The 1,153,433-nt window shown below is 46.1% G+C and overlaps 1 protein-coding gene and 1 long non-coding RNA gene across 2 annotated transcripts; both read right to left on the bottom strand.

The window, feature by feature from the left end:
* Positions 1–199,856: 199,856 nt before the first annotated feature.
* On the bottom strand, positions 199,857–804,843 carry TMEM88B (transmembrane protein 88B). Its single transcript, XM_069610125.1, has 2 exons — positions 802,691–804,843; positions 199,857–204,082 (listed from the first exon to the last, which is right to left on the bottom strand). The coding sequence occupies exons 1-2, from the start codon at positions 802,958–802,960 to the stop codon at positions 203,813–203,815; spliced, it is 540 nt and encodes a 179-aa protein (XP_069466226.1). The 5' UTR covers positions 802,961–804,843; the 3' UTR covers positions 199,857–203,812.
* Positions 804,844–964,246: 159,403 nt separating this feature from the next.
* Positions 964,247–989,970, bottom strand: LOC138473617 (uncharacterized). Its single transcript, XR_011268815.1, has 3 exons — positions 989,788–989,970; positions 964,762–964,858; positions 964,247–964,625 (listed from the first exon to the last, which is right to left on the bottom strand). It is a non-coding gene; the product is annotated as an uncharacterized lncRNA (long non-coding RNA).
* Positions 989,971–1,153,433: the final 163,463 nt, after the last annotated feature.

Raw genomic sequence — 1,153,433 nt, 5'->3', positions numbered from 1 at the left:
GTGCAACAGGAGTGTGGCGAGAGGTGGGCTTGCAACCTTTGTCTCTCGAGATGATTTGGACGCTACATCCCATGATCCCTCACCATTGATTACGCATGCTAGCACTGAAGGGTGTTGTAGTCCAAAACACATGGCAAGCCGGCGGTTGCAGATCCCTGTGCGTGGCAATACCGTGTGGTGCACGCAATTTCGTAGCTAAACGGAAGTACCTCATATCCCTACTGTACCCGATATCTTTGTGCAACAGCTGTATGTTGGTTGCTCTGCTTGCAGGCATGTTACCCATGCCAGGGAGTCATTGAAATTATTCTGGTGCTGTGCAGCATGAAAATAAAACTGTGTTGATATTTTCACGCCACACTGCTCTCCATGAAAGAATGATAATGACGCCATCAGGTGTGGCCACCTCAACAGGTGTTGCTAATGTGCTCGCATCACCTTTTCCCGCTCTTCTACTGAGCCACCGCCCGCCCTTACCTTCTATATAGAGCCCCCAAATCTTCATCTCATTCCCAATCCCCCCACCACTGCTCCCCTCCTTTACAGTACCCCTGCTCTTGCCTCCTCTTTCACAAAGCTCCCAGCCAGACCCCTATCTTCCAACTTCTGGGCTTTGTGAGCACGCCACCCCAACCCAAGTAGTTGCCTGTCAAAAAGGTGCTGCTATTGATTGTAAGCCATTGCCTTTGACCGCCAGAACCCTTACACCACTTACAAGAACAACTTCCACGGCACCACCAATCAACCAGAACCAGCCCCTATCCGTCCACTTTGCATTGACGTTCATCCAAAAACGGAGGATTGGCATGCTATGAGAGGACCTCCACTGAAATCCACAGGATCACTAAGGATACGCCCGTGTGAAACTGTATTCATGTTTGTAAGACCACAAATCTCACCATAAACGAGACTTGATTGAAGACTATGGGCTTAATTACACGGTAGGCGGTAGGGGTTTACCGGTACCGGTAAGGGCACCGGTACCGGTAAGGGCACCGGTACCGGTAAACCCAGGGCTTTAAGTGGGGTGAGAAATCGAGGGGGGGCCCTCATTTGGGGGCGTGGCTTGTGGGAGGGGCGTGGCCTAAAAACTAGGCAAATCGTAGGGTATACACACAAATATATATACATGTTATATATTTGTGTGCATACCTTACTATGGTTTGTGTACTATGCAAGCCATCTTTTCTAAACATAGAAATATGTAACATATTTCTACGTTTATAAAAGATGGCTTGCAAAGTACACAAACCATAGTAAGGTACGCACACAAATATATAACATGTATATATATTTGTGTGTATACCCTACGGTTTGCCTAGTTTTCAGGCCATCTTTTTTTAAACATTTCAGGTTTATAAAAGATGGATTTGAAAGTACACATTTCAAGCCATCTTTTATAAAGCTTTGACTATGGGCCTCATTCCGAGTATGGCGGTAAGGGATAGCGGCCACCGCTAACGAGAGCGGTGGCGGTAATCCCTTACCGCCATACTCCGAGTTCCCTTAGCGCCATGGTGGTTTTAACACCTGCTTTTAGCAGGCGTTAAAAACCATGGCGCTAAGGGACCTTGATGTTAATTACGCCACCGTAATTTACGGTGGCGTAATTGACGCCTTCCCCACTCCCATTATGCCCTATGGGGCAAGAATGGGAATGGGGAAGGGTAAATGGGGATTGGGGAATTACCGCCCCGCCAACCTTGGAATGGGGCGGTAATTCCGCCAACCACCAAGGCGCTGCCGGTACGGGTACGGCGTCAACCAAGGCGGTAATAGCGCCATTGGTTAGCGCCGTACTCGGAATGAGGCCCTATGTGTCCGTAGTTTTACCAGCCGTTAAAGTAGGGTGCCGCAAAGGGACCTCGGAGCTAATTACGGTACCGCAATTTGCGGTACCGTAATTAGCACCTTCCCCATTCCCATTATGCCCAATGGGGGCAAAAATGGGAATGGGGAAGAGCCTTGGTGAATGGGGAATTACCGCCCCCGCTCACCTTGGAGTAGGGCGGTAATTCCGCCATCCACCAAGGCGGACACGGTAAAATACCGGCGGCAACCATGGCGCTATTAGCGTCATGGTTACCGCCTACCGTGTAATGAGGCCCTATGTTTTCAATGTCAATAGCTCTGAGGTTATATGTGTTTATGGGGGGCCTATTAAATATATACACAGCTCACTTACCTGTAGAATTCTTCACTCAACTTTAAAGTCTCATTATCATGAGGGAATTAAGAATTCAAATTGATGAGGCCTCATCTACCCTGAGGTTAAATTTGCTCACAAAAGGCCTTCATCTGACTGAGGGTATAAGGAACAATGCAAGAAGCTGGGGTATCAGTCGTTTACTGCAAGTGCAAAAATACCGAATGCAAAAATGCATTGTTTTTTGTCCATTTTTTCAGCAATTATGTGTGGTGGGTGGGTGGGTAAGGGTAATTAATTGTGTGTGAGGGTATGGGGGCGCGGGGGATCTCCCCCCTCATATAATAGCTTGAATCGGGTTAAAAAACAGCATTTTTGCAGTCAGTATTTTTACACGCAGTAATCACATCAATACGAAGCTGGTCATAGATTGGATTTCATTTTCATCGTAGCAATCTCACTATTGGTCCGGGCTCCAATGCTGCTTGGGTGGACTGTTCCTTACGCTCTTTTGTTTGAGCATACGTTAGTAGTGCCTCTTCCTAAAACCAAATGCCGCAATACCTTGTTGAGGCATCCAACCGTGTTAGAATTTGCTTCTACTGAAGGTGGTATTGTAAATTCGAGTCCCTCAGCATTTGACTCCTATAAGGGCTGGATAAGAGCACAATCAAAAATGGACCCTCTAAACTCCCCACCTCAGAATGGTTCACAAAGAAAGACAAAGAGGCAAAAACTACAAAAAAGAATGGATCTTAAATGATACGAAATGATAAGTTCATCTTGACTTGATTTACTAGAGCCTATAAAAGATTATTCAGAAAGGCAAATAAACATCATTTGCTTATCTATCTTTGTACACCTACTTGTGCACAAAGATAACTCTTAAGCAATAATACCGCCATCTTTCGGCATCGCTGGCCAGTAACGGCCTTGTGAAGCCCCCAGAATGTGGTATTATTGCAATTAGCAGCCCGAGGCAAACCCCTCCAGGTGGTAATAGCAATTTATATTTTACAAACCTGCCCACGCTGCATCATTCGCAGCAGCGACCGGGGAAAGTGAGGATTGCCTTGGAAATGGAAGGCGGGGCCCCTCTTCTTGTTCCATGGTAACGGCCAGGAGGTTAGGCCGATGGTGCGACCCTGGTGGAGGAGCCCATTTCAGGTAAGGAGTTGGTGGGGAGTGCTGAGGGGATCAATTTGGGGGCGGGAGGCAGGTGAGGGGGGAAATCGGCAGCGCCATGTGCGGCGCCCACTCGAGGTGCTCCGAACACAGTCTGTATTCGGTAGATTCAGCCAGTGTTTGGAGCAGCGTGATTGGCTGCTGCCCCTGCAAAGCGTGCTAATATAAGATTAAAAAGGAATTTCATAATTGTGCCACGTGTGTGACTGAATTGCAGGTCAGTTTACTGGAACTATTTATAATCCATCAATACATCAATGCCAAAGGAGAAATTGGCACACAATGATTAATAGCTGGAATGCATCGGATAGCAACAATTCACTCTGATAGTCCACCCGCTCCATAACTGCCCTCCTTTCTGCCACTTAGCTCCACCCAATCGATGTCCCCCAGTGATCTAAAAGGGAGTTGCTGGGCTGCCACCCATGCTAACAATCTTAGAATGGTGGTGAACTGGTCAGTGAAAAGTGACCCTGACACTACAAAAGCCGAAGGAAATATACGCCGGCTTCTCTAATTTGAGACCAACAGCAGCTAGCTTTCAATTTCAGTGGAAGCTTCTGGAAAGAGTAGTAAGCCAACAATAGCAGGTCTTCTTATAAGGGGAATGAGGACTTCGCCTGTTATAAGCAGGCTTTCACCCACAGCATGATACTGACTCTGAGAGTGCAGCCATCTTGGATGACAGGAGGCATGTTGCTGAAGTCAGAGCTCTGGTGCTACTTGAATTGTCAGCATCAGTTGACAGTGTCATTTATCTTAACCTCAGCTCACAATGATATGATAAAGTTATAAGTAACACCACATTTAGCTGCTTTTTGTCTGATCGAAATCAAAAAGTTATTATGCTCCATTTCCCACTCAGCAGTCACCATATTGTCTCTGTCGTGCCCTGTGTACATTTCCTGTGCCCCCTTCTTTTAAATATCTTCTTGAACCAGCTAATCTGGTTGATATAGACTCCGGAGCGTAATGTATACAATAATGCAGATGAGATTCAATTAATGTTTAAACTCGCACCAGACTATCAAAATCACATTCACGACTTTGCAAGTGGATCATTGCATATTGATTGCTGGATGTGTAACAATTGCATCAGCGTCAATTTCACATGTATGTGTGATCCACCGACTCCCTGCTACACTCCAGGAGGATTGCAAAGACCCATCTCTTCCAAGAATATCTCAAGTATCACTGATGGCTCCACTTAACCACACGTCCCCCCACCGGGACTCCCCTGCTCTCCCTACACATCCAGTCCCTCTGCTGCTCCTTCAGCCTTACCTGTAACCCCTCCACCCCCACCCCCAAGTGCAATGCTGCAATGATCATCAGCTAGGCTTGTGCTTTATGAGTCCAATACACACACATACATATTGATGTTTACTAGAACTCGATAATCATTGCATTCTTTCAGACATTGATGACAGTTTCATATGTGTATGGCTAATTAAACGTCAATTGGCTAGAAAAGGTTGCAGGCCACCACACAGTGCCATCATCAATCCATGACAAATGTAACAACAACAAAATAAGCAGCCCAGGATCACTATAATTACTCCCTTGAAATACAACATGGGTCAGGCCCAGTATCAAAGGTAAAAACAATATGCAATGCATTGGGGCCACCATTTCACATTAATCAATTTTGTATTAATACTTGTTGTTAAACGCGGTGCAGGAACTTTTAACCTTCAGGGTGCTGGATAAGGTGTGGCGGGCCTTATTGAGACCAGCTTGGTTTACCACTCAAGGTTGCATCAGACACTGGCTTCTACAATAGAAATATAGTTTTCAAAGTGCTCACAGAGTACTGTTATTCGCCCATATAATTACAAAGGCAGTTGCAGGCTATCCTACAAATGAACTAATAAAATATGAAAAGAAATCAACTGCCGCGAATGTTGCGCGTGTGCGCGTGCTCGTGATATCGTGATATATGTCTCATGCACGGTGTGCCAGTCAATATGCAGGAGGATTTGGGGCATTGTATTTCTAAGCGGTCACTGTGTGGATTCATGCTCCACTGGAGTCTCTAGGACCATTAAGCAAGGCCTGCGGTGAGACGCCATTATACTGCTATAACACGTGCGCAGTGACGTCATTTTGGTAATTTATTTATTTTTTTACAAATGGAAGCTTCTTGGCTGTGACCAGCGCCATGTGGCTCTTTGTTTCTGGGGTGGCTGGCTCTCTTGTTCAGGAGTCTTAAAAAAGCATGGGTTCCACAAGTGTAAGACTTTGAGCAGTGACCCTAAATAAGAAAGAATAGGAATAACAAATAATTTGTCTTTCTGGAATTCTATACAATAATTGCTAGACTCATTAAAGATTTATTTCAGGCACACTTCAGGGGACGAGTCACTGATTTATTCTGTTCTTAAAAAGCTCAAATTCACAATACAAACAGAAACTTCCAAAAAGAATTTAAAGTAGAATTAGCATCCATTTCAGACTCTGTATAGTGCTTTTCGCAAGTTGCGGTTATATCACGTTTTTGTCTTTGTTACGATCATCACAAGACTTTCGATCGCGGGGTCCTAGATCACTTGACAACATCCTTGTGCTTAAAAGCTTGTGTACAGTGTAGAAATGTTTGACCATAGCACAAAAAGTGGGCATCGATTTAATTGTGCCACAATTAATGCTTTGCTGTAATGTGTCTATCTTTCCTATCTCCCTGGCATGCTGTTCAGGATGTTTGTTTGCATGTATGAGGTAACGAGTGTGCAAAGTAAGGGGTGCCGCGTGAGTGTGCTGCTTTCCCTGCGCTACTCTAAATTCTTTAATAGTCAGTTATGAACCCTCCCAATGGTATGCATTTTGCCCACCTCTGAAGCCTGCAAAGTAGATCGACGCAGGCTTAAAATGTGGCCAATATTGCACCAGACCTGCAGATGAAATGACCGGCTGTTAAATCTCAGTTATTAGTTTAATGGTTTCCACTACAGAGTGTAATTTGCTTTCTGACTTTGAGCACATTCAGACAGGTAATTGCTCATTTTACTATAGCCAGAAAGATAGCTATAGCCAGTAAGATAGCTCAGTGGGTTAAGCGCTCGCTGATGCAATGTGTTTGTGATCTGCTGGTTGCAGGTTTGAATCTCGGCAAGGCCAACTCAGCCTTTCATGTTTCTGAGGACCATAAATGAGTACCAACATAGGTTGGGTGATAATGTATGTATATTTGTTCCATATAAAGTGCTTAATCATAAGTGCCATATTAACACATCATTATCATTTGGCCTTGAACGTCTACTTGCATTCACAGTAATTTGGAAATATGGGCCTATTCACACTGACATTAACGATACATATGGTGATCCATTTTTGTATGAAATGTATATCACATTACAGTGATATTGTAACCATATGTGTCGTAGTTAGGAACAATGCTATGTGATGCCACTTGCTGTTTTGGCAAGGGGTGAAAGGTGGTGTTCCAGTGCTTCCTGTGATGCCACTTTGGGGTGTGGTCAAATGACATCACTTCCGGTGATGTCTTCAGAGGTCAAGGGTCGTGTGATGTCACTTCCACTACCCCAGGCATTTTGGTGAAATGACGTCCCTGCATGTGCGGCTACACAAAGGTATGCAAACATACTTGAATGTTGATCCGCTTTGGGATGAGAAACTGAGGGCAGAACTGAAAGGGACGTAATCTAGCGTGGGAGGAGAGGTAGTTAAGAATATAATTGGATCACCTTGAGCTAGAGTGGCGCATTTTTCTTGCTGGTGTAAATAACCTGTCTGCGTTTTAGCGGGGAGGTACCGGTTGTCTGCTGAGCATGCCTCCTCCCCTGTTGTGAGGGCAAGAAAGTGGGCGATGACTGGACGCAGGGGCGCTGCTTGCCCATCAGAAGTGCGATAATGCGCGAATGAGACGCCCCTCGCTTGGCTTGACAATTCCACCGCGTTGATGAGCTTTCACCGCGGCAGAGCGCACTTCCCTGCTCACTGAACCCCATCGAACCTGTTTCTATGATCGGCACTCGGTGCTGTAAGAAAAATAATGGATGAGGAGACTTGGGCTGTTCAAGCTGCAGCTCCCACTGTGCCGCTTAAATGGGATTTCACAGGCCGCGACGAGCCATTACACAAACTCAAAAATATATTGATGGAACTCAAAAGCTTTGACAGCTCTAGTTCACAAATGCTTCTGTGTGGAGCTGGGAACTTTATGAGTGGATGTCCTGAACCCAAGAACCAATACTAGTATGAGAAGGGCTTTAAGTGGACCGGGGCAAGCCGGGGCGGAGCCCTGGCATTCATAGAAATATTTTTCTGAGGTGAGGACCTGCCGGGGCCCCTGGCAGCCTCGACCGCTAGAGGACAAGCCATTTCTTTTAAAGCCTGAAGCTCTTGCTCGTGCGAGAGCTTCAGGCTTCAGAAAAAAAATGCCTTTATTTGATAATGGTGGGGCCAGCACCTGCGAAGCAACCCTTCAATAAAGAGATGCCTGTGGACCAGAACGCACCACCATTATCAAAGAAAAGGTGTGGCCGCTGGAAGCCGATGCCTTTTTTTCTAAAGCCTTCTGACACTCCCACTCATTTGCAGGAGCTTCAGGCTTTAGGAAAAAAGGCCTTGCCTTCCAGTGGCCTCCCCTTTTCAGCCTTAATGTTGCTGTTGCCCCTCCCCAGGCATGATTACTTGTGTGGGGCACCATTATGGCTGAAAAGGGGAGGCGGTGTCCCTGCCAGGCCTGGCGTTAGCAAATAAATGCAGAGATCAGCACCCTCACCCCTTTCGGGAGAGGGTGCTGATCTGTACAAGGGGCTGCCTGGCAGGGGTGCCTGTAGCCCATTAAGCACAGGCTCTTCTAGTGGACGGGGTCTGTTGAATCGGCAGGTGTCCGCCTGCTGTTAGACCATGCTCCATTGATGAGCCCCGGCTCATTTTCCAGTGCCACTTAAGACATTGAACATCAGTGAACTATTTTAGATAAACCCGATTCACCCAAAATTCCGACCAAACTTTCCGGAACTTTCTTTGCATTTCTGGCAGCGTGGTTTGGGCGTGTTTGACCCTGCAGGTTATATAAGGCCTGTTCAGTCTTCTTGGCAGAGGCCAGAGGTTGCTGGAGTAGTTAAGGGAGTGCTAGAACATTGCAATTGAACTAGAATTATTTAAATATGATATTTATTTGGTAATCCCTTCATTGATTGGATGCAGGCTGGAGGTTACTTTTGAGTGGCTTTGTGCGGCATATGCTAGTGGCTACTGCTTTGGGTGTGAGTGTTGCAGTGACTGCCTTGCTTGACATGCAAACACGTCACCACCTCCTTGTTTTCCACCTGCTGCGCCGCATCTTGCTAATTTTATTCCACTGCAGCCCACATCCACTTCCTTGCATTGCAATTCCTCCAGCCCTGAATCTGCCTCCTCATGTCGCTCTTTCATCTTTACTCTCTTGTGTGCCACTGCCTGCCCCTCCAGCTCATCATTTTCTTGTCCCATATCCGACTCATTGTCTTCCTTCCCCTGCTGAGTGATATCATTTGAGGGGCGCCAGGGGTCGCAGTTGCGACCCCAGAGGTCTCCCTTGCTACCCCTAAAAAAAATTAATTTTTCCTTTTTTTTTTTAAAGTGGAAGCTCTTGGTCTCTGGCCATCGCTCTTTGTTTCTGGAGTGGCTGACTTTCATGTTCAGGACTCTGACAAAAAGACAGGGTTCCACAAGTGTAACACTTTGAACAGTGACCCTAAATAAGAAAGAATAGGAATAACAAATAGTTGGTCTTTCTGGGATCATAAACACTAACTGTTAGACTCGTTAAAGGTTTAGTCTGTTCTTAAACATCTCAATTTCACAATGCAGACAAAAACCTCCAAAAAGCATTTAGAGTAGAATAAGCATCCATTTTGGCCTATGCATTTTGCTTTTCCCAAGTTGAAGTTATAACATGTTTTTTTTTCTGACGTTATCTGTGTTACGATCATCCCAAGACATTCCATATCAATGTCCTCGGTCACTTGGCAAAATCCTTTGGACTAAGAGCTTGTGTACATTGTATAAATGTTTGACCATAGCACAGAAAGTGGCCCTTGATTTCATTGTGCCACAATTAGTGCTTTGTTGTAATGTGTCTTTCCTATCTCCATGGCATGCTGTTCGGGATGTTTCTTTGCTTGTATGAGGTAACGAATGTCCAGAGTACGGGATGCCGTGTGAGTGCCCTGCTTGCCCTGCGCTACTCTAAATTCTTTAATACACAGTTATGAACCCTCCCAATGGTATGTGTTTTGCCAACCTTTGAAGACTGAAACATAGATCCATGCAGGCTTTACATGTGGCCAACTCTGCACCAGACCTGCAGATGAACTGACCTGCTGTTAAATCTCAGTTACCAGTTTAATGGTATCCACTACAAAGTGTAATTTGCTTTCTGACTTTGAGAACATTCAGACACGTAATTGCTCATTTTGCCATAGCTGGTAAGATAGCTCAGTGGGCTGAGTGCTTACTGCTGCGATTTGTGTGTGTGATCTGCAGGTTGTAGGTTCGAATCCTGGCAAGGCCAACTCAGCCTTTCATCCTTCTGTGGTCGATAAATGAGTACCAAACACAGGTTGGGTGATATTGTATGTGTATTTGTTCTATATTTGTAACAAAAAAAATTGCTAAAGGGATGTTATGGTTGAGTGGCACTACTACAAACCTATCCCCTTTACTGAAAAAGCTATGCTAAAGGAAGGGTCTGGTTACAGTGGCCTACTAAAAACCTATCAAATTCAGTGAAAAAACGTTGGTGAAGGGACGTTATGCTTCATTTGCCCTAAGAACAACCTAGCAACTTTAGTGCAAAAACTTTTGTTACAGCTACTTTGCACTAACAACAACCTATCTATACTATTGTTACAAGTAAAAACAAAAACCCCCAGAAATTCGCCAGTTATGGTAAGCTAAGCAACAATAACTCATGCCACCACTGTGCACTGCTAAGACTAACACCCATGACATTAAAGATGACATCACAAATGTCATTGATGACATCACTGATGACATCACATGTATGGCTCCCTCTTTTTTTGTTAACTGACATATGTAGGGCAGGTGGTTTCCTTCACTGACAGTCAGGAAGTACACATTGAAAAGGTACTATGTTTGTAGATGTTACCCTTCTCATATGTTCCTACACTACTTTCCTAAGGGTTCGGTTACAGCATATGATACATATACACAAGGGAAGAAGCAGGCCTGAAACACAGCAATCATTTGTGTGCATGAAGATAAGCAGTTAGGTTATGAACACTTTCTGCTTTTTTGCCTATTTTACTTTCCCTTTATATGGACGTATTTGTGTCCTTTGCGGTCTCTTTATGTTGTGAGTGCAGTAGTGCAAATTTGTAGTAAGTGAGGCGTTATTAGCTACTTATTACATGTTTCACAGTATGCAAAACTCGGACACTAAAGCATTCATCATTTTACTATCCAACATGGCAAAAATGTGCTTATTGCACCTCTATGGTGCATGCTGCAGACAGTGCCTACGTTTCTTCATGAATTATTTCCTATACTGGAAAGAACTCTGTACTGCAATGGTGTTTACAGCAATGCATTGTGTAATGAATTATGTATCCCATGATAGTTCTCCCAATGACCTCTGATAGTTTCCTCCCAACATTATATTGACAAGCCCTTGTGGAGGCTTTTCATGAAAGGTAAATGCACATGTTATTTCATCAGTGATATTTCCCTCTCTCTGCACGTCCCCTATGTAATCCATGCAGGTGCTGCCCCTTCCGTACAAGGCCTTTCCTGACGTTCCTTCTGTGGCATGTGTTAGAAGACCAAAATACATGGAAATTAACTGGGAAAGAAAAAAAGGGAATTAAAGAAAGCTCCTTTCAGAGTTCAACAATGGAATTGCCAATGAACGGATGCTGGGCGTGGCGCACCATATACGCTCCGCACAATGTGTGCAAAATAAAGGGAGGCGTGGCACTGTGCAAAACACTGTAGTGGAATTGGGTAGAAAGGGGCTTGCTGTAGAAAGAGGTTTCTTTACACGTTGCAGAGCGTTTTGAAGAGTTTAAGTGTGCAACACTTACTACAAAAATTCTTCCACTACTTTCAAGAAGGGCAGCAAGGCTATTTGGATAGGGCGTGCAGAAATCGGGATGGCAGGAATAGTAAAATAAACGTTATTGGTGGGGAAAACTGTTTGTGCTGTGAAACGTCATATTCCCATGTGTGAAGTAAGCCATTGGCACATGTCGTAGAAAGGCAAAAATATGCGTTTTTTCCATTTGCGGACCAAATGAAAAATAACGCAGCCACATCAGTTATGCAGGAGATCGGAAACTGACGCATGACGTGGGCAAGTGCCTCCTTCATCGCAAACAGCACTGAAACTCGTGTAACATGCTGTGCAATTTTCCTTCCACAATGAAGAACAATAATGTCACACAGACAAACCAAAATCAATCACTTCATTGTATGTACTACATAGCAGTACATATCCACATGATAGAATCCAAAATGAGCAGCCACTGCACAGCGTGTTCCATTCACTTTCAATCAATGTATTTAGAACTCCACCAAAACCCATACGCTGTGGCTCATAAAACACACAGCCATAACCGCACCCTCTGCATTTCTGTCAACAAATACACTGTGTACCACAGTCTGTGTGTACAAAACACACCCAGAAACCTTATTGACCAATCCCGTAGCCCCTACAGGCCCATTTCTATGGCCGTCATCTGCAAAAGGGGCATATGTAACACGTGCAACCCTGCAACTGTTGTGATGTCCGCAGACTTTTCATGCTGTGCGCGCACAAGAGGGGGGGACTAAATTTCAACCAAGGTAGGGGATGTCGTTAGTTGTGGCAGCTCTGAAAAGAGCATTTTTTGTGGTTTTTAAAGGTGCTTCCATAGAAAAACCTTTTTTTGCAGTTTTTATAAGTATTTCTGTGTTTGTACATCAGCTCACATTCTTACAATAGGGTCTTCAGTGCAGCCTGTAGATTGTGAAACAACATATCATTGCCACTGGTCGACAAAGACTTGCCGTTTGCTTTGAAAAGGTGTATATATCGAGAACCAATGTTCTGATTCTTGTAGGAGAACATCCCAGCAGCACTCAAGAAGTCACACATGCTTCTGTTGATGAGACCCCTTCCGACTTCTGGCTGGTGACAGGAATCATTGGAATAGTCCCATACTAATCTCAGTGGTATACATGAGAAAAGCACCTTGGGAGTGGGGAAAATACACTTCACTGCTTTCATCAACTTCTTCAGTTGACGGTACACACGGGAACAAGCCATGGAACCCAAATGCAACGCTCTATAGTGCACGACCACACCATGTACAGTTGCGAAAGTTGCCACTCGTCGACATTCTGCAAGCAGACCGCCAAAAGTGCACACATCTCCACAGCACCACAAAGCCTACACTCCCTCCAAATCAAAATTGCCATAAAAGCCTTTTTCGACGGCATACTGGAACAGATCTTCCACAAAGGTATCACCGACTATCAAAACAGTGTGTCTCTCCATCTCTGCCTGCCACCCTCACTACACAGAGCAAGGAAAAAAAAAGTTGCTGCCCTTTCCCGTGAAGCACACCCTGAGCACCTGATTGGACAATTCCCACAGTCCCATTTGCATTGGCCAGCAGGGTGAGAAGCGCAGAATGTGGCACATGTGCTTCCACAAGTATCTCACGGGCTGCGCCCCAGTACAGCAAGACCAGTCCTTCTTCACTTTCCACTATTTTTTGTCCATCGCTACCTCATTGGGTACTGTGAAATAGTCACACACATCCACCAAAGGCATCCAAGACGTTAGCATCTAACACTGTCACTTCTGTACAACACTTCATATTTACCTCCAAGTGTCGTGTCATTGGAAAGCACGTCCAGTGGAAAGTTCAGTAATATGTGGGGGCATCCATCTTGTCCCCATCAATGCACTACAAGTCCAATTCCCAATGTTATCCTGTGGGATTGAGTGAGTCTGGTGCCACAAGCGTCAAGTCTGACTCCAAGTGGGTCTTTGGAGGGATGAAGAGGCTTTGATGGCCATGTAAGTGATTGTGGCCTAGCTCCAGCCTTACATCTTGGAGGGCTGGGTTCATGAGGGGCAGGAATCATGACAGCTTTCTCCACAGCTGTGGATCGCTGTAGGCTACACTATTGCAACAGCCTCATTCTAAATCTGCCTGCTTGTACTCTCTGCTCTCAGCAACTCATCCAGAAGAAGTCTGCACGCCTTGTGCTTGGCCTCAAGCCCAGGGATCGTATCTTTCCGGGACTGAAATGTCTGCATTGGTTCCCGGTAGCAGCTAAGAATAAGGTCAAAATCGTCTGCAATATGCTCAAGGCCTTCTGGGCCCTGGGGATTCAATACCTGCAACTGTCACTTCCAAAATGTCTCTGTGCTCAACCGCTTCTCTTATCTGCCTCCAACTCCCTCAGGGTCACTCGCTTCAGCAATCAATCAGTTGGTGGTAGATCTCTTTCTTCAGCTGGTGGCTCCCTCTGCAACAGCGTCCCTGAAATGTGAGGAGAAGCACCTCAGAACTTTTCTCTTTGCCTCTGCTTTTTCTCCTCCTATTCCCTGCTGATTTTGTGGCTGAAACTGATTCTGCACTGGTTACCTGGCCACCGTCTGATCTCGGGCCCAAGCAACCTCCCCCCACCAGTCGCACCCATCCACTGGCTTTCTGGCAAACCCCACACTTGGGGACTGTTTTCTGTATCCCTAACAGTTCCACCACCACCTGATGTCTGCACTTATCCTTGCACTTACCACCATCAGGCCAAAATTATTGTCATTGTTTCTTCTTCCCATGTACTGCAGTTTCTCCTCCCCCTCCCCATACCCTTCCGCGATCTGAGTGTCACTTGGGGTAGTAGGTTTGTTGTGTCTTTCTCCTCTCTGTTTTCCCGCTCTTGCCTCGGCGCGCCTTCGAAAACTTGTGTTTATGCACAGTGCAAATGGCATATCATACAATATCACGTTGTATGATATTATACACACATTGCATGCATACCAATAGGATGCCTGCCACTTACCTTGTACATGTTACTAAAAAAGATTCCGCAGCACCCCACTTACTGCAAACTTATGACAACTTATTGCAGAAAATCAACACTAAGTGTATATCAGCAACTGCAAACAAGTACATGCTGTGCATGCATACAAACAGGATGCCTGCCCCTTAGCTTGCACACTTCCACCATTGTCTTCTGCATTTCTCTGTACAAAGAGCCCATCTGCCACAGTTTTTCAATACACACCACAACCAGAAACCTTATGAGTAATCCCTGAAAAGGGGCAGATGTGGCACATGTAATCCTGAAACTACAGCGGATTCTGCTGAGTTATCGTGCTAGTAAGGGGCGGGACAAGAAGTGTGAAACAGGTTAGGGAATTGGGTCTTTATTGTTCCCATGGAGAAGAGGTTTTATTTTATTTTTTTGTTTTTTTTTACATGCTTACAAAGAACTTTTTTTTGGTATTGCTCTTTATTTGACTTTCTCTTTTGGTTGTCTCCTTACATTGTTACAGGATTGTCTTCAACACTTTTTGCACAGTGTAAAACAAAACAGCAATACCAATGTTGGTAAGAAAAATGCTATTTGCATTGAACCAGTGGACATAAATTGACACATGCTTCTGTTAATGAAACACCTTCCGACCTCTGGCTGGGGACAAATTACACCAGCATGGTCTCATGCTCCTCTTGGTGGTATGCTTGAGAAAACCACCGTGGCAGTGGGAAAAATCTGCATCACTTCTTCCATCAACTTCTTTAGGCGACGGAGCAAACGTCCACATGATATGTACCCCAAATGTGCAGCTCCATAATGCAGTACGACAACAACAGTACCGAGAAAGGCCACACATCTGCAAAGGTCAACCAGACCACCGAAACTGCCCTCATAGACAGTGCCCCAGAACGCCTCCACTTCTTCCAACACAAAATTAGCAGCCATGCCTCTTTGTGCAGCATACATGGCCAGATCTTGCACAAAGGTATCACCCACTATTAGGACTCTGCGCCTCTCCATCGCTGCCTTCCACCCTCACTGCACAGATTGATGGGGAAAAATAGTACAAGCCCTTCCTGTGAGCCACACCCTCGACACCCGATTGGCTAATTCACAGAGTTCCACTTCCATGTCCATTATGCTTAAAAGGGCAGGATGTGGCACCTGCGCTTTCTCAGTTAGATTGAGGGGCGTGCCCCAGTAAAGCAGGGGCAGTCCTTCTTCCCTTTCCACTCCAGCCATGCATCCAAGGTGCTAGCTCCGCACCACAGACAACACACCATAGTACACCTTATGTTACACTTTGTTGGGCCTCATCAGTGAGGTGAAGCTGCGCCTCTCTGAGCACAGTGAGAGAGAGAGGAAAGAGAGGAGCGCCTGCTACCTTTTTTTGAAATATTTGTAAGGAACTTGGGGTTGGTCACCCTGAGTTACCTGGGGGCAACCAGACGTGGACTCCCTGCTCACTGTGCTCAGAGAGGCACAGCTGCACGTCACTGATGAGGCCCAAGAAGGCTGAAACATGTGTATGGGGTTGCTGATGGTGCTGCAAACTCTCATCTCAGAACAGGTTATCATGCCATGTTCTTTCTGGAGAGGAGTGCCTGCTACCTTTTTTTGAAATGGTTGTGGTGTGTATGGAAAAACTGTGGCAGAAGGAGGAAGAGTAAAGGTTTAAAAAAACACAAAGGGTGTCACAAAAATTGTTTTCTATTGATGGAGTAAAGGTGAGGGGGGTGACTAAAAAAATATCATAAAAGCTTTTACCAAGGCTTCTTTTTTCTTTTTGGGGGGAAGGAGAACATGTATAGAATTAAAAGACAGTCACCCCGATTGCCACAAAAAGATTTCACAAAGAGTTTCTCGAGAGAACTACAACACTTAACAAAATTATCAAAATGAAAAATAAAGTGCCACTAACTGTGGTCCACCTAAAAGGACTGACATGTACCAATTCTATGATACAACATTCTGCTCCTCCTTAATCTCTCCCTACTTTTGTCTAAGCCCCTTTTACTTTTGCAGACTAAGCTCTAGATGCTCCTATCAGATATAGTTCGTGCTTTCTAACTTAGTTGGGGCAGTGGAAGTTCTTTTTTCCAAACCCTCAGGTAACTTAATTTAATATTACACACACGCAAATTGCTGGGAATTTAAATTGAAGTAAGAATAATTACTAAAAGATATATTTCCTTTTTTGCCATTTTATGAAATAATGGATTCCATCAGTTTCGCTCCTGATGAAGGGATTATACGTGTTGAGCCATGGACTACAAAATTGCATTGAATTAATGTATTACTTCTTTGTTTTCTTGGATCTATTAAAATCTTACTATAGTTTCCAAATGTACTTTTAATCTACTTCAAATGTATTACATTTCTGAAAACGTGGCTGTTCTCAGCTTGGTAGCGTGCAGGGGATGTGATTATTCTTAACATTAGGATATTATATTTCTGTTTTAATTAAGACCTTTGTGCCAAGACTGTTTTTCCCCTGCACCTTTAACCTCTTTGTATGACCTCCAGAAACTATATTATCTCTTGACTTAAAAAAAAAGGTGTGCTAGTTAGAATTCCTTTTTGATTACAGGTGCTCTGGGACTACTACTATGGTGATTTGGTGCGTTAAAAAACTTTTAACATAGCATAATAGATTATAACAGACATAACAAACAGAGAATTAAATATCTACAGACTCAAACACATGATCTGAAATGTCTGGCACACAAGCTCTGCTTTTTGCCCCATGTGTGTATCATTGCTGTTCTTCCCTCTTAGAGTCAACCACAGCACACAGACATCCAGGAAGTGAACTACACTCTTTATTTTGCCACTGAAGCTCCCACAAGAGTATGGGGCTATGTCTGGCCTGCTGAATAGTTTTGATTGGGGTTTCACTGCTCTGATTGGCTCATCAAAGTCAAGCCTGCTCTGCCGAACATGCTTACGAGTTCTAGCACAGACTTCGGCTGCTGCCAAATCTCGTGAGAACTAATGAGTCTGCCACAACGCAAATAAGGGATTCGCTCCCACCCACCAGTTCGGGAAGATGAGAGTTCCCCCACCACAAACAAAACACAGAGATTTAATCTTTAAACCAGGATCTTATATCAGTTAATTCAATCGATTCGATCTGATTTTTTCGAGTAGAATCTCAGCGTCAAAGATTTAAAAGAAAACATCTCTAAACGGCAGGTAGACTGGCTTGACATCAGTCCTCGCTTGCACTTAAGGGCGGTAGTGCTATCATTTAGGGCCAGCCCAACAGGCCAACGTGGGCCAGTTTGTTGGGCAAACTCTGTGCAGCTGTTAGCTTTTACAAATGTCACTGGGCCAAATCCCTTTGAAGTGCACCATTTCCAACCGGTTTTCCGAAATCAGAGCTGCAATCTGCCAATCAAACATTTTATTTGAAAAATACATCCATTGCTCTTTTATCATGTGGACTACTACTGTTTTGTGGTGCCTGGAACTGTTTTTTGTCCCTCTACATCCCTTCTTGACATGTGACTAATTCAATCTTTGTCAATTTCCAATTAGGCCGCTGGATCTGTGCCTGAATTGGGAAATATTCCCGTTCAGTGGTGATGATCACAAGAGACTAGAGGAGCATCATGGGAACTCCTCAAGAGTGTCATGGTACTTGTGGTTTCGAAGGGTCCCTTTCCATGCTTCAACCTCTTGGGAAAGCATCATTGTCTCCTAGCACAAAAAGAAAATAAACTCATCAAAGATGATTTTGAAGGTCTTCTAAACAGGCATAACATTTTTGAATGCTCTCAGTGGATGCAAATGTCTGGCATAGAAATGATATTGATTATTGCTTTGTTACAATGATTGAGGTATGTATTCAGTGTACCTTTCCAGGTTGTCTTGGTTACTTAACTTGCAAATGATCTTTGAGCGGAAATCCTCTTCCCTTTGGTCTGTTTTCATTCCCTAATGCTGGGGGGTCTTGGATATTTTGTTATGTTACTTGTGAGAGGCTGGAAGAGAGGATTGGGAGGACTTTGGGGGGAGGGATCAAACTGCTCTAAGAATGCGGTAAATGGGGAATCCCCCAGACATTCCCTAGTCCTTCCAAGATTGACAACAGATGCATAGGGCACAGATGCTTCCAGCTGATAGTCAACAGTAATATATATAGTCAAGATATTGAACTCACATACATACACATGGGGTGGTGGAGACAGCTCGTTCCCCATCAATATTCTCAGGCAGATCACATGGTCAATCGGCAACCATGACACTTATGCCAGACACTACAATAGCGGGAAAACAACACAAACAAGAGGAAATCATCCCGCACATGGAGTAAAGGGGGTGGGGAATATGGGTGTGTCTGCCTACAAGTGGAGGAGCTGGACACCAGGCGACAAGGGTAACCAGGGACAAATAAACCAGGAAGGAAGGGGTCCCCAATCAAAGTGCTTATTTCCCCAAAGACTTCTCTGGTGTCTCAAGTTTGGGTGTTTCTGCATTTACTGTTGGGTCTCGGGTTTGGGCACTTTCTCTCCCTGCTTAGGTGTCTCAAGTTTGGGCTTCTCTGTATTTACTGTTGAATCTCAGACTTGAGCATTTTCTCCCACTGTATCCCAAAGTTAGGTGTTCCTCAATGTACTATTGGCTCTCAGATCTGGGTGTTTTTTCCCGCTGCTTAGGTGTCCCAAAGTTGGGCATTTCTGCATGTACTGTTGATACTCAACTTGGGTGTTCCACTGTGTACTGTTGATTTTCAGGTTTAGGCGTTTCTCCCACTGCTCAAGTGTCTCAAATCTAGGTGGTTCACCATTCACTGCTGTACCTCAAGTTTTAGGTTTCTTATCATCCAATGCTGTGTCTCAAACGTGTTGTTTCTCCCACTGCTCAATTCTCACAAGTCTGGGTTGTTCACCATTTGCTGCTGTGCCTCAGAATTGGACGTCCCTCCCACTGCTCAAGTTCTCAAATCTAGGGAGTTGTCAGTTTGTGAGACCAGCCAATCGCCTTGGACCTAGCAAAGCGACATCGAAGACAAACTCCATCCTGGTTTAACGTATGTGTAAATCGCACCACGTATGCGGACACATGCCGGAGGCATGGTTCCCATCCATGCATTCTAGAATTCAGCTACTGCTATGACAAATCCAGACAAGCTGCATGCATAGCCATCCACACTGAAACCCCTGAAGTACCTCAGCACCCCTGCCATTAGTATGCAGTGACAGCCTATGACAAATTGCAGTCCAGCTGGGCACACATCGACTGTCCTGCATTAGCACTCAACCTCAAACACCAACTGAACCCGCCCATGTACCTGACCTCCGGGTTTCTTAGACTTTTCTAGTTGTGAGGAACACGAGGATGGCTTCCATGGGAGCTGGTGAGAGAGGGAGGGAGTGAGAGAGACATACAGAGTGTGAGACAGTGTGCAAGAGAGTGAGAGAAAGAGAGAGTGTGTGAAAGGGAGAGAGAGAGGGAGAGACAGAGAGAGAGAGAGGACTTGCAGAGAGGGAAAAGAGTAGGTGAGATTATACAGGGAAAGCATGGATTTGGAGAAGGGAAAGAAAGAGGTGATACAATCAGAAGAGAGGTTGGGGCAGAAAAGTGGGAGGAGTAAGAAGAAGAGAGGACAATTAAGAAAAAGAACAGATGGAAAAGCAAGAGTGCAGTTCAAGGAGTGACGCAAGATAGACAACAATAGTACAGTGATCCTAAGGGGGGGTACTGAGAGGAGGTGTAGGGATGTGGACATGCACAGATTAGTGAATCACCATTGGCCAAGTCAAAAGGACCAAACAGAAGGAGAGAAAGTTCTGAGGCAGCTGGCTAGACTATTGAGGTATAGTTGGGGATATGCCAGAACAGGTGGAGAGTACTGCTGGCCTGTGCACAGGTACTAGCAAGGACCAAAGATGTAGAACACCAGAAGGACAAAAGGAGAAAACTTAACTAAAATCTGTACCTCAGACCATGGTGGATAGAACAAGCCCAGCAGCCCAGTAAAACTCTTATACTGTGCTTGTGTTCCAGACAGAGGGCTAAGAAAATCTACCCATACCAACCCCAGATCACCTTTCTCTATGGGGACCCCTCTGTTCTGAAATGTCCTGTTCCAGTGATTCATTTCTCTCCCAGGATTGTTATTGCGCTTGTCTAGGGAGCTTGCATGTCTTTTGAACCCATTTCTCTTTCAAGCTTCTGTGTGATCTTGCTTGCCTTTTGATTTTGCTTGTCTTTCAAGCTTTGCTCTTCTCTTTAGCACACATTCAATAGTTGAATTGTCGTTGGAGCTTGCTTGTTTCTAGGTCTTGCAACGCTCTAAAGCTCATTATTATGCTTGCTTGCCTCGGAAGGACTCAACTCTCACAGGCTTTTCTTTCTGAAGCTTTTTTCTCTATAACTTGCTTGTATGTCAAGTACACTTATATCTCAATCTCATTTCTTTATAATACATTGCATCTTAATCTTTCTTGTCTCTGGGGCTCATGCCTCTGAAACACCTCTACTTTCGAGCTTGTTTGGTTCTGTGATCATCTCTCTCTCTGGAATTTGCTAGCCGTTGGAGCATCCCTCTCTCTCTCATTCCCAGCAGCATATTATCTGTCAAACTCTGCCCCCGCTCTCACTTTTTCAGCTCATCTCTCTAGAGCGTGATTGCTCCAGGCACTTACATGTCTATGGGCCTTTGTCTCCCTTAAGCTCCTTTCCCATGTTTCTCTCTCTCAATCTCTCTCTTTCGGTCTCTCTAGAATTACACTCTTACTTTGTGTGTCTAGGTTGAGAACTTCCCTCTGGCGTCGTTATTCTGGAATGTTCTTCTATCTGAAGCTTGTTTTTTTCTTTCCAGCATTTATCTCCTGAGAATTTGTCTCCCTTTCTCCAGAGCTTCTTATTCTGAGAACCCCTCTCTCTGGTGCTGGCTTGTATCTTGGATCTGACCTCCACTGGAGCTTTGAACTCTGCTTTTCCATGAAGAATGCTTTTCTGGGGAACCTGAATCTATTTCTAGAGTTGTTTCCCTCTCTCTCTCTCTGAACTTTGCATCTTATTAGAGCGTGTCTCTTGTCTCTTAAAACGCCTTTCTCTGGAGTATGTTTACGGCTTGGCTTTGATTCTTCTTTAATCGGGGGTTGTTTCCATCTCCAATGAAGATTGCTTGTCTCTGGAACTGTATCTCTAGAGGTTGTTACTGAGGTGATTCTCTTTCTTTGATGTTTGCATCAGTCCAGCGCTTGCTTCTCTCTGAAGAAAGTCTCTTTGGACATGGTCCACCTAGAGGTTTTTACTTTTCCCAGGAATTTGTCTCCCTTTGGGGCTTGTTTCAGAGCTTGCTCAACATTGAGTTTCAAATCTCTCAGGATTAGATTTCCTTCAAGAGCTTTAAAACACATATCTCTATAGCACAGTTGTCTCAGAAGCTCCCCCCCAAGTTGAGAGGAACCCTCTTTCTCGTTGAAGCTTGTTTCCCTAAGGTGCTTTTTTCTGTCTTTTCTCAGCTTGGCTCCTGAGATTGCTCAATTCGGAGCTTGATTTCTGGTGGCTCACATCTCTCTTCAGTTCACTTCCCTGTATACCCTCTAGATAATTCTTGGAGCTTTTACCACTCTAAAGCAAGTTTCTCTGACGCTTTCTTGTCCCAAGACCTTATTTCCATTGGTATCTTTCTTCTCACTTGAGATACCTTCCACTCTAGAGGCCACCTCCTGGCATTTATTTTTGCCTAGAGCTCACTTTTATTTGGAGCTGGTTTGTGGGGTTCATATCTCACCAAGGCTCACCTCTGGAGCACTTCTCTTTCCCTTGCCTAGGAGCTTAAATTGCTTTGATATGTCACTTGTATATCTCATCTCCCAGGGTGACTTCTCTTTGTAGGTGTCCCTCTGATGCTTTCTTATGATGCTTACTTCCTTCTTGATTGTACATATCTTTGGAGATTTCTCCTCTTTTGCACTCACATATCTCTGGTGCTTACTTCACTCTGGTACTTACTTATGTGTTGTCTAAATCTCCCTGGAGTTCACTTGATTTCAGGCTTCTCTCTTTACTTGTTCCTCTAGAGCTTTCTTCCCTCTGGTGCTTGCTTCTCCTTGGAATTTGCTGGGGTTTGGTTCTTTTCTTGGTGTATTTAGCTGGAGACTTTTTCTCTCTGGGCTTCTTTCTCTAATGAGCTTGCATGCCTAGAGAATTTGTTAATCTTTGAAAAGTTACTGCTTTCTGATGCTCACTTCCATCTGGGGCTTGTTTTGCTGCGCTCATTTTATTTGGAGTTTGCATCTGACATAGTTCGTTATGTGTTTTATTTCTCAGCTGACTTGATTTTATTTTGAGTGTGCTTCTTTGCTGGAGCGTTATTGTCTCTGGGGTTCACTTTTATTTGTCAATAGCTTCTATCTGACACTCATTCTCCTTGGTGCTTGTGTTTCTCTCCGGTGCTCATATGGTGCAGACATGATCTAGCTTCTTGATTGTCCTGATAATTCTTTTTTCTGGACATCTTCTTCTTTTGATCTTTCTTCTCCATTGAATGCTTATATCTGACCCTCGCTATGCATCCAATTTGTCATTGAAAATGTGTTTGTAGGCTCTGGAACTGCCTCCGATGCTAGAACTCATGAACATTCTTGAATCTTTGTTGCTCTGCGGATCCACACATTTCAGAAGGTACTTCACCCCAGGGCTGCCACAACTCTCTTGAATAACATTGTCAGTGCCTGAAGTAGAAGCATGCACTCACCTGTATTTGGAACATAAGTGCCAGAAAGGCACGCATGTCGCTTGTCTTTCAGTGCCACCATATCTTTGAAAACCTCACAATGAGGGTAACCAAATACATCCTGGCCTTTCATGTAATCTAGTGCTGCCGTGACTGCCTAGTGCCTATGGAGGAATGGTAGGGATGAGGTGGGAGGGAACAAGCCATTCATAAGTCAGATCTGTCAGAGGCTATAACTGTCAAATAAAGGGAAGCAATCCTCTTTTAATGTGGGATAAGAAGCATCAACAAGTACCTTTTTTTTCTAGAGCAACCCACATGGAATAAACTTAAAGAAAATAATAAAACATATGCCATTCATGCCCATGGAATATACTGTTGCAAAGAAGTTATTTCTAATGATTTGAACGAGGCATTTCATTCATTAATACATTTAAAAGAGTAGTTTATACTGCTCCAGAGATTACCTATCTATGAACCAAAAGAGAAACCCTATTGACTACTTGCGGGATTCCTAACCTTTCGAATCATGATTTCTATTTGCAAATATTATTGGCCTTGATTGAAACCTCTTTGGCCACATGAACCATTTATTCATCAGCTATGGTGATTTAGAAAAACCTTGGACTTACTTCCACAAGTTAGCACCACCGGTCCGAATTAACACATCCTGATGAAGTTTTGCAAAATCATATGGCCTAGACGAAACATGTTACAGATTGGTGATGGTAACTGGAGCTTGTAAAATTATGCAGCTGGTACTTTTATCTTGAAGAGTCTTTGTAGTTCACATATGCAATTTATGTGATGTTTTGGCCAACACATAGTTTGTAACATTAAATGGAATTGAACACTTAATCTGGTGAATGGAAATGTAGCCTGTGTGTTTTTGGGCCTGGTCTGGTGGCATGAGTGAGCTTCCCACAGGCCAGTGAGGGATGACGATAAACTGGAACAGTGATGGACTAAGATACACATCTTCTTAAATTAGTTAAGGAGTATAGGGTCAGGTCAACAGCTTCAATCTCTATGTAAGTTCAGGGTGCACGTGAGAAACAAAGAGACTCTGGCACAGAAAGTCACCACTACACAATGGAAAAGAAAAAGTAGTGTCCAAAATTGTAGGACACGCTGGTCTGTGAGCAAGGTACGTGTCAAACAATGAAGATATTGGTAACAGGAGAGATAGCCCGGGAGCGGACAGGACTGAATGGGCTAGAGAAGCAGTGTATTCAGGGGGTTGGTCCTGTCCTCAAAACATCGTTAATGCAATACATTCTTGCAATAGTTATTTTAACCTTCAAAGACGTCCAGAAAACCAACTTTCGAGTTTTGTGTCACTGGGAAAAGAACCATCCGACCACTGAGATGTATCTACAGCTGCCTTTTTTATTTGGCTAGACATGTAGTTTTTTTGTATTTTTATGGCTAAGGCAAGTTTGGCTCATTACAAAAAGAAAGCTTCTAAGATAGACACAAGTTATCACAGTTCAACGGTTTTTATTGAACTTCAATGGGTTGTTAAAATGCCTATCTAAACCTAAATCTAGGGATGGGAGCAAGCTACGACCATCAAATAATAATAATGGAGTCTGTCAAAATAAAAGGGCCTATACTAGTAGACCTTTTGCCAATCCTTACTTCTAGATACAAAATGGTGTGGGATAACAATGTACGCAAAAGAAAAGTGTTCAAGAAATGACATGTAAGGATAGTTGAGCAGTTAGCTTCCCTTCCCCACATTTTCAGCACGGGGCAAGTTAGCACATGCGGGCTGCGCCCACACTCTAGCTTCTTGGCCACAAGGTAGCAGTTCAACACATAGGCATCAGGGCCTTCCCCCAAAGTCTCTCTTGCAATGACAGACTCTCAATTCAGAGGGCCTGACGCAACAAACAAAACACAAATGTTCCTTTCCTTTGTCAATGTTTCACTTTCACAAGTTCAAGATTGGTCTCCCTCCTTCAGGCTCGGACCACAGGTCCCCTTTGTTGAGACTCAGACCCCTTTTCTACAATGTTCACAATTCGGTCCGCCTCATTCGGGCTCCGACCATGGATCTCCTTTGTCCAGGCTCAGATCCCTTTTTCTACAAGATTTACAACTTGGTCTCCCTCGTTCGGGCTCAGACCATGGATCCCCCTCATCCGGCTCAGATCCCCTTTCGATACCAGAATCGAATACTTTCGAATGTGCGATGGGTTTTGCTTAAACCATCACAGGACCACTTGGATTCACTTCACAGAATTTACACTTCACATTGCTTTTCTGGTTTCATTTCCTTTCATCAAGATACCGTACAGAGACCTTTAATTGAGCACATTCACAGTGCCGGACAACTCTGTCAATGGTATTGTATCTTTTCTTCTAATGTTCAAATATTCACCAGCAATTTAGCTGCACTCGCTTCTTTCATCACACGTGTTTAACAATGTTCCTACCAGCACTCACTTTACAATGTTGCCACTTGCAACCTTGACTTCAACACAGACCGGTCTCCCCAACTGGCTGTGTTGTTCTCTGTCGCTTCTTTGTTCTTGAAGCCAAGGACAACACTACAGCACCTGATGCTCCTCTCCGCCTTGGTCAGTTACGTGAGAGGACCCTCGATATCTCTGACACCCAATCCAGGATACTTTAGCCTTATTTCCTGGTCTTTCGTTTTCTGCCTTGAATGTTTCTTGAAAATAACGTCTTCCTGTCAACAAGGTCAAGTGTGTGGTCCCTCTCATGAACCTATCGTGCCTGGCTGTCATTCTCCCCTCGTTCAACTGCCAACTTGAAACTGCTGCCCCTTTGTCTGTTTTGCCTCGCTCATAGTGTGCTCTCGTGCTCCGCCTTTTATCCGTGTGGGGCAGTGTAATGGAAGTCAGGTGTGGGTGATTGTCAATAATTGCCTGACCTTACGTGACCATAGTATTGGGACCAGTCATGTATGCAGATCGGGTTTGAGTCTGTTTTCTCCCAGAGCAGGCTGTCCGTGAGAAAGTGTTCGTGCAGGAAAAGGGGGCAGGGTTGAGTTTCTAAATATTCCATCGGGTAAGATGGGATAAAGGTGTTAAAGGGAAGAGAGGGATACCACATCTCACCATCCAGTGTCCCACTCCCAGAGGACCCCTCACCCAAGTGATCCTCCCTCTGTCATGAACCATTGAACTCGCCCCTTCTGGCCCTCCTGGTCCCTGACACGTCGGGGTATACACTCCATAATACTACCAACATGGCTGCAAGCTCAGAATGCTGCTTACCAGTCTTCACGTTTTACGCAGCGTGCTCTATAAAGAAGCTACAATCCTGTGGCCCCGCGCGTCTCAACGCTGCTGTTAGCTGTGACCAGACGTGTGCTCTGTACTCTCCCTTATACTACTCTGTTGTTTCCCGGTTCCTGGAACCCCTTCTTCCAATCTACCTTCCCTCCTTCTTATCCAGCCTTTCCCGGATTCCCTGCACTGCCTCCGCGTGCTCCTTATCCTTTTCCTGATCTTCCTGGAGTTTTCCCTTGATCCCGGACATCGAAGCTGAACGAACACTGGAAGCCGAAGACGGCCGAGCGGGCTTGTATAAGACCCGAACCATACGAAAGAAGAGTCCTCCTAAAGAAGTCATCAGGCAACGAAAACAGGTGAGAAAGGAGGAAACCTGTGACAGATTGAGACACCACCTGACCGAAGTCGATACAGACATGAAGGCGGCCATCCAGGATCTTATGCGCGGCATGCAAGAACTAACGACCGAAGTACAAAACCTAAAAGCTGAAAACGCTGCGTTAAAACAATTGGTACTATCCCGCGACTCTGCCACAAAGGACAGTGTGCTATTGGGTGGCATTGTTGACATATATGATGGCTCTGCAAAAACCCTCCGTGGATTCCTGGATTCTTGTTTGGTCCACTTTACCTTTAAACCTTATTATTTCTCTACCCCCAGGGCAAAAGTGGGCTTTAATATTTCACACCTTTCCGGCAATGCATTAGCCTGGGCCACACCATTAGTTAATTCCGGAGATGCCCTTTTGGATGATTATGATGGATTCATTCAAGCACTTAAAACCATGTTTGACCGCCCAGAACAGGTCTTTAGTGCTCAAGAACGTTTACTCGATTTCCAGCAAGGCTCTCAGGACATGCTCACTTATGTGACTCGATTCAAGCAACTGGCTAAAGAAGCGGGTTGGCCTTCTGAAGCTTGTTTCACTCTCTTTCGAAGAGGGCTAAATGAAGACATCAAGGATGAATTAGCCAGGGTGGCACGGCCAAGTTCTTACCAGGCACTTATGGATCTTGCTCTACAGATTGATTTTCGCATCCAGGAAAGGAAGGCAGAGAAAAGGAAGACCAAGTCAACCCTCCAAAAGAACCCCTTAGAGACTTCCTTGAAATCCGAAGATCCTTCTGTTCCTACAAACAAACCCGAACCCATGCAACTAGGGGCCTTCCAAGGACCCATATTCCCCCAAGAAAGGTTGCAATGGATCCATACTGGCTTATGCATGTACTGTGCCTCGGATAAGCATTTAGTCAGTGAGTGTCCAACAGCCCCTCCGCGGCGTTCAGGAAACGCCAGCTCCTGATTCTGGATGGAGCACAGTTTCGGGAGAGAGATGTTGGCTCCACATCTATACCATCCTTGAACTCTCCTGGACAAAACTCTCTGGTAATTTTACAGGCCTTTCTATCGCCATCCAAGAAGGAAACCTACCCCATTCTGGCATTAGTGGACTGTGGGGCCATGGGAATATTCATAGATCAAGAATGGGTCCTTAAACATCATATTCCCTATGAATCCTGGAATATCTTGCAACCCGTAGAAGCAATTGATGGGGGACCTCTCTCTTCTGGACCTATAACCCTTCAGACCAAGGAAATTGAGCTTGCAATAACCATCATCGAGAGAAGATAAAGTTTGACATCATCAAATCTGCCCATTACCCAATGGTATTGGGAATGCCCTGGCTACAAAAACACAATCCATACATCAGTTGGACAGCAGGTTCCCTGCTCCTAGGTTCCGAATAGTGCATGTCTCATTGTCTACTCCTGGATCCCTCTCCGACACCATCGGAAGAACGTTCAACAACCCAGCAAGGTCCTCTCACGGTCTCCAACATCGTCCAGGTTCCTAAAGCCTACCAGGAATACGTTGATGTGTTCTCTTCTGCTATTGTCCAAGCCTTACCACCCCATAGGCCAGAAGACTGTGCTATTGAAACGGAACCTTCAGCTGTGATTCCCTTTGGAAGGATGTTTATTCTGTATGAACGCGAGAAAAAGGCCCTTCGAAAATACCTAGATACTAACCTAGAAAACAGCACCATACACCCATCCAAGCCTCCAGCCGGAGCTTCACTATTTTTTGTTCCTAAGAAAGACACCAAGGAGCTCAGACCTTGTCTTGATTATCGAGGTCTAAATTAGTGCACCCTTAAGGATCGTTATCCATTACCCTTGATCTCAGATATCCTGGAAGCCATAAGAGGAGCCGTAATATTCACCAAATTGGATCTCAGGGGTACCTACCATCTGATCCCTATTAGGGAAGGAGACGAATGGAAGACAGCCTTCAGAACACCCTTTGGTCATTTCTTACCAGGCACTTATGGATCTTGCTCTACAGATTGATTTTTGCATCCAGGAAAGGAAGGCAGAGAAAAGGAAGACCAAGTCAACCCTCCAAAAGAACCCCTTAGAGACTTCCTTGAAATCCGAAGATCCTTCTGTTCCTACAAACAAACCCGAACCCATGCAACTAGGGGCCTTCCAAGGACCCATATTCCCCCAAGAAAGGTTGCAATGGATCCATACTGGCTTATGCATGTACTGTGCCTCAGATAAGCATTTAGTCAGCGAGTGTCCAACAGCCCCTCCGCGGCGTTCAGGAAACGCCAGCTCCTGATTCTGGATGGAGCACAGTTTCGGGAGAGAGATGTTGGCTCCACATCTATACCATCCTTGAACTCTCCTGGACAAAACTCTCTGGTAATTTTACAGGCCTTTCTATCGCCATCCAAGAAGGAAACCTACCCCATTCTGGCATTAGTGGACTGTGGGGCCATGGGAATATTCATAGATCAAGAATGGGTCCTTAAACATCATATTCCCTATGAATCCTGGAATATCTTGCAACCCGTAGAAGCAATTGATGGGGGACCTCTCTCTTCTGGACCTATAACCCTTCAGACCAAGGAAATTGAGCTTGCAATAACCATCATCGAGAGAAGATAAAGTTTGACATCATCAAATCTGCCCATTACCCAATGGTATTGGGAATGCCCTGGCTACAAAAACACAATCCATACATCAGTTGGACAGCAGGTTCCCTGCTCCTAGGTTCCGAATAGTGCATGTCTCATTGTCTACTCCTGGATCCCTCTCCGACACCATCGGAAGAACGTTCAACAACCCAGCAAGGTCCTCTCACGGTCTCCAACATCGTCCAGGTTCCTAAAGCCTACCAGGAATACGTTGATGTGTTCTCTTCTGCTATTGTCCAAGCCTTACCACCCCATAGGCCAGAAGACTGTGCTATTGAAACGGAACCTTCAGCTGTGATTCCCTTTGGAAGGATGTTTATTCTGTATGAACCCGAGAAAAAGGCCCTTCGAAAATACCTAGATACTAACCTAGAAAACAGCACCATACACCCATCCAAGCCTCCAGCCGGAGCTTCACTATTTTTTGTTCCTAAGAAAGACACCAAGGAGCTCAGACCTTGTCTTGATTATCGAGGTCTAAATTAGTGCACCCTTAAGGATCGTTATCCATTACCCTTGATCTCAGATATCCTGGAAGCCATAAGAGGAGCCGTAATATTCACCAAATTGGATCTCAGGGGTACCTACCATCTGATCCCTATTAGGGAAGGAGACGAATGGAAGACAGCCTTCAGAACACCCTTTGGTCATTATGAATACTTGGTCATGCCCTTTGGACTCGCTAATGCTCCGGCGGTCTTCCAACGCTTCATGGATCGGTGTTTTCGGATATGCTGTTTCTTTTCGTCATCGTCTACCTGGACGATGTCTTGATATTCTCTAAGAATCCTCTCAAGCATGGAGGACATGTTAAGGCAGTATTACAACGGCTACGTGAACATAAGCTTCTAGCAAAACCTGAGAAGTGCCTTTTTCATGTTTCCACTGTTCACTATCTAGGATTTGTCCTTAGCCCAGACGGTATAGGAATGGATCAATCCAAGGTTAAGGCCATACTATCCTGGCCAACTCCAACCACCGTAAAACAGATCCAGTCTTTCCTGGGCTTAGCTAATTTCTATCGGAAGTTCATACCATCCTTCTCCGAGATTGTTCAACCGATTATTGCCTTGTTGAAGAAAGATACTCCCTTTCATTGGACATCAGTCCAGGAGAAGGCCTTCCAACGCTTGAAAACAGAGTTTACACAAGCCCCCAACCTCCTGGCTCAACCTGATATAAATTGACCCTTCCTAGTGGAAACAGACGCCTCTAACTATGCCATTGGAGCAGTTATGAAACAGGAACTCGATGATGGACTGGAACATATTCATTGCCTATCTTTCACTGACCCCCAGTGAAACTCATTACTCGGTTTTAGAAAAGGAACTGCTAGCCATCCGTCAAGCCTTCACCGAGTGGCGTCATTTACTTCTAGGAGCTAAACATCCTGTCCAGGTTCGCACAGACCATCAAAATCTTCAAGTATTACAGGCCCTGGAATGCAGGAACAGCCATCAGGCCCGTTGGGCCTTCTTCTTTGCCCAATGTCAGTTCCAGATTCATCATGTTCCTAGAACACAAAATATAATCGCTGAAGCCCTGTCTCGGCGTCCTGATTATGAACCCCCTGAAGACCGAACATTTCCTAAGATGTTTCCCCATACAATATTTGTAGCTCAAGCAATCAGTCTCTTAGATGAAGTCTGCATGCAAACTCAATCCTCTGAGCTCTGGAAAGACATCTTGAGCAAGAACCAGTGGATTTTGAAGACTAAGTATGTATACTTGTTCAAGGATAACGCCTTGGTCATCCCAACACAAAAACTACAACAAAGGATAATAAACCTCTGTCACGATACCCTTTACTCCGGACATTGTGGTATTACCAATACCCTCCGACTAATACAAAGGCAATTTTGGTGGCCCGGAATGAAAGCTGACGTACAACTGTACGTTCAGGCATGCTCTGTCTGTAATCAAAACAAACACGACAACAAAAGACTGGCGGGTCTACTACAGCAACCTCCACTACCAACAAGGCCTCGGGAATTCATAGCTACAGACTTCATTGTGGAATTACCACCTTCCAGGGGATACACAACCATCATGGTCACCATTGACTTGTTCACTCATATGGCTCATTTTACACCCCTGTATAAACTGCCATCCTCGTCAGAACTTGCTGGAATTTTCCTGGAACACATATTCCGACTACATGGACTCCCTTCCAAGATCATATCGGACAGAGAGCCTCAATACATTTCTCAGTTCTGGAAACACCTTTGCCGGATACTAGGAATTCAACGTGCCCTCTCCTCAGGTTATCATCCTCAAACCAACGGAGCAACAGAGCGTGTAAACCAAACTTTGGAACAATATCTCTGTTGCTTCACTACCAAGGTCCAGAACGATTAGTCCCTTTTTAATACCACTGGCTGAATTTGCTTATAATAATTCGGATCACTCGGCTGTTAAAACCAGCCCCTTTTTCTGCAGCCAAGGATTCCACCCTTCAGTTCTACCTTCTGTTCTTCCACATCCTACACCAGTTCCCACAGTCGACTCCTGGATTGAAACACTCATTAATGTACAAAGAGAAGCCAAAGAACAATTAGAGAAGGCCAGAACCCAGACCAAGCTGTATGCGGACTTCAAAAGAAGACCGGGCCCTTCCTACACAATAGGGGATAAAGTATGGCTATCCTCGAAGCTGCTGCCCCGGCATCTGCGACCAAATAAATGGGCTTTCCGGTATTATGGGCCTTTCCCAATAAAGGAAATCATCAACCCAGTGGCCTTTCGACTCAAATTACCAGACTCCTGGAAGAAAATCCACCCAGTCTTTCATACATCCTTAATGAAACCATACGTCCAGACCTCTCAAACTAACCTCTGGCCTAACCCAGTGCTCGTCAATGACCAACTGGAGTATGAGGTCTCCAGAATTTGTGATTCCAGATATAAACGTGGCCAACTCCAGTACCTGGTGGAATGCAAAGGATATCCCCCCAGTGAATGCACTTGGGAACCCATCTCAAACTTAAATACCCCCAGGTTACTCAGAAGGTTCCATTTCATACACCAGGGCAAACCCGGCGGGACGGGTTTTCGGAGGAGGCATGATGTCATTAACCATCAAACTCGCCCCTTCTCGGCCTCCTGGTACCTGACACGTTGGGGTTTACACTCCATAATACTACCAACATGGCTGCAGGCTCAGAGCGCTGCTCACCAGTCTTCACGTTCTATGCAGCGTTCTCTATAAAGAAGCCCCCCCTGCGGCCCCGCGCGTCTCAACGCTGCTGTTAGCTGTGACCGGAGGTGTGCTCCCTTGTACTACTCTGTTGTTTCCCTGTTCCTGGAACCCCTTCTTCCAATCTACCTTCCCTCCTTCTTATCCAGCCTTTCCCGGATTCCCTGCACCACCTCTGCGTGCTCCTTATCCTTTTCTTGATCTTCCTGGAGTTTTCCCTTGATCACGGACATCGAAGCTGAACTAAAACTGGAAGCCGAAAACGGCCGAGCGGGCTTGTATAAGACCCGAACCATACGAAAGAAGACTCCTCCTAAAGAAGTTATCAGGCAACGAAAACAGGTGAGAAAGGGGGAAACCTGCGACACCCTCACTGGTCCACCACCAGGAACTGGATCCAAAAGCGATGGCCCTGTCCTGGCCACCTGGATGACAAGTCCCTGGGGACTAGCGGGTAAAACACCTTCTGGTTTCTCCCAGGTCCCATGCACACTTATAATATTGAGCAATGTCCCAGTCAACTGTTAGAAACAATAGGTAACAACTTAATTGTTATTAATTCTCTTTGTGCAGTAAACAATTCGAAATTGCATTGATCAAAACAAGTTTTTTAAAGTGAGGATTGAATCCAAAATAAATGAAAGTTGACAGTTCATAAGGACTCAACACATTTTGTGGGGTCAATCCATTCATCAGGAGCAGTGTTTGTTTCTTGGGATGTTAGTTGTACTTCAGGATGCGACTTTCCAATGTCTATAAATAAGTAAATGACACAAAGTAAGAAATTGATTCAAGAGGACTACTTATGTGTATAGAAATGTCTATTGGTTAGCCTACCCATATTTGGGACTGTATGGAAAGATGGCACATCACCTTAATCTATTTCGCTGAAGTGCAAACTTCTAATATTCCTTGTGTGGAAACGATGTTCCAGTTTGGGGGTCACCTGTTGTTCGATGGAAGTATCCACCTATATTGAGAAATTTAGGGTGGTCTTTAGTGTGAAAGAAATGGTCAGTGCAGATAAGAACAAGTTCATCAAGCCAAGGGAGGTCTGCCTAGGGTTGGCGGCCTTCTCTTGCGAGAATTGCTGAGGTTCAGTGTCTTCTTCTGGTCACAGTCTAAGTACTGACTTTGGAGGAGTTTATCTGAAAAACATGTGCAGCCTCTAATTAACTATCGTCTAAGTTCACTTTGGTGGATGAACTGAAACATGAAGGAGAGTGTGATGCACGTTTTTGAGTGGATAATGTAGGTTGATGCAGTACGAATTAGTAATGGATAGTCGGTATTCCACCTTACGGATAGCGATTCTAGTAGACAACATAGAGTGGGAAACTGTTATAGTATTCTCCCTATCAATGTGGAGACTAAAGGGTATTTTAGGAATAGATTTGACTTACTGGTAAGGGTCAGCACCGGATCGTGGGTGCAAAACAGAGCAAACCGCGATCTGAAATGGGCGTACTATTTATGTGTGTAATACCGTACACGTGATGATGTCATTAACGTGACACTGGGTAAAAAAATGCTGTTACTTGAATTCAGTCTCTCGTAGCACCCCTATTTAATGCAATTACCTTGATGACTTCATTGGCACGTAGTTCTTTTTTATGCCTGTTAAAGCGGGGATGACTGAAATTAGGCTGATGCACTGTCGCATAAAAATATATGTCTGTTCATCTGTTAATTTGCCTCTATTCCTCAATTTTAATTTGCAACAGCATTACAATATTATTCTCGTGATACATCATGTATAGACATAATATGTTACATAGCAAGACAACATAATATAATAACATTCTCATACAATACATTAATTATTATCCTGTGGAAACATGTGAAAACCTAGGTATAAATCAACAACTGCAATTGTATGCATGAACTAGCTCATGCCCTAAGCTTTCGGAATGTTTTCGATATAAGTCTACTTTGTCAATTGTTGACAGACGTGTTTCTGAGATGCTAAATGAAGTATCCTCTCTTCATTGATACACAGGAGTGTCAAAGTGTCCATTTCATTGGATACAATTGATATTCAATATGTACATTTTCTCTCAGACAGGAACATTTAGCAATCTGATGTATTAAGCATAATCAAAGTCTTGCACATTGTGACCATATACTTTGCAATGTCCATGTTCTGTTAACAGGATAAATATTAAGCATTCAGAATTACAAAATGACATATCACACTCTTGACTCAACTTTTCAAATAGGAAAAATAATCACAATTGATGCTGGTGTCTTTATCCAATAGGATGTCAGTGGGAAGTTAAAGAATCAGTGTCAACGAGAATTCTTCATTCATTCCAGATGGGGCTGATGCATCTAATTTGTGGATGCACAACATTTCTCTGTGGAGGAGTAGGTTGTTAATGTTACCTCCTCTAGAGGGGTTTGCCACTATTTCCATGATCACAAATTTTAAATGGGCGATGTTGTGTTTATTCATGTCAAAGTGTCTGGTCACCAGTGATTTCACATTTTTTGTCCTGATATTGGATTTATGTTCAGATATTTGTTGCTTCATTTTCCTTGTGGTTTGTACAACATAGAACTTGCCACAAGGGCAGATCAAACAATATATTACAAATTTAGAGTCACATGTGACATATTGTCACAGCTTTATTTTTTGTCCTCTGCGTTGGTGTCTAACATTTTGACCTTTTTTAACATTGCTGCAGTGGCAGCAATGTAGGCAGGTGAAGGTACCATGTTTGGGTTTATTGAGGAATTGGTGTTTGCGAGTCTCAATTCTCTCCGCTTTTACCAAGTTGTCTCTGATGGTCTGTCCTCTTGTAAAGGCCACCACTGGTGGTCTTGGAAATAATTTGCTTAATTGCGTGTCTAATCTTGTGATCTTCCAGTACTTTTTGAGGAGGCAATTGATTTGCATACTTTGTACTGACAACTTGGTTGAGTATATCAAAGGTGGGCTATCTTTTCTCTGCTTGTTTTTCAGCAAGGTGCTTCTGTTATGTATGATGCTCTTGGACTTTGCTTCTGATAGGATGCAATCTGGATAGCCTCTGGATTTGAATCTCTCTGTATGCTGTTCGTCAGCCTCAATGTGTTCATTGTTGTCAGAGATCATTCATCTCAATCTTAAAAGTCGACTCAGGGGAAGTTTATTTTTCAAATGTTATGAATGGTAACTGGTGTAATGTAGGGTATTGTTGACATTGGTGGGTTTACAGTAGATGGACGTACAAAGGGAGTTGTTGGCTGGTGTGATCTTAACATCAAGAAAATGAACACTAGGCGATCCTGCTTCCAGAGTGAATTGGATCCTTGGGTTACATTCAATAAGATACATCGGGAAAGCTTTGATTTCTTCAACCGGGCCCTCCCAGATCCCAAAAATATCATCAATGTATCTCTTCCAGATGGCCAGCTTACTGGCCCATGTGGGATGTTTGAGGATGTGTTGGGATTGAAATGAAAACATAAATATATTGGCATAAATTGGGGCTATGTTTGACCCCATCGATGTTCCCGAAATCTGTAAATAATATTGCTTATTATATCTGAAGAAGCTGTTATATAGAATCTTCTTGGTCAATTCTAATGTGAAGATCTTATTGGATTGAAAGTGTTCTTCTTGTAACAGCAGCCATTCCAGTGCCTCAAGACCTTTGCTGTCTGGAATTGAAGTGTATATACTTTGGATATCTAAAGTGAATAGAGTCCAGTTGCTTTCAAATGTCTCAAGTTCTTGTAGTATGTTAAGAAAGTGAGTGGTATCTCTTAGATGTGTAGATGCCTTCTCTACTAGGGGTTGTAATAGTTTGTCTATGTACTTGGATATCAGATCGAAAGATGCTTCCAGTAGCAGCCACAACAGGCCTGAATGGTGGATTCTGTAAGTTCTTGTGGCTCTTAGGAAAGCTGTACAATACTGGTGTAATGAGGAATTTATTTGTTAAGAAGTCTCTAGATTTCTCTGTGATGCATTATTCTGTTAGAGCATTGGTAATGACCTGTTCAATGATGGGTTGAATCTCAGAAGTGACGTCTTTCTCAACTAGCATACAGGTGTCAGTATCATTAAGTAGATTTAAACAGCTTCTTAGATAAAAGTTGGAGTCCATAATCACGATGGCCCCTGCCTCATTTGCAGGTTTAATCGTGATGGATCGGTCCTCCGACAATTGTTTGTGTTATTAATGGTGATGCTTCTGCATGTTTTGTCCAGTATGTTGAGGAATTTGATCAATTTAAGATCTTTCACCATTTTTGTTTTGAATGATTCTAGTGCTGAATTCTGTATTGTTGGGTTGAATGTGCTTTTTGGTTTCATTTCGAGAAAGTTGAATGTCTGTGATCATTCTCCTGTGGGTAGGATAGACTCAAAGAACAATTTCAGTCTCATCTTTCAAGTTACTTTGGCTAGGTTGATTTCTTCCTCAAATAAAGTAGAGTTATTGGTTGGTACGAATGATAATCCAAGAGTGAGGCGATCCATTTGCTGTTTAGAGAAGGTTTTTGTGGATCTGTTGATCACTAATTAGCCGTTTTTTCTTTCCTCATAGCTTTCTTGTTTCCTCTCCTGGTCTTCTTCCTTCTAAAAAAGGAAACATATTGCTGCTCCTGAGTTCAGCTTGTGTCATAGGTATAGAATTCAAGGTTGTAACAGTGGATGTATTTATGCCGGTCTTACTGGTGGGAGATACGGTTGGATCTTTGTCGATACTTGAAGTATCACATGTTGGATCAGAGCTCCTGCTGTTACGTCTCAGTGGTTTGTTCTGTTGATCATTCCTGAATTGTTAGTTGTGTTGGTAAAACTCCTGCCAAGAATAAACTATATCCCTTGAGTAACCTAAAGTGTCTCTTCTAAACCTCCTTATTTTTCTTTGTTCAATGTCCCGTTTGTACAAGTCCAATTTACTATTGGTGTCTTCTGGGATTTTATTCAGTTCATCCTGCAAGAGTAAGGTAGTCAATTGGTCTTTCAATTCTGTGATTTCTGAGTCTATTTTGGAGAGGGATTTGGCCACTTCTACAACTGTCAGTAGTATCAGATCAAAAGAGCATTTGTTTAATATTTGTTCCCACTTTTTGACAGATTCACTGTTCTCTTTGCAGAGTGTAGGTCGTATATAGACTCTCAAGCCTCATGGAATGCTTTGGGCTATGTAATACTGGGCTACAGTGGAGCCATATAGGTTTTGTGAATGGCGAAAATTGCCCATCTCAGCCAGTGAGGCTGGAAAGGAAAAGGTTAGTTAGGCAACCCACAGAGCATGACTGAAGAAGGGCAACCATCTGATTTCCCATTAAAGTCTGCATGCCATAGTGAATATAAGAAACTAAAATACTTTTTTGCCCCAACACAAGAACTCTATTTCCAGAACAGTAAAGCAGACATGCGTCAACATCTTATCCATACACTTATCCTTATTTAGGTTTCCATCTGAATGGCTTCAGACTGTGCGACCCTGATCAGGTTACCCACGCGACTCTCTAAGAAGTCACCAAGGGGCCTACATGAGACGAGCAGCCTGAGCAATGCACTGTTCATTCTCCATAAAACTCTCTGTGGTTGTACTTTTACTTTGAGCCAGAAGGTAACCCTAGGAACCCCATCATTCAAGTGTGGCTTAAAGCAAGTCACCTTCCCACAACTTAAACCATCATTGTGCAAGTCACATTCTTAGAGTTTACCTTCCCTGATCCTTTAGCACCCCCTTTGCTTACTAACTAAACAACCGTGGGCCTAATGTGATCTAAATATATTATCTGCAGGCATGATGTAGATAAACATTACATTTATACATCAAGTTTAGCGGTACTGTTGTTTCTTACTCTATCAAACAATAGTAACTGTGCAGTTCAGATATCCCCCATCTACGTAATGTGAGTGATTCCACATGGGCTTTCAATCCTCTGCAAAAGGAGGGTCTTCATGCTGTTTGGTGTCTCCCGTTGTGCCTCTCCTCTATGGGGGTCCATTGGTCATGGCAAGCTTTACATTTCAAGAGGTTGGGCCCACCTCTTCTACATCCTGCACAAGAACAGTGCCATCACAATACAGTGTAGGCTCCACCCATTGTGTTACTGCAGCAGACCCTCATGGGTCTGAATGGATTGGACCCTCTAGTATTAGTACTGTGCTCCTGGGCAGCGTTTACACTGTACGTGCCCGTGTGAGCGCCTGCAGCAACATGCTGAGGCATAATGAGCTGGATAGCTGATGTTTTCTTATGTAAATGTTTTGTAAAGTATAGAAGGAAATGTGTATTTTATTGGTTGAATCCTTCTGATCTAATTGGACTGTACACATCTCTAGCACATATTGTTTAGTTTGATCGATTGTCCATTTTGGATAATTAATTCTCTAATTAATTTTTAAGAAAAGATTGATTGAATAAAACAACTTAGGGACAATAATTAAATTGACCCAACAGCAATGCTGTGCATTTGGATGTGATTTTGTATGAATACATCAAATGACCAAATATGATCTTTCACCCTGATCACTTGATTTAGCAATGTATACCCGCCTGGGTTGATTGGGGCCTAGCCAGGTGCCCTGTTTTGAAATTCCTCCACATATGGTGTCAGGGTGGAATTCCTCTCTACTGGTAAAAGTTGGGGAACCCTACAATTCACCAAACTAAGCCGTAAAGCCTCCACACCCACAGTAGCTACTACTGAGTCAATCAGATTTTATATTCAGAGTATTGCTGAGATTACAATACCAGCAGGCCAAAGATGAATGATTCCTAAAGGGCTAATTTTATTCCCCCCTAAAGGAACCCATATTAGATTGGCTTCCAAATCCACTCTAGCATGCAGACATTGCCTTTATGTATTGGCCAGAGATATTGACCCGGTTTATAGAGGTGATGTGAAGATCTTATTGCATAACCATGGGAAATATAATTGTGAAGTAAGGTGAGAAAATTGCACAGGGAATTTTAGAAGAAGTTCTTTTCCCTATTCCCCAGGAAGTCCAAGAACAGGAGGAGACAGATCGAGGCGCACAAGGATTTGCGGAAGCCTACAAAACCAAGAAAGACAAACCAGCGCCAGAACTAGATGAAGCAGATATTCTTCCTGACCTAGCTTTCGCACAATGAAACAACCCCATATTGGCAGAAGTCTTTTTTAAAACAATTTATCAAATGGAAGGTCGTGGTCAGGGTGGTCCTTTTTTCTTTCTAAAGAAGGGTCTTTTATATACGAAGACCTCAGCCCTGAAGAAAACCCAAGGTCTCAATTAGCGGTTCCCAGAAGCCTTAGGAGAGTAGTGTTGGAACTCCCCCACTCCCATTTAACGGCAGGCAATCAGGGAGTGGGAAAGCCCCAAAGCCAAGTCATACCAACTTTCTATTGGTCCGGCATACATGCAGATGTTAAGACGTTTGTGTTAACCTGCCCACTGTGCCAAAAGACCTCCACCACTCTGGTACCACCAGCTCCACTACAACCATTACCCATTATTGAGGTTCCTTTATTTTGTATTGCAGTGGATATCATGGGACCCCTTTAACGATCCAAATTGGGACATCCATTTATTCTGGTCATTGTTGATTATATCACCCAATATCCAGAGGCCTTCCCTTTAAAGAAAAATATGAGTCAGTAGATTCTAAAGCATCTCCTCCCCTTTCTATCAGAGTAGGATTCCCTAAAGAGAACTTAACACATCAAGGAACCACATTCATGTCCCATAATGTCTGAAGTGAAGGATATCTTGCAAATAAAGACCCTTAGAACATCTGTTTACCACGCGCACACAGACAGACTTGTTGAATGCTTCAATAAGACTTTGAAAAGAATCTTTAAAAAACTGGTAGAAGGAGACATTAAGAAATGGGACACTATGATTCCCATGGACACTCTTTGATGTAAGGAAATCACCTCAAACTTCATTGCGATATTCTTCTTCAAACTTCTTTATGACAAAGAACCAAGAGACCTCCTTGACATGCTCAGAGAAACATTGGAAGAAAGGGAATAAGCCGTACTACCTATTTCTCAGATGCCGAAAAACCTTAAAGAACATATGACCATGGTTAGGGAGATTGTGAGAAACAATTTGAGGGAGGCTGAGGAAAATCAAAAAACTGGCCAGTGGGTCAGATGGTCTTAGTTCTACTATCCAACTCTGACAATAAAATGCTGTCAAAGTGGTTTGGTCCGTATAAAACATTGAAGAATAAGGGTCTCTATAAATATTCGGTCTCCCAACTCCACCGGAGACAGAACATCCAGATATATCATGCCAACCTTTTAAAGGAGTGGAGGTTAGATCAGTCTGAAATACATTACTCTAACAATTTCGACCTTGCTTACAGAGGTTGGGCAAGAAAACAGTCTTATGCCATCAGACTTAGGGGGCCATTACAAGTTTGGAGGCAGCCATGGTGCTATTAGCACCATGGCTGCCTCCAAAGTCGTGTCCGGGTTCTCTGAATGGGGACTTAGCGGGTCATTCCAACCTTGGAGGACCCAGTAAGTCCTCATTCAAAATACCCTTCTCATCCCCATTCTAGCCCCCATGGGGCTCAATGGGAATGGGGAGGGAGCTAATAACGGGCCCGCTATTTAGCTCCTTGGTCCCTTAGGGGCTCCTGCTAAGGACGGCTGGTTTTACCAGCCGGCCTTAGTGGGACCCGCTAAGGAACCTCGGAATGTGGCGGTAAGTTAACGGCACCGGCATCCTTACCGGCGCTGTTAACCCCTTACCGCTGCACTCGTAATGAGGCCCTTAGACTCCAAACAACAAGAAGATCTCAAGTATCTGATAAACCAATTTCATGATGTTTTCAGTGACCAACATGGGAGGGTTAAGAATTGTGTACACACTATAAAAACTCCTCAAGGGAAGGTACTGAACATTAAACCCTATAGAATTCCTGAGTCCAGGAAATAAACAATCACCAGATAGGTGGAAAATATGCTCCAACCTAAAATCATTGAGCCTTTGAAGAGTCCATTATGCCTAGTGGCAACGCCTGATCAATCATGAAGATTCTGCATTGATTTTTGGAAACAAAACTCCATCTCAAAGTTCTATAACTATCAATTGCCCCAAAACCGATGAATTACTTGAATTGGGCAGTGCTTAATTCATCTCCACTATTGATCTCACCAAGGGCTATTGGCAGGTCCCTCTCAATGCTCCTCGTAAGGATAAAACAGTTTTTTACACCCCTCAGGGATTATTTCAATTCACTGTATTACCCTTTGGGTTACATGGGGCTCTAGTAACTTTCCAACACCCGATGGACTCAGTATTGCGACCCTTTTCCCATTTTTGTGGTGCATACCTTAATGATATTGGGCCTCATTACGACCCAGGTGTTAAGGGTTAACGCCGTCGTTAACCCTTAACGCCTGATTCTGATTTTAACGGCTGCTTTTAGCAGCCGTTAAAATCCATGGCGCTAACCTGCCATGATGCTAATTACGCCACCGTAATTTACGGTGGCGTAATTAGCGCCTTCCCCACTCCCATTATGCCCTATGGGGCAAAAATGGGAATGGGGAAGGGAAAATGGGAAATGGGGATTTACCGCCCCACTCACCTTGGAATGGGGCGGTAAATCCGCCATCCACCATGGTGTAAACGTAGTTTACACCATGGTGGTAATGTTGGCGCAATTAGCGCCTGGGTCGTAATGACCCCCATTGTCATTTATAGTGAAACTGGGGAAGAACATCTTTTCCATCTATATGAAATCATCCGGGCATTTAGAGAGGCAGGACTGACTGAAAACCCAAAAAGGCCATCTAGCTTAACCAGCAAGTTTTTCATGGGTGATGGGTTGGTTCAGACACAGGTAAAAAAAAAACTCAAGACGGTAAAGCTTACACCCCCTCCCAAGACCAAGAGGGAGCTTAAGGGAGCTCAGGGCATGTTTAGAGCTCAAAGGGTATTAACGCAAAGTTATCCCTAACTACGCCACCATTGCGGCCCGATTAACAGACAACCTCAAAACAGTCAAGCCCCAAAGGTTGGTATGGGATAAGCACAACCACAATAGGTTCCATGGTTTAAAGAATACCCTATGCAGCAAGCCGGTAATTAAAGTTCCCAATTTCACTCTGGAATTTATATTACAAAGCGATGCTTCAAAATTTGATATTGGAGTTGTCCTTTCCCAATTGTATGAGGGCATAGCACACCCGGTCCTCTACATAAGCAGAATGCTTTTCCAAAGAGAGCAAAACTATGACACTATAGAGCTGGAGGCCTTAGACATTAAGTTGCCAATCATGCACCTTAAATACTGTCTCATGGGACGAAAGTTCAGATTGGTCACAGGCCATTCCCCTCTTACAGAAAAGACCCTAATGCTTGAATAATGTGCTGGTTTCTTGATCTCCAACCATGCTGTTCTACAGTAGAACCCCTGAAAAGGGAAAGAGCAAGGAAATGTAGATTTTGACAGAAGGCTCCCAATCAATGGAGAAGGGCAAGCCAAACTTCTAAGGGAAAGGGATGTGACGATTCGGGTGATTCTGCACTTGGTTCGAGCTATGTGACGAAAGGGTAAGTCCTGGTAACTTTACCTTCACGTCCCTATTAAAATTAGCCCCTCACAATACCGTATTTCCAGATGGTTTGGGTGATTGTTTTTAATGTTTGTGAGTCTTGTCTATGTTTTCTGTGCGCTTTGAGGCCCATTGACGAGTAGTGCTATACAGGAATTACAAATAAATAAATCCATAACTAAATCCATCACCTGCTGCTTTGTCTAATCGCACACTATATGCTTGTTTAGTAAATGCACGCTCTTAAGTACCACTTTGAAATGTCTATTTTCCTTCAAGACTTTGCTGCTGACCTAGTCTGTGTTACAGAAACATGGTTTACATTGGCTACTGGTCCAGATATCATCCACATTTTACCTGAAGGCTATTCCATTTTACATATAGAAAGTGATGCAGTACATCTGAGGGGCGGTGGGGACGGTTGGGAGGCTCTTATTTTTCGGGACAACCGACCTTTACTCCTACCTTTGCCACTATCGTGTCTTGCCTCTGCATGTTCATCCGCTGCTGAGAGTTTAGCCCCATTAAAATTAGTAAGGAAGTCTACTCCCCCGTCTGCCCTTTCAATTATGAACCCGGTGGATCCTTAAATCAGTAACACTTCATGCATGAATGGGAAGCAGAATAACTCTTACACCAAATAAGACAGACCCAAAATTAGTAAGGAAGTCTACTCCCCCGTCTGCCCTTTCAATTATGAACCCGGTAGATCCTTAAATCAGTAACACTTCATGCATGAATGGGAAGCAGAATAACTCTTACACCAAATAAGACAGACCCAGGAAGTTGGCAAAAAGTCTCATCCAACTGTTTACTGATATCAATTATCTAAAACAGGGAGTTACAACGAACATTGATGGACGTTTGCTCGTATTCTCTCAATCATTTTGCATAAAAACACATTTATTTACTAGAAGATCATCATACGTGATGTCATACTATGTGGCAAACAAGAGAAACCTACAGGGTGTTGTGATACGCTCAAAGGGAACATCTTTCTTATACTTTCTATATAGGGACGGGTTGTGATTGGGTCTCTACTGTCAGATGTACAATTTATGCCCACCCCTAGTGCAAGTTATCTTCATCACTTATTAGATACACAGTATATAATTGGCTATCAAACTATAAGGCCCTTCATTATATGGTCCTCTATAATTGGTCGGCACGCTTGTATCCTTCTGGAACATTTCACTCACTAGCAGCATGTAAGCTAGTACCCCAGGTGTCAGTGGGTTCACTTTGACCATGTCCCCCCACCCAATTAGACTAACATCTCTCATCGCTCATGCCTTCTGCCATTCAGATTGTCTTTGAACTTGGCCTTGCTCCTTGGAATAATAGGGAGTGTGAGCACACGCTATCTCAAGTCCAGAACAGCATGCCCACCTTCTATTTCCATCCTTAGCTCACGTGACAGGAGACCGTATTTCAGCATGTTTTGCAGCATTTAATTGTCTTAAATTAACAAACTTGGCACTCATAATGTTCTTTCTTTGTACCTTAACAAAAGATGATTCAGTTACTGTTCTTCAAGATAGGTAACCAGTTATTTGCTACTTCATCCTTTGACACCAGGCCAGACAGCTCTTCCAGGCCTTTCCATGCTTTTAGCTTCATGTTGCTGCGACACAGCTTTCCGATCCTTCCTTCTTTGTGGGTCTGAGCTTACTAAATATGTGACCCTGATATCCAGCTTCTTTATAATGGCTGCACCGCCTGCAGTCTATTCACTACATATAGCTATCCTTTAAGATCACTTAGTCTACTGACATTGCTGCATCTGTGCAGTTGTAAAATGACTTGCATTTTCTGCAGTGCTCTTCACACGTGCAATCTTTATTCCGCATGTGAACGTTTACTCGATTCTTTATTTCGTCATCAGATTCCATAAAGTCTCTACATCCCTTTCTTCAGCCATTCTTTCCAGTGCGTATTTGTATTTGTATTTTATTCATTTGTATAGCACAGAACCAGGCCCAGAGGCTACCCGGCGCATATCTTCAACAATGGTTACAACATTACATGGACATAGTGCATGGGAATCCAAAAACATAGTACAGAGCATAGGAATCAAGAAACAGAGCAGATAAGTCAAGCATACATGTCAAACTGGGATATCAGCTATTCAGTAGGCCATGCGGTCATCTGAGGCGGCTAGCCAGTGTTTAGCTTTGAGTTTAACTAGGTTAAGTGATGATAGATTTCTAATATTGAGAGGCACAGAATTCCAAAGTTTGGCTGCCATGACTGGGAAGCTAGCTCCTCCGGCTGTTTGGAGCTTGAATCTGGGGATGGATAGACTCTGGTTATGGGCAGACCTGAGTGTTGGAGGGGGGATATATTGCGTGAACCGCAAAGCTAGATAGATAGGGGCTTGGTTATGAATGCATTTGTAGGTGAGGGCAAGTGATTTTAGAGAGATCCTTTGGGTGACTGAGAGCCAGTGCAGGTTATTCCTGGTTACCGAGATATGTGCTGATCTAGGGATGTTGAGGGCTGCTCTAATAGCGTTATTTTGAGTGATTTGGAGTTTATTGAGGTTGCATTGGTTAGTGCGTTGGTACAGTACATTACAGTAGTCCAGTTTGGACATAACCAGAGTCCTTGCGAGGGTGATGCAATTCTGCGTAGAGAGGAATGGGCGACAGGCTCAACTTACATGTGTAGGCTGATGCAGCAGCAACTGCATTGGTTTGTCTGTGCAAAGAAAGTGAGGAATCTAGGTAAATTCCCAAGGTGTTTGTGTCTTTGGATACTTTGATAGGGTTGCCATCGATATTGAATGAGCTGAACAGGGGGTTCAACTTGTTGAGTCTTTGTTGTGTGCCTAGAATGAGGAGCGCTGTCTTGTCATCATTAAGACAGAGCTCATGTTGTGCCATCCAGGCTTGGATGACAAGGTAAATGTTGTTTAGTGATTTAGAGTCTACAGAGTAATCGCCTGCGATGGGAATGAGTATCTGGGTATCATCGGCGTGGTTAGTGTAGGTGATACCCAGATAGTCAAGCACATCAAACAGAGGTTTAGTAAACACATTATAGAGGGTAGGTGATAGACATGACCCTTGCGGAACCCCACAGGGGACTGGCGCTGGGTCGGCTGAGTAGGTGGGGGAGAATACTCTCATGTGTCTATTGGCTAGGAATGACCTGATCCAGTTGGTGGCATTGTCAGAAAAATGTGCTGCAGATTTCAAGTGTTGACAGAGGATTTGGTGGTTGACCAAATCGAAGGCAGCAGATAAGTCCAGTAGGAGTAGTAGTGCCAGTTTGCCGTTATCTTTTAGATCCTCAATTTGGGTTTTGAGGTCCAAGAGGGCTGTTTCAGTCCCGTGTTTGGGTCTGAAGCCGGATTGTCTTGTACCTAGAAGACTGTTTGTTTCCAGATAGTTCTGTATCTGTAAGTAGGCTGCCCTGTCTAGTATTTTTAGGAGAAATGGGACAGTAGTAATGGGCCAGTAGTTGGATGTAGACTCTGGATATAGGGTTGGTTTTTTTAGTAGGGGGATGACCCAAGCATCCTTCAAATTGTTAGGGACCACTCCCGATTGAAATGAGGAATTGATGAAGGAGGTTATGAAAGGCGCGAGGTCATGGGCCGATTCCTTAATGATCAGTGCCGGACAAGTGTCACCTTGGCAATTTGAAGGTTTTAGGGTACTGATGATTTTTTTCAACCTCACTGATGGTGAGTGGTGTAAAGCTGAATGGGTTGTGGGAAAATGGGGTATTCATTTTCGGAGGCATAGATTTAGTTAGGGGGGAGTGAGAAGGGTATTTTGTTTGGCCTTAATTTTGGATTGCAGGGTAGCAATTTTGTTAAACAGTGTGTTTTGGATGTTATTACACCACATACTGTCTTTGATGCAAAAGTCGGGGACGGGTGAAGGAGATTCTAGTTCTTTAAGAATTTTAAATAACTCCTTAATGTTGTATTCGGCTTTCGATATACGTTGGTTGTATGTCTCTTTTTTGGCTTGAAGGATAGCTTCCTTGTAGTTGAGTGAGGTGATGAGAAGGGAGTGTTTATTAGCCAAGCTAGGCTTACTTTTCCAAAGGGCTTCGGCCTTCCTCTTTTCCTTACGCAGAACTCTCAGCTGCGGGTTGAACCATGAGTTCAGATGAGATCGTTGTTTGGCTTTGGTATTTTAAGTGGGGCTATAGTCTCAATGGCTTTGGGTAGGGTATGATTGTAGGTGTCTACAAGGATGGTAGGGTCCTTATGCTGTGAGGCGCATTTGTTGAGGATAGGGAGAATGAGCTGAATCAGTTTATCCCTGGTAATGTCCTTTTTATTCCTGGTGGGTATAGCAGGGGCTGTGGTAGGTTTGGGCTGGAGGTTGGTGGCTGGTAGATGGAACGTAATGATGTGATGGTCGGACCAGGCGCAAGCAGAGTTGGTTGTGATTGTAATATTACAGTTAAGGTCAGATATCCAGTCGAACGTTCTGACCTTATTATGTGTAGGTGCGAGAATACGTTGTTGGAAGTCTAAGTTACTAAGGGTGGTGGCAACCTCGGTGGCCATGTGGTCCTTGAGGTCAGAGAGGACAAGATTGAAGTCTCCTAGTAACAACACCTGAGAGTTAGGCTTAGTATTGGCAGACAAGATGGATGTAATATCATCTGTGAATGAGCCTAGTGGACCAGGGGGTCTATAGATAAGGTGTATAGTAGCTGTGTTAGTGGGTGAGAGGGATCATTTCACGGATAAGGATTCTGCCGAGCTGAGTTGGGAATTGGTAGTGGTTCTCATAGTGATATTATCTCTATGTATAAATGCGACCCCTCCTCCTTTGGACAGGTGGGAGTGACGGTGGTTTCTAATAATGGAGTAGCCGCTGGGTAAGGCTAAGGCGAGAAGAGGGCCGGAGGCAGCATGTAGCCAGGTTTCAGTGATGGCTAAGAAATCGAGGTTTTGGACTGTGATAAGGTCAACAATGTCAAGAGCGTGGGCTGTGAGGGATCTGGCATTGATGAGTGCTCCCTTGAGCGCTGTGGTTGGGGTGTGAGAGGGCGGGAGGTTGGGTATCGTAGGTGTATCAGGTTGTGTATGGGCAGTAAGGCCGCGCTGGGAGCAAGGTGCATGGGGCAGTCTAGATCTCAGTCTGGTATTCCTAGATTGTAAAGTACATGGTTGGTTGGGTGTGGGTTTTATGGCAAAGTGCCTAAGCCACAGAGCCGGGTCGTTGAGGTACGGATTAGTTTGGAGGTCTGTGCAAAGGTGCATTGTGAGGGAGTGTGTGGGGAGGTGGTTGTGTGTCTTGGCACTTCTAGTGGCGAGAGTGGCGATTGAGTACACTGCGATGACCAGGTAGGTAGGGTGGAGGCAAGCAGAAAGCCACAGCCCCATGGCATGTCCTGATGGTTAGAATCACAGGTAGGAAGAGGTGCCAGGTGCTTAATAGCTGGTGAGGTATTTAACAGGATGATTGTTCGGCAGGGGGTGTCCACCACAAGTGGCAATTAGTGGAGAGCAATGGGTAGCCTCTAGATTCGAAATCTCAGAACAAGGCAAAAATGCATAGAGATATAACATTCCAATGAGGAGCACCTAAATTCGTGATCTCAGAATAAGGCAAAAATGCACATAGATATCCCATTACAATGAGGAGCACCTAAATTCGAAATCTCAGAATGAGGCAAAGATGTATAGAGATATAACATTCCAATGAAGAGTACCTAAATTCGAAATCTCAGAATAAGGCAAAAATGCACCTAGATATCCCATTACAATAGGGAGCCCCTGGATTCGAGATATCAAAATAGGCAGGAGGTAATACAGTAGGCCCACAGTGTGGCAAGTGAGCACAGTGGTAGCACAGTAGGATTCGCAGGCAGTGGGAAGCAGTGGGACGCACATAATCACATAAGTTTAAAAGTAGCACGAATGGGCGCGATGCTGCAATGCGGCGCCTAAATGCAGTAGTGACCATTAATACGCATTAATAAAGTTATGCTGTGGTACATTTCAATTCAGAGTAGATACAAAGCTTAAAATGCCATGGGGCAGCAAAGCGGTGGTGTATTGACATTTAAGTGAGAGGAGTGAATTGCAGCACATAAGAATCACACGTGTTACAGGGCAGGAGGCAATAACAACAAAGGCAAATATATGGCTGTAAGTACCGGTAGTCACTGATGGCCTGAGGTTATCCTTGCGGGCATGCGCGCAGACCAGGGGTTCTGGCAAACGGCATACTCGGCAAACAGGCGGGGAACAGGCAACGGCCTTGTTCGTCGTGGGCCTTGCTGGAGGTGGGCCGGCTTTGCCTGCCGGCAGCCAATGGCCTTCAAGAGTGTTGCTGGGCCAATCAGATGTGGTAGGGTGCTACTGGCAGAACGGTATGATTCGAGCCAGGAAATGCACGGCCATCTTTAAGTTTCCGGGCCTTGTGTGCCGGAATAGGGAAAGGATGCAAAAATTCTCTTTTTTGCAAAATCAGAAGCGTGGCTGTTACATATAGCGGCGGCATGAACACTTAGAGGGTGCTCGGGCCGCTGATCACAAAAGGAATCAGGAGCGAGGGTGCGCTCACAGGGGCTGGATGCTCACCGGTATTCCTCTGTGATCCTGTGTGGTGCAGGGGGCACCCTGCAGTATGTCCTCTGCTCCGGCAGGGACCGATCCTTCCCAGTAGAGCTCCTGCTCCACGGGCGAGATGTGGGCAACTGGATGAGAGCGGGGAACAGGCAACGGCCTTGTTTGTCGTGGGTCTTGCTGGAGGTGGGCCGGCACCACCTGGAAAAGAAGCGCGTCACACTTGCTTCTTGTGATGTCACCAACTTCTCTTTCTTTCATCTTCATATTCCTTCGGGATCTCCTCCAAGAGATTTTCATCTCTATGGGGATACATCATATAGGGTTTTCTCAATGGATACCTTTTCTCGAAGGCTCTCTGTGGAATAGGCATGATCACTGGTGCTGTGCATGTCGCGACTTATGGCTCCCAGCATATAGGAAGGATGGGGGCAGAACTTCCTGCAGAAGCATTCAGCTGATCCTCTACACTTAGAACAGAGCTTCACTCTTTGGTTCGCATGGCAAAACAAAAATGGCAATGCAACTATGATCATGTGCCAAAAGTACTCTACAGGAGAGAACTAGCCACCTATCATGTAGTATTAATGGCAGAAAAGTGGTCTTTTGTGGGGGCCCACCATTCAATCGGCTATACATATCCCAAGCAGCTGTTTCAGATGGTGAAAAACTTGATTTCTCCTAATTTGGTCTCAGCTGTGCCAGTCTCGCAAAAACTGTGTGACAATCTGTCGACTTATTTTGTAAGTAAAATTGAGACCATTAGAGTTACTATTGGCAATCGAATTCTTTCAGCAATCTTTTTACAAATGTCTCCGCATACTCAAGAGATGGTCTCTGAAATAGTTAATTTAGAATCCTTCAAGCTCATTAACCCTATGAAAGCAGTACCAGCTGTAAAGCTCCTTAAATCTGCCTCTCCACTTGATGAAATCCCTCTATCTTTGTTTAAATAGATAGCTGAGAATATTAGTATAATTCTTGCAGAAGTTTTGAATTCATCACTTATGTATGATTTCATTCCGATGACCTTAAAACATGCATTAGTAATTCCACTATTAAAAAAGCCAACCCTTGGTGCTATGTTACAATCATACTATTTCCTGACTCTCTTTTTTATGAAAATGCTGGAACTTGTGGTTACCGTTCAATTGAGATCAGTTTTCTGAAGACCATCAGCTCTTTAGTCCCTTGTCAGATGGGATTCTGCCCATTGATGGGTACGGAAATCAGTTCTAGTCTCAGTGCAAGATGACTTAGTCCGGATTAGAGACAAAGGCAGTGAGGCATGGGTAATTCTACTGGACATGTCGGCCACCTTTGATACTATAGATCACATGATTCAACTTTCTCAGCTGCAGAATTTTGGAATCTAGGGTGATGTTTTAGACTGGTTTCAGTAATTTTTGGACTTGCGCCAACAATCCGTCTATTTCCTCGTTTAGGTCATCACCGGTAGCAGTTACATGAGGAGTACCCCAGGGCTCTGCACTCTCTCCTCTTCTTTTTAACATGTACGTTCAGCCACTGGCTTGCTTGATCCGTTCATTGTTTTTTTCTTATGCAGATGATACACATATTTTGTTTAGGCTGGATTGGAAATCAGATAATGCTGCTATTCAGCTGAAAGTTTACCTTGAAGCAGTCAGTGACCGGATGGGCTTAAACTGGTTAACGCTGGAGATCAAACAGAGGTTTGTAGTGTTAGGTCCTCCTGCATCAATTTCATGGTGGAATCTAGACTACTGACCATCTGACTTGGAGCCACTGCCTGTCACCTCCAAAGTAGTCAAGAACGAAGATTACCCAGGCTTAAAGCACAGGGATTCTTGATTCTATTAAAGACTCAGAGGCAAGCATTATGCTTAACTTCTTTAATGCCACTTTCCAGCAGACATGTAAATCTTATAACCATATATCCATATATATATACATATATATATATATACATATATAGATATATATTAATTATTTTACAACTCCATTGAAAAACACCTCAGAAAACTTTCAGAAGAGAACTTCACATCCCAATCAGGCCTTCTCCCTTCCAATATGTCATGTTCTGACTAAGTCACTTCCTCTTCTTTTTGATGAACTCGAACCTGAAAATTACTACGCGAAAACAACTCTGCAGGAACTGAAACAATAGTCTGTGCCGGAATAACTCAAAGCACCTCTATCCACCTGCTCCATGGTACCGGTGCTGGATGTCTCTTGGAACGTATGCAGTGTGCGACTCACCAGTACAGGCCTCAGAGTTATGCGGTTTTCTGATCCTCCCCAGTGAATGAGAAAATACAATTAGGGAAGGGAATGCACTGCCAACACAATCAAGCATGTGATAAATAGACTGTTATCAGTTCTTCTCTCCCCTGTATGTCTGCGTATTCTGGGCAGGATAATGCTTGCCTCTGTGTCTTTAATTGAATCAAGACTCCCTGCGCTGTAAGGCTGGGAAATATTAATTCTACATCAAGACCGAAGGAGAGCATTATGCTTGTTCAAAGCTTCTCACCACTGTAGCTGCTAGTGTAGAAACAGGCTTGAAATATAAATTCCTAAAAGTGGAGTTGCTAGACCAGTTGGCTGCCTTAAGAATATCTTGTAATGACACACCAACTGAATATGCTCTGAACGCTATGGCCCCTCTGAGCAAACGTGAGCAAACGTGTGCTGAATACTGAAATGTCTATTCCCACTAAAGACAATATTTCTCTTACCCACTTTGCTATCATAGCTACAGCCACTGCATGAAAGGGTTTTCTGCGTGCAATTAGTAGTGGCAACACCGCCTGGGGCCTGACCTCAGATGAGAATCTTTCATACTCCTTAATACATAGTGCTTCACATAACTTTGCGTTTTCCGGGAAAAATGGGTAGGAAATCACTGTCGAATTACCCTTGGTGTGTCATGCAATGTTAAATGCTACACCTTCTGGATAAAACACTTTTCTGTCAGTTTCTAGTGCTTTGACCTTGGGCACTCCAATGCATGACATTAGACATGGCAGCATAGCTAGCTTCCTGGATAGCTTCTCTCCCGATAGCTGGACATTACTCGCCCATTTTGTAAATAAATCCAACACTTTGTCAACGTCCCATAACGTAGTATACTTTGGGGCCTGGTTTTCATATGATCTTTCCCCTTCTGTAATGACTTGGCAGATGAAGAACAAAGGTCTGGAGTGTTGCCCAGAGCAATGGCAGAGGGTAAGGTTAATTCTAAACCTTCCAGCCATCACCTCTTGTGTTTTCCTATAGTCAGCCCGAGCTGGACCGTTATGCCCAGACGTGGATCCTGTGCCTGCTGGGACTAGAGACCCAAGCTACTACTCACTGATGTGGCCCAACAAGGCCAAAACCTGTCTCAGGATGGTTGTAGGCTCGTGCAGAAGGGATGTGACCTAGCCGTTTGGGCTGGACTGCCCCTTTTGGGGTGGGACCAAGCCTGATTTGCATATGGTTTTCCCCTTCTGTAATGGCTTGGCAGGTGAAGAACGGTGGTCTGGAGTGTTGCCGAGAGCAATGCCAGGGGTTAAGATTAATTCTAAACGTTCCATCCGTTACCTGTGGTGTTTTTTCCAGGCAGTAATGCCAGAAGTCCTTCGCTAATTCCAATAGCATTTGGATCTCATCCCTCCAAGGTGGATGATGCATCGAGCTGCAGGTATATTGTCCATCCTGAGGAGTATGCAGCAGTTTGAGTTGTCCCTCGCTAACGCCTTTATCACAAAAGAGCCTGCTAACAGCTCCAAACAATTGATATGCAGATTTAGCTCTGCCAGCGAACATCTGCTGCCGGTCTCTAGCTGTCCACACTGTGCACCCCATCCTGATCTGCTCTAATCTGACTCTGTTATTAATTCTGGCGCATCTCCAAAAATGGCTCGGCCATTCCTCAGTTCCATGTTGTGCAGCCACCTTTGCAACTCTGTCTTGGCTTCCTTGTCTAGAGGTACTAGCTGATTACACCTCAGACCCCCCCTGTAGATGGCTGATCTTCAACCTTTGTAATGCCTTGTAGTGTAATGGCCCTGGAAGAATTGCTTGTATCGAGGTCACCAATATCCCCACTACTCTGGCTAGATTCCGATGCGATATAAGCTTCTTCTTGAGAACTTCTCTTTTGTCTTTCTTCATCGCTCCAGTGTCACATTCCTGGTGTTCATCACAAATCCCAGGAACTCCATGCATTTGCTTGGAATGAGCTCTGATTTCTCCCTGTTTACTAGGAAACCTAGAGACGCGACTAGCATTTTTGCCCACTGCACTTGCTTTAGCAGGTGACTTCTGTCTTGCACTAGGAAAAAAATGTCATCTAAGTATACCATCATTCTTACACCCCACTCTCGAATCACCGCTGCTACTGGCCTCATTAGTTTGGTAAAGGCCCAGGGAGTGGAAGATAGCCCAAAAGGTAGGCACTTGAGCAGCCATGGCTGTCCTTTCCAAAGAAATCATAAATATGGTTGATTCCTGCTTGCGACTGGTATGGTGAGATATGCATCTTTCAGGTTGAGTCTGGCTAAACAGTCCCCTTTTCTGAGGATGTATGCCCTCCATCTTGAAATGTCTGTACAGTGATCTGTTGGGACCTTTCAGGTTGATCACCGGCCTCACTTTCCCTTTCCTGTGCACCAGGAACATATTGCTTTGGTATTATGTTCGGCTGAGGGTGCTCTCTCTCTATGGCCCCTTCCAGACTCAAATGTTCTAATTCTGCATCTAGCTGTTGGTACTCGGTCTGCAAGGACTATACCCCTGGTGGAATATGTGTCTGAGGTGTTTCTCCTGCAAACTCTACCCTGAATCCCACTACTGTTTGTAATACCCAAGCATTGCTTAATAGCTCTTGCCAGTTTGTTAAGTACTGCTTTCTACTCCCTCCCACTGGAGGGTAGTTGTAGTAATCTACTCTCACCTGTTCTGGCAACTTGATGACAGTAGTAGCCTCTACCTCTGCGTCCTCTAGAGCTTCTTCCATGGCTTGGGAGGAAGGTATCTTGTTGCCTGGTTTCCCAATACTGGGCCCTTGACCCCTGAGGTCGTCTTTGCGAGCTTAACCGACGGCCTCTATAGCGACCGGTCCCATCAAAAGCTCTATCAGGACAATATTTCCGTATTGAGGATTGCGCATTCTCGAGCGCTGTGAAAGTTCAGACAAACTTGCTCATCTCCTTAGCTAAGGTCCCTTGGAACAGTAGGCTCTGAGCAGCATTGCCTGCTTCCTATGATGCCAAATCTCCTAACTTGTTATCTGTTTTCAGCAGCATGGTCCTCCTTCTTTCTGCGGATAATGCACAGTTCGCATTGCCTTGCATGCACACTGCTCGCTGAGCCCAATTGGCAAGCGGTTAAGCGCATACTGATTCTCCTGTGTCTTTCGCGCTCTCAGTGAGGTCCATTCTCTATGCTATGGGTCCCCTATGTCTAGGGCTTTGACACCCTTACCATGCCCTGTCCATGCCCTTACAGGTGTCTTTGGTTGTCTTTGTAATGAAACTGAGCATTCTTGGGTCCAGTTCTTGCGTAGCTGCCACGTTCCCTAGTAGCTCAGGCCTCGAGCATTTCGTGCAAAATCGTATTTTTTTATCTAAGAGCTTACGTAATTGATGAGGCAAGTGTGCCGTCACCTTAGGAGAGGGCAATCAGTCAATGGATCTAGGATGCCTGATTGCTTCCGGTTCCAACATATCAGAGATCTCCTCAAGCTCCTGCTGCGTTTTCAGCCTTTTACTTAACACTGATTCTGGCTTATCATTTTGATTTAGGAATTGGTTTTAGTCAGGCTCAGTGTGTGTGTTCCATGTGTTTTGTGCCCCTGGGGAAGGTTTAAGAGACCTGGCATAACCGACTTTAGTAGCAGGATTACATCTTTGTTACGCTCACCTGGCTCCCACAGGGGCTTCGATCGGACCCGGACAGCTGCGACCTCCTCCAACGTGAGGCGTAGTGCAGAGATGACAGACTGGACTGGACCGCCTAATCTCGTCTGCTTGACCCGTAGAAGTATTCTCCTGCAAGTGGAGAAAGGGATTTAGCCACCCGTGGATTCTAGTAATGGCACCCCACTGTTCTCCCCACTAATCACCACCGATATTCACTTTCAGTAAGCTCACCTTATGTTTGTTAATGATGAGCTCTCCATCCTGCGTGGAATGCAGGGGCGCGTAGATACCAGTTACTTCACTGGTTTGAAGGCGTTGGAAGAGTTCCGGAAGAATATTGACTCCGAGGTTCCAGGCGAGTTCAATGTGTCCGATGTTCACTCTTGTACATTCCTTTCTTGTGTTTGTCATGACCGCTGCCTCCAAAGAGTCAGACCCAGCCCAACATCCTTGGAAGCAGGGTCACCACTTCCATTCCAGGCACCAGTCGGTCCCCATAGGGGCCTTTTGGACCTTGTCCTGGCGCCAGTGGCGCCAGGCTCATAAGGGAACCCAGTCCCGGCACAGGAAGCGCCGGGCTCATATTGAGAGGAATGGTGCTTGGGTGGACCTACCTGCTGCAGACCATGCTGCTCACTTACCTGTAGGATGATATCCTCATCCATTCCTGGCTGGAATTACTTTACCTTCTGGGTGTGGCCAGCACCACTCCCTGGAACTGGATACTGGAACTGTTCTGGAAGCTGGAACTTCTTTCTTACCTGGGCGAGGCTGTGGAAGGAGACACCTAAGCACTCCAGTGGCCTATTTAAACCACACCCGATCAGTGCAACGTGCTTCACGTTATTCTGCACTAGCAGCAGGACGCTCACCGTGTCAGCTCCAGAGAATCTTCAGCTTCTGCATCTGTGAACAAGAAATCTTCAGTCTTACCTCCCGGAAAACCAGTCTTCAGTCTTCAGCAGCGTCTGAAAGAGAACAAGGACACCAGGTTAGGACAAGGCAAAACCAGCGCTGCACTTGCCTCGTCCATCGGTGCATTCCGAGGCCGCGTACCACACTCTTCATACTCCGGCAACCCTGTGGAAACAAAGAACATTGGTTAGTGAACCTCCGTGATAATTTTGCTTACCTGTGCCACGTACGCCTCGATCTCCGCCAAGCGCTGTTTAACCGCACCTGCAAAAACAAGAAGGACATCATTAAGGGCACTGTACGCCATCACTACTCACGTGCCTTCTAGCTGTAATCTGCTTGCCCATACTCCGGCACGTACCTCGGCGTCCATCTCCAACGCCGGCTGCTACGGCTACCTGAAAAAGGGACAAGAGACATTAAGAAGTGCATTTAACTTCGAATAACATTCTTTTGCTTACGTGCCTTCACGAGCTCCGGCATTCTTCTCGCTTACCTTATCTGCATACCGGACCTGCAAAGGCAAGAGACATTTAAGGGGACATACAAATAAAACTCCATAGTCAAGCAATTACCGTTTGTGCGGCTAACGACGGCCTTGCTCCCCGACTTCATCCTCTGCAATCAAGAGGCTGGGCTATTAACCAGTGAAGCAACTGGCATTAGCGCCCCTGCACAGACGCAGGATGGAGAGCTCCGCTTTCACCTATCTAAGGTGAGCACATTCAGTCTACGAGTAACGTGGGGAGTCCAGAAAGGGGAAGGTCAGATTGGCCAACCAGACATACATTAACCCCTTGTTCTCCTACTTGCAGACACCTCACCCTCCAGGTCAAAATTACAGTGAGGAGAGGGCCCATCCAGGGTGTTACCAGAGGCCTGCGCGTGACCCTAGAAGACACTGAAATCTCCCAGCCCGGACCTGCGCCTCCGAGGGATTCAGGTGAGCGTTACAGTGTTGCAGCTGGGTCCAAGGGAAGATTGATTTGTGGCAGCTGATGGTGTTCAGCTAAGAGTCTGTATTACCCAACACTGTCCGGCAAAAGATGTGTGTGTTTAAATTGCTGGTTTCTCTCTCCTTACAGGTGCGGCGTAAGAAGTTGCGGTTTGTTACAGAATAATGCCTCCGGTTGTTAATCAGGTAAGTCTATGGTGGAGAGGTTGTATTTGTTGGCTCTCTCGGCTCACCTTATGTTTCTTTTGTCCCCTCGATGGTGGAGTTCGGCGGAGAAAATGATGGAGGCTGCGCCGGATCGAAAAATGCTGTGAGGACTGGTGAGTATGGCGCGGTGCTGCAGCCTATGGTTCCAGGACTGATTTCTATTATGAGCCTGGCGCATAAGGCACCAGGACTGAACCCAGACAGCCACCAGCCAGGGTTGCTGGGGTTTTATTAAATATCTGGATGCCTGCTCCCTGGGCTGATGGGCTTGATCCGGATGCCCGGGGGTAGGCATCATGAGAGCACTCCTCCCCAAGGCCCCTCATAAAGTTGCTCTTCCCCTTAGTCCTGGTTTGTCTGGGAAGTTCCGATGGAATTTCTTCACCAACCGAGGTGCATGAACGTGGTCACTAGGCTCCCATGACCTTTCTTGTGGTCCGTAACCCTTCCAGTCAATTAAATAAAAATGTCTTGATTTAATCATCTTAGAGTCCAGGATATCCTTTACCTCGAATTCAGGTTCTCCACCTATTAGGATGGGGTCAGCTGGTTTGGTTAATCTTGTCCCAGGTTGAACTGGTTTTAGATGTGAAACATGAAAGACAGGATGAATCCGCATATTAGAGGGTAATTCCAATTTGACGTCCATCGGGTTGATAATGGCCTTAATGGTGTAAGGTCCCAAATATCTAGGATTGAAAGTGCGAGTTCCCTTTAGAGGTATGTGTTTTGTAGCCAGCCAAACTTGATCTCCAATCTGGTATTGTGGAGTTTCACTTCTATGTCGATCAGCATTTTTCTTGTATTTCTCCTTTGCTTGTTTTAAGTGTTCTATTGCTTCCTTAAAGGCTTGTGTAATAGTAGAGTGCAGATGAGTCACTGCAGGCATTTCTAAGTGTTGAGGCGAATCTTTGAGTTCTCCCCGAAGCCCACGATGAGGTTCGAGGATGATGGTCATATATGGTATAAAAGGGACTTTGTCCGGTTCCTGAATGAACAGAGTTCTTGTATGCGTATTCGGAAATCCATAAAATATCTTTCCAATTGCTTTCAGTTTGGTGTAGCATACAACGTAGGTATTGTTAAAGAGTCTGGTTGGTCCTCCTCGTCTGACCATCAGTTTGGGGGTGGTGACTGGTTGATAGCCTTATGTCGATTTGTGCCAATTGACAGCATTTCTTCCAAAATTGCGAAATGATTTGACTAATTCGGTCAGAGACCAATACGGAAGGAAATCCATGGATTCGAACAATGTTTTCGAGAAATTCCTTGGCCAAAATCGAAGCGGAAGGTAATCCTTTTAAAGAAATAAAGTGGGCCATTTTGGAAAAAAGATCCACAATAACTAGAATGGTGTTAAATCCATTACACGGAGGTAGATCTGTAATGAAGTCTAAAGACAAGGTGTGCCATGGTGTAGGTGGAATATCCAAAGGTTGTAAAAGGCCAGCTGGTTTTTTCTTCTGACTTTTGTTTTGGGCGCAGATACCACAAGACATCACAAATAACTTTACGTCCTTTCGCCAGGTGGGCCACCAGAATTGTTTTTTAATTTTAGCTTCAGTTTCTGCGATACCTGGGTGTCCTTCCATAATGGCGTCATGAAAATTGGAGATGACTAGTTCTTGTAGTTCCTTGTGTGGTAGAAATAGACGTCCTTGATAGTAAGGCAGATCATTGATGACTGAATAATCTTGGCCTTTTTTTACCCAGTCCTGCAGGGCTACTGGATCGAAAAGGTGTTGGATTTTTAAATGGATGTCTTCAAGAGTCTGTAGAGTAGTTATGCCAAGAATTCTTTGTTCTGAAATTATAGGCACCGGTTCCGGGTTCGAATATACTTCTCCCATCCCTATTCGGGATAGGACATCTGCCTTGTTGTTTTTACAACCTGGTCGATAAGTGATCACGAAATCGAATTTGGCAAAGAATAATGCCCACCGAAGTTGACGCGATGATTGGGCATTGGCTGTTTTCAAATACTGCAGATTCCTGTGATCGGTGATTACAGTGATGGTATGCCTGGCACCGAGAAGATAATGCCGCCAAGCCTTGAAGGCGGACTTGATGGCTAATATCTCCTTATCAGTAACCGCATAGTTTAATTCGGGTGCTGAGAACTTTCTTGACCAGAATGCTACTGGATGAAGTTGACCGGTTTCGGGATACTTCTGGAGCAGGACAGCTCCCATGGCTAAACTGGATGCATCGGTTTCAACTATGTATGGAAGCTCAGGGCATGGATGCTTTAAGACAGGTGCAGACGTGAATTTCGATTTTAGCTCTTGGAAGGCTCTATCAGTCTCTTCAGTCCGCAAAAAACATTTGTTTTTTCGCAAAAGTGCTGTGATGGGGTGTACAATATGTGAGAATTCAGGAATAAATCTGCGATAGAAATGAGCAAATCCAAGCATGCTTTGTACCCCTTTAACTGAACTGGGTGATGGCCACTTGAGGATTGCGTCCACCTTTCGAGAGTGCATTCGAACTCCTTTTGGAGTCAGGATAAATCCCAGAAATTCAACTTCTGTAGAATGAAAAACACATTTCTCCAATTTTGCGTATAACTTGTGCTAGCGTAGTTTCTCAAGGACTGCACGAACGTGCTTCACATGGTCTGATTCTGAGGAGGAGTACGCTGTAATATCGTCTATGTATACGACAACACATACGTCAATGAGTTCACGAAGGACATCCTTCATAAAATACTGGAAGGCTGCCGGTGCATTGCACAACCCGAAGGGCATCACCTGGTATTCGAATAACCCGTACTTGGTGCGAAAGGCAGTCTTCCATTCATCGCCTTTCTTTACACGTACCAGATTATATGCCCCTCGGAGGTCTAACTTAGTGTAGATACAAGCATCCTTTACTTGGTCTAGTAATTCGGGGATCAGAGGCAATGGGTATCAGTTTTTTACCGAAATCTGATTTATTGCGCGGTAGTCTATGCATGTTCTAAGGTCACCTTCCTTTTTAGGCACGAAGAATAGAGCTAAGGATGCAGGAGATTTGGATGGACGAATGAAGCCATTAGCAAGGTATTGGTCCAGATATTGTCGTAAGTGAAGATTCTCGGGTTCCGTAAGGGCGTAGATTCTACTGCATGGAGGTTGTGCACCGGGTACTAGGTTGATTTGACAATCGTATGATCTTTGACTTGGTAAGGTATTTGCCTGTTCTTTTTGAAAAACATCCTGAAATTCTTGATATTCCTGAGGTAACTGCACAACTGGATAAGTTACGGTGGCCAGGCTTTTGTTCAAGGTTTTTTCCGGGTAACAGGTGTGTGCACAATCTGGGAAGGTCACTCTCTTCTCTCGCCAATCAATACAAGGATTATGTGTTTCCAACCATGGCATTCCCAGAATTATTTGGAATTGCGGGGCCTTGATTAAATCAAACACAATAGTTTCTCGATACCCATCTTGACCCAACAGTGTCAGCTCAGTAGTGGAATGAGTTACAGGCCCAAAGGCAATTTCAGTTCCATCGACTGTGTTGATGACATCCGAAGCAGTCTTTTTGCAAAGGGGTAGCTTCATCCTTGAGGCTAATTCGTGTTCCATGTAGTTTCCTACGGCCCCGCTATCAATGTATGCCCTTACTGCGTGCATAAGTGATGGCTGCCTTGGATCAATTTGGACCATTGGTATAATTAGATGGGAGGTCTGAGTGTCCTTCTTTAAGCTCGGCAGCGGACCTCTATGTTTGTCGGGCGTGGTCGTTTCCCGAATCAGGCTCTATTTGACTTTTGTCAGCAACTCCTACTACTTTCTTTGGTGGTTTTATAGGGCAATCCCGTAGAAAATGTCCTTCGGTTCCACAGTACAGAAACAATTGCATCTGCCGTCTCTTTTCTCTTTCCTTTTGAGTTAAGGGTCCTTTAGCCCCCCCCCCCCAATCTGCACAGGTTCTGATGCATCTGTTCCTATGGGGGTAACATTGGGTTTAACCCATACCCGACTCTCGAACTTAGCTCGATCAGCCTTTCTATTCTGAAGTCGGTGGTCTAACTGGACCACTAAGTCTATATATTCTGCGCAATCCTGAGGTGGGTTCACAACTTGAGCCAAAACATCTTTGAGTTCTCCCCGAAGCCCACGATGAAATAATGTCATTTGTTTCTCCTCAGGCCATCCGGTTTCCACCACCAACCTATTGAAGGTTGCGATATAGGTTAGCAGATCCTGATTACCCTGTCGTAGGGATAAAAGTTCGTTATCCAGGGCCTGTCCCTGTGAATGTCTGGCGAACAGTCTTTCCATGCTTCTTTGAAAACCCTGAAAATCCCAAAGAAGAGGGTCATCCTGGTTGACTAGTGGAATTGACCAGTCAGCTGCGCTGCCACTAAGATATGATAGTACAAAGGCTACTTTGGCTTGGTCATTTGGAAAAGCTCCAGGTCTGCATAAAAAGTGCAAGCGGCATTGATTCATAAACACTGCAAACCTTTTTGGATCCCCAGCAAAGCGTTCGGGTGGAGCTAAAAGAATAGCCCCTGGTAGGATTACTTGCACAGGATTGCTCGATGAAACAGGAGCTGGGTTTCCCCCGAGTCCAGGTAGGGCTGTTTGCCCAGCTTGATTTTGCAGCAGTTGTCTAGCAATATCATCTGTGCGTTCTTTTGACACAATCAGTTCTCACCTGAGGGCATTAGTCTCTTGGCGCGCAGAGTGCACTTCCGCCCTAAGTTCCCCTAATAATTGGGCTAGTTGGTCTGTTTCGGAGGTTTCCATAATGCCCGGGTGGGGATTTGTAGATAGGGTTCGTGTTCTGTTACGCTCACCTGGCTCCCACACGGGCGTCGATCGGGCCCGGACAGCTGCTTCCTCCTCCAACGTGAGGCGTAGTGCAGAAATGACAGACTGGACTGGACCGCCTAATCTCGTCTGCTTGACCCGTAGAAGTATTTTCCTGCAAGTGGAGAAAGGGATTTAGCCACCCGTGGATTCTAGTAATGGCACCCCACTGTTCTCCCCACTAATCACCACCGATATTCACTTTCAGTAAGCTCACCTTATGTTTGTAAATGATGAGCTCTCCATCCTGCGTGGAATGCAGGGGCGAGTAGATACCAAGTTTGAAGGCGTTGGAAGAGTTCCGGAAGAATATTGACTCTGAGGTTCCAGTCGAGAACCCGTAAGTATAAAGTTCAAAGAGTTCAATATGTCCGATGTTCACTCTTGTACGTTCCTTTCTTGTGTTGCAGCTGGGTCCAAGGGAAGATTGTCTTGTGGCAGCTGATGGTGTTCAGGTAAGAGTCTGTATTACCCAACACTGTCCGGCAAAAGATGCATGTGTTTAAATTGCTGGTTTCTCTCTCCTTACAGGTGCGGCGTGAGAAGTTGCGGTTTGTTACAGAATAATGCCTCCGGTTGTTAATCAGGTAAGTCTATGGTGGAGAGGTTGTATTTGTTTGCTCTCTCGGCTCACCTTATGTTTCTTTTGTCCCCTCGATGGTGGAATTCAGCGGAGAAAATGATGGAGGCTGCGCCGGATCGAAAAATGCTGTGAGTACTGGTGAGTATGGTGCGGCGCTGCAGCTGGCGATGCGACGCGTGAAGAATAATGTCCTTTTCAAGTTCAAAGACGTGATTAATCCGGAATTCAGGTAAGGATTGAAATAATATCTGTTTTCTAACCTTTCCTTCTTCTTTCTTCTATTGCTAGGAGCTCTGGATTCGAGACGGGCGTGGCTGAAGACTGGATGCTGACTGCAGGCATGGTGAGCGTTACGCTGCTGGATGCAGAATAATGCGAAGCATCTGCTGCTGTTCGGGCGTGGTTCAAATAGCCTCCAAAGTAGTTCCAGGTAAGAAGTCCCTAGAACCACACCCGAGTGAAAAATAGTCCATGTAGTAAAATAGTCCCATCCAGGCCTCACGTTGGCTTGGATTCATTTGCAGCATGGTCTGCATGAGGTAAGTAAAGACTATGAGCCTGGCGCCTATGGCGCCAGGACTGATTTCTATTATGAGCCTGGCGCCTAAGGTCACCAGGACTGAACCCAGACAGCCCCCAGCCAGGGCTGCTGGGGTTTTATTAAATATCTGGATGCCTGCTCCCGGGGCTGATGGGCTTGATCCGGATGCCCGGGGGTAGGCATCATGACAATCTCTGAGCTTCTCAAACGCACTGGCTGCCTCTTGGGGCTTCTTTCTTATCCATGTGCCTTGACACGGTGAAGTAGAAGATGTTTTTCTCTTCCGGGTCAGTTGACTCCCCTGTTTGTCAACCCTTCAATGAGGGTGTTCATTAGATGATCCTTTGCCAGGACTGGTTGCTCTGTCCTCTCTGCCCATTTTATTTTTTATCAAGGCCTCTACTGCTCATTAATGCTGCTAGCACCTTCACTCTGTCATGCAGGGGTTTCATTCCCTGTGACACAGCTTGTACGAGGGGTTGCCCTAATACTTTCTTAATGCTGAGAGTCAAATCCTTATCCTCTTCAGTCATTATCTCCTCCTGGTCCTCAGCCATAATCTCCAACTGGCTCTCATCCTGGTTGTCAGCTATAATTTCTTTCTGACTCTGGCATTACAGGTTACTGCGTTGTAGATTTGGTCCAAGAAGGAAAATTGGTTGCAATTTGTTTGACTAATTTTGATTCATATATATGTGGGGGGTGGGTCTAGGAAAATAATTATTGTAGGGAGGTTAAGGGGATGAGGGGCAGGGGTTCTCCCCCCGCATATATATGTGGCAAAATAAACCTGTCAAAAAAAAGAATTCAAACAATTCTCCTTCGACCAAATGTATTCAATGTAATCACCCTAAACCTCCTGGCTCTCATCACTCGAGGGGTCCTGTTCTGTTTTCTTTTATGCTAACACTGTGTTGCTAATGCACAGCGAGTTGCTTATTGCTATTGCTAATCCAGTGTTGTATATATGCCATCTGTAGATCGTTCTTGTGTCTTCCCTTGTATAAAACTACTGTGTTTGTTCCCGGTCTTGCACAACGAGTGTGATATGTTCAAGGAAGGTCCACTATGGCCTTTCCTCAACATACGTAATTGCGATGCTCCCGCGTGATAAGCATGGCGCACCGTGAGTACATTCTAAGCAGAGGTTCCTTTGCGTAATTAATGAATGAAATCCTTACATGAATGCGCCTAAGAGAGACGTGAGCTGGTGTCCCTGCGTGGGCTCATTTGCTCATGGACCTGGCTTCTGTATTTTGTCACAGTCTACCATTGCAGGAAGAAATGTAGCCTTATTGTCCTTGCCGCTGTTTATGCTTTTGCTCCCGCCTTTTTCTTAAATTTCCAAGTTATCGTCCAGAGCGGTGTGGCAGGCATGCCTTTTCAGTAGCCGGGCCTAAATTGTGGAACTCCTGCCCTCTTTTCCAGGAAAGAATTCAGGATTTTTAACCTGTTGAAAGCCCACGTGAAGACTTACCAGTTTGAGTACATTCTGTCTCAACTTTTTTCTCGGATCTTGTCTTTAGGACCCTGATGCTTCTGTTGAGGGTGCGCTATATAAATAGCTGATTGATTAATTGACTTCTCCCCAGGGTGGAGCCTTTACTTGTGAGGTTAGGGAGGTGAGCCTGCTATACGATACCCTCCCAAGGGGTACAGGCAAGCGGGACCTCACCAGGAGAGACTACCCCAGGTGACCAGGACATCCGTTTCAATGAGGAACACCCTTCCATTTTACTCAGAAATCCACTAAGACCATATCAGTTGACAGAAAACCAGAATCCTCATACATTTTTTATTGTGATGTCTTGGAAAAAGACACATACCTGCCTGGTACTCAGATAAAGAAAATCCAAGGGGTCATACAGAACAAGTACCTATTAGGTACTGGGATGAAGAAACCCAAAGGAGTCATAACAAGTAGGACTCAAAGACAAAGAAATGACTCCTTTGAGAAGCTGGGGGAACCCAAAAGCAGGATCATACAAGTGGATGGAGCAAGAGAACAAGAGAGAGAGAGAGAGGAAGAGAGAGAGACATGGGAGTTTCAGACCTGCTGGGTCAGGGAAGCTGGCAACCCAGAAAAGACGCTGCTTTGTATGCAGGTGAGTAGCTGGAAGGAGGGAGTGCCCGAGCTACACTATATGAAGAATGGACCACAGAGAGTATGTCGTCTGGCTGATAGTCTCAGCAGGCATACTCAGGAAAGGGCTCGAAACGAGCCCCAACACTGACGTTTCTGAGATGCAGCATGCAAGGGAAGGACTTGTGAAAGTCTGACAACCTACCGAGAATCCCAGGCGGGGCCAGAGAGAGAGAGAAATGAATAGGAGAGTTATACTGACAAGACACTTAGAAGAACAGAAGGAGAACGCCGTCCCGGTGGCGCAGCCCCATAACACTGAAGGTAACAAGGAAAGCAGAAGACCTGGGGAACGGGACACATTTAAAGAATGGGACAATCAGATTTGTCAAAGTCAGAAAACTGAATATAATGATTGGAGTAATCTTACTCGTCCCAGTGAATAGCCCAATAACAAGAATAGTGAGAGGCATTCCTGGGCTCCGTTTACTCGTCTCAGTGAGGAATCAAGTATTGAGAAGAGTAATGCTTATTCAGGGACTTGGCCAACTAATCCCAGTGAATGACCCAATATCAAGAAGAGTGACAAGTGTCCATGGGCCCATCATATTGGTCCCAGTGAAGCACAAAATACAAATAAGAGTAAGAATATTTCCTGAGTTTATCATACCTGTCCAAGGGAAGGAGTAAACCACCATAAGAGTGAAACTGGTCGCTGGGTACATCACACAGATACTAGAAAAGAGACAAGTAATCAGAGGGATACAACAAGTGATAACAGAAGAAGTAAACTGGTATCAGAGAGAAAGAGACTGTTCAATGCAATTCATAAGTCTAGAGTGAAGGAACATTGAGGTGCCAAATAGACAGAGGACCTTGAGAAACCAAGGGAAACCAAACAGGGTGGTGTGGGGACGTCTTGTTAAGAGAACTGAATGCAATTGTACAAGAGATAGCAAAAAGCTATCTGAAGATCCTGTATTGATAAGGACTTGCTTTGAAGCATCCGAGGTAAAGAGAGTCATTCTCTTGCTCTTTAGATGTGTGGTATTAGTGGTGGGATCAGCAAAGACTAGTTTGGACGAAGGACAGACATTTGTTGTGGACTTCACAATTGAGATTAGGGAAGTGTGGCATTTTCTTACTATTTACAATAAATAATTCCCAAAATGACAAAGGGCCTCATTACACGGAAGGCGGTGGTCCAGGGTGCTATTAGCACCCTGGACCATGCCGGTAAAATACCGGCACCGCCTTGGCGGAAAGGGGATTTACCGCCCCATTCCAAGGTTGGAGGGGCGGTAAATCCCCTTTCCGCCATTGCCCTTCCCCATTCCCATTTCTGCCCCATAGGGCTCTATGGGACTGGGGAAGGCGCTAATTACGGCACCGCAATTTTGCGGTGCCGTAATTAGCTCCGAGGTCCCTTAGCGGGTTGGTATTTAACGCCTGCAAAAAGCAGGCGTTAAAACTCCAACCCGCTAAGGGACCTCGTAGTACGGCGGTAAGGGTTAACGGTCACCGTTGCCATTAACGGTGACCGTTAACCCTTACCGCCGTCCGTGTAATGAGGCCCAAAGTCTAGTCTGTCTCCTTCTTCTGACCCTCCACAATATGTAATTAATATTTTTGTAAAATAACTTTTTTTCTTTCCTCTTTTGTCTTTTCCTTCTTCTTATGGTGAAATGTGGATTTCTATCACTATACATTTTCAGAAACGTGGATTTGTATCACTATGTGGTTTTTATTATATATCTTGCTTTTATTCCATTTGGTTTGCTCTAGAAAAAAAAAGAACTCTCAGAAACAACATTAGACTATGAAGAAACAGATTTATTTGTAGTTCAGTTAACCCTGTTAAAAGTCTGTTTAGAAAACTGAACAGGGGAAGAGGAAATTAGATAGTGGCAGACCATGGGATCTGCTTATAAAATCTGAAATCTAATTTTTTTTCTTAGATGTAGCAGGGTTTTCATTATAAATTCATACTTTGGTTTAAAAAGTTGAATTCCCTGAATAAAGAAAATTGTGGATTCCTCGAGAACACACAAGTTGGACACATCTGTAAATTCAACAACAATGCTATAATACATTCGGAAATATACAACAGCGATATGGGTTTTAGAAATGAGGGTTCCCTCACATTAAACATTACAGATAGAATCATACAACACAATGATCCCAAATCTAAAGAGACAGTGTTATTCAAGCAAGTTAAACAAATTGATGAGAATGATGCAATCTGATATTTCAGAATCCAATGAGTGTGGATTGCTGGCTTGAATCATGCCATTCCAGTCATTCAAATTCATCATATGCGTTAAATGTTAAATAAGTTGTTGGCCTCAATCCTATTACCCTTGTTTAGGCACCCCATCACATTGGTGGGTGGTATCTTGTGTGGTAATGTCATCAAAATAAGCAAATGGGTAATGTTTTGCGAAGACCCAATCTAAGTGTGGGTGAATACATTTGGCTTAGGCCTGAATCACAGGAATTGTCACTGTATTCTGCTGGTTGAGGCTCGGCCAAACTTTGAAGGAATTCAGGTGACAGATTTGGGTTAAGCTTCTGAAAATCCATGATGATAAAATGTTGCTGTAAACATTGGTTGTAGGGGTTAGACCTTTTACTGGCAATATGTGTTAGCAAACAAAGGGGTGTCAAGTTAATGGAATCGGTCAGAAGTTCAGAGCACGAAGAGCAGAGGAGCCAAGAGCAGTGTACAGTAGCAGTGTGTTGGCATTGTATCTGAGTGTCAGCACAGTGTTTCCTTTTGGCTCACTTCCTGTTTGAGACCAGTTCAATCTCATCAGTCCATGCAGAGTGCACGAAGAGCGGAAGAGTGAAGATCAGTTTGCAGCAGCAGTGTGTCGGCAGTGTGTTGGAGTGTCAGTCCAGTGTTTTATTTTGGCTTACTTCCTTTTTGAGACCAGTTAAATTTCATCAGTCCACGTGGTGCGAGGAGAGCTTGGAGAGGGTGAAAGCAGAGGATCCAAGAGCAGTTTGCTGCAGAATCGGAGGGGATTGAGAGCGGTATCCTTAACTAGCAGCTCAAACACATTGAAGCAGCCATCAGCTTTGGGCCTCTGTGAGCGGCAAAAGTAAGTCTCTTCCTTGCCACTATAATGTACACCGCAACATGAACTGACTGACACATCCAATGTTAAATCAGGTTGCCAGTTAGATAAAATTGCGGCTACCTCTCTCAAAACTATCATCTTGGCCCAGGAGGGTTTTAAGTCACTTATAGACTTTCTATACAACTAGCAGGTCTAAGAAATAATCCTGCAGTAGGCTCTGTGACAGAAGAGTATCCGTTACTGGGTACTTTGCAAGCAGGTTTCGATAGGCGACTGGGCTCTTGCTGAAGTTGTAATTAATAAGAGACTGCTTACTCAGGAAGAGCAAGGTTTTCCGCTAGAAACAGAAATGCTAAACGGAGCAGCAGACAACAGTAATCAGTTATTTTAACCAGCGGCTACTAGCATTATTCAGCCTGATTCACGCAGGATTTTTTTCCTGTAGATTCACCAAGCTCTTTAATACCTATGGACTATGCCTATGCTCCACCCTCTTCTAGAAGGGTGTCTTTCTTTTCACATACCTCACCAACTCCAAGGTTTCATGATGCAGAACCAGCAGTCTTTGTTTTAAATTTGGTATCAAGTCTTTCCATTAAAAAAGTTTCCAACAAAACATTTTCCATCGAAAGTTTTGCAACAAATCCTTTTCCATCGAATGTATGTGTGTGTTGGATAAAGGGTTAATTTTGTTTGGGGTGGGTTTTTAAATGTAAAAAACAGGGGGTTTCTGGGAGTGACCCCCACAAAACGTTCGATGGAGAAAGTTTTGTTTGATTCTTTTTCGATGGAAAGACCATAAACCTTAACATTTTTCATTGACTTCACTTTTTAAGCTATTTGACGTGATTAGATATGATTTTAAGGGTCAAGCAACAACACTTTCCCTACTCCTATCTAAGATTAATTACATGGAAGGTTTTATATTTAATTAAATGTACAGAGGAATTCCGCCACAAATCAACGTACGTGCGTCCCCTCTTTCTCCCGTGGTTTTGAACAGAACAGAGAAGCGGCCCAGAATTGTCTATAGAAATAAAGGATCCAGTGGTCACAACTCAAAGGGGCGTTCAGATTGAACTAAATGAAATAGTCTGTGACTGATCGCTATTGCAGTTGGAGGGAAATGCATTCTCCAACTCAGATATAATCACTCAGATTTCCTGCAAAATTGATGGCTGCCAGGAAATTGACGCACTAAATCCTGTAAATGTGAAACTGTGCCCACAATCCAGCCCTGTTAAACACTGAAATTAAATCACAAAATGGGACGTTATCGGGGAACAAAATAAAAAAGAAAGGATCTAGAAAATGCTTGCACCGTTTAAATAAACGGCTGGTGGAAAGAGCGAGTAGCATAAATGAAGGTTTGGTGAGTGATGAAACTGAAATAGTTCCGTCCATGTTAAAAATCGCTACTAACAAAACACATGGTAAAAAAAAGGGTAAATAGAAGAACATAGAACAGCACATGAGTGGGAATGGAGCCATTCACCACTTTCTTAAGCCTATTCCACAGAAGGTTTGTGGTGAGTTAAACTCAAGCATTTTAAATTTGCATTTTGAGGAGCACATTTCTGTCTCTCTCAACTCATCCCAACCACTTGACTCACCTCTGGCTATAGAATTCTTACAAGAACAGGTAATTGGCCATAAACAGGATCATTCTCCCAACCAACATCGGGGTGCGAGTGAAAATTCTTGCAAAGTCAGAGGCGAGATGATATATGAACCGCAAACAAAATATTGATGTATAAATAAAGAACGGGCAAGCTCAGGTGATAATGTAAAAAGACCATAGGTTTGGAGGGATTCAGGAGGGGTACCAAACATGGCACTTAAGAACCGCAGAATATTCTTAGGGGAATGAGCAGAACCTCACTAGCTACATCCAGGCAGGACGTCGGGCAGTCTACATTGATGCATGACTTGACAATGGTCAGAAAATCTGATTACCGGCCAGGATTGAACCCTCACAAGAGCCCAAACCTAAAATATCATTGACGTTTACTAGAACATCTATTCACTAATGAGGAGCCACATCTGCTTAATCATTCTTTTGTTTTAGCCCTTTTTAATGAGCATCCCAATTACGAGCTATAGCATCACCGGACATAGATTATGTCAAATTTATTGATGATCACATTACTAACATGGCTGTTCTCAATGTCATTTCTAAAATCGTGTATGATGCCATCCTGAGGGAGGCAGGTCTGCTGAGGCAAATGGGTTTCTGATTTGAAGGGTTATCATGTTACTGTTACAAGCTCTGAGGTAAAACCAAGAGAAGTGGCTAGAGTACAAGTGCCTAATGTTGTTAGAAAGGGTAATACTGACTGGTCATGGTTAGCAGGGTCATTTGTGCCCTCAAGGAGCATGACAACCCAGACAACCAAGCCTAATTCCTGCCTTTAGTCCAAAAATATCCATATCTTGTCTTGGAACACGAGGGGTAATTTTCATCTAAAAGCGAACTTGCATTTAGGATTAATGCTCCGTGAAAATTATATCCTACTTTTTCAAGAAATCTGGTTATTAAATTGCCCACTCTTGGATGGGTTTGAAATTGCTTTTCAACTGGCCACAAATTCTATGATGGGTCACCACTCTGGGGGATTGCTAGTTGCCATCAGAAATGGATGCAGGATTTATATAAATGCACAAAGCAACATCACTTGAGGAGCTTTGGCTGTGGAATTATTCTATGTGGGAAGAGAAGTTGACTTTTCTGTGTTGATGATAAATGATTGGCACAATGGGATGGCCCCTTTGTCAGACTTTCTGGAGACCCTTACACAATTGTTGAAGACTGACTTTCAAAGCAGACTGATGGCCACATATTCATTGCAGGGGACATAAATTCACTTTGTAATGACGATGATTTGGATGACACCAGTATCGGAGTCGTCACAGCAAATAACAATAAAGAAAACAGCGGAACGACCTAGGTTAACAGTCTGAGATTGCTCAGACTCTCTAGGTTGAATGGTAACATAATAGGGGACATCCCCAGGCAATTTTCGTGCAATCGTGGCAGTGATTTCGCTTTACCGAAATGTATATTTCTAGATGAATTTCTCTTTCAATTGTGCATTTCATTCATGATGTGACTGACATCACTTAGTGATCATAGTATGGTAAAGACGGTATTTGCACTTAGTACACATGATCCCGAGGTTGACTTAATGTTGCACGGTACAGTGAATCTGGGTAGAAATCGCTTTACCTGTAACACTCATAGAATGACCTTGGTTAATGCATTTTTAAAAGACATTTTGGTGGATACTACATATGATTGCAAAACGGCCACTTTTAGTATTCACCACTTTCCTTTATTCACGGAGAGCTCGTGAATAGGCTAATCGAAAACTCACATTGATCCAGAACTATGTCAAGAAAAAAACGAGACATAAATACCTCAGTAACAACTAAGATCAAATGACAAAGTGATTGCAGTCACAAACATAAAAAAACTCAACCAGAGTTAACGTAACTGGTTAAAGAACCATTGTAGACGCAGAACCAAAGCTCAGTATTCTTATCAAAAAAGTAATGTGAGTTTTTGGGCTCTGGTAAATTAATTGGGTAAACACCAGGCTGAAAAACAGGCAAGCCCAATATCTGAGCCCAGTTGGATCACACATTTCACAAAACTCTATTCACAATCAAATATTAATACTATCTCAGGTCATCCTGTGGATTTGAGGGATGCTTCACATGCCATTTCTAAGTACTTTACTACCAGAGAACAGATTTTAGAAATGATTAAGAAGGCAAGCTCTTCACGAGCTCTGGGTCCCAACCGATTGGCCAATAAATAGCTTATTTAAACTTTCTCCTGAGACTTGGCCCACTATTTTAACATTGTATTTTAATGACGTTTTAGAATCTAGAATCTTCCCTAAATCATGGGAAACTTTATACACAGGGCCTATTTTTAAAAAGGGAGCCCTTTAAATGACCACAAATATTCCAGACGGGATTCCGAAAACAAATGGGAACCTCGCTAAATGGATTTATATTATAAAGCCTTTATGATATGACGAAAGGGAAAATGTACACATCTATTAACATAGCCTCAGTTGATTTGTTTATGGTGTTCGATCTGGTTGATGGAGAAAGGTTATGGTCAAAGCTAGTCAAATGGGGAATCTCCCCTGGCCTGCTCTCTCTTATTATCAAACTGAATTCAAACTCCTATGTACAGGTGAGGCAGGACATCCAGGTCAGACTAACAACACATATCCCTACTACATCTGGGTTGAGACAGGGGTGCATTTTGACCCCATCTACTTAATTTATATGTCTCTGATGTGGAAGCATACTTGGCAAAAGCATGCTTTGTTCTCCGTAAATTGGCAGACAAGGGATTAATGTACCTTGCATACGCATATGATGTTCTTTTGTTAGACTGCACTGCTGTTGGTTTACAAAGACTACTGAAGAATTTTGCACAATTCGCTGGGGATAAGGGTCTGAAAGAAAACCCAATCAAAGAAAGATATTGCAGTTTTGTTCAGCATCGCCAAGGAGAAAGCAGCGTTGTCGAGGGGCTGAATGGTAATACCTTAGAAAAGGTTGATAGCCTAAAATATCTGGGGTTTCCCATTTGAGGAAAAGCAACAAGAATAATTGCATAGGAATATCTAAAGCAAAAATCGTTTCCGTTAGCAGGCCAAATGATGGGGATGAATCACAAGTATTGCAGGTTTTCTGTGCGTCTACTCATCAAATTCTATGAAGGAAAAGTCATCCCAAAGATTATCTATGGGACAGAGGTTATGCAGGTTGAAGTGAGTGCGGCATTAGATGCATGCAAATTATTAATTTGGCATAGGGTATGGAGGTTACCTAACTGTATACCACTGGCGTGGATAAGGTATGAGTTAGGCCTCAAATCCCCAGTTGCAAGGATGAATTGGCTATCTCTATACCTACAGGAAAATTGTATTACCACCTACGGATTCTCTTTTTGAGATTATTGCCAACGTGTCTATGGCCCAGACTGAGCTCTCAATAAAGATGTTTTCTGATATTTGTGAATCATTTTTATCCGCTATCAGCTGTAATTTGACTGACCTAATTGAAAAACCTTTATGGGGCAAACTAATATTAAACAGACGTGACTGGATAAGTACAATAGAAAAGATACATTCTTACTCGTCACTTGCTCATCTAAGCCACGAACATAAGGTACTGAGTACATTGGCATTATACCTTCACATTTTTCCAGATGCTCTATCTCGTCATAAATTCATCCGTTTTAGGTTTGATATTGTTAAAACTAATTTGACACTTTTACGATAAAAATGTATTAGTCGTGAAGAAGCATATTGTAGATTTTGTAAGGATTTTAGCATTGTTGAAACACTAAAACATGTTATTTTGGAATGTTCAGCTCTTTTAACTCAACAAAATACTTATTTTGTGAAATTGCTATTTGATTTGGTTTTTGGTAATTTTGTCGGGACATGGAGAAGATTGCTTTTGGGTTATTCAACATCGGTTGCATTGGCTATGGTGGGACCCTTAATGTGTATGAATAATAAGCGTAGAGGGAACAGATCAATTGGTTTGGGATGAATGTGCTTTACAATGAAATGAAACACATTGATAATGAACCATAATTGATTTTCGGTTTGTTTGTAATTGTCGATGATGTACACGTTTTTAAAATCCTTTTACTGAATGAATTAAAATCATATTTTAGTAATTGTGAAGTGCATGTAAATGTGTTTCAAATGAATAAATAGACCTTTTTTTAAAAAACTGTTTTATTGATAAATGTGTTGTTTCATTTGTAAATGTTGTCTTTTTTTAACCAAATACAATAAATAAATAAATAAATGCATCAATAATGGAACTGGTCAGAAGTTCAGAACCTTTTCTGTCAGCGATGCTCAAAGAAAGGAAGGAAAGTGTATAAATGACTAATGCCTTGCATCTGGCTTTTTCATTAATAAACCAACCACATATAAGCCTTTGGTTGAAGCTGACAAAATGTTGTAATCTTTAAATACACAAAAAACAATTCAAATGAGAAATCTGCTGAGGATGCCTTTTTTATTTGCATTACTTGAGAAACTCACAGGTTACCTAATTCACAAAGTTGCCCAGCAAATTTCCAGAGGACTGTGCTGCAGCACAAATCATGTGCTGTCCAGCCCCCTTGCTTTCTCTTGCTAATTAATAGGGAAGATATTCGCCCTTTTAACAAAGTAAGTAAAGGAACTAGTTACTTTCCTAGGTAATAACTTGATAGCATTAACTTATATATAGCTAATATTCTTATCTAGCTGAACGGCAGAAGGAAAGATTGTATGTTCACTGTGGAAGCACATTTGCTTTTTTGGATATTTTATTCATGTCAGATGACTATTCCTGTTCTTAACAAATTTAATATGCCCATACATAAATCACACTAACCTTTATTCCATTAGCTAACACAGATTAACTATATTAAGGGAAGCAATGTTGCTGCATAATCTCTGTGGCTATTTTTCTTGTTTTCATTCAGATTAAACAATCGTAACTGGAGGCATACTGGAGAGTTTGCGCGAGTGGCTGTTTGGGGGTCACATGATGTGCAACAGCTGGACCCGTGGACTTGAGGATGAATTGATGCAAAATGACAACCACAATTAGAAAGAAAACATGACCAGGTCAGATGATGTATGCATAAGAGACATCATTGTCTAAGAGGGACCTGTCGGCTCATCTTTGTAAACTAGGCATTGAAGGAAGGCCTGTAATGGCTAGGTTTTGTTTCTGGCAAATTCTTTGATAATTTTGGTTGTGTCGTTGTGCCACATTGTCATCACCAATAAAGGTGTAGGTCTAGTGGGTGGGAAAGCTTGTTGCGGGCTTTTTCTGGTAGAGTAAACATGCAGCTCTGTTGATTATATTGCAAGATAATAAAGCTGTCTTTAGCTCTGCTGCTATACAACAATGATTTTGTGAGCTTGGTTTCCCCGACACCGCCATCTGGAATTCTACTTCTGAATATTTGTCAGCACTATTATTATAAAGTGTTGCCAAACACTCTGTTATGGTTTGTTTAATCACTTATATTGTCCTCGATCCACCACTGGTACTGGTATTGGCATTCTAAAAAATTGCATGAATGGAATGTTGAAGTGTATGACATGATTGAGTGATGTAGTGGCACATACGTATCTGTATTCTAGCTGCATCAGTGTCATAAAGCCTACCCTCGGGCTTCCGGATCAAGCCCATCAACCCCGGGAGCAGGCATCCAGATATTTAATAAAACCCCAGCAGCCCCGGCTGGGGGCTGTCTGAGTTCAGTCCTGGCACCTCTGGCGCCAGGCTCATAATAGAAATCAGTCCTGCGCCATAGGCGCCAGGCTCATAGTCTTTACTTACCTCATGCAGACCATGCTGCAAATGAATCCAACCCAACGTGAGGCCTGGATGGGACTATTTTACTACAGGGACTATTTTATACTCGGGTGTGGTTCTAGGGACTTCTGCATTCAGCAGCGTAATCCTCACCGAGCCTGCAGTCAGCATTCAGTTTTCAGCCACGCCCGTCTCGAATCCAGAGCTCATAGCAATAGAAGAAAGAAGAAGGAAAGGTTAGAAAACAGATATTAATTCAATCCTTACCTGAATTCCGGATCCATCACGTCTTCGAACTTGAAAAGGACATTATTCTACACGTGTCGCATCGCCAGCTGCAGAGCCGCGCCATACTCATCAGTCCTCACAGCATTTTTCGATCCGGCGCAGCCTCCATCATTTTCTCTGCTGAATTCCACCATCTAGGGGACAAAAGAAACATATGGTGAGCCGAAAAAGCCAACAAATACAACCTCTCCACTATAGACTTACCTGATTAACAACCGGAGGCATTATTCTGTAACAAACCGCACCTGTAAGGAGAGAGAAACCAGCAATTTAAACACACGCATCTTTTGCCGGACAGTGTTGGGTAATACAGACTCTTACCTGAACACCATCAGCTGCCACAGACAATCTTCCCTTGGACTCAGCTGCAACACAAGAAAGGAATGTACAAGAGTGAACATCGGACATATTGAACTCTTTGAACTTTATACTTACGGGTTCTCGGCTGGAACCTCGGAGTCAATATTCATCCGGAAATCTTCCAATGCCTTCAAACCAGTGAAGTAACTGGTATCTACGCGCCCCTGCATTCTGCGCAGGATGGAGAGCTCATCATTTACAAACATAAGGTGAGCTTACTGAAAGTGAATATCGGTGGTGATTAGTGGGGAGAACAGTGGGGTGCCATTACTAGAATCCACGGGTGGCTAAATCCCTTTCTCCACTTGCAGGAGAATACTTCTACGGGTCAAGCAGACGAGGTTAGGCGGTCCAGTCCAGTCTGTCATCTCTGCACTATGCTTCACGTTGGAGGAGGTCGCAGCTGTCCGGGTCCGATCGATGCCCCTTTGGGAGCCAGGTGAGCATAACAGAACGCGAAGCCTATCTACAAATCCCCACCCGGGCGTTATGGAAACCTCCGAAACAGACCAACTAGCCAAATTATTAGGGGAACTTAGGGCGGAAGTGCACTCTGCGTGCCAAGAGACTAATGCCCTCAGGAGAGAATTAATTGTGTCAAAGGAATGCACAGATGATCTTGTTAGACAACTGCTGCAAAATCAAGCTGGGCAAACACCCCTACCTGGACTCGGGGGAAACCCAGCTCCTGTTTCATTGAGAAATCCTGTGCAAGTAATCCTACCAGGTGCTATTCCTTTAGCTCCACCCGAACGCTTTGCTGGGACACAAAAAGGTTTGCAGTGTTTATGAATCAATGCCGCTTGCACTTTTTATGCAGACCTGGAGCTTTTCCAAATGACCAAGCCAAAGTAGCCTTTGTACTACCATATCTTAGTGGCAGCGCAGCTGACTGGTCAATTCCACTAGTCAACCAGGATGACCCTCTTCTTCGGGATTTTCAGGGTTTTCAAAGAAGCATGGAAAGACGGTTTGCCAGACATTCACAGGGACAGGCCCTGGATAACAAACTTTTATCCCTATGACAGGGTAATCAGGATCTGCTAACCTATATCGCAACCTTCAATAGGTTGGTGGTGGAAACCGGATGGCCTGAGGAGAAACAAATTACATAATTTCATTGTGGGCTTCGGGGAGAACTCAAAGATGTTTTGGCTCAAGTTGTGAACCCACCTCAGGATTGCGCAGAATATATAGACTTAGTGGTCCAGTTAGACCACCAACTTCAGAATAGAAAGGCTGATCGAGCTAAGTTCGAGAGTCAGGTATGGGTTAAACCCAATGTTACCCCCAAAGGAACAGATGCATCAGAACCTATGCTGATTGGGGGGGTTAAAGGACCCTTAACTCAAAAGGAAAGAGAAAAGAGATGGCAGATGCAATTGTGTCTGTACTGTGGAACCGCAGGACATTTTGTACGGGATTGCCCTATAAAACCACCCAAGAAAGTAGTAGGAGTAGCTGACAAAAGTCAAATAGAGCCTGATTCGGGAAACGACCACGCCCGACAAGCGTAGAGGTCTGCTTGCCGAGCTTAAAGAAGGACACTCAGACCTCCCACCTAATTATACCAATGGTCCTAATTGATCGAAGGCAGCCATCATGTATGCACGCAGTAAGGGCATAACTTGATAGCGGGGCCGTAGGAAACTACAATGACCACGAATTGGCCTCAAGGATGAATCTACCCCTTTGCAAAAAGACCGCTTCGGATGTCTTCACCACAGTCGATGGAACTGAAATTGCCTCTGGGCCTGTAACTCATTCCACTACTGAGCTGACACTTTTGGGTCAAGATGGGCATCGAGAAACTATTGTGTTTGATTTAATTAAGGCCCCGCAATTTCAAATAATTCTGGGAATGCCATGGTTGGAAACACATAATCCTTGTATTGATTGGCGAGAGAAGATAGTGACCTTCCCAGATTGTGCACACACCTGTTACCCGGAAAAAACCTTGAACAAAAGCCTGGCCACCGGTACTAATCCAGTTGTGCAGCTACCTCAGGAATATCAAGAATTTCAGGATGTTTTTCAAAAAGAACAGGCAAATACCTTAACACCTCACAGATCATACGATTGTCAAATCGACCTAGTATGCAGTGCACAAACTTCATGCAGTAGAATCTACGCCCTTACAGAACCCAAAAATCTTCACTTACGACTATATCTGGACCAATACCTTGCTAATGGCTTCATTCGTCCATCCAAATCTCCTGCATCCTCAGCTCTATTCTTCGTGCCTAAAAAGGAAGGTGACCTTAGAACGTGCATAGACTACCACGCACTAAATCAGATTACGGTAAAAAAACTATACCCATTGCCTCTGATCCCCGAATTACTAGACCAAGTAAAGGAAGTTTGTATCTACACTAAGTTAGACCTACGAGGGGCATATCATCTGGTACGTGTAAAGAAAGGCGATGAATGGAAGACTGCCTTTCGCACCAAGTACGGGTTATTCGAATACCAGGTGATGCCCTTCGGGTTGTGCAATGCACCAGCAGCCTTCCAGTATGTTATGAACAATGTCGTTTGTGAACTCATTGAGGTCTGTGTTGCCTTATACATAGACAATATTCTAGTGTACTCCTGCTCAGAATCAGACCATGTGAAGCACGTTCGTGCAGTACTTGAGAAACTACGCCAGCACAAGTTATACGCAAAATTGGAGAAAGTGTTTTTCATTCTACAGAAGTTGAATTCCTGGCATTTATCCTGACTCCAAAAGGAGTTCGAATGGACTCTAGAAAGGTGCAATCCTCAAGTGGCCATCACCCAGTTCAGTTAAAGGGGTACAAAGCATGCTTGGATTTGCTAATTTCTATCGCAGATTTATTCATGAATTCTCACATATTTCACACCCCATCACAGCACTTTTGCGAAAAAACAAACGTTTTTTGTGGACTGAAGAGGCTGAAAGAGCCTTCCAAGAGCTAAAATCGAAATTCACGTCTGCACCTGTCTTAAAGCATCCACGCCCTGAGCTTCCATACATAGTTGAAACCAATGCATCCAGTTTAGCCATTGGAGCTGTCCTGTCCCAGAAGGATCCCGAAACCGGTCAACTTCATACAGTAGCATTCTGGTCAAGAAAGTTCTCAGCACCCAAATTAAACTATGCGGTTACTGATAAGTAGATATTAGCCATCAAGTCCGCCTTCAAGGCTTGGCGGCATTATCTTCTCGGTGCCAGGCATACCATCACTGTAATCACCGATCACAGGAATCTGCAGTATTTGAAAACAGCCAATGCCCAATCATTGCGTCAACTTCGGTGGGCATTATTCTTTGCCGAATTCGATTTCGTGATCACTCATTGACCAGGTTGTAAAAACGACAAGGCAGATGTCCTATCCCGAATAGGGATGGGAGAAGTATATTCGAACCCGGAACCGGTGCCTATAATTTCAGAACAAAGAATTCTTGGCATGACTACTCTACAGACTCTAGAAGACATCCATTTAAAAATCCAACAATTTTTCGATCCAGCAGCCCTGCAGGACTGGGTAAAGAAAGGCCAATATTATTCAGTCATCAATGACCTGCCTTACTATCAAGGACGTCTATTTCTACCAAACAAGGAACTACAAGAACTAGTCATCTCCATTTATCATGACGCCCTTATGGAAGGACACCCAGGTTTCGCAAAAACTGAAGCTAAAATTAAAATACAATTCTGGTGGCCCACCTGGCGAAAGGACGTAAAGTCATTTGTGATGTCTTGTGGTATCTGCGCCCAAAACAAAAGTCAGAAGAAAAAAACAGCTGGCCTTTTACAACCTTTGGATATTCCACCTACACCATGGCACACCTTGTCTTTAGACTTCATTACAGATCTACCTCCATGTAATGGATTTAACACCATTCTAGTTATTGTGGATCTTTTTTCCAAAATGGCCCACTTTATTCCTTTAAAAGGATTACCTTCCGCTTTGTTTTTGGCCAAGGAATTTCTCGAAAACATTGTTCGAATCTATGGATTTCCTTCCGTATTGGTCTCTGACCGAGGTAGTCAATTCTTTTTGCAATTTTGGAAGAAATGCTGTCAATTGGCGCAAATCGACGTAAGGCTATCAACCAGTCACCACCCCTAAACTATATTTTGATATAGTAATTATCTTAGATATTTTATGGATTTCTGAATATGCATACAATAACTCCATACATTAAAGGAACCGGACAAAGCCCCTTTTATACCATATATGGACATCATCCTCGAACCTCAGAACTCGATTCGCCTCAACACTTAGAAATGCCTGCAGTGACTCATCTGCACTCTACTATTACACAAGCCTTTAAGGAAGCAATAGAACACTTAAAACAAGCAAAGGAGAAATACAAGAAAAATGCTTATCGACATAGAAGTGAAACTCCACAATACCAGTTTGGAGATCAAGTTTGGCTGGCTACAAAACACATACCTCTAAAGGGAACTCAAACTTTCAATCCTAGATATTTGGGACCTTACACCATTAAGTTCATTATCAACCCGGTGGCCCTCAAATTGGAATTACCCTCTAATATGCGGATTCATCCTGTCTTTCATGTTTCACTTCTAAAACCACTTCAACATGGGACCAGATTAACCAAACCACCTGACCCCATCCTAATAGATGGAGAACCTGAATTTGAGGTAAAGAATATCCTGGACTCTAAAATGGTTAAATCAAGACTTTTTTATTTAATCGACTGGAAGAGTTAGGGACCACAAGAAAGGTCATGGGAGCCTAGTGACCACGTTCATGCACCTCGGTTGGTGAAGAAATTCCATCGGAACTTCCCAGACAAACCAGGACCAAGGGGAAGAACAACTTTAGGAGGGGCCTTGGGGGGGAGTCCTGTCATGATGCCTACCCCCGGGCATCCGGATCAAGCCCATCAGTCCCTGGAGCAGGCATCCAGATATTTAATAAAACCCCAGCAGCCCCGGCTCGGGGCTGTCTGGGTTCAGTCCTGGCGCCTTAGGCGCCAGGCTCATAATAGAAATCAGTCCTGGCGCCATAGGCGCCAGGCTCATAGTCTTTACTTACCTCATGCAGACCATGCTGCAAATGAATCCAACCCAACGTGAGGCCTGGATGGAACTATTTTACTACAAGGACTATTTTTTACTCGGGTGTGGTTCTAGGGACTTCTTACCTGGAACTGCTTTGGAGGCTATTTAAACCACGCCCGAACAGCAGCACATGCTTCGCGTTATTCTGCATCCAGCAGCGTAACGCTCACCGTGCCTGCAGTCAGCATCCAGTCTTCAGTCACGCCCGTCTCAAATCCAGAGCTCCTAGCAAAAGAAGAAAGAATAAGGAAAGGTTAGAAAACAGATATTAATTCAATCCTTTCCTGAATTCCGGATCCATCACGTCTTCGAACTTGAAAAGGACATTATTCTACATGCGTCGCATCGCCAACTGCAGCGCCACGCCATACTGACCAATCCTCACAGCATTTTTCGATTCGGCGCAACCTCCATCATTTTCTCTGCTGAATTCCACCATCTAGGGGACAAAAGAAACATATGGTGAGCCGAAAAAGCCAACAAATACAACCTCTCCACTGTAGACTTACCTGATTAACAACCGGAGGCATTATTCTGTAACAAACCACAACTCCTTACGCCGCACCTGTAAGGAGAGAGAAACCAGCAATTTAAACACACGCATCTTTTTCCAGACAGTGTTGGGTAATACAGACTCTTACCAGAACACCATCAGCTGCCACAAGACAATCTTCCCTTGGACTCAGCTGCAACACAAGAAAGGATTGTACAAGAGTGAACATCGGACATATTGAACTCTTTGAACTTTATACTTACGGGTTCTCGGCTGGAACCTCGGAGTCAATACTCATCCGGAACTCTTCCAACGCCTTCAAACCAGTGAAGTAACTGATATCTACGCGCCCCTGCATACCACGCAGGATGGAGAGCTCATCATTTACAAACATAAGGTGAGCTTACTGAAAGTGAATATCGGTGGTGATTAGTGGGGAGAACAGTGGGGTGCCATTACTAGAATCCACGGGTGGCTAAATCCCTTTCTCCACTTGCAGGAGAATACTTCTACGGGTCAAGCAGACGAGGTTAGGCGGTCCAGTCCAGTCTGTCATCTCTGCACTACGCTTCACGTTGGAGGAGGTCGCAGCTGTCCGGGTCCGATCGACGCCCCTGTGGGAGCCAGGTGAGCGTAACAATCAGTTGGGGCAGTTACATCTAGCCACATAAGGCATGGGATGTCCAGCGTTGTGTAGAGAAGCAGCTAATTACCTCTACAGGAAGTCACACCTCCCGACCACCTGTATGTTGGAAGCCCGAAATTGTGCCATGCCTGATGCCAGCAGTTGCGACCTTTCCCCGCCAAATATTCAAGAAAAGGTATCCATTGAGAAAATCCTATCAGATGTATCCCCGAAGAGATGATAATCTGAGGGAGGAGCTCCTCGAAGGAATATAAAAATGAATGAAAGAGAAGCTGGTGACGTCACAAGAGACGTGTGTGACCCCATTGAGAATACTGGCTGAAGAAGAGAATGTATGGACTTTATAGAAACTGATGATGAAGTAAAGAACCAAGTAAACTTTCATATGCGAAAAGAAGACTGAACGTGTGAAGAGCACTGCAGAAGATGCAAGTCGTTCAATAAATGTACAGATGCTGCAACGCTAGTAGATCAAGTAATCTTAGAAGCTGGCTATAGTAGTGAATAGACTGCAGGCGGAGCCACCATTATATCAAAACTGGACATCAGTATTACATATTTTGTAAGCTCAAACCCATGAAGAGTAGAGCCACGAGCTGTGTTGCAGCAAGGAATTAGCCGAGATTGTGGATGAGTCTGGAAGGGCTGTCTGGCTTGATGTCAAGGCTGAAGCAGCCAAGATTGGTTATCTATTCTTGAAGGCAGTAACCGTGAGATGCTGAATCATCATTTGTTAAGGTGCAAAGAAGGAACACCATGAGTGCCAAGTTCTGTTTATTTAAGACAATTAAATGCTGAAATATGGACCAAATAGAGTTCAGGCATGGAGGACTACAACAGCGATAGCTCATACTCCCTTATATTCCCAGAGACAAGGATACTTTGCAAGGCCAAGTTCAAAGACAATCTTCATGGCAGAAGGCATGGATGATGAGAGATGTTGGGCTAATCGGGTGTGGAGGTACAGTCAAGTCCACCTCCTGGCACCTCAGGTATGAGCTTACATGCTTCTAGTGAGCCGAATGATGCAGACTGGCACTAGCGTTCAAACCAATTGTCGAGGGCCATATAACGAAGGGCCTTATAGTTTGAAAGCCAATGATATATTGTGTACTTGATACATGTTTAAGATGGCTTGCACTAGGGGTCGGCATGAGTTGTCCACCTGACATTAGAGACCCAATCACAACCCAACCCCTTATAGAAAGTATATTTAGATGTTCCCCTTGAACGTATCACAATCCCCGGTAGGTTTTCCTTATTTGCCATGGAGTATGACGTCACGTATGAACATTTTTTACTATATAAATGTAATTTTTTGTATGATGTGCCGAGAGCTTGTGCGACGTCTGTTGATGTCTGTTGTAACTCCCTTTTTTAGACAATTGATATTAAAACAGAAACCTTTGCCATCTTCCTGAGTTGAAACAAATTGTGAGGGGTAACCATCTGCACAGGCTGCGCTTGTTACCTGTTGTATGCTCACTAGATGTGGTAAGTTTGAGCAGGGTGGATGAGGAGTATTCACAAGAAGGCACAACTGATTTGTGGTTCAATTGATTTATGGTTCAAAAAGCCCAGTTTTTTTCATTCAAGTAAGTAATAGTACATACTGATTTAAAGTTACAAAAGAAAAGTGGTACATTCTTGGTACACATAGGTACACATTTCATGTAAGGTACTTGGTACTGAAAACAGATAAATTCCAGGCAGTGTCCAAAACGAAGTCCATGCAAACAATGCCAAGAAATACAGAAGATGCCAAACAATGCCAAGAAATACAGAAAATGCCAACACGTGTTTCAACCTATGAGGTCGTCATCAGGGCATATAGATACATGTAGTACATTGGACTATAATGCTAATGCTAAACCTGAACTGTGTTCATTCTAGAAACCTGTCAGGGTAGGGGGAAGAGTGTCAAAGCAAGGAGCAATTGGAAATGGGAGAGAAAAGAAAGAAAAAAGCATGGTATTAGATTACTACGTACACACCATGACTCTAAAGGTAAGTATGTAGGCTGTGAAAAATAAAGCATACCTTATTGTAATTGTTCTCAGAAGGGTCATAGTCAAACTATAGAAAAAATAAAGCAACGGATGATTCCCAAAACATGTTGCTGGTCAGTTCAGTATGCTGTGAAATATGAAGCAAATAGAGCGTATTTAGTCTATTGAAGAGTGCTTGCTAAAGTATTCATAATGTAATTTACGATTTTTGGTATCATGTAAAATAGAGGAGAGGCAAATATTACCTTAACTCAGGGCAAGTCGTGATGTATTGCTTGGCCGAGGTACCGTAACTGTAGCAATAATGCAGTATAAAAGTTCGTGTTTGGTGTGGTTATTCCGGATATCTAGCCGTGATCTGTAAAATGAATGTATCACCGTGTTTATGTGAAATGGAATTAAATGCGAGCAGTGTAATTTGCCAAATGCGATAGCAAGTGCTTACCGGCTTGGGGATTTGGCATGCTCAGTGGCGGGTAGTTTCTCAAACGCTGAAAGCAATCGCAGTTCTGAGGGGTTACTATAGTAACCTCCACAGGGTCAGTCAGGTGACGCAGTCACCTGACCTTGTTGCTAGGACACATGAACCAAGCCGGAAGGCAGGGAAATGCTGGTCCATACGTAAAATGCTAATTCAAAGTTATGAATGAATCGTCTGATGGGACAGAGAAAATAACATGTGTTCCTGCTAGGGGAAACCCGTGGTTGGTTTATAAGCAAGTGTTAATTAAAATATGGCATATTTAGAAACGGATGCCTATTCTAAGTCGACTTCAAATTGGTTTTAACAGAAAGTTGCATGTTGCAGAGACTGTTGCACCCAATAAACATTCAGTACTAAAAAAAAAAATATATATATTGGAAGCCAAACTTAACTTAAGCGAAATAAAAATTGGTGCCATATTTGTGACATAAAGAAAGGTTATTGCCTGCAGGCATCGATCGTTGGGGGGGTTTCCCGAGGGTGTTGGATATTCAGTTGCCAGCTGGAAAGAGATTGTATTTTTAGGGTCTGGAAATATTGGTTCAACAAGTGAATGTTAGCTGTTGCAGGTGAAAGATCAACAGATAAATCTGTAATAGCATGTACCTTGGGCTGGGAAGCCAGTAAGTAAGTTATTTGAAGGGGTGCCATAACACGTATGTCTTGTAGTATTAATTTGGTTAGGAAAAATAATTCTAGTACTGTTGATGTGAAAAATATAAGGACATGTCATAGTTTGCAAAGTGGAAAGGTTGTGATCAAGTGTGATCCTGTTAGGAAGTACGTTTGCATTCTCAAGAACTTTAAAGTCAGAAAACAAAAGTGGTAAACCTCTGGATCTAAAAGTTCACAGCATTGAAAAAAATATGCATGTAATGCAGGTCATACCACTGATCTAAAGGAATCCACAAAGTTAGGTCACTGTACCGTCAGACCGACTAATAGTTTATATGAACACATTAAGTTCTGAGTCTTGGTTCAAACCAAGCGATAAGCAGCGTAATTTGCAGATCATTCTTGCTTCCTGCTGCCGTAGGGTCAATTCTCTGTTGCCACCTCTCTGATGTTGTTTGATGTGTTGTAATCCAATAAATTTGATATCTTTAGTATTGTCCAATTGATGATGTTTCTGCCAGTGGGAGGCCAAGGGAAGTCTCGTGTCCTGACTACTAAGGTGGTTGAGATGTTCCCGAATCCTGAAGCGTACTTCTCTAATCGTGCTGCCAATATACACTTTCTTACAAACACATATAATACCATAAACAACATATTTCGTTCGGCAATTGATGAAGTCAAATATTTTGGTTTGAAGGCCATTGTGACAACTGAAAATTTTGGTTGGTGCTAAGGCGTGATAAAAAAAATTGCAAGAGCCACATTTATAAAAGCCTACTGGTTTAGACTTAATAGAGAGCCAGCTATCCTGTCCAATAGGATCAGGTTTGAGGAAAGAGGGACTCAGGATATTTCGCAAAGTGGTAGCTTTGGTGAAAATGATATTAGGTCGATCCGTGATATATGGTGTCAAATCAGAGTCTAGGTGCAAAATGTGCCAATGTTTTTGTAGTATATATTGAATGAATTTATGATCACTGGAAAATTTGGTAATAAAGTTGACATGTATCGGATATTGTTCTTGAGTTGATTTTGTCTTCTCTGTCAATAACTGCGATCTGGGTACTTGCTTTACTGCATTAGTTGTATTCCTGATTAGTTGTATTGGATACCCTCTTTCCCGAAATCTGTGTCCTATAGACTTACATTCTGTTAGGAACATTTCATCTTGACTGCAGTTTCTCTTGGCTCTAAGCATTTCACCTCTAGGAATATTGTGAATGACACTGTGTCTATGGCTACTGCTGGCATGTAATATGGAGTTCACTGCTGTAGCTTTCCTGAACGTACAGGTTTCAATGGTATCAGAGACAATTTTGATTTTCAAATCTAGAAAAGTAATTTCAAGCGGGTCAATGTGGCCTGTGAACTTAATGTCAAAGGTGTTATCATTGAGGTAAAGCATGAATGCTTCAAAAGCTTCTCTACTGCCTTCCCAAATGGCCAGTACATCATCAATGTACCTTTTCCAACTGATAATATGATGTTTGTAGGGGTTATTCTGAAAGATATAACTTTCCTCAAAGAAGGCCATGAATAAATTGGCCAAAGAGGGCGCATACTTAGCCCTCATTGCAATCCCCCTACTTTGTGAATAATAGTTACCATTGAAAAGAAACTGGTTGTGTGAGAGAGTAAATTCTAGGAAGCTTTTAATCATCTGGACATGTGTATAGTGAGAAGCAGAAGAAGTTCTGAAGGTAAAGTCAATCGTGTCCAAGGCCAGTTTATGTTGGATAGAAGTGTATAAGGATGCCACATCCAAAGTCACTAAATAATATGAGGGTTTCCAAGTAATCCCTTGTAATATTTGCAACGTGTGCGTTGTATCCTTGAGGTATGCTGGAATCTCAGGTACCAAGTGTTTAATACTGCTGTCTATATAATCTGCAAGTGATTCCGTAACGCCTCCTTGTCCACTCATAATTGGTCTGACTTGTGGGAGAGTCAGGAATGGTTTGTGAACCTTCGGTAAGAAGTAAATCGTTGGCATAAGTGGTTTAGCAGTCAACAGAAACATTTTTTCCTCATCTGATAACAAACCTTGGTTGTACCAAAATTGGAGTAAGGTTTGTAGTTCTTTTAGAGTTTGAGTGGTAGGGTTAGAAGTAAGTGTCTCATAGCATCCTGGTGTTGCAAGATGTTCCATTGCCATTTTGATATAATCTGATTTGTTGAAGATGACAATATTGCCACCCTTATCTGCTTCCTTAATAATGATGGTACTGTCTTCACAGATATCTTGTAGTGCTTGTCGTTCCAATTTGGTTAAGTTCTGTTTTTTGCTGCTGCAATTTTGTTGGAGACCATCAATGTGTTTATGAATTTCTTTGGTAATTGTCTTGTAAAATGTATCAATAACATTATCTCCCGTGATAGGTGGCAAAAATTTTGATCTGTTTTTGTGTTCCTTGATGTCCATATTTCGTTGATGGATACCAAGTTCTGCCTGGATATCGCTCATACTTTTAGAGTCTTCTCCCATAAGGTTATGAAGTAGATGGATATTTTCAATTTCTTGTATGCTTTTGGAACTGGTGGGGGGGAGTTGTGCCAACGGTCTGTATGTTTCATCCTTGTTATGAAAGAATTTTTTCAGTTTAAGTTTTCTTGAAAATTTGTACAGGTCAATTTGAAGTTCAGTCATATCGGATGTGGCAACTGGAGCAAAAGAAAGACCATGGTTGAGGACAGAAAGTTGTTGAGGTGAGAGGTGTTTATCAGATAGATTGACAACTAGGCTTTTAGTATAGACTTGGGTATCGATTTCCTGAAACTGGATCTGGTGAGTCTTTTGTTTGTATCTCTCCCTTCCTCTCCTCCTTGCTCCTCTTCCTCTTCCTCCTCTGAGGTTGTTGGAGTAGGAAGATTTTTGCGTCCTAAAGGGACATTTTTCTGAAAGCGAACTTGTTTATTTTGTAGGTTGTATGTCGATTGATTGCCTTTCTTATACCTTTTAATTTCAGCTAGGAAGCCTCGTCGGTAATGGCGAGACCCTTCGGCGTTCGCCTGTTCTCCCTCTTGGTTAGGATTAGTAGTAGTGTCAGTTTCTGAGTCTGTATCAGATGTGACAGGTGACGCTGTTGGTGTGGCTATTTGTGATAAATCCCCATCATATTTAGGTTGATAGGTGTAGACTCTATCGTTCAGGTAATCTTTTTCATCTCTATAAAATTTTCTGAATTTGCGCAACTTGATCTCGTCCTGGTATTCAACCAGGATCTCATTCATTTTAGCGAAGTTTTTTTCTTTCGAACTGGCCGGGTTATTCATTTCTTTAATCTCGGTTTTGAGTTTGTCTATCTCTTTGACAACTCGAGCATGTTCGCGTTCAGCGTGTTTAACTAAGATTTTCATCATATTCTCCGAGCTGACTGTAACATTTGATTCCCAGTCAGCTGCCAGGTCCTGGTCGTCTTTGTGTACGAAGTCTGGAAAGATTAATATTCTCAAACCTCTTGGTATGATATCTTGCTGAATATAGTTTTTAAGAGATACCTGTTCCCAATACTTGTTAATTTCTTTTTTACATAGCCTTTCAAGTTTGATGAATTTTTGTATAAGAGTTTCAGATATATTGAGTCTGGATTTAAAGGGGTTAGTATCAGAGCCCCTAGGTGCAAAGAGGGCAGCACTGTCCTCTTCTCTATTCTTAAGGTAATCTGTCATTATGAAAATGAGTTCTTATAGCTGTGTTCAGAGCAGTGCAGCAGTCCACAGGGCAAGTCGTAAAACAAAAAGGTTGTGGGAGTAGGGCCCTAATCAGGAGAGCGCACACCTTGAAGTCTTTATATGTGATTAGATCAGGTATTGGTTAAGCTGCTGTCGTGTGGATGGTAGGGTGATCTCCCACTATCACCTAGACTGAAACAAATTGTGAGGGGTAACCATCTGCACAGGCTGCGCTTGTTACCTGTTGTATGCTCACTAGATGTGGTAAGTTTGAGCAGGGTGGATGAGGAGTATTCACAAGAAGGCACAACTGATTTGTGGTTCAATTGATTTATGGTTCAAAAAGCCCAGTTTTTTTTCATTCAAGTAAGTAATAGTACATACTGATTTAAAGTTACAAAAGAAAAGTGGTACATTCTTGGTACACATAGGTACACATTTCATGTAAGGTACTTGGTACTGAAAACAGATAAATTCCAGGCAGTGTCCAAAACGAAGTCCATGCAAACAATGCCAAGAAATACAGAAGATGCCAAACAATGCCAAGAAATACAGAAAATGCCAACACGTGTTTCAACCTATGAGGTTGTCATCAGGGCATATAGATACATGTAGTACATTGGACTATAATGCTAATGCTAAACCTGAACTGTGTTCATTCTAGAAACCTGTCAGGGTAGGGGGAAGAGTGCCAAAGCAAGGAGCAATTGGAAATGGGAGAGAAAAGAAAGAAAAAAGCATGGTATTAGATTACTACGTACACACCATGACTCTAAAGGTAAGTATGTAGGCTATGAAAAATAAAGCATACCTTATTGTAATTGTTCTCAGAAGGGTCATAGTCAAACTATAGAAAAAATAAAGCAACGGATGATTCCCAAAACATGTTGCTGGTCAGTTCAGTATGCTGTGAAATATGAAGCAAATAGAGCGTATTTAGTCTATTGAAGAGTGCTTGCTAAAGTATTCATAATGTAATTTATGATTTTTGGTATCATGTAAAATAGAGGAGAGGCAAATATTACCTTAACTCAGGGCAAGTTGTGATGTATTGCTTGGCCGAGGTTCCTGAGTTGGTTCTGTTATTTGGTGTAAAGAGTGACTCTGTTTCCCATCCACTGCATGACATGCTACCAAAAGGGCCTTACGTTCAGTTATGTGTCTATTACCCGTGGCTCCAGCATGGAACTGCAGACGTTAGATGCCGACACGTGTACTTGTTTCTGTTGTTCACCAGTAACATGGCATGGTTCATCTCCCTTTCAGTTTTTGCAAATGTGGTAACACCTTCTATCCCCCCCCCAAGTCTGAATGCACCCTCATATAGCCACATGTGCTGAGGTGCATTGACATAGTACACATTCCTACAGTCTCATCTTAAAGTTAGACTGAACAATTAATCTTGAATTCATTGTTAAAATTCTAGGCTTTTAATGTTTCTCTTGTTTCTCTATTAACCCCATAGTAAAACACACATTTCTGAATATTTTAATGGGTAGAGGGTTGTGGTCCTCCTACGTAACATGTAGGTGACACCCTTACTCATCATGCTAGTGACACCCATCCTTTTGTGGCATATCACGGACACCTGTCAATGCACTTTCCATGCAACCGTAGGTGCCACTTCATAAACCCCTGCTAGCGGTACTCTTGGTGTTCTTGTCAAGTGTGTCACTACTCTCATTGGTGGTGTTATTTACTGTGAGAGCCTCGTCTCTGTGTCCCATCATCCTTTTGTTCAATGAAAAGAGGGACAATGGCGTAGGCCGTGCTTGTCCAGGTGTGAATTCACTGTTTGAGTGCATAACGTGATGGAGCGAAGCTGAAGGACATTGGTGTCTATCTTCTCTATTCGTCATTTGGTGCAGTATCATCTAGCAACCCGGGAAGGGGGAGGCTGGTGTTGTCTCCTCTCTTTTACCTGAACCTGCCTGTACTGTACTGTTAAACCTGTCTTGAAGGAACCCACATGTCACCACAAGCCTGCTCCAAGCCGTCTGAGACATCCATACCACAAAAAACTAATTTCCTTGACAAATTGATCATTTGCTTCAATATTGATGCTGCCAGACTTGTTGTTTAGGTGGTAAAACACTTTCCAACTGTGATATGATAAATACTTGTATTCGGTTTTCACCATTTGCATAAAATAAAATACTGTACAATTCAAAATGCAAAGAACTCACCATTAACCCCAAATAGAATACAGTACTATTCATATTCAAAAGAAGACATATTAAAATATACATACAAACTCTTGTTAAATACTCAACATGTTCTGACCATCCGTTTGAAAGCCTCAGTGATATACTCTGATAAATCATTGATAAAACAGGCATCGACACAGGACAAAACAAAATTCATAGCATCCGTGACATGTCTAATATTATTAATGTGAAAATGTCTCCTCAACCGTAGGCATCTCATAACCTAACAAAATGTCAACAAATAAATAAAAAATAAATTAGATCCTCATCCACCCCACTTTCCAACTGTAAACTGACAGCAGAGAACTTTTCTGAAAAGGGCTTTTTACTGCCATCTATTACCAATCACTTTATGTTTGGAAGGGTTCTGAGACGTTTGGAAATGCACACCCTTAAAAGGCCTCACTAAGGAAGGGGTACATTCATTTGTAGAACTTTAGTGATTTTCCTGGCTTATGTTGTTCTTCATTGTCTTCATCATGTCGATTACGTATTCATATATATGCCCCCCCCTTTTATCCTATAAGACCGTGAAGCAGTCTTCACGTTATAAGTGTGTTGCAAATGCTAAACAAATAAAAACCTACTTGTGAAAGAATAAACAACGAAATAAATCACTAGACTTGACAACTCAAAAATGTGAACTGGTCTCTGTTCTCTTGCTCTGGGAAGGATTTGCATCCATTCCTCAAGGCAGGTGGTGCTGAAAGTGTTTTTTACATGTAGCAAAAACTTTGCTTCTGCTCCTTCTTGCCTACGTCAATTAGGGACAATGCATCTCCACACTCTCCCGTAGAGTCTGCCATAGGCAGAATCAGAAAAGTAATAGGTGGCTGGGATACAATAGACCCTTTTGTGACTTCAAATATCCATATGTTTGTGTCAGTATTGGATGTAGCCTGGATATTTCTGAAAATGTAATTTTGGTTGAATCCAAACTTTAAGTGAATTGCAGTTGGTTATTGGTAGACCTAGCTTTCTAGCCATCACTACTGTGAAGGCTCAGAAATGAGAGCTGGACACAACGATATAGTAATCTCAAACTCAGACATTTTATTAAACAAAATTGGGTTGGGAAAACATCTCTATAGCACTATTCTGAAGAGCAACTTCCCTACCTAGAACACTAAAACTAAGGATCTGTCTGAGTCGAGTAGTCAGTTACGTAAAAGTTGTCCTTGTGTCCAAAATGCTCTAAGTTGACCCTCACACTAGAAAACAACAAACGGGTGCAAGAAAAATGTCTTTGACTAGATGTTAGGAAAAAGTGTTTACAACCAAAAATATAAATTTAACTCCAACAAAAGTGTTCTCCAAGGAAAGATCCTTGGATCCAGAAGGTAGTTCATTTACCATGGATTTTTAGGTAGGATAGCACAAGTGTCTCTTTATTCAACAGTTCCTTTGTAATTTCACTGGACTCACAAAGTTCTGGTTCAGGCAATACATTCCATAGCAGTCTTTCTTTAGCTCTTCTTGTAACTTTTGCAGATTGCCTGGTATACTCTCCGGAATACTTCTATGGGTTTTTCACATCTTCTGGTATACTCGCCTGCCAGATATCTTCCCATAATGTTCAAGTCTTTATACAATTTCAGATGCCGGGTATAATGGCCTACCAGGACTTCTTATTTGTGTCACTGTTCTTTTCACTTTACCACAGTAGGATAAATCCTATGAAGCTCGATATATTTGCTTATGGTTATACTTGTTTCAACTTTCCCCCACACTGGCATCTAATTCATCTGTACTTGCTTGGGATTTGTGGCTGCACTTTAACTTGTCAGTATTCACATTTTCTTCTTATGGGTATTGAATGGATATTTGGTCTGGTCTGTATTCAAACCACTTTTGTGTATTGTCCATATGAAGAATCGCATACCATTCAATCACTTGGTTACTTGCATGTTAGTCTGCTCCAGTGTCCCTAACTCCTTTGGGTGGACCCACTAGTTGTACCCAGCATATCTGACTCTTGGCGTGCCTTTGCGATGAAGATTCCTCACTGGTTTGGCTTCTCACCCTATTCAGACATTTCCCCAGTGCTTCCTGCAGCTCTGTGATCATTTGCTGACTTTTCTCCATGGTCTGAACTGGAGAACTCTGCTTCTCTGCACGACTGCATCGCCAGGATCTCTTCTGTGACTCCCAGTGTTTTCACAGTCCTTGAGGCGTGCCTACTGCGTCTTTCCTCTCTTCTCGCCACATTGGTATGTGTGTCTCACGTTCGCTGGTTGCCGCTTGGAATTTCATGTCTTCCTAAACACTGCTTTCTCCTTCACTGTTCTCTCCCATACTGCCTCTGTGGTTACTGCAGATGTCATTTTTAAATACCCCCACACTTTAGATTCAATAAAACATATAGTCTGCTCGTTAGGTTTTGGGCTTCTCTTGGTTTGCATAAACTCCCTCCTCCTCTTCTCAGTACTTGAGGATTTATGGGATTTGAAGTCGATACATATTACTGAATTTCTAGGATGTGTTGTTTAAATGTTTCACATAAAGACACATCAGAAACAGAAGATGTTATCTGTGAGTTCTGAGTGTTTGAGTCATAGATGGGGGCTTGACTAGAATGAGAATAAGCCATTAGGAATGCAGGTACTATAGGGTCTTTCTCAGGTGAAAGGGGGGAATACTGCACCTTGTCTGAAGGAGTCACCACCTCCCCCCAGTAGTTGTTTCCCTCCATGTGATCCTCCCTCATTTAGCCGCCCCCAGGGTCAGGATCAGGTAGAGGCTGCTGTCCCCTGGCCACATGGGAGATCACCCCTGCGGAATCATTGATGACTCAACTGGATTCATCACACTGCCGTGCACACTGAAAGCAAACTGCTTGCTCATTGTAGGTTTCACCGTCATAACTGTCTGGGTAGAGAGTGAGCCTTCAAATAATTCAATTGAAATGAGGGTGGCTGAAGGATTGTCCTTCAATTAAATGTCCTAAGGTCTTACATTCCATATTGGCAAGAGTTTTCCATGTTACTGTTCAATTACCATTTTGTGATCCTTGGGCTGTCAAGAGCATTAACAATTCCCCCTCGAAATCCAAAAGACCTGTGAGGGACATATGGCTATACTTACAGTTAATAATGAAATTCCACATAGTATGCACGATCTTAACAATCAGATAAGAGACAACCCTTCAAGCACCCGGTGGCCTCCAATGAGTTCCAATACAATACAAGCTACCATATGGTATTCCTGGCAAATTGCAGGACATACCTGATTTGCATAGATGGATCTCATACCTGTGCTGAATTAATACATGTGATTATAGAAATTGACTAGTGTCTCATAGAGAAAAGAACATAGAAGAAACCACATGAAAGATGAACACGTCCCCCAGTACACCAGTACCTTGTGAGGTCAATCACGTAACGAGGAACCTACAGACATGCAAGCTGTGAGTGGTTACATAGCACCCGAAGAACATATGCAAAAGGCTCAGAGAAAACCAGTGCTTCTGCATCTGGAGATGCAAAACATTTTCTTTGAAACTGTTATAAATGACCGACTGAATGGGCAACTCAATCTGAAAAGAAATTGCTCAAAGCTAAATATGGATCCTTCTCAAAGACCAAACGTGCCTCGCCACAAAGCTCTTACATACTTCTCTGCAAAATCTACTGTTGCTGATGCCCTTGACTAGTTCCAATGGAGAAAGACTGTTCACACGAGCTCTCCTCGATTCAGGTGCTGCTGGGCATTTCCAGAATAGATTGTATGGCAAACTACATTGGATGTCTATAAATATAAATGAGAAGGAGTAAGCCATTACAGAATTGATTGGCTCGTTTTGGATATCAGGAATGCTAACTCAAATATTTACACTTGAAACAGGTGGAATCCGAGAAAACATACCATCAGACCTTAATGATTCCCCCAGAGTTCCTCAGAGTTTATATTCCCCTCAAATAAATGATGCCTTACAAACAGGGGCGTTGCTAGGGGGGGGCTAAGGGGGCTATAGCCCCTGATCTTTTGGTTGAAGCCCTGGATAAAATCTCAGGAGCTACAGCCAAAAGACTAGCTAGCCCCCAGTCCCAACAGTTCCGACATCAGCGTAGCCCCGGGTCTTTTCCAGACCTAGCAACTCCCCTGCTTACAAACCTCCTCTTTCCCCACCTCATTGTGTCAAGCCCAGTATCATCCCTCTGGCTCTCCAACTGTGGAAGAACTGCGCTGTTGGCAGCCGGCTTTGGATTACTCAAGTAGCCAACAAATCTATTTTAACTTTATATGTCTACCTGCAGAACATGCTGATTATCCAGTGCCTTTTCGACATCCCATCCACCACACACAAGGTCTATGACAGTCCATTAGATGTGCCTCTCCAAGCTAAAATATCATTTGGATGGATATTCATATAAATAAGTACAGAAAACAAAGAACTGCAGAACACAACAGAGGCATCCTGGCCTGGTGTTTTCATCCAGCATTTTAAAACTCTTCCATGTGACCTCATCTCTTGGTGCAGAATAACATACAGGATATCCTGTCCTGCAAAGATTATCACTAGCTCATTGGCCTCACAATCAAGAACAAATATCCCCTGCCTCTCACATCCTTTCTTTTGGACCGACTGCGCTCGGCCGCTGTATAGACTAGAATGGATGGGTTATTTAACTGTCTATTCGGACCTCTACAATTTTCTGTGATTTTCAAACTGTTACCGTCAAATCATCAATAGATATTCCACGTTGACATCAACATGTATTTATCTTCTATGAAATAACTTTTTCGACCTTTGGAACATGATTCAGGGGGATATTCCTACCCTGCAATTCCCCATTCACCATCCTCCAAACTAAGTGTAAGCTGGTGCGTATGATGACGCAAAATGGGTCTTGCTGCTTACAATGGACAACGATACGCAGACATTACCCTCTGGTGCTTATTTTTCACATTATTTTTTCCAACAAAAAAGAATGATATGATATTCGTGAAAGTAGCCAAAATGGATGCATTTCAAGGATAAAGACATCACGCGGATGGATGCCACTATGCAGTGCATGTCCTAATCTGCAAAAAGTTACTTTATAAACAAATTTGCTGCTGTATGCATCAAAGCCAAGCAAAATGAATAATGTTTATATGGTTTCTTTTTCGGTTCACCTGTATCCCTGTCAAAATAAACGTAAATGTAAATAAACGTGCGGTGAATGTTGCCAGGAACGGCTGTAAAGTATAATACTCTTTCTTGGTTTTCCCAAAAGCATTCCATCCACCCCATACTGAAGGAATTCATTGCTCAATTGTTTTGATTGGAAGCCGCTTTCCATACCATATGTTTGCCTCTGAAGATCGAAGATCCACTATTGCAATGATGTCACCTTTTTGGGAAGAAACTCTTTCCATCCAGCACAATCTGTCCTTACTGATTCCATTCAGCACACGACTGACGGACTGCAGGGCATTGCGATGTCTCTTGATCTGCTACCAGGACACTTGGCAGCCACGAATGAATGTTTCACAATAATTGTTTTGTTGGTGGAACACATCAGAACATGTGCCATTCATGCAATACGCAAAGGTACCACAAAACAACCCCCTGGGCTCTTACTGCCATTCCTGGAATACCGTTTTTTTGTAACTTTGTTGTGGATCTTCCTAAATCAAGACACTATGAAGCTATTTGGTGGACTTTATCCTCAAGATGGGTCACTTGCTTGCATTTGGTAAAGCTCTGACGCATCCCTTTGACCCGGATGCGTATGAAGCAAAGCAGGCGGAAATTAGCTGCACCACTACTGATAACATGTCCGGGGGCGGGGGGCGGAGGTGGTGTGGGGAAATCCGCGCAGCAATGCTTACACTCGGCGCACACTTGGTGCCGCCTCTCCCTGCCGCACAGTTGCCACATTGGCTTCAGAAGTGCATGTTGCTCCTCACACATCAGCGCTAGCCACCAGCACCACTTCTGACACCCCTGCGACACCCAAAGCTGATACAGGCAGCATAGCCATTCTCATTGCAGTGTGGGCCTCCCACATGCTCCTGTTAAGATCGGGGCGAGCCTTTATCCCTTGCTTGACACTTCTTCCACACAACCTCATGAGAGCATTCACCACTGGTTTCGCTGCACTAGAAGGCACAGGGAGTGCAGACCACGGGAAGCGAAGAAGATTCACACTTAGTCAGACACAGGCCTTCCAAGATGGCGTTTACCATTAGTGTTCAGAACATGTGCACTGTACGGAACACTTCTCTCCTCGTGCTCCTTTCATGTTTGAGGTTTATTGATGTGTCAGGGAAGGATTTGTATGGCTTTGAAATTATGTTTCCGAAGGCTTTTCTCTGTTCTGCATCGGATCTTGATAGGCCTGGTATTTGAATGTTGGGGGTTTCCTGGTAGTACCGTGTTCTAATACCTTGCCGTGACTGATTGTTGATTTCTGCTGCTGGCTCTGCTGTTTGTCTCTGCTGGCGATTCTTGGTGACATCCTCCGCCTCATGAATATTGGGTTGCTCAGCAACCTTTCTCTCTCCTCCAGCTGCTGACGAACCTACTTTATATGCACCCTGTTTATGTGAGCTGTAGTTTCATGTAGTCTATGAAGGTCTGCTCCTCATCACCCCAACAGTGCACGTCTCAGTACAACTGCCTCCACACCGGTGCATCCAGTCTGCGCTTCCACGACCACTCACTTCAAATCCCGAATCAGAGGCGGTCAAGGCGTTGCTGATGAGTTCTGACACCAATACACAGTAATCACTTTGCTGACTGAGTGCGATTCTAGCCCTGTACACATACTTCAAAGACTGTATTTATCGGCAATATTTGGTGTTGACCAACCCCCTTCAACCACTGCTTCTATAAGTGCGTGGGGGGTATGCTTCTGGTTTCTACCATGGATAAAGACTCAATTTTTGGGTCCTTGTTGATAAACTTGCTGCGGGTGGCAACCATTGCATTGTCTACTGCAACTTTCAGTAATGACTCCCAGCTACATTATCGTTGTCAGCTGCCTGTGCCGGGCCGGTCTGAGAGCGGTCATCCTTCCATGACCCAACTAATTCCTGGTGGATTGAAGCAAGACAGTAGCTCACTCCCTTTCTCCTCACAGTCTCTCCCCTAGGGTTGAACACTGTGCGCCATATTTCTTAATTTCACACTCTGTCTCTTCCCTCAAGTCATGCACTACTTTAGCTACTTTCTGGTTTAAATTCACGGAGCAAGATCATAGTGTGTCTGCACAAGAATTGAGTTTCAGCCGCAAACAGTATGCATAGCTGCAGCGTGGATATGCACGAGTGGATGCTGATTAGATGCTTGACACTGTGGACTATGAACAACAATAAAGCAGAAATAATGACCTTGCAAGCCAACAGCATGGTCTGATGTCCTTACCTCTGGCCTTCTTCATGTCTCTATGCTGCGTCATCAGAATAGACCGTGATTGCTTCCTGACTCCACAGGTAGATGCCGCGTCAAATTCGTTATTCTGTAAGCTCAAAAATCTTTAACAAATTCTCATTTCATCCTCCTTGACAACCAGACCTCCTCTGTTACTGTCGCAGTTTGCTTCCATCCTAATGCTGCCATTTCTCTCTATCAGCTCGTGTTGATCTGCTAGATACGGCAGAGGAACCAGAATGCTGCTGCCCGTCTCTTGATAGGGGTCAACCACTGGGATTACATTTCTCAATTTAAAAAGAAGCATTTGCTCACAGTCTTCCAGCATATCGGGGTGAGCAGACGCTCTGCATGGACCACGGTTCGCTTTATAGAGACCATCCCACTTTATTTTGAGGTGATTTGCCTCGATGTTCTTACACACACTCGCTCTCGCATCGTCCCTTTATGGATTGAGGTTAGTGCCCACCGTCTCCAGGATTTCAAAGGGCAGTGAAAATTGATATGGTGGGTAGAACTGCACGACCTTTAGAAGGAGGATGAACAAGCAGTGACTACTCTAATTGGCAGAGTAATATTCAATTCCACGTGTCCCTCATATGCCTAGATGCAGTCATCATAGGCCCAGGGACCGCCTCACATAGACAAGCGCTGGCATCATATGTGAGGTGCAGCCTCATATGATGAGATTGTGTTATCTTAAGACAGCTGCAGCATCAGATGCTCAGTTGCAGCCAAATACAGGCATCTGGAATCATCCCGTTCCCAGGCTCTGCCACGGTGGCCAGGTATGCCATAGTTTCCATACATCGAGGTTCAATTCAAATGCCAAATACATCCTGGTATGATAGTTACAGCCTTGCATGGCAAGATACTCTAATACAATGCCAAGGTAAGCTACTGTAGGCACACAAAGCACAGGCAAAAGTGCTTGCTCCTTCATAAAGTACACAGGCATCATTAATATTTATCAGAGTACACTCAAGCTCAAATATGCACTGCAATACACTGTCCCTCATGATGTAGAAATGCCTAATAGTCAGACATGTTCTATCGTGCACTCGGACTACTATGATGTAAAGCAGGGTTGTCCAACTCCAGGCCTCGAGGGACAGAAACCTGACGGGTTTTCAAGATATCTCTCATTAATATTCATGAACAAAACGTTCATACATTTAGAATCACTGCATGCAAATTTATCTCATGCATATCCTAAAAATTCAACATGGATTTGTAGTTGAACAAACCTTGTTGTAAAGACACCCAAAGACTTATTTTTAGAAGAATGCGCAAATCATAACTCAGTACTGATATTGAGGCATATATATCACAGAGTATTCTTTGTTGACATTATTGCAGCCAGTCACGTTGACTCACCCCATATAAGTTCCCTTAAATTATTGTAGTTCCAATATCGCATTTTCCGCATTGTGTTCAAATTTCGCTATGAGGCAATACAATCTCAGGATGCATTATCTAGATGTCTACATAGTTGCATTCAGTCTCATAATGCACTTTGCCGGACCACATCTGTGCTTAGAGAACTGCATGTCCCAGGGTGTATTTGGTTTCTCATAGTGCAGATTACCACTTTGGCCTACATATTCCAGAATGCACTAAAACGCCCTTAATAGGCTGCCATAAGACCGTGTGACCCATAAACCATCTGGCTGACCTCAAGACAGATGCCTGAGCAGCACTACCTGTCACAAGAAGCACTTTGCTTCATTTAGCCCAGAACCCTACCCCCTTAAATACACATAAGGAATTCACATGTCTCTGTTCACTACCTAAGAACCTATGGGACTACCTTGATATGAGTACAAATGCCCTCAGTGGAATACATTCCCCAAAATGACCTCATAAGACTAACTCTTCAGAAATAAACAGTGAAACTGAGTTTATTGCATTCCACAAAGGATTACAGATCCCAGAATACACTCTGTCTTGCTCAGTATAGAGGTTCATACCTAATTACAAATACTAGAATACCCTGTGTCTCAATTAGGGCAGATGTCACATCATAACTAGATTCTGTAGAATACCCCCTGCTAAGTACACAGGTTCTCCCCTCAAACGGAATCACATGTCATATGATTCACTCTTCCTTAAAGTACTGAGAACACCCGCTTAACGCTACATGTTCAAGGAGGAGCTCTGCCCCAGTAAGGAACAGCACTCACAAAATTGCATGTCCAAATTTTCACTGCAAATGTTGGCATTTCGTTGTGCTGTAAATGACAAGTTACTAAAATAAATGGTACTCAAAGGGATCAAGCTTGTGAAGATAGAAGGCGGTCTGCTCCTCTGTGATGCACATCTCAACAGTGCATATTCAACTCACTGAGCTAACATACGCCCTTAATGTTCTCTCTAAATCCCCCTGCTGTACCTTCTGCTGTTCCTTCCACAGGTAAAAGGTACCTGTCGATTTCTCAAAATCGCACTGACAAGCCTACAGCAAACCCTACAAATATGTTATAAAAATGTCATGAACGTTCTATGCAAATGTTCCAAATGTTTCTTGAAACTTTTCTGCACACACAGCCTTATTGTTCAATGCCAGATCCTGGAGCAAAACATTGTACCACATCGCTACAAGGTGCGTGTGTGAGCAGAGGGTGTAGGTTTGCATTCATTGATTGCAAGTATCTGATGATTTTGAGACTGGGTAGCTGTGAGAAGGCTGCAAGTGGAAGAAACTGATGGGAAAGACAATACCTCGCCATAAATAAGTACATGTTCAAGAACATACTAACATACTCCCCTCCTTGTATTTGTTTTAGCTCTTGCACTAGCTGAAATCTCGCCAGGACTAGCACAATAGGCATTTTTCACATTCTGAATGTCTCAAGGCCTTTTAAGAATGTCATTGCATTTTCCCTTGCTCCCTCCCTTGCCTTGAAGCGCTTTGAAACACATCGTGTATAGGCACTATGCAAATACACAATCAATCAATCAAAACATACTCTCCCTAACTGCCAAATCTTTTAGGTGCTGCGTGAATATTTCGCTCATATTTACTCTGAGGTGTTTTGCAAATGTGCCAGATGTTTCTGTCATGCTACTGGAATGCCTAATTCTGAGCCCTCATGGTCCCACTGTAGGCATGCGGGCGCGGGGAACAGAGATAGAGTCATGGGAGGGCACAACCCACTAGAAGGTAGACAATGCAGGTCAATTCAGTAAGATTCCAAAAGACACAGATGAGCCCAAGTCCAGTCTTCATGGTTGCTACTGGGAAAAGTCCAGTATTTTAAGCAGCTCCACAAAGGGAGGAAGTCTGCGTCAGGATTATTTATTTTTTATTTATTTATTGGTCATTTGTATGCCGCCTATACTGTTACGAGACTCCATTCAAGCAAACCCACTAAGTCAGTGCCTCGTCTGGGACGCCCAAGGGAAGCCCTTATTGATATATTTTTATGACAAGTTATACTCTGGATGATAAACCCTTGTATAACACCCCTCTCTATGAATCCCCCTGATCTCACTGAGCCAAGGAGTGGGTTTGTTTTGCAATTTAAAAGATTTATTGGAAAAATTAAACAATATCTATATATCACACTTTTATAATAAATTAATATTTGATAGCACCCTTATGAATATAATGTTGATCAATAATAGATAATCTGACACTAGCACACTTCTTTACAATCAATGATGAGTTAGTATAGGAAGGATAAGGTAGCAGAAAATACTTTTATGGTTTCAAGGAAAAGCAATGAGGGACAAATTGCAGCACAGAATAAACTTGATAAGCTTTCAACCAAAGATAATATGATCACTTTTTCTTTGACAATTCCCTCCACCCCCTGTGCAAGATAAGGAGATGGAAGAAGAGCACACAATTCTCGGGAATACAAAATGCAATACAAATTTCCAGTTCCCCCCAGCGAGCTTAGAGGAAAACAGGTATGATTTTAAAGCAGACAAGATCCTTTTAAATGTGGTGGCAATGAAGTGAAAAATATGCTGAAAATGCTTTTAATTCCCTCTAGAGGTTCAGGGTGAATGAGAGATACTTTAAATCAGTTCAGGTCAGCCCTACCAATGATTCAGGGATGGTTATCAGGTTGAAAACGGGATTCAGTAATGGAAGCAAAAGACAGATATTTTTACACGTGGTTGAAATGAAGCAAACTGTCAATTTGCGGCACTTTTTTCTGAGTGTGTCGATTACGGAGGACTATAATGAATAACAAGTCGGTTTTAGACTTGTTGGCAAGCATAGAATCTTAGCTTTAGGATGAAAGTTAAACCACGTTCCTAGCACCTACGATTCCAAAGATACGGACGATTTTATGAAGGTAGTTTTTCAGAAATGAAATAATGATTCAAAATGGCAAAATGACACTTTTACAGAATGGACACACAATTTCTTATGACTAAGAGATTGGTTCTAGCACAGTTCTCACACACTATGAATTTGAAATAGACCGTCAGGGTCCGGTCAGCAGGTTTGGACTGGGCTCCGGGTGGTTTCTGGTACTGGTTCTCTGGTTCTGGTCTGGTCTGTGGTTCTGCTGTCGGCACTTCACAGCGGTCTGGTCTGTGTTTCTGTTGGTCTGGATCAAGTGGATTCTTGATACAGCACTGCTTTCTGGGTCTGCTACCGGTTCTGGCAAAAGTTCTTGGCAAAGAATCCAACAGCTCGCCCTGGCTGTAGAATAGTTTGGTTGGATTGCTGGATTCTGAAGGCCTGCTGAGAAGAGTTCTCAGCTTGTGGGTTGGGCCTTTGCTTTAAGTTCTGTAGTCTATCTGGAGTCTAAGTTCTAGATGTTCCTTTTAGATGTTGTGTGGTCCGGCAAAATGCTATGCAAGAAAATGGAAAAAATGAATCTCTTGCCTGTCCAAGCAGTCTCTTTTTATGTGTTTTGAAAGTGGGTGGGTCGACTCATTCCGCATGCCCAACCCTCTCATGATTTGATAGGTCAAGGATTCTCTGTGACCTGATTTGAGAAGGGATAGTGTGTCAGATTGAGTAAGAGTCTTACAGTCTATTGAAGAAACGCCCCTTTCCTTTTACTTAGAAAATGAATTTTTCATAACTAACAGGTTTCTCAGATACACACATCCTTGAAATTACATACACATTTCACAGATTAATTTAAGATACACTCTCGCCCAACTCTGATCCCCCTCAGAGCCTGGGTTCACAAATGGCAACATTTTGTGCTTGTTAGTGACTTTCACCATATTGGTTTTTCCTCAAAATTTACACAGGCCTGCACCCCTTCCCTGAGCATATTACTGGAAATTACTATGTCTCTATCCTAAACCCAGTGTCTGCAATATTAATAAATAGCGGTGTTCAGTCCCAGAACACTGTACAAAGTGGAATCTGGGCTCAAATCGTGAGGGCATTTTTCATTTTCAGGATCCCCAATTTGCACATTTCTGTGAGCTTAATGCAAGATTTTAGAAGCATTTAACTTAAACACATATTTGCTGCAATATGAATCCAAAGTCCTGTCTGGCCCGCCCCTAGGAACTGGGGGAGTCAGGGATTACATGTCTCTCCTTTCAGGCAAAGCTCTGTTTACAGTCACCACCCAAAATCAGCATATTCCATTCAATTGAAAGGGTCTGTTGGGTTGGGTCCAGCAGGCTGCAGGGAAGTCCCCTCCCTCTCAATCAACAGGACCATGTGATATCCTGCCGCCTGGTGTGGGTCTCCTGGGTGTTAAGAGCTCTCAGGAAAGGCCAGTCTTTTGAACTTTTAATTACATACGACCCCCTTCTGTTCACTGCCCAATTCTGCAAGACAGCTCTCCTGTCAGGATTTATAGAGCGCCAGCGCCAGTCATTGTCCAATGCCGGTACTGCACCTATTTTTGACAGCTGTCTTGAATTAATACATTTCAAAAGGAAAGGATTTTACTTGATAGTATATGATCCTTGCCTGACATGGCATTGATGTGGATCTGTAGTAGAGTAAAGTAAAACACTCAACCATAGTTGGATTTTTGTTTGGTGGTTTCGGCCCATGATCTTAGCAATTTTTGACATTAATAAAAACGGGTTTTGATCAGAACCATCTTTCTTTGCACTGGTGGGTGGCAGGTCCGGCGACCATTTTGGTGTGCGCAAACCTGCACGGTTCTCCTGGATTCTGGCGCAAATGTGGGCTTTTCCTCCATCTTGGATTTCCTAAGCCCACAGCACCAAATGTTGCAGCATAATAGTCCAAACATGGGTCAGGACACCCAAACAGGCCCCCGGCCCGACTGCGCTTTGATTTCGAGTCGAGGGGAAGTCGGGTGCAAAGGATGTTTTGATCCACGCGCTGGGATGTCCGGATCATCTTCTTCCGATTCCGCAGATGACAAGCATCTTTTCCTCCATCAGGGTGGATCGATCAGTTCTCCTCGCCGGTCCTGATGGGAGTTTTTAGCGGTACACCGGGCCCCTCTGATCTTTGCTCCCGGTCCCCGGGTCGTCTTCCGTGGTCAGTCTCCAGGTTTTCTTTCTCCTAGGATGACAAAGCAAAGCGGCAATACCTATTCGTAGACATTTCTCCCCCACTATTGATATAGTGGGGCGGCATATACATTTTATAAATCAATAGACATTTACATTCTTATTTTACAAAAAAAAACAAGATATAATTAGAAGACATTTTCATTCAAGAATCATAATATTTTTGGGTTGGAACTGAATTACTCTGCAGCGGCCCCCTCTGTTATTGCAGAAGACTCCTCCAGTTGCTGCAGAGTGTGCCTGGGATGGCAACACTTTAACTGATTTATATGGACCCACTTGTCTTCCCCTTCTGCCAAACTACCTTTGGGGATGCGGATCTTGTGTATAATTTCAAAAGGTCCCTTCCATGTAGGCAAATATTTTCGCTGTTTGACCTGGTTTCTTTGGAAATTGTATAGATAGACCCGGTCTCCCACATTGTATTCTTTCCAGGTGGTCTTCAGGTCGTAATGGATTTTCATCCTATCAGCAGATCTTTCTAGATTCCGCTGAGCATATACAAAAGCGTGTTGAAGGTGTTTCCTTAAATTCTCCACATACTCATGAGTTGTGGAGGCATTTATCAATGTCTGCTCTTGGGTCCTGTAGAGCAAATGCTGGGGAAGCACCATCTTGCGTCCAGTCATCAGATCAAACTGTGACATTTTAGTTGCAGATGAAGGGGTAGATCTGATGGCCATTAGGACCAGAGATAATCGGATATCCCAACTTGGCCCAGAATCTGCCACAAACTTTTTCAAGATGCTCACTATGGTTCTGTTGTATCTCTCCACTGCACCAGAAGAGGTTGCCCGGTAAGCAATATGTAGCTTCCTTTTAACCCCCAGTATCTCCCACATCTTAGTCATTACTTCGCTGGTAAAATGGCTACCTCTGTCTGACTCAATCCTTTGAGGTAGACCAAACCGAGAGAAGATGTGGTTTATCATCAGGGCAGCTGCAGCTTCTGCCTTGCAGTTTGGGGCTGGGAGACATTCCACCCATTTGGTAAATAAGCATGTCACAGTCAACATGTACTTATTCCCCCTCGAGGAACGAATCACGGGGCCTATGAAGTTGAATTGTAAATCTGACAATGGCAGTGTCATCCCCCTCTTTTGGAGAGGCGCACGGTGTGTGAGGGATGTTTGCTGATATTGTGCACACACAAGACACCCCTTCAAGTATTGGTCCAGGTCCTGCCCCATGTGCGAACAGTATGCAACCTCTCTTAAGATCTCAAGTGTTGTATGAAACCCACTATGACCGGCGGTGGCCGCATCATGGGCGTGACTTAACATCAGGCTCCGGAATGAGGTAGGGACCACCCACTGATCATGGCCAGCTTGGGATTTCCTTACCAACAAACCGTCTTGGATTTGGAACATTTTTGGACATTTCATCAACACTCTAAGGTCCTCTTTCCCAATGTAATCGGTATCCGTCAGGGGAAAGTTCTCAGGGTCCTCAATGTGTTGGTAAAACTTACCAATGATTGGATCCCCTTTTTGAGCCATAATCAAATCAGCATCTGGGGTCTTCTTACTCCATTGTGCAGTTGAAAGATCATTGTGAGCATTTGTCTGGGACCTAGTGATAGCAGTGACCTGGAGTTCCCCCAACAGGGACTCCATTTCTATAAGATCCCCTTGGATGGCTCCGGTTTTGGCCAGCTGAACAGCTAAGTCATTTCCAGTTTTGTCTGGTCCCTCTACTTTGGAATGACCCTTGATCTTTTTCCAATAGATGGTCATCCCATTCGATGTGACAGATCATCAATATTTTGGACTAACTTCCCATGTTTCAAGGGTTTGTTATTAGCACATAACATGCCTCTGGTTTTCCAGTTAGCCAGATGCTCCACAAACCCGTTCCGTACATAATGTGAATCTGTGATTATGACCAGTTCGTGGAGTTGATGTTGGACAGCAGTGAGGATGGCCTTATGCACAGCCATCACTTCTGCCACCTGACTACTTCGGGGACCAATTTTGACCCAGCAGAGGGTTCTGGGGACTCATTCACCCATGCATTCCCTACGCCGGCCACCAGTTCTTTTTCCCCATTGTTGTCAACATGGTAAGAGCATCCATCCACATAGACAGTGGGAATTACTCACATTTCTGGCCCGGATTCTGTCACTTTGGAGATATTGCAGAGGCTGGTGTGGAGTCTCCACTATGATGTGTTCCCTCTGGATGAACGGGCGGTAATTCTTCAATGCCCACACCGTTGCCAGGAGTGCCTTCTCACAATCGTTGAATTTTTCCTCCACAGAGGATAAAGTTTTGCTCGCATAAGAGATTACTTTATTGACCTTGTCATGCTTTTGGTGTAATACTGCTGTCAAGCACATATTAGAGAACCCTGTCTCCAGGAAAAACTCCTTGTTTCTGACAGGGTAAGCTAGGCAAGGCGCTTGTGAGAGGCTTCTTTTGAGTTGTCTTACTGTCTCGGATTGTTCTGTACCCCATTCCCACTTTACCCCCACCCTTCAAGAGATGGATCAGGGGTCTGGTGATCTCTGCGTAGCCCTCAATGAACTTTCTGCTGTAATTAGAAAGTCCAAGGAGGCTCCTTAGTTCCCGCAGAGTTGTGGGGTCTTTCAGTTTCTGAAGTGCTTCCACTTTCTGGGGACAGAGACCCTGAGGAGTAATCTCATGCCCCAAGAATTTAACACGGGTTCTACACCACTGTGCTTTCTGAAAGGAAAGTTTTACTCCGGCGGCCCTCAACTGGGTCAGAACATAACGGATTTCCGCTATGTGTTCCTCCACAGTTGAACTTTTGATGAGGACATCATCTACATAAGCCAGGTTAGCCCTCGCACCAAGGTCGGGCATGGCCTTGTGTAGGAAAATGTTGAATTCATTTCCGGAGTTGGGGTATCCAAAGGGAGTCCGGGTCCATGTGTACTGCTGGCCCCCAAAGGTAAAAGCCAGCTTGTATTGGTCCTCCCTACTGACAGGCACAGTCCAGTATCCATTGGTCAGGTCTATTGCAGTGAATACCTGTGACCCCTGAATCTGGACCAGCCCTTGGTCAATGTAGGGCAGAGGCCATCGGGAAGTATGGACCCGTTTGTTGAGCTCCCTAAGGTCAGCGCAGAGTCTCCACTGGCCATTTGGCTTCAATATTCCCAGCACCGGATTATTGAAGGTGCTGTGGACTGGACGGATTATTCCCCGGGACTCAAGGTTCTTAATTATTTCAGTAAGGGACTCCATGGATGCGAGAGGCAAGCGATATTGCTTCACAAACACTGGAGTCATGCCAGGGTCCGTGGGAATTGTTGTTGTGTGGATGCCGGTGCGACCACAGTCATATGAGTCTACCGCAAAGAGATCTTGGAAATCCAAGAAAACTTGTTTCAACTTTTGCTTCTGTTCCAGAGTCACACAGGCATCAGCTAGGTTGACTCTCTCTTCCTCGTCTGCCTGAAACCTGTAAAGACTTCTGGTTTTGCTATTTCAGCGGCCTCTTCCAGCTGGGTGGAGAAGTCCCTGGTCAGAGTGCTGATTTGGACTGGAGGTTTCAGGTGGCAAAGGCAGCCCTCATGGACCTGGAAAATCACCTCATCCCTCCTGAAGTCACAAGTCACATCTTCCTTACCATAAGGGCAAGAAGTGTACACCAGGAAGTTCCCCCCATGCCGGGTAAAGATCCTGTGTGGTGTTGTATGGTCATCACTGTCACTGTCAAAACAGTCCTTGGGGATTGGTCCTAACAGTTAATTTCCTAAATCAATAGAGAAATGTCGGTCATCAACCGCCATTCCAATAATGGTGCCCGCGGATTGATTAATACTCTTTAAGTCGCTGTTATCCACCTCTATTGGAATGGTGTCATGTTCTATGTTGACTAATGGTGTTGGGTCTACCCCCAACCCTTGCAGTTGGAGAGAAGCATTTAGATGAATATAAGCATCAGGGCTTTTCAATTTCTGTCCTCTTTTAACTTTCACTTCCAGGGAGAATTGTCGGGTCCTTTCTGGGATGGTGACTTCCTCTTTAATCTGAATTTCAACTGCATAAGGTAGCAATTGAGCTGACCTAAATGCTTTTTCTGGATCATCAAAGCCCATGGGATTATCTGCTAATCGGGACCAAGTTTATTAGGTCCAAACTAATGGCAAAGCGATTGAGAATGTCACTGCCTAAGTAAAAGGCAGCAGTGACGTCTCGCATGACCCAACAATTATGGACTATGCTCTTGTTGCCAATGGAGATTTTGAGCATACAACTGCTTGGCAGGCAATATTTGGAATTGGGTGTTTCAGGATCCATTTCCCATTTGTCTACCAGATTGAATGTGGGAATGGCTGGATCTTTTTAGAGTTGGCGGAACATGGCTTCGCTGATGAAGCTCTTACCGTTGTTCACACACACTCGGGCGAGAACAGAGTCCTTCCCATCATTTAACTGAACAAGGATGAACAACTATTAACAACTGCTCTCCAATTTGCTGAACATCAGCAAGGCTCTGAGCTGATTTCACCTCTTTCTGGACAATAGGAGTGGGAGTTTCTGATTGTGGATTAGTAAAGAATTTCAGAGTATTTCCTTCCAGTGTGGAATATCACCTTGGACTGGAGGGAAGGTTGATTTTCAGAAATAGAGAGGACTCCCCATCACCAGTCTGTTGTCCTACTGCTATTACTCTCACATCTGGAATTTGGCTGTTCTGGAAGTGAAATTCTACTTGGTCAGATTTTTGTTCAACCATGTGGCATGTGCCGTTTAAACTAATATGGTTGACACTCTGTTTTAATTTTATTGGTCGGCTAGTCTGGGTCCAGAGGACCTTGTTTACACAATCTATTAAGGGTGACAACCTTCTCAGGAGGTCATTCCCTAGTAAACAAGGGGTGCCCTCTGGAGTCACTACTATGACCGGGTGTTTCACCTTGTGTCGCCCAATTTTGATGTCCAAATCTGCAGTCCCCTCGACGGGAATTTCCTTCCCGTCAAAGTTCTGGAGTTGTCCAGGAAGAGAGGTGAGAGGAATACGGTAATTCTCCCCCTTCCTGCATTTAGTTCATCAAAGGCCCTTTTTGACAGAAGAGTAGCTTGGGATCCAGTGTCCACCAGTGCCAAAATTGTACCCTGCCCCTGTACTTGAACCGGGGCATAGTATCTTCCCTCCTTCTCTGTAAGGGGGCACAGATAATGCACATTTTTGTACAACTGGTGGGCTAATTTTCTGGTTTTGGATATTGAGAGAGAAGAGATCTGGGCAAAATTATGTGGAGAGTCATGGGAATCTGCAAGAATAAGTTGGCAACTTGAAAGAGGATATTCGAGTTCCCCTGGTTCCGGTGCTGCGCCGCCCCCCCCTTTTTGGAGGCAGTAACCAGGATGGGTTTGAACCAGGTTTTTGGTATTGTTGGTTCTGGGATAGGATGATGGGCGGCGACAGCTCAATCCCCACATCTACCCAGTCTGGGTTGGAATACCTTGGGACCCATTTTTCCTTGGGAGGAGTTCCCCCATTTCTGAAGGAGAAGATACTTTTCCCAGGATCCTCTGAGGATCCCTCTCCCTCAAATTGGAAGACCTGTACCTCCTCCACAAAATGGGTCTGTTTGGGTCCTTTGTTTCTCCTACCTCCTCTCTGCTCCTTGGGTGGCAGACTTCCAGGGGTAGGAGATTTTGTTTCTGGTTCCTGGGTTTCCAGGGGCTGTTTACAAGTGGGGAAGGAAGCTTCCTCCAAGGCTTTACACCACCCTTCCCCTTGTGCCTCTTCCCTGGGAACCGGTGGGTTATCGGGGTGCTGCCCCCGTCATTGTTCTGGAGCACCAGGCCCAGAGTTTGGGGCATTCTGCGGTGGCATGCTCATATGAAGGTTCTGTTGAGCCCTCAGTATGTGACCCAGATCCCGTGCCATATTTTGGACCTGGCTCTCAAGTTGGGAAACCCGCTCAGGCTGATACAGGTTCTGTTTTCTCCCCTGGGCTGATCTCGGGAAGTGTAGCTATCCCTTCTCTGGTAGTACCCTGGGTTGCGAAGATTTGGGTACCCCTCCACCCTTGGCCTCCCCTCTCCCAGATTCGGTTGTCTGGGCTCAGGGAATTGGGGAAAGAAGGATGGATGATTTTGGGGCTGGAAGTTGGGTGGATACCCGGGGAACAAGTTCTGCCCAGGATTTGGTGAATTTCTGCCCTCCAGGGGGAAGTGCGGAGGGAAGTTACCTGGGTTGGGCGCTTGGTTGGATCCCCCCCCTTGGGCCGGAGGAGTCCACACATAACCCAAGATTGGACTGTTTCCCTTATAGCGGGGACTTACATAGTCAGGGGGGCGAGGGACCCCATTTGTGGGACTACCTCCTTGACTCCCTGTCTGTGACTGGCCCGAGGGCCTTCTGGGCTTAGAATTATTTGGTGCCGGCAGGTTTTTAGGTCCCCCCGTCTCCAAATCTAAAACGGGGGCAACCTTTACCTCTGCCACGTTGGCAGCAGCAGGGGTGCTGTTGGTTTTGGGGTTTTTGGGCTGATTCTTATTTTCCACTGGTTTCTGCACCTCATAGATGCGGTTGGCTTGCTCAATGACCCAGTCTAAAGATCTTTTCTCGTGAAAGTCTCTCACGAGCTGGGTCATTATGTATTTGGGTAAGGCATGGAAAAACGTATTAACAAATTCTTTACTGTCCGTGCGTACCCTTTTTGTAGTCTGCGCAAAAGCACGCTTTAACTCCTGCACAAATTCTTGTGGGGCCTGATCCTCCCCACATTGCAAATTGTAGTCTGCCTTGCGAGCCTCTTGAGGATTTCTGTGAACAGAAAAATGTTTCAAGATGGCCGCCCTGTATGTGGACCATCTTGAATGATTTTGGTCCTCGAGCCCCGCAAAGAAACTGGAGTATTCTGGGGAGAATGTCCATTTGACATACTGAATGCAGCTACTGCTGTCCTTCAAATGGAAAGTCTCCATCATTTGCTCAAAGAGCTCCAAGTGTTCCCAAACAGAATACTTGGAGTTCTTGTGATAAGGCTAGATGACACTCCTGATTGCCTTAATCTGTTTTAAGGGGTCCTTAAGCAAGGCCCTTTTTTGCCTTATTGGCATTTTTTGGTTCGGGTAAGCCTCGTCCATTTATCCTCCGACTCAGAAGCACTGCTCGCAGAGATGCCCGTCTGATCTTGCAGGTTTTCCAGGATTCAGCGAGCCTGGGAATGGCTGGCAGAATGTGGGAACCTAGTCTCCTGTGTCCTGGGACGCTCAGAGGAGTCTTCAGATCCCTCCTTGCTGCCAGGATTTGATGGGTACCCCCCCCATCCCACTGACCTAACTGGGCAGAGGTTTTTAGGATGCCCTTAGTGGGCCTACTTTCCAGGGTTTCCCCACTAAATTGCACTGTGCTTGGGTGCCCATACCCGGATGCCCACCCATCCATTCCTGGGAGGTACTGGCCTATGAACCCCATACTTTTGGCTGGATAGTAATCTGCCATCCCCGTGGCCCTGGGCTCATGTGCGCCATGGGACATGGGTATGGCAGACTGGGAGAGATGAAGGCCTGTGGTACTAAGGATCCTGAGGTTATGCTCCCGTGTTTCCCTTTCCCAGCGAACCTCATCTCTATCAGCCCCTGCTCCCTGTTGCAATGCAATAGCCTGCGCTTTCAGTTCCTCAGTTAAGGCCTTACTAGACTCTATCATTCTCTCCTGCATGGCTACCTGTTGCTGGAGCCCATCATTGTGCTGACAGAGAGCCTCATTCTCTCTCTGTGCCTCCTGGTTGGTCCTGGAATACTGGGCCAGTCTTTGCTGCAGGAGGGTTACCTCCTGAGTCCCATCCCTACTGGCCTGTTCCTTTCTTGCCAGAGCATCTTCCACCCTCCTGGTGTGCTCTAGCAACTCCTGGTGCTCTTTTTGGAGGTCACCCAGCCCCTGGAGGGCCAAGTGATTTTCTTCATTTTTTTCTTTTAATTGGCAGACTTCCTGGCCTAAGGTGTCCCTTTCCTGACTAAGAGCCTGCATCTGTGCCGCCAAGTCGTCCCTTTGCCTTTGAAAGGCACCAGCTTTCTGGCGTTCTTGATCAAACTCTGTCTGAGTATCCAGGTCTTTCAAAATCAATTTATTGCTTTCCTCTTTCTCTCTGCCTAGTCAGATATGCAGGGTGGCTACCTGCTCTGTGCATGTCCTGTTAAAGTCTAGTTGTTGCTCCAGCTTTTTCTGGCTCTGCAGTAGGGAGTCCAAACCTTCTTGGTACTCCTTCTGCAAGGCCAGAAATCTGTTATCATGGTCAGACTTTTCCTGTTGCAGGATATCCACATCCTCCTTTATTTTAATAATATACTGGGCCTCATTACGACCCTGGCGGTAATCCGCCGTCATTACCGCCATGGCGTAATGAACGTTAACGCCGTGGGACGATGGCGTAAAGGGCGCCACATTACGACCCATCGCGCACGAGCATTACGCCATGGCGGTAATGTAAACTGCGCCATGGCGGTAGTGCCCCCAAAACGGCACCTACCGGCATCGTATGCGGCGCAAGGTGCACCACCGCCACCGCCGTACATAGCGGTGACCGTAGTTAGCGGTCACCGCAATTAGCGTTGACCGTAGATAAGCGGAACCGGAAGTAGCGTCACCGCGGCGGAACGGGAAAGAGCACGGCGGCCATCTTTAAAAACACAATCCATTGCCATCCTCCGAAACCACTGGACATCCGAGCCTGAGACCCCGCAAATACCGGCTTCAACCTTCTACCTGCAGGAAGATGCCTAAAGTTGTGAAAAAAGCCTGTGACCGCCAGCGGCAAGACCGCTTCTCCAGAGAGGAGCTTACCATGCTAGCGGAGACCCTCCAGGAGAACGCTGCAGTGGTATTCTCCAACCAACTGACAAGACCGGCCATATCCAAGAAGAAGGCCATATGGGCACTGGTAGCTCAGCGGGTCAGTGCCGTGGGAACAACACCCCGCAATGTCAAACAGTGCCGCAAGCGGTGGGACGATCTCCGGCTCAGAGTCAGGAGCATACTATCAGCTAACATGAACCTGGCAATGGCAACTGGGGGAGGATCGGAGTCCCCTATAAAATTGCAGCCATGGGAGGAAATCTGTGCCTCCACAATCGGAATGCAGAGCATTGAAGGAGTAGGAGGAATGGAGAGAGGAGCCCCGACATCGGGCGATGCAGGTAAGTGGCTCAAATCAAGGCATGCAAATCTCACCTAAGTCCATTCATGTGAAGTACAATGTTGGCCCATAGTGTAAATGCAACACATCAGCCGGAGACTGCCCACAGATACATCCGATCTGCACCCTGTACACATGCAGTATGCACACCCTAACTGCAGCCACCCACATACCTCCATGCTACTTCCACACAAAAGGGAGACAACTTTTTTCCCCTGCATGAAATGTGCCACATGTACTAACTGATAAGATGCCAGTCGCCACAATGCCCGGCCAATGTCCGCAGACCCATCAATAACACTCTCCCTCCTCTGTCCCACCACAGGCTCAAATTCCGACCTTGAGGAAGAGGACACCACTGCCTCCACACCCACCAAGAGGGCCAGGCCAACTGTGCCAACACCACAACCCTCCACCTCTGCCCTCCCGAGGAAAACCCCACAGCAGCCAAAATCCATGCAAGGGAAACAGGACAGGGCACAGACAGCCACCCCAGCAGGCAGTACAGCAGCAGCAGCAGCAGCAGACATCACACAAATCATGCCCACAGAAGCCACAGCCTCTGCTGCAAGCAGCACAATTGGGGAAACTGCTGCCATTGCTGCCTCCTCCGACAGCGAAGCAGGGATCTTTGAGGAGAGTGATGTCAGAAGCCCCACAGGCCACCCTCATTCCCCCTACCTGTCCCTAAGCAGCCCGCATGCGGATGCCACACAGGGTCAGCCAGAGGATGACGATTGGCCAGCCACTCCATCCCCGCTGCAGGGGCAGATCAGCCCAATGGGAATACCACTGCCATTAGCCATGGGCCAGAATACCAACCATTCTCTGGAGGCGATTGCCACCCGGCAGCAGCAACTTTCCTCGCTGCTCGAAGAACATGTTGCTGAATGTGGGGGGTCATGTGCAGCAATGGAGAAATGTGCAGAGACAGTGAAGGCAGCTATAGAGTCGTCCACAAAGGACATCTGCGCGGAACTAGCTGCTGTGCGGCACGCCATCACTGACCTTGTGCAGACAATACGGGCCATGCGTCCAAATGAGCAGGCAGGATCCTCCTCGGTTGCCAGCTCGACACCGAGCAGCCCCATCCGCCGATCGGGGAGGAACCTCCGCAGCACAGGCAGGGGTGCCCCGGGGGCCAGTGGAGGGGGCTGCCAATAGTGGCCGGACAGTGTAGGAATCCTACTTCTGACACTGCTGCACAGACTAACTCACACCTTTGTTGGGATTCCAGGGGGGGGGGAGGGTGGAGGGGGGAGTGGGTGTGTTGGGGTGTGCAGGGGGGTGGCGGGGAGGTGTGTTGGGGAGTTAAGGGGGGAGTTTGGGGGGGGGTGTGTGCAGGGGGGAGGTGGGAGGTGGTGGGTCACAACGTTCCATGTCTTGAATACACTTTTACCTTGAAAAAAAACCCAGAGTGTGTTGATTTTTTCTTTGCGCATGTGTGCTTTATTGGTGTACAGTCCACAGTGTGCATGTCCCGGTGCCACACAGTGCCCCAAGTGCAGTCACCATATGACACACACCAGCCATGTGTGCTAGAAGCAGTGGTCGATGATAGTTTGGCGCATTGCACGCCCCTCCTGTGCATCGCCTCCTCCATGGGGTGCCGCCCCATCTGCTCCCTCCTCATCCTCATCGTCAGGTGGTTGTAGTTCTGCGTCAGGGGGCAGGGGCACATTCTGCCTGACGCACATATTGTGTAGCATTACACATGCCATGACGATCTTTGCCACCTTCTCATGGCCATACAGGAGTGCCCCACCAGACCTACTGAGGCTTCGGAACCGTGCCTTCAATAGGCCGAATGTCTGCTCTATGACCACACGAGTACGTGTATGTGCACGGTTGAAGTCCTCCTCGTGCTGGTTCTGCGGGTTCCGGACTGGTGTAAGGAGCCAACTCTTCAGGGGATAGCCAGCATCACCTGTATGTAGGCGAGAATGTATGTGTCAGTCATGTTGTCTGATCAGGAACATGATGTTCCATCATGGCTTGCTTCCAACTGTTAATTTGGCTCACATCTACATGACCTAATTTATTCACACAATGCTACCTGTATATGCTCATGGCTTCCATGGCCTGTTTTGCATGCCATCACCCAATGTATGCAGAGGGGTTGTGTGCATTGTAAGTGCCCATCCTCTGTCTCCGATCTCCGTGTTACTCACAGACAGGTGGAGTATGCATCCCCCCCCCTTTCAGCCAGGTGGAGTATGCATCCCCCCCCCCTTTCAGCCAGGTGGAGTATGCATCCCCCCCCCCTTTCAGCCTGGTGGAGTATGCATCCCCCCCCCCTTTCAGCCAGGTGGAGTATGCATCCCCCCCCCCTTTCAGCCAGGTGGAGTATGCATTCCCCCCCCCCTTTCTGCCAGGTGGAGTATGCATCGGTACGTCATTCACCTGCCCACTTCCATTACATTGGACTCACCGAGTAGCCAGGATCTTGGGCCTGCATGTTGCTCCATGTAGCGTGGTATTGTGGAGTTCCTCAGGACCATGGAATCATGGGTTGATCCGGGGAATCGGGCACAACAATGTGTGATGATCTTGTTGGAGTCACAGACCATTTGCACGTTGATTGAGTGGAACTGTTTCCGGTTGCGGTACGGTACCTCCACGGCACGTGGAACCACCAATTCCACATGGGTGCAGTCGATGGCACCAATGCAACCGGGTATGCCGGCTAGTGCATGGAAACCCACTTTGGTGTTAGCTATCTCCTGTGCAGTCCGTGGTAATGAGATGTGGTTGTCTGTGTGCTTGAGGAGGGCATCGAGCACTTGGATGAGTGTTTGCGAGAATAATGGTTGTGAAATGCCATGCAGGTGCCCCACTGTGTGCTGGTAGGTGCCTGTGGCCAGGAAGTGGAGTACAGCCACTACCTTCAGTAGGGGGGGGATGGCGGTTGGACTTTCTATCATGCTGACGATGTCGTTGTGTGTCATGTCTACGATGGCGGTGATGGTGTCCCGGTCCAAACGGTACAGGGTGTGGATCTGCTCAGCAGTGAGGTTGAATGGATTGGCTCTGATGCGTGGGATTGGGGGCTGCCTGCGTGGTGGCACTGGCTGTGCAGGTGGGGCTTGCTGGGCCTGCCTTGCCCTCCTTCTCCTCCTGCGTCTCCTCTGTGCTGCCTGGTGTTGTTGCTGTTGTAGTAGTTGTTGTTGTTGTTGTTGCTGTTGTAGCACATGCATTGCTATCAGGTCCTCCAGCCCCAACATTGCCATTCGAATTGGTATCATTGTGGAGTGTGTCTGGGTGTGGGAAGGGGTGGGGTGGGCTCTTTTTGTACTTCCTGAGTCTGTATTGCCTTCACCTGTGCTGTTTCAGTGCACCTGTGGCAGCTGCATTCACTTAACATGGCCCTTTACGGTTGGTTCGCGATGGCGTTGTTAGCACCATGGTGGTAAGGTACTTAACGGGCTGGGTGATGGCGTTAGGTGCATGTCCGCTTGGGTCGGGATTTGCGTAACTTTCCGCCATGGCGCTAAGTACGGTGTGGGCGGGCGCGGGCGCGGACCCTTGTCGCAGTTAGCGGCAGCGTTGACTACGATGCCGCTAATGGCATCGTAGTTAACGGTCACATGTCATGATCGGACCTGGCGGAAAAAGATGGCGGTAACCATTTACCGCCATCGTTTTTCACTTAGCGCCAGGGTCGTGATGAGGCCCACTGCCTACTATCATTTTCTGACTCCTGGCTCCTTTGCAGCCTCTGCTCAGAAGAGACCAGGTTAGATTGGGCCTTCTCTAATGCTATCAGTTGCCTATTTGCCAGATCTTGGCCTTCAGCACATTTGTCCTGTATGGCTCCCATATATAAATATAAATATGCCGCAACCCTGGCAATCTTGTTGTGCTCATCCTTGGCCTTAGGGGCCATATATAGTTCAGTCAGGGCCACATGTAAGGGACCCTGATCTCTCCATGTATCTGACCCTGTTTCAGTGATCTGGGGTGCGATTGCCTGCAACCAGACCGCCTGGTCCTGATGAGCCCACTCACCACTCACAAATAACTTATGTAAGAGGTGTTCTCTGGCTATTTTGATATCTACCAAGGTCGTCATTCTTCAAATTGATTTCCTTCCTGACTTACAGAAGTTTGTATTTTATTTTGCAAAACAGACCGTTTCCTTAGAGCGTTCCTTTGAGGGGTGTTTTTACAGTGTAACACGGCGTGGTGATCCAACAGAATTTATATATCCTGTCAGTTAGCACACTGTATTAATCTGCACAAGTGATAGATCTAATCCAGAATCCCCGGCTCGAGCCCCACTGTATTACGTGACTCCAATCAAGCAATCCCACTAAGTCAGTGCCTCGTCTGGGACGCCCAAGGGAAGCCTTTATTTATATATTTTTATGACAAGTTATACTCTGGATGATAAACCCTTGTATAACACCCCTCTCTATGAATCCCCCTGATCTCACTGAGCCAAGAAGTGGGTTTGTTTTTCAATTTAAATGATTTATTGGAAAAATTAAACAATATATATATATATCACACTTTTATAATAAATTAATATTTGATAGCAACCTTATGAATATAATGTTGATCAACAATAAATAATCTGACACTAGCACACTTCTTTACAATCAATGATGAGTTAGTATAGGAAGGATAAGGTAGCAGAAAATACTTTTATGGTTTCAAGGAAAAGCAATGAGGGAAAAATTGCAGCACAGAATAAACTTGATATGCATTCAACAAAAGATAAGATGATCACTTTTTCTTTGACAATTCCCTCCCCCCTATGCAAGATAAGGAGATGGAAGAAGAGCACACAATTCTCAGGAATACAAAATGCAATACAAATTTCCAGTTTCCCCCAGCGAGCATAGAGGAAAACAGGTATGATTTTAAAGCAGGCAACATCCTTTTAAATGTGGTGGAAATGAAGTGAAAAATATGCTGAAAATGCTTTTAATTCCCTCTAGAGGTTCAGGGTGAGTGAGAGATACTTTAAATCAGTTCAGGTCAGCCCTACCAATGATTCAGGGATGGTTATCAGGTTGAAAACGGGATTCAGTAATGGAAGCAAAAGACAGATATTTTTACACGTGGTTGAAATGGAGCAAACTGTCAATCCGCGACACTTTTTTCCGAGTGCGTCGATCGCGATTACAGAGAAACTATATTGAGTAGCAAGTCGGTTTTAGGCTTGTTGGCAAGCTCAGAATCTTAGCTTTAAGATGAAAGTTAAACCACGTTCCTAGCACCTACGATTCCAAAGATGCGGACGATTTTACGAAGGTAGTTTTTCCGAAATGAAATACTGATTCAAAATGGCAAAATGACACTTTTACAGAATAGACACACGATTTCTTATGATGCAGTTCTAAATAGGTTAAAATAGTTTGAATTAGATTATTTAAACTAAGAGATTGGTTCTGGCACAGTTCTGGCTGAGTACTCACACTATGAATTTGAAATAGGCCGTCAGGGTCCGGTCAGCAGGTTTGGACTGGGCTCCGGGCGGTTTCTGGTACTGGTTCTCTGGTTCTGGTCTGGTCTGTGGTTCTGCTGTCGGCACTTCACAGGGGTCTGGTCTGTGGTTCTGCTGGTCTGGATCAAGTGGATTCTGGATACAGCACTGCTTTCTGGGTCTGCTACCGGTTCTGGCAAAAGTTCTTGGCAAAGAATCCAACAGCTCGCCCGGCTGTAGAATAGTTTGGTTGGATTGCTGGATTCTGAAGGCCTGCTGAGAAGAGTTCTCAGCTTGTGGGTTGGGCCTTTGCTTTAAGTTCTGTAGTCTATCTGGAGTCTAAGTTCTGGATGGTCCTTCTAGATGTTGTGTGGTCCGGCAAAATGCTCCGCAAGAAAATGGAAAAATGAATCTCTTGCCTGTCCAAGCAGTCTCTTTTTATGTGTTTTGAAGGTGGGTGGGTCGGCTCATTCTGCATGCCCAACCCTCTCATGATTTGATAGGTCAAGGATTCTCTGTGACCTGATTTGAGACGGGATAGTGTGTCAGAGTGAGTCAGAGTCTTACAGTCTATTGAAGAAACGCCCCTTTGCTTTTACTTAGAAAATGAATTTTTCATAACTAACAGGTTTCCCAGATACACACGTTGTTGAAATTACATACACATTTCACAGATTAATTTAAGATACACTCTCGCCCAACTCTGATCCCCCTCAGAGCCTGGGTTCACAAATGGCAACATTTTGTGCTTTTTAGTGACTTTTCACCATATTGGTTTTTCCTCAAAATTTACACAGATCTGCACCCCTTCCTGAGCATATTACTGGAAATTACTATGTCTCTATCCTAAACACAGTGCCTGTAATATTAATAAATAGCGGGGTTTGGTCCCATAACACTGTACAAAGTGGAATTTGGGCTCAAATCGTGAGGGCATTTTTCATGTTCAGGATCCCCAAATTGCACATTTCTTTGAGCTTAATACAAGATTTTAGAAGCATTTAACTTAAACATATATTTGCTGCAATATGAATCCACAGTCCTGTCTGGCCCGCCCTTAGGAACTGGGGGAGTCAGGGATCACTTGTCTCTCCTTTCAGGCAAAGCTCTGTTTACAGTCCACACCCCCCAAATCAGCATACTGCATTCAATTGAAAGGGCCTATTGGGTTGGGCCCAGCAGGCTGCAGGGAAGTCCCTTCCCTCTCAATCAACAGGGCGATGTGATATCCTGCCGCCTGGTGTGGGTCTCTGGGGTGTTAAGAGTTCTCAGGAAAGGCCAGTCTTTTGAACTTTTAATTACATATGACCCCCTTCTGTTCACTGCCCAATTCTGCAAGACAGCTCTCCTGTCAGGATTTATAGAGCGCCAGTGCCAGTCAGTGTCCAATGCCGGTACTGCACCTATTTTTGACAGCTGTCTTGAATTAATACATTTCAAAATGAAAGGATTTTACTTGATAGTATATGATCCTTGCTTGACATGGCATTAATGTGGATCTGTAGTAGAGTAAAGTAAGACACTCAACCATAGTTGGATTTTTGTTTGGTGGTTTCGGGCCCATGATCTTATCAATTTTTGACATTAATAAAAACGGGTTTTGAACAGAACCATCTTTCTTTGCACTGGTGGGTGGCAGGTCAGGGGACCATTTTGATGTGCGCAAAACTGCACGGTTCTCCTGGATTCTGGTGCAAATGTGGGCCTTTCTGCCATCTTGCATTTCCTAAGCCCACAGCACCAAATGTTGCAGCATAATAGTCCAAACGTGGGTCAGGACACCTAACAATACACAGGTGTTATAAAATCTGGATGAAATATTTTGTTGTTGTATTTCTCTAATTTCCCATGTCCCCACCAACCCCTCATCTTGTCTTGTGGCGCCTGAAAATACCTTTGTATAGGCGCCATACACATGTCCAATAAATAAATAAATAAATAAATACTATAAATACATTTAGACGAAAGACATTAGCAGGTAGACATAGGAGCGCCAACAAGGATAGGGAATACACCAGTGAAAAAGACAAGAGAGAGCAAGGTTACAGCTGGGAGGAGCAGCGTAAAACAGAGCAGACTGTTTGATACAGAGATACCTTAAGAGAAGGCAGGTGCAGTCTGGGAAATCGACCATGGTCAGCTGATCTACAACAAGTCCAGAGGAGGTGAGCAAATGGAGTCTGGTAACTAGACAGAGATTCAATACCAGTGAAGCGGTAAGCACAGAAGCAAATGGAAAACAGATCCTATGAGCACAGAGAGGCTATTAGGAGCACCAGCATGATTCTTTAAGGAGCGATTCACTGGGAGTCATAGTCTAGATCATTAACGGCGCTGTCCCTCCCAGTCTCCCAGCCATAAACAGCATGGACAAGCTCATAAGCAGGATGCAGCAAGGGAGGGCTCGTGGTGGCTGCTTCAGGGCAATACACTCCAGTAAGGGCTCATTGCACGTGGCGTCCATGGAAAGCTCTAATGGAAGTTAAGTTGCATGCACCTGAGATGCAGCACGTGGCTTCCTGGGAAAGCTGTAATGGAAGTTAAGCTGCATGCACCTGAGATGCTGCACGTGGCTTCCCGGGAAAGCTCTAATGGAAGTTAAGCTGCATGCACCTGAGATGCAGAACGTGGCTTCCCCGGGAAAGCTCTAATGGAAGTGAAGCTGCATGCACCTGTGATGCAGCACGTGGCTTCCCGGGAAAGCTCTAATGAAAGTTAAGCTGCATGCACCTTAGATGCAGCACGTGGCTTCCCGGGAAAGCTCTAATGGAAGTTAAGCTGCATGCACCTGAGATGCACCTGAGATGCAGCACGTGGCTTCCCGGGAAAGCTCTAAAGGTGCAGGTTCCTAAAAATGATCTTCGGGACCACAGCTACCAAGGTACCGCAGTTGGCTCCAATGAATGCGAGAGTTCAGAATGTAAGTTACTTTGTATTCAGGCTGATCTAATTTGCTAAGAGGAGGATGTGCTTGCGAGCGAGTCCCTCCATAAGGTTTCAAGAGAGAGGTATACATTTCAAGAGCAACTGCGCCGTTGGTGTAGCATTCACAGGCTATATTCAACAGAATTAAGGACTCTCGTGGCAAATAACCAGGGTAGGAACTGGTCAGTACCCGGGATCAAGATATAGACATAGACGCCACTTGAGATCTCAGGGGGTATAGACTGCAACTGACTGTCGACGTTTGTCTGCCTGCTGTTTATACATTGCCTGGCTGCCAGTTAAGCCCCTTTGGCCATTTTTATGAGTGTGATGATTATACAACTAGTATCTTCTGCCGCTGGAACAGGAGTGGCTGAAGGCAGAGTAAGGTGCAAAACATGGGGATAGGCACTGTAGCAGGTAAAGTACTGCAAATGTTTGGCAGAGGAGTGAGGGTCTTTGTTGTAGGTGAATTCCAATGTGGGCAGTCATGTATACCAGGAAGACCAGAGTTGCACAGCATAACATCAGATGTATTGCTCCAATATCCTATTAACACAATTAGCCTAACCATCCATTTGAAGTTGATCACTAGTCAAAAGCATGGTCTCAGTCTGCCAGAGTTTAGTGAAACCTTATAAAAAACGCAGAGTAAATTGTGATCCTAGATCTGATACAAGGATGCATAGAAGGTTATATACCTTAATTGTGTGGCACTAAATAAATAAACTCATGGAACACGATGTGCCATCTTGGTAAAGGAGAAATGAGTCACCCATCACCAACATGGAGGTACATGCATGGTCTGGGTGAAGGTCCACGATAATATCTAGACGGACAGTAACTGTTTGTGTTTCACCCGCTTATGTAGAATGTTGTGTCTTGGGTTTGACACAGATGACACAAGTTATTAAACACATCTCGATGTCACAAAGCAGTTGAGGCAACAAACACCAACATTCCAACAGTTGGCCAGCCTTTTGTACATAAGGGTGACCCATAGACGTGTCATGTTGGCACCATTCGAAAGGCTGAACAATGGATGTATTCATGAAGAAGAAACAACAAAGCATTCCAATACAGAAAACCTACAGTACTAATGAAGTTTAGATACAGTAAGGCTTAATTGTAGGAGCTAAACCACCACTTGCTAAGAACCAGGAAAATCTCTGGAGCAAAGCAGAGATACAGAACCAATGTTGGAAGCGGCAATAAAATGATTCCAAAGTTTTGGTGTGGGGTTATGAGTATAGAGCCGATAAAATGGTGGCTGCCTTAGTATGAAGATTGTCAGGTCGATAGGTCACCGCAAAGTCGTACGTGGAATAAAATACATTCCAACATGTCTATCAAACATTGGCATATTTGCCTGAGCCTAGTGCCAGAAGGTTGTTATGATCACTGCACACTTTAATACATTGAGAGGCCCCTTGAAAATGGTGATATCACTCTTCAAAAGCATCTGGGTGGCTAAGAGTTCCAGGTCAGTAATGGTATAGCTCTATTTAGGCAAGGATGGTACATGGACAAAAAAGGCAACTAAGTGGAGCCGCAGTGTGTGTCGGGCAAATTTGTGATAAGGTTGCTTGAAGAGCCAATGAGGAAGGATCCAGCTCAACAAAAAAAATTAAGTTTGGGTTAGCAGGGATCAGAACTTGGGAGGAAGTGAAGTCCTCTTGCAAGGTCTCAAAGTCTGCCTGGGACTCAGTAGACTATGTGAACAGGTCCGATGGTTTGGTTGGATGGGGCATTGGTTCCGCTGTAGTGGAAAAGCGTTTCATGAAGTTCCCATAATAAATGGATAAACCGGAGAACACCTGGCGAGCGTCCGAGGATGTGCTATAGGCCCTGAAAAGACATGTCTCACTCCAGGCATACTGCACTATCAAAATAGAAAGATTGGCCATAGAGTGCTTTTTACAGAGTCTTTATTTCAGAATAATTGTCTCCACATCGGGTAAGGGGCACATTCAAAGAATACAGGCAGACTGCCAGTCCATGAGCCTTTATCTCAATGTGGTCACAGGGTAAAATCTGTGGGATACGGTGATTGTTCCATTTAGCTGGCAAGGAGTCACATGAGCCAATCAGACGCAGTCCAAGATGGAGACAAAGCTGCTGGTAGGAGACCCAGTTGGGAGTGGGTTCGCAAGATGGCATGACAAAATGACAAAAAGTGGTTCAGAGGAAGGAGGAGCGAGATGGTTCAGTCTGACAGGGGCATTACCACTTACCGCTCTGAAGCACCGGGGGACCCAACTCCACTTGCTAATAACCAAGGGTAATCTGTGATTCTGGGTTTCGTCAGGAAGTATTCTCTGCCTGATTCTTATTCCATGGACCAGAGAGGAAGCATGACTACACCTCGGACACCTAGTCTTGAGACTATTCCCTGCCCCTCTCCCTCCAGGCTTCCCTTGGCCACTGGAGATCCAGACTGTGGAGCCCGGGTTGATTTGGAACCATCGATCAAAAGGTTTTTGAGAGCCAAGGGAAGTCCAGATCTGATTCAGGTTCCCAACACCTATCTTTGGGACAGAAGACGTTCCATTCTACCAGGTGTTCTGATCAGGTTCCTCAAATCCATGAACCACACAATCAACGCACTTCATGTACCTCTTCTGAACCCAAGACTCCTAGTGACGGTTGTCCATCTGGTGTTAAACAATAAGCCACTGTTAGCAGCAACACATATAATACCAAATTTGCCATTGTAGAGATACTCTTGTCCATCCAAAATCAACCTGTGTACCTGGTCTGAATTTTGGGATAGTGTATGAAATGGTGATATTATATGCAGCAAACCATATCTTTTGAACTATTTGGTAAACTGGTGCTGTGTGGTGTCCCTTATCAGCTCAAGACTTGCAGATCTCTTGTTCTTGAGTTTGCTGATCTTAAGCTGGTTGTTGGACTTGTATCTGCATTACATGCTCATTGGCAGCTGGGACCCTGGTAGGAAGAGGGATAGTGGTCAGGTACTTTGGGTGGCAGGCATATGTGCAGAAACACCTGGTCATTCACAACAAGGTATGATGAGTGTTATGATCAGATCATGCATCTAGGAATAGCCTTTGTGACTATTTCTATTGGTGACCTAGATACGAATATCTCAAGTACTGTTGCAAAATCCGGTTCACCTGCATGGTCTGTCCATTGTTTGATGGGTGGAATGTGCAGCTTCTATATGCAACAGGGTGCAGAAGGCTTTCGACAAATGGCCTGTGAACCGTCTCCCTTGAACAGTTATTATCTACTCTGGGAACCCATGATACTTGGAAATCTGATCCATGTCATTCTGGCTAACTCCTGTTTTGTGGGTATCTCTGCACTGGGGAGGAAGTGGGCTACCTTAGTATAATAGTCCATCACTGATATATCTATTCACTTGTGAATCTGGCATCTCTGTAATAAAGTCGATGGAGATGTGTACTCAAATGCGTTGCTAGAGGGGCTCAGGGGGCTATAGACCCTGGTCCTTTGGCTGCAGTCCCGAATAAAAGTTCAGTGGCTACAACCAAAAGACTAGCTAGCCCTGCGTCCCGACATTCCGACATTAGCGTAGCCCCAGATCTTTTCCAAACCTAGCAAAACCCATGTGTGTACTCAAGACCTAGGGGATTCTTCTAACATCATGAGTAAACCTGGTGGTGCGGCATGTAGCAACTTCATACTGGTGCATACAGTGCATCTCTTCACATGTTCTGTATATTGTCTCAGAAACCTTGACCACCAAATGTCCAATACAACCAGATCCTAGGTCTTTCATATGCCCACATGCCCAGCCACAGGAAGAACTTGACACTGGGACATCTGCTTGTGATGACGGGGAGTGGGTACCAACAGTTGATGCCTTCAGAACACCAACCCTTCTCAGTTCCTAGTGTCACCACTGTTCTCTAAGTCTCTGCCCCTGAGGGGTTTGCATGTTTTACCATTTCTCGGACATTATCACTGTTGTGGTAGCAATGATTTGATGAGAGATGAACATCAAGGGGGCTGGAGCTTTGGTTTGGGCCAGAGACATGTCCACTCGAAATTACTGGGTACCAAGAATGGACGGTGGGTTTGTAGAAGCTGTAGACATTTATGACCTGTCTGTATCGCTACTGGTAGTGTGTCTCCTTCCAGGTAGTGACTACATTCCTATAGATCTCACTTCATGGCTAACAATTCCTTTTTTAGGATTGAGTAATTTGTCTTGGAAAAGATAAGTCTATTGGAGTCAATGAAGATGGGTAACAACTGCAGAGTAAGTGTGTCTTTCTGGAATAGAATGGTTCCAACAGCTATTTTTGAAGAATCGGCTTCCACATAATTCCAACGGGTGAGATTCGGGTGGTGTAAATAAAAGGCCTATCCTAACACCTTCTTCAGGTGTCAAAATGCCACTGCTGCTTCTTCTGCCTACTTAAAGCTTTCCTTGTGTTCAAAACACCATGTAATGGGTGGGGGCTCCAAATTAGCGAAATGGGGAATTCATTTCCTATAAAAATGGATGAAGTTGACAAAGTAGTTTTCCTTGATAGCTATGTGTTCTGGCCCTGCCCTGATTTCTTCAGTCTTCTTTGCATCCATGCGTATTACCTGCGAGGTGATCACATATCATAGGCATTCCACTGCGGTTACTTGAAACTCACTTTTCTGAGAGCTTGGCATGAATAGGATGTTCATTGAGACATATCACCTTCTTGTCCTGGTGAACATGAGTGGTGAGGTTGGGAGAATTTATCAAGATACCATCAAAATAAATTACCATACATTCGTCTACAAGGTTTTGAAAGATCTTGCTGACAAACCACTGGAATGTGCACTGCACAGCTTGACGGGCATCACGAAATACTCATATTGACCTGTCTGGGTCCTTTAGGTGGCTTTCCACTCATCCCCTTCTCGAATTTGTAAGCGATTATAGACACCTCTATTATCCAGTTTGCTGCAAATGAGGACCCCAGGATTTCATCTACTAATGGTGGAATCAGGGGTAAGGGATACTGATTGAAACGGTTTCTTGCCTCTATCTTTCTTATCTCCAAAAAAGAGGGTTGTCCGAATGTAGCCTTTTTGGAGGCTGTCTCAAATATTGTACCACAGTGTCTCTTTCTCAGGGCTGGAAAAAACATACACCCTTCTAGATAAGGTCACACCAGGCTGAAGGTCGATGGTACCAGCGTATTCTTGGTGTATTGGTACATGTTGGCTTCCTTTTTATCAAATACATCCTAATTCTCCTTATACACCTTGTATATTCGGTAGGGAGTTCTAAAGCATTTATCTGGTGCTTTCTTGGCCCTTGTGCTTGCAAATCAGACTGCTGCTTCTTTAGTTATTGTAAAGTAAACAGTGCTATTACCCGTACTGTGAAGCTAGGGTTCATCGCCGGCTGAGTGTAAACCTGCTGTACCTGGGAACCCCAATATCAATGTGAACTGGGGAGCTGTGATAACATCAAAACTGATTTCCTACGAACCTTGGTCGCTGTACATTGTCAGGGTTAAGGTTCATTACCCAAAGATAAATGCATGCCGTCCAACAGCCGTACAAGTTTTGATTTTTCCTTGCATACAAATAGAATTTTCCTCTTTTCTGAAACATTTCTGGTCCTTGAAGTTGCCTGCTGTTACTGATTCAAGTTCTGTTCCACGTTGATCGAAAAGGTTCTGTTGTCTGATTGGTTTCCCACATCTAAGCCTCTTTAGGCCTCCACACTGCTCAGTTTTTCTCTAATAAATCTTGTCTCTCCCTTGCATTCTTCTAATCCTTCTTCCAGATAGATTGCCAAGTTGAAGACTCCTGATAGAGACAAACTCTTGCTGTTCTCATTTGAGCGCATCCTTTATCTTTTCTGTTTAACCTGTATGAAAATGGGCCATCATGTAAAGCTCATTCCAAGGCGACCAGCTGAGAAGTTTTGAAAATGTGCTATTTAGGTGCGTACACTCTTGTTACCTTGCAAGTGGTCAAATCATTCTGCTCCTCTCACTTGGGATGGCTTGCATTCCATGAACATACTCTTGAACATGTGTTCAACCAATTCAAAATGCCTGTGTGCTTTGCTGTTCTTTGTGAGTACAAGGTTGCTCATAGTGCTGCATCCCCTGTTGAAAGGCTTATGATAAAGTTGGATGTGAAGGACTGGGGACACTACATAAACTGGATCCGGCACTGGTTAACAACAAATTGATACCTCTCAGGAGGATTGTATGCCTCTGTCAAGGCACAGGGACAATGTGCATTATCAACGCTGGTGGATCCCAAGCCCCCCTCCTGTCCAAAACGGCCATTGACCAAATAAACTCAGCATGGGGGAGAGTCATCATATTCCCCTCACACCTCTTCCTGGAAAACTCCAAAACTTTGATGGGAATGATATTTCCATCGAAGGGACTGCAGACCTGGAGATCAAAATTGGGAGACATAGGGTGAAACACCCGGTGAGGGCACACCTTGTCTACAGGTGAAATGACCTCCTTCGGAGGTTATCACCCCTGAATGACTGTGTGAACAAGGTCCTCTGGACTCAGACTAACCGGCCAATCAAATTAAAATAAAGTACAAATTATGTGAGTTTATATGGCACATGACACATTATTGAACAACGGTCTGACAAAATAGAATTCCACTTTAGGGACAACCAAGTCCCAGACACAACTGTCATCTCTGTAGGAGAAAAGACTGGTGATGAAAAACCTTCTCCATTTTTTAAAATTAACCTCCCTCCCAGTTTTAAGTGGCATTCCACACTGGAAGTAAATACTCTGACATTTTATACCAATCCGCAATTAGAAGAAAACCAAAAATACCATGATAAAAGATGATGAAAAACCAGCTCAAAGTTTGACCTACATCCAGAGAAAGGGTGAACAGCTCTCTTTCCCCATTCAGGTAAATGAGGGAGAGGAGCCTGTTCTCACCAGAGTATGCTTGAATAATGGAAGAAGCTTCATCAGTGAAGCATTAATCAGGTAACTCCCCAAATAGACCATTCCCACATATAAATTGATAGATAAGTGGGAAATGGGCCTGGAAACTCCAAATTCCAAACATCTCCTGCCTAGCAGGTGTATGCTAAAAATTTCCATTGGCGACAAAAGCATAGAACATAATTGTTAGGTTGTGAGAGATGTCCCCTCCGCCTTTTACTTAGGCAGTGACATTCTCAATAGATTAGCAATTCATTTAGACCTAATTAAATACAAAGCCTGGTCCCGACTCGGGGGTAACCCCATGTGCTTTGACGACACTGAAAACGCATTTCGGTCAGCTCGATTGCTGGGGTATGCGGTTGTAGTTCAAGTGGGAGTAAATGTCACCATCTGAGGACATGTGTGACAAATTACAATTCCCATAAAAATGAAGCGAGGACAGAACCCCAAAAACAAGGACGCTTATATAAATTTGAATTATCTGCACTTTAACCCTTACACTTGCCACTAGCTGGCCGCTCTACTTGTTGTTTATCCCATGTCGGCACTTTCTCATTCTCCCCTCATTCTTCCCTACCCTCTGGCACTTTTACCCTCCCCTCGTCCCTGCACAATCTCCATGTCACTAGGCCTAATAAGATCATTGTCTTTGTCCTCCCTCTGTTTCCCTTCCCTTGCCTCGTCGCGTTATAAATGCCATATTAAATCATATCATATCATAACAGCAAGGTTTATATTTACATCCAACATCGCTAGTTGACCTTGAACATGAAACCATTTGAATATTGGTGAATAGCAGTGACCGTAGAAGTATCATATTGGGTGCAGACACCTTTATTGGAATGGTGGTTGATGCCCAACATTATTCTATTGAATTAGGTAATGAGATGATTGGACCAATTCCAAATGACTGCTACAATTTGAACGATATCCGTCCGGAAAAGATTTTCACCTGGCAAGGGGGGAATTTCTTGGTGTACTCTTCCTGCCCTTACGCTGTGGAAGAGGTGATCTGTGACATCAGGAAGGATGAGGTGGTATTTTGAGCCAACAGTGACTACCTCCCATCCTTGAAACCTCATTTCCAGGCCAACACCATAACAAGAGATCTGTCCACCCAACAGGAGGATACACCCGAAATTGCCAAATGCTAGCTCTTTCCAGGCTTTAAGCAGATGGTTGAAGAACAAATCAATCTCGCTGATGTCTGTGAGACCGAGGAGCAAAAGCAGAAGCTGAAACAGGTGTTTTGGGATTTTCAGGATATCTTTGCAGTGAATTCTTATGACTGCGGATGCACAGAAATACATTCAACCTCCATACCCTCGGACCCTGAGATGACTCCAGTATTTGTGAAGCAATACCGTTTGCCTCTCGCATCTATGGAGTTACTCACAGAGATTATTAAAAACAAAGATCCCGTGGGATAATTCGTCCAATCCACAGTACCTTTAACAACCCGGTACTGGGGATACTCAAACCCAATGGCCAATGGAGAATTTGTGCAGGACTTAGTGCGTTAATTAAACGGATCCACATGTCAAGATGACCCCTTCCCTATATTGATCAGGGACTGGTCCAGATCCAAGGCTCAAAGGTGTATACCGCCATTGACCTCACCAATGGTTACTGGACAGTACCCATGAGTAGGGAAAACCAGTACAAGCTTGCCTTTACCTTCGGGGACAGCAATACACATGGACTCGAACCTCCTTTGGATACATAAACTCTGGCAACAAATGTAATATCTTCCTATATCAGGCCTTGCCAGACTTGGGCGAAAGGAGAAACCTAGCCTATGTAGATGATGTCTTAATCAAGAGCTCAACTGTAAAGGAACACATAGCTGAAATACGCTATGTTCTGACCCAGTTGCAGAAAGCCAGAGCAAAACTGTCCTTTCAAAAGGCACAGTGGTGTTAGACCCACGTGAACTTCTTAGGGCACAAAATCACCACTGAGGGTCTCAGTCCCCAAGCGAAAAAGGTGAAAGCATTATTGAAATTGAAAGACCCTACTACTCTGCGAGAACTAAGAAGCCTTCTTGGACTCACTAATTATAGTAGAATGTTTATTGAAGACTACGCAGAGGTCATGCAACCCTTGGTCCATTTATAAAAGGCTGGGGTCAAGTGGGAGTGAGTTCCAGAACAATCCGAAGCAGTAAAACAACTAAAGAGAAGCCTTTCTCAAGCCCCTTGTTTGGCTTACCCCATAAAGAATAAGGAATTCTTCTTGGAGGCGGGGTTCTCAGATACTTGCTTAACAGCAGTATTATACCAAAGGTACAACAAGGTCAACAAATTAATCTCGTACGCAACAAAGACTTTGTCCTCTGTGGACAAACATATCAATGATTGCAAAAATACACTCCTGACAATGGTGTGGGCAATGAAGAATTACCGCCCATTCAAGCAGGTGGAGCCCATCATCATGGAGACCCCTCACCAACCCTTGCAATATCTCCAAAGTTAATGAATCTAAACAGGGAATGTGAGTAATTCCAGAATTACTTCCTGGATTCTGTCCATGCAAGGCTTTCCTGTGGAGGTCAGATATGGCGAAACAAGAAGAGTCCTCTAGCACAAGGATTGGCCGACTTGCATGACTGTGCTCAAGAAAACTGTCTTGAGGATGAACGTCTAAGGACCAGTGACGATCTGGAGGCATAACTTACTTCCCCACACAAACTCTATGAGGAAGACATGTGTCAGTGGATATCCACAGTTTATGTGGGTAGGCGCTCCTACCATGTTGACAATCACTGTAAAAAATAACTATTGGCTTGCATTGGGAATGCCTGGGTGAATGATGCCTTGGAACCCTCTGCTGGGTAGAAAATAGGTCCTCGAAGTAGTCAGGTGGCAGAGTTGATGGCCTTACATCAAGCCATCCTCACTGCCGTGCAACACCAACTCAAATAACTGGCCATAATCACTGATTCAGATTATGTCATGAATGGGTTCATGGAGCATCTGATTAATTGGAAAAATCGAGGCATTCTGTGTGCGAATGAGAAACCGCTCAAGCATGGGAAATGAATCCAAACAATTGACAATCTGGTCACCTCTAATGAGATGGCCATCTATTGGAAAAAGATCAGAGGTCATTCCAAAATAGAGGCACCAGACAAAACTGGAAATGACTTGGCTGATCAGTTGGCCAAAACTGGAACCATTCACGGGGATCTCCTAGGAACCAAATCCCTCTTGGGGGAAATCCAGGTCGCTGCTGTCACCAAGTCCCAAACACATGCCCAACATGAACACTCAAATGCCCAGTGGAGTAATGAAACCCCAGATGCAGATTTGATTACTGCACAAAAAGAGCACCCAACTATTGGGAAATGTTATCAACATATTGAAGACCCTGTGAATTTTCCTCTGACAGAATCCGATTATATAGGGAAGGAGGATCTCCGGGTGTTGATGATGTTTACCAAGATATTCTGAATCCAAGACGGTTTGTTGGTATGGAGATCCATATCTGGATGTGATCAGTGGGTGGTACCTACCTCATTCTGAAGCCTGATGTTAACTCACACCCATGACGCGGTCACTGCCTATCATAGGCGGTTTTCATAGGCGGTTTCATACAACGTTTGAAATCTTGCAAGAGGTTGCATACTGGCCACACATCGGTCTGGACCTCAACCTATGCTTAAAGGGGCGTCTTGTGTGTGCTCAGTTACAGCCGAGTTCCCTCACACAAAGAGCTCCCCTACAGAAAAGGAGAATGAAACTGCCTTGGTCCAATTTGTAAGCCGATTTCATTGGGTCAGTGATTCACTCCTCTAAGGGAAACAAGTACATGTTAACTGTGACATGCTTGTTTACTAAGTGAGTGGAATGTTTTCCGGACCCAAAATGTAAGGCAGAGACAGCTGCCGCACAAATGATCAATCACATTTTCTCTCATTTCAGACTTCCCCAAAGGATTGAGTCGGACTGAGGAAGTCATTTTTCCAGTGATGTGATGACAATGATGTGGGAGCTATTAGGGGTAAAGAGAAAACTCAACATTGCCTACCACCCAGCCTCGAGCAGGGGAGTTGATAGGTACAATAAGACGATTATGGGCATTTTGAAGAAGTCATTGGCGGACTCTGGACCTAATTGGGACATCTGATTACCACTTGTCCTGATGACCATTAGGTCTACACCATCTTCTGCAACAAAAAAGTCTCTATTTGAGCTCATGACGGGACGAAAAATGGTGCTACCTCAGCATCTGCTCTACAAAACTCAAGAGCAGACCCTGATCAATGCGTCCACAACCCATGAGTACAGTGAAAATGTACGAAAACACCTTCAGCACACTTTTGCCTATGCTCAGCGAAATTTAGAAAAGTCGGCAGAGGGGATGGAAACCCACTATGACTTAAAGACCACCAAGAAGGAGTATGAAGTAGGAGAGAGGGTCTACCTGTACAATTTCCAAAGGGACCAGCCCAAAGAGCGGAAGTTCCTCCCCTCTTGGCTCAGTGCTTTTGAACTTGTCGATAAAATCTCACCTGTCGCCTATAATATCTGCATCCCCAAAGGAGAACAAATGGAAGAGAAATTGGTCCATATCAATCAGTTGAAGAGCTGTCACCCAAGACAGACTGTGCGACTGATTGAAGAACCCAGTGAGGGGAGAGCCCAGGAAACATCTGAAGAATAAAAGGAAAGAATGGAACCCCGGATGGAGAAAATCACACATTTACAGGGAGTGAAACAACTTATACTTATCAGAATGTACCAAAAGTAATTATCATGTTCGGAATTGTATACGTCAAGTGAAAAGTAATGTGTAACTTGTTGTTTTGTTGTCAATTCGTACGTCAATCATACCTGGGTAATTAGTACTGTATAAAATGCTTAACTTCTCTTTTATTCTTGGCAGATTAAATAACTCCTTGCCTGTACAGGCCGGAGGTGGAGCTACCGGAAAGGAAGGGGTCCAGGACCAAAATCCAAATTCCAAAAAGGTGTGGCGTGCAAACCAGAGCGCCACTCCCTTAGGACGGGGAAAAGAGCAGACATGCTCAGACGAGGAATTTCATGGAATGAACCAAAGCCAAAAGGAAACAGAAACCCCACTCTCTTCTTCTCCCATGAATGTCAGAAATAAAGAGGCCAGGCACGTATTTAAGAGTGAAGCTGACTGGTGCTATCCATTGGAAAATGCAGGCCAATCCAAAACATTGATCTGACTTAAGGACAAGTGACATGAACAGAAATGGGCCTCTTTGAACTTTACCAAAATGAACAGGTGCTCGAGTGAAGGAAAATGTGCTAGAAAATTTAAAATGTTCTAGATGTGCCCAATGCATGGCAAAAGAGATCTCTGGCTGAAAATGCTGTTTTCATAAAATATGAAAAGCTACACTTTCTAATTGAAGAGACAGATAGCAGCGGATATAATATCTTTATGCAACATGAGACTGTGATTCAGGAATCCAGGTGAAACCAAGTCTATGACATTTCACACGAGGGAAAAGAAGCGTTTATTTTAAACAGCCAAAACGACATTTAATAGAAAGGTTTATTTCATTTTTCATAATTGAACGCTGGTGCTCTCTGTAAACTGGCCTGTTTGGTAAAATCCTGAATGTACCTCAGGGTTAATACTGTGGAAGCAAAAACTATGGTGTAAACAACAGGTTTAAATATAATTTACTATGCAACTGTGTAAACACAATGCCGTGCAAAATTTCAAAATGTAAAAACCTTTGGTTGATCTAAAGCTCTACTTTGAGAAGCATGGATGCAGAGGAGCATTGCCACTGAAAAGAAACTGTGACCCATGCCCCATAATAAATGCAATTAGTATTGACAAAGACGCTTTGAATTCTGTACTCCAGGTTTTTAGGAGCTGGGCCTACCAAGAAGAATGTCTGGTTGTCAATTAGTTGATGATAGCAGGTCCTGCAAAAGTGACCTAAGGTCAGGTCTTCCCATAAAATGCACATTAAGCATGAAACAGAGTCCTTTGAAGCTCTTGAGGAGAGCTAGAATCAACATGGGCTAAAAGCCACATGTCCTGTAATTGTATTTGGCAATAAAAACCTAAGGAAAAAGTGGGAGCTAGGAAAGTGAGTGAGGCTTGTGAGGCAGGGGTTTAATTAATAGAACAATACATTTTGTTGCATAAAGAGTTTATCATATATGCCAAAAAGCACATTCCAGGCTTTTATTAGAGGTGACAGAAATCTCATTTGAACCATGGTAAAAAATAATTGTGTGATAAACATAACAGAAGTTATTAAGAAAAAATCGACTCAGGCCTTCTCCATTGATTCCTAGAGATTTGAAGGTTGGTCTGAGTGTGCACGACAAAATTAACGTTTGTATGATGAAGTGTCATATTTTTCACTAATACGGTCTATCAGGAAATCAAGAACGAATTGTAACCAGATTTGCTGCAGGAGCGCAGGCTTGGGCCAGAAAGCAGGCTTGTGTACGTTTGGTGGAAATCCGACCAGTACTTTTGTTCCAAGGAACTGAAATGTACGTCCCAAAAAAATGGTGATATCTGGGTCCGCTCTGCGGACCCATTTCCTTGTTCGCTCCGCGGACCGAAGTCTCATTGGCCTACGGTACACTGTGCTGTTGGCGAACATTGGATGTGGCCGGTGGTTGGCTGGAGGGAAGTGTGCTGTGCGTCAAAGGTTTTGGGAAACGCTGCTATGGTGTATCTGAGGACAATGCAGTGCCGAAAGGGACTGACAAACATACTTAACACCATGTGGTTGTGGGAAGAACGGAAGGAGAGGGTGGGGGAATGAGAACTGGTTCATGTGATATATGTCAGTAGGTGGAAGTAGACGGTCGTGTGTCTGTAGTATCTGTGCGTATTGCGCCGATTTGTGGCTGCCTCAAGCGACTACCTTGTGTGGGGACTGCAGGCAGTCTGCGTTACAGCACCGTAGCTGGTGAGGCGACCTGTTTTTGTGGTCACGGATGGCACAGCAATGCATACAATGTTGGTTCCACGGGTGTGGGGATTGGTAGCACATCGTAGCGTGTCTACTGCATGCCTGGACCTCAAGGAGTGACCCGTCATGTAGTGTGTCCACTGGGTGCAGTGGTGAAGTACTGGGTGCTTAGAAGGGGTAGGTTTGCACAGTATGTACCTGGCCTCTTGTTCAGCAGCATGACTCTGTTATGTTCTGCTGGGTGTGGGCAGGACCTACACTGGTGGGTGCATGGCGAAAGGCAGTAGTCCAGGCACCGAAGAGCCTAGGCCTGCACCGTAGCCACAGCACCATAATGCAGGCATTCCCTTTAAAGTATGCATGTCTCTGAGGGAGGTGACATTTAAAGAATAGTGGGGCAGGAAATTGTAAACGTGGTAGAGGAGCACAAGTAAACTGATATGCATACAGTACTGTATGGTGTACATTATTGCACGTATTGCACAGTAGGTAGTCACATGTCACCATTTGCCTTTGGTATGGGTTGCCCTTTACACCACCCATCGTATGGTACATTTGTGGATTGTGGCATGCAGCAAATGTTCTGATTCCTTGTGCCAATATGTTTTGCGGGGTCTGGGCAAGGCGTACACTTTTGGGTACATGGCCAAAGGCTGTAGGCCGTTGGCCATGCATCCGAGACAGTAGGTCTTGTGCACACCTAGCACCACATAAAGCTGCCATAAAGGGTGAACTCTCCATCCCTCCCACGATGGTGACCTTTTAAGAGTAGTTGTCGAGAACATTTTACACTTGGTGGAAAAAGCAAAGGGAGGTAATATGCGTTCACTAGCACATGGTGTAGGTCAGTGAACACATTGTACATTAGGGACCAATTTCTTAGGATTTCTGTTTGCTATGGGTCGCCCTGTACAGGACACTTGATTGAAGAAGTGTCTTAACACATTGCGCCATGAGAAGAACTTGTCAGCATCACTAAGTGCATGTGTACTGTGAGTGTGTAACGGTACGTCTTGAGTGCTGAACAGAAATGATAGTGGTCAATGCAGTGGTCTTGCATGTGATAGCTACATGCTTGTATGCCTTTTGTATGCTATCTAATGAGGGAGTGTTGTAAATGTAATAGTGGAAACAGAAGAAGGACTGTGTCTGCTTTTCTGGGGTGCGACCCTCGCTGTAGCTGGGAAGAGGCATGTGGTACAATCTGCCCTTCTGAGCATGGTGGCCTTGCAAATGGAACTGTGGGGATTATCCAATGAGGTGTGGAGGGTGTGGTTCACAGGAAGGGGCGGTAATATTTTCACCCAAAACGTGATGCAGTGATGTTGGCAGAGATGGGGAGACGCAGAGTGCTAATCGTGAGTGATACCTTTGTGCAAGATCTGCACATGTGTACTGTGGAAAGAGGCTGTGCTGCTAACTTTCAGTTGGAAGGAGTGGAGGCTTTTTGGGGCACAGTCTATGAGTGGGGTTTCGGGTGCATGGATCTCCTTTGCACATGTGTGGCCTCTGTCGGTACTGTTTATATGGTGGTCGTGCATTTTGGAGCACTACATTTGGGGTCCATGTCGTGCTCACGTTTGCTCACTCACCTAAAGAAGTTGATGACAGCAATGATGCAGATGTTTCCCACTGCCAAGGTGATTTTCTCATCGATAACACCAAGAGGAGCATGGGACCATGCTGGTGTACTTTGTCCACAGCCAGAGGTCGGGAGGTTTTGGATAAACAGAAGCATGTGTGACTTTATATGCAGTGCTGGGATGTTCTACACCGCCTATGAAAGCATTAATAACCAGCAAGATGGCCAGTGGTTCCAATTAATTGGCATTTTTCTTACCTCCATTGGCAATACGGTTTTGTTTGCCACTCTGCATGAAGCATTGCAGAGAATCTTGTAGAAATGTAAGAGAAGCGTTGACCTTCAGTCGATAGAAATGTCAGGAGGAGAAGCAAACAGGCAGTCAGCGAAAGAGAGAAAACACAAAAGAAATGTATGCACGCACGGACATAACAAAAACACGAAAAGAAAAACCAAAATCAAATAAGTGTTTTCAGAGACAGTAATAAAGACACAGTTCCCAATCCTGTTTTAAAATCACCCCCTACCCCCTCCCCCTCCTGTTCCTAGCACGGTAACTCTGCAGATTCCGCTGTACTTTTAGGATTAGACGTGCCACAACTGACTCTTGTCAGGATGGCAGATATGGCATTGGCACTGTGGAGGCTAAGGCATTGCGCAATGTGGTTGCTGGTTGTGGTGTGCACACAAACACTGTTTGTACTGAGAAATGTAGGAGGCTATGGCGAAAGTGTGCAAGGGAATGCACTGCAGGCACTTGCTTAACGTTGCTAACATACATTGCGTGCTGCTTTTGTGGGAGCACTTTTCCAACATTTGTAGTACACGGATTACAGTGGAAAGACCATTTTGTGAAGTCTACAAGGTATGTGGGAGGCATCCTGTTGGTATGAATGTAGTTTGTGTAGCATATCATATGCTATGATATGGTATGCTGTGGCATTTGTACCGCGCATACACACAAGTGTGTGAAGGTGCGACGAGGAAAGGGAGGCGGAACAGAGGCCACATGGAGACATTGATCCCACTAGGCCATGTGACACTGAGAGTGTGTAAGTGAATGGGAGGGGGGGCACTGTGGAGTACATGGGAACAACAAAAATTAGCAATAAGTGCCACTACGGCCGGTTCTGGCAAATGCAAGGATAAGTGTAGACATCAAGTGGTGGTTGAACTGTTAGGGTTACAGAAAACCTGTTGTAAAAATCACTTCGGTGATTATATACTCGTAATAAAAAAAAAAAGAAAACAGTCCACAAGTGCTGGGGTTGGCAGAAAGCCAGTGCAGGGGTGGAACTATCGGGAGGCAGGTGGGCTGGGGCACAGATTCGAGGGTGGGTAGGAAACCAGTGCACAAGCAGTTTTAGGCAGTTTTACTGGTATTCCTTAATGTGCGTAGTGACGCTGGCGGACATGGAGAAACGCATTGTGTTCACTTTGGGTGATGCCTTTGTGATAGATCTGCACAAGTATGTTCAGGAAAGACACTTTCATGGCAATTTCGGTTTGGAAGCAGTGGACGCATTGTGGTGCGCTGTCGATGACCTCAGTTTAGCCGATATGCATGCACTTTGCAGAGACCTGGCCAGTTCCACTACTGTGCATGTTGTCGTCATGCATTATGGCAGCTTGCATTTGGGTTACATGTCTTGTTTACGTTTGCTCCGTCGACTCTAGAGGCTGATGAACGCAATGAAGAGGCTTTTTCCCACTGGCCAAGTGGTTTTCTTCGCCATACCAACAAGAAGAATATGGACCACTTATATTGTCTGTTCTACCCAGCCGGAGGATGGAAGGTGTCTGAGTAACAGAAGCATGTCTGCTAGTGTGAGTTATGGCTGCGTACCTTACCATAACTGGCAAATTTCTGGGGTTTTTCAGTTTTATCTGTAACCATAACGTCCCTGTAGCAACGTTTTTCCATTGAATTTCATAGGTTTTTTAGTAGTGCAACTTAACCATAACATCCCTTTAACAATGTTTTTTGTTGGTTTATTTCATAGGTTTTTAGTAGGGCACTGGAACCAGAAAGTTCCTTCAGTATACATTTTGCAGTGAAGGTGGTAGGTTTTTAGTAGTGCAACTTAACCAAAACGTCCCTTTAGCAAAGTTTTTTGTTGGTTATATATATATATTTGTAGTTATGGTTACGTTGCTAAACTCATAGGAATACCATTTTTCCGGCAACTTATAACTTTGCTCCCCCTAGAGGAATTGTCATCAAACTTTGCAAAAAAAAGTATATGGCGGGGTCTGAATTTTTTTGCCAAGTTGGGGCAAGGTTTTTTGCAGGGGGGGGGGGGCAAAGTTATAGGGGGCGGTCCCAACATTTTTTTTTCTCCATAGACTGAATGGGCAAAAACTTTGCGCACGGCTACAGCCCGAACGGCTGGACGGATTTGCACCCAATTTGTGGCAGTAGCGGGGGCTTGGGTCAGAAAGCATGTTTTTGTGTGTTTGGTGGCAATCTGATCAGTACTTTTGTTGCAAACAACTGAAATGTACGTCTCTAAAAATTAGTGATATGTGGGTCCGCTCCGTGGACCCATTTCCCTGTTAACTCCGCGGACAGAAGTTTAATTGGCTTGCGGAACGGCGTGCTGTCTGAGAACTTTGGACGTGGCCGGTGGTTGGCTGCAGGGAAGCATGCTGTGCGTCAACATTTTTTGGCTAAATATCTTTCCCCCTTTTGGAGTGCTCGCTGTAGACATCACAGCTGATGCTCGCTATTGGACTCGGAAAGACCTTGCAGTCTTGTGACTGGGTGAGTGACAAAATGTTTACAGCATGAGTATCTCTGTTAATATGGTTTCACTTATAGGGTCAAACTTTTACAAACTGTATTTGTATATCATTTCAACCACACAGGTGATCATGATTCATCTCTGCCTCTCACGAAGAGCAGGTCAGTGTACTTCCATGTATATGAGTTTAATGTTAGAGTACTCTAAACACGCTCTAGACTTAATGAGTGTATCCTTATACTTTGTAGGAATTGCGACTGGATTTTGATGAAACTAAAACACGTCCTGCCCTGAAGATGGATTTGTACTAATCCGAAATGCGTAGGCACTGATTACACAATAGGAGTGTCTTTAGGAACCCCGAGCAGAGTGAATGTAACTGCTCAGTAGTAGGGCAACACCAAGGTGGTGACTGCCCCTCATATGAATTACCCTACCATTGTTATCGTGTAAATGTATACTACATATGAGTGCGCTTTCCTTTACCAAACAGGTTTTGTTTGAGTGTTTTACTCAGTTCAAATTTAAGTCGGTCCTTTGTTTGGGAATTATTGACCTGTACAAACTGACCTGTGAATGCAATTTGCACTAACATACTCCAATGGAGTAGTATGCTTAAAAATAAATTGTTTATGTTCTGGTATTCTGCTTACTGGGTCTACTCTATATCTGTTTTTTCTCAGCCTGATATTGTCTTGTCTGTAGATTCACAGATTTTCAGAGCCCCAGACCTACTATCAGCTTTTTGAACTGTATATAAAACCCATAACAATTTTACAACAATTGATTGGATTCTAATCCTTGTATACCCAACACTCCCCAATCGGGGTCTTTTGTCTATACAGGGAATAACTACCACTTGGGATTAGTTCCCACGAGTTTCTCCCTCCTGCACCTGAAATATACGTACCATAGCACTAGATACCATTTTAGAACCTTTTGGGCTACTTAATACCCTTCTTGAATTTTTCTTAATTTTTGGAGTGCCTCCCATCCCAGCTCTCTTCTTCTTACCATATTGGTAGTTGGTGACATGCTGACATGCATGGTTGCATTACGGTGCGGTGAATGTGTGCAAGGAGCACACCCACTGCAGCAATGCAGGTTTGACAGTGCATCAGGCACAGGGTGGTGATCTTTGGAGAATGGGGGTGGGCACATTGTAGACCTGCTACAGCAGCACAAGTGAGTTGAAAAGCGTGTCTTGTGCGTTCCATGGTTGTGGTGATAGTTGCAACATGCTACAGTATTTTTTTTAATTTTTTTTTATTGGTTAAGTATAGTTAAACCTTAAACATTACATCCTTTTTTTTTTTTTTCCTTTCATGAAAACATTGTTCCTTTTTTTTAAAAAAAAAAAACTTCCTTAAGTCCAATTGTCATCAGGTAATGATTGCCCAGTCATTGTCCTAGCCTCTCTGTTATCTTATGATCCACTGCTCCATTAACTCAAGGTGTGATCAGTCAGGGTAGTTAGATACTTAAGTATCTAAACCTATTCGTACCGTTCTCTTACTGATCTCCTCTTGATTCAAGTTCAACATTTCAACAAATTTCAATGCATCGAGAGTTTTGCCAGTTTTTTCCACAGTGAGAATTCTTTCCCAATATTGTTCTTCCGTATCCTGGGTGATATTTAATACGTAATTTCCCATATAGATCTCTCTTTTGCTTTTTAAAGCTGGACAAATTAACATAACATGTCTTATCGTTTCCAGTTGGTCCTTCCGTTTACAGAATCGACAATATGCAGTTGTTCTGTCAATTTGTCTTCTTTTCCATTTTACTTCTCTGCTATTCCAAATGTTGAGTCTACAACGCAGCAGCAAGTCTCGGTAGTGCTCAGTTGGAAATTTCAACAGATATGGCAGTAAATTGTTCAAGCCTTTTCTTTCCCAGATGATGTTATGACATAGATTTCTTCTCAGTCTTTGTTCCTGGGTTTCCTCCCAATCTTTTTCCTGAATAACTCTTTTTGCTTTGTCCAGGTTATTCTTTAGGGTATCCTCCTCCAGATTTACTTGCTCTAACTGAGCCTTACATCTGCTTTTCCAATCATTAAGCATTTTGTCTTCATTCAGGATGTTCGTCCGGGCTAGGATTTCAAATGGTTTAGGTGGTATATCCAAAATGCACTTTTTATATAAAGATAGGGTTTTCCAAAGTACGACAGAGTTTATTGATTGGAGTCTGAGCTCAGTTCTAATGAGCTCCACGGGTAGTGAGGTTGGTAGGCGCAAAATCTTACGCCAAAAATACGCTTCACAGAGATTCCAAACCTCCCATCTCAGGGCTAAGAGTGCTTCTGTTCCATAAGTGATGACTGCCACCACTTTTTGCTTGTAAAAAGTCACAATTGGAGTAAAAGAAAACTTTCCATATCTGCGATGTAAACAAATCCCTTGATTTGTCAGAGCCACTAGTTTTTCCCGGATCAGTGAGTAGTGCGCCTGTTCGTTACAGTTTTTGTTTATCATTATCCCCAGGTAGAGTGTCATTTCTACTTCTTTCAACTTCTGGTTTTCTAATGACCATCGTATGGTTTTTCCAGACTGTCTTCTGCCCCGACTAGATTCCATTGTTAAGATCATGGATTTTTTAATGTTCATCTTCATGCTATTTTCTTTTAAGTAGTTGTTAAAGGACTCAATCCGTCGTTGTAGGCCTATTGGTGTTTGATCGATGAATACCACATCATCGGCGTACAGCATCCAAGGTATTTCTTTTCCATTTATTTTCGACGGAAATGAACGCATCTTCTCCTGAGCTATATTCATATCGGCCATATACAGGACAAAGAGGAATGGGGATACTGCACAGCCCTGCTTGATTCCTCTAGAGGTTCTAATCCTCCGTGAGAGTCCCCCATTGCTTGTAATTTGGACTTTAATTGAGGTATCAGTGTATAATGTTTGAATAGCTTCAAGCAGATCCTTTGGGCATCCCCAATTTCTCAACTTTGACCACAAGAGCTCTCTATTGATTCCGTCGAAAGCTTGTTCGAGGTCAATAAATGCAAGATAAAGTTTTTTTTTCCCGGCTAGTGTCTTTGCCTTTAATAGATTGATCAAAAAAAGATTCAAGTCAGTGCCAACTCCACTTACAAAGGCTGATTGTCTTTCATCTAGGATTTTCACCTCGGTGGCCCATTTTTTTAGATCTCTCAGTAGCAATGATGCAAATAGCTTACCGATTGAGTCTAGGAGTGCTATGGGCCTATAGTTCCTAGGGTTTTCCCGATCTCCCTTCTTATATATCGGTACTATATAAGCCTCCGTCCATGTGGCTGGTATTTGTTTGGTTTTCATGATTTGTTGAAATAGTATATATATTAGATCTGTCCAGGACTCACAGTTTTCTTTTAGTAATTTGTTTGAAATGCCATCTGGACCAGCTGCTCTTGAGGTACTAAGTTTTTTTTATCAGGGTTCGGATATCATCCTTGTCAAAGTTCAAGGCCCAGGGAGTTGAGTCCGAGATCTCTTTTATGGTTTTTTCCTGGCTTTCGCCTTCAAAGAGGGCAGTGTAGTGTTCGAACCATTTGTCTTCTGAGACTTGATTGATACCTACGGCAGATTGATTGTGCTCTCTGTCGTTAAGTAAGTCCCAAGTACTTCTAGCGTTGTTTGTCGATATGGCTGCTATCATTTTTTCCGCATCCCTCTGCAGTCTTAGATACCGAGTTTGTCTCAGCCAATTTTTATATGATTGTTGACATTTTCTCTGGAGTTCGAGTCTTTCCGGGCCATTTTTCCTTTTTATGAGTCTCATTTCTGACCTATATTGTTTCCTTCTCAACACTAGTTGTTCATCATACACATGTTTTTTTTTAATGTTCTTTTTTTTAGTTGGATCATACTTAATCTCATGGGCTTCCAACAGCCATTTGTAGTTCACTAGCTCTTCATTGTTGTTTATCGCTTTTTTATATCCTAATATTAGATTCGGGATTGCCCGATTTTTAATTCTCAAACGGTTTCTCCCCCCTGTAGCCTCAGTTTCCATTGTTCTTTCCGTTCCTTTATTGGTCCTTATTTCCCAGATGAGTTCAGTTGCTAACAGGCAGTGGTCGCTACTCGTTTGTTTTTTTACTGTAAAAGAAAGTATCCGATCCAACATGTTTCCTCCCACAAAGCAATAGTCTAAGCAAGCACCTGATTTCCCACTGTGCCATGTATTAGCCCCTTGGAGATCTCCCTTAGTCTGGCCATTTAACATCTTCATCTCACGGATTCTCATTTCTTGCATCCATACCTTTTCTTTTCCTAGCAGGTGTTCAGTTGCTTTGATCTTACCTTCTTTATTTAGGATTTTGATATTCAGATGTCCATTTAGTATTATCAGCTGGCCATTTTCCTCCATCATGGACTGATCAATTATCTCCGTGATTGACTTTATGAAGTTCGTCTGACCCTGCATGTTCTCACTCCAGTAGACATTGATCAGGACCATTTCTTTCGGGATTTTTGGGCGTTCCACTTCAGATGTTACTTTCAGGATTTGTACATAAGGGTTTGGTGTCAGATGTTCCCTTACTTTTAGTGGACATTCCAGTTTCTTAAGTATCAAGAGGCCTCTAAACGGTCTACCCTTTGGCCCCTTTCTAGCCGGGTTTGTGTAGACTTCATAGCCCTCACATATAGGGGTATTACGTAGCCATGATTCTTGTATTGAGATGAAGTCATATTGGGTCAGGAAATCACATTTACTAGAGAGCAGCTGTTTGAAACCTCTTGTATTCCATGACGCACAAAGGATCCTGTTTTGCTCTTTCTCCGTACTCTATTGTTTCTTCTTGGAATTCAAGGCATTTGCCATCCAGGCCCATTCCTTTCTCCGATTATCTACTTCAGTAGGTTTGTTCATATCTCTCCTTAAGTTTTCCGAGTTATCCACTGTGAACTTCAGGGTTTTCAATATCTCCTTACTCTTTTTAGTTAATAAAGACTCGTACTCCTCAGATTCTTTCTCTTTCTTCATGTTTTCATTGTTTTTCTTCAAATTTTCACCCGGAACTGCTAATCTAGTTCTTACTGGGTTTTTGTTCATTGTCTCCTTTCTTTGTTCTGTATGGGCTTTATCTTTTAATTGTCTAGATTCCTCGCCCAAGTTTTCTAATAGGAACCCTTTTTTCCTTAATGTGTCTGACACATCCAAAAGTTTCTGCTTTGTGTTTTTAGATGACAAGTGCAAGATGACTTGGTCTAGCCTGTGTTCCTTTGGGAATTCCACTATTTTTATATCTTCCGTTGATATCGTCCTTGGTGACAGGGCTTGCTTACAAAGCTCCACCACGTATCTTCTATTTAAGATCACCCTTCTTGGTCCATTTGCAGCTGTTTCTAATTTTAGATGATGTCCTTTGGGTAGAATGGATTTCTTCCGGGGTGATTTTAGTGGTAGCACTTTCCTTTTCTTGACTTCAATGTCCTTTTTTTTTTCCTTATCAGTTGGTTCTTTAAGACAGGGGTTATTCCGGATTTTTTTCCCCAACTTCCCCTCCTTCGTCATTTCTTTTCTTCTTTGTTCCAATGTCTTAAATATAATAGATTCCTGGTCAGAGTCCACTTCAGTTTCCTTTGAGCCCTGTTTTCTTTCTTTTTCCCTGATGTTTTCTTGGGCGATTTTCTTGTGGGGTTTTGGTTTCAGATCTTCCTTGGATTTTTGGGTTAGATCTACTGTTTCCCAATTGTCTAGAGTTTGCCAATCCGAGATACTTATGCTATCCCAGTCCTCCTTCTCACTATCGGATTCCAACAACTCGTTGAGATCACTCAAATTTGCTTGCTGTTCTGGATCCTCCCTGCTTTTTTCCCTTAACACCTTTTCTTGATCTTTTAGTCCCTCGGTCTCTACATGTCCACTCATACTCATCTCTCTTCTAGGTTTCTTAGCACAATGTGAGTTCTCTCTTCTTGGTGGAGTTCTCAAGTTTCTCAAAAAGGCTCTTGAACCATTTACTTTGCGTTTAAGGGGTTCGTTTTTAGTTTTTTTTCCCTTTTTCATCTAATGCACTTACAGTCTCCTTACCATTTCGGTTGGTCGGATCCTTCGGTGTTGCCCCTGCAAATATGGCAAAGGAGGATCGTTCCAAATTTACAGAGGTCGGTTTATTAGTCTCCTTTATCCCAGTCGGGATCGAGGTCACTTCTTCTTGGTGTTGCTCCTTTAGATTTGGGAGATTTGGTGCATCCTTTTTCAATTTCATTGGTCCTTTGCCTTGTTTAAGTTTTATATCCGTACAATCCTCCTTATTCCTTTGGTTATTATATTTGTGGGTGCTTCTCATCCATTTACAGTCTTCTAAGACTGCCTCCATTAGCACAGATTTATCAGTCGCGTCTCGCCTAGCTAGATCACTAAGGCGAGATTGCCAAATTTGAGTTAGTTCAGCTTCTTTGTTTGTTCTTTCATTTAAACTCTGTAGGGCCGAGGTCATATTTACATGATTCTCTTTTATTTGAGAGTTGGTGATAGTTACCTCTTGTACCGAATCTTTAATTGCCTCATAGAGTTTGAGAAAAGGGGCTATTGTTATAGTTAGCGAGGACATAACCACTTTTTCAATGTGATGCAAGTCTTTTTCTCTTTCAATTTTACAGGCCTCAGTTATTGTCCTTAGAATTTGTTTATTCCATATATCTTCTGTAGGCCTGTTTTCCTCATCCAAGATTAAGCAGCTGGCTAGATTGCTCCCCGTATGATCCTTCCTTACTTGTACGTTTTCCACGCCTTTATTCACCCTAGCCACTGGCAGAGTTTTATTTCTCCCGTCCCAAAGTGGCGGATGAGTTTCTTTCACAGTTGTTATCCTTTCCTGATGCCCAAAAGGAGGTATGGCGGTATTCTCAAGCTGTCCTTTATCTAAGGCAGCCAATTTTTCATTGATCAAGCAAAAACTCCTTCTTTTTTCTCTTCCTATTTTATCCGTCAGTATAGTGATGTCTTGCATAATTTTATCTGCCAAAGATAGATTACTTAGGCTAGCCGGTGCGGTATCTACTGTTCTGTTGTTGTTCGATCTTTCTAACGGCCTCTGCCCTCCCAGGCGGGGATTAGTGGAAGCTATGTCGTAGTCATATGTAAAAGCTCCTTTATTTATTTCATTTAAGGAATTTACGGATCGATTCTCCTTTTCCTTTGTGGGACTAATTCTTTCTTCCCTATATGATTGGAAAATGTCTATGGGCTCTTTCACTATCATCGATAGCCTTCTGGTGTCAGTATTTTTATTCTGGTTTATCGAGTCCTTCAGAGCGTCTTCGACCTGTCCCAAATCCAGCATATCCCATTTGTCAACTTGATCCCATGATGTTTCTATTGTTTGCTGGCTATGAACAATACTAGTCATACCCAAAGTAAGTTCTGCCATTATTGGCCTTGTAGGGTTTTCTAGACTTCTGTCCAGAGTTTCTTGAATTACTGATTCACTGAGGTTCACTCCTATCCCCTCTTTATAAACTGTTCCGAGGGCCTCGTCCTCTGTTTGTAGCGTCATCTGATTTCCTACCATGTTTTCAAGTGGATTAATTGATAGTAGGTTTAATTTTGTTGTCTCCTTCTCCTGTATGGAGTTAGAGTTCTTACCTGCTGGCACTTCTTCAGGTGGAGTTACTATCTCCTCGCAAATATCCTCTATTGCTATTTCAGCTATTTCATTGGATTCCAGAATGCGTTGTCCTGCTACATCCCTCTCAGAATTCTTCTTTGATACTACCTCTACCTGGCATGGAAATGTTGATGGGGAAAGCATTTTTATGGTTTCTCTTTCCGTGGACATGGTACATGCCATAGGTAGATCTGGAGAGTTGGGTGCCAACCACAGCTTATCACCTTTTCCCGCCAACTGTGAGGGCGATTTTTCCATATTTGATTGATTGTCTCCTACTGATAAGCTTTTCCTTTTGTCAATACCAAATGGGAGTCGGCTTTGTTTTAGCATCGTAGTTCTCAGGGTTTGCTCCGGGCTCCCATTTATTTCTGGGAGTGAAGCGAATCTCTCTCTTACCTGCAGTCATGTTCTTAATCCTGTTCCTTGCGTACCCTTTGAGACCGGGATTGACTTCATTCTCTCGAAGGGATCTTCGTTATCTCTCGGCGCAGTAAGTTCCCGCAACTGGTGTCCAAGCAGTACCTGTACTGCCACCGCCAGCAGCCAAACAGCTTAACAGCTCCTTCGATCCACAACAAACGATGCCCTTTGCGCGCCGGGCTTAGCGCCGCAAGGGTGTCCGGAGGCAGGTCTTATAGCACTTCCTGATGTCGTCACGGAGGGCGGGCAGGGGGCGGAGCCAACTAGCGCAACAGCGCTCGAGCCTGCACGGCCCTCTCCTCGCAGGCAGGCACCTCAAATCCTCCAACGGCTGTCAGAGGGCAGGTGAGGGGGGTGAAGAGGGGTGAAGAGGGGTCGCAGCCACAGCTTAACAGCTCCTTCGATCCACAACAAACGATGCCCTTTGCACGCCGGGCTTAGCGCCGCAAGGGTGTCCGGAGGCAGGTCTTATAGCACTTCCTGATGTCGTCACGGAGGGCGGGCAGGGGGCGGAGCCAACTAGCGCAACAGCGCTCGAGCCTGCACGGCCCTCTCCTCGCAGGCAGGCACCTCAAATCCTCCAACGGCTGTCAGAGGGCAGGTGAGGGGGGTGAAGAGGGGTGAAGAGGGGTCGCAGCCACAGCTTAACAGCTCCTTCGATCCACAACAAACGATGCCCTTTGCGCGCCGGGCTTAGCGCCGCAAGGGTGTCCGGAGGCAGGTCTTATAGCACTTCCTGATGTCGTCACGGAGGGCGGGCAGGGGGCGGAGCCAACTAGCGCAACAGCGCTCGAGCCTGCACGGCCCTCTCCTCGCAGGCAGGCACCTCAAATCCTCCAACGGCTGTCAGAGGGCAGGTGAGGGGGGTGAAGAGGGGTGAAGAGGGGTCGCAGCCACAGCTTAACAGCTCCTTCGATCCACAACAAACGATGCCCTTTGTGCGCCAGGCTTAGCGCCGCAAGGGTGTCCGGAGGCAGGTTTTATAGCACTTCCTGATGTCGTCACGGAGGGCGGGCAGGGGGCGGAGCCAACTAGCGCAACAGCGCTCGAGCCTGCACGGCCCTCTCCTCGCAGGCAGGCACCTCAAATCCTCCAACGGCTGTCAGAGGGCAGCTGAGGGGGGTGAAGAGGGGTGAAGAGGGGTCGCAGCCACAGCTTAACAGCTCCTTCGATCCACAACAAACGATGCCCTTTGCGCGCCGGTACAGTATTTGGTGTACGGCAGGCGATGGTGCAGTGAGAAGTTGTGCAGTGTGGCCACAGGGTGCAGTGTTTATATAATGTGAGTATGGAAGAAGGTATGGTTGAAGTGCAGCTTGTAAGCACAGGGTGGTGATCTTTGGAGAATGGGTGTGGTGCACATTGTAGACGTGCTACAGCAACACAAGTGTGTTGAAAGCGTGTATTGTGTGTTCCATGGTTTTGGTGATAGTTGCAACATGCTACAGAATTTGGTGTATGGCAGGAGATGCTACAGTGAGAAGTTGTGCAGTATTGCCACAGGGTGCAGTGTTTATATAATGTGAGTATGTAAGAAGGCATGGTTGAAGTGCATCTTATATGTGCTTGGTTACTCTGCTGTGTGCAGATTTATTGAAGTAGGGCCAATTATGTTAAGATGTTGTGCTTATGTTGCCAGTGACACAATACTTTGTGAATGGCAGTGGGTAGGGGTGGTGCAGGCTGTGGTAGGTTTGTGGATTCTGCTCATTGTGACACATTTTCGTAAAAGGGTGTTTTATGGTGTGGGGAGTTGGGTAGAAGTGCAGCTACGTATGTTACGTGTGTGCATAATGTTAGCTGCCCACATCGTCACATGAATGGATCCATACTGTTGTGGTCGGTGTGGGCAAGGGCTGCACTGTTGTGTTCATGGCCAAAGGTGTGCTGGGTGCGCCTCAGGATCTTAGTGGATGCTGCAATCGTGCATTCTTTAGCAGAAGTTTCTGGTGGAGGGGCTTTGGAATCAAATGGAACGTGCACTGAGAGTGTTTAACGGTAAATATGGAGTGGTGTACAGAAATTATAGTGTGCAATGCTGAGGTTTTGTATGTGATTGCTGCATGCTTGTTTGAAAATTTGACAGTACCCAATGAGGGAGTGCTGCAAAAATGCCAGTGCAAAGGGAAGAAGTATTGTGTCTGCTTTACTGGGCCGTGGCCCTCACTGTAGATGGGAACGCGCACGTGCCACATCCTGCCATTATGATCATGGTGGCCATGGAAAAGGAATTGTGGGAAATAGGCAATTAGGTGTTTAGGGTGTGGTTGACCGGAAGGGGCAGTAACATTTCTTCCCAATACTGTGTTGTGAGGTTGGTCGAGATGGAGAGATGCACGGTGCTTATCGTCGGTGATACCTTTGTGTGCCATCTGCACAGGTGTTGTGTGCAAAGAGGCGTTGCTGGTAATTTCGGGTTGGAAGGAGTGGATGCTTTCTGGGGCTGTCAGGGGACTGCGGTTTCGGCGGGATGGTTCGCCTTTTCAGATATGTGGCATCCGTCACGAACGTAGACTTTGTCATGGTGCACTATGGAAGTCTACATTTGGGTTACATGTCATGTGGACATTTAATCTGTCACCTGAAGAGGTTACTGAACGCAGTGATGCAGATTTTTCCTACTGCCAAGGTCGTTTTCTCATGCATAACACCAAGGAATATGGGACCATGCCGGTGTAATTTGTCCCCAGCCAGAGGTCGGAAGGTGCGTTATAAGCAGAAGCATGTGTGAATTTATGCAGACTGCTGGCATGTTTTCCACCCACTATGAGATCATGAGGTCGCAAAATATGCAGTGGTTCCGTAGAAATGGCATTTATTTGAGCACCATTGGCAATGCTGTTTTCTTTTACACTGTGCACGAAGCATTGACCAGAATGTGGTAAAAATGTGCGGAGAGGCAAACAGAAATGCATATAAAGAGAAAAAACAAAAAAAGTTGCTTGCACGCACGTTAAAAAAAAAGAAAAATCACCTTTATACATCTACAATGGAAGACCCAATCCCCTATCTAGCTTGATATTGCTTCCCCAACCCCTCCCACCCCCCCTCACTATCACGAAGAGGTAGTGGATTCCGCTGTACTTTCAGGATTACACATGCCACAATCTGCGCTTCTCACAATGCCGGCCAATGGAAATGGGACTGTCGGGATTATCCAATCAAGTGCTCACGGTGTGCGTCACAGGAAAGGGTGGCAATATATTTTCCCATTTCTCTGTGTACTAACGGTAGCAGGCGGAGTTGGAGGGACGCACTGTCTTGATAGTCAGTGATGCCTTTGTGGAAAATCTGTTCCAGTATGCTGCTGAAAAAGGCTTTCATGGCAATTTCGATTTGGAGGGAATGTAGGCTTTGTGGTGCTGTGGTGATGTGTGCAGCTTCGGCGCTGTGCTTGCAGTATGTCGACGAGTGGCCACTTTAGCAACTGTACATAGTGTGGTTGTGCACTATGGAGCATCGCATTTGGGTTCCATGCCTTGTTCCCATCTGTACCGTCAACTCAAGAAGGTGATGAAAGTAGTGCAGCGTATTTTTCCCACTGCCAAGGTGCTTTTCTCATGTATACCACCAAGATTACTATGCACCTATTCCAATGATTGCTGTCGCCAGCTAGAGGTCGGAAGGGGTCTCATCAACAGAAGCATGTATACTTTTTTGTCCATTTGTGGGATCTTCTTCTGCAACAATGACCGTATCAATTGTGGAAATGCGGGGTTGTTCCAAGCAAATGGCATTTTTTTGTTGTCCATTGGTAATGCAGTTTTCTTTGCTCGCCTACAGGATGCGCTGAAGAGTTTACTGTAACAATGTGAGCACAAAAAAACACAAAATCAAATAAAAACCGAAAAAAGGTGTTTCTCTAGAAGCATCTAAAAAACGAAAATGCTCTTTTCAGAGCTGCCCCTTACAACAAACTACCCCTACCCTGGTTGTAATTTATTCCCCCACGCCCGCACGCAGCACAAAAGCCACATCCAGGGATTTTTAGGATGGCGGTAATGGAAATGGACTGTGGAGGCAGTGGGATTGCGCAATAACATTTCTGGGTGTGGTGTGTACGCAGAGGACTGTTGTACCTAACTGATACTGTTACATGGGGAGCTCTTCAATGTTATTGGTGGATGCGTGTAGAACTTCTTAACAGTACGCAATGACGGCGTGCTGGAAAGAAGACAGTAGAAAGGGAAAAAGGAATGTTTCTGATTTATTGGGGCACAGCCCTCGGCGTCCTTTGGGAAACGCACGTGCACATACTCCCGGTTTCAGCTTGCTACCCATGACATTGGGACAGTGGGGACTATCACACCTGCGGGTGTGGGTCACAGGAATGGCTGTTCTTAATTTTCTACATTACTGTGCACACTGAGCCGGACTGACATGGTTGCAATTACCTGCAAATGTAATGTAGCACAGCCCAGTTGGTCCAACATCACTTACACACCAGACATATGTGGCCTGCTACTGTGTTCTGAAAAGCTGCAAACAGATTGCGTAGCAGCTCTGGGGTTTGGCCTTTTGTAGGGTTGCTGTGGAGAACTTGCACCCAGAAAAAAGGCCTACATTGTTCAAAAACCTACATACATGTACAACGGTCCATTGTGGTGTGTTTGTAAGCATGTGCTTTCCGAAAAACACTCCCTATGTTCCTCAACACTGTACTTTGCCGTTGTCCATGAGTCCAGATCATGTCTCCAAAATAAGGGCCCACGCGCAGCTTGGGTGCAGTCTCATGGTTATGTCGCCATTGCTCTCTTTTCGAACTGCTGTCCACAGGACGTGTATTGGTTGGAATACATTGTGCACATGTGCATACCGTTGCCACTTCTATACTAAATAATAGGGTGCCAAACGTGTGCCGAGCATTTTGGGAGATGCTGGCTGTTTAAAGCGTATAGCAGGTGGGATGTTTATCTCTATATGTACCTGTAGGCCATGGGTGGACGCCACAACCTATTTAATGTTTGTTCGCATATGCTGCACAGTGGCAGTGTTACCAGGACACAGAGGAACAGCTACACATGCGTTTACTTGCACAACGACCAAATGTCCCCTCCCACACGTCATCGTAGGTAGAGGACAACATGCGGACATGCAGAGCGTGCTCACGTCGTTCGGATGCCTCCATTGTCATTGTGGATAGGCCGGGCAACTGCGGTGTCCGTAGGACACCTACCTTTCCCTTAATTGCGGTCATTCCAACAAGGACTGTGCGCCGCTGAGTGAGAACGTCATTTCAACAAAAAATATTACATATACACGCAACACCTTTCACTTATTAACGTTTACTTGTACACATTCATACACACCATTAGGAAAGGGAAGGGGTAGCATAAGTGGACACTTATTGTGGGGAATTGGGGATTTCCTCAAGTTGGTTGTTAGGGGAGGAAGACATTCAGGTATCACCTTAACATCTCCCATTACACACATTTTGAAGGGATGGCACCCTTTCACATGGGTAAGGGGTACACGTGCAAGTCTGCTAGAGCTGTTTCAATTTGTCAATAATACACCCGTGTATGCAACCTTTCAGCAGGCACAATTGTTCACCAATTTTTTCACTTTGGCTTCCAGCTGTCCTTTTTGCTATGCGCAGAGTTTCTTTCCTTTGCCATGGCCGTATGCTGTTGTGGAAGGGTTGCCACTTGTGCTGCCTTGCTTTCCTTTCGAATATATTCTCTCACAGAAAAGAAAATGGGTTTGCTGTACATGGCTCGGCAGGATAGCTCAGCGGCAACGTGCTCGCCTTGGAAGCAAGACGACACGGAGCAACCCAGGTTCGATCCCCGGGTCCGTGCTTAGAAACCTCTGAGTATTAAGTATGTTATAAATAATCTATCATATGATATGATATGATATCATATCATATAGCAATATATATTACATAATGTACGCTTCACAGTACTGTGCGTACCAATGGGGTTAGTAGTGTAAGTCATTGCGTCATGAGGGGAATTTTCTTCCAGCCACTCTAAGGTGCTTGCCATTGCTCCGTAATAAATGAGACATTATGCTTCTCTACTATTGTTTACTGCAACACCTATGCAGTTAGTAGACAAACTTCAGTGTGCTTACTACATTGTAGTGTTGTTCTGGTCTTGGTACTTTCCAGTCCGTACCCTCTGAAAACACGTTGTTAAAGAGACGTTATGGTTAAGTTACACTCTAAAAAAACTATAGCCTTCATTGAAAACACTATGCTAAAGCAATGTTTTAGTTACAGTCCCCTACTAAAAACCTATGAAATTCACTAACAAAAAATGTTAAAGGAACGTTATGGTTAAGTTGCACTAGCAAAAACCTATGAAATTCAATGGAAAAACATTGTTACAGGGACGTTATGGTTACAGGTAAAACCAAAAAAAATCAGAAATTCCCCAGTTATGGTAAGCTAAGTAACCATAACTCGCAACACCAGTGTGCACTGCAAGGACTAACACACATGACATCACAGATGCCATCACAAATCTCATTCATTACATTACTGGTGACATCACATGTGCATTTAGTTTTCATGGAAAGCCTCCATAAGGGATTGTTATTGTAATGGTGGCAGAAAACTATCAAAGATCATTGGAAGAACTATCATGAAATAAGTAGTTCATTGCGCAATGCATTGCTATACACACCATTGTATTACAGACTTCTTTGCAGTACATGAACCAACTCATGTGAACACGTAGCCATTGTCTGCACCATGCCCCATAGAAGTGTAATCTTGAAAATCTTCCCATGTTACATAGTGAAATCATGAATGCGTTCGTTTTAGAGTTTTGGGTACTGTGAAAAATGTAAGAAGTAGCTACCATTACCTTAATAAGTACATAATTGCACTACTGCACAGAAAACATAAAGACACCACAATGCATACAAATATAAGCATATACAGAGAAATTACAGTAAGCAAAAAAGGAGCAGTATTACCAGAAACTGTTGATAACATAACTGATTATCTTCATGCACAGAAATGATTGCTGTGTTTTACGCTTTCTTCTTCCCCTATATTTATATGTATCATATGATGTGAGTGAACCCTGAGGAAAGTAGTGCAAGAACATATGAGAAGGGTGGCGTACACAAAGATAGAACCTTTTGAATTGTTAGTTCCTGACTGTTAGGGAAGAAAAGCACCTGGCCTACTCATGTCAGTGAACAAAAAAGAGGCAGCCACACATGTGATGTCATCAGTGATGTCATCAATGAGATTTGTGATGGCATCTTTGATGTCATGGGTGTTAGTCCTTGCAGTGCACACTGGTGGCGCAAGTTATGGTTGCTTAGCTTACCATAACTGGCAAATTTCAGGGGGTTTTCGGTTTTACCTGTAACCATAACGTCCCTGTAACAACATTTTTCCTTTAACAATGTTTTTGTTAGTGAATATGAGATTTGAAAGACCCAGGGAGTTATTACAGTATGAGATTTGTCAGAACAAAATGTGCAGCAATCCTTGTCAATTTGAAATGATGTATCTATTCCCCTCCCTCAGCCTACATTACACACATCTCCCAATTTATGGTCCTATCAGCAGCCAGTGGGTGTTTGGTGGGAGGTGAAGGGAACATGCTAGCCAATCCTGACAGTGGGAATCATGACAAGGCTGCTGAATCATTAGCCATAGAAAAGGGCAGGTTTGCATGAGAAAAGGGCTTTTGTGAATTTTTCCGGGAGAGAGCTGCTGCTGGTCCCTTGCGAGGAACAACTAGCAGAGAGGCCTCAATCCTTGCATTGGAGAGAGTAGCTGAGACATAGAGAAGCAAGCTGGGACCCAAACAAAAGGAGGAGCAGGAGGAGTCTGGGTGCAGGAGAAAATCTATGACTGAAAGCCCTTGACCAGACCTGTACTGTCCTCAGTGCAGCCCTGCTGTTTTCCCTGACAAAAGCCTCCCTTGTAAGTAGATATCGCAAATGCCATCAATTGTGGGGTGGACCTACCTGACTTATCCCTTTCCATTAGTGGGTAGAGGAGGGTGAAACTGGATAGGCACTTCGCACAAATTATTATATTTCAATGAAATGTATTTCCCCATAGAAAACCACCTTTTCTGTTGAAATTGCATTGCGTTGGGAGCTGCAATCCTTAAAACGTTCTATTAAAGTGTGAGGAGGGGGGAACTGTGTAGAACCTTAGCACATTTGATTAAAGTAAATCAATTAATTCCCATATAAAAAATCACAGGATGAGTGTTGTTAGAATTCAAAAGTAACAATAGCTCATGCCAAGTGTGTTAGAGCTGGCATAGCCCATAATGACCTGGTTGGCTGTCTTTGAAATCCTTGACTTCCACATAGAAAGCGGTGGGGGTGTCCATTATCCCAAAAGGAAGTAATCCACAAAAAAACACATTTCAAGTCAGTGTGGAAGATGCAAAAATGAAAGTCTTCATTCACTTTAACCACAATTACAAACTATTTCATCTCATCGGTCTGTGAAATTTTCCTTTTGTTTCCCATTTTTCTCTGACCCCAAGTTATCAAGTCCTGCCTTTTATTTTCAAGTGTGTTGAAAAACGATTTTCATTTGAGTTCCTTTTTCCCAACATTGCCTTTTAAATAATAAGCCCAAAACGATTTTTCCCATTGGATTCCTTTCCCAAACAGCACCTTTTTAAATCAGCAGCAATACGATTTTTCCATTGTGCTCACACTCCTAGCACCTTGCTTTTCAATCAAAAGGGTAATATTTAATTGAGGCCTGGAGGCAGGGTTGCTGGGAGAAAAGTATTGTTTCAAATTAAATTAAGAAGGGGGGGTCCTGGGAGTCCCTCTGCCAGACATTAGTCCTGGTTACGAGAGACTTACCCAGAGTCTTTAGCTCACTATCTTTCACAGAAAAGAAATATCCCAAACATATCAGCCTTTGTCCTGCTCTGGGGCAGTCCAGCACCAAAATGCTAGGCAATTCTCCTCTGAACAAGAGTACCAACAGCAACCCCAGACACTTGTTTTGGTCTGGTTGGACCTCATCAGTAGGGTGGAGCTGTGCCTCTCTAAGAAGAGTGAACAAGCGGTCCACGTCTGGATTCCCATAGTAACTTTGGGTGAGACCCAAAGTTACTTGAATATGCAAATTAACAAGGGGGTCCTGGGAGTCCCTCTGCCAGACATTAGTACTGGTTACGAGAGACTTACCCAGAGTCTTTAGCTCACTATCTTTCACAGAGAAGAAATATCCCAAACATATCAGTCTTTTTCCTGCCATGGAACAGTCCAGCACCGAAATGCTAGGCAATTCTCCTCTGAACAAGAGTGCCAACAGCAACCCAGACACATGTTTCGGTCTGGTTGGCCCTCATCAGTAGGGTGTAGTTGTGCCTCTCTAAGAATAGTGTGCAATGGGTCCACGTCTGGATTCCCCTAGTAACTTTGGGTGAGACCCAAAGTTACTTGAATATGCAAATTAACAAGGGGGGGTCCTGGGAGTCCCTCTGCCAGACATTAGTCCTGGTTACGAGAGACTTACCCAGAGTCTTTAGCTCACTATCTTTCACAGAGAAGAAATATCCCAAACATAACAGTCTTTGTCCTGCCCTGGGGCAGTACAGCACCGAACTGCTAGACAATTCTCCTCTGAACAAGAGTACCAACCGCAACCCCAAACAAATGTTTCGATGTGGTTGGACCTCATCAGTAGGGTGGAGCTGTGCCTCTCTAAGAATAGTGAGCAAGGGGTCCACGTCTGGATTCCCCTAGTAACTTGGGTGAGACGCAAAGTTACTTGAATATGCAAATTAACAAGGGGGTTCCTCAGAGTCCCTCTGACAGACATTAGTCCTGGTTACGAGAGACTTACCCAGAGTTTTAAGCTCACTATCTTTCACAGAGAAGAAATATCCCAAACATATCAATCTTTGTCCTGCCCTGGGGCAGTCCAGCGCCAAAATGCTGGGCAATTCTCCTCTGAACAAGAGTACCAACAGCAACCCCAGACACATGTTTTGGTCTGGATGGACCCCATCGGTAGGGTGGAGCTGTGCCTCTCTAAGAATAGTGAGTAAGCGGTCCACATCTGGATTCCCTTAATAACTTAGGGTGAGACCCAAAGTTACTTGAATATGCAAATTAACAAGGGGGACTTGGGAGTCCCTCTGCCAGACTTCAGTCCTTGTTACGAGAGACTTACCCAGAATCTTTAGGTCACTATCTTTCACAGAGAAGAATTATCCCAAACATATCAGTCTTTGTCCTGCCCTGGGGCAGTCCAATACCAAAATGCTAGGAAATTCTCCTCTGAACAAGAGTACCAACAGCAACCCCAGACACGTGTTTCGGTCTGGTTGGACCTCATCAGTAGGGTGGAGCTGTGCCTCTCTAAGAATAGTGAGCAAGGGGTCCCTGTTGGGTGTACAATGGATGCAATACTATGGTGTTTGAGGGACCAGACCGACCCTGGGAGGTGATAGGCACTGATTTTATTGTGGATCTCCCCCCTTCCAAGGGTTATACTACCATTATGGTTACCATCGACCTGTTTTCCCACATGGCCCATTTCACTCCTCTGATCAAGCTGCCTTCGGCACATGAAATGGCGGGAATTATCGTGAACCACATCTTTCGGCTACACGGTCTTTCATCCAAAGTCATCTCAGATCGTGTACCCCAATATGTCTCCAGGTTCTGGAAGCGCCTATGCCAGCTGTTGGGTATTCAACGTGCCTTATCATCGGGATACCATCCTCAGACCAATGGCATTACCGAAAGGGTAAACCAAACCCTGAGCAATATTTGCGATGTTTTGCATCAAAAGTCCAGTACGATTGGTCAGTCTTGATTCCAGTAGCTGAATTTGCCTACAACAACTCCGACCACTCTGCAATTAAGACTAGTCCCTTCTTTGTAATACAGGATTCCATCCGTCTGTTCTACCCACACTCTTGCCTCACCCCATCCTGGTTCCTTCAGTCGATTCCTGGATAGCTCGATTAGTCAACATGCCCAAGGATGTAAAGGGACATCTAGAAAAGGCCAGGATGCACGTTAAGAAACATGCAGAAGCCAAACGGTGACCTGGCCCTATCTATTCCATCAGTGACAAAGTCTGTCTTTCTTTTCGACTATTACCCAGACATCTAAGACCCAACAAATTAGCCTGTCGCTTCTACGGACCATTCATGGCGAAGGAAATCATCAACTCTGTGGCCTTTCGACTCAAATTGCCAGCATCCTGGAAGATAATTCATCCTGTTTTCCATACTTCCTTCCTTAAGCTATACCACCAGTCAACCAGGACAGCTCTTTGACCTCCCCCTGTTCTCGTCAACTATCAGATCGAATTTGAGGTCTCCAGGATATGTGACTCAAGATATAGGAGAGGCCGTCTTCAATACCTGGTGGGGTGGAAGGGTTATCCACCCAGTGAACGGACATGGGAACCTGTGTCCAACATGAATGCCCCCCGCCTGATGCAAAGATTCCATTGGACTCATCCAGGCAAACCTGGGGGATCAGAGTTTAGAAGGCGGCATTCTGTCATGAATCACCGATTCCGCCCCTTCTGGACAACATGGTCCCTCAAACACCGTAATATTGCATCCATTGTACACCCAACATGGCCGACACTGCAGGGAAAAACACGGTCTAGTCTCCCAGTAATGCCTGTTGCTTCCTTGAAAAGAGACACGCCCCTGCGGCTCAGCGCGTCTCAACGCTAAACTTGTCCGTGCTGTTCGTACCGGCAAATTGCAACTCTGATTCCATCCATTGTCCACTTTCCCTAATGCTTTGTCTCCCTTGCGGTTAGCCTTCCCTTCCTTCTCGGTGTGTTGTTCTGTGCCGCTCCTCGCTATCTCCGCTTCTCGGAGCCGTGCAAGTTTCTTCATAACTTCCTGGAATCTTTCCTGTAACACTGAACGCTACGGCCCATCGTATCCTTCCTCGGTATGAGCCTAAACTCACATCTACACGTTACCTGCCTGCATACTGGCGACAGAGGAGACACGCCTCTTCCTGTACAAATCCCGAACTTCTAGAAAGAAGGAAAGATGTGCGAACACAAGAAAGAAGACGTCAAGAATCAAACAGGTGAGCCAAGAGTCTGAGGACTCAGAGTGTGACAGCTAAAGTCTCTGGGTAAGTCTCTCGTAACCAGGACTAATGTCTGGCAGAGGGACTCCCAGGACCCCCTTGTTAATTTGTTTCAAATTAAGTCAGTTCTGCGGATTTGTATTATATTGCAAATGTTTTTCATTGGTTAAATCGACATTCAATTTGGTGTAAGTTGTTATTTCATGCTTACAAATGTCACGTGTGTTGTTTTATATAACCAAGTCATAGGGCCTCATTACGACCCAGGCGGTAAGGGGTTTACGGCGCCGTAAACAGCGCCGACCCTTACCGCCTGAGTACGAGGTCCCTTAGCGCCATGGCGGATTTAACACCTGCTTTTAGCAGGTGTTAAAATCCATGGCGCTAAGGGACCATGGAGTTAATTACGCCACCGTAATTTACGGTGGCGTAATTAACGCCTTCCCCACTCCCATTATGCCCAATGGGGCAAAAATGGGAATGGGGAAGGGTAAATGGGGATTGGGGACTTACCGCCCCGCCAAGGTCGGAATGGGGCGGTAAGTCCGCCAACCACCATGGCGTAAACATAGTTTACGCCATGGTGTCAAAGTCACGGCCCAGGCGGTAACTTACCGCCTGGGTCATAATGAGGCCCATAGTTGTTATTTTGGCTGTTGCCTCAGCATTGGTGACTGATCTTTTGTCAAATCTTGATTCAATACATTTATAAATACATATTCTTACTACACACCGGCCTGTTTTCTAGTCCATTGGTGACCCAGGATATTTGTTGGGGTTGGGTGTGAGACGGGTTGAAGGCCTCACCAAAGTGAACTTGAATAAACAGTGCTTTGTTGTGCTCCACCTTGCTTTGGGGGAAAGGAACTCCCTAAATTCAATGTGACCGCATAATAATCTGCAACACATATAAATAGAATTTTTCTCTTTCCAGAATAATTTCTGGTCTATGAAGTTGCCTGCTGTTACTGATTCAAGTTCTGTTCTTCATTCGTCAAGGGGTTCTGTTGTCAATTGGTTTCCCACATCAAACCCTGTTTAGGTCTCCACACTGCTCGGTTCTTCTCTGATGTAAGTTGTCTCTCTCCCTTGCATTCTTCTAATCCTTCTTCTATATGGATTGCCAAGTTGAAGACTCCTGATAGAGACAAACTCTAGCTATTCTCATTTGAGGACATCCTTTATCTTTTCTCTTAAACCTGTATGAAAATGGGTCATCAGGGAAAGCTCATTCCAAGGCGACCAGCTGAGATATTCTGAAAATGTGCTATTTGCGATGGTGCCTACATTCTAGTTACCTTGCAAGTGGTCAAATCATTCTGCTTCTCTCGCTTGGGATGGCTTGCATTCTGTGAACATACTCTTGAACTTGTGTTCAAACAATTCAAAATGCTTGAGTACTTTGCTGTTCTTTGTGAGAACAAGGTTGCTCGTAGTGCTGCATCCCCTGTTGAAAGGCTCATGATAAAAGCCAGCTTGGCCAAGTTGGATGTGAAGGAATGGGGACAGTACATAAACTGGATCTGGCACCGGTTAATAACAGATTAATACCTCAGGAGATCCACCGTAGTGCTCCAGCATGAGTAACGTAGCAGTCACCCCTTGGTCTGGAAGTCCGAGGAGGGTGGTTGTGTAGCACCTGGGACTCGATGGTAGCGAATTGGCCCTTCAGTAGTTCAGTCTGCAGAGCAGTGCCTCTACTTCTCTGCTACCCTTGCTCCAGCAGAATTCCATTTTACCATTTAGGTGGAGTAGAGATTGTGGTGTGTTAACTTCCCATGGCCAAAGAGTCGCCTAGTGGAGTTCAGACCCCGGCCTGTTCACATCACAGAAGTCCTGGCTGTAACTTGGGAAAATAGTTCTGTTTGGGAGTTCATGGGAAAATGGAATCCAAATGAAAGAAAACAAGATCCTAAACTACATTTCAGGAATCTCTCTTTTTATGAGAGGCACAAGATTCAATGAGACCACTCGTAGTAGTCGGTTCTATGGCATAATCATGGCATATGCTAAGACAAGGCAACCTCAGGGTTGCTTTGTGGCACTGTTTCCAGGCACCATAAGTTTGAGTCCTTCCAATGCTGGCACGCTTGACTTTCCAGTAATGCGGCTTGACTTCCTGTTTGGTGGACTCATTGTTGTGCAAGCCGCAGATTCACCTGGTGGCTTTGATGTAGCAAAGGAGACACCTGCTCATGAGCTCTCACCAGTACAGGTGGCAGTGACCACCCTGATACTGCCATATCCACCATGGCTGCAAACACCTCCCTTGAAGGAGGTGGTTGGAAGGCTGGCGTCATAGTTTCCCAGCAGTTGATGCTTCAACACTTGATGGGTGCCTAAAAATGGGGGTGAAAAGCAGCTGAAGCAAACTTCATGAGGCAGGCCCAGGAGCACCATATAGTACAGGAAAAACAGCAGAGAAAAACACAAGAGGGAACAAAGACAGGGAAGTTACAACAAACAGCACGTGGCAGAGGTACCAGAGGAGAAGACAAGCGTAGTCCGAGAAATGGTCTCCTGTGGGAGCAAGTAAAACGAGCCAAATAACCAGTTAGAGATTCAAGGACAATGAATTACAGGCACAGGAGAATATGGGAAAGAGACCAGAGATGTTCAGAGTTGCGTTGAGAAGTGCTGGAACTCCACTAAGAAACGTAAATATGTCATGCAGCATGCTGGGAGTCACGGTGCAGATGACTTCCAATGCTGTCTGCTATAAACAGTATGTCAGAGTCCATAAAGAGAATGACGGCAGGCGGCATGGGACAGAGTGACTGCTTCATGAACGTTCCCTCTCAATAAGGCTGAAAAGCTCACATTGAGTTCTAGTCCTACCAGTGGTCCCATACAAATACATTTTAGGACATGTACTTTTTGTCTGCATAGTGTTCAACATTCCCGCCTCAGAAATGTTAAAAAGTGCGGATTTCTATTTCAAGACTTCCAGAAGGGCAGCACTGTGCCTTGTTGTGGATGTAGTGCTGAAAGCTGCCAATACCTGTTGCTGTTAAATGGATGTAGGGGTGAAAATTGCACTCTCTGGTTCCAGATAAGGTCATTATGGGGTTTGCAGTCATGCTAGGTATATATATATATATATATATATATATATATATATATATATATATATATATATATATATATATATATATATATATATATATATATTCATGGGACTGAGTGACTGCTTCATGAACGTTCCCTCTCAATAAGGCTGAAAAGCTCACATTGAGTTCTAGTCCTACCAGTGGTCCCATACAAATACATTTTAGGACATGTACTTTTTGTCTGCATAGTGTTCAACATTCCCGCCTCAGAAATGTTAAAAAGTGCGGATTTCTATTTCAAGACTTCCAGAAGGGCAGCACTGTGCCTTGTTGCGGATGTAGTGCTGAAAGCTGCCAATACCTGTTGCTGTTAAATGGATGTAGGGGTGAAAATTGCACTCTCTGGTTCCAGATAAGGTCATTATGGGGTTTGCAGTCATGCTAGGTATATATATATATATATATATATATATATATATATATATATATATATATATATATATGTTTTCAGTAAAAAAACTTCGTTAAAGGGACGTTATGGTTAAGTTGCACTACTGCTGTCTTTCAAGCTTGTGTCTTCCCCTATGTGTATGTTTCATATGATATGACTGGACCCTAAGGGAATTACTGTAAGCAGATACTTGAAGGATAAGTCTACAAATATAGTATGTTTACAATTTTTAGTTCCTGACTGTTATTGAAGAAATCCATGTGGCCTAGATATGTCAGTAAAGGAAGAAAGAGGGAGCCAGACATGTGATGCCATCAGTGATGTCATCAGTGACATTTGTGATGTCATCTTTGATGTCCTGGGTGTTAGTCTTAGCAGTGCACGGTGATGGCGCGAGTTATGGTTGCTTAGCTTACCATAACTGGTGAATTTCAGGGGGTTTTCGGTTTTACTTGGAACCATAACGTCCCTTTAACAAAGTGATTTTACTGAATTTCATAGGTTTGTAGTAGCGCCACTTAACCATAACGTCCCTTTAACAAAGTTTTTTTTACTGAATTTCATAGGTTTTTAATAGCACAACTTAACCATAATATCCCTGACTTTATATACATGTAACATAGAACATACTGAACACCAGCTAGTGATTTTGATGTCCGCGGACTGTGCAAGTGTCTGCGGACGGACGCAGACAACAGCAATACTACCTAAAAACTCGGGGGGTATCTTAAATTGTTATATCATGCCATATGAACACTTCATAAGTTCAAAAACCAGCACACAAACACATTATATGTACTAGTAAATAAGAAGTGGAACCTATATATCTAACACATCAACCATTCATTTAAATACAATATGTTCTAAAATGGAATATACCAAATGAAGAAAAATAGCCTTCCAACATGATTACCTCACAGAAACTCCACAACTAAGAGCAACAGCAGATGTACAGACCAGTAAGAACACACATTACCAGAAGCTAGTAAGTGTACTTCATTTTACTCATATATTTCTAAAATGCCTGTATTAGATACAAAAAAAGTGATATAATTTTTTTTTTCTCACAGAAATGTCTAGTACTCTGGAGTGGCTAGAGGAGCATTTTCCTCGTGAGGAAATGTCTGAAGATAGTGAACCTAATGGTAGACACTTTTCTGTATAAACCAATTAATAAATATTATTTTATATATATTTAACATATACATTTTTTGTACAGACCATACAAACATTGAAATTAGTAAACAAAAATAATTATTAGATAAGACTCTCCAGAACATGGAAGAAAAAATGGACATACTCATGGAAAATTTCAACAATTTAAAAAACTTTGTGGAGAATCACTTGATAGAAAAAACTGGATACCATTGTCCAAGATGTACCTGTTCCCCCTCACCATATCCCACTCAATTATCCCCAAATCCTCTCCATGAACAAAAACGTTTTGATGAAACTTCCATCCCTTCTTCACCTCACATGAATCCTCTTGAAATCCCCAATTCTCCTGTTTTTGTTTCAGTTTCTGCCTCACCTTCTCTGTCATAAATTTAACATCCATATAAAATAAAGTAAAATTATTATATTGTGTCCTAATTCATTTCTTGTCTTTTTTTAAAAAGCAGTTCAGGTGTCCGCGGACAGCGCAAGTGTCCGGAATGTCTGTAAAGAAATGAAAATGGGGGCGTCCTAAAGACACTATATCTGTCCGTACTGTTCGCATGCAAGTTGAAACTGTTCTAAGAACTCACCTGGTGTTCGGGATGTCCGCAATCAAAATACCACATGCGTAAATAAACAAAATGGGTGTGTCCTGTGGACGCTAGACCTGTCCTTATTGTTCGCAGGTGAGTTGAAACTGTTCTAAGAACATAGGCAGTATCCTGAAATGTTCGTAAATAAACAAAATGGTGGTGTCCTGAGGACGCTATACCTGTCCGTATTGTTCGGAGGCAAGCTGAAACTGTCCTAAGAACACACACGGTGTCCTGAAATATTCATAAATTAACAAAATGGGGGTGTCCTGATGACGCTATACCTGTCCGTATTGTTTGCACGCGAGTTGAAACTGTTCTAGGAACACACACAGTGTCCTGAAATGTTCGTAAATAACCGAAATGGGTGTGTCCTGAGGACGCTATGCCTGTCCGTATTGTTCGGAGTCAAACTGAAACTGTCCTAAGAACACACGCTGTGTCCTGAAATGTTGGTAAATAAACAAAATGGGGGTGTCCTGAGGACGCTAGAACTGTTTGTGCTGTTCGGAAGCAGGTTCAAACTGTTTTAAGAACACATCAAGTGTCCCGGGATGTTCGCAAATAAACCAAATGGGGGTGTCCTGAGGATTCTATGCCTGTCTGTGTTGTTCACAAGCGAGTTGAAACTGTTCTAAGAACAAACACCTGTTCGTAACTGTTCGTTTCACTTGTGACGCACTTTTAATTAGTATCAGGACCCAAACAGTGTCCGTAGAACACCAACACGCATACGCAAAACAGTTTCAGTGCATTTGATGTCCTGCAGACACCCGCTCCCTTCGCGGACATGTTCGCGAAGCTATCATATGACCGCACCCATGCTGAGCGTGTGTTCTGACTGCGGACACTGTTTGTGTCCCTGAACAATTAAAACTACCTTTTCAAGCAATCCACAACATTTTTCAATAATAAATCACCATAGCACAAGCCCCAGACAGTAATCCTGAGTTTCTGCATACTTTTTGGGACTTTTTGAACCTTTTTTTGGTGTTCGATCTGTCCGCGGACAGCACGCGTGTCCGCGAAGCGCACACAAGCACCCCTATAAAAGGCCACACCCTAGAACTCATTCTCATTGTGTTTCTGGCTATCTTACAGAACACAGTGTATTTTGCTGCCAACTTTCCAGATTTTCATCTGAAACCTGATGGCATCCATGGCTGCAGTACTGCCACCTGGTGCTACATCTGCCTCAGCACCACCCACACCCCCTCCACCACCACCACCTCCCCAAGGGCCTGAAGAGGGGAACAGGAGTGAGGATGCAGAGGAGTATGAAGAGGATGACGAGAATGAGGTAGTGGAAGTCCCTACTACCAGCACTCGCCATGAGTCTTGGGTGTGGCAGTTATTTACCATTCATGGTAACGTACCTAAGGTGCGGGCGAACCAAGTCACTTGCAACCAGTGCAAAATGGCACTGAGTCACAGGAGGCCTGGTTCATACAGCTTTGGTACGAATACTATGAAGCGACATCTAAATTCGTTTCACGCGGGGGGCCGTTCGCAAGGTTGTACTTTGCGAGGAGCGTAGTAGGTTGACTTCCTCTACTACATCCTCTGTTTCCGATCCTGTCACCACGAGGAACACTCCTGTGCGACAGCGTATTCCTCAAGCTGCCTCACAGGCCATACGCAATGCTGATGACCCTTACCTTTCGAGGGTCACAGTTGTGTGTATGTACTGCGACGCAGTACTCTGCAGGGGGAGAGACTTCGAAGTGCTTTTGAGACTCTGGTCTCCGAGCACGAGAAGATATGCTCACTACCCAAGTAAGACCCACTCTACATCTTCCTCTTTCCACCCACCCTTTCTTATCCCTGTGGTTGGTGTCCACCCCTTACCCTCCATTTCCCTCCTCTCCTAGTGTGTCGTGTATAAAAAACCCAAAAAAATATAAAACAACAAAAATCAACAAAAAAAAGGCTCTTTTCAGAGCCGCCTTTCACAGTTCAAAAATAGAAGTGAAAATAAATGAAGCAGTGCCTTGTGTATTTTTTAGAAATCCGCGGACAGTCCACGAACATCTAAAATTTTGGGTTGCTGCCCTATCATAACCTGGGCAGTTTTGTCTGGGAGGAAATGGTAGCTCTGAAAAGAGCCTTTTGGTGGTGTTTGTTTGTGTTTGAAAAATTTTAAATGCTCAACACCTACTACAAAATGGAAGCTGTAATTCCAAAAAAGGTCAATGCATTTTGTACATTTCTCAGAAAAATCTGATTGCCATCATAAGTAAGATGGACTCCATCTCTGCGAAAAATGTATGTGCTACGAAACATAATATTTTCATTGTGAAAAGAGGACATGCCAAAATCTCTTAGAAAGGCACAAACAGCCTTATTGACATTGCGCCTTGCTTTCTCCATTTGTGGACCAAATGAAGAAGAACGAAGCCACATTTGTCTCTGCGCAATCCGTGAAAAAATTACTTGAGAATTTGGAAACATGTCCATGACCTTCCCAAGTCCTTGTTTCCTTGCAAATTGCAAAGAAATTCCAGACACATGTCCTAAACTGTTCCCTCCACAATGAATTACAATTATGTCTGGATGTTGCTCTGTCTCCAAAGTAGCACACAGAGGTAGCAAGTCCAACCACTTCATTCCACGTACTCCATGCCATTGCACTTCCACATGTGGGAATCCAAGATCTACAGCTACTCCACAGCTTTCTGCATGCACCTTCAACCAAAGTATCCACGAGTCTCCCACAAGTCAAACAATCTGTTTTCTGAAACACACAGCCATAGCTATCTGTTCTTCCCTCAGCAAAAAGAGTATCTGAGAAACTCTCACCTGGCACAACACACCCACTAAACTTTACTGACCACTCCCTTGCTCTGCTCATTCTCAGTTGCATGCCTCCCCACCCCAAAATCCCCAGATGTAACACGCGATGTCTGCGGACTACCGCCATGTCCGCTGACATTTCGTGACATGGACATTCCTTCTACCATTTCCATTTCACTTTCTGTGCCATCCCCTCATTTGATATAGCTAAGCAATCACATGACCATCCACCAATCACATCCAAGACCTCTACATCTAACTGCATCATCATAGATCAGCACTTCAAATGTACTGTTAATCTCTCTGAGTACAAGTGTCATATCATTGGAAACCACCTTCTACAAGAAATACCAAGATTTCTACTTGCAGCTGCATGCATATCCATATGCATGAACACAGACTACAGGTATACATATTTTCTGTATAGTACATGTACAATTCTTATAGATTCATATAAACAAATCAATTGACTTTTAGCTTGTATAATCTATAAAATGAATTTACTGTCATATTTCCCATCTCCTATAATCAACTGTCACTTCCAAACCTACCTGCTATTTAATTTCTTTTTACACACACACATTTGCAAAGCATGTTGAACTAACATATTTAAAGTACAATATAAAGAGTTAACATACTCAAACAAAATTGCATGTACACACTATATTCAAATATCAAACAACAATACTTGTACAAAAACATAAAAATCAATGACTAAATTAAAATCAGTGGTATATACAAACAAAATTACTAATTTGTTTCCTTTACAATTGCAGTGAAGACCACTCTCCTGAAAAGAAGCAGCTGAATTTGAAGTACAAAGAAGAACTAAGAAGAAACCTGCTCATTCCAGAACAAAAGTAAGTTAAATACCACCATAATATTTGTACTATTACTCAAACACACTGTAAGGTTACTTCATGCTATTTCTGCGCCTAAAAATAGAGATTGTGCACCATTCTGTCCACAAATCCCCATTACTTAAACAGAGATTTACAGGCAGAATGGTGCACAAATTCCCATTTTACGGCGCACAAATGACCCAACTCAGCCCCTAGAATTTTGAAACTATAGAACAAACAACAGTTTTCATTGAATACCATTAGATTTACTATTTGTACTTCTCCACACCATTAGCTTACTTTCTACTCTCATCTCAACCCCAGTTTAGTAGCACATAAATTCAAGAATACCCATCCCAACTAGTTGTAGTTGCCCAATGCACAATCACACACCATCACATACATCTTTATCATCATACTCAGAGACTCATGCAGTCAGACACTCCTGCACACAGCACACATACATTGCAGAACACCCCAACTCATACCTTCTTTATTTTGTTCAACAGACCCCAAAGAATGCCTACCAAAAATCAAGTCCGTAGAAAGCAACGCAGAAGTAGAGCAAATGAAAATAGAAGTGTCCAAAATAAGCATCCATCTCTAGCAGTATTTGTAGAAAAAGTTCAAACAAACTCCTAAAACAGTCATTTAGCGAAACAAAACAAGCTTCAAGTACAGAAACTTTGCCTCCTCTATCAAAATGTAAAATGAAACAAAAAACAATTAACAAAAATTCAGCTACCACTACTGATAAAACTGCTCCTATAAATCTTGATATAGTGCCCAGTAAGCATACCAAAAAAAGTATTTTAGCAAAAATGTTCCTTCACAGAGTCCTTCAAAATCTTATAAAAACTGGAGAGAAATCAGGCACAACCCTTAAAACCTATTGTTGGAAATTAATCTTAGAAGCGTTGATAGACAGTGCAATCCTTCTTAAAGGAAAGTTATTTATTTTAGTGTTAAACAAAATGAAACCACTAACAAAACTAATGACTAAATTACAAAAAAGACTTCTCAATAAACTAAATGTCAACAGAAATAACTTCTTAAATATCTGTGGAGGTGAGTGGAGTCACACTACAAGCACAGAACCATATTTTAATGAAGTAGCATACAATTGCAATACATAGCAGTGGACGAGGTTATGAAAAAGTTAATAATGCCATAATGGAACAAGAAATACTGCTAACAAAAATATCCCCAGAAAACTTAGAATTACCTCTCCATTCAACTGAATCAGAATTTCTAGTATACAAATGGCCATGCACGTCAATGTGTAACATTCCCAAAAAATCTTTCAAGTCTTTACGCCAATTCCTCAATCAATATGTGAAAGGCAAAGACAAAATCAAAATTAAACTACTGCAAAATATGGATACCTGTCCAGTGCGCAAGTACACAGGACTACAAGGACATTCATTTGCCTGCATTTCAGGACTTACTTGCAAAACCACCTTCCATTATATCAAAATGATATCAATACATCATTCAACTATAAGAAATCTAGTCTATAAACTGTACTGTGCTAAAAGTCCTGCTTTAGCACCAGCCAATTTAAATAACATTATTTTACATGGTATAGCAAAAGACCTACTTGAAGAAATCGACTATATCCATAAAAAATATTTTGGAAGTGATAGCCACTTACAGAATGAAATAGCTTTAAAAAAATTAGCAACAATTATATGCATGGCAACCTTCTACTACACACATACAAAAAAGAAATACGTAAATTTAAAAGTACATCTGCTGAAGTACCAAACCATGTGTGTGTATGTTGCTACAGAACTTTTTTATAAAAGTAACACAAAAACTGTAGACCTAACATACAAAATAGAAGACAATGACGATTCTAAATGATTTGAATTAGCTCTCTACCATATAGCAGAAAACAAATACGAAATAACTGACACCTTAATACTTTGCAGTTACTGCACTACAAAACTTGACAACAACCAAACTCCTTCACGTGCTATCACAAATAATTTGGAATTATTACCACTACCAAAACCCCTACAACAACTCAATTTATATGAGAGCATCATAATTCAAACAGTGCACCCCTTTCAAGCAATAATACGCCTTCAACCAAAAACAGCAAAATTACCTCCCTCTGAATTAGTGAAAGGTATTCATGGAAAAGTAGTGTATATACCATTAGATCTAAAACAAAATGTGCACACTCTGGGAGTGCAACATCCAATGGAGCAATCTTTAATTATCTTAGTAAATGGTGTACCTACAAAAGACAAAATAATTTGGCAACAACTGGCAGATTTACATAAAGTTAGACAAGCCTTGCAATATCTAAAAGACAATAATGAATACTACTAAGAAATTAATATTGAAGAAAACTTGAAGGAAACCACTGAAATAATTCAGGAGTCACCAGAAGCTGGTCAATTTGGGCTTCTAGATCCTGCTACAGTATCCGATACTTTAGACCATTATACAATCATCCATTGCACTCTAATGACACCGCAGAAGATGCACTAGAAACGTACCAAATGCGACAAACAAAAGGATCACCAATCAGCATATGGGAAAAAAGTATAGAAGCACATGCTTTTCCTCTACTCTTTCCTACTGGCAAAGAAGGAAGATACAATGATAGACCTATTCAAATAACAGCATCAGAATACCACTCATTACGGATGTATTCTGAAGATCCCAGATTTAGCCAAAATGTGGAATACATATTCCACCTACTCTTTGAAAGTGAACTAGCAACTTTATGTTACGGAGTTGCACACACATTAAAATCAGGATCCCACTTTCAAAATATGTCAGCTACACAATTATTACAAAAAGTCCAACAAAAAGATGAGGTTTTACAATCAAGTATTACAAATCTATTAGCAGACATGCGTGGTACTAAAGAGTACTGGTTTCGACGTCATGGAGATGTACGTTGTATGATAAGAAACCTTGGCCCACCCACTTGGTTTGTTACATTACGTTGTGCAGAATATGCATGGGAAGATTTACATGATTTCCTACGCATATCAAACAAAAACAAAACAAACATAGACATACTAACACCTGTAGAACTTTGTTCTCTAGATCCTGTTAATGTTTCAAGATATTTTCACCATTGCTTCATTGCTATGCTACACTTTATTTGTAATAAAACTGTTCCTTGCCTAGGAGAAGTGCAACACTTCTTTTGGAGAAAAGAATACAAAGCTAGAGGAGCACCACATATCCACATGCTTTTATGGATTAAAGATGCTCCTATATTTTGTCAAGACAATGACGCCACTGTGTTACAGTTTATTGAAAAATATGTCACTTGTGAAAATCCATCAGAAGCAACAAATAGTGATCTTCATGCACAAATTTTACAATTTCAAAGACAAGAATGTGGCAAATATTGTCGTCGCAAATACAAAAACAAAGGGAAATACTACACCAAATGCCGCTTTGGTTTCCCTAGACCGGTTACAAAAACAGGTCAAGTAAACAACTTCATGTCTTCAGTTAGACATAGTGTTAAAGGTAAATCACCTAAAAATACATATTACATAAAAAGAACAGAAGAAGAAAAATATATCAATGATTAAAATGCAATCATTGCCCACTCATGGAATGCAAACATAGATGTGCAGTACATTGCAGACAATTCCACTGCAGTTGCACAATATGTTACAGCATACCTAACCAAAGCAGAAAAAACAGAGCTCCAAGACCTCAGGAATGACCTGTCATCAGACAAAACACTGTTTCAGAAATTATACAGCTTGGGCATAAAAATGCTCTCCCATAGAGAATGTGGCTCATATGAAGCAGCAGATCGTTTAACTGGTACTGCTTTGTATGGAAAATCTGAAAATATAGTATGGCTAAGTCTTGGTCCTGCTAAATCTAGAAAAGGAGTTCTAAAATCATACGACGATGTAGAAACAATAGCCAAACATGATCCCAACAGCCAAGACATTTTAAAAAACAATTTACTGGACACATACTACCCAAACAGAAGTACCACTTTGGAAACCATGTGTGTATACCACATAGCCCAAAACTTCACATACAAAAATAATATAAAACCCGATGAAAAAAAGGTAAATACAATGGCCCTCATTACGACCCTGGCGGAAAGTGACTGACCGGACCGCCACAGCGTAAATAGCGTTTCTGCCATTGCACGAAGGAGCAAAGTGCGGCCCATTCCGACCCATCGGGCACGAGCACCACGGCATGGCGGAAGTGCAAAGTCCGCGATGGCGGAAATGACCCCAAAACGGCCCACACCGCCGCCGTACGGCGCCCTAGGTGCAATACCGCCACCCATCACAGCGGACACAGCAGTGTGCGCCTACCGTAAAGTACGGTGACCGGAAATACACGGAAACGGAAGTTAAAACATGGGCCCGGAACGGGAAACATCCCGCCGTACACCTATAAAACCACTAAAACCACACAACCACTAAAATCACTACCCTGAAACACACCCCAACCCGTCATCCACCCTAGCGAAACCAAGAAAAATGGGAAAAGTAGCGAAGAAAGCGTGCGACCGCAAGCGGCAGGTCCACTTCTCCCGTGAGGAACTCACCGTGCTAACAGAGACCCTCCAGGAGAATGCTGCCGTCGTCTTCTGCACGCAAATGACCAGGACGGCACTTGCAAACAAGAAGGCCATATGGGCTCTGGTGGCACAGCGGGTAAGTGCGGTGGGGACCGCACCCCGCACCCCACAGCAATGCCGCAAGCGATGGGACGACCTGCGGATACGCGTCCGCAGCATACTCTCTGCCAACCGCAACATTGCCACAGCCACCGGGGGAGGTCCTGAATCACCCATCAAGTTGACCCCCTGGGAAGAAATCTGTGCCTCCACCATCGGAATGGAGAGCATAGAGGGAGTCGGAGGGATGGAGAAAGGAGTGCAGACATCCGAAGATTCAGGTAGGTGGGCCAAATAAAACAATGCCAAATCCACAAAGTCCATCCATGTGAAGTACCATGCGTCCACATAGTGCAACAGAAACACATGTCCAGGAGAACGTCCACACACATCGGCCTGATAGCGCACGTTAAAACCCACAATAAATACATAAATAATTAAAAACCCCTAAAACACGCACTACACGTGCAGCAGGCACACCCTAACTGCAGGCTGCCAAACAACTGCACCCTCACTCCACACACAAATGAAAGCACCTCCAAGGCCCCGACCCAAATCACCCTCAGGTACCACCCCAATGCATGTGATACAATGCCATTCCAATTCCCACAGACCCATCAATAACCCTCGCCCTCCTTTACTCCACCACAGGGTCCGATCCAAACGACGAGCTTCAGGACACCCCTACCAGCACACCTGCAAAGAGGGCCAAGACCAACGGCCAAAGACCCTCCACCTCAGCTGCACGCATCAAGACACGGCAGCAGCACAAATCAGGTGGCAGCACAGAGGAGGGAACATCAACAGGCACCCCAGCAGCCAGCATGCCCACAACACCACCACCACAGGTCCCCCCAACGGATGCCACAGAAGGCACTGCCTCTGGTGGCAGCAGCACCATAGGTGACACCCCATTGATGGCAGCATGCTCCGACACAGAAGACGGGGATGTCGAAGTCAGATCCATCCATGACCTGTCCCAATCCCCCTGTCTGTCCCATCCCGTACAACATGAGGATACCACGCAGGGGCACCCACAAGACGACGACTGGCCATCCCCCACAAGCCCTGTGGCAAGGCAACATGAGGACAACAGCCCCTCTGTGACACCCCCGCAAATGGCCATGGCCCAGCAGAGGCAACAGTCCCTCGACCAGTTAATCGTGCAACAGCAGCAACTGGCCACGCTCCTCAAGGACCATGCCGATGAATGTGGGGGCACTAAGGCAGACATAGAAACATCAACTGAGACACTTAGGGCAGAAATGGAGAGAGGTACAGAGACACTAAGGGCACAAATGGAGAGTAGCACCGAGAGCCTGGGAGTCCAAATGGAGAGATGCACCGAGAGCCTGAGGGGGGAACTGCATGCGACGTCCAAGGACGTATGTGCCGAACTTGCCGCAGTGCGCCGTGTGCTCACTGAGCTCTCGCAAACCCTTAGGGACATGCATGGACGTGAGCAGGCAGAGACATCATCCGTTGCAAGTTCCGTCCAGGGCAGCCCCCAACGTAGATCTGGGAGGAACCTGCGCTCCACAGGCAGGGGTGCCCCTGATACCCGCAGAGGGGGCTTGCAATAGCGACTGCCCACTGACAATGAGCATCTTTGGACACTGGTGTTCGGGGGGGAGGTAGGAGGGTGGAGGGGGTGTGTTGGGCTCACTTGGGTGGCGGGTCGATAGGGTGTACAACATGATATCACATATGCCATAAACAGTGCACGATCAACCAATGAGATGTGTGGACATTGATCTTTGTGTACTAGGCCATCATAGGCGTACAGTCCATATTGTGCATGTCCCAGACACACACAGTGCCACGAGTCCCGTGTCCATGTATCAGCCACCAGGCGTGAGTGCTAGAAGCATACATCAATGAGATGCTGACGAATGTCACGGCCCTCCGGTGCCTCGCAGACTCCATGAGGTGCTGCCACATCCCCACCCTCATCATGACCATCATCAGGTGCTTGCAGTTCTGCGTCAGGGGGCATGGGCACATTTCTACGTACGCACATGTTGTGGAGCATGACACATGCCATCACCATCTTTGCAACCTTCTCATGGCGGTACAGGAGTGCCCCGCCAGACCTGCTGAGGCAGCGGAAACGACCCTTCAGTAGGCCGAATGCCTGTTCAATGACTACACGGGTACGTGAGTGGGCATGGTTGTAGTCCTCCTCATGCTGGTCCCGTGGGTTCCGGACTGGTGTGAGGAGCCATCTCTTCAGTGGATATCCAGCATCACCTGTATGTGGACGAGAAACGTATGATGTGGAATGCCATTGCTACGTACGCACACCCCCCCCCCCTTCCTGCCAGGTCATTGCCGAATCACATACCCCACATTATCATGCATGTAATGAGACTCACCGAGTAGCCAGGATCTGTTCCCTGCGTGTCGCTCCATGTAGCGTGGTATTGTAGAGTTCCTCAAGACCATAGAATCATGGGTTGATCCAGGGAATCTGGCACAACAATGTGTAATGATCCTGTTGGAGTCACACACCATTTGTACATTCAGAGAATGAAATTGTTTTCGGTTGCGGTACTGGGCCTCCATGGCATGTGGGACGACCAATTCCACATGGGTGCAGTCGATGGCACCAATGCAACCCGGTATGCCGGCAAGTGCATGGAATCCCACTTTTGTGTTGGTAATTTCCTGCTCCGAGCGTGGTAGAGAGATGTAGTCGTCTGCGTGCTGCAGGAGGGCATCGAGCACTTGCAATAGTGTCCGTGAGAACAGTGGCTGAGAAATGCCATGCAACTGTCCGACTGTGTGCTGGTAGGTGCCTGTGGCCAGGAAGTGGAGTACAGACACCACCTTCAGTAGGGGTGGGATGGCGGTTGGGCTATCTATCATGCTGACAAGGTCAGCCTGTGTCATGTCCACAATGGCGGCTATGGTGTCCCGGTCCAGGCGGTAGAGGGTGTGGATCTGCTCATCAGTGAGGTTGAACGGATGTGCTCGGAGGCGTGGGATTGCGGGCTGCCTGCGTGGTGGTAGTGGCTGTGCTGGCGGCCCTTGCTGGCCCTGCCTTGGCCTCCTCCTCCTCCTCCTGCGTCTCCTCCGTGCGGCCGGTTGTAGTTGGTGTTCGTCTTCTTCTTGGAGTTGGAGTACTTGCAGTGCTATCAGGTCCCCCAGGGCCAACATCGCGAGTCCTGCCGGTAGCATTTCGGTGTGGTTGTGGGAGGAGACTGGCTGTGCAATTTATGTGTTTTCAGGCTGTATGGCCTCCACCTGTGGTGATTAATTCCACCTGTGCAAACTGCTCTCCCCTTTGGAATGGCATCTTGCTATTGCAATCATGTATTTGTACCCGATGGCCGTGTAAGATTGGTTGATATGTTCATTCTGCTGTGGTCCCATTGTTTCTCATACTATCTGTGCAGTCGCGAACAGAGTTGTGAAGGGTCAGTGGAACGTAGTACTCGAGTAACGGTGGGCCCTCATGCATCACTGTACCGAGTTGCAACGACGGGCGGGGCGTCCCATTTGTGGGTGAAGGCAGTTGCCATTTTCACACACAGCCGCACTCGATGGAATAATTAGTGATTTCAAACGGCCACAGATGCCTCTTCGACGTGATGTTGCAAATGAGGAATTCGAAGGGCGGCGCTTTCGGTTTTCAGCTAGCGGCGAGGAAATGCCCACAGGTCTGACTGCAAATATAACGTACTATTGTTCAATGTCCTTGAGACAGGGGCCATGGCGAGGATGCAATGATTGATATGAATAGTTTGGGATGCGCAATAGCGACGTGGGCGATGAGGCCGGACGTTCCCAAATACATGTTACTTCACTACACTGGAATTACGGGCTGGGGCACTGTGGATTTTGCAGGCTGCATAACGCACAGACTCAATGGATATTTCTAATGTTATGTGAGTAAATATTCAGGCGTTTTAATCCCGGGATGAGGGAATGATGAATGGATGCATGGGCAGGTGATTTGATACAGAGTTTGCCATGTACAGGGCTTCTTGGGATCTATCCGCCTCCCCTACGCTATGTGATGCAGGGCTGCCATAGTGGGACCATCGTCTATCTGGCCTTGTTGAGCCCTCCCTGTCTCGACGCGCCCTCAGACACTTGTGTCCATGCACGTTAACATTCCCATCTGATGGATTCTGTTTTGACAGACGCATGCACAGGTACACTCGTTTGTGATGGTGTTTGCACCTCGATATAGATGGTTATGAGTCGCAAGTGGTTTTGGGGTGGTGATGATCCTTTGGAGTGGGCTAGCATGCATATGGCTGTGGATTTAGTGTGATCATTGAAGTGAGTTGTTCGGATGTAGTTCTGATGGCCATTCTGTTCTTTTTCTTTTCTTTTGGTTGACAGGTATCTCCTCCCCTTTTGCCACTGCCATCTGTATGCCACTCCTGCAGATGGGTTTTACTCCCGACACCTGCTGCTTTGTGTTAATCAGTGGAGCAGCATTACGATCTTATGGGATGATCGCCAATGGGCCACATGCCCTTACGCAGTACTGGTGGCTCGGAGCAACATTTCGGCCTTTCAGCTGGACTAGTGCCTCCCCATTGGGACGGCCCTGCGGTTCTGTGCGCTTCCATGTTGCCTTTTCGTACGTGAATGTGGCTCTGTGTACCATGAGGGAACAGGGCGTCACACAAGTAGTGGCTGGTCATTTCTTGCGGATGCAGCCCACAATGGTGAAAAGTGTTTTGGAGTTCATGGCCTGATGGCTGTATGGGCTTGGTGATTTTGATGTGCATTAAATTTCTATTCTGATTTGGCCCGTGTAGCATTCTTCTTTGCAAGTGATGTGGCATATGCCTATTTGGGGGGCGATGTATTGTGAGGAGATCTGCATTGGGTTCCAGCTTCGGAGTTTAGTTGCGTGGTACTGTACTGGGCGCGTTTGCCTACGAAGCCCGTGAGGTCAGGGATGGGGGCTGCCAATATGACAGTTTGAATGTTGTCATGCTCAGGGGCGGGGGATTGGGTTTTGTGTAACAGATGCCGGTCAGCCAGGTGGACTGGTGGAATGATGTGATTCTCGGAATATTGCTGGTCACAGGTGCCTGTGTTTGCGTGCGTTTCTTGGTGGGGGACTGTGGTCATGTCCATTGGGATGGCTTCTGTATTCGTGCCATCTGTGCCCTGCAGCTCCCATTGGCCCCTCTTGTGATTCTTTTGTTCGTTGGCATGCATGGGTGACTTGTACATTTCAATGGTTGCATTGTGACTTCATTGCACCTACGGGGAGTTGTACTTTGTGGCCAGGGAGCGGTGTACAGGCACTCAGTAGGGCCGTTTACGGTTGATTCGCGATGCCGTACTTCTCACCATGGCGGAATGGTACATTCCGCCATGCTTGATGGCGTTAGGTACATGTCCGCTAGGGTCGGAATTAGCGTACCCTTGCGCCATGGTGGTATTTACGGTTTGGCATGGCGCGCGCGCGCGTGCTTGGTGCAGTTAGCGTTGGCGTTCACTACGGTGTCGCTAATGGCTTCGTACTTTGCGGTGACGGGTCATAGTCGCACCGAGCGCTATTCGATGGCGGTATTGCATTTCCGCCATCGTTTTCCGAGTTCCGCAAGGGTCGTAATGAGGGCCAAAGTGTCAAAATGTGAAGGCAGCTTAGTAAAACTCAACAAACCAAATTTAATTAATCATATCAAATTGTCATTAAAGACTCCTCAACATAAAGAACTATATTACATGTCCCTGCTACAACTCTTTAAACCATGGAGAAAAGAAGAAGAAATACTAAATAACTGTGACTCCTATGAAGACGCTTTCAAAGCAAATTAAAGCACTATAACCGATGTTAACTTTACACAGTACAACACAATGTTGCACAAAGAACAGCAACATGAAGAAGAACTCCAGGCCCAACTAGATAAGGACACTTCTGACAGTAGTCAACCTTCTGTAACAGGAAACAAAGAACCACTGGGAGAGCCACTAATAACAAATGAGGCAGAATTAGCTATGACGGAAGTAGAAAACACCATGTGTCAGTATGAAGATAAAGAAGACTTAACTATACTACAATCAAAACTAAACAATGAGCAACGCATTTTTCAAGAAGTAACAAAATATATTGCACATGGTGTACAACATGAAAACAAAGAACACACCTGCCAAAATTACAAACCTATACTACTGTACGTCAGTGGTGAAGCTGGTTCTGGCAAAACATTCTTAATCAAAATCATCAGTAAATTCCTTCAACAATTGACAAACAACAAACTGTCAGCTGGTGTCACTGCCCCCACAGGTTTAGCTGCCTACAACATAGGTGGTGTCACTTTACACTGATTACTACTGCCAGTAGAACACCAAAATAAATTAGACTATTACAAACTTTCTACAGAAGCTGCAATGGAACTACACAGAGTATTAAAACAAAAGGAAATGCTACTAATAGATGAAGTGAGCATGGTCTCCAACCTAATGTTGGCTTTGATTCACCTCAGATTACAAGAAGTACTCAAAACAAACTACGAAGAGCTCTTTGGAGGAAACCACATTATTGTTTTCGGAGATCTTCTTCAAATGACACCAGTGAAAGGTGAGCCTATTTTTAAAACCTTAGGACACAAACTCTGCCATAAAACTGTTGGCAGCATTGGAAATGTCAACCTTTGGCAACATTTCCAATACAGAGAATTAACAGAAAACATGCGGCAATCTGCAGATCTCATTTATGCCAACATCTTAAAAAGTATTAGAGTTGGTATATTACCTCAAGAAGCACAAGCAATATTGAAAACCCGGCACATTCATGCACTTTATGGCGATAATGCATGTGCTACGGATGTTATGGAACAATTAGCCCACAAAAATGTCAATTGTATGGCCTTAATGCCAACTCTTGCAAGCTGTTTCAAATTCAATGAAACAATGTTAAAAAAAGAAATGCAACCAATAATTGAAATTAGCACCACAGACAAACTAGACATAAATGGTATGATACTACCCATGTGTGAACAAGCCACAACGAGACTAAATAGTTTAGAAAATTCAATCTCCAACACAGCTGGATTGGAAAAAATATTAAAATTATCCTTAACCATCGGCCAACAGAGGGCGCACGGATGGTGTCCTACTCCGTGTGAGCTCCGTCTCCGTAGGTCTGCGGGGTGAACTGAGCCCCCACACCGCAAGCCCCCCACGATGAAAAAATCAGAGATTCGTGAGTCGGAATACCCTTGTTCCATCCAGAACAAAACCCGACCGAAATCGGACCCGGGAAACCCGAGTAAACTCTGTGTGAAGTTCTGCGCCGGGGACGGCGTGGAATCGAAAGCAAACCTGCTGGACTGGTGAGTGGGCCCATCGGGTGAGCGACGCGCAGCCAGAGAGGCGCTGGCCAATGCGCCCCCCCGACCCCCAGAGCTACTCTCCTGAGGTGCCCCCAATCGATTCACGGCGTAGACCCTCCAATCACACCCCCCGCCGTGGACTATTGGAGTACTTGGAAGGCCCTGCCAAGAGGTAACCTGTACCTCCAACCGCACTGAGCTCACACTGTCTGCCGTGGCCGTGGTACCTTGGAACGTGGCGGCCCGTGGACAGTGTCCCGGCCCCCAAAGGAATTAGCTGGGCCCACATACTGGTGTGTCTCCGCGGCTGACGTCCTGCACGGCGCGGATGCGCACTCTGACATACATGGACACCGAGGGCCCCATAGTTTGAGGAGCCCCTGTCCTGGGAGCCCTGCGCACCGCAGCACATAGACACCTGCCTCGACCCGCGAAGTGGCAACCTGGGCCTATCGCACGACCTCCGCCCACTGAAGAATCATGGCCTATGGTCTCCGGTGCTCCTCAGTCTAGGCCACCATACCAAAGGCCTGACCCGGGGGCCTGCCTTCCCCCCTTGAAACCTCATCAGGGGTAACAGCCCACAGGGGCGACAGACGAGAAATCAGTCCATTGGGACAGTGGCAAGATGGTGATTCGACCAAGTGACCCGCGAAGACCCTTACTCTTGGACCTTTAACAACAAAAGGTGCATTCCAGGGCTGCCATATTTTTCTGAACACCCACAACGCACGTTGTTACATGCAAAATGGAGATGCAAGGGGCGAAGTGAATGTCAACATCACACAGTCCTCTACCAGCTCCCACTCCTTATGGACACATAGCCCTCCAAGCTCCGCATACCATTTGCTCCTCCCATTGCACAAGCCAAGGACTCTTTGGACTGAGGGTAGGGCCCCCGAAACAGGGGCGTGTGCCTCCTCAAGGACTCTTTGGACTAAGGGTAGGGCCCCCGAAACAGGGGTGTGTGCCTCCTCAAGTCCCCGGGATCGATTGAAATTGAAACCAGGGAGACACCTTCTTACCTCGCCCCTATACCAGGGACCCTGCAAATTCTGAAGTTCATATACCGAAGGGTGTCGCCAACTTATCCCGCCTGCAGGGTGGGCGCAATATCACTGAGTGAACGCAAATGACTAAGAACTGTGTGGGGATGCTGCGCAGCCTGGGGGTGAAGCCTCTGATTCCTACCAACGCCTACCCGAACCCGAGATATCGAGATATCGAGGTAAGGCACCCAAGTATATGCAAGCCAAAATAAAGCTAGCTAGTTACACTTACGCTCCCTCCAGCCACACACTCATCGCCCCCAAGATGGCAATGGAATCTGGGGAACACGGAGAGGCAGCAGCCACGAAAGGTAACATAGCAGCCCTCCTGACGGAGATAAAGAATATGGGGGCCAACATAGGCGGCAGGATTGACAAAATCACCCAACGTATAGACAAGATAGAGGACAGGTTGGAGGGGGTAGAAAACAACCAGGCCTCCATAGACACTTTGGAAACACAACTCAAACACAGGATCATGGATCTCGAACAACGGGAAGAGGAATACAGACTAAAGATGGACGATTTGGAAAATCGGGAGAGGCGAAACAATCTACGTTTTTTTGGGATCCGGGAACAAGACGGGGAGACCGAGGAGAGCCTGAAAGCAACGCTTCACAATATCATCAAAATCTTGTCAGCCGATGATGAGATTGACGAACCGAGAACTGAACGGATCCACAGAGCGGGTGGTCCTCCTGGAGGCCCGAGATCAGTCCTCACCCACTTTCACAGATACCAGGACAAGGCAAAGATTCTCGAGAAGGCAAGGCATGGAGGTGTGATCACCCTCAACGGTTCCCAAGTAACCATATACCAAGACCTATCTGCCTTGACATTGGCGCTGAGAAGGATGTGTGGTCCCCTGACAAAATGGTTGAAGGAGCGGGACACCCGATATCGGTGGGGATACCCCTTCTCGCTCTCTTTTGAACATGATGGCACGAGAATCAGACTGCAGTCGGAAAGGGAAATAAAAGCGTGCATATCCGAACTGGTCGATCCCTGTGAACGAAGAGAAGACGGAAACACCCCAAGGGTCGAAGGACGAGATTGGAAACTCTGAGGACCCAAGAGGCAGAGAGTCAAAGGATCGAGAAAGTTTCGGAGAAGTAACAGCTCCCCGGAGGGGGACAAGTGAACTGGGCCGGCAGCAACTATCTTGACACTATGAGTACGTTTGAAACAAAGGCCGCTTTCGGCCCAACGCAAAAGTTATACTCGGTGGTTGTAAGTTGTTTTTGAAGGGGGTTCGGGGGGGGCTCCGATTTATGTGGTGTTTATTGTTAATAAAAGGACCGCGCGTCGATGGTCCCTACTGGTGGTTCGTTGCTAGTTACCTAACTCGACCTGCTCGGACGCCGACGTATGGGGGGAGAGGGTGCACAGGAGGGAGAGGGAGGGATCTGCAGGACAAGGGGGAGGGCATAACTGTTACAGAACTTTTACTTGCCGCTGAGATGGGAAAAACACTAATATTGGTTGAGGGCTTGGAACACAAGGTATGGCGACTCATTGCTGTGAATATCGCGTTGTCATATACTGAAGGCCACTTCTGATGCTAACATACGAGGCCCCTTGAAAGTCGGGGCGCTTAATGTCAAAGGCCTTAACTCGCCTACTAAGAGGTCGTTAGTGCTACGGGAATTTAGAAGGACTAACATTGATATCCTACTCTTACAAGAAACAAAATATATGAAGGGGGAGGAGAGGTCCATCCTGGGGAAACATTTTGGTACAGAGTTTTGGGGTTCGGGAGCACTGCGTAAAGGGGGAGTGGGTATTCTTATCAGAAAGGGACTTGATTTCCTGGTCTCCAAAACCTGGTCAGATGCAGAAGGGCGAGCCTTGCTAGTGGTGGGGACTATTGGGAAGGTGGAAGTAACGATTGCCACAATCTACTCTCCCAATGTAGGACAGTTCCGATTCCATTCCAGAACTATCCCCAAAATAATGCTGGAGGCTACCGGCCACATTATATTAGGTGGGGACTTTAACCTATGGTCGGATCACGACTTAGATTGGAAAGCGGGGCGCCCAAATGTCAAAATTCCTGTGAGAGGAGAACGCAATGATTTTGCAAACATGATGCAGGTATATACACTGGTAGATACATGGAGGGTGATGCATCCTGATGAAAGAGGGTACACATTTTATTCACCCCCACATAACACTTTCACCCGAATAGACTACATCTACTTTTCACGAGAACTGAACAACACCGCCTCACATTCAGGGATTACCCCAATAACATGGCCCGACCACGACATGGTCACAGTTGATATACAGTGGGAACACCTGCCAATTAAGGGCGGGAAGTGGAGATGTAACGAGGCCCTGTGGAGAGATCCTGTTTTCAAAGGGGCACTCGAAACAGAGATTAAAGAATACTTTAAAGCCAATGATACTGGGGAGGTATCTAGACAGAGTGTGTGGGAGGCGGCCAAGGCAACCTGGAGGGGGATCCTCATACGGGAGGGAGCTCGGAAGAAAAGGGAAAGGACCCTTATTGAGAATAAGCTCTGAAGTGAAATATGTCAGCTCGATAGAGATGCTAGGGCGGGGGACACCACAGACCCTGATAAGATCCAAGAGGCCAGAAAAAAACGGGAAGAACTCTGCCATCTAGAGCATGGCCAGATAGCGCGTAAGCTACATTTATTGAAGCAGAAATTCTATGAAAAGGGAGATAAGGCCGACGCGCTGCTAGCGGCTAGACTCAGGATGCAACAGGCAGAACGTAGGGTACAAGAGGTCACATATCCAACCCCTGACCATGCGCAACATGTACCCTCCATCCCAGAACTGTTTGCAAATTTTTATGAGTCCCTATACACTTCAGAAGTAGACCCACACTCACAAGAGATAGACAATTATCTCACCAACATTGCTCTTCCAAAAGTAGCAGATGCTGACTCGGCCCATCTTGAATCCCCCATAACTGAAGACGAAATACATGAGGCGATTAAACGACTCACATTGGGCAAATCTCCAGGTGAGGACAGATTCACTGCCGGCTTCTATAAAACCTTTGGTACCCTCTTAGCCCCATTCCTGACCACCTTATTTAATGAAATCCTTGACACAGGGATTGCCCCCGACTCCTTTGTTCGAGCGCTCATATCAGTCATTCCTAAGGAAGGCAGAGACCGCAAATGTTGCGGATTGTACCACCCCATATCTCTGCTCAATCTTGATGCCAAAATTTATACAAGAGTGCTGGCGGCCAGACTAGAGGTCCACATGCCCCATCTCGTCCATCCCAACCAGGTAGGGTTTATAATTGGACGACAGGGTGCAGACACTATGAGAAAGACTCTCCATTTGTTCAAAGCCTCCCAAACCATGTCCAACGATCCCGCCTTACTCTCCATTGATGCTGAAAAAGCCTTCGATACGGTGGAATGGGGTTTCCTTGCCGCAGTCCTCCGTGCTGTGGGAATTGAACCGAAATTTAGAAAGGGGATAAAAGCAGTCTACACCACTCCAAAAGCCTCAGTGTTTGTCAATGGGGAATACTCAAGATGGTTTGAGCTGAAACGTGGTACCCGGCAGGGATGCCCCCTATCGGCCATCCTCTTCGCCCTCTCCGTAGAACCCTTGGCCCAAAAAATGCGACATGATACCCAGGTAACAGGCATGCATCTGGGGGACGAGGAATTCAAAGTAGCGCTGTATGCCGATGACCTACTTCTTCATGTGACAAACCCCACTGCGTCCATTCCCAGGGCTCTGTACCTCATGGACGATTATGGCCATGTATCCGGGTTCAAGGTTAACAAATCCAAGCCCATACTATTCCCCTTACAGGGATCAAGGGAAACAAACACTGAAAAATACCTGTCCCTGGGCCTTATGATAGAACATGAAAAAATGAAGTACTTGGGGATAGATGTCACAAGATCGCTAAAAGATTTATATGAAGCCAATTTTCCAGCGCTTCTCCAAAAATTTCATGCGGACCTTGCCCGATGGGATAACCTAACTATATCCTGGTTGGGGCGCTTAAACGCGATAAAAATGACCTGTCTCCCGAGATTTCTATATCCCTTTCAAATGCTCCCCATTCAGATGCAGAGTCAATTATTTGCGGAAGTCAAGAAGGCTATTCTAAGATTCCTATGGCAAGGGAAAAAGACCAGAATTGCATACTCCAACTTGACATTACCAAATGACAAGGGGGGGGTTGGTCTCCCAGACATACAAAAATATTATGAGGCGGCTCAATTACGAATCCTTATTCCCCATCTTCGTAATCAGAAAACTCCCCAGTGGATCTCTATGGATAATCACTATCTGTCCCCAGCAACAATCTCTGAGTGGCTATGGTCCCCTAGAAGGAGAGTACTGAAGAGATCTAAGGCACACCCGATGTTTGTAGCCATATGGGACATATGGCAGGAAGGCAGGGTTATGGGAAAGATTACCACATGGCCATCGCTATTAAGTCATCTCTGGTCACCGGGCATTAACGACCAGATCCCTAATGTGGAGAGGTTTCAAACTTGGTATGAGGCAGGCCTGGAGAGGGTGGGACAAATCCTGAAAAAGGACTCCTTCATCGCAATCCCCGAACTAGAGGAGGCACTCGGAATAGGCACACTGTCCGCATTCCACTTTCTGCAGATCAAGGGTGTCTTGATGAAACCAGAATGGAAAGACAAGCTGAGAAGGGAACTTACCCCGTTTGAAACTATACTCGACTCCAGGACGAAAACGAAAGGGCTGATATCTGTTTTGTATAAAACACTAATGGAAGCCGGAAAAGGCTCAACAGAACCGCTTCGGCTAAAATGGGAAAGGGACATGGGCGAAGATATTGACCCGGAGACATGGGATAAGATATGTAGGGCAGCACCCAAGGCTTCGATCCCGTGCCAGTATAAGTTGCACTCGATTAAATTATTGAATAGATGGCAATATGGCCCGCGCAGGCTCTCCAAGATGTATCAGCTATCTAGTCCAATGTGCTGGTGGGGATGTGGGTCTGCGGCAGACTATTGGCACATGTGGTGGGATTGTCCTCAGATCAAAATATATTGGAATTAAGTGCTAGGTTGGATTAGGGACCTAGACGGGATCCAGCGAACAGCGGACCCCTACCTGATCTTATTTGGATTCGAGAAAATCGAGGATGAGTTGAGAAGGGTCATGGATATAGCTGCACCACTGTTGTTAGCTGCGAGGGCTCTATTGACCACGAAATGGAAATCCCCTGTAGTCCCCAAAGAAAAAGAATGGGTTAATGTAACCTCCAACATGTGCACCATGGAAAAAATCACGGCAGCTATACACGGGAAAGCCACGCATTGTGATATCTTATGGTTGGAGTTTGTTAATAAGAATATGCCGGGAATAGCTCACTAACACCTAGCGAATGACCAGTGCCATGGGCAGTGAAACATCATGATTACCTTCCGAACAAGGTAGGCCTAAAGGTCTGACAAACCTATCAACCAATCCACTAAATGCTAGACAGCACACTCCTTGGCGGCAGATCATAAAGTCTTGTGGGGTGGAGGGAGGGGGGGGGGGAATGGTAGAAGAACGGTTAATGTTTATTGACACTATAAAGAGGAGTCATCTATTGATGGAACAGAATGCATGAATTTTGTTTTAAAATGAAACGGAATCCTAACCGCGTTTTTTGTCTAACAGCAATACTTGCTTTCAGGTTATGATTGTTAACTTTGGATGTGCAAGCCGTAATCTGTTTGATATAAACTCCAATAAAACCAAGTTTAAAAATAAAATATCCTTAAATTGCAGAGTAATGCTTAAACGTAACATTGACGTGGATCAAGGACTAGTTAATGGAGCACTGGGTACAGTTGTTGGCTTTCAAAAATACTCACGTGACAACAACATTCAGTTTGTCAATATTCTCTTTGACAAACTTTCAGAAGTGAAAAGGATAGGACGCTCAACAGCTCGATTCCTTCTCTTCAAAGAAATGTATGTACGCAGAGAACAATTTTCTCTAACTCTTGCATACGAGTCACCATTCATAAATCACAAGGGCCCTCATTACGACCCTGGCGGAAAGGGGTTTACGCCGGCGTAAACCATGGCGCCCCTTTCCGCCTGAGTACGAGTTCCCGTAGCGCCATGGTGATTTTTACGCCTGCTTTTTGCAGGCGGAAAAATCCATGGCGCTACGGGACTTGTTGTTAATTACGCCACCGTAATTTACGGTGGCGTAATTAACGCCTTCCCCACTCCCATTATACCCTATGGGGCAAAAATGGGAATGGGGAAGGTTAAATGGGGATTGGGGACTTACCGCCCCGCCAAGGTCGGAATGGGGCGGTAAGTCCGCCAACCACCATGGCGGAGTTGGCAGCTTAGCGCCATGGACCATGGTGCAAATTGCACCATGGTTCTCCGCCAGGGTCGTAATGAGGGCCAAGGTCTTACCCTAGACAAAGCATTGATAGACATTGGTAACACAGTCTTTAAAGAAGGCATGAGCTACGTAGCACTATCACGGTTACGTACACTTGACGGTCTATTTCTAATCAACTTTGATGCAAGTAAAGTAAACGCTGATATTCCTTGCATTTTAGAATACAATAGACTTCGTTCACTATACACCCCCATCTAAAAACATATCCTGTTCCACAAAAAGTAAAATGTTCTAAAAGAAAACTAAATCAAACAGAAACACAACAGGATGTAACTGCAAATCCTCCAAAGAGAATAAAAAAAACGAATACTTCATCAAGTACCACAAACAAAAAGAAACTATTAGGGAAAGTAAACCAGGTACTTCTTCAAAAAAGGAAGACAAACTCAAAAAAAGCACTCAGATACAGAACTACCTGGTCCATTTAAACTTTCAAATGTAATTGGTGTAAGTTGCTACGCAAAAGTAGCAATGAATATTCTATTTCAATTACCACCAATTATTGACATCATTTACTTACACAGTACAGACCAATTGTGTTTGCAATTGTTTAGTGCTTCATAGAAACGCAACAAACAATCCTGACAACACGTATAGTGTTTATGGAATAAGACAACAATTGGACTACTGTGCTGGAATGGTGAAATTCACTATAAACTCACAGGAAGATCCACAAGAATTTCTAATGTACTTACTACAAGTACTGGAAAACAAAAACATACCTATTAATGAAATCTTCCAGATTTCATACATGTGGAAACATACATGCACTCTCTGCAACAATATGACACAAGAGCAAATCCCCAATGAGCGCGTTGTGTATGTATCAATACCTAATTGCGAATCCGTTCCATTTCAGCAACTTGTACAAAATGCAAACCATGGTACATTATGTACTACCTGCCATTCGGATAATCGCTCCACCTTACTAATACAAACACATAGTAAATACGTAATACTAATGCTTCTACGTTACAATGCAGATGGTACCAAAAACGACTGCAAGCTGACTGGATTCACACATGGTCAAGTATCACTTGGTAAGAAAACCTTCACAACAATAGGTACAATCTACCACACAGGAGCCACAACTATACAGGTCACTATACTGCATATATAAAAAGAAATGTGGATGGTTTGAATGTAATGATAGTACCATTACTCTAAAGCAGAGATTACCTGCAAATCTTACAAACACTTATTTAATCTTCTTAAAACCAAAATGTATTAACTAAACTGTACTTAAACATTAACTAAACTTAAAAAACTATAAACTTTTACAATATGCTAACAGCTATATAACTGCCCCAAGATTCTACAACAACTAAGCAGATAAATGAATACTACTAAATTATATAAAAAAATAGATAGTTAGAATACGCCAACTAGTATCTAACTGTCCCAAAAATATACAATATCCAAACAGATAAATCAATATCACTTCATTATAACAAAAAATACACAGTTACAATATATCAACAGGTATCTGCTCCAAAAATCTGCAACAAGCCAATATAAAGAGCATTAGCCAGAAACAACAAGCCAGAAACAACAAGTGAACCCTGAAAACAAACAATCAAATAGACTGTAGCATAACAAAAAATGTTTTTTTTTTAATCCAACATGGATTTTTTTTTCTCCCACAGACCCAATGATTTTAGCAACAAACACAGAAACTGAGCAAATTGCACAGTACACTGGTTTGTAATCTACTAAATATGAGGGTAAAAAAAAATGTTGATTATTCAATGTTATAAGTCGTTACAAAATACCAATACTAACATGATCTTTTCTTTTATCACAGAAATGAACAAGAAATACACGTACTCCAGTTACTAAACCAAACAGTAAGTATATTATAATAAGTACAACCATCGCAGCAAATCACACCCATAGTGACTTATACGTTTGTTGCTTATAAATTTGTTCTTGGATCCCAAAGTCATAGAGTCCACTAAGGGTGTGATATGTGCCCTGGCCACAACCACCGCAGCATATCACACCCATACAGTCAAGCATTTTAACTATGTTATATGAGCACTTTTAATGTCCACGGACATGATGAGTGTTCTTAGAACAGTTTCAACCTGCCTATGAACAGTACAGACAGGCATAGCGTCCTCAGGACATCCCCATTTTGTTTATTTAAGAGCATCCCAGGACACATGATGTGTTCTTAGAACACTTTCAATTTGCCAGCGAACAATACGGACAGCGTCCTCAGGACACCCCCATTTCGTCCATTTACGAACATTTCAGGACACTGCATGTGTTCTTAGAACAGTTTCAACTTGCCTGCGAACAAAACGGACAGGCATACCGTCCTGAGGACACACCCATTTTGTTTATTTTCGAACATTTCGAGACACCGCGTGTGTTCTTAGGACAGTTTCAGCTTGCTTGCGAACAATTCGGACAGGGCTAGCGTCTTTTAATGTCCGCGGACAGGATGAGTGTTCTTAGAAAAGTTTCAACTTGCCTACGAACAGTACGGACAGGCATAGCGTCCTCAGGACACCCCCATTTTGTTTATTGACGAACATCCCAGGACACATGATGTGTTCTTAGAACAGTTTCAACTTGCTTGCGAACAAAACGGACAGGTATACCGTCCTCAGGCAGACTTTCATTGACTGAGGATTAAGGCGTGGACTTATTGCAAAGGATGATTTGGCTGACTCATTTAGAGCCATGTAGGTGTGCAGTCATTGTGGCTTTCTCCCTCTGCCTTCCCACCTTGTCCAAGGGACTCTTTCGTGGAAGATAAACACTGAACAACTGATGAAAATTGGTCCCGGCTTTTTACTGCCATGTGTGATTGCTTCTAATGCAATACCTCTGATGACTGCAACTTAATCTAAAAATGCCCTATATGGGGAGTAACAATGCAGCAAAAGTCACTTCTCCTTCTACCACTCCACCTGTTTAATGGGTTTTCGATGATGAGCGTTGCACTTCAGATACACGCCTCGATGCATACATAAATGATCTTCAGAGGTCATATAATTTTAGTAGTTTTGGTCAAAAGGTGGTGAAGACAACTTGGTCAAAATATTCCAATCTAGTGTGTGATTTTGAATTCCTTTAGGATACAGAATCGTTCTGTTTGCTGTTTTTTTGCTCCTGTAGAAAACTCATCCAATCAGGGTTTTGTCTGCTTCTTACATGTCAGAATCAGGCCTACACCGATAGGATGCATACTCCTGTCACTCATGGGGATTGGGGAGGTTCAGTTGAAAGGTGAAATGTGCAGCTTGACCTTTAAACATATTAGCGTGTCATGTGGCATGAAAGCTTTGAGAGCTGACTCCTACAGGTTTAGGGCTACCATGCAGTATAGAATCATTAATGTATTCTTTTATAACCAGGACACAGGTTGAGGGTACTCAGAGTTGATTGGCATCTGCACACTTTCTTTTAGACGGTAGCAGTGCTTCATTTGTAAAAACAAAAAAAGTGACAGCGCCCAAATTCTTTCTAGTAAGCTTGTGACACATTGGGGTGGGCAGCTCACCACCACTGTGGCCCCCAACTATAGCTGTTTTCCACAGTGTCAACATATTTGGGGTTAAAGACCAGGATGCAGAGATCTGTGGCCAGTGCACACTTGTGTTGCTTGTTATGTGGCTACTACTGACTGACAAACAGATAAAATAATAAAGCTGTCAAAATACCACATCATAATCAGACTGAGTCTGAAATAATAAGTGCTGGGGCTCATAAATAAGTGCCAGGGCTGATCCCTGGCAAACACCCACACACGTTAGGCACTGGAGGGCAGACATCGTTCTCCCTATGATGTTTTTGTTGAATTAGATGTAAAGAATAGTTTGGTGCTTTCAATTGAACTAATGCAGGAGCCAGGATCCAAACCCAGGTAGACTGACCCCTCAGAGCGTAGACACTTATCCACAGGAACACATGAAGGTCTAATCGCAATGCATACATATTTCCATACAGATTCTTAGGTTGGAAAGGTGTGCATCTTTTATACTTTGGCCGCAACTTTAGAAGAATTCTCGTCTGGTTATTTTTCAGGTGTTCATGAATATTCTTCTGAGTGACAAATGATCTCTGCACTTTCCTTGATTGGGGAAAAGCCAATGCAATGAACATGGAATATTTCAATGTAACATCTGTTCACTTGCTATGGTAACACTTGCGCATGCATATGTTAATGAGTCCCTCCACCTTTTTTAAGACTTGTGTCCTGTTTGTAACAAAGCAATTTGAGCAATGGGTGTGCACATTTTCTTTTAGTGGGTTAGTGCTTCCCAGTAGTGAAGCGTGACATACTTTAAAACAAAAAATAGATAGGCTGCATATGTACTTTTGTTTCAGGGAAAAGCCCTCCATAATGCACGTTTTATACTGTCATGCTTAAATTTAAACAATTGTAGCACCTGTCTGGGACATAGATTTTTATCTCGCTTAGTTAAACATGAGGTATTCATTTTAAGAAAGCTGATGCGACTCCCTCCCTTTACATCAATTGAATATCACTACCTAGAATTCAATATGAAATGCATTAAAGCAGAATATTTACATCGGTCTGTGATGAATTACACTAATTTGATGCATTTAGATGATGGCATAATCGTGGTAGCTCACATTCATGCCTATATGAAAATTGTTTAGTGTGACTCATTGGGAATCTTGGGCACTATAAAGACCATGTTTGAGTATTGGCAACATCTAATAATGTACCTGTAAGTTCCTTTAGGTGGTGGATTAAGAGAAAAATTGCTTCATATTGAAATGAGTGCCATTAAGTTTCCATAGCATCTAAAGCTCACAGTGGACATTTTTGTCAATACTATGCTATTCGAAAGCTATTAGCTAAAAACATTAAAGCGTTTCCTAGTCCTTAAAGTTTTAGAACCTATCTTTTAATGAAGTTCAACCTCTCTGAGGTACTCGAGACAAAAAGGTCCTGGACAGGCATTGAGAGAAGTAGACGACTCTGTAGATTGTGTGGATGTTCAACCATTGAATCCCAATATCACCTGCTGATGTGCTTTGAAAGCCTAGAAAAATTGAGAATTAAGTGTTTTAAATCATATAATAACCAGATCAATATTTATATGTTAGAGGAAATATGGAATGCATTCATGCAAGGTGATGATCATAATCTTATGTATTTTATGGTAAAGTTTTATCTGAGAATTGTTGAGATTTTAAAATGTTTTGCGTAATGATGAAAAATGTATGTTTTTGTAAAATAGGAGTTTTAGGTATGCATTGATTACATTTGTAAAATTTTGGATTGTTGTTTTTTGTAATATGTGTTGTATTGTTTTTACATGTATCAATGTTGTATATACAAAGCTTGATAGCTGTATGTATATTAAATTTAAATAAATAAATGTACCACCTGTCTCCTATCCGGGGAATCAAATGTTATACATATAACAGCGATGATGATTGGTCGACATGCTGCTATGGTAGATTTGGGATGTTGTTTGGGTTAACATGGAGTTTGCATGGGTTTGCAGTAATTGTGCTGCATAGGTAAGGAAGCAAGAACGGTAGGTAAAATAATAATTTCTATGATGATCTGTGTTAGATTTGCATTAAAAGATATAGAGACACTGCAGTTATTTAATGTCCATTCTTTTTATTTCTTTGTGTGCGTACCTTTGCATGCCTAGCATTTTCCTGGCCCTTCCGTGGAGTATTTATTTCCCCTGTCTTGTTCCCTAACTCTCTACTTGCCCACATAACAATGGGGGTACAGTGGCAGAGCCAGGAGGTGGCAGGTTGGCAGCTGTCCCCCACCTTCAGGTCCTGATGTTCCCCCAGAAACCCTCTCTGAGTCTGGTTTAATAAAATATTCATGCACACCTACATTGATGTTGCTCTGGTTGCTGCACTAGATGAATGGCAAGCAAGTTCAGATTCTGGGCAGTGGACAAAGGTGTGTTAAAGCATCTCCCACAATGTCAGCTGGATGTGCCAGGTTTTCCCGATTCATGTTGCCCCAGGCAGGAGAGAAGACTGATCACTGCCTGGAAGGATGCATTTTTTAAGTGTCTGCATGCAATGTTTTAAATTGTAATGTGTGATCTATGTAAGTGCACATGAGCTTGAACGTGCGTGTGGATCAGAGTGTATGTCAGTGTTAGATTGGTAATGCTGGCATACATTGTTGGCAAAGGCATCATCAACATGTTTTAAAAAAGCGCCCGTGCACTGTTGGTGACCAGGGAATAGCTGAATGCTTTCACACATTATGGCTCTTAAACAATGTTTCACTTGGCTAAAATGAAATCTTGAGAGAATCCCCCAAACACCCTTACATTACTTCAGACTCCCTCACTATTATTTCATTTTTATTTTGTTTAAAGCGCGCACCTAGCGCAAGAGCAGCGCAGCGCTGTGCAAAGTGTGGGTAGCTGGCATTTGAGCTGGCATCTTTTAACAGTAGCACAGTACTGTGAGGTCTGTGCCTAGGTATGTGCGTCCTGTGAGGTCTGTGCGTCGGTATCTGCGTCTATTGGAATTAGTCTTTGGTCAGGTGTTGTTGAAAGACCTATTGTTGGTCAATCTTGCTAATTTGACGGCACTATTAATGTCCACTCTAATGTGTACCCTCCTCCACTTACCTTAAAATCATTTAAAATTCTGGTGCCCCCAAACTTCTGACACCAAAGGCTGCCTTTACTACGGTGTAGTTAGGTCACAACAGTGTCAACGGCATACATCTTAGGACAGGACTGATGGTAGAATGAGCAGCTAAAGTGCACCCGCTACTCTCCCCACAAATTCAGACATTGGAAACAGTGACGATGAGATCCATCCTCCAGTATTCTGAGCGTTCATTAGCTGAGCACATACACTGTCACTCCTGTACTATGGCACATCCTCAAACCTCCTGGCTGCTGCACAATGATCAATAGTGCAGCACTCATCTCACCTTCATGTGGACTTCACACTGCTGCCCTTACTCCCACTCTTTCACCGGCCCACCCTCACACGCATGCATCCATCCCTACATGCTCATTCGATAATGCATTCATCAATATAACACATATTTTTGTGTCTGGCCATACATTCTAACGCTATGATATGCTTGTAAACCTTTATACATTCATCAATCTCAAAACTCTTTCATCCCTACAATACCAATACCATAGACTTTCCGATTCATATCCTCATAATCATTTACTCACACATCCTCCCTTACTCGTATTTTCGTATTTGTTCATCAATCCATGTAGTCATATTTAGTACTAAGTGAGGGGTGTGTGATGCGGCCTGCCAGCCAATCCGGAGGCTCAGAACGGGGCTTTACCACATGGTAAAACCCCCACTCCGAGCCTCCTCGGAAGTGGGGGGCCACCATCTTCCCTGCCAGGAATCAGGTAAGTGCGCCTCTGCGTTCCCCGTTTCCCCTTCCACCCTTCCCCCACCCATATTCAATCCCCCCAACCCTGCCTCACTTACCTGGCTCCGCCTTATCCTTGCAGCACCGGAAACACTAGAATTCTTGGCACATCCCCAACACACAATAGCCACCATGGAAAGGGAGAAGGGACTACGTATAGTTCCCTTCTCTGTCTTCATGGTAGCCACCTGGGATTGTAGCTTTTTTCAAGATTAGAACCGACAAACACGCCATTTCTGAACTTGGAAAAAATGCATCGGCATCATGGTAGAACGTGGCAGGATACTAATTGCAATAGACCTAGATTGACAGGGGCATTACCAGGGCAGGTAATGCCCCGGGCTAACGTTAAAGGGCATTACCTGGCTTGGTAGTGCCCCTGCACGTTAGGGTTTGTTGCTTAATTCCATCTTGCACCATCTATCCATTCTCTATCGACTTAACCGTAGACATAGCCATCATCCCCCTTCGTTTGTGCATGCGTGTGCATGAGCTCAAAAAATCTTTTCTCCACGTAACAACCAAAACCATTGGCTTTGCCAGTGTTTGTTTTAAGAGATGATGGTCTCCTACCTAGGAAGTAGGCATTAATACAATTCTTAACGGATGATGCTTTTATGTTGAGTCTATTTTCTTGTATCTGACAATTACACCGCCCCTTCTTGAGGTAGTTGACATATACTTCTGAACTATCCTTCAAATGTGGGAGCATTTGAAGGGTTAATTCGTTGTGAACGTTTGGCACAAAGCAATGTCCCAGTAGGTTCCCTGTGTACCCAATGACTCTGTGATATGACTCCCATCAATGTGTTGCACCTTTCTTGAGCGTGCATCATCGGAGGCTTCATGTAGACCCTCATCATAGGATAATCGCCTGTTATGGGGTGCTGCTTGTAGTGCTTCCTTTGATTCTGCGGCTGCTTTGATGCCTTCATGCCATCCATCACTGCCATGCTGCTAGCTTGCACCAAGGACTGCTGCCCTAGAGGCCTGTGTAGAGTGTAAAGCAGGTCTGTTTGCCCTGATTTCGAGCTGATTGATGTGCTGTTCAATCTCCGGTGTTCACCTGAGACTCAAGACTCAAAGATGCACCCCAGTGCGCATCCATCACCACTGTCATATCATCCCCACGTGAACACGCCTCCCTTTAGATGGAAGGTTTTGCAACTGTTTTTGTCTCAACATTTTTGTATTCTTTCCCCTTAGGTCCATAATGTTTTTGTTTTTTATTATTTTTATAACTCTAATTTATTTGCATCTACACAGTATGGTATTCGATTGACAATAATGCTAAATATCTCTGCCAAAAGATACCGTCATATGGGGGTCTGGTACTATAGCAGTCTGCAACATCACACGAGTTTGAGCACTTATGAGCGTAACATGGAATTACTGCATGGTTTGTGTGCACCACATGTCCAGATATTGCCAGTGAGCCGCATCTCCACACAACAGAATAATGGCTGTCAAACACTATGGGCCACATGACCAGTCTGCCAGTAACCTGCCGGTGCTACCGGCGGGTTACTAGCAGACTCGCCTTACCGTTGCCGTGTCCGATATCCCATGTTACTGGGATATTACGGGTGCTGGCAACAGCGGTAAGTTCCCATTCCATGGAGTCCATAGAACTCCATGGGATGGGAACCACTGAAATGCTGGCATCGTTAATGGTGCCGGTGCTTCAGTGATTTCTCTGGCGGTAGGGACCTGAACTCTCGGCAGAAGTAAGCCGGACCAGGAAAAATGCCAGAGCCGGTAGTACCGACCGTTTTACCAGCCTTTTTCCCAAACCGGCTTACTCGTAATGCCTCCCCCACCTCCCCCACAGCAGAGTATCATAAACCTTAGCTGAAAACTGAATGTATAACTACATGTAAACGATTTCTGCCTTCGATTGGATGCATGTAGGCCGTCTGTGTATGTCGGAATTCTCCCAAGCACTGCGAGTCATGTGGAGAAAAACAAGGATGTTGCCATAGAAACCGAGATGGTGTAAAAGTTGAATTGGACAGCATAAGCTATACCTATACCTTGGCAGGTGCTGGGATAGGCCTGATGTGCATATATAGAAAGACACGAGTTCATGCTTTGTGAAAATGAGGTGTTGATCCAGCCAGGCCCTTGGTGAAGAACCAGTGTGCTGACTTGAGTTGGGAATAGTTCACTTTGGTGGGTCTCTACTGTGAGTCTCATTCATTTCCTGTGACATGTTCTTACTGGTGTGCCACCTCAAACCTCTCAGAACCCTCTTGTCAGAAGTGAACTCCATAAAGTCAGCCCTGACCTTTGAGGGTCAAGCGTTCACAAATGGCATTTCTTGATTAATGTGGTTAGAGCAGGAATTGACTAGAGTGGTGTTGGTTTCCTGGAATACATGAAAGTATTAGCAGTATACTTCTGTCACTGACACTTTTTAGAAAAGAGGACAGCTCATCTCTAAAATGATGGATTTTTTTTTATAATTAATGAACTTTTTACTGAATATCGTGCTGAGGTGGTTTCTAGAACCTTTCTTGCCACCCAGGTAGGCCTTCTGTTACCTTTCGTTTTACCATAGGGCCGTCAGCAGAATTCCAAGGACTAGAAGATGAAGGAGTAGACGCGGAGGCGCACAACCAGAACATTTCATCCTGATTCCTCTGGGTGTCTTCAGGGTGCAGCTTTCCTTTCTTCAAGGATGGTTACATGGGCCAATGTGTGGTGAGCATACCACTATTTAGCGGCTTCAAGCTCTCCCCCGCCCGGAGAGCTCTTGTAGTCTTACCGGCTTTACCACTCTTCATGTTGAATTTGTCTCAGACAGAAGCCACTACACGGACAAAAAAAGGTGAAACGAGCAAAGTTTAAAACAAGTACTTTACTTTGCACGCAAGTCATAATTTCAGATATGCAACATCACAAACACTGTCTAAGTGTAACACTGGCGGGTACACATCAGGTGGCAATTTCCATATGCGCTACAGATTTCTCAAAGGGCACACTGGATACTAATTTTATTTCCTCAGTGTACCGTAGGATAGGATAACAGTTCCGTTATTGGGTCCAGAATTTATGACAGTGGAACAGAGACGTGGACAAGTGGGCTAACAATCACAATGCAGAACTAGGCGTAAAGAGGAATCCTTCTGTGGGCAACGTCAGTAGATCTATTCTCTTAGAAAACTGGCACAACCGTTTTCCATTCTGTGAATGTAGTATATATAATTCCCACCAAGAGGCATAAGATTCCCGATCAAAACATTTCCAGTTAGAAGATATCAGATGGAAACCAAGAAAGACCAGTAAGTGGAATAGCCTGGAAGAGGCAATCTTGGTTACACCAGAGTAGCCATGCGTTCCAACAATGCCATTGTCAATATTGAGTTGAGCAGTAAAATGGCAATACATGTGCAATGCTATCCACATCCTTTCCCAAAATGAAAATACAAATCTACAGTAAATGATACAGTGTTTAAAATCAACAGCACATTCTCTGCAAGGCAAGCACAGGTTTGTCAAGTTGGGGGCGAATCTAGAAACATGTTTAGGAGTAAGGACAGCCCTATTCACCAGAAAGAAATGCAGTCCGAGTTGGATTTGTGACTTTAGATATCTTTAAGACTTGTACAGGGGTGGACTGGGAACCAAAAGAGGCCCTGGAAATCATTTTTAAAGGGGCTCCATGTTACAAATTTTCAGCAAGCCCAACACCTTTCCTATGAAGAAATTTGGAAATGAAATAGGTTACCACTCAAAAGAGGCCCGTCCACCCATGCACTCGTAGTCACACCCTTTCCATCTATTTATCTATTTTTGCAATTAGTGTAACCTTGAGATACTACTTTGATGCCTTTTAATTGCTAACTCAATTTTCATATGTATCCTGGGTTATTGGTTTGATAAGTCTTATTTTTGTTGTCAATTGCTGAATGTTATTTTCTGAATGTATTCATTATAAATACTTAATAACAAGTATTTAACAAAAAACCGAATATCTATTCTGTAGCAAGATGTGGAGTTTATGAATGACCGCGTCAGCCTACTCGAGGGTCCTGCAATGCGATGCCATACATACCGTGAACAGAAAACAAAAAGAACCCTCATGTATTGGTCATTGGATAAGGAAATAGAAAGTAACAGGTAGAGCAGAGGGGGTAGGATGAGGAAACAAAGAGTGACTAGCAGCACAGATGAGAGTGTGTAAATAACCGGAGGGACGGCTATTTTAGAGAGATGCATGTTTTTTTGGCAAGTAGGGGGATATCCAAAATACCATTTGGGCACTAAGCACCCCACCCTGGAGAAATGAGGATTCATGTTTTGTATGTATTCACATTATTCACATTGAGTTATGATAGAAGCTTGGCTCCCATTCTGTGCTATGGGATCCTATAGTGATTAATTCACAGGCATTATATACACATGGAATTAAAGGGGCGAATGATCGGTTTTAAAACCTCCCTTGCACTTCCTTAAGCACCGTTCACATGGGGGACCACAGGCGAGGAAGAGTACTGATGTGTGTCTAAGGCATGGACAAGGACATGTTCAAATTCTGTCTGCTTTTGTACAGGAAGTAGCAATTAGGTTTTCTGCCAATTTATGCATTTCTGGACATCGATATAAGGTGAATATTTTCTCCTAAGAGACGTCTGCAGTGGAAATGAAAATGTACTAAGTCAGCAAAAATCAACTACGACCAGTTAGCTTCCGTTTGGTTAATCCTCCCTGAACCCTGCAATCATCATAATCAGCAGGGGGGCACAGTGGGGGAAAATGTCTTTTGCGGCTGGACACCTTTTCGGTCCTGTGATATCGCTGTTGCAGTGGCTGTCACGGATTGATTGCAACTGCACTGAACACGTCATCCTTGAATGCTGCACCTGGGTATTAAAGAATCGCAAGCCCAGAAGAGAGCAAAAAGTGACGGCTGGGTGACTGAATGCCGCTACTGAGCAATGTCTGTGATTTGTGCCGGCACTCTGAGAAAAACACAAAGATATGGAGGAAAGTGCTTGTGTCAATGCTACTAAACCTGTGGGAATTCCTCTGGCAAAGATCCAACAGATCAGTTTGTGATCTTGTGCAAACACATGACAGAAATGGAGCACTCACAGACGAATCAGTTAACCCAACCTGCAAAGTGAGCAGTCGGAACCTACCATCTGGGCCGCATCCCAGCCATCAGGGGAGACTTTGACCCTGATGGCTTTTCCCTGGAAGGAAGTATACATGAAGCAGGTCATGTGTTCCTCTTAACTGGCTTTCCCTCAGAAAGGCCCTGACACGAGGAAGGAGAACCATGGTAGAGTTCATATCCGGCAAGGACGAGCCAATACCCTCTGACTAGGACAGCGCATTCAGAGACCGTTCTGCTGCATTTCCTTCCCTGGGACGTCTGAGGAAAGTACCACAGGGATCCCAGATCACACCTCACTTTGCATCACACCTGTCAATTTATCCCTGATGGAGAGCTTTGGGCGTCAACAAGTTGAACGCATTTCAGTCCATTGCTTTATGGCCAGACTAAAAACAGTAGTCCCTTTTTGATGTTTGTTTGTAATCATCCTGGCCTTTGAGCACCCGGGGCAAATGCCAAAGGCGACTCTACTTCATGTGCCTCTCGAACATAAATAAAATTGGAAAAGGCATTATATAAATGATCCAGAAGAGAAAAATACAACAGCATGAAAATAAACATATTTGATGTTAGGAAAATCAAATAAAAAATATGCAATGTGGAAAGACAAAAAATGGGTTTGAGCATGCATAAAGAAAATCAAGATTTAGTAGGAAATCACAGAAATCCAAAAATATATCGTAAAATGTACAGGTGGGCCCCTAAACTCTAATAACCAAACTGAGACCTGCAACTTTAGAAACTATTGATGAAAGCCTATGTTCTTATATATGTATACCCAGTGCTTCATTTGTGGAGGTGTTTGCCAGGGTTCAGCCCTGGCACTTATTTCTGAGCCCAGGCACTTATTCACTCAGTCTCAGTTTGATTATGAAGTGATGACAGCCAGAGCATCCACCACTCCCAATGAGCAGGTGTGAGCTGTAGTTTAACCACAAATGTGTTGACACTGTGAGGAGCAGCTCTGGGTGGTGGCAGCAAAGGTGGGGAACTGCCTGCCCACAGTGTCACAGTCGTGCTAGAAACTATTTGGGCCCTGGCACTTATTTTCTTACAAATTAAACATTGTATATGCCCACCCATTTAGCTGCCCTCCAACCAACAAATCCTCTTTCAAGCCTCTGCTCGGCCACTGCCGTTTTGGACTTCAAAGGTAGTCTGGGTCTTGCTATATTGTCACCTCCTAATGAATATTCTTTTTAAGTTTCTTCTAAGCATTGTTTTGCTAAACATTGAAAACGTATTGTTTACACAGCAGCCATGTATTTACTGGAAAGGAATCCCCCCTCCCCCCCACATCACCATGAGCAACAATAAAACTCCTTTGGGTAGAACTGACAGCCAACATTTGAGGACCTGTAAGAGAAATCCTGCTGCACATCCCATCTTGCGCATGTGTTTGGTGGCATTTGTTCTTTAAACAGCAGGGCATGGTAAACATCCGTAACAAACAACTCATTCAGTCTCCTAACTGCGCATGTGCACCACTGGGGTTGGACTGGCCTATGAATTTGGACTGGCCTATGAATTTGACCATTTCATTCCATCCCTTGCGTGAAATTGAAGGATGAGCAGAGGCGCGGCCACTGTTTCGTCACTACGTTGGGTCTATAGCATCACCGTGTCTTTCCCTTCAATTAGGCCCAGCTCTCGAGCTGACGCCAGGGGGCTCTGTTCAGACCCAGGCCTTGACGTGGCTGTTCCACTCCTTGATGCAGCCGCACAATCCGCCATCTTCATACCAGCGCCACTTCACACCCTTGTAAACAGCCCTGGCGTAGGGCTGGAAGCACATGAAAAGGCGTAGGCGACGGGCCAAGCTACAATAGACTGCCATGGCCACCACGATGAGGGGAGACATGATGACGAAGCCCAGGATGATCAGCGCCGAGGAACTGCTGTCGTCCAGGATAGACTTGCAGTAGTAGGCATTGGAATGGAGGACCTGCCAAAGAAACAAAGCACAGAATAATGTGGTTAAAATAGCAATTTGTCCTGGAAAATCAAATGTTCAAAACTGACTTATCTCATGCTCCTGCAACCTGCCGCTCTCCGGGTGTTTTAGTCTCAGACTCCCCTGATCTCTCACCATTGACTATGCTAGCTAGACCTTGTGGGAGTTGTAGTCCAAAACATCAGGAGAGCCAAAGGTTCCAGAACTCTATTATGCATTTCAACTTTGCTGACTGTTACTGCAATTAACACAATGAGCCAAAGACAAGGCGAGTGATGGACCAGAGGAGCAACTCACAGTGAATCTGAGGACCAGAGGAGACTGACCCATTAGAGTAGTATAGCAGCCAAGGACCAGAGGAGTGATCCACCAGAGAAGAGTTACTCACTAAGGAGCTGAGGACCAAAGGGACAACATCTCGCACGGCAGTAGGGAGTAGGGAGTAAGGGTGTCAGATAACGCCATGTAATAAGGGACACCCTACTCCACCCTGGGCTTCGCTATTACCTTCTGTTTAAGATACCAGTAGGGGCTTGCCAAAAGTACTGAATCTGGTCTCGGGAGGATAGCTCGGGGGCAATGTGCTCACCTTGGAAACAAGACGACACGGAGCACCACAGGTTCGATCTCTGAGTCCGGGCTTAGAAACCTCTGGGTATTAAGCGTGTTATAACTATCATATAATTTCAATGTCTATTTTGCACAATGAATGTTGTTTATGAATAAAAATGGGTTATTAAGCAAAAAGGATACAATAGTAATATAAAATGAACATTAAAGCCTCACGTGTCATAGCTGCATTGACCATGCACTAAAGAGATTTGTTTGTCAAATAGTATTTTATTTAATTTGCATGCACACTTGGATGAAAGCCTCCCATGCATTAATATGTCATTTCGCTATTACTGTCAGGGATTAAACTAGTGCTATTTTGTGTATTATTCCAGGTATTATCTAGTCAAGCCACAATGCAAAAAGAGCCAATGAAAAATGCAAGCCAAAGGTCAAGTACCCTCCGCCCTTCCCTCCCCAGACTTTCCCCTACCTCCCCTCCTCCCCAGTCCCCCCTTTTAGATGTAGCCACCCTGCCACCAGTTGATTTTCTACATGTCCACCACAGGATGGCACCCTTTGAACCAGTGTGTCACACACATGCATGCACCCACAATGCACAGGCAGTGACAGGAGACATCAAGCTCTGATGTCTCCCTTCTTTCTACCCTGCACATAGTTGCCCCATAGGTGAGGCTCAGAAGTATCTAACAAAAGTACAAATGAACTGGCGACGAAGACGATGCACTTGAAGGTACACACTTTAAACATATTTTCTTAATATTTCATTCACTAACTGTGCTGCCATCATGTCTGAGATGGGGGCCGTTCCTGTCAGTACCCGTGGCACATTCAGCCTTCCACAAGTTCCACCATGCAACATCCACAATGACACGTCCTTGATCGGGCCATGATGGACCATGTGGTTGGGGGCCCCGCACAACTATTTTCATGCCACCAGAGAAAGTGGCTGAGAAGTAGAGCTGCCCATGTTTCGGTACCTGGTCAGCACAGACATACGTGAGTTGCCGCTTTCGCCACTGAACATTGGCAGTGGCAACGACTATGATGCGTCAACTGCTGTATTCGCAGAATAATTTCACACAGACGTAAACCCCTTAGAGATATTCCATTTGTTCCAGGCATGTCTTAGAAACTTCCAGGCAAGTGTGCTTCATCTGGGAAAGTGGTACGATTTGCCTAAAGCAGAAGATGGGATTTGTACTTAAGCCATTCAGGGATGTGTGTTGTTCCAGCTATGGAATTGCACCCTTGCATAACCCTGAATCGTGATCCAAAAGATACTGCAGATGCTGAATACCACTAACTGGTGAACAGAGTGTCCATTACGAAAGGAGAGCTGCAATTACTGCTGAAAGAAGCAACACTGGCTTGGGAGGTTATTAGTGCTGATGACATGGGAAAAGCAACCCTCTTAAACCATTGTTCTATGGAAATACTGCACACCACATACACAGGTGTCCAGCCTGAGGCCGCACCTTCCATGGGTGTGAGAAGACCAGCCATATTTCACATTCTGCAGATCTGCAGAGTGCTATAAGGAGATTTCCATGTATGATGGCATGTCCACACAACCATAACTGAGTATGGCCCAATCAACAAGAGGCCAATGCCTTGGAGAGTGATGAGAAGGTGCTTTACAAATATATTGTTAACAACTATGTCAACATGGCATGATATGCATCCTCAAACTGTCATATTCTCATTAAAGGTGTGAAGATACCCACCATCTTAGACACCTGTGATTGTTCTGCTCAGATGTAATTGGGGCTGCTGAACCTGGTATAGGCCCTACAGCTCACGAGCAGATATCTTTGTATTTGGCTGCAACATACCAATAGAGTGACCTGTTAAGATGTTCATCTTGGATCTGTTTCAGGACGACTATCAAATCTGGCCAAGGTGTTTGTTATCAAAACAAGGTCAAAGGAGTTTCTATTTTGCACCTTTGCAGAATGCTCAAACTTCTTCAGGTTCACACTCAACATCTTTGCATCTTCCCTGGAATGACTGCTCGAAGAGCTCCACAACACTTTTACTGGTATTTGGTGTTAAGAAGAACATTGCCGTCATGATTCATATTGACGAGATGGTTTAACCCAAAGCTGTGAGGAACAGGAGCAGTGGCGGCTGGAGATTTTTTGATTGGTGGGGCGTAAATAGTTCCCATAAATGTGCATTAGTGACCGAACATAGCGAAGGAGCCCTAACCAAACAAGGAGGATTTGGTGGGGTAATGGGTTATGAAGGTCCTTTCATAGCACACTTTCTGTGAAAAAAATTGGGTAAACGACACACATCCTTCAATCGATTTTCAGGGTAACATGTCACAATGTCCAATAGATGCTAAATCACCAACAGTGCATAATAGCATTTTCCAATGCTTTTTTTATGAAACATTTGCCCACAATATGCCTGTATAAAAAAAAACATTATTGCTGGCTTTGCCCATATGTGTCCATGTTGGCTGCACCAATATATTCCAATTTAGCCACGTAAGAAGATACTCACGTTTGCTTTGCCCATAATGCCAGTAAAGATATCATGAGAACATATGACCATGCTGGTTCTACACAAGTATGAACATTCTCCTGTTGGGTTTGCCAATAATGCCAATAAAGGAATGCCATATGACTTTAAGAAAACATGGCCTTATTAGGACTCCCTGTGACTTCCTTTTCACTATTGTTCATGTCTGGAAGGATGTCAATTAGGCATCCGACATTGGTAGTACCTGATAGTAGGCCATATATGATCCACCTTTGCTCTCTTACACCTTTGACTTAATTATGGAGTATGCATATATGGGTATCCGCTCACAACCTGTAATAGGATGGTGATGAACTATGTGTCCCTTCTTCCTAAATGGATAGTAATACTAGTACTAGCAGTGTTGCTTAGGTGGATGACAACTAATTGCGTGTCATTCACATTCAAATTGAATTGATGTTATTAGCTCTGAGGTGAATATGGCTACATCCACTTCCTTTTGTTTCCCATAGGTTCCCTCTCCATGTGATCCATCCGCACAGCACTTACAACTTGGGGGTAAAGTATTGACAATCCCAATATGTTGAACCTTCCTCCCTCAATATGGTCAGTCTTTTAATTACCCATACCAGACTGTACCAATTGATGTGAGCAGATGACTGTCCTGATGATAGTGGCTTTACCCGCACACATGCCACAGAAACCGGTCAACAGTTGTTGCTACTTACAAGAGGCAATCACACCTACCTTGTAGTTTGAGCATTCATTTTTACCAACTACCCATGACCCGCCATATCTACATCATTTCATGACAGACTATGGGACTTGGTGTCTTCTTCGTCGTTTGTTATGTCAAACATTGTATGTCAATGTATCTGTGTCGTTTTTAGACCTGAGTCCACCATGGCCAGAAAGACAATCTAGTGGCTAATTAATTGACAGATACCCCACTAGATGCCTCTCCAATTGACCATTGACCATTTTAAGTGACCATTGAGCACTTCTCTTCCTTTTTCCACTTACACATAGTGGGAGAGAGTGGCATAGGTCCAACAATGCTGAAAGTATTACTTACTTAGAAGTGGTTAGTTTATCTCTTTTTCTAGCCTTGTTTGTACATGTACCCTCTCTTTGGGTGCTAGTATATTGGTCTTGGTCCACATAGGCCTCTGGACTTCCTGATGAGCTATAACCCACTTATTGGTGGCACACCCACTCAGAATCTGGCTGTGGATCCACTGTAGTCCATTGTGATGAATATTACGTATTCCTGAAATGCTGGGGAAATGTTTCTCATTTAAGAACACAGGCAAACCAAAAAGTGAGAGATTTAAATTATAGAACAAACACTACCAAGCCACAGAGCCTCCTCTCTGTCGCATTCTAATTCACTGTACTTTTTCACTCATCTGTACAATTATCAAAAGGGACCAATTATAGTAACGTCCATCTTAATAGTGTCCATGAAGGAGTCCCCATGTCGGTCATTATGCCCACATAAGAACATTCATCATGTTGGTGATGCTTGCAATACTAATACAGTACAGCATGCCATGCCACTGTAAGAAAGCAAGTCCATGAAGGACGTGACAAGTAATGAGACTCTGTCTGCAACCATGGGAACATAAAGAGATTAATCAAGCAAGCAGTGGTAAAGCCATAAATGTTCCTTTTGTGAAGGCATGGGATAAACATTTGGTAGGCACTGCCCCAACAGTACTACCTTGCCAGTAGATGTCAACAGCCTGAAAATTGTCTGTACGACTTGGCATATGATGTCAGTGCCTGGCAAGCGACTATCTAATACCTATACACAAGCAAAAATGTTGTATTTTCCACTACTTGCTTTTAATTGGACTTCAGTGCAAAGAACACATCTATGAACACACATAGTGCTTATAAATCAAGTGCCTGAAGGCACACTTAGTTAAGTCATTGTCCTTACACTGGTAGCGTATTTAAAGCTGCAATTGAGCCATTAACTCACAGACTACTCCTGAGAAATAATCCTGGCTGGCTCTATACAGCACACAGCTTGATATACTGCATGTCATAAAGCATGTATATAACTAAATAACTCCCACATGATGTATGCTCCCCCAAACAACCCAACTGCCTCCTAGAAGTACTGCACTGTTAGTGTTTCAGCTTACAGGTGACTCCACCTAATAGTCGAAACTAAAAATGGACAATACAACTTCTCTGTCATCTACCTGGCTAAGACAAAACCTCATGTTGCGTGTCTTGCCATTTTAACCTAAAAAATGCAATCAGTGTTTGTCATTAATGGAATAGTTGTTTGTGGTGGGACTAGACTTACTTTTACAAGCACCTCATATGATTCTGGGCTGAACACTGCTTTTATTATTCCATGTGAAGTACTTGCCATATTTTACATTATGAACTACAGAAACCAAAAAAATATGCAGAGCTACAGGTGTATGAAATCACTGTGGCAGCTTTCTTTGTTAACCATTACAATTGTTTTAATTAACATTGGGCCCTGCACATGTTTAGCACAGTAATACAGAAGGCATTGTCTCTACTTCAGAATTCGGGTTCACTCCGTCATCAGGAAAGTTTGGTGAGAAAGTTGCCTAGCTGCTTTACAGGAATGGAGCTAGAGCAGACAGCTCAGTGGCTGTAGGGAATGCTTGTTTGTGAATCATATTCATTTATATAATGATCACATTCTATATTTTATTTTTAACACATAGATTGTTCAATGTGACAACTAGTCATTGTAATACATGGTTTTCTCGTAGTGTTCACAGGTTCACAGTGCTTTAACAATCGGTGTTACCGTTATGTATATTCTTCCAATGCCGCACATTTCTCTATCTCCCTCACACATACACACCCACAGCCTGGCATGCACGCACGCACATCTATATATATAAAATGCCTAGGTATGTTTCCTGTGCTCAGCTGATACAATCTATCAGTATTAGGTTGCCCTCTACTGTCCAAATGGCAAACGGCACCTCTGTGTGCCATTGGACTTCCAACAACAGCCATATAATCTTTACAAACAGAATGAACACAGTTTTCAGAGGTCACCTTCACCTTCCACTATCACAAACATTCAGAATAATTTCAAGTTACTTCTTTCGAACCTCACTTCACGTCACACAGGGCACAGTGGCTCCAATTTAAATGAACAGTTAAATGCTGGCTCAACATTTCAGTCTCTAAAGAGCGAAATGCTATGGGACGAATGACACTTCACAAGCAAAAACTGAACGTAGGTGCTGTAATTATTCACTGTAACTATGCTACTACGCAATCTTATGTCATCACAGGGACTCTGCAATGGAAAAAGGTTTAAAATTGTTCAGCTGCAAAGGCACATCATAAAGGCTTGTGTAACTGATGGATTAAACTTAGATACTGTTCTTATAATGCACATACCTCTCATTCCATCATACAAATATGGCATTCAAATTCAAAAGAAGACACTTTCCTATATGTTTAGCCTTTTCAATTACCATTGATATGTCACAGGGGAAGACAGTTGACAGAATCTGCCTATACCTTCTGAAACCTGTATTCAGTCATAGGCAACAACTATATGTTGCTCTCTAAAGAGTTTGATCATTCAGCTCATTAAGTGTTGTATCTGAGAATAAAGAGATTGTTAATTGCGCTTACAATGAGATATATAAGTGAATAAATCAATGAAAGTGCAAATATATTGGATTAATAACCTTTAAAATATGCTAGAATAGCATATGTTACACCGGGTGCAGCTAGTATTTATTATACACAAATAGTAGCCTGCACGTACCTACACATCTATTCCCCATTTCAGCTCAACTCTGTACACTAGTCAGAATTTGGGACACTGACCTGGATATTCCACCGAGTCATGGTGCATCAACAGTTCACAGGCCCCCAGTTGCTACCAATCATGTGGCCTTGCAAACTTCACCCAAGGCTTACACCATGTGGGGCCAGACATTTGACGGCCCGCATGCCTCTGATGATTTGGTTTAGTAAAACAGTTCAAGGAGACACGCGGCAAACAGATTAAAATTCTAACCACGGGACGCACCCCTATACACATAATCATAACTTTGCCTGGACCATGGACACGAAGAACCGCATGATGGCGCTGTGGAGCGCTGCATCGAGTGAAACTGAAAGATAGATTCAGGTTTGGTGTAAATTAAAATTAAAATGTTCATCTTGTTTTCTCCTACTGAGAAGAAACGTGGGTGGCTCTGCCTCGCGCCCATTCATACCAGCCGCCACTGAACTAGAGAATACTGCTGCAAGCCGAGTCAAGGTGTATGTAGAGACAGTGGCCTTTGAGAAAAATGGAATCATAGAGAAAGGTAAAGGGGCCACCATCCTGTGTATCACAGATAGTGATCACAAAGAAGACCTAGCAATCTCGACAGATCTGTATATGCTTCTTACCACTCAGGTCATCGGCGGGTAACATCACATAGCACTCCCCATTGACAATGTGACTGTGGAGTTAACCAGTCTCCCGATGTTCTCAAGACTAGATCTCAAGGACAGGTCTCTCCGGCTGAAGCTGAGCGAAGAATCATACCCCATAACAATGTTTTCAAAACATGTGGGTTTTTCAGGGGTATCAACTACTCAGTTTTGGCACCACATCGGTTGCAAAAGTCTTTCAAGACAGGATCCACTGGCACAAGGCAGACTCAAAGTGTTATCAACGTGAGGTAGGAAATTCTAGTGTACTCCCAACAAAAGAGGAACTTTTGCCAAGTATGCTGGGCATGCTATAATAAATCCAATACTTTTTAAAGGACCAACTGGTGTCTTTCAGGAAATATTTCCCACCAAAACGACATCAAACCTCATCCCTGGAAAGGAAAGGGACATCAAAGAACACTTACCACCAAAGTGTGGCCCATCGGTGCACAGTTTCCTTGTCATGGTCAATTACAGGAGATGATTCATCCCAAAGCTACGGACTCTCATGGAACAACTGTGTGACCGGCCTGGATGAGGAATTGGATTCCTCAGCTGTAAAGCTAAAAATATAATCCTGATCACTGCCTAGGTAATGAAACCCTGGCAGACTTCCTGCTATTACTCCTGTGATTAGCTACTCTATAAGAGGAGGCTGAAGATTCAGAAGCATATGTAATGGAGATGTGGCTTTCCAAAGCACTGTGCCTCAACAAAATCAAGAAGGAAACAGACAAAGACAAATATATTCAGATTGCCTCAACCCAGTGGAAGACGCTGCTCAACCAAATGCACCACTCCACCTCTGAACCCAAAGTGCTGTTCTCCACCATGTCCATTATTTGCAAGAAGTTGCAACGCTTGCCTGAGGTTTACTACTCTAAGCAATGCAGATTCTCACCCCAGAATCTCTCACCATGACTGTGATAAAAAGCCATTCTATCAAAAAATGTCTGGCCTTTGAGGTAAACCAATTGGCCGAAAAAACTATAGTCACTACTTCCCAGGTCAGGCAACCGGCACCACTGATCACCCTTTGCAAATTCACAGTCTGGAGAAAGGGTGCTTGCACAGGGAAAATTATAGCATGGATTTCTGTTACCCGCCTAGTGGCACATAGTCAGCAATGGCAGGGGAGTGGGAGGTGTAGGCATGGACAACATTTTAGGACATCCCATTGAAACTATAGTGGCTTTCAGTGCAGATGGCTCATGCCTTAGAACACCCACGTACCCCACGACCCTGAGCGATGGTTATTCTAGGTACCCTGAAGTGGAGGTAGAGATATCTACCAAGACAGGTGATGTGATTTAAAAGTTAGAAATCTCGGATCTTTGTATCGCGATCACACTGAAGGTGTTATGCAGGGGGATGAAGACAGGCAAACCGGCCTACCTTGCACGGCTTGAATTCCAGAGCTATGTGGCATTAAGCACAACTGCATCACTCCATGTTGCTCTGAGGCGAACGGTGATGCCAAATGTGTATGAGAACCCTCAACACAAATGAGGGTACGAGCTCGAACTTGAAATATAGAGATTCCAGAGGAACTATCCAAAGACCCTATAGCCCGTTACCACTTAGGCCACCGCAACACTCCTCATTGCCATCACCCTGCGTTGATGTTACATGTCAAAAGATCCTGGACTTCGGATGAGCCAGCAGGCCGTGCGATTGCAGAATGGCGGAAGAACAGTAATGCTGCAAGAACACACGACAGCAAGACAAAAAGTCAACCATCCTACTGCAGAACGGAGCCCCCAACGTAAAGCCAGTGCCATTTTCGAGATGACTGTTGAACGTTTCACACACAAAGGGGATGAAGGTCACAGATGAAAGCCCATGAGGCTCGATAACCCAAAATGTCTCACACTCCAAGAAGATTGATGGTCATCACTGGACATATAGAGTCCATAGCAAACACCACCATTTATGATGAGTAGGGCAGTAAAGACGCAGAAAAGTGATGACACTCAGTACGCTTCCACCGCCCTGACTGGGCCCATGATGATGTCATTAGAGAACACGAGTGTAATGCTCCACCTGAGCCAACTACTAAAGCCGGGAGCCAGGGGTTTAGATATTATTCCTGAGACGTGCTGGCCGCCCCTATGAGGCTTAGACTATGACCTCAGGTGATGAATGAAGAAGACCTTTCTGATCAGTCAGTGAACTGATACATGTATGTGTGGTGCTATGTCTGGCTATGGCAGCCGTGCTGTTGCCGCCTAATTAATAAAGGTCCTATCCCTGAGGGGTACACTGAGCAGGGAGTTTGACATGACCCAGAGCTCCTGTGTTCTCTGTCCTGCACATATGTGAGGCCGCATGTATTCCACGTGCCTCTATTGCGAGCTATGTCACAATGTCCTTCTGCTCTTCCTGTCCCGAGGAGCAGGCAAATGCCACCCCCAGACACACATGCAATAATAACAGCCATTAAGCCTCCTTTTACCCTTTGGCAGTGGAGAGCAGGCCCGTGGCAGGACGCGTCACCATGTGCACCACATTAGCTACCGCTCTCAAAGCTCTGAACACTAATGTAGTGCTTGTCGCCCCCCAATTGCTTATATTTATGATAATTACGACGAATTACCTTGCTTATGTATAATTCTCCTCCTGTAATTTCCTTCTTTCCGCTTTCATCTGGCACCGGCACGTGACCATTAATGAGCAGATGATGACTACAGCCGGACACAGTAAATAAGGGAATTATCTGCTATTACTGCCTGCCAAGATCTGCAGTTTGGGAAAACAACATTTTGAGCACGGTGGAGGTGGGCATCCAAGGGGGCAGACAGTGTGGCATGGGCATGCTTTTCTCATTATAAATAACAAGCCGTTCTTTAACTAGAGCCATTTTGGTTTAGCGTCTGATGTCACCAATCCCCTCATTCCCCCCGTGGACCACTTTTTTCAGGTCGAGGAGAGGTAATTGACATAAAAAAAATACTTCAGCGTTGGGAGTTTCTGCAACCCTTTTTCAGAAACTTCATTAAAAACCCATCCCTAGACAAATTGAAATTCTTGCTTGCAGGCACGGAATGGCCTATGGGCCAAGTGGTGGCACTCTCAGTTTAAAGTAGTACCCATGCTTGTCCCCATTTTGATAAACACCCCCTTCCTTGTTTTCAACATTCATTTGAAACACCCCTTATTCTAGAAATCTAGGAGTCTGTAAACAATCACAAACCCCTGATGCTTGAAAATGTCTGACCTGCACAGGACAACCAGACATCTTTGTGTATTGCCCTACCTGTCTTCACATCACGGAATTGTAAAATGTGCAAGTGTGCATGCATTACACTGTTTCAGGCGTATGTGGCGCAACTATCTACTGTGGACCATAGGCAGAATGCAGGGCTTTGGAATGCTGATGGCCCTTTCCCAGTGAGCTGTGATTTGTCCGGGAAAGGGGCCATTAGCACTCTCTGTTTCACACTTGTGTCTGCCCCAACCCAATAATAAAAGATAAGACATCGAAGAAACGGACTTGAGGAATGACCTGGGGCCTGTGAAGCCCAGCAATGGGGTTTACCGTCTTGGTACTTCAAAGCTCTGGTTAGTGCCAACTTGCAGTATGCATGAAAAAACAAAAATCCTTTAGTTACATTTTCAAGGAGGCAGACCTCAGTGATTACACTTCAAAACAGCACCCGTGTTTTTGGGGACGAGGATGTGTACCGGAGACCAGTTTAAGTGCCACCACTTGGCAATAGGGCAATGACCGAACCCAAAACGCAAAATGCTGGTGTAGGCCGGGCTTTTTGGTCAAAGCGGGCCACTTTTTTGGCCAATGTGGGCCAGTTTAATGAGTTACTTCACTGTGTGGCTAATAGTTTTGGCCATTGTTACTGAATACATATTCTTTCAAATGGACAATTTGTATCACATTTGATCAGACAACTCCCCCTTGGGTACTACTAAAACAGTCTGTCACAAAAGGAATGTGTTGCCATTTGCAACTGTAGGACATTTTTTTATTGATGCCATAGACAATATTAAGCCCCCGTCCGACTGTGCTTGCTTGACATTTTTCAAGCACTCGTTTAAATAACGGCCCTCACGCAGTGATAGGGGTGCATCTTCTACAAGCAGTTCATTTATTCGCTAAGCATTGAGATAACCGCTTAGAGCATGTTCACATCTTATTTACATTTTGCGTTCCCTTCACTTCCCTGCATTAGGCTTAGTGTTAAACAAGGCATTTCGGAAGCAGTGTGCTGGCTTACTTAATGCTTAAGAAATGTCTTTCATTTTTACCAGGGATTGTGAATCATGTGACAGTTTTACATCAGTAGGTGGTTTTATTTATACTTACAGGTTACGCAGTAGTAGGTCGTTAGGGCCCTCAAAGCATTAAGAAAGCAGATGCGTTGCTATTGGGGGGGCTGAGGGGGCTATAGCCTGGGGTCTTTTGGTTGTAGCTCTGGATAGAAGCGCAGGGGCTGCAACCAAAAGGCTAGCTAGCCCCGAGTCCCGACAGTCTCGACATTAGTGTAGCCCCAGATCTTTTTTCCCGACCTAGCAACACCACTGTAAGAAAGTCAGTTTTCTCCTTTCCATTCCGATATTTTTAGTACATTGTAAGGCAAAGAAAACTACAGCTCTGGGTGGGATATTGAATCCTGACGGATTCACAATGCGCCAATCGTGTGCATAACCACTTGGTAGAGGCTCTGAGCAAGGGGAAAGGGAAAGGGAAAAGGACATCTGTTTCATATATATAGTATATGAATGTATACGGTAATGTATATGGTAGTGGCTGTGTAGTTATGGTTAAGTTGCTGTTTCCATAGGAAGAACACTTTTTGGGTGGCTTATAACTCTGCTGTCCCTGGACGAATCCTCACAAAACTTTGCAAAAAAACTATATGGCCCACTCTGAATTTTTTTGCAAAGTTTGGTGATGTTTGGTCCGGGGGGGGGGGAAAGTTGTAGGGGGGTCCCAAAACGTCTTTTTTCCCATAGACTGAATGGGGGAAAAACTTTGCGCATGCCTACAGGCCAAACCGCTGGACGGATTTTCACTAAGTTTGCGGCAGGGGCAGGGGCTTGGTCCCAAAAGCGTGCTTTTATACATTTGGTGACAATCCATCCAGTAGTTTCCTTTTAAACGATCGAAAAGTATGTCTCTAAAAATTAGTGATATCTATGTCCGCTCCGTGGTCACACTTCCATGTTCGCTCCGCGGACAGGATACCGATTGGCTAAGGGGCTGACGTCTTGACCGCGGACACGCGACATCTCTGCCGATTGGCTGCAGTGAGCCGTGATTTGCGTAGGGTTGTTTGGATGCGCCGACATCTTGGATCCGCCGACAGCGCGGCGGCGACCAGAGACGAAATGCTGTTTCCGAAACTGTGTTCATGATGTATTCCCTATGCCCGCCTTGTCCGCAATGTTTGTAATTACTGAAAATGAGGGGTCTCATAAGGATAGTACTTCAGTCCGTGCAGTGCGCAGGCAACTTGAAAGTATTCTAAGGACACGCGTGGTGTCAGCGAACATTAAGATTGGGTACATGCCGTACTTAACATTTTTATTAGTATGAGTGTGCTCCTCATTTATACGCCACCAGGGGGGTGATATGCTGCGGTGGTTGTGGCCAGGGCCTACAGTCTTGGTTGCATGGCCAAAGGCCATGCACCCAAGATAAAATTGATAGGTAGAGAAACTATAAGGCACTATGGGTGCGATATGCTGTGGTAGTTGTGGCCAGCAGCCAAGAACTAAGTTAAAAGCAGTAGAGTTATTAGCCACAACGGTTTTCATACACTACACACCCACACCTTCAACTATTTATGCCCTTACACCCAAGCCTCTATCCTCTGGGCACAACCACTTCAGCATATCACAGCTATAGATACACCAGGCCATGCACCAAACAACATAGTTCTAAGCACTGCAATTATTTATCACTGCACACCCATACATTAAAATATGTATGGACAAAAACACCTAAGACTCTAGGGCCTGGCAAAAACCACTGCAGCATATCACGACCATCAAAGAGGTGGTTGTGGGAAGGACGTAGAGTCTTGGATGCATGGTCGAAAGCCATGCACCTAAGACCAAACTTGTACGTAGTGCAGTTAAAAGCCACAATTGGTGTGATATGCTGTGGTGGTTGTGGCCAGGACTTAGAGTCTTGGGTGCAAGCTATAAGCACTGGAGTTATAGGCCACTATGGTTTTTGCATATTGCACACCCATACATTGAAATATCTATGGCCTTACACCCAAGACTGAAGGCTCTGGACACGACTGCAGCATATTACACAGCCATGTTGGTGGCTGTGCAGTTACGGTTAAGTTGCTGCTTCCATAGAAAGAGCACTTTTTGGGCGGCTTCCGTGTCCACAGACATGTGGCCCCTTTACTGATTGGTTGTGGAACAGCGTGAAGTGCATGAGATTCTGTCGCTGCGGCCACCATCTTTCGTTCGTGTTTTGGTGTACGCGGACATCACCCCTAACACATACAATCGCAGCCAGCATTGCACTTGTTACACTTAGGCAACACTGTTTCGGAAGGTGAGCGTTACCAAGGCTGGGATGGGCTGTGGCAGCAGTAAGTCAAAAAGTGGTGTTTTCATGTCACCAAAGTCATACGGTACAGTGGCAGTAGATGCTCAATATACGGTGAAGAATCACTCTGTCTGTCTTGCAATGCTTTAACAATACTATTACTGTGAGACTGGCGTCCTACATTTTAAAATCTGAGACAGCCACCTGCACTATTTGCTGCCAACAGTGGTTCAACACGTGTATGGGAGTAGCAATTCTCATGAATGGATTCTAATATGTTGTTGTAAAGTGAGAATGTATTTGCATTCTGAGTGAAGGTCACTTGATTTGCTTTTTTTTGGTTTCCAGCACAGTAGGGCCCCGCATCCAACTGTACCCATAAGGGTCCATTGTTTTTTACCTTGAGCTTCAGCGAAAAAACAGTAAGAATGAGGGAGTGAAAGTTTGCAACACATACCATTTGATAAGGTTATGTTTCAAAAACATTTGTAAGGCACATGAAATATCACTTCACGAAGATTCATTGAGCCAAAAACATTGCTGTCTGACTTCACCTAAACCAATGGAGGTGGTACATATCATGTAAGTTGAATTTTGTCGACTGCACACCGCACTGAGTTTGAATTTTTATATTACCAGACCATTATTTTTGACAATATTGCTGATGTATTACCTTTCTATACAGTTGTTATTTTTTCCCCCTTACCGAGAGTGCAGATTGTCCACGTTCTCAGGCTATGCGTTCATCACCCTTGTTGAACGCTAATATTTTCCCTTTAAAATGTCATGTTTGGCTATATCGGTAGCTGTATCACTTTGCACATTCTTTGGGTCTTTTCTGAAATCACGAGGTGGCATTTGCAAATGCTTGCACGTTACTTTTGTCTTGGTACCTGCAATAGTATCTTTGTGTATAGTTGTCATTTTTTTAAACTTATAGAGAGTGCAAATTGTTGGCATGTGTAGCCTGTCACTAGCTATACCCATGTTGAAACCTACTATTTACTTACATTCTTTTGTATGGCAACTTCGATTTGTGTCTTAGTTCCTATGTTCTTTTTGTCTTTTTTTTAAATTGTTTGGTAAAGGTTGGTTATTGATACATGTTTTCTTTACACTTTCCCGACCAGCTACTTCCTTCCATACTGTGCATGTCATGGTGTCCAGTTGCCAAGTGATGGCTTCTTCAGCCGCCAAATGCAGTTGCTGGTGACCGGGTGCCTGCCTGTAATTATTCTGTGGGATGATAGCACCGGCCCACTTGTCCGTATGCTGAAGTGTCTAATAGGAGTAACATAACATCTTTTACGGTGTTGTAGCCAAAAGGTCATGGCGACGTTTTGACAATCATTTCGGAAACAAAGGGGTTGCTTTATCGAAAACGCATAATTTGTGTTTGGAAAAAAAAACAACGTGTGCTTCACCATTAACATTTTCAATGACGACCGAAGAACCAAATTTATTATGTGATTAACAATGGGATTTCTCCGATGTTCTTGCACAGTTTACTGTGAAATAGAAGTACTTTAGCAATTCAAAAATGTTACTGTTTCTTTTAAAAACTAGTTAATTACTTCAAAATGTCACATGCTACATTGTACGCTCCTGTGTGTTAATTTTCAGGTGCTGCGTCAAGGCACGTAGGTGCTAATGAGCGCATTTGGCTATGCTGGAGAGGATCATCAATGAGAAAGGTACTGCATTGTACTAGGGTTGGTTATGTGAGGGTCAAGGGCGGCCATTAGGCTTTCTTGACGTCAGGGCCACTTATGTTAGGCAGCTGCAGCAATGACGAAGATTAGAACAGGATGAATACGCTCTGCTGTCAGATTTAGTATGTTTGTCAAAGAGGGAAAATGAGGTAAGGTACACTGCAAATGTTTGTGCTACATCAACGTTTCTGCAAACATACATGGTTGCATCCTCCGTACAATCTTATCTTCTGACCTTTCCACCTGGGCACCTTATGAAAATATTTGTACGAAGGTGAGTTCTAATGCTCATGGTTTCAATATGTCTGCCATGATTGCGATACGTAATATGACAATTCATTTGGGCAGTCATTTGACAGTTTTGGGGAAAAAAACTTGGTGCCTTTACTGAAAATGTGTCTACGGCAGATTGGTAACGCCCGAAAAGACTGGTGTTGCAGATATTGCAGTGTTTTGGTGTTTGACAAGTGTCGCTCTTTCAATAAAAAACAACGCTACAACTTCAATGGCTGAGGGGTAGGCTGTACCTATGGGTAGTGGCCAAAGTGTCGGGGTCATGGTATAAGGTCATGATGTGCACAATGTGGCTACTGGCCATGACCAGAACGGAGAAAAGATAGCATTACAGTGGCAATGTCCACCTGGGACTGGCTTTGTGGTAAATTGTTGCACATAACCATACATTTCAATGGGAATAGAAATGTGCTCATGGCAACATGGTCACACAGTTTCCATTTTTTTTTTGCAGATTGCAATGGAAAGTGAAGAAGGACTATGTATGCAACACCCGGCTTCCCTTTCTATGGTGGCCATCTTGGAAGAGGATTTTAATCTTAAAGCGGGACGGCTGTCACGATTCCTGCCCTTCATGTCCCCAGCCCTCTAAGATGTCAGGCTGGAGCCAGGCCACAATCACCTACATGGCCCTTAAGGGCCTCTCCATTCCTCCAAAGACCCACTTGGAGTCAGACTTGGCGCTTGTTGCATCAGACTCACTCACTCCCATAGGATGTTCTGACTTGAGTGTCGTGTAGACCGATGAGTCCATGTGTCCCCAAGTGACGCACAGGGGAACTTAATAGAAACCCGCTGTGCGACCTTTGAGGCCACAGGTGGGAGATGTCTTCCCAGATCCACGGAGCCTCTGGAACACCGATGCTGCTGTCGAGAAGGAACGGGGTTAAGTACCAGGCAATCACAATACAGTCAGATAAACAAAAAGATCTAAAATGTCTTACCTATCTGGTGTAAGGGTAACCCAGGTAACCTAGTAGAGAGGTTCGAGACTCAGATGATGCGGCGGTCCCTGGAATGGTAGAACCGCAGGTTAGCGTGGATGAAGGGTTAGCCACCTGTAGGAGAGAGGGCTTGACTTGAATCCCAAGAAGGGAAAGGGCGTAGAAGTTCAGCAAGGTAACCAGGGATGATCCAAAGACAAGTCGAGGTGAAGTCCAAAATCCGGCAACAGGTCAACAGTTCCAAGCAAAGGTACAAAAAGGGGTGTCCGAGGGAGTCCGAGGTAGAGTTCTGTGATCAAGATAGCAAGGAGCAAGTAGTAACGCCAAACAGGGTCTGAAGCCAGCTGAGAAGCAATGAGTGTTCTGTCTCTCAGACCTTTATACTCTGTGTCTGGGAGTCATGTGACGTCTCTGGATCATGTGACGTCCAACAAGGTCACGTGACTCTAGATCACGTGACCGACGTGGTGACGTAACACCGCCCCTTCTGCTATACGCTCTCCAAGGCAATTGCCAATGCAGAAAGGGTTGCAATCGAGTCCGTACACCAAAGCTGGTACCGGGTTTTCGGTTCTTTGGGTTAACCGAATCACCTGAGCCTGGAACCGTGGGAGGGGATGGTGGAGAAATGTGAGCAGTGTTCTGATGTGTAGTGAACTGGTGTGCCGAGGATCGTCTAACATAGGATAACATTGGGGATTGGACTTGTAGTGCATTGATGGGGACACGATGGATGCCCCCACATATTTCGGTTCCCAGAACTGCATGTGCGGTCTAGTCTTTTGGGTATGGTTCAGCCCAGACACCTGTGATACCCAGAGACTATTTAAGCCACACCCGAGCTGAGAAACATGCTTTGCGTTTTCTGCACCTGCAGCATGACACTCACTGTGTTCGGATCGGTCTCCAGTAGGCCTGCATCTTTCTTCTGCGCTCAGCTCCTGTAAGAACAAGAACACCGTTAGGAACAGCCTTACCTTGCAGCGCTTCTGCCCATCATTCATCGCTCCTGTTCTGCGGGCATCTTCGGTGGTGTCATTCCCATCCCGGCATGTTGCTTCCTTAGGAAAAGGGAAAAGAACAGAAAAAAGGCATCAGTAAGCATTATGCAAATCTTCGCTTAGTTTTAAATACTGTAAGAGCTTCAAACGCTTACCTGAATCCCAGCCGCTCTGGGGGAACTCTGTCTCCGGAACTTCTCATCCATCTGCAAGAGGGAAAAGACACTCCAGGTTAGCGTGGACACATCTAGGTGCGCCGCATACCGCGCTTTCCCACCGCATTTGTTCTTCATAACCGACATCCACGCTGAAAACGTTGCGGTACCTAAAAGACACAGAAAAATAACTCAGTTCAATACAAATACGAAAGGGGTGCATCGCGCATCGCGCTGTCACTCACCTTCAGTGCTACTCATCTCATCAGCACACCACCATCCCGGACGCCAGCCATCATCTAAGGAAGGAAAGGAACGAAGTTAGAGAACTGTTCAAAAAACTCATTATAATTACCTGTCAGACTCTTGCCAGTGAAGTAACTAGGCAGCAATGAGCCCTCATCAATCAATGCACCCCTGCGCTGAAAGCAGGACGGAGAGCACACTATCCAAGAAAACAAGGTGAGCTGTGGATCAAAGGGAAGGGTTGGATCCCGGGGAAGAAGGGGTTCAAGCACACAGAGACAATAGGGAGGTAAACTCTACCAATCCAGTGTTTCAGGCCCAGACTCCAGTTGAATAGCCTCCAGGGAAGGGTTCGAGGTCGTAAGAGGTCAGAACAGGCTGAGTGACGTCCCCGTTGATACCAGGAGAGCGTTACAGCGGCCCGCTTCAAGACACAAATTCATCTGTTTTAATAACACGGGTTACTGCTTTGGAAATGTACATTGCAAATGGCTTGCATCCCCCATTTTAGGAGTGGAGGGGGGGCAATGATCCATAGACCTTGTTATGCACTTTCGGTTCCATTGCCCTCATAACTTGCCCTGCTGGCACTTTGTCCACCGTTCCAGTCTTTGGAACAGAGGATGAACACTACAATATTCCCATTAGCATAACAGAAACTATAAATAGAACTGTTTGAAAATATTATTGTGTCTATGTACTTTACTACGAAATATAAAGCAGATGCAGTGTATGCAGTTTTTTTTTCATTCCTTTTTGTGACTGTGAATGGTGGGTCACCAAGGAACATTTCTTTTGTGTATGTATGGCTTTTGTTTGGAAGGATAGCTAAGACCGAAAGTTGCAGACGGAAATGAGGAATGAGGCAGCAAACAGTAATATTGAGGGGTATGTGGAAGGTGGAAAATGTAGTGGGTGTGTTATTTTTGAGCTAGGGCCAGTGTTTCTACAGCTGCTTCTTCACAGCACTACTGGTGTTTTATGGGGAGGAGGGATGGCTTTAGCTAATGTCGTTTTAAGATGAATACCAGTTTTGTTAAAAGTATGTGATGTGTACTACGTTGTTATAAATTGTACGATTAGGTGTTGGAGTTCTGCACGGAAAATGTTGCGGTTGCATGTTCACACAGCAGCACAAAATGTACCTCCACACTGTCTGCGAGGCACATATCTTATTGTATATGTGTGCGCCAGCATATGATCATATGGTATTCTTTGGAAGGTGAGCAGTGAAGGCAAATGTTTGTAACTGGTAAGGTTACATGTCACTATTAGAAACCTATTGAATTCACGAGAACAATTTTGTACAAGGCACGATATGGGTCAGTTGCCCTACTAAAAACCTATGAAATTCAGTTAAAAAGAACTTTGTTAAAGGGATGTTATGGTTAAGTTGCACTACTAAAAACCTATGGAATTCAGTAAAAAAAACTTTGTTAAGGACACATTATGGATCTAGGTAAAATCAAAAAAAACCTGAAATTCACCAGTTATGGTAGGCTAAGCAACCATACCTGCCCGCACCACTGTGCACTGCTAACACTAACGTCCAGGACATGACAGATGGCATCACAAATGTCATTGATGACATCAATGATGATATCATATGTGTAGGCCCTTTGTTTTTGTTCACTGCCATATATACATATATATATATATGTATATTCAGTAAAAAAACTTTGTTAAAGGGTCGTTATGGTTCAAAGTAAAACCGAAAAACCCTTGAAATTCGCCAGTTATGGTAAGCTAAGCAACCATAACTCGCGCCACCTACGCGCACTGCTAAGATTAACACCCAGGACATCAAAGATGACATCACAAATGTCATTGATGACATCACTGATGACATCACATGTGCATTTACCTTTCATGAAAAGTCTGTAAAAGGGATTCTTATTGTAATGTTAATAAAAAAGTGTCAAGGATCATTGGAATAAATATCATGAGGTACGTAGTGCAGGTTTTACTTGTTACCATAACGTCCCTTTAACAAAGTATTTTCACTTAATTTTATAGGTTTTTAGTAGCGCAACTTAACCATAACGTCCCTTTAACAAAGTTTTTTCATTGAATATATATATATATATATATATATATATATATATATATATATATATATATATATATATATATATGGGAAATGTGTGGCTGTGTGTGTGTGTCTCTTCGAAATAGTCAGCATACTTCCCAACATGCCGTAACCCTACAATTTGACATGTGGGTAGGTTCCATGGTGTAGACAATGTAGAGAGTATAAAATATACCTTTTGGGGGTTTTGTTTATTTTGTATAAGCGGTCTGCAATGCTTACCTCTGCCATATGCTCTTTGCGCCGTAGTTATGCCGTAGTTCTACCTTCAATGTTCCTAAAGTTCAGAAGTTCATGAAAACTTCTGCAGTTCATTGTTCCTAAACTTTCCACACTATCAGCATGCTGACCTTAGCGGCACTCACTTTTGAACTCATGGGGGTGACACAAAACAATTATTTTCTAGAAAAGCGGGTGACAGGAAGGGATGCATGCCTCTTCAATAGTGTCCGCAATGACGCTGTCCGTCACATCGTGGGAATTCTTCATGATAATTACAGAAGCTTCATTTCCCACTAAAGTTGTTGAATTTATGCCATCTCAATAGTACAAAATGTACATGTGTCAGCTGTACATGTACGGGTCCAGCACTTCAAGCGTACACGCTTCAGCCCTACATGTACAGCACTTATGTTGTGGTCGCTGCTGCCTCGGCTGTAGATCGGGACACCAATAATGTTGCTGTGCAATCTCAACGCTCCAACTCAAAGTAGCTGGAACTGATCTCCAGGATTCATGCTTTTCTCATGACCAGCTTTATCTAGTTTGCTCCAGAGTTGGAAACAAAGACCATGTGTTCACACTAGTTCCAACAGGAAAGACTAGCAATATTGTCTACAAAGAAGCATTGGTTTAGTTCATTAAATAAACTTCAAGCTAGGACTGAAGTAGGAATTACTGTGCGATGCAGGGGTACAGCTGCTAGTTACATATAAGTGGTGAAGGGAGTTGGGGGAGGGAGAGTGCAGAACTATTTGGGGTGGAGGCACAGCATACAAGTGACCAGTCAAGTGCAATGTGGTATTCTGGAGAGACACTACTGGGTCACCAGTTCAGAGGGGTCTGGAAGTCAATGGCAGGAATGATCAGGAATCTAGACCAAGAATTTCCTATAGCAAAAGATTTTGATCATTATGCGGATGTGGATATGGTTTGCCACAGATGTGATGATTATCGGCAGTTCATTCCAGATGGACACTTCAATTGCAACAAGAGTTCTACGATTCTGTTTCTTTTTCCTGAAAGCATCAACCCCGTCTACCCTGAAATTGCATATCTCAGAGGGCCGGCGGGGAGGTATTTCTTTACCATCTGCTGTCGCTAGCACTGGCCAGATCTTTGGACTAGGCACAGAACTCCAAAACCGATACACACTATGAAAGGGAGGCAGTGCCAGAGAGGAAGAGCCGTATAAGGTGGTACCAAATTTTTAAGGGCCAAGATTAACCTGACTTCTTTTTTCTTTATTGTTTGAAGTTGTTGGTTGAGGTTTTTATGGAGGTGAGAGAGAACCATGGAAGACATAACCTGAATTATTTGCAGCATGTTCAAGAGTGGGAGGATGTGGGTTTTCTTCATGAGTTCCTGGATTTTCAAAAAGTACTTCAAAGTTCTCAGCTGAAGATGAGAGGGTAGGGTTACACCAAGGGCTGGTGGCCAGGCAAAGAGAAGAGATTGGGAAAAGGATTGCCAAAGAACATGACCTGTGTTTTTATGGCATTGATATAGAGGTTGTTATCAATCATCCGGTTCTGGATCTTGAGCAATCAGGCAAGGATCTGATGCAGGTTAGCTGGAGGGACACGAATACTAAATACAATGTGCATGTTATCCACATAACTCTGAAATCTATCTGGCAGCTTGAGGCATAATGATATCCAGAGGTGTAAGATGCTCAGAGGAACCTGTGAGAAAGGATGGGGCCTAGATGGGCCCCACAGAATTGAATGGTGGGATTTCCGAAAAAGGGGTCTGAACCAACCAGTCTTCATATCAGACAGGGAGAATTAGATCAGCTTCAGGGTTGAGCAAGAAGTACCTAAAGAGGTCTCCATGCAGTCCAAGAGGTTAGCATGGTACATATGTCCAAAAGGATAGAAATAGGAGGTTGGTTGGCATCCAGTGACATCAACATTACGTCCCTCATAAAGAAGTGAGCAGTATCTGTACCTCTAGCGGGACAGATGCCAGATTGATGATCTTGCAGGAGGCACAGTGTCTCATTGGCTCTAAGCAGTTGTTGTGTGGCCACTTTTTCTTTATATAGGGTCATGTTGACTTTCTTAAGGAGAGGAAAGTTGCTGGTTTTCAGCAGAGAGTGAGTGAAGACTCCAGTTTCAAGAGGTACGTTAACCAGTGAGGGTAGGGCTGGTGGCCAGGTTAGGATATTTTTTCAGATGCATTTGCCTGGGTAAAGGTATACTTGTTCAGGAGAGTCTCTTATGCTCTTGACCACAGACAGCAGATCAGTGTTTGAGATAGGCATGAAAGAGGAGAAAGATGCATCCAAGAAAACGGCTTGGACAGGGGAGCAGGCATTCATGACACACCAGAGAGGTTAATGGATTCAATCGTCTCAACAAAGCAAGAGTTAAGGGACTCTTCCAGTGCTTGGGAGCCTGTTGTTAAGGATGCACATTCAGTTGGTGATCTGACCCCCCCTGTATATTCCTAAAGCTATGCTGGGAGATTGGAAGGCAAGACAATGTGAGTGTGACATATGTTTTCTTCACCTGTGAGATAGCTGTATGGCAACATTACCCTTTTGGTGCAAAGGCAAGCCTAGATGAGCAGTTCGCAAAGTGAGAACTGAGTTGGAGTGAATCAGAGTGCACCACAAGTAGAGAATATGACATATTTTACATGGGATGGACCAAAGGTTTGGAAGAAGAATTTATACAGCATGATATCTGCCACCTAAAAAGTCCCCTGATGGACTGGCCACCAGGGGGGGGGGGCAAATGGAGGCAGCCTAAAGGTATGTCTCCGTCATCCGGACTCTGATACAGTGAGTAGGCCCCGATTCTAAGTGATCCGGCCGCGGCTGATTTTGCCACGGCTGGAATGTTCGCAAAAGAAAGGTACAAAGTACCAAAAGTTAGCACCTTTCTCGTGAGAACACACTTATATACAACGAGGGCTGTAGGGGTGTCCCCCGCAAAACCCCGCTCACTATGCCACACACTATAGTGAGCGGGGTGTTCGAATCTTTGGTGGTAGCATTTTTCGGACGTTTTGTATGGTCGGACCTTTTTTTTCGGTCTGATCGTACAAAACCTGTGCCCCCACTCCAGCCCCCCCCACGATGTGCGGCGTGGAATCCCGAACCGGGGACCCCCCGGGACTTGCCTGACTCCTTAAACGGAGTGAATCAACTGCACACAGCCTGAGATCTGCTGCTCCTCTGCAGTCCGGGGGGAAACGAAAGTGGCGTCCCTGTTAGGCGGGACCGCAGGAAGAGGCTGGAGCTCACTCGGAGCAGCGGCCAACGTTCAAGGCCCTGTTCCTCCCCCATCCCTGCCCCAGGACGAGAAGAGTCAAGACGTTGAGGAAGTTGGAGGTCTGCATCTCCAGGTGGTGCAGCCCGTGCTGAGCGATGTGACTCGGGGGGCGAGCGGACCAGAAGAATACACTGTGCAGGAACAGCAACCACAAGGTAGGAGACAGCCAGCAGCAGCTCTGTGGTGGGGGTAGCAGCCCGTTTGGAAGTGTGCAAGGACCAAGGAGGGGCCCAATCCGAAGAACTTGAGCGCCACCACAGACATTTGGGCATAAGGGGGAAGGTCCTGAGGCACTGCGGTTGGGGTGGCGGGCCACAGCTCACCCATAACGTACAAGGCCTGGGAGGTGTGAGCCCCCAATTTTGGGGCATGTGCCCACCTCCCCCCACATCGAGAAGCTGTTGAGGGCCAATGGTGGGATCTATCCAGAGGTCCCCCTCGACACGCCGGAGGGACCTTGTTTGAAAGGGAGACAGTGAAACCACGAGCAATAGTCGACTAACCCCCCCCCCGGGCTGCATTGCCCAACAGCAGAGGACATGCTCAGCCCCTTACTGGAAGGACCGTGTGGAAAGTGTGGGCCCCCAACTCTGGGCCGTGTGCCTGCCTTGCCATGAGTGGGGGATACCCCCCTCTTCTTGGTTGGAGAGAAGTTTGGACCTGGCCAGTTGCAAAAAGGAGGGGTTAGTCCTGGTGCTGGAGGCGGGGGCGTCTTAGACATTCCTCTGTCTCCACTCTGGTGCAACAGAATATAGAAATTAAGTCCAAGCTTGCAGGGTTTGCATATCCGAGCTGGTCAGACCTTACGGGGTACATTGCAGTGAAGGGCATGGCGTCGGAAGGTGAGGACTCGTTAGCCACTAAACAGGATGTAGCATCACTAATGGAGGAGATCCAAGGTATGAGGGCCGACATAGGGGGTAAAGAGGACAAGACCAATGTGCCGCTCGACAAAATGGAGGAGAGACTGCAGACAGTAGAATATAACCAACCCTCCCTTGACACATTTGAGACTCAAATGGATGTGAGAATGGGGGAAATTGAAAGGAGGGAGGCAGAGATGGTTCTTAAGATGGATGACTTTGAGAACCACGAACAGAGAAACAAACTCAGATTTTTTGGCGTACTGGAGATGAAAGGAGAAATGGAAAGGGACTTTAGGAGGAAGATTCATGACATCACAAAACTCGTGTTTGAAGACGATTTGATAGATGAGTTGAGAATTGAAAGAGTGCACAGGGCCAGCGGCACGTGCAGAGGCCCTAGATCAGTCCTGGCGCGGCTCCACAGCTACCCCGATAAGCTGAAAATACTGGATAAGGCAAGGGCCAAGGGCCCTGTGACCATCGGATTGGCAAGTATCACCATTCTTGAGGACCTGTCCGTCCTCACTCTCGCAAAGAGAAGAATGTGCCTGCCTCTGACTAAGTGGTTGATGGAAAAAGGAGTCTGGTACAGATGGGTGTTCCAGTTCTCGATCTCCTTTGAATTGGACAGTTCAAAATACAGGATGGCGACGGAGGAAGAGATAAAGAGAATTTCCGGAGAGCTGCTGGGAGGGGATGATTTGACCCCGGGACCCAAAGGAAACAATGATGGAACAGACAATAGCATAGTAAGGGACCGAATATGAGACATATCCTCGGTTCAAGAAAATGTATGAAGTTAAATACCTCCCCCGGCATATATGTCCTGCTCGCTCCTCTGGGGGAGAAGAGTGAACCCCCAGTGATTCCTGGGGGTAGAGACGGAGCTTGAATTCTCAGGGGAGTGTTGCCAGGTTGTTGTTCACAAGGGTTGAGGTGGGTGACTGGCGTGGGGTAAGGGGTTTTGTTGTGTTTGCTATCCTTGGTTTTTTCTCCTTTTGTTGTTTCACGTTTGGGGGTGGGGGCACCAACAATGGAGTTGATAATGAGCGGCGGCCTGGGTTGCAGGATCGATTGGTAGTTTGGCATTCGGCTGGTGAAGGTAACTAGAAGCAGCCGGAAGCCTAGGGTTGAGGAGCAGAAGGGAAGAAGTGAAGTGAGGGGGTTGGGTGGGGGGAGATTTGGAACCTACAAATTGGTTGTGGCAAAGCTTGCTAGCACATTTTATCGATATGACGGGAGGGGCTGGACGCAAGGAGGGTTTCGATGTGGGAGGTTACCATGACTTACTCGACTAATGGAAACCCAGGCGACAATCTGTGAGTATGCACACTGAATGCGAAAGGACTGAACTCGCTGGCCAAGAGGTTACTGGTTGCAAGGGAATTTAGAAGGTCTGAAATTGACATTGTATACCTTCAGAAGACCAAATATCTTAGGGCGGAGGAGCGTAAGAACCCCTGCAAGCTGATGGGGGGAGAGTTTTGGAGCCCAGGAATAATGAAGAAAGGTGGGGTTGGGATCTCGGTCCAGAGAGGACTCAGGGTAAAGGTCACGAAAGTCTGGTCAGACTTGGAGGGGAGGGCAGTATTGGTCTTGGGCTTGATTGAGACATTACATTCACTTTTGCCACAATGTACGCACTGAATCAGGGACAAAGGAGGTTTCTACAGACTACCCCAGAGAAAGTCATGAGCGAGGGATTGAGGCACATCATAGTTGGGGGAGGCAGACAAAAAACCCCAGGGGGACAGGAATAGCAAAAACAAGGGGGCATAACTTTAGATACAGCTATAGACCTACACGGGCTCTGGGACGTTTGGATCCACTTCCATCCGCAGTGGAGGGGCTTTACCTTCTATCCCTTCCACATGGAACTCCACGAGAATAAACCATCTTTATATCTCAAAGGACCTATGGGAACTCGCCCTGGGATCAGTGATTCATCTGATTAGCTGGGCGGACCATGACATGGTGTCCGTGGACATTGGTTGGAGTGGTCTCTGACCTAGGAATTGTAAATGGCGGTGTAATGAGTCTCTTTGGAAGGACCCTGTGTTGAAAGAAGAGATGGAGTGGGGTATTAGGGATTTATTTTTAAATCAATGACACAGGGGATGTTTGCTGGGGAACTGTGTAGGATGCTGAAAGGACACGTGGAGAGGCATACTAATTAGAGAAGGGGCCCGCAAGAAGGGAATGCGCACTTATTGAAAAAGGGCTGTGGGAGAAAATAATATCCTTGGGGAGGCACAGACAGTTACCAAACAGTAACAGGGACGCCTGCATTAGTGAGGCGAGGGAAGCCAGGGAGGAGTTTAGGCAGCTGGAGGAAGGGAAAATTGTTAACAACAATTTGTTAAACAGAAGTTTTACGAAAAATGGGACAGGGTGGATTCTCTTCTTGCCACAAGGCTAAGGGGGCAATGCGCAGAGAGATGGGTCTCAGAGAAAGAAGGAGGGGACGGGTGGACAAAGGTCGCACCTGAGGGGATCCAGGGGGCCTTTGCCTCATTTTAGGAGTGGCTGTATGGGATTGAAGGGACGGCCACAGAGGTGGAGATACAGAATTATGTAGATGAGTCCCGCCTTCCACTGCTATCGCAGGAGGAATCCGGGAACCTGGAAGCACCCATTACCGGGGAAGAGATTAAGCTTGCAATAGGATGCCTTCAACCAGGGAAAGTGCCGAGGGATGATGGCTTCTCGTTGGGTTTCTATAAAATGTTTCTAGCGGCCCTCCTCCCCTTTCTGATAACATTGTTTAATGATGTCATGGAGACGGGGAATTCCCCCGACTCATTTGGCCAGGCTCTCATATTAGTAATACCAAATGAGGGGAGGGAACCTCACTCCTGTGGTTCATATCACCCTATTTCCCTATTAAACATAGACACAAAGATATACACCAGAGTCCTGGCTGCCAGGTTAGAAGTACACTTGCCTAGATTGGTTCACTCTGACGAGGTGGGGTTTGTCAAGGGGTGCCGGGGGGCAGACACCATGAGGAAAAGGTTTACACCTGACAAACGAAGCCCGGGGCGGACAGGACGATCTCACACTCCTCTCTGTGGACGCTGAGAAGGGCTTTGACAAGGTGGAGTGGACATTTCAGAAAGCAGTACTCGCTAAAGTGGGGATAGGCCAGAGACATCTGAGTGGCATAATGGCGGTCTACTGCGCACCAAGGGAATGTGTAGCAGTGAACGGGGGATACTCGCACTGGTTTGATCTAGGCAGAGGGATGATACAGGGGTGCCTATTCTGAACCCAGAGAGGTTTTTAGGCCCGGCATGAGGCAGGGTTAGAGAGGAGTGGGCAATTATGGAAGAACAGGAGGTTCATCTCAATAGTTGACCTAGAGGAGGCCCTGGAGATAGGTGCACTCTCAGTCTTCTTGTATTTGCAACTTAAGGGGGATCTGAATAGTGAGAAGTGGAAAGAAAAGATAGAGAGAGGGCTCATGCCTTATGAAAAGATTTTAGATACTGCAGCGGATTCCAGGAGTTTGATTGGGGCACTATAAAGGGCCCTGATTGAGACAAGAAGGAAGTCCATTGAGGCACTTAGGCAGCACTGGGAAAAACATTTGGGGACTGAGCTTGACCCTCACACCTGGCAAAGACGGTGTCATGGGTCCTATAAGACTTACATTTCCTGTCAGTACAAATTGCATGCCATTAAATTACTGCACAGAAGGCAGTACAACCCGGTTAGACTTTCAAGAATGTACCAGTCAGTGAGTCCATTGTGTTGGCATAGGTGCGGATCGAGTGCTGACTACTGGCACATGTGGTGGGGATGTGTTGAAGTCCAGTTCTACTGGGATGATGTCTTGAGTTGGATCAGAATGGGACCACAAGAACTAAATCACTGATGCTGGTTTTATTTGGGTTGCAGGAAATGGAAGGGAGTATGTCAGGCTGCCGAAAATGGCTCATGGCCTTCTTTTGGTGGGGAGGGCATGCCGGGCAACGTAGTGGAAGCGAGTAACACTCCTTGGATAGTCTGAATGGGTCCCCACAACCCTGAACTTGTACTTTATTATGGAACGCTAAACGGGGGTGATCCACGTAGATCCCGGATCAGTAAAAATGGAGTGGGCAGAATGTTGTGCTAGATTGTTTTGTTTGTTTTATTCATTTGTAATGTGCGCCAGACCCAAGGATATCAAGGAGCATCAAGGATATTCTCAGCTTGGTTACAATGCTGTACAGTGATTTACAGGTACGAACATGGGTAATATACATTCCCTGGAGGTGTCCACAAGGCCCCTGTGCCACTCAGTGTGGATCACGACTTGAAAGCAAGGTTGGAAGCTGCCTAAGAGTACTCAGACCCTCCTGAGGGTTTAACAAGTGTCAATGAGCATGTTAATGCCAACAAACGGTAGCTATGTGATGTTGAGGGGGGTTGATTTCATGGTGGTGGGTGGGGATGGGAGTGCATTTCCCATCAGAACCAAGGGCAGTTGTAGAAACCAGAATGTCTATGCCCCTAGTATAAGTCTGCACACTAGTTTTTAGCCCTCCAGTTAGAGTATTAGTTTTGACAGGGACACGTTCAAATTCAGTATTGGCCAATAAAGCAATCATTGCCATAATACTGTTTGAGAATCATCCCCAGCTTACACTTTTAACATTCCATATGAGTAAGGTCTTGTGAGGGCTTTCTTGTCTGTATCACAATTACCTATAAAGAAACCAATACCTGAGCTAACAGAAAAGGATTTAAAATGAAACTGAGAGAAAAAAAGAGTTTAAAAACAAATAATGAAGGCTTACTTTTCCTTACTCTATCCACTTTTAGATAGGCGATACATCAGCGCCGACTAGGGATAGGGTATTAGACAGGCATGGATAGATAGAACTCTCTCTATCCCTCTCTTTCCTCTTTCCTAAATAGTCTCTCAGATCCACATCAAAGACTTGGAGACAGTTCACATCCGCAGGAGCATTATAGATACTCAGCTGAATTAATCAACTGTCAGGGGATGTTGCCGCCTACCCTCCTTGGGTGGAGTGATGAACAGTGTCAAAGGTGCTCAACAGATCAAGAAGCTTGTCCTTTTAAGGGCTTTCAGGATGTTGTCCCTTATGGGTAAAAAGGCAGACTGTGCATCTAATTGGTCCGAATCCTGATTAATGACGTGTAGGAGGGAGTTGGACCCGATGAGCTGAAGTGCGGCCGCTTTTTGGAGGATGTTGCCAGTGAAAGGTTTGTTTGCTCCTGGGTGGTATTCAGCTGGTATTGTAGGGTCATCAGTTACTTTTTTAAGGGGAGACAAGATGTGGGTCTGTTTGAGGAGTATGGAGTACTCACCTGAAGGCAAGGAGTCGTTATCCAGAGTTGTTAGTGCAGGGGCTAAGGAGGGGATGTGCTCTTTGATGACCCTGGCAGAGCAAGGAACCCCCTGTTCTGAGCTGGCATTCATTCTTTAGCCATGTGGATGAGATCAGTCTCGCAACCTGGTGTAAAGGGTGAGCTGGCGGTTATGGAGCCCACTTCAGGGCTCGGTGGAGCAAGAGATCTGCACAAACCAGAAATGGTTATTTGTATGCCTCTTAGCTTCTCTCCGAAAAAAGCCTGACAAGCAAGCAACAAGGACCTCGGAAGGAGCAGAGATGGGGTTACATTGAAGAAAATATCAAAGGCAAAAACAGAACTAACAGAATCCCAAGAAAAAAATACGACTGGATGGCTACTCCAGCCTGACCAGCTTATAATTGATCTCGTTGGTTAAGCTACTGACCTCACCCTGAGCCCATGGGTGCCAGATTTCAATGCACGCTTTCCCAGTTGAGCCCAGCTTGTAATCCTTTGCAAATCACTTCATCACTATTTGCCTCAGTTACCATTTCATTTTTATAACATCTTTGTATTAAAATGTTGTGATATAACACACACTCCCAAAACAGCCCCCTCATTCCCCTCCGAAGTTCGATGCAGTAACAATGTTTAATAATTCGGTCAACAGGGATGACCTTCCAATACAAAACATTGTCAATCTCCTTTTCAGAGGAACCATTCTTAACCCAGGTGACCAACTGGTCAACGCTTCCTCGTCCCCACTGATGGCCCTAAGTTGCCACGCAAGTCTTCTATGTGGTCCTCCCATTTCATCATATTTTTCCATCGGTCTATGTATCCCTTTTTCAAAAACTGCACATGTCTCCATTCTCCTTATCCACCTGTGTATAGAAGTCAAGGTCATGTGTGTCTAAAGGACTAAAATAACTCTAGGCCACAATACATGCTATTGATTGGAGAGTTCTGTCATTCGTGTTCAGGTCCATTTCCACTGAAACAGCCGATAAACTCTGGTTTTGTCCACCATCCACACACCACCCCAGCACACCTTCCATGACAGTCTCAGCTTCCCCCTAAAGCCTGATCGATCATACCTTGGCAACGTATGTAGTGACTTCTCGGCTACTCTTTCGCCTCTACTACAAAGCACAGATTCCCTTCTATTCATTGTAAATATGTTGGCCATAGTCTAATAAGACCTATGTAGGATTTGCAATTGTATCAGGTGAACCAGGAGTAATCACTCATTCTCTGGAGTGCACCCGTGCCTCCACCTAATTAGTGTGTAGCTCAAGTGATTTTTCCCTGGTGCGCAAGTGGGTCCTTTACCACTGGGCAAGGGAGAGACCACTGTATGCAAGTCTCCACCCACACCAGCTATGGAGAGAAAGCACCATTTAGGCACCCTACAACAACAATTAGAATATCATAACAGGAGATGGCTATATCCTGAATTCTTACTTGCCTTACTTGTCTAACCCAATGATAACATGGTGGCCAAATGATGTTTTGCCCTTTGAAAACGCTGTTAGGGGAATCTTTAAAATAACCCTGAATTGGCTTTGTATATGTGCTCGTATTCCTATCAGGAGTAAGCCAAGATCAATGGACAACTGTGGAGCCATGCTCAGCCTTCCTGCCCCTCCCTCATGGGAGTCCCAGAAATGGCCCCCTGATTCGTGCACCCAACGGCAACACCCCACTCTATATTTTTACAACACTCTTTATAGCCAACCCCTACCGGTTGCGCTAGTAGTAGCTCATAGGGTGACCAAATCCACTTTTGGGCCCTATAGCCACAGTCATTAATCTGGGCAGATAAAACTCTTGGTCTGCCAGGTACACCAGTAGTCATCAGCGTACAGGGATATCCCCTCATCTTCGACTCCAGGCAGAGAATCCCCCTTTTAAAATGGCTTCTCTGGAACCATTCTGCCAACAGGTATTCCACGAGCGAATAGAGAAAGGGAGGCACAGGACAGGGTTAACGGTGTTCAGTCCCTCTGTCCAGCTCAGAGACTGAAAGACAGTGACCATTACCCTTTCTAATGGTTTAATATATAACTAGTGTACAGGCCTGTATACATGTACCAAAGTGCAGGTTTTTATTGGCAAAGAAGGACCACATCACATCCTAAAGCAACATCTCCCTCTAGTGGTGCCAAAAGGTGAAGCTACTGCATCGGACAAACATCTGGCCTTTTATTATATTGTTAGATTCGATAGTTTGACCCACTAAATAAACTTCTGTTCAAAATCCATCCTGTCCAACACCATGAAAAAGTAATCCCATGCAAATTAGCAAAAAGGCCTATATTAGTCTCCAGAAAAGTGCCTCAACGAGTATCCACTCCCCTTCCACCCACCCACGGTGTTGTTTAGGTGTCTTCGGAACAGTCCTGTCCTTGGTTTCGTGATGCTTCGGAGCATTTATTGTCTTTTTGCCTAAAACACTGACACTTTGACATCATTCACCTGAAACCGTATCCACTACCTGCCTTAACCCCCTGCGCTAGTGTATGATACCTAAGTTTCTCTACTGCATGTAACTGGTCTTGTAACAGCACCTTAATGCCCACAGGATTAGGCGCTTTATAAATTGAAAAATATAATACAAAAATAAATAATGGCTCTGTAGGGACACATGCTCTCAGCTCGAGCAGCACGCATGCGTATGATCTGAAAGGAGCTCTGCCTTTTTTTGGGCGTTTCCTTGAGGATACCATCTCTATCCTGAGAAGTCAGGAGTTTTGCTTTGACCATTCTCTGCAAGGCTCCAGGTGGGGGCCTACGTTCCAGCGACCCGTGCTCCTTAAATTATAAAGAACGAGAGTCTTCTTTCTGGAATCTCCATCTGTCCGATCCAGTCCTCACGAAACGCTTCCATATTTCGGTTCTAGATGCTCTCCAGCATAGCCACAAATCTGTCCTTATTCGGTCTCCTGGTGAATTCCAATGGCATTAACATCCATATGGTTCAATTCTTTTAGCTTACTGTTCCATCTGCACCAGGATTCGATTAAGCTTGTTGTGTGTGCATTACAAATAATTAAAAATCAAAATCAAAACTCTGATGCTAGCTCGCTGGGGCTGCCCTTTGGCATCTGCAGCCCTACGGTGCAGCCCAACCCCTTTCTTCTCCGGGACCCCCGCCGGGATCTGGAGCTCAGACTCATCCATGTGTTCTGCTGTTTTGTGTAGACTGCACCTCAGTAGCAAGGGGTCAGAGTGCACTGCTCCAATGTTGTTTTCTAGAGCCTGCCCTTCAGTACTCCGGGGCCTGCTGGATTGTATTGGATTCGTCCACGCTTTGGCAGCCATATCCACTCCTCCCGCCATCCTCCTATCTCTCTCCAACCCACTGGTGGCAAATTCAGCAGTCATCCCTGTGCCTGGCCATGGCTCCCTGAAGAGCACTCTTCTCCATCACACAGCACTCCCATTGCAGGCGGCAGAGTGGGAAAGAGGGAGAGCGCGAATGGAGGGGGAGAATGCTCCAGGAGAGCCCCAAGGCTCAATGTCTGGGCACCTGCTCTCTACTACTCACATCTCTCCCAGTTCCTCACCCCTCTCCAACAGGGGCCACAACAGAGCAGCTTCCCATGTCCGGATATGCACACCCACCACCCCTCAAGAAAAGGCACCTGAGGATGCTGCTCTGCTGAGGGAGGAGATAGCACCGAGTATCAAATACAAGGCCCATCGCTATACCTGCGTGCCGCACAGCAACTACCATGGCTGCATGGCTGTTGGCGCTCTTCCTTTCTCAGGTCTATGGAAGTCAATTGGTGATGCAAACATTATTTTGTCTGGGCCGGGTGCCCATGGACACCAGTCGAATGCAGGCACCAGTCCGCCCAGCAGTCACCTCAGGGACCCATCAAGGCCACCCAGTAGATGCCCACAGAAGCCTCGTGAGAGGCGTCAAGTTAGGTGGCTCAGACACATCTTCGGAGGATCCGCTGCAGCGGGTACACTTCAGCCCCACTCATCTGAAGTGCAAGTCCACAGATGCAACTCTTTGTTGCCTGTCTGATTGCCATGATCAGAGGGGGAATGTGTTTCCAGAAACAGGATTATAGTCGGAGGTCGAGCAAACACTTTGAGAGCACAGCAGACTACAACTCTTGCATTTGGCACCAAGCCACAGCCCCTTCAGGTGCCATTTCTGACCAAATTGTGAGGGCTTCCAATGTGGTGAATGCAGACACAAAGTACCACATGAGTCACTATAGTTTGCATTTCACAAAGGGCAGTGCAAGGGAGGATAGCTCAGCAGCAACATGCTCGCCTTGGAAGCAAGATGACACGGAGCAACACAGGTTCGATCCCCGGGTCTGCGCGTAATAACTTCTGGGTATTAAGCGTGTTATAAATAACCTATCATATCCTATCACACGAATCAAAGCTGTTGTCTCTGCAGATTTCACGTGTTACCTCTGTGCAGAATCCCCTTCTGTAGCTCAACCAATTATGCACATTGTAGAAACAGAGCTGTGTGTTTGCAGAGCATTGTGAGGACAGCTTGCTCTAGCGCATTATTGTGCAAGCACGAGCAGTCATCCTCCCCTGCCCCCAGTATTGCCCAAACCCCAAGGGCTCACTTTTGGTTCAGGATGTTTCCGGAAGATAGAGTTCTGATAAGGTCAGTCCCTGGGCACTGCTTGTTATAAGAAAAATCCAGTTACTATTTACCCGGCGGCTCTTCCCGGGAATGGGCTGCACGCGGTGATATTTACCTGGCATTAATTGCAAATATGCCTTGAGGTTCCCGCCAGTAAATTGTTTAAAGCAGCTCTGAATGTCTGTGTGTATTCGATCTTTCGGCTGAGCAGTAGTTCAGTTAATGTCTCTGTGGTGGTGGGGGAGGGCTAACGTCCTCTACAAGGCCGCCATTTTCATCCATTACCATTCACGTTTCTTGCATTTGCATGGGCCAATTTACGAGAAACAGATGAACAACTCTTCAAACTTTCTTCCTGTGATTCGAGTAGGGGTAGAGAACCCACGTGACTGCCCTCTAATGTACATGAAAGAAAATTTCAAGAGATCTAGCAGACTCTGATAACCCGGTAAGATTGCTCAGCAGGTTAAATTACCTGCTGCAGACATCTGGGTGCAGCTCACCTGACAGATTTAAATGCAGGCTGGGAAGACTAAGGGCCTGAGTTACAGAATGTTTTGCATTGTTGAAAGTGACTCCGCAAAGTGTATTTTTGCTGTGCAAAGTCCGTGTAAAGTCAGTGCAAAGTCATTTTTGCTGTACAAAATGCTGCAAGAAAGCCTCAAGACATGACAGACGACATCACTATGAAAAAGGTTTGCTGGGACACTCTAAAAGCATGGGACTGAGAGACTTGCTGAACCGGGTCTTGAGTGAAAACCCAGCAATGTTGACACTAGACTAAGGATTCGAATGCTGACATCCGTTCGTCTAGACTAGGCCCTTCCACTGAATTAATGTTAATCCTTCTTCCTGGCACTGTTTTACTTAGATCTTCGTTCTTTGAGTTGTGTGCCCACCCTGTATGCACCCTCCAATCCCACCTGAGATGTAGGCATTGTGTGGTTCGAGTTCATGAAACAATAGACTCAAGGGGCGACCTCCAAGTACTAATCAGAAAAGTCTCTTGGAAAGTGCCCAGTTCTTTGAGTTGGGTAGACTTTGGGGAATACCACAGACCGAGGCTATGGAGGCCCACCGTAATTTTTCGTTGTGTTGACCTTTATATGTTATCTACCCCGAATCACTATATACATCTGTTAAGACCAAGCCTATGCCTGTCTGATTGTGCTGTTCCTTACTATCTGGACATACAAACATTGCAAAGTAGTAGACCGTACACTTTGTCTCCAGCCAAAGTTTGGCAGCTGTTTTTAATGTATATGAGGGACATACATTGTGCACTCTTTGGACCATTTCTTCTCAAGACTACCTTTAAAGTTTGGATGTGAGCTATGTCATTTTCAAAGCAACTGGGCCAGATTCTCATAAATGAGCTCAAATGAAAGGAACATAGAATATAAACTGGTTTCATTTGTGGAAATTGCTAAACTGTTCAAGTCACCTTATTTCTTAAAGTGACCTAAGCATTTCAGGAGGGGCCGGACGGAGGCCAAACATGCTCTGTCTAGACACCTTGCATATATTCAATAACATAAGTCCATTTCATACAGCCCTACATTTCTCCAGCACACAGGGGGTAGAGGTGATATGCCCTGAATCAGATAATTTGGCAATGGGCAGAAGCTGAGGACAAATCTTAGGGTCTGGGACCAGCAAATTCGTGCAGTTGGAGAAAAACATTGGAAAATAAAAATTGGGAAATCTGGATGTAATAAAGACCGCCTCGCAGTTAGATATCCCTTTGTAGAGTGAGTGAACTCACTGTTCGCCAACCTGTACTGGATGCTTTAAATCAGTACGGTTTCTCAGGACGAGTGCTCCCTCCAGCATGCAGCTCACAGAGGAAGCGATGCTCCAAGTTTGGCCCAAACTCTGCTAGGAATGTTGTTGACTTCCGGTTTGTGGATATGGGGCGATCTCCGGACACAGCTGCACTTCCTGTATTCGCTGAAGTCCCCTGTGGGCTCTTGTATCCCTGCTTTGGGAATGTGGCGAGGAAGCCCCGTGACAGAACACAAACAGGGACAAGATGTTCTTTCATGTTCTTATTTTGTAAAGAATTATGAACTGTATTAGACAGTCTTGGGATCCAAAACAAAAACGTGAATTTAGCTAATATTTGTTTTTAATTCCCCGATGCTAACATGTGAGCACCCTTGGGCGAATACAATAACAGCACTCGTAAAATGCGGTTTCTGTAACTTGTTTTTAAGCTACGGAATGTAGAAAATGAAGAGAGGGGAAAATATAAGTTGAACATCCTCTTTTAACGTTAACTTGGCGAATCAGGGGGAGCATCAGCAACCTTCAAAAAAACCCTATGCTGCTGTCTACCTGTGTCTCCTTCATGGACTCGAACACGGTGACACCCGCTGGTTCATGACGTGAGTGCAGACCACTGCTCGGCCGGCATGCAGCGTGCCCTGCCCCGGTCCAAACCTACCTTTCTGTGCCTCCCCCGAATACTGCTGTTTCCCTTACTATCCTTGCTCGCCGTTTGCACTCTTGAATCTCATTACCTGTTTTTTCTCCAGAAAAATGTATTGACAATAATCCATAGCACGTTCTACTGTGCCTCGTCCACACTGCTTGTGTCCATTTAAAACCTAAGGCAGTGTGCACCCATGCTTTGCCTGCTTTACATGTAATGTATACTTTATATACCCCCCCCGGGCATTCGCTGCCACGCTAGGCCTTTGTGCCCTGTACCTTCTTGTGCCATCAAAAAGAACATTGGTCATGAGCACTGACTGCATTCTCGGCTCCCCTGCCCCTGTTCTTCTCCTTCCTCACCTCCATTCCCTGACCCCCTCCTTGCTTTTTGTTCTCTCACTGCTCCCTGACAAGCGCAAGAACCATCTTGAGCCTTCCAGAGAGAGTAGCTCTGTCCCCCTGCCAAGCCCTCCTCCTCCTCCCTACCCGTTCTCTCATCTTCTTCTATCCTCATGCATTGTTTGTTTTGTCCCCCCTCTGTTTCTCCACCCTCCTCCCTCTTCATCTCTCCCCCCTTAACATCACATCCCTGTATTAGACTGCAACTCGCGAACTGCTTGAGTAACTATGGGCGTAGTAGTGCCCGGTACTCTTCCTGTTTTCCACCGTCTGTTCCTGCCTCACCCTTCCCTCCCAACCCTAACCCCTTGCCCATTTCCACCCTCCCCCTCCCTGCCTTTATGTCATGCTATATAAAAACTTATAGCCCACTCAAACCTAGTTTTGTACAGTAGCGTGTCCGTCCTACCGTTCCACCCCATCCACCCAACCTTTTTCCCTTTTTTGTGTAAGGCACTTTGAAAAACTAAGGATCGTCGTCAGGCCTGAAAGAGTTATCTACACTGTTAATTGTTACATATGCACTTGTTTCTGTACCTTACTGCCACTGAGCATACTTCAAACCATGCAGAAACTCAAGCGCCCTAAATGACTGTTTGTGCATGGATGTCATTTAGGGATTGGCAGGGGTCGCAACTGTGACCCCTGAAGTCTCCCTTGCTACCCCTGTGGTCTGCCTTGCTACCCCTTAAAAAATAGAAGAAAAAACGTTTCTTTTTTTTAGGCTCCTCTGCTGTGGCACTTTGTTTCTGAAGTGGCTGGTTTTCTGGTAGCCATAGCCGGTAAGATAGCTCAGTGGGTAGAGCACTCACTGCTGCAATGTGTGTATGATCTGCAGATTGCAGGTTCGACTCCCGGCAAGGTCAACTCAGCCTTTCTTCCTTCTGAGGTTGATAAATGAGTACAAACACAGGTTGGTTGACATTGTGTGTATATTTGTTCTATATAATAACACATCATTATCGTTTGTCCTTGGTTGTCTGCTTGCATTCACAGTAATTTGGTAACAAGGGCCTATAAGCACTTATATTAATGATACATATGGCGATCCATTCCTGTATGAAATGTACATCACATTATAGTGATATTGTAACTCTATTTTTCGTAGTGTACAATGCTATGTGATGCCACTACCTGTTTTGTCAACGGGTGAAAGGCTGTGTTCCATTGTTTCCCGCGATATCACTTCAGGGTGGGGTAAATGACATCACTTCCTGTGATGTCTTCAGGGGTCAAGGGTCGTGTGATGTCACTTCCGCTACCCCTGGCATTTTGGTGAAATGACGTCCCTGTACACACAAGCAAAACTCACAATGAGTACGAACACAGGTTGGTTGACATTGTGTGTATATTTGTTCAATATAATAACACATCATTAGCGTTTGGCCTTGGACGTCTGCTTGCATTCACAGTAATTTGGTAAGAAGGGCCTATAAGCACTGATATTAATGATACATATGGTAATCCATTTTTGTATGAAATGTATATCATTTTACAGTGAAACTGTAACCATATTTTTTATAGTCTACTTAGAAACAATGCTATGTGATGCCACTTCCTGTTTTGTCAAGGGGTGAAGGGTCATGCTCCATCGCTTCCTATGATGTCACTTCAGGGTAGGGCAGATGACATCACTTCCTGTGATGTCATCAGAGGTCAAGGGTCATGTGATGTCACTTCTGCTACCCCTGGCATTTTGGTGAAATGACGTCCCTGTGTTTGTGTTTTCTCCCACTGTTCCCCTCCTCCTTGGGTGCTTTGAAACACCTGTAAAATTGTGTATAGGCGCTATACAAATAAACAATACAATTTAAAGTCAAACATTGCTTCGCTGCTGCTGATACCTACCAACTGCTTTCTCACACAAGCCCTTGGCAATAACACTTGTATGCACGGAGAACCTCATGGAAAGCGTCCAAAGGTTCAGTGCTTTAAGTGGGATAAGAAATTGAATGGGTGCTCTAACGAGTCACCCAACAATGTTTAGGGACAGGGCTTACAAAGTCTTTGCGCAGCGTATCAACCGCACGTAGATAAGGAACTTTATAAAAACCTATGGCCTATGTACTAAGCCATACTTTTTTTAAAGTTGCTTAGTAATGGAGTAATAGATGCGGTTTGGTTTCCTTAGCTTTCATGCAGATGCGGAGGATCTGTTTTAAATGTGTGTTAAATATAGCTTAATTTACCAGCAGTCAAATAATTGACTCAAAATATCCAAGTATAAAAATAAAGTCAATTCAAAAAGGTTGGGACGTTCCAATTGCTAAGTGTTTTTGATAGAAATCCATGAATCTTATGTATTAACTCTTTATTAATTCTAATGGAAAGACTTCAATATAATAATCCACTTAAAAATATATACATATATATATTCCCTATAGTAATGCATTGTTTCCTCCTACAGTGATTACACAGCAAACAATCACACTCCTAATGAATGAAACTGAAGATGTGGTGATTGCGAAACCTATTGGGCATAAATCAGTATTGTTTCTCATCTATTCATTGGCTTTTAGCACATGGGGAAATCAACACCCTTTGATGCAATATTTGGAACTTTTTGGGAGGCCGAGCCCCCGCCAGGTCCATCCCACTTAAAGACCTGCACACTTTCCATTAGTGATGAATACTGGAGAAATATTTGGTACAATTTAGCCAGAGATAAAAATAGTTGGTCGATATAGGTCACATATCACAGATGTATAAGTATAGGAGTGTTGTTGATCATGGATCACATAATGAATACATTAACGTAGACCTGGAGAGACCATCGTGGAAAGTCGGTTCACAAGTACTTACAGATTATGCTAAAACTTGAAAGACAATAAGATGATAGTGCATATTAAGTAAATAAATTAACAGCTGTTCAGAGGGGATTTGCCTAGCATTTCGGTGCTGGGCTGGCCTTGTGGGTGGGACAAACACTGATATGCAAATGGATATTTCTCCTCTGTGAAGGGTGCGTTTAGCGAAAACGTGGTTGTAGACCCTCCAGAGTGGAAGAAATTCCATAGAAAAGTGTATTTGACACATGTCTGTTCTCATTAGAGGGGCTCCCACACTCCTTTGTAACTTTGTAAAACTTGGGGTTTCACCCTAAGTAACCAAGGGTAATCCAGGTGTGGACCCCTTGCTTACTGTTTCTTAGAGAGGCCCAGCTTCACCTCACTGATGAGGCCTGAGTATGCCGAAACACGTGTCTGAGGTTGATTATGGTACTCTTGTTATGGGGAGATTTGCCTAGCATTTCGGTGCTGGAGTGCTCTTGTGGCTGGGACAACGACTGATATGCAAATGGTTATTTCTCCTCTGTGAAGGGTGCAGTGAGCGAAAACATGGTTGTGAATACTGCTGAGTCGAAGAAATTCCACAGAACAGGATATTTGACCCATGTTAGTTCTCAGTAGAGGGGCTCCCACACTCCTTTGTAGCTAAGTAAATAAACAATGTATACAGCCCCAGAGTAGAAAGAGCAGAGAAAAAAGGTACTCAATGTAGTGAGCATATTCTAGTCCTAGTCCCTCATTCCCCTTTCATCCAGAAGCATTAGAGTCAAGGGTCTCTCATATTGAGGGTGGTGGGAGCCAGAGTAACGTTTTCGTACAGAATAAAATAATCAAATTGTAAACCTGGGTGCACGGGCCACTGTTTCAGTGCAAATGCTGCCTCCCCAACCCCCAAGCCCCACAAACCCTGCCTTATTTTTCTTCCCATATATAACAAATCGCTTAGGCATAGAGGGGAGATGGCTAGCAAACGATGTGGAGGGCAGGAGCTGTAAAACTACGGTAAGCGTGAAAATGCCACCATGGTGAATGCCACACTTCTCTTAATATCTCACCCACATCCCCACCAGGCCAGTGAATCGCACCACTTCCAGAATGCAGGTTTTTTTTCTGGCTTGCGTGTGCACATGGCAAAATCCGTCAGGAAAAGAACGCTTGCAAATGCGGGTCATATAGTGTTTTCAGAAATCATGCCGCGTGGGCCACGTGGCTGCCATACAGATCCCATCCCACTGCATACGGGGCTGGGAAGGCATTGGCACAGTGCTGCTTCTGGCTGTGTGAGCTAGATTGGTGTTCAGAGGATGCTTTTCATGGACATCCAAGATGCAGGTGATTCCTGAGCACACAATGGAGGCTCCAATGGCCTGTCTGCCCAGGTGAAGAGCCTATGGCGGAGGCAGCTTTTGGTGCTGGGGAGTTGCGAGGGGGTAATAGGGCACCGGTGGGAGGCACAGTGGGCAATGGGGAGGGGTTACACCCCCCCACCCCTCGGCACCCCTGTACCCTACCTGGCTCTGCCACTGTGAAGGACACCAAATTGGAAAAGCGCCTTGAGCACGTTCAGTTTCTGGAAGGGCGCTTTGGCAACCAGATAAAGTAGGGGGGAGTGACACCTGGTTGGAAAGAAAAGTCTGAGGAAACGTGATCCAAAACTGGGAATGAGGTCTGACAACTAACTTGCAATGAAACACGGCACTGGACGGCTCCACTAGGTGACAGGGACCGCAGCTCACTCGTCCTCCTGGCTGCCATGACTGCAGCCATGACAGATGGGTTTCCCTGGAAGCAGTTTCAATTCAGTGGAGGCAGGGGGTTTACAAGTCTTATTTAGGAGCTTGGACAGATAATAGAATATTGAAATCCAACACAGGATGGTGTCGCTGGACCAGAAAACCATATATAAAAAAATTATAATTATATGTGGTTCAGAACGTTATTTGTCTTACAGAATTGGGAAGGTGAAAATGACCGTGAGTTCCTGTCTGAGTGGGTAGCAGCCACATAGGAACTGTAGGGCTCAATCTGCATATCTGGCCAGACGGAGTTTCTTCTCCATGGCCAGTGGCAGCGCCTTACTCACTTTCTCTCCTGCTGCTTTGGAGCGGATGCTGTACTTGTCCCCTTGGTGACTTCCCACAATAGACCTATGTCACTGGATGTGAGCATAGGTTAACTGCTTAGGAGCCAGGTAGCAAAGCTCATAGAGTACAAAAGGCTGAAGAGAAGCTCCTCGGGCGAGGCAGAAGGGGGAATGAGTGTGGAAATCCAGGATAGGGAGGGCCATTGTGGTGAAAGGGGCCCCTAGGGGACCCTGACGTCTATGGAAACAAGGCGAGTCACCACACACGATAGATACGCCAGACACGAGGTTGTATTCCCAAAGCTAGGGTTTATTGTAAAGCAAAAGTCTCAGTTGGCCAACTCGGTCTCACGCCCCGCAACGTGTATCTCTAGATCTCGAGGGACGCAAGAGAGTGAATTACGTACATCAGTTACATATATTCAAAATGCATATCAAACAATCAGCTATGACATGTTTAACACCCCCCTTTATTGGGTTTCTTTGAACTTGGTGTGATGATGGACATCTCCGACTACTATGACACCTTCAAACATCTATTCTAGTAAAAATGTGCAATTTGTGAGTGCGAAAGCATCTTTCAGTTGTTGAATAGAACACAGCGCTTCTGTTCTTGGAAGCGAGCTACATACGGGGGGAAGAGTTGCATTCCGGACCTTGCTATCTATTAGGTGCTATTCGCGTCCTGGGAGCCGACACGCTCTAGCAGGCTCAGCAAAGGTGGGCCGTAAGAAAAGCATAATTCAAGCCTTTGGCGGTATTATTCTAACATATTTTACCGTATAACGAGACTGGCTGGCAGCTGCAAAATGATTAAATGCCCTGCAGCTCTGCTTCAAGGCTACATTCGGGAGGGAGCCGGGCATTCTTCCTGGCGCTGCCTATGTTTGTGTTTCTACAAACTCTTGTTATCCTCTCAGCTCTGCGGCCTTGTCCTTTTCACATACAGACAACAATGTTTTTCAGTCGAGCAGTGTAAGCGGAAAATATACTGTGAAGCAATAGGAACAGAAAGCAATGAGCAATGGTTAGAAAACAAAATGGCGATTCTTGTTACATCAAAATGGTCGTTCATTGGCAAACTTGAAAACCTATATTCTGTCATATCGTGCATGAGACGGTTGGCCCACGGCCACCAAAATGCATTTGCGGTCACAAAGTAGAGGTATCCATATTTCTAGACTGACAGTGGGACAACTAGAATCACAGTGTGTACCCACCTCAGGCTTTAGCTGGGTGGCAATGAAGCCATTGCATTACACTTGTGGGCAAAACCGTCTTTAAAGGCCTTGCCCAGAACTGAAAGGGAAGGTAAACACAGACACTCCACTTACAAGTTGTGGATCTCAAAAAAGTAGGATGGCTAACCGATTCCGCTTTAATCTTACTCTCACAAATATTATTTGTAAACTTATAGCTATATATGTGGGAACTGAAAGCCCCCTGACTTGTCGAAGTCAAAAACATCACAGTGGTGTTGTCGGTGAAAACGCGAACACTCACGCCCAACAACACTGATGGGTGTATCACAAAAACAATGACTTTCATTGCTCGATTGTTCCATGTTTCAAATAAATAGGGGAGCCAGATGTGCGCCAGATGGAAAGCACAGGGTGCTCTTCAAAGCAAACAGGCAGGATGCAGTCCTGAGAAGTAATACTTTGTGACCGTTGCCAGAATTGCCCCATGAAGTGGCCTATGTTGTCCTGAAAGTTGGCAAAACAGAATATGTGTTAGACGTGGGTCCCATGACTGCTGGGCCTAGAGACCCAAGCTTCTCCTCACTGATGACGCCCAACAAGGCTGAAACATGTCTGGGGATGCTTGTGGTCTCGTGCAGAAGGGATGTGACCTAGCAGTTCGGCTGGACTGCCCCTTTGGGGGTGGGACCAAGCCTGATTTGCATATGGTCTTTCCCCTTCTGTAATGTCTTGGCAGCGAAGAACGATGGTCTGGGTGGGGGGGGGGAGCGCAGGTGTGGGGGCCCCAGAGCAATGCCAGAGGTTAAGATGTATTCTAAACCTTCCAACCACTCCCTCTTTTGTTTTGCTTTAGCCTAATAAAGGCATCACCCCCTCAAGACTGGTGTTGGTCTGTTTGTTTTCTTTTTAAAGGAAACACAAGCTGCCAACTTGAGAATGCTGGTATGTGAGACACATTTTTCAGTAGACTTGTGATGTGAGCCTGTTGAGTGATCAAAAGACCCACCCAACGGCACTGGGAATATCTGTCATAATGAAGACATGGAGACACCCAGTCCATGGGTATGAGTGGTCATCCCCACTTGCATGTTGTGAAAAATGTGATGGGTGGAAGGTTATACATTCGCCTTACCCATCAGCATTGCTTTAGACAACCTTCCAGACCATTGATTTTTAGCCTGTCTATACCATTGGGGATCCAGCAACATGCAAATCATTCATGATTGGGGCACCAATTGGAGCCGCCCAGTCCAAACTGCTAAGCCTCCTTGCTTCTGCACAGAAACATAAGCAACCCCAAAACATCATTCGACTTGCTGGGGCTCATCAGTGAGGGACAGCTCCGTTACCTTTAGCAGAGTAATCAAGGGACCCATGTCTGGGCCCAGCACCTCTTACTGAGGGAGACAAACTGCAACCAAACAATCTGGTGGGTTCAAGGTTATGAATTAACCTTAAACACTCTCTTACATGGGCTGGGGCTTTAGATTCCAGGCTTTTCAGCACCAATCCTGTCATGGACTCGGGCTGCTTTGCCAATGCAACTAGGTAGCTGGGCTGCCCAGGTGATAAAGTGAGTCCTGGTGGGCTCCCACAACCAATTAGGCACCAATACTATCCTTCACCCTTCTGCTGCCCCCCACAAGCTCTTATTTAGCTTCACCACCTCCAAGTGTCAGCTGCATTTAAGAGACAGAGCACCATGCAGCCCTGGACAGGATATCTACAAGAACACATTTTAAAGAACTCTTTGTTCTCACCTTATATTTTTGTGTGTAGTTTGTAAACCTTTTTAATGACACATTATAGCTAGGGATATGTAGGCTTGTGAAGACCTCTATATATACGTGTGTGTGAAACTCTGTTTTAACCAAACTAAGACGACTCTGGTGTACAGCAAGAGGCATTGCCCTTTCCATCCACGGCAAGACCTGAGGACACATAGAGCAGATAATTAAAGAGAACTACACCAGAGACAAACAAATCAGAGTTTAATTTGTGTCAACTTCTTACTGTCTGCTTACTGTGTAATGTAGTGTTTACTGCTTGGGACCCCTTTTGGACACCTGTTCCTTCCTGCTACCCTGATTTACTGCACCCACATTTCTTCCCACCTGAGCACAGCCCCTTCATGGTCCTCTGACTGCTGGACCATTAGGGAAACAGAGGCAGATACGAGGTGAAATAAGGGGTATAAGACTGTATAAGAAAAACTAGCCAGCAAAGAACCTGTCCCTGCCCATCCATGTCTGTCTCTAGCCCAGAGTGCTATAGACCATTTACCCACTTCCATAGCTAGAGGTAGATGTCAGCATTCTACGGCCAAGAAGACCTCACCAGCAAGACTGTGAGGGTGGGATAAAGGTACATATGCGGGTGACCTAAATATGGCAATTATGTTATAACCCTATATTGTAAAAGTATATTTTGCATGAATACCTTCTGATAGTAAACATTGGCCTAAGCACATTCACATCACACAGTAAATTGCATTTGAATGAACCTGAAATAGGCTGACTACGCCGCCATTTTAAGTTATCCACCATTTTGATTAACTCCTGCTTTCTGTCCCATGTTAGAATTTGTGTTTTCGGCTCCAGCAGAGCAAAATGAACTTTGTACTGTGTCAACGTAGATAAGCATGCTGAAGCTGCTACAGTGGATTGTTTGTCCAGCACTAAGGAAACCTTGGAGCTAAACAAGAGCTGAGCTAATCAGAAATGTAGATGCCATCTGTACCAACAGTGTCTCCCCTGTTCAAATAGCGAAACAGAATGATGAATAGCTGAACATGTGCTTTTGCAGAAATCTTTGTTTTCGCTCCTTGAAACTAAGCTTACTTTAAACTTAAGAACAAATGGTAGACAAATATAAGTAAATGAAATTAGGACTGTTACATTTGTGTCCAATGTTTGAAAAACATATGAAGTGTTTAACAGAAAACAATCAGCTATTCAAGAATGTTTAAACATGTACTAGTTATGTGGAAAAGCTATGTACCGTAGGTAAATGTGTTACACGAAGAGAGGCTGAACAATGTGTCGGGGATTGTGAGAGAATTGTATAAATACTCATGTTTTTGAAATGTCCATCATTCTCTCATCTCACGGTGTCTGCTTGCACACATTGCGGGGTGTTGAGAGCCAGACAGCTGTTCTGTTAAAATAAATTGTACTTGTACCTTAGTACTCGTGACTGGCTTATTTCTATTATATGGTATTAAGCCTCAATATTCTTTTAATCTTTTAGATGGTGCCCAAATAGGGACCCTCAGGATTGATGCCACATCTCTAGACAAAGACGAGGCTGCCGGACCAGGATCGGAGAGTGACGGGGGCCCCTGCAATGTGAGACGCGATTCCTCCACAGTACTGCACGCCCGATCCCTGCACGGTAAGCAGCGTTTAGTAGAACATCATGGCCAGGGTCTCCGTATTGAGGCCTGTTTTGCGAAAACGCCAGCCACAACGATTTGTAATCCAATCAATTTTAAATCAGGTAAGTCGTGCCCCGATTCTTAAAAGTCCTGATATTGGTTGCAGTTTTGTTTTTGCAAATACAAATAACGCCAGGTAAAGATCATGCAACATCACCATCAGGATCACTGACAACCAACACATATACCTCTCAACCACAGTGAGGTCCATAGGCTTCAACATCAAGCCCCACCTACCCTTAACACATCACATAGCTGCTGTCATCAGTAAAATGCAATTTATGGTAAAACCTTCTATGCAAGATAAGATGCCTCCTTCCCTTGATGACTACCATTCTGCAGTCCAGGAACTAGTTCTCTCCTATATGGATCAGGGAAACAAAATCCTCACTGGATGTCCCAGCAACACCCCATGCCCACGGGAAGCCATATTGAATGCAGAAGCAAGACTCATTCTACACCTACCCAAACACGCACACATCACCAGCTCCCTCCCAACTTCACTGCCTCCCCATACACCAGAGAATTACTTTTAAAGGACTCTGTTTTGAATACAAGTGCAACTACCTCAAATCCCATCCATCCAAAACAACAGACTGAAACTCATCACCCACACAAACACCAGACAAGCCAACCAAAACCTTGTACACATTCTACCCAGAAAGTTAACTTGCACACAAAAACAACGCTTTGCCCAGTAGGTACTCAGAATCTGGAACGCACTCCCATCCCACATCCACATGGCACGTCTGATCATCACCTCCCAAAAGCACTGTGCAAAAGTTAAAATAAAATTTGAAAAATAAATAAACAAAAATCCTCCACGTGAGAACCTGCAGATCTGCGTTCAGGTCTGAAAAGGAGTAACTTGTGCTGCTAAGCCTCTGAACCGCCTGTTTGAGACATGAACATGAAATACACATCACTCAGGTTCAAAGCAACAAAAAAAATGTGTGTCTGTGAGGACAAGAGAATTTGGCCAAGCATAATAAACCTAGGGGATTCATTTTAGTCCAAAAAAGTTTAAGATCATGGATAGTTTGTAGTTTGTCCACCCCTATGCAACAGGATAACACTGAAATTAAATCCAGGATTGATCCACAAGAGGAAGCAGTCTTGTATCTCAGTTCTGCAAGCTCCTGGACCACTATCAACTACTCTGAAAGAATGGATTAGTGCAGGCGCCAGAAGATAGTACGATATGTAGGAGGAGCTGCATGCACCTATGCTCCACTAGTGATAGAACGAAAGGGTTCAAGGCGATCCCCCTCCAAACCTGGAGAAATACTACATACAACATCCAAAAGGGAGAACTGATCATTGAGTAAATGGACCCTGCAGCCATTGCTCTTTTTTAATTTGGATGACCACAGAAAGCTGCAGAGAAGAATGTCTTTAATGATTTTTTTCTGTTTCCACCTAGAGGTCCTATTCTATCCTGGTATGTTGCTTTGGGAGCCACGGGCCACAGGCAGCGTGACTAGAGGTCCTGTTCTATACTGAGCAGTGGTTTTAGGAGCCATGAACAGTGTGACTAGAGGTCCTGTTGTATCCTGATGTACAGTGTGATTAGTGGTCCTGTTCTATCCTGGCCTGTGGCTTTAGGAGCCATGGACATTGTGACTAGAGGTCCTGTTCTACCCTGATCTGTGGCTTTAGGGGCCACAGACAGTTTGATTAGTGGTCCTGTTCTATCCTGGTCTGTGATTTTAGGAGCCACAGACAGTGTGACTAGAGGTACTGTTCTATTCTGGATTGTGGCTTTAGGGTCACGGGCTACATATAGTGTGACTAGTGGTCCTGTTATATCCTGGTCTGTGGCTTTAAGAGCCATGGACAGTGTGATTAGAGGTCCAGTTCTATCCGTGGCCTGTGGCTTTAGGGGCCACAAGCCATGGATAGTGTTAATAGTGGTCCATCCTGGTCTGTAGCTCTAGGAGCCACATGGCACAGACAGTGTGACCAGAGGTCCTGTACTATCCCGCTTTGTGGTTTTAGGATCCACGGGCCACTGGCAGTGTGATTAGGGGTCCTGTTCTATCCTGCCATGTGGCTTTAGGGGCCACGGACAGTGTGACTATCGGTCCTGTTCTATACAGGAATGTGGCTTTAGGGCCACAGGCAGTGTGACTAGAGGTCCTGATCTATCCCACTATGTGCTTTTAGGATCCACGGGCCACGGACAGTGTGACTAGAGGTCCTGTTCTATCGTGGCCTGAGGCTTTAGGAGCCACTGGCCACGGATAGCGTGAAGAAAAGCACATAGCTTTATAGGTTACAAAAGTTATATTTTTGTTAAGGTCAGAAAGACACTGCGCCATATCATTTCAGAATGTCTTACTGGGACTTGTGGGTATATTTGCCTGGTAGGGGGATGCGAATAGGATGTATAGTGAAATAAATGATTATTGTCTCATTGCTCGAGGTGGCCAGAGATTTTATTTGGGCTAAGCAGGCCGACATTGGGTCCAATCCTGGGCAATTACACTGACGGATGGCAACATTACCTGACATCTTTCTGCAGCTGTTAGGGAATGGCTTCAACCAGCCACATAGGGTACATGTTGTATACTTAGCGCCATAAAAGGGAGCTACATGCGTCATGTGACATGTATGTGAGTGTGTGCTTCCTTGCTTACAGAATATCCAGATGCTGAGAAAAGCACACAATAGAGCAACAGGGTTGCTGTGCTGCCAGACAGCAGTGCCGAGCAAACAGAAGCTGCAAATCTGACACAGCTGGAGACCAGACAAAGCCATGCAGCAAACATGGCCATTATGGAACAGGGGTGTGAGGTGAGAGTTGCCTGTCCTCTTGATGTTAACACTTCTCTTCCGTGCTGTGCTCTTCTTTCCTAAAAGACTCCTGCGCTCATGGGATTTGACCCACCTCAGCATAACCTGCTTTGAGACTGCCATGCATGACTTTGGTAATCTAACCAGACCCCACCAAGTGAGAGGTTGTGCTAGCAGACAGGCACTGCGCATCTGGCACTGAAATCGGAACAGGGGAATCCCGGAGGACCAATGAGGAAGGGCACTACTGGTTAGGGTCCATGGACAAAGTCAAACTCCATGCAGTTCATTCAATGAGAACCTGACTTGTGATTACAACTGCAGGCTTAGAACAGGGTCACATTGACTCGCCACCAAATCTTGCATACATTCCGGGACTAGGTCAACTTGTCATGGGGCCAGGGAATCATGAAATTTAGGTGCAATATAGGCCAGTATAACCAAGGAGGTAAAGGGATGGGACAGACAGCTTGACAGATGGTGTAGGGAAGAGCTACGCAATTGTATGCTGGAGAAAGGCAAACTGTTTGTGAAAAGAAGTCATGAGGGAAAGCATTTATGCATTCTCAATATGAATCCTTCCTCATGTAAAGGTGATGCGTGCCCGTCTAGGCTGCTGGTACAATGCCTTGAGACTATTAGTTCCTGGATCACTAAACTGATCAATCAGTCCTTTTTGGAGTGCCATTTACCGGCAAACCTCAAGGAAGCATGGATTACTCCTTTGCTTAAGAAAGCTAATTTTGACCCCCTTCTTGCAAAGCACTATTTGCCAATAACCAATATGCCCTTCCTTCTGAAGGTTATGGACCATGTAGCTTATCTTCAGCTACAGAAATGTATTGACAACAACGCCATTCTCGGTCCTCGTCAGTCTGGCTATCGAGCCCGTCACGGCACAGAAACTGCCATGCTAGATTTAAAATGTAATCTAGGATCCATCATCGATTGTGGCCATCCAGCCCTTTTGATGTTGTTAGATCTCTCTGCCGCGTTCGACTTAGTCGATCACGCGCTACTGGCAACAAGGCTGCAATCCCTTGTTGGCTGTACCAAACTTACTACACAATGGTTAGCCTCTTTTCTTGGTCCCCGGAACGCCCGCGTGGTTATCCAAGATTCATCCTCTATACCTTCTTTGCATACACGTGGTGTTCCCCAGGGATCCTCTCTGCCCCCCACTCTTATTAATATCTATATTCTTCCTCAGCTGTGTCTTGTATACCAACTATGCTGATGACACCCAGGTCATCCTCATACTCTCAGGTTCTTACTCCACAGATTTCAAAGCCATTTCTGCCATCTATTCCATCATCCACTCCTGGATGAGTCAGAACTTCATGGCGTTGAATGCTGACAAAACAGAGATCCTTATTGCTGGATATAGTCACATGCTAAAGAACCTCTCTGAGGAATATGCTTAATTTACTATTGCCAATGTCTCCATTCCGGTGACTCAAAGCGTTAAGACTCTCGGCGTCACTATCGACGCCGAACTCTCAATGCATTCACATGTGGCTAAAATTCAAGCAACCTGTGGCTGTATAAACAGGCTACTGTGCACAATGCATCCGTTCCTATCTGTCAGCAATATGTCCCTTCTTGCATCTGCCCTTTTCCAGGTTGGACTATTGCAACAGTCTTCTAGCAGGCAAGTCCGCTGCTAATATTGTCTCCCTTCAGATTACTCAAAATGGCATGGTCAGAGCCGTGCTTGGTCTACCTAGACATCTTTGCATTACCAAAGCCCGGAAGAAACTGCATTGGCTTTGCATCAAGCACAGGGTATCTTTCAAGATACTCACTCTTACATTCAAATGCTTGAACAACTCTGCACCCAGCTACCTGACACAGTGCATTCATCGCTATGTTCCTGGTCGATCACTCAGGTCCACCAAGCAAGTCAGGCTTAGTCAGTCTTGCTTCCGCTCAGTCAAATTTGGAAAAAACAATTTCAGTGTCACTGCGCCAACTTTATGGAACTCACTTCCTCTTCACCTCAAGAGCTCCACTTCACTGTTCAAAAGAATCTTAAGACTCATCTCTTTACCACACCCTAGTCTCCCGACTAGACTGTCACTTTCTTCTTTGATCTCTGACCTTCTCTGTTCTCACTGATTGTCCTTGTCTTGTATGGTTTTGGGTGCGCTGTGAGGCCTGCAGCCGATTCTGGCACGTTATTAAGAATTCAAATAAATAAATAAATAAAATATGAATAAATAAAGTGACAAGGCAAGTTATAATTTGATTGGGGTACTTTCCATCAATGTCTGATGAGGATGCCTTGAGAAAAAGAAAGCAATGTGACCAGTGATATCCAAACCACTTTAAATTCATACTCAGTCAAACACGATGCCGTCTCCCATCAGAAGGAACATGAAGAATAAAACAGACATCCCATGCCTTTACGAGTGACCAGAATTTATGACTTGGAAAAGGCACACTGCACACTGTTACCCTGAGGTTCACCATGTCGGCCCTGGGAAATCCCGGGAGAAACGAGTGGTGAAGGCATTGTGCTCTTCAGCTCTACACGTTGCTTGTGTGTGGTTAATTGGGGCTGGGGACAGGGTGAACAACACAAAGAGGGGCAATACAAGGAGTAGGCCTGCAATTCTGGAGGCACCAGTCAGGATGCTCTAGGAGCTAGTGCATTCTTGTCCTGCCACCACTCCTTTTGTTTTCAAGGCCATGGTCTGGAGAAGGGGCAGAGACAGCTGAAATGGCGAGTGTGGTCAGACACACCAGTGGCCATCTCTGAAGGCAACTCAGGCACCAGCCCTGAGACGATTGAGGTGTTGTTGAGGCCTATCCACACTACACTGTGCTCTGAGAATGGTGGAGCTGAGGGAACGAGTCGGGATTCTGTTCCTAGATTAGATTTGGCAGCTTCGGGCTGCTGTAGAAAGCTGCGTAGGGCTACGTCTATTTTTGACAGGACATGGCTCACAGTTATGGACTGATGTCATGAACATGTGTGGGGCAGGGTTGTGCTTTTGAGAGACTATCTCCTTCATTATCTTCCCCCTGAGGCGTCTCCGAGGTGTCGCGGTCTACGCCAGATTCAAGTGCCGAGAGAGGAAGTGGCTGAGGGGTCAACGGAACCAGAGGAGGAATTTGAGCTGCTCAGCGAGTGAAGGCTCACTGTTTGGAGCCATGGCTTCAGTTTATGTAATTGGACATGAGAAACTAGACGTGGAAATGAACTTTGGAACCACGTGAGGTAATTCCCGGGTGGGAACGCTATTGGGTGTCCACAATCCAAAAGTGCAGACGTCTATTTAATTGCAACCATTGTAAGAGGACCCTGTGTGTCCATATTGTTCCCAGATTTAAGTGAGCAGGGACTCCTTGAAGCCCAAAAGAAAAAAAAGTGAATATTACATGGTGGGGAGAGGACAACCAGTAAGTTAAATGACATCAAGGTTGTTGTGCAACAAGGAGGTAGTGGTTGAACATTTAGAAAGATCATTTCATGTATTTGCTTTTTTTATAACGCACCTAATACCATACCTGGGTTTGGTTTCTAAGCACGGATCCGGGATTCAAACCTCTGTTGCTCTGCGTGGTCTTGCTTCCAAGACCATCACTTTGGTCCTATGCTACCCTCCGTTCACAAATGATGATTAAAAGCGTGACCTGGGGATTGGAACCATGGTCATCGGGTTCACAGGTCAGGCACTTCATCACTGCACCACATAACCTGCAGAACACAGTGACCATGGGGCATTAAGAGCTGCAGGAAAGCAAGAACAGCATTTTTTTTAAAAGAGAGAAATGAGGTGTAGCTAAGAATTGTGTAATGCATGGTTCTAGTCAGTGGTCCTTTGGTTGGTGAATAATGGAGAATAATAGCCGATAGTATTTATTGATACAACTGTAATATGGGAATTAATATCTACATAAATGTCGTTTCAGGAGAACCAGTGCTGTTAACAATCACCATGCCTGTGTATACGAATGATACAGATTGGAAGAAATGGTGGGATGAATCGGCAACAGTGTGCAGCCCCCAGGCGTTGTAGACAGCCATCTTTAAAATAAAGCGAGAGTCGGTGGGCCCCTGAAGAAAATCCCATTGATGTTTTTAGGCGGAAGATAGGAATGAACCATGTAGGGTGAGTGTGGTGACAATGGAAGAATTAGTCCCTGGGAATGACTGACAGGCTATTTTTAGTTCAAGGGCTTGCACTTTATATTGGAGGCACTAGCACTTTAATATAAAACTGATGGTGAAGAGCCGAGGATCGCTCCTATTAATTATAACTCCAATGTATGCATTTGTGGGCTAACGTTAGGATGGTTGAAGACCTGTTTGCTGCTATGTTAAAGAAGTATTGCTGCTATTTTTGTCTTTGAATTGTGTTAAGTGATATACTGAACTGTGAAATAACACATTGTTTGTTTTCATACAGGAATATGGCTCTTGTGAGTGTGACACCTTGATTCTACTGAAACGATTAGACCAGTGAGCATTTGTATATTAGAAAGGAAAGTATCATACAGAGGGATTGCTACACAAGGTCGGTAAATAACCCTCTTGTCTCAAAGAGATGTGAAGTGGGTCCAGAAGGCAGCAGGAAGACTGAGCTCCCATATACTGTGACTGTGCCAGAAGGAGTGAGCTTCAGAAGAAGCAGTACACTCTTACTGTTATTGCCGAAGTGGCCAACTGATGCACAGTTGAGACCAACTGGTGGGAATTTGGGAGATCAATCTGATCTTTAAAGGTGGTGTAGGAGGATCAACCCCAGAGTCATTTGAGTTCCACAAGGACCTCCCTGCATCGCCCCTAAGGGTGGCTCAGGGTACTTATGCCTGCACCCTGAACTTGTGGCACTTCTTGGCTTGGATAGCACCACAAGGACTGCCCCAGCGTGAGATGCTTGGACAATTCTGGGGGATTCTTGTCCTTCGGCATCATGGGAAACTCAAGGTTAGCTCCAGTCTTGAGCTCAATCAACACCTCTGAGTCTCCGCCGATGGAGAGCTGCAGAAAAGAGGGCAATTATTGAGGGAGCCCTTTCCCAAGCAAGATGGTTTTGTCAGGAAAGAAGTAACCATCTGAATATTCTGCAACAGTTACAACCTGTGATACAGAGCCGCAGGAGAATCACAGAATGAGCAGGTGTGCATCATTCTGTATAAGATGCTGGAGCACCAAGCACATCCACAGTAAAGGGAAAGGATACACTCAATTGATGTTTTTCAGGCAATGGAACCATTCACATCGGTAAGTGCCAGAGGAGGGAGTCCAATAGTAAGCAGAAAGCCATACATATGGAAAGTGCAATGGAGGACACGTGTTGTGGTGGAGAGAAGCGCCAATGGAGGTAAGTATTATGTGCCTACAAGGGGGAGAAGGAGGTACAGAGAGGAGGGGTGAGTGATGAAAGAGAGAAGATCAGACAGAAGACCAGAAGAACAGAGGTGGTGGCACAGATGAGTCAGCCCAGGATAAGGAATGAAGTCCCATGGCGTTCAATGAGGCTGACCATGTCCTGAGGCGTACCTAAGGGCCCAGGAAAATGCTGCCCAGAAGCTGCTCGACATGGCCGTCCCTGTCGGTGAAGAAAGGCATTTTGGTGCTCAAAGAAAATCCCTGCATGTGCCGTACCCACACACTGTCCAGAAAAACATCCTGCCTGCTTAGTAAGTGCAAAGATTTTTAGATGTGGAAATTCGAAGGTTTTATAGGGGCAGAACCAGGATTCATGGTCGAGGCTTCCCATGTGCCCTGGCTTTCAGTCAGTTCTTGGTATGATGGGCACACATCGCAAGGGTAAGGCTCCCCATGTTCCCTGACTTTCAGTCAGTTCTTGGTATGATGTGCACATGTTGCATGGGTAAGGCTTCCCTTGCTCCCCGGCTTTGAGACATTTCTTGGTATGAAGTGCACATGTTGCAGCGGTAAAGCTTCCCATGTGCCATGGATTTCAGTCAGTTCTTTATATGATGTGCACATGTCACATGGATAAGGCTCCCCACGTGCCCTGACTTTTAGTCAATTCTTGATGTGATGTGCACATGTCGCATGGGTAAGGCTTCCCATTTGCCATGGCTTTCAGTGAATTCTTGATATGATGTGCACATGTTCCTTGGGTAAGTCTTCCCTTGCACCCCGGCTTTCATGGCATTTCTTGGTACGATGTGCACATGTCACATGGGAAAGGATTCCCATGTGTCACAGCTTTCCGTCAGTTCTTGATGTGATGTGCAAATGTTCCATGCGTAAGGCTTCCCATGTTCCCTGGTTTTCAGTCAGTTCTTGATGTGATGTGCACATGTCGCATGGGTAAGGCTTCCCATGTGCCCTGACTTTCAGTCAGTTCTTGATGTGATGTGCACATGTTCCATGAGTAAGGCTTGTCGTGTTCCCTGGTTTTCAGTCAATTCTTGATGTGATGTGCAAATGTTCCATGGGTAAGGCTTCCCAAGTGCCCTGACTTTCAGTCAGTTCTTGGTGTGATGTGCACATGTTGCATGGGTAAGGCTTCCCATGTGCCCTGGCTTTCAGTCAGTTCTTGATGTGATGTGCAAATGTTCCATCGGTAAGGCTTCCCATGTTCCCTGGTATTCCGTCAGTTCTTGATGCGATGTGCACATATCGCAGGGGTAAGGCTTCCCATGTGCCATGGCTTTAAGTCAGTTCTGTATATGATGTGCACATGTCACATGGGTAAGGCTTCCCATGTTCCCTGGTTTTCAGTCAGTTTTTGATGTGATGTGCACATGTCACATGGGTAAGGCTTCCCATGTGCCCTGGCTTTCAGTCAGTTCTTGATGTGATGTGCACATGTCGCATGGGTAAGGCTTCCCATGTTCCCTGGCTTTCAGTCAGTTCTTGATGTGATGTGCACATGTCGCATGGGTAAGGCTTCCCATGTTCCCTGGCTTTCAGTCAGTTCTTGATGTGATGTGCACATGTCGCATGGGTAAGGCTTCCCATGTTCCCTGGCTTTAAGTCAGTTCTTTATGTGATGTGCACATGTCGCATGGGTAAGGCTTCCCATGTTCCCTGGTTTTCAGTCAGTTTTTGATGTGATGTGCACATGTCGCATGGGTAAGGCTTCCCATGTACCCTGGCTTTCAGTCAGTTCTTGATGTGATGTGCACATGTCGCATGGGTAAGGCTTCCCATGTTCCCTGGCTTTCAGTCAGTTCTTGATTTGATGTGCGCATGTCGCATGGGTAAGGCTTCCCATGTTCCCTGGCTTTCAGTTAGTTCTTGATGTGATGTGCGCATGTCGCATGGGTAAGGCTTCCCATGTTCCCTAGTTTTCAGTCAGTTCTTGGTGTGATGTGCGCATGTTGCATGGGTAAGGCTTCCCATGTTCCCTGGCTTTCAGTCAGTTCTTGATGTGATGTGCGCATGTCGCATGGGTAAGGCTTCCCATGTTCCCTGGCTTTCAGTCAGTTCTTGATGTGATGTGCGCATGTCGCATGGGTAAGGCTTCCTGTAATGTGTGCATGTTGCATGGGTAAGGCTTCCCATGTTCCCTGGCTTTCAGTCAGTTCTTGATGTGATGTGCGCATGTCGCATTGGTAAGGCTTCCCATGTTCCCTGGCTTTCAGTCAGTTCTTGATGTGATGTGCGCATGTCGCATGGGTAAGGCTTGCCATGTTCCCTAGTTTTCAGTCAGTTCTTGGTGTGATGTGCGCATGTCGCATGGGTAAGGCTTCCCATGTTCCCTGGCTTTCAGTCAGTTCTTGATGTGATGTGCGCATGTCGCATGGGTAAGGCTTCCCATGTTCCCTGGCTTTCAGTCAGTTCTTGATGTGATGTGCGCATGTCGCATGGGTAAGGCTTCCCATGTTCCCTAGTTTTCAGTCAGTTCTTGGTGTGATGTGCGCATGTCGCATGGGTAAGGCTTCCCATGTTCCCTGGCTTTCAGTCAGTTCTTGATGTGATGTGCACATGTCGCATGGGTAAGGCTTCCCATGTTCCCTGGCTTTCAGTCAGTTCTTGGTGTGATGTGCGCATGTCACATGGCTAAGGCTTCCCATGTTCCCTAGTTTTCAGTCAGTTCTTGGTGTGATGTGCGCATGTCGCATGGGTAAGGCTTCCCATGTTCCCTGGCTTTCAGTCAGTTCTTGGTGTGATGTGCGCATGTCGCATGGCTAAGGCTTCCCATGTTCCCTAGTTTTCAGTCAGTTCTTGGTGTGATGTGCGCATGTCGCATGGGTAAGGCTTCCCATGTTCCCTGGCTTTCAGTCAGTTCTTGATGTGATGTGCGCATGTCGCATGGGTAAGGCTTCCCATGTTCCCTGGCTTTCAGTCAGTTCTTGATGTGATGTGAGCATGTCGCATGGGTAAGGCTTCCCATGTTCCCTGGTTTTCAGTCAGTTTTTGATGTAAGGCTTCCCATGTTCCCTGGTTTTCAGTCAGTTCTTGATGTGATGTGCGCATGTCGCATGGGTAAGGCTTCCCATGTTCCCTAGTTTTCAGTCAGTTCTTGGTGTGATGTGCGCATGTCGCATGGGTAAGGCTTCCCATGTTCCCTGGCTTTAAGTCAGTTCTTGGTGTGATGTGCGCATGTCGCATGGGTAAGGCTTCCTATGTTCCCTGGCTTTCAGTCAGTTCTTGGTGTGATGTGCGCATGTCGCATGGGTAAGGCTTCCCATGTTCCCTGGCTTTCAGTCAGTTCTTGATGTGATGTGCGCATGTCGCATGGGTAAGGCTTCCCATGTTCCCTGGCTTTCAGTCAGTTCTTGATGTGATGTGCGCATGTCGCATGGGTAAGGCTTCCCATGTTCCCTGGTTTTCAGTCAGTTTTTGATGTAAGGCTTCCCATGTTCCCTGGTTTTCAGTCAGTTTTTGATGTGATGTGCACATGTCGCATGGGTAAGGCTTCCCATGTTCCCTGGCTTTCAGTCAGTTCTTGGTGTGCATTGATCTTCTTCTATCTCGATACGGACGTCCCAAGATGAGCTGCAACATTGTACTGGGTGTGGTTTTCATGTATTGGTATTAGTCTAAATGTTAAATTGGAGATGGGTGTAGGGGATTGAGGATAAACTAAACGTCTCATTGAAGAGGCAGAAACCTTATTGTTTACCTGCAATACTGGTTCAGTGCCAATGCCGCATTCCATTTTGTACAGAATGCTCCAGAGCTCTTATATTCTGTGAATTTCATTTACTGTCATCTTTCTCATTTAATGGGGTGTCAGTCCCACATATTTCCCCTTTTCTTTAATCGTATTGCAGTTGAAGGCCGATTCTTGCTTCATCTTCCCCATGTATGTCACTTGCCCTCCCCCTCCCTTTACCGCTAACCTTTAACATAGCCACAACCCTCTCTGAAGCCATGGTAATTCGGAATGGAAAATTCGTGAAAGAGGCATTTTGTAAATTAGACCTTCAAAATAGAAAGATAACGTCATACCAGGCGATTCTCTTGTTGAACATTGGTGGTGTATTTGAACGACTTGCACTTGGACAGTTTGTGCGGAAATCATTTGCGGCGCATCCAGCTAAGTGCACCAAGTTAGCGCTTTGGCAGGCGTGGGTCGGAGAGGAAGCCGTGGTCAACAGACTGGAGCGGACATGGAAAATGGAAACCTAAGGACGTTCTGTTTTAATAACAGCTTAGCTTGAAGGGAGACCCGGGCCAGGGGCGCTCGAAGCTCAGCCATGCAACAAATTGAAGTTCAACTGCAACCCATCTGTCGTGGTTTATTCTAAAGGTCAGCTGCTTCGAGGTGATATTTAGTGTTCCGTGTCCGCCTGCACCCACAGACTCCTTTTGTGAAACTATTAAGCGGGTCAGTCACGTGGAATAGAGATGTTGTGATCTTAAAGTAACAGCCACACCAAAGTACAGGATTATGTGTCAAAATCTGAACCAGCAGATGGGGTGATCGGCCCCAAGAAAGGCTACACCCTTTTTAGCAGATTTGCATTGCATTCACGCGAGCATGAGTGGCAAAACATTTTGATGACGACGCCACACCTGCCTACGTTCCCAAAAGCAAAACACGGGAATGACGTCACCGATGCCCCGCTCCCTCCCCAAGACCCCGCCCACCCGACTCGACCACTTTAAAATCAAAAACAAAATAAAACGGCTGAGAGACACGCGAACACGCAAACAAAAGAAAAAGAGCAGTCTTTTTTTGTGTGCGCGGGTGTCACTCTTCACGTCAGGGCAGGAGATGCTGCTAACTGGGGGCCGGCCTTCAGTTCAGAACCGTCACAGATACTTAGTTTCCACCCACATCTCAATGTGATTGTCTTTGTAGTCAATCACGTAGAGGCATGGACGGATTTCCTTGGATTGCAGGAAACCCCAGAGACTCCACGCTCTTCCCCGCAGACCCGGAGAAGAGCGTAAAAAACCAGAATCTCTGGAGTAAACCCAGAGACTAGGCAAATATGGACAACGCCGAGTCAATGGAGGTGAAAGCAAAGCTGGACAGGGTGATTGTTTGGATGTCACATAGAGCCACGCCAGTGACTCCAACATCGCTGTGGAATGTGGGTGATGGTGGGGTCTGTGGTTTCAGTTGGGGTGCACCTGGGCTGCGCTGTGACTCTGTGCGAATGTCAACACACCATCTTGCTTGTTTCCTTGCAATTGGTGAGCTGGACATCTTCACTCGTATTTAGCCATGCTTCTGAACACTTTGGATCATTCTACGCAAAATGTGCCTATGGCTGTGGCTGCCGCACCATCCTGCCGCTGTGCTGCCAAGCTTCTCTTGTCTCCATAGTTCTGCTGCCATGTGGTTGCGTGTTCCGCTGCCCTGCTGCCGGGAAATGATTTTCTTCTGCTGATCAAGTAGGCGAGCTGGCCTGTCTATCACTATGCTGTGGGGATGTGCTCCACCACATCCAAGATTGCCTGTGATTTAGAGGGGGGCTTCTACAAACCCCACTTTCCCACTACAGCAGCGCTTGCAGGAATGGGGTACTGGACACCATTGCACAGCTCACGAGCATGCCTTTGCCTGCAGCATTTGAAGAGAGCCATTGGGAAGGCTACTCTTTGCTGCTTATTCTGCCACCAACGATGGCCGACATCAACGTGCAACCACCCAGCGGTCATCATACTATATAGTAAAAGGTCAGATGTATGTTTGTCCGAAGCCGTCCTGCCTGCTTCGCCTTTTATCACCGCTAGAGGGAGCTGTTGCCTTACACATACAACAATAAGACTTCAAGTTCATCTTCCAGTCGATCAAAATGTGAATTTCAGCAAGAGATAACACTTTAACAGTATATTTCAAGATGCATACACTAAGAACATGTATACATTTTTTTTAAAACATACAAACAGAAATGAATTTGATTAAGCATTTCTATTTCTCTAGCAAAATAAATTACTTATTTTCAATATTATTATGTGTAATTATTCATTGTAATATATCTTAGTATGTATTATTACCAAGAGTACTCCATCACACCTTTCCTGGGCAAACTCTTGAAAAAACTGCCCATCTCCCAGCTTAATCTACATTCTGAATCTGTTGGTTGCCTCCATGACCACCAGTCTGGCTTGAGAGCGGCCAGCATCATGGAAACTAATCTTTTGAACACCCGTGAAGACTTGCTCTTCAATCTTGACTCTAATCTCCCTTCTGTCCTCATTCTCCTTGATCTATCCTCTGCTTTTGACACAGTCAACCAGGCCTTCCTGCTCAATTGCCTCCACAACAAGCTTGGTATTGCAGATTAGGCCCTGGCCTAGTTGATCTCCTTTCTCACCAACCAACCCTCTCATGTCCAACTGGGGTCTTTCCACTCTTCTATCTCTCTCTACCTGTGGTGTTCCTCAGAGGTCAAACCTCTCTCCCTGGCTCTTCAACCACTACCTGGCACCTCTTGGCCACTGCATCGCTACTTTCTGCTCCAATTTTCAATGTTATGCGGATGACACTCAGCTCTCTTTCAGGATCCCCTCAGCCACCTCTGCTTCTTCTCTCATACCAGACTGTCTGGCCGCAATTCAGGAATGGTGTGCTGCCAATGATCTCTGCCTTAATGCCAGTAAGACTGACATCCTCCTCATTGGGACACCTGCTCCCGCCTTCCCTCGCTCACTCTGGCCACCCTCTATGGGCCCTGTTCCTGCTCCTTACTGTGAGGAAAAGAACCTTTGTGTCATCTTCGACTCCACCCTCTCCTTCTCTCCTCATATCTCTGACGTCTCTAAGAAGTCAACCTATCTGCTGCACCTCTTCCTCTGAGTTATTCTTCCTTTTCTCACTTTCCCCCAGAAGCTCACTTTCTCCAGAGCTCTTGTCCTCTCTATGCTGGACTATTGCAACAGTCTCTTTCTAAATCTTCCTGCTTCTACTCTTTGACATGTACAACTTATCCAGAACAGGACTGCAAGACTTGTCCTCAGCCTCAAGCCCATGTATTGTATCTCTCCAGCTCTGAAATCTCTTCACTGGCTACCCGTGGCTGCCAGGATCAAGTTCAAGACCCTCTACATCATCCACATGGCTTTCTGAGGCCTGGGACGGCTCTACCTCCAACATTCTCTTCCGAAACATCTTCCTTCTCAAACTCTCTGCTCATCCATATCCAACTCTCTGAGGGTCAGATGTTTCTCCAAGCAGAGAGTTGGGGGCAGATCGATCTCCTCGGCTTGGGCCTCTCTCTGGAACAGCCGCCCTGACTGTCTCAAATTTGAGCAGAACCACCTCTGGTTCCGGAAGCAACTCAAGACCTGACTTTTTGCTTCCACTTTCTCTCTTCCTCTCCCCTGCTGATGCATCTGACTGCTCTGCGCACTGGTCACCTGGTTACCCTCTGAACTCGGGCCCAGGCACCTACATGTCCAGTTGCCCTTTGTACTGCCTCTGGGCCAGGTCCCTCTTAAGCACTTTTGGGGCCCTGGGCATGGACATCTTTGGGGCCCCCCTCCAACAAACCAAAGGAATTAAGTGATCAAGAAAATCTGCCCCACCCCCCTGCCGCCATCCCAACCCATAGGTTGATATGCTGCCTCACAGCATTACAAATAAGGATGTTTACTCCTGTTAAGTCCCCTTACCCTCTTCATCCTTGCTCGAATAAGAATGATAATAAAGTACCATTTGAAGGCCAAAATTATCAGTCTACGAAGAGGTTACTTCTGTTCTAGCATGGATTCAGGAGACGTTTTATCAATAGTATCCAGGAAGGAGTATTAATGTAGGACTGTATGTAAAAGGTGCATGTAACTCAGAATAGAAAGAATACTCACATTAGCTGCCTCACAGAATGGAAACGTGCTCAAGCATGGATAGAGGAGACCAAGTGGAAGGAAGGAGAAAGCTACACATACAATAGCGTGGATAGTGGATGTAGATTAGAAGCTACCAGGAAGGTGTCTGTATTCAGAAAGACTGAGATTAGAAGTGGGACATGGTTTTCAAATAGTGCTGCCATTAGAGATCAAAGGTACAAGTGCCTGTGGAGTGCAATATATCAATGCTCACTATTATAGTGAAAGCAACACTGTATTCAGTGAAACCATGAGTGAGGCTTTTTGAAGATCATACCCTGGAAGGATATCACTCTGAAGGGCTGACAATTTTGAATGGTTTAGGGACTGGCAATTCCGAGACGCTAGGCAATACAATATTACATTAGATGCCCAGCATTACACACACTGGTTAAGGGGTGAATCTGGGATTTGTGCCAACTCTGCAATTCCTGCATTTAAACACTTTCATTACCAGTTCTTATCATGAACTAAAATAATCTCATTTTATAAAAGTAACTTGGAAAGTACACCAATCACATTACCAAACATGACATTTTTTTAAAACAAAATCTTATAGAAGGGTGTTACACAGAATGATTCTAGTTTCATTCTCTCCATCATCAAGAGAAGTATATAAGTACCAGCATTCCAATCAGTGTGATTTAACAGATTTAATCTGGGTCAATGTTCCCTCTAAGCTGTGCGCATGTGCGCTTGCCCAGCTTCCTTCTGGGTGCCACTCAGAAGAATTTTAGCAGCGCACACAGAAAATTCCCACTTTTTCAAAAATATGTAATAAGGGACAAGCCACAGCAGCTACCTAGTATTTGCCTTCTCTCAAAATGAAGATAAATTATGCTAACTATTCTTGATATTCTGGTCTAACACAGCGAACCTCCTGTCAGTTTGGGTCCCCGTTCAGGGTCCACAAACAGATTGTATTCTCTTAGAGCATTCTGCTCTTATTTATCAGACCCAGGGAAGCCGTGGGTCTTTGATGTGTATAGCAGTGGGGGCTGTGCGCCAGCGCCCGGCCGGATAGCCGGCATGTCTGGCCCCCTGAGGAGGGGGCAGGTCTTTGAACCTGGGCCCTGCGTGCCTGTTGGTTTTCCGTAGGTGCTTAGCACCTTGTTGTTTGGAGGAAGGGTGAGGCGTTTGTTCGCACCTCATCCTTCCTCGGCTTTGTGTGACAGAGACTGCGTGTCTCTGCGCTTGTGGGGGAGAGGAGCAGGCGTGGGGGCGGGAGCTGCCCCTCTCCTAGCCTGCCGGATGGTAACATCATTTACTCTGCCTCGCCTTGGGCGGCCCTGCGGTATTGCCCATGCCTGAAGGTGGACATGCGGACACCTTGGATGATCATATCCAAAGAAACCTACCAATCCAAACTAAAGAAGACAAATGCCCTGCTTGCTCCCGATATTGTTGCCAAGCCGTATGGAGGTGAAAAGATTCATTTGATGTGAAGGTTCTGTGCGGACATTGATTTTCAGAGAAAGGGGAGTATTTCATGGGTTTACGTTGCAGAAAAAAACTCATTCTTCCTGGGATTGGAAGAGCAAAGAGTGCTACATATCCGTTTTGAGTGCAGCTTTGTGAACCCTATGTGGATGTGTGACTGAGGTGATAGATGCGTGTTGCTGAGAATTATTTGAAGATAACAGTGTAATGAGGGATTAGGGCAACTGAACGGGTTTGTGCACAACATGTTTTCAAGAAGAATGTCCTCCCTCGCGGGTATATGGAACAAGCCAGACCCCTCGGCCTGGGGTAAGCCAGATAGAGTCATTCAATATTATGCTGGAATGGGGTGTGATAAAGAATGATTCACCCCTATAGTGCTGGTGATGAAGCACAATCAGAGAATGTATGTTTTTATAGTTGTTAGAGATCGCAACCGCTCAATTTTGGCGGATCGTACCTGCTACTCAGAGGAGTTGGCAACAGTGGGACAAGCAAAGATTCTTAGAGTTATTAAACTATCGCCCGAGTAAATAAAAGTAAAATTATCAGAAGATTCCCAAAACCTGGCCTGGGAAGACGTCATGCCACTGTGTGCCTTCAAATTCTACTGCATTCCGTTTGGTCTAGTATTTGTTGTGGTTGCCTTCTAGATAGTGATGAAGCTTGTTGTAGTATTCTAGGATATGTACCCACGCACAGTGTGAGTGAAGACTTACACAATGACTCAGAAACGATTTGCCGCGTCATAAGGAGTTAGTCCTGACCAGGAAAAGGGATCAACGGAAGATCGGCTTGTAGGAGGTGATGTATCTATTACCTACCTTGGCAGTATGCGGACCAACATTTGATATCTCTAAAGCCAATAGACATTGTAGACTATGCAAAGTGATATACTTGCTAGAAACCAATAGACTCACCGTTTGTCTGTCTTTGGTTGTACTTAGGGAAATGTGTGCACAATCTTGGCCATATTAAAAACAGATCACTTTTGGCATCAGTGCCTAGACGCAACTAAAATATCCCTAATTATTGCACTCGGCAGGTCATGGATATTCATAGAGAAGAAGGTAAGATGTCTGTAGACTAATAATATGATAGTTTATTTATAACACACTTAACACCCAGAAGTTTCTAAGAGTCATTTTGCTTCCAAGGCGAGCACATTGCCCCTGAGCTATCCTCTTGGGACAATGAATAAAAAGGCAACTAATACTGTTAACCCTTGTACTGAACTATGCTGGCATGTGATGGAAATATATGGCGGGATAACAATATTTTTAAATATATGTGTACAGTTTTATAATGGATGAAGATGAATTATGTGGAATAATGTTTTTGTTTTTATGCTGTGTGAAAAGTGCATTTAAACTGCAGCACGCTATGAAAAAATACAATCACCAAGCTATCACAAGATTGTTAATGGCTTTGCAGCAGTAACTATGACCCTCAGGGCCTTTCACAATAAGGACTTAGAAGCTGAATGAATGAGGGTTTGTGAGTGTCTTTTGGAAGGAATCAATAAGCACAGTGATGCTCCCAGACTGGGTAGATTTTCTGCATCTGATGAGACCAGTCTCATTGTGGATGACAGGAGGCTTAGATCAGGGGCTACTCTCTCCCATGGAGGGATCAATGGCAAGAGCATAACCCCCATCTCATTGAGACTGCGCTGGGGTGCTAATGGATATTATTCAGAGGCTGAAAGCGAGGCTTCAGACGTAGCATGGGTGCGTGAATGGTTTCAGTTGTATCAGTGTTTCAGCAGGTTTGTAGTCTAGTCTGGCCATAAACACCAGGTCAAGGTTTTTGCAATAAAGGCTGTCAGAATGCCACCTTGCAAATAACAAGGTGGTTCTTTGGGACCACAGAGCTTTATAACTCCATGCTTTCCAAAAAGTTGCTTCTGCCGTTCCTGCCTTCCCATTGGTAGTCCGGATACCGTGGAATCCACTGAGTGGGGTGTAGTAGTAAATGTTGATCGAGCAGTAACCTTAGAGAAAGTCTGGGAATAGGCAAAAGCAGATGACAAAACCCTAAGGTAATTGAGGGAAAGGGCAGCAATCAGCTGACCAAAACACAGCTGAGGAGGATCTTTGATCGTGGCATTGCATTAATAAGGAACCATTGATGGAAGTTGACTCAGAATCATTGGTGAACATTTCTGTTTATGTTATGTGGACTAGTTCGACTTTAGGGTGAAGTGCCAGATGCATTATAGTGATGGTGGAGTACCACTTCAACTGGAATGGGCGGAGAGCCATTAGAGAGGTTAGAACTACAAACATTATCAGATTTCTAGGGAACGTGTGCTTTGAAAAGGGAGTTCACCCGTGAAATTGTGACAAATAATGGGGTGCAGTTCACCTCAGAGTACATGCAGCTCTTCCTATAGCCTGCAGCCCCTCAGTCACACTAGAACAGCATTATCATCCCCAAGCTAATGGGTTGCTAGACTGGGCTAATCAGATGTTTAAAAATGGGGTGCAAGTTTAGCTCTAGGTAATGGTTATTTATGGTGAAAAGTCATAAAACAGATGGGCTGGGTTGCCTGCACTATCCTGTACTCTGGTGTCAACTTGTGTGACCTTTAAGGGCAGAGAGCTATGTAAATTCGTGTGTTAGAAGATGGTTACAGTGTCAAGGTAGATCAAGTCTTATTATGGATGCCAACAATAGGGCGCAGGATGGATGCAAAGATTGGTTGGACCAAAGCCATAGGTCCAGGAAAAGCAGTGGAACGTTGGTGATCTGGTCCGTGTGTCTAATCCACAGCTGGACCAAAGTGCCAGGTTTATGGGCCCAAGGAAGATCTGTGCCATAAGAACAATTATGGTTTGTCCTGTAAGGAGGAGAAGTGTGGTCTATAATTTGCCAAGTGCTGTGTGCAGACCAGATTCAGTGCATTGGCCAGACTCGGGTATTCTCACAGCTAAATCGTTTAGACATCAATCACAGTGCAGTTTTGCTGAGTCAGATAATCCCGAATAATCTATCTGCATGCAACCGTTGGAAGTCAGATTTTAATCATGGAATTATTCATTCCAGCTTTGGTAGGATAAGCAATACTCCATGTTGGAGGAAAGACATTGAGGAGGGCAAAAGGGGCACATGCCCAGTGCCCCCACCTTGGACAGGGGCCCCACAAGGCTGTCTGATCTAAAGAAGTAGGATTCCATTGGTCACCAGATTTAAATAGCACATGTCAGGATATTTTATGGCATGCTGCCGAGGTTCTAAGCCCATTGCCTCTCTGTTTTGACAAGTACATTCTGCCTTGATCAATTCATCATGTAATGCCTTCTGTGTTCACTATGGTATACATGTGTGTGTGTTCCTAACAGCACAATTCTTTCCTTCCTGTGGGAATTATGATTATCATGTGCAATAACTAAAGTTGAAATGCATATTGATAAATCGAATGCCACAATCATTTAGAAGTTAGCTCAGTGTGTCCAGCACTCATTGCAGAGATGTTTGTTTGTTTGTGCATTTATATAGCGCTACAAACCCTCAGGTATCTGAGCCCTGCTTATTTCCCACGTTGTGCAGTGCTCATTTATCGACCTCCGAAGAATAAAAGGCTGAGTTTGGCCCTGCCGGAATTCGAACCTGCATCATCAGGCTCTGCACGGATGTCAAAGCGAGTGCTTTACTCGCTCTGCTATCTGACCGGCTGTTCATATGCAAGATTAGAATTGAACATTCCAGCAAAGCTGGCTGAGCCTTTCCTATGTTTGAAGTTTAGAAACCTATCTGCATATGTACTTGGTCTTATAGCACAGCAGGTAAGATTAGCAGCAATGTACCTGCACCAGATAGGGGTTGGTATTAAAACAAACATATTATCTGTATGGTGAAGGTCTAGAAATTGGTTTGTTCAGATGGGGTGGTGTAAAACCTAGGCAATCACCTCCAACGATGAGCATAAACTGTTAGTCCAAGAGGTGAATAATTATCCAAATTCAAGCCCGTGAAACAAAAGCATTCATGCTTGTATTCTGGCTTTGTCAGCAGACGATACAGTGATGCTGGTCAAATCTTCTAGTATCGTTTACATTACAGTGCTGTCTTAAGTGAGGTTTGCCTTCTTGCATGCAGTGGCATTGTATAGCCCATTACTTGATATTTTCTCTTATGTAGGCCATTTGACTGGAAGGGGTGGTAGACAGAAGACAGGATACCAGATGTTGCAGGCCTCGGGCAAGCATATTTTAACGTCTGCTCGTTTCACACAAAAAACGGTTTGCTTTTTTGTAAAAGTGAAAGGTTTTTATGGACGTTTATAAATTGCAATGTCACAAGCCATTGTTTTGGACATATTTAAAGCTTGAAAATGCAAAAGAAAAACCCAGATGTGTTAAATCACATCAATTGGTATGCTGGTACTTATATATTTCCCTTGATGATAGAGAGAATGAATCTAGAATTATTCCCATTTTGTGTAAACACCCTTCTATAATATTTTGTTTTTATAAATGGTCATGTTTGGTAATGTGATTTGTGTACTTTCTAAGTCAGTTTTATAAAATTAGATTGTTTTAGTTGATGATAAGAACTGGAAAAGAAAGTGCTCAAATCCAGAAATTGCAGAGTTGGTACAAATCCTCTCATTGACCAATGTGGAATCCGGGGCATCTTATTTAATCTTGTTTTGCCTAAGCTCTCAAAATTGCCAGCCCCTAAACCTTTCAAAATTGACAGTGATTTCATTCTCAGGGTCTGATCTTCATAAACGCCTCACTCATGTTCACTGGCTATAGTGTTGCTTCCACTATAAAAGTGAGCATTGATATACTGCACACCACAGCACTTGTTCCTTTGATCTCTAATGGCAACACTATTTGAAACCATATCCCACTTCTTATCACAGTCTGTCTGATACAGACACCTTCCTGGTAGCTTCTAATCTGCATCCACTATCCATGCTATGGTATTTGTAGATTTGTCCTTTCTTCCAATTGATCTCCTCTATCCATGCATGAACACTTTTGCATTCTGTGAGGTAGCTAATGTGAGTTATCACTCTATTCTGGGCTACATGTACCTTTTACATATGGTCCTGCATTAATACTACAGGCTGCATACCTCCCTGGATGCTACTGATAAAAAAGTATCCTGTATCTATACTAGAACAGAAGTAACCTCTTCGTAGACTGCTAATGTTGGCCTTCAGATGCTACTTGTTTATCATTCTGACTTAAGGGGAGTAAACATGCTTATTTTGAATGCTGCAAGGCAGCATATCAACCTATAGGTTGTGATCAGGACAAGGAGGTGGGGGGTGGACCAGATATTATTGATCACTTAATTCTTTTGTTTTGGTGGAGGGGGGCCCCAATGATGTCAGTGCCCAGGGCCCCAAAAGTGGTTAAGATCGCACTGCATGGCATCCACTCCATGGCTCTTCATCCTTTTGCATTCTCATAGTCTGTATACGAATGGGAAAGCGTTTTAATGCCACTTAGAGCCAAGCCTTTGACTAGAGGTGAAGATATCGCTGTGGACTATGGGCTAGGAAGCATTCTGTGGTTTCAGTTGGGTTCAGGTCGTCTTTGCTGGAACCTGTTCCTAATCAATTGATGTCATCCAAGAGCCAGAAGGCTGATTTTATAATCTGTAGGAAAATATGTTCCATAAGACAACATGTGGCTGACCTGAAAGGAGATGAGGTGTGACCCTTGAGTCACCCAATGAAATGTGTGCAGACCAGATCCAGAGCAATGGCCAGACTCAAGGATCACTGGGACCAAGTGGTTTAGACACCAACCTCAGCTAAAAGTCGCAGAGCCGTGTTGCCTTTAATAATCCACCAGTGTGGAATGAGGGGAACTTGGCTTTTGGCCAAGGAATGATTTCTTCTGGCTTTGTTAGGCCAGGCAAAACTTTGGGTTGAATGAAAGATTTTGGATGAAAATAATGTACAGGGCATGGTGGAAACTCCATTCCCTTCCTCCTTTTGCATTTTGCATTCTTGTAGTCTGTATATGAAGAGGAACTAATGATCCTGTCCCTTGAATCTTGCCCCTAACTGCAAGAGGCATCAATGTGGAATGTGGGCTAGGTTTCCAGTGGGTGGGTTAGGTTTTGCTGTGACTGTGTGTGGATGGAAATAAACTGCTTTACCAGTTTCCCTGGAGTTTGCTTCCTTTAGCGATCAAAAAGAAGTTGATAGGTCAGTCCACTTTCAATGCTTTCTTACAGGACAGCATGAGAGATTACACATGTAACCTAAATTATTCCTATTCCTCATGTCTCCTCACAGCCCTGAACAGATTAGACCCTTTGCCTCTTGATGCAACCTGATGCCAACCAGAAAAGTGGCATATTTGCCCCTAAGGCTTTTTTCCTCATTATGGGTACAGCCCCACCCCCTGTAAATATCATGTATGTTCAACAGCAAAGCGGGCCAATGAGCACCGTCTGGAAGGGGGGCGTGAGGACTTTGACGAGTTAGAAAGACTACGAGTTAGGAATATTTTCTATCATTATCTCCACTGCCCACCTCCTTACTTGACAAATCCTCCCTCTTCTCATTAAATTTTTTTTTTAAAAAACACAGGTGTCACAACTCACCTCCAGTTTACTGGAGTGGATGTATTACTTTGATCATTCATAACACAGCAGATTGGAGCTTTGTGAGTAAAGTGGAGTTGTAATTGAACCTGCCTCACTTTTTGGACGTTTATAAGGAACCCGTGTTCTTGTAAGACCGAGCAAACCTGCTATAGCGAAGTCCAAGATTCCTCCGGAGATGTGGCCCGAATCGCCAGGCATCCCGCAAGGGAGCAATAGCGGATCCTTGATTCGTAGGGAAGTTTTACTACGGGGCTGGGAATTCATAAGGGCTTGGTGGTCAGCGGCCAAAAAGAGGAGCTGGTTACACACTTGGTCCACTAAGAACCCGAGGGACCGCTGATGACATTAGCATACAAAGATTTACATAAGCATCTTCCAAGTCAAACAATTTAAGGTCGCCCTATGGTTGAGTCATCCAATTGGCATGTTTATAGGAATCCAGAAGAGCAGAAATGTTTGAAGTAGTTAGTGTCTTCATGTCCAGGACAGAGCAGGACTCACCAGACGGTCTCTTGTCAAGGTATCTTGAGGAAGAATTCAAAGATATTTGTGCTCTTGCTCAGTAAGGGTAGCATTCTTCTGCAACCAATGTCAGATCCCCTCCAACAATGCTTGCCAGTTCATTTGAAACCCTCAGACAAATAGTACAAGTAGGAACATTGCCAGAGTCTGGACGAAGTTCCAAGAATACCAAAGTGTAGCCTTTTGAAACAAGTTCTTGAATCCAAGAATCTGCTTCTGCCAGCCGTGCCTCATTGAAATGTAGAATACGACATCGTACAGGCCAATCCGTCCGCTCTATACTCCATAAATAATAACACTGTAAGAGAGAAATGGGGGGGATCAGGGGGGGACCTGTTGTAAGACCTCTGGCAATGTCTCTCATATCCTGACCTTTGAAAGTGGCATAGACCAACAGTTAGGGTCCATTTGCAGGTGAACCTTGGGCACATCCTTTGGACATGAAAGATCTACCTTCCCGCCAAAATGAAAGGCTATGCTTTCAATCCTTACAATGATTGTTTAGGAATGAATCCAAGAATGGCCCAAACAGAGTCAGACTTAGAAACTGACTTTTGATCAAAGATACTTTGTGCATGTCCTCCATTTTTGAGTTCATCGACCGCATGTGCCATCTGGCTGCTATCAAAGATTTTCCTCCGAATGCTGCACCTTCATTATACGAAAATTCATATCTGAGTGGAATAGAATTTGGTGTTCTATCATTGTTACAGGCACGATACGGTAATGAACGGACTTCATAAAAAGTTGCTTGTAAGTATTCCCAAGTCACCCCATGAAAAATGATGAGGACCTGTGAATTTTCATGGGTCACTCTGAACTCCCGAAACCCACCCCAAGATTAAGGTGGGATCTGGGAGCCTGCCAAAATCCAGGAATTCGTTTATTTACTATGCATATATGTAGCTGACCTGTGCTGGAAACAGCAGTTTAGAAATATATATATTTTAAATTTCCAATAAAGAATTGGTCCACTTCAAAGTCGTTCTTACCATGATCCGGGCTGTGGTTGAAGAATCTAGCAATGGAGCTTGATTGCATTCTATCATTCTTGCCACGGGTCAGTTTTGTAAAAGGTGTATGCTTTCTTCAATTGCAAATACCATGAAATGATCTGCTTTTTAAATCCCCACCTGTGAGGAATTCTACCATCCGCACGGTGGGTGTGCGCTACCCTGGGCTTTTTATAATGTTTCATTAAGTGGAATGATGGTAGACCAACCTCTGGAAAATGCGTTGGGCTAATCCACACCCATGTTCGTATGCTCACACCACGACAAATGCATAGACCCGTGTACTGTGGGTGGACACAGTTTACAGGCACAGTCTGCCCTGTCATATTAATTTAGGATATGACAGGCAGGGGTACAACGTGTCATCTACAGAAAGGGGGAGTCAGACCTTTCCCCTGCCATGGACTGTCTGATTAACGAACAACCACTCAATGAATCCACCTTCCTCTTTTGTTGGGCCCTGCAGCTGGTGGGAGTGATTATCATAGTAAAAGAATGTCTTCAAACAAGTCATTGTTCAAACAGAGGCCGTGAGTGGCCATTCATGCTTGGATAATGAGGTATATTTTGTTTAGCAGGGCTAAGTCGGTTTCATGATCACCAGTGATGGGGATGAGAATCTCAGTGTCACCTGCATAGTTGGTGTAGGTGACACCCAGATTGTTGAAATCATCGAAAAGCGGCTTGGTGAAGATGTTGTTCATTGTAGGCAAGACACACGAACCTTGAGGAACTCCACATGTGGTCGGTATAGGTTCAGCTGACGCGTTCGGTGAAAAAACTCTGATGGTTCGACTATCCAGGAATGATTGTATCCAGGCAGTGGCTTCAGTGGAAAAGTGTGTAGCTGAAGTCAATTGATTACATAAGACCTTGTGATTAACTAAGTTGAATGCTTCCGAGACATCCAGGAGGAGAAGGAGTGCAAGCTTGCCTTTGTCCTTTAGCTCGCCCATTTGAATTTTCAGGTCTATTAAAGCAGATTCTGTACCATGTTTAGGTCTAAAACCAGATTGTTGCAGACCAAGGAGATTGTTGGTTTCAAGGTATGTCTGTATCTGCAGGTAGGCTGTCTATCAAGAATTTTTAGAAGGAAAGGGACAATGGTTATGGGCCTGTAATTATTTGGTGTGTCAGGATCGAGGTTTGGTTTTTTTAGGCGAGGGAGGACCCAAGCGTCTTTTAGGTTAGAGCGGACGGTGCCTGAATCAAATGAGGAGTTTTCTAGGGTGGTGATGAATGGCACCAGTTCCCTGGCTGCCTCTTTGATTATTGGTGTCGGACAGGTGTCACCCTGGCATCTGGATGGTTTTAAGGAAGATATTATCTCCACTACTTCCTGAATGGAAACCGGGGAGAATTTTAAACGGTTGCATAGTTTGGTAGGGGTTAGGTTCAGCTTTGGTGAAGGCAAGTCCCTAGAAATATTTAGTTTTTTATTTTCGATTTTCTCTTGCAAGAGGTACATTTTATTGGCTAGCACAATTTGACTATTTGTACACCAAGTCCTGTCCTTTATGCACGTTTGAATTGGAGGTGTAGTGGACTCTAATTCTTTTTAGATGATGAAAAGTTCTCTAGTGCTTGAGTTAGCTTTGTTGATCCTATCATTATAAGTGTCTTTTTTTATTTGAAAGCTCTCCCTTTTAAATGTATTGGAGATTTTAGCCAGTTTTTCCTTATTAGCATCTGTGGGATTGTTCTTCTTTTCTTGTTATGTAATGCTTTGAGATTGGGGGTAAACCAGGAGTTGAGGTGCGCTCGAGCCTTCCCTTTGCGCATTTTTAGAGGTGCTACCTTATCAGTGGCTTGATTGATTGTGTTGTTGTATAATTCAACTAGTGCTGAAGGGTCTAAGCTGGTAAATGTAGGATTTGTAAAGGGGTGGAGTAGTGGTAATCAGTTCTCCAATGTTATATTACACTTGTTTCTAGTAAGTGTCAGGGGACCCAGGGGATTCATTAGACTAGGTTGTAACCTGACTGGTACTATAATAGAAATAAGGTGATGGTCAGTCCAGGCACACTGTTCATTGGAGATGATTCTAGTATCACAATTGAGGTCAGCAAGCCAGTCTAATGTTCTTCCTTTGTTATGTGTTGGCAAGTTGATACAGTGGATGAGGTCTAATTCCGTGATGGTATTCATAAGGGCTGAGGCATTGTTGCCATTTATATCATTGAGGCTTAGGTTGAAGTCTCCTAGAAGTATATTTGTGAACTAGGTTTCGTGTTTGTAGTAAGTAATGAAGTGGTATCTTCCTCTAAGGATGAGATGGGGCCAGGAGGTCGATATATGAGGTGCAAGGCTATAGTGTGTGATGGTGTAAGTGGCAATGTAACTGTCAGGAGTTCTCCAGACGGGTAAGGGAGAGATCGGAGTGCCCTTAATCCCAATTTAGTTTTGGCAATGAAGGCAATGCCGCCTCCTCTGGAAGTTTCTCTGCCTACCATTCGTATCGTATAATTGTCTGGTATAGCTAGTGGCAAGGGTGGTCCTGCTGCTGCATGCAGTCACATTTCAGTTATGGCTAGGAAATCTAGTTGGTTAGCGACAATTAGATTAGAAATGTCTAATGCATGGGCTACCACGGACCTGGCATTTGGCAATGCCCCTTTGATATAAGGTGTGCCATTGTCCAGTGCTTTAGGAGCATTGGCTATAGTATTCTGGTCGGAGTGGTTCTTAGTTGTAGTGTTAATATTTGAGATTGGCTTAGATCTCTTTTTTAGTACAGGTGGGAAATTTAATTTAGCATTTTTATTAGTTAGTGATTGATGGGCGTTATTAAGTCTCGATCCGAGCCTACAGTTTATAAGACTAGTGGAGCAAGGTTGGTTGGGTGTGGGTCCGGAGGGATATAATTGGGTCCATTTTGCTGGGGAGAGTGGACAGGTGTGGCTAATAGTTACTTTGGTCTTCTGCGTGGGATTAGGGGTGTCTGGGTGACAAGGTGGCAGAAATGTTGTTGGTGTAATAAGATCAGACTGAGGTAGTGAGGTTGTCATGGTAAGAGAGATCCGGTGTTTGTAAGGAAATGACATCTAGTGTTAGCTGTCGTTGGCGTGCTATGTGACTGTTTGTTAGCTGAGACGGCAAAGGTTGATGTGAGTAGTGTTAGTAGAACAAGTATAGAACAAAGCATTGGCAATGTAGGTAGACTGGTGGTCATAGGGGAGTGCATGACTAGTGTTCCAGGTGATAAGTGCACGTATAGCGTGACTAATATAGGTAGGTGAGGCTGGTCCACTGGGAAAGTTCACAAGGAGTTTAGTGAGTGCAATATATAATGTTAGAGAGAAGGTGATAGACAGGATATGGGTAAGTACCAACAAGGTCCCATGCTAGAGAGATAGCTACAACAGTGTGGTCACAGTGCATTAGGATAGTCCAGCATGTAGAGTCTTCCACAAAATAGAGTGGTTCTAGCTACGAGTATTACAATATAGACACTGTTTGGTGGCTAATAATCAATAAAATAAGATCACGTGTAGACAGAGGCATCAAATAAAGCAATCTAAGACTGTGAGATTACAGCCAATATTATCACGCGTGGTGGGTATCAGCCACAACAGAGAAAATGCTTCAAGCTAGGGAATATAAAATGTATATGGTTGTTTGCAACAAACTAGGTCTATTATGTAGAATGGGTTGCCAAACGGATAATACGGCACTGTAGTAGCAAGTACATGGTATTGACAGGTCAAGTTCTGGCAAGGTGCAATAGCGAAGTTATACCGTAAGATGTAGCATAGTATAGATTACTTATAAAGGAGTATTAACTGTTTTAGGCTTACTGCATGCGTTAGCCGACATATGTCTCATTCTAATTAGAGTTTGCCGTTCTCGTTATGGAGTAGATCATGGGCGAGAACCTTGAGTGTTTGGAAATGTTCTCCAAAGTCAAAGATGATGTTTGGTCGAATTAAAGGTCATGTGGGCTGAACTAGTTAAGTGGAATGTCCATGGTGCAGAAGCAGCGTAACACGCGCTACAGGAGTGGCTTTGTGCTTGGGGGCCTTAGGCATCAGGGGCTGGCTTCTGCCTTCCGGTGGCCCTCACAGCCTATATACACAACAAGGGATGGTTGCTAGACAACCTAATATAAACAAAATGCTAACAAAGGAGCGGTGGCCATTTTAGAAAGCGCTTCACCTAGCAGCAGCTCCACATGAAAAATGGCAATCAAGCAATCTGGCAAAGTGGGAGCACGATCTCAGCCCGGTAGGCCTTCTCTTGTGATGGTGTGATTGTGGTCATCAGCAGGATTCTCTTAGCGATGCATGCAGGGTGATTCCGACAAAGTCTAGCTGCTCCTACAGCAGACAGCGTCGAGGAGGGAGAGCTGCTCCTGCAGCTTCAAATGGTCTGCATTCAATTATTTTGCTGACCAATATTACCAGATTAAAAATACTCTATTTCTGTGGTACATGCTGCACCCATTGTCTATAGGTATGTATTACTAGGTTCTTTTATTAACAACACACCAATATAACATTTTGTTTAAATGAGTACATTTTTTAATACATTAAGTACTTCGTAAGAGGACTCCCGATCATCCTGGATATGTTGCTACCAACATTAGAATTAATTTGATATGTGATGTTATTGGTGATGTCATCAATGACTTTTGTGATTTCATCTTTGATGTCCTGGGTGTTAATCTTAGCAGTACATGGTGGTTGTGCGAGTTATGGTTGCTTAGCTTACCATAACTGTTTTTTTTCTCCGATTTTACTTGTAACCATAACGTCCCTTTAACAAAGTTTTTCACTAATTTGACAAGAGCTGATGTGAGCTGTATGCAACACATCTGGATAGCCAAAGATTGCAGACCCCTGCCTTAGCTATGGCTGTAGAAAAGAAAAAGATTCTGATACTTCTATTAGATCAGTGCAGGTGATGTAAAGCTGTTGAAATGCAAAATCATGCGAGTATTTCTCCAGGCTAGAAGAGGGTTAGGATTCCACAACATACCCTTTATTCATAAATTCTAAATATAATTTGTCTTGGTTCATCAAAGTTGCCAACAGCGACACAAAATGTACAAAAAAACACACATTGTTTTCATAGACTTAGCTGTGTGTTCATGTGTGCCCCATTAGGAGACCTTTGATCTTTCCGACACTACAATCTCGTGCCATTGTCTAATTAACACATTTAAATATCAGCTTAACACATCTTGGCCACCTAGAGGCAGCTCGATAGCTGCACATAGGAGGCAACCTGAGACCCATTGCTGTCCTGCAAGGCCAACATCTCCAGTGTCTGCCTCTAGTCCAATGCATGACAGGCTCCCAGCATGCGCATGGGCGCTGTATGCTGATTTCGCAGTGACAGTCCCTTTGAAATGTGTTCAAAAAGAAAAAACCCTTTATAGTCCTGTTTTATATATAACATGTCCAAACACCCATATGATGCAACTGAATCCGGCAAACACAGTTTGTAACCTGTGACCTGGGAGTGTGCGTAGAGCCGTGCTATTGTAAGGGCTATTGGTGCAGTGGGTTTGGCTTGTGAATGATGTATATTCTTAACAAGCAATGCAAAAGTTGGTGTCTCCTCTTCCAATTGATTATATTCATATAACTGTATCATAACATCCTCTACATGGCCTGGGTTTCTCTGGTGCTCTATGACAGACAAACACACAGATCCACGCATTGCAGAACGCTTAAAAATAAATGCTTTGGAAAAAATAGAAAAAGTATATTTTACCCTATTTACATTGTCCGCACCATGGAACCTGCCCACGTGCCAAATTTCAGGTGTGTAGCATGTTGGGAAGTATGCTGAACATTTCGAACAGGCGCACGCACGTATCCAGGCATTGCAGACCCCTTAAAAAAAAACTTAAAAATAAAGAAAATATATTTATACTTTATACATTGTCTACACCATGGAACCTACCCACATGCTATATTTAATGTTTGTAGCATGTTGGGAAGTATGCCGGACATTTCTAACAGACACACACATATCCACACATGTCTCTTTTTTATATATATATGGAGATAGAGCTCCCAGTACCCAAGCACAAGATTGAAAGTTGTGACTTTACACGGCCCACTGATGGTCAGGAAGTCCTGGCACCCGAGCACGCTGGCTCTAAGAACACAGTACATCACGGAATCATGTGGGCGTGGAGCACGACAGCTCCGCTAATTAAAAGGCAAGGTTTTTTCAAAATATGTTTGCTAATTATTTGATATAACAGAGAAAACAAACATCATTAGTCTATCAAGCTAGAGGGACGGGCGCCGCATCTTCGGCCAAATATAATTATGGTCTCCTACTCATGAAGTGCGGAGCGAGTGGTGGGTGATTAGCTGTTTCCTGGGTGCCCTATTAGCTTCTTCACAGTTTTTGGTCTCCGAGGCAGGCATACATTGCTTTTGCATAATAACTGTTAATTAACAGTGCATTGTGAAAAAAACACACCACTCAGGACAGAAAGCCTATCAGCTGCATTCGTGCTTTTCACAAGCTGAAGCCATTTTTTACACTGATTATGAAGCTAATGTTACTGATTAAAAAGAAAATGTATTTATTTATTTATTTATTGATTCATATTTTTAAAGTGCACAGCAGCCCTTAAGGCATTGTGACGCTGTTACAGAGATTCATTACTGGTTACAGAGGGAAGAAAGCTTGGTGGTTACATAGCGATTTGCATTTACAGTTCTGCTTAGAGTTTCGATGGACGTAGACAGATTTGTTTTCATGAGTGTTGTGTGAAGCTAATTGAATAGCGTGGTCTTGAGGGATTTGCGAAAGGAGTACAGAGAGGGTTCTTTAAACGCTGTCTTATCGATACACCAGATGGCTCTGAGGTTGCCAACATAGCCATGGGCACCTCTTCTTATTGGCACTTGTGATACGTACTACACGCCAAACCATGACAATATTTTAAAATATTGGACTAGTCGGATGTGCATGGAATGAGCAGGGAGTATGACGTGTACTGACCCAATGTGAATAAAGCATGCCAACACTGCTTAGTATCAGAAAGAGGAGGGGTATAGCCGGTTTATCGTGCGCTAAGGGTCATGTGTGATAATGTGAGGAAACCTGCAGGGTTGCTCAAACCCAGAGGTAACCCTAAATCTCCTTTAATAAGCAAAGAAAATTCAAAGAAATAATATATATATATATATATATATATATATATATATATATATATATATATATATTAGTTTGCAATTCCAAAATATTTGTTCCAAAGTGTCCCAAAGTGGTTTATTCCAAATTAGACTGATTGTTGCCTTATACATCACAATTCATGAGCAGAATCAGATGCTTTAAATCCAACCAGTTGGCTCCTGTAGTAGGGAAGAAACCCACAATAAGGGGTTGAAGTAACACAAAGATTGTAGTCATATATCGCGTGCTAATGGGAGAAGACGGTCTAATGGGAGAAGACGGTCTATTTGGTAACCACCCTGAACAGACTGGTGTTTCTTCCCTATAGTAGGAGGCAACTGGCATTTAATTTGGATTGAAAGCATCTAATTCTGATCATAATTTGTGATATATTTCTGGCCTTGAGGAAGACCTAAGACACGTGTTGGCTGTAAAGGTTGTGTTCATGAGACTGAGGCACCAAGCAATCTCATTTGGAATAAGTCTGTAGACTTTGTGTTCATGACACTTTGGAACAGACCATTTTGGAATTGCAAAAGAATATATGTTATTTCTTTGAATGTCTTTGGAGCATGCACAAAAAGCTCAGCCATATCATTTGTACTGCTTAGTGTCAGTCCCTTCTTCCATGGGCAAGACTTCAGGGGCAGCAGTGCGATGAAGAACTAAGAGGCATCAGTGGTTCTGGCTTTGTTTTATTTGTTTTAAATGTTTTCTTTGGTTTTATCGAAATGTTGACACCAGGTTTTAGGTGGCTATGCTATATGAAGGGGATGCAGAATTTGCCTGCAGTGAGTATCCGTAATTAAAAAGGCCCATTGAGAGTAACCTTGAATTGCATATTAGTTCCTTCATTTTGAAAGGCTGCAGGTGTGTGTGTGTGTGTTTACTGTATGAGTAAGTGGAAGGTACTAACTTAATTGAAAAAGCACAATTAGCCAGTGGCAGAATTCAGGCCACTGATGAAAGATGTTAATATCTAGCGCACCATTTTTAGATCTCAATTTTTTCTATCTTGGTGAAAGCAAACTGCAGATTTGACACTTGTGCTTGTGAAAGCACAGAGGCATGATATATTTGTTATATAACGTGCAATTGTGTTGTGTCCTATTTCTATGGACATGTTGTTCACTCTTGTTTGTGTCCGTTCTTCTTGTTTATGAAAATGTTGTGGCGTGGCCACGAGAAGGGAAGAGGCGGGGCTACCGCCTCCGACGGCAGTCAGGCGCCGAGAATAAAGAAAAGCAGATCGTATCACCCTGGCTCCCGCGTCTCATTTATGCGAACTTGAATTATTTGAATGCATCACATTGCACGGAGTTCCGAACATCTTCGGAACTTAACATTGGCGACGAGGACGACCCACCCACACCCACCCGCAGGCAGCTCCAGCGTCGCGTGCGGGCCGCGGAGGAACACCACAGCCTCAGGCACTGCAGTGCACCTTTCGTTTCGTCGGCGCCACGCCAAACAATAGAGGCGGTGGAGGGAAAGCTCCCGCCAACTCATCCGCGCCGCAGGAGGTGATCCGCCAGAAGATACGCAGCACTATAATTAAGGGTCACCTGCTGTCCATGACGCCCCATGCAGGCCGGGTCACCGCTAGCCCCTACATTCAGCCGGCGAGGCCGTGCTGAGGAAGGAAGTGGAGGCGGACCCTCGGCACACGCCACTCCAGTGAGCAGAGTGCCACAGCAGCGGAGCTCCCACGCACATATTCACGAGCAGCGCAGCCCAGCCACACCTGCTAACATGTCGGCAGACAATACCGACAGCGGCCTACAGAGCCCTCAAGCCAGCTCCACCCCGAGAGCAGCCAGCAATGGAGAGGACAATTCCTCTGAATCTCTGCAGCTACAAGCAGTCCCTCACTTTGACATGACTGATACCAACAGCCTGGCACCCAGATGGGCTCGCTGGCTAAAAGAATTCCACATTTACATCGATGCTTCTGGTGTGAGAGAAGAACGCCGTTTGAGAGGCATCCTGCTTCACTCCCTGGGCCCCATGGTGCGGGACATCGTGTTCGAAATGCCTGAGGCCAATACTAACTCGTTTCAAGGTATAATTGACTCATTAAATGCGTACTTCGCACCCCTAAGGAATGTCGACTACGAGAGACATGTCTCCACACAACGACACAAGACAAAGATGAAAGCATGGACAATTTTATCATGAGGCTAAGGAAAAGAGCCAAGTACTGCGATTTTGACAAATATTCCACTGAAGAGGCGATAAAATCACAAGCCATCGCAGGGTGCGGTTCCCATGATTTTCGCAAAAAATTGCTACAAAAGAGCAGGACGCTGGAAGAGATCCTTCAAATTGCAAGAGCAGACGCCGCACTAACCCTACAAACCGAGTCTCTAGGCAATATCTCCATCACGCAAAATGCCAAGTCAGCGTCCCTCTGCCCCATCCGCACGCCTGCTGGCCCGTCAGAGCAAAAGAAATGCTATCGATGTGGATTCCGTTTTCCCCATGTAGGCCCATGCCCTGCGATCGGACATCAGCGTGATAAATGCGGGGGGGAAAACCACTTCCAGTCCTTCTGCAAGAACATTAAATTCCTCCAAGGCTCAGGAAGCACAAGAGAAGCCGGGAGACAAGAAGATAGACACTCCAGGCGGGAAAGCCCGCGCAAATATTCAAATCAAGGCTCCACGCATGGGAGGAGGCGCTCTCACAGTTCAGCCAAGGAATACGCGCCATCCTCGAGGAAGCGAGAAGAAAGGAGAGATAGAGAAACGTCTAACCACCGAGAGAGCAGACGCCACTCCCCGCGCCGCAGAACAAGACACAGGATCAGATATGTGAATGATTCGCCTCAGGACAGACAGACATCCAGGTCATCTTCCTCCAGTGGAGAAAGAAAACGAGCATACGTGCATGCAATCGGAAATACCACAGCGGCTGAATACAGCCCGACCCTGCTACTCCAATTGAATGGCCAAAACCTAGAATTTCTGATCGACACAGGCGCCACTGTGAATGTCATCAATGACATAATATACAAATCGTTGGAAATCAAGAAAGACTTAAAGAAAGCTGACACGCTAATATACCCCTACGGGTCCAACAAACCACTGGACTGCATAGGGATGTTCAACGCACACTGTCAATACAAAGAGCAGAGCCAGAAAGTAAAAATATATGTAATCAAAGGTGAAGTTCCAGGAGGAAGCATCCTAAGCTTCCGCACAGCGATACAAATGGGTCTAATTAGCATCATGTATCAGATCATGTCTGCATACACCTCCAGCGCCAAAGACATGATACAAAAGATATTTCCTTCACTCTTCAAAGGACTGGGGTGCCTAAAGGATAAACAAATCAAATTACACATCAATCAACAGGTAAAACCCATTGCTCAACATTACCGGGGCATTCCCCTCAATATACAACGGCAAGTAGAAGATGAGATCCACTCACTGCTCCAACAAGGCATAACCGAACCAGCGTCGGGCTCGACTCCATGGGTTTCACCAATAGTCCCAGTACCCAAGAAAGATGGCACTTCCAAGATACGCATCTGCGTAGACATGCGTGCTCCAAACGTAGCCATTGAGAGAGAACGACATCTAGCTCCACGCATGACGGACATGATACACCTTCTGCATGGGGCCACCATCTTCTCGAAGCTCGACCTGAATAAAGGCTACCATCAACTTGAACTTCACCCGTCATCACGCTATATAACCACATTCTCAACTCATCTAGGACTCTTCAGATACAAGAGACTAAGTTTCGGAGTGTCATCTGCGGCCGAGATTTTTCAGAATGAAATACATCAAATAATTAAACACATTCCGCACTGTTTGAATTACAGTGATGATATTCTCATTTTCGGCACTTCTCAAGAAAGCCACGATGACACGCTAAGAAGGGTTTGCATGGCGCTAGAAAACGCCAACCTCACGCTCAACCCGGAAAAATGTGAGATTAACAAGACCACACTCAAGTTCTTTGGACACATATTTTCGAACAAGGGCATGCGTCCGGATCCAGAGAAGGTACAAGCCCTGGTGGATGCCCCCACTCCCACTTCATCATCGGGCATACGATCATTCCTGGGCATGGCGAGTTATTGCACGAGATATATTCAAGACTTTGCGTCAGTGAGCACCCCGTTAAGGGTTCTCACCGGCAAAGACCAGGAATTTGAATGGACAACAGAACGCGAAAAGGCGTCCCAGGAAATCAAACGACGCATTTCATCAGCCTCGTGCATGGCATACTACGACCCTGATTACGACACGGAACTCACAGTGGACGCCAGTCCCGTAGGCCTGGGTGCCATTCTAGCTCAATCCAGACCGGGAGCACCACCCAATTCACCCAAGCGTATAGTAGCCTATGCCAGTCGGAGTCTATCAAAGGCAGAATGCGCGTACTCGCAACCTGAAAAGGAAAGTCTCGCTGTTGTATGGGCGTGTGAACACTACCATCTCTTCTTATATGGCCGCCCATTCACAGTCGTGACTGATCACCAAGCGCTGACCACGATATATGGCAAACCCACTGCCAAAATGCCACCCCGAATTGCCAGATGGGGTCTGCGTCTACAAGAATATTCTTTCAAGATCATACATCGCCCAAGGAAAGAGAACAACCCTGCTGATTTTCTCTCCAGATACCCACTACCAGCTCAAGTGGAACAACAATCCATAAAAGCAAACCAATATGTTAACTTCTTAGTTAACAATGCACTTCCAAAGCATGTCTCCATTGCTCAACTTGTGGAAGCCACATCTGCAGACAAACTGATGCATATTGTAAAGGAGGGTCTGCGAACGGGCCGGTGGTATGTCAAAGAACTGACTGAAGCAGAAAAAGCTCAGCTTCGTGTTTTCAAACTGATACGACACACATTATCCGTGTCCCCAGAAGGCTTGCTTCTCAAAGAGAACCGAATTGTAATCCCCACTCGCCTGCAGAAACAAATATTGGACATAGCTCACACTGGCCATCGCGGAATAGTGTCCACCAAGAGACAATTGAGAACAAAGGTCTGGTTCCCGAAACTGGATGAACAAGTAGAACAGATCCTAGGGAACTGCCTCACCTGCCAAGCGGTGGGGCCCCGAACATTCCCAGCACCCCTCCAACCGTCAGAGATGCCTCTGGAAGTGTGGGACAGAGTGGCCGTAGACATGTTTGGACCCCTGGCAAACGGGAAATATGTGCTGGTAATTGTAGACGAAATGTCACGGTTCCCGGAGGTACATCTCATTCACTCAACAAGTGCACAAGCTGTTATACCTGCCCTGGACAAGACCTTTTCTGACTATGGCATACCATCAATAGTAAAGTCAGACAATGGCCCACCATTCAGTGGTCATGACTTCGCAATGTTCGCGGAACACCTCGGCTTCCAGCATAGAACAATCACACCACTGTGGCCACAAGCAAACGGAATGGCCGAGAAGTTCATGAGCTCTCTCAAGAGAACTCTCCAAGTATGCTCTATCACAAATCGCTCATTCATGCAGGCCATATGCACCCTCCTACGTGAATACAGGAACACTCCACACAGCACCACAGGGGTGTGTCCGTCCACGCTAATGTTCGGGCGCATCATACGAACGCAACTGCCCCACAATCCTCACGCCCGACCGTCGCCAACTGTCGTTGGTGACGCCATCAAAAGAGACAAGCGAAGCAAAGAAATGACAAAAGCATACACTGATCAAAAGAGACAGGCCAAGCCTTGTCAAATTCAAATGGGCGATGTGGTGTTAGTAAGACAAGAACAAAACACCAAGGACACCCCGGCGTTCAGACCTGAACCCTTAGAGGTGACGCACGTCAACGACTCCATGATAACAGCAGCCAGTCCCAATGGGACCATCACGAGAAACTCGTCATTCTTCAAGAACTTTGAGGGACACTCCGAACAGAGCACTGATCGCTCGAGGACTGACTATGAGTCATCAGATGTAGAGTCAGAGTACCGGATGGAAGTCCGTGATGCGGACGACAGCGACAGCGACACACCCGTACACTGGGAGAAGACACCACGGAGAAGCCCGTCTAAAAGGACCATTCGCCGACCCACTCGGTGGATAGAAGAAATGAAATAACGTGCGCTCCTCCTTTTAAGTGGGGGGGGACGTCATTTAAGTGGGGGGGAGATGTTGTGTCCTATTTCTATGGACATGTTGTTCACTCTTGTTTGTGTCCGTTCTTCTTGTTTATGAAAATGTTGTGGCGTGGCCACGAGAAGGGAAGAGGCGGGGCTACCGCCTCCGAAGGCAGTCAGGCGCCGAGAATAAAGAAAAGCAGATCGTATCACCCTGGCTCCCGCGTCACATTTATGCGAACTTGAATTATTTGAATGCATCACATTGCACGGAGTTCCGAACATTTTCGGAACTTAACAAATTGTAAGCTGGAAGAGAGCCTGAATGATATGGAACTGCTACTGTGGTTGGTGCCATTTTTGGAAAATTCCTTGTATGATGTAATGTTTCCTGTCAAGCTAGCTGTGAGGATTAGATGTCTGTCTGTATCATGCCCACCCTTTGCGCTTTAAACGAGAACAATTTCGACTGGAAATGGTTCCAATATTGAATCACAAGGAGCTTGTTATTCCAGTTTTCCTAGTAATGGTAATGGAGAATGTTTCATATTTCAGTGTGTGTCTTCCATGAAGCTGAACATACAAATAGGACCTTTTTCCTGCTGATGGCCATCCATCAATGGCGAGAATCTGCTGTCTGTCCACTTGTTATAGTCCAGACCTTCCCCTCTGCTTAGAAATGTTGATATTTTTTTTAGGTCTTTCTGCTCTCGAATACAGCTATGCGTTACTTAAGAAAAACAACCTTGCCTGGTGGCAACCCTTAACGTGCAGTTCTACCAAAGCCTGTGCGTCTCTACTTCGTGCTGCAGCCTAACCAGTAGAACACCCACCTTTACCCATAGTTTGGGGCAGAGCGTCTCTTTGAAGAGCCTTGAGAGAAAGGCTGCTCACATTAGCTGTTGCTTAAAGCATAATTCTGAGGGACCCAGCAACAATGGCGGCTCTTCTTGTAGTGAAGAAAGTCCAGTTTGCTAGACACCATCCATCGGATAAAGATTTGGTGCAACACAGTGATTGGTGTTGTCCCTTGTCCAGAAGCCCTAGATGCAATGTACTGTCTCAGATGTGACTGAGGGAATAACACCCACCCCATTTGACTTGAAGTGTGGGGTTACAAAGATTTAGAACTGATGGGGTCCAGAGGAGAACATGCTAGCCCTGTGGACAACGCATGTGCTGCCCACATTCTGTGTACATTGCTTTGGACCATTTGACTCTGCTGGTGCAGAATCAATGTAAAGTAACTTAAGCCCAGACCATGCACACTTGAAAGTTTGACATTTTGGTAACTGACGCTGTGCAGACTCTTAGCCTCTGGCAATTCACTTGATCCTGTTTATCTTGTATTTTATGTCGGTATAGCCTGTTTTGCACCTTATGCCAATCTGTAAATAAGCTGAAAGTCTTATTTTATTTGCTTTGCCCGATACCCTTGAGTCTGGCGCGCATTATAAATAAATAAATAAACAAACACACAAACAAACAAACTTACCGGCTTTGATACACTAGATATTTAACCACATAAGAACCCGCACCTGATTGAGCGCTGCAAGAATGATTTAGTCTCTAAATCTGCTGGAAATTCATTTGAGCGTTATCACTGCCTCAAGTGTTGAAGAGAAGACATTGTATTGCTTGAGCAGAATGCAGAAAAGAGATGGTTCTGTCTTCTACTCTAAACCTATGTTAGCTATTGCTTTGAGAAACAGTGGCCACTTTGCTTTTCCAGTGCCTTTTGATACCTCTTGTTTTGCATTCTTTTCAAATCTTGTATTCATGTTTTATGCTGTGATCCGAGCAGCACCCTCGCTGGACTACAGTCTAAGTGCAGAGCCTCACAACCAAAAGGTGAGCCATGGTAACCTCTTGTTTGACTTAGACTAAGTATCTTCTGTGCTCTGGCCTCAGGGATCTGAAGGAGAACCGCATTTGGTGCCCTTCAGTTGGCGCTGAGGCTTTCATACCAGTTCCCAGTCAAACACTGACAGCATGTGTGTTTCCCAATCAGTGAAGTCCCTAGATAACCCCCCTCTGACACTGCTGTTGCTTTATCTGTTTTGTTGGTGAGTGAAATTGAGGGTTTCTGTACTCCATTCAGCAGTGTCTGACCTGTGTGTGAGGGAAGCTTGCAACGCTGCTTCTCATGCAGTCCCTTTTCTGTTGGCCTGACAAAGGACGCCTTCACTGCTGCTTCCGTTTATTACACAATTCTCTAAGGATGTCTGTTCATTAGGTACTGGGCATATCGGCATGTGCACATTAATCTCCACTCTCAGACTCGATTTCCCCTCTCAGACCCTGGTCTTCTAACATTCTACAAGGACCCTTGAATCCTAATCAATTGACAGCTGTTACTGTCATTTTATCCTCACATGCAAAGTCTGAAGCTGCCCAAAAGCGTTGATATGGGTCATAATTACCAACACTTTAATTTTAGTGTGAGTGTGGTGAACCAATGTAATAAGCTCCAAGACCGGTGTGCATTATATACTTCTTAATTCAGGCATGCCACCCTTTAATCACAGAGATGTGTGTCAAATATAAAGATCTTAGGTCATTCCTATGTTCTCCAAATGCTAGCTGATGTTATGCAAATCAGCAAGCAATCCTCATTGGTGGTATTTGTCTCCTTACCTTTCCCTTTTCCTTGGCACATAGGGGTATTTTAAACGAGTACACTAAAAGTGGACCAGACTTTCTATCGTGGAATGTTAGTCTTCTCTCAGGAAATAATTTACATGGTTATTCTAGCTTTTGATAAGGTGCTTTGCTTAGTGAGACAAGTGTAACTTTCTTATTATAACTGGAGTATATGCTAGAAGCGATCATTAGAAATTAACACTACATTTTTGAAAGAGCCAGTTGGCAATGTTAGCAAAATGAAATAATTTCCACGTTTAATAGATTCTTTTGTTGAAAATGCACACCACTTTGTCTCTCAAAATGTCTTGAAATGGGTCACACAGATCATTGGTTTTAATCAATTTCTTCAGTATGCACTAATGCAATGTTAACTGTGCATGCTGCCGCTGATTGGTTGGTAGTACAGCAGTTCTAGACACTGCAGCCTGATTCCATACACCCTTACAACATCTGTCAGAACTTCAGCATCACCCGCAGAGCCTTTCAAAGTCTCCCTCACCTGTACCTATACAGGTGACGCCTCCTTGGTGTGATGGTGACATTCCTGCAAGACACAACCAATGCCAGTGTATATCTACATGTAAGAGATTGGTCCCCACCTTGGGGATGCCTCTGTTGTGCTTCTCTTTTTCTAGTTTAAACTGAAAAAAACTGCACTCCCATCTACAAAAAATCTCTTTTTTTCTGTGGTTGCACTACTGTCAGTAACGGCTGGGTGGGCTCTAGCCAACGCGCACCTGACAACACGATATTTGACCACAGTGAGGGAGAAACAGAGAGACAGAAAGAGAAATAAAACACAAATAAAGAGAGAGAGACAGAGACAGCGAGTGAGAGATTAAGAAAGGGAGATAGACACAGAGAACCCTAAATCGGCCTGTGGTACGCGGGGTACAGCTGGTGTTATGCTAATTGCTTAACACACATTTCATTGCTTTGGCCTCTAATTGCTGTTGGCTTGTCCAGAGATTGTAGTCTGGATCCTGGGTGCTGGATGGCACCGTGCATGGTTGCAATTTTCACACCTATGTTGTGGGCAAGTACGTTGGTGATGTGACTTCACCCGCAGGCAAACACTGTTATGCCGCATGCTTCTCACCTTTTCCCACACACCACCCTCAGATAGAATGTAAGTACTGCGGTACACAGAAGGGGAGTCGACTTATCATTATACCAGTGATTGGTGGGGGGGGTTAAGAAGCGGAGCAACCCCCCCACACACACACACTGCTTCTGGTGGGATCTCACAATGCAATCAATTTATCATGACGTTTCTAGAGCTTGTACTAATGTCAGCCATCAACCCCACTTTAATTCACTACCCATAGCCTTGCCGAGGACAAGGCCGCATTTCACTTTTCTCTCCCTTCCCTGTGCACCGCCACATAAATGCACACACAGACCTGCATGCACGCACACAGGCAGATTCCCACACCTCGCACTCCCAGGCTCACACACGCACGACCACGACACCAGCAACTCGTACTCACCGAGTCACATACATTCACAGACACTACTCACACTTCTCACCAGACGCAAACAGAAGATTCTAGCGTGCACGTCCAAGATTCCCCTCCTAGGCTGTGCAAGAGGCTGCGGGGTGAGACCACGCTGGCTAGTGTCTGAATGCAAGCCTTTATAGGTGTAGTAACAGCCAGACTGTGGGCCTGATCCTGTTTCAAAGAGCGTTTTTCTATGGGATTGCACCATTATAAAACACTTCTGTAAATAAGGCCCTTTGTGAGGCTACCTGAGAATAAAACCCAGGGGGCTTGGGTGACATGCGCACTCTAGGGGGGAATTACGATCAACAGAATAGCTGTACATGAAGTTTCATGGGCCGATCTAACACTCTCCTCTCTTTCTCTTGCTTTATCCATGTTCTCTGGCTGTCCCTCTCTGTCTCTTTCAGTGGGAGAGAATTGCATCATCGTGTGTGATCTCCCTGTCCTCTCTCTGCGAGTGTGGTCTCTCTCTCTGTGATATGTCTCTCTCTCTCTCTCTCTCTTGTTTTCTCTGTGTTCTCTGTCTATGTCTCAGTCTGCCCCTCTCTGTCTCTTTCAGTGGGAGTGAATTGCATCATCATGTGTCATCTCCCTGTTCTCTCTCCCCGGCTGTGGTCTCGTATTCCCTCACTGTCTCTCTCTTTGTGATATGTCTCTGTCTCTCCCTTCTGTCTCTCCCTCCTCCGCCACCCGCTATGCCTTTCTCTGCTATTGTGTTCTTATGCTCTCCATTCTCTCTGTCCTTATGAGTCAGTGCAGTTTGGTACACGCACACTCTGTGCCTGTCAGTATAATCACATTATCTCACTCCCTAACCCCGTCCCTCTCTCAGCGAGGCTTGCTCTCTCTGCCTGCCTCTCGGTCCCTCCTCTCTCCATCTTGCTTTCTCTGTCTGCTTGCCTCGGTCTCTCTTTGTTTTGCTCTCCCCCTCTTCCTCTCTATGCCTCTCTCTCTGGCACACACGCTTTCTTTCTCTTCTTTGGTGTGTATCTCTCTATCTCCAGAATAAACAGATTATTGCCTTTGATCTGATCACAACCATTTCCAATAAGAAAAGATATTTTCAGAGACAAAATGGTCTATATTCTTGGCAAGAGAATCTGCTTAGAAAAAAAAGATCCTTCTTAATTAATCTAACTTTGTAAATTGGCTCTTTTTCAAATGTACAACTTTAAAAGCTTGAATGCTCGTATAAATAGGGTGACAAGATTTAAAAAGTAAAAAACCGGGACACTGCAACTAACATAAAAGTAGGACTAACTCTTGAAAGTGTCTGTCAAGGCACTACATTTCAGTAACGTTTGGAAGAGAAGGGGGTTTAAGTGTTACCGTTAAAACAAATACATATTATAATTTATTTATCACAAACTAACACTATCTTAAGTTGTAAAATGCAGCATTTGTTCCGTGTGAGATTGTGCATTCCTGCCTGCCAGCTATTAAGACCTACTACAAAAAATCGGGACCACTGCAGTTTCCAATGGGAACATAATCTTTAGAAAGGGTGACAGAGCACCAAATACTGGGACAGTCCTGGCAAAACCAGGACGTCTGCTCACCCTACGTATACAGTATTTCCAATTATACGGTATGCAAAACTTCCCCTGTGAGAAAGGGGAATACCAAAGAACACCAATGAGGATTATTGGATGATTTGCATAACACCAAAGAAAATGTTTGGAATACGAGACTGGTCATTATTGTTGACAAAAATGTTGATGATTACTGGATTTTATGCTTGAATCTCAAGTACAGAATGCACACTGGCCTTAGTGCTCACTTAATTTTTCACCACACTCAAACATCACAGCATGTGTAAACTTATACCAGATATAATAATTTAGATAGCCTCAGGACTAGGATGTAAAAGTGGTTTGCCCCATGCTGACTTTTAATTTGAAAAGGCAGCTGAGAAAAAAAGCCCAGGGTCTCAGGGTAAGGATGACTTTCCGCATACTCAGTCCCAAATGCTAAGAGAAATCAATAGGCGATTACGAGTATAATGTTTTAGTCAGGGTTTTAAGTGGGGTAAGAGAGCGAGGTGGGGGCCCTCATTTGGGGGCGTGGCCTGCGGGATGGGCGTGACCTTAAAAACGTACACAAACCATATTTTATAAACATAGAAATATGTAACTTATTTCTATGTTTATAAAAGATGGCTTGCATACTACACAAACCATAGTAAGGTACGCACGTAAATACATAAATGGCTACATTTATATATTTGTTTGCGTGCCTTACTATGGTTTGTGTACTTCAAGATGGATTGAAAAGTACATAAACCATAGTAAGGTAAGCACACAAATAAATAGCATTTATATATTTCTTTGCGTACCTTATGGTTTGTGTACTTTCCAAGCCATCTTTGTTAAACATTTCTATGTTTATAAAAGATGGCTTGAAAAGTGCACAATTCAATCCATCTTTTATAAAACTTTCCCGATAGACAAAGCCTGAGGCGTCTTTGTCCGTCGGCATAGCTTTATAAAAGATGGCTTGAATTGTGCACTTTTCAAGCCATCTTTTCTAAACCTCGAAATATGGCGAGGAGTCTCCAGGTTCGCCGAGGGTTAAAGACACCTCAGCGACCTGGGGAAACAAAGGGACAGTAACTTCTTCTGTTGACCCCTCGCACAAAGAGTCACCAGAGGAAGTTGCAGTGACTGACAGAAATGCCAGCCAGCTACAGCGACGCTGTGACTGGCTGGCACTTCTCTCAGCTTGCCTGACCTAATGACGCCCGCATCTCCCATTATGACGAGGTGATGCATCCCACCAATGTTGTGGTGAGACCGGGGGCCCCGGCAGAGCCCTAGCTCCATCCCACTTTTAGGAGACTGCTGGGCCCGGCCCCAGCAGGCCCCGGCCCACTTAAAGTACTGGTTTTAGCCCTTCATCAAGCCAGGCCAATGTGCATTGTCCTATTCCCGTGTCCTTTATATGGGGTCTGTATATTATTACGGGTGCATGATCATTTAAAAGGCTTCCATGAGGAGAAAGTAGCCGGGTGGACGGACTGCAAGTGATGCTCGGGTTGCCACCAGCATGGCCGGGCTAGGGAAGAGTCAATCACTACAGCTTGTCAGGAATATCTGAAAGTTTCCCAGGGAATGACGTCATCAGCTGTTGTTCTGGTACCTTCTCAAAACGCTGACATTCCCTTTTCTATATCACTGGAAGCTAGTCGAGTGATACACGTCCACCTACCCAGATTGTTTAGTCACACCCATTGTCTAGTTTTCTCAGAGCCTCTGCGCAATACCCTTTGTTGCAGCTCTCCAAAGAAAAGGAGCTTTCAATCTCTCTTTCTACCTTTGTTGGTACAGTTCAGCGCCTGTCAACTGCTGCACATTATTGCTCTCAGGTTTGTTAAGCGTTTGACATCAATTATCCATTTTAAGTAATCGCAGCCCAGAAATCCTAAATCAGATCATCGAGGCCCATCCCACCCTCGATTCCCAACTACTGCTTCGATATTTCGATATAAGAGTTTATGGCCGGAAATGCAGTCTCCCGCATGTCAGCTATTGGTCTTTCAACTAAACAGGGCATTATAGCGTGTTATCATAACACTCCCATGAAAGTGTCATCATTAGAATCACCCGTTTACAGCTTGCTAATTGCGGAAAACAACTAACCACAGACGTTCGCCTTCCCAGTCCTGAGGAATAGTATTTAGGACATGTTCTTAGAGAAGCACCGGGCGCCAGTAACTGGAAGCCAGGTGATCTCTGGGAAGGGATGGCGTGGGCGCATGAGAGACACAAGTGGGCAGGCACACAGAGAAGGGAGTGGCAAGGCCTCCCTTACGACAAGGCTAGTGTGAGAGGCTGACTTGGTAAATAGGGGCGTTTGGTGGTTTAATGATAGGCCAGTGCCACATTGTGCATAGCCTTATTTCTGAATGTAGATCTATGAGAGTCTTCTCGGATCCTGCAAATGCACCCCATATCCATCCCCTGCAGTGTCCAACAAGGTGTCTGTGTCTCCCACTCTCTATAACATGTTTATCAAACCTTTGTTTGACCTCCTGGATGCCATCGGCATATCATACACCAACTACACCGATGACAACCAAATCCTCCGCCCCTTTTCGGCTCATTCGATGAAGACTCCCTCACCATTAACAAAATCTATTCCACAATCCAGGCCTGGATGGCTACCAACTACCTGTGCTTGAATGACGACAAGACAGAGATCCTCTTGGTAGACTCTCCCGCTATGTTGAAGAAACTCAGTCCCCAATACCCTTCCTTCTGGTACCCACATCCCTATCCTAGCCTCAATAAAACTCTGGGCGACCACCTGGATGCTGCCCTCTTCCTCCCCAAACAAGTGAATACAATCGCATCCTCAGCACCATATACTGCCTAGCTCATCAACACAGCCAAACAATTCCTGACCCCAGACAGCTGCCTGACTATCCCCCGAGCAATTACCTGCGCAAGACTGGACTACTGTAGCGCTCTCTTTGCTGAGACCTCCATTCAAAACATTAAAAAACTACAGGTGATCCAAAACAATGCTCTCCGAGCAGCGCTTAACATTTTGAAAAGAGACCACATTTCACCACTGGCTGCCAATTCCGGAAAGTATTATTTTTAAAACCTTGTCGATCACACACAAATGCCTAACCAATACTGCCCCCCAATGCCTGTCTCAGAAAACTTTGAGGACCAAGACTTCCAGACCGGTGATATCTATCCATGCTCATCGCCTGTCCCTACCAAAAGTGAAAAGAGCCAGAGGAGGCGAGATCAGATTCCCTACAGTGGCTGTGAACCACTGGAATGCCCCCCCCCCCCATCTAAGAGCAGAACACTCTTTTCGGTCCTTCCAAAAGGGCTTAAAAACTTGGCTATTTGCCTAATGGGCCCGGGATCTTACTGTAACCTCAACACTCAGAACGTGTACCTGTAGCTGTATCTCGTCCGTTTTTGGATGTGTGATGAATCTTTCTGTGTAACTCTTTGCAACAGCGCCCTGATGCTTGTGGGCTTGGGTGCTTTACACATGAAAAATAATAATACAAATAATCCCAGTGAAAGTGTTGAAAAAAAAAGTACTTGACACTCTCGGGCTGCAAGACAGATGTTCTGAATCTTTTGAAGTCTTCTGTAATGATGTATTTCCCACTTTCCCCATGTTCAGTGATGGCCAGGTATCTTGACCTGGTAACAGATTACTACCATCGGTTTCTACTGACTAAAGTCAGACTAAAAACCTTACATATTAGGGCAGTGACTAATAATTAATTATTTGCCACAAAGTATGCATTGATGTTTGCTGTTTCTATGGTGCTGAAGAACCTTAGGTACACTTTGTCCTTTTCTGTCCTTTATACAATGATCTGCGGAAACGTTACCTTTGAAATGTACTCTGGGGTTTTGGTTTTAACTGTTGAAGACCTGCTTTTATGTAACTTTTAAGTGTACCAAATGCTACTAGTGCTTTTACATGTGCATGCTATGTACAATGCGCTTGGTAAAGGACTTTTTTTTACTCCTCTTCAATGCGATTTAACAATCCTTTATGTTCAGTGTTTGTGTTTTTATCTGGCAGAGGATGTGATTATTTTTGTTTCTGATGGCGTTGTTTTATGGCTTGCTTTTACAAATCCGAAAAAAATGAAATGACATGTTCATCTAAACTTTATCCGTGAGTGTTTGCTCTCTGCAGTTTATCTACCAATATTTGGGGCAATCTTCCCAAAACTGCAACTATCTGCTTCGCATAGAAGTCCTTCAGAGGCCCAAGCCGCCAGGAAAATGTTCAGTTTTTCCAGCATTTCTACCACCTCTATTTAATTTGCCAGCCTAGCCAATGGTGTTTCCAGTGCCATGGAGGAGCCTCTCCATCACCTCCCAAGAGCCGTTGGAAGAATGGAGCATTGTCCGTGGCCTAGGCTCCTAGTGGTCCCACCATGCTACGTGATGGCGTGGATCTGCTGTGAGCAAAGCATAGGAGCCCTTTCCGGTGTCACACAGGCTTATGGAACCAAATGTTTTGCTTTTCTCTTAGGTAAGTGGCAATAAAGCAGCATTGGGGGCAAGAACAGAATCTGTTACAGCAAGGCAGTCCATGCTGGAGTGGGATTGGAATAACAATTGCTTTGGTTAATGGTTGTTAAACTGTGAAACAAGAGTCAGAAAAGCTCTGCGATAACTTGCTGCAAAATACGTTGTAAGTTTGGTGGGTGCATTCAAGACTATTTAAAGGGATGGTATGTTCTGTGAAATGTGTATAGTGCTTACCTTCCATTGTCATGCTCTTGGAGCACTTTAGGTTGTTGGGAGTTTGGCAGAATGTATTATGATGAAGGCTCCCGGTTTAATGGCATTTATTTTTCTGCCATGTCTGCCTGAATTTATCCATATTAATTTGTTGGCCTTTTTTTCTGTACTTATCCACATTTAGTTTTTTGTCATACAAAAAGATCACTTGCATCCGCTATTTTTCTGCACTTATTCTAATACAAAGTCAATTTATCAAAGCAAACATGCAGCCATATAGGAAAGAAATACTCGCTCCTTTTTTTGGTCCTGTGGCTGCTGCTGCCTTAAGATAAATGCTGTCTGCAATTTGAAGAACGTTAATGCTATTTTTGTACAACATTTACACTCTCCATGCTGCCAATGTTCAATGCGATTGGCCTGCGATCTATGAGTGACATCATAGAGAACCAGACAGAACAACCCGTTTTTCTGTTTTTTTTTCTCAATTTTTATATAGAATTACGGACAGAAAATTGATTGATTTCTATCTGTAATTATGTGTAAAAATCAGTAAAAACTGAAACCTGGAAGCCTTAATTATGATTAAAAAATATTACAATGGCAGGCAAATCCCAATTTCCTAAGAGATGATTAATACAGAAATGTTGTTCATAGAAGTTGTATGAGTTAGGTACATGTTGATGTATGATTTGCTATGTCAGGGAGTGAGTGACTGCTGTCTTGAGAATTGAATTTGGCATGGGACTCAGTCAATTTATGCAAGGATTTTGCACTTAAAGGTGGCATGTGCAACATACATATATGTAACTATCCCTAGAGCAGGCGTCTGCAACCTTTTGCTTTCCATATGTTTTGGACTACAATTCCCATGATCTCTCCCCATTCACTAAACTGGTTACCACAGATGGGATCTGTAGTCCAAAACATTCTGGGGAGCCCTTCCCTAGAGCACCTGATTGCAGGTGAGCGTCCAGCATTTGCAGATTTCAGATGGTAATCCCACAGCAGAAGCTACAGATAACAGGACAACATTGGGAAGACTGAGGGCTACCTAGGAATGAAGAGGACTGGGGAAATTCAAATCAGCAGCCGGTTGAGGGAATTCAGCTGGTTTGCCGAATGTGGGGAGGTTGTTGTGTTTAGGAGGAGTGGGGTAGCTGTTCCTATCTCTGACTCACGTATCCCTCACTGTGCCTTCCTTGTGTGTGTCTGTTTATCATTGTTTGTTTCCCATAACGTGAATAATATTACATTATGTTTAAAATTACAGGGTGTGTTTAGCACTATCTAAGCAATTATTGACATATTCACGTCTATGCTATATTATGCATTATGCTTGTTTTGTAAACCGTTGTTTTAAAACATAAAGAAAGGGTTTTAACAAATAAACAACACTTAATAATCCGTTTAAAACAGAAGTCAGGGAGTGGTTAGAATGCTTTATATATGTGATGACATTTTAGGGCATGGATTTGTGTTTGACAGTGTCCAGCTTAGGTGTTTTTAATGTTCGGATTGCCTTGTTTTTTGGATGCTCAACACTGCCCTGCTTTTGATTCGTCAGGTATAGTGTCTACGAGTTTTCGAATAGCCTTGATTTATTTTTTGAGTTAGAAAGTTTGTGGTCTATTAATGTTTGCATAGCCTTGTTTTTCGGGCCATAAGGCCTAAGTTGTGTTAATGGCAGGATTGCCTTACTTTTTTAGGTCTTTGTGCATTGGTTCTATTACTATTTGGACTTCCCTAGTTTTGGTTCGTTAGGTATAGTGTGTGTGTGTTTTAGAATAGCATGGATTTACTGAGTCAGAAGGTGTGGCTACTATTCATATTAGATTGTCCTTGTTTTTTTTTTTAAGTCATATAGTTTGCTTCCTATTGATGTTAGATTTCCTTGTTTTTGAGTGATAAGGTTTGTGTTTCATAAATATTAGTATTACCTTGTTTTTTGGGTCACAAGGCCTACGCTATGTTAATGGCAGGATTGCCTTGTTTTATGGATCTTCGGGCATTGGCTGTATTAATCTTAGGACTCCTCTAGTTTTGGTTCACCAGGCATTTTTTGCATGAATGTTTGGATCGCCTTGTTTTTTTTAAGTCAGAAGTGTTGGGGTCTATAAACGCTAGGATTGACTTATTTTTAGTTTCATAAGTTATACATTGTATTAATGCCGTGGTATTTAAAATTTTACAGAGCCCCTGTTGGGTAAAACAATGATTTCCGCTCCCATCACACCCCCCTGCCCCACAAGCTATAACTGCTTATATTATCAATAAAAGCAGTCATTGTAATCCCTTTTCTAAGAGCATTGCGCCTCTCAGAACATCCTTCGTGGACCATAAGGGGCAGCCCCACAGTTTGAAGATCACTGCAAGGTAAGGCTGGCCTTGCTCTTTTAATCATACATTTGTATTATTACAGGTCAATACATACACACCAAGAGAGCCGTCCATACAGAGTATAATCCCAGTGGTTAGCCCACCCTCTATTGCCCCCATTCATGCCATGCAGCATGTAGACTGCAATCTCTATTAAACGTGACCAAGTCTCCTCAAAGAGGGTTAATTTCCTCCTCTTTTTCCATAGTACCCTTTTCTTTTTTTTAAATTTGTTTTTATTGACAACATACACAACAGTGTGGGCCAATTGGCCTATCCCACCCGCAATAAATGCAGAGGTAATCACATTGTCCGGAACATTTTCTGGTTAACTCCCCAACCCTATTCCCCCCTACCAATCCCTCCCCCCAAACAATTGTCGCGCCAACTTTAGGGATAATGCATGTACCTTGAGCCCAGGGAAGAACACCTGCTTAGCTTTTGACAGAAGAGCGTGAACCTTGTAACAGTGAGGTAACGCTATGAAGCGGGTAAGCCGGGGCAAGTCCAACCCCCCAAGGAGCGTGGGGATTCGCGCAATTTTAACCTTTGGCTTAAACATTTGTTCGATCACCCCTCTACAATCGCATAGTAATACAGTCATCGTGCAGCAGCACTGCTGTCCATTCTTGGACAAAATCAGACATGTTGTCATTTGCTATTGCCGAGAGCTTTTCGCAAGTGAAAATCACCCTAAGCTTGCAGAGCCATTCCTCCTTGGAGGGGGCCAGGACACTCTTCCATTTTTGCGCAAGCGCCAGTCTCCCTGCCCGCAACATAGCACAGATGACCTTGGGGAAGGCGTTCCCCTCCGATTCAGGTGTGGGGGCGCCCAGTAGGATTTCCAGCGGGTGTAAAGCTGGTCCATAACCCTCGATATCTTTGATCCAGCTAAGAAGCTCCGCCCAGTATATCTGTATGGACGGGCAACTCCACCACATGTGAAACCAGGTTCCCCGTTGGTGACATCCTCTGGGGCAGAGGGGGGAAACATCCCGGTACATTCTAGACAACAGAGCCGGGGGGCGATGCCATGAATGGAGGATTTTAAAGTTGTGTTCCATAGCTGCTGTGTATAGGGAGCCCGTGAAAATGCACTTAAAAACCGCACTCCAGGTGTGATCATCTATTAACATACCCATCCTCTCTTCCCATATGCGCTTGAAGGGTTGTCTACCTTCTAGGTCCGCTGTAATCAGCACACTATAGAAGTTAGATAGCGAACCTTTACGAGATCTACTTTTGGCCAGAATAAGTTCGAATGGGGTGAGGGGGCGACTGAGCTGTTCGGACCACCTTGATTGGGTAAGTATCCCCTTCATCCGCAGGAATTCAAAAACCGTAGGGGGCCTATCTACCAGGGCCTCTGTCAAACTGTCGTATTCGATGAAGCCCTCTTCTCGTGTAAGCTGGGAGACTCTTTCCAGTCCCATGTCAGACCATGCCTGGGTGTCCCGAAAGCCCCTCATGTCCAGATCGATGGGGGGCCCCCAGAGTGATGCCAGAGGAGAAGGCCATGTAGATATCAAATTATTGGCTTTGTTGGGTTTCCACAGCGTCCAAAGGACTGCTAAGGTAGGATGTGTCTTGAGTTGTGGGGGGATTGACCTGGGAGAGGTCCAGAAATAGTCCCTGACCTTCCTCGGATGTGCGTGGATGTCTTCGATATACGTCCAAAATGTACGCATATCGTCCCGCATGTGTTCCAGCATCACCCTAAGCTGGGCTGCTTTGTAGTAAAGCCTAAAATCGGGTAGTCCAAAACCACCATGGGATTTTGGGAGGGTCAGAGTGGAGGTTTTAACCCTGGGTCTTTTGCCATTCCAAATGAAGTGGAGGACACGGGACTGGAGCAGCTCGAAAAAGGCTTCGGGAATCACGACAGGGAGAGCGGAGAAGAGATAGAGAAGGCGTGGCAAAATGTTCATTTTAACCGAAACCATACGTCCCAACCAGGAGAGTGTGAGGGGGCCCCATCTTTTGAGATCGCAAGTGACCCGGGCAAGAATTTCAGGGAAGTTCCGTTGGTATAGCTGTGACAGATCCCTGGGGATGACGGTGCCCAGGTATCTAGTGGATTCTCGCTCGATTCTAACCCCCTGAATGTCAGTTTTATTCTCAATTTCTTGTTCCCCTGGGCCCATTGGCATGATGCTCGATTTGGATGTGTTTATTTTCAGACCTGAAAAGGAGCCAAACAAGCGTATAAGATCAAACAGCCTCGGTAGGGATTTTTGGATGCTAGTCAGGTAGCCTAGTATGTCGTCTGCGAATAGGGAGAGCTTAAACTCGCACTCACCACACCGTATACCCACAATTTCCGGGTCGTTTCTAACCGCTATAGCCAGGGGTTCCATGGCCAAGGGATATAGGAGAGGTGACAGGGGACAGCCTTGCCGGGTGCCTCGGGACAGGGAAAAGGGCTCAGACGCACCCCCATTAACTGACACTTTCGCCGTGGGCGAGTTGTATAGTGCTGCGACCCACCTACAAAAATTATCTCCCAATCCCATTTTCCTGAGAACCTTAATCATGTAAGCCCACTCGACCCGGTCGAAGGCTTTTTCTGAGTCAAGTGAAAGGAGGTACCCCTCCACTCCCTGCTCGGTTGCCTCATGCATAAGGCCGAGGGTTTTTCTGATGTTGTCTGACCCCTGACGCCCCGGGATAAAGCCCACTTGATCTCCGTGCACCAGGGTAGGAAGGAATTTTGCCAATCTGTTCGCCAGGAGTTTTGCCAGTATTTTGACGTCAGTGTTCAGGAGCGATATGGGCCGATAAGACTGGCATATGGCTGGGTCCTTGCCCTCTTTAGGTATGACCACTATTAAGGCTGACATCATTGTGGGTGGGAGGGACCCTTGACTGAGTGCGGTGTTGAACAGTTTGGCCAGGAAGGGGGCGAGTGTGGATCTATAGGTCTTATAGAATTTAACTGAGAAGCCGTCGTCCCCCGGGGCCGTATCACTTTTCAAGGAGGAGATAGTGTCAACTACTTCGTCCGATGAAATGGGGATTTCCAAGGTGTCGGCTTTGTCTGGCAGCAGGCCCGGGACCGGGAGGGAATCCAGGAACCTATCAACGTCAATCCCATCCCCCTTGTATTCTGAGCAATATAAATTTTCATAGTATAGCCTAAATTGTTCAACTATTTTGGAGTCCCTTGCAGTCGAGTTACCGTCCGCAGAGCGGATTGAATTCACTCTCCTGCTATTCCTGAGTTCGCGGAGTCTCCAGGCGAGTATCTTGTCGGCCTTTTCCCCTTTCTCCATATATTTTTGTTTCAGAAAAGAGAGCTTCCTTTCCATTTGCCCTACTTGGAGGTGAGCCAATCTAGTGCGCAGCTTCTGTAATTCCTCCCACTGCCCAGGAAACATCTGTGTTTTTAGTTTACCACCTGGTTGAATGGCCTCTATCTTGGTTTTCAGGTCTCTCTCTTCCCGGTCCCTCTCCCTTCTCTTCCCCGCCCCGATGCCAATCAGGGTACCTCTGATAGTTGCCTTAAATGCCTCCCATACTCCCATAGTGCCCACCTCCCCGTTGTCGTTCAGGGAGAAATAATCTTCTATGGCTGTCAGGAGGGTTTGGCGCGTATCCTTGTCGTGAAGAAGGAGGTTGTTACACCTCCACCGGGAACTGGCTGCAGGGGTCGGGGGGAGGCCAATCCTAATCTTGACCATGTCATGGTCCGTCCAGGGGACTGTTTCCACACCAGCACTGGTGATCTCTCCCCGCATAGATGCGTCTACCAGAATATAGTCTATGCGTGAAAAAACATCATGAGGCTTGGAGTAGAAAGTGTAATCGGGGTTCAGGCCGTGCTTGGGTACACTCGTGTCACACAACCCCAATTCCCCATTCACTTCCTGGAAGGCCGATGCCAATTTTTTGTGGAGCCGGATGTTGGGGCAAGGGTTCACAGATTTTCTATCCCTTTCGGGACACAGCACCATGTTAAAGTCCCCTCCCACCAGGAGGGTGCCCTCCGCGAATGCCATTATTGTCCCCTTCATGCCTTCCCAGAAGACATCCTGCGACTCATTTGGGGCGTATATGGAGACCAAGGTGAACAAACGTCCCCGCACATCCCCTTTAACCATGAGATACCGACCCTCGGGGTCGGTCTGTGCAACCTTAAACCCAAAGTGAGCATCGGGGGACACCAGCAATGCTACTCCCCTCTTCTTAGACTGGGTCGAGGCCGAGAAAACCTGATCTATGTTTTTAGCCTTAAGCTTGGGCTCCCTCCCCCGAACCCAGTGGGTCTCTTGCACAAAGAGGAACTGTAGTTTCATCCTCGTGAATTCCCGCATGAGCAGCGACCTCTTGGTGGGTGAGTTGAGCCCCCTAACATTTAGAGACCCCACTGACAAGGATTGGAGTGTGTCATCCATTGAGACGTGGTTTGAAGCACATAACTCCAATGTCAAGAATGCAGGTGCTTTTACTCCCTAGTTGTTTCAATACCTCGCAGGGGGCTAGTAACGACCCCCAGGGTGTGAATAAATCACCTAACTTAGGCGCGACATAACAAATCCCCCAACAATTCAACTTCCCCTCTCCTCCCCCCCACCCCCCTCCCCCCAGATCGCCTGGTTGTGTTGAGGCATCGTCCCGAGGTCACACAACCGGCCAACCATGTCTCCCCCCTCCGGGCTCGTTACCTCATTATACACACCCAATCGAGCCCCCCCCCTCTTCGGGATAAATGCAAGGAAGTAGAGTCTAGCAACATCCCCCCTTTGCATAGTCAAGTGGATAACTTTTTCATCGGTTTCCAGTGGTCGGATTCAGCCGTTCTGAGGGTCCGGCGACGCTGGTGCCACTCTCCTGAATTTCCTTTGGCCTCGTACTCTGCGCCTCTCCTTTGGAGCGTTGCTCTTTTTTGGGCCCTTCGGGGTGCGCTCCGGGTCCCGGTCTCCCGGTTCCAGGCCCGAACTATCTAGGAGTTCGCCCGTCACTCTTTGGATGTCATCTTCGGTGATCAGGGTATACTTATATCCCTCGAATTCGAAAGAAAGTGAAAAAGGATACCCCCACCTGTATCGGACTCCCTTGGCTTGGAGCATTTTCGTCAGAGGGGAACACAGGCGGCGTCTTGCCAGAGTGAAGGCCGACAGATCCTGATATACCGAGATCTGAGCCCCCTCCCATTCCACCGGGCCCTTCCTGCGAGCCAGTTCGAGGATCCTGCTTTTCTCTGAGAAGTAGTGGAAGCGGACTAGGACGGATCTAGGGCCTCTGGAGGCTGCCCCTGCTCTATGGGCCCTGTCGATAGTGGGTTCGTTAGTATTAGCCCCGTCGAAAAGGGCTCTCACCACCGCGTTGACTGCCTTGACAATGTCTGCCTGAGTTTCACCATCTTGTTCCAGGAAGCCTAGGAAGCGTAGGTTGCAGCGCCTTTCCCTGTTTTCCAGATCGTCCATTTTTAATGAGCATTTCTCTTCTCTCCTCTCAAGTTCCGACAGGCGCATGTCAAATTGGGTCTCGAAAATGTCGCTCGAGGTTGTAGTGTTCTCCAGTGCCTGCACCCTGTCTTCTATATTGTCCACCTTTTTGTCTAGGGTGTCCAGCCTAAGGGTGATATATGCACGGAATCCTTTAATTTCATCCAGCAGGGCCGCCATACCCCTGGAGACTTGGCATCTGTCGCTTCTTGCTGCGTTTGGGCGGCCATTTCAGAGGCTGTAGGGGGCTCAAGGGACGGGCGCCGAAACCTCTGCAGTGTTTCCCTCCAGGTCATAGGCCTTCCCTGGGCGCTCCTGCTCCCCGGTGTCTACCACCGAGTGGCTGTGGCCCGCGGGGCCTACTCGTCTCCTTCGCGTCCTGGGAGGAGCGGGGGGCCTCCGGCAGCTCCGCAGCCGAGGGTGGGGGCAAGGTTGTGGGGGGGCTAGAGCCCCAGTCAATTCTCCTGTCGAGGGCGGTGGTTTCCCTTTCTCCAATTTTCCCCGCTGTTTTACCCCCGTAGTTGGGGGCCGTGGCCTGTTGTGTTACTGCAGGCTGTCTTATTACGCGTTTGCAGGGGGTGGGTGCCTCTAATTGAGCCTCATGCCCCTCTCAGTCTCAGGGTGCTTCCGGGGCTTGCGTGGACAGTCCCTGGCTTCTCTCCTCCTTTCCCCTTGTGAGATTTGCTGCCCCCGGTGGGCGCCCAGCCCCGGGGTGGGTCTCCTTACCTCGGGGGGGCCACTCCCCCGGCGCTCGTGGTGTGCTGCGCCGTTGCTGTCTCTCCTTGTCCTGATGCGGCGCCACCTCATGGGCCTTATCGCCGTCACGAACGGCCGTCTGAACAGGGCAGGAGCCCTCGGCCACGATCGCCTGGGCCTTGCACGTCTTCTCCGGGCCCGAGCTCGACGCTGTTTTCCGCGGAGCTGCAGGGCCGCAGGGGGGAGGGGTCTCGCGCCCTCGAAGTCCGCAAGCTCAGAGCGCCGGCTCTGGTCCACACTCGGCTTCCAGAATTGGGCCGGGGGTGCCCGGCACCTTCACACGGGGGGGGGGTGTCGCTGTCTCACTCCGGGGGTGTCGGGGGGGGCTCAGGTCCCTCGATCAGCGCCCTGTTGGGGAGACGAGCGGAGATGCTTCAACACATCTCAGCGCCCCCTGGTGGATCCCCATAGTACCCTTTTCACCAGTGATATCCCGTAGATCTCCTGCACCAATCAGATTTTAAAGGTGATCGTGTCGTCTTCCATCCCCCCAATATCATCTTTTTCCATTTCATTGGCGCCCAGAAAGTCCAACATTTCTTTGGGACTGGCCAGTCCTCAATCTGAGAGTTTCCCCCTAGGATCAGAGCTTCACATGTAAAGCCTATTTCTGTTCTTGAAATCTTGGTCATCTTTAAAAAACAAAAAGGGAGAAAAACTCATCTTTGCTTTGCAGGAAGGCTTCCCTTTCCAAACCCAGAGTGAGCAAGCCTTCTCGCCCCATCAATCCCAAAATAGATGCTAGTTATCGCCAGGGGTGTAAACTTTTGCTTTTCCCAGGGGGAGCCATGGAGGCGGTGTGGGGGGACGGGAAAAAAAGTCCCATTATAAGTATAGGAACTTTCACGAAAACAGCCTTTCCTGGGAGGGACCGTGCCCCTTAAGCACCCGTGTACCCGGCTCCCTTGGTTATCGCCACACGTGCAAGTGAAATAGGCTCCGAGCATGGCAGGCTGGCCTCATGTCCGATTTGTATGTCCTGCACGTCTGAGATGGGGAATGATCAGCGGAAGCGAGCACCAAGGCGGAATCGCCTCTGACTGCAAACCAATCAGATAGGTTCATCAACCTCAGCACCCTCGCTGAAAGCATCGTGTAATTCCTCCCCGAGACCGATTATTACTACTCGTCTTGCTCGTTATTCATTCGCCCACTGGGCCTTTCCTGATTAGACGTGCCAGCGCCGCTCCTGGCCTCGCCAATCACCATTACACCCTAAGGATTTGGCACCGAGCAATAGCCATAGGATCCGGGCTCCATAGCAACCTGCTAAATGAGTTATAGTTATATATTTTTTACGAAAGATGGCTTCCATCACACTTGCCTCTTGATAAAGGTAATAAACTCCTTGTATCTGTAGTTTATTGTTTTTTTTTTTTATGATACCTGAGCTTGACTTCTAAGCGCGGATCCGCGATTCGAACCTCTGTTGCTCTGCCTGGTGTTGTTTCCAAGACCAACTCCTTGCCCCTGCGCTATCCTCCATTCACAAAGTTGTACTGTTTGTACACAGAACTGGGCCTTCACCTTCGAGATGATCCAGCAATGCCTTTGACCACCAAAGGATTTCGTTCTGTGATTTTGCTTGTGGGGAACTGGATGTGGCTTTCTTATTGCCTGGTGCAAAAGATTAACTAACACAAATAAAGTAAGCAAGGCCTGGATAGTTCGTACCGAGACTTGCCGATAAATGTGGCTCAGAACTATTGGGCCATGCCTATCGGAACATCGCTTTATACAGGTGCGAATTACAGATGTAGACACTAATGCAGCTCAAAATGGCAGGGTGGGACTTTGCAGGAGTAGAAAGCCGCTCCACCTGAAAAGTACCATCTACCCCATTGTCATTGTATTTTCCATACGGAGCAGGTGTGTGAATAGTAAAGTCTGCTCCATGCTGGGAATGCGAATGCATGTCCTCAGGCATCCATATTTCCTGTGTGTAAAGATGCAGGAAGCCCTTTCGATGCCATCTACTTTTTCACACCTGTGAAAACCACATGTAATACACAGCGTTTCAACCTAGTGCCAACCACCTTGTGCACACACGGCAATGGGTACTAGCGATTGTTTTGTGCAAAACACACAGGAAACTGGGTCTGTCCGGAGTCCCGTACCTTGTTTTACCATCAATCCACAAACCAATGAAAATTGCGTGCGCTGTGAGGGCTGCGGAAAAACACATAATAGCGACCGTGATGCCTTCCGTGCAATGTGTGCAGCAACCAAGATGAGGTGGGGTTTGCTTTGTGTTCAGCTATCACCCAATCGCCAGCTTTAATGTGGAAATCGACAACAATTGTAAAAATGCATAGCAACTTTGCCAATCATAGTTAAAAGAAAGATAACACAAATAACCTTGTGTCACCAGATGTCATGAATACAGATTCCTTTCCAGGACTTTCTAAAAATGTCTTGTAAAATGCTGCTCCCACCAATGCAATGCTTCTCTAAGCACTAGTCGAATCTACAGTTTAAAACGGCGGAAATACTGGTAGCTGTAGATTTTGAAATGAGAGAATTATAAAAAGTCCTGTTTCCAATGGGAGTATTTAATAAGCAAGTGCAAATGTGTGTTAACTCTAAAACAGAAATGTTTTGTAATGAATGTGCTGTTATTCAAGCACATGAAAATATATATCTTTACCTTTTCAGATCAGGCAGTAATGATAGTGGAGTGTCTTCCTGTGGCGCTACATACACTCCTGATGCAAATGTATCCATAGAGTTGTGAGGGTAAAAGCAGAATCTATATGTCTGTTTCCTATTCTTGTTGGGAGCATTTATACAGCCTAGTTTATGTTTCTGGGAGTATTTACCTAATTTTAGGGAGTAAAAGTGGCTGATATATCCCTTATCTGTAGGGCAACTTATCAGCCATGTTTGAATAGTCCCAAGAACCGATGATGGCAGGCTTCTGGAAACAAAATCCTTTCCAGTTGTGCAACCATCTATATATAAGAATCCAACTCATAACACCCTCGCAAAACCAAGTTACTAAGCCACAATCTGGCAAAAGATGGGTGCACCACAGAGATCCTTATATACATGCTTGATTTGACAGCCTAAGCTAACATGCAGATATTGACATCTTCACCACCATGTTGGTCCCAATGTCAAAGGTGGCCATGCTGGTTCTGACTCCCCAATCACATGTGTTATTATGTGCATTCCATTCTGCCATGATATACCCTTGAGCCCCCACACTGATCCCAATTACTTGGCAGAACCGTAGCTCCATGATTCTCCAGAGGTCCTGCTGTTTCAGGTGATTGAGACCATTATAAACAAAACAGATGTTGAGAGTAAACAAAAGAAGCATGTTCCTAAACTATGCAACCAAAGGAATAGCCTGTACAAATTGAGCAAATGATCCAGACAAATTTGTGCATCACAAATATCCCAAACTATCTCCTCATGAGCAGCCAGGAACTGGCGCAGGGGGGTAGACGCATGAGAAAAAGGATATGCATCGTTGGGCTGCACCTGAGACACATGAAACACAATACCTACTCACTACTTAGCATGTCAGTGAAGGCGGTGAGTAACAGGATCGATAATACAGTCAATCAGAAAAACAAGCCAGAAGAAAATGCAAAGATAGCAACACCTACATCCTATAGAATATTGCTTTGGTCAAATTTTAGAAATGCCAGTCGGGGACGTCGTTTGGGGGTCACCTGAGGTCTCCCTGGCTACCCCTAACAAAAAAACACTTTTTTTTTTGTTTTGTTACACATTGAAGCTCCTGGGCTGTGGCCAATGCCATGTGGCTATTTGAGCTATTTGTCTTTATGAAATCCCATACAATAACTGCTAGACTCATTAAAGGTTTATATCAGGCACACTTCATGGGGCGAATCACTGATTTAGTCTGTTCTTACACCTCCAATTCACAATGCAGACACAATCCTCCAAAAAGCTCAGAGTAGAATAAGCATCCATTTCAGACTATGCATTTTGCTTTTTGCAAGTTGCAGCTATAGCATGTTATTTTCTGTCACCACATATGGCGATCCATTCCTGTATGAAATCTATATCACGTTACAGTAATATTGTGACCATAATTTTCATAAACAATGCTATGTGATGCCACTTCCTGTTTTGTCAAGTTGTAAACGGTCGTGTTCCATCACTTCCCGTGATATCATTTCAGGGTGGGGTCAAATGACATCACTTTTGGTACCGGTAAGCTTGCCGAAACCATTGTTACCAGACCGGCAAACTACAAGGTCTACTTGCGGGTGCCTTTCCGCCCGGCAGGTCCAACCTGCCGGGCGGAACGGTACTCGTGAGCAGACCTACATGGTAGCACCGGTACCATTAATAATGGTACCGGCACTACCATCCTCCCCATTCCCATTGAGTTCTATGGGACTCAAATGGGAATGGGGTGTAATTTTTACCAGTACCCGGTGAGGGGGAATTACCGGGTCCAGAGGACAGGAATGCCCAGTACATCCCCATTGCCGGGTGGCGGTAACAAACTGACTCCAGCGGCAGCTGTGCCAGTATTTACCGGCATGGCTACTGCCACCCTTACAATGAGGCCCTTTGTATTGTGGTGGGAAAACATGAGGATGCAAAGTATGAAGACAAAAAAGGTAACACCACAGCAGTAAAATGTACATTGCTATTGTTAGGAAATTCTGCTCTGGGAGGAAGCAATTTCCAATTAACCTGTGTGGAATTAATTGAATAACACAGATATTGTTCTTTATATCATATTTACTATTTCTGTCTGGCCTTTACTTTGCGGACCATATCCCAGGCAGAATTTTCTAATAACTCTATATATTTTGCTGCTGAAGTCTTTGCATTTTTGCTTTCGTACTATGGTAGGTAGCTTTGATAAACCCTATGAGATCACAAGCTGGGACTCTGAAACAATTGTAAAGCCCAACCAGCCATTAACAGAAAGATGTATTCTGAGTGCAAACCAGGAAAATAGACACATATCTGTGGATTTGCCATTTTCGTAGGTAAATTATGTTTGGCAAACATTAATACAAACTATTTATTTATTTTCATTCTTAATAGAGAGCCAAATCGCCTGCAGGCCTCACGGTGCACAGAAAACAAAACAAGACAATCAGATACAGTCAGAGAACCTTGGTCAGAGAAAGCTGAACGAAAACTAGGGAGCAGTGAAGAGGTAGGTCTTCAGATTCTTTTTAAAGTCAGCCATGGAGGTGGAAGTCTTAAGGTAAAGGGGTAGGGAGTTCCATAGGACTGGGGCGATAACATTGAAATTTGTCTCACCAAATTTGGCCAGGTGAAGGCGAAGCTGACAAAGCATAACCTGTTCAGTGGACCTGAGTAATCATCCTGGGATGTATCGTTGGATACGTTCTGCCCGATAACTGGGTGCAGAGGCATTCAGGCATTTAAAGGTAGTGTAAGTATCTTGAAGGAAGCCCTATGCCGGATGGGAAGTCAACGCAATTTGTTTCGAGCTTCAGTGATCGAATGCCCCTTAGGCAGGCCAAGCACAGCTCTGACAGTGACCTTTTGGGTAGTCTGAAGGTCAGCAATATTAGCTGAAGAAGTGCCTGCCAAGAGACTATTACAATAGTGAAACCTTGAGTTGACGAGGGCAGAGGCAAGGAGAGTTATATTGTTGACAGATAGGAAGGGGTGCAGAGAGCAAAGCTGCTTATTAATCCAGCCACATGTGGCACAGGGTTTACCCACCTTAGAGCACATGGGCGTCGATGGTAACATGGAGCATCTTTACGCGTTGAACAACTGGGATGGACACGTTGCCAATACAAAATGATGCATAATCCTCTGGGAGATTCTTTAGCATGTGACTGTAGCCTGCTATAAGGCTCTCAGTCTTGTCGGCGTTCAAGGCCATGAATGGATGATAGTGTAGATAGCGGTATTGGCCTTTGAATCAGCAGAGTAGGAGCCGGAGAGTTCAAGGATGATCTGGGTGTCATCGGCATAATTAGGATACAGGACACCCAGGTCATCAAGCAGCAGAAGGAGAGGAAGAATATAAACGTTAAAGAGAGTGGGAGATAGAGAAGATCCCTGGGGAACACCTCCTGTGAGCAAAGAGGGGATAGATGAAGAGTCGTGAATGACAACACGCACGTTGAAGGGCCTAGGAAGGAGGCTAGCTAGTGAGTGGTAAGCTTGGTGCAGCCGACAAGGGATTCCAGCCTAGATGCCAGAAGCTCGTGGTTGACTAAATCGAACGTGGCAAAGAGCTCCAGCAACATCAGGAGAGCTGGGTGGTCACGATCGATAATAGCCGCCAGGTTTTATTTTAAATCGAGCATGGCTGTCTCAGTGCCATGATGGGCACGATAACCTGATTGACGAGGTCCCAAAATCGCGTTGTCATCTATGAATTTTTGTAGCTGAAGGTAAGCAACACGGTCCATGACCTTCAGTAAAAATGGGACATTAGTTATTGGTCGATAGTGCTTAGGGAGAAGAGGATCAAGATTGGCTTTCTTGAGTAAGGGTGTAATGCACGCCTCCTTAAGGTTTGTAGGTACCCGACCCTCAATGAAGGATTGATTGATGAGCTTAGTCACCCAAGGACTGATGGTCGGAAGGCATTGCACCAACAACCTAGAGGGACAGGCATCACCCTTACATGAGGTAGGCATCATATTGAGAATGATCTTAGTTACCTTGGCGACAGTGCAAGGGGTGAAGAAAAAAGAGGGCTTTTGGGAAGGAGTGTTGTCAGCTTGACCTCTACTCGAGGGAGAAGTGGGTGATGTGGCAGCTGAATGAGAGAGTGGTTACTTGGTGGTCTCACTAGATGACAGCAAGGAGCAAGGCTGTTCCGGCGTGTCCACGGGCAGCAAACTTGACACTAATGGTGGAGGAGCAACTGTGACAATGTTAGGTAGTGAAGCACTGGCCTCCAGATGAGAGGCGATCTTTGCAGAAAAGGCGACATGAATAGTCTGACACCAGGTGGCGTCTTGTGGTGTCTGGGCAATAGTAGTTTGCAGGTTAGCGTTAAATTCGAGAAGAATCGAGAAAAGCTCTTTGATTAAAAATACATGCGCATATCCTCAAAAAGGGCAGGTGGGCAAAAATATTACCAACCCATATTCTTAATAGCCTTAACTACTCAATGCGAAGGCAGAGTTGCATCGTCATCAAGCTGGGAATTTCAACTTAACATTCACTGCAAGGCACAAACAAAGTGTGACCATATCCATCCTTTATAGCCAAATACAACCTACATGCCCATATACCAATATGTCCCATTTCATTGGGAAGATGACAGTCCTGTTCAAGTTTTTACAGTGCATGCTGGGATTTGTAGTCCTGAGAGTCCCTTCATTCATCAAGAACTACAAGTCTCCAAATACAAAGGAAATCCACAGGACTGAATTGCCATCTTCAAAATGTAATGGGGCACATATTGGTATGCACGGTTGTACAGTAGATGATATGGTAAATGCTGTCTCAGGACTGTGGTTGGTCAGCAGATTAGCTCGGAGTATGATTGGTCATCTCACTGCATATTTTATTGAACAATAGGGTTGAACGCCTGACTTTCCCTATACTATGGGAGTTCCCTACCTTAAAAAGTGAACTAAGAACTCTCTTCTCCTCTAGGTTGGTTCTTCACCAAAGTTAGTACAGTAAGCAATTCTTAAACAGTTTTTGGTAACTATTTTTATTAAGTCCACAAATTCTGACACTGGGTTTTTCAGGCTCTCATCCATCAATGGTATTTGATTATCCTTTCTTTCTTTATGATAGGATGACTTCACCTGCCTTTTTGGACTTTCTTCTTGTCTTCCTGAATTCATAATTTTTATATCAAAGGCTCTTGGTTTTCTTTGCGTTCCGTCTTTCTTTTCTACCTCAATCCAGTCTTCAGGGCTTCCTGTTCACCCTGTTTCTGTATTTGTAATATCTCAAAACTTTCTCTTTTTCATCCTTGTATAGAAAGAGTGCCACAACACTTGTTATCTTGGATTAGTGCTTTGTTTTGTAAGTGATATTCAATCAACACTACAGCTAAGTCAATGCCTAGTCTGGGATGCTGAGGAAAACCCTTATTGGTGTATTTTTATATCCAGTACAGTACTCTGGATGGCAACCCTTGTATAACATCCCCCTGACCCCACTGAGCCAAGAAGTAGGTTTGTTTTGCAAATTAAAAGGTTTATTTGAAAATTTAAACAATATATATATATCACACTTCTATAAATAAATTGATAATGGATATTACACTTGTGAATATGAGCAGTAATCAGCAAGAGGTAACTATGAATAGGAACAGAAGAACAAGGTGGGAAAGAATGCTTTATATGGTTCAAGGAAATGCAAGGTGGAATAAAATGCAGTACAGAAATAACTTGTTATGATTTTAGCAAAAGGCAATATGATCACTTTTTATTTTGACAATTCACTCCCCCCCTATGCAATACCAGAAATAGAAGGAGAGCACACAGTCTTCAAGAATCCCAACAAATCACACTTTATAATGCAATACACAGTTCCAGTTCTCCCAGCAAGCTTAGGGAAAACAGGGATGAGTTTTAAACACAGGCGAATTACTTTAATGTGGTTTGCAAGGAAGTGAAAAGGTGCTAAAATTGCTTTTAATTCCCTCTAGAGGTTCAGGGTAGGTGATGGCTGCTTTATATTAGTTCAGGCTCACTTTAACAATACTCTATGAATGATTAGCAGATTGCAAACGAATTTTAGCAAAGAGAAGCAAAAAGCTGCTGATTTCTACAGATGAAGAAAATTTCGTTCCTAGCCCAAACGGTTCCAGAGATACGGACGATTAAATAAAGGTAGTTTTTCGGATTTAAAGTAAACTCAAAATGACAGGTGACAGCTTGCAGCTGCAGAATTGACAGGTGACAGTTGTGCAGCTTTAAAAATGACAGATGACACGATTTCTAGGAGGCAGTTCTACTTAGGTTAAAATAGTTTGGATTAGATTAATTTAACTAAGAGATTGGTTCTGCACAGTTCGGCTAGGTACTCACAATATAAATTTGAACTAGGCCTCGTCACGGATCTGGTCAACACGTCCGGCTTCGATTCTGTCTGCTAGGCGGGTCAATCAGGCAGCGGTTCTGCTCACAGCGATCTGGTTTGTGGTTCTCTCGGGTTCCGGATACAGCACTGCTTTCTGGGTACTGCTACAGGTTCTTGCAAAAATTCTCGGCAAAACTTCAAACAGCTCGCCCGGCTGTTGAATAGTTTGGTTAGTTTTGAGGCCTGCTGAAGATGATTCAGCTGGTGGATTCAGGCCTCTCTGCTACAAATTCTGGAGTTAATTTCTGCTACAGGTTCTGGAGATTGATGGATTTGAAGTCTGGATCTCTGGATGTGAAGTCGTCAGTCAGCATGCTCCTCAGCAAATGGAATTGAATGTCTCTACCTGTCCCAGCAGTCTCTTTTTATGTGTTTTGAAAATGGGTGTGTGCCTGGGCCTAGCTAAGCCTGCCCCTCTCTACTTGTCATTGGCCCAATTCTCCCCTCTCCCATGATTGGGGGAAGGAAATGGATTGTCATCATGATGAGGTCTGTTTATGGGTCAGAGGATCCTCCCCTGGTCAGTTTGCCCACAAATCTATATTTTATTCAAATACATCTTTCCCAGATACACAATTTGTTGAAATTACATGTACACATTATATATTCCTTATAGTCCATGCTTGTCCGCCTCTAATATTCCTGGGGGCTTGCATTAAAAAATGACAACATTTTGCGCTTTTTAACTGGTTTTGCAATATCGGACATTTACCCAAAATTACACACATGTGCGCAAGGAGTATGGACATTAATTGATGAAGTGTCAGATTTTTAACATGCAGACATTTGGAGTAAGACCCTATTTTCCGCCAGCAACCCCCCAGAATACACCACAGGGTCCTAACGCCTCTTAAAATGTGCACCGAAAAATCACAAGAATAATGGTATTACTTATATAATTCTGACAAGTCCGTACTATGAATTATCCATCTTTTTTTAAATTATGCCCTGGTCAAAAAGGGGTGTGGCTTCCCACATCACATGGTGGAATAACTGGTTTATCCACTTCCCCCAAGCCAGCTTGTTCACAGAGGCACAGCTGCCCCCCAGTTTCTCCCAAGAGGAAGCTATTTTACGACACCCCCAATATAACATTTGCCCGAGTCAAGGAAGTTGCATTGTTCGGTCCCTTCCAGTTCCCAGGTGCTCCACCCCTAATCTAATCAGAGAGGTGTCAACTCCTTTTGGCAAGGGGCAGCAGGATGCAGCTAGGCCTGGGAAGAGTGGCTGTTGATCCAGTTTCAACTCCTGTCGGGGGTAGTTGTCAGGCAGAATTCAGTTTCATTAAGCCAGGTTTCAGCTAAATGTCACTTTTTGTTCCCAGTTTTCTACATTCAAATCAAACGGACAATTTTTACCTATAAATTAAATAATTACTTCCTTCAAGTCATTTCAGAATATAGTTTTACATTGTATCCACCTCTTAGCAAGTCTTTCCTTGGTCTGGTTTTGTTTCATTTGTTCAGTTTTACACAAAAGTCTGGTGGTTTTAAAACGCCGGCTTTCTGATAGTGGTGAGTACCGGTATTGCAACCATTTTTGGTATTAAGAAAATGAATTCCCCACAGTTCTGAGTTGCTTTTTGGCAATCAGCTTTGCCATTCCCAATGGTTTCAGGCTACTGTGTGTGTAGCCCAGTGGTGGTTTTAGGCAGTGCCCTCCTGTGCTCACAACATAGGCAAAAATGGGTGGCAGCCTATTCTTCATGTTTTCCCTGTGCACTCTCTGGGGAGTCCTGGCCATCATGATGTTTCCCATGCCAGTACTGCACAGTTTTATGGTAGGGCTTGGATGCATGGGTAAAACATCCCACAGTTTGTACTGAGATGAGTATGAATGTTCCAATAATAAATTCACTTTTCTTCACTCACTTTGAATATTTTATCTGTATTTTGACAAGTGTAAGTGTTACAGTAACAATTCTCTTTCTTTTTATTCACTTTGGATATTTTATCCAGACTGGGAAAATATGAGGGCTCCAGTAAAAATTATCTTTGTTTTCATTCAGTTTGAATATTTTATCCAGACTAGACTGAGTGTGAGCATTCCAGTAACGATTCTCTTTCTTTTCATTTACTTTGGATATTGTATCCAGACTGGAGCAAATATGAGCGTTCCAGTAATGATTTTCTTTCCTTTCCTTCACTTTGGATATTTTACCCAGACCCGGATGAGTATGAGCATTTCAGTGATATCCTTCGATCTCCCTCATCTCCCGCTTTCCCCGTTACATGCTCTACTCAGGGACAGCGTCACCGGGTCTCTTGGCAGGAAAGGACTCCCTGTTTGCTTTCTCAGGTTTGCTTCTTGGCGAATTTCTGTATTCCTCTTTTCTGTGTTTTCTGACATGTTGCATCCGGTATCTCATATTTTGACTTGCATTCTACTAGGGTGGTCTCTGCATTGATAACAGATCCAGTGGTCCACCACAGCTTGCATATGGTCAAACTACCACTTATTTCTTCTCTGGGGTAAAAGTGTCTTACATACTGTTCACTTTCTCTGCACGCTTCCCCTTCTTGGTGTCACATGTCTGCAGCTTTGCTGAGCTTCGCCTTGGATGTAGGATGCTGCACGTCCGTTTTCTCATTCGCGTTCACCTGTTCACGGATTGTATTTTGCAGTTTCTCTCTCTCTGCTTGGTTTCGCGATACTGTGCGTCTGGTGTTTATCTCTCTCTGTAATCTTCACCTTTCTCCTTTAAGACACAGCTGCCTGATTTCCTCGGCTTCGGGTCACAATCCATTCTCTGTTTACTAAGCATTCTGTATTCTTCCATAATTGTTTTGCTTCGTGTCAGTATTGTGCAATTTTTCTCACAGTGTTTATCAAGATTTCCTGATGACAATAGCATATATTTGTTTGCTCATCGGGTTTTTCCTCACAGAATATTTTTGGAGGTTCATTGATGGTGTGTTTGTTAGTAAGTTCCTCATAAGAACAGGAATCCTTGCCCGAAAGGGGAAGTTTCTCCTGGTGAGGTCCTACTTGCCCCCACCCCGAGGGAGGGTATTGGAGAGTGGGCTCACCTCCCAAGCCTCACAGGGAAAGGATCCCTCTTGGGGAGAATTGAGAGATTCCTGCGGTTTGTCACCGGACCCAAACCTAAAGCCTTCGCTCTGGTGGGAATAAAACCCTGTAATTCAATTATCTCACCTGCATCTAGCTGCAGCAGCAACAGTAGCATTAATAGTTTAAAAAAAGCAGTGAGTGTGACAATTGAAAAAACAAATTCAGCTTCAAGGTGCTGGAACATAAAACAATACCAACTGATATAGAAACAACAATATCATACCAGTAACATTTATAGTAACAAGATGAAAAGACATTGACGAAATGTAAATTAATGAATTAGGAGTACTAACTCTACCCGGCGGATCATATGCTGATCTAATTCTCTCTCTCTCTCTCTCTCTCTCTCTCGCTCTGTCTCTCTCTCTCTCTCTCTTTCGCTCAAAACTATTTATTTTTGTTTTTCTTATCTTGAATTGCTTTAGTAGTTTAAAAGTATGAAGCGCTGTGTTTTTCCGCACTGCATGTATCCATGCTTGATTTAGATCCCCCAGGTTAAACATGCCGGCCTATATGTCACCCTATATTTTCGTGCCTAGAAAAACGTGTGTACAGGTGTGTTATAAATCCCATATCATATCATTTGTAAGTGTGCCTGCATTTCAAATGTGCTTGACATCAATGTGCTGTACATCTCGACATGAGGCACGGCATGCAGCATGACTACCACAATACGCTCTTAATTGTAATGTATTTCACTAAACATTTTTCTAAAATATTATAACACCCATAACAATAATGGATTTTTGGTGATGTGTTGGTGTGATTTGTTTTTTTATGATAATACTAGAGTCTCTTAATACTGTGTTCATATTTTTGGATGTGATGTGGTTTCTTTGTCTTACAAATAGTATGCATTACCAAAACGAGGCATCAAGGAATTAGACCTGTATGTTTTAAAAAAGCTATTTGCCCTATATTGCTACTGTATTGTTAGCACCCTTGGTAGGGAAGCCTGCCAGTCAGGAGGCACGGAACACAGACTGAAACTGCTAATCGCAGGACGCATTCCAAGCCACCTGAGGGTTGGTTCGCCCGCCTGCCATCTTCCACCCACTGACCCAACAGTAATGTTTCCCCTCACCCCCCAGTCCCCACTTACCCGATTGCTGCTGTGTCAGGTACCGCTGCCACAGCTCCTGTAACTTCTGTCCCCGCTCCGCTTCACTGTCATGGAAAGGGAAGAGGGGATCCATAGGGAGCCCCACCTTCCTCGTCCATGGCGGCCATGATTGTATAGTATTTTCTCTTTGTGAACAGGACTCCGCAAGATGACCCATTCACAGAAAGAAAAAACTTTCCAGTTGGCCACTGGCTCGCTTCCCTCAAGCCTTTAATTTAGGCCCTGGACCGTTAACACCCATTCCATCCCTTAGAACAGGAGCTTAACACTTAAATATTGATTATCTGGAATGCAATGATGGTTGGATATTGTTAACTAGATCACGAAGGCCATGTTTCATTCCATTGACATGATACAAAGGGGCAAACAGATAAAAGAGCAGAAATCTATTTTCTTAAACAATGTAATGGCCTAATTCAAACTGAAATTACACAGATCTATTTTATACATCCATGTGGGCTCCTTTTATCAGAACAATAGTTCTCTATTTCCACATTTTAAGGGCAGCCTCATTTTGATGGTTTTACTCTTAATAAATTGCCATTGGTTAAATAGTATTTTTGTTCTGATGTTTTTCTGAATGCATATATTTAAATTTTCTGATTCTACTATGTACTTCCAATGACATAGACATAATCACACAGACTAATTAACTGGCATTGCAATTGATATATTGTTGACAATAGTCCTTCCTTTGAGTTGGCAGTTGCATTTCTTTAGTTTTATTGTTGCTTTGTGACATGTAGTGCTTGGTGTGTTCCTGATATATGATAGCATAATGTTCCAATGTTTTCTTAGCATCTTTGATACTGTAAGGTTTTGCAAACTTTGTGTGATTACAAATTTAGTTCGATTCTCTTGACCCTTTTCTATTAAAGTCGATCCCTGCAACACTGTTTCCTTTTTTGGATGTTGTTCTAATGATCTTTGAATAATATCCTCTCTCTAGTACAATTTAACGTTTACAGTTTCTGCTCATTTAATATAAACTTGCCTTCTGGTGAACCCTGTTTTTACGATTTAGCCTCTATAACTAACCGTTCCAAATTGAAAGAACAAAGTCCCAGCTGTAGGAATTGTGAGCAGGACATTAGTGAATCCCTTTACCATTTAATAACTCGGTGTTCAGTCTTAACCAATTTGGGGATTTCTGTAGTTGGAGGAGCATTTGTACATAACATAGATTGGCTCTCCTCAAAATAATTTTGGCATTGGCTATTGGCAGGCCATTAATTATCCTTGACACTAGCTGTGACCAAATATGTATATCACATTCATTTGATCAATTTGAAATGATGGTGGTGTGGAAATGTTTGTGTATATCTTGTTATATTATTTTTATCAAAATTGTATAGCTAATGAGATACATCAATTGTAGAAGGAAGGTGTTATTAAGCTGTAATGATTGTGTATAATAATATTGCAATGTTTTTCTTGTGTATTGTATTGTATTGTGTAAGGCTTTGTCCAAATAAACTAATTCTCAAATTAAAAATATATATCAACTTGAGTGTTGAAATTTCTATTGATATATACAAATTTTATGTAATGTTGGTTTTAAGATGCTTTGGATGGTTTATACTTGCATAAGGTATTGCATTGCCATACAGTGGTTTCTTGTATGTGGTCGTTTGAATTTTAATGTTTTCAATGTATAGCTCCAGATCCAGAAATGGGATTCTTTCTTAGCTGAAGTTCATGGTTAATGATGGTATTGTATGTGTTGTATTTAGGTAGGTTGTATGTATTTTAAGAGTTGGTGCAGCACCATGCAATATCACAAGTATGTCGTCTATGTAATGACACCCACATGTCCAATGAAATAATGTCTCCACAAAAAATGGTGTATTTTTGTCTGGAGACATTTTTGCCTGGACATTATTATATAGAAACATCCCTGGGATGATGAGATGGCAAGTGTGTCCATGTATCTTTTTTCTCAAGTGATTTGATACAGGGGCCTATCATTTGCTCGGGCGACCGCGCCCTCACTGGCAAGTCACATTCCTAGACCGACTTAATCAAGGTAATATAAAGAGAACCTGTTCATCAACAATCCTCTGCAGCTCCTCATGCATGCAATCACCCCACCGATTGGCTTTTTTCATCCCAAATGTAAATCTGGATGCCCTTCTCCACACTTCATTTGAACTTCTTAACCACATTCCGATTTCATTTAGCAGAAGATGGACATGCAGTTGCAACACCCAGAATGGAGACATAGGGGCTTATTACCAGGTTGGCGGTGCAGGAAAAAAGTGGAGGTAAATCCCTCATGTGGTATTACCAGATGGTAAATCTGCTGATTCAAGCCAGAGGTAACTCCTCTTCTTTACCTCCAAATATCAACAGAAGTAATACCGGAAAAGATCCCCAATTGAGTCCTATGGTCTCCATAAAATGGGGATTTATCATCACTTGTAATCTGGCAGCATTATATCTCGAGTGGTAATACCGCCTGACCAAGTGACAGTATCGGTAATTTCATTTGCCGGTATTCCAATGGATTTTCCGCCAGAATGCCAGCAAACTCGAAAGAAGCCCCATAATACTTTTTTCCTTAAGAGTCTCTCAATAACCCACCAGGATCCATGAGTTTCACAGGAAAGAAAAGTAAAGCATTGTGCAATGCATTTTTCCTATGTGCGTACCACTGAGAGCCCTGCAATGCATTCAACGTTTACCAAACGGTTGCTCACAACAGATGTTTCGTAGCCCTGCAGAAACATCTGTGTTGTTGTTCACCAATGTCACAATGGGCGACCTCCTGCCAGCCATAGCCTGGCCTCACCTATACAAGGTCTGTCAACTGCATTGAATACAAAAAACAACAGATTGTCTTCCAAGGAGCATCGCTCCCAATACTTTACCACATGACCAACTGGCCCACCAGATCAAGGACTCAACTGGGGCTCTGAAACAATGGCCATCAAGCATGGCAACTAGATGAAGTGGTCAGTAGCGGAAGAAGCTTTTGGTGCAGCAGTGGCTAATTGGGTGCTGGCGGCAGTGTGGGGAGGCTAACTGGGCACCATGGGGGTGGCTGGCTCCCTAACACCTCCCCCCAGCTACTCCACTGGAAGTGGTCACCACTCGTTTTATCATTTAGTCGTTCCAAAAACTCCTCAAAGCGGATCTGACCACCCACGTCCCCTTGTTGCTGCCATTACTTCAGCATACATACACTCAGGGATAGTTGGAAGACGAAATGGGAGAAGGCTTTTTGAGATAAAAGTCTACAAAATAACACAAAAATGTACTTCATACAGCAGTGGATGATTTGGAGTATGCTGGGGATGAAGACAGCTAGTCTTGGTAAATTAAATGGGTTTTGGAAATGTTAACAACAGGCTGAGGGTTAAATACATAATTTGTGACTGTCCAATGGTACGCTGCTTTTGGGGAGCATTTGGGCTGTTGTGCATCAAAGTGCAGTGTTAGATCCTTAGCCGAATTTGAGTGTGGTCATTTTTGGGCTGATAACCAATCTGGTGGGCAGACACCAGAACATAGATTATTCCAGATAATGGTAGCAACATATTTTATTGTTCTCGCTGCCATCTGAAAACCACTGTGAAGTTGTTTATGGTGAATGGTGGCATTTTCTATCAGTAGGAGGGAATCCAATATGATTATCTGGTTAATAATCCCCAAAACTCCTAGGCCCTCTTGAACACATCTCAAGGAGATCATGCATCCACAACATGACTGAATGTATCACCACCACACTAAAAATGTCCTCCATGAATGTTCTACAGAAAAAAACGGGGGAAGTATACATGTCCATTATCCATGCCGAACACTATGTTTTAGTGCGCAGGACCATCAAGTCCTTTTGGCTCGTATCATACAGACACAGCTAGCTTTTGACAACACATATTGATGGTAAGCACTCTAGGATTCTGATAACCTATTTGTTTTTCTGGTTGGGGTGTATACCTGTTTTAAATGTTATCACTATTATTATGTTGTACCTTTTTCAAGTTCCTTTTTAAGGACTTTGTAGTGATTCAGTTCTTACGTGTCTGCAGTGAAGACATTCAGGAAGCTTTTTTCTTCCTAACCACCGTTTCCCAAATATCACTTTTTTGGTTTTACATTTTGGCTGACTTCCCTTCTTTCTGATTTTTGTAGACTTTATTTTCTACACTTCTTCTAGACAGATACGATCCATTTCATTAAATTTTACTATGTGATCGTGTGTTTAGATTTGCACTGCCCTTTAAATAAATAGTAGAGTTAACAAACTTGTCTTCTTTCCTTTCAGAGATTGCCCTGACAAAGGACCTCAGAATTCCGAAATTAACTGTCCCACTGTCTAGCTTTTTTTGCATCTAATTCGTATGATAAACCAACTAATGAACTGTATCTTTTGCTACAATACAATGGCGCCGCCAGAGCTGGGAATGTTTATTTGTTTGAGCTCTCGGAAAGTTCAGCGAGCCAATAAGGGAAGCCTATGTCCCTTTATTACATTTCCTGCTGGCCAAAACAGCACAAGGTATACATTCTCACCAGTGGTCGAAGTGTACGAAAAGAAGTCGTTGAAATATGTTCCCTACTGGCCTGCTCCTGCTCCCCACAAAACCCACAAACACATGCGCCTGCTGTTTAACAGAACGTTATGTGCAATGCACTGAAAGTGAAAGTTTCACTTTCTTCCTACACTTTATTTTAAAATGAAACCATTTTAGAAGGGTTTCTTTTTTCAATAAAAGTATAGGAACATTTAAACTTAATTAAAAAAAGTAGAGGAGCACCGCTCCCGCCCACTTCGATCACTGATTCTCACCAAAACAATCACTAACACTTGCACTAGAGTTTAAATTCCCCTACATGTTCTGAGTTAAGTTTGTATGTATTTGTCACCCTGGCATTTCTCACTCCTCCCCTTCCTCGATCTCCTTCAACCCATTTGGTTTGGCTATCACATGAGGTAGGGTCCACATATCCTACTATATGAGCAGGTCTTGGTTCTTTAAGACACCCACGGCAGTGATGTGTGCAGTACAACAGACTAATAACATAATATACATGGTATATAATAGGCACAGATTGGAGAGAGGTGCATGTCAGAGAGCGAGTGTGTGACGTTTGAGCAGACATCGAGTGTTTTGTTAATACACGGTCTCAGGATACAGGCATTTTAATATCTGCTTGAGGAAGCACACCTGTGTTTAACATGGCTTTATCCACTGTTAAGAATGTTTACAACATCAACATAATGCCTGGCACAAACACATCATTAGCCAAACTCACTTCCCAGCCCTTACCCCTTTTACTCCCTGACACCACCTTAGCCCTAATACCCGGCATTCCACACAACTGTTTGCAAAGGTTTTATAGATTGATGTCAATACAGCTGCTTCACACATTTGTCCAAATGATATTTATAGTACATTTGGACAATTTAGGGAACTGAAAGTGTGATTTATTTTTTTGATAGAGCAGCAGGTGGTGTTTACAATTGATTCCTGTGAGGTCTGCCTGCTTATTGCTGGTGATAGTCTAACAGCCGTAAGCGGATATGAAAGAGAACGTTTTTTGCCGCAAAGAAATACTATTTGATTTTATAGATCGAATAACTGCATCAGGGTGCAGTTGAGGGTGCACGTAGGCTATTTTATCTCCTTACCTGTTATCACATTGGGGAGAAGGATTCACAGAAAAAGTTGCATTCTGACTATCTGGTGCATTCTTACATTAACGAGTCTATGAGAGGAGTTGCAGAGTAAACAATCAGTGCTTCTGTGTTTTTAGATAGAACACGGACAACATGAACTAAACAACCCAGAATGATGATTGTAGGGATCCATTCCCGTGGGGTCTGTTAGGTAAGAGACAGTATGCAAAAGCAAGCACACATTATTTGGGCATTTAATCCAAAGAGTGGCAGTACAAGTTTGTCATTCCACATTGGAGGAACCTCAAAACCCTTTGAAGAAGTTATATTTACATAAGAAAGGACGCATCGGATGTTATTATTTTATGTTGCCTTAGTGGTTTTTTGGGAAATAATTATTTTGTAAATAAATAAAAATATTTTTGCATAGACCTATCATGTTTGAAGATAAGATAGTCAAACACACTCTGATTTATTTATCTCTGTTTAGGCCCTAAAACACAGAAATCCACCTCTGTTTTTTTTTACGTAAATACACCACCCTGATGAAGGCCAAAACAACGTGTGAATGAGCATATCGACAATAGCTCACATAAGCCGAAACACTGAGGGTCAACATTATTTTTACATTGTGTAGTTAACATTGTCAAATGGGTTACAATTGATTGTCATTGATATTCACATCCAAGAGAAAGGACCATTGAGGAGAGAAAACATATTCCCTAAAATTGATGATTCAATTTATGAAGAAAGAGGGTCTGGTTTTCCTCTGTCATTTGTCCCAAACTTGGTATATCAGTAAGATGAAGGATGTTTTTAAAATGTCATGAATTGTTTCACAAAATGTGAATACACATGCTATTGTTAGTGTGTATATACTGTTAGCACGGTTGTGTGTCTATGGAAACAATGATATTTATTGTATTGATATATTGTATTGATGTTTTTATAGTGTGTTGATCTAGAAAATCAAAATAATATTTTATGCTAATAAAGATTTGTTATCTTTAAAAAATGGAACTAGGTAGGTAGCTTCATCACAATGAATATGATTTAACAGTCTAGCCCCAACTGACCCTGATCATTGAGTTTGGCTTGGTGTAAAAAGCTGGCATGCTCTATAGGAATCCACTGCATTTGCACCAGCATGAAAATGCATGCCAGCGCAAGTGCTGTCGTATCTGTATGGCAGAGAGGAAAGGGGTCAGCGAAAAAACGCAAATTACCATCCGCCCCTCCTCTCCGGCATACAAATGAATGAAACTGGGATGTGGCATGAACGGCAGGCATAAAAGCCTTACACAATGCTTCACGCCTTCCATCTACATTACGCCCCAAATGAACATAAGCCCCCTAGAATTTTAAAACAGTTCTTCGGGAGAACTCATGGATCACCATCAGAGTACTCAAGCATTTAACGCAGTGAATTGTGTATTTGCCCATTAGAACATTACATGCCAAATGATAACTCTGGATGCATTCTAGAGGAGTCAACTGTATATTTGTGCACATCACTGAAGCAGTGGCTCAAACAGAATGCTGGGAAAATGCTGATCATATGCAGGGAGACATTACACCCCTAAATAGGGATTGGTAGATTACTGCGTGACCAATTTAGTCACAGGAATATTTGTCACAGATTTTTGCCCGAATATCACCGCACATATATGTGAGGAGTGGGTACAGGAAAGTCATTAATGTAGGGGGGGAAGGTGGTGCTACCGGGGTCTCCCCTGTATATATTTGCAGTAAAAGAGAGCAGTAAAAAACAAACATTCGGCCAAATCTCCTGCGACCAAATGGATTTGCAGTAATCAACCTAAACCTATAAATATTATGCAAGATGATTTAATTAACTCTGCTAGTTGATAAAGTACAATTAGCGTAGGCAGAACACTGCATGCAATCATGATTAGTTGCAAGGGTGCAGCAACCCGGCGGCAGGTTCTTTCTAAAGCAATACACTTCTGCTAATAATTAGATTCTCAGTCTGCTCACTTGCCAGGGTTGATACACAAATACACTATGTTGATCTCCAATATGCCAGTGTTCCACTCTGTGGGCAAGCCTATCCGTTGGAACACTGGCATGATAACTTCCACATTGCCACGCTAGTGTAAAATGACTCTAGTTAATCCCATGTTGTCAATATGATGTGAGTTTCAACCATGCCATGCCTTGATTGCACCTGTAAGCACATTGTTGTGCAGATTTTGTACATCACTGTCAGAAGATAGTGATGCTGATTCAACAGTTGTATCACTGTTTTCAGGAAATGGTTCTGTCCCTTTCGCATTGTGCTAGAAAGATGCCCTCTCAGAGTGCTCAGAAGATGCAATATATAGTGTGTCTTAGTCCATCAGCATAGAGGAATGCTGGAAACCTAGCCAGCCCAAGCTTCGCCAAACTCGTGAGGTTTTTTGATGGTCTGGCGTGAAAGTGATTGAGCAGTAGAGCCCTGACGGACAAAGCAACCCCAGAGAAGTGGGGCCTATTTCCGTCAAAAATGTGTTCAACATAGGCATGCAACTGTGCTGAAAATAGAAATAAATAAATCCGCTTCAGCGAGAATGGGCTGTGTATCAGAAATCGACGACGTTATTCAATTTCCTCCTTGTGAGGTTCCTCTTGCCGGAAACTAATAGCAAGCATATTTCCAGTGCAAACAATGTTTGGTGAATGGAGTGGCATCAAGGTTTTAGTAGTATTTTTTATTTTGTCTAGCATAATGGCTTACCACATAGCCCTGCAAAGGAAACAGAAAACAATATATTTGTAGCACAGACCCACGGCCGCTAAATGTAATATTGATTATTTTTTCTTGTGGTCTTATCAGCAGAAAAAAACACAGATTCCTAATGCGGACAGCCTACCATAGTCATCCCATGTTTTCTTTTTCGATTGGGCCTTATGCTGGCATTCTGATTCCCAACTTGATCCTGGGGTGGAGTTTGGACTCCTAAGTGACCATCCTCATGAAGCGTGGGTGAACTTTCCTCAAACATAATCTGTGGACTTCAGCAAATCTCTTAGTGATATTGAGGTAGATTTGCAGGTTAAATTGAATTTGTCTTCCGCTTCTATCAAGCAGTAACATTAAACGTTGTACGGTCAGTGTTATTTCAAAGCAGTCTCCTGAGATTTAATGGCTTATTTGGAGCTGTAAATGATGCTACTTGTGTAATAAAAAGGTCTTAACCCAGTGAGTCTTCAGCCACTTGTGTTTTAAACAGTATATGTGCCTTCACTGAAATTATGTTAAAACAAGCATTTTGAAAGACAACAGTTTTGGCTTGTGTATAGATATTAGATATTATATGCCGAGGGACTCTTACCATTTTCCTGCTGTTACCATTAATGACAATTTAGCGCAATTTCAGCAGTGCCTGGAAAATACCATCTCCTACCACCACAAATGACAGAATTGTTGGCATTGCAAATGCTTGTTATATCAGTTGAGGGTCACCTATAATGACCTGTGTCCTTCCACAGCTAAATATAGTTCTTACAAATAATATGTCACATTATGGTTTACAAGAGTGTGGGGGAAATACACTTCCAGACCGAAGACCAGTAAACGCCAACCCACCAAAATATGCCTGCATTTTTCCAGACATCTCCATTTCCAGAAGGACTTAAAATAAAATAATGATTATGAATTTGTCCCTAAAACAGCACTTTTCACTTCAAACTGAGTTTCAGGCGTTTGCCAAGTCTTTCACTAAGGACCAAAAACATTGTTTTCAGCGGTCTCAGGGGTTTCACTGAAATTTTGCACTGGAATAAAATCATCACTTGCACAGGGGAAAAGTGCTCAGTCAATCAGGTTGATGGAAAAGCGTGCAAGAACACACTGTGTACCACCCACTTTTTTCAAACACCCATGGCCCTTTCCTGGAGGCACCATCTTGATTGTGGGGAGGCAAGAGAGATCCTACTCACGTCCCCCACCCTTATCCCACCCTCAAAGAGATGCTGTCCCCTTTGCCCATCCGCTGCCCACTTCCCTGCTGGAACGGAGATGTATGCACTGCTCCCGTCCGTGGTTGCCATGGATATAGAAAAGGGACCAAGTCCCTTTAACTGTGGCCGCGGCCATCTTGTTGTTGTTTTTTGACTGGAGATCGGGCTTGCACAATACATTCAGAGCCCATATCCTGTAAAAATAAAAATAAAACTAATTGCACTCCCGGCAAAGCACAGGGTGCGAATAGTTATCACCCCATTGACAGGGGTTGTACATGGCTGGTAGTGGCCCACAGCCCACACCAAGGCCCTTGCTGTTATCCGGCGTGCCTAGGCTTGGGCTGGTGCGCCGTTACCGGCCATGCACACTCCCAAAGCCGGTGTGATTGCTACATTCTTCCATAAACTGCCACAATAGAAACTAGAAATAATGGATTGTATATTTAAAGTCAAATCAATAAATCAGCAGTACTTTCTTTTATTCTGCTTCTTCGTGAGGTATTTTTTCAGCATGCTCAGGATGTGCGCTGAACAAATACATATATTTATGTAATAGAAAGATTAAAATGATTTGCTCCTTAAGCTGCAATCTCAGCACAGTGGGATTTTCAATTAAAATTCACTGGAAATTCATGCATTAAATGATAAAAGCTGCTTTTTCAGCAATTTAGTAAGCTCTTACAATAGGCAGCAAGATTACTTCCCGCCATCAAATGCAATATAAGGCGCTAAACGCATTGAACAGTCAAACGAGTTTTGAGAGGTGTAATAACTGGAAGTTTAAACTCATATTAAAAACTGTTTCATTTCCCGAAATTCGACGTTGATGAAAATCCCATTTAATTGCAGTTGTTCTGTGTAGCATTCATTTTGCTGAAAGGCGGTAAGCAACTTTCTCCATGGTGCGCCATATTGATCTGTGTCTGGAGGTGGATTTTACCAGACAACATAAAAACGGGTTGTGTTATGGTAGATATCACGAACTGTATCTCCAGGGCCATTACAGCCCTGTCTATATGCAACAACAGACAGAGAGCTGTTTTGGTGCCTTGAACTAAAATGTCCGATTTGCTGAATATTTTCGTCAAAATGGCGTCCACTGGTGCCTGTCTGTTGGTGGGCGTTAGGTTGGAGACCCACTTATTGTAGCAATGTGTTGTAATATGTGAAGGTACTCACAAGATGCTGGTGCAGTGATCACTGTCACACTTTGTTGAAGTAACACGTGTACGTCAATGGTTCACCAGACCCCAAGGTCAGTGCATGCCATGTACCACAGGTCTTCTCACCAGCTTCCTTCAACTCCCTCGCTTGGAGTTCTCCATGCAGCCCACCAGATCTCTGAGCAACGCAAAGTTCTATTCCCCGCCTGGCAACTGCGCAAAGCACAGCATCAAGCAGAAAACAACCCTTCACAGCCTACCTTCCATATCCCCTCTGGGTGACCACCTGACACAGGGGTGTTGGCGTGACACACAGAGAATGTGCAGTTTTTCCAGAAGCACAACAATGTCCTTATTACGGGTCTGGCGGTAGCCGTGCCTGTAACAAAGGCACGGCTGCCGCCGGACCCGTGATTTTACCAGCACCCGCGAATGGGCAATTACCGGGTCATGCCGAGGTCGGTGGACCCAGTAATTGCCCATTCGCGGGTGCCGGCAATAAGGGACCCCCCATTCGGCCCTATAGGGCTGAATTGGAATGGGGAGCTAGGATGCACCGGCACCGTTCACAACGGTGCTGGTGCATCCACGAGTTGTGCTCGCGGGTGTCGTACTGCCCGCCAGGTCGGACCTGGCGGGCAGAGCGAGACCCGCAAGCACAACTCGTGGTACGGTACCAATGGTGCCAGTAGCGATACCGGCACCGTTGTTGCCTTACCGCCATACTTATAATGAGGCCCAATGTGTGTAGGAATTGTATAAATCAGAGAAGGTTCGAGTCTGAGGGTCAGATCACTAGGTGTCTTTGTCATGAGCCAAAAAACACAGATGCAACGTTGCTGGAGCATTTAGCCAACAGAGAGGTCTTTCCAATCTCATTATGTCCCTCATGCTCCATCGCTTCCTGCACTTTCTTACATGCCGATTCATGTAATTCCTCACAAAATTGTCGCACGCGGCTGGCGCACAGCGTGCCCTTGTGGATGTCTGCGCCAGCCGCGTGCGATAAAATCAATTTCCGCGCACAGCGATTTCATGGATTCTCGCCTCCAAAAGCAGACGTGGCGCAGAGTGGCGCAGCGACCCTGCAGCAGCGCCAGTTACGCCCCCAAGTACGCCCTCGCGCAAGGAAAAGCCATCAAGATCGCAAAACCATCGCAAAGGGCTGCGCCAACCCTGCACCAGTTTACCGGACTGGCAAACAGCAAACGCAAAGCGGGAACGTGTATTACGGGTTTCGGGAACACGCGTGCGCAAGAAGTCTCACACGCGATCTGGCCTGGGGGAGCGTGTGCGTGTATTTCAGAGGTGTGCGAGAAGTTTCACACGCGAACGGGCTGGGTGCGTGTATTTCAGGGGGGCGTGAGAAGTTCCACATGCGATTGGCCTGGGCGCGTATATTCCAGAGGTGCGCGAGAAGTTCCACACGCGATCGGGCCTGGGGGAGCGTGTGCATGTATTTCAGGGGTGCGCGAGAAGTTCCACACGCGATTGGCCTGGGCGCGTGTATTCCAGAGGTGCGCGAGAAGTTCCACACGCGATCGGGCCTGGGGGAGCGTGTGCGTGTATTTCAGGGGTGCGCGAGAAGTTCCACACGCGATTGGCCTGGGCGCGTGTATTCCAGAGGTGCGCGAGAAGTTCCACACGCGATCGGGCCTGGGGGAGTGTGTGCGTGTATTTCAGGGGTGCGCGAGAAGTTCCACACGCGATTGGCCTGGGCGCATGTATTTCAGAGGTGCGGGAGAAGTTCCACACGCGATTGGGCCTGGGGGAGCGTGTGCGTGTATTTCAGGGGTGCGCGAGAAATTCCACACGTGATTGGCCTGGGCACGTGTATTTCAGAGGTGCGCGAGAAGTTCCACGCGCGTTTGGCCTGGATGCGTGCATTTCAGAGGTGCGCGAGAAGTTCCACACGCGATTGGCCTGTGCGCGTGTATTTCAGAGGTGCGCGAGAAGTTCCACACGCGATTGGCCTGGGCGCGTGTATTCCAGAGGTGAGCGAGAATTTTCACACGCGATTGGCCTGTGCATGTGTATTTCAGAGGTGCGCAAGAATTTACACACGCGATTTCAGCAGGGTATGTGTATTTCAGGGGTGCGCGAGAATTTTCACACGCGATTTCAGCAGGGTATGTGTATTTCAGGGGTGCGCGAGAATTTCCACACGCGATTTCAGCAGGTATTTCAGGGGTGCCGGGGAGTCCTACATGTGATTTGGCAGTGTGGGTCCTCCAAGGTGTCCCCTGTACACCCTCCACGGCCCCTGCAGGCAGCCCACACCACAGGGGACTACCCTGCATCCCTGGTCATGTCCCGCAGGCAGCCCACCCAACATGGGCATGCCCCCCAGCAAAGGCACATGTCTCCTTGCACTACTGATCACCAACTCATGTCCCCTTGCACCCCCACCCCCAGCATTGCGGGGCAGCTGCCAGCAGGCCCCCACTCATGTCCCACTCATGTCCCCCTGCACCCACACCCCCCAGCGTTGCGGGGCATCTTCCAGCAGGCCCCCACTCATGTCCCACTCATGTCCCCTTGCACCCCCACCCCCCAGCGTTGCGGGGCACCTGCCAGCAGGCCCCCACTCATGTCCCACTCATGTCCCCCTTCACCCCCACCCCCCAGCGTTGCGGGGCACCTGCCAGCAGGCCTCCACTCATGTCCCACTCATGTCCCCCTGCACCCCACCCCCCAGCATTGCGGGGCACCTGCCAGCAGGCCCCCACACATGTCCCACTCATGTCCCCCTCCACCCCCACCCCCCAGCATTGCGGGGCACCTGCCAGCAGGCCCCCACTCATGTCCCACTCATGTCCCCCTGCACCCCCACCCCCCAGCATTGCGGGGCACCTGCCAGCAGGCCCCCACTCATGTCCCACTCATGTCCCCCTGCACCTCCACCCCACAGCATTGCGGGGCACCTGCCAGCAGGCCCCCACACATGTCCCCCAGCCAACATTTCATCACAATCTAGATCCCTGGCCCTTTTGGTCAGCCTCCAAATGCAAAACACGCACTCAAGTATTGCATCCACCCACTTAGAAATGGCAATGACATGATAGAACCCCAATAGAAAGTTTGGAAATGAACACATGGCCCTCACAAACACCCAATGGGTGTCAGTGAATCTCAAAACCCATATCATGATATGCATGATACCAATGAGATGATACTACACATTGAAGTTTGATGAAAAAAATGTATTAAAAACAGCATAAATGGAATTAAAAATAAACAAATGACAATGGGAATCAAAAACCAAAAGCAGCATGTCCGTAAAATAATGAAAAATGACAAATCATAATCCAAAGGAAAGGTGTCCAAAGTCACAGTTCAAGAAAGTAAATCCAAGGTAAAAATAAAACCGAAAACCATTGCTCCATGGGTAAATCCCAAAAAAAATAAAAAAATCCAACAGTCAACTATATACAGATAAACAAACCAGGGTCCATGATCTCAACTGAAGAAATTAAACCTACATAAAAATACTACCTAATAAAATAAAACTATATACAAAAATGTGGCCCATTATCCAAAAGGTCCAAAATAAATAATAAAGCAAAGGAAACCTAACACTAACTACATAACTATTTACAAGGGCAGCGGGCTAGTCCGACGGCTCACTGGTTGTTGTCATGGGCCAGGGCATCATCAAACTCCTGTTCAATGGCTTGCAGGCGGGCATGTTCCCTGGCCCCGAGGTCCCGCAGGGATAATGCAGTGTCCAGCTCCAACTCCCTGCGAAGACCCTCGAGGCACTCAGCCCGCCTCAGCGCCCTCCGCATGGAGTTCTCCGCCCTGACCATTGTGAGCCGTTCCTCCTCTGCCCGCTGCCGCTCCGCACCTATCTGCTGGCCCAACTGTTCCCACACGGAAGCCACTCCCATTCCAGGGTTCTCCTGCCCTCCGGCCAATGCCTGCACCCCTGATGTTGATGGCCCCGAGCCATGATGCCTCCCACGTCGAGCCTGCCGCTGCCTCCGACGCAACTGCCTGTGCCAGCACGACGGCATCCAGGCTGATGGAAACCACCGACGCCGTCGTGCACGTGCCCTGCCCGATGATGCCGTCACATCCTCCATCTGCTGGGGTCCAGTTGCTGGTGTGTCCACCCCTGCTGGACCTCCGACTCCCGACTGTGGCAGGGATGGGATCCCCACCGAGTTGGCTGCATTGGTCGGGGCAGGTCCACAGGGGGCCCTGGTGGCATCTGGGCCGGAAGACGGCATGGAGTATGACTGGCGCATAGCCTCCACAGAGGAGGAGAGGGTCACCAGAGTGCCCGACACATGTACGAGACCCCCGAGCATGACCGCTCCCAACTGGGCCACGTTGGCACGGTGCTCTTCGTGATGACGTGCGTGCTCCCCCCGGGAAGCACGCACCTCATCACGAATGACAGCCGTGCGCAACGCGACACCAATCAGGACCTTCTCCCTACGGCCAGGGGTCCCCTCGTCCGCAGGTGGAGGAGAGTCAGATGACATGGACATCCCCCCTACCTGCGGACGGGTCTGGGATGGGGCATCCCTGCTGGTGCATGGTGGTGCAGTCACAGTGTCAGGGACAGTGACATGCACAGGCACCTCCACGGCGACCTGTGCTGCCTCCTGCCCCTGGACTGCACCACTTGCACCAGCAGGGATGCCCCCACCAGGCCCCATGTGCGGCTCAGTAGCGGCCTCCTCCTCCTCTGCGGAAACCACCAACCTGGATGGCTCCACACCGTCTTCCGCCGTTGCAAGCCCCTGTGGGGGCTCACCCACCCCTTCCGCTGCAGCCGTGGGGGCATCCCCGCCGCTTAGCTCCACAGCGCCGTCTCCGCCCTCTTCTTCACTTTGCGCTGTGTAGAGGGAGACATAGAACACAAGCATCAGGGTACTGTACAATGGTCCCCTAAACAGGAAGCAATAGCAGATGAGTGGCACTGTCAAAGATCACTTCCATCATGTCCCTCCACAACACATGGGTCAGTGCAGGCAAAACACATGCAGTAACAGGCATGGCGCATGCTATGGACATAAGAAAACATGTACAAGGGACTCTTGAAGCATACAATGTTGTTTTTGGACTCACATGCATCATGGGTCATGCCTATCACATGCACACACTTCAACGTACTTTCATCCATCTGGACTCGTACACCCCAGACACAGTGGATGCAAGGATAACTAGGCTGCATCAGTGAATCTGAACATTGTCACAGACATGTGTCATGCATCCATGGCATCCACAAGTCACAGGCACGCAGGTCAGAAACACAGACATGGACACCATACATGTACATGGCATCAGCACCCATCCCTCACCCACACCCATGTCCAGGAACAGAGACTGGCATGCTCTCATGTGTCCATTCCGCATAGGGCTCCCCATGTTACATTTAAACACATACACCAACCGTGTGCTTCACACATTACTGGTCTCACATGCATGACCATGATGTCCCTGCACACACACACGCATACATGGCCTATGTCACACATACAGGCAAGTATCAGACAACCAGCACGCTGCAACATGCCCTGTTTCACACAGCAATGCTTGGCCACTTACTGCTCGACTCCAGACGGGTCTGCCTCTCAAGGATCTGGGCATGGAGCGCTGGGCGTACGCGTTCCAGGACCCTCAGCTGGATGGTACTCATGCTGCCCCGGCCCCCCTCTACGAGGCGCTGGGCCTTTATGAGGGTCCTGGACCTGAAGTCCTCCCAGCGCTTCTTGACTTGCTTGATGTTGCGGGTTGCCACCCCCTCCGCGTTGATGGCAACCACAAAGTCGTCCCAGATCCTGTCCCGTCCTTCCTTGTCGGCGCGTGGTGATCCGAAGAGGGCATCATAATGCCCCAGGACAAGCTCCACCAGGACACCAACTTCCTTCTGACTGAAGCTGGTGGCCCTCTGCCCTTCTGGCTGATCTGGCTGGTCTCGGATGGTGTTTGCCCCGACATGGCGACCCCCGAGGCAGGCGTGGGTGGGCAACTGGGTCCTGGGGCTGGGCTGTGGAGCGATGGTATCCCAGTCGGGAGTGTTCTGTTCCAGCAGGGGTGGACACAGCAACTGGACCCCTGCAGATGGCTGATGTGCAGGCACCAAATGGCAGGGCACGGTGGCAGCAAGCAGGCAGGCAGCAGCAGATGGCTCGTGGGAGGCTGCTCAGGGGTCTGGGGGGCAGTAATTCGGCCTTTTGGGCAAGAACGTGGTCTTCCGTGTGCTTACGCGTGGCCAGCTTGATACGGAGTGATTTGGCACATGAAAATTCTGCACGTCAGCGTGTGAATCGAGGAAAGGCCCTTAGCGCGTAAGCACGTCAGCACGGATACGCGATTCCATTGGACCAAAGGCCCTTAGCGCGTATGCGTGTCTGTGACGTATCGTGCACGGGCGTTGCTTTTTGTGGGGTGCGGTGCGTGTGTTTTGCAGGCGTTGGGGTTCACACGCTATTACTTCACAGCCGGTGGGTGTTGGCTACGCGTTCTTCTACACCCAAGGCAGACGGCGAGTGGTACCCTGCTCCCCCAGGCCCGATCGCGTGTAAAACCACCCGCGAGCCCCTGAAATACACGTACCCCGCTCCCCCAGGCCCGATCGCGTGTGAAAACACCTGCGAGCCCCTGAAATACACGCGCCCAGGCCAATTGCGTGTGAGGAACTTCTCGCGCACCTCTGGAATACACGCACACGCTCCCCCAGGCCCGATCCCATGTGGAACTTCTCACGCACCTCTGAAATACACGCGCCCAGGCCAATCGCGTGTGAAACTTCTCACGCACCTCGGAAATACACGCACCCAGGCCAATCGCGTGTTAAACTTCTCGCGCACCCCTGAAATACACGCGCCCAGGCCAATCGCGTGTGGAACTTCTCGCGCACCTCTGAAATACACGCGCCCAGGCCAATCGCGTGTGAAACTTCTTGCGCACCTCTGAAATACACGCTCCCAGGCCAACCGCGTGTGGAACTTCTCGCGCACCCCTGAAATACACGCGCCCAGGCCAATCGCGTGTGAGGAACTTCTCGCGCACCTCTGGCATACACGCACACGCTCCCAAAGGCCCGATCGCGTGTGGAACTTCTCGCGCACCTCTGAAATACACGCACACGCTCCCCCAGACCCGATGGCGTGTGAAACTTCTTGCGCACCTCTGAGATACACGCACATGCTCCCCCTGGCCCGATCGTGTGTGGGCCTTCTCACGCATGTAGAATTTTGGCGCACATTTTTTTCCTGCGCAGGGACACTACCGCCTGCTTTCGTGTGGCGGACATGTATGGGCCTGTGCGCGTCTTTGCCCGTGCGCTGTTTTTCCCTATTCGATTCCATGAATACGTGTTGTAGGCGAGCGTGTGGGCGTTCTGCGCACTTGCCTCCAGTACTTCCCCCGTGAAGCCCACATTTTCACGAGTTGTTCCCCATTCTGCGTGTGACGCCCCGTGTTGCGCCTACTTTTGTTATGTGCGCCGCGCTATGTGCGAATTCGCTGTGGACTTATCGCACGGCGTTCGATGACCTGTGCGCCAGCGTGCACCAGCGTGCGCCGCGCACTTTTTCAGCGCACATCCCACATTTTGCGCGTGCACGGACTTCCATGAATTGATGTGCGATGTTTTCTGTACGATAATCGCACTTGCACTGCGATTTTCGCTATTTCACTGCGAATCGTACGTTTTCGCACGCGTGCGCCGTTTTTTCGGCGCTCATTAATTCCATGAATTGGCCTGTTAATGTTTCCTTTATTAGTCATTTATATCGCACTTATTGCCCGACTCATCCAGCTTCTAAGCGCTGGCCCAAGGAACCCATGTTGCACATAATCATCTTGTTCTGATTTCGAGAGCATTGCCCTAGAGTGATCCACCCGCACCAACTGGAATCCAGGCAGGCGGTGGGGTGGCTGGTGCTAGCGTAGTCCGACTTGTCATTGTACAGCACAGTAGAGAGCCATGCAGATCCGTGGGGATATCATTCATTTTCTTTCATCATACTTTATTTCTTAAAATAGCTAACCTATCACAAAGCAAGTATACTCACAGAGCCCATGGCCCAGTTACGAGTTGGAAGGTATTCTGGCGGTAAATCCACCAGTATACCACCAAGTGGAATATCCATTGCCGCCAATTGGTCCGGTGTAATTACTGCCGTATTACAAGTGGTGGCGGCAGAGTTAATCTCAATTCTTTTTAGAGTCCATTGGACTATATGGGCTAGTCCAGCCGGTGGAATTAAAGCTGCAGTAATTCTGCTGATTTTGATGATTTTCAGCAAAAGGTGGAGGGATGTACCTCCAGAACGATGCCAGAGGTAAATCCCCCACTCCAGGGCCATGCTCGTAGTATGGGGGTGCAGGAAAAGTGGGAGCAATTATGTTACAGTCAATTCTTTCCCACACTGCCATATTTGTAATGAGCCCAATATTTTCAAAACGAGTATGCCGAATTGAAAAGTATGAGCTGTGCAACCGTTCTGCGTATCGCTATGTGGGCTGTTTCCTGGCCACTGGGACAGCATGCTGCGGCTAGCGGTGAAGACATGCTGTTGTGCTGTTTCTGCATATGTTTCTTCACGGATATGGCCACATTTAATGGGGGAAATGAAAAGGCACGTATGTGATAACATCTCATAAGCATGCAAATACCACATCCATGCACAAAATCGGTAAATAGATTTAAAATAAAATAAAAAATGGCCAGACTGCTGGCAACAAGGGCTCCTATCCCTCTGTGCAACAAACCTTGCAAATGATTTAAACCTTCTTAAGGGAAGTGGGTGTGTGTGTGGAGGTGGATTCCCCTCAAACCAATTTTGGGAAAAAATGGGCTCCCATGGACATGCATTCCAACATGCCCTGGTGTCATTTAGGAGATAACTGCCCAATCCTGCACATCTAAAAACAGCGAAGAGAATGCATTTTGTTAGTTATTTTATTTATTTATTTATTTATTTAGTTGTGTATTTATTTAACAGGAAATGTATCCACTCGCCACAACACAAAACAGGGTGGGGGTGGCATATGAGAAAAACAGCAATAAGAATCCTACTAGGCTGTGTGGCATTGAGATCGTGCACGTGCAGTATCTAGTAGTTCAGGGGGAGGGGGAAGGTCAAGGAAAAGGGATGGAGTAGGGGATAGAGAAGGGGAGAAGTGCTGGAGGGAGGGGGCCCAGGCAGCTAGGTAAGTGCTAAGGGGTGCCGAGGTGGGCTTGTGCCAGGGGAGGCCAAGAGCAGGGAATAGTGCAAATGGGGAGGAGCCTCCTTTAAAGGCTAATCAGGCAAGGACACCAGAAGAGACTGGATAAAGGAAGGCCTGGCACCAGAGACACTCATATGGGCACAGGCATCTAGTTGTAGTGATCGGAGGAGCATAGCAGGGGAGGAGGAGGGAGAATGAGGAAGACAAAAGGAAGGTCTTGATGAGCTTCTGGAACTTGAGGAGATCTGGCACAAGTGGAGAGGGAGAGGGGCAGGCAGGCTGTTCCAGAGGGAGGATCCTGCCAAAGAGCCAGATCTACCAGACACTCTTTGCTTTGAGAAACGTCTGATCTGAAAAGAGTTGGAGCTACATGACTGAAAGGCTCTAGCAGGGAGGCATTTAGGGAGATAGAGTTGAATTTAGCGAGGTCCTAGGCCCCAGAAAGCCTTGTGGATGGTTCAGAAGGTCATGAACTTGATCCTTGCGGCCACCAGGAGCCAGTGGAGAGATTTTAAGGCTGGAGAGGAGCAATCCCTGGGCTTGTGGCAAAGGATAAGTCTTGCAGTCCTATTATGGAAGAGTCTGTGGCAGTAGTAAAGCCTTGAGATAACCAGAGCTCTGGAGACATTCAACCTCATCATGAGTTTGGCGGTAACCCTTAAATTCAGTGCTAACGCTATTACGGCCTAATTTAAGGGTCTGCCAAATCACAGGTTTGGTTGTATTTATCCCCAGCTCTCAGCTGGGGGTAAATGCGCTAGGAAAATTCCCATTTTGGGCGAAATTAGCGATGAGTTATTAGTGCGCGCTAATTGAGCCGAAAATTCCCCGTCTGGTCAAATGGACCCAATGGGCAATGGGGAATTACTGTTACCACCAAACCCGTGATCCGGTGCTAATAGCACCGGAGGGTTTGGCGGTGACGCTATTAGCCCGAGCAGTATCCCGTCAGTTATTCCGCCGGGATACCACCCAACTCATGATGAGACCCTTTGAGTTTCTGGGGGAAGGTGAGGAAAGGGAGAATGCCTCTAAGGAGGTGAGGCTGATAGCGGGCCTTCTTGGCAAACTCTGTGATATGAGGTAAGACGAAGAGAAAGGAGTTGAAGATGACGCCCAAGTGTTTTGTCTCGCGGGAGGGGGAAGTTAGGGGGCCCAAGGAAGGCAGCCAGAGTGTAGGCTGGAAAGAGGGAATAGGGGTCCCAATGAGAAGGATCTCAGTCTTACTGGCATTAAGGCAGAGATAGTTAGCAGCACACCATATCTGTTTAGCCGTCAGACAGTTGGGAGAGCCCTGAGGGATACCGCAGATCGAGAGTGAGACAGAGGAGAGAAAAGGGACAAGTTGAAATTGTGAAGGCCGATTCGAGAGGAAAGAGGTTAACCAATACAGTGCCCAGTCTGTTATGCCCACAGTATCACAGAGCCTGTTTATGAGGATGGAATGATTGACTGTGCCAAAGGCAGAGTATCGGTCAAGGAGAATAAGGGCAGAAGGAGAGTTTGAGAGTAGGTCATCACAGGTATTCAAGAGAGCAGTTTCTGTGCCACTAGATGCCCTGAAGCCAGAGTGGTGGTTGTTAAGGCAGCCAACAGAATCAGTGTGATGAATGGGTTGGTGGATGACAAGCTTCTCAAGGAGTTAGCCCAATAAGGGGGTAGTAGAGATAGGGTGATAGTTAGCCAGGCAGGATGGGTCAGCAGATGGCTTTTTTAGGAGGAGTGCACAAGGAAGTGTTTGAGGGGTGAAGGGAAGGAGTCAGTGACAAAAGATTGATTAAAGAACTCAGCCAAAGAGGAAGTGAGAGAGGAAATGTTGTCCTTGACTGTTCTAGAGGAGCAGGGGAGCACCTTTTTGGAGGAGACTTTCATAGAGCAGACTGTCTTGGTAATCTTATCTGGTGCTATAGGTGAAAAGGAGGAGAGAAGGGGAAAGGGGGTGGGGCTGGGCCTGCATGCAGGCGGGGGAGGGAGGTGGAAAGAGGAAAGAGAGGACAGGCTATCCAGTGTCTTGGTTGTGAAATGGGTGACTAATGCCGTGCAGCGGGCCTGAGAAAGAAGAGGAGAGGTGGAGACTGCAGTATGATGGGCAAGTTCCTTGCAGATTTTAAAATGTTCAGCTGTGTTGTTAGTGGCTCCAGAGATATGGGAATGGATGTGGTGCAATTTCTTGGATCGGATAGAGACTCAGTTTTGCATTTGGAGTAGGTGACAGGCCAGTTTGTCGGAGGATATTCTAGAAGCCAGCCACTTCCATTCTGCAGCTGTGCACTTGCGTTTCAGGGAGGCTAGATCAGAATAATACCAACTATTGCACTTCGAGGTGGATGTTGAAGTCTCCAAGGAGGAGAAGGTTAGAAGGGGCGGTCAGTAGAGAAGAGGCAAGGTCAGACCACTAATAGGGAAAGGGGGAGATCAGCCCAGGAGGCCTGTAGATTGTGGCAAGAGTGAGGGAACGGGTAGGAGAAACGCAAAGCTTGCAGACAAGACATTCAAAAGAGGAGTAGGATTCAGTGGGTATGATCGAAGCAGGGACCCATTCAGGCTAGACAAGAGCCACTCAGCCTCCAAAGCGGTTAGGCCTAGGCTTGGAGAGGATCTTGTAGCCCTCAGGAAAGAGAGTGTCAAAAGCAGTGACAGAGCTGTCATTGAACCACCTCTCGGTGAGAGCGAGGATGCTGAGGTCCAAGTCTTCTAGGAGGTGACAGATATCAGAGGAATGTTTGAAAGCAGAATGAGAAATAAGGGTAGCTAGGTGAAGCTAATTGCTAACCTTTGAAGGTTTTCTGAGGTTCGGTACACGGGCTGGCTAAACCCTGGGGGCGGAGAGTCCAGAAGTGTGGCAGGAGAAAGCAGGAAGTTAATGAGAGACGGAAGATGCCTATCAAGAAGGTGGAGGTTGGGCTGAGAGCCCTGGACCATAACAGTGCCATTTTAGTAGACATTAATGACGCATCTGGAAGATAGGAAGTGTGCCAAGAGGACTTCCCATCTGGTTCCACCATGGGCAAGGAGGAAAAAGGAGGGAAGACAGAGACCAAATGGGGAGCCTGGAGGTCGGGGGAGGGTACAGTAAAGAGGATGTCAGTAATAGTCTGCCTGGAGGAAGCATTGACAAAGGTGTCCACAATAGGCAATCCTGGATTAGAGACCATGGGTGCCTACTTACCTTTCGTCCTACCAGGCTTCAAAATAGGGGTGGGAAGGGTGATAAAGTAGCAAATACAGTATATAGGAGAGATTGAGAGTAACATAGTTGCAAAGCAAAAGCGGGTGGATGGGGAGATGTAGGGACTGCACGATGTACGAGGAACTCACCAGGCAGCCTAGCAGTGAGTCAAATCACGAAGAGTCAATGTAACAGATAAGACAGTGGGCAAAAAAGGGTAAACGGGATAGGTCCTATGTTACAGGATGCAGCTGAAAGCCTGAAGAAATCAGTGTTTGAGTGTGGAGGTGCAACAATCAGAAATGATACAGGGTAAGGTACAAGGAAAAGCAATTTGCATAACTAAATTAAACGTAACTATGATTAAAATGTCCCATTTCAGAGAAAACAAGGAAGCAATTAATAAAGCTAGAGGATATGGAGCATCAGGATTCAGTTTGCTAACACTAAAGATAGAAGGACCACAGCGTAACCATATTCCAAAAAACCGACATTCGAATTTCCAGAATTTTAGGTAAATGCCCACAGTTGGAATAAGCAAACACCCATTCAGAATACCCAGCTACCCAATTTTCATAAATGCCCAGGTCACCATATTCACGAAGGTGACCTGTGCATTTCAAGGAAGGTGAGCGCCAGTGCAAATGATACACTGGCCTGCCCCACTGCATATCTTATTGTCAGGAGTCTGTTGTGGACCCATATGTAAGTACACCCATGTATTGCCTCCAGTGACTGTCTATTTACTCCCCACCACAACCTGGTCAGAATGTCACTCAAACTCACATCATTGTAAGAAGCCCACTGCTTCCCGTTAAATCAGAAGGCTTATCTTTTGAAGATTTTTCTGCGATCAAAAGAGTATTGTTCTTCTGGGTATATAAACATAAATAAATGAATATGTACGGACTCCCATTGCCCACAAGGATGTTGGGCGTGTGCTTACCAGTGATGGGGTGTTAAAGGGAGTGTCATTGTTGAATGTGTAAAAAAAAAAAAGGAAAAATCAAGGCTATTCCTGTTTGAGGGGATAGAAATGGCTGGCTGGTGCAACACTTTAAAAAATGTATGAAGGACTCAGAAATGAGCATCACATGTTTTGTACAACTCCATGATTTTTGTCAAACAAGCGTAGAGAAGTGCTTCTGTTTTTGCACACTTTAAAGCACATCCTGTCTGTTAACGCACTTGTGCAAAAGCAAATAAATCTGACTGCGTGCATTTCTGAAGTCCACCTCAGATTCATTTTGTGAACTTTGCACAACATTTTTGGGCACAAGCAAAGTAGATACACAGGTGAATTCTATCACTTGCAGCTACGTCTTTTGTTTTCAAAATCGGGCCTCTGGTATCACTATCTATATGTATTATAAGATGGGCTTTTGCAAAGATGTGTTGTAGGGTTGCCATTAAATCATTCATTAATTTTCATACAGTGCTCTAGATTGAGTAGTCCTCTGCAGGTGAAAACATCTATATATTTCATTAGGAGACATTATTTGCTCTGTTCAAACTCAGAATGCAGGAGAGAAACATGGTAATGAAATAACAGTACACGTGTCTATCTAAGCATAGGCGCCATGACAAAGATAAAGCCCATGATAAATACTGTGCCATGGGATCTTATGGTGGTTGGGAATGCAGAGTTAAGTTAGAAAAGAAGGACATGAGGTACACATAGTCTTTCCCGTTGAGTCCTGTGGGATGTATTTACCCATGCATCCTAGCCCTACCTCAAAACTGTTCAGTACTGACATGGAAAACATCATGATGCCCCGAGCTTCCCAGAAAATGCACAGGGAAATGCATGAAGAATAGGCTGCCACTCATTTTTGCCGATGTTATGGGCACAGAAGGACACTGCCTAAAACCACCATTGGACTACCCGCACAGTAGTCTGAAACCATTGGGAATGGCAATGCTGATTGCCAAATGCAACCTAGAATTGTGGGGAATTCATTTCTTAAATCCCAAAAATGGGTGCAGTACCAGTACTCACCACTATCCAAAAGCCGGCGTTTTAAAACCACTCTGTTTCCCTGAAGGCAAGTCAAAATGCCTATTTTCAAACATTGCAATATGTGCAAAATATTTACTGAACACCAGCAGACATTTGGCAGAATGGAGTTTTGTGTGCCTACAAAATCTGGGAAATGAAGATCATAAGACAAGGTTTATAACAAGACTGGCTGCGCTGTGGATTTCAGCAGTTTAAGTTGCACTGGATTGAAAGACACTAAAAAAAAAATCTAAATGTTTAAATTGACTGAGTGACCTACTTTTGAGTGTCACATAGGTTGCAATTGTTTAAATGTCATAGTTTTGCACTTAGAATCAGCATTCTAGCTGCATGTGTAAAATTGCAAGTTAATTTAAAAAGCAACAAATAACATGACAGTAGCTGAAAGTCTGGCTTAAGGAACTTGATTCTGCCTGGCAACTACCCCCATCAGGAGTGAAATTTGAGTCACCACTGTGTTCCCAGGCCAACCTTCCTTTTGCTGCCCACACTAAGGATATGCCATCTATCTGATAATTGAATTACCTGTGCTCTGCAAGAGAGTGAACAAAGCCCTCTTCACTCAGGCAAAGGTTTTTATTACCGCAGTCGTAAAATGTAGCTTCCTCTTGGCAGGAGCTGGGAGGAGCACTGCCTGTGAGAGCAAGCTGGCTTGGCAGAAACTGGAAAGACTGGTTTCTATACCATGTGACCTGGGAAACCACACCCCTTTGGAGCCAGAACATAACTTTAAAAAGATGAATAACTCATAGAGCGGACATGTGAAAATTTTATAAATGATACCATAATTCTTGTGATTTTTCTGCCCACATGTTAAGAGGTTTTTCGACCCGGTGGCATGTTCAGGGGGGTTTTAGCGGAAAAGTGGATATTACTCTAAATGTATGCATGTTAAAAATCTGAAACTTCTTCAGTTAATGTCCATACTCCCTGCACACATATATGTAAAGTTGGGTCAATGTCAGAAATTGAAAAATCAGTTAAAAAGTGAAATATGTGCCATTTCTGAATGCAAGCTCTTAGAAACAGCAGATTTGGACAGAGACATGGCTAAATTCAGCCACACCATGTATATGTAATTTCAAGCAACTGTGTAACTGTGAAATATGTCTTTTATTATCAAATATAGAATATGTGCAATCTGACAGAGGAGTGTCCTATCTGCAAGCCATAAAATGACATCCCTCTGACTCACAGTTCATTCCCCAATCAAATGATAAATGGAAGTTTGACCAATTAGAAGCTGAGAGAGAGGTAGGGTCAGTGATGCTAGAACACACCCACATTCTAAACACATAAAAGCAGACAGACAGGACAGATAGGGACCTTCAAAATCCATCTGCAGCGGGACGCTCTGCCGGAAAAATCCATGCTTTACCTCCATCAAACCTCCAGAGAGCCAAACTAGAGACTTCAATCTATCCAGAACTAGAGACCCAGACCAGAGAACCAGAGAGAGCTGACCCAGATCACTGTGAAGTGCAGAGACCAGAGGCGAATTTAAAACCCTGACCAGATCCATGGCGAGGCCCATTTCACTCAAGAATATAGTGTGAGTACCTAGAAAACTGTGCAGAACCAATCTCCTAGTTAAAATCATATAATTCAATCTATTTAACCTAAGTAGAACTGCCTCCTAGCTGTCACCTGTCATTTTAGCTGCAAAATCTGCCACTTGTCTTTTTGAACTTTAAAATTTCAAATCTGAAAAACGACCTTCACAAAATCGCTCATATCTCCGCAACCGTTTATGCTAGAGACTTGCAGTAACTTTCATTTTGAAGCTGAGATCCTAGGCTTTCCTAGGACCCCAAAACGATAGAGATAGTCCTTGTGGTTCCTCTGTAATAGCGCTCGGCGCATTCGCGAATTTTGCCGCGATTTGCAAATTTCTTCACATGTAAAAACTGCTGCTGCTTGCCTTCCATTTGCCAGAAATTCGTTTAACCTGCTAACTATCCCTGCATCATTGCTAGTGTGAGCCTGGACTAATATTAACTAGATACCACTCACCCTGAACCTCTGAAAGGGAATTAAAAAACATTTCCAGCATATTTCTCATCCATTTCTAGCACATATCAAAGCATTTGGGCCTGTGTTTTCAAAACTCCTATCTGTTTTCTGTAAGCTTGCTGGGATTGAACTGAATCACATTTGATTGCATTTCTGAGAACTGTGTGCTTCCTTCCATTTCCTTGCATTGCATCAAGGGGGGGAGGGGATTGCCAGAGAAAAGTGATTACCTTGTGTGTTGAAATCATATTGAGTATTTTCTGTACTGCATTTCATTCAACATTGCATCCATTTGAACCCTATAAAGCATTCTCTACCACATTATACTTTTGTTCCTATTTACCAGTGTGCTACCTTATCCATTTCATGTCAACTCCTTATTGATTATAGAGAAGCGTGTTAGTGCCAGATTCTCCGTTATTAATCTTTATCATATCAGATTAAGTGTGCTATTCAATTATTAATTTATTATAAAGTGTGATCTATATATCTCTTGTTTAAATTATCAAATAAACCTTTTAACTTGTAAAACAGAACTACTTCTTGGCTCAGTGGGGTCAGGGGGATTCCAAGAGAGGGGTGTTATATAGGGGTAGTCATCCAGAACGCATGAACTGGACATAAAAATATATCAATAAGGGTTTTCATTCAGTATTATAGACTAGGCGTTGACTTAGCTGTAGTGTTGAATTGAATCCTCTTACAGTCCTATACACACCAAAATAACACCACTGGGAGAACAAGTGTCTCCTAGGTTTAAACGAAAAAACACTGTTCCAGTCCATCCCAGTAATGATTTAGTATGAGCAAGGATCAGAGGAGGTTTAGTGGGGTGAAGAGGTGGCTGTAGAAGGGGATTGGCATAGAATAAGATAATGGCCTATCCCGAGCAGATATGCCAGTATACGTCTGCCATTACTCTCTCTCATGTCCCCTGACCTTATTCAAGAACACTCACATTCAATGTTACAATGTTACATTCTCTTTGTTTAACAAAAATATATTTGTATTTGTCAGTGGTCAGGGACTATTTTGTAGAATTGTAGACAAATTTGAGAAGTTTGTGTGGCTGCCTATTAACGTCTCAAAATTGGACACAATTACCCAAAATAGCTGTTGAACTGGCAAATATTTGGATTTACAAAATGTGGTTTAACAGATTTTTCAGTGTCTCTGTTTGTGCCCACAGACCCTCTGTCACCCCTCCTTTGAGTGTAGGGTTTGATTAAGCCATGCACCGACAAAATATTTATATTAAAAAAAAAATTCTTGTAAAACAATAGGCCTCATTATAGGTTTGCCAGTCCGGTAACAACAGTACCGTTACCAGACCGACAAACTACGAGTTCTGCTCGCGGGTGCCTTCCCGCCCGCCAGGACTGGCCTGACGGGTGTACTAGCGCCATCGGGCAGAGCATGTCGGATGCTCCGGCGCCATTCTGAATGTTGCCGGAGTATCTGACCTCCTCATTCCCACTGAGCTCAATGGGAATGGGGAGCATTTTTTTCTGGTGCCTGCGAATGGGTAATTACCGGGTCCGACAAGGCGGTAATGACCTGGTAATTGCCCATCCGCGGGCGCCACAAAATAAATGATACCGGTGGCAGCCGTGCCAGTTTTACCAGCACGGCTACCGCCAGTATCACAATGAGGCCTAATGTGTTTGTCAGGGGGCAGGTGCAACTTTGAGTAATTGTAGCCAAAATTAAGCTTTTTTATGTGACCATGAATTTACGCACCACTAGACATGTACAGAACTAAAGATTTGCCAAAATTCCTAAAAATAGCTCTGACTAGTGACAAATGCTTTTTTCAAATAAACTCGTATGTAATATAGATTTTGCAGCATACATATTTGTGCCCCAGTGCTGTCTTTGTGGCTATTCAAATATATGTAGTTTTAGAATAAGACACGCACAGGCACTACAAGATCTTCCAGTAGCTTTTTGACTGATTTCACACTGATGTCAATACATATGGTAATTATGGCCCCCTGCACATCCTTTGTCAAACAGGAGCTCACACAAAATAGAGCCTGCCCTGGATATTTATGAAGAGCATCATTCTGTACATAAAATTGCAGAGATCTTTCCAGGGTCAGTGTCTCAATGACATCTGTTGCTGGCTTTGTCAGCAGAAGTGTGTTGGCTGCCCCTCTTGAGAGACTGTTCCTTCAATAGCCTAACCATTGAGAACATTCTCTATCCCATAATATTCAGACTCCCAGAAATATGTATGTTAATAAACAAATATTTTTCATATATACTCGAAAAACACAGTTGCACTCCATTATTCTCTGAAAAAACATAAACACTGATATAGACAGATTTTTATTTTTTTAAACCGTGGTAAAACACCACTGAAATTGACAAACATTAAACACTAAAAACAGAAACCCTGGGTATACTGTGCAAAGAAAACTACTGTGCTAAGAAATACTCATTGGAAAAGGTACAACATAGCAGTGCATTTAGTGCATTTGTTTATTCATTTTTTAATGCACTATACCGCATTAAAATAATTTAGAAGAGCTTTGTAAAACAAATACTTTAGAAGTGGGGACGTCGTGAGAGTTACAGCTAAACCCAAATACTGCATTCCAGCTCCTGGCCAATAAGGTGAACGAAAATGAGAAAAGGGTCAGGGAAGAGAAGGAGGTGGGTGTAGTGAGGGTACATTTACAACTACCCCAGAAGGCTGCATCCCAGATCCGGGCAGGCCTTGGGATAAAGGGAGAAAGTAGCCCATCAAACAATGCTTCTCAGAATATTGGTCCAAAGCATGCCCACAAAAGTAGAGTCGCAGAATCTAGGCTTTGATTAGTGTAGGGATCACCGTTATCAACTGCGGTAAGAACAGTTTTTATCACAGAATTTACAGCATGAGTGATATGATATGACAGGTTATTTATAACGCACTTAATACCAGAGGTTTCTAAGCGCGGACCCGGGGATCAAACTTGTGATGCTCCATGTCGTCTTGCTTCCAAGGCGAGCGCATTGCCCCTGAGCTCTCCTCCCGAGCAGGCCATGCTTACAAACTGAAAGCGATATTGAAGATCAGCAGAATTGCAGCAGTGGTGCTCGGAATAGTATCCAGAATCGCTATGACCTTACTGATGATGATACAAAGTCTCACTTATTGCAGTAGTCTTTAGAATAGTTAGACAGCACATGAAAAAGCCCCTGATAATACCAGAGGTCACTCAGAGGTCGGTTCACGATACCATCTGTGATCATTCACCTGGAGCTATGTTCTTGACACTACACAGGCTTACTCGGTTATCTTGTGCCAACATTATATCAGAATGATGTTCTTGATGCTAAAAAGGAAAGCAAGCAAATGCTTGTTTAGGCCAGGCTAAAAGGAGATTCAGCTCTCTGAAGGAAGATGTAATACAGTAGAGCACATGGAACAGGCGTCATGTTTCCAAAGTCCAAGGCAGGCAGCAAAGACCGTTCATCATAACAGTCATGTAGGGACATTGATCAGGGCAGGCAGGTTATCAGAGTTTAAACTCTGTTCTTCCTATAACAGTAATGGTCAGAGGCAGTATGTGTATATTAACAGAGCATAGTGACTGGGGAAGGCAGACACTTTAAAGGGAGAGTCATGGGTCCTCGCTCCTTGTTCTGTGATTTACAAGAGTTGCCTTGATCAGTAGGAAAGACCTTGGGCAGTGTGCATTTCAGACACAGTAGAGAGAAAGGTAGTCAACAATGCAGTGTGTGCCAAGCCAGTGTGCTTGAGTGAGGTCAGACTCCATATCTGCTGAGTGAGTGACCCTTGTTCAGAAGTGGATGCACAACTGCCCTCTTCATCTCAATGACTCCAGAACACGGATGATACCTGTGGGCCAGAAGGTCCCCACCCCCACTAGTTTTCAAGTGAATGCCTATTTTAACCCCCTCCCCACCGACCTTTCAGCAAGATGTTTGCAGTCTGGGAGCGATCTATGACACCAATCCCTGTTTCAAACTTCAAGTAAATGTGGCCTCTAAATTGGCCATCTTTGACCTCCTCCTCCTAGGGACCCTCCATTTCTCCCACTGCACGAGAGAGTGGTATCACTTACAGCTGCATTAGGGCTGTGCGACGTGGAAGGACTTCACCTGTGTACTCTTTCTGAAGTGTACCGCAAACCTTTGCAAACTTCACAAAGTTGCAAGGTTGTCCACAGGGGCCACTAAAACATCTGCTAAACTGGTTTTGCATTTGAATTTTACTATGCAAATATGAATATTACCAAAAAAATAAATGGAATATTACCTTTGCAGACAGGTGTAACTAACACGCATTGGCAATGCCAACAGTTTGGGCTTTTGTGTAGGCATGGGAAAGGCACTTGCCAGGTACTGCCATAGTGCTATTAACTGCCCATTGATGGTAGCAGGAGCAAAATGGTGTGAGTACCTGGGCATCTAATAGCAGTGCCTGGCACATGCCTAATAGTTATACACAAAAAATAAAACATTTGGCTTTGCCAATGATGGTTTTTATCAGGACTTCGGTGAAGGACATGCAGCGTGCCTATAGATCGAGTGGCTAAATGCAGATCTGGAAGACTATTTTATTACACCAGTAACAGGCTTACAACTCCAATTAAGCAGTAACTCTCAGAAGACTGCTTTGAAAAAAACACTGACAGGCACTTGAGTGCATCGTTTGATGGTGAGGCTTGATTAAAGCGAGCCAGAAGAGTTCCCATGAGAAGGTGTTTTGGTCTGGGAGGGGCAGGACCTGGCTGGGAATGGACATAGGGATTGGCATGACCATGGGCAGTCAATGGGTGGGCACATAACCAAAGAGCACCTACATGCTGTCTGTACCTCCTCATATGCCATTCCTCCCTCTGCACCCTAATACAATTGTTTCGGCTTGTAAGTGTTGCAACCGATACCTAATAGTCCAAACTAAAAATCACATTCTGCTAACTTGCACTAGTTGAAGCAAGGAAGTGGGTGCACAGTAATATTCCTGCAAAGCAGCATTTGATTAAATTATCTCCCACAAACCAATCACTTCCAGGTCAAATACAAATGATAGAGACGAACCTGTCATGCACTGCAAGCCGCAGGGCACGGACTATACCACTTGCACTTTCTGTTTTCCTCTCATTACTTCTATGGAAATTATATTTGACTACAGCCTAATGACTGGAAACATCCACTGTTCCATATGAAAGCACAGGTTAGTGCTAATTACATTTATTAAAAGTAATTAGTTTGGATTAGGTGAGCTTTTTTGATTTGTTTTGGGGAGGGTTGGAAATGACCACATGGGATGATAATATGGTTTTGCACGTTTTGTTCCTTGCTAAATGTACTTAGGCTTAATAACCGTATATTTGCGGACTCCACGCACATGAACTTCACACGTATATGCGTGCGATGATTTTTAGTTACAGTGAGAATTGGTGGAAAATTTGATCTGACAAATTAATGGTGCAGTCAAAAAATATTGATGAGTGCATACCCAGATTAAAACACAACTTTGCATATTTGCATAGTTATAACGTTTAATCTTGCCTACTGCATTGGCAACCTTACTGGCCAGCCATACATTCCCTTCACAAACTCCTAAAGGGCCCAAACGCATTCAGACCTTTTGCATTTGGGGTCAAAATGGGCTATTGGGCGTGGTTTCTGAATGGAGACACAAGCGCAGCACCACAGCTGTGAAACTGCTGCATCAGAATCCCATGAAATAGTGCCCATTATGGGAGGTCGTCCGCCATGCCTACATCCTGCCCATCACGCTAACAGAGGGTCCAGTTCTCACCAGTCGCTTATGGCCAGTCTCCCATATCCTCTGCCTCGCCGCATGAGCACGTATCAACATTTGACATCAAACTCTGCCCGCTCGGGGCTGAAGCCTCCACCCTGTGGGACACGCACCCCCTTCCCTTCACATCCTCAAGTTGCAGGATTTACTGAAGACTTATCAGCTGCAGGAATCCTGCATTCCCTCTATGTTATGTTATGATGATTTATACCATGCATCGCTACAACTCAGGGGCAGTCTCCAGGCGCTCAGTTTATAGACTTCAGCCTGACCCATTTCACCATCCTGACTGGCTTCCCTGAGCCTTTCTTTCACCTTTCGCTCCCTTTCCTCCAGCTTCCTCGTGCAGTCTGAACTATCTTCCATTGGCATGCTTGCTATGCATACACAGGCAATGAATATTAATTAGCGGCTTGCGTGGGCGTTCCTGCTCCATCATCCTTCGGCAGAATGTCCATGTCAAAATTGCATTAAGGTGAATCCGATTGGCTGCAACATTTCAAGAAAGTGGTTGCAGACTGGCATTTTCATTAGACTGGAATTTTCCCAATCGGTAACCCTATTGTTGGGACTTTTTAGCCAGCTTGATTGGCCAAAATGTGCTCAGTTAGGTAGAAAAAAAGGAAGCACATTGCAATTGGTTATTTATTGCACACTTAGTACCCAGAGGTTTGTAAGCACAGACCCAGAATTGCATTCGAACCTGTGTTGCTTCTCATCCTCTTGTTGCTAATGCGAGCACGTTGCCCCTGAGCTATCCACCCTGCCCAATGAACTCAATTTCAGCCAAGAGGGGAATTTCCTGGCCATTCCACCCATTTCAGCTTCGGATGCTCCGGCTGCCCCTGCTATTCGTTGGGTTCATGGAAGTCCTGCTGGCAAGTACCTGTAAAGGTATAGCAATCCTGCTGACAAACACTCGACTGCCCTTCCAAAAGCACAGCACCCCAGCTGGAAAGTGCAGTACTAGCTACTGCTTCGTAGCATTGGTACTTCCACCTTTAAACGAGGGGAGTGCCATGTCATAAAGTGGCCTTTGGGCTACGTGGAGGCTACATAAAGCCAATACAACGAAGTAGGCCAAATTCCCAGGAGCAGCAGCACTTGAGCCCTGATGATGCTGAAAGTCTTGGGGTATATGGTCTCAGGTGGGAAACAAGCCCAGGGCTACAGGCAAAACAGATCTCTCTGCCGCAAGCACGGTTAACCAGGAAACTATCTTTTGCAGCACGGAAATGTGAGGCTTGAGGGATAAACGCATTTCTCTGTAGCCAGTATAGTAATCAACTGAGTACGATTTGCCAAATCGGTAATAACCAAATAAGGGCGGTAGGTCCAAGGCAGTGTCAGTCATTTGTAAACTGCACCTAATTGGTGACTGTCACTCCAGCTTCCCTACGAATGAAAGGTCCATTGTATATTGGGATTTGGATCACATAAACTGATGCTGTCTCTAGTAGTCAGGTAGAGCTGGGGAAGTATCAGTCACGGGTCAGCTAAGGGAGATGGGAAGTAACGAGTGTTGATGAATTTATAGCACTATGGACTGAAATCCCTGTCGGTAATGCACAGGTCTGACAACATCAATGACATCTGATCAGTTGGGCAAGGGAAGTGTTGGGGCCACTACTTTTGTGATCTTAAATACATTCACACACACACTCTCTCTCACACACACACATGAATGCACACACACAGACACCCACATATGCACACGCACACACACACGCACTCACACACACATGCATGCAAACACACACACACACGCCCGCACATCTTCATATCTAACAGACTGGCATATTTTCATCAGAACCAAAGCTACAGACTAGTGTCTGCAGAGAAGCCCACATGAAAGAATATTTCACTCCTGCAAAACCTCAAGTCAGTGGTTTCCGGAATCACAGAGAAAAGGTATTGTGATTGAATGCTCACACACATTTACTGCTACACAAAGGGACTCCACAGCATAGTAGCACAAAGAAGGAAGGGGTACTAGAAACTAGAACTAACGCCTTGAACATTAAGAAGGCGGGCCCTGATTCATTTGAAGCAAATGAGGGCTTAGTGATGCCCTACAGACACAACAGCCAGCTTTCTTTGCTGCTGGAAGTTCTGGGGTGCTGCAGCCCAACCAGCACCCCTAGTTTCAGTACTTCGACCCTCTGCTGGACTGCTGCTCGTGTGACACTTGTGTCTTGAGCCGGGTCTGTGGCGCAGTGGACTAATGCATCCACTACAAGGTCACATGCATGATTCCCGGGAGGTCCACTTAGCCCTTCATCCTATCGAGGTCGATAAAATGAGTACGGTTAAGTTGAATAACAACAAACATCTGTTATCTGTCAATAGCGCCAATATGCCCTTCTGGGGGTCAATGCACACCTGTAATATTATGTATTGCACTCTCAACTGCTTCCTGTCCAGCCTGAACACTCAACAACTGCATGCTCCCTGCACCATTAGCCTAGCCTGACTTTTGGACCGCCACATCCCCAGGCTCGTGCGTGGGGCATATCGAGAGAAGAGGTCATGTTCTGATGACGAATTTTCTTTACTGGAGGATGGTATTGTAAAGGGTCTGCTGATGAAGACCCCCCCCCCCCACCGTGCATCAGGACCGACCTGTAAAAGTCCACTTGCACCCATGGCCCCTTGCAGCCTGCATGGCCAGTTAAGCACTGCAAGGCCCTGAATATTCACTGCATGCATTAAGGGCGCGCCGGATGCAGCTGGGGCTTCACCACAGGGAGTGGATCACCACCCTGGCTGGAAGGTAGTCCTTCGGAGAAGGACACCATCGCCATCGTCCCTCTGGCAGGCCTTGGAGGGAGACTGAGGCAACGAGACAGAAACACAAGGCTGTTCTCTCCTCAGACACGGCTACTGGTGGCACGGGCTGCGCATCCCTCCCCCCAGCCACGCAGCACTGAAACGGCCACACATGATGTTTCCCAGCAGACAACAGCTGGAGCTGCTGCTGCCTGTAGATTGAAGTGTGGAGGCATCTAATTTCTGTATGGTATTATAGAGTGTGAAATGGTGGATGTCTTTTGCCTCTATGCTTCTCGTTTACTGAAAATGAGAAGATGCATAATTGCTGCATGGTTGCAGCATAACTCAATGTCTGCATGCATGCGGTAATGTCAACGCAACCACATACTCGTGGGTGGGAGTACAGCGCACACCGGGTAAATCCGCACGTGCTCACATTACTGCAGACTGTACAGAAGAAGTGACCGTACAAGCACGTGGTGCCCTGGTGCTCCCTCTCCTGCACCCATCAGAGTGAGGGGTCTGCAATGCAGCGGAGGGTTGCTCGGCAAAGCACTGCTATCAAGGCACAGGTCCTTTCACTTTTCCGCACATCAATCGAGTGTGCGTGCATTAACGTCAAGCGCCATCTGCCCGGCATTTGCGACCTCGCAGAGGTGTAGAGAAAGGCGTTTGTCACAGAGGACTCTCCAGAATAAGCAAAGCTCCAATGACACTGTTTTGTATGTAATTATTAGTGTTGCACTACCACGGTACCTAGATATGTGAAACCAGAACATGTATGGTAACCCTTTTTTTGTGTATATATATATATTGATGCACTGTTTTATGCACTGTTCATTTTACGATTAATTAACTATGACAAAAGAAAAAAGCCAAAAAGAAAACAGAAAAATATCAAAACAACGTGTTAACTTGTTTATAAAGGAGATTCACAAGCCAAATAATAAACGCTGTGTGAACTCAATCCAATATAGTGTTCTTCTAGCTGCATGATGGTAATAGTAGACACAGAGATACCCTTGGCAAGATCAGCTTTACAAATGAAAACATTTGCATGAATGAATATGAATACCCAAACATATGTGGCAGGATGCCCGCTTTGTTTCAATTTTGCAAAGCTTTCAAGGCACTTTCGGCCGACCTGAATGAATCAGACATGAACGCACGCCGGTCACAAGTAAGGCAAAGTGGCGACACAACGCGACAGATATAAGCTTGAAGTGGGAAACCTGTGCTGTTACCTGTTCTGCACACACTAGAGCGTCTGTGTGCAGGCCATTCCCGTTATCTAAACATGTGACGTCAGGGACCAATAACTGCCAAAAACGAACAACAGTGGTCAGGCAGAAAAATGTTTATGAGAAGCCAATGAGTTAGAAAGTGCTCTCGCCAGTTATGATTTCTTAGGGTCGAGCAATCGCACATTTGAACAAGCCTATGCCTGAAACATTAGGGCATGTAAATCACGTTGTAAATTTGAAGGCCATAATATAGCTTTGTAGACCTGCAGTGAGGGCCGTGCGGGGCGTTATGGGCCCTGATCACCGGGTTATGAGGGACCATAACACCCGGTACGGCCCAAGCTGCAGGTCTATAAAGCTATTAGAACACCCTCAGTTTTTAATTAAAGTACAATAAATGAGACATGTTTAATTGAAGTATAAAAACTTGTAAAACAGTAAATAAATGTGTCATGCAGGTAGTGCCTAAGTGTTGTAAATGGGGTGTTGTGTGTATGTCCTGTTGTAGCCCCGTCATATTCAGGGCTTTGCCAATTCGGCTCTGTATTGATTGGAGAAACACCATTCTTTTTCGTGGAAGCGGAGCTTCATTTGTGCAAGCCTTTCCAGGCTATTGCTGATGTTGCTTTCATGTCACTTGCACTTCATTCACTCTACAGACAAAACCATCTCTAGGCGTGTTATGACCCTCTGCCTTCTGTATTTGTAACTGTTACCCAGATTAGCGAAACCCACACTGCCACAAAAACCTGCCATCCGAACTGCGGGTTGTAATCAAATAAATAATAAATAAATGATCTGGTCTCCCTCAATACAGAAGGGCTAGACAATGCCAATTTGCAGAGCTTCGCCTGTTGTCACCCTAGAGAGAGCTGTTGGTTTAGGATATATACTGGTCTTACTGTGTCAATGAAAACCTGCATTTTGGCCGTGTTCACGGGCCTGTACACTACTATTTCTATAGATGTACTCTATTTCACTGCCTCACACAGTACTGATGCTTCCAGAGGACTGCATTTGCAATACTGCATTTTTACATCAGTAAGCTGCTGCCGTAAGATTGTGTCCAAAATTCAGTTTGACTCAATTAACAGCCCTCCCTAAAAGAGCCTCATGTCCCAGAAGGCACTTGGTCGTGCTCAGGGCAGAGGGTCCTAAAGGCCTATACATATTAGAGTTGACCCTTCCTCCCTTAGGAAAGCTAGATGCCCCAGAAAAGCTACATACCACCCAGCACCCCAATTCCACAGTACAGAGGAGCCCCCCTCCATTAGGGCCACATGTCTCAGGGTGAACTCTGTCTAACAATACGGAGCACCCCAGGTTGCAGCACAACTTCCAAAATTACCTCTGCTTCAGCATTATATGGCGATGGGCGTAATTATAGGGGGGCATAGGGGGTTTGTCCGCCCCCAACCTCTGTGGCATGCCTTTTTGTCCGCCCCATCTTTTGGAGGGAGGGCAGGGGGGCTGCAATCATCAATTATGTAATTGGACAGCGCGAGCCCGGCTGGGGTGCCCAGCAAGGATTGCTCTGTCTCATTACATAATGCTGAGATTCCTGGCAGCTGCACTGCAACACACTCAGGGCCAGGATGCCCCGCATGGCTCAGTCCCTCACTCTGGCTGGCCTTACCCAAAGTCAGCAGCCAGGGTGCTGAATTGGGTGTTGCAGAACCTGGTGCCCGTGCTGCAACGCTAGCAGCAGCACTTCCAGGGGCTGTGGCGCAGAGAATCGCTTTCTGGATTTGTGTTTGTGCGACATACAGACAGGAACTAGGAAGCACATTCAGCTTGCTGGTTTCTGTCTGGTGGTGCGTGAGTGCGAAGAGGTTAGGTCGGTGTAACATGAGAGGTGGCCCGGGTGGCATTTGAAAGCAGAGCAGTGGTACTTTAAAAAAAATGTATATGTATATTATGTTTGTATATGTTTGTTGGGGGGCTCGGCTGCGGGCTGAATCTAGGGATGGCGCGTGCCACATTTGGACAATGTGAGCATAGCTCACAGTCCACATTAAGGCCCAGGTATGAAGACACACTAACATTAACAAATGGTGCATTCTCTGTGGCAAGCCATAGCTCTGCAACACCTCTAAAATTAGTCTTGCCACTTTTCATATGCTACTAAAGCACCACCATCCTAATTTCAAAATGAAGTTGGGTGAAGGTGTGCCCTCCGAAAGTAGAGTGGAAAGAGTCATGTTGAGAAAATCTGTGACCCAAAACTGTCACACTTTGCAAATTCTGTGAAATGAAGCTGAGTGCTATACGCATTCCAAACATGGTGAACTTATGTTAAGCAGTTGTTGCTCTAGGTGCGCAGAAGGAACCATATAGGATTTTGTGTTAAAAGCAAACTTTTAGGAGCCCTATATAACTTTTCCCCCTGCTGCCAAAAATAATCTTCACCAAACTGGCAAAAAGTGTTTCCAGTTTTGCAGACACTTTTTCAGTATGGTTTGGTGCAATTTAGTAAATGGGTGTCATGGTTCACGTTACGGGACACCAAAAACTGCTTCACTTACCAAACTAAGCAGGGGAGTATCCAGCATTATAAGAGTAGGGGCGGGGGTGAGCAACGAAATGCAGTGTGTGGAATTCCACATGGTCTCATTGGCGCCCGCCAATAGCCCACCTCAGGTCATTACAGCCTTGCCGGACCCGGTAATTGCTCATTCGCGGGAACCGGAAAATATTCTCCCCCATTCCCATTGGGCCCCATAGAGCTCAATGGGAATGGGGAAGCCGGATGCACCATAACCATTCGTGAATGGTGTCTGTGCCTCCAACATGCTTCTACTCGCGGGTGCCGGTAATCCCGCCAGGCACCCGTGAGCAGAACTCGTAGTTTGCCGGTCCAGTTTTAACAGCGCCAGTAGCTTACCAGCGCTGTTACTATCAGACCCGCAAACTTATAATGAGGCCCAATGTGATTAAATGATTTGCTCAGGATCACACACTTGGTTAAATGGTGAAACTGGGATGTGGATAATTTAAGTGACCGCGTAAATCTTTCCAGGTTTAGTTGATATAGATATTTATTAAGGTTTTGCTTTACATTTCATGTGCTATAAATAAATATTTATAGCAATGCCTTGGAAGCAAACCACATTATATAATAAACTATCCTTTCATAGTAAACTAACCATACATTATATACATTGGGCCTCATTACAAGGTTGGAGGTAGCCATGGCGCTATTAGCGCCATGGCTGCCTCCAAACTCGTTCCGACTCCGCCCTGGTGAATGGAGCAATTACCAGTCCATTCCAAGGTTGGCGGGACCGGTAATTCCCCATTCACCAGGGCCATTCCCCATTCCCATTTGAGTCCCCATAGGGCTCAATGGGAATGGGGAAGTCACTAATAACGGTACCGCAAATTTCGGTACCGTTATTAGCTCTAGAGTCCCTTTGCGGGTCCCGTCCTTAACGCCTGAAAAAAACAGGCGTTAAGGGAGGACCCGCAAAGGAAACTCATAGTAGGGCGGTAAGGGATTACCGGCAACGGTGTCCTTACCGGTGCCGGTAATCCCTTACCGCCCACCTCGTAATGAGGCCCAGTGTCATAGAAATATGTTGAGCAATGGGAGTATGGATTTAGTTTTATTCTCCTCATTCTGCTTGCAAAGTCAAAATAGCATCATGTAGATTAATGTGAGAATAACAAATCCCCCTTGGATTTTAAAGCCATAGTCATTATTTTATAAAGCATGGAACATTATGTACCCTTCTCACTTTTGATCACTCCCTCTCATTCACCTTTCTAAAGGGACAAGAGTCCCTGCTTATAGTATCCCCCTCCCTCCCATCAGTGCCTACTGGCTCACATTGTAATGCTCTGTTGATACAGAGCAACGTGAGGACCCTCTGCTGCCCGGAACTCCTTGGGACATTGTCCTGGCAGCAGGATACCTCTACCATTTGGAACAGGTAAGGTGTCCTGCTGCCAGGACAATGAGCATGCTGAGCAGGAATTGCTCAGTACACATTGTCCAGCGGGACACCTTTGCCGTTGGGCACCCTCTTTGATGTGCCGAACGGGAGAGGTGTCCCAATGACAAATGTCCCGGTCTGGCTCTTAAGAGCGCCATGGGGGGCAGCTTGCACCCACCACCCCAGGCCCCCTGCCTCTCCTGGCTTGGTACTCCACTGCTTAGAGGAATTTGAACACAGGAAAACATACCTTAATTTTAATCAGTCAGAATCTTGTAGAATAAATCTATCAACACATACACATATAAGGTGCTGTGCAGAACCCAAGTTTGGATATATATGGCATTTAAAAACTGATACCAAGTATACTTGGTCGCCCACTGCACTGCATTAACTGATGGCTTCTGACTTTGAATGAAAGGAAAAATCGCGGGAATTGCCGACATTCCAGTGAATCCGTTCCTTTTTGGCCATGGATTTATAGTTCAGCTAGGTCAAGTCAACCTAGTCCAAAATGTCAGGGATCAGGCGGTGATAAAGTCTGGTCTGCTAAATGGACACTGTGTCAGTGTTTCCATGTGTTACTGTATATGTACATATAAATGTTATGTGCACACAGTGTATGTCAATAGAGGTGCTGGGTGCATTTGTGTGTGAGTGAGAGTGTATGCAAGCATATGTGTGTTGAATTTTGTGTCTGAATGAATGATAAATAATGCATTGTTTGTATATTCTATTGGAATTAAGTTTGTAAATGTTATGTTGTGTCACTGGGTGCATGGCAGGCCGGCTGAAGATGTGTGGGGCCCAATTGAATTTTAAAGATAGGCCACCAGTCTTATGAAAGTTATAACAGAGCGTCATCAATGAACTCTTATGGTGTAGTAGTCTAGTGTTATCCCTCAGGGATTTAGGTTGTTTGACTGAGGTCCAAAATCACAGCGAAATTGACAGTAGTCATTTTGCTGCGAATAGGTTTTTACCTCGGTACATAAAACCAAACCCATGCCCCCCCAAACCGCCAGTACACCCATAAACACCCTCTACTTACCTTTTCTCCATCCGCTGCCTCTCCTGTACCCTGCAGCATCAGATCTATCCATCTAATGTGGGTCGGATCTGACGCTGCAGGGTCCCTTCTTCTTCTTTTTTTTGTTGGGTCCCCTGCCACCAATGCTGAGGAAGCGGAGGGGACGCCTGCAACCGCTGAAGCCAAAAATACCAAACATGGGGAGCGCGGGACACCACGCAACCCCAGCTCTTCATGTTCAGTATCTTCTGCTTCGAAATAATGGTTGTGACCGAATTCCGTCAAATCTACCATTTGACCAACATTTATCAAACAATTTGGCCGAAATAATCCCTAAGAGCCACCATTCGCCCTGCCTCGACCCCACCCCTGTCCCGCCAACATTTTAAGCAAAGTACCTCAACTCTATATGGCCAAAAGCACGCAAAAGATTCCCTGAAACTTTTGCCATTTCATTCTGTAGTAAGCAACTAAGCACGACTCTAAGTTACCAAACTCATTATCAGTACGTGCAAGATTTGAACATACAGAGAACCACCTGAACGTAGGTGCACACACACACACACCACACACACACACACACACATATCCCATAATCATTCCCACACACAAACATACACACACACATACGCCAAACACATCCCTTACACACACACACACCACCACACACAAATACTATTATCACCCCACACACACATAAAAACCCCACACACATATTCCATAATCACCCCCACACACATACACCAAACACACCATTCACAACCCCACCCACATATCCCATAATCACCCCTCACACACATACAACAAACACACCACCCACACACCATACATACACGATAATCAAAACACCACACATATATACCATAATCACCCCTGCACACAAACACAAATACCCCACACACCACACACACATGCCATAATCACCACCCCACACAAACACACATACACCAACCACAGCCCTCACACACACACCACCACAAACATGTACACTAATCACCCCTGCACACACACACACAAACACCACACACAAATCCCATAATCACCCACACACATACACCACACACACCATAGAAACATCCACCCACATATTCCATTATCACCCCCACATACACATACAACAAACACACCATGCACACACCCCACATACATAATAACCCTCCCACACATGGCATCACACACATATACCATAATCACCCCTGCACACAAACACCCCAAAGACCAAACACATATCCCATAATCTACTCCACATACATGTACCAAACATAGCATACACACACCACACACATACACGATAGCCACCCCCCACACACACAGACACACACACACAACACAACACATCTCAATAACGGGGATGCAACTTATTGGGCTATCCCACATTCATAACAGTTTTTTTTTTACAACTCTTCCTGATGTGTCTGCTGAATTCCCCAAATCTCAGTGTTTCCATATATGTTCTGAAAATCTCCATGTGGTAGGTTGCAAACATTCTGAGAGGGTTTCATGCACTTCGCTGTCGATCGGGTCCACAGTCTGGGGGAACAATCATTCTGGAGGGTGGAGGTAGGACTCCCCAACAACCCATGTCCACGTAGGAGACTTTGGTAGGTAAGGACGCCCCAAGGGACAGACATGGAGTGACCAGAACCCTCTATCCCAATCATCGCCAACCCAGGTCGGGGACATGCCAGCATCAGCCAGGTAGACATGCCACCAGAGTAACACAGAGGAAAACTGCCATTCCCCAACATGCTGCCAACTAAGTGGACAAACTACAATACCAAACACACAGGACAATAATAGATGTTAAGCACAGAACCGCAATGACAAAGAGGTAAGAAAAACCTGCTATCCCAACTCTAAGACGTCAACTTTCTGCATAGCATACACTTCCCAAACAGAAACTCAGACAACCACATCTCTGCACAGCAATATGCACATACTTCACCACACTACAACAACAGACTAACATTACATAACCCTCACAACAGCACATGGGAAGTTGCAACGACCCTAAAACTGCACTTAAGCTCAGAGAACGTTGCAAACCGAACTGAAGCTGCCAACAGGAAATCACAACTCTCACTTTCCTATTCCCGCTGCATCCTATTAACCCCTCCAGCCCTCCCCTTTTTTCACACCCTCCTTTTCAGATCTGCCAGAGAGCCTGGTTACCATTGCGGTTGTGACGGTGCAAAATACAAATACCTTTAACATTCACATTAACACAGTGCTGAAAATGATATATTGCTGGTTTAGGTCCAGGCAGGCTCAGTGAAGTGGATATAGTGCTGAAAATTGCAGAGTCCTCTTGTAGGGTTTTCCCTTAGACAAGGACAGAGCATTATGGGGATGAAGTGATGAAAAACACCTATTATGGTTCCAGTCCATGCAGTAGACCAAAAAAGCGCATTGTCAGAGACTCTGCGGGTAATTTTCCACATTAGATGGGGGCTTAGAAGCAAGCCGTAATGCATGTATGCCTTCAATTAATATTGGGCCCTTTTTTCTGTTCCATCCAAGGTGCGGGAGGGCAGCAAAGCGGAGAAATGGATCTCTGCTTTGCTTTTCCCCTCCATCTTGGATGAGCAGCCTGTTTTACGCTGGCATTAGATTTTCATGCAGGCCTAAAACCAATGGATTCCAATGGAATATTCCTTGCAATTGCACCTGCTCAATAGCAGGGAGATTCCATTGGAATCTATTATATGAAACTGCTTGCAATGCATCATTTGCAGGCAGTGTTTTATTTCTCTCAAAGTAGAGAGTAAAAGTGAATGATAACAGCGATGTCCCACACTCTGCTTTGAGAGTGACGTAATTTAAGCGCAGTGGTCCTAACAGCATGTAAGTGCCAGTGTTGGCTATCCCCTGCAAGCAGTTACCACTTTAAAAAATAACCCCCCATGTGTTTTCATCTTGTGCATTCACAATAACACACGATTTATTGGTGAAGTCTTCATTGGTGGAAGTATCTTCACTTTCCAGTCTTGAAGTAACACCCTACTTCAGCCTCTGCTGCCAACGAACCCGTATCCAAAGAGACATTCCTTCTTATTTTAAATTTCACGTTGTCCCCCTCATTAAACATATCTCCGACGACGACATGTGCCCTTCATATACCTGGTGAGTGGGGAGGGTGTGAACTGTGCATGAAATATGGTCCTTTGCAGCCTCCTTCTCATTGGTTGAGTACTGAAGGATGAACTTGGCCAGAGGAAATGTAAGGGACATGCAGACTTATTCAAAAAAGGCTGGCGGAGGGGACAAGCCACTGTAGAGTTGAAGGATAGGCTTGTCCCCTTTTCTTCCAATATCACAAGAACTCTTTCATGGAAGGAATAGGATGTATACAAATTGACCTTTTCAGAATTGATTGCGGGAGAATTGATCTTTTCACAATTGATAGCGAAATGAAGGTCAATTAGGACATATATGCGGGGGAAACCCCTCACAGCCACCACTCAATCCAAAACCCCTCCGCAACCCTCTACCCAATTCCATTATATTATTTATTACCCCAAACCCACCCCACCCCACACATATATATATAAACGTAAAATAAAGGTAAAGGTCAATTGTGCAGAAGGTCAATTAGGACCACTATTATTAGGTCAATTAGGACAAAAGCTCAATTGTAAAAGGTCAATTTGGGTAATACCGAAGGATACACACTGAACAACCAATCAAAACTAGTGCACCTTCTGCTGGCATCACGCTACTTACTTTTCTTGGATGCAAAAGCTCTGTCTTGCGTTGGCCATTCCTAAACATTGTTAGAACAAAGGACTGATGTTTTTACAAATGATCCGCTAACATCAAGGATGGGATTGGCTATGTACAGTAATTGCCCTTGGCGTTTCCAGCGGAGTACTTAACAGGGTGAGCCCGTGCAGTTTAGAGCACCAATGCACCACAAATCAAACAGTACTACCCAGAGACAGCGAAAAGAAAAAACGGTTACAAGCAGAGTCCTTGCAGGTATTTCCAAGACCAGCTCACTTGTGTGCCCCGCCCCACCCCTGGAGGCAGTTCAGAGGGTGGGAGGTAGCCACTGAGTCGGCTTCTGCGGCAGCACTTTGCCCACCGCTTAGCGAGAGCATCCCTGGGGCAGACAGATCTCCACGCCAGGGCACATAGGATACTTGAAGTCCCCCCGGTAGGTATGGCTACTGCTTTGGTGCAGGGTCTTGCCCAGGCAGCTATGTTTTCAGGGCAAAACACTTTTGATTATAGGGAACATCAACATGTTTACCTGTGCAACGTTCTCCAACTCACTGACACGCACTTCTATTTTGAGCATATATGCACGTCCTTGCTAAAGCACAGAAGTTGGGATTCTGGGGGTGCTGTTAGAAATAATGAGGCATTAAGTGGCTATAATGAACTGCTTAAACCCGATACCTTTATCCACCAAAACACCCAGAAAATTGCTTAAAATACCCGATTTAGCCACATTTATAAAAGCAATTTGAGAAAGGCCATGCTACAAAGACGATTGGCAAGCACGTTACCCGCAACCACTCAGTGACTTAAAGACAGGAGGCGTCTCAGCTAAAAATATGGATGCCTCATCGTCGGGGGCCTTCAGAGGTGTACACAGACGCACACACCCCCACTGCCAGACAAAAGACCAATACACAGCCTCCCTCACACAATCCCCATCGCCCACTCTCCAGGGTCTGCCAGTGACGACGAACAAAAGGCACAGCAAAATGGAGGAGGCACCCCCGATAACCCGGGCAGTGTCCTCACTTTGGCCTCCACCACAGGAAGGAAGGGGAGGCGCCGGGGCAAGGCGGCAAAAGGAAGGAAAGCCAGCCAAATGGAAAGCGCGGCAGAACTGGGGGAAAGCCCGCGAAGGGCGAACAAAAGGAATGGGAGGGGATTCCCCTTTATAACGATCGGGGTCAGCACGGAAGGCAGCATCCAGCTGCAGCCGTGGGACCCCCGCTCGTTGCACACCGGGAGAAGGTTTCTATTGGGCAACTGGCCAGTGCCCTGAGTCAACATTATGGGGGCATACGCTGTATATGAGCGACCAACAGTTACATTGGTGCAGGTTGGTTCTTGCTGAGGGAGTTCTTTAAAATTATGGAGCAAGTTGCCTGGGATTGACTGGTGAATGAGGGCAGGGCTGGCGATGCCCAGGAGAAAGAGCTTTCCGAATTACAGTGGCAGTGCTGGGTCACATGCTTTTGCAGAATGCCGCCTACTAGGTAGAACTGCTTAAACAGTGAGCGCTCGCTTGGACATCTGTGCAGAACCTGCTGACACAGGTTCGGATCCTGGCAGGGCCAAACTCAGCCTTTCAGTAATAATAATCAGCGCTCAGAAGCAGGAGGGTCGTAGCTCTATAGAAATGCTGAATTATTATATTGCTTGGAGAGCAAAAGGGTACGAAGCAGCTCAGGTTCAAGCACTGGGTCTGCTTGGAGAAACTTCTGGGTATTAAGCAGGTTATAAGTATCCCAGCACAGCATAATCCTAGGGTATTCATCTACCCCACAGAAGATTAGGGTGGGGAGAGTTGCCTTACGTGGGAAGTATAATGGAAAGGGGGAGCCTCTCTTTGGAAGGCTGGGAGGTTGTGCGTACATGACAAGACAAATGGAAGCTGGGCTTCGACAAGGCGGAAAGAATGCAGAGGGGAAATCAGGAGAGGGAAATCTGGTTGTTTTAAGAGATATATTAGACCTGAAAAATGTAAGGGTGACATGCCTTCTTCTTTCTCCCATTAGCACCAGCCCGAAGGAAGAGGATAGCGGTATGGGTAATACGACATTCATTTGTGTCTAGGGCTGGGGCAAGCTGGACAGCGGAACAAGAAAAGCTGACGGCGGGCGAGTTCAGGATTGGGTGGCTCGGGGTGCCAGGTATGAAATGGGCGCAGCTACTGGGACAGGTGCGCAAGTTATTGATCACTAAGAAAAAACCTGACATCCTGATCATTCACTTGGGGGGGAATGATTTGACAAGTTTAGGGAGAGGGGCTCTCATGGGGGAGATGTTATTCTCATTACAGGAGCTGGTAGGACAGAGATCATTTGGTCAGAGATCATTCCAAGGCTAGAATGGAGAGGTGCAGATAAGCATGCAGCAGCAGAGAAATCCAGGCCCAAGCTAAACGGTGCAATGGCAACATTCTGCAAGGGCAGAGGTTTTGGGCAGATCAGACATGGTCTGATTAATTTGAAATCCCCAGAGTATTTACAAAAAATGAGGTACACCTATCACCGCTAGGTATGGACTTGTTTTTATGGAATAGTTGCACAAAAATCTTGGAAATGTAAGAGGAGGAGCAAAGGGGGGAGCCACGGTGGGCGGTAACCCACACATGGCGTGGTGGTGTTTGGCCGGACAAACACAGGAGACAGACTCCGGAGGAGCCAGGAGAAAGCAGGAAGGGTCTTCGCTCTTCTCAGACCCAGCGCCCCTTGGGAGCCTAAGCGGCAGGGGCGTCAGGGAGGAACAACTACGGCTCAGCTTCCCCCAAGGAAACGGCACTCTCCCCACCCAGGAGTGCCTGCAGGGGCAGGAGAGGCTCGGACGCAAAGGTGGGGAGAGTTGGGCCTACTTATGGACTCTTGGGGAAGGAAAGGGGGAAGCATGTTCTTTTGGACACGGAGCAGTCGCCGCATCTTGCAAACAATTTTTCCACAAATGTGTGCAGTTTGGTTTTGTGTATTGTGGAATAAATCTGCTGCCTTTTATGCCAACAAACAAACAGGTCTCATTCTACGCTTTTCTGGGGAAAAGGGAATGAGCTATGGGTATGTGTTGGTTACGAATTGACGGATGCCGGGGTTATGCCAGTGACGACGAACAAAAGGCACAGCAAAATGGAGGAGGCACCCCCGATAACCCGGGCAGTGTCCTCACTTTGGCCTCCCCCACAGGAAGGAAGGTGAGGCGCCGGGGCAAGGTGGCAAAAGGAAGGAAAGCCAGCGAAATGGAAAGTGCGGCACAACTGGGGGAAAGCCCGCGAAGGGCGAACAAAAGAAAGGGGAGGGGATTCCCCTTTATAACGATCGGGGTCAGCACGGAAGGCAGCATCCAGCTGCAGCCGTGGGACCCCCGCTCGTTGCACACCAGGAGAAGGTTTTGTTTTACCACCCACCAACCCTACGAACAGAATAAGCAGGAGCACCTGGTCGTCATCGTCGCAGGACGACAAGGCGGTGTGGCGGTGTTTGGCCGGACAAACACAGGAGACAGACTCCGGAGGAGCCAGGAGAAAGCAGGAAGGGTCTTCGCTCTTCTCAGACCCAGCGCCCCTTGGAAGCCTTAGCGGCAGGGGCGTCTGGGAGGAACTACGTCTCAGCTTCCCCCAAGGAAACGGCACTGTCCCCGCCCAGGAGCGCCTGCAGGGGCAGGAGAGGCTTGGACGCAAAGGTGGGGAGAGTTGGGCCTACTTATGGACTCTTGGGGAAGGAAAGGGGGAAGCAGGTTCTTTTGGACACGGAGCAGTCGCCGCATCTTGCGAACAATTTTTCCACAAATGTGTGCAGTTTCGTTTTGTGTATTGTGGAATAAATCTCCGGCCTTTTATGACAACAAACCAACAGGTCTCATTCTACGCTTTTCTGGGGAAAAGGGAATGAGCTATGGGTATGTGTTGATTACGAATGGACGGATGCCGGGGTTATGACAGCTACACACTCAAGGCGACCCTCACTGCATACTTTGTTGATGCAAATGAGTTCCATAGCACCGCCCCCAACTATTGCCTCTTCAATCTGCGCTCCGTCAACGAACATACTTTAAGTGCGGGGGACTTCATTTTTCACAATCAATTTCTTGCGATTAATGAATGCTGCGTCTCTGAGGGCTCTGCTCCCATTCGTCATGATTTACTCCCCCTGGCTTTGCCATTGTCTCCAAACATAAACCATCAGGATGGAGTGGTGGCGGGGACGGGGGAGACGGGGGAGACAGAGGTCTGGGGCGCTGCGGGGGGGGCTGGACCTGGATCCTCCTCCACAGCTAATTCGTTATCACTGGCTTCTCAAAAGACATAGATCCGTCTTTCGATTACTGTATATGACCAAGCGTTCTGATTGTAGGCATGTATCCCCCCACCCCCCAAATAGCACAGGCATGTTCTCTCCCGTGTTCAATCTTTCTGCAAAGATCTTCTGCAGATGCATGACACTGCACTCCTTCTTGCAGATCTTACTCGTCTCTTTGTCTATACATCCGGGGTTCATTCTGCTCCTAACTAAAGGCGAGACCTACGGCACATGGAAGGAGCTTGGGAAGGAGTGGTATAGTGGTATATGCAGGGGATAGGCAAGAGCTCCTAGAGATTGGCTTGTCTGGGTTATATGTGAGTTTACCAACCCAGATTTCAGAGTGGTACCGTTCATCGCAACCATAATACCGAAAAACACCAATTTTTTAATTTTGTTTTTAAGGTGTCCCCTCCCAAAGCCCCCTGTTTTTACCATTATAACGACACCCGAACCCCATCCCCATCCTGACCCATTTTACCCCCTTACTCCACTACCCCATTCATATTTATTTAATATTTTTGGTGTTTTTTGGTATTGTGTACTTGGGTGAAATGTACGAGTCTGTTTTGTTTGCGGTAAAATGTCTGGGTGCCGCGTGTCTGTTTAGGATTCGTAGGAGGTTCTGAGTCTCCACATGCACTCATTGAAGAACAGAGGGGACGGTGGAGATCACATGGTCTTTACATTCTATGGAACTCACGGATCCACCTGGTGACTAGATCAGGTCAGCGGTGCATTTACAGAAAAGCTCATGGTATTGAGGAAATAGATGGAATTGGGAGGTGGCCAAGCGCTAAGGAGATCAGGTCAATTCAACCCATGTTGCTGCATAAGGGCAAGAGGGTTGGAGGAGAGTCCATAGTGCATACAAACGCGGTGCTTCATTCTATGCACCCCAAAATCACTGTAAGGAGGGGACTGTGGGTTCTGGCTACTTCAATGTGGGTGACTGCAGCTGTATCAGTTCTTTCACTAGAAATAGGGGTGCCTCAGTATGCGGTTTATGGCAGCATACAGTCGAGAACTTGGTATTTGTTAGGGCTGGTTGAAAAACCCAGTGATTATTCTGTGGAATGGCAGAATGGGAGCACAATATGCTCCATCCACCATGCAGGGACGTCATTTATGGGTCGCCAGTGGTCGCAACTGCGCCCTCTGAGGTCTCCCTTGTGACCTCAGTGGTCTCCCTTGCGACCTCTGTGTAAAAAAAATAATTTTAAAAAGTTTTTTTTTTTCGTTTTTTGTAATGCAAGCTCCTGGAGTGGCTGGCTTTCTTGTTCAGGTACTTCAAAAAAAGAAGAAAAATAAGAACATGAGTGCCACAAGTCTAACACTTTCAGCACTGACCATAAATAAGAAAGAAAAGGAATACCAAATAATGTGTCTTTCTGGAATTGTATACAATAATTGCTAGACTCATTAAAGGTTTATTTCAAGCACACTTCAGGTGGTGAGTCACAGCCTTTCATCCTTCTGAGATCGATAAATGAGTAACGGCACAGGTTGGATGATACCGGGTGTATATTCTTTCTATATAAAGCGCTTAAGCGTAAGTGCTATATAATAACACATCATTATCATTTGGTCATGGAAGTCTGCTTGCATTCGCAGTAATTTGATACACACTGACCTTAACGCTTCATATGGCGATCCATTCTTGCATGAAATGTACTTCACATTATAGTAATATCGTAACCATATTTTTCGTAGTGTACAATGCTATGTGATGTCACTTCCTGTTTTGTCAAAAGGTAAAAGGTTGTGTTCCATCGCTTCCCGCGATATCACTTCGGGGTGGGGTCAAATGACATCACTTCCTGTGATGTCATCAGGGGGTCAAGGGTTATGTGATGTCACTTCCGCTACCCCTGGCATTTTGGTGAAATGACGTCTCTGCCACCATGCCGTATGGTGGTGCAGCAATTAGGCGACCACTCTCCCAGCATCTCTGATAGGGCCACGTGAACTCTAGGGCTACATTGATTGGCTGGAATGCAGGGCATCCCAGCCAATCCAGTCCATCTTGGCCGCTGCACTTCCCAGATATAGTACTGAAATAAATTCTGTGAAGAGGGCATGGAAACTAGGCACGAATGCACTGAGTCCACTCTCGTTCAGTATTTTCTCCCACACTAGCATTCATAGCGTAATCTGTGAGATTAAAAAGTGTGCTGTGAAGTTCCACCATGTACATTTAACCACTTAATTGCGGAGTGGGCGGAGCCTACAATGATTCCTTATGGGACTATATGACAAACATACTCGTCCTTTTAAAGGAAGTCAGGCTCAATGTAGTTCACATCGCCATATGTGTACCAAAATGTTACAGCTGCCACAAAGTAACGCAACTTCTGTGTTGTCAACACTTGAAATTAGCATTCAGGGAAGAGCTTGATTTCTAAGCGGTCTCCATCTCTCGGGAACTAAAGTGACATGGAAAAAACACAAAAAAAAATAGCAAACAAGATCCATATCTCACTGGCGAAAACAGGTGGAGAGCGTAAAAAGGCAGGAGAGTGTGGACACAACATACTAATCAGACAGGGAGTAATACTGTGTGCATGCTGGAAGCTTCAGAATAATAAAGGGGAAAGACAATATATAAGAGATTTGCATAATGAAGCCTGCAGGGGATAAATGCAATAAAGCATGAGAGCACATATTGCTTTGGAACGAAAGAGGGAGTTGCTTATTTTCCGATAGAACTTAAAGTGATACATTCATATTAAGGAGAACATACTTTCTAGCACATACCCTGAACCCATGCACACTTTCGTCCTTCTTTATGATATGATATGATATGATATGGCATTTATAACGCGTCTATACCCAAGTGTTTCAAGGTGCGACGAGGCAGGGGAGGGGGAACAGAGGGAAGACAGAGACAGCGATTTTACTAAGCCAGGTGACATTGAGATCGCGCAAGTGCAGGGGAGGGGGGGTTCCAACTTTCCTGTTTAATGTTTTCTCCTGATCCCTATTGTGACCCTGTATAGAAGATAAATGAGTGACTAGTCCCCATGGGATCCATCTAAAACCAAATTTATCGTAATCGGCCCCCGTAGCCTATAGGTTTTCAGGGTGTACCAACCCATTCCCATAGACTTCGGTACAATTTGCCAATTGCCCCACAATATCTTGTGGTTATGCCACACTTATGCCACACAATATCGGGAAAAATATGCTGAATGTGTTTTTACTGCACATTTGGCACAAATGAAAATGCAGAATCCCACAATACCGAACAGGGGTTGTGTGGGTGTCCCCGCTCCCCTTGTTTGGTATTATGGTTTCGGGCTGTGGGGATGTCCTCCGCTTCCAATAGAAGGGGTGTTGTGCCGGTGAATTTAAACTATAGAAAATATGGACCCTGCAACGGAAGTCCCTACCCACTTTAAGGGGTTCCATGTGTTAAAATTGTGGCAAAAATGGCAGTTTAAACAAAAAATCACTGCAAAAAAGCTGTGGTTTTGCCACCAAAATCCTTGTAATGGATGCAGGGCACACCCCAGCAACCCCTGGACCCAATATACCATTTAAGGTGAGCGGGGGACACCCCCGCTCTCCTTAAATGGTATAATGGGTACACTTTTACTGTGTCAAACCACTGCATTTTTGCGGCGATTTCTTTTACAGATGACTTTTTTGCCCAATTTTATTACTGGACACCCTTTAGGGGTAGGAGGCATATGTCGCAGGGAGAAATGCGAGCAGAGGTTCAGTTCAAAGTGAGGGTAAGTAAGAAGAGGCAAAGGTAAGTAGGGAGCGGCAGGTCACAGGTAGGAGGAAAGACGCACAGTGTGATCTATGTGCTCATTGCGTGCTGCTGTTTGCGGATTTGGCATTTTCATATTCGAAATAACGGGGCACGCAGTGATCACGTAGATCCGTATCTTATTAATTAATTAATTAATTTTATTTATTGAGCATTTGTTAGGCGCCTTTACAACAGAATGGTGTTTCAAGGTGCCACAAGGCAAAGTGGGGAGGGAGCAAGAGAGTAACAGTGGCAAAAAAAGTACATACACAATTGCAGTTCTTCAAGGCCTTGTGGCATTCGGTCATGCAAGTGCAGTGAAGAGAACTGCGAGAGATAGGGGAGGGAGAGGAGTGGGGAGGGACGGAGGGAGCACAGTAATGACACGTGTGGTGGGAGCTCGGTAGGGAAGTGCCAAGGGGGGCCAAGTGAGGAAGACACTGGATAAGTGCTAGGGCAGAGGAATCCAATGGATGGGATGACCAGCCGCTAGGCAGAGGGCCCACAAGAGCAGAGCTGGGGTGTGAGGGGAGGATGCTTGTGTCAACTGGGTAGAGGGCCTGGTAACCTGTGAGATTCATGAAGGACCAAGCACCAATCTCAGCGTCAGTGGGGTGATTAGCACGGAAGGGAAAGAGGTGAAGAAAAACAGAGTTTTAAGAAGTTTCCGTAACTTGAGGAGGTCCGACTAAAGTCTGAGAGGGGCAGGGAGGCTGTTCCAAAGAGAGAGATCTGCCTCTCCCACCCACTCTCTGCTTGGAGAAGCGTTTGACAAGCAGAGAGTTGGAGTTAGTGGAGCAAAGGGATCCAGCAGGGAAGAATTTAGGGAGGGAAAGTTGGAGATAGTGTAGTCCCAGGCCCCAGAAAGCCTTGTGGATGATGCAAAGGGTCTTGAATGTGACCCTTGCGGCCACCACCAGACAGTGGGGAGATTTTAGAGCTGGAGGGATAGAGTCTCTGGGCTTGAGGCCAAGGATAAGTCTTGCAGCCCTATTCTGGATTAGCTAAATGGGGCATAGGGAGGAGAGGGGGAGATTGAGGAAGAGCTTGTTGCAGTAGTCCAACCTACAGAGGACCAGCGCTCTGGAGACATTGAGCTTCTGGGGAATTGTGAGGAAAGGGAGAATGCCTCTAAGTTGGTGAAGCTGGAAGTGGGCCTTCTTGGCAAGGTCCAAGATGTGAGGGGTAAAGGAGAGTGCAGAGTTGAAGATGACCCCAAGGTTTTTGGCCGCACAGGATTGTGAGGATAGAGGACACAAGGAGGGCGGCCAGCGGATAAGAGGGAAACAGGGGCGCAGATGTCCCAATGAGATGGATCTCCGTCTTACTGATTTTCGAACAGAGATCATTATCTGCACAATATGCCTGTATGGCGGTCAGACAATTAGAGATGAGAGAAGAGGGGGAGGCGGTAGAGGGAGGTTTGAAGGAAAGCTGTGTGTCATAAGCATAACACTGGAAATAAGGAGAGAAGGAGAAGATCAGGCGAGCAAGAGGGGCGAGATAGCTAGTGAGGAACCACAGTGATAGGATGGAGCCCTGGGGGAGGCCGCAGGTAGAGAATGAGGTAGTGGAGGAGAAAGGGCCCAGTTGCAGATAAGAAGGACAGTTAGTGAGGAAAGAGGTCAGCCAATGCAGTGCCCAATTCATGAAGCTGAGGGAAACACAGAGCCGTTTTATGAGGATAGAATGGTTGACTGTGTCAAAGGCAGAGGGGAGATTGAGGAGAATGAGAACAGCAGGCGAGTAAGAGTCAAGATTTGCGAGCATTACTTCACTGGTGTTCAAGGGAGCAGTTTCTGTGCCTCTGGATGCCCAGAATCCAGATTGATGGTCATGAAGGCAACCAACAAGTTCAGTATGAAGGTACAGTTGCAAACTGCTGCAAGAGAGAAAGGGGGTAGTGGAGATAGGACGATAGTTAGCATAGGCAGGAGGTGTCAACAGATGGCCTTTTTAGGAGAGGGTGCACAAAGGAGTGCTTGAGGGAAAGAGCCAGTGGCAAGGGAGTGGTAACAGAAATCAGCAAGATCCGGAGTGAGAGAGGAGATGTCCTTAATGGTTCCAGAAGAGAAGTGGTGAACCTGTTTGGATGAGACATTCATAGAGCGGACAACTTTGGAGACCTCATCAGGTTTTATGGGCAGGAGACAGGAAAGTGCAGATGGTGGAGGGAGGTGGCAATGGAGGCAGGAGCGGGATTGCAGGTGGGGGTGGACGGGTGTGGGGGCAGGATGTCCTGAGTTTTCGTAAAGAAATGGGAGGCCACAGCAATGCAAAGAGCTTGCAAAGGAAGAAAAAAGGTGGCGACTGCAGATGGATTGGCGAGTTCCTTGCAGATTTTGAAAAGTTCAGCCATGTTGTTAGTAGCTCCAGAGATGCGGATCAGGATCTCATTTTCTTTTGCTATATGATGGTCCCATTTGCCAATGTCTGGACCTCTGGACCAAATCATCATATTTTTGTATGTACCTTCTCAATGCTATTACCCTCCACCACCAGGAAAAGATTTGGCTGTTTTAATCTTTTTTGAGTGAAGGCCATATTTTTGGTCTTATTGTAGTTAATTTTTAAGCCATCATCATCATAACATGTTTTAAAATAGGGCATTATCTTGTCAAGCCAGCTGGTGTTAGGGATATCAGTATTGCATCATCTGCAAACATCAGCATGGGATATTTATCAAGGCTGAGTGGTGGAGATTTGGTGGGAGTTGAGAAAATATCAATTACACCCACAATTTCAGATGACACAATTCCACCTGTGCAAAAATCTTTCTGGATGAATCCAGAAGGAAGAACAGTCGATAGTTTGGTGGAGTCTGTCGACCTCGTTTTTTTAACATAGCTACAATCGCAGCAGACCTCCAGGATTCGGGGACCCTATGAGATGCAACTATCACATTGAACAGTCGCAAGAAATATGGGGCCCATATCATGTGCTCTGTCTTTTATATGTCCACGATACTTGATCTGGGAGTGGTGCTTTATAATGACTTTGAACAGAAATAACCATGGTTATTTATTGTTCTTACACATCAAGGAGGGAATCACCCTCCTGATGAGGCTCCCAGATGCTCACTTGGCTTCCCTAAAACCAGACTACTACGCTGCAGTGTGTCTTATTACACATGCATGGACATTTTATGACATATCTGCCATCTTACGCAAACTACATTGGCTAACTCTCTAGGCCAGGGCACTGTTCAGGACTGCGTGTATCACCTACAAAGCAGTCATGAGTATCACACCAGTATACACGAATGCTAAGCTATACATATCTGGTGGCACGTTTTCCTCATGCAGAAAATGTACCAATCGACTTGAATCACAACTTGTCTGCAAAGAGAGGACCCACAAACAATCCTTCCCTTGTTATGCACCCACCCTCTGGAACTCAATTCCGTTATCGGCTCAGAATGCCCCCACAATTTTCGAATTTCACAAATCTCTCAAAAGGTGGCTTTTTCAACAACACCTGACCAAGGACAAATCCCAATGGACACACAGACTGACTCACAGACCCCAACTGCACTACTGATGAAAGATCCCAGCCCACAGCTGGCTACCCACACCCTGTAGTTATGTATTTTATTTAATGTGCATTTGTAAGGCGCTTATACAACAAGAGATTGTGTTTCAATTCCCACAGGGCAAGGGGAGGAAACAGGGGAAACAAGGCAAATACAATAACATTGATGAACAAAACAGAGGTGGTCCTACTAGGCCTTGTGAGCATTCAGAACATGCAAGTGCAGAGAGAGAGAAAGGACATGGACGGTGCGAAGGGGTGAGTGCTGGAGGTTCACCAAAGGGGGAAGTGCCAGAGAGTCATTTGCAAGCAACAGGTAAGTGCCTTGGCAAAGACCATTTGGTGAGTGGTCACCTGCCAATATGTAAGTGCAGGCCAGTGTGACAACACAGGTCAGTGGGTGCCCAAAGGCAAGTGCTGGGGGAGGTCCGAGGCTGAGGAAATTGGACAGAAGGCCAGGAACCAGAAGGACACTAAGGGTTTAGGCCACCAATCTCAGCGACAGTGGAGTTTATCACGGGAGGGAGAGGGGGAAGGAGGAGGTAAAGTGGAAAGTCTTGAGCAGCTTCCAGAATTTGAGGAGATCCGGCTCAAGATGGAGAGGAAGGGGGAGTTGTTCCAAAGGAGGGAGCCAGCTGAGGAAAGAGATTGGCCACCAGCTCGCTGCTTAGCAAAGATCTTAACACGCATAGAGTTGGAGCTGAAGAACGTAAAGATGAGAAGGGAGAGTATTTGGTGAGAGAAAGTTGTAGATAGTGTGGTCCCCCCCTGTATAGCGCACCGCTGCTCTCAAGCTCGGTCTGCATGTGTGTGTGTGTTCGCATGGGGAACTGAGCATGTACAACCGTCCTTACCCTGAGCCTGGATTAAAGTTGGATTTTGGACTTCAACAGAGTGAAACCATGCCACAGCCATATTATTCACACATCCAAACACTGATGCTGACTGAATCATTATATATGCTTCAACAATGTAAATATTATAATGTTACGAAAAGTGTTACGAAATGACAGGAGCACCAAGCCCAGTGTGTGCTTGGTACTTAGTGATTCCAGAATAATGACCTTTTCATTACAGACACATTAGTCACATATAAACCTTTTTGGTAATTCATATGTACACAACATGCTCTTTGATTTTATGGGAAGTGGGTTAGAACTCTCACTGGTTCATTTGTCCCCTTACCTTTTTCTGACAGGGGTATTTTGAAAGAGTACAATAGAATTGGATACGACTCTGTCTTCGAATGATAACCCTCTATCAGAAAATAATTTGTATGGATATTCTAGGTTTTAGAAATGTGCTTTACTCAGTAAGACAAGTGCAACATTTCTGTTATAACTAAATAACTAAATTATAAACTGCAAGTGATCATTAGCATTTACATTGCATTTTTGTAAAACATCCACTTTCCAATGTTACTACAAATACATATATACATTTTATTTTTAAATAGTCACACTTGCAAAAAATCAAAGACCCTACCACATCAGTATATATTGTTCTAGTCTTGTTGCGCAGCTGCCAGCAATGACTTGGTCGCTGTAGCAACGAGACTCTCCCCCACATAGAAAGAAATAGACAACTGGAGTGATACAGATCGAGACAGAGACAAGGATGCAGAGAGAGAGAAGAGAGAGTGAGAAAGGGAAAGAAAAGGGGAATAAGGGCCAGCTAGATTAGGTACGAAGCGCTGGGTACACCTAGAATTCCTAATTACAATGCATTTTGTATAATGATGTGAAACATGAGAGATGGGTGGGGAGGTCAGGTGAGAAAGAAAGGTAGGTGATTTGAAGGGTCCCTAACTCTCGAGCAGGTGGAGTTTGAGCCTGGTTTTGAATAGTTCCTCCAATGGAATGGCTTTGATGTATGAGAGAAACACATTCCAATGGAGTGGGGGAAGTAGCGAGAAGGAGTGAAAGCGGGAGGAGGCACAGGATTTGGTGAAGCAATAGGTTTCTGAGAGAAGAGGAGTACAGAACCCTAGTGATAGAGAACAGTGAGATACTGTCAGTAAGGTAGTACGGGGACCATGGATGGATTTAAAGACAAGTGCAGGAAAGTTAAAAAGAGAGACATTTTGTATGGAGCACTATCCTTCACGATGATAGAAGGTTGGGTGGAAATCATTGGTGTGGCTTGAAAAGGATTCTAGGTGTAAAGATTAGAACATTGTTGAGAGGTTAAAGGAGGTAGCTGTGAATACCAAGGAAATGTATCATGCAGTAGTCCTGTCTGCTGAGCACTGTGGTAGAGATGGGAGGTTTAGTAGAGTGGCAGCCCAGGTGCATGCAGATGAATCTTATCAGAGGAGATTGAGCCTGGATGAAGTGGTGATGGCCATGATGAGCTGCAAGAGTTTCAGGTTGCTATCAAAGAGGATCCCCACTTTGAACACTATGGTTCAAGGGGGTGCGGAAGTTAGGGGGAAAGGAGTTGTGGAGGGGGAAAAAGTGGGGTTAGTGTTGGAATCTGGGAGAAAAATTACTCTCGTTTTAGGAGAGTTAAACATGTGCTGAATGACAGTGGGCCTCATTACGACCCAGGCGGTAAGGGGTTTACGGCAGCGTAAACAGCGCCGACCCTTACCGCCTGAGTACGAGGTCCCTTAGCGCCATGGCGGATTTAACAACTGCTTTTAGCAGGTGTTAAAATCCATGGCGCTAAGGGACCATGGAGTTAATTACGCCACCGTAATTTACGGTGGCGTAATTAACGCCTTCCCCACTCCCTGGGAATGGGGAAGAGGCCATTGGTGAATGGGGAATTACCGCCCCACTCACCTTGGAATGGGGCGGTAATACCGCCATCCACCATGGCGGAGTTGGGAACTTAGCGGCATGGACCATGGTGCTAATAGCGCCATGGTCCTCCGCCAAGGTCGTAATGAGGCCCAGTGACTCCGTTTGTTAAATATTCTGAAAAGTGGTGATGAAAAAGAGGAAGGATTTTAAAACCTGGGCATCTTCAGCAACGAGGTGATTGAAGCCAAAGTTTGAGGGAGAGGGTAATTGTCCACACTATCTAAGGCTGCAGAGCTGCCCAGAAAAATGAGAATGCAGGATAGTTGAGAGCAGTGAACAGTGGATATAAAGTTGGAGATGTGTATGAGAGCAGCCTCTTGTAAGTCTTTGGACCAAATTTCAGCTAGCACAGGGCCATGAAGTGAGTGTACCTTAACATAGCAGGCTGTGTGGTTAGAGGCATCACTCTCGTGGATTTTAAATGGATGGAGTAGGGAAGACACAAGTCGATAGAATGGGGTATTTTTAGCATATGTATGATTGTGGATTTTTGTAGAAGGCTAGAGCAGACACCTGCAGCACATTAAATCCAAGAGGGGAACAGGAAGCACAGGTAGAGGCAATGTTCATTTCCATTCAGCTGTGCAGAAATGGGTCGGAAAAACAGTATAGTATCCCCATCCCAAAATGGTTGGCGTGAGCACCGACACCTTGTTTTCTTTATTAGGAATGGCTAAGCCTGAAAGTGTTTTACTCAAATGTAGGTTAGAACCTTTGAAGAAAAGGTTAGAATTAGCCTGAACCATTTGAGCATCCGTAGGAATGGCTCATGAGTCGAATTGAGCCAAGTCAACAAATATCTGATTTGCCTTGAATCAGTTCAATCCAATTCGACGCTTTGGTTACTATGGCTCGAATTGGGTTAAAATAACTTTAAAATGTACATGTTTTGGTAAATGATGGGGCAGATTCTAGGGATGGTAGCGGCGGGAGGAGGTGTGAAGGAGCAGATAGAATAGTGATCATTAAAGTGGGCTGAAAAGCCAGTGTTAAACTCAAAAAAGGTGAGGCTGATTGAGTGGGCATGTTCAGGAAAGGGAGCTTCTGGAAAATCTTTGACTTGGTTGAGGTAGGGGACCATGTAGTGCCCGTTAAGGTTTTGCTTGCAACAGATGAGTGCGAGAGGAGCAAGAATGTTTAGGGAACAGAGAAGAGGAAGTAGATTAGTGGATGGTGGAATCCCCAACCTGGCCAATATCTTTGGGTGTATTAGATATAAGGATTTTTCAGTGCAAAACTGTGGATGAGGTTTTGGTGGCTATCTCTACTTTAAAGGCAAATAAAAGTCCTGACCCTGAATTGATTGCATTGCGCGTGTTTAAATTGCACCCCCCAATTTATTTGGTAATGCATTCATTGAGATGTTCATTAGAGAGCATGATATGGAATGGGTTTTCAGAAGGGGGATGGCACTGCACACCAGGTCGTAAACCTATGTCTGAATATATCAAAATCATTGCTTTTAAAAATTAGAAAATCTTTATGCTACTTCCGTGGACCTGGTAATCACATTTGACTCAGTTGATTCCAAATTCTGTATGGGTGTACTCTACAAGCGATGAGAGTGCCGTCGGACTTATTCCAAATAATTGTAGTGGCCCACTCGAGTGACTCTTCCGTGGTGAGATATAGTAGGTCTGGGACAGTTACTTTGTCCCCAATTAGGGTGTCCACTTACTCCCCCCCTCTCCGTTTGATGCATTCACAAATTCCCTGTGTATGTCTCTGTGCAACTCGCAAACAGATGTTCTACAGATTGCTGGTTTGAAAATCTCTGTATTGCCAAATAGGAAAGACAGAGATTTGTTGGACCAGACATCCAAGTATCATCAAATATTGATTGAAACATATACGTGCCATAGAGGGACCTAGGACTTAAGGTTAAATGCACATAGACGAATGGTGTTCGATAGAAGCCATCTGATGACAGTTTATTTATTTAATTGTTTTTTTCATAGTATGCCTAATACCGTACCTGAGTTTGGTTTCTAAGCATGGAGCCGGGATTCAAACCTCTGTTGTTCTGTATAGTCTTGCTTCCAAGACCAATGTGGTGACCCTGTGCTATCCTCTGTTTTGTGGATTATATTCTAGTAGAGTCAAACTTAAACTTGAACAGGTCATATGGTTGGACTATGTGTAAAATTTGAATAACCTTGCGCAGGCAAATACCATACTGAAAGTCAAGTAGGGAAAGTGAATCATCAAAATATAATTTTCGGCTCGTTTTTTGGAGAAAAAAAACATTTCGGCAAAAATGTAATCAAAACAATAACTGCCGATGTAACAACATAGAAATTATATGATATGATCGTTTATTTATATCGCGCTCGTACACAACAGAATCATCCATTTGGTGTCTTTTCATTTTCCAGAAAATGTAAGGCTCAACCAGTGGATCTTATATTTCGTATTTATCTGGCGAAGGTGAATAAACAGCCTGTTATGCAATGTGCTCTGCGTTTTGTGGGATGGGACACCATTGCAACTTGTCCAAAATATTTTTTGTGAACGACTGCTAGGTCTCTGGCAGTCTGCTCCCAATCAGTCCGTTAATTGTAAATTAGGATTGTGTTTTCTTGAGGACCAAATTAACTTGAGGCTGTTTGTGTTATTATTAAATGTTTGGACCAAACCACAAGCCTCTCTTTTATTGGTCCTGATGGGTGACCTCTGGTTTATTGACAGGGCCATATCGACCCTTGGCTAAAACATGTTCACGGAGAGTTGACACAGATTAATAGCACAGATTGGATTTCAACCGACATTTGTTAACAAAGGCTCTCCGCAGCAAGCCTAGGCACAACTTCAATACAGTCTCCAAGGAGCAGAAAGAGTGGAGGGAATCATTGAATCAATCTAATAGAAACCTGCCCATATTGGCCTCTGAAAAGGAGTTACCACCCTATCTGGCCTGGTCATCTAAGATACGGGATCATTGTTTGATGTCAAGGCTACGTTTAAATGTGCAAAACCCCATGCGTGGTAGCCGCGTGGGCAAAGGCGGACCTAGAGAAATAATGCTGTCTCTTCTGTGAGAACACAGTGGGAACAGTCCTATTGTTCTGTCCTAAATATAGGGAAATTAGAAGTGTGACCTTGCCTCCAATACTTTTGGAGATAATCATTTTGGGCAATGCCTTGCCCTTATTTACCTATTGTGCTCAATCACAGTAGAGGCGCCTTGGTGCTGTGTTTTAGAAGAAAGGCACTTGGTATCAGTAAGAGCGGGTTAGAACCATAAACTGTTTTGACTTGATGGGTGAATCCTTTGCATATTGTAAAGCCAGAGACCAACAATGAGTGTATTAATCTTGCATTTGCTGTGTGTTTGTTGTGATTATTAAGGTTGAATTGATTGAGAAATCCAACTTCTGTAAATATAGGCGAGTGAATGGGCACTGTTTTAAGCTTTTGTATTTATTTGATCATAGCTTGTGATGTTGTTTTTTTTTTGGTGTTTGAACATTATTTTTCCCAGCATTAAATGCAAACAGTATGGACACTGTACAGTTGTGATTGCAATGATACACCCTGTAGGGTCGACACATTCCCGAACAACAGTCACAGAAACAAAGTATGCTGGAGCAGGTCTCGACCAATTGGAAATTCGATACATATAGATGATAGAACAGGTCAGACATTTACCCTTCGTGAAGTGCAATAGATCCTTACCAGTGGAAGCCAGTAAGAGCAATACACATATTACATCACTTTCCTCGATTGAAGATGTGTGAGGGCCCCAAGGCCATGCTCAACATAAGGAACTACATGCAATTAAGTTGATGTCTGACAAATGTTTTTATGAAAGGTTTGTGATAAACCAAAGATAAATACAAAATAAAAATAAAAAATAAAAAAATAAAAATGATTGTAGTAGCGTGTGATGGTTATGTTTGTTTTTTGGTTTATACTGTGATGGAACACATTTTGCTACCGAAAATAAAGCTTTCTAGCTATCTTTTTGAGTGGGTGGTCAGAGAGTGTGTACTGTGTATTGAGAGCAGGGGAGTAAAGACTGTAAGATTGGAATATCAGATCCAGGGAGTTACCTTCGGATAGGGGTGGGTTGTAGGCTGACTACTGAGTGGCCCGAGCGAGTGGAGTCAAGTAGCCTTTGATGGACCTTAGCAGCATTGGCGAGATTGCGGTCAGCCATTAGGATGGTTGGGACATCAGCTGGGTGCATTTCAGGGTGGAGTCCGAGACCGGAGAAGAGGAGGTTTAAGATGCAAAGTGGTAGGTAGATGACAAGGTTGTCTAAGTGAGGTGGGTAGCAGGGAGCTGGGCGAGATGTTCTTCAAAGAATGAGAGAGTAAAGTCAACGGAGAGACGAGGAGAAGATGGTGTGCCCTTGCTCATTATCAGGCCATCACCACTGCCTTGTTTACAGAGATGAGAGAATTGTGAGGAGGTAACATAATCAATGTAGATGGCCACCTGGGTGGCAGGGTTATGGGCAGGCCCAGGCTTCAGTGACAGCCACCGGAGTGAGTGTGGGGTTTTGGGGGCAAAGATGTTGGTGAGAAAATATGCTTTCTCAGAGAAATTTGGTTTTCCAGAGGTCTTGTTGAGTATGGAAGTGGGTGCAGGGAATGAAGAAGTACATGCATGAGCAGATGAGGGCAGGAGGGTAGGGCAGCTGAGATTGGAGTGGGATAGATGAGGAGAGAGAAGCAAACAGACTGGCATTTGGGAGGAGAATGGGTGTTGGCGACGAGAAGAAACAATTGGGGCAATGGGATGTGGTGATATGGATGGGGAATTAGGCAAAGGCCTTGGGAGAGTGGGGCGGAAAAAACAGTAAGGAGTAGATGTAGGATGATTATGAGCTTGATGAGTAGAAGGGAGTAGGAAGAGGTGTAGTTGGGTGGGAACCTGATGGAGGTCAACAGGGGGGTGCAAGCCTTGGCAGGGAGAGAACAGCAGTGTGCAATGGGCCAACAGTGACCAACAATCCAGTGTCAACCAACAATAACAGCTAAGGTGCAATAGGCTAGTAATTGTCAACAATAAAATGTATTAGGCAATGGGCCGGTAGTGAATAACAATGAAAACTAAACTTCAGTGGGTAAGCGTGACGACAAGGAGTGGCTCTGTCTTGGCACAACCATGATGTGCAGTGTTTGTGCCCCTTTTGTGCACTGCTTGGCTTAAGATAGAAAACGTGCTTTTCATTTATAGTTCAGTTTAACTCCTCAGAATTCAGTTGCTTGATCCTTCTTGGCCGAAGTAAAATATTAAGAATCCAACATGATACTAAAAAGCTTTTCTACTTGGTATGATAGGTTATTTATAACACGCTTACTACCCAGAGGTTTCTAAGTGCGGACCCGGGGATGGAACCTGTGTTGCTCTGTGTCGTCTTGCTTCCAGGTGAGCACGTTGCCTCTGAGCTGTCCTCCCGAGACTTGAGTCCAAAAGGTTGGCAACTGGTCTTTGATGCCCCTGAACTTTCCTCCTTGGACAGAGATTGTGTGTAACTTCAGCCAAATGAGATACCAGTGTCATTCCAAAGGGGTCCTACTGCAGACACATTTGTACATTAATTCATGAATAGGAAGAAATGTAAAACTCAGTGAAACATTAACCTCGCTTGGCCATGGTTCTGTGACAAACAGTCGGGGAAATGGTGAGACTAAGAAACTGTGCTGCGCCTTTGTCCCAGTCTTGTAGTCTTATGGACCCCTACACAGTACATGATTATCAAGGGGGGGCATTTTGTCAGAAATTCCAACCATATCCCACTGAGGAGAGGTGGTTTCCATGCTATATCACCTTTACTATTTAAAATACTTTGTTTTAATTGTGAAGGGCCCTGAGGCCCGGAGGAGCGAGAGGCCACTCGACACCTTTAGTTTTAATAAGGCTCCTACCCGCCTCTTGTGGGGAGCATCACCGTAGCCGCACAACATGGTTAGGGCGAAGGGCAGTGGTCTTCAGATTGTGAGCTCCCATCCCCACTTCACCCCTTTCCCCCCGAAACAGACAAGGTGTAAGCGGATATCCGAGGTTGGGGGAGCTAAGTTCATGGTCAACTGAGGCTACCTCAATGGAGAAATATTAGGACATGGCAACGGGAGGTTTGACCGCAGTAGATTTCGTTGAGAGAGAATTTGTTGCATTATTTCTGCTGCATTTTTACCACAAATGTATGTGGGGTGTGGGTTGGGGTAAAAATAAAGGTAGAGGGGTGGGGGAGAGGGGATGTGGGGGGATTGGGGGGCTCCGCCACAAGCATTTGCAGTAAAATGTCCTTAAAGGGATGGTCTAGTAAACATTTTTATTTAAAAAATAGATAGGCAACATAAAAAAAAATACTAGCATTCTCTGTTTTAAAACTTCCTATGTAAAATTTTGAGCTATTCAAGCTCAAAATTCGCAAAAGCAAGCACATGGGCGCATCCATTTTGTGAAATGGAGGCCCTCCTGTGCTGGCTTTTGCTTTTGCGGCATTAATGAAGGAAAAGCCAGCCAGCTGTAGTAAACAAAGCTACCGCTGGGTGGCTTTCCCTTCATTAGTGCTGTAGGCGGAGGACGGGGACCGGAGACCAGAACAGGAAAGCTGCAGCTGAATCTCGGTAAGTGCTATTTTTTTTTTTTTAAATAAGCACTAGCTGCGTTTTTTTTTTCTAAGTTTCCCGGGCTGGAGGAGCCCGGAAAACTTAGAAATAAAACCGCAGCTTTAAAAATGTATTTATGTTTGCGGTCGCTTTTGAAGCGACTGCAAACATAAATACAACGTTATTGTGTTGGAAAACGCTGCGGTTTTTCTTTCCAAGTTTCTCAGGCTCCTCCGGCTCGGAGGAGCCTGAGAAACTTGGAAAGAAAAACCGCAGCGTTTTCCAACACAACCGCGTGTGTTTCTGCCTGCTGTGGCTATCACTTTGGGTCTCCGGTGCTGAGCACCGGAGACCCAAAGTGAAAGCCACAGCAGGCAGAAACACAACGCGGTTATGTTTACATGCCGCGCAGTGTTTCTACCTACAGCTGATTTCCCATTTGGGGCTCTCGGGCTCCCCGTGGGGAGCCCGAGAGCCCCAAATGGGAAAGCAGATTCAGGCAGAAACAACGCGGTTGAAACGAGAATTGAAACGAAACGAGAATTCGACCAATTCTGCCTCAATGAAATAAATTCGACCAGATGAGTTCCATAATTCAGGGAGCACGGCATGCAAACGTTTGGGTACCCCTAGCCATGAGGGGCACTTGTTGGGATTCTTTTGAATTCCGAATCGGTTCCTGCTGAAGATTGACAACACTCTCAGCCCCTGCAGCCCCCCCGCACCCCCATCCGTGTCTGCACCGTACAGAGATAGGTTTGTGGCTAGAAAATACCATGCTACCTCTTACGTATTATCTCTCCGTGCATGTCCATGATTAAGGAGTCCTCTCTCTCTCTGTCCCCACAGAAAGGTCTTTTGTCATCTCCTCCTGGAGAACATTAATTTTGCATGACATGTGTGAAAAAAACCTACATTAAGAATTGGGTTGTTTTAGACCAGCATTAGGAGCGTGTATATGTTCATTTTCTTCGAGTTTGGATGTGTGTTGTAGTGGCGCACGTCTGCCAGCAGAGTGCAATGCACAGTGTACTTTTTAGACCGGAAGAGAGAGTTGCCCGTGTGCACGTCTCCCCCTAAGGGGCAAAACTGTATGTCCTTGTCATTAGGTCAGGTGGGCCTGGAAGGTAACTGAGTAGAGAAGGCCTTCAAAGACTAATGGGTGCCTGGTGTGGCTGCACGTCTCAGTCCCGGTATGCTTCACGGAGCTACATGAATATTGTCACTTGAAGTTTGAAGAATCTGTGTAGCAGACTGTATACCTAGGCTTCGTTTGATTAAAATGGTGCAATAGTGTATGACCGTTTTCAAGGAAGCTGCTTCATATTTGAAGGAAGTGGCTTGGCTGCGGTTCACACTATTTTATTTCGAGCTGATGTGACCTTTCTGGCTGTACAATTTAATGGAGTTCCATTGCAATCTATCTGGTTTTGTAGGGGCACGCGTCCTGTTATTATTCTCAATATGGAACGCTTCAAAGAGATCTTCGGGGGAGATTTTTCTAAGGTAATACAGTTACAGCTGACCTCGAGTAGAATGCACTGCCTTCCACTCCTGTCCATGCGTGTCTCCTTTTAGTGCATGCCCATGTAACTGCTCACAGTGACTTGCCTTAGATACGGCCAGGCTTCCAAGTACCTGCTCCCCTTGACCACACAGTACCCTAATATTTCAACTGACAGTCCTTTAACGTTAAATAGCCTGTGCTTCGTTCGATTGATTTTGCGACCTGCACCTGTCAAACATTTCAGGCTTGCTGCCGATCAAGCTGAGGTCTTAATGTCTGAGTGTGCATTTGAATGTGTTATTCTGTTTGCTTTTCCTTGTGGTGGAGAGAAGTAGAGCATCCTGACGGCCATGCAGTGGTCGAAGTGTACCAAATAGTGGAACTATGTTCCTTGCTGGTCTGCCACCAGCACCGACAAACCCCATCGCCACGCCCACGTGCAATTCAAACCCCCAAACAAACGCGCTGCTGTTTAGGGGACTGAAGTGCACGTTTCAGCTTCTTGCCACGTTTTTCTTTTAAAACTAAAACCTTCCAGAACGGTTTCTTTTTAAAAATCAAAGTCTAGGAAGAGTGAAACTTTTTTTTTTAAAGTAGAGGAGCACCGTTCCCATCTGCTTTCGCCCACTTCGACTACTGCTGACACCTATTACGGTCCAAGCCTAAGGTTGCACGGTTACACTACATTTTAGGAACATCCTAATCCCTGTCAAACCTCGTACACCAACATTACATTACACGGATTTCTTTTTCAACCACGCCCCTCCTCTTGTTCTTCTTCTCCTTCCTACCCTACCCCTCCTCACCCACCTCCATTTCGCCTAATCTCGACAGCACTTTGAAATGCCCGGAGCACAATATTAAGAGCTATCAAAGGAATCTACATAGAAATGCATACGTACCCAGAGGTGGCATGTCCATTGTGGGTGGAGAGAATCCAGGAGCCTCCTTAGTCCCCCGCGCACTGCAAATTAGGATCTGTCTGGCACCGGCACTCTAATGCAATGCAAGGGGCAGTGGCCTCTCATGTGTTGCATTTAAGAAGCATCTACACGTACAAATTGCATGTAGATGTTTTCCAAATGTAAATACTGATGGTTCCCACTGTTACGTTCTGGCTCCGCGCTGCAGCGCCTGGGGAGACAGAACGTTGTAGGCATCTGAAGTAGGCCGCAGTGGCGCAGCTCCGGCAGGAGCGAAATAACACACACCACACGTTGCTGGTATCTCGGCCCGGAACTATCCCCCATCCGCGGGGGCAGGATTTTATTTAGACGCCCTGCGTCACCGCGTTGCGGGACGCAGGGCGGATACAACACCCACCTGGCACCCTCTGCTCTTCTGCGCAGTGTTCAATTGGCCCTCAAGTATACATCAATGTGGTCCCACCACCTATGCATGGGCAATAACGTGCCAGTGAGCCGGTAGTCAGTGTCTGTTTAACAATCACTCCAAAAGCCCATTTCTCTATACTGGGTACAATATACAATGCCCAAAATACGAACAGTGTTTTCCCTGCACTAGCTCTTTGTAACAGGCTGGAAGGAGACTTACCTGTGGAAAGTGGGCTGAATCTAAGCCCAGCCAAGACGCAAACAAGAGCACTGTGTTGTGAAAGAACCCTGCCAACACAGGAGATGGAGGACTGTGGCTTGAGGTTCATTTTGCGCTAAGTTACCCTAAGTTACACATTGGGCCTCATTACGAGTATGGAGGTAGCCATGCCCTTAATAAGGGCATGGCTACCTCCATACCGGGTTCCAGTACCGGGTTCCTCCAATGAGGAATTACTGGGCTATTCCAACCTTGGAGGACCTCGTAAGTCCTCATTGGAAAAACCCATTCCCATAGGGCTCAATGGGAATGGGGAGGGATCTAATAACGGGCCTGTTAATAACGAAAGGGAACCTCGTAATAGGGCATCTCATAAGGAAGGGTGCCAGTCCCGTACCAGCACCCTTCCTTACGGGAGCGCAAGCCTCGTAATGAGGCCCATTGTGTGCATGTGTGTTGTGAAGAAGTCACATAAGGTAATGTAACATAACGTGTATTTGTAGAGCATACGCTCACCCCCAAAGGGGGATCTTGACGCTATTGAGAAAAAACAGATGGTAATCGTGTTGGAGGATGTCTGATGTGACTGGGGTGACCTTGTCTGTAGGTAACATAGAAACAGCAGGTCTTTACGTAAGAGTTTGGTTAAAGCTGAGGTATCATCCCCTCAAACATTGAACCTATTCAAGGAAACTATTCCATGCCATAATTGTCAGCATTGCGGGAACATCATTAAAGGCAATAACATAACTCCACTCTGGAAAACCGATTATGTTAAAGCACTCCTGCACCTGTGATGCACAGAATGTGATTTATGCACTAAAATGTCCCTGCGGATTTTACTACGTAGGGATGATTATCAGAAAAGTGAAAACACGATGGACAGAGCGGAAGTCCAACATTCGCACCAAGAGTCAGAAATCCCCAATAGCTGTACACTTTGGTGAAGCACAACACACTATTGCACACATGAAATGTGTTATTTTAGAGCCGGTAATGCCTGGCAGCAGAGGTGGGGACATCCAGCGCAAATTGCTACAACGCAAAATGTTATGGATTGAACTTTTGGACTCATTGAGCCCTAGAGGCATGAATACAGAGTATGATTTGATGTGCTTTGTATAAAGACCTCCATTGACATGTTTGACTTACAATGGGCCTCATTCCGAGGTTGGTGCTAGTCATGGCGCTATTAGCGCCATGACTAGCACCATTACCGGTACCGTGTCCGCCCTGGTTCAATGGGGACTTACCGGTCTAGTCCAACCTTTGCGGGACCGGTAAGTCCCCATTGAAAATGTCAATCCCCATTCCCATTTGAGCCCCCATAGGGCTCAATGGGAATGGGGAGGGTGCTAATAACGGTACTGTGAATTACGGTACCGTTATTAGCTCTGAAGTCCCTTTGCGGGTCCCGTCCTTAACGCCTGCTAAAACCAGGCGTTAAGGAAGGACCGGCAAAGGGACCTCAGAATAGGGCGCAAAGGGATTACCGGCACCTTTGTCATTACCGGTGCCCGGTATCCCTTTGCGCCCGGGTCGTAATGACCCCCAATGTAACAGGTCAAGAGGTACGTTGAGAGCCACTACTAATGTGTATATTCAACATGTCTCTGACACTATGGTTGATGGTTTATGGTCTCGTAAGTGTTGTTGACCTGTGTTGCTTTACAAATGTGATAAATGTGGAGGGAGGGACTTTGATCCTGATATGCTTTACGGTATATGCTAGATTGCTGTTAAGAAGCTCTGCTTTTGTGAAATTATTGTAAATGAATTCAATCAAATACTACAGAAGACCTTGTGATGCCCGGTTGGTCAATGAGGAGTGAATGTACTAACTTCTTATCTCTAAAATGTACTGACTCTGAATGAATTTGCTACTATTTGATCTGGTGATTTGAGCATTATGTGATCCTGAATGTACTGTCGGACATTAAGTTGTCCATCACGACACAAATGTAACCCGGCTTTAAAATAACAGTTTATTAAAAACGGTATTTTATGGCAAGTGAGCATGAACCGACCAATCTAACCTGTTTAGACACAGAGGCTATGCCCCTATACTTATGAAGTTGATGCGTCATGGGGGGTACCCCGCGGATTCCGTTGAACCGTGGTAGTGCCCCCTGGTGCATCCTCGGCTGGAACACAGCTGATTTATCTGTAACCTTCAGGCTCTAGTAACCTGCTCTGACAAGTAGTCATTGATGCTGAGGGATCGTAGGCTTATTTGCCTGAGCTCTATATGTTATCTTACTAGACCCAATTAGGTACGTGGGGTTTATGCCAACTTCACTTTAATTACCTTTCGGCTCGCATCATACTCATTGGGACAACCTGACTGGGGTTGTCCACGTTAAACCATCTGTCCGCAATAGACTGTGTTATATACAGTCATAAGTGGGAGGAACGATGATTTCAGGAACCGTCCCTTGTTGTCCGGGGAACAACGCTAGCGTCGTTCCCCAACCAAGATGGCCGTCATCCTGGCTTCCAGCGCGCATGCGTGGGGTTGGCAGGGTAACGCATAATACACTGCTCACACAGACCACGCTTCTTGTTGTGGTCAGGTCGTTTTGTGAGCTCCAGAAATCAGGTAAGATCTACGTGCTTTCTAGATCGCCTGTGCCATCTAAATTAACTAGAGACATACGGGTTGCCTGGCAATGGCCATTAGTTACATTTTCGTTCCGGTACTATGTTATGATGATTGTTTCATATAACGTGAAATGAGCAATTATAGACTCTAGCCAGATTGATGGTTTCTTGCAGAATTCTATATGTGATCCACTTGTGACCGTTTACTCTGTCACATTTAATTACAATCTATTATTTAAAATTGATAATATCATTGGATATGAAAGACCAATTACCGGGCCAATTCCGAACCAGGGTCCCGATCCTTATGAGATGGGCTGATTTAGCAGATTATATATGGGAATTTCTCCCTGTGCTCATGCATAGTACAAATGAGTGATCTTGACTCTCCTAGGGCTCTACCTGACCGCTCTCTGCTGTTACCCAGTCTATCAGGAAGCTCACCGGAAGACTGGGTGAGAAGATTGGTCTAATTTAAATACTAATGTTAATACTGTCTTGTCCGTGCTAGTACTGACATTGACTTTTAGATGCTCTGACACTTTTCATCTCCTTGTATTAATATTAGGTCCGTCACGTGGCCCCTCTACATTATTGAAGAGGTCAGTTGATTTGACTACTTACCTAACACTCTAGATTTACTTATGTTCACTCAAATTCCTTTATAGCTGTTTAAACTCATTGCCCTATAGGGTCCACACAAAGGAGGTGATTTTTGATTAGGAACATTGAAGCCCTAACCCTGAAGATGGATCGATGACCCGAAACGCGTTGGTTATTTTTGACACCCAGAAGGGGCTTGTTTTTGGATATATGAGTTATCTCAAGAGACTGACTATGTGAAATTGTATGAACACTCAAGTCTGTTGACATATTGTCTGAAGTTTGGACATTTTCTTTTATACTTTATGCGCTATACCCGACCGAGGGAGTTGGGAGGTTTTTGATTTACCTTTACAACATGTTTATAAAAAGAATCTCCTTGTTGTAACGAATAACATTGGAAATTATGTTTGATCAGCAATAAAAAAATATTTTATGTATATGTTGCACATTTTGGGATTGAATTTTGAAGGGTAGTTATTAACCAGTAAAGTGAGGTTACTTGATGAAAGACAAAGAAATGTTAAGTCTACATGCCAGCCATTTAGGCAAAGATACATATGCTAAAGATCAGACTGTGAGTGGGATATTGATTCCCTCTGGAGTGCATTTGGGCTTACTGTGTAGCAATACATGGTTCTGGTTTCATGTAATTTTTTGTCCCAAGTGGCCTTGTGACGTTTGCCCGCATGCACCTAAAATAACCATTTTATACTTTTTGAATTTGCTATTGATGAATGTCCAATGAAATAATAAACTCTGACTGAGTCAATAACCTGATCTGTGCATCCCTACACCCTATTTCCTGACTGTAGGGAGCCACACAACCCACTCTATGACGTAGATCCTGGAGAAAGTATATGGGAGATCTCCAAGAACCTCAGTCATTCACCAGCCTTATGCCAAAAGCCTCCTCCAAGAAGCTGAAGGAACATTGGCTGGTCATTCCTGACATGCCAGTGAAGGTTCATCAGAAAGAAACAAAAACGTACGTTTCCATCACTAAAGGCCCTGTGAACAGGCACTACGAGTTAATGAGTAGCCTCCACAATTGCAAGTCCATCTAAAGAGAGGATATGTTTAACCATTCAAGCTACAATAACAGTAGAAGCCAACTATGGTGTGCTTGCTGACAACTGTCAGGGAAGCCCTCATGTCAACTCACTCCGTTCTCCTTGTCTCGATCTTCAAGCAGAGTTTATTGCTCTTTATGTGGCACATTTGAACTTTGGCTCTTATAAACTCTCCAGATGATGATCCTAATGGATATTCAAACAATGAGGTCCTCTGTCGGCAATCACGGCTACCTATCAGCTGAGAGTGCTGTCCTGGCAATGTAAGCCTTTATTTAAATTTAAAGTGCAGAATGGTGTGAAGCTTGGCATGTTAAAACACAGAAAACGATATCCCTTATACAATTGTAACCATGCCAATTTCAAACAAGCTGAAAAAAGTGTTTGGAAGCTGGGAATGTCCTGTTACATACAACCCTCATTGTCTATGGGTTTTATTAAATAACATTATGAATATATATGCCACTTCCATTAGGGGGTGGACTGACAAATTATTATTCACATAAACGGAATTGGATATTGTAATTTGGTAGTATAAATTACGTCCAGTTTAAATTGTGTTTAAAACTGGGGGAGATTGCATTTAAATAAATGATTTTCAGGGTAATTCATAGAATTTCGCAGAAAAGTATCGCAAGCGGCTGGCGCAGAGTGTCCGCGTGCGATTGTCTGCGCCAGGCACGTGCGCTAAAACCGATTTCCGCGCACAGCGTATTCATGGATTTTAGGCTCCCAAACCAGCCGTGGCGCAGAGTATCGCAGCGACCCTGCAGCAGCGCCAGTAACGCCCCCAAGAACGCCCTCGCGCAAGGAAAAGCCATCAAAATCGCTAAATCATCGCAAAGGGCTGTGCTAACCCTTGACCAGTTTACAGGGCTGCCAAACAAGGAACGCAAAGCGGGTAACGTGCATATCAGGGGTACGCGTGAAGTTATACACGCGATTAGCCAGGGTGCCAGGGTACGTGTATTTCAGGGGTGCGCGGGAAGTTCCACACGCGAATAGCCTGGGCGCGTGTATTTCAGGGGTGCGCGGGAAGTTTTACACGCAATTTCAGCAGGGTACGTGTATTTCAGGGGTGCACGGGAAGTTCCACACGCGAATAGCCTGGGCGCGTGTATTTCAGGGGTGCGCGGGAAGTTTTACACGCGATTTCAGCAGGGTACGTGTATTTCAGGGGTGCGCGGGAAGTTCCACACGCGAATAGCCTGGGCGCGTGTATTTCAGGGGTGCGCGGGAAGTTCCACACGCGAATAGGCTGGGCGCGTGTATTTCAGGGGTGCGCGGGAAGTTTTACACTCGATTTCAGCAGGGTACGTGTATTTCAGGGGTGCGCGGGAAGTTCCACACGCGAATAGCCTGGGCGCATGTATTTCAGGGGTGCGCGGGAAGTTCCACATGCGAATAGGCTGGGCGCGTGTATTTCAGGGGTGCGCGGGAAGTTCCACACGTGAATAGGCTGGGCGCATGTATTTCAGGGGTGCGCGGGAAGTTCCACACGCGAATAGCCTGGGCGCGTGTATTTCAGGGGTGCGCGGGAAGTTTTACACGCGATTTCAGCAGGGTACGTGTATTTCAGGGGTGCGCGGGAAGTTCCACACGCGAATAGGCTGGGCGCGTGTATTTCAGGGGTGCGCGGGAAGTTCCACACGCGAATAGCCTGGGCGCGTGTATTTCAGGGGTGCGCGGGAAGTTTTACACGCGATTTCAGCAGGGTACGTGTATTTCAGGGGTGCGCGGGAAGTTCCACACGCGAATAGCCTGGGCGCGTGTATTTCAGGGGTGCGCGGGAAGTTTTACACGCGATTTCAGCAGGGTACGTGTATTTCAGGGGTGCGCGGGAAGTTCCACACGCGATTAGGCTGGGTGGGTCCTCACAGGTGTTCCCTGTACACCCTCGACGGCCCCTGCAGGCAGCCCACAAAACAGGGGACTAACATTCACACCTGCTCATGTCCCCCTGCACCCCCACCCCCCAGCAGTGCAGGGGCAGCCTCCACCAGGCCCCCACCCATGTCTCCCACCACCCCCACCCCCCAGCAGTGCAGGGGCACCCTCCACCAGGCCCCCACTCATGTCTCCCACCACCCCCACCCCCCAGCAGAGCAGGGGCACCCTCCACCAGGCCCCCACCCATGTCTCCCACCACCCCCACCCCCCAGCAGTGCAGGGGCACCCTCCACCAGGCCCCCACCCATGTCTCCCACCACCCCCACCCCCCAGCAGTGCAGGGGCACCCTCCACCAGGCCCCCACTCATGTCTCCCACCACCCCCACCCCCCAGCAGTGCAGGGGCACCCTCCACCAGGCCCCCACTCATGTCTCACACCACCCCCACCCCCCAGCAGTGCAGGGGCACCCTCCACCAGGCCCCCACCCATGTCTCACACCACCCCAACCCCCCAGCAGAGCAGGGGCACCCTCCACCAGGCCCCCACCCATGTCTCCCACCACCCCCACCCCCCAGCAGTGCAGGGGCACCCTCCACCAGGCCCCCACTCATGTCTCCTACCACCCCACCCCCCAGCACTGTGGGGCACCTGCTAGCAGGCCCCCACCCATGTCCAACTCATGTCCCCCACCACCCCCACCTCCCAGCATCCAGGGGCACCCTCCACCAGGCCCCCACTCATGTCTCCCTCCACCCCCACCCCCCAGCAGAGCAGGGGCACCCTCCACCAGGCCCCCACTCATGTCCCCCACCACCCCCACCCCCCAGCACTGTGGGGCACCTGCCAGCAGGCCCCCACCCATGTCCAACTCATGTCCCCCACCACCCCCACCCCCCAGCATCCAGGGGCACCCTCCACCAGGCCCCCACTCATGTCTCCCACCACCCCAACCCCCCAGCATCCAGGGGCACCCTCCACCAGGCCCCCACTCATGTCTCCCACCACCCCCACCCCCCAGCATCCAGGGGCACCCTCCACCAGGCCCCCACTCATGTCTCTCACCACCCCCACCCCCCAGCACTGTGGGGCACCTGCCAGCAGGCCCCCACCCATGTCCAACTCATGTCCCCCACCACCCCTACCCCCCAGCACTGTGGGGCACTTGCCAGCAGGCCCTCGCCCATGTCCCATCCATGCCCCCCTGCACCTGGGTCCCAACAATCCCCAATCATGTCCGTAATGGCCATCCTCCCCTGCCAAAAGGCCCAACAAACTATCACATCCACCCACATATCAAAGGCAATTACATGTTACACACCCAATGTAAATAATGCAAATGAACACATGTCTGTCACACACAATGGCTGCAAGTGAATGTTAAAACACCCAACATGACATGCATGAAAGCAAAGAGATGATACGACACATTGAAGGATGAAAATAAAAATGTATTGAAAATCAACTTGAATGGAAATGAAATTAGAAAAACCACAAAGCAAAACAACAAAAAGAAGAAGAATGTCCATGAAAAAAATCCAAGAAATCAAAAAATCCATAGAATAACTATTTACAAGACAATCCCGGGTCCATGAGCCCAACCAAATGAAACCTAACTATGTCAACTAACTAAAAACTGAACTATATACAAAAAAGTGGCGCATTGTCCAATCGCAACCAAATAAAAAAATATAAAATTTAAAGGAAACCTACCACTAACTATATAACTATATACAATGGCAGCGGGCAAGTCCTGCGGCTCACTCTGTGATGTTGCCGGCCAGGGCATCATCGAACTCCATGTCGATGTCCTGGAGGCGGGACTCTGTCCTGGCCCCGAGGTCTCGCAGGGATAACCCCATGTTCACCTCAAACTCCCTGCGAGCTTCCTCGAGGCACTCAGCCCGCCTCAACACCCGACGCATGGAGAACTCCGCCCTGACCATGGTGAGCCGCTCCTCTTCCGCCCGCTGCCCCTCCGCACCTATCCGCTGGACCAACTGCTCCCACACGGAAGACACTACCATCCCAGGGTTCTCCTGCCCTCCGGCCGATGCCTGCCCCTCTGATCTTGATGGCCCCGAGCCATGATGCCTCCCACGTCGAGCCTGCTGCTGCCTCCGACGCCACTGCCTCTGCCAGCACGACGGCATCCAGGATGATGGAAACCACCGACGCCGTCGTGCATGTGCCCTGCCCGATGATGCCGTCACATCCTCCATCTGCTGGGGTCCAGTTGCTGTGTTGTCCACCCCTGCTGGACCTCTGACTCCCGACTGTGGCAGGGATGGGATCCCCACCGAGCTGGCTGCATTGGTCAGGGCAGGTCCACAGGGGGCCCTGGTGGCATCGGGGCCGGAAGACGGCAAGGAGAACGACTGGCGTATAGTCTCCACAGAGGAGGAGAGGGCCGCCAGATTGGCCGACACATGCAGGAAAGCCCCGAACATGGCCAATCCCAATTGGGCCACGTCGGCACGGTGCTCTTCGTGATGACGTGCGTGCCCAATTGGGAAGCACGCACGGCATCACGAATCACAGCCGTGCGCATCGCGACCCCAATCAGGACCTTCTCCACACGGCCAGGGGTACCCTCGTCCGCAGGTGGAGGGGAGTCAGATGACATGGACATCCCCTCTACCTGCGGACGGGCCTGGGACGGGGCATCCCTGCTGGTGCAAGGTGGTGCACCCACAGGTTCAGGGACAGCGACATGCACAGGCCCCTCCACGGTGACCTGTGCTGCCTCCTGTCCCTGCCCCTGGACTGCACCACTTGCACCAGCAGGGATGCCCCCACCAGGTCCCATGTGCGCCTCAGTGGCGGCCTCCTCCTCCTCTGTGGAAACCACCAACCTGGATGGCTCCTCGCCGTCTACCGCCGTAGCAGGCCCCTGTGGGGGCTCACCCACCCCTTCCGCTGCAGCCGTGGGGGCATCCCCGCCGCCTTGCTCCACAGCGCCGTCTCCGCCCTCTCCTTCACTAGCCGCTACGTAGAGGGAGACATAGAACACAAGCATCAGGGTACTGTACAATGGTCCCCTAGACAGGAAGCAATAGCAGATGAGTGCCACTGTCAAAGTACACTTCCATCATGTCACACCACAACACATGTGTCAGTCCAGGCAAAACACACACAGTGACAGTCATGGTGCGTGCCATGGACATTTCAATGCATGTCCAATGGACTCTCGAATCATACAATGTAATGGGACTCACATGCATCATGGGTCATGCCTATCACATGCACACACTTCACCTCAGTCACATCCATCTGGCCCCGTACACCCCAATCACAGTGCATACAAGGATGACTAGGCTGCATCAGTGAATCTGTACATTGTCACAGACATGTGTCATGCATCCATGGCACTCACAAGTCACAGACACGCAGGTCAGGCACACAGACATGGATACCACATATGTATCTGGCATCAGCACCCATCCCTCGCCCCCACCCATGTCCAGGAACAGAGACTGCCATGCTCTCATGTGTGCAATCTGCACAGGGCTCCCCATGTCGCATTCAAACACATGCAACAACCGTGCGGTTCACACATTACAGGTCGCACATGCATTACCATGATGTCCCTGCACACATACATGCGTACATGGCCTATGTCACACATGCAGGCAAGTATCAGACAACCAGCACACTGCAACATGCCCTGTCTCACACAGCAATGCTTGGCCACTTACCGCTCAACTCCAGACGGGTCTCCCTCTCAAGGACCTGGGCGTGGAGCGCTGGGTGTGCGCGTTCCAGGACCCTCAACTGGATGGAACTCATGCGGCCCCGGCCCCCCTCCACGAGGCGCCGGGCCTTCATGAGGGTCCTGGACCTCAAGTCTTCCCAGCGCTTCTTGACCTTCTGGATGGTGCGGGTTGCCACCCCCTCCGCGTTGATGGCAACCACACAGTCGGCCCAGATCCTGTCCCGTCCTTCCTTGTTGGCGCAGGACGATCCGAAGAGGGCATCATACTGCCCCGGACTTGCTCCACCAGGACACCAACTTTGGTGGCAGTGAAGCTGGTGCCCCTCTGCCCCTCTGGCTGGGGGTTGCCACTGGTGCCAGATGTTGATGTGCCCGACATGGCAACCCCAGGGGCAGGAGTGGGTGGGCAACTGGGTCCTGGGGCTGGGCTGTGGAGCGATGTTATCCGAGTCGGGAGTCTTCTGTTCCAGCAGGGGTGCTGCAGATGGCTGATGTGCAGGCACCAAATGGCAGGGCACGGTGGCAGCAGGCAGGCAGGCAGGCAGGCAGGCAGCAGCAGATGGCACGTGGGAGGCTGCTCGGGGCACTGGGGGGCAGTAATTCGGCCTTCTGGGCAGGAGCGTGGTCTTCTGTGTGTTTTCGCGTGGCCAGCTTGATACGGAGTGATTTGGCACGTGAAAATCCTGCACGTCAGCGTGAAAATCGAGGAAAGGCCCTTAGCGCGTAAGCGCGTCAGCACGCGTACGCGATTTCATTGGACCAAAGGCCCTTATAGCGTAGGCGCGTCTGTGACGTTTTGCGCACGGGCGTTTCCCGTACGCCATTTCATTGGACCAAAGGCCCTTACAGCGTAAGCGCGTCCGTGACGTTTTGCGCACGGGCGTTGCCCTGGCAGGGCTTGGTGATCCCGCGTGCCTTTATGTTCTGTACGTGCTTTTCGTGCGGTGCGTGTGTTTTCCATCCGTTGGGGTTCACACGCTATTACTTCACAGCGGGTGTTGGCTACGCGTTCTTCTACACGCAAGGCAGACGGTGAGTGGTACCCCGCTCCCCAAGGCCCGATCGCGTGAATAACTTCACGCGAACCCCTGCAATACACGCGCCCAGGCTATTCGCGTGTGGAACTTCCCGCGCACCCCTGAAATACACGCGCCCAGGCTATTCGCGTGTGGAACTTCCCGCGCACCCCTGAAATACACGCGCCCAGGCTATTCGCGTGTGGAACTTCCCGCGCACCCCTGAAATACACGCGCCCAGGCTATTCGCGTGTGGAACTTCCCGCGCACCCCTGAAATACACGCGCCCAGGCTATTCGCGTGTGGAACTTCCCACGCACCCCTGAAATACACGCGCCCAGGCTATTCGCGTGTGGAACTTCCCGTGCACCCCTGAAATACACGCGCCCAGGATATTCGCGTGTGGAACTTCCCGCGCACCCCTGTAATACACGTAGCCCGCTCCCCCAGGCCCGATCGCGTGAGAAACTTCACGCGAACCCCTGTAATACACGTAGCCCGCTCCCCCAGGCCCGATCGCGTGAGAAACTTCACGCGAACCCCTGTAATACACGTAGCCCGCTCCCCCAGGCCCGATCGCTTGAGAAACTTCACGCGAACCCCTGTAATACACGTAGCCCGCTCCCCCAGGCCCGATCGCGTGAAAAACTTCACGCGAACCCCTGTAATACACGTAGCCCGCTCCCCCAGGCCCGATCGCGTGAGAAACTTCACGCGAACCCCTGTAATACACGTAGCCCGCTCCCCCAGGCCCGATCGCGTGAAAAACTTCACGCGAACCCCTGTAATAGACGTAGCCCGCTCCCCCAGGCCCGATCGCGTGAAAAACTTCACGCGAACCCCTGAAATACATGTACCCTGCTGAAATCGCGTGTGAGACTTCCCGCGCACCCCGGTATACACGCACACGTATTTTTTGTCAGCGGGTGTCCGTGTTTGTGGGTACCCCTTTGCACGTCATTTGTCCTGGAGGGCCACAGTATAGGACATTCATCATGGCAGTATATAGGTGCTATTTGTTGGCGCACCTTTTGGCGCACATTTCTTACAGCCGCAGAGACGCTACCGCCTGCTTCCTTGTGGCGGTCGTGTTTGTGCCTGTGCGCTGGTTTGAGCGTGCGCTTTTTTGCCCTATTCTATTCCATGAATACGTGTTGTAGGCGAGCGTGTGGGCGTTCCGCGCACTTGTGCCCTGTACTTCCCCCGTGACGCCCACGTTTTTGCAAGTTGTTCCCCATTCCGAGTGTTACGCCCGTGTTCCGCCTACTTTTGTTGCGTGCGCCGCGCTATGTGCGAATTTCGCTGTGGCCTGTGCGATTTTCGCTGTGACCTGGCGCACGCTGTTAGATGGCCTGTGCGCCAACGTGCGCGGCGCACTTTTTTATCGCACATCCGCTGGTTTTCTCGCGCACGGACTTCCATGAATCGACGTGCGCTGCTTTTCGTGCGGTTTTCGCACTTGCACTGCGATTTTCGCTATTCCACTGCGATTCGCACGTTTTTGCCCACTTGCGCCGCGCTAATTATTCCATGAATCGGCCTCTAAGTGTTTTTTCTGTTCTCTGTGCGCTCTGTAAAACAGAAACTATTTTCCAGTGCCAACAGTGCAGCATGTGGTAATTGGTAGTTTAAAATCAGTAGAATCCTTGCGGTTTCCACAGATATAGTCAGCATCGAGCTGTGGTTCGAAGGCACCCAACACCATCGCCTTATGAAGAATTGCTTGATATGTACGACCTGTGAAAGCCATAAATACTTAAAATAATTTGTGAATTTAAAAGGAGTTTTGCCATCTTAATGCTATTTCCAACGAAAAAGAATCCCAATATAAAAAGAACCTCTCTTCTCCCTTGACATTGCACAGTTAAAATACTTTGCAGCAGTGGGACCCAATTCACAAAGTGACCTAGGAGGGGTACTCATCATTGTGTTAGAAAATCACAAAAACATGTTGTTGTTTTGGATTAGTGGACTGTGCATCCTAAATTGATAGCACTGCATTTCTAACCCAAACCTGCAGAATCAGATGCAACTCATTTTATGGTTTACCATTAAAATCCATGCACATGCTAGGAATCCACAACCCCACGCTCATACGGGCGGAGGCGAATTAATGTAGATGTGTGAGTGTTTTGTGCTACTTTTCTCTGGTACTGCAAATTGTTCTTGATACCAGAGAAAATAAAATGTTCTGCAACTGCTATACAACGGCTGAGGTTGATTTTGAGTAAATGTTAAAGAGAATACTTGAATACACCTCCTGAAAAGCTGTCTTCTTATCATTGAAGATCAATATCTAGAAATACATGTAATTGAGTTACGGAGTGATTGGGTCTCATTACACGGTTTGCGTGCCGGTAAAATATCAGCACCGCCTTAGTGGAAAGGGGAATTACCGCCCTATTCCAAGGTTGGCGGGGCGGTAATTCCCCCTTCCTCCATTGCCCTTCCCCATTCCCATTTTTGCCCCATGGGGCTCTATGGGAATGGGGAAGGCGCTAATTACGGTGCCGCGAATTGCGGTACCGTAATTAGCACCCTGGTCCCTTTGCGGGTTGGTTTTTAACGCCTGCTAAACAGCAGGTGTTAAAGTACCTACCCGCAAAGGGACCTCGTAGCGGTAAACCCTTACCGCCGTCCGTGTAATGAGGCCCATTGTGTTGGTGCCACCTCCTAGCGAGATTGACGCAGGCAAGCCTACTCTAATTTTATAAACATTCTCATATCCCTATATTTGATTATGGTGACTACTCTTACGTAACATAAGGGGAGAACTTTGATTCATTTTTGTTTGAATTCATTTGAGTTATAACCATACAATTTAGCCTGTTTCTTGTCCCAGAATTGTGGGGTGGGACTGTATATCAGGGAGGGTTACATCGGTGGTGCCCACTTAGTGAAAAGACCAATACATTAAACAATACCTTCGGCAATTCCTTTTATAAGGGTTTGGGTATCCCTGCACCCATCATCTTTCGTCACCCATTCTTTATCCCAGTGCGGCACACCCAGGTTGATCACATCCCTCAGGGTGAGTTGGGATGTCAGAGACAGCTAAGTATTGTGTTAAGGCTAAAGGTACAAGCCAGAAAAGTGTTTTATTGTGTCCACCTACACCTGTCTTCCCCCAAGCACAAGTATAACCATCTCCCTGCAACACAAGTCAGGCACTTTTCCGCCCAAGCCTAAAATTTACACTTGAGGAGTCCTGCATGGCTTCACGCTGTCCTCTAGCTCCTCAATGCTTACTTTTAACCCTTTGCTGTGTTCCTCCTCCCCATCTTCTGCATTTTACAGACCTATGTTGATGATCCCACCTGATCTATAGTTTGATCACTACTTTACTTAATTGTGTACAGAGCTGTATATCTTCCAGTCGCCTTTGCCTCAACTCAGGGAAACTGGAAATCATCTACATGGACTCATCCATCCCTCCCACTCTGCTCTTCTCTTTGCCCCCCTCCACCTTCCCTTGTTGGGCTCTTTGCCCTCCCAAGTCTCTGCAGTGAGAAACGTGGGGTTTGTATTTGATTGCAGTGCTTCCTGTCCCACTCTAGTCGATACATTTCAAATTGACTGAACGTGTGGGCCTTGGCTTCACACTCAAAAATACAGTTACGTCTTTTTGTAATATCTTGCTGATATTATCAGTGGTCTCATCTACCCCAGAGCGGGTACTTGTATTTTAGGATTCTCATGACTCACTCTGCAAAAGTATTGTGTTCTTGATTTCTTGTATTCTCGATCACACCACATAGGTTTTCCACACCGAGCTTCCTGAAAGCCTTCCCTGCAAGGCAGTAAAAGAAATAGCACGTTTCAGCAGAAGATCTTTCCTCCCTAATGCCTCTGTTGTTGTCCTGCAGGTTGGAAATATGTCTGATTTCCAAACACAGACTCAGCTTCTCTGGGTAGGAACTGCCAGAAGAAGATCCTCATTGGAACAAAATGTTGCTCTATGATCATGCTTACTTTCAGAGCACCCAAGTTGTGCAGCAGTTTGAGGTCATCATTACAAATCCTAATTGGGCAATTTTTGTCGTACACTGTGATGTTTTCACACAAGACAAGAAACTCTTTTGTGGCTAACAACTGATAAGTTATTAGATAGTCCTTGCATTCAGTCAACTTAACAGCAAGAGAAGCCACCAAAGGTCTCTCCAAAGGATCTGCTGAACATTTGCATGCAGGGAAAGACCATCAGCCAATCAAGTGGCTGGAACATCTGGCGAAAATAGACATTCTCCACCGCTGCTTTCAGCGACCTGAGGCTCTTATACAGGTGGCGCGATTTAAAAAAATATTGAATGTAGGGAAGCAACATGGAGTCGCTCACTGTTGCTTCCCTACTACCTCCCCCAAAAAACAATCCAATATCCTTCCCCAATCCCTCCCACCCCACTTACCTGCTGGACCGGAGCCTTGTGCCTCCGTTCCCCACTCTCCTCCAGTCTCCCAGCCACCGGCTTAGACATGAAAAAGGTACTTAGCAACTTTTCTATATGGCGGCAGGCATATCTTTATTTTTCTTCCCTCCGGAGATTGGCTGTGCAAGCGAATAAACCCTGGGGCATGAATGGCTTTCATGTCCTGGCAGGGGGTGGACATGGCTGTAACATATCAGAGACTGAGCTGTCTTAGCTCGGGCTTGTGCGCCATTACCGGCCACGTCCGCCTCCCTGCCGTCGTGAAAGCCATATTCTTTTTTCTTTCTTCCCTAGAAATACTCATTTAGGTAAAGAGATAGACAATAATTTCAGATGCTAACAGTGAAGTTTGATACTTCCCAAAAAGTGTGCACGGAAAGGGGAAAGAGGCCACCCACCCTATGAGACCTTAGCTTGAGGATGCAAGCCTACCATTCACCAGGGAAGCTGATGGAACACAATATACCAACAGGATGCATATTTCTACATTACTGCTAGTCATATTTGCAGCAAGTCTAGGTGGGCCAACGGATCTGTGAAACACTGAGGTGAGTATTGCCCAGGGCAATGCCTTTAGTTGTCATTTAGTCCATTTCTTTCATCCATCACTCATCAGTTTGACATTTGTCCCCATTAGTGGGACGGATATGCCCTGAGCCTGCTGTGCCCAGAGATCCAAGCTACAACTCACGGATGATGTCCAATGGTCTGTAACATGTCCCGGATTGCTTGTAATCTTGCGTGGAAGTGGTGTGACCTAACAGTCTGGACTGGACTTCTTCTTGTGGAGACGCAGCAAGCCTGGTTTGAATAGGCTTGTGCCCTTCTGTAATTGCATAGCAAACTGTGGTTGTGGTTTATGTAATACCTTGCGTTCACCACTCTTCAGTGTTCCAAGGGCTCTTTACCCTTTCAAAGAAATTACTGTTCCCAATTCTTACACTCAGAAATGTTTATTCGTTACAAAGTTTTGCTTTCCTTCTTTTTTTAGGGGGATCCCCCATTGAACCCCCATTAAACAAATCATTGCCCTGTTATCGTCATTTATATGTTTAACATGAATTGCATTTTCAGGATCAGGAAGATGTTGCTCCTTTTTGTAGACTTATGCTTGGGGGTGGGGGGGAACACCTTTTCATTTCAAAGATGTACACGTTCAGGCTGATGTTGGATCCAAGTATTTTTTTTTCAAAATACATTTCATGGTATTATTTTCAGTTCACCTATGAAAGGTCAGTTGAGTCCAACTTTACAGCTCCTTCAGCGTCGAGGGCTGTCGGAGTCCAGTGAAGTTAGCACCTCATTACTGCGACAGGGTACCTTACCGTGTAGCAGAGCCTTTTTCAAGATGCCTACCAGCATATTTGTCCAGTGAGATTTCATCGAACCTTTTTAAACTTGCCATAACTTTCTTGGTGTTGTATATATACATATATATATATATATATATATATATATATATATATATATATATATATATATATATATATATATATATATATATATATATATATGCAAACAAAACAAGAGGGGTGGCAGGGGCGCTACTCAGGTTCCAGGCTGCAATAAGCTCAAACAGTCTAACGATGTTCTCCTCCTAGCACCCTTTCATGCCTCAGCAATATTCAGGGAGGCTGATTGAATGCAGGTGTGCAGGATTGAATCCCTCTGGTATGTACCAGGTAGTGGCAGCTGGGAATTCGGTAACTGTAGTGTAGAGCCAGCCAGGATACAACTCTCCCCCATTTTCAATGTAAGCCCTTAGTGGGGAGGGGGAGGGAGTTACCTTCAGTATTGCACTCGAAAATTAGGCACGAGTAGCCCAGGTGCAGCCCCTCTGGAGCCCCAGTCTCCAGTTAGATGTGCAAACAAAACAAGGGGGGTGGCACAGGTGCTATTCTCGGTCCCAGCTGCAGTAAGCTCAAACAGTCCAACAATGTTCTCCTCCTAGCGCACTTTCATGCCTCAGTAATCTTCAGGGAGACTGATTGAATCCAGGTGTGCAGGATTGAATCCCTCTGGTATGTACCAGACAGTGGCAGCCTGCAATTTTGAGAACTGTAGTGTAGAGCCAGACAGGATTCTAACTCTCCCCCATTTTCAATGTTAGCCCTCAGTGGGGAGGGGGAGGGAGTTACCTTCAGTATTGCACTCCAAATTTAGGCACGAGTAGCCCAGGTGCAGCCCCTCTGGAACCCCAGTCTCCAGTTAGATGTGCAAATATATATACAGCAATCTCCTCCTATCACCTGCTTCGATGCATTCTCACGTGCTGCAGCATTTTTCACTTATACACATCTTGTTTATAAAATCATTTTCCTGTCACTACATCCAAAGCAGACTAAGCTCCTGCTGTCCCTGGGTGGGCAGCGATGCACCTTAACTTAGACAAGGTTTACATGCTTTGATACTATTACAGTGGCGACTTTACACAGTACAACACTACCTAATAATAATAATAATAATAATAATAATAATAATAATAATAATAATAATAATAATAATAATAATAATAATTTGGGCCTTGCTTTAGTCAATTTCAGACTCCAGTGTTGGATACATGTTTCGTTTTATAGGAAAGCGTCTCCCCCATACTCCATGGAGGCCAAAAACTGCGGAGTGACCAGTTGGCTGGGAGTATTTTGTGCAATTGCACCCGGGGAAGGGCACTCAGCCAATCAGGTGGCTGGAACAGCAGGCGAAAATACACATTCCCCACCTGCTGTTTCCAACCACCCGAGGTCCTTCACTGGGTGGCCCGATTTAAAAAAAAAATGAATGTGGGGAGGCAACAGGCAGCATCTCGCCTGTTGCCTCGTTCCCACTGCTCCATCCCCCAAAACAAAACAAACCCCTTCCCCACCCTCTCCCGCCCCACTTACCTGTCGTTTCCAGAGCTTTGTGCTCTGGTCCCAACACTCCTCCCACTCCCGGCCGCCCCCATACAAATGGAAAAGGGGACTTAGTCCCTATTCCCTATGGTAGCATCCATCTTTTTTTTGGGGAGATTGGTGTCACACAATAAACACAGCCAATCTCCTGAGGAAAGCAAAAAAAAAAAAAAACATTCTTACACCCGATAAACCCTGGGGTGAGAATGGCTTTCAACTCCGCAGCAGGGGGTGAACATGGCTGCTAATGGCCCGCAGCCAGCCGTTACTGGCCATGTCCGCCCCCCACCGCATGGGTGAAAGGCATGATCACTCTCATGTACCATGCTGTGCATATTACCCACCTCTAGGCTGGACTATAAGAGTAGAGGGATCTTTGTCCCGGTAGATGATCACTGTCCATGTCATCAAAAACATGCCCTAAAGGGCAAATCACCAGGTGCAGAGCTAAGGACCCCATTTTAAGGGCTTCTATCTGCCTAAAAAAATATTCCATGAGAATACCTTGGGACTGCGAACAGGCCATCTCCCGCTGAAATCCCTTAAAGTCATGATACTGGAAAAATTGATCCTCATTCAACACAGAATCAAAAACAGTGTACTGCTTTGGTGGCATGCCACTATATAAGTACTAAGGCATCACAAGATAAGATTATGGCAATGCATTGTCACTTGGAGTAACCAAAAAAGAGAGGGCTAGGTGTCAAGTCATGGAAAATGACGCGGTACATCTAGTCAAGAGAATAAAAACCAGGGAGCATATAACTGCAGCAAGAAAATCTCTGCACTGGTTAAGAGTTGAGGACAGAGTGAACTTTTAGTCGATGACCATTATACACAGGTGTCTTTTTGGAGATGCTCCTCATTACTTCAAAAATCAATTTGTAAGATACATCCCCTTGAGACAGCTACGCTCAGCGGAAAAAGGAATGCTCAACGTGCCAAGATACAATCTTAAGGCAGGTATGGGTAGATCCTTCTCAGTGCGTGCCGCGCAACAGTGGAATAAATTACCGCCCACATTGCGTTTGGAAGAGAACTATCAAACATTTAGGAAATGTATGAAGACCTGCCTCTTCAAGTGATCGTACCCATTCAAGAAATAGAAAGTCCACCAGGTTGCTTTAGGTGTGTTCTATGCATGTCTAGTATTGTAATATGTTACTAGCGCCCTGATACCCGCGGGCTGCCGGCGTGATATAAGCACATTTAACATAACATAACAATGTCTTTTTGACATCTCAAAAGAAACTTCTTCAATGTGGTGGGATTTACTCAGATAAAAAAAAAATCAAATTAAAATATAAACAGTAAATGGGAAAAACAAACATTTGGGTTCCCCCCCCATGAAGCAAAACAACTCCCTTTAAAAATGTTACCTGTGTGCTTATAGCAAGAATGGGTTCTTAGTCACTTGACGAAGTGGACGGGATTGACCCATAGTCTAAAATAATCTCTTTTACATCATGTCTTTGTTTGTATATCGTACAGTCGTTGGAATTAGTTTCCATGCTCGTTCTTGCTTTTTTCACATGTGCACTCTTTACTGTGTTTGAATATTACCCCACCTCTTTTTTACCCTCTCTTCTGTGCTCTATCCATGTAGTTTTAATATTTGCAAAGGTTTCCTTCATAAAAAGTGAGTCTGTCCATTTTGCAATGCATGTATGACATTTGTAAGATTTGTATATTTGAATTGGCTTAATATAAGCAATGAAAGGCTAGCGTATGATGAAATGTACCAATTAATTCCACGGATAATGTGATTATGATAATGAGCTGAGTAATGTTTTGTAACATTAGGAAGGAGCAATTTGTTTCGTTTCCGTTATTGTTACTTGATCTCCTGTTTCTTTTCGGGTCGCCCATTTGTTTCGAGATAACAAACCCCCTGCAGATTTAGCACGGATGCAATGACATAGATCCATTAATATCATGAAGTGATGAGGGAAGAAATTGAAATTTCTCTCCAGGGGATGTCAGAACCTTTTTTTACCAATCAACTTGTATTGAATGAGTCCTCCTACAGCCCTCCTCCAATATCTATTGGAGGCGCTGCTTAACATTCAATTCTGAAAGGTTATAATTGACGATGAAAATCCCATGATGGAGAAGAAAGAATGACTTGCTTGTAACCATAGCTCCGCTCCAGGTTCATAACCACTTCACTGCTATCCATCACCGAGCTCCAATGAAAATGAGACGCTTGCCCGGAGGCCATTATGGAAGGGGGTTGGCCTGCTGCCACAGCCACATTTCATCAATGGATCCTCTGCTGCTTAGCTTTTCAATTATATTTGAAAGAGATAAAAAAAAAGAGGTATTCTAAGAGACCCCTTATTCCACGAGGAACATTCTAATCTCTTGAACAGTAAGGCGCTGCCCCCTTTGCACTTTGCACTCTGTCACTCTCCATCGCATGATGGTAACTCTTTGTTGTGTTCCTTTCACTGCTCCTAAAGAAAGCTTTCTAACACCTAAGTGGGTGCTGCTGCATTAAAGCCAGCATGCACATGAGGATGTTGTTAATTTCTCATTGGATTCAGAACACATTACAGAGGCAGGTCAGCCTGATATGTAACAGTAATGGTTAAGAACAATGTTGGTAGGTTTGCAAAATACACATTTATAGAAGTACTTTTGGAGCCCTGTAGTCATCTGCCAAACTTATAGTCCAGACCCATTTATTAAAATATCTGTAAGGGGTGTCGACAGGACCAGAACTGAAGCAAAAGTCCTGATTTGCAAAGGGTTTTTCAATGGGATTTTCCGATGAAAAAGCACTTTTCTATGGTAGGTTCACCTCTGAAGGGTTCAGCTTCCCTTCTGGAAGCTCTGTTCACCATCACGGGTGGCAGTGCTCGTGGTGCCAGTATAGAGTGCTGAATGGAAGGCCGCTTTTTACCCTAGCTGTTTTGTTTTGTGCACACTTGTGTAATATCTTTAGAGTCAGGCAGGGCCCTGCTCGTGTAGCGCATCAGGAGTACCTTTGCTAGCCCCAGCGAGGTACCCTAATGATGGACCTTGGCATTCCAGGAAATGCTTGACTGTGCTGAGTGCTTGTCATACGAGGTGCCTTTTAAGTGCTGGAGCTCACACCGAATGAACCACCACGTTGGCCACGAGGGAGCTTGCAGACCCAGCTGTCTGTGCAGGGAGGGTGTGTTTTTGGGCTGGGTGTGGAGGAAGAATGGTGGGCTCCCTGGCAGTTGCCCCAAATGGTCTGTTGTAGGGCTTGGGATTGTGTAATGTGATCTTTGTAGCGGAAATTAGGCTTTGAGATGTCAGCAGCTGTGGGGCATTCCTAACATGGAGAGATATGTGTTGTACTGTTTTCAAACTTGGTGGGGGGTGGCAGTGTGATGTGTGGGGGTAGGTGTCTGCCCCCAGACAGCAAGGGAAAGGATGCGAGCCACATCGAACATGCCTAAACTTTGATCATTGCAACAGGGCAGAACCTGGCAAAGTACATTATCCCCGCCTGCTAGACTGCCCTCCTGGTCGCTCCATCGCCCTTAGAGTTCAGGAAATAGACAAACATCTTGCTGTTCATTAAAGTCCCCCAGCAGCATCAGGCACCACTGGCCACTTGATTCACACCCACAATGCAGCCAGCCCCACCAATGTCCCTCCTCCCAAACTGGGTTCCACTTGATAGGTAGCATTCATGCCTACTGTCAGGACTGGGACACAACGGGTTACCTGCATGTTGGAGGATACATGATGCGCTCCGCCATTTTAGAGCCTTGAAATGAAGTTCTAAAGCGAGGCCTGTTTCCAAGATCACAAGACAGGCTCTGGAAAGAGAACACAGCGGTGGAAAGAAACACCCGTGCAGCCTTGTGCTCCCTGCAGAAATAGCTTCTCTCAGGCTAGCAACATACGCCTAGGGCAGGGTGACGTTACATGCCAGACCATAGATCTATACTTGCGATCATACCTTACATTATCACAAGAGACGTCCAGTGGAAGATGTTGCCACCCCTTTTACTAGAGCACACTGGCAAGGGCTGGAGGCCAGCACTGCATTGCAAATGGTCTTTCTGATATGCACTTTGGTAGACCATTACCTTGCAGCAGCTCTTACCCAACATCACCTTAGGGGGGCCCTCTTAGAGAGTTTCTATAACCTGTATTGAGTCATGCCAATCCAAAACCTGCAATGCTAAGCGCATCCCTCGGGTTGACCGTTCTGTTCCACATACATACCAACACAAATAGATGGCCAAAATAAAGTCACGTTCTGTCACTGTTATTAGTAATGCTGGTATCTGCCATTGGTATGGCTCTTTAGTGCTGGGCCTGTCCAAGAGAGTAAACTAGCACTAATCTTGGGTTTCTGGAGGACCGTGGTGTAACATTGCCTAACAGATGACATGACAGAGATTCAATGGCGGCTGGTATTTATTTTCAAAGATCTTGGGTTACACAGGCACGAGCAAGGCCTTGCATGATGAATTTAATTCCAAAGCAGTGACATGGACGTTGTTTCCAGGGTGGTGTGTGGGTTGACAATGTAGTTTGCTGGTTCTGTATGCATGCACAGCCGAACACTGACGTAACCCCATCGAAGGCTATGTGGTGCAATGGGTAACAGGAGGATAGCTCAGGGGCAACACACTCGCCTTGGAAGCAAGACGACAGAGCGCTACACAGGGTCAATCCCTGGGTCTGCACTTAGAAACCTCTGAGTATTAAGAGCGTTATATAAGGGCGTTAAACATAACCAATTATAATAAATGAAGCAAATATGTTAGTTGTGGATGTCCGGTAGATAGGACTTGAATTTAGTAGAAGTCTGGTTGTTCTTGAGCTACACAATAATCTCTGTTTCCCTGAAGAAGGCTATGTACGTATCTGTAATGTGACGGCTGCTGAATAATGCTGTGTTATTATTTACCACGAATGTCCATGAGCGAAAAAGCTTAACAAGGGAGCCCCAGTCAACACAGGGATGTCTTGCGGGGTTCTCCCTCTGAAATATCTTTTTTTTTTAAATATTGAGTCAAAATTATGCATCATACACTACACTTTTTAAGGAAAAGATTGGTAAAAAGCCATGCAGTACAATTGAGCTTGTGGCGTACCGCATGAAACAAAGATGTGAGGTCACGAACAGTACATGGGATCATTTTCCAGCTAATTTTTCTGATGCCTTTGTGCCCAATATCTGCGATGCTATAAGTTTTTATACTGGGGCACATTGCCACTGGGGCAATCTCATAGTATACAGGGTTGTCAATATATGACAGTGTTCTGCCAGTGTAAGTTTAAAGGTGGCTGTACCCAATAACTTAATCATCCATTGTAATAAGACAACATCATGCTGATTGTTCCAAACGATGCCAGTATTACACTTACGAAGGCAGACACGTTGGCTTGGTCATAGTGCCACTGTTAATGGTGGCTGTGCCTACATAAGACACGTTTTCCCAGATATGCGAGGGTTTCCACATAATAATGCACATATTGTTTTGCCCATAATACCAGCACCAATGCCACTGAAAGAAATGATATCCACTCAGGCAATTGTTTCCAGTACCCTAATATCAGAGCACTCATGATGCTTTGCCCTTAATTGCAGTAATAATGCCACTATAAGAAACATGCCCATGTTGGCAGTTTCGATATAGGCCAGTATCCACACATGAAGACTCTATGGGCCTGATTCATGGAAGTGTTTTATAATGGCACATTCCCATAGGAAAACGTTCCATGAATTGGGCCCTGTTCCTTTGCCCTTAATGTCTGTAAAAGTGCCTCTATAAGAAACGATATCCTTTCAGGCTGTGTCATCCTAAGCCAGTACATTCATGTAACAACACTCACGTTGCTGTTCCCTCAGTACCAGTAGCAATGCTACTGTAAGAACCCCTTTCCATGCAGCCTGTGCCAATATAGGCCAGTATCCTTATGCAAGATATGTGTGCTACTTATCTCTTAATTCCAGTAATAATGCATGTAAAATAAATGTAAAAGTAGACATTGTGCCTATGATTCAGCCGCGTTATGCAGCTCAGAAGACTCCTCATGCAGATCATTAAAAACGGATACATCTCAATAACGTCACACTGCTGACATGCCATGATGCCCTGCCAGGAAAATAATTATACACATTGTTTAGTGTATTATCAGTAAGAACCTTATTCGAGTGTTGGTGCTGGGCCGTTTTTTTAAAAAAAATATTGAATTAAAAGTTTAGATGTTGAGATATGGATACAGTAACCAGTTTAATTATCCTGACTGATGCCGTTAAACTCCTTTGCATAAAGGTTGAAAATATAAAACCCCACTAACATAGTTAGTCCAAGTGAGGAATATCTTACGTATGGGCAGTGACCACCACTTCTTATTCAGCCCAGCCAGCAGTAATAACGCTGTATGGCCTTGAAGGTCTCCTTGCGCATGCGCTAAATCCAAAGGCATTCATTCATATGCATGCACACACCCACAAACAAACATGCGCATGCGCACATAGGTCTACACTACGCCTCACATGCTTCCCCTCTCTCCATCACGCACACAAACCTTGTGTGATAGAGACACACTGAACCTAACACGCACACACATATTGGAAGGTTTTTTAATAGCACCTACACAGGTACACTTGTGACATCTTCTCCCTCGGCTAATAACTATTTTCAAGCATCTGCACTATGTCGAGGTCAGGGGTTAGGAACTTCCTTTCACGCCTCCATTTCTTGGCTGTGGAAACAGACCGAAGGGTGGTTACAACATTCTGACCCTAACCCCGGCCTGAGATAGAGAGGAACATGGACGGAGGACGCGGCCTTGATGGCCCTCCAGGGGCTGGATTACTAATGCCCCTGGAGGAAGACCAAAAGATGTGACACCAGTCACCAGGCAGCCAGGCAGGTCCCGCTAATGCTTTTGGGAGTGTTGTGCTTCAGTTAGATCAGGGGCACTGGCGTACCCAGCGCTAGCCTTTTTACAACGCTTTGTAGGGCATACGAATGCCATCAGAATTTGTATTTGTGAATAATCTAAATCTGTTTATTATCTTGGAAAATGCAAATACTACATTTGCATTATGCAAGAAGAAGAATGTTCATGGCCCAGAGGTTCCCGAAAATAGGAGGGGTGGTGCCCTAGTGCCCCCTATGGATGTGCCTCCAGTGCAGTGAAACCATCCTGCATGTACTACACTGCGGGCATGGGTTCTAGAACAGGTGGTACTCTAGTCTCATCACCTACCTCCATTGGTACCCCCACAGTCAGCAAAGAGGCGTAGATTGCTGTCATTAGAGGGACTACTAAGCCGACAGTTGTTTGATCTCAAACACAGTCTAATAGATACATTCCAAAACAGAGACCCTACACCCGTATATCAGGATTGTCCAAATACAGAGCTCGAGAGCCCAAATCCTTACAGGTTTTCAAGATATGCCTCATTAATATTCAAGATAAATAATTTCCAAACATTTCGAATCACTGTATGCCAATTTATCTCATTGTTATATAGTATGCTTTAGAGAAGGTCTGGAATGTTGTGATAGAAGGTCTTAGAAGAGTTCCGTAAAGGAATGTGTAGGCACCCTGAAGTCAGTTGGAGAGCGAGAGACACTGATGATGGTGGTTGGGGGTCTTTATTCTTGTATGTATCTTGGTAATAAATGGTGAACCAGTTACCATCTTATGTGTGGAACGTCATCCTTACATTGGCGACGAGGAGCTGTGAAGGACTGTACAAGGCCCCCAGCCTAGGAGCAGTGCTGTGAGAACCTCTCACAGCTCAGCAGGTGTTGGATGCGTACCGTTTGGACTGTGTTCCCTTGCGGACACTAGGATATGGTGAGCTATTGTTTCTAATTGCAAGGGTGGAAGGAACGACTCATCCGACAAAGGCTCTCAAGTTACGGCATTGAGTGTCTATACGCTGGAGCCCTGCATTGTATTGGACCTCCCGTTTGACCAGTACAGGAGTGATTAAGCACTCAACCTCCATCTACAAGGGGAAGGTACAGTGACATTGGCGTGTATTGGAATGCTTTTCCTGACGAATGGTACCGGGTTTGTTACTCGTTGTGTAGGTTCATTTTTCAAGTTAGCAGGGAACGGCCCACGGTGCGCTCCGAACCCAACATTGTCAAGGTTCTCTGCGCACTCATTGGGCTCGACAGGCAGTTGAAGCACTCCCCAGCGCTGGAAAAGGGAAAGGACAAAGGAGCCTGTGACCACTGTTCATGCTGGAGCAATTGTAATGAGGTACGCTGGTACGCACGCTGTGTCCCCAACAGGCGGAAGGGGGTGGGCCTACCTTCGGGGAAGAACTTATTGGAGGAAGGGCACGTATTGCATTTCCGACATGCAATACTGACGTTGGATACTCGAAAACCCCAAAGGAGTGGTGAAACCGGGTGGACCAGCTAACTGTGCATTGCTGATTACAGCCGACGCACACATTAAAGCAACCTTCGCTGGAACGTGTGTGCCTAGGGCCCTAACGGGAAGGGTGCACACGTCAGTGAATGCCATTTGTCCTCCGTAGAAAAGGTACCTTATTTGATAGTTGGATCGTTGGCTACACTGCTAGTGAGAATAAAGGGAGTGAGTCCTGCACTGTTACATTAGGTACAGTTATCTATCAAGCAGACTACTGAAAAGGGAAGTGGATTGTCTGCAAGGCGAGACATCACAAAATGGCGATGGCAGGGGTCCCAGGCCCTCCTATGTTCATGGTCAGACCAGGCCTCTTTAAAATTAAATGGCAGGCATGGAAAAAGGGCTTCCTGCATTATTTTTAGGCCACCTGTGGTAACAACATTTCTGCGGAGCGCAACATGTCTATGTTGATGCATTTCATAGTGTATGAGGGACAAAGGATTTTCGACACTTTACCTGACATTATAGAGTTGGATTCTGAAAGTAATGAAAATGAATTTGGTCTTGCCTTGATGAAACTAGATCACCATTTCAATGTCCGTGTCAGCACAGTGTTAGAGGGATACAATTTTTGTATGAGGGAACAGCATGAAGGGGAAAGTGTTGAGGAGTACATCACAGCCCTACGGCAACTGGCTTTAAGTTGTAAATACGTGGACAAACTGGATGAACATATCCATGACCAATTTATGTTACACTGTTCCAATGATAAAATACGTGAGGTAATATGGTTAAAAGATTAATCTAATTTAGAAGAAGTTATAGGAATGGTAAAAAGGGTTGAACACACATTGTCGTGTGTAGCAAAGTTATAACACAAGGAGAGTAACATGCGCACTAATGAGGTGTTGAGAGTGGGTGAGCATAAGAAAGAGAGTCACAGAGGTGTGAAGAAGAAAGGGAGAGAGAAGGTACAAAAGGGGCCCGAGATGGGAATGGAAAGAAGTTTTGGTGTGAAGGGACATAAAAGAGAGGAAAAACTATGTTTCTGATGTGCAAGTTCTAAGCATCTTGCGATTTTGCCAGTGTGTCCTTAGAGGAGAACATTATGCAATAGATGCAAGAGATGGCGGCATTTTGAAAATTGCTGTAAGAATTATGCCATTGGTGATGGTAAGAAAGTATTATATATATTAGAGGATGCACAACAATCAGCCGGTAAGGATGAAAAAATAGAGGCGGTTTTGGTAAATCTGATGTGTAATGATGATGATGGATGTGAAAATCCGTAGCCAGTCTTCTAGTGAATGGTAGAGTGGTATGGATGATGGCAGATTCAGGTGCTAAAATATCCCTGATGTCGCGTGAAGTATACGAGGATGTGGTAGGTGGGAAGGGGAAGGAGCTTTTACCACCTGACAAGCGCCCTGGAGGATACAATTGCGGGAGCATTAATGTGATTGGGTATTTTGTTGCCACGTTTCCGTTTAAAGGAAGGGAGACAAAGGGGAAGGTATATGTGACCAGGAGTTGGGGAACTCTCCTTGGATGGAGAGAAAAGAAAGGATTACGGATAAGGCTCAATCCCAATAGTGAGGATCAGGTTCGGAATGTTACAGACAAGACCAATGTGGTTGATAGTTTGCCAGAGGTGGTTTCTAAGGAGGTGGGATGCGTTAGAGGCATGGTACCTAAGATTGTCATGAGGGAAGGAAGTAAACCTGTGAGTGCCAAATCATGCCCCATTACACTTGTGCTTAGGGATGGTGTTTGTAGGAACTTCAACGATTAAAGAATGCAGGGATCAAAGAGCCTGCAAAGGGAGTTGAATGGATATCCCTGTTGGTTATAGTTAAAAAGTCAAGTGGTAAATTGAGAGTTTGTGTGGATTTGAGAGAGGTAAATAAATGTGTGGTAGCAGAAAGGCATCTGTTACCTAATATGTCAGAAATGCTGAGTATGATTGGAAAGGCCAAGTACTTTACCAAACTTGATATGGCCAGTGCATACCACCAAATTCTACTTGATGAGGAGTCGAAAAAGATCACAGCATTTATCACACATGATGGAGTGTACCAATGTTGTAGGATACCTTTTGGGTTAATTTCTGTATCTTTGGTTTTTCAGAAAGTAATGGACAAGTTGTTGGCAGGTATGAAGGATGTATGGTACTTCCAGGAGGACATATTGGTATGTGGAGAAAGTGAGGACATGCTTGAGAAAAAGGTGAGGGAGGTGGTGATGTTAAAAGAGAAAAGGATCACATTAAGGGTTGAAAAGTGTACCTTCGGGAATAGGGTTGTAGATCATCATGGGCATGACATTTTGGAGGAGGGTCTTCGTCCCAAAAAGGATTTGGTTGAAGCGATAAAGAAAATAAGGTCACCTAAGGATAAGGGTGAACTAAGGTCATTTTTAGGGATGATAGAATTTTATCACAAGTTTGTTGACAACTTTGTTGACAGTGTTCATAAAATGAGAAATTTGGTGAAGAAGGGCGTGGAATTTGTGTGGTACAATGATTGTGAGGCAGAATTTCAAGACATAAAAAGAAAGATTGACATGGCCAAGGCTTTAGCTATGTTCGATACCAAAAACAGGTGTATTATATCAGTAGACACTAGTGAGTCAGGGACTGGCACAGTGTTGTCTCAGGTTGGGATGGATGGCAAAGATACAGTTGTAACTCATGCATCTAGGATGCAGAAAGGAGCTGAAAAAAACTATTCAGTTCAGGAAAAGGAGGCTTGGGCATATCATTGGGTTATTTAAAAATTTCGAAACTTTCTTTGGGGTACGGAATTCACACTGAGGACCGACCATAAACCATTAAAATGTATATTTGGAAAATAAAGGGTTTGATACAGTGGCATGCTGGGTGGCCAGGTTACAGGGTTACAAGTGTGAAATTGAAGTGATCTCAGGGAAGTAAAATGTGAGAGCTGATCATGTTTCGAGGTTGTGGGACGAGGATTCAAGAATGTCTCCAAGAGAAGATAATGTCACTGATATGGTGTTTGTTTCCCATGATGGGGTGATTACTCGAGCAGAGTGGGAGGATACATTGAAGTCAAATGAAATGTGGAGGAGGGTGGTTGAGTTCATTCAATGAGGATTACCTGAAAAGAGGCTCTTAAGCAGAGAAGAGAGGGCAATGTTGGAAGTTAGGGAGGAGTTGAGTGTGAGAAATGACATTATATATCGATGGGATCGGTTGTTGTTCCGGGAGTCTACGCAGGAGTCTAATTGAGATTGGTCATCAAGGTCATATCAGTATTTACAAGACTAAAGAGCTGCTTAGAAGTGACTATTGATGGCCAGGCTTCAACTGAGATATAGAGAGGGCTGTGACATCTTGTGTCGAGTGTGAAGTATCTGCAAAGAATATTGTAGCCAAACGCCAATCTATGGTGATGGGGGATGCACCGGCAGGTGTATGGTGTGGCTCAGTAATGGATATTATTGGTCTCATGAAGTTAGGAGGTGGACGTGGAAGATTTATTGTGGTGGTTATAAATTTGTTTTCTAGGTGGACAGAGTTTAGGATCGCGAGGTATGTGTCATCTCAGTGTATGATTGAATTCTTACAGAGTATTTTCGAGAGAGAGGGTTTTCCCAGATCTGTTTTGACAGACAATGGGAGACAATTTGTTGGGGAGTTGTTTCAGAAATATTTGAGGTTATGTGGGATAAAACATAAGAAAACTGCGTTATACCATCCCCAAATGAATGGGATGGTGGAAAGGGTGAATCAGTGTATTGTGGATGCCGTTCGCATGTGTGAACTGAGGGCTAAAGACAAGAAGATGGCGGTCAGAGAGCGATTGTTTGCCTTGCATTTGTCACTCCATGTTGAAACAGGGTTTAGCCCATTCAAACTAATGAGGGATAGAAAACCCAATACCATGGTGTCTCCACCGTGGTTGGGATGTGCTAGGGAATCCCACGGGTGAGGATGATAAATGAGAAGATGCCGAGGAGTACAATCAAGATTGAGGTTAGAGACTGGATACGTGTTAAGAAAGAGGTCATCAAAAAGAAAGGTGACTCGATGTATTCTGAGCCAATGAGAGTGTCCCAAGTATTAAAGGGTGCTGTAAGAATACAGAATGGTCAAGTGTGGAATATGTCTAGGATTGCAAAAGTGGTTGCAAGACACAATGAGGAGCGTGAGGACGGCGGGTAAAGGGATGTGGGTTACTGGCGCTCTACATGCTTCCATCTTTATTTCAGGAAAATATCCATATGTTTCGTGGATACAGCACATTACTGTCCAATGTTTTTCAATGAAATAGTTACTCATACATGGGTGTTATTTTTACACACAGTTATGTTTGAAAAATTAGCAATGTTCGTTTTTGTGTAGTAAAGGGGTGAGGCGTGCTATGTAGTATGCTTTAGAGAAAGTGTGGAATGTTGTGATAGAATGTCTTAGAAGAGTTCCATAAAGGAATGTGTAGGCATCCTGAAGTCAGATGGAGAGAGACACTGATGATGGTGGTTGGGGTCTTTATTCTCGTATGTATTTTGGTAAAAAATGGTGAACCAGTTACCATCTTATGTGTGAAGCGTCATCCTACACTCATGAACATAAATAAAGTATATGCTGAAAATCTGCCATGTTTCTGGCCCTAGAGGCCTGGAGTTGGACGACCCTGCATATGAAGCATCATTTTACTGTGGTTAATTATATATCTAAGGCTCCCTGTTTTTCGTTTTTACATCATAATATAGTTGGGTCAAATGGGTAGGCTGGGATTTTAGAATATGATTTCAGGCTATACAGTTCATACTTCATGCAGAAGACATCATTTCCTCCCATTCCATCTTTAGTTTTACACCAACAAATCATATGGTGAATCAACATCTCAAGGTACAATATATCTTTATAGAACCATGTTAGGAAAAATTAACTCCTAAATGACAAAAGAGCACGGGCGAATTCCACTGATTTAGCACAAGTAATTATTGAGAAGTTTCCAAAATGTGTTAAAAAAATATTTGCATGTATGATTTAGTGAATAATTAGTGTAGTGTGTTCATATGTATGTAAACTGCTTATACATTAACAGGCAGGGATTTTATTGTAACAGAGCTCAGTGTGTTGAGGGCCCGCTGCACACATGTATGTGATCTCCAAGTCAAAGTTTGCAATCTGAATATTACAACGAAGGCCTTTCAGCCTTCCGATGTCAAATAAACAATGACCATTACGAGAAGTATTAACAATGCTTACTAATGAAATGCAGAGACAATAAAGTCGTGGGGCCTGTTTATATGATGAGAACAATTTATAATGCTATGCAAAAAAGGGTAACTTCCACAAACTGCCATTGATAGACTACTGCCAGGAGCATATTGTTGATAGATACTTTGAAGGTGTAATTGTGATGCACAACAGGCAGTTTGGGGAAGCAGTGTACCTTGATTTGGTTGTCTAAACAATAGCGGACTGCATGGAGTTTCACTTATAAGGAAGAGTACTTCTGAGACCTCGAAAACAAGTACTTTTGACAAACTACTCTCACGCTTTGAGGCTTTTTATAAGTTCCCCGGTCCAGAATAAATGCCAGTAATTCTGGCAATAGCATTTTTTCCGGATCAAGGAAAAATTAGTTTGCCAGTAGGGGAAGTGATCTACCAGCCGGCACAATCTGCCGGTAGATCAGTGCCCTACTGGCAAATACATGCTAGAATCACTGTCACCTGTACTATGCTCGTAATATCCCGATAATACTGGGCTATCAGTCAGTGGAAATGGGAATTTTCCAGCGAGAGACCAGCAAAACTGTAATGAGGGCCTGTGTCATCTAACATAACTTTTTCATTTGATGTACATATATGCAGGAAAAGAGCTCCTACGTTGCCCCTTTTATATGAATGTAATACGTACTTTCAGTTTCCCCTTTATAAATGAATGACTCCAAGTTGCAGACTTGTGGGGGCATGCTGGCGTGGCCTGTTTGAGTAGGTCACCCTTCTCATGGGGAAACCTGGAAGATCTCCAGAGAGGGACCTACATTCCAAGAGCGCTTTGAGTATTTTTTAGTAGTCTCATGGCACCTCTGACACACCCCTCCAGCCCTGACTTTTTAGCCAACAGTGGCTTGCATTCAGCGACCTGTAGTATTGCTTTTTTCTATACTATAAAACAGGGTCCACACATCATCACAAGCAAAGTGCTACTGGCTAAAAAGCAAAGACCTGTCACTTGTCGGCGATATTAATACCAATGCCTTCTTAGTTTGCAAGGTGGTTGTGAAGCAGTGCTATAGCCCCCCACGCCATGTCAGTTCTGAGTGAATCATCCTGCAATATAGGTTTCCTTGGAATCTTCTAAATACATGCTATCCTTCCACCACTAGAAGTGCAGAACTATAGGTATCAAAAGGTCAAGAATAAATACAATCTGGACTGGGTGGACTGCTCACAAGTGACTTCAGATAACTTGAGATGTATGTAATGTTCACAGATCCTGGAGCAGGGCACCATTGAAATGATGGTGTGTGTCACTGTCCAATGTACCTTAAGATAGGGATGGCCTTAGGGCAGGGCGGGCCGGGCGACAGCCCGGGGTGCCATAGCCCCCCAGGGTGTCATAAGCCCCCCAGGGCACCAGCTTGGGGGAGCCTTTCAAGGGCTACCTCAAGCTGGCGTGGTGGGAGAAGTGTCCTTTTGAATTTAAATGTGCTCACAGGAAGGGAGGCATTTAACAACAATAGGGTGGTGACACCCTATTGAGATAATTACCTCCCCGCTGCGACGCGGGATAGGGTCGGTTTTCATTAGAATAGGGCGCTGATGCTTGCATCAGCGCCCTATTACAGTGATTAACTCCCTGCTTCGGTGCAGGAGTGGGGAGATAATCATCTTAATAGGGTGCCACGGCACTCTTTTGTTATTAAATGTGCCCGCTGCCTTTTCCCACCACCGAAAAGAAACATTTTCTCACCTCCCCCCCAATTGATCAGGAGCGCGGCGGGGGAGAGAAATTGTTCTTTTTCTGCCCAGGGCGCTGCCGACACTAAGGCCGGCACTGCCTAAAATATTAATTGCACACATTTTTCTGTGAAGACTATTCAGCTCCAAGAAATTAACCCCCAGTATGGCATTAAAAAAGGTACAGATAATTTGGGGATGAGAAAAAACGCAATGCACAGGCATTCCATAAAAGCAAGAAAAAGAGATAAGCGACCCCTGTAGCCCACGTGCGTGTAAAAAAAACGCTGTGGCAGCCAGGAACCCAAATAATATGTACATGAACAACACGCAGGCTAGTCTGGCCGGAAAAAAAGGGGTACGCGACAAACAGGGACAGCCGCAGTGGGTAAATAGCGTGTGCGACTCACCGTCTGCCTTGCGATTAGTAGAAGAACGCGTAGCCAACACGCACCCGCTGTGAAGAAATCACGTGTGAACCCCAATGCCTGGAAAACACATGCACCGCTTTCCTCCACGAAAAGCACGTACAGAGCGATGAAAACCCACGTGGGACCTTCAACCCGTGCCAGGGGAACGCCTGCGCGTGTCACGTCACAGACGCGCTTACGCGCTAAGGGCCTTTCCTCAAATTACACACTGATGTGCAGTTTTTTCACGTGCCAAATCACTCCGTATCAAGCTGGCCACGCGACAACACATGGAAGACCATGCTCCTGCCCAGAAAGCCGAATTACTGCCCCCAAGAGCCCCGAGCAGCCTCCCACGAGCCAACTGCTGCTGCCTGCCTGCCTGCTGCCACCGTGCCCTGCCATTTGGTGCCTGCACATCTGACATTTGCAGGGGTCCAGTTGCTGTGACCACCCCTGCTGGAACAGAGGACTCCCGACTGAAGTTCCATCGCTCCACAGCCCAGCCCCAGGACCCAGTTGCCCACCCACACCTGCCTCGGGGGTCACCATGTCGGGGCAAACACCATCAGAGACCACTGGCGAACCCCAGCCAGAGAGGCAGAGGGCTACCAGTTTCAGTGATAAGGAAGTTGGTATCCTGGTGGAGCAAGTTCTGGGGCATTATGATGCCCTCTTCACACCATTGCGCGCCGACAATGAAGGACGGAAGAAGACCTGGGAGGACATAGTGGGTGCCATCAACGCGGAGGGGGTGGCACCCCGCGACATCAAACACATCCGGAAGCGCTGGGAGCGCATTTGCCCAGTGCTTCACCACCAGACCCTCAGGATGCAGGCCCGTCTAGAGTTGAGCGGTAAGTGCTCCTGCATTCACGTTTGAAACAGTGCATGTTGAAGCGTGGTAGTAGTTAGCTACTCGGCTGCATGTGTGACATGGGTCATGTATGGATGTGTGTGCGCAGGGAAATGATGATGCTGCATGTGAGTCTAGTCAGGCGTGACCCACATGCATGGTGTATGTGTTATAATGCATCATGCTGAGCAGCATGCGGAATGCACACATGTATGCATGCCCGTGCCTGTACTTTGACATGTTTGGGGTGTGAGAGATGTGTGCTGCTGTCATGGACATGCATGATGTACATGTCCGTGTGTCAGAGTAGTGTGAGCACAATGGATGCATGACACATGTGTTACGCTCACCTGGTATCCTTGAGGATGCCCGTATGCCCTGGTTGCCGGATTCTCCCTGGACGTGTCCAATTCGGGGTGATGTCTTCTATGGCAGGTGGGCCTGAAAACACAGGAGGACTGGATTTAGGAACTGATTTTGTTTCCTCACACCAGCCCCTTGGACTCAACCTGATGGCCCCCTCCTCACCTTGTTATGAGGTCTGCCGTGCTCTCCGTCCTGCTTTCTGCGCAGGGGCGCGTAGTTTTCTGCGGGTTGAAGTGACCGAGTTAACTTCACTGGTGCCAACCATTCAAGTGTCTTTAGGAGGTAAGTCCGATTATGGCAATCTCTAGAGGCCTTTGCTTTTCTTTCTTGCTATTAATGTCTTTCCTTGTTTGTTTCCCCTTAGGTGTACGGATGTTCGATAGTTGCACCGCTTGGATCAGGCTCCTGCCGGGATTATGGACGCGGGAGCGGATAATCTATGGTGGGTTAAGCGCGAAGTGCGGCGCGCTAATGTCTTTTTGGGCTAACCTGTATTCTTTATTCCTTTTCAGGTCGCGATGGTCTTTCTGGGCGTGCGAAGATTTCCGGAGCGGAACTGGCCAAGAAATGCCCAGCCAGGTGAGGACTTTATGGTTACTGCTGTGAATGCCATGAGTAACCTGTTCAACGTTGTCCTTCTTTCTTTCTCCGTCCATGTGCTTTGTTCCGGTGTGTGCGTGATGTCCTGAAGATGCTGCCAACTAGAAGGAAGACCGCAAGCAGTAGTAATCGACGGATGGAAAGTTGCAGGTAAGCTGAGACTGCTAATAATGTTCTTTTGTCTCCTCTGCAGGTCCGCTATTTCAGGATCGCCGGGTTCTGGTCTCCGAACATAATGAGTGTCACGCTGCTTGCTGCAGAATAACGCGAAGCACGTTGTGTAGCTTGGGTGTGGTTTATAAAGCCCCCCTGTAAAGTTGTCCAAGTAAAGTAGTCCGGGCTACCACACCTTAAAACACAGCACCGCATAGTCTGGTTCTTCGGAACTAGACTGTGTGGGTGCCTCCATGTTGGCTGCAGGCCTTCACAGAAAAAGTAGTCCATTCAAGTAAAAGTCCCAATCTGAACATGAGCCTGGCGCCAAAAGCGCCAGGACTGACTCCAGGAGAGTCTGTGATGATAATGTAAGGCCTTTGGGGCCCCAAATGAACCCAGAGTCCTAGCCCTACCTGGCATGTGACCATGCCAGTGGGTTTCTGGGTCACAGTCGTGACAGCACTCACCCCCAAGGCCCCTCCCAAGGTGATCCTCCTGCCTGGTACAGGCTTGTCTGGAAAGTTTCGATGAAACGTTCTAATTAAACCCGGTGCATGAATGTTCTCACTAGGTTCCCAAGTTCTGTCTTGAGGGCCGTAACCCTTCCAATCGACTAGATAGTACAGTTTGGATCTGGTATATTTGGAATCCAGGATTTCTTTCACTTCGTATTCGAGTTCTCCCTCGATCATTATGGGTTCAGGCGATGGTTTAACTCGAGTACCGGGTTGTACTGGTTTCAGCAGTGAGACATGGAATACTGGATGGATTTGCATTTTAGCTGGCAATGCTAGTTTAACTGCCGCTGGGTTGATGATGACTTGAACAGGATAAGGTCTCAAATAGTGAGGGCGAAAAGTCTGGGTTCCTTTTAGCGGTATGTATTTTGCGGCTAGCCAAACTCTGTCTCCCACCTGATAGTCAGGGGCCTTTTTCCGATGTTGGTCAGCAAACCTTTTTTGTTTACTTTTGGCTTGGATTAACTGTTCTGTTGCCTTTTGAAAGGCTTGAGTGATGTTTGCATGAAGATTCTTTACAGCCAGCATTTCTAGACTGGGCGGGCTGTCTAGTTCGGAAGTACGTGGATGCCTGCCATAGAGGGTGTAGAAAGGTGTTTGATCAGTACTGGAATGCAATGAATTGTTGTAACAATATTCGGCTATCCATAACAGGTCTCTCCAGGTTCCTTCAACTTGGTACAGCATGCATCGTAGGTATTGTTCGAGAGTCTGGTTAGCCCTCTCTGTTTGACCATCCGTTTGGGGGTGGTGACTGGTGGATAGCCGGATGTCGATGTGAGCCATAGCGCAGCACTTTTTCCAGAAGTTAGATATGCATTGGCTACCTCGATCAGAGACCGGGACTGAAGGGAATCCATGCAGTCTGATAATGTTTTCCAAAAACACTTTTGCTAGATGAGATGCATCCGGGAGGCCTTTGAAAGGGATAAAGTGTGCCATTTTAGAAAATAGGTCCACTACTACTAAAATGGTATTGAACCCTTGGCAGGGAGATAAATCAGTAATAAAATCGAGAGAAAGTGTGTGCCATGGTGCCGGAGGAATTTTAATGGTTGCAGGAGGCCGGCTGGTTTTTGTTTCAATGACTTGTTTTGTGCACACACCCCACATGACTTAACGTATTGAATGATGTCTCAACGCCAAGTGGGCCACCAATAATTGCATTTCACTTTGGCTAGGGTTTTGGCAATTCCGGGATGACCCTCCATCAAAGAATCGTGATAGTTCGAAATGATTTTTTGTTGTAGCTCGGTTTTAGGCACATACAGGCGTTTATCAAAATACGGCAGTTGATCTTTAACAGTGTATTGTTTTCCTTTGGTATGCCATTCCAGTAAGTCACTTGGGGTTATTTTGCGCTGGATCATGTTTCTAAGCTCAGTTTGTGTTGAAACTGTGGTGAGGCCTAAAAGCTTGTCTTCAGGTATAATGGCCACTGGATCTGGGGTTGTATATTCTTTTTCATTGATGCCCATGCGAGATAGTGCATCAGCTTTCCCATTTCTTACACCTGGTCGGTAGGTGATTACATAGTCATACTCGGCGAAGAATAGGGCCCAACGTAGTTGGCACGAAGATTGTGCTTTTGCTCCTTTTAAATATTGTACGTTTCAGTAGTCTGTAATTACAGTGACTGTATGCCTGGCCACCAAGAGATAATGTCGCCATGCCTTGAAGGCGGATTTTATAGCAAGCAGTTCCTTATCGGTGATGGCATAATTGAGTTCAGGAGGCGTGAAGTTTCGCGACCAGAAAGCCACAGGGTGCAATTTGCCACTTTCAGGGTCTTTTTGAGAAAGAACCGCCCCCATAGCCATGCTGGAAGCATCCATTTCCACGATGTAAGGAAGATACGGGCGAGGGTGTCGTAAAATCGGGGCTGAGGTAAACCTTTCCTTAAGTTCTTGGAAGGCCTTTTCGGCATATTCTGTCCACATGAATTCTTTATTGCTTTTTCATAGCAGTAGCGTGATCGGATGCACGATCTGAGAGAAGTCGGGGATGAATCGACGGTAGATGTTTGCAAAACCCAGCATGCTCTGAACCCCTTTTAATGAGGACGGAGGGGGGCACTTAAGAATGGCATCCACCTTGTATGCATCCATTCTAATGCCTTTTGGAGTAAGAACAAAACCAAGAAATTCTACTTCAGTTACGTGGAAAAAACATTTTTCAAGTTTTGTGTACAGTTGATGTTGGTGCAATTTGGCAAGGACAGCGCGGATGTGTTTGACATGGTCTTGTTTTGAGGTTGAATACACCAGGATGTCGTCTATGTATACTGGGCGCAAACATTGATCAGTTCTCTTAGGACGTCGTTCATAAAGTATTTAAACACTGCTGGGGCATTGCAAAGTCCAAAAGGCATGGCCTGGTACTCAAACAACCCATACTTAGTACGGAAGGCCGTTTTCCATTCATCTCCTTTTTTAACTCGGACCAGGTGGTACGCTCCTCTGAGGTCTAACTTAGTATAAATCTGGGCATCTTTGACTTGATCCAGCATCTCGGGAATAAGGGGCAGAGGGTAACGGTTTTTCACGGTGATCTGGTTCATGGCACAGTAGTCAATACCGGTTCTCAAGTTCCCTTCCTTTTTTGGTACGAAGAATAGGGGACTGGCTGCCGGTGATTTGGATGGGCGAATGAACCCATTTGCCAAGTACCTTTTCCAGATAGGACTTTAGATGCTGGTTTTCTGGTTCTGTGAGCGCATAGATTCGGCCGCAAGGGATCTGTGCACCAGGTATGAGGTCAATCTGACAGTCGTAGGATCTATGCGGTAGTAGTTTATTGGCTTGTTCCTTCTGGAACACATCCTGGAAATCTTGATATTCTTCAGGGAGAGTACTGATTGCACCAAGTGTAGATATGCCGATTCTTGGATTCATGGGAACCTTGAAACTGGACTTGTTTTCTTGGAAATAACAGGTGGAGGTGCAATCATGAGGGAAAGTCAATGTTCTGGCACGCCAATCTATCCAAGGGTTATGAGCAACCAACCATGGCATCCCTAAAATTAGCTGAGACTGAGGTGCCTTGATGAGATCAAAGGAAATCGATACCCGGTGTCCATCTTGGCACATCAGGGTTGTTCCTGCTGTACAGTGGGTTACTGGTCCGGAAGCAATTTCAATGCCATCCACCATGGTTACCTTTTCTGTGTTCGGCTTAAAACTTAGGGGAAGCCCCATCCGTGTGGCCAGATCTCGATCAATATAATTCCCAATTGCTCTGCTGTCTATGTAAACTTCAACTGAGTGCATCCTTAAAGGTTGTTGGTGATTGATTAGGATCACTGGTATTGCAAAGTGTGAGGTCGGTGACTCATTCTTCTCACTCGACAAACTGACCTCTACTTTTGTCGAGCTAGGCAGTTTTCCGACTCCTTACTCTCATCCTTTTCTGTAGCTCCAACAATACACCTGGGGGTTTTATTGGACAGTCTTTGAGGAAATGCCCTGATTGTTCGCAGTACAAACATAGCTGCTGTTGTCTTCTCTTGTCTCTTTTGGCTTTTGTCAACGGTGGTCGTATGCCTCCAATTTGCATTGGTTACGTGGTATTCTCTGACATGCGCAGAGTAACATCCTTGGTTCGTAGATACACGGCCCATGTGTCTGATTTGGACCGATCCACTTTCCGATCTTGTAGTCAATGATCTAGTTGTAACACCAGATTGAAGAATTCACTACAGTCTCTCAGTGGATCAACTACCTGAGCCAAGACGTCCTTTAATTCCCCTCTAAGGCCTCGGTGAAACAATGTGGTTCTCTTGTCCTCAGGCCACCTGGTTTCGGCTACCAATCTATTGAAGGTTGCTATGTATGTTAGTAGATCCCGATTCCCCTGCCAGAGTGATAAGAGTTAGTTGTCTGCAGATTGTTCATGGGTGTGCCGAGCAAAGAGCTTTTCCATTTCTCTTTGGAAGCCCCCAAAGTCACGTAGTAACAGGTCATCATAGCTCACAAGCGGCACTGACCAATCTGCTGCACTACCGCTCAGATATGACAAAATAAATGCTACTCGTGCCTGATCGTTTGGAAATGCGCCCGGTCTGCAGAGGAAGTGAAGGCGACATTGATTCATGAAAGCAGCATACTTTCTTGGATCACGTGAAAACCTTTCTGGTGGTGCTAACGGGATTGTTCCAGGTAAGGTGATTTGCACTGGAGCGGCAGACGACGTGGTTGTCTGTGCCCGTGAATTTGTCCCAGGTAATGGAGCTTGCCCGGACTGTGATTGCAGTAACTGCCTGCTGATTTCTTCGGTGCGCTCTTTGGTGACGACAAGATCCCTTTGCAGGGTCTTAGTCTCTTGCCTAGCCGAATGCACTTCGGCACATAATTGTCCTAATAACTGGGCCAGTTGGTCCATTGCTGAAGTCTCCTGGGCGCCCAGGTGGATTTTGTTATGAAGGCTTTGCATTCTGTTACGCTCACCTGGTATCTACGGGGACGCCCGTATGCCCTGGTTGCCGGATTCACCCTGGACGTGCCCAATTCGGGGTGATGTCTTCTATGGCAGGTGGGCCTGAAAACACAGGAGGACTCGATTTAGGAACTGATTTTGTTTCCTCCCACCAGGCCCTTGGACTCGACCTGATGGCCCCATCCTCACCTTGTTATGATGTCTGGCGTGCTCTCCGTCCTGCTTTCTGCACAGGGGCGCGTAGTTTTCTGCGGGTTGAAGTGACCGAGTTAACTTCACTGGTGCCAACCATTCAAGTGTGTTTAAGGAGGTAAGTCCGATTATGGCAGTCTCTAGAGGCCTTTGCTTTTCTTTCTTGCTATTAATGTCTTTCCTTGTTTGTTTCCCCCTTAGGTGTACGGAGGTTCGATGGTTGCGCCGCTTGGATCAGGCTTCTGTCGGGATTATGGACGCGGGAGCGTATGATGGATGGTAGGTTAAGCGCGAAGTGCGGTGCGCTAATGTCTTTTTGGGCTAACCTGTACTCTTTATTCCTTTTCAGGTCGCAATGTTCTTTCTGGGCATGCGAAGATTTCCGGAGCAGAACCGGCCAAGAAATGCCCAGCTAGGTGAGGACTTCATGGTTACTGCTGTGAATGCCGTGAGTAACCTGTTTAACGTTGTCCTTCTTTCTCTCTCCCTCCAGGTGCTTCGTTCCGGTGCATGCTTGATGTCCTGAAGATGCTGCCAACCAGATGGAAGACCACAAGCAGCAGTAATCGACGGATGGAAAGTTGCAGGTGAGCTGAGACTGCTAATGATGTTCTTTTGTCTCCTCTGCAGGTCCGCTATTTCAGGATCGCCGGGTGCTGGTCTCCGAACATGATGAGCGTCACGCTGCTGGCTGCAGAATAATGCAAATCACGTTCTGTAGCTTGGGTGTGGTTTTTATAGCCCCCCAGTAAAGTAGTCCAAGTAAAGTAGTCCAGGGTACCACACCTTAAAACACTGCAACGGAGGCCACCAGGGGGCGCACAGGCAATGGCAGCCTGAACACGCTGCTCCCGCCGTAACTGGGCTGCGCAGAGGGATTGAGCCCCCCCCGCGATCCCCCCACGGGACATTTGTGGTCCGCGGAGACCGTGAACCTCGGGTGCCCCCCCCGGGGCGAAAGAGCGGCATCTGGGGACCCCCGGGTGCCCGAGAGCGAGCTCTGCGACCCGAAGGAAGGAGCCCCGGAGAGCCCCAGGCAGAGTCCTGATCGGCGAGGGAGGAGGTGGTGAGCGCGGGCGGCCCGGACTCGCTGGTGCGCCCGACCCCCTCATCACTCCGATCACGGAGCGCGCCGGCGCCCCGGCAGAGGACCCGCCGGCGACATCCCCGCTGCACAGGTGAAAGGAACCGGCGCGGAGGGGAAGTCCCCGTGGAGGAGCCGGATGATACGCGGGCCGCGACCCGCTTAAGGAAAGGCGGCCTGCCTGAGCTCCCGAACTCAGAGCCGAGGTAGGTGGGGGGGCCCGCCCCAGCCCCCACGCAACCCTCAAGAACCCCAGAGGATCCAGCGCATCGGAGGGCACGGGGGGCCGAGCCCCAAAAAAAAAAAAAGGGATAGTAGTTTTCTGTTCGAAAATTGAAACAGAACATTTGGAGGAGAGTATCCTTGAGCACATCACTTCCCCAGGTGGTGGCCCCTGGGTTCCTTCCCAGGGCGAGTGCCCGCCTGGGGGCTCTCGCTGGAGGAATCACGCCTGAGAGCCCTACATCAGACCGCTACCGGACATCCAGGGCTGCTCCCCCCCCACCCTAAGGACTGCTGACCAAGGACAGAGGACACAAGGGGGGAGGGGATGTGAGGCCCCCACCAGAGGTCTGGTGGGGCGTGTGCCCGCCCATGGAAGGCCCCCCACGGAGGGCCATACCAGAAGGAGAGAGAGCGCGCTCCCCGACCGGACCCTGTCCCTTGCCCCTTGGGGCGCACCAGCAGAGGGGAGAAGTAGGAGGACCGAATGAGTTGGCGCCATACCCTCCAGGAGTACCGCTATCAGGACGCCAGAAGGGAGAACAGCGACCCGGACCGACGGACCGGCATGTCCCAATCCGAGACCCCACCTCCGCCCGCCCTCACCATGGAAAAGGGCTTCGCCTCGGTCTTGCAGGAGATTAGGGACATGCGGGCAGACATTGCCCAGAAAATGGAGAACATGGACCGCAGAGTGGACAAAGTCGAGGATAGACTGTCACAATTAGAGTTCAACCAGTCCTCAGCGGCGACCCAGGAGCTTGACACGACCCTGAGACTAACGGCCCTGGAAAAGAGAGACGAGGAGAGGGCAAGACAAATGGACGACTTCGAAAACAGGGAGCGGAGGAACAACCTCAGAATCTTTGGGGTGCCGGAGTCGGAGGGGGAGACGGAAAGAGACCTGACCCGGGTGGTGAGGGACATCATCACCCTCCTCTTCCCGGATGAGACGATGACCGAAACCTACGTTTGATCGGATCCATAGAGCGGGGGGAAGAGCTGGGGGCCCCCGGTCAATTCTGGTCCGCTTCCACTATTACACTGAGAAAGCGAAGGTTCTAGAGGAGGCCAGGAAGTCCCGAGAGATATCCTACAACAATGCACAGGTGTCCATTTTCCAGGACCTCTCATCATACACGCTGGCCAAACGTAGGATGGGTCGTCCGCTGACCCAGATGCTGAAAACGAAGGGGGTGCGCTACAGATAGGGGTACCCCTTTTCCCTCACGTTCGAATACGAAGGCCAACGAGTGAACCTGATCACAGAGGAGGATATAAGGAGAGCCATACAGGAGTACACAATAGACCCGACCCCGCAGAGGGAACCCTCCGGGTTCGCCGCGGAGGAAGCCAGTGCGCGCAGGTCACGAGGAGAGAGGAGAAAGAAGACAGGCCCACGGAAATTTAAAAAACTGAACCCACCGTCCCCATTGACGGACAGGAATGACACGGAACCCGGCCAGGGTGGAGCGGGACTGTCGGGCCCGGGGGAGGGAGGGAGCTGAAGCATCTCACGGCGGGCGACAACAGTCTCGGGGGAACTGTGTAAAGATCTCACCATGGGGACTCCTCATCTGTTCCGGCCCGAAGACGCGCCGAACTCCAGGACCATGGGGTCCGAACTTATGCGGATCCTCCTGGAACAGCAAGTATGAGAGTTGCATTGGGGGGGAGGGGAGAGTAGGGGGGGGCTCAAGGAGTATTCATTTGGATATTCACCCAGCAGGAGGCGGTAGGCTGGTGGTCCGGCCAGTTACCAACAATGGTAGAACTGTTTGGCTGGACGCCGGGGTCGGGGGAGGGGGCTAATGGGTTTGTTGAAGTGGTTACGTTCACAGGGGGGGCCAGAGGGCAGTTGGGGGCAGGTTAAAGGCCCACCTGGGGGGGAGGGAGGGGAAGGGCAACGGGGGATCAGAGGATAACACGAAAAGAGCTGGACAAGGAAAGTGCCACGAGTTAGCTATCCTGTAGCTGGTTAATCATAGACAATGGCTGATGATCTGCCTACCCTGGGCGTGGGCTCCCTAAACGTGAGGGGGCTGAACACCCCCACCAAAAGATCCCTGGTCTGTAGGGAATTCAGGAGGGCCAAACTGGATGTGCTTTTCCTTCAGGAGACGCACTGGGCAAGGGGGAAAGAACCGAGGCTACGGGGGGGGGGGATCGGGGAAGTCCTCAGCGCCTCCCACAAGACCAAGAAAAGGGGGGAGGACATAGTGCTGGCCAGGGACATTGGCTTTGAAGTAGAAGCCTCTCTGAAAGACCCAGAAGGTCGGTACCTGTTGACGAGGGGCTCCCTGCGGGGCTCCCCCTTAACACTTGCAGTTGTGTACAGCCCCAACGAAGGCCAGGCGCAATTTTGGGAGGGAGTGAAAAACAGATTGAAATTATTCGTACGCGGGATGATGGTGGTGGGGGGGGACTTTAACATGGTCCTGGACCCGAAAGTTGACAGGAAACGCTTGGAATCCCAACCCACCAGGGCTGCAGATGAAATTATGGCCCGCGCTTTCCAGAGGGTCAACTCAGAGCTGGGCCTGGTGGACACCATTCCGACCCCCAGGGCAGAACACCCCTCCTTCACATACTACTCCGCAATCCACACATCATACTCCCGAATAGACTACATCCTGGTAGACGAGCCCCTGCGCCCATACCTCTCTGGCTATGCGGTTGACCCGATCCCTTGGTCCGACCATGACCTGGTCCGTACCACCATTATAGGGGAATGGCGAGGTGGCAGAAAAGGGCGATGGAAGTGCAACGACTCCCTGCTGAAGGACGAAGTCCTGGTGCAGGAAGTGCAGGACGCGATTTCGGAATACTTCGAGCTGAACGACAATGGCGAGGTGGGTGCGCACGTGTTGTGGGACGCCTTCAAGGCGACCTTACGCGGGGTTCTCATAAGAATGGGGGCCCAGAAAAAAAGGGAGAGGGAGGCCCAAGAAAAATCCCTTAGGGGAAAGATCGCACAGCTCCAGCCGGGAGGCCCCCCGGAGGCACCCTTGGCTATGGAACAGATCATTGCCCTAGAAAATTACAAACTTCAATTGAAAGATCTCTTGTTGCACAAAACGGAGCGCAATCTCCAGCTAGTGAAACAAAAGTACTACGAGAAGGGGGACAGAGCCGATAAAATTCTGGCCTGGAAGCTCAGAGAGGTCCAGAGATGCAGAATGGTGAGGGCAATCAGGAACGAACGGGGCTCACTAGACCATAGCACTCCAGACATAGGAGCGGCTTTTCGACGTTATTATGAACAACTATATTCGTCAGAATATGCAGGGGAAGACACTCAGATTGAGGAGTTCTTGGACTCCATCCAGATCCCGTCCCTGACAGGCGAAATGGCAGAAGGTCTAGAGGGCGGGGTTACGGAGGAGGAGGTGGAGAATGCAATCAGCGGGATGAAGGTGGGAAGGTCCCCGGGGGAAGATGGGTTCTCAGTATACTTCTACAAGAGGTTCCGGTCCATTTTGGCCACACACCTGGCGAGGGTGTTCAATGCAGTACTGGAGGGGGGCTCCCTGCCGGAAACGATGATGAGAGCCATCATAGTGGTATTGCCCAAGGAAGAAAAAGACCCCACTGACTGCTCCTCCTACCGTCCGATCTCTCTCCTAAATATAGATGTTAAGATCCTAGCTAAGGTGATGGGTAAACGGTTGGAGGGGATAATGCCCAAGCTAGTACACGGGGATCAAGTGGGGTTCGTGAGGGGCAGGCAGGGCTCGGATAATATCAGGAAGACTATAGACCTAATCCACTATGCCCAGGAATCAGATCTAGAGGCTAGTTTGCTTTCCTTGGACTCCGAGAAGGCATTCGACAGGGTCGAGTGAAGGTACATGCAACTCCTCCTCCGCCGAGTGGGCTTTGGGCCTCATGTCAGGACCTGGGTCTCCGCCCTCTATGGAGCCCCAACAGCGAGAGTACAGGTGAATGGGGAGCTTTCCGATTCATTCCCCCTCACGAGGGGAACACGACAGGGGTGCCCACTCTCTCCGTTAATCTACGTCCTGACGATGGAACCTCTGGCCATAGCAGTCCGGGCCCACCCCGACATCAAAGGGATCAAAAGGGGAGAAGTAGAGTTCAAGCTCTCCCTGTTCGCTGACGATATCCTAGCGTACTTGGTGGAGCCTAGCTCCTCGCTCCCCCCCCTCCTGCGTCTGATGACAGCCTTCGGGCAGTTTTCAGGACTAAAAATAAATGCAGCAAAGTCAAAGCTCCTACCCATGAGGGTCCAGGACCCGTGGTTGGACCCCCGGGACAGGTGTGCGGGGATTACGGTGGGGAAGGATTCCATTAGGTACTTGGGGGTGACCCTGACTAGAGATCTTTCAAGATTGGCTCCGGTGAACTATGGACCTATCATAGCGGGGGTCACGTCTGACTTGAGGAGATGGGGTGGTATGATTCTGTCCTGGTATGGGCGCATGACAGCGATAAAGATGAACGTACTGCCGAGATTACTATATTTGTTCACCGCGCTCCCAACGGAGGTCCCCAACCAGTTGTTTCGTGATCTACAAAAAGCAACCCGCGAGTTTGTATGGCAGGGGAGGGCCCCGAGGATAGGAAAGGCCACCCTAACATTACCCAGAGAGGAGGGCGGGTTCGGACTACCGGACTTTCTCCTTTACCACCGGGCCGCCCAGCTGCGGGTCCTGCTGGAGCACATGAAGGAGGGGATGGGCACCTACTGGTCATACCTGGAGGACATGGACGCCCACCCTCTGAAAGTGCGCGACCTCCTGTGGCTGCCGCGTAGACTCATCCCTAGCAAACTGAAAGCCCACCCAACCCTGGGAATACTCTGGACAATCTGGAGGGAGGGACCCACAACCTCATACCTCACGACGTGGCCCTCTCCAATGTCTTCGCTCTGGGGCCACCCGCTCAAACTAGGTAGCAGGGGATTCAGGAGCGCTCAGTCCTGGTCGGATGGGGGTTTGGAATGGGCGGGACAACTGTTCAAAGAGGGCGAGTTCCTCGATTGCGAGACCCTGCGAGATGCACTTGGGCGGGAGTCCCTTTCAATCTTTGAATATCTGCGCCTGAAAGGCATCCTTTGTGACCAAACATGGGGCCAGAACCTACGGAGACAGCTGACCCCCTTTGAAAAGTTCCTGGACACGGCCACGTCAAGGAAGGGGGCGGTCTCCAAAATATATCAAATACTGAACACTGTTAACTTGGAAGGGAGAAGAAGGTTTAGAGGGTTTTGGGACAACCTGGCAGGAGAACCACTCACAGAGGAGGCGTGGTCCAAAGTCTTTAAGATAGCATTTCACGGGAACCTATTTACATCGGACATGGAGCATAACTTCAAGATTCTACAGGGCTGGCACAGGGACCCGTTGAAACTGTCCAAGATGTTTTCGGGAGTGTCCCCCAGATGCCCAAGGGGTTGTGGCCAAGTGGGGTTGAGGGGTCATATGTGGTGGTTCTGCCCCAAGGTGCAGGGGTTCTGGGAGAAGGTACGGGGGTGGATGGCCGAGGTCACCGAGGAACTAATCCCACTCAACCCCCTAACGATGTTGCTGGGTCTCCCCCGGAGGACAACGAACTGTATAGGTACCCAAGAATGTGGGAGACGATGTTGCGAGCGGGCAGAGTGGCCCTGGCACAAAGGTGGAAGAGCCCAGAGACCCCATCTAAAGAAGACTGGCTTAAGAAACTCAAAAACATGTTCTTAATGGACAAACTGACGGCCATGGTAAATAACGAATTGAGCACCTTTCAGGCCAACTGGTATGGTATCCACGGGGCATGGGGATGGGACCCCCACTAACAATAAGAGAACACTCTGGCAGGATGGTGGGGGGGGGACTGGAATGGTCTACACAGGGATGAAGGAGTAGCCCAGGACCCGGGAGACAGCGGATCTGATCTAGTCAATTTGGACGCGAGAGGATAGCTTATCTCGGTGGCAATGAACAATGAGCAACGACGACAGCTCCAGCGGATCGACTTTTGATGAGACACTGATCTGGGGGGAGGGGTGGAGTTGGGGAGGGGGGAGAGGGGGGAGGGGGAACCTGGGGGTTTGATGACAATGTTAAAAGTGATAACTACAACGCTCCCAGCGTTGCCGTCTGTATTTTTCATCTAAAATCTGCCAATAAAACCAAAGTTTAAAATAAAAAAAAACACTGCAACGCATAGTCTGGTTCTTAGGAACTAGACTGTGTGGGTGCCTCCATGTTGGCTGCAGGCCTTCACAGAAAAAGTAGTCCCTTCAAGTAAAAGTCCCAATCTGAACATGAGCCTGGCGCCAAAGGCACCAGGACTGACTCCAGGAGAGTCTGTGATGATAATGTAAGGCCCTTGGGGCCCCAAATGAACCCCGAGTCCTAGCCCTACCTGGCATGTGACCATGCCAGTGGGGTTCTGGGTCACGGGTCATGACAACATGTCCATGACGATGTGCTGAATCACTGATACAGCCTACTCATCCTTGTATCCACTGTGTCTGTGGGCATACGGGGCCAAATGCATGACCCTCCGGTGATGTGTGTGCATGTGATCAGCATGTCCCATGATGCATGTGAGTTTGAGCCCACCATTGGATGTTTCTACGGTGCGGTGGACATGGATGCAAATTTTTGTTGCATGTGCCATGCCGGTTCCTGCATGTGTGTTGCCTGCACTGACCCATGTGTTGTTGGTAGACATGATGGAAGTGACGTTTTGCAGTGCCACTCATGTGCTATTGCTTTCTGTCTAGGGGACTATTGTACAGTACCCTGACGCTTGTGTTCAATGTCTCCCTTTACACAGCGGCGAGTGAAGAAGAGGGCGGAGACGGCACTGTGAAGGAAAGCGTCAAGGAGGCCTCCATCGGCCGGCGACGCAAGGCCCAGTCACCCTCCCAGGAAATTCCATCATCTGGGAGCGAGGGGACTGGTGCCGCGTCTACCACTACGGCTGCAGCGGAAGGGGTGGATGAGCCCCCACAGGGGCTTGCAATGGCAGAAGACAGTGTGGAGCCATCCAGGTTGGTGGTGTGTATAGAGGAGGAGGAGGCCGCTATAGAGCCGCAAATGGGGCCTTGTGGGGGTGGTACCACTGGTGCAAGTGGTGCAGTCCAGCGGCAGGGGCTGGAGGCAGCACAGGTAGCCGCAGAGGTGCCTGTGCATGTCTCTGTCCCTGACACTGTGACTGCATCACCATGCACCAGCAGGGATGCCCCGTCCCACGCCCGGCCGCAGGTAGGGCGGAGGTCCAAGTCATCTGGCCCTCCTCTACCTGCGGACGAGGGGACCGGTGACTGGATGGAGTCCGTCTTGATTGGTGTCTCGTTGCGCACACGTATCATTCGTGATGATGTGCGTGCTTCCTGGGGGGACCACGCACTTCATCACGAAGAGCTGTGTGCCAACGTGACCCAGTTGGGAGGGGCCATGTTCGGGGGTTTCCTGCATTTGTTGGCCAGTCTTGCGGCCCTCTCCTCCTCTGTGCACACTATACGCCAGTCGTTCTCCCTGCCGTCTTCCGGCCCAGATGTCACCAGGTCCCCCTGTGGATCTGCCCCAACCAACGCAGCCAGCCAGGTGGAGATCCCATCCCTGCCGCAGTCGGGAGTCGGAGGTCCAGCAGGGGTGGCCACCCCACCAACTGGACCCCAGCGGATGGAGGATGTGCCGGCATCATCAGGCAGGGCACGTGCACGACGGCACCAGGGGATTCCATCTGCCCGGATGCCGTCATGATGGCAGAGGCAGTTGCTTTGGAGGCAACAGCAGGCTCAGCGTGGGAGACATCTTGGCTCGGGCCATCAACACACCGGGGGCAGGCATCGGCTGAGGGGCAGGAGGACCCCGGACTGGGAGTGTCTTCCGTGGGGCAGCGGTTGGGCCGCCAAATTGATGCCGAGAGGCGGCGGCGGAGAGGGCACGTCTCAGGGTGATCAGAGCGGAGAACTCAATGCACCGTGCTTTGTGGCGGGCGGAGGACCTTGAGGAAACTCGCAGGGAGTTGTGGGATTCCATGGCTGCATCCCTGCAAGACCTCAAGTCCAGGGAGCAGGCCCGCCTCCGAAACATCGACATGGAGTTCAATGATGCCCTGGCCCGGAACATCAAACAGTGAGCCTTGGGACTAGCCCGCCGCCTTTGTAAATAGTTATGTAATTGTAGGTTTCCTTTATTTAATTTTTTCTTTGGGGCGCATGGACTATGCCCCGCCTTTTTGTTAATAGTTATTCATTAGGTAATTTTTTTCTTAGGTTTCCTTTGGATTGTTGGGCACATGGACCCTTGATTTTTACATTGTATATAGTTATGGACCTGATTTTACATTTATTTATTTTTTACCATGGAGGAATGGTTTTGTTTTTATTTTGACTTTGGATTTGGTGTTATGGACAGACACTTTGGAGGCATTTTCTTTGCATTTCATTAATTTCACCATTAATAATTTTTCCTTGATACTGGACATCCTCTTATTTATCATTTTTTTCTTGTGTAATTTCGTTTCATTCATTTAGTTTTGTATATAATACATTTTTATTTTTTACTTCATTTGTGTGGTCTTCTCTCATTGGTTTCGTGCTCGTCACAATGTGGGTTTTCTCAGTCATGTGTCACCATTGTGTGGGTCTGATGGACTTGTACTCATGTGCATACTGGTTATTTGGGATCTATTGTGACATGGGGATTTAAATTTGGAGTGGATGGAATTCTTGGTTGGGTGTTTGGACTGGGGTGGCGTGGGGTGGGAATTGGGTGGCCATAAGGGCCATGGGTCTGGATTGTGATGACGTGTTGGGTGGGGGACATAAGTCCAGACTGCTGGCAGGTGCCCATCAATGGTGGGTGGGTGGCGGAAATGAGTCAGGGCCTGCTGGCAGGTGCCCTTCAATGGTGGGTGGGTGGGGGACATGATTCGGGGCCTGCTGGCAGGTGCCCGTCAATGGTGGGTGGGGGACATGAGTCGGGCCCTGCTGGCAGGTGCCCGTCAATGGTGGGTGGGTGGGTGGGGGACATGAGTCGGGGCCAACTGGTAGGTGCCCGTCAATGGTGGGTGGGTTTTTTGGGTGGGGGACATGAGTCAAGGCTCACAAGTGCATGGTGCCATGTGGGCTGCCTGCAGGGCACGTTGAGGGTTGTAGGGTAGTCCCCTGTGGTGTGGGCTGCCTGCAGGGCATGGGGAGAGGGGAAAGGCCACACCCGGGAGGGGCCACAAAGCAGAATCGCATGTTAAACTTCCCGCACACCCCCGAAATACACGGACCCCGCTCACACAAGGCCTATCGCGTGTGAAACTTCCCACACACCCCTGAAATACAGGTGCCCCACTCACAGAAGGCCTATCACGTGTGAAACTCCCGCGTACCCCCGAAATACACGTACCCCGCTCGCACAAGGCCTGCCGCGTGTGAAACTTCCCACGCACCCCGAAATGCACGTACCCCATTCGCCCAAGTCCTATCGCGTGTGAAACTCCCTGTGTACCCCTGAAATACACGTACTCCACTCGCACAAGGCCTATCGTGTGTGAAACTCCTCACGTACCACCGTAATACACGTACCCCACTCGCACAAGGCCTGTCGCGTGTGAAACTTCCCACGCACCCCGAAATACACTTACCCCGCTCGCTCAAGGCCTATCACGTGTGAAACTGCCTGCGCGCTGCGAAATACACATACCCTCCTCGCATATGGCCTATCGCATGTGAAACTTCCTGTGCACCCACGAAATACACGTACTCCGCTCGCACAGGGCCTATTTTATGTGAAACTCCCTGCGCACCCCGAAATACACATACCCCGCTCGCACAAGGCCTATCGCATGTGAAACTTCCCGCACACCCCAAAATACACATACCCCGCTTGCACAAGGCCTATCGCATGTGAAACTTCCCACGGACCCCCGAAATACACATACCCTGCTCACACAAGGTCTATCGGGTGTGAAACTCCCAGCGCATCCCCGAAATACACGTACCCCGCTCGCACAAGGCCTATCGCGTGTGAAACTTCCCATGCACCCCCAAAATACACGTACCCCGCTCGCACAAGGCCTATCGCGTGTGAAAGTCCCTGTGTACCCCCAAAATACACGGGCCCCACTCGCCCAAAGCCTATCGCGTGTGAAACTTCCCACGTACCCCCAAAATACATGTACCCCGCTCGCACAAGGCCTATCGCATGTGAAACTTCCCTCCTGTGCACCCCCGAAATACACGCAGGCACCCCATCCACCCTGGGCATGCCCCACAGGCAGCCCACTCACCCGCTCCATGCCCTGCAGGCAGGCCATCCGCCCGGCAGGCAGGCCATCCACCCCGGGCATGCCCCACAGGCAGCCCACACCACAGGGGGTGCTTTTTCTACACAATTTACGTGGCGCGAGCAGGGTACGCGTATTCCGAGGGGTGCACGAGTACATTTTCACATGTTTTGTCTGCCGTGAGCGGGGTACGTGTAGTATTTTCACGCGATTACAGTGTAGCGGCCCTGTAAACTGGTCCAGGGTTGGTGCGGCCCTTTGCGCTGCATTGGGGATTTCAATGGCTTTTCCTTGTGCAAGGGGCGTTCTTGGGGGCGTAACTGGCGCTGCGTGATGTTCTCTGCACCAGTGCTGAAAATGGCTTGGAAATTCCATGAATACGCGGTGCGCCAGAATTCTGTTTAGCGCACATGGCTGGCGCACGCTGGCACACGCTCCCTCTCTGCACTGCTCGCGTGCGCTGCCTCTGTGCTAAAATACATGAATTACCCCCTTAATGTATTAGCAATGAATGACATGTTCTATCCCCAGAGACGTAGACAGGGTATGGCCTGAGCTGGGAAGTCCCATCGAAAATGTGTAAATGTCCACTCAGCAGTGCTGTGTGGGCATGTACAGATGCTACAGTTCCCACTTGTTAGACAATCCTGGCTACACCTCTGTCTATCCCCATTTAACTCAATAATTACCAGCTGTATCGGCCCTGTCATACAATAATCGAGCTCTCTCTACTCCCTCTGTGCTGTCTTTTTCTGTCTCCCTCTGCCTCTTTCTTTCTCTCTGTCACACTCTATGTCCCTGCCTTTCTTTTGCCAAGAGTCACGTTGTCAGGTGCTTATTTGCTAGACAGCCCAGCTGCTACTGACAGCAGCGCGTTCATAGAAAAAGCACAGATATTTTGAAAGAATGGCATGGGGATGTTGTTTTTAACGGTTAATAGTAGAAGGAGAGCAGCCGTCTAAGGCATCCCCCGAGGTGGGGACTGGCATGGTCTTTGGAGACAGGCATGTGCCCTGCAGGAATGTTGCCATCGCACTGAAGGCAAATTACCTGCACTATATGCTCTCTTGAAGCTGTTGGTGTTCCAACGGCCCTTGTAAGAGACCAGAGGACCAGACTGCATGGTCAACAAATGTGTTATTTATTTAGTCTTTTGTAAATAATTAATCTTTCAAAATTAAGCATGACCTTTTATGGTAACAGAATAAACAGATTGATACGAGATCATATGCTATGATATGGTATTTATAGTGCGTCTATACACAAGTGATTCGATTTTTGGTTTTAATCTCTGTGTGACTCTTTCCAACGAGGAAGGGAATTTTAAGTGACAACATGGTGTGTATTTTCAGCATAGAAGCTTTAACAAAAAAGGAAACTTTTTAAATGTAGTAGTATTGTAAACTGTTGCTTTTTTCATTTTGTTCTAAATATCCCTTCCAATATGCATTGGCCTCATAATACGAACTTTACACTTGTTCTGAGCAAAGCACATTATCAAAACCTAGAATAAACATTTAATTATTTTCAGACTTAAAACACAGTCTGGTACATTGTTATCATACTCTTTTGAATACATTCCTACTTGAAATGGGTAGGGGAAGAAAAAAACCAATCAGGGCTCCTGGCTGCTTTGAATACAATTTAATAGCTGTTGGAAACATAAGAATGACTCATATTTTATTTTTGACATATATGCCTGTTTAAAAGTGTGTATGTCTGAACCACTAAGAACATAATTCACAATGGGCTTGTTGCTCATTTCATTTTTCAAAAGACTCACCCTAACATGAAACTGTTCTTCATAACCATGCACCAGGTATGCTCATTCGGACATCCTCACAATTCAGATGTGAGGATGAAATGCCTGCGACACCTGTTTCTCCATTGGGGTGTGAGACTCAAATAAACCAGAATTTTAGAGGAGGGGAGAGGGGCTCAGCGAAGAAGCCAGGCCACTGAACAGACATCAATAATATAAAATTGTTAAAATCGTAATATGACTCACTTAGAAGAAGGCATTCTCACAGGTGCCAAGCTCTCCCTAACAAGACTTGATGAAACACATTGGGCCCGTTTTTAGCAGCATGGCTACCCCCAAACTCGGGTCCGGGTCCCTGCAAAAGGGGACTTACTGGCCCATTCCGACCTTGGAGGGCCCGTAAATTCCCTTTCACAGGACCCGGACCCGGTACGTCCCCATTCCCATTTGAGCTGCCGTAGGGCTCAATGGGAATGGGGAGGATGCTAACAACTGGCCCGTTAATGACGGGCCCGTTGTTAACATCCTGTACTGCTAGCGGGTCCCGCTCTGCATGTCTGGTCTGGCCAGGCGTCCAGAGCGGGACCCGCTGCAGAACTCGTAATGTGGCAGGCCCGGAATGAACGGTGCCGGTCCCTTACCGGCACCGTTCATTCCGTGGCCGCCACAGTTGTAATGAGGCCCATTGTTTTCTTTTTAATGTATTTATTCAATGTGTGCCCATCTAATGCCACCGTATGCGAATCGGCAAGCCTTTGAGTATTCCCCGACTCTCATCTGCGCGTTCCAGGATCCGCGTCATCAGCACGCGCCCGACCTCGCTTTTGCTGTCAGTCAATGCACAATTGACCTTGATTTGTCTTCTACACGCATGGAGCACAGAGTGGGTGTCGCCATGAAGACAAGAGAGGAACAGGATGCCGAGCCACATCAGGAGACAATCAGACAATGACAGGTAGACCAAGATGAGACTGTGGCAATTGTAAAAAAAAAAAAAAAAAACAGGAACGAGCGAATGCCCGCTGATTGACTGTATTCACCTTTGAGCGACATCCGAATCTGCCATCATTGGCTAAAGAGGACCGTGCAATTCTTTCTGCTGGTTTATCGCATTGCTGCCGAGGCAGCCCAGCCGGCGATAACCACAAAGAGTTTGGAACTGATCCACCGCCGTCAGGCAGAGGAATCCGAAGGTGTCAAGTGGCTTCACTTGACCCCCCCCCCCAACCTCCCCTTCCTTTGCGAGTTCTTTCCCATGAGCAAAGTGCCCCCTCTTGCTTTCCGGCTCTGATTGAACAGCTCAGAGCTACCTGGATGATGAGTGATGGAAATGGGAGGGCATTTAGAGAGATTCTGAAATGGAAAAAAAAAACATTCTACCATCTTCTAAAGCACTGGGGAATTGTATGTGACCTTTGAAACTTGAAAAGGTAGGGATGAGAGATAGGGAGGCAGGAGAGGCGAGAGAAAGGGGGGATGATACCGTGAAATGTCAGGAAACGGACAGAAAAATACATGTGGAAAGAAATAAACAAGCAATATTGAGAATGGGAAAATAGTTAGGACATAGGAGTAGTGTCAGAGAGACACGGGGAAAGAGGGCAAGAAAAAAAGAAGATTGGATCAAGATAGGGTGAAGAAAGGAAGACAAGCAGAAATGGAAAAAGAGAGCACACGCATAGACAAAAAAGTCATTGATTGGTAGAACAGAAGAAAGCACAGCGGCAACGCGCTGGTCTTGGGGGAAAGAGAATGCAGAGCAGAGGTTTGAATCTCGGATCTGCACTTAGAAACATAACTCAAGCACGACCAATTTAATGAATAAATAGAAGGGTTGAAGAAAAGGATTTCCGATTTATGAGACTGAGTTGTGGAATGAGAGATGTAAGAATATATGGGATGGCTAGGGGAAAAAAAGAGGTGGAGCAGAAATATTATGAGAAATGAGATGTAGGACAGCAAGAAAGATAAGATAAGAGGAAGAAGAGAACAATGTTCAGTGATATGGAAGATTAGATGAATAAATGAAAATCCGCAAGCCGGGTGATGACACAGAAGGGAAACAAAACTGGTGTACCCGCAACACCCACCAGATATATTTCATGACGCCTTGGGTGCCGCTGCCTCGCTTCAAGGGGTCTTTCCTCTCGGGGTGCCTTGCCCAGCCTGTTGCCGGTCACCAACGGGTTAACTTGTTTAGCCCCCGCCGTTGGAGAGGCGGAGTGTATAATGGGGAGTTGGGGAACGAAGGGAGTTCTGGGTAAGGCGCGGAAAGGCGCCAGTTACTGTTTGGGTGAAAGGAAATAAAGACGTGTTGAGAAACCCCTCCGTGTGCGCGTCCTCCTTTTAGGCCTTGAAAGAGGCAACACTGGCGACGAAGGCTGTCCGTGCGCACAACGGAGTCCTCCTTTGGCAATCCGCCATATCCTCCCTCGGATGTCCGCCGAGTCTCCTCCTACTCATCCTCCTCCAGTACGAGCAACGGCAATCCGCCGCGTGCGCATGGGCGTCTACTTACACGCCGAACTCCTCTCCTCCTCCATCGTCACGCCTGTCCGGCGTGCCAGTTAGCTGTGCGAGCACTGGGAAGTGCGCATTTGGTCCTGGCAGTCCGCCAGGTCCGCTCCAGCGACGCGTGCCGGTGATCCCACCCACGCCCTCTGGCTGCACCTCCAGTTTTTTTTCTCCTAAGGGCCCATCCTTGTCACCGGACCCTCAAGTGAGTGCAAGTCCACGCTCACCAGCGTGCTAGGCCTACACCAGCGTATGCCTACACCAGCGTATGCCATCATCTGCGGCGCGGTCGCCACTCTGGCCCAGAGAATTTGAGGCAGCATTTTGGACTGACTGCACGCCTGCGGGCTCCCACCGCCCAGCAACATGAGCAACCCTGTGTCCAATCCTGGATCCCTCCGACTGGCCCGCGAGACGAAACCAATACAGCTGCGGTTACCACCGCCATGCACCATGGCGCCCCAAGCCACCAAGGGGTCGAGATGGACTGACTGGATAGAAGACTTTCAGCACTACGTGCGGGGGTCTGGTGATGGCGACTCCCCCAATATCAGGGACATCTTCCTCAATCTGGTGGGGGGGAGATAAAGACAGTTGTGAAAACGATTCCCGCAGCTCAACAAACCACATTCACAAACCTGATTGGGGCGCTAGACAAACTCCTCATCATCGAAGTCAACCACGATTACGAGCGATATCTATTTAACAAATGCACTCAATTGCCACAAGAGACAGTCGATGAATTCATTACCCGCTTGAGAGTGAAGGGAGCAAACTGTCAGTTTGACGCATTTTCCCTAGAAGAAGCGATAAGGCTGAGGGTCATAGAGGGGTGCCTGTCCCCCGCACTCAAGAAACAGCTACTGAAAAAACCCCTCACCATCCTAGAAGTCAGCGAGCTTGCTCCCATACATGAGAGGGTTGATGCCCAAGCGTCACCCATGAGCAATACAGGCACCCCTAAACAAGACGCCAATGAACTCGTCGCAGCCATACGGCCCCCTCGTCAAGGTGACAGAGGGTCGCAACCTTACAGAGCACAAGCTACGCAGGTTCCACGCCAACAGAGACAATGCTACCGCAGTGGGATATCCTTCCCACACTCCGGGTCATGCCCAGCTCTATCCCAACGATGCACAAACTGCGGAAGAGAGGGACATTTTCACTCTGTATGTAGAGAAGGTATACCATTTCCTCCAATGCGCCCCCAAACGCCTGCCAGGACGCCCCTCTGCTCGCCGTCCCCACAATACAATCAACCCAGATATTACCAGCAAGGGCAAGGACAGAGGCGATACGTCAGAGCCATTGATGAGTACCAAGCACAGGGGTACCCACCACAGTTAGACCAGGCAGACCAAACCAGATATTTCACAGATGAATATGACTACCCACCGGCAGAATATAGGCCTGAAACATTCTACCACGACGAGCCGGAAGCAGCATACAACACGCCATATGATCAATTCGACCAGGACGAATACGTCAATCTCATACTTGACAATGAAGAGGCAAGGGAAGCCCCCAAAATCCCGATTAAAATGGGGAACTGCCAATTCCAGTTCATGGTCGACTCAGGCACTACTGTTAATATCATGGGCGAACAGGACTACGCTAAAATACCAAACCCGCCGACGCTCAAACCATCACACTCGAGAATTTTTCAATGGGGAGCTGCCACCCCCCTGCAGACAGTGGGTCGTTTCACACAACGGCTCCTCTTGAATGGTCGGCAAGGGGACACGACCATTCACATCATCCGCTCACTTGCCTACTTAGCTATCATACGGCTTCCCGCCTCGGGCTGATTGAGATACACGTGAAGGTGGGAGACACCATCACCGCAACCTCGAACAGACTGAATCCGAGAGACTCTGTCGGCACTATGGCATGCTACCAATCCCAGAACCTCATCACACAAGGCGACATCACTAGAACATTCCCCAACCTATGCACAGGGCTGGGTAAACTCAAGGCCCCTCCCATCAAACACCACATCGACCCCTCGGTGAGACCGGTGCCACAACACCCAAGAAGAGTTGGGTTCCACATGCAAGCGGCTGTGTCGGAAGCCCTCCAACAACTACTTTCCGATGGTATCATCGAACCGGCAACGGGGCCAACGCCATGGGTATCCCCTCTCGTGGTCGTGCCCAAGGAAGGAGGCAAGATCCGGTTGTGCATGGACATGAGGGTAGCAAATACCGCCATTCAACGGGAGAGGCATCCAGGCCCGTGCATTGAAGACATGATTGTGCAACTAAACAATGCCCGGATGTTCTCCAAGCTCGACCTAATCCAAGGCTACCACCAGCTGGAGCTGCATCCTGACTCCAGGCCTATCACGACGTTCGCAACGCACGACGGACTCTTCAGATACCGGAGACTGAATTTTGGCATCTGGTCCGCCGCGGAGATTTTCCACGAAGCCATACGCCAGGTCATCAGGCTCACATAAGAGGTACGCTGAACTACAGCGACAACATCCTCGTTTTTGGGTCTTCAAAAGAGTCCCATGACAAGGCACTACACACCACGTGTGCAGCGCTCCAGGAGGCGGGCCTCACACTCAACATCACCAAATGCCGATTCAGCAAGACAAAACTAAAATTCTTTGGACATATCTTTTCCAGCGAAGGGATGATGCCGGATCCCGACAAGGTCGACACAATCACCAACCTCAGTGAACCCCAGCAGGTTGCGGATGTTCGCTCCTTCCTCGGCATGGCGGGATACTGTGCGAGTTACCTACCCCATTACGCCTCTCTCACTGACCCATTGAGGAAGCTCCTGCAAAAAGACTCAACTTTTGAGTGGAGCCCCGCATGCCGCCAGGCTTTTACCAGCATCAAACACGCCCTAACAGAAGCCCACCGCCTTGCCTACTTCAATCCCTCATGGCACACAGAAGTAGTGGTTGACGCGAGCCCGGTTGGCCTTGGCGCCATCTTAGCCCAAACCAGCGGCGAAGACATCAACCCCAGACATGTGGTCACTTATGCAAGCAGGGCATTGTCAACCCTGGAACTGACCTACTCTCAGGTGGAGAAGGAGAGTTTGGCAGCGGTCTGGGCATTTGAGCATTTTCACGTTGATCACTGACCACCAGGCGTTGTTGTCGCTGTTCAGGAACCCGCACACCAAGATGCTCCCGAGGATTGAGCGGTGGGGCATCTGTCTATAGGAATACGACTATGACATTATACATCGTCCCGGGGGTGACCTCAACCCCGCTGACTATCTGTCGCGACATCCAGTCGGATCTCCAGTGACCCGGAAAGGCGATGTCGCCTATGTGCAGTATGTAGCATCCAACTCGCTACCTCCGGCCCTATTCCTTGAGATGGTCACCACCGCATCAGCTGCTGACCCTACGACAGCCCTCACTATCAGCCTCACGTTGACCAATAAGTGGAAAGACCATTACAGAGCAATGCTGGCACACCCGGGAGTGAGCAGGCAGGAGATCGAAAGACTGGCGAGGGTACACAAGGAACTGGCTGTCAAGGACAACAACATTCTTCTCAGAGGGTGCAGGATTGTCATCCCTGCCACACTAAGGAGCGGGGTTGTCTGAACGGCCCATGAGGGGCACAGAGGGGCCGAAAACACCAAAAAACAGCTGAGGTGCCACATCTGGTTCCCTTTCTTAGACGCAGCAGAAGAGGACTGGGTGAAGAACTGCCATGCCTGCCAGTGCACGGCCCCGGCAGAAAACCCACCACCACTACAGCACACGCAGATACCCGATCGCCCATGGGAGCGAGTAGCCATGGACTTTTATGGGCCCACGGAAGTGGGTGACTATCTCCTGCTGCTAATAGACGAACATTCCAGATTCCCGATAGTCAAACTGGTTACCACCACAGCGTTTCCCCAGGTAGCAGCGGCATTGGAGTAATTATTCAGCGAGTGGGGAATCCCTAAAACAGTTAAGTCTGACAATGGACCACCGTTCTGTGGCCACGACTTCGGGGCACTGGCGAAGCATCTGGGCTTCACACACATGAAGATAACCCCCCGCCAACCGCAAGCGAACGGAATGGCGGAACGCTTCATGGCGTCAATTAAAAAGACGATACAGAGGGCCAGAGTCGAAGCAGTCAATCCCCACCAGGCACTGTGTCGACTCCTACGAGACTATAGAAACACACCCCATGAAGCTACGAACAAGACACCTGCTGAGTTAATGCTCCGCTACAAAGTGGGAAGCCGCATACCACGCAACCCAGCAAGCGAGGAACCGCCGGACATGGACATACTCCAAAGGGATGCAGAAGCCAAAGACAGAGCAAGACAAGACACCGACATTCGTCGCCACGCAGTGACAAAAGATTTCCACATAGGAGATGAAGTTCTCGTCCAACAGCCAACGCCCAGAAAGACAGATCCGTGGTTTGCCCCAAGTCCCATGAGGGTAACCGCAGTGAAAGGTACAATGGTGACAGCCGAAGATCAAAACAGAGCTGTCACCAGGAACTGTCAGCAATTCAGGCACTATGTCAGACGAGAGGGAACGGAGCTACCTCAGAGACCGTGTTCCCCAGATCCGCGAGAGTCGCGAGACGACCTATGGACCCCTCCGGTAGGAGATCCTGAAGGCAAAGCCATGAAGCAGGATCTCAGGGAATGTCAGGGCCAGTTGCCCAAGACGAGAGACCACGGCGAACCATCAAGAGACCTATGAGGCTCGTCGAAGAATGTTAAGTTTACGTTTGGACATATTGTTCGGGGGTTGTGTGGCCGGTCACCAACGGGTTAACTTGTTTAGCCCCCGCCGTTGGAGAGGCGGAGTGTATAATGGGGAGTTGGGGAATGAAGGGAGTTCTGGGTAAGGCGCGGAAAGGCGCTAGTTACTGTTTGGGTGAAAGGAAATAAAGACGTGTTGAGAAACCCCTCCGTGTGCGCGTCCTCCTTTTAGGCCTTGAAAGAGGCAACACAGCCCATACCCTTAGTTAGCTTTACAACTGCCTACCTGGTCCTGTTTCTGAGGCTGTGGCGTCGAGTCTCTTTGCGGATTGCTGTGTCCAGAAGTTAGGCAGCATGAAGGAGGGAACAGAGAGAAAGAGCGGGTCAGAGCCAGCTCAAGGGCGGATCAAGTAGCGCTGTCACACAGGGGTGCAGCAAATAAAGGGTGCCGCCAACTCACACAATGTAACGTGTCAGTCATTGACTTTCTATTAGCGAGTCATGGTGTGTTTAGGGCCATGCCTGGCGCTAAGTGAATCTTTTATAGGCGCAGGCGCCGCGCCTCTGTCACTGACTAATAGGAAGTAATTGACTGACAAGTTAAATGGCACTTTACATTGTCTGAGCTGGTGGCTCCCTTTATATTTGCTGCCCGCCTGCATCCAAGGGGGAAGGGCATCCCACACAGGGCCCTTGTGGACCTGGGACCCGCACTGGAGAGCAAAATGAGAAACAGAAATAGAAAGAAGGAACGTGAAAGCAAAAGAGGGCGGGAAAGAGAGATATATGTGAGACTGGTGGCTTAAAATGGCGAGGAAGTAATAAGGGGAACAAAGGGAGAAAAAAGACATCCGAAAGACTGCTTGTGAAAAAGAAACATCACAGTGTGGCACTGGCACATAGAATGTACCTTTGAAATCTGTGTCTCCTGACAACTATCAGGTTCTGCAGATCACTGCCAGTTTAAAAGCACCTAGAAGATAATAATGCAGGGCCTCTAGGTGGAGTAGAGCAGCTGTGCCTATCCTCGTGTTTTAGAGGAAGAGATCATTGTCAAAGAGCGAGAGCAAGAGACTCACTGATTGACAGAGGAACCAAACACATACCCAGAAGCAGGGTTCAGACACCCTGAACCACTGGATGTCAGAGACAGAGCCACTGAGTAACAGGTGGGAGGAGAGCAACTCTTGCCAGAGAAGAAGAGAGAGAGACAGAGAGAGATGGGGGTGGCGGGGTGAAACGCAGAAGTCAAGTGAAGCTGGGGGAGGGAACACAGAAGGAAAGAGATAAGGAAGAGACCAGAGTGAGAGACACCAAATGGCACAGTGTCCGACTGAACCGGACTGTGGGTGTGGGCTTGATATAGGTTGAGAGGAGGAACTAGATCAGAGAAAGATCGGCAGAAAGCAGGAGATAAGTTGTCCCAGAAGTCCATACGCAGAGACTAATAATCCAAGAAGTAAAGTTAAATCCTCAGGTATGGAAGGATGGTCTCTCGAGCCTCCTCGAAAGAGAGACAGATCGCTGAAATCCCATTACAATACGAAAGTATGTATGCTAGGATTTGTAGTGTGATTTCCTAGGACATCACACACGTAGCAACAGTGAAGACTTGAACTCACATCATTGTATTGGAGTGTGAGCACCCGGGCTGCTCTCCAAATGCCCAAGGATAAACTTAGAAAAAGAAGAATTAAGGAAGAATGCTCCATTCTCCTTCACCAACAGTTTCCACAGAACCTGTTTGTGATCATCCAGAACCCATGCAGACTGGTACAGCTAGAGGTCCCCTAAGTTCAGAAGAGAGGAATCGTCAATGTTCAAATGGTTTATGTATGTACTGTGCCTCACCTTCTTTGGAATTGTCCATTGGCTCCTCCCCGTAAGAAGGAAAACTTTACCTCCTTAGATGGATCCCAGGCTCAGAAGCAATTATCACATCCCAACCAAGCTTATTCCAATATGGTTTGTTCTGCCACGACAAAAAAAATTATTACTATTAGTATTGGCTATATCTTTGAACAATCTCGGATCAGCGTTCTCTTGAAATACCTGCCCTTCTGTATTCAGGAGCTGCGGTTCTCTTTTTGGATGTCACCTGGGATAAACCGATTGGCATACCCTTGGAACTGAAGCCTAACCCTGCCTGTACCAGTAGAAGGAGTACATGTAAGAGCTTTAGAAAGTGGTCCCATTATTAAAAATACCTATCCTTTACAGATGTGGATAAATCATCACATTGAAGTCCTTACATTTGACATAATTCAAGCAGCCCATTTCCCAATTATTTCAGGGATTCCATGGCTCATACTGCACAACCCTTATATAGATTGGAGGGCTCATACAGTATTTCTGGGTTCCGAATACTGTATGACATGTATTCAGGAAAATAAGCCAGTATCAGTTGTTGCAATTTCTATATCGGACACTGTTTCTGATGGCAAACTCATTTGTTCCACTATTCTGCAACATTATCAAGACTTTGTACAAGTATTCTGCAAAGAATAGGCGCAGTCTCTACCCCTGCACCATCCTAAGGATTGTGACATGACCTTGCTTCCTGATCCCTCTCTACCATTAAAAAAAATGTTCCGGGTTACACCTACAGAGAATATAGCCCTTAAGGAGTATTTCGATCAAAATCTGGCTATTGTACGTATTTGTGAGTCTGTCTCCCTTGCCGGGGCATCACGTATTTTATTTCCAAAAGGAATACCGCTGAACTAAGACTGTGCTTAGACAATCGTGGTTTGAACTATCGTGGTTTGAATGCCGTAACTGTAAAAAACAAACATCCACTTCCCTTGATACCAGATATATTGGATGCAGTGGAGGATGCTACTGTTTTCACTGAATGAAAACTCCACAAGGGCTACCACTTGATACATATAAAACAGGGCAATATAAATCCCAGTTTTGGGCTGCCCTATGTAAAAACATAGGAATTCAAAGATGGATATCTTCAGGGTACCATCCCCAGTAGAATGGAATAACAGAACGTATGAACCAAACTTTAGACTGCTACTTGAGATACTTTGTATCTGCTTCTCAGGAAGACTGGGTCAACGTATTGCCTTTAGCAGAGTTTTCATACAACAACTCTCTACACTCTTCAAATCGCATTTCCCCATTTTTCTGAAATTATGGCTTTCATCCAATCTGGATTCCATCTCTGCCTTCTCACAGTACTTCAGAACCAGCAGCAGAATAATCTCTCTGTCAGCTTCTGCTGCTTTCCCTTTCTAAAGCTAGATCAGATGGTAAGAAATATGCAGACTGCCACCATTCTTGGGGTGTTCATCCAACACCCTCAACATGCACAAAATACAAGCTTCGAAGGTCACTGTGAAAAGGCACACAGCATTGAGAAAGCAGCCCCACACATATAGCTCTCCCTGTGTAGGCCAAACAATGCACTATTAGCCATGCTTTAGTAAGCCAGGTCCCAATGAGGCAATTAAGCCATAAAGTACAGACCTTACCCTTGAATATAATCGCATATCCTTAACAAGTATAGTAGCACTTAACAGTAGCCAGGGAAACCTCAGGGGAACTCATAATGATAGAAAATTACAGTGAACCTTTACACTAATCAAATAAATAACACATGTAGGCCTCAAGTCCCAGTTAGCCATCTCTGAAGCATGAAAGCCATCATGCCCTCAACAAAATAAGTCAGTCAGGCCCTTGCAGATAGGCGCTCTCATACCAACCTGCAACTTCCCACAGCAAGACTGAATGCTGCACAGTGATTGGTTAAGGCAAGGGAACAAACATATCCCATGGCTGAATTTGGGTAGTCAGGTCATGAAAAGAGAAACAAATAAATATCAGACTCCAAAGTTAAAGGGCAAACACTGCACACAGATTGGTTGAAACACATCAACTTAGCTGAGTTCCCAAGCCAGTGTTCAAAGGACACATAACAATGTATGTTCCTAGTCAGTGCATCAAAACGTGTCATAATGAGGGGTCTCAAGCTGGTAGGAACTGAGCAATGAGCAGTGAAGAGTATGCCTGACAAGACAGAATGATCAAGGAGCAACACTGCCAATGCAGGAGAAATCTCACTGAAACAGCTCCAATTGCTAAGGTAGAAACCACACAAAACACCATCGCATATAGAATCAAATTAATCAGGTCCCAATGATTTTCATGTAAACTTATGAACAACCCTCTCAGCAAATACACAATATTAGTGAAGAGTATGTTTAGAATATTGCAAACTAGATACATATATTTATATCATGGTAAGAGAATGAAGTTTGCAAGCAACTAAGCCCCCAGCTCATAAGGTCAGAGGCAGGGCAAATGGAATCATGAGAAAGGAAGGAGAATCAAGTAATGTTTCCAACGAGGAGTTGCAAGATTAAACTGGGGATGAACAGTACACAATGATGGGAATGGTAAGACAGTGCTAACCGATGAGTTATTTTAGGAACAGGATACAGCTGTTATCATTTTGTTTCATATACTGTTGCATCTCATATTGGGGTTGATCATAGTCTACTCAGTCGCTCACTCCACACATACTCCTTCTGGAACAGCCAATCAGGTATTAAGTTTATCCGTTACAAAATAAAAGAGCAGCATTCAATCAGCACCATGGGAAAGGGATTTATCTCAATGCTAATTGGTTAATAAACTGATGTTTTGCTTTGGCCACAAGGATAGAAAAAGCCAATAGGGCTAGTTACTGTATATATTCTATATTCACCTATAGTGCAAATGACGATGACCAATCAGAGGCTGGCAAAGTGTGAAGAACCTGTAACATTTGTTGTGATTTTTCCTCTTTTTGTTGCTAGAAAACCAGTAATTTTCTATCATTGTGTTGAGTGTCCTTTTGATAAATCCCCGGCATAGGCTGTGTTGTAATAAACATTTTGTTTTACTCACATCTCATGCATACATTTTTTGGCTCTTTCGATTGATTTATTTTATTGAACTTGAGACTTTCCCAGGATCCAGATCCTTCCTATCAACCTTGTGATCTTGTATGGTTATCAAGTAAACATATCCTTACCCACCACCGAAAAGGCACATCTGCACCCAACTTTGTGGTCCATTTAAAATCGACAAATTGATCAATCCTGCCCCCTTTAAGCTCTAATTGCCTCCCACATGGAATTGTATTCACCCAGTTTTCCACTCTTCGTTGCTTAAGTCTGTACATCCGTATTCTTCTTTGCGCCATAAGTCTTTTTTTTCCTCTACCTGTGCTTCACAATCAACATCAGGAATGTGAAGTGGCACAGATCTGTGATTCCAGATTATACAGAGGGAATTTACAATACATTATCAACTGGAAAGGTTACTTACCTGTGGAAAGAACGTGGGAAACAGCTTGTTTCATTCATGCACCTTCCCTGGTGCATCGCTTCCATCGCCTCCATTTGTGGAAACCGGGTGCTTACAGGCTTGGCACGGAGCATGATGTCAGGATTCGTACCAGACCTTCGTACATGTGGAATCATTGGAGGAGGCTTGTGCCAACTACAGTAGGCGTCCTTAGCTCAGGTTTTTGCCATCTACAATATGGCCGCTGCATTCCGTACAGCATGTCGATTACATGAATGAGGAGGAGCTTACTGTTCCTAACAGCAAAAGAAGACAGAAAACTTCTGTGACTTCTGTGAGACCTGTGTGTCACAACTTTCTTGTTGCCCTATGCTGTTCCAGTTTCCCTTGTATACCTTTTTTTTGCCTGCTGCCCCTTCCCTTTCCTCTTGCCTTCTACCTTTCTTGCTTCCAAGTTCTTTTGCTTCGCTCCTTTTCTCAGATGCTCACTGGTTCCTTTTGCTGCTTCCTCCTACCTACTGCTTGCCCCAATACCCGCTGGATCTACCGCTCCTCAGTGCTCTCCTAGCCCATCTCAGGCATCCTGGAAATCTTCTGCTCTCGCTGCGGGACTGCTCATCGCAACCTCGTGTGACTTAAGGTTTTTTCCTCAAACTTGAGTTTTTCCTTGCGTCAGACCTCTCTTTTCACCTAGCTACTCTCTTTCCATTCAGGTGACCCTGCTTTTAGAGAGGACCAGCCCTATCTCTTCCAATGAAGAATCTGTGCTAAGTCTCAGGTAAGGCCAGTCACTGAATGTCACCCAGAGTGGGACAAGTATGCCCAGATGTGGGTCCTGTGCCTGCTGCGCCTAGAGATCCAAGCTACTCTTCACTGATGAGGCCCAACGAGGCGAAACATGTCTGGGGATGCTTGTGGTCTCATGCAGAAGGGACATGACCAAGATGTTTGGGCGGACTAACCATTTTGAGGTGGGACCAAGCCTGATTTGCATATGGTCTTTCCCCATTTGTAATGGCTTGGCAGATGAAGAACGATGGTCTGGAGGGCTGCTCGTAGCAATGCCAGAGGTTAAGAAGAACTGTAAACCTTCCAGCTATCACCTCTTTTGTTTTCTTTCAGAATGGCTGACAGGTTTTTGCTAGAGTCAAACATGCATCCAGGGCCTCTCCACGTTTCAATAAATTGGCTTACATTTCGATGAAGTCTTCAGCACTGAAATCAAGCCCAGTCCCTCCAGTGCACTATTAGGTTATTCTCATATATTTCTATCAGTTAAGTGACACATGTGACTGAGGAATCCTGGAGTGTTTCTCTGATCTGACAGCGGAAATAGGGGAGGCTTGAGAGATCAGGAACGGTACGGTGTCCACAGTCAGTTTTATAACCTTCCCTGAATTGAAGAGTTCAATACAATGTGAAACTCGGACATGCTGCAAACGAAGCTAAGGAAATTAAGGGGTAGGATGGCACAGATCAGAGTTCTTTGCTCGTTTGGGGTGAATTTCAGATTCCAGAGAATGACTAACCCCTGAATGTTTTCTTTATAGTTCTCAGGCTCAGATCTTGGGTCTTGTCACTGCCATAGAGCAGCCCTCTGAGAGAGATATCATCCACACCATTCTATATGCAGAAGATAATGTGTAGGCCAGATGAAGCATCAATGCTATTCGTAGGCCTGCATATTGAGTAGGTGATGGAAGAAAACGCAGGTTAGGTTTTAGTCCATTGCCCAAAGAGGTGTCAATGACGCAGTATGCTTTACTACAATCTCAACAATGAACCCAGATGTCTTGGATAAGCTCAACAACTTCCGCTCGAAATACATACATTATTGTTCATCTACCACAAATAATTCTTCATCTAAATCTGAGGTGTAGATACCTCCAAAACCCTCAGCATGATACAAGGACCCCCGACTCAGCCTAGTGGATTCAAATCCCACCCAAGTCAGAACATTGACAAATCAAAATTGACATTATCCTATTCACTGTGCCATTGTCCAATCCCCAGCCTTTTTTGGCCATACCACTCACACCCCCTCACTGCCACTTGGAGTAGCAGAAATATTACCGAAACCCGCATTTTGCCACTGTTGGATGTACCAACGAGCAGACTACAGCCAATGACCCTGCCGTCCTGATAGACCTGTACAACCTAACACTTACACAGGCTAACACTCACTGTGGCTCCCTTCACCCTGCAGAAAGCCAAAGATGTGGCACACCGCAACTACTGGCGTAAAGTGTGCACATGTCCTGGGAGGGTGCCCCACTTGCAGAAAAACAATTAAGAAAAAAAAAATTAACTTTTTTTTTAGGTTTCTTTTTGAATTCACTATGTATTCATAAAGAAATGATTCATGTAAAAGAAATCATTTCTTTATGAAGGTAGAGTGACTACAAAAAGAAACTTTATTTTTTAAGTCCCCCTCACCCCATGACATGGAAGATCCTAGGCTGGAGGCCTCCATGTCATGGGTTGGGAGGAGCCCTATGACTTCAAAAAGAAATAGTTTATTTTTGGAGTCACTCTGCCTTCATAAATAATTTATTTCCGTTATGATTCGGCCCTTAACAGAAATAATTCCTTTATGCAGTCAGAGCGACTTCAAAAGTAAACAATTTCTTTTTGAAGTAATAGGGCTCCCCTCAACCCCATGATGGGTGCCTGTGTGAGTGTATGGTGAAAGGGTGCACACTTAAATGTATGGGTGGCTGGGTGTGCGTGTGTGCGTGTACACTTAAATGTATGATAGCTTAATACCCAGAGGTGTCTAAGCGTGGACACAGGGAACAAACCTGTGGTGCTCCGTGTCGTCTTGCTTCCAAGGTGAGTACGTTGCCCCTGAGCTATCCACCCGAGATGTATGGGTGGCTGCCTTGTTATGCCTGTATGGTGAAAGGGTGCACACTTAAATGTATAGGTGGCTGCCTGTGGAGTATAGGCTGCCCTTGGAGTGTATGGTGAAAGGATGCACAGTTAAATGTATGGGTGTGTGCCTGGGTGTGTGTGCCTTTATGCTGAAAGGGTGCACACTTAAATGTATGGGTGGCTGCCTGGGTGTGCCTGTATGGGGAAAGGGTGCACACTTAAATCTATGCATGGCTGGGTGTGTGTGTGTGTGTATATGGTGAATGGTGTGTGTGCTTGTGTTCAGGGGCGCAACAAAACCAATATTTTCGGCGGGCTAACCCATCAAATGTTGGAGAGGCGCTAACTTCACAAGCCGTGGGGGAGGGGAAAACGTATTTGTGCGGGGGCATCTAACTACGCATTTTAATGAGACTATTCTACTGCAGCATCAATGTTACAAGCAGTTACCTCTCTCCTTTACGTCTAAAAGCACCAATTTATGGACTGCTGTGAGAATGATTGGTTTCTTGTTCCCTCTCTACCCTTCCAATCACTACCCTGGCATGCAATTACTAAACCCACATTCCGATTTCAATTGGTGACAAAATTTGGCATTTGAATGCAGGTACTAACAGTGAAATGCTTTACATTAGTAATTGCTGGGCCCTTGTTAACAGCGAAACCCAGGTGCTGTTTAACATCTGTGTCCTGTTCGGTACAGCAACTGCTCTGAAGGTCAGCCAGGTCGAGGCAACATAGCCCAAAATTTCAGGGGGGCTGCTGAAGGCCAGTCAACTCAATGGTGTTGCACCACTACTTGTGTTTGATGCCTTGATTACTTAGTGGTAATCTTCATTCCTCCTAGCCCTATTCTTCCTCGTCCCAAGACTTGTGTATGTGGCAGTACTTGTGTATGAGGCACTCTGCCTCCTACACAAGTACTAGGATGAGGTAGAGGTACATGGAGGTAATACCTGACGTAGCCACCTGTAATCTTCATTACTCCAAGTCCCATTTTTCCTCATCCCAGTACTTACCTATGAGGCAAGGATAATAAAGAGATTCTGAGGATAGCCAAGCAACCAGTTGGTACAGCAGACAGGTAGGACAGGTAGGTCAGCAAGAGAGGGAGAGAGAGAAACCAGAGTAGGGGAAAAGAGGAAAGTTTTGAGCTGCTTCCGGAACTTCAGGTGGTCTGGCTCAAGTTTGAGAGGGTCAGGGTGGCCATTCCAGAGGGAGGCACCTGCAGAGGTGAGAGATCTACCCCCCACTCTCTACCTGGAGAAATGTCTAACCCTTAAAGAGTTGGAGGTAGCTGAGCGAAGGGCTCGAGAAGGAAGGTATTTTGGAAGAGACCGTTGGATGTAGTGCGGGCCCCGGACCCAGAAAGCCTTATGGACAATGCAAAGGATCTTGAACTTTTCCTTGCAGCCACTGGGAGCCAGTGGAGAGATTTCAGGGCTGGGGATATATGATCCCTGGGCTTGAGGCCAAGTATAAGTCTTGCAGTCCTGTTCTGGATTAGTTGCAGAGGGCGGAGAGTAGAGAAAGGCAGTTAGAGAAAGAGGCTGTTGCAGTAGTCCAGCTTAGAGAGAACCAGGGCTCTGGAGACAGTTAGCTTCTCGGGGAAAGTGAGAAAGGGAAGAGTCCTTTTGAGGAGGAACAGCAGGCAGTGGGACTTCTTGGCGACGTCTGAGATGTGAGGAGAGAAAGAGAGAGTGGAGTCGAAGATGACACCTAGGTTTTTTGCCTCTTAGGAAGGCAAAGGAAGAGGGCCCGAGGCAGGTGGCCAGAGTGAGAGAGGGAAAGCAGGGGAAGGGGTCCCAATGAGAAGGATCTCTGTCTTAATGGCATTAAGGCAGAGATCGTTGGAGCCCCACCAATCCTGAATCGCAGATAGACAGTCATGAATGAGCGAGAGAGGAGAGGCGCCTGAAGGAAAGCTGAGTGTCATCCGCATAACACTGAAAGTTAGAGATGGTAGAGATCAGGTGGGCCAAAGGGGCCAAGTAGAGGTTGAAAATTTAGGTTGAGAGGATAAAGCCCTGGGGAACACCACAGGTAGAGAGAGTGGTGGCCGAGAGAAAGGGACCAAGTTGGACCTGGGAGGGGCAGTCCAAAAGGAAGTAGGTCAGCCAGTCCAGGGCCTGATCCATGATGCCCAGGTTCTCACATAGTTGATTGATCAGGATGGCATGGTTGACCATGTTGAAAACAGAGGAAAGATCAAGGAGGATGAGGACAAAAGGAATGCTGGAGACAAGGTTATAGAGTATATCTTCACGGGTGTTCAGGAGAGCAGTTGCCGTGCCTCTGGCAGCTCTGAAGCCAAACTGATTGTCATGGAGACAACCAACAGATTCACTGCGGAGAGTAAACTGGGAGATGGCCAAGAGTTTACCCAGGAAAGGGGTGATGGAGATTGGGCGCTAGTTTGCCAGACAGGAAGAATCGGCAGACGGCTTCTTGAGGACTGGATGCACAAGGGAGTGCTTAAGGGGAGAGTGGAAAAATCCAACGGTGAAAGAGTGTTACAGAAATCGGCCAAGGCTGGAGCGAGGGTGTCAATATGGTCCTTGATGGTTCTGGGGGGGGCAGGGTGCACCTGTTTGGATGACACCTTCATAGATCAGACTTGTCTAGAAACTTAGTCAGGTGTTGTCAGAGAGAAAGAGGGGAAAGGAAGAGGAGAGGTAGAGATGGCCAAAGGGTTGCCGAGAGAGGTAGAGGAAGAGGAGATAGAGGACAGGGTTTCCTGAGTTTTAGCGGAGCAGTGAGAGGCCAGAGCCATACAGATGGCCTGGGAGGGAACAGGAGAGGTAGAGACTGCAACAGGATTTACCAGTTCCTTTCAGATTTTAAATAGATTGGCAGTGTTATTAGAGGCTGCAGAGACCCGGGCTTGAATGTGTTCTCTCTTCTTGATGAGTGTTATTGTTTCTACTGGCATTTTGGTGCAACCAGTCTAGGTGTGTCTAAATGTGGCATGGCATGCTTTACTGTAATGTTATTATGTGTCTACACTGGTCTACATCATGCAGAAGATGGACATGTTTTCAATATGGCACAGCATTTTTAATAGCAAAGCATTGATGTTCCTGTGCACTGTTGGTGACTTTCATGTATTGGATTGGTGGTACCCTACAAAACAATTGCTTTTTAGCCAATGGTTCTCAGAAAGTGTGCTGTATATTGCATTAAAACACAGATCTATATCTTTCTCCTAGTGCAGTGTGCGGCAAACCCCGTCAGCAGCAGCACGTTCGTGCATATTGTGAAAGCTTGACAATCTAGGCCGGCTCAGAGTGTGGCGTGACCTGTGATTTGTTTCCGAGTTTGGGGGGGGACAGCATGGCTGGCAGGGGGCCCCCACATTATGTGTTACGCCACTGATTGCAACGCTTGCTTTCCTCCTGAACTGAAAGCCATCTGCCTACAAAAAATGTGAGGCAGAAATGCAGTGGATTAAAGACCCCCACCAAGCCCAACAAAGCTTGCTTCACACTTGTAGAAAAGGAATACAAAAAGGCCATCATCCAAGAAAAGAGCTCCACCTACAATACTTGAATTGCTGCAGCGAACTCTAGCGCTAGAGAACTCTTTGCTTTACTGCGTGAACTCGAAGCCCCGGCGACTACCCCTACAAACTGCACACAGGATAGTGCCTGGTGCATTAATATAAAAAATGCCTTACTTCTCAGAATTCACACACTCCATCGGCAGTGTGACACCTGCAATTCTGATTTCTGGAACCCCAAGCAACCCTAAAAAAAAAATGTACCCCCCCCTCTTGTCTTTAAACCGGTGACTGAATCCAAGGTCAATCAAATCATCAAACGAGTGAAACCCTGTCACTGCCAGGGAGACATCTGCCCAGCAGCAGTCATCAAGGACTGCGCCAAATCACGTGCACCCTTCATAGCCACCCTCATAAATACTTTTTTCTTCATGTTCCATGGATAATAGCCTCAAAGATACATGCGTCATTCTACTTCTAAAAAACCTACTCTTGACCCAGCCATCCCCACAAATTATCACCCCATAACCACTGTAACCTTTCTTCTTAAAATCCTGGATCGTGCGGCATACCTACAGATGCAGCTCCACTTGGAATCTGACAACCTTGTGGGCCTGCATCAATCCAGATTCCGACCTGGTTTTGGCAGGGAATCTGCATTGTTGGATCTAAAGAATCAATTGGACGAGATCAAAGATGCTGGCCAACCAGCATTAGTCCTGCTACTAGACCTGTCGGCCGCTTTTAACTTGGCGGACCACCACACTTTGTGTCGCCACCTGGCATCAGCAGCACACTTCTCACCTGTAGCCATCTCCTGGATCGCCTCTTTCCTCTCTGACAAGTCCATGAGAGTGTTCTCTGCTAATGCGGCAGCCCAGCCAGCCCGTCACCTGTGGTGTCCCACAAGGCTCTTGTGTCTCCCCAACCATCTATAACATTTTCACAAAGCCCTATTTGACCTGCTTGATGACAAGGGAATCTCCTACACCAACTACATGGACGACACACAGATCCTCGTCCCCCTCACTGGTGACTACGCCGCCAATGCCAACAATTTGCACTCAGTCTACCACACCATTGAGGCATGGATGGCCTCCCACCTGCTATGCCTTAATGATGATAAGATGGAAACTTTTATTGGTTGGTTCCCAATCTTCACTCAATAAGTCCGACCAATCCTACAAATCTTTCATTATAGAGGGCAACGTCATCCAGGTGTCCAGCAATGTCAAGACACTTGGTGTATACCGGGATGCCAACTTGTCCTTAACTAGGCAGGTTAATGCGATTGCCTCTTCCGCGACACACATATACAAACTAATCAATGCATGCAGGCCTTTTCTAACGGCTGACAACTGCATCACCATTGCGAGAGCGCTTATTGTCGATACATTGGATTATTGCAATGCCCTATTCGCAGGTACTTCTTCATGCAACAATAACATACTCCAAATCATTCAAAACATTGCCCTCAGAGCCGCATTCAACATCCTGAAGCATGAACACATCTCAGCAGCAAGTGTACACTGGTTACCGATCCGCGAGCGCATTGCTTTCAAAACTTTAGCAATCACACACAAATGCCTCTCCAACTCGACGCCAAAGTACCTCTTGCAAAAACGTTCGGATGTCCAATCTTCTAGACCCACACGCACCTCTTATTCTCACCAATTCACCATCCCGCAATTCAGGTGTAAGAGAACGGGGGTCCAGGTTTCCGGCCGTAGCCTCCAAGACCTGGAACTCCTTACCTTACCTCACTGATGAGTGCCTACCCTCTCCTCACCCTATCTTCATTAGTTGATTAAGGTATTCCCTGGAAGCTTTACCCAGCCTCTCGCCTGGAGGTCATATCTTTGGTAAATCATTGTTTTATCTTCATGTACCATTTTTATCCTTGGTAAATAATTGTTATACTTTCATGTACTGCTTTGACCTGCTTTGCCTACGTACTTCAAGCTGTCTTGTATGGCGCCCAGATACCTCAGGGTGTGGCGCATGCTAGAAATAATAAACAAACAAACAAACCTTTGACACTGAAAACTGAACAATCCTATTGGGTGTCATGGAAGCAACTTAAGACTCTACTCTTCTCGATGAATATGTCTCTTGTCTGATTTCAACTACGCTACGTGTACCTGTTCTTAATCGTATGTGTTCTATTGTATGTAACCAGCATCTTGATGCCTCCGGGTTTCGAGCGGTTAACAAATGCAAAAATAAATCAATAAATCCTGCGTCTCAACATAAAGAGCACAGATTTGGTGCAAAGTCCAGGCCTTTAACATTCTACTTAAGGGACAACTTCTAACAGCACTCAGGTCCAGGGGCAGACTGTCCCTGTGGGTTGAAGATTGTCCACTTCCTATCATCAATGGATGTGTGGACCTCAGACACCTGACTGATGATTGTAACAGCAAACAGTATATGTGCCCCAGTGTCCGAGCGCATATGGTTTCACATGGAGTTCCCAGATGTGTTTCTGGAAATGCAGAGCATGTGGGTGTAATAGTTGCCATACGGTTTCTAGCAGAAGAACTGATCTTCCAGGCGTTTAAAGCTTTCATTTTCAGGGGTAGAGAAAAGACTGGATTGTGAAGAAAAACTGGTGATCCATATAACCGCAATCAATGTCCCGAAGACAGGGTAATTCATAGAAATTCGCACAAAAGTGGCGCACGCGGCTGGCGCACAGTGTCCCCATGCGATACACTGCGCCAGCCGCGTGCGATAAAATCCTTTTCATCGCACAGCGTATTCATGGATTTTAGCCTCCAAAACCAGCCGTGGCGCAGAGTGGCGCAGCGACCCTGCAGCAGCGCCAGTTACGCCCCCAAGAACGCCCTCGCGCAAGGAAAAGCCTTCAAAATTCCAAAATCATCGCAAAGGGCTGCGCTAACCCTGGACCAGTTCACAGGGCTGCCAAACAGCAAACGCCAAGCGGGGAACGTGTATTTCAGTGGTTCTCCGGAAGTTTCACACGCGATTGTCCTGGGTACGTGTACATCAGGGTGCGCGGGAAGTAACACACGCGATTCCATCAGGGCACGTGTATTCCAGGGGTGCGCAGGAGGTATCACACGCAAAAACAGCAGGGTACGTGCATTTCAGGGGTGCTCAGGAAGTATCACACGCGATTCCATCAGGGTACGTGTATTCCAGGGGTGCGTGGGAAGTATCACACGCAAAAGCAGCAGGGTACGTGTATTCCAGGGGTGCGTGGGAAGTACCACACGCAAAAGCAGCAGGGTACGTGCATTTCAGGGGTGCGCGGGAAGTATCACACGCGATTCCATCAGGGTACGTGTATTCCAGGGGTGCGCAGGAAGTATCACACGTAAAAGCAGCAGGGTACGTGCATTTCAGGGGTGCGCGGGAAGTATCACACGCGATTCCATCAGGGTACGTGTATTCCAGGGGTGCGCGGGAAGTATCACACGCGATTCCATCAGGGTACGTGTATTCGATGGGTGTTCGGGAAGTATCACACGCAAAAGCAGCAGGGTACGTGTATTTCAGGGGTGCACGGGAAGTATCACACGCAAAAGCAGCAGGGTACATGTATTTCAGGGGTGCGCGGGAAGTATCACACGGGATTCCATAAGGGTACGTGTATTCCAGGGGTGCGCGGGGAGCACTACACGTGAATTGCCCGTGTGGATCCTCCCAGGTGTTCCCTCTACACCCTCCACGGCCCCTGCAGGCGGCCCACACCACAGGGGACTACCCTGCACATGTCCCGCAGGCAGCCGATCCACCATGCCCATGCCCCCCAGCCAACCCACATGTCACCTTGCACTACTGCCCACCAACGCATGTCCACCTGCACCCCCACCCCCCACCAGTCAGGGGCACCCTCCACCAGGCCCCCACTCATTTCCAACTCATGTCTCCCAGCACCCACACCCCCAGCAGTCAGGGGCACCCTCCACCAGGCCCCCACTCATGTCCAATTCATGTCTCCCAGTACCCACACCCCCCAGCAGTGCAGGGCACCCTTCACCAGGCCCCCACTCATGTCCCCCTGCACTCCCACCACCCAGCAGTGCAGGGCACCCTCCACCAGGCCCCCACTCATGTCCCCCTGCTCCCACACCCCCCAGCAGTCAGGGGCACCCTCCACCAGGCCCCCATTCATGTCCAACTCATGGCTCCCAGCACTCCCACCCCCCAGCAGTGCAGGGCACCCTCCACCAGGCCCCCACTCATGTCCACCTGCACCCCCACCCCGCAGCACTGTAGGGCACCCTCCACCAGGCCCCCACTCATGTCCAACTCATGGCTCCCAGCACCCCCAGCCCCCAGCAGTGCAGGGCACCCTCCACCAGGCCCCCACTCATGTCCAACTCATGTCTCCCAGCACCCCCACCCCCCAGCAGTGCAGGGCACCCTCCACCAGGCCCCTACTCATGTCCAACTCATGTCTCCCAGCACCCCCACCCCCCAGCAGTGCAGGGCACCCTCCACCAGGCCCCCACTCATGTCCCCCTGCACCCCCACCCCCAAGCATCCAGGGGCACCCTCCACCAGGCCCCCACTCATGTCCCCCTGCAATCCCACCCCCCAGCAGTGCAGGGCACCCTCCACCAGGCCCCCAACCATGTCCCCCTGCACCCCACCCCCCAGCACTGTAGGGCACCCTCCACCAGGCCCCCACTCATGTCCAATTCATGGCTCCCAGCACCCCCACCCCCCAGCAGTGCAGGGCACCCTCCACCAGGCCCCCACTCATGTCCAACTCATGGCTCCCAGCACCCCCACCCCCCAGCAGTGCAGGGCACCCTCCACCAGGCCCCCACTCATGTCCAACTCATGTCTCCCAGCACCCCCACCCCCAGCAGTGCAGGGCACCCTCCACCAGGCCCCTACTCATGTCCAACTCATGTCTCCCAGCACCCCCACCCCCCAGCAGTGCAGGGCACCCTCCACCAGGCCCCCACTCATGTCCCCCTGCACCCCCACCCCCAGCAGCCAGGGGCGCCCTCCACCAGGCCCCCACTCATGTCCCCCTGCACCCCCACCCCCCAGCAGTCAGCGGCACCCTCCACCAGGCCCCCACTCATGTCCAACTCATGTCTCCCAGCACCCCCACCCCCCAGCAGTGCTGGGCACCCTCCACCAGGCCCCCACTCATGTCCCCCTGCACCCCCAACCCCCAGCATCCAGGGGCACCCTCCACCAGGCCCCCACTCATGTCCCCCTGCACCCCCACCCCCCAGCATCCAGGGGCACCCTCCACCAGGCCCCCACTCATGCCCCCCTGCACCCCCACCCCCCAGCACTGTAGGGCACCCTCCACCAGGCCCCCACTCATGTCCAACTCATGGCTCCCAGCACCCCCACCCCCCAGCAGTGCAGGGCACCCTCCACCAGGCCCACACTCATGTCCAACTCATGTCTCCCAGCACCCCCACCCCCCAGCAGTGCAGGGCACCCTCCACCAGGCCCCTACTCATGTCCAACACATGTCTCCCAGCACCCCCACCCCCCAGCATCCAGGGGCACCCTCCACCAGGCCCCCACTCATGTCCCCCTGCACTCGCACCCCCCAGCAGTGCAGGGCACCCTCCACCAGGCCCCCACTTATATCCCCCTGCGCCCCCACCCCCCAGCAGTCAGGGGCACCCTCCACCAGGCCCCCACTCATATCCAACTCATGTCTCCCAGCACCCCCACCCCCCAGCAGTGGAGGGCACCCTCCACCAGGCCCCCACTCATGTCCCCCTGCACCCCCACCCCCCAGCATCCAGGGGCACCCTCCACCAGGCCCCCACTCATGCCCCCCTGCACCCCCACCCCCCAGCACTGTAGGGCACCCTCCACCAGGCCCCCACTCATGTCCAACTCATGGCTCCCAGCACCCCCACCCCCCAGCAGTGCAGGGCACCCTCCACCAGGCCCCCACTCATGTCCAACTCATGTCTCCCAGCACCCCCACCCCCCAGCAGTGCAGGGCACCCTCCACCAGGCCCCTACTCATGTCCAACACATGTCTCCCAGCACCCCCACCCCCCAGCATCCAGGGGCACCCTCCACCAGGCCCCCACTCATGTCCCCCTGCACTCCCACCCCCCGGCAGTGCAGGGCACCCTCCACCAGGCCCCCACTTATATCCCCCTGCACCCCCACCCCCCAGCAGTCAGGAGCACCCTCCACCAGGCCCCCACTCATGTCTCCCAGCACCCCCACCCCCCAGCAGTGCAGGGAACCCTCCACCAGGTCCCCACTCATGTCCCCCTGCACCCCCACCCCCCAGCAGCCAGGGCCACCCTCCACCAGGCCCCCACTCATGTCCCCCTGCACCCCCACCCCCCAGCAGTCAGGGGCACTCTCCACCAGGCCCCCACTCATGTCCAACTCATGTCTCCCAGCACCCCCACCCCCCAGCAGTGCAGGGCACCCTCCACCAGGCCCCCACTCATGTCCCCCTGCACCCCCACCCCCCAGTAGCCAGGGGCACCCTTCACCAGGCCCCCACTCATGTCCCCCTGCACCCCCACCCCCCAGCATCCAGGGGCACCCTCCACCAGGCCCCCACTCATGTCCCCCTGCACTCCCACCCCCCAGCAGTGCAGGGCACCCTCCACCAGGCCCCCACTCATGTCCCCCTGCACCCCCACCCCCCAGCATCCAGGGGCACCCTCACACCAGGCCCCCACTCATGCCCCCCTGCACTCCCACCCCCAGCAGTGCAGGGCACCCTCCACCAGGCCCCCACTCATGTCTCCCATCACCCCCACCCCCAGCATCCGGGGGCACCCTCCACCAGGCCCCCACTCATGTCCAACTCATGTCTCCCACCACCCCCACCCCCGAGCAGTGCAGGGCACCCTCCACAAGGCCCCCACTCATGTCTCCCATCACCCCCACCCCCCAGCATCGAGGGGCACCCTCCACCAGGCCCCCACTCATGTCTCCCATCACCCCCACCCCGCAGCAGTGCAGGGCACCCTCCACCAGATCCCCACTCATGTCCCCCAGCCAACACGTCATCACAATCCAGATCCCAGGCTCCTATGCCCACCCAAATCCCACCCCACGCCACCCCAGTCCAAACACACAACCAAGCTTTACATCCATTCAAAATGGAAATACCCATTACATGATAGATAACAAATAAGCAGTATGCGCATGAGTACAAGTCCGTCAGACCCACACAATGGCAACACATGACTGTGAAAACCCACATTGTGGCAGGCATGAAACCAATGAGAGAAGTCCACACATTGAAGTAAGAAACAAAAATGTATTACAGTGTAAATGAAGTGAATGAAATCAAAAGAAACAATAATGGGAACAAAAATCAAAATGCTGCATGTCCACCAAAATAATAAATAATGAAAATGGGAATCCAAAATAAACGTAATGAAATTGTGTCCAAAGTCACCGTCCAACAAAGCAAATCCAAAGGGAAAATAAAGTGAAAATCCATTGCTCCATGGTGAAAAAATAATAAAAGATGAAGGCCACAAATACACTGTCAAACTATGTACAAAGAGCAAATCCAGGGTCCATGATCCCTACTATGTAAATGAAACCTACAATAAAACCCACCTAACTAATAACTATATACAAAAAAGTGGGGCATAGTCCAAGTGCCCCAAATTAAAAAAATAAAAATAAAACCTAACACTAATTAACTATATACAATGGCAGCGGGCTAGTCCAACTGCTCACTTCTGGATGTTGCGGGCCAGGGCATCATCGAACTCCTGCTCAATGTCCCGGAGGCGGTCCTGTTCCATGGCCCCGAGGGTCCGCAGGGTCGACGACATGTTCTCCTCCAACTCCCTGCGGATTGCCTCGAGGCACTCGGCCCGCCTCAGGGCCCTCCGCATGGAGTTCTCCGCCCTGACCATCTTGAGCCGTGCCTCTTCTGCCCGCTGCCGCTCCGCATCTATGGTGTGGCCCAACCGCTGCCACACGGAAGACACTTCCCGTCCTGGGTCCTCCTGCCCTCCGGCCGATGCCTGCCCCTCCGATGTCGAAGGCCCCGAGCCATCGTGGCTCCCACCTACAGCCCCCTGCTGCTGCTGCTGCTGCTGCTGCTGTCCATGTGCCCTGTCCAATGGTGCCTGCACATCCTCCTCCAGCTGGGGTGCAGTTGTTGATGTGGCAACCCCTGCTGGACGTCCGACTCCCGACTGTGGCAGGGATCCGTTGTCCACCAGCCTGGCCGCACGGTCAGAGGCAGCTCCACGGGTCACCCAGGTGATACATGGGTGGGAAGATGGCATGGAGGACGACTGGGGCATAGGGGGTTCCGTTGAGGAGGGGGTCGGAACAAGGTCCAGGAAACGGAGGAATTCGGCCATGGTGAGCTGTCCCAGTGGGTCAACGCGGTCAACAAGCCATGTGAGAAGACGTGCAGTCTCATCATGGAAAGACTGCAGGTCAGCTCGCATGGCCTGTTGACGCAACGCCACCCCACACTGGACAGGCTCAACCTGTTGCAGGATAGCCACATCCGCAGGGAGAGGAAGGCCAGTTGTTGTAAGCCAATCCCCTCCCTGAGAACGGGTCTGGAGGTAGGCATCCCTGTAGGTGCAAGATGATGCAGTGACAGGAGCAGGGACAGGATTGCACACAGGCACTGCCCGCGGTGGCCTGTGTTGCCACCTGTCCCTGGCCCTGCACTGCACCACTAGCACCAGTGGAATCCCCACCTCCAGACCCCGCCTCTGTTGCTTGCACGGCCTCCTCCACCACCAAACCCCAACCTGGATGACTCTGTGCCATCTTCCTCCGTTGGGCCCTGTGGGGTCCCAGCTGCCCCTTCTGCTGCCTCGGACGCGGCACCGGACTCCTCACTCCCCGACCAGATCACAACCTGGGAGGGGAGCCGGGCCTTGCGTCTCCGGCTGGTGGTGCGACCCCTGCCGCTGTGCTCCACAGCACCTTCTCCGCCCTCTTCATCAGTTGACGCTGCAGACAGGGAGAAATAAAACACAGGCATCAGGGCACTGTATAATGGACTCACAAACACATGACAGTTGTACATGAGTGGCATTGGCAAACCTCAGACATGCCATCACAATCCCCAACACACGTGTCATTTCAACTTGCACACATGAGCTATACCACAGCCATATTGCAAAAGCCAGCACCATCCATACACATACAACAGCATGAGCAGGCAAAGGTGAGCCAGACATCACATGTGACACAGGGAGTGCACTACACATGCACACACACCACCACACTTGCATGCATGTGTACACCTCCGCCAACTGTCGCAGTGTTCAGATCAGCATCCATGTCACACCTGCCAATCATTCTTCCACATCCTTTGCCATGCAAGCCTACACACACAAGCACCATCCATGTGTCACACATGAGATCCCTCGCATGTGTCAGCCTCATGGCCCTGTACCCCCCCCCCATACTTGGCCACATAAAACCACATGTGCAACCTGCACACTCCTGCCACACCACCACACGCACAGCTTACAATCAGTATGCATGTACACTTACCGCTCGACTCCAGACGGGCTTGCCTCTCAAGGACCTGGACGTGGAGCGCTGGGGATATGCGTTCCAGGACCCTCATCTGATCTTCCGACAAGTGGCCCCGGCGCCCCTTAGCATCCGCTGCTTTCAGGAGGCGCCGGGCCTTCTTGAGGGTCCTGGACCTGAAGTCCTCCCAGCGCTTCTTCACATGATGGAATAGTCTGACTGCCACCCCCTCCACGTAGATGGCAGTCACGATGTCCGTCCAGATCCGAGTCCTTCCTTCCTTGTCAGCGCGCAACCTTCCAAAGAGGGCATCATACTGCCCCAGGACATGCTCCACCAGGACACCAACTTCGGTGGCAGTGAAGCTGGTGCCCCTCTGCCTCTCTGGCCGGGGGTTGCCACTGGTGCCAGATGTTGCAGTGCCCGACATGGCAACCCCAGAGGCAGGAGTGGGTGGGCAACTGGGTCCTGGGGCTGGGCTGTGGAGTGATGGTATCCCAGTCAGGAGTCTTCGGTTCCAGCAGGGGTGGTCACAGCAACAGCACCCCTGGCTGATGTGCAGGCAGCAAATGGCAGGACACGTGGGCAGCAGGCAGTCAGGCAGCAGCAGATGGCAGGTGGGAGCATGCTCGGGGCTCTGGGGGCAGTAATTCGGCCTTCTGGGCAGGAGCGTGGTCTTCCGTGTGCTTACGCGTGGCCAGCTTGATACGGAGTGATTTGGCACGTGAAAATCCAGCACGTCTGCGTGTAATTCGAGGAAAGGCCCTTAGCGCGTAAGCGCGTCAGCACACGTACGTTAATTCATTGGCCCAAAGGCCCCCAGGCGCATCTATGATGTCACGCGCATGGCCGTAGAGAATGGCACGTGTAAAAAAATATATACACGTCCGAGTGTCAAAGCGTGTAATTGGTGGAAATGGCCTCATCGCGTATGCGCGTCTGTGACGTGTGTATAAAAGGTACGTGTAGAACGCCATTTCCTTGTACGTGCTTTTCGTGGAGAGCGAGTGGGTGAAATCTGTACTTCTTGTCGGTTCACACGCGATTTACTTCACGGCGTTTTCAAGTTCGTACTCCCTGTTACCTCTGACAGCTTTTTCTCTTTTTCTCTTTTCCTCTTTTTCCTGGGCCTGTTTCCTCAAACAGCGTTCCCTTCTACTGTTGTCCTGTCTCCTCTAACAGTGTACAATTCTTCTTTTGGCAGGGGTGTTGCCAACGCGCACATGCGCATATTTTTCACGCTTTTGTTCCTGGCAGACGGTGAGTCGCTCACGTATTTAACATCTGTGCTTGCCCCGTGTGTCGCGTACCCCTTCAGAGGTCATTCTAGGCTGCGTGTGACACGCATACGTTCATTCTTGTGTTTCTGGGTGCCACAGCGTCGTGCAGGTTTATTTTTCCACACACGTTGTCTAGGAGGGGTTGCGTGCACCTTACTTCCCTTTTTTGGGGTGCCTGTGCGTTGCGTGACCCGTCATCTTTCCCCAGGGGTGACATACAGCCTTGCTAGAGCACTAGGGTACGATTACCATCTGGTACCCAACCCCTTTGACCCCCAATTGCCCCGGACAATAGTTCACAGCGACTCCCATACGCACAATAACATCAGTGCCATGGCTGGGAGGCGAACAAGCCGTAAGGGTGGCAAAGGTGGCCAAGCCCCAAGTGGTGGCCGTGGTGGATCCGGTAGTGGACGTGGCCGTGACTTGCAGGGTGCCCCTAGCCCCCCATGTGTGGAGGACCAGTCAGGGACACCCATGCCCCCCCCCCCTGGTTGAGGGTAACGTGGCTGACACCATCCATGCTCAGCCCTTGTTGGACCAGCCCACTGTGGAACCAGACCTGGCACAGGGTGACTCCATGGCTGACTTCCAGGTCAGCAGGTCTAGGCCACGTGCGCCGGTGCACGTTGGTGTCATCAGGCCACGTGGATCAGGGGCAGCTAGGTCATCTGCTGCCCCGCGTAGGCAGGCTGGGGAGGCTGCAGGGGCAGCTGCGCTCCATACACCCCACCTCTCACAAACCCAGCCAGGACAGTGTCGGTCCAAGTCCATCCTGCTGACATTCCCCCTGACACCATCACACTTGTGCTAATGCCTGCACCAACTCCCATGCTGAGTGTGCAATCCCACACTCCTAGTACAGAGTCCACCGGGGCTCCTGCCCCTAGTGTCCAGAGCGGTGTAGGACACTCAGGATCCCCACCACCTTCCAAGCGAAAGAGGAAGAGTGCTCGTCCAGTAGAGGCTGATGCCCCAGACACAGCTACACAGTCCGACCCGTCAAGGAAGCCCAGCTTCAATGAGGCCGAACTGAATGCACTTGTAGAGTATGGCCCTCATTACGACCCTGGCGGAAAGTGACTGACCGGACCGCCACAGCGTAAATAGCGTTTCCGCCATTGCACGAAGGAGCAAAGTGCGGCCCATTCCGACCCATCGGGCACGAGCACCACGGCATGGCGGAAGTGCAAAGTCCGCGATGGCGGAAATGACCCCAAAACGGCCCACACCGCCGCCGTACGGCGCCCTAGGTGCAATACCGCCACCCATCACAGCGGACACCGCAGTGTGCGCCTACCGGAAAGTACGGTGACCGGAAATATACGGAAACGGAAGTTAAAACATGGGCCCGGAACGGGAAACATCCCGCCGAACACCTATAAAACCACTAAAACCACACAACCACTAAAAACACTACCCTGAGACACACCCCAACCCGTCATCCACCCTAGCGAAACCAAGAAAAATGGGAAAAGTAGCGAAGAAAGCGTGCGACCGCAAGCGGCAGGTCCACTTCTCCCGTGAGGAACTCACCGTGCTAACAGAGACCCTCCAGGAGAATGCTGCCGTCGTCTTCTGCACGCAAATGACCAGGACGGCACTTGCAAACAAGAAGGCCATATGGGCTCTGGTGGCACAGCGGGTAAGTGCGGTGGGGACCGCACCCCGCACCCCACAGCAATGCCGAAAGCGATGGGACGACCTGCGGATACGCGTCCGCAGCATACTCTCTGCCAACCGCAACATTGCCACAGCCACCGGGGGAGGTCCTGAATCACCCATCAAGTTGACCCCCTGGGAAGAAATCTGTGCCTCCACCATCGGAATGGAGAGCATAGAGGGAGTCGGAGGGATGGAGAAAGGAGTGCAGACATCCGAAGATTCAGGTAGGTGGGCCAAATAAAACAATGCCAAATCCACAAAGTCCATCCATGTGAAGTACCATGTGTCCACATAGTGCAACAGAAACACATGTCCAGGAGAACGTCCACACACATCGGCCTGATAGCGCACGTTAAAACCCACAATAAATACATAAATAATTAAAAACCCCTAAAACACGCACTACACGTGCAGCAGGCACACCCTAACTGCAGGCTGCCAAACAACTGCACCCTCACTCCACACACAAATGAAAGCACCTCCAAGGCCCCGACCCAAAACACCCTCAGGTACCACCCCAATGCATGTGATACAATGCCATTCCAATTCCCACAGACCCATCAATAACCCTCGCCCTCCTTTACTCCACCACAGGGTCCGATCCAAACGACGAGCTTCAGGACACCCCTACCAGCACACCTGCAAAGAGGGCCAAGACCAACGGCCAAAGACCCTCCACCTCAGCTGCACGCATCAAGACACGGCAGCAGCACAAATCAGGTGGCAGCACAGAGGAGGGAACATCAACAGGCACCCCAGCAGCCAGCATGCCCACAACACCACCACCACAGGTCCCCCCAACGGTTGCCACAGAAGGCACTGCCTCTGGTGGCAGCAGCACCATAGGTGACACCCCATTGATGGCAGCATGCTCCGACACAGAAGACGGGGATGTCGAAGTCAGATCCATCCATGACCTGTCCCAATCCCCCTGTCTGTCCCATCCCGTACAACATGAGGATACCACGCAGGGGCACCCACAAGACGACGACTGGCCATCCCCCACAAGCCCTGTGGCAAGGCAACATGAGGACAACAGCCCCTCTGTGACACCCCCGCAAATGGCCATGGCCCAGCAGAGGCAACAGTCCCTCGACCAGTTAATCGTGCAACAGCAGCAACTGGCCACGCTCCTCAAGGACCATGCCGATGAATGTGGGGGCACTAAGGCAGACATAGAAACATCAACTGAGACACTTAGGGCAGAAATGGAGAGAGGTACAGAGACACTAAGGGCACAAATGGAGAGTAGCACCGAGAGCCTGGGAGTCCAAATGGAGAGAAGCACCGAGAGCCTGAGGGGGGAACTGCATGCGACGTCCAAGGACGTATGTGCCGAACTTGCCGCAGTGCGCCGTGTGCTCACTGAGCTCTCGCAAACCCTTAGGGACATGCATGGACGTGAGCAGGCAGAGACATCATCCGTTGCAAGTTCCGTCCAGGGCAGCCCCCAACGTAGATCTGGGAGGAACCTGCGCTCCACAGGCAGGGGTGCCCCTGATACCCGCAGAGGGGGCTTGCAATAGCGACTGCCCACTGACAATGAGCATCTTTGGACACTGGTGTTCGGGGGGGAGGTAGGAGGGTGGAGGGGGTGTGTTGGGCTCACTTGGGTGGCGGGTCGATAGGGTGTACAACATGATATCACATATGCCATAAACAGTGCACGATCAACCAATGAGATGTGTGGACATTGATCTTTGTGTACTAGGCCATCATAGGCGTACAGTCCATATTGTGCATGTACCAGACACACACAGTGCCACGAGTCCCGTGTCCATGTATCAGCCACCAGGCATGAGTGCTAGAAGCATACATCAATGAGATGCTGACGAATGTCACGGCCCTCCGGTGCCTCGCAGACTCCTTGAGGTGCTGCCACATCCCCACCCTCATCATGACCATCATCAGGTGCTTGCAGTTCTGCGTCAGGGGGCATGGGCACATTTCTACGTACGCACATGTTGTGGAGCATGACACATGCCATCACCATCTTTGCAACCTTCACATGGCGGTACAGGAGTGCCCCGCCAGACCTGCTGAGGCAGCGGAAACGACCCTTCAGTAGGCCGAATGCCTGTTCAATGACTACACGGGTACGTGAGTGGGCATGGTTGTAGTCCTCCTCATGCTGGTCCCGTGGGTTCCGGACTGGTGTGAGGAGCCATCTCTTCAGTGGATATCCAGCATCACCTGTATGTGGACGATAAACGTATGATGTGGAATGCCATTGCTACGTACACACACCCCCCCCCCCTTCCTGCCAGGTCATTGCCGAATCACATACCCCACATTATCATGCATGTAATGAGACTCACCGAGTAGCCAGGATCTGTTCCCTGCGTGTCGCTCCATGTAGCGTGGTATTGTAGAGTTCCTCAAGACCATAGAATCATGGGTTGATCCAGGGAATCTGGCACAACAATGTGTAATGATCCTGTTGGAGTCACACACCATTTGTACATTCAGAGAATGAAATTGTTTTCGGTTGCGGTACTGGGCCTCCATGGCATGTGGGACGACCAATTCCACATGGGTGCAGTCGATGGCACCAATGCAACCCGGTATGCCGGCAAGTGCATGGAATCCCACTTTTGTGTTGGTAATTTCCTGCTCCGAGCGTGGTAGGGAGATGTAGTCGTCTGCGTGCTGCAGGAGGGCATCGAGCACTTGCAATAGTGTCCGTGAGAACAGTGGCTGAGAAATGCCATGCAACTGTCCGACTGTGTGCTGGTAGGTGCCTGTGGCCAGGAAGTGGAGTACAGACACCACCTTCAGTAGGGGTGGGATGGCGGTTGGGCTATCTATCATGCTGACAAGGTCAGCCTGTGTCATGTCCACAATGGCGGCTATGGTGTCCCGGTCCAGACGGTAGAGGGTGTGGATCTGCTCATCAGTGAGGTTGAACGGATGTGCTCGGAGGCGTGGGATTGCGGGCTGCCTGCGTGGTGGTAGTGGCTGTGCTGGCGGCCCTTGCTGGCCCTGCCTTGCCCTCCTCCTCCTCCTCCTGCGTCTCCTCCGTGCGGCCGGTTGTAGTTGGTGTTCGTCTTCTTCTTGGAGTTGGAGTACTTGCAGTGCTATCAGGTCCCCCAGGGCCAACATCGCGAGTCCTGCCGGTAGCATTTCGGTGTGGTTGTGGGAGGAGACTGGGTGTGCAATTTATGTGTTTTCAGGCTGTATGGCCTCCACCTGTGGTGATTCATTCCACCTGTGCAAACTGCTCTCCCCTTTGGCCGAGCACGTCCCGCGCACAACGCTGCAATTCGGGGAATGGCATCTTGCTATTGCAATCATGTATTTGTACCCGATGGCCGTGTAACATTGGTTGATATGTTCATTCTGCTGTGGTCCCATTGTTTCACATACTATCTGTGCAGTCGCGAACAGACTTGTGAAGGGTCAGTGGAACGTAGTACTCGAGTTACGGTGGGCCCTCATGCATCACTGTACCGAGTTGCAACGACGGGCGGGGCGTCCCATTTGTGGGTGAAGGCAGTTGCCATTTTCACACACAGCCGCACTCGATGGATTAATTAGTGATTTCAAACGGCCACAGATGCCTCTTCGACGTGATGTTGCAAATGAGGAATTCGAAGGGCGGCGCTTTCGGTTTTCAGCTAGCGGCGAGGAAATGCCCACAGGTCTGACTGCAAATATAATGTACTATTGTTCTATGTCCTTGGGACAGGGGCCATGGCGAGGATGCAATGATTGATATGAATGGTTTGGGATGCGCAATGGCGACGTGGGCGATGAGGCCGGACGTTCCCAAATACATGTTACTTCACTACACTGGAATTACGGCTGGGGCACTGTGGATTTTGCAGGCTGCATAACGCACAGACTCAATGGATATTTCTAATGTTATGTGAGTAAATATTCATGCGTTTTAATCCCGGGATGAGGGAATGATGAATGGATGCATGGGCAGGTGATTTGATACAGAGTTTGCCATGTACAGGGCTTCTTGGGATCTATCCGCCTCCCCTACGCTATGTGATGCAGGGCTGCCATAGTGGGACCATCGTCTATCTGGCCTTGTTGAGCCCTCCCTGTCTCGACGCGCCTTCAAACACTTGTGTCTATGCACGTTACTAATCCCATCTAATGGATTCTGTTTTGACAGACGCATGCACAGGTACACTCGTTTGTGATGGTGTTTACACCTCGATATAGATAGTTATGAGTCGCAAGTGGTTTTTGGGTGGTGATGATCCTTTGGAGTGGGCTAGCATGCATATGGCTGTGGATTTAGTGTGATCATTGAAGTGAGTTGTTGGAATGTAGTTCTGATGGCCATTCTGTTCTTTTTCTTTTCTTTTGGTTGACAGGTATCTCCTCCCCTTTTGCCACTGCCATCTGTATGCCACTCCTGCAGATGGGTTTTACTCCCGACACCTGCTGCTTCGTGTTAATCAGTGGAGCAGCATTACGATCTTATGGGACGATCGCCAATGGGCCACATGCCCTTACGCAGTACTGGTGGCTCGGAGCAACATTTCGGCCTTTCAGCTGGACTAGTGCCTCCCCATTGGGACGGCCCTGCGGTTCTGTGCGCTTCCATGTTGCCTTTTCGTACGTGAATGTGGCTCTGTGTACCATGATGGAACAGGGCGTCACACAAGTAGTGGCTGGTCATTTCTTGCGGATGCAGCCCACAGTGGTGAAATGTGTTTTGGAGTTCATGGCCTGATGGCTGTATGGCCTTGGTGATTTTGATGTGCATTAAATTTCTATTCTGATTTGGCCCGTGTAGCGTTCTTCTTTGCAAGTGATGTGGCATATGCCTATTTGGGGAGCGATGTATTGTGAGGAGATCTGCATTGGGTTCCAGCTTCGGAGTTTAGTTGCGTGGTACTGTACTGGGCGCGTTTGCCTACGAAGCCCGTGAGGTCAGGGATGGGGGCTGCCAATATGACTGTTTGAATGTTGTCATGCTCAGGGGCGGGGGATTGGGTTTTGTGTAACAGATGCCGGTCAGCCAGGTGGACTGGTGGAATGATGTGATTTTCGGAATATTGCTGGTCACAGGTGCCTGTGTTTGCGTGCGTTTCTTGGTGGGGGACTGTGGTCATGTCCATTGGGATGGCTTCTGTATTCGTGCCATCTGTGCCCTGCAGCTCCCATTGGCCCCTGTTGTGTTTCTTTTGTTCGTTGGCATGCATGGGTGACTTGTACATTTCAATGGTTGCATTGTGACTTCATTGCACCTATGGGGAGTTGTACTTTGTGGGCAGGGAGCGGTGTACAGGCACTCAGTGGGGCCGTTTACGGTTGATTCGCGATGCCGTACTTCTCACCATGGCGGAATGGTACATTCCGCCATGCTTGATGGCGTTAGGTACATGTCCGCTAGGGTCGGAATTGGCGTACCCTTGCGCCATGGTGGTGTTTGCGGTTTGGCATGGCGCGCGCGCGCGTGCTTGGTGCAGTTAGCGTTGGCGTTCACTACGGTGTCGCTAATGGCTTCGTACTTTGCGGTGACGGGTCATAGTCGCACCGAGCGCTATTCGATGGCGGTATTGCATTTCCGCCATCGTTTTCCGAATTCCGCCAGGGTCGTAATGAGGGCCTATGTGTCCGCACATGACCATGAAATGGTGATTGTTGCAGGATCCAAGACCACACCTGCACAACGTCTGGCACACCGGCAGACCATCGCGGACATCATAAGTGCCCTTGGAATCGTGAGGCGCACAGCTACTGAATGCTACAAGCGCTGGAATGACCTGAAGCGCAGGGCAAAGAATAAGCTGGCCTCATGTCATGCCGCTACTCTAGTGACTGGAGGTGGGTCTCCAGCAGAGGACATAGAACTCACTCCACATGAGCATGTTGCTGGGACCTACGTCACGGAGGAACAGATCCAAGGCATGGGAGAACTGGCAGATTACGAGGCATTGTCCGGTGAGTGCACATGCATGTGTGTGTCATCCATGTGCATGGTGTGTGTGTGAGGGCTTCTGTTTGGGTGCCAGGTGAGGGTGTGTGTGCCTGAGTGGTTTGGGTCAGCCATGTGCCTCATCCAATACATTCTGCGCACCAGCATTTGGGTATAGCAGTATCCCTTCTGCCAACATTAGACACCAGCCCAACACCACGCCAGTTGCCCTTGAAGTGTCATCTTGCCACAGCATTGTTGCTTATTTTTCTCTGTTTATTCAGGCAGATTGTTTGCATACCACCACTTTTACTAGGAATTTCTCAGTCCTATTGTCACATGTCTGACATGGCTATGGTACAGTGGACTGACTTTGTTTCCTGGATATGATTTGTTTAGACATGTCCCTGTGCTATAGGACCATTTTGGACTCGCAGCTCCAGGTTAAACATTTGAACCATTTCAATGAAAAAATCAATTTCATGAGCAAACTAGACTGAATGAACAATTGGTGCCCTCCTCTCCCTCTTCACTTTATGGCTAGGGTACATGCCATCTGTGTGATGGCATGTGTATTTGACCTGCCAATCACAGGCCAATGTGTGATGCCACTGCTAGGCAGCATGCAGCAAATGTGTTCATCTTCCATCTTGGTGTCATCAATGTGTGCCATCTGCCTCCCCTTCACACGCAGTGACGGTGCATGCATGGGAGGGTTTTAGTCATGTGGGACATGTGTCAATCAAGTACTGTTTCTGTAGCTTCTCAGCCCTAATTGTGTGCCATAGTGCTAATGCCTGTTTCCATTTCTTTTCTTTTATGTCTTTGCAGGGGATGACGCACTTGATACTGCTGGGGTTGTGGAGATGGTGCAGACCCAGGAGGGGTCTCAGTGCCGACCGACCACCAGTGAGAGACATGGTGTGGTGGTGGGTGAGAACCCACAACTGCTGCAGGTCGTGCTCTCAAGGGGTGTCTCTGGCTGCACCTCCCCCGAGCTGTATTCAGGTGTCGATTCGGATGATGAGACCTATGTGCCGTCGCAGGTGAGTGTTCCTGGGAGGGATTCTGTTCTGTCCGACCCACCTGCACCAGGGTTAGAACCCTCAATGGGGATGTTAGTGTTGGCAGGTACGCCTTTGGTGGTTACGGATGCAGGGTCACACTCCGCAACATCTGATCCTGTTCCTTGGCCAGCAAATCAGAGGGGGAATGCAGTCCTGCAGCCTCAGGCAGTGCCGGCACAGAAAGGCGCAGTTCACCTTGCCCCAGACAGGTGTGGTGCCCGCCGACATGGTGGCCGTATGCCAACTGGCAATACCGCATGGGAGTAATCCATATACGGTATGGCAACCCAACAGGCAGCATCATCAGAGATGATGGCTCAGGCCATGGATAGGGTGGCCACTTCCATTGTCCCCCCCCCGAAAGGCTGATGGAGCGACTACAGCAGGCAACAGACTCCATCTGCCAGTCACACAGGGAGGACATGTTGGCGTCCGACAGGGACAGGCGGGCGGCACTGGCGACTCTGCTGGAAGCCATTTCCATAGAGTCCCAGGGCCACAGGGAAGCCCTGAGGGTGGAACTCTGTCACCTCAGAACGACTCTTGTTGAGCTTGAGGCTTCAACAAACACAAGAACAGAACAGCAGCTGGAGCGTCTCACACGTACGCTCTCAGCTGAGATGCAGGCAACTAGGGCGGAGGTCCGGGCATCCCGTGAGTTGTTGCATGGGGACCTACGCACAATTATCCTCCAGAACGAGACCTTCCACACCCGCATGCTTGCTGCCATGGAGGACCAGACTAGGGCTTTGCGTGGGCTGCCTCCCATAGTGCCACCACCTCCTGATGCAGCTGCAGAGGGTGAGGAGAGCGACAGCAGCGATTCTCCCACAATATGGTAGCCGTGCAGGCCATGAGCCCATGGAGGTGTTTTTTTTCCGCAAGATCCACACAGGTGGGTTTTGGTGTGCACCCTGTCCTCGGACCTCCTGGGTGGCCTCCCCCACCCAAGCTCCCCCCCCGGGCCCATTAATGGGCATTTTCGATTTTTTTTTTTTTTTTTTTTGACAGTGTGTTGCCTTGTGTGGCTCCCGTGGGCATACGCTGTATTGTGGCTGGGCACATGCAGGCTTGTCATGAATTTGGGTCAGATGCTTGGGTTTGTGTGGCACACACCCCTCCTGCTTCCCGTTTCCATGGGCTTGCAAAGGGTGTGCCCAAGTGACATTGACGTACATGGTGACGTTGGACTCCCATTTGATGTGTGGGCTGTCTGTAGTCAATACTGTGTATACATTCCTAGTGCATATTGTTGTTGTATTGTACACTGCATGGTGTATTGATATGTGCCTCTGCATCCATCTCATCCTCCTAATTTGCAGGTCCATTTCTCATGTCTTCACAAGGCGGTCTACCTTGGAACTGGAGTCCATGTTGTAAGCAGTGCACCTACACTCTTGCGTGGCGCTAACACTGTATACTTGGAAGTGTTAGAAGTGCTGGCATTATCAGGTAGTGAGGCTACCAATTTTATAAGTCTGTACTGTCATGTTTAAGGTAGGTTGGAGGTTGTGCAGGTGATTGGTATTCTTGGTAAGTATTTGGTAATGTGTGTTGTAGGTCCTGCATTACTGTGAACATTTCATGTGTGGCCAGTTTCCATTAGGGACACTGTAGTTGGTGACACTTGGGGCATGTTGTGGGTATTCATTTGTTTGCTATCACATTGCATGACATGCCATGGTGTGTTGTGTGGCCGTGCCGGGGAGGTGTTGTGTGACATGGCACTGTTCTCATGTTGTATTTTGCAAGTGGGTATTCATTTCTGCTGCATGGAAGTGTGTCTTTTGATGACACTGCATTGGTGGTGTTTGTGTAGGTAGGGATGCACACATTGTGACACTTCCACATGAACAATCTCAGGCTGCTATGGTTCTGACAGTTGACTGTCCCTTTGTTCGTCATAATTGTCAGGTCGAGTCATCATTGCTTATCAGATGGTATGTGCCAGGGCTGTGTGCACTCCACAGGGGTGTGATTTCTATGTGAAGTAATTAGCCACCAGCTGCGTACGGGCTGCCTCACCCCGTGCCCTTTCCCCTCCATGTGCAGAGGGCGTGCATGTGGTTGGGGATGTGGGGGCACCACCATGTCCACAGCCAGGCCCCGGCGTGTTGCAACATTGTGCAGGACACATGCTGCCACTATGATCCTGCACACTACTGAGGGCGCATATAACAGCTGCCCGCCAGAACGGTCAAGGGAGCGGAAGCATGACTTGAGCACTCCGAATGTGCGCTCCACTATGCCCCGGGTTGCAATATGGGCTGTGTTGTATCTCACCTTGGGAGGCGTGATGGGGTTCCGAATTGGCGTCATCATGTGGGTGCTCAGAGGGTAGGCACTGTCCCCTGGTGAGGAGGTGATGGGTATCATTAGTGGGGTAGTGACATAACTCTGCATCTGACATGCATGCATGTGCAGTGGCATTCATACTCACCAAGCAGCCATGTATCACCATGCCGCCCAGCTTCTAGGTCCCGGCTTAGGGTAGACATTCGGTAAATGAAGCTGTCGTGGGTGGACCCTGGATAGTTGGCATATACTGAGGTGATGATTCCCTTGGCATTACACACTACCTGCACGTTGATGGAATGCCAGTGCTTGCGGTTCCTATAGATGTGCTCAGATGCCCTGGGGGGACGTAGTGCCACATGGGTGCAGTCAATGGCTCTGCAGGTGTCCTGGACAGGTATATGTGCCTGCGGACTGATGGGCGTGCAGTGATGATGTTCAAGACCTGGTATAGGCAGCGTGACTGCGTGGCCAGTGACACCTCACCCACTATGGCACTTGTCCGCTGAAATGATCCAGTGGCCAAGAAGTGCAGTACATTAAGGACCTTCTCCAGGGGGCTGAGTGCTTGGGAGCACAGGGTGGGTGATGTGAGGTCATCCTCCCACTCACTCACCAGGTCCAGTATTATGTGAGGTGGAAACATGTACCTCCCATAAACCTGGTCATCAGACATCCCAAAAAGGCTGGTTCTGGGAGTGAAAATTCGGGCCCTCACTATCCTCCTCCTCCTCCTTTGGTAACCCACGGCCACTGCTGCTAGGAACGGTATATTCATCCTGGCGTCTGAGCTTGTTTGTTGTTTGCGCGCACTTTTATGCTGCGCGGGTCGACGTACGCCTGCTTCCTGCTGGCGTACGTTTTTCCGGATTAGCACGTTTTTTGTGCGCATGCCTTAGCCCCGTTCAATTCCATGGATACGTGTTGTTGGCGAGCATGTACAACTTCCCGCGCACCCCGTTAATACACATACCCAAGCAAATCGCGTGTGAGAATTCCCGCACACCCCTGTAATACACGTACCCAAGCAAATCGCGTGTGAGAATTCCCGCACACCCCTGTAATACACGTACCCAAGCAAATCGCGTGTGAGAATTCCCGCACACCCCTGTAATACACGTACCCAAGCAAATCGCGTGTGAGAATTCCCGCGAACCCCTGCAATACACGTACCCAGGCCAATTGCGTGTACGCGCACTTTCATTCAATTACACGCAATGATACTCTGACGTGCAGTGTTTCCACGTGTGCTCTGTCATCACATGCTATGAGGGAAACACCCGCGCGCATCACGTCACAGACGCGCTTACGAGCTGAGGGCCTTTGGTCCAATGGAATCGCGTATGCGTGCTGACGCGCTTACGCGCTAAGGCCCTTTCCTCGAATTTCACATTGACGTGCAGGATTTTCAGTGCCAAATCACTCCGTATCAAGCTACCCACGCGTAAGCACACGGAAGACCACACTCCTGCCCAGAAGGCCGAATTACTGCCCCCCAAAGCCCCGAGCAGCCTCCCACAAGCCATCTGCTGCTGCCTGCCTGCCTGCTGCCACCGTGCCCTGCCATTTTGTGCCTGCACATCTGCCATCTGCAGGGGTCCAGTTGCTGTGTCCACCCCTGCTGGAACAGAAGACTCCCGACTGCTATACCATCGCTCCACAGCCCAGCCCCAGGACCCAGTTGCCCACCCACTCCTGCCTCTGGGGTTGCCATGTCGGGCACTGCAACATCTGGCACCAGTGGCAACCCCCGGCCAGAGAGGCAGAGGGGCACCAGCTTCACTGCCACTGAAGTTAGTGTCCTGGTGGAGCAAGTCCTGGGGCAGTATGATGCCCTCTTCGGATCGTCACGCGCCAACAAGGAAGGACGGAACAGGATCTGGGACGACTTGGTGGTTGCCATCAACGCGGAGGGGGTGGCAACCCGCAACATCCAGAAAGTCAAGAAGCGCTGGGAGGACTTGAGGTCCAGGACCCTCTTGAAGGCCCGGCGCCTCGTGGAGGGGGGCCGGGGCCGTATGAGTACCATCCAGGTGAGGGTCCTGGAACATGTAGACCCAGCGCTCCACGCCCAGATCCTTGCGAGGCAGACCCGTCTGGAGTTGAGCGGTAAGTGGGCAAGCATTGCTGTGTGAGACAGGGCATGTTGCAGTGTGCTAGTTGTCTGATGCTTGCCTGTATGTGTGACATAGGCCATGTACGCATGTATGTGTGCAGGGACATCATGGTCATGCATGTGAGACCAGTAATGTGTGAACCACATGGTTGATTCATGTGTTTAAATGCATCATGGGGAGCCCTATGCGGATTGGACACATGAGAGCATGCCAGTCTCTGTTCATGGACATGGGGGGGGGTGAGGGATGGGTTCTGATGCTATGTACATGTATGGTATCCATGTCTGTGTGTCTGACCTGCGTGTCTGTGACTTGTGAATGCCATGGATGCATGACACATGTCTGTGACTATGTACAGATTCACAGATGCTGCCTAGTTATCCTTCTATCCACTGTGTCTGGGGTGTACAAGGCCAGATGGATGAAATTACGTTGATGTGTGTGCATGTGATAGGCATGACCCATGATGCATGTGAGTTCCATAACAACATTGTATGTTTGGAGAGTCCCGTGGACATGTATGCTAATGTCCATAGCATGTGCCATGCCTGTTACTGCGTGTGTTTTGCCTGCACTGACCCATGTTTTGTGGAGGGACATGATGGAAGTGATCTTTGACAGTGCCACTCATCTGCTATTGCTTCCTGTCTAGGGGACCATTGTACAGTACCCTAATGCTTGTGTTCTATGTCTCCCTCTACACAGCGGCAAGTGAAGAAGAGGGCGGAGACGGCGCTGTGGAGCAAAGCGGCGGGGATGCCCCCACGGCTGCAGCGGAAGGGGTGGGTGAGCCCCCACAGGGGCTTGCAATGGCGGAAGACGGTGTGGAGCCATCCAGGTTGGTGGTTTCCACAGAGGAGGAGGAGGCCGCTACTGAGGCGCACATGAGGCCTGGTGGGGGCATCCCTGCTGGTGCAAGTGGTGCAGTCCAGGGGCAGGAGGCAGAACAGGTCGCCGTGGAGGGGCCTGTGCATGTCACCAGCAGGGATGCCCCATCCCAGGCCCGTCCGCAGGTAGGGGGGATGTCCATGTCATCTGACTCCCGTCCACCTGCGGACGAGGGGACTTGTGGCCGTATGGAGAAGGTCCTGATTGCTGTCGCGTTGCGCATGGGTGTCATTCGTGATGACGTGCATGCTTCCCGGGAGGAGCTTGCACGTCATCACGAAGAGCACCGTGCCAACGTGGCCCAGTTGGGATCGGCCGTGGTCGGGGGTTTCATACATGTGTCGACCAATCTGGCGGCCCTCTCCTCCTCTGTGGAGACTATACGCCAGTCGTTCTCCATGCCGACTTCCGGCCCAGATGCCACCAGGGCCCCCTGTGGACCTGCCCTGAGCAACGCAGCCGGCTTGGTGACGATCCCATCCCTGCCACAGTCGGGAGTCGGAGGGCCAGCAGGGGTGGACACCGCAGCAACTGGACCCCAGCAGATGGAGGATGTGCCGACATCATTGGGCAGGGCACGTGCACGACGGCGTTGGTGGATTCCAACAGCCTGGATGCCGTCGTGCTGGCAGAGGCAGTTGCGTCAGAGGCAGCAGCGGAGTCAACGTGGGAGGCATCATGGCTCAGGGCAATCTACATTGGAGGGGTAGGCATCGGCCGGAGGGCAGGAGGGCCGAAGACGGGAAGTGTCTTCCGTGTGGCAGCGGTTGGGCCAGCAGATAGGTGCGGAGCGACGGCGGGCGGAAGAGGCGCGGCTCATGATGGTCAGGGCGGAGAACTCCATGCGGAGGGCCCTGAGGCGGGCCAAGTGCCTCGAGGGAATCCGCAGGGAGTTGGAGGAGGACATGACGGCGTCCCTGCGGACCCTCGGGGCCATGGAACAGGATCGCCTCCGGGACATCGAACAGGAGTTCGATGATGCCCTGGCCCGGGACACCACGGAGTGAGCCGCTGGACTAGCCCGCCGCCTTTGTACATAGTTAATTAGTGTTAGGTTTTATTTCTTTTTTTTAATTTGGGGCGCTTGGACTATGCCCCACTTTTTTGTATATAGTTATTAGTTAGGTAGGTTTTATTGTAGGTTTCATTTACATCATTGGGATCATGGACCCTGGATTTGCTCTTTGTACATAGTTTGACAGTGGATTTGTGGCCTTCATCTTTTATTATTTTTTTCACCATGGAGCAATGGATTTTCACTTTACTTTCCCTTTGGATTTGCTTTGTTGGACAGTGACTTTGGACACAATTTCTTTACGGTTATTTTGGAGTCCCATTTTCGTTATTTATTATTTTTGTGGACATGCTGCTTTTTGATTTTTGTTGCCATTATTGTTTGTTTATATTTCATTCACTTCATTTACACTTACACTTACATTTACATTTTTGATTCTTACTTCAATGTGTGGACTTCTCTCATTGGTTTCATGCCTGTCAGGATGTGGGTTTTCACTATCATGTGTTGCCATTGTGTGGGTCTGATGGACTTGTACTCATGCGCATACTGCTTATTTCTTATCTATCATGTAATGGGTATTTCCATTTTGAATGGATGTAAAGCTTGGTTGGGTGTTTGGACTGGGGTGGCGTGGGGTGGGATTTGGGTGGGCATAGGAGCCTGGGATCTGGATTGTGATGACGTGTTGGCTGGGGGACATGAGTGGGGATCTGGTGGAGGCTGCCCCTGACTGCTGGTGGGTGGGGGTGATGGGAGACATGTGTGGGGACCTGGTGGAGGGTGCCCCTGGATGCTGGTGGGTGGGGGTGCAGGGGGACATGAGTTGGACATGAGTGGGGGACTGGTGGAGGGTGCCCCTGACTGCTGGGGGGTGGGGGTGGTGGGAGACATGTGTGGGGGCCTGGTGGAGGGTGCCCCTGGGTGCTGGTGGGTGGGGGTGCAGGGGGACATGAGTGGGGGCCTGGTGGAGGGTGCCCTGCACTGCTGGGGGCTGGGGGTGATGGGAGACATGTGTGGGGGCCTGGTGGAGGGTGCCCCTGGATGCTGGTGGGTGGGGGTCCAGGGGGACATGAGTGGGGGCCTGGTGGAGGGTGCCCCTGACTGCTGGGGGGTGGGGGTGATGGGAGACATGTGTGGGGGCCTGGTGGAGGGTGCCCCTGGATGCTGGTGGGTGGGGGTGCAGGGGGACATGAGTTGGACATGTGTTGGGGCCTGGTGGAGGGTGCCCCTGAATGCTGGTGGGTGGGGGTGCAAGGGGACATGAGTGGGGCCTGGTGGAGGGTGCCCCTGGCTGCTGGGGGGTGGGGGTGCAGGGGGACATGAGTGGGGGCCTGGTGGAGGGTGCCCTGTCCTGCTGGGGGGTGGGGGTGGTGGGAGACATGTGTGGGGGCCTGGTGGAGGGTGCCCCTGGATGCTGGTGGGTGGGGGTGCAGGGGGACATGTGTGGGGGGCTGGTGGAGGGTGCCCATGACTGCTGGAGGGTGGGGGTGGTGGGAGACATGTGTGGGGGCCTGATGGAGGGTGCCCCTGGATGCTGGTGGGTGGGGGTGCAGGGGGACATGAGTTGGACATGTGTGGGGGCCTGGTGGAGGGTGCCCCTGGATGCTGGTGGGTGGGGGTGCAGGGGGACATGAGTGGGGGCCTGGTGGAGGGTGCCCCTGGCTGCTGGGGGGTGGGGGTGCAGGGGGACATGAGTGGGGGCCTGGTGGAGGGTACCCTGACCTGCTGGGGGGTGGGGGTGGTGGGAGACATGTGTGGGGGTCTGGTGGAGGGAGCCCCTGGATGCTGGTGGGTGGGGGTGCAGGGGGACATGAGTTGGACATGAGTGGGGGCCTGGTGGAGGCTGCCCCTGACTGCTGGGGGGTGGGGGTGGTGGGAGACATGTGTGGGGGCCTGGTGGAAGCTGCCCCTTGATGCTGGTGGGTGGGGTGCAGGGGGACATGAGTGGGGGCCTGGTGGAGGGTGCCCTGCCCTGATAGGGGGTGGGGGTGGTGGGAGACATGTGTGGGGGCCTGGTGGAGGGTGCCCCTGGATGCTGGTGGGTGGGGGTGCAGAGGGACATGAGTGGGGGCCTGGTGGAGGGTGCCCCTGGCTGCTGGGGGTGGGGGTTCAGGGGGACATGAGTGGGGGCCTGGTGGAGGGTGCCCTACCCTGCTGGGGGGTGGGGGTGGTGGGAGACAAGTGTGGGGGCCTGGTGGAGGGTGCCCCTCGATGCTGGTGGGTGGGGGTGCAGGGGGACATGAGTTGGACATGTGTGGGGGCCTGGTGGAGGGTGCCCCTGGATGCTGGGGGGTGGGGGTGATGGGAGACATGTGTGGGGGCCTGGTGGAGGGTGCCCCTGGATGCTGGTGGGTGGGGGTGCAGGGGGACATGAGTTGGACACGAGTGGGGGCCTGGTGGAGGCTGCTTCTGACAGCTGGGGGGTGGGGGTGGTGGTCGACATGAGTGGGGGCCTGGTGGAGGGTGCCCTGCCCTGCTGGGGGGTGGGGGTGTTGGGAGACATGTGTGGGGGCCTGGCGGAGGGTGCCCCTGGATGCTGGTGGGCGGGGGTCCTGGGGGACATGAGTTGGACATGAGTGGGGGCCTGGTGGAGGCTGCCCCTGACTGCTGGGGTGTGGGGGTGGTGGGAGACATGTGTGGGGGCCTGGTGGAGGGTGCCCCTGGATGCTGGTGGGTGGGGGTGCAGGGGGACATGAGTTGGACATGTGTGGGGGCCTGGTGGAGGGTGCCCCTGGATGCTGGTGGGTGGGGGTGCAGGGGGACATGAGTGGGGGCCTGGTGGAGGGTGCCCCTGGTTGCTGGGAGGTGGGGGTGCAGGGGGACATGAGTGGGGGCCTGGTGGAGGGTGCCCTGCCCTGCTGGGGGGTGGGGGTGGGGGGAGACATGAGTGGGGGCCTGGTGGAGGGTGCCCCTGGATGCTGGTGGGTGGGGGAGCAGGGGGACATGAGTTGGACATGAGTGGGGGCCTGGTGGAGGCTGCCCCTGACTCCTGGGGGTGGGGGTGATGGGAGACATGTGTGGGGGCCTGGTGGAGGGTGCCCCTGGATGCTGGTGGGTGGGGGTGCAGGGGGACATGAGTTGGACATGTGTGGGGGCCTGGTGGAGGGAGCCCCTGGATGCTGGTGGGTGGGGGTGCAGGGGGACATGAGTGGGGCCTGGTGGAGGGTGCCCTGCCCTGCTGGGGGGTGGGGTGATGGGAGACATGTCTGGGGGCCTGGTGGAGGGTGCCCCTGGATGCTGGTGGGTGGGGGTGCAGGGGGACATGAGTGGGGGCGTGGTGGAGGGTGCCCTGCACTGCTGGGGGGTGGGGGTGATGGGAGACATGTGTGGGGGCCTGGTGGAGGTTGCCCCTAGATACTGGTGGGTGGGGGTGCAGGGGGACATGAGTGGGGGCCTGGTGGAGGGTGCCCCTGACTGCTAGTGGGTGGGGGTGCAGGGGGACATGAGTGGGGGCCTGGTGGAGGGTACCCCTGGCTGCTGGGGGGTGGGGGTGTAGGGGGACATGAGTGGGGGCCTGGTGGAGGGTGCCCTGCACTGCTGGGGGCTGGGGGTGATGGGAGACATGTGTGGGGGCCTGGTGGAGGGTGCCCCTGGATGCTGGTGGGTGGGGGTGCAGGGGGACATGAGTGGGGGCCTGGTGGAGGTTGCCCCTGACTGCTGGGGGGGGTCATGGGAGACATGTGTGGGGGCCTGGTGGAGGGTGCTCTGTATGCTGGGGGGTGGGGGTGCAGGGGGACATGCGTTGGTGATCAGTAGTGCAAGGTGACATGTGGGTTGGCTGGGGGGCATGGCCATGGTGGATGGGCTGCCTGCGGGACATGAGCAGGGGTGCAGGGTAGTCCCCTGTGGTGTGGGCTGCCTGCAGGGGCCGTGGAGGGTGTAGAGGGAACACCTGGGAGGACCCACATGGTCAATTCACGTGTAGTACTACCCGGCACCCCCGAAATACACGTACCCTGCAGGATTAGCGTGTGGAACTTCCCGCGCACCCCGGAATCCACGTACCTTGCAGAATTAGCGTGTGGAACTTCACGCGCACCCCGGAATACACGTACCCTGCAGGATTGGCGTGTGGAACTTCCCGCGCACCCCGGAATCCACGTACCCTGCAGAATTAGCGTGTGGAACTTCACACGCACCCCGGAATACACGTACCCTGCAGAATTAGCGTGTGGAACTTCCCGCGCACCCCGGAATACACGTACCCAGGCCAATCGCATGTGGGACTTCCCGCGCACTCCGGAATACACAGACCCAGCCAATTCGCATGTGGGACTTCCCGCGCACCCCGGAATACACGTTTCCAGGCAAATCGCGTGTGGGACTTTCCGCACAGCACAGAATGCACGCACATGCTATTTTTCACACAGCGGGTGTTGTGTTTGTCGCGTACCCCTTTGCACGTAATTTGTCTCAGAGGGCCCCAGTATGTGACATTCATCATAGCTGTATATAGGTGCTTTTTGTTGGCGCACATTTTGGCGCACATTTATTTCAGGGGCAGGGACACTACCGCCTGCTTTCTTGTGGCAGACGTGTTTGGGCCTGTGCGCTGGTTTGACCGTGCACTGGTTTGCCCTATTGGATTCCATGAATACGTGTTGTAGGCGAGCGTGTGGGCGTTCAGCGCACTTGCCTCCTGTACTTCCCCCGTGACGCCCACATTTTGACGAGTTGTTCCCCATTCCGAGTGTTACGCCCCGTGTTCCGCCTACTTTTGTTGTGTGCGCCGCGCTATGTGCGATTTCGCTGTGGCCGTGGCGCACGCCGTTAGATATCCTGTGCGCCGGCGTGCCCCGCGTACTTTTTCAGCGCACATCCGATATTTTTCTCGCGCACGGCCTTCCATGAATCGATGTGCGCTGGTTTCCCTGCGATTTTCGCACTTGCACTGCGATTTTCGCACTTTTACTGCGAATCGCACGTTTTGGCACCTCTGCGCGGGAATTTTCGGCGCACATTAATTCCATGAATCGACAGGACTTAGTGGGCAGGCTTACCTTAGCTCATTTTCGGTAATTATAATTATTCTTTTATAACACGCTTACTACCAGAGACCAGTTTCTAAGCGTGAAACTGGGACTCGAACCTGTGTGTTGCCCCTGAGCTATCCTCCCAGCCTAACTTAAGCACCCAGGTGTAAGATTGATTCGTTGTGTGTACAGTATGCTCATAAAGTAATGCTGTGTCATTGATAATCTGCTTTTCATATTCATGTTCTTGCGATCATTTAAAGATTGCACTGTGCCGTGTTCAACAGCATGCTGCTTCAGAGGTCTCCCTGCACTCGACCAATACATGATGTTGGGTTTATTGAAGATCTTTCCGGAGGATGCTTGCTGCCAGGAAATGTGAGTCTTCAAACTATTTCTGAATGACAAATGGCTTACTTGAGTAGCAAGGGACATTGCATTAGGGAGGTCCCCTGTGCAAAGATGCAATGTCCCCTGAACTTCTAATGATGTGTGGACTCAATGATCACTTGCTCAAAGTTCTTTGAGGGTGCACACGCTGCTCACCTATTCTCTGAGTAAATGAGCACTTTACATCACTAGTTACAAAGGGCAATTTTTTTTAAGCTTGAACGTATCTCTCTTGTCAAACTGAGTCCTATGTTATACCAAGAGAATATGTTGTATGTGGACCCTTGATTTGAATCTAATCTAATTTATTCCAATTTTTAGGATAAATGGTGTTGTTGGTGCCAGGCACATCCTGAGGAAGACATTTGTGGTTGGTTATTTTGTTTAAATGTAGTTTGCCTGCAATAAAGATTAAATCTAATAATATTCTTACACTGATTTGAGTACTGCCTTGATTCCACTGAACGTTCTCTCAAATGGCTTCACATTACTTGAACACAATACAGAGAAAAGATATGGGAAGCTTACTCTTCCATCAGCCTTTGAAAAGCTTGCTTCTTAACTGCAGTGGAACATACAAAATAGAATCAAGCAAAGCAGTTCTTAAAAAAAAATAATAATAATACACCTGGGACTCCTTGATACCAGAGCTTAGTTCAGAGAGTGCGAAACACGTTTGCTGATGTGAGACTGCTGTTGAATTGGCCGCTGGGAATGTTGTCATGGTTTGTAGGCCAATTAAAAGCTGTTGGAAAATACTGGAATCAATTTCACATATACAGAGACAGATGGACACCCTACGTGCATGCTGCGTGTCCGCAAAATGCAATTTCAGTGGGATGGTTATGAATTCAGGGCAGAATCATAAACAGCTCGCTATGGAGCCTCCGAGGCAATAACAGCAAACATCTGTTTCGCCTTGGTACTGCGCCACGCTCATCAGCTTCCCTTCCAACAGCAGGGTCCAGAGGTGAAACGTAGAGACTAGTGTGGCCATAGTTTCCCCTGGTGATAATCTGGTCGAGCTCGCTAGCGCCTTCAATTGTTATTGAATTTGATGGACGATATCAAGAGATCGAAGTAGGAACATTTTCTCGCTGGATAATTGTCCAGTTGCTAGGAAACCCTTTATGGTCTGCCAACTTGCCTCACATGATGACTGCCAACTTGAAAGTTGCTCCTCTTGGCTGTGAAATCAGAAATGTTTACGTTTTATGCCCGTCTGAGAAGCCACAGAGGAATGGAGGATTCTGGTTAAATATTTCTCATAAACAGAAGAGCCTATTCCCTGTGCTGTCTATGATTCCTCTTCATGTGACTCTTCCAATGTTCGTTGTTCGCAAGCATGTCCTGATTATCACCGATGACCTAACACATGTCCCAAAGAATTAAAACAGGGCTCTCCTTTGGTGGTCCATTACTTGACTCAGTAAGATGTACTTTCAATCTTTCCTTTGATGTTTTGCCAGGAGCGGGCAACCGTTCAGTGCTCACTGAATTTTCTGGTTAAAGGGTTGGAAGATGCCATTTTCAGGTTGTAAATCATAATATTGAATGTCCCCATTGACCAACTGGCTTAAATAGCCACTTTCTGACAAACTCCACCATCAATTCTGCAGTCACCATCCCTTGCCTGTGCCTTCCATTTCACGTATGTTTAGTGTGTCTATTAGGTGTCGCTTGTGACCCCTACAAGCCAAAACTATAGCATTAGAGTACAGATCCAGAGATATGGCATATGAGGAGGGACACACAGCTTGCAGGTGTTGTTTGTTTATTTGCCCACCCATTGAAAGGCCATGGCCATACTAATCCGTGTGGCCCTTTCCACCCAGTTCCTACCCCTCCCCCCAAAAACACCTCCTCATGGGAACTCTTTGAGCTCGCGTTAATCAAGTCTTACCTTCAGATTTTGCACTTTAAGTACCTGACAGTGTTTTTTCAAAACAGTCTGCTGCCAGTTTGTGACTACATTGGAGTTGTAAACCCGCTACTCATGTAATTAAAATATCTTAACCAGATCTGCCTTCTGCCTTCATCCACTCTATTTATAAGTGTTAAACAAAGCATTGGCAAAACAACCGTTTTGGCTTCTGTATAACTATTAGGCATTTGCCCAATGCTGCTATCAGACGCCCAGCTACTCACACCATGTTGCAACTGCTACCAGCCAGTTAATACCACTACGGCAGTACCTGGCAAGTGGCTTTCCTAAGCCTGCACAAAAGCCCAAATAGTTGGCATTGCCAGTGCTTTTTAAAGCTGTGTCCTCTTTTTTGCCTTTTCTATTTTTAAAAATGTTTTCCATATTTTTACATACCATCCCTGCTACCTTATGTTCCCTGTTTGCGCTACCTGTCATACAATGTTGTCAACGCAGATCTTTCATTTTTTCACTGCAGTGACTAAAGGCACATGGTATGCCCTGCTGTTCTATTTCTGGCTAATTGGCCCCGTGTAAAATACCATGAATTCCCCCTCGTGTACAGAGTTGTTGGGTCCTGAAGTAGGAACTGTAAACAAAAGGTGCTCGTGCAAGACATCATCTGATGTTGACCTGTTACTGCTTAAGAGTTGTCAAAGAGAGTGCTTGCATGCAGTCTATGTAGCAAAGTAAACTTGCAAACCTAAGCGGACACAATTGACAAGTTCTGGTTCTGCTGGATGCCTCAAAATCGTGGACAGCTGTGATGAGGTCACACGAGGGGGTGGCAATGGGACGAGCACGTGGCCGGGAACTGCCACCCGCTCTGTGATTCAGGCTTCAGAGGATGTAGCCCACAGTCTCATCCATAGCCTCGTTTGTAGAAGGACTGTTCAACCCTGAGAACTCTGCTAGGCCCAAGAAGTACACACGTGATTATAAAAAGGGAAGCTGGAAGAGTGACGAATGAGCCTCTCGTGACCCGCAACCTCAGGACTCGACGAGCCGCCTCTTCACCATAATGAGTCCTGTCTATGAGTGAAGCCACTCACAAGCATTGCCATGAATAACGCTCACCTTACACCTTGGGTGCCTCAGTTGTCATGAAGAAGCTGGACTATGGAGTGGATGACAAAAACCCAGCACTCTCATCTGGGAACCGGCTGGCATGGAAATGCAGGCTATTCCACACGTGGGTCGGCTGCTTTCTGACCCTGGTGTGTGGAGACGTGAGCGGTTCTGCTCAACAGAATGCCACACCACATGAGGAGAATGTAGTTCACTCAGTTTACCGAATCTGCAAGTTCACGTGTGCCACGCACACAGCGGATAGGTGCCTCATGCTCACATGACCTGGCCTCAGCCCTCAGTCGTGTAGAGTCTGCTCCGCCAAAGTGACTCTAAAGATCACAAGCAACAGTGAGCAAACGGTGCTAGTACCTAGGCATACAGTGTCTGGCAAATGTTCATCTAATGCCTTTGCAAGAGCCAAATCTATTGGCTTTGACATTGCTTATTTTAACAGGAATTCAGAGCAAGGAGCATATGCAAGGACACCTATACTGCTTGTAAATCAAGTGGCTAAAGGAACTCCTTGCTAAGACAGTTTCATTACATCATGAGCTGGGTTAACTGTTTTATAGCTGCAATTACGATATTCCAATTCCGAAGGCTGATCTGAAAGCACAGAGCTGGACACAAACACATCTCAAGGGATGTGCTTTGAGTGGTGAGATGCATGTAGTGGGTGAAAATGGCCATAAAATGGTCATGGGCAGTCATTGGGTAGGTAAATACGCCTCAAAACACCCAAAGGCTGTGTGTCCCTCCTCACATTCCATCTCTCTCCTATGTTCACTTCCCATGAAAATAGTTTTGCTTAAAGGCATGGTCTAGTAAAATTTTTTATTATCCCTACGGGTCAACCATGTTTTTTTAAGCCTAAGTGGCTCAATTTTAGAAAACTTTCCTATGGACCTTACCCGAGTTTTCGTCCATTAAACGCACGGGAAAACAAACACCAGGGAGCCGCCATTTTCTGATAATCCTATCTTTTCCCCGATCGCCCTGGCTGACCTGCTTTTGCAGCACTAAATCAATTCCCCCGCCCCTGAGCATGTCATCTGCAGACTCGTACCGCCCATTTCCCAACGCCAAAGCACGTCTCGTGTCAACATTCGCTGCGCTTCAGCTAATGACGTGTCGCCATGGAAATGGCAGGACGCCTCTTTCCTCAATAAGTATAAACAGACCGTTTCACAACACACAGCAGCAGACTTTCGATTCCATTCCTCTCTCTGTGTTACTTTGAGTATTCTGTGACTCGTTTCAGTGCTCTGGTCAGCTACCTTCGCCACTTGTAGCCCGTGTGAACAGATACCAGTACCACCGCTATAAATTATTTTAGTTTGTTTAACACACAATGGCTACAATAATGCCCTACAAGTACGAGCCCGAGTACATCGAGGAGGAACTACTGGAAAGGGAAGCACGCGAAAACGATGGGGATTCGGACGGCAGTTGGCAGGACGAATCAACAGATGAAGAGCCTGGGCCTAGTCGAATGTACGGCGTCTCTACCTGGTGCACATGCAATCGGTGCAAGCTAATGCCAACTGAGGACGAGAACTGCTGCTGCCGAGAAAACTCGGGATGCCTGGCCTACATTTCGGAAGGTGAGCCACGACCGCAATGCATCACCGAGCTGCCAGGCTTCAGGGCAGCCTGCCTCACACGGGCCGTGTTGAGAATAATGATGGTGCCTATGCACGAACTTCGAGCAACTGTTCGTCCTCGTAATCCGAGTAACGAGTAAGTATACTCTGCTTGTCATGCCACTCCTATTTCATGTTCTTCTACTATATCCAAAATTACATCTACATATCATTGTAACACATGTAAGTCGTTCAATAGTGTGCATTGTCTAGATAGCATTTGTCTGTGTAAAATACCATTAGTTACAAGAATTGTCATTGACAACAAACGTTTATTAAACTTATCTTGGTCATTTAAAAACAGTTTGTTTCATTCCTTTTCACAGGTGGTACAGGCTGGTGGCCTATCGTTCCTTTACATGGTGGCTTCACGGGAGGCTTGGACACCGCGTTCGAAGAGTGATACCCGCCTGTGCCGTTCGTGCCATTAGAGAAACGTTCCCGAGTGACAGCGGTCAGTACAGGGGATTTTCTCTCGCTGTGCTGCAACCTGACCTGTATAATCTTTAAAGTCTTGTATTTTTGTGTCATGAAAATAAGATACAAAATAAAACACCACGTATATTTTAACAACGGTTGTCTCGATTTTTTAAATGAATCAAGTGTGTCTCCATTCAAGGATGGACGTCAGACATCTGTGCTCCGAATGGGTGAAGGTCTGGTCGCTGTGAAGCAGGGTGGTCACTATCTGTCTAAGCTAACATAACATATTCTGGATAATGCATGCACTAAATAACACTTGTTCAAAGTCTTTCAGTAGGTTATGTCTCTATAAAAGTCACACATATATCTATACTAACAATTACCATTGGATTATACAGGCCTTAGGGTCTTGACCACTATAATACACCAGTTGAAGTGTGGGTCTGTGCTCACAAGAATCTCCGGTATGTGGCATTTGTTATTGATAAGCAACGATATACTATCATTGATATAAAGGCGATATACTGTATATTGATATAAAGGCGGTTCGCGCCGGTGGATGCGCGCTGGCATGGGGGGCTGTCAGGGACGCGAAAGGCCAAGGTGCCAAACTACATGTACACTTCAAAAGGTGTCCCACGCCAAGGGGCCATCGGTCACATGGCCTCCTCAGACCCCGTGTCTCCAGCCAGGCCTCCCCTTGAAGCAGGCCGCCCCCCTGCTATCCACATAAGTGTGTCTCCATTCAGCAGTCTTCCTGTGCCTTATCTGCACGCCCCAGGGCCATCCATCCCACCCCCCTGTATCAAAGGCGGTTCGCGCCGGTGGATGCGCGCTGGCATGGGGGGCTGTGACGGGCGCAAACGGCCAAGGTGCCAAACTACATGTACACTTCAAAAGGTGTCCCACGCCAAGGGGCCATTGTTCACATGGTCTCCTCAGACCCCGTGTCTCCAGGCAGGCCTCCCCTGAGGCAGGCCGCCCCCCTGCAATCCACATAAGTGTGTCTCCATTCAGCAGTCTTCCTGTGCCTTATCTGCACGCCCCAGGCCCATCCATCCCACCCCCCTGTATCAAAGGCGGTTCGCGCCGGTGGATGCCCGCTGGCATGGGGGGCTGTGACGGGCGCAAACGGCCAAGGTGCCAAACTACATGTACACTTCAAAAGGTGTCCCACGCCCAGGGGCCATCGGTCACATGGCCTCCTCAGACCCCGTGTCCCCAGCCAGGCCTCCCCTGAGGCAGGCCGCCCCCCTGCAATCCACATAAGTGTGTCTCCATTCAGCAGTCTTCCTGTGCCTTATCTGCACGCCCCAGGCCCATCCATCCCACCCCCCTGTATCAAAGGCGGTTCGCGCCGGTGGATGCGCGCTGGCATGGGGGGCTGTGACGGGCGCAAACGGCCAAGGTGCCAAACTACATGTACACTTCAAAAGGTGTCCCACGCCAAGGGGCCATTGTTCACATGGTCTCCTCAGACCCCGTGTCTCCAGACAGGCCTCCCCTGAGGCAGGCCGCCCTCCTGCAATCCACATAAGTGTGTCTCCATTCAGCAGTCTTCCTGTGCCTTATTTGCACGCCCCAGGCCCATCCATCCCACCCCCCTGTATCAAAGGCGGTTTGCGCCGGTGGATGCCCGCTGGCATGGGGGGCTGTCAGGGGCGCGAAAGGCCAAGGTGCCAAACTACATGTACACTTCAAAAGGTGTCCCACGCCCAGGGGCCATCGGTCACATGGCCTCCTCAGACCCCGTGTCTCCAGCCAGGACTCCCCTTGAAGCAGGCCGCCCCCCTAAGACCACAACATACATACGTCATTCATTCACAAACACACCCATGTTTCTAATACTTTATAAACCACTTGATATGTCTCATGAGAACATCTTTGTGCTTTGCAAGTCAACTCCTGAATGTGTTACCTGGCAACCACTGAGATCTACGCTAATCTGCTCGTCGTCGTGCTATCCGTGAACTTCTGTGACCGCTTAGAGCAAACCCATCAGTGTGCTACCCGTGGCCACCCACCTATTCTCCTGCAACATACTGCTCTGCTTGCTGAATCCAACTGTTTGTTGGTCAAGGTAAGGCCATGTATCCTAGTCATATTTTGCAGATTTTTAAATTTCTATCTATTTACGAGTTGAGTACACAATAGTGCTAGGTTCATTGGTCTCATTGCTATTGACTTGAGTTTCCATTGCTATGCTATTAATAGATCTATTTATTTTCATCTGTGTCTATTGTCATCGAATTGCACCCTTCGGGGGTCCAGTCTATAATGTAAGCATGTTTCCTTCTCGTGCAATACAGAACATCCAACGGATGAGTCACATGTTCAGTTTTTAGTCACATCATTTATACATTTCTGCAACTTATGCAAATACTAAGCCGCACATAATGAACTGGTATAGTTCCTGCGACCAAAACAAACCTTGCATTGATCATTGTATGATTCATTTACTTTTGTATCAAATCTTTATTCTTGAAGATTGTATAATAATGTCGATATTTACTTTTCAGATTTATCAACAATGCCTGCCTTTTCGATTAGCGGTTGCCCTTCGAAGACCCATGCTAAATCTGAAGGCACTACAATGCATGTATTCCCGAAAACTGTTGATTGAATAAGAGAATGGGTCAGACATTGCGGATATCCACTGGATGAGCTGGAAAGTAGAGTCCAACAAGTCTTACAGGACAAGAGGGGTGATCGATACCGCATCTGCAGCCGGCACTTTTCCTTGGACATGTACACAACTTCTTGGGTAACAAAGAAGAATAAACGGCGAACGACACAGAAATTGCGCGAAAACGCTATTCCCACTCTATTCATCCACATTCCGCCACCGGTGAGTCAAGTTACCGGATTTAGCTTTAGGCCTTGCGGTAGTGTGTAGTTAGCTGAATGGATTAATTGATATTGTAGGTGTTCTATCCCTTGTAATAATCTCGATATTGATATGAGTGTATAGTTTATTGAATAATGACATTTATCAATATATTCTTTTTCGATTTCATAACCCACAAACGCAATGTATATATATATGGGGACAGGGAACTGTGCTGTACTGAGCATTTTTCAAGTATTCTGTCGGCTTACATGGCTATTTTTAATATTGGCATTTCATTATCAATCATTAATTGACCTTTACAACTTCTTGACTATCCCTTCAATCTGAAGCAAGAACATTCTACATCCTTGACGTGGTCGCAGTTATCAACCACTTCTAGCGCGTATCAGGTAATCTTACTAGGCTAATCCGCTACATACTTGTTTTATGCATGTCAAGTAATAGTTTTATTCTATCGTGTAATTACTTTACCGAATGTTTGGTTACTGCTTTCCAATTGATATACACCTTAGTTATCGTCCACTGGTGTTTGTTTTCAGTTCTAATTAGTGTTATCCATACTAATGCAAGTACTGTCTTTCAGGGAGATGCTGAAGCGTCCGCCACATCTACAACATTTCTAGATGTTCTTCAACAGCAGGAGGTATGGCTACTGACAGCTCCATCGAGCGTCATCATCAGAGCTGGAATTCTTGTCGTTTGATTGTTCTACACAATGTTTCATTCGTGGTTAGCCGTTGATATGTACCTGTGCTGTCGACCCCAGGTGTGTGTTATGTTTTCCAATTGTAATCCTCACTAATGCAAGTACTATGTTTCAGGCAGTTGATGGAGCGTCAACCCCTGCACTTGATGCAGAGCCTGACATTCAAGTATACGAATCGGCGTAACAGCTTTCGGAAGTGCGCACTACATTTGCAACATCCATAGATATTCTTCAGCAGCACGAGGTATGGATAATGACAGCTCCATCATGCGTGATCATATAACGTGATTCCATTTGCTATACTTTCTTCCCTATTAAGGCAAGTGCTGTGTTTCAGGGAGACGACAAAGCTTCCACCACAATCACAACATCTCATTTAGATGATGCAGATGTAAAGGAATCGTTGAAAAAAGTCGATGAAATGTGATCATATTTAGATTTTCCTTGATTCTTTTGGACAATGCATCATTTGCGGTTATCTCTTTATATGTACCTGTGCGTTCGACCCCAAGTGTGTGTTATGTTTCCAATATTGAAAACCATACTAATCCAAGTACTGTGTTTCAGGGAGACGACAGAGCTTCCACCACATTCACAACATCTCATTTAGATGATGCAGATGTAAAGGAATCGTTGAAATAAGTCGATGAAATGTGATCATATTTGGATTTTCCTTGATTCTTTTGGACAATGCATCATTTGTGGTTATCTCTTTATATGTACCTGTGCCGTCGACCCCAAGTGTGTGTTGTGTTTCCAATATTGAAAAGCATACTAATGCAGGTACTGTGTTTCAGGGAGATGCAGATGCCTCCTCTCCAATACAACCATTCATGGCAGTCCATGCAGAGCCAGAGGTATGGATACTGACAGTTCCATCGAAAAAGATCATCACTGGTCGAATACTTGTCGTTTGATTGTTGCACACAATGTTTAAATCGTGTTTGGCTATTGAGATGTACCTGTGTGTTCGTCCTCACGTGTGTTTTATGCTAACAATATTTTGATACATAGTAATGAAAGTACTATGTTTCAGGGAGACGATGGAGCCTCATTCCGTGCTGTCTATGCGGATACAGAAAATATAGTCGTTGCAGCGCAAGAGGAAGGGAGGACATGCGGAAACGAATCGGAGCTACAGCGTGCAGATGTTGAAGGTCGAGTCAAAAAAGTTGCAAAGAAAAAAAAACAAAAAAAGGTTAGTTACAAACAGTTCATAACTTTAAAAAAATGTTTGTGCTGGGGACTATTTTATGTTTTTTTCCAGTCAATTCTACTACACTCCATCTTGTGTTTAAACTGAACATCCCTTTTCCAATCTCTCCTCCAGTTACCCGTGGGTGTCAGAACTATACACACACAGACAGTGAAGCGAATGAGAGATGTGGCTTGCCAGACCGTGTACACTATGGAGGAACTATTAATTGAGGCGAGGCGTGTTCAGGCTCGAGATGCTCATGTCCAATGGCCAGAACATGAATTAACTGTGTTTGTAGACTACAGCAAAGTTGCATTGGACCATAGCTACAGTGCGACCGCACCACCACAAGAAGATGTTATTGAATGTATTGAAGATAGCTCTGAAGTGGTTGCAGATCAATTTACACAATCTACACCCGCCAAAAATTTGCCACCAAAAAACCTGTCGACATTGTTGTGTTCTCCCATCAATGTTGAAGTAATAGATGTTGAAATGACAGAGAATGAACTAGCCGCAGCATCCATAGACGCATCAGAACTTGATATCAGCGATATTACTTTCCAATGTGTTGAAATCTCCACAACGTCAAAGGCCGAAACAACGTTGACGCAGGATGACAGTCTAATGAAAGAGAGCAAATACATTGTATTCGACAGTTGTTTGATGGAAATTATAAGTATGCTGAAATGTGTGCATTCCATTAGAGGGAAAGTATGTGGGAAGCCATTGATTAATGTGACTCGTCAAATAAAAGGCAGTAACGTCAAAATAAATGCCGTCTGTAGATTAAATCATAGGTTCTCATGGTCTGCACAACCGATGATGGGGAAACTGCCAGCAGGCAATCTACTGTGTGCAGCTGCATCACTTTTTAGTGGCTCCAGTTTTAGAAAGTTAGAGGCTTTCTTTCAGTTTGTGGGACTCCATTTCATTTCTAAAGCGCTGTTCTACATATACCAACGTGATTATCTGTTTCCGGCCATTAGTGATGCTTGGAAAATTGAACAATTGTCTCTAGCAAGTACATTCGAAGGCAAACGATTCAGGCTAGCCGGCGATGGACAGTGCGACAGCCCTGGATTTTCTGCCAAGTACTGCACCTACCACTTTCAGGACATGGATAGTAAGAAAATTGTGAGTTTGGTGGTCGTGCAGGTAACACAATGTACATCCTCAGTGGCCATGGAGAAACTAGGTTTTATAAAATCAGTGGAATATCTACAATCGAGGGGAATGCACATCGACCTCATAGCCACGGATAGACACGTTTCAATTGCCAAGACAATGAGAGAGCAGTTCCCACATATCAAACATCAATTTGACGTATGGCATCTTGCTAAATCAATCAATAAGAAAATCTCGGCTGCAGGGAAAAAAAAGGTTTTGAAAGTATTTTGCAGTGGTCACATTCTATCACCAACCATCTTTGGTGGAGCTCAAAAACTTGTGAGGGGTCAGTGGAAATACTACTTGAAAAATGGCGGTCACTGATGCAGCACTGTACCAACGTTCACCGCTGGACAGCAAATGAACATTTCCACCAATGTGAACATGGCCCTTTGTCCCCAGAGGAGGCACGGAAGAAGAAGTGGTTGATTCCATCTTCACCGACACACAAAGCCATTGAGAAGATTGTTTTCGACAAAACTCTATCAAGAGATTTGAGAGGACTGACAGAATTCTGTCACACAGGAGATTTGGAGGTGTTCCACAATATGTGCCTAAAGTACAGGCCAAAGCGCTTGCATTTTAGCTTTCGGGGCATGAAACATCGCACTCTACTAGCGGTCTTGGTCCATAACAGCAATGTCGGACGTGAACAATCTAGGACTAGGGGTAAAGTAAGGATGCCTCGCTACACTAAGGTGTTTTCAAAACGAAGTAAGCAATGGGTGATCAAACCAGTCTATGATGAAATGCAGTTCGACTTTGTGAAAGGCCTTATTGTTGCTGTGTTAGAGAAGCACAGATATGGAATTTTGGACGTTTCTGTGCAGAGCAGTGATCCATTGCCACCGAACATTGCGACTGTGCCATGCCCACCCGAAGCACAGCTGATTGTGAAATACAAATCCCGGTTTAAATAATTGCAATACGATTGTCTTTTTGTAAATAAATGTTATTGTACAGTGTACCTGTAAACCTAACCCCTACCTTCACCATCATGGGTGGCGAACAAGCTGGGTGTCATCTTTGAATTCACTCTATTCACCTCACATATGTGTATGTATATATTTTTCTCATGTCTCATCTCATGTAAATGTAAATGCTGTGCACTGTTAACGGAGGGGAGGCTTGCGTATTGCAAATATTAAGACAAACAAACAAACAATAAATCTCACTTTTAACTCAACTCCTGTGGTACTTTATACTTTCCCTGACCCTCCGCCAAAAATTAAATGTCTCAATTTGGGCTGCAAAGCTCGCAGACAACGGGGACAAAATTGGGGCACTTAGAACGCACCAGCCAAGCGGGCCGTGGCATTTGGGAGAGAAGCCAGTTCGCATTTGCACATTGAGGCGCACTACATAGACGGATTCTAAACTTCAAGTTCTCACAGATGCCTATACTACGTGATGTTGCAAATAAAGAATGCGAAGGACAGCGCCCAGATGAGGCCCACAAGTCGCACTGGAAGTATAAGGGTCTATTGTTTTTTGACCTTGAGACAGGGACCATGCCGAAAGAACTACATTTGAAGGGAGTGCGCAATAACGTAAGAGACGATAAGGCAGAAAATTCAGAAACTAGACCGAGTTTCATTTTAGGTCAGTATACGAAAAATCGTTGTCAAGAGCACGGTCCGTTTTACAGACTGCATTACGAAGAGACACAATGGAAATTTCAAATATAATGTAAGTAAATCTTTACACGCTTTTATACCGGAATGAAGATTTAATGAATGGATGCATGAATAAATGAATGAATGAAGAGCTAGGAAAAGCAAGTAAAACTGTTCGTAGTGGGCACATGGGCATGCAGGTCCACTGGTCTCACCGATCTCGGTCCTTGGCCCAGCCACTTTTCCCTGCACTGCCTACCTGCACTACGGGACTGTCTCTGTATCCTTCAGCCCCTTCTCCCAGCATTTACCTTGCACTTGCCACCAGCTGGCCCTATTATTTAATTTGTATTCAACTAACCATGTACAGCCCTTCCCCATGCGCGGTCAGAAAGACACCTGGCCTAGTAGGATCGTTGTCTGTCTGCCCTTGTTCCCCACCTGCCTCGTCACGCCTAGAAACACTTGAGTATAGGCGCGTTACAAATGCCATATCATATATCATATCATTCCTCACGCATGTAGACTAAGGGCCTCATTACACGGACGGCGGTAAGGGTTAACGGTCACCGTTAATGGCAACGGTGACCGTTAACCCTTACCGCCGTACTACGAGGTCCCTTTGCGGGTTGGTGCTTTAACGCCTGCTTTTTGCAGGCGTTAAAAACCAACCCGCTAAGGGACCTCGGAGCTAATTACGGCACCGCAAAATTGCGGTGCCGTAATTAGCGCCTTCCCCATTCCCATAGAGCCCTATGGGGCAGAAATGGGAATGGGGAAGGGCAATGGCGGAAGGGGGATTTACCGCCCCACCAACCTTGGAATGGGGCGGTAAATCCCCTTTCTGCCAAGGCGGTGCCGGTATTTTACCGGCATGAGCCATGGCGCTAATAGCGCCATGGCTCACCGCCTTCCGTGTAATGAGGCCCTAACTGTCGTTTATCAATGTGTGTTGGACTCGATTTATCTTGTTACTTTTCGCATTGATTTTAGAGACGAACATACTCCATTGAACTATCCTTGCAAGCAAATAGTTTCTGATCGGCCGTAATAAATAAAATGAGTAATATTAATGAAGTTCGGCTAGCGAGACTAATTATCATTTTTTTGTTTTGATAACAGGTATTTGATCTCATTCTGCCACTGCCATCTGTTTGAGACACCGGCGGATGGATTCTTCAGCAGACACCTGCAGCTTCGTGTCAACAACTGGAGCACGATCACCATATTATGGGACGATCGCCAAGGGCCCACATGCCCTTACGCCGTACTAGTGGCTAGAAGCAACATAACAACCTTTAGGCTAGACTAGTGCCTAGTTGATGGAACAGCCTTGCGGTTCACCGTGCTTCCAAAGTGATTCTTTTTACGAAAATGAACACCCTGTGTACCATAAAGGAACAGCGCGTGACTCAAGATGAAACGGAACAGTTATTGCGGATACAGATAAAAGAAAATAAATGGCTTCCGGAGTTCATATGGAAATTGCTGAATATTCTCTAAACATTTAATGTCAAATAAATGTACTTTACCAAATGTACTGTGTTGCTGTTTCATTTTAAAGTACAGTTTCATATTCCGAATTGTGGCGCGCTGTGTTGTGAGTTGATCTGTGTTGGTTTACGGGTTCTGTGTGGAGTTGCGCAGAAGACGACTGGGCGCGTTTGCCTACGCAGCACAGTAACGTCACGGGGAGAGGCGGGGAATATGAATGTTTTGATAATGTCAGGCTCAGGGGCGGGGGAATTGATTTAGTGCCGCAAAAGCAGGTCAGCCAGGGCAATCGGGGAAAAGATAGGATTATCAGAAAATGGCGGCTCCCTGGTGCTTGTTTTCGCGTGTGTTTAATGGACGAAAACTCGGGTAAGGTCCATAGGAAAGTTTTCTAAAATCGAGCCACTTAGGCTTAAAAAAACATGGCCGACCCGTAGGGACAATAAACATTTTTACTAGACCATGCCTTTAAAGGCAGCGCTAACCTAATGCCAAAACCAAAAAGCCGGCTATCATATGTTCACATGTTATAAAAGCCGGCTGTGGCAGGCAAACATGTTGCATGATGAGTCAACCCCATATGTGCTTGCATTCTATACATGTACTCCTATTATATAGGCAGCAATGCAGAATCCCAAATTTGCTTATATAATGTAGGCAAAACCCATGTAGACCTAATATAATTGAGTCTTGTAAGTGCTGCATTTACCATTTTTGGACAGACATTTGCGCTGCCTCCTCAAAGAACTGGGGTGGCAAGAGTTAGTGGGAACAGAGGGTTAGGAAAGTTGCGTGCACCGATGGGCCATGTGTGCATACTGAAAGAACCTAGTTTCTGTGTGTTAGTCAGCTGTTAGGCATTCGGGTTGAAGTAAGGTTCAAATCCCCCCACACCCTACCTGCATTTGATATGATTCAAGTCCATTACCTGAGATGATTACTTCGCCAGGGTTATCGATGGAGTAGGGATATGTAGAGTGGTGTAGTGAATAGACTGAGAGCGTGGTGCAGGGTGTATCTGGAGAGTGCTCGAGCAGGTGTTTCCAGCGGCGCCTGTGCACGGCTGCAGAATGTTATTTATTTACTTATTGAGAATGTGTTAGACACCTGCCGCGAACTGGGTCACTTTATGGTGCCTCAAAGCAAAAGTAAGGGGTTAAGGACATCTGAGCATTGACAATCCTAGATATCTTTGCTGCTGGGGTGACGCGTGCCGTTCAGAAGTTCCCGGGTACTGTGTGCTGGTCTGTTACTAGGTGGTCGGTGTCCAGGGAATAGAGCAGTGTTGAGAAAGCTACAGACCCCCTGATGCTCCAGTCTATAACTCCCATTAGCTCCCGCTATTTACTAAGCTGGCAAGGACTGATGGGAGCTGCAGGTCAAAACATGTGGACGAGGAAGGTCACACACCCTTGCCATAGAGGCATAGCTTATGCATGGCAGCCACCAGTGCATATGGATCTAGGATGAATTGGCCAGGACAGTGGGAAAAGGCATGTGTTCACTTATGTGATCGCATGGTCTTTGGAGGACTTTCTGGTGACAATGCAACAAGGCCAGTGCAAAGTGATGTATATGAATGGAGCGACAGCCATGAGTGCAACGAAACCTACATTTGGGGGGGCTGGCGCTAACTGGTGAGGGGCGGGTCCCTTTCAGAAACTGGACAGGGCAACCCTAGAGGCTCGGCCCCCTCTGTTCTACCCCAAGGGTTGTCGGCGTAGAGCCCATACATCCTCCCTGTATATCCTCTTTGCTCAACCCGTCCCTCTCCCACCAAACCCCACACCCCACCAGCTCCCACCCTCTACCCACCAGAATCAGCTCCCAAATATACACACACAGTTACACATTCACTCACTCATTTAAACAGCCCATTGACCATGCACTCGCTCATTTACATGTGCACCCAGCCCACCACACACTCACACTCATTCGCGCATACATTGCATACACACTCGTTTCACACATGCATGGATGCATGAGCTAACATGCAACACCCTTTAACACTGCTAGTTTCAGAAAAGGCTTCCTTCGCCTTTCTGCATAACAAAAAGCAAGTGCATACATCAGTGCCCTCCCCTCAGATGGGAAATAACGCATTCCGTTAATTGTTCGCTTGCATCCGTGGGGAGGGAGCTCATGTGTGCATTCGATGTTCCTTTAAACAGAGCAGCGATGGAAGCCTTTCCTGAAACTAGCCGCTTAAAACCTTTGCTTCGTTTGTGCAAATAAATGTTTCTGCACGAACACAGTAACACTTTAAAGCCGTGCTTTTTAGGAAAGGTTTCCTCCCCTCTCTGACTAACGCAAAGCCATGTCCGGAAGCCCCAGCCCTCTGCTCAAATTTCAGGGGTGAGGGGCAGGGCTGTGCGCCGGGCCACAGGCACAAGCTGTCCACAAGTTTGAAAGAGCCTTCGGCTCATCTTTGATAGACCCTCTGTAGCTGGAGAATCCACATTGGTTGGGAAACGCACATGCCTCAGTAACCTCAGTGGCATGCATGAGGATGGAAAGGCAAGAAGTACTAACTGAACCCTCCCATTTTGAAAGAGCAACGGGGCTCCGTACGAGAAGGTTGGTGGCTGGGACAGGTGGGTTAGGATAGAGGATGAAGCGTTGAAGGAGTGGGGTGATCGATCATTGCGGAAACAACCACACATTAAAATAAAATCCGCTGACCAGAGGCAGTAGGGGAAAATCTGTTGGGGTTTTCACTAGCAGGCTGAAAGCTTCACGAATTAAAACCAGCACAAATCAGCTGGCAACGAGAGAGACAACCATAGAGTCTTGAAGTCAAATGGAGCACTTTGCAGCTCCTCTGTCACCTGTGATGTGTGATATGGAATGCATACGTGGGGCATCAAGGAACATAGTCACGATACCAGGAGATACTGTGGAGCAAAATATCATCTACTGGACTGCATTGAGGCAACTGTCAAGACCCACTATGTCCCCAGTGGTCTTCAGCTGCATCCCGCTCCAGCGTAGGAGTGGGGCCTTCCATGACATCTAGCTCAGCTGGCATATCGGGCCTGCCGCTGGTGGTTCACCCGTGCCCTCCTTCTGGCAGTTCCTGCACATCTGCTGGCCAGCGTGTCCCGCAGCACCAGCACTCCCACTTCCTCCCACATTGGTAGTACTATGTTCCCCATCAGGCCATGCAATCCATCAAGTGTCATGGTCGCTTGCACATTATGCTGTGTAATCCATTGGTGGCGGCAGAAGAGGAACCAGCTTTTTTGAAACTGCGCTCCTCAACTGGGTTTTTCCTGCTGCGAATGGCGTTCATGTTCCTTCATTCTGTTTCCTGTATTTACCTACCTCGGCTGCATTACTTGTGGACTGGCTTGGCTTCCCCTGATGGTTTGGTGTTTGGCGTGCTCAACTTCCTCACGCACTTCCCGTAGATTTATGGATTAGCATCTTGGATCTCTATTCCCATTGTGTTGTTTTGGAACTGTTGCTATACCTGGAACTTGACCCTGTGTTTGTTCTCCTGGATTACATACGGATTTTGGCTGAAGAAGGGAGAGCTGATCCCACAGAGAGTGGCCTAGGAGAAAAGAGTTAGAACAGAATGGTCTTAAGGGCTCTTCTAAAACCAAGATGATTAGAAGCACTTCTTAGTGTTGGGGGAAGGTTGTTCCAGAGTCTAGCCGCAGCGATAGAGAAGGCTCTGCACCCAATCCTTTCACGATTGAACTTAGGGACGAGAAGATTCGTGGTTGAGGAACGCAGAGCCCGTGTAGGGACATAACGAGTACATTTTTGCTTGCAAAAACTCTGCTCCTTGGCCATGAAGCGCCTTGTGCAAAATACACAAGGACTTAAAAAGGACCCGCTGGCCCACCGGAAGCCATTGCAGTTTTGAAGTACTGGAGAGATGTGGGCACCATAAGGAGTGCCAGTGGCTAGCCTAGCCGCCAGGTTTTGCATACACTGCAACCGCTATATTAAACCAATCGGTTGCGACAGATACAGGAAGTTGAAATAATCTAATCGTGAAAGCACTAACGCAGCCACCACAGGGGGGCGGAAGGCTTCCGGTATCATGGGTAAAGCCCTCTTAAGGAGCCTGATCTGGTGGTGGGCGGCTTGGCACACAGCCGTCACTTGATTGGACATGGAGAGGGTGGCAGAAAGTATAACACCCAGGTTTCTCACTTTGCCAACTTGGCTCGGAAGTGGGCCCAAAGAGGTGGGCTAAAAGGCTGAAGTCCACAATTTGCCTTGCTGGTAACAGACGTATGCCTGCCTTTTCGCCTGAGCACATGGCATTGCAATCACATTTCAGTATTGTGGGCGGTGCTCTATGGAGCAAAGTCTCGCCAGATCGGGGACCGCTGTACCTCAGGATTCAGCCAAGAGGGGCGACTGTGCATGTAGTGGCGCTACAGATCACGACAGCAACCAAACTATATTTACCAAAAGGTTAGGGTGCAGGTGTTGCTGAATCGTACAAGACCAAGTATCATTGTGCTTAAGGCACTAAACAAAAGTCCCACAAAACATGGATGGGTGGACTCGGCACACAGGAACATTTCACGGACACATCATTCATAAAGGTGCTGCTATAGAACATTGTTTCAAAAAGGTGCCATGAGACATCATTTGTTGGCCAAAACAACCCATAGATGTTCTCTGTAAGCCTATCACAAACCCACGTAGGTTTTCTTATTTTGCCACAGAGTATGATGTCAGTGATGACGAATTTTTAGTATAAATTTGTGTTTTCTTATGTGATGCATTGATAACTCTTTGAGAGAGAATGCTGTGCGGTGTCCGTTGATGCCCGTTATACTTCCGGTTTTAGACAATTGCAAATAAAACAGTTGTGTGTTTGCCAAACTTCCTGAGTCAGTCTGATTATTGATGTATGAGTAAGATCTGCACCCACACCCATCTCAGATACTGTTACCCCATCTTAAGGACCTTCGGGTTCAAAGGCGGCTAAGCACATCCGTAATTGCAGACCTAAGGACCACACAACTCCAGCTTTGTGATCCCTGCACTAGCTCCATAGTTGAGGTCCACCTATACTTTAAAGCCGTTTGTGCCGTCTACCAGGCCTACTCTGTTTTTAGGCTGTTTAGCTCATGTGCCTGTATGGAAGAGTGTAGAGAGATAGAGAAAGCATTCATGGTATTGGAGACATGTGCAGATACAAGTAAGAAAACTAAGAGACATTGGTGTTCAATGCTGCATCATTTAACAGCTACATGGGGGCGGGGGGAGAGCGCTCAGGGGAAATAGTTTTCAGTTGCCAAAAAGAGGAATGCTTGTTTATGTGGCCTTTGATGTGTGCAATATAAAGTAGCAACATCAGTATACTGCGCACTGTAGAATGCGCCTGGTCTAGGGACCCAGGCTACTCAGGTCTGCACGTTCGTTTTGCTTCCTGTAAAATGAAAGGATGTCTTCAGTCCCATGGATGGCACTGTCGAATCCCCCACCTGCTGAGATGGCTCTTCTTGTCTTTCTGCCCCCATAGTAGATTTGGCATCATTTTCTGCTACATATTGAAGGAGTCTTCAGTGCTGAAGTTTCAAGCTTCCAGCTACTTATTTAGGTACCCTAATTAGTCAGGGCCAGTCCATGGGCCTATGTATCTAACAGCTGCCAGTGAACAAGATCTTCACCAGCAAATGCATTACAGGTTAAAATCCTCTTTCTCGTGTTAGCACTTTCGTGGCTTTATTTTGCAGGAAAAGCCCTGATGTCAACACCACTTGGCCCTTCCTTTCAGGGAGGTGTTGCTCCTCTGGTGAACGGTGCTGTCTGCTTTACATGGTGACTTGTCCGCTTCGGTACATTTTGCACCTTGATACCAGTGAGTGTCCTCTAGAGTCAGACACTTTCACATGCCTCTAAATATGTCTTCCTAGGCAAGGTGGGCAGACAAAATATCACTTGATAAAATGCCAGCTATAACAGTGGGGCATGAATTCCTCCTTGGTGATTTAATGCAGCGGGTGAAGACAGTGGAAGCCCTCGAGCCAGGGAGTAGCATGTTTACTCTGGGGCGGAACCTGCACAAGCACAGGAGTGAAGATTCCCACAGAGACCCAGCAGGGCCCATGTCGGCCTGAGACTTCCACCAGGTGCTTTGTTCAGTAACTCAGACACCCAGGTGCTTGGCTTGGGGACTCAGACATAAAGCCAGGAGGGCCTGAGACGCCACGGACATCTGAGTAAATGCGTGACCCAGACACGAGCATGGTTGGCCCTGAATTTCTCAAGTCATTTAACCATGTAGCAAGCAGGGAAAGACCAAAACCTAGCAGGGTGTGTGTTCCTAGAGATATTTTACTGCTGGCAGGTACTTGGACACAAACACAGAAGAACCCTGGTCCCCAGAATTAGCCCAGATTGCCAAATCCTGAGAGAAGACTCTAACACAGGAAGAGCACCATGTATTCCAGCAAATATGAGCTTACATCACTACAAATGCATCTGCCAAGGCCTGCTTAACTCTTTTCATGGGCCCAGCAGGGAGCTCGATTGCAATTTCAAAGGTAACCATTGACTGCATGTCACCAGGGACACCCATTACAGTTGTTTGCAGGGGTGTTGCTAGGTCTGGAAAAGATCCGGGGCTGCGCTAACGTCGTGACTGGCAGGTCTCAGGGCTAGCTAGCCTTTTGATTGCAGCCCCTTTGATTCTATCCGGGGCTACAACCAAAAGACCCGGGGCTATAGCCCCCTCTGGCCCCCCTAGCAACACCTCTAGTTGTTTGGCTTCGCGTTTACTTTATTCAGTGATATCCCTCATCTTCATGGCCCTGTGAATGTGGTGGAGGAGCACCTCTCCCACTTTCCCATCCCTGCCGCCGCCCTCCGGGCAAGGAGTAGAACCCTCCACTTCGATGCAATGATCTGCAGTGCCATAAGCTTTGCTTCAGTTCTGTCCTTGACACGTGCTGTCCACAAAGAGGATCAGCTCAGTGTTTTGCAGTGGGACGTCTAGGAAATCAGTGCGGGGTAACAAAAGCGACGAGTCAGTCGTGTGATTCCCCGTCCTTCAGGGTGGACAACACGGAAGCAGCATTCAAAACAGAGCCGCCATTCAATGTTACAGTTGCACAGAGAGCGTGCCAGGGTAAACAGGTTGAGAAGCGGGGGGCGTTGGTACAGCGCCTGGGTATATTGGGTACATTAGGCAGTGGTCCCAGTCTCCACTGCCGCTCGAGCAATGCCTGCAGCGGACCCAGAACGATCAACTACACCAGCAACAGAGATTCTACTTAACTATTTGGAATCTGCCTCTGTACCACCTCTGTTGGAGAAACCGCCTGATGATCCAGCATGCAGAAGGAACAAGGCCCTTATTTGTAGACTGGTAGAGACAACAGCTAATGCCCACGTGCAGACCTTTGTAGAAAACCAGCTCTTTGCAAACCTAGGCTGGAGCTTGTTTTAGACCAGTGAGGGGTACATCAAACTTAAGAGAAACAGCCTAACTGCTTTGGTTTGGCTGGATCGGTTGCCCACTTTTGACGTGGTATGACACTGTATATCACTGGAACAGCTCAGTGAGTTTGGGAATAGGCTTCACTGACCTTAATTGGATCAGATGCTTGCCAGAAGGCTGTCAACACAAGGTATCCATGTCAGATCATACGGCTCCACAATGAAACTAGGTTGTAGAGTTTCTCACGACTCTGCATCTTCTCCTTTACTTTTTTAGCCCTTTCTGAATCCAGCTTGCTCATTTAATCCAGCAACTGGTGTCAAAATGTACGAGGACATAGAAAACACCCAACTTTTATTTGAAATAAACCCAAGCAGCAAAGCTTCAATCAATCGTTGCGCCCAATTCATGTAGGGGATACATAATTGGATGAGCACAAATACACTTAACCTTAATAATGCCATAATGGAGACCCTTATACTTGGTGATCCGTTTATCCTTCGGACACGAAATCTCTGGCCAGCTGACCTGGATGAGTCTGAACCCCTATGCTGGTGCAGAATCAGGGAATAATAATAATTTGCATTTATATAGCGCTATGAACCCTCGGGCAAGTGAACGCTGCTCATTATTCGGAAAGATGTAAAGCTGAGTTTGGCTCTGCCGGGATCCGAACCTGGGTTGGCACGGATGTCACTTGCGGTGCTATCTGACCATAATAAGGGTCCCAGAAGCCACACTAGCAACACAAATCTCGTCTGTTTTGAAAGGACACTGCTATCAAATTCAGTGTCATTAAACACACTGAAATGGATCTCCCCTTATTTGTCACTCCCACTCTGGGTTCAGGCAACCATGTTGCTTGTCTTGTCAGACCTGGAGCATGGCAGTAGCGTTTACCTAGGGTTTCCCCAGGGCCTAGATTATTAGCCGATTGTTCCTATATCTAGACTGTCGAGATCATGTCTACCTCCACCTGGCTAGGCACACTTCACCCACTACCGCTATAGCAAATGGTCAGGTTTAAGGTCCTCTGCGTGATACACCAAGCACTAGATGTCAGGGGCCCGCAGTTCTCGATTGACATGCGAGTGCCTTATAATCTTCACACACCATTAGAGCAAGCGTGGCGAGACTTGCTCAGAAAGCCAGGGATACAAAAGCAGCAATTTGGTGGAAGGGCATTCCCAATGCTTGTTCTGTGGCTATGGAACCCCGTCCTTAACAATTCAGGAAAATTGAAGATTTGTCACTGTTCAGGAAACTTCTCAGAACGCTTCCCTGCTGTGCTGACGCCATGGTTCTGTCACCAACTCCAAAAACTGCATGCAAAGCACGTTTCACTTTACAAAAACGGTTTATAGTCAAAATCTCGAAAACAAAATCTCGAAAAAAAAAATCTCGAATACAAAAGGCCGAAAAAAAAGATATCGAATTTTTTTTTCAATGTGTTTTTTTCCAAAATGGGGGGGTTCCCCCCAACCCCCCTTTTTTCATTTTTTTTTATTTTACCCCTTTTTTTTACTTACCTGACCCCAAAAACATATATAAATAAATAAATAAAAAATTCGATATTTTTTTTTTCGAGATTTTTGTTTCGGGCTTTTTGTCATTCGAGATTTTGTTTTCGAGATTTTGACTGACCACCTACAAAAACATAGTGACATGACATAATCAAGGCAAGGAGGCATGAGTCGTATACCGTCGTTTAATCGACAGGCATTTTTAAGACTGCCTTTTTTTACGTGGACACTATTACGAAAAAGTCATAGAAATTTTGGGGGGATGGTAAAGGGCAGATAAGGGGTTGGGGGGTCCGGAATAGTTCAAAATATGTGGGGGAGGGGTGGTTTGGGGGAGAACCCCCCGAAAAAGCATTTCGATTACTTTTTTCGTAATAGTGTCCCCGTGAAAAAGGCAGTCATAAAGAGGCCTGTCAGCGAAATGACATGGAACCCGTGAGTCCCGCTCTTGGTTCCCTGCCTGTTGCACCTCGGTTCATGACTTTCACTGCTTCCCGGTTGATGGGGAGCCTCCATATTTTTGAGGGACAATAATAACCTGCAGTCACCTCCAAAAACATGTCCGAACATGGGCGGCCACATATTCTGATCCCCTCCCCCCCCCGCAACCAGCACTTCGAGCTCTTGGTGTGCCAGTGTGCAATATTACTCTCCACACCTGCTTCCTCAATCACTAACTCGTCCCAGTGCCTGGTCCTGCTGCATACCGATGAAGCCGCACCGCACTCACAGCTTTTCAAACGCAGTTCTCTAAATGGCCATTTCAGCCTCAAGTTGCAAAGTTATCTGAACCACTTATCAAAAGAAATTGAAAACAACATGTTTACAAAGCTGGAGAAAGAGCACGTGCAGGGTCCGGCGATGAGACGATACGGTCTCACCGAGAGAATATCGATTGCAGGCTTCAAGGAAATTACCATCAGGGATAAAGTGGCAGCTGGCCAGATGGAAAGTCATCTCTGCAGCTGTACTTAGAGGTGTCCGGCCATTAATCCCAATTAATAGAGACTAATGTAAGCTGGCATGCCATCTCTGCAAGGGTCACGTTTTGGAATGAATCCTTTTGCTGTGGAGGCGAAGGTGGAATGACCATGAAGGGATATGAGATGCTTTAACCGTGGGCGGTAGCTCTGACAGGCAGGAAGGCCGTGGCACAGACCATGCTGGGCAGCCAGGCATGTTGCCTATTCTGCTCCAGCACTCCCTGCCTATACACCCTGCTGGTGGAACATCTGCTAAAACTAGCCCATTCCACCAAATTCTAATCCCTTTTGGGAATGTGTCCACCAGTAGATTTGCAGTCCACCTATACTTCCAATGTCCATCATTTCAAGTACTTCTTGTTGAATCTAACTGCATTTTAACTTTGCCTGTGATCCTGCACCTGTGCTACAACAGTACTTTTTAAATTCTATATATTTTCCCCTGGCATTAATTCCATCTATGGTTCCATGACAGGCCTTGTAAGTTTGTGCCAACCTTTTATTTTTATTTTTAATTTTCATTTGGGGAATTGCCCACAGCATTGACATTTCCTGGAACACATGTCCAAAGTTTATTCTTGACAATTGGTGAGATGCATACACTGTATAGCTCACAGCAGCTACAGAAATCAATAACACATGTACAGAAACTCTCGGTCCAGCACAAAACACAAACTCGCTGAAGGAAATTAAAATGACAAGTGTCGAACTTGTATTTTGGTCAAAAAAAACAAAAAACTATTGAAATAAAAGAAGGCACACCAGAACTCTAAATTGAATGTATCACAGTAATAATATCAGAAAAAACTATTGTTAAAGGTAAAGCTCCTAAGACCTCAATCAGAGAACATACCCCCAGCGTCCTTGTACTACTGTGCATGCAGGTTGTAGCCTGGGAGCAAAGGTGACTCACTTCCTGTTATGCTAAATCTGATCATAGCTCTCAACTTTTGGTGTCTCCAAGGGAGGGTGGAACCACCATATTTTTTGGGGTGCGGGTGAGAGTCGACTGAAGTGAATGGGTGTATAGGGAGCTTTTCGGGTGAGCCAGCTGATTGCAAGGAAGGTGACACCTGCCAAAAGTGTGTGAATTGATAACTATGAATGTGATTCTGGAACAAAGGTGTTCCCCTTAGCTCTTGTGGCTTGGTTAAGTCCTGTTGTGGCATAGAGGTGGGGGAAATTACACACAGCGAAGAGGAATCCCTCCAAATGGGTCAAATTAGCCTCAAATTCACAATCGTTGTGAATTCCATCTCGATTTCACCACATTTTTTGTGCATACCTCTCAAATCACACGCTTTAGGCAGATGTCACCAGCCATATAATCGGTTCACTAACACTCCAAGCACGTTACGTGTCCATACATTTCAATGGGCTTTACCGCAAAATAAACTAAATAGGCTGTTTTCAACCTTCACTGGGGAAACAAAAGGTTGTGAGCTTTGTTGTTGTAATCGCTTTATGGTGCCTTTTCGTCAAAACGTTTTGGAAACCCCTATTTGGGTGAAATATCCCTCTATACAGGAATCTCGAAACTCAGTGTTTTCATTTGCTGTTACGTTTGCAATTTAGGTGTTTTTCCATCTATCTAGGAATCTCAAATTTGAGTGTTTGCATTTGGTGTGGTGTTTGCATGTTAGGCATTTCTCCCTCTATCCAGGAATATCGAATCTAGGTGTTTACATTTGCTGTTATGTTTGCAATTTAGGCATTTTTCCCTCTATCTAGGAATCTCAAATTTGAGTTTTTGCATTTTCTGTGGTGTTTGCATTCTAGGTTTTCCTCCCTCTATCGCAGAGTCTCGAATCTGGGTGTTTGCATTTGCTTTGGTGTTTGCATGTTAGGCATTTCTCCCTCTATCCAGGAATCTCTAATCTAGGTGTTTACATTTGCTGTTTTGTTTGCAATGTAAGCCTTTCTCTCCCTCTACCCAGGAACCTAGGCATACAGCCATCCATCCAGCACCTTGTTCCATCTCTGGGTGCTCCACTACCTCGGCTGAGGTCAGCTCTAGCTTCTCCCTAGCAGTACAGCTATGCTCTGAGTCAAACAACAATTTCAGAACTAGATCACTGCATAGTAAGGGGCCTCAACTTCAGGTGCTCCACCAACTCCACTGTGCTTGGAATCTAGGGGTTGCTAGGGGTAGCTAGCAGAAAGAAGAAAGGTAGCCACAAACCCCCAATGGTCAAACAACCAGAGAAGTATAGACGTTGCATAGACAACACAAAGGATAAGGCCACCTAAGGCATGCACCCAGGAACCACTCCCAACTTTGCCCCTTTGTGTTCCCACTCAGCCCATTCTGCTAGCCAACAGATCGTAAGACGCCCCAACGATCATGCCACCCAACAATATCCACTGACCACTAAAACCACAATGAAACCAGAAATAAATAAATAAATAAAACCCAACAAAACTCAGGAAAAAGTTGCATGTGGGAGACAGCCCCTGCGACCCAAACACAATAACACAAACTCCATAAACTAGAATACTTTGAAGGACCAGAATATGCCACAACACAGAACGGACCAATGCGAGAGAATCTGGGAGAAAGAATAAACTAAATGGAACCTCAACATGCCAACTAACACAGATACAGCAACAGAACGCACACCCATAAGCGTGATAGAAAACAGAGCAAACTCTAAAACAAGACAAACATCTTTCTACCTAACACCATACCTCATGATCAACCACCGACCAGAGCAACTTACAACCAGCAACAAACCCAGACACTCCAGCAAGATAAAGGACCACACAGGAAAAAAGCAAAAACATCCTTATGGAGAAAGAGGGAAATCAACCCAGTTGCTTTGCATAGCACCAAAACTCTAGGGGACTGAGAGCACCAGCAATGAGTTACAGAAGAAGAAGTCAGGAACCCAATACGAGACCTAGCAGATCTATTCAACCCGTATCCTGAGAGTAACAAGGGAACTCGACAACATTTCTTTGAGTCTCTTCATGAGGATGTTGTGTCTGACTCTGTCGAACGCTGCAGAGAGATCGAGTAGCATCAGTATCGAGTTTGTGTTGGAGTCTGTGTTGGTCTTTAGATTGTCCCAAATAGAGAGAAAGAAGTGCTGTCTCTGTCCCTTTCATTGGTCTGGAGCCGACTTGCACTTGATCCAATAGTTGGTAGTTTTCCGCCTGTTCCACACTTCTCCTCAAACTCACACAAAGGGACCACATCACTCCAGCGCTAATGATGGTAGATTGGCTTTATGTCAAAAAACGAATTACCTTTAAAACAATGTGCATGACACACAGAACAGTACATGGCCAGGGAGCAGAATTCATACAAAAGAAAATCACCATTTACCAGCTGACCAGAACACTCAAATACAGCGATGACATACACCTAGAACCTGAACCATACACAAGGAAATAACTTGGTGGTTCGGCTTTCTCCAGCTTAGCCGCTAAACTTTGGAACTCCCTCACCAGAGAAATACAAACCACAAGGGACCATCTAAAATTCAGAAAACTCCTAAAAACCTGGCTCTTCAACTCAGAATGTGACTAAAAGGAATGAACAACACCCATGCCACATGGAATGAACACACAACTGGAAAAGACGGGGGACTAGGACAGACCGCAGTCAAGTGTAGGGAAATAGAGAGGCCTTTAAATGGGAAGGAGAACTAGGAGCAACCATTTAAATATAGGGGCCCTACGGAAAACAAAGGAGAGAGATGGGACTGACCTAATCGAACCACAGATAGAGGGCATTAGAATTAAATGGGCGAGAATGGCACAGGGTAGAGGTCTCCCCTCCTCAATGGGTTCCAAGTAATAATGTCGCCACAAAAATCTCGCCATGCAAAAATATCGCTGAAAAATGGCCGTTTTTTGTGGCGACATTATTGCATGGAACATGCGGGGGACATCCCCGCAACACCCAACTTTTTTTTATTTATTTATTTATTTTTTTTTGCCCCTGTCCCCATATATATGGTCATCCATATAAGATCGCTGCAACCTTTTCCCGGCGATATTATTTACGGCGACCATATATATGGGGATAATATTACCTGATACCCCTTGATGGACCCGTGGAGACGATGGTTGCTGCACACGGGGATGGGCCAGGGGGTAAAGTGATGTGGAGATCCATTAGCCTGAAAACAGGGGGTGGAGAAGGTACCACCACTAAAGAGCCCTATTAACGACCCACACCGCTGCACGGAAAATAGAAGTGGGAATTGAAGCTCACCACAATGTACAACATTGGAAGGGCTATGCGTCGCAGGGAGCCAAACCGACGGGGTACGATAAGATATCGCCGCTAACCAACCTCACCCCTCTGCATACCCCTCTCAAACTCTGAACTAAACACAACCATACCTTACAGCCCAACAAACCGCACGCCCATTAGTACACCGCAACAGCAAAAGAAACCACACATAGACTCGCACAACAGCACATGACGGGTACCGACTGAAAATTCACCCCTATGCTCAGCGATTGGTGTGAATTGAACTTAAGCTGCCAACAGCACGTCACAGCTCTCTTGTTCTTTTGTCCCAATCATTCCTACTACACTTTACCCTGTTGCTTTACAGATCCACCAGGGTGCAAAGGGACCACGCAGGTGGTGATAGTGCACGCTATAAAAAGCCTTAAAGATAACATAGCACCCAAAAGTAATGTTGGTAAATGCTGCAATTTGCAAGCTTAAAAAACAAAAGCTATAATACGAAAACCTGCAGATTTCAGCCGAAATGTGCTGTTTCTTCAGCTGGGCAAAATACAGCCATTTCTCCCAGCCCTAGTTGTGAAGACCTATAGAGCTGAACATGGAGCTGAAAGCATGCACAGCAGCAGAGAGAAGAGTTCTGGGTCAGAGAATGAGGCAAAGGAAGAAAGCGAGGAGTTGAAACAGAAGAAGGATGTGGAGATGCGGAAGGTAATGAGAGCAAGGTGCAAAAGAGAAGTACACTCACTAACAAAGGAGGAGAACATCAGTTATGAGGACCCGTCTTGAAACTAGAAGAGATTTGATATGACAGCTCCTCTGCTGACTCTCCTAAAGTCGCTCCTGTGGAGGGATGTTAATGCACCCACTGCACAGATGCGTTCTGGGACGAACACTTTATGTAAATAACCAGATGTTCTAGACACAGTCAGGTTCTCCTAAATAGTGTGTGTACACGGGGGACGCTCTGATCGCTGCCAACCTGTGCAGGTGCCCACTCCATGGATGAAGACGTAGGGCCTGATTCATGGAATATTTGTACGGTTCAAAGTGAATTTGTACTGCTGAAAAGGGACTTTGCACTGCCGACAAAAACCCTGATTCATGGAACCGTGCAAAGTGTATTTGTGCAGTGCAAAGTCTGGGCAAAGTCAGCGCATAGTCATTTTTGCAGTACAAAATGACTTTGCCCGGACTTTGCAATGCACAAATACACTTTGTAGGGTTCCATGAATCAGGGTTTGTGTCGGCAGTGCAAACTCACTTTTCAGCAGTGCAAATTCACTTTGAACCGGGCGAATATTCCATGAATCGGGCCCTGAATCTTCGAAGGCTGTCTCGCATCATTTCAATAGCTTTAATGTCACCACGGAACAGCGAACACCATTCTTTTAATGCACACTTTTAAAAGGCACTTCTTCTGGTCATCAAGCTTCGGGAAAATGCCTCCCCGCCCGTTGCAGGGCACGAGCTTAGTTACTCTGCAAGTTAGTGTAGTGGGTGATGCTAAACACATCTGTGTGCACCCTGTAGGACAGATGTTGCAATCCTTTTCAGGAGTACAGCTTATCCTTTACTGCTTCGGATGTCAATGAATTAGGCACCACTGACAGGGAAAGGACCAATGTGTTATTGAAATTGTCATGAAGCCACAATTTTATTTTTATTTATTTATTTATTTATTTATTTTTATAGCACCGCGGGCATCGGAGCGCATTACAGGTAGATAAAGACGGAACACGAGGAGACAGGACATCATGGTATCAGCACAGTTGTAATGGTGCATGGTTCGTCTTAACAGATAGTTAAGGCAGTACGTCCTCAATAACTAAGTGGTGGACTATTACACATCTCTTTGCAAAGTGAATGAAAATAAATGCAAGCACTTAGAAGCCACAGAATGCTCAACTTAACATTGGCAAAAAACGTACACAGAGTACATAGGTTTTATTGCTCCCACCACGGAGCTTTCATTTTAAGGAGTTAAGCGAATAATCAGCAGGTTTATGTCTAAGTGGTAAACAGCTCCTTTGTGAGTTTGGAAGATTAGGATGTATTTTTTATTTTTTATGTGCTCCATCGGTGGAATTCATGAAGCTGCACTAATGAACAGCCACAGGTGGTTCCACTGATCACTCGAGGGCCAGCACGGCAACACTGGCCTGCGCGTGCGCTAGGAAGGAACAGGGCTGAATGGGAACACAGCAAGCCCTTGAAAATGTTCTATAACCTGCCCCTATTGCACTACTCGCTCACCACTGCACACTAGCCCTACTGTCTGCAGGGATGTTTGGAGAGTATTATATCCCCATAGCAACCAATGGCCAGGAAGGAAGTAGTTCCCTGACCGGTACTCTTAAGGACATGTGAGGTTTCCCCTGAGAAAGCACATAGGGGAAGGATTATATGTGGGCAATGGGGCAGAAGAGGGACCTCTTCATCCACTGGACCAGGGTACAGGGTGCAAATATTAGCTTCCTGTCCTACTATAACAGGGAACAAAGTTATTTGCTTGTTCCCATACAAATATGCCTTATAAGGTTTGTATCTTATAAGAACTTGGGAGAAACTAGTGGGATTTTGGGAACAATAATACGAACTTCATAAGAACTTACATGACACCCAAATACTTATTGAGCTCCTATAAAATCTTATAATTTTTAAGTAGGACTTATGAAAAATCTGATATGATTCTGATAAGATCTTTAATCAATAAGAAATGTGTGTATGGGTTGCAACTCGTCCCTGCCTGAGTTTGTACATAACAAGTGGTAATAAGGCATAACAAACAACAAATAAGTGTCTGGGAAGAGCACCATACTCACGAAACAACAACTGTCCACAGAGTAACTAACCACATCACCAAAGAGCACTAGCAAGGACCCCCCCCCCTGCAATGCCAGCAGAAAAGGACCTGCGATTCCCAGAGGTGAGACAGTTCCCGCCACAGTCATATGCCCCAGAGACCTCAAACCTACCACACTTCACACCTGACTCTGATACAGAAGGTGCGCCGCCAGTGGCTGCCACTTGACCGCAACTGCGCATCAGTCCTTTCACTAACGCCTTGACTCCAGAGCGGAAGTACTCCAGTATTACCTGAAAGGGCGACTTAGCCATAGCTTTCTGCACATGCTAGAGGCCTCAGAAACACCTGCACCTAGTTTACTGGGTGGGGAAAACGAGGGAGGCAATGGCATGTGACTTTGTCTAGGGCGTCTGGAGAGATATAGCAGCACAATACTACTCTCGTCTAGAAATCTTCTGCGTGCACGACGTGGAGAGCAAAATACAGGACACCTTCTTCTGAACTCCTAGATGCTGGACAAGCAGCCTGGTGTACTACAGTGTGCTTCCTCACATAGGGTCATATAGGTAGATGAACACTATGAGACAAAGGAGCCTGGCCATCTACAGGCAAAACATAGGAAAGCACAGAGTATAATGTAGTAGGCCTTCACTCTGAGACACCTAATGCTGAGGGCCCATTTCATGGTAAAGTTATTCTGCGCGCTCTGCGTATTCATGGAATTGTTCGTGCAAAGGAACCGTATACACAAGTTGCGGCTGGAATGCCTCTGACACGCCCCCACGCAAAGCAAAAACACCCCATAAACCATTCCTGCACCCGGCTACACTGCGTATGCGCACCCCTAAGTCAGATCATAACCCCGGCTGCGTACACGCAACCCTAAATCTGGCACCCGATCTTACCTCTGTATAGTGAATCCTGTGCGCAAGTGTCTGTACGCCTGCCTTTAGGTGGTGGATAATATGAGGGATTTTATTGAACGTTTCACCTACGCGAGGTTGTGTGCTCGGATCCATGAATACTTATCATTCCACGCAATAGTGGGCATGCGATGGACTGCCTGTGGCCCATCCCTCTTAATGCCCACATTGTCCCTTGTTCTTCCTCATTTTCAGAGTTCCGCCCCCTACCCGGCCCTCTGCGCAAATCTCACCAACACTCTGCGTGGTGTCTCGCGCAAGGCACTCTGCCTCTCAGAGTGACATGCCAAAGCCTGCGCGAAGTCCCCACAAAGTATGAAAAAGTACAGCACAGTCGATTCCATGAATCAACAAATGGGCTTTCACGTGGTCTGGTGCGCAAAGTCCATATTTCTGCGCAGATATTTCCATGAATCGGGTCCTGAGTGTAATATGGAACAATGTGATGCACCTTGTCTGGGGGAACTGGCTACAGAACGCTAGATAGAACCGTGTAGCACACTATGTATGGGATGCCAAGATGGAGAACACAATGTGCTACATGCGGGACACAATATAGAACAAATGCAATGCACTTTCTAGGAACAACTGGATGGTAGGCGAAATATAGGACACCATATAGAAATGATGCAAAGTGGTCTGGTAGGAATGCCTGGATGTGAGACACAATACAGAGCACAACATAGTATAATGCCTTGCACTTTCCTAGAGATGGGACACTATAGAACACACTATAGAAACAATGCAATGCACTTTCCTGGGGATGCCTAAACAAAGTATAGGGCACCATATAGAAAACAATGCAGTGCACTTTACTAGATGTGAGATACAATATACAGCACAATATAAAAACAATGCAATTCTCTTACCTAGGGACACTAGGGGGATGATTCTGAGGTGTGTGCAAATGTAGGAAAGTGTTCTTCAAGGAAGGAGGAACACTTTCCTTACACCATATTCTGATAAAGAATGTGGTGCAGGGACATGAAAGCCTCAGCTTTTGCATGTGCCTGATTTGTTGCTTTAAACAGCAACCATCAGAAAGGCAGGGCAGCCACATGTGTACTCCGAGCAGCACTGGTTTAGCACAACAAAAAAGAGTCAAAGGTGAGGTGCCGTTAATCTCGACTGCACACTTTTCCCTTTATAAATATAGCAATTATTAGATTTCAGCACCAATTTTCTAGTTCAATTAAAGTTTAAGAAAACTTTCCTAAATTCGAAAAGTGGCAGACTTTTAAGAAGGAATGCTTGCAATGCCACTGGAGCACATGTTTCCGCCACAACAAGTGCTTTTAGCAGCTTTTGCTGCTGGAAAGCACAACATCTCCCCTCCAGTACTTCTATCCACTTCAGAATGGTGGTGCTGGAAACTGGATGGTTAATGTTGTACTTCCACGCTCTTTTTATCATGAGATCAGAATTTCATTGTACGTGACCCTCTCCTGCCGTTTGCATTAAATCTCATTACCCCTGTCTCCTCTGGTTCTATCCTCTGCTTGTCGGCTTTGTTTTTCCCAGGCTTAGAAGGCGCGTGTAACAGCCTAATCTTCAGCCTTGCAGGCACTTTGTCTTAGCTCACTCCTGTCAGGCTGGGGATTTGGGAGCTGCGCAGTTTCTAAAGTGGCTGCAAAAGCTCGAGCTCGGGTCGGTCGATGGACTTGGAATCGTACAACAGCATCATGATATAGGGTTGGCACCACTGCCGGTCTTAGTGGCGGCAGTGCCCCCGGCATAAAAAGAACAATGTGAAACCCCCCCTCCCTGCCTTGCCCCTGGTCAGTTGGGGGGGGGGGGGGGGTGGGTTGGAGGCGCAAAATATTTCTTTTCGGTGGTGGGAGAAGATAATAGGTGCATTTGACAACAATAGGGAGCTGTGCCACTCAAATTAAGATGATTTTCTCCCTACTGCCGTGCCGGAGCAGGGAGTTAATAACTGGAATGCAGGGAGTTAATAACTGGAATAAGGCGCTGATGCAAGCATAAGCGCCCCATTTTAATGAAAACCGCCTTATCCCGCGTCTCAGCAGGGAGGTAATGATCTCAATAGGGTGCCAACAACCTATTGTTGTTAAATGCGCCTGATCCCGTGAAAGCATTTAATTTCGAAAGGACACTTCTCTAAGGCCGGCCCTGTTTGGCACCGCTGCCCATGCAGAGCTGGACTTTGATTACACACGGCCCCGGAAAAAGAATATTTCACGGCCCACCGTCCAGAAAAGAAACATTTTCCACATCCAGACGTCTGTGTAACACTATGAAAATGACAATTTATGAGTTGCTCGGCTTTGCCTCGCTATGCTGCCTGCTATACAAAGTATGAAAGATGTGACTTAAGTGACAGAATAGAAGCAGCATTTACAGAAACTGGAACACAGCTGTAAAGATGATAGTGTGTGGAGGCTCATCACTCGAGCACAGCCCAGCACCGCAAGCTGAACCACCCCTACAAACATGACACAATAACCCACAAAGTTCCGTTTTTTATTGCACTTTTATAGTGATGACTTTCATGCATTCTCATTTTTGATACATAAGTGAGCCGAGGAATAGCTGGAGTGGGTTAATTCTGCTGATCACACGTGTGGTAATAACGTGAAGCCGGGGGTTGCATTCAGCTCTCCAGATTCGAAGCCTTACACCTTTGCACAGAATAGTTTGTCACAATAATGAATTGTCATACCACTATGGTGGTGATTGGCGCTGATTAAAAGCTTTGTAACATCGCGTTCCAAGCAAACTTCATGCCAAGCTCGCATCCGAATGTATGTATTGAGCATTGGGTGGAAATGGTTGGCATAACGTTATTTGTTTAACATAAGGGCATAAAATGCAGCACCTCTTGCAGATACAGGCCCAGCTTTGGGGGGGATGGGTGAGCCGGGTGACCGCTGGGGCGCCCCGCCCCCCTGGGTGCAATTTGCCCGTGCCACGCCAGCTCGGGGTTAGACTTTCAAGGGCTCCCCCAAGCTAGCGTAGCAGGAGCAGGCGCGGCAGGTGGGCTGTTGCAATTAAATGCACCCGCGGCAGCGGGCACATTCAATGACAATAGGGTGCTCAGCATCCCATTGTCACCAAATGCGCCATACCGCCGCAGGCGCCTTCAACAACAAAAGGCGCCATTAGCCCCCCACCATGCCAGCTCTGGGGGAGTCCTTGAAGGGCTACGCCCGCCCCCCCCAAGCTAGCATAGTGGCAGAAGGGATGTCAGGCGCCTAATTGTTATTAAATGAGCCCGCGGCGGCGGAGATCATCTGATAACAACAGGGTGCTGATGCGCCCTATTCATATCATTACCTCCTCGCCAGAGCAAGGTTGTTTAAAAAAAAAGAAGAAAAAAAAAGAAGTGCCACTTCCTGGCCCCGCCCCCTGTTGACAAGGGGCGCGCGGTGGAAATGGGGGGGTGCCAATTCGCCCAGGGCACTTTTGCCCCTAAGGCCGGCCCTGTGCAGATACATCTGTTATCTATCGGACACACGTGTGAGAAGGACTCCCCTCACCCACCAAACATTATGCTTTAGATTGACTTTTATGTGAAGGAACTTTAACTCACAAGTGATGCAGACGCATTACGGAAAGTGAAAAGTCAGTCCACATTTGCTCTACAAGAATGCTCTTTATCTCTTTATATTGCGCCATACTGTGGCCAATTGACACTCGGAATGGGATGCTACGTCCTGGTCAGCCAATCAGGATCTAGAAAGGTGGGCCCTCACTACTGATGCTTGGCTGAAATTCGAAGGACCCTGATTGGCTGCATCCATCCACTGCCCTGCGTGCTTGGCCGCTGGTTGCTGTCACTTCTCAGCACCTGTCAGCACCCACTCCACTTAACTTTTCCTGCCTTACACATGCCACGGACACTGCTTCTGAATCAGCCAGCATGGCTGCCAACTGGGAAGTGTTTTTCTTTAACATTTCCACATGCAGATATTTGTTTGTTGCGCAAACATTTCTCCTGATGTGAAAACAATAAGTCCGACCTAATGTCACGCACCAATGGGAATAATTACCCATTGCCCTGTAATACCCCTTACTTCACCCTGCATGATTAACTTAGGTTGCAGGCAATTAAGCCTTGTTAGTACCCTGAGCTGTAAACTCTAACTCCAAATTACCAGCCAACTGCAAACTTCTAGTGGGCTACCACCAATCAGCTTCAAAGGAAGAGGCAGGCTGGGAAGATGTATGGGTGTAATGTCCCCAAGGATGACAGGGCTGTTCCTCCATGGTCCAGGGTTGCAATAAATATCATTCATTTAAAAAGAGAAAGTCCTTCAGATTGTAGCCTGCCTGGAAGGAATCGAGTGCTGCAAAGCCTGCTCAGCCTCCGGGAATATGTTGTGAGGCACCCTTGTTGATTTGAACAATGTTGCACAAATTCCTGGGTGCCCCCACAACTGAGTAAGCGAGAGGTGGAAGAGCCGAGGTGGCAGGTACACACAATATACGCATTTGAATGACAGACTCTGTGACCCTGGACGGTATTGTTGACACTGTCGTGGCCCATGTCCCATGTACGCACATGATCCGGATTCGAACCGGTGTTGAGCTGCGTTGTCTTGCTTCCAAAACAAACACGTTGCCCCTGAGGTATCCTCCCTTCCCCAAAGAAGTAAGTGCATGATTCACAGAGCGTTTTTCAATGGGATTGCATCATTATGAAATGCTTCTGTGAATCCGGCCTAAGTGTCCGGATGTTATTAGAGTATCTTCTGGGTTTTACCAATATGAATGCTTCCCCAATGCTGTGGAGAATGCCTTGATCACTGGTGAGTTCATTTTGAAAAGAGTTTAGTAGCACAGCGCCAATGTGAAAAACAAAGGACACACGTACAAATTCACACCATATACACATAAGTAAATATACAGTTGCATGAACACAGAGATGCATACTTACAGATATACTTTGTAGACTCAACACATAACCACAGTCACACAGGACCAGCACCCAGGCGACCTCTCCTCACAGTCTCCTCCCGGCTTTGAAAGAAAGTGCCACTTGGAAGCACAATGAAATGCAAGTCCCCTTCGTGTCTTTAGGTGTTGTCCATGTGCAGCAACCATTGCCACAATTACCAACAAGACCCTGATCACAGCACCTGGTCATGTTTGTCTGGCAAATCACGGTTGTCTACCCTCCACATGTGGGTCAGGGCAGCGGAAGGTGGAGGGGGGTAAGGAATTTGCTTGGTGTGATGGGAAATTGAAGGCGGTGAGTGGCAAGGAATTGGTGACTGAGCAATATGGGCAAGGGAAGGGGGTGAGTGTGGGGTGAGGGAAGGAGGATGAATTAAGGCTTAAGGGATGAGGCAAAATGAGAACAGAGTATTTCTCCTCTTCACACGTGAAAAGGGACTGTCCCCTGGCATCTGCTTGTGTGGAGTTCTCACAGTCGGCATACTTTCCTTTTTTTGTGTCTGATTTCATCCTCCGTTTCTCTTTTGTCCCATGATCGCCTGGGGTTTGGCTTCAAAATTTAACACGAGGGACCATTTTTCAAACGCAATCTGTTGCCCGTGGGCCAGGACATTAATGTGATTTAATTTCTCATAATCCTTATTAATGGCCCGACAACTTTGGTGCTGGGCAATTCTGTCCCGCAAGTGCCTGTACTAGTGGACTACCTGTGATAAATTAAATCAGGAATGATCAGGGCTACATGTACAATTTCCATTTCGAAGCAATAACAATTTTAGCATTTAAAGAAAATATGATGCAGTGAAGAAAAGCCTTTATCGAGGATCAAATAATTTGTTCAAGTGGGGAATCTGGAATTTGATTCAGGTTCACAACTTGGTAGTAAACTACACCTCCTTCACTCCTATGTTTAATTTCACACAAAAGTATATTTAATTCTGCATTGTTTTCTTGTGACAGCTAAACGAGCTATTTATTCCATCAAGGAAGTTGGCAAAGTTCCAAATCAAATGATAAATGAACCAGAAATCATATATAAAATGTTCAAATTAAACTTGTTCTGTAAAACACGCATGATTCAGTTTAAAATAAGAATTGAGCACATCAGAGAATGTATATCTTCAAAGGGCAATGCAGCACAGTAGCTGGACATTAGATTAGCAATGCATCTGTGCTGTTTGCTGCAGTACAATATGCAAGTGAGGAAACGCAGTGTTAATATACGACAAGATGACAATCTTGATGAAATAAGAATATAGTTACAAGCAGCAGCAGAGGTGAACTGTGACATTAAAAAGTACCACATATTCAAAAAGCCTGCTGTCAACCCCCCTCCTGCCCCTCAATTATAATGCTGCAGACAGCTTTAGGCATTTGCAGCTTTATTCTACTGTCTAAAATCGACCCGGATTCTGATCGAAATGTGAGAATTGCTCGGCTGCAGGAATGACTATCGGGCTCATTAGCTCCTGGAAATAATCCACAGGAAGCTGGGAGAAAGTGTTGGCACCACCATGTTCTCCTTGGGATTCCGCAACCTGGGAGGATGCTCACCCATTTTGAAGGATGATTGGGTGCTGGAAGATCCTGCTCTCTCCATCAAGTAAGGTCAAGTTGAGGGCAGAGGGTTAGGCACAGCTTTGGTACTGGGCTCAACTTTGGAGAAGGCATGTCTCTCCTAAATGATCACACACAGTTGGTGTGGCCCAGGGTCAGCAGCAGAGAAAGAGCACTTATCCTAGGGAGCAGGGCAAGAGGGTGTTCACAGCCGTAGAGTGGACGCGTACATAAGTGAACTGAGCACAATCATCAGCAGGGCCGGCCTTGGGGGCAGCAGCACCCTGGGTGAATTGGCGCCCCCTGTGCGCCCCTGTTTAACACGGGGGGAGGCATAGGGGGGTGGAGCCAGGATGTGCCACTTATTATTATTATTTTTTTTACCAGGTGAATGTTCTGAATAGGCCGCATCAGCACCCTATTGTTATTAAATGTGAACCACCGCCACAGGCACATTTAATAACAAAGGGACACCTGCTGCGCTGCCACTACGCCAGGCCAGCTTGGGGGACCACTTAAAAGACTCCCCTGAGCTGGCATGGTGGGGGGCTAATGGCACCCTTTTGCTATTAAATACGCCCGCGGCAGAGGGGCTAATGGTGCAGCGGGGGCATGGCGCCGTGGATGGTCGCCTGGCCTGCCCCCCCCCCTAAGGCCGGCTCTGATCATCAGTACCTGTGGCACTGGCAGGACACCCCAAGGTACCTCAAAGCTTCGTGAGACAGGAGGAACATCTGCGTTTGAAAAAAAAGAAAAGGCCAGTTGCTTGCTTTGAGGGCAGGGGTGACCATGGAAACAGCCTAAGGGTGCAAATGGCAAATGTGCAGAGTAGAACAATCAGCATAGGTAATGCTCTCTTGTTGTCGAAGTAATTCCCAGAAGCTTGCCTCACCAACAAACTAACTTAACCAAGAAACCCTACTGCTGATGGACATCAATTAGGCACAGCCATAGGCAGCATTGCTATCACCGGCAACCCCTATGATGTCCCTGTCACTGCCTCTGTTGCCTATGTCATACTGGCCATCAAACTTAAATGTCAAAAAGTGATTTATGGCTCAGTGAAAAAACATTGTTGGGTATGAAGTGAGTCACTCCAGTGTGTGGTCCAATTCTCCTTTTAAAACGTATGATGCCTTGTACAGTGGCAGCCACTACCCCCAAGCAATGTCTGCAAAAGGGGGTCAGCTTTATCCACTGAGGGAGAAATTCGACCATCGGCATGGTAGGGGATTTTTAATATTTTTTTTGAAGAAATTGAATGATGGGAGATCAACGTCAGAAAATGTGTGGGGCTCAACTGAAAAACATTTTCCTATGTTCACTGCACAACAAAAACATACATCTGTGTACTCTGGGGGGAAACAGCCTACAGGTACATTCCTCCCTGTCACATTTAGTTGGAATGTGACAGCCAGGAGTGCATGAAAGCATCAAGAGGAGGATGGCGACACCTTCATCCTGCTATGGCCAGCCTAATTAAATATCAAAGGCTCCATGGACCAGCCCTGCCCATTGTCAGTCTTCTGGTGGTGGCACATACTGATGAGAGTTAATTGAAGCAAGCCTGCAGAAGGCCTGGTTGCAGAGCTGACACAGGGAACAGGAAACCCAACACCTTTTGGATATGCATCTGTGTCAACCTGAAGTCAGCTCCCACCCCTTAGTACGAAGGGCGGTTAATGTCATGTCTGGGACAACTGTTTCCAGTAGGCTACCCCTGAAGGGGGACCCCACTTTCAGAGGGAAGAAGTATGTGATTTGATGGAGACAGAAAGTCTGTTCTCGACGTACCTTTAAGGGAGACCTGCGCTTTGATCAGGAGCCACAGAGAGCTCAATTAACCAGAGAGACCATTTGATCCACACCAGACAGATATTTTCACCCCTTTACCTTTCTTGTTGCAAAGCACTCTGGTTACGACCTTGTGCATAACAGAAAATTGGTGGTGGGGACCAAGGATTAGTTCATTAAGGTAGGCTAAGCCTGCACCAATCACCGGTGCCCATTTGGCTTTAAAGGAGTGTGGGATGTTTTTACCCATGCATCCAAGCCCTACCATAAAACTGTGCAGTACTGGCATGGAAAACATCATGATGGCCAGAACTCCCCAGAGAGTGCACAGGGAAAAACATGAAGAATAGGCTGCCACCCATTTTTGCCTATGTTGTGAGCACAGGAGGGCATTGCCTAAAACCACCATTGGGATACACACACAGTAGCCTGAAGCCATTGGGAATGGCAATGCTGATTGCCAAAAGCAAACCAGAACTGTGGGGAATTCATTTTCTTAATGTCAAAAATGGATGCAGTACGGGTGCTCACCACTATCAGAAAGCCGGTGTTTTAAAACCACCAGACTTTGTGTAAAGCTGAACAAATGAACACAAACCAGGCCAAGGAAAGACTTGCTAAGAGGTGGATACAATGTAAAACTATATTCTGAAATGACTTGAAGGAAGTAATTATTTAATGTATATATAAAAAATAGCTGCATGTAAGCTGGATTTGAATGTAGAAAACTGGGAACTAAAGTGACAATTAGCTGAATTCTGCCTGACAACTACCCCCGACAGGAGAAACCGGCTCAGCCACTCTTCCCAGGCCTGGCTGCATCCTGCTGCCCCCACCAAAAGGAGATCACACCTCCCCGATTGAATTAAGGGAGGAGTACCTGCAGACTGCAGGAGGTTGAACAAAGCCCTGTCCTGGACTCAGGCAAATGTTATATTGGGGGGGCCGTAAAGTGGCTTCCTCTTGGGAGAAACTGTGAGGGGCAGTGCCTCTGCTAGCAAGCTGAGCTTGGGGAAGTGGATAAACCAGTTATTCCACCATGCAATGTGAGAAGCCACACCCCTTTTTGACCAGGGGAGGATTCTCTGACCCATAAACAGACCTCATCATGATGACAATCCATTTCCTTCCCCCAATCATGGGAGAGGGGAGAATTGGGCCAATGACAAGTAGAGAGGGGCAGGCTTAGCTAGGCCCAGGCACACACCCATTTTCAAAACACATAAAAAGAGACTGCTGGGACAGATAGAGACATTCACTTTCCACTTTATTGCGGGACGCTTTGCCGGGAGACTCCAGACTTCAAATCCATCAACCTCCAGAGACCAGAGATCCAGAGAGACCAGAGATCCAGAGAGATCAGAACTGTGCAGTGTTGTGAGCAGAACCGGTGCTTGACAGACCCAGAGAGCAGAGCTGACCCAGGTAGCCGGGACTTCAGAACCACCCGCCGGAAGTCCCGTCCAACCTGACCAGACCTTGACGGCTTATTTCAAAAATATAGGGCCTCATTACACGGTAGGCGGTAGGGATTTACCGGTACCGGTAAAATACCGGTACCGGTAAATCCCTGCCGCCTTACTACGAGGTCCCTTAGCGGGTTGGAGCTTTAACGCCTGCTTTTTGCAGGCGTTAAATACCAACCCGCTAAGGGACCTCGGAGCTAATTACGGCACCGCAAAATTGCGGTGCCGTAATTAGCGCCTTCCCCATTCCCATTGAGCCCTATGGGGCAGAAATGGGAATGGGGAAGGGCAATGGCGGAAGGGGGATTTACTGCCCCTCCAACCTTGGGATGGGGCGGTAAATCCCCTTTCCGCCAAGGCGGTGCCGGTATTTTACCGGCATGAGCCATGGCGCTAATAGCGCCATGGCTCACCGCCTACCGTGTAATGAGGCCCATAGTGTGAGTACTCACTGTGCCAAAACCAATCTCTTAGTTTAAAATAATCTAATCCAAACTATTTTAACCGATTTAGAACTACCTCATAGGAATCTTGTGTGTCATTCTGTCCTTTTTAAAGCTGAAAACTGTCACTTGTCATTTTGAACTTTTAAAATTTCAAATACGAAAAACTACTTTCACAAAATCGTCTGTATCTCCTATCATCATTTCACTTCATTGCCACCACATTCAAAGCATTTTGGGCCTGTGTTTCAAACGTCTACCTGTTTTCCTCTAAGCTTGCTGGGGGGGAACTGCATTTCGTATTGTATTTGATTGCATTCCTGAGAACTGTGTGCTCCTCCTTCCATTTCTTACATTGCATGGGGGGGTGAATTGTCAGAGAAAAAGTGATTATAGTATCTTTTGCTAAAATCATATCAAGTTATTTCTGTACTGCATTTTATTCCTCATTGCTTTTCCCTTGAAACCATAAAAGTATTTTTGCTACCTTATCCATCCTATACTAACTCCTCATTGATTGTAAATAAGTGTGCTAGTGCCAGATTACCCATTGTTGATCAACATTATATCCATAAGTGTGATATCAATTATTAATTTATTATAAATGTGTGATATATATCTTGTTAATTTTTCAAATAAACCTTTTAATTTGCAAAACAAACCTACTTCTTGGCTCAGTGGGGTCAGGGGGATTCTAAGAGGGGGTGTTATACAACGGTTGTCATCCAGAGTACTGAACTAGACATAAAAATACATAAATAAGGGTTTTCCTCAGCATCCCAGACTAGGCATTGACTTAGCTTTAGTGTTGATTGAATATCGCTTACAAAGTGGGGGCTCGAGCAGGGAAATTCTGGATTAGATCTATCACTTGTGCAGATTAAGACGGTGTGCTAACTGACAGGATACATAATCCTGTAGGATCACCATGCTGTGTTACACTGTAAAAGCACTCCTCAAAGGGGCGCTCTAAGGAGAAGGTCTGTTTTGCAAAATAAAATACAAACTTTGGTAAGTCAGGAAGGAACTCAAATTCACAGAATGACGACACTGGTAGACATCAAAATAGCCAGAGAGCACTTGTTACATAAGTTATTTGTGAGAGGTGAGTGGACTCATCAGGACCAAACGGTCTGTTTGCAGGCAATCGCGCAACAGGTCACTGAAACAGGGTCAGATAAATGGAGAGATCAGGGTCCATTACATGTGGCCCTGAGTGAATTATATATGACTCCTAAGGCCAAAGATGAACACAATAAGATTGCCAGGATAGCGCTATATGTGTATCTATATATAGGAGCCATGCAGAACAAATGTGCTGAAGGCCAAGATCTGGCAAATAGGCAACTGACGGCATTAGAGAAGACCCAATCTGACCTGGTCTCTTCTGAGCAGAAGCTGCAGAGGAGCCAGGAGTCAGAAAATGATAGTAGGCAGTATATCATTAAAATAAAAGAGGACATAGATATACTGCAACAGGAAAAGAAAGACCAGCATACCAGAATTCTGGCTTTGTAGAAGGAGCACCAAGACAGTTTGGACTCTTTACTGCAGAGCCAGAAAAAGCTGGAGCAACAGATCAATTTTAACAGGGCATGCACAGAGCAGGTAGCCACCCTGGAAATCCAACTAGACAGAGAAAAAGCGGAAAGCAATACATTGATTCTGAAAGACCTGGATACCCAGGCAGAGTTTGATGAAGAACGCCAGAAAGCTGGTGCCTTTCAAAGGCAGAGGGATGACCTGGCGTCACAAATGCAGTCTCTTAGTCAGGAAAGGGACACCTTAGGCCAGGAAGTTGCCAATTAAAAGAAAAAATTGAAGAAAATCACCTGGCCCTCCAGGTGCATCACAACTTGCTAGAGCACACCAGGAGGGTGGTGGAGGCTCTGGCAAGAAAGGAGCAGGCCAGTAGGGATGGGACTCAGGAGGTAACCCGCCTGCAGCAGAGACTGGCCCAATACTCCAGGACCAATCAGGAGACACAGAGAGAAAATGAGGCTCTCTGTCAGCACAATGATAGGCTCCATCAACAGGTAGCCATGCAGGAGAGACTGATAGAGTCTAGTAAGGCCTTAACTGAGGAACTGAAAGCACAGGCTCTTGCATTGCAACAGGGAGCAGGGGCTGACAGAGATGAGGTTCGCTGGGAAAGGGAAACGCCTGAGCATAACCTCAGGAGCCCTGGTACCAGAGGCTTTCATCTCTCCCGGTCCCTGGACTCTGCCACCCCATGTCCCCTGGCGCGCATGAGCACAGGGCCACAGGAATGGCAGATTACTATCCAGCCAAAAGTATGGGGCTCATAGGCCAGTAACACCGAGGAATGGAGGGGCGGCCATCCGGGTATGGGCACCCAAGCACAGTGCAATTTAGTGGTGAACCCCAGGAGAGTAGGCCCATTAAGGGCATCCTGAAAACCTCTGCCCAGTTAGGTCAGTGGGAGGGGTACCCATCAAATCCTGGCAGCAAGGAGGGATCTGAAGACTCCTCTGAGCGTTACAGGACACAGGAGACCAGGTCCCCACATTCTGCCAGCCATTCCCAGGCTCGCTGAATCCGGGAGAGCTTGGAAGATCAGACGGGCACCTCTGGGGGCAGTGCTTCGGAGTCAGAGGATGAATGGACCAGGGTGACCCGAACCAAAAAGGCAAATAAGGCAAAAAGGGCCTTGCTTAAGGACCCATTGAAACAAATAAAGGCAATAAGGAGTGTCATCACGCCTTATCATAAGAACGCCAAGTATTCTGTTTGGGAACACTTGGAGCTGTATGAGCAAATGATGGAGACTTTCCATTTGAAGGACAGCAGTAGCTGCATCCAGTATGTCAAATGGACATTCTCCCCAGAATACTCGTTTCTTTGCAGGGCTGGAGGACCAAAACCATTCAAGATGGTCCGAATATAGGGCATCCTTCTTGAAACATTTTTCTGTTCATAGAAATCCTTAAGAGGCTCGCAAGGCAGCCTACAATTTGCAATGTGGGGAGGATCAGGCCCCACAAGAATTCGTACAAGAATTGAAGCTTGCCTTTGCGCAGACCACCAGAAGGGTGCGCACGGACAGCAGAGAATTTGTCAATACTTTTTTCCATGCCTTGCCCAAATACATCATGACCCAGCTAGTGAGAGATTTTCACGAGAAGAGGTCACTAGACTGGGTCATTGAACAGGCTACCCGGATCTATGAGGTGCAGAAGCCCATAGAAAATAAAAGTAATGCGCAGAAAAACCCCAAAACCAACAGCACCCCTGCTGCTGCTAAGGTGGCAGAGGTAAAGGTTGCCCCTGTTTTAGATTTGGAGATGGGGGGGCCTAAAAACCTGCCTGCACCAAATAATTCACAGCCTAAAAGGCCCTCGGAGTCGAGGAGGTAGTCCCACAAATAGGGTCCCTCGCTCCCCTGATTATGTAAGTCCCCGCTACAAGGGAAACCGACCCATCCTGGGTTATGTGTGGACTCCTCCAGCCCAAGGGCGGGGATGCAGCCAAGCACCTGACCCAGGGAACTTCCCTCCTAACGTCCCCCAGGAGGGCAGAAATTCACCAAATCCTGGGCAGAACTTTTTCCCCAGGTATCCACCCAATTTCCAGTCCCAAAATTATCCATCCTTCTTTCCCCAATTCCCTGAGCCCAGACAACCTAATCCGGTAGAGGGGAGGCCAAGGGTGGGGGGTACCCGAATCTTCCCAACCCAGGGTATTACCAGAGAAGGGATAGCTACCCTTCCCGGGATCAGCCCAGGGGAGAAAATAGAGCCCCGTATCAGCCTGAGCGGGTTTCCCAGTTAGAGCGCCAGGTCCAAAATATGGCGCGGGATCTGGGTCACATACTGAGGGCTCAACAGAACCCTCAGATAAGCATGCCAATGCAGAATGCCCCAAACTCTGGACCTGGTGCTCCAGAACAATGACGGGGGCAGCACCCCGATAACCCACCGGTTCCCAGGGAGGAGGCACAAGGGGAAAGGGGGTGTAAAGCCTTGGAGGAAGCTTTCTTCCCAACTTGTAAACAGCCATTGGAAAACCAGGAACCGGAAACAAAATCTCCTGGCCCTGAAAGCCTTCCTCCCAAGGAGCAGAGGGGGGGTAGGAGAAACAAAGGACCCAAACAGACCCACTTTGTGGAGGAGGTACAGGTCTTCCAATTTGAGGGAGAGGGATCCTCAGAAGATCCTGGGAAAAGGATCTTCACTTTCAGAGATGGGGGAACTCCTCCCAAGCAACAATGGCTCCCAAGGAATGCCAATTTAGACTGGGGAGATGTGGAGACTGAGCTACCGCCGCCCATCATCTCATCCCAGAACCAAAAATACCAAAATCCAATGGGTCAAACCCATCCTGATGACTGCCTCCAAAAAGGTGGGGGGCGGCCCAGAACCCGAAACCATTTCCAGTTGCCAACTTTCATTTCAGATTCCCCAGGCTCTCCACAGAATTCTGACCAAATCTCTTCTCTCGCCATATCCAAAACCAGAAAGTTAGCACACCAGTTGTCCAAAAATGTGCATTATCTGTGCCCCCTTGAGGAGAAGGAGGGAAGATATTATGCCCCGGTACAAGTACAGGGGCAGGGTACAATTTTGGCACTGGTGGACACTGGATCCCAAGCTACCCTTCTATCCAAAAGGGTCTTTGATGAACTAAATGCAGGAAGGGGGGAGAACTACCGTATTCCCCTCACCTCTCTTCCTAGACAACTGCAGAACTTTGACGGGAAGGAAATTCCTGTCGAGGGGACTGCAGATTTGGACATCAAAATTGGGCGACACAAGGTGAAACACCCGGTCATAGTAGTGACTCCAGAGGGCACCCCTTGTTTACTAGGGAATGACCTCCTGAGAAGGTTGTCACCCCTAATAGATTGCGTAAACAAGGTCCTCTGGACCCAGACTAGCCGACCAAAAAAATTAACACAAAGTGTCAACCATGTTAGTTTAAACGGTACCTGCCACATGGTTGAACAAAAATCTGACCAAGTAGCATTTCACTTCCAGAACAACCAAATTCCAGACGTGACAGTAATAGCAGTAGGACAACAGACTGGTGATGGGGGGTCCTCTCTATTTCTGAAGATCAACCTTCCTTCCAGTTTAAGGTGGTATTCCACACTGGAAGGAAATACTCTGAAATTCTTTACCAATCCACAATCAGAAAATCCCACTCCTATAGTCCAGAAAGATGTGAAATCAGCTCAGAGCCTGGCTGATATTCAGCAAATTGGAGAGCAGTTGTTCATCCCTGTTCAGTTAAATGATGGGAAGGACTCTGTTCTCGCTCGAGTGTGTGTGAACAACGGTAAGAGCTTCATCAGCAAAGCCATGTTCCGCCAACTCCCAAAAGATCCAGCCATTCCCACATTCAAACTGATAGACAAATGGGAAATGGACCTGGAAGCACCTAATTCCAAACGTCTCCTGCCAAGCAGGTGTATGCCCAAAATCTCCATTGGGACCAAGAATATAGTCCATAATTGTTGGGTTGTGCGAGACATCACTGCCGCGTTTTACTTAGGCAGTGACATTCTCAATCGCTTTGCCATTAGTTTGGACTTAATAAACTTCAAAGCTTGGTCCCGATTAGCGGATAATCCCATGGGCTTTGATGATCAAGAAAAAGCATTTAGGTCAGCTCAATTGCTACTTATGCAGTTGAAATTCAGCTTAAAGAGGAAGTCACCATCCCAGAAAGGACCCGACAATTCTTCCTGGAAGTGAAAGTTAAAAAAGGACAAAAATTGAAAAACCCTGATGCTTATATTCATCTACACGCTTCTCTCCAACAGCAAGGGTTAGGGGTAAACCCAACACCATTAGTCAACATAGAACATGACACCATTCCAATAGAGGTGGATAACAGCGACTTAAAGAGTATTACTCTAGCCGCAGGCACCATTATTGGAATGGCGGTTGATGACCGACATTTCTCCATTGGTTTAGGAAATGAACTGTTAGGACCAATCTCCAAGGACTGTTTTGACAGTGAAAGTGATGACAATACAGCACCAGACAGGATTTTCACCCGGCATGGGGGGAACTTCCTGGTGTACACTTCTTGCCCTTATGGTAAGGAAGATTTGACTTGTGACTTCAGGAGGGATGAGGTGATTTTCCAGGTCCATGGGGGCTGCCTTTCCCACCTGAAGCCTCCAGTCCAAATCAGCACTCTGACCAGGGACTTCTCCACCCAGCTGGAGGAGGCCGCTGAGATAGCCAAACCAGAAGTCTTTCCAGGCTTCAGGCAGATGGTGGAAGAGAGGGTCAACCTAGCTGATGCCTGCGTGACTCTGGAACAAAAGCAAAAGTTGAAACAAGTTTTCTTGGATTTCCAAGATCTCTTTGCGGTAGACTCATATGACTGTGGTCACACCGACATCCACACAACAACAATTCCCACGGACCCTGGCATGACTCCAGTGTTTGTGAAGCAATATCGCTTGCCTCTCGCATCCATGGAGTCCCTTACTGAAATAATGAAGAACCTTGAGTCCCGGGGAATAATCCGTCCAGTACACAGCACCTTCAATAATCCGGTGCTGGGAATATTGAAGCCAAACGGCCAGTGGAGACTCTGCGCTGACCTTAGGGAGCTCAACAAACGGGTCCATACTTCCCGATGGCCTCTGCCCTACATTGACCAAAGGCTGGCCCAGATCCAGGAGTCACAGGTATTCACTGCAATAGACCTGACCAATGGATACTGGACCGTGCCTGTCAGTAGGGAGGATCAATACAAACTGGCTTTTACCTTTGGGGGCCAGCAGTACACATGGACCCGGACTCCATTCGGATACCTCAACTCCGGCAATGAATTCAACATTTTCCTACATAAGGCCATGCCCGACCTGGGTGCGAGGGGTAATCTGGTTTATGTAGACAATGTCCTCATCAAAAGTTCATCTGTGGAAGAACACATAGCGGAGATCCGTTATGTTCTGACACAGTTGAGGGCCGCCGGAACAAAACTTTCCTTTCAGAAAGCACAGTGGTGTAGAACCCGTGTTAATTTCTTGGGGCATGAGATTACTCATCAGGGTCTCTGTCCCCAAGAAAAGAAAGTGGAAGCACTTTAGAAACTGAAGGATCCCACAACTCTGCGAGAACTAAGGAGCCTCCTTGGACTGACTAATTACAGCAGAAAGTTCATTGAGGGCTACGCAGAGATCACCAGACCCCTGATTCATCTCTTGAAGGGGGGGACAAGTGGGAATGGGGTCCAGAACAATCCAAGGCAGTAAGTCAACTCAAAAGAAGCCTCTCACAAGCGCCGTGCCTAGCTTACCCTGTCAGAAACAAGGAGTTCTTCCTGGAGATAGGGTTCTCTAATACGTGCTTGACGGCAGTATTATACCAAAAGCATGGCAAGGTCAATAAAGTAATCTCCTATGCGAGCAAAACTTTATCCTCCGTGGAGGAAAAATTCAACGATTGTGAGAAGGCACTCCTGGCAACTGTGTGGGCATTGAAGAATTACCACCCGTTTATCCAGGGGGAACACATCATAGTGGAGACTCCACACCAGCCTCTGCAATATCTCCAAAGTGACAGAATCCGGGCCGGAAATGTGAGTAATTCCCAAATTAATTCCCAGATTCTGTCATTGCAAGGCTTTCCTGTGGAGGTCAGATATGGCCAAAACAAGAAGAGTCCCCTCGCGCAAGGTCTGGCTGACTTGCATGATTGTGCCAGAGAAAACTGTCTCGAGGAGAAAGTCTAAAAATCAAGGACAACATGGAGGCATACCTTAATTCCCCCCCACAAAGTCTTTGAAGAAGACAAGTGTGAGGGAATGCCCACTGTCTATGTGGATGGATGCTCTTACCATGTTGACAACAACGGGGGAAAAGAACTGGTGGCCGGCGTAGGGAATGCATGGGTGAAGGAGTTTCCAGAACCCTCCGCTGGGTACAAAATTGGTCCCCGAAGTAGTCAGGTGGCAGAGTTGATGGCTGTGCATCAAGCCATCCTCACTGCCGTCCAACATCTACTCCATGAACTGGTCATAAATAAAGATTCAGATTATGTATGGAATGGGTTTGTGGAGCACTTGGTTAATTGGAAAACCAGAGGCATGTTATGTGCTAATAACAAACCCCTGAAACATGGGAAGTTAATCCAAAATATTGATGATCTGGTCACATCGAATGGGATGACCATCTACTGGAAAAAGGTCAAGGATCATTCCAAAGTAGAGGCACAGGACAAAACTGGAAATGACTTAGCTGATCAGCTGGCCAAAACTAGGGCCATCCAAGGGGATCTAATAGAAATAGAGTCCCTGTTGGGGGAAATCCAGGTCACTGCTATCACTAGGTCCCAGAAAAATGCTCACAATGATCTTTCAACTGCACAATGGAGTAAGGAGACCCCTGATGCTGATTTGATTACAGCTCAGAAGGGGGATCCAATAATTGGTAAGTTTTACCAACACATTGAGGACCATGAGAACTTTCCCCTGACGAATACCGATTACATTGGGAAAGAGGACCTAAGAGTGTTGATGAAATGTCCCAAAATGTTCCGAATCCAAGACGGTTTGTTGGTAAGGAAATCCCAAGCTGGCCATGATCAGTGGGTGGTCCCTACCTCATTCCGAAGCCTGATGTTACGCCCATGATGCGGCCACTGCTGGTCATAGGGGGTTTTACACAACACTGGAAATCTTAAGAGAGGTTGCATACTGGCCACACATGGGGCAGGACCTCGACCAATACTTGAAGGGGTGTCTTGTGTGTGCACAATTTCAGCCATCATCCCTCACACACCGTGCGCCTCTCCAAAAGAGGGGAATGACACTGCCATTGTCAGATTCGCAAATCGACTTTGTAGGCCCTGTAATTCGCTCGTCTAGAGGAAACAAGTACATGTTGACCGTCACATGCTTGTTTACCAAGTGGGTGGAATGTCTCCCAGCCCCAAACTGCAAGGCAGAAACAGCAGCTGCCCTGATGATTAACCACATCTTTTCCCGTTTTGGTCTACCTCAAAGGATTGAGTCAGACAGAGGTAGCCACTTCACCAGTGAAGTAATGACAAAGATGTGGGAGATACTGGGGGTCAAAAGGAAGCTACATATTGCTTACAGGCCAGCTTCTTCTGGACCTGTGGAGAGATACAACCAAACCATTGTGAGCATCTTAAAAAAGTTTGTGGCAGATTCTGGGCCAAGTTGGGATATCTGACTACCTCTGGTCCTAATGGCCATCAGATCTACCCCTTCACCTGCAACTAAAATGTCACCATTTGAGTTGATGACCGGGCGCAAGATGGTGCTTCCCCAGCATTTGCTCTACAGGACCCAAGAGCAGACACTGATAAATGCCTCCACAACTCATGAGTATGTGGAGAAGTTAAGGAAACACCTCCAACATGCTTTTGCCTATGCTCAGCAGAATCTAGAAAGATCAGCTGAGAGTATGAAAACACACTATGATTTGAAAACTACCAGGAAGGAATATGATGTGGGAGACCGGGTCTATCTATACAATTTCCAAAGGAACCAGGCCAAACAGCGAAAATTTTTGCTTACATGGAAGGGACCCTTTGAAATTATAGACAAGATCTCCCCTCTAGCGTATAAGATCCACATCCCCAAAGGTAGTCTGGAGGAAGGGGAAGACAAGTGGGTACATATAAATCAGCTAAAGTGTTGCCATCCCAGGCACACTCTGCAGCAACTGGAGGAGTCCTCTGCAATACCAGAGGGGACCGCTCCAGATTAATTCAGTTCCCATCTTAAAATATCCCACATATAGTCTCTAAAATATTATGATTGGAAAAAAAAATGTTCATGATGATATCTTGTTTTTCAAAATAAGAATGCTATGATCTATTCTCGTGATTTATAAAATGTATATGGCGCCCCAATATATCAATAGTGGTGGAAAAAGGTCTAGGAATGTGTATTGCCACTTTGCTTTGTCGTCCTAGGAGAAAGAAAACCCGGAGACTGACCACGGAAGGCGACCTGGGGACCGGGAGCGAAGATCATAGGGGCCCGGGGTACCGCCCAATCCTCCCATCTGGACCAGCAAGGAGAACTGATTGATCGACTGGAGGGAGGAAAAGATGCTGAACTGTGCAATCTACGGAATTGGAAGAAGATGAGGCGAACATCCCAGATCTTGCGAGTTCCATCAGTGAAATTTCAGAATGGCCATCGCAAGAGGGGGGCGGGCTTGTGGGATGTTTCAAACCATGCATCCAAGCCCTAGCATAAAACTGTGCAGTATTGGCATGGAAAACAGCATGATGGCCAGAACTCCCCAGAGAGTGCACAGGGAAAAAGATGAAGAATAGGCTGCCACCCATTTTGCCTATGTTGTGAGCACAGGAGGGCATTACCTAAAACCACCATTGGGCTACACACACAGTAGCCTGAAACCATTGGGAATGGCAATGCTGATTGGCAAAAGCAACCAAGAACTGTGGGGAATTAATTTTCTTAATGTCAAAAATGGATGCAGTACGGGTGCTCACCGCTATCAGAAAGCCGGCGTTTTAAAACCACCAGACTTTGTGTAAAACTGAACAAATGAACACAAACCAGGCCAAGGAAAGACTTGCTAAGAGGTGGATACAATGTAAAACTATATTCTGAAATGACTTGAAGGAAGTAATTATTTAATGTATATATAAAAAATAGCTGCATGTAAGCTGTATTTGAATGTAGAAAACTGGGAACTAAAGTGACATTTAGCTGAATTCTGCCTGACAACTACCCCCGACAGGAGAAACCGGCTCAGCCACTCTTCCCAGGCCTGGCTGCATCCTGCTGCCCCCACCAAAAGGAGATCACACCTCCCCGATTGAATTAAGGGAGGAGTACCTGCAGACTGCAGGAGGTTGAACAAAGCCTGGACTCAGGCAAATGTTATATTGGGGGGGGCGTAAAGTGGCTTCATCTTGGGAGAAACTGGGAGGGGCAGTGCCTCTGCTAGCAAGCTGAGCTTGGGGGAAGTGGATAAACCAGGTATTCCACAATGTGATGTGGGAAGCCACACCCCTTTTTGACCAGGGGAGGATCCTCTGACCCATAAACAGACCTCATCATGATGACAATCCATTTCCTTCCCCTAACCATGGGAGAGGGGAGAACTGGGCCAATGACAAGTAGAGAGGGGCAGGCTTAGCGAGGCCCTGGCACACACCCATTTTCAAAACACATAAAAAGAGACTGCTGGGACAGGTAGAGACATTCACTTTCCACTTTCTTGCGGGACGCTTTGCCGGGAGACTCCAGACTTCAAATCCATCAACCTCCAGAGATCCAGAGAGACCAGAGATCCAGAGAGACCAGAACTGTGCAGTGTTGTGAGCAGAATCGGTGCTTGACAGACCCAGAGAGCAGAGCTGACCCAGGTAGCCGGGACTTCAGAACCACCGCCGGAAGTCCCGTCCAACCTGACCAGACCGTGACGGCTTATTTCAAAAATATAGTGTGAGTACTCACTGTGCCAAAACGAATCTCTTAGTTTAAAATAATCTAATCCAAACTATTTCAACCTATTTAAAACTACCTCATAGGAATCCTGTGTGTCATTCTGTCCTTTTTAAAGCTGAAAACTGTCACCTGTCATTTTGAACTTTTAAAATTTCAAATCTGAAAAACTACTTTCACAAAATCGTCCGTATCTCCGGTACCGTGAGATTTAACTTTCATCTTAAAGCTAAGATTCTAGGCTTTCCAACGAACCTAGAACCGACTTCCTACTCCTTATACTGCCTCTGTAATTACGCTCGACGCACGTGATTAAATTTGCCGCGATTTGACATTTTGCACAATTTCAGCCACGTGTAAAAATCAGCAGATCCTTGCTTTCCTTTGCTAAAATTCGTTTTAACTTGCTAGTTACTGATAGAGCATTGCTAAAGTGAGCCTGAACTAATATAAACTAGATATCACTCACCCTGAACCTCCTACAGGGAATTAAAATCAATTTTAGAATCATTTCACTTCATTGCCACCACATTCAAAGCATTTTGGGTCTGTGTTTCAACCTTCTACCTGTTTTCCTCTAAGCTTGCTGGGGGCGAACTGCATTTCGTATTGTATTTGATTGCATTCCTGAGAACTGTGTGCTCCTCCTTCCATTTCTTACATTGCATGGGGGGGGCTGAATTGCCAGAGAAAAAGTGATTATATGATCTTTTGCTAAAATCATATCAAGTTATTTCTGTACTGCATTTTATTCCTCATTGCTTTTCCCTTGAAACCATAGAAGTATGTTTGCTACCTTATCCATCCTATACTAACTCCTCATTGATTATAAAGAAGTGTGCTAGTGCCAGATTACCCATTGTTGATCAACATTATATCCTCAAGTGTGATATCAATTATTAATTTATTATAAAAGTGTGATATATATCTTGTTAATTTTTCAAATAAACCTTTTAATTTGCAAAACAAACCTACTTCTTGGCTCAGTGGGGTCAGGGGGATTCTAAGAGGGGTGTGTTATACAAGGGTTGTCATCCAGAGTACTGAACTGGACATAAAAATACATCAATAAGGGTTTTCCTCAGCATCCCAGACTAGGCATTGACTTAGCTGTAGTGTTGATTGAATATCGCTTACAGGAGGGCTGATCCCCTCTCTTAGCAGGTCATCTGAAGGCTTCACCAGAAGGAGGAAAGAAGAACTCATTTGGACCCTGGCTGAAGGTACATTCTGCCTTACAGCTTCCAAAGTGAAGGAAGGCCAGGATTTCCAAAAAGGAAGAACAATTCCTCCCCTAAACATCTCAAAGGGGAACAGACGGAGATACAGAAGACCCTCTAGCAGCTCCAGAACCGGTACCCAGCCAACACACATAATGCCCTGCTAGGCTCTGCAAGCATGTTTCCTAGGTGGGAAGTTCGAGAAGTCTCTGAACCACAAGAAGGAAAAGGCTGTTGCCTGCAACACTCTCCTCAGCTTTGGGATGTCCACCTTAATGGACAACACAAGCCCAGTGAATAAGCTAGGAGGAGTGCCTCGCTAAGCACAACCAGCGACATTTTCGAGACAGTCGAGCTCCTCAAACTGCAACTGATTGCACCATTGACTGTTGTCACGCTGCAGTTGCTAACGTCATCCGAGATGCCTCGACAGTGTTTCAGTCCCGCCAACCAGCACTGAGACAACAATTCCGGACCCCAAGCCACTGTTTAGGCCAGCATGTAGCCGTCTATCCAGCCTTGCTCGCTGAACTGCCTGCCGCCTGATAACCTCAGCTGTCTCCCATCTTGAAGTCTGTCGCAGAAGCTACAAAGTGCCCTGAAACCGACTCGATGCTGTGGAGCACCAGGAAGATCTACAAGCACAAAGTACATTGTGGTTCTGTTATGAGTGGTTATGGTTACGGAGCCCGAAGATGGTCGCTATGGCAATGTTGGCGTCATATTTCCACTGCCCATATCTCCTCTCCTAAGATGGCGCTAGGAGTGCATGACAACGTTGCATTCATTCAGGCTGAGCCCGAGGAGGAAACTCCTCCTTCTTTCACGGAGGTAGTACTTCAGTGCATGTTTCACAAACTGCGGCGCGTTGCTACTTTTTACAGAGGCTACGCTTCGTAAGTTTGTTACTTATACTTCTTTAACTTTGTTCTACTTGTTGTATTACTTCATCTTGAGATTCTTTCTGATTTCCTTTACTTATTTCAGTAACTCTGTTCAACCCCTTGGATCTCCCTCTCTATCAACAATCACTCGCGTCCCACTCAGCCTTTCAGCTTTCCAATCCTATGTAGGTTTACAGTCATTACTTACCATCTTTGACTCTGACCTTCCGATTTCCCAACTAACATCTAGCGGTTTACTTTAGAGACATGGAATCATTCTTCCGACCAGACTATCACTCCCTGCATGCACCACGGTCAATTCCAAGCTTCTGATTCAAAGCTATAGCTTCTACCTGGGCAGCCTTCCACTTCCGGTAGGTCAAGGGACAGGGCAGATTTTCTCCCATTCGCTTCTTGATTCCATATTATTGCTCACTCTCTTCTTAAGGCTACACACTTACCATTACAACCGGAGCGAACTCGCTTTACATCTCCTTCCGAACACCTTTAAGCTTCCTGAAAGGTACGATTCCTTGGCAGTAGTCCTTCTCCCTTCTTGTTTTGTCCCGTTAATTGTTTTCTTCTTTCTAAAAACAGCTTCCTACGAGTCCCAAGAGTCAAAGCTCCTCGTAATCCTGCGGTCTACACCGACGCCTCACATCAGGCGCTTCTGAACACCAACATCAGCGCTCCTTAGCTGCACAGGGTTTTTTCCCACAAGGGTTTCCCTGGGGCTTTCTCCAGGCACTTGTTCTAAACGGTGCAGCACGAGAGTTCCAGGTGAACTTTTGATTCGTCATTTCACCAACCGAAGAACAGGTCAGTGGTCTTATATTCTATTATACTATTGTGGTCACAAGAGCGGCCTTGCATTACTAGCTACAATTAACAGGCTCTGTCCCCCTGGCCCTTCTCCGAAGGTCCCTAGTGACATTTTGCGACCCATTGCTCCCTTTGTGCTGAAACCAAGTATCCTTGAACATCACGATTGGTTACTTTACCGAGTACCCTCCTGTCATTAGTCATAGTGTATCCCCTTTCCTTCTTGATACTATCTGTCCTCTGTACTTCTTTACAGGGTGGGTTGTATTTTGTAGTGAGCTGGAACTGTCTGTTTTAATAATAATAAAATATAAATTTTGTTGCAACCTTGACTGGATAGTCCTTTTTATCATTGGGTAATCATTCTATTTTTGCTTTGTTGCAACTAACCAACGAACCACGACCTTGCAGGGATAAGTCTGCCGTTCTGTCCACATTACCAACATTGAACACGAGGTTTATAATTGACATGTATATCTAGTCTGTTCGGGGGCTGATTGATGGTTAGGAAATCGATATTCATCCCTGGACCATGGGTGCCCCGGAAGTTGATTTGTCACACACTGGTATAAGGAAATTAAACCTTTTCAATTTGCATGTGTGTGTGTGTGAGTGTGCATGTGTGTGCGTGCATGTATGTGAACAGCGCCAGTGAGTCTACTCTCTATTTGCAATTGACCTACATTGACTTATTTTTTTTTATAAGTGTGGCACTTATTTGCAAACTGTTGAAAACACTTATCTGTTTGTGGTTTAGTGAATTTCAGAAATTACTCTCTTTTATACAGTATGTTGAAAGGGATAAGAATAGCTCTGTGCGTTAAGTCCCTGGCACTAATAGCAGTGTTTATCCTACACAATAGAGATTTGAATCCCAGTAAGCAGATCAGCCTTTCATTCTTCGATGCTCATAAATTGAACAACTGATTCATGGAATTATTTGTATGTAAAACAGGGATTTGCGTGCGACTTTGGCCACAAATCCCCATTCGTCAAACTGGAATTGGTGGGCAGAATAGCATGCAAATCCCTGTTTTACACGCAAATAATTCCATGAATCAGGGAATAAGAGTACATATTCATGAACAACAAGAGAACTACTACGCTGAATAATGTTAATGCAGCCATGCCCGGGGGCGATTTTGGGCATGGCCAGGCACCCGAAGCCTCCCGAAGTAACAATCAGGCATGGCTTAACGGTCCTGAATAAAATCCTGAAGCGGCCTATTGGCATAGCCTATGCCTCTGGCATCCCCAAAGTCCATGATGGATCCATAGGCTACCGAAGCTTCAATGCATAGAGTCAAGGGGGCCTGCAGATTTGATCTAGACTTGAGCCAAGTCTAAGACCCAGCCTTAGTCTGCGGACCTCGGTCAGTTATTTCTTCTGTATTTCTGGGTCATACTGTGTCCGTCTCTGCCCAATTCACCCTCTCTACAATGGCAGAGCTGGGTAGGGTCTGGTGGACAGTCGCCCGTTCTGGCACTTCATTTAGATCCTGATGTGCTCCCAGCACGTGCAAAGTAGTGAAATGGCATTGACTCAAACCCCATGAGGAGCGCTTCACCTCCTCTGACACCAAAACATTGCTCCGGCACTGCCTCCATGGGGAGGGCTTGGGAGCACAAGAGACTACAATATGTACCATTTTAAAGGTTTTGATGTTTGGATTCGACTGGTCTCTGCTCAAATCTGCGTGCCACAATGGTGACAATTTTCCAGAACCCCAATCCAATCAGATTGGTTGCTTTTCAACTTGTCAACCTGATTAAACCTACTAAAAGACACAGCCCATATTGGCCGAATGGGGCCTGAAAAACAGTCTCGCGCCCATGAGCTTGAAATATACATAACATAATTTCTGGTCACTTTTCGGTGATAAAAAACATGGCTGGATTCATTTCCACTAGAGAATGAGATGATCATGAATGAGATCAGCCAATAGCTTTTTGTGCAAGTTTGGTGCAAATGTTCCAGTGGTGTTTACTGTGCACGTGAGTAAAAGTGGCATATTGAAATCTTAATTGGAGACAAGTTTTGCGATATCCCCCCAACTGCAACAAACAGAATTTCATGAACCCTCTGACCCACTAAAAAAAGGTAATCAGCATTGGAAGCATATTTGGAAAGTTTAATGCAGGTTTGTTGAACAACGCCAAAGTAGTAAGGATCTGAAGAGCTGCTCTTCATATGGGGAGTCCAACTTATAAACAGAGGGTCTGCTGACTCTGCAAAACATATTGCACTGTGACAGTGTTGTTAAGACTAAATCAAACATTACATGGGGAAATTCAGCGATGGATTCCTCTGTAACTTGTGTTCTTGTATGTGAAAGTTTCCACATCGTTTTCAGGCCTAAAATGTTTCCAAAAGATAAATCGTATTTTTTTGTACAGGGATTTTTTTTTTTTAAATCGGGGTTGGAGGGTGGATCCCCTCAATCCCCTGCATCCCACACCCACCCTTCCCCCATCTATCCCCCATCTCAATAGTCCCCTACCTGCACATACACATATTTAGGTGCAAGTATATGTCATTTTTCGATGACGACCAAAAGTGCCTGAAAACATGCAGGCATTTAAATTGCAGTCTGTGAAAAGATGAAGTATTACGGGGACCTAGAGCTTGAAAAATGCAGTGCTTAGTCCGTCCTATTTTACAATTCCTGCTTCAATTTTCAAGTTTTTAGGCTCAGATCTCGGCCTTGGGCTGAAGTAGTTATGACACAAACATTTCGAAAATCAGGCCAGTCAAAATTGAGATATTTTCTTGTTAAGGCTAAAAATGCATGCATTGCTTTATCTGAAAATGCACAATAGAAACAGAGTTATACGTGAACGCGAAAAATATACTAAAAAATAGATAAAATTATCCAGTGCCCACAACATCCCCCCAACACTCCTCCCCCTATTCTGTTATGTGCAGGAGGGTTGGAGGGAAAAAATGAATGCAAAAATATACTGGAAAATCCAGCAGTCCAAGCAGCGGCAATGATATACGAGTGTAGTGGTATTTCTACGGAAAGTACCGCCAAACTCAGAACGAGTCCCAATATTGTAAAACATCTTTATAAATGCCACCCCCCAGCATGGTATCATTTTTAAATACTGACTTATGTCACGAATCTTTGATTGTTTACATTTCTGTCTTTCAGTTAGATACTGCGCTTACTCTGAACATTTGATATAAAGACTCTTTGTACTACATTGGCTCTCTCTGCTCTTACCGTGGCACTAGTACAGGTCTCCTTGCATCGCACATCAATCCCTGCATTGGCAACCTGACCCACAATACAACATTAGACTAAACTCCCGTCCCACGCACACCTAGAGTTAATGCATTAAAATCAACGTTTAAGACCTTCTATACAGTCAATTATAATCAAAATCATTCACTCGAAGTTTTTTTAACAATCTCAATTCTACAACATCACATATCAGAGCCCCACACAGTCCGAGGGAGCCTCACATTACCGTCAGAAGAGTCTCACATAGTCCCGGTGGCTTCCATGGCTCCAAAAACACCATCATACACTCAGGAATAGCTTCCAACTCACCCTCACATATCCTCAACCGACCCTCACACCACCAGCAACACTCACTCATAACAGCCAACGAATTTCTCTATTGTGTATGCTCTTCCCTCCCACTCCTCTCTCTCTCTGACACACTTCTCTCTCTCCCTCTCTCTCTTTCTCTCTTTGTCTTATTCTCTCTCTCAATCCTCTCTCTCTTTCTCCCTCTCTGTTTCTCTTTCTCTCTCTATTCCCTCTCTCGCCCTCTCACTCATCTCTCGCCCCCTCTCTGTTTCTCTCTTTCTCTCTCTCATTCTCTCCCTCTCTCACTTTGTCTCTATTTCTCTCTCTCTCCCACTCACTCCCTCTCTCTATGCCTCTCTCTTTCTCGTTCTCTCACTCCTCTCTCTCTCTTTCTCCCTCCCTCTCAATCCCTCTCTCTCCCTTCTCTCTTTCTCTCTCTCTGCTCTCTCTCTCTCCCCTCTCTCTTTCTCTCCCTCTCTCTATATCTCTCACTTCACTCTCTCTCGCGCCCCCCTCTCTCTCCACCCTCTCTGTGTATCTCGCTCTCTCGCTTTCTCTCTCTCTCTCTTCCCTCCCCCTTTCTCACTCTCTCTCACTTCCTCTCTTTCTCTTTCTTTCTCTCATTCTCTCTCTCTCTCAATTCCCTCGCTCCCTCTTTCTCTCCCCTTTCTCTCCATCTCTCTCTCTCTTTCTCACTCTCCGTCAATTCCCTCTTTATTCCACACCTTCCTTCACTTGCTTATTGTTTCCCGTCAGCCTCTTGAAGCAGTCTTCGGGTGTCAGAAAGTGCTTTACAAGACCTGAACAAACATGACACACACTTAAAAGTAGCTCGATGCACATATGTACTAAAGAATCAAAGGGTAGACCAGCAATAGCATACAACACACATCAACATATAACAAAATAGAAACCTGCACTTAAAAAATAAAATAGTGACTAGGCAGTCACAGAAAGAAATGCAGTTTGAATGTAGTCATACCCATGTATTCATTCTATGCCCATCTTCTCTGTATAGATGTTTGTATAGATGTTCATTGACTGTGAATATGTCCCTCCATAGTATATATTGTTATTTGGAGTGCATGTCCCTCTTCAGTGTTGATGCCCTTCCTCAGTCTATGTGTCCTTCTTCTATGTCAAGGGTATGCAGCCTGTCGCTCTCCAGATGGTTTGACCTACGACTCCTATGCTCCCTCACCATTGACAATACTGGCTAGGGCTGGTGGGAGTTGTAGCCTATGTGCTCTCCGTCTGTCTTAATGCCCATCCTTAATGTATGTATATCACTCCTTGGTGTGTATGTTCCCCTTCAATGTGCCTGCTGCTTCTCATTATATATGTCAAATCTCAGTGTCTATGTCAATTTGTGGAATGTGTGTCCCTCCTCAACGTAAATGCTGCTCCTTAATGTCTATGTTTCTTGCCTATGCACATGTCGTTCCTCAGAGTTTGTGTGGCTCATCAGCATATATGCCCCTCCTCAGTGTGCACGCCCCTCATCCGTGTGCATGTCCTTATTGGTGTATATGTCAATTCTCTATATGTCATTTTTTCACATAAACATTAACTCTTGTAAGTTCATGTCCCACATTATTGTGTATGTGCGTCCCTTCTTGTTGTATAAGTCCTCCAAATGTATATGTGCCAACCCCCGCGAAGTATATGTCCCTCTTTAGTGTGTATGTCTGTCATCGGAGTGTCTGTCCCTCCACTGTGCACATGTTATGTTTTGTCATATTATTATGCAACGCTATGCTATATTATGCTTCTGTACGGTACCCATGGTAATTATGCAAAGCTTTGATATGTTATTTTATGGTGTTTCTCATGTTACGCTATGTTAAGATAAGTTGTTAGGTTTTGTTTTGTGCTGTGTTCTTTATTCAGGCTATGCTGTTATGTCAAGTTGCCTTGCCTCATGCCAGGCCATGTTGCCATGTCGAAGAGCTCCTAGTTTTTCCAGGCAGGGGAACCACGTGGTACCTTTCGCCTCACAGCAGATGGCACTAGATTCACCCAGCCGAGGCACCGGAACCACCATTAAGTCCCCTTATCACACAAACACAACAGCACATCTGCTGGTTAAACAATTAGTGTGATATGGAACATGAGTCCTGAACGGCCACTTAGACAGACGCTTCCACAAATGCAGCCAATCACTAAGCATGGGATTGCATGGTACCGAGTCACTACCCAAATAAAGCGATACATAGCTTAGAAGGCATGAAAGGTGCTTTAATGACCAAAGGAGTTGCCTCAAACAAGACTCCCTACCCTTCTGTATCCCAGACCATCACACCTCATTTCCACTGGGTTTTTCGCACATTGGTGGCACAGCTTGGCAGGAATTTTGGGTGGCTATTGCCAATCACCATGAAGGTTATTTTGTTTTACTCAGGCATTTGTCGGCCCTCTTGCCCCCAGCCCCCAACACACACGAACAAACTTGCAAACTGTAAAGAACATTAAAAATGATACATTAGGCCAGACTTGCTCTTCATATTCCAGAACACCCCCTATTAAATTAATTGCACACATAATTTCCTTTATACAATTGCAAAGCCGAAACGTTTTTTTCTTCCCCAAGAAACAGAATGTGAACATGTGTGTTTTGATCCAACGCCCAAATATCAAGTCCTTTCCCAGCGTCTTAATTAAATAGTGTGAAAGGCATACATTACACGGGTTGTTCTGCACAGCTGAGCTATACGAATGCACATTGTGCTGTGGCACGCTCAGGCAGCTCCACTGCCAGCCGAGCCCTCCTCTGGGAGGTCCTACATCCACAGGCGGAAAGGTGTGACAGATTAAAATCAAACAAACCAAAAGGGTTTGGAACACATGACCTCTGACCCGGGGCACTCACTAACATGTTCAGCTTGGGTGGGCAAATTATGAACAAGAATCCCAAAACCTTTCCTCAACCGGGGAAGATTCTGATCCACAAGTGGGTTGAGAGGGGGGATATCTGTGAATTGTTCGAACTCGAAATGTCGAAGGAGAAAAAAGTCGAAAGTTATTTGAACGAAAAATTGGTTTCTCTCCCGCAGACCTTTTTCGGACAACCGGCTGCCCCCACACCCTTACTTACCTTTGGTTGGCACACTTTGCTGTGTGCCGCCGCCACCGCCGTCCATCTGCGAAGCCAGTTCCCTTCACTTGCGTGGATGGGAACCAGCGCTATAGGGTCCTTTAAAAAAAAAATTTAAGATTTATTATGTGGGTGCCGGGGGACACCCTGCAAGCCCTAATGCGATTACAGTGAACAAGGGTGCGGGGAACACCCCTGCACCCCCCCCACCCGCTTCTTGACTGTCATTAAAGCGAATGGTTGATGTTTTCGAAGTTTTGGCTGTATGTCATTTTCATACAACCAAAATCTGAACATATCTGTATTTTATACGCATACCAGAGAGGGGTACTCTTAGGTCCTTGCTCTCCCTCCTCCACAACCATGTTGTCCCGCAGGTTACAGTCTGAAACTGCTTAAACAGTGTGCTTTTGTTTTCATTATTTAGGGCATTACCGTTCATTCATTTATCTTGGTGCAACAAGTCCACCTCAATTCCAACAGAGATATCCCACAGTAGTGAAACAGTTATTACTCCGGTGTCTTCTCTCTTGCTCACAACTCTCTTTGAGAATCGGACGCTGCATGCAGGGTCAGCAGTTAAGCGTGTGCATTGCAAAGGGCCTCCAGCTCAAAGGAAGCAACACAATTGGATGAAATATCCATCAAGTTATTTTGTATTTGTATTTGGATTTTATTATAGCTTATATAGCGCTTTTATCCAAAGCACCTCACAGAGTATTACAACAACAGTACAAAAAAGTGAAAAGATGAGGGAGGTTCAAATATCAATTCTGAAAGCAGACAATCATGGAGCGTGTAAAAGATGATTTTTCAAAGGGACCCGACAAAGAGAGAAAGCAGTAATAGATCAAAGAGAAAGAGGAAGAGTGTTCCAGTGGAGAGGAGCAAGAAGCTGGAAAGAGCGAAAGCGAGACTGAGCGCAGGGTGGACGCAGAACAGTCAGCTTGAAGAGACTTGAGGAACGAAGAGAACGGGAATGAGTGTAAAAGAACAGAAAAGCACCGGAATAGTCTGGGGCTAACCCAAAGAGAGATTTAAAGACTAGACAGAGAAAATTAAATTTAAGTTGAAAGTGAAAAGGTAACTAGCCAAGAGATGGTTATAATTGTAGATGATCTAAATGATCCAATAACGAGCTCTCAAACTTGGATGTGAAAGTAATACAAGGTGATGTGCTTTGGAAACGCTAGACGACATCCACCAGTAAACAGAGGGCGTAGGAGACAATAGTTGATCATTGCTCCTTGTGAATGCGTTGTTCAGTTCTAAAATTGGCATGAGATGCCATCACTTGAGAATTTGCTGGTATCACAAAGCTGTAGTTTTCTTCTTCCTGCAAAGGGAGAACCTGCCTTCTTGAAGACCATAAATCTTCCCTGGCGTAAGAAAGCCGCTATCTCTTATGGAATCTGAGGCAGTCCTAATAATATGTTGTTTCTGAGATGTAACCAGATACGATTTCTGATGGTTCATAGAGAATCCCAGAATAGCCAGAGTGTGATGGAGATTTGAGATTCCGGACGGTCTGAAACAGAGTTGGTGATCTGATTAACATTCATCCAGGTATAGGGGAAAATGGAAATCATGAAGGCACGAGTTGCCTGACACAAGTAAAAGCCTCTTGACGGGCATCTTTACAGTGCATTGCAGGTCACACAGTAGGTATGTGTATTGGCAATGCATATCACCATCACAAATCTGAGATACTCCCCGTTATCGTTCTTGGTGGGAATGTGGGAGTTAGTATGGGTGTTTCTTTCAGATTTGCTGAACATACGCCCCGCCAAGCCAGCGGCTGATCTGTACACCTTAGTTGAGGCACAGAGGAGAGAGTTACCATCAGATAGAAACTGATGCAATGTGTAAAGTTCCATTAAAGGTTTTAGACTGTCATGTTTTTAAAGGAATTAAGAAGTGAGTGTGAATGTCCAAGCCATTTGTTTGAACCAGGACAAGTTGGACATCTTAAGAGTACATACTTGTGAAATTCTAGGAGAGGTACCTATGTTTAACTCTCTGAATCAGGTGGTAAACACAGAAAGGATTTAACTCTGCTGATAAGTGTTAATTGATGATGAAGACTGGACACATTCTTAGCAATATGTATCATCTTTCAAAACAACGCAATTAGGCAGCAAGATCTTCTCTATGCAGACAATATTGCCCACATTATTTGGAGGGTCATCTTTGGGAGTTTGATATTTAAAGTCAAGAATTCTAAAAGCAGCTTTTTTCAAGAATTGATGGCATGCTGTGAGCTTGGAGATTCCTTACCAAGGACGGAAGATTCAAGATGGCTCATTTTGCTTCATCGTTGAAAAGAAACCTAAAATAGTGTGTGTGTGTGTGCTATCCTGTAGGCTTCTATTTTAGAGCTTCTGAGACTTTGGCCATAACAATTCGGTAAATAATACTGTTTTGGGTGATCTGCATATCCTCATTGTCACTCCCCGCCCGTAGTCTCTGAGGCCAGACCACATGTGGAGGACAATACTGATAAGAATTAGGATGCAAGGATCTTGCGGTGCCCACCAGGGTTAGCACAATGCTGAAGGAGGTTTCTCGATAAGACTGTTGATGGACTCTTCTGATAACATGCATTGCAAAATAATTTCCATGAGATAGTGATTCTGTGATTTAAAGGTCCACAGGAGCAGTATCTACCTCCCCCCGCCCACTCCAAGAGGACTTATCTGCGGTTGGATGCGTATAGTAGAAGAACTCAGAACTACTGAAGAATGTTCAACTAACCCCAGGGAAGGTTTAAGAGAAGACATTGCAGAAACTACAGAAGAAAGTGTGCCAGAGGTATAGCTAAGAGCAAGCAAGGCAATCGCTGACTAAGAATATGGAGCTTATGTGGGAAAAAAATGGCTAATACATGGCAAATCTCACTGAACCCCGGGCACCTGCGAATCCCCACAGGCTCGATTACTGGTTCTGGGTGAATCCAGAAGAGCCTACAGAAGAATTGTGACGTCTGCATTTCTCTTGTGCGTTGAGACAGAATCGGGAAGCCTGTACCAGCATTCGGGCATTGAAAGTGTATGTGGTCGATTGTGATGTCATGTTTGGGTATTCTCGTATGACTAAGCACAAGTTCTCAGGCAGAAAAAGAAGCCTATAAAAAGGACCAGCAGTTTCTTCTTTCATTAGTGGGTTGAGTTTGGCTGTAGGAAGGCAAACCAGGGCGGATCCACACTAGGAGTTGGAGAAAGAGAAACATTTTTGAGGGGCATGGCATGATTTTATATTTCTTTGAGCACTCTGTGTTTTATTTGGGATTTGAAAACCGTATGTGTTTGCTGGGAAACCTTTATTTGTATTCTTATTTTGGGAGACATGCACCCAGGCAGTTTGATGAGGAAGCCATTTTGCTATGTTAGAGAATCCTTTTATGTCATGTTATGATTTCACTTTTAAACCTTTGTTACTGAATTTGGGAAGCCTTTATTCTGCTTGGTTTTTCAAGCAAGCGTATTTGGGAATCCAGCTTTTTTGATGGGAAACTTTACACATTTTCGTTTAGAAACTTTCATTTTATTACTTTATTAGAGCTAAAAAACGGTGTAATTTTATTTTGTTTTTGAACCTCTTTTTGTAGTTGTTAAATATGGCAGGGATATGGAGGGGGAGGATACTTGGCTTGAGGAGCACAGTGGTCTGGATATAGAGGTGAACGTGGGTCCCTTATCCCCCTACTTTGACTCTGAAGAGGGGGAGGCAGAGTTCATGAGCATTCTCAGTCTGGGTCGCGCAGACAGGTTGCCTCCTCCAGTAGATGATGGTGTTGCTGAAGAGGTTGTTGATGAGAACATTTGTGACATAAATGAAGTGGAAGAGCTTAAGACGGTGGCACAGCCAGTAAGGCTGAGGTCAGGAGGAAACAATTTCTGCAGGGACCAGGAGGAGGAGAGCCAGTAGCTCAGCCGACAAGAGGATGTGCACAGCCCAGTGAGGGTAAAGGAAGGTCCAGATGTTCCTCCAAAAGTACATGGTGGGCATGAAGATAGCCCTCCGTGTATCCTCTTGGACATGGGATTACTTTATTGTGTCTGATGGGGTTTTAGCAACAGAGGCTAAATCTGTGGCTGGTGCCTTGTGCACAGGCTCAAAGACTGAAAAAAGTGGGAGGTTCTCTGCAATACATTAATTAGGGAACTATGAACCTCCTGAACCATTTGCTGTGCTGGAAATAGAATGAGCACATCAAGTATTACCCACCCCATGCCGATACGAGTGATGATGTTGAGACTGCAGCAGGGTCCTCGCAGGAGGTCACAGGGGAATGGATACACCATTGTAAATGCAGCCTTGTCAATGCAGTGAGTGAGTGCTGCTCACACAATGGTGGGGTGATATCTACACACAAAAGGTAAGGTCAATTCTAAGTACCTTTCCAGGGTGTTTGGGAGACAGGGTCAATGTCCACGAGGGCTGGACCAGGGACAACATTGCCTGGCCGATCAGGACATTGTGCCTACTGAGAAGGCATGCCTTGAGCCAGGGGGAATTGGGCTATGAGGCCATAACAGCTACTGCACAATGTCATTTTGAGAGGCACCACCCCCAAGCACATATGAAAATGCTGAGAGTGTTGCTATGGTGACGTGGCACTGAAGGTACTGTGTAAATGGTTTTCATTTTGTTTCTTGTTTGGGGCTATTTATGTTGTTTTCGTTTTCTTCTTTCCTCTCTTTAAAAAAAAAACTAACAAAGAAATTACAGATGATGAACATTTAAAATAATATTTAAAAACAAAAACAACAATGTTAAATTTTGATTTCATCAAGTAGCAACTGTCTATTTGTGCTCACATTTCCTGGGACAAACACACAGATTCAGTGTCTAGTCCCTCTCCTGAGAGAGAGAACAGCTCTAAAAATTCACAGGGTAATTCATAGAATCCAGCGCACAAGTAGCGCACGCGGCTGGCGCACAGCGTGCGCCTGCGATAGTCTGCGCCAGGCACGTGCGCTAAAACTGATTACCGCGCACAGCGTATTCATGGATTTCATGCTCCCAAACCAGCCGTGGCGCAGAGAATCGCAGCGAGCCTGCAGAAGCGCCAGTAACGCCCCCAAGAACGCCCTCGCGCAAGGAAAAGCCATCAAAATCGCTAAATCATCGCTAAGGGCTGCGCTAACCCTGGACCACTTCACAGGGCAGGCAAACAAGGAAAGCAAAGCGGGCAATCTTCAAATCAGGAGTACGCGGGAAGTTCTACACGCGACTAGGCAGGGTACGTGCATTACAGGGGTACGCGTGAAGTACAACACGCGATTGCCCAGGGAACGTGTATTACAGGGGTACGCGTGAAGTAGAACACGCGATAGGCCAGGGAACGTGAATTACAGGGGTACGCGGGAATTATCACACGCGAACAGCCAGGGAACGTGTATTACAGGGGTACGCGTGAAGTAGAACACGCGATAGGCCAGGGAACGTGTATTACAGGGGTACGCGTGAAGTAGAACACGCGATAGGCCAGGGAACGTGTATTACAGGGGTACGCGGGAATTATCACACGCGAACAGCCAGGGTGCGTGTATTACAGGGGTAGCGGGAAGTTCAACACGCGATTGGCCAGGGTACGTGTATTACAGGGGTACGCGTGAAGTAGAACACGCGATAGGCCAGGGAACGTGTATTACAGGGGTACGCGGGAATTATCACACGCGAACAGCCAGGGTGCGTGTATTACAGGGGTAGCGGGAAGTTCAACACGCGATTGGCCAGGGAACGTGTATTACAGGGGTACGCGTGAAGTAGAACACGCGATAGGCCAGGGAACGTGTATTACAGGGGTACGCGGGAATTATCACACGCGAACAGCCAGGGTGCGTGTATTACAGGGGTAGCGGGAAGTTCAACACGCGATTGGCCAGGGTACGTGTATTACAGGGGTGCGTGGGAATTATCACACGCGAATAGGCTGGGTGGGCCCTCACAGGTGTACCCTGTACACCCTCCACGGCCCCTGCAGGCAGCCCACAAAACAGGGGACTACCCTGCACACCTGATCATGTCCCCCTGCACCCCCATCCACCAGGGGCACCCTCCACCAGGCCCCCACCCATGTCTCCCACCACCCCCACCCCCCAGCAGTGCAGGGGCACCTGCCAGCAGGCCCCCACCCATGTCTCCCACCACCCCCACCCCCCATCCACCAGGGGCACCCTCCACCAGGCCCCCACCCATGTCTCCCACCACCCCCACCCCCCAGCAGTGCAGGGGCACCTGCCAGCAGGCCCCCACCCATGTCTCCCACCACCCCCACCCCCCATCCACCAGGGGCACCCTCCACCAGGCCCCCACCCATGTCTCCCACCACCCCCACCCCCCAGCAGTGCAGGGGCACCTGCCAGCAGGCCCCCACCCATGTCTCCCACCACCCCCACCCACCAGCACTGTGGGGCACGTGGCCAGCAGGCAGTCAGGCAGCAGCAGATGGCAGGTGGGAGCGTGCTCAGGGCTCTGGGGGACTGTAATTTGGCCTCCTGGCCAGGAGCGTGGTCTTTCGTGTTTGAACGCGTGGACAGCCTGATAGGGAGTGATTTTGCACGTGAAAATCCCACACTCAGCGAATCGCGCGAAAACCCGTCACCAGCATATGTGCGTCTATAGTTACCTGCACGTGCAGTGTCAAAGCGTGTGATTGGTGAAAATGGATCTACACGCAGGAGTGACAAAGCGTGTGATTGGTGAAAATGGATCTACACGCAGGAGTGACAAAGCGTGTGATTGGTGAAAAGTGAGCTACACGCAGGAGTGTCAAAGCGTGTGATTGGTGAAAAAGGATCCACACGCAGAAGTGACAAAGCGTGTGATTGGTGAACATGGGCCAAGCACGTACACGCCGTAAGTGACGCTGTACGTGTGGGCCTGTATATAAGGTAGTGTAGAACACCATTTCCTTGTACGTGCTTTTCGTGGAGAGCGAGTGGGTGAATTCTGTACTTCTTGTCGTTTCACACGCGATTTACTTCACGGCGTTTCCAGTTCGTACTCCCTGTTACCTCTGACAGCTTTTTCTCTTTTTCCTCTAGTACTGGTTTACCTGGGCCTGTTCCCTCAAACAGTGTCCCCTTCTACTGTTGTCCTGTCTCCTCAGACAGCGTACACATCTTCTTTTGGCGGGGGTGTTGCCAACCAAACGCGCTCATTTTTCACGCTCTTTAACCTGGCAGACGGTGAGTCACGCACGTATCTAACTTCTGTGTTTGCCCCGTGTGTAGCCTACCCCTTCAGAGGTCATTCTAGGCTGCGTGTGACACGCATACGTTCATTTTTGTGTTACTGGATGCCACAGCGTAGTGCAGGGTTTTCCATCAGCACACGTGGTCTAGGAGGGGTATTGTGCACGTTCCTTAACTTTTTTGGGGTGCCTGTGCGTTGCGTGACCCGTCATCTTTCCCCAGGGGTGTCATATAGCCTTGCCACTGCACTAGGGTACGAATACCATCTGGTACCCAACCCCTTTGACACCCAATTGCCCAGGACAATTGTGCACACCGACTCCCATACGCACAATAACATCAGTGCCATGGTTGGGAGGCGTGCAAGCCGTAAGGGTGGCAAAGGTGGCCGAGCCACACGTGGTGGCCGTGGAGGATCCACTAGGGGACGTGGTTGTGACTTGCAGGGTGCCCCTGTCCCCCCCAGTCTGGAGGACCAGTCAGGGACACCCATGCCCCCCCCCCCCCAGTTGAGGGTCATGTGGCTGATACCAACCCTGATCAGCCCTTGTCGGACCAGCCCATTGTGGCACCAGACCTGTCCGAGGGTGATCCCATCGCTGACATCCAGGTCAGCAGGTCCACTGCACGTGCACTGGTGCACATTGGTGTCATCAGGGCACGCGCATCTATGCCAGTTGGTCATCTGCTGGCCCCCGTAGCCAGGGTGTGGCTCCATCCACCCCACCTCTCATACACCCTGCCAAGACTGTGTCGGTCCTAGTTCATGCACCTCAGATCAGGCCTGACCCCATCCCTCTACCCCCAATGCCTGCACCTACTCCCATGCTGAGTGTGCAATCCCACACACCCAGTACTGAGTCCACCACGGCTCCTGCCCCTAGTGTCCACAGCGGCGTAGGACACTCTGGATCCCCACCCCCTTCCAAGCGCAAGAGGAAGAGTGCACGTCCGGCACAGGCTGATGCCCCAGGCACGGCTGCACAGTCCGGCCCATCAAGGAAGCCAAGCTTCACAGACGCCGAACTGAATGCACTTGTTCAGTATGTGTCAGATCATGATAGGGAAATGGTCATCGTTGCAGGGTCCAAGACCACACATGCCAGACGCCAGGCACACTGGCAGACCATTGCTGACAGAATAAGTGCCCTTGGAGTAGTGAGGCGCACAGCTAGTGATTGCCAGAAGCGCTGGAATGACCTTAAGCGCAGGGCAAAGGATAAGCTGGCCTCAAGTCATGCCGCAACCTTGGTGACTGGAGGTGGGTCCCCAGCACAGGAAATAGAACTCACACCACACGAGTCCGTAGCTGGATCCTACGTCACCGAGGGACAACTCCAAGGTGTGGGAGATCTCCCTGATTACGAGGCATCATCCGGTGAGTGCACATGCATGTGTGTATTATCCATGTGCATGGTGTGTGTGTGAAGCATTCATGTTGGGTGCCTGTCAAGGGGGTGTGTGGCAGAGTTGATAGTGGCACCCATGTGCCTCATCCAGTATGTTCAGTGCAACACCATCTGCCCACAGCACTATCCCTACTGGCAACAGTGCACATATGGCCCTACACCATGGAAGTTGCCCTTGAATTGTCATTTTGTCACTACATTGTTGCTCATACTCCCCTGTCTATTCATCTGATGTCTTACATACCATTCCTATACTTTCCCCCAGCCATTCAAGTTTCATCTTCACATGCCTGACATGCAATGATACCACATGCTAATGCGTCCTCTGTATATAAATGCCAACCAACATGCTGTCATACTGTGGATGTTGCCTTGACATCCACCTCCTACCTGTGTGCTTTGGTACCGTCTGGTTTCGAGCCCCATTCCCTCACACTCCATGCTGCTCTTCATGGTCTATCTTCCCTGACTTCTACAGTTCAGACCATCGTGCCCTACTCACGACACCTGCTTGCTAACAGTCAAATGAGGGCACCCTGCCCTCCAATGCGACCCACCCTATTGCTGACAAGTGCATCTGAGCCTACTCAAAGCTAACTCTCACTGACATCTGCTCATACATGCCTTTGCCTGTCCCATAGACCCTTCACATGGTCCCTGTCCTCTCTCCTTGCTCCTCTTCCACCATCAATGGTGGGACCCGTTGGGGTGTACTCCTGGCCTCCTTCCAATCCTCAGAGGCCACAATTGATGTGTATGGTAATGGGAGCATCTCAGTCCAAGGCCCTTAGGCCAACCTCATTCTCCTTGAGAAATGCTACCCACATCTCATCAACTTCCTTTCCTCTCCTGCTGTCCCCCCTCCTCTCTCCTCATCAATCCTGCACTGCCTCCCTGCACCCTCCCATGATCCTTCTCCGCCTCCCACTCCAACTCCTACACATGCTGCACCTCTGATCTCTAGCACTCCTCGTAAGTCCTACAAGGCTGTCAACCTCCTCCACAATTACACTCCTTTCACTGCGGCTGCATCAGGCATTCCTCCGATATCTGTCACTTACATGAGGTTATGCACCTTGACATCCTTGGTCTCATGGAAACATGTCTGACGGCCAGCTCTGTCTGCATCCTTCACACACTCCTACCTGATGTTCAGGAGATCCTCTCCTTGGCCCGCCACTACTGTGCAGGGGGGGTGTGCCCTTGGCTTCCCTGAGGGTATTCCTGCCACTGTCACTCCTACTTAGACCTACTCCACTCTGGAATGGCTTGTGTGACGTCTCTCTCTACCACACCTTGACATTCACTAACTGTGCGTACTGTGTCTGGGAAAACTGGTCAAATGTACTACTTCCTTTCTGATTGTCCTCACCTCTCCTCCTCACTCATGTCCCCAGACACAGAAATCCTCTTCCTTGGTGCTGTACGCATCCACCTGCATGCTTGTTGACCCCCCCACGTGACCTTTCTGTGACCTCAGCAACTCCCTCTCACCCTCTAGACTCCCGTCTGTCCCTACTCATTCTGCAGGGCACACTCTTGATGCTCTGATCTCATCTGACTTTCCCCTCTCCGTCCATCTCTGCACTCCTCTCTCCTGGAGTGATCACATTCTCCTCTCCTCCCAGCTCACCCTCACCACCCCACAGGCAAAGCCACCCTCACCACTGTCACACACCTTCTTGGTATTCCAACCCATGAAGTGTGTGTCAGTCGAGGCTTATGCTGCCAAAATCTCCCCCCCATCCAGCTCCCCCTTAGGCTCACTCCCATCCTGACAGGGCCCACTCCATGCTCCACTCTATGTCAGGTACACTGGATGTCTTTGCCACGGTCATGACCACCTGTCTGAAGCCCCATGCCAATGCAGAGTCCTGGCATGACTCGGATCTTGTGAACCCAAACCACAGGTGCCGGGTGGCAGAGAGGGAATGTCCTGCATCATGCTCATCCTCTGGCAAACTGGCCTGCCACATGCTCCAAAGGCAATAGCGCCTCACCCTTTTCACCAAGATGAGATCCCCAATCCAAGGGCACATATCTGCGGCATGTGACAACTCTGCAGGACACATAGAAATCTGCAAGGACCTTGCCGAGCCAGATGCAGTGTGTACCTCCCCTGTCCCCTCCGAGCCCACAGCACTGCATGATTGTCTCTGTACCCCTATAGGCCACCCCCCCCAGCACTTGTCTGCGCCTAACACCATCTGCCCTTGACGTTAAGTCCTACTTACCTTGTACAGCACTTCCAGCCGCCACTTCCCCTTGCACTTCATTGTGCCACCCACCCCTGCACTTGCGTGACATGAATGACACCAGCACCAGTAGGATTGTTGACTGGCATCCCCTTCTGCCCCACCACCCCTCAGTGCTCCGCTGTACCTTCATACATTTCTGGACCGGTGCTTCACGAATGCTATATGATTCCTTTACAGGTGATGGGGAGGTGGAATCTCATTGTTTACTGCATTTTGTTGATGTAGACAAGGCACTGTGCATCGTGGCCAATTGGGACTAGCAGATCCATGTACAACATGTTAACTTATTGATGTGATGATGCAATGTCAGGACCAGAGTGGTTGAAATCCAAAAAAGTTGCCCTCCTCTCCCTCTTCACTTGGTGGCTATGTCACATGCCATGTGTGTGATGGCATGTGCCTTTGACATGGCAATCACCGGCCAATGTGTGATGGCAGTGCTAGGCAGCATGGTGAGCAGGCGTTGCTCTCCAATCTGTACATTGTATGCCCTGAGCCTCCCCTACAGACCCAGTGATGGTGAATGCATAGGAGGTCTCCCAGTCATGTGGGACATGTGTCGTAGAACTACTGCCTCTGTTGTTCATCAGCCCTAGTTGTATGCCATGGTGCTAATGCCTGTTTCCATTTTTCTCTTTCATGTCTTTGCAGGGGACGAAGCACTTGTTGATGCTGGGGATGTGGTGGTTGAGCGTCCCAGGAGGGCAACCCGGGCCGACCTTCCACAAGTGAGGGACGTGGTGTGTTTGTGGGTGAAAACCCACAAGTGCTGCAGGTCGTGCTGTCGAGGGGTGTCTCTGGGGGTTCCTCCCCCGAGCAGTATTCAGGTGTAGACTCGGAGGATGACACCTATGTGCAGTCGCAGGTGAGTGTTCTTGGGAGAGAATCTCCTCTGTCCGACCCACCTGCAGCCGGGCCATTGCCCTCAATGGGGATGTCAGTGTCGGCAGCTCAGCCTCCGGTGGTTACGGATGCAGGGCCACACCACACAATCTCTGATCCTGTTCCTGGGGCTGCAGATCAGAGAGGGAATGCAGTCCTGCAGCCTGAGGCCTTGCCGGCACAGCAAGGCGCAGTCCGCCTTGCCCCAGGCAGGTGTGGTGCCCGTCAACGTGGTGGCCGTATGCCACCTGGCAATACCGCTTGGGAGCAATCCATCTACGGTATGGCCACCCAACAGGCAGCATCATCCGAGATGATTGCACAGGCCATGGATAGGGTGGCCACTTCCATTGTCCCCCCAGAAAGGCTGATGGAGCGACTGGAGCAGGCTACAGAGTCCATCTGCCAGGCACACAGGGAGGACATGTTGGCGTCCAACATGGACAGGCGGGCGGCACTGGCGACTCTGCGGGAATCACTTTCCATGGAGTCCCAGCGCCACAGGGAAGGCCTGAGGGAAGAATTCCATCACCTCAGGTCGACCCTGTTAGAGCTTGAGGCTTCATCCCATAGAAGGACAGAGGAGCAGCTGGAGCGTCTGACACGGACGCTCTCGGCCGAGATGCAGGCAACTCGTGCGGAGGTCAGGTCATCCCGGAAGTTACTGCATGGGGACCTCCGCATGATTATAACCCAGAACCAGAACTACCAGACCCGCCTGCTTGCAGCCATGGAGGAGCAAACTCGTGCTTTGCGTGGGCTGCCTCCCATTGTCACACCATCTTCTGAGGCAGCTCCCCCACCTCCTGAGTCAGCTGCAGGGTCTGGCCAGAGCGATAGCGACTCATCTCCCACAACAGAGTAGCCGTGTGGGCCACGAGCCTATGGGGTGTTTCATTTTCCCATGATCCACACAGGTGGATTGTGGCGTGCATCCTGTCCTCGGACCTCATAGGTGCCCCCCCCCCCCGCCGGCCCTTTCATGGCCATTTTTTCTCAATTTTATTTTCTTTTTCAAGAGTGTTGCCTTGTGTGGGTACCTGGGCATACACTGTATTGTGGCTGGGCACATGCAGGCTTGTCCTGAGTTTTGTTTCGATGCTTGGGTACCAGACATCCACACCCCTCCTGCTTCCGTTTCCATGGGCTTGCAAAGGGTGTGCCCAAGTGACAGCAAATTACACGGTGACATTGGACTCCCATGAGCTGTTGGCCAGTCCATAGTCAATACTGTGTAGACATTCATAGTGTACATTGTTGTTGCACCTAACTATGCATGATGGTTTGATATGTGCCTCTACTTACATATGTTGCTCATGTTTTGCAGGTATTTCACACAGTTCTTCACACGGGCATACTCTCTGGAGTCAGACTACATGTCGGTAGATGTGCACTGACACTTTTGCGTGGCGCCATCACTGTACATCTGGACGGTGAGGACATACCAGCAGAATCAGGTAATGAGACTACCATTGATTACATGCATTGTGTCTTGTTTGGGTGGGCTTCAGGGTGGGTTGGTGTGTAATTTGATTGAAATTACTCTTACACAGGTGTGTAGTAGTGGCTCCAGCGTGGTTAGCTGTTCAAGTGCGGCTATGTTCCATTTGGGGCACTGCTATTTGTGACACAGGTGTCATGTTGTGATGGCCAGTTTGTTTGCTCTCACATACCATGACATGGTGTCCTCAGTGGCGGGACTGTGAAGGGAATGGGTCACATGGCAATGTTGTCATGTAGTGAATCGCCTGTGGCAATGCATATTTGATTGATGGAGTTGTGTCTTTTCGTTGTGATGCATTGCTGGTGTATGTGTAGGTAGGGGTGCACACATAGTGACACTTCCATGTTAACAATCTCAGGCTGATGTGTATCTGACAGTTTATTGTCAAGTAATTTTGTGACATTGTCAGGTAGTGTCATCATTGATTGTCAGATGGTATGTGCCAGAGCAGTGTGCACTAGCCAGCACTGTGATTCCTAGGTGAAGAAGTTGGCCACCAGTTGCGTACGGGCTGCCTCCCCCCGTGCCCTTTCCCCTCCCATGCGCAGCGGGCGTGCATGTGGTTGTGGATGTGGGGGCACCACCATGTCCACGGGCAGGCCCCGGCGTGTTGCAACGTTGTGCAGGACACATGCTGCCACTATGATCCTGCACACTATTCGGGGAGCATATAACAGCTGCCCGCCAGAACGGTCAAGGGAGCGAAAGCATGACTTCAGCACTCCGAATGTGCGCTCCACTATGCCCCATGTTGCAATGTGGGCTGTGTTGTACCTTACCTCGGGTGGCGTGGTGGGGTTCCGGATTGGGGTCATCATGTGGGGGCTGATAGGGTAGGCACTGTCCCCTGCGGAGGTGGTGATGGGTATCATTAGTGGTGTTGTGTCATGACCCAGTATCTGACATGCATGCATGTGCAGTGGCATTCATGCTCACCAAGCAGCCATGTATCTCCATGCTGGCCAGCCTCTAGGTCCCGGCATAGGGTAGACATTCTGTAGATGAAGCTGTCGTGGGTGGACCCGGGATAGTTGGCATATACTGATGTGATTATTCCCTTGGCATTGCATACAACTTGCACGTTGATGGAATGCCAGTGCTTGCGGTTTCTATAGATGTGCTCTGTTGCCCTGGGTGGACGTAGAGCCACATGTGTGCAGTCAATTGCACCAAGCACTTTGGGGAATTGAGCCACACCATAGAATTCCTGGATGCACGTCCGCCTTTCTGCATGAGTCCTGGGGAGATATATGTGCCTGCGGACTGATGGCCATGCAGTGATGATGTTCAAGACCTGGTGTAGGCAGCGTGACTGCGTGGCCTGTGACACACCACCCACTATGGCACTTGTCCGCTGAAAGGATCCAGTGGCCAAGAAGTGCAGTACATTCAGGACCTTCTGCAGGGGGCTGAGTGCTTGGGAGCACAGGGTGGGTGATGTGAGGTCATCCTCCCACTCACTGACCAGGTCCAGTATGATGTGTGCTGGAAACCTGTACCTCCCATACACCTGGTCATCAGGCATCCCGAATAGGCTGGTTCTGGGTGTGAATATTCTGGCCCTGACTCTCCTCCTCCTCCTCCTTTGGTAGCCCACTGCCACTGCTGCTAGGAACGGTATGTTCATCCTGGCATCTGGCTTGTTTATTGAAAAGTGCGCAAATTAATGCTTTGCGCGTGTTCTAGGCGAGCGTGTGACCCTCGCACCCCTGGAATCTAGTTCCCACTCCAATAGCGTGTGGAAATTCCCACGCAGCAGGCATACAGGTGCGCTGACGTACTTGCGTGTGTAAGTGCCCGCGCACCACTGAAATACACGTACATAGGCCAATGGCGTGTACGCGCACTTTTGGCCAATTACACGCTATGAAATACACGTACATAGGCCAATCGCGTGTACGCGCACTTTTGACCAATTACACGCGATGAAATACACGTACATAGGCCAATCGCGTGTACGCGCACTTTTGACCAATTACACACGATGACACTCTGACGTGCAGTATTTCCACGTGTGCTCCGTCATCACGTGCTGAGTGGGGAACGCCCGTGCGGATCACGTCAGACACGCTTACGCGCTGAGGGACTCTGGTCCAATAGAATCGCGTATGCGTGCTGACGCACTTACGCGCTAAGGGCCTTTCCTCGGATTTCACGCTGACGTGCAGGAATTTCACGTGCCAAATCACTCCGTATCAAGCTGGCCACCCGAAAACACACGGAACACCACGCTCCTGCCCAGAAGGCCGAGTTACTGCCCCCCCAGTGCCCTGAGCAGCCTCCCACGTGCTATCTGCTGCTGCCTGCCTGCCTGCCTGCCTGCTGCCACCGTGCCCTGCCATTTGGTGCCTGCACATCAGCCATCTGCAGGGGTCCAGTTGCTGTGTCCACCCCTGCTGGAACTGAAGACTCCCAACTGGGATCACATCGCTCCACAGCCCAGCCCCAGGACCCAGTTGCCCACCCACACCTGCCTCTGGGGTTGCCATGTCGGGCACTTCCACATCTGGCACCAGTGGCAACCCCAGGCCAGAGGGGCAGAGGGGCACCAGCTTCACTGCCACCGAAGTTGGTGTCCTGGTGGAGCATGTCCTGGGGCAGTATGATGCCCTCTTTGGATCGTCCCGCGCCAGCAAGGAAGGACGGGAGAGGATCTGGGCCGACTGTGTGGTTGCCATCAACGCGGAGGGGGTGGCAACCCGCAACGTCCAGAAGATCAAGAAGCGCTGGGAGGACTTGAGGTCCAGGACCCTTGTGAAGGCCCGGCGCCTCGTGGAGGGGGGCCGGGGCCGCATGAGTTCCCTCCAGAAGAGGGTCCTGGAACGCGTACGCCCAGCGCTCCACGCCCAGGTCCTTGAGAGGGAGGCCCGTCTGGAGTTGAGCGGTAAGTGTGCAAGCATTACTGTGTGAGACAGGGCATGTTGCGGTGTGCTGGTTCTATGATACTTGCCTGTATGTGTGCCATGGGCCATGTATGCATGTATGCGTGCAGGGACATCATGGTAATGCATGTGCGACCAGTGATGTGTGACCCACATGGTTGTTGCATGTGTTGAAATGCGGCATGGGGAGCCCTATGCAGATTTAGGACATGAGAGCATGCCAGTCTCTGTACCTGGACATGGATGGGGGTGAAGGATGGGTGCTGATGCCAGGTACATATATGGTAGCCATGTCTGTGTGCCTGACCTGCGTGTCTGTGACTTGTGCATGCCATGGATGCTTGACACATGTGTGTGACAATGCACAGATTCAGTGACGCACCCAACTTACCCTTGTTTCGCCTGTGTTCGGTGTGTTTGGGGCCAGATGGATGTGACTGAGGTGAAGTGTGTGCATGTGATATGCATGAGCCATGATGCATGTGAGTTACATATCATTGAATGTTTCAAGAGTCAATTGGACATGCATGGAAATGTGCATGGCATGCACCATGCCTGTTACTGTGTGTGTTTTGCCTGGACTGACCCATGTGTTGTGGAGGGACATGATGGAAGTGTACTTTGACAGTGGTGCTCATCTGCTATTGCTTCCTGTCTAGGGGACCATTGTACAGTAGCCTGATGCTTGTGTCCTTTGTCTCCCTCTACGCAGCGGCTAGTGAAGAAGAGGGCGGAGACGGCGCTGTGGAGCAAGGCGGCGGGGATGCCCCCACGGCTGCAGCGGAAGGGGTGGGTGAGCCCCCACAGGGGCCTGCTACGGCGGGAGACGGTGAGGAGCCATCCAGGTTGGTGGTTTGCACAGAGGAGGAGGAGGCCGACACTGGTGCACACATGGGGCCTGGTGGGAGCATCCCTGCTGGTGCAAGTGGTGCAGTCCAGGGCCAGGGGCAGGAGGCAGCACAGGTCACCGTGGAGGTGCCTGTGCATGTCGCTGTCCCTGACCCTGTGAGTGCACCACCATGCACCAGCAGGGATGCCCCGTCCCAGGCCCGTCCGCAGGTAGAGGGGATGTCCATGTCAACTGACTCCCCTCCACCTGCGGCCGTGGGAACCCCTGGCCGCGTGGAGCAGGTCCTGATTGGGGTCGCGATGCGCACGGCTGTAATTCGTGATGACGTGCGTGCTTCCCGGGAGGAGCACGCACGTCATCACGAAGTGCACCGTGCCGACGTGGCCCAATTGGGATCGGCCATGTTCGGGGGGTTCCTGCATGTGTTGGCCAATCTGACGGCCCTCTCCTCCTCTGTGCAGGCTATCCACCGGTCGTTCTCCTTGCCGTCTTCCGGCCCAGATGCCACCATGGCCCCCTGTGGACCTGCCCCGACCAATGCAGCCAGCTCGGTGGGGATCCCATCCCTGCCACAGTTGGGAGTCGGAGGTCCAGCAGGGGTGGACAACACACCAAGTGGACCCCAGCAGATGGAAGATGTGCCGGCATCATCGGGCAGGGCACGTGCACGACGGCGTCGGTGGTTACCATCAGCCTGGATGCCGTCGTGCTGGCAGAGGCAGTGGCGTCGGAGGCAGCAGCGGGCTCGACGTGGGAGGCATCATGGCTCAGGGCCATCAAGATCAGAGGGGCAGGCATCGGCCGGAGGGCAGGGCAACCCTGGCATGGCGGTGTGTTCCGTGTGGGAGGAGTTTGGCCAGCGGATAGGTGCAGAGCGGCAGCGGGCGGAAGAGGAGCGGCTCGCCATGGCCAGGGCGGAGATCTCCATGCGTCGGGCATTGAGGCGGGCTGAGTGCCTCGAGGAGGCTCGCAGGGATTTTGGTGAGCACATGGGGTTGTCCCTGCGAGACTTCGGGGCCAGGACAGAGTCCCGCCTCCAGGACATTGACATGGAGTTCGAGGATGCCCTGGCCAGCATCACCAAGTGAGCCGCAGGACTTGCCCGCTGCCTTTGTATATAGTTTTTTAGTTAGTTAGTGCTAGGTTTCCTTTATTTATTTTTATTATTTTGGACCGCTCGGACAATGGCCACTTTTTTGTACATATTTTTTTTATTAGTTAGTATTAGGTTTCATTTGTGGTGTTGGGCTCATGGACCCTGGAACATTCCTGTATATATTGTTATTTTTTGGGAGATACATTTTTTTATTTTCTTATTGTTTACACCATGACGTAATGGTTTTTCTTTGATTTCCTACTACATGGTTTTGCTTTGGACAAATTCTATTAATTTTTTAATCCTTTGTTTTTTGGTTTATCATTTTTGTTCTCGGACATGGACCTTTTATTTACTTTGCCACATAGTTGTATGTTTTATTAGTTTACTTATTTTTTGTTTTTAATACATTTTTATATTTTCTTACACTTGTGTTATTTTCTCTTTGGTTTCTTACATGTCATGATATGGGTTTTGACATTCACTTGCACCCATTGTGTATGTGTGTGTGACGGACATGTGTTCTTTTGCATACTTGCCTTTGGGGTTGTGTCATGTGATTGCATTCACTATGTGGGTGCATGCAATCCTTGCCTGGGTGTTTGTGCTGGGTATGCTGGCCATTACTGCCATGATTGTGTATCGTCAGGACCTGGGGCCAGGGGGACATGGGTGGGGGCCTGCTGGCAGGTTCCCCACAGTGCTGGGGGTGGTGGGAGACATGGGTGGGGGCCTGGTGGAGGGTGTCCCTGGTGGATGGGGGGTGGGGGTGGTGGGAGACATGGGTGGGGGCCTGGTGGAGGGTGTCCCTGGTGGATGGGGGGTGGGGGGGTGGGAGACATGGGTGGGGGCCTGGTGGAGGGTGTCCCTGGTGGATGTGGGGTGGGGGTGGTGGGAGACATGGGTGGGGGCATGGTGGAGGGTGCCCCTGGTGGATGGGGGGTGGGGGTGGTGGGAGACATGGGTTGGACATGGGTGGGGGCCTGCTGGCAGGTTCCCCACAGTGCTGGGGGTGGGGGTGGTGGGAGACATGGGTGGGGGCCTGGTGGAGGGTGTCCCTGGTGGATGGGGGGTGGGGGTGGTGGGAGACATGGGTGGGGGCCTGGTGGAGGGTGTCCCTGGTGGATGGGGGGTGGGGGGGGTGGGAGACATGGGTGGGGGCCTGGTGGAGGGTGTCCCTGGTGGATGTGGGGTGGGGGTGGTGGGAGACATGGGTGGGGGCCTGGTGGAGGGTGTCCCTGGTGGATGTGGGGTGGGGGTGGTGGGAGACATGGGTGGGGGCATGGTGGAGGGTGCCCCTGGTGGATGGGGGGTGGGGGTGGTGGGAGACATGGGTTGGACATGGGTGGGGGCCTGCTGGCAGGTTCCCCACAGTGCTGGGGGTGGGGGTGGTGGGAGACATGGGTGGGGGCCTGGTGGAGGGTGTCCCTGGTGGATGGGGGGTGGGGGTGGTGGGAGACATGGGTGGGGGCCTGGTGGAGGGTGTCCCTGGTGGATGGGGGGTGGGGGTGGTGGGAGACATGGGTGGGGGCCTGGTGGAGGGTGTCCCTGGTGGATGTGGGGTGGGGGTGGTGGGAGACATGGGTGGGGGCATGGTGGAGGGTGCCCCTGGTGGATGGGGGGTGGGGGTGGTGGGAGACATGGGTTGGACATGGGTGGGGGCCTGCTGGCAGGTTCCCCACAGTGCTGGGGGTGGGGGTGGTGGGAGACATGGGTGGGGGCCTGGTGGAGGGTGTCCCTGGTGGATGGGGGGTGGGGGTGGTGGGAGACATGGGTGGGGGCATGGTGGAGGGTGCCCCTGGTGGATGGGGGTTGGGGGTGGTGGGAGACATGGGTTGGACATGGGTGGGGGCCTGCTGGCAGGTTCCCCACAGTGCTGGGGGTGGGGGTGGTGGGAGACATGGGTGGGGGCCTGGTGGAGGGTGTCCCTGGTGGATGGGGGGTGGGGGGGGTGGGAGACATGAGCAGGTGTGCAGGGTAGTTCCCTGTGGTGTGTGCTGCCTGCAGGGGCCGTGGAGGGTGTACAGGTAATGCCTGGGAGCACACAGCCAATTCGCGTGTGGAACTTCCCGCGCACCCCTGAAATCCACGTACCCGGCCATATCGCGTGTGGAACTTCCCGCGCACCCCTGAAATCCACGTACCCTGACTAATCGCGTGTGGAACTTCCCGCGCACCCCTGAAATCCACGTACCCGGCCATATCGCGTGTGGAACTTCCCGCGCACCACTGAAATCCACGTAGCCGGCCATATCGCGTGTGGAACTTCCCGCGCACCCCTGCAATCCACGTACCCTGCCATATCGCGTGTGGAACTTCCCGCGCACCCCTGAAATCCACGTACCCGGCCATATCGCGTGTGGAACTTCCCGCGCACCCCTGAAATCCACGTACCCGGCCATATCGCGTGTGCAACTTCCCGCGCACCCCTGCAATCCACGTACCCTGACTAATCGCGTGTGGAACTTCCCGCGCACCCCTGAAATCCACGTACCCTGACTAATCGCGTGTGGAACTTCCCGCGCACCCCTGAAATCCACGTACCCGGCCATATCGCGTGTGCAACTTCCCGCGCACCCCTGCAATCCACGTACCCTGACTAATCGCGTGTGGAACTTCCCGCGCACCCCTGAAATCCACGTACCCTGACTAATCGCGTGTGGAACTTCCCGCGCACCCCTGAAATCCACGTACCCTGACTAATCGCGTGTGGAACTTCCCGCGCACCCCTGAAATCCACGTACCCTGACTAATCGCGTGTGGAACTTCCCGCGCACCCCTGAAATCCACGTACCCTGACTAACCGCGTGTGGAACTTCCCGCGCACCCCTGAAATCCACGTACCCGGCCATATCGCGTGTGGAACTTCCCGCGCACCCCTGAAATCCACGTACCCGGCCATATCGCGTGTGGAACTTCCCGCGCACCCCTGCAATCCACGTACCCTGACTAATCGCGTGTGGAACTTCCCGCGCACCCCTGAAATCCACGTACCCGGCCATATCGCGTGTGCAACTTCCCGCGCACCCCTGAAATCCACGTACCCTGACTAATCGCGTGTGGAACTTCCCGCGCACCCCTGAAATCCACGTACCCTGACTAATCGCGTGTGGAACTTCCCGCGCACCCTTGAAATCCACGTACCCGGCCATATCGCGTGTGGAACTTCCCGCGCACCCCTGCAATCCACGTACCCTGACTAATCGCGTGTGGAACTTCCCGCGCACCCCTGAAATCCACGTACCCGGCCATATCGCGTGTGCAACTTCCCGCGCACCCCGGTATACACGCACACGTTTATTTTTTCTCTCAGCGCGTGTCTGTGTTTGTGGGTACCCCTTTGTACGTCATTTGTCCTGGAGGGCCACAGTATTGGACATTGATCATGTCTGTATATAGGTGCTATTTGTTGGCGCACCTTTTAGCGCCCATTTCTTGCAGGCGCAGAGACGCTACCGCCTGCTTTCTTGTGGCGGTCGTGTTTGTGCCTGTTTGTGCCTGTGCGCTGCTTTGAGCGTGCGCTTTTTTGCCCTATTCTATTCCATGAATACGTGTTGTATGCGAGCGTGTGGGCGTTCCGCGCACTTGCCTCCTAAACTTTCCCCGTGCCGCCCACATTCTTCCCCATTCCGAGTGTTGTGCCCCATTTTATTCCCCATTCCGAGTGTCCCGCCCTGTGTTCCGCCTACTTTAGAGCTGTGCGCTGCGCTCGGAGTGATAGCGCAGTGGCCGTGGCGCACGACGTTGGTTGACCTGTGCGCCGGCCTGCGCCGCGCGCTTTTTCAGCGCACGTCCTCTGCTTTTCTTGCGCACGGACTTCCATGAATCGACGTGCGCTGGTTTCCCTGCGCTTTTCGCTAATTTTCGGCGCAGCGCACGTATTGGCCCCTCTGCGCCGGGATTTTCGGCGCACATTTATTCCATGAATCGGCCTGTCAATGTGTGAACCCACCCTTGGGAGAAATGAGAGACATAAGAATTCAGCATGTGTCCCCTCACTCCTGTGCATTCGCAAAGATGAAAATACTCTACAAGGGCAAGTACAAAGACAGTTTCATGGCAGAAGGCAAGGGTGATGAGAGATGCTGGGCAAATTGGGTGGTGAAGTAGCTTCATGTCCTATCTACTTGCACCTATGTCTGGGCTTACGTGCTAGTAAATTAACTGAATGTCCCAGACATGGCACCAGCATGACAACCAATTGTAATAGTCCATATAATGAAGGACCTTATAGCTTGTAAGACCAATGAGAAACTGTGTACTGAATGTTTCTAAAGTAACATGTTTTAAGAGGTAGGCATAAGTTGTCCACCTGATAAAGGACAGCCAATAACGATCCTAGCTCCTATACAAATGTATATCTAGATGTGTCCCTTAACCAATCCCGACCCTTGACAGGTTGTTCACTGGTGCCACGTAGTATGACGTCACTCAGGTATAAAAAGTGTATTTTTTCTGGAGATCATTGAGAGACTGAGCATACGTCCATTGATGTTCGTTGTAACCTCCCTTTTTTAGATCATTGTTAATAAAATAGTATTTTGCCTTCTTCTTGAGTTGATTCGGTTATTTGGCCTCAGAATTATTCTGGTGTAATCCCATCCATTACAATATGCATGTTCCAAAGGTCCATAAGATCATCAGTGTGTACCCCTTGCTGCTAGAGAGGAGAGACATAACCATATAGTTTGTGAATGACTCAGTTCAATCATTGGAAACTCTCAATTAAATTGATCTTGCACACTTGTTTTATGCTTCGGTAGTAGACACACATCTAGAGGTGCAGTAAGACGCATTTTCCCTAACTCCTGCCCCCTCACTGACATAATATTGAAATAGTAGGAGAAGAGCATAACATGGAACTCCATGGCCCTCATTACGAGGTTGGAGGTAACCATGCCGCATTTAGTGGCATGGTTGCCTCCTTACAGCATACCGGGCCCGGGTTCCTCAAATGAGGACTTACCGCGCCATCCCAACCTTAGCGGACCTGGTAATTTCTCGTCCGAGGAACCCGGACCCGGTCCATCCCCATTGCCATTTGAGCCCCCATAGGGATGAAGGGGAATGGGGAAGGAGATAACAACGGGCCTGTTTATAACAGGCCTGTTGTTAGCTCCCTGGTCTTGCGGGACCCGGTAAGGACGCCTGGTTTTACCAGTCACCCATTGCGGGTCCCACGAGGAGACCTCGTAATAGGGCGGAATGAGTTTACCGGCACCGGCACCATTACCGGTGCCGGTAAACCCATTCCGCCAACCTCGTAATGAGGGCCCATGTGTTGTTCCTATACCGCATATAGTGTACAAAAGACAATATGCACTCAGAGAACCCTATCAAATGTATCCTCACACTGAAAGAGTGAAATCGTATTGTGTGGAAGAATATCAACATGCACCTGTGGACATCATGGAACAATAAGTGAAATCTGATGAGGGCAGCGTGATATCATAAAGAAGATGGACAAAGACATAGAGAAGCAATATTAAAAAAATTAAGAGTGACAATGTAACTAAATCCACAAGAGAAACATGCACGAAATGATAAAGTAATCATGTATGCAAACGATATAAAATGACTTGCTCACAAGTAAGTGTAAACATGCAGTAACGCAAGGTAGATAAAAAGTATATAATCTTGCTATAGAGGAATATATAACGTGGCTAGGGCGTCTATAATTGGAAGATGAATGCCGGCTCATGTTAAGATTCAATCCAGCTACCTCAGAGACAGTCCAGTGCTGCAGAGTAAGGAGATGCTGAAAGAACAGTTTTGTGTGAAAAGCAAAGAGGAATCTATGTTTGCCTGGGATCAAGGATGCAATTTTAAGAAATAATTGCAAGGCACAAAGGAAGGCGGAATGGATGAGCCATGGACGTAAAACATATTTCCCTTAGATTAAAGGGGAAGAAAACATCTGCAACAGCCAAGTATTAGACAATTAAAAATGTATAAAGTCTATACAAGATGGAGTGAGCAAGTCTCTAGCGTCTAAGAGCAGCGATGACACCCAGTATAATAAAATCATATAGCATTAAATAAGAATTTCGAAATGGACAAATTTGTGGTCTCTTCACATGTAATTCAGAAGTCAAACATAAGGGCTATTCATTAATCTGCGGATGAAGATAGTGATGTGCAAACACTGCCTGGAATGTCCCGGAACAGAGAGCAGACTACAAGGTCATCTACAGACAGGACACTTTGGCTCATGGCCGGACTGATGAAAGATGAAGGATTAATTGTGAAAGTGGGGAGTAATCTGATGTGACTCTTGGGTTTCGTTTTGCTTACGTGCTGCTAATGATCCGAAAGTCCAAGGTTGGGTGAGAATGCCAACCAATCAGTGGGTCTATTGGGCAACCTGCTATACAATGTTGCATAGACCAATCCACTGCCATTTTGTCCACAATAATCAGTATTATATGTGGTTAGAGGTAGCTTGAGGTTTGTCCTAACGATAAAGAGAGCCAATGGTGTATTAACCCTTATGTGGATATGTTCCCCTAACCAATCCCTCCTGTCAATAAGCTTTAAAGTTTGCCATGTAGATGATGCATATTGGGGTATAAGACATCTCTGTAGTCAAGTTTGTGTGAGAGTGTGCAAGCATCAGCCCAATGTCTGCCAGTTTGCCCTGCTTTATTAAATAGGGAATAAAGTAGTACTTTGACATATTCTTTGAGTCTGTCTGGTTATTTGGTCTGATATCTTTATTGGTAATCCCATATAACACAAAGAGCACACACACAATCCAGAACACTTGGTACTTCACACTCTGGAAGGGGACATCGTTAAAATTGTTCTTTATTATCAGCACCTCCGTCACCATGCAACACTACAATCATACAATATACAATTCACTACCTGAGCAAGTACTCTCAATGGAAACCACATTGGACGCCAACCTTTGCCTTTACTGCCTAGGCTAGCGTATCCACTGGGACAAAAGTCAACCTCTGACTCAATTATGATCTGCTGATGACTGTGAGCATGTTTTTGCTGTGCTTGTGAAAATAATAGTTTCTTGCCAGTCAATTGGGATATGGTTCTCATTCATTGTAATGGGAGTCAGTTGTTCTACATGAGTCAAAGGAAGGCTTATCCTGTGGTCAGACACAATAGAGTGAGAAGCAGTAAAAAGGGCTTTGACTGTACACCAGTTATGGGGCTGCTTATGATGTCAATGGCTACATGCAAAGGGGTTGCTGGCTACACTGACTGCTTGGAGAACCAATGCTGAAATGAGTTGTTGTCCTTGTTAAGCTGACATGTGTCACTCAAATACGCATCCAGCATCTATTCAGGGATATGAACACTAACACTACCGTTTGTTCTCCCAGGTCCAGGCACACTGAACGGTGCATAATCTGGAGGTAAGTCACACAGGGGTGTATGTGAGTGAGTTGTACACCCTCCATGAGAGGCCCTGCACTTGAGACAGTGCTGCGGAGGAGGCACTACCAGATAAAGGAAGACATATTTCTGGGCACTGGGAATGCTCATTTGCCTGTGGTGCCTGTCATTCAAGCCTAGGCTCTACAAGTGATCTTGCAAATGCCTATCAAATGTATTCTTGTGCACTCCAACTATGTCTTCTGCATGTGTTATTCTGCTGCCCACAGTCTGGAATGCAGCTACATTAACCTTAAAACTGGGGTGAACGAATGATGCCACAAAATCTTGCATTTTATACATGGTTAATTATAGAAAATGTACAGCAGTTCCCTCACCAGCGCTGTGCAAAGTCGGATTCTCCCCCTTTTATCTTTTTCCATTGCCCCTTCGGACAGACTCATTTCAAGCAAGTAGATCAATGAAAGAGCCTGAGTGACACTGCGTGGCTTCCTCCAAGGGCTGTAGCAATCAGACCTTGCACATGAGCTACCACTGTGGATGGATGGTGAAGCCCTCATCCATTACTCAACTGTAACTTTAGTTACAGCATTGCTTTGCTTACACAGGCAGTTAATCATACGCAGTTGAATTACATGCATGTAGGCACAGACATATTTAGTGGGGTGGTCTGGCAGTTTGTACGGCATCTTCGAGAAACTCAAAGCATTTCTGACATTGTATGGCTAGCTGAAATGAGAGCAGATGTTGTGTACCACAGCAATCACTGACAAAATGTGTCACCATAACGTAGAGAACATGTACAAAGCATGACACATGCATTGTGTTCCCCGGTTTTAGTGCATCATTGGCATTTGAGCTGTTGTCTACTGAAACAAAGCCCAATGGCAGTCAGCAACTCTGCCATCACTTGCTCTGCTTTATGCCAGATGTTTGCTCATGTGTCCCTTCTTCCCTCAGAGCATTGCATAAACAACGTGGCTCCTTGGCGAACAGCATGCAGTGGTTCTGATGACTTCTCTTGCTCGACACTAGAGGGGCATGGGACCCAATGCACTGTTACAGCCATCCAATCAGTGTTTTCCTGCTTGTTCAGGTGTCCATAGTGAAGTGGACTTTCCAACCTTTCCAAGGTCGGACTGGGACAAAATATAGTCCCGGTCACCCAAAAAAAGTGGCCCACCCCTCGCCTCCAAAAAGTGGCCCATCCCTTGCCTCACAACCCTTGATCTCTGATGACATCACCGGAAGTGATGTCATTTGACCCCACCATAAAGTGACGTCCTGGGAAGCGATGAAACACGACCTTTCACCCCTTGACAAAACAAGAAGTGGCATCAAATAGCATTGTCCCTAAGTACACCACATTACTGTGAATCCAAGCAGACGTCCAAGACCAAATGATAATATGTTATTGTATAGCACTTACGCTTAAGCTCTTTTTAATAGAACACATATGCATACAATATCACCCAACCTGTGTTGGTACTCATTTATCGACCTAAGAAGGATGAAAGGCTTTTTGAAGAAAAAAAAAAGAAAAATAAATGGGCACATTTTTTTTCTTCCAAAGCGGCCCAGGCATGGCCAGAGACTGGCCCCCACTCCGCAGGGACGATTTCGGGCCGGCCACGGCCCAAAGGGCCGAGGGGCCAATCCGACACTGTACCATTCAAACTGTGCAAAACACTGCACCCTTCAAACTGTGCAAAGCCTTTCTCACTGAAAGCACTTCTGCATTAAGCAACATGGGTACATGCTTGTGTGAAAAGTAAGTGAAGCAGGGAATTTGACAGCAGGTATCATAACGTGCCATCACCTCTATGAATCCTTTGTTTTCAACAAAGGCACATGGCAGAAAGCCTACTACCAGCATTACCACCAAATGAGTACTGATCTTCTGTACTCATGGATGGTTATGGTGATATTTCTGTTATGGTGATATTTCTGATTGACGTGACGTTCATTTATGAGTCTTAGTTGTGTATAAACATAGTTTCACTAACTCTACTATGCTTCTGGGTGCTGCTGATGGCACTGGCTGACACACTACCTTTTCTGTGTGACTGGAACACCTCCCAGTTCTGAGTTCACTGCACAGGACAGTGCTGGCATGCTTCTGAGTGTTCTTTGAAAGCCGGGGAGAGGCTGTGTAATGTGTTCGGCCTCTTCTTGTGCATGATGTAGCTTCACATGGCACAACATTTTTCAGAGTGCAGGTGACAAGATGCTGCTATTGACATGGTGCAAAGAAATTTCACACCGCACATATGTGGTGTGCACATGAATTGAGTGCCCCTGACTGTTGAGCAGGGGCAAACGGAAAGGGAACATGGTACTCCACAAAGCGCACAAGTGCACGAGGTGATATGTGTTGCTGTGATGGTCTGTTAGATGTTGTCATTGATTGGCATACATAGTTACCACTGTGTGCTCGCTGAGATGTCACAAAGAGAGTCCACACAGAATATCTATACACACTGAACCTGTGTGGGGGTCGTGCCGGAGGTAGGGGGACTGTCAGGCTGCACTTGTTCCTCCAACACTCCCTCTGGGAAACTGCTGGAGTTGGATTCAGTAGCAGTGTTCGTAGCTGTGAAAGCGTCTCCCAATTTTTTGTTTCGTGAAGAGTAGCTGTGGTTAACGTTCTGGTCATCATCATCATGACCGCCCTTATCTAAATCACCACCATTGTCATCAAAGTCAGAAACCAAAGGAGTGGAAATGGAAGGAGATGAAGTAGGTGCCAAGGCTGAGAGACAGTATGCATCTCTAGCATGGGCAATTGGGCATGACTCTGCTGCCTCTGACCTACAGATGACATTTCCAAATCCAAACACTTTTCAAGAACATCTATTTCTTTTGTCGCAGATTAAGTGGCTGTCTCTTCAGCTGTGAGTGAGTTGCCATTCAAACAAGATAGCCAAGTGCAATTTCCTCCTCCATCCCACTACTCAGTGCTCAAGCAGGTGGTGTTCTGCGTCACACCGCCAGTCAACCTGCCACTAATGGCCACCAACTGAGACCACCTTCAGCAAAAACGTATACCACCTCCAATTTTTTTTCTATTCCCACAAAGTAATTTTACTGCTTGTGTTGAGTGTGACTGTGCCCATTCCAACAAGCTGGCCCAGCTCAAATTCCTTCAAGATCCTATTGCTCAGTGCTATAGGCAGTGATGTGTTCCGTCACACGGGCAATCAATCTGCCAGTTATGACCACTGCCTTGAACACATTCACTGCCTTCAAAGGATTTCCAGCACCCACACATGTTTTCTGACCTCCACAAAGTTGTGGTAAATAAATTCAATTCAATTGATTGTGTGTAAGCACATGTTCAATCAAGCTGTTCCAGCGCATCACACAAAACATCAACCTGCTGCTGATGCCCACCGACTGTGATCACAACCTCAATGTGTCCTGCTCCTCCAAATGTTGTTCTGTTCACCTAATGGAATTCAACTGCTTGTGTTGTGTGTGGGTGGCCAATGCAAAGAAGCTGGCCCAGTGCAAATTCTTCCTCCCTCCAACGGTCCATTGCTCAGACATGCGGTGGGTTTCATCACACAGCCCAACAACCTCCCACAAACACCCCCCTTCTGTGATCACCACTTCCAACAATGTTTCCATCACCGCCAATATCTTTCTGCTCCCAAAATAAATGTATCTACTTGTGTGTGTGTGTGACAAGCTGGGCCAGCACACATTCTTACTCCGCCCTGCTGCTAATGGTGCAGACAGATGCTGTGTTGCATTACACAGCTAATGAACCTACCACTAATATCCATCACCTTTGATCAACACCTCAAACACATTTTCCACTATCCCGATTTTTTTCTGTTTCCCCAAAGCAACTGAACTGCTTGTTTTGTGGATGAGTGTAAACATGCAAATTAGCTGGCTCAGTACACATTCTATATCGTTCCTGTTGCTCATTTCTCAGGCAGGTGGTGGTTTTCATCACACAGCCAAACAGCCTGACACTAACACCCACCATCTGGGTTTGCAACCTCGAACATTTTTTCCGGAACCCCTAAATGCTTTTCTGTTGCACCAATTTATATTCAACTGTGATATGATATGATATGGCATTTTTAACGCGCCTATACACAAGTGTTTCAAGGCGCGAAAAACTGTGCGTGCTGTGTGTAAGTGTACCTGTTCAACCCAGTTGGCCCTCCTCCGTCCTACCTAGGGTATTTCCTATAATATTAAATGTACAGCATGCAATTATGTTTTGTCTAAGAGTTCAAAAAGTCAAACCTACAAATGAAAATGAAATGCTTCAGCTCTCAAACAGCAAAATAGACCTAAAGCGTACTTTCCTTTTACTTTTTCTTTCTTTCTGTCTCTCCATGTATATATTTTAATTGTACAGCGTGCATCAAGGTGTTGTTTACAAGCCCAAATAAGCCCCACCTAGAATAGAAATTAAGCTGCCCCAGCTCGCAAGCAGCAGTCCACCCCCCCCCCCTCCAAGTGTTGATTTATCAAAGTTTTGAAATTTTGATGGATCTCCAACATGGTGAACATTCCGGTGAATTGGGATTCAGACAGATAATTTTGCCCAGGCCTGGTGATGCACCTTGGACACCATGGATTCCATTGCTGCCCCTGAAAATAGATGTGCATGGAGCAGGCTCAAAAACAAGCCTAATTTAGGTGAATAATTCAATTCTAGGCAAAACCTTGAATATTTTAGATCACATTCTGGCACTGGCCCATCAAAGAAACAAGAAGAGAACCCCAGAAAGAAATCCAAGGGATCACATGTTTCTAGTGTTTCTAGACATGTTCAAAATATGAAGTAATTTGGTCTTGAATTCCTGTTATGAAGCAGTTTTCATTTCTAGGGGTATCAAAAACGGGCTTGTGCGACATTTTGGAGCACTTGCTGAAGCCATGGAAGGGCTCAGTTGCAATGATGGTCCTGAGAAGAGAATGGTGACACATGGTTTCAATGTTGTTTCCATGTTAGTCGCCTTCTTAAAATGTTTGTGTTTTTTGTGTCTGGGAAATGAGACTGTACAGATGAAGGCCTCTGAGTCTAGCTTGCAACTGGATGTTTTAGATCACCTATCCCTTCCCATGTGCTTGAATCTGGTCCCTGGCAGAAGGTTATCTCGGCTTGTGAATGTAAGCGTTTGATAGCCACCTGGTTGACTTAGCTGAGAGTTTCAGCTGCAGCTTTGTTAACCTCAAGACCATTACCATCCCTTGGTTCCAGTTCCCGCATCTGAGTACCCCTCTTCAATAACGCAGTGATTGGGATTGGTTTGAATATATGTATGTTCTTAAAAGGTCTACAGTTATAGAGCTGGCGTGATCAATTTGGGTCCCATTTGACATAATAAGCATTGACATGGGATAATGTTAGTAAAACAAGTCCAACCTGGTTTCATGAGCGATTGCCTTAAATGCTTAGTTAGAGGTACTTTTGCCTGATGGTATTGTTGATACAGTCTCAATGGGCTTTAAGAAAATGAGTAAGGATACATTTACATTCAATGCATTAATATACGTTTAGCTTTTTGTGCAAAAAGTGACCCAAGGAGTTTTTAGAAAATTGGCCTTGAAGAGATAAAAGACCGGAATGATTGTGTTTGTTTGTTTGTTTTATTATTTATATAGCGCACCAGACCCAGGGGTATTCGGGCGCAAAGGCAGCAAGAGGGTTGTTCAGCTTAGGTTACAGGTTGTGTAAGTTTCCATGTCCATGAAAAAGCTGCATGTACCTAAGAACGAGATACAAAGACATGCACACATAGGAAAACACAGAAGCTTGGTGTGGAATACCGCAAGACACCAGAATGTGTTGAATGTAGTGTGAGGTTCTGAGGAAACAATAATACTCTATTCTTAAAGGTGTTATGGGATAAGAGCTGGGAGGGTTCTCTGTGGGATGAGGTAATTAACCAAAATAGTTTTTACAACCTTTTGACTGCAGTATGCTTGAAAAGAGGATAATGGTGTTGATATTGATTTGACTGAAATCGATTGTAAATTTGATACATATACTATTATTTTGTAATTTAAATATTTGTGTTATTTATGGATTCATAAAATATTAAAGGTTTGTACAGACCAATGATATACACATGTAAAAAGAAAATGGCTTTAAAACATAAGCCACCAGCCACATAGCATATTGACAGCAATGCCTTGTGGTCTAAAGAACAACCACTGTGTCGTGTGGAAGGGACTAAGAAGATAGTTCGGCCCTGGCTTATAATGAACTGTAGCAAAGGATGTATATAAATGTTACCAAACGGGGGAGACAATGGGGAACCCCTGAGGATGCCATATGTTTAGTTGAATAAAGATGCAGTAATAGGTTGACAATTTGGGTCCGATCATTAAAGAACTTCTGACACTATTACAACACCAACATTATTTATATTTAATTTTGTTTATATGTAATTTGTATGTATTAAGCGCTTTACGTCAAAGTGCTAATACATATAGTCACATCAAGGTACAATTAATGAGAAAGTGACAAAATAACCAAATAAAACTAGAGCAAGTGAGCTTTGAGGGTAGAGCGAAAAAGAGGCCTACAAGCCATGAAATTGCAAATGAAATAAATACATATTAACACATAGAAATTGTTATTAGCCTCCTCTCATCCAATCAGAATATTTAGAGTGAAGTCAATAACTGCAGTATTGACTGCATTCTGAACATTCAGTTTTAAGAAGCATACAGGGGTACAACAAAGTAATTTCCAGGCACAATTATGTTTCCCTAAGGAGGGACATGTTTTGCTGCATCGTGCTAATTAACACAAAAGAGAGAAAGATACAAACATTGGAACATGCCTTCACTTTCTTATATAGAAACCATTTACTTGTACATGACACCTCGTGCATGCTTATATTAAACATGTTCCAGTTCAAACAAGTTGCAATTAAAATGCTTAACTTGAACAAAACCCTGGTCTATAAGTGGCAGGCTATTATGCAAGTCTATGGGCCTCATTACGACCCAGGCGTTAACCATGGCGCTGTTAGCGCCATGGTTGACGCCGGTACCTTACCGATTCCGCCATGGTGAATGGCGGAATTACCGCCCCATTCCAAGGTTGGTGGGGCGGTAATTCCCCATTCACCATTGGCCCTTCCCCATTCCCATTTTTGCCCCATAGGGCTCAATGGAAATGGGGAAGGCGGTAATTACGGTACCGCAAATTGCGGTACCGTAATTACCTCCAAGGTCCCTTTGCGGGTCCCGTCCTTAACGGCTGGTAGAACCAGCCATTGAGGGAGGACCCGCAAAGGGAACTCGGAATTGGGTAGTAAGGGATTACTGCACCAGTTCCCTTACCGCCCGGGTCATAATGAGGCCCTATGTAAAAAAGGACGAGCATACTCGTCCTTAGCACTTAAGGTGTTAAGTACTACAAAATAAAACCACTTTTAATGTACTAACTCAGTTTGCCTATTTACTTTACGCACTCTTATAACACTGTTTCTTACTTCAGCACGAAAACTCCAAAACATGTATTGCTACTATCACCATGTGCTAATAGCCTTATGGACCTTGTGAGGGATTGTTATGGCCCTCTGCGACGCTATATTCAGATATCAAGACAAGCCATTTAAAAAGTGATAGATGTACATGTGGAGAGATACAATATCAACTACAAATTCAATGCATTCATTCACATCTATTATACACTATGGTGTTCTTTACCCGTTCCATGGTCCATACCGGGCGTAATAGCCTGGCAGCCCGAGTTAACAGCCGAACGAAGTGTGGGCGGTTAACGTGAGCACCAGGACGTTATACGAGTATGGCCATGGAATGAGTAAAGAACATCATTAGCACCCTGGGCTATCAAAGCGGGAAAACGGGGTGCTGAAAAAAAAAAGTATGTTCATTCCTTGAAACTGACATTTTCAGGTTGGTGCTCACCATTTTTTTGACAGAATTGAAGAGACGCATTTGCACATCTCACAACTTGTGCCAATGAAACATGCACCCTATTCTTAAAGGGCGTCTGAATGTGTGCATTAGAGATGCATGCATTTAGATGCCCTTTCCCACCCCCTTTGCTCATTTGCACAAACAAGGGGCCATTTCTGCGCATTTCAATGTGCATCCAAAATTCTAAAACGGTATACGCTTAGAAATGAAATACCTTTCCCTGCACGTATTTGGAATAAGCAGAGGGAGAAGTGCAGTGCATGACAGGGTCACCCCTGACAACTGCCATGCGTTTTCTTTTAAGTGTAATGGCACAGGTATGAACCACTGCTGTCCCACTTGCATTTATATCTCTCAAACAGCTATAGAAATGCTTGTTATCTTTTTTGTTTGCATTTCAGTGCAACAAGACATTTAATGGCCGATCACTGCGGAAATGTGCTTCCCGGGCCCATTGGGGCACTTGGAGCCAGTTGTACATCAGTATCAGGAGCTTCTTTATGCAAGGGTGCTAGCCAGTGCATCATTTGTGCTGTAGCACAGATGCCCTGAGAAATAGCAGATTGACTTTGTGGATAAGGTGATCTCCACATGGCTAAATTAGAATGCCAATAAATAAAGCTCATCTGTGATTTTTTCATGTGCCTACATTTCTGAGGATCTGCCACTATATCTGTATATTTAGAGAAAACATGTATCTAACTTTAACTCCTCGCCATCACCGCCCATGCGCTCAGCACCTCACCTCACAAATACCTGCAAAGAACATTCTGGTTTTGCATATCTAATAAAAACCCAAGCTCCACCAAACTATTCAGATAAGGAGAGGGTCTATCCCATCTTCCTAGAAAAACTTGATATTGAGCTTTAAGCTTGAACATACCCACAAAACAACCTAATGAGGAAATTCATCTAGCTTCCATACAGAGACATCTTTATAGGTGCTCAAAAGGGCTGGAGGGGGGCCCCACAAGACTGCCCGATTTAAAGAAGTCAGGTCCCATTGTTTACTAAACTTAAATAGCGCATATGAGGATATGTTATGGCATTCTGCTGAGGCTCCAAAGTACATTCTGCTCTGATGAATTAATCTGTAATGCTTTCTTTCTGTATTCACTGTCCTATACATAGTTTGTTCATTCACTAAGAGACAACTGCTGTAGAATTCTCACATTTCTATGGGAATTATAATCAAGTTTAATAGCCAAAGTTCAAATGCATATTGATAAATGTGACTGTTGAGCTGGTTCAGAAGATAGCTCAGTGTGTCAAGCACTCACTGCAGAGATCTGTGTTCATATGCAAGATCACAATACTAAATTCCAGCAAGGTCAACTCAGACTTTCCTATGGTTGAAGCTGATACACCTCCATGTATTTGTACTTTGTTTTGTAGCACAACAGGTGATATCATCAGCAATGTACCTGCACTAGATACTGGTTGCTGTAAAAAACGAACATAGCATCAGTATGGTTAAAGTCTAGAAATTGGTTTGTTCAGATGGAGACTTATAACACCTAGGCAACCACCTCGCATGAGGAGAATATGGTGTTAGTCAGAGAGATGATTAGGGATTCAAACTCAAGACTGTGGAACCAAAGTGTTGATGCTTGTATTCCGGCTTTGCCATCAGGCGATACAGTGACTAAGTCCAATGGACTTCTCTTCAATTCTTTCTTGGACATTACTTATCTGTTGAAAGTGATATTGCTTAAATAACTATAGTGCTTACTTATTCAGACAAATATATATTACGGTGTTGGTGTTTTGTTTAACGACAAACCACTTAAGACTTTGACTGATTACAGTGAGATGGAGTGCAGGTAATAGAATAATCCTTAATTCTAGGACACTAGGTTTTCACATTTTAACATAAAGGTGACAGTGAGGCTTCATAGCTCAGAGGGTTCTGCAAATGCACCTCGGATCTCTTTAGAGAACACTGGAGGCAGGAGCCTCACAGTGAAGGTCCCACCATCATGGACAGCTCCAGGCTCTTCAAACCAGCCCAATAGCCACATCCCAATTTCTGCCCACAAACCCAGTAGCCATTGCACACCTGTACCTATCGTGAAGGTTGGGGGAGGTGCCCAAGGAGGCAGAGTTTAGGGGGCAGAGCTGGCAGTTGTCCTCCAATGAAAGGAAATGTCCAAAATAATAGATTAAAACGGCAACATTTCTTTCATGCTGCTTCTTTTCCAAATTATATATCAATTCCACTGTAAACCACTCCCATTGCACTGGTGATGAGTTACTTCACTATGCAGATAATCGTTTTGTCCAGTGTTGCTGAGTAAATATTCTTTAAAATGCACAATTTGCATCCCATTTTATAAGAAATACATTTCCCCTTGGGTACTATTCAAACAGGGTCAGAAAAGGAATAAATTGCAATTTACAACTATGGGCCACTTTTACATTGGTGCCTGAGACGATCTAATGGCCCAGTCCGACCCTGCTCGGTACATGTATTCACAGGATGATCGGCACATGTACATGGGAGCAAACCGTACCAGCCATCTTGTGCACCTTAACTACCAATAGCAATGTTAGTCTGCACTGTGATCTGAGCTCATGCAGAGGAGTAGTTTAAGCAGACTGTGAAAGAATCATTAAGGAGAGCAATGACTCTAGCTAATGGTGAAAGAGACCATCATCTGTGGGGAAATCCTGCTTTAAAACGAGGAGCAACGTTTTCTTTAACTTGACCCACACCTGTCACAGCTACTGCAGCTCCCCTCTGAAATCAGTTGGGTGGCTGCATCGTGTGGGATAGATTCAATGTTAATGGGGGTATTTATGTATGCATACAGTGTTTGTCAGATGCCTGGATATATCTTTATGCAATGTTTGTCGGATGCAGGTATCTGACAAACATTGCATACATAAATAAATAAGCCGTGTAGTGGCTGAGGACTGTAACTTCCTCTTGTGACCTCTTGCATGGGGGGTCACCAGAGGAAGTTACAGTTTGCTTTTCCCAGCGGTAACCTGTACCAAAGCGTGTCAGAGGGTGTTAAGTCTTATGTCAAAGACGAAACACGCACACCTGCAGACAGGCAAATCTGCCTTCAACGCACGCCAACTCCCCACTCCCCACTGCACATCCCTTCCCATCAGAATGCAGGCAGGAAACCATTCAGAGACTAATGGCTCATCATTAGCAGTTTTGTGCACTACATTCTGATTGGAGGGGCTGGTCAGGCCGACATTGTGCTGCCACGCACCCCTACTCCATGCCGTTGCGGGTGCTGTTTTTCCCCCCCCAGCGCAGAGCATGGGTTTGGGGCGCCTGAATCTGGCCGGATCCTGAGATCCGCCTACACAACTGGTCCCGGATCTCGGATGCAGCGAGAGCCAGCCCAATCGCCAGCACTAGCAGTTCTCCGAGTTGCCCTACAATGATGGTGGTGGGGGTGGCGGTTCCCGTCATAATCCTGTTTTTTCCTACCCAACACCGACACACCTCTCTACCACACTTTCCCACACAAAACCTTTTAACTGTTTCCCATAAATTCGTGAATGTTAGCGATTTACACTGCTCGGTAACAGGCGCCTGTGATAAACACGTCATACCAAGCCATTGGTTTAGCACTTTGCGTTACACAAGCAAACCTCCCGCACGTTCTCAAGGCAGCAGTGCAACAGCAGGGCCACAGCCCCAGGCCCCGTGGTTGCGCACGTGCCGGTCTCGAGCCCCGGCTCCGGGCTCCCCAGACGTGTGGCCCGTGGATTCATTAGATTCTAATTGCTTTCAGGGAACTGGTTGACTTTTACATTCCTCTAAATCTCAGCCCGCCCGTCTTGATTTATTTCAATTTGTAATGTTTCTGGCCTCGAGCAGGCGGCGCTCTTTAAATTATTCCATGATTACACCCTATAATAGAATGCGCAAGTATAAGCAATGCGGGCGAAGGGGGCGGGGGGTGGGGGGAGTAGGGGAAATAACATGTCTCCTGATTATTCCTTCAGCTCTCGCAGTTTCTTGCAGAAAGCCGTCCTTAGAAAGGGACTTCGCTCTGGAAGGCGGGATGCAAATGTTTCCAAGAAAGGCCATTCCGTTGTCATTTGTGGATCTCTTTGTAATCTGGAATCGCACCCCACAATCCCACCTAGCTCTGCATGCTTATGTTAAGAATGCTGTTTCGATATGGGTATACTGGAAATAATATGTTATGTTATGACGTTTTTATTCTGAGCCAATCACCACCGTAGTCGTCTTGCTGTGCCAGTACCTTGTCTGACAAAATGGCGTGCTGCACCCCCACCTGGGGTAACCAGGCCGTAGTGATTTAACAATAATAATAACAACAACACCTTTTATCACAGTGCTTAGGGGCTGAATTGATCCTGGATCAAGCGCTATAAAAAACGCAAATCATTATTATTCATAAATTGATTTGTTTATAAAGCACCTGCCTAATACGTACCACAGTTTGGTTTCTAAGGGCGGATCCTGGATTCGAACCTCTGTTGCTCTGCGTGGTCTCGTTACTCAAACCAGCAGCGTTGCCTCTGTGCTATTCTCACCATATACATCGAGCAACAATCCAACCTTGGCCACGTAACACTGGGTCTCAGATGACTAAGCGACTTGATGAATCAGCACTAAGGTTGTGCCTGGCCCCAACTATGGAACTTGCAGCCCAGAAGACCCGCTCTCTACACCACCTCATACTGCCATATCATATCATATCCACGTTCCTGAACAGTTAAGGGGTAATCCCATAATCCAGGTTTCTTTAATTGATTTGAGACTATGCCCTGAAGCCGATGCTGGTTGCAACATAACAGAATCATCACCTTCTTGCTTCAGGGTACCACCATTTTGCAAAGACTCTGACACATCATGGCTTTTGCCACGAAGCCAGAAAGACTTAATTTACATTTGACACTGGGATGTTTCACATTGGAAATTAGCTGCATTTTGCAACTCTATCCTTGCACCTCTGTTTTGGAAGGATACGGAAGCCACCACTGGCCAATAGAGGACCAGCCGTGAGGAGTAGGGTAGCATATCCCAGTTGCCTGCAGCCTGTTTGTACTGCCTTGTGTGGCCTGGCCAACCAAGGATGAATGTCTTTCTGCCAGGATGCCTCATTATGCCTGCTTTCAGCATGCCGCTCTGGAGAACTGAAGAATGCAGGGGAGAAGACCAGTATGTCACCTGTCACCTGTCCCATGCGCCTAGATCTTGCATGGGGTTAGAGGGCAGAGGAAAATGATGGCTCTTCAGCTTGGCAACCTTTTTTTTGCCTATTTACCATGGATGTCAATCCAATATATTTGTATTTATTTATTTTAATTGTTTTTTATAACATGCATAATACCATACCTGAGTTTGGTTTCTAAACGCTGATCTGGAATTTGAACCTCTGTTGCTCTGCCTGGTCTTGTTTCCAAGACTAGTGCGTTGCCCCTGTGCTATCCTCAGCCAAAGAGCGGCGGAGCATTCAAATGAATTTAGACCCTGCATTGAGGGGAGAAAAGCATAGCATGGCTTTGGTGTCCTGCTGCCGAGGTATCTAAGGAGATCTGCATTACAAGGGCCTAGAAGTTAATAGTTCGTTTTACAGGAGTCTGCAACCTCTGGATCTCGACATGGTTTGCACTACATCTCTCATGATCCCTCACTATTGACCGTGCTTGGTAGGTCTGATGGAAGATAAAGTCCAAATCACCTGGCCAGGCGAAGGTTGCACATCTATGGTTTACAATTATAGACAAACTCATTATTAGGATGTCTTTAGACAAAGAGGGTCTTTCTTTCTAAGTGGATCTAGTCTTATTCATACTGCACAATCACCTCTCACACTACCTCCTGAACTGTTTCACTGCATCGCCAACCCTAATACAGATGTACTACGGAGCCACAGGCAGGTACGTCATTTGGGGACTGAGACCCCTGAGGTTTCCCTTGCTACCTCTGTGGTCTCCCTTGCTAACGATAAAAAAAGGGAGGGGGGTTTCTTTTCATTAATGGAAACTCCTGGGCTGTGGCCAGCGCCATGGGGCTCTTTGTTTCTGGAGGAGTGCCTGGCATCCTTGTTCAAGTCTCTTAAAAAAACAGGGGGTTCCACTAGTGTAACACTTTGAGCAGCTATCCTATATAAGAAAGAATAGGCATAACAAATAATTGATCTTTCTGGAAGTCTATAAAATAATTGCTAGACTCATTAAAAGTTGATTTCAGGCACACTTGAGGGGGCGAGTCACTGATTTAGTCTGTTCTTAAACACCTTAAATTCACAATGCAGACAAAAACTTCCAAAAAAGCATTTAGAGTAGAATAAGCATCCATTTTGGCCTATGCATTTTGCTTTCCGCAAGTTGCAGTTATAGCATGTTTTTTTTTCTGCCGTTGTCTCTGTTACGTTCATCACAAGACATTGCATCTCGGTGTCCTCGGCCCCTTGACAAAATCTTTGTCATTAAAAGCTTGTGTGCATTGTAGAAATGTTTAACCATAGCACATTAAGTGGCCATTGATTCCATTGTGCCACAATTAATGCTTTGTTGTACTGTGTCTATCGCTCCCATCTCCCTGGCATGCTGTTCAGGATGTTTGATTTCATGTACGAGGTAACAAATCCCCAGAGTATGGGTTGTGGTGGGAGTGTGCTGCTTTCCATATTTTGCCAACCTCTGAAGCATGAAACGTAGATCCACACAGGCTTGACATGTGGCCAACTTTGTACCAGACCTGCAGATGAACTGGCCTGCATAACACATCAGTAGGCCTTGGAAGTCTGCTTGCATTCACAGTAATTTGGAAATATGGGCCTATACACACTGATATTAACAATACATATAGTGATCCATTCTTGTATGAAATGTATATCACATTAGTGATATTGTAAGCATATGTTTCTTAGAGTGCTTAGGAACAGTGCTATGTGATGCCACTTCCTGTTTTGTCAAAGGGGTAAATGGTGTATTCCAATGCTTTCCGTGACATCACTTTGGGACCACTTCCTGTGATGTCATCATAGTATCTTCCGCTACCCCTAGCATTTTGGTGAAATGACATCCCTGCCACAGGCAAAATGGTTTGCCGACTAGAGTGTGCGAAAAAGGGTCAGACCCTAGAATATCCTCAAGAACCTGAAAAAGGTCCTCCAAAAATATTGACTGGATGTTGAGCTTAGATGCCAGCAGGGAAAAAAGGGATGAAAGAAGACACAGATGCTGCTGATTCGCCCTGTTGCCATAGACAATCATGGGTCCAACAATTAGCCCAAATGCAGCTTAGTCCTCTATTATTTCAGCTTTGGTTAGCATAACCAATCCCCTCTGTGACAAGCCACATGCACAGCAAGAAAAAGCTAGAGGTCGTCAAACATCATTGTTAAAGACAGCGGGATTGCCGCATTTGGTGAGGTTTAGGCACTATATATGTGAGTGTGACTCTTTTTTATTTTCTTTTTTAACACCAGAGATGACTACTGGATCATTAGCGCATGGGATCGTTCTTGCCTTTGATGAGTTTTTCATTTTGTTAACAAAAGGACAAAACACGGAGTCAACTTATCGTATTATCTTATAAAATGCCGTCTTAATTCAAGGTGCAGATATGGAAAGGTGTTAGATATAACAGAAATTATTATTGGCAGTGCAGTCTTATTTCAAAATCATCACTACCGTCTCGTCATGAAGAGGGAAGATGGAGGCACTCCAAACGCTGACCATGGTTTAGTCCAACTCCCTTTCTCAAGGCCGGGGCATGAGGACTGTCCAGACGTTGTACCCAGCGGGCTTCCACACGGTACCTCTGCCGTCTCTGTGGCACTGTAGGATGCTGTCATGTCGACACCATCTTTGACTAGTCATGTCAAAATTGTGGAAGTGAAAAACACGAACCTATACAAAAGTAATGATGATGTAGACTGAAATGCTTTTACATCGGAAAAGCAACAAGCTCATCTTGCCACTTGCCTTACATGCAAGAAAGGACCTTCGTGACAGAAGCTCAGTACCAATTTGGCTGCCTCTTCCCTGTGGGCCCACGGGCAAAGGAAACAGGGCAGGTGAGCCTCTCACCCCTCAACTGCAGGCAATGGGTACATTTGGTTATCATCCCGCACCACTACACTAGAGAATTTTGAAAAATTGACAGATTTTCACAAGCCCTGTTAGGAAACCATCTTTCATGCAGATCTCACCACATACAAACACCACAAAAAGCTATGTCTATTCATGATAACCTTGAAGCTATGTTGGCAATAGATTTGCTGACCTATTCCATTGCAGAAAACTTTAAATATGGCTTCTTGGCCATGTTGATCCCCAGTGAGGAATTCCAAGTTAGCACTACTTCAAGCAAACGTCAGTATCATGCCTCTCGGACCATGTCGTAGATTCAGTCGGAACACCACTGGAGCACTGTGAGGTTAAGAAAGTCCACCTAACAATGAACATATGGACCAGTAATCAAATGTCATGGCCATCACTAGGCCTCCTTCCCCTGAACCACTTGTCAGCAAAGCACAGGACATCAGCCACCAAATGTAATTCACCAGCAGCCCACTTTGGGTAAGGAAGGTTTAGACAGCAGGTCCCACAGAGAAGTTAATCTCTGGAAGGAAGTACAAAAGGTTGTGGGACTTTAGCTCACTCCTCATAGTTTACAAGTTTGCTTTGTGGCAGCTGACCATAGACCTAACATAGCTGTCATGAGGCTAGGCAAAACCATGTACATGCACTGCTTTGTCCATACCCTCCATCTTGTGGTGACCTGCTTCATAAGCTTGTATCTGACACTAGATGAAATGCTAAGTGTGGCTCAGAAGATTTGATCCCACTTTAGCTATTCCTCCAGTGCCCAGAACATGCAAGGTGAGATGCAGTTGTGCCTCTAGTTCCCATACAATCAGCTGAAAGCATCAACACAGACTCAGTGGAATTCAACCATCCATATGTGTGCGCCTTTGTGAGAACAGTGCAACACCGTGACCACAGTAATAGCCAGAGGAGGCAACTGGATGGTGCCAGTTCTATGTCATTTGAAAGTAGAGATTTGGTTGGATGCAAAACCATCAATTTATGTTTTCTTTTACTCCATTTGGCCATCAATATTTGCAGGGGAGAGACACCCGGCACCCCCTCCCCCAATCCTCCTTAATTATACCCTTTACCCACCCCCACATATATTTTCGGACAAATTTGGTCAAAGAAATACAATGATTTTGCATTCTACCAAAGAAGCAAGGCAATTGGCTATGAATCTGCTCCCAACATTCAGACAGGACCAATACCTTGTTGGTATGAAGGTGAATATAGCGTATGTTCTGGCATCTTTTCTTGACCCATGGTTTAAAGTCAAGGTGGGACATTTTGAAAAGCATATTTATGAGGATGAGGAACATGTTTCAGATTTCATTCACAAGAGGATGTGATAGCGATCTTTATGGATGCATAAACTAAGGGTACCTTTAAAAGCACAGCTGGAACAAGAAGATAGAACCAAAGATCAAAGGTCAACAAACCAGTGCAAAGTAGTTCCTCTGAGAGTGCATACTAATTGTACACAACTTCTGACACTAGTTCAGGCAACACAAAGGTAAGCTTTCAGAGAGTGGACACATTTAAGAGGGTGTGGGACAGTCTCCTCTCCAAGTCTGGCTTGCTACATGTTTCTGCGCCCCCACAAACATTCATTGGGCCCACTGTAGACCAGATGGTTGATTCCTCTGTTCATGCCTGATGGGTAGTGATGACAATCCACTACAAGTCTGGCTTGGCAAGCTGTTAGTGCGATCAGCTATACTTATTCAATTAGCTCTGGAAAGCCTTAACTCCTCCCTGGATAATGTTTAGTGTGAACAGGCTTTTAACATTTTTGGAGCTATCGTCTCATATCAAAGGGGGTGCCTTCATGATGCACACGTGAGAGGGATTACTTTCCCAAAAATGGGACAGCATCATATCACTGAAGACTATGGCAGGAGAAAACACCAGTCCCACCACTTGGAAGAACGCACAACAGTTCTCTCAGATACAGTGATTTGTGTGGATCTAAGTGAGTACTGTGCCGCTGAAAATGTTGACTAAGAACATGCTGGCATCCATTAAAGCGAGGCACAGTGATCACATAGATCACTTTTTCCCTGCATCTCCTTCACGCTTCCCTGCTACCTACTTACCCTTCTATCCATCAAAAACTCAGTTCCCTTGCGCTAACGTGGGTCGGACCTTGCACCGCAGGGTCCTTTTGTCTTTCTTTTTAAAAAACTTTTTTGTCCCCTACTATCCATGTAATGGAAACGTGGGACACCACCCAAACCTCTCCCCTCTTATTCGGTGTAATGGGAGTCAGAATTTGTGTACGGTGCAAAAGTACAGTAATGGATTTGTTGGAAATATGCAGTCAAAATTTTTGTATGATTCCATTTGTGTGTGATCAAGCTGCAATCATGTGGTTAGTGTTATGAGGAAAGATTGAAGAGACCTACACTCTGACAGTAGTGGTTGAGTGCATTTCAAAAGTAAATCTTCATTGTTCCCATCATCCTACATTTATTTGTCTCTACCAGCAGAGCCACCATCACAGTCCGAATACCTCACTCACAAACTGGAGGTTCTACCTCAATGTATGTGTCCTTACCAACCAGCATAGTCACTCAACAAGTACCAGTGCCATGATCACATCTAGATGTTCTGCCTCAATTTATTTGGCTCTGTCAAATAGGAGAACCATACATCATTTTCTGCACAGTGTTACCTTCTTGACGAATGTCTAGTTTAAATTAACATTTGATCAGTGGTGGTTTTGCCTCATTTTATTTGGATCTACCAACCAGGAGAGCCAATTTCTGGGTCCAAGTAGCACTCCCAACTACTGGAGGTTCTGCCCCAATTTATTTGGCTTTCCCAAACATTGGAACTACCAAGGCGTTTTTCATAAATCTTGCAGCATCCCATCTTTTACTACCCTTTTGCACAGTCACCCACAAGAGGGTAGAGTAATGCAGGAGTAGGCTATTCTCCAAGGCTTCCACCAGTAGCCACTCATCCAGCTCACACTGAGCGACAGAGGTCGCACAATGCATGCAGTATGTACCTGCATCCCTCATCGCTCTGTCTGGCCTATTCTTCCCAAAATGGCACCACACCCTCAATTTTACCACCATCAACAGGATGCCAACTGCTAGTGGCAGTAAAGATTCCCTGCTAGTCAATGGTGCCACTGGGGCAGGCTGTACTGGCCAACACATGGGAAATGGTTTCACTAGTGAGGGGAACATGGGGGTAACATGTTAGTGCAGGGCTGGTGGTGAGCTGGATTGTCAACTTACACATCCTTGCAACCTTCGTCACTGCTGCAGGAGGGTTCTGCACTAGCTGTGTCTGTGGCACATGACATGCACTCCTTGACAGCCTTCCGTGTGAATTGAGGTGGTGCCCAGGTACTCTTCCTTGGGTTATCTCCTGGCAGAGGGGGCAATTACATTGCCTGCCTCCCCAGACAATCCCATCCTCTCTCAAGCTGAAGTACTCGCACACCCATGAGCATACTGGTGTTGATGTTATTGTCGTGGATGTCTTCTGACCTGACCTCACCCTCATCAGAAAATCATGAGCCTGTCATTAATGGAGAGGCAAAGACGCAGTGCCTCCAGCCTCCTCCCACAGAGACATCTGATTGGGGAACAGTCTTGGCTCCTCTGTCTGCTGCACTTCGATCACCTGCAGCAGTATCACCTCCTCTTTTTATTGAGGGCACTTCACCAAAACGTTGAATACACTAAATCACCACCATCAGTATGATTTGGATGAGCAATATTAATGGAGAAAAGGATTAATTTGACAGTGGAAAGGTATTCAAGTGATGCTTTCCGGAAATTCCAAGGTCAATCACAAAAACAGATGCCATGTTTCTTGATGAAGCCTCATCGGGAGTCGGGGACATTCGGAGTGCGGCTCATCCCCGCTGATGCGGATGCTTGATGGGACAAGCATGCTCCTCCCCTCCCTTTCCTATCGATCAAGGGGATTTGAAATAAAGTCTATCTCTGTTCACAAAGCGGATCAATGCTCATTTTCTCGGCCACGCTGAGCGCCAAACGTCCTGAAAATGCTGTTCATGGGGGCCTTTGTTGCTTCAGGAAAGCGCACGTGTTGGGATTATGCTGTCAAGAGGCTCCTCTCTGGGAGATAACTTGGCATTTACAAGACTTGGCACATCATTAGGATTCCCAATTTCTGCGGCAATGGTGTACATGTCTTTGGATCCTTCACGGTAAACTGAACCCGAAGTGACGGGCGAAGATCCGCCGCCGCCAGGCTGGCATTAGGAAAATGTTAACATGAAGGGAAAAGGATACAGAGGAGTCCTTCAGGGAGACTTTGTCGGGGCAGAAGTGACGGATCTTCTCTCTCTGTCCATCTATCGGCGGCTTGTATTCTCTTCTCTTTTATTAAATTTCTTTATTGATCTATAACAAAGATCAACAGAACAACAGGCGGAGCCCACAGGGACGTAGCACTAAACCAAAAGGCGGTTCTAACAGATACAACCTAGTACGTGTTTGGAATGATATACAAGCAGGATACGTTATATGCGAAGGGCAGGGTGACTCTGCCTGGATCGCACTGTAGTTGAGGGTCTGTTGTTTGTATCTTTCTTAAACCTAACGTGCCTAAAAGCGCTCTCTTTTTATTTGTATTTTTTGGGAATGCCTTTGCTTTTGGTCAGGTAAAGTTTTTTTTTTGTTCAATGGGGGCTGGGTTGTTATCAGTCTATTCACATGCTGGTTGAGGTCTGTTTTTGGTCTGCATTGTGTGTAGAAGCAGATTCCATACTTTTTTCCATTCCCTACAAATTTCCGAACACCTATGGGATCCGTCCTGCAGCAAAATATTTCTTACTTCATTTGGAGGTAGATGCAGAGGAGATTTTGAGGGTACAGAGGAAATATTGTGGATTGCAATTCGATGAATTAGCCTATTTATTTTAGTTTTTTTTTATTTATTGGGTTTTTATAATGCGCCTATACACAATGGGCTGATTCATGGAATATTATGCACGGTGCAAAGTATTTTTCACTGGTGCAAAGTGACTTTGCACTGCCAACAAACACCCTGATTCATGGAACAGTGCAAAGTGGCTTTTTGCCGTGCAAAGTCACTTTGCACAGCAACAGTACACTTTGTACTGTTCCATCAATGAGGTGGAGCAGTGCAAAGTGTATTTTTGCATTGCAAAGTGACTTTGCACTGCCAACAAACACCCATATTCATGGAACAGTGAACAGTGTCTGTTTGCTGTGCAATTCCACTTTGCACCAGTGAAAAGTACTTTGAAACATGCAAAATATTCCATGGATCAGGCCAAAGTGTTTCAAGGTGCAACAAGGCAAAAGGGGCGAGGGCAAGGATGACAAAACAAAAACGATCCTACTAGGCCCTGTGACATTCGGATCGTGCAAGTGCAGTAAACAGAAGTGCAGAGGAGAGGGGTGAAGGGAGTGCCGGAGGGTTAAGCGAGTGTCAGGGGACCAAGGGAGGCCAACTGGACAGAGCACATGGAGGGGTGCAGGCACAGCCAGGTTAGTGAAGGGTGAGGGTGCCCAGAAGCATAGATTGTCTAGGGGTGGTGCTGGACAGCTTAATGGCGTGTTAACAAGGTTTTTTAATTGTGTCTCACAAATACGGACATTTGGTGTTCTTCTGATCTCTGGTCAAAAATGGCAGTGAAAGGTTGGCAGAGACACATCTCAAGTGTCCCAGGCATCTAAGCAAAAATACCGACTTCCCTGATGGGTTCGTTTGTATCTTGTGGTTGCCGCTATCCAGGGGTGTTGCTAGTTCTGGAAAAGATCCAGGGCTACGCTAATGTCTGGACTGTCGGGACTCGGGGCTAGCTAGCCTTTTAGTTGTAGAGCCTGAGCTTCTATCCGGGGCTACAACCAAAAGACCTGGGGCTATGGACCCCTCAGCACCCCCCCCTGCCTAGCAACACCTCTGCTGCTAGCATTAGGTAGCAGGGCAGATGGATTCAGAAGTTGATGCCCAGGTGGTGGAGCCTAGGGGATATCTGGTCCCACGTCCTCAAGCCCGCCATTACGCTGATAACCATATTTGTAACTAGCCTCGTAGCGTACCGGTCACATTCTCAAAAGCACACCACTAGTGAGCTGAAATAGTTGCACTTGGAGGCGATGAGGGCTGGAATTCTGTTCTGACGTGTTTTGAGGAGAGCAAGGGCCTCTCATGCAAACCCGTACTTGTCAGCTGTCCCCTCTATGCAATTGTCATTGTTTGCACTGACACCTGAGCGGGCCCAGGTTTCTGTGCATTGTTTGCACTTCAGAGGACAAGCCATTCTAAATGCCTCCCACCGGGTGCACATTTCGGGAGGCTTTTAACATGGATTTCACAGGAAGCCAAAGTTGTACCTCCATCAGATGATGCAATCAATTCGTTCGTTTCTTACAGGCAGAGCAGGCGGAGGTGGCGGGAACCTGCATTTCATTCAGTGTCAGCACTAACACACCCCCTGTCGTGCTAAATAATGATTAAACATTTGCATAAACATGTGTGCATGGTTTTATACCTGATTTAGCGCTCTGTGAAAATATGGGTCTCCCAGTCACAGCTCTAGGTGCTGCTGCTGTATGTGTTTGTTGTAGTGATATTTTTTCATTCAGACATTTTCTTTTTCCACCACTGTCTTATGGGAATAGGCCAAAATTACCGAGTACAAATTACCGACCCCACCGAAAGACCTAAAGTACCACCAAAAGTTTGAACTACAAAAAATGTGAAACTTTTGTGGTATGTATATTTTGGTGGGGTCGGTAAAAAAAAAAACACCCCCCAACACCCGGCTCACTTTACTATAGAGTAAAGAGTGTAGAGTATACTGAGCGGGGGTTGCGGGGACACCCTCGCAGCTGCCCCGAAAAAGAAAAGAAAAAAAAGCCTGCTGGGGTGTCCCCCGCAACACCCCACTTACCATACTATAGAGTATAGTGAGTGGGAGAGAAATGACCAAAGATTATTTCGAGCAAATAATCTTTGGTCATTTCTCGCTGGAACATTTCTGTCGAGGCAAAATCACACAGATTAGTTTTATGCATGTACAATTTCAATAATTGCTGCAGTATTATTACAATGTGTGTGGCTGTTTCCTATTTTTCCAAATTTAAAAAGTGCAGCGATTGAATGAGGAAACAACGCTCTTGTCTGTTAGGGAAGCTTGTCCCCAATTGTACTTGACACACTTATTTGACCAAATATGGAACAACCCTTATTTTGGTGATGTTTCTATTCTGATGATCCTCACAAATGTTTATGAATTGTTTGTTGTTGAGGTCAGGTTAAGTTCAAGGCAGTACGTTCTTAAGCAAAGTTTCGGTAAAGAGTGTGTTGAAAAGTTCACATCTTTCCTGTCTCCAGTTATTCACAGAAACCAAGCGGCTATTTGCAAGCAGGTCTTGTGCCAGTTGTTCTATGATAGAAAGCAAAAAGAACTGCTTCTTTTTTTAGTTGGCACATACTTGAATCCATCAAAATAATCACCCACTGCAGAGGCATACCCTTTCACGCATTCATACCTGCTGCCAGCCATGAAATCTCTCTTTGTCATATTGCAATCAATAACTTCGGTAGAACTCCTGTGAATGACCTCAGACAAATTACTACATGGATGCCTGATACTGTATCAGCTATGCAGGTTTTTTAGAAGTACAAGTCTTCAAAAGCCCTAACAGCCATTAGCTCCCTGTGTGGGGACGCTGACCAATCAGGATACTCGCAATGCAGGCTGTACTGTGTGGGAAAAGCCTGCGAACCGAGCAGCCGGTGTAGCTAGCACCCCCTTCCAATCCCTGCTCCCTCAAACCTCTCACCTCTTAGCACCCGCCGTAGTTTCCTATGCAGGTGCTAAGAATATGTTTGTTGTTTTTAAAAATAAATGAACTTCTTACATTTGCTGGGTGGCTGGTCCTCCACGAAGTCCACTTTCAATGTTGATGTCAGACGTCATCAACATTGAAAACAGACTTGAGGGAGGAAACACTGCACGGCATCGGGCTGCGCAGCAAAAGTAAGTTTCTTTTTCTTTTTGAAACACCATTTGCACCTGTATATAAAACTACAAGGTCACTAATGGCGATATTAACAATAGCGGTATGCCGACCCTGTCGATCACGGTACCGCTGCTGTAGCTAAGGGCCCGAGCGAAGCACGTGTGCTAATGACCATATTAACCTCTGCAATGGCCTTACACTGTCTCTAATGGCACCACCGCCCGCGTTGAGGGACCCTCACTTTGTTAAGACCCTTAACTTGGATGGTGGGCTGTTAACAACAGGGTTGGCCCGCAGCCTCGGTTAATATCTACACATAAGGTGGTATATGCTTGCCATGTGCCCCAACTGCTGCATTAATATCATCCTCAATTGTACTCATTTAAGCGACCTCGGAAACATGAAATGCTACAATATGCATCTCCGACCTTGGCGTACGCTCCTGGCCTCCTGCCCTATAGAGATACATGCAGGGGTTTTGCTAGGTCTGGAAAAGATCTGGGGCTACGCTAATGTTGGGATTGTCGGGACTCTGAGCTAGCTAGCCTTGGTTTTATCCCATGAGCTTCTATCCGGCGCTACAACCAAAAGACTCAGGCTGGAGTCCCCCTAGCCCCGTCCTAGCAACACTTTTGGATACATGCCTGCAATGAATGCTCACTATAGTCATCTGAATGGAAGCATTATAAAAACAGTGAATGGCTGCATCCTGCATACTTGTCGAGTGAGTCACTATTCTCCTGCCCCCCTGGCCTTCCAAAGGTACATGCTTTGCAGCCATTAACTCCCAGATGTATTGTCATTGAACTCAAAAGAACTCAAATAAGCAGACCTTCAGGGTGATTGCCTGAATCATGCAAGGTTGATAAGTGGCTCGCTCTGCCCAACCCTAAACTTCTTTCAAGCGTACTTGCCTGCCATGAAACACACCTATTATATTATTGCCCCCTTTCAAGCGTATTATTTCAACCAACCTCGGAAATAGGAAAGGTCGCATCATTCACTCTTGACACGTGACAGACTATTCCATAGAACCTTTGGACGATCAGAAGTACACATCTGCCTGGCATGATCTCCGCCCTTGTAAGGTTGCCGTCATCAATGGTGGTCATGAAAACAACCACGGAAAGATACAAGGGTGTACTTTTCAATCTTGACAAGGGACTGACCCTGCCTTCTCCCTATTGTAATATTACCAAACACAGTAATACTCATCCACGTGATGACAGAAATATAAAATGCCACACCATGCACACGTGACATGCATTTGACTCAGGGCTTTTTTGAAATTTTAAATGAAATTGAATGATGGTTGATCAACCTCTGGAAAATGTGTCGGGCTAAGCTGCACACATTTTCCTATGCTCAAAGCATTACATACACATAGACCTGTTTACTCTTGGTGCCCTCCCCCTGTCATATTTATTTGGACTATGACAGCAAAGAGTATATCAAGGCATCTCAGAAGGGGGAAGGCAAAACTTTCCTCCTGCCACGGCCATCCTAATTATTTTATTTTTATTTATTTATTGTGCATTTGTAAGGCGCTTATACAGCAAGGAAAATGAGTCTCAAAGTGCCCACAGGGCAATGGGTAGGGGACATGGGAATAAAGGCAAATATAATAACACTGAAGAAAGAGAGAGGCGGTCCTACTAGGCAATTTGAGCATTCAGAACATCCAGTGTAGGCAGAGAGGAGTCAAGGGGGGTAAGTGCTAGTAGTGCCACAGAGGGAAGTTCTAGGGAGTAAGTGGCAAGCAGCTGTTAAGTGCTTGGCAGAGATCACTTGGTAAGAGTGGTCAACTGCAGAAACAAAGTGCAGGCCAGTGAGAAGCACAGGCCAGTGGTAACTCAACGGCAAGTGCTGGGAGTTGGCAGAGGCTGAGGCTATTGGGAGGAGGCAGGACCCAGGACACATAAGGGCCCTGGTCATCAATATCAGCGACAGTGGGGTTTAGCGAGGGAGGGAGAGCGGGAAGGAGGATGTGAAAAAGAAAGTCTTGAGGAGCTTCTGGAATTTGAGGAGATTCAGCTCAAGACAGAGAGGAAGGGTGAGGCTGTCCAGAGGAGGGAGCCACCAGCTCGCTGTTTAGAGAAGCGCTTAAAAAGCAGCGAGTTGGCACCAGAGGAGCATAAAGATCTGGGGTGGGAGTATTTGGTGAGTGCCACTTTTAGCTAGCTAGCATGGTCCCTGGCTCCAGACAGCATTATTGATGACGCAGAGGTGTTTGAATCTGATCCTTTCAGCAACCAGGATCCAGTGGAGAGATTTTAGGGCTGGCGAGATGCAGTCCCTGGGCTTGAGGCCAAGGATAGGTCTCACGGCCCTATTCTGGATAAACTGGAGGGGACATATAGAGGAGGGGGGCAGATTAAGGAATCAGATGTTGCAGTAGTCCAGCCTAGAGAGTACCAGAGCTCTAGTTACATTGAGCTTCTTGGGGAAAGTGAGGAAAGGAAAGATTCCTTTGAGGAGGTGGAGTTGAAAGTGGGACTTATTGGCAAGATCTTGCATGTGAGTGAGGAAGGAGAGAGAAGAGTCGAATATGACTCCAAGGTTTCTGGCTTCAGATGAAGGAGAAGGAGGAGGGCCCATAGAGGGTGGCCAGAGTGAGGGGAAGAAAGAGGGAGCAGGAGTCCCAATGGGTAGGATTTCAGTCTTGTAAGAGGAGAAAGTGGAAATAAGGTGTGCAAGCAGAGCAAGATAGTTGTCAAAGAGCCAGGGAGAAATGTTGTAGCCATGGGGAACACCACAGGTAGAGATAGCGGTGGGAGAGGAGAAAGAGGGATGGTCAGCGAAGAAGGAGGTCAGCCAGTCCAGTGCCCGCTCTGAGATACCAAGGGTATCATGGAGCCGTTTCATGAGGATGGAGTGGTTGACCTTATCAAATACGAAGGAGAGATCAAGTAGAATGAGAACAGATGGAGAGTTGGAATCAAGAGATGCAAGCAGTTCTTCACAGGTGTTCAGGAGAGCAGTTTCCGTGCCTCTGGATTCTAGGAATCCAGACTGATGGTTGTGTAGGAAACTAACGCGCTGAGTGTGCTGGGTCAGTTGGGGGAAGACCAGCTTCTCCAAGACTTTCCCAAGAGATAGGGTGGAAGTTAGCCGGACTGAGGGGTCAGCTGAAGGTTTTTCAGGAGGGGGCACACAAGAGAGTGCTTGATGGAAGAGGGGAAAGACCCAGTAGCAATGGAATGATTGCAGGAATCAGCAAGTGCAGGGGCTTGATAGTTCTGGTTGAACAGTAGGAGACCTCTTTGGAGATCTTTGGAGGAGACCTTGATAGAGCAGACAACTCTAGCGACCTCCTCAGATGTAACAGGAGAGAAGGAGGAGAGAACGGCAGACAGGGGATTGGAGGCCGTAGGTGGGATGGAGGGGGAAAGGGAAGAGAGAAGGCGACAGGCCAGTACATCAGAGGGTGAGCCTAAGGACTGCCACTTCCATTCTACAACTCTGTTCTTTCGTTTCAGTGCTTCAAGTTCAGAATCGTACCAGGTGTTACGCTTGGAGGTATGTTTCAGGCAGATCCTCATGACTGGTGCAAGAATGTCGAGCGTGTTAGTGATAGCAAGGTGGAGATTTCTGAGAGTGGAGTCAGAGGTAGAGTCCGAAGTGGGGAGACAGGTGGGATGAAGGTGAATGAGAAGGCAGCAGCTGAGACTCATTTCATAGGATGGATGTCCATGGACGAGGTTGGCAGAGCTGTGGGAGGTGCGGTCAGACGGCAGCAGTGAGATCTCAGGTGAGAGGAGAGAAGGGAGTGCTCTGACCAAGTGAGTGGAGTGGTGAAAGGGGTGGAGAGCTGAAGATCAGTGTGGATCAAGGCATCTAGAGTGTGTCCAGCTGAGTGGGTAGGACCAGAGGGGAGAATAGAGGGGAGAGTGAGGTGCAGAGGTCATGGAAGATAGTGGATGTCGTGATTGAGGAGTCAGGATGGATGTTGAAGTCACCCAGTAGAAGGAATTTATAGGTAGATGTGAGGAGGGAGGAGGCAAAGCCAGACCATTCAGAGAAGTGATAGAGCCAAGTGGTCTGGAGATAATGGCAATGGTCAGGGAGGAAGTGGGAGAGATGACCAACTTGCAGACCAAGCACTCGAAGGTGGAGTAAGGCTGGGTGGGTAGGGTATGAAGGAAGAAAGGATTTACTCAGGGAAGATCAGGGCCACCACACCGCATACACAGTTAGGGCGAGTCTTGGAGATGATCTTCTAGCCACCAGGGAGAAGGGAGTCAAAAGCAGTGACTGAGTTGGCACTGAACCACATCTCGGCGAGAGCGAGGACATTGAGGTCAATGTCTTCAAGGAGGAGGTAGATGTCAGCAGAATGTTTCATTGCAGAGAGAGAATCAAGTGTAGCAAGATGCAGCAGGTCACTGCCTTTGAAGGTTTTCCAAGGATGGGTACAGGAGCATGGTACACCAGTTGGAGGAGGGGGGACAGATAGAGAAGAAGAAAGAGTAGCATGTGTTGGAAGGAAGTTGATGAGGGACTGCAGGCGCTCATCGAAGAGGAGGAGTGTGGGTTGAGGACCCTGAGCCATGATGGTGCCATTGCGGTAGACATTCATGATACACCTGATTACCTAACAAAAGCCTCCATGGATACAACCTTTATTTTGTTATTTGCTGGTGGCAGTTAACCTATTAATCAGAGTTAATTTGAACAGGCCCACGAAGGCCTGGTCACAGGACTAACAAAGGACAGGATAACCCCAACAACATTTGATATGCACTGTGCCAACCTGAAGCCAGCTCCTGCCCTTAGCATCAATGGACAATAAAATCTCATGTATGGGAATGCGTGGATTACAGTAATCATCCTCACAGGGAAACCTCATTCAGAAAGTAGGAGTATGTGATTTGACAGAGACAGAAGGTCTGGTCCCACCACAGCTTCAAGGGAGACCTGATGCTTTAATCAAGAACCACAGAGAGCTTAATTAACTAGAGAAACTCTTTGATCCACAATATGCAGGAAGATGGGAGGGACTTTGCATTAAATGTTTTCACTCCTTTACCTTTTCTATTGCAAAGCACACTGGTTATGACCTCACACATACTAGAAATTGTTGGTGGGAACCCAAAATTGGTTCAGTAAGGTAGGCTTAGCCTACATCAATCACTGTGACCCATTTGACTTTAAAAGAGGGCTGAATCCCTCTTTTGGGCAGATCATCTGAAGACTTTGCAAGGAGGAACAAGAAGAACTCATTGGACCCTGGTTGAAGATACAGACTGTGTTACAGCTTCTGCCAGTGGAGGAAGGCTAAGATTTCCAAAGAGGGAAGCAAGACCCCTCCGCTAAACATCTCCCAGGGAGCAGAAGGAGATACTGTATCCAGAGAGTCACCCTGGCAGCTCCAGAACCGGTATCCAGCCAGCACACAGCGTGCCCGGCAAGGCTCTGAAAGCAAGCTTGCAAGGTGGGAAGTGCCAGAGAGTCTCTGAACCAAACCAAGGACACGGCTATTACCTGCCACGCTGTCCTCAGCTTTGGCCCGTCTGCCTTAAAGGATGACACAAGCCCAGTGAAGAAGCTTGGAGGAGTGCATCGACAAACATCAACCAGCGTCCTCCTTAAAGGACATTTTCGAGCCAGTCGAGCCCCTTAAGCTGCAACCTGATGCACCGCTGACTGTTGTTACGCTGCTGTCGCTCACATTGTCTGAGATGCCCCAACAAGTGCTTCAAACCTACCAACCAGCAGTGAGACAATGATTACTGACCCCAAGCCGCTGTGTAGGCCAGCATGCATCCATCAATCCAGCCTCGCTTGCTGAACTGGCTGCCGCCAGATACCTGCAGCGGTTTCCCATCTTGAACTCTGTTGCAGAAGCTGCAAAGCACCCTGGAACTGACTCAACCCTGTCGAGCACCAAGAACTTCTACAAGCACAAGGTACATTTTAGTTCTGTCCTCCTGGTCCTTCTACAAAGGCCCCTAGTGACATGTTACGACCCATTGCTCCCTTTGTGCTGAAAACAAATTTCCTTGAACTGTTGCGATTAATTACTTTCCCGACTACCCTCCTGTCAGTATGCAGAGGGCATCCCTTTTCCTTCTTGAAACTGTCTTCCTCTGTATTCATTTACAGGATGGGTTGTACTCTCACTAACCTGTCACCCAGATTCCCCATCATACCTTTGTTTCCCAAACGCTCACTCTCCCTTTCTTTCAAATTGTTTAGTTAATAATATTTCTTTCCATCAATTACTGTTCTGAAAATCTAACTTTGAAGGATTTTCCCAGGAGATGTATGGCTCAAGACATGGTTTCAGACTCTAAGAAAAGTTTCCTAAGAATTAACCCACCAATAGGAATTTCGGATGGACATACTCACAAAGGCATGAACCATTTCTTAACAGGTTTACTCAGCCCTGCAGTAGATGAACTCTAAATGTCCTAGAACACTGACTCTGTGGCCCTTATTGGTTCAAATGTCAACTGGCCATTTACAACTCGTTTCTATTGAATCCATTTGCTCTGTCTGTCAGACACTTTTCACGTGATGGACCGCAAAGCTATTCCAAACCTATTTACCAGCGCATTTGGGGTTCGACAACAAAGTTCAATGACGGTCCGCCTCCTACACAATGGACAGACACAAGCTGGCAGAGATGAGCACCAAGAGATCCCGGTTCCACCTGATAACCCAAAAACTCGCACAACCATGCGTCCTAGCCCCAGACATCTTTAGTCTCCACTCAGAACTACCAGGGTCTCTGTTTACTAACGGCATCCAGTTCCATTTACGTCAGCGGCTTCCTTGTTGGAGCATGTTAGGTAGAACCCTGAGGTGGATGCATTGTGTATGTGGAGCTTTGTTTCAGGTAAAGCGCTGACATTGATCTTTCAACGAGAGAGAGGCTGGGTTTTAGTTGATGGATGTCATTGGCAGAATTGACCTTTAGGTAGAGATGGGTGTTGTGCATGTGTTGGTGATTCCGACAGGATGGACCCTTGTGGTTACAGGGTTCCAAGGGAATCGGTCGGTACCCTTTTGGATAAGTTGCAATTAGTCCTTTAAGTAGAAGGTGAATAATCATAGAACACCACCACACGGGAAGTATGTAAGCTAAAGCAAACTTATATGGATAACCTCCAAATCACCTATATTTTCACTGATTTGTCCAGACCAAACTTGCTCAAACTTCCTACAAGGTTTGGGTGTGGTGGTTCAGTCATGCTAAGCCTCAAAGCGTATAGTTAGCATATGCTGCTGGAGAATGCGATCTGTCTTTAAAGCAGAGGCAAATGCAGGAGGTTGCTATGGAAGATGGGGAGGGTTAAATCATTGAAATAGGGTTTATTTTAGATAAGGAAGAGTTCGAAAATTGAAATAGGATAGGATAGGTTGGTTATTTTTTGGAGACGCCTCCATTTGATGGAGGAAGGAAGGAGATTAACTGTCAGTGCCTGTAAATATGTGTGGTTTAGCTTTGTGACTACTGCTGAAGATGGAGACAGTCCCAGAGTTGGTTGACGAGAGGCCATCACTGTCTAGTGGCTGTAACTGAGTGTGCAACACTAGTGTCATTTCTTTGTGTATAGTACTAGGGTCGAGACGGTTCCATGTGATAATATCGCCGCAAAAATCTCGCCATATAAATATTTCGCCATATTTTTGCGGCGATATTACCCCATGTAACCTGCGGGGGACACCCCCGCAACCCCCATATATTTTAAAAGGGAGCGGGGGACACCCCCGCAACCCCCCCATCCATTTACCCCATAAATTATCCCCACCAAAAATATCGCCTATGGCCGTTCCCGACGACCAAATGTACGGCGATATTTTTGGTGGCGATAATATTACCTGATACCGACGAGACTTGTCCAGTGATGACATACACGCATGTGACATATGTTGCCTGGAGCTACTAGGGAGGGGAAAATCCGAAAGTTCATTTGGAAGCAGGGAATTGCCATTCACTGGCTGCAACTGAGTGGGGAACACATGAGGCCATGTTTTGTGGCTAGTACCAGGGAGGAGAGAATTCCAATGGCCATTTTATGTGCAACATACCCATACATGGCCGTTGTTGTCATTAACCAGTGAGGGGAAAATATAAAGTTCGCTGAGGGCAGGGGATACGATTCAGTAGAGCTAACTGAATGTACACTACGTCTCATTGTGTTGTGGCTAGTACTAGGGAGAAGAGACTTGCAGTGCCCGACATGAGATTATCTCACAGTGAGTTAAATTACATGCAGTCCCTGTAACACATAAGCTATCTTGTTGTGACCAGGAAAGAGAGAGTTCAGCATGATTCGGGAGTGCCAGCAAACTGTTCACCTCTACTTAGTCCCTAATATGGCATTCAGTATGACTTCTGGGTTCTGTGGGTCGTAAAGGTGCTCATGCATATATGCCAATACAACCTCCAAGCTCTGCATCAGCAAATACAAAAATCCTGGTTGTCCTCGTGAAGAAAAACAAGATTGGAACAACCTACTGTCAGTCTATGGCCCAGCCCTCGGAAATAACTTCTCTGTGATTGTCAAAGACCAAACATATGTAAATGGAAACAGTAGATTCGCCTGCTGTTCAGTGGGACACTCTTCCACTCATAGGACTGACTCCTTTAATGTACCCTTTTAATGGGTTAAAAAATAATTAAAAAATAATCAGTCATCCACTTTGGTAATTTTGCTTAAAAATGTTTTCTTTTTATGTGTGATGAGCCACTACCCCTGGGTATTTGCTCGATCGCACTGGCCTATTGGCTGCAATCCCTGAGCTGCCAACCAATCAGATAATAGAGGCGGTAGCTATAGTCATTAAAATGAGACTGCAGATTCTCGTTTACTGTTTCTTTCAGACTATTGTGCAGAACAAGCCTGACGTGCTGCACACTTTATATGTAATTTAATTAATATGCTCCTTAATATCCCATCTCTAGAACATATTCTCCAACACCTGGGTACTATGAACAAACTCTGTTGTGCACACTGGGCAATGCAGCAGGCAGTGGAGCACAACCGTTGGGCAGATCGGATTTTAGCCCCCCAGACTCCCATGTTGACTTGGACTGAAGGATCTACAGAGCTGTGGCAAGACAGAACAGAACCCAGACAATAAACGATTCCTGGGGCTGCACTGTTAATAAAGGCCGGCAATTACTAAAGTGTTTAATTATTGTAGCAACTGCATTTGTATACATACATTTTTAGGCAATTGAAATCGTGATGGGGTGTTAGTACTTGCATGTCAGGGTAGTGATTGGAAGGGTAGAGGGGGGCAGGAGACAGGTTATTCTCCTTAAGGGTGTGGTTTAGACCTGAAGGAGTTAACTGTATATAGCATTGAAGCTGCACCAGAATAGTTTCATAAGCATGTGTAAAGAAGTGAGATGCACCCACACAAGTAAGTCTGCCCCTCCCCCACAGTCTCTTAAGGTTAGCCCCTTTCCCAATGTGTGAAGGGTTATACACTGCCCCCCTCCCCGCTTGAAATGTTTTCCTAGTTGCACACCCCAGGCAGCAGCCTTCCAAACACCGTTTTTCCAGGCCGCAGTGCAACCTGATTAACATGCTGCCTCTGCCTCTTTCCTGTATATGAGGCGGACGAGACATCAGAGAGTAGCAAGCAGAGTAGTGTGCACGGGTGCCCAGGGTCATCATTTGGGGTTGACAGGGGTCACAGCAATGGTCCCTGTTTTCTCCCTTCTACCTCTGTGATCCCAGGGGTCCTTAAATCAGTAACACATCATGTATGAATGGTATACAGAATAACTCTTACACTAAATAATAAGACAGACTCAGGACGTTGGCAAAAAGTCTCATCCAACTATTTTACTATCAATTGTCTAAAACAGACATCAATGGACTTTCCCTCGAGTTCTCAAATATTTTGCAGAAAAAACACATTTATATACTAATAATTCATCATACATGATGTCATACTACGTGGCAAATAATAGAAACCTATGGGGTGTTGTGAGATGCTGAAGAAGAACATCTAAATATACTTTCTATAAAGGGACAGGCTGTGATTGGGTCTCTACGATCAGGTGGGGAACCTATGCACACCCTAGTGAAAGACATCTTCATCAGTTATACACAGTATATCATTGGCTCTCAAAATATAAAGCCCTTTGTTATACGGTCCTCTATAATTGGTTGGCATGCTTGTACCCTTATGGAACATTCCACTCACTAGCAGCATGCAAGCTAGTACCACAGGTGCCAGTGGGTGGACTTTGACAGTGTCTCCCCACACAATTAGCCCAACATCTCTCATTGCTCGTGCCTTCTGCCATTCAGATTGTCTTTGCACTTGGCTATGCAAAGTATCCTTGCTCCTGGGATAAAAGGGAGTGCGAGCACACACTATCTCAAGTCTAGAGCAGCATTCCCACCTTTTATTTCTATCCATTGCCCACGTGACAGGAGAACGTATTTTGGCCTGTTTTGCAGCATTTAATTGTCTTTAATTAATAAACTTGGCATCTATGGTGTTCTTTCTTTGTACCTTAACAAGAGAGGTTTCAGTGTCTCATGGTTACTGTTCTTCAAGGATAGATAACCCGTTCTTCGCTGCTCCTTCCTTTGACACCAGGCCAGGCAGCTCTTCCAGGCCTTTCCATGCTCTTAGCTTCAGGTTGCTGTGACACAGCTTTCTGATCCTTATTTCTCCATGGGTCTGAGTTTACTAAATATGTGACACCGATGTCCAGCTTCTATATCATGGTGGCACCGCCTGCAGTCCATTCACTATGTATAGCTAGCCTTTAAGATTTCTTAGTCTACTTGCCTTGCTGTGTCTGTACAGTTATTAAATGGCTTGCATTTTCTGCAGTACTCTTCGAATGTGCAATCTTGATTCTGCATGTAAAAGCTTAATCGATTCTTTATTTCGTCTTCAGATTCCATACGGTGCATACATCTTCTTCTTTAGCCACACCTCTCAATGTGCCACGCTCGCTTCTTGTGATGTCACCAACTTCTCTTTCTCTCATCTTCATATTCCTTCAGGTATCCCCTACAAGAGATTGTCATCTCTACGGGCATACATCATGTAGGGTTTTCTCAATGGATACCTTTTCTCGAAGGCTCTTGGTGGAATTGACACAATCACTGGTGTGGTCGTGCATGACGTGATGTCTGGTTTCCAGCATATAGGAAGTATGGGGGCAGGACTTCCTGAAAGGGCATTCAGCTGCTCCTCTACACCTGCAATCTCCATTGCTACCTCAGTAAAACAAAAATACAAAAAAGGTGTTTTAACTGAAGCTCTTGGAGGAGCAGGGACCATACAGCCCCTGTGGTGTGGGGGCCCCATCACACCAGCTCTGGGGTTTCCCCGGTGCCGTCTTCACCCATGAGGGTGAAGGCTGGGCTAAGGGCTTGCGGTGCAAGAAGGAAGCGCTCAGTTGGGGTTGGAGCTGACTATGATATGTGGCAAGTGTCACATGCCACGTTCAGATCCAACCCCTTCACGTCCAGCTTCCTCACAGCTAATATACAGGAAACAGGAAGCTCTCCCAGCTTCCTGGCTCTTGTTTGTGAGCAGCACAGAGGAGCCGAGGATGGCCTGTAGCGACAGATCAAAAGCTGAAAAAATAGGTAAGAAGGCTTTTATTTGTATAATGTGATGTGTATTTTGAATGTGTGAAGTGTGTGTCAGATGTATGTATGCGCCATGAGTCAGTGTAGATAATGCAGTAGGAGTGTATGTAAGAGAAGGTGTATGAGTGAGTGGCTGGTGGGTGAATGAGTATGAATGTGATAGTGTGTTTCAATGTTCTGGATGGGTACGTGTCTGTGTGGAGAATGGAGTGTGAGTGGATGCGAGAGAAGGTGTATGGGTCAGTTAGTGGTTGGGGAATGAGTAGGTATGTGATAGTGTGCGTTTGAATGTTGTAGGTGGGTGGGAGTGTTCCTGTGGGCAGAATGCAGTGCAAGTAGATGTGAAAGGTTTATGGGTGAATGAATGAGGGGTGAGTGGGTAGGAATGTGAGTGTGTGTGTGTAAATGTTCTGGGTGGGCGGGTGCCAGTGTAAGTGTATGTGAGAGAAGGTATATGGGTGAGTGACTGGTGAGTGAATGGGAATGAATGTTATTGTGTGTGTGTGTGGGTGGGTGTGTGCATGCCTGCGTGGTGAATGCAGTGGGAATGAATGTGAGAGGAGATGTATGGTTGGCAAAAGGGGATGCCTGCGTGTGTTTGTAAGGTCTTGGAAGACTGGAGTTCACTAGAGCATTTTTTACACATCCTTTATTGAAATTGCATGTTTTACTGATATTTTACTACAAAGCCAAGTTCATGTGTGTCATTACCTGTCTAGGCTGGCATTTTGGTACAGCCAGTCTAGCCATTGCTTACTGTGGCCTGACATTTATTACTCAGCATCTTTGATAAAGCAAGCATGATAAGCAGTATCACCTCTATAGACTGACGTTTTGGTGTAGCGGCCTGCATATTTTTTTATGTAGCATGACATTTTATTAAGTGAGCATCTGTGATGAAGCAAGGATGATACGTAGCCTTATAGGTCTAGACTGGCTTACATTGGAACCAGTTTGGACATATTTTCTAATTGTGATATGTCACCTTTAATGGCCAAACCTACAGGAGTATTGTCTTAGATAGTACTGGCATATATTGGCAGAGCCAGCTTTGTGCCTAGTGCCAGTAATGATACTATAAAAAACATTTCAAAGAAAACATGAGTATGTTCTTATATGGGAATTCTAGCATATGTTGGTGGAGCCAGTATGGAGATGTATGGGCACAGCCAGCATGACTTTTTTTATACTGCCATATATTCAAGGGACCAGCATGACAATGCATTAGGAAATGTGCTTGTGCGCTTTGGGTGACTTGCATCTATTTTACTTTTTTCCATGAGTTGCCCTACCCTACAAAACAGATTGCAAACTGTCTGACCTTCTACACAAATGTTCAAAGAAAGTGTGTAATGCTCCATTTTAACCCATTATTCAAAAAAAAATTCTCATGGGGAGGGAGGAATCCTCCTGACCGACTCCCCCACCCCACTCCCAAACCCATTTTCGTTAGTACAGGCCCCCTCAATATGCTTGGTCGCAATCGTTTATTTGTGGCAAATATTTACACCGTCCAATAAAACAACTCTGGTGGCTGGTATATTTTGGAACCAGGCACCACACCCTTCTTTCTATGCTAGGTGAAACATTTAAGCTTTGATTAAAAAACCTATTTACTTATTTCACTTGGAGTAGTGCATGCCCCTGAGGCGGCATAATCAAAATGGACATCGCGCACGCGTGGTGGTCTGGGCCGGCCTGGGCTGTGGTGTGTCCTGTGCTTTATTAAAGGGCTTGGGGGCCCTCAGCATGGCTCGCAGGCTGGCCCCCAAATGTTGTGCTATGCCATTGATTGGGCTCTGCTCACCTTGAACTCCTTCAAGTGTGATGTGAATGGTTGAGAGGTGCTGCAAACTCGACCAGGACCCTGCCCTGAAGCATCACTGTTTAAGAAAATGGAAGTGAGTGAGCCATGGAGTGACCCACCCCCCTTCCCCCCACTCAAACCCCTTCATTGAAAGGGCTTTGTGGAAGCTTCATTCATGGGCCAGTCCTGGGAGATCATTGAATAATGTACCTGGCACAAAGAGCTCTGAAAATTATAGATGCATTGAGCCCCACTCTTGAGGGAAGTGCAGCTCTCCCACCCCAGCTCCCCACACCTCACCCTGTTAAAAAAGATTGAAGACTCATGTATCAGAGCCTAGGACATTAAAGTGTTATGTTCATCTCTAGGTTGTGGGGGACAGCATATCGTTGCTTGTCACATAACTTAAATAATACACACAGAGACAGATGGCCTCAGCTTACACCCGCACAATAGGTTTCTTCTATTGTAGTGGTAGCTGACTCGTAGATACATTTATAACCAGGGAATTTTGTTGATACTAAATCCTGGTCAATTATTTAATTTTCAGGCCTTGCTCGTGCATCAATTTGCTCCTGGGTAAACAGACAGCACAGACCTCCCCAGGTCAGTGCTTTTTTGGCTTGTTTAACACACCAATGTCACAGATAACGAGCACTTCTGTGTACATTGATCTATAGATGTTTCATACACTAGCTGTAGCCTGCGTAGAGATGTTGCTTACCCAGTTACAAGTACTGCATTATGTATGTTTTACATATGGGCTCCACAACGAATATGGAAAATGACACTTCACAAATGTGTGACATTGGACAAATCTCACCTCCCTCTGTGCTTGGCTCTTCTATCTGGCTGTAATGAGAGCACCTGGAAACACCAGTGTTAGACACATCTGACGGTTGTGTGCCATCACTTCCTGTGATGTCACATGGGGGGCGAGTTCAAATGACATCACTTCCTGTGATTTCATCAGAGGTCAAGGCACATGTGATATCACTTGCTCTACCCCTGGCATTTTGGTGAAATGACGTCCCTGCTGGTGCCAGTCGGTGCAGGGCAGCAGGCGAGATGAGAGTCAGCAGAAAGCAGTGCAGGCCATCGGAAAGGCGAGGAGGCCAAAAGTCTCTAATTTGTGGGTCAGTAGAATGAACTTAAGATCATAGGAAAGGCGAGAAAGAACAAAAGTCTGATTTGTGGCTGATAGTAGTGCGAACCAGAGAATGATTAAAAAAAATGGGGGAAAGTATGGAAAGAAAAAGAGATGTGAGGAGACTGAGATAGAACAAGAAGTAAACGAGAGGGAGTGGGTCCTGGGGCGTAAGGAAGGAACGTGTGAAAGAAAAGAAGAGAAAGGAGGATAGGAAACTGGGAGTATGGTGGGGCGGCATGTGGAGGCGCTAATGGAGTTAGGTGTGTAAGGAAAAAAGAAAAGTGGGAAGGAAATGAGAAATGTGGGTGGAGGAAGCGAATGCATGAAAGGCAGAAGGGAGGAGGAAGACAACAATGCTGCAATCAGAGAAGGGAGGAATTTGGAAATCTGGGGAGGAAGGAAGAAACGCTGCAGAGAATGCCTTTAGAAAGCATGGGATGAGCGATGGATGCAAGTGCATAAGAGAGACTCCACCACTTTGGATTGCATCAATGATCCGCATACAGCTCGAAACATGCCATCTAGTGCCCATGGATAGTGAACCAATGCATTAGCCTGTCATGATAGTACTGCTATGGCACCACTGCCTGCACCCCAACAGTAGTAAACGTGAATGCACAAGTAAAAAGTGAAAGTTGCTGGAGTGACATTTAACAACTCCGTTAGGAGGCAACACTTGGCATATTATGTCAGCACCTGAGAATGTGGGCTTGTATTTGCGTGTGAGACCATAACTGCCATAAGATGGAGGCAGTGGCCATTTGCGGCTCTAAAGTCATATGAAGAGAATTCTCCTGAGCTATTTGTTGCTAGGTGCTCTTGCCATATCATGCCTGCACCCATGACATGTCAAGGCACTCTAGTTTAAATATGGCTGGACAATAAGTCGTTTGTCTGCACTGTTATCCTTTTGCTATTTTATGTATCCTAATCATATTTGTGGAACTTGTACACGCACATGGTGAGTTCCTGTGATGTCGTCAGGGACTGTTGTCTTTTCACCTCACGCCATGTGATGTCACTATAGGAAACGGCCAGGGAGCATGGCCTCCTGTGATGTCATAAGGAGTGAGATGTCACTTCTGTTACCCCTGGCATTTTGCTAAGTTGACGCCCTCGCAGACAAGTCATGAAGAACCAGTAGGCAGGGGCCACCTTAATCCATAATGAGACGGTTATTGTCGATGTCTTAGATGGTGGCAATCTTAGCCTGATTGTTCCCTCTCTAGTAGGTTGTGTCCAATGATCTCTTCATGTAAATGAAAGATGACCTATGTTTTGAAGATCTTTCTGAAGAAGGGAAGGTGTGTGACAGGCTGGTCACTTGCCAAGTCATCTGGATCAAGCATGAGCTTCTTCAGTAGGGGGAAGCGGGAAGCACCTGAAAGCCGGGCTCATACTGGCCTACAGGGCAATAGGGCAATGCCTGGAGTGCATGCCCAACAGGCTTGTATGGGCCAGGTTTCTGATAAAAGTGGGCCTGTTTTTGATAAAAGTGAACCAGCTTATCACGTTACTTCACTGTGCAGCTAGTAGTTTTGACTGTGTTACTGAAAAATACTGTTTAAAATGCATAATTTGGAACACAGTTTACTAGGAAAACTCACCCTTGGATATAAACAGTCTGTCACAGCAGGAACGAATCGGCATTTGTGATTGTGGGCCACCTTTTAATTTGTGACGCAGACAGTATTATGGCCTAGTCCAGCCATGCTGACAGCTGAGAATGTGGTGAATACCAAGTCACGTGAGTTGCCTTTGCTGTGTGTGAGGCGTGTGGCCAGCTCTTTCATGTTCACCGTGGGGAGGATGTAGAGGACAGCTTCTTTGTTTTTGTTAGTTGCGCATGCTCCCAGCAGATTGAGAGGGCTTTTCGCGTCCATAGCAGGAAGTGGCATTTGAGATTTGGAATGCCACTAGTAAACTCATTTGAGAGATGCTGGTACCCTCTCTGCTAAAGGAACGTGGGTGGTAAGCAGGGATAGTAATATACACGATTGCTTGGCGATACAGACCAGAGAGCTCTCCAATCATACAGCTATGATCCAACCTTTAAAGTAACAATTTGAAACACGAGGACGGACGGAAACCTTCCTGGGGAGGCATTTAGAAATATTTTGTCTCTATGTCTTTGCTATGCCCAGTTGGACTGAAGAATGCTTTCCTGGCTGCCTGAATGCATAGTCCTGCACCCTGCCACCCCTATACAGAAGAGAGTCCGACTGACCACGCACAAAGCGCCTGGAGGCCTGTGAGCAGAGAATGGTGCCATTGAGTCCACCAGCCTCAAGGAGAGCGGACAGCATGACTCGGACAGGCCACTAAGGTGTGCTCTGGGAGAGACTGCACAATAGTTCCCTGTTAGTGGACAAGAAAGAAAGTCCACAGAACAAAGTTGGAACTGCGCATTGGCACCCCCATGTTGATGCCAGTGAAATACAAATAATGAACACGGTCAGAGAGGGCGTGCAAAGACACTTGTGTGCTCGTGTATGTCTATGTAAATGTATATGCTCTATTTAATCAAAGACAACTCTACAGAATGACACTCAAAGTGACTCTACACACAAAGGTACTGCATACTGGCACAAACGAATGATTATTCTGTGAAGCAGGTCCTGGTGTTCTATTGCTGTTCATGAACTAGTTGGACAGCGATTCAACACAAACAATTGCACATGGTGGCAAAAACAGCAAGACGGTGTCACAGCCTGCAATGTTCTGTTAAGTCATTTTAGTTTACATTCCCCGTTATTGTGTGGGCAGGTGTAAAATGTGACAATTGCATTGACCAACGGAGTCCGTGGGCCTGATTTACAAATTCGTTTTCAATTGAAAACCTTTTGTAAAACAGGCTGTGTGTATTTATGGACTGATCGGGAAAACAGATTTAACATTCTTTATTTATTTAATTGACAGTGTGTGTCTGCGTGAATGCACTGCATATATCCTGGGGTTGGCCCTTCGATTTTAAAAAGAAATAATGTATTTTTGAAGTCGCTCTGCGTCCAGTTTCTCAACAGAAATAATTTCTTTCTGAAGTCGAAGTGTCTTTAAAAAGAAACTATTTCTTTTTGAAGTCTGAAGCCCCTCCCACGACATGGTTACAGTTAGTGCAAGATGGAGGCCTCCAGCTCCACTGCTCTGTGCATGTAGGAACCAGGGCTTGTTCCTGATATGCGGAGCATGGCAGCCAGAGACCTGTCTGCAGGGGAGTCCCTTGGAGCGGCGGATTTGGCAAAAAAGGTAAGAAAATATATTTTTGCAAATGTGTATGCATGCGTGCATGCAAGAGTGTGTGTGAGTATACGTATATTATGTATTATATGTGAATGAATGAGTGTATGATGTATGGGTGGCTAGGTGTGCGTGAGTGTATGTGTGAGTGTATGGTGAATCGGTGCACACAGAAATGTGAAAGTGAATGGTGTGTGAAAGTATGTGTGCTTGTGTTTAATCCTGGACAAATTACCTGATTTTGGGGGTTGGGTGAGAAGGTGGCAGGGAGCGGACACGTGTGGGGGAAGAGGGGAAGGGAGGGTGCACTAAAATGTAATACTAATGGACATGCATGATAAAGCAGGCATGATATTTGTAATTTGTGGCTAGACTGGCTTTATTGAGCATATCTGATAAAGCAATCATGATAAATGTCATTACCTGGCCAGGCTGGCATTTGAGCACATTCAGTCTAGCCTTTTCTTACTTTGGTATTGCATATTTTTCTGGGCATCTATGATAAAGAATGCATGATAAGTGGTATTATGTGATTAGACTGGCATTTTTTGTGCAGCCAGTCTACTTATGTCTTACTGTGACACAGTATCATTTACTGGTCATCATCAAAGCTAAAGCAAACTTTGTAAGTGTCATTGCGTGTCTAGATGACTGGCCTTTATTGTGCAGCAAGTGTGAACATATTTTCTTATTGTAGCACTGTCTTTTTAGTGAAAATAATTAAATCATTAATACTCCTGTGCACTTTTAGTGACTTGCATCTATTGGAGTTTTGGATTGGAGTTGCGCTACAAAACCAAATGCATACACTCTGGCTATTTACGCAATTTTCCACAGAAATTTTAACCAATTATTCAAGTATTTATCTGATACAGGGGGCAACCTTGAATCCCCTTTGGATGGATTGGGCTCCCTTGCTTCTCTTAGTCTCTCTGGCATATTTGCGGGAAAGGCTTGTGCCACTTCAATGAAAACATTCACTGGTCGCCAGTGGGTGAGTGACTGGTGGGTGAATGGGTATGGATGTGTGCATGCAAGGTCAGGGCTTTGGCCTCCCTCTGGAACAGCCTCCCTGCCTCTCTCAAACTTGAGGAGAACCATCTTCGGTTTCGGAAGTACTTCAAGACCTTCCTCTTTGCTTCTGCCTTCTCTCTTCCTCTCCCCTGCTGATCTCTGTCAGTTTCTGCACTGGGCACTGGCTACCCTCTGAGCTCGGGCCCAGATCCCTGCCCACTTGGCTGCACACCCGTAGTGCCTCCTTGCAACCCTTGCACTTGGGTCTGTATCTGCAACCCTACAGTTCCCTTACCTACACTTATTAGACACCCATTGTCTGTGCTTAATTCTTGCCCTTGCCACCTGCTGGCTGCACTACCTTTTGTTGTTTTGATCACGTGTTCAGCACTTCCCATTCCTCCCCTACACTGTACACTCTCCACTGCACTTGCACATTCTCAATGTCACTGGGCCTAGTAAGATCATTGTTTTTGTGCCCCATTGAACCCCTTCCTTGCCTAGTCGTGCCTTGAAACACTAGTGTATGAGTGCGCTATAAATAAAACCTTATATCATATCATGAATGTTATTATATGGAGAGGGGTTTTGAGTGGGGGGTTTATAGCACAAGGTGGCAGACAGACTGGACATTTTCTGTGGCATGGCATGTTCTACTCACATAAGGGGGAAGACCACTATGATGTGGGTTCATAAATGGCGGGTGTAGGCATTTCTGCAGCCAAATATGGAACTGGTTCCTACTGTAGCATTGCACATATTACTGGTGTTTAGAGAAATGTCAACTTCAAGGGTATTCTTATATGGTGTTGCTGGAGTTGAGCAAGGATTTGTGCAAGCAGCAATAACATGTTTTGTTGCTGTGTCAGGAGATTTGTACTGGCATTAAGGGCAAAGCCAACACAAGAATGTTTGAGCATGGACAGGCAGCGCCAGCATGAAAATTTTTTCTTATGGTATCAATACTGTGCATAATATTACTAGCCATGAGTTGGCTGGTACATTTGGGGGCCCAGAGCCAGGTACAACCCCTTGTTTATACACTAGGTGAAAGATTTAAGGCTTGACTAAAACACATATTTCTATCTTTCACTGAGTGCCCTGAACAGAAACCCCTATTATATTATATGTATATGTATTCAAGTCCTTCCCTTTCACCTATAACGCTATTCAGTTATTCATAGAAATGACAGACAACATATAACGGTGGATATTGGCTTATATCCTCTGGAATTAATCCCCAGATCTACAATGGTGTTTTAAATGTATGCCGTTATCTTAGTCATTCTCAAGCGTGTGCCGTTCCATCTGGAACCCTCCCCCCAGTGGATTTCAGGCGAGTCATCAGACCATGCCACCACACGTGCATTTGCAAGACTTCCATTAAAACCTGTATGAACACATTGCCTGTATTCCTCATGTCATGGAATCAGCACTTTGCTTTCAGTCTAAGGAATTCAATGGAAAATGAATATTAGACAGCAAGTTTAGAAGACCCGCTATGACAGGTGGATTCTGGGACTTCATAAGATTGTGCCGTGCACGGGAAGCTGTGAGCAAGAACTGTGCCTTGAAAAGTCGTCGCAGAAAAGGTCCCCATGACAGTGATTGTGACAGCCAAAGGTCAGGCAATCGTGAATCCAATATCCCAGAGAGACAATGCTTTAGAAAGATTTCATAATTCTGCCCTGTAGATGCAGGGGATGGAAGAGATTTTCATTCTGGTACTGGGAAGTCCGGCCATGGGCGCCTGGGTGATTTAGCGTGTTCAATTTTTGCAAAGGTCAGCTGAAAATCTCAACTCCGTTGCAAATGATGACTTTGAGGATGATCCATCAGAGTCTATCTCTGAGAAAAGAGATGTGAAAGTAATTTCTGGAATTGAGGACCTCATTGTTGTCGCATTGAATCTCATCCAGCGACAGCGCCACAGACGGAAAGCGCCAATAACATGGTCTTTGCCTCCAGGCACGAAGGTCCACAGGATTGATCACACTTTATATCTCAATTGGCTAGTGAGCTATATTTGATCATTACGGGTCACCACCCAGTCAGCTAAAATGGAATTAGGAGTCGCCACATGCAAACATAAGACTGTGCAGTGGGCCAATTGTTTGCCGAAAAAACTCTTTGAAAAATATGGGGTGGGTGTGGGTAAAGGGAAATAAGCAGTAGTGTGTGTGGGGACTAAGTAGTAAATAACAGGGAAAGGGCGGGATGAGGGTGGGAACTCAAATGAATTCCGACTAGTTTTTTCGGCGAAAAATCAGCAGCAAAAAACTCTGTGAAAATACCCTGGCAATGGAATGACATAAAAGCGCCTCCTTGTTCACCACCACCATGTGCAGTGCCTTTGGTTATCCTTCCCCTCGTTCTGCAATTCAATGCATTGTGCATGGTCGTAGCAGGCTGAGAATCTGACGGCTACACCAGAGGCAAGGGCGTTGCAATGTCCCTACATTCAGAGGACGAAGTCGGCGGGAGCGGTCGGGAGCGGTGCTCCTATACTTTTTATTTTTAAGTTTCACTGTTCCTATACTTTTATTATAAAAAGAAACCGTTCTGGAATGGTTTAGTTTTAAAATAAAAGCGTAGGAAGAAGTTGAAGCTTGCACTTCAGTGCAATGCACTGCACAGTCCCATAAATAGCAGGTGTGTTTGGGTGTTTGAATTGCTTGTGTGAGGGGGCGCAGTGATGGGGTTTGTGGGGAGCGAGTCAGACCAGCAGGGAACATAGTTCCACTACTTCTTTTTCGTACACTTGGGCCACTGCATACATTAATGCGCTGAATGACGCCACACCTGTGCAGATTTTACACATATGTGCCACAGCTCCAGTTCTTACCGCAGTGCAGGTGAAGTGTTGTAAGGAGAACTCTGCAGCTTCTGACCACAAGGACGGGAAAAGTGATAATATTAATTTTTGGGTATTTGGTTACGCATGAGCTTTGCTCAAAAGCAGACAGGGGGCTGCACAACAAGGCAAGCAAATGATACAATAAATTTGTGATACAATTAATGAAAACAAGCTGAACCCAGTGTGTCTTATACTGTTAAAGTGTGCTACCTCACTCACTGTCCCTGTCTCTCTCTGCATTCACTTCCTATCTGTCTCGCTGCGAGAAGTAGTCGCTCTCTCTCTCTACGCTCTCCTGGTTCCCCTTCAGTAGCTCCTACCTACTGGGGGATGTCCAACACCCAGGAGCTGGTTTTAGCTCCTGCTTGTTGAATGTTAATTTAGAACCTGCCGTGGGTTGTGAATGCCAGGAGTTATCCCTCAGGATATGGGTTGTTTGACCTAAAAATCTTGACCTACTGCCCATGTTCCTCATTTGTTTGACCTCATTTTTTGACCTACTGCAGAGGGAGACCCCCACAACCCCTCCCTAATCTGGGGGGAGACCTCCTCTGCCACCCCCTGACTTTCCCCCTCCTCAACCTATTCCCTTACCCCACCCCACAACTATTATTTAATTAAAGTGTACCATTTGACCTACCAAATTAGGTCAAAAAGATGCGGCCAAATGGGAGTAGGTCAAATTGGACAATACCATCTTGTATAAGAAAGAACTTGGGATCTGGCAGTGCAAGGACTCCACTTATTCTTCTTCCTAAACTAAAATACACCACACTGCCCCCACGGCATGCCATGTGATACAGGGCATTGTGAACCGCAAAAGAGGCACTTCAGGTGGTGCTTGTGAATCCTAATGCTGGTATTCACTGTCATCCAGCATTTCAAGGGCTGGCCCTCACTTATTTGCACATCACCTAGAAGAGTTCACTCAGACCTAGTGCATAGTCCTGCTGAAGGAGTAGGGAACCAGAGCATTAAAGAGGATAAATATGTATACAAAATTATACAAGAAATATAGAGAAACAATAGAAGAGGAAAAGAAGTGTGGAAAAAAAATAACACTGTGTCAAGTAGTTGGGCAACCTGTTATGAATTTAGCTGTATGTTATTGTGTATCGCCATCTGTGTCCTTTTCACACCGCCTCCATGCAGACTCCAATTGTCACTTTTGTTCAGCAATGTTGCAATTGCTGGGATGAAAGGTATGGGATTTGGTTCATCCAGTACTTTCTGCATTTAACAAGTTTTATAATTAACACTCCATAAAAACTGGGACAGAGGCATAGCAACTACACTGGGCGTTTAGTATTAGCAGCACCTGCTAATTGCAGGAGCACACCAAGTGTACAACACTCCAGGCTAGTGAATAATCTTGCTGGTCGGTGCATTCCTAGGTGTTGGGAATGTTGTCAAAGCACTGTTTTGAGTTTTTTGGCAGACGTTCTAGTGTGGGCAAGGATGGGGGACGGGGAGGTGCTTCTCTTTCCTCCTAATAGGTGGCCATTTTGTTTCTCGGAACCCTGCATAACCACTTGAACGTTTTCAGTGCAATCTAACCAGTTTTAGCCAATAAACTGGTTAAAATGTGCTTCACATTGATTTGGGGCTGAAGCCTGGATTTGAACAGTCCACTTCCCGCTGATGCTCGAAGGAGGAATTCATGAGTTGCGTTGGGCTGAATTCTGTGGGGATTTCGTCTTATATTGAAATTTGGTGCTGGAGAATTGCTTGGGAAATTGCAGATGCCGGCAGCAGAAAGCACTGTGGGAAGGAATGACGTAGCGGGAATATGAAAGCGTCACCCAGGGATCTATATGGTGGCGCTTGAGGATCAATAGTAAAAATGACGGTCAAGATATTCCCTATTTTATCTTTTATTATTGCGCTGTGTAGCTCCCTTTATTCCCTTATCTCTCCATATTCCCACTATCTAATCTCTGTGCCTTACAACTTCCCCTTATACCCCCAGTTTTTGTTTTTTTTTACCGCCGGCTGTTCAACTCTAGGATAAAGACTCTAGACAGTTCTCAGTTATACTGAATCGCTGTATAAAACATGCATTTCTCATTTGATTTCATATAAAAAAGCATTTTGTTTCATAACCTAGAAAATTAGGAGCAAATTCTTAAAGTAAATGTTTTGACAGTCCCCCAATGTTTCTTGGTCTATCCACGGAAAACAAATGGATCTTGCTACTCAGTGAATTTCCAGGGGTATCTTTGGTGTGGATTGGAGTCTTTCTGGGTGGCTTGTTATGGCAGCAGCTACACTCCAGGTCTGCTTTAGTCCAGCAGCCCGCAAACAGTGCACAAGTCAAAGGCCTCCTGCTTGGCCTGCCAATGGTAGCTTGGGCTGAAACTCATGGCCTGAACTAAACAAAGGATGCAGGCATCACACGCCAAAACAGACTTGAAGTTAGGGTTCAGATCAATTAAAGGTAAAAGAACTTCAAATTATTAATATTCACAATAGCAGAAACTTCTCATTTTTAGAATAAAAATTAATCAATTCAAAGGCACCTAAGTATCCCTTGTGGGATAAAATGTCTCCAAATTGAAAGGAAATACCATCAATAAATAGCCCATAAACGGGCCCCATTGTGCCAGGACTCTGACATACGCTGCATGGACACTGGAGAAGTTATTTAACAACTTGCTCGCAAGTAGCGAAGGGCATCCTCAGGCTTTCACTTGCTTCTTGATTGGTCAAGTAACCTTTCCCGGTGTTGCAATGATGGAAATGAATGAGCCTTTTCTGTACGATTATTTAATCACCGGTCAGGCTTCTTTAGACCTGAATTACATAATCTCTTGGTACTAAGAGAAGGGCAACCAAACGTAGGTGTAAGTCCCCTCCTTCTATTCCAAGTAGTGACACGGTTTTGCGAAACAGCTGTTATCCTTTAGTGTCACTTTTCAAGTTTCACAGAAACCTCTTGTTTTGTTCAGGTGCCCTCAAAATGTCCCTATCAGACTTCCAGGCACTTAGGGTTCCAACGGCAAAGGCAGGGAAGGCCACTGCAACCAGGCAGCGCTCATCACTGCCCCCGAAGCTGTTTCAAGAAGTAGGCATTGCCCTCTCTGGCAGCCAATCATCAGCCAGTAGCAATTTAAGGTGAGAATCGCTGTTGTCATCTTTCTTGTCAGTGAGCTTCAGTTGCCAAGATGCGCTAATGCTTACGTCGTCCACCGTATTGCTACAAGGGGCTGCCTGATTGGTTTACTTTCCTTTCAAAGGCGTCAACCTTTGTCTTTTTCATTGGTTTTCCATGGGAAACATCTGAAAGTTCAGGGTATATGGTTGGAGACATGCAATAGTATTGGCTCATGACATGCTAAATCTTTCATGACTCAACTATAACTTTCGATGAAATACCCTATCTAATATGATAAATTCCATCAGTGCCGCGGGATATCAGACCATCAAGGCAGAAGGGTGAAGCCTATCGTATTGGTCACCGGGATTCCCCTTACCCACCGCTGGCCTAGGCTTTACACGACTCAGTCCTGCCTTTTCCTCATGAAGGGTCCAACCCACTTATCCTTTCCCTGGGATGACAGTGGAAGCCTTCGACCCGCGCTCTCTCACATAGAGGTCAGAGGTTTGGGGCACTGTTTTTGCACAGCTCAATGCACTTTTTTTTAAGCAAAGGTTGGTTAAAACCCCAAGATTTCTTCAAGATATTGACCCTCACATTTGAAAAATATTTTTTTTATATAATAAACTTTGGTGTTGTTTGTCACACATGCGCTACCATCATATTGCAATAGTGATTTTCAATATCAAAATTGATTAAAAACTGCCCAACAAGGCGGGTCTGGCTGCACATTGGCCATGATGCTGTGAGCAGACATCACTTGACACATTTCTTCAGGTATTAATGCATACAACTGCAACTCTTCCTTGTTGGCCAGTTATAGTGTGGTTGTGACAGACAATAAATAGTACATGATTGACCCTTTAAAAAAGCATGACCCACTACTTAAGACCTCATTTTGCTTCGATCGAAAAAAGGACTGCAGGAGGCTGAGCCTGGAGAGATACATTTTCCATCTGTATCAGTGAGCCATATCTCGCATGTAGCCCATTTGTGTCTGTGGTCCATATCTCGTACGGACGGACCACGGGGCACACATCACCCCTGGAGGAACCCATGGTGGTAATTGCTGCACACCAGAATGTACGACAGGGGAAGGGATATGGGCAGCATTTAGTCAGAACAGCGGGGGTCGAAAAGGTACTGCTGTCACTAACTAACCCTACTTAAAACTCACCGTTCTGCATACACCTTCTAAAACTCTGAACTAAACACAACCGTACCTCTAAAGCACAACAAACCACATGCACGTCACAACCCCACCACAATGAAACAAACCACACATAGACTTGCCCAACACCACGTGGCGGCTACCAACCGAAAAACTCACCCACGCTCAGTGAACGCTGTCACTGAACTGAAGCTACCAACAACACATCATGGCTATCTTGCTCTTTTTCTCATTCAGTCCTACTAACGTACCCGGCTCCCTCCTTGCTTTACAGATCCGCCAGAGCACCAAGAGAGCACACAGGTGGCAACAGTGTGCGGTATAAGAACCTTTAACATAACAAAAAATATGTATTCAAGCCCACAGGACATTTACATCCTGCATCCCCAACCCTTACAGTGAAACTGACAACTTCTCTGGCGGCATCTGATTTTGTTGCGGACAGAAAGTCTGGTATCCCTTTGGGTTTGCCTGCTTTTTTTACATCGGAACAAAACAGGCAGAATCTTTAGACATTACACGTACTGGTGGCGGCCATGTTTGTGCACGACGACCACCATTACTGATCATCGCTATGGGTGCATGGCAGCGATCAAGCTGCATCTTGGCCAATGGCATGCAAAAACTGGGAAATGCATGGATTGCTGTGCCAGTTACCATCCAACCAGAAAATATTTAAAACCTAGATGAGCAGTCAACACAATTAGGACGCAGTGTACTCTTCCACATTTACCGGCTTTACTAAAATTAGCACACTAGTTAACTATTTGTAAAAAGCTGCCGGCATATAGCTGTGCGACAGACAACATAATGATACAGCAGGTGCCCTGTACACTTTTCCTTCTGCAAATGGCTCGGTAAAACTACCCTTTTATCTTATTACAGCAGGTTGCATTCTCATGAGAGCTCTAGCTGAGGTTTATAAATTGAGTAGCATTAAATAGAGAATAATACCAGCTATTTATTTTTAGTGTTTAAAGCAACAGAAGCGCTACATTCAAATCTGACAAAGACAAGTCTCCAGAGTCTTCTAGAGCAGAAATGGAGGAAAGTTTGGAATGAATGTGACAGAAAATGGATTCCACATTGTATGAGGAATATTCCTAGAATTGCAATACTAGGTTTCACCAAGTGATATGCTATCCAATATTTATACTGCGCTCATCACCACCCTAGTGGTTTTATGATGCCTGGCTTTGGCCGAAAGGTGGCATATTGTGACCCGGCCAGGGTTTTGCTAGACCTTAGTTTGTAGAAAGGGTGGGGAGGTTTTGACAGAAGGTGATAAGAAGGAGAAACTAGAGGATGAAATGCCCAAAAACAGAGAGGAAAAACAATTGGGATGAGTGGGGCGGGGATATGGCTGTCGAAGTAGGGATGCGTGTTTCTCAAATGTAACTAGTTATTGGCAAGCATGAGGGTAGCACTCAGGACAGTACAGCTCCGATTACAGCTGAGTTTTATTGTGATGGAAATATCTATACGAAGCATGGAACTAGATGTACTTAGATGTTTGAGTGATATTCCCTGTAGTCTTCAGACATCCTTGCACATCTACACTATCGGATATCAAGATCTGTTTTATTCACATCTGGTGAATGCTGCTAGATAACCTCCGCTGTTAACCTAAAATAGTTTCTTCTTGCTTTCCTCTCTTATCTCCTCTTTCTCTGCCATTTCCCTTTTCCCGTCCCTTTCCACTGTCTGGTGTGTTTTCAATTGTTTATGTACAATGTCGCTGAAATTATTCTATGCTAGATTTAATTTTTATTTTATCTAAACATTTGAATAAATACATATTTTTTTTAAATGGTGGAGAGGGAGTAGGAAGCTGTTGCAAGAGTCAGACAGGTCAGCTTGCATTTTTTTGAGTCTAACAATAAGCGCAAGAAGGAATGGGACAGCGATGGGCACCTCTATGGCCTGTGCTATAATAAGGCAAGTCTAGGTGACTGCACGAGGGACAAAATGCCTTTAAAAAGATCAAAACTTTTATTTTTGTAAGGGAAAGGAAGTGTCAAAATGTCACTTGATTGGGTTTCATAAATCCTGGTCCAACTCTGGGCCTTGATTGAGAAGGCAAAACAAAGAGGTGATGGCTATAAGGTTTAGAATTAATCTTAAACCTCTGGCAACTGCTCTGGGCACCCTCAAGATCATTGTTCTTCTTCTGCCAAGTCATTACTGAAAGGGGAAAGACCATATGCAAATCGGGCTTGATTCCACCCGCAAAGGGGCAGTCCAGTCCAAACTACTAGGTCACATCCCTTCTGCGCAAGACCACAAGCATCCCCAGACATGTCTCAGCATCATCAGTAAGGAGTAGCTTGGGTCTCTAGGCCCAGCAGGCACGGGCCCGTGTCTTGATTGAGAAGGAGCAGGATGGAGAGAGCGATCAGGTCGAGGGCTTCGCTGATTTGGGGACAGAGAGGTCCAGGAGGGATTGGTCTCTTCAGGAATTGGGCTAGTTTTATGATGGAGGCGGTTGTGTAAAGGAGGAGGACAAAGAAAGTGATCAGAGCGGAGGAAGATTTTATGATCAGTGGGATCTTTGTAGTGCAGAAGTAGTTTTAATTGTTTTTTGTGTGAACAGTTTGGGTGATGGGTGTGTGTGAAAGGGTGAGGAGAGATGGGGTTCTTGAAGAGGAAATGAGTTGGGATGAAGGAGTTAGGTGTCTAGAAACAAAAGGTTTAAACAAGGCCAGTGGGAGGCAGAGAGATTGTGCAGGTAGATAAACACCACACTGATGTTGTCCCCTTTTCCCTGTGCTGTCTGTGAGGGAAGCTTGAACTTATGCTGCCTGTGCTGCCCATGTTCTCTGTGCAAAGGAAGAGTGCACTTCTTCTGCAGCTTGTTCTACTCCTGCTCACTCCTTGGGTGAGAACCTTGCCCTGCCAATTCCCATTCTGGCGAGCCAGGCGAGGCTCGGGACCGGCTCGGTTAAAACTACCTCTCTAATCATTCCCTTTTTACGCTGTTAGAACTGACATAATATTGTTTCGTCCTCATCGTATATGTTGGCCTATGCCCAGTCGCTTTTCGAGGAAATTCGTATTACAAGGTTGTGACCTCAAGTGAATCAAGCCTCCATTTTAGGTTAGAACCGCCATTTTGGGGTTTTGTACAAAGTCACCCTGTAATCTAAAATGGCCGTCTCGTGTGCTCTTGTTCTTGCCTTAACCTCTTCAACCTCTGTAGGAGAGTTCCAACCTGCCTTCAGGCCACATGTTAGGGTCATGTAGACCTTGTCCTTTGTTGACCTCGGGAGCAGGGGATAACTTGAATCAGCAATGTTAAACTACAAGTATACAAGAACAGTAATGCTATCCGAATATGATATGCAAAACATTTGTTTGACCTGTATTAAAACCATATGTAAAGAGTGTAACGTTAAATTAAAGAATAATGGAGTGTGTTAGTAAATGTATTTAAAAGTAAACCGCATGCAAAAGATATGTAAATTAGCAAAGTGAACCTAGCGCGACCCTAGCCCAATGTATTATTAACTTGTAAGAGGCTGGACATCATTTTTACAAATTGTATAAATATGTCGATGTCCAGCTAGCAAATTCTGCTCACTGCTCACATTGAACCCTGCTGGTGGTCTCTGTGATGTATTGACGGCCAAATAACTATTTGTGTACTTTGTTGAATACTGTTCAGTTTTGTAATAAAGATTCTGGGAATCTTTATAAGCCTGTATCGGTGTATTTTCCTTTGCTTGGTGTAACAGCCGTAATATTGTATTTTTTCTGATTCCACAGATGGTGCCCGAATAGGGACCCTCAAGATTGACTTCGTCTCGTTGAAGGTTGGCTCGGCTATCGGACCGGGATCGGACGGTGCCAACAGAAACGGCCATTCTAGACGAGAAGCGAATTCCTCGACAAAACTACACGATCCGATCCCTGAACGGTGAGCTGTAGCCCAAGGCGACGTCTTGACAAGGGTCCATACATTCGAGGTGGGTAAATTTGCCGAAAATCACCAGACACGTGGGTCCTTAGCATTGTCCTTAGTAACTCGATCGGGCCTCCCAGTCCTCTGGTCAGGTGAATCGTGTCCCGATTCTTAATTTAACCCTGACAATTTGAATTTGGAGCATTGTACTCGCAAGCACAACTATTTAACCAGGTAACACCAAAACTTGATATGCCTGGGAAATTGTCTGCCTGCTTTAGGGCATTATTCCGCAGTGACAGACAATCTTTGGAAGATAGCCGTCCCGCACCACAGGAGAGGTCGCTGGCATGTAGTATGTACTGTAAGAAAGGCTTTGGTAGTATAGCATTTAATGACATTTGGCACAGACAGACCAGACATAATTCTAATCTTCGGTGGCCAACCAATGGTAGTTTTGAAATCCCTCGTATAGAAATTTAGAGTCTGTATGAGTAAAGAAAAAGGCTAGACCTGCAGCATTTGACGCATTGCACAGTTGGAAAACAGAAGCATTGCAGCAACAAAAGAGTAGAGAGAAACATATGCGTAGACATATGACAAGTGCCGAAAAGGCACAGTTATATGATCAAAATAAACAATTGGAGTCAGTTAGGAACACGGACAGGGCGTTTCAATTAGGCATTCAGAAAATCTACCCTTCAAAAGATTTTCATACGTCAGATGAATTGATTAATAAACTTTTGCATGAACGAAGGCCCAATGCCTCCGCGCCGCCTCCGTACGTCCCTCCTCCTGGCGCTTTACCCCTTCCCGTTGTTGTTCCCCCTCCTATAGTTCCTCCGGTCCTCCCTGCTGTTCTTCCTGTTCTTCCAGCCGTTGCTCCTTTGCCTGCCCCCTTGCCTCCACCTGTTGATATTCAGAATATGCCTACTCTTCTTCTTCCAAGAGATTCTGCATCGATTATAGTAGACCAGGGAGCGAGACCAAGGGTTGTGACTCTTAATACTGTGTCCCCAGACAAAAAGAGTGAATTGATTGCTTGGGCTAAACATTGTATGGAGAAGGGTGAACAAGCCAATGTTTTTTCCACACTCGAAAATTTAAAAATATTCCTGAGAAAAATGTTTTTATTGAAGGATTAGGGACTCATTTGAGTATAATGTGGAATAGACTAAATGATGTAGATACGGGATTTGAACGCCTTAGCGTTGTCTGGAGATACTGCGGAGAAGGTATATGAACATATTGAGAGGATTTTTGAGTATAGGAATGAGTTGGAAGGGATACAGAATGAAGAAGCAGATGGTGATAGTTTAGGTATTATGTACTTACAGAAACGGTTTTCTCCTCGCCGTGAATTAAAAGGCGAGGAAGCACAAATTTGCATGAAGGATGCAATAAAATGGATTTCGGATATGTCGATAACTCCAGATGAAGTATATGAAATGTATAGTCAGTATACGTTAGAAATGCAAAAGAAAGTGATACAGGTTATGGTAGAATTCCTGCAGAATGAGTGTGTAAGAAGAAAGATTTGTTGTCCCGCAGAATTGTTGAGTGTTTATAAGAGAGCCTTTTCAATTGATACTTCTTCGACTGCCTTAGCGCTTTATTTGGCTCTGTTTCTTAGTAAGCGTTCGGAGCTGCCTACTTCTCAGTTGCCTATGAGAGAGGTCCCTCCGACATTTGTCCTGAAAGTTGAGATTGCGGCCGATGCTGGACGAGGAATAGTCGCCGGAGAAATTCCTGCACATTACGTATCACAGTTTGTTCACGTCCCGTTTTCGAGACAGGAAGTGAACACCATAAAGCAATCTATTCCCGATATAAGAAAGAATCCGACCGGATTCTATAAAGAAATAGAGTCGGTCTTACAGTCGTCGGTATTCACCTTAAGTGATATTGACCTATTATTTCCCGTACTCCTGCCAGTTGATTTGTGGAAACAGATTAGGACTATAGATAACATACCTGGGTTGGGAGATACATGGGATAACATGGTTAGGCTAGATAGAGAAAGACCAGCTGGCGAACGACCGTCTCAAGTGATATTAACCTTGCCTGATAGAATCATTGTAAAATTGAAAACTATGGTTCCTGAAAAAAGAATCATTTGGGACAAGCTTACGGCCTGTGTCCAAGGAAAGTCTGAGGGTGCTACCGATTTCTTCAATCGGTTCAAGCAGGTATTCTCAGAATTCAGTGGAAAAGGCTTAGGCACAGAGTCAGGGAAAAGGCTGTTTGTCGACAAATTTGTACGTGGATTACTGCCTGACATCCAGTTACAGATTATGTCTTCTGAAAGCGCTTGGCAGGCGAAGTCTCAATCAGAAGTACTGCATATGGCTCAGTACTATGAAAATCGTGTAAATACTGAAAAGGAAAAACTTGAGAAATAAAAGGTGACCTGAAAACTAAAGTTTTATTACAGCAGATTATTAGAAGCCCTAAAAGGGGTAATCAATTTAGAGGTCAGTACATTCCACAGGGAAGTGCGCCCTTGGCTCCGGTAACCATTAACCAGTGTGCCTATTGCCGGCAGGAAGGCCACTGGCGCGCACAATGTCCGACCTTGCAGAAAAGGTCATTTGGGAACATGGGTAGACGATCCAGAGGTCGCCCAGGTGCAGGGGGCCCTGGCAGAGGTCAGTTTGCACCTGAATCACAGCAACCTCCTTCACAAGATAAGCAAGTTTCGAATGTGGATAATAGAAACATTTTTGATCACCCTTCTGCCGCGTACCTCTCTGTAGAGCGTCCCTTTGAGAATATTCTGTTTCGCTAGGATTGCCCAAAGCAGGATTTGGACCCTACGCCTATTCCCGTTCATCAGAAAGGCCCCTATGTTGAGATGGCGGTGGGAAATAGGAAGCATCTATTTTTAGTAGATACTGGAGCACATAAATGTTCCATTGATCATTCACAGGTTCCAAATATTCCCCTGTCAGGGCAATCCAACGTTTCCGTAGGGTTTTCCGGCACACCTGTAGTTTGTCCGGTCTCTTTACCGGTACCGATAACACTGGGTCCCTTCACGGAACAATGTCCATTTTTACTTACCACAAACTGTGGGGAGAACTTGCTCGGGCTAAATTTGTTGAAGGCATTGCATGCAGTAATACATTGTTCTCCGGACCGAGTTCGGTTAACAATTTCACCTCAGCAATCACTCGCCTCTCAGTTTTTGACTCAACCTTTACCACCAGAATTCAGTAATGTCCCAGAATGCTTATGGGCAATTGATGATAATGATGTGGGCATTCTTCAAATTGAACCTGTTAAAATTATTTTAAAACATGGAGTAGAATTTCCTCGCACCCCACAATATAAGATCTCAGTTGAAGGCGAACAGGCTTTGAAATGTATAGTTTCTGATTTTGTACATCGTGGAGTAATTGAGGAGATTACGGGTAGCATATGTAACAGCCCCATTTTGCCAGTATACAAAAAAGGTGATAATGCGATTCCCTTTCGATTTATAATTGATTTACGTGCTATTAACAAAATTGGGGCTCCTCAATTTCCTATTGTACCTGATGTTACAACGATACTAACCATGATTCCGGCTTCTGCCACTCATTTTAGTGTTGTTGATCTTAAAAATGCGTTTTTCAGTATTCCCATACACGAGGCTAGCAGGTATTTGTTTGCGTTTACACTAGGTGGATGCTCGTTTACGTTCACTCGTGCACCACAAGGATACACTGAGAGACCAAGTATTTATAGTAGGGCATTGAAAGAGCAGCTCGATACTCTCGAGTTGCCTACCACTTGCACATTACTACAGTATGTAGATGACCTCCTCTTGGCTGCTGATTCTGAGAGCGCCTGTAAAGAAGGCACCGTGTTGTTGCTTTGTCATCTAGCGAAACATGGCCACAAAGCTTCACTTAAAAAATTCCAATATTGTTGTCAGGAGGTCACCTATTTAGGCTACCTCCTGAAAAAGGAGGGAAGACGGTTGACACCTGAACGAATAAAGACTATTTCTGGCATGTCTGTCCCAAATACGCAGAAGGAAGTTAGAGCCCTGATAGGTATGGCTTCTTATTGTAGATTGTGGATCCCTAACTTTTCGTTAACGATTAAACCAATGCTGGCTTTGACAAAAAAGGGCATTTCTTTGCCATTGCCATGGACTTTGGAACACCAGACAGCATTTGATTTGCTCAAATCCGCACTGTGTTCAGCGCCGGTTTTAGGAACTCCGAATTATGACAAGGCCTTTGTATTGTTTGTGCATGAACGTGATGGATGTGCTTTGGCTGTATTAATACAGGAGCATGGAGGGAAGAATAGGCCGTGCGGTTACTATTCCTCCGCCCTTGATCCTGTAGCATGGCATTGCCAAGATGTTTGCGCGCTGTTGCTGCTGCGTCTGTAAAACAGAGTGACGGAATGGTCTTGGGTCATGCGTTAACCCTAATGGTACCTCACTCTGTAGATATTTTATTGAATATAACTCAAACGCAACACCTCACTTCTGCACGATTGACAAGATATGAACTAATCTTGTTTGCCCCCCACATTCATATTCAGAGGTGTTGTGTATTAAATCCGGCTGAACTTTTACCTGTCTCGCAAGATACTGCAGATGGTGGCGATACGTCACACGATTGCCTTTATATGACAGAACAGGAGACTAAAGGCAGAATCGATCTGAAAGACATGCCTTTGAATAGCCCACAAGGAGAGGGATTTTGTGATGGCTCTTGGTTTAAACTTCCAGACGGTACATCCACGGCTGCTTATGCTGTTACTACTTTAAGCACGGTTGTGGAAACTAAAAGAATTATGCATAACTGCGCAGGCCGCAGAAATTATAGCATTAACTCGCGCTTGTGAACTTTCTGAAGGACTTACAGTGAATATATATACCGATAGTCAGTATGCTTTTGGGGTGGCCCACAATTTCGGTAGACTTTGGAAAGAACGAGGTTTCTTGACCTCGCACAGAACAAAAATCCAGCACGGCACTTTAATAGTGCGATTACTTTCAGCACTCGCACTCCCTGTTCAGTTAGCTATCATAAAATGTTCAGCACATCAAAAGATTTCAGATGATGTAGGAAAAGGGAATGCTTTCACTGATCAGATAGCTAAACAAACTGCCGCTGATTTCAGTTCAGAAATGTACGCTGTAAAAGAAATTGTAAACGTTTGCACTTTGGGTGAAAGTATCGATGCTGTAAAAGATATTCAAGCAGATGCTACAATAGAGGAAACTAAGAGATGGATCGAGGGTGCAGAGAGATTGGATGACGATGGGTGTTGGGTAGACAATATTGAAGGAAAATGGTTACTCCCTGACGCCTACATTACAATGATGGTTATTATGGCTCATGGTCCGACACATGTTTGTGCGCGTAAATTAACAAAAATGCTACACAGTGTATGGGCCAATGATAAGATTTTCAAAAACGCAGAGCGTTTTGTCCAAAGCTGCATGGTCTGCTTGCAGCACAATGTAGGAAAAGGTACCTCGACTCCTAGAGGAAGTTTCGCTCCACCTTCTGTTCCGTTTGAGGTTATTCATTTTGATTTTATTGAAATGGAACGCTGTAACAATCTGAAATATGTGTTGGTTGTCATTTTTGCCTTTAGTAAATGGGTCGAGGCCTTCCCGGGTAGAGATGCAAGGCCATAACCACGGCAAAAACTCTGTTGAAAGAATTTTTTCCTAGGTTCGGGCTGCCGAGAGTCATCTGGTCAGGTAATGGGCCACACTTTATTGCCACTGTAATCCTACAAATTTGCAAAGGATTACAGATTGACAAACGGTTCCATTCAGCTAGACATGCCCAAAGTGTCGGATTAGTGGAAAGGCACAACGGCATTATAAAGAACAAACTCGCTAAGACGTGTGCTGGCACCAAGCTAAAATGGCCGGACACCTTACCGATCGTGTTGCTATCGATGAGAACAACCCCTCAAACTAAGACTGGGCTCTCTCCCTTTGAGGTGGTAATGGGGAGACCTGCAAATATTTGGGGTATGCCAAAAAGTCGCTCATTGTGGGACATAGAAAATGTGCTTCTTTCAGATTACTGTAACCAGTTGACTAAAAATCTGTTTTCGATTTATCACCAGGTACGAGAGGCATTACCTGTACGCTACGAGGGTCCTGGTCACAGTCTATGACCGGGGGACTGGATCCTCACGAAGGTTTTTGAGAGGTCGTCTTGCCTTGCACCTCGGTGGAGGGGTCCCTACCAAGTCCTGCTAGTCACCCAGACTGCTGTGCAGGTAGCGGGTCGTAAAAACTGGATTCATGCGATGCACACCAAACGGATCTCGCAGCCCGTGCCATACGATACAGAAGATACAGAATCTCTTCCCACTGCTGTAACTAGTGTGCCTGAAACAGCAACAACCAACAAGGGAGAATCGGAGACCGCTCCAGAATCCGCAAGCCCGGACAAAATGGTCATCTTGTCTCTGCACTCCCCAACAGTGGAACCTCCGGATGAATCCTTTTCTGATCCCATTTCCGTCCATTTGCCACTTCCAGGAGGAAGTGACGACACTTTGTCCTCACCAGAAACTGCAAAATATAATTTGCGCCCAAGGAAGTAAACGTACAGCATGGTCTGACTGTGCGATTGGGAAAATCATTTGAGGGCTTGCCTTTTGGCCCGACTGTACGGGAAGATTCTGTTGGCTAAGGGTTGTGGGAAAGACATTAAGAAGACGCGCGACTGGAGTCGCCAGCAAACGAACAATGGGTGTTTTTTCGGTTGAAGACGACAATGCCTGCACCCGCTACCGCTCGTACCAAACTTTTAGATACACATTTGACTTACAGAGACAATGATCAAGCATGTAAGGGGACCCCCAAAGTGTATTGTTGCCTTTTTGTGATAATTACTGGATTTTTAGTAACTGTTGGGTTTGGGTTATGGTATCTGGAGGAAGCATATCCGTTAGAGGACTTTTTACCTATTGAAAATGTATCTGTTATTCCCACTCCTTCCGTGCAATTGCATACTTTGTCACCTAGAGATTCTTTGCATAGACTGAACTATCAGAATAATACTCTTTTGTTAGTAATGAATGCCACTCATGCAATTTTTAATAAGACCAATTGTTGGATCTGTTCACATTTACCGCAACATGGGGATAAGGGGCTAGGTTGGTATATTTATCCCTTACCTTTGACAACTGCCTGTTACGCTTCTCTTAGAGCACTATTTTTTGGTCGATCGAATGACAGCATCTCAGGGAACTTTGATGGTACACATTTAAATAACTTTGAGAAGAATGTTTTGATGCCACTGGGATGCTCGCTTTTTGCAAATAGAAGTAAGCCAAACATTGCTTCTGTTAGGCCCTCTGATAGATTGTCTCATCCCTTTCAGTCTTTAATCTCTTTCAAAATGGCTCCTATAGGCAATAAGGATGCCACGCCTCCATCTTATTCTGTTAACCATAGCCCCGATTGAGTATCCTTCTGCATACAGAGGAATGGAACACGGTCAATGGGTAATTTTAGAAAGTGCGCCAACGTTGCGAATTTGACTAGTGAAAACAGACCTCTGTACGTAGGCGAACCTGTCTATTTTGTTTGCGGTAATGTGACATTTCCATGGTTGCCCAGGGATTGGCAAGGAGCCTGTTATTTAGGGATTCTATTACCTGGGGTATTTATTGCCAGTACTGCAGAAATTTCCATCGTCCATGACGAGGTGTGAAAGGGGATACACAAACTCTAGGGGACATTATGAAATCCTTCGTGCCATTTTTTGGGCAAATTACGAATTCAGAAGATATCAGGGGACTAGCGAGAGTATTGGAGAGAACCATCAACCGGACCACTGACATACTCTATAATATGACGTTAGAGCAGAGAGCGATAAGATTAGTGGCTCTTCAGAACCGGATGGCATTAGATGTCATTCTGGCCGAGCGTGGAGGAGTATGTAAATTAGTGGGGTCCGATTGCTGCGTTTACGTACCAGACTCCTCTCCAACGATCTTTAGGGCTATCCAAAATCTACATGTTCTTAGTTCAGAAGTACATATTCCTGAAGGAAACTGGGAACTTAGTGCATGGTTTTGGGACCTCCTACGGTCATGGGGATGGAAGTTGTTCTTGGCCCTGCTGATTATCTTGGGAAGTTTTCAGTTTCTTTGCTGTTGTATACAGTGTCTCCCTGGTATATGCTCAGTATTAGGGGGATGTTGCACGCAAGCAACACGTGTACTAGGGCATAAAATATACGCTCCAAAGAAGGTTTCCAAAGAGTATGTGTTAAAAGAAACTCTGGTGTCAGATCTAATGGCAATAAATATGTCCGACAATGATTCAGGATGTATAGACATTGAAATGTGGAGTTAATTGAATTGAAGGTAGTTTAGCACTTGGCATAGGCCAAAAGGAGGGTTTGTTAGAACTGATATAATATTGTTTCGTCCTCATCGTATATGTTGGCCTGTGCTCAGTCGCTTTTCGAGGAAATCCGTATTACAAGGTTGTGACCTCAAGTGAATCAAGCCTCCATTTTAGGTTAGAACCGCCATTTTGGGGTTTTGTACAAAGTCACCTGTAATCTAAAATGGCCGTCTCGTGTGCTCTTGTTCTTGCCTTAACCTCTTCAACCTCTGTAGGAGAGTTAATGTCCAACCTGCCTTCAGGCCACATGTTAGGGTCATGTAGACCTTGTCCTTTGTTGACCTCGGGAGCAGGGGATAACTTGAATCAGCAATGTTAAACTACAAGTATACAAGAACAGTAATGCTATCCGAATATGATATGCAAAACATTTGTTTGATCTGTATTAAAACCATATGTAAAGAGTGTAACGTTAAATTAAAGAATAATGGAGTGTGTTAGTAAATGTATTTAAAAGTAAACCTCATGCACGAGATATGTAAATTAGGAAAGTGAACCTGGCGCGACCCTAGCCCAATGTATAATTAACTTGTAAGAGGTTGGACATCATTTTTACAAATTGTATAAATACGTCGATGTCCAGGGAGCAAATTCTGCTCACTGCTCACATTGAACCCTGCTGGTGGTCTCTGTGATGTATTGACGGCCAAATAGCTATTTGTGTACTTTGTTGAATACTGTTCAGTTTTGTAATAAAGATTCTGGGAATCTTAATAAGCCTGTGTCAGTGTATTTTCCTTTGCTTGGTGTAACAGCAGTAATATTGTATTTTTTCTGATTCCACAACGCGTTGATGCAAGCCCAATTCAGGCGCAACGGCACCACTACCACTTGCTGCCTGCTTGCCTTGAGGTTAAGTGCTGCAGACAAAAAAAACACTAAATGTGGCCTGTGCCTGTTTCCAGGCCTTCTCCACCATGCCCTAGTTCCAACATCCAGCACTCACCTCAAACACCGGTACTCTCGCAACAGTGAGAGCCATCCCGTTTCCCCTAACCGCCGCCACCATCCAAAGAACATTGCTGGCCCAATAGACTTATCCCTGAGCACCAGGCGTGCTTCTCGACACCCGCTCCTGCCCCCAACCTCCATAGCATATAAACGATTGAGCAGCAGCATACAAGAAGTTGCAATGATTAAGCCAAGAGGCAAAACACTCTTTGGTGCGCACTTTAAAGACGGTCACTATTATGTATGGTTGGAGCAACGATATGAAACTGGTCACGATTTTATATAGTCGCAGCAACACTACAGTTTAGGAGACCCTGAGTTTTTAAATAGCATAAACTGCGAAGTGAATCATTTCTATGGACTCCCTATTTTAGAAGATGCAAAAGTGAGATTAAATGATTTTTCCAGGATCACACACTTTGGTTAATTGGTAAATCCCAGATGTGAGTCCATTCTGCAGTACATAGGCACTTGGTCACATATCTTCGCAGTACCATCTCTGGTTTTTACAAATATTTGTGTGATTTGCAAAATATTTCCTTCCATATTTTGTGCTGCAATTTTCCTGGCTCGGCTCATGTTTGGCTGCTAGAGAGAGGCTCCATCCCCTGACTCTGTCCTACCCATGAATTCTCCGGCATCCCCAGCGCTAACCTGTTCTATCCCCATTTCACTGTTGGGGGCATTTCACTGAAATGTATGGTGGCCCTCCCGTGAGGGTCCAGCTCTCATAGACCCTGTTCTACCACCCCTACTTCCCTGCTTTACTCCTCACCCACTCTACCCCTTATTGCTCCACTCACTGTGCCTCTAATTGCCCCACAGGCTGCCATGGTAAATTGTGGTAACATGTCCTCTAGTCAAATGCAGTCACACCGCGGTGGTGGGCTGGAGGATACCGCTCTACGTATTCTATTTGTCGAAGTAAAGCTTGCACTGCAGGCTTTTGTGCCGTGCAGTACTTGTTCTGCGTAAGAGCCCATACATTGCTGCCCCTGTTCCAGGCTCAAAAAGCTAGTATCCCTGTCAACCATATTGTGCCTGTATATATGTGTGTGTGTGAGGCTTGCTCTGTCACTGCTGCTTGCACTGTGCCTCATCACAAGTTTGGCCTCTATTATGTGATTTCTTCTGGTATTTACTGTTACCACCACTCCGTCCAGGGGATTTACTGTGGGATTACGAATGGTGGCAAAACGGTGTTAATCCCTATTTTTGCAGTACATAGGACTCTATCGGGATGTTTGCAGCTTTACCAATCAGCAGTAATTCTGCCACAGTAATTCCACCAATTTTTGCAGCTGAAGTTGAGGAATTTGCCTCCAGCTAAATGCTGGAGGCAAATTCTCCACTTCACCTCCACTCTAAGAATTCGGCGATGTGATAAAGTCAGTTGTGTTTACGTTACCGCACACACATTTGGCAATAATGGAATTACCACCAACACTTGCCCACACTGCCAAACTCATAGTAAGCCTTGTACGTGTTCTGTTTGTGTCTGGGAAACTCTCTCTGCGGCCCTTGCTGTACCTTTCCTCTACGATGGAAGTTGCATGGCAGCAAATGTGTGTATTGTATGGCTCTGTACTTTCCACGCGGTGACAATTCTTTTGTGTCACCGATGAGACCAATTGTAGCTCTGACAGTGATCTATTATCAAGCCAGGAAGCCATCTTGGGTAGTTGGCAGTTCTCTGGGGGGGAAGGGAGTGCTGTAATTGACAATTAAATGATAGAGAAGCAGCAGCACCGGAACAGAAGGTTTACCCAGCTGTTGATCAGAGCATTTTGCAGGTGGTTTCAACCTCCTTTAGAGGGGCATTAATCCTAATAATGTGTGTGCACGCTTTTAATTGGCGCAGAAGCATTGTTGTGGAAAATAATGATCAGAGTAGGAACGCCAAGGTGGTTTTCTGTCGGAGCGGGCAGGGCTCCGTTTTGAAAGGAAAGTGTTCTGTGCTTTGTAGTGACAGGTGAACAAGCTCCTAATTGCAACTCTGAGATACTTCGCGTGTTCTGGGCACTTGCCCAAGGCCTTTGAGATGTTTTCGTTGGAATGAGGCCTCCACACCACGCGCACGTGCATCAGGGGGATTCAGAGTGGAATACGATTAGCATAACGCAGCATCTGTTACACAACTGGAACACGTGGCACTAGATCTACACGAAGGCACACCGAGGAAGGTATTGAGGGTGTCGATATCAGGGGGGCACCCATGGGCCACCAAACCATATATCCACATTGCAAGGGATATGGGAGCAGTGCTAGCTATTGGGCAGGATTTTCCCTAGATCCACAAAATATGTCTTCCCGGATCAGGAAGATGAATATGCAGCTTGTGCTTATTTGTGTGCCTTTACACTGATTCTGACTGATTTTTACAGTGTTGCTTTACCTTTATTTTTTGTGCATTTGTACTGATTCTGACTGATTTTAAGGTGTTGCTTTACCTTTACTTTTGTGCATTTTGACTGATTTTGAGGTGCTGCTTTGCCTTTATTTTTTGCAGGTTTACTGATTCTGACTGATTTAAAGGTTCTGCTTTGCCTTTATTTTTGTGCATTTTTACTGATTCTGACTGATTTTAGGGGGACGCTATACCGAAGCTCGGATTTGAACCGAGATCTTTAGATACTGGGGCTGAGACACTGAACCACAAGATCACTTCCACAACTAATCAGCAGTCCTGTGAACTGACTAATTAAGATTGCACTCTGCAGGAAATCAGAGAATTGTTTAGTACAGCTTTTTTAGTTTTAAAATGTGTACACCTTTTATATTGCTTGCAATATTAATAGGAAATGCTCATCCCTTGTGTTATTTTCCAGGTGTTCATGATTAATTTCCTGAGAGGCAAATGTTTGTGTGCGGCAGGAGGTAGTGAGTGAGAACAACTCATTCTCTATCCACCCACGTAGCTCCCTCCATGTCACTGGTGAGATCCCACAGTTAAAAAAAAATCAATTTCCAGCCCTGTATGGGTGCACTTAATTGGGACTTTTCCCAATGTAGCATACATCTTTTAACCGTCTCAGACTACACCGCGGTCCTCTTTCAGTGCTGAAAGCACACACATGCTTCCCCATTTACTTAGGATGCGTCTAGCTGCAGGTTGACCATCCACATGCTCTCTTTTGGGGAGCCTCTTAGTGTGAGGTACCACTGGGAGCAGATGACTCCATTCCAGTGGGACACCACTTTTCCAGTCCTGGTGCTTCCTTCAGGCTCGGACTGGCCTATGGGCAATGCTCAAACCAAAAATGCAAAATGCTGCTGTGGGGCAGTTTTTTTTGGTCAACGTGGGACACTTTTCTGGCCAATGTGGGCCAGTTTGATGAGTTACTTCACTATGTGGCTAGTAGTTTTGATCAATGTTTCTCAATACATATCTTTAAAATGCAAAGTGTGTATCACATGTTATCAAGAAACTCCCCCTTGGGTACTACTGAAACAGTCAATCATAAAAGGAATGCATTGCCATTTGCAACTGTGGGCCACTTTTTCATTGGTGCCTGAGAATATATGCTCCAGTCTGACCCTGGCTACCTTCCACAAGTCATTGGGCGCTTAACTTCACATTTTGCAAATGAAGGGAACCAAGACTATGGGCCTCATTACAAGTTTGGCGGTAGCCTTGCTGGTAAAACCGGCAGGCTACCGCCGAACTTGTGAATTTTTCAGGTGCCGGGGAATGGCCAATCACCGGGGTATTACAACCCCGGCAGACCCGGTAATCGCCGATTCCTGGGCATCGGAAAATATTATTCCCCATTCCCATTTGAGGCCCTTAGGGATCAATGGGAACGGGGAGGCCGGATACACCGGCACCATTCGGCACTGCCGCTGACATGCTCTGCTTGCGGGTGCCGGTCCGCCTGCCAGGTCAGACCTGGCGTGCCCAAAGGCACCCGCGAGCAGAACTCGTAGTTTACCTGTCCGGTAACTACAGTAGCAGCAAGCTTAGCGGTCCTTTAGCTACCGTACTGGCAAACTTGTAATGAGGCCCTGTTTCCCTGAAAAGGTATTTTTTTTTATAATTCAGTAGTGAAAAATGTGATTCCTGGTGTCATGATGCCATGTTATGCTATCTTATTTTATATTTGATATTTGTATAGCCACTACTGCCATTGATCTAAAGTGTACATTTATATAGTCCTGTACACTGCACCAGCTGCCACTGTTGTCATCTCCAAGCACTAAAGTGTGTCTGCAGATTGGAGTATTTTGCCCAGGACAGGAGATCTGAAAAGGGTGAAGGAGGAGGAGTGAAATGTGGGAGCAGCTTCAGACAAACCGAGCCTTAGCCAATGGTGAGACATAGTGAGGCTGTAGAGTGGGGGGGGGTCCCTGCATAATCCTGAATTGATGGACTGCACATGTCAGGAGGAGATTTTGATTAGCAGTCACCAATGCTTTTCATGCAAGGATGCTTTATCAAGATGTTTAAGCTTCTTGAAGCTTGGATGCATGTGGACTTAAATGTAGTCATCCGACCCCGGTGAAGCGAGGAGGAGAAAGTCAATGTTGTGCTGTACGATGCTTGAGGAGGCGATGGCTTGGTAGCAGAAATTAGGTACTGAACTTGCAAGTGCCAATCATAGGTGCTCGTCATTAGGAACGATGGCTCAGTGACTTCAGATAGCTCTGTGAGTTAAGTGTTGGTTGCTGAGCTCTGTGGTCAACCTGTAGGTTCTATGTCTGAATCACAGAATAGAAAAGTCTATATTATTTTACCTTCTGAGGTCAATAAATGAGTATTTTTAACTTTAGTAAAATTGACATTTGCAGGCCGATTCATGGAAAAAATGTGCGCCGAAAATCCCGGCGCAGAGGGGCCAATACGTGCGCTGCGCCGAAAATTAGCGAAAAGCGCAGGGAAACCAGCGCACGTCGATTCATGGAAGTCCGTGCGCAAGAAAAGCAGAGGACGTGCGCTGAAAAAGCGCGCGGCGCAGGCCGGCGCACAGGTCAACCAACGTCGTGCGCCACGGCCACTGCGCTATCACTCCGAGCGCAGCGCACAGCTCTAAAGTAGGCGGAACACAGGGCGGGACATTCGGAATGGGGAATAAAATGGGGCACAACACTCGGAATGGGGAAGAATGTGGGCGGCACGGGGAAAGTTTAGGAGGCAAGTGCGCGGAACGCCCACACGCTCGCATACAACACGTATTCATGGAATAGAATAGGGCAAAAAAGCGCACGCTCAAAGCAGCGCACAGGCACAAACAGGCACAAACACGACCGCCACAAGAAAGCAGGCGGTAGCGTCTCTGCGCCTGCAAGAAATGTGCGCTAAAAGGTGCGCCAACAAATAGCACCTATATACAGACATGATCAATGTCCAATACTGTGGCCCTCCAGGACAAATGACGTACAAAGGGGTAGCCACAAACACAGACACGCGCTGAGAGAAAAAATAAACGTGTGCATGTATACCGGGGTGCGCGGGAAGTTGCACACGCGATATGGCCGGGTACGTGGATTTCAGGGGTGCGCGGGAAGTTCCACACGCGATTAGTCAGGGTACGTGGATTGCAGGGGTGCGCGGGAAGTTGCACACGCGATATGGCCGGGTACGTGGATTTCAGGGGGGCGCGGGAAGTTCCACACGCGATTAGTCAGGGTACGTGGATTGCAGGGGTGCGCGGGAAGTTGCACACGCGATATGGCCGGGTACGTGGATTTCAGGGGGGCGCGGGAAGTTCCACACGCGATTAGTCAGGGTACGTGGATTGCAGGGGTGCGCGGGAAGTTGCACACGCGATATGGCCGGGTACGTGGATTTCAGGGGGGCGCGGGAAGTTCCACACGCGATTAGTCAGGGTACGTGGATTGCAGGGGTGCGCGGGAAGTTGCACACGCGATATGGCCGGGTACGTGGATTTCAGGGGGGTGCGGGAAGTTCCACACGCGATTAGTCAGGGTACGTGGATTGCAGGGGTGCGCGGGAAGTTGCACACGCGATATGGCCGGGTACGTGGATTTCAGGGGTGCGCGGGAAGTTCCACTCGCGATATGGCCGGGTACGTGGATTTCAGGGGTGCGCGGGAAGTTCCACACGCGATATGGCCGGGTACGTGGATTTCAGGGGTGCGCGGGAAGTTCCACACGCGAATAGTCAGGGTACGTGGATTTCATGGGTGCGAGGGAAGTTCCACACGCGATATGGCCGGGTACGTGGATTTCAGGGGTGCGCGGGAAGTTCCACACGCGATATGGCCGGGTACGTGGATTTCAGGGGTGCGCGGGAAGTTCCACACGCGAATAGTCAGGGTACGTGGATTTCATGGGTGCGCGGGAAGTTCCACACGCGATATGGCCGGGTACGTGGATTTCAGGGGTGCGCGGGAAGTTCCACACGCGATATGGCCGGGTACGTGGATTTCAGGGGTGCGCGGGAAGTTCCACACGCGAATAGTCAGGGTACGTGGATTTCATGGGTGCGCGGGAAGTTCCACACGCGATATGGCCGGGTACGTGGATTTCAGGGGTGCGCGGGAAGTTCCACACGCGAATAGTCAGGGTACGTGGATTTCATGGGTGCGCGGGAAGTTCCACACGCGATATGGCCGGGTACGTGGATTTCAGGGGTGCGCGGGAAGTTCCACACGCGAATTGGCTGTGTGCTCCCAGGCATTACCTGTACACCCTCCACGGCCCCTGCAGGCAGCACACACCACAGGGAACTACCCTGCACACCTGCTCATGTCTCCCACCACCCCCACCCCCCATCCACCAGGGACACCCTCCACCAGGCCCCCACCCATGTCTCCCACCACCCCCACCCCCAGCACTGTGGGGAACCTGCCAGCAGGCCCCCACCCATGTCCAACCCATGTCACCCACCACCCCCACCCCCCATCCACCAGGGACACCCTCCACCAGGCCCCCACCCATGTCTCCCACCACCCCCACCCCCCATCCACCCGGGACACCCTCCACCAGGCCCCCACCCATGTCTCCCACCACCCCCACCCCCCATCCACCAGGGACACCCTCCACCAGGCCCCCACCCATGTCTCCCACCACCCCCACCCCCAGCACTGTGGGGAACCTGCCAGCAGGCCCCCACCCATGTCCAACCCATGTCACCCACCACCCCCACCCCCCATCCACCAGGGACACCCTCCACCAGGCCCCCACCCATGTCTCCCACCACCCCCACCCCCCATCCACCCGGGACACCCTCCACCAGGCCCCCACCCATGTCTCCCACCACCCCCACCCCCCATCCACCCGGGACACCCTCCACCAGGCCCCCACCCATGTCTCCCACCACCCCCACCCCCCATCCACCAGGGACACCCTCCACCAGGCCCCCACCCATGTCCCCCTGGCCCCAGGTCCTGACGATACACAATCATGGCAGTAATGGCCAGCATACCCAGCACAAACACCCAGGCAAGGATTGCATGCACCCACATAGTGAATGCAATCACATGACACAACCCCAAAGGCAAGTATGCAAAAGAACACATGTCCGTCACACACACATACACAATGGGTGCAAGTGAATGTCAAAACCCATATCATGACATGTAAGAAACCAAAGAGAAAATGACACAAGTGTAAGATAATATAAAAATGTATTAAAAACAAAAAATAAGTAAACTAATAAAACATACAACTATGTGGCAAAGTAAATAAAAGGTCCATGTCCGAGAACAAAAATGATAAACCAAAAAACAAAGGATTAAAAAATCAATAGAATTTGTCCAAAGCAAAACCATGTAGTAGGAAATCAAAGAAAAACCATTACGTCATGGTGTAAACAATAAGAAAATAAAAAAATGTATCTCCCAAAAAATAACAATATATACAGGAATGTTCCAGGGTCCATGAGCCCAACACCACAAATGAAACCTAATACTAACTAATTAAAAAAATATGTACAAAAAAGTGGCCATTGTCCGAGCGGTCCAAAATAATAAAAATAAATAAAGGAAACCTAGCACTAACTAACTAAAAAACTATATACAAAGGCAGCGGGCTAGTCCTGCGGCTCACTTGGTGATGCTGGCCAGGGCATCCTTGAACTCCATGTCAATGTCCTGGAGGCGGGACTCAGTCCTGGCCCCGAGGTCTCGCAGGGACAACCCCATGTGCTCACCAAAATCCCTGCGAGCCTCCTCGAGGCACTCAGCCCGCCTCAATGCCCGACGCATGGAGATCTCCGCCCTGGCCATGGCGAGCCGCTCCTCTTCCGCCCGCTGCCGCTCCGCACCTATCCGCTGGCCAAACTCCTCCCACACGGAACACACCGCCATGCCAGGGTTGCCCTGCCCTCCGGCCGATGCCTGCCCCTCTGATCTTGATGGCCCTGAGCCATGATGCCTCCCACGTCGAGCCCGCTGCTGCCTCCGACGCCACTGCCTCTGCCAGCACGACGGCATCCAGGCTGATGGTAACCACCGACGCCGTCGTGCACGTGCCCTGCCCGATGATGCCGGCACATCTTCCATCTGCTGGGGTCCACTTGCTGTGTTGTCCACCCCTGCTGGACCTCCGACTCCCAACTGTGGCAGGGATGGGATCCCCACCGAGCTGGCTGCATTGGTCGGGGCAGGTCCACAGGGGGCCATGGTGGCATCTGGGCCGGAAGACGGCAAGGAGAACGACCGGTGGATAGCCTGCACAGAGGAGGAGAGGGCCGTCAGATTGGCCAACACATGCAGGAACCCCCCGAACATGGCCGATCCCAATTGGGCCACGTCGGCACGGTGCACTTCGTGATGACGTGCGTGCTCCTCCCGGGAAGCACGCACGGCATCACGAATCACAGCCGTGCGCATCGCGACCCCAATCAGGACCTGCTCCACGCGGCCAGGGGTTCCCACGGCCGCAGGTGGAGGGGAGTCAGTTGACATGGACATCCCCTCTACCTGCGGACGGGCCTGGGACGGGGCATCCCTGCTGGTGCATGGTGGTGCACTCACAGGGTCAGGGACAGCGACATGCACAGGCACCTCCACGGTGACCTGTGCTGCCTCCTGCCCCTGGCCCTGGACTGCACCACTTGCACCAGCAGGGATGCTCCCACCAGGCCCCATGTGTGCACCAGTGTCGGCCTCCTCCTCCTCTGTGCAAACCACCAACCTGGATGGCTCCTCACCGTCTCCCGCCGTAGCAGGCCCCTGTGGGGGCTCACCCACCCCTTCCGCTGCAGCCGTGGGGGCATCCCCGCCGCCTTGCTCCACAGCGCCGTCTCCGCCCTCTTCTTCACTAGCCGCTGCGTAGAGGGAGACAAAGGACACAAGCATCAGGCTACTGTACAATGGTCCCCTAGACAGGAAGCAATAGCAGATGAGCACCCCTGTCAAAGTACACTTCCATCATGTCCCTCCACAACACATGGGTCAGTCCAGGCAAAACACACACAGTAACAGGCATGGTGCATGCCATGCACATTTCCATGCATGTCCAATTGACTCTTGAAACATTCAATGATATGTAACTCACATGCATCATGGCTCATGCATATCACATGCACACACTTCACCTCAGTCACATCCATCTGGCCCCAAACACAACGAACACAGGCGAAACAAGGGTAAGTTGGGTGCGTCACTGAATCTGTGCATTGTCACACACATGTGTCATGCATCCATGGCATGCACAAGTCACAGACACGCAGGTCAGGCACACAGACATGGCTACCATATATGTACCTGGCATCAGCACCCATCCTTCACCCCCATCCATGTCCAGGTACAGAGACTGGCATGCTCTCATGTCCTAAATCTGCATAGGGCTCCCCATGCCGCATTTCAACACATGCAACAACCATGTGGGTCACACATCACTGGTCGCACATGCATTACCATGATGTCCCTGCACACATACATGCATACATGGCCCATGGCACACATACAGGCAAGTATCATAGAACCAGCACACCGCAACATGCCCTGTCTCACACAGTAATGCTTGCACACTTACCGCTCAACTCCAGACGGGCCTCCCTCTCAAGGACCTGGGCGTGGAGCGCTGGGTGTACGCGTTCCAGGACCCTCCTCTGGATGGAACTCATGCGGCCCCGGCCCCCCTCCACGAGGCGCCGGGCCTTCACAAGGGTCCTGGACCTCAAGTCCTCCCAGCGCTTCTTGATCTTCTGGACGTTGCGGGTTGCCACCCCCTCCGCGTTGATGGCAACCACACAGTCGGCCCAGATCCTCTCCCGTCCTTCCTTGCTGGCGCGGGACGATCCAAAGAGGGCATCATACTGCCCCAGGACATGCTCCACCAGGACACCAACTTCGGTGGCAGTGAAGCTGGTGCCCCTCTGCCCCTCTGGCCTGGGGTTGCCACTGGTGCCAGATGTGGAAGTGCCCGACATGGCAACCCCAGAGGCAGGTGTGGGTGGGCAACTGGGTCCTGGGGCTGGGCTGTGGAGCGATGTAATCCCAGTTGGGAGTCTTCAGTTCCAGCAGGGGTGGACACAGCAACTGGACCCCTGCAGATGGCTGATGTGCAGGCACCAAATGGCAGGGCACGGTGGCAGCAGGCAGGCAGGCAGGCAGGCAGCAGCAGATAGCACGTGGGAGGCTGCTCAGGGCACTGGGGGGGCAGTAACTCGGCCTTCTGGGCAGGAGCGTGGTGTTCCGTGTGTTTTCGGGTGGCCAGCTTGATACGGAGTGATTTGGCACGTGAAATTCCTGCACGTCAGCGTGAAATCCGAGGAAAGGCCCTTAGCGCGTAAGTGCGTCAGCACGCATACGCGATTCTATTGGACCAGAGTCCCTCACCGCGTAAGCGCGTCTGACGTGATCCGCACGGGCGTTCCCCACTCAGCACGTGATGACGGAGCACACGTGGAAATACTGCACGTCAGAGTGTCATCGCGTGTAATTGGCCAAAAGTGCGCGTACACGCCATTGGCCTATGTACGTGTATTTCAGGGGTGCGCGGCCACTTACACACGCAAGTACGTCAGCGCACCTGTATGCCTGCTGCGTGGGAATTTCCACACGCTATTGGAGTGGGAACTAGATTCCAGGGTTGCGAGGGTCACACGCTCGCCTAGAACACGCGCAAGGCATTAATTTGCGCACTTTTCAATAAACAAGCCAGATGCCAGGATGAACATACCGTTCCTAGCAGCAGTGGCAGTGGGCTACCAAAGGAGGAGGAGGAGGAGAGTCAGGGCCAAAATATTCACACCCAGAACCAGCCTATTCGGGATGCCTGATGACCAGGTGTATGGGAGGTACAGGTTTCCAGCACACATCATACTGGACCTGGTCAGTGAGTGGGAGGATGACCTCACATCACCCAGCCTGTGCTCCCAAGCACTCAGCCCCCTGCAGAAGGTCCTGATTGTACTGCACTTCTTGGCCACTGGATCCTTTCAGCGGACAAGTGCCATAGTGGGTGGTGTGTCACAGGCCACGCAGTCACGCTGCCTACACCAGGTCTTGAACATCATCACTGCACGGCCATCAGTCCGCAGGCACATATATCTCCCCAGGACTCATGCAGAAAGGCGGACGTGCATCCAGGAATTCTATGGTGTGGCTCAATTCCCCAAAGTGCTTGGTGCAATTGACTGCACACATGTGGCTCTACGTCCACCCAGGGCAACAGAGCACATCTATAGAAACCGCAAGCACTGGCATGCCATCAACGTGCAAGTTGTATGCAATGCCAAGGGAATAATCACATCAGTATATGCCAACTATCCCGGGTCCACCCACGACAGCTTCATCTACAGAATGTCTACCCTATGCCGGGACCTAGAGGCTGGCCAGCATGGAGATACATGGCTGCTTGGTGAGCATGAATGCCACTGCACATGCATGCATGTCAGATACTGGGTCATGACACAACACCACTAATGATACCCATCACCACCTCCGCAGGGGACAGTGCCTACCCTATCAGCCCCCACATGATGACCCCAATCCGGAACCCCACCACGCCACCCGAGGTAAGGTACAACACAGCCCACATTGCAACACGGGGCATAGTGGAGCGCACATTCGGAGTGCTGAAGTCACGCTTTCGCTCCCTTGACCGTTCTGGCGGGCAGCTGTTATATGCTCCCCGAATAGTGTGCAGGATCATAGTGGCAGCATGTGTCCTGCACAACGTTGCAACACGCCGGGGTCTGCCCGTGGACATGGTGGTGCCCCCACATCCACAACCACATGCACGCCCGCTGCGCATGGGAGGGGAAAGGGCACGGGGGGTGGCAGCCCGTACGCAACTGGTGGCCAACTTCTTCACCTAGGAATCACAGTGCTGGCTAGTGCACACTGCTCTGGCACATACCATCTGACAATCAATGATGACACTACCTGACAATGTCACAAAATTACTTGACAATAAACTGTCAGATACACATCAGCCTGAGATTGTTAACATGGAAGTGTCACTATGTGTGCACCCCTACCTACACATACACCAGCAATGCATCACAACGAAAAGACACAACTCCATCAATCAAATATGCATTGCCACAGGCGATTCACTACATGACAACATTGCCATGTCACCCATTCCCTTCACAGTCCCGCCACTGAGGACACCATGTCATGGTATGTGAGAGCAAACAAACTGGCCATCACAACATGACACCGTTGTCACAAATAGCAGTGCCCCAAATGGAACATAGCCGCACTTGAACAGCTAACCGCGCTGGAGGCACTACTACACACCTGTGTAAGAGTAATTTCAATCAAATTACACACCAACCCAACCTGAAGCCCACCCAAACAAGACACAATGCATGTAATCAATGGTAGTCTCATTACCTGATTCTGCTGGTATGTCCTCACCGTCCAGATGTACAGTCATGGCGCCACGCAAAAGTGTCAGTGCACATCTACCGACATGTAGTCTGACTCCAGAGAGTATGCCCGTGTGAAGAACTGTGTGAAATACCTGCAAAACATGAGCAACATATGTAAGTAGAGGCACATATCAAACCATCATGCATAGTTAGGTGCAACAACAATGTACACTATGAATGTCTACACAGTATTGACTATGGACTGGCCAACAGCTCATGGGAGTCCAATGTCACCGTGTAATTTGCTGTCACTTGGGCACACCCTTTGCAAGCCCATGGAAACGGAAGCAGGAGGGGTGTGGATGTCTGGTACCCAAGCATCGAAACCAAACTCAGGACAAGCCTGCATGTGCCCAGCCACAATACAGTGTATGCCCAGGTACCCACACAAGGCAACACTCTTGGAAAAGAAAAAAAAAATTGAGAAAAAATGGCCATGAAAGGGCCGGCGGGGGGGGGGGGCCACCTATGAGGTCCGAGGACAGGATGCACGCCACAATCCACCTGTGTGGATCATGGGAAACTAAAACACCCCATAGGCTCGTGGCCCACACGGCTACTCTGTTGTGGGAGATGAGTCGCTATCGCTCTGGCCAGACCCTGCAGCTGACTCAGGAGGTGGGGGAGCTGCCTCAGAAGATGGTGTGACAATGGGAGGCAGCCCACGCAAAGCACGAGTTTGCTCCTCCATGGCTGCAAGCAGGCGGGTCTGGTAGTTCTGGTTCTGGGTTATAATCATGCGGAGGTCCCCATGCAGTAACTTCCGGGATGACCTGACCTCCGCACGAGTTGCCTGCATCTCGGCCGAGAGCGTCCGTGTCAGACGCTCCAGCTGCTCCTCTGTCCTTCTATGGGATGAAGCCTCAAGCTCTAACAGGGTCGACCTGAGGTGATGGAATTCTTCCCTCAGGCCTTCCCTGTGGCGCTGGGACTCCATGGAAAGTGATTCCCGCAGAGTTGCCAGTGCCGCCCGCCTGTCCTTGTTGGACGCCAACATATCCTCCCTGTGTGCCTGGCAGATGGACTCTGTAGCCTGCTCCAGTCGCTCCATCAGCCTTTCTGGGGGGACAATGGAAGTGGCCACCCTATCCATGGCCTGTGCAATCATCTCGGATGATGCTGCCTGTTGGTTGGCCATACCGTAGATGGATTGCTCCCAAGCGGTATTGCCAGGTGGCATACGGCCACCACGTTGACGGGCACCACACCTGCTTGGGGCAAGGCGGACTGCGCCTTGCTGTGCCGGCAAGGCCTCAGGCTGCAGGACTGCATTCCCTCTCTGATCTGCAGCCCCAGGAAAAGGATCAGAGATTGTGTGGTGTGGCCCTGCATCCGTAACCACCGGAGGCTGAGCTGCCGACACTGACATCCCCATTGAGGGCAATGGCCCGGCTGCAGGTGGGTCGGACAGAGGAGATTCTCTCCCAAGAACACTCACCTGCGACTGCACATAGGTGTCATCCTCCGAGTCTACACCTGAATACTGCTCGGGGGAGGAACCCCCAGAGACACCCCTCGACAGCACGACCTGCAGCACTTGTGGGTTTTCACCCACAAACACACCACGTCCCTCACTTGTGGAAGGTCGGCCCGGGTTGCCCTCCTGGGACGGCTCAACCACCACATCCCCAGCATCAACAAGTGCTTCGTCCCCTGCAAAGACATGAAAGAGAAAAATGGAAACAGGCATTAGCACCATGGCATGCAACAAGGGCTGATGAACAACAGAGGCAGTAGTTCTACGACACATGTCCCACATGACTGGGAGACCTCCTATGCATTCACCATCACTGGGTCTGTAGGGGAGGCTCAGGGCATACAATGTACAGATTGGAGAGCAACGCCTGCTCACCATGCTGCCTAGCACTGCCATCACACATTGGCCGGTGATTGCCATGTCAAAGGCACATGCCATCACACACATGGCATGTGACATAGCCACCAAGTGAAGAGGGAGAGGAGGGCAACTTTTTTGGATTTCAACCACTCTGGTCCTGACATTGCATCATCACATCAATAAGTTAACATGTTGTACATGGATCTGCTAGTCCAAATTGGCCACGATGCACAGTGCCTTGTCTACATCAACAAAATGCAGTAAACAATGAGATTCCACCTCCCCATCACCTGTGAAGGAATCATATAGCATTCGTGAAGCACCGGTCCAGAAATGTATGAAGGTACAGCGGAGCACTGAGGGGTGGTGGGGCAGTAGGGGATGCCAGTCAACAATCCTACTGGTGCTGGTGTCATTCATGTCACGCAAGTGCAGGGGTGGGTGGCACAATGAAGTGCAAGGGGAAGTGGCGGCTGGAAGTGCTGTACAAGGTAAGTAGGACTTAACGTCAAGGGCAGATGGTGTTAGGCGCAGACAAGTGCTGGGGGGAGTGGCCTATAGGGGTACAGAGACAATCATGCAGTGCTGTGGGCTCGGAGGGGACAGGGGAGGTACACACTGCATCTGGCTCGGCAAGGTCCTTGCAGATTTCTATGTGTCCTGCAGAGTTGTCACATGCCGCAGATATGTGCCCTTGGATTGGGGATCTCATCTTGGTGAAAAGGGTGAGGCGCTATTGCCTTTGGAGCATGTGGCAGGCCAGTTTGCCAGAGGATGAGCATGATGCAGGACATTCCCTCTCTGCCACCCGGCACCTGTGGTCTGGGTTCACAAGATCCGAGTCATGCCAGGACTCTGCATTGGCATGGGGCTTCAGACAGGTGGTCATGACCGTGGCAAAGACATCCAGTGTACCTGACATAGAGTGGAGCATGGAGTGGGCCCTGTCAGGATGGGAGTGAGCCTAAGGGGGAGCTGGATGGGGGGGAGATTTTGGCAGCATGAGCCTCGACTGACACACACTTCATGGGTTGGAATACCAAGAAGGTGTGTGACAGTGGTGAGGGTGGCTTTGCCTGTGGGGTGGTGAGGGTGAGCTGGGAGGAGAGGAGAATGTGATCACTCCAGGAGAGAGGAGTGCAGAGATGGACGGAGAGGGGAAAGTCAGATGAGATCAGAGCATCAAGAGTGTGCCCTGCAGAATGAGTAGGGACAGACGGGAGTCTAGAGGGTGAGAGGGAGTTGCTGAGGTCACAGAAAGGTCACGTGGGGGGGTCAACAAGCATGCAGGTGGATGCGTACAGCACCAAGGAAGAGGATTTCTGTGTCTGGGGACATGAGTGAGGAGGAGAGGTGAGGACACTCAGAAAGGAAGTAGTACATTTGACCAGTTTTCCCAGACACAGTACGCACAGTTTGTGAATGTCAAGGTGTGGTAGAGAGAAACGTCACACAAGCCATTCCAGAGTGGAGTAGGTCTAAGTAGGAGTGACAGTGGCAGGAATACCCTCAGGGAAGCCAAGGGCACACCCCCCCTGCACAGTAGTGGCGGGCCAAGGAGAGGGTCTCCTGAACATCAGGTAGGAGTGTGTGAAGGATGCAGACAGAGCTGGCCGTCAGACATGTTTCCATGAGACCAAGGATGTCAAGGTGCATAACCTCAAGTAAGTGACAGATATCGGAGGAATGCCTGATGCAGCCGCAGTGAAAGGAGTGTAATTGTGGAGGAGGTTGACAGCCTTGGAGGACTTACGGGGAGTGCTAGAGATCAGAGGTGCAGCATGTGTAGGAGTTGGAGTGGGAGGCGGAGAAGGATCATGGGAGGGTGCAGGGAGGCAGTGCAGGATTGATGAGGAGAGAGGAGGGGGGACAGCAGGAGAGGAAAGGAAGTTGATGAGATGTGGGTAGCATTTCTCAAGGAGAATGAGGTTGGCCTAAGGGCCTTGGACTGAGATGCTCCCATTACCATGCACATCAATTGTGGCCTCTGAGGATTGGAAGGAGGCCAGGAGTACACCCCAACGGGTCCCACCATTGATGGTGGAAGAGGAGCAAGGAGAGAGGACAGGGACCATGTGAAGGGTCTATGGGACAGGCAAAGGCATGTATGAGCAGATGTCAGTGAGAGTTGGCTTTGAATAGGCTCAGATGCACTTGTCAGCAATAGGGTGGGTCGCATTGGAGGGCAGGGTGCCCTCATTTGACTGTTAGCAAGCAGGTGTCGTGAGTAGGGCACGATGGTCTGAACTGTAGAAGTCAGGGAAGATAGACCATGAAGAGCAGCATGGAGTGTGAGGGAATGGGGCTCGAAACTAGATGGTACCAAAGCACACAGGTAGGAGGTGGATGTCAAGGCAACATCCACGGTATGACAGCATGTTGGTTGGCATTTATATACAGAGGACGCATTAGCATGTGGTATCATTGCATGTCAGGCATGTGAAGATGAAACTTGATTGGCTGGGGGAAAGTATAGGAATGGTATGTAAGACATCAGATGAATAGACAGGGGAGTATGAGCAACAATGTAGTGACAAAATGACAATTCAAGGGCAACTTCCATGGTGTAGGGCCATATGTGCACTGTTGCCAGTTGGGATAGTGCTGTGGGCAGATGGTGTTGCACTGAACATACTGGATGAGGCACATGGGTGCCACTATCAACTCTGCCACACACCCCCTTGACAGGCACCCAACATGAATGCTTCACACACACACCATGCACATGGATAATACACACATGCATGTGCACTCACCGGATGATGCCTCGTAATCAGGGAGATCTCCCACACCTTGGAGTTGTCCCTCGGTGACGTAGGATCCAGCTACGGACTCGTGTGGTGTGAGTTCTATTTCCTGTGCTGGGGACCCACCTCCAGTCACCAAGGTTGCGGAATGACTTGAGGCCAGCTTATCCTTTGCCCTGCGCTTAAGGTCATTCCAGCGCTTCTGGCAATCACTAGCTGTGCGCCTCACTACTCCAAGGGCACTTATTCTGTCAGCAATGGTCTGCCAGTGTGCCTGGCATCTGGCATGTGTGGTCTTGGACCCTGCAACGATGACCATTTCCCTATCATGATCTGACACATACTGAACAAGTGCATTCAGTTCGGCGTCTGTGAAGCTTGGCTTCCTTGATGGGCCGGACTGTGCAGCCGTGCCTGGGGCATCAGCCTGTGCCGGACGTGCACTCTTCCTCTTGCGCTTGGAAGGGGGTGGGGATCCAGAGTGTCCTACGCCGCTGTGGACACTAGGGGCAGGAGCCGTGGTGGACTCAGTACTGGGTGTGTGGGATTGCACACTCAGCATGGGAGTAGGTGCAGGCATTGGGGGTAGTGGGATGGGGTCAGGCCTGATCTGAGGTGCATGAACTAGGACCGACACAGTCTTGGCAGGGTGTATGAGAGGTGGGGTGGATGGAGCCACACCCTGGCTACGGGGACCAGCAGATGACCTATCTGGCATAGATGCGCGTGCCCTGATGACACCAATGTGCACCGGTGCACGTGCAGTGGACCTGCTGACCTGGATGTCAGCGATGGGATCACCCTCGGACAGGTCTGCTGCCACAATGGGCTGGTCCGACAAGGGCTGATCAGGGTTGGTATCAGCCACATGACCCTCAACTGGGGGGGGGGGGGCATGGGTGTCCCTGACTGGTCCTCCAGACTGGGGGGGACAGGGGCACCCTGCAAGTCAGAACCACGTCCCCTAGTGGATCCTCCACGGCCACCACGTGTGGCTCGGCCACCTTTGCCACCCTTACGGCTTGCACGCCTCCCAACCATGGCACTGATGTTATTGTGCGTATGGGAGTCGGTGTGCACAATTGTCCTGGGCAATTGGGTGTCAAAGAGGTTGGGTACCAGATGGTATTCGTACCCTAGTGCAGTGGCAAGGCTATATGACACCCCTGGGGAAAGATGACGGGTCACGCAACGCACAGGCACCCCAGAAAAGTTAAGGAACGTGCACAATACCCCTCCTAGACCACGTGTGCTGATGGAAAACCCTGCACTACGCTGTGGCATCCAGTAACACAATGAACGTATGCGTGTCACACGCAGCCTAGAATGACCTCTGAAGGGGTAGGCTACACACGGGGCAAGCACAGAAGTTAGATACGTGCGTGACTCACCGTCTGCCAGGTAAAAGAGCGTGAAAAATGAGCGCGTTTGGTTGGCAACACCCCCGCCAAAAGAAGATGTGTACGCTGTCTGAGGAGACAGGACAACAGTAGAAGGGGACACTGTTTGAGGGAACAGGCCCAGGTAAACCAGTACAAGAGGAAAAAGAGAAAAAGCTGTCAGAGGTAACAGGGAGTACGAACTGGAAACGCCGTGAAGTAAATCGCGTGTGAAACGACAAGAAGTACAGAATTCACCCACTCGCTCTCCACGAAAAGCACGTACAAGGATTATATACAGGCCCACACGTACAGCGTCACTTACGGCGTGTACGTGCTTGGCCCATGTTCACCAATCACACGCTTTGTCACTTCTGCGTGTGGATCCTTTTTCACCAATCACACGCTTTGACACTCCTGCGTGTAGCTCACTTTTCACCAATCACACGCTTTGTCACTCCTGCGTGTAGATCCATTTTCACCAATCACACGCTTTGTCACTCCTGCGTGTAGATCCATTTTCACCAATCACACGCTTTGACACTGCACGTGCAGGTAACTATAGACGCACATATGCTGGTGACGGGTTTTCGCGCGATTCGCTGAGTGTGGGGTTTTCACGTGCAAAATCACTCCCTATCAGGCTGTCCACGCGTTCAAACACGAAAGACCACGCTCCTGGCCAGGAGGCCAAATTACAGTCCCCCAGAGCCCTGAGCACGCTCCCACCTGCCATCTGCTGCTGCCTGACTGCCTGCTGGCCACGTGCCCCACAGTGCTGGTGGGTGGGGGTGGTGGGAGACATGGGTGGGGGCCTGGTGGAGGGTGCCCCTGGTGGATGGGGTGTGGGGGTGGTGGGAGACATGGGTGGGGGCCTGCTGGCAGGTGCCCCTGCACTGCTGGGGGGTGGGGGTGGTGGGAGACATGGGTGGGGGCCTGGTGGAGGGTGCCCCTGGTGGATGGGGGTGCAGGGGGACATGGTCAGGTGTGCAGGGTAGTCCCCTGTTTTGTGGGCTGCCTGCAGGGGCCGTGGAGGGTGTACAGGGTACACCTGTGAGGGCCCACCCAGCCTATTCGCGTGTGACAATTCCCACGCACCCCTGTAATACACGTACCCTGGCCAATCGTGTGTTGAACTTCCCGCTACCCCTGTAATACACGCACCCTGGCTGTTCGCGTGTAATAATTCCCGCGTACCCCTGTGATACACGTTCCCTGGCCTATCGCGTGTTCTACTTCACGCGTACCCCTGTAATACACGTTCCCTGGCCAATCGCGTGTTGAACTTCCCGCTACCCCTGTAATACACGCACCCTGGCTGTTCGCGTGTGATAATTCCCGCGTACCCCTGTAATACACGTTCCCTGGCCTATCGCGTGTTCTACTTCACGCGTACCCCTGTAATACACGTACCCTGGCCAATCGCGTGTTGAACTTCCCGCTACCCCTGTAATACACGCACCCTGGCTGTTCGCGTGTGATAATTCCCGCGTACCCCTTAATACACGTTCCCTGGCCTATCGCGTGTTCTACTTCACGCGTACCCCTGTAATACACGTTCCCTGGCCTATCGCGTGTTCTACTTCACGCGTACCCCTGTAATACGCGTTCCCTGGCTGTTCGCGTGTGATGATTCCCGCGTACCCCTGTAATTCACGTTCCCTGCCTAGTCGCGTGTAGAACTTCCCGCGTACTCCTGATTTGAAGATTGCCCGCTTTGCTTTCCTTGTTTGCCTGCCCTGTGAAGTGGTCCAGGGTTAGCGCAGTCCTTAGCGATGATTTAGCGATTTTGATGGCTTTTCCTTGCGCGAGGGCGTTCTTGGGGGCGTTACTGGCGCTGCTGCAGGCTCGCTGCGATTCTCTGCGCCACGGCTGGTTTGGGAGCATGAAATCCATGAATAGGCTGTGCGCGGAAATCAGTTTTAGCGCACATGCCTGGCGCAGACTATCGCAGGCGCACGCTGTGCGCCAGCCGCGTGCGCTACTTGTGCGCTGGATTCTATGAATTACCCTCTTGATATTTACAGCATTATGGAATGTCCGGAATTTCAGTAGTATTTAATTAATCTGTTATAACATAATTCATACTGTCAAGAGTTTTGACCCATGTTGAATCAATAGACTGGGTAGATGTGGGGATGAGCTGTCGCCGCCCATTATTCTATCCCAGAACAAACTAAATCAATAGACTGGGTGGATGTGGGGATGAGCTATCGCCGCCCACATTCATGCCAGAATAGGAGAACTGCGCAGTTAGCACGAGACCACTCCAAAGATACAACCTTCTTGTGAGAGGTTCCACATCACCACTCTACTGTAAGGATGCCATCAAAACAATGTTAAGCAATGGCCCTATACTATCAAGCAAAAGACCACTCTATTGAAATGCAGTAATTCAAGACAACTCAAACATGGATGCAGTACCGACAAATTCCCCAAGGTGGCGCTAGCGGTCTAAACTCTGACAAGGAAACTGTATTTAGGAGTTGCAAGAGGGGCAGGGACTTCAAAGCTTGTTGGTTAATTGAAAATCTTAGCCACCTGCTGTTCCCAGAGGCCAAGAGGCTGAGAACTCTTAACACCTCAGAGATTCCCACACCAGGAGGCAGGATATCACATGACCATGTTGATTGATCGAGGAGAGACTTCCAGGCAGCCTGCTGGAGCCCACACAAAAGGCTCTTTCTGTTGAATGGGGTATGTTAATTTTGAGTGTTTCCTGTCAACAGCCCTCTGCCAGCAAGGAGAGACATGTGATCACTGACCCACCCAGACTTCTGGAGGTGGACCCAAACACTTGGGGAGTTGAATTGCAACAAATATATATTTTATAGAAATAGTGATAACTCATTGTAACCAAATGACAGGAATGTACAACTTTGAGAGTCTTAGTTTGAAAAATGCCCTCACGATTTGAGCCAAACTCCAATTTGTACCATGTTCTGGGGCAAAACCCCGCTAATTATGAATATTGTGGACAATGTATTTCAGCTAGAGACATGGAAAGTTACTGGGATATATGTGGAAGGGAAATGTACCTTTGTATAATTTTTGATGAAAAACCAATGTTGCAAAACCCACTAAAATCGAAAATAAGTTGCCATTTTTGAATGCAAGCTCCTAGAAATGCCAGAGTCGGGACAGGGACTATCTTTAGTAATATATGATGTGTGTATGTAATGTCAACCACTTCTGTACCTGGGAAATATGTATTTGAATCAAATATAGATTTGTGGGCAAATTGACCAGAGGAGGATCCTCCGACCAATAAACAGACCTCATCACTCTGACTCACAACCCAATTCCACCAATCATGGGAGAGGGGAGAATTGGGCCAATGACAAGTAGAGAGGGGCAGGCTCAGTTATGCCACGCACACACCCACTTCCAAAACACATAAAAAGAGACTGCTGGGACAGGTAGAGACATTCAATTCCATTTGCTGCAGAGCATGCTGACCGACGACTTCACATCCAGAGATCCAACACTTAGACTTCCAAGCTAAACATAGACTACAGAACTTTGAACCTAGAAGGCCCACTGCAAGCAAAAGTATTCTCAGCAGGCCTTCAGAATCCAGCAAACCTAACCAAACTATTCAACAGCCGGGCGAGCTGTTTGAATTCTTTGCCAAGAACTGTTGCCGGAACCACAGACCAGACCCAGACCGCTGTGAGCAGAACCGGTGCCTGATTGACCCGCCGTATCCAGAGAGGCTAGACCAGCAGAGCCGAGCTGACCCAGACGCTGTGAGCAGAACCGCCCAGTCCAGTCCAGTTGACTAGATCCATGACGAGGCCCATTCATTTCAAAATTAGGAGTGAGTATCCGCCAGAACTGTGCAGAACCAATCTCTTAGTTAAAATAATCTAATCCAAACTATTTTAACCTAATTAGAACAGCCTCCTAGAAATCGTGTCATCTGTCATTTGTAAAGCTGCACAACTGTCACCTGTCAATTCTGAAGCTGCAAGCTGTCACCTGTCATTTTGAGATTTACTTTAAATCCGAAAATCTACCGTTATTAAATCGTCCGTATCTCTGGAACCGTTTGGGCTAGGAACGAGATTTAACTTTCATTTTAAAGCTGTGCTTCCAACGAACCTAGAACCGACTTCCTACTCCCTATACTTTTTCCGCGAAATTTATCGCGATTTGCGATTTGGCTCAATTTCTCCACTTGTCAAAATAGCAGCTCCATTCTTTCCTTTGTTAAAATCTGTTTGCAACCTGGTAATAACTCATAGAGCATTGATAAAGTGAGCCTGAACTAATACCAACAAGCATCTCTCACTCACCCTGAATATCTAGAGGGAATTAAAAGCATTTTTAGCACATTTCTCACTTCATTGTCATCACATTCAAAGCATTTTTGGGCCTGTGTTCCAAACCTCTACCTGTTTTCCTCTAAGCTTGCTGGGGGGGAACTGCATTTGGTAATGCATTTTGTTGGGATTCTTGAAGACTGTGTGCTCTCCTTCCATTTCTTACATTGCATAGGGGGGGGGGAGTGAATTGTCAAGGAAAAGTGATTACATTGTCTTTTGTTGAAGCCATATCAAGTTATCTTCTGTACTGCATTTCATTCATCATTGCGTTTCCTTGAACCATATAAAGTATTCTTTCTCACCTTATTCTTCTGTTCCTATTCATAAGTTACCTCTTGCTGATTACTGCTCATATTCACAAGTGTAATATCCATTATCAATTTATTTATAGAAGTGTGACATATATATATATATATTGTTTACATTTTCAAATAAACCTTTTAATTTGCAAAACAAACCTACTTCTTGGCTCAGTGGGGTCAGGGGGATTCTAAGAGGGGGGTGTTATACAAGGGTTGTCATCCAGAGTACTGAACTGGACAAAAAATACATCAATAAGGGTTTTCCTCAGCATCCCAGACTAGGCATTGACTTCGCTGTAGTGTTGATTGAATATCGCTTACAGAAGTGGGGACTCGGAGCCGGGATATTCTGGGTTAGATTTACCACTTGTGCAGATTAATACAGTGTGCCAACTGACCAGATACCCATATCCGTTTAGATCACCACGCTGTTTTACACTGTGAAAGCATCCCTCAAAGGAACGCTCTAAAGAAACGGTCTGTTTTGCAAAATAAAAGACAAACTTCTGTAAGTCAGGAAGGAACTCAAATTCCAGAATGACGACCTTAGTAGATATGAAAATAGCCAGAGAGCACTTCTTACATAAGCTATTTGTGAGAGGTGAGTGGACTCATCAGGACCAAACGGTCTGGTTGCAGGCAATCGCGCAACAGGTCACTGAAACAGGGTCAGATATATGGAGAGATCAGGGTCCATTACATGTGGCCCTGAGTGAATTATACATGGCTCCTAAGGCCAAAGATGAACACAATAAGATTGCCAGGATAGCGGCATATTTGTATCTATATATGGGAGCCATGCAGGACAAATGTGCTGAAGGCCAAGATCTGGCAAATAGGCAATAGATGGCGTTAGAAAAGGCCCAATCTGACCTGGTCTCTTCTGAGCAGAGGCTGCAGAGGAGCTAGGAGTCAGAAAATGATAGTAGGCAGTATATCATTAAAATAAAAGAGGACATGGATATACTGCAACAGGAAAAGACAGACCAGGATACCAGAATTCTGGCTTTGCAGAAGGAGCACCAAGACAGTTTGGACTCCTTACTGCAGAGCCAGAAAAAGCTGGAGCAACAGATCAAAGAGAAAGAGGAAAGCAATACATTGATTTTGAAAGACCTGAATACCCAGGCAGAGTTTAATGAAGAATGCCAGAAAGCTGGTGCCTTTCAAAGGCAGAGGGACGACCTGACGTCACAAATGCAGGCTCTTGGTCAGGAAAGGGATACCTTAGGCCAGGAAGTCTGCCATTTAAAAAGAAAAATTGAAGAAAACCACTTGGCCCTCTAGGGGCTGGGTGACCTCCAAAAAGAGCATCAGGGCTTGCTAGATCACACCAGGAGGGTGGAGGAGGCTCTGGCAAGAAAGGAGCAGGCCAGTAGGGATGGGACAGAGGAGGTAACCCACCTGCAGCAGAGACTGGCCCAGTACTCCAGGACCAATCAGGAGGCACAGAGGGAGAATGACGCTCTCTGCCAGCACAATGATAGGCTCCAGCAACAGGTAGCGATGCAGGAGAGACTGATAGAGTCTAGTAAGGCCTTAACCGAGGAACTGAAAGCGCAGGCTCTTGCTTTGCAACAGGAGGCAGGGGCGGATAGAGATGAGGTTCGCTGGGAAAGAGAAACTCCTGAGCATAACCTCAGGAGCCCTAGTACCAGAGGCCTTCCTCTCTCCCAGTCCCTGGACTCTGCCACCCCCATGTCCCCTCGCGCACATGAGCCCAGGGCCACGGGGATGGCAGATTACTATCCAGCTAGAAGTATGGGGCTCATAGGCCAGTACCTCCCAGGAATGGATGGGCGGGCATCCGGGTATGTGCACCCAAGCACAGTGCAATTTAGTGGGGAACCCCAGGAGAGTAGGCCCATTAAGGGCATCCTGAAAACCTCTGCCCAGTTAGGTCAGTGGGGAGGGGGGTACCCATCAAATCCTGGCAGCAAGGAGGGATCTGAAGACTCCTCTGAGCATTACAGGACACAGGAGACCAGGTCCCCACATTCTGCCAGCCATTCCCAGGCTCGCAGAATCTGGGAAAACCTGGAAGATCAGACGGGCACCTCTGGGAGCAGTGCTTCTGAGTCAGAGGATGAATGGACCAGGGTTACCCGAACCAAAAAGGCCAATAAGGCAAAAAGGGCCTTGCTTAAGGATCCATTGAAACAAATAAAGGCAATAAGGAGTGTCATCACGCCTTATCATAAGAACGCCAAGTATTCTGTTTGGGAACACTTGGAGCTCTATGAGCAAATGATGGAGACTTTCCATTTGAAGGACAGCAGTAGCTGCATCCAGTACATCAAATGGACCTTCTCACCAGAATACTCCAATTTCTTTGCAGGGCTGGAGGACCAAAACCATTCAAGATGGTCCGCATATAGAGCGGCCATATTGAAACATTTTTCTGTGCACAGAAATCCTCAAGAGGCTCGCAAGGCAGCCTACAATTTGCAATGTGGGGAGGATCAGGCCCCAGAAGAGTTTTCGCAAGAATTAAAGCGTGCTTTTGCGCAGACCACCAGAAGGGTGCGCACGGATAGCAGAGAATTTATCAATAAGTTTTTCCATGCCTTACCCAAATAGATAATGACCCAGCTCGTGAGAGATTTTCATGAGAAAAGATGTTTAGACTGGGTCATTGAACAGGCTACCCGGATCTATGAGGTGCAGAAGCCCATCGAAAATAAAAATAATGCGCCGAAAAACCCCAAAGCCAACAGCACCCCTGCTGTTGCCAAGGTGGCAGTGGTAAAGGTTGCGCCCGTTTTAGATTTGGAGATGGGGGGCCTAAAAACCTGCCTGCACCAAATAATTCACAGCCCAGAAGGCCCTCGGGCCAGTCACTGACAGGGAGTCGAGGAGGTAGTCCCACAAATGGGGTCCCCCGCTCCCCTGACTATGTAAGTCCCCGCCACAAGGGAAACCAACCAATCCTGGGTTATGTGTGGACTCCTCCAGCCCAAGGGGGGGTATCCAGCCAAGCACCTGACAAAGGGAACTTCCCTCCTAACTTCCCCCAGGAGGGCAGAAATTCACCAAATCCTGGGCAGAACTTTTATCCCAGGTATCCACCCAATTTCCAGCCCCAAAATCATCCATCCTTCTTTCCCCAATTCCCTGAGCCCAGACAACCTAATCCGGGAGAGGGGAGGCCAAGGGTGGAGGGGTACCCAAATCTTCCCAATCCAGGGTATTACCAGAGAAGGGATAGCTACCCTTCCCGGGATCAGCCCAGGGGAGAAAATAGAGCCCCGTATCAGCCTGAGCAGGTTTCACAACTTGAGCGCCAAGTCCAAAACATGACACGGGATCTGGGTCACATACTGAGGGCTCAACAGAACCCTCAGATGAGCATGCCACCGCAGAATGCCCCAAACTCTGGACCTGGTGCTCCAGAACAATGACGGGGGCAGCACCCGATAACCCACCGGTTCCCAGGGAGGAGGCACAAGGGGAAGGGGGGTGTAAAGCCATGGAGGAAGCTTCCTTCCCAACTTGTAAACAGCCCCTGGAAAACCAGGAACCGGAAACAAAATCTCCTGCCCCTGAAAGCCTGCCTCCCAAGGAGCAGAGGGGGGTAGGAGAAACAAAGGACCCAAACAGGCCCAGTTTGTGGAGGAGGTACAGATCTTCCAATTTGAGGGAGAGGGATCCTCAGAGGATCCTGGGAAAAGGATCTTCTCCTTTAGAGATGGGAGAACTCCTCCCAAAAAAAAATGGGTCCCAAGGGATTCCAATCCAGACTGGGGAGATATGGAGACTGAGCTACCGCCGCCCATCATCTCATCCCAGAACCAACAATACCAAAATCCCCTGGTTCAAACCCATCCTGATGACTGCCTCCGAAAAGGGGGGGTGGCCCAGAACTGGAACCAGGGGAACCCACAATGGCTCTGATCTCCAGTTGCCAACTTTTTCTTTCAGATTCCCAAGACTCTCCACAGGATTCTGCCCAAATCTCTTCTCTCGCCATGTCCAAAACCAGAAAATTAGCCCACCAGTTGTCCAAAAATGTGCATTATCTGTGCCCCCTTGAGGAGAAGGAGGGTAGATACTATGCCCAGGTACAGGTACAGGGGCAGGGTACAATTTTGGCACTGGTGGACACTGGATCTCAAGCTACCCTTCTGTCCAAAATGGCCTTTGATGAACTAAATGCAGGAAGGGGGGAGAATTACCGTATCCCTCTCACCTCTCTTCCTGGACAACTGCAGAACTTTGACGGGAAGGAAATCCCTGTCGAGGGGACTGCAGATTTGGACATCAAAATTGGGCGACACAAGGTGAAACACCTGGTCATAGTAGTGACTCCAGAGGGCACCCCTTGTTTACTAGGGAATGACCTCCTGAGAAGGTTGTCACCCCTAATAGATTGCGTAAACAAGGTCCTCTGGACCCAGACTAGCCGACCAATAAAATTAAAACAGAGTGTCAACCATGTTAGTTTAAACGGCACCTGCCACATGGTTGAACAAAAATCTGACCAAGTAGAATTTCACTTCCAGAACAACCAAATTCCAGACGTGACAGTAATAGCAGTAGGACAACAGACTGGTGATGGGAGGTCCTCTCTATTTCTGAAAATCAACCTTCCTTGCAGTTTAAGGTGGTATTCCACAATGGAAGGAAACACCCTGAAATTCTTTACTAATACACAATCAGAAACTCCCACTCCTATAGTCCAGAAAGATGTGAAATCAGCTCAGAGCTTGGCTGAGATTCAGCAAATTGGAGAGCAGTTGTTCATCCCTGTTCAGTTAAATGATGGGAAGGACTCTGTTCTCGCTCGAGTGTGTGTGAACAACGGTAAGAGCTTCATCAGCTAAGCAATGTTCCGCCAACTCCCAAAAGATCCAGCCAATCCCACATTCAAACTGATAGAGAAATGGGAAATGGACCTGGAAGCACCCAATTCAAAACATCTCCTGCCAAGCAGGTGTATGCTCAAAATCTCCATTGGCAACAAGAGCATAGTCTATAATTGTTGGGTCGTGCGAGACGTCACTGCTGCCTTTTACTTAGGCAGTGACATTCTCAATCGCTTTGCCATTAGTTTGGACCTAATAAACTTCAAAGCTTGGTCCCGATTAGCGGATAATCCCATGGGCTTTGATGATCCAGAAAAAGCATTTAGGTCAGCTCAATTGCTACCTTATGCAGTTGAAATTCAGATTAAAGAGCAAGTCACCATCCCAGAAAGGACCCGACAATTCTCCGTGGAAGTGAAAGTTAAAAGAGGACAAAAAGTGAAAAACCCTGATGCTTACATACATCTAAATGCTTCTCTCCAACAGCAAGGGTTGGGGGTAAACACAACTCCATTAGTCAACATAGAACATGACACCATTCCAATAGAGGTGGATAACAGCAACTTACAGAGTATTACTCTAGCCGCAGGCACCATCATTGGAATGGCGGTTGATGACCGTCATTTTTCCATTGATTTAGGAAATTAACTGTTAGGACCGATCCCCAAGGACTGTTTTGACAGTGACAGTGAGGACAATACAACACCAGACAGGATTTTCACCCGGCATAGGGGGAACTTCCTGGTGTACACTTCTTGCCCTTATGGTAAGGAAGATTTGACTTGTGACTTCAGAGGGGACGAGGTGATTTTCCAGGTCCATGAGGGCTGCCTTTCCCACCTGAAGCTTCCAATCCAAATCAGCACTCTGACCAGGGACTTCTCCACCCAGCTGGAGGAGGCTGCTGAGATAGCCAAACCAGAAGTCTTTCCAGGCTTCAGGCAGATGGTGGATGAGAGAGTCAACCTAGCTGATGCCTGCGTGACTCTGGAACAGAAGCAAAAGTTGAAACAAGTTTTCTTGGATTTCCAAGATCTCTTTGCGGTAGACTCATATGACTGTGGTCGCACTGACATCCACACCACAACAATTCCCACAGACCCTGGAATGACTCCAGTGTTTGTAAAGCAATATCGTTTGCCTCTTGCATCCATGGAGTCCCTTACTGAAATAATTAAGAACCTTGAGTCCCGGGGAATAATCCGTCCAGTACACAGCACCTTCAATAATCCGGTGCGGGGAATATTGAAGCCAAACGGCCAGTGGAGACTCTGCGCTGGCCTTAGGGAGCTCAACAAACGGGTCCGTACTTCCCGATGGCCTCTTCCCTACATTGACCAAGGGCTGGCCCAGATCCAGGGGTCACAGGTATTCACTGCAATAGACCTGACCAATGGGTACTGGACCGTGCCTGTCAGTAGGGAGGACCAATACAAACTGGCTTTTACCTTTGGGGGCCAGCAGTACACATGGACCCAGACTCCCTTCGGATACCTCAACTCCGGCAATGAATTCAACATTTTCCTATATAAGGCCATGCCCTACCTGGGTGCGAGGGGTAACCTGGATTATGTAGATGATGTCCTCATAAAAAGTTCATCTGTGGAAGAACACATAGCAGAGATCCGTTATGTTCTGACACAGTTGAGGGCCGCCGGAGCAAAACTTTCCTTTCAGAAAGCACAGTGGTGTAGAACCCGTGTTAATTTCTTGGGGCATGATATTACTCCTCAGGGTCTCTGTCCCCAGGAAAAGAAAGTAGAATCACTTCAGAAACTGAAAGACCCCACGACTCTGCGGGAACTAAGGAGCCTCCTTGGACTGACTAATTACAGCAGAAAGTTCATTGAAGGCTACGCAGAGATCACTAGACCCCTGATTCATCACTTGAAGGGGGGGGGTCAAGTGGGAATGGGGTCCAGAACAATCCGAGGCAGTAAGACGACTCAATATAAGCCTCTCACAAGCGCCTTGCCTAGCTTACCCTGTCAGAAACAAGGAGTTCTTCCTGGAGACAGGGTTCTCTAATACGTGCTTGACGGCAGTATTATAGCAAAAGCATGACAAGGTCAATAAAGTAATCTCCTATGCGAGCAAAACTTTATCCTCTGTGGAGGAAAAATTCAACGATTGTGAGAAGGCACTCCTGGCAACAGTGTGGGCATTGAAGAATTACCGCCCGTTTATCCAGGGGGAACACATCATAGTGGAGACTCCACACCAGGCTCTGCAATATCTCCAAAGTGACAGAATCCGGGCCGGAAATGTGAGTAATTCCCGAATTACTTCCTGGATTCTGTCAATGCAAGGCTTTCCTGTGGAGGTCAGATATGGCCAAAACAAGAAAAGTCCCCTCACGCAAGGTCTGGCTGACTTGCATGATTGTGCCAGAGAAAACTGTCTCGAGGACGAAAGTCTAAAAATCAAGGACAACATGGAGGCATACCTTAATTCCACACACAAAGTCTTTGAAGAAGACAAGTGTGAGTGAATGCCCACTGTCTATGTGGATGCATGCTCGTACCATGTTCACGACAACGGGGAGAAAGAACTGGTGGCCGGCGTAGGGAATGCATGGGTGAATGAGACACCAGAACCCTCCGCTGGATACAAAATTGGTCCCCGAAGTAGTCAGGTGGCAGAATTGATGGCTGTGCATCAGGCCATCCTCACTGCTGGCCAACATCAACTCCACGAACTGGTCATAATCACAGATTCGGATTATGTACGGAACGGGTTCGTGGAGCACCTGGTTAATTGGAAAACCAGAGGCATGTTATGTGCTAATAACAAACCCTTGAAACATGGGAAGTTAATCCAAAACATTGATGATCTGGTCACATCGAATGGGATGACCATCTACTGGAAAAAGATCAAGGGTCATTCCAAAGTAGAGGGACCAGACAAAACTGGAAATGACTTAGCTGATCAGCTGGCCAAAGCCGGGGCCATCCAAGGGGATCTAATAGAAATAGAGTCCCCATTGGGGGAAATCCAGGTCACTGCCATCACTAGGTCCCAGACCAATGCTCACAATGATCTTTCAACTGCACAATGGAGTAAGGAGACCCCTGATGCTGATTTGATTACAGCTCAGAAGGGGGATCCAATAATTGGTAAGTTTTACCAACACATTGAGGACCCTGAGAACTTTCCCCTGACGGATACCGATTACATTGGGAAAGAGGACCTAAGAGTGTTGATGAAATGTCCAAAAAGGTTCCGAATCCAAGACGGTTTGTTGGTAAGGAAATCCCAAGCTGGCCATGATCAGTGGGTGGTCCCTACCTCATTCCGAAGCCTGATGTTAAGTCACGCCCATGATGCGGCCACCGCCGGTGATAGGGGGTTTCACACAACACTGGAAATCTTAAGAGAGGTTGCATACTGGCCACACATGGGGCAGGACCTCGACCAATACTTGAAGGGGTGTCTTGTGTGTGCACAATTTCATCCATCATCCCTCACACACCGTGCGCCTCTCCAAAAGAGGTGGATGACACTACCATGGTCAGATTTGCAAATCTACTTTGTAGGCCCTGTAATCCGCTCGTCTAGAGGAAACAAGTACATGTTGACCGTTACATGCTTGTTTACCAAGTGGGTGGAATGTCTCCCAGCCCCAAATTGCAAGGCAGAAACAGCAGCTGCCCTGATGATTAACCACATCTTTTCCCGTTTTGGTCTACCTCAAAGGATTGAGTCAGACAGGGGTAGCCACTTCACCAGTGAAGTAATGACAAAGATGTGGGAGATACTGGGGGTCAAAAGCAAGCTACATATTGCTTACAGGCCAGCTTCTTCTGGAGCAGTGGAGAGATACAACCGAACCATTGCGAGCATATTAAAAAAGTTTGTGGCAGATTCCGGGCCAAGTTGGGATATCCGACTACCTCTGGTCCTAATGGCCATCAGATCTACCCCTTCATCTGCAACTAAAATGTCACCATTTGAGTTGATGACCGGACGCAAGATGGTGCTTCCCCAGCATCTGCTCTACAGGACCCAAGAGCAGACACTGATAATTGCCTCCACAACTCATGAGTATGTGAAGAATTTAAGGAAACACCTTTGCCTATGCTCAGCGGAATCTAGAAAGATCAGCTGATAGCATGAAAACCCACTACGACCTGAAGACCACCAGGAAGGAATATACTGTGGGGGACCGGGTCTATCTATACAATTTCCAAAGGAACCAGGCCAAACAGTGAAAAATTCTTGCCTACATGGAAGGGACCATGTGAAATTGTAGACAAGATCTCCCCTGTTGCCTATAAGATCTGCATCCCCAAAGGCAGTTTGGCAGAGGGGGAAGATAAGTGGGTCCATATAAATCAGCTAAAGTGTTGCCATCCCAGGCACACTCTGCAACAACTGGAGGACTCCTCTGCAATAGCAGAGGGGACCGCCCCAGAGTAATTCAATTCAAACCCTAAAATATCCCACATATAGTCTCTAAAATATTATGATTTGGAAAAAAAAAATCTTATGATTGTATCTTGTTTTTTGTTCAAATAAGAACGCAAATGTTTTGACTATAAAATGTATATGCCACCCCACTATATCAATGGTGGGGAAGAAATGTCTACGAATAGGTATTGCCGCTTTCCTTTGTCGTCCTAGGAGAAAGAAAACCTGGAGACTGGCCAAGGAGGATGATCCAGAGACTGGGAGCAGAGACCCAAGGGGCCCGGGGTACCGCCCAATATTCCCATCAGGACCGGCGAAGAGAACCGATCGATTCAACTGGGTGGAGGAAAAGATGCTGAACTGTGCCATCCACAGAATTGGAAGAAGATAATGGGGACATACCAGCGCAAGGGCTCAAAACCTCCTTTGCACCCGACTTCCCCTCGACTTGAATCAAAGCGTAGTCGGGCGGGGGGGGTTTGTCAAGGGTTTTGACCCATGTTGAATCAATAGACTGGGTAGATGTGGGGATGACCTGTCGCCGCCCATTATTCTATCCCAGAACAAACTAAATCAATAGACTGGGTGGATGTGGGGATGAGCTATCGCCGCCCACATTCACGCCAGAATAGGAGAACTGCGCAGTTGGCACGAGACCACTCCAAAGATACAACCTTCTTGTGGGAGGTTCCACATCACCACTCTACTGTAAGGATGCCATCAAAACAATGTTAAGCAAGGGCCCTATACTATCAAGCAAAAGACCACTCTATTGAAATGCAGTAATTCAAGACAACTCAAAAATGGATGCAGTCCCGACAAATTCCCCAAGGTGGCGCTAGAGGTCTAAACTCTGACAGGGAAACTGTATTTAGGAGTTGCAAGAGGGGCAGGGACTTCAAGACTTGTTGGTTAATTGAAAATCTTAGCCACCTGCTGTTCCCAGAGGCCAAGAGGCTGAGAACTCTTAACACCTCAGAGATTCCCACACCAGGAGGCAGGATATCACATGACCCTGTTGATTGATCGAGGAGAGACTTCCAGGCAGCCTGCTGGAGCCCACACAAAAGGCTCTTTCTGTTGAATGGGGTATGTTAATTTTGAGTGTTTCCTGTCAACAGACCTCTGCCAGCAAGGAGAGGTATGTGATCACTGACCTACCCAGACTTCTGGAGGCGGACCCAAACACTTGGGGAGTTGAATTGCAACAAATATATATTTTATAGAAATAGTGATAACTCAGTGTAACCAAATGACAGGAATGTACAACTTTGAGAGTCTTCGTTTGAAAAATGCCCTCACGATTTGAGTCCAAACTCCAATTTGTACCATGTTCTGGGGCAAAACCCCGCTAATTATGAATATTGTGGACAATGTATTTCAGCTAGAGACATGGAAAGTTACTGGGATATATGTGGAAGGGAAATGTACCTTTGTATAATTTTTGATGAAAAACCAATGTTGCAAAACCCACTAAAATCGAAAATAAATTGCCATTTTTTAATGCAAGCTCCTAGAAACGCCAGAGTCGGGACAGGGACTATCTTTAGTAATATATGATGTGTGTATGTAATGTCAACCACTTGTGTACCTGGGAAATTTGTATTAGAATCAAATATAGATTTGTGGGCAAATTGACCAGAGGAGGATCCTCTGACCCATAAACAGACCTCATCACTCTGACTCACAACCCAATTCCCCCAATCATGGGAGAGGGGAGAATTGGGCCAATGGCAAGTAGAGAGGGGCAGGCTCAGTTATGCCACGCACACACCCACTTCCAAAACACATAAAAAGAGACTGCTGGGACAGGTAGAGACATTCAATTCCATTTGCAGCGGAGCATGCTGACCGACAACTTCACATCCAGAGATCCAACACTTAGACTTCCAAGCTAAACATAGACTACAGAACTTTGAACCTAGAAGGCCCACTGCAAGCAAAAGTATTCTCAGCAGGCCTTCAGAATCCAGCAAACCTAACCAAACTATTCAACAGCCTGGCGAGCTGTTTGAATTCTTTGCCAAGAACTGTTGCCGGAACCGCAGACCAGACCCAGACCGCTGTGAGCAGAACGGGTGCCTGATTGACCCGCCGCATCCAGAGAGGCTAGACCAGCAGAGCAGAGCTGACCCAGACGCTGTGAGCAGAACCGCCCAGTCCAGTCGACCAGATCCATGACGAGGCCCATTCATTTCAAAATTAGGAGTGAGTATCCGCCAGAACTGTGCAGAACCAATCTCTTGGTTAAACTAATCTAAGCCAAACTATTTTAACCTAATTAGAACAGCCTCCTAGAAATCGTGTCATCTGTCATTTGTAAAGCTGCACAACTGTCACCTGTCAATTCTGAAGCTGCAAGCTGTCACCTGTCATTTTGAGTTTTACTTTAAATCCGAAAATCTACTGTTATTAAATCGTCCGTATCTCTGGAACCGTTTGGGCTAGGAACGAGATTTCATTTTAAAGCTGTGCTTCTAGGCTTTCCAACGAACCTAGAACCGACTTCCTACTCTCTATACTTTTTCCGCAATCGCGATTTACGCACTCGCGAAATTTACCGCGATTTGCGATTTGGCTCAATTTCTCCACTTGTCAAAATAGCAGCTCCATTATTTCCTTTGTTAAAATCCGTTTGCAACCTGGTAATAACTCATAGAGCATTGCTAAAGTGAGACTGAACAAATACCAACAAGCATCTCTCACTCACCCTGAATTTCTAGAGGGAATTAAAAGCATTTTTAGCACATTTCTCACTTCATTGTCATCACATTCAAAGCATTTTTGGGCCTGTGTTTCAAACCTCTACCTGTTTTCCTCTAAGCTTGCTGGGTGGAAACTACATTTCGTATTCCATTTTGTTGGGATTCTTGAAGACTGTGTGCTCTCCTTCCATTTCTTACTTTGCATAGGGTGGGGAGTGAATTGTCAAGGAAAAGTGATTACACTGTCTTTTGTTGAAGCCATATCAAGTTATCTTCTGTACTGCATTTCATTCATCATTGCGTTTCCTTGAACCATACAAAGTATTCTTTCCCACCTTATTCTTCTGTTCCTATTCATAAGTTACCTCTTGCTGATTACTGCTCATATTCACAAGTGTAATATCCATTATCAATTTATTTATAGAAGTGTGACATATATATATATTGTTTACATTTTCAAATAAACCTTTTAATTTGCAAAACAAACCTACTTCTTGGCTCAGTGGGGTCAGGGGGATTCTAAGAGGGGGGTGTTATACAAGAGTTGTCATCCAGAGTACTGAACTGGACATAAAAATACATCAATAAGGGTTTTCCTCAGCATCCCAGACTAGGCATTGACTTGGCTGTAGTGTTGATTGAATATCGCTTACAATACCAGGGACCAGTCCCTAAGTGCAGGACTGAGATTCAAACCTGTGTTTCTCTGTGTTCTCTTGCTTCCAAGACCAACGCGTTGCCCCATGCGCTTTCCTCTCAGTTCCAGTAATAAGCAATATAAAAAGCAAGTAATAACCATTGCTTACTCTCAGACAATATCCACTTATACAAACACGTTTTTTCAGCCATTCATTTAATTCACTGAACGATGTGCCATTCGAAGGAGACATTCCACTTGGTTCCAAGTGCAGATCGGGGGTAGGGAGGGTTGATGGGGGTGGGAGGCCTTCAGTTTACATCGGTTGAGCCTCTCACAAGACTCCCATTTCTGCCAGCTACATTCTTGCAGCTATGCTTCTGGATTTGCTGACACATCCCATTATGCATCCTTGTGTTTTGCCAGCCCTAAACCCATCCCACTGCTAGAGGACATGACTCTAGACCAGTGGTCTTCAACCTGTGGGGCTGGCCCCCATGGGGGGGGGGCTGAAGGACATCCCACAGGGGAAGGCGGAGCTTTTTAAAAAAAGGATTAAGATGATGTCTTTAATATACAGAAGCGTTGAGATGGCTGCTTTTAATAGAAAATATTAGTAGTTGACAATCTGCTTATATTATAAAGACCCTGCCCCCCTGGACATCATTTGGACCCCTTAAGGGGCACAACCCCTAAGTGGGGGACCCCATAAACAATATTCTTACTCCTGGAGGGGAGGGTGCTTGGCATGAAAACGTTTGAAACCACTGCTCTAGACTCTGCACTTTGCCCCTTCCGTCTATCCATGCAATGCACTGCCACGCTGACATCATCTCGTCATTCTTAGTCGGGACTACACAAACACCAACTCACCTATTATCAACCTCTTTTCTTCTCCAAATAAGAAGAAAAGTATGTAGCAAAGTAAACAACCCCGCTGTGGGAGTTTGGAATTAAAGTGGGAACAACAGCAAATGCATGTGCGTTATTTGTGTCTATTAAAATACATATTTGGTAACCTAACTATTTTTCAAGAGAGTAATCACTCAGAATTAACCTGTTACTGGGGACAGATTAATGGCAAATAGATTCCTATGTGTTACTTTATTATGATTAGATATGGCAACAATATAACAATACCTCGATACCTCCCTTTTCTCCTCCCTCTTCTTTCTCACTCCCTCTCCCTTGTTAACCTTCCTTTGCTCCTTCATCTGTTGACTGGCTGCTCGGTGTCCTCTGAGTCTTACAGGACACCAGCCCCCCGCCCTCCTCCCTGACCATTCCCCTTCACTTGCCGCCTGGCCCAACTTGCACTGTCTCCTGGCTAACCTTGCACTACCGGGCTGCGATTGGCTTCTCTAGTCCCAGCCTTCCTTGCACTTAACTCAAGCCCTGCTGCACTGGGGGCACTTCTCCCTGTACCCTCTCCCCTGCACTTCTTGCTGTGCACGTGCTCGATCTCAATGGCACAAGGCCTAGTAAGATCGTTGCCTTGTCCTCCCTTGGTTACCCCTCCCTTGCCTTGTTGCGCCTTGAAACACTTGTGTATAATGAATGGGAAAATCAATCAATATGAACCATTCACTTAGGGAGAATGCTAGTGATGCCAACACACTACAACTGGATATACAGATGATGGGAGTTTACATGCCAGCACAGTGGGTTGGGTCAACGTTGGTAGTCAGACGATATGGGGCCTGGGCCCACAAGCTGGATGTGCCAGAGCACTGTGAGATTGCAGGGTTCCGATGTATTGCCTTTGACTTTCTGTTGCTTGGAATGTCATAGGGTACTTTACTCCAGGCCAGCCCCGTCATACTTGCTACTTCATCCTTCAGGCATCGGGGAATATGGCCAGGCCCAAGACAGTGAGAGCCTTTTAACTTCTGTTGCCCGGAATTGGGAACTTGAGTGTGGGCAATCTTCGGCGGTGGCAACTCTTGCCCAGTAACCACAGTAGCTGTTGTTGGTGCTGATGGAATTCTTCCCACTTACCTTTGGTTTTGGTGTATGCTGGCATGGGGATGGGGAGGTATATACAGGCCTGGGCATAGGGGAAGGCCTTATAGGACAATAGAGGGCTCAGGAAACTCTGTGTGGGTCTTTCCATAGGACTCTCTGCAGGTCTCTCCGCAGGTCAAAAACAAGTCATTTGAAGCAGTCAAATAGGCAGATCCAGAGAAGAGGCTCAGCATTAGCTTTGCTTCTTACCCCTCACCCACTCTTCTTCGCACAAGTCTGACATAACCAGTGAGGACTCCCCAGACACTAGCTCCCCAGAGGACAAGGATCAGGACTAGAGTCTGGGAGTAGTGAGAGAATGTCCTTACAGAGGTTCCACCCATCGTTCCACTCCCAGCCTCAGATGCCCGTTACGGGGTACATTCCAAGCTAAAAGCTGACAGGGGGAACAGGGCTAAGTCGACCAGGGGTAAGGTAGGGGTAAGGTAGGATGAGCTTAGCACCGCTCCCCTTGGAGAAGAAAGCAGGCACCCCTGCCCCCCCCAACTCCCTGCAGCAGCAACTGCTACTACCTCAACTCCCTGCACCCACTGCGTTTCCAATCTTTATCATTTAGTTTCTCTTCCGGAAATGTGAGAAGGGGCAGCCTCTCTCAGCTCTCCCTCTGTCACATTCTCTACACCTCAGTGTTGCCCCCATCCTGCCCCCGGCGTTCGCTTACACACTTTAACTATCAGAGATAAACCCCAGAAGAGACACAGGAAGAATGCTGGCAACTCAGCAACCCAAAGGAAGCCACGGGTATAGCTGCGATCATCTACACTGAAACTCATCACAAGGGGGCTTGCCTGGGAGGCTGTCATAATGCGAAAGACATTGGCAAACATCTGAAATGGCTCGGGAGAACTGCTGGCTTGGGCACTGTGCAGTCCAGGATCATGCAACTGCATGCCACTACGGTGCATGCCATCACACCCTTCAACACTCAAAATGATAAAAGGAACAGGAATAGGAGTGCAAACTGCCCTGTGCTGTCAGCCCCCTGTGCAATCCATCTCTATCCTACCCTCAACCCCTCTGAGTCCAGGGTCATTCCTCAAGCTGAGACTGCCTTTCGGGAGGGCATTGCATCTTAAGTAAAACAGCATGATCACTGGTGCCATCTTGGAGTGCAGGCAATATACTGAGGTTGCAATGTTTACGGGGAAGCACAGAGCCAGATGCATGTATGGTTTGCAACAGCACAGGGGAAGGTGATATTTGTGCAAGTGTTGCGTAAAGACTACACCTTTTCCATGTCAGATTTCTCTGGGTCAGCTGCTGTGCAACATCCCTGACCCTCTTCCTTATAATGTGAGCATATTCTTCTCATATGTTCAATATTGCACAGACCTTCAGCTTGAATTCATATAACATGCATAAAGTCCGCCCATTTACACTTTTTCATGCTACTAAACTTCTTGCCTCGTCCTTAATCTTTTCCCGTCTTGACTATTCAACTGCATTGCTACTTGGTCTTCCATCTTATCAACTGGTTCCACGTCATGATATCTATAATTCTTCTGCTCCTCTATTTCGCTGTTTTCCTCCTCATTACTGTAATGCCACTGCTTTGGTGTCGCTTTACTGGGTTCCATTCGGCTCTCTTCAGTACCATTATGCGCAAAGTAAATTGGTCGAATTTATTTTGACCACATTTTTTACTGCAAATATCTCCATTGTGGGTAGGGGTCAGGCATATAGAATGGGAGGATAGAGGAGGTAAGGGGGTGGAGTCAAGGGGCCTCCCCCACATTTTGTGGAAATAAATTGGTAAATAAAAATGTCAACCATTTTGCTTTCAAGCAGAAAATGTCAGTCTTGTAACATAGATCACTCTCTTGTACTATTCATTTTTCTCTGTATTGCCTTGAAATGTATCCATGTTAAAGTGGGGGGACTCATCAACAAACACAATGGGATGTGATGTCGCCCGAAAAAAGCATATCAAATTGGCTTTGCATAACAGCCCAAATTGCAAAGGACGAATGGCATTTGCCTTTCATAAAATCAACACACACACAAAACCAAGAGAGGACATTTTCTTATAATAGTGTTTTTGAAAACCTTAAAAAATATGTGCATGCTTTAAACTCCAAGAAACAATGCAAATGTTTTCCATCGAACTTGCAGAACCTAAAGGAGACATTTCACTTTTAGATGTTTGTTATTTTTCATCAGGTTATATAGTGCAGTGGTGAAGTCCAGGCCTGCAAACCTGCTGATTGCAGTTTAATACCTGAGGTCGGCTTAAATTAATAAATTCAAGGAAGACTTTCAGTGTTTCTCATTTTAGCTGCGGGGACTGAGTCCACCCTCTGAAAAAAGTTGGTGGACTCCGTCCCTTTGCGTGTACCCTCGACTTTAGCCCTGCTTGTCCTGCTTGCACTCTTCGATCACAGTATCAATTTCTTTTCGTAGTCCCTAAACTACTGTGTTCCCAGTCTCGTCGTTTCCGCTCTCTTTCTATTTTATCTCCATACCACTGGAATCATTACTTTTGCCAATGGATATCTCTCTCTCTCTCTCTCTCTCTCTCTCTCTCTCTCTCTCTCTCTCTCTCTCTCTCCCTCTCCCTCCACCGCTCCGTCTCTTGTCTCTTACCCTCTTGACTAACAAGATACTTTTTCTCATTGTCCTCTTCTTAGGTATAAGTTGCTTTTATAAATCATCATTTTCTTGATTGTGTACAGTTTTAATATGATGGTTGCTTTGCTGAAAGTACTTCATAAGTTAAAATAAAATGCAAGCTGCCATTGGCTCAGGGTGGTCAGCCTTGGAAGTCTTCCGCAGCAGCTAAGTGTCAGTGTGGGTGTTTTGAAACAATGCACAGAAGAGAAATGTTTGTCATTACTATTATTATTATTGTTGTTGTTTTAATGCTGTGTCAGCTTACCACTGCAGTAGTCTATAACACGTAAACCTTCTCTGAGTTAAGTCCCAATCAAAGCTAAAAGGACCTTAGTCTGTTTAGGGTGCATTGGCTGGAAAAAGGTGGAATTTAAAACAGGAGAGCGTTGTTAAATTTCTGTGAGGATCATGATAAGGTGTGTAAGAGGGTGATAGGTGCTGCTTGCTCCAATGTAACTGTAAAATGTAAAGTCTGGGTGTGTGAGAGGCTCAGGAAGTGCTTGAGTTTTCCTAAGTATATTGTGGGCATGGTGGACCAGAGTCATACAAAGGGATCTCCATGTCTTTGAACAGGTCTAGATAAATAGGATGCCCAAGGCTGAGGGCAAGTGTCATAAGTGTATGTGTTGCTTATGAGGAAAATAAATGAAGCTCATATGAAAGGTAACAGCAAGGATGTCATTAAAGGGGTCACTGTGTTACAAATAACATATATGGCAAAGCCCCCAAATACCTGAAGTCACAATTTAAACTACAAAAAAAGCCTGATTACACTTATATCTTCCTTCTATCTTTCTCCCACCTTCAACACATTTGTTGACAGTTCTTCAGACAACCAGAAATCCTCAGATGTAAAAACCTTATCGGTTTGCAGGAGCTCACCCTTAAACCGAACACATTTAAAAAGATACTGGGAGCATGTCTTTTTAACAACATTTGAAGATATGAGTACCTGCATGGTGACTGTTTAAAATAAGAGTACATTCCCCTCTACTCATTCCCTAGTCCCTGAAATGCCAGGTGCTACTGACAGGAAGATGGGAGGAACTAGATGCAGTCTTAAATAAAGGTGTGCTTTGAACTGTGGCTCCTCTGGGAGCAAGGTCCAGGACAGAGCTGCCTAGCAGTTCTGTAGACCTACTAGGAACTATATGGAGATGACCAGATAGGCTTTGGAGACTCAATTCGTCTTGTACTGAGCTGGGCTCTTCCGTGAGGTACCGGCATAATTTAGTCTGTTATTCCCTTTTCCATTTCAGTTGCAGTTACCTTATCTTGTTAAGTGGGTAGTATGGTAATATTCAGCCCCACATGGGTGTTAAGTTAGACTACTAGTTTAAATATACCAGCATACGTTGGCCATTCAGACCCTTTTGATCTAATCAGCAGCACTTTAGGTGTATCATTTCTTTGCATGTTTTGTGTAGTGCCATCTGCTTCAAATCACGTGAAGGCCTTGTGGTTGGCTATTGCGGTTGCAGCTTCACAAAAATGATTTGCAGTGGAAATGCTGGCATATATTGTGTTTGTAGCTTCATGAATGTGATTTACTGTGGGAGTGTGTATTTTGTGTTGCTTTATATAGGCCCTGATTTAATGTACAGTTTGCTTCTTCGTGCCCCATGAGGTAGGGGTGTATTGTTGGTTTTATATCAAAGTAATTTACTTTAAAATGCTGTCCTATATTGTGGGTGCACCTTCATGAAAGTGATTTACAGTGACAATGCTGACATATATTGTGGGCAGGACTTCCTCAATGTTGTTTACAGTGGCAGTGCTGGCATATTTTGTGTGCACACATCAACATCATCAAACATATTTACAGTGGGAATGATGGCATAGGTTGCGAGGGCATCATTACTGAACATGATATACAGTGGCAATGCTGACTTACAGTGTAAATGCAGGCATCATAAACATGTTATCAAAAGATGCCGCATAATGCTGGTGACCTGGTATCTATTGCATTTTTTCACGTTTTGCCTTATAGAACCAATAATATGGTGTTTTACTCCATTTTCTAAAAAATGTTTCTGTAAGATGCATCGTTTCATCCCATTATTTTCAAATATTTGAATGAGGAATCCCCCTGAATTGCATTCTGTTATTTAGGGCATCCTCCCTATCCTGAATCATTCTTGCTAATTTGAATGAGATGTTAATGCCCCTCCACTGAAAATATTCACCACCTGCTCTGCTGACCTTGAATTTTGTTGGTACACCCACAGCAAGCACCAAGAGCTCCTCCATATAATGTGGTTTCTCAGTGGGACATTCAGAATCAGGAAGAGTGAGGGGGATTGGTGGAAGTGTAGGTGCATCACAGGCATTACAGCAGGAAGCCCGTGCTCTTCCTTTGTTGTTGCGCGCTTGCGAGGGAGGTGTTTAAGCTTCACTCTTCGGTGAAGTGGAAACTATTTGGAAGCAAGCGTATAATTAACTGCCAGGCTGCCGTGCAAAGCTGCCGCTCCCCGTTTGCCGGTTGAACCAGCAGGTTGCTTACATTCCAAAATAGCCCGTAGTCTGTCTCCTCAAAGAAAAGACAGAATCCGAAGGCTAGCACAGTCCCTCTGCGTCTCAACGTGACGTGAACTTCAGCTAAAAGGTCCCTCCACAGCGATTGGATCTGGCTGTGATTTGAGAGCTTTGGTTACTGAAAAACGGAGCTTTGCCTGATGATTGACAGCCGGGCTTGTGTCGGCATCACGCATTTCTAAGCGCTTGCGTGCGTTAACGTATTCCACTCAACGGCGGCAACGCTTTGGAAATGAGTAAAGATGGAAGGCTTCAGTCTTTGATGTTGTCTTTTGATCCCCAATAATCAGTGGAAATGAATAATGCATGCAAGTCAGCAGGCCGCAGGCAGGGGGTTCAGAGAGGACTCGAGACAAATAACGACAGATCAATAGTAATAATTACTGCTTTTATAGGACGTTCAAGCTGCACGCCGAGGGGCAATGCGGACTGTGAGCATTCAATGCCCTTGCTTTTATAAGCCGGGAGGGGGGCTTTGATGTGTTTCTACTAGTCGACTACTTCCAATCCCTGCTGCAGGTCCGTGCCGCTGCGCCAGAGCACTTCAGTTTTGCTGAGCAGCGCCCCCTGCATTGAATTGCTAGGTCATTCACAAACACCTCGGTTATTGCAGTATTTAGTAGCGGCACTTGGACAACACTAAAATAATGGTCAAGAGAAATGAGGCCCAAAGTTGATTGCTGGCGGCCACCACTGCCTTATCCACTGCCTTCTACGCTGCCATGCAGGGCCGGCCTTAGGGCAGCGCAGGGAGCAGGGCGCATTTCATAACAATAGGGCACTGATGCTGATGTTTTTTTTTTTTTGCTGCCTGGGGCGCTGCCACCGCTAATGCCGGCCCTGCTGCCATGCTTCCTGAAACAAAGTTAACTTGTCAATTAATGAGAGCCAACAGCTACTGTTAAAATGTTTCGATAATATACTTGAATATAGGGAAAAAAATGGTCTCTGAAGTGCCTTGATAAAATTCAGAAATTGATTAATTTATAGGAAATGGTAGTTGTGCCGACCCCCCACCCCTGGCTTTTTACTAATCTATCCTTCTTTACATCCGTCTTTCTTATTATTTTACGTTTTTACATTTTTCCTTACTCTTTCTTCCTTTCATTGTTTGTTTTTTCTTTTCTTCTTTACTTTATTTCTATCTATCCCTCTCTTTCCTTTCTTCTTTATTTCTCTCCTTCAATTTCCTTCTCATTCCATCTTTCAGTGTCCTTTCTGACCCTCTCTCTTTCTCTCGATGCATCTATGCCACACCCACTTTCTCTCCCTTTATCGCCCTTCTGTTCTGTTCAATTCTTTCTCTTTCTAAATCTTTCTCCCTCTAAATGTTTTCTTTCTGTGTTTTTCTTCCTGTCTCGTCCTTACCGAATATTTTTCTCTTTGAATCTCTCTCCCTACTCTCTGTTCTTTATTTCTCGCACTCTTTCATTATTTACATTGTTCTTTCCATCATTCCATCATAGCTTATTTCCTTCATTCCGTAGTTCCTACTTTTGTTTTCTTTTGTCAACTGATAAAAAACTTAAGCTCCAACATGTTTAACTTTTTTCCAGTTGATATCTGTACAGCTTTCTGGTGTATGTTTCATTTAGAGGACTGACAAATTGAACTGAAGTGCGTGTGTATCTTTTCTTCCTTAAAGGAAAACAAACTTTACTTCCTGCCTTGACTGATATGTTTGGGATATTTCTTCTCTGTGAAAGATAGTGAGCTAAAGACTCTGGGTAAGTCTCTCATAACCAGGACTAATGTCTGGCAGAGGGACTTCCAGGAAACCCCTTGTTAATTTGCATATTTAAGTACCTTTGGTTCTCACCCTAAATTACTAGGGGACTCCAGACGTGGACCCCTTGCTCACTATTCTTAGAGAGGCACAGATCCCCCCTACTGATGAGGTCCAACCAGACCGAAACGCGTGTCTGAGGTTTCTGTTGGTACTCTTGTTCAGAGGAGAATTGCCTAGCATTTTGGTGCTGGACTGCCTCAGGGCAGGACAAAGACTGATATGTTTGGGATATTTCTTCTCTGTGAAAGATAGTGAGCTAAAGACTCTGGGTAAGTCTCTCGTAACCAGGACTAATGTCTGGCAGAGGGACTCCCAGGACCCCCCTTTTCAATTTGCATATTTAAGTAACTTTGGGTCTCACCCTAAGTTACTAGGGGAATCCAGACGTGGACCCCTTGTTCACTATTCTTAGAGAGGCACAGATCCACCCTACTGATGAGGTCCAACCAGACCGAAACACGTGTCTGGGGTTTCTGTTGGTATTCTTGTTCAGAGGAGAATTGCCTAACATTTCGGTGCTGGACTGCCTCAGGGCAGGACAAAGACTGATATGTTTGGGATATTTCTTCTCTGTGAAAGATAGTGAGCTAAAGACTCTGGGTAAGTCTCTCGTAGCCAGGACTAATGTCTGGCAGAGGGACTCCTAGGAGACCCCTTGTTAATTTGCATATTTAAGTAACTTTGGGTCTCACCCTAAGTTACTAGGGGAATCCAGACTTGGACCCCTTGCTCACTATTCTTAGAGAGGCACAGATCCACCCTACTGATGAGGTCCAACCAGACCGAAACACGTGTCTGGGGTTTCTGTTGGTACTCTTGTTCAGAGGAGAATTGCCTAGCATTTCGGTGCTGGACTGCCTCAGGGCAGGACAAAGACTGATTTGTCCTGGGATATTTCTTCTCTGTGAAAGATAGTGAGCTAAAGACTCTGGGTAAGTCTCTCGTAACCAGGACTAATGTCTGACAGAGGGACTCCCAGTACCCCCTTGTTAATTTGCATATTTAAGTAACTTTGGGTCTCACCCTAAATTACTAGGGGAATCCAGACGTGGACCCCTTGCTCACTATTCTTAGAGAGGCACAGATCCACCTTACTGATGAGGTCCAACCAGACTGAAACACGTGTCTGGGGTTTCTGTTGGTACTCTTGTTCAGAGGAGAATTGCCTAGCTTTTCGGTGCTGGACTGCCTCAGGGCAGGACAAAGACCGATATGTTTGGGATATTTCTTCTCTGTGAAAGATAGTGAGCTAAAGACTCTGGGTAAGTCTCTCATAACCAGGACTAATGTCTGGCAGAGGGACTCCCAGGACCTCCCTTGTTAATTTGCATATTTAAGTAACTTTGGGTCTCACCCTAAGTTACTAGGGGAATCCAGACATGGACCCCTTGCTCACTATTCTTAGAGAGGCACAGATCCACCTTACTGATGAGGTCCAACCAGACTGAAACACGTGTCTGGGGTTTCTGTTGGTACTCTTGTTCAGAGGAGAATTGCCTAGCATTTCGGTGCTGGACTGCCTCAGGGCAGGACAAAGACTGATTTGTCCTGGGATATTTCTTCATAGTGAGCTAAAGACTCTGGGTAAGTCTCTCGTAACCAGTACTAATGTCTGGCAGAGGGACTCCCAGGAGAGCCCTTGTTAATTTGCATATTTAAGTAACTTTGGGTCTCAACCTAAGTTACTAGGGGAATCCAGACGTGGACCCCTTGCTCACTATTCTTAGAGAGGCACAGATCCACCCTACTGAAGAGGTCCAACCAGACCGAAACACGTGTCTGGGGTTTCTGTTGGTACTCTTGTTCAGAGGAGAATTGCCTAGCATTTCGGTGCTGGACTGCCTCAGGGCAGGACAAAGACTGATTTGTCCTGGGATCTTTCTTCTCTGTGAAAGATAGTGAGCTAAAGACTCTGGGTAAGTCTCTCGTAACCAGGACTAATGTCTGGCAGAGGGACTCCCAGTACCCCACTTGTTAATTTGCATATTTAAGTAACTATGGGTCTCACCCTAAGTTACTAGGGGAATCCAGACGTGGACCCCTTGCTCACTATTCTTAGAGAGGCACAGATCCACCCTACTGATGAGGTCCAACCAGACCGAAACACATGTCTGGAGTTTCTGTTGGTACTCTTGTTCAGAGGAGAATTGCCTAGCATTTCGGTTCTGGACAAAGGACAAAGACTGATATGTTTGGGATATTTCTTCTCTGTGAAAGATAATGAGCTAAAGACTCTGGGTAAGTCTCTCGTAACCAGGACTAATGTCTGGCAGAGGGACTCCCAGGACCCTATGCGCTATGCGTCTATGCGCTCCTCCAACTTCGATTATTATAATGGCTGAAACATGTACCTTTGAAGTGAGACTATTACACAGGGAAACAGTTCACCCTGTAAAAAAAAAAAAATACTCTTCTATTAGTTATTATGCCTCCTGTGTTAGTTATTTTCTCTGTTTTTCGCTCTATCATTTAATTATTAAGGAATATTTAGTTTTCACATTAAATTCTTATTCCATCTTTCTCCTTCCTTCCTTCCTTCCTTCCTTCCTTCCTTCCTTCCTTCCTTCCTTCCTTCCTTCCTTCCTTCCTTCCTTCCTTCCTTCCTTCCTTCCTTCCTTCCTTCCTTCCTTCCTTCCTTCCTTCTTTCCTTCCTTCATTCTTTCCCTCCTTCACCTTTTTCCCATTTTTTCACAACCTTTTTCTAGCTTTCATTATTTAATATCTTCCTTCTTCATAACCTTTTCATCTCTCGTGCATCAAGTTTTGATTTCAGATTCTTTCTTTCTTATTTCCTTCTCATCCGCTCTCTTTATATCCTTCCTTGTTTCATTTCATCTACAACGGTATTTATTTTTCACCATCTTGCAATAGCTCTCCATTTTCCTTTTTATTCATACTTGCTTTTTTGTATCCATCCTTTCTCTTTCTTTCTCTCACTTTTTTTTAACCACCTCTCATTCGTTCTCTTTCTTGTGTCTGTTTTCCTCTGTGTATTTTTTCACTATCACTGTATTGTTAATTTCCTTCCTTTGTTCCTTCTCTCTTCCCTGCTTTCTTTTCGTCTTCCAATTGATACACAAATCTAGATCCGACAGGTCAATCTTTCTTCCAGGTGTTGACAGCAGTGCAATTATCTTGTGAATGATGCAATAGGAAATCTGATAAATTTAATTTAATTATTTGCTGAACTTGTTTCCAAAAAGGAACACCAACTTTGCTTGTGTTAGAAATAATTTCTTCCAGAAGTCGGAGCGCGACCTCAGAAATAAATGATTTCTTTCAGAAAGAAAGAAATGTTCCGGTTGTGCCTTGGGTTGGAGGATCCATCCCACTGTGCTACCGAAACATTTCTTTCTCATGGAGGAGCTCTGGCTCTGACTCCTCTGTACAAGTCAGGAACCAGGAAGCAGAGCTCTCCCTGCGTCCTGTCCATTTAGTGGAGGGGTTTATAGTGATAATTTCGAATTACATTATGTCAAAAGTCATAATGTCGAAAAAAAATGTTTTACATTTTCTTTCGACAATATGACTTTCGACATAATGTTTTTGACTTTTTAAACTGCACACCTAGTGGAGGTCAGAGAGCAGGATGCCAGCCTGGATAGTCCCTTGCCACTGGGGATCAGCACAGAAGAAAATGTTTTTAAGTCTATGTGCATGTAAGCAAGGGTGTTGCATGTGTATGATCGATGTTTGTATGTGTACATGTAAAATTTTATTATATAATGTATGTGACTGAGTAACTGTATGCTGTATGCCTGCTGTATGTGTGTGTCTGAATGAATTACTGTTTGGTGTATGGGTGCCGGTGTGAACGGAGTAAATGAGAGCTGAACGTTGTGTGAATGGGTGTCCGTGTGTGCAGTTCTGGAAATGTACATAAATTACTTCCAGAAATCTCCCCCACTCCCTTCTCTTGCGGGGGGGGGGGTCAGGTGGGGAGGCAGATTGTAAGTGGTGTGGTTGGGACTGAGGGGTACAGCTACGTGTCAGATAACGCGGGTGCCCTAAATATAGAATGTTGGCTGCACTGGATAAAAACAAAGTGCTTTTTGGCAACATAACAATGACCACCAATTTATCAAACGTGCCTGTGATGGTAATTAAAATGTGCATTTATTCTGAGTATGCAATGCACACTTGGTATGATGCTCATTTAATCTGTCAGATTAGGCACATTGACAGTAAAATGTGTTCAAAGCATGAGACATATATACTGCTTTGGGCAGTTTCAATGTTTGAGTTTGGGCTCTCCTGGTGGGGAAAGGATGTCTTTCAGAGGCAGCTTGTAATGGCGATATCACTGCATGCATTGAGACTTCAGAAACACAGCATTCAGGAGACCCACGGCAGTCAGGGGCAGAGAGCTTCCTCGACTTGGGGCGTTTGGGCCTCAGATGTACAGGGAATGTCACTCCAAAAAAAATATTTTTACCAGAATTCTGCTCCGTCTTTTTCCAGCACAATTCCTTCCCTCGGTGTGTGAATGAGGTTTTGCTGAGATGGCCATTGAGGAGCTGATTTATTATGGGTGCAGGATTTTGTGGCAACAAAGCTGGTGGCGGTTTTGTGCACTTTTGGGTGTCCATCAATGATAAAGCAAGCTGCAAGCATGATATGTTATTACCTGGCTAGACTGCCATTTGGGTGCAGCCAGTCTAGCCATTTATTACTGTGGCATGACATTTGTTACTGTGCATGTATGATAAAGCAAGCATGATAAATGTTATTACTTGACTAGACTGGCATTTGGTGCAATCACTCTAACCCTTTCTTACTGTTGCATTACATTTTTACTGGGCAGCCATCCATGATAAAGCAGTTTGGACTGGTCTTCCCCTTTTGGTGTGGAACCAAGCCTGATTTGCATATGGTCTTTCCCCTTTATTAATGGCTTGGCAGGAGAGAACGATGGTCTGGAGAATTGCCCAGAGAAATGCCAGAGGTTAATATCAATTCTAAACCTTCCAGTGATTACCTCTTTTGTTCTGCGTCAGTGATCCTGAGTGGGATGTTTATGCCCAGATGTGGGGCCGTGCCTGCTGGGCCTAGAGACCCAAGCATCTCCTCACTGATGAGGCCCAACGAGGCCGAAACATGCCTGAGGATGCTCGTGGTCTCTTGGAGAAGGGATGTTACAAAGCAGTTTGGGCTGGACTGCCCTTTTTGGGGTGGGACCAAGCCTGATTTCAATATGGTATTTCCCCTTCTGTAATGGCTTGGTAGGTGAAGAACGATGGTCTGGAGGGTTGCCCAGAGCAATGCCAGAGGTTGGGATCAATTCTAAACCTTCCAGCCATCACCTATTTTGTCTTGAACCATGACAAAGAAAGCATAATATGCTGTTATATGATAAGTCTTATTAAGTGAGTAGACTGTCATTTTTATACAACCAGTTTGGACATGTTTTCTTATTGTGGCATGGCATTTTGAATGGCAAAGCCAACAGGAGTATGTCCTTCCATGGGGATTCTACTATATATTGGCAGAGCCAGCCTGGACATATGTTCTTATAGTATCACAACTGGCATCATCCACAAAACAAAAATAAATATGTTCTTATATGGGAATACTGAAATATACATAGGTGCTGCAAAAGTGGACATGTATGGGCACATCCAGCGTGACAATGTTTGAATACTGCCTTCTATTGTGGGCAAAGGCATCATAGAAATGCTCCTGTGCACTGTTGATGTATTGCAGATATTGGATCTTTGGACTAAAATGAATTGCAAATTGTCTGGCTTTTTAACCACTTTTTCACCGAAAGTGTGCTATATAGTGCACCATTTTTGCCCATTATTCAACAATATTTCTCGGGAGGGTACAGACTCCCTCATTATGCTCTGGCACATGTGTGGCAAAAGTTTACACCCTTACAATTAACTTAATCAACAGCCGCCAATGGAGTGGCTGGTGGGTGAATGGGTATGAATCTGCTCATGCAAGGCTGGGCTCCAGACAAGGGGCATTGGATCATAGATGTTTTCTTACATGTTTTACTGGTATTTTTGGGCAAAGTCAATTTGATTAATGTTATTACCTGGAGGAGGGGTTGGGTTTGTAACACAATGGAGCAGGCAGACTCAACGTTTTCTTTCTTTGGCATGGCATTTTTTACTCACAAAGGGGAAAGACCAACATGGTGTGTGCTCTTGCATGGAGAGGGTGGGGGAAATTGTGAATTCAGCAAGTAAATATTTTCTTACTGTGGCATTTTCATGTTTATTGGTGTTAAAAGTAAAGTCAACATGATGAATGTTCTTACATGTTGGGCGGATGCAAATGTGCAGCCAAACAAGAAAATGGTTCCTTACTGTAGCAGTACATGTTTTACTGGCATGGAGGGCAAAGTCAATATAAGTATTCTTACATGGTGGTACGGGGGTTGGGAAAGCAATTTGTGCAACAGCAATACCATGTTTTCTTCTTGTGGCAGGAGAGTGTTACTGGAATTAAAGGCAAAGCCAACAAGAGAATGTTCATACATGGTGATACTGACATATACTGGCAGAACCAGCATGAACATGTTTTCTTAAGGTATCATATCTGTCTATAATATTACTGGCCACACACAGCATTGACTGGTAAATTTGGGTGTCAGGACTCAGGAGCCAAGCACAGCCCTCTTGTTTCTATTCTAGGTGAAAGATGTAAGGTTTTATTAAAACACATGCTTCCTTCTTTCGCCTAGTGTAGTGTGCAACATTTCACTGCAGCAGCAGGATCATCATGCACATTGCACATGCATGGTGGTCAAGGAATGCCCGGAGTGTGGTGCGGCCCCTGCTTTGTTGCTAAGCTTGTAGGACCCCTTCGGCATGGCACACACAGAGGCCCCCACACTACGAGTTACACCACTCCAATGATGAGCATAAATATTTAATCAGAGAGGTAATTAGTTAGCCAAATTCAGGACTGCGGAACCAAACCATTCATGCTTGTATCTTGGCTTTGCCAGCAGACAATACAGTGATCCTGGACTATTCATCTTATAGCACTAACATTACTGTACTGTATTCTGTGAAAAGGGCTGCCATCTCACATGCTAGTAGGCATTGTTTAGGCCATTATATGATCTTTCTGTTTATGTAGGCCATTTGAGTGGAAGGGCTTCTAGACAAAAGAGAACAGTCCAGGTATTACAGGCCTCTGGCAAGCATATTTTAGGTCTGCTCATTTGACATAAAAATGTTTTTGCTTTTTCCTACAACTGAAAGATTTGTATGCACATTTATGAATGACAATTTCACAAGCCTAGATTTTTATTTTTTAAAAGCTTTAAAATACAAAAGAGAAACCACGATGGAATTTCTTTAGATGACATCTATTAGTATGGTTGTACTTGTATATTTCCCTTGATGATGGAGGCGATGAACCAGAATCATTCCCATTTTGCATACTACGCTTTTATAACATTTCGTTTTAAAAATGGTCATGTTGGGTTATGTGATTTGTGTTCTTTCCAAGTCATTTATATACAATGGGATTATTTTAGTTCATGGTAAGTATAGAAAAGAAAATGGTAAAGTGCAAAAATTGCAGAGTAGGCACATATTCCAACTTCACCTATTTACCAATGTGTGACCCTGGGCATCACTTTTAATTCTGTATTGCCTAACTTCTCAAAACTGCCAATCCCTAAATCTTTCAAAATGATCTCCCTTCAGAATAATTTCGTTCTTAGAGTATGATCTTCAAAAAAGCCTCACTCATTGCTTCACTGGCTATAGTGGTGCATCCTAGATAATAATAGTGAGCATTGATATATTGTGCACCACAGCCACCTATGTATTTGCTCTCTCATGGCAAAACTACTTGAAAACCATGTTCCTCTACTAATCTCAGTCCTTCTGGGTACGGGCACCTTCCTGACAGCTTCTCATTTTCATCTGCTGTCTATGCTATGGTATGTTTAGCTTTCTCCTTGCTGCCTCTTGGTCTCCTGCACAGGGCTGCCAATCTGAATCCTCTGTCTATTGTGGATTTTGTGCACCCTTTTAAATGATCTGTGTCTCACATTTATACTATGACCGGTATGCCTTCCTCGCTGCTGTTGATGAACATTGTCCTGTGGCTATGCTAGAGCATAAGGACCCTTGTCGTGGACGGCAAATGTTAACCTTGAAATGTTACTTGTTTATCTTTCTGATTACAGCAAGAATGTAGAGGTTAACGGGACTGAAAGGGAGTACCAATGCTTATTTTGATCGCTACGAGGCAGCATATCAAGCTATGGGTAGATATCACGACGATGGGGGCGCAACCAGATATTCTGGATCCCTTAATTCTTTTGGTTCGGTGAAAGGAGGCCCCAAAGGTGTCTGTGCCCCGGGCCCCAAAAGTGCTTAAGATGGCCCTGCACATTTCCGCCACTTCTGGCTGCCTCACTGAGCGTGTATAACAATAACACCATTTTGAAATAACACATTTTTTCTACAGGAATGCACATTTGATGATTAGTAAGTAACAGGTGTTGACTTTACTCAACACACTAATCTTAGTATCAATAGAGAAACAACATGAAGTTGCCTTGACGTCAACAGGATGTGTGCCTGGGACGTACAGGCTGCATATCTATCTGAACAGCATGCACTCAACCGAGCGAGCTAGCTTGTTCAGAGCTGCCACATTGCCCAGCGAAGCTTCTTTCCGTGAGCCGAGCCTCAGCCACCCAAGCTCCGAGTCTCGCTCCTCCCTCCTGGATGAAAGCACTTCCCACCCCACTCGTCTCTCTATGTGTGCTGTGCACCCCCACCGCGATCAAAGAGAACTATTAAGAGCGAATGATGAAAAACAAATCGGAGGAAGCCAAGCGGAAGCGCGACAGGCTGCGGCTTGGCACGGGCGGCCACTTCTGGGCTTATTATCGAGCGCTGCGACACAAACACTGCAACCACAGCAAGCATCTGAGGCCACATGCAGTGTGCGCCCACCACCAGAACCCCCCAGCTGCATGTTTGCTATATCTGGCTAGCAGCAGGTGGGTAATTAGAAGCAGAAAGCACAATTAGGCCTGGCACGGTGCTAATGCGCGCTGGGATGCCTGGGGGAAGCATAATGAGCCCGTGCCCAGGCGCGTGGGCCTGAGGAGGGCCGGCTCTCTTTTCCGGGTGCTGCTGGGTGCCTGCTAGGGATAATCGCACAGGTGTGGGTGCACTCTGACACCCCAGAAAGAAGGGGTTGGGGATGGGATACGATCATTAAAAAAACACCGCGGGCCTGATTTGCAATTGTTTTCCATTGACATTGTAAATCGCTCTTAGAAATCAGGCCTTCCACATGTACTCTTTCTTTCATTATATGTGTCTTCTACTGCAAACACATGAATTCAAACACATCGGGCTACTATTTTTTTTGTCAACAAATGGGAATCCGAATGTATTTACTAGCACATTTATTTATTTTATTCAGTAGAGTTTGGGTGCCTGGGAGGCCAGCTATGGGGCAACGACAACCCTCCTCCCATGCTTAGAAACTAGTAAAAGATTAAGTGCGCTCTTCATTTATAGTCACATCATCAACAAATGACATCCAAGCATACTGTTTTATTCACATTCCAGTGGAGTCAAAACTGATTCCATGAAATCGCGTAGCATCCACAAACTACATGTCATCAGGTCATGCAATTTTCATATTACCTTAAACAAAGTATTTCCTAACACCAGGCCCTTTTCCTATTACTAAAGCGAGCAATTCAAACATCACGCAAATGTAACATTACATTGTGTACCAGTCTGAGAATGAAAACTAACGTGGGCGATATTGAATTATTACACCCTCTACAGAATGTTCTTATCGGCTCAGCCAATCAGCGAGGAGGTTTTCTGAGCAAATCCAGGCCCTATCAGCCAGTATTTGCTCGGCATTTTTCATTACTAACCGCCTGGACCTTTCCAGGCATCCCGGGTGCCTGCGCTCTCACTTCCCCTTAACTTTTCCCCGCCTGTGTCCTCTCACCCTCCGCTCTCCGGCCCGCCTCGTTCTTCCACGCAAAGTGGGCGGGCAGAACATTCAGAATCTGCCAGTTCCCAGCATGCAACAGACCCGAGCATGCCGCTGCACCCACAACCAATTCAATGCAGTAAGTGCCTTAAGTGGCACTGGAAAATGAGCCGGGCTCATGAAGGGGGCGTGCCCTAATGACAGGGTGTGGGGGTCGCCTGCTGGCTTGTTAGATCAAGCCTCCTTGAGGAGCCTGGCTCAGTGGGCTATGGGCACCCTAGCCAGGCAGCCTTTTCTAGAGATCAGCACCCCGTGGAGAGGTTGCTGATCCCTGCATTTATTTGCTAACTGCTTGCCTGGCAGGGGACAGTGCTTTGCATTTTCACCATTAAGGATGAAAAGGTGAGGCCACTGGAAGCCGAGCCCTTTATTGCTAAAGCCTGAAACTCCAGCGAATGAGTGGGAACTTCAGGCTTTAGAAAAAAAGCCTTGTCCAGTAGCGGCGGGGGCTGCCAGGGGAGATTAGTGAGCCCCGACAGCGCCTCTCTTCTGAATAAGATTTCTGAGCCTGCCGGGGATCGGCCCCGGCTAACCCAGGCCCACATGAAGCCCTGAATGCAGTGTTCCCCTGTAAGACTATGGGCCTCATTTGGATTTTGCCGGTCCGGAAACAAGGGTGCTGGTAAGCTCATTGACACCTTTGTTTCCGAATCGACAAACTCTGAGTCTGCCTGCCGGAGCCGCTGTGCCCAACAGGTCTAACCCTGCCGGGCACAGCGGCCATGGTAGGCAGTCCGGTCACAGAAGCACAGGCACCGTTAGCAACAGTGCCGGTGCTTCTGTGTCCCCACTCCCATAGAGTTCTATAGGACTCTATGGGAATGGGGACTTACATTTTACCAGCGCCTGATTTCCCGGTCTGCCGGAGTTGTAATCTCTAGATGGCACCAGGAAGTCAGGCGCTGGTAAAATATTACGGTCCAGCGGCAACCCGCCGGTAGCACCGTCAGGGTTACCACCAGACCCATAATGAGGCCAGGGTCGGATTGGCCCAACGACCGGCCGAAATCATGTTTATACCCTGGGGGCCGGTTTCTGCCCACGGGTGGGCCAGTGGAGGCTGCCTGCAGGCCTGTGCTGGGCCCACAGCACAGTGGTACCGGCGCGCACATTAAGTTGCTTTCAACTTTGCAGGAAGCAACAACTTTGTTGCACTTTGCAAAGTTGAAAGCAACTTGTTGTGCCTGAAACACTCGTTCAGAGTAGCAGGCACAGGAGTTTATTAATACACCGTTATCACATTGCAGAATTGACTCGTATTATACAACATATGGTGACAAACATTGCAGTACTGTGGACTTCACTTAATAGAATTGGCACACTTTAAAGCAGCTGCCAGATGGCATATGGCCCGTATTTAAAACATCCAAATAAATACATGAATACATATAGTGGCAAAGATTTAAGAGCAGCTTCCTCGTGACGAGATATAGCTAGAGTGCAATACACACCAATTAAAAAAATGTGCACTTCATACAATGAATACTGTACAGCTCTGCTTTTAAATGGGCCTAAAAAATTACTTTCATTGTGTTATGGCTCATATGAGAAGTCTGGCCAAGAAACAGGGGAGCGTAAGTGAAACAATGAAAGGGATTATGGGAAATGCAGTGCAATATCCTTTTTGATTTCCTTAAAACAAAACAACACCCCTAACCTTGACAACTACAATCCCCAGAGGATCCAGTGGATTTCCTATTCTTGCAGGGGCTGCCGGGTTGGGGTTTAAGAGCCCCCTGACACTGGCAATAAACATTGTGAATCCAGATTAGTTTGGCAAGTGCATCAGAGGATTGGAGACTGGAGCTGGGATGCTATGGAGAAAAATTGGGTGGCAGAGAAGACACCTGCGTAAGTCTTGTTTTGTTGATTTGAAACCTGTTCTCTCGCCGCACATATGCCAGGCATTGCTGCAGATAATGTATTCCCAGGCAGGACATTTTGCAGGGAGAAGGAGAAGAGCGTTGTCTCGGGCAGCAAGACGTCACTTCCCTCCTTGAGGATGCAGCCTTTCGCTTGAAATACCGTTTCTGGTAATCATAGTTTGCGTGTGCGTTCAGATGCAGACAGGCGTTATTTAAACTCACGCAGAGTAAGGACAGGAATGCTAACTGCAGAACAAATTAAGGAGTCATCTGTGTCATCTTGATCCTTTTAGGAGGTACGAAATGGTAGTGCTTGTCTTTGTGATTCTTGCTATGAGATAGAAAAAAGAGATCTCTGCAAACACATTCAAATGAGTAAATGAGTTCTGATTTGAATTGGTCTTTTTAACACAAGGAGGGAGGACCACGCGTCGGAGGAGGCCGCACCGGAGGACCACAGCAGCAGCCAGCTAGCAGATCAGCAGCAGCCAGGCTGAGGCCAGCCCAGAGGCCCAGGGCACACAGGCAGCCAGCCCAGCAGTCGACTCGGCCCGGCCCCCAACAGCCACCCAAAGGCGCCACAGCCTGGCAGCAGAGACAGAGGAATTATAAGAGCCTGACCCTGAGAGCTGAGGTAAGAAGACTTCTTTAGGTACTTATTGTCCAGCCACCACCAGCTGTGCTCTTTTATTAGTGATAAACGACCAATTTTAGAGTGGAATAAGCATCCATTTCGGACTATGGCCCTCATTAGGACCCTGGCGTTAAGGGGTTAACGACGCCGTAAAAGGTGTTGGCGCCGTTAAACCCTTAACGCCTTACTACGAGGTCCCTTTGCGGCTCCCGACCTGAACGGCTAGTCTGGACCTGCCGTTAAAGTAGGGACCCGCAAAGGGACCTTGTTGGCAATTACGGTACCGCAATTTGCGGTACCGTAATTGCTGCCTTCCCCATTCCCATTGAGCCCTATGGGGCAAAAATTGGAATGGGGAAGGGCCATGGAGAAAGGGGGAATTACCGCCCCACCAACCTTGGAATGGGGTGGTAATTCCCCCTTTCTCCATGGCGGACTCTGGCATGGACCATGGTGCTAACAGCACCATGGTTTAGCGCTGGAGTCCTAATGAGGGCCTATGTATTTTGCTTTTCACAAGTTGCAGTTATAGCTCGTCTTTTTTCTGCAATTGTCTCTGTTACTATCATCACAAGGCATTTCATCTCGGTGTCCTCGGTCACTTGACAAAATCCTGGTGCCTAAAAGCTTCTATACAGTGTAGAATTATTTGACCATAGCACATCAAGTGGCCATTGATTTCATTGTACCACAATTAATGCTATGTTGTAATGTGTCTATCTTTCCCTTCTCCCTGGCATGCTGTTCAGGATGTTTGTTTGCATGTATGAGGAAACGAGTGCTCAGAGTATGGGTTGTCCTGTGAGTGTGCTGCTTTCCCTATTTTGCCAACCTCTGAAGCCTGAAAGTAGATGCATGCAGGTTTGACATGCGGCCAACTTTGAACCAGACCTGCAGATGAATGGAACTGGTCTGCTGTTAAATCTCAGTTACCAGTTTAATGGTATCCACTACAGAATAATTGCAAATTTTACTATAGCCGATATGATAGCTCAGTGCGTTGAGCGCTTGCTGCTGCGATGTGTGTGTGAGTTGCAGGTTCGAATCCCAGCAAGGCCCTCTCAAACTTTCATCCTTCTGAGGTCGATAAATGAGTACCAACACAGGTTGGGTGATATTGTATGCATATTTGCTCTATAAAAAAAGAGCTTAAGCATAAATGCTATGCAATAGCATTATCAATTGGCCTTGGACGTCTGCTTGCATTCACAGTAATTTGACAATATGGATCTATAGACGCAGATATTAATGATACATATGGTGATCCATTCTTGTATGCAAAGTTATGTTATTTTATGAGTTGTGTTGTGTTGTAATGTAACAGACACATGAACCCTCCATAAGTAGCATTTTCTGTAAAGTCGTGAATTGACGCGATTCTGTGAGGGCCACTTTTTTGAGGCGAGGGGTAGGCCACTTCTTTTTGGGTGTCCGGGCCTATTTCTTGTCCCAGTCCGACCCTGAATGAGGCCCAATATCTCCATGGCTGCACTGGGCAGCAGGAACGCAGCTGGCTGACACTGGACTGTTTTGTGTGTAGCCGGACAGGAAACATGGGTCATTCAGGCCTGCTTGGCTCAGGATGTTAATTCATGTTTTCGGCACACCAAATGCCCGGAAATCCCACTCCCCGCCCTGGCTCTAAGCCCTAATTACACACAACCATATGTGGAAAATGAGACCCCCATATTGAGCGTGTGTGCTCTTACACAATCTACAAGTGTTTCACAATAGGTACATAGGGCCGAGGGAGACTTCCTCTAATCCCAGTCGTCTTCTTCGGCAGTGTGCGTTCATATTTTATTGTTCACACAAAATGTGTTAAATTTGACCTGTAACTGCCCTGTTGTTATTGATTGTGCGTTTGCCTTGCCGTGAAAGGAGCAAAAACAGTATTTACACAATGTATGTCTAGTGTAAAAGCTAAATTGCAATTCTTATATGTAATGCCACTAATTATTGAATGTTATCTACATATCCATTTTTGCAAGAGACATATATTTGCCAGAACTTTATTAAGCCTGTATATAGGTGTACACGCATATAGGTACTTGCTTTGCCACAGCTCCTCGGGAGGATAGATCAGGGGCAACGTGCTTGCCTTGGAAGCAAGACGACGTGGAACAACGCAGGTTCGGTCCGCCCATAGAAACCTATGGGTATTAAGCGCGTTATAAATAACCAATCACAGTTCACTCTATCTATAGTATACATAGTACGTCCCAGTAAAAACAATCGTTTTGTGGGTCATGGGTGTCAAGATTTTCTTAAAGAAATGACTAGTGCCCTAATAGACTCAAGTAGTTTCACTAGATAACGTTATCGTGTCTTCCTTGCTCAATGTTCCATTGTTTCAGCTTCCTTGCTATCCAATTTCCATTAGCGATGTGATTGGCGGAGTTCAGAATCTCTCGTGTCCTTTTTCTGTTTCCTGCATCGTGTACCAGTCACTGCAGGAGTTGATTTTTCTATCCATCTGCTGACTTACCACGTATGATGGAAACTTGTGCCTACGCCTAGGGTACCCAGACCTTCCCAGAATTAGGTCCACGTCCACCCATCCAGAGAGTTTTTTAATTAAAAAACCTGCCCCCTTTTTAGGAAAGTGTTGGTGACCACTGCAGAGATGCAATACATCTAGGTGACATTCATTGATATTAAACTGTTTTCTTGCTTTCAGTTATCACATTTGTAACGCATATCTCTTCCACATCAGGGTAGGTTCAAATCCCCAACCTTTCTGTTCACTGCCTCTGCATTTCCTGTTTGCAGAAGCACCCATTGCAAAACCTGTAATAACAAGCAAAGCAAAAGCTCTTGTGTTTTTAACATGCCACAGCCGAATCTGCAGTTTATATGGGAGTAGAGAAGTGCTGCAATGGTATTTAGTTTAATGTGCGATCCTACCCAGTATGGGGGGAGAGGGTTGTGGCCGAGTGTACTGGGGCAGAAGGGGGTGGGGGAGGAATGGGATGGCGGCGATAGTCCTACTTTTATTTTTGTGGCCTATCCCGATTTATTATTTTCTAAATGTGGCCACCTTAGCCCAGACAGTCTTTTTTCTATTTCAACATTTTGAGTCGCTGAGTCAGGTGGGAATTGTAGTTTAACTGTGTAATGAATGTTCTTACCGCTTTTACATTTTGCATTGATGAAACAGCAGATATTTGACTCCCCATTTCGGTATGCCTACGGTTCATGGTGAAGTCACACTCTTTCCAAACGAATGACCACATCAAATGCATTTCCACTACCATGTTGCTTATTGGTGCCAAGTGTTGCCCCCATTCCACATCTGACCACCTGACTGCTCTATCATGAACAGGCACATCAGTACTAAGTTGGATCCATTATTATTTGAGTTTTCTTGTGACTGTGCCCGCTGTGTATATTTAGTTATTTATATTGTGCTTCATGGCAGTTCTTTTCCGTTTCTAAGCGCTGTAATAATCATTGTACCACTCATGGTACTTACATTTTCGATCTTGGGAGGATGAAGGGCTGAGTGGGCCCTGGCCTGAGTATCAAAAGTGTTTGGTATAGCATTACCGTGTCCCCAAGGCAAGTGTGTTGCGATGAAGCTATTCTACCAAGCTTAAATACTATCACTGAAGTTTAGGCTAAGGAGGCTCCTCCACAGAGAGTGGCTGTGCAGCAACCTGCCACCTGTCTGCCCATATGGAGGAGTCAGCAAAGGCGGAGAAAGAACACTGCACCAAAGCGCCCTCTCTCTCTCAGCAGGATCCCGAGAACTTGTGCATATCAAATTGGCAATGCTGGCTGGGGCGTATAGCTCTCAAAGCCAGGCCTGGCACATTGGGAACGCTGGCTGCGTCGACGCAGTGAGAGGGACTGCTTCTGCACAGCTCTGTTTCATTACGGCTGAAGAGGAAGGACTGGGCTGTTCAATACCCGGAAAAACAAAGTGACTGCTTGCCTAGCTGTCTGAAACGTCACTCCTCAAAGCTTCCTGGTTGTTGGGGTGCTTTCACACTCGGCAGAATCATGAAATGCGAATTCAGAGAGGATCCCAGCCATGTAAGTTAAACAAAAAAATGACTTAGTGTGTGAAGGTGCAGTCTGAGTAACGCGTAAGCGTGTGAGTGAGTTTGTACACATGTGTCTATGTCCGAGGGTGAGGAGCAGGTGTCTGTGGGTGTGAGCGTGTATGTGTAGGTGTGCATATGTGACCGTGTGTTTGTGCGCACACGCACAACTGTGTGTGTGTTTGTATGTATTTGCACAGCGGTCTTTGTGCGCCAGCAAGGTCAATTATTTATTTTTAGGCACCAACATTGTGAAAATGATTTAAAGTAGTAATGCTGCCATATATTGGAGTCATCACCATAATGATATGGATTTAAAGTGACAATGTTGACATATAATGGAGGCACCAGCGTCCTGAAGGTGATTTAAAGTGAACATCTGACAAATGATTGCCATACGCATGATTTAAGTGGCAATGCTGAAATATAGCAGAGGCAGCAGCAGCATGAAAGTGGTTTAAAATGGCAGTGCTGACATATAATGGCGGCACCAGCATTATTACATTGATTTAAAGTCACAATTCTGACACATATTGTGGGCATCAATGTCGTAAATATGATTTAGAGTTGCAACACACATTTTGATGGCATTAGCTTAAAAAAAGTGATTTCAAGTTACAATGACAACATATACCGTGGGGGGCCAGATTCATGAAATAATTAGCAGTAGCAATGAGGACATGAAGAATGGACCCCATCATCATGAACGTGTTTAACAGTGGCACTGGTGGCATGTGTTGGTTGAACAGGCATCTTGAACATGTTCTTTACAGTGACAGTCATGGCTTATGTTGTGGACAGTGGCATCATGGAACATGTTTTGTAAAATGCTCCCGTGTACTGCTGGGGAAATAATATCTACTTAATTTTCCCTGTGTTATCCTACATAACAGATTTTAAATTGTATGTCGCTTTACCCAGTTGTTCCTCCTTTAGCACTGCCGAAGTATAACAAAAGCCATCTTCCAAGTGGAATGCGAGTGCTATTAGAAGGGAGATCATAACCGCAATGTACTAACACATTGTAACAGCAAGAGACATGGTCAGGGCTGCAAACAGCATTCTGAGCTAAACATCAGGACTCTGAGCCTATTGCAGAAGCACAAGTGATGCCTGCAGGGTAATTTGTCTTACTTGGCATTCAATGTGCTACACAGTGAAAATCCTGGCAGTGACTCTGTCTGGTACTAAACCCGAGGCACCAATGAATAATGCATTAATTGGATCAAACACCAAGAAATAAACCATACGTAAATGTATCACTTTTAATGGAGGCTCCAGTGTACAATGGGCACTCTACATTCTGGCAAAAGGCCTGTTTGAGCCAGGGTGCACTGGGCCCCATTGTTCTCCTTCAGTACAGAGTGGTTAGCCCACTTCTGAAGGAACTGTGGCTGCTAATAATAATGGTTGGGAATCTGGACCACTGGAACCAACCACTGGAACCAATGTTTTATTGGCTATGGGTGCGGGTTGTGGGAGAGAGTGAGGGATAGGGGAGACCCCGCATAAGAGAATAGCACGCATTGGTAATGTCAACAGTTTTACTTTTATGTAGGCATGAGAAAGGCACTTTCCAGGCACTGCTTTAGCGGTAATAACTGCTCATTGATGGGAGCATCTGCAAAATGGTGCAAGTATCTGGGCATCAAATAGAAGTGACAGGCATATGCCTAATACTTGTACAAAAGCCAAAACGGGTTGCTTTGCCAATGCTTGTAAAAGGCCTTCAGTGATGGACATGCATGGTGCTTACAAATCGAGTGGCTGAGGCAGACCTGGGTAAGACATTTTTTTTATTACACTGGTAGGACTTTTATAGCTTCAATTCATTAACTCTCAGAAGACGGATTATGAAAAAACACTGGCAAGCACTTCAAGTGCAGAGTCTGATAGTAAGTCTTGATTAAAGCGTGCTCAAACGGTAACCATGAGGAGGTGGTTTGGGCAGAGAGGGCCAGGAACTGTGTGGAATGGCCATAGTATGTATATATTTCTACGAGATGACTATGATTGTATAGTCTTATTTTGTATTTAGCCATTATTTCTTCCCTATACACTGTTTATTAGGGTGCGCATTGAAAACTGGCTAGGGTAGTTTTATGTGCACAAAGGGATTAGCGTGGCCATGACCAGACAATCGGTGGGTTAATAACCAAACAACACTGACAAGCTGTGTGTCCCTCCTCATATGCCATTTCTCCCTATCTGTTCTCTTATGCAATAGTTGTGGTTTACAGGTGGTGCTAAAGCACCGCCTAATAGCTCAAACAAAAAATGGGCGGGACTAAAGGTGTCAATTAAACAAAAAGGACCAAACTGCGGACCTTCAAAAAGAAGTCGATGTAATCACAAAGATCCCACTGTGGGAGAGAAGCAGAATCCTGAAAACCTGAACGTGAAGCACTGTGTCAAGAGGACAATGAGGACTGTGCATGAGCAACTTGTAAAGACTGGGTTCTGCTAAAGATGACTCTGACATCTTCTGATGTGCTAGTTACTTCTTTAATTAAGTTTTTGTACACTTTATCAAGTACATCAAGTCAGGTATACTTAAGCTTAGGGCACCATGCACCGGCATCCTCTCTAGGGGCCTACATCTCTCCAACCGACACACTCAGAACCTCCACTCATACATCAACATTCTCACAGGCTGCATTATGTGTCACTCACACCAGCATTACACACATTGTACTAAGGGTACAGGGAAGCTAGGGCTCTACATATCTCCCCCCCTTTAATAACAACAAATAACGCCTACCAACAAAAGATACACACTCACAAACACACACACCATCCCCTGCACGTGCATCTCTACCTCAAACTGCAACACTCCACATCCACACAAAACCAACAAATGCCCTTCCCCTTTTCTACATAGTGGAGATAGGACACCAAACACTGAAAATGTACCACTCCAAATCCTCACAACCTCAGACACTCCAACCTCTCTTCACATCTGCTCGACTTGCACAGCACCACCAGCTAACAACCACTCTGCTCCCCCCCCAAAGGCACACCATTTACACAACTCCTGGCTGTGCACTACGCACGTTCCTAAGAACCAGGCTTGGCATTCCAAACACCCGCGTGGCCAAAACCCAACAACATAGTCAGCCAAAGTGCTAGTTTCACCACCCCCAAAAGTCACCTGTGTCCCTAGGACCAGCAAACACTGAACCAACACACTAGCCATGAGGAAGCTCCAAATAGCACACTCACAGCACACTATGCACCCACAGCATCATAACTCATGTCCATACAATACTCTCTAATCTCATAACATAAGCAATTATGCATTTCTACTAACACAAGTTCTACCATTACATTTCTAAATGTTCTAACATTGAATAAAAGTCCCACCTGCAAAATAAAATCATTAGTGTGGCAAAATTTCACTAAACACGTTACTGAAGTCAAATCACTCTAAAACTAACCCGTCCACACTGCCTATCCTTTTTAGAGTCCATCTGTGGGAAGGAAACTTGTTAAACAAAAACTATCATTGTTCTAAAAATTATGTGCTAAAACCACCATCACTACCATGTATATTCTAATAGAGGCCACGACATCACACTTCCCCATTCAACACAGCCAAACAGTCACTCACTTTAAATGTAGCATTACAAAATAGGCCTCACATCACAAAACAGGCCTCACATCACCCTACAAATACAACTTAATAGCATAACCAGAAACAAATAAAATAATTTGTCTTCATTTGCTGCTCATCCTGCCAGCTCCCAATTGAAATAAAAAATACCTTTGTAGACACGGCCACATTTCTCTTCACTTCCCGCTCCCTTAGGGGACAAGTCATAATGCAGCCCACTGTTGCCTCCGCTGCATCGATCACAGCTTCGCCCCATTTCCCTTACTTTCAGCATTACTCAACAGCGCATAGCAATTCCGCCTACCTCCTTGCCACCAGCCTCTTTCAATTGTATTCCGTCAGGCAGCACATCACCCCTAGGGACGTGGCACCTTCCATATAATTCCATTAATAGAAAGCGCAATCACTTTCTTCCACCTTCCACGCAGCCCTGCATCACAGATTATTCATGAGAAAAGGACCTCCGATTCCCCAGCTGTAACGTTACAACGTGGGGCCTTTAGCCCCGCCAAAATCCATTTTGCCACGCAGCATACAGGCCCCCACTGTTCTTTGCCTGCACACCTGCTGGCAGGCCTGCTGGCCCCAGGCCCTGGCGCTGCCCTCTACATCCTGCGCCTCTGGATCCAGTGTTGGGCGCCTCTGTGCATAATGGCAATCAGCTCTGCCCCTACCTGAGAGGATCTTCTTCTTTAGTTGGGGGGTGGTGCATGTCCCTTCCTTTGTGCTGTCCCCCCAGCACAGCAATCATCCTCGTCGCCATTGTAAAGATTGGATTCTGCTAAAGATGACTCTGACATCTTCTGATGTGCTAGTTACTTCTTTAATTAAGTTCTTGTACACTATATCAAGTACATCAAGTCAGGTATACTTAAGCTTAGGGCAACATGCACCGGCATCCTCTCTAGGGGTCTACATCTCTCCAACTGACACACTCAGAACGTCCACTCATACATCAACATTCTCACAGGCTGCATTCTGTGTCACTCACACCAACATTCCAGACATTCTACTAAGGCCTCAGGGACGCTAGGTCTCTACACACCTCAGCCTGTGAGTGTGAGGCAAGTGTTGCACCAGAGCTGTGTCTTCTGCTCAGTCACGCCAATGAATTGATTTCATTGGAGGGTTGTAAACATTTCTTACACATGTGGCGACCGACCAAGCATAGTGAGGAAGCCCCAGCCAACCAATTGAGTTTGAGGGTGCTCTGCCTCTGACAATATTTTAGAATAAGGCGTTAAAATTGTGCATTTTGCAGCCCACGTTTTGATTTGTAGAGTAACACACGAAAAAGTCCAACAGGTGATGGTGCACCAAAAGTGCACAGGAGCATTTTCCGACACATTTTCATGTTCGTCATCCAGCCAAAAAACGTAATCAAAGTCCAAAAACACACCTAGAATTGTAAAAGTGAAAATGTGTGGGTTTGTGGCTGGGTTTGTGGCTCGGCAAAGCATTGTTCCTTAAACAATTCCACACTGTTTCACCAATTTGCACTACATTTTGCAGTTACCTGTTAGGACCTTTTGGAAGTTACTGGCTGCGTGACATGTGGACACCCCACCCCACCCCTTGCACCGAATTTCAGCTCAAGCCAATATTTGTTTGTGGGTTTGTGGCTGGGTTTGTGGTGAAGCGTTGTTCCTTATACAAATCCACACCGTTTCACCAATCTGCACCACATTTTGCATAGTTACCTGTATAGAGTGATATACAAAGGGGACTAACCTAGGGGGTTACAAATGGAGACTCCATCTTTTACATTTGTTTCTAATACCTTGTAATAACATCAATAAAAAGAATGATTACAGAAAAAAGTATGTAAAGCCCTGAGGAACTGGGCACCCCTCGTTCTATCTCATTCCTTCCCTCTGCTCTATCACTAATTTCAAATAATTGTGGAGAGAATAGATTGGGGAGGGGTCTACTGGCACAATAAAATGGAAAAATCAATTTTGCATTGTCTGAAGTGAGGTCTTAATAAATGTAGGAACTGCAAAGATGCCCCTATATTATTTCCATAACTGCAAGATTGGCCATCCGCGAGGCAGAGTGGTTGATGTCCATCCAACCCATCTCATGGCCATGCCATGTTTGGGTCAGCAGCCGATTACATTTTGTCTTCGTGACCAAGTGTTTAGTAATTTGCCAAGGTTATCATTTAAGTAGTGCTCCATTCCTTCACTGGATCTGAAAGTCCAACACTCCCAAACAGAAAGGTGCTTGCACATTCTTGCAAAGAGGGACTTAATATCAATGTGATTCAACAAGGCAGTTAATGCAGTGACCTCTTGCTTCCTTAACAAGTTCTGTTTTCAAAAGCATGAGGGCATTCAAACTGCTATAGAGTTCCTCGGGTGTGGCTAACCCAGCTAACCTGGATCTGAGCAGATGAAGCAGGCATAACTTCTATGGTGCTCTGTGTTAGTGTTGCTTCTGAATGTACCAATGGCTAACTACCGCGCCATCCTTAAAACATCAGTTATGCAGGGAAAACTGAGTTCCATATGGGGGTCGGGTACTTGCTTTAGGAATTGCCAGAAGACTCTTTCCAAACCTAGTTTCCTCCACTTGGAGAGATTCGTTGTTCCTTCCTACCCGCATGCGACTGCCCTATATTGTTAGGCTTCTGGATCTGACTTGTATGCTCATACAAGGCTGCTTTAATGGAACCCCACTTGAATGTCTGAACGTTTGAGAGAGGGTTCCTTTGTATTGAGCGAGCAGAGTAATTTTGCTGCTTTGCATTTGGTGCAGCTACAATGCAATGAGAAAGTGATAGCCAGAAAGGGAAGCTGTGGACGTCTGGAATCCTTACACTATGAGCCATTATCAGAATTGTAGTGTGCTTCAAATGCACCAGCTACAATGTTGCAGACTTAGAGAGGATGGGTTTCAGCTGGAGTGAAGCCATGTATTCTGTATACTTGGTTACTCATCTTAGGGGGTGGGTGGGCATTGGGTGTGTGTTAGGGTTATATGTGATATAATCACTGGAAAAAACATTGAGGGTTACTCAATATTCTTTTAATGGCACTAAACCCCCTCCCCAACATATTTTCATGACTACTGCAATTATGTAAACAAACTCCAGTCCTAGAATATTTGGGGAAAGTGTTGGATAGTGCCTTTAAAAATATATCGAGTCACCCTTGATATTATTTCCAGCGATTATATCACTTGATGCCATGTGTTGGCAACATTGCGCTATCGGCATACAGCTACAGAGATAGTAACCTCATCCAGATCTGGAGTACATCAGTTGTTACCTGCTGGAGGTCCCACTTAAGAATATTGATATAAAGGCTGAACAAAAGCGGGGCCAGCACACAACCCTGGTGCACACTCGGACATGGAGAAGGACTAAGTAATTTAACTCAACGGGCCGTAGTGCACAGCAACCAGCAGAGCACTGTAGAATTGCACTTTGAACATAGGAGGGCCTTCTCCATCCCCTGCTTGTGCAGCAGTCCCTAGAGAATGGAAATGCCAACAGAATCAAAAGCAGCAGTCCTATCCATACATGATAGCCCAGATCTGCCACCTTCTACTCTAACATACTTTACCACCAACAAATGTCAAACATTGTTCAGTTGCTCTCAAATTGGGATGGCGTCCACTATTGTATGCCCGCAATTATCCCTTTCATGGCACACCATATTTCCAATAGCCCCAATAAAATGTAACCCATCACTTTATCGAAGCATCCAGTAGGAAAAACAGGTGGTAGCACACAGGGGACGGCATGTTTACTTTCCTGTATATTAGTATAATGACACCTTTAACGCATGTTTCTGGTAATACCCCAGTCAACAATGTAGCTTTAAACAGTTAGCTGGATTTACATTCTAAAGCTCCTCATGTTCCTGATAGAGATCCATGTGTTGCCAATCTGGGCAGGGGAATTGTTGCTTCACATTTTTGCTATGCGTATGCAAATTAAATAACCCAGTATTTTGCCAGTTTAAGAAAATATGCTCATACTATGTCCACAATATATACCAGCATACAGAAAATGTAAGAAGACATGTTCGTGCTGGCACTGCCCAATAATACCGGTATTGCTATTGTAAGAACACACGTTAATGCTGCCTGTGCCAATATATGCAAGTATTCCAACATAAGGAGACTCTCATGTTGGTTTTGCCTATAATGGCAGTAATGCAAATGTGGGAAAGCATGCCCATGCTGGCTGTTCCCATTTATGCCAATATTCTGATACATGAAGACACTCATGTTGGCTTTGTACCTAATGCCAGTAATGCCACTCTAAGAAGACAATCCCATGCTGGCTGTAACAATATATGCCAGCATCTCCATATATGACTGCATTCCCACATAAGAACACTCATGTTGGCTTTACTCATAATCACATTAATGCCACTGTAAGAACACGAGCACATGCCTGATGTGCCAATTATGCCAGTATGCCTGATAACGGAGTTGACATGACATCCAAAGGTTGAGAACCCACCAATTTGAAACCTGAAGTGCATATGTTTTCTTGCCCATTGCAAGACCTGAAAGACGCAACTTCACTACCCGTATGGCTGAGGCTAATGCTCAAAGTGACTTTGATAGCAGTTAAACAGTCGATATCTGTCTTCCCAGCCCTAGGACCATTTAAATAGTATATCTTGGATGTTTTCTTTTCAGGTAAACTACTGTCAGTGGCCCTCATTCCGAGGTTGGTGCTAGTCAAGGCGCTATTAGCGCCATGACTAGCACCAATACCGGTACCACCACCGACTTGGTGGTATGGGGATTTACCGGTCTGTTCCGACCATTGCGGGACCGGTAAAACCCCATTTGAAAAGCCATTCCCAATTCCCATTCAATGCGAAGGGGGAAGGCGGCAATAACGGCACCATAAATTACAGTACCGTTATTGACCCCAGTATCCCTTTGCGGGTCCCGTCCTTAACACCTGCTAAAACCAGGAGGTAAGGAAGGACCCGCAAAGGGACCTCGGAATAGGGCGCAAAGGGATTAGCGGCACCGTTGTCATTACCGGTGCCCGGTATGCCTTTGCGCCCGGCTTGTAATGAGGGCCAGTGTCTTCTGATCTGTGCTCTTTTTTCTAAATAAAACCATCATGGATATTTGAAACCATATTTCTTTCATGTGCATCTTTGACCTTTTTGTGATAACTAGTAGTACAGTTTGAACCCTTAAGAGAAGTGGACGCGGCCTGGGAGGCTCCTACATTGGAGGCAAGCTTTCCTGTGCAGGCACACAAACACGCTCTGGAGTCTGCCCAGATATTGGATGGACAGAACTGAAGGGCATTGGAAGGTGCACTGGAGCTAGGCCAGGGAAATGTACTTGTTTGTGTTCAAATGCTCCTCTAGGATAGATTATTTACTGGTTGTGATGGGCGACTGGTGTGACGTGAAGGAGCGTTTCATCTCTGATTGTATGGACAGTGATCACACACCCCTCTCGTTAAAACTAAGATAGTAAGGCTAAGTTTCACAATGTCATCATGCCTACTGTGCCAATCAGGATATCTGGGAATGCCAGACGGGTCATCAAATGGACAATATTATGAAAGCGGGGCTAAAATATTCTATATATCACTCAATTCTCTTGTTTATTGAAAATGTATGCGACTACAGTCTTGGGGATGACGAGGTATTGGTTGAATACGAGCACCTGATCGCTGAGCTTAGTCCCTGGTTTACTAGTTCAGTTACCCCTCTAAAGCAGAGAGTACTTTGGAAGCCTGTTTGGTGTGACAGTGTATGTAGGCTGGACAAGGAAGCTCTCATGATTTACCTTACAACTGAAAGGAAGGCGAATAAGGAGGTATTGCACCTTCAAAGAAGCAATTATAAAAATGCAGTGAAGCTGAGGAAAATGGAATCTCATAAATCCAAATGGGATGAACATAGAGAAGCAGCCCTTAACAAGGATAGCAAGACTTTTTAGTCTTTAGTTTCTGATCGGAAGGAAACAAATTATAACAGTCTTCTTTTTCTGATCACTACAGAAGAATGGTTCTCTCACTTTTGTGGCTTATATAACAAGGAGGTCTCCCCCGAAGGTCCTGATATAGTGTGACAAGCTGGGGCAGGCTTGGTGTTAACTGATAGTTCTATTTCACCTATGGGTATTACTCTGGCATCTGTAAAAGGTGTTTTACTGAACACTAAAGGCCAGAAGACACCAGGCCAGGACAAAATCCCAGCAGATCTTCTGAAGGATGGGCCTGAAATCTGGGTGCCATTATTAACAAGGCTATTCCAAGCAGTGGTTATCCTCAATATGGTTCTGAAAGCATGGTGTTGTGTTGAGCTAGTGCCTGTATACAGAAAAGGTGGGAGATATAAACCAGGAATTTAGAGGCCTATCTCACTACTTGATGCTACGAGGAAACTGTTAGCCAAGGTGGTCGTTCAACAACTGCACAACTGGGTGACTAGCAATGGTCTAATTTTTCACCTACAGGGTGGCTTCCGGCAAGGGCTAAGCACAGTCGATCAGTGCTTCCGCCTGTCTACCATCCTGCAGAAATGTACTGTGTTAAAAAGAACGCGGCTCTATGCAGTGTTTATAGTTCACAGACCGCTTTTGACAGTGTACCCATGGCTCATTTATGGCAGATTTTGCTGAGGCATGGGGTGCCGGCACATCTGGTGTATGTGATTGCTCAGCGTTATTCCAACAACAAGGCGATAGTGATGTGGGGTCTGGCTGGGGAATCTACAAAACAGTACCCAGTTGACAAAGGCGTGCGGCAAGGCTGTGTCCTTGCCCTGCTTCTGTTCTGCCTTTATATTAACAAGATTATTTTGAACTTGGTGACAGAATGCTCTGGGGGGAGGTTTTACCTGCCAAAAGTTGGTGCTGATGTTTATCCTGCACTTTCCTTTCGCAGATGACTCAGTTTCGTTGGCCATGTCTCCAATGGGGATCAGGCAAAGTTTGGAGTGCTTTGTTTATAAGTGTCCCAAGCTAGGCTAAGACTAAGGTGTTGGTGTTCAGATCAAGGAAATCAAAGCCTGTGGTACTCTTTATGGAGGTTGATGGGACTGCCCTGGAACAAGTCAATTATTACCACTACCTGGGAGTGAGATTCACTCATACAGGATCATGGACAGCACAGTCCAGCAGGTTGCAGTCTATTCTGGAAAGTAACAGTGGTGGTTTAAAGACATTCTTTGTCTCTCATGGAGAGCTAGCTGTTTCCCCTAATATTAACATCTATTCGATCCAGGCTATATCTGAAGTACTTTATGAAGCTGAGTTATGGGGTCACACTAACCAGTTTCCCCAAGTGCCCCACTGCTAATGGAATGTGGTCTAGAAACTCTCACTTATCAGCTGGTTTGGAAACCATGCTTTTATTGGATCAGACTTTGGGGGTCCCCAGAGCTTGTTAAGTACCAGGAAGCATACTCAGTCTTGCTGAACCATCCTGGAGAACGCTCTTTTCAATGGTCAACCCACGTAAGGCACCAACTTAAATTGGCAGTTCCGGATGAAATATGGAATCCGCAAACCCTGTCCCGCAGTCTAAAAAGAGATGTTAAGTGAATTGCCATACGTGACATCCAGGAATGTCTGATAAATTCATGTCTAAATCTGAACGTGGGGTTTGACTACGTATGGTTGAAATCTGCTCAAGGAGTGGAGAGTTATTTAGATCTAATAACCCCAGCCTAAGTGCATACCTTGTCCCTGAAACTCAGGGCTGGAACACTTCAGGCTGCGACTTTCACTCATAGTTGGAGGGGTGGCAATTCTGAAACATGTGTCAGTTTCAGAAGGAGAGCTCACTTGAGGCTTCTTTAGAGATGGCTTGCTGGAAGAAGATCCTTGACGAGACCTCTGTTTGGATGTTGTGTCATGCAGGTAGGGGCAAGACTCTCTGGACACCACCCTGCTTGAAAGGCACCAACCCAGGCCTGGTGATCCCGGAGCAGAAAGCCAAAATACAGGGAAAAGGAACCTCCCACAACGGGTGGAACAAAAAACCCTGGAGGTAGTCTTGTAGCCAGTAGCAGGAGAGCTGAAGTCCAGGGATGTAGGTAGATCAGGTAATATGAAGGATATGACGTCTTTTCATCGCCAAGGCATTTCAAAGCCTGCAATTTAAACGTGTAAAAAAGTTGATCACATTTTGTTTGCGGGGTGGGGAAGGGCAGATAAGTGGTTGGGGGGTTTGGGTATAGTTATAAAGAGGTGCAGGAGGAAGATCAGGGTGGGGCCCTAAAAAAAAAAGAAAAACATTTCGATTAACTTTAATACACGTTTAAATTGCAGGCTTTGACATGCCTGATGATGAAAGGACATAGAACCATATGAAGGCACAAGGAAGCAAAATACTGAAGGATCCAGATGAAAACGGGCATCGAAGGCAACAAGGAAGAAATACGGGGAAGAAAGAACAAGGAACCAGAGGCATGAAAACCGACACAGTAACAAAACAACGAGCAAGGTTGAAGCACAGGAAACAAACAAACAAATGAGGGCAGGAGACGGTAAGAAACAAGGGCAATATGGAGAACTCGCATTGCGCTCAGTGGGGTAGAATACCGAGTATTGAGCCGTTCGGAGCTATGCCGGCTGGCATTGTATATGCTGAAGCACCCGAAAGCAGTAACAGCGTTCGGTGCTGTAGAAAATAAACTAGAAGCACTCAGTGCTTTCCTGTTACTCCAATCGGCGCCATGCTGGACGAACAAATGGTTCCTGTCAACGGACAACAACATGCCCAATGTGTGGTCTGGATCCTGAGTCTGTTACCCACTTTTATGTGAGTGCTACATCGATCCAACCCTGTGAACATTTTGGCAACAATTGGGATCTAACCCAGTGAATTGGACACTTTTGGGATTTAACCCAGTTATATATTTTTCCTTCTTCAGGTAGTATATTGGCCAGGAATTGGAGTCCGCGCCTCGCCTCATCTTTTTTACATGTATTTGCAGATAGGCTGCCCTGTCCAGAATGTTCAAAAGGAATGGCACTGTGGTGATAGGCCTGTAATTGGTGGGGATGTCTGAGTCTAGGGTAGACTTTTTTAGGAGAGGGAGGTCCCAGGCATCTTTTAGGTTAGTTGGGACAGTGCTGGTCTCAAAGGAGGAGTTTATAAAGTATGTGATGGCTGGTGCCAGTTCTTTCGCTGCCTCTTTAATGAAGGTTGCCGGACATAAGTCGCCCTGACATCGAGATGGTTTTAGGCCAAGGATTATATTCTCCACTTCTGGAATGGATGGTGGTGAAAATTTGAAAGGGCTGCAAGGTCTCCCACTGGATTTCTAGACTTGGGAAGGCTTGTGTCAGAGCTGATGTTACGTTTTGTTCTTTTCTATTTTGGTCTGTAGGAGCGATAATTTGTCGTGTTTTATCTTTGGTGCAGGTCTCAGTAGGAGGGATAGGAGATTCCAGCTCTCTAAGGATTTTGAATACTTCTTTTGTGCCAGATTTGGAGTTAGTGATTCTGTTGTTGAAGGATTAACCTTTGGATTGTAGGATGGTTTGTTTGTATCCTTTTGCAGTTTTTAGGAAGGTGTCTCTATTAGAAGTGGAGGGTGATTTTTCCAGTCGGATTCAGCCTTTCTTTTATTATCACATAGGATTTTGAGGCTAGGGGTGAACCAGTTGTTGAAGTGCTCTTGATGCTTGGCTTTCCACAATTTCAATGCAGCAATAGTTTTCGTGACAGGCAGTGTAGGAAAAGGAAACAAGCATTGGCAAAGCCAATATTTTGGGCTTTTGTGTTGGTAAAGGAACAACACTTGCCAGGCACTGCCGTAGTGGTATTAACTGGCTTTTGATGGTAGCAGGTACATGGGCATCTAACAGCAGTGCCTGGCAACTGTGTAATACTTATACACAAGCCAAAACTGTTGGCTTTGCCAATGCTTGTTTTAACAGGACTTCAGTGAAGGGCATTAATAGTGCTTATAAATAAGAGTGGCTGAAACCAGACCTGGTTAAGACATTTGTATTACACCAGAAGTGCATTTACAACTCCAATTAAGTCATCAACTCTACAAAGACTGCTTTGAAAAAACACGGTGAGACACTTCAAGTGCAAAGTTTGATGGTAAGGCAAACTCAAATTGTAATTATAATTATTCTTTTATAATGCACTTAATACCAGTGACTTGTCTCTAAGCACAAGCTGTGGATTTGAACCTGTTTTGCTATGTGTTGTCTTGCTTCCAAGACAAACATGTTGCTCCTGAGCCATACTCACCGCTCCCCTAAGGTAGTGTTTTGGGCCTGAAGGGGCAGGAACTCGTGGGAATGGCCTAGGGATTAGCATGTTCATGGAAAATGGATGGGCAAATATCCAAACAACACCTTCAAGCTGTGTGTCCCTCCTCATATGCCATTCTCTCTATCTTTATTGTAATGCAATAGTTTCAGCTTATAGGTTGCGCTTCCACCTAATAGGCCAAACTAAAAAGACTAATGTTTACAATCCAAAGAGAGGCAAACCAAGCAAATGTGAGGTCCCATTATGATGGTTGATAGTATAGCGATTTACAAAGTAATAACCCTGTCACATTACCAGAGGGAACAGTTGGTAAGTAAACATGCACAAACCACAAACGGCCCGATTTACAAAAGCTTTTTACAACAGTGCACCCCTTTGAAAAAGCTTTTGAAATCAGGCCCAAAGAGTGCCGGCGCAACACTCCAGTTTTGGAGAGACCTTAGGCTACTTTTTGAATGGGGGCTGGAGGGACTGTCAGTAGCAGATATGGTGCTACTCCAAAAGGGTTGTACGCTGCATCCTACATGAGTGTTCGTGGTTGAACACTGCATGGCAGCTGAGAGATATCACCCAAGCAAAAAACATGTCTACCCCAGAACAATGGACTGTTACCCGATAAATACAATGTGGAGAACATGTTGCGAGATCCGGGGTCATCTATGGCCAAAGGTTTGAACCCAGACAGGGACCATATAGCAATTCATGCTTTCAAGGTTGATAAGAAGAGCACTGCTGAGCAGGCAAAAGCCCAATGGAGTAACTTTGCTGAAAATGTTTGGGGGGGGGGGGAATGAAATCGCAATGAAAGGGGCTCCTGCCAAATGAGTGGGACAAAATGGTGTGCCACAAAAGTTGGGGGGACAAACACCCTTGTGCCCTGCCAAAAAATTACACCCATGGGTAAAACAATATTAGTAAGAGCCTAGAGGCACAGTGTATGATCAACAATTGGTCAAAATCAATCATATGTAAGGACCAGTGAACAATAAAAAAGGGCCAGGCACAACTACGTTAATTTACGAGAAATGTGCACATTTCAATTTATTAAAAGAACCTCACCCACAAAACAAACCCTCGACCATGACGCTCTAGCACCTCCAAAATCAGTGTCACGACTAAGCACCACAAACCAGGTCCTCAACACAGTAATAAACATCACATCAATCAACAACGAGGGCGGAAGTCACCAATCCAATTTCACCCCGCCCAAAAAAGTGATGTTCGGAATTTATATAGCGTGAACCTAGCAAGCAAGGGGAACTTTACAGAAAATAGAGACAATCAGCCACTTAATAGCTAGACAAACAATGACATATTAAACAATACCTTGCCCGTTTACGCATTGCAGTAAACTTTTAAATCAGATAGAATGACGTTACATGACCCAATAAACACCTTTAAAAAAACTCCAAAGCACTCAGAGAACTGACTTAAAAGTTGACAATGTCTTAAGTGGGAAAAATACACTTTAGAGACAAGACTTTATGTTTGTGTGCTTTTGAATGAAGACTGACAACAAGAAAGATAGTGTATAGAGGAAAACTCAGGATATTAGCCAGTGAATAGCAGTTAAAAGTTTGAACACAAATACATTAAATTATATTGACATCACTGAAGCACAGTGGCAACAAAAAGGTTTTGTTAAACCAGTAAAGCATACATATAGCAAATAAATACCCTAACACCAATGAGTGAGAAACTACAAATGGACCGGTCCGTCACAAAAACAGACAGGATGAAACAAGGCCACACACTTGCATGCCCCTTGGATTAATTCAGTAATCATGAAAATACTTCTCCATCAAGTTTTCTCTCTCTTTCCCTGCAGTACCTAGAAACAGTAGTAGAGCTACACAAGCACATATCACGATTTCACACACCACTGTAAAAGACAGCAAACAAAACAGTGTGCCAGAAATCACAAAAAGGATAGCAAGCAACCAAAAATGGTGACTCCCCAAAAAAGAATAAACCAAAATACAGCCTCCCATCACCCATAGATAGCTACCAACTAATCCTCTGTGTCTTTGGTCCCAGCTAGACCAGGTGCTGAAGGTCCGGGGCGAATGGCCAGGCTGGCTGCTGTATGTCGCCATTCAGTTTTCTGGTGCATCCCTGTAGGTAGTGAGAGGCAGCTTACACAGGGCAGAGTAGCTGGTATAGGAGCGGGTGAGACTGCGAGGATCAGCCCTTCCCCCCTGTTTTCTTTAACTATTTGAAACAGTGTATCATTTTCAAAGATGGCCGGCTTGTTTCCACAGAGCTTCCTTAGAGACAGTAGTCCAAGATGGTGCCCTCCGTGGAAGAGCTCACACAAAATCAAAGAGTTCCGAGATGGGCAGGAATGGGTGGGAATAGCCATAGGGATTACATTGGCTAGGGGGAGGGAATGGGAGGTTTTACAACTTTGTATCCCTTCTCGAATGTCATCTCCATTGGAAAAGCATTACAGAACCTCATTCAACGCCTATATTTGAAGATCTTATGTTAATGACAATAGTTTCGGCTTTTAAGGTAGCGCTTTCAGCACCACCTAAACTAAAAATGTACTGGAGGAACCCACTCTTCCTTGGAGTGGGCAGTGCAGTCTTGAGGATGAGGCGGGGTTGAGGGGCGTGGCGAGAGGCCAGGTCACACAACACAGTATCCCTTCCTAAAACCTAAGCCTGTACATTTGCATAAAAGCAAAGAGCATTATGGGAAAATAAAAAGCCCACAATTTCAAACTTGAAACATGCCTGATAGTGATTTAGCAAGAAACCCTTGGAGCGAAAAATGGAAGTTGGGCTCTGCTCTTTTCATTTGTTACAATACTCACCCTAACAAAAAAATGTCTGCAAATAGTAAGACATATATAACAATTTGGACAGCAGCTTATACATTTGTGAGGCTTTGGCAATTTCTGCAGTCAGTCTCCCACTTACCGCTTGAGCACATATCTGGGCTAGCCTTGGCCCCTGGAAAACAGTGTCCACTCTATCTTGTACCTACCATCATGGTATATGCATCTTTTGTTGGGGAAAAAAAAACTCTTAACAGTCAGAGCATGTTTTGTTGGGCGTGCTAATACGGGCTCCAACAATGAAGCACCCCATAAACATTAACATGGGGTGGAATGTTTAGGTACGCTTACAGAAGTAATACCTTTGTTGGTTGGCCATAAAAGCTAGTAAAAGTGCTCCTGGCCCTTGTTAATAGCCCTCGCTTGACTTGGTCCTGTTGACTTTGGCAGATGCACCATTAGAACCTGGTACAGCCTGCTGATATGGGCTATATTGCCTAATTAAGGCCCAATTCATGACTTTCAAAGTTCAGTTACCGCAATTGCAAAAATAGCTGAATTGAGTGCATTTCTTTAAGAAAAATGTTTAAGTGACAAAAAGTGTGCAAAATACCAAGTGTATCAGGTGTGCAGCGTTTCATCAGGAGGCATAATCCTACATGGGTGTCTTGGACCCACAAGCTGTGTGAGTGCACATTTATGCTCTGCTGCAGCTGGGCCAAGCAGTGCTGGGTATGTATGGTTCGGTTAAACAAATATAGAGCACAATACTATATCTACGTGCTTGGAGAGTTACAGGGTCGCATGTGCAGTACTAGGTAAAGGTTGTGCAAGTACTGTACGTAAGGCTGGCAGCACCAGGGTGTCCCAGTACATGGGGCATTGCACCTACCCTGCAGACCTTAAAAGGGCTGAGCACTGCGGGCATTTCAGCATTATGCCTGGCTTCAAGTGCATAGAGCTTTAAAATTCCATCTCCAAAGTTGAGGTTGTTATGTTTTCTCATGTTGCGTGATGGTGTGTTGTGTTATGTTAAGTTACGTTACAATGTGGCTTGTCTGAAGTTTGGTGTATCGTGCCCTTGACCAGGCTTATTCGGCTGAGTGAAAGGAGTAGGGAGGAAATTAGAGGAGGAGAGCAGGTGAAATACCACAGACATAGGCGCAGGCTGATATTTTGTGGTGGCTTTGGTGCATGTCGATTCATTAAGTTGGACCATAGATCAGGATTGCAAAAAGGAAGGTATATTTTAAACTCGGTTGGACTCAACATATAAGAGGAGTTGCACACTATATAACTCTATGCCACAGCAAAAGTCAACAAAAGTGTCCAGATAAAGTTAAAAACATTTTTGGACTGGGAGGCTGGGTGGCAGTTCGGGCCTGGTTTTTGGGTCATTCATCTACAGGACAACAGTGGGGTTGAGAGCGGCCCATGGTGGGAATACCCAATAGTGAATAGCATTGCATGGCTGAGGGTAGACTGCATTTACATGACCATACCAGATCCAGACCCAGCTTCTATGGATGGATGCCCACACCAGCACACAAAAACACCATCACCTTTTGACACTGTTCGGCATTTTTTCATGCCCACTCTCAACTGCGTGACCATGGTCTTATTGAGAGCGGTTGTGTGCATATGTCTCTCTTTTCTGTGAAGTGCCGAACAGGTGGGAAGTCTGCAACAGATTTGCTAAGAAATGTGGGATTCGAACTTCCAGTGGTTGCTTTCCTGCTCTGTGGATTGCTGTTACCTGTGGTACCTCAGTGGACTAACAGTATGCTGCTGAGTTCTCTTTACATCCTGGAAGTGATGGGTTTGAGAACAGGTAGGTAGTACCTAGCATTACTACTGCAACAGGGCTGCATGGAATTGCAGGAGATTTTGTGAAATCCTTTCAGAGAGCCCAGAATCACAGTGTCGAGTCATTAGCTGCCTCAAAATGTCAACATCTGTCCACTTTTGTTTCAGAGGAGTCTGTGCAATTGCTACCAGAGTAAGAGAGCCTTGACTTCAAAACTCTGCCTGGCACACAAAGCCTACCATAGCCCCACTCCATGCTTCCTCGCATGGGTTCTGCCACAATCCCAGGCCATCAGAAGCCTAAAGTCCTGGGGCGGCCCTAGGATTTGCGGGGCCCTGGATGCAAAAAGCGTGTGGGGCACACCTTTGTGTAAATAGTGACATCAGTGATATTACAGAAATGATATTATAGAATGGGTCTTCAATATGAACCGGTATGATGGGAATTTACATTAAAAACACGTTGCCATGAGTAAGGCTGGGGAGAAATAAACTGTGACATCCAGTATGCGATTTGTCACTGTTAATATTTGCCTTTGTGGAAATATCAGGAGTGGGTCTGTTGTTGAAGCAGCACACAATGTGAGCAAAATACCTTAAATAGACTTTTAATTTGGCCGATAAGGCATAGTGAGATTAAAGGATTTGCCTGGGAGCACACACTTTGGTTAAGTGGAGAAGTCAGGATTTGAGAGCAGTCTGCAATTCAGGAACTTGAACACATCTCTTCCCAGATCTAATTGGTAGGAATACTGTTTGTAAAAGGTATTTTTGAAACCTTTTTTAAAAAAAACATCATCTGGTTGTGGAAGGCATTGCAAGCATATGCTGATTGGAGTTTGCTTACTGAAGTTAACTGTTGTCTTTGCAGGCATTTCCCAATGGTTTTTATATTTATCGTGAAGATATTGGGCCAGATTGTCCAAACCAGCAATATGCTTTAATTTCAGAAGCTACAGATAAGGATTATGTTGGCTGTCAAAAGAAATAAACTCCAAGCAAGTTCCAAGGAAGTCATGTCAGAGCAGGGATTGGCCCTGGAGCAGACGTTGCAGGTTGAGTCTACTGAAGGGTTGCCTTATTGTGAGATAGCGCCTATTTACCTGGGAGTTCTTAAGACAAAATGAACAGGGCTCCAGCCCCAAGAAAACAAGTGGCGGAGAATCAAGAATATTTGCACAGGCGCAGAGTACATGGGGCATGAGGATGCAGTTGCACCCATTCCCCTTGCAATGCTAAACTAAATCATTTGTTTTGGATGAGTTTCTGTACCCTCTCTCGCTGGGTTCAGGCTTGGTGACATGTAAGCATGCACCTTGCAAAATTAGCAACTGTTGCTCACATCAAAATGGGAAGGGAGCCGCATTACTGGACCACCTGACCCTTGATTGGAACAAGTGGGCAGGCCAAAACTGTTTTGTAGGTGCAGGAGTAGCAGGGAATCCTATAGCAGATTGCTGCACAGACAATCCAGCAGGTTAGGTGACTGTTGCTGAGATGTTATATTTTTAGACCTTCCTGTAAATCATATGGCTTTTTCCAATTCCGGCTTCAAAATGTGCTGGCTAATGTGTTGTTTCGACCTGGAGATGGGTTTCGCTCCCTCACATCACTCAATGTGGGAATCTCTGCCCCCCCATATCGAAAATCAAAAGCTGACCCCCATTAATATATACACAGTAAGCGGATGTATCTTAAAGTGAAATATACAAATTTAGTTCAATTGACCTTTCCCTTACAAGAAAGTTCCTAAGACTAATTAGCTTGTAGCTTTCAAAAAAATGTATCATCCTGGAAAAATAATAAGAGGAAATTTCGAATAACGATGCTGTTAAAGTATAAAAGGGGCCCACCTTTTAAACCCACAATATGATAATGAAATATTCCAAGATAAATAAAATCCAAACATCAGATGTTTGTTTTAATGACACTTTTATGTGGTCTTGTGGGTAAGTATCTGGAAACATGACAACCTGGTGTGAAAATCTAGTAGTCGAACACCTGAGCAAGCAAACTTTTTTTTAATGCTGGCCTCAAAAATATCCAACAGGAGTTGTGTCAGCCTTCTGAAAAAAGTAGGGGGATGCTGTCCACCCACATGTATCCTCGATTTGTGCCCTATAAATCAGCACATGGCCAGAACCAGAGAAAATAGCCCCTCCACATCCTGGGCAAATATTCATGACTCATGTGCCCTTGCATCCTTTCCGCTCCAACCCCCGCATTTGGCTTTAAACAATACTCTGTTTTATAAAGATAACTTGAAAAGTGCACATCCCCTTGCACAGTACTTACACACATATAAAAGACCTTATAGAAATATGCTATTCCAAAAGTTTACAATTGTGGCATTATTCTGCCCCCCTCCCGCCCCCACCACTTTGAATGGAAGTCTACAATTAACAGAATGCAATTCAGCTGAAGGCAGAAAATTGTGGATTTTGAAAATGTACTTCCAAGACTTAAAGACTCATACTCAAGGTAATCTGTGAAAAGGTTACTGGTTTGTGTTTCAATACTTGACAAAGGCATGCTTCATATATAATGTGACAAATGGTACATTCTACCAAAAATAATGGTGTGTTAAATATGAACATGTGAAAATAAGGCAGATAGTTTGTAATGTTTTGTGTGGTATATGTAATTGCCCTGGAGGAGGGCATAGATTAGGCAGCTAACTGTGTGCTTTAAAAATAAAAATGTCCCATTCTAGTTGTTAACACAGAAATGTAAGAACATCTTGTCCAAAACAATAGTCTCTTAAATGGGTCATCACTTGTAAATCACTCCCATTTTAAATGCTCTGCTTGAAGAAAATAAGTGAGAAGCAGCGCTTATGGGGGTCCGCAGTTGCTAGTAGGCCTCTTCGAGGGGTGTATCTGTCCCTAGAGCATCACAGCAGGGCGTTGGCGGGTGACATCTTGCCTCACTAGGATAACAAAAAAGAGGGCGCCCACTAGGGGTAGACAATGGCCGCAAGGCCCTGGTCAGCCGCACATACTGCCCGATGCTTTAGGGCAGCCCTGCTAAAGTCAGCCCCTACCAACCTGTCAGTCACCCGTCATCCTGGATGCAAGCGCTTTAGAAGAAATATTCCCACATTTTAATGGGTTCTTGCCTTTGAGCTCCATCCCAACACTTCTCTGTATGGGACCAGACCTCAGAGGAAGATCAGGAAAATGCTAAAAATACATTTTGTTCTCATTTGGTTGTGGACCAGGGCACGTCCCTTTGACTAAAATCAGACCCCCCACGTGCCTCTGTCCTTCCCTCCTCCAAGTGCTCTGAAGCGGTCTTGTGGAGGAGAGAGCACTATATGAAAATCCCAAATAAAAAGTAAGCAATCTATTAATTCCACTTTGGCCTTCACTCTTTTGGATTCTCAGCAAGTGGTCACGCGAGACATCTGTGTACAGCCTCCAGGACATAGGTTCGACTCACAGGAGGGCCTACTGAGGGCTCCATCTTTCTGAGGTTCATTCCAGTGCAATTAAATTGGGCAATAGAAATGCCTGTTATTGAAGCAGTTAGAAGTGGGGCAAATCCTGAATGAAGTGCTATATCGCAATGTCTTACTATTGTGTGCACTAGCACTTTTTGGGGCGTGTCTATGTGCAGAATGGAATTACCATAACAAATAATCTTGGACCCAAATAACCAGACAGACTCAAAGAATATGGCAAATTAACACTTTATTATCAGTTCAATAAAGTAGGGAATTCTGTCAAACAATCAATTGCAGTCCACACACTCTCTGTTACATTTCAGGTACACAAAGGCTTTATATCTCGATGTGCATCAGCTATGACATCATCCTACATGGCAAATAATGCAACCTATTGGATGGAGGGATTGATTAGGGGAACATATCTACTTATAGTTCTTCTGTATTCATTTCTTCCTCGTCTTCTGGGTTTGTACATGATGGCTTGAGGGAATGTCTCTTCAGCGTCCATATTTTTATCACTCCCTTCAGGTTTCCTACTGTTTTTACATGTGTGTCCTTATTCCATGTCATTAGCTGACATTCTTCGCTTGGGCTGCAAAAGATCCATTTTCCTTCATAATTTCTGCATTTTCTGGGATACAGAAACTTTGTTCCTTCTGGTGCGTGCTAGCTGGTCTTCACAAAGTCTTTTATTTCTTCGTCAGTTAGATCTCTGAACTTCCATCCTGGCTCGACATCAATCATGATCCTCATCCCTATGGCTTTCTTCGCAGTTTTCTGGCATTGCGAGATTATTATCTTGATAACACAAAATCCTAATAGTATCATCAATAGCAGGGCTCCCACAAACTTGAATATGTCTGCCATCCATTGTGGGACCCACGAGAATAATGATCCAAATCAGCTGTCATCATCAACTTTGTCAGTTTCATCGATCATCTGGTTCTGCAGGTTTGTCAGCATACCTATGGCTTCTGTTAAGGTTCCATTTTCCTCATCGTGAGAAGGTGTAAATGTGCAACATGATTCTCTGATTTTTGCACAAACACCTCCATCCATTGCTGTGATCATGTCAAGTACATATCTGTTCTGGAGAGTCATCAGTCGGATTGCTCTCAACTCTTCCTTGATTGCATTGAATCCTTTTATTGTCGAGTTGATGGTTTGCAGTAGCTCCCATCTGGTTATCTGCAACCATTTAGTATTTGCTCCAACTTGGACTATTGGCATAAAAACTGTTGTGAACACTGATGAGGTGAGGCTAAACAGCCTGTGTTCATATGGGATTGCATGAAATGCTTCTTCTGATTTGGTAGAGAAGTAATTCTCTCTCTTCATTCGGCATACCAGTTCCACAGATCTCCTTTTCCTCAGGTGAGCATCTGCTTTCGGGAAACGGTCAATATTCAGGTTGCTTTTCGGGATCACTAGTGCTGGAATGTGGACGTTCACTATTGTGCATATGCCTCCCCAGTTCTCTGGTAGTCTGATGTACGCTTTGGATCCACATGCCCAGTAAAGATCCATGATCACTGCAGTTCTGTGAGTCATTCCTGGCGCTTCAAAAATTCGTCCACAGTTCTTATTCTCTCCCATTTTTCTTGTGCCGTTGTTCCTGAAGCACAATTTCGGATTTTCCAGTGGCACGATCTGCAGGGGTCCTCCACTGTTTTCAACCCATGTAAGTAATTTTGTAAGTCTCGGCCATAGAGTTTTGCACAACCTCTGTGAGTTTTCTACTGCTTCCATGCAGGCTCCAAGGACCATCCATGCTCTGCAGATCGCTACTCCTTCTTCCCATCCATCCGGTGAGAGCACTGTTCCCCAAATCTGTATTTGGCTTCTCTTCTTCCAAATTTGAGCCTCTTTCGGTGCTTTCCCTTGGATGTTCGGTCTCAGGTTTTTTTTCCCATCTTATTCCTGTTCATTTAACTTCAGGTTTTTCGTACCTGATCACGTGATTCGTAGTATGAGCTCTATTTCTCGTCTTAATGTCCTGAACATAATTATCTTCATCGGGGTAATCTGTATCAGTTGCCCATATCAATGAGGCATCCCTCCCCATGAACTGGCCTCTGGTTTTGCACATTGCTATATGTGACAGGCAAAGTGCTGTCGGGACATTGATTTCTACAGTCACAAAGATCTTGGATTTACCCATACTGTACGGTAGAAGTGCACAAACGAAGCATTCTCCTTCTGAAGTTCGCCTTCCAACTTCTTTCATGTGCTGGTACCAAATGTTGTTCACTAGATGTGCTGTGCTGTCCAGGTAGTCGTTTAACTCATTGTTATCTTCATGTAGGCTTCTCTTGATTCTCAGTGTCTTCCTGTAGTTTGCTATACCTACATCCCTAAATGCATCTGTGTGGCTTTTCCTTGCTGGAGGACTCTCAGGTATCCTGGTCCACGGTCCAGGCTTCTTCAGCTGTGCCATATGAGCGGACAAGAGTCTGGCTGCTCCTTCCTGGTCCTCGTGCATCTTTTCACTGCTGCCTAACACTGGTCTGGTAGGTCTGGTGCTTGTCCATCGTGTTGGAATATGCGTGCTGGATAATACAGCCTCTGTTGTTCTGTTCTTCAGTTCCTCTCGTATTTTTCCTACTCTGGCTATGTTCGGTAGTAGTAGATCTACTAGCATTTGTGTCCTTGCGGAGAGTCCTTCTGTGGCCGTTTGTGTTTTCCTCAGGGCGTCTGGCGGGACTGCTTATGCTGACTCTACTCTTACTTTGTCTCATTTTTTCTTATCATCTCCTGTGAAAGTTTTTTTCGGTAGGTAGTCTCGTCCTCTCTGTTGCTTTCGTTCAAGGTTCTGTGGTCGTTGACACTAGGCCTGGTTCATATGCATTTAGTGTGTGTGTGTGCGTGTGGGTGTCAGTGCTTTTCTTCATGCCTTTCGTGCCGACCCTGTCTCCGGCTTTCCTGCTCATTTATTACCTCAAGTGAGTATGTATCACTGCTAATTAGAATCATTTTCATTTCATTTACTTTACCATCAGATTTTCTCTGGACTGGAATGACTATATAAGGTCTAGGTGCTTGTGTGGGGTTCGTACTTACATCATCAGGTGGGTGCACTGGAATTGGAACACTTCATGCACCAATAACAAATGCAGTTCCGATCGTTAACGACAGTACAATAATGATAATCACAATGCATAGGCACATAATAGTTTGGTAGGAAAGGTGGCAGCATTTCCTTCCAGAGAAGCAAGGGTGCCTCTCTGCTTGTGGGAGGACCAAGTTACTGTTCTGCACCCCCATCTCGATCATTTACCAAATGTCAATGTTATTTTTTCTCCCACTCAAGATTGTTTCTTGATCAGTTTGTGTCATAAAGTGTCAAGTGCTTCAAAAGTGTCCCCCCCTTGCGGAAGGTAAGTATCTCTTGATGAGGATGCAGTTCCCTTGCTAGACTTTGGAAAAAATAGATTAGACTAATACTATGATGAGTCGCTTTTACTGTGCATGTTCACTCCTTCAATCTGGTTCAATTCTGCGGCTGTGTTAGACGCAAGTCAGTAAGATGAAATAGAAAAAAATAACAACAAATATAACAATTTGTGCTGTTGACATTGTTCCCTCGATCTGTCCCTCGGTGGAAAGTTTCTTCAGAACCTCCCCAGATAGTCTCTTTGATGATTTGAAAGTTCCACTTGGAGGATTATTCCATGCAGAAGCATTCCCAATTGTGCAATATTTGATGGATCTCGGATGAATGTGGGGGCGTCAATTTCGATAGGCCTCCCCACTAATTCAGGAAAGTCAGCCACTATGCAGAAAAAGACTCTGTGCACCGTGCTGCTTTCTTCTAGTGAAAGGGACATTCGTCCTGTCATGCTGGGTTCAGGATTATAAATTATTTCCTTGACGTGAACAATGTTTGCACTGCCCTTACGCGTGGAGTGCAACTAGTATGCTGATTTTGTTTAACAAATTTCTCAAATGTTCAGGGTTTGCTGGATCTCGAAGAAAGGTCAGAGTGTCAGTGGTTCTTCCAACAATAGATGGGTACTCCTCAATTATGCAAAAGAAAAGTGTGTTGATGAGTTCATCTAGTATCACCTGTGCTGGAAGCAATTGTGTCCTTATCACTGTACTCCGGGAGAACGATGAAGGCTTCCAAAATGACAGTAAGCAGGTGTCTAATTAACTTTGCGTTCACAGGATCTTGTAGAACGTATGTGACACCGGTGACCCTCCCTACCAAAGAAGGATATGATACTAATACTAAGTGGAAGTAGGTAAGTACATCCTTCGTGATGTCTCTACTGGGGGACACCATAAGTGCTGCCAAACAAAGTCTTGATACTGTATGTATCAGGATACTGTATCTGCGTTCAATGTAAAAGACTTTGATCAAAGTTTATTATAGTCTTTTCCTTGACAAGGCTTAAGTGTGACTTGGTACAAAGGTTCATGTCAACAAAACGTGCTGTGGCTTATATGCGCAATTGTCTTCTTCACCCTGCAACAAGGATGCACAGAGTGTCCGTTTTTTATGTCCTTACCCCTTTTCCTTTGCTTAGGGGAATGTCCAAGTTAAGCCACAATTTGCACAAGGAGTCTTTGTCTTGCTTTACTGATAATGCGTCCTTCTTCCTCGTCATGGATCTCATCTGCACGTGCTGTGGTTCTTCCCCATTGTCTGCTTTTTCTTCGTGGTGGGGTGCAGGCAGGGAGTTTTCTCCGATATAGGGCTTAATGTCATTTAGAAAAATCCATGCTCTCCTGTCCTCTAATTTCACAGCTGACGGAGTGCAGTCCTCTACGATGAAAGGACCATTGAATCTTGGCTCATCCCACCTTTTCCTCATGTGGTTCTTCACCAGCACACTATCTCCAGGGAACACAAGTGGAACACGTAGCTCTTGAACTGAGTCTGTTGCAGTGGCCCCTTTGGTGTTCTGTGCTGCGCTACACCCCTTTCTTCGTCATTGCAGCTGGTCTGAAATTACAGTATGGCTGGATGTCATGCAGTTTAAGTATTTTTGCATTTCGGATCCGAGGACCTCTCGGGTTGACTGGGCATCACATCTAGCTCTGTCGCTAGGGGTAAGAGGGGTCCTCATCCCCCTTACTGTTACTATCTTGTGTGGCGTAACATTATGGTCGGAGCCTGGTTGGTTCCGAAGAGCATACAATGCCAATGGAAGGCAGTGCAACCATCCCCTCTTGTAACGCTCACCTGGTATCCACGGGGATGTCACTCAGCCTGTTCTGACCTTTTACGACCTCAAACCCTCCCCTGGAGTCTACTTGACTGGAGACAGGGCCTTGTTTTCTTGGAAAGTGTGCTCTCCGTCCTGCTTTCAGCACAGGGGCGCGTTGATTGATGCGGGCTCATTGCTGCCTAGTTACTTCACTGTCAAGAGTCCGACAGGTAAGTATAATGAGTCTTTTGAACAGTTCTCTAACTTCGTTCCTTTCCTTCCTTAGATGATGGCCGGCGTCCGGGGATGGCGACGTGCTGCTGAGATGAGTAGCGCTGAAGGTGAGTGAGAGAGCGTTGCGCGATGCAACCCTTTCATAATTGTATTGAACTGACTTCTTTTTCTGTGTCTTTTAGGTGCTGCAACGTTTTCAGCGTGGATGCCGGTTATGAAGAAGAAATGCGGTGAGTAAGCGTGGTATGCGGCGCCTCTAGATGTTTCAACGCTAACCTGGAGTGTCTTTTCCCTGTTGCAGATGGATGAGAAGTTCCGGAGACAGAGTTCCCCCAGAGCGGCTGGGATTCAGGTAAGTGTTTGAAGCTAATACAGTCTTTAAAAATAAGCACAGATTTGCTGAATGCTTACTAATGCCTTTTTTCTGTTCTTTTCCCTTTGTTTTAGGAAGTGGTGTGCCGGGATGGGAATGGCACCGCCGAAGATGCCCGCAGAACAGAAGGAGTGATGAATGATGGGCAGAAGCGCCGCAAGGTAAGGCTGTTCCTAACGGTGTTCTTGTTCTTGCAGGAGCTGAGCGCAGAAGAAAGATGCAGGCCTACTGGAGACCGATCCGAACACAGTGAGTTTCACGCTGCAGGTGCAGAAAACACAAAGCATGTTTCTCAGCCTGGGCGTGACTTAAATAGTCTCTGCGTATCCCAGGTGTCTCTGGGCTGAACCACACCCAAAAGACTAGACTGCACATGCAGTTCTGGGAACCAAAATATGTGGGGGCATCCATCTTGGCCCCATCAATGCACGACAAGTCCAATCCCCAATGTTATCCTATGGGAGTGAGTGAGTCTGGTGTCACAAGCGCCAAGTCTGACTCCAAGTGGGTCTTTGGAGGGATGGAGAGGCCCTTGAGGGCCATGTAGGTGATTGTGGCCTGGCTCCAGCCTGACATCTTGGAGGGCTGGGGACATGAGGGGCAGGAATCATGACACCTCTTTAGAGGAAGCTTCAACTTGGCTATCCTTTCCTTTAATAAGCTGTTGAGCCTCTCACAAAACCCGTTACCTTCTGGATGCTACGCCGACGAGAACTTGTGCTTTATACCAAGCAACAAACTGATCTGCTCAAAAACTGCATTTACAAAATGAGTCCCATTATCTGATCTCATTACTTCACATATCCCCACCTAGGGAATACTTCCCTCACTAGGAATTTGGTCACACAGGTAGAGTCTGGGTGTGTGCATGGACCTGCTTCTATCCATCTAGAGAATGGACACACCACAACAATTAAGTATCTGTACCCGTTGCATAGTTGCATCATGTCGACGTAATCGACATGCAGATGCTGAAAAGCCCCTTTGGCCGGGGGATGACTCCTCTCAATACTTTTAATGTGTGCCCAACGGTGAATTGCTGGCAGATCATGCAGTTCACCATAAAGAATGCAACACGCTCTGCTGAATTCGGTATAAACCAGTCTTCCGCGAGTGTTGCTGCTAGATTCTCTTTCGTCAGGTGCATTGGGTAATGCAATTGTTCCAACGCTATTTTTAGTAGGGCTACAGGCATTACTGGTCTCTTGCTGCCACAAGCTGTCAGAGGGGTTTAAAGAACACCCTCGACGTTTCCACAGGTTTTTCTCCTCCTGTGGTGCCTCCCCTTGGAGCTTCATTAGTTGCGTCTGCCCAAGATCACTATAGGCTTCTGGTGTGGTTCATGCTACCATCATCCTTTCATGGGTGCACGCCACTTCCACTTCCATAACCGTCTCACTCTTGGATGCCATATGCTTGGCTTCCGTGTCTGCTGCGTGATTTCCGTGTGACAAGAAATCTGCCCCTTTTGTGTGGGCGGTGCTTTTTTGACCGCTGTGACCACTGGGAGCTGTATTGCCTTATTTAGCCTGTCCAATAAGGCTGCGTGCTGCACTGGCGTTCCGTCCGCTCAGAGGTAGCCCCTCCTTTTCCAGCGCGCTAGGACTGCGTGCACTGTGGATGTCACATAGGCGGAGTCACTGTACACCGTTACATCCTGATCTGCGTGATTCTCAATGGCGAGTATCAACGCCAATAATTCTGCAGACTGTGCTGAGTAATGAGATGGTATTCGTGCACTGACGAGCACTCGAAATTCTCCATTTGCTATGTGCTTCACCACAGAAATGTCTGTATAACTTTGTCCATCAACTTGATCGATTCTCGAGGACCCGTCAATAAAGACGATTTCCGCTCCTGCCAAGGCATTTTCTTTTACCCTGGGGATTTCATCATAGAATTCTTCATAATTCACACAGTCATGTATCAGTTCTCCTTCAGTGACCGGCTCTGCTATGAACATAGCTGGGTTCACTATTTTGCATCGGATTATTTTAATCGATGGATTTGATATGATCACTTTATAAGCAGAAGCTCTCTCAGAGGTCAATGTGCCTTTTGGTTTTTCTAATATGGCAAATAATGCATGCTCGACGTATAACGTCATGGAACATCCCATTACAATGGTTGTCGCCCTCTCTATGGCGAACGCTGCGGCAGCTAAACTTCGTTCGCATGGAATTGACCTTTCATTACAGGGTCGAAGTTCCCACTGTAATATGCCAGGGGCTTGTACCCCAACGAGGTTCTTTGAGCAAGCACTGCCGTCATGACGCTGCAATTCGTGTGTGAAAACAGGTAGAGTTCCTCTGCATAGTTAGGAATTCCGAGAACTGGAGACGTACAAATCACTCTGTTGAGTCTGCAAACCCTTTTTCCATCGCCTCAGACCACTCAATCTTTTCCTTTGTCACCTGGGCCTTCTTTAGAGCCTGAAGGCTTAGTATAACAGCTGTAATTGAAAACCCATGCTCTAACATAGTTGCAAAGGCCTAAAAAGCTCTGCATTTGCTTTACCGTTTGTGGCTTAGCCGTGTTCAGTATGCCTTCAGCCCTTTCTGGGGTCACTTTCTTTTCTTCATGTGAGATCACCTGGCCTATGTACAGCACTTCTTGTTGACAGTATTGTAGCTTTTCCTTGTCAACCTTATATCCCTTCTCAGCCAGTATAGTCAATAGCTGAACAGAATCATGCCTGCATTGTTCTTCTGTGATACTGCAGATTAGAATGCCATCCAAATACTGCAAGACAACACTGTCTAATGTAATATTGCTTAGGTCCATCTGTATGACTCTATTGAAAATGGATGTGGACTCACAGTACCCCTGTGGCAGCCTTGTGCTTTTCAGATGCATTTGTCTGAATGTGAATGAAGTCAGATCTGTGAGTCACGGTGCAACGGGATTGAGAAAAAGGCATTTTTCAAATCAATCACCGTGAAATATTTTGCCTCAATGGGTACATTACATAGGATTGTAGATGGGTTAGGGACTAAAGGGAACTCGGCTTCAACAATATCGTTTAATGCTCGTAAATCCTGGATTAACCGCCAAGATCCTCCCTTCGATTTCTTGACAGGATAAACCGCCATATTACATGGTGACTCTGACGTCACTAAGATGCCCTGGTCCATCATGGCAGAGATCGTCTTAAAAATCCCTTCGTCTGCCTCTCTAGACATGGGATATTGTCGGACTCATGGCAAAATTGCTCCTGGCTTTAGTTTAATCTTCACTTCTTCCCCCCCGCCCCCTTTCAAGAAGTGGGGTGGAAGAGGCCTACGCCATAGAGTCCTGTTGTCCATACCGAGACAGGTAACTTAATATTCTGGACGCTTCAGCGCCAACATCATTCTCTGGGGCACTTCTCTTCTGATCATTTTTACCCAAAAGATAAGGCTCACTTCCACCCTTCTGAGTCTGGTTGTTCTTCAAACAGATCGTCATCGGTGACGTCAGTCACTTGATACCCTTCCTCAATGGCGATGATCGTGCACCATTGCCTGCCTTCATCATCGTATCCGTCGACCAATGCTACTTTCCCTCACCCTGCTGCGGCATGTATCATCAAGGGAAATACTTGTCCCTCCTCTTCATGCATAGGCATTCTTAGTCTGAATAGAAACTCATCAGGGGTTCTCATAGTTCTGTCTGTGAGACCTGGCAATCCTGCCATAAGCACCCGCATGCCATGCACAAAAACCTCTGGTTCCAGCGGTATAGCTCTCATGGCCATGCATCCTGAGTATGCTCTAACTATTTCGCATACATTTGAATAATGCATTCCTGGAGTGGAGCATACTATGCCCTCCTCCGTGAACGAAATCGTCATGTTCAGTTTTTTCATTAAGTCTCGACCCAAAGTGTTTACAGGGGTCTTGCGTGAATATAGTAAAGGTAAATTCATGTCCCACTCTCCTATGGAGACTGGGAGTGCGTCCGTAAAGGGAACTTGACTGTGAGCTCCTGTGAAACTCTGTGCATCTATGGCCTCGCCGGAAAAGGAAAATTTGCCTTCACGTATGCACGAGCATGTTGCACCCGTGTCCACTAGGAAGGAATATTCTTTACCCCCTATAACGACATTCACTCTGGGTTCCCTATGAGGGTCTGGTGTCACTGATAGGATAGAGCACATAAGGGTTCCAAGTGAGCTGTCCTAGAGTATATATAGGTTTCCCCCACTGTGCACTTGTGGAATTTCCCCATTCCCAGTGTTGCTTCCCCGTCCAGGGTTCTGGGTCTGTGGCATTTGTGGTGGTGCCTGTTGGGTTTGTCCTTGTGGAAGATTCCCTATATTCTGTGGTTGCACCCCTTGCGGCACTCCTTGCGCTTGTTGTTGCACCGTATGATTCTTTGCAACACCCTGTTGTGGGAAAGCAGGTGGATTTTCAGCGCCTGCTCCCATTCCTTGGCTATTCTGCCACGTGTCTTGACTTCTGCACATGCGTGCCAAATGCCCTGTTAGTCCACACAGCCAACATACTGGTGGTGGTCGGATTATTTGTCCATTTTACATATCCGAATGACCATTTTGCTTGTTTTGAAAGCCTCCCTGATTACCTTGGAAACCTCCCTGATTGCTCTGCCATCTTCTTCCTCTTAACCCTCTTCCCCTCGGGTAAAATCGTACATTACCCTGGTTGTTCTGTTGTGGGTTAGCCACCTGTTGCATGTTTTGTTCAGCTGCGTTAGTTAGCATGGCTCCTTCAAGAGCATAATTTGATAATTTCTTTTGCACCAGCTTCGCTTCCTCACCCTTTCAAGTCGCCTTTTTTTCTGATTATTTTCCTGTAACAATCTACAGTAATGCACGATAATTAACTGTATTTCAGCCCATGGTATAGCCTCAACTCCTACCAATTTCTTGAGCTGTTTCTGCACTGGTTCTGGCAACCTTTGGCACAATATGTGATAAAATACAGGTATAGATTTCATCCAAGATTCATGCATTTTCAAGTACCCACACGTCTTGGAAATTCTGGATATAAAGTAATGAGTCTTCCGACTCCTTCATTTATCAGGTCATTATGGCTCCCATATCAGAAGTGTCTGGGTAAAGCACCCGTAGCGCTTTCCATGCTGCTGCTCTGTAATTGTTAAATGCCGCTCCGTCGTGCACCGTGTTGATTGTGGTTACACCGAGGTAGCTCGCCCATGTCCACACATCGTCTGCTCTCTCACCAAGTATGGCGATCAGGAGACCTTTAATGTGCCCTATAGCTAGGGTGTTACCTCCTGTCATTTTTTCTAACTCATGTATTCATTTTCCGGCTCCCGATGTCAGCATTGGAAGCTTGTTTTTCAGGTTTTCACGGTCCATGTGTGGCCATGGAATATATTGTGGTCTTGCTCCCCCCTTTTCTAGTAGTGGAAATTGGAATGCACAGCCTTCCTTTTCTTCTCTCATAACTCCCCTGTCTATCGTAGGGGTAATATTCCTGCATCGCCGTCTACCTGACAATGTCCTCAATCTATCTACATAGGGAGGTGACGATAACCCCCTCCGACCATGGGGTGTTCCTTCATGCCAGTCAGACTGTGTGGCTGACTCAGATGCCCTTCGTGTAGACTCGCTAGTGTATGACCATCACACCCCTTTGTCCCTTGGGAGCCCTCTTTCGCGCCTTCTCCCTCCTTCATTTGCCTCACGTTCCTCCTCTTCGGAGTCAGACATTAGTTGCTCCCAATTCACGCAACTCCTTGTGTCATCATCGTTTCCACTGATTTCTAAACTCTCCAGGGACAGTTTCCTACTCCCACTACTTCGGGTAGCATCCTCAGTGTGATACAGCTGAGTGCTCTCCAGGCGTTCATCCTTCCCCTCTCCTTGGGGTAATTGTTCTAACCCCATTTCATCATATATTTTATCAATCGTTTCCCTGAGGCTTCTGGTGTCGAAGTCATCTTCAATATTTGTCCTAGACAGGCCTGGTACTAAGTCGTATGCAGGAAAGAATTCTTCATTGTCTTCCCAATCTACCAATGAATTGGGTTTTTTAACCTCCCTCTCCAAATATTCGAGATCGCGTGCCCTCTGTCTACGCTTACTTTCAACATCGTCATCAAATTCTTTGCGTTTCCTCGCCTCTTCTCTGACTCTATCTTCTTCCCTTCTCTTTTCATTTCTATGTTCATCTGCCTTTCGTATTGCCTCATCTCTCCGTCTCCTTATATTTTTTTCACATACCCTTTTCTCTTCTTCCAACCTTTGCTGTTTCTTTCTGTCCTGATCATAGGCTATCCTCTGTTTGCGATCAAGCTGTTTTTCTTGCTCCTCGCAATATAGCTATTCTCGCCTCAGCCTATCTTTCCTCCTTATCTCTTCGTCCCTTAACCTCTTCTCTTTCTACTTTCTCTGTACCTCATCTAACCTCTTCTTAGGTCTCACATCATCACTTTCCTTCCCATCTAATTTCATTAGGATTTGTCCTCCCATCCATTCATCTTTTGCGACGCTATCCCATCAGTTCTGTCTTCACTTCCTTTCCCCTTCTTTCCCTCTCTCTCCTTTTTGAGAGATGCACTTGTCTATGCCTGATCCTTTCTTTCATCATCGCGTCTCTCCTTGTCCCTCGAGACTGCGGAGGCAAGATTCTTGTGCTTATCTTTCCCTAGATTTTCGTCACTACTATAAGTAGGTGACTCATATGCGGGGTTGCTGTACACTGTGGCTGCTTTAAGGTCCCTTAACGGGTAAAGTCCCTCAGGCTTACTGACCTCGGGTTCTGTTTCAGATGGGACAGGTGGCGCAGTAGGCCTCTCACCCCCCGCTGTGCATACATTTAGTATCCAGTCTGCAGGTGGCTCTTCATTTTCCAGAGTTCTAGAACAGCGAGGTGTTTCTCTAGCTTCTTGCCCATATATGTAGCATGCAAGTAAGTTGTCATATGCTGTAAAACGGCTTCAGATAAAGACCCATTTTGTGGCCACGGCATAAACATCTTGTGGGCGGTACCCTTGACCCACTCTGTGCTATACTTTTTTAGCTTAGGTGCATGTTTCGGCAGCTGTTTGCATAAGTGTGCTAATGGAATAATGTTTTCCATGCTTAAATCTGTTTCTATTCCTCTTATACAATGCTTTCCAATGCTTCCATGCAACTTTAACACTTTCAACAATATAAGCGAGCACCAAAAATCGCAAGCTCCAATCCAATTTTTCCGCCAAAATGTTATATTACCAATTTACTCCCAAAAAAAATCAATTTGTATGTGATTCCATCTCAACTATCGAATTGCATAAATCTAAATCAGGCCTCACATAAAACACACAAAAAAGAATTCCTTCACATGAAATGACACAACAGAAGATATAAGACAAACACTTACAGACTAGACAGACACCAGCTGGACACAAATATCTCTGCCTCTAATTATTGCCCCTATATGGAGTTTAAACGAACTTCGTTCACTACGTCTTTAAACGTGGTGGTAGCCTAATCGTCCCCTATTATGTGGGGCTCTGAGTTCACGTTTCTTCTGACCGCTATATTAAAGCACAGGAATAAGGCGTATCCTCTCTCTTCTCAGGTGTTCGCCCTGATATCCTCTCTCTTCTCAGGTGTCCGCCCTGGTATTCTATCTCTTCTCGCGTGTATACCCCAGTAGCCTTTCACTTCTGAGGTGTCCGCCCTGGTATCCTTTCATTTATTCAATTAATCGAGTCATTATCCCCTTATATATATACAGTTTTCTCTACTTCTGATTATTTTGTTTTTTCCACCTCCCTCCGTTACCTTTTCCCTTACTTGTTATAACGCCTATAATCTTTGCCAAAGCACTCAATTTCTATTTCACTCACCGTTCCATTTGTTCCTCTCTGGATCCTCGGAATCACCGCCTCCATTACCGCCTTCTTCAGACTTTCACCTGATCCACTGCCCATAGGAATGGGAGGGGTTATGGTTTTTTAAAACGGGTCCCTTCAGGCCCCACTGCAGTTTTGGATCAATTTATACTACCATTGTCCACGGGAAGATTCACAGTCTACTCAGCCGAATGGCGAAGGACTTGTGATATTGCCGAAGACCTAGAGTTACTTCGTGTCGACGCGCAATAGGTGTCTTGTCAATAATCAATAATCAATAATCGATGGTCTCTAACCATCCTCTGCTACCAAGTGTACAGGAGGGGGAGTGACCTCTGACCGGCCCACAGAATCACAGCTCACTCTCAAGTACTTTACGACGAGATAGCTGCACCTTGAGGTGGATGGGGTGCGGGATTCTCGTACTCCAACACCAATCAATAGGGACAACTCAAATGGTTTGGCAAAGGGGAGTCCGTTTAATGACAAGTACAAGAAACGGGGAAACATGGAGATCATCATTGACACTCAAAAGTTTGTCATGCAATTCTATTGGTTGGAAAAGGCAACTTAAGTATAGGTGCTATATCTGTATATGGTAATGGAGTGTGAGGATTGGTTAACACTTATCGGGCGGGCGTCTACTCCCTTCTCTCTACATTACTCATGCAACCGTCACTAAAAGTACAACGTCTCATTGGTTCTAATATCTATAGGACCTTAGATTATTTGGCCCACTGTGATTGGGCTGGCTACAACCCTAAGTATAAATCTCCACTTTAATTAGCAGCATGCAGAATGGTCATCCAGATGCAGTATGCCCCAAGATTCACCCAGCCTCCCTTCCATCAATCAGTACTTTAGGGCTATGTGTTAATTAGTTGGCTGAGGATGGCCTCGAAACTGTAGCTTCTTGTCAGGAACAGTTATGGTATCTCCTGCTTTGGTTGACATCAGATGTTGGTACATCTTTGCACTTGGCTGGTCACATGTTAGCACACAGTGAATCGGCCTTGTTTTCCTTCTATTTGTGCATTTAATTCTCCTTTTTGGCCGCCACCTGCCTAGGCCCCCTTATTTCGACCTTCACAGGGCAGGCTGCTCTGCTCTTAGGTTTCGATTCTCCAAAGTTACTGTCCACCTCCCTCTCTTGGTTTGACCTCGATTTCCCAGGCATGGCCTGCTCCTTGCTGAGTTTCGATTCCGCTGTCTCTCTTCTTGTTTTAGCTGGAATAAGAATCCTGGTCTGTTTGACTCTTAGTAACCTAGGTTAATTCTGCTTTGTATAAAGTGGACTGCACTTATATAATGTGCTTCGTGAGGTAGGTATATGGTTGGTGCTTGCTGCTCTATTTTTCTAAGCATAGCAAGCCATACTGTTTTCTTAGCTTCTTGCGCTACAAGCCTATGTACAGGTGTTAGCTGGTTGAATATTTTCATCCTGCTTACAATTTACGTTTCTTTATGTTCCGACATCGTCTTTTCTTCTATGTCTGCAATATCCTTATTCATGGTGTTTCATCTTTGTGTGTCATCTTTTGGTTGTCATTCTTAATCTGTACATCTGTCCGGGCACTTGTAACGTCATCATTTGTCTTCCATTGAGGCCCTTTGAGTTTCTTCTGGGACAATGTTTAAACAATCTTCATTTCTTGCCATTTGCTCATATGGTTGTCTCAATGGATATCTTACTGCCCATGGTTGTCTGGTTATTGGGGCTTCAATAGGTATTGGTCTTCTGATTGGAACTGGACAGAGCCCTATTGCGGCTCTCCGCCGGTCTATTTGCTCATCGTACGTCACATATATCGGTTTGAATGTTCCTGGTACTTCAAAATGTGCGACAGGAGTGCGGGCCATATTTGAGACCTCCTCTACAATTCTTGATCTCTGGCCAACACCTATTATTGGTCATGCGCACATGTTTATTTCCAGCTTCTGTCAGCTCAGCAGCCCTGATCTCCTTCCTTCAGCTCTTCACTTACTATCATTGAAAGCCGCCGTCCATCTTTCTAACATGGCCGCTTTACCCTTGTTATATTTTCTGCTGCAGCAAGCTTCTACATGGCTTATCTACCTTACATTTCTGCGTATATACATTTACTACACATCTGGTTACTTATCTTCTTTGTATGTATGGTTTCTTCTCACTTGTATGTATGCTCACTCTTGTTTCTTAAATGATCTCTGTTCTTTAAGTATTCTTATATCGTTTTGGTGCGTCATTGTATCGTCTCCTTATGGCATCACTTTGCACCTGTCAAGTTCTCTTGACAGCTCCTCGATATTCAGTGGTGTCTGCAAATCTGCTGCTGCCAATTCTGGGGTACATTTGGTTCTGTTGTCAGAGTGCATAAAGTCTCTCATACACTCAAGGCGTCATTGGAATAATACCAGGTCTCACACACAGTGTTTTCCTGTTGCTCATCCAATAGGTCAGAGGTGACGGGGTGGGGTCTATAGGTGACTTGCACGACTGTTCCTGTACAATTGTGCCTGAGTAAATGAATTCCGTTGAGTTGGACTGATTCAACCTATTGTTTGTAATATTTATATATAAAAACGAATTCAATAAAAAGCTTGCGCCAGAAAGCAGTACATAAATGCTATGCTTTCATTGGTTCGCCAGGGTGCAAATTATTAGCAATGTCACATGATTCCAGTACCCCTCTATGACTCTAGCCCCCAAAAAAGAAAGAAAAAATGCATGCAAAGAACACACCCTGCATATTACACTCCGGCACAAATTGGGGTAATTACGCACACCTTTGGCTTCCTGCCTCGCAACACTGCCAGGGCGTGCAGGAAAACGCGTTTAACACACGCCCTGTCGCGGTATTTCTTGGTTTCTGCATGAGATGGCCTGGAGGGAAGGAGGTCTGCGCAAGTGATGTCTGTTTTTGTTTTTTTGCTCATTAATTGCATTTGCGCTGCATTAAACATGTTTGAAGGAAACCCGCAGGAAAGTGGAATTTAAAAAGTACCCAGGCGTGTGTGGGGGGAGGAGAAGAGAGCTCGCGCTGCACGCACCTGGGGCACAGTTACTCAACCATCCGGCGATTGCTCATAATAAAGTAATTATGCTTTCAACGCCGCGCATATTAAGTGTGTGTACGTGTGCCAGGGCGATCAAACTCTGGTGAGGTGGGGTGTGCCCGGAAAGCAAAGAATGTGTGTGTGGCTGCAAGGAGGCAGGATGGGAAACTAACAGCCAGACCATCAAGCGAACACCAAGCCTGCTAACCACTGCATTATAGAAGAGTGATTGGATGTGATTCATCCCAGCCAAATTTCCCAGTTCCTATGACACCTTGAGCCAGTTCTCTTTTTTGTTTCTAATTGCATGCTGGTACTCATAGTTCCAATTTCCCCATTGAAAGGCTGGGCCTACAAGTTCCACCATGCTGTGCGAGAAAAAAAATCATTACTGGAACTTGGACATGAAACCGGGAAACTTGACAGGTGATTTTAAACCTAAGACATGGTCCTCTTGGATTGTCCTTTCCTTGGGCCTTGGGTCTCCTGGCAACTATGCCTCTACCCAGAATCCTCAGTTGAAGATACAGCAGGATGTGTGGCAGGGGGGATTATCGTTGTTCCACTTTGGCCTCGTTGTTTGGCCACTGCGTCTTCTTGAGGAGTGATAACTGGAAAATTTGAATTAATGGGAACCACTGGCATTGCTCTGGGCAACCCTCCTGGCCAGTGATGTTTAGCCTGCTATTCGTTTACAGGCTTAGTCCCATCTCAAAAGCAACAGCCCATCCCGAATTTCAAGACACATTCCGCCTGAAACCACCAGCAACCCCAGATGTGTGTTGGGTTCATTGGGCTGGTCATTGTCTGTGAGATGTAGTTTGGGTCTGTCGGCAGAGGCATAGACAGGGTAGGGCCTGACCAGGCAGTGCCCACCCAAAACCTGTAAATGCCCACTCAGCAGCGCTCCGTGGGCATTGACAAATGTTAATGTCACTGCGGGGGCCCCGCTACATTAGCTTCATTGTTAAACAATCCTGGCTATGCCTCTGCCCCGCGGACCAGCAGGCTTTCAGCTCACATTTGGGCATTCCTGGCCCTCTCAGAGTGACTTTATCATCCCTTTGGCACTTGCAGAACCGTGGTTGTTACCTCTGGTTTTGTCTGCGCTCCTGGTGAAAATAGCTCTGTGCAAAATCAGTTTGGCGGCCTGGAAATATGAACATTAGCTTTACCAAGGTGGGGATGTTGACTATTGGTAGCTAAAGGCACTCAGAAATGCACAGAGCCCGCTATATGCTCAGTTTAGGTTATGTTGTTAGTAGGCGTTTGTACTGCACCTTTTTCACAGAGGACAATGGCACTCTGGAGGTTAACCATTCTTTTACCCCTGAGGAAAAAGACATTGCATCTTACTGTTCTTCAATACACTCTGTTGCCGCCACGGTGGATGCACTATTTACCTTGTGCACAAATATGGCTGAGGAGCAAGGTGATTTAAAAAAGTTCCTAGCCATTGTTGTCAAAGTTATATTGTCTAATACTAAGGAGTGAGCACCCAACGCACCAGCTGATATCTGGTCTCTGTTTGCAGTCCCCATCTGAGGATTTTTCTCCATACAGCCCCCCATCATTCTGCCCCTCATTCAACCTCGGCTGATCACCACCGCCACAAATCACTGCCCAATCACTGGCTCGAGGTAACGCTGACATTATTTAGCCACTGTCGGCAGGCCAATCCAATGCGACTTCAGGTGTAACAATAATTGAAGCAACCCAGGATGGAGAAAGATGGATGCTGGTCCCCTTAATGCCCTGAAAAGGTGTTGCCTTTGTCACACCTGCACGATGGCGCCTATTCAGCCTGCAAAACAAATCGAAATCAGTGGCGGGCCAGCATCGGCCACTCTCCTTGTAAGTGCTGACTGCATCATTGAATGCATTTCATCTGGCAAGACTAAGGTCATTAGACCTCAAGGGGATGGCACCAATAGGCAAGTGTTGATGCAGAGCCCCTTGGATAAATGGTTAAACACAGTGTTTGTGCCACACCACTCACAATTTGTATCTCTTTCAAACCAAACTGATTCCGTTACTTGTATCACTGATACCCAACCCCCAAACCAAACGACAGCAAGTATTTTTGCCCATTACTCGATCTACTGCAGGGAATTCAGCTGAAACTGTCGCTCTTGCCATGGTGACTCCAAATAAATCACCTACCACTGATTGTGACACAAACACATATATAGAGACTATATCCAGTGTAGAAGCAACTCATAATAACATAATTGATATTTCTGAACATTCTCAATCTTTGGTAGTATCTCATGCCCTGGTAATGTCAATCAATCCATTCCCAGTGTGGAAATAGGCCAAACTTGAGGACATTTATCCTAATGCTGACAGCCCTTTTCTAAATAGATCTCTCCTGATGACCCTTTGGCAGAATGTCCCCTGTTTATCATCCATCTCCACCAAGGACATGTTGCACATAGAAATTCCTTAATTAGATAGCCCTTCCAACAGGGTTCTTATTAAGTTGGGTCCCCTGCAGTAGTTTCTCTTTAAATCACCTGTGCCGTTGAATTGCAATCCTGGGGTTAAATTATCACGCTCTGCCGTAAACACATTTCTAAAGTGGTGGTTGATTCCGTGGCTGTTTCTAATGTCAAGAGTTGTAAGCAATGTTTTCAAACTAGTGATTTCTTCTTAGAAAGGTCCAGCCTGGTATCATCTGTGAGCAAAGTAGCAGACCCCTCCAAACCCCAAAAGGAAATCATCCACTGGATACCTGAACCTTTATTTTCGAATGTCACGTGATTTACCTACCCTCTTACCTCTCTAAAATGGATTTGCTGGAACATCAGAGGTTTTCGATCTTTTCTACACCATCCTGAAGGTTGCGCTTATACTGCGTCCAGCAAAGAAATATGTGTTACAGGAAACATGGGCCACCAAGCCCTTTGAAATTGAAGGTTATCACATAATCCAGCGGCTGGCTCTAACCAAATCCAAAGGGCGTCCAGTTGGTGGTTTGGCCATTGGTGCTAGAACTTATCTTCCGAAATGTAATTTACTATATGTATATATGTATATATGCCCTCTCACCAGTTTCTACGAAATGTAATGCTCTGCTTTATACTCAATTGTGCCTTACCTTGCAACTAAGCTTTTATGTAACCTTATCTTCCTGCTCTCTGTTGCGCCCTGTTGCCTCTGGGTTTTGCGCGCCATATTAAATAAACAAACAAACAAACAAACTTTAGTTTAAACCCTTTTTTAGGTGGCTGTACCCCCTTTTATGTTTTGCCTGATGTCTTTTTTTTTGATCTCTGGACCCCTTCTAAGCCAATATTAATAGTCAACATTTGCAACCCCCCTGGCAAGCTCTTTACCATGTTTATTTATAAGTTACCATTGAAAATGTATTATCTGACTGGTATGGGCATCGCCTTTCTGGAGATTTGAATGCTCCACTTGTTCATTCTCGTATAAATGTGCTTGTTATATGCATGCCCATGATTCACATTGGTCTGAAGGTGTATTTTCCATCAAGTCTCTTTCTGCTTGGGAACTACTTGCTGCATTCTTTGATTTCCTCTGTCTAAACTACAAACATGGCTTTCTCCCCCGTTCTAGCACAACTTAGCTTAACAACACAGTTTCTTCCTGTGTGGATTATTAATTTGCTGATGCCCAGCTCTGGGATCACTGTAGTCCTGTTACGATCTTACAAACCTTGGTTAGCTACCATGCACGGTTGAGCTAGTTTCAGAGACTTGGTAATCCTCAGAGTATCAGCTATGCTGACCCAAAGGCTGTTGTCAACACCAAAGTCACCCACATCACATGGAGCAATACGAATGTTAATATTCTAAATAACTACATAAACCTGAACACATTACAGCTTGAGAGTTGGCCCAGGTTTGACAAATGGGATTTGCGCAGCATGATGTAAACATTAGATTCACTCTTGCATCTTAATTGCAGTAGCTCTCCTCTTGCACAATTTAAACAGAGCATATTTGATATCGCCTTCCATCATGAGAAAACGTTCTACTGAAAATCTAAGCTCAACATCAACAATGACCCCCATTTAAGTGTGTTCTAGCACCTTGAAGCATCTTCTTTGTGCTAGATGGAATTACCAGTAATCATCTCAGATCAAATAACTGAACAGACCAAAGGAAGATAGTAAAATAATGCTTTAACCTCAATGAAAGAAAGCAGGGAGATATGGCAGCTATCAAAGTAGATGCTCAATATTCACACATCAGTTTGCTTGTACAGAGTTTATAAACTTTCACATAGGTCATTTATGATGTCATCCTATGTGGCATTTCATAAAACCTATGATTGGATATGGGGAACATGTCTACTTATGCAATGATATATGGGTTAATATCTCATTGGCTGCCCCTTGTCTGTAGGACACGCCCTGAGCTTCTTATAGGTACATCACACAATGATTATAGCAGAGATGATGGCAGTGGACTAATAACTGCAACATTGTATATGAAAGTGCATGGCAGGCCTTTTGATTGGGGCAACCCTATCCAAACTCGAACCTCCAGCTCATCTAGTAGCATGTGAGTAAAAACGAAACCTAGGTGTTCGAGCTGCGTCGACTTGTTCTCTGTTTTCCCATTTAGTCCATCATATGTTATCAACCCAATGCTGAGCCAAAGTCTAGTTGACCTTGTAGTGTGCTCACTGTCATGGGACATTCAAGGGAGTGTGAGCACGTCAGTATCTTAACTCGAAGCTCTAATGAATAGCGTTTGTTTTGAGTTCTTCATCACATGTCAGGAGACAATTATTTTTTTTTCCATTTCATCCTCTCAATTACTACTATTTTATTTTATTAAAGATGGTGCCATTACCCCTTCTGGCCTTTAGAAACGCGCTCACTCCACCTCATATAGGCTTTTGCCTTTGTGGTTGTCCAAGACTTGCCATCTACAAATATCCTTGTCTCTCCTAATATTAGCAGAAATATGTCTTACGCACATGGTTTGTTCATTTGACTCCCTTTGCGCCTTGCACCCATCTCTCAAAATAGCCTCCTGGATCCCAGGCCAAGGTACTCCCTTATTCTGCACACAAAATCAGAGTATTTATTTATCCATGTATAAAGCAAACTAAGCCCATGGGCATCAAGGCGGTGTTACATAAACCAGTTACACATGTGAGCAGCATTGAGGTCAAAGAAACATGGTATGAATTTAGGAATCGACTGACATTCTTGTTGACATACCCTTGCAAGGGAAGGAACAATGTAAGTTAGAGTTAGGTGAACATTAGTTCTTCAATTTGCAATCCTAGGCTCGTATTTTGAGGTAGCTGAGTTGATTCTTTAACACGGGCCGTCGTTCATTTTTTCTTCAAATGGCCATCCTAAACATTATGTATATACCTCTTTTTAGCAAGCTTCTATATGCTTTTAATAACTTGCATTACAGAGTATTTACCATTATCGGTCAGCAAGTTACTTTATCTTCTAAATTTCATGATTACTTAATTTTAAGATACATGTTTCTCGTAGTGCTTTAGTTACATCGCCAATCTTTTTCATATAATTTCAGCATAGGTTTATATATCTTCTTTGTGACATCATTCTGTTATTGTCAAACTTTTGCTTAGAGTTTATCCATATTTCCGGTAGCCGCATTTTGTCACTTTGGCATTGGACATCCTTCTTTTTAGCATCATTCCACTATCTCAATGTGAGGGTATCGTTTGAATAGCTGTCTGAGTGCATATCGTCTTTCATATAATCGACACAGTATGGACATGTTGCAAAAACTCATGCATGGGCTCCCATTTGTAGCTCTTCATCTGCTACTCCAATAAGACGGTGGTGAGGGGGCAGGGGCTAGAGAAGAGGCATCCACCTGCTCCTCTACGTAACCATGAACGAAAAGGGGACATTACTCATTAACACTACCACACAGTTTAAAAATCGGTTTAGATCTCACACACACTCCACAAGCAGGGCAAACTGGACATTTCTGTTCCATTTACTTAGAAACAATGACACCAGAAAATTCTGGTCTCTCTTTAGGTCTTTCACCATTGGACAGATAGCCCACAAGCTTAATCCCTTTGGTGAAGACACTTGGATCATGGCCATTAACAATTTATATAATGACTCCCCTCCCTTGTCACCCTTTAGTATTCTCCTCCGATTGAGCCAATACCTGGTTTCGATCCTGAGAGCATCCATGATATAATAATATCTCTAAAAACCTTGAGGGCTCCTGGCCCTGACTCCTTGGCTAATGCAATCTTAAAGGCCAACCTACCCTCTTGGGCTTCCAACTTAGCCCGCCTCTTTGACAAGATAATCATTAGCGGGCATATTCCTATTAGCTGGGCAGAGTCTATCCTAATTCCGTTTTTTAAAAGAGGTCCCTGTGATGACAATATTAACTAATGCCTTTTTGGCAATGATTGACGCCAGCCAAAGAATAGTTGCTCCTGTCCTATTAAAAAAGGTAACCAAGTGGGCCGAAGGGAAGAGGCTTATCTCTATGTTTCAAAATGGGGTTCGCAGCAATCATAGTACTTTGCACTATCTTGGTGCCCTTAACTTTATTATAGCTGGGGTTTTCAACAACAATACAAAGAAGCTTTACATGTGTTTTTATCGATTTCTCGAAAGCTTTTCACACAGTTTCCCATCCCCTCCTATGGGACAAATGGAGCAAATGGGACATTGATCGATTTTTTTTACATTTTATAAAGATCCTATGCACAGACATTTCTGTGGCAGTGCTGGTTTGTCAGAAGGGGGGAAATTACAGTGCCGCTAATTGCGGCCTGAAACAGGGTTGTGTGCTGGCTTTACTATACAATCTATAAGTGTCTGATACTGGCAAGGCGATCAACTCTGCTTACAAAAATCCCCCCGCCCGTATTGGGAATACTCTGACTTCCTGGATAGGGTACGCAGATGATACTGTTTTATTAGATCTCATGCCTACTGGCCTACACCGTTCAATTACTACACTTCCTATGCTAACTGTAATCATTTAGTTATTAATGTCAAAAACTAAGATGTTTATTATTGGGCAGAATGTCAAGAATTCTTCTTTTAAATGGACAATCGGTCCTAGACCTCTGGACATTGTAAAAGGTTACATTTATTTAGATATTCCGTTCAGCAATTGTCCCCAACAGAATTATTATGGCAATTGTAACATTACTAAATCTATTAAAAAAGTGGCTTTTATCAAGAAGATTTATTTGTAAAAAAAAAGGTGGCTATAATATGGAGGGCATTTCAACCATATGTAGAACCAGTATAGTCCCGTCATATTATATGGTTTGGCGTCCATCTCTGAATCCATAGTCACGTGGTTTGAAAAACTTGAGGGGAAATGATTACGTTCAATATTGGACATACTTAGTTGAGTAGGTCATGCATCTAAACGCCCCCTCTGGTTAACACAGATATGTGAGCTCTATCGATCTCTCTTCTCCTCCCGTATTGTTGCCCATTCCTTAATGGAGGTCATAGCCAGTCAGAGCCGACAAACTTACCCGAATCCTTTTTTGAAGGGAATACGTACGACTGCCTGCAATCACTTGACACTAATTGGCACCACTCTTCCTGAATCCCCTCACGTGGACATTTTATTAAGGAAGAGGAGCAGAGATGTGCATATGGTGAATAGCATTGCAGCCCTCTCAGGGAAAAGATGTGTTGGAGCTATATCACCCAGAGTTTTATACTAACCACTCTGCGCTCCTATCTTGCAAAGTTGAGCACCTCACAAACTCGTAGATTTATTACTTATCAACGTTTCAATATTTTACCTACGGGCGAGCACACAGGTAGATGGATTGGTCTACAACATAACGATAGGATTTCTGTCTTTGCAATTCCACTGTAGAAACGGCTCGACGTGTCTTAACTGCCTGTAAAATGGAGACATCAATATGTAAAATGTTATTTGCACTTGGCACTTGGCAGTTAACGTAAGACTCATTGAATCTGACTAATTCTGGAGCAGCATTTATAGCCTGAACCCTTAGGTATTACTTCCGCTGCTTTTCACGTTTGGAAGGAGGCAATATCCCTCCTCCCCCATTTCAATAATGTGTGAGCACCATCCGGTCCCTCTTTTTACTATTGCAGGTGTCACTTTAGTCTGCCACTACTACTCATGGGTACGCTAGGATTATGTATACCTTTTAAAGACTTAAGTAACATGAATTATCTTATCATTTGTACATGTTGTATTATATCTTATTTTAGACTATGTCCATATACTGATGAGTTGTTAAATCAATTATTTATTCCATTTTATTCTTGATGGAAAAATCTGTTTTGATATTGTATTAATGTAATTGATTATTTTTATTAAATTGGTGCTTAAAGATTGTTCTTAACCAAACGCACAATAAAAAAATAAAATACTATTGTGTGTACTGTATTTTTACGGGCTGTTTAGTTTATACAAAAAGATAATTTGATCCAGATGTACTGCGCGCTTTCACATGTAGAAAAAAAAGGAGAAAACTCAAAAAGGAAATCTAAGCAAATTCAGTTTAATCCAAATTTCACATTTTGAGATCACAAACGGGTTACCTTCATTGAATTAATTTTATTCAATTATTGTTCTTATGTTTGTGCTCTTATTGTGTTCAGACGGTATGCAAATTCATTTATGCAGCGACTAGCCTGATCCCATTTATACAGTGACTAGCCTGACCCTGACACGTGTTTCCCCGTTAGTTCAATTTAACGGTTCTTCAGGGGTGTGACGGCTATATTTTTCAACATGAAGTTTAATTGAAATACTGTATTTTGTTTCTGTTTTCTTTAAAGTTTTTCAAATTCACAACTTGTTTCACCTATATTTTAAGAGAATAGTATTCGTTTAGTTAAAACTTTCGGGTTTCTTGGGCGAACACACCGTATTAATGATGTTGGAAAAAATGTACTTAGAGTATCTCAAAAATCGTTTCTTTGGTCTTGATGTATTTAACGTTCGTATTGAACAAGTTTATATGCTGTAACGAAATGAGGACAGCATTTGAGGCAACAAACTTATATAGACTAGAATGTAAATAACTTGTGGATTTTTCTCTACCTAATATAGTCCATAGTTCTTACCTCATTATTTCTGCGGTGCGATTGCCATTCTCAGTGTTGTGTGGCTCGACACGTTCGTAGATTGGTGTTTTTTACAATAAAGTTAATTGAGAAGCTTGTTGTTACAAGTGATCTAATCACATGACTTGCGTACGTTGTACAACTGCTAGAACGTTTGAATATGTTTGTATATTTTACACTAAAGTTAATTGAAACGCTTGTTGTTACACGTGATCTAATCACGTGACTTGTGTGTGTTGTACAACTTCTAGAACATTTGAATATGTTCCCAAGTCTTGTGATTGGCCTCCTAAATGTGCCATCTTGAATTTTGATGTTTATAATGAAACACGCTTTGTTTAGCCTTCGGAAGCCGAAGGTTTGGTTATATGTTGTCACACACATTTTACTTAATGTAACTGGTTGTAACTTGCAAATGTAGTCTATTAGAATGGAGGCAGAAATCCACATTGTTACATTTTCATTTGGGGTTACTTCAATAGGTGGGTTTCCTTGGATGTCTTGTACCAAATACTATGCCAATTATAGGCAGGTGCTAGTAATACAGTAAGTGATACGGGTCTATTCTAAACGTAAAACATAAAAGAAAATATACATGGTGTCAAAACATATGTTTCATTAATGCACTTAATTTCGAACTTTATGCATAGAAAGTGGTATCAGATCATATGTATCATTTTGCCATCTTGATTCATTTCACTATGCATAGCCCCTGGACTGTTTTCTATGATAAAGTTTATAGGAAATGATGTAGTTCTTGGTCCACGTTTAAACCAGTGTATATTGTGTCCATATTGCAGATCCAAAATGCTTCTTTCTTACGCAGCATGCCTTCAAGGTTGCCTCCTCTTTTGGGTAGTATTCGTTTTTCAATGCCATGCCATCTGATTTGTGATATGTCTGCTTCTGGATGTTCTCCATAGAAATGTAGGGCCAGTGGTGCCTTTAGGTCTTTGTTTTTGATTGATCTTAGATGTTCTCCAATTCTGGTTTTCAATTTCCTGATTGTGCTTCGATATATGTCTTCTTACATGTGCAAATTATCGCATAGATCACATTTTTACTGTTACAGTTGATTAATTGGTTGATTTTAGTCTTGTTACCATCTGGTTTAACAAAATCCTTTTTCGCATTGCACATGTATGGACATATTGTGCAGTAGTTCCCTTTGGTTGTTTTTTTTAGCCATGTTTCACTATTGCATGTTGTCATGCTAGTATGTTTTTCATGCCTTTGGCTGTCAAAATGTGAGGGACTAATCATTTTTTTTCAAATTTTTGCAATTTCTGAAAACCATGTTGGGTCTTTTGTTTAGTTTATACTGTATATTGCTAAAAAATGTAATTGAACAGAATTTTGTGTATATGGTTTATGGATGATATGCAAAATAAACAGTAAAATGAATGAATGAATAATGGCACTGGTCATTCAGAGTCCTTACTGTCCAAGTTCTCTCCCCCAGACTTGATCATAGCCAATATTCCATGAGTTCATAAATCAGCTGCCTGGCGCCTCCTGATTGCATGTTCTCGAACATGTGTGACAGGGTCCGAAGGAGAGCGCGGCTCAAGCTGTGCCCTTGGTGCAGAGCTGATGTGCCACATCCATGGGACATAAAGCCGTTGGTGGTCTCTGAGAGCAAAGACCCCCTACATCTTTTGCAGTGCCATCAGTCTGTAGGCCAGCGAGCATAGTAGTTATTGTAATTATTGCGGTGGTGTTACTTTTAAACAATGTATTCAGTGCAACATTCCCTAGCAGTGGTATCTTGCCGCTAACGCAGAGAGAATGTAGGCCCCATTATGAGTTGGCCGGTGCGGCTCTAAACGGCGGTACTGTGGCAGTAACGTAGTTACTGCTGCATTACTGATAGTTTACTGGACCGTCCAACTATGGTTTTGGCGGTGGGGTGCAGGAAAAGCCTCCAGTAAAAAGCTTGAGTAAATCCAGCCAGTTTACCATCAAAAAATTGTCATTCCGGCAGAAATACTGCTAGCGGAATTACTGCTGGTGGTAATACCTCCAAAATCCCCATGAAGTCCTATGGACACCATAAATGGGGACTAACACCGCCATACTGCTACGTGTAATCTGGCTGTAATTCCGCCGGACCCATTGTCAGTGGCAGTAAATCTGTTTGGCTGTATCTTGGTGGATTTACCTCAGCGATACCACCAAACATGTAACAAGACCTTCTTCACGTAAACAAGAACATGTTCAGGGTCTTACAGAAACAGAGATCTTTCTCAAGATGGGACAGAAAGGGGGCACAGCGTTACATTTAGATGGTGCAAGATGCTAAAAGGCGGGACCACCCCATTCCTGTAACCATTGCTTGATCACATAACCTGAAGTGGCTGGTGCTGCACTGGTATGGTAAGCAGTGATACAAGATATGAACTCGATACATCCACTCTAACGAATATGTGTTCGCCTCGGCCTTGAGACTGAAAGGAATGAATGGCGCGCACGCCTCCAGCTAATGACAAGTAGAAATCCTCAGGAAGCAAAACAACAGGAAGTGGGGTTCAGAGGAAAGCACCTGCACGAGTTCTCCTTTCAGCCACTGTCTCGCAGGCATAGATAGCAATGGTGACTGTCTGGTGGGCCCATTGTGATCCGTGCAGGCCTCTACAGGACGGGGTGCCCTCTGCCTAAATATCCCAGGCATGGATTGCTAGCTTTGTAGATTGGAGGGAGGTTTGCACATTTCCTGACCTGAACGCCCTCGTACCTCTGGCAGAGTTCAGCCGTGGGCTACGCTTGCAAGGCAAAGATAGTCAAGCGCACTTCCGGGAGGCGTTTCCCAGTCTTTTTTTCAGCTGGATCGCCAGTAAAGCCTCTAACCACTTTACCACTTCGATCGACCACTTCCGCCATCTAAATACAACTCCGCAGGAGACAATCCTGCATTTTAGAAACACAGTGCAGAGCACTGCATTTATTTTAGCATTTTTTTTATAGTGCTTAACAGGCCAAACGTGTGTCAGAGCGCTAGCAATCAGTGGAAATTACATGTCTTGATGGAGAGACTTGAGTTACGTTCCTTGGCACAGGATTCAAACCCGTCAATTGTCTGGTACATTTTACAAGAACAATTAAAATATTAGCTTTCCTGCAACTGAATGATGCTCTGACATGTCATACTTTTCTAGTAACCAAAACAAATAACCAGTCATTCTTGAAACATTGAAAGTAGTATTAATTGTCTCTGAGGTGCATGGGGACGTCCTCGGGGATACTGTCTGCTGAGACAGACATCACCATAGGCATCGTAGACTGACTATGGTATATAATCAGGAGGGAAACATGACAATGTGGTTGGGAGGCTTCCCCGGCCAGCAACGGCCCAGGGCCAAAATTATAGGCCTGAGCAAAGAGAAGGCCTTACTACTGGGCTCTGTTGCGGTTACCGGGCTGGTGAGGCCCACTGAACTGGTTATCATTGCCATTAGCACCCCAGGTTTCCAATCTGGAAACCCAGGGTGCTGATAGCAATGTATTTTCTTTGTGTCAACGGGACACTTTGCGGCGCCAGTAAAAAAACTGACGCGCGGATCAGGACAGAGGCTAGAGAAGGGGCGGCAGTTGCAGTTGCCAAATCAATAAGATGTGTGGTGTAGAGGGCGGGGAGGAAACAGTGGCCAGATGGGAGGGGTGTGGCGGGGAGGATGGGGGAAAGGTGGCAGGTCGGGAAGCAGCCATTAGACTGCTTGATACATGGTATGAGATTTTGGGATTCCGCCTGCGATCCAAGCACCCTGATTGCTTGTCTTCCCCGCCCAACGTGCTAATGGATGATCAATTAAGGCGTTAGGGCATTATTCCTTTATTACAGTGTCTTTGATATTGTATCCCAACACTTAAGAAGTTAAACAGAGCGTAAGAGCAGGTACATACAGGGGCATTTGATTTATCATGTTGATCACATATGTGCAGGAGACCAGCATGAAATTGGGATAAGACCACTATGACAAATGATTTGTGAGCACAGATGTTTCCGGTCAATTATGGAGCACGGTCAGATGTTATCAGAGGTGAATTTCTGGAGTGAGAAGATTAGCAGATATTTACTATAGAAGGTGAGCGAATGAGCCAGCCTCAGATCCACAAAGAGTGCTTCAAATTCGTAGGTTGGGACAGGAATGATCATTCCACCCCTGGTTCAATTCCCTTTCCACCGCTGAGGAAGGGAACATGGCATTCAGTGGTGTCCTTTACAACCACCTCCACAATCACCTGCATACCTATCACCAGCTGCTCCTGGCCTCGAGCCTCTATGATTTGCCCCGCGGAAAATGGCATTCAGTGGTGTCCTTTACACGCAGAACCACTAGTACCTACCCGAAGATCTATCACCTGTTGCTCCTGGCCTCAAGCCTCTGAGATATGGCCCTGGGAAAATGGCATTCAGTGGTATCCTTTACAACAACAACCACCTGCACTTACCTGCATATCTATCACCAGCTGCTCCTGGTCTCAAGCCTCTGAGATATGGCCCTGGGAAAATGGCATTCAGTGGTATCCTTTACAACCACAACCACCTGCACCTACCCAAAGATCTATCTCCAGATGCTTCTGGCTTCATCTCTCTGAGATCTAGCAATATGTTGAATGGCATTCAGTGGTGTCCTTTGCAACCAGAACTACTTGCACCTACCCAAAGATCTACAGCCAAATGGTCCTCACATCAAGCCTCTGAGAACTGATCATCCACTGTGTGAAAGGCTGCTGACTTTTAAGGTCCTCTCACCAATTAGTAAGAAGACCTGGAATACAAGAATAGAAAGTCTCCGGTTAAAATCCAGATGATGCTCAGTGGCACGAGAGTGCCAAGTAGCTTAAATTCTTCACCGAATTCCCAACGTGCTCTAATCCAGAATTTTGCAAACTGAGACAAGTCAAATGCTCCCTTAACCTCCCTTGCCTCTTCAATAGTAGCGTCCGCCGAGCTTAAATGCTTCACTCTGCCACAGGCTCTGGGGTGTACAATTGCAATGTAGAACTTATGGCCCAAACAGAATTACTTATAGCATAGTCAATATTTACCAAATAAGTACTTCTAAGAAGGCCTGTGATGATAGAAATAGAAACAAGCTTTTGCATTTGCTATAAAAATTGAAAAACATCATAAAAGCATTAATACGTCCCGGTTTGATCTAAAATACTCACGACACATTGATTTTAACAGTAAAAGGCTAACAAAAGACATCTCATCAGCAGTAGAATCACAGTTGTAAAAGGTCTCTTTATCCCTGGATTATGAAGGGAGCAGAGGTTTAGCTGCTTGGTAGCAGAGTGTTGGTTGGTCCCTGGAGGGGTTTTGCGTATGAACAGTTTGTTCTCCTTAGACACTTATTGTTGCAGTGTTAAGTCATTCTAAACCTGCCTTGTTCAATATTTACTCCAAGATTTCGTTTCATCAGCTTTCGTATTTAAAAGCTAATCCTAAATAAAAACTGTATATTGAAAAATAAGCACTCTGCATTATGTCTAAGGGGCCACCAGAGGGCCTCTGCGACTTAAGCTCTTCACATAGGCTGAGAAGCTAGCCTTATTATTTTCAATGGTCCATTAGAGGGCCTCAGCGAGCAAGGCTCTTCACATATTCCAATAGGCTATGGACAAAACATTCGGCATAATGAGTCTGACTGCAACTGAGGGTATCTGGGGATTTTCATTCAGCTCCTTGGTGAAAATGTCATGTCTTTCTCATCTTGTAATGCTGACGAGCGAAACACACTCCTTATTATAGAGGATGGAAAATACGCGTGCAGGTCCTGTAGAATTCATGACCCCCTACATCAAGAGTGTGCCTGTTGGGATTGAGACATCTTTTCATACAAATGAAGGGGCGTCCACACTTCGATGTCAGTCCACACTCATTGTTCCTGCTACCTACAGGTTCTTGCACCAAGCTCCCGAAACTGGGCTTTAAAAGCAAGGGCAGTTAAAGAGACCATAACATGGCAGGACTTCCCACTGTCCCTAGGGCGGGGGGCTGCAACCTTTGGGTTTCCAAATCGTGGTTGCACCATGGACCCAGACTAATCCCTCGCCAAGCAGATCCACTCCATATCCAAAACCTGCCACTTCCACTGACGCATCCTAAAACACATCTTTCCATATTTCTTTTACCCTCAAAGAGTCTCCCGTATACTGGCCGCTATCATCTCCTGCCTGGACTACGCCACCTCCCTCTATCTCTGCGTTCCTTTATGCCAACTGAGGAGACTTCAAGGTATCCAAAACACAGCAGCCAGACTGCTCCTTGCCCTCTTGCCCAGAGAATACATCCCCTCTGCACTCACAATTATGCACTGGCTCCTAGTTAACCTCAGAGCAACCTTCAAAGCCATGTGCATCACACAATGAGCCCCCCATAATACGGGACCCAAGTTCCTTCAGGTTAAAATCATCCACTACCAGCCCACTAGAAACCTCCAATTGATCTCTGCTCACCTCCTGGCTATTTCACCGGGCCGCTCCACCAGAGTTGGCGGCTTGGCTTTCTTGATCCTGGCGCCCCAATCTGGAACACTCCCGCTCTACACATACTCGGCACCGAAAACTACCTTTCTTTCAAAAAAGCCCTCAATACCTGGCTATTTACGGCACTATCATGAAAACCCTCTAAAAGACTTCTAATCCAGAGTATATGGACACTCTTCCCCAGGCGCGGCCGGCTGCATTCATGCAATCACCGACCTATAATCTCCTGACTTTGCTGGCTGTGATTGTGGCAGCCAGGATCGTATACACTATCACACACATATCATGGCCCTACCTTCCCTCAAGCACCACCAGCTAAATCACAGAACTCATAAATGTAATGTCACTTGGCTAACAAATGACTGCATCAGACATCTAACTCACAACAATAATGGTGGAAGCACAGTGGTGTAATAGAACCACCACCATGACCAACGCAATCGTGCAGATTGAGATGCACTGCAGGGAATCCATGAGAAGCTGGGCTACCATGGCCATATCCTGATCCAGCAAGCCTGGTGGGAGTCCCCTGTGTAACACCTCCACAGGGGGGGGGGCAATCTAGAACCAGCTCAGCATTAAACTGGAAGGAATGGGGGGAGGGATTGGCAAGGTATGAAGCAAATAAGAACCATAGGATGAGCAGCCCATGCTAAAGGTACCTCCTCCTGATCAAGTAAGCATTCCATATGAAGGTAGACTCGCCACCCGACCCACCTAGAAGAATCTGGAAGCACTACCCATGCAACTGAGGGCAAATTGCTGGATTATAGACTGTCGCTGCTGCTAACCATTTTTTTATCACAGCCACAAGAACCAACAGAAGAAGCCTATTGGGCACCCTAACAACAAAATTCCATCAATGTCAGCAAGGTACATATAATACACCACTCCACTGGCGCAGGCACAGCTATCCACACACATCAGTATACAGCAAGGACTACGAAAAATTCAGTCGTGCTGTTCACATAATTCTCTGCCGACTTACACCAGACTATGCCTCAGCACCTTCTGACAGCAGAATGCAGCAGACCTATGATACATTTGGTCATGCTGAACACATAGCGAGTCTCTAGCACTGATGCCACCCCTACTCCTCTCAGTACCCATCCACATGCCTGACCGCGTGGGTTGCTTCTCAACCAGAGCCTGGCCAGCCTTGCTAATCCTTTTTTGGCCAAATGCACACACCTATCCTAATCGCACTCCACCATGACCTCCAACACTCTGGACTTTGGTCCTCCGAGGGCGTTTCCACTAACAGTGCATTGGGACTATAATAATGGTAAAAGAGCGCTATGCAAATGACAGTACAATACAATACAAAACAAATGTTTTCCACTGCAAATCCCATCAGGCATAACCATCCCAACAGGCATAACCAGCCTATCTAATGGTGAAGGCTTATGGGAGTCATAGTCTAAGAGAGCTGCAGCTTTCAGACCACTGTCTCAGGGAATAATCCAGAAGGGCCCCCACCTTCCCACTCTGACAGGCAACCTTAAATGGAGACCAGAATACAGGCATGTGGGGGCAGCTTTTCTCACCAGGGACGCAAAGAAACATTCATAATGCAGCAAGGGAAATGTTAGCTAGGGCATCAGTAGAGAAAGGTGTCTATTCTTACACTGGCTAAAACCGATCTATCATTCTTCAAGTGGGTAACCTTCCTCGTTGTGTTTTGCCTGGAGGCATTTCAAATATCATTCTATACTTCCTCCAAAATCCATAATGGCTGAAACATGACCTCCTCCCCCACCCCACACCCGTCTATATCAAAGACATGTGTCACCTCGGAGGCCAGACACTTGGGAAGTACCCCATTGAGTTTATATATGGGGGTTCATCGATAGGTCCAAGTGGAACAATAGCTTTAGCGTTAGCACTTAGATGACCCCACCCCTCCGCCAGACATCTGCATTTTTTTAAATTAAAATTCATATGGTTTATATCTTTAAACCTTACATTTGTACATTTATCAATTATAAAATACAAAAACAACTTTATCCATTCATTAGTTGTTGCTGACTTGCCAACCAAAAGCGGAGGACTGCTGTTATCGTTGATCTGTTATTACCAGTTAATATGAGCAACCAGCGTTCCTCAGGGTCCAATACATTTGTTGTTTTCAAGTACAAATGTCCGATTTTGATTCTCTTTCCTGCAAGTGCAGGACATTGCATCAAAATATGGTAAAGGCTTTAAATGGTTTCTGTCTTCTTACAGAATCTGCAAGTCTGGTCGGAGTTGCTAGACTGGTTTCATATCCCTAGGATTTCTTGGGTCGGGAGAATATGAGACATATGAAAGTATTGCGGATCATGAAATCCGGGAAGAGATTAAGATAGTGTGGCATTTCATTCAGGGCTCTTGCTTCACCCTTACAGTTGAGTGTTAATTTGTACTGGTTTTTAGCTTTCTGTGTCATTATCCAATTCATTATTGCTAGATAGAATTTCGCTCTTTGTGGTTGGTTAATCAAAGTTTCGATAGATATATCGCTTTCTATTCTCTGGGAATTGACAAAATCCTTCCATTTATTCAGGACCATAGTGTTGATGTTCTCTGGCTTCACACGCAGGATATTCAGGGCCGGAATCTGTTCATTGTTGATTAATGTTCTGAAGAGGTCAAATAGTTTCCATCTTATAATCGACAGGAGGGATTGTAGCCTGAGTTCAAATCTAATGCGCGAGGACGTAATGCAGTTCGCGAGAGCTAATACTTTTTTCCAAAAGATGCTCTCTAATTAATCATAGTCTGTAGGTTAATCATAGTCTCGCCACCATAGGTCAAGATGGGTGTTACTTTTTGTTTATAAAACAGAACGATCGGTCTTATTGAGAATTTTCTGAATTTTTTGTGTAATATCAGGCCTTGTCTTGCCAGAGTGTGTGTTTTGGATTTAAGATACTCAATCCAAGGCTGATCTACTTGGGATTTGCTGATCCAAGTATTTGATCGTCGGAACTTGTTACATTTTTTCTTTTTGTAGAAAAAAAGGGGATTGTTTTCTGTGCGCCCAGCTGACGAGACAGAGTCATAATTTTGGTCTATTTTACATTTATTTCGAGTTCATTTGTCTCCATGTAGTCCTGGATGTTGTTCAGGGCTATTTGTAGGCCTCTTTGTGAGCATTAGGGATGATGAACCGACTCGAGAAAGATAACCGACGTTCCCAAAAATGGGGGTTTGGCTCGGCTTTGAAGATTCAAGCCATTTAGAGCTCCAGCTCAAAAATGGTTCAATGCTTTTGAACTTGAATTCGAGCTGTTTGAATAAATACAAGTATTTGATAGTTCAACTTAGCTCTGATACAGCTCTTTGATAGTACTGAAATCTAGCATACTTGACCAGTTCGCAGGAATTAGGTACTACTGGTGGCTGAGGAAATGATACACAGTGCTGCTAAATTAAAGTTCGAATGATTTTAGTCAATTAGGATGAATAAGCTATCTTAGCTAAAGCTACTTATATACATATTTAACAGCTGGTTTAGGTAACACAAGATGGATAACGATTACTTGTCAAATTGGGTATTAAATTATGCCTCCTATTGTAACGATTGTATGTATATTGACCTACACCAAGTTGCTTAAAACTGTACGCGAATAACTCTCTACGGCAAGGTCTTGACCTTAGAAATTGATGTAGGCTGCCATCTTGAATCAAGCCGCCATTTTAGGTTCTCTTGCTGTGTAAAAATCACCCTGTACATCAAAATGGTGGACGATGCCATTCCGAACAGAATCTAGGTCGACATGACCTCCGTACAGCTAATGTATAACTTGCCTATAGGCCACTTGTTAGGGTCGTGAACTGAGACCTTGTCCTTCTGTTGACCTGTGTGTAAATGGATTACCTGTATCAACGGAACTGATCTATGCGCATACTGATGTATATATTAAAAGATTGACCTGGCAGAGACCGTAGACCAGTAATACATTCATGGAATGGTTAACCCGCGAAGGGGTTGGACAACAGGCTGGAGAAATGTATATAAGCCTGAATGTCCCAATGTAACTCTCTCACTGAATACATCGAACCCCGTTGAAGTTCGTTGCGTTGTATTGAGGGTCGATAGCTATCCGATTTGTCATTGACTTTGTCATTGCTTGACCTTAAAATAAAGTACTTTGTATGTTCCTTTGTAACCGGTGTTTGGTGTGTTTCCTTTGGGTTTCCCGGCCTCATATTATTTTTCTCTTTTCACAGTTGGTGCCCGAATATGACCCTCAAGATTGATGCCGGACCATTGAAGGTTGATGCATGCTATCGGACCGGGATCGGACAGTGTGATACTACTGGCCCGACTGAACGAGACGCAAAACCTCTACAGCACTGGACGATCCGATCCTTGGATGATAGCCGTGCGGTCTGAGACGGCATCTTGGACGAGGGTCCACTTTTGAGGCGGGCAGATTTGCCGAAATCACCAAACACAAGGTAAAATTCTTTAGGTAAGTCCTTTGATAAACCGTACAGTCCTCCTTAGGTTTGGTCAGGTGAGTCGTGACCCGACTCTTAATTTAACCCTGACAATTTGAATTTGGCGCAATGTATCTGCAGACACAATTATTGACCAGGTAACACCAAGTTTTTGAGAAATGCCTGGGAAATTGTCTAGCTGCTTTAGGGCATTATTCAGCAGCGATCGACAATCTTTGGAATTTAGCTGCCCGGCACCACAGGAGGGGTCGCCGGCGTTTACTATGTATTGTAAACATAGCATTGGAAGTGTAGTATTTAATGATATTTGGCACAGACAAACCAGACATGCCTCCGAACTTCAGTGGCCAATCAATGGTAGTTTTGAGATCCCTCGTATTGAATACTTAGAGTCGGTCTTGTTAAAGAAAAAGGCCAGACCCGCAGCATTTGATGTTCTACAGAATTGGAAAAAAGAAGCGTTGCAGCAGCTTAAGAGTAAGGAAAAACATGCGTGCCGTCATAAAACGAACGCTGAAAAGGCGTCGTTATATGATCAGGACAAACAGTCTGAGTCAGTTAGGAATATGGATAGGGCTTTCTCACTCGGTATTCAGAAAATCTATCCTTCTAAAGACCTTCATGTTTCTCACGAGTTTCTCGACAAATTGTTAAACGAGCAAAGGCCTGGTGCCTCTGCACCACCTCCGTATGATCCTCTTCCTGTTGCTTTGCCTCTTCCTGCTGTTATTCCTGCTCTCCCTGCTCAACCTGTTGTTCCTATTCTTCCGGCTGTTGTTCCTCCGCCTACTCTACTACCTCTTCCCATTGCACCAGTAATAACACCTCCATTGAATCTGCCTGCACCTCCACTCCCGAGTGGTTCTGTACCGACTATAGTTGATCAGGGTGCAGGGTGGAAGGTTGTTACTCGTAATACTGTCCCTACAGATAAAAAGCGGGATTTGTTTGCATGGGCTAAGCATTGTATGGAGAGAGATGATCGAGCTAATGTTTTTGCCACACTGTCTAATATGGATAATTTTCCTGAGAAAAATGTTTTTATTGAAGGTTTAGGGATTCATTTATGCGTAATGTGAGGTAAATTAAATAATGCAGATCTCCCACAAGGGCTGAGGGATCTGAATATTTTAGCACTATCAAGAGATACTGTGGAGAAAGTACATGAGCATGTCGAGAGGTTGTTTGAGTATAGGAGAGATTTGGAAAAGTTACGGAATGAGGATGATGAAGAAGAGAGTATGTATGTACAGAAACGATTTCTTCCGTGTCATAAATGGGCATCTGAGGAAGCACGAATTTGTGCAAGAGATGCGATTAGATGGATTTCGGATTTATCGATAACTCTGGTTGAGGTATATGACACATACAGTCAATATACGCTAGAAATGCAGAGGAAGGTGATTCAGGTAATGGTAGAGTACCTGCAGGATGAATGTGTGAGGAAGAAGGTTAGTTGTCCCACAGAGTTACTGGGTATTTATAAGAGAGCTTTTTCACTTGACACTTCTTCGACTGCTTTAGCGCTCGACTTAGCTCTGTTGCTTAGTAAGCGTTCGGAGTTGCCTATATCTCAGTTGCCTATGAGAGAGGTACCTCCGACATTTGTCCCAAAAGTTGAGATTGCCGCTAATGCTGCAGAAGGTATAGCTGCTGTGGACATACCCGCACATTATGTATCGCAGTTTGTTCACATCCCGTTTTCGCGACAGGAAGTGAACACTATTAGGCAATCTATCCCCGACATTAGGAAAAATCCGACAGGATTCTATAAAGAGATAGAGTCCGTCTTGCAGTCCTCAGTGTTCACCCTAGGCGATATTGACTTGTTATTCCCTGTACTCCTGCCCATAGATTTGTGGAAGCAGGTCAGAACAATAGATGGTGCACCTGGATTGGGAGATAAGTGGGCTAATATAACTAGGCTTGACGGGGAAAGGCCAGCTGGTGAGAAACCGCCTCAGGTGATACTCACTTTGCCTGACAGAATCATTGCGAAATTAAAAACTATAATTCCCCAAAAAATAATTATTTGTGACAAGCTTACGGCCTGTGTCCAAGGAAAATCTGAGGGTGCCACCGAGTTCTTTAATCGGTTCAAACAAGTATTCTCGGACTTCAGTGGACAGGACTTGGGCACAGAGTCTGGGAAAAGGTTGTTTGTGGACGAATTTGTGCGTGGATAGCTGCCTGACATCCAGTCACAGATTATGTCTTCCGAGAGCGCTTGGCAGGCGAAATCCCAATCAGAAGTACTGCTCATGGCTCAGTACTACGAGAACCGTGTCAATTATGAAAAAGATAGAGTAGAAAAGAGAAAAGAAGACTTAAAGACTAAAGTATTGTTACAACAAATTGTTAGAGGGCCCAGAGGGGGTAGTTCGCAGATTAGAGGTCAGTATGTTCCACAAGGGAACGTGCCCTTGGGTCCTGTGAACATTAACCAGTGTGCCTATTGTCGCCAGGAGGGTCATTGGCGTGCACAATGCCCCGTCCTTCGACAGAGGTCGAATAACACATTTGGGAGTATGGGTAGATGACCCACAGGTCGCCCTGGGGTGGGAGGCCCTGGTAGAGGTCAGTTTTCGCAGGATCCTCAGCAACCAGCAACCTTTTTCACAGGACAATCAGACTTCGAGTGTGGATACTAGAAACATATTCGATCACCCTTCTGCTGCTTACCTATCTGAGGAGCTTCCTTCTGATGATATTCTGTTTGGTTAGGATTGCCCGAAGCAGGGTTTGGAACCTAAACATATTCCCGTTAGTCAGAAAGGTCCCTACATTGAAATGGTAGTGGGAAATAGGAAACATCAGTTCTTGATAGACACTGGAGCACAGAAGTGCTCCATTGATCATTCTCGGGTTCCAAACATTCCACTGTCAGGGCAAACCAATGGTTTTCTGGCACACCAGTCATTTGTCCGGTTTCTTTGCCAGTACCTATTTCTTTGGGTCCCTTTACGGACCATTGTCCATTTCTTTTGACTTCGAATTGTGGAGAGAATTTGTTGGGGTTGAATCTGTTGAAGGAATTAAATGCGGTAATTCATTGTTCATCTGATGGAGTGCGTTTGACGATTTCGCCACAGCAGTTTTCTGTTTCACAATTTTTGACTAGACCTTTGCCACCAGAATTCAGTAATGTCCCGGAGTGTTTGTGGGTGGCTGACGACAATGATGTCGGTGTTCTACAGATTGAGCCTGTTAGAATAGTCTTGAAACATGGTATTAAGCTGCCACGTATCCTGCAGTATAAGATCTCGGTTGAAGGTGAGCGAGCTTTGAAGAGCATTGTTTTCGATTATGTGCATCGTGGGATGATTGAGGAGATTACAGGAAGTTTGTGCAATAGTCCGATTTTACCCGTGTACAAAAAAGGCGATAATGCTATTCCGTTTCGTTTTATAATTGATTTGCGTGCCATCAATAGAGTCGTCGCTCCACAATTTCCAATTGTGCCTGATGTGACGACGATATTAACTATGATTACAGCTACGGCTACTTACTTCAGTGTTGTGGACCTGAAGAATGCTTTCTTCAGTATTCCTATACACAAGGACAGTAGATATTTGTTCGCGTTACCGTAGGGGGACACTCGTTCACATTTATTCGTGCACCTCAAGGTTACACCGAAAGTCCTAGCATTTATAGTAGGGCCTTGAAAGAACAGCTTGATACTCTTGAATTATCCCCTACTTGTAAGCTGCTTCAGTACGTTGATGACTTGATTTTAGCAGCAGATTCTGAGAGCTCTTGTAAAGAGGGCACTGTATTGTTGCTCATCCATCTAGCTAAGCATGGTCACAAAGCTTTGCTCAAAAAGTTTCAATATTGTTGCCAGGAGGTCGCCTATTTAGGCTACCTCCTGTCAAAGGACGGAAGAAGATTGACACCTGAAAGAATAAAACACATTTCTGGCATGTCTGTCCCAAATACACAGAAGGAAGTAAGAGCCTTAATAGGTATGGCTTCTTACTGTAGGTTATGGATCCAGAACTTTTCACTAGTGATAAAACCGATGTTGGCTTTGACAAAGAAGGGCATTTCTTCGCCATTGCCATGGAAATCAGAACATAAACAATCATTTGAGTTTCTCAAGACTGCATTATGCTCTGCACCGGTTTTGGGTTCACCAAATTACAACAAGGCCTTTGTGTTGTTTGTGCATGAATGTGATGGATGTGCTTTGGCTGTATTAACGCAGGAACATGGAGGGAAGAATAGGCCGTGCAGTTACTACTCTTCCTCCCTTGATCCTGTCGCATGCGCTTTGCCAAGATGTTTGCGAGCTGTCGCTGCTGCTGCCGCGTCTGTAATGCAGAGTGAGGGAATGGTCCTAGGCCATGATCTAACCCTGATGGTGCCTCACTCTGTAGATGTTCTATTGTACAAAACTCAAACGCAACACCTCACTTCCGCGCGATTGACGAGATATGAATTGATTTTGTTTGCAAATTAGGAGGTTTGTGTTCTTAATCCGGCTGAACTCCTACCTTTCCCGCAAAATACTGTTTGCGGTGATGATGAGTCACATGACTGCCTGTATACTACTGAACAAGAAACAAAGGGCAGAATTAATCTTAAGGACACTCCTTTGGATAATGCGCAAGGGGAGCTATTTTGTGATGGCTCCTGCTTCAAACTTCCGGATGGTACATCCACAGCTGCTTATGCAGTCACTACATTAAGCACGGTTGTAGAGACCAAGCGAATTACACATAACTCCATGCAGGCCGCAGAGATTGTAGCATTAACCCGAGCTTGTGAGCTTTCCGAAGGGCTAACGGTGAATATATATACTGACAGTCAGTATGCTTTTGGGGTGGCTCACAATTTAGGGAGACTTTGGTCAGAGAGAGGGTTTCTAACTTCACATGGGACCAAGATTCCGGATGGCCCCTTGATAGTACAATTGCTCTCGGCGCTTGCACTCCCTAGTCAGTTAGCAATCATGAAATGCGCAGCGCACCGCAAGATCACAGATGATGTAGGGAAAGGGAGATAGCCAGACAAACTGCCACAGATCTTCGCACAGAAATGTTTTCTCTAAGAAAAACTAGGGATGTCTATGTAATGGACGAGGATATTGGGTCTGCACGGGATATCCAAGCTGATGCCACAATGGAAGAATATAGGAAATGGGCTGAAGGGGTGGGAAAATTAGATGATGATGGGTGTTGGGTGGACACAGTTGAACGGAAATGGTTACTTCCTAATGCCTACATAGTCATGATGGTTACTATGGCACACGGTCCCACACATGTGTGTGCTCAACAGATTCCGAAAATGTTAGAGAAAGCCTGGGTAAATGATAAGATTTCGAAAATTGCTCAGCATTACGTCCAAAATTGCATGACTTGCCTACAGCACAATGTGGGGAAGGGGACGGTAACTCCAAGGGGTAGCTTTGGGCCTCCTTCTGTCCCATTTGAAGTGATTAATTTTGATTTTATTGAGATGGAGCGGTGCAATAGCTTAAAATATGTCCTTGTGGTCATTTGTGCCTTTAGTAAATGGTTTGAAGCTTTCCCTGTCAAAGATGCTACAGCCATGACCACTGCGAAAATTATGATAAAAGAGTACTTCCCGCGGTTTGGGTTGCCAAGAGTCATTTGGTCGGACAATGGTCCACATTTTGTTGCTGCTGTAATTTTACAGATATGTACGGCACTACATATTGATAAGCGATTTCATTCGGCTAGACATCCTCAAAGTGCCGTGTTGGTAGAGAGACATAACGGTATCCTAAGAACAAACGCGCTAAGACGTGTGCCGGTACCAATCTAAAATGGCCGGACGCCTTACCGATTGTGTTACTAGCCATGCGCACTACCCCTCAAACTAAGACTGGGCTCTCTCCATTTGAGGTGGTGATGGGGAGGCCTGCCAATATTTGGGGTCTTCCAAAACCTAAAGCACTGAGAAGTGTTGAGAATGTATTGCTTTCAGTGTAACCAGTTGACTAAAAATCTGTATTTCATTTATCATCAGATACGATCAGCTTTACCTGTACGCTACGAGGGCCCAGGTCACAACATCCAGCCTGGAAGCTGGGTCCTGGTGAGAGCATACGAGCGGTCCTCTTGCCTCGCGCCTTGCTGGCGGAGACCATTCCAGGTCTTGTTGGTCACCCCAACGGCAGTGCGGGTGGCTGGAAAGAAAAACTGGATACACGCGACGCATGTCAAGAAACTTCCTCACCCAACGCCGCACGTTACAGAAGAAACAGAACCCCTCACTAACGCTGCAATCGATGATCCTGAAGCAGCAAATAGCACTGTGAGTGAGTCGGAGAATCTCTCTGAGCCCGTGGGGCTTGGGGAACCGTCCATTTTGTCTCCACACTCTTTGGAAAAGTCATTTCCGGAAACAATTGCTCCGAATTCTGCAACTTCCGTTGCCTCCGATACGTTGCTTCCCTCAGGAAGTGACGTTACCTTATTTCTGGATCAAACAGTACCGGGAACCACCAGACATAATCTTCGGCGGAGAAAATAGACCTACGGCAGGGTTCGACTGTGCATTCAAAAAAAGGAAAGGATCATCAAGGGCTTGTTTTTGCCCAAATTTGAGAAAGAGGGTTCTGTTGGCTAGGGTTGGGGAAGGACTAAGAAGCCGCACGACTGGGGGGTTGCCAGCAACAAACATTGGGGTTTCCATCCGAAGACTACGATGCCTGCCACGGCTATTGCCCGTATTGGACTTGTAAATAAGGGGGTGACCAACTTGGACAATGAACAATATGCCTGGGCCCCGAAAACGTATTGCTGTGTTTTGATGATAATAATTGGGGTTTTTATAGTAACTGCTTTAGGATTCTGGTACGTCGAAGGAGATTTATCCTCCAGAGCCTCTTTTGCCAAATTGTACCTACTGTTTTTCTCCTTTTGTACATTTGCATACTCTGTCACCTAGGGACTCTCAGCATAGACAGAAGTATCACAATAATACTATGATGTTGATTATGAATTCGACACATGCCATTTTTAACAAAACCAATTGTTGGGTCTGCTCGCATTTACCGCAACATGGGGATAAGGGGCTAGGTTGGTATATTCATCCCTTACCTTTGACGACTGCTTGTTATGCCTCTCTTAGAGCTCTGTTCTTTGGCCGATGGAATGATAGCATCTCGGGAAATTTGGATGGAACTAATTTGAATAATTTTGAAAAACGTGTTCTGACTCCCCTGGGATGCTCGCTTTTCGCAAATAGGAGTAAACTCAACGTTGCTTCAATTAGGCCTTCTGATAGACTATCTCGTCCTTTCCAATCTTTGGTTTCCTTTAAAATGGCTCCGATAGGCAATAAGGATGCTGTGCCTCCTTCTTACTCTGTTAACCATAGCCCCGATTCAGTTTCTTTCTGCATACAGAGGAATGGTACCCGGTCAATGGGAGATTTTAAAGGCTGTGCCAACGTTGCAAATGTGACTGGGGAAAACAGACCTTTGTATGTAGGCGAACCTGTCTATTTTGTTTGCGGTAATGTAGCATTTCCATGGTTGCCCAGGGAATGGCAGGGAACCTGTTATTTAGGGATCCTGTTACCTGGGGTATTCATAGCAAGCACTTTGAAAGTTTCAAAGGCTTGTCCATGGCGGAACAAGAATGGTGATACCCCCGCACTCGTGATGGGAGATATAGCAAAATCAGTTGTGCAATTTTGGGGGCAGATAGCAAATTCCGAAGACATCAGGAGACTAGTGAGAGTACTGGAGAGAACCATCAACCGGACCACAGATATACACTATAACATTACATTAGAGCAGAAAGCGATAAGATTAGTAGCACTTTAGATGTAATTCTGGCTGAACGTGGTGGAGTATGTAAATTAATGAGGTCTGCTTGCTGTGTTTTCCAACCAGACTCCTCCCCAACCATTTTTAAAGCAATTCAGAATCTGCACGTCCTTAGCTCAGAAGTGCATGTTCCCGAGGGGAACTGGAATCTTAGTGCTTGGTTTTGGGATTTCTTGCGATCCTGGGGTTGGAAGGTACTTTCAGTTTTGCTGATCATTTTGGGAGTTCTGCTATTCCTTTGTTGTTGTATCCAATGTCTACCTAGTATATGTTCGATGCTAGGGGGATGTTGTGCTCAGGCACTAGGTACGATAGGACATAAAGTATATGCCCCGGATAAAACTTCCAAGGAGTATGTGTTAAAAGAGATCTTAGTGAACGACCTGATGGCCATAGATATCTCTGACAGCGATTCAGGGTGTATGGACGATGACGTATGGAGTTACTTGCAAGGAGATCAGAAGTAGTGTTAGCACTTGGCATAGGCCAAAAGGAGGGTTTGTCAAACTGGATATTAAATTATGCCTCCTATTGTAACGATTGTATGTATATTGACCTACACCAAGTTGCTTAAAACTGTATGTGAATAACTCTCTACGGCAAGGTCTTGACCTTAGAAATTGATGTAGGCCGCCATCTTGAATCAAGCCACCATTTTAGGTTCTCTTGCTGTGTAAAAATCACCCTGTACATCAAAATGATGGACGATGCCATTCCGAACAGAATCTAGGTCAACATGACCTCCGTACAGCTAATGTATAACTTGCCTATAGGCCACTTGTTAGGGTTGTAAACTGAGACCTTGTCCTTCTGTTGACCTGTGTGTAAATGGATTACCTGTATCAACGGAACTGATCTATGCGCATACTGATGTATATATTAAAAGATTGACCTGCAGAGACCCTAGACCAGTAATACATTCATGGAATGGTTAACCCGCGAAGGGGTTGGACAACAGGCTGAGAAATGTATATAAGCCTGAATGTCCCGATGTACACTCTTTCACTGAATACATTGAACCCTGTTCAAGTTTGTTGTGTTGTATTGAGGGCTGATAGCTATCCGATTTGTCATTGACTTTGTCATTGCTTGACCTTAAAATAAAGTTCTTTGTATGTTCCTTTGTAACCGGTGTTTGGTGTGTTTCCTTTGGGTTTCCCGGCCTCATATTATTTTTCTCTTTTCACATACTGAATGTTTGCTATTGTTCTGATTTTTATTGTAAGTTTATGAAGTTGCATATTTAATTGTTTTTATGTATAATTATTGATCATGTCATTGTATTATATGTGAGAAGTCCTCTTTTTGATCTCAAAACACATTAAATAAAATAAATAATTAAACCGAGGAAATAATAATATAGGGACATAAAAATGAACACAAATGAAAACAGAGCAGAGAATATGTTTTTTTTCCGTTCGCAAAGGAGACCTGCACATTTCAGGGGGCTGTGAGGGCCGTGCAAACTATGCACTTTCCAGCTCCCCTGTATATATTTGTATCAGGCACACTCCACACTGATGCATGCCAGGCCCCCAGCACCCACATGTGGGTTGGAAGCACATTTGATAGTCGCGTGGCCTGAAATGCTCCTTCATTCTAAAATGTTAAAAAGAAAACTAAAACTTCTATCCCTGATTTTAATCGCTGGGAATGCAAGGGGGGGAGCATCAGCTTCGCATACCACTGCTGTTCCTTTGAATGAACATGCATGACATGGTCGGCAATGGCCCTGTCATGCTTCGGGCATCCCCGTGAGCCTGTTCTGAAAAGTGGCTGGGGAAGGGGACTCTTTTCTGAACATTTCAAAGAGCATTCCATTTGCGGATTCGGGGTGTGCTTTGAAATGCACACAATCACACACTTATTGGTGCAAAGAGGTGAACAATGGCATAAAATGCACACATTCACATGCCCCTAACTATAGGACACAGGTGTTTTATTTTTTGGCCTAAGTGATGAGATGTGAAAGTGAGAATCTGCTTGATCCTGTCTTAATATCCAAAGGTGTTTAACCCAATTCGAGCCACAGTGGTCTATGGTTCGAATTGGGCAGAGCCCATTTGAACAGAACTGAGCATTGACTCGGCTTCATGCAAATCACCAGCCATCGCGATGGGGTCTCAAGTGGCTCGACTTGATTTGAACCTTTCCTTCAAAGGTTAGAACTGGCATTTGAGTCGAACACTTTTGTGTTGCTAGGTCTGGAAAAGATCCGGGGCTGCGCTAATGTCGGGACTCTGGGCTAGCTAGCCTTTTGGTTGTAGCTCCTGAGCTTCGCTCCAGGTTACAACCAAAAGACCCGGGGCTATGGCCTCCTCAGTCCCTCCCCTCCCCCATACCCACCCCTCTTTGCAATGCCTCTGGCTCACCCTTTACTGATCTGTACTTTCAAAATCGCACATATTCAAGTCTAAGCATAGCACAAAATGTAGAATATCTTATCCTTGTAAAACTCCCTTTTGAAAAATGGTATCCACAAATGCCTTTCAAAATGTAAAGGTTGAACAACAAACTATTTGCTTGCTAAAATAATAAAGTCATGACCTGCTGCCACCATTAAGTTAGATACAGAATTAGCACAAATACTGCTCTGGTGGATACAGAAGCACACATGAAAAAAAGACTGACATGGCGGTAAAACCAGCCCTCAGTGGCTCTTATTCAGGGGGAGGGCCAGCTTCAACTTTTTCGAGTGTGCGGAGGGAGAAGGGGTACAGTTATGAAAATTGGTTTGCTAGAGGAGTCATGAGAGAACACTCAGTGCCACTCTAAGTGCCTGCCTGCCCTCTATCAACTGTGCAATTGATTTGGGCATTCTGCCCTCAGTGACTCTGAGACTTGAAAGTTGCAGGCACACAGAGACACGGAGGCATATACGAAGAGATACAGGGACACACACCTGGTCTTTCTCTGAGGCCAGGAGGCTTAATATTGGTTTCTTTCATCGCTTTCATCTACTGCAACTTTCTTTGTCAATTGCATCCATCTGCTATTCCAAGTTTGAGGATGTTTAGTTTCACGAGCAGATGCTTATCACTGTGAGGTTTGAGCTATCCAAAGGCTGAGTGGAGCAGTTGCCTCTTTGGCTTCATCATGGGGTGGGTGAGGGATGCTGATAAGGACAGGGGGTGGGGGTTCTGCCCTTGGTCACTATTTTCATTACTGCTGCCTGTTAATGATTGTTTAAAAACACTCTGCTCTCCCATGTGAGGGATGTGTCAGGCACTTGCTGTAGAACCCCTTTCCTTTGTTGCCCCTGAGTATCATGACAGAATGCTGCCTTCTGTTGCAAATTCCTCAATTTGGGAGGGTTTCAGTCCACACAAGCTAGTAGCTTATTTAAATGTTGCATCGTGCCTGGCAGCTATTGTCTGTCTCCTGCTACACATGCAGCTATGTTTCATGTGCACGCCAAAATTAAGGTAGAGTTATGGCACAAGTGTGGGGGCAACTGAGGTGAGGGTTTGTATCCACTGAAACAGAAGCATATGAGAACTTACTAAAAAAAAGTGTACATCTCAGCCCTTCTCAGAGATCAAGATAAGGCACAACTCAAACCATAAACTTGAATGGGAATACTCAGCCACCCGCTGTAAACGAATCCCCGTGACTCCGAACTCTGCACCCATTAGCACGAATGTTGTAACATTATTGACTGGGCTGGCTTTTCTTTCACTGGCAATGTGCTACGCTCTTAAATCAGGTGAGGATTCTATCGAGGTCAGCTCTCATAAGTGGCTGGCAATGATGAGCTATTGTCTACAACTCAAACCGTATACTACACCTGGAATACTCGGCCATCTGCTGCTCCTAAAAATGTCAGACAGGCACAGCACTAATCGCACAGCCTGGTTTTTGGCAATGGACCTTCAGGTTCATTGAGTACCCGACGACGTGTCTAGGAAGTATTCGTAATTTTGACAGAATAGAACTCCATATAACTGCTTTTCGAGAAGGAGTCAACCAACAAGCAATTGTCCGATCGGGTAGACACAGGGATGGTGGACGGTAGATCTGCAATCACTTGACCCAGTAAAGCACCAGGACTGTTACCACTAGAATGGCCATTACCCTTTGCAGCCCCTGCCATGCCGAGACCTAAACATTGAACACTCCAAACTAAAAGCTAATAGCCTGGTACAGCTGGTTTGGGAAATTAGGAAACGGCCAAGCTGAGCATTGATTAAATTGTTAAGCCAGAGAGAGGTACAGCCATGGCTGGGGAAATAGCATTGAGTCCACACTAGAACGAGAGGTTCCTGGAAAACTAAAGCACCAAACCTCTATAATATGGAGCAACAGTCAATTCGGCAGGCACGGGAAGGTAATCAGGAACAGGGGACCTCTTCCAACTGCACAGACAACTGCAATATGCTGACTCTCTCCTACGTGCCAAAAAACAGTAGAATGAGGCTATTCCCATGATAAATGTTGGTCTCGCTGCACACATCATTATACACCACCATGCACACCTCAACAATTGTTATAACGCAGCTATCCCTCAACAAATAAAATCAGCCTAGCTGCACACATAATCTCATATACAAGCACCACCTTTGCTAGAATGCAGCTACCCAAGACAGTTCAGCCTAGCTGCACACATGTTACTGGTCTCACACAACCTTCACACTACTCCTAGCATTAGAATGCAGCTACCCACCACAAACGTTGGTTCAGCTGCACACATACTTAGTGCACACACACACTAATTATCACCCTACTTTCTCCACTGACCTGGACTACGGTCCTCAACGGCATTCAACCCACAGCACGTTGAGATCATACCAATGGTGAAAGGTGCTATAGAAATGCCCAATAACATAGCATAACATAACATGTGGTTATGAATTATCAATATGAGCCTATCACAATGTACGTGGCCTCAAGCACCTGGGTGACTTGACTCGGGCTTTTGATTTGTTTCCATGAATCCATGGTCTCAGGCTACACATATTGTTATTAATCATACTGGACCTCATTTCATTAACAACAAAAGATAGAATAAGGCTTAGAAAGGTGACAAATCCATTGGTTCACACTTTGGCAGATTCAGTTACTCACGGCTGGTGTCTTGTGACTCTTCAAAAGCCTTGTATTTTAAACTAATGTAGAAGTCTGTGTCCACGGCCAAAGTGCAGGTTTACATTAACATAGTAGGACCACTATTTATCCTAAGGCAACAGCTCCCTCTAGTGGTGACAACAGGCAATGCTATGTGAATGGGCATTGTCTCTACATATTCTAAAGCAACAGCTCACTCTCAGTCTAGTGGTGCCAACAGGCGAAGCCACTGCATCAGACAAACATACAGGGACAAACATATATATATATTATGTAGTAAGATAACGGGTCAAACTGGGATATGGCACAAAGAACTGCTTAGAGGAATTTATAAAAATAAACAAAAAACATAGGATTCCCAGAGCATTCAGAACAAAATAAATTCCCGTCCATCAGATACCAAAAGTGTCAGTGAAGTGGATGAGAGAGTATAGGGGAGCAGCGGTGCCGTGGCCACCACCAGGGGTGTCTGCATACAAACTTTGCTAGCAGGCACCAACACTAAAGAGTTGAATATATATCTATTATTTTCTAAGCATAGAAACGTGTGCCACAGCCATTATGCTACATGATGTTTTTCACCATTGTATGTGAAAACCATGACGGACAAGTGAGGCGGCCATGACTGAACAAAGAGACAATTCAGCCCCCATTGTGCACTATAAAATGGTTGGCATCACAAGTGTACATAGAGCAACACTCTAGGTGACGGGTGCACATCTGGCTTTGCTGGTGGGTCGAATGCACCTTGCAAGCCTTCTATGGTGGGCTGGGCTAAACAAGGGGGTATACAGTTCTTTTGCCGCAGGATTTTTGGTCGCGGGACTTTTCATCGCTGTTTTTTAATCGAAAAAAAATCATTGTTTTTTTTGGGGGGGGGTTAAAAATTAAATAAATATTTGTGGGTGAAAGGGAATAATTAAAACATAAATAAAGGTGGGTTTGGGGGGGCTATCCCCCCCAAAAGAAAAATAAAAAAAATAAAAGATGAGTCTTTCTCGATAAAAGAAAACGCAATGAAAAGTCCCGCGACGAAAAATCCCGTGGCAAAATAACATAGAACCAACAAAGGGACCCTTGTGCCAGACATTTTTTTGAAAGCATGAAAAATAGGCTCATTATAGGACTACTCATATATTGTATCGTTCTGTTTCCTAATAGTCTGAGAAACAGCTGCAATGTGTCAAAGACACATAATGGAAACATGACCTAATATGGCCTATAGGAAAGTACTTGTGGTCTGTGGTTGCCGAGATAAGGATACTGAGAACATGACCCAAGCGCTTTGAATTTCGGACGGTGTAGTTAGTAGCTATCTGCAAGTTGAAAATCAGCTTGTTCTAGTTTTCAGAAGGGAGAAAGGTTGCAGGGAATGCTTGGGATGGGGCTGTGGGATAGCAACCTCCCCCCACCACAGTGAGCAAGTCCTGAGCCTGCCTCCAGTCAATACCTCTATAGTGGCAGGTATGAAAAGTTTGGCCCTATTTGCAGAATTGTTTTTGGGAATGCTGGATGAGAGTGGGGAGGAAACCCAGTGCAGCAATAATCTCACAATATACTGCTTGCCCAAGATCACAGGCTGCACTGCTATGAATCCCTACGCAGCCCAGATATGAGTGGTTTCCATTCATCCCCATTTAAGACAAGATCTCAAAGTACGTTTTGCCAAGATCGGAAGAACACACAGTAATCCCCCTGTCCCCCAAACGCTGACTGCTTTCCTTCTTATGTTATGTTGTGAGCTAAGAATATACTAACCCCAAGATCACAAGGATGCCCCGTCAACAAGTACCTGTCCGTCTCATTGCTGTTTGATGTCTTTCCATCATACAGTAGTTATTGGTTTCATTTTTGCCTCATGGAACACTAGTATCGATGGCATTTGCCCAGCAACACCAGGTTGCATGGACATGATACCCTGCGTCTCCAAGTGCAGTTTGCTTCCCTTTGCTCTCCATGAATACACAAACTCTAAATATACACGTTACCCAAGATCACAAGGTGCTATTTACTGCATTAAAAAAACAACCCACCCTCTATGACACCGCCATCATATTTGTAACATCTGTCATGAGCTGCTTTAAATTGAGTGCCAAACGGCACTTTCTGCAATAGTTTTGTTGAGGTCTAAGAAGGTTTATTTTTTGTTAATCAAGATTGTATTATGTTGCAGTTTCAGTTAATCAATGCCATGTTCATTGTCAATTATGTGTCAGGCAGCATCAATAAGCACAGCATTACAAATATAATAAAATCATATGAAGAAAATACCCTTTCTGTTGGTACTGTTATCTGCGTTGAGTGTGAGATGATGCCCCATTAAAAATGTAAATAGTGTATGATTTAGGAGATTTTAAACATATTCACATAAATTGGCACTGCAGCTTAAGAAATGCACTGTTTAAGCAAGGCCGAGTTGACAACCCCTTGATATTTAATGTTTCTTGCACATTCCAGGCCTGGTAATCCCAGACCATAGTGCCTTTTGCAACCTTCACTGAAGCATATTGCCTATGTGACTTGATATGTCATGGCTTTTCTTTGTTTTACTGTATCTCATAACGAGCAGACATCTGATTGTAATCACACACTTTTCACTATGTCTACATCACACAGCAAGGTAATTGAGACATACTCTATAACACACTGTATCACTGTTGAGTGATATTAATAGTGGCAGTTAAAGAAAATAATGCACAGTGAGGAAGAACTATTGACTTTGTCAAGTGGGAAGCCTGGCCTTAATCTCTGGTTCCCTGGCTCCCAGTTTACAACTGTAGACAGCAGAATAACCGACTTGTTTGTGTTCCAAATTCAGTTTTTGACAAACATGCAACCTTTTATGCAATGTCTTACACGGGCTAAACGAGTACTCTCTGTAATAATTCTGATGTGTAAAGCACACAATTCACATGATCAACCAACTTGACAATATATGAGTAGAGCTAATACAAACTGGCATGCACAAACAAGTGTGATTCACTTTTACAAAGCTAGAAAGCGTTGTATTAGCCCCACAAGAATGACAACAAGTGCAGCGGGACACAGGTTATTCAGAGATCTCAGAACCATTCAGTCAACCTGCTGAGCTACCTGTCCAGCATTGTACCTCATGACTCAGACCAGAACGTTTAAATAATTCAGAATGAAATGTGGATCACCAATACTGGGCAATCCATAAAACAAAAAGTCAGAAGGATCGTGATGCCCCACTTTCATGGTCTGTATTCATACTGAAAATCAAGATCAAGCAAGCTTTTGCCCTTCGGCTCCGCAGGAGGTTACTGTCCTCCCTGAGCTCGCCTTGGGACACCAGCGTTATGGTTCGACGGGTCTACCGCCCCAGTTAAACTCCCCACCTGCCACTGTCCCCGGAATTAGTGGGTGAAGAATCCAACGCTTGGTGTATTCTGCTTCACAATGATAGCAAGAGCCGACATGGAAGGATCAAAATACTTGGCAATTTAATGACATTACCAACAGTGTAGCTCTTAGAAATAACTTTAAAGCAATATTTATTTTCATCTCCAGTAAAACCGACTCTGCTTCCAGTGCCATTTAGCCTGCACGCTCTGAAACCGATAACAGTAAACATTTGTATAGAGGCAATGTGTGGTTTCCATCCCTATTGCTAAAGGGCAGAGGAGGCAGTGGCCCTCTTTTGTCCCAGGTACTCGGTACGTATGCACAGCACGTACCCTAATGACAACCTCACGATTTAACTGCAGCAGATCTCTCTGTAGCTATGTATTTTCAATTAACAAAGCCCAATGAGGACGCCTGCCTTAGAATTCTCCAAGTTTAATTGCTAGGTATGCTTTTATTTGTTGTGCCGCATCTTCTGGTTCCTGGCGCATAGCTTGTTTTATCTTGGTTCAGTTCGGGAGGTTAAAAGTGGCAGACTCACAAGCTCCCTCTCTTTGCTTCCTCCCACCCTTGGAAAGCAAATGCCTAATACACGTCCTGAGAGCCACCACATTGGATTACATCCCCCGGTGGCCACAGCTTTGGGTAAAATGGAGCCTCTATGGCGCGGCAATCCACGAAGTTTAGGACTAGGACTTGTGCTCTGAAGCCTAGTCCCCGCCGCCATAGGTGGAGTCAATGTGCCATGGTCTTGTCTTCCCAGAAGCCCCGCCCACCTAGGGCAATGACACGGGCGCTCCTGTTAGCGTCATCTGTCCATCTAACATTAGTTTGGGGCTGTACGGGCACATGTGTCAGTGTGTCGGTGTGGGTGAGAGCCAGGGACATGGGGACTTTTCTGCGAACACTGTGTGGGAAGATACAGATAACACTTAATGCCTGTGCCAACGTCCTAGTCCTTACCTCCCTGTGCTCCATACATTCAAACTATCACACTTGGTTTCTTTTCACTACCAGAATCTAGTTTATCTTCTAAACTCATCCCTTCCCTTCCCTGACCTTCATTTTGTCTTAGTCCCATCTCACGCATAGCACTTGGAAACGGCTTCAAGGCAGCACTAATCACTATATCAGAAACCTCAAAACACACATGCTACTATAACTCAATGTCACCCCGTCCTTCAAGTGGCATTCAAAATCGAGGCGGGGCTCGCACAGGGGCAGAGATGTTGCTAGGGGGCGACTAAGGGAGCTATAGCCCTGGGTCTTTTGGTTGTAGCCCTGGACAGAAGCTCAGGGGTTACATCCAAAAAGCTAGCAAGCCCTGAGTCCGGACAGTCCCGACATTAGCGTAGTGTAGCCCCGGATCTTTTCCAGACCTATCAACACCCCTGCACAGGGAGCATGCGCATGGCCTAGCAGCGGCAGGTGGCTTATGAAAGGGCCACCTCCTGCCTTTCCTTTTCTTCCCTAATTGTGGCGCGCCCCCTGCCAGGCATCGCTTTGCAGCGATCATCACCCTCTCACGCCGGTGTGCTAGGGTGATGATCCCTGCATTTCTTAGTTAAACGGATGCCAACGGGGCTCAGCACCATAATTAAGGAAGAAGAGGACAGACTGTTACAAACCAACCTTAAGCTATAGCTTATACGTGAGAGCTTCAGTCTTCAATAAAGCACTTGGCTTCTAGCAGCCTGACTGACACAGGCTACTAGGGGCCTTTAGGAATTAATGGCAACGGCCCGTCTCTGAAGCATTTTTTGAGACTATCACGGCTCAGTTTAGGCTAGCCCCGGCCCACTTAAAGTCTGATGCCACCAAATGCAGGGAGTGTTAGTCCACAGCCTCTTTAGCTAGTCATGTGAGTGACTCTTCCACAGCCTGGCAGCTCTTTCGGTGCCACCAGCCTGCCAGGAATCATTCTAGAATCAGAGACTTCAGGAGTAGGATTTGGTAGTTAGGAGGAGAACATGTATTGTCTATGGGCTCCTTTGTGGGCTCAGCAGACTCTGGCCCGGGACCTAACCCTCCGCCGCCCTCCAGCCCTCCTACCGTAGTGGTACTTGCATTCATCCGCAACCTTCACAGTCTAACCTGTATCCCAGGTAAAGCCTATGGCGCAGCCCCCAGGATGCTAGAGGTGCCAGGGCTAAACATGGCAGAGGGACCAAGCCCCCCGCCTTGCCTCCTTTTCCTTAAGAAAAGAAACAGGAAGCCGAGGTCACCAGGATGGTGACCCTGGAAGAAGAGGAAGCAGAGGCCAAATGGGGGTTGGGGAACAGGAAGGGGAGAAGGCCCCCTCCCCTGGGTAATTCCCAGATTGGAGTGCAAAGGGAACTTCGTACCTTAAACTAGGTGACATCAGAGGCCCCTTTTGGGGCCTTTAAATATGGGTGCACAGGAGGGGGAGGGTCTCTTTCGCCACTTCAACCCCCTGCTGCAAGTCAACTTTGGATGATGCCGGTCCGGTGCCTACAGGAAGTATTCTGGGTTGTAAAGCGTGTAGGGCACACCAATGACACTATTTTTCTCCCCCTGTCATAGAGGGTCAATGAAGACCAGGAGTAAAGGGCCCCCTGTTAGCCTAGCACAGCGGGTGGGCAGGAAGGTCTGATAAAGAGGCGCACCCCCACCAATTGGTTGTCAGTTTCCAGCCTTGGCTGGTGGAAAGGAAAGCAAGGGGGTGCTCCCCGCAGCCCAACAGTGGCGGCTGCCAATGTGTTTCACCCTGAGTGGGTGGCTTAGGGATGACCGGGGAGCGAGCCCTAAGATGCTTCATAAAGAGTTGATAAGAACAAAAAGAGAGCTGACTGGAGATTAATAACATGATAAAAGGGGGGCGGGGGTGCGGATGATGGAAGACCAAACAAAAGGTGCTGCCGATTGTCTGGGCGATTAATATTATTGTGTGTTTGGAATTGAAGGTTGTAAATATGTCATAAGAAACTGCGACCTTTTTTTTGCCACAATAAGAAGAGCTTGGTCGGGCCCCAGTTATTGATTGTGGTGTATGTTGAATGGGGTGATGGGGGGCGGGGACGATCAGTAACCGACTGAATTAGTTATGTATTTCCAAGTCACAGCAACAAGTGTTCATCGAGTCTACCATAGCACTTACCGTGGTACACATATAGAAGTGCTTAACGTTGCCTTTCAGACTGAGGGTGTCCCCAGCTTTAATCGCCTGCGCCATTTCTATAGATTTTACAGCGTTATCTCCAACCGGATTTTGAATTTTAAAAAGTCTCCTTTCTCGAGCAGAGTTCCCCTTTTTGCTTTTGTATGTTAGTGCTACATGTTTCTGTTTCTGTTGCTTTATAGTGTAGATGGTTTATAAATAGTAAAACCTGATATTTTTGCCCCAGATTTTCATGAATAGGGGTTTATTTTTTTTCTGGCGGTCTCACCTCATGTTCATGGAATGTTGAAAGCTGTCAATGAGACGCCTAGAAAGAGACAAAATACGTCCTACTGTGTGTGATGTACAGAACTTGACATGAATTAAATACGCATGAAACAAGCGGGGCTCTCTGCCAGCATTCAGACGGTGACATCGCGTAAGAAGCGTGAGGCTTCGTCTCGTCTATGCTGCGTGTGTGCGGGTGCGTTGGGGGGGGGGGGAGGTGATGATCCTTGTTCGGCACTGCTGCCTGCCTGTGCATTACACTGCCTGCAGTGTGAGGGGGCCATACACACAGCAGTGCTGCCCGTCACGGTCGGACTGGGCCATAAAATTGTCTCAGGCACCAATGAAAAAGTGTCCCACAGTTGTAAATGGCAATTCATTCCTTTCATGACACTGTTTGAATAGTAAACAATGAGATAGTTTTTTAAAGAATATCCATTCAGCAACACTGGTCAAAACTACTAGCCACAGAGTGAATTAACTCATCAAAATGGCCCAAATTGGCCAAAAAGGTAGCCCAAAAAAACGGGCCCACACCAGCATTTTGTGTTTTTGGTTCGGCCATGGGCCTATTGCTCCATAGGCCGGTCCGAGCCTGCTGCCCGTGCCAAGCACGTGGCGCACGTGTGAGGGAACTCTGTACAGGAATGCTGCGCATGTGCCGCGTGCCTGGGGAAACACTATGCACCACAGCGGAGCATGATGCGTACAGACTGCGTGTGAGGGCTCACCCGTACAGTGTGAGGGTTCCTTGTACAGCACTGTTGGCCGTGTGTGAGAGAGAGAAAGAGGGAGATGATCGTGCTCACTTCTGACTGTGTGTGCTGTGCATTTGTGGGTGGTGTTAGCAGTGCTTTAAGTGGGATTAGAAATTGAGGGGAGGGGCTCTCATTAGAGGTGTGGCCTAAGTATGGGTTTGCTTAGGCCACGCCCCCTATCGAGAGCCCTGCTTGCCTAAGGGGAGGGGGCTGGTAAAAGAAGTAGAGCAGGGGCACAGTGGCATTATTACCTTCGGTGTGCCCATGTGCCCAACCCCTCCTTTTAAACAAAAGAAGGGGCTGGGCATACCAAAGGTGTGACACCAGTGTGTCCCAGCTCACACCCAGCAGGCAGCCTTTTCTTTCAAGGAGCCACATGGTGCAATGCTTTACCAGGGGCTCCTTGAATGAAAGTGCTGCCTGCTGCTGATGGCTTTGTACTCTGAAACAGGAGGAGAGCTGGATACAGGAAACAAGGGTCCTTTCTGGAGTCTGCCGGGGCTCTGCCCCAGCTAGCCCTGGTCCACTTAAAGCACTCGTGTTTATACTGCTGCCTCTGCTTGTGCGAGGAATGGTGCTGCACGAGGCTGCATCATTTTTTAAGGAACACGTGTAAAGCACCCAGTCCACTCCCTGCCCCACGTCTGGGAAATGCCACTGCCCATGTTGTACCGAATGTCTGGGTACGGGAAGTGCCCACCTCTCTGCTGCCTGCGATGTAGATATTCTACGTGGGAGGGCTGCTTGCACTGCTTTTGCCAACTCGTGTGTTCGGCAGAGCAGTCTCAATGTATGAGCAAAAGGGGTTCATGCCCCAGGTCCCCACCTGGCATCCTGATGCACGAATTCTGAGCATATTTTTTGTTAAACATAAATAAGACAAGTGATGATATTGGAGAGTGTGCTGCTAAGTCCCTGATCCCGCTGGGTGGCTATTGACACTTAAAGCTCAATGTGACCAATTATTCCTGTAGTGTGTTCGTGTTTACTCGAGTACATACACTTTCTTCACTACAGCACAATTTGCGGTGTGTTTTCACCTTTTTCGGGGAGTATGTTTATCAAGTGCTCTAACCAAAGTTGAAATGCACATTGATAATTTTGAGTGCCTCAATGGTTAAGAAGATAGCTCTGTCAGTTAAGCACTAGTTTCAGAGACATGTGTTCACATGCGAGAACACAGTTCTAAATATTAGCGAGGGAGACTCAGGCTTTTCTCAGAGTTTAATAAACTTCAGCATATAAATGTTGAGGATCATAACACCACTATGGTACAGTAACAACAGAGGTGCACCTGGAAGGGCTAGTTATAAAATCGAACATGGCTTCATTACGATGTGTGTCTAAGGAAGGCCTCCCAAGGGAGGATTGTAAAAACTGGGCAGCAGTTTCCAGCATTGGAATATATTTACCATCACCAGTGAAAAGCATACTGTATAAGTCATCAAAGATGGTTATCAAGTCACATTTCGAACAGTGTAATCAAAAACTTGAGGCCCATATCCCAGCTGTGCCACTGATCAATACTGTGACCCTAGAGAGATCATCTTATCTCACTATACAGTACTGTGTTGTCTTCATTGAAAAATGTTGCCTTCTCACATTCTGGTGGCCTCCCATCCATGAACCACGCTTTCATTTCATGTAGGCCATTTAAGTGGAAGGGGCCATAGGCAGGGGATATTCTACAGGCCTCTGTGAAGCTTATTTTCAGCAAAATAATGACATTTCCTACAATCGCAAATGTTCTTCTTCACATCATAAACCACAATCAACAAGCAGGCACCGGAGAAAGTCTACATCGGGGTGATGTTATGACACAGTTTCTTTTGTTTGATGTATTTAAATCTTTACAATACAGTAGTAAAACACAGATTACAATGTTTAGGCTCACATCACTTAGGATTCTGGTCAACGTGTAAACTGCATTTATGATGGACACAAGGAAGCTATATGCATGTCCCATGTACATCACATGATAGTGTGAGGATTTATTTTTTAAAATGTCATGATGGTTTATTATGTGATTTATATACTTTCCGTGTCAAGTCTATAAAATAGGGTTTTGCTTTAGCTTTTCGAAAAAGTCAAACATTCACAATTATTTGCATCTAGTTGTATGACGAGAACTGGGAAACAATGTTGTCAATTGCCAAAATTGCAGGCTGTGATCACATTTCTGCTTCACCACTTATACAAAATATATTATTCTGTTCATCAAATTTAATATTATATTACTTAATATGTCAAAATTGATCGTCTCTTAATATTTCTGAATTCGCAATCCCTAAGAGTGACTTAGTTCTCGGGTTATGCGCTTCAAAAAAGCCTCACTTACGGTTTCACTGGCTACAGAGGGGTTTCACCTATAATAATAGTGACCATTTATATATTGAGAACGACAATGTCATGTGTGTGTTGGCTCACTCATGATAACACCACTTGAAAGCCACGGTTCTGTCCTTTTCTCAGACTCTGTTCGGTTACGTGCACCCTTCCGGTTACTTCTGGACCACATGCTCTGTCCTATTCCCTGTTAGGTTTGTGGCTTCCTAACTGTCTCCCGCATCCATGCTTGAGCACGCGTACATCCGGAGATTGCTTATGTGAACTTTGTGTCTATGTCAGAGTATGCGTACCCTTTCCATACGGGTACTGAAGTGTGTTCTGCATCTATGCAACAGCCGCTATGCCTCCCTCATGGTTGCTATTGTTAAATGTGCCCTGTGCCCAGGGGTGATGCTAGGTCTAGAAAAGTTCTGTGGCTCCGCTAATTTCAGGACTGGAGGAATTCGGGGCTAGCTAAAGCCGTTTGGTTGTAGCCCCTGAGCTTCTATCCAAGGCTACACCAAAAGACCCAGGGTTGTAGCATCCCTCAGACCCTCCCAACAACACCTCTTCCTGTATGTATGCTACACCACAAGAAGCTCTCATCATGGACTTCTTGCATTTGCCACTGAAATGCCATTGGTTTATTACTCTGAATCCAGCATGGAGTAAGGGGCTCAGGGAAGATACCATGGTTAGTTTGAACGTCGCCAGGCCAGCCTATGAAGCCATCCTCTGTGATCGGGAGGCAACCAGAGATTTTTGGCTCCCTTTGTTGCTTTGGTTTGGGGGAGGCCAAATGCATCTGTACCTGGGCCGCAAACACTTTTAAGGTGGAGCTGGTGTTCAGGATGCTTGCATTGTTGCTACCAGTGCTGTACCTATTCTGCATGAGAGAGAAGCTTGTACTGCAGGTGGATGCCTGCGCTGCGCCCATGCTGTGTGCTTAGGCGGCCATGCATGTATCATACTGGGCCTGTGTGTTTTAATAGCCTGCACTCTTGCTCCCTGCACTGTTTGTTTGGGGACCTTGCACTGCGACTTATAGTAGTGTGCTTGTTCTGTGGGAGAGCGATGCTTCGATTGATTTTTCCTGTACTGCTCTTGTACGGGGTGTAATGGAGAACCTTGCAATACTGATGCCTGTACAATAGTAAAGGAGTTCACGCAACTTCTGCCTGTGCAGTTTCTGATAAGTCTCATAGTGATTTCTCTCCCATGCTGTCTGTACTGTATGTGCTGCCTGTGTGTGAAATGTAAGTTACACTCCCTGTTCAAACGACCCGTGCAGCCTGCTGTACTAGTCTAATCCGGTGTGTTAGGGACACTTTTACTGTTGCGATATGAACTACATTGTTTCTGAGCGAGGAGCTTGCACTACTGTTGCCTTTACAGTACCTGGTATTGGTATGAGCGAAGCCTGCACTGCTGCTGCCACATGGATTATAGCAGTTCTTGAAGCTTGAGCGGCTTTTCTAACACATCTTAATTTTGAGACTTCATTTGACTTTATAGAAGGCACTAATTTGACTCAAGCGCCTAGAGACAGTGCCGGTTCCAGTGTGTGCTCTTCACATTAGCTCACACCAATACTTGTGCTGCAGTAAATTGCAGCAGAGATGTGGTGCTCTGCATCGCTCTGAATCTGGGCCACCAGCTACTCTTTCAGCACATTACATATTCATGGCGTATGCAGAACTTCTCACGTTCTTTGTCGCTCAGGACAAGCAGTGTGGACAAGCAGTGTGCCGCTCCCCGCCACTGCGCTTCTCTGCACAGGCCGGCGGCTTGGATCTCCAGCATGGACCAAACTAAACTGAGTCAGTGCCTGGGGTGGTAGGTGCTACGGTTTAATCTGGTTGGCCTCCCCATTATCCTAAACTATGATCATTATGTGTGTGTGTGCTCGTACCTCATGCCACCCCTGCATAAGTCAGTGCCCCACTTGGGCCACCCCATTCAAAAGAGTCTGGACACGCCACTGACTTGAGAGTCTCGAGTTATCTCTATCTGTGCTGTTGGCTGAACAGACTTGGGAGTTTAAGAGCTAATTTTGTAGATTCCACTCCTCTCCCCTGTTTGGGTGCAAGAATGCCACCATCTGTCTATCCCCTGCAGTTCGAGAGAAGAAGTACCATATTTCCCCTCCTCATTGGAGTGTGAGTAGGATGGCAACCCCTACGCTCTCCTGGTGGGGAGAGAAGATGGCTTCGACTGCTACCTCCAGGGACAGCGGAGTAGAAGGTCCTGTTGGGGAGTGTAGGTTTGCTTACTCTGCTCTTTTCAAGGGGAAAAAGGTGACTCCCACTACTCTCTCTGGGAACAGGGGAGTAGGATGTCCTGTTGGGGAGTGTAAGATGGCTTCCACTACACTTTTCTGGGGAAGAGAGGGGTGACTCCCATTAATCGGACAAGGGAGTAGGAGGTCCTGTTGGGGAGTAGGTTGACTTCCACTACTCTTCTGGGTAAGGGAAGGGTGACTAACATTACTCTCACCTGGAACAGGGGAGTAGGAGGTAATGGTGGGGAATGTAGGATGGCTTCCACTACTCTTTTCTAGGTAATAGAAGGGTGACTCCCATTACTGTCTCCTGGGAAAGGGGAGTAGGAAGTCCTGTTGGGGAGTGTCGGATGACTTCCACTACTCTTTTCCGGGGAATAGAAGGGTGAATCTCACTACTGTCTACTTGGACAGGGGAGTAGGAAGTCCTGTTGGGGAGTGTAGGATGGCTTCCACTACTCTTTTCTGGGAAAGAGAAGGGTGACTCCCATTAATCGGGACAGGGGAGTTGGTGGTCCGTTGGGGAGTGTAGGATTGCTTCCACTAGTCTTTTCTAGGGAAGAGAAGGGTCACTCCCATTACTGTCTTCTGTGACAGGGGAGTCGTAAATCCTGCTGGGGAGTGTAGGATGGCTTCTGCTACTCTTTTCTGGGGAAGAGAAGGGTGACTTCCATTACTCTCTACTGGGACAGGTGAATAGGGGGTCCTGTGGGGGAGTGTAGGATGGTTTCCACTACTCTTTTCTAGGGAATAGAGGGTGACTCCCATTACTGTCTCCTGGGACAGGGGTGTTGGATGTCCTGCTGGAGAGTGTAGGATGGCTTTCACTACTCTATTCTGGGGAAGAGAAGGGTGACTTCCATTACTTTCTCCTGGGACAGGGTAGTAGGGGGTCCTGTAGGGGAGCATAGGATGGCTTCCACTATTCTTTTCTAGGGATTAAAAGGGTGACTCCCATTACTGTCTTCTGTTTCAGGGGAGTAGGAAGTCCTGCTGTGGAGTGTAGGATGGCTTCCACTACTCTTTTCTGGGGAAGAGAAGGGTGACTTCCATTACTCTCTACTGGAACAGGGGAGTAGGTAGTCCTGTAGGGGAGAGTAGGATGGCGTCCACTACTCTTTTCCAGGGAATAGAGGGGGACTCCATTAATGTTTCCTGGGAGAGGGGTGTTGGAAGTCCTGCTGGGGAGTGTAGGATGGCTTTCACTACTCTTTTCTGAGGAAGAGAAGGTGACTCCCATTACTGTCTCCTGGGACAAGGGAGTAGGAGGTACTGTTGGGGAGTGTAGGATGGATTCCACTAGTCTTTTCAGGACAAGAGAAGGGTTACTCCCATTACTGTCTCCTGGGACAGGGGAGTAGGACGTCCGGTCGGGGAGTGTAGGTTGGCTTCCACTACTCTTTTCTAGGGAAGAGAAGGGTGACTCCCAGTACTGTCTCCTGGGACAGGGGAGTAGGAAGTCCTGTTGGGGAGTGTAGTATGGCTTCCACTACTCTTTCCGAGGAAGAGAATGGTGACTCCCACTACTCTCTCCTGGGACAGGAGAGTATAAGGACCTGTTGGGGTGGAGGGTAGCTTCCACTAGACTTTACTGGTCAAGGGGAGTACACCTTCCACTACTCTTTCCTATTTGAGAGAGAGAGAGAGTATGATGGCTTGGACTACTCTAACCAGGGTGTTGGATAGTAGGGCAGATTCCACTTGCTGTGCCTGTGTGGGGGAGAGTAGGGCACCTTCAACTACTCTTTCCTAGGTGAGAGAGAGAGTGGGATGGCTTGGATTACACTTACCAGGGTGTGGGATAGTAGGGCAGCTTCCACTTGCTGTGCCTGTGTGGGGGAGAGTAGGGCACCTTCCACTACTCTTTCCTAGGTGAGAGAGAGAGAGTAGGATGGCTTGGGTTACTCTTACCAGGGTGTGGGATAGTAGGGCAGCTTCCACTTGCCATGACTGTGTGGGGGAGACTAGGGCATCTTCCACTACTCTTTCCTAGATGAGAGAGAGAGAGGGTGGGATGGCTTGGATTACTCTTACCAGGGTGTGGGATAGTAGGGCTGCTTCCACTTGCCATGCCTGTGTGGGGGAGAGTAGGGCACCTTCCACTACTCTTTCCTAGGTGAGAGAGAGAGAGTAGGGTGGCTTGGATTACTCTTACCAGGGTGTGGGATAGTAGGGCAGCTTCAGCTTGCCGTGCCTGTGTGGGGGAGAGTAGGGCACCTTCCACTACTCTTTCCTAGGTGAGAGAGAGAGAGTAGGATGGCTTGGATTATTCTTACCAGGGTGTGGGATAGTAGGGCTGCTTCCACTTGCCGCGCCTGTGTGGGGGAGAGTAGGGCACCTTCCACTACTCTTTCCTAGGTGAGAGAGAGAGAGTAGGTTGGCTTTGACTACTCTTACCAGGGTGTTGGATAGTAAGGCAGCTTCCTCTTACCGTGCCTGTGGGGGAGAGTTGGGCACCTTCCACTACTCTTTCCTAGGTGTGGGAGAGAGAGTAGGATGGCTTGGACTACTCTTACCAGGGTGTGGGATAGTAAGGCAGATTCCACTTGCCGTGCCTGTGTGGGGGAGAGTAGGGCATCTTCCATTACTCTTTCCTAGATGAGAGAGAGAGAGGGTAGGATGGCTTGGATTACTCTTACCAGGGTGTGGGATAGTAGGGCAGCTTCCACTTTCCATGCCTGTGCGTGGGAGAGTAGGGCACCTTCCACTACTCTTTCCTAGGTGAGAGAGAGAGAGTAGGTTGGCTTTGACTACTCTTACCAGGGTGTTCGATAGTAAGGCAGCTTCCTCTTACCGTGCCTGTGGGGGAGAGTTGGGCACCTTCCACTACTCTTTCCTAGGTGTGAGAGAGAGAGTAGGATGGCTTGGACTACTCTTACCAGGGTGTGGGATAGTAAGGCAGATTCCACTTGCCGTGCCTGTGTGTGGGAGAGTAGGGCATCTTGCACTACTCTTTCCTAGATGATAGAGAGAGTGTAGGATGGCTTGGATTACTCTTAACAGGGTGTGGGATAGTAGGGCAGCTTCCACTTGCCATGCCTGTGCGTGGGAGAGTAGGGCACCTTCCACTACTCTTTCCTAGGTGAAAGAGAGAGCGTAGGATGGCTTTGACTACTCTTACCAGGTTGTGGGATAGTAAGGCAGATTCCACTTGCCGTGCCTGTTTTGGGGAGAGTAGGGCATCTTCGCTACTCTTTACTAGATGAGAGAGAGAGGGTAGGATGGCTTGGATTACTCTTACCAGGGTGTGGGATAGTAGGACAGCTTCCACTTGCTGTGCCTGTGTGGGGGAGAGTAGGGCACCTTCCACTACTCTTTCCTAGGTGAGAGAGAGTATGATGGCTTTGACTACTCTTACCAGGGCTTGGGATAGTAAGGCAGATTCCACTTGCCATGCCTGTGTGGGGGAGAGTAGGGCATCTTCCACTACTATTTCCTAGGTGAGAGAGAGAGTAGGATGGCTTGGATTATTCTTACCAGGGTGTGGGATAGTAGGGCAGCTTCAGCTTGCCGTGCCTGTGTGGGGGAGAGTAGGGCACCTTCCACTACTCTTTCCTAGGTGAGAGAGAGAGTAGGATGGCTTGGATTATTCTTACCAGGGTGTGGGATAGTAGGGCTGCTTCCACTTGCCGCGCCTGTGTGGGGGAGAGTAGGGCACCTTCCACTACTCTTTCCTAGGTGAGAGAGAGAGAGTAGGTTGGCTTTGACTACTCTTACCAGGGTGTTGGATAGTAAGGCAGCTTCCTCTTACCGTGCCTGTGGGGGAGAGTTGGGCACCTTCCACTACTCTTTCCTAGGTGTGGGAGAGAGAATAGGATGGCTTGGACTACTCTTACCAGGGTGTGGGATAGTAAGGCAGATTCCACTTGCAGTGCCTGTGTGGGGGAGAGTAGGGCATCTTCCATTACTCTTTCCTAGATGAGAGAGAGAGAGGGTAGGATGGCTTGGATTACTCTTACCAGTGTGTGGGATAGTAGGGCAGCTTCCACTTGCCATGCCTGTGCGTGGGAGAGTAGGGCACCTTCCACTACTCTTTCCTAGGTGAGAGAGAGAGAGTAGGTTGGCTTTGACTACTCTTACCAGGGTGTTCGATAGTAAGGCAGCTTCCTCTTACCGTGCCTGTGGGGGATAGTTGGGCACCTTCCACTACTCTTTCCTAGGTGTGAGAGAGAGAGTAGGATGGCTTGGACTACTCTTACCAGGGTGTGGGATAGTAAGGCAGATTCCACTTGCCGTGCCTGTGTGTGGGAGAGTAGGGCATCTTGCACTACTCTTTCTTAGATGATAGAGAGAGGGTAGGATGGCTTGGATTACTTTTAACAGGGTGTGGGATAGTAGGGCAGCTTTCACTTGCCATGCCTGTGCGTGGGAGAGTAGGGCACCTTCCACTACTCTTTCCTAGGTGAAAGAGAGAGCGTAGGATGGCTTTGACTACTCTTAACAGGGTGTGGGATAGTAAGGCAGATTCCACTTGCCGTGCCTGTTTTGGGGAGAGTAGGGAATCTTCAATACTCTTTACTAGGTGAGAGAGAGAGGGTAGGATGGCTTGGATTACTCTTACCAGGGTGTGGGATAGTAGGACAGCTTCCACTTGCTGTGCCTGTGTGGGGGAGAGTAGGGCACCTTCCACTACTCTTTCCTAGGTGAGAGAGAGTATGATGGCTCTGACTACTCTTACCAGGGCTTGGGATAGTAAGGCAGATTCCACTTGCCATGCCTGTGTGGGGGAGAGTAGGGAATCTTCCACTACTATTTCCTAGGTGAGAGAGAGAGTGTAGGATGGCTTTGACTACTCTTACCAGGGTGTGGGATAGTAAGGAAGATTCCACTTGCCGTGCCTGTGTTGGAGAGAGTAGGGCATCTTCCACTGCTCTTTCCTAGATGAGAGAGAGAGGGTAGGATGGCTTGGATTACTCTTACCAGGGTGTGAGATAGTGGGGCAGCTTCCAGTTGCCGTGCCTGTGTGGGGGAGAGTAGGGCACCGTCAACTACTTTTTCCTAGGTGAGAGAGAGAGTAGGATGGCTTGGATTACACTTACCAGGGTGTGGGATAGTAGGGCAGCTTCCACTTGCCGTGCCTGTGTGGGGGAGAGTAGGGCATCTTTCACTACTCTTTCCTAGATGAGAGAGAGAGGGTAGGATGGCTTGGATTACTCTTGCCAGGGTGTGGGATAGTAGAGCAGCTTCCACTTGCCGTGCCTGTGTGGGGGAGAGTAGGGCATCTTCCACTACTCTTTCTTAGATGAGAGAGAGAGAGGGTAGGATGGCTTGGATTACTCTTACCAGGGTGTTGGATAGTAGGGCTGCTTCCACTTGCCGTGCCTGTGTGGGGGAGAGTAGGGCACCTTCCACTACTCTTTCCTAGGTGTGAGAGAGGGAGTAGGATGGCTTGGATTACTCTTACCAGGGTGTGGGATAGTAGGGCAGCTTCCACTTGCCGTGCCTGTGTGGGGGAGAGTAGGGCACCTTCCACTACTGTTTCCTAGGTGAGAGAGAGAGAGTAGGTTGGCTTTGACTACTCTTACCAGGGTGTGGGATAGTAAGGCAGCTTCCACTTACCGTGCCTGTGTTGGGGAGAATAGGGCATCTTCCACTACTCTTTCCTAGATGATAGAGAGAGGGTAGGATGGCTTGGATTACTCTTACTAGGGTGTGGGATAGTAGGGCAGCTTCCACTTGCTGTGCCTGTGGGGGAGAGTAGGGCACCTTCCACTACTATTGCCTAGGTGAGGGAGAGAGAGTAGGATGGCTTGGATTACTCTTACCAGGGTGTGGGATAGTAGGCCAGCTTCCCCTTGCCATGCCTGTGTGGGGGAGAGTATTGCACCTTCCACTACTCTTTCCTAGGTGAGAGAGAGAGAGTAGGATGGCTTGGACTACTCTTACCAGGGTGTGGGATAGTAAGGCAGATTCCACTTGCCGTGCCTGTGTGGGGGAGAGTAGGGCATCTTCCACTACTCTTTCCTAGATGAGAGAGAGAGAGAGAGAGAGAGAGAGAGAGAGAGAGGGTAGGATGGCTTGGATTACTCTTACCAGGGTGTGGGATAGTAGGGCAGCTTCCACTTGCCGTGCCTGTGTGGGGGAGAGTAGGGCATCTTGCGCTACTCTTTCCTTGATGATAGAGAGAGGGTAGGATGGCTTGGATTACTTTTAACAGGGTGTGGGATAGTAGGGCAGCTTCCACTTGCCATGCCTGTGTGTGGGAGAGTAGGGCACCTTCCACTACTCTTTCCTAGGTGAAAGAGAGAGCCTAGGATGGCTTTGACTACTCTTACCAGGGTGTGGGATAGTAAGGCAGATTCCACTTGCTGTGCCTGTGTGACGGAGAGTAGGGCACCTCCACTACTCTTTCCTAGGCAGTGGCGGCTGCTTACATTGGGCGGGGGGGCGCCGCCCCCCCACCACAGAGAGAAGAAGAAGAGAAGAGAGTCTCTCTTTCTCTTCTTAAAGTTAACTTACACATTTAAAACCTGTGCAAAGTGGCAGATTAATTATTTATTTATTAATCTGCCGCTCTGCAGCCTTGCAGCCTGGGCTGCTGGACGGGCCCACCAGGCCTGCTACTGCGGCGGGGCGCGTCCCGATTTAGTAGCTTTTCGGCAATGTAGAGTGCGTGGAGCTTGTAGCTCCACGCACTCTACGTAACCATTCGCCCATTCAAGAAGCTGGCGGGGCGCTGGAGGGGTGGCCCTGCACTCTTGGCATTCTACGCAAACAGCGTAGAGTGTCCTCTCCTCCTTGTGGGCTATGGAGCACGCATAGCAACAACAGATTATGGATGGATTCTCATTGGCTGTTTGCCAGCCAATGACAATCCGTTTGGTGTGTGGTGGGTGGAGTCGGGTCATGGGCACACGGTGCCTCGCCTTCCGTTCTAGTTGTTTCTCTCCAAGCCCTGTTGCTGGTCGATGTGGACTTCTTCCAGCCAGGGACTAGGCCCATCCACAGACGAGACTGGTCACCGGACATGCTGTCTCTGCTCGCCTGCTGCCTGCCCTCCCCCTGACGGAGTCCAGTCCAGATTGATTCGCAAAGGTAAGTTAATTTAATAGTAACTGCGAGAATCCTGCCTGCCTGAATATGCGCTGCGGCCCGCACAATGCTGGTCGTGTACTTGTGTGGGCCGCAGAGTTGCAACTTGCAGTGTATGCTTAAACTTGTAAGCTTGTAGGTTCAGGCCTACAAGCTTATACAAGGGAGAAGCATACACTGCAAGTCTGCAATGGGGGTCCGGTGGTGGTGTATTATCTCGCCCACCCACTTTGCTTGATTGAGCCACTTCGCCCCTAGTCTCTACTAGCCCTCCCACCTCGCAGCAGATAAGCCTCGCTGCCAGCCCCACTGCCCCCACTACTCTGCACCGGTCCGGTGGTCCCTGGCCCGCAGTCCTCTCCTCGTGGTGCCTGGAACTGGCTTGAGTGCTTGTTTACTGCGTTACCGTAACAAAGTAAACGAGTGCTCACCGGGCCAGTTCCAGGCCGTTACCCCCAAAATCTGCATAGTCGACAACGACGACTGACTCCCTGGCCCGCAGTCCTCTCCCGAGTCGTGGCACCTGGAACTGGCTTGGTGAGTGCTCGAATAGCGCCGATTCCACCAGGAAGCAGAACCTCAAAATATCAAATGCATCACTTTGCAAATAGTGCCAAGTGCATGAACGACCCGAGCACAGAACTGCAATCAATTCAATTGGTTCAAATGTATGAAATATTTCTACCTGTGAATGCAGCACATACTATTGGCTGGTCCTGTCATGTATCATTGATTTTGAGGGTTTATGGCCGAAAATTCTGGTACATAATATGATTTTTTTAAAACTTTCTTGCATGGCCGATTAATTCTCGTTGTGCCTTGGACTGCAGTGCTGCGCAATGTACTGTTAGCGCCTAAACATAAAATGCAGCATCTCCGCCAGTGAGCCAGCTGGGCTGGCAAATGTATTATTAATACATTAATGGACTCCTTTTCTGGGGTGGCACTGCACCCGTGGCTACTCAGGTATGCACTTTGCTTATGCTGGCCTGAGCTTCAGTCTCCTTGGGTACTTGTGTGCGCCTGTGCAGGGGTGGCAGTGGCACCGACCTGTGGCTGGTCATTTTATTGCTCAGGGACCATTGTATGCATTTTGCTTATGTTGGGCCCCCGGCGGTGCCCCACGGGTGTGCTTAACTATGGCAGTGGGCTCTGTGGTGCTGCTGGAGCACAATGGCAATGCTGGTCACTTGGCTTGAGGATAGTGATGCTGCTAGATTGCTGTGCAGTGTATTTCATGGGGCTGATGGCAGTTCTGGATGCTGGTTGGTGCTTGGTTGCAGTAGTGTGCACTTCTAGGGGTTGCTGGTAGTGCTATTTGCTGCTGCCATTTGATGGTAGTGCTAGACGCTGTTTTCAGTTTTAGTGCTGTGCTCTTTTTAGCTGCTGAATAATATTGCACTTCTTTTCACTGCACTGCATTACGAGCAGGCACTGTGCACCTAGTGTTACCCACCAGCAGCCCCCATTACCACAAGGCAATTTACACCATCGGGATTGCTTTGACAAGGTTATTCGGCACGCTGCACCTATGCCAGAATAATTGCATACATGCGTGACACACCTTCCCTCCTCCACCGGAGGCCTTCCTAGCTCGGCTCGGCTGGGAGAGCTTCTTGACTCTTTCCTTATTGCCACATAAGGCACATCATGACAAACATATATGTTTCCATCATTACTGGGTATATAATGAATTTCGTTATGCATACACCATAGTACCAGCTATTCTCAATACAAGCTGCTGTAAAATACACCGTCACACTTGCACACGTACCAGTAATGTACCACCATTAGTATGGAAAACCTAATGCTTTTTGTCATATTTCGGTGGGTTTTTTGGACAGTAAATTGGCATTTTTCAAAAAATTTTGCGGGGGGACAAACCCCCCTGCACCCCTTCTAGGTGTGGTGGGCTGGCGCGCTGCGCGCGCGAGCTCACATATTGCCCCGGGGAAATGTACGCCCCCCCAGGTTTCAAACTCACCAGCCGCCACTGTTCCTAGGTAAGAGAGAGTATGATGGGTTGGACTACTCTTACCAGGGTGTGGGATAGTAAGGCAGATTCCACTTGCTGTGCCTGTGTGGGGGAGAGTAGGGCACCTTCCACTACTCTTTCCTAGGTGAGAGAGAGAGTATGATGGCTTTGACTACTCTTACCAGGGTGTTGGATAGTAAGGCAGCTTCCACTTGCCATGCCTGTGTGGGGGAGAGTAGGGCATCTTCCACTATTCTTTCCTAGATGAGAGAGAGAGAGAGTATGATGGCTTTGACTACTCTTACCAGGGTTTGGGATAGTAAGGCAGATTCCACTTGCCATGCCTGTGTGGGGGAGAGTAGGGCATCTTCCACCACCCTTTCCTAGATGAGAGAGAGAGTAGGATGGCTTTTACTACTCTAACCAGGGTGTGGGCTAGTAATTTAGTTTAGTTTATTATTTGCAAAGCACACCAAACCCTGGGGTATCTGGGCAGCTTCCACTTGTCTCACCTGTATGGGACAGAGGAGGGTGGCTTCCAGTGCTCGTTCCTGGGGGAGTGCAGGACAGCTTCCTCTCCTCTCTCCTGACAGCGGAGAATCTAATGTCTTTCACTGCTCTCTCCAGGGGCAGTGCAGGATTACTTCCGCTGCTCTCTTATTGACCCAGTCATGTGGAAGGACCTTGGCAGTCTCCCCCCTGAGCATGCTTGGGCTGCAGTGATAGCTACAATGATAAATAATGTGAGCTGGCTGCCACTGCTCCGGGGGACTTTATCCTGTGCGCCAATCCAGCTTCTCCCATCAACATCTCTAAAGGTTCCTAGAGGCGACAGTGTGCCATGTGCGCTTCACAGATACCCCCTTACCTGCCAGCAGCACACAGAGCTAAGGAGACGTGCGTGCGAGCATGACCAGCGCTGCAGCTACTCACCCTAGAGTGGCATTTGAACCCAAAGTAGACCACCACGATGGTGGGCAGGAGCACCACGCTGAAGACCAGCACCATGAAGGTGAAGTTGAGGAGGAAGACTAGGGCGTTCATGGCGGAGACAAGCAGGGCCCAGGCCCAGCAGCCCAGGGTGCTGCGCGGTTCCATGGGCAGCAGCTGGTCTTCCATGTTGTAGGGTGGTAGGCCAGGGATCATGCGCGAAGTGTCGGACAGGTTGTCCACGTCAAAGTCCTCAATCTCCTGGTCTGACATCTTGGTGGAGGGGTATTAAAATGGACCAAAATGAGTGAAAACCACCGAGATGAAAGGTAGTTTCTGTCCAAATCTCTTGGCTTTTTTTTCCAATATTGACCGCCCTTCCAACTTGTTCCTACTTCACCTTGTTCCGCGTCCTTCTACTCTTGAGTCAAAACCCTTGTCAAGCTTCTATTCCCTTGAGTGAAACTCTTGTCAAGCTTCTCGCCTGACCCCACATTCAGATGACCTCAGACGTCAGGACAGAAGTTTGCTGAAGGTGTCTTTCTTATTCGGGAGACTGACATTGTCCTCGAAGGAGCTTGGGTTCGTGGACACCTCCAATGAAATAAAATGTCCTTATTTTCTATCGTATTGTTCTTTTTCTTTACCGACAGAGTGAATGAATGAAGCGTTTCTAGGCGCTTCGTGGCTGGCAGTGCGGTGGCCGCAGACGACGCTCGCGGGCTAACAGGCAACAGGCGGACTCGCTCAGGAGCACGATCCCAGCACGGCAGCTCTCTTACTGCGGGTCGATACCCCTTCTCTGGACGTCCAGCTCCGCTCCTCGAACGCTGGCCCCCAGCCTTAGTGATCCTCTCGGGATCCCGCCACAGAAGCGCAGAGGTCAAGCGTCTCAAGGTTGGTTCGCAGCCTCCAGCCCTTCCCGCGAAACTTTAGCCCCCATCGTCTGCAGCAGAACAGGTGCTCCGGGTCCTTCTGTTGCCAACTCGGATGCTGCGGGTCTCGGGGAGGGAGTCGGTCCGGCGAGGCGATCTATGCGAGGGCGGGGGTCTACTGCAGGGACGGGACCCGTGATAGAGAGGCGGGCCGTACTGGGGAGATCAAAGGTGTCGTTGGGAGAGAGGGAGAGCGGGCGCGGAGAGGGGGCTCAGCCAGGACAGAAGGTGTGGTATTGATGGAAACTATGCACAGGGGTAGCTGTGCCAGTTAGAGGTTCTGCGCAAGGGGCGGCGGGGGGGGGGGGGGGGGGGAGTTTCGAGGGTTCTATGGAGTGTGCAGGTGTCAGTGTTGAGAGCTGTGTCCAAGAGGGGAAAGGTGGTAAGCTTATTGGTGCTAGAAAGGAAAGCTGTGCAGGAGTGGATGGAATTAGGGGGTGCCAGGGATGGCAGCTGTGCCTGAGCGAAGTGCTGTGCCAGGGAGGGAGCTCTGCCAGGGACGGGAGCTGTGCTAAGGGGGGGAGAGCTATCCGACAACTGGGTTTCGCGGGTGCAGGAGTTGTGCCAGAAAGGGAAGGACTTACAGGAAGGGAGATGTGCAAGGGAGCGGAGATGTGTCAGAGGGGGAGCTGTGGCCTAGAGGAGCTGTGCGAGTGAGGTGCTAAGAGGGGAGCTTTGCCAGAGAGATCTATGCAGGCGAGGAGGTTTGCCAAGGAATTGAGCTCTGCTAGGGAGGGGAGCTGTGCCAGGGAGAGTTGTGCCAGTGAGGAGCTGTGCCAAGAAATTGAGCTGTGACAGGAAGGGGAGCTGTGCCAGAGTGAGGAGTTGTGCAGGCGGAAGCTGTGCCAAATAGTTGAGCCGTAGCAGGGAGATTAGCTGTGCTAGAGAGTCTTGCAATTGAGGAGCTATGCCAATGAGTTGGGCTGTCGCCGGGAGAGGAGAGATGTCGGGAAAGGGGACCTGTGCCAGGAAGAGGGATGCCGTGCCCGTGGGGGAGTTGTATCACGGAGGACCGCGGGGCCAAGGGGGAGACTTGTACGTATTCCGAGAGCCTCCAGATGCTCAGCGCAGCCCCTCCATCGCTCCCGGCCCACACCCTCTACTGGATCTGCTGCTCCTCCGCTGGCTTGGAAGCTCTCTCTGCCCGCGAGAGCCAATGGGCGTTCCCCGCTGCCGATGCGGTGCTGATGCTGCGGCGCTCGCTGTGCTCACTTAGTGAGCGCGCTGCACCTGTGCACCCTCCCGGCGCTAATACCCTTTCACGGCTCAGAGGCAGTCTATCGCCCGCTACGCGGTGTTTAGTGCGCGCTATTACAGCGGCATTGTAGACAGATATGGACCGCCAAGCACCTTCGGCTATGTATCTAGTCTCTAACTTGGTTTTTGCGTTGCAGTTATAGAGAGATTACCGTCTAGTCCTTTTTTTACCGTTCCTCTACCGATGTTGCCCCCACTATCTCCCAGGCTGTGAGGTGCTTTCATACTGAACTTTTGCCATGGGCTCAATTCCTAAAAGGGGGACCCTCACATCCACAATTGGAAGTAACGTCATAGGAAGAGAATATATTGACAAAGTGAGATATGCACATTTCATTCAATTTATCTACCTTAATTTAAGAACGTGCACAGGACAAATAAGCATTTGGCAAGAGAGCAGAATTCCTATAAAATATGACTTTGTAAGAAAAGATGTCCTGTATAGCAGAATGCCAATACGAGGCCATCTAGAGCTACGGACAGGGAAGCTACTGGGCCGGAACAAGATGGAGCTTTGCTCCGGCAAAACTGTTCTTGCCGGAACGCCGTTGCATGTAAACCGAGGCCCATTTCCAGCACTGGCTATGGATGAGCAGTTTGTGTGCGGCCATCATAGCTGCACGACCCGCATGCAAAGGGTGCAGCACTGCTTAATCCTAATGGGTTCATCAGGGGACAGCATCGTCAGGCTTCTGAAAATAATCGCGTGGATGTTGTCCACCCGTGTGTTCCCTCGACTTGTGTTTGCCCTGCATTTTTCACTCTTTCTGTGCAGAAAACTCTGCTTTGATGTTCATGCCAGCCTGCGCTCATTTTTACTTGCTGTTGTGCCCCTGAGGTATTGTATTGCCCTTCTCTTATCTCCCCTCTCTTAATTCTGCCCATTTGGGTCTTCATGGTCCAAAGATTCGTCACTTCTTTCACCTGTGACCCCAATGTCGCCCCAATTTGGCATGATCCTGAATAGACTAGAGGATGTGCTGTGGGTATATTCAGTGATTGGGAGAGAGTGTTGGCTCATGCAATCTAGGCCAGGTTACGTCTGGATGACTCCCTCTCTCCAGCACTAGACCCATCACCCTCTAGTCTGGGAGCCGGGCAGGCAAGGTCCGTGGTGGCTTGTCCATAATACGCGAAGGGGCGACTATCCACTAGTACTCTCACCCATGTAGCCGAGCAAGCTGTGTGTAAACACTGAGCAGTCCCTCCGTTGCTTTCTTGAGCTGAGGGAGCACTCCTGGGATGGCATACACTGTCAAAGTGAAACATGGTTTCCCTTGAGAAGTTTCTGTTCCCCGAACCAATGTATAACACTAGGCACACCTATCGTTAGATGAGTATTGGTGATGGTTTTAGGATATTGTAGTTAGATTTGTTAAATAACAATTTTATAACTATTTAAGGTGCGGGGGAGATAGTCTCAACCTTATCATCTGGGTTGGAAATTACACGAAAAAAGGTGGATGTTCCCAAACTGGGGAACCCAAGACCCTTGCACACTGTCTAATATCTGCATAAACAGATCAATAATTTAACCCAATGGTGTATAATACCTGGGCAATAGTAATATTGTCCAGTATCGCCAAATGTAACTATTTAGATGTTATTTTTATAAACATTTTATATATGACATGTGAAAACAATTTGACAAAACTCAGATATTAATAAATGTCAGTCTTCAAATTTAACACAAAAGCATGAGATTTATTATTAATTGTTAGCCCAACGCGTTTCAAGAATTCGCTCTTCATCAGGGGCAGAATAGATATTTCAAAAGTTCTACAAAAGTAAAAAGTTAAAACAAACTTTATAATTAAGTGTACCATAATTTTATACTTCATTCAGTACTTCATGATAATGTATATCACATTAGTTTCCTATTAGATAACTGTCTTCCCCTGTAATGTACTCATATACATCATTGCAAACGTCATGACAATTTGTAACACATTTGTTTCATAATAGGAGACTGTATAGTCATGAGTTATACTCTTACCAAAAACGGGAGCAAAGTGTGTTAGAAGTACATGGACCCCATGTACTGCTGGAAGGTATTTACATAAAACTGTGAGCTAAAAAATAAAGGACTTTAAAGATGCTGACATTGTGTTTTTATAGTGTATCCTTTAATCTGAATATTTCGACTTAAAGGCGACAAATACGTATATGAGTACATTACAGGATAATAAAATTATCTAATAGGAAACTAATGTGATATTAATTGTCATGAAGTACTGAATGAAGTATAAAATTGTGGTACACTTAATTACTAAGTTTGCTTTAACTTTTTACTTTTGTAGACATTTTGAAATATCTATTCTGCCCCTGATGAAGAGTGAATTCCCGAAACGCGTTGGGCCATCAATTAATAATAAATCTCAAGCTTTTGTGGTAAATTTGAAGACTGTCATTTATTAATGTTTGTGTTTTGTCAAATTGTTTTCACATGTTATATATAAAAAGTTTATAAAAATAACATCTAAATAGTTACATTTGGTGATACTGGACAATATTACTATTGCCCAGGTATTATACACCATTTGGTTAAATTATTGACCTGTTTATGCAGATATTAGACAGTGTGCAGGGGACGTGAGTTCCCCAGTTTGGGAACATCCACCTTTTTTCATGGAATTTCCAACCCAGATGCCAACGTTGAGACGTTCTCCCCCGCACCTTAAATAGTTTTAAAATTATTTAAAAAAAATCTAACTACAATATCCTAAAATCATCACCAATACTCATCTAAAGATAGATGTGCCTAGTGTTATACATTGGTTCGATTGTAGTTTTCTCCTAACAGGGTTGGCATCATTACTGAACACCAGCACCCTCAACCACCAGAAATGTAATTTTCAAAAATGAATACCCTCACGGACAAATCAGCAACTACCTTGGCATTTTTGTATTAAGAAGACACATGAATATTGGGTCTTATTAAGGATACCAGCAAAGAGATTACCAGCACAGATAACCCTCAAAATCTAATCCAGAGATTGGAAAGACTGATACGTAGGGAGATTGCGCTACCACACTTGCGCAATACTTTAGAGCCAAGAGAATACCAAGAGGACTGCAGGTTTATTTACGCCCTACACTTTGTAAAGACATTAAAGAATGTATAAAACTTTGGGAACAGATACTCAATAAATGCTCTCTGGATCTCATGCTACTTACTATAGAAAAACTGGCAAAATCTTTGACGGAGATTAACCATGAAATTGATGAAGTATCATTACAACTGTCCAAATTGAAAACTGTAACTGAATTACAGGCAATTTTAGAGGATACCAATCAGAAATTAGACAGTTACAAAAAAGAAATTGAACAGCTGAAGATTAGGAACTTTAGACGGGACACACTTGACTACGCACGGGGTATTGTCTACTCCTGGCAAGAGCATTACAATAGAAACAGACCCACTCCTACGCCAGCCAGACCTCCCAAACAACCGTCTAATAACACCAACACTGATAGCAGCGAAGTCACCAGTGGGGCAATAGAAGAAAGACCGTCAACAAGTGGTACATCAAGCCCAGCTCCAACTATCACCAGCACACCACCAACATTTGCAAGCATAACAGCCACACCAACACGGAACCTTTTCTAGGAGACAGAAAGCCAGACGAGGTAAAAAGAAAACCCAGACAGAAAAACAGATACTGAAAGAACCCATAGTCATCAATATATCATCCAAACAACTTTCACAATCTCAAATGGATACTTTGAATCTAGGAATATAATTTATTCCAACATACATCACAAGCCTATTCGAAGAAGAAATAATTCTATTCAAACTCGCTTGCAAGATGGAACTGAGAATATTCTTCGACTACTTGGCAGAAGACACACAAGAAAGAAAGAGTACACCATATTTGGAAATGAAAGGAAAAAGCCATTTTCACCCTCAAATTAATCATCTTTTGGTGAATTTATTCAAAACTAAAACCACAAAAGCACTCAAATGCTTAAAATATGCCAAAGCCAATAAAAAAGCATTAAGAAACATCAGTTAAATATCATTAAAGAATTAGCAGCTGATAATAGCCTCACAATCAAACAGGCAGTCAAGGGGGGTGCCCTCATTATCATTGATACAACCCTATACAATGCAGGATGCTACAAACTATTATCAGATCAAGATACATACTTGAAATTGGACGGGGACCCGATTCTTTTGATTAAAGAAACCATCAAAAAGTAATTGATGAAGCATCTGACCTTGATTGAATTACAGAAAGACCACGTGATTACTCGATCAATAAACACCCAGTGACGCCAGTCTTTTATGGACTGCTGAAAATTCACAAAAAAAAATCTGATCCACCCCTACGGCCAATAGTAGCAGGGACAGATAGTATCTTTCGACCCCAGGCAATATATTTGGACACAGCCTTACAACCTTTGATACAGAAGACAGAGACCTACCTCAAAAACACCACTCATTTTTTGCAAACCATCAGATAAATTAACACAGATCAACCCAATCTTCTACTGTTCACCATGGATGTCTGCAGCCTATACACCTCCATTCCACACAACCAAGGCATTGAAGCTTTAGAATGGTTTCTATTGAAACATGAAGAGATCAATATCCACAAAACATTTGCAATTGAACTCATCAATCTTATTCTATACAAGAACTATTTCCGTTTCAATAATCAGTACTATCTCCAGACATCAGGGACCTCCATGGGCTCATCGGTGGCCCCCCCATATGCTAATATTTTCATGTACAATTTTGAATGTACCTTTGTTTTGGAGAATCCGGTTTGGAAACACAAAATCAAAAGCTGGCTGAGATACATTGACAATGTGTTTGGTATATGGATTGGCAAAGAGACAGAGCTTATACTCTTTTGGGAATACCTCAACAGTTGCAACAATAGGATCAAATTTACTATTGAAATTGGAAAACCAACCATTAACTTCCTGGACATGACAATTGAAATCACAAACCAAGGTCTCAAAAACAGGATCTTCAGAAAACCTACAGACGTGAACAGTTCCCTCCACTTCCACAGTTTTCATCCCAAACATCTCAAAGACAACTTACCATGCAGCCAACTTCTAAGACTCAAAAGAATTACCTCTGATACAGAAAAACTACAGGATGAATACGCAATTTTAAAACCTAGATTTACAGATAGGGGTTTCCCTCAAGACCTTGTGGACAAAGCAATACTGAGAACTGAATCACAAAGCCGAGAAGTCCTCTTGGCTCCAAAACCGAAGAAGACAAAGACCAACCTAATACATTTGCTGAGATAATCCAGCCAAAACTTCCAAATTAAACAGATAATTTACAAGAATTGGGACCTTATCAAAGCTGAGCCTCAATTGAACACACTATTCCCAGAACCACCCATTTTAGCATTCAAAAGGGGCAGTAACTTCAGAGACAGATTGATCAAAGCAGAGAAACAAAAATCCCCCACACAAACTTGTCTGAGAAAACCAAAGAATGTGACTTTTCCCTGCCTCAACTGCCAACATTGTTCAAATGTGATCAAGGGAAATCACATTAGACATGCAAATACCGGCAAGAAGTTTCCCCTCAAACAGTATGCTACATGTGATTCTAAAAATGTCATCTACGCGTTACGGTGCCCATGTGGTAAATACTATGTGGGAAAAACTGCTAGAAAAGCTAAAGAAAGATGGACGGAACATAAGTCCAACATCAGGACAAAAAACATTAAATCACTCGTCTATAAACATTTGCGAGACCATCACCACAATGTTGCCCAAATGAGGGTAGTAATACTTGAGGTACTACACCCACTCCGAAGAGGGGGAGATTTACAAAAAAGACCATCCCAAAGAGAGTGATATTGGATTCACCAACTTGACTCACTAAATCCACAAGGGATCAATGAGGATTATTACCTGGGCTCATTTTTATAAACACGAGCATACAATAGAAACACTTTTAAGCATTACTCAGGCAACTCTACCATTCACAAATGAGGTCTTACTAGCCTTCACCTCATCCTGTATGGTTAGATAGATAGAAATGAAACAATGTTTGAGCTGTTAACATGATTACTCTTTTCGGTGTCATAAGAACCTAACAATATCTTTGTAAAATGCATGTGTTCATATTCTGTAAAAGATTGTGAATCCTAGACTGGAACAGCATAAGGAGGACCATACAAACATGATTAGATTCTTTACAAAGTTGGCTAATATACTTATGAAATGTTACATTCTGTCACCCCTCCAAAAAAAAACACCTACATCAGGTTTTACCATATATTATCCGCCCTAGGGACTACAAGTTATTAAGTGAATTGCACTATTCTAAATTAAGATTTCACTTTTTTCACCACAAACATATCATCCGGGTCAATCCAGACTCCTTAGAGATTTTTTCTTGCTCCTTATACATCAATTTCCATCGAAAAGTAATATTATTAGCTGCGTACAGTAATTGATGTCACTAGTAGCAGTAAAATAAATATTTGTAAACATCACCCACAGGCATGGCAGTTACCATGTTTCTTCTTTTCTTTTACCCTTGGAGTTTGACATCCATTTTAGAATGTACACCGAAGTTTAGACACATTTGGTAGCAATTGTCATGAGTTCTTATTTGCATTAATTTTCGATTTTTGACAATTACGCATGCGCTGCATGACGTCAGAGGCTCCGACACGGCCACGGATATAATCCTTAGTTTCTCAGATGTTTTTTACAAATGCACATGCGCGGCGTGACGTCAGTAGTTCTGATGCGGCTACGCAATTGCGCATAAACGTCCAAGCTATTACGCTATATAAAGTAAACAAGCCCAAGCAGTGTAGCATCTCTTTCTCGCATCGGCAGTGGCTACAGCGAGTTTTCTGAAGTTTCATACAGCGGATTTCTATACCAATTAAGTCTCGGCAGACAGATAACATCTCTGATCACTCTCTCCTTTTCGAAGTATAATTTCAATAGGGACCAATGTGTTCTCTGTATTTCTTAGGCGGAGTATTCTGATAGTGGTGCAGACCATTTTCTTAAAACCACCTCCCCTTTTTCAATACCTGTTTGAATGATCCTTCACAACCCAAGGGGTTTACCGTGACACCTAACAACCATACCCAGCTTTTTGGGTACAACTACTTGAACATGGAACTATGTGAATCATAAGGTCAGCATTTTCTCATGCCTTTTAAACAGACATTCCATAGAAACTCTGATACATATGTTGATTAGAATTTATTTGATACCTCTACAGGGATCTACATTTTTTGTCGGCATATTTTGCTGCCGTATGACTGCATTCAGGGAAATTTGTCGCTTTTGAGTCAAAATATTCAGATGAAAGGATACACTATAAAAACACAAGATCAGCATCTTTAAAGTCCTTTATTCTTTAGCTCACAGTTTTACGTAAATACCTTCCAGCAGTACATGGGGTCCATGTACTTCTAACACACTTTGCCCAAATCTCTGTTTTTGGTAAGAGTACTATACAGTCTCCTTTTATGAAACAAATGTGTTACAAATTGTCATGACGTTTGCAATGATGTATATGAGTACATTACAGGAGAAGACAGTTATCTAATAGGAAACAAATGTGATATACATTATCATGAAGTACTGAATGAAGTATAAAATTGTGGTACACTTAATTATAAAGTTTGTTTTAACTTTTTACTTTCGTAGAACTTTTGAAATATCTATTCTGCCCCTGATGAAGAGTGAATTCTTGAAACACGTTGGGCCATCAATTAATAATAAATCTGAAGCTTTTGTGTTAAATTTGAAGACTGTCATTTAATAATGTCTGTGTTTTGTCAAATTGTTTTCACATGTTATACATAAAATGTTTATAAAAATGACATCTAAATAGTTACATTTGGTGATACTGGACAATATTACTTCTGCCCAGGTATTATACACCATTTGGTTAAATTGTTGATCTGTTTATACAGATATTAGACAGTGTGCAGGGGACGGGAGATTCCCAGTTTGGGAACATCCACCTCTTTTCAGTTTCTGTTACCCATCAAGCACATCCAATGGACTGTGCAAGGTCGGGGGCATTTTGCTTCCACAAACCTGCATGGGCTGTTTGGGATGCAGGCTGGGAAACTGCACCTCTGAATGTGAGTAGGGGTGTTCCCATGCTTCCCCAAACATTCAGACTGGCAGGGGCAGTGAATTGGTAGTGCTCCAGCTCCTGCATGCCTATGTAGTAACCAGGAAGCATCCTGTTTGTGGGGTGCGGGAGCCGGAGGGCTTTAGTGTTCCCTAGGAGACCAGCTGACACCGGGAACCAGAGTCCAGACTGGGGCTGAAGGTAGAACTATGCATTTGATATGTATGCATATGGATGTTGATGAATGAATGAGTGTATGATGCATGGTTGGGTTCTAGGTGTGCGTATGAATAAGAGAGTGCATGGGTGCAAAAGTGAGTGGTGTGGGAATGAGCGACTGAATGTTGCATGAATGTTTGTGTTGTGCACTTGTGTACTTGTGCCGGGCCACTGATTCTTTCTTTGGGGGTTAGGGGAGAGAATACAGCACATTATGGAATAAAATGTTTTGGTTAGCCTTACATAATTTTAACTAAACAAACAGACAATCAAATACAATTAAAAAGGTAGTGATTATGTTAGTATACTCCAAAAACAAATTCATCATCAAACATAGAATTATAACACACCCAAACAGTATAGTTACTAATAAACACATAGGGCCTCATTCCGAGTATGGCGGTAAGGGATAGCGGCCACCGGTAACGAGACCGGTGGCGGTGATCCCTTACCGCCATACTCCGAGTTCCCTTTGCGCCCTCGCCCTTAACGCCTGCTTTGAGCAGGTGTTAAAGTCGAGGGCGCAAAGGGGCCTCCAAGCCAATAACGGTGACCGTAATGAACGGTCACCGTTATTTGCATCTTCCCCATTCCCATTGAGCCCTATGGGGGCTCATTTGGGAATGGGGAAGAGCCTTAGTGAATGGGGAATTACCACCCCACCAACCTTGGAATGGGGCGGTAATTCCGCCATCCACCAAGGCGCTGCCGGTCCGGGTACGGCGTCAACCAAGGCGTTAATAGCGCCATTGGTTAGCGCCGTACTCGGAATGAGGCCCATAGTGATTTGGTAAAAGTCACATATGTAACTAGTGAAAATTCAACTAAACCACATATGTATTGCACAAAACTACACAAGCTTCAACAAATAAATACAGTTAAAGACTAAATGTAATCTAAAATCCATATGAAATCATGCAAAATTCCTGCAAAGTCATGCACATTCCTGCAAATTAGTGGAAGATCATATCTGCCTAAAAAAAAAGACTCAAAACTTGCACTCGAATCAAGGTTAGACAGGGTAGCAAAGAGTCAGGAATATCATATCATTCTTCAATCATGTAACAGTGATAGGGACTATACCAATTGTACCCAGAAATGTGAACAATGCAATAGTCAATCACGCCTCCTGACCACTAACAGTCTGATCCAAAAAACCTATTTACTTCTAAACTATTTATGAATGAACCTACCAAGAAGCCTCCATCTCATATCTTGAATGGCAGTGCATTTGGAAAATCATGTGTTCTTCATTCTGAATGGTGCTGACCACGTTACAGAGGACACCCCGTGAGGGCTGCAATCTCTCCAGACCACATGGAGAGAATTTCCCCGGTTGGGGCACATTTAGTCGAAACCTAAGTAATTGCAGTCTCCAGAACGGATGGAGAAATTTCTCCAGACATTTAGGCAAGTGATCAATCAGTTTGTCGCAAGAACATAAACAATTGTAAAGAAGATGAGACCTCATCCGACTGTTGTGTCTATCCAATCCTTATGAAAACGTAGTTTCTTGTCCAAAACAAGGACGGTCATCAACATTTCAGGGACAATACTTATGTCAGATAAAATAGAAGTTGCAATAGAAGTTGCAAACAAAGAATCTCTGACTTTTCATGCTCCCCTCCTTTGCAAAGTCACCAAACAAGCATCTTAGAGGGGGTACTAACAATTTTCTGTATAATGATAAAATGTTCCAGTGGAACCAAGCCTTGAGCGAAGTCAGTCCTAATTCAAATCATAGCGCTTTCATTGGCACACAACTAGGAACATTAATTTATAAACTTTCCACCAAATGAGGGCTTCAAGGTGATCCAAATCAATTTCACAGGAGGTGCAAGTCACCTCCTGGCCATACAACAGCACAGAGACAATGTACATCTTATAATATTCCAGCAAAGGTCTAATAGTAAATTTACTAAAACTGAGGTGCAACCATTTCAATTATGATTCACCCTGCAGAGCCTTACACTGAGGTCTATCGAAGGCCTCACGCTTTTCCAATGAGAATGAAAACAAAATCCCTTGATATTTAATATCAGTCGTAGGGGCAATAAAATAATCTTCTACCTTCCATGTAAAAATACCTGGTTCAAAAGTTAGGCTAGAGAATCTAATAATACACGTTTTCTTACTTTTAATGATCACATGATTTTCTCTGGCATGTTCTATGGTGGCATTAATTAATGTAGGTCTATATATGTTTGATAAATCAAGATAACATTATCTGTGTATGACATCCAACCGATTTTCAAAGTTCCAAGTTTTAGTGGCGTAAAAGTAACCCCCTCCAGCCGTGTCTCTAAGTTGGCCAGGTAGAGGTGGAACAGGCATGGTGCCAACACACATCCCTGATGGAGGCCCTGAGATGTCGTAAGTTCAGGGGTCTGTTACACTCACCTGGTATCCACGGGGACGCCACCCAGCTGTGGGGACTCTGGTGCCCTTCTCAGCTGCTCCCAGGTATAATCAGCGCAGAAGTTCTGCCTGGAAAACAGGTGGGCAATGTTCCAGACTGGGCAACTGGGGTAAGAGCCTCCCAACACCCCGTATGCCCGCAGCCCCTCCCGGAACCTTTCCTCACCTTGTTATAGGTTTTGGCGTGCTCTCCGTCCTGCCTTCTTGGCAGGGGCGCGTTGTCCTTTGTGGGCAAGTGCGATCCAGTTACTTCACTGATGCAAGCCCTTTAGAGTCTTTCAGGTAGGTCTTATTACTGTTATACTGTATGTCTTTCTTGGATTTAAATAATGTCTTTCTCTCTCCTTAGATGCGCAGAAGTTCGCTCTGGAACGTTGGCTGAATTGGGACTCGCCGACAGGTGATGGTGTCTTGAGAGCACCTTGATGTGGTAAGTAGGCGCTATGCACAGCGCTATGCTGCCTTGCCTCTGCTAACGTGTTGTCTTTTGTTCATAGGTTGCGGTGGTCACCTGGAGCAAGAAGTCTCAAGGCGATGCTAGTCGATGGGCGACTCGTGAGGTAAGCTGCCGGCACAATTGCAAAATATCTAATGTCCTTTCCCTCCTTTTGCAGATTCGACGATCCGGGCGGCTCGGTGTACCTTGAATGATGGTTGCAGGAGCTGAGGGCAGCTTGTGGTAGAATCACAGGTAAGCTGCTGCTTTTCACAATGTCCTTTTGTTTTTTAGATGCTGTTCTTCCGAGGTTCGCAGATGCAGCTGAACACGATGAGCGTCACGTTGCTGGATTGCAAAGAAACGCGAAGCATGTACTGGAGTCCGGGCGTGGCTTATACAGCCTGCAGGCATCCCAGGTGTCTCTGGGCCTGCCACACCCAAAATGCTAGACCGCATAGTTCAGTTCAGGAACTGAGCCATATGGAAGCATCCATGTTGTTGCGCAATGCCCTTATGGGCCCAGATGACTGCTTAAGCAGATGAGCCTGGCGCCAAAGGAGTCAGGACTGACTCCAAGAGAGTCTGGGGCTCTACCCACTCAGCCTCACCTGGACTATAGTATCTTCATGTATAGCCATCAACAAACTCAAGAAGTGTGCTGGTATGTGCCAACGTTTTAACCTTTCACATAGGTGGTTTCGATTAATGGTGTTGAAAGACTGGGAGAAGTCGATGGCTGCAACAAATGTTGGAGGCACAGCTTCCCTGCAGCTTTTTACTGAAGACAATTTAATATTCATTGTGGGTATCCAAGACTCTAACTCGGAGAGTATCTGAGATGCAAATAATTTATCGGGGTCAATAGGTCAGGTTGATAGGTCAGTTGCTTACAGGCTCTAGCCTATTATCCGCTTGTAAATTGGGATGATAAGGGTAATTTTGCATGATTCCGGAAAAGATTTTGTTTGCAGGACATTATTAAAAAGAACACTCAGTATGCCAGCCCACAAAGTCGGGTTCCATTTTAATACAGCATTGTTAAGCCCAATGGCCCCAGAATTAGAGGCCTTCTTAATCAGCCGTTCAATATCATCCACTGAAAAATTAAGCAACCATTCACATTGTGGACTAAGATTTAGATTGATATGCCTTTTCTATGTGTTTCGCCCCAAGCTTTTTTAGACATCACATTAGTTTGTAAATGCCCCTGAGAATCTTTACATTTTCGCATTCTTAACCGAATCTTTGTATTCCTGCTATGCCTTCAAAACCTGCCTATTATATTCCTCCTTTGAGAGGCTGGAATTGTTTTAATTGCACCTGATAAAGCAAGATGGATAATTGTTATTACACATGACTTGGCAGGCATTTTGGGGTAACCAGTCTAGCTGTTTCTTTGGCATGGCATACTTTACTTGGTGTCTATACTAAGGCAAGCATTATTAGTGTTAATACATGGCTAGACTGACATTTTGCTGCAGACAGTATAGCTATATCTTAGTTTGTCAGATAGGACAGCGAGTAGAGCGAGCTGAGCGCTTGCTTTGACATCCATGCACACCCTGCTGACGCATGTTCGAATCCCGGCAGGGTCAAACTCAGCCTTTCAGCCTTCCGAGGTTGATAAAGGAGCAGCACATGCCGCGGGTAATGATAAGCAGCGCTCAGATGCCTGAGGGTTCGTAGCGCGATATAAATGCAAATTATTATTATTATTATTTGTTGCACATCTATGATAAAGCAAGCAAGATGTGTTATTACGAGGCCAGACTTGCATTTTGGTGCAGCCAGTTAGGACATGTTTTTATATTGTGGCATTGCGTTTTTTTAACAGCAAAGACAACAGGAGTATATTCTTATGTGTGGATACTGCCATACAGAAGCAGCGTGAACATGTTTTCTTGCAGTATCATTACTGGCAATATGCACAAAACAAAAGAGGAGATGGCTGTAAGGTTTAGAATGAATCTTAACCTATGGCATTGCTCTGGGCAAACCTCCAGACCACCGCTCTTATCCTGCCAAGCCATTACAGAAAGGGGAAAGACCATATGAAAATCAGGCTTGGTCCAACCCCAAATGGGGCAGTCCAGCCTTTACTGCAGGGCCACATTCCTTCTGCACAAGATCACAAACAACCCCAGACATATTTTGGACTGATTGGGCATCATTAATGAGGTGTAGTTTGGGCCTCTAGGCCCCCAGGAACTGTACTCACATCTGGGCATTCCGGTCCCACTCGGGGTGACTAAAGCAAAACAAAAGGGGAGATGGCTAGGAGGTTTAGAATTAATCTTAACCCCTGGCATCGTGTACAGGAGGGCAGAGTGACCTCTGACAGGCCCATGGGATCAAAGCTCACCCTCGAGCACTTTAAGATGAGATAGCTGCACCTTGAGGTGGATGGGGTGCAAGATTATCTTACTCCAACACCAATCAATAAGGACAACTCAAATGGTTTGGCAAAGGGAAGCCTATTTAATGACAAATACAAAAAACGGGGAAACATTAGGAAATCATCAGTGATTGTGATCTCCTGTCTCGCTTCAACTTCCACAATCTTCATTCAAACAGCAATTTTTATAGGCAATATGCGTCATCATTGACGTGTAACACTCGAAGGTTTGTCATACAAGTCTATTGTTTGGAAAAGGTAACTTAAGTATAGGTACTATAACTGTATATGGTAACGGGGTGTGAGGATTGGATAACTCTTATCGGGTGGGCGTCTATGCCCATCCCTCTACATCACTCGTGCTAGACGTCACTACAAGTACGACATCTCATTGATTCTACTACTATAGGACCCTAGATTATTTGGTCCATTGTGATTCGGTCGGTTACACCCCTAGGCATAAATCTCCACTTTAATTAGCAGCTTGCAGAATGGTTACCCAGATGTGGTATGCCCCAAGATTCACCCTGCCTCCCTTCCATCAATCAGGACTTTAGGGCTATGTGTCAATTAGTTGGCTGAGGATGGTCTTGAAACTGTAGCTTCTTATCAGGGAAAGTTATGGCATCCTCTGGTTTTGGGTGACAACAGACGTTGGTACCTCTCCGCGCTTGGCTGGTCACGTGTCAGTACACCGTGAAGCTGCTTAATTTTCCATCTATTTGCGTATTTGATTCTCCCTTTCGGCCTTGCCATCTGCCTGGGCCTCCTTATCTCGACCTTCACGGGCAGGCTGCTCTGCTCTTAAGTTTTGATTCTTCGGAGTTGCCACTCTCCTTCCTTCCTTGGGTTGACCTCGAATTCCAAGGCATGAGCTGCTTCTTGCTAAGTTTCGATTCTGCTCTTTCGTCTGGCTTTGTGCTGGTATATGAATCCTGGCCTGTTTGGCCCCTATCATCTTGGGCTTAATTCTGCATTCATGTAAAGTAGACTGCACTTATATAATGTGCTTCATTGAGGTAGCTATATATGTGTATATAGTTGGCGCTTGCTGCTCTATTCTTCTACTAAGCATAGCAAGCCATACTGTTTTCTTAGCTTCTTGCTTTACAAGCCTATGTACAGGCATTAGCTGGTTGCATATTTTCATCCTGCTTTATGGTTGCATTTCTTTATATTTTGACATCGTCTTATCTTCTATGTCTGTGATATCTTTATTCATGGTGTTTCGTCTTAGTGTGTTATCTTTTGGTTGTTGCTTGTTCATCTGTACTTCTTCCGAGCCCTTGTGACGTCACCATTCGCCTTCGATTAAGGCCCTTTGGGTCTCTTCTGGGACAGTCTGAAAGTAGTTTTCATGTCGTGTCAGCTGTTGGTACGGTTGTCTCAATGGGTACCGTGCTGCCCATGGTTGTCTGGTAATTGGCACTTCAACAGTTATTGCTCTTCCGATGGGCACTGGACAGAGCCCTAGCGCAGCTCTCTGCTGGTTTATTTGCTCATCATACATCACATATCTCGGCGAGTATGTTCCTGGTATTTCAAAATGGGTGGCCGGAGTGCAGGCCATATCTGGGACCTCCTCTACACTCCCCCCTCTGGTCGGTTCATCAACCACTTCTTCTTCCTCCTTTGTATTCACCTTGGTTCTTTGGTATTCATTTGGGTTTGTACAAGATGGTGCGAAGGATTGCCTCTTTGGAGTCTAAATCTTTATCACTCCTTTCGAACTTCCTGCTGTTTTTAAATGTTCGTCTTTGTTCCAGGTCATTAGTTGGAATTGTCCATTTGGGCTACAACAAATCCATTTTCCTTCATACTTTCTTCATTTCCTGGTATGTACACAATTCGTTCCTTCTGGCACAAACTCAGTCAGGTCTCTGGGCTTCCATCCTGGTTTGACATCGATCATGATCTTCATCCCTATGGCTTTCTTTGCAGTTTTCAGGCATTGTGAGATATTTATCTTGATAACACAAAATCCTAATAGTATCATGAGTAGCAGGGCTCCCAGGAACTTGAATATGTCTGCCATCCATTGTGAGACCCATGAGAATAGTGTACCAAACCAGCTGTCGTCAACAACTTCATTGGTTTCATCGATCATCTGTTTCTGCAGCTTCGTCAGCATCTCTACGGCCTTTGTTAAGGTTCCATTTTCTTCATCATGAGAAGGTATAAATGTGCAACATGATTCTCCGATTTTTGCACAAGCTCCTCCATCCATCGCTGTGATCATGTCAAGCATATATCTGTTCTGTAAAGTCATCAGTCAGATTGCTCTTAACTCTTCCTTGATTGCATTGAATCCCTTTATTGTCGAGTTGATGGTTTGCAGTAGTTCCCATCTGGTGATTTGTAACCACTTCATATTTGCTCCAACCTGAAATCTTGGCATGATGATCGTTGTGAACACAGATGAGGTGAGGCTGAAAAGCCTGCGCTCATGCGGGATTGCATGGAATGCTTCTTCTGATTTGTCGGAAAAGTAATTTTCTCTTTTCTTTCGGGATACCAGCTCCACAGATCTCCTTTTCCTCAGGTGAGCATCTGCTTTCCGGAAATTGTCCATATTCAGGTCACTTTTCGGGATCACTAGTGCAGGAACGTGGATGTTCACTATTGTGCATATGCCTCCCCAGTTTTTTGGCAGTCTTATGTATGCTTTGGATACGCCAAGTATCCCAGTACGCCCAGTAATGATCCATAATTACTGCGGTTTCATGCGTCATTCCTGGAGCCTCAAAAATTCGTCCACAGTTCTGATTCTCTCCCATCTTCCTCGTGCCATTGTTCCTGAAGCACAATTTTGGGCTTTCCAGCGGCACTATCTGCAGGGGTCCTCCTATGTCTTCAACCCATGTCAGTAATCTTGTGAGTTTTGGCCATAAAGGTTTGCACAACCTCTGTGAATTCTCTATGGCTTTCTTATAGGTTCCAAAGACCATCCATGCTCGGCAGATCAGCACTCCTTCTTCCCATCCGTTTGGTGAAAGCACTGTTCCCCAAATCTGCATTTGGCCTCTGTTCTTCCAATTTTTTGCCTCTTCTGGAGTTTTTACTTGGACATTCATCTTTGGATTCACTTCCCATCTGGTTGCTGCTCCTTTAACTCCAGGCTTTTCATACCTGATCACATGATTCCTTGTATGGGCTCCGTTTCTCGTCTTAATGTCCTGTATATAATCATCTTTATCGGGGTAATTTGTCTCGGTTGCCCATATCAATGAGGCGTCTCTTCCCATGATCTGTCCTCTGTTGTTGCACATTGCTACGTGTGAAAGACAGTGTGCTGTTGGGACATCGATTTCTACAGCCATAAGATCTTGGATTTCCCCATGCTGTACGGTACGAGTGCACAAACGTAGCATTCTCCTTCTGATTTACTTCTTCCAACTTCTTTCATGTGCTGGTACCAAATTTTGTTTCCTAGATGTGCTGTGCTGTCCAGGTAGTCATTCAGTTCACTGTTATCTTCATGCAGGCTCCTCTTCATCCTTAGAGTCTTGCTGTAGTTTTCTATAACTACAACTCTCAAAGCGTCTGTGTGGCTTTTCCTTGCTGGGGGACTCTTGGGCATTCTGGTCCGTGGAGCAGGTTCCTTTATCTGCATCGATGTGTTAGGGGGAGGTTTTGAAATTCTCTCCTTCTCTTCTTGCATTCTTTTCCTGCCCTCTAAAAGTGCCTTTATTAGCCACCAGCCTGTCAATGGCCCAGTGTATGGCTGCATCGTGGGCCTGGTACTTGCTCCTTGCGTTGGAACTTGTGTGATTGTCAGTAAATCTCTGCGGTTTTATTTTTCAGTTCCTCATGCCGTTCCTTTGCTGTAGCTATAAACGGGAATATGTGATCTATTAACATTTGTGTCTTTGCAGTGAATTCCCCTACAGCTGCTCCTGTCTTTTTAAGGGCTTGTGTTAAGTCTTCTTTCGTTGGCTTTTCTCTTGATTTTTTTCAGTTTCTCTCATTATTTTCTGGGGCTGATTGTTCAGTAGGCAGTCTCGTGCTCTCGATTGCCTTCGCTTGAGGTCCTGTGGCCATTGACACATGCCCTGGTTCATGTGCATTCAGTGTGTGGCTGTGTGTAGTTGTCAGTGCTATGCTTTCATTCATTCCGTGCTGACCCTGTCTCCAGCTCTTCTTTTCATTCGTTACCTCTAGTGTGTATGTGTCACTTTTAATCACATTCATTTTCAGTTCATTTACTTTACCATCGGATTTTCTCTGTACCGGAATAACTATATAGGGTCTGGCTGCTTTTGTGAGACTCATGCGTACATCATCAGGTGGGTGCACTGAAACTGGAAAGCTTGGTGCACCAAGAAAAAATTCAGATCTGATCATTAATAACAGCAAAATAATGATAAACACAATGCAAAGATACATGATGGTACGGTACGTGAGGCAGCAGCATTTCCTTCCAGAGAAGCGAGGGGGCCCTCTGCTTGTGGGAGGACCAGGTTACTGTTCTGGGCCCCCATCCCACTCATAATAAAATGTCAATGTTTATTCTTTTCCCCCAATTCACTTTTTCTCGAACAGTTTGTATCATAAAGTGTCTGGTGCTTCACAAGTGTCCCCTCTCTTGCGGGTGACAATTGTTTCTTGATACAGGATGCAGTATCCTTGCTAGACTATGGAAAATAGATCAGACTAACACTTCAATAAGTCACTATTACTGTGCATGTTCAAAGTAGGTGAGTTCCCAGTTCACCCCCCGAATCTGCTTCAGTCCTGTGGACATGCTGGACACTGTTCAATGTGAAGAAATGGGAAAATGGCAATCAAAACAAATAAAGGTGAAGTTCTTGTCTCTGCTCCCTCGATCTGTCCCTCGGCGGAAAGAAGAAGTGCTTGCCCCGGCTTCCTCGATCTGTCCCTCTGCGGAAGGTTTCACTGGAATCTCCTCATGTAATTTTTCTGAAAGTTGGACAGCTCCACTTGAAGCATGATGCCATGGAGGAGCGTTCCCATCTGTGCAATGTTAGCTGGATCTCTGATGAAGGTGAGGACGTCAACCTCGACAGGTCTCCCCACCATTTCCGGAAAGTCAGTTACTAGGCGGAAGAGGATGTTCTGAGCCAGTCGGCTGTCCTCAGGTGACAGGGACATTTGTCTTGCCTTGCTGGGTTCAGGATTATAGGCTCTTCCCTTGACGTGAACAATGCTTGCACTTACCTGACACGTGGATTGCGACCAGATAACTTAGCTTGGTCCACAGCTGGCTCAAGAGTTCTGAGTTTGCTGGGTCCCAAATGAATGAGAGAGTTTCTGTGGTTCTCCCGAAATAGCTGGGCACTCCTCTATGATACGAAAGAAAAGCGTATTGACGAGTTCATCTATATTGCCTGTGGTGGAAGTATTTGTGTCCTTCTCGCTGTACTCAGACAGTACAGTGACTGTTTCTGCGATGACTGTGAGTAGCCGCCAGACTGTCTTCTTGTTGGCAGGGTCTTGGATGTAGACTGAGACACTGGTGACCCTCCTTACTAGTGATGGATAGGATTCCAATACTAACTGAAAGTAGGTTAGCACATCCCTTGTGATATTTCTGCTGGGACACACCATAAATGCTGCCAAACAAAGTCTTGATATTTGATCATTCAGGATACTGTGTTTAGCTCTTAAGGTAAAAGTCCTTGATCAATGTCTGTTAGAGTCTTGTTTCTCAACAATGCTGGAGTGTTGGTTAATTCACAAGTTCATGTCAACAAAACGTGTTGTGGCTTACATGCACAATTCTCTTCTTCACCTTGCAACTAGGATGCACAGGGTGTCTGTTTTATGTCCTTATCCCCCTTTTTGCTTAGAGAAAATGTCCAATTTAAGCCACAATTTTCTCAAGAGTTCTTTGTCTTGGCTTTGCTGCTCATGCGTCCTTCTTCCTCGTCATGGATCTCGTCTGCACGTGCTGAGGTTCTTCCCTGTTGTCTGTAGTTTCTTCGCGGTGGGGTACAGCTAGAGGACTTTCTCCGATATAAGGCTTAATGTCATTGAGAAAAATCCATGCTCTCCTGCCTTGCAGTTTTACAGCTGAAGGAGTGCAGTCCTCTACGATGAAAGGGCCTTTGAGCCTTGGCTCATACCACCTCTTCCTCGTGTGGTTTTTTACTACCACCACATCTCCAGGAAAGATGAGTGGAATACGTAGACCTTGAACTGCATCTGTTTCAGTGTTTCCTGCTGTATTTTGTGCTGCACTGCACCCTTTTTGGTCGTGCTGCAGTTGGTCTGAAATTACAGTAAGACTGGATGTCATGCAGTTCAGATATTCTTGTAATTAGGATCCCAGGACCTCTCAGGTTGGCTGGGCATCACATCTAGCACTGTCTCGAGGGTTTAGGGGAGTATTCATTCTCCTTCCTGTAACTATCTCGTGCGGCGTAAGATGATGGTCGGAGCCTGGTTGGTTCCGAAGAGCATACAATGCAAGTGGAAGGCAGTGCAACCATCCCCTCTTTAGAATAAGCTTCAACTTGGCTATCCTTTCTTTTAACAAGCCGTTGAGCCTCTCACAGATACCATTACCTTCCGGATAATACGCCGATGAGAACTTGTGCTTTATACCAAGCAACAAGCTAATCTGCTCAAAGACTGAATTTACAAAATGAGCCCCATTATCTGACCTCATCACTTCACACACCCCACACCTAGGGAACACTTCCCTCACTCGGAATTTGGCCGCACAGGTAGAGTCTGGGTGTGTACATGGATCTGCTTCTATCCATCTAGAGAATGGACACACCACTACAATTAAGTATCTGTACCCGTTGCACACTTGAATCAAGTCGACATAGTCGATATGTAAGTGCTGAAAAGGCCCATTGGCCAGGGGATGACTCCTCTCAATACATTTAATGTGTGCCCAGCAGTGAATTGCTGGCAGATTATGCAGTTCACCATAAAGAATGCAACATGCTCAGCTAAATTCGGTATGAACCAGTCTTCCACGAGCGTTGCTGCTAAATTTTCCTTTGACATATGTATGGGGTAATGCAATTGCTCCAATGTTATTTTTAGTAGGGCTACAGGCATTACTGGTTTACCAGAGCTGTCTTGCCGCCACAATCGGTCAGAGGGGTTTAAGGAACACCCTCGATGCTTCCACAGGTTCTTCTTGTCCTGCGGTGCCTCCCCTTGAAGCTCCATTAGTTGTATCTGCCCCATATCGCTATAAGCTTCAGGTGTGGCTCATGCCACCATCATTCTCTCATGTGTACATGCCACATCCACTTCCATAATCATCTCACTTTTGGATGCCATTCGCTTGGCTTCCGTGTCTGCTGCGTGGTTTCCATGCGACACGAAATCTGTCCCGTTCGTGTGGGACGCGCATTTCACGACCGCTATGTCCACTGGGAGCTGTAGTGCCTTAATCAGCCTGTCCAATAAGGCTGCATGCTTCACTGGCGTGCCGTCCGCTCGGAGGTAGCCCCTCCTTTTCCAGCGTGCTAGTCCTGCGTGCACTGTGGATGTCACATAGGCGGAGTCACTGTACACTGTTACTTCCTGGTCTGCGTGATTCTCTATGGAGAGTATCAATGCCAATAGTTCTGCAGCCTGCGCTGAATAATGAGATGGTATTCAAGCACTGACGAGTACCCGGAATTCTCCTTTTGCTATGTGTTTCATTACGGCAACGGCTGTATATCTTTGGCCGTCTTCTTGGTCGATTCTCGAAGAGCCGTCAATGAAAATGATCTCTCCTCCCGCCAGGGCATTGTGGGATGTTTTTACCCATGCATCCGAGCCCTACCACAAAAACTGTGCAGTACTGGCATTGAAAACATCATGATAGCCAGAGCTTCCCAGAAAATGCCCAGGAAAATGCATGAAGAATAGGCTGCCACCCCTTTTTGCCGATGTTATGGGCACAGAAGGGCACTGCCTAAAACCACCATTGGACTACCCACACAGTAGCCTGAAACCATTGGGAATGGCAATGCTGATTGCCAAAAGCAACCTAGAACTGTGGGGAATTCATTTTCTTAAATCCCCAAAATGGTTGCATTACCAGTACTCACCACTATCAGAAAGCCGGCGTTTTAAAACCACCAGACTTTTGTGTAAAACTGAATAAATGAACCCAAAGCAGGCCAAAGAAAGACTTACTGAGAGGTGGATACAATGTAAATTTATATTCTGAAGTGACTTGAATGTTCATAACAAGACTGGCTGAGCTCTGCAGGTCTGCAGCAGCCTAATTGAAAATGGATTTAAAACTACCAAAAATCGAAAATGTTTAAATTAACTGAGTGACCTACTTTTGAGTGTCACATAGTTTGTCACTGTTGAAATGTCATAGTTTTGAACTTAGAATCAGCATTCTAGCTGCATATGTAAAAATTGTCTTGAGTTAAAATGGGGAACAAAAAGTGACATTTTATCTGAAACCTGGCTTAATGAAACTGAATTCTGCCCACCAGCTACCCCCGACAGGAGTTGAGACTTGCACAACAGCTGTGTTCCCAGGCCTGGCTGCCTTTTGCTGTTCCCACCAAAAGGGATATGACACTTCTCTGATTGAATTACCTGGGCTCTGCAGGAAATTGAACAAAGCCCTGTCCTGACTCAGGCAAATGTTTTATTGGGGGAGGGGTCGTAAAAGTGGCTTCCTCCTGGAAGGAAAGGGGAGGAGCACTGCCTGTGAGAGCAAGCTGGCTTGGCAGAACTGGAAAAACCAGAAATTCAACCTTGTGCTGGGGGGAAACCACACCCCTTTGGGGCCAGAACATAAATCTAAAAATATGGATCATTCATAGAGCGGACTTGTGAAAATTTTATAAGTGATATCATTATTCTTGTGATTTTTCTGTGCACATTTGAAGACGTGTTAGGACCCGGTGGTATGTTCAGGGGGGGTTTTAGCAGAAAAGAGGATATTAGTCTAAATGTATGTATGTTAAAAATCTGACACTCCACCACCTAATGCCCACATGCTTTGCGAACATTTGTGTAAATGCAGGGACAAATCCAATATTGGTAACCCGACCAAAAAGTGAAATATGTTGCCATTTTTGAACCCAAGCTCCTAGAAACGACAGAATTGGAACAGGGGCTACCATCAGTAAATGCATGATGTGTGTATGCAATGCCAAACAACTGTCTATCGGGGAAGTATGTATTTGGATCAGATATAGATTTGGGTGTAAAGTTGACAGGGGTGGGTTCTCTGTATCATAAACAGACCTCATCATGATGACACTTCATTTCATTTCCCCAATCAAGGGGAAGAGGAGGAAGTGGCCAATGACAAGTGGAGAGGGATAGGGCCTAGAAAGCTAGCCTCTCCACCCACTTTCAAAACACATAAAAGCAGACAGTCAGGACAGATAGAGACATTCTATTCCATCTCCTGCGGGACGCTCTGCCGGGAAAATCCATACTTTACCTCCATCAACCTCCAGAGAGCCAACATAGAGACTTCAATCTATCCACTTTCAGAGACCAAGACTTTACTTCAGAATTTGTAGCAGAGAGGTCAACTACAAGCTAAATCCCTCTTTAGCAGGCCTCAAATCATTGCCACTATTCACAGCCAGGCGAGCTGTTTGAATTCTTTGCAAGAACTCTTGCCATTTGCCAGAGAGCAGTGTTGTATCCAGAGAGAGACCAGCTGAACCGGAGACCGCTGTATCCGGACCCACAGACCTGATCAGAACCAGAGACCCAGACCAGACCAGCAGAGTAGAGCTGACCCAGACGCTGTGCGCAGAAACCGTCCGTGGCGAGTGAAGAAAACCTGTTGACCAGATCCGTGGCGAGGCCCATTCCTTTTAAAATTATATTGTGAGCACCTAGCAGAACTGTGCATAACCAATCTCTTAGTTAAAATAATATAATTCAATCTATTTTAATCTAACCAGAACTGCCTCCTAACTGTCACCTGTCATTTGCAAAGCTGTCACTTGTCATTTTCTAGCGGCAAGCTGTAACCTGTCGCTTTGAACTTTTAAAATTTCAAATCCGAAAAACTACCTTTATATAATCGTCCGTATCTCTGGAACCGTTTGGGCTAGGAACTTGGTTCAACTTTCCTCTGAAAGCTTAGAATCTCAGCTTTTTAAGAAGCCTAGAACCGACTTCCTACTCCTCATACCTCATACGCGAATTTTACCGCGATTTGCGATTTGGTTAAAAATCCAGCCACGTTTGAAAACAGTAGCTTCATTGCTTTCCTTTGCCAAAAATTCGTTTAACCTGCTAGTTACTCCTAGATCCTTGCTAAAGTGAGCCTGCACTCATCCCAAGTATATTTCACTCACCCTGAACCTCCTGAAGGGAATTAAAAGCATTTTCAGCATATTTCTCACTGCATTGTCACCATATTCAAAGCATTTTGCCTGTGTTTCAAAACTCCTATCTGTTGTATAAGCTGCTGGGGGGGAATTGAACTGAATTCTATTTGATTGCATTCCTAAGAACTGTGTCATCTTCATCTCCTTACAGTGCATAAAAGGGGGGGGGGGTGAATTGTCCAAGAAAGTGATTACATTGTCTTTTGCTGAAATCCTATCATGTTAATTTCTGTACTGCATTTCATTCCACATTGCATCCATTTGAAACCATAAAAGTATTGTTGCTATCGTATCCATCCTATAACCACTCATCATTGATTATAAAGAAGTGTGCTATTGCCGGACTATCCATTATTGATTACTGCTCAGATTAAGTGTGATATTCAATTATTAATTTATTATAAAGTGTGATATATATATCTATTGTTTAAATTATCAAATAAACCTTTTAAACTTGCAAAACAGAACTACTTCTTGGCTCAGTGGGGTCAGGGGGATTCCAAGAGAGGGGTGTTATATAGGGGTAGTCATCCAGAACGCATGAACTGGACGTAAAGATATATCAATAAGGGTTTCCATTCAGTATCCCAGACTAGGCATTGACTTAGCTGTAGTGTTGAATTGAATCCTCTTACAAATTGGGGGCTCGAGCCGGACGTTTGGGTTAGATCTATCACTTGTGCAGATTAATACAGCGTGCCAGCTGACCACATACATATATGCGGTCGGATCACTACGCTGTGTTACGCTGTAAAGCACTCCTCAAAGGAACGCTCTTTGGAAAAGGTCTGTTTTGCAAAAATAAAAGTATACTTCTGTAAGTCAGGACAGAGACCAATCTCTAGAATGACAACCTTGGTAGATATGAAAATAGCCAGAGAACACTTCTTACATAAGCTATTTGTGAGAGGTGAGTGGACTCATCAGGACCAAACGGTCTGGTTGCAGGCAATCGCGCAGCAGGTCACTGAAACAGTGTCAGATATATGGGGAGATCAGGGTCCCCTACATGTGGCCCTGAGTGAACTATACATGGCCCCGAAGGCCAAAGATGAGCACCATAAGATTGCCAGGGTAGCGGCATATTTATATTTACATATGGGAGCCATGCAGGACAAATGTGCTGAAGGCCAAGATCTGGCGAGTAGGCAACTGCTGGCATTACAGAAGGCCCAATCTGATCTGGACTCTTCTGAGCAGAGGCTGCTCAGGAGCCAGGAGTCAGAAAATGACAGCAGACGGTACATCACTAAAATAATGGAGGATATGGATGTGCTGCAACAGGAAAAGGCGGACCAGGATGCCAGATTTCTGGCCTTGCAGAAGGAGTACCAAGAAGGTTTGGACTCCCTACTGCAGAGCCAGAAAAAGCTGAAGCAACAGTTAGACTTCAATAGGGCATGCGCTGAGCAGGTAGTCACCCTGCAAAGCCACCTAGATAGGGAGAAGGCAGAGAGCGATAAACTGATTTTGAAAGACCTGGATACCCAGGCAGAGTTTGACCAGGAGCGCCAGAAAACTGGTGCCTTCCAAAGGCAAAGGGATGACCTGGCGGCACAGATGCAGGCTCTTAGTCAGGAAAGGGATACCTTAGGCCAGGAAGTCTGCCACTTAAAAAGGAAAATGAAAGAAAATCACCTGGCCCTCCAGGGACTGGGTGACCTCCAAAAAGAACACCAGAACTTGTTAGAGCACACCAGGAAGGTGGAGGATGCTCTGGCAAGAAAGGAGCAGGCCAATAGGGACACAGCTCAGGAGGTAACCCTCCTGCAGCAAAGACTGGCCCAGTGCTTCAGGACCAATCAGGAAACGCAGAGAGAGAATGAGGCTCTCTGCCAGCACAATGATAGGCTCCAACAACAGGTAGCGATGCAGGAGAGACTGATAGAGTCTAGTAAGGCCTTAACTGAGGAACTGAAGGCGCAGGCTCTTGCATTGCAACAGGGAGCAGGGGCGGATAGAGACCAGGTTCGCTGGGAAAGGGAAACTCCTGAGCATAACCTCAGGAGCCCTAGTACCAGAGGCATTTATCTCTCTCAGTCCCTGGACTCTGCCACCCCCCTGCCCCTGGCGCACATGAGCACCGGGCCACAGGGATGGCAGATTACTATCCAGCCAGAAGCATGGGGCTCATAGGCCAGTACCTCCCAGGAACGGATGGGCGGGCATCCGGGTATGGGCACCCAAGCACAGTGCAATTTAGTGGGGAACCCCAGGAGAATAGGCCCATTAAGGGCATCCTGAAAACTTCTGCCCAGTTAGGTCAGTGGGGGGGTACCCATCAAATCCTGGCAGCAAGGAGGAATCTGAAGACTCCTCTGAACGGCGCAGGACACAGGAGACCAGGTCCCCACATTCTGCCAGCCATTCCCAGGCTCGCAGAATCCGGGAAAACCTGGAAGATCAGACAGGAACCTCTGGGAACAGTGCCTCTGAGTCAGAGGATGAATGGACAAGGGTTACCCGAACCAAAAAGGCCAATAAGGCAAAAAAGGGCCTTTCTTAAGGACCCATTGAAACAGATTAAGGCAATCAGGAGTGTCATCACGCCTTATCATAAGAACGCCAAGTACTCTGTTTGGGAACACTTGGAGCTCTATGAGCAAATGATGGAGACTTTCCATTTGAAGGACAGCAGTAGCTGCATCCAGTACGTCAAATGGACATTATCCCCAGAATACTCCAGTTTCTTTGCGGGGCTGGAGGACCGAAATCATTTAAGATGGTCCACCTATAAGGCGGCCATCTTGAAACATTTTTCTGTTCACAGAAATCCTCAAGAGGCTCGCAAGGCAGCCTACAATTTGCAATGTGGGGAGGATCAGGCCCCACAAGAATTTGTGCAAGAACTGAAACGTGCCTTTGCGCAGACCACCAGAAGGGTGCGCACAGACAGCAGAGAATTTGTCAATACATTTTTCTATGCCTTGCCCAAATATATAATGACCCAGCTCGTGAGAGATTTTCATGAGAAAAGATCTTTAGACTGGGTCATTGAACAGGCTACCCGGATCTATGAGGTGCAGAAGCCCATAGAAAATAAAAGCAATACCCAGAAAAATCCCAAAACCAACAGCACCCCTGCTGCTGCCAAGGTGGCAGAGGTAAAGGTCACCCCCGTTTTGGATTTGGAGATGGGGGGGCCTAAAAACCTACCTGCACCTAATAATGCTAGACCCAGAAGGTCCTCGGGCCAGTCACAGACAGGGAGTGAAAGAAGTAGTCCCACAAATGAGGTCCCTCGCTCTCCTGACTATGTAAGTCCCCGTTACAAGGGAAACAGACCAATCCTGGGTTATGTGTGGACTCCTCCAGCCCAAGGGGGGGGGATCCAGCCAAGCACCTGACCCGGGGAACTTCCCTCCTAACGTCCCCAGATAGGGCAGAAATTCTCCAAATCCTGGGCAGAACTTTTTCCCCAGGTATCCACCCAATTTCCAGCCCCAAAATCATCCATCCTTCTTTCCCCAATTCCCTGAGCCCAGACAACCTAATCCGGAGAGGGGAGGCCAAGGGTGGAGGGGTACCAAAATCTTCCCAACCAGGGGTACTACCAGAGAAGGGATAGCTACCCTTCCCGGGATCAGCCCAGGGGAGAAAATATAGCCCCGTATCAGCCTGAGCGGGTTTCCCAGTTAGAGCGCCAGGTCCAAAATATGGCACGGGATTTGGGTCACATACTGAGGGCTCAACAGAACCCTCAGATGAGCATGCCACCGCAGAATGCCCCAAACTCTGGACCTGGTGCTCCAGAACAATGACGGGGGCAGCACCCCGATAACACACCGGTTCCCAGGGAGGAGGCACAAGGGGAAGGGGGGTGTAAAGCCTTGGAGGAAGCTTCCTTCCCAACTTGTAAACAGCCCCTGGAATACCAGGAACCGGAAACAAAATCTCCTGCCCCTGAAAGCCCGCCTCCCAAGGAGCAGAGGGGGGGTAGGAGAAACAAAGGACCCAAACAGACCCACTTTGTGGAGGAGGTACAGGTCTTCCAATTTGAGGGAGAGGGATCCTCAGAGGATCCTGGGGAAAGGACCTTCTCCTTCAGAGATGGGGGAACTCCTCCCAAGGAAAAATGAGTCCCAAGGGATGCCAATTCAGACTGGGGAGATATGGAGACTGAGCTACCGCCGCCCATCATCTCATCCCAGAACCCACAATACCAAAATCCCCTGGTTCAAACCCATCCTGATGACTGCCTCCAAAAAGGGGGGGGGCGGCCTAGAACCGGAACCAAGGGAACCCACAATGGCTCTGATCTCCAGTTGCCAACTTTTTCTTTCAGATTCCCAAGGCTCTCCACAGAATTCTGCCCAAATGCCTTCTCTTGCAATGTCCAAAACCAGAAAGTTAGTCCACCAGTTGTCCAAAAATGTGCATTATCTGTGCCCCCTTGAGGAGAAGGAGGGAAGATATTATGCCCCGGTACAAGTACAGGGGCAGGGTACGATTTCAGCGCTGGTGGACACGGGATCTCAAGCTACCCTTCTGTCCAGAAGGGCCTTTGATGAACTGAATGCAGGAAGGGGATGGAATTAGCAAATTCCTGTCACCTCACTTCCTGGACAACTCCAGAACTTTGACGGGAAGGAAATTCCCGTCGAGGGGACGGCAGATTTGGACATTAAAGTTGGGCGACACAAGTTGAAACACCCGGTCATAGTTGTGACTCCAGAGGGCACCCCTTGTTTACTAGGGAATGACCTCCTGAGAAGGTTGTCACCCCTAATAGATTGCGTAAACAAGGTCCTCTGGACCCAGACTAGCCGACCCATAAAATTAAAACAGAGTGTCAACCATGTTAGTTTAAACGGCACATGCCACATGGTTGAACAAAAATCTGACCAAGTAGAATTCCACTTCCAGAATAACCAAATTCCAGACGTGACAGTAATAGCAGTAGGACAACAGACTGGTGATGGGGGGTCCTCTCTATTTCTGAAAATCAACCTCCCTTCCAGTTTAAGGTGGTATTCCACACTGGAAGGAAACACCCTGAAATTCTTTACTAATCCACAATCAGAAACTCCCCCTCCTATAGTCCAGAAAGATGTGAAATCAGCTCAGAGCCTGGATGATATTCAGCAAATTGGAGAGCAGTTGTTCATCCCTGTTCAGTTAAATGATGTGAAGGACTCTGTTCTCGCTCGAGTGTGTGTGAACAACGGTAAGAGCTTCATCAGCGAAGCCATGTTCCGCCAACTCCCAAAAGATCCAGCCATTCCCACATTCAAACTGATAGACAAATGGGAAATGGACCTGGAAGCACCCTATTCCAAACATCTCCTGCCAAGCAGGTGTATGCTCAAAATCTCCATTGGCAACAAGAGCATAGTCCACAATTGTTGGGTCGTGCGAGACATCACTGCCGCTTTTTACTTAGGCAGTGACATTCTCAATCGCTTTGCCATTAGTTTGGACCTAATAAACTTCAAACCTTGGTCCCGATTAGCGGATCATCATGGGCTTTGATGATCCAGAAAAAGCATTTAGGTCAGCTCAATTGCTACCTTATGCAGTTGAAATTCAGATCAAAGAGGAAGTCACCATCCTAGAAAGGACCCGACAATTCTCCCTGGAAGTGAAAGCTAAAAGAGGACAACATTTGAAAAACCCTGATGCTTACATACATCTAAACGCTTCTCTCCAACAGCAAGGGTTGGGGGTAAACCCAACTCCATTAGTCAACATAGAACATGACACCATTCTAATAGAGGTGGATAACAGCGACTTAAAGAGTATTACTCTAGCCGCAGGCACCATTATTGGAATGGCCGTTGATGACCGACATTTTTCCATCGATTTAGGTAATGAACTGTTAGGGCCAATCCCCAAGGACTGCTTTGACAGTGACAGTGATGACAATACAACACCAGACAGGATTTTTACCCGGCATGGGGGGAACTTCCTGGTGTACACTTCTTGCCCTTATGGTAAGGAAGATGTGACTTGTGACTTCAGGAGGGATGAGGTGATTTTCCAGGTCCATGACGGCTGCCTTTCCCACCTGAAGCCTCCAGTCCTAATCAGCACTCTGACCAGGGACTTCTCCACCCAGCTGGAGGAGGCCGCTGAGATAGCCAAACCAGAAGTCTTTCCAGGCTTCAGGCAGATGGTGGAAGAGAGAGTCAACCTAGCTGATGCCTGTGTGACTCTGGAACAAAAGCAAAAGTTGAAACAAGTTTTCTTGGATTTCCAAGACCTCTTTGCGGTAGACTCATATGACTGTGGTCGCACCGACATCCACACAACAACAATCCCCACGGACCCTGGCATGACTCCAGTGTTTGTGAAGCAATATCGTTTGCCTCTTGCATCCATGGAGTCCCTTACTGAAATAATTAAGAACCTTGAGTCCCGGGGAATAATCCGTCCCGTCCACAGCACCTTCAATAATCCGGTGCTGGGAATATTAAAGCCAAACGGCCAGTGGAGACTCTGCGCCGACCTCAGGGAGCTCAACAAACGGGTCCATACTTCCCGAGGGCACCTGCCCTACATTGACTAAGGGCTGGCCCAGATCCAGGGGTCACAGGAATTCACTGCAATAGACCTGACCAATGGATAATGGACTGTGCCTGTCAGTAGGGAGGACCAATACAAGCTGGCTTTTACCTTTGGGGGCCAGCAGTACACATGGACCCGGATTCCCTTCGGATACCTCAACTCCGGCAATGAATTCAACATTTTCCTACACAAGGCCATGCCCGACCTGGGTGCAAGGGGTAACCTGGCTTATGTAGATGATGTCCTCATCAAAAGTTCATCTGTGGAGGAACACATAGCGGAGATCCGTTATGTTCTGACGCAGTTGAGGGCCGCCGGAGCAAAACTTTCCTTTCAGAAAGCACAGTGGTGTAGAACCTGTGTTAATTTCTTGGGGCATGAGATTACTCCTCAGGGTCTCTGTCCCCAGGAAAAGAAAGTGGAAGCACTTCAGATACTGAAAGACCCCGCAACTCTGCAGGAACTAAGGAGCCTCCTTGGACTGACTAATTACAGCAGAAAGTTCATTGAGGGCTACGCAGAGATCACCAGACCCCTGATTCATCTCCTGAAGGGGGGGGGGTCAAGTGGGAATGGGGTCCAGAACAAGCCGAGGCGGTAAAACAACTCAAGAGAAGCCTCTCACAAGCGCCTTGCCTATCTTACCCTGTCAGAAACAAGGAGTTCTTTCTGGAGACGGGGTTCTCTAATACGTGCTTGACGGCAGTATTATACCAAAAGCATGACAAGGTCAATAAAGTAATCTCCTATGCGAGCAAAACTTTATCCTCCGTGGAGGAAAAATTCAACGATTGTGAGAAGGCACTCCTGGCAACGGTGTGGGCATTGAAGAATTACCGCCCGTTTATCCATGGGGAACACATCATAGTGGAGACTCCACACCAGCCTCTGCAATATATCCAAAGTGACAGAATCCGGGCCGGAAATGTGAGTAATTCCCGAATTACTTCCTGGATTCTGTCAATGCAAGGCTTTCCTGTGGAGGTCAGATATGGCCAAAACAAGAAGAGTCTCCTCGCGCAAGGTCTGGCTGACTTGCATGATTGTGCCAGAGAAAACTGTCTCGAGGACGAAAGTCTAAAAATCAAGGACAACACGGAGGCATACCTTAATTCCCCACACAAAGTCTTTGAAGAGGACAAGTGTGAGGGAATGCCCACTGTCTATGTGGATGGAAGCTCGTACCATGTTGACAACGACGGGGAGAAAGAACTGGTGGCTGGCGTAGGGAATGCATGGGTGAAGGAGTTCCCAGAACCCTCCGCTGGATACAAAGTTGGTCCCCGAAGTAGTCAGGTGGCAGAATTGATGGCTGTGCATCAGGCCATCCTCACTGCTGTCCAGCATCAACTCCACAAACTGGTCATAATCACAGATTTGGATTATGTACGGAACGGGTTCGTGGAGCACCTGGTTAATTGGAAAACCAGAGGCATGTTATGTGCTAATAAACCGTTGAAACATGGGAAGTTGATCCAAAACATTGATGACCTGGTCACCTCGAATGAGATGACCATCTATTGGAAAAAGATCAAGGGTCATTCCAAAATAGAGGGACCAGACAAAACTGGAAATTAATTAGCTGATCAGCTGCCAAAACCGGGGCCATCCAAGGGGATCTAATAGAAATAGAGTCCCTGTTGGGGGAAATCCAGGTCACTGCTCTCACTAGGTCCCAGACAAATGCTCCCAATGATCTGTCAACTGCCCAATGGAGCAAGGAGACCCCTGATGCTGATTTGATTACCGCTCAGAAGGGGGATCCAATAATTGGTACATTTTACCAACACATTGAGGACCCTGAGAACTTTCCCCTGACGGATACCGATTACAACGGGAAAGAGGACCTTAGAGTGTTGATGAAATGTCCAAAAATGTTCCGGATCCAAGACGGTTTGTTGGTAAGGAAATCCAAAGCTGGCCACGATCAGTGGGTGGTTCCTACCTCATTCCGAAGCCTGATGTTAAGTCACGCCCATGATGCGGCCACTGCCGGTCATAGGGGGTTTCACACAACACTGGAAATCTTAAGAGAGGTTGCATACTGGCCACACATGGGCCAGGACCTCAACCAATACTTGAAGGGTTGTCTTGTGTGTGCACAATTTCAGCCAACATCCCTCACACACCGGGCGCCTCTCCAAAAGAGGGGGATGACACTGCCATGGTCAGATTTACAAATCGACTTTGTAGGCCCTGTGATTCGCTCGACTAGAGGAAACAAGTACATGTTGACCGTTACATGCTTGTTTACCAAGTGGGTGGAATGTCTCCCAGCCCCAAATTGCAAGGCAGAAACAGCAGCTGCCCTGATGATTAACCACATCTTTTCCCGTTTTGGTCTACCTCAAAGGATTGAGTCAGACAGAGGTAGCCACTTCACCGGTGAAGTAATGACAAAGATGTGAGAGATACTGGGGGTCAAGAGAAAGCTACACATTGCTTACAGGCCAGCTTCTTCTGGGGCAGTAGAGAGATATAACCGAACCATTGTGAGCATATTAAAGAAGTTTGTGGCAGATTCTGGGCCAAGTTGGGATATCTGATTACCTCTGGTCCTAATGGCCATCAGATCTACCCCTGCATCTGCAACCAAAATGTCACCATTTGAGTTGATGACTGGACGCAAGATGGTGCTTCCTCAGCATTTGCTCTACAGAACCCAAGAGCAAACATTGATAAATGCCTCCACAACTCATGAGTATGTGGAGAATTTAAGGAAACACCTTCAGCATGCTTTTGCCTATGCTCAGCGGAATCTAGAAAGATCAGCTGAGAGTATGAAGACCCACTATGACCTGAAAACTTCCAGGAAGGAATATCAGGTGGGGGACCGGGTCTATCTATACAATTTCCAAAGGAACCAGGCCAAGCAGCGAAAATGTTTGCCTACATGGAATGGACCCTATGAGATTATAGACAAGATCTCCCCTGTGGATCCGCATCCCCAAAGGCGGTTTGGCAGAGGGGGAAGACAAGTGGGTCCATATAAACCAGTTGAAGTGTTGCCATCCCAGGCACACTTTGCAGCAACTGGAGGAGTCCTCGGTAATCCTAGAGGGTACTGTCTCTGATTAATTCAGTTCTAACTTAAAATATCCTACATATCGCCTATCAAATTCTGAGTTTCTCAATGTGGGTGTTTAAGTTTTTGAATGCAAAAAGAAATGTGCATGTTCATAGGTTTTGACTATAAATTTATATGCCACCCCACTATATCAATGGTGGGGGAAAAATGTCTATGAATAGGTATTGCTGCTCTTCCTTTGTCGTCCTAGGAGAAAGAAAACCTTGAGAGTGGCCAGGGAGGACGATCCGGAGACCGGGAGCAGAGACGCAAGGGGCCCGGGGTACCGCCCAATAATCCCATCAGGACCGGCGAGGAGAACCGATCGATCTGACCGGATGGAGAAAAAGATGCTGAACTGTGCCATCTATTGGAAGAAGATGAGGAAACATCCCAGATCTTGCGAGTTCCATCAGTGAAACAGAATGGCCATCGCAAGAGGGGGGTTTGTTGGATGTTTTTACCCATGCATCCGAGCCCTACCACAAAAACTGTGCAGTACTGGCATTGAAAACATCATGATAGCCAGAGCTTCCCAGAAAATGCCCAGGAAAATGCATGAAGAATAGGCTGCCACCCCTTTTTGCCGATGTTATGGGCACAGAAGGGCACTGCCTAAAACCACCATTGGACTACCCACACAGTAGCCTGAAACCATTGGGAATGGCAATGCTGATTGCCAAAAGCAACCTAGAACTGTGGGGAATTCATTTTCTTAAATCCCCAAAATGGTTGCATTACCAGTACTCACCACTATCAGAAAGCCGGCGTTTTAAAACCACCAGACGTTTGTGTAAAACTGAATAAATGAACCCAAAGCAGGCCAAAGAAAGACTTACTGAGAGGTGGATACAATGTAAATTTATATTCTGAAGTGACTTGAATGTTCATAACAAGACTGGCTGAGCTCTGCAGGTCTGCAGCAGCCTAATTGAAACTGGATTTAAAACTACCAAAAATCGAAAATGTTTAAATTAACTGAGTGACCTACTTTTGAGTGTCACATAGTTTGTCACTGTTGAAATGTCATAGTTTTGAACTTAGAATCAGCATTCTAGCTGCATATGTAAAAATTGTCTTGACTTAAAATGGGGAACAAAAAGTGACATTTTATCTGAAACTTGGCTTAATGAAACTGAATTCTGCCCACCAGCTACCCCCGACAGGAGTTGAGACTTGCACAACAGCTGTGTTCCCAGGCCTAGCTGCCTTTTGCTGTTCCCACCAAAAGGGATATGACACTTCTCTGATTGAATTACCTGGGCTCTGCAGGAAATTGAACAAAGCCCTGTCCTGACTCAGGCAAATGTTTTATTGGGGGAGGGGTCGTAAAAGTGGCTTCCTCCTGGAAGGAAAGGGGAGGAGCACTGCCTGTGAGAGCAAGCTGGCTTGGCAGAACTGGAAAAACCAGAAATTCAACCTTGTGCTGGGGGGAAACCACACCCCTTTGGGGCCAGAACATAAATCTAAAAATATGGATCATTCATAGAGCGGACTTGTGAAAATTTTATAAGTGATATCATTATTCTTGTGATTTTTCTGTGCACATTTGAAGACGTGTTAGGACCCGGTGGTATGTTCAGGGGGGGTTTTAGCAGAAAAGAGGATATTACTCTAAATGTATGTATGTTAAAAATCTGACACTCCACCACCTAATGCCCACATGCTTTGCGAACATTTGTGTAAATGCAGGGACTAATCCAATATTGGTAACCCGACCAAAAAGTGAAATATGTTGCCATTTTTGAACCCAAGCTCCTAGAAACGACAGAATTGGAACAGGGGCTACCATCAGTAAATGCATGATGTGTGTATGCAATGCCAAACAACTGTCTATCGGGGAAGTATGTATTTGGATCAGATATAGATTTGGGTGTAAAGTTGACAGGGGTGGGTTCTCTGTATCATAAACAGACCTCATCATGATGACACTTCATTTCATTCCCCCAATCAAGGGGAAGAGGAGGAAGTGGCCAATGACAAGTGGAGAGGGATAGGGCCTAGAAAGCTAGCCTCTCCACCCACTTTCAAAACACATAAAAGCAGACAGTCAGGACAGATAGAGACATTCTATTCCATCTGCTGCGGGACGCTCTGCCGGGAAAATCCATACTTTACCTCCATCAACCTCCAGAGAGCCAACATAGAGACTTCAATCTATCCACCTTCAGAGACCAAGACTTTACTTCAGAATTTGTAGCAGAGAGGTCAACTACAAGCTAAATCCCTCTTTAGCAGGCCTCAAATCATTGCCACTATTCACAGCCAGGCGAGCTGTTTGAATTCTTTGCAAGAACTCTTGCCATTTGCCAGAGAGCAGTGTTGTATCCAGAGAGAGACCAGCTGAACCGGAGACCGCTGTATCCGGACCCACAGACCTGATCAGAACCAGAGACCCAGACCAGACCAGCAGAGTAGAGCTGACCCAGACGCTGTGCGCAGAAACCGTCCGTGGCGAGTGAAGAAAACCTGTTGACCAGATCCGTGGCGAGGCCCATTCCTTTTAAAATTATATTGTGAGTACCTAGCAGAACTGTGCAGAACCAATCTCTTAGTTAAAATAATATAATTCAATCTATTTTAATCTAACCAGAACTGCCTCCTAACTGTCACCTGTCATTTGCAAAGCTGTCACTTGTCATTTTCTAGCGGCAAGCTGTAACCTGTCGCTTTGAACTTTTAAAATTTCAAATCCGAAAAACTACCTTTATTTAATCGTCCGTATCTCTGGAACCGTTTGGGCTAGGAACTTGGTTCAGCTTTCCTCTGAAAGCTTAGAATCTCAGCTTTTTAAGAAGCCTAGAACCGACTTCCTACTTCTCATACCTCATATGCGAATTTTACCGCGATTTGCGATTTGGTTAAAAATCCAGCCACGTGTGAAAACAGCAGCTTCATTGTTTTCCTTTGCCAAAAATTCGTTTAACCTGCTAGTTACTCCTAGATCCTTGCTAAAGTGAGCCTGCACTCATCCCAAGTATATTTCACTCACCCTGAACCTCCTGAAGGGAATTAAAAGCATTTTCAGCATATTTCTCACTGCATTGTCACCATATTCAAAGCATTTTGCCTGTGCATTTTGCCCGTGCCTCCGCACTCCACATCTTCTGCCCAGGGAAGAGGGCAGGAGCCCTCTCCCCCGCCCCGAAGCAGCCAGCAGCACAGACGAGGCCCACAGAGACCGCCTGACTAGGTCTGAGAGGCCTGCCTGACCTCTCCATGCCGGGCGCAGCGCGGCGCCAAAACGAGGCTGAGACCGCCTCTTAGCTCGAACGAGCATCCGCCGGCAGGCGGATTCGCCGGCCCTCACAAATGCCACACTAAGGCCTGTTGGGTGCCCGTGCCTCCGCACTCCACATCTTCTGCCCAGGGAAGAGGGCAGGAGCCCTCTCCCCCGCCCCGAAGCAGCCAGCAGCACAGACGAGGCCCACAGAGACCGCCTGACTAGGTCTGAGAGGCCTGCCTGACCTCTCCATGCCGGGCGCAGCGCGGCTCCAAAACGAGGCTGAGACCGCCTCTTAGCTCGAACGAGCATCCGCCGGCAGGCGGATTCGCCGGCCCTCACAAAGGCCACACTAAGGCCTGTTGGGTGCCTGTTCGGAGCCAGGGACCAGGAACTCTGCCCCTACCACTCCAGAGCCACCATGAGCAGGAGCTCCTTCCATCTACTGCTGGAGCAGTAGCCAGCCCTGCCTGACACCAGGTATGTCACGAGTCCCTAGCCGCAGCACGAGCGTGCGTCTTGAAGGCAACACGCGGCGGATTATTTAATAATATCCGCGCCGCTCAAGCGTGTGGCCTTCTCCAGCCAGGATCTGCCCCATTATTGCACTCAGAGTGCATCCAGCCACCAATTGAAGCCCCTAGGTCCACACCATTTAAAGATGGCTGACCGTCGCATCTTCAGCCCTCCACCCGGCCCCGCAACCCTGCAAACATTGTGATTGGCCCCTCTCCTCTACTGGGAGCCTACCACAAGCCAGCAGGCTTCGAACCGGCCCACCTCAAAGGCACTGTACACGGTGCCTATCTCTAGCCTGTATACGCCATCGAGCATAGGGCTAGATCCCCTGCCCATCTCCTCTGGGGCAAGCATACTGCCCCTTACAGCAACCTTTTTTCCACTGCTCCAGCCAGCAACCTGAACTGCTTCAAGCCTTCACTGAACCCTGTTTTTGCAGTACGGTCTAACACAAACTACTTTCACATTGTGTTGTGCCTTATGGTCGCTTAGAGACCACTGTGACATTGTGTTGTGCCTTATGGTCGCTTAGAGACCACTGTGACATTGTGTTGTGCCTTATGGTCGCTTAGAGACCACTGTGACATTGTGTAGTGCCTCATGGTCGCTTAGAGTACACTGTGACATTGTGTTGTGCCTTATGGTCGCTTAGAGACCACTGTGACATTGTGTTGTGCCTTAGGGTCGCTTAGAGACCACTGTGACATAGTGTTATGCCTTAAGGTCGCTTAGAGACCACTGTGACATAGTGTTATGCCTTAAGGTCGCTTAGAGACCACTGTGACATAGTGTTGTGCCTTATGGTCGCTTAGAGACCACTGTGACATTGTGTAGTGCCTCATGGTCGCTTAGAGTACACTGTGTATTAGCACTGTGTATTAGAACTGTGTATTAGCACTGTGTACTAGCATTTCTCTGATTCTCTGCGTCAGTACCCTCACTGCAGCACCATTGTGCACTTACATTGCGTACTAGCTTCTCTCTGATGATTTTGTGCGCCAGTTCCCTCTAAATTCAGATATGATAACCTGGACCTTCCTCATTATGTTCCCATTCTGCCTGGTCCCCCATGACACCCCTTGTACAGGGCCACACTTTCGCTTACACCCCAATGGCCTCAGCAGACTAGCCTGCCCCAGACATTATCCCATACCCTGCCCCACCCCCTTCCTACCCAACATCAACCCCTTCCAACCTACCTCCTTCATCGACTCTCATCGCACAGCAGACACCTCCAGCCCCCAAGAAGCATCACAAACTACTCCCATCGGCCAATCCACTATCACGAACCTCACTACCAGCAAATCCTATCCCTGCTCAGGCTTATCGAGACTCACCCGACTCAGATCCAGAACACACACACCCGTATCCTTCCTCAATCTAGGCAACAAACAAAATATAACCTTAACCAAATCTGCCCCTTCCTGCACACGCCCTACACTTCCGTCAGACCAGATATCACACGGCCTGAACGCACCCTCCCCCCGCACCCACATCAAAAAATCACGCATCACCACCGAAACCATCAAAGGTGCACTCATCAATGCGAGATCTGTAGTCGCCCATGCCCTAGACATAGCCGACATTATTTCCTTCAATGATCTCGACTTCATAGCTATTACAGAGACCTGGCTCCACCCAGCGTCTGGCCCCTCTCTATCACTTGCTATACCCAATGACTATACCATCTACCGTGCAGACAGACAAACAGCTAAAGGTGGTGGAGTAGCCATTATTGCAAAAAGCTCCATCAACATAAGACACATACAAAACCAATCACTGCCATCAGCGGAACTACTCACCCTCAAACTACACACAACGCACACAAGCACTATCACCATCCACCTCATTTACAGACCGCCAGGCCCTATACTATCCTTTAATGACGACATAGCCCTTTTACTCTCTGACAATATCAAACCTAACTCTCGACTACTCATCCTAGGAGACTTTAATCTAGGTCTCAATGATGAGAAAGATGACAAAGCTCACACTGTCGCCAACACAATTTCAGAATTAGGACTCACCCACCATATCACACAACCCACACACAACAAAGGCCGCATCCTTGACTGGATAGCTGACCTCAACTGCAACACTACCATCCTTTCCAACACTCCATGCGCTTGGACTGATCACCACCTTATTACCTTCACCATCAACAAAGGCACTCAAACACCAGGGCCTTCCTCCAATGCCCCACCCACACTCACAAGAAACAACAAAAATATCACACTAGAGAAACTCCTCCCGTTACTCCAACCCATCATCGACTTCTCACCCACCATGACCAACCCTACTAGTAGAGTTATACAACACAACTATCCTTAAGGCCATAAACACCATAGCACCACTCAAGCTTCGGAAAGCCAAACCACGAGCACACCTCAATTCTTGGTTCACCCCCAAACTAAAAACACTCCGCAAATCCAAAAGACAAGCTGAATTAGCATGGGAACAGTCACCATCCACTATTAATAAGACATCTTACGCACTGGCATCGAACATCTATAAATCAGCCATCATCCAGTCTAAAAAAAACATGTACAATGAAAGAATCAGCAACGCCAAATCTAATACCAAAGAGCTATTCAATATCCTGAGAGAACTCGAATCACCCTCCCCACTCCAGACACTTGTAACAAAGACATCCACTGGTGCACGAGCATCCAGGAAGCACTCCTAGGCAAAATTGCCACACTACAAGCCAAAATCCTGACAAAGAAAGAAAGCCTCACCCTCACTGATAACATCACCCCCTTTACACACACCCACACCACCCCCCAAAATGATGACAATAACCTCTTTGAGTTTTCCACCATAACCATCAAAGAGGTTGAAGAAATAATCTACTCTCTTAAACCGTCCAAATGCCAAGGCGATACCTGCCCAGCCCCAGTCATTAAAGATGCAGCCAAACAACTTGCTCCCTTCATCACTTCCCTCATCAACTCATCTTTCACCTCCAACATAGTGCCCAACAACCTCAAGGACTCCTGGGTTCTTCCTTTACTTAAGAAGCCCACCCTTGACCCTAATGTCCCCACCAACTACAGACCCATTACGACCGTACCCTTCCTACTAAAAATCCTCGACAGAGCTGCCTATCTTCAGATACAGAACCACCTTGAGAAAAATAACTTACTAGGACTCAGACAATCAGGATTCCGCCCCAAACACGGCACTGAGACCGCCCTGATTGACCTTAAGATACAGATGGACAACATTAAAGACAATGGTAAACTAGCCATCCTTCTCCTTCTTGACTTATCTGCCGCCTTCGAACTGGTCAACCACGACATCCTCTGCAAACATCTATCCTCAGCAGCCAAATTTTCAGATAACGCCAACGCATGGATCCATTCCTTCCTTAACAACAGATCCATGAGAGTCTACGCACCCACAGCCTCTGCCATCCCAGCCCCAGTCACTTGCGGTGTCCCCCAGGGCTCCTGCGTCTCCCCCACTCTATATAATGTGTTCACGAAACCCCTCTTTGACATATTGGACCGCTTGGGTGTCATCTACACCAACTACGCAGATGACACCCAAATACTGATCCCTTTAACAGGCGACTACTCCACCGACCTCACTGCTCTCAACAACATTTATTCCATTATCCAAGAATGGATGGCCAAGCATGGCCTATGCCTCAATGACGACAAGACCGAACTTCTTCTCCTAGGTTCCCAACCCAGACTTAATAAACTCGACAAACTCTATCAAGCATTCACTATAGACGGCAATAACATCATCGTCTCTAACAGCGTCAAAACCCTAGGAATCTACCTCGACTCCTCCCTCACACTGACAAGACAGATCAATTCCATATCATCAGCCACTGCTTACACCTGTAAACTCATCAATGCCAGCAGACCTTACCTCTCACCATCCAACTGCATCACCTTAGCCAGAGCGCTAGTCCTTTCCAAAGTTGACTACTGCAATGCGTTATACTTGGGAACCAGTCAGAAAAACATCAACAAACTACAAGTCATACAAAACAACGCCTTGCGAGCAGCCCTGAACATACCCAAACATGAACACATTTCGGACGCCAGACGCACCTGCCATTGGCTATCCATACCACAAAGAATTGAATATAAAACCATCTCACTCACACACAAATGCCTAGCTAACCAAGCACCCAGATACCTATCCGACAATCTCAATCACCACACCCCAGCGCGCCCTACCAGATCAGCTCAAACACATTGCTTAAATATCTCAAGATTTAAGCTCCAAAAAGCAGGTGGCTCCAGCTTCCCCGTGCTTGCCTCCAAACTTTGGAATTCACTTCCACTCGAGCTGAGATCAGAACCTTCCTTTCACAGATTTAGACACAACACCAAAATTTGGCTTCTATCCAAAGAAACGTAAACTGCCTAGCCCTACCTTACTAGCATGCACCAAGACTGTAAATTTGTAAATATGTAATCGGTTTGTACATTTCTGCTGTATTATTCTTGTTGTATTCATCGCAAGCGCCTGGATGCCCTAGGGCCAGGCGGCGCTATACAAATAATAAACTAAACTAAAACTCCTATCTGTTGTATAAGCTGCTGGGGGGGAATTGAACTGAATTCTATTTGATTGCATTCCTAAGAACTGTGTCATCTTCATCTCCTTACAGTGCATAAAAGGGGGGGGGGGTGAATTGTCCAAGAAAGTGATTACATTGTCTTTTGCTGAAATCCTATCAAGTTAATTTCTGTACTGCATTTCATTCCACATTGCATCCATTTGAAACCATAAAAGTATTGTTGCTATCGTATCCATCCTATAACCACTCATCATTGATTATAAAGAAGTGTGCTAGTGCCGGACTATCCATTATTGATTACTGCTCAGATTAAGTGTGATATTCAATTATTAATTTATTATAAAGTGTGATATATATATCTATTGTTTAAATTATCAAATAAACCTTTTAAACTTGCAAAACAGAACTACTTCTTGGCTCAGTGGGGTCAGGGGGATTCCAAGAGAGGGGTGTTATATAGGGGTAGTCATCCAGAACGCATGAACTGGACGTAAAGATATATCAATAAGGGTTTCCATTCAGTATCCCCGACTAGGCATTGACTTAGCTGTAGTGTTGAATTGAATCCTCTTACAAATTGGGGGCTCGAGCCGGACGTTTGGGTTAGATCTATCACTTGTGCAGATTAATACAGCGTGCCAGCTGACCACATACACATATGCGGTCGGATCACCACGCTGTGTTACGCTGTAAAGCACTCCTCAAAGGAACGCTCTATGGAAAAGGTCTGTTTTGCAAAAATAAAAGTATACTTCTGTAAGTCAGGACAGAGACCAATCTCTAGAATGACAACCTTGGTAGATATGAAAATAGCCAGAGAACACTTCTTACATAAGCTATTTGTGAGAGGTGAGTGGACTCATCAGGACCAAACGGTCTGGTTGCAGGCAATCGCGCAGCAGGTCACTGAAACAGGGTCAGATAAATGGGGAGATCAGGGTCCCCTACATGTGGCCCTGAGTGAACTATACATGGCCCCGAAGGCCAAGGATGAGCACCACAAGATTGCCAGGGTAGCGGCATATTTATATTTACATATGGGAGCCATGCAGGACAAATGTGCTGAAGGCCAAGATCTGGCGAGTAGGCAACTGCTGGCATTACAGAAGGCCCAATCTGATCTGGACTCTTCTGAGCAGAGGCTGCTCAGGAGCCAGGAGTCAGAAAATGACAGCAGACGGTACATCACTAAAATAAAGGAGGATATGGATGTGCTGCAACAGGAAAAGGCGGACCAGGATACCAGATTTCTGGCCTTGCAGAAGGAGTACCAAGAAGGTTTGGACTCCCTACTGCAGAGCCAGAAAAAGCTGGAGCAACAGTTAGACTTCAATAGGGCATGCGCTGAGCAGGTAGTCACCCTGCAAAGCCACCTAGATAGGGAGAAGGCAGAGAGCGATAAACTGATTTTGAAAGACCTGGATACCCAGGCAGAGTTTGACCAGGAGCGCCAGAAAACTGGTGCCTTCCAAAGGCAAAGGGATGACCTGGCGGCACAGATGCAGGCTCTTAGTCAGGAAAGGGATACCTTAGGCCAGGAAGTCTGCCACTTAAAAAGGAAAATGAAAGAAAATCACCTGGCCCTCCAGGGACTGGGTGACCTCCAAAAAGAACACCAGAACTTGTTAGAGCACACCAGGAAGGTGGAGGATGCTCTGGCAAGAAAGGAGCAGGCCAATAGGGACACAGCTCAGGAGGTAACCCTCCTGCAGCAAAGACTGGCCCAGTGCTTCAGGACCAATCAGGAAACGCAGAGAGAGAATGAGGCTCTCTGCCAGCACAATGATAGGCTCCAACAACAGGTAGCGATGCAGGAGAGACTGATAGAGTCTAGTAAGGCCTTAACTGAGGAACTGAAGGCGCAGGCTCTTGCATTGCAACAGGGAGCAGGGGCGGATAGAGACCAGGTTCGCTGGGAAAGGGAAACTCCTGAGCATAACCTCAGGAGCCCTAGTACCAGAGGCATTTATCTCTCTCAGTCCCTGGACTCTGCCACCCCCCTGCCCCTGGCGCACATGAGCACCGGGCCACAGGGATGGCAGATTACTATCCAGCCAGAAGCATGGGGCTCATAGGCCAGTACCTCCCAGGAATGGATGGGCGGGCATCCGGGTATGGGCACCCAAGCACAGTGCAATTTATTGGGGAACCCCAGGAGAATAGGCCCATTAAGGGCATCCTGAAAACTTCTGCCCAGTTAGGTCAGTGGGGGGGTACCCATCAAATCCTGGCAGCAAGAAGGAATCTGAAGACTCCTCTGAACGGCGCAGGACACAGGAGACCAGGTCCCCACATTCTGCCAGCCATTCCCAGGCTCGCAGAATCCGGGAAAACCTGGAAGATCAGACAGGAACCTCTGGGAGCAGTGCCTCTGAGTCAGAGGATGAATGGACAAGGGTTACCCGAACCAAAAAGGCCAATAAGGCAAAAAGGGCCTTTCTTAAGGACCCATTGAAACAGATTAAGGCAATCAGGAGTGTCATCACGCCTTATCATAAGAACGCCAAGTACTCTGTTTGGGAACACTTGGAGCTCTATGAGCAAATGATGGAGACTTTCCATTTGAAGGACAGCAGTAGCTGCATCCAGTACGTCAAATGGACATTCTCCCCAGAATACTCCAGTTTCTTTGCGGGGCTGGAGGACCGAAATCATTTAAGATGGTCCACCTATAAGGCGGCCATCTTGAAACATTTTTCTGTTCACAGAAATCCTCAAGAGGCTCGCAAGGCAGCCTACAATTTGCAATGTGGGGAGGATCAGGCCCAACAAGAATTTGTGCAAGAACTGAAACGTGCCTTTGCGCAGACCACCAGAAGGGTGCGCACAGACAGCAGAGAATTTGTCAATACATTTTTCTATGCCTTGCCCAAATATATAATGACCCAGCTCGTGAGAGATTTTCATGAGAAAAGATCTTTAGACTGGGTCATTGAACAGACTACCCGGATCTATGAGGTGCAGAAGCCCATAGAAAATAAAAGCAATACCCAGAAAAATCCCAAAACCAACAGCACCCCTGCTGCTGCCAAGGTGGCAGAGGTAAAGGTCACCCTCGTTTTGGATTTGGAGATGGGGGGGCCTAAAAACCTACCTGCACCTAATAATGCTAGACCCAGAAGGTCCTCGGGCCAGTCACAGACAGGGAGTGAAAGAAGTAGTCCCACAAATGAGGTCCCTCGCTCTCCTGACTATGTAAGTCCCCGTTACAAGGGAAACAGACCAATCCTGGGTTATGTGTGGACTCCTCCAGCCCAAGGGGGGGGATCCAGCCAAGCACCTGACCCGGGGAACTTCCCTCCTAACGTCCCCAGATAGGGCAGAAATTCTCCAAATCCTGGGCAGAACTTTTTCCCCAGGTATCCACCCAATTTCCAGCCCCAAAATCATCCATCCTTCTTTCCCCAATTCCCTGAGCCCAGACAACCTAATCCGGAGAGGGGAGGCCAAGGGTGGAGGGGTACCAAAATCTTCCCAACCAGGGGTACTACCAGAGAAGGGATAGCTACCCTTCCCGGGATCAGCCCAGGGGAGAAAATATAGCCCCGTATCAGCCTGAGCGGGTTTCCCAGTTAGAGCGCCAGGTCCAAAATATGGCACGGGATTTGGGTCACATACTGAGGGCTCAACAGAACCCTCAGATGAGCATGCCACCGCAGAATGCCCCAAACTCTGGACCTGGTGCTCCAGAACAATGACGGGGGCAGCACCCCGATAACACACCGGTTCCCAGGGAGGAGGCACAAGGGGAAGGGGGGTGTAAAGCCTTGGAGGAAGCTTCCTTCCCAACTTGTAAACAGCCCCTGGAATACCAGGAACCGGAAACAAAATCTCCTGCCCCTGAAAGCCCGCCTCCCAAGTAGCAGAGGGGGGGTAGGAGAAACAAAGGACCCAAACAGACCCACTTTGTGGAGGAGGTACAGGTCTTCCAATTTGAGGGAGAGGGATCCTCAGAGGATCCTGGGGAAAGGACCTTCTCCTTCAGAGATGGGGGAACTCCTCCCAAGGAAAAATGAGTCCCAAGGGATGCCAATTCAGACTGGGGAGATATGGAGACTGAGCTACCGCCGCCCATCATCTCATCCCAGAACCCACAATACCAAAATCCCCTGGTTCAAACCCATCCTGATGACTGCCTCCAAAAAGGGGGGGGGGGCGGCCCAGAACCCGAACCAAGGGAACCCACAATCTCCAGTTGCCAACTTTTTCTTTCAGATTCCCAAGGCTCTCCACAGAATTCTGCCCAAATGTCTTCTCTTGCAATGTCCAAAACCAGAAAGTTAGTCCACCAGTTGTCCAAAAATGTGCATTATCTGTGCCCCCTTGAGGAGAAGGAGGGAAGATATTATGCCCCGGTACAAGTACAGGGGCAGGGTACGATTTCAGCGCTGGTGGACACGGGATCTCAAGCTACCCTTCTGTCCAGAAGGGCCTTTGATGAACTGAATGCAGGAAGGGGAGGGAATTAGCAAATTCCTGTCACCTCACTTCCTGGACAACTCCAGAACTTTGACGGGAAGGAAATTCCCGTCGAGGGGACGGCAGATTTGGACATTAAAGTTGGGCGACACAAGTTGAAACACCCGGTCATAGTTGTGACTCCAGAGGGCACCCCTTGTTTACTAGGGAATGACCTCCTGAGAAGGTTGTCACCCCTAATAGATTGCGTAAACAAGGTCCTCTGGACCCAGACTAGCCGACCCATAAAATTAAAACAGAGTGTCAACCATGTTAGTTTAAACGGCACATGCCACATGGTTGAACAAAAATCTGACCAAGTAGAATTCCACTTCCAGAATAACCAAATTCCAGACGTGACAGTAATAGCAGTAGGACAACAGACTGGTGATGGGGGGTCCTCTCTATTTCTGAAAATCAACCTCCCTTCCAGTTTAAGGTGGTATTCCACACTGGAAGGAAACACCCTGAAATTCTTTACTAATCCACAATCAGAAACTCCCCCTCCTATAGTCCAGAAAGATGTGAAATCAGCTCAGAGCCTGGCTGATATTCAGCAAATTGGAGAGCAGTTGTTCATCCCTGTTCAGTTAAATGATGTGAAGGACTCTGTTCTCGCTCGAGTGTGTGTGAACAACGGTAAGAGCTTCATCAGCGAAGCCATGTTCCGCCAACTCCCAAAAGATCCAGCCATTCCCACATTCAAACTGATAGACAAATGGGAAATGGACCTGGAAGCACCCTATTCCAAACATCTCCTGCCAAGCAGGTGTATGCTCAAAATCTCCATTGGCAACAAGAGCATAGTCCACAATTGTTGGGTCGTGCGAGACATCACTGCCGCTTTTTACCTAGGCAATGACATTCTCAATCGCTTTGCCATTAGTTTGGACCTAATAAACTTCAAAGCTTGGTCCCGATTAGCGGATCATCATGGGCTTTGATGATCCAGAAAAAGCATTTAGGTCAGCTAAATTGCTACCTTATGCAGTTGAAATTCAGATCAAAGAGGAAGTCACCATCCCAGAAAGGACCCGACAATTCTCCCTGGAAGTGAAAGCTAAAAGAGGACAACATTTGAAAAACCCTGATGCTTACATACATCTAAACGCTTCTCTCCAACAGCAAGGGTTGGGGGTAAACCCAACTCCATTAGTCAACATAGAACATGACACCATTCTAATAGAGGTGGATAACAGCGACTTAAAGAGTATTACTCTAGCCGCAGGCACCATTATTGGAATGGCCGTTGATGACCGACATTTTTCCATCGATTTAGGTAATGAACTGTTAGGGCCAATCCCCAAGGACTGCTTTGACAGTGACAGTGATGACAATACAACACCAGACAGGATTTTTACCGGCATGGGGGGAACTTCCTGGTGTACACTTCTTGCCCTTATGTTAAGGAAGATGTGACTTGTGACTTCAGGAGGGATGAGGTGATTTTCCAGGTCCATGACGGCTGCCTTTCCCACCTGAAGCCTCCAGTCCTAATCAGCACTCTGACCAGGGACTTCTCCACCCAGCTGGAGGAGGCCGCTGAGATAGCCAAACCAGAAGTCTTTCCAGGCTTCAGGCAGATGGTGGAAGAGAGAGTCAACCTAGCTGATGCCTGTGTGACTCTGGAACAAAAGCAAAAGTTGAAACAAGTTTTCTTGGATTTCCAAGACCTCTTTGCGGTAGACTCATATGACTGTGGTCGCACCGACATCCACACAACAACAATCCCCACGGACCCTGGCATGACTCCAGTGTTTGTGAAGCAATATCGTTTGCCTCTTGCATCCATGGAGTCCCTTACTGAAATAATTAAGAACCTTGAGTCCCGGGGAATAATCCGTCCCGTCCACAGCACCTTCAATAATCCGGTGCTGGGAATATTAAAGCCAAACGGCCAGTGGAGACTCTGCGCCGACCTCAGGGAGCTCAACAAACGGGTCCATACTTCCCGATGGCCTCTGCTCTACATTGACCAAGGGCTGGCCCAGATCCAGGGGTCACAGGTATTCACTGCAATAGACCTGACCAATGGATACTGGACTGTGCCTGTCAGTAGGGAGGACCAATACAAGCTGGCTTTTACCTTTGGCGGCCAGCAGTACACATGGACCCGGACTCCCTTCGGATACCTCAACTCCGGCAATGAATTCAACATTTTCCTACACAAGGCCATGCCCGACCTGGGTGCAAGGGGTAACCTGGCTTATGTAGATGATGTCCTCATCAAAAGTTCATCTGTGGAGGAACACATAGCGGAGATCCGTTATGTTCTGACGCAGTTGAGGGCCGCCGGAGCAAAACTTTCCTTTCAGAAAGCACAGTGGTGTAGAACCCGTGTTAATTTCTTGGGGCATGAGATTACTCCTCAGGGTCTCTGTCCCCAGGAAAAGAAAGTGGAAGCACTTCAGATACTGAAAGACCCCGCAACTCTGCAGGAACTAAGGAGCCTCCTTGGACTGACTAATTACAGCAGAAAGTTCATTGAGGGCTACGCAGAGATCACCAGACCCCTGATTCATCTCCTGAAGGGGGGGTCAATTGGGAATGGGGTCCAGAACAAGCCGAGGCGGTAAAACAACTCAAGAGAAGCCTCTCACAAGCGCCTTGCCTATCTTACCCTGTCAGAAACAAGGAGTTCTTCCTGGAGACGGGGTTCTCTAATACGTGCTTGACGGCAGTATTATACCAAAAGCATGACAAGGTCAATAAAGTAATCTCCTATGCGAGCAAAACTTTATCCTCCGTGGAGGAAAAATTCAACGATTGTGAGAAGGCACTCCTGGCAACGGTGTGGGCATTGAAGAATTACAGCCCGTTTATCCATGGGGAACACATCATAGTGGAGACTCCACACCAGCCTCTGCAATATATCCAAAGTGACAGAATCCGGGCCGGAAATGTGAGTAATTCCCGAATTACTTCCTGGATTCTGTCAATGCAAGGCTTTCCTGTGGAGGTCAGATATGGCCAAAACAAGAAGAGTCCCCTCGCGCAAGGTCTGGCTGACTTGCATGATTGTGCCAGAGAAAACTGTCTCGAGGACGAAAGTCTAAAAATCAAGGACAACACGGAGGCATACCTTAATTCCCTACACAAAGTCTTTGAAGAGGACAAGTGTGAGGGAATGCCCACTGTCTATGTGGATGGATGCTCGTACCATGTTGACAACGACGGGGAGAAAGAACTGGTGGCTGGCGTAGGGAATGCATGGGTGAAGGAGTTCCCAGAACCCTCCACTGGATACAAAATTGGTCCCCGAAGTAGTCAGGTGGCAGAATTGATGGCTGTGCATCAGGCCATCCTCACTGCTGTCCAGCATCAACTCCACAAACTGGTCATAATCACAGATTTGGATTATGTACGGAACGGGTTCGTGGAGCACCTGGTTAATTGGAAAACCAGAGGCATGTTATGTGCTAATAAACCGTTGAAACATGGGAAGTTGATCCAAAACATTGATGACCTGGTCACCTCGAATGAGATGACCATCTATTGGAAAAAGATCAAGGGTCATTCCAAAATAGAGGGACCAGACAAAACTGGAAATGAATTAGCTGATCAGCTGCCAAAACCGGGGCCATCCAAGGGGATCTAATAGAAATAGAGTCCCTGTTGGGGGAATTCCAGGTCACTGCTATCACTAGGTCCCAGACAAATGCTCACAATGATCTGTCAACTGCCCAATGGAGCAAGGAGACCACTGATGCTGATTTGATTACCGCTCAGAAGGGGAATCCAATAATTGGTACATTTTACCAACACATTGAGGACCCTGAGAACTTTCCCCTGACGGATACCGATTACAACGGGAAAGAGGACCTTAGAGTGTTGATGAAATGTCCAAAAATGTTCCGGATCCAAGACGGTTTGTTGGTAAGGAAATCCAAAGCTGGCCACGATCAGTGGGTGGTTCCTACCTCATTCCGAAGCCTGATGTTAAGTCACGCCCATGATGCGGCCACCGCCGGTCATAGGGGGTTTCACACAACACTGGAAATCTTAAGAGAGGTTGCATACTGGCCACACATGGGCCAGGACCTCAACCAATACTTGAAGGGTTGTCTTGTGTGTGCACAATTTCAGCCACCATCCCTCACACACTGGGCGCCTCTCCAAAAGAGGGGGATGACACTGCCATGGTCAGATTTACAAATCGACTTTGTAGGCCCTGTGATTCGCTCGACTAGAGGAAACAAGTACATGTTGACCGTTACATGCTTGTTTACCAAGTGGGTGGAATGTCTCCCAGCCCCAAATTGCAAGGCAGAAACAGCAGCTGCCCTGATGATTAACCACATCTTTTCCCGTTTTGGTCTACCTCAAAGGATTGAGTCAGACAGAGGTAGCCACTTCACCAGTGAAGTAATGACAAAGATGTGGGAGATACTGGGGGTCAAGAGAAAGCTACACATTGCTTACAGGCCAGCTTCTTCTGGGGCAGTAGAGAGATATAACCGAACCATTGTGAGCATATTAAAGAAGTTTGTGGCAGATTCTGGGCCAAGTTGGGATATCCGATTACCTCTGGTCCTAATGGCCATCAGATCTACCCCTGCATCTGCAACCAAAATGTCACCATTTGAGTTGATGACTGGACGCAAGATGGTGCTTCCTCAGCATTTGCTCTACAGAACCCAAGAGCAAACATTGATAAATGCCTCCACAACTCATGAGTATGTGGAGAATTTAAGGAAACACCTTCAGCATGCTTTTGCCTATGCTCAGCGGAATCTAGAAAGATCAGCTGAGAGTATGAAGACCCACTATGACCTGAAAACTTCCAGGAAGGAATATCAGGTGGGGGACCGGGTCTATCTATACAATTTCCAAAGGAACCAGGCCAAGCAGCGAAAATGTTTGCCTACATGGAATGGACCCTATGAGATTATAGACAAGATCTCCCCTGTGGCCTACAAGATCCGCATCCCCAAAGGCGGTTTGGCAGAGGGGGAAGACAAGTGGGTCCATATAAACCAGTTGAAGTGTTGCCATCCCAGGCACACTTTGCAGCAACTGGAGGAGTCCTCGGTAATCCTAGAGGGTACTGTCTCTGATTAATTCAGTTCTAACTTAAAATATCCTACATATCGCCTATCAAATTCTGAGTTTCTCAATGTGGGTGTTTAAGTTTTTGAATGCAAAAAGAAATGTGCATGTTCATAGGTTTTGACTATAAATTTATATGCCACCCCACTATATCAATGGTGGGGGAAAAATGTCTATGAATATGTATTGCCGCTCTTCCTTTGTCGTCCTAGGAGAAAGAAAACCTTGAGAGTGGCCAGGGAGGACGATCCGGAGACCGGGAGCAGAGACACAAGGGGCCTGGGGTACCGCCCAATAATCCCATCAGGACCGGCGAGGAGAACCGATCGATCTGACAGGATGGAGAAAAAGATGCTGAACTGTGCCATCTATTGGAAGAAGATGAGGAAACATCCCAGATCTTGCGAGTTCCATCAGTGAAACAGAATGGCCATCGCAAGAGGGGGGTTTGTTGGATGTTTTTACCCATGCATCCGAGCCCTACCACAAAAACTGTGCAGTACTGGCATTGAAAACATCATGATAGCCAGAGCTTCCCAGAAAATGCCCAGGAAAATGCATGAAGAATAGGCTGCCACCCCTTTTTGCTGATGTTATGGGCACAGAAGGGCACTGCCTAAAACCACCATTGGACTACCCACACAGTAGCCTGAAACCATTGGGAATGGCAATGCTGATTGCCAAAAGCAACCTAGAACTGTGGGGAATTCATTTTCTTAAATCCCCAAAATGGTTGCATTACCAGTACTCACCACTATCAGAAAGCCGGCGTTTTAAAACCACCAGACGTTTGTGTAAAACTGAATAAATGAACCCAAAGCAGGCCAAAGAAAGACTTACTGAGAGGTGGATACAATGTAAATTTATATTCTGAAGTGACTTGAATGTTCATAACAAGACTGGCTGAGCTCTGCAGGTCTGCAGCAGCCTAATTGAAACTGGATTTAAAACTACCAAAAATCGAAAATGTTTAAATTAACTGAGTGACCTACTTTTGAGTGTCACATAGTTTGTCACTGTTGAAATGTCATAGTTTTGAACTTATAATCAGCATTCTAGCTGCATATGTAAAAATTGTCTTGACTTAAACTGGGGAACAAAAAGTGACATTTTATCTGAAACCTGGCTTAATGAAACTGAATTCTGCCCACCAGCTACCCCCGACAGGAGTTGAGACTTGCACAACAGCTGTGTTCCCAGGCCTAGCTGCCTTTTGCTGTTCCCACCAAAAGGGACATGACACTTCTCTGATTGAATTACCTGGGCTCTGCAGGAAATTGAACAAAGCCCTGTCCTGACTCAGGCAAATGTTTTATTGGGGGAGGGGTCGTAAAAGTGGCTTCCTCCTGGAAGGAAAGGGGAGGAGCACTGCCTGTGAGAGCAAGCTGGCTTGGCAGAACTGGAAAAACCAGAAATTCAACCTTGTGCTGGGGGGAAACCACACCCCTTTGGGGCCAGAACATAAATCTAAAAAGATGGATCATTCATAGAGCGGACTTGTGAACATTTTATAAGTGATATCATTATTCTTGTGATTTTTCTGTGCACATTTGAAGACGTGTTAGGACCCGGTGGTATGTTCAGGGGGGGTTTTAGCAGAAAAGAGGATATTACCCTAAATGTATGTATGTTAAAAATCTGACACTCCACCACCTAATGCCCACATGCTTTGCGAACATTTGTGTAAATGCAGGGACAAATCCAATATTGGTAACCCGACCAAAAAGTGAAATATGTTGCCATTTTTGAACCCAAGCTCCTAGAAACGACAGAATTGGAACAGGGGCTACCATCAGTAAATGCATGATGTGTGTATGCAATGCCAAACAACTGTCTATCGGGGAAGTATGTATTTGGATCAGATATAGATTTGGGTGTAAAGTTGACAGGGGTGGGTTCTCTGTATCATAAACAGACCTCATCATGATGACACTTCATTTCATTCCCCCAATCAAGGGGAAGAGGAGGAAGTGGCCAATGACAAGTGGAGAGGGATAGGGCCTAGAAAGCTAGCCTCTCCACCCACTTTCAAAACACATAAAAGCAGACAGTCAGGACAGATAGAGACATTCTATTCCATCTGCTGCGGGACGCTCTGCCGGGAAAATCCATACTTTACCTCCATCAACCTCCAGAGAGCCAACATAGAGACTTCAATCTATCCACCTTCAGAGACCAAGACTTTACTTCAGAATTTGTAGCAGAGAGGTCAACTACAAGCTAAATCCCTCTTTAGCAGGCCTCAAATCATTGCCACTATTCACAGCCAGGCGAGCTGTTTGAATTCTTTGCAAGAACTCTTGCCATTTGCCAGAGAGCAGTGTTGTATCCAGAGAGAGACCAGCTGAACCGGAGACCGCTGTATCCGGACCCACAGACCTGATCAGAACCAGAGACCCAGACCAGACCAGCAGAGTAGAGCTGACCCAGACGCTGTGCGCAGAAACCGTCCGTGGCGAGTGAAGAAAACCTGTTGACCAGATCCGTGGCGAGGCCCATTCCTTTTAAAATTATATTGTGAGTACCTAGCAGAACTGTGCAGAACCAATCTCTTAGTTAAAATAATATAATTCAATCTATTTTAATCTAACCAGAACTGCCTCCTAACTGTCACCTGTCATTTGCAAAGCTGTCACTTGTCATTTTCTAGCGGCAAGCTGTAACCTGTCGCTTTGAACTTTTAAAATTTCAAATCCGAAAAACTACCTTTATTTAATCGTCCGTATCTCTGGAACCGTTTGGGCTAGGAACTTGGTTCAACTTTCCTCTGAAAGCTTAGAATCTCAGCTTTTTAAGAAGCCTAGAACCGACTTCCTACTTCTCATACCTCATATGCGAATTTTACCGCGATTTGCGATTTGGTTAAAAATCCAGCCACGTGTGAAAACAGCAGCTTCATTGTTTTCCTTTGCCAAAAATTCGTTTAACCTGCTAGTTACTCCTAGATCCTTGCTAAAGTGAGCCTGCACTCATCCCAAGTATATTTCACTCACCCTGAACCTCCTGAAGGGAATTAAAAGCATTTTCAGCATATTTCTCACTGCATTGTCACCATATTCAAAGCATTTTGCCTGTGCATTTTGCCCGTGCCTCCGCACTCCACATCTTCTGCCCAGGGAAGAGGGCAGGAGCCCTCTCCCCCGCCCCGAAGCAGCCAGCAGCACAGACGAGGCCCACAGAGACCGCCTGACTAGGTCTGAGAGGCCTGCCTGACCTCTCCATGCCGGGCGCAGCGCGGCGCCAAAACGAGGCTGAGACCGCCTCTTAGCTCGAACGAGCATCCGCCGGCAGGCGGATTCGCCGGCCCTCACAAAGGCCACACTAAGGCCTGTTGGGTGCCCGTGCCTCCGCACTCCACATCTTCTGCCCAGGGAAGAGGGCAGGAGCCCTCTCCCCCGCCCCGAAGTAGCCAGCAGCACAGACGAGGCCCACAGAGACCGCCTGACTAGGTCTGAGAGGCCTGCCTGACCTCTCCATGCCGGGCGCAGCGCGGCGCCAAAACGAGGCTGAGACCGCCTCTTAGCTCGAACGAGCATCCGCCGGCAGGCGGATTCGCCGGCCCTCACAAAGGCCACACTAAGGCCTGTTGGGTGCCTGTTCGGAGCCAGGGACCAGGAACTCTGCCCCTACCACTCCAGAGCCACCATGAGCAGGAGCTCCTTCCATCTACTGCTGGAGCAGTAGCCAGCCCTGCCTGACACCAGGTATGTCACGAGTCCCTAGCCGCAGCACGAGCGTGCGTCTTGAAGGCAACACGCGGCGGATTATTTAATAATATCCGCGCCGCTCAAGCGTGTGGCCTTCTCCAGCCAGGATCTGCCCCATTATTGCACTCAGAGTGCATCCAGCCACCAATTGAAGCCCCTAGGTCCACACCATTTAAAGATGGCTGACCGTCGCATCTTCAGCCCTCCACCCGGCCCCGCAACCCTGCAAACATTGTGATTGGCCCCTCTCCTCTACTGGGAGCCTACCACAAGCCAGCAGGCTTCGAACCGGCCCACCTCGAAGGCACTGTACACGGTGCCTATCTCTAGCCTGTATACGCCATCGAGCATAGGGCTAGATCCCCTGCCCATCTCCTCTGGGGCAAGCATACTGCCCCTTACAGCAACCTTTTTTCCACTGCTCCAGCCAGCAACCTGAACTGCTTCAAGCCTTCACTGAACCCTGTTTTTGCAGTACGGTCTAACACAAACTACTTTCACATTGTGTTGTGCCTTATGGTCGCTTAGAGACCACTGTGACATTGTGTTGTGCCTTATGGTCGCTTAGAGACCACTGTGACATTGTGTTGTGCCTTATGGTCGCTTAGAGACCACTGTGACATTGTGTAGTGCCTCATGGTCGCTTAGAGTACACTGTGACATTGTGTTGTGCCTTATGGTCGCTTAGAGACCACTGTGACATTGTGTTGTGCCTTAGGGTCGCTTAGAGACCACTGTGACATAGTGTTATGCCTTAAGGTCGCTTAGAGACCACTGTGACATAGTGTTATGCCTTAAGGTCGCTTAGAGACCACTGTGACATAGTGTTGTGCCTTATGGTCGCTTAGAGACCACTGTGACATTGTGTAGTGCCTCATGGTCGCTTAGAGTACACTGTGTATTAGCACTGTGTATTAGAACTGTGTATTAGCACTGTGTACTAGCATTTCTCTGATTCTCTGCGTCAGTACCCTCACTGCAGCACCATTGTGCACTTACATTGCGTACTAGCTTCTCTCTGATGATTTTGTGCGCCAGTTCCCTCTAAATTCAGATATGATAACCTGGACCTTCCTCATTATGTTCCCATTCTGCCTGGTCCCCCATGACACCCCTTGTACAGGGCCACACTTTCGCTTACACCCCAATGGCCTCAGCAGACTAGCCTGCCCCAGACATTATCCCATACCCTGCCCCACCCCCTTCCTACCCAACATCAACCCCTTCCAACCTACCTCCTCCATCGACTCTCATCGCACAGCAGACACCTCCAGCCCCCAAGAAGCATCACAAACTACTCCCATCGGCCAATCCACTATCACGAACCTCACTACCAGCAAATCCTATCCCTGCTCAGGCTTATCGAGACTCACCCGACTCAGATCCAGAACACACACACCCGTATCCTTCCTCAATCTAGGCAACAAACAAAATATAACCTTAACCAAATCTGCCCCTTCCTGCACACGCCCTACACTTCCGTCAGACCAGATATCACACGGCCTGAACGCACCCTCCCCCCGCACCCACATCAAAAAATCACGCATCACCACCGAAACCATCAAAGGTGCACTCATCAATGCGAGATCTGTAGTCGCCCATGCCCTAGACATAGCCGACATTATTTCCTTCAATGATCTCGACTTCATAGCTATTACAGAGACCTGGCTCCACCCAGCGTCTGGCCCCTCTCTATCACTTGCTATACCCAATGACTATACCATCTACCGTGCAGACAGACAAACAGCTAAAGGTGGTGGAGTAGCCATTATTGCAAAAAGCTCCATCAACATAAGACACATACAAAACCAATCACTGCCATCAGCGGAACTACTCACCCTCAAACTACACACAACGCACACAAGCACTATCACCATCCACCTCATTTACAGACCGCCAGGCCCCATACTATCCTTTAATGACGACATAGCCCTTTTACTCTCTGACAATATCAAACCTAACTCTCGACTACTCATCCTAGGAGACTTTAATCTAGGTCTCAATGATGAGAAAGATGACAAAGCTCACACTGTCGCCAACACAATTTCAGAATTAGGACTCACCCACCATATCACACAACCCACACACAACAAAGGCCGCATCCTTGACTGGATAGCTGACCTCAACTGCAACACTACCATCCTTTCCAACACTCCATGCGCTTGGACTGATCACCACCTTATTACCTTCACCATCAACAAAGGCACTCAAACACCAGGGCCTTCCTCCAATGCCCCACCCACACTCACAAGAAACAACAAAAATATCACACTAGAGAAACTCCTCCCGTTACTCCAACCCATCATCGACTTCTCACCCACCATGACCAACCCTACTGAACTAGTAGAGTTATACAACACAACTATCCTTAAGGCCATAAACACCATAGCACCACTCAAGCTTCGGAAAGCCAAACCACGAGCACACCTCAATTCTTGGTTCACCCCCAAACTAAAAACACTCCGCAAATCCAAAAGACAAGCTGAATTAGCATGGAAACAGTCACCATCCACTATTAATAAGACATCTTACGCACTGGCATCGAACATCTATAAATCAGCCATCATCCAGTCTAAAAAAAACATGTACAATGAAAGAATCAGCAACACCAAATCTAATACCAAAGAGCTATTCAATATCCTGAGAGAACTCGAATCACCCTCCCCCACTCCAGACACTTGTAACAAAGACATCCACTGGTGCACGAGCATCCAGGAAGCACTCCTAGGCAAAATTGCCACACTACAAGCCAAAATCCTGACAAAGAAAGAAAGCCTCACCCTCACTGATAACATCACCCCCTCTACACACACCCACACCACCCCCCATAATGATGACAATAACCTCTTTGAGTTTTCCACCATAACCATCAAAGAGGTTGAAGAAATAATCTACTCTCTTAAACCGTCCAAATGCCAAGGCGATACCTGCCCAGCCCCAGTCATTAAAGATGCAGCCAAACAACTTGCTCCCTTCATCACTTCCCTCATCAACTCATCTTTCACCTCCAACATAGTGCCCAACAACCTCAAGGACTCCTGGGTTCTTCCTTTACTTAAGAAGCCCACCCTTGACCCTAATGACCCCACCAACTACAGACCCATTACGACCGTACCCTTCCTACTAAAAATCCTCGACAGAGCTGCCTATCTTCAGATACAGAACCACCTTGAGAAAAATAACTTACTAGGACTCAGACAATCAGGATTCCGCCCCAAACACGGCACTGAGACCGCCCTGATTGACCTTAAGATACAGATGGACAACATTAAAGACAATGGTAAACTAGCCATCCTTCTCCTTCTTGACTTATCTGCCACCTTCGACCTGGTCAACCACGACATCCTCTGCAAACATCTATACTCAGCAGCCAAATTTTCAGATAACGCCAACGCATGGATCCATTCCTTCCTTAACAACAGATCCATGAGAGTCTACGCACCCACAGCCTCTGCCATCCCAGCCCCAGTCACTTGCGGTGTCCCCCAGGGCTCCTGCGTCTCCCCCACTCTATATAATGTGTTCACGAAACCCCTCTTTGACATATTGGACCGCTTGGGTGTCATCTACACCAACTACGCAGATGACACCCAAATACTGATCCCTTTAACAGGCGACTACTCCACCGACCTCACTGCTCTCAACAACATTTATTCCATTATCCAAGAATGGATGGCCAAGCATGGCCTATGCCTCAATGACGACAAGACCGAACTTCTTCTCCTAGGTTCCCAACCCAGACTTAATAAACTCGACAAACTCTATCAAGCATTCACTATAGACGGCAATAACATCATCGTCTCTAACAGCGTCAAAACCCTAGGAATCTACCTCGACTCCTCCCTCACACTGACAAGACAGATCAATTCCATATCATCAGCCACTGCTTACACCTGTAAACTCATCAATGCCAGCAGACCTTACCTCTCACCATCCAACTGCATCACCTTAGCCAGAGCGCTAGTCCTTTCCAAAGTTGACTACTGCAATGCGTTATACTTGGGAACCAGTCAGAAAAACATCAACAAACTACAAGTCATACAAAACAACGCCTTGTGAGCAGCCCTGAACATACCCAAACATGAACACATTTCGGACGCCAGACGCACCTGCCATTGGCTATCCATACCACAAAGAATTGAATATAAAACCATCTCACTCACACACAAATGCCTAGCTAACCAAGCACCCAGATACCTATCCGACAATCTCAATCACCACACCCCAGCGCGCCCTACCAGATCAGCTCAAACACATTGCTTAAATATCTCAAGATTTAAGCTCCAAAAAGCAGGTGGCTCCAGCTTCCCCGTGCTTGCCTCCAAACTTTGGAATTCACTTCCACTCGAGCTGAGATCAGAACCTTCCTTTCACAGATTTAGACACAACACCAAAATTTGGCTTCTATCCAAAGAAACGTAAACTGCCTAGCCCTACCTTACTAGCATGCACCAAGACTGTAAATTTGTAAATATGTAATCGGTTTGTACATTTCTGCTGTATTATTCTTGTTGTATTCATCGCAAGCGCCTGGATGCCCTAGGGCCAGGCGGCGCTATACAAATAATAAACTAAACTAAAACTCCTATCTGTTGTATAAGCTGCTGGGGGGGAATTGAACTGAATTCTATTTGATTGCATTCCTAAGAACTGTGTCATCTTCATCTCCTTACAGTGCATAAAAGGGGGGGGGGGGTGAATTGTCCAAGAAAGTGATTACATTGTCTTTTGCTGAAATCCTATCAAGTTAATTTCTGTACTGCATTTCATTCCACATTGCATCCATTTGAAACCATAAAAGTATTGTTGCTATCGTATCCATCCTATAACCACTCATCATTGATTATAAAGAAGTGTGCTAGTGCCGGACTATCCATTATTGATTACTGCTCAGATTAAGTGTGATATTCAATTATTAATTTATTATAAAGTGTGATATATATATCTATTGTTTAAATTATCAAATAAACCTTTTAAACTTGCAAAACAGAACTACTTCTTGGCTCAGTGGGGTCAGAGGGATTCCAAGAGAGGGGTGTTATATAGGGGTAGTCATCCAGAACGCATGAACTGGACGTAAAGATATATCAATAAGGGTTTCCATTCAGTATCCCAGACTAGGCATTGACTTAGCTGTAGTGTTGAATTGAATCCTCTTACAAATTGGGGGCTCGAGCCGGACGTTTGGGTTAGATCTATCACTTGTGCAGATTAATACAGCGTGCCAGCTGACCACATACACATATGCGGTCGGATCACCACGCTGTGTTACGCTGTAAAGCACTCCTCAAAGGAACGCTCTATGGAAAAGGTCTGTTTTGCAAAAATAAAAGTATACTTCTGTAAGTCAGGACAGAGACCAATCTCTAGAATGACAACCTTGGTAGATATGAAAATAGCCAGAGAACACTTCTTACATAAGCTATTTGTGAGAGGTGAGTGGACTCATCAGGACCAAACGGTCTGGTTGCAGGCAATCGCGCAGCAGGTCACTGAAACAGGGTCAGATAAATGGGGAGATCAGGGTCCCCTACATGTGGCCCTGAGTGAACTATACATGGCCCCGAAGGCCAAGGATGAGCACCACAAGATTGCCAGGGTAGCGGCATATTTATATTTACATATGGGAGCCATGCAGGACAAATGTGCTGAAGGCCAAGATCTGGCGAGTAGGCAACTGCTGGCATTACAGAAGGCCCAATCTGATCTGGACTCTTCTGAGCAGAGGCTGCTCAGGAGCCAGGAGTCAGAAAATGACAGCAGACGGTACATCACTAAAATAAAGGAGGATATGGATGTGCTGCAACAGGAAAAGGCGAACCAGGATACCAGATTTCTGGCCTTGCAGAAGGAGTACCAAGAAGGTTTGGACTCCCTACTGCAGAGCCAGAAAAAGCTGGAGCAACAGTTAGACTTCAATAGGGCATGCGCTGAGCAGGTAGTCACCCTGCAAAGCCACCTAGATAGGGAGAAGGCAGAGAGCGATAAACTGATTTTGAAAGACCTGGATACCCAGGCAGAGTTTGACCAGGAGCGCCAGAAAACTGGTGCCTTCCAAAGGCAAAGGGATGACCTGGCGGCACAGATGCAGGCTCTTAGTCAGGAAAGGGATACCTTAGGCCAGGAAGTCTGCCACTTAAAAAGGAAAATGAAAGAAAATCACCTGGCCCTCCAGGGACTGGGTGACCTCCAAAAAGAACACCAGAACTTGTTAGAGCACACCAGGAAGGTGGAGGATGCTCTGGCAAGAAAGGAGCAGGCCAATAGGGACACAGCTCAGGAGGTAACCCTCCTGCAGCAAAGACTGGCCCAGTGCTTCAGGACCAATCAGGAAACGCAGAGAGAGAATGAGGCTCTCTGCCAGCACAATGATAGGCTCCAACAACAGGTAGCGATGCAGGAGAGACTGATAGAGTCTAGTAAGGCCTTAACTGAGGAACTGAAGGCGCAGGCTCTTGCATTGCAACAGGGAGCAGGGGCGGATAGAGACCAGGTTCGCTGGGAAAGGGAAACTCCTGAGCATAACCTCAGGAGCCCTAGTACCAGAGGCATTTATCTCTCTCAGTCCCTGGACTCTGCCACCCCCCTGCCCCTGGCGCACATGAGCACCGGGCCACAGGGATGGCAGATTACTATCCAGCCAGAAGCATGGGGCTCATAGGCCAGTACCTCCCAGGAATGGATGGGCGGGCATCCGGGTATGGGCACCCAAGCACAGTGCAATTTATTGGGGAACCCCAGGAGAATAGGCCCATTAAGGGCATCCTGAAAACTTCTGCCCAGTTAGGTCAGTGGGGGGGGTACCCATCAAATCCTGGCAGCAAGGAGGAATCTGAAGACTCCTCTGAACGGCGCAGGACACAGGAGACCAGGTCCCCACATTCTGCCAGCCATTCCCAGGCTCGCAGAATCCGGGAAAACCTGGAAGATCAGACAGGAACCTCTGGGAGCAGTGCCTCTGAGTCAGAGGATGAATGGACAAGGGTTACCCGAACCAAAAAGGCCAATAAGGCAAAAAGGGCCTTTCTTAAGGACCCATTGAAACAGATTAAGGCAATCAGGAGTGTCATCACGCCTTATCATAAGAACGCCAAGTACTCTGTTTGGGAACACTTGGAGCTCTATGAGCAAATGATGGAGACTTTCCATTTGAAGGACAGCAGTAGCTGCATCCAGTACGTCAAATGGACATTCTCCCCAGAATACTCCAGTTTCTTTGCGGGGCTGGAGGACCGAAATCATTTAAGATGGTCCACCTATAAGGCGGCCATCTTGAAACATTTTTCTGTTCACAGAAATCCTCAAGAGGCTCGCAAGGCAGCCTACAATTTGCAATGTGGGGAGGATCAGGCCCAACAAGAATTTGTGCAAGAACTGAAACGTGCCTTTGCGCAGACCACCAGAAGGGTGCGCACAGACAGCAGAGAATTTGTCAATACATTTTTCTATGCCTTGCCCAAATATATAATGACCCAGCTCGTGAGAGATTTTCATGAGAAAAGATCTTTAGACTGGGTCATTGAACAGGCTACACGGATCTATGAGGTGTAGAAGCCCATAGAAAATAAAAGCAATACCCAGAAAAATCCCAAAACCAACAGCACCCCTGCTGCTGCCAAGGTGGCAGAGGTAAAGGTCACCCCCGTTTTGGATTTGGAGATGGGGGGGCCTAAAAACCTACCTGCACCTAATAATGCTAGACCCAGAAGGTCCTCGGGCCAGTCACAGACAGGGAGTGAAAGAAGTAGTCCCACAAATGAGGTCCCTCGCTCTCCTGACTATGTAAGTCCCCGTTACAAGGGAAACAGACCAATCCTGGGTTATGTGTGGACTCCTCCAGCCCAAGGGGGGGGATCCAGCCAAGCACCTGACCCGGGGAACTTCCCTCCTAACGTCCCCAGATAGGGCAGAAATTCTCCAAATCCTGGGCAGAACTTTTTCCCCAGGTATCCACCCAATTTCCAGCCCCAAAATCATCCATCCTTCTTTCCCCAATTCCCTGAGCCCAGACAACCTAATCCGGAGAGGGGAGGCCAAGGGAGGAGGGGTACCTAAATCTTCCCAACCAAGGGTACTACTAGAGAAGGGATAGCTACCCTTCCCGGGATCAGCCCAGGGGAGAAAATATAGCCCCGTATCAGCCTGAGCGGGTTTCCCAGTTAGAGCGCCAGATCCAAAATATGGCACGGGATTTGGGTCACATACTGAGGGCTCAACAGAACCCTCAGATGAGCATGCCACCGCAGAATGCCCCAAACTCTGGACCTGGTGCTCCAGAACAATGACGGGGGCAGCACCCCGATAACACACCGGTTCCCAGGGAGGAGGCACAAGGGGAAGGGGGGTGTAAAGCCTTGGAGGAAGCTTCCTTCCCAACTTGTAAACAGCCCCTGGAATACCAGGAACCGGAAACAAAATCTCCTGCCCCTAAAAGCCCGCCTCCCAAGGAGCAGAGGGGGGGTAGGAGAAACAAAGGACCCAAACAGACCCACTTTGTGGAGGAGGTACAGGTCTTCCAATTTGAGGGAGAGGGATCCTCAGAGGATCCTGGGGAAAGGACCTTCTCCTTCAGAGATGGGGGAACTCCTCCCAAGGAAAAATGAGTCCCAAGGGATGCCAATTCAGACTGGGGAGATATGGAGACTGAGCTACCGCCGCCCATCATCTCATCCCAGAACCCACAATACCAAAATCCCCTGGTTCAAACCCATCCTGATGACTGCCTCCAAAAAGGGGGGGCGGCCCAGAACCGGAACCAAGGGAACCCACAATGGCTCTGATCTCCAGTTGCCAACTTTTTCTTTCAGATTCCCAAGGCTCTCCACAGAATTCTGCCCAAATGCCTTCTCTTGCAATGTCCAAAACCAGAAAGTTAGTCCACCAGTTGTCCAAAAATGTGCATTATCTGTGCCCCCTTGAGGAGAAGGAGGGAAGATATTATGCCCCGGTACAAGTACAGGGGCAGGGTACGATTTCAGCGCTGGTGGACACGGGATCTCAAGCTACCCTTCTGTCCAGAAGGGCCTTTGATGAACTGAATGCAGGAAGGGGAGGGAATTAGCAAATTCCTGTCACCTCACTTCCTGGACAACTCCAGAACTTTGACGGGAAGGAAATTCCCGTCGAGGGGACGGCAGATTTGGACATTAAAGTTGAGCGACACAAGTTGAAACACCCGGTCATAGTTGTGACTCCAGAGGGCACCCCTTGTTTACTAGGGAATGACCTCCTGAGAAGGTTGTCACCCCTAATAGATTGCGTAAACAAGGTCCTCTGGACCCAGACTAGCCGACCCATAAAATTAAAACAGAGTGTCAACCATGTTAGTTTAAACGGCACATGCCACATGGTTGAACAAAAATCTGACCAAGTAGAATTCCACTTCCAGAATAACCAAATTCCAGACGTGACAGTAATAGCAGTAGGACAACAGACTGGTGATGGGGGGTCCTCTCTATTTCTGAAAATCAACCTCCCTTCCAGTTTAAGGTGGTATTCCACACTGGAAGGAAACACCCTGAAATTCTTTACTAATCCACAATCAGAAACACCCCCTCCTATAGTCCAGAAAGATGTGAAATCAGCTCAGAGCCTGGCTGATATTCAGCAAATTGGAGAGCAGTTGTTCATCCCTGTTCAGTTAAATGATGTGAAGGACTCTGTTCTCGCTCGAGTGTGTGTGAACAACGGTAAGAGCTTCACCAGCGAAGCCATGTTCCGCCAACTCCCAAAAGATCCAGCCATTCCCACATTCAAACTGATAGACAAATGGGAAATGGACCTGGAAGCACCCTATTCCAAACATCTCCTGCCAAGCAGGTGTATGCTCAAAATCTCCATTGGCAACAAGAGCATAGTCCACAATTGTTGGGTCGTGCGAGACATCACTGCCGCTTTTTACTTAGGCAGTGACATTCTCAATCGCTTTGCCATTAGTTTGGACCTAATAAACTTCAAAGCTTGGTCCCGATTAGCGGATCATCATGGGCTTTGATGATCCAGAAAAAGCATTTAGGTCAGCTCAATTGCTACCTTATGCAGTTGAAATTCAGATCAAAGAGGAAGTCACCATCCCAGAAAGGACCCGACAATTCTCCCTGGAAGTGAAAGCTAAAAGAGGACAACATTTGAAAAACCCTGATGCTTACATACATCTAAACGCTTCTCTCCAACAGCAAGGGTTGGGGGTAAACCCAACTCCATTAGTCAACATAGAACATGACACCATTCTAATAGAGGTGGATAACAGCGACTTAAAGAGTATTACTCTAGCCGCAGGCACCATTATTGGAATGGCCGTTGATGACCGACATTTTTCCATCGATTTAGGTAATGAACTGTTAGGGCCAATCCCCAAGGACTGCTTTGACAGTGACAGTGATGACAATACAACACCAGACAGGATTTTTACCCGGCATGGGGGGAACTTCCTGGTGTACACTTCTTGCCCTTATGGTAAGGAAGATGTGACTTGTGACTTCAGGAGGGATGAGGTGATTTTCCAGGTCCATGACAGCTGCCTTTCCCACCTGAAGCCTCCAGTCCTAATCAGCACTCTGACCAGGGACTTCTCCACCCAGCTGGAGGAGGCCGCTGAGATAGCCAAACCAGAAGTCTTTCCAGGCTTCAGGCAGATGGTGGAAGAGAGAGTCAACCTAGCTGATGCCTGTGTGACTCTGGAACAAAAGCAAAAGTTGAAACAAGTTTTCTTGGATTTCCAAGACCTCTTTGCGGTAGACTCATATGACTGTGGTCGCACCGACATCCACACAACAACAATCCCCACGGACCCTGGCATGACTCCAGTGTTTGTGAAGCAATATCGTTTGCCTCTTGCATCCATGGAGTCCCTTACTGAAATAATTAAGAACCTTGAGTCCCGGGGAATAATCCGTCCCGTCCACAGCACCTTCAATAATCCGGTGCTGGGAATATTAAAGCCAAACGGCCAGTGGAGACTCTGCGCCGACCTCAGGGAGCTCAACAAACGGGTCCATACTTCCCGATGGCCTCTGCCCTACATTGACCAAGGGCTGGCCCAGATCCAGGGGTCACAGGTATTCACTGCAATAGACCTGACCAATGGATACTGGACTGTGCCTGTCAGTAGGGAGGACCAATACAAGCTGGCTTTTACCTTTGGGGGCCAGCAGTACACATGGACCCGGACTCCCTTCGGATACCTCAACTCCGGCAATGAATTCAACATTTTCCTACACAAGGCCATGCCCGACCTGGGTGCAAGGGGTAACCTGGCTTATGTAGATGATGTCCTCATCAAAAGTTCATCTGTGGAGGAACACATAGCGGAGATCCGTTATGTTCTGACGCAGTTGAGGGCCGCCGGAGCAAAACTTTCCTTTCAGAAAGCACAGTGGTGTAGAACCCGTGTTAATTTCTTGGGGCATGAGATTACTCCTCAGGGTCTCTGTCCCCAGGAAAAGAAAGTGGAAGCACTTCAGATACTGAAAGACCCCGCAACTCTGCAGGAACTAAGGAGCCTCCTTGGACTGACTAATTACAGCAGAAAGTTCATTGAGGGCTACGCAGAGATCACCAGACCCCTGATTCATCTCCTGAAGGGGGGGGGGTCAAGTGGGAATGGGGTCCAGAACAAGCCGAGGCGGTAAAACAACTCAAGAGAAGCCTCTCACAAGCGCCTTGCCTATCTTACCCTGTCAGAAACAAGGAGTTCTTCCTGGAGACGGGGTTCTCTAATACGTGCTTGACGGCAGTATTATACCAAAAGCATGACAAGGTCAATAAAGTAATCTCCTATGCGAGCAAAACTTTATCCTCCGTGGAGGAAAAATTCAACGATTGTGAGAAGGCACTCCTGGCAACGGTGTGGGCATTGAAGAATTACCGCCCGTTTATCCATGGGGAACACATCATAGTGGAGACTCCACACCAGCCTCTGCAATATATCCAAAGTGACAGAATCCGGGCCGGAAATGTGAGTAATTCCCGAATTACTTCCTGGATTCTGTCAATGCAAGGCTTTCCTGTGGAGGTCAGATATGGCCAAAACAAGAAGAGTCTCCTCCCGCAAGGTCTGGCTGACTTGCATGATTGTGCCAGAGAAAACTGTCTCGAGGACGAAAGTCTAAAAATCAAGGACAACACGGAGGCATACCTTAATTCCCCACACAAAGTGTTTGAAGAGGACAAGTGTGAGGGAATGCCCACTGTCTATGTGGATGGATGCTCGTACCATGTTGACAACGACGGGGAGAAAGAACTGGTGGCTGGCGTAGGGAATGCATGGGTGAAGGAGTTCCCAGAACCCTCCGCTGGATACAAAATTGGTCCCCGAAGTAGTCAGGTGGCAGAATTGATGGCTGTGCATCAGGCCATCCTCACTGCTGTCCAGCATCAACTCCACAAACTGGTCATAATCACAGATTTGGATTATGTACGGAACGGGTTCGTGGAGCACCTGGTTAATTGGAAAACCAGAGGCATGTTATGTGCTAATAAACCGTTGAAACATGGGAAGTTGATCCAAAACATTGATGACCTGGTCACCTCGAATGAGATGACCATCTATTGGAAAAAGATCAAGGGTCATTCCAAAATAGAGGGACCAGACAAAACTGGAAATTAATTAGCTGATCAGCTGCCAAAACCGGGGCCATCCAAGGGGATCTAATAGAAATAGAGTCCCTGTTGGGGGAAATCCAGGTCACTGCTCTCACTAGGTCCCAGACAAATGCTCACAATGATCTGTCAACTGCCCAATGGAGCAAGGAGACCCCTGATGCTGATTTGATTACCGCTCAGAAGGGGGATCCAATAATTGGTACATTTTACCAACACATTGAGGACCCTGAGAACTTTCCCCTGACGGATACCGATTACAACGGGAAAGAGGACCTTAGAGTGTTGATGAAATGTCCAAAAATGTTCCGGATCCAAGACGGTTTGTTGGTAAGGAAATCCAAAGCTGGCCACGATCAGTGGGTGGTTCCTACCTCATTCCGAAGCCTGATGTTAAGTCACGCCCATGATGCGGCCACCGCCGGTCATAGGGGGTTTCACACAACACTGGAAATCTTAAGAGAGGTTGCATACTGGCCACACATGGGCCAGGACCTCAACCAATACTTGAAGGGTTGTCTTGTGTGTGCACAATTTCAGCCAACATCCCTCACACACCGGGCGCCTCTCCAAAAGAGGGGGATGACACTGCCATGGTCAGATTTACAAATCGACTTTGTAGGCCCTGTGATTCGCTCGACTAGAGGAAACAAGTACATGTTGACCGTTACATGCTTGTTTACCAAGTGGGTGGAATGTCTCCCAGCCCCAAATTGCAAGGCAGAAACAGCAGCTGCCCTGATGATTAACCACATCTTTTCCCGTTTTGGTCTACCTCAAAGGATTTAGTCAGACAGAGGTAGCCACTTCACCAGTGAAGTAATGACAAAGATGTGGGAGATACTGGGGGTCAAGAGAAAGCTACACATTGCTTACAGGCCAGCTTCTTCTGGGGCAGTAGAGAGATATAACCGAACCATTGTGAGCATATTAAAGAAGTTTGTGGCAGATTCTGGGCCAAGTTGGGATATCTGATTACCTCTGGTCCTAATGGCCATCAGATCTACCCCTGCATCTGCAACCAAAATGTCACCATTTGAGTTGATGACTGGACGCAAGATGGTGCTTCCTCAGCATTTGCTCTACAGAACCCAAGAGCAAACATTGATAAATGCCTCCACAACTCATGAGTATGTGGAGAATTTAAGGAAACACCTTCAGCATGCTTTTGCCTATGCTCAGCGGAATCTAGAAAGATCAGCTGAGAGTATGAAGACCCACTATGACCTGAAAACTTCCAGGAAGGAATATCAGGTGGGGGACCGGGTCTATCTATACAATTTCCAAAGGAACCAGGCCAAGCAGCGAAAATGTTTGCCTACATGGAATGGACCCTATGAGATTATAGACAAGATCTCCCCTGTGGCCTACAAGATCCGCATCCCCAAAGGCGGTTTGGCAGAGGGGGAAGACAAGTGGGTCCATATAAACCAGTTGAAGTGTTGCCATCCCAGGCACACTTTGCAGCAACTGGAGGAGTCCTCGGTAATCCTAGAGGGTACTGTCTCTGATTAATTCAGTTCTAACTTAAAATATCCTACATATCGCCTATCAAATTCTGAGTTTCTCAATGTGGGTGTTTAAGTTTTTGAATGCAAAAAGAAATGTGCATGTTCATAGGTTTTGACTATAAATTTATATGCCACCCCACTATATCAATGGTGGGGGAAAAATGTCTATGAATAGGTATTGCCGCTCTTCCTTTGTCGTCCTAGGAGAAAGAAAACCTTGAGACTGGCCAGGGAGGACGATCCGGAGACCGGGAGCAGAGACGCAAGGGGCCCGGGGTACCGCCCAATAATCCCATCAGGACCGGTGAGGAGAACCGATCGATCCGACCGGATGGAGAAAAAGATGCTGAACTGTGCCATCTATTGGAAGAAGATGAGGAAACATCCCAGATCTTGCGAGTTCCATCAGTGAAACAGAATGGCCATTGCAAGAGGGGGGTTTGTTGGATGTTTTTACCCATGCATCCGAGCCCTACCACAAAAACTGTGCAGTACTGGCATTGAAAACATCATGATAGCCAGAGCTTCCCAGAAAATGCCCAGGGAAATGCATGAAGAATAGGCTGCCACCCATTTTTGCCGATGTTATGGGCACAAAAGGGCACTGCCTAAAACCACCATTGGACTACCCACACAGTAGCCTGAAACCATTGGGAATGGCAATGTTGATTGCCAAAAGCAACCTAGAACTGTGGGGAATTCATTTTCTTAAATCCCCAAAATGGTTGCATTACCAGTACTCACCACTATCAGAAAGCCGGCGTTTTAAAACCACCAGACTTTTGTGTAAAATTGAATAAATGAACCCAAAGCAGGCCAAAGAAAGACTTACTGAGAGGTGGATACAATGTAAAGTTATATTCTGAAGTGACTTGAATGTTCATAACAAGACTGGCTGAGCTCTGCAGGTCTGCAGCAGCCTAACTGAAACTGGATTTAAAACTACCAAAAATCGAAAATGTTTAAATTAACTGAGTGACCTACTTTTGAGTGTCACATAGTTTGTCACTGTTGAAATGTCATAGTTTTGAACTTAGAATCAGCATTCTAGCTGCATATGTAAAAATTGTCTTGACTTAAACTGGGGAACAAAAAGTGACATTTTATCTGAAACCTGGCTTAATGAAACTGAATTCTGCCCACCAGCTACCCCCGACAGGAGTTGAGACTTGCACAACAGCTGTGTTCCCAGGCCTAGCTGCCTTTTGCTGTTCCCACCAAAAGGGATATGACACTTCTCTGATTGAATTACCTGGGCTCTGCAGGAAATTGAACAAAGCCCTGTCCTGACTCAGGCAAATGTTTTATTTTGGGGGGGGGTCGTAAAAGTGGCTTCCTCCTGGAAGGAAAGGGGAGGAGCACTGCCTGTGAGAGCAAGCTGGCTTGGCAGAACTGGAAAAACCAGAAATTCAACCTTGTGCTGGGGGGAAACCACACCCCTTTGGGGCCGGAACATAAATCTAAAAAGATGGATCATTCATAGAGCGGACTTGTGAAAATTTTATAAGTGATATCATTATTCTTGTGATTTCTCTGTGCACATTTGAAGACGTGTTAGGACCCGGTGGTATGTTCAGGGGGGGTTTTAGCAGAAAAGAGGATATTACCCTAAATGTATGTATGTTAAAAATCTGACACTCCACCACCTAATGCCCACATGCTTTGCGAACATTTGTGTAAATGCAGGGACAAATCCAATATTGGTAACCCGACCAAAAAGTGAAATATGTTGCCATTTTTGAACCCAAGCTCCTAGAAACGACAGAATTGGAACAGGGGCTACCATCAGTAAATGCATGATGTGTGTATGCAATGCCAAACAACTGTCTATCGGGGAAGTATGTATTTGGATCAGATATAGATTTGGGTGTAAAGTTGACAGGGGTGGGTTCTCTGTATCATAAACAGACCTCATCATGATGACACTTCATTTCATTCCCCCAATCAAGGGGAAGAGGAGGAAGTGGCCAATGACAAGTGGATAGGGGTAGGGCCTAGAAAGCTAGCCTCTCCACCCACTTTCAAAACACATAAAAGCAGACAGTCAGGACAGATAGAGACATTCTATTCCATCTGCTGCGGGACGCTCTGCCGGGAAAATCCATACTTTACCTCCATCAACCTCCAGAGAGCCAACATAGAGACTTCAATCTATCCACCTTCAGAGACCAAGACTTTACTTCAGAATTTGTAGCAGAGAGGTCAACTACAAGCTAAATCCCTCTTTAGCAGGCCTCAAATCATTGCCACTATTCACAGCCAGGCGAGCTGTTTGAATTCTTTGCAAGAACTCTTGACATTTGCCAGAGAGCAGTGTTGTATCCAGAGAGAGACCAGCTGAACCGGAGACCGCTGTATCCGGACCCACAAACCTGATCAGAACCAGAGACCCAGACCAGACCAGCAGAGTAGAGCTGACCCAGACGCTGTGCGCAGAAACCGTCCGTGGCGAGTGAAGAAAACCTGTTGACCAGATCCGTGGCGAGGCCCATTCCTTTTAAAATTATATTGTGAGTACCTAGCAGAACTGTGCAGAACCAATCTCTTAGTTAAAATAATATAATTCAATCTATTTTAATCTAACCAGAACTGCCTCCTAACTGTCACCTGTCATTTGCAAAGCTGTCACTTGTCATTTTCTAGCGGCAAGCTGTAACCTGTCGCTTTGAACTTTAAAAATTTCAAATCCAAAAAACTACCTTTATTTAATCGTCCGTATCTCTGGAACCGTTTGGGCTAGGAACTTGGTTTAACTTTCCTCTGAAAGCTTAGAATCTCAGCTTTTCAAGAAGCCTAGAACCGACTTCCTACTCCTCATACCTCATACGCGAATTTTACCGCGATTTGCGATTTGGTTAAAAATCCAGCCACGTTTGAAAACAGCAGCTTCATTGCTTTCCTTTGCCAAAAATTTGTTTAACCTGCTAGTTACTCCTAGATCCTTGCTTAAGTGAGCCTGCACTCATCCCAAGTATATTTCACTCACCCTGAACCTCCTGAAGGGAATTAAAAGCATTTTCAGCATATTTCTCACTGCATTGTCACCATATTCAAAGCATTTTGCCTGTGTTTCAAAACTCCTATCTGTTGTATAAGCTGCTGGGGGGGAATTGAACTGAATTCTATTTGATTGCATTCCTAAGAACTGTGTCATCTTCATCTCCTTACAGTGCATAAAAGGGGGGGGTGAATTGTCCAAGAAAGTGATTACATTGTCTTTTGCTGAAATCCTATCAAGTTAATTTCTGTACTGCATTTCATTCCACATTGCATCCATTTGAAACCATAAAAGTATTGTTGCTATCGTATCCATCCTATAACCACTCATCATTGATTATAAAGAAGTGTGCTAGTGCCGGACTATCCATTATTGATTACTGCTCAGATTAAGTGTGATATTCAATTATTAATTTATTATAGAGTGTGATATATATATATATCTATTGTTTAAATTATCAAATAAACCTTTTAAACTTGCAAAACAGAACTACTTCTTGGCTCAGTGGGGTCAGGGGGATTCCAAGAGAGGGGTGTTATATAGGGGTAGTCATCCAGAACGCATGAACTGGACGTAAAGATATATCAATAAGGGTTTCCATTCAGTATCCCAGACTAGGCATTGACTTAGCTGTAGTGTTGAATTGAATCCTCTTACAAATTGGGGGCTCGAGCCGGACGTTTGGGTTAGATCTATCACTTGTGCAGATTAATACAGCGTGCCAGCTGACCACATACACATATGCGGTCGGATCACCACGCTGTGTTACGCTGTAAAGCACTCCTCAAAGGAACGCTCTATGGAAAAGGTCTGTTTTGCAAAAATAAAAGTATACTTCTGTAAGTCAGGACAGAGACCAATCTCTAGAATGACAACCTTGGTAGATATGAAAATAGCCAGAGAACTCTTCTTACATAAGCTATTTGTGAGAGGTGAGTGGACTCATCAGGACCAAACGGTCTGGTTGCAGGCAATCGCGCAGCAGGTGACTGAAACAGGGTCAGATATATGGGGAGATCAGGGTCCCCTACATGTGGCCCTGAGTGAACTATACATGGCCCCGAAGGCCAAGGATGAGCACCACAAGATTGCCAGGGTAGCAGCATATTTATATTTACATATGGGAGCCATGCAGGACAAATGTGCTGAAGGCCAAGATCTGGCGAGTAGGCAACTGCTGGCATTACAGAAGGCCCAATCTGATCTGGACTCTTCTGAGCAGAGGCTGCTCAGGAGCCAGGAGGCAGAAAATGACAGCAGACGGTACATCATTAAAATAAAGGAGGATATGGATGTGCTGCAACAGGAAAAGGCGGACCAGGATACCAGATTTCTGGCCTTGCAGAAGGAGTACCAAGAAGGTTTGGACTCCCTACTGCAGAGCCAGAAAAAGCTGGAGCAACAGTTAGACTTCAATAGGGCATGCGCTGAGCAGGTAGTCACCCTGCAAAGCCACCTAGATAGGGAAAAGGCAGAGAGCGATAAACTGATTTTGAAAGACCTGGATACCCAGGCAGAGTTTGACCAGGAGCGCCAGAAAACTGGTGCCTTCCAAAGGCAAAGGGACGACCTGGCGGCACAGATGCAGGCTCTTAGTCAGGAAAGGGATACCTTAGGCCAGGAAGTCTGCCACTTAAAAAAAAAAAAAAGGAAGAAAATCACCTGGCCCTCCAGGGACTGGGTGACCTCCAAAAAGAACACCAGAACTTGTTAGAGCACACCAGGAAGGTGGAGGATGCTCTGGCAAGAAAGGAGCAGGCCAATAGGGACACAGCTCAGGAGGTAACCCTCCTGCAGCAAAGACTGGCCCAGTGCTTCAGGACCAATCAGGTAGCGATGCAGGAGAGACTGATAGAGTCTAGTAAGGCCTTAACTGAGGAACTGAAGGCGCAGGCTCTTGCATTGCAACAGGGAGCAGGGGCGGATAGAGACCAGGTTCGCTGGGAAAGGGAAACTCCTGAGCATAACCTCAGGAGCCCTAGTACCAGAGGCATTTATCTCTCTCAGTCCCTGGACTCTGCCACCCCCCTGTCCCCTGGCGCACATGAGCACCGGGCCACAGGGATGGCAGATTACTATCCAGCCAGAAGCATGGGGCTCATAGGCCAGTACCTCCCAGGAATGGATGGGCGGGCATCCGGGTATGGGCACCCAAGCACAGTGCAATTTAGTGGGGAACCCCAGGAGAATAGGCCCATTAAGGGCATCCTGAAAACTTCTGCCCAGTTAGGTCAGTGGGGGGGGGTACCCATCAAATCCTGGCAGCAAGGAGGAATCTGAAGACTCCTCTGAACGGCGCAGGACACAGGAGACCAGGTCCCCACATTCTGCCAGCCATTCCCAGGCTCGCAGAATCTGGGAAAACCTGGAAGATCAGACAGTAACCTCTGGGAGCAGTGCCTCTGAGTCAGGGGATGAATGGACAAGGGTTACCTGAACCAAAAAGGCCAATAAGGCAAAAAGGGCCTTTCTTAAGGACCCATTGAAACAGATTAAGGTAATCAGGAGTGTCATCACGCCTTATCATAAGAACGCCAAGTACTCTGTTTGGGAACACTTGGAGCTCTATGAGCAAATGATGGAGACTTTCCATTTGAAGGACAGCAGTAGCTGCATCCAGTACGTCAAATGGACATTCTCCCCAGAATACTCCAGTTTCTTTGCGGGGCTGGAGGACCGAAATCATTTAAGATGGTCCACCTATAAGGTGGCCATCTTGAAACATTTTTCTGTTCACAGAAATCCTCAAGAGGCTCGCAAGGCAGCCTACAATTTGCAATGTGGGGAGGATCAGGCCCCACAAGAATTCGTGCAAGAATTGAAACATGCCTTTGCGCAGACCACCAGAAGGGTGCGCACAGACAGCAGAGAATTTGTCAATACATTTTTCTATGCCTTGCCCAAATATATAATGACCCAGCTCGTGAGAGATTTTCATGAGAAAAGATCTTTAGACTGGGTCATTGAACAGGCTACCCGGATCTATGAGGTGCAGAAGCCCATAGAAAATAAAAGCAATACCCAGAAAAATCCCAAAACCAACAGCACCCCTGCTGCTGCCAAGGTGGCAGAGGTAAAGGTCACCCCCGTTTTGGATTTGGAGATGGGGGGGCCTAAAAACCTACCTGCACCTAATAATGCTAGGCCCAGAAGGTCCTCGGGCCAGTCACAGACAGGGAGTGAAAGAGGTAGTCCTACAAATGAGGTCCCTCGCTCTCCTGACTATGTAAGTCCCTGTTACAAGGGAAACAGACCAATCCTGGGTTATGTGTGGACTCCTCCAGCCCAAGGGGGGGGATCCAGCCAAGCACCTGACCCGGGGAACTTCCCTCCTAACTTCCCCAGATAGGGCAGAAATTCTCCAAATCCTGGGGAGAACTTTTTCCCCAGGTATCCACCAAATTTCCAGCCCCAAAATCATCCATCCTTCTTTCCCCAATTCCCTGAGCCCAGACAACCTAATCCGGAGAGGGGAGGCCAAGGGTGGAGGGGTACCAAAATCTTCCCAACCAGGGGTACTACCAGAGAAGGGATAGCTACCCTTCCCGGGATCAGCCCAGGGGAGAAAATAGAGCCCCGTATCAGCCTGAGCGGGTTTCCCAGTTAGAGCGCCAGGTCCAAAATATGGCACGGGATTTGGGTCACATACTGAGGGCTCAACAGAACCCTCAGATGAGCATGCCACCGCAGAATGCCCCAAACTCTGGACCTGGTGCTCCAGAACAATGACGGGGGCAGCACCCCGATAACACACCGGTTCCCAGGGAGGAGGCACAAGGGGAAGGGGGGTGTAAAGCCTTGGAGGAAGCTTCCTTCCCAACTTGTAAACAGCCCCTGGAATACCAGGAACCAGAAACAAAATCTCCTGCCCCTGAAAGCCCGCCTCCCAAGGAGCAGAGGGGGGGGTAGGAGAAACAAAGGACCCAAACAGACCCACTTTGTGGAGGAGGTACAGGTCTTCCAATCCAGAACCCACAATACCAAAATCCCCTGGTTCAAACCCATCCTGATGACTGCCTCCAAAAAGGGGGGGGGCGGCCTAGAACCGGAACCAGGGGAACCCACAATGGCTCTGATCTCCAGTTGCCAACTTTTTCTTTCAGATTCCCAAGGCTCTCCACAGAATTCTGCCCAAATTTCTTCTCTTGCAATGTCCAAAACCAGAAAGTTAGCCCACCAGTTGTCCAAAAATGTGCATTATCTGTGCCCCCTTGAGGAGAAGGAGGGAAGATATTATGCCCCGGTACAAGTACAGGGGCAGGGTACGATTTCAGCGCTGGTGGACACGGGATCTCAAGCTACCCTTCTGTCCAGTAGGGCCTTTGATGAACTGAATGCAGGAAGGGCAGGGAATTACCAAATTCCTCTCACCTCACTTCCTGGACAACTCCAGAACTTTGACGGGAAGGAAATTCACGTCGAGGGGACGGCAGATTTGGACATTAAAATTGGGCGACACAAGTTGAAACACCCGGTCATAGTTGTGACTCCAGAGGGCACCCCTTGTTTACTAGGGAATGACCTCCTGAGAAGGTTGTCACCCCTAATAGATTGCGTAAACAAGGTTCTCTGGACCCAGACTAGCCGACCCATAAAATTAAAACAGAGTGTCAACCATGTTAGTTTAAACGGCACATGCCACATGGTTGAACAAAAATCTGACCAAGTAGAATTCCACTTCCAGAATAACCAAATTCCAGATGTGACAGTTCCAGAATAACCAAATTCCAGATGTGACAGTAATAGCAGTAGGACAACAGACTGGTGATGGGGGGTCCTCTCTATTTCTGAAATTTAACCTCCCTTCCAGTTTAAGGTGGTATTCCACACTGGAAGGAAACACCCTGAAATTCTTTACTAATCCACAATCAGAAACTCCCCCTCCTATAGTCCAGAAAGATGTGAAATCAGCTCAGAGCCTGGCTGATATTCAGCAAATTGGAGAGCAGTTGTTCATCCCTGTTCAGTTATATGATGTGAAGGACTCTGTTCTCACTCGAGTGTGTGTGAACAACGGTAAGAGCTTCATCAGCGAAGCCATGTTCCGCCAACTCCCAAAAGATCCAGCCATTCCCACATTCAAACTGATAGACAAATGGGAAATGGACCTGGAAGCACCCTATTTCAAACATCTCCTGCCAAGCAGGTGTATGCTCAAAATCTCCATTGGCAACAAGAGCATAGTCCACAATTGTTGGGTCGTGCGAGACATCACTGCCGCTTTTTACTTAGGCAGTGACATTCTCAATCGCTTTGCCATTAGTTTGGACCTAATAAACTTCAAAGCTTGGTCCCGATTAGCGGATCATCATGGGCTTTGATGATCCAGAAAAAGCATTTAGGTCAGCTCAATTGCTACCTTATGCAGTTGAAATTCAGATCAAAGAGGAAGTCACCATCCCAGAAAGGACCCGACAATTCTCCCTGGAAGTGAAAGCTAAAAGAGGACAACATTTGAAAAACCCTGATGCTTACATACATCTAAACGCTTCTCTCCAACAGCAAGGGTTGGGGGTAAACCCAACTCCATTAGTCAGTATAGAACATGACACCATTCTAATAGAGGTGGATAACAGCGACTTAAAGAGTATTACTCTAGCCGCAGGCACCATTATTGGAATGGCGGTTGATGACCGACATTTTTCCATCGATTTAGGTAATGAACTGTTAGGGCCAATCCCCAAGGACTGCTTTGACAGTGACAGTGATGACAATACAACACCAGACAGGATTTTTACCCGGCATGGGGGGAACTTCCTGGTGTACACTTCTTGCCCTTATGGTAAGGAAGATGTGACTTGTGACCAATGGATACTGGACTGTGCTTGTCAGTAGGGAGGACCAATACAAGCTGGCTTTTACCTTTGGGGGCCAGCAGTACACATGGACCCGGACTCCCTTCGGATACCTCAACTCCGGCAATGAATTCAACATTTTCCTACACAAGGCCATGCCCGACCTGGGTGCAAGGGGTAACCTGGCTTATGTAGATGATGTCCTCATCAAAAGTTCATCTGTGGAGGAACACATAGCAGAGATCCGTTATGTTCTGACGCAGTTGAGGGCCGCCGGAGCAAAACTTTCTTTTCAGAAAGCACAGTGGTGTAGAACCCGTGTTAATTTCTTGGGGCATGAGATTACTCCTCAGGGTCTCTGTCCCCAGGAAAAGAAAGTGGAAGCACTTCAGAAACTGAAAGACCCCGCAACTCTGCGGGAACTAAGGAGCCTCCTTGGACTGACTAATTACAGCAGAAAGTTCATTGAGGGCTACGCAGAGGTCACCAGACCCCTGATTCATCACCTGAAGGGGGGGGGGTCAAGTGGGAATGGGGTCCAGAACAAGCCGAGGCGGTAAAACAACTCAAGAGAAGCCTCTCACAAGCGCCTTGCCTAGCTTACCCTGTCAGAAACAAGGAGTTCTTCCTGGAGACGGGGTTCTCTAATACGTGCTTGACGGCAGTATTATTCCAAAAGCATGACAAGGTCAATAAAGTAATCTCCTATGCGAGCAAAACTTTATCCTCTGTGGAGGAAAAATTCAACGATTGGGAGAAGGCACTCCTGGCAACGGTGTGGGCATTGAAGAATTACCGCCCGTTAATCCATGGGGAACACATCATAGTGGAGACTCCACACCAGCCTCTGCAATATATCCAAAGTGACAGAATCCGGGCCGGAAATGTGAGTAATTCCCGAATTACTTCCTGGATTCTGTCAATGCAAGGCTTTCCTGTGGAGGTCAGATATGGCCAAAACAAGAAGAGTCCCCTCGCGCAAGGTCTGGCTGACTTGCATGATTGTGCCAGTGAAAACTGTCTCGAGGACGAAAGTCTAAAAATCAAGGACAACACGGAGGCATACCTTAATCCCCACACAAAGTCTTTGAAGAGGACAAGTGTGAGGGAATGCCCACTGTCTATGTGGATGGATGCTCGTACCATGTTGACAACGACAGGGAGAAAGAACTGGTGGCTGGCGTAGGGAATGCATGGGTGAAGGAGTTCCCAGAACCCTCCGCTGGATACAAAATTGGTCCCCGAAGTAGTCAGGTGGCAGAATTGATGGCTGTGCATCAGGCCATCCTCACTGCTGTCCAGCATCAACTCCACAAACTGGTCATAATCACAGATTTGGATTATGTACGGAACGGGTTCGTGGAGCACCTGGTTAATTGGAAAACCAGAGGCATGTTATGTGCTAATAAACCGTTGAAACATGGGAAGTTGATCCAAAACATTGATGATCTGGTCACCTCGAATGAGATGACCATCTATTGGAAAAAGATCAAGGGTCATTCCAAAATAGAGGGACCAGACAAAACTGGAAATGACTTAGCTGATCAGCTGGCCAAAACCGGGGCCATCCAAGGGGATCTAATAGAAATAGAGTCCCTGTTGGGGGAAATCCAGGTCACTGCTATCACTAGGTCCCAGACAAATGCTCACAATGATCTGTCAACTGCCCAATGGAGCAAGGAGACCCCTGATGCTGATTTGATTACCGCTCAGAAGGGGGATCCAATAATTGGTACATTTTACCAACACATTGAGGACCCTGAGAACTTTCCCCTGACGGATACCGATTACAACGGGAAAGAGGACCTTAGAGTGTTGATGAAATGTCCAAAAATGTTCCGGATCCAAGACGGTTTGTTGGTAAGGAAATCCAAAGCTGGCCACGATCAGTGGGTGGTTCCTACTTCATTCCGAAGCCTGATGTTAAGTCACGCCCATGATGCGGCCACCGCCGGTCATAGGGGGTTTCACACAACACTGGAAATCTTAAGAGAGGTTGCATACTGGCCACACATGGGCCAGGACCTCAACCAATACTTGAAGGGTTGTCTTGTGTGTGCACAATTTCAGCCAACATCCCTCACACACCGGGCGCCTCTCCAAAAGAGGGGGATGACACTGCCATGGTCAGATTTACAAATCGACTTTGTAGGCCTTGTGATTCGCTCGACTAGAGGAAACAAGTACATGTTGACCGTTACATGCTTGTTTACCAAGTGGGTGGAATGTCTCCCAGCCCCAAATTGCAAGGCAGAAACAGCAGCTGCCCTGATGATTAACCAAATCTTTTCCCATTTTTGGTCTACCTCAAAGGATTGAGTCAGACAGAGGTAGCCACTTCACCAGTGAAGTAATGACAAAGATGTGGGAGATACTGGGGGTCAAGAGAAAGCTACACATTGCTTACAGGCCAGCTTCTTCTGGGGCAGTAGAGAGATATAACCGAACCATTGTGAGCATATTAAAGAAGTTTGTGGCAGATTCTGGGCCAAGTTGGGATATCCGATTACCTCTGGTCCTAATGGCCATCAGATCTACCCCTGCACCTGCAACCAAAATGTCACCATTTGAGTTGATGACTGGACGCAAGATGGTGCTTCCTCAGCATTTGCTCTACAGAACCCAAGAGCAAACGTTGATAAATGCCTCTACAACTCATGAGTATGTGGAGAATTTAAGGAAACACCTTCAGCATGCTTTTGCCTATGCTCAGCGGAATCTAGAAAGATCAGCTGAGAGTATGAAGACCCACTATGACCTGAAAACTTCCAGGAAGGAATATCAGGTGGGGGACCGGGTCTATCTATACAATTTCCAAAGGAACCAGGCCAAGCAGCGAAAATGTTTGCCTACATGGAATGGACCCTATGAGATTATAGACAAGATCTCCCCTGTGGCCTACAAGATCCGCATCCCCAAAGGCGGTTTGGCAGAGTGACAAGTGGGTCCATATAAACCAGTTGAAGTGTTGCCATCCCAGGCACACTTTGCAGCAACTGGAGGAGTCCTCGGTAATCCTAGAGGGTACTGTCTCTGATTAATTCAGTTCTAACTTAAAATATCCTACATATCGCCTATCAAATTCTGAGTTTCTCAATGTGGGTGTTTAAGTTTTTGAATGCAAAAAGAAATGTGCATGTTCATAGGTTTTGACTATAAATTTATATGCCACCCCACTATATCAATGGTGGGGGAAAAATGTCTATGAATAGGTATTGCCGCTCTTCCTTTGTCGTCCTAGGAGAAAGAAAACCTTGAGACTGGCCAGGGAGGACGATCCGGAGACCGGGAGCAGAGATGCAAGGGGCCCGGGGTACCGCCCAATAATCCCATCAGGACCGGCGAGGAGAACCGATCGATCCGACCGGATGGAGAAAAAGATGCTGAACTGTGCCATCTATTGGAAGAAGATGAGGAAACATCCCAGATCTTGCGAGTTCCATCAGTGAAACAGAATGGCCATCGCAAGAGGGGGGTTTGTTGGATGTTTTTACCCATGCATCCGAGCCCTACCACAAAAACTGTGCAGTACTGGCATTGAAAACATCATGATAGCCAGAGCTTCCCAGAAAATGCCCAGGGAAATGCATGAAGAATAGGCTGCCACCCATTTTTGCCGATGTTATGGGCACAGAAGGGCACTGCCTAAAACCACCATTGGACTACCCACACAGTAGCCTGAAACCATTGGGAATGGCAATGCTGATTGCCAAAAGCAACCTAGAACTGTGGGGAATTCATTTTCTTAAATCCCCAAAATGGTTGCATTACCAGTACTCACCACTATCAGAAAGCCGGCATTTTAAAACCACCAGACTTTTGTGTAAAATTGAATAAATGAACCCAAAGCAGGCCAAAGAAAGACTTACTGAGAGGTGGATACAATGTAAAGTTATATTCTGAAGTGACTTGAATGTTCATAACAAGACTGGCTGAGCTCTGCAGGTCTGCAGCAGCCTAACTGAAACTGGATTTAAAACTACCAAAAATCGAAAATGTTTAAATTAACTGAGTGACCTACTTTTGAGTGTCACATAGTTTGTCACTGTTGAAATGTCATAGTTTTGAACTTAGAATCAGCATTCTAGCTGCATATGTAAAAATTGTCTTGACTTAAACTGGGGAACAAAAAGTGACATTTTATCTGAAACCTGGCTTAATGAAACTGAATTCTGCCCACCAGCTACCCCCGACAGGAGTTGAGACTTGCACAACAGCTGTGTTCCCAGGCCTAGCTGCCTTTTGCTGTTCCCACCAAAAGGGATATGACACTTCTCTGATTGAATTACCTGGGCTCTGCAGGAAATTGAACAAAGCCCTGTCCTGACTCAGGCAAATGTTTTATTGGGGGGGGGGTCGTAAAAGTGGCTTCCTCCTGGAAGGAAAGGGGAGGAGCACTGCCTGTGAGAGCAAGCTGGCTTGGCAGAACTGGAAAAACCAGAAATTCAACCTTGTGCTGGGGGGAAACCACACCCCTTTGGGGCCAGAACATGAATCTAAAAAGATGGATCATTCATAGAGCGGACTTGTGAACATTTTATAAGTGATATCATTATTCTTGTGATTTTTCTGTGCACATTTGAAGACGTGTTAGGACCCGGTGGTATGTTCAGGGGGGGTTTTAGCAGAAAAGAGGATATTACCCTAAATGTATGTATGTTAAAAATCTGACACTCCACCACCTAATGCCCACATGCTTTGCGAACATTTGTGTAAATGCAGGGACAAATCCAATATTGGTAACCCGACCAAAAAGTGAAATATGTTGCCATTTTTGAACCCAAGCTCCTAGAAACGACAGAATTGGAACAGGGGATACCATCAGTAAATGCATGATGTGTGTATTCAATGCCAAACAACTGTCTATCGGGGAAGTATGTATTTGGATCAGATATAGATTTGGGTGTAAATTTGACAGGGGTGGGTTCTCTGTATCATAAACAGACCTCATCATGATGACACTTCATTTCATTCCCCCAATCAAGGGGAAGAGGAGGAAGTGGCCAATGACAAGTGGAGAGGGGTAGGGCCTAGAAAGCTAGCCTCTCCACCCACTTTCAAAACACATAAAAGCAGACAGTCAGGACAGAAAGAGACATTCTATTCCATCTGCTGCGGGACGCTCTGCCGGGAAAATCCATACTTTACCTCCATCAACCTCCAGAGAGCCAACATAGAGACTTCAATCTATCCACCTTCAGAGACCAAGACTTTACTTCAGAATTTGTAGCAGAGAGGTCAACTACAAGCTAAATCCCTCTTTAGCAGGCCTCAAATCATTGCCACTATTCACAGCCAGGCGAGCTGTTTGAATTCTTTGCAAGAACTCTTGCCATTTGCCAGAGAGCAGTGTTGTATCTAGAGAGAGACCAGCTGAACCGGAGACTGCTGTATCCGGACCCACAGACCTGATCAGAACCAGAGACCCAGACCAGACCAGCAGAGTAGAGCTGACCCAGACGCTGTGCGCAGAAACCGTCCGTGGCGAGTGAAGAAAACCTGTTGACCAGATCCGTGGCGGGGCCCATTCCTTTTAAAATTATATTGTGAGTACCTAGCAGAACTGTGCAGAACCAATCTCTTAGTTAAAATAATATAATTCAATCTATTTTAATCTAACCAGAACTGCCTCCTAACTGTCACCTGTCATTTGCAAAGCTGTCACTTGTCATTTTCTAGCGGCAAGCTGTAACCTGTCGCTTTGAACTTTTAAAATTTCAAATCCAAAAAACTACCTTTATTTAATCGTCCGTATCTCTGGAACCGTTTGGGCTTGGTTTAACTTTCCTCTGAAAGCTTAGAATCTCAGCTTTTCAACAAGCCTAGAACCGACTTCCTACTCCTCATACTTTTGCCGTAATCACGATTCTCGCCCTCGCGAATTTTACCGCGATTTGCGATTTGGTTAAAAATCCAGCCACGTTTGAAAACAGCAGCTTCATTGCTTTCCTTTGCCAAAAATTAGTTTAACCTACTAGTTACTCCTAGATCCTTGCTAAAGTGAGCCTGCACTTATCCCAAGTATATTTCACTCACCCTGAACCTCCTGAAGGGAATTAAAAGCATTTTCAGCATATTTCTCACTGCATTGTCACCATATTCAAAGCATTTTGCCTGTGTTTCAAAACTCCTATCTGTTGTATAAGCTGCTGGGGGGGAATTGAACTGAATTCTATTTGATTGCATTCCTAAGAACTGTGTTATCTTCATCTCCTTACAGTGCATAAAAGGGGGGGGGGTGAATTGTCCAAGAAAGTGATTACATTGTCTTTTGCTGAAATCCTATCAAGTTAATTTCTGTACTGCATTTCATTCCACATTGCATCCATTTGAAATCATAAAAGTGTTGTTGCTATCATATCCATCCGATAACCACTCATCATTGATTATAAAGAAGTGTGCTAGTGCCGGACTATCCATTATTGATTACTGCTCAGATTAAGTGTGATATTCAATTATTAATTTATTATAAAGTGTGATATATAAATCTATTGTTTAAATTATCAAATAAACCTTTTAAACTTGCAAAACGGAACTACTTCTTGGCTCAGTGGGGTCAAGGGGATTCCAAGAGAGGGGTGTTATATAGGGGTAGTCATCCAGAACGCATGAACTGGACGTAAAGATATATCAATAAGGGTTTCCATTCAGTATCCCAGACTAGGCATTGACTTAGCTGTAGTGTTGAATTGAATCCTCTTACAGCATTTTCTCTCACCCTGGGGATTTCATCATAGAATTCTTCATAGTTTGCACACTCATGTATCAGCTCTCCTTCAATGACTGGCTCTGCTATGAATGTAGCTGGGTTCACTGTTTTACATCAAACTATTTTGATCGATGGATTAGATATGATCACTTCATATGCAGAGGCTCTTTGAGACATCAATGTGCCTTTAGGTTTCTCTAAAATAGCGAACAGTGAATGTTCGACGTATAACGTCATGGAACATCCCATCACAATAGTGGTTGCCTTTTCTATGGCGAACGCTGCAGCAGCTAAACTTTGTTCTCATGGGAAGTGACCTTTCATTACTGGGTCCAGGATCCCACTATAGTATACCAGGGACTTGTAACCCAACAAACTTTTTTGAGCAAGCACTGCCATCATAACGTTGCCATCTGTGTGCGAAAACAGGTCGAATTCCTCTGTATAATTAGGAATTCTGAGAACTGAAGCTGTAAAAATCGCTCTCTTGAGTTCCGCAAACCCTTTTACCATTGCCTCAGACCATTCAATCTTTCCCCTTGTCACCTGGGCTTTCTTTAGAGCCTGAAGCAAAGGCCTGGTGTATGAGCTGTAATCGAAGACCCATGCTCTAACATAGTTACAAAGGCCTAGAAAGCTCTGCATTTGCTTTATCATGTGTGGCTTAGCCGTGTTCAATATGGCTTCAACCCTTTCTGGGGTCACCTTCTTGCCTTGATGTGAGATCAACTGGCCTATGTATAGCACCTCTTGTTGACAATACTGCAACTTTTCCTTGTCAACCTTATAACCTTTCTCAGCCAGTATAGTCAATAGCCGAATGGAATCGCGTCTGCATTGTTCTTCCGTGGAGCTGCAGATCAAGATGTTGTCCACATATTGCAAGACAACACTTTCTAATGCAATGTTTCTTAGGTCCATCTGTAGGACTCTATTAAAAATGGACGGGGACTCACAGTACCCCTGTGGCAACCTTGTTCTTTTCAGACGCATTTGTCTGAAAGTGAATAACGTCAGATCTTGAGAGTCACGGTGCAACAGGATTGAGAAAAAGGCATTTTTCAAGTCAATCACCGTAAAATATTTTGCCTCAATGGGTATATTACATAAGAATGTAGATGGGTTAGGGACTAGAGGGAACTCGGCCTCAACAATATCATTTAATGCTCTTAAATCTTGAATTAAACGCCAAGACCCTCCCTTTGATTTCTTGACAGGATAAATCACTGTATTACATAGTGACTCTGACGTCACCAAGATGCCATTGTCCATCATGGCGGAAAATATCTTCGCAATCCCCTCATCTGCCACTCTGGACATGGGATACTGTTACGTTCTCGGTAAAATTGCTCCTGGTTTCAGTTTAATTTTCTCTTCCCCCACTCCCTTCAGGAGGCCTACGTCATATGGTCCTGCAGTCCATTCTGAGACAGGCACCTGGGCCATGTCATCATCAAAGTATTACGGGTGTATCAGTCCCAACATCATTTTCTGAGGCACTTCTCTTTTGATCATTTTTACCCAAAATATGAGACTCACTTCCACCCTTGTCTCTTCTGAATCTGGTTGTTCTTCAAACAGATTGTCATCAGTGACTTCAGTCACTCGACACCCTTCTTCAATGGTGATAATTGTGCACCATTGTCTGCCTTCATCATCATAGCCTTCAACCAATGCTATTTTCCCTCGCACAGCTGTGGTATGTATCATCAAGGGAAATACTTGTCCCTCCTCTTCATGCTTCGGTATTCTTGGTCTGAATAAAAATTCATCAGGGGTTCTCGTAGTTCTATCTGCAAGGCCTGGAAATCCTGCCATGAGCACATGTGTGCCACATGCGAAAACTTCTGGCTCTAATGGTATAGCTCTCATGGCTATATGTCCTGAGTATCCCCTGATCATTTCACACTTGTTTGAATAATGCATTCCTGGAGTGGAGCATACTATGCCCTCCTCCGTAAACAAGATTGTCATTTTCAACTTTGTCATTAAGTCTTGACCCAAAATGTTTACTGGGGTCTGATGTGAATATAATAAAGGTACATTCATCTGGCACTCTCCTACGGAGACTGGGAGTGCGTCTGTAAAGGGAACTCGACTGTGAGCTCCTGTGAAACTCTGAGTATCTATGGCCTCGCCGGACAAGAAAAACTTGCCTTCATGTATGCATGAGCGTGTTGCACCCGTGTCAAATAAGAAGGAATATTCTTTGCCCCCTATGATGACATTCAACCTTGGTTCCCTACTAGTGTCTAGTGTCACAGATAGGATAGAGCACATCAGGGTTCCCAGTGAGCTGTCCTAGTTCATATATAAGTTCGGTCGACTGTACACTTGTGGATTTTCTCCATTCGCAGGGTTGCCACCCCTTCCAGAGTTTGTGCCCTGAAAAGAATGCGGTGGTGCCTGATGAAATTGCCCTTGTGGCAAATTCCCCATGTTCGGGGGTTGAACCCCTTGTTGCGCACCCTGCTGCATGTCTGTGCTTGCTGCTGCACTGTGTGGTCATGCGCATTGCCCTGTTGTGAGATTACAGGTGGATTTGCCGTGCCTGCTCCCATTCCTTGGCTATCCTGCCACACGTCTTGACTTCTGCACGTGAGCGTCAAATGCCCCGTCATTCCACACAGCCAACATACTGACGGTGTTCAGATTATTTGTCCGTTTGACATATCTGGGTTGCCCATTTGCACGTTTTGAAAACCTCCTTGAATACTCTGGAAACCTCCTTGATTACTTTGCCATCCTCTTCCTCTAAATCCTCTTCCCCTTGGGTACTGTCCTACGTTACCCTGGTTGTTCTGTTGTGGGTTAGCCACCTGATGTAAGTTCTGTTCAGCTGGGCTAGTTAGCATGGCTCCTTCGAGAGCATACTTTGATCATTTCTTTTGCACCAGCTTCGCTTCCTCACCCTTTCGTGTTGCCTGATTCTTTTCTTGTAAAAACCTACAGTAATGTGCGATAGTTAACTGTATTTCAGCCCAAGGTTTAGCCTGAACCCCTACCAATTTCTTGAGCTGTTTCTGCACTGGTTCTGGCAACCCTGGGCATAATATGTGGTAAAACATTGGTATAGATTTCGTCCACGATTCATGCATTTCGAGCACCCATGCGTCTTGGAAATTCTGGATGTAAATCAAAAGATCTTCTGACTCCTTCATTTTGTGAGTCATTATAGCTCCCATATCGGTAGTGTCTGGGTACAGCACTCCTAGCGCTTTCCATACTGCTGCTCTGCAATTATTAAATGGCGCTCCGTCATGAGCAGTGTTAATTATGGTTACACCAGGGTACCCTGCCCGTGTCCACACATCGTCTGCTCTCTCACCAAGTATCAGGAGACCTTTAATGTCCCCTATTGCGAGCGTGACACCCCCTGTCATTTTTTCTAACTCGTGTATTCACTTCCCGGCTCCCGATGTCAGCATTGGAAGCTTGTTTTTTCAGGTTTTCTCGATCCATGTGTGGCCATGGAATATATTGTGGTCTTGCTCCCCCCTTTTCTAGTAGCAGAAATTGGAATGCACAGCCTTCCTTCTCTTCTCTCATAGCTCTCCTGTCTACCGCTGAGGTAATATTCCTGCTTGGCTGTCTGCCTGTCAATGTCCTCAACCTGTCTACATAGGCGGGTGCTGACACCCCCCTCTGACCATGGGGTGTTCCATCATGCCGGTCCGACTGTGTGGCAGACTCTGATTTCCTCGGTGCGGACTCACTAGCAACTGACCATCATACCCCCTTGTCCCTTGGGAGCTGCTTTTCATGCTGTCTCCCTTCTTCATTTGTCTCGCGCTCCGTTTCCTCTCCGTAGTCGGACATTGATTGCTCCCAATTCACTCAACTCCTTGTGTCATCATAATTTTTACTGATTTCTAGTCTGTCCAGGGACAGTCTCCTGCTCCCACTACTTCGGGTGATATCCTCAGTGTCATAGAGCTGAGTGCTCTCCAGGCACTCGCCTTCCCTTTGCTCTTGGGATATTTGTTCTAACACCATTTCGTCATATAGCTTATCAATCATTTCACCGATGCTTCTGGTGTCGAAGTCATCTTCAATATTTGCCCTGGTCGTGCCCGGTACTGAGTCATTTGCATGGTAGGGTAGAATTCTTCAATGTCTTCCCATTCTACAACAGGATTGGGTTTTTAACTTCCCTCTCCAGATATTTGAGATCGCATGCCCTCTGTCTATGCTTACGTTCAACGTCGTCATCAAATTCCTTGCGCTTCCTCGCCTCTTCTCTGACCTTATCTTCTTCCCTTCTCCTTTCATTTCTACGTTCATTTGCCCTTCGAACTTCGTCTCTTTATCCTTTTTTCACGTATCCTTTGCTCTTCTTCTAAACCTCGCTGTTTCTGTCTGTCCAAGGCATAGACTGCTCTCTGTTTGCGATGAAGCTGTTTCTCTTGCTCTTCGCAATATAGCTGTTCACGCCTCAGCCTATCCTTCCATCTTATCCTTTCATCCCTTGACTCCTTGTCTTTCTCCTTTCTCTGCGCCTCATCTAACCTCTCTATAGGTTTCACATCATCACTTCCTTTTCCATCGAGTTTCAACAATATCTGTCCTCCTATCCAGTCGTCTTTTGCGAATGCTATCTCATCAGTTCTGCTTTCACCTTCTTTCATTTCTTTCCCTCTCTCTCCTTATCGAGAGATGAACTAATCTGTGCCTGATCCTTCCTCTCATCACAGCGTCTCTCCTTGTCCCTCGGGACTGCAGAGGTAAGAATCTTGTCCTGATCCTTCCCTCGGTTTCTGTTTCAGGCAGGGCAGGTGGCACGGTAGGCGTCTCGCCCCCCTCTGTGCATACGTTTTGTATCCAGTCTGAAGGTGGCTCTTCCTCCTTCGACTGTTCGAACATTTTCCAAAGTTCTAGAACAGCGAGGCGTTTCTCTAGTTTTTTTCCTGTATATGTGGCATGAAAGTAAGTCATCATGTGCTGTAAAACGGCTTTAGATAAAGACCCATTTTGTGGCCAAGGCATAAACATCTTGTGGGCGGTGCCCTTCACCCACTCTGTGCTATATTTCTTAAGCTTGGGTGCATGTTTCGGCAGTTGCTTAAATCTGTTCTGCTTTCCTCTTACACACCACTTTTCAATGCTTCCATGCAATTTGAACACTGTCAATAATATGAGCGAGCACCAAACACTGCAAGCTCCAATCCAATCCTTTTTCCGTAAAAACCCCAATTTACTCAAGAACATCAATCCATGTGCGATTCCCTCTAAACTATAGAATTGCGTAAAAACCCTATTTGATTTCAACCAATACAAGACAAAACTTCTTACATGTGACATACAACAGAACAGGTACAACAGACATTTGACGGACTAGACAGACACCAGCTGGACACAATTTGTCCTCTAATTTGTATCCCGACATGGAGTTTAAACAAACTCCTTTTACGATGTCTTTAAACTTGGTCATAGCCTAGTCGTCCCCTGTTATGTGGGCTCTGAGTTCACGTTTCTTCTGACAGCTATACTAAAGTGCAGGAACAAGGCAAATCCTCTCTCTCCTCAGCTATCCACCCTGGAATCCTCTCTCTTCTCGGGTGTCTACCCCGGTATTCACTCTGTTCTCAGGTGTCTACCCTGGTATTGTTTAATATCTTAAATATTTCCGAGTCATTATCCCCATATCTATATATATATATATATATATATATATATATACAGTCTTCTCTACTTCTGACTATTTTGTTTATTCCACCTCCCTCCGTTACCTTTTTCCTTACTTGTTCTAATGCCTATGACATTTGCCAAAGCATTTAATTTTTTGCTTCACTAACCGCTCGCATGGTTCCTCTCTGGATCCTCGGGATCACCGCCTCCGTTACCGCCTCTTTTAGTCTTTCGTCTGTTCAGCTGCCCGTAGGAATGGAAGGGTTTCTGTGTATAAAACAGGTTCCTTCAGACCCACTGCAGATTTTAGATAGATTTATACTATCATTGTCCATGGGAAGCTTGAAAGTCTACTCGGCCAAATGGCGAAGGACTTGTGATATTGCCGAAGACCTAGAGTTACTTCATGTCAATGGTCAATAGGTGTTTTATTTTAATCAATAATCAATACTCAATAATCGATGGTCAAAACCATCCTCACCTCTACCAAGTGTATAGGAGGGCGGAGCGACCTCTGATGGACCCATGGGATCAGAGCTCAACCTCGAGTACTTTAAGACGAGGTAGCTGCACCTTGAGGTGGATGGGGTGCAAGATTCTCTTACTCCAACACCAATCAATAAGGACAACTCAAATGGTTTGGCAAAGGGAAGTCCATTTAATGACAAGTACAAAAAACGGGGAAACATTAGGAAATCATCAGTGATGCGATCGCCCGTCATTCAAACAGCAATTTTTATAGACAATATTCATCATCATTGACGTGTAACACTCGAAAGTTTGTTATACAAGTCTATTGGTTGGAAAAGGTAACTTAAGTATCGGTACTATAACTGTATATGGTAACGGGGTGTGAGGATTGGATAACTCTTATCGGGTGGGCGTCTACGCCCATCCCTCTACATCACTCGTGCTAGATGTCACTACAAGTACGACATCTCATTGGTTCTACTAGCTATAGGTCTCATGATGCCTACCTCCAAGGAGCCAGGTCCGACCCAGCAACCCCAGAGGCAGGCATCATTTCCCCCAGGGGAGTGCCAGCGGGCCCAAGCTGGGGCCCTTTGGACGCAGTCCTGGCGCCTTAGGCGCCAGGCTCATGTTGGACCCCTGTCCTGGTGCCTTAGGCGCCAGGCTCATAAAGCTAGACATGTGTTCAAGTGTTTTAATGTGCACTTACCTGATGCAGACCATGCTGCCACATCCAGGCCCTCTCGAGGCCTGAATGGAACTACTTTACCTGTGGGATTACTTTCCACCCGGGTGTGGTCGGGGAAGGATACATACCTGATCGGAGGAAGGATACACACTTGGAACTTCTTCCAAAGCTATTTAAACCACGCCCGATCAGCAACTCATGCTTCGCGTTGTTCTGCTCCTCGCAGCTGGACGCTCACTGTGTCAGCTCCTGCATCTGGACCTCAGCCACGCCTGTCAGTATCCTGGGTCACCTGCAAAGGGAGACAAAAGACCTTACCTGCTAAATTAGCACCACTGAGACATCACACAGACGATCCTGAAAAGGAAGACATCATTTTAAAAGCATTTCGCTACGATCGCTGCAGCGCTGCATTTCACTCACCTTTCCTGGACGCCACCATCTTCAGCAGCGATCATCCGGATCCACAGCCACTTCCCAGAACCTAGAGAGAAAGACAAGAACAAGGTGAGAGAAGGAAGGGAATAGGAAAAGCTCAGTTTCCTTCTAAGTCTTACCTGTTGGGTCATTCCCATTTCATTTCGGGTCTTGCCGCTTCCAGGCATCCAGACCCCGGCCCCTATGGGGAAAAAAGACAAAGACATTGAATGAGCGAATGCAAAGACATTACCCGAGCGCTCATCCAGAACTTACCTGTCATTTACTGGAACTGCACGTTTCACTTCGGGTCGGCGCCATATCTCCGGCATTCCGAACCCCGGCCCCTAAGGGGAAAAAGACAATGAACATTATTATTAAGCTTGGACTTTTGAACTTGCGATAGAACTTTTACAGAGCCTTACCTGAATAGTCAAGCTTACCTGAACTCCCATAATCCTCAATCCAGTGAAGTAACTGGGTTTCAACGCGCCCCTGCATCAGAAGCAGGATGGAGAGCTCATCCTTCCTGACCCTAAGGGGAATATTCCTGCGAGCCGGAGAAGCCTGAGTAGAGGGGCCCTTCCTGTCCATCTTCAGAGTCCTGCGCTTCACCATTGAAGAAGCATCAGCACTCAAAGCCAGACCTGCGACTCCGTGGGAATCAGGTGAGCGTTACAGAACGCGAAGCCTACCCACAATTTCCCACCCGGGCGCAATGGAGACTTCCGAGACTGACGAGCTGGCCCAGCTTTTGGGGGAATTACGGGCAGAGGTGCACTCAGCCCGCCAGGAGACTAACACTCTCAAAAGAGAACTGATCTTATCCAAGGAAAGAACAGATGACCTAGCCAAAAGGTTATTACAGGCCCAGGCAGGGCACACTCATTTACCTAATTCCGGAGACATTTCCACATCAATGGGTTTGAGTAACCCGGTACAAATTAATCTACCCGGACACATGCCTTTGGCCCCGCCTGAACGTTTTGCGGGGGATCCCAAGAAATATGCCGTCTTTATGAACCAATGTCGTTTAAACTTTCTGTGCAGACCCGGAGCCTTCCCTAACGATCAGACCAAGGTAGCCTTTATACTATCTTACCTCAGTGGCAGTGCTGCCGATTGGTCTATTCCATTGGTAAATCAGGATGATCCCATTCTCCAGGATTTTCAGGGCTTCCAGGCCAGCATGGAAAGATTGTTCGCTCGACACTCTCAAGGACAGGCCCTTGATAACGAACTGCTATCCTTACGACAAGGTAATCAGGATCTTCTGTCCTACATTGCCACCTTTAACAGACTGGTTGTGGAAACTGGATGGCCAGAAAACAAAAGGATCACATTGTTTCATCGAGGCCTACGCGGAGAGCTAAAGGATGTTCTAGCTCAGATAGTAAACCCACCCCAGGTCTGCGCAGACTACATAGACTTGGTGGTTCAACTTGATCACAGACTTCAAAATAGAAAAGCAGATCGGTTCAAGTATGAAAACCGAGTACCGATCAAAACCCACGCTAACTCCAAGAGTACCGACGTATCTGAACCTATGCAAACCGGTGGCGTTAAAGGACCATTAATGCAGAAAGAACGAGAGAGAAGGTGGCAAATGCAACTTTGTCTGTATTGCGGGACTTCCGGTCACTTTCTTCGAAATTGTCCAGATAAACCACTTAAGAAGATGGTTGGAGCTACTGATAACGAATTATTGACACCTGATTCGGGAAACGACTTAGCCCGACAAGCGTAGGGGTCCGCTTGCCGAGCTTGAAAACAAACTCTTTGACCTCGCATTTTGTCATGCCAATGGTGCTCGTGAACCCAAAACAGCCTCAGCAGTTGCATGCTATAAAAGCATACATCGACAGTGGAGCTATTGGAAATTACATAGACCGTGAATTGGCTTCCAGGATCAAGCTTCCTCTCCGCCCGAAAGTAACCCAAGATGTCATTACTACAGTAGATGGAACTGAAATAGCCTCAGGGCCAGTAACGCATTCCACTGTTGAAGTGACTCTGGTGGGTCAGGATGGACATCGGGAAGCAATCGTGTTTGATGTGATCAAGGCCCCACAATTTCAAGTAATTCTTGGAATTCCTTGGTTAGAAACACATAATCCCAGAATTGACTGGCGAGCAAAGAAGATAGGTTTTCCTGATTGTAAACCAACTTGTTATTCAAGAAATCCAGCTATGGGTCTAGCCTCAGCAACTTCCACCCCTGTACAGCTACCGTCAGAATACCAAGAATTCCAAGAATTTTTCAGAAAGAACAGGCTAACACGTTACCTCCCCATCAGTCTTATGATTGCCAAATCGATCTGGTACCCAATGCTCAACTACCTTGTAGTAGGATTTATGCTCTTACGGAACCTGAGAACCTGCATTAACGTCAGTATTTAGATCAGTACCTAGCCAATGGTTTTATTCGCCCGTCCAAGTCTCCTGTCTCTTCAGCTCTGTTCTTCGTGCCGAAAAAAGAAGGCGACCTTAGAATGTGTATAGACTATCGCGCCCTAAATCAAATAACGATTAAGAATCGTTATCCTCTGCCCTTGATCCCTGAGCTTATCGACCAGGTGAAAGAGGCTTGTGTGTACACCAAGTTAGATCTCTGAGGAGCTTATCACCTGGTGCGCATAAAAGAAGGCGACGAATGGAAGACTGCATTCCGCACCAAATTTGGGCTCTTCGAGTATCAGGTGATGCCCTTCGGGTTGTGCAATGCACCTGCCGCCTTCCAGTACTTTATGAATGATGTTCTTCGGGAACTTATCGATGTCTGTGTCATTGTTTACATTGACGACATCCTGGTGTACTCTTCTTCAGAATCTGATCACAGAAAACATGTTAGGGCAGTTCTTGAGAAATTGCGCCAGCACAGACTATTTGCAAAACTCGAAAAATGCATTTTTCATACCACAGAAGTTGAGTTTCTCGGATTCATCCTGACACCTCAAGGAGTCCGAATGGACTCGCGAAAGGTGGACGCCATCCTCAAATGGCCATCTCCTAGCTCGGTGAAGGGAGTTCAGAGCATGCTCAGCTTTGCCAATTTCTATCGAAGATTCATCCCGGAATTTTCCCGAACAGTCCAACCCATCACCGCTCTCCTAAAGAAAAACAAACGCTTCGAATGGACTCTTGAAGCCGAACAAGCCTTCCAGGACCTGAAAACCAAATTCACCTCTGCACCTGTACTGAAACACCCGCACCCAGATCTCCCGCACATAGTGGAAACCGATGCATCCAGTTCGGCCATGGAAGCTGTCCTGTCGCAAAGAGACCCAAAAACTAACCAACTACACCCAGTGGCCTTTTGGTCCAGAAAATGTTCTCCTCCTGAAATCAACTATGCAATTACCGATAAAGAGTTACTGGCCATCAAATCTGCTTTCAAGGCTTGGCGTCACTACCTTCTCGGGGCAAGACACACCATTACCGTAATTACGGACCACAGAAACTTACAGTATTTAAAGACGGCCAAAGCTCAATCTTCACGACAACTCCGATGGGCTCTATTCTTTGCGGAATTTGATTTTGTAATTACCTATCGCCCTGGCTGCAAGAATGGAAAAGCGGACGCCTTATCCCGGATTGGCATGGAAGAACCTAATTCGAGCTTAGAACCTGTGCCCATCATACCTGAGCAAAGAATCTTAGGCTTAACTTCATTGCACACTATTGAGGACATCCAAACGCAAGTGAAACAACTTCTAGACTCTTCATCCTTACTGGAATGGAGTCAGAAGGGTCCTCATTACACCATTAAGGATGACTTACCCTACTTCCAGGAGCGGTTGTTTCTGCCAAGTAAAGAATTGCAAGAACTTGTTATTTCCCATCATCATGAATCTTTAATGGAAGGACATCCTGGTATCGCTAAAACGGAGGAAAAAGTCAAACGTCACATCTGGTGACCTTCTTGGAGAAAAGACATAAAGTCTTTTGTTCTGTCTTGCGGAATTTGCGCCCAAAACAAGGCTCAAAAGAAAAGGCCAGCCGGCCTACTTCAACCCTTGGATATTCCACCGGCACCATGGCACACCCTGTCAATGGACTTTATAACCGACCTGCCTCCTTGTGCTGGTTGCAACACAATCCTTGTAATTGTGGACCTATTCACCAAAATGGCCCACTTTATCCCTTTAAAGGGTTTGACTTCTGCTTCCACCTTGGCCAAGAAATTCCTGGAGAATGTAGTTCGCATACATGGTTTCCCTTCCATATTAGTCTTGGATCGTGGAAGTCAATTTATCTCCCATTTTTGGAAGAAGTGTTGCCAACTAGCACAAATAGATGTGCGGTTATCCACCAGCCACCACCCCCAGACCGACGGACAAACCGAGAGAACCAATCAGACTCTCAAGCAATATCTTCGGTGCATGTTACACCAATCCAAGTTAAATTGGAAAGACATCCTTTGGATCGCAGAATATGCATACAACAATTCAGTGCATTCTGGAACCGGACAAAACCCCTTTTATACTTTGTATGGTCACCATCCTCGGACCTCTGACCTAGATCCACCTCTGACCCTGGAAATGCCCGCAGTAAATCATCTGCATTCCACAATAACCCGAGCCTTCAAAGAAGCTGCAACTCATTTACAGCAAGCCAAGAAAAAGTATAAAGAAAACGCAGATTTGCACCGAAGTAAAACTCCTCCTTACCAAGTAGGAGACCAGGTATGGCTAGCAACTAAACACTTATCCCTCAAGGGCCCGCGAACCTTCAATCCCAGATTCATAGGACCTTATCCCATCAAGGCTATAATCAACCCAGTGGCCTTTAAACTGGATCTACCGTCCAACATGCGTATACATCCAGTTTTTCATGCATCACTTTTGAAGCCCGTACAACCTGGAACCCGATTGTCCAAGCCTCCAGATCTAGTTCAAATTGAAGGGGAATTAGAATTCGAAGTTAAAGACATTTTAGACTCCAAGGTGGTAAAGTCGAAACTCTTCTATCTTGTTGACTGGAAGGGATATGGACCTCAGGAGAGATCGTGGGAGCCTAGTAACCATGTCCACGCACCTCGATTAGTACAAAGGTTTCACCGGAGATTTCCGAACAAGCCAAAACCCCCGGAGGGAAGAACCTTGGGAGGGGCCTTGAGGGGGGGTACTGTCATGATGCCTACCTCCAAGGAGCCAGGTCCGACCCAGCAAACCCAGAGGCAGGCATCATTTCCCCCAGGGGAGTGCCAGCGGGCCCAAGCTGGGGCCCTTTGGACGCAGTCCTGGCACCTTAGGCGCCAGGCTCATGTTGGACCCCTGTCCTGGCGCCTTAGGCGCCAGGCTCATAAAGCTAGACATGTGTTCAAGTGTTTTAATGTGCACTTACCTGATGCAGACCATGCTGCCACATCCAGGCCCTCTTGAGGCCTGAATGAAACTACTTTACCTGTGGGATTACTTTCCACCCGGGTGTGGTCGGGGAAGGATACATACCTGATCGGAGGAAGGATACACACTTGGAACTTATTCCAAAGCTATTTAAACCACACCCGATCAGCAACTCACGCTTCGCGTTGTTCTGCTCCTCGCAGCTGGACGCTCACCATGTCAGCTCCTGCATCTGGACCTCAGCCACGCCTGTCATTATCCTGGGTCACCTGCAAAGGGAGACAAAAGACCTTACCTGCTAAATCAGCACCACTGAGACATCACACCGACGATCCTGAAAAGGAAGACATCATTTTAAAAGCATTTCGCTACGATCGCTGCAGCGCTACATTTCACTCACCTTTCCTGGACGCCACCATCTTCAGCAGCGATCATCCGGATCCACAGCCACTTCCCAGAACCTAGAGAGAAAGACAAGAACAAGGTGAGAGGAGGAAGGGAATAGGAAAAGCTCAGTTTCCTTCTAAGTCTTACCTGTTGGGTCATTCCCATTTCATTTCGGGTCTTGCCGCTTCCAGGCATCCGGACCCCGGCCCCTATGGGGAAAAAAGACAAAGACATTGAATGAGCGAATGCAAAGACATTACCCGAGCACTCATCCAGAACTTACCTGTCATTTACTGGAACTGCACGTTTCATTTCGGGTCGGTGCCATATCTCCGGCATTCCGAAACCCCGGCCCCTAAGGGGAAAAAGACAATGAACATTATTATTAAGCTTGGACTTTTGAACTTGCAACAGAACTTTTACAGAGCCTTACCTGAATAGTCAAGCTTACCTGAACTCCCATAATCCTCAATCCAGTGAAGTAACTGGGTTTCAACACGCCCCTGCATCAGAAGCAGGATGGAGAGCTCATCCTTCCTGACCCTAAGGGGAATATTCCTGCGAGCCGGAGAATCCTGAGTAGAGGGGCCCTTCCTGTCCATCTTCAGAGTCCTGCGCTTCACCATTGAAGAAGCATCAGCACTCGAAGCCAGACCTGCATCTCCGTGGGAATCAGGTGAGCGTTACAATAGGACCCTAGATTATATGGTCCTTTGTGATTGGGTCGGTTACACCCCTAGGCATAAATCTCCACTTTAATTAGCAGCTTGCAGAATGGTTAACCAGATGTGGCATGCCCCAAGATTCACCCTGCCTCCCTTCCATCTATCAGTACTTCAGGGCTATGTGTCAATTAGTTGGCTGAGGATGGCCTCGAAACTGTAGCTTCTTATTGGGTAAAGTTATGGCATCCTCTGGTTTTGGGTGACATCAGATGTTGGTACCTCTTCGCGCTTGGCTGGTCACGTGTCAGTACACCGTGAAGCTGCTTCATTTTCCATCTATTTGCGTATTTGATTCTCCCTTCGGCCTCGCCATCTGCCTGGACCTCCTTATCTTGACCTTCACAGGCAGGCTGCTATGCTCTTAAGTTTCGATTCTTCTGAGTTGCCGCTCTCCTCCCTTCCTTGGGTTGACCTCAAATTCCTAGGCATGAGCTGCTTCTTGCTAAATTTCGATTCCGCTTTTCGTCTGGCTTTCTGCTGGTATATGAATCCTGGCCTGTTTGACCCCTACCATCCTGGCCTTAATTCTGCTTTCATGTAAAGTGGACTGCACTTATATAATGTGCTTCATTAAGATATATATATATTTATATATATATATATATGTATATAGTTGGCGCTTGCCGCTCTAGTCTTCTATTAAGCATAGCAAGTCGTACTGTTTTCTTAGCTTTTTGCGTTACAAGCCTATGTACAGGCGTTAGCTGGTTGCATATTTTCATCCTGCTTTAAGGTTGTGTTTCTTTATATTTTGACATTGTCTTATCTTCTATTTCTGTGATATCTTTATTCATGGTGTTTCGTCTTAGTGTGTTATCTTTTGTTTGTTGCTTGTTCATCTGTACTTCTGTCCGAGCCCTCGTGACGTCATCATTCACCTTCGATTAAGGTCCTTTGGGTCTCTTCTGGGACAGTCTGAAAGTAGTCTTCATGTCGTGTCAGCTGTTGGTACGGTGGTCTCAATGGGTACCGTGCTGCGCATGGTTGTCTGGTAATTGGCACTTCAACAGGTATTGCTCTTGCGATGGGCACTGGACAGAGCCCTAGCGCGGCTCTCTGCTGGCTTATTTGCTCATCATACGTCACATATCTCGGCGAGTATGTTCCTGGTATTTCAAAATGGGTGGCTGGAGTGCAGGCCATATCTGGGACCTCCTCTAAAATCGTGTTGGGCAACCCTCCAGACCATTTTTCTTCACCTCCCATCCCATTACAGAAAGGGAAAGACCATATGCAAATCAGGCTTTTTCCCACACAATGAGTTTGTTTTTAAATGAGAATACTGACATATATTGGTGCAGCCGGTATCGTACCAAAACATCTATGTAAATTATTTTTTGAATTCCATAACAACTAATCTTTTTTAATGCATTTAGCCAAAATGTAGATGGGGATTTGGTTAGGAGATTAGTTACGGTGGGGAGATGTAGGGGGAGCTGTGGGGTTCTCTCCTGGCATTACATTGCAGTGAAATGCATTTAAAAGACGAAAAATAAATAAATGGTATGGATACGAAAAATTATGTGCACTCTTAGTATGTTGCATCCATTGGGTTTTTTCACAAATTAACCTACAAAATTGATTACAAACTTTTAGGCTTTTTACCCAATTTTTCGCATTGGAGGAACTGTAAAATACAACATTTTAACGCACTATTAAAAAGAAGAAATGTTCTCGGGGGAGAAAACGTATGAACCTCTTTGGTTGCTTCTGGCTCCTTTTCTGTGCTCTGTCACAATGGCATATTTGTGAGAAATATTTACACCCCTTCAATTAGAAAATTCAAGAAGCCACTACTGGGCAGGGAAGCCAATATATGCATTTCCTAGTGGGTGCCAATGCACACATTTTAGAGAAGTGTTTCAGAATTCAAGGTAGCGAGTGAGCAGTGTAAAGTTCTGATTTGGGTCTTCAGTGGGTGCCCAGGCATAGAATCACATCCGTACACTGCACCCATGCTGACAAGTTCATTTTCCCTTACTCCAGACCATCCCATTAAGCTTTGTCCCCCCCATCCCCCTCTTCCGTACAGAACTCTGATGCTTCACAGCTGGTTGTGCTCTATAGAAAACCCCCTATTTGTGCACCATCTTGGTTGCCCTCTTGTGGAGTGAGTAATTGTATTCTTTAGATGTGCAGATGACCCACACATTTTATACATATGTCTTCAAATGTCACCCACTGCAGAATCGTGGTCAGGCCTTTTTGCTGTCTCCCAAACTGTTAAATGTATTTTTTATGCACTTACTCTGCCTCTGCAGACTATTATCGTTTCAGAATTTAAAGAGCTCTGAGCGACTGTTTGTTATTTCCCTTGTCTCCACCCTATACATAAACAATACCATACCATACCCTTTTGCAAGATGCATCAACACAATGCGCCACTGGATGGGCAAGCGATTCTTGAAACTGATTCCACTAAAACAGAACTCCCTTTGGCTTGCTCGCCAAGATTAGACATTAATAGCATTGCCTATCACAGTTGGCTCATGCATAAATCCAATCCACCAATCGCATATGCAGCTCTCAGTTTGGACAGTTCCCCTCATAAACAAGTCGTACTCACCTTAGTGCTTCTGTGCTGTTTGGGAGCACGCGAGTACTTGATTCCTAGACTGCAAAGCTGCAGAATACCTGTGCCCTTTTGGCTACAAACATCAAACTCTGCAAACATGTTACCCTGGTTCTGTCCTATCTACATTGGAGAACCCTGGAAACGTTGATCAAACATTGATCAAATGTACGATCCTTTTTCTACAATCCATGCACAGTGGAAGGGCCAAATGCCTTAGCCAGTATCTGGTCAGATAGCACAGTGATGTAAGCGCTCCCCCTGAGGATAGTTATCAAGGTTTTCTGTCTCATTGTCCATTATGGGGTCATTTTGAAGGCAAGATGTGACCCCCTCAGAACAGAATGCTATCCTGAAGATGCGGCCTCCAGAATAAGACACGCGGTTGCAGCTGTGGCCTCAAGAACGGAGCCCAGTCTTCCAGATGTTGCCTCCACATCTGGACATGGTATTCGAGATGAAGCAACTTATATTTTCCAATAGTGAAACCTCACAATAGGCACCCCAACATTTCCCTGTATCCCGAGGACCTGATACACACTCTACAGTATTGGCTTTAACCTCTTCTGTTTGAGATCTATGAAAACAAGCCCACATTGTAAAAAGGAACACAGAAGATAAGACTGGGGGTGTTGCTAAAGGTGCAATGCCTTCCAACTGTGCTCCGACAGCCCTCTCCCAGCCATGAGGAAGCCTGATCTTGAAAAGCTTGTTGTTTGCTTACAGGAAGCACAGGGTTACCATCAGCACTGTACGGTCCATAGCAATGGTGTAGTGTATGCACAGCTGTGATTTGTCTGACTTTGCTGCACCATTTCCTTGTCGGCGAGTGCAGTCGCACTGCACAGGTATCCGACAGCCCGGCGTCTGGTGCCGGGAACAAAGGTCCCTTAGATGCACAAAGCCTGAATGTCATGACTAGAGGGTGTAAGGTGGGCTCACAGAGGTGCCCCAAACCAATGCTGTAAGGTTGTGGCAGTGGCTGCACTGTGCTATGGTAGGATGTGAAGGGAGTAGGGTGTGCAAGGAGCACTGCAGTGTGGGCCCGGACCTTGGCATTGGCTCCTCATATCCTCCCCGCCATGGGGGTGGACAATACCAGCCTGACAGAGTGCAGAATGCGTGCCGGTGTGAGGGTTAGAATTACTTGGATTTAGTGGTGGGACATGAAATGTCAGAGATGACTTGTGTGGGGGACATGAGATGTCAGAGATGTGCTCTGTGCATGACACTATGCACTAATCATGCGCCTCCGAGCCATTTGTGGTGGTGAAGCATCCACAGTGCTGGGAAGGATTTTGAAAGTCAAGTGGAGAGGGTGTATGTACTGCAGAAGTGTAACTTTGCAGACCGGTCAGTTTGTGGCATAAGTGCCACTCACTGCATATGTGTGTGTGTGATTGTTATAATAACAAGTGATATGTGCACAAGTATCATGTAAGAGGGATGTTATTTCACAGAGAGTGTGTGCGCAGGCCCACACACACACGTGTGTGTATGCGCGTGTATGCATCCATGCGGTTGTGTGTGCAACATCCGAATGAGTGTAAAGAGCCAAACATCATATATTAAAACAAAGGGTTTTCCCGAATTACTGCATTATTCACGACTAGAAAGCTCATAAGTGAAAATTGAAGAAATTAGAATAATTATAACCTCAATTGATTTACAAAACGCGACTACAGATCAAAATCCATAAAACATAGTCCAGTTCGGATAAAAGATCACCACAGCGGATTTACTAAAACATTCAAAAGCTTAAGATAAGTGGAAAAGGAATCAAAAAGAGCCTGTAAAGAGCCCAGCACAGTGTCACAGTCAGCCATCTCTACACACTGTGTCAAAGCGCTAAGGAGCAGTCCGCCAGCAGCTGGCAGCAGCTCCTCGTGCAGGTTTACATGGGGGTGGCACAGGACTCCGTTTCAGCATGATGATGCCCACTGTGTCAGGAGATGAGTAAGATCCGCCTGTGTGTAGGATGCCATCTGCAACACTAAGCCATGGGGTGGGACAGAAGACAGCATGGCATGCGCATGACTTGAAGGTCCACCAGCTTTCTGATAGAGGCTAACCCGGTGTCCGGTGAAATGGTCGACAGACAAATGGTCTACAGGACAATTGGTCGACACCATTTGGTCGACAGGTCAAATAGTCGAATTTTTTTTTTATTTATATATATATTTTAGGTTTTCGTTTAGGGAAAAAAAGGGGTTTTTAGCAAAAAAAAGGGGGTTGGGCGGGACCACCCCCCAAAAAAAAGAAAAATTGTTAAAAAACACAACAAAAAAAAATTCGACCAATTGACCTGTTGACCTTTTGGTGTCGACCAATTGTCCTGTCGACCATTTATTTTCGACCAAATGACCTAGAACTGGCTAACCCATTCCGACATCTGTCTCTACTGGCACCCCAATAAAAGAGAGAGGTGCAGGGATTGTCAGAAGCAGCTGATACTCTGTGATCAGTGTTTCAGTGCGGTTTGACAGTCTGACGTAAGAGGTCCCCTACTCTAATCTAATCTAATTGAGAGGACGGAGCTGTACGCTTTCTAGACCACTGAATTTGCAGAATTAGAAATTTCACAGGATTTGCCAGCAGACTTAATTATTCCATCAGCACAAGCACAGATGGACAAAACCCCTTTTATACTTTGTATGGTCAAGCACAGATGGCAGTCAGCCCGTGCATAAAATCCGTTGAGGCACCGCCGGGGGGTTCTGCTACTGCTACTCTACCTATCAATCATACAGCCACTCCTCGGCTGCTGACTACTTCGTGCAAAGCTCATTCGAGCATCTGCCCTATGTTGACTATCCATCAGGACAGGGGCGAGGTACTAACTTGTGGCTTATTGGACCACACTGAGCATGTTCCGCCCCCACAATCTGTTCCCATACAAGACAATTCTTATTCATTTAATAAGGAAGTGCAGGACCAACATTACAAAATAACTAAAACCCCCAAACCTATCCCGGGTATTAGACCAATCTCCGGGCAGCAGATTATGGACCATTATTTCACCAAGTCATAACTTAAACCCCTCCCAGTGATGAAAGGTAAAGCAATGCTAGACCACTCAGTTTTGACCACACATCCTACTTTCTCTGGGCTGAGGCACCTTACCAATATAAGCATTATTGAACTAGCTGATCAAGCAGAAACTGAACTATTGGCTAGCCAACCCAGACTTGTTGATAGTACTGAAAGTGCTCTATTGCAGTGAGGAGATGCTGCGATCTTGGATTCACCAACTCCTCTTGTTAGTATGCTTGCTGGGGACGTATCTGGGAATCAGTCTGGCTATGACCAGGATTACCATCAACAAATGCCTCCTTTGATGGGCTCAGGGACCCAGAACGATTCATTGGTACTCCACCATACCTTGAGGGAAATTGATGAATGTATTTGCTTGTCTCATCCCACGGTGTCAGCCCTAAACATGGTCTTGAGCTCTTTTTTGTCACACAATGACAATATCTGGGCAGACCACAAACTCAGTACTGGCAGATGTTAAAATTAAGCTTGAGGAGCTTGGAGCTGATGTCCACTTTGGCCACTGCGATCGAGGCACAAGAGAGATGGAGGCGGTGCAGTGACTCAATCTACTGGACCTGCACATCCCATCTTGATTACTGACTCTGAGGACATCATTCAAATATCTGATGAAGCAATTGTGTATGTTACTGCTACTGAACTGACTCTGAACTTGGTACCTGGCTTGAGTAGCATTCCTACTAGTTCCCCCACTCCTGGCCTTGCTGATCCTGCTATCCTCAGCAGTGATCCAAATAATGAGTTTGTTAGGCCTGGGGTTGGGGTTGGGAGTGAGGGGATTGGAGGGTTGGGGAGGTGCCAAATGCACCTCCAATAATCAAGAGCCATGGGACTGCTTGTAGAGGGAAATTGATGCAACCTAAATTAGGGGCCAGAAAGAATCAGGCTCTTTCTTTAAAAGCTTATCACAGAACCCTCTTTTGTACCAGGCTGTCCCCGGTGGTCGAACATGGAATTTTGAACCGTGAGCCACCACTAAAAATTAAAGTGGTTGACTCTATGGTTCAAACAGATAACAACGCCATTGTCATGAGAGGTGGTTGAATCCTGGGAATGTTAATGAGATCCCTCCCCCACGGGTCTCTTGCAGTACGGAGGACTGCAGGAAATCCCCGTTGGGGAGACAAATGATGGCTACTGGCTATAATTTGGGTGCCAGGGAAAAGGCTGTAATCCCTGAATCTGGTCAAGCAATATGTGGGGGGTTTGTGGGGGCATATCCACCTGGGGAAAGTGTTTTCATATCTGTACCAGTATGACCAATGGGTGGGGGAGCTGTGGTAGTTGATCCACCTATGGAAATTCTTGAGCGTATTGAATCCATCTGGGATCCTAGTGAGGGAGCATCTACCTCATATTATTCGACTCATAAAGCTGGGGTTGACAAGCCAGTGGCTCCTTGTCACACTGAGGGTCTAGGGATGTCCACTGTGGATCCAATGTTCACTCCAGTTTCTGGACTAAGTACTTGTAACACAAAAGCAGGGTGTGGTAGTGGGAAGTCAAGATACTTGGAGGATTTGGTTAACCTACCAGCTGAGACCAATCACCCACGTGTCTCTGCCGGGTTGAAGGATCTATTACAACGTCTTCATTATCCCACTAAATATGTCCTGTAAGCGGATTCAATTAAACACTACAGCTAAGTCAATGCCTAGTGTGGGATGCTGAGGGAAACCCTTATTGATATATTTTTATGTCCAGTTCGTTTACCCTGGATGACAACCCTTATATAACACCCCTCTCTTAGAATCCCCCTGACCCCACTGAGCCAAGAAGTAGGTTTGTTTTGCAAATTAAAAGGTTTATTTGAAAATTAAACAATATATATATATCACACTTTTATAATAAATTAATGTTTGATAGAACACTTGTGAAGATGGTAGTGATCAACAATGGAAAATGTTACAGTGGTACACTCTTCTTGATGGCTTAGAAGTGATATAGAGAGGATAAAGTAGCTGAGAATGCTTTTATGGCTTCAAGAACAATGCAATGATGAATGAAAATGCAATACAGAAAATAAACTTGATATGACTTCAACAAAAGACAATGTAATCACTTTTCTTTGACGGTCCACCCCTCTCCCCTTTATGCAAGGAGATGGGAGGAAAGCACATAGTTCTCAGGAATGCAATCAAATATAATTCAGTTCCCCCCTAGCAAGCTTAGAGGAAAACAGGTAGGAGTTTTAAACACAGGCAATATACTTTGATGTGGTTGCAATTAAGTGAAAAATATGCGAACAATGCTTTTAATTCCCTATAGGAGGTTCAGGGTAGGTGATAGATACTTTGAATCAGTTCAGGCCAGCCCTATCAATGATTCAGGGATGGTTGCTAGGTTGAAAACAGATTTTAGCAAAGGAAAGCAAGGACAAATATTTTTACACGTGGCTGAAATTAAGCAAAATGTCAAATCATGGCAAATTTAGTTGTGTGCGTCAAGCGCAATTACGGAGGCACTGTAAGACGTAGGATGTCGGTTCTAGGCTCGTTGGAAAGATTAGGATCTTAGCTATAAGATGACAGTTAAAACTCGGCCCTAGCACAAATGGTTCCGGAGATACGGCCGATTTAGTAAAGGTAGTTTTTCGGATTTGAAATTTTAAAGCTCAGAATGACAGATGACAGTTTTCAGTTTGACACGATTCTAGGAGGCAGTTCTAATAGGCTAAAATAGTTTGGATTAGATTATTTTAAACTAAGAGATTGGTTTTGGCACAGTGCTAGCTCACACTAGATTTTGGGCAGGAATGTGACTTCGTCACCGATCGGGTCAGGATTGGCTGGACTTCTGCTAGCGGTTCTTCACAACCATCTGGTCTCTGGGTCTCTCATTCTGTTATCGGTTCTGCTAGCGGTTCTTCACAGCGATCTGGTCTCTGGGTCTCTGGTTCTGTTATCGGTTCTGCTAGCGGTTCCGGATACAGCGGTCTCTGGTTCTACGGGTCTGGATCAAGTGGATTCTTACAAGCAGCAAACTGCACAGCCCGGCGGTTGAATAGTCTGTAAATTATTTTTGAGTCCTGCTGAAGAAAACTCAGCTTGTGGGTTAGCCTCTCTGCTACAAGTTCTGAAGTAAAGTTCTGGATTTGAAGTCTGGAGTCTCCAGGCAAAGCGTCCCGCAAGAAAGTGGAAAGTGAATCTCCCTACCTGGGTTTCAATGTTCCTTTTATGTGTTTTGAAAATGGGTGTGTGCCTGGGCCTAGCTAAGCCTGCCCCTCTCACTTATCATTGGCCAAGCTTTCCTCTCTCCCTTGATTGGGGGAAAGAAATGGAGTGTCAGAGTGATGCTGTAAGTTTTATGGTCAGAGGAACCTCCCCTTGTCAAATTGCACACAAATCTATTTCCGACCCAAATACATATTTATCTATGTACCATTTTTCTAATATTATAGGTCCAGTTAACATATTTTCTGTAGCACCAAACAATGCGATCCCTGTCTTTGTACGATGTTGTGTCCACTTATGACAGAATTCTCCCCTTTTCATCCAGATAACGACCTCTAAACCTTTCCAGATTTTACACAAATGTGCACCAGGGATATGGGTTTCAGATGATAAAGTGTCAGATTTTTAACATGTATACATTTGGAGTAACAACCTTTTTTCCGCTACTATCCCCAGAAACATACCACAGGGTCCTAACACCTCTCAAAATGTGCACAGAAAAATCACAAGAATGATGGTGTTATTTATATAATGTTTTAAAGTCCGCACTATGAATTATCCATCTTTTTTAAATCATGCTCTGGCCCCAAAGGGGTGTGGTTTTCCAAAGCATATGGTGGAATTTCTGGTTTATCCACTTCCTCAAGCTCAGCCTGCTCTCACAGGCACTGCCCCTCCCAGTTTCTCCCAAGAGGAAGCCATTTTACGACCCCCCCAATATAACATTTGCCTGAGCCAGAGTCAGTGCCTTGTTTAGTTTCCTCTAGTCCCCAGGTGCCACTCCCCTAGTTCAATCAGAGAGGTATCATCTCCTTTTGGCAGGAGCAGCAGGATGCAGCTAGGCCTGGGAAGAGCTGTTGAGCCAGTTCAACTCCTGTCGGGGGTAGTTGTCAGGCAGAATTCAGCTAAATGTCACTTTAGTTCCCAGTTTTCTACATTCAAATCAAACTGACAATTGTTTCAAATGCAGCTAGAATGCTGATTCTAAGTTCAAAACTATGACATTTAACAGTTGCAACCTATGTGACACTCACAAGTAGGTCACTCATTTATTCTAAACATTTCGATTTTAGTGGCTTTAAACCCAAATTCACTTAAGCTGCTGACATCCCCAGCTATTTTTTTATACATACATTAAATAATTACTTCCTTCAAGTCATTTCAGAATATAGTTTTACATTGTATCCACCTCTTAGCAAGTCTTTCCTTGGCCTGGTTTGGGTTCATTTGTTCAGTTTTACACAAAAGTCTGGTGGTTTTAAAACACCGGCTTTCTGATAGTGGTGAGCACCAGTATTGCATCCATTTTTGACATTAAGATGAATTCCCCACAGTTCTGGGTTGCTTTTGGCAATCAGCATTGCCATTCCCAATGGTTTCAGGCTACTGTGTGTGTAGCCCAATGGTGGTTTTAGGCAGTGCCGTCCTGTGCTCACATCATGGGCAAAAATGGGTGGCAGCCTATTCTTCATGTTTTCCCTGTGCACTCTCTGGGGAGTTCTGTCCATCAAGATGTTTTTAATGCCAGTAAAGCACAGTGTTATGGTAGGGCTTGGATGCATGGGTAAAAACATCCCACAGGCCCTAGGGACTGTCCTAAGCCCCTGCCTAACAGCAGTGGCAAGCCCTGTATTCCCTCCGCTAACACTAAAGGAAATGGCCTAAATATGTTTAAATCCAGTGGCCACTTGGGAGTGGGACTGGGGGAAAAGGGCAACAAACATGGGTTTGCTCAAATTAGGATTAATAGCAAACTCGAGCCTGGCCATAATGTGTGTCATAACCACCCTAATATCCTCACTATATTCTCAATATCCCTTCCCTTGCCCTAGTGGCCTTGTCTGACATTGGGAGAGTTTTCTTTCTGGAGAAAGATCAAGTGGGTATTGGTATAATCCACCTGGCCTCTCCTTTGGTGAGGGAGTTTATCCTTACTCAGGTTGAGGCCCTATTGTCTTTGGGATTGGAAGTTCATTTGGTGGATGAGGAGAGGAGGGGCCAGAGTTTTAATGGTTATGACCACAATAAGGTACCCCAAGAGTGGGATATAGTGAATCTTGGTAGGTGATTGGAAAAGGGGGGTGAGAAGGATATGGATTGGACAATCATAATCTCTTAATTCTGGCAAAAACGTGTCCCATAAAAGGCAAAATGGCAGTGCAACTGCCCATGAGGAACTATCGCTAACGATGAAATCTTGGAATACCTGCTGCAATTGCCACCTTTTTACCAACCTGTCGTGTATGAATTTTTCAACTTCTGCCCCTATTTTGAATGGATTTAATGTATTTGTGCAATCTGCTAAGAAAGTGCTGGTGGCAGGCCATCCGGGTGTCTGCTCATTGCAATTGAGAATTCCTTGGGTTTAAGTGGGGAAACAATTGTAAACTTACCATTTGGTGCCTTGGGAGTTAAGGTCTCCTCTACCGAGGATACGGTTAACATTTTAATAATTAATATCTACTGGCATAGGGGCATTGCACAACTAGAGTCTTTTGTGAAGAAAGTGTGCCATGTAATTGACGATTAGGTTGGGAGTACCGTGAATGGGAGAATCATTGTGGCTGGAGACCTTAATGCTGACTGTGATCCCCAACAATCTTTCTGGAAGCTTGAAGTGCCAACTGGTCAACAGTTTGATAAGAGATCTTTTGGACAAATATGGAAAGAAGGGCTTGAGGGTCGGGGACTACAGCCTCTAATAGGAAGGAAGGCTGATGCACAAACAGCCTTTGATTGGCACACGTGGCATAGAGGCACTAGCTCTTCCCTCAATGATGATATATTTTTTTACCCTTTCCTAATGAACTATTGCCAGTCATTTGATCTATGACTAGAGTGACCACTCAATCTTGACGGCCTGATTTGATTGGGTTTTGGCTACTAGAGAATTCCAGTCACAGCCTCTAGTCACTCCCAACATGGCTGGTAATGCACTTAGATGGACTGACTCTAACATCTGTCTTCTGAACTCAAATGTAAGAAACATACTCAGTCTATCAACCTTTGAATAGAAACTTAAAACGTTCAATGCAAATGAGTTTCAGAAGTTTGTTGCCTCACTAGTAATTGGCCTAGCAGCAGGAACTGGAAACTCAAGGAAATTACCAGTTAGACATACTTATTGCTATAACATTGAATTAGCAGAGGCAAAAAAGAGCCTGAGAAGGGCCATAAAATCTATTAATCGGACCAATTCTGTTCAGGCAACTGTAATGAACTCATTAGGAAGGCTAGGCAGGCCTATAAAAACTATTGAAAAGCTTCGAAACACTCTCTCCTTCAGCATGACGCAGAAAGGATGCTAGGAATGCTGAACAATGCTGACGTTAGTGCCTTCTGGCATCTAGCCAATGGGCAAAACCCGAATTACACAATCTCGCAACTTAATTCAATATCAGAACAGTGGTTCTATGAGGATAGGTTTGGGCCACCATCAATCTCGAATTTGATTATCCCGGAAAAGGTAGGAACTGCCACTTGGGAACCACAATTGGATCTTGATATCATCCACGATCTGATTACCAAATGCAAGAGATCTCGAGCCCCATGCCCTAATGGGCTTACTAATAACACCTTCAAAGATGAGCGTAACATCTGGGCAAATCTCTTATATTTGGAATTTAAAGATAACCTAAGTACTGGGACTACACCTATCTCCTGGAATACTGCCCATATGATCCCCATCTTCAAGTGTGGGGGCAGGACTGACGCTAGGGGAACTATCGACCAATCTCGTTAATCGACGCTGTTTGTAAAATCTTTTTGGCGTTCCTGCTCTCGCATCTTGAGGATCGGGCCTCTACTGTTTACCCCCTGGACCAATTCCAGACTGGCTTCAGGAAAGGGCATTCCAACAATATTAATGGCCTTGATCTTAAATTTATTCAAGAAGAGGCCTGGCTACAAACTAGGGGGTTTACCTATTTGTTGTATGTTTATGTTTATTGTGTTTATATAGCGCTTTACGACAAAGTGCTGTACATTATAACAACAAGAATATGTTAACAGTAGAAGCAATTACAAGATATGAGTCAAACCAGTAATACAGCAACTAGAACAATTTGCCAGTGGGGATAAATGAGGGAAGAAGGGGTGGAGCGGGGAATGGAGTGGGGAACAGGAAGTAAGATAAGCTGAAGGCGAGAGAGGGCGAGAGGGGACATAAGAGGAGACAAGGCAGGGGGAGAGAGGCAAGATGAGGAGGATAAAAGAGGGGTGGGGGAGAGGGAAGGGCAGAGGAGGATCAGAGTATCAGGGAGGGAAGTGGAGAAGAAGAGATTTTAAGGAGACACGAAAGGAGGAATAAGTGGGGATGGAACGGATAGAGTGGGGAAGGGAGTTCCAGTGTAGGGGAGCAAGGAGCTGAAAGGCGCGAAAACGAGAAGAGGCACATGGGGACGGGGGAACAAGGAGAAGGAAGTGATCTGCAGATCTGAGGGAACGGGAGGGAGTGTAGAATGAGATGAGAGAGGAGAGATATAGGGGAGCAAATTCATGAAGAGATTTAAAGACAAGATAGAGGAAGTGGAATTTGAGTTGGGAATTAAAGGAATCTATTTGGCCTCAATAGACCTGACGGCCACATTTGACTGCATTGATCGTAGCCGATTATGGGCTAAATTGGCTAAATGAGGGATGCCTGGTGGGCTGCTAAAATTGGCCAGTGGGGTTTATAATAACTGTGGCATCCAGGTTCGTCTCAGCCAAAAGGGGGATACCTCAAGGAGAATATGATCTTACCAGGAAGTGAGACAGGGCTGCGTCCTGGCCTCCTGGCTATTTAATCAGTATTTCTCTGATGTTATGCTTTCACTTGCTAAAGAAGGGCTAGTCACCCCAAGGATTGGAAAAGATAAAATTGTATGGCTTGCCTATGCAGGCGACCTGCTGATCTTTGATCTTACTAAGGTCTGGCTGCAATGATCATTGAACAATTTTGAGAACTATGCCAAGGACAATGGACTGGTTATCAATCCTACTAAAATGAAAATCTTGTGTTTTAGAAAAGCGAAGGCACAATCTAAAGGATCTATGTGCTCTGTAGGAGGCATGTCCCTCAATGTTTTGGATGCAGTCCAATATATAGGCTTTAATTTCTCTGCACATAGGGGATCTAAGACAGTAACTGAGGCCCTTATCCATAAGGCAAATTTATTGGAAGCTTAGATTGTGAAGATCGACCGAAAACATTTGGAAGATTCTCCCTCAAACCTGCAATGATGTTCTATGAAGTAAAAGTTGTCCCAAAAAAAGTAATCTATGTGCTTGAATTAAAATCTGATAATATCTGTAAAACCTTGAGCAGAATTGAGGGGAAATTATGGAGGAGAATACTTGGGGTCCCCAGCGCGGTGCCATTATCAGCTATGTGCTTTGAATTGGGCATTGTGTCCGTGTGGGCACGGGTGCAATGGGCCTGTCTTTCCTTGTACTTGAAAATGAAGGCTCCCATTCGAGGCTTGTTATACCAATTGATGGGCAGAAATTTGGATCATTCCTGAGTATTAAGTATCTTTAAAATTAGATCAGAATATGTTCTAAATGAGATTGGTGTGACCCTGGAGACCTTGATCTCGAATCCTATGAAGGCTAAGTGAGCTTTGCTTGATTTCAATTGGATTCAGACCATTGATGCCTTTTACTGTTATCCATCCCTGAGTCACCTAGCTCATGAGCATAGATGCAGAGGCTCTTTAACCGAGATCTTGCTCCATTTCCAAAATCACTTCTCCAGAGGTATCATATTAAGGGCCCGGTGGAACGTATTACCCACTAGGGAAATCCAATTGTGGAGATCCTTAATTTTGGCAGACTCAGCTGGTTCTGGTTGCAGGTTCTGTACGGAGAAACTGGAGTCCTTAAGACATCTTGTGGTTGAGTGTGTTACATTACAGGGCCTGAGAGTTAAGTACATGGGATCCCTAGCAGTGAATTTAACTATGCTTGATGATGATCATATATGGAAACGCTGTCTTGAAATTCATAATACTCGGAAAGGGCTGGGTCTTTCGGGTTTCATTAAATCACTGAATCTCTAGATTTTAAAGTTGCAGGTACTGACATATATTCTACTTTGAAAGAATTTTCTAAAAATATGTGAATCAAATGTATATTTGTTTTTTGTCTTGAAATTTTACTGGTTCTAATTGCTCTTTTTATTGTCATTGACATTGTTGTTATCTATTGAATTTTGCTTCTATATAATGTGAATATTATTCTCTTTATTATGATTTCTTTTTATGTTTCCTTAGATTGCTTTTCTCTCAACCTTTTCTTTCTCCTTAATATGATTCTATGTGAACAATGTATATCTTATTTGTTATCTCTTTGTTGATTTAATTATTTGTAAAGGTTTGTAATAAACCATGTACAAAAAAAAAAGGTGCAGGGATTAGGGGTGGCTTGCTGTGAGGTGAACGTTGTAGCTCAGGTGCAATTCATTTGTCTTGGAAGCAAGACAATGCAGAGTGACATAGGTTTGATTCCTGCTTCGTGTGTTAAGGCATTTTAAAAGATGAATTAATGAGTTAATATTGGTGTAAGCACAGGAGACAAGCAGTCTCACAAACATCGGGATAACCCCCAGAGCAATTTTTCCTGATAGTGTTAATTTAGCTATATTTATTTGGCAGAAAGAGAGAGAACATTTTGCTCAGAAAGTCTTTACATGAGAAAGCATAGTAGAGGGTGGAGCAATCCAAGTTAATGGTGATTTGCAAGTGGTGATACATGAGTAATATTCAGTATCCATGTGATGGTGGATAGAGCCTAGTGGGAACTTCGAAAGAAGTTGGCACAGACCTAGCTATTTGAAAGAAACACATGTACACTATCTGACACAATAAACAACTATTTTAATTACAAAATAAATAGTATGTAGAATTACAGTGTAGAATAATCAGTGATGCTATCAGTATATAGAATGGATACCAAGACATACAAATGATGAGAGAAAAAGATGTAGGGGGATACGGGAAGGAGAATGGGATAAGAGAGGGAACAGGACCCCTCCAGGAAAAGGTGGTGAGGAGTAAGGGTTGCTTTCAATTCTCGATTTGTAGCTATGCTTTTATGTCAGGAAGGCGGGCATTAAAATGGGGGTGGCGGGGCATGTAAGAACACGGAATGGAAACATGAGGCTGGACAGAGAGAGCAGGAGATAGAGTAATTTAGGAGGGCGCTAGAATGGAATGCTAGGATTACTTACTGGCAATCCTCATTATTCCTATTCCTGCTCCTCCTCGTCCCCATCTTTACTTCTTGAAGGAGCCCAGCTTTACCAAACTGTAATCCCAACGACCAATCCAAAACTTAGAAAAAGCCCCACTCACCCTCCTCCCCTATAAGGGGAATATTTACCTAATATCCTGTTAGTTACTAACCATGCCAGCAGAAGTGCCAAGGCCCTGAGAGTATGGGTGGGCATAAGAACTGGGAGGAAGAAAATTAGGACTACGAGTAATAAAGTTTAGCAGTAAGTAATCTAAGCATTTACCCTACATCTCTCTTCCTCATCCCAGTACTCTCCTCATAAAGTATACCAAAGACCATTGAAGTCGAGGCACTTCGGGCAAAGAGACCAACACACTGCAGTGGTGTTGTACACCCACTGAATTTTAATTGTCAAATAATCCTTCATCATGAAACTGCATGCAGGACTGAGCAGCCAAAGCCTTTTTCTGCAGACCAGGGAGAAGAAGCTGACAGTGCTGCACAAATGTGAGGGGAGAAGCCCAGGTTGCTACCTTACATAGCTCTAGAATAGAGTAACCCCTAGCCTCTGCCCAGGAGGCCACCATTACAATAGTGGAGTGACCAGCGATCCCCAGGGGCCACTGGACCCCGCACAAGGTGCATGCCAAAGTGATGGGGCCTTATTACGAGTTTTGAGGCAGCCATGCCCTTAAGAAGGGCATGGCTGCCTCCAAACTCGGGTCCGAGGTCCCTGAATGGGGAATTACCGGGCCATTCCGACCTAGGAGGGCCCGGTATTTCCCCATTCCGGAAACCCAGACCCGGACCATCCCCATTCAAGCCCCCATAGGGCAGAATGGGAATGGGGATGATTATTATGCTCAACTGGTATCCACTGGGGCGCCACACGATACTGTATGGAGGTCTAAACTCTATCCCGGACCCCTCTCTGCTTGGTTATGTGCTAGACGTTGGGTAGCGCCTATAACAGGAGAATGGAGGGTTAAGATACTGGTTCTGTGATGGGTGGACTCCCACCTCCATTTGGTCCAAATCCCCTCCCTTGGGGTTATTGCTCACCTTAGGTTTTTGTGCGGTGAACTCTCCATCCTGCGTCTCTGTGCAGGGACGCGTGGTTGGTGAAGGTGTTCCGTGGATCTAGTTGCTTCACTGGTCCATGTGCCCTTATGTTGGGTCCAGACCGGCTGTGACTCTGACTCTGCTTGCTGTCTTCCAGGTGAGTTATAATGTCTATTCCGTCTTTATTCTGTCTCTTTTTTTCCCTCTGTTTTCTCTGTCTTCTCGGCGTCTTGCTCCACTACGCTGTTCCCAAACAATGTCTCTTTTTGTTTTCACAGGGATGGTTGCGATTGCGGAGTTGCCGCGCCGATGGCAAAGACCACAGTGAGTTATTGATGGGCGCAGCGCTGCACTGTTTATTGGTGTTATTTGGTAACCTGTGTTCTCTTCCCTTCTTTGTACAGGTTGCAGTGATGTTCCGGAGTGATGATCGATCGAAGCGCTGCTTGCTAAGGTAAGTGCTTTGTTGCTGACCTTGTTCCTTCTCCCTTGCAGGTTGCAGTGAAACCCGAAGATGGGCGAGGTAATAGAAGTGCAGGGTGCTGCCAGGACTCACTGCTTGCCCAGGTAAGAATTGTTATTAATGCTGTCCTTGTTTCTTTACCTTTGCAGGTTGCGGCAAACTCCGGAGATGGGCGAAGTAAGTGAAGCACAGGATTGATTCGAGATCGGTTACTTCACAGGTAATTGTTCTTGCTCGCTAATGCTGTTCTTGTTCTTCCAGGTTATTAATGGGATCCAGATCTAGAGCTTCAGGATCGGGCCGCCGGAGAAGCAGATACGGTGAGCGTTACGCTGCAGGAGTGAAGAATAACGCGAAACCTGTTCTGCTGTTTGGGTGTGGTTTAAATAGTCCAGGTAAAGTAGTTCCAGGCCAAGTAGTTCCAGGCCCAGCCAGACTCAAAATACTAGACCGTATGGCTTGGTTCTAAGAAAATATGCAGTATTCATGAACCCGTGCTGCTTCCATTTTCTTTGTAGACCCGGAGCCTTTCTAACGATCAGTCGCGGGTTGCCTTCATTCTGTCATATCTGAGTGGCAGTGCCGCGGATTGGTCCATACCGTTAGTAAGCCAGGATGACCCACTCCTGCGGGATTTCAGGGGGTTTCAACAGGAGATGGAGAAGCTGTTTGCCCAGCATACCCAGGGTCAAGCGCTGGATAACAAACTTCTGTCTCTCCGCCAAGGCAGCCAAGATTTGTTAACATATATCGCCACTTTTGATAGACTTGTTGTTGAAACTGGGTGGCCTGAGGAGAATCGAACAACGTTATTCCACCGAGGATTACGGGGAGAATTGAAAGAGGTCCAAGCGCAGGTGGTAAACCCACTAAAAGACTGTGCAGAGTTCATCAACCTAGTGGTGCAGCTAGACCACAGGCTGCAAGATCGAAGGACAGATCGAGCCAGAATGGAGAATCGGACTATGTATGTACACTCAAAGGAGAACAGTCCGTGTTCTTCAGAAAACACTTCGGAACCCATGCAAATTGGGGGGTGTACGGAGCCCATTAACCAAGGCCGAAAGAGACAAAAGGAGACAACAGCAATTATGCCTGTACTGCGGTCACTTCCTCAGAGAATGTCCCGTAAAACCCCCTAGGAGAACAGTTGGAGCTACAGAGAAAGAAGGAGGAGAACAAGAGTCGGAAAACATCCAGGCCCGGCAAGCATAGAGGTCTGTTTGTCGAGTGAAGGAAAAGAGCCACAGACCTCACACCTTGCCCTGCCTGTGATTTTGATCAGTCACCAACAACCATGTCGGATGCATGCTGTGGAGGCATACATAGACAGCACAGCCATTGGTAACTACATAGACCAAGGCCTGGCAACAAGGATGGGGCTTCCCCTCTGTCAGAAAATGACAACTGAGAAGGTCACCACTGTCGACGGCACGGAGATAGCTTCTGGTCCTGTGACTCAGCGCACAGCAGAATTGACCCTTCTGTGCCAAGATGGACATCAGGAAGCCATTGCCTTTGACCTTATCAAGGACCCTCAGTTCCGGGTGATTCTAGGGATGCCGTGGTTGGTGGCTCACAATCCTAACATCGACTGGCGAGCCAAGAAATTAGCCTTCTCCAATGAGTGTGCTCATGCATGCTACCAAGTGTAAATGCCATCGTCGGACCCAGAGACACCTGTCCAAGATAAAGAGGCGTTGGTACTAGGTGTAACAAGTACACTACCAAGCGAATACCACAATTTCCAAGACTTTTTCCAAAAAGAAAAGGCTAATACCTTAGCCCCTCAAAGGCCATATGACTGTCAGATCGACCTTGTACCTGGTGCACAAATCCCGTGTAGTCAAATTTATGCACTCACCGAATCTGAAAATCTCCATTTGAAATCATATCTGGACCAGTACCTCGCAAACGGTTTTATCCGCCCATCCAATCGCCCCTATTCTTCATACCCAAGAGGAAGGGGGATTTGAGAACGTGCATCGACTACCATGCAATAAACCAGGTAACAGTTAACATTTTTTATCCTCTACCCCTTATCCCAGAACTGCCGGACCAAGTCAAGGATGCCCAAATTTACACCAAATTGGACCGCAGGGGGGCATACCATCTCGTGTGTGTAAAGAAAGGAGACAAATGGAAGACCGCCTTTCGTACTAAGTATGGGCTGTACGAATATCAGGTGATGCCCTTTGGGCTGTGCAACGCTTCGCCGCATACCAGTACTTCATGAACGATGTACTACGGGAATTGATTGACGTATGTGCCCTAGTTTACATCGACAACATCTTGGTGTACTCCTCTTCTAAACAGGACCATGTCAGGCATGTTCTCTCCGTCCTTGCAAAACTCCGACAGCACCAGCTATACACCAAACTTGAAAAATGCTCCTTCCATTTCACCTAAGTTGAGTTCCTTGGTTTTGTCCTCACTCCCAGAGGCATCCGGATGGATATGGAAAACATCCTTAGCTGGCCATCACCTGTCTTCAGTCAAAGGTGTCCAAAATATGCTCGGCTTTGCAAACTTTTATCGCCGATTCATCCCGGGTTTCTCCCAGATTGTGCACCCGATCACTTCTTTATTACAAAAAAACAAGAAACTGTTCCAATGGACAGAAGAGGCGGAGAAGGCCTTCCAGGAACTCAAGAAAAGATTTACCTCAGCCCTGGTGCTACGACACCCCCGCCCAGATCTCCCATATCTAGTGGAAACAGATGGCTCCAGTATGGCAATGGGGGCTGTTCTTTCACAAAGGGATCGCGAAACAGGCCAGTTACATCCTGTGGCCTTTTGGTCGCGAAAATGTACTACACGTGAACTTAACAATGCAATAACAGACAAGGAACTCCTAGCGATCAAGGCAGCCTTTAAGGCTTGGCGGCATTACCTCCTAGGTGCCATACATACCATCACAGTAATCACAGACCATCGCAACCTACAATACCTCAAGACGGCAAAGGCACAATCATCTGGTCAACTCTGACGGCCTTTATTCTTTGCAGAATATGATTACATAATCACGTACTTAATCACGTTCTGACCTGGAGTCCAGAAAGGAAAAGCCGATGTCCTATCCCGTACGGGTATTGATGAGAACGCATATTCAACCCCAGACCTGGTGGCCATTAATCCAGGTGACAAATTACTAGGACTTACAACAACGTTATCTCTGGACGAACTCCAAAAGAAAATTCGGCTCCTAATGAACACCAAGGCTCTACAAGACTGGACCACTCAAGGTGAACATTACACAACAAAGAACCAACTCCCGTATTTCAGAGGGCGTTTATATCTACCGAATAAGGCACTACAAGAACAAGTCATTTCTGGTTATCACGGCCCCCTGATAGAAGGACATTCAGGAATTGCCAAGAACTTAGCCAAGGTGAAAAGAAATGATTGTTGGCCGACCTGGCAAAAGGACATTACACAGTTTATTCTGTCATGTGGCATTTGTGCACAGAATAAATCCCAGAAACAAAGACCTGTGGGCCTTCTTCAACCCCTGGAAATTCCACCTCACCTTGGCACACACTCTCCCTCGATTTCATCACAGATCTGCCTCCCTGTCAAGGGTTCAACACTATCCTAGTGGTTGTTGACCTATTCTTTAAAATGGCCCATTTCATTCTGCTTAAGGGTCTAGCAAACGCATCCAGTCTGGCAAAGGTGTTTTTCGAGCAAATCGTACGATAACATGGTTTCCCCTCCGTCCTGATTTCTGACCGAGGGAGTCAGTTTGTGTCTAACTTCTGGAGGAAGAGTTGTGCAATTGCCAAAATCGATATTCGCCTGTCCACTAGTCACCATCCCCAAACTGATGGTCAAACGGAACGGACGAATCAGACACTGGAGCAATACCTATGGTGCATGTTACATCAAGTGGAAGAAAGCTGGAAGGATGTGCTGTGGATAGCCGAAAATGCCTTCAACAACTCGTTACACACCAGTACCGGACAGAGTCCATTCTATACCGTATATGGAAGGCACCCACATACATCCAAATTAGATACCCCCATGGCCTTGGAAATACCTGCGGTGCAGACTTTAGATACGACCATCACTCAAGCCTTCAAAAAGGCATCAGAACACTTGACCCAAGCCAAAGAAAGACAGAAAAGATTCTCTGTTCAACACCGAAGATAAGCCCCAGACTACCAAGTTGGAGATGAAATCTGGTTGGCATCTCAGCACGTGCCCATAAGAGGAACTCAAATATTTCGTCCCAGATATCTAGGGCCCTACAGCATCAAGGTTATTATAAATGCTGTGGCGTTAAACTAGCGTTACCACCAAATATGCAGATCCATCCCGTATTCCATGTGTCACTCTTAAAACCTGTCACCCTGGAACTCGGGTCAAAACACTACCAAATCCGGTACTGGTAAGTGGAGAACTCGAATTTGAAGTCAAGGACATCTAGATTCTAAACTCGCCAGGTCCAAGTTATATTACTTAGTGGACTGGAAGGAATACGGCCCTCAGGACAGGACATGGGAGCCTAGCAAGCACGTCCATGCACCACGCCTGGTAAGATGATTTCATTGGAATCATCCGACCAAACCAGGGCCAGACAGAGGAAATACCTTGAGAGGGGCCTTAGGGGGGAGTGCTGTCATGATCCATGCCCCAGACCCCCTCTGGCAGCAATGGGGCTAAAGCCCTTCACACTGGCCCCAATGGCCTTAAAACTCCATCAGAAACATACTTGGAGTCAGCCCTGGTGCGTTTGGCACCAGGCCCATTATCAGAAATAAAGTAATACCAGTTTTGGACCTTAATCCGACATGGAGGCCTATTACACAGCTCAGTTCTTTAGAACCAAGCCATGCGGTCCAGTGTTTTGGGTGTGGCTGGGCTTGGAACTACTTTACCTGGGCTATTTAAACCACACCCAAACAGCAGAAAACGCTTCGCTTTATTCTGCACTCCTGCAGCGTAACACTCACTGTGTCCAGCTCCTGCTCATCTACCTCTCCGTCGGCCCAATCCTGAAGCCCTAGATCCGGATTTCATTAATAACCTGGAAGAACAAGAACAGCATTAGTGAGCAAGAACACTTATCTGTGCAAAGCGTGTTCTGCTGTTTGGGTGTGGTTTAAATAGTCTAGGTAAAGTAGTTCCAGGCCAAGTAGTTCCAGGCCCAGCCACACCCAAAACACTAGACCGCATGGCTTGGTTCTAAAAAACCGAGCTGTGTAATAGGCCTCCATGTTGGATTTAGGTCCAAAACTGGTATTGCTTTATTCCTGATAATGACCCTGGCGCCAAAGTTCCCAGGACTGACTCCATGTATGTTTCTGATGGAATTTTAAGGCCCTTGGGGCCAAAGTGAATGGCTTTAGCCCCGCTGCTGCCAGGGGGCTGTTATACCTGAGGGTGTCAGGGGCATGGATCGTGACAGAGATGCTAACAACGGGCCCGTTAGTAATGGGCCGTTGTTAGTATGCTGGCCCCCTCGCATGACCCGCAAAGGACGTCTGGTCTGACTAGACGTCCAGAGCGGGTCCCGCGAGGAAACCTCGTAATGAGGCGGAATGGGTTTAACAGCGCCGGCACCTTTACTGGCGCCGTTAAACCCATTCCGCCAGGGTCGTAATGAGGCCCATTGTTTCCTTGCGCCACCTGCTAATTGTCATAGGAGAAGCCAGAGAACCAGTCCTGGAGCCCCTAAACATAAGCAAAAATATGCTCCCTGAAGAATGGAATGATATTGTCCTTTCCAAATAAGTGCCGTGGACTTGCCTTACATCCAAGTGTACCAACCCCCGGCCCCGGACTCAGAAACACTCTCTAGAAGATAAGGGATGACGACTTATTGTGATAGTTGAAATGAGGAGACAACCTTAGGATAAAAGGTGGGGTCACATTTCAGCACTACGTCTATTGGGCAGATCACACAATGAAGAGGAGAGCAGAGAAGTGCCCCGAGCTCCCCAATCCTTCTTGCCACAGGTAGGGCGATCAAGAAAGCAGGTTTAAGGGAGATACATCTCAAGTCTACCAAAGTCAATGGTTCGAAGGAAGGATTGTGAAAAGCCCTTCGCATGGCTGGGAGTTCCCAAGCAGGTGCTTCAGATCCCACCCTAGGAAGAGTGAGCACAAAAGCATCCATCAGGTGGGCCAAGCAGAGCACAGTCTCAAGATACCCTGCCATTGGAACCCCCAAAGGTCTAAATAGTCACCCACTGGGCTCCAAGAGAGGAGACAGCAGGTCCTAGGAACTGACAGATCTCTGCTACCCTAGACCCCAATATTAGGAATCGCTGCTTCTGAGAGCAAAGACACACGTATCCCAATGCCGGGCATCAGACTTAAGAGTGGCCAGCATCCCAGAACGTTGTAAGGACAACGACAATCTCTCCTGCAAACCATGTCATTTCAGCCCCTCCCTTTCAACAGCCACGCCCCCCAGTGCCAACTGTTTGTTGGTCAGTGGAAGCCCCTCTGCAGCATGAATTGAGGGAGGAACTGGTAACTGGCACAGCAGGGGCGTCATTTCACCAAAATGCCAGGGGTAGCAGAAAGGACATCACACAGCCCTTGACATCTGATGATATCACAGGACCCTAAGCCAAAGTGACATCACGGAAAACGACCTCTCACCCCTTGACAAAACAGGAAGTTTTTACAGAGCAGGATGTTCCTAAGTACACTGCAAAAAAGATGGTTATGATATCACTATTATGTGATATACATTTCATACAAGAATGATCACCATATGTATCGTTAAGATCAGTGTGTATATGACCATATTACCAAATTACTGTGAATGCAAGCAGATGTCCAAGGCCAAATGATAATGATGTGCTATTATATAGCATGTACACTTAAGCGCTGTATGTAGAACAAATATGCATACAATATCACCTAACCTGTGTTGGTACTCATTTATCGACCTCGGAAGGATGAAAGGCTGAGTTGAGGTGTTTAAGAATAGACGAAATCAGTGACTCACCCCTGAAGTGTGCCTGAAATAAATCTTCAATGAGTCAAGTAATTATTGTATAGAATTCCAGAAAGACACATTATTTGTTATTCCTATTCCTTGTTATTTAGGGTCAGTGCTCAAAGTGTTACACTTGTGGAATCCCCTGTGTTTTTAAGAGGCCTGAACAGGAAAGCCAGCCACTCCCAAAACAAACAGCAACATGGCACTGGCCACAGCCCAGGAGCTTACATATAAAAACAACCTTTTCTTAGGGGTAGCAAGGGAGACCACAGGGGTAGCAAGGGAGTACTGAGGGGTCACAACTGCGACCCCTGACAACCCCAAATAATATACCTGTGGCACATAGGTGGTAACCGAACCCTCTAGGGCCAAACCGGTGCACCAGAATCACCCATGAACTGCACTCCCTGATCTTCTGTAGTGTCCCGGATAACAGAGGATTTGAGGTGAAAGACATGAACTAAAGTTTGAGGATAAGCTATCGATAGGGTATCTGCTCCACATGCCCCTCCCTCTGTGTGCCATGTACAAAAGAGGGCAAGAAGGGCAGACACACATGTTTATCTTGGGCCGGTGGAACTGCTGAGTGAACAACCTGAAGGGTCCATTGGTCTAACACCTTTTCAAGAAATCAGAGATCACCCACTCAAATGTTCTGCCTGGGAGTTCTCCACCTCTTGCATATGGACAACTCTGATGACGAGGAGATCGCCCTCCACCCAAAGTCCTAACCCCCCCACAATCCATTGCAGGGCACTGGATCTTGTCCCCCACTAGTGATTCACATATGCCTGAGCCGAGGTGTTATCTGTTCTGAGGAGAACCGAACACCCCAGATCCCTGAATCTCTGAGGTGAAGATGAGAATAGTGTGCTGAATTGCCTCACAATTCCCTCCAATTAGATGGCATTGTTTTTTCTTCCTCTGTCAAGAGACCCTTGGCCGACCTTTGACCTGTGACAGCTCCCCCATCCTGTCGAGCAGGCATCCATTGTTAACATCACTGATGAGGCGCAGGTGGAGTGTTCAGAGGGAACCCTGTCAACAGGTTTCTTAAGTCCAGCCACCATGTAACTAAGATTAGCACTCTGGGTGGGGGAGCAAGCCAATCATGTGGCTCAGAACGCGGGCTGACACTACCAGTGAAAGGCTGTATTCTATGCCGCCTGATGGCCGGCTCCCATGTCCCCCATCTTCCCCACACCCAACCTCGCTTTTTTTAAACCCCTGCCCCACTTTCACTTACCTGTTATCTGTGGCAGAGAGTGTCACTGCTGCTGCCGCGGCTGTCCCCGTCCCCACTCTGGCCAGCATGGAAATGAAAGAGGGGTTCCATATGGTGCCCCGCCTTGCGTTTTCATGTCAGCCGTGTTGGTACAGTATTTTCTCTCTGTGAATGGGACGCTGCGAGCCGTCCCGTGCACGGAAAGGAAATACTTTCCATTTTAAAAAAACACCAACATTAGCACCCGCGTAGCATGCTACACAGGTGCTAGTGGCGATAGTGGGCAATGGCCCACCACCCTTGTTAAGGGCCCCATGATTCTCTTGGGCCAATAACTTGGGGGGAGGGCCGTTACCCAGAGGGTGGGCCCGCCACCTCGGGGCATATCGCCTCAATCCCAAAGTACCTGACATGGGAATATGGGCCCAGAAGCTCTGGGTAGGGGATCCTTCTTGGGCAAGTGAAACAGGAGAGAACGATGATGAAGCTATGCCCAAGGCGTTACAAAAACTATGGCGGTCAAGATTCCCTGCACTTTCAACCAAGTTCGAGATGGAGCTTGGGATGCTGACACAATTGCAGTACTGTCTCACTTAGACACAATGCCCGTTCCTCTCGGAGGTCACCTTGCCAGTGGCCATTAGGAACACAGCATTGATAAACTGCAGTTTCTATGCCATGGTCAATCTTGATTTTCAGACATTGATAAGGAATCCGAGCTCTGACAGTGCTCTACAAGTCTTTACCATGCTTTCTTCCACCTCCTGCTGGGACGAGCCCTGCAGTGACCAATCGTCCAGGTAGGGGTACACAATGATCCCCTCCCTTTGGCGAAGACCCACTACTGGAGCCAAGACCCTGGTGAATACTATTCATCCTGAATGCAGACTGAGGAAAATACCTGGAACTGACATTGCTTCTGTTCCACTAAAAACCTCAAAAAACTGCAAAGAGGACTGGTAATTGGGATATGGAGAGAAGCATCAAAAAGATTCAGTGGCACCAAGAAATCCCCTTGTGCCACCAGGGGAATGAAACTTTGCAAGGGCACCAATCTTGAAGTTGATCTTCTGGATGAATTGATTCAACCTCTTCAGATTGATAGCCAATAGAAACCCACTGGAGGCTATCAATCAAGAACACGTTGGAACAAACAGCCTCAATCAAGATGATGTGATGGGATCCTCATTATGGCCCCCTGGTGGATCACAGCCTGAACCGCCACCGGAGACTCTGCAAACTCCACACTTTATACCTCCAGCACAATGTCCAGAACCCATGGGTGAGGGGTCCTTGCTCCCCAAGCTTGGGCAAACAGCAGCAGCCTGCATCCTGATTATGCAGAGGCAGGATCCTTGGCATAGACAGGAGCGCAGTGTTTGGACTTGAGATACCTTGCCCCTGGCAAAGTACGGCCACCGCAGCTCACCCTTGAAGATGTGGTTGATGGTATGAGCAGCTCAGGAGGGTTTCTACATGCTTATTCTGTTTGTGCAGATAGTCCACCTTATCTTCTAGCTTGTCACCAAACAGCTTCACCCCCGAAAGGGCAGGTAAAGGACCACTGTTCTTTGATCATTGTCTGTTTTCCAATAATGCAACAGTGTCTCTTGGCTGCCACAAAGTTGCCAAAGAGGAGGAGAGCTGCCCTGACTTCATCATTGACAGGTCAGATAATAGTTATTTTTGTAGATGTACCTGAGCACCAAGTCATAGAGGATATGAAAATCCCCAAGCAGGGTCCAGGCTCGAACTGGCTTATTGGGCAATACGCCCATGGGCGAACTAAAAACTCAAAATACTGGTGTGGGACACTTTCTTTGGTCAAAGTGGGCCACTTTTTTGGCCAATTTGAGCCAGTTTGATGAGTTAATTCAGTTTGCGGCTAATACTTATGACCAGTGTTGCTGAAAAAATATTCTTTAAAATACACAATTTCTGATGAAGGTGGGCACTCTGAGGAGATGGCTGTTTGTGGATTTTAGAGGCGAGGGGGTTATTTCTCCACCCATTGAGTTAGGTAGGCTGGGGTAGTGCTCGTGGTGCACCAGTGTACGATGGAGATGGTTTTGAATTTAATTCTTTCACATATCGGGAGCCAGTAGATGTCTTTCCTGGTCTTTGTGACGTGGTCGTGTTTGGACAAACCTAGGGCTGCTCAGAAGGTATTGTTTTGGATGGTTTGCAGCTTGCACAAGTTGCGTTCAGAGGTTCCTACAAAGAGAGTATTACAGTAATGCAATTTGGCTTTGGTGATGGCTCTGGCTATGGTGAGTCAGTTCAGTTGTGGTGAGGAATGGCTTGCTGGCATTCCATAGTTTTGCTGTGTAGGCAGCAGAGGAAGCAATGGTGTTCACCTGGCAAGAGAGGTCAAGGGTGGCGTCTATGTAGATGCCTAGAGTTTTGCCTGCAGAAGATGTTTGGATCCTTTTGCTGTCAATGTCAGAAGCTTTGCAAGCTGGGTCACTGCTGCAGAGGGTGGTATGCGAGCCTACAATGATGATCTCTGTTTTGTCATCAATGAGGCATAACTGATAGGTTGCCATCCAGTTTTGTCTGTCAATCATTTGCTCTATTTTATCGTACCATGTTATTTAAGATTTGTATAGAGCGCTTTTTGCGAAAGCGCTCAATAAATTAAAAAAATACAAATAATACAAATATAGCACTCGATGCCAAAGCACTTGCACAAGTTAAAAAGACCATACAACGTTAATGCATGAATAATGGGAATTAACCAAAAGAGTTAAGTGACAGAAGTGGAAAGAAGACGGTCTTTCAAGCGAGCCTTGAAGAGAGAAATGAAAGAGAGATCTAATAGACAGCAGTAGAGTATTTCGGTGTCTTTGTGCAATAAGCGAAAAGGAGCAAAACGGGAGGAAGCACAGGGCAGACAGGAACAGAAAGTAGGAACTGGGATTGAGAGCAGAGTGCACGAGAGGGAGAATAGAAAGAAACAAGAGCAGTAAGACAAAGGGAAGCCATTGATCTAATGGCCCTTGGAAATGTTCAGAACATCCAAATAACCGGACAAACTCAGGAATATGACAAGTTGCTGTTTTATTATCTAAAACACGGAGTTACAACATCGGTTTTGTCCAAAATGTTCGCGAAAAAAATACTGAATGTGTGATTTGGATGAATTTTGGCCGTTTGAAAAATCTGAACGGCTGAAAGGTTCGACCAGAACATGGATTCGGTGCTGGGGGCTGTGGGGGTGTCCCCTGAACCCTTGCTCACTATATTGTGAGCAGGGTTTGCAGGGTTGTCCCCCGCAGCCATCCCAAAAAAAAAGAAAAAAAAGAAAAAAAGAAAAAGGGCTGTGTGGGTTTCCCCAGCACCCTTGCTCACTATGTTGTGAGCGAGGGTTTCGGGGGACACCGCTGCAACTATCCCAAAGAAAAAAAAGAACAAAAAAAAGGAAAGGACCCTGCAGTGCCGGTTACTGATCACAGAAGTGAAAGGGAACAGGCGTAGCAGGGACACAGCGAGTTGTAATGCAAGGTAAGTAGAGGATTGGGGATTGTGGGGTGGGTTTGTGTGCTAAGTCAGTAAATTATCTTTGGTCTAATCTCCCTCAAACATTTCTAATTAGGTCTTTCAACCCCAATCCACAACATCAACAGACGTACGTTCATTCTCAGCAATTTCCACATGAAATACAATTATATACTCTCTTTATAGGTTAGAATTAGGCAATGCTACCTGGCAATAGTGAAAATCCTATCAGGGGTTGGGATTGGTTAATAGACACAGCTAGATATACAATCATATAGGAGCTTGGTTTGTTATTGACTGTCAGATATCAGGTGGACAACATATGACTACCTCTTCATACGTGTCATTTAAGAAAAATCTGTTACACTGTGTTTCATTGGTTTCCCAAGCTATACGGTCCTTCGTTATATAAACTTATACAATTGGTTTGGCACACTTGTGCCATGTCTGGAACATTTGGTTCAATTAGCAGCACATAAGCCAAGACCCAGGTGCAAGTAGATTGGACATGAAGCTGCCCAACCCCCCAATTAACCCAACATCTCTCATCACCCATGTCGTCTTCCATGAAATTCTCTTTGTGCTTGGCCTTGCAGATTATTTTTGTTTTATGAATGCAATGGGAGTGTGGGCACCCACTATCGTGTCTGGAACTCCTAGTTCAAGCCCTATTTTCAGCCTCGACTCATGTGACAAGAGACCATGATTCTGTTCATTCTGCAAGCTTTTAAGAATGAAGACTTGGCATTTTCTGTGTTCTTTCTTGCACCATAACGTCAGAGAATTCATCCTCTGCACACTTGTTCCTCTCCAGCGTAGATAGCTGACCTCGACTTCTCAGTTCTTGACATCAGTCCAGACAGCCTCCCAATGCAGCTCCAACAACCTGCTATTCTACTATGACACAGCCTTTCATTTCTCTTTATGATTCTTTGGCTTAATTATTTAATGATACCAATGTCCAGCTTCTGTACAATGGCGGCTTCGCCTGCATTCTATTCACTACTTGTAGCTAGCCTATATGATGACTTGATCTATCTTGCGTTTCAGCGTCTGTACATTAACTATACTTCTGATTTCTAAAGCACTTTTTACCATGTAATGTTCTTCTTTTACACTTTTAAGGTTCACTTGATACTTTACTTCGTCATTTCTCCTCTAAGATTCATACGTTGAGCCTCATTGCAACTCTGGCGGTAGCTGCCGCCGGAGTTGCCGCCGGAGTTGTATTTTTTCCGGCACCCGTGAATGGGCAAGAACCAGGTCATGCCGAGCTAATGCCGGTAATTGCCCATTTGCGGGTGTCGGAATCAAGTACCTCCCGATCCCCATTTTGCCCCATAGGGCTCAATGGGGATGGGGAGGTCGGATGCACCGGCACATACAGAGTTGTGCCGGTGCATCTGACGTGCTCTGCTCGCGGGTGCCATTACACCCGCCAGGAAAAACCTGGCGGGTGAAACGGCACCCGTGAGCAGAGCACGTAGTATGGCGGTTCGGGAACTACGGTACCAGCATGCTTACCGGTACCGTCGTTCCCAGACTGCCATGCTTGTAATGAGGCCCATTGTCTTCATTCAGTATTCCAGGAGTTTATGCACACTTTCTTATGATCTCATCAGTCAATTGTCTTAGCTCTTTATCATATTCCTTCAGGGATCTCCTCCTGTAGGCTGTCATCAACTTGAGGGAACATTCGATATGGTTGTCTTAATGGATTCCTTCTTCCAAATACTTGCTACGGTATTGGTACAATAGCTGGTGTTAGACAGGGCATGGTCTCATGTCTCCAATAAAGGGGTGGTAGGGTGGTAGGATCTCCTGTGGATGTATACGTCTGCTCCGCTACACCATATCATGTAAAGCCTTAAATAGAATACAGAGATGATTAAAGATTAGATGGGGTTAAGCTAGTAGAGTGGAGAGAAGAAATAGTGTGACAAGGAGATGGGGCCAAGAAGAAGATGGAAAGATGAATTATAGATATAATGTAGGGGAGAGAGTTTGTAAGCAAGAAGACCCAATAGCAATGAGGACCAGTAATGTAACCTAGAGAAGACAAGAGTACTAATCAAGAGCTAAGTCGAATGACACGAGAGATTGAGGCGTGCTTTCTGAATGTTACAGCATTAATAGCGACAAGTGTGGGAAATTCGAGAAATATGAATACAACACAGAGGAGTCAAAAGTAATACCAGATTTCTAGCAGATGTAGATAGACCGAAATTAATCAGAGGGAAATGTATGGAAGGTGGGGAATTGGTGGAGTAATGTAAGAAGAATCAGATAATAGAGCCTCTGTTTTAGTAGGATTAAGATGAAGGTAGTTGGCTGACATCCAGTGTTGGATGGCTGGCATGCAACTGGAAAGGGAAGGTAAGAAGAGAATCAGTTAGGGTAGAAAAAGAGAACAAGATGTGCCTGTAATCAGCATAGAAGTGATGACGGAGACCAAAAGACATGATTATAAAAGAGAGTGGGATAGTGTACAAGGAGAATAAGAGAGGGCTGAGTACAGAACCGTGGGGTAGCCCATATTGAAGAGGAAAGACAGGTGACGTAGAATTTTGACGTGGAAAGATGTGTAGTGGGGCTATACCATGAATGGATTAAGTGCAGTGTCATGACAATATGGCACCAAGGGATGCAACACTACAAAGCACACACACCACCCATACTGCATAGGCCACCTCAACATTCTAAAATCATTTCTATATAGGCAAACGCTGGTTTTATGAACCGGTAATTAAAGCACAGCCAAGTAATACATGCTCACGGCAAAGCAGACAGCAATATGTAAAAAAAGAATGGACTTTGATTATCATAATTCTCCTGTATATAGTCATTGTCAAAATAAACAGCACACTGCTAGATTTTGCTGCCTCAAAAGCACTTACTGCTGCTGAATCTCTGTGTTGACGCGCATTGCTTTCAATTGAAAGTATAACTAGAAGCAATATTCACTCTACACGCATTAAAGACTGTAAGTGTGTTTTAACCAGTTTCCTTTACCGAAGCGCCTCTCGCAGTTAGTAACAGCGGCTGGAAATGTAGCCAAGATGCTCAAGGCAACACACGCATCTGGAAACAACACACACGTCTTTGTAGTGTGAATATGCTGCAACAGTAACACATTTTCACCATCCACAAGCAACACCGGTTGGCTTTGCTGATGCTTCTTTTCTACCTGTGCATATACGTTGTTTGCCATCAAAGGACACACATGCAGGAAATTGCGCCCTTATTCTTGCACCACCAAACATTTATGGGAGAGCACCTTGTCATTCTAAACACATTACTCGGCTTTAATCGATTACTTTTCCCCTTTTCCAGCTCGTGTCTCCTTTGCCTACAACTAGAAAAGCAGCAACTCAAACCAGGGGTGAAATGAAAACTTTGTTGTTTCCAAATTTGCGCAAATATGTTTTGTATGTCCCAGTGAGCTATACATTATACACGGTCCCAGTCACCTCCATAGTATCATGACACTTGTCTCCGCTCCTGGGATTTCATTTAGAAAGTCAATGCATTCTGGGAATTGTATTATTCGTTGATTTCAATTCAACTGAAGTGCCAGTAAATTATTTTCATAAGAAAAACATGTTTGGAAAAGTGGTATCCTGCTGACACTCGTTGTGCACCCCTAAAACGGCCAACCCTAAGGGAAATAAGTCTGATCACCTACAAGGCCACACATTTGTGTCTGTTTCCTCCTCATTTGTAAATTATCCCTTCCTTTTGCCCCTTACCTCCATCTTCATATTTCCCAACCAGTGACGCTCGCCCAAACCTCTTTCTTCCCCAAGCAGTCTCTGGTGCTTGACATAGTACCAACAACAAAACTAAAGGAAAACGATTTATTTTTACATGAACAAACGGAAAAGCATTCGTTTTAAAAGGAATTTCTTCTGTGTAGGGCAAATAACACACCCTTCTCCATTTTCTCACAGTGAAAACACTGGGCTAATGTAGGACTGTTAGGCATAGAATGGTCTGACTGGTTAGATTTCTCTCCATGGCTGGTCCTAGAATTTCATACGCTCTTTGTGGAAAAAGACATGTAAGTCTGCTAATTTATATGCATATTGACATCATCGGAAGTGACGTCACAAAAAAAGAACATTACATGGAGAGTCTTTAGTCTTTGGTACTTAAAGGGATCATTGCAAGTGACATTCCAAGAAATTGCCCTGAGTAAGCCAAGTTACAAAAAACCTCGTGGTGTGTGATAGATGAATTGTCATTATTTAAGTATATGTTATGTTATCAGGATTTGTACCATACACCGCTGCCATATGCATGGTCTCCAGGCGCTCTCTGGGATCTAGAAGGGAGTGGGTTGGGTTAGTTGGGAGGCGAGGGAAAAACAAGATTTCGGTGCATTGTGTTGTACACCTTAGAAGTACGCTGAGCTCTATGTTCTTGTAAGCTTTCTTGATGAGAAGTGTATGAGGCATCAAAGGCTTTGTTTCCAGAAGAACAGGCCTCATGCTTTAAGTGTGGATGTATGCTGGCCAGGAGCTGAGTATTTTGACTGTAGATAGAGCTGTACGTTTGTGATGTTCGGGGAGAGTTTTTATTGTTTATAAAAGCTGTGTGCAAATGGCTGGTTTGTGTTGTGTGTGGTGTGTACAGTGGAAAGAAATAGAGGGTTGGTCAAAAGGTTGGGAGAGTTCTTGAGGTTTACGTGGTGCTTTCAAATTATTGGTCTTGTTGGCGGTTGCGTTATGGTGAGAGATGTGCAGCTTTTGTGGTTGATGTGTGAAGATGTCCTGTGTTGAGGCTTAGGTATTCTGGAAGACAGGGTAGGCGTTCCTTTATGGAGAAACAGTACAGTCTAGTCAGACATAAGTGAGGCTTTTTTAATAGGGTACTCTGCAAACTGAATCACTTCTTGGGACTATTAGGGCAGATAAAACACAGTGAAATTAAATAATATGCCCAGGGTCATACACTTTGGTTAAGTGATAGGACATGGATTTTACCTGAGTCTGCAATTTAGGCACTTAACCACATATCTTTGCAGCTCTAGTTGGCACTAATAATTGTTAAAGTGTGGGTGACTATAGCTAAAACAACACTCAGATTTATAGCAATGACTTGAAGAGTTCTCAAGTCATAAAATGAACAAACATGATAACATATGCATTATTGCCAGATTACTTCAATTTCTAAGTTTTATAATATTAGGTCATTATTATTCAATGTGTAATGGTGATCTTAGTATTTATAGGCACGGGTTGAGTAAATAGAGCATGATTGTAGCTTTATTTTCCTCATCCTAAATGGAAGACACAAAATAACAGATTCCAAATTAATGTTAGCCTGAATAAGCATCCTATGGCTTTTGAACCTCTACTTTCGAGACTTAAATACACTGATTGAAAGAAAATGCCAAACAATGTCACCAGCTTGTAGTAACTTTTACACACAGAATGCAGCATGTTATGCACCCTGCTAATTTTTAGTCACCCAATATCCACGCTTAATACAGGGCCTAACACAGACAATACACACTCCCAATGAAGCATTCCCCACTCACTGGTGCAGACATCTACCAATATTTGCTGCCCATTTTAAATGTGAGGCTTATAACAAAGAACATTATTCTACAGACCCAAGTGTGGGGCCCTGTGCCATTCTGTTTCGCTTTTTGTGCTTGAAATTCAAATAACGACAAACAGGAGCAGAGCCTTTCTCAGCTTGATCCTGCGAACTTGCAGCAACAACGCCCAAGACATCCGCCACCTTCGCCCATCCCAACAATTGTTTCTGAAACGATTTAATGACTAGTAATCAGAATCTACTAAAGAGTGACCAATATTGTATAGTAATCCCCAGCACCCCGTCCCCTCACCACTCCCCTGCTTAATACAAGCAGGTGGACTTCTCTGTAGTAGCAATAGGCATCCTTCGGGTCTTTGGCAGAAAGCCAGTCTGCCAGGTATAGAGATGACAGGATTACTGGGTTAATGCCAAGAGTGCTGCAGAGTCTCCAATGTTCCACTGTCCCACAAAACAGAGGACATAGATAGAAATGAAGCAATACTTGAAATTGCCCAGCCGCAATGCCTATCAACATTTCTCATTTTTCCATATGTAGAGTATGATGCCTCTCCAAGCCGAGGCACAGTACCAGTACACAAATAGGTATCGAAATGCACAGGTTATTTGAGCTATGTGAGTTGCACAAGAAATGCTCCTGCAGCCTTCCTGCAGTTCTGGGAAGAGTACCCACGCCCTCTTCCGCTCTCTACTAAGCCAGATACCCCAGTGCTCCCTTTCTCTTTCTCCCGCATGTGCACAACCAAACGAGAGCCCAACATTAACCACCATATGTTATGTGTGGGCTGCTCAACCCAAGAGTCCCTAAACAGATAGCACCCCCAGAGGGCTTTTGAGTTCTTTAAATGAATGGACCATAGCCAGGTAAGTCATTTGGCTAACTTTGTCCAGTGGCCTAAGCAGCTTTTGTTGCTGGCGAGGAGGGGAACAGGTGGTTCCTGAGCAGGGCACTGGTGTGCTAAATGATGTATCAGTGGCAGGTGATGAATATTTTTCAATGAAAGGGGCTTTTATATCTCCCCTGAATTAGCATGAGTGACCAAGGCTATGGAGAGTGAACCCAAGTAATATTGGAGGGTTACTGCACTAAACATTTCTTTTACAAAATGCTCTGAAATTGCACATTTTAAGTTTACAGCACATTTTTTGTGAAAGATCGGGTAAAAAACCATAAATGTACAATTGATTCTCTAGGGCAGGGTTGTCTAGGTTCTCTAGGCGGCCCTCCAAGCCATTTTATGTGGCCCTCGAAGCCCAAGAGCACAGACAAAGCATTAGAGTTACTTTTGTATGTTTTGCATTTATTTTATACGCAGTGAGTGTTGTGGCTGCAGTTTCAGGGTAGGAATCGTAGTCCACACACATTGCGATTTCCATTGGCTGAGAAACAGCCAATGGAAATACTGTTACCATGCAAGGCAGGTCGTAGCATCCAGGCCCCTGCAGTCTCATCTGTGACTCAGCAGCCTGAGGAGCTCCAGCTCATACTTTTTTGCAGACAGGCTGCCCATGCTGCAACCCTCACAGCTGTGCAAGCCGTGTCTGTTTCCCACTGATACCACCCTGGATCAGCATTTTTCGACCTCCAGCGAGAGGATCATACAGAGACCAGCCCATGCGGCTAGAAGATCTCAAATTTAGCGCCTGTGAAATCTATTAACCCATAGCACAGACGTCAATCTACACAGAACTCCGTCCTGATGAAGGCCGTGTTAAAGATGAGGCACACCTAGCCCACCTAGAAACGGCTGAAACACCTGGTGTAGACGCACTACTCCCCCCAAAACTACAGCACATTAATGCTGTTTACGCAAGAAAAATAATTTTGTGTACTCACCATTGTTCTATGTGTTTTCCACAAATGTTGACTTGAATATGTACACTGTAATATGTGAATTTCTTGGCAAATCCTAATAGGAGTCGGGTTTGTTGCACACACACAATTTGGAGATTGTCCCAAAAAATGTTTTTTTGGCCCTGTGTGTTGTAAATATCTTTCTGTTTTTTTGTCTGATTGTTCTGTTTTAGCAAACCATTTTGATGTCTTAATGTCTCTAAATGCTGGATTTATGTCTTTTTGCACACAACTCTAATATAAAAAAATGAGATTTATCTCTACAACATACTATTGAAGAGTGATTCCTTCCTCAGCAATGCAGAGTTTGATAATACATGTGGAGGTGTTGTTCTGAGCCTAGCATCCTTGGACCTATTCATTTGTATCTTTTGTTTTCCTAGGTCGTAGTAGTGGAAATAAATACAATAAATACATACCTTGCAAGGTCACACTATTTCCATTTGCTGTTTCTCAGCCAATGGAAATCATTATCACTTAATGTGTGTGGCTGGAGTGACGGGCGCACAGCGCCACCTTCACACATCTGCGTTGCCGAGCCCAAGGCAGAGCCTGCGTGAGCCGGCAGCTCAGCCCAGCCCAGGTTCACAGTGCCACGTGCGGTGCACACCGAGGCCTAGTTCTCCTTGCCTCCAGCAGTGGGAAGTACTGCCTGCTATATTTTCCAACGTATGTTTGCGGCATGCAGTGCTTTTGAGCCTCAGAGCTACTGCTGGCCAGACACACCGAAACACAAGTATCTGGCCAGCAGTATCTCAGAGGCTCAAAATCAGCGAGGGCCGCTTTAATGTTTGAACATTCCGCCTGGCGAGAGAGGGTACAATTTGCATCACGTTTTGACAAAAACCTCCCCCTTGGGTACTGTTCAAATTGCGCCACAAAAGGAATGATTTTCCACATGATTTTACCGCATGTGGGAATTCATTCTTTGCCAAAATGGCTAGGCAACACAATCACGCCATCCATACTCAGAAAAGCAGCACAGCAGGTAAAATGCATGGGGCTCTATCTAGTTTTTGTTTTTGCAACTGACAAGTGCTAATCTGGACGAGGCAAAACAGCCCTTTGGGAGGTGTCCGTGCCCCTGTTGGAGGAAGGCCAGCTGGGGGGTGAATTTTCAGAGTGCATAACACCGTAGCTGACCAGATCCAAGACACTGTGGGCTTTACAGCAGACACCATGAGGTCAATTCCATCACCGTTTCCTACAACATGGCCCTCAGGTCGGCTGGAGTGATCCAAGTACCAGCGCACCGGCCGCCCCTGGGCGCTGGGAGAGGAGGGCACCCGGCCATGTCTAGTTCTTCATACTTTAAGATTGTGCTCACATTGTGTTTCTTCAATTAGGCTCACCTTTGGGTGATTGCTTTTCTGCATTTTATCTGTTGAATTGGATTATGCTTCTTTCATTAACACAGAAGTAATGAATGTATTAGAGTAGATAAGCTGCATATGTATTAGGCACACTGCACAGGCAGCATCACTCATTAACACAGAAGTAATGAATGTATATTACAGAGATAAGCTGCCATATGTATTGGGCACACTGCACAGGCAGCATCAATCATTAACATAGACGTAATTAATGTGTATTACAGAGATAAACTGGCATATGTATTAGGCACACTGCACAGGCAACCACTCATTAACACAGAAGTAATGAATGTTTATTACAGAGATAAAATGGCATATGTATTGGGCACACTGCACAGGCAGCATCAATCATTAACATAGACGTAATTAATGTGTATTACAGAGATAAACTGGCATATGTATTAGGCACACTGCACAGGCAGCATCACTCATTAACACAGAAGTAATGAATGTATATTACAGCGATAAGCTGACATATGTATTGGGCACACTGTACAGGCAGCATCAATCATTAACACAGACGTAATGAATGTGTATTACAGAGATAAGCTGCCATATGTATTGGGCACACTGCACAGGCAGCATCAATCATTAACATAGACGTAATTAATGTGTATTACAGAGATAAACTGGCATATGTATTAGGCACACTGCACAGGCAACCACTCATTACCACAGAAGTAATGAATGTTTATTACAGAGATAAAATGGCATATGTATTGGCACAACACTGCACAGGCATCAATCATTAACACAGAAGTAATGAATGTGTATTACAGAGATAAACTGGCATATGTATTGGGCACACTGCACAGGCAGCATCAGGACTAACACAGAAGTAATGAATGTGTATTACAGAGATAAGCTGGCATATGTATTGGGCACACTGCACAGGCAGCATCACTGATTAACACAGAAGTAATGAATGTGTATTACAGAGATAAGCTGGCATATGTATTGGCACAACACTGCACAGGCGGCATCAATCATTAACACAGAAGTAATGAATGTGTATTACAGAGATAAGCTGGCATATGTATTAGGCACACTGCACATGCTCAGGCAGCATCAATCATGCTTTGTACAGGACAATGCTGACCTAAATTGGGACCAGCGACGCTAGACATGTTGCTACAGAGGCATATTTTGAGCACAACCAGCATGACAATGCGTTACATCAGTAACAGTGCTGTCTTACACTGTGGACACACAGATCATTAAAATGTGTTGTGTTGTAAAATGTTCTTGTCTGCTGTTGGTGACATAGAATTTTCATGTTCCCCTTTAGAACTGATTGTAAACTTATGGCTTTTTGGTCACCTTTTCTGTTGTAAAACGCACCATTTCAGCCCCACATTTGAAAAAATATTCTTGTAGGGGGAACCCCCCAAACCCTCCCTAGATCCTTATAGCTCCCTCGCTACGCTCGGTCGCCCCAACTAGTTCAGGAAAATATTAACACATATACACTGAAAGAAATCACCGGCAACTGACCTCGGATCATTTGATGAAGGGCTCCCTTAGATACTCACTGCCCCTGACACCAAATGCTATCTTTGGGACTGCATGGCGCATCATTGCCTGTGATGCTATTATGTCAAAGGTCACACAATATTGCTTATTAATATAGTGCTTTGGGTGATGTTGTTATATTTTGGCTTGCCGTCCCACTGGGTGACAAAAAGCTAATGCTTCGGCCCCACATTCACAAAGGTTGGACAAGCCTGCTCTAGGGTAATACATGAAAAGTTCCAACAGATGTCAGATCCCACACTGCATGACATCAATGCCACTTCAAAAGACTCTAATGAATCTGGTGATATATGTAGGTCATCATTGTCAATCTAACACACTTTCAATGGTGTTGGTGTCCTCACTATATTTCATCAATGCCAATGTAAGAGGCGTTTGTGATGCTGGCATCCACAACATACGTCATCATTGCCACTTTAAGTCACATGTATGATGCTGGTGCCTCCAGTGTGTCATTACTGTTACATTAAAACATTTCATGATGCTGGGGACCCCAATATAAGTCATAATTGGCATTATAAAATACTTTATGATGCGGATGTTCACACTCTAGGGTATCAATCTCTACGGTATCAATGCCCCTGTAAAATGGTTTCAAGATGCTGGTGACCATATGTCATCATAGCCACTGTAAATCACATTCATGATTATAGTTCTCCTAATATGTCATTACCACCACTTTAAAACAATTTCTGGATGCTGGTGCATCAGTATAGGTCAACATGCCACTGTTAAGCACTTTCATGACGCTTTTGTTACCATTATACTTCATCAATTCCACTATAAAGGATGTGTTATGCTGGTGCAGACAGAATGTATCTTTATTGCCCTTTTAAATCTGTTCTTTATGCTGGTGGCCACAATATGCCATCATTGACACTTTTCAGAAATGTCCCCATGCTGGTGTCCATGGACACATTGGCGTGTCGGAGCCCACAACTCACTTCCCACGCATATACATACCAACCCTCCCGATTTAGGCAGGAACTCCCAATTTTTAGGTTATGTTATGTTATTGTTATGTTATTTTGCATTTATATAGCGCCTTATTTACCATTGGTATGGTCTGAAGGCGCTGGTAGGTTGAACGCCCTTGGGAACCGAAGTTCATATCAGTAGAGGGAGTAGAGAGGGTCAAAAGGTGCGTGTGAGCACCGGGTATGTGTGCAGCTCGTGCGGTATCTGTGTAATAGCTGCTTTCTAGCGGTAGGTGTGATGGTTGAGAGGCCAGGAGTATGTGTTCGTTCTGGCAGGATTTATCCAGATCGGATGTGGCTGCGTTAGGCCTGAGGAGAACGCCTGGCTGGGGGGTGTGAAACCAGCAGTGTTTACTTAGAATGATGTGGAGTGAGTGGCGGATGTTGATATGAGAACAGTTATACCGAATGGTGTCATAGTATCCCTGTGTTCTAGTTGAGTGGTGATGTAAAGGAGAGAGTAAGCATGATGGTGTGATATGATGGGTTATATGCTCTTTCAAACGTTATCTGCATTTCAGACCATAGTATACACGTCACGCAATTCTATGCGCTCCTGTCCATTCCATGCACTCCTATCTACTCCATGCACCCCAGTTTGCTCTATACATTCCGGTCCGCTCCATGCACTCATGCATTCCGGCCCGCCCTGCGCGCTCGGGTCCGCCCTGCGTACTCTAGTCTGCCCCAACATTCACAATTCTGTCTAGGTGTGGACATGCTAATATTCACCTTTCTGTCTAAGTGTGGACATGCTAACATTCAAGGTCCTATCTAGATGCAACGCAGGCCAATATTCACAATTCTGTCTAAGAGTGGACATGCTAGTATTCACAATTCTGTCTGAGTGTGGACTAGCAAGTGTGGACATGCTAATATTCACAATTCTGTCTGGGTGTGGACATGCTAATATTCACAATTCTGTCTAGGAGTGGACATGCTAATATTCAAAGTCCTATCTAGATGCAACGCAGGCCAATATTCACAATTCTGTCCAACTGTGGCCATGCTAATACTCACAATTCTGTCCAAGTGTGTATATGCTAATATTCACAATTCTGTCTAGGTGTGGTCATGCTAACAATCACAATTCTGTCTCTAAGTGTGGACATGCTAATATTCACAATTCTGTGTGAGTGTGGACAAGCTAATATTCACAATTCTGTCTATGTGTGGACATGTTAACATTCACAATTCCATCTAGATGCGACGCAGGCCAATGTTCACAATTCTATCTAAGAGTGGGCATGCTAACATTCACAATTCTATCTAAGAGTGGACATGCTAACATTCACAATTCTATCTAAGAGTGGACATGCTAAGAATCACAATTCAATCTAGATGCGACGCAGGCCAATGTTCACAATTCTATCTAAGAGTGGGCATGGAAGTATTATGGCACTCTATGTTATTGGTAGGTAAGATAGAGTGGCAGGGGTTTTCTGGAGTAGAGTGATTGCTCTACTCCCCACCCATGCCACACTCACGGTTTTTGTTGGTGTCTGTTGGCTGCTGGCTTCCTTGGCGTCCCCTTGCGGACACCTGCTGACACTTCCTGGAGCCGCCTCTGTTGGAGCCGCCCTTGGCCTTGGGGCCCTTAGCCGGGGGCTGCACGGGCAGAGGGCTGCCCCGGGAGGACCAGTGATGAAGGGTGAGAGGACCAATGAGAACGGGCCTGAGCGGGTTGGGAGGCGGGAGGGAAGGGAGAGAAGGAAGAGGGTGCGGAGTGGGAGCGGGCTGCTGGGGGATCAGAAAGGCCTCTGGATATGGGGTCAGCCACAAAAGCCTGCTGCCTCTGGGTGTGAAGGAGGCAGGCAGGGGGCACTGCGGCCGCTAGGCCCAACGAGGAGTCAGGCTCCACCAAACACGGGAGGGGGTGGGCCAGGAGGCGGGAGGAGGGAGAAGGGGCGCGGGAAAAAGGCAGGGGAAGCAGGATGGCGATCGGGGGCAGGGGGTCAGCCACACAGGCTGAGATGTTGCTCCCCAGGGCCCAGGAGGATCCTGGGGGGGGTGCACTCTCCTGCTGCCTCTGGGTGTGAAGGAGGCAGGCAGGGGGCACTGCGGCCGCTAGGCCCAACGAAGAGTCAGGCTCCACCAATCACGGGAGGGGGAAGGGGCAGGAGGAGGGAGAAGGGATGCAGGAAAAAGGCAGGGGAAGCAGGATGGCGATCGGGGGCAGGGGGTCAGCCACACAGGCCGAGATGTTGCTCCCCAGGGCACAGGAGGGCCTTGGGGGGGTGCACTCACCTGCTGCCTCTGGGTGTGAAGGAGGCAGGCAGGGGGTACCGCGGCCGCTAGGCCTAACGAGGAGTCAGGCTCCACCAATCACGGGAGGGGGTGGGCCAGGAGGCGGGAGAAGGGACATGGGAAAAGAAGCAGGATGGCGATCGGGGGCAGGGAGTCAGCCACACAGGCCGAGATGTTGCTCCCCAGGGCCCAGGAGGGTCCTGGGGGTTGCACTCACCTGCTGCCTCTGGGTGTGAAGGAGGCAGGCAGGGGGCACTGTGGCCGCTACGCCCAACGAGGAGTCAGGCTCCACCAATCACGGGAGGGGGTGGGCCAGGAGGCGGGAGAAGGGACGCGGAAAAAAGGCAGGGGAAGCAGGATGGCGATCGGGGGCAGGGAGTCAGCCACACAGGCCGAGATGTTGCTCCCCAGGGCCCAGGAGGGTCCTGGGGGGGTGCACTCACCTGCTGCCTCTGGGTGTGAAGGAGGCAGGTAGGGGGCACTGCGGCCGCTAGGCCCAACGAGGAGTCAGGCTCCACCAATCACGGGAGGGGGTGGGCCAGGAGGCGGGAGGAGGGATAAGGGACGCGGGAAAAAGGCAGGGGAAGCAGGATGGCGATCGGGGGCAGGGAGTCAGCCACACAGGCCGAGATGTTGCTCCCCAGGGCCCAGGGGAGTCCTGGGGGGGGGTGCACTCACCTGCTGCCCCTGGGTGTGAAGGAGGCAGGCAGGGGGCACTGCGGCCGCTAGGCCCAACGAGGAGTCAGGCTCCACCAATCACGGGAGGGGGTGGGCCAGGAGGCGGGAGGAGGGAGAAGAGACTCTGGAAAAAGGCAGGGGAAGCAGGATGGCGATCGGCGGCAGGGAGTCAGCCACACAGGCCGAGATGTTGTTCCCCAGGGCCCAGGAGGGTCTTTGGCAGAAATCCAGTCTGCCAGGTATAGAAATGACAGGATTACTGGGTTAATGCCAAGAGTGCTGCAGAGTCTCCAATGTTCCACTGTCCCACAAAACAGAGGACATAGATAGAAATGAAGCAATACTTGAAATTGCCCAGCCGCAATGCCTATCAACATTTCTAATTTTTCCATATGTAGAGTATGATGCCTCTCCAAGCCGAGGCACAGTACCAGTACACAAATAGGTATCGAAATGCACAGGTTATTTGAGCTATGTGAGTTGCACAAGAAATGCTCCTGCAGCCTTCCTGCAGTTCTGGGAAGAGTACCCACGCCCTCTTCCGCTCTCTACTAAGCCAGATACCCCAGTGCTCCCTTTCTCTTTCTCCCGCATGTGCACAACCAAACGAGAGCCCAACATTAACCACCATATGTTATGTGTGGGCTGCTCAACCCAAGAGTCCCTAAACAGATAGCACCCCCAGAGGGCTTTTGAGTTCTTTAAATGAATGGACCATAGTCAGGTAAGTCATTTGGCTAACTTTGTCCAGTGGCCTAAGCAGCTTTTGTTGCTGGCGAGGAGGGGAACAGGTGGTTCCTGAGCAGGGCATTGGTGTGGTAAATGATGTATCAGTGGCAGGTGATGAATATTTTTCAATGAAAGGGGCTTTTATATCTCCCCTGAATTAGCATGAGTGACCAAGGCTATGGAGAGTGAACCCAAGTAATATTGGAGGGTTACTGCACTAAACATTTCTTTTACAAAATGCTCTGAAATTGCACATTTTAAGTTTACAGCACATTTTTTGTGAAAGATCGGGTAAAAAACCATAAATGTACAATTGATTCTCTAGGGCAGGGTTGTCTAGGTTCTCTAGGCGGCCCTCCAAGCCATTTTATGTGGCCCTCGAAGCCCAAGAGCACAGACAAAGCATTAGAGTTACTTTTGTATGTTTTGCATTTATTTTATACGCAGTGAGTGTTGTGGCTGCAGTGTCAGGGTAGGAATCGTAGTCCACACACATTGCGATTTCCATTGGCTGAGAAACAGCCAATGGAAATACTGTTACCATGCAAGGCAGGTCGTAGCATCCAGGCCCCTGCAGTCTCATCTGTGACTCAGCAGCCTGAGGAGCTCCAGCTCATACTTTTTTGCAGACAGGCTGCCCATGCTGCAACCCTCACAGCTGTGCAAGCCGTGTCTGTTTCCCACTGATACCACCCTGGATCAGCATTTTTCGACCTCCAGCGAGAGGATCATACAGAGACCAGCCCATGCGGCTAGAAGATCTCAAATTTAGCGCCTGTGAAATCTATTAACCCATAGCACAGACGTCAATCTACACAGAACTCCGTCCTGATGAAGGCCGTGTTAAAGATGAGGCACACCTAGCCCACCTAGAAACGGCTGAAACACCTGGTGTAGACGCACTACTCCCCCCAAAACTACAGCACATTAATGCTGTTTACGCAAGAAAAATAATTTTGTGTACTCACCATTGTTCTATGTGTTTTCCACAAATGTTGACTTGAATATGTACACTGTAATATGTGAATTTCTTGGCAAATCCTAATAGGAGTCGGGTTTGTTGCACACACACAATTTGGAGATTGTCCCAAAAAATGTTTTTTTGGCCCTGTGTGTTGTAAATATCTTTCTGTTTTTTTGTCTGATTGTTCTGTTTTAGCAAACCATTTTGATGTCTTAATGTCTCTAAATGCTGGATTTATGTCTTTTTGCACACAACTCTAATATAAAAAAATGAGATTTATCTCTACAACATACTATTGAAGAGTGATTCCTTCCTCAGCAATGCAGAGTTTGATAATACATGTGGAGGTGTTGTTCTGAGCCTAGCATCCTTGGACCTATTCATTTGTATCTTTTGTTTTCCTAGGTCGTAGTAGTGGAAATAAATACAATAAATACATACCTTGCAAGGTCACACTATTTCCATTTGCTGTTTCTCAGCCAATGGAAATCATTATCACTTAATGTGTGTGGCTGGAGTGACGGGCGCACAGCGCCACCTTCACACATCTGCGTTGCCGAGCCCAAGGCAGAGCCTGCGTGAGCCGGCAGCTCAGCCCAGCCCAGGTTCACAGTGCCACGTGCGGTGCACACCGAGGCCTAGTTCTCCTTGCCTCCAGCAGTGGGAAGTACTGCCTGCTATATTTTCCAACGTATGTTTGCGGCATGCAGTGCTTTTGAGCCTCAGAGCTACTGCTGGCCAGACACACCGAAACACAAGTATCTGGCCAGCAGTATCTCAGAGGCTCAAAATCAGCGAGGGCCGCTTTAATGTTTGAACATTCCGCCTGGCGAGAGAGGGTACAATTTGCATCACGTTTTGACAAAAACCTCCCCCTTGGGTACTGTTCAAATTGCGCCACAAAAGGAATGATTTTCCACATGATTTTACCGCATGTGGGAATTCATTCTTTGCCAAAATGGCTAGGCAACACAATCACGCCATCCATACTCAGAAAAGCAGCACAGCAGGTAAAATGCATGGGGCTCTATCTAGTTTTTGTTTTTGCAACTGACAAGTGCTAATCTGGACGAGGCAAAACAGCCCTTTGGGAGGTGTCCGTGCCCCTGTTGGAGGAAGGCCAGCTGGGGGGTGAATTTTCAGAGTGCATAACACCGTAGCTGACCAGATCCAAGACACTGTGGGCTTTACAGCAGACACCATGAGGTCAATTCCATCACCGTTTCCTACAACATGGCCCTCAGGTCGGCTGGAGTGATCCAAGTACCAGCGCACCGGCCGCCCCTGGGCGCTGGGAGAGGAGGGCACCCGGCCATGTCTAGTTCTTCATACTTTAAGATTGTGCTCACATTGTGTTTCTTCAATTAGGCTCACCTTTGGGTGATTGCTTTTCTGCATTTTATCTGTTGAATTGGATTATGCTTCTTTCATTAACACAGAAGTAATGAATGTATTAGAGTAGATAAGCTGCATATGTATTAGGCACACTGCACAGGCAGCATCACTCATTAACACAGAAGTAATGAATGTATATTACAGAGATAAGCTGCCATATGTATTGGGCACACTGCACAGGCAGCATCAATCATTAACATAGACGTAATTAATGTGTATTACAGAGATAAACTGGCATATGTATTAGGCACACTGCACAGGCAACCACTCATTAACACAGAAGTAATGAATGTTTATTACAGAGATAAAATGGCATATGTATTGGGCACACTGCACAGGCAGCATCAATCATTAACATAGACGTAATTAATGTGTATTACAGAGATAAACTGGCATATGTATTAGGCACACTGCACAGGCAGCATCACTCATTAACACAGAAGTAATGAATGTATATTACAGCGATAAGCTGACATATGTATTGGGCACACTGTACAGGCAGCATCAATCATTAACACAGACGTAATGAATGTGTATTACAGAGATAAGCTGCCATATGTATTGGGCACACTGCACAGGCAGCATCAATCATTAACATAGACGTAATTAATGTGTATTACAGAGATAAACTGGCATATGTATTAGGCACACTGCACAGGCAACCACTCATTACCACAGAAGTAATGAATGTTTATTACAGAGATAAAATGGCATATGTATTGGCACAACACTGCACAGGCATCAATCATTAACACAGAAGTAATGAATGTGTATTACAGAGATAAACTGGCATATGTATTGGGCACACTGCACAGGCAGCATCAGGACTAACACAGAAGTAATGAATGTGTATTACAGAGATAAGCTGGCATATGTATTGGGCACACTGCACAGGCAGCATCACTGATTAACACAGAAGTAATGAATGTGTATTACAGAGATAAGCTGGCATATGTATTGGCACAACACTGCACAGGCGGCATCAATCATTAACACAGAAGTAATGAATGTGTATTACAGAGATAAGCTGGCATATGTATTAGGCACACTGCACATGCTCAGGCAGCATCAATCATGCTTTGTACAGGACAATGCTGACCTAAATTGGGACCAGCGACGCTAGACATGTTGCTACAGAGGCATATTTTGAGCACAACCAGCATGACAATGCGTTACATCAGTAACAGTGCTGTCTTACACTGTGGACACACAGATCATTAAAATGTGTTGTGTTGTAAAATGTTCTTGTCTGCTGTTGGTGACATAGAATTTTCATGTTCCCCTTTAGAACTGATTGTAAACTTATGGCTTTTTGGTCACCTTTTCTGTTGTAAAACGCACCATTTCAGCCCCACATTTGAAAAAATATTCTTGTAGGGGGAACCCCCCAAACCCTCCCTAGATCCTTATAGCTCCCTCGCTACGCTCGGTCGCCCCAACTAGTTCAGGAAAATATTAACACATATACACTGAAAGAAATCACCGGCAACTGACCTCGGATCATTTGATGAAGGGCTCCCTTAGATACTCACTGCCCCTGACACCAAATGCTATCTTTGGGACTGCATGGCGCATCATTGCCTGTGATGCTATTATGTCAAAGGTCACACAATATTGCTTATTAATATAGTGCTTTGGGTGATGTTGTTATATTTTGGCTTGCCGTCCCACTGGGTGACAAAAAGCTAATGCTTCGGCCCCACATTCACAAAGGTTGGACAAGCCTGCTCTAGGGTAATACATGAAAAGTTCCAACAGATGTCAGATCCCACACTGCATGACATCAATGCCACTTCAAAAGACTCTAATGAATCTGGTGATATATGTAGGTCATCATTGTCAATCTAACACACTTTCAATGGTGTTGGTGTCCTCACTATATTTCATCAATGCCAATGTAAGAGGCGTTTGTGATGCTGGCATCCACAACATACGTCATCATTGCCACTTTAAGTCACATGTATGATGCTGGTGCCTCCAGTGTGTCATTACTGTTACATTAAAACATTTCATGATGCTGGGGACCCCAATATAAGTCATAATTGGCATTATAAAATACTTTATGATGCGGATGTTCACACTCTAGGGTATCAATCTCTACGGTATCAATGCCCCTGTAAAATGGTTTCAAGATGCTGGTGACCATATGTCATCATAGCCACTGTAAATCACATTCATGATTATAGTTCTCCTAATATGTCATTACCACCACTTTAAAACAATTTCTGGATGCTGGTGCATCAGTATAGGTCAACATGCCACTGTTAAGCACTTTCATGACGCTTTTGTTACCATTATACTTCATCAATTCCACTATAAAGGATGTGTTATGCTGGTGCAGACAGAATGTATCTTTATTGCCCTTTTAAATCTGTTCTTTATGCTGGTGGCCACAATATGCCATCATTGACACTTTTCAGAAATGTCCCCATGCTGGTGTCCATGGACACATTGGCGTGTCGGAGCCCACAACTCACTTCCCACGCATATACATACCAACCCTCCCGATTTAGGCAGGAACTCCCAATTTTTAGGTTATGTTATGTTATTGTTATGTTATTTTGCATTTATATAGCGCCTTATTTACCATTGGTATGGTCTGAAGGCGCTGGTAGGTTGAACGCCCTTGGGAACCGAAGTTCATATCAGTAGAGGGAGTAGAGAGGGTCAAAAGGTGCGTGTGAGCACCGGGTATGTGTGCAGCTCGTGCGGTATCTGTGTAATAGCTGCTTTCTAGCGGTAGGTGTGATGGTTGAGAGGCCAGGAGTATGTGTTCGTTCTGGCAGGATTTATCCAGATCGGATGTGGCTGCGTTAGGCCTGAGGAGAACGCCTGGCTGGGGGGTGTGTAACCAGCAGTGTTTACTTAGAATGATGTGGAGTGAGTGGCGGATGTTGATATGAGAACAGTTATACCGAATGGTGTCATAGTATCCCTGTGTTCTAGTTGAGTGGTGATGTAAAGGAGAGAGTAAGCATGATGGTGTGATATGATGGGTTATATGCTCTTTCAAACGTTATCTGCATTTCAGACCATAGTATACACGTCACGCAATTCTATGCGCTCCTGTCCATTCCATGCACTCCTATCTACTCCATGCACCCCAGTTTGCTCTATACATTCCGGTCCGCTCCATGCACTCATGCATTCCGGCCCGCCCTGCGCGCTCGGGTCCGCCCTGCGTACTCTAGTCTGCCCCAACATTCACAATTCTGTCTAGGTGTGGACATGCTAATATTCACCTTTCTGTCTAAGTGTGGACATGCTAACATTCAAGGTCCTATCTAGATGCAACGCAGGCCAATATTCACAATTCTGTCTAAGAGTGGACATGCTAGTATTCACAATTCTGTCTGAGTGTGGACTAGCAAGTGTGGACATGCTAATATTCACAATTCTGTCTGGGTGTGGACATGCTAATATTCACAATTCTGTCTAGGAGTGGACATGCTAATATTCAAAGTCCTATCTAGATGCAACGCAGGCCAATATTCACAATTCTGTCCAACTGTGGCCATGCTAATACTCACAATTCTGTCCAAGTGTGTATATGCTAATATTCACAATTCTGTCTAGGTGTGGTCATGCTAACAATCACAATTCTGTCTCTAAGTGTGGACATGCTAATATTCACAATTCTGTGTGAGTGTGGACAAGCTAATATTCACAATTCTGTCTATGTGTGGACATGTTAACATTCACAATTCCATCTAGATGCGACGCAGGCCAATGTTCACAATTCTATCTAAGAGTGGGCATGCTAACATTCACAATTCTATCTAAGAGTGGACATGCTAACATTCACAATTCTATCTAAGAGTGGACATGCTAAGAATCACAATTCAATCTAGATGCGACGCAGGCCAATGTTCACAATTCTATCTAAGAGTGGGCATGGAAGTATTATGGCACTCTATGTTATTGGTAGGTAAGATAGAGTGGCAGGGGTTTTCTGGAGTAGAGTGATTGCTCTACTCCCCACCCATGCCACACTCACGGTTTTTGTTGGTGTCTGTTGGCTGCTGGCTTCCTTGGCGTCCCCTTGCGGACACCTGCTGACACTTCCTGGAGCCGCCTCTGTTGGAGCCGCCCTTGGCCTTGGGGCCCTTAGCCGGGGGCTGCACGGGCAGAGGGCTGCCCCGGGAGGACCAGTGATGAAGGGTGAGAGGACCAATGAGAACGGGCCTGAGCGGGTTGGGAGGCGGGAGGGAAGGGAGAGAAGGAAGAGGGTGCGGAGTGGGAGCGGGCTGCTGGGGGATCAGAAAGGCCTCTGGATATGGGGTCAGCCACAAAAGCCTGCTGCCTCTGGGTGTGAAGGAGGCAGGCAGGGGGCACTGCGGCCGCTAGGCCCAACGAGGAGTCAGGCTCCACCAAACACGGGAGGGGGTGGGCCAGGAGGCGGGAGGAGGGAGAAGGGGCGCGGGAAAAAGGCAGGGGAAGCAGGATGGCGATCGGGGGCAGGGGGTCAGCCACACAGGCTGAGATGTTGCTCCCCAGGGCCCAGGAGGATCCTGGGGGGGGTGCACTCTCCTGCTGCCTCTGGGTGTGAAGGAGGCAGGCAGGGGGCACTGCGGCCGCTAGGCCCAACGAAGAGTCAGGCTCCACCAATCACGGGAGGGGGAAGGGGCAGGAGGAGGGAGAAGGGATGCAGGAAAAAGGCAGGGGAAGCAGGATGGCGATCGGGGGCAGGGGGTCAGCCACACAGGCCGAGATGTTGCTCCCCAGGGCACAGGAGGGCCTTGGGGGGGTGCACTCACCTGCTGCCTCTGGGTGTGAAGGAGGCAGGCAGGGGGTACCGCGGCCGCTAGGCCTAACGAGGAGTCAGGCTCCACCAATCACGGGAGGGGGTGGGCCAGGAGGCGGGAGAAGGGACATGGGAAAAGAAGCAGGATGGCGATCGGGGGCAGGGAGTCAGCCACACAGGCCGAGATGTTGCTCCCCAGGGCCCAGGAGGGTCCTGGGGGTTGCACTCACCTGCTGCCTCTGGGTGTGAAGGAGGCAGGCAGGGGGCACTGTGGCCGCTACGCCCAACGAGGAGTCAGGCTCCACCAATCACGGGAGGGGGTGGGCCAGGAGGCGGGAGAAGGGACGCGGAAAAAAGGCAGGGGAAGCAGGATGGCGATCGGGGGCAGGGAGTCAGCCACACAGGCCGAGATGTTGCTCCCCAGGGCCCAGGAGGGTCCTGGGGGGGTGCACTCACCTGCTGCCTCTGGGTGTGAAGGAGGCAGGTAGGGGGCACTGCGGCCGCTAGGCCCAACGAGGAGTCAGGCTCCACCAATCACGGGAGGGGGTGGGCCAGGAGGCGGGAGGAGGGATAAGGGACGCGGGAAAAAGGCAGGGGAAGCAGGATGGCGATCGGGGGCAGGGAGTCAGCCACACAGGCCGAGATGTTGCTCCCCAGGGCCCAGGGGAGTCCTGGGGGGGGGTGCACTCACCTGCTGCCCCTGGGTGTGAAGGAGGCAGGCAGGGGGCACTGCGGCCGCTAGGCCCAACGAGGAGTCAGGCTCCACCAATCACGGGAGGGGGTGGGCCAGGAGGCGGGAGGAGGGAGAAGAGACTCTGGAAAAAGGCAGGGGAAGCAGGATGGCGATCGGCGGCAGGGAGTCAGCCACACAGGCCGAGATGTTGTTCCCCAGGGCCCAGGAGGGTCTTTGGCAGAAATCCAGTCTGCCAGGTATAGAAATGACAGGATTACTGGGTTAATGCCAAGAGTGCTGCAGAGTCTCCAATGTTCCACTGTCCCACAAAACAGAGGACATAGATAGAAATGAAGCAATACTTGAAATTGCCCAGCCGCAATGCCTATCAACATTTCTAATTTTTCCATATGTAGAGTATGATGCCTCTCCAAGCCGAGGCACAGTACCAGTACACAAATAGGTATCGAAATGCACAGGTTATTTGAGCTATGTGAGTTGCACAAAAAATGCTCCTGCAGCCTTCCTGCAGTTCTGGGAAGAGTACCCACGCCCTCTTCCGCTCTCTACTAAGCCAGATACCCCAGTGCTCCCTTTCTCTTTCTCCCGCATGTGCACAACCAAACGAGAGCCCAACATTAACCACCATATGTTATGTGTGGGCTGCTCAACCCAAGAGTCCCTAAACAGATAGCACCCCCAGAGGGCTTTTGAGTTCTTTAAATGAATGGACCATAGTCAGGTAAGTCATTTGGCTAACTTTGTCCAGTGGCCTAAGCAGCTTTTGTTGCTGGCGAGGAGGGGAACAGGTGGTTCCTGAGCAGGGCATTGGTGTGGTAAATGATGTATCAGTGGCAGGTGATGAATATTTTTCAATGAAAGGGGCTTTTATATCTCCCCTGAATTAGCATGAGTGACCAAGGCTATGGAGAGTGAACCCAAGTAATATTGGAGGGTTACTGCACTAAACATTTCTTTTACAAAATGCTCTGAAATTGCACATTTTAAGTTTACAGCACATTTTTTGTGAAAGATCGGGTAAAAAACCATAAATGTACAATTGATTCTCTAGGGCAGGGTTGTCTAGGTTCTCTAGGCGGCCCTCCAAGCCATTTTATGTGGCCCTCGAAGCCCAAGAGCACAGACAAAGCATTAGAGTTACTTTTGTATGTTTTGCATTTATTTTATACGCAGTGAGTGTTGTGGCTGCAGTGTCAGGGTAGGAATCGTAGTCCACACACATTGCGATTTCCATTGGCTGAGAAACAGCCAATGGAAATACTGGTACCATGCAAGGCAGGTCGTAGCAGTCAGGCCCCTGCAGTCTCATCTGTGACTCAGCAGCCTGAGGAGCTCCAGCTCATACTTTTTTGCAGACAGGCTGCCCATGCTGCAACCCTCACAGCTGTGCAAGCCGTGTCTGTTTCCCACTGATACCACCCTGGATCAGCATTTTTCGACCTCCAGCGAGAGGATCATACAGAGACCAGCCCATGCGGCTAGCAGATCTCAAATTTAGCGCCTGTGAAATCTATTAACCCATAGCACAGACGTCAATCTACACAGAATTCCGTCCTGATGAAGGGCGTGTTAAAGATGAGGCACACCTAGCCCACCTAGAAACGGCTGAAACACCTGGTGTAGACGCACTACTCCCCCCAAAACTACAGCACATTAATGCTGTTTACGCAAGAAAAATAATGTTGTGTACCCACCATTGTTCTATGTGTTTTCCACAAATGTTGACTTGAATATGTACACTGTAATATGTGAATTTCTTGGCAAATCCTAATAGGAGTCGGGTTTGTTGCACACACACAATTTGGAGATTGTCCCAAAAAATGTTTTTTTGGCCCTGTGTGTTGTAAATATCTTTCTGTTTTTTTGTCTGATTGTTCTGTTTTAGCAAACCATTTTGATGTCTTAATTTCTCTAAATGCTGGATTTATGTCTTTTTGCACACAACTCTAATATAAAAAAATGAGATTTATCTCTACAACATACTATTGAAGAGTAATTCCTTCCTCAGCAATGCAGAGTTTGATAATACATGTGGAGGTGTTGTTCTGAGCCTCGCATCCTTGGACCTATTCATTTGTATCTTTTGTTTTCCTAGGTCGTAGTAGTGGAAATAAATACAGTAAATACATACCTTGCAAGGTCACACTATTTCCATTTGCTGTTTCTCAGCCAATGGAAATCATTATCACTTAATGTGTGTGGCTGGAGTGACGGGCGCACAGCGCCACCTTCACACATCTGCGTTACCGAGCCCAAGGCAGAGCCTGCGTGAGCCGGCAGCTCAGCCCAGCCCAGGTTCACAGTGCCACGTGCGGTGCACACCGAGGCCTAGTTCTCCTTGCCTCCAGCAGTGGGAAGTACTGCCTGCTATATTTTCCAATGTATGTTTGCGGCATGCAGTGCTTTTGAGCCTCAGAGCTACTGCTGGCCAGAGACACCGAAACACAAGTATCTGGCCAGCAGTATCTCAAAGGCTCAAAAGCAGCGAGGGCCGCTTTAATGTTTGAACATTCCGCCTGGCGAGAGAGGGTACAATTTGCATCACGTTTTGACAAAAACCTCCCGCTTGGGTACTGTTCAAATTGCGCCACAAAAGGAATGATTTTCCACATGATTTTACCGCATGTGGGAATTCATTCTTTCCCAAAATGGCTAGGCAACACAATCACGCCCTCCATACTCAGAAAAGCAGCACAGCAGGTAAAATGCATGGGGCTCTATCTAGTTTTTGTTTTTGCAACTGACAAGTGCTAATCTGGACGAGGCAAAACAGCCCTTTGGGAGGTGTCCGTGCCCCTGTTGGAGGAAGGCCAGCTGGGGGGTGAATTTTCAGAGTGCATAACACCGTAGCTGACCAGATCCAAGACACTGTGGGCTTTACAGCAGGCACCATGAGGTCAATTCCATCATGGCCCTCAGGTCGGCTGGAGTGATCCAAGTACCAGCGCACCGGCCGCCCCTGGGCGCTGGGAGAGGAGGGCACCCGGCCATGTCTAGTTCTTCATACTTTAAGATTGTGCTCACATTGTGTTTCTTCAATTAGGTTCACCTTTGGGTGATTGCTTTTCTACATTTTATCTGTTGAATTGGATTATGCTTCTTTCATTAACACAGAAGTAATGAATGTATTAGAGTAGATAAGCTGCTTATGTATTAGGCACACTGCACAGGCAGCATCACTCATTAACACAGAAGTAATGAATGTGTATTACAGAGATAAGCTGCCATATGTATTGGGCACACTGCACAGGCAGCATCACTCATTAACACAGACGTAATGAATGTGTATTACAGAGATAAGCTGCCATATGTATTGGGCACACTGCACAGGCAGCATCAATCATTACCATAGACGTAATTAATGTGTATTACAGAGATAAACTGGCATATGTATTAGGCACACTGCACAGGCAACCACTCATTAACACAGAAGTAATGAATGTTTATTACAGAGATAAAATGGCATATGTATTGGCACAACACTGCACAGGCATCAATCATTAACACAGAAGTAATGAATGTGTATTACAGAGATAAACTGGCATATGTATTGGGCACACTGCACAGGCAGCATCAGGATTAACACAGAAGTAATGAATGTGTATTACAGAGATAAGCTGGCATATGCATTGGGCACACTGCACAGGCAGCATCACTGATTAACACAGAAGTAATGAATGTGTATTAATGAGATAAGCTGGCATATGTATTGGCACAACACTGCACAGGCGGCATCAATCATTAACACAGAAGTAATGAATGTGTATTACAGAGATAAGCTGGCATATGTATTAGACACACTGCACATGCTCAGGCAGCATCAATCATGCTTTGTACAGGACAATGCTGGCCTAAATTGGGACCAGCCAGGCTAGACATGTTGCTACAGAGGCATATTTTGAGCACAACCAGCATGACAATGCGTTACATCAGTAACAGTGCTGTCTTACACTGTGGACACACAGATCATTAAAATGTGTTGTGTTGTAAAATGTTCTTGTCTGCTGTTGGTGACATAGAATTTTCATGTTCCCCTTTAGAACTGATTGTAAACTTATGGCTTTTTGGTCACCTTTTCTGTTGTAAAACGCACCATTTCAGTCCCACATTTGAAAAAATATTTTTGTAGGGGGAACCCCCCAAACCCTCCCTAGATCCTTATAGCTCCCTAGCTACGCTCGGTCGCCCCAACGAGTTCAGGAAAATATTAACACATATACACTGAAAGAAATCACCGGCAACTGACCTCGGATCATTTGATGAAGGGCTCCCTTAGATACTCACTGCCCCTGACACCAAATGCTATCTTTGGGACTGCATGGCGCATCATTGCCTGTGATGCTATTATGTCAAAGGTCACACAATATTGCTTATTAATATAGTGCTTTGGGTGATGTTGTTGACTTTTGGCTTGCCGTCCCACTGGGTGACAAAAAGCTAATGCTTCGGCCCCACATTCACAAAGGTTGGACAAGCCTGCTCTAGGGTAATACATGAAAAGTTCCAACAGATGTCAGATCCCACACTGCATGACATCAATGCCACTTCAAAAGACTCTAATGAATCTGGTGATATATGTAGGTCATCATTGTCAATCTAACACACTTTCAATGGTGTTGGTGTCCTCACTATATTTAATCAATGCCAATGTAAGAGGCGTTTGTGATGCTGGCATCCACAACATACGTCATCATTGCCACTTTAAGTCACATGTATGATGCTGGTGCCTCCAGTGTGTCATTACTGTTACATTAAAACATTTCATGATGCTGGGGACCCCAATATAAGTCATAATTGGCATTATAAAATACTTTTATGATGCGGATGTTCACACTCTAGGGTATCAATCTCTACGGTATCAATGCCCCTGTAAAATGGTTTCAAGATGCTGGTGACCATATGTCATCATAGCCACTGTAAATCACATTCATGATTATAGTGCTCCTAATATGGCATTACCACCACTTTAAAACAATTTCTGGATGCTGGTGCATCAGTATAGGTCAACATGCCACTGTTAAGCACTTTCATGATGCTTTTGTTACCATTATACTTCATCAATTCCACTATAAAGGATGTGTTATGCTGGTGCAGACAGAATGTATCTTTATTGCCCTTTTAAATCTGTTCTTTATGCTGGTGGCCACAATATGCCATCATTGACACTTTTCAGAAATGTCCCCATGCTGGTGTCCATGGACACATTGGCGTGTCGGAGCCCACAACTCACTTCCCATGCATATACATACCAACCCTCCCGATTTAGGCAGGAACTCCCGATTTTTAGGTTATGTTATGTTATTGTTATGTTATTTTGCATTTATATAGCGCCTTATTTACCATTGGTATGGTCTGAAGGCGCTGGTAGGTTGAACGCCCTTGGGAACCGAAGTTCATATCAGTAGAGGGAGTAGAGAGGGTCAAAAGGTGCGTGTGAGCACCGGGTATGTGTGCAGTTCGTGCGGTATCCGTGTAATAGCTGCTTTCTAGCGGTAGGTGTGATGGTTGAGAGGCCAGGAGTATGTGTTCGTTCTGGCAGGATTTATCCAGATCGGATGTGGCTGCATTAGGCCTGAGGAGAACGCCTAGCTGGGGGGTGTGTAACCAGCAGTGTTTACTTAGAATGATGTGGAGTGAGCGGCGGATGTTGATATGAGAACAGTTATACCGAATGGTGTCATAGTATCCCTGTGTTCTAGTTGAGTGGTGATGTAAAGGAGAGAGTAAGCATGATGGTGTGATATGATGGGTTATATGCTCTTTCAAACGTTATCTGCATTTCAGACCATAGTATACACGTCACGCAATTCTATGCGCTCCTGTCCGTTCCATGCACTCCTATCTACTCCATGCACCCCAGTTTGCTCTATACATTCCGGTCCGCTCCATGCACTCATGCATTCCGGCCCGCCCTGCGCGCTCGGGTCCGCCCTGCGTACTCTAGTCTGCCCCAACATTCACAATTCTGTCTAGGTGTGGACATGCTAATATTCACCTTTCTGTCTAAGTGTGGACATGCTAACATTCAAGGTCCTATCTAGATGCAACGCAGGCCAATATTCACAATTCTGTCCAACTGTGGCCATGCTAATACTCACAATTCTGTCCAAGTGTGGATATGCTAATATTCACAACTCTGTCTAGGTGTTGACATGCTAACATTCAAAGTCCCATCTAGAAGCAACACAGTCCAATATTCACAATTCTGTCTAGGTGTGGTCATGCTAACAATCACAATTCTGTCTCTAAGTGTGGACATGCTAATATTCACAATTCTGTGTGAGTGTGGACAAGCTAATATTCACAATTCTGTCTATGTGTGGACATGTTAACATTCACAATTCCATCTAGATGCGACGCAGGCCAATGTTCACAATTCTATCTAAGAGTGGGCATGCTAACATTCACAATTCTATCTAAGAGTGGACATGCTAAGAATCACAATTCAATCTAGATGCGACGCAGGCCAATGTTCACAATTCTATCTAAGAGTGGGCATGGAAGTATTATGGCACTCTATGTTATTGGTAGGTAAGATAGAGTGGCAGGGGTTTTCTGGAGTAGAGTGATTGCTCTACTCCCCACCCATGCCACACTCACGGTTTTTGTTGGTGTCTATTGGCTGCTGGCTTCCTTGGCGTCCCCTTGCGGACACCTGCTGACACTTCCTGGAGCCGCCTCTGTTGGAGCCGCCCTTGGCCTTGGGGCCCTTAGCCGGGGGCTGCACGGGCAGAGGGCTGCCCTGGGAGGACCAGTGATGAAGGGTGAGAGGACCAATGAGAACGGGCCTGAGCGGGTTGGGAGGCGGGAGGGAAGGGAGAGAAGGAAGAGGGTGCGGAGTGGGAGCGGGCTGCTGGGGGATCAGAAAGGCCTCTGGATGTGGGGTCAGCCACAAAAACCTGCTGTCTCTGGGTGTGAAGGAGGCAGGCAGGGGGCACTGCGGCCGCTAGGCCCAACGAGGAGTCAGGCCCCACCAAACACGGGAGGGGGTGGGCCAGGAGGCGGGAGGAGGGAGAAGGGACGCGGGAAAAAGGCAGGGGAAGCAGGATGGCGATCGGGGGCAGGGGGTCAGCCACACAGGCTGAGATGTTGCTCCCCAGGGCCCAGGAGGATCCTGGGGGGGGGGTGCACTCACCTGCTGCCTCTGGGTGTGAAGGAGGCAGGCAGGGGGCACTGCGGCCGCTAGGCCCAACGAAGAGTCAGGCTCCACCAATCACGGGAGTGGGAAGGGGCAGGAGGAGGGAGAAGGGATGCGGGAAAAAGGCAGGGGAAGCAGGATGGCGATCGGGGGCAGGGGGTCAGCCACACAGGCCGAGATGTTGCTCCCCAGGGCACAGGAGGGTCCTGGGGGGGTGCACTCACCTGCTGCCTCTGGGTGTGAAGGAGGCAGGCAGGGGGTACCGCGGCCGCTAGGCCTAACGAGGAGTCAGGCTCCACCAATCACGGGAGGGGGTGGGCCAGGAGGCGGGAGAAGGAATGTGGGAAAAGAAGCAGGATGGCGATCGGGGGCAGGGAGTCAGCCACACAGGCCGAGATGTTGCTCCCCAGGGCCCAGGAGGGTCCTGGGGGGGGTGCACTCACCTGCTGCCTCTGGGTGTGAAGGAGGCAGGCAGGGGGCACTGTGACCGCTACGCCCAACGAGGAGTCAGGCTCCACCAATCACGGGAGGGGGTGGGCCAGGAGGCAGGAGGAGGGACGTGGGAAAAAGGCAGGGGAAGCAGGATGGCGATCGGGGGCAGGGAGTCAGCCACACAGGCCGAGATGTTGCTCCCCAGGGCCCAGGAGGGTCCTGGGGGGGGGTGCACTCACCTGCTGCCTCTGGGTGTGAAGGAGGCAGGTAGGGGGCACTGCGGCCGCTAGGCCCAACGAGGAGTCAGGCTCCACCAATCACGGGAGGGGGTGGGCCAGGAGGCGGGAGGAGGGATAAGGGACGCGGGAAAAAGGCAGGGGAAGCAGGATGGCGATCGGGGGCAGGGAGTCAGCCACACAGGCCGAGATGTTGCTCCCCAGGGCCCAGGAGGGTCCTGGGGGGGGTGCACTCACCTGCTGCCTCTGGGTGTGAAGGAGGCAGGCAGGGGGCACTGCGGCCGCTAGGCCCAACGAGGAGTCAGGCTCCACCAATCACGGGAGGGGGTGGGCCAGGAGGCGGGAGGAGGGAGAAGGGACGCGGGAAAAAGGCAGGGGAAGCAGGATGGCGATCGGGGGCAGGGAGTCAGCCACACAGGCCGAGATGTTGTTCCCCAGGGCCCAGGAGGATCCTGGGGGGGGGGGGGGTGCACTCACCTGCTGCCTCTGGGTGTGAAGGAGGCAGGTAGGGGGCACTGCGGCCACTAGGCCCAACGAGGAGTCAGGCTCCACCAATCACGGGAGGGGGTGGGCCAGGAGGCGGGAGGAGGGAGAAGGGATGCTGGAAAAAGGCAGGGGAAGCAGGATGGCGATCGAGGGGCAGGGGGTCAGCCACACAGGCCGAGATGTTGCTCCCCAGGGCCTAGGAGGGTCCTGGGGGGGGCGGTGCACTCACCTGCTGCCTCTGGGTGTGAAGGAGGCAGGCAGGAGGCACTGCGGCCGCTAGGCCCAAGGAGGAGTCAGGCTCCACCAATCACGGGAGGGGGTGGGCCAGGAGGCGGGAGGAGGGAGAAGGGACGCGCGAAAAAGGCAGGGGAAGCAGGATGGCGATCGGGGGCAGGGGGTCAGCCACACAGGCCGAGATGTTGCTCCCCAGGGCCCAGGAGGGTCCTGGGGGCGGTGCACTCACCTGCTGCCTCTGGGTGTGAAGGAGGCAGGCAGGAGGCACTGCGGCCGCTAGGCCCAAGGAGGAGTCAGGCTCCACCAATCACGGGAGGTGGTGGGCCAGGAGGCGGGAGGAGGGAGAAGGGATGCGGGAAAAAGGCAGGGGAAGCATTTTTCACAAAAGCTATTTTTCACAGTCTCCCGCCTAAAATAACTGTAGCCGCGATGCATTCCTATGGGAAAATATGTGTCTCCCAATTTCCCTGTGGAAATCTCCCTCCCAGGTGCATCTGAATGTTGGCATGTATTAAACACACAATAGAAAAAAGGGCACCTGGCAGAGCCCTGAAAAACCCAGGTGGGAATTCTTCAATAAACAAAACCAAAATTTCAGGGTGAAAGGTCACACAGTTCCAAAATTATATTGGAAATAACAGTCATTCCATACTGCATTCCTTTTTGCACACAATGTGTTTTAATAACATCTGGATAATATTAGTGGGGATAGAGCACCCAGGAATATTAGGACACAACAATACAAATGAGTATGATCCAGTGGAAAAGACTGGATCTTAATGAAATAGCAAACAAAGAACGACTGCTACTCTTGGTAAAACATTTCAATTATGCAGTCACAGAAATAAACATAAACCCACATCAATGGACATATATACAAAGAACACATGGACAATGCTTCCAATATGCATTGTTTGAGTGGTGATATCGTCGACACAACGGTGTTGCGGCCTAAAGGAGCTGTGCAGTGCAGCTATGTGAGCAGGCCTTCATCAGGACGTTTGATGGCATTAGGGGTGGTCCCGGGAACTCTATCTGATGACAAACAAATTGGGAATGTAAGTGGAACAGTGACCTCAAATTAAAATTGATAATTCATAAAAGCTCCCATAGGATGCTTAGAATACACAGTGACAACAAGACTCCCTGTTGGAGGAGCCTAGAATCTTACCAAAGATTTATCCAGTGCAAGGGTAAGCGCGATAATCCATCAAGAGTACAGATATCTGTGAGGCATTTAATGCGTCGTAGAGGGAATTCAATCGTACCTGTAACGACATTTTAGACTCTGTAAGGCTTCTAAACAGGTCATGGTCTAATGAGTGAGTAAGAGGAGACATGGCTAAAAATCTTACCTCCTGGGGCAAGATGTGTCTTCTCGCTGAGTAATGGTGAAGACACCCACTCTGATTAGTGGTTCCTGACCCAGATGGTCCAAACGTGACATGTACCTTTATTGCCCCTTTAAATCTGTTCTTTATGCTGTTGGCCACAATATGCCATCATTGACACTTTTCAGAAATGTCCCCATGCTGGTGTCCATGGACACATTGGCGTGCCGGAGCCCACAACTCACTTCTCATGCATATACATGCTAACCCTCCTGATTTAGGCAGGAGACTCCTGATTTTTACGTGAAAAATATTGCTATTTTTCACAGTCTCCCGCCTAAAATAACTGTAGCCGCAATAAAAAATATGTGTCTCCTAATTTCCCTGTGGAAATCTCCCTCCCAGGTGCATCTGAATGTGGGCATGTATTAAACACAGACACATGAGTGTACACATGCGTACACTGCAGATGCACACATACAAACCAACAAAAACACACTCACCGTTACCTGCACCTATAACACTCAGTCTTACACACTCACAAACACACACACTCAAAGACACCCATACCTCTTATTCTCTGGCTCCCAAACTCACAGACAGACACACACTCACTGACACACACACCTCTCAATATTGGGGTCACACACTCGCAGATACACAGTTTTACTTGCTTGACATTCATCCCAATGCCCCCAGCTTCCCCTCCAGTATGGACCGGCCACAGTAAACATGCCACTGCCAGGAACCCGGAAGTCGTGTTTTAGAGCCCTGACCATGCGTGTTGTGGCTCTGTTACACCAACACTGGGATATTTCTCTTCCCAAAGTGAATACCAGGCCGAGTGGCGCCAGCTGAGCGTCAGGCACGTCGGGTGCACTTCTAATGGAGGAAGGTCCCACGGGGTCAGTCACTCCCCCTCCTAGCGCTGTCATGTTCGAGTCAGAAGATGTTTTGTGATGGTAAATCTGTAGTGCAGCTGGTTCTAATGAGCATGCTTGAGGCAGACACACCACCTCAATGAGACAGGGGACAGTAGACAATCAAAGAGGGTTACAAATAGCAAGTCAAGTAAATTGGAGTGTACATATCGCGTGACATACATAGACAGTGAGACAAATAGAGAGGGACACAAATAGAGTCGAACAAATAGGAAGCTGAATAGAGAGTGACACAAATCAGCAGTGAACGAAAGAGAGAGTGAGCCAAATATAAAGGGACATACACATAGATGGACAGATATAGAGATGGACACAGGTTGCGAGATAAACAGACAGTGAGACAAATAGAGAGTAGTACAAAAGGGCACAGCCTGCCTTTCCAGTTAACGTCACATATGAATTAGGGCTGTGCAAATATGGGGATTTTGCAGCACATTCCTTAAAGTTTACTGTAAAACTTTGCAAACTTTACAACATGTTAAAATTTCCCGGTAGCAGCATTCAATGCCTAAAACAAGGTTTTGCAGACATATACATATGTATGTGCGACTATTAGCGTGATAAAGTGTGATCTGGAGGTACTGCATTTTTTCCCTCCCCGTGAAAGTTACCAGATGTATGAAGGAAGTGTAAGCAGCGAAATATTCACTCAAAATACTGCTGAAATTATTTCCTGCAAATTAATAACTTCCTTGGCAAAAGGGTCATAGAAATGTGCATGCTAGAACTACAAGCAGGCGAGACAATATATTCTTCCACTTCCTGTTTGCCTCTCATGGCGACCCTGGAAGTGATATTGACAACATCCTTGTCACTAGAAGCTTCCGGATGTATCCTTGGTTTGTTGTGCAAGCCTCCCATATTTTCCAAACTCAAACACAGATTATTATTAATGAAATGAATTACAACTAATTGATTAAATATTGGTGAACTGTTCTTACTTTATCCAACGATTTGTGGAAGCATGGGTGGGATGATGGGATGGGAAGAGGCAGAGGTGATTGGGGGTGAAAGAGGCGGAGGTGAGAAGCATGTGGATTCAGTTGGATCTTGTCTTTGCATTGTATCAGCCCTTCGCTCAGCTACCTCATACTCTGTAAGGGTTAGACGCTTCTCTAGGCAGAGAATGGGGTATAGATCTCTTTCCTCTGGAGGGGTCTCCCTCTGGAATGGTCTCCCTTGCTCTCTCCAACATGAGCATGATCACCTGAAGTTGCAGAAATTGCTCACAACTTTCCTCTTATCCTCTGCTTTCTCTCGTTCCCCGCCCTGCTGACCTACCTGTCCTACCTGGCTGTTGTACCAACTGGTTGCTTGGCTACCCTCAGAGTCTCACAGGCCCTTTGTTGATCAGTCACCCTTGCACTGCCTCCGGGCCTACCACGCACTTAGGAGCTGTAATTGTAGCCCTTCAGTCCCTTGTTCTCCTTGCACTACCCAGAGCCAGGCTGCCCTGGCTGCACTTACTCATAGCATTGCTGCCCTGTTTTCCCCTCCCTTCTCCTGTGCACCCCCTTGTACTTCTCGTGCTTGCACTTGTACGATCTGAATGACATATTGACTAGTAAGATCGTTTGTCTTGTCCTCCCTCCCTTGTCTTGTCGCGACTAGAAACACTTGTGTACAGATGCGTTATAAATGACTTATCATGACATATTGTATGATTTGTTTGTGGGTGCACAGTGTACAGCACCACATAGGATACTCAGGTAGAGTGGTAACGCCAGTCTGGGCCTAATTGGTGGAAGTTGGAAGGGGAATATGGTAATGCTAGATTGAAGCTGATGGAGTAGGAGTCAATTTTGTTAATTTGGGCATTTCTTTGTTTAGTTGCCGGAAGGCCAGCCACTGCCAGGCTCTTTCTTTCCTGTTTGGGCAGGGTGGTGATGGAGGCATGAGTGGTTTAAATAAAAATATAGCATTATTTAGAATAGTTAGAATGTTGATATCAAATGAAACATATTTCTCACACATTTTTAGAATTTGTTGAAACTATGTAGATCAAAAAATGTATGTTTTTTTTTTAAATATGTTTATTTTAAACAAGGCAGGAAACAAATACAGTTGTACATTACTGTGGCCTTTCGATCACCATTAATCACATCATGAGCACACCCCCCCCTCCAGCACAACCATCCTAGTCACAAACCTGGGCGTCAGCACCTCCCCCCATGCCTCACACACCCTCTTGGAGGTGTCTCCGCTATCCAGAAACCGCTTAGCTTGTTGAGGCTTATATGTGAGAGCCGGGAATTTTAGATCATAGTCGAGAAAAGGGCCCCACACATTCTGAAAGCGATGGAGGGTCCCTGCCTTTGCCGCCGTCACCTTCTACGCGATAAGGATGTCCCACATTTTGATCCACCATAGGGGCAAGAGGGGTCCCTCTCTGGTTTTCCAAGAGCGGGCAATTGTTATTCTTCCTGCTAGGAGGCACTGGGACAGGAGCTTGGCTTTGTGCCCCGGCCTTGGGTATATTCCCGGGATTGGGGCACCCAGCAAAATGGGTTCAGGCTCTAGGGGGAGCGCCGTTTGGGTAATGTCCTTAATAGTGTCCAGGCATTGTCCCCAAAATTGTCAGGCTTGCGGGCATGTTCACCACATATGAAGAAAAGACCTCGGGTGCCCACATTGTCTCCAGCACGCCGGATCCAGGGAGCTTTTCATGTGGTGGAGTCTCAAGGGGGAGTAATACCAGTGCAATAAAAGTTTGTACGCACACTCTCTGTTGGTGATGCAGGCCGAGGAAGCGTGTGCCTGGGTCCAAATATCAGTCCAGGTCTGGTCCTCTATAGGATGACCCAGGTCCGCCTCCCACTGTGCCATGGCACGAGTTTTAGAGATGAGGAAGTCCCCCTGGAAGCGTTTATATAGGGCCAAAATCTTACCTCGGGCCGGCAGGTCCATCAGGGTCAGTTCCAGTGCTGTAGGTGGACGGACTGCCGCGAGTCTGCGGGTGGGAGCACAAATGGCAAAGCTGTATTTAGGAAAACCTGTTGGTCTCGTGCATGTGAAAGGTCTCGTTGCATTGAGTGAACGTCCGCGGTTCCCCTCCCTCGCACAGTTGCCCCAGGCCCCCCGCAATCCAGTTCTTAAAGTTCCGGGAGTTCATATCTGGCGAAAATGTTGGATTGAGAAAAATTGGCGATGAGGGGCTCAGGCCTCTGGGGACCCCTTTTTTCTTTAGCGCTTTGTCCTATGTGTCCACGGTGTGCCTGGTGGCCAGCAGTAGTTTCTCTGTCTGTCGCATGGGCGGCGGGACGTGCGGGAGGAAGCGCAGGGGGAGGGCCAGGCGAGACTGTTCGAGTTCCACCCACCTAGGGCGGTCAGAAGATATTCGCCATGCTTGGGTAGATGCCAGTTGTGCTGCCATCATGTAGCCCTGTAGATCGGGCACCCCCAGACCGCCCAGCCTGGCATTCCCCAACATCGTTCTCAGGGGGATTCTGGGCTTTCCCCCCGCCAGATAAAGCGTAGCATATTCCTTTGGAGGTCTCGAAGAGCCGAAGGAGGAATAGGCACCGGGAATGAGGAGCAAGCATATAGGAATCTGGGGAGAAGATTCATTTTACAGGCAGTGATACGGCCCATTAACGAGATTTCCTGTGATTTCCATTGTTTCAGGTCATCTGCCAGATCCTTGAAGAGAGGGGGGAAGTTCATGCGGTAGACCTCCCTTGGATTTGCCGGAAATTGGACCCCTAAGTAGGGAATTGCCGTAGTTTTCCATTGAATGGGACAAAGCGGGGTCAGCGACGCCCTCTCCGACTGAGACAGGCCTATCCCAAGAGCTGTAGATTTGCCAAAGTTAATAGAGAAACCAGTAACTCTCCCATAGTCCTCTATCTCAGCCAGGGCGTGTTTGAGAGAGACAGTGGGCTGTGAGATGGTGACGTCGTCAGCATATAAGGCCTCTTTGTGTTGGGAGGGTCCAACCTGGGCCCCCCTGATAGAGTCATTCAGTCTAATTCTTTGGGCAAAGGGCTCCATGACCAGGGCAAATAAAAGTGGAGAGAGTGGGCATCCCTGCCTGGTTCCGCTGGTTAGAGGGATAGGGGGGGAGAGATTGCCATTAATTCTGATAAGGGTCTTCGGGGATCTGTAATTCGCCATGACCATATTGCGGAACTCCAGTCCGAAGCCGAAAGCCTCCAGGGTGAGGTTCATAAAGGTCCAGTCTACTTTGTCGAACGCCTTAGTGGCGTTGAGGGCCAGCAGTGCCAAGCCTTGGGAATTTCGAGTAGCTAGATCCACCAGATCCAGGGTTCTACGAATGTTGTCGCTTGTAGCTCTGTTCCTAATAAATCCGGCCTGGTCTGGGTGGATAATGTCAGGCAGGAGGCGGGAAAGGCGCGTTGCTAGGACCTTCGAATAGATGTTGGCATCGATGTTCAGTAGTGCGATGGGTCTATAGGAGGCCGGATTTGCTGCATACCCCCCAGGTTGAGGCAGAAGGACTGTAATGGATTCCTGCATGGAAGGGCTTATGGTGCCTGCGCCCCAGAAAGAGTTAAAGAGCTGCACCAAGGTGGCAATAGCTGATGCTGAAAGAGTTTGTAAAATCTTGTGGGGTATCCGTCTGGTCTGGGGGCTCTGGATTTCAGGGTTTTTTATAGCCTCCTCGACCTCTTCTGCCGAGATTTGTGCAGCCAGGGTGTCACGGGCTGAAGGCTTCAGCTGTGGAAGGGTAGCCTTCCGCAGATATTCCGTCTGCTTCTGCCGGTTGCGTGGCTGTGCTGACATAACTTGCATGAGATGTTCGGTCGCTAGTCGTAGTTTCTCCGGCTCAGAATATTGGGTCGTGCCCTGGGAGTCACATAGTCCGACAATGGTGTTATTCCTCTTGAGTTTGGCGAGTTTTGCTACCATTAGCTTGTTTGCTTTATTATTCCTGACATAATAGAATTGCTTGGTTTTTGCTAGTAGGTGCGCCGTGTGATCAGCGTAGTGCGCCTCAATCTTCATCCGCGCTGTTCGGAGCGCTCGTTGTATTTTAGGGGACCAGCCTTTCCCCTTATGCCTCGCCTCCACTTCCCGGAGGTCTTCCTCAAGAGCCATACGTGTTTGCCTTCGTTTTTTGTGATATGCCACCCCGCAGGCTATTAGCTCTCCCCGGATGACCGCCTTCATGGCGTCCCAGGTATTGGCCGGGGTTCTCCTGGAAGAAGTTTGAGATTGAGGTAGCTACAGCATCCCTGACTGACATATCGTTCAGCATCGGGTCATACAAAGACCATTTGCGGCGGGCTGAGGGTATTGGGTCATGAGTGCGGATCTCCAGGGTTACCGGGGCATGATCTGACAGAATTCTCGATCCAATGGACACCTCATTCGTGAAGGCAAGTATCTGTGGCGATGTCAGCAGGAGGTCGATCCTAGAAAAAGTTCTATGAACACCGGAGTAGAAGGTGAAGTCCGTTTCCGAGGGGTGCAACACCCGCCAGGAGTCGACCACTTCCATGGTCCTGAATAATCGTAGCAGACCTAGAGCCACGACGGTGTCTCCAGAAGAGGCTGAGTGTGATTTATCCTTCGAAGGGTCTGGGACTCCGTTGATGTCCCCGTTGAAGTCCCCGCCCATGACGATCTGGCCCTCCGCAAAGGGAATCAGGGAGGTGGAGAGGGCTTCATAGAATGCAACTTGTCCCGTACTCGAGGGTCATAGACCGAGTTAAAGGTTTAAAGCTGGTTCAGAAGGAGGCACTTTACTGCCGCAAATCTTCCCTCCGGGCAAAGTTTAGTTTTCAAAACCTGGGGATTTAGTCCCTTCTTAAAGAGGACCGCCGTGCCTCCTTTCTTGCTGCCCCCTGAGGCAAGGAATTGTTTGGGTAATATTTGGGTGCGCAGGCGCCCGAAGTCCGCTGGTAACAAATGGGTCTCCTGGAGCATGGCCACTGCTGCCTCCTCATCTTGGAGCTTCTGTAGGATGGACCTGCGTTTGGGGGGGGAATTCAGCCCCCTGACATTGAGGGAAACGACTCTCAGGATGCTATGGTCTCGAGTAGGGGGGGTGGGAGCTCCGATGGGCTCAGGCAAGAGGAACAGATGGGATTAAGGTCAGCCATTGTCCATAAGGCAAAAAGTGGTTGTTATCCTGCTCTTGGGTTTTTAGTCCCTGCCTCCAATGGGGAGGCCGGGTATTAACTGGTGGGCGGGGCTGGCATTGTGAGGCCGGTGCCACCCCATGCCAACTGGGCCAAATAACAGGGGACAGCCAACATGGCTGGAATTTTCGGCCAGACTGTAGCTGGCATTCCAAGGGTCTATAGGTGTAGCCTACCTTGGAAGTGGGCAGTAGCCGTGGGGGGGCGAGGCCCGCTGCGGTGGATGTCGATGGTGATTTTGCAAGATTTGTGAAGCGCGGTTATTTCTTCCTCCTGTCCCTTGGGGCCCTAGTCCATGTGTTTGGTTTTTCTTTCGGTGGAGGTAACGGGTCCCCCTCAATGATACTTTCGGAGGTCCCTGGGGGAGACGTTCCAGGTGAAGGTGGATGCATTATTTGTGCAGCGTCCTCAAGGTGGGCGATTCTACGCAGAGTGCCTTTATAGGTGAATTGTAGTGCTGTTGGAAAAAGCCACCTATAGCGGATCCGTTGGTCCTGGAGAAAGAGAGCCAATGGACGGAGATCCTTTCTTTTTTGCAAAGTGACGAGAGAGAGGTCCTGGTAGATTTGAAGTGGGGATCCTTGGAAGGATAACTCGTCTCGGGTGTGGGAGATGGATGAGATGGCCTCTTTGGTGGTAAAAAAGTGGACCCTGGTGATGACATCAGGAAGTGAGTCCGATTCCGCTCCGCGGCGAGGACGAAGCCTTTGGGTTCGGTCCAGCAAGAGTTGGGATTTATCCAGGTCCGGAAGAAGGCATTGAAAGAAGTCCCCGATATATTCAGCCAGCTTTTGATCCGGGACTGCGGCAGGAACACCCCGGATTCGTAGGTTGTTGCGCCAGGCTCGATTTTCCAGGTCTTTCTGCCTGAATTCCTGGATTTTGCATCTCTTTTGTAGAGCTGTGATGGAGTGCTGGATCCCGTCTATAGCCGTAGCGTGGTGTTGGGCCTGGTCCTCAACTTCCCCCAGTCTTTGTTCCGCCTCAGTAACTCTCTGATCGGTGTGTTCAAGCTTCGTAGAGAGCTCAGTCATGCAGGATCGAAATTCAGCCTTAATGTCAGCCATAAAAACCAATAGGTCGCTTCTGGTTGCGAAGTGTTCCTTGCCCTCCTGGTCTGCCTGTAGGGCGGAGCTGGCTGGGTCTTGCTTCCTCCCTTTATCCGCCGCCAGCAGCATTGTAGTAATGTCTGGGTTTTTCATGACCTTAGGTTGTTTCGACATGATGCCCCTTCCCCTAGATAGGCAACAGAGGATAGGGAATCGCGGAGTGGGCCGGGGCGTCCCAGGAATAGTGCTAGGAGTCTTCAAAAGCCAGGAGTCCACAGGTCTTGGAAGTGGAGAAAAGGCGTGCCATATGCTGCGGGCAGGAGTGGGAGAATGACAGATCTAGGGGTACCCTGCTCATAGGCGCTGGGGTTCCAGAGAAAGACGTTGGGCCTCGGAGGCAAAGAGAGGGTGCGGGGGAGGACCCCCTCCTCCCGTGTCGCAGGCCGTTCGCGAGTGACCCCAGCAGGGGGACGGGAATCGCTGAGTGGGCTGGGGCGCCCCAGGAATGGTATTGTGGGCTTGGTGGGCCTGCAGAGCCCGAAGAAGGCCAGCGCTGTGGCACTTTGTAGTTGGGGCAAGCCGAGTTGTAGTGTCCTGAGTTGCAGGGTCCCGGTTTATCCGCACCAGGTCCAATGGTGTGCTCCTCTCTCTCTCCAGGGGCTGTGAAGATAAGGGGAGAGAATCTCCCCCGTCCCACGCCAAGCGGGATCCCAGCAGGGGGGAAAGGGGGTGGCGGTTGTTGAGTGGCCCAGGAGATGGTAAGGGGGTGGGGGCAGCTGTCTCTGGGTACAAGCAGGTCGTAGGTTCCAGGCGGGAATCAGCCCAGGGCTGGGTGCCCTTAATTACTGCAGGCAGAGCAGTGCGCGAGTTTTCCTGGATTCGGGCTCAGCCCGCGTGTCACCACCCGCAGAGTGGGTGGGTGGATTAGCCCCAATCTCGGGTGGGGGAGACTGATGTTCGTTGCTGGTAAGGCGGGCCCCGTGGGAGTTCTGTATGATACGGGCTCTCCACCCGCGAGAATACAACTGACATTTTACATATAATCTATGTTGTAAATTTGATTGCCAAAGAACTCATGTGACTAATGTAACACATAATATGTTTGTTATGTATCATTAATTATTGATTATTTATTAATGTATTAAAAACGATTTTGAATATTGTTCCTTTTATTTTTTACAGTTTTATTTTTCATGTAGTGTTTTTTTAATTCACCTTCATGATGATTACTGATCATTTTTTATGTCATAATTTTATTTTTCATGAATTACTAAAAAAAATGTATTCACCTAGATTATTATTATTTCTGGTCAATATTTTTTTGTGTCACTGTGGCATTATTGATAAATTACCACAGTTCTATTTTTCTCAACAAGATGTTTTTACTCAACTATCACTGAGATACAAAAATCGGCCATAAGGCAAACCATATGATACAGCTTTACATGTTGCCTTCATGAGACTATCCGTCAAGAATGTTTTCAAAACACCCTGCAGCGGTCCATCTGGGAGCGAGGCATAGAGCTTCCGCGCTTACAGACATACTACTGGGCAAGCCAAATGGCAGTAATAAATGACGTACTGCACGGAGATCCATCGCTACCTCACATTAAACCCGACGTCATAAGAGGAACGACGATAACCGCACTAGAGTCCCTGTACAGGAAAACTAACACCAGCGCCCCCAAAACTATGACGTCCCACTGGGCAATTATCTGGGCGGAGGCACACAAGTTCATAAACTGGGAAGGGAAAGTCACCATGGTACAGCCACTGTGGGCAAACAAACACATCTCTGAGCTGGACAAACTCTCAAAATGGCACAGCTGGATAGCTGTGGGGATAACAAAAGTGGGTGATGTGATTGTGGAAGGGGGAATCATACCTTTGATGCTCTGGTTGATAAATTTGATCTGCCTTCAACTGACCGATATCGACACACACAGCTAAGTCATGCCCTACAGCGCCATCTCCCTGATTTGAGTAACATGGCGGACTGTACCCCCATAGAGAGAAACGTAGTCCCAGACCGCATAGAGGCTAAAACCACCTCTGTGATGTATAATGCTCTCACCTCCTTTGCCACACCTGAGTTGACAAGTCTGAAGTGCAAGTGGGAGAGGGATGTTGGGGAGATTCTGCCTGAGGACTGGATAACAATCCTAATGTATCCAACAGAGACAACCATATAGGCCAGGCTCCATCTTATCCAGCTCAAAATTCTACATAGAATCTACTACCCAAGGGTAGCACTCTATCGTTGGGGTAAAATAACAGACCCAAATTGCCTTTGCTGTTGCCAAGAGGAGGGCACTTTCTTCCACATGCTATAGGACTGCTCACACATCCAAGCATAATGGCAAAAATGCTGTGATACTCTGTCCAGGGTACTGAGCTGCACTGTGAAGAGAGATCCGAAATTGATGATACTGGGCGTAGAAGACGAGGGTGCAATGTCACGCATTGACAAACTACTGCTCTCAACCTCCACAGCACTGATCAAATGCAACATTGCCAAACTGTAGGGGTCTAATGTAACCCCGGAACATGTACAACGGATAAATGATGTAGATGCATGCATAGCGATCGAGCGACAAGTGTATGCGGCCAGGGGTTGCCCTGGGAAAGCCAACAAGATCTTGGGAAAATGGGAGAATGCTCAATAAAGCACTGAAACCTGTATACCAGATGTGTCAATACATCTGCTGTGAAAGTGTGGACTTGTAATATTACCATTATTTTGTGCTGTTGAACCCAGGAACAAAGTTTGGTTAGAATGTTAAGGTTGATGGACTCCACAGGAGTCCATTTTTATTTGTATTGTGTAACAAAATTAATAAAAATTGTTTTATAAAAAAAAAGAATGTTTTCAAAATCATTACTGTCATGTGATGTGATCCCAACACCCACGTCTATTACTTTTTCCAGGCCTAGTCCTTTGTCCTATACCAAAATGCCTTATCCATCTCTGGTTAGGACAATCATAACAAAGAATATCGTCTGATCAGGGGCAGCTTAACAGTCACCAGAGGTACTTTATTTGAATATTCTATAAATGACATCCATCCATTTCTGCATCTTTCATATTTTCCCACACATAATGTTGTGATTTTCTTCACTATTAAAATGTCCCACATGTTTACTCACCACATCTGTATAATTAGACCTTCTAGATTCTTTCAATTGCAAGCAAAAGTGATCTTAGCTGCTACCAGGTGGGGCATCATTAGAGTGTCTAAATATCCATTCATGGGAACAATGCCCTCCCTAGTATGTCCCAGAAGTATTATTTGAGGATCCAAAGGCAGCTGGATAGCTGTAATTTCTTTAATGTGCACCAGAACCTCCTTCCAAAAAAGCTGCATCTTCCTGCATGTCCACAACATGTGCATCAAGGAACCCACCGGAACACAACCTCTCCAACAATTGGGGGGTGTGTCCCATTCATCATATGCAGCCTCTTTGGACTCAAGTACCACTTATAGGGGATCTTCACCATGCATTCTCTATCGGTCGCCCACATAGAGGAACCATGAGTACTATCCCAAATCCGGTTCCAGGCATCATCATCAATTTCTGCACCTATAACTTGTTCCCACTTGACCAGATATGGTAGACATTCATGAGGCTCAAATCTGTCCTTCAATCTATATAGCGTGGAGACCTTAGCCTTTTTTTATACAAGAACAGTATGTAAGCTCCAATGCAGACAATTCCCTTGTACCCCTAACTTTAGTCAGTCAATGAGAGGCGCAGTGACGTAACTGTACATATTGAAACCTTTTCGACTCCTCAATGTGGCATGCATTTTTACAGTCCACAAAGGATAGTGGTATATCCTCTACTCTACATATAATTGATGAGGATATGTCAGTCCTCCATCAATCCAACCCCTAACGCATTCCTTAGCCCTACCAGGTTGAAAGTCTGGATTATCCCACATAGGAGCCAGCGGGCCCATTCCCACCAGGGATTCCCATCTACGAGCCGCTCTATTCCAGCAATATATCATATTTTTCATTGATGTTTATATTGGAAACTCCACCCTATGGTTAACTATTTGTAGAAAGGGAATCTGGGAGAGAGGGTACTGGAAGCATGCAGGTCAATATATGTGATATCTGTGTTGCCAAATTATATCTGTGAATGCCCGGGACACTCAGGCCGCCAATTTTTATTCCCGTCAACAAAACCGTCTTTGGTATGCATGCGTTTTCCTCACCCCATACGAATTTGAGTAAAGCATCCACAAAGTAGAATCAGGCAATTTGACTAGTAATGCCAAGCATGGGTATAGTAGCCTAGTGATTAAGTGCATCTTAACCTCCACTATCCTTCCAAACCAAGAAATGTCCTTCTTATCCCATCTATTCAGGTCTTTAATGAGGTCCTTAAAAAGCGGTGGGAAGTTACACTGACATATCTGTGACCTAGTACTGGGAATCCCATCCCCCAGGTAATTTATGGCCGTCTGGTCCCATTTTATTGGGCATATCTCAAAGATCCTCTGCCACAGCTGATGAGGCTGTGACACACTGAGGGCACCAGACTTTGAGTAGTTGACAGCAAATCCAGAGGCAAGACCAAAAGCCCCAATTCCTTTATCAATGCAGTCAGAGAGATGCTCACCTCCTGCACACTGGGATGTAATTTGGGGTTGCTAGGGATCGCAGCTGTGACCCCTGCAGTCTCAGCTGCGACCCCTGCTGTCTCCTGTACTGCACCTGGCCACAAAAAAACATTTCTTTTATTCTGTCTACAATCAATGTCAATTGGACAATGGAACATGGTATGTCTGTACCCTTTATCAGTGCATGGTGGAATGAAAAGTTTGTATCCATGATGGGGGTTTCACACTCGGAGAAACAATGAAGCTTCACCATGTGTGTGGTTTCTAAAAAGGGACCGGGAGCTCACAAATGTGGTACAATGGGCCTCATTACACGGATGGCGGTAAGGATTTACCGGTACCGGTAAAATACCGGTACTGGTAAATCCTTACTGCCTTACTACGAGGTCCATTTGCGGGTTGGGGGATTTAACGCCTGCTTTTTGCAGGCGTTAAAAACCAACCCGCAAAGGGACCCAGGGAGCTAATTACGGTACCGCAATTTGCGGTACCGTAATTAGCGCCTTCCCCATTCCCATTGAGCCCTATGGGGCAAAAATGGGAATGGGGAAGGGCAATGGTGGAAGGGGCGGTAATTCCCCTTTCCGCCAAGGCGGTGCCGGTATTTTACCGGCATGAACAGCGCCATGGTTCTCCGCCATCCGTGAAATGAGGCCCTATGTATCTGTGAGATTCAGGTGTTGAACTGTGTCCTCCCAGGATATATGTTTTCTTCTCTAATGTGTGATTATTGACATTTCCAAAGAGAAGCTATTGTTGTTTTAGCTTTGAGAAGCATTTCGCAAAAATGCCATGGCTTTATGGCTGAAGCCATAGAGCTCTGTTTGAACCAGCGCAGACACTTCAAGCAAAGTGGGGAGTGGGTAAATAGGGTTGATGATCTAAATTAATTGGTGAGCCTATTGTGGCTGTCGCCTGCCATGCAATGGGGACCCAGGAAGAGAGACAAGGGGATCCTCCTCATCCCACCCCCATGCCCATTGTCTACTAGCCCGGCGTGCAACCTGGTACCTTGAGTAATTATCCTGGTGGTTCCCCGAACTAAACAGTCAAAGATGGGAACATACAAACTAGTACTCATCGAAAACCTACAGAAGTTATGATATGGTATGATAAGTCATTTATAACGTGCCTGTACACATATGCAGTGAACTCCATTTTATGTTACATTTATATTACATTTATATTACATTTCTAATATCAACCACATATTTAAGACTAGTGGACATAACAACCAATGGGCCTCATTACGAGTCAGCCGGTCCAGAAAGAACGGTGGTGGTAAATCCGCCACCACCGTTCTTTCCGGACCGGCTGATCTCGAGTTCTGCAGGCGGGAGGTGTCACTCCCACCAGGTCTGACCTGATGGGTTTAATACCACCCACCTGCAGGCGGACATGGAAACACTGGCACCATTACAACATGGTGCTGGTGTTTCCACTTCCCCACTCCCATGGAGTCCTGACTCCATGGGAATGGGGACTTACAGAATTCCGCCTCTGGAATTCCCGGGTCACCGGGGTCGTAATGCCCCGGTAATTCCGGGAATCAAGGAGGCGGAATGGTAATACGAGTCCGGCGGTAACCTGCCGGTTTTTCCGGCTCGGTTACCGCCGGACTCGTAATGAGGCCCAATGTATCAGAAAATCCTTTGCAATGAGTAACAAAAAGATTATACAGAACTTCCTATTCCCAAAAACAAATAATTTGGGGAGGCACCTTATGACATGGTCAAGCTGATCATACAACACTCGCCCCACAGTTACCAAATTCAAAAAACTTTACGAAAAACGGGCACAAATTAAATGTGGACCTCTATTAAAAAAATGACATAGGGTCTTTTCTCTAAAACAAACAAAATCTTAGTTTCATGGCTTCCTGCAAACAACACGTCCACAATTGGTTAACACAGGATCACAATGGGTTGAAGGTGTGTGGGATGTGTTCAATCCTCCCTGTGCAATGAACAAGGCAAAACAAATTCAAAGTCATTCCGAAGAAACAGACAGAGCCCAAACAAGTCATCAGTTGCTGTAGTACGTATGTCATCTACATCATACTATGTATTTGAAACCACACATACGTACGAAGAGGGAGAACAGGGAACATTTGAGATGCATACCGAGCAAGGATGCCAACATTTCACTAGCACATCAGCAGACAAGTCCTCAGAATGACCAGTATCTGCAAATGCTTGTCATTGAACAAATGATAGTGCTGGAGAGAGGGGGTGACAAGGAACAGTTAATGCATCAGATGGAAGTCAAGTTAATCTCTTCTCTGCAAGGACCTAGGGATGACCTCCTCAGTTTAAACGCCATTTAAAGGAGTAGCTAAAGTTATGCTGATTGACACGGTGGCATGCATACTTGTTAGTTGATAAGGTCTGTTCTACTCTCACATTTATGTTAGATTTTCTTTCATACATATACAACTCACCATAACTTTGATGTTGTTTGGTAAAATTGCTCCTATCAAAAGGATGTTAGACTGCACCACCCTAATGGTGAAATATGGATGTGGTTGCCTGCATCATCAAGAGCTGTCTGTTTTAGGTTAATACATCTATGCATAAAATAGCCTTAGTTGTAAAAAAAGAGTGTCTATTATCTGCTGCTTCAAGCTCACAGGCATTGTGCAACATGTGCTCCTCGGTGCACTATGTGCACTATGCATTATAACATGCTGTCACCTTCTTGCTAATGCCACCCCACAGAATGGTTGCCATACCTGCTACATTGCAATCAGTAGAGTTTAGTCCAGTCATGTGTTTTTACGTGCATTCTATGACCGATAGTCTTGGATATGTCTCCATTCTAAATACAGGCCTACAATTCCCATAAGGCATTGCAAATATACAAACAGAGCTATGCAACTATCTTCCAAATGGAATGGAGCATATTTTTGTGTATGGTCTGAGGTACGCAATACCACTGGGCAGAAGCACACATTGGCACAAGCAGTGAGACGTGCACCTTGCAATTAGTCTATGCCTTCTGACAGCATTGGATTTCCTCCTTGCCCATTTTCAAGATTAAAGTAGCAGTCGCCTCCACCATTTTGTATGGCAAAATCATCCAAACACTTTTTTCTAGCACACATAAGTGTTTAATTGGTGAAGTCCTTTAACTTATCCCAGGCAAGACTGAGATTTGCTTGGCCAACAGGAAGATTCCCTCCAGACTATTTGTGCTGTAGAAATATGTTAAATTGCCGCAGTGCGGGAGACAGCCTCTTTTTTGTTGGAGACATCTGCGAGGTGCGGGAGACTTGGTTGGTAGGTCTGCTGTCAGCAGGTGGCAAAGCCTGGCAACAACGGGCATCCTAATCTGGAATCAACTTCTGTATTCTCTTTGGACAGAAGCTCAGTTTACAGGCTGAATGGGCTGACCTCTCCTCTTCTCTCCTTGCCTCTACTTCTCAACTTCTTCTCCTTAGAGATCTCAACAACCACCTCGATGCTTCTGATCCCTCCTCTGGATTTTACCGCAACCTCTGTGACACTCTCTCTATTTTCATACTCTTCTCTGGCCCAGCACACTCTGCGGACATACTTTGGATCTTATCATCATCTCAGAGATCCCGCTCTCTAACCCTCTCACCCCTCCTCTCTCTTTGACTGACCACTTTCCACTCACCTCTCATCTGGAACTATCTATCCCTCAGGCAAAGCCCACCCTGCAGCACTGACATCTACCTTTGCAGTCATTCAGCCCATCATGCGTGTGTCAGCGAATGCCTTTGCCTCTACCTTCTCTGCTGCTCCAACTCCTGTGGCTGACTCGCACCCTGACACTGCCCTTTTTAATCTTTATCTTTCTATTTCCAATACCCTGGTCATCCTTGCCGCTGTCATGAGAATTTGTTGAAGTCTACCTCCAAGTGCAACTCCAGGTATTATTCCAACCTTGCCATCCTGAAGCGCAAGTGCAGGGTAGCTGAGAGGAAGTGGAGGGTTTTGTGCACATCCTCTGCCAAAATGACCTGCCACCTGCACCAAAGGAAATACAGACTTTGTCCTGTCCAAGAAGAGAGCACACATTCAAGCCTGCATCTCTGCGGCATCTAACAACATGGTCAAACTGTTTAAAACCTGCAAGGAACTGGCCAATCCTGTTGCAGTCTCTACCTCTCGTGTTCCATCCCAGGCTCTTTGTATGGCGCTGGCATCTCACTTCTCGGCTAAAACTCAGGACATCTTGTCCTCTATCTCCTCTTCTTCTCCCTCTACCTCTCTAGGCCCCCCCTTTGGCCATCTCCCCTCTCCTCCTTCTTTCTCATCTTTCTCATCTTTCTCTCTGACAACATCTGACAAGGTTTCTAGACAAGTCCTATCAATGAAAGTGTCATCCAAATAGGTAGTCCCCTGCTCCTTCAGATCCATCAAGGACCATATTGCCATCCTCAGAGATCTTTCTCATTGGGACCCCTGCCCCTGCTTTCCCTCCCTCACTCTGGCTGCCCATGTTGGGCCCTCTTCCGTTGCCTTGTTGAGAGGCAACTCTCTAAGGGTTAGACGCTTCTCCAGGTAGAGAGTGGGGTGTAGATCTCTCTCCTCTGCAGAGTCCTCCCTCTGAAATGGACTCCATGGCCCTCTCAAACTTGAGCCAGACCACCTGAAGTTCCCGAAGCAGCTCAAAATTGTCCTCTTCTCCTTTGCTTTCTCTCTCCCCCTCCCTTGCTGACCTACCCATCTGCTGTACTGACTGGTTGCTTGGCTACCCTTAGAGACTCACTGGGTACCAGACTGTTTCTTGATCAGTCACCCTTGCACTGCCTCTGGACCCAACACGCACTTAGGGGCAGTAACTGTAACCTTACAGCCCCTTCATTTCCTTGCACAACCCAGGGCCACGTTCCCCTGGCTGCACTTACTCAGAGAATTGCTGTCCTGTTTTCTTCTCCCTTTCCCTCTCCCTCTCCCTTGCACTTCCCACCTCCCTTTCTCCTTGCACTTCTCATTCTTGCACTTGCACAATCTGAATGACACGAGGCCTAGTAAGATCGCTTGTTCTGTCCTCCCTCTGTCTTCACTTCCTTGTACCTAGAAACACTTGTGTACAGGCACGTTATAAATGACTTATCATATGATATGATATGATATAATATCATATCATATCATATCAATGAGAAAAGGGGATCTTCTTTAGTCTGAAAGTTATTTACTAGCTCGCAAAAGTTCCAAAATAGTGCAACAAAAAAACTTCAAAAGGAAGGACAACCTTACTCCCCAGGTTGTCTCACCCTCCGACTGTCCAATGAGGGTCTTCCTTCTTTTAGTGTTCCAAATAAGGCCCACAGAACAGAAACCAGGGGAGGAAGGGTTGCTTCCCTTCCCCTTGATCTTCCCTGCCCATATTTTTCACAATCAGCCTGGCTGGTTGCTGCCAGGTACTGTGACTATGAAGATTATATTCAGTAGCACATTTTCGTTATGCCAGGTAGTGTGACTATGTAGAGTTATTTGGCTCTCTCTTCATATGGGTGCAAATTCCAGACTTGCCTTTTAATTCTTGGTCTTCTTGCTGCTCTCTGCTACTACCCTGTTCATCACAGCCAGCCTGGTACACTAGTCTGCCAGGTGCTGTGACTATGAAGATGTCTTTGGAGGTCTTGATTAGGTTTATGGGTGCAGGTCCCAGACTCAACTTCACAATCCTCCCTTCACTTTGCTGTCCCACCAACTGTCAGGTTATCCCCAACCTCTCTGTAGAGCTTACCAGTGATCTTCAGTTGTTTTCGGGTGCTTCAGGCCTTCTTGGCTTACCTCTGTGCCTTCCAGGGATTGCAGTGACTTCTGCGCAGACTCCGGACCTCTGAGCTGCACATCTTGGCTTCTCCACATTCTCCAGGCTTGCTGTCTGGCTGGGGGTTGAGGCTTCGGCTGCTTGTCTGCAATAGATGCCTTGGGAACACCTCTACCAGCAGGCAAGTGTTCGGTTCCTGGTACTGTCGAGTCCTGTCTCCTCTACTGTTGCGGAATTTGAATCTCATGCTTCCTCCCGGGAGGGCCTCCCTCCAGCAGCCTTGGGAAGTAACTTGCCACCAGCGAGCAAGGAATTCCTACTGTCCACCTGTATTCCGAGGTCAAGGGGCCAACCTCATGCTCTGGACAGCGTTCTTGAGGTCCCCTTTCTTCCATGGGGCTACTTCAATTCTCCTGTTGCTCTGCTCCTGGGTTGCCTTGTATTCAGGACAGTGTTCTAATTTCCTGGTTCCCCTCTTCTCTTTTCAATGTCTTTAGACAAATAGGATTTTGTGAACCACTGGAATGTTCACTAGTGATTCTAAGAGGGATCTGTATGCTTCTGCATTGCCTCCTTGTCCCAGTGCTTGAGACTATGTCAGACACACATGAAAGTGGAAGGAATGGAGTTGGTAGTGATGGAGTGTGTAGGTGTGGGGGCAACCTACCATGTTCTCCTCAGATGATTGACGCTCATACCATAAGGAGGATCCCTCCCCATGTGATCCTCCTACAGTGCACCACCGCCAGGCAGACTATTGGGTTGTGTCTGCACCGCCCTGGCCTGATGGGACGGGGCTCCCCCAGAGGAGAAGTGACTGTATCCAAGGATTCATCACATCACCGTTGAGTGTTAATATTTCTGATACATATTATGTTTTGTCACCCATGGTACTTTTTATAAATTACTACAATGTCTGTGTTCTCCTTGAGTATTATTCTTTCTGTTCAATATTAGTTTTCTCACTATGCTATTTTTCATGAATTACAAAAATGTATGAATAGCTATATTAATACAACTAAAGTAATGTGTTTCTCCATTTGGTATAGGAAACATGAACCATTCTTCTGTCTTGAAGACCACATAATAGAAACTGTCAACAAAAGCGATTCAACTCATGACAGGTATCAAACATTTTAATAAAGATATGGAGGAGGTTCTGTAGTCTTGCGGAATAGGCAGTGAAGGTTTGTTTCCTGGTCCTTTCCTTTTTGCAGAAGCGGATTTCAATTCTTCACGTTTCCCGCCTTCTGGTGGTGCACTGTCCGTCTAGGATGCAGAGTTTCTCTGCGAGGTAGCTGGGGGACTTGAAGGTGACTGCCTTATAGATGATGCAGCAAGACTTGAAAGTGATTCGCCTACAACATTGCTTTTGATTTTGGACAATGCTTGTACCAGTCTTTGCTTGGGCAATGTTTGTTCCCTGAAACTCACAGCTTAAAGTTCAGTCACTTTGGGACAGTGATGAAATGTTCATCTGCTTTATAAATTATCCTTCTTGTTTCCCTTCACATTCAGTATTGTTTTTAAGCACATGCAATTAGTATTTCAGCTTCTTTCAATAGTTTAATATTCAATTCAAAACATATTGGCAATTTCACTTCTACGTGAGTGCTACTTCAGTCATCTTCACTGTTTAACAATTAACAATTGAGTTTGACTCGCTTTTACTCATATGCAAGTGCTACTCTTGTTGAATTGCATTGTCAGACAAATAACTGTTGGGTTTACAAGGCTTTCACTCACCCGCGAGGGATTTTCCTTGGGTACAGTTGCTTGCTGTTGTTCACTGGCTTCTCTCTTCACTCCCTTGCATTCTGCAGAACTTTAACTGCTGCTGTCTTCTTTGAACACACACTCTTCCTCTGTGAAGGTGTCTTCATTCCCACCACACAGTCAGTCACAAAGCTTGTTTCGCTCCGGGGACCCTCGGCTGCACACCAGCTTCCAGCCACGGTCTCCGACACACTTCCTGCTGTGCAAACTCAGAAATCAGGTTCACATGGGGAAAAGCAGTTTTCCTTCACGCTTTCCGCTGCACAACCTCTGCACTTCAAATTCAGCGGGAATAGTTCCCTCTCAGGATCGGCACCTGAAATTTGCTACCCAGTGGTCCCAGCGCCCTCCCTTTCCACCAACTTCTGCTTGGACTGTCAGCAATGTGCTTTCCTTCTACTGCTACTACTGCTGCTACCGCTGCTACTACTCCAGCTCCACCTCCATCTAATGGCCTGCACCTGAGGGGACCTTTTAAGTCTCTCTGCCTCACTCAGGTGTGGGTCCTTATGCTTAACAAGCTGACTACTCCTACAACATTTTTCTTGAGCCCTCTTCCTCATCCCAGTACTTGGGGGATTATGGGACTTGTAGTTACCTAACGACAAAAATTGTTTTCCTCATTTCCTCTATTTGGCAATAAGCCATTAGAAGTGTGGGATTGCGGGATAGCGGGGAACATTAAACAAGGGGGTTACCACACCTCTCCTGCCATAAAAAGTCTTCATTGGCCCCTGGTTGCTTCACAAATTAAATCCCTCAATATCATCCACAAGGCTGTCTCCGGCAGGGGACCACACTATCTGCAAATCTCTCTTACTAAACATTCCCCCTCTAGACCCCTGAGCTCCACTGGCACCAACTCTTTCTGCCAGATTCATGGAATTATTTGCGTGAAAAACACAGATTTGCGTGCCTTTCTGCCCGAAAATCCCCATAATTCAAACAGGGATTTTCAGGCAGAAAGGCACGCAAATCTGCGTTTTTCACAGAAATAATTCCATGAATCAGGCTTTTTGTGTGTAAAGCATTTAGCTAATCAGCTGACAGGAGGTTGATCACTTCTGTCAGCTGGCTCCCTTCATTGGAACAGCTTCCCCCTCCCTCTTCATCTTGAGCTGGACTTTTTTAAGTTCCAGAAGCTCCTCAAGTCTTCCTCCTTCCCCCTCTCCTCTGCCAATCTCACAGTTGCTTGTTTGGTATTCAGGGACCTATGCATCCTTAGGGCCCTGACCTCCCACAATGAGTCGCCCCCAGCTCCTGTCTATCCTCAGTATTTGCCTCGGCTCACCCTCCATCATGAAGGCTCGCACTTAACTTATTTTGCACTTCCCCCTCCATTCTGTACTTGCACGTTCTGAACACTCACAAGGCACAGTAGGTTTGCCCCCTACACTGTATTACATGTTTTCATATGTATTTTAATTGGTTCAAATACCCTTGTCCCCTCCCTGTTGCCCTGTGGGCACTTTGAAACAGTATTTACTTCCTGTATAAGCGCCTAACAAGCAAACAATTAATAAAATAAATAAACAAATAAATCCCCAGTCTCCCTGGCCTGCCCCCCCCCCATCATGTGATCCTCCCACAGAACACCACCCCCAAGGATCAGGACGTGTCAGCCCTTCCCTGGCCACATGCCAAGGGTCCCAGGCCAGTCCGGGTTTTTGGGGGGAATCATTGCTGATTCATCACAGTACTTTGCACAATTATGCCAGTGGGCGCACATCTTTGCACACCCCTAATATGAAGGTATGTATGTAAATTGTACCTGTGTAGATCCTGGTCCGAGGACCTAAATGTCTATTGTATTTATGTTCCTTTGCCAAATCATTGTCCTATGTCTATATTATTTTGCATTATCCCTCAACAATCTGGTTTACTCACATCCATGCATCCATTGTAACCTGTACAGGCATCCATCCCAGAGAATCCGGGATGGATGCCTGTTTGAATCTGTTTGCATATTTAATGTAATTTTTGTTAGTCATTTTTGTTACAAATTATTACTTTACTACTAAATGTACACAAATATAAAATAAAGAGCAATACAGAGATTGAGGCAAATAGACGGGCACACACAGAGTGAAAGAATAGTGAAGGCCACAATAGGAGCATATTTAGAGGGGCACACACAAAGAGACAATGCGTCAAATAGAGAGAGACAAAAGACAACGAGGTAGAAAGATAGTGAGATACAAAGAGGGAAACCGACAGTATGGCAAATAGAGAGGGATACATCTAGAGGGTGTGAGTAAGCATGAGAGAGAGTGTGAGGGACAGGGAGAGACTAATGCAGCGAGGAGGAAAAGTGAACATTTCCAATAGTAAGATGAGATGGAGCGAGAGACTAAGAATTTGAAAAGAGGAAGGCTGTGTGAGAGAAGAGATGAAAGAAGAGGAACTGAAAAGACAGGAAACAGTAGGGAAAATGAGAGTCAGTGGAAGAATAGATTGGAAAGAGGGTGTTAGAGACAAAGGGCCAGTTAGTGTGTATAAGAGAGGTAACATAAAGTTAAGTGAAATATATATGGTAGAAAATAAGTGATAAAGACAAAGGAATAGACAGGGCAGGTGTGGTTTGTCCATAAGGACCAGCACCTCTATTTTAGATCACCCTTCCAGGGCAGTCTCTGCCTAAGAAGCCCTCCGCTTAGGGCCCAAGGCAAAGGGCAGCTCCAAAAGAAGCAGTTCCACTCTGTGTTTGCCTGTGTTTACCTGTGTAATTGGTTATTTATAATACACTTAATACCCAGAGGTTTCTAAGCGCGGACTCGAGGATTAAACCAGTGTTGCTGCACATCGTCTTGCTTCCAAGGCAAGCGCATTACCACTGAGATATCCTCCCGACAGGCACACTCTGAATTCGAAAAATTTGAAAAACTGCTGAACAGGTTGTTGGAGGCCTGCCGACACCGGGCGTCCCAATATGGAATCAACTTCTGCATTCTCTTTGGCAAAGATGAGTTTGCAGGCTTTAAAATGCTTGAAAAAAACGTGTTTGTTCTGTGCATGTATTGAACACAGTGTTTGTCAATATATGGGTTGTTCATACCCTGTTTTCCGTTCCAGCAGAAACTGGCCCGTGACAGTGCTTTATTGCCTTATGGTTGTTGTTGCTATACACACTGATATTAATGCTACATATGGTGATCCATTCTTGTATGAAATGTATATCATATTACTGCAACCATATTTTTCTTAGTGTACTGGAACAATGCTAAGTGATTCCACTTCCTGTTTTGTCAAGGGGGTAAAACGTCCTGTGTCATCACTTTCTGTGATCTCACCTGGTGAGGTTGGGGGGCAAATTACATCACTTAATGTGATGTCATCAGTGGTCAATGTTTGTGTGATATCACTTCTGCTACTCTTGGCATTTTGGTGAAATGACATCCCTGAACACGCACAGGACATAACATGTACTTAAAAAACACATAGTACACTACACTTTTAATAAAACCTTTATTGCTCTAGTGTCTGTGTCTCTTTCATTTCGGTGTGTGTTCCCGCAGAGGGCAAGCATCTAGCCTCACTATCGGTGCCCCGTGGGGTAATGGGCTGCACCTACATAAACAAAGAAATGGCCTGACAGATGCTGCCAGGTTTTTGATCTATTGCAAAAAATGCCTTGCAAGAAAGGAAGACCAATATATAATGATAATTAATATAATATAATTCAACAGTAAGGAAACTATACTGAAATAAAAAATATTGAAATACAAATAAATCAAATAAATATGTTGATACAGGCTGCAATCCTGTGCATTATATAATTATTAAACTAGCACAATAGCTGTGTGAATTAAAGTGCTTGACGTTAGAGATCTTTTTGGCTATATTTTTGATATTTCATTGTATTTTTGTGGTATAGTGGTATTTTTTGGTACTTCGTGGTATAGTGGTATTTTTGGTATAGTGGTGAGCCTAACTTCAGAGTACTGCATGATAATTGTTCTTTTACTGGAATCACTAATGGTAATCAAATACTGGACTTAGTGAACTCTAAACAACAAACTCATCCCCTTCCATGGAATCTTATTTACAATACCACATTATGACCTTTTGGCTTGCATCTCAGAATACATTTATCATGTAAATGAAACATGAACATTCATTCAGAGACTCTCATGGTAACATAATTTACAATGACTAACTTTGCTTTTATATTTTACCACACATTCTGCATCTCGCTGTATGCCAACCCAATAGAGCTGAGCACAGAATAAGTACACTGAGGCTAATTCAACATTTTTTAATTGTTATTCTTTATCAGAAGTTAGAAATATGCAAGTTACACAGTATGACATGTGCCTCCACGTTGGAATTCAAGCAAAGCCTTTCCTGTAATGGGTTTCAAAACATTCTATTTGTGATAAAGCCCACAGTTCTTCCAACATTGGCCTTGAACTTCACAACACAAATTGTGACACAACACAAATTGGCAGAGCACATCTGAGTTTTATCACAGCAAAATTGGAGAAACATGAACACAGTTTTACATACACATTTAAAATGTCATTGTGCAGCAGCTAAAAATGAAATGACTTACCCACTGTACATTATCAAACAATAAGCATTCACTCATCATCACGCTCCTCAAATTGTCTAAACTTACCAAAGAAATCTTTAATCGTGTGTGTGTCTTGAACCGCTCACAACCCCAATCTGGTTGTCGGACAGAAGAACTCTTATCTGGTCCACTCCCTTATCACCTGGAATAAACCCTCTACCAGAATTTCTGCTCCCAAGGTCAGCGAGAGAAAAGAGTGCTGGAATGAACCCTCTTTAGACAGCTGACAGCTCCTGAGCCAGTGAGTGAGTGACCAAGCCCTTTCCTTCTGCAAGCCTTATTCTAAGAATTCATGCGTCATTCAAAACCACTTCCCTTTTTGACAATCAGCCAATCCAAGAATGTGCTGCCCGTGTCCATCCCCACTGTTTCAAACCGGAAATAATAGCTACATCTCAGTGCTGTCTTCCTGCTCGGAACATTTTATAAACAATGCAATGTCTTAATCAGAACGTACCTCACATTCCACACTTCTGATTTGTCACTTCCCTGTTCAGACACAGCACAGCTTTGAGCCTGCACAATTAGTTTATTTCGTTCCCAAACTACAATGCATTTCCATCAATCTGCAACAAGTTCATATAACCAGCATGGACTGGCTTGCACTAAATGTTAGCATGGGAATCAATCATATGTTAAATGGATAAGAAAAATGAATAAGTACGTTTCCTGTTAGTTTTATTATAGTGCAACTCTGCCCACAACCGCAATATCATGGAGCAAAGTGATTTATTTTCTAGCATGTGCTCTGTGCATTGCCACCATTGGCATCTATTAGATTCAGCCTGAGTCTTACACCCTTGAGTCACAAATGAGTCTCACACCCTTGGCCCTAATTAAAAGTCAGACCTTTGCTAAAATGTGGATGATGAAATGTGGAGCTACCCTTGTTGAAGTTCAGAATAAGGAAAAGTATTCCCCTATTACATTTCCCTATATTGCATCATATATAGGTTTGTGTACTACAGGATATAAATTGTTTGCCCAGTAAGAGAGTGGAAGGGGTTAATGCAGCAATGGGTTCTTTCTAGCAGCTCTGCTGCAATCAGGGAGGTGGTAATGTCTCGATGTGGCTCCTTTCATGTTACAATATCTCCAGTCATTGGTTGAGAATCCAACGTATCAGTGAGAGGGGATATGGTTGTGTTTGGACAGATTTAAGAAACTGGCAAGGCCTGACCCATGTCCACTTACACCACCGTACCTAGTTGCTTGTGAATGGAGGCAAGCGGAATGGACCTTGCTGGTGCAGGGCCAGTACTCTGCTGGTGAGCAAACTTCCTGCTGATATAAGCCCCTTCAGAACCATGATATCATAAAGCAGACGTGTCACGTGGACACATGAGACAAACCTCTTGTCAAACTTTCTGATTTGTCTGAGTCCTTTAAATAACATTTATTTTTATGACACCACTCAATTGTACTCGTGTGATGAAAGGATGGCTCAGCAGTGCTTGAATTCTTGCATAACAAGCATGTGTGCTGTTCTCCCAGATCTCCGCAGATGTATTCTTCATTCCTGGCCGACCCATGGGATGAAACAATTTGATTGGCAGAAAAAAATGTTCGTCTCTTCTCCCACACAGAATTAATTTGCATTAAATGCAGCTGCTGGGATGACAATTCCCATGTCCAGTGAAGCTAGTCATGCTGATTAACTACTCCCACGCAATTCACCTAACATCACTTCTACCCTAATTTCTCAAAAACACGAACAAGCAGAGCGCTCACGTTTTATGAAGTCTGGCTTGAGATGTTTTTCCACACCTCTCTTTTTAGCTCACATCATTTTCCATTCTTGTGAAGTACTTTTTGCAGTATTTTCCAGTTATTAATACAGCTCTATGGGCACCAAAAGCAAAGAAATGTGAGGCTAAAAGCCAGGATGGAGCATCACACAAGGGCTTTAAGTGGGCTGTGGCTACCCTGGGTGGAAACCTGGCAGTCTCCAAAAAGTGCTCCCGAGCCTGGGCTCTGCCGGGGCTCCCCGCTGACTAGTACTAAAAGTGCCAGCCTGCTCAGCCAACCCTTTCACTCAAAGGGCCATGTTATTAAAGTGCTGAATGCGGGGGCTGGCACTTCTGATTAGAAAAAAAGGAGAGGCGGAGGCACCAAAAAGTATGATAGCAAGCCCCACCTTTCCTTTTGTTTTTTTTTAATTAGAGGTACCAAGCCCACAGGCAGCCCTTTAGCCACTCCACTATGTTGAGTTAAAGGGATGCCTGAGGGGATTGGCACTTCTCATAAATAAGCAAAATGATACACAAGGCACACTGCTATCATGCCTTTTGGTAGGCCGGCATTTCATTTTTATTTCTTAATCACAGGCTCTGACCCTCTCCGGCAGCCTGCTGGCGGGTACCAGAGCCTATGATGAAGAAACAAATGGAGAGGCAGGTGTAGAGAAAGGGATAATAGCAGTGTGCCCCTCTTCTCCTGCCCACTGCCTGTCTAGTTTGTTAGCCAAGCAATTGACAGTTCTCCCCCTCACATGCACCTAGGCCACACACCCTAAATAAAGGTTGCACCTCGATTCTGCCTCCCACTTAAAGCACTGCATATGTACCTTATATGTGAGCACTTCAGAGCGTTGGTGGAAACACAATAAAATTCCCAAAAAGTTTTTTTGTACTTCAAATCTGTCCCACGTCACGTGTCCCATCTTCAGTCTGATCTCACTTTTTATTTTACCGCACCTTACATTCTTGGGCTTAAAGTTGTGCTTTTCTATAAGTGTAGACCTACAAAACCCAACATGCAGAGTGCTTTCAGCTAGAAAGCAAGGGCTGTGTGATGGTATCAGACATGCCATGGACCCGTGTGGCAGCCGCTCTCCTAATGCATATTCGCCTACATAATAACACACACCAAGCTAGAAGGTTTGCAGAATCATCAGAGATATTAAAATTCCCCATGGCAGCTGCAACTACTGTATATATACTGACTTGTTAATTGGTTTGCATTAGCATGCACCTTAAGAACCTGAGATGATATAAAGCTAATTGAAAGTACTAGAATCCAAAGGATGAATACAGACAAGATGGACTTCCCAGGCCTGGCAGGGGATACCAGGTCTTTGTGGTATTGGCCAGCCATAATACAGAGAACAAGTCAAAGATAGTGGCATGTGGCATCGTCTGGTAAACCAACAGATTTCAAAACGCCACACGTCAGTACTGTTTACTCTCTGCATCCTGGTGCTTGTGGTTTCGGTTTCCCCATTAAAATTGCAGCACTACAAGTTATGTTATGTTATGTTATTTTTCATTTATATAGCGCCTCATGTACAAGTACAAGAACAAGAACAAGACTTCAATGAAAATAACACCAGTGGGTGAGATACTAGCACCTTGGAATGGTGCTTTTTTTAAATCAATATCGAAGGGAAAGCGGATGTAATGTCAAGTGCCCTTTGAAATCCTGCTTGCTGCTCTTTTTCACCACTTAGCAAGCTCTGACCACCTGGTGCCTTCCCGCTTGCCACTCTTTTTCCCTACTTAAGGAGCCCTCCAGCCTCTTTTCCTTTGCAAATGGGGAGCAGGTGCAAGTGGATCTAGGTCACCTGGCCTAAGCCCCATCCACCTGGTGCCTTCCTGCCTGCTGCTTTTTTTCACCACTTAGCAAGCCCCGCCCACCTGGTGCCTTCCTGCTTACCGCTCTTTTTCCCTACTTAAGGAGCCCTCCAGCCTCTTTTCCTTTGCAGATGGCGAGCAGGTGCAAGTGGATCTAGGTCACCTTGCCTAAGCACCACCCACTTTCTTAGCCCTGCCTCTTCCTTCCTGCTCTTAACTATTAGATCAAGGGCGTCTCTCACCCGGGCATCCTAAGCGAAGGGCAGATGAAGAAAAGGGCAATTCCTGTTTGGACCTGTTGGGACCAGGAGGAGCCAGGGCCCGACCCTCTGCTCAGACAGCAGGTAAACATGCTCCCTCTGTCCCCACAGGCCATCCCCACCCCCCTCTGTTCCCCCCCGTGATGTTCCCTTGTGCCCCCACTATTCTCGCACACAGGTGTTGCCTGTTTTGCTTGATTCTTCTACCCTGCTCCTCCCTCACCCCCCTCAAGCCTACTTCTGCAGGAGTCTGTCCTGATGAGTCTTGTGGCCAATGCTGGATTTGACTTTTATGGGCTTCATTCATTCACGGTGCGTCACCCTTTCTCAACTCTCATGCTGGACTTCCTTTGCATCTTGTACTCATGGTGGCCCTGAATCATGCTGTTCCCATCTTCATCTTTTATCCTGGCTTGCAACATTATGTGTTACTACTGACTTCTGCAATTGTATTCACTCTCCCCTCTTGCTTCTCCGCTCTTTTGACTGCTAACACTCTGTTCTCTCCTCCTTTCCCTTCTCCCTTTTCCTATCTCCCCCCCTTACTTTCTTCTATGCACTTACTCTATCAGAACTGTCCCTGGAGCAAGTATGATAGCAACCTTGTCTGTCTCCTCCCCCCTCCCCTCCAGCACTATCTGAAATGTCATCAGGCCTAGTATGATAGTCGCTTGTTTTGTTCCTCCCCTACCTCTCTGCACCCCTCTCCCTCACCTCTTGTTTTTCTCCGGCTCTACCAGAAATGTTGTCAGGCCTAGTACGATAGTCGCCTGTCTGTTTCCATTTATTTCCCATTCTCCCCCTCCCTTCCTTATCTATGTCTTAGCTCTTGCACTATCCGAAATGTCATCAGGCCGAGTACGATAGTTAATTTCACATCCTGACTGTTCATGGCCTGTAAGAATGTCATTGTATTTACCCTTGTTCCCTCCCTTGCCTTGAAGTGCTTTGAAACACATTGTGTATAGGTGCTATATAAATAAACTATCATATCACCTCATATAATATCTAAAGATAAGTTTAACTTTTAAAGATCGGGCCAGCCCACCACCAGAAGCCACAAAATCACCAGGCTACAAATGAAAACTGCAAGCGGGAAAATACAGTAAATTGACCTTTCCTCGCAAGCATCCTATCTCTGAAACACGTTACCAATACAGATAAGAATAATCCTCCATCCACACTTCTGAAAGGTCCTGAAGAAGCTGTGTTTCCTCGAAGAACATCTTGTCAATTGCTGATTGCACAACTTAACCCTAATATGAATCCTCTGGTGCTCCCTCATCCACTGCTCCCTTTATCGAGCACAGAGCCACTGCAACCCCACACCCTTAATGTTAACCCCTGAGTATGCCTCCTATGTACAGTGCTCTGTAGATACCCAGCTATGAGTACACATTTAAATCCAATACATACATCAGTAGAGAGGCATGTCCAATCACAGGGGTTGCACTGAAATCTGTATATTTTGCAACCAGCAATATAGGGTTATCATTTACAAGTCCAAGGTAAACTATAATGATGTAGCGGGCACTTGACATCTCTCAACTTCAGATATATGTCAACTAACATTCGAGTTGTAGGGATTGGCAGATTAGCGTGCAGCATATTTGGTCGCAGGGGAATTTGTAGCAGATTTTTGACAAGTTTTGTGCATATGTATGTGGGGGTTTGGTTTATGGAAATAAGTATTGTAGGGGGGTTAGGTTGGGGGCTCCGGGGGTCTCCTCCACATGTATATGCGTCAAAATCAACCTGTCAAAAAAGAAATGTTACCAATTCTCCCACGACAAAATAGATTCGATGTAATCAACCTAAACCGAGTTGTACTTTCAAGAATTAAAAACACTCCGTGAAAGAGACTTTGTGATAATGTTACCTGCTTTTATTCAGTGTTTCATGCAGCCATACAGATTGTTGCTATGATGTTGTAACTACAATTTGCATTCTCACAGACAAGGAAACACTTGATTACATATCAAAGATGATATCACGGATAGTTTTGCAAAGTTTAGAAGAAAAACATTTTTACATTGTGATGACATTTGCCAATTGTTTTCCTGGACCGAGGCAGAGACTGATACACCACCTTAGGGCAATGGTGGCTTTTGACTTTTGAAATAGGGATTTCCCTGCAGTGCTGTCCATCCCGGTGTGAATGACAGCATTAGGAGGATATGACCCTTTTCAAACACATGGCCACCATGGTGCGACCCCCACTCAGAAGGACCAGCCATAAACTACTAGAATGAACTGGCCTGCATGTCAGGTCCAGTTGGGACCACTCTGCATCCCACAACAGGCAATTAAATCTAAACCTTTCTCCCACAACTGGTCTCTCGCCAATTGCAGTGTGTTTACTTGAGTTTCCCCGCACCCTCCGCCCCCCAAAACCCCACACACGTGTTCATGACCGCTCTGAAGTGGTGGCGTTGATGGTGGATGCTGAGCCAGAGACTCCAGAGGGACCCTGCTCTTCTCCTGCAAGTGGGGTAACTTAGGCTGGCATAGGGTGATTGAACCAGTTTGAGGTGTTGGATTTCTACAGACAGTCACCAGGACTGGAGACCCCAAAATGATTGAAAAAAACAAGTAGTGATTTGAGAGTGTTCCTATATGAGGAATGAATCAGAAGTGCACTGCTATGGTAGGCATCCAGTTTAGAATCTGGGGAACTTATGTGGACTTGGTGGGAATGTGAGCTCACATTCCCGGTACTCCTTAGCATCATATAGGGAATATGTTTCATGTGATCTGGTATACTCTTTTACCATGTCCAAGGGATGAAAAACACATTACATTCATAATGGGTCCTAGAACAATCCTAAACTTACCATAACTCCTATTCACAAAATCGCACTGTACATCGATACATGTTGTATAAAAAACACCAAATCATAAGAGTGACACATGACAAGAAGAACAATTCTATTGCATTTCACATTCTTTGATTAGTTCATCTAGTTTATTTCTTCCAGGTTGCTGCAGCGCTGATCATTGGGATATTCTTCTGGGCGGATCTGCCAAGCTCAGTTGCAAGGTGTGGTCTCCAAAAAACAACAACACATTAGAAAGATATTCTATCCTTTCTCTGAGAAAATGGCCAGCATATAGACTCAAAGACTCAAATTTGCTGTAGCTATACCTCTATATGCAAGGCACTCACTCGCTTTCCTCGTAACTGAGTTAAAATCACTCTTGATCTACTGCCAAGAGTTTGAGGAGCCAGGGCTCTCTGCTATCACACTCGCTGGGGATCATCTTGGTGTAGAAACTTGCACAGATGGCAACTTTTCAGAGTGAGCGCGAGGGTCAGTTATGCGCTGCTCACACTCATGGGGGCTGCACTCAAAAACATTGCATAATTTGCATAGCACCCCACAACAAAATATCCCGTGAGGCCCACGACGTTGGGTGAAAATTCTGTTCGAATTACAAACAAGCACAATGCCCTTTTTTATTTCTTTTATTTTTTTATTTTTATTTTTTATATTTTTGTAATAGTGTTTAATAGCATAGATAAGTGGGTTTGCCCCGAGAGAGGCGACCATTTGTTGTGATGTGTGAATACTTGGAAAAAAAGGCAAGCATGTCATCTTATTTGCATCACTCAGCTAAAGTGTGCACTGCAATGTACTTTCCAGTCACCCTTCATTATGTAAGTAGAAGTGATGGGATTGCACTAGAGTGCCATGTCATCGTGGGCAACACTGTTCTGAGACTGTAACTGCACTAGCAGTGACTGTCTTGACAAATTGAAACATCAGAATTTAATGTATGTGGTGACGGGGCAAACACAATTATCTAGACTTACAACAAACCCAGTTGTAAACACTTGTATATCAGTGCATGATTTATTATCAGAAATCAGCATTTCTTTTTCAATCCAGACCCACCAATAACTTGTGTGCCAGACTCCAAAGCCTTTAAAACCTTTTTTTGGGGGGCTTGGGAGGAGGATATGTGGCAGCAGAACTACACACTTCTGGCCTGGAAAACCCCCTAGTTTTAGGAGGTCGCACTAGGTCAAAGCTCTCCCACTGGCAGAAGCAGACACCAGTAAAGCCGTTAATTATATCGAGATGAAAGGCTCGCTTTGCATGTAAAAGGATCATTACTTTAATAAGTGCTGACCTTTTTCCTCAGCCTGCCCTCCTGGCAGGTTTCCTGACACCTTTGCGGCAGCCTCAAGGGTTTGTTTTCTTTCTGTGGCTCAAACCCGCGAGTCTCGGGTCAGTTCAGCGCTCTGGAAACTGGTTATTGCATAGAGGTCACAACGCATCATGTACCCCATTATTATCGAGCCCTTTGGAAATAGAGGGAATTACCACTGGTCAGAAGGGGCACACCTGCATTATGGAAACCCCGTACAGAAGCTATTGAAAATCACCAAGACTCTAGATTAGGGAAACGAACACCTAAAATAAAAACAACTGTTAGTGGCTGGACGGGAAACATGAGGGAAAGATTTGTTGGTCGTTTCCCCACTGCAAAAGATACAAGCAATGCCATTAGCGCAACACAGGAGGAAGCCCTGTGTGAACTGGGACTTCAATACGAGGTAAAAGCAAGCACTTTGATCGAAAGGGAAACATTTTTTAAGAAAATATATGGGGATCAGGAATTAGTGCAGAAATATTGGTATTACCCAAATTGACCTTTTACAATTGACCTTTTGCCCTAATTGCCCTAATTATAGTGGTCCTAATTGACCTTCTGCACAATTGACCTTTATATTCTTTTAGTTATTTTATATATGTATTGGGCTACTTTTGGATTATAAATAATATAAGGGGATTGGGTGGGGGGTTGCCAGCAGTTTTGGATTGGGTGGGGGGTCCTAATTAACCTTTTAAATCAGGTACATTCTCCCGAGGATCAAATCTCATGAGGTCAGTTGTGAAAAGGTCAATTAGTATACATCCGAAATATTGTCAAAAATTGTACCCTTAATTCTCTAGTTTGGGCGAATTTGTGAAGTGAATAATGAGGGGACTGAAGATGCTTTACAGTTTTTGGGGATCCCATTCAACTGAGAATAAGGTTCACTCAAAATATGCCCTTGCAGGAATCAGTATCATTAGCAAGAAGAACGGAACAGTGAATATTTGCTTAAGTCATAACAAACAACAGATATACGTGTGGTTAACAGGAATCAAACTGAAAAAAAGAAAGTTTGGGAAAATGTGGGTTTGAAGATAAACAGGACATTGGGAATGGCTTAAAGGTGCACACGGGGGCTGCATCGTCCATGCTAGTGAGAAGCACATTGAGAACATGTCTGCAGAAATGAAGAGGGAGGGCTGAGAGAGGGTGTGCAGTGAAAAAGTCAAACACATTATGTTGAAAGACATAATGTAGAAAAAAAATGTAGATTTTTTTTTCAAATGTTTTTTTTTATTTACATGTTTTTTTGGGTTCTGCAAGTAAAAAAAGGGGTACAAAAAAAATACAAAAAAGGGGGGAACCCCCCCATTTCGAACAAAAAGAAAACAAAAATAGACATTTGTAAAAAAAAAAAAAAACTTTTTTTTTCAACATTATGACTTTCTAATGTAATTCGAAATTATCACTATAAACCCTGAGAGAGACTACATGTGCAATACATTTATGTGGACATTGGTATTATGCTTCCACGGAACGAATAGTCAAACTAAGAAACCACAGAACAGGTACACCCGGGTCCATACGCGAATCGAGCCTGCTGTTGACGTGAATGGTAGAAATGACACCGAGACTATCCTAATCGCTCCCTTTCATGACACACCTGTCAGCTTCATTTTGTTTTCCCCTAGATCTTTCACCATGCCCTCTACCAAACACACACACCCTCAGAAGAACTGCCCTGATAGGACTACTGATGAGGGTCAGCAGCAGAGGCAGCTTTTGGTGCCAGGGGGGTGGATAATAGGGCACCAGCTTGAGGCTGGGGGACGCACTGGGCACCAGGGGGTTAGCTGTGTCACATGCATGCTATGGTCCTCAGATGGACCATGCCCCACAGCAGCAAGAGCGAGCTACACATGACATGCACACTGTGGGCAGAGTGTGCTAAACATGGCGGCACACCACCTCCCACTCCCACCTAGTGTTGTGTCTCGGGTTCGGAGCAGCTTGGGCCTGCAGCCCTGCTCCATGGGTAGTCACTCCAGATATTCTCACCAGGAACATGATGCTCATGGTTTCGGGACATCTACCTTCAGGCACTGCAAGGCTAGCGTTTCAGCAGACCATGGGGCGTGACACACTCATAGCAGTGGGGTGGCCCTACCGACACAGTATTGCCTACTGTGGGTCACATTGTGCCACAAAGAGTCAACAATAGGGGGGACTGGGGCGGGAACAGGAGGGGGGGAGACAGGAACGGGTGAGGCAGTCTTTGTGGGACACCTGCAGAGGGTTTCCTCATCTACTAAAACGTTCTTCTGTGCTTAACGGGTGCTCTTTTTACTGGCATGGTGCAGTAGTGCTGTGCTGTAAAACATCTGCTGCATGTTCCTCTGATGTCCTGGATGTTAGTAGTGCTGAATTCTGCTTTTTGGATGGGATTGATATGGGGGAGGGACTGCCAGGGGCAGCATAAACAACACAGCCCTATTATGTTCAGTAGAAGGCTTTTACTCGAGCTACTCAGGCATCTTAGATATTGCAATGACTTGTGTTTGTAGAGGGTCACTGTTGTTATATGGGGTGGGGCTGCTAGGGACAGGAATGGCCATATTTAAACTTCTTGGTTGGCCTAGTTAGAGTTTGCTTAAGCTGTGCTATTTGATGCTGGCGGCATGGACTATTCATCACGGGGGAGATGTGGAGTTCAGTCGTTTGAAATTCCCTTATTTGTGAATACTGGTATCAGACTTTTTGCCATTTCGTTTTAATATATTTATATTACATCATTGGCCAGTGGCCACCCGTATAGTATGGACCAGTGGTCGCTCACTCTTGATATAACAGAGTTTTCCTCCCCTGTTCTTCTGTCTTGTTTTGTCCCCTGTATTGGTTGTGATTTGCTGTCTCTGTCCTAGTGTTAATTCCTATTGATGGGAGAAAGGGAGCGGCCCCGGACATATGGACATGATGCGCTACGTGCCTACATTCCCATCCGACATACATATCTTTGGAACAAAATGGATGCCAGGGTTTTATCTTGGAAAGTAAGGGTGGAGGTGATATTTACAGAAGGGGTGCACCTGCAGAATCAGGACTCATCCTGCCTACTCATTTTCACAGAGAGGTCTCAAGTAGCCATGTGCATAGGAGTAGGGGTTTTACACAGAATTTAGTAGGCACCTGACATGCAGGATAGTGGACACTGGGAAATATTTGGAAGGCCAGTACTTCATGTACCCACTATTATATGGTTGAACTGGATAGAGTCAGAAAGACCTTTATGAGGAAGCGGGGTGCAGGATCTCAGATCTTGGTGAAGATTGATGGGTACTAGCTGGCCACATAAGCTTGACTCTGGAACCGAGATTGGGTTGATCCTCGTGTACTCACTTTAGGGGTGCACAATCAAAAGGATCTGTGCGTTCATGTGGATGTGTTTGATGTTTCAGAACCCTGGATGATTCTCAACGCTGATGCTCAGGGGTCCACATTCATTTTGCCCCCCCACATGAACCATGCTTGTATTGACTTTTAATAGGTACTATTAATTCCTGAATTGTAAACAAATAGGGCCTCATTATAAGTTTGGCGGTCTGGAAAAAAAGTGCTGGTAATAACATTTACAGTTAAACTACAATTTAAACAGCTGGCATTTCCGGCATGGGTATTAATGGCACCAGAAATACCTGCAATTCCCCCCATGAAGTCCTATGGGAATTACTGGTATTTCCACCTGCTTGTAATCTCTCGGTAATAATGGGATATCATGGGTTACAATTGGTAATACCGTTTGGTGGTATACCACCAGAATTATCGAAGGGATACCACCAAACTTGGAATGATCCCCTTGTCATCTCAGAACATGAGCCCACGTTGCTAGGTATGGCAGCGCGTAAAACCTGTCAATGAAAAATGAATGTCTCCATTTAAAATGACTTGGATCCAGTCAAGACATTGAAGGCACGGCTTCCCATGATCTAGAAAGATAAGCTATTTCCTGATGTTAGCCTGTGTACCTGATGGGATGCTCGGAAGGCATGTAAGATGGATAAAATAGTCAGTCAACCTCGTTTGCAAAAAGGAAGAGACCTGCCCACGAAGTAATGCTGGGGGTGGAACAGAAAACACTTGAACATAAATATTCAAGTCAGGATCAGGGCTTTCTCATGAGACAGAGGAAAGTGTGTCTGGAACTTATGAAACAGGCATAATGTGCACTATGGTGTATAAAGAAAAGTACTGGATGTTTGGTGAGCAGACATGTACACTGTTAGCTTACCACTTCAAGAAGCTGGATGACTCCAGATTAATTCAATCTACAAAACCTAAAGACATCAAATTGGACACTAACACTGCAGGTATTAATTAAACATTTAAGAATTATTATGCAGAATGGTACAAAGGCGATACCAGATGAGGTTGAAGATATTAATAAGTATCTCTGAAGGGTGATGCTTCCCCAAGTGAATACCAATAAGGGTGCAAGTTTCTCAGATCCGATTAGTCTGAAGGAAAAATAGATGGCCATTTATATGATGAAGCCAGGCAAAGCTCCCCGGCTTGGGAGGTTATCCACTGCATTTCTACTCTACACATCCAGTGCCATAGTCCCACTTTTCCACGTCATTTTCAATGAGCTTTTGACGGTAATACACTAAAGTCTATGAATTGTGGCCTCATAATATTAATCCTCAAACAGGTTACTTTGATCTGAGTATGCAAATGTAGGCCCATATCATTGCTTTACGTGCATATACAAGTAGTGACTAAGTTCCTTACACAGTGTCCTGGGCTAATTTCTCCTGAGTTGATGCATTCTAGAGAAGCCAGATTCATTAGGGATGACAGGGTACACGTAAAATGTGTGGACTCTTGCATCTGATCATCTTACACATAAAAAGTCATCCTTGGATGGCTACAGTTAGTCTCTACAAAGAAAAGGCTTTTGGCTGATTGGGCTGTCTAGTGCTTGAACCTCACGCCTCTGGGTTCCCACAAGGAATAGTCATGAATGGCCTTGCCCCTCTACTGTGGGGCTAAGGCCAAGGTACTAAAGTATAGCAAGTTCTCTGAGGAATGAGGCCCGAAGAGGGGCCGCCTGCAGGTGTGCCCATTGTTCCTAACTCTTTTAAACTTTGACCCCGAGCCCTTATTACAGAACATTCGTTCTGATGTACACCACTCTGGCACACATATGAAAGGACAGGAGTACATTGTCACGGCCTATATGTACAACATTCTCATGTTCTTTCTTCAACATTTGCATCCCTTGTTTATTCTCAGGTTCTGATATTGGACTATAGAACAGTCTTGTCTTAGAAACTCAATCTGATCAACATGGAATCTATATGTACCTTGTAGAGTTGTGGATTACAGGATGTTAGTGACTGGGGAATCTGGTGCAAGGCTATGGATTCAAATATTTAGGTGGAAACATATCCCCGGACGTTAAGAAAGTCCTGCATCCCAATTTAAGGGAGGTTTCCGATAAGGTGAAGGATGCCTTGAAGATTACATTGTGGGGCAACGTACACATGGATAACATGAGCATCCTCCCTGTCTGTTCAGTTCACTCCCTAACTTGATGTACACGAGGGATCGAAAAGCACTAGTCAAATATGTTGACAAATATTTTTGGGGCCCTGGAATGAAAGCAAGGTTTTCTTGAAAAACACCAGAAATGGATGTCAGTGTGGGGGGTTGCAGATTTTAAAATCTGTGTACGTACGGACAATTGTTAGCTCTTTACCCATTCTTAGACATGTTGAGTGTTGGTGGGGTGCTGTTGATGGGGATTGCGAAGGAGCTTCTGGCTCATGATAATCTAGAGAATATTCTTCATGCTAATTTTCTGTGTCTAAATGAATAGGACAAGGGCCATGACTGAGTCACTGAGTACAAGATGGGAGGTGCTAAGCGACCATGGACAATGTTACACATTGTAATCTAAGGGCCTCATTCTGAGATTGGCCCCCTTCCTACCAATAGCGGGTCACGGTCCGGTCTGGTTGGATGGGGATTTACCGGGTCATTCTGACCCTGGAGAACCCGGTAAGTCCCCATTCAACCAACCATTCCCCATTCCCATTTGAGCCCCCACAGGGCTCAATGGGAATGGGGAAGGCGCTAATAACGGGCCCGCGAATAGCAGGCCCGTTATTAGCGCCCTGGTCCCTTAGCGGGACCCGTAAAGGACTTGTGGTCAGACCACACGTTCTTTGCAAAACCCGCTAAGGGACCTCAGAATTGGGCGGTAAGGGTTTACCGGTACCGGTCTCCTTACCGGTGCCCATTAAGCCTTACCGGCCAAGTCGGAATGAGGCCCTAAGTCTCTAAGCCTTCAGGAATAACCCATTGCTAACAGATGAATTGGGAAACAAACTGTACTGGGGAATTTGCACGTTGGGCAGGTATGGAAAGAAGAGGTTGCATATAACTGTGGGCATATTAATTAGACTCAAGTTTAAGCGGGGACAGCTGAGGTGCAAATATATAACGAACTGAAGAATGCCCTATCACATGCAGACTATCATGTGCAGAAACCCCTCGCTTTTAGCAACTCTGCGTTTGTGGCTATCCGTCTTATATTGTTTACTAGCATACACTACTGTAAATGTGTACCTATAGATTTTTAAGCTAGACTATTGACCAAGTTACATCAGGCTATTCCTAATGATGAGTGGTTGAAAGGGATGTGGTCCACAAGTTCCTAAGTGAAAAGACCTTTTTAAAAAAACAACCTAAAAAAAGATCGATATAGGAAGGCCACTCTGTGACCACAAAAAGCGTTCTTTCTGAAACAAACTGTCATACCCCTGCCACACACGAGTTTGCACAGGTGCTGACAGGCATGTCAGTAGCAGGAAGATAGTTTGCACTAGAACAGGTACGTGTGTGTGTGTGTGTGTTTATGTGTGAGTGAGTGGGTGTATGTGTCTGTGTGCATATGTGTAGGGGGTATGCGTGTGTTGTGATGGGAAGGGGGTGGTGGATGAGAGAGTTGGGAGTTAGGGGGTTAAACCGGCCTGATTAAGAAGAGAATCAGCAAGACTGGGCGTCGGTGGGCGGGTGGCAACGGGCAGTATGTGCTATTTCCGCATTTTAAAGCCAAAACAAAAACGGCCCAAAAAAATCTGTCTTTTTTGTGTTCAGGCTTCAAAATGCAGGAATATCACATAGAACGGTTTAGATTTGATTCAACGCTAGTTCAGACTCTCTGCTTGTTTGAGCAGAAGATACTTTTCAGAATCTACTGGTCCCCCCAAAAAATGAATCAACAGTCAAATGAGCCATGCAATGTTTCGGATAGATCTATATGTGTCTAATGTTCACCATCACATCAATTAAACATTAAAACATCCTTTTATTGAATCCATTCTTGCATGAAATACTTATTAAAAAAAACATTGAACACACATTTTACATTAGAATAATATATTCATCAAAACAGGAATAAAGTGCATAACATTCCATATATACGACGAAGCCCGAGTAGAGTGAAACGCGTCGTTCTTCTTTTGCATCAAAGACCGCTGCTGCCTCCTTTGTCCATGCATTTTAATCAATAAAGGACACTTTGACTGCACGGTACACAAAGACTGTTTGGGGATTTGTTGGTGATATCCAGTTTTTCATCATGAATACAGCCGGAGTGCCGTTGTGACTCGGATTGGTTTCCAATCCACCTCGTTTGTTTATATATATATATATATATATATATATATATATATATATATATATATATATATATATATATATATATATATATATATATCATGGCTTCCCACCATCACCGTTTATCCCCTTGCTACTTCAAAGGGGACAATTGGATTACATGGGCCTAATGAATTGACGTATGGTATACAAATGACACTGTCTGATTCATACATGTCGACCGGAAGTGTTTGAGCAACTGAACAACACTGTTACTCCCATGCCATTCATCAGGATGGCTATCGTTACTTGATCTCCCACGTATGGGTTCCTGCGGCCCAATATTCTAGTCACACTATTTCATAAAAGATCTTATGCAATTCTCATCTGATTGTTCTAGCACAAAACTGTGTCATATCCATACTTCCATTCTTCTAATTGTTTGTATTGTTTTCCAATTTAATTTCTCGTATTCATCATAATTTCTAAGTCCCCTATACAGTTAGTGAGGAGTTTGGATACTCCTTCCATAGAATGAGAAATCCATCCAAGTGAAGTGTGTGGGTCGAGAAATACGCCAGTGCACGCCTGTAAGGCAATTTCACAGTAAGATAATGATACTCTTAAATGTTCACCAAGTTCAAGTCATCCAAATTAGGACTGACACTCAGTGGCGTCCAAGAGTCCATGTAAGATGTTGCTGGAAACACAACCTGATCCTTGAGAGATAAGTCTTCTGTCAATCAACCACTTCTTGGTGAACATTTAAGAGTATCATTATCTTACTGTGAACTGGCCTTCCTTGAATACACTGTTTTGGCTAATCTGGAAGATTCAGATTTGGAGGACAACTGTGGGGAACATTTTTCTCAGTTTTTATAAATCTTTTTTGTGAATACTATAAGTGTTCCACAGGAACTATAAGATGTCATTAGTATTTTGCTCAGGGACGGTCCAGTCCTGAAATGCATTGAGCTGAATCCTACTGTTTTTTATGAATAAAACATCTGGATGTAGACATTAGAGACTGGACATTACAAATTTCCTCTCCTAACAGCTGCCAAGTTAGTCTCAAAGAAACATCAACAGACACCTGCATACACAAGCTGATAGACCACCAAAGAATCTTATAATAGACCTGGAGCACTCCTGGTGAGCTTGCCTTGCTGAAAGAAGAACCCGAAATATCAGTTTGAACAATGCCTCTACTGGGCCGCCATCACCTTTGTTGCGTGCAAGTCTGTGCAGAGAAAATGGGTGGGGTTTAGCACACTATTTAATGCCTTTTTAAATGTAAACCTTCAGGACTTGACTGTAAATAATTCCCCTTGCCCATACACCTCCCTAGGATTGTCTAGTTAAAGCTGACCAATCATAGTCAGAGGAGAAGAAGGAGGCAGACCAAGAGACCAGCAGGAGGAAGGCAGACACGGCGTAGTGTGGATGTGGTTACTGGAGAAAGGTGAGACATTGGCAAATGAGTGCAAGGTGTGATTATTCCAATTGAAACATCACTGATTCCCCGACAGGATTCACCTCCCATGTGGCCAGGGGACGGCAGCCGTTACCTTATCCTCACCCTAGGGGGGATTGCATGATGGAGGATCACATGGGAGGAGACAACTACCGGGGAGATGGCATTACTTCATTGAATGAGGTACAGTATTCCACCCTTTCCTATGTGGAAGACCTTCTGACCCCCAACACCTTAATGGCCTATGGTCAGCTATGTCCCCCCTGTAGAGGAAACCAAGAAACCTTTTCTTTATGCTATTCCAGTCAGGCCCCCACCTTTGATTCAGACACTCAAAACTCACACACATCACCTTTTGTTGCTAATGTGTCTTCAACCTTACCCCTGCACAACACCCTCCCCTCAAGAACCACCCCCCTGGAACACCGACCTTCAACTCCTTCAAGCCGAGCTCGAGTGAGGAATTCCTCAAACTGCTGTCCACCAGCAGACCCGGTGGGTCCCCCCTTGGCCCTTGCCCTGCCTCTCTCCTCAAAGAAATCTTCTCCTCCACTTGTGCAGGAGAACAGGCTTGATCCATACTCAATGACTCCTTCATCTCTGGCTCCTTCCTAGACCACTTCAAAGTAGCACACGCCAAACCCCTTCTGAATAAAGCAGGTCTCGACCCCCTCCAGACATTCAATTACAGGCCCACCTCTAACACCAGCGTCCTGGTAAAGATCATCGACCGCTCTGCCTACTCTCTACTCAACCTTTTAGCGGAATCCAACAACCTGCTAGACCCTGCTTAGTCTGGCTTCCGGCCTCGCCAAGGAACTGAAACCACACTGATCTCGATCTGGGATGACCTCAAAGTCACGGCAGACTCTGAAGGATGCACTGCTCTGGTTCTCCTTAATCTCTCAGCTGCCTTTGACACTGTTAACCACTCAATCCTTCTCGACCGGCTCCATTCCTTTGTAATCCGAGAAACAGCACTCAACTGGAGTGCCTCGTTCCTTAACAACAGGAAACAAATCACTATCCTCTGCAGTGAACACTGGAGTACTCCAGGGCGCTTGCCTCTCTCCACTCCTTTTCAATCTCTACATGACCCCGCTGCCAGGGATCATCTGCTTTAGACAACCTCACCTGCTATGCTGACATCACCCAAATTATCCTGAGAATCCCCAAAATGAGCTTTGATCAACGCCCCGACCTCGCAGCTTGCCTGAGTGATATAGACCAATGGCTGACTAGAAATCCACTCCTTCTCAACCCATGGAAAACAGAGATCATGGTGTGTGTGCAACACAGCTCTACTCCCGCAACCACTCCCATGGCCTCCCTTCCTGGGCACCTCCTCCCCACCCACCTCCAACACAGTGAAAAACATTGGCTGCACATTGGACTCTGGCTTAACCCTGTCCCCCCAGATCGATCTGGTATCCAAATCCTGTCACTACCATCTCCGGCTACTGAGACACATCTTCCCTTTGCTCACCTTCCCCAACAGACTGGCTCCTATTATGTCCATTGTCATGTCCAGAATGGACTATGCGAACTCCAAGTGCCTAGGTGCTGCAGGCATACCAACTTAAATTCCAAAGAGTCCAAAACACAGCTACTAAACTCCTCCTTGCACTGGGGCGAAGGGACCATATCTCTCCTGCTTTCCGCACCATCCACTGGGTACCTATTCGATGAAGAGCCAGGTTCAAAATCCTGTGCAACACCCACCGAGCAGTGCACAAGGTGCCCGACATACCTCCAAGAGAAGACTATGCCCTATCGCCCAACACGCACCCTAAGGTCAAGCACGGCCCTCCTATTGATGATCCCAGCCTTCAATGACTTGGAGGGTCAGCCTACTCTACCTTGGCAGCAACTCTGTGGAATGTACTACCTACCTCCCCATATTTGACAAAACCAGGACTACATGGCCTTCCATGAAGCGTTAAAAACATGGCTTTCCCCAAATCTGTGAAAGGGACAGCATAAGGCTATCCATCCATCCCCCAATGGCCAAAGTTCTGAGAGAATCAGCATTAACTTGAAACACAGCAACAGAAGAGCCACGGAAGACGGCTAACTAAAATAATTACTTCAGCCCGGAAAAGCATGAACAGTCAGGGCACAGAAGTCAACCTATAGAGCAAAGGGGTTCCGGCCTATGCAGCTGTGGGCTGCTCACACCCGGTTCAACCACCAAGGCATAGCTGGTGGTATATGATCAATAGAGGCTACCCCTGCCTACCTAGGTATAAAATCCTCGAACCCTGCAACGGAGGCACAGAAGTAACTATGCTTGGCTGGACTCTCCGGAGAATCATGCAATAACCCAGGAAGCACCCAGCAACCCAGCTTAAAATTCCACCAGAGACCTGGAAAATGGGTCCTCTGATTCCTACTATAGAGCATCTGGAAAAGGACCACTCGACTGAGATAACACTACCCGATTGAGAAAACACAACATACCCTCACCGGCCAGTTTACTTCTCTGTGAATACACAACCACGAACCACCAGGACAGACACCGCCAATGCATTGACCTCCGAAAGCATCCCAAGAAGGGGGCCACCCATCGATAACCACAGACACTCCTTCCTACCAATATGCTCACTCTCCACTTTACATCAACAACCAATAGAACGCAGATACACCCTCAATCAGTTCGGCCTAGTTTCACACATACATACATCGCTCATAGAACACCTCAACAGCCTGCTAGAATACAGCTATACCCCACGAGAAATTGGCCTAGCAGCACACATAATTTCTTACACAGGCCCACATAAGCCAAAATGCAGACTCAGAGAACACCCTCCTTGCTGGGCAAACATTTGTGATGTCATCTTTGATGTCCGGGGTGTTAGTTTTAGCAATGCACGTAGGTGGCGTGAGTTATGGTTGCTTAGCTTACCATAACTTGCGAATGCCAAGGGTTTTTCGGTTTGACTTTGAACCATAACATCCCTTTAACAAAGTTTTTTTTCCTAATATACATATATATATGGAAGTGAACAAAAACAAAGGGCCTACACATGTGATATCAATAGTGATGTCATCAATGACATTTGTGATGCCATCTGTCATGTCCTGAGTGTTAGCAGTGCACAATGGGGCGGACAGGTATGGTTGCTTAGTCTACCATAACTGGCGAATTTCAGGGGTTTTTCGATTTTACCTAGAGCCATAATGTGCCCTTAAGAAAGTTTTTTTACTGAATTTCATAGGTTTTTAGTAGTGCAACTTAACCATAACGCCCCTTTAACAATGTTTTATTTTACTGAATTTCATAGGTTTTTAGTAGGGCAACTGACCCATATCGTGCCTTGTACAAAATTGTTCTAGTAAATTCAATAGGTTTTTAGTAGTGACATGTAACCATACCTATTACAAACATTTGCCTTCACTGCACACCTTCCGAAGAATACCACATGATCATATGCTGGCGCACAGCATGGTGACGTGTCCAAAAACCCATACACAATTCACAATAAGATATGTGCCTCGTAGACAGTGTGGAGGTCCATTTTGTGCTGCTGTGTGAACATGCAACCGCAACATTTTCTGTGCAGAACTCCAACACCTAATCGTACACAGTTTATAACAACATAGTACACAGCACATACTTTTAATAAAACTGCTATTCATCTCAAAACAACATTAGCTAAAGCCATCCCTCCTCCCCAAAAAACACCAGTAATGCTGTGAAGAAGCAGCTGTAGAAACACTGGCCCCAGCTCACAAATAACACACCCACTGCATTTTCCACCTTCCACCTACCCCTCCGTATTACTGTTTGCTGCCTCTTTCCTCAGTTCCATCCGCAACTTTTGGTCTTAGCTATCCTTCCAAACAAAAGCCATACATACACAAAAGAAATGTTCCTTGGGTACCCACCATTCACAGTCACAAAAAGGAATGAAAAAAAAAACCGCATACACTGATCTGTCAATCACATAATAAATTCGGTCGTCATCGAAAATGTTAATGGTAAAGCACACGTTGTTATTTTTCTAAACACAAATGATGCATTTTCAATAAAGCAACCCCTTTGTTTCCGGAATGATTGTCAAAACGTTGCCATTACCTTTTGGCTACAACACCGTAAAAGATATTATGTTACTCCTAGTAGACACTTCAGCGTATGGACAAAGTGGGCTAGCGCGATCATCCCACAGAATTATTACGGGCAGGCACCCGGTCACCAGCAACTGCATTTGGCGGCTGAAGAAGCCATGACTCGGCAACTGGAAACCATGACATGCACAGTATGGAAGGAAGTAGCTGGTCGGGAAAGTGTAAAGAAAACACGTATCAATAACCAACCTTTACCAAACAATTTAAAAAAAAGACAAAAAGAATGTAGGAACTAAGACACAAATCGAAGTTGTCATACAAAAAAATGTAAGTAAATAGTAGGTTTCAACATAGGTATACAGTGACAGGCTACAAATGTCAACAATTTCCACTCTCTATAGCTTTAAAAAAATGACAACTATACACAAAGATACTATTGCAGCTACCAAAGGCAAAAGTAATGTACACGCATTTGCAAATACCACCTCCTGATTTCAGAAAAGACCAACAGAACGTGCAAAGTGATACAGCTACCGATATGGCAAAACATGACATTTTAAAGGGAAAATATTAGCGTTCAACAAGGGTGAATGAACGCATAGCCTGAGAACGCGGACAATCTGCACTCTCGGTAAGGGGGAAAAAAATAACAACTGCATAGAAAGGTAATACATCAGTAATATTGTCAAAAATAATGGTCTGGTAATATAAAAAATCAAACTCAGTGCGGTGTGCAGTCGTCAAAATTCAACTTACATGATATGTACCGCCTCCATTGGTTTAGGTGAAGTCAGACAGCAATGTTTTTGGCTCAATGAATCTTAGTGCAGTGATATTTCATGTACCTTACAAATGTTTTTCAAACATAACCTTATCAAATGGTATGTGTTGCAAACTTTCACTCCCTGATTCTTACTGTTTTTTCGCTCAAGCTGAAGGTAAAAAAACAATGGACCCTTATGGGTACATTTGGATGCGTGGCCCTACTGTGCTGAAAACCAAAAAAAGCAAATCAAGTGACCTTCACTCAGAATGCAAATACATTCTCACTTTACAACAACATATTAGAATCCATTCAAGAGAATCGCTACTCCCATACACGTGCGGAACCACTGTTGGCAGCAAATAGTGCAGGTGGCTGTCTCTGATTTTAAATTGTAGGACACCAGTCTCACAGTAATAGTATTGTTAAAGTGTTGCAAGACAGACAGAGTGATTCTTCGCCGTATTTTGAGCATCTACTGCCACTGTACCGTATGACTTTGGTGACATGAAAAAAACACTTTTTGACTTAGTGCTGCGACAGTCCATCCCAGCCTTGGTAACGCTCACCTTCTGAAACAGTGTTGCATAAGTGTAACATGTGCAATGCTGGCTGCGATTGTGTGTGTTAGGGGCGATGTCCGCGTACACCAAAACACAAACGAAAGATGGCGGCCGCAGCGACAGAATCTCATGCACTTCACGCTGTTCCACAACCAATCAGTAAAGGGGCCTCATGTCTGTGGACATGGAAGCCGCCCAAAAAGTGCTCTTTCTATGGAAGCAGCAACTTAACCGTAACTGTACAGCCACTACAGTAGCTGTGTAATATGCTGCAGTCGTTGTGTCCAGAGCCTACAGTCTTGGTTGTAAGGCCATAGATATTTCAATGTATGGGTGTGCGATATGAAAAAACCATTGCTTATAGTTTTGTTTTTGGGTGCATGGCCTCTGGCCATGCACCCAAGACTCTAGGTTCTGGCCACAACCACCACAGCATATCACACCAATTGTGGCTTTTAACTGCACTACGTACAAGTTTGGTCTTAAGTGCATGGCTTCGACCATGCATCCAAGACTCTACGTCCTTCCCACAACCACCTCCTTGATGTTCAATAATACGGGTGTATGCATAGCTGTGATATGCTGGACTGGTTGTTGCAAGGCCCTAGATATAGGGTGTTTGTCCATACATATTATAATCTATAGGTGTGCAGTGACAAATAATTGCAGTGCTTATATCTTTGTTGTTTGGTGCATGGCCTGGTGTATCTATAGCTGTGATATGCTGAAGTGGTTGTGCCCAGAGGCTAGAGGCTTGGGTGAAAGGGCATAAATAGTTGAAGGTGTGGGTGTATAGTGTATGAAAGCCGTTGTGGCTAATAACTCTGCTTTTAACTTAGTTCTTGGGTGCACAGCCTTCAGCCATGCACCCAAGACTCTAGGTGCCAGCCACAACTACCACATCATATTGCACCCATAGTGCCTTATAGTTTCTCTATCTATCAATTTCATCTTAGGTGCATGGCCTTTGGCCATGCAACCAAGACTGTAGGCCCTGGCCACAACCACCGCAGCATATCACCCCCCTGGTGGCGTATAAATGAGGAGCACCCTCATACTAATAAAAATTTTAAGTACGGCATGCACCCAATCTTAATGTTCGCTGACACCACGCGTGTCCTTAGAATACTTTCAAGGTGCCTGCGCACAGCACGGACTGAAGTACTATCCTCATAAGACCCCTCATTTTCAGTACTTACAAACATTCCGGACAAGGCGGGCATAAGGAATACATCATGAACACAGTTTCGGAAACAGCATGTCGTCTGTCGGTGGATCCAAGATGTCGGGCGCATCCAAACAACCTGACGCAAATCACGGCTCACTGCAGCCAATTGGCGGAGACGTCGTGTGTCCGTGGTCAAGACGTCGGCCCCTTAGCCAATCGGTATCCTGTGCGCGGAGCGAACAGAGAAGTATGACCGCGGAGCGGACATTGATATCACAAATTTTTAGAGACATATTTTTAGATCGTTTAAAAGGAAACTACTGGACGGATTGTCACCAAATTTATAGGTTTGGCCTGTAGGCGTGCGCAAAGTTTTTCCCCCATTCAGTCTATGGGAAAAAAAGACATTTTGGGACCCCCCCTACAACTTTTACCACCCTGGACCAAACCTCACCAAACTTTGCAGATTGGGCCATATACATTTTTTTGCAAAGTTTCGTGAGAATTTGTCCAGGGACAGCAGAGTTATAAGCCGGCCAAAAAGTGCTCTTCCTATGGAAACAGTAACTTAACCATAACTACACAGCCACTAGCGTGGCTGTGTAATATATATATATAACATGGCCTGTGAAATCAACATACAACCTAACAAAGGAAGAAAAAATAGCAATAAATGACCTGGCCAAAGATAAATCAGTAGTAACTAAGGCAGCGGATAAAGGAGGAAAAATTGTTCTACTCAATAGAACTGATTATATTAGAGAAGGCTCCAAACAACTCAATATAAAAAAATGCTATGAGAAACTATCTAATAATCCTTTACCAGACTTGGAAAAACTGTGGAACGAAATGATTAAAAACATGGCATGAACAAGATCTTCTCAGCAACAAGGAATACCAAAGTTAGATTTGTAAAAACTCCATCATGGCAACAATATATTTTTTACCCAAAATTCATAAAACATAACAAGAATTTCTACTGCTTCGACCTATAATAAATGGCATTGGCTCTATAACAGAGAAAACTTCTCAATATATTGATTCACACTTGCAACCATTGGCAGCAAGCCTAGCTTCATTTGTTAAGGATTCAAAACACATTATTCAGCAGCTAAACCTTATACCGTGGGAACAAATCTACTTGTTTGTCACTTTGGACGTTGTACAACTATAAACCAGCATACAGCATAACAAAGGTCTAGAAAGCACGTTGTTTTTCCTTAAAACAAGATCAGTCTCATTTCTTGAGCAGAATAAAATGAATACTGAGATGCTACATTTTTGCTTGCACAACAACATTTTCATCTTCGACCATATCATTTTCAAACAACTGCAAGGCACTGCCATGGGTTCAAAATTTGCTCTGGCTTATGCCAATTTATTTATGTTTTTTTTTTAGTTGCAACATGCCTGGAAACATCCTCTTTTTCACAATAATATCAATGGGGTCGTTTCATAGACGACATACTGATTATATGGGATGGAATCACACATGATCTTGATACTTATGTTACTCGTCTAAATAACAATCTGTTCAATTTATCCTTCACAAAGTCAGCCAGTGCCACCAACATTGAATTTTTGTATCTAGAACTCTTTGTGGAAAATGCACAAATCCAAAATAAATTGTTCACAAAACCTTCAGCTGGAAATAGTCTCCTTTTTCCTACATCTCATCACCCCAAGCACACTATTCACAGCATTCCATATGGGGAGATTCTCAGAATTAAATGAAACTGTAGCACTTCTCTCACCGTTCAAGATAATCTTTTGAAGGATCTAAGATCATAGAAGGAGTACAAATAAGGTAAGAAACTTAGCTTTTTAGTGCTAGAATGTTGCAGGAATGGAAAACTTAAACTACTTTTATTTCTCCAAGCTTTTCAAACCAATATCACGTTACTTCTCTCTTCCTTTTAGCCTTTTCTAACCAATTTAACCCATAATTGGAGTAGAAGGCAACCCCTTCAAATAATTATCAGGCAGAATTAGATGTATTGGTTACCTAATTACTTTCCTAACACAACCAAAACTATATGGATGGTTATTAACATCCCCTGAGAAACTCAGCATCACAATTTGGGTGAGTCAAGCAATATGCTTATTTGATTAGATATTGAATAAAAGTATGATGTGTAAACACTCAACAACAAAATATATTTGAGTTTTGCAAAATATATATATATATATATATATATATATATATATATATATATATATATATATATATATATATATATATATATATATATTCTTTTTTAGAAATAATTTCCTCTCCTGATGAACCATTGGCAGTTCCGATGGGGAAACACCTGTCGAGAGAGATATTATAAAGTTATACAACTCAAATCACTAAGGATACCATACATAAACTTGTACAAAGGATCTGTACATGGCAATTGTTGTAGGAAAGTATAAGGTGTGAAGTTAACACCAGACTGAAAATTATCTTTGTTTGTCCACTTTCCAACATTTTGTGAGAATAAAAGAGAAACTATCATCAACACTGAATTGGAAATTCGTTTTTCATAACCACTAATTGGAACTTGTTTTGCCTAAAATTTGTATGACTCACCCTTGAACATTTTATAAATAAGGTTGGCGCATGTGAGTAACATTTTCCCAATTTCTTACCTATTTGTAGTACATCTGTGTAGCAGCCACACAGTTCTGGGGAAATACTCATGCTGACAATCCAGCACATCTAATATAAATGGCTCAACATTTGCTTTTTCACAACACATTACAGCAGTCGCCAACGGAGTGCCTCTTTATTTGGCCGCAAGTTTTTTATAATATGCTACATAGCTCATGCCTTCTTTAAAGACTGTGCTACCCATATCTATCAATGCTTTATCTAGGGTAAAACCTTGTGATTTGTGAATGGTGACTTCGTATGCTAGAGTTAGAGAAAATTATTCTCTGCGTACATACATGTCTTTGAAAAGAAGGAAGCGGGCAGTTGAGCGTACTATCCTTTTAACTTCATGTAGTTTGTCAAAGACAATATTGACAAATTTAATATTGTTGTCACGTGGGCATGTTTGAAAGACAACAACTGTATCAAGTGCTCCATTAACTAGTCCTTGGTCCTTGTCAAGGTTATGTTTAAGCATTACTCTACAGTTCAAAGATCATTTTAATATTTTCTCCAAACCAGCTGTGTTAGAGATAGAGTTTTCCAACGTGTTTAGCCTTGTTTAGCCTTGTTGTGGCTTGGTGGCACATGGGTAGTGTCATACCATGGTTGTCCAGTTTGTCTGTGGAGGCAATTTGAAATATTGGTTGCATTTCTTTTTTAACATTGTTTCATTAAATTTTGAACAGCTTGCAAGAGTTGGCATCAACGACATACAATTGACATTTCTGTGTGCTAATTGTTCCATGACATCAGTAGCACATGAGTTATGGCCGTAGAGTGCATGTATGTGCCTGGTTTTTAATATAGTTTGTGCTTCTTGAGATAGCACACCAACTCTAATACTGTTTAAAATGCTGGCATATGTTAGGTCTGCAGACTGGCGCTTATTTTCAGTTAATGCTCTGTATTGGCAATGTTGCCAAAGGTTGACATTTCCTATGCTGCCAAGAGTTTTATGGCACAGTTTCTGCCCTAAGGTTTTACAAATAGGTTCAGCTTTCACTGGTGTTAATTGAAGATCTCCAAAAACAATAATGCGTTTTCCTCCAAAGAGCTCTTCGTAGTCTGTTTTGAGGATATCTTGTAGTCTGAGGTGAATTAAAGCCAACATTAGATTGGAGACTATGCTCACCTCATCTATTAGCATCATTTTCATTTTTTGAAAACTCTGTGTAGTTCCATTGCAGCCTCTGTAGAAAGTTTGTAATAGTCTAATTTGTTTTGGTGTTCTACTGGAAGGAGTACTAATCGGTGTAAAGTGACACCACCTATGTTGTATGTAGCTAAACCTGTGGGGGCAGTTACAACAACTGACAGTTTGTTGTTTGTCAATTGTTGGAGGAATTTGCTGATGATTTTGATTAAGAATGTTTTGCTGGAACCAGCTTGGCCACTCACGTATAGCAGGATAGCTTTGTAGTCTTGCCAGGTACAGTGTTTACTTTCATGTTGCACACCATGCTCAATATGTTTTGTTACTTCTTGGAAAATGCTACGCTGCTCAGTATTTAGTTGTGATTTTAGTACAGCAAAGTCTTCTGTAGATTGCTCATACTGACACATGGTGTTTTCTACTTCTGTCATGGCTAATTCTGCCTCATTTTCTATTGGTGGCTGTCCAAGTGGTTCTTGGCTTCCTGTTACAGAAGGTTGGGCCTGGAGTTCTTCTTCGTGTTGCTGTTAATTGTGCAGCATTGTTTGGTACTGTGTAAAGTGTATGTCTGTTATAGTGCTTTCATTTGCTTTGTAAGCATCTTCATAGGAGTCATTCGTATCCATTAACTCTTCTTCTTTTCTCCATGGTTTAAAAAGTTGTAGCAGGGACATGTCATACAGTTCTTTATGTTGAGGAGTTTTTAATGACAATTTAATATGATTAATTAAGCTGCATTTGGTAGGTTTCACTAAGCTGCCTTCACAATCTGCCACTCTGTGTCTACCTTTCTTTTCATCTGGTTTAATATTATTTTTGTATATGAATTTTTGGGCTACGTGGTATAGACACATGGGGCCTCATTACGAGTATGGCTACCCCCATTCCGGGAAACGGGGCCGGGTACCAGGAATGAGGAATTACCAGGCCATTCTGACCTTGGAGGGCCCGGTAATTTCCTTTCCTGGGACCCAGACCCAATACATCCCATTCCCATTTGAGCCCCCATAGGGCTCAATGGGAATGGGAAGGATGCTAACAACGGGCCCGTTAATGATGGGCCCGTTGTTAGCATTCTGGTCTGCTAGCGGGTCCCGCAAGCAGACCTCGTAATGAGGTGGTAGAGGGTTAACGGCGCTGGCAGCTCTACCAGTGCTGTTAACCTCTACTGCCTTCATCGTAATCAGGCCCATGTTTTCCAAAGTGGTACTCTTGTTTGGGTAGTATGTGTCTAGTAAATTGTTTTTCAAAATGTCTTGGCTTTTGGGATCTTTTTTGGCTATTCATATGTCCTCATATGATTTGAAAACTCTTTTTCTAGATTTAGCAGGACCAAGACTTAGCCATACTATATTGTCATATTTTCCATTCAAGGCAGTACCAGTTAAATGGCCTGCAGCTTCATAGCAGCCACATTCTCTATGAGAGAGCATTTTTATGCCCAAGCTCTACAATTTCTGTGATAGTTTTTTGTCAGATGATATGTCATCCCAGAGGTCCTGAAGCTCTGTTTTCTCTGCTGTGGTTAAGTAGGCTGTGACATATCGTGCAACTTCAGTGGAATTGTCTGCAATGTACTGCACATCTATGTTTGCATTCCATAGGAGGGCAATGATTGCATTGTAATCATTGATGTATTTTGATTCTTCTGTTCTTTTTATGTAATATGTGTACTTAGGAGATTTATCATTGACACTATGTCTAACTGAAGACATGAAGTTGTTTACTTGACCTGTTGTTGAAACGGGTCTAGGGAAACCAAAGTAGCATTTGGTGTAGTATTTCCCTTTGTTTTTATATTTGTGATGACAATATTTGTCACATTTTGTCTTTGAAATTGTAAAATGTGTGCATGACGGTCACTATGTGTTGTTTGTGAAGGGATTTCACAAGTGACATATTTTTGGATGAACTGCAAAACAGTAGCATTACTATCCTGACCAAATTTAGGAGCATCTTTAATCCACAAAAGTATGTGGATATGTGGTGCTCCTCTGGCTTGGTATTCTTTTCTCCAAAAGAAGTGTTGCACTTTTCCGAGGGGAGGAACAGTTTTATTACAAATGAAGTATAGCATAGCAATGAAGTGATGCTTAGAAATATCTTGATACATTCACAGGATCTAGAGAGCAGGGTTCTCCTGGTGTTTTTATATCTATGTTTGTTTTGTGTTTGTTTGCTCTGCGTAGGAAATCGTGTAAATATTTCCATGCATATTCTGCACAACTTAATGTCACAAACCAAGTGGGTGGGCCAAAGTTTCTTATCATACAGTGCACATCTCCGTGACGTCGGAACCAGTATTCCTTTGTACCATGCATGTTTGCTAAAAGATTTGTTATGCTTGACTGTAAAATCTCATCTTTTTCTTGCACTTTTTGTAGTAATTCTGTAGCTGACATATTTTGAAAATGGGTACCTGATTTCAATGTGTGTGCAACTCCGTAGCATAGAGTTGCTAGTTCACTTTCAAAGAGAAGGTGGAATATGTATTCCACCTTTCGTCGGAATCTGGGGTCTTCAGAATACATTCGTAAAGAGCGGTATTCTGATGCTGTTATTTGTGTGGGTCTATCGTCGTACCTTCCTCCTTTTCCATTAGGAAACAGTAGAGGAAAGGCACGTGTTTCTAAACGTTTTCCCATATGCTGATTGGAGATCCTTTGGCTTGTCGCATTTGGTAAGTTTCCAGTGCATCAACTATGGTGTCTTTAGAGTGTAATGGGTGAATGGGTGAATTGTATAATGGTCTAAAATATTGGATTCTGTAGCATGATCTAGAAGTTGAAATTGACCAGTTTCTGATGAGTCTTGAATTATTTCAGTGGTTTCCCTAAGGTTTTCCTCAATACTAATTTCTCTGTAGTATTCATTGTTGTCTTTTAGATATTGCAGGGCTTGTCTAACTTTATGTTAGTCCACAAGTTGTTGCCAAATTCTTTTGTCTTTTGTAGGTACGCCATTTACTAAGATAATTAAAGATTGATCTATTGGACGTTGCACTCCCAGAGTGTGTACATTTTCTTTGAGATCTAATGGCAAATAAACTACTTTGCCACGAATGCCTTTGACTAATTCAGAGGGAGGTAGTTTTGCTGTTTTTGGTTGGAGGTGTATTATTGCTTGAAATGGGTGCACTGTTTGAATTATGATGCTCTCATCTACGTTGAGTTTTTGCAGGGGTTTTGGTAATGGGAATAATGTCAAGTTATTTGTGATAGCATGTGAAGGTGTTTGGTTGTTGTCAAGTTTTGCAGTACAGTAACTGCAAAGTATTAAGGGGTCAGTAATTTCGAATTTGTTTTCTGCTATAAGATAGAGAGCTAATTGGAACCATTTGGAATCTTCATTGTCTTCTATTTTGTACGTTATGCCTACAGATTTTGTGCTATTTTTATAGAAAGTCCTGTGGCAACACATACACAAATGGTTTGGTACTTCAGCAGAAGTACTTCTAAACTTTAGTATTTCTTTTTTGTATGTGTGTAATTGAAGGTTGCCATCTGTACAGTTGTTGGTAGTATGTTGTAAATCTATTGCATTTTGTAAGTGGCTTTCAATTCCAAATAAATTATTTTCTCTCAATATGCTCTATTTCTTTGAGTAGTTGTTTGGCTGTACCATATAGAAGATTGTTATTTAAGTTGGCTAGTGCTAAATTAGGACCTTTGGCATAGTACGGTTTATGGACCACATTTCATATAGTTGAATGATGTGTTGATATCATTTTGATTTGATGGTAGGTGCTTTTGCATATAGGTCCAGAAATGCAGGCTAATGAATGTCCTTGTAGTCCTGTGCATTTGCGCACTGGACAGGGGTCCATATTTTGCAGTAGTTTAATTTTGAATTTGTCCTTTCACATACTGATTGAGGAAGTGGCGTAAAGATTTGAAAGATTTTTTGGCAATGTTACACATTGATGTGCACTGCCATTTGTAGACTGGACATATTGGTTCAGTGGAATGGACAGGTGATACTGAGTTTTCTGGGGATATTTTTGTAAGCAGCATTTCTTGTTCCATAAAGGTATTATTGAGTTTTTCATACCCTCGTCCACTGCTATGTATGGCAATTGGGTTTATTTGATTTTGTTTGTATGCTTCTTCATTGAAATATGGTTCTGTGCTCGTGGTGTGACTTCATTCACCTCCACAGATGTTTATGAAGCTATCTTTGTTGATATTCCGTTTATTGAGAAGTATTTTTTTGTAGTTTAGTACTTAGTTTTGTCATTGGTTTCATTCTCTTTAAAACTAAAATAAATAATTTCCTTTTGAGAAGGACTGAACTGTCTATGAGAGCTTCTAGGATACATTTTCTACGGTACGTTTTAAAGGTTGTGCGTGATTTCTCTCCTGTTTTTGTTTTTATAACGTTCTGAAGGACTCTGTGGCAGAACATTTTTTGTAAAATACTTTTTTTGGAATGCTTGCTTGCCGCTACATCAAGATTTATAGGTGCAGTGTCAGCACTAGTGGTAGCTGCAGTCTTGTTAATCACTTTCTGTTTTGTTTTACATTTTGAAAGAGGATGCAAAGTGTCTATCCTGGAAGCTTGTTTTGTTTTGCTTAATGACTGTATTAGCTGTTTTGTTTGAACCTTTTGTACAAATTTTGCTAGAGGTGGATGCTTATTTTGGAGAGTTTTAGTTTGATTTTGTTTACTTGTTTGCTTTTTGGTAAGCATTCTTTGGGGTCTGTTGGAGAAAAAAAGAAAGTGTGGGTTTGGGATCTTGTGCAGTGTATGTGTGCTTTGTTCATGAGTGTCTGAGTATGATGTATGTAGAGGTGTGTGATTGTGATTGTGCAATGTCTGCTACGTCAGGCTGGGAAGGCTATTCTTGTATTTGTGTGTTACTATACTGGTGTTCAGATTACAATAAAAAGTATGGAGCTGGTGGGGGGAAGCACTAATACTGAATATAATGTTGCAGGGTAAATACAATTGTTTGTTCTAGAATGCTAGAATTCAAAACAGTTAGAACATTATGGCAGTATTGCACTTACTTTTTTGGATGGAAAGAGTAGATTTCTTATGAGTTCTCTTTCGTACTTCAGACACTGCTGCTTTTCAGGAGAGTGGTCTTCGCTGCAATTGTGAGAGAAAGAAGTTAGTAAATATGTGTGTTAATAGCACTGTTGTTAATGTATACATGGATTTCTTTGTTTTTGCAGTAGTAGTACTTTCTGATAACTGTGCATAGCATGTACATGCACTTTCCTTTGCCTATGTGCATTCTGTATATTTTACTTAGAATCTGTTAGTTGAATGTGCTTTAGAAATGACTACACTATTAAGCGCACAGAGCACACTTGGTTTCTTAAGGCAGTGTTATTGGATGTTAAGAGATAGAATAAATACTCATATGTTTTCTTTGCTATTTTTACAGGGTAAATGGCAGGAACTGTAGGGAAAAGCATGCACTGTATGCATTTGTGAAGGTGTGGGAAATAAAGCAGAAGGGTTTGATGGGTTCAGCAGCTTATTATGCAGCAGGTGATTACCAAACTACTGGGAGATTGTGAAATAAAGTAAGGGTTGCAAGGAAGGATCTGGTTCTTGCGTTGCAGACTGAAGGAAAGGGCGAGATGTTGTATGTCTTGCTTTACAACACTGTACATAGCTGTACATGATGTGATAGACATGACTGCACCTGTGCATAGTTGAATGCTGTTGTAAATTCTAGAATAGAATGGGCAGCCAGCTGGAATGAGAGAACTGTCTAGATTGGAAGAACAGTTGTAGAAGCAGTGGTGTTGTTTCAGCTGCAAGCCTTTAAAATGATATTGGCTATCTGTGTGCATGAATAAAGATGCATGTACTCAACCTGGTTGTGTGTCTTTTTGTAACACACTAGAAAGCCTTCTCCTATAATTATACTGTTATTTGTCCCATCTTTTAAAATGAAATTACATTTTGATAGATAGCTGTGTGTGTTGTGTCTGATTACTATTATAATCATTTATAAAGCAAGTACAAATGGTAGAATGTATGTTAAATATGCAGAATGTATAGAAAGGAAATTGTATATACATCCTATACACTATACTACATTAAATGCTATTATGGTTGAAATGTGGATAAATAGGTGCTGCCAGTGGTTACACAAATGATGGAATGAATGCACAAAAGAATGGTTTGCAAATTGCAGTTAGTAATGTGGGTAAATACAAATTTGGAAAGCAGACAGGTTTGCAAGTGACATTTGATCATAGCAGATGGGAGAAATGACAGTAAGCTTGTTTTACAGGTTATACAGGGTAAGTGGCAGTTACTCTGTTTATATGCATTTATACAAGAGCTGTACATGTAATGTGCAGAAAATATTCATACCTGTAGTTTGTGTTCATGCATGTGGATGTGCATGAATCTGCAAGTAGAAATGTTGGAGAGTTTTGTAGTACTTGCTGTAGGTGCTTTGCAGTCACAGCCCAAATGTACTCAGAGTGATCAACAGTACATCTAAAGTGCTGAACTGTGATGGTGGAGTTAGATGTAGAGTTCTTGGATGTGATTGCTGGATGGTTGTGTGACTGCTTAACAGTAGCCAATGAGGGAATGGTGCAGAGAGTGAAGTGGAAAGGGTAGAAAGGCTGCCCCAGTGTTACGCACTCCGTGTACACCACAGCTGTTCACGGACAAGGCATGCCACATCTGGGGCTTCTGAGCATGAAATGGGAGTGTATTTTGGGGATTAGCCAATCAGGTGTTGAGGTTCTGCTTTGTATTGAGAGAGGCTGTGTGTAGTGAAGATGGCAGAGGTGGAGAAAGTCAGGGTGTTGGTGCTTGGAGATATGTTTGTGAATGGTTTGGAGCAGTATGCTAAATGTAGGAATATTGCAAACAATTTTGATGTAAAAGGAGTGGAGGTGGTGTGCAGCACTGTGCATGGTTTCAATTTGCAGGCAATGCTAGAAGTTTGTCAAGATATGGCTAGGGTTAACAGTCCACATGTGGTTGTCCTGCACTTTGGTGCTTTGCATCTGGGCTATGTGAGTGTCCCTACTTTGTTGGAAGATCTGGAAAACTTGGTTCAGGAAGTAATGAAACTACTTCCAAATGCCAAGGTAATTTTTTATGGTTTGGTACCTAGGGCAATATGGGACAATAGTTCTGTTTTTTGTCCTCAGCAAAATATTGATAGGTGTTCGATCAACCGAGGCACGTTTGCTTTTATGCTTAGAGTTGGCATGTTCTTTTGCAACAATGACAACATTGATTCTGGTAATGTTGTTTACTTTAAAGCAGATGGCATGTCTTTATCTTTTATGGGAAATGCCATGCTGTTTGGAACATAAGGATTGTCTTGGAGAAGGTAATGTGAAGATATTTGGAGGAAAATAAGGAAAAACAATCAAAAGAATTTACAAAATGAAAGGTGTTTTTGAAGCATCTTCAAGAAAAACAATTAAAAAAAGGCTGTTTTCAGAGCCAACCTCAAAGGGGAAACGGGGCACACTATTAAAATTGTCATTCCCGACTCTCAGATTTTTTGATGTGTCCGCGGATTACATACGGGGAATTTGAGGTTGAGAGGCATGCAAATGAAACATAGCAGAGCAAGGGATTGGTCAATAGGGTTTACTGGGTGTGATTTGTGAGCAGAGACTTTGTCAGAATGTCTTTTTTCTGAGAGGAGAGCAGATAGCTATGGCTGCGTGTTTCAGAAAGCAGATTGTCTGGATTTTGGGAGATTTGTGGATAAATTGGTTGGAGGTGCTTGCAGATCACTGTGGAGTGGCTGCATGGAATGAACTGGCTGGATTTGGTACCTCTTTTTGCTACTTTGGTGACACAGTGTCATCCAGTCATTATTATTATTCATTATGGAGGGAACAGTTTAGGACATGTGTCTGGAATCTCTTTGCAATTTGCAATGAAAGAAGGACTTGGGAAAGTCATGGACATGTTTCCAAACTCTAGAGTAATTTTTTCCTGTCTTGCGCAGAGACAAATGTGGCTGCGTTTTTCTTCATTTGGTCCACAAATAGAGAAAGCAAGGCACAATGTTAACAAGGCTGTCTGTGCCTTTTTGAGAGATGTTGGTATGTCCTCTATTCACAATGAAAACATTATGTTTCGTAGTACACACATTTTTCGCAGAGATGGAGTACATGTTACTTATGCTGGCAATCAGATTTTTCTGCGAAATATACAAAATGCATTGCAACCCTTTTTGGAATTATAGTAATCCATTTTGCAGTAGGTGTTGACCATTTTAAGTTTCCGAATCACAAACAAACACCACAAAAAGGCTCTTTTCAAAGCCACCACTTCCTCCCAGAGAAAAGTGCAATGGTTCTGATAGGGCAGCACCCCAAAAATGTTAGATGTCCACGGACTGTCCGCAGACTTCTAAAAATGCACAGGGCCCTGCAGTATTTCATTGACACTTCTATTTTTGAACTGTGAAAGGCGGCTCTGAAAAGAGCCTTTTTTCTATTGGTTTTTGTTGTTTTATATGTGTTTTGGTTTTTTAAATACGACACACAAGAAAAGGAAGGGAAAGGAGGGTAAGGAAGGGACACCAACCACGGGGATAAGAAAGGGCAGGTGGAGAGAGGAAGATATAGGGTGGGCTTTATTCAGGTAGGTAGCAGTCCTTCTCATTCTCCTTGCTCGCAGTCTCGAAAGCACTTTGAAGGTTCTCCCCCATGCAGAGTACTGCATCGCAGTACATGAGCAATACTGTGACCCTCGAAAGGTAAAGGTCAACAGCATGACGTATGGCATGCGAGGCAGCTGGAGGAATGCACTGCCACACAAGAGTGTATTTTGTGGTGTCACTAGTGGGAATGCCCCACTGTGGAACGACCTTAGGTGTCGCTTCATTGAGGTAGTACCGTAGCTATACAAACCCGGTTTGCCAAGACTCAGCACCAACTGGCACTGAGTGCAGTGCACCTTGTTTGCACATGCTTTCGGTACTCCATCAAGAGTGGTAAATAACCTCCACACCCAAGATTCATGATGAGTGCTAGTAGTAAGGACTTCCACTACCTCATCCTCGCCATTCTCTTCATCACTCTCCTCTGCATCCTCACGCCTGTTCCCCTCTGCAGGCCCTTGGGGAGGTGGCGGTAGCGGAGGGGGCGGGGGTTGTGCTGAGACAGCAGTAGCACCAGCAGCAGCCATGGATGCCATCAGGACAGTTGTTACAAATCCCCAATCTCGAATAGCAAAAGCAGGATCAATCTCCAGTAGTGCTAGAAAGACAGAATGAGCATCAGCTCTGGGTTGTGGCCTTTTATAGGGGTGCTGGGCGCGCTTTGCATACACCCGCGCTGTCCGCGGACACTTCAAACACCAAGAACACCAAGAAAGGGATCAAAAAGTTCCAAAATGTATGCAGATCGCCAGGGACATGGTCTGGCACATGTGCAAGGTTGAACTTTCCCAGGAAAATACCTTGGATTGCTCAAAAAATCCCTTTTTAAATGTCCGGGGGCCCAGACTGTGTTCGGGAACAAAGACCCACATTTAGCCTGGGTGCGGTCACATGATGATGTCGCGGACACGTTCGCGAATGGGACGTCTGTCCGTAGGACACCAAATGCCTGGGGTCATCAGTGATGTCATCAATAATATTTGTGATGTCATCTTTGATGTCATGGGTGTTATTCTTAGCAGTGCACGGTGGTAGCGCGAGTTATGGTTGCTTAGTTTACCCTAACTGGCGAATTTTAGGTTTTTTTTGGTTTTACTTGGAACCATAACGTCCCTTTAACAAAGTTTGTTCACTGAATTTCATAGGTTTTTAGTAGCACAACTTAACCATAAAGTCCCTTTAACAAAGTTTTTTTCACTGAATATAAATATATGTCAAGGGTATTTAGACTCTGACCCTTGGAAAGTGAAAAAGAACAAGATCATCAGTACCTTACATAAATATTCCCACAAGTCTGAGTTTATAGAGGTTGAACAGGGATGGAACTAAAACTCAGCCCTATTTCAATCCTGTGAGGAGGAAAGAAGTCAGAGAGCCACTACTATCAATTCTGATTTGCATGGAACTTTTCATATGTAGACAGATTAATATGTCCAAAACATTTTCCTGTAGACCCAGCCTTTTATTTTCCACCAAAATCTAGCCCGTTGTCTCGGTCGAATGCCGAAGATAGATCTACACATGCTGTGTATAACAGTGTTCTTTTTGCCAAGTTTTTGTCTGCAGCAAAGACACCATTGGACCGTTAAGCAATGTTCCTAGTTGCTTACGAAAGCCAGTATTAATTCTTCAGTTGCTATCAGCCCATGCCTCAATCTGACCCTATATTGTAGAGGAGAAGATTTTGCTCCGAGCGACTAGAAGGGCATCCGCACAGTTACTACAGGGATTCATTCTGTTACCTTTCTTGAAAATAGGGACAACACGCAACAATGTTCATGATTTGGGTATCTGTCTTGAATAGATCATTTGTTTAAAGAGGAATAATAATATACCAGCCCAGAGTGATGGGTTACCTTGTAGTGTACATTTGAGTGGTCATCTGAGCCGGGCACTATCAACAGCTTAACAATATGGATGAGCTCTAATATATCATTATAAGCAAAATCCAGGTCTCAAATCACTGCCCCCAATTTTAAGTTGTAACGCTGTCCCTCCTCGGTGGGGCATAAATGCTTGGAAAATAATGAATGCAACTAGATTCCGATATTTGATTAATCTATAGGTTGGCCTGGGAGAAAATATCCCTATTGATAAGACTAAAATAATTCAAATACAGGTTTGGAACTATGGGTCGCAACATTAGCTCACTTTCTTCAAGCCACCTAAGATATGTTTGGGCTTTTAACCCGTGTTTATATTGCTGCTTCAACATCCTCAGCTTGGAGTTTGTCTCAATTGTCCAATTTATATGAAGAATTCAAAACCCACATCTCAATTGAAACGTTTTACTCTAGATTTGCTCAACAAATACATGTGTGTGTGGGTGAAAGATTTCCACCGATTCCCACTATGAAAAAGCTGAGAGGATAGCTCACGAGCATCGAGTTAGAGCAACACAGGTTTGAATCCCGGTCCTGCTCTTAGAGAGGTCTCCTGTATTAAGCGCATAATAAAATATTAATTAATTAATTGAGGGCAAAAAATATCCCCATACTCTGTGTCAGAAAAAAAAACTATGAGGCCGCTTGGAATAAACTACCCTCAGCAGCCAACAAACATAAAGTTTCTAAACTCTCATCCCTCTATAAAAAAGAAATATGTCTAGCAAAACGAATCTCCTTTGACACGCGCATATCCCAAGCCAAATCCAAGATGAAGGAACTATTCTCTATCCTAAATGAAATAGAGACTCCCATAGCACCAACCGACACATGCATTAAAGATATAAAATGGTGCTCAGAGATCCAAAACGCTCTAGCCAATAAAATATCCACCGTACAAAATAAAATCTCCAGTAAAAGAGCTTCCTTAAACGACCCTCCCCCATCTAAAATAATGGAGAGCATCACTGCTAATGAATCCACCTGATTCAACTTTACAAAAGTTTCTATTCTTGAAGTGGAAAGAAACATCTTGTCCTTGAAACCGTCTAACTGTCAGGGTGACCTTTTGCCCCGCCCAGCTTATCAATAATGCAGCCCAAGACCTCTCCCCTTTCATTACGAAGCTTATCAACACGTCCTTCTCCACTGGTACCATCCCATCCAATCTTAAACAATCCTGGGTACTTCCACTTTTTAGAAAAAACTACTCTCGACCCATCCGTGCCGACCAACTACAGGCCAATCACGACAGTACCGTTCCTCCTAAAAATTCTAGATAAGGTTGCCTACGTACAAATCCGAAAACACCTGAAAGTACACCATTTACTAGGAGTCAGATAATCAGGCTTACGTCCTCAACACGGAACGGAGACAGCACTCATTGACCTTAAGACCCAAGTTGACGAGCTTAGAGACAACAGCAAAGCTGCCCTACTCCTCCTCCTAGACCTCTCGGCTGCATTCGACTTGGTCGATCACACCATTCTATGCAACCATCTCAACACAGCTGCACACTTTTCCGATAAAGCAATTACTTGGATCAGATCCTTCCTAAATGGAAGAACCATGAGGGTTTTTTCACCTACTGCAGCTGCAGACCCAATGACCTGTGGCGTGCCCCAGGGTTCTTGTGTCTCGCCTACACTGTACAACATTTTTACTAAGCCCCTTTTCGATGATCTGGATCATCTCGGTATCACCTACACTAACTATGCAGATGATACCCAGATCCTCCTCCCGCTTTCTGGGGATTATGAAAAGGATTTGGCCTTGGTGAACAGAGTGTACATCATCATCCAGGCATGGATGGCCACGCATGGACTATGCCTGAATGATGATAAAACCAAACTCATCATCCTGGGCACCACCTCTAGCCTAAAAAAACTAGGACCTAAAATAAACAGAGGTCTCAAAGGGATTTACAACTGCATTTGAGCAGTTTTCTTCATGGACTTTGCATTCACTCTGGATTGTACCATTCAGTATGTGTCATGGGCACTCACCATCATACTCTTTGTACGAGGAGGGTGGGGTCCTGAGATGGGGTAACAAAATACTACATTGGATGTCCAGCCCCAGGACAAGTTCAATCAAAAAACACATAAGCTTTTTCCACCTGTAAAAATAATTTGGTTTTAAGTGCTTTATTCCGACAAAGGGAATCTTGGGGTGACACTTACTATGATTAGATTTTTGGGGAGCATTCCGAGTGTCCATTTTGGCTAGGGGCGTGGACGTATTCGAATGCCTTGTTGGTGAGGGTGGTAGGGTGAAATATTATAGCCAAGGTTGGTATCATGAAGTCTGCCCGCGTTGCGGGAGATATTATGAGCAAAAGATAGGAGAGGATGTTGTAGGACTTTATTATTAACTATGACATGCAAATCAGTGTCCCGACTAATTATTCTTTTCCATTCCTTTTCATTCACTCCATTTAAACAAATCGAATGTTTGCACTCACACTTTTCTCTGCTATACAAACCGATTTGTGAAATGAGTCCCCCATGTGAACCAACACAGTGTGTGGGGTCACATACCAAGCGTGTTTCCCCCCCTGCCACACTGATTTGTGTAAAATATGAACACATGTTACATGTTTGTAGTTGTATATACATTAAATGCTACATGGCTCTGAGGCATTGAGTCCTGGAAGCTTTGCAGCATGCCAGGATCTGACACAGCTCCTAGAACCATAACTGTGCTTCAACAGGAAAAGAAAGGCCCGTGTGTACTCAGCAGAAGCGTTCTCTGCTACTCGCCTGTGTTATGTTATGTTAAAGGTTCTTGTACCGCACACTGTTGTCACCTGCGCTGTCTCTTGGCCTCTATGTGGATCTAAACTCCTGCAGAAGGGCACAGCTGTCCTTGCCGTCTGTCACAGGAGAAATCGTGTTTATCTGGAAAGTGACGTTGCAGCATACACACTGCTCATCAGAGAACCCCCTCGACCCCCCCACCCACTCCCCCGTCCCCAGAACTGTGCACGAGAAGCAATTCTGCTTATCCACTAGGCCGGGGCTGTGCAGGTGGACGCATCAATCAGACAGAGAGAGGGTGAGTGAGAGATACTGAGGGACGTGGCGAGTGCGTGTGAGAGAGGGCGAAAGGGAGAGAGAAGGTGTGGAGACATCGTTTGGGAAGCACGTGGTGCGTCAAGAAAAGATTACACTCCAGCAAATCGATACTGCTCTCTCTAGACTCAAGCCACCTATGATTTGATAGCACACTCATTGACCGAGTAACAAACAAGCTGATCAAACATACTTACAATGACCAATGCCAGTACACTGGCTCTTAATTCCAGATCTTTGCTGGCAAGAGACTATTGGGCGCTGAAGACAATTTTTGGAAGCGAGAGAGATTTCGATGTGGTCACCAACCTGTTCAACAGAACGCAAAACATGAAATTCCGTTTTTTGCAATATTACCTGTTGCAAATGTATCGCCTAGATGGAATAAAGAGGTTGTGGATCCCTGCCCAGTGTGCAACTCTCCCAAAGAAACCTTGATGCATATTATCCTCTTCTGCCCAGGTTATAACAATGTGAGCAGACACTATATATGACATTTGCTAAGGGAGGGAAATGCCTGGACAACTGGATGCTCTATCCATGTGTATGTCCACTTCCATAGATGCTGCTAGGTATCCAGTCATTTTACCGAAATAAATTTAGAGTGGTAGGTTTTACTGAAGTAAAAAATACCGTACATTTTAAATAACTATATGTATATGGTATTGGGGTAAGGGCTTAAAATGGGTGGGGTGTGGTTAAAAGGGTAGGAAAACAGGGGATTGAGGGAACTGCATACATTCTTTTTTTAATCAGTATTTTTTCAGTATTTTTGTACCTCAGTGAAACTTACCACTCTGAATTTAACTTCGGTAAAATCACATATAACCATGCTGCTTTAGTTGGAACTAGTCTGTATGTTGCCAGTGCATGGGTAAAAAGGATACGCATGTTAAACACCTAGAATAGGAAATGCACGTAGTGTAATAGTAATGACTCAGCAGAATACATGCTGATCAATCAATTTTAGATAGATGGAAGCGTTTCCAGGCTATTGATGTTACAGTGTCAATTTTAAACATGCACTATTTCCTGTACTGTTGATAAATAACATTTGTTATTCTTATTTCCTCATTATTTTACCAGTTACTAACCTTTCATTTATTTTATTTGCACCAAATCTGTGTATTGTGTATTCTATTTATATGTCTTGCTGTATGACACATGTTGAATAAATCAACTGATTGATTGATTCCACTTTATAGCACCTAGAACTGGCATTGAACATGTTTCCAAATTATCAAAAAATAGTCCATAGGCGCCCCTCTGGGAACATTGCCCATTGACCTGTTCTTTCAGAAAAGGTACCCACTCGAGAGTCCGCATCCTCACTGTAGCTCACTGTACCTTTCACAGGATGGGAAATATCCATTTGCATATCAATCTTTGTCCTGCCCATATGGGCAGTCCAGCACTGAAATGTTATGGCAATTCCCTTCTGAACAAGAGTACCAACAGCAATCCCATACACGTGTTTCAGCCTTGTTGGGCCTCATCAGTGACATGGAGCTGTGCCTCTCTGAGCACAGTGAGCAAGTTATCCTAAATTACCTGTGGGAACCAAGATGTGGACCCCTTGCTCACTGTGCTCAGAGAGGCACAGCTCCACCTCACTGATGAGGCCCAACAAGGCTGAAACACTTGTAGGGGGTTGCTGTTTGTACTCTTGTTCAAAGGAGGTTTGCCTGGCATTTCGGTGCTGGACTGCCCTTGTGGCAGGAGAAAGACTGATATGCAAATGGATATTCCTCCTTTGTGAAAAGTACAGTGAGCTAAAAGCGACGGCTGTAGACTCTCACAGTGGGTAAACCCACAGAACAGGTTATCATGCCATGTTCTTTCGAGATAGGGGTGCCTGCTACCTTTTTTGCATTTTTTTATGGAACTTGGGGTTGGTCACCCTAGGTTACCTGGGGGAACCCAGATGTGGAACCCTTGCTCACTGTGCTCAGGGAGGCACATCTCCACCTCACTGATGGGGCCCAACAAGTCTGAAACATGTGTATGGGGTTGCTGTTGGTACTCCTGTTCAAAGGAGGTTTGCCTGGCATTTTGGTGCTGGAGTGCCCTGGTGGGCGTGGCAATGACGGATATGCAAATGGATATTCCTCCTTTGTGAAAAGTACAGTTAGCTAAAAGCGATGGCTGCCGACTCTCACAGTGGTTAAACCCACAGAACAGGTTATCATGCCATGTTCTTTTGAGAGAGGTGCGCCTGCTACCTTTTTGCATTTTTGTAAGGAACTTGGGGTCGGTCACCCTAAGTTACCTGAGGGAACCCAGACATGGACCCCTTGCTCACTGTGCGCAAAGAGGCACAGCTACACCTCACTGATGAGGCCCAACAAGGTTGAAACATGGGTTGCTGTTGGTACTCTGTTCAAAGGTTTGTCTGGCATTTTAGTGCTGGACTGCCCTTGTGGACAGGACAAAGACTGATATGCAAATGGATATTCCACCTTTGTGAAAAGTACAGTGAGCTAAAAGCAATGACTGCAGACTCTCACAGTGGGTAAACCTACAGAACAGGTTATCATGCCATGTTCTTTCGAGATAGGGGTGCCTGCTACCTTTTTTGCATGTTTCTAAATTATGTTACCTCTTCACGTATAAAAACGGAGGCACCACCACCTTTTCTGTGCACAAGGTGCTTGCAGAACAAGAGTTTGTGTAATTACCGAAACCTGGAGACACAGGAATCTTGAAGTGAAATGGGCAAAATTTGGCCGCCTGCAGCTGTAAAGGCCACCAAAACAAGACAAAGCTACCATTAACATCAAAGGCATTGAGGTCACACCAGAGCATCGGACGTTACATGCTCGAGTGCCTTCTAGAGCTCTGGCATCCCGGGCCAGGCTGCCATGGGTTCTCAGAATCCCTGATGTATTCCCTTGCAGCACTCTATGACAGCCCCAGCTTTCATCAGGCAATCACCATGCCGAAATAAATAACCAGAGATCCAATCCTAGTCTTTAAAGTTTCGGCCTGGCAGAAAAGCACAAGGAATATGACCAAAGCAGCCATTAAACTCTCAGGAAAACACCTACACAAATACATAACCCCGTCACACATTCTTTCCCAGAAGCTATGACAGTAATAGAAACCATTGTACCAGAGAATATTAACATCAGAATTCTCCAGCCAGAAGGATGTCTCCATGGGCATGGCCTGTCCCACTGCACGCCCAGCCTTGTGCCATCACACAGAAAACAATACACTGGGGCTCATTACGGGTTTGGTGGTGTGGGAAAAAAGATTAAGTAATACTATTTACCTCAATTTTTACCTCCATCGGTATTACCGGATGGTAATCCCTCTGATTTTTGGAGGTAAAGTGGAAGAGTTACCTCAAGCTTCAAACTTCAAGCTGGAGGTAACTCCTCCAGTTTACCTCCAAACATCACAGGTATTAATACCGGCAAACTTGTCATTTGGAAGTGCATGAAAAATTGAGATAAATCGTATTACCACTTTATCACCAAAGATCACCAGTATGACCATCTGGTAATCCCAGCAGAGTTAATCCCGGTAAATGGTATACCCCACAAGTACAACCTAAAATACCTTGCTGCCTAGCAGCATGCCCATGCCTCCTTCTCAATTATGGAAAACATCTTCCCACTATCATTGAGCTCTTTTGATGCAAACGCAATGGGCACCTGCTCTCATCCTTGGAGTTGGCTCAATACTGCTCCTAAGGCCCTCAGACTTGCATTCACAGTCAACACCGTCTTAGCCCCTACTTCACACCTATGTAACGTGGCAGCTTTCATTTTGGCTTCCTTGATGCTTTTGAATGCTCTTTCCATCATGTCCAACCGGTCAAACGCCTTACTCCTCATCAATACTTGCTTCAGATCTGCCATTTTTGCAGAGAAATTCAGAACACATTTAGCATAGAAATCCACAAGTCCTAAAAATGACCTCAACTGTTCTTTGTTTTTATGCCTGCACACTTCCCTTATTGCATTCATCAATCCAGTTTTGGGTCTAGAGTCTTCTCCAGTTAACACATGGCACAGGTGACCTCATTCACCTTAAACTTGCAATTGTCTTTCTTCACAGTCAACCCGGCATCCTTCAGAGTTTCTAAAACCTGCACTAACAACTTGTCATGCTCTTCCTCTTCCCGCGGACACACCAAGATGTCATCCTGAAAGCAATGTATACCCTTGGGAACTTTAAACAGATTTTCCATAATCCTCTCAAACATCGCACTCGCAGATGCCAAACCAAATGGCATACGCTTGTACTGAAATGCATCCATCAGCATTATGAATGACATAATGTGTCTTAATTTGGGATGCAAAACCACCTGGTGATAAGCTGACGACAAATCAATGGTCGAAAACACCTCACCTCACCCATGGTAGCCAACATGTTTTTTTAAAATTGGGAAGTGGATATCGTTCCACCCATATCGGCTTATTTACATGATGGAAATCCAGACATACCCGTACTTTGCCATCTGAAAATGTGAGTCACCTATTTGTGATAGCCACTCGTTCGACACAATAGGTTCAATAATGCCCTCACTACACAACCTCTCCATCTCTTGCTCCATTTCGCCCCTTAAACTCAAATGCACTTGTCTCCCCTTGTGCACCACTGGTACGGCCCCCCATTTCAGTTTGATACTGTGACAGAAACTATTCAACATGCCTAGGTTATCTCTAAAGATCTTTGGATTTGTACTCACAACCAGTCAGCACTATGGTTCAACTTAGAGAATCCTAAGTCTTCTGGAGGCCCACCTTTTGCAGCACTGCCTTCCCAGAGCCATTGGACCACATGCCTTTATGGTTGATTTAGATGTGTAGAGATGGCCTGTCCCTTGAGAGGCAACTCTGGGAACTGTCACACAGCGTCACCTGAGAGGGCTTCCCCAGGTGACTGTCTGATTAAGGCAGAAGCCCTTGTGGGGTAGAAACCCAGTGTGGAGATGTAGTCCAGAACACACGATGATTGGATGATAAATATGACCGGATGGTAAGTAACTAGAATGGAGTGGAACCCCAATGGAGATGTAGTCAGAGCACACGATGGATGCAAGGTAAGCAGCTCGAAAGAGCAGAGGGAATCCAGGAGAAGACAAGAGGAGCAGGGCCAAGGAAGAGAAGCACAGCCCTCATAGCCAAGTGGACAGGAGCAACAGGCAACAAGGATTCAGAGAGGCAACGAACGGGGAGAGAAGAGAAGTGGAACAGGAACAGAGAGAACAGAGGCAAACTACAGAGCACACCTGCAAGCGGAAGGCTTTGCAACATGAGGAACCAAATCCGGTGATCCGAATGAACTTTCTGAAGCAGACATGCACGCGTGGTGACAGTAAACCAGCCCTTCGACCACATACCTTTATGGTTGTTTTAGATGTGTAGAGATGGCCTGTCCCTGTGAGAGGACCCTCTGGGAACCATATCACAGCTGGCACCCAACAGGCTTCCCCAGGTGACTGTCCGATTAAATGAGAAACCCTTGTGGGGTAGAAACGCAGCGTGGAGATGCAGTCCAGAAAAACACGATGAACGGATGATAAATATGACCGGATGATAAGTAACTAGAATGGAGTGGAACCCCAATGGAGATGTAGTCAGAGCACACGATGGATGCAAGGTAAGCAGCTCGAAAGAGTGGAGGGAATCTAGGAGAAGACAAGAGGAGCAGGGCCAAGGAAGAGAAGCACAGCGCTCATAGCCAAGTGGACAGGAGCAACAAGCAACAAGGATTCAGAGAGGCAACAAACGGGGAGAGAAGAGAAGAAGTGGAACAGGAACGGAGGACAGAAGCAAACTATATAGCACCCTGCAAATTCCTGAAGCAGATGTGCATGCGTGGTGCCATCTCTGAACTAGACCGTCAACCAGTTCTCCTTCCTAAGTGCCTATCAGGCACCAAGAGGGCCGCTATGCGAGGGAAGCATCACACAACCTGCAATCCATGATCACTCCCTGAACACACAAACTGCACTTGTTTCTCCTGTCCAGGTTTAAGTTCCATCCTCAACTGTCCCTGATGCCTCCACCCAGTGCTAGGATTTTGATGTGGAAGTATACGATTTTGATGTGGGAGAATTTTATTCCCTATTTTTTAAAGTTGGGAGTAAAATGTTTTTAGAGAGTAAAAAAGTAAGTCCAATTCTTGATGGGAGTGAGTAAAAAGGTTTTAACTGGAAAACAAAACGTTTTGTAATTTTAATAATTTCTTTGTACCTAGTTATTCATGCACATTAAAAGATACAAGTTTACCTCTGTGTAGCAGACAGTAATAATAGTAGTTTTTTTCTCTGGAACTATGTACACTACTGATCCAAACATATCCATGGAGCTGTGTGGCTGAAAGCAGGAGCAAAAGGTCCTATATGCCCATTTCCTATTTTGTGTTGGGAGTATGTGTACTCCCCATTTTAATTCTTTGGCTGTATTTGCCAATTTTATGGGAGTATAAGTGGCCGATACACCCCTTATCTGTAGGGCTACCTCCACCCCAACACAGGATCCTCTTTCTAGGCAATATATACCTCTCCCTTTATGCACCAATCACCCACTCCTATGTTACACCACACATCTCCCAGGATATGAATTGGCACACCTCCATTCCTAGAAGGATCACTATCATTCTCCTTGAATTCCCCCATGCCCCTCTGCAATGTTAAGTTCTACACTCTTTGGGAAATAAACGTGTGTGGTGGCTCAGAGTCCACTAGCATCTGTACTGTGCTCTCATCCACTCTAACATTCATGAAAGGTGGTATATAAGGGCTCTCCACCCCCTTATTCCTCCACCTCTTACAAGGCGACCCCGTCGATCAGCACAACTATCTTGAAAAAGTATCTGCCTCTTCCCTCCTCAGCGTTCACCGTGTTTACAGGTGGCCGTATTGACCCAGTGTTCCTCACTAGTCCAACATGCCTTCGCAAAATGCTTCTTCTTGTTGCACCTGTGGCACTTTCCCTTCACCGCTGGGCACTCGGGATCCAATGCCATGTGTCTTATCAATCCACATTCAAAGCAAGCACCCCCAAAAATTCCACAAGTGTGTGGGGACTCCTTCTTATTTTCCATCGCTGCTACCACTGTCCACTCATCCTCAACCAGCTGTATCGCCTTTACTTCCATATTCTTCTCCTTTGTCATCTTCATTTCCACCTATTGTGCACACCTCTTACTCAGCTCAATACTCTACTTGCTATTTTGAATGCCTCTGCCAATGTGGGATCCTTGGCTTGCCATAGTTTCTCATGTGTCGTATAGTGCGCAACACCAGCTGATCTCAGATATATTCATCTTCCACGCCCGAAAAATGGCATGACGCGATCTGTTTTCTCATGTCTGATATATACATGTCCACACTCTCAGTCGACATCTGCTTACGTGAAAAAAACATGTACCTCTCCAATGCAATTGGACGAATACTATACCTATTGTATCAGTACTGTATTTCTGGTGGCCATACCGCTCCTCCATCTCCCATATAGCCTGGTTGTACATATCTCCTCTCGCCGGCCAAACTCCAACTTCGCCGTCTGGAGCAAGTGGATCTGGTACATGTTGTATGATCCTTACTGCTTCCTTGCCCAAGGAATTCATCAGCGATTAATGCTTACGCTCATCTGAGAACTTATCCTTTCCAAAGGCTAGCAAATAAAACCTTAATTGGTCTTTTCACTCCTCTCACTCTGTTATCGACTCTCCTGGAGTCTCCAAAAATCTTGTTGGTGGGGTTATCCCTGAAGTGCCCATTTTACCACAGAAATTGTTCCTGCTTTTGTATTCGCTTCAATGCCAACTAAGGCTCCTCTCCAACACCCACCTGGATATGTCCACTGGCACTGGCTGTGTGTGTTCATCCATATGCCGCCGAGCAACACGCCACCCGGCAATACTCTTTCAATTTCCTTCCTTATAACATCCTGCAGGATGTGTTTGTTTGCATTGGCTGCGTGAGTCTTCTCCTCCGTCTTCCTGAAAACATCCACCTGGATGTGTTTGCTGACACAGGTTGCGTGCAATTCTTTGCTGGCACTGGTTGTAGGCATCTCTCCTCTGTCGCTAAGCAATGCTCTAACCAAACTCTTCCTTACTTATATATTCACTGGGATGTGTTTGCTGGCCTTGGCGGTGTGATTCTCTACGTCCATCCATATGTCACCTTACATCCACCTGAATGGGTTCCTTGGCAATGGTTATTATTAGTCACATGCGCCTCCCTTTTGGCGCCTTGGAATACTCAGTCTGGATGCACACGTAACTACAATCTTCTCTGTTACAGCCTGCATAGGCCACGTCAACGGGCCTTGGACACAATCGCTTCACACGCCTTCTTCACGGCCTGCATAGGCCCCGCCCACCGGCTGTGGACGAGATCACCTCTCCACACTTGTACTCACAGCGGACAGCAGTGTTTGGCTCTGCTGCTCCTTGCTGCCACATCCTCACTTAGGGTGGCCAACTTTACAAAATGTTTTTTCACGACACTTTAGAAGTGGTAGCCATTGAAAGCGGCCCGAAATGCACGTTGTTCCATATAGTGTCATTCCGCGCCCTCCCCCATCCCCTCCCATTCACTTTTGGGGTAAATTAGTGGCAGATGGCATTTTAACACACACTGCACAAAAACACTGTGGGTCCATTATAGATCCAGGAACCTCATCTGTTATCGCTCTGCGGGCCAAAATATATGCAAACATCCCAATTTGCATACGTGTTGACACCAACATAAGTGGCGTCAGAGAAAGAGCACTGCAAGAAGCAGCATCATTGTTTGATACTTTGAGGCATCGTGGGAAGTGGGTTTTAGAATAAGTTGGAATGATTACGTTAAGTGGCAAATTACTTTGGGGTGGTGTGAAAAACATGAATGACGCTATTACTAGATAGGAAGCTAAACAGTGAGTGTGGATTCTTTTTTTTATAATGGCTTATTATAATAACATAATAATATAACATAAGCTATTAACGGAATCAGTGAGTTTGAATTATTTGCCCGGTGTCAGGCACTTTGCTTATGGGGTAAAAACAGGATGTGGGTAATTTAAGAAGTTAACTACATGTCTTTCCAGGTTATATATTTATTAAGGCTTGGTTTAAAGAAATGCTTTGAAAATAATGCCGACAGCATCGTAAAGAAGTTTGTCATAATAAACTAAACGTACACTATGTAAATTGTCATAGAAACAGCTTGAGCAAATTAAGAATGACTTTAGCTTTAGTTTCCCCATCCTGCATAGCACCTTGGAAAGTAATGCGAGACAAAACAATATTACTTGGGTTTTAAATCCAGTCTGATTTCAAACAGCATGCTGCATTGTGCACTCTTCTCGTTTCTCATCACTGCCAGTCACATTTCTTAAAGGCCATAGGGCCTCATTACGACCCAGGCGGTAAGTTACCGCCTGGGCCGTGACTTTACCACCATGGCGTAAACTACGTTTACGCCATGGTGGTTGGCGGACTTACCGCCCCATTCCGACCTTGGCGGGGCGGTAAGTCCCCAATCCCCATTTACCCTTCCCCATTCCCATTTTTGCCCCATAGGGCATAATGGGAGTGGGGAAGGCGTTAATTACGCCACCGTAAATTACGGTGGCGTAATTAACTCCATGGTCCCTTAGCGCCATGGATTTTAACACCTGCTAAAAGCAGGTGTTAAAAGCACCATGGCGCTAGGGGACCTCGTAATCAGGCGGTAAGGGTCGGCGCTGTTAACGCTGCCGTAAACCCCTTACCGCCTGAGTTGTAATGAGGCCCATAGTCCCTACTAATAATCCCCTTCCTCCTTCTCATCAGTGCCTAATTGCTCCCATCGTAATGCAATGGGCCTCATTACAACTCAGGCGTTAAGGGTTAACGCCACCGTTAACCCTTAACGCCTGATTCTGATTTTAACGCCTGCTTTTAGCAGGCGTTAAAATCCATGGCGCTAACCTGCCATGGTGCTAATTACGCCGCCGTAATTTACGGCGGCGTAATTAGCGCCTTCCCCACTCCCATTATGCCCTATGGGGCAAAAATGGGAATGGGGAAGGGAAAATGGGAAATGGGGATTTACCGCCCCACTCACCTTGGAATGGGGCGGTAAATCCGCCATCCACCATGGTGTAAACAGAGTTTACACCATGGTGGTAAAGTTGGTTCACTTAGCACCAAGGTTGTAATGAGGCCCAATGTGTTAAGGTGCTGCACAGACCCAGTGAGCAGCTGTCTGCTTCCCAAGCACCAGCCATCAAAGGGAAGTATAAGCCCACAACTGAAAAGGCATGTATGTGCCGGGGCGCAGCAAATTCAGGACTTTGGACGTCCCGCATAGAGCGTCTGCAGAATGTGGGAGAAATCCCTTCAATACGGGTACGTCACGCAAAATACGGGACGGTTGGCATCCTACCGCCACTGCCCTCCACACCTTTTTGCCACATTTATCACGGCTTCCGACTTCGGCCAAGCTCACCGAAAACATCATACAGCTCACCTCGGCCAGAGCTCCCCTCCACTGCAGTCCGTTCCTGCCGTCGCCATTTTTGCCACGATATGTACATCGGTAAGGAGGGGGTAAGGGTTTATTTAACATAAATACACTGTCAGGAGCCCTGTACCAGTATGACCAGTTGCCTCCCAACCCAACCATCTTCTCCTAGAACCCTCTCATGTAATATGGAACTTGGTGGCCACCACGTTGCATATTACAACAGTGGTGTCCCTGTTTGTGCTACGGCTCTCACTCACCACTTGGGGGCTCATTGGCAGGATCCCTCTGCCCCCTCACAACTGCCATTGATGGTAGGGAACTCAGGAGCTCAACACCATGCTTTTCTTGGCGACTCAGGCTGACCTCAGAACTAACTCATCCACACTCAGGGGTGAACCAAGGCTAAAACTTTGGGGGCCTAACACTTTAAATGTTGGGAGAGGCGCAAACTTCAGAGACTGTGGGAGAGGGGTAAGCTTAATTGTTTGGGGGCTTCCGACTTCTTTATACATTCTTATGAGACTGCTCTGGTGAAGGTTCAATGTTACAAGTAGTTAACGCTCTCCTTCATGCCTGAAACCACACACTTAAGAACTGCTGTGAGAACGAGCTGTTTCCTGTCCCCACTATCCTTAAAATCCTTTCCCTGACAAGTACTAACGTCCATCACAATTTCAATTGTCTAAAAATGTATGCATACGAATGGAGGCTCTAATAATGAAACGCTTTACATTAGTAATTGCCAGGCATTAGGTAACTGTGCGGCCGAAGGCCCTGTTTATTGTCCGTGTCCTGTCGTGCCACTGATTTACAGTTCATCCAGGTCAAGTCAACATAGCCTAAAATTTCGGGGGGGGGCTAAATCCCATCAGCCCAATGGTTCTTGTGGCACTGTCCGCACTCCCCACTGTGGAAGCACACATCACACCCCTTCTCTGTCCCTGGGCCGTGGCTTGTGGCGGTGCTCGGGGGTGTCCACCTGTCAAGGAAACCTTAAAAACACTTGGACCGACGTTCCAAATAAAAATGAAGAAACTAAGTGAAAGAGAAACAGAAGAGTGAAGGAGAGGTTTCCTCCCAAAGTGTCACTTGTGCAGCTGATGAAAGAGACTATGGAACAGCCTTGACACAAGATTGCCCAGGTCAGAGACCAGCATGGAGAGGGATGATTAAGAGGATGTTGGCAGAGTGCCCTCCCCACAGCGCCTTACTCAGCAGAGAAGAATGCTAGACCTCCTGCCACCCAATCTCACTGGGCTCCTACAGCATTCCAAGGGTACCCAGTCCTGGAATTCAGTCTGAGGCGAGCACCTTCATCCCAAGGTCCAAGGCAGTAGTTAAGGCTACAGAGGCTGGACCTGTATGTAGGCCATGGTGACCTGTGAAAATGGTGATGTACCAAAATTGGACAGGCTACTATTTCTTCCATCAGGGGCTGTCCAACAAATATTCAAGATACTAGCGGGGATATGGGTGATAGCCTGCAGCAACAGTGACCATGAAAGATTATGTTAGCCTACTAATAAATGCAGATTATGAACTTTAGTAGCTTTGTCAAGCTAGCCAAGGGTCTCAAGAATCATTAGATTCTTTTATGCACAACTGAATCAGCTGACCATGTCGTGTAGGCTGCTTGCTCAAGAGACTAAAGTAAGAGCACAACTAATGCAACACTGCTTCTCAACTCTGTTATGGCACCAAATCTTGCAAGACCGCAGCATCTCATTGCAAAATATTCTAGAACTGGGAAGGTCCGTGGATCTGTTTGCCACCACAGCTTCCCATATAGAGACAGCCACGAAGTCTCTGTGGACAGAAGAAGTGAACATTGTCAACAAATGCCTTATTTATTTATTTATTTATTTATTTATTTATAATTCTTATAGAGCGCCTCATGCCCATAGGCCTCAAAGCGCTTACAAAAAGATACAACATACAACATATATCCATGGAATGTGAGGGGACTAAACGCCCATCATGCAACATGGAACAACAACCTGGACTGGCGCACACACCCCCATATGATTTCTGAGGAGGGTCCCTCCCTCATGTCAGTGGCTGTCCAGCATGTGGACAAATGTGTGGGAGGCACCTAAAAACACATTACTCTGCCAAGGGGTGCAGTGCAATACGTGCCATGGCCTGCAACAAAGAATCCTACGCCGTCCTCTGAGATCCAAAAAGGCAAGGTCGCTGAGGTTACCAGAGAAGATTATATGGAAATGTCTACACCTGAGGAAGAGGGAAACATTAAGGAAGACTCCTTCATCACTGCAATTTGCCAAGAAACGTAAGAGGCGGCAACCACATTGTGCAGTTGTCCAGGGCATGGGCATAATTTTAGGGGGCGAAGGGGGTGTTTGCCCCCCCCCCCCAACTTTCATGGCACACCATTTTGTCCCCATTCATTTGGCTGGGGCACCTTTTCTTCAGATGTCATGTACCCCCAACATTTTCAGCAAAGTTACTCCACTGCACCAGGGCATCGGTCAATGTGATGCCCACCTCCCAATGTCATCCCCTTGCTCACTATCCTCAGCTAGTTGTGTCTAAGAAGTCCATATTTGCATATGGCGGCCCACAGCCACTGCCCAGGAAAGGGTTTTGTTCACATGCAGCTACGTCATGATCAAGAATAAATACATGGCGGCTGAGCTTTGGAGTCTCCTCAGCCACTGAAGTATTTCTGCACACCATGCATGTCATTCTAGCTAGACTCACCACGTGGTGCTGTTAATGCACATGTCAATAGACAACGGACACCTGCCACGGCTCTCTGAGCTATTCCATTGTGTCAGCAAGTAAAGATTTTTATAGAGAAGGGTGGAATATTGTGGGGTACATCTTTCAAGAATCTGCTTCATTGGCAGACCCCCAGAAGGTGGGCACTATCAAATTTGCATCACTCCTATGTCTCCATTGGACAGAGACACAGTATTCTGGAGGTGGTGAACTGTTGTGGCTGCTTCACCTGCATATGACCATTGCAATGGAGCAGTGGCGTAACACAAAATGTGGGGGCCCCCCTGCGAGCCATGCTGAGGGGGCCCCCCAACTCGGCAACAAATCACGGGTTGCGCCACACTCTGGGCCGGCCTAGACTGTCACGCTTGCACAATACGCATGAACGTGCTGCTGAAGGGGTATGCCGCACACTGCACTAGGAAAAAGATATAAATATGTGTTTTAATGCAATATACAGCACACTTTCTGAGATAAATTGGCTATAAAGCCAGAGTGTTTGCAATTGTTTTGTAGGGTAACACAATCCAATACATGCAAGTCACCAACAGTGCACAGGAACATTAATGCTTCCAACTGGCTGCACAATGTAGACCAGTGTAAACACGTAATAACATTATAGTACAGAATGCCAGGCCACATTTAGACAAACCTAGACTGTTTTCAGTAAAATGCCAGTCAAAGCAATAACACTCATCAAGAAGAGAGCACACAATAAAGCATGTGTCTCCATGGCCTCGAACAACATGGCCAAACTCTTTAAAATCTGCAAGGAACTGGTCAATCCTGTTGTGGTCTATACCTCTTCTTTTCCCTCCCATGCCCTCTGTACAGCTCTGGCCTCTCATTTCTCTGCTAAATCTCAGGACATCCTGTCCTCTATGTCCTCTTCCTCTCTCGGCCCATTTTGGCCATCTCTTCTCTCCTCCTCCTTTTTCCTCTTTCTCTCTGACAACACCTGACAAGGTTTCTAGACAAGTCCGATCTATGAAAGTGTCGTCCAAACAGGTGCTCCGCTGCTCCTCCAGAACCATCAAAGCCCATATTGACACCCTCGCTCCAGCCTTGGCCGATTTCTGTAATCACTCTTTCGCCACTGCAATGTTCCCCTCTCCCTTTGAGCACTCCCTTGTGCACCCACTCCTCAAGAAGCAGTCTGCTGATCGTACCTGCTGGAAAACTATCGCTCAATCTCCACCTTTCCTGAGCAAACTCTTGGAAAAGCTTGCCATCTCCCAGCTTACTCTCCACACTGAATCTGTTGGTTGTCTCCATGACCATCAGTCTGGCTTCAGAGCTGCCAGAGGCATGGAAACTGCTCTCCTTAACACCTGTGCTGCTCTCTAACCTTGATTCCAGCATTCCTTCTATTCTCATCCTTCATCTTTCCTCTGCTTTCGACAGGGTCAACATCGCCATCCTGATCAATCGACTCTGTGAGAACCTGGGCATCACAGATCAGACCCTAGAGTGACTGACCTACTTCCACTTGGACCGCCACTCCGCTCCCAGGTCGATCGTGGTCCCATTCTCTCCGCCACCTCTCTCTACCTGTGGCATTCCCCAGGGCTCTATCCTCTCACGCTGGTTTTTCAACCTCTACTTGGCCACTTTGGCCTCCCTGATCTCTACCTTATCCTCTAACTTTCAGTGTTGTGCAGATGACTCAGCTTTCCTTCAGGCTCCCCTCATCCTCCTCTCCTCTCTTGCTCATTCCTGACTGTCTATCCACGATTCAGGATTGGTGCGCCTCCAACAATCTCTGCCTTAATGCCAGTAAGACAGAGATCCTTCTCATTGGGACCCTTGCCACTGTGTTTCCTCTCTCACTATAGCAGACCACCTTGGGCCCTCTTCCTTTGCCTTCCTGCGAGGCAGAAAACCTTGGTGTCATCTTCAACGCCACACTCTCTTTCTCTCCTAACATCTCGGACATCACCAAGAAGTCCCACTACCAGCTGCTCCTCCTCAAAGGGACTCTTCCCTTTCTCACTCTCCACCAGAAGCTCACTGTCTCTAAGCTGGACTACTGCAACAGCCACTTTCTCAATCTGTCTTCCTCTAGTCTCCTTCATCTGCAAATAATCCAGAACAGGACTGCAAGACTTGCCTTGGCCTCAAGCCCTGGGATTGTATTTCTCCAGCCCTGAAATCTCTCCACTGGCTGCAAGGATCAAGTTCAAGAACCTTTGTATTGCCCACAAGGCTTTCTGGGGCCAGTGCCAACACTAAATCCAATGCTCTCTTCCAAAATACCTTCTTTCTCTAACCCTTCACTCAGCTACCTCCAACTCTCTAAGGCTTAGACATTTCTCCAGGCAGAGAGTGGGGGTAGACCTCTCTCCTTTGCTGGTGCCTCCAACTGGAATGGCCTCCCTGCCCCTCTCAAACTTGAGGCGGACAACCTGAAGTTTCGGAAGCAGCTAAAAGCTTTCCTCTTCTCTGCTGCTTTCGCTCTCTCTCCCCCCCTGCTGATCTACCTGACCTACATGTCTGCTGTACTGACTGGCTGCTTGGCTACCCTCAGAGTCTCTCTGAGTCCAGGCTCTTTCTTGATTGGTCACCCTTGCACTGCCTCCGGGCCTACCATGCACTTAGGGGCTGTAACTGTAACCCTGCAGTCCATTGTTCTTCTTGCACAACCAATAGCTGCTCTGCCCTGGCTGCACTTACTGAGAGCATTGCTGCCCTGTTTTCCCCTCCCCTCTCACTTGCACTTCCCTGCTCCCTTTTCCCTTGCACTTCTCGTTCTCACAATGACACAAGGCCTAGTGAGATCGTTTGTCTTGTCCTCCCTCTATCATCCCTCCCTTGTGTACACTTGTGTACAGGCGCATTATAAATGACTTGAATCACATCATATCATTTTATCACAGATGCCCAGCAAAATATACAATGCCGCAGTAAGAAATGGCTAGACTGGCAGCACCCAAATGCCAATCTAGCCAGGTAATTAAAGTTAGCAGGACTACTTTATCAGAAATGTCCAGTTAAAAGAAAGTCATACCAAACTGAGGAATGACTAGACTGGCTAAATCAAAATGCCTCTCTAGCCACTAATACCACATATCATGCCTGCTTAGCCTGGACATGGACAACCATTATGATTTATCACACAATCCTGCCCCCCCACACATCCACTCTCCCTCCCACCCACCACCCCAACCTCCACAATCAGCTCCTTGGCCCAGAATTACCTCTGCGTCCCTCTTCCTTGTCCCAGAGCTTTCGTATGAGGCTCCTTGCCTCATAGGTAAGTACTGGGATGAGGAACAGTGGGACTAGGAGTGATGAAGATTACAGGTAGCTAAATCAGGCATTACCTCCATGTACCTCTACCTCTTCCCAGTACTTTTGTATGAGGCAGAGTGCCTCAAACACACGTACTGCCTCGTATATAAGTACTGGGACGAGGAAGAATAGGGCTAGGAGTAAGCAAGGCATTAAACACAAGTAGTAGCGCAACACCATTGAGTTGACTGGGCTTCAGCACTACCCCCCCTGACATTTTGGGCTATATTGACTCAACTTGGCTAACCTTTAGAGCAGTTGCCAGACCGAACAGGACACAGATTTTAAACGGCACCTGGTTTTTGCTGTTAACAAGAACACAGCAATTACCAACGTAAAGCATTTCACTGTTAGTACCTGCATTCAAATTCCACATTGTTTAGGCGATTGAAATCGTGATGTGGGTTTAGTACTTGCATGCCAGGGGAGTGATTGGAAGGGTAGAGAGGGAACAGGAGACTTATAGGAGAGAGTTAACTGCTTGTAACATTGAATCTGCACTAGAATAGTCTCATTAAAATGCGTAAATAATTTGGATGCGCCCACACAAATAAGTTTCCCCCTCCCCACTGCATGTGAAGTTAGCGCCTCTCCCAACATTTGAAGGGTTAGCCCCCCCCAAATTAAGGTTTTCTTGTGCCCCTGTACACAAGCACACACACCATTCACCTTATACACACCCAGTCATCCACACATTTAAGTGTGCACCCTTTCACCATACACTCACACAGGTAGCCACCTATACATTTATGTGTGCACCCTTTCACCATGCAGGCACACCCCCACAGCCACCCATACATTTAAGTGTGCACCCTTTCACCATACACACACAGGCAGCCGGCTATACATTTGAGTGTGCACCCTTTCACCATAGACTCATACACGCACACCTCATGGAGTTGAGGGGGGCCCTATTACTTAAAAAAGAAATTGGGGCTCATTACGGGTCCAGCGGTAACCGTGCCGGTGCTACCGGCGGGTTGCCGCCAGACCCATAAAAAATTACTATGGCCTGACTTCCCGGTGCCACCGTGCTATTTCAAGTCCGGCGGCTGGGAAATCAGGTGCCGGTAATTTCGTTAAACCCCAGACTCCACGGGAATGGGGACACAGAAGCACCTGCACCATTGTTAACGGTGCCGGTGCTTCCGTGACAGGTCTGCCTACCGTGGCTGCTGTGCCTGGCAGGGTCAGACCTGTCGGGCACGGCAGCCCCACCAGGCAGACCTGTAATATGCCGGTCCGGAAACAACAGTGCCTGTAAGCTTACCAGCACCGTTGTTTCCGGACCGGCATGGTCAGAATGAGCCCCATTGTTTCTTTTTTAAGTCACTATAACTTCATTAAGAAATTATTTCAGTTAAGGACCGAACCATAATCAAAATAATTTCTTTATGATGGCTGAGTGGCTTCAAAAACAAACAATTTCTTTTTGAAGGCATAGGGTTCCCCACCCCATGACATGGAGGCCTCCAGCCTAGGGTCTTCCATGTCATGGGGTACGGGGCCCTCAGACTTCAAAAAGAAAGTTTCTTTTTGTAGTCACTCTGCCTTCATAAAGAAATTATTTCTGTTACAGAAATGTTCTTTATGAATGCAGAGTGAATTTCAAAAGAAACTTTTTTTTTTTAGAACATTTTTTTTTTTTTTACTGGGGCCCCCTCCCAGCCATGTGCTGGTGGGGCCCCCCACACCGCGGGCCCCCCCACACCGCGGGCCCCCCCCGCACCGCGGGGGCTGCGGGGGCCCCTGTTACACCAGTGCAATGGAGACATTGCACTGGCTGGCCAAGAAAGACTGTCAATGGAACTGGACTGATGAAGAACAGGCAGCCTTTGACAACATAAAACAAGCTCCAGTGGGGGGCATGATGGTGTAGTTTTTCGTTATCGCTAAGAGCTTGGAGATCATGGTGAACACAAGCCCAGTTGGGTTTGAGTTGTCCTGGTCCTAGTAGATAGGAGAGGAGTGCCACTCTCTATCAAATACACCAGCAGAGCCCTCAAGCCAATAGAGCAGCACTATTCGCAGATCAGGACACAGGTGTTACCTTGGCTATCGGGCTGTCGCCATTCCCATCTCTAAATATTTCACCATCCCATAATAGTCATCACGGATCATAAGCTACTGATGCCCATCATGCTAAGCTTGCTGCACAGATCTCCCGCCATTATCGAAAGGTGGCTTTTGCAACTGCAGGACTGTGGTGCCACGCTGCACTTCAGGGCAGGAACTGACAATCTTTCTCACTAACTGTCACATCACCCATCGGGCATCAAGACACAGATGATCGGCATGGATGAAGATGCTGAGCACGTGCATGTCCTCGTTCAGGTGACTGCAAGCGTCACAACGACACAAGCCCAACATGAGTGCGTGCAAATCATCATTGATCATGTGTGCAGAGGAACATGGAAGGACTTCCTTGGTATTCCCAGTTATCAAGCCAACAAAGCAAAAGCTTTTCTGCAAGGACTGTGGTGGGTGAGTACAACGCCATCCGTATCATAAGAAGGGGCACTGCTCTGAAGCTCCCAGCTGGTACTTTCACCAAAACGAATATCAGAGGTTCTTAACCTTGCCCACACAGTGCACGCGGTGACAAAAAGACAAAGCCTGGTCACTGAGGATAGAATGAATGTGCACAGCATGGAGCAGGCTGGCTCAGAACATATGTCTTTTTTGTCTTGGATTCTAAATGTACACTGCCTTCTATTCTCCCTCGTCACTCGCCTTCCCCTGCTCACTCTCTCCACTATCTCTAAATTCTTCACACTCCTTTCTCTGTTGTTTCTGTCCCTCCCTCCTTCAGATGTCGTGTCTGTTCTCTTTCTCATTTTTTCACACTCCCTTTTGTGTTCTCATATTCCCTCCTGCATTCTTCTTTTTAATGTATTTTAATGGCATTTATCAAGAGTATACATACTTTCCATACAATCTTACGACATTCATATCTTGCCACAGGAAATGCCAACATACAGGGCTACCAATGAGATAACTTGCTCAGCTAGCCGCCCCCTCCGACTCCACAGTTACACCTCTTAAGTATGCATGCCAACAACCCTTGTCAGGTCTACACAAGCTACTATCAAGTCATTCCGGCTATCCATCTAAATTGCCCCTATCAACCAAGGATAAATATCAGAAATCAACCATTTGTGAATTCAAGGTGGACTGTCATCGGAAAGGGTACAGCAAGCTACCCAGCAGTATTACTCATTCCGTTCTATTGGACATGTTTACATTGGCATATGTGAATTCGAGTCGTATGAACACCAACGGCTCAGCTCGGGCCCATTTCAGTAAGTCTACCTTCCAGTCAGCGAACTTGGGTCCCAGTGGACTAAACCATGACAATGCAATGTACCTGGCAAAGAGGCATGTAACCAGTCAACCACTGTATTCAGCTGGTTTACTGGCTTACTCCGAATAAGCACATCAGCGGCATCAGGTCGATCCACATGACCGCCATATCGCGTATCTCTTCCAACACTGCCTCCCAAAACTGTTTCAAGCTCATGCATTCCCATACCATATGAAGAAACCTGGCAGTCTCTTGGCCACACCTCGCGAATTCTGTTGGCCTGCTGGGGTTCATTTTATGAAGCCTTATTATCCTCAGGTATGTCCTCTCTAATATGCTGTTGTGTACTGGGTTTAGTCACACAATGCAAGACACTGTTTTGGTGTAGGAGCAAATTGCCTACCTGTGATGAATCAAATTCTGGGGTACTAGTAATCCAGGAGTGAATATCAGTTTCTAAACCATCAATCAGACCCACACCTATAATACACCAGAATGGATCCGGACAGATTGGATTAAACAAGCATACAATTAAAATGATGAACCTCCTTGTCCAATTTTGGTAATATGGACGGAACGGCAGGATCATCTCCTCAAAAGGTCGTGGATTGTTGGTTATTTGCAACACAGCGAAACTACAATTATTACCCAATGATAATAGGAGTGTCCAGTCAGGGTTGTATACACATATCTACTTTATTAGTATCACAACAGACAATCTAATAACACTATTAATAACAACCCACCCTGTAGAGGAAGGCAGAGACCAGACAGCTTCTAAGAAGGGAAAGAGATGCACTCTGAATACTATCAGGAGAGTAGTTCCTATGGTTAATAACCACCCCAGTTTTTCAAAAGGATTCTTGTCTTCATCAAAAGGGAGAAAGGGTCTTAAAATATCTTTAGGGTGCTTCTGGGAAGGACCAGGACCAGTGGGAAAGAACCACAATGTACCTTTTGCTGCAGTTCTTGGTTCTCAACAGAGTCAAGTCAGCTTCAAGGGGCTTTTCAGGCTTCTGTGACAGAGTTATAGATGGGAGTCAGCAGCGGGTTATCAGGCGTCAAGATGGTTCGGTGAGCAAAGCTTGATGAAAGGCTGCAGGCTGGCCTTCATGGTGACTCAGTGTCAGGAATTGTCTCAGTGCTGATCAGTGGGTCTGAAGCACTGGTCAAGAGGTTTCTTCCGTGACTGCGGTTGGATGGCAGACAGTGTTGCAGGCAGTTGTGGATCAAGGAACTCGACTGGCTCAAGAATGTCCTTTTAGGTGGACGATGGAAGGTGCTTGTCATTGCACTTCCCTCTGCTTCTTCAATGAACTTGGGTTGTCCTTTAAGGTGGACGTGCCAAAGCTAGGGAGTATGTTGCAAGCAGCTGCCTCTTCCTTGGTTTCGGGATCAGCGAACTTCTAGCACTCCCTGCACAGGGAGCTTGCTGCAGAGCCTAGCAGGGCACACAATGTGCTGGTTGGGTACCAGTTCTGAAGTAGCTGGCAGGTTTTATGAGTTCTTTTCTCCCTCTGTTCACTGGGAAAAGTTAAGGGGAGGGATCTTGCTTCGCTCTTTGGATATTCCTGGCCTTCCTTCAATGTTGGAAGCTGTAAGGCAGACTGTACCATCAGCCAGGGTCCAAGGATGGGTTCTTCTTTGTGCTTCTTGCAAAATCTTCAGAGAATCTGCTTCAAGAGAGGCTCCATCCCTCTTTTAAAGCCAAGTGGGCTACAGTGATTCGAGTAGGCTGAGCCTACTTTAGTGAACCAATCCTGGGGTCCCTACCAACATGTTTCTGTCTGTGTGAGGTCATAACCAGAGTGCTTTGCACCAGGAAAAGGGAAAGGGATGAAACAGAAACAAGAAGTGTCCCAGACCTAATATAGCAGAAGCCTTCTCTCACCAGAAAGAGCTCTGGGCTCACACCATTGTGCTACTAGGTCTCACCCACCTTCGTGTCAGCTGTACTGAAAGAGTCTCTCTGGTTAATGGTCCTCCCATTGTGGTTTCTCATTAAAGTGGCAGATCTCCCTTGCAGATGTTGAGAGACCAGACTCTCTGGCTTCTAGAAACCACATTATCATATTTTATGAATGGTGTCCCCTTTGCGGTCAGGGCCTACTGCAATAGACCCAGACATGTCAGTTCACTTTCATTGATACTGAGGGCTGGAGCTGACTTCAGGTTGACACAGGTGCATATGAAAGGTTGTTGGGTTTCCTGTCTCCTTTGTTATCCTCTGCAGCCAGGACCTGTGGGGCCTGTTTGAAGTACCCTCTGGTGGTATGTTAATCGCTGTCACCAGTTGCAGGGCCTAAGAAAAGAGCAGGGTGGTTCCATGGAGCCTTTGTCAGTTAATCAGGCTGTCCATGGCAGAGGGAAGTTTGCCCCCCCTCCTTGGGATAACATTGTGCCCTCCTCTTCTGTCACATTCCAATTCAATATGACAGTGGCGGACTGTACCTGTAGGCTGTGTCCAGACCGGAGTACACAGGTATATGCGTTTGTTGTCTTGTGAGCATAGGAAAATGTGTGTGGATTAGCCCCACACATTTTCCTGAGGCAAGTATACCATCATCAATTTATTTAAACATTTCAAAAAAGCCCAGGCTAGCTCATGCCCACCATGCAGATCTTTGAATTCCTCACACACTCCCATTGTTTGTCCTCGAAGGCATCTCTATAGCCTGCTCCCAGTTAACTTTTTATTTTGAGCTCAGGCTACGCCACTTTTCCTAGTGAGAGATTATAAATGGTGAAGATGGGGCAGAGCCCTTCATCCCTCTTGCATTGTTGATAATGTTTTGCCTTCATACCCTTACTATTTAGTGTCCTCTGTCTTCATCACTACTTCCAGTTTCTTTCCTATCACTCCTTTCCTCCCACCTGGACTTTACATTTTGTTTAGTTTCTGGGCTGTATCCCTATAATTCTCTCTTCTGTCCCTCTCATGCAGTCTCTTGGTTCTCCCTGACTTCCCTTCTGTCTCTACACTCAGTCTTTCTTTCAGTTGCATGGAACATCCTCCCTCACATTCTTTCTTACCATCTCTCATGTTATTGCTCTTTCACTCCCTTTTGTTCTTTCTCTTCTCTCGCTCCCACTTTGTTTCTTCTTTCTCCTCCTTTTGGTCAGCTATATTTGCACCTTGTTTTGTCTTGTCTCTCTCTTACTTCCCTTTTCTAGAGCACTGAAGTTGCCACATCCCATACATGAGTAGGTCATCCAGTGCTGTTGTTTTCTTTCTAGCAAGATTAATGGTCCCAGTATGCAAAGAATGAAGCTTGGACTGGATGACTGAGTTAAATGGCACATGTGCAAACTCGATGGCTCTGCGTCTCATTTATGTGCTGGTCTCTTGCGCCTTCACTATCTACTCATTTTTCTATATACCGCTTTATTTCTCTCTCTTCCCCTTCTCCTTTATCTTCCCCTCCACTGATTCAGTCTCTAGCTGCACTCACATTATTCTCTTGCTTTGTCCTCGCTGCATCTCATTACATCGCTTCTATCATTCTTAATTTCCCACCTGTTCAGTTGCATCTGTCTCTCTCGCTGTCTCCCCCTCTCATCCTGTCTCTCGCTCTTGCTCCCCCACCCTCTCTCTCTCTCTCACCTGTCCTTCGCCCCTTTCATGACTGTAGCTGTCACGCTCCATCCTTTTGACGTTATTTCTCCCTTCACCTCTGCATAGGCTGTTGATTCATCAACAATGTCTTTTTCCCTTTACTTTTGTCCTGCGCTGCTCTTTCTCCTCCTCCCACCCCCGTCCCAATTTCTTTTGTCTCCTTTCAGTTTTTTTTCCTCTGTGTAACAGCCACAGTTGTCGCAGTGTACCTCCCTTTTAGGGGACTCTGCTGCCAACTTCAGTAACTGAGAAAGAAGCACAGCCTGAAATGTTCTTTCTGGCTGCGCTTATTTTCATTAGTGTGTCCATTCACTGCACGGAACCTCATGCTCAGTTGACATGCAGTTAAGGCTAAATAGTTTTGATGGTGCTTCATGCTGTGGGATTCGTGCCCCACCCCAAGGGAGCGAGCCCCACAGTTTGAAGACCACTGGGGTTCTATAAATATTGCCGCAGCAGGGCTTAATCCTCTGCCACTGTGTTTGCTGCTGTCTTGCTGTCACGTTAATAAATTCCTACACCGAGATGAGAAATAAGCTCTTTCCATTGGAGTCAAGGCTGGGTGTCACATCAGAGTGATGCCTTCTGCTTCAAAGTGGGAGGGCATTCCCAAGCCCATGGCTGGTGCCGCCCATGCTGCTGCTGCTCAGATCCTGGCCTGCCTACACTGTGCGCCACACCTGTACTCCTGCTCCTGGCCTGCCAGTACTGTTTGCAGCACTTTTATACAGGCTGCTGCTGCTCTACTCCTGGCCTGCCTGCACCATGTACACAGCACTAGCATGCTGTCTGCTTTGCTCCTGGTCTGCCTGCACTGTGTGCACAGTATAGGACTTATATGTAATGTAGTGCCCCTTTAAATGTGGGCGTGTTGAAGTGTGACAAGACACAGGTCATCACTGTGTCATGTATGTTAATAAAAGGGGTCACTGCAGCCACGTGCGGCACTGCAGTGGAGACCCAGTTAGTGGCAACCCCTGCTCTCCATTTGTGTCCTGTCTCATTACTGGAGTACCATGTGACCATGGCCAGGATTTCACCCTGGCTGGCGTGACTGCAAAGCCAGGGATGTGTGTATGCCGCTGGGTGCCCCCAGGACCTGGGTGATCCCTGGTGATCTAGGGACCAGAGGGTGCCCCCTCTGGCTTGGTCTGCTGCGTGCCTGGAGCAACTGTCGGGTGCTCCCTGTGATGATCGGGGGGGCCGCTGGTGTCATGCGGGCCCCAATGGCGTATATGCTCTGCGCGCAGCAACGCCGCGCAGGAACAGACACGGAGGCGTCTGCTCGTTCCGGCGCTCCGGCTCCAACTGCCGGGCGCCGCCTTTATTAACAACTACGCATGCGCGGCGTACACGCCGCGCATGCGCATACTGTGTACTACGTACACAACATCCCTCCTTTTCCCCCCAAACAACAAACCATCAAACATGGGGCCAACGTGGCTCAAACATTGTATACTTAACAGACTTTTGTTGCTCAGGTCGCTGAGTCCATGATAAAGTCTTGGAACCTTTGTGGAGGGCGGCGCCCCTCTCTGCGGGGGTACCTGGGCGGTCCCCGTTCGACATTCTCTGGCTCCGCAGGGTCTCCGGGCGTGTCGACGTCCTCTGGTGGTGCTTCTGCCGCCTGCCTTTGGCCAGGGTCCAGTTCTTCTTCAGAGGTTACTGGTCCTATACGTTTGAAGAAGGACACATTTCTGGTCACTGTCCCACGCGCGTTCGCCGCTGTGACCATGGATCCCTTGACGTGGGTAACACCCATCGGGTGTGTTTCATATGTCATTGAGAGCTTCCCCTCTGGCCTCCTGTTTCGGACCAGGACGGTGTCTCCTACCGCTATTTCTTTTTCCGGCAGCCTCCGCCTCACTGTCTCCTTTTCGTTCCTCGCGGCCCTGTCCGCTGCCACCTATGTGTCATCAATCACCCCCGGGCGTCGCTCTCCCGCTTCCGGTATCAGCCCTCTGGGTATGCGCTTGAATAGTGCTTCGGCGGGCGCGATTCCGGTGGACTGATGTGGGGTGGACCGGTACTCACGGAGGAATTCGATCAGATTATGGCGCAGGTCTTCCCCTCCATTGACGGAGATGCGAAAAATTTTGTTAAGGGTCCGCATGAACCGTTCAACCTCTCCATTGGCTCTTGGCCACAGTGGGGTCACTTTACGGTGTTTGATGCCTCGTTCTGCGCAGTATCTGGCGAAACGCTGCCCTTGGAATGGAGCGCCGTTGTCTGAACAGATCTCGAGCGGGAAGCCGTGGGTGGCGAAGATTTTGTCCATGGCCAGGATGGTGTGATCGCTGGCGGTGGATTCTACTAGCTCCACCTCCGGGTACCTTGACCACTGGTGTGTTACCACTACGAAGTGTAGGCCTCTGCCGGTCGAGCCGAAGTCTGCGTGGACAGTACCCCACGGCACGTCGCTCCGTGGCATGGCTTGGATGGGCGGGCTCTTTTCTGCCGGACTCGCGGCTTGGCAAGGGATGCATGCCTTTACGAACTCGGTCACTCGGTGTTCCAGGTCGGGGAACCAGACTTTCAGCCTCAGGCGCGCCTTCATCTTGGCCATGCCTTGATGTCCTGTGTGGGCTAGCTGGAGAACCCTTGTGACCAGGGATCTGGGGATCACGATCTGGTCACCTCGTAGCAGTAGGCCGTCCGTGGACACTGAGAGCTCGTGTCGAGCCTTCCACAACAGTTGCAGGTCCCTCTGCGTCTCTGGGTGTCTTCTGGCGTTGTTCAGGAGGACGTCTCGCCATTCCCCTGTGGCAACCGCTCTTTTCACTCGCAAGAATGCTTCGTCAGAGTTCGAGTCATCTGCAATGTTCTCCCTCGACAGGGCCACTGGCAGGGCTGACTCGACGACGAGATGCACAGCGTCCGCCGCGTCAGATAGCTCTACTGGATTCTGGGCGTCCCTCGTGCCGGGGTGGCGGGACAGGTAGTCTGCGGGGTTGTGGGTGCCCGGGCGGTACACCAGCTTGACGCTGTATTCGATGAGCGATAGCATCCATCTTTCGATCCGGGGAGGCGGCTTTGAGGAGGTGCCTGACAGGATGGGAATCAGGGGTTTATGGTCAGTGACCACGACGACCGGTTTGCCGAGGATATATATCCTGAAGTGTTTGCATCCCCACAGGATGGCAAGGGCCTCTCTCTCGATTTGCGAGTAGCGCCTTTCCGTGTCGGTGAGGGCCTTGCTAGCGTAGGCAATGGGTCTCATCGCTCCTAGTTCGTCGGCCTGCATGAGGACTGCCCCTAGACCTACGGGGCTGGCGTCAACCACGATCTCTGATTCCCGGCTGGGGTGGAAGTAGGCCATCGTCTCCTGCTCTGACAGGGCCTCTTTGATGGCATTGAATGATCTTTGTTCTGCCGCTGTCCATTGCCACGGTACGTCATTCCTGGTGAGTGCTCTCAATGGTTCTGATAGGGAGGCTAGGTCTTTGATGAATCTGCCACAGTAATTGACCATCCCCAGGAAGCTCCGAACTTCTGCAGGAGATGTGGGCGGAGGCGCATCTCTTATGTCTTTTACCTTGCCAGGGTCAGGTGAAATGCCGTTCGCATGGAAGGTGAACCCAAAGAATTCCAGCCGATCCTTCAGGAATTCGCATTTTTCCTGGTGTAGTGTAAGACCTACCGCCTGGAGTCTCTCAAACGTGCGTTCCAACCTTTTGAGGTGTTCGCTCTCTGACTTGGCGAAGACCAGAATGTCGTCGGACATGTTAATGACGCCCCTCAGGCCGGACAACGCTCCTCTTATTGCGTTCTGGAAGACCTCAGCCGCGGATGAGATCCCGAAGTTGAGTCTCTTGTATTGGTACAATCCTTCGTGCGTTGTGAACGTAGTGATGTACCTCGACTCGGGGTGCAGTTCCAGTTGATGGTAGCCGGATCTGAGGTCTAGTTTGGAGAAGACCTTGGCGCCTTGGAGTTCTCCAACGATATCGTCCATGGTGGGCGTGAGGTGGCGCTCTCTTTTGATGGCAGCATTGGGTAGCCTCATGTCTACGCAGATGCGTACAGCCCCTGGTTGCTTCGGCTTCGGGGCCACTACGATGGGTGAAACCCACGGGGTGGGCCCTTCTACCCGTTCGATGATGTCTCGGTCCATTAGCTGTTGCAGTTCCGCCTCCACTTGTGCCCTCAGGTGAAATGGAATTCGGCGGTGCTTGAGGGCTGTCGGCCTTACGGATTTGTCGATGTGCAAGCGAATGGGGTCCGCGTTCAGCTTGCCGATACCCTTGAAGAGACTCGCGAACTTGTGTAGCATGCTCTTAAGATCTGCATGGTATACCCCAAATGTGAAATGCACGATGTCGAGCGCTTCTGACGCCGCACAGCTTAGCAGCGAATGGGGGCTGACGTCGGTGACGAAGAATCTTGCCATGATGGAGTTCTGTCCATGCGATACTGGGGCAATAAATGCACCTTGGATGGGTAAGGGGGTGTCGCCACCGAATGCATATATCCTCACTGTTGATGTCGACAGTTCTGGTGGGCCTGGCAGGGCTACGTAGTGTTTGGTGGCTAGCACGCAGACTGAAGCCCCGGTGTCGATGAGGATGGGGGTGGGAGTGCCCTTGATGTCGACGGTGCATTTGGGTTGGCGTTTTGTGCTGGAACATCTCGCGATACTGGAGATGAAGAAGACTTCTTCCTCTTCCTCCTCTTCTTCTTCTGCGAGATCTAGGTCTTGCAGGCCTTGATCAATGGAGGAGATGCCTCTCACTCTGCGGGAACTGCTTCGCCCCACTCTCTCCGGTCCTCTCGTCGTTGTGACAGGGGCAGCCGCACGGCACGTTCTGGCAAAGTGACCCGGTATACCGCACCGGGCGCATGTTCTTGACTTGGCTGGGCAGTCACCGCTGTGGGGGAGGTCATACCCACAGGTCGAGCACGATGGGGCGGTGCTTGGAGCGGACGCGGTGTCGGGCTTTCTCGGCGCCCACCTTGACCTGTTCGCAGCCGACCGTCCTACTGCAAATGCGTCTTCGTTGTGCCCTGGTCACGAGGCAGCGTCCATTTTCGCGCCTCTGGCCTCTGCTAGTTCGTGTGCTCTGCCCAGGTCCAGGATCTGCTGGAGGGTTAGGCCAGGCTCCCTCAACACTTGCCTCCGAAGTTTACTGGAGCTGCACCCCTGCAGTAATTGGTTGCGGACCATCTCCTCTTCGTCGGCCCATCTGCACGAGGTCGCCAGGTGTCTCAGGCGGGCGCAGAATTTGTCCAGGGGTTCATCGTCTAACTGTTTCTCAGCGCCCATGACGAACCTGTCGAAATCCACATTGGCCATGGGTAAGAAATGGTCTTTAAGTGCCTGCTTGACGGCGTCATAGGTGACCACGGGGATGGTCAGGGAGTCATAGATCTTGTGGACTTCTGCGCCTGCTGAATAGATCATGGTCGCAACCTTTTCATCATCGTCGTTAACCCCTGCTGCCCTGAAGAACATGTCCAGTCTTTTAACCCACAGCAGCCACCTTGGTCCTAGCTTGGAAGGGGGTCCAGTGGCATCAAACTCTGGCATGGGGGCTAGGGAGCTGCGGGCTCTGCGGGGAATCGGGGCTGCGGCACCCTCATCGTCTGCGCCGTCGCCCATTTTCTTTTGCTAGGTACTCACAGGTGGTAGATGTGGTCTTGTGGTAGTGGTGGGAGCGAAATCCTCTTCTTTCTTCTTGTGTGCCACAGCCTTGCACCAGCAAGACTGTGGGTGTTCCAAAAATTGTTATTTATTCATTTATTCTTTTTTTTTTTCTCTCTGCTAGCGCCGTCGGCGAGTGGCGCACGAGCACCCTGTTGGGCCGCAACCACGGTCGCCGCACGTGACGGGGAGCGGATCGAAGAGAAAAAAAAAATGGCCGCCGGTGCGTCGTTAGTCCGTGACGCGGCGGGCTTAACACAGCGTTGCAGCCGGGCACGGGAGTGGGCCGTGGCTCACCCTCGTCGCCAGTGTGATGATCGGGGGGGCCGCTGGTGTCATGCGGGCCCCAATGGCGTATATGCTCTGCGCGCAGCAACGCCGCGCAGGAACAGACACGGAGGCGTCTGCTCGTTCCGGCGCTCCGGCTCCAACTGCCGGGCGCCGCCTTTATTAACAACTACGCATGCGCGGCGTACACGCCGCGCATGCGCATACTGTGTACTACGTACACAACACTCCCGACGACTGTGTCCTGCTCCGGTGGCACGGAAGCCAGGACATAACACTGGCAACGAGGGAGTACGGTCGAGCCCCCGTGCCTGTCGGGCACGGGCTGCTGGAGACTGATGAGGAGGAAACTCGGGAGTGGCATCCGCCGCAGATGTGAATGGGTGTGGCCTCAGGTCGAGGTGGCCTACCGCGGTCGAACCGCATATCCTGTGGCCTGCCTCGCTACTGCAGCAGGTGTCCCCAAAGAGTAGCAGAGCCGCACAGAGCGAGTTAGCGGCGTCGGCCGCATGTGGGGATCGGGTGTGTCCTGGAGCGGAGCCAGGCCCATGGTGGTGATCACCATAACAAACACAGCTGTGTAAAGCTACTAATGCCCTGCAGTCCCCAGAGAGACAGAGTCCGGGACAGAGGCAAGACGCGGCCAGGGCCCACACGGCCCCTCCAGCAGCAAAAGAAAAAATAATAAACAAGCGGCTCAGGAGCATACGGGGTGTGTGCTGTGACCTTATTAACACCTGTGGACAACCCTGGAGGGGAAGGAGAGCAAAGGGCAATATTTTCCAAGACCACTGGAACGTGGACAGCACTCTCCCAGCCCACCAGAAGCACTCTCCCAGCCTACCAGAACAAAGGAGGCGGTAGGGGTCTGTCCATCCCCCAATCAATCACTGGAACAGTAAAAAGGGAGGGAACACGTAGACTGACAAGGGCACCACAGTTGATTTAGAGAGGCAAACCACAAGGGTAGCGGTTCCTCCAAGGAGTGCTTGTGCGCCCATTGTGTGGTGACCCGTAACACAGACACATCCGTGGGCACAACATACAGTGCTGCATCAAGGACCCATCATGGCAGATGAAAATGATGGTGCCCAAGGAGCGCAGCAGCAAAGTGGCCAACTAGCACCCCTGCATATCTTTTACCTGGTGGGGGCACCGGCCAGTCTGGTCATCGCTGGATGGCGTGGGTTGAAAACATGGAACTATACTTCGAGGCTGTGGAGATAAAGGAAAAAGTGAAATGACCAACCCTCCTGTATTCCGCCGGCCCCGCGGTCCAGAGACTGTTTAAAACATTGCAGCCCAGGGACCTAACATATGCGGCGGCCATTGACGCACTGAATGCGTACTTAAAGCCCATGGTAAATAGGGATTATGAGAGATTTAGGATGGGCAGCACGAGACAAGAAGAAGGGGAGAGCCTGGACGCATTCCATGGGAGGCTTCATGGCATTGCGCTATCTTGTGCCCTGGGAAATTTTGAGGAGGACGAGGTGAAAGCACAACGAATATACGGATGCAGCTCCACCAAACTGCGCAGGCAGGGGAACTAGGCCTGAGCCTGGACAGAATCCTGGAGCTAGGCCGGGCTCAAGAGCTGGTGGAAGTGCGCGCTTCGGTAATGGACAGCTCGAGGCAACTCATCAAGCTCGAAGGGCCCTTAAAACGGGTGAAGCTGGAGGAAGCGTGTGCTGTAGGCATGTGGCAAGGTGGCAAAACAGCCCAAAGAGGGGAATGGCCATGAATGGAGACGGGCAACATGGGCTCGCAATGTGGATGGGACCTGCCGCATGCCAATGAGTGTCCGGCAAAAGGGCACACGTGTGGCAGGTGCGGTAAAGAGGGACACTTTGCAAGGGTGTGCCTCGCACCAGAACCGGCCAGCACAGGGAAGCCAGTAGCCAAAGAGGAAGGGAAACAAGCAACAGCTTTGGGGAGGAAGTCACCCAGGGGTGAAGTGGTCCACATAGCTGAGAACCAGAGGCAGAAACACATGCTCGAGGACGAGGAGGATGAAGAGGATGTGTTCCTCCTATCGTGTGGCAGGACTGGCGGCCAAGGACAGCCTCAGCAAAGGAGGTCTGCCTGGAAAGAACCCTTCCAGGCTGGACATTTCGACCTGGGGATCCAGTGAGCAGCTACCGGGAAGGAAGCATGCTTGTGAGGGGTGCCAAAATGCTTGTTGTGAGTTACTGTAGATTAGTAGCGGTGTGGACTTGAATGCACCAAAGTTGCCGGTGAATCTTGGGCCGTTGTTAAAGTTTGCTCTGTTTTGTTTCGTTATAATAAAGAAGGGATGTAATGTAGTGCCCCTTTAAATGTGGGCGTGTTGAAGTGTGACAAGACACAGGTCATCACTACGTCATGTATGTTAATAAAAGGGGCCACTGCAGGCACGTGTGGCACTGCAGTGGAGACCCAGTTAGTGGCAACTCCTGACTCCTGCTCTCATTTGTGTTCTGTCTAATTACTGGAGTTCTGCGTGACCACGGCCTGGACATCACCCTGGCCGGTGTGACCACCAAGCCAAGGGTGTGTGTATGCCACTGGGTGCCCCCAGCACATGAGTGATCCCTGGTGATCGAGGGACCAGAGGGTGCCCACTCTGGCTTGGTCTGCTGCGTGCCCGCAGCCTGGAGCAACTGTCGGGTGCTCCCGACGACTGTGTCCTGCTCTGGTGACCCGGAAGCCAGGACATAACATTATATACTGATTGCTGCTGCTCTACTCCTGCCCTGTCTGCAGAGTTAGCAGAAATTGTATGCATGCTGCTGCTGCTGCTGCTGCTGCTCTGTTCCTGTGCTGACCACACCACACACATAACCGGCACACTGCTCCAGCTGCCCGGATCCTGGCCGCAATGCACCATACACAAGGCATATATATATACTGGCTGCTGCTCCTTTGGCACTGCTATGGCTGCAGCATGCAGACATCACTTGTAAAAGGCTGGTGTGTCTGTGCTGCTGGCCTTCCTGAACCGTGCACACAGCAATGTTCTGCTGGCTGATGCGGCTTTGTTACTGTGTCCCAGTGCTGGACATGCGAAAAATGTACTCAGGGAACACTCGGCTGCTTGGGAGGGCGGGGTCTGTGAGGCAGAAGGGGTGAGGCCAAGCTGTGTGGAACCTGGCCAGGTGACATCTCTTAATGAAACCCAAGCTTATCTAATTTGCAAAAAAGCAAAGAGCATTTTGGGAGCATAAGAATGCCCACAATCAGTGATGGCTGGTATGAATGGGTGCAGGGGCAGAGCCCCCCCCATACTTCGGCAATAGGAGAAAAGAAGATGCACATTTCTATTTAAATGTACACCAAACAAATCTATCTTTCAGTTACACTCTATGCAGCGCTCCACAGCGCCATCATGTGGTCCTGTGTAGCCATAGCCCAGGCACCGTTATGATTATGTCTAGAGTGGCGCAACCGGTGGTTAGAATGTTTCATCTGTTTGGCGCTTGTCTCCTTGCTGTTCTACTAAACCAAATCATCAGAAGGCATGTGGGGCGTCAAAGGCCTGGCCCTACTGGGTTTAAGCCTCTGCGTAAATTTTGCAAGGCAACCAGATTAACAGCAACCAGGGGCCACTATTGACACACCATGGCTGGGTGGGATATCCAGGTCAGTGTATGTCCCGACTTCCGACGAGTGTATGGATTTGAGCTGGACTGGTGAATCGATGTGCAGATAAGTGTAGAGCACTATTTGGGCCTCATTACGACTCAGGCGGTAAGGGGTTTACGGCGGCGTAAACAGCGCCGACCCTTACCGCCTGATTCCGAGGTCCCTTAGCGCCATGGAGGTTTTAACACCTGCTTTTAGCAGGTGTTAAAATCCATGGCGCTAAGGGACCTTGATGTTAATTACGCCACCGTAATTTACGGTGGTGTAATTAACGCCTTCCCCACTCCCATTATGCCCTATGGGGCAAAAATGGGAATGGGGAAGGGTAAATGGGGATTGGGGACTTACCGCCCCGCCAACCTCGGAATGGGGCGGTAAGTCCGCCAACCACCATGGTGTAAACGTAGTTTACGCCATGGTGGTAAAGGTACGACCCAGGCGGTAACTTACCGCCTGGGTCGTAATGAGGCCCTTTGTGTATAATAAACATGTGTGTGTATGCATGCAAAGTTTGTGTCTGGACATGTGACTGAGAGTGCAGGCCGTGAATATGTGTGTTCCTACATGGCCCCGGCCGTGGGTGTGTATGTGTGAAAGAGAGAAACTTGCGGCATGGGAAGTTTATACATAACGGTAACACCTATTGTCTAAGGCACATTGTACCTGTAAACACTATGAGAAAACCCTGTATTATGATTGCTAGTTGTCACATTGAACATTCACAAATGAGTGTTCTCTACAGCCACGGAGCTGTCTGCTCTAGCTCCATTCCTATAAAGCAGCTAGCAACTTTCTCACCAAGCTTTCCTGATGATGTCCCATGCTGTGTGAACCCAAATTCTGAAGTACAGAAAATGCCTTCTGTGTCAATTGTGCTAAAGATATGCCTGGCCCATAGTTAATTTCAAAAATTGTAATGGTTAACAAAGTAATCTGTCACAGTGATTTCATACGTCTGCAGCTGTGCGTCATTTTTTGGTTTGTGTAGTTCATAATGTAAAATGTGTCAAGTACTTCATATGGAATTTTAAAAGCAGTGATCGGCCCAGAATAATATGAGATGGACATTTTCAGAGTGCTCGTAAAAGTAAATCTAGAGCCACCACGAACAAATATTTTATTAATGGCAAACACTGATTGCTTTTATTGAGGTTAAAAAAGGCAGGACACGCAACATGAGGTCAGGTCCCAGCCAGGTAGATGACAAAGAAGTCTTGCGAGATTGTTTTGTCTATTTATCGTTTTGACTAGTAGGTGGAGCCACTTGTAAGCTGAACTCTAACAGTGCAGACCACTTAGGAGGCAGTTGGGTTGTTTGAGGGAGCATACAGCATGTGGGGGTTATTTGTTTATATACATGCTTTCTGACATGCAGTAATATTGGGCTTTGTGCTGTATAAAGCCAGCCAGTATTATTTTGAATCAGTTTTCTGCAAGTTAATGGCTCATTTGCCGTAAGTGAGCAACTAGTTGAAATGAAAATGACTTAACCGAGTGTACCTTCAAGCATTGGATTTATAATCACTATGTGTGTTCTTACATGTGTTCCATTCACTGAAGTCCAATTAAAAACAAGCCATGGCAAATAAAGCATGTTTGCTTGCGTATAGGTATTAGATAGTCACTTGCCAGGCACTGACATCATATGTCAAGCTGCACACAACATTTTTAGGCTGTTGGCATCTTATAGCAAGGTAGTACCGTTATGGCAGTACCTAGCAAATGTTTGTCCATGCCTTCACAAAAGGAAAACTGATATTGTTGCCACTACTTGCTGATTACGTCTTTATGTTCACATGGTTGCAGACAGAGTTTCATTACTTGCCACATCTGGCATGGATTTGATTTCTTACAGTGGCAGGGCATTCTGTACTGTATTAGTATTATAGGCATCACCAACATGATGAGTGTTCTTACGTGGGCATAATGGCCTACATGGGTACTCCCTCAAGGACACTATTAAGATTGACGTTACTATAGTTGGTCCCTTTTCATAATGGCACAAATGAGTGAAAAGTACAGTGAATTAGAAAGCTAGAGAGAGGACGTCCTGTGGGTTAGAAGTGTTTGCTCTATAATTTCTATCACTCACTCTTTGGTCTCGCCTGTGTTCTTAAATGAGCAACTTTTCCCCAGCATTTCAGGAATACTTAACAAACATTCATCACAATGTTCTACAGTGGATCCAAAGCCAGATTCTTAGTGGGTGTGCCACCACATGGCCATGTTTTCTTACAATGGTATGGCATTCCTTTATTGGCATTATGGGCAAATCCAACAGTAGTATGTTATTACATGGGTAGAACCAGCATGGACATATTTTCTTATAGTACCTTTACTGACATTATGGGCAAAGCAAACATGTGTATCTTCTTATGTGGCCATACTGGAATATATTGGTGCAGCCAGCATGGACACATATGGGCAAAGCCAGCATGAATGTTTTTTTTTTCTTCAATGTATATATATAGTAATATATATATACCAGTAATATATATATACTGGTACAGGCAAAAAGAATAAACTATTAAAAGCAAATCTGAGCAAACTAAAAGGAAATTCTCAAAGCCAAGAAGAAATACTACAACAACCAAATCACAATAGCCACCAATACCCAAAAAGAACTATTGAATATTATAAATGAGATGAGAAGCCCACCTGAAAACCCATCCTCAAAGCCAAAAAGAAATACTACGGCAACCAAATCACAATAACCACCAATACACAAAAATAACTATTCAACATCATAAATGAGATGAGAAACCTACCTGAATGCAACAATACACCGGCACCTTCACAAACACTATGCAACGACCTTGCAGGCCACTTCAAAAATAAAATCACTGACATAAATGAGATCATACAAAGCAGACCAATCAACCAGACCATGCACCATGCCCCATAGACCCAGGACCTACAGAACAATCTGCAAAGCTTCACAGCAATAAAGCAGGTTCCCCAATGGACCCTGCCCACCAGACATCTATAAATCAATGCTTGCACAAGGCACGCCGTTGGAATACCACAGAAACCTCTGCAACCAATAGCTCTCAACAGGGAGAGTACTGTGGTCTTTCAAATCTGTTTACAGCAAACCACTCCTCAAGGATACTACTTGCAATGTGTAAGACCTCTCTAACTACAGACCGATATCAAACATTCCCTATCCAGCAAAATTGCTAGAAACCTATGTCTATGGATAAACACTGGAACACATAGAAACACACCATCTATTGGACCAGGCACAAGTCGGCCTCAGACCTATGAGAGGGCAGAGAAGGCACCTCTCTCTATCTGAGATGACCTAAAGACCAATGCAGATTCTAACACAAACTCTGCACTGATACTACTTGACCTCTCCACAGCGTTCAACACAGCCAGCCATAACAACCTCATCAAGAGACTGAAAGAAAGAGGGATCACCGACCCAGCGCTGCTCTGGATTAAATCGTTCCTATTTGAAAGAACAGAAACAGTATGGATAAAACCATTGAAATCCATGCCGCGGGGCACCACCTGTGGAGTACCGCAAGGATGCACCCTATCCCCACTCCTCTTCAATATGTAACTGACCCCACTAATCAACCTTATCAAAAGACACAGCCTCACCTGTTGCAACTACGCAGATGACACCAAAATCATCTACAAAATTGAAGATGTACAAGAGGAGAAAACAGTGAAACCTATGAAGGACAAACAATATCAAAGTAAATGGGTTAGAAGAGTCTGCAGGGAGCCAGGACAGCCAAAGTCAATTTGAAACAGTCTATGGAGCTGAGGCACTTCTTAGAATCAAAGTGTTGCACATAGAGAGTTTGTTAAAAAATCACTTGTAGGATTACAAGCTGTTAAGCCTGCGAAAATTAGAATTGGAATCAACTCTAAAGGTAAGGCACTGCAATTCCCAACTGATAAAAGCACAGCTAAAAGACAATGAGGTAAGTACCCCAAGTCTAAACAGTACCTCTGCTTTGAAGAGTGGTCACGCTGGATTTTGTCCTGCTATAGCGGTGCAGACCCTGTGTTTCTGAGCCTCAGCCTTGGGGACAAAAGGAAGGACGTCTGGAAGGCTCCTGCGACGGTACTTGGGAGGCCATTGGCAGCTACGGGCAATTGGCAACACTTCACGGTTTCAGCACTTATCAAACAGCACTGTTGTGGATCTTGGATACCAGTTGAGCTTAATTCACTCCCTGGGTCCTGCACTCTGGTGAGGGGACTCGAGATATGGTCGGCCTGCTTCTGGGGGGTTCTTAGGAGACTCCTGGAGCTTCTAGCCATATTTCATACCTTTCACTCGACTGCAGACTACTCGACCCCTGGCACTTGGTTCTTGCAGCAAAGAAGAAGTACAGCCAGTCGGGGAAGATTGTCCAGTGGAGTTTGTCTCTGGGTTTGTTGGTCCCACTAACCCAAGTGGAGAAGTCGTCCCTTCCAGAGCTTCTCTATCAAATTGAAAAAGGAGTTTCAGCACAGTAGCAGGGTTTCTGAAGGTGCTGTGTGTCACCATACAAATAGTAGGTGCCTATGGAGTTTGTCAGACTCCAAAAACAATGAAAACACAAAATCCAAATCAGGTAAAAACACATGAGATAGTGAGAAAAAGTTCTCACTCACTCCAGGGTTAAAATTAAAAAGTCCTTAGTCCAGCAAAAGTGCTCGGGGGTCTCTAAGATCAGAGGAATTAAGCACTAAAATGAAAATTCTCCCTAACACAAGCTCAGGGAGGTGGAGAGACTTCCGAGAGGGGGAGAGACCCGGGTGCACCCATTCCCATGCAGGGCCCTACCAGAGGCTAGCGATAGAGGTGGCAGCATCCTAAGTTGAACCACAGACAGAGGACATAAGAGTTGAAGGGGAAAGAGGGGCCACCGAACAGATAAGCCACGGGGCTCAGGTAGCTCACCCCTCCAGCTCACCTCAAAGGGACCAGGCAGGCAATGGCGGCTGAACACCAGGATAAATGAGGGTTGATGAGGCGTCACAACTAAATAGCCCTGCAGCCAGCCCATAACCCAACAATGAATATAGCAGGGAGACCCCCCTTACCCAGCACACCACAATAGGTGACACTAGCAAGGACGCATACCACAGGTAGCCAAAACGGAGGAGTTACGATGGAGCGGCACTACTAACCAACCTACTAAAAAACTCAGCCCTTTGCTTACACCTCTCAAATTTTAAACAAAACACAACCATATCTATTTTGCCTAGCTAACCACACACACTTCACTCCACCGCCTCAACGAAACAAACCACATATAGCCTTGCACAACAGTACATTGCAACTACTTACCGAAAAATCACACCTACGGTCAGCGAACGGTGGTAACCGAACTGAAGCTGCCAACAGCATATCACAGCACACTTGTGCTTTTTCCGGCTCAGTCCCACTAACTTACCCTACCCTTTTTTCATTTCAGATCTACCAGAGTGCCAGGGGTCCACTCCGGCAGTGCACAGCATAAATATCCTTTAACATAGCATAACAAAACTGGCATATTGTGGTCAAATGTTTCATTAAAAAAATGCATTGGAAAATGCTCCTGTGCACTGTTGGTGACTTGGCATATAGTGGGCATTTCGACATGTTATTCTGAAAGTCAACTGAAAGATGTGAGGCTTTTAGCAATTGTTTTCACAGAACGTGTGCTGTGAAAGGACCATTTTTTACCCATTATCCCCCAAACCATCCTTGGTTGGTTTGGGCGCCCTCGCTACCCTCGTCAATAAATAATGCACATTTATGGGAAATATTTACACCCCACCAATAAAAAAATCAGCAGCCACCACTTTAAATGTAAAACATGTATGCAAAAGTGGTCCTGTGTGATATTTTAGCATTTTGTTGGTCGCCTACCAAAATTACCAATTTTGTTTGCCCGATTTTCAGAGGCCTGGAAAAAACTGAAAATTGCACAATCCTTTTCCCCCCAACCTCAGCCTTGCCGGTGGGATGATTTTGAAATCGGGTGGGGGGGGGTCACCTACCGATTCCCTTTCCTCAGCTGCCGCCGGCTCCCTCCTCCCTCCTCACTCCTCACCCAACCATACCCCTACCCCAATAAACACATAAACACGCAACACACACACATAAACAAACACAAGTCATTTTACCTGCTTTCCAGTGATGGCTCTTCCTGGTCGTGACGTGCCTATCAGGTCCTGCGCGCACTCGTGTGCGGCAGGGGCTTGACAGTTTGATTTAGAACAATAAAAAAGACATTTTCATTTCATACCGCAAAAGTGATTCAGTAAGAAACCCTTCTGAGCGAGTAATGGAAGTTGAACTCTGCTCTTCTTATTCGTCACAATACTCACCCTGACACAAAAAGTCTATACATTGGAGGACATATACCGATTTGGACAGCTGCTGAACAGTATGTGAGGCTTTGGCTGTTTCTGCAGGAAGTCTCCCGTGAGTCTTTGCTTGTCGATCAGAGCCTGATTGGGAACAGATATGAGAATTTCACGGCCTGGATAGAGCAGAGCTCTGGCAGTGCTCGGGTGAGACACACTTTGCTGGAGCAGAGCTCCTCCTTGCTTCGGCCCATTTCCTATGCTGGCCACGCCTATTCCACGTGCATGGATGGCATTCATTATGCCTATATGCCTCGTATACTTGCTGCTGCCGCCCCACTGCTGCCTGCCTGAACTGCACGCACAGCACTTGTATGCTGCCTGCGCACTTGTATGCTGCCTGTGCTGCTCCTGGCCTGCCTGCTCTGTGCACGCTGAACTTGTATACTGGCAGCTGCTGCTCTGCAGCTCGCCAGCCTAAACTGTGGAGACGGCATTTGTATACTGGTTACTTCTGCACTGCTGAATTGTCTGCGACACACACAGAGCACTGGTGTACTATATACTGCTGCATCTGCTACAGTGCTCGATGCTTGCTGGCACCGTGCACACACCATTTGTATACTGTCTGAGGCTGGGCTATTTGTACTCACAAAGAGATGTTGCATGCAGACCTTGACAGATGTACTGAGGTGTTAATGGCCGCCACGGCAGGCTGTCCCGACATAACATCCGGCCTGCTAATGGTTTCTTTTTGGTGCAAAAATAAAATGGTAGGCAATGACCATGAAAGCCTTTTCTGAATAAAACAAAAATGCAAAGCAAAATGGCCGCCGGGTTCATGGAAAAGGGAGCACAACGAAGAGACCTTGTTCCATGTTCCAGGAGATGGCTGTACGGATGAGGCTGCAGGTACATGCAGGGTTTTGTTCTATTTGGGAAATGTTGAGGGAGCAGGTGGAGGTGGGCCTACAGGGGAGCAGGATAGCATGATGGAGCAGTCACCAGTTTGCTCCGAACCTGGGCCACTAGCAGGGGATTCAGGCAACATACCTACCTAATTGACTCCACTGCACGCACCCCTAGATCAGGTTGCCAATATTGTTAGTTTTACTCACATTTTACCTGAAATAGTATTCTATCTCTCAAATGTTTAATATCTCTCTCTCTCTTTCTCCCCCTGTCTGTCTTTCTCATGTCTCCTCTCACTCATGGTTTCTCTTACCTCTCTCCATCTCGCTCTCATACAGACTCACACACTTGACCTCTTTCAGTCTCATGTGCTAGCACTGAGTTGTACTCACTCGTCAAAACTGTACTACCCGAGTCTCCGTCCTGCAAATTGCGTTTTTTGCTTGAGTTTCATTACTTTCTGTTTACATGGTTCATGAAATCATTGCATTGCTGCTTTCATATTCTTTTGCTTTGTTGCTTCTCTGCATATTGCTTGTCATCATTTCATTATTGTGTACTAAGTCATTCATTTTTCTAAATCGCATTGGCATATATTGCTACAGAAGTAAAGAAACAAAGTTATTCACTTACACTTGGACTTTCAGTTTTTGTCTATTGGCTCCTCATTCACTTTTCCTGTATACTTTATCACATCCTCTCTCTCTCTCTCTCTCTCTCTCTCTCTCTCTCACACACCACACACACACACACACACACACACACACTTATCTAGCCACTCACTCAGAAGTGATCAGAAATAAGTACCTAAATAAGACAGATGTATGCACTATACGAACATGTACTTAAAGCTAGCAGAATCTTCATGACTCCCTACCACTAAAATGCCAAACACTCAGTATGGGAGCATCTGGAGCTGTATGACCAGATGATGACGTAATTTGGCATAAAAAATTATCACAATTCCATGGAGTTTGTCAAATGGACATTCCCCCTAGAATACTTGAGCTTCTTCGCTGGGCTAGAGGATCAAGATCATCAAAGTTGGTCCACCTATAAGGCGGCCATCTTGAAGCACTTCCCTGTGCACAGGAACCCTAAGAAGGCCCGCAAGGCAGACTACAACCTGCAGTGTGGAGAGGACCAGGCACCTAGAGAGTTTGTGCAAGAACTGAAGCAGGAATTTGCCCAGACCTCTAGACAGGTGCGCACCAATAGCAGGGAGTTCATTCATACTCATTTTCATGCCCTCCCTAAGTATATAATGACCCAACTGGTTAGGCACTTCCATGAGTAAAGGACCCTTGATTGGGTAATAGAACAGGATACCTGGATCTATGAAATTCAAAAGCCAGTGGAAAACAAAAATAATCCCAAAAATTCCAAACCATCAACCACTCCCGCTGCTGCAAAGGTGGCGGAAGTGAAGAATACCCCCATTTTGAATTTAGAAATGGGGGGGCCTAAAAATACTCCTCCCTCTCGTAAGCCAAATGAGAGGCAAAGGAGACCCTCTGATCAATCCCAATGGGGTGGTAGCCAGGCAGGGTATCCAACAAATGCATCACCTGACTCTGCCACCTATATTAACCTGAGATACAAGGAAAACAGACCCATCTCGGAGTATGTATTGACTCCCCCGGCACAAGTGGGGGGGGGGCGTCCAATCAGGTAAGTATGGCCCCAGGAAAATTCCCTCAAAACTTCTCTCAAAACTTCCCTCAGGAGGCAAGAAATATTCCACCCTCCAACTTATATTTTTTCCCCAGGTACCGTCTAACCCCCAACTTTCAGAACAATCCTCCTTTCTTTGGGACTCTAGAACGCCAAATCAGGGAGAAGGTAGACCAAGGATGGAGGGATACCAGGGAAATCCTCAATACCCGAGCTTCCCAGGAGAAGGGACAGCTAGCCTTCCTGAGAACAGCAAAGGTATAACTCTAGACCCTTATACCAACCAGAAAGGATGTTGCAACTAGAGCGCCAGGTCCAAATCTTGACCGAAGACCTGGGTCACATGTTGAGGGCTCAGCAGAGCCCTCAGATGAACATGGCTTCCCAGAACAAGTCAAACCCAGGGTCTGGTTCCCTGGAGAAATGACGGGGGGAACACCCCGATAACCAACAGGTTCCAGAGTGGGAGGCCTGGGGGGAAGAGAGATCCAAAGCTCTAGAGGAAACTTCCTTTCTCACCCGTGAAAAATCCCTAGAAACCTCTGAACCTGAACCCAAATTTCCTACCCCTGAAAAACTGCAACCTAGGGAACAGAGGGTAAATAGGAGAAACCAATGGACAAAGATAGCCCATTTGGTGGAGGAAATCTGCGTCATCCAGTTTGAAGGGGAAAAATAGGATTCAGGGAAGCAAATCTTCTCTTTCAGGGATGGGAGATTCCTCCCAAGGAAAAATGGGTCCAAAAAAACCCCTAAATTAGACTGGGCAAGTATGGAAACAGACCCAGAACCACCAATTCCTGAACCCAAAGGATGTCAACCAGATGACTCTGCAATCAATGAGGGATCCTCCCCCAAACCGGTTCAAGTGACTGTCCCTAGGAAAAGGGGGGTAGCAGAGAATCAGAGGAAAAGGGGGATTTCCAAATCCAACAAATATCTGGGTGCCAAATTTTCTTTACAGATTCCCAGACTTCAACACAGAAAACTGCCCAAGATCACACAGTGTTGGAGTTCAAAATAAAGAAATTAACTGCCATTCTGGCCCAAAATGCACTTTATCTTTGCCCCCTAGAAGAAAGAGAAGGCCGATTTTATGCCTCTGTCAAGTTACAGGGCCAATGTGCATTTTCCACGCTGGTGGACACTGGATCCCTAGCCACCCTTCTGTCCAAAAAGGCATTTGACCAAATGAATTCAGGAAGTGGGAGAGTCACCAGATTCCTCTCACATCTCCTCCTGGTCAACTCCAAAACTTTGATGGAAATTACATTTCCGGCGAGGGGACAATGGATCTGGAGATCAAAATTGGGCGAAATAGGGTGTAGCACCTGGTAATAGCATCTGGTAATAGTTGTCACTTCCGAGGGCACACCTTATCTCCTGGGCGATTACCTCCTCCAGAGGTTATCACCCCTGATTGACTGTATGAGCAAGATCCTCTGGACACAGATTAACCGGCCAATGAAACTGACACAAAGCATAAACTACGTGAGTTTAAATGGCACATGCCACATGATTGAAGAAGGGTCAGACCAAATTGAATTTCACTTTGGGACCAATAAAGTCCCTGACATCACTGTCATCTCTGTAGGAGAGAAAACTGGTGATGGGAACCCTTCTCCATTTTTGAAAATCAACCTTCCTCCCAGTTTTAAGTGGCATTCCACACTGGAAGGAAATACCCTGAAATGTTATACAGATCCACAATCTGAAGAAAACCCAAATCCCATGATAAAAGATGATGTAAAACCAGCTCAATGTTTGAATGACATCCAGAAAATGGCTGAACAGCTGTTTTTTTCCCCATTCAGAGTGTGTCTGAATAATGGAAAAAGCTTCATCAGTGAAGCATTATTCAGGAAACTCCCAAAAGATTAGACCACCCCCACATTTTAGTTGATTGATAAGTGGGAAATGGGCATGGTAACTCCAAATTCCAAACATCTCCTGCCTAGCAGGTGCATGCTAAAAATGTCCATTGGTGACAAAAGCATAGATCATAATTGCTGTGTTGTGAGAGATGTCCCCTCCACCTTTTATTTGGGCAGTGAAATTATCAAACAATTAGTAATTAATTTGGACCTAATTAATTACAAAGTCTGGTCCAGACTGGAGGGTAACCCCATGGGCTTTGGCAACCCTGAGAAAGCATTTTGCTCAGCTGAATTGCTGCCGTATGCACTTGAAGTTCAAATGGGAGAAGAGGTCACCATCCCAGGACTGGTCTGACAATTCATCATCCCCCTAAAAATTAAGAGAGGACAGGAACTCCAAAACTCGGATGCTTATGTAAATTTAAATCATCATCTCCAACAGCAGGGGTTGTATTTGAACCCGACCCCACTAGTTGACCTAGAACACAACACCATTCGAATATTGATGGATAACAGCAACCCTAGGAGTATCACTTTGGATGCAGACATTTTTATTGGAATGGAGGTTGATGCCCAACATGTTACCATTGACTTAAGGAATGAGATCATGAGACAAATTCCAAATGACTGTTACAATTGTGACAACGACATCCACCGTAAAAAATGTTCACCTGGCAAGGGGTGAATTTCTTGGTGTACTCTTTCTGCCCTTATATTGGGGAAGTGGTAATATGTGACATCAGGAAGGATGAGAGAGTATTTCAAATCAACAGTGACTGCCTCACCTCCTTGAAAACTCATGTCCAGGCCAGCACCATAACAAGAGATCTCGCCACTCAAATGGAGGATACCGCAGAAATTGCAAAACCTGAGGTATTTCCAGGCTTCAGGCAGATGGTTGAGGAACAAATCAACCTCACTGATGGCTGTGAGACTGAGGAGCAAAAGCAGAAGCTGAAACAGGTATTTTTGGATTTTCAAGAGATCTTTGCTGTGGACTCGTACGACTGTGGTCACAGCGAGATACTTTCAACCTCCATATCAACAGACACTGGGATGTACCCCGTGTTTATAAAGAACTAATTTGTCAAGTCCATAGTACCTTTAATAACCCAGAACTGGGGATACTCAAACCCAATGGCCAATGGAGAATTTGCACAGACCCTAGGGAGTTAGATAAACAGGTCCATATGTCCTGATGGCCTCTTCTCTACATTGATCAGGGACTGGCCCAGATCCAAGGGTCAAATGTGTATATCGCCATTGACCTGACCAACAGTTACTGGACAGTACCTGTGAGTAGGGAAGACGAGTGCAAGCTTGCCTTTACCTTCCGGGGTCAGCAATACACGTGGACCCAAACCCCCTTTGGAGACATAAAATCTGGCAATGAATTTAACATCTTTCTGCATAAGGTCATGCCTGATTTGGGTGAAAGGGGAAACGTAGCCTATGAAGATGATGTTCTAATCAAAAGCTCAACTGTGGAGGAACACATAGCTGAAATACGCGATGTTCTGACCCAGTTGAAGATAGTCGGAGCAAAAATGTCCTTCCCGAAGGCACAGTGGTGTAAGATCCGCGTAAACTTCTTAGGGCATGAAATCACACCTGAGGGTCTCAGTCCCGAAGGCGAAAAAGGTGGAAGCCTTATTGAAATTGAAAGACCTCCACGACTCTGCATGAACTAAGAAGCCTTCTTGGACTTGCTAATTATAGTAGAAAGTTCATAGAGGACTACTCAGAAGTCACAAGACCCTTGGTCCATTTACCAAAGACCAGGGTCAAGGGGGAGAGGTGTCCAGAGCAAGCCAAGGCAGTAAAACAACTCAAGAGAAGCCTTTCCCAAGCGCCTTGTTTGACTTACCTCTTAAAAAAAGAAGGAGTTCTTCTTAGAGACCGGGATCTCAAATACTTGCTTAACAGCAGTATTCTACCAAAAGCACAACAATGTGAACAAAGTCATCTTGTATGCAAGCAAGAGTTTGTCCTCTGTGGAGGAAAAATGCAACGATTTTGAAAACGCACTCCTAGCAATGATGTGGGCATTGAAGAATTAATGCCTGTTCATCCAGGGGGAGCACATCACTGTCGAGACTCCTCACCAGCCCTTGCAATCTCTCCAAAGTGATCGAATCTGAACAGGGAATGTGAGTAATTCTAGAATTACTTCCTGGATTCTGTCCATGCAAGACTTTCCTGTGGAGGTTAGATATGGCCAAAACAAGAAGAGTCCCCTAGCGCAAGGCTTCACTGACTTGCATGACTGTGCTCAAGAAAGCTGTCTCGAGGACGAAAATCTAAAAACCCAAGATAACATGGAGGCGTACCTTACTTACCCGCACAAAGTCTATGAGGAAGACACCTGCCAGGGGATACCTATGGTTTATGTGAATGGGTGATCCTACCATAACAACCACAGGGAAAGGGAACTAGTGGCTGGCGTTGGGAATACCTGGGTGAATGATGCCCCAGAGCCTTCTGCTGGGTACAAGATCGGTCCCTGAAGTAGTCATTTGGCATAGTTGATGGCAATACATCAAGCCATCCTCACTGTCGTGCAACACCAACTCCAAGAATTGGTCCTAATCACTGATTCAGATTGTCAGGAATGGGTTCGTGGAACACCTGATTAATTGGAAAAATAGAGGCATGCTGTGTGCAATTAACAAACCGCTCAAGCATGGGAAATTAATACAAGCCATTGATGATCTGGTCACCTCTAATGAGATGACCATCTACTGGAAAAAGACCAAAGGTCACTCCAGAATAGAGAGATTAGACAAAACTGGAAATGATTTCGCTGACCAGTTGGCAAAAACCGGAGCCATCCACGGGGATCTCATAGAGATAAGGTCCCTGTTGGGGGAAATCCAGGTCGCTGCTGTCACCAGGTCCTAAACACTTGCCCAAAATGAACTCTCAACTGCCCAGTGGAGAAAGGAAACCCCAGATGCTGATTTGATCACGGCACAAAAAGGGGATCCAATTATTGGGAAATTTTAACAACGCAAGACTCTGTGAATTTTCCTCTGACCGAATTCGATTACATCGGGAAAGAGGCTCTACGGGTGTTGATGAAGTTTTTGAAGTTTTTGAATCCAAGACGGTCTGTTGGTATGGAGATCCATCTCTGGATGTGACCAGTGGGTGATACCTACCTCATTCGTTAAGCCTGATTTTAAGTCACGTCCATGACGGGGCCACAGCCGGTCATAGGGGTTTCAGACAACTTTGGAAATCTTGCGAAAGGTTGCATACTGGCCATACATGGGTCAGGACCTCGACCAATACTTGAAGGGGTGTATTCTATGTGCTCAATTTCAGCCAAGTTCCCACACACACAGAGCTCCCCTGCAGAAAAGGGGATGACACTGCCTTGGTCAGATTTACAAGTAGATTTCAATTTGGAAACACTGTCCACCATTTTAGAGCACAGAATTACATATGAACGGAAATCAAAACGGCAGATGATCCCAAAATGGCGGGAAAGTCGATCTAAAATCAGAACTTTGCAATGCTTTTTTCTTCGCAGAGCGACTAGGATTAGGCCAATATATATTCCTCAGGGATGTTCAGGAGAGCAGTTTCCATGCTTCTGGCAGCTCTAAGGTCAGACTGATGGTCGTGGAGACAACCAACAGAAACAGACTGAAGGCTAAGTTGTGAGATGGCCAGCTTTTCCAGGAGTTTGCCCAGCAAAAGAGTGATGAAAATTGGGCGATAGTTTGTCAGGGAAGAAGTGTCAGCTGTGGGTTTCTTGAGCAGAGGGTGCAAAAGAGAGTGCTTCAGAGGGGGGAGAAGCTCACGAGGTGAAGGAGAGGTTGCAGAAATCAGCCAGGGTAGTTTCAAGGTTGTCAATGTGGTCCTTGGTGGTTTTGGAGGAACAGGGAAGAACCTGTTATGATGAGACTTTCATAGAACAAACTTGTCTGGAGACATTGTCAGGGGAGAACAGAGGAAAGGGTGAGAAAGAGGGTGGGGGTGGCAGCTGCTGGAAGGCCAGAGTTCATAGAAGGAGAAGGAAGAAGAGGGCGAGGGGGCGATACGGTAGGCAGGATATCCTGGGTTTTTTAGATGAAGTGAGAGGTATGGGCTGTGCAAAGGGCTTGGGAGGTGACAGGAGAGGTATAAACTGCAGCAGGTTTGGCCATCTCCTTGCAGATTTTGAAGAGTTCAGCCGAGTTGTTAGATGACGCAGAGACACGGGCTTGGATGTGGGCTCTCTTAGTATGGACAGAGAGTCAGTATTGCCTTTGGAGCAGGCGGCAGGCCAGTTTGTCAGAGGATAAACAAGAAGCGCTCCATTTCCTCTCAGCACATCTGCACTTACATTTAAGGGTAGCTATGTCAGAGTCATACCAAGAGTTGTACTTGGTTTGGGCTTCAAACGGATCCTCATGACAGGGGCACGAGCATCAAGAGTTTCGTAGATAGAAGAGCAGACACCACATCGCCTATCGCTGAGCCTCAAGTGGGGAAGTTGAGAGGTACAATACAATGATTGTGGGCATCTTAAAGAAGTTTGAGGCAGACTCTGGGTTTAGTTGGGACATACGATTAGCACTTGTCCTGACGGCCATCAGGTCTACACCATCTACTGTGACAAAAATGCCACCAATCGAGCTCATGGTGCTACCTCAGCATCTGCTGTACAGAACTCATGAGTAGACCCTGATCAACATGTTCACGACCCATGAGTACATTGAGAATTTGCAAAAAACATTTGCAGCATGCTTTTGCTTACACTCAGCGAAATCTAGAAAAGTCGGCAGATGGGATGAAAACCCACAATGACTTAAAGATCACCAAGAAAGAGTACCAAGTAGGAGACAGCGTCAACTTGCACAATTTTCAAAGCAACCAGACCAGAAAGCAGAAGTTCCTCCTCTCCTGGCACGGTGGCTTTGAAATTGTAGATATAATCTCATCTGTCGCCTATAAGATCTGCATCCCTAAAGGAGAAGTAATGGAAGAGAAATGGGTTCACATCAATCAGTCATCCCAGGCAGAACTTGTGACTGATTGAAGAACCCAGTGAGGGTAGAGACCAGGAACCATTCGAAGAGTAAAAGTAAAGAATTGGAGCCCGGACGAAGAAAATCATTCACTTACAGGGAGTAGAACAATGTGTGCTTATTTTGAAGTTGTTATGAAGTTGTTATGAATATAATTGCAATTGTCTCAAATTGTATCATCATAGGTTATGTGTCTCTTGTTTGTTTGTTTTCAATTTCAAGTCCCTACCTGGGAAAATAGTATTGTATGTAAAACTTAATCTCTCCTTTCTTCTTGTCAGATTAAATAACTCCTTGCCTCTACAGGCCAGAGGTAGAGCCACTGTGACGGGAGAGGCCAAGGACAAAAACCGAATGGAAAAAGAAAAATCTGAAAAGAGTGATGGAGTGACCAGAGCACCACTCCATCAGGACCAGGAAACAGCAGACATGCTCTGAGGGAGAGTCCTGGACCGAACTCAAGAGCAGACGCGCTCTAAAGGGGATTCCTAGGACAAACCCAGTCAATGTGAAATGGACACCCCACTCTCTCCTAATACTTCAAAGAGCCAGCAGGGGGAGTTTGTGGGTTGAAAAAACCAGTGGATGCGAGAAATAAGGGCTGAAATAAGGGCTGATATAAGGCCCTGCACTTTCAAAGCGAAAGGAAAGGTGCTAAAATTTGACAATATCGAGAGAGACGAACTGTCGTTCACAAAGAAAGCGAAAGGCACATGGCAAGGATATTTTGACAAATCCATGAAGAGCAGGAATGATATGGCCAGGAAACAGCAGTCCACAGAACTCTCAATGGGATGTCAGCATTGGGTGCTGCAGTTGCAGTGATGCAGAGCACTTTCTGTCATGAATATTAAATGAAATGAGTAATCCGTTTTTCCTTTTAAACTAAAAATATGCTCAGCAAAATGTTCCCAAGACTTTCAAAATATGAACTTGGTTTCGGTCTATCATGAGCCCATCACATATGAAACAACAGTGCACAGAATCTATAACTTGATGCTGACCTGGGTTTAAGCAGCTGTGGTGCAATGGAGTCCTTTTAGGGGTGAAATCAACAAATTGACATTTCGATTTTGCCTCCAAATTGACAATCTATAAAGCAAGATGTTCTCCAAAGCCGTTAAAAATGTAACTATGATGTTTTCTTCAACAGCTGTATGCAAGGGACACCTTTGCAGTGACCTTTATATGTGCTGTAACTGTGCGCTTTCTAAAGAGATAATTTAAAGGTAAAATGTGAGTTAAAAGACAATTTTCAGCTGAGTGGGGAAGGCTGTTGGCTGCTTGCTATTTCTTCAAATGTGGAACTGCATTCCTTCCGTTGGTTGTCCTGGAGACCTAGAGAGGCCTGTCACTTCAAACATGGATACCTTCCCTTAAAAAATACAAAGAATAGGAGGCTCTGAGATCAAATACATGGTGTGGACAAGATAAGACAGATCTGGTCCCCAGCATTTATGACCTTCAGGTCTCACAAACCCATAGAAACGTGCATTAGTGGTGATTAGCCCTTGGAATGAGCAGGCTAATCTAAACACAGACCCCTCTGCTGATGGCATGTGCTCCAGGAGGGTGGGGGCCAGAGCCAAGGAGTGGTTGTCTGTCAGTTGTGTAAAATGGGAGAAATGCATTTCATCTTGTAAAATTGACAATATCTATCCCACAATAGTCATTGGGGGATTTCTGGAAAGGAGTCAGCTAACCCTTTCTGGTAATCCCAAAACGTATTTTGTGAGATCAGCACAACTAAAGTTATTCGTGAAAATATAATGTGGCCCTCCTTGTGAATTTGAGAGATATACAACGTTGATTAAAGCAGGCCCAGTATGATTCATATGCCACCCACCAAGGGCCATATTTTTCACTGATATAATTCTGGAGTAAATGAATAAAAACAGTATCTTTGCACAGGAATGACGTACAGACACCTAATGAGGCTTATGTGATTCAGTATAAAATATAGGTGTAAGAAATGTATTCATATCTGTCAAAACGTGGAGGTAAAGGGTATTTACAAGGTAGTGAGATTTTAAGTACAAAAACATGACCAAGCCCCCTGTCCAAGTGAGATGATGAAATGGTCTCCTCCCTTGGTGTCCCAAAGCACTCCCACATTTTCTGGACCTATCAGCACACAGGTGGGAGTGGGGTACTGGAGCATTAACCAATCCCATCTGTGGGAACTATGACACATTACAAATGGAATTTGCCCTATAACTAAGTAAGCCCGCCTCAGAGCAGGACTTTTCCCACTAACCTCTGAGGTCATCTGCTATCGGAATCTGGAGGAACATCCCAGCAGTGAGAGGCCTAGCTTGCAGTGGAGCCAGGAGATTCAGAAGCTGACTTGGGACCCCTTGGAGGACTCAGCAGAGACCTTGACTGCCCCTGTTGGCTGTCCCAGCAGTGCACTGATGCTCCCTGATCTCTATCCTAACCTCTCCTGTAAGTAGAACGTAACCCCAAAAGTCATAGAGTGTGTAAGCCCTGTATTCATGTAGAATTGCATTAGATAATTCCCCGTTGCAAAATTCCCATTTGCATTCATATTTCAGTCATTTCCCCATTGAACAATCTCTTGTTTGCCTGTGTATTTCAGTCATTTCCCCATTGCAGAATCCTTTGTTTGCAAGTGTATTACAGGCATTGCCCCACTGGAGATTCCCCATTTGCCAGTGTAGATCCTTAGCATATTTGTCAAAGTAAATCAATTAATTGCCCCATTGAATCCACAGGACCTGTGTTGGTGGAAATCGAAAGCAACAATCTTTTCCGCCTTGTTATCATGTGTGTGCCATTGTGAAAAACAAAATTGTAATCCCATTGTAAGGTGCAAAATGAAATTGTTCCTATTTTCCCATTCTGTCCCTACTTCCCCATTATAAGGTAAAAAACGAATTTCCATTTGCATTTTTCTTTCCCCATTGAAATTGTGCTCAACATCCCAAAATCCAATTTCCCCAATATGTGCTGACTGATAATCTATAAAGCCCTGCCTGTCCTTTAAGTTAAAACAGAAGGAATTATCTTTCCTTCTGTTCTTTCCCTTAGCAGTTGTGATTAATAATTTAAACCCCATTCTTCCATTGTTTGTTTTTTTGTTTGTTTGTTTGTTTATTTATTTCTAATGCGCACCAAACCCAAGGGTAACAGGGTGCAGCAGTAAGATGGTGCAAAGCTTACAAGGTTACAGATAATTCAAAGTAAGACACAATATATTTACAGGTAGGATTACAAAGGCAATGCAGCAGTATATTAAAATATAAGCAAAAAATAACAATATCACAGATATACAGGTTATGACAATATTTCACGGTGTGGGAACAGCTATAGCAATATAACAAATATACAGTTAATGAGGAGGTTAGATTGTCATATCTGGAGTGAGGGGGATAGACTAAGATAGCCAGAAGAGGCAGGTTGCATTGGTGTGGCTAGCGGTCAGTAGAGTTGTGCAGGTTGATATAGTTCTTTCTAAACTGTAGATATGGGTGGTCTGCTCTCAACTCATGAGGCAGGGAGTTCCAGATCTTGGCCGCCTTCACGGGAAAGCTGTTACCGCCAATTTTGGTGAGTCCGAATCTCGGTACCACAAGGCAGTTAGCATTACCAATTCTGGTCGGTCTCGTAGAGGTTCTTCTGTTTAGCCTAACTGTTAAATAGCTAGGGGCTGCATTGTTTAGTGCTTTATGGGTCAAGGAGACCATTTTTAGCAACATTTTATTGTGGGTAGAGAGCCAATTCTGTTGGCGTCTGATAGCAGAGATATGTACTCTTTTGTTTATGCCTAGTGCAGCTCTCGGTGCATTGTTTTGCAAAGTTTGTAACTTCTTTATGATGACTATGTTAGCTCCACTGTAAAGAGCATTATAATAATCCAGCCTAGTTAGTGCGCTAGCCAAGATCATGCAGCTGTCATTTGAGAGGAATGGCCTGCCGGCTCTGATGAGGTTACAGGTATAAGCTGTAGTAGAGGCCAGGGATTTTACTTGTTTGTCGAACAACTGTAAGAGGATTCAATTCAGCACTACAGCTAAGTCAACGCCTAGTCTATAATACTGAATGAAACCCTTATTGATATCTCTTTATGTCCAGTTCATGCGTTCTGGATGACTACCCCTATATAACACCCCTCTCTTGGAACCCTCCTGACCCCACTGAGCCAAGAAGTAGTTCTGTTTTGCAAGTTAAAAGGTTTATTTGATAATTTAAACAATAGTTATATATATGTCACACCTTATAATAAATTAATAATTGAATATCACACTTAATCTGATATGATAAAGATTAACAACGGAGAATCTGGCACTAACACGCTTCTCTATAATCAATAAGGAGTTGACATGAAATGGATAAGGTAGCACACAGGTGAATAGGAACAAAAGAAGAAGGTGGTACAGAATGCTTTATGTAAACTCAGGTGGATGCAATATTCAATGAATGCAGTACAGAAAATACTCAATATGATTTCACCCAAACAATGTAATCACTTTTCTCTGGCTATTCACTCCCCCCCTCTTTATGCAATGCAAGGAAATGGGAGGAAAACACACAGTTCTCAGAAATGCAATCAAATGTGATTCAGTTCACCGCAGCAAGCTTAGACAACAGAAGTTTAAAACACAGGCACAATGCTTTGATATGTGCTGGCAATTCAGTGAAAAGTATGCTAAAATGCTTTTAATTCCCTTTCAGAGGTTCAGGGTGAGTGATATCTAGTTAATATTAGCTCAGGCTCACTCTTGCAATGATTCAGGGATAGTTTTTATGAGGCAAACGATTTTCTGGCAAATGGAAGGCAAGCAGCAGCTGATTTTACATGTGGAGAAATTTGCAAATCGCGGTAAAATTCGCGGATGCGTGTTCCGCGATTGCGGTAAAACTATAGGGGGTAGGTGCCAAGCCAGCTTCTGTCTCCAGTTTCTCCCCCTCCCAGTTCCTGCCAAGAGTAAGCCACTTTTACGACCCCTGCAATATAAGATTTGCTTGGGTCCTGAAAGGCTCATTGTTCAAGAGGAAGCCATTTATGATCCTCTCAATAAACCCTCTGCCTGGGTGAAGGGAGTTGCATTGTTCACTCTCCTGCAGAGCACAGGTAATTCAATTATCAGATAGATGGTATATTCTTAGTGTGGCCAGCAAAAAGGCAGATAGTCCTGGGAACACAGCTGTGACTCAAGTTTCACTCCTGATGGGGGTAGTTGTCAAGCAAAATCAAATTCCTTAAGCCAGACTTTCAGCTAACTGTCATGTTTTTTGTTGCTTTTTAAATTAACTTGCAATTTTACACATGCAGCTAGAATGCTGATTCTAAGTGCAAAACTATGACATTTCAACAGTTACAAAGGCATGTGACACCAAACATAGGTCACTCATTTAATCTAAACATTTTCGATTTTAGTGTCTTTAAATCCAGTGCAACTTAAACTGCTGACTCCATAGCTCAGCCAGTTTTGTTATAAGCATTGTGCTGGGCTCTTCATTTCCCAGATTTTGTAGGCACACAAAACTCCATTCTGCCAAATGTCTGCTGGTGTTCAGTGAATATTTTGCACATATTGTAATGTTTGAAAATAGGCATTTTGAGCCTGCCTTCAGAGAAACACAGGGTGGTTTTAAAACGCCGGCTTTTGGATAGTGGTGAGTACTGGTACTGCACCCATTTTTGGGATTTAACAAATGAATTCCCCACAATTCTAAGTTGCATTTGGCAATCAGCATTGCCATTCCCAATGGTTTCAGACTACTGTGCGGGTAGTCCAATGGTGGTTTTAAAGCGCTTTGAAGCTAACCAGCGCTACTGTTTTTCCTTTGGCAACCCAATTCCCTCATGGCAACCCGGCCTTTCATTCTCGCACTGGTGGGTGGCAAGTGAGGCAACCATTTTGGTGGGCGCACAAACTGCGCAGCTTTCCTGGATTTCGGCGCACATGTGGGTTTTCCGCCATCTTGAATTTTCTAAGCCCACAGCACCAAATGTTGCAGCATGATTACTTGCACGTGGGTCAAGACACCCAACAAGCCCCCCCACGCGACTGCACTTTGAATTTGAGTCGATGGGGAGTCGGGTGCACAAGGGTTTTGACCCACGCACCGGTCTGTCCGCATAATCTTCTTCCGGTAGATGGCACAGTTCAGCATCTTTTCCTCCATCAGGTCGGATCGATCGGTTCTCCTCGCCAGTCCTGATGGGAGTATTGGGCGGTCCACTGGGCCCATTGTATCTTCGTTCCTGGTCTCCGGATCGCCCTCCTTGGCCCGTCTCCAGGTTTTCTTTCTCCTAGGACGACAAAGGAAGAGCGGCAATACCTACTCATAGACGTTTTTCCACCACTGTTGAGATAGTGGGGCAGCATATGCATTTCATCATAACGACACATTACATTCTTATTTTGAAAAAAAAAACAGTATAACTAAGAGACAGTTTCATGCAAATCACAATATTTTAGAGACTAGATGTGGTATGTTTTATGATTGGAACTGAATTAGTCTGAGACAGTACCCGCTAGGATTCCAGAGGATTCCTCCAGTTGTTGCAGAGTGTGCCTGGGATGGCAACATTTCAACTGGTTTATGTGGACCCACTTGTCTTCTCCCTCTGCCAAAGGACCTTTGGCGATGTGGATTTTTGTAGGCCACAGGGGAGATTTTGTCTATGATCTCGAATGGTCCCTTCCATGTAGGCAAAAATTTGCGCTGCTTGGCCTGGTTCCTTTGGAAGTTGTATAGATAGACCCGGTCCCCCACCTGATATTCCTTCCTGGAAGTTTTCAGGTCATAGTGGGTCTTCATGCTATCAGCTGATCTTTCTAGATTCCGCTGAGCATAAGCAAAAGCATGTTGGAGGTGTTTCCTTAAATTCTCTACATACTCATGAGTAGTGGAGGCATTTATCAGTGTCTGCTCTTGGGTCCTGTAGAGCAAATGCTGAGGAAGCACCATCTTGCGCCCAGTCATCAACTCAAATGGTGACATTTTGGTTGCAGATGAAGGGGTAGATCTGATAGCCATTAGGACCAGAGGTAATCGGATATCCCAACTTGGCCCAGAATCTGCCACAAACTTCTTTAATATGCTCACAATTGTCCGGTTATATCTCTCTACTGCCCCAGAAGAAGCTGGTCTATAAGCAATATGCAGCTTTCTCTTGACCCCCAGTATCTCCCACATCTTTGTCATTACTTCACTGGTGAAGTGGCTACCTCTGTCTGACTCAATCCTTTGAGGTAGACCAAAACGGGAAAAGATGTGGTTAATCATCAAGGCAGCTGCCGTTTCTGCCTTGCATTTTGGGGCTGGGAGACATTCCACCCACTTGGTAAACAAGCATGTCACAGTCAACATGTACTTATTCCCCCTAGCCGAGCGAATCACAGGGCCTACAAAGTCGACTTGTAAATCTGACCATGGCAGTGTCATTCCCCTCTTTTGTAAAGGCGCCCGGTGCGTAAGGGATGATGGCTGAAATTGTGCACACACAAGACACCCCTTCAAGTATTGGTCGAGGTCCTGCCCCATGTGTGGCCAGTATGCAACCTCTCTTAAGATTTCCAGTGTTGTGTGAAACCCCCTATGACCGGCAGTGGCCGCATCATGGGCGTGACTTAACATCAGGCTTCGGAATGAGGTAGGAACCACCCACTGATCGTGGCCAGCTTTGGATTTCCTTACCAACAAACCGTCTTGGATTCGGAACATTTTTGGACATTTCATCAACACTCTTAGGTCCTCTTTCGCAATATAATCGGTATCCGTCAGGGGAAAGTTCTCAGGGTCCTCAAGGTGCTGGTAAAATTTACCAATTATTGGATCCCCCTTCTGAGCTGTAATCAAATCAGCATCAGGGGTCTCCTTACTCCATTGTGCAATTGAAAGGTCGTTGTGAGCATTTGTCTGGGACCTAGTGATGGCAGTGACCTGGATTTCCCCCAACAGGGACTCAATCTCAATTAGATCCCCTTGGATGGCCCCGGTTTTGGCCAGCTGATCAGCTAAGTCATTTCCAGTTTTGTCTGGTCCCTCTACTTTGGAATGACCCTTGATCTTTTTCCAATAGATGGTCATCTCATTCGAGGTGACCAGATCATCAATGTTTTGGATCAACTTCCCATGTTTCAAGGGTTTGTTATTAGCACATAACATGCCTCTGGTTTTCCAATTAACCAGGTGCTCCACGAACCCGTTCCGTACATAATCCGAATCTGTGATTATGACCAGTTCGTGGAGTTGATGCTGGACAGCAGTGAGGATGGCCTGATGCACAGCCATCAATTCTGCCACCTGACTACTTCGGGGACCAATTTTGTATCCAGCGGAGGGTTCTGGGGACTCATTCACCCATGCATTCCCTACGCCGGCCACCAGTTCTTTCTCCCCGTCGTTGTCAACATGGTAAGAGCATCCATCCACATAGACAGTGGGCATTCCCCCACACTTGTCCTCTTCAAAGACTTTGTGGGGGGAATTAAGGTATGCCTCCATGTTGTCCTTTATTTTTAGACTTTCGTCCTCGAGACAGTTTTCTCTGGCACAATCATGCAAGTCAGCCAGACCTTGCGCGAGGGGACTCTTCTTGTTTTGGCCATATCGGACCTCCACAGGAAAGCCTTGCATTGACAGAATCCAGGAAGTAATTCGGGAATTACTCACATTTACGGCCCGGATTCTGTCACTTTGGAGATATTGCAGAGGCTGGTGTGGAGTCTCCACTATGATGTGTTCCCCCTGGATAAACGGGCAGTAATTCTTCAATGCCCACACCGTTGCCAGGAGAGCCTTCTCACAATCGTTGAATTTTTCCTCCACAGAGGATAAAGTTTTGCTCGCATAGGAGATTACTTTATTGACCTTGTCATGCTTTTGGTATAATACTGCCGTCAAGCACGTGTTAGAGAACCCTGTCTCCAGGAAGAACTCCTTGTTTCTGACAGGGTAAGCTAGGCAAGGCGCTTGTGAGAGGCTTCTCTTGAGTTGTCTTACTGCCTCGGATTGTTCTGGACCCCATTCCCACTTGACCCCCCCCTTTAGGAGATGAATCAGGGGTCTGGTGATCTCTGCGTAGCCCTCAATGAACTTTCTGCTGTAATTAGTCAGTCCAAGGAGGCTCCTTAGTTCCCGCAGAGTTGTGGGGTCTTTCAGTTTCTGAAGTGCTTCCACTTTCTTTTCCTGGGGACAGAGACCCTGAGGAGTAATCTCATGCCCCAAGAAATTAACACGGGTTCTACACCACTGTGCTTTCTGAAAGGAAAGTTTTGCTCCGGCGGCCCTCAACTGCGTCAGAACATAACGGATCTCCGCTATGTGTTCCTCCACAGATGAACTTTTGATGAGGACATCATCTACATAAGCCAGGTTACCCCTCGCGCCCAGGTCGGGCATGGCCTTATGTAGGAAAATATTGAACTCATTACCGGAGTTGAGGTATCCGAAGGGAGTCCGGGTCCATGTGTATTGCTGGCCCCCAAAGGTAAAAGCCAGTTTGTATTGGTCCTCCCTACTGACAGGCACGGTCCAGTATCCATTGGTCAGGTCTATTGCTGTGAATACCTGTGACCCCTGGATCTGGGCCAGCCCTTGGTCAATGTAGGGCAGAGGCCATCGGGAAGTATGGACCCGTTTGTTGAGCTCCCTAAGGTCAGCACAGAGTCTCCACTGGCCGTTCGGCTTCAATATTCCCAGCACCGGGTTATTGAAGGTGCTGTGGACTGGACGGATTATTCCCCGGGACTCAAGGTTCTTAATTATTTCAGTAAGGGACTCCATTGATGCGAGAGGCAAGCGATATTGCTTCACAAACACAGGAGTCATGCCAGGGTCCGTGGGGATTGTTGTTGTGTGGATGTCAGTGCGACCACAGTCATACGAGTCTACCGCAAAGAGATCTTGGAAATCCAAGAAAACTTGTTTCAACTTTTGCTTTTGTTCCAGAGTCACACAGGCATCAGCTAGGTTGACTCTCTCTTCCACCATCTGCCTGAAGCCTGGAAAGACTTCTGGTTTGGCTATTTCAGTGGCCTCCTCCAGCTGGGTGGAGAAGTCCCTGGTCAGAGTGCTGATTTGGACTGGAGGCTTCAGGTGGGAAAGGCAGCCCTCATGGACCTGGAAAATCACCTCATCCCTCCTGAAGTCACAAGTCACATCTTCCTTACCATAAGGGCAAGAAGTGTACACCAGGAAGTTCCCCCCATGCCGGGTAAAAATCCTGTCTGGTGTTGTATTGTCATCACTGTCACTGTCAAAGCAGTCCTTGGGGATTGGCCCTAACAGTTCATTACCTAAATCTATGGAAAAATGTCGGTCATCAACCGCCATTCCAATAATGGTGCCTGCGGCTAGAGTAATACTCTTTAAGTCGCTGTTATCCACCTCTATTGGAATGGTGTCATGTTCTATGTTGACTAATGGAGTTGGGTTTACCCCTAACCCTTGCTGTTGGAGAGAAGCATTTAAATGTATGTAAGCATCAGGGTTTTTCAACTCTTGTCCCCTTTTAACTTTCACTTCCAGGGAGAATTGTCGGGTCCTTTCTGGGATGGTGACTTCCTCTTTGATCTGAATCTCAACTGCATAAGGTAGCAATTGAGCTGACCTAAATGCTTTTTCTGGATCATCAAAGCCCATGGGATTATCCGCTAATCGGGACCAAGCTTTGAAGTTTATTAGGTCCAAACTAATGGCAAAGCGATTGAGAATGTCACTGCCTAAGTAAAAGGCGGCAGGGACGTCTCGCACGACCCAACAATTGTGGACTATGCTCTTGTTGCCAATGGAGATTTTGAGCATACACCTGCTTGGCAGGAGATGTTTGGAATTAGGTGCTTCCAGGTCCATTTCCCATTTGTCTATCAGTTTGAATGTGGGAATGGCTGGATCTTTTGGGAGTTGGCGGAACATGGCTTCGCTGATGAAGCTCTTACCGTTGTTCACACACACTCGAGCGAGAACAGAGTCCTTCCCATCATTTAACTGAACAGGGATGAACAACTGCTCTCCAATTTGCTGAATCTCACCCAAGCTCTGAGCTGATTTCACATCTTTCTGGACTATAGGAGTGGGAGTTTCAGATTGTGGATTGGTATAGAATTTCAGAGTGTTTCCTTCCAGCGTGGAATACCACTTTAGACTGGAAGGAAGGTTGATTTTCAGAAATAGAGAGGACCCCCCATCACCAGTCTGTTGTCCTACTTCTATTACTGTCACGTCTGGAATCTGGCTATTCTGGAAGTGAAATTCTACTTGGTCAGATTTTTGTTCAACCATGTGGCAGGTGCCGTTTAAACTAACATGGTTGACACTCTGTTTTAATTTTATTGGTCGGCTAGTCTGGGTCCAGAGGACCTTGTTTACACAATCTATTAGGGGTGACAACCTTCTCAGGAGGTCATGCCCTAGTAAACAAGGGGTGCCCTCTGGGGTCACAACTATGACCGGGTGTTTCAACTTATGTCGCCCAATTTTAATGTCCAAATCTGCCGTCCCCTCGACGGGAATTTCCTTCCCGTCAAAGTTCTGGAGTTGCCCAGGAAGAGAGGTGAGAGAAATTTGGTAATTCTCTCCCCTTCCTGCATTCAGTTCGTCAAAGGCCCTTCTGGACAGAAGGGTAGCTTGCGATCCCGTGTCCACCAGTCCCAAAATTGTACCCTGCCCCTGTACTTGTACCGGGGCATAATATCTTCCCTCCTTCTCCTCAAGGGGGCACAGATAATGTACATTTTTGGACAACTGGTGGGCTAATTTTCTGGTTTTGGACATCGCTAGCGAAGAGATTTGGGCAGAATTCTGTGGAGAGCCTTGGGAATCTGAAAGAAAAATTTGGCAACTGGAGATCAGAGCCAGTGTGGGTTCCCCTGGCTCTGGTTCTGGGCCGCCCCCCCCTTTTTGGAGGCAGTCACCAGGATGGGTTTGAACCAGGGGATTTTCTTGTTGTTGGTTCTGGGATGAGATGGTGGGCGGTGGTAGCTCAGTCTCCACATCTCCCCAGTCTGGATTTGCATCCCTAGGGACCCATTTTTCTTTGGGAGGAGTTCCCCCCTCTCTGGGGGAGAAGATCCTTTTCCCAGGATCCTCTGAGGATCCCTCTCCCTCAAATTGGAAGATCTGTACCTCCTCCTCAAACTGAGTCTGTTTGGGTCTTTTGTTTCTCCTACCCCCCCTCTGCTCCTTAGGAGGCAGACTTTCCGGGGCAAGAGATTTTGTTTCCGGTTCCTGGGTTTCCAGGGGCTGTTTACAAGTGAGGAAGGAAGCTTCCTCCAAGGCTTTACACCCCCCTTCCCTTTGTGCCTCCTCCCTGGGAACCGGTGAGTTATCGGGGTGCTGCCCCCGTCATTGTTCTGGAGCACCAGGTCCAGAGTTGGGTGCGTTCTGCGCCGGCACGCCCATCTGAGGTTTCTGCTGAGCCCTCAGTATGTGACCCAGATCCCGCGCCATGTTTTGAACCTGGCGCTCTAACTGGGAAACCCGCTCAGGCTGATACGGGGCCCTGTTTTCTCCCCTGGGCTGATCCCGGGAAGGGTAGCTGTCCCTCCTCTGGTAATACCCCAGGTTGGGAAGATTTGGGTACCCCTCCACCCTTGGCCTCCCCTCTCCCGGATTCAGTGGTCTGGGCTCAGGGAATTGGGGAAAGAAGGATGGATGGTTTTGGGGCTGAAAGTCGGGTGGATATCTGGGGAAAAAGTTCTGCCCAGGGTTTGGTAAATTTCTGCCCTCCTGTGGGAAGTTTGGAGGGAAGTTCCCTGGGTTAGGTGCTTGGCTGGATCCCCCCCCCTTGGGCTGGAGGAGTCCACACATAACCCAGGATGGGTCGATTTCCCTTGTAACGGGGACTTACATAATCAGGAGAGCGAGGGACCCCATTTGTGGGGCTGCCTCCTTGGCTCCCTGTCTGTGACTGACCCGAGGACCTCCTGGGCCTAGCATTATTAGGTGCAGGTAGGTTTTTAGGCCCCCCCATCTCCAAATCCAAAACGGGGGTGACCTTTACCTCTGCCACCTTGGCAGCAGCAGGGGTGCTGTTGGCTTTGGGGTTTTTCTGGGCATTACTTTTGCTATCTATCGGTTTCTGCACCTCATAGATCTGGGTAGCCTGTTCAATGACCCAGTCTAAAGATCTTTTCTCGTGAAAATCCCTCACGAGCTGGGTCATGATATATTTGGGCAAGGCATGGAAAAACGTATTAATAAATTCCCTGCTATCCGTGCGCACCCTTCTTGTGGTCTTTACAAAAGCCCGCTTTAACTCCTGCACAAATTCTTGTGGGGCCTGATCCTCCCCACATTGCAAATTGTAGGCTGCCTTGCGAGCCTCTTGAGGATTTCTGTGAACAGAAAAATGTTTCAAGATGGCCGCCTTATAGGTGGACCATCTTAAATGATTTTGGTCCTCCAGCCCCGCAAAGAAACTGGAGTATTCCGGGGAGAAGGTCCACTTTACATATTGAATACAGCTTTGGCTGTCCTTCAAATGGAAAGTCTCCATCATTTGTTCAAACAACTCTAAGTGCTCCCAAACAGAATACTTAGCGTTCTTATGGTAAGGCGTGATGACGCTCCTGATTGCCTTAATCTGCTTTAAGGGGTCCTTAAGCATGGCCCTTTTTGGCTTATTGGCCTTTTTGGTTCGGGTAACCCTTGTCCATTCGTCCTTGGACTCAGAGGCACTGCTCCCAGAGGTTCCCGTCTGTTCTTCCAGGTTTTCCCGGATTCTGCGAGCCTGGGAATGGCTGGCAGAATGTGGGGACCTGGTCTCCTGTGTCCTGCGCAGTTCAGAGGAGTCTTCAGATTCCTCCTTGCTGCCAGGATTTGATGGGTACCCCCTCCACTGACCTAACTGGGCAGAGGTTTTCAGGATGCCCTTAATGGGCCTATTCTCCTGGGGTTCCCCATTGAACTGTACTGTACTTGGGTGCCCATACCCGGATGCCCACCCCTCCATTCCTGAGTGGTACTGGCCTGTGAGCCCCATACTCTTAGCTGGATAGTAATCTGCCATCCCTGTGGCCCTGTGCTCATGTGCGCCAGGGGACATGGGGGTGGTAGAGTCCAGGGACTGGGGGAGATGAAGGCCCCTGGTGTTAGGGCTCCTGCGGTTATGGTCAGGAGTCTCTCTTTCCCAGCGGACCCCATCTCTATCCGCCCCTGCTCCCTGTTGCAATGCAAGAGCCTGCATTTGTGCTTTCAGTTCCTCTGTTAAGGCCTTACTCGGCTCTATCAGTTTCTCCTGCATCGCTACCTGTTGCTGGAGCCTCTCATTGTGCTGGCAGAGAGCCTCATTTTCCCTCTGTACTTCCTGGTTGGTCCTGGAGAACTGAGCCAGTCTTTGCTGCAGGAGGGTTACCTCCTGAGCTGTGTCCCTATTGGCCTGCTCCTTTCTTGCCAGAGCATCTTCCACCCTTCTGGTGTGCTCTAACAAGTTTGCATGCTCTTTTTGGAGATCACCCAGCCCCTGGAGGGCCAAGTGATTTTCTTCCGTTTTTCTTTTTAACTGGCAGACTTCCTGGCCTAAGGTGTCCCTTTCCTGAGTAAGAGCCTGCATCTGTGCCGCCAGGTCATCCCTCTGCCTTTGAAGGGCACCAGCTTTCCGGCGCTCTTCATCAAACTCTGCCTGGGTATCCAGGTCTTTCAGAATCAGTTTATTGCTTTCTGCCTTTTCCCTATCTAGGTGGCCTTGCAGGGTGACTACCTGCTCAGCACATGCCCTGTTAAAGTCCAGTTGTTGCTCCAGCTTTTTCTGGCTTTGCAGTAGGGAGTCCAAACCTTCTTGGTGTTCCTTCTGCAAGGCCAGAAATCTGGTATCCTGTTCTGACTTTTCCTTTTGCAGCACATCCATATCCTCCTTTATTTTAGTGATGTACTGTCCGGTCTCATTTTCTGACTCCTGGCTTCTGTGCAGCCTTTGCTCAGAAGAGTCCAGATCAGATTGGGCCTTCTCTAACGCCATCTGTTGCCTATTTGCCCGATTTTGGCTTTCAGCACATCTATCCTGCATGTCTCCCATATATAGGTACAGGTATGCCGCTATCCTAACAATCTTGTCGTGTTCATCTTTGGCCTTAGGAGCCATATATAGTTCACTCAGGGCCACATGTAATGGACCCTGATCTCTCCATAAGTCTGACCCTGTTTCAGTGACCTGTCGCGTGATGGCCTGCAACCAGGCATCCTGGCCCTGTTCGGTCCATTCACCTCTCACAAATAGCTTATGCAAGAGGTGCTCTCTGGCTATTTTCATATCTACCAAGGTCGTCATTCTAGAGATTGGTCTCTGTCCTGACTTACAGAAGTTAGTATTTTATTTTTGCAGAACAGAACTTTTCTTGGAGTGTCCCTTTTGAGGAATGCTTCACAGCGTAATGCAGCGTGGTGATCCGACCGGATGCATGTATCCCGTCAGTTAGCACACTGTATTAAGCTGCATAAGTGGTAAATCTAACCCAACGTCTCGGCTCGAGCCCCCAATTTGTAAGAGGATTCAATTCAGCACTACAGCTAAGTCAACGCCTAGTCTATAATACTGAATGAAACCCTTATTGATATCTCTTTATGTCCAGTTCATGCGTTCTGGATGACTACCCCAATATAACACCCCTCTCTTGGAACCCTCCTGACCCCACTGAGCCAAGAAGTAGTTCTGTTTTGCAAGTTAAAAGGTTTATTTGATAATTTAAACAATAGATATATATATATGTCACACCTTATAATAAATTAATAATTGAATATCACACTTAATCTGATATGATAAAGATTAACAACGGAGAATCTGGCACTAACACGCTTCTCTATAATCAATAAGGAGTTGACATGAAATGGATAAGGTAGCACACAGGTGAATAGGAACAAAAGAAGAAGGTGGTACAGAATGCTTTATGTAAGCTCAGGTGGATGCAATATTCAATGAATGCAGTACAGAAAATACTCAATATGATTTCACCCAAACAATGTAATCACTTTTCTCTGGCTATTCACTCCCCCCCTCTTTATGCAATGCAAGGAAATGGGAGGAAAACACACAGTTCTCAGAAATGCAATCAAATGTGATTCAGTTCACCGCAGCAAGCTTAGACAACAGAAGTTTAAAACACAGGCAAAATGCTTTGATATGTGCTGGCAATTCAGTGAAAAGTATGCTAAAATGCTTTTAATTCCCTTTCAGAGGTTCAGGGTGAGTGATATCTAGTTAATATTAGCTCAGGCTCACTCTTGCAATGATTCAGGGATAGTTTTTATGAGGCAAACGATTTTCTGGCAAATGGAAGGCAAGCAGCAGCTGATTTTACATGTGGAGAAATTTGCAAATCGCGGTAAAATTCGCGGATGCGTGTTCCGCGATTGCGGTAAAACTATAGGGGGTAGGAATGCGGTTCTAGGTTCGTAGGAAATCCACGATTCTAAGCTTTCAGATGAAAGTTATTGCAAGTCTCTAGCACAAACGGTTGCGGAGATATGAGTGATTAAATAACGGTCGTTTTTCAGATTTGAAATTTTAAAGTTCAAAAAGACACGTGCAGCTTGCAACTAGAAAATGACAAGTGACAGATTTGGAGCTATCAGGCAGTTCTACTTAGGTTAAATAGATTGAATTAGATGAATTTAAACTAAGAGATTGGTTCTACACAGTTCTGCTGGGTACTCACACTATATTCTTGAATTAAATGGGCCTCATCACGGATCTGGTCAGGGTTTTAGACTGGGCTCTGGTCTCTCTCTGGGCACAGCGTCTGGTCTCTGGAACTGCTCGCTCTCTGGTCTGGTCTCTTAGTTCTGGATAGATTGAAGTCTCTAGTTTGGCTTTCTGGAGGTTGATGAATTTGAAGTCTGGATCTCTGGATGTTGTATGGTCCGGCAGAGCGCGTTGCAGCAAATGGAATTGAAGGTCCCTATCTGTCCTGTCTGTCTGCTTTTATGTGTTTTGAGAGTGGGTGGGTATGTTGGTCATAACTAAACTTGCCCCTCTCACTTGTCATTGGTCAAATTTCCATTCCTCACTTGATTGGCGAAGCTAAGTTGTGTCAGAGTGATGTCATTTTATGGCTTGCAGATAGGACACTCCTCTGTCAGATTGCACACATTCTATATTTGATAACAAAAGACATATTTCACAGTTACACAGTTGCTTGAAATTACATATACATGGTGTGGCTGAATTTAGCCATGTCTCTGTCCAAATCTGTTGTTTCTAAGAGCTTGCATTCAGAAATGGCACATAATTGACTTTTTAACTGATTTTTCAATTTCTGACATTGACCCAACTTTACATACATGTGCGCAGGGAGTATGGACATTAACTGATGAAGTTTCAGATTTTTAACATGCATACATTTAGAGTAATATCCACTTTTCCGCTAACACCCCCCTGAACATACCACCGGTTCTAAAAACCTCTTAAACTGTGGGCAGAAAAATCACAAGAATTATGGTATCATTTATAAAATTTTCACATGTCCGCTCTATGAATGATCCATCTTTTTAAAGTTATGTTCTGGCTCCAAAGGGGTGTGGTTTCCTCTCAGCACAAGGTAGAAATACTGGTTTATCCAGTTCTGCCAAGCCAGCTTCTGTCTCCAGTTTCTCCCCCTCCCAGTTCCTGCCAAGAGTAAGCCACTTTTACGACCCCTGCAATATAAGATTTGCTTGGGTCCTGAAAGGCTCATTGTTCAAGAGGAAGCCATTTATGATCCTCTCAATAAACCCTCTGCCTGGGTGAAGGGAGTTGCATTGTTCACTCTCCTGCAGAGCACAGGTAATTCAATTATCAGATAGATGGTATATTCTTAGTGTGGCCAGCAAAAAGGCAGATAGTCCTGGGAACACAGCTGTGACTCAAGTTTCACTCCTGATGGGGGTAGTTGTCAAGCAAAATCAAATTCCTTAAGCCAGACTTTCAGCTAACTGTCATGTTTTTTGTTGCTTTTTAAATTAACTTGCAATTTTACACATGCAGCTAGAATGCTGATTCTAAGTGCAAAACTATGACATTTCAACAGTTACAAAGGCATGTGACACCAAACATAGGTCACTCATTTAATCTAAACATTTTCGATTTTAGTGTCTTTAAATCCAGTGCAACTTAAACTGCTGACTCCATAGCTCAGCCAGTTTTGTTATAAGCATTGTGCTGGGCTCTTCATTTCCCAGATTTTGTAGGCACACAAAACTCCATTCTGCCAAATGTCTGCTGGTGTTCAGTGAATATTTTGCACATATTGTAATGTTTGAAAATAGGCATTTTGAGCCTGCCTTCAGAGAAACACAGGGTGGTTTTAAAACGCCGGCTTTTGGATAGTGGTGAGTACTGGTACTGCACCCATTTTTGGGATTTAACAAATGAATTCCCCACAATTCTAAGTTGCATTTGGCAATCAGCATTGCCATTCCCAATGGTTTCAGACTACTGTGCGGGTAGTCCAATGGTGGTTTTAAAGCGCTTTGAAGCTAACCAGCGCTACTGTTTTTCCTTTGGCAACCCATTTCCCTCATGGCAACCCGGCCTTTCATTCTCGCACTGGTGGGTGGCAAGTGAGGCAACCATTTTGGTGGGCGCACAAACTGCGCAGCTTTCCTGGATTTCGGCGCACATGTGGGTTTTCCGCCATCTTGAATATTCTAAGCCCACAGCACCAAATGTTGCAGCATGATTACTTGCACGTGGGTCAAGACACCCAACACAACATAGTAGAGTCCAGGTAGAATTCCAGCGTTTTTAACTCCTTAGTCACCCTAATAATGTTTCCATCAATGGCGAAAGAGGAGTATTCGTGGCCTAGTTTGTTGATGTTGGTGTGTGAGCCCAGGATGATCAATTCTGTCTTGTCATCATTCAGGCATCATATTGTGCTATAAAAACACATTTCCCCATTCTTTGCCTGCTCCCCATATTGTTTCTGGAAACTATATCCCAAATCCGATTTTCCCCTGTGTTCCCACTCCTTGCCACTGCCTTCCATCCAAAATATACAAGCCTAGTGGATTTTTGGGGGGTGAGGGTTGCTGGGACCAAAGCATAATTCTGTGTGCATTCACTTTCCTCTTTGTTTGCATTCATTTTCTTGGTGTGTTTTGAACTGTTCTCTGATTGTAGTGGTGAGAGAAGTAAAACGAAATTCTTGTCACTGTATATTTTGGAGTTATCTCAGTGTGGTGCTTGACCAAAAAGGATATTTTGTCTTTGTGTTACCGCAACATTGGTGTCTGATGTAAGCTGTTTATTTTTCAATTTGACATAAATAATAAATTAATAAACATCTTCTTAATACACACCGGCCTGTTTCCTATTCCATTGCGGTACTTGGTATTTGTGGGGATTGTGTGCGTGACGGGTTGGAGGCTTCTCAAAAAAGGATCTGGATTGTAGAAATAAAAGTCTTTTTATTGTACACCACATTCATTGTTGGGAAGGAGCTCCCTGACTTGCTTCTGACCATAGAATAAACTGCGATAAATGGTGTGACACCAATGTGCCCCAGCTCGTACGCAGCAGGCAGCCCTTTCATTAAAGGAGCCTGCGTTAACCACAGGCTCCTTAAATGAAAGGTCTGCCGTCTGCTGGTGTCCCTGCACTCGAAACAAGAGGAGGGCTGGAGGGCCAAGTCTCTCCTTCTGTTTCCGAGTAACTAGTCATCACACAGCATGAGGCCAATAGGCTTCATGCTGTGTGATGACTAGTTACTCTGAAACAAACAGAGAACTGGCCAGTCCAGCCCTCCTCCTGTTTTGAGTACATAAACATCAGGCAGTCCACACGGCATAGTTACACCTGCTGCTTGCAGGTGTCAGTACTTTGGTTTAGAGAAAAGAAAAGGTGATGCCTTTTCTTTTTTTCTGATCTGAAGTGCTGACACCTGGAGACAGCTCGTGTAACTGTGCAGCCTCTACCCAGGCTGCCTGAGGTGTCGCCTGGCTGGGGCTAATTGGCGTTGGGCCCCGGCAGGGCCCCCGGCTGAGGAGCCCTTTCTAGAGACTGCCGGTGCTTGGCCCGGCTAGCCCCAGCCCACTTAAAGCCCTGATGCTCACCATTCTAGCCCTGAGGTTTTCAGGAAAGCCTTGTTGGGCTTAAAACAGTGAGGTACAGCTTGATTCTCTGGGCGCGTAACAAGCAAGGCACCCTCATTTATGCATACACTTTCACACTTGGGGAGACAACCTAAACCAAAAATTGACTGATGGAAGGATTTCAATCAATCATAACAAATGACATTTCTAAGGACAGCCATCCATACCATTTTATGCAAATCAGCCTTGGTCCTCACACCAATGTGAGCACCACCCCCCACCCCCCTGGGCTTGTAGCATTGATGTTTTTTCCCCAAAATACCAGAGGTAGCGAAAGTGACATCACACGAACCTTGACCACTGATGACATCAAAGAAGTGATTTCATTTGACCCCACGCCAAAGTGGCATCACGGGAAGTGATGCAACACAACCTTTCACCACTTGACAAAACAAGAAATGCCAACACATAGCATTGTACCAAAGTACACTAGGAAAAATATGGTTACAATATCACAGTAATGTGATATATATTCATACAGGAATGGATCATCATATGTATCACTAATATCAGTGTGTATAGTCCCATATTACTGAATAACTGTGAACGCAAGTAGATGTCCAAGGCCAAATGATAATGATGTGCTATTATATACCACTTACCCTTAAGCACTTTATATAGAACAAATATACATACAATATCTCCCAACTTGTGTTGGTTGTCATTTATCAACCTCAGAAGGAAGAAAGGCTGATTGAATTGGCCTTGCTGGAATTTTAACATGCAACCTGCAAATAACACACACAACGTGGAAGTGAGCACTCAACCCACTGAGCAATCTCACTGGCTAGTGCTATCTTACCGGCTATAGTAAAATGAGCAATTACATGTCTGAATGTTCTCAAAATCAGAAAGCAAATTACACTCTGTAGTGGATCCCATTAAACCGGTAACTGAGATTTAACAGCAGGCCAGTCGACTGCAGGTCTGGTGCAAAGTTAGCCACTTTTCAGGCTTCAGAGGTTTGCCAAATACATACCATTTGGAGGGTTCATAGCTGTATTAAACAATGTAGAGTAGCACAGAAAAAGCAGCACACTCACACGGCATCCCGTACTCTGAGCACTCATTACCTAAAACATGCAAACAAACATCCTGAACAGCATCCCATGGAGATAGGAAAGATAGGCATATTACAACAAAGCATTAATTTTGGCACAATGAAATCACGGGCCACTTTATGTTCTATGGTCAAACATACACAAGATTTTAGGAACCATGATTTTGTCAAGTGACTGAGGACACTGAGATGGGATCTTGTGATGATCATAACAGAGACAACGTCAAAAAAACTGCAACTTGCAAAAAGCAAAATATTCAGTCCGAAATGGATGCTTATTCTACTCTAAATGCTTTTTGGATGTTTGTGTGATGCATTGTGAATTTGAGGTGCTGAAGAACAGAATAAATCAGTGGGCCTCATTACAAGAATGGAGGTACATGGCTGCCTCCGTTCCGGGCTCCATTACCGGGTTCCTGCAATGGGGACTTACCGGGTTACTCCGACATAGGAGGACCCGGTAATTCTTCCTTGCAGGAACCCATCCCCATTCCCATTTGAGCCCCTATAGGGCTCAATGGGAATGGGGAGGGAGGTAATAACGGGCAGATTACATCTGGCCCGTTATTGCCTCCCAAATCCCCTAGCGGGACCCGGAAAGCGCGCCTGGTTTTACCAGGCATGTGATCCGGATCCCGCGATGGGAAGCTCATAATCGGCGCTCCCGGAATGAAGGGGGGCGGTCCCGTACTGGCCCCCTTCGTTATGGGAGCGCCAGCCTTATAATTAGGCTCAGTGAATCACCCCCGGAAGTGCGCCTGAAATAAACCTTTAATGAGCCTAGCAATTGTTGTATAGAATTCCAAAAAGACAAATTATCTGTTATTCCTATTCTTTCCTATTTAGGGTCACTGCTCAAAGTGTAACACTTGTGGAATCCCCAGTTTTGCTTAAGAGGCCTGAACAAGAAAGCCTGCCACGCCCAAAACAAACAGCAACATGGCACTGGCCACAGCCCAGGAGCTGCAATAAAAAAAATATATTTTGTTTTTTAGGGGTAGGAAGGGAGACCACAGAGGTAGCAAGATAGACCTCAGGGGTCGCAAGTGCGACCCCCTAGCTATGCCTAAATGATGTCCCTGACTTGTATCCCAGAAGGCCTAACCATGGCTGTGATGGCTTTTATTCCAGTGTAGAGGGGATGCAGCCAAGCATTTCACTGTGGAATACAGCTTTATTGTGGCAGAGCTAAGAATGCTCTGCCTATAGCTTGTCCATATCTTCAAGGGCATAGGCCTGCTAAAATGTATGGTATGACCGGGAAGGATAGCTCAGCGGCAATGCTCTATTCGTGAAAACAAAACCACACTGAGAGGTGTCGGGTCAGCATCCAGTACTTGTACTGTGCTTAGAGGCTGGAGTCCGGCATGAAGTACAATATAAGAAATGTATTTCTTATTTACTGACCTTATTTTGTTCACTATAATAATTGGTTATTTATAACAGGCTTAACACCGAGTAAATCTTTAAGTGCTGACCCGGGATTTGAACCTGTGTTACTCTGCATAGTCTTACACGATGCCACTGAGCTGTACTACACTACTCTTCATTAGGTAAACTCACAGAACAGATACTTTGAATGTCGTGTGTGGCTCCTCAATCGTTTGATAAACCTACTGCAGAGATCTGCGTGTATCTACAGGTCACAAGCTAATATCTTTGACGAGCTGGCAAAGCATTTTGTCCTTAAGAGGCTGATAAAATGACTAACATTGAGATGGCTCATGCTCTCTTGCTTTGGGGTGATGGGGAGCGGCAAACAGGATTCTAGTGCGTTAAGCACTGGGGGAACTTTTCGTAGTCTTCAGTGGGAGCAGCAGGAGCCTCCTCTATGATGGAATAAGGGAGGTAACAATGTATGGCAAGTGGCAAGAATCCCAAGAACAAAGGCAAATACAGGTGCCCACCCTCCCCCCACCATTCCACTAACAGACTGGGCAGTAGATGCCGACCCCGTAGTCAGAGGACCTAGGCCAAAAGAGGGGCAAGTAAAAAAAATCATGCTGGCGGACTCCCAATAAAGTCAAGACTCATGGCACAGGCAAGACCCCTCTACCCAGCATTGTAGTACATTATTCCAGCTCCCCCAAGCCATTTCACTTCGCAGTGATTCCTTGCACCCACCGTACGGCACTTTGTGACTCTCCCCACAGTGGTTGTGACACACTAAGCATCACGATTAAAATGTTCACATGGCTACTTCGAATGAAAACATGTATATCTTATGTTATGTTAAAAAGCTTTCATATGTTGCCTAGCGCCCCTCTAGAAGTGAAAGGTTAGGAGAAGCGGGAGGAGGATAGAAACAGATGTAAAGGTACTGGGGGTTTAGGTGAAGGGTGTAGTATGCTTGTGCGAGTAGCGGTTTGTGTGTAAACATTGCTAGTGGATCAAACACATTTTGACTGGAAAGAAAGGGAGCACACCCCGCCTGTGACGCCATGTAATGGCCCATGAGGACAGTTTCTAACACAGTGATTTTGTGCTACTAGAATGAGTCAGTTCACAGTTGTACGTTCTCAAGCATGCCCATGAAGTGTGCAGGCTTCTTCACCAGAAATTTTTTTTGTTTGTTTTTTTGTTTTTTGTTTTTTTGTTGAAAATGTTATTTTAAATTATAGCATTTACCATCACAAACATCCAAAGGAAAAAAAAAACAAAAACAGTTGTCAAAATAATTAACACACTATGGGCCTTATTACGAGTAGCACAGTAAAACCGTGGTCATTACCGGCATGGCGGAACGAGTGTGTCCGTGCTCATGTGGCGCCGCTAATAGCGGGTGATTACGAGTGCGCGAGCACATGCGAACCCCCATGCCGGTAATGGCCATACCAGCATGCTGCAAAAGGCCCTCCAACCCCCAGATAGCAGCATCACAGGACCCGCCGATACCGCCACCGCCTAGGAGGAACCCCTAAATACCGAGCTGGTAATACCAACATGTTACTACCGGGCTCGTAAAACCGGATCCGGAAATAACGTCATCGCATCGGAACGGGAAATTGGCCGGCGGCCATCTTTAAAAACACAATCCATTGCAATCCTCCCAAATCACCAGTCGATTCCTGTTGTGCTCTGTGGCAATACTCTGAGGATGTCCAAGGCTACCCGGAAGACCACCCCCGGCAGCGGAAACAGCGTTTCTCCGATGCAGAGCTGAATATGTTGGCGGACACTCCCGCTGCACATGCAGACATCATTAAAGCAAATAATATGAAGCATGAGGCACAGCTCAAGAAAAAGGAAATCTGGCAGGAGGTAGCCCGCAAGGTGTCGGCTGTGGGGACAACCCCATGTACTGTCCGGGACTGCCGTAAGAGGTGGGACGACCGCCGTTTGAGGGTCAGAAACATCATGTCAAGCAACAGGAGGGCAGCCATGGCGACAAGCGGGGTCCCCACTCACCTGCAAAGATGATGCTCTGGGAGGAGACTGCTAGCAGTTTCATCTATCCTGAGTCGATTGAGGGATTTGGGGAGATGGAGATGGGTGCGGCATCATCCCCAGAAGGAGGTGAGTGACCCTGCACATCCCTGTAGGGGAAACCATGACGTAGCACAAGTGATGTGGAAGAGGGACTAGGCAATGCAATGCATGTCCCTACACCCACCTCAACATATCCAAGTCCAGATTGCGGCTCACACCCTGCCACACAGAAATGCATGCTGAGTGCCAATCCCATAACCAACATACGGCCAACACACCTGGACCGTGCCCAATTAAGACATCACACAAACCCCAAATCAACGGCATGCCAACTGCCATGCAGTGAATGCCAATATGCTCCCTCAGAACACCAAGTGTGACACACCTGTAAGACATGAATGCATGAATGAATGAATATTGAAGAGCACGATTGTATGCCTCTGGCATGTGACACCGTCACTGATGACCTGCATCTCTTCTACCCCCCAGGCACCGATGAGGAAGATGCCAGTCGGAGAACACCGCAAGGGCATCCGTGTCACACCAAAAGAAAAGGGCCACTGCCACCACCACCCCCATGGCAGACAAGCAGGACACACCCACAGGCAGTTTGCTGTCCGAGTGGAAACACATCCACCAACACCTGCTGCCAGTGTGCCGGACACACATCAGACCCAGCAGCCCACACCCACATCAGGGTGAGGGGGGTCCCTTCCTGTGCTGGCCACCACCGAGGGTGTCTTGGATGGCAATGTGGACCTTGGGGGAGTCACAGTAGTGACTTGTCCACCCACGCCAAGCCCCCTGCCTACCCCCGCCCCATATGGAGCCCTCAACCACCTACAGCAGTGATGATCCCTGCCTCCATGACTCTGACCTGAGGGATTCGGACCTTTGCCCCTTCGAGGAGGACAGCACCCTGCAGCAGTATATTGCCGATGGTGAGGACACAAGGAGGGGTATTGCAACTGCCATTGCAGGGACCACAGCGGCCATCGTAGCGAACACAGCCGCTGTGAATGCGTCAGCTGCGCTCATGAGGGACTGTCTGGGGGCAGTAACCCAAATCCTAACTTTCATCCTGCTCCATATGCAGCGGCCACGCCTTGGAGCGTGGAACCTGCCTCGGACTCATCCACAGCCACCACACCTGCATCCTCAATCCCCGCAAGCCCTGTGCACCAGACCCGGAGGAGTGCACGGCACTCCGAGATGCCACCCCCGGACAGCAAAAAGTCCCGGAAGTAGTGTGGCCAGACAATGGGAGTGGAACACATGGTTGTGGGTGAAGGGGAGCATTTCATGGAGTACATTTGGGGTCTTTTGGGGTTTGTTGGGTGGGTTTGGGAGTTCACTGGGGTTTTTGGGGTTTGTTTGGGTGGTTTTGGGAGTTCATTGGGGGTTGGGGGATGGGGAGTGGTCACATTTTTCCCTGTTTGAACAAATACTCCCGTTGTGTGCCAATACATTCAATGGCTGGACATTGTTCATTATGTGTTTATCAATGTGTGACGCTGTTCAGTGGCCAACTCCCAACAATCCCAGTGTGCATGTCCACATGGAACCAGTGTGTCACTGACACAGGTCTATCATAGTCCCTGTGGTTCAGAAGTATTTGTTAATCAGTGCTTGGCGTACTGCATGGCCATCCTGTGCATCACATACTGGCAGGGAGGCTACTTCACCTCCGTCTCCATCCTCATCATCCTCACCCGGTGCATGCATGTCAATGTCAGGTGGCAGTGGTACATTTCTCCGGACGCACATGTTGTGCAGCATGACACAGGCCATGGTGATCTTTGCCACCTTCTCAGGACTATATAGGAGTGCCCCACCAGATCTGCTTAGGCACCGGAAACACGCCTTAAACAGGCCAAAGGTCTGCTCAATCACAACACGGGTACGGGTGTGCACACCATTGTACTCCTCTTCATGGCTGTTCTGCGGGTTCCACACAGGGGTAAGTAGCCACGGCCTCAAGGGATATCCTCCATCACCTGCAAGCAAATACATATAGGTGTGTGTCACTCTGAGCTGTCACCGTCAGGAAGCACAGTCATGGCCACAGCTATTTGGTGTGGACATGCACATGTCCCTGTATGTATGCAAGATTGTTACCTAGATGCATACTATACTGCTATGAGGTGTGGTAGTCTGGATGGCGTTGAATAGATGATGCAGGGTGTAATAATGCATGCTGAGGCGGATGTACTGTGGTTGTACAATGTTTAGCCTCCCATTCATGCTGTGTATTCTACACTGTGCATGGTCACACTAGCCACATTGGCACAGTTGAAATCCAGTTCAGTCATGCATTGCTTGACATACCCATGGTGGCCTGGTCGTGCCTCTTACTGGTTGTCTTCGATATGCATAAATGGTAAAATGTGTGCCAGTGATGTGTCATGTTCTGTTTGGGAGGTTCAGGTCAGGAGTGTTTAGCTCGGCATGCATTCTCCAATCACCAACATATGCCACCCAGGTGGAGTATGCATCCCCCCCTTCCCACCCAAGTGGAGTATGCACCACCCCCTTTCCCACCCAGGTGGAGTATGCATCCCCCCCTTTCCCACCCAGGTGGAGTATGCATCCCTACACATCAGTACCCCAAAGCACTGCCATGGGCCAGTTCGGCAACTCACCAAGCAGCCAGGCACGTGGTCCAGCATGTCGCTCCATGTGACGGGGTAGCGTGGAGTTGCGCAGCACCATGGCATCATGTGTTCATCCAGGAAATCGGGCGCAGCAATGTGTGATGATCTTGCTGGAGTCACATACCATTTGCACATTTATGGAGTGGTATTGCTTGTGATTACGGTACACTGCCTCTATGGCATGGGGGACTACCAATTCCACATGGGTGCAGTCCAGGGCACCAACACAATTGGGCATGTCTGCCAGTGCATGGAAGCCTACTTTGGTGTCGGCTATCTCCTGGGCAGTCCGTGGTAGGGATTTCTGGATGCTTGCGTGCTTCAGGAGGGCATCCAGCACTTGGTTAAACATGCGTGGAAATAGAAGTTGTGAAATGCCATGCAGCTGACTCACTGTGTGTTGATAGGTGCCTGTGGCCAGGAAGTGGAGCACAGACACCACCTTTAGTAGCGGGGGGATGGCAGTGCGATTTCTATGAGGCTGGCAATGTTGTTTTGTCTCATGTCCACTATGGTGGTGACGGTGTCCCGATCCAACCGGTACAGGGTGTGGATCTGCTCAGAGGTTAGGTTGAATGGCCTGGGTCTGATGCTAGGGATTGGCGTCTCCACTGTGCTGTCTGTTGTTGCTGCTGTACTTGTTGTTGTTGTAGTTGGTGTTGTTGCTGTAGTTGTAGCATTATAGGCATGTCCACCAGCGCCATTATTGCAACAGCTAGTGGTAGCATTTTGGTGTAGGGAGGGGTGTGGTGTGTGGGTGTGCTCATTTAATACTGGCCCAGACTCCATCGACTCCACTTGTGGTGATTGTGTGCACCTGTGGCAGTTGGCTTGACTGCTGATTGCTGTTTGCGGGTGGTCCGCGATGCCTGTATGGCCGGCATCGTGCAGCCGGTGATTACCGGATTCTGGATGCCGGTATTTGCATGCCTGCGTGGGTTGTGATGTCTTTCTATTACCGGCATGCCGGTATTTGCTCCCCAAAGGGGCACATGTACGCTCCCATGCCGCTATTAAAGGCACCGTTATTTAGGGTGCCGCTAATAGCGGGATGCCGGGTCATAATACACTGGAGCGGTAAGCGATGCCAGTAATCCTTTACCGGCATCGTTTTTCCATTACCTCCAACCTCGTAATGAGGCCCTATGTGTAGCATGTACATATTTACAAACCCCTCCCTTCCCTTTAAAAGACCCTCCCCTTAAACCAGAAAAATAATGTGCGGGTGCCAAGCCACTCGTGGGATGGGTAGAACAGATGACCTACATCCTGCAATAGCATATCTGCTTGACAAGTAGATGAAAGAGCTGATTGACTGACCAATGTGAAGTTATGTGATAAAGTTTGGTACCTTGCTTGGCCCTCAAATTATACCATTAGGCTGAGAAGCTATACCTTGAGCTCCCTGACCATCCTGCACTCAGCGGCCTAAGAGAAGGCCTCATCTATTTCCTTACACAAAGACAACACAATCAGCGTGCTTGCCCCTGTTTTAGGCAAAGTAGATATATGTGCCCCCTTAATTGTCCCCTCAAAACTACAAAGTAGGCATTCTTACTGCGCGCGTGCCTTGCATTGCACAGAGGACATTAAATCCATAACCCAGTGTGAAACTTCATAAGTGCATGGAGGCTGAAAGGGGACAGGACTGGCAGGGCCCGTAGGTAAGTGGGGAGTTGAAAGTGAATGGTTGGGGGGCGGACGAACATGGAGTGGAGAATGTGGGAGAGTGGGGAAGGGAAAAAGAGTAGGGGGAGCGGTGTGGAATTCCAGCGATGTCCCCTGGGTTTGTTGAGTAGGGGATCCAAGGAAAGAGCAGAGGTTCGAAGGGGAACCTCACTGGAAATGTAATCCATTTCTCAACTCCCATTGTGGAATGGACATGTGAAATGGGTGTTATGATATGGATTAAATTCCTAGTGTGAAAACAGTTCCTTCCTTCTGTGCCAAATTTCCATGTGCAAGATATTGGCATAGCTGTTATGTGCATTGCATCACCACGTGGTGGTTACAAAACACCAAGGTTTGTGTGAAAACTGACCTAGTGTGCCCCCTGGAGCTCTCCAGACTGTAGTCTGCATAGAAAGGAAAGTGGTGAAGCAGTAGTGGAAAGAGGGTACTTATCAAACACACAGGGGTCTTAAACGGCAGTGGGGCAGGTTAAATGAGGAAGGATCGTGTTTGTGAACGCTTGGGTGAATGTTGACTCAACACAAGTAGATCATAGATCAGGACTGCAGAGAATGAGGCGGGTACACTCCAAGGTGCCAGACAGATACGAAAATACTCGAGTAAGGGCAGTCTTGAGAACTAAATAGGTATTCCTAAATGTATCACCTGGCTGTGTGACTGGCTTGACATTTTCTCCAGCAGACCTTGGTCGGCTTTTATTTCCCAGGAGTATGGTTAATTTCTCCCTCAAAAGAAGCTCAAGCATGTTAATCCTTGGACTGCCAAGCCTACTGGCCTTGGGTAGGTAAGACAAACATGACCTGAAAAAGGAGAATGTGGATGGCTACAAACACTGCAGGAAGGGTCAGATTTCTGTTCTTCTGTGTACAGTGGCAGCATGGCACCCTTTTGTATAAACTGTTCTAATGATATGATTAGATGTTTGCTTGAGTGAAGTCAGGTGTTCGACCTTTGAACAGCTCCAGGGCGTTACTGGGAGCCTGGCTGCATTGAAACTCTGCAAAGGGAATCAGAGTGAAATGCCCGTCTACTTATGCCTTAAGACACAAATTGACAGGTTTCATGGACAGGGAAGCTGGTTACTTTCTAAATGAGGGTGGCTTTTGAACTGGTGCTCCTCTCGGAGCAATACCCTGTACCGAGCTTCCTAGAATTTCTTGAGGCCAATTGGGAACTTTACTTGGATGATTAAAGTGGTGGCAGAAATAGAGTTCTCTTGGGATGAAACTGGACTTTTCTGGGAATTAATCTGCAAAACGCCACCTTGTTCACCCATCTCAATCTGGCTAGCACCTGTTCCTTTTAAGAAGACATCAGGGCAATTTTTGCCAGCGGTGTCTGGAGTCTGCTCACCAGCTTACATGTTCAGGTCTGCTTGGCCGGTTATGACCGTTTTCATGTCCTTAGTTGCACTCATATGTGCCATTTGTTTATTTGGGTATTTTGTGGAGTGCTAGCTGTCACCCTATGGGTGCCTCAAACCCTTTCAGCTACGTTCAGGGCAACATGACTTTAATGTGAAACACCTCAAAACATGAAATAATGTAACATGATATAACATGACGCACACAGCTGGTATATCAATACCAGCGTTATGTCCAAAATACACAAGAAGAAGGGGATGATGCGGGGGGCGGGGAGCGGGGGACGGGGGCTCGGGGTGGGCTAGGAATAAATATACACATGAATAAAAATGGGAAAGAGCAAAACGCCATTAAACAAAAAAAATGCAATTTGGTGGCAAGCTTGCAATGAGGAAGCAATATTTCTAAAGGATATACACAATTTTGGAGCAGGGTTATGTATTTATCCAAAGAGGGAGGAAGAAATGTCCAAATAGGGGAGTGTGGGGAGATACCCCACTAAACACAAATGTAAATGTGCACATCAAGAGCACAATTTCAGGTTAACATTTCTGAAAAGTTGGATTTCAGAGCAAAACCCAGATCCTAAAACACCAATTTTGCACAACCTGTCACAGCAGCTTAAACACAACATAGCATAGCATTCCAAATGGTAGCATACCAAGTCTAGTAATGAATAGCGTTTCAAAGCAGAGGATAGGGAAGCTAGCATTGGGTAGCATGGCACAGCCGCATAGCACATAGCAAAAACATGGCACACCAGCCATGTGGACATGTAACCCAGTATAACAGCAATGAAAAGGGAGCATCTCGTGCACACACACACACCACACACACACACACACATCCACACACAGGCACACACACACACATTCAAATGATACGTTCTATCTTGTGATACACATACTGACAACCATCCAAACACCCCTCTCAATAAACAGTAAAAACGTCAACCCTGTACCTCTCCCACCAACCGGTTTATCTCCATTTGAACCAATGCATCCTCACACTTTAGGCATGTCTGGCCCCCCTTTGGATACACCATAAGTTCTTTTGACAGAAACTACCCAGGAAAAGTCCTGCACTCCAAACCCAGGTACTTCAGACCTGCACTGACCAACACAACAGCAGGCCGTCTTGCATTTTCCCTCAATCCATACTAATGAAACCCAGCCCCCCCCCCCCGCCTCTTAGGTTTCATAGAGCAATTGCACCACACATATGGCAACAGAGTTGGATATTATTAAACCCAATATGCTAACAGAATTTACTTCTCTTCCCTGTTGGGAGAGAACCCTGAATCACGAGTGGCGGTGCCATGAGCAAGCTCAAGGGCGATTCAGCCTCTGATGTGTGCTACATACATTATTGATATGGTTAGAGCCAACACTGTAGTCTATTAAACTATGCATGAGTGAGGCATTGTGTGCAGTGCACACTAAACAAAGCCACTTCTCAGTGATTCTAATTGTGACAAACAAAATAAATAAAACCCATGTAAGTTGAGTGTTTTGCCCATGATATAATAGAGAGGTCAATCGGGATGCCTGGCTGTGAGCACTGGCTTTCCAATTGCAGAGTTTGCAATTGTGTAGGCTTCAAAATACAAATGTTCCCTTTTGATTTTTAGTTTTGTGCCAACATTCAATCTAGTCTGTATACCACTCTAGCTATAGCTATTCTGGTGTGCTGGCGCTCTGTGCATGCTTGCCATCTTCTAAATATTCTGTTTGGGTGGGGGCTAATCTTAAAGCATAACCTTTGACTGATCAGGAAGTGATCATAGGAAAGGCACATCTGGACCAAAAAAAATGTAAAGCGTAGGGAGCCCTTTTTCATACTTGACAGATATTGTTCTGTGGTTCACTATCCTGTCAGTCCTAAATGGCCTAATCCTCTGCAGGGATGTACAATAAAGATTAACCTGCTGAAAATGCTGCATATTTGCAGAATGCCAGGCTTGTTTTTGAAAGGTTGTGGTTCGTTGGTTAGTTGCAACAAGGCAAAAATACAATTATTACCCAATGATAAAAGGGACTGTCCAGTCAAGGTTGTATACACATATCTACTTTATTATTATCACAACAGACAGTTCTAGCACACTACAACATGCAACTGATGCTGTATAGGAATGAAGAGGACAGGCAGTTTCAAAGAAGGAAAATGGAAGCACTCTGGATACTGACAGGAGGGTAGTTACTATAGGAATTCATCACAATAGTTCAAGGATACTTGGTTTCAAACCAAAGGGAACAATGGGTCATAAAATGTCACGAGGGGCCTACGGAGAAGGACCAGGGGCAGAGCCACAATGTACCTTGTGCGGTAGATGTTCTTTGTGCTCAACATTGTCGAGTCAGTTTCAGGGCGCTTTGCAGATTCTGAAACAGAGTTCAAGATGGGAGACAGCTGTGGGTATCAGGCAGCAGGCAGTTCGGTGAGCGAGGTTGGACGGATGGCTGCAGGCTGGCTTACACGGTAGTTTGGGGTCAGGAATCATTGTCTCAGTGCTGGTCAGTGATTCTGAAGCACTGGTCGAGGCATCTCAGAGGGAGTTAACGAATGCAGCATAACAACAGTCGTGGTGCAGTTGGTTGCAGCTTGAGGGGCTCAACTGGCTCAAAAATGTCCTTCAAGGTGGATGTCAGTAGAAGCTTGGTGATGCACTCCTCCACCTCCGAGTCCTCAACCACATTTTCAATTTGCTTCACCTTTCCTTCACACTGTGGTTTCTATGGAATTCATATCTTTGTCACCTCCCTCAGGTCAACTGCTTTCTTTATGTGTTCATCCACACTACAGTTCATATGGCAACACTCCCCCATCAGTTGACAGAATAGCAAACATCCTACATAGTTCTTATGATACTTGTGGTAATAAAACTTGTGGTAATAAAACTTCATTCCTCGGGTGCCAGGGGACTTTCTTTCAGGGGCTCCTGGGTGGTGCTTTCAGTCTGTGTATGCTCAACAGTTACAACATTCACATCAATCATTATCTTCATCCCAATAGCTATCTTCGCTGTCTTCTTGCACAGTCCTATGATTGTTCTTATAAGACAGAATTCTAGCAATACCAACACTAGTATTGCTCCCAATAGTTTGAAGGTATTTGCCATCCAGGTTGGAGCCCATGAGAACAGGGACGAAAACCAATCTTCACCTTCGGTCTCATCTACTTCTTCCACCATTTTGATATGTAGGGTCGACAGCATAGTTATTGCTTCTGTCAGGGTTCCGTTTTCTGCATCGTCGACATGGTTTTAAGTACAGCCAGAAGCCCTGATCTTGGCACACATGCCTCCTTCCAAAGTTCTAATAAAGTTACGGACATACCTGTTCTGGAGGGTTATTTGCCTGATGGCGCTCAATTCTTCTCCAATCGCATTAATCCTTTTATTGTTATTTTGATTGTAGCAGTTCCCACCTGGTGATTTGTAACCACTTGGCATTTACTGCACTTTGAATTCTTGGCATGAATATGGCTCTAATATCACTGCTGTTCTACTGAACAATTGGTGCTCATCTGGAATGTCATGGTAAGCTTCTATTGATTTTGCTGATCAATAGTTCTCTCTCTTCAGTTGGGTGAGGTTGAGCGACCTCTTCTTCCTCTGGTGTGCATCCATTTTCAGAAAGCTGTCTAGGTGGAGATCACTTTGGGGAATCACCAATGCAGGAACATGTATGATCATTATAAAACATATTCCTCCCCAATTTGTAGGTAGCTGCACATAAGCTTTGAAACTGCAGGCCCAATAGTGGTCCATTAACTTGGCAGTTCCTCCATTCATTCCTGGCATGTCATTTATTTGCTTACATCCTTTATTTTCTCCAACTGTGGTCAGTCCCCTGTTTCTGAAACACGGTGTTGCATTCCTCATTGGCAGTATGTATACAGGTCCTGCTTTGTTTTCAACCCATGATAATAATTTCAAATACTTGGCCCATTCCTTTAGGCATTCATCATTCACTATTTGCACTACTTGTACTGGTGCTGTCATCAATAAGTGTTCACTGCATGCCAATATTACATCTTCCCATCCTAGATGGCTGAGACACTTTGCATCATGTATAGGTATTTCTCTTGCAATTAATGTTCTGACTGCACTCATGCCGTAAGGGATGAGAGAATACATATAGAAGCTCTGATCTGACGCCCTCCTCCCCACTTCCTTCATGTGCTGGTACCACATGTTATTCTTTGAATAGGTCGAATAATCCAGACATGAATGTATATCCTCATGATCTTCGTCAGCATCCCTTTTAAGTCATAGAATTTTGGGGGGAACATCAGAGAAAATATCACTTGTGCATTTGGTAGGGATAGAAATAGATGTCTCTTTACTGAACATTCCATCTGTATTATAAAACATAATTTGGCAAAATGTTATAAGCATGAGAAAGTAAAGAAAACACATTGTGTCAAATGTAACTACAAGAAGTATTGCAAGAATATCCATGTGTTGAACTATATTCTGTACAGTAGGCGGTCTTCTTGCTAGCAATGTGGCTTATGTAATGGAAAAAGTCAATTCTTTTTAATTCAACATGTAAATTCGGTCACTTTTATAAACCACACTTTTATAACAGAAATTGTGATATGATTGCAATGATGTTCCTGGAAATAATAGGACTGTTTTTAGGATTTCCGAAAAATGTGACAAGATCAATGTGTCATCTCACTAAGGCTGGATAAGATCGAAGTACATATACAAAAACAGCATCCAGGAATGCGTGTAACGTTTCAAGCAACATAAATTGTCATGTGCAATCTTTGTGTTCTTTGTTGGTCAACACATTGTCTCTTTTAACCTAACTGGAATGTCTGGGAACCCTGCAATGTTCGTTTGTTTCCCTTTGAACTTGGGAAAACCTGATAGTTCAAATTATTGTTTTCATTCCATCTGTTCTTTGTTTTGGCTCTTTCTAGCCCGATCTTATCTGCATTCATCGAACTTCTTCTCTTGCTTCACTGTCTGCGGGTGCAGGAGGGGTGAGAGTCTCTCCTTTGTGAAGCTTTTCGTCTTTCAAGTGCAGCCAAGTTCTTCTTCCTTTGAGTTTCACAGCAGGAGGAGTGACCCCCTCTACTAGGTACGGTCCCTCAAATCGGGGTTTATTCCAAGTGCAGACAAAACTCTTTACAAGCACTTGGTCTGCTGGGAACACGCTAGTTTGCTTTAGCAAGACTTTATGATCAACTGTTTGGCTGTCTTCATCAATCTTCTTTGACCTTTCCCTCCGATTTCTGACCTGTTGAGAAATAAAAGAAACACTAGCGATCATATTTGTTAAATAATCATGCATCTCATCCCTAATGCTTTTGCTACACTATGGGCATCCATTTTTATTTGAGTGGGAGGAGCAAGGGGTCCTTTCATACGGCATCCAGTCACCAACTCATGAGGAGTCAGGTGTTGATCTGAGCCAGATTGGTTCCTTAGTCTGAACAATGCAAGGGGTAGGCAATGCAGCCATCCCTTACCATTCGCCTGTGGGTGAAAGGGAGACAAAAACTTGTGCTTTATGCCTAATGGAAGAGTTATCTGTTCAAACAATTCCTTTACAAAATGTGGCCCATTATCTGACCACAGGACTTCGCACACACATCTAGGAAACACCTCATGTACGAGAAACTTGGCAGCACATGTGGCATTGGGGTGCATAGATGGACCTGCCTCAATCCATCTGAAAAAGGGACATACAACCACTAACATCTATCTGTAGCCAATAAATATTTGCAGCATAACCATATAATCTATATGTAGATGCTGAAAAGGACCCTTATATCTGCGGATTGCTCCTCTCACTGTTCGCAAGGTATGCCCTGCTGTAAACTTCTGGCAAACAATGCAGTTTGCAATAAACTGTGCAATATGTTCTAATACATTTGATGAAAACCAGTCTCCTGCAATCATGACAGCAAGATTTTCTCTGGTTGTATGCGCAGGATAGTGAAGCTGATCCGGAGCAACTTTCAATAATGCTAGAGGCATAACTGGCTTTCCAGTGCTATGCTGTCTCCATAGAGCCTCAGTTGGGAGTAAAGAAGACCCCTGTCTCTTCCATAAATCCTGCACTTTCTGTGAAGCTCGAGCTTGCAGTGCAATTAACTATACAATGGATAACATATTAAAACCTTCCTTTATCAGCATGCCGCATTATAACATTTTCTTCAAAATTAGAAATATTTGGAAAATATGATGCGTTTTTGGCTTCAACATTTGCGGCTTTGTTACTGCAAGAAATCATGTCTGCCCTCTTAGTATGGGCTACTTATTTCACCATGGCGATAGCCAATGAGAGCTTCAGTACTTTAATAAGCTTGTCCACTAGGGGCACATGTTGCACTGGTGTGCCGTCTGCGTGGAGGAAACCCCAACTTCTCCAAAGTGACAATCCTGTGTTTACAGTTGATATCACATAGGTGGAGTCAGAATACACTGTCACTTCCTCATCCTCGTATCTCTGGAGTGCTGCGATTCACCATCATGGTTTAACTTTACTACTGCTGAACCAGTATGCCTTTCTCCTGCCGTTGGAACAATTTGTGAAGAAAAGTCAATGAATAGGTTTTCCCTGCTCTCAGAGCGTTTTCTCTAACATGGGGAATGTTGTCATAGAACTCAGTATACGTTGTGAAGTCATGTACATAGTCTTCCTTCACTACTGGTTCTGCTATAAATGTTGCTGGATTCACCATTCTACATCTAACAATTTTGATCGCTGAGTTTGAAATAATCACTTCATACTCTGATATGATTTGTGTAGTCAATGTGCTTGTGGGTGTCTCCAAAATGGTGAACAAGTAATGCTCGATGATTAACATCATTGAACACCCCAATGTAATACTTGCAGCTTTTTCAATTAACGAAAGCAGCAGCAGCTAACACTTGTTTGCAAGAGAAATGCCCTTTCATTACGGGGTCTAAAATCCCACTATAGTAGGCTAACGGTTTACGTCCATGTTCTAAAGTCGTTTCCTGAGTACTGCTGTCATTACTTCTCCATTTGAATATGAGAATATGTAAATCTCATTGTAGTCTGCCATTTCTAACACAGGGCTGTACGAATCGCCCTTTTGAATTCTTCAAATCCTTCAATCATCTCATCAGCCCATGTTATTTTGCTTTTACCTATCTGTGCTTCCTTGAGTCCTTTTAAAAGTGGTCGAATATATGTACTGTATTAAAAAACCCAGGCCCTGCAATAATTGCATAGGCCTACAAATTGTTGCATTTTTCTTACTGTCACAGGTGTTGGAGTTTTCATGATAGCTTCTCAGGTGTCACCTTTCTCTCCTCTTGAGAGATTGGCTGTCCTATGTACAGGACATCTTCATGACAATACTCAAATTTCTCTTTGTCTACCTTTTCATCCTTTCTCTCCTAGTATTGTCATTAGTCAAACTGAATCTTCTCTGCATCTTTCCTCTGTCTCACCACACACTAATATGCCATTCTTTTTGGAATGTCATTGCAGCATTTGCACGCCAAACCCGATCGCAGGAGGAGTGGGCCACCAAGCACACGACCAAGTAAAGACAACGTTGGAGATTTATATACAGCGTATTGTTGCTGAATGTTAATGGAAGCACGTATCTTTGCATCACATAACACTGTGTATTTGCAGATGTGTGCTTTTATGAAACATAATCTTTGGAGGTATAGATGATTTTGCTTTTCTAGAACTGGGCACATTTGGGGCACAGCTAGGTACCAGGAGACAAACACAACAATATATTGTTCTGACTCTTGTACTTAAAGCAATTTAGCTGGAGAAAGGAAGGTTTAGACGAACTGCCATCTTTTGATTTACATCAAGCCCTGATGAGGACTTTGTGAAGGCTGAAACACGTGTTGGCATTGAGTATTTGGACAATCATAAAACGTGTTAAACTTTGGTTTGTTTGTTGAATTTTTTATTAGAGACTTGGATTATCTATTCATGTATGTCTAAATGACATAGTATAAGCCTATGTAAAATTGACTTGGGAGTTAAGGAGCACAGGGAATAGAGTCTCACTTTTGCATTTTACCTTTCTGACTTAGGGTGTAGGTCATTGACTTGATCCATGCTAGCAACCCCCACCCTTGTGAAGCATGGTAACATATGATTTAGGTCACCTATTACATCTTGGGAGGGAGCTTCACGCAATAACATCCCACTCAGCTTGATAAATAATATGTCATCTACGTACTGAACTATTGTGCTCTCAAGTTGTACGTTACATAGGTCCATCTGACAAACCCTATTAAAGATTGATGGGGACTCACAGTACCCCTGAGACAATCTTGTATATTTCCAATGCTGGTTTCTATATGAAAACAAGGTCAAATCTTGTGAAGCTTCATGAAGGGGGAATTGAAAAGAAAGTGTTTTTTGAATGTATGACTGTAAAATATATGGCTTTAGCTGGGATGTTACATAATATTGTAGTTGGATTCTGAACCAAAGGAAAAACTTTGCTTCACCAATATTGTTTAGAGGTCGTAGATCCTGAATAAATCTACATGACCCCCCTGTTGCTTTCTTCACAGGGTACACAGACGTGTTACATGGGGATTATGATGGCACCAATATTCCCTGCTGTATTACTGCGGAAATGGATGAATATGCCTTCATTTGATTCTCTAGGCATGGCATACTAGTTTGACTTTTATTTTAACTGCTCCTGCTCCACCCAATAAACCCACGTCATATGGACTATTGATCCATAAGATGCTTGGCACCTTTTCTAAATCTTTCCGGAAAAATAACAGTTTCTTTTTCACCAATGCCATTCTCTTTGGTATCTCCCTATTTTCAACTTTAATCCAATAAGTGAGACTTATGAAAAGCACTAATTTATCATCTGAATAATTATCTCTGAACAATTCTTCATCTGTCAAGTCTGTTAGTCTGTATCCTTCAGCAAGAGCTATTACAGCTTTCCATCCTCTTCCCTCATCATCTGTCCCAGGAAAAACGTTCTAGTTCTAGGGGAATAACCTGTCCTTCCTTGCATCCATAGGTTTTTCTGGCTTAGACAAACATTTGTCAGTTATTCTCAACAATTTACCTACCAGTATAAGAAGCCATATCAACAAAATATGCACACCATACAAAAATACTTCCGTGCCTATAGGAACACCTCTTAATGCCTGTTGGCCTGTACATACTAATTCTCTTACATTTATGTAGTGTATGCCTGGAGTGGAACACACTTTCCCTTTGCCACGTCCTAATATGTTAACTGGTGTCTGCCGAGAATACAATAGGCGCATAGACACGTCATCTTCTACCAATGGAAAGTGGTAATTCCTCAGTAAAAGGAACCAAACTCGTAGCCCTAAATAATCCCTGCAAATTCATGGCAATTCCAGACATTGGGTACTTTAACAAAATTGTCTTGCCTCCAATCGTTACCCTGACCCTGGAGGGGTCCTCTTGTGGGTCTATTGTCACAGATAGTACAGAACACATCAAGTCACTCTGTGGGCTCTCCTATTAAGGGTATAGATTCATCCCTGTACTTGTAAAAGGATTTCCTCCCACTACTGTCACACTCCCTATCTTGGGTGTGGGTACGTGTGGGGTTTCTGCATTCTCCTTTCCATTTTGGCACCCCAGCGTGTTGCATCAGAGCGTACTGTGGTTATTGTGTCTGCACATGCTGTGTTTGCATACGCACTTGTTGTGGTTGCCCTTGTCGCAATTGTATTTGCAGCGGGATCTCAGTAAACAGTGATAGTTGATGTTCTGACAGGTCTGTTACAAGGTTGACACCTTCAACTGACAATTCAACTGGCCCATCTGTTGCTTCAGTGTGCAGGAAGTCTGGGAGTGGATTGGTGCCCTCCTCAGTCTCACCATCAGTCACTAATGCCATGTCCAAGTCACCCCGGCTATAATGGGGTTTTAGCCAGTTGAGGTGAAAGACCCTGTAGATCTGTTTATGTCCTTTCATGTCAATGAGATAATTCACATCACTTACATTTACCAGCACACAGTAAGGACCAGTCCACTTGTTTTAAAGGGCACTGGGTTTGACAGGCTCCATAATCCACACCAACTGTCCAGTAGAATAGACTGTCACTGTGGCCTCTGGTCGTGCCAGTGCTTCATCAGCTCCTGACTGGCCTTTAGGTTTTTTGTTGACTGCTCCATGTACTTTGTTATTCTAGACCAAAGGCTAAGTACATAGTCCACCACATTTTGTGGAGAGGGTGAGGGTTTGCTTTCCCATCCATCTTTCACTAGAGGACCTCATACAGGGTGGCCAAACAGAAGCTCAGAAGGACTAAACCCTACTCAGTTTGGTGGCACCTCCCTGTAGGCGAACAGTAGGCATGGGAGGAGAATATCCAATTTTCTTGTCAGGTGCTCTTCCAAGCCACATATTGTGCCGTTCAGGTTCTTGTTGAACTGTTCAACAAGCCAATTTGTTTGTGGGTGGAAGGATGTAGAGAACCAGTAGGTGACACTATCCTCTTCCCACATAGTCATCACATAGTCTTCATAAATGCTAATATGAAGTTTGATCCTTGTCATAAATTACTTTCTTGGGGAATCCAACATGGGAGAATATCCCAATCACAGACTTTGCAATGACAGGGGTTTGTATGCTCCTCAGAGGTACAGGCTCAGGGTACCTTGTACCGTGGTCTACCACCACTGCTTCTTCTTCCAATTGTAGTTCTTTCAAATAGTTTACAATTGCATACCCCAATGTCTTAGAATAGATATGAAAAATATAGAACCACAGATTTTGCATGTCTATATGATTCAGATGTCCCAGTAGCTCCTTAAAATACTTGGTTTGTATAATTAGTAGCTTTTCACACTCTACAACAATATATTCTAAAGTTTCGATTTTATTCCCACAATATCGGCACATTTTATTCGGCTGTTGTAAAGGGTACCATTTTGTCATTACTTCTCCTATTCTCCGTAAATTGAGATGAAGGCGCAGCAGTCCCACCTAGTGCTGTATATTCGGATATTTCAATAAATAAGATTCTGATGTTCCATAACTTTTAACAGTTAAAGGATTTTTCCTAAATGCCTTATATGTGAAACATTGCTCCCTGGTTTGGATCCAATCAGTCTCACATCATTTTTTCTTTGCTTTTCCTGGATTTTGTATAAGCAATGTTTCAGAGTTATCAGCCTCTAGCAGAGACTCCTGAGCCTTCGCCCTCCAGCTTTTCATAAATGCATCATTAGAGTGTTCTATATAATTTGTGAGTATTGCCTTTAGACCATTTATTAAGTCATCCATTATACATTTCCTGTATAGCATGCACATCTTCCAATTATAATGAGCATATAGAGACACCAAGCCTAATAAGTGCCAAATTAAAGCTATAGGCAGAGATGATGGAAATTTTAGTAAGATTTTCCAAAATGTTGCTTCTACTGCATTCCAATACCCACCATCTTTATTTGGCTTAGTCTCAGAACCATGAAGAAAGATTGGCAAGACTTTCTGTTTGTAAAAAACCAAGATTGGATGGACACCTGTGACAAGAGTGCACTAGATTTTATTTGTATCGATGTTTCATATGGTAGATCTTTTGGGTGATTGTTCATGTTTACCCCTAAGTATGTATAACTCAATACTATTTGCAAGTTATTCTTTTCCAGTTGCCAATGATTACCAAGATTCTGTTGCCCCAGCCTGCCAAATTGAATGATCTGAGTTTTTTGTATATTTATTGAGATCTAATTGTTGCCAGCATATACCTCTAATACTGTTAGCATATTTCGCAAATCCCAATGGCTATTTAGAAAGCAACAACAGATCATCTGCATATAGCAGCCATTTCCGCACCTGTCCCTTTCTGTGAATCGTTATCACATTTTTAAAACCAAGACCCATGTCAAAAATAAGGAAGTTAACAGAGGGCTGAAGCAAGTATACATCCTTGCTTCAGCCCTTTTGGTGCTGATATTGAGTCAGTTAATAATCCCTCACTGCTTAGCCTGACTTGGATCACAGTGTCTCTATGAAATTCCACAAGCCATTTTAGTATGTTCCATGGACAATCATGATCCATCAACTTCTTACAAAGAAGTTCTTGTGGTACTGAGTCGAAGGCTGTTTGGAAATTGACAAATGCTACATATAGCGGCTGTTTAATGTGTTGATATTCTGCTATTATGACATTCAAAGTCAGCAGATTGATGCTAGTTCCCAACCCTGCCAGAAAACCTGTTTGGTAAGGATCCCTCAGATTCTTCTCCATCAGCCACAGATTAAAGTCTCTCAAAACTAATCGGACAAACATTTTGCCTGGACAATCAAGTAGGGCAATGGGTCTATATGAAATAGGATTTAATCTATCGCCCTTCTTAAACAGCGGTATTATGACTGAACTTTTCCATGATACTGGTATTAGTCCAGTCTTCATAACATGATTTAAGATTTTGGAAAGAATTGATGCCCATAAATCAGAATATTTTTTTTTTCATCGTATTGTCGAGACCATCTGGGCCTAAGGCTAGGGACCTACTTAATTTGGAGATGTAATGGATTAGGTCTTCTTTATCAAATGAGACATCATGGTTACAGTTCTCACCATTCAAAATAATCTGACATCCGGGCACTGGTGTTTAATACATTTCCCGATAATACCTGCTCCAAGTACCCTCTGAAATTGGATTTGTCTGCACAGAAGCTTGTGATTTAAATGCAGCCACATTCAATAAGGTCCATATTCCTGCCGATGATTTAGACACCATTTTTTTCAACATTTTCTCACTATCTCGTTGATCAATCAGAGCTCTCCTTCCCCGGAGCCAGTTCTTTTAAACCGATGTTAGATGTTTTATTTGATTGTGTTTTTCTGGGTAGGAATGATGCTTCAACTGCCGAATTTGCCACCTTAATTCAGATTTTCTATTTTTCAAGACATTGTCAAATGCATGTGAATGTTTAAAATTAACCTTTTGTATAACAGACTTTGCCTGAACATATTTTTGTATGATTGCAATATAACACTTCCCTCACTGATTTCTTAATACATTATCAAAATTGTTCAGTGATTCTGTCGACCATCTTACCTGGTTACAACCATTATTTGCAACTACCTGCCCTGCGTAATTGCTTTTGGTCTTTATGCCAGGTAATATGTTCCATTTCCAGGTTAGGCATAATTGGCAGTGATCACTTAAACTATTACAATTTATATACAGGGATTCAATCAAACTTGAGAACTCTTAGTTGGTGAACATATAGTCCAGCGTTGCCTTCAGTGGGCCTCTATGCCACGTTTGACGCACTGGAATGTGGCCCTTAGTTGTACAATTCAAAATAGGAAGTTCCCTTTCCTCCATCAGGGAGCTCCACCTTATTTATTCTGGTCGATACATTTCATTTAAACTGGCTGTCAGGTGAAGATTCAAATCACCTGCAATCAAAAGGAAGTTGATGTTTCCTTCTACTGCAATACCATCCAGAATCGCTTCAATTTGTATGAAGAAGCTATCAGGTGAAAGTTGCGTTCTCCCCCGGTATATGTTTATTAGGATCATAATATATTCACCTTTCACTAGCTTCACCACTTAAAAATAGGGAATTGCTAGAACATAGTCTCAGACACAAACATTTCTAGCTCTTTTTACAGCTGTCAATAGACCTGCCATTGGTTATATACACTTCATATCCATCCCAAATTGGTTCATCTATGCCAGGTTTCTTGTAATAATATGATGTCATAATTATTTAACTCATTCACTTGTGTGTTTATGAAGTGCTTGAAACCCTGTGTATTCCAGGTGGCAAGGGTTGTTATGCCTCATACTGCTCATTGTACATGTCATGTTGTACCAAGGGCAAAGCTCTAACATTTGATATTGTAGGGCATTGCCGATTTGCTCCAGAAATTTGTACGCTGTTTTTTTCAGCTCCTTCATATTATTCCGATTCCGAATAGCTATGATGTTTGATCAAATTGAAACCAATTTTTCTTACTAACAGCCTTTCACCGCAAATGATATTTTCTATCACTGACGAGCAAATTAAAAAACGAGATTTTGTTAAGTCATAATCGTTCTGGAGTTCGACCCTATCAATCTCAGCAGTGTTTATGTTTTTCAATTTTGGAAGTTCCCTGCAGATGTTTAAAATGCTTGATTGATTTAAATCAAATTGACTAAATGGTTGCTCACAGCATTCAATTATAAAATGGTGATAATTCGATTTGCATTGCTCACATTTGCCACTGGTTTACTTCCATTTGGTCTATTATCCATCAGGGGTTGATTTTTTCCTAGATGCGTATTCTGATCATTACAGGGATCCTGATGACCACTTTTATTTAGTGTACCATTCATGTATTTAGGACCATATAAAGTGGGTTTTCATGATGAAACTATGATCTGTTCTCTTTCCGGGTGTGCAATATTTTCATCTTCATGCCTGTTTATCAAATACTGTGCCACTGTTTTATTTATTTCCTCCCTCATTTGCTCCTCTGACAGACTCATCACAGGATTGCCTAGAACCTTTTGTATTTCACTGTGATCTTGTTTCTCTATATGCGGAGCTACTATCTTTGGTGTTTGACTAGTCTCCATATTAGCCGCTTGTTTTGACATCACTACTAGATGATCAAGTGGCTTCCATATCAGATCAGGTGTATGCTTCGTTTTGGTAATCCCTCCAGCTTGTATACAAATCTCACTCTCTTTCAGTTTATCTTGCAACTTTGCAACTTCTGTTTTTTTGTGTGCTTTATTCATTATTTTTCGAAACCTCCTTGTATTTGTTTGCCTTATCACAATTTTTTCACTTGTTGATATAGTTTTGTTCTTAGTGTCCTTCAATCCCACTGGTTGTCTATTTTATTTCTTCATTACTTCTTTTTTAGAGAAGATATTGAATGTGTTTGCTTGTACATCATCATTTACATTCAATATACTCCCTTCTAGGCCTGATTGATTCACTTCCTCCCTCACAGTTTGATTTTCCTGATCATGTAGGGTAATCACAATCACACTTGTATTTTCATTACTTGCTTGCTGTTTTAGATCGCTCTGTTCATACTCAGTTTGGGATTCTACATTCACTTGTTTACAGTGTCTAAATATTTCATAGGTATGATGTATTGTAGTTGCAATCCCTTTATCCATATTGTTTCCACTGCGATTTGCTATTTGTGACAGGACCATTGTCTGGGGATTTATTTTTTGGTCCATTGCCTCGTACATTTTTGCTAGTGTCAAGAGCGCCGTATTCATTGCCATTAATGTATTGTTCACAGAATTATTATCTGTCGATAAATTTCTTTCACAAGACAGCAAATGAGAGGCAAGATTCATTCTGTCTCGCTCCGTCGGTAATATAACCTGCTGTAGGCGTAGGGCGTAGGCAGAATGAATGATAAAGACTGCGATTAAACGTTTTGTTCAAGACATTGAAACGAATCACGAGTTTGTAGTGACATTTGTTTATCTACAACCAGTTGCTCTTCATCTACTCGGTCAGTTAACAAATGAGGATCGACATTATTAGAGATCTTAATTGGTGAGATGTCATGTAAGTGCATGAGTTCACGATTGTTTGAATGCACAAATACAATCTCTCCAATATCACTGGTGTTCTTACTTATATTCATAAAATCAATAACATCCTCATCAACTTCCCTAGTTTATACTGGGCTGCTCTTGAGCATGTTGTGATTTGAGTTCCCCCTTCATCAATGGTAGTCATGCTTTCGGATTGTCTAATCGATTCACATCATTTCCCCTCAGCTTCTTCCATCGTTGTATCTGATAGCCCTTTTCTTGAGATGTCTTTAGGCACGTTTTCAAACGAGATACGTTTAACTGCATCAATTTCATAATTAATTCTGTCAAGTCAGTTTCGGGCAGTTAATATGCTCTACATTTCCTTTATTTAGTTGGGCCTTTAAAGGCATTCCTTATTTATAATAGGTTTGTATATCCAAACCATTAGACATGCTGCGCTGCGGCGCTTGGCTCAGGATTTTCTTTTCATTTGCTGTAACTGGTGTTTTTTTTGCGCGCTGTCGAAGTTGCGCTTGGAATCATCGCATTTACTTGAGCGTTCTCAATAACGAAATTGAACTTTAAGGAGAGCTTGTTTGCTGTCATACTAATGGCACTCCTCTCACAATCTTTGTTCATTTACCCATGTCACTTTGTTACTACAATCCCACTACACACCCGCGATCGCGTTGCAATTGTTTTTAGCTTACTAATACGCACACGTGGATAGTCAGACACAGGTACTTACAATATGCACCACTCTGTTACTATGTTCCAACTAAGCTCCAGCCCTCAGGCTGCAATGTGCACAATAGTCACAATTTGCATGCGCAACGTTTGTTTTAAGGAATACACGGCTTCGTCTTTCAACTGTGCTCACCAATTGTGATGCTTTATAATTATTCATACAAAGTAATTACACGAGAAATAATCACTATAAAGAGCGGCCCACACAACGAAAGAATGACTGGGAAATCAAATATAAGAAATAATAATGGTAAAAAAAGAGAAAAAAATATATTACTTTTTAAATTGCCGCCTCCCCGCAAAGCCCGCCTAAAACAGCCACAGACAGCCCATAACCAAAAGCCCTTGCTGAAAAGTGCATGCGCAAAAAGCACGTGCTTCTGATGTTTATGGGCTTGTAACACTTGGAAAGTTTTCCGTGATGTAAATACGTAGCTTTCAGTGAACGTGGACTTCTTGCAATGCAGCAAAGTTCAAAACATGCCAACACGTAAAAGTCAATGCAGAAACAGCACTTCCAGTCGCAGACAGCCCTTAACCAGACCAAGTGCAACATTCACTATGGCTTGCTTGGGTAAGCCTTTCCAAGCAGGATCCCCTCTCCTATGGCCCAATTCTTTACACGAAAAAACCTTTGGGTGGTGAGAACGTAGGTTTCACAATGTTAGTGGTGCCTGTGCTCTTCTTTTTGGTGTGTACGCTGAACTAAAGTTTTGGGATTTCCCTTCAGTCTTTTGGGGACCTGACTTTGAAGAAGTGTGCGTTGGACCTTTGTCCTTCCCATCCTTGTTAACTTTTTTGTCAAAAGATTTCTCTTCTGATTTAGGTGTGCTCGGCTGAGCCTTTTTCTGAACTTGAGTACTTACAAACCTGTCGGCAGCCTTTGCAAGCTCCATAGGGTCTGTAATAGTCTTGTTCACAAGATGCTGAAGTTGGCCAACCTCCCAATTCTTCAATACATGCTCACACACAATCAAATTGCACATCCCTTTAAATATGTCAACTTTGTTACCAGAAACCAGCCCGCTCAGATATTTCAACGACAAATGTGTGAACGCTTCAAATGTCTGCCCACTTTTCTTTACAAGCTCTCTGAATCCTTTTTGGGGATGTGGTGCCAGGGTTTATCCCCTGCACCCTCGTTTGAATCACTACTGCTGCTTTCACTAGAGGTGGATCTGTTGGCCTCCTTCTTCTCGCTGGGTGCCAGTCTGAGCAGCTCTACCTGCGTGCCTTCTTGGTTGCCGCTCTTTTACCCCACTTAGCAAGTCCCGTCCACCTGGTGCCTTCCTGGTTGCTGCTCTTTTCCCTACTTAAGGAGCCCTCCAGCCTCTTTTCCTTTGCAGATGGGGAGCAGGTGCAAGTGGATCTTGGTCACCTGGCCTAAGCCCCACCCATCTGGTGCCTTCCTGTTTGCCTCTCTTTTTCCCCACTTAGCAGGCCCAGCCCACCTGGTGCCTTCCTGGTTGCCGCTCTTTTCCCTACTTCCTACTTAAGGAACTCTCCAGCCGCTTTTTCCTTTACAGATGGGGAGCAGGTGCATGAGGATCTTGGTCACCTGGTCTGGTGGAATCAGAAAAAATACAATATTACGGCTGTTACACCAAGCAAAGGAAAATACACCGACACAGGCTTGTAAAGATTCCAAGAATCTTTATTACAAAACTGAACAGTATTCAACAAGGTACACAAATAGCTATTTGGCCGTCAGTACATCACAGAGACCACCAGCAGGGTTCAATGTGAGCAGTGAACAGAATTTCCTAGCTGGACATCGTCGCATTTATACAATTTGTAAAATGATGTCCAGCCCTCTTACAGGTTAATCATACACTGGGCTAGGGTCGCGCCAGGTTCACTTTCCTAATTTACATATCTTGTGCATGCGGTTTACTTTTGAATACATTTACTAACACACTCCATTATTCTTTAATTTAACATTTACACTCTTTACATGCTGGTTTAATACAGACCAAACAAATGTTTCCCCTGTTATATTTGGATAGCATTACTGTTCTTGTATACTTGTAGTTTAACATTGCTAATTCAAGTAATCCCCTGCTCCCGAGGTCAACAAAGGACAAGGTCTACATGACCCTAACATGTAGCCTGAAGGCAGGTTGGACATTAACTCTCCTACAGAGGTTGGAGAGGTTAAGGAAAGAACAAGGGCACACAAGACGGCCATTTTAGATTACAGGGTGACTTTGTACAAAAACCCCAAAATGGCGGTTCTAACCTAAAATGGAGGCTTGATTCAAGATGGCGGCTTACATCAATTTCTAAGGTCAAGACCTTGCCGTAGAGAGTTATTGGCGTACAATTTTAAGCAACTTGGCGTAGGCCAATATACATACATATCGTTATAATAGGATGCATAATTTAATATCTGGTTTGACAAACCCTCCTTTTGGCCTATGCCAAGTGCTAACACTACTTCTGATCTGCTTACAAGTAACTCCATACGTCATCGTCCATACACCCCGAATGATTGTCGGACATATCTATTGCCATTAGATCTGACACCAGAGTTTCTTTCAACACATACTATTTGGAAACCTCCTTTGGGGCGTATATTTTATGCCCTAATACACTTTTTGCTTGCGCCCAACATCCCCCTAATACTGAGCATATACCAGGGAGACACTGTATACAACAGCAGAGAAACAGAAAACTTCCCAAGATAATCAGCAGTGCCGAGAACAACTTCCATCCCCATGACCATAGGAGGTCCCAAAACCATATACCAAGTTCCCAGTTTCCCTCAGGAACATGTACTTCTGAACTAAGAACATGTAGATTTTGGATAGCCCTAAAGATCTTTGGAGAGGAGTCTGGTAGGTAAACGCAGCAAGCGGACCCCACTAATTTACATACTCCTCCTCTCTCTGTCAGAATGACATCTAATGCCATCCGGTTCTGAAGAGCAACTAATCTTATCACTCTCTGCTCTAACGTCATATTATAGAGTATGTCAGTGGTCCGATTGATGGTTCTCTCCAATACTCTCGGTAGTCCCCTGATATCTTCTGAATTCGTAATTTGCCCAAAAAATGGCACCAAGGATTTCATAATATCTCCTAGAGTTTGCACTGGAGTATCCCCTTTTACACCTTGTCGTGGACAAGTCTTCGAAATTTCTATAGTACCGGCAATAAATACCCCAGACAATAGAATCCCTAAATAACAGGTTCCTTGCCAATCCCTGGGCAACCATGGAAATGCCACATTACTGCAAACAAAATAGACAGGTTCGCCTACGTACAGAGGTCTGTTTTCACTAGTCAAATTCGCAACATTGGCGCACTTTCTTAAATTACCCATTGACCGTGTTCCATTCCTCTGTATGCAGAAGGATACTGAATCGGGGCTATGATTAAATGAATAAGATGGAAGCGTGGCATCCTTATTGCCTATAGGAGCTATTTTAAAAGAGATTAAAGACTGAACGGGACGAGACAATCTATCAGAGGACCTAACAGAAGCAACGTTTGGCTTACTTCTATTTGCAAAGAGCGAGCATCCCAGGGTCATCAAAACATTCTTTTCAAAACTATTTAAATTTGTACCATCACAATTCCCTGAGATGCTGTCATTCCATTGACCAAAAAATAGTGCTCTAAGAGAAGCTTAACATGCAGTTGTCAAAGGTAAGGGATAAATATACCAACCTAGCCCCTTGTCCCCATGTTGCGGTAGCTGTGTACAGATCCAGCAATTGGTCTTGTTAAAAATTGCATGAGTGTCATTCATTACTAACAAAAGGGTATTATTCTGATAGTTCCGTCTATGCAGAGAATCCCTAAGGGACAAAGTATGCAATTGCACAGAAGGAGTGGGAATAAAAGATGCATTTTCAATAGGTAAAAAGTCCTCTAACGGATATGCTTCTTCCAGATACCATAACCCAAACCCAACAGTTACTAAAAACCCAGTAATTATCATGAAAAGGCAACAATACACTTTGGGGGTCCCCTTACATGCTTGATCATTGTCTCTGCTAGTCACATATTTATCTAAAAGTTCGGTACGAGCGGTAGCGGGTGCAGGCATTGTAGTCTTCAACCGAAAAAACACCAATTGTTCGTTTGCTGGTGACTCCAGTCACACGTCTTCTTAATGTCTTTCCCACAACCCTTAGCCGACAGAATCTTCTCGCACAGTCGGGACAAAAATGCAAGCCCTCAAATGATTTTCTCAATCGCACAGTCAGACCATGCTGTACGTTTACTTCCTTGGGCGCAAATTATATTTTGCAGTTTCTGGTGAGAACAAAGTGTCGTCACTTCCTCCTGGAAGTGGCGAACGGACGGAAATGGGATCAAGAAAGGATTGTTCCGGAAGTTCCACTGTTGGGGAGAGCGGAGACAAGATGGCCGTTTTGTCCGGCCTTGCGGATTCTGAAGCGGTCTCCGATTCTCCCTTGTTGGTTGTTGCTGTTTCAGGCACGCTAGTTACAGCAGTGGGAAGGGATTCTGTGTCTTCTGTATCGTATGGCACGGGCTGTGGGATCCGTTTGGTGTGCATCGCATGGATCCAGTGTTTACAACCCGCTACCCGCACGGCAGCCTGGGTGACTAGCAGGACTTGGTAGGGACCCCTCCACCGAGGTGCAAGGCAAGACAACCTCTCAAAAACCTTCATGAGGATCCAGTCCTCCGGTCGTAGACTGTGACCAGGACCCTCATAGTGCACAGGTAATGCCTCTCGCACCTGGTGATAAATTGAAAACAGATTTTTAGTCAACTGGTTATAGTAATCTGAAAGAAGCACATTTTCTATATCCCGTAATGAGCGACTTTATGGCATACCCCAAATATTAGCAGGTCTCCCCATTACCACCTCAAAGGGAGAGAGCCCAGTCTTATTTTGAGGGGTTGTTCTCATCGACAGTAACACGATCGGTAAGGCGTCCGGCGTTTTAGCTTGGTGCCAGCACACGTCTTAGCGAGTTTGTTCTTTATAATGCTGTTGTGCCTCTCCACTAATCCGGCACTTTGGACATGTCTAGCTGAATGAAACCGCTTGTCAATCTGTAATCCTTTGCAAATTTGTAGGATTACAGTGGCAATAAAGTGTGGCCCATTATCTGACCAGATGACTCTTGGCAGCCCGAACCTAGGAAAAAACTCTTTCAACAGAGTTTTTGCCGTGGTTATGGCCGTTGCATCACTAACCGGGAAGGCCTCAACCCACTTACTAAAGGCACAAATAACAACCAATACATATTTAAGATTGTTACACCATTCCATTTCAATAAAATCAAAGTGAATAACCTCAAACGGGACAGAAGGTGGAGCGAAACTTCCTCTAGGAGTTGAGGTACCTTTTCCTACATTGTGCTGCAAGCAAACCATGCAGTTCTGGACAAAACGCTCCGCAGTTTTGAAAATCTTACCATTGGCCCATACACTGTATAGCATTTTTGTCAATTTTCACGCACAAACATGTGTCGGACCATGAGCTATAATAACCGTCACTGTAAGGTAGGCGTCAGGGAGTAACCATTTCCCTTCAATATTGTCTACCCAACACCCATCGTCCTCCAATCACCCTGCACCCTCGATCCATCTCTTAGTTTCCTCTATGGTAGCATCTGCTTGAATATCTTTTACAGCATCGATACTTTCACCCAAAGTGCAAACATTTACAATTTCTTTTACAGCGTACATTTCTGAACTGAAAACAGTGGCAGTCTGTTTAGCTATCTGATCGGCGAAAGCATTCCCTTTTCCTACATCATCTGTAACCTTTTGATATGCTGAACATTTTATGATAGCTAACTGAACAGGGAGCGCAAGTGCTGAAAGTAATCGCACTATTAAAGTGCCGTGCTGGATTTTCGTTCCGTGTGAGGTCAAGAAACCTCGTTCTTTCCAAAGTCTACCACAATTGTGGGCCACCCCAAAGGCATACTGACTATCAGTATATATATTCACTATAAGCCTTTCAGAAAGTTCACAAGCTCGAGTTAACGCTATAATTTCTGCGGCCTGCGCAGAGTTATGCATAATTCTTTTAGTTTCCACAACCGTGCTTAAAGTAGTAACAGCATAAGCAGCCGTGGATGTACCGTCTGGAAGTTTAAAACAAGAGCCATCACAAAATGGCTCTCCTTGTAGGCTATTCAAAGGCGTGTCTTTCAAATCAATTCTACCTTTAGTCTCTTGTTATGTCATATAAAGGCAATCGTGTGACGTATCTTCACCATCAATAGTATCTTGCGAGACAGGTAAAAGTTCAGCTGGATTTAATACACAACACCTGTGAATTTGAATGTGGGGGGCAAACAATATCAGTTCATATCTTGTGAATCGTGCAGAAGTGAGGTGTTGCGTTTGAGTTCTATTCAATAGAATATCTACAGAGTGAGGTACCATTAGGGTTAAGGCATGACCCAGGACCATTCCCTGACTCTGTTTTACAGACGCAGCAGCAGCAGCAACAGCGTGCAAACATCTTGGCAAAGCGCATGCTACAGGATCAAGGGCGGACGAATAGTAGCCGCACGGCCTATTCTTCCCTCCATGCTCCTGCGTTAATACAGCCAAAGCACATCCATCACGTTCATGCACAAACAATACAAAGGCCTTGTCATAATTCAGAGTTCCTAAAACCAGTGCTGAACACAGCGCGGATTTGAGCAAATCAAATGCTGTCTGGTGTTCCAAGGTCCATGGCAATGGCAAAGAAATGCCCTTCTTTGTCAAAGCCAGCATTGGTTTAATCGTTAACGAAAAATTAGGGATCCACAATCTACAATAAGAAGCCATACCTATCAAGGCTCTAACTTCCTTTTGCGTATTTGCGACAGACATACCAGAAATGGTCTTTATTCGTTCAGGTGTCAACCGTCATCCCTCCTTTGACAGGAGATAGCCTAAATAGGTGACCCCCTGACAACAATATTGGAATTTTTTAAGTGAAGCTTTGTGGCCATGTTTTGCTAGATGACAAAGCAACAACACGGTGCCCTTTTTACAGGCGCTCTCAGAATCAGCAGCCAAGAGGCGGTCATCTACATACTGCAGTAATGTGCAAGTAGTAGGCAACTCAAGGGTATCAAGCTGCTCTTTCAATGCCCTACTATAAATACTTGGACTCTCAGTGTACCCTTGTGGTGCACGAGTGAATGTAAACGAGCATCCACCTAGGGTAAACGCAAACAAATACCTGCTATCCTTGTGTATGGGAATACTGAAAAACGCGTTTTTAAGATCAACAACGCTAAAATGAGTGGCAGAAGCCGGAATCATGGTTAGTATCGTTGTAACATCAGGTACAATAGGAAATTGAGGAGCCACAATTTTGTTAATAGCGTGTAAATCAATTATAAAATGAAAGGGAATCGCATTATCACCTTTTTTGTATACTGGCAAAATGGGGCTTTTACATATGCTACCCGTAATCTCCTCAATTACTCCACGATGTACAAAATCAGAAACTATACATTTCAAAGCCTGTTCGCCTTCAACTGAGATCTTATATTGCGGGATGCGAGGCAATTTTACTCCATGTTTCAAAATAATTTTAACAGGTTCAATTTGAAGAATGCCCACATCATTATCATCAATTGCCCATAAGCATTCTGGGACATTACTAAATTTTGGCGGTAAAGGTCGAGTCAAAAACTGAGAGGCGAGTGATTGCTGAGGTGAAATTGTTAGCCGAATTCCGTCCGGAGAACAATGTATTACTGCATGCAATTCCTTCAACAAATTTAGCCCCCGCAAGTTTTCCCCACAGTTTGTGGTAAGTAGAAATGGACACTGTTCCATGAAGAGACCCAGTGTTATTGGTACCGGCAAAGAGACCGGACAAACTAACAGGTGTGCCTGAAAACCCTACGGAAACGTTGGACTGCCCTGACAGGGGAATATTTGGAACCCGTAAATGATCAATGGAACATTTCTGTGCCCCCGTATCTACTTAAAATAGATGCTTCCTATTTCCCACCACCATCTCAACGTAGGGGCCTTTCTGATGAACGGGAATAGGCGTAGGTTCCAAATCCTGCTTCGGGCAATCCTAGCGGAACAGAATATTATCAAAAGGAAGCTCTTCAGAGAGGTACGCGGCAGAAGGGTGATAAAAAATGTTTCTATTATCCACATTTGAAACTTGCTTTTCTTGTGAAGGAGGTTGCTGTGATTCTGGTGTAAACTGACCTCTGCCAGGGCCCCCTGCACCTGGGCGACCTCTGGATCGTCTACCCATGTTCCCAAATGACCTTTGCTGTAAGGTCGGACATTGTGCGTGCCAGTGGCCTTCCTGCCGGCAATAGGCACACTGGTTAATGGTTACCGGAGCCAAGGGCGCACTTCCCTGTGGACTGTACTTACCTCTAAATTGATTACCCCCTCTAGGGTTTCTAACAATCTGCTGTAATAAAACTTTAGTTTTCAGGTCACCCTTTTTTTTTTCAAGTTTCTCCTTTTCAGTATTTACACGATTTTCATAGTACTGAGCCATATGCAGTACTTCTGATTTGGACTTCGCCTGCCAAGCACTTTCAGAAGACATAATCTGTAACTGGATGTCAGGCAGCAATCCACGTACAAATGTGTCGACAAACAACATTTTCCCTGTCTCTGTGCCTAAGTCTTGTCCACTGAAATCTGAGAATACCTGCTCGAACCGATTGAAGAAATCGGTAACACCCTCAGACTTTCCATGGACACAGGCCGTAAGCTTGTCCCAAATGATTCTTTTTTCTGGAACCATAGTTTTCAATTTTACAATACTTCTATCAGGCAAGGTTAATATCACTTGAGGTGGTCGTTCGCCAGCTGGTCTTTCTCTGTCTAGCCTAACCATGTTATCCCATGTATCTCCCAACCCAGGTATGTCATCTATAGTCCTAATCTGTTTCCACAAATCAACTGGCAGGAGTACGGGAAATAATAGGTCAATATCACTTAAAGTGAATACCGACGACTGTAAGACCGACTCTATCTCTTTATAGAATCCGGTCGGATTCTTTCTAATATCGGGAATAGATTGCTTTATGGTGTTCACTTCCTGTCTTGAAAACGGGACTTGAACAAACTGTAAAACGTAATGTGCAGGAATTTCTCCGGCTACTATTCCTCGTCCAGCATCGGCCGCAATCTCAACTTTCGGGACAGATGTCGGAGGGACCTCTCTCATAGGCAACTGATAAGTAGGCAGCTCCGAACGCTTAGTAAGCAACAAAGCCAAATCAAGCGCTGAGGCAGTTGAAGTAGTATCAATCGAAAAGGCTCTCTTATAAACACTCAACAACTCTGCGGGACAACAAATCCTTCTTCTTACACACTCATTCTGCAGGTGCTCTACCATCACCTGTATCACTTTCTTTTGCATTTCTAATGTATACTGACTATATGTGTCATATACTTCATCTGGAGTTATCGACATATCCGAAATCCATTTTATCGCATCCTTTATACAAATTTGCGCTTCTTCACCTTTTAATTCTCGACGAGAAAAAAAACGTCTCTGTAAGTACATAATACCTAAACTACCACCATCTGCTTCCTCATTCTGTAACTCTTCCAACTCCTTCCTATACTTAAAAATCCTCTCAACATGCTCATATACCTTCTTCGCAGTATCTCTGGACAGCGCTAAGGCGTTCGAATCCCGCAACCCTTGTGGGAAATCTATATCATTTAGTCTATTGCACATTATACTCAAATGAGTCCCTAATCCTTCGATAAAAACATTTTTCTCAGGAATATCTTTTAAATGTTCGAGTGTGGAAAAAGCATCAGCTTGTTCACCCTTCTCCATACAATGTTTAGCCCAAGCAGTCAATTCACTCCTTTTGTCTGGGGACACAGTATTAAGAGTCACAACCCTTGGTCTTGCTCCCTGGTCTACTACAAGCGATGCAGAATCACTTGGAAGAGGAAGAGTAGGCACATTCTGAATAACAACAGGTGAAGGCAAGGGGGCAGGCAAAGGGGCGACGGCTGGAAGAACAACAGGAAGAACAGCAGGGAGGACCGGAGGAACTATAGGAGGGGGAACTACAACAGGAAGGGGCAAAGCGCCAGGAGGAGGGACGTATGGAGGTGGCGCGGAGGCATCGGGCCTTCGTTCATGCAAAAATGTATTAATCAATTCATCTGACGTATGAAAATCTTTTGAAGGGTAGATTTTCTGAATGCCTAATTGAAATGCCCTGTCCGTGTTCCTAACTGACTCCAATTGTTTATTTTGATCAAATAACCGTGCCTTTTCGACACTTGTCATATGTCTACGCATGTGTTTCTCTCTACTCTTTTGTTGCTGCAAAGCTTCTGTTTTCCAACTGTGCAACGCGTCAAATGCTGCAGGTCTAGCCCTTTTCTTTACTAATACAGACTCTAAATATTCTATACGAGGGATTTCAAAACTACCATTGGTTGGCCACGGAAGATTAGAATTATGTCTGGTTTGTCTGTGCCAAATGTCATTAAATGCTATACTACCAAAGCCTTTCTTACAGTACATAATACATGCCGACGACCCCTCCTGTGGTGCGGGACGGCTATCTTCCAAAGATTGTCTGTCGCTGCGGAATAATGCCCTAAAGCAGGCAGACAATTTCACAGGCATATCAAAGTTCTGGTGTTACCTGGTTAAATAATGCTCGCGAGTACAATGCTCCAAATTAAAATTATCAGGGTTAGATTAAGAATCGGGGCACGATTCACCTGACCAAAGGACTGGGAGGCCTGATCGGGTTACTAAGGACAATGCTAAGGACCCACGTGTCTGGTGATTTTAGGCAAATTTACCCACCTCAAATATATGGACCCTCGTCAAGACGTCGTCTCGGGCTACAGCTCACCGTCCAGGGATCGGATCGTGCAGTTTCGTCGAGGAATTCACTTCTCGTCTAGAGTGGCCGGTTCTGTTGGCACCGTCCGATCCCGGTCCGATAGCCGAGCCAACCTTCAACGAGACGAAGTCAATCTTGAGGGTCCCTATTCGGGCGCCATCTGTGAAATCAGAAAAAATACAATATTACGGCTGTTACACCAAGCAAAGGAAAATACACTGACACGGGCTTGTAAAGATTCCCAGGATCTTTATTACAAAACTGAACAGTATTCAACAAGGTACACAAATAGCTATTTGGCCGTCAGTACATCACAGAGGCCACCAGCAGGGTTCAATGTGAGCAGTGAACAGAATTTCCTAGCTGGACATCGACGCATTTATACAATTTGTAAAATGATGTCCAGCCCTCTTACAGGTTAATCATACACTGGGCTAGGGTCGCGCCAGGTTCACTTTCCTAATTTAAATATCTCGTGCATGTGGTTTACTTTTGAATGCATTTACTAAAACACTCCATTATGCTTTAATTTAACATTTACACTCTTTACATGCTGGTTTAATACAGACCAAACAAATGTTTCACCTATTATATTTGGATAGCATTACTGTTCTTGTATACTTGTAGTTTAGCATTGCTAATTCAAGTAATCCCCTGCTCCTGAGGTCAACAAAGGACAAGGTCTACATGACCCTAACATGTAGCCTGAAGGCAGGTTGGACATTAACTCTCCTACAGAGGTTGGAGAGGTTAAGGCAAGAACAAGGGCACACGAGACGGCCATTTTAGATTACAGGGTGACTTTGTACAAAAACCCCAAAATGGCGGTTCTAACCTAAAATGGAGGCTTGATTCAAGATGGCGGCTTACATCAATTTCTAAGGTCAAGACCTTGCCGTAGAGAGTTATTCGTGTACAATTTTAAGCAACTTGGCGTAGGCCAATATACATACATATCGTTATAATAGGAGGCATAATTTAATATCTGGTTTGACAGTCTAAGCCCTGCCCAACTGGTGCCTTCCTGGTTGCTGCTCTTTTTCCCCATGTAGCAAGTTCCGCCCACCTGCTGCCTTCATGGTTGCTGCTCTTTTCCTATACTTAAGGAGCCCTCCAGTCTCTTTTCCTTTGCAGATGGGGAGCAGGTGCAAGTGGATCTAGGTCACCTGGCCTAAGCACCACCCACCTTCTTAGCCCTGCCTCTTCCTTCCTGCTCTTAACTCTTACATCAAGGACGTCCGAAACGAAGGGCAGACAAAGAAAATGGCAATTCCTGTTTGGACCTGTTCGTAACAGGAGGATCCACGGCACAAACCCCTGCTCAGATAGCAGGTAAGCATGCACCATCATGTGCTTACTCCCTCTGTCACCACAGGCCCTCCCCACCTCTCTGGTCCCCCCCCGTGATGTTCCCTTGTGCCCCCCTTCTTGTACACAGGTGTTGCCTGTTTTGCTTGATTCGTATACCCTGCTGCCCCTCCACCCCTTCAGCCTACTTGTGCGGAAGTCTGTCCTGATACATTCTGGTTTCACCATCACCGTCTTGTGGCCAATGCTGGATTTGACTTTTATGGACTTCATTGATTCACAGTGCATCACCCTTTCTCGTGGTGGCCCTGAATCCTGCTGTTCCCATCTTCATCTTGTATCCAGGCTTGCAACATTATGTGTTATTACTGACTTCTGATATTGTATTTGCTCTCCCCTCTTGCTTCTCCACTCTTTTTGACTGCTTACTCTCTGTTCTCTCCTCCTCTCCCTTTATCAATTTTCCTATCTCCTCCCCTTATTTTCTTCTATGCACTTTCTCTATCAGAATTGTTCCTGAACCTAGTATGAAGGCAACCTCGTCTGTCTCCTCCCCACTCCCTTTTCTTGTCCCCCCCAGCACTATCTGAAATGTAATCAGCCCTGGTACGATTGTCGCTAGTTTTGATCCTCCCCTCCCTTTCTGCACCCCTCTCCCTCGCCTTTTGTTTTCTCTGGCTCTACCAGAAATGTTATCAGGCCTAGTACGAGAGTCGCCTGTCTGTTTCCATTTCCTTCCCACACTCCCCCTCCCTTCCTTATCTATGTCTTAGCTGTTGCACTATCTGAAATGTAGTCAGGCCCAGTACGATAGTTAATTTCCCATCCTTACTGTTCATGGCCTGTAATAATGTCATTGTATTTTCCCTTGTTCCCTCCCTTGCAGCGCTTTGAAACACATTGTGTATAGGCACTATATAAATAAACTATTATATCATATCACATCTATGGCGGACCTCTCCCACTCCTTTGTGACCATGTCCTGCTTTTTTGTTCCTCCAGCGCTAGTGTCCTCCCCTCCAACAGGAGCTTTCTAACAGCTACACTGTTAAAAGCCTTGATAATTACTGGGCCACTCAGAGACTGTGCCGAGACTCGGGACCTGCGGATGCCACACTAGCCTCTGATCTTCATGACACTCTAGAATGTTGAGAAACCCTGCTTGCCCCCGGCGGGATGGTTGGCGAGAAACACTGATCATGCAGTCTTCCTCATCATCTTCCAGTACGTCTCCCGGAATGTCATCTTCATTAGGGAACACAGGGTCAAACCCACCCCCTGCGGTCTTCTCCCCAACCGCTCTCGGTACTACCCAATTTTGGAGGCTGGTGAGCAACACAGGTTTATTAACCTTAGTGCTGTGGGGAAGTCCCCTCTCTTGACATAGGACACACAGTGCATCCTTGTTCATGCCTTTCACAGTCTCTCTGTCAAGATCCATGATTATTATAAATACCTAACAGTGTCTACACATTGCCTGCAACTGTACATTGATCATTGGCTGACTAACCTGCGCACAAGGCTCCAACTAGATCCAATGGCATGCCACCAATGTGACGAATGAACCTCTGGAGCACCGGTGGTCCAGGGATGAATATCGGTTTCTAAATCATCAATCAGCCCCACATCTCTAGCACACCAGAAGGGATCCAAACATACTGGAAAGACAAGCCAATTATGAACCTCTGTGTCCAATTTTGTTAACATGGATGGAACAGAATGCTTATTTCCGAAAGGTCGTGGATCGTTGGTTAGTTGCAACACAGCGAAAATACAATTATTACCTAATGATAAAAGGGACTGTCCAGTCAAGGTTGAATACAAATATCTACTTTATTTTGATCACAACAGACAGTTCTGGCACACTACAAAATGCAACCCACTCTGTAAAGGAATGCAGGGGACAGACCGTTTCAAAGAAGGAAAGGGATGCCCTCTGGGTACTGACAGGAGGTAGTCGGAATAGTAATTAATCACAACCGTTCAAGGATACTTCATTTCAACACAAAGGGAGAAATGGGTCATACACTGTCTCTAGGGGCCTTCAGAGAAGGACCAGGGGGCCAGAATCACAATGTACCTTGTGCAGTAGATGTTCTTGCTGCTCAAAAGTGTCAAATCGGTCTCAGGGCAATTTGCAGCTTCTGCGACAGAGGTCAAGACGGGAGAGAGCTGTGGGTATCAGGCGGCAGGCAGTTCGGCGAGTGAGGCTGGACGTAGGGCTGCAGGCTGGCCTACATGGCGGCTTGGGGTCAGGAATCATTGTCTCAGTGCTGGTCACAGTTCTGAAGCACTGGTTAAGTTGTCTCGGATGGTGTTAGAGAATGGTGAGGAACAACAGTCAGTGGTGCAGTCGTTTGCAGCTCGAGGGGCTCGTCGGACTCGAAAATGTCCTTTAAGTCAAATGTCCATAGATGATTGGCGATGCACTCCTCCTAGATTCTTCATTGGGCTTGTATCATCCTTTAAGGTGGATTTCTCAAAGCTGAGGAAAGTGTTGCAGGCAGCTGCCTTTTCCTTGGTTTAGTTCAGAGACTCTCTGGCACTTCCCCAGTGGAGTAACCTTGCTGAAAATGTTGGGGAGGGGGGCATGACATCTGAAGAAAAGGTGCCCCAGCCAAATGAATGGGGACAAAATGGTGTGCCATGAAAGTTAGGGGGACACACACCCCTGTCTCCCCCTTAAATTACGCCCAAGCACTTCCCACCTAGGAAGCTTGCTGCAGAGCCTTGCAGGGGATGCTGTGTGCTGGCTGGGTACAGGTTCTGGAGCTGTTGGAAAGTCCTCTGGATTGGGTATCACCTTTTTTTCCCAGGAGATGTTTAGGGGAGGGATCTTGCTTCCCATTTGGACGCCCTGGCCTTCCTTCACTGGCGGAAGATGTAAGGCAGACTGTACCTTCAGCCAGGGTCCAATGCAGGGTCCTCTTGTTACTCCTTGACAAGTCTTCAGATGATCTGTCAAAAGAAGGGCTCAGTGATTGGTGTAGGCTAAGCCTACCTTAATGAACCAAACCTGGGTCTCCATCAACAAGCTCCTGTATGCATGAACTCATAACCAGAGTGCTTTGCAACACAAAAGGTAAAGGGGTGAAAACATGTAATACTAAGTCCCACTCTTCTTCCTCTCTGTTGTGGGTCAAAGGGTATCTCTGGTCAATGGAGCTCTCTGTGGTTTCTGATTAAAGCAGCAGGTCTCAATTGAAGCTGCGGCGGCACTATACTTTCAGGTGCCGTCAATCCACATACTCGTACCTTCTGAATAGGGTCCCCCTGTGGGGATGACTACTGTAATACACACAGTCCCAGACATGGCATCTCACTGTCCATTGATACTAAGGGCGGGAACTGATTCAGGTTGCCTCAGTGCATATCAAAGGTTTTTGGGGTTTCTTGTCTCATTTGTTAACTGCTGCAGTTAGGACCATGTGGGTCTGTTTGAAGTACACTCTATGAGTATGTTCATTATGGCAATTGCTGCCACCCGCTCCAGGGCTAAACAAAAGGACATGGTGTATTCATGGAGCCTTTCTTAGTTAATTGAGCTGGCAAAGGCAGGAGGAATGTTTTGGTTCTACTCCCTTCTGAGATGCATTGTGTAGTCCACCTATCAGATACCAACAAAATATGAGAGAGGGGACTGCTCCTGTGGAGAGCGTCCACCCTAGGTACAGGGGTCTATGTGTGTGTCGTGCAATGAGCATAGGAAAATGTGTGCGGATTGGCCCATATAAAATTTCAAAAAATGCCAGGTGAGAGCCCACCCACCGCGTGGATGGTTGAATTCCTCACAGCAGGGCAGTTTGATGGTTTCAAAAAAGTCAAACAGCAGGCAATTAAATAGACATTTGCAAGCAGCCTGCTTGGACACAGTGCAATACCTCACTTAGAGGTGTGGAAGAGGCGCAAATGAGCCATCCTTCTGGGAATCGGCCAGATAATTTCATGCTTTGTCTGCTGTTGGGCATACATCACTGCCTCAAGCAAAGAAAGATCACAGTGCATCCATACTAATGGCCCTGATGTTGCAGTCGGCAGCAGAGGAGCGAAAAGACCTCTGGCCCTCCCACACTCTAGTGTCAGTGCCACTGGAGAGGCTCCCTTTCTTGAAAGGCGGCGGAGCCCTACTTTGCCCACCCTCCTGCTTGCTAGCCCCGGCCCTGCACCCCAGCAAAGGCACTTCATTGAAGGTACCTAAATAAAAGTGAATGTGGGTAAAATGTGATATTGACATGGGATTTAAGAACATCCAGCCCTACAGATAAGCGGGTTATCAGCCACTTAAACTCCCTAAAAACAAGCAAATACCCCCAACGAAATGAAATAAGGAATGCAAACACTCCCACCCAAGAAAAAATAGGAAACAAAGTACACTTAAAAGCATGTGCCCTGATTCCAAACACACAGCTCGGATCTGTGTCTATCATTGGGACCAGCAGAGAAGGGCTACAATTTCGTTACCGTGTGATCTTGCAAAGCATATGAATTAGAAAAAGATGTTTGTAAATTTATATTTTGCTTTCCTAAAAAATACTCTCATTAGTAACAAGAATTATTGTTTACTCTATGCAAAATCATTTTACTCACATATGTGAACGATTGGGAATTCAATACTTATCTGGCGCTATGCATTAATTGGCACACTGCTCAAAACACAGCATTGGGAACACTAAAGAGGCATTGATGTGGCAAAGACAATCCACATAGCGCACAGGGCAGTCAGCGAGGCCAATCAGGTGCAGATCTGGCAGCAGATCATTTGCATAAAAGAAATGAGTCCAAGAACTGCAAGTATGGTGGGTTCCATGCAACCATGGGCTTTGCGGCTGGAGCGGTACTTGTCAAGGCACCTGGTGGCACTAACTTCGCCAGCCGTGAATATATTCTTATTTGGTTGCCTACTACAGTGAGGCACGTCACGCAAACCAGAACACTAAGAGAATAAGTTTGAGTCTCGTTGCCCCTGAGCTATCCTCTGGAGACGCTTAATATACCCGCTTAAACGTTCAAGGTAGGTCGCCACCTTGATGCATGGTAAAAACAGGTGTTATCGTCATAAGGAGTCTGCCACCCCCATGCTTAAGCCTCCAATGCATAACACCACTCTGGTTGCAGCCTTTGCAATCCCGAGCCAAACTGTTGTGTCTTTATTGTACATGTGTGCAATGATCTAGTGTCCAATTGTAGGTGCCTATGCATGTGTCGATAATTAGGTTTTATATGCAGCAGGGGGAGGGCGACCTGACATTGAGAACTCTCTGGCGCTCAGAACACTGCACTAGGAATACTAAATGGTTGCTTAGACATTTGGATGCCAAGCGCAATCCACATTGTACACGGGGCAAGTGGGCTAGGCTGGGCGGGCACACTGGTGCATCTCCACCTGACATGTGCATGCTAGAGATCCCGCCGGCCTGTTTCCTTCCCACTAGCAGAGATAAAGCGAGAATATACTATCCGATTTCTCTTTTGCATTGAGGGTCATAAATCTCAAGGGATCTCGCAAAGCAAAGGCGAATGAAAACAACGGAGAAGGCTTGAAAATAAAAAGAACGTGTTTTTGTTGAAAGGTGCAATGTAAGCATGGTGCAAATAGGTGGAAAAGAAAGTACAGCACCTTTGTACCAAACATGGGGTATGTTTTCGTACACTAAAGAGGTGGAAACTTTCTTAATGGATCGGGGTTAGAATCCTGTGATGGAAATGTTGAGGGAGAAAAGACCGAAGATTATTTTTCCGAAAATAACCTTTGGCCTTTTCTCCCATGAACATTTCCGACTTGGCTTCCGCCCCCACTCACACCTCGACCCCCACCCCAACTCCGTATTTACCTTGTGGCGGCACACTTCACGGTGCAGTGCACCACTGACTGGCTGTGTACCTGAAACGCCTGTTGCCTTTCACTTCCGTTATCAGGAACTGGTAGCGCAGGGTCTTTTCCTTTTAATTTTTTTTTAAACTTTTTGGGTTCGGCTGCAGGGGACACCCCCGCAACCCCTGCTCACAATACAGTGAACAAGGGTGCGGGGGACACCCCGCAGCCCCCACAGTCCTTAGCACCGAATGGGGGATTTGGTCAAACTTTTCGGCCGTTCAGAATTTTCAAACAGCTGAAATGTGGTCAAATCTCCCATTCAGGCTTTTTTTTGCTGGCTTTTTGGACATTTCCTTCACAATCCACTATAAAGCAGCACCCTGTGCATTTAGCCATTTTTACCTGAAAATGATTTGCTAATAAAACTCGTTTTGTTCAAAGTTTTATTTTTGTCATATCTTCTGTTCACTTGTTTTGTAACTCCATATGTTTTGCACAGGTGTTGATTCCACTCCTTGAACTGGCTAAAACGTGTTTCGTACTGAGCGCGCTTCCTCAAAGCTATCGAATTTGAGTTGATACGTTTTGGCCTTTTGTACGGTTTTGTTCTGTAAATAGCTGGTTACAAGCTTTCCAAGTTTTGGGGTAGATAGATGCACTTTTCTTAGTGCCCAGTATGTGACACCATAAAACACGAGTTCTTGTATGCAATGATTTCTATATGTTCATAAATGCCCTTAAAATAGTACTGTTAGTAATCCCATTCAAGCAAGGATCTTGTGAAACCGCCACGGCTGCCGCCGGTATAATTTTTTCCAGCGTCCATGAATGGGAAATTACCCCATTCCCATTTGAGCCCCATAGTGCGCAATGTAAATGGGGAGGTCGGATGCACCGGCACCATTCGTGAATGGTGCCGGTGCATCGACATGCACTGCTCGTGGGTGCCGGTACGCGGGCGGGAAGGCACCCACAAGCAGAACTCATAGTTTGCCGATCCGGTAACAACGGTACAGGTAGCTTACCGGTACCGTTGTTACCGGACTGGTAAATTTATAATGAGGCCCCTTGTGTTTTTTTGTGCCCATTTAATTGTGTTTTATCACATGATACATTTCTAAAGCTGTTATATGTTTGTTATCCTGCTTTATCACAATTAAATGCTTCTATTATACTGGCAGTAGCTATTAGGAAATTAAACTGTGTTTTCATGGGTGCCAGCTTTTGATTTTCACTATGGGGGCAGGATTCCCCAAACCTTACCCTGAATATAAGCAACCTACCACCCCAACACCCCCCCCCGGCCGAAAACATTTTATAGCACGTGTTTTTACTCAAAGGAATTTCAGAAAGTCATAAGATTTACAGCCAGTTTTAAATATATAACATCTTATCAACAGTCACCCAACCTGCTGAGCTACCCTGGTAGCCTTCTACTGTAGGACATGTCTATGGATCCCGTAATGTGTTCACAATCGCTGCATTAACAGAGCAGTTTATATACATGACTTCAAAATCAACATTTTTAATCTGCAGCTACACTGACCCTGTGCGTAGATTAATTGACGGTGTACCAGTGGTTGCTTCTCCATAATGGGCAAAGGCTGCTGACCCATGGGCACCCTCGCCCATTATGGAGGAGCCATGGAGCCAGCCTGGTGTAAACACTGAGCACTCCCTCAGCTGGTTTTTGCAGTTGAGGGAGCGCTCCTCGGCTGGCTTGAACTGTTAAAGGAAAATGTGATTTCCGTTTACAGTTATGTTCCTCAGCCTTGCATATCCAATGAGCCATGCAAAGCTGTGGGCGTTTTGCTTCCCCAACATTGCATGGCCCATTATAGGTGCTAGCTGAGGAACTGTATGTTTGTATGTGCGATGGGAAGCACTATTGTGACTCCTCACACATACAAACAGAGCGGTTCACTTTGTCATCAGTGCTCCAGCTCTTGCACGCATGTGCACAAGCCAGAGGGTGCTCTTTGCTTCCTGCTTCCTGTTCATGCTACACAGAAGCTGCAATGCTGGGAGGGAACCTCAGGGCTAGGGCAGAAGGTATGTTCATTTAAATATGTGTATGCATGAATGCTCGTTTGTGGGCAATTAGTGAGTACATGATGATGTGTGTACATGTGAATGAGTGACTGCATGCAGCATGTGAAGGTTTTGTGAATGTGTGTATGCGTGTGTTTGTACTGGGACATGGAATTTATTTTGGCTGGAGGGGACAGCTCCCTGTACGAGGCCCTGGGAAGGCCCACGGGGGCAGGCATGTTATTTTATTTTCACTGGCTATCTATGATAGATGCCTAGTAAAAAATACCATGCCTAATCCTTCGACCTCCCAGCATCTCACATGCACACATAATTACACTGTGTGTGTGTGAGAGATGCTGGAGGAGCCAGAGGGCAGGCATGGCATTTTCTACTGGGCATCTACGGTAAAGCAAGCATGATAAGTGTTATTGTGTTGCTAAACTGGCATTCGAATGCACCAAGTCTAGCCACTTCTTTCTGTGGCGTGATATTTTGTATTGGGCATCTTTCATAAAGTAAGCATGATACGTGTTATAGCGTGGCTAGGCTGGCAATTTGGTGCAGTCAGTCTAGACTTTTCTTAATGTCGCATGACATTTTGTATTGGGTAGCTCTGAAAAAGCAAGCATGATACGTTTCATTAGATGGCTAGAATGGCATTTTAATGCATCCCGTTTGGACATATTTTCATATCTGGCAGGCATTTTTAATGGTTAAGCCAACTGGAGTATGTTCTTACGCAGGGATACTGCCATATTTTGGCAGAACAAGCGTGGACATGATTTCTTATTGTATCATTACTGGCATTATGGGTAAAGCAAACATGAATATGTGCTTAAATGGGAATGCTGGCATATATTGGTGCAGCCAGCATGGAAATGTATGGGTGCAGCCAGCGTGAACATTTGTTTATACTGGCATATGTAAAATAATTCTCTGGGGGAACACTTCCCCCCCCTCCAACACCTTTTAATTGATTTGGGCTCCCTCGCTACACTCCATCATAATTGAATATTTGGGGGAAATATTTACGCCCCTCCAATTAAATGATTCACCAGTGGGGTGTACAGCCAGAGGCTGAAAACTGTGAACAATTCTGCAGGGGCAAAGTGAGATTCCTGCAACCGTTGCTAAACAACCAAGGGAGAAGTTGCCTCCTTTTTCCCTGTATTTGGCGCCTTTATGTGATATTTCATCTGTTAAACAGACTGTCCTTGACTGTCATTTGAAACTGAGGTATGAGGGATATCTCTCCTATTAAAATATTTTTGATTAATTTAAGGCTGAGCCGGAAGTCATATCTCTTCTGCTAAATACCATCTCGAACTCCACATTATTTGAAGCTGTGCTGGGAGTGAGGTCAGCTTGAAGTAAAATAATGCAGTCTCTTGATGACTGCAAGGGTATTTTTGCAACAGTTGATCACGAGTTTAATATTTTACGATGTATATGAACTTGATGCAAAACCTTTATTGCAGTAAACCTACTCTGAACATGCTTAATGGCATTTTATTTTAACCAGATTGGTAAAATAAATGTATACTTAAACCAGTTTGGCCTATTGACCCTTGTTTGGTATGCCACCAGCCCTGCCCCACCATGTTGAATTTTTGCCCCCCAGTGTCCCCCCAATTACTGATTTCTAGTGATGCCACTGCTTTTGTTACCATTAGTATTCACCATTATGCACAGTCCATTCTTGACGATGCTACTCTTGGCTCAGGATTGGCAGTCACAGAAGCATCATTCTCGAATCTGACTTGGGGAACAATGTCTAGAGATGCCCAGGCAAACACTCGACCAAACTTCTAGGATTTCCTGAGCATATTCTCAAGCCCTTCGTGCATCCAACATTACACTATATACTGCCTTCCAATTCTCATAAACTGTCTTGGAATCACAGCCAAACTATCGCAACACTTTAGTATATATCCGCCTCCTCCTTTTTGCAGAACTATGGCCCACCTATGACTGTCCTGCACCCATACTATCATAAAACGCTCTTCCCCAGCTGCATCCCCCCAGCATTGTGTTTACAGCATCCATCTACCATGTTCCCATGCACACATTGTTCCTCCAGCAGACTGATGTCTGAATGCCCAGGTGGGGGGCACATTACGCCACTCCACAGACAAGGGTATGTACTCTGAAAGTACCATGTTAGCGATTTGGTGCAGTATAAAAGCATATAAAAAATAAAATAACGCATGTTAAGACTCTTCTGTAGGGCTGATGTTAACATAATGATGTAACATAGCATCCATTGGGGTCTTAGCTGGAAGGCTGTGAAACTCTGCAAAATGGCATTGTGCTTCAGTGGTTGGTGAAAGCCTTCACCTTTTTAGTTTTTCAAAAAAAACAAAAAATGAATTTAGCAGCGCCTGGCACAGAGGCACGATTTCAGAGCTGGCTCTGATAGTGAAAACATCCGCAGATGGAAACAGGTCAGAGACACTAAAAGGACACACAAGAGTCAGGGTCATGCAGACTGCAGCAGGTAGCAGACAGTGTCAAAAGTAAAAAAAATGCTTAAGGTCCGGATGGTAAATGTTTGAGCTGCCTGGCTATCAGGCACTTACTTCAAGGTTCTGTTCTTTTCCTGGGTCCTAAGGACTGAGATGTCAGCTGATCCCTGAGTTGTGCACTCGGCCCATACCCTCTTACCTAGTGCTAAAGAGAGCCAGAAAATAAATGCACATATGCTGACAGTCTAGTGGGTAAATAGATGCCAGAAAAGATGTAATGTTTTAAAGGAGTTTTAGCCAGGCCAAAATAGTGTTTTTAAAAATAAAAAAAGAATTATGCATTCTTGCTTGCTGCTTGTTTTCTTTCTAAAACATTGTTTTAAGAGTAGATCGAAGTATGGTTTGAAGAAGTAATCAAACAATGACAACTATTGGGTGCTTGCATGCAAAGGCAATGAAGTACAACTTACCTCCAGATTTTCTAGTTTAAAGGAGCATTTTTACACCATTCATAAGTGAATGGCCAAGTGGAGAGTGTCAACAAAATTGTCAAAGAAGGCTTGCAAGTCATTTTGTAAGTGTTACGGCGGCAGGAGCATCTTTACAGAACACACTCTGAGTATATAGTATAATTAAAAAAAGAGAGATGTGTTATAGTGAGATTACTGGGCAGGGGAAGCAACCATTTGTCTATTTGTGCTGCCCCCCTGAAGCTAATGGGAGTGGAAAGTGTATCTGTAGTTTTACAAAATAATAACATTTAGACCATTGAAAAGGGTGGAGAGAAGGGCGTCGGAGGCGGTTGTAACTTTATATTGCAGTGTGGCTTGACACTTCTGGGCTTGCCGTCTACTGTTGTTGGGTCCTTTTCTCTGATCCCGCTCTGTGTTTGTCTGGCTGATTCGTGGCGATGGCTGGAGATCGTGGCTCCCTCGCTGTCGTTTCCCAGCTTGCCCTTTATTGGTTGGAGATTGCAGCATCCCGAGGGGGTCATAGTGAAGCTATTGCTCACTTCAGTGTTTTGGATGCTTCCCTTTCTCAATGAGACGTGCAGTCTTTTGTAGCCCCTCTCCTGTATTGAAGGTAGTGGTGGGTGGTTTCATGTCGGGTTGCTTTGGAAAGTGGCAGAGTGTTAGGTTTTGGCATCAGGCATGTTCTGGGAATTGGCCTGTCTTTGTGCTGAGTGCAGTAGGTACAAGGGTACAGGGTCCTTCAGTGACAGTATGTCTTTAACCAGAAGGCACATACCTAGGAAATCTGCCCTTGCAACACCAGTAAGCAAGACATCTGCTGCAGAGCGTGGCACGTTGGCAATATATATCCCCCATCTCTAACAGAGATCGCCTATCTGAGGTATTGGTGCTCAGTTCTCGTAGAAGACAGAGACTCCATGCTGGGACAACAGACATTTTCTTCAGCGCCCCTGTCTGGATCCAGACTCCCAAGGGGTAAACATGGAATTGGTTTACCATACAAATAACTTGGACAATGCTGGGCTTCTCAATGATATAAATCAATGAGAGAATATGAATAAAGTTACATTTTCTTTTCCCACTGCAAATGGAAAGAAGGTCACTGAGGAGATACAATCTTACCATATTTTGTCATCCTTGCCTGTGTTGGAGGGGAACTCACAAGAACAGTTTACCCCTGCACAATGGTCCCAGGTGAAGGGGAATATATTGAAGGAACTTAGTATATGCAATAACTTTTCTGACTTTTGCATTTGGAGAGATTGCCTGGATAAGTATGTTGAAGAATACCAGCAGATAAAATCTGATAAATCATGTCAAACAGAAACTCCATGTGGTGTTCAACAGTGGTCTGATAAAAAGGACACTTCCTGACAGATTAACGTACAATCAGATAAAATGGATTACTCTTCTCAAACGATCACGGCAAAAGTTGATTACTTTTCTTCTGTAGGATTAACTAATTTAAAGGTTGCTCCATGTATTCCTTCATTGATAACCAGCGAGCAAGTTCAGTCGCTGACTACTACACATCCTATTGATGCATGTAAACCCCACGTAGGTCCTGCTTGGCCACACCACTGTAGAAATACTAGACCTAATGTAGCTATTACTGGTAAATTGCAAGGGGAACAATCTCAAATGCCAGAAATAAAGGACAAGACCCTAAGGTACTCTGTTTCGGACCACAGGCATTTTATCATTACCAATGTTGAGAAACCATGAGAGAAAGAACCGAGAGAAGCCTTATGCAATACAATATAGGCCTGGCTCTGTCAGAGGATGCGGCCTCGGGTTGTCAGAACCTCTGATTAAAGGTCCTACGTAGGTTTCAGATTGAGCACTGGTATGCGGATAAGAATAAGGAGTGTATCTTGGTAGGATGTTGAACCTGTAATCATGGATGTATTTTGGGGATCTACAGGGGTCGCAATTGCGACCCCTGATATCTCGCTTGCTTAGATGTAAGCTCCTGGGCTGTGGCCAGCACCATGTGGCTATGTGTTACTGGAGTGGATGTCTTTCTTGTTCAGGTGTCTTGAAAAACAAAGAGGCGGTTCCACAGGTGTAACACTTTGAGAAGTGACCCTAATAAGAAAGAAAAGGAATAACAAATATTTTGTCTTTCTGGAATTCTATACGACTATATGACTCATTAAAGGTTTATTTCAAGCACACTTCAAGGGGCGAGTCACCGATTAAGTCTGTTCTTAAACACCTCAACTCAGGCTTTAATCCTTCTGAGGTTGATGAATGAGTACCAACACAAGTTGGGTGATATTGTATGTATATTTGTTCTATATAAAGTGCTTAAGCGTTAATGCTATAAAATAACACATCATTATCATTTGTCCCTGGACGTTTGCTTGCATTCACAGTTATTTGGTAATATGGGCCTATACACACTGTTATTAATGATATATGGTGATCCATTCTTTTATGAAATGTATGTCACATTATAGTGATATCATAATAATATTTTACGTACTGTACTCAGGAACAATGCTTTGTGATGCCACTTTCTATTTTTGTCAAGGGCTGAAAGGTAGTGTTTCATTGTTTCCCATGATGTCACTTCCGGGTGGGGTGAAATGACACCACTTCCTGTGATGTCATCAGAGGTCAAGGGTCATGTGAAGTCCTTGTATTTTGGTGAAATGCCGTCCCTGCCAGTAATCTGCCACGACATTTAAGTATTTTGTAAATACTTACCTAAGGGTTCCTCGAATCTGGGATTGATAACAGATTAGATCAAGTATTAATTGTGTGTATAGGAATCCTTTGTGACTTTCTCAGAATCTCTGTATTTGAAATTGTTACTAATGTTTTGTATGTTTTGAATTTTGTCTTTGTTACTTTTGGCCCTCTGATGCCTGCAGGCTTTCGGCGCTATATAAAAAAAAAAGTTGAGACTGGTAAAATAGTGTTTAAGCTACATTTTTTGAAGCGGAAGCCTAAAAATGTGGAAGTCCTTCCATTCATTTTTTTAAAAATCAAAATGATTTTATTTTATGTTGTTAGAAGTCAATAATTTGATTTAATGGTAGTAAAACAGATGTCTATTTAGGTTAAAATGATGGTTGATTTCTCCTACCTTTCTGAATTCAAGTCTGGTAACAAAATAGCATATAAAGGAACAACTGGATTTGTAAAAGTCTCCCTTGGTCAAGGGAGTCGGGAGAACGACTTCAGGAGGAGATCAAGGACATTAAAAGGCCACGAGCATGTTTGAGAATACTTTTGAGGTCTTAGAACCGGAAGTCCTGTTTTAAATATGCTGTCATATATGGAAACGGGATCTATGGAAGTCTTTGACATCCAGGATTCTATGTTTAGAAGTTGTTTGGCTTAGACATGAGAACTATTTCTACGCGTATGCTGCAGTGGCAAAGAGTGATGCACCCACAGCCTGTCTTTCTGCTCCACTGTATTCGCTCTCAACCCCAGGACAGACAGCAGCAGTGTAGCAGAGGACATTTTTGCAGAGTCGCACAGCCTGGAAGACCTTCTACATCAGCCTTTCAGGAGAGCCATGATGCAGATATGTTACACCAGATCGGTACTATCTGGTTTCTTTGTTTCGCAGATACATCAGATGGGGCATGGTTCAGAAGGCAGTTTACCTTGAGGCCCACGACACACGATTCCCCTTACTCGAGGGGAGTTAGTACAAATAGGGCAAATGTTGGGAATGTGCCCCTGTACAATATTTGTATTTCATTTGATTAGTGAGGTCTCTTTTTCTTCCCTGTGTGTATTGTCTATTTATTGTTTTACTAATATAACATCAAACAAAGAATAAATACAAGTTCAAAAAGCATTGAAAAATCACTCCCAAAAAGATTAGTTATTGTTGTCTTTCTTTGCAGCCGATGTGTGTGTTCTAGCTGTCTGGTTTCTGTGTAGAAGTGCAGTTTTCTATGTATGGCATGCACTTTTATTCAAAAATAGAAGGTCAAATTACAAAAATGTAATAATCTAAAAAGCCCAAAGAAATCTTGTTGAAATGCCTACCAATGATGTTGTTTGTATAATTGCATCGCTCATCATTCTCTAGTCTCAAATAAAAAAAAAGAAATCCTAAAGTTTAAAACGCCATAAAAAGTTGAAAAACAGCATAACAAAAAATGGGGTATGTTTTCTGTTGTTGATGAAACGTTTTGTGGACATTTCTGAGATTTGGTATTGTGTTCAGCAATAAGTTGCACCATGTGAAGGCAATGATATCAGGCTTCTCTAGCCAATTTATCACAGTGCACTCCTCTTATTCCTTAAAATTTGATAAAGTATAAATTTAGTAGTGGGGTGCCGGGGAGAAAACCAACCCTGACACTAGGTTGTATAAACTATACTATAGACAACAGATAACCACACACTTGTGGATTTCTCCCATCCCCTGCACACCCAAAAGATATTGTAAACACAACCAATTAGTGAATGATTCCTATATGTTCAATTCTGTAATTCAAAAATGACACTTTGCTAATAACTCTTGTCTTATAAAAATTCTTTACTCAAAGAAATGTATATATACACACTTATTCATTTATGTTAGACCATA

Source organism: Ambystoma mexicanum, chromosome 8 (genome assembly GCF_040938575.1).
Source record: "Ambystoma mexicanum isolate Mex_15411 chromosome 8, UKY_AmexF1_1, whole genome shotgun sequence".
Taxonomy (NCBI): Eukaryota; Metazoa; Chordata; class Amphibia; order Caudata; family Ambystomatidae; genus Ambystoma; species Ambystoma mexicanum.
This window is presented reverse-complemented; position numbering and strand designations above follow the sequence as displayed.

Excerpts from the sequence above, each read along its gene's own strand:
- TMEM88B (XM_069610125.1), bottom strand. The coding sequence starts at position 802,960 with ATGTCAGACCAGGAGATTGAGGACTTTGACGTGGACAACCTGTCCGAC. Across the intron at positions 204,083-802,690 it reads GGTTCAAATGCCACTCTAGG|GTCCTCCATTCCAATGCCTA; the intron begins GTGAGTAGCTGC and ends TTTCTTTGGCAG.